The sequence below is a fragment of the Lissotriton vulgaris genome, chromosome 7 (assembly GCF_964263255.1).
Source record: "Lissotriton vulgaris chromosome 7, aLisVul1.2, whole genome shotgun sequence".
Classification (NCBI taxonomy): domain Eukaryota; kingdom Metazoa; phylum Chordata; class Amphibia; order Caudata; family Salamandridae; genus Lissotriton; species Lissotriton vulgaris.
The window spans coordinates 28,398,387-29,551,819 of record NC_141695.1 but is presented as its reverse complement, the minus strand read 5'-3'; the positions used below and the strand labels follow the sequence as shown (position 1 = coordinate 29,551,819).

The following is a 1,153,433-nucleotide window of genomic DNA, read 5'->3' as shown; positions in this document are numbered from 1 at the left end:
TTCAAAACTGAATTAGGCTATGCAAAGGCCCCCCTGGCCTGAAAGAACAAAATAATTACTGTATAAAAGAAGGAGCCCTGCTCCCAAGAAACTAGATCCTGTTTCCCACAACGAACCTCTACCCAACTAGAAGGAGAAGAAGAAGCTGGATGGACTGGCCTGCTGTATGTCTTGCTGAGGAAGGAGAGGAGAAGACTTATTGGAAAGACTTCGTTGACTTGTGCTTGAAACTTTCTCCAAGGGCTTAATTGAGCTTGCCCCCTGATCTGAACCCCAGGACCAGTGGGTTCTTCTGTGCTTTGGCTCGTCTGATATCTAATACCGAGTATTTCCTCCCGCCGGAGGTGAAGTCTGCGCCCTCTCGCCCCCTCCTAGGGCTGTGGTACCCGGGAGTCCACCTGCCTGCTTGCCCATGAAAGCCTCACTCTGTTTAGGGTCGTTCTCTGCCCTCGGGTTAAGGCTGGCCGCTCCTCTGCCCCCGCCTGTTACTGGAGTGCCTGAGCGCGTCTTCGCCCCCTCCTGCCGGAATCCAGGACCTGAGAGCAGCCTACAGCCTGGACGGCCGCCCGTGCTTGACATTGTACCCGGCCGCCCCGCTTGCCCGTTCGTCTACGGAGAGGCTGCGCTGCATCCTGAAGGGACCCTCCTCGGTACGGACCGTGCTGAGGGCTCCCGTGCTGTGCCCCGCCTGTTGGAGATCGTCCGCCTTTGAGAAGACCCCCAAGCACTCTTCGTGACTACCGCACACTCGCTGAGTGCGCCGCGTGGTCCGGAACACACTGCAAACTGTACCAACCACTTCAGCGCACAGGGCTTGTCTCGGGCTCGGGGCCCGCAACGTTCTTCTTTCCCCGTGGCCCTGTGCGTCGCCCCAGTGGTTCAGGTACATCTCACCCCAGTCAAGACTGAATCCCGGTTAAGACTTGACATGCCTCATAGCGCCTTTCCAAACTGAAGTGCACTCGAGCCTCGGAGCACCTGGGGTAGCGGGTGCGCAACCGCGCACCCCGGCTCACGCGAGAAGCGTGAGCATTGGAAGGGGTGCCGGGATTTCACCCGTCCGAAGCGCACCGAAGCGCTACCAAGTGCATGACCGAGTCCCTGAGTAGGTGCCGGGTGAGGTGAGGTGATCTCCCACAGAATGCTGGGTGAGTGACAATTTACAGCCTTAAGTTTCAAAATTCTGAATTTGGAAGGAGCATTATCAGGAGAACTATACAGCTTCTGATGGGCGAAGAAATTTTTCCTGTCGCCTTGTTTGTCTTGTTGTGTTCTGTTTTAATTACCAAAATACCATCATGCGCCTCTCATACTTTGTTGTCCTTTTTCTTTAGGAGAATAATGAATAGTTGGATAATCACCAGAGAACATTTGGGCTCAAAGTTTCTGGTAGGAACAATCCATATTGTCAATGCACTTAGTTTTCACAAAATTGCAGTCGCTGAATATCATCTGGTCCTGAAGAAAGCTTGGACTCACTGTCCATATAAGCTGAAACATGTCGACCTCATAGCATTGCGCCGTTATATAGTCATTTTTTAAGACTATTAGGCGTTGTTTTTAACCCTTGACCCTGGGATAATACCTAATAAACATATTTTTGTCTCAGGAGCCAATTTTATTTACACTTTCTTTTATTTACACTTTCTTTTCATTTTCACTAGCACTGCACTCCATCAGTCCTACTCTTGAAATATTGTGGTTTGGAAAAGTATTTTCAAAATCCATCTCCGCATCATTACCAGGTGCGCTTGGAGAGATCTGGGTTTATGATATGTACCCTACATGACGATACTCCACCATAATGGTGGGCTAATGGGAATTTTTTCCAACCCAGTGTTATCATAGTGGTGACATGTTGGTCTAATGGTCTTTTTTGCGCGACACAACACACAAGCAATCATGTGGACCAGGTAACTCTTGTTTGTTTTTTCAATAGACATAGGGGTTTGAGCTACCGTGGTCGTTAAATATTCCCCTTCAACCCCCCTCACTTGTTTTTTTCGAGTCCCTGAGGCCCCAGAGGGGTGGAAACCTGCCTAAATCCGTTTAGGAACAAACAGAGAATTAAGAGAACTATTGTGAAGCAAAAATAGACTAAGAAGGAAGCAGCGTACTAACCAAAAAGAGGATTGCCATTATTTTACAATCTTGTGGCCTAAGCTAAAACGTTATATGGGTCTTGTGATAAGTTCTTACCTGCATAGAGATATTTTAATATAAAGAGACATATTTTTACATATCCACAGCCTGGTGTCCATTTGTGGGGGGAATTGGTACATTTACTGTGTGTGTGATTACAAATGCTTAACCCAATAACGCCTGAAGAATAGCCTTGGCCGCTCAGGCCACGCACCTAGAGGGTGAGCAAGGGTAATTCTAAGGGGTCATCCTTCGCCCTGACTTAGAGGAGAGGGTACCTGCTTGTCACAAGTGAATACTTGCGCCAACCAGAGACCCCCAATTCTAACATTGGACGAAGCGGTAAGGATTTGCGTATTTGCATTTGTAGTTGACATACAGTGAATTATTGATCACCACATAGTGAGAGCAGACCTATAACGCAGCCACAGATTTCCATTTTTTTAACTTTGCTGAGAAATCTCCTATTTCTTGGAAGCCATGCCTGGCTCACTCCCTGCTGGAAGAGCACCCTCTGAGATCTCTGGAATTGAAGATGTAGACTGGGAACACAAAGGACTGGAGGGCTACACAGTAGAGCAATTGAGAGGCTACCACCAAAAGTTCAGAGTTGCACACACGGGGTGCAAAAAGAAAGCCCAGTACATCAAGGCACTGAGAGCCTGGAAGGAGTCAAGAGAGCCACAGAATGCGGTGGAAATCATACCACCAGATGACATTGTGGATCCCAGCAGAGGCCCGTCACCAGAGGAGTCCCTTGCTCACTTTGCCACTGGATTCAAGCAAGCCGGGCTGAAGACGGCTGGAATGCCAGAAACTGGTCCTCGGAAGCTTGCTTCCGGTCCATGGAAGACATGGCTTGGCAGTTCGGGCTGGACTGTTCCCATGAGGCACAGGGTCAGATTGATTTGCATATAGCCATGTCTGAACTGGGGTGGCAGAGTGGGCTAAAGAACGGTGATGGATTAAAACCAGATCTTATGACTGGGTGTGGGTGTTTGATTTATTCAGATTCTCCGTTCATCACCACCCCTTTTGTACCGCTTTTGGCAGCCATAAGTGTTGCAGGATATGCTCAGACGTGAGTCCCTTGCTCACTTTGCCACTGGATTCAAGCAAGCCGGGCTGAAGATGGCTGGAATGCCAGAAACCGGTCCTCGGAAGCTTGTTTCCGGTCCAGGGAAGACATGGCCTGGCAGTTTGAGCTGGACTGTTCCCATGAGGCACAGGGTCAGACTGATTTGCATATAGCCATGTCTGAACTGGGGTGGCAGAGTGGGCTAAAGAACGGTGATGGATTACACCCAGATCTTTTGACTGGGTGTGAGTGTTTGATTGATTCAGATTCTCCGTCCATCACCACCCCCTTTTGTACCGCTTTTGGCCGCCATAAGTGTGGCAGGGTATGCTCAGACGTGAGTCCCTTGTTCACTTTGCCACTGGATTCAAGGGAGCCGGGCCGTAGACGGCTGGAAATCAGAAACCGGTCCTCAGAAGCTTGCTTCCGGTCCAGGGAAGACATGGCTTGGCAGTTCGGGCTGGACTGTTCCCATGAGGCACAGGGTCAGACTGATTTGCATAAAGCCATGTCTGAACTGGGGTGGCAGAGTGGGCTAAAGAACGGTGATGGATTAAACCCAGATCTTTTGACTGGGTGTGAGTGTTTGATTGATTCAGATTCTCCGTCCATCACCACCCCCTTTTGTACCGCTTTTGGCCGCCATACGTGTGTGGCAGAGTATGCTCAGACGTGAGTCCCTTGCTCACTTTGCCACTGGATTCAAGCAAGCCAGGTTGAAGACGGCTGGAATGCCAGAAACCGGTCCTCGGAAGCTTGTTTCCGGTCCAGGGAGGACATGGCTTGGCAGTTCGGGCTGGACTGTTCCCATGAGGCACAGGGTCAGACTGATTTGCATATAGCCATGTCTGAACTGGGGTGGCAGAGTGGGCTGAAGAACGGTGATGGATTAAACCCAGATCTTTTGACTGGGTGTGAGTGTTTGATTGATTCAGATTCTCCGTCCATCACCACCCCCTTTTGTACTGTTTTTGGCCGCCATAAGTGTGGCAAGGTATGCTCAGACGTGAGTCCCTTGCTCACTTTGCCACTGGATTCAAGCAAGACGGGCTGAAGACGGCTGGAATGCCAGAAACAGGTCCTCTGAGGCTTGTTTCCGGTCCAGGGAAGACATGGCTTGGCAGTTCGGGCTGGACTGTTCCCATGAGGCACAGGGTCAGACTGATTTGCATATACCCATGTCTGAACTGGGGTGGCAGAGTGGGCTAAAGAACAGTGAAGGATTAAACCCAGATCTTTTGACTGGGTGTGAGTGTTTGATTGATTCAGATTCTCCGTCCATCACCAACCCCTTTTGTACCGCTTTTGGCCGCCATAAGTGTTGCAGGGTATGCTCAGACGTGAGTCCCTTGCTCATTTTGCCACTGGATTCAAGCAAGCCGGGCTGAAGACGGCTGGAATGCCAGAAACCGGTCCTCGGAAGATTGTTTCCGGTCCAGGAAAGACTTGGCTTGGCAGTTCGGGCAGGACTGTTCCCATGAGGCACAGGGTAAGAATGATTTGCATATAGCCATGTCTGAACTGGGTTGGCAGAGTGGGCTAAAGAACGGTGTGGGATTAAACCCAGATCTTTTGACTGGGTGTGAGTGTTTGATTGATTCAGATTCTCCGTCCATCACCACTCCCTTTTGTACCGCTTTTGGCCGCCATAAGGGTGGCAGGGTATGCTCAGACGTGAGTCCCTTGCTCACTTTGCCACTGGATTCAAGCAAGCCAGGCTGAAGACGGCTGGAATGCCAGAAACCGGTCCTCGGAAGCTTGTTTCCGGTCCAGGGAGGACGTGGCTTGGCAGTTCGGGCTGGACTGTTCCCATGAGGCACAGGGTCAGACTGATTTGCATATAGCCATGTCTGAACTGGGGTGGCAGAGTGGGCTAAAGAACGGTGATGGATTAAACCCAGATCTTTTGACTGGGTGTGAGTGTTTGATTGATTCAGATTCTCTGTCCATCACCACCCCCTTTTGTACTGCTTTTGGCCGCCATAAGTGTGGCAGGGTATGCTCAGACATGAGTCCCTTGCTCACTTTGCCACTGGATTCAAGCAAGCCGGGCTGAAGACGGCTGGAATGCCAGAAACCGGTCCTCTGAAGCTTGTTTCCGGTCCAGGGTAGACATGGCTTGGCAGTACGGGCCGGACTGTTCCCATGAGGCACAGAATCAGACTGATTTGCATATAGCCATGTCTGAACTGGGGTGGGAGAGTGGGCTAAAGAATGGTGATGGTTTAAACCCAGATCCTTTGACTGGGTGTGAGTGTTTGATTGATTCAGATTCTCCGTCCATCACCACCCCCTTTCGTACCGCTTTTGGCCGCCATAAGTGTGGCAGGGTATGCTCAGACGTGAGTCCCTTGCTCACTTTGCCAGTGGATTCAAGCAAGCCAGGCTGAAGACGGCTGGAATGCCAGAAACCGGTCCTCGGAAGCTTGTTTCCAGTCCAGGGAGGACATGGCTTGGCAGTTCGGGCTGGACTGTTCCCATGAGGCACTGGGTCAGACTGATTTGCATATAGCCATGTCTGAACTGGGGTGGCAGAGTGGGCTAAAGAACGGTGATGGATTAAACCCAGATCTTTTGACTGGGTGTGAGTGTTTGATTGATTCAGATTCTCCGTCCATCACCACCCCCTTTTGTACCGCTTTTGGCCGCCATAAGTGTGGTAGGGTATGCTCAGACGTGAGCCCCTTGCTCACTTTGCCACTGGATTCAAGCAAGCCGGGCTGAAGACGGCTGGAATGCCAGAAACCGGTCCTCGGAAGCTTGTTTCTGGTCCAGGGAAGACTTGGCTTGGCAGTTCGGGCAGGACTGTTCCCATGAGGCACAGGGTAAGACTGATTTGCATATAGCCATGTCTGAACTGGGGCGGCAGAGTGGGCTAAAGAACGGTGATGGATTAAACCCAGATCTTTTGACTGGGTGTGAGTGTTTGATTGATTCAGATTTTCCATCCATCACCACCCCCTTTTGTACCGCTTTTGGCCACCATAAGTGTGGCAGGGTATGCTCAGACGTGAGTCCCTTGCTCAATTTACCAATAAATTCAAGCAAGCCGGGCTGAAGACGGCTGGAATACCAGAAACCGGTTCTCAGAAGCTTGTTTCCGGTCCAGGGAAGACATGGCTTGGCAGTTCGGGCTGGACTGTTCCCATGAGGCACAGGGTCAGACTGATTTGCATATAGCCATGTCTGAACTGGGGTGGCAGAGTGTGCTAAAGAACGGTGATGGATTAAACCCAGATCTTTTGACTGGGTGTGAGTGTTTTATTGATTCAGATTCTCCGTCCATCACCACCCCCTTTTGTACCGCTTTTGGCCGCCATAAGTGTGGCAGGGTATGCTCAGACGTGAGTCCCTTGCTCACTTTGCAACTGGATTCAAGCAAGCTGGGCTGAAGACGGCTGGAATGCCAGAAACAGGTCCTCAGAAGCTTGTTTCCTGTCCAGGGAGGACATGGCTTGGCAGTTTGGGCTGGACTGTTCCCATGAGGCACAGGGTCAGACTGATTTGCATATAGCCATGTCTGAACTGGGGTGGCAGAGTGGGCTAAAGAACGGTGATGGATTAAACTCAGATCTTTTGACTGGGTGTGAGTGTTTGATTGATTCAGATTCTCCGACCATCACCACCCCCTTTTGTACCGCTTTTAGCCGCCATAAGTGTGTCAGGGTATGCTCAGACGTGAGTCCCTTGCTCACTTTGCCACTGGATTCAAGCAAGCCGTGCTGAAGACGGCTGGAATGCCAGAAACCGGTCCTCGGAAGCTTGTTTCTGGTCCAGGGAAGACATGGCTTGGCAGTTCGGGCTGGACTGTTCCCATGAGGCACAGGGTCAGACTGATTTGCGTATAGCCATGTCTGAACTGGGGTGGCAGAGTGGGCTAAAGAACGGTGATGGATTAAGCCCAGATCTTTTGACTGGGTGTGAGTGTTTGATTGATTCAGATTCACCGTCCATCACCACCCCCTTTTGTACCGCTTTTGGCCGCCATAAGTGTGGCAGGGTATGCTCAGACGTGAGTCCCTCGCTCACTTTGCCACTGGATTCAAGCAAGCCGGGCTGAAGACGGCTGGAATGCCAGAAACCAGTTCTCGGAAGCTTGTTTCCGGTCCAGGGAAGACATGGCTTAGCAGTTCGGGCTGGACTTTTCCCATGAGGCACAGGGTCAGACTGATTTGCATATAGCCATGTCTGAACTGGGGTGGCAGAGTGGGCTAAAGAACGGTGATGGATTAAACCCAGATCTTTTGACTGGGTGTGAGTGTTTGATTGATTCAGATTCTCCGTCCATCACCACCCCCTTTTGTACTGCTTTTGGCCGCCATAAGTGTGGCAAGGTATGCTCAGACGTGAGTCCCTTGCTCACTTTGCCACTGGATTCAAGCAAGACGGGCTGAAGACGGCTGGAATGCCAGAAACAGGTCCTCGGAAGCTTGTTTCCAGTCCAGGGAGGACATGGCTTGGCAGTTCGGGCTGGACTGTTCCCATGAGGCACAGGGTCAGACTGATTTGCATATAGCCATGTCTGAACTGGGGTGGCAGAGTGGGCTAAAGAACGGTGATGGATTAAACCCAGATCTTTTGACTGGGTGTGAGTGTTTGATTGATTCAGATTCTCCGTCCATCACCACCCCCTTTTGTACCGCTTTTGGCCGCCATAAGTGTGGCAGGGTATGCTCAGACGTGAGCCCCTTGCTCACTTTGCCACTGGATTCAAGCAAGCCGGGCTGAAGACGGCTGGAATGCCAGAAACCGGTCCTCGGAAGCTTGTTTCTGGTCCAGGGAAGACTTGGCTTGGCAGTTCGGGCAGGACTGTTCCCATGAGGCACAGGGTAAGACTGATTTGCATATAGCCATGTCTGAACTGGGGCGGCAGAGTGGGCTAAAGAACGGTGATGGATTAAACCCAGATCTTTTGACTGGGTGTGAGTGTTTGATTGATTCAGATTTTCCATCCATCACCACCCCCTTTTGTACCGCTTTTGGCCACCATAAGTGTGGCAGGGTATGCTCAGACGTGAGTCCCTTGCTCAATTTACCAATAAATTCAAGCAAGCCGGGCTGAAGACGGCTGGAATACCAGAAACCGGTTCTCGGAAGCTTGTTTCCGGTCCAGGGAAGACATGGCTTGGCAGTTCGGGCTGGACTGTTCCCATGAGGCACAGGGTCAGACTGATTTGCATATAGCCATGTCTGAACTGGGGTGGCAGAGTGTGCTAAAGAACGGTGATGGATTAAACCCAGATCTTTTGACTGGGTGTGAGTGTTTTATTGATTCAGATTTTCCGTCCATCACCACCCCCTTTTGTACCGCTTTTGGCCGCCATAAGTGTGGCAGGGTATGCTCAGACGTGAGTCCCTTGCTCACTTTGCAACTGGATTCAAGCAAGCTGGGCTGAAGACGGCTGGAATGCCAGAAACAGGTCCTCAGAAGCTTGTTTCCTGTCCAGGGAGGACATGGCTTGGCAGTTTGGGCTGGACTGTTCCCATGAGGCACAGGGTCAGACTGATTTGCATATAGCCATGTCTGAACTGGGGTGGCAGAGTGGGCTAAAGAACGGTGATGGATTAAACTCAGATCTTTTGACTGGGTGTGAGTGTTTGATTGATTCAGATTCTCCGACCATCACCACCCCCTTTTGTACCGCTTTTAGCCGCCATAAGTGTGTCAGGGTATGCTCAGACGTGAGTCCCTTGCTCACTTTGCCACTGGATTCAAGCAAGCCGTGCTGAAGACGGCTGGAATGCCAGAAACCGGTCCTCGGAAGCTTGTTTCTGGTCCAGGGAAGACATGGCTTGGCAGTTCGGGCTGGACTGTTCCCATGAGGCACAGGGTCAGACTGATTTGCGTATAGCCATGTCTGAACTGGGGTGGCAGAGTGGGCTAAAGAACGGTGATGGATTAAGCCCAGATCTTTTGACTGGGTGTGACTGTTTGATTGATTCAGATTCACCGTCCATCACCACCCCCTTTTGTACCGCTTTTGGCCGCCATAAGTGTGGCAGGGTATGCTCAGACGTGAGTCCCTCGCTCACTTTGCCACTGGATTCAAGCAAGCCGGGCTGAAGACGGCTGGAATGCCAGAAACCAGTTCTCGGAAGCTTGTTTCCGGTCCAGGGAAGACATGGCTTAGCAGTTCGGGCTGGACTTTTCCCATGAGGCACAGGGTCAGACTGATTTGCATATAGCCATGTCTGAACTGGGGTGGCAGAGTGGGCTAAAGAACGGTGATGGATTAAACCCAGATCTTTTGACTGGGTGTGAGTGTTTGATTGATTCAGATTCTCCGTCCATCACCACCCCCTTTTGTACTGCTTTTGGCCGCCATAAGTGTGGCAAGGTATGCTCAGACGTGAGTCCCTTGCTCACTTTGCCACTGGATTCAAGCAAGACGGGCTGAAGACGGCTGGAATGCCAGAAACAGGTCCTCTGAAGCTTGTTTCCGGTCCAGGGAAGACATGGCTTGGCAGTTCGGGCTGGACTGTTCCCATGAGGCACAGGGTCAGACTGATTTGCATATACCCATGTCTGAACTGGGGTGGCAGAGTGGGCTAAAGAACAGTGATGGATTAAACCCAGATCTTTTGACTGGGTGTGAGTGTTTGATTGATTCAGATTCTCCGTCCATCGCCAACCCCTTTTGTACCGCTTTTGGCCGCCATAAGTGTTGCAGGGTATGCTCAGACGTGAATCCCTTGCTCACTTTGCCACTGGATTCAAGCAAGCCGGGCTGAAGACGGCTGGAATGCCAGAAACCGGTCCTCGGAAGATTGTTTCCGGTCCAGGAAAGACTTGGCTTGGCAGTTCGGGCAGGACTGTTCCCATGAGGCACAGGGTAAGACTGATTTGCATATAGCCATGTCTGAACTGGGTTGGCAGAGTGGGCTAAAGAACGGTGTGGGATTAAACCCAGATCTTTTGACTGGGTGTGAGTGTTTGATTGATTCAGATTCTCCGTCCATCACCACCCCCTTTTGTACCGCTTTTGGCCGCCATAAGGGTGGCAGGGTATGCTCAGACGTGAGTCCCTTGCTCACTTTGCCACTGGATTCAAGCAAGCCAGGCTGAAGACGGCTGGAATGCCAGAAACCGGTCCTCGGAAGCTTGTTTCCGGTCCAGGGAGGACGTGGCTTGGCAGTTCGGGCTGGACTGTTCCCATGAGGCACAGGGTCAGACTGATTTGCATATAGCCATGTCTGAACTGGGGTGGCAGAGTGGGCTAAAGAACGGTGATGGATTAAACCCAGATCTTTTGACTGGGTGTGAGTGTTTGATTGATTCAGATTCTCCGTCCATCACCACCCCCTTTTGTACTGCTTTTGGCCGCCATAAGTGTGGCAGGGTATGCTCAGACATGAGTCCCTTGCTCACTTTGCCACTGGATTCAAGCAAGCCGGGCTGAAGACGGCTGGAATGCCAGAAACCGGTCCTCTGAAGCTTGTTTCCGGTCCAGGGTAGACATGGCTTGGCAGTACGGGCTGGACTGTTCCCATGAGGCACAGAATCAGACTGATTTGCATATAGCCATGTCTGAACTGGGGTGGGAGAGTGGGCTAAAGAACGGTGATGGTTTAAACCCAGATCCTTTGACTGGGTGTGAGTGTTTGGTTGATTCAGATTCTCCGTCCATCACCACCCCCTTTCGTACCGCTTTTGGCCGCCATAAGTGTGGCAGGGTATGCTCAGACCTGAGTCCCTTGCTCACTTTGCCAGTGGATTCAAGCAAGCCAGGCTGAAGACGGCTGGAATGCCAGAAACCGGTCCTCGGAAGCTTGTTTCCAGTCCAGGGAGGACATGGCTTGGCAGTTCGGGCTGGACTGTTCCCATGAGGCACAGGGTCAGACTGATTTGCATATAGCCATGTCTGAACTGGGGTGGCAGAGTGGGCTAAAGAACGGTGATGGATTAAACCCAGATCTTTTGACTGGGTGTGAGTGTTTGATTGATTCAGATTCTCCGTCCATCACCACCCCCTTTTGTACCGCTTTTGGCCGCCATAAGTGTGGCAGGGTATGCTCAGACGTGAGTCCCTTGCTCAGTTTGCCACTGGATTCAAGCAAGCCGGGCTGAAGACAGCTGGAATGCCAGAAACCGGTCCTCGGAAGCTTGTTTCCGGTCCAGGGAAGACTTGGCTTGGCAGTTCGGGCAGGACTGTTCCCATGAGGCACAGGGTAAGACTGATTTGCATATAGCCATGTCTGAACTGGGGCGGCAGAGTGGGCTAAAGAACGGTGATGGATTAAACCCAGATCTTTTGACTGGGTGTGAGTGTTTGATTGATTCAGATTTTCCATCCATCACCACCCCCTTTTGTACCGCTTTTGGCCACCATAAGTGTGGCAGGGTATGCTCAGACGTGAGTCCCTTGCTCAATTTACCAATAAATTCAAGCAAGCCGGGCTGAAGACGGCTGGAATACCAGAAACCGGTTCTCGGAAGCTTGTTTCCGGTCCAGGGAAGACATGGCTTGGCAGTTCGGGCTGGACTGTTCCCATGAGGCACAGGGTCAGACTGATTTGCATATAGCCATGTCTGAACTGGGGTGGCAGAGTGTGCTAAAGAACGGTGATGGATTAAACCCAGATCTTTTGACTGGGTGTGAGTGTTTTATTGATTCAGATTCTCCGTCCATCACCACCCCCTTTTGTACCGCTTTTGGCCGCCATAAGTGTGGCAGGGTATGCTCAGACGTGAGTCCCTTGCTCACTTTGCAACTGGATTCAAGCAAGCTGGGCTGAAGACGGCTGGAATGCCAGAAACAGGTCCTCAGAAGCTTGTTTCCTGTCCAGGGAGGACATGGCTTGGCAGTTTGGGCTGGACTGTTCCCATGAGGCACAGGGTCAGACTGATTTGCATATAGCCATGTCTGAACTGGGGTGGCAGAGTGGGCTAAAGAACGGTGATGGATTAAACTCAGATCTTTTGACTGGGTGTGAGTGTTTGATTGATTCAGATTCTCCGACCATCACCACCCCCTTTTGTACCGCTTTTAGCCGCCATAAGTGTGTCAGGGTATGCTCAGACGTGAGTCCCTTGCTCACTTTGCCACTGGATTCAAGCAAGCCGTGCTGAAGACGGCTGGAATGCCAGAAACCGGTCCTCGGAAGCTTGTTTCTGGTCCAGGGAAGACATGGCTTGGCAGTTCGGGCTGGACTGTTCCCATGAGGCACAGGGTCAGACTGATTTGTGTATAGCCATGTCTGAACTGGGGTGGCAGAGTGGGCTAAAGAACGGTGATGGATTAAGCCCAGATCTTTTGACTGGGTGTGAGTGTTTGATTGATTCAGATTCACCGTCCATCACCACCCCCTTTTGTACCGCTTTTGGCCGCCATAAGTGTGGCAGGGTATGCTCAGACGTGAGTCCCTCGCTCACTTTGCCACTGGATTCAAGCAAGCCGGGCTGAAGACGGCTGGAATGCCAGAAACCAGTTCTCGGAAGCTTGTTTCCGGTCCAGGGAAGACATGGCTTAGCAGTTCGGGCTGGACTTTTCCCATGAGGCACAGGGTCAGACTGATTTGCATATAGCCATGTCTGAACTGGGGTGGCAGAGTGGGCTAAAGAACGGTGATGGATTAAACCCAGATCTTTTGACTGGGTGTGAGTGTTTGATTGATTCAGATTCTCCGTCCATCACCACCCCCTTTTGTACTGCTTTTGGCCGCCATAAGTGTGGCAGGGTATGCTCAGACGTGAGTCCCTTGCTCACTTTGCAACTGGATTCAAGCAAGCTGGGCTGAAGACGGCTGGAATGCCAGAAACAGGTCCTCAGAAGCTTGTTTCCTGTCCAGGGAGGACATGGCTTGGCAGTTTGGGCTGGACTGTTCCCATGAGGCACAGGGTCAGACTGATTTGCATATAGCCATGTCTGAACTGGGGTGGCAGAGTGGGCTAAAGAACGGTGATGGATTAAACTCAGATCATTTGACTGGGTGTGAGTGTTTGATTGATTCAGATTCTCCGACCATCACCACCCCCTTTTGTACCGCTTTTAGCCGCCATAAGTGTGTCAGGGTATGCTCAGACGTGAGTCCCTTGCTCACTTTGCCACTGGATTCAAGCAAGCCGTGCTGAAGACGGCTGGAATGCCAGAAACCGGTCCTCGGAAGCTTGTTTCTGGTCCAGGGAAGACATGGCTTGGCAGTTCGGGCTGGACTGTTCCCATGAGGCACAGGGTCAGACTGATTTGCGTATAGCCATGTCTGAACTGGGGTGGCAGAGTGGGCTAAAGAACGGTGATGGATTAAGCCCAGATCTTTTGACTGGGTGTGAGTGTTTGATTGATTCAGATTCACCGTCCATCACCACCCCCTTTTGTACCGCTTTTGGCCGCCATAAGTGTGGCAGGGTATGCTCAGACGTGAGTCCCTCGCTCACTTTGCCACTGGATTCAAGCAAGCCGGGCTGAAGACGGCTGGAATGCCAGAAACCAGTTCTCGGAAGCTTGTTTCCGGTCCAGGGAAGACATGGCTTAGCAGTTCGGGCTGGACTTTTCCCATGAGGCACAGGGTCAGACTGATTTGCATATAGCCATGTCTGAACTGGGGTGGCAGAGTGGGCTAAAGAACGGTGATGGATTAAACCCAGATCTTTTGACTGGGTGTGAGTGTTTGATTGATTCAGATTCTCCGTCCATCACCACCCCCTTTTGTACTGCTTTTGGCCGCCATAAGTGTGGCAAGGTATGCTCAGACGTGAGTCCCTTGCTCACTTTGCCACTGGATTCAAGCAAGACGGGCTGAAGACGGCTGGAATGCCAGAAACAGGTCTTCTGAAGCTTGTTTCTGGTCCAGGGAAGACATGGCTTGGCAGTTCGGGCTGGACTGTTCCCATGAGGCACAGGGTCAGACTGATTTGCATATACCCATGTCTGAACTGGGGTGGCAGAGTGGGCTAAAGAACAGTGATGGATTAAACCCAGATCTTTTGACTGGGTGTGAGTGTTTGATTGATTCAGATTCTCCGTCCATCACCAACCCCTTTTGTACCGCTTTTGGCCGCCATAAGTGTTGCAGGGTATGCTCAGACGTGAGTCCCTTGCTCACTTTGCCACTGGATTCAAGCAAGCCGGGCTGAAGACGGCTGGAATGCCAGAAACCGGTCCTCGGAAGATTGTTTCCGGTCCAGGAAAGACTTGGCTTGGCAGTTCGGGCAGGACTGTTCCCATGAGGCACAGGGTAAGACTGATTTGCATATAGCCATGTCTGAACTGGGTTGGCAGAGTGGGCTAAAGAACGGTGTGGGATTAAACCCAGATCTTTTGACTGGGTGTGAGTGTTTGATTGATTCAGATTCTCCGTTCATCACCACCCCCTTTTGTACCGCTTTTGGCCGCCATAAGGGTGGCAGGGTATGCTCAGACGTGAGTCCCTTGCTCACTTTGCCACTGGATTCAAGCAAGCCAGGCTGAAGACGGCTGGAATGCCAGAAACCGGTCCTCGGAAGCTTGTTTCCGGTCCAGGGAGGACGTGGCTTGGCAGTTCGGGCTGGACTGTTCCCATGAGGCACAGGGTCAGACTGATTTGCATATAGCCATGTCTGAACTGGGGTGGCAGAGTGGGCTAAAGAACGGTGATGGATTAAACCCAGATCTTTTGACTGGGTGTGAGTGTTTGATTGATTCAGATTCTCCGTCCATCACCACCCCCTTTTGTACTGCTTTTGGCCGCCATAAGTGTGGCAGGGTATGCTCAGACATGAGTCCCTTGCTCACTTTGCCACTGGATTCAAGCAAGCCGGGCTGAAGACGGCTGGAATGCCAGAAACCGGTCCTCTGAAGCTTGTTTCCGGTCCAGGGTAGACATGGCTTGGCAGTACGGGCTGGACTGTTCCCATGAGGCACAGAATCAGACTGATTTGCATATAGCCATGTCTGAACTGGGGTGGGAGAGTGGGCTAAAGAACGGTGATGGTTTAAACCCAGATCCTTTGACTGGGTGTGAGTGTTTGGTTGATTCAGATTCTCCGTCCATCACCACCCCCTTTCGTACCGCTTTTGGCCGCCATAAGTGTGGCAGGGTATGCTCAGACCTGAGTCCCTTGCTCACTTTGCCAGTGGATTCAAGCAAGCCAGGCTGAAGACGGCTGGAATGCCAGAAACCGGTCCTCGGAAGCTTGTTTCCAGTCCAGGGAGGACATGGCTTGGCAGTTCGGGCTGGACTGTTCCCATGAGGCACAGGGTCAGACTGATTTGCATATAGCCATGTCTGAACTGGGGTGGCAGAGTGGGCTAAAGAACGGTGATGGATTAAACCCAGATCTTTTGGCTGGGTGTGAGTGTTTGATTGATTCAGATTCTCCGTCCATCACCACCCCCTTTTGTACCGCTTTTGGCCGCCATAAGTGTGGCAGGGTATGCTCAGACGTGAGTCCCTTGCTCACTTTGCAACTGGATTCAAGCAAGCTGGGCTGAAGACGGCTGGAATGCCAGAAACAGGTCCTCAGAAGCTTGTTTCCTGTCCAGGGAGGACATGGCTTGGCAGTTTGGGCTGGACTGTTCCCATGAGGCACAGGGTCAGACTGATTTGCATATAGCCATGTCTGAACTGGGGTGGCAGAGTGGGCTAAAGAACGGTGATGGATTAAACTCAGATCTTTTGACTGGGTGTGAGTGTTTGATTGATTCAGATTCTCCGACCATCACCACCCCCTTTTGTACCGCTTTTAGCCGCCATAAGTGTGTCAGGGTATGCTCAGACGTGAGTCCCTTGCTCACTTTGCCACTGGATTCAAGCAAGCCGTGCTGAAGACGGCTGGAATGCCAGAAACCGGTCCTCGGAAGCTTGTTTCTGGTCCAGGGAAGACATGGCTTGGCAGTTAGGGCTGGACTGTTCCCATGAGGCACAGGGTCAGACTGATTTGCGTATAGCCATGTCTGAACTGGGGTGGCAGAGTGGGCTAAAGAACGGTGATGGATTAAGCCCAGATCTTTTGACTGGGTGTGAGTGTTTGATTGATTCAGATTCACCGTCCATCACCACCCCCTTTTGTACCGCTTTTGGCCGCCATAAGTGTGGCAGGGTATGCTCAGACGTGAGTCCCTCGCTCACTTTGCCACTGGATTCAAGCAAGCCGGGCTGAAGACGGCTGGAATGCCAGAAACCAGTTCTCGGAAGCTTGTTTCCGGTCCAGGGAAGACATGGCTTAGCAGTTCGGGCTGGACTTTTCCCATGAGGCACAGGGTCAGACTGATTTGCATATAGCCATGTCTGAACTGGGGTGGCAGAGTGGGCTAAAGAACGGTGATGGATTAAACCCAGATCTTTTGACTGGGTGTGAGTGTTTGATTGATTCAGATTCTCCGTCCATCACCACCCCCTTTTGTACTGCTTTTGGCCGCCATAAGTGTGGCAAGGTATGCTCAGACGTGAGTCCCTTGCTCACTTTGCCACTGGATTCAAGCAAGACGGGCTGAAGACGGCTGGAATGCCAGAAACAGGTCCTCTGAAGCTTGTTTCCGGTCCAGGGAAGACATGGCTTGGCAGTTCGGGCTGGACTGTTCCCATGAGGCACAGGGTCAGACTGATTTGCATATACCCATGTCTGAACTGGGGTGGCAGAGTGGGCTAAAGAACAGTGATGGATTAAACCCAGATCTTTTGACTGGGTGTGAGTGTTTGATTGATTCAGATTCTCCGTCCATCACCAACCCCTTTTGTACCGCTTTTGGCCGCCATAAGTGTTGCAGGGTATGCTCAGACGTGAGTCCCTTGCTCACTTTGCCACTGGATTCAAGCAAGCCGGGCTGAAGACGGCTGGAATGCCAGAAACCGGTCCTCGGAAGATTGTTTCCGGTCTAGGAAAGACTTGGCTTGGCTGTTCGGGCAGGACTGTTCCCATGAGGCACAGGGTAAGACTGATTTGCATATAGCCATGTCTGAACTGGGTTGGCAGAGTGAGCTAAAGAACGGTGTGGGATTAAACCCAGATCTTTTGACTGGGTGTGAGTGTTTGATTGATTCAGATTCTCCGTCCATCACCACCCCCTTTTGTACCGCTTTTGGCCGCCATAAGGGTGGCAGGGTATGCTCAGACGTGAGTCCCTTGCTCACTTTGCCACTGGATTCAAGCAAGCCAGGCTGAAGACGGCTGGAATGCCAGAAACCAGTCCTCGGAAGCTTGTTTCCGGTCCAGGGAGGACGTGGCTTGGCAGTTCGGGCTGGACTGTTCCCATGAGGCACAGGGTCAGACTGATTTGCATATAGCCATGTCTGAACTGGGGTGGCAGAGTGGGCTAAAGAACGGTGATGGATTAAACCCAGATCTTTTGACTGGGTGTGAGTGTTTGATTGATTCAGATTCTCCGTCCATCACCACCCCCTTTTGTACTGCTTTTGGCCGCCATAAGTGTGGCAGGGTATGCTCAGACATGAGTCCCTTGCTCACTTTGCCACTGGATTCAAGCAAGCCGGGCTGAAGACGGCTGGAATGCCAGAAACCGGTCCTCTGAAGCTTGTTTCCGGTCCAGGGTAGACATGGCTTGGCAGTACGGGCTGGACTGTTCCCATGAGGCACAGAATCAGACTGATTTGCATATAGCCATGTCTGAACTGGGGTGGGAGAGTGGGCTAAAGAACGGTGATGGTTTAAACCCAGATCCTTTGACTGGGTGTGAGTGTTTGATTGATTCAGATTCTCCGTCCATCACCACCCCCTTTCGTACCGCTTTTGGCCGCCATAAGTGTGGCAGGGTATGCTCAGACGTGAGTCCCTTGCTCACTTTGCCAGTGGATTCAAGCAAGCCAGGCTGAAGACGGCTGGAATGCCAGAAACCGGTCCTCGGAAGCTTGTTTCCAGTCCAGGGAGGACATGGCTTGGCAGTTCGGGCTGGACTGTTCCCATGAGGCACAGGGTCAGACTGATTTGCATATAGCCATGTCTGAACTGGGGTGGCAGAGTGGGCTAAAGAACGGTGATGGATTAAACCCAGATCTTTTGACTGGGTGTGAGTGTTTGATTGATTCAGATTCTCCGTCCATCACCACCCCCTTTTGTACCGCTTTTGGCCGCCATAAGTGTGGCAGGGTATGCTCAGACGTGAGCCCCTTGCTCACTTTGCCACTGGATTCAAGCAAGCCGGGCTGAAGACGGCTGGAATGCCAGAAACCGGTCCTCGGAAGCTTGTTTCTGGTCCAGGGAAGACATGGCTTGGCAGTTCGGGCTGGACTGTTCCCATGAGGCACAGAGTTAAACTGATTTGCATATAGCCATGTCTGAACTGGGGTGGCAGAGTGGGCTAAAGAACGGTGATGGATTAAAACCAGATCTTTTGACTGGGTATGAGTGTTTGATTGATTCAGATTCTCCGTCCATCACCACCCCCTTTTGTACCGCTTTTGGCCGCCATAAGTGTGGCAGGGTATGCTCAGACGTGAGTCCCTTGCTCAGTTTGCCACTGGATTCAAGCAAGCCGGGCTGAAGACAGCTGGAATGCCAGAAACCGGTCCTCGGAAGCTTGTTTCCGGTCCAGGGAAGACTTGGCTTGGCAGTTCGGGCAGGACTGTTCCCATGAGGCACAGGGTAAGACTGATTTGCATATAGCCATGTCTGAACTGGGGCGGCAGAGTGGGCTAAAGAACGGTGATGGATTAAACCCAGATCTTTTGACTGGGTGTGAGTGTTTGATTGATTCAGATTTTCCATCCATCACCACCCCCTTTTGTACCGCTTTTGGCCACCATAAGTGTGGCAGGGTATGCTCAGACGTGAGTCCCTTGCTCAATTTACCAATAAATTCAAGCAAGCCGGGCTGAAGACGGCTGGAATACCAGAAACCGGTTCTCGGAAGCTTGTTTCCGGTCCAGGGAAGACATGGCTTGGCAGTTCGGGCTGGACTGTTCCCATGAGGCACAGGGTCAGACTGATTTGCATATAGCCATGTCTGAACTGGGGTGGCAGAGTGTGCTAAAGAACGGTGATGGATTAAACCCAGATCTTTTGACTGGGTGTGAGTGTTTTATTGATTCAGATTCTCCGTCCATCACCACCCCCTTTTGTACCGCTTTTGGCCGCCATAAGTGTGGCAGGGTATGCTCAGACGTGAGTCCCTTGCTCACTTTGCAACTGGATTCAAGCAAGCTGGGCTGAAGACGGCTGGAATGCCAGAAACAGGTCCTCAGAAGCTTGTTTCCTGTCCAGGGAGGACATGGCTTGGCAGTTTGGGCTGGACTGTTCCCATGAGGCACAGGGTCAGACTGATTTGCATATAGCCATGTCTGAACTGGGGTGGCAGAGTGGGCTAAAGAACGGTGACGGATTAAACTCAGATCTTTTGACTGGGTGTGAGTGTTTGATTGATTCAGATTCTCCGACCATCACCACCCCCTTTTGTACCGCTTTTAGCCGCCATAAGTGTGTCAGGGTATGCTCAGACGTGAGTCCCTTGCTCACTTTGCCACTGAATTCAAGCAAGCCGGGCTGAAGACGGCTGGAATGCCAGAAACCGGTCCTCGGAAGCTTGTTTCCAGTCCAGGGAACACATGGCTTGGCAGTTCGGGCTGGACTGTTCCCATGAGGCACAGGGTCAGACTGATTTGCATATAGCCATGTCTGAACTTGGGTGGCAGAGTGGGCTAAAGAAAGGTGATGGATTAAACCCAGATCTTTTGACTGGGTTTGAGTGTTTGATTGATTCAGATTCTCCGTCCATCACCACCCCCTTTTGTACCGCTTTTGGCCGCCATAAGTGTGGCAGGGTATGCTCAGACGTGAGTCCCTTGCTCACTTTGCCACTGGATTCAAGTAAGCTGGGCTGAAGACGGCTGGAATTCCAGAAACAGGTCCTCAGAAGCTTGTTTCCTGTCCAGGGAGGACATGGCTTGGCAGTTTGGGCTGGACTGTTCCCATGAGGCACAGGGTCAGACTGATTTGCATATAGCCATGTCTGAACTGGGGTGGCAGAGTGGGCTAAAGAACGGTGATGGATTAAACCCAGATCTTTTGACTGGGTGTGAGTGTTTGATTGATTCAGATTCTCCGTCCATCACCACCCTCTTTTGTACCGCTTTTGGCTACCAAAAGTGTGGCAGGGTATGCTCAGACGTGAGTCCCTTGCTCACTTTGCCACTGGATTCAAGCAAGCCGTGCTGAAGACGGCTGGAATGCCAGAAACCGGTCCTCGGAAGCTTGTTTCCGGTCCAGGGAAGACATGGCTTGGCAGTTCGGGCTGGACTGTTCCCATGACGCACAGGGTCAGACTGATTGGCATATAGCCATGTCTGAACGGGGGCGGCAGAGTGGGCTAAAGAACGGTGATGGATTAAACCCAGATCTTTTGACTGGGTGTGAGTGTTTGATTGATTCAGATTTTCCGTCCATCACCCCCCCCTTTTGTACCGCTTTTGGCCGCCATAAGTGTGGCAGGGTATGCTCAGACGTGAGTCCCTTGCTCACTTTTCCACTGGATTCAAGCAAGCCGGGCTGAAGACGGCTGGAATGCCAGAAACCGGTCCTCGGAAGCTTGTTTCCGGTCCAGGGAAGACATGGCTTGGCAGTTCGGGCTGGACTGTTCCCATGAGGCACAGGGTCAGACTGATTTGCATATAGCCATGTCTGAACTGGGGTGGCAGAGTGGGCTAAATAACGGTGATGGATTAAACCCAGATCTTTTGACTGGGTGTGAGTGTTTGATTGATTCAGATTCTCCGTCCATCACCACCCCCTTTTGTACTGCTTTTGGCTGCCATAAGTGTGGCAGGGTATGCTCAGACGTGAGTCCCTTGCTCACTTTGCCACTGGATTCAAGCAAGCTGGGCTGAAGACGGCTGAAATGCCAGAAACTGGTCCTCGGAAGCTTGTTTCTGGTCCAGGGAGGACATGCCTTGGCAGTTTGGGCTGGACTGTTCCCATGAGGCACAGGGTCAGACTGATTTGCATATAGCCATGTCTGAACTGGGGTGGCAGAGTGGGCTAAAGAACGGTAATGGATTAAACCCAGATCTTTTGACTGGGTGTGAGTGTTTGAGTGATTCAGATTCTCCGTCCATCGCCACCCTCTTTTGTACCGCTTTTGGCCACCAAAAGTGTGGCAGGGTATGCTCAGACGTGAGTCCCTTGCTCACTTTGCCACTGGATTCAAGCAAGCCGTGCTGAAGACGGCTGGAATGCCAGAAACCGGTCCTCGGAAGCTTGTTTCTGGTCCAGGGAAGACATGGCTTGGCAGTTCGGGCTGGACTGTTCCCATGAGGCACAGGGTCAGACTGATTTGCGTATAGCCATGTCTGAACTGGGGTGGCAGAGAGGGCTAAAGAACGGTGATGGATTAAGCCCAGATCTTTTGACTGGGTGTGAGTGTTTGATTGATTCAGATTCACCGTCCATCACCACCCCCTTTTGTACCGCTTTTGGCCGCCATAAGTGTGGCAGGGTATGCTCAGACGTGAGTCCCTCGCTCACTTTGCCACTGGATTCAAGCAAGCCGGGCTGAAGACGGCTGGAATGCCAGAAACCAGTTCTCGGAAGCTTGTTTCCGGTCCAGGGAAGACATGGCTTAGCAGTTCGGGCTGGACTTTTCCCATGAGGCACAGGGTCAGACTGATTTGCATATAGCCATGTCTGAACTGGGGTATCAGAGTGGGCTAAAGAACGGTGATGGATTAAACCCAGATCTTTTGATTGGGTGTGAGTGTTTGATTGATTCAGATTCTCCGTCCATCACCACCCCCTTTTGTACCGCTTTTGGCCGCCATAAGTGTGGCAGGGTATGCTCAGACGTGAGTCCCGTGCTCACTTTGCCACTGGATTCAGGCAATCCGGGCTGAAGACGGCTGGAATGCCAGAAACCGGTCCTCCGCAGCTTGTTTCCGGTCCAGGGAAGACATGGCTTGGCAATTCAGGCTGGACTGTTCCCATGAGGCACAGGGTCAGACTGATTTGCATATAGCCATGTCTGAACTGGGGTGGCAGAGTGGGCTAAAGAACGGTGATGGATTAAACCCAGATCTTTTGACTGGGTTTGAGTGTTTGGTTGATTCAGATTCTACGTCCATCACCACCTCCTTTTGTACCGCTTTTGGCCGCCATAAGTGTGGCAGGGTATGCTCAGACGTGAGTCCCTTGCTCACTTTGCCACTGGATTCAAGCAAGCTGGGCTGAAGACGGCTGGAATACCAGAAACAGGTCCTCGGAAGCCTGTTTCCTGTCCAGGGAGGACATGGCTTGGCAGTTTGGGCTAGACTGTTCCCATGAGGCACAGGGTCAGACTGATTTGCATATAGCCATGTCTGAACTGGGGTGGCAGAGTGGGCTAAAGAAAGATGATGGATTAAACCCAGATCTTTTGACTGGGTGTGAGTGTTTGATTGATTCAGATTCTCCGTCCATCACCACCCCCTTTTGTACCGCTTTTGGCCGCCATAAGTGTGGCAGGGTATGCTCAGACGTGAGTCCCTTGCTCACTTTGCCACTGGATTCAAGCAAGCTGGGCTGAAGATGGCTGGAATTCCAGAAACAGGTCCTCGGAAGCTTGTTTCCTGTCCCGGAAGGACATGCCTTGGCAGTTTGGGCTGGACTGTTCCCATGAGGCACAGGGTCAGACTGATTTGCATATAGCCATGTCTGAACTGGGGCAGCAGAGTGGGCTAAAGAACTGTGATGGATTAAACCCAGATCTTTTGACTGGGTGTGAGTGTTTGATTGATTCAGATTTTCCGTCCATCACCACCCTCTTTTGTACCGCTTTTGGCCGCCATAAGTGTGGCAGGGTATGCTCAGACGTGAGTCCCTTGCTCACTTTGCCACTGGATTCAAGCAAGCCGGCTGAAGACGGCTGGAATGCCAGAAACCGGTTCTCGGAAGCTTGTTTCCGGTCCAGGGAAGACATGGCTTGGCAGTTCGGGCTGGACTGTTCCCATGAGGCACAGGGTCAGACTGATTTGCATATAGCCATGTCTGAACTGGGGTGGCAGAGTGGGCTAAAGAACGGTGATGGATTAAGCCCAGATCTTTTGACTGGGTGTGAGTGTTTGATTGATTCAGATTCACCGTCCATCACCACCCCCTATTGTACCGCTTTTGGCCGCCATAAGTGTGGCAGGGTATGCTCAGACGTGAGTCCCTCGCTCACTTTGCCACTGGATTCAAGCAAGCCGGGCTGAAGATGGCTGGAATGCCAGAAACCGGTTCTCGGAAGCTTGTTTCCGGTCCAGGGAAGACATGGCTTGGCAGTTCGGGCTGGACTGTTCCCATGAGGCACAGGGTCAGACTGATTTGCATATAGCCATGTCTGAACTGGGGTGGCAGAGTGGGCTAAAGAACGGTGATGGATTAAACCCAGATCTTTTGATTGGGTGTGAGTGTTTGATTGATTCAGATTCTCCGTCCATCACCACCCCCTTTTGTACCGCTTTTGGCCGCCATAAGTGTGGCAGGGTATGCTCAGACGTGAGTCCCGTGCTCACTTTGCCACTGGATTCAGGCAATCCGGGCTGAAGACGGCTGGAATGCCAGAAACCGGTCCTCCGAGGCTTGTTTCCGGTCCAGGGAAGACATGGCTTGGCAGTTCGGGCTGGACTGTTCCCATGAGGCACAGGGTCAGACTGATTTGCATATAGCCATGTCTGAACTGGGGCGGCAGAGTGGGCTAAAGAACGGTGATGGATTAAACCCAGATCTTTTGACTGGGTGTGAGTGTTTGATTGATTCAGATTTTCCGTCCATCACCACCCTCTTTTGTACCGCTTTTGGCCGCCATAAGTGTGGCAGGTTATGCTCAGACGTGAGTCCCTTGCTCACTTTGCCACTGGATTCAAGCAAGCCGGCTGAAGACGGCTGGAATGCCATAAACCGGTTCTCGGAAGCTTGTTTCCGGTCCAGGGAAGACATGGCTTGGCAGTTCGGGCTGGACTGTTCCCATGAGGCACAGGGTCAGACTGATTTGCATATAGCCATGTCTGAACTGGGGCGGCAGAGTGGGCTAAAGAACGGTGATGGATTAAACCCAGATCTTTTGACTGGGTGTGAGTGTTTGATTGATTCAGATTTTCCGTCCATCACCACCCTCTTTTGTACCGCTTTTGGCCGCCATAAGTGTGGCAGGGTATGCTCAGACGTAAGTCACTTGCTCACTTTGCCATTGGATTCAAGCAAGCTGGGCTGAAGCCGGCTGGAATGCCAGAAACCGGTTCTTGGAAGCTTGTTTCCGGTCCAGGGAAGACATGGCTTGGCAGTTCGGGCTGGACTGTTCCCATGAGGCACAGGGTCAGACTGATTTGCATATAGCCATGTCTGAACTGGGGCAGCAGAGTGGGCTAAAGAACGGTGATGGATTAAACCCAGATCTTTTGACTGGGTGTGAGTGTTTGATTGATTCAGATTCTCCGTCCATCACCACCCCCTTTTGTACCGCTTTTGGCCGCCATTAGTGTGGCAGGGTATGCTCAGACGTGAGTCCCGTGCTCACTTTGCCACTGGATTCAGGCAATCCGGGCTGAAGACGGCTGGAATGCCAGAAACCGGTCCTCCGAGGCTTGTTTCAGGTCAAGGGAAGACTTGGCTTGGCAGTTCGGGCTGGACTGTTCCCATGAGGCACAGGGTCAGACTGATTTGCATATAGCCATGTCTGAACTGGGGCGGCAGAGTGGGCTAAAGAACGGTGATGGATTAAACCCAGATCTTTTGACTGGGTGTGAGTGTTTGATTGATTCAGATTTTCCGTCCATCACCACCCCCTTTTGTACCGCTTTAGGCCGCCATAAGTGTGGCAGGGTATGCTCAGACGTAAGTCCCTTGCTCACTTTGCCATTGGATTCAAGCAAGCCGGGCTGAAGACGGCTGGAATGTCAGAAACCGGTCCTCGGAAGCTTGTTTCCGGTCCAGGGAAGACATGGCTTGGCAATTCGGGCTGGACTGTTCCCATGAGACACAGGGTCAGACTGATTTGCATATAGCCATGTCTGAACTGGGGTGGCAGAGTGGGCTAAAGAACGGTGATGGATTAAACCCAGATTTTTTGACTGGGTGTGAGTGTTTGGTTGATTAAGATTCTACGTCCATCACCACCCCCTTTTGTACTGCTTTTGTCCGCCATAAGTGTGGCAGGGTATGCTCAGACGTGAGTCCCTTGCTCACTTTGCCACTGGATTCAAGCAAGCTGGGCTGAAGACGGCTGGAATGCCAGAAACAGGTCCTCGGAAGCTTGTTTCCTGTCCAGGAAGGACATGCCTTGGCAGTTTGGGCTGGACTGTTCCCATGAGGCACAGGGTCAGACTGATTTGCATATAGCCATGTCTGAACTGGGGCAGCAGAGTGGGCTAAAGAACGGTGATGGATTAAACCCAGATCTTTTGACTGGGTGTGAGTGTTTGATTGATTCAGATTTTCCGTCCATCACCACCCTCTTTTGTACCGCTTTTGGCCACCAAAAGTGTGGCAGGGTATGCTCAGACGTGAGTCCCTTGCTCACTTTGCCACTGGATTCAAGCAAGCCGTGCTGAAGACCACTGGAATGCCAGAAACCGGTCCTCGGAAGCTTGTTTCCGGTCCAGGGAAGACATGGCTTGGCAGTTCGGGCTGGACTGTTCCCATGAGGCACAGGGTCAGACTGATTTGCGTATAGCCATGTCTGAACTGGGGTGGCAGATTGGGCTAAAGAACGGTGATGGATTAAGCCCAGATCTTTTGACTGGGTGTGAGTGTTTGATTGATTCAGATTCACCGTCCATCACCACCCCCTTTTGTACCGCTTTTGGCCGCCATAAGTGTGGCAGGGTATGCTCAGACGTGAGTCCCTCGCTCACTTTGCCACTGGATTCAAGCAAGCCGGGCTGAAGACGGCTGGAATGCCAGAAACCGGTTCTCGGAAGCTTGTTTCCGGTCCAGGGAAGACATGGCTTGGCAGTTCGGGCTGGACTGTTCCCATGAGGCACAGGGTCAGACTGATTTGCATATAGCCATGTCTGAACTGGGGTATCAGAGTGGGCTAAAGAACGGTGGTGGATTAAACCCAGATCTTTTGATTGGGTGTGAGTGTTTGATTGATTCAGATTCTCCGTCCATCACCACCCCCTTTTGTACCGCTTTTGGCCGCCATAAGTGTGGCAGGGTATGCTCAGACGTGAGTCCCGTGCTCACTTTGCCACTGGATTCAGGCAATCCGGGCTGAAGACGGCTGGAATGCCAGAAACCGGTCCTCCGAGGCTTGTTTCCGGTCCAGGGAAGACATGGCTTGGCAGTTCGGGCTGGACTGTTCCCATGAGGCACAGGGTCAGACTGATTTGCATATAGCCATGTCTGAACTGGGGCGGCAGAGTGGGCTAAAGAACGGTGATGGATTAAACCCAGATCTTTTGACTGGGTGTGAGTGTTTGATTGATTCAGATTTTCCGTCCATCACCACCCCCTTTTGTACCGCTTTTGGCCGCCATAAGTGTGGCAGGGTATGCTCAGACGTAAGTCCCTTGCTCACTTTGCCACTGAATTCAAGCAAGCCGGGCTGAAGACGGCTGGAATGCCAGAAACCGGTCCTTGGAAGCTTGTTTCCGGTCCAGGGAAGACATGGCTTGGCAATTCGGGCTGGACTGTTCCCATGAGGCACAGGGTCAGACTGATTTGCATATAGCCATGTCTGAACTGGTGTGGCAGAGTGGGCTAAAGAACGGTGATGGACTAAACCCAGATCTTTTGACTGGGTTTGAGTGGTTGGTTGATTCAGATTCTACGTCCATCACCACCCCCTTTTGTACCGCTTTTGGCCGCCATAAGTGTGGCAGGGTATGCTCAGACGTGAGTCCCTTGCTCACTTTGCCACTGGATTCAAGCAAGCTGGGCTGAATACGGCTGGAATGCCAGAAACCGGTCCTCGGAAGCTTGTTTCCTGTCCAGGGAGGACATGGCTTGGCAGTTTGGGCTGGACTATTCCCATGAGGCACAGGGTCAGACTGATTTGCATATAGCCATGTCTGAACTGGGGCAGCAGAGTGGGCTAAAGAACGGTGATGGATTAAACCCAGATCTTTTGACTGGGTGTGAGTGTTTGATTGATTCAGATTTTCCGTCCATCACCACCCTCTTTTGTACCGCTTTTGGCCGCCATAAGTGTGGCAGGGTATGCTCAGACGTGAGTCCCTTGCTCACTTTGCCACTGGATTCAAGCAAGCCGGCTGAAGACGGCTGGAATGCCAGAAACCGGTTCTCGGAAGCTTGTTTCCGGTCCAGGGAAGACATGGCTTGGCAGTTCGGGCTGGACTGTTCCCATGAGGCACAGGGTCAGACTGATTTGCATATAGCCATGTCTGAACTGGGGTGGCAGAGTGGGCTAAAGAACCGTGATGGATTAAGCCCAGATCTTTTGACTGGGTGTGAGTGTTTGATTGATTCAGATTCACCGTCCATCACCACCCCCTTTTGTACCGCTTTTGGCCGCCATAAGTGTGGCAGGGTATGCTCAGACGTGAGTCCCTCGCTCACTTTGCCACTGGATTCAAGCAAGCCGGGCTGAAGATGTCTGGAATGCCAGAAACCGGTTCTCGGAAGCTTGTTTCCGGTCCAGGGAAGACATGGCTTGGCAGTTCGGGCTGGACTGTTCCCATGAGGCACAGGGTCAGACTGATTTGCATATAGCCATGTCTGAACTGGGGTGGCAGAGTGGGGTAAAGAACGGTGATGGATTAAACCCAGATCTTTTGATTGGGTGTGAGTGTTTGATTGATTCAGATTCTCCGTCCATCACCACCCCCTTTTGTACCGCTTTTGGCCGCCATAAGTGTGGCAGGGTATGCTCAGACGTGAGTCCCGTGCTCACTTTGCCACTGGATTCAGGCAATCCGGGCTGAAGACGGCTGGAATGCCAGAAACCGGTCCTCCTAGGCTTGTTTCCGGTCCAGGGAAGACATGGCTTGGCAGTTCGGGCTGGACTGTTTCAATGAGGCACAGGGTCAGACTGATTTGCATATAGCCATGTCTGAACTGGGGCGGCAGAGTGGGCTAAAGAACGGTGATGGAGTAAACCCAGATCTTTTGACTGGGTGTGAGTGTTTGATTGATTCAGATTTTCCGTCCATCACCACCCCCTTTTGTACCGCTTTAGGCCGCCATAAATGTGGCAGGGTATGCTCAGACGTAAGTCCCTTGCTCACTTTGCCATTGGATTCAAGCAAGCCGGGCTGAAGACGGCTGGAATGCCAGAAACCGGTCCTCGGAAGCTTGTTTCCGGTCCAGGGAAGACATGGCTTGGCAATTCGGGCTGGACTGTTCCCATGAGGCACAGGGTCAGACTGATTTGCATATAGCCATGCCTGAACTGGGGTGGCAGAGTGGGCTAAAGAACGGTGATGGATTAAACCCAGATCTTTTGACTGGGTGTGAGTGTTTGGTTGATTCAGATTCTACGTCCATCACCACCCCCTTTTGTACCGCTTTTGGCCGCCATAAGTGTGGCAGGGTATGCTCAGACGTGAGTCCCTTGCTCACTTTGCCACTGGATTCAAGCAAGCTGGGCTGAAGACGGCTGGAATGCCAGAAACAGGTCCTCGGAAGCTTGTTTCCTGTCCAGGAAGGACATGCCTTGGCAGTTTGGGCTGGACTGTTCCCATGAGGCACAGGGTCAGACTGATTTGCATATAGCCATGTCTGAACTGGGGCAGCAGAGTGGGCTAAAGAACGGTAATGGATTAAACCCAGATCTTTTGACTGGGTGTAAGTGTTTGAGTGATTCAGATTCTCCGTCCATCACCACCCCATTTTGTACTGCTTTTGGCCGCCATAAGTGTGGCAAGGTATGCTCAGACGTGAGTCCCTTGCTCACTTTGCCACTGGATTCAAGCAAGCCGGGCTGAAGACGGCTGGAATGCCAGAAACCGGTCCTCGGAAGCTTGTTTCCGGTCCAGGGAAGACATGGCTTGGCAGTTCGGGCTGGACTGTTCCCATGAGGCACAGGGTCAGACTGATGTGCATATAGCCATGTCTGAACTGGGGTGGCAGTGTGGGCTAAAGAACGGTGATGGATTAAACCCAGATCTTTTGACTGGGTGTGAGTGTTTGATTGATTCAGATTCTCCGTCCATCACCACCCCCTTTTGTACCGCTTTTGGCCGCCATAAGTGTGGCAGGGTATGCTCAGACGTGAGCCCCTTGCTCACTTTGCCACTGGATTCAAGCAAGCCGGGCTGAAGACGGTTGAAATGCCAGAAACCGGTCCTCGGAAGCTTGTTTCCGGTCCAGGGAAGACATGGCTTGGCAGTTCGGGCTGGACTGTTCCCATGAGGCACAGGGTCAGACTGATTTGCATATAGCCATGTCTGAACTGGGGTGGCCGAGTGGGCTAAAGAACGGTGATGGATTAAACCCAGATCTTTTTACTGGGTGTGAGTGTTTGATTGATTCAGATTCTCCGTCCATCACCACCCCCTTTTGTACCAGAGGAGCTGGCAGACAGGGCAGCAGACAGGGCACATGCAATGGAGATGGCAAAGTTAGCTGGACAAATGGAAATGGAAAAACAAAAAATTGACAATGGAAGCGCAACAACGCCAAATGGATCATGACATGAGATTGAAGGAGTTGGAGCTGAGAGCGAAAAGTTTGGAAACAACTCCTCCTGGTGGCAGCACAATGCCGGTGCAGGTAGAGTCCAGGGTGTACATACCCAAAGATGTGGTTAAGGAGTACTTTAAGGGGGATGACATAGAACAGTGGTTTAGGGCTCATGAAGTAGCCATGTCCTCCCACCGGGTCCCTGAAAAGGATTTGGGAGCGGGGTTGTGGGGGAGGTTCCTTAGCGAAGGGCGGGACACCCTCCTAGATCTGCCCACTGAAGATCACAATTCATATTCCTGCATGAAAGATGCCTTAATGACCAGGTTTATGTTAACTCCTGAAATGTATAGACAGAGGTTCAGGGGGTGTGAAAAACGTCCTGGGGTACGTATGTGGAGTATGTAACCTGTTTCTGCAGAGCACTGGATGGTTAGGTGAAGGGTAGTAAGGTGAATGATTTTCAAGGGCTTCTTGATTTAATGGCATGGGAGCACTTGTCGCAGAATTGTTTTCCTGAGCTACGCCAGCACCTGATAGATGGCAAGCTGTCCAACCAGAGGAAGCTTGCTGAGGAGGAGGATCGCTGGCTCAGCACCAGGGTCCACCAGGGTCCAGTGGGAGACTTAGCCAGAGGAGGGTAGGGTCCCCAGCAGAAGAGTGGGGGGGACAGGGGTAAACAGAAAGGGTTCCATAAAGGCCCCCAAAATAATCCCCAAGGGAACCAGCAGAAAGGTTCTCAGCCTCCCCCACCCCCGAAGCAGACCGGTCCCCGACAGTTAGGCCTGTTCCAAGAGGGCCCTTCAATTGTTACAAGTGTGGTAGATTGCCACTGACCCTAAGTGTCGCCTGTTTGGTAAACCAGCACCCACTGGTGCTCCACCCCGGCAAATGGCTAGTGTTAATTTGGGGGAAGAAGTACTAGTCCCCGGGGTGGAGATCCCGTCCAGATGACCCTAGTCTCTTTGGGAGACAGTGAGATGGTCCCTGAGAACTACCTGCCCCCTAACACTAAGAAATATGGGCTGGTGGTGACCATCAATGGTGAGAAAGCAGAGGCTCTTAGAGATACAGGAGCCAGTGTGGCTGCAATGAGGCAGCACCTGGTGTCTCAAGAGCAGGTTGTACCCCATGCCTACTGTAGGGTTGTCAACGCTGACAACTCAGAGAGAGTCAGTGTCCGATGGCTCAAGTTCCCTTTGAGTGGGGGGGGAGTCTCTGGAACTCTGCATGCAGGTTTTTGTGAGAACGGCCATGCCTGTAGACTGTTTGCTAGGGAATGATCTGGAGAACTCCCCTTGGGAAAAGGTGGAGAAGACGGCTCACCTGAGAATGGTGGGCCTGCCTGACTGGGCGTGCGTGACCACCCGGTCAATGGCAGCCAGTAGGGGTGCTCAAGAGATCCTGGGGCCTGAAGGAGAGTACCAGGAACCGGCCTTAGAGAGAAGGCGCAGGGGGCGTGGGAAACCGGCCCCTGAAGTTCCCACGGTCCAGGAGGAAGCAGACCTTGAGGGGGATGCCCTGGAGCCTACAGGAGAATAGATTGCTGAACTGGGGGACCTGCCTGAGCTGACCCATTGGCAGCAAGAAGGAGGCCCCTCCAGGGAAGAATTCTGCAGGGAGCAGAAAGAATGCCCTTCTCTCGTGGGTATGCGGCAACAGGCTGCAGACCAGGCTAATGGTGTTCAGTCTGGAACACATTATGTGTACTGGGAGAATGACCTCCTATATTCAGAGCCTAAGGTTGCTGAACCTGGGTCAGCCCGGGCGCTGGTGGTACCCCAGAAGTTCAGAGCCTTCCTACTGGGGCTGGCTCATGATGTGCCTTTAGCAGGGCATTTGGGGATGGACAAGACCTATGACAGGCTTGTCACCCACTTGTATTGGCCCCAAATGCACAGGAGCTCAGATGCTTACTGTAGATCATGTCAGACTTGCCAGGCAAGTGGTAAGAGCGGAGGGAAGCACAAGGCTCCTCTGCAACCCTTCACCGTGGTCAGTACTCCATTCCAGCGAGTGGGTATTGATGTTGTTGGGCGTCTGGACCCCTAAACAGCCATGGGCAACAGGTTCATCCTGGTCTTAGTGGACCATGCCACCCGGTACCCTGAAGCCATCCCTCCGAGGCCAGTGACGTCCCCCATGGTGGGTCGGCCACTGATGGGAATTTTCTCACGAGTGGGATTTCCTCTAGAGGTGGTGAGTGACAGGGGCACCAATTTCATATCCAAGTACATGAAATTCCTTTGGCAAGAGTGTGGTGTAACATACAAGTTCACCACCCCTTACCACCCCCAAGGAAATGGGTTGGTTGAGAGATTCAACCGAACCCTAAAAGGCATGATCATGGGCCTGGAAGGTCCAATGAGGCGTAAGTGGAACGTCCTCTTGCCATGCCTTCTCTTTGCATACCGTGAGGTACCACAGAAGTCCCCAGGGTTCAGCCCCTTTGAACTACTGTATAGTCACCCAGTGAGAGGACCTCTGAGTTTGGTAAAGGAAGGCTGGGAGCAATCTCCCAGAAAACTTCCCCAGAATGTATACATTTACATGCTGGCCTTCAGAAATTAGACCAGGCGATTCAGGCAACTTGCTGAGGCAAATCTGGAAGCCAGCCAGGAGGAGATGAAGCGGTGGTACGACCAGAATGCCACTGTGGTAGAGCTTCAACCAGGACAAAAGGTGTGGGTCTTGGCCCCAGTGGAGCCGTGTGCACTTCAGGATAAGTGGACCGGTCCATTTGAGGTTGTGGCACGCAAGAGTCCTGTCACCTACTTGGTGGACATGCAGTCTCCCAGGAACCCTTTGAGGGTCCTACATGCTAACCGCCTTAAGCCCCACTTGGAGAGGTCCGAAGTGGGCATGTTGTTGGCAACTGATGATGGAATGGAGGAGGAGACTGAGCCTCTTCCTGACCTCTTGGCAGCCTCTGAGAAAGACGGGTCAGTGGATGGAGTTAACCTCTCACCCACCCTGATGCCTGAACAACAGTATGACTGCCGCCATTTGCTGGGGCAGTTTCCAGATCTGTTCTCCCTGGTTCCAGGTGTCACAGATTGCTGCGTCCATGATGTGGACACAGGAGACAGCTTTACTGTGAGGCATAAGGCCTACAGAGTAACTGACCGGGTCAGAGCCTGCATCAAGGAGGAGGTCTCCAAAATGCTTTCTCTTTGGGTGTTTGAGTCCTCCAGCAGTCCTTGGTCCAGCCCTGTGGTCTTGGTCCCAAAGGCTGCAGCGCCGGGAGCCACACCTGAACTCCGGTTCTGTGTGGACTACAGAGGACTCAATTCAGTCACCAAGACTGACGCGCACCCCATCCCCAGAGCTGATGAGCTCATTGATCGGCTAGGGGCTGCCCGGTTCCTCAGCACGTTTGATTTAACGTCTGGGTACTGGCAGATCGCCTTGACCAATGGGGCAAAAGAGAGTTCAGCATTCTCCACACCAGATGGGCATTTCCAGTTCCGGGTTATGCCATTTGGAATGAAGAATGCCCCTGCCACCTTCCAGAGACTGGTCAACCAGGTGTTGGCGGGAGTGGCTGAGTTCAGCGCCGCCTACCTGGATGACATCGCAGTGTTCAGCAGCACATGGGAAGAACACCTGCGACACCTTGGGGAAGTGTTGATGGCACTGCGCAAGGCAGGCCTCACGATCAAGGCAAGCTGTTAGACTCCTGCCCAACCCACACACTGCAGGAACGAGGAATGTCCCAGTCCACTTCCCCGACTCACCAGCCACTCACTAGATGGTACATATGAGTAAGCTGATGACCCAGAAAAGGGGGTGGAATATATATGTAGGCACCAAACCTTCCACCCTTGTAAATTGTAGTTTGACGAACACCCTCCTCCTCGCTTCCGCACCTGCATAAACAGTGAGACAAAAAATACACCTCACAATAATATCTCAGTCCCCAGTCCTACCTCTGTACAACATGACCATATCCAGAAAACAACCACACATACACTTACCAGAAACAAATGCAGGGTTTGCCTCGAGGAGGTTTTTGTCCAAGGTAAAACTCTCCCATGATAACTTCTCCCGAGATAAATCGAAATCAGGACTCGTCTATTGGTTGAATGGTTTGGGCGTGTGAGAAATGCAGGGTAAAAAACACGCCTTTAGTTATGGCATGAACAAAAAACCCCTGTGTTTCTTAAAACGGTGATAGGGTGTAAGGGAGTCCGAGTGACGTGAAGGCTCTAAGCTCAGAAGGCTCGAATGGCAATACCCAGCCGCGTTTCCACTCGCGGAACGGCCTCAAGCGTCACTTCCGCCCATAACAAGGCGGACCGGTTACAATAAAAACGAAAGTACAGCGCGATCCCGCGCGTACAAGGTCTTGCCTCACAGCGTCTCAAAAATAAAACAGGGAACAAGGCGCTGACAATGTGACGACCAAACAGGAGCCCCTGAATGTCGTTAGGAACACAAAATAAAGGGCAAATGGGAACGGGATGAAAACAAAAACACGCTATCTAACTGACTAACACCTACAAGGAACGGCCACTAAGTAAAGGGGAAGGAGGGTTCAGGCAAGCACCAAAAACGGAACTCCAGGACACGGGAAAAGGAGAAAAGGAAGGGAATACGAGCCCGTGAGAATCAGCAACAGCCAACAGGATACACAGGAACCAGGAGGCAGGAACCCACAGGTTAGCAATAACAAGCATCGACACAATAGTAGGACTCCCTTTTATGCAACTGGCGTGTCATGTGACGGCTAGGACATGGTCATCAAAAGAGGACTAGGCACCGAATCCTAACACAAGCAAGTGCCAGATCGGCCAGGGCTCGATGGTATACTTGGGGGGAGTGGCAAGGTGGCACCGTTGCAACCCAAAATTGAGACCATCCTGGCTTGGGAACCCCCCAAGACCCAGACTGCAGTGAGAGCCTTCCTGGGGCTCACTGGGTACTACAGGACGTTTGTCAAGGGATATGGCACCATTGTTGCCCCCTTGACAGAGCTGACTTCTAAGAAGCAGCCCAGGAATGTGATGTGGACTGACACCTGTCAGAAGGCTTTTGACACCCTGAAAACTGCCTTGTGCACGGCGCCCGTGCTCTTGGTCCCTGATTTCTCCAAGGAATTCCTAGTGCAAACAGACGCTTCAGAGCATGGTGTAGGGGCTGTTCTCTCACAGATGACTGAGGAGGGCTGGGACCAACCTGTAGCCTTCATCAGTCGGAGATTACTTCCCCGGGAACGTAGGTGGAGTGCAATTGAGCGAGAAGCATTTGCTGTGGTCTGGGCACTGAAGAAGCTAAGACCCTACTTGTTTGGGTCTCACTTGCAGGTTCAGACAGACCACAGGCCCCTCAGATGGTTGATGCAAATGAGGGGTGAGAACCCAAAACTGTTGAGGTGGTCCATCTCCCTACAGGGTATGGACTTCACGGTGGAACATCGCCCTGGCACAGATCACGCCAATGCTGACGGTCTGTCCAGGTTTTTCCGCCTTAGTGATGAGGAACTCCCTGGGGAAGGTTAGTTCTCCCCACATTTCAGCTGGAGGGGACACGTGTTAGACCTGGCACCTTGGCGTGAGTTTCCCTTCCACTTTTTGCTGATGTGCCTCAGATGTTTTTGCTGGTGTCCGCCGTTCGGGGCACTGCGCCATGGCCAATCCGTGCGAAGTGCTAGTGCTACCTATGTAAAAGGTATATGTGATTGATTTGCATGATTGGCTCATTGGATTTACTGTCAGTCCCCAGTAAAGTGCACCAGGAGTGTCAGGGCTTGTAAATGCCAATTCTGCTAGTGGGCCTGCAGCGCTGGTTGCGCCACCCACAGAAGCAGCCTTAAAATGTGTCTAGGGTCTGCCATTGCAGAACCTGCGTGCAGCCTGGTACTGTCATGCTGACTGGGCAAGTGCACACACTTGCCAGCCTTCAAACCTTCCTTTTGCTTCATATTAGTCACCCCTATGGTAGGCCCTAGGGTAGGGTGCATTGTAAGTATAAGGTAGGACAAACCCTGATGTGTGTGGCATGTCCTAACAGTGAATTACAGCCAATTTCGTTTTTCACTATTGTAAGGCTACCTGTTCTCTTAGACAAAGATGGGCTGCTGTAATTATTACAACCTATAATCCCAGCAGGCCCAGGGAACATGGTAGAAAGTCAAGTTTAGTATGCCTGAACTCAGAATAATAAAATACTTCTTTCAGTAAAGTTTATTTTAATATCCTGTGTTTGCAAATGCTACTTTTAGAAAGTTAGCATTTGCTTGCCTAACCATTTCAGCCCGCCTCTGCTAGGATGTGTATCTGCTGTCTGGGTTGTGTGAGTGACAGTGCTGGGGATGACAGGTGGGAAATGCAAGGATTACACCTTAGTGGGAGGTGGGAGTGCCCCTGGACTTTGAATAGGGCTCTGCTCAGCCACCACATTGCTGGCTCCGCCCCCTGGGTAGCGACTGATGACTCTGCCCGACACCTGGCCCAGGAAGAGGGAAGACTGTCAACAAGGTACTCCTGGCTGTACTTGTCATCTGAATGCTGGCTCCACCTCCTGCGGAGCGTCTGATGTGCCTGCCCCTCACACTGAAAGGAAAAGCCAGGAACAGCACAACAGAGTGCTTCAAAACTGAATTAGGCTATGCAAAGGCCCCCCTGGCCTGAAAGAACAAAATAATTACTGTATAAAAGAAGGAGCCCTGCTCCCAAGAAACTAGATCCTGTTTTCCACAATGAACCTCTGTCCAACTGAAAGGAGAAGAAGAAGCTGGAAGGACTGGCCTGCTTTCTGCCTTGCTGAGGAAGGAGAGGAGAAGACTTATTGGAAAGACTTTGTTGACTTGTGCTTGAAACATTCTCCAAGGGCTTGATTGAGCTTGCCCCTGATCTGAACCCCAGGACCAGTGGGTTCTTCTGTGCTTTGGCTAGTCTGATATCTAAGGCCGAGTATTTCCTCCTGCCGGAAAAAAAGTCTGCACCCTCTCGCCCCTCCTAGGGCCGTGGTACCCGTTAGTCCGCCTGCCTGCTTGCCCGTGAGAGCCTCGCTCTGTTTAGAGTCACTCTCTGACCTCGGGTTAAGGCCGGCCGCTCCTCTGCCCCCGCCTGTTACTGGAGTGCCTGAGTGCATCTTCGCCCCCTCCCGCCGGAATCCAGGACCCGAGAGCAGCCTGCAGCCTGGACGGCCGCCCGTGCTTGACATTGCACCCGGCCGCCCGGCTTGCCCTTTCTTCCACGGAGAGGCCGCGCTGCATCCTGAAGGGACCCCCCCTCGGTACGGACCCTGCTGAGGGCTCACGTGCTGTGCCCTGCCTGTTGGAGATCGTCCGCCTTTGAGAAGACCCCCAAGCACTGTCCGTGACTACCGCAAACTCGCTGAGTGAGCCGCGTGGTCCGGAACACACTGCGAACCGTACCAACCACTTCAGCGCACAGGGCTTGTCTCGGGCTCGGGGCCCGCAATGTTCTTCTTTCCCCGTGTGCATCGCCCCAGTAGTTCAGGTACGTCTCACCCCAGTCAAGACTGTGCGCTTCACTGTGACCACACGAAGCCGGGTTAAGACTTGACGTGCCTTGTACAGCCTTTCCAACCTGAAGCGCACTCGATCCTCGGAGCACCTGGGGTAGCGGGTGTCAACCGTGTGACAGCCCCGTACGCTTCATTGTTGGAAGCGGTACGTCGCGTACCCCGGCTCATGCGAGAAGCATGAGCATTGGAACGGGTGCTGGGATTTCACCCGTCCGAAGCGCACCGAAGCGCTACCAAGTGCATGACCGAGTCCCTGAGGCCCAAGAGGGGTGGAAACCTGCCTAAATCCCTTTAGGAACAAACAGAGAACTAAGAGAACTATTGTGAAGCAAAAATAGACTAAGAAGGAAGCAGCGTACTAACCAAAAAGAGGATTGCCATTATTTTATAATCTTGTGGCCTAAGCTAAAACTTTATATGGGTCTTGTGATAAGTTCTTACCTGCATAGAGATATTTTTATATAAAGAGACATATTTTTACATATCCACAGCTTGGTGTCCATTTGTGGGGGTATTGGTACATTTACTGTGTGTGTGATTACAAATGCTTAACCCAATAACGCCTGAAGAATAGCCTTGGCTGCTCACGCCACGCACCTAGAGGGTGAGCAAGGGTAATTCTATGGGGTCATCCTTCGCCCTGACCTAGAGGAGAGGGTCCCTGCTTGTCACAAGTGAATACTTGCACCAACCAGAGACCCCCAATTCTAACACAGAAGTATTCCTAGACTGCATAGGTACTAACTGAGTATTTAAAAGACTGTATCAATGCTATATAGCTTATTAGAGGTCTGCATGCGTAGTGCACAGAATATTGTAGCTGTACTGGTATTGGTGTGTCTAAGGTTTCGAGAATGGTAATCTGTATTTTAGGGTGTGAGGAGGTGCATCAGATGATCACGTGGATGATGTCATCAGTGATGTCATTTGAGATGTCATCAGTGATGTCATCAGTGATGTAACTGACCATGTCATGAGTGATGAAATACGTGACGTCATCAGCACTGCATTGCCGGGGCATGAGTTATAGATCGCACAACTAACTATAATGGCCAAAAATCTCTTGTTTTGTGCGAGTAATATGTCCAACTAACTATGACATCCATGAAACCTGTGTTTTTTTCCAGTGAATTTCTGAGGTTTTTAAATGCTAATTTCAAACTATAATGTCCCTGAAACTTGTGGTTTTTTCAGTGAATTTTATATATATGTATTTGATCTCTTCTCACTCGTACAAGGAAGGAATCAGCACTTAGGTTGTAGTTTGGAAGTATTTAATCTGCAAAGGACGTGATACATGAGTTTCGACTCTTCCGAAACTTGATAACGATACAAGAGGTCATTGTAGCATCCTTATTTAACCCGTTGCGTGCTGGTGACGGAACCGTTCTGTCACGAGCCTCGGGTGGGCTGTGCTGGTGACGGAATGGTTCCGTCATGGCCCACTCGCCGCGCCTGCACGGCGCTGATTTCGCGCCTGCGCAGCGTGTTCTATTAAGCGGGCGGGGCCGTGAAGGAACCGTTCCGTCACAAGCACAGCCCACCCGAGGCTCGTGATGGAGCTGTTCTGTCACGAGCACGGGAGCGCCGCGTGGCCCCCTCCCCCTTAGCACTGCGGCGGAATAGCCACTGCAGCTAAGGGGTTAAATGTACAAATGCCTCCAGTTGCCCACATTAACAAAGGACTACATATTACTTTAATCCAAAAAGCTGGCGGCCATATTGGCCTGGTCAAGATGTGAAAATTAAGGAATTGATATAATAAAAAAGAAAACAAGTGTTAATATGCACGCAATGCATATGGCTGGGTTCAAACTGGAATGGCATGGTGAGCAAAAAAACAATATATGTAGGCCCAGATCTCTGTACTGGGGTGAATGAATGGCATTGTTCTGAATTCTGTCCATCAACTGTTGTTTTTGCATTTGTCACCCGAATGGGACGGGTATGCTCAGATGTGAGTCCCGTACTCTCCATGACACTGGAATCAAGCTCTCCTGGCTGATGAGGGCTGAAAGCCCGGAACCGGTCCTAAGATGCTTGTTTCCAGTCCAGGGAGGACCTGGCTTGGCAGTTCGGGCTGGACTGTAACCATGGGTCAAAGGCTCAAGACTGATTTGCATATGACAGTGTTCAAACTGGAATGGCTTGGTGAGCAAATAAATGATCGATTTAGGCCCAGATCTCTGTACTGGAGTGAATAAATGACATTGTTCTGCATTCTGTCCATCAACTGTTGTTTTTGCATTTGTCACTCTGAGTGGGACGGGTATGCTAAGACGTGAGTCCCGTGCTCTCCATGCCACTGGAATCAAGCTATCCTGGCTGATGAGGGCCGAAAGCCCGAAACCAGTCCTAGGATGCTTGTGTCCAGTGAATTTGAATTTGAATTTGAATGCAGATTTGTAAAGCGCATAGCTACCCTGGGGCGTCCCAGCGCTGACAATCAACCTGTAGCTTTCAGAGGGGGGAAGTAATAGAGATGGGTTATGGGAAGAGCCACGTTTTTAGTTTCCTGCAAAAGGCTAGTAGGTTGTGTTCTCTTCTGATGGAGAGTGGGAGGGAGTTCCACAGCTTTGGAGCATTGTATGAAAACAGTCGCCCCCCCGGAGCGGGCCTTTCTTATTCTGGGGACGCTGGCCAGGGAAAGGGAGTCTGATCTGAGTTGTCTGTTCGAATGATGAGGTTTGACGAGAGATCTCAGAATAGGCGCGCCTCTGCCTTGTAGTATTTTGTGTGAGATGCAGAGGGTCTTAAAGGCGATCCTTTCCTTAATCGGGAGCCAATGTAGGGATCTGAGGGCTGGTTTGGCAGAGCATCTAGATTTGGTCCCGGTCAGGAGTCTGGCGGAGGCGTTTTGGGCGCATTGCAGTCTGTTGATGACGGATGCGGGAGCCCCTAGATAAAGGGCATTTCCGTAGTCCAGTCTGGAGTTAACTAGCCCCTGAATGAGCAGTTTCCTGGATTGGAAGGGGATTAAGTGAAGGATTTTTCGTGCCGTCTGAATAAGGCCGAAGCATGTGCCGGCGGTTTTTCTGGCCTGGACTTTAAAATTGAGGTCTTGGTCCAACCAGATACCTAGGCTTTTGACTTCGGACTTTGGGGTGGGGGGTGATCCCATACAGGGTGGCCAGGCAAGGGATGGGGGGAATCTGCGTGGGTTTCCCAGAAGAAGGATCTCGGATTTCTCTCCGTTTAGTTCCAGGCGCGATTCGCACATCCATTGAAATATGTTCTGGAGGCATGATGACAAGTTGTCCAGACTTTTGGTCGACTGGTTTATGGAGACTACCAGCTGGGTATCGTCGGCGTACATAACTGTTTTTATGCCGAATGGAGTTACGATGTATTCGAGGGATAGACATGTATACGTTAAAAAGTGTGGGTCTCAGGGAGGAGCCCTGGGGGACCCCAAACTGGAGAGGAAGAGCAATCGAGTTAGCTGTGCCGTCAGACACCTGGAAGGTTCTGCTTTCCAGGAAGGATTTGATACAGGACAGGGCGGTGCCGGAGATTCCTGCCATGCTGAGACGGTCGATAAGGATGGCATGGTCCACTGTGTCGAAGGCGGCACTCAGATCTAGGAGGATCACTGCCACTGATCCTCCCGCGTCTATGATGGTTCTTGCCTCTTCGACCACGGCTAGAAGTGCGGTGTCCGTTCCCTGTCCCGGTCTAAACCCTGTCTGGGATTGGCGCAGGAGGTTGTTGGATTCCAAGAAGACGGATAGTTGGTGGTTGACGATTTTCTCGGCCACTTTGCTAATGGCCGGGAGGAGAGAGATGGGTCTAAAGATAGACAGGTCAGTGGGATCGAGGTGGGGTTTTTTGAGAGGTGCCCGGACTGTGGCTTTTTTCCAGTTGGTTGGGACGGTGCCAAGTGCAAAAGACGCATTAATGAGGTTGGTGAAGGGGGGGCAACCGTGGAGGCGACCAATTTTACTTTGCTCATAGGAGCTGGATCTGAGGGGGCCCCACTCTTCACTGACTGTAGGGTGGTCAGAAACAGTTCTGTGGTCACCTGGGAGAATGCTTCGAGGCATGGGGCCTCCAGGCCAGAGGGAGGGATTGAGGGGAGTTGGGAGGTGTTTATTATTTATATATTTAATTTCTTGTTAAGCGCGGCTGCCACCCAAAGGGTATCCTGGCGCTGAGACTGCGTCTATCCTGCGGGCAAGCTACCAATTACATTGCTCTAGGGAACAAAAAGGTCTTAAGATCCTTTTTAAAAGGGATAAAATCTTGTCTACCCCTCAGTGTCAACGGGAGGGTGTTCCAGAGAGTGGCGGCCGTGAAGCTAAAAGCACGTCCACCCATCCTCACTCTCTTGATCCTGGGGACCGTCACCAGAAACGCGGAGGAGGATCTTAGGGGTCTGGCAGCGCGATACCAGGAGAAAAGGTTTTGGAGCGGTATCGCCCCCTGTCCGTGCAAGGCCTTGAAGACGAGACAGAGCGCCTTGAAGGAAATTCTCTCTTGGATGGGTAACCAATGAAGGTCTGCTAATGCGCCCGAGGAAGAGGCAGATCGAGGACGGGATAGGGCCAATTTCGCCGCTATATTTTGGATCCTCTGAAGTTTTAAAATCAAGGTTTTTGGTGCTCCCAGAAGTAGTGCGTTGCAGTAATCTAATCAACTAAGAATAGAACTGCGCACTACCTCTGCCCTTGCCTCCTTGGGAAGAAGCGGTAGGATCTTGCATAGGGCACGGAGTACGCCCATACAGCCCGCTACGGTTCTGTTCACAGAGGTCTCAAGCTGCAGATTAGATTCAAACAAAACTCCCAAGTTGCGGGCCGACTCAGCAGCCTCTACCGTACCTGGAATAGATGTAGGCCAAAAATTTTCAGGAAGGGGATGAGGGGTACGGTCTAAGGAGCAATGGAGAACCTCCGTTTTGGATCCATTAAATTGAAGCGAGTTGGCTCGCAGCCACTCTGCTGTAGCTGCCATGCAGCGATGGAAGGAGTCTCTCGATATGGCCCTGGTACCCTCAAATGAAAAAATCAATTGAGTGTCATCGGCATAGTTAATGACGGATATGCCGAATGACTTTATCAGGGCAACCAGAGGTGGCAAGTACAGATTGAACAGGATCGGGCTGATCGCCGACCCCTGGGGGACACCCTGACCCACTTGCTGCATGGCAGAACGAAAAGGTGGTAATGCCACTGCATGCTGTCTGTCACTGAGATAAGATGTTATCCATCTCAAGGCCAAGCCAGTTACTCCTGTACTCTGGAGACGGTCCAGTAGTACTGCATGGTCCACCGTGTCGAACGCGGCCGACATGTCAAGCAGCACTAAAAATGCTGACTTGCCCATGTCGACTCGCGCTCGTAGATCGTCCAACACGGTGACCAAAGCAGCCTCCGTGCTGTGGGCTGGCCTAAAGCCAAACTGTGAAGTATCCAGGCAGGAGTTTTTATCCAGAAAGCTGGTTAGTGTTTTCATGACCCACTTCTCCACAACCTTTATTATAAAAGGCAGAAGCAAAATAGGCCTGTAATTGGCCGGGCTTGAAGGGTCCAAGGAGGCCTTCTTCAGTAATGGAGTAACAATTGCCCTCTTCCAGCTCTCAGGAACTACTGCTGTGCTCAGTGACTGGCAGCAAATGGCGTGGAGTGGTGGAAACAGCTCAGTTTGGAAAGCCTTCAAGATCTTGTGGGGCATAGGATCAAGTGGTGATCCTGAAGACACACTGTTCGCCAGGAGGCAGAATTCCTCCAGGGAAGGACTAGGAAAACAGGACAACTGGGTCTCCGTGGGAGGAGGTTCTGCGAGGAGAGGCAGAAAAGATGTAGGCTGACCAGAGATCTGAAGTCCACTCAGGATTTTCTTAATCTTCTCCTCAAACGCAGTGGCCACAGCGTCACACAATTTCTGGGAGACGGGGATGGCCGGAGCAGTACAAGACGGTTTGGCTGGGTTGTTGACCACTTTAAACAATGCCTGCGATTTGTTAGGGGCCTTGGCCAACGTGTCTGCCAAAAATTGAGCCTTAGCCTTCTTCAGCTGGATCTTGTATTCCTGCAAGGTCGCTTTATACGCTACCTTATCTGTCTCCCTATAGTCTCTCCTCCAAAGTCGTTCCGCCTGTTTACAGCGAAGTTTGTGCTGTCCAAGATCCTCAGTGAACCAGGCATTAGTTCTTCTAGGTCTGTCCCTCACTTTCCTTAAAGGAGCCAGTTGGTCCAGCGATGTCACAATCTGCTGGCAGAGTACCTGATAGCTTTCATCCACCCCGTCCTTCACCGTAAATGGGCTGGGCAGCAGGATGGGTCTAGGTGGTGGGGGTGGGGAGGGTTTTAAGGATGTTGTTGATTTTTGTAGAGAAGAACGCAGCTAGCTGGTTGCATCTCCTGCCCGATGGGTCTGGTATGGGCAGTGGTTCTGGGGTTTTCGTAAGGAGGCGAACGATACAATAGGTTTCTTTGGCGGAGTTAGCAGCAGCTAGTATTTTTCCCTCGAAGAAGGTTGCCTGGGTGTTTTTTATACAAGTTTTGTAGTGCTTCAAGGCAGACCTATATTTGTTTTTGCTTTCGTTAGCCCAGTCCTTTCTCCAGAGGCGCTCGAGCTTTTTACACCTTTTCCTGAGTTCGCGTAGTTCCTGGGTGAACCACGGAGATTTAAAAGTTCTGGGGGTTTGACGGAAAGGATGGCGTCGAGGGATTGTTCAATCCAGGAGTGGAGTTGGACGTCTTCTCTGGAGGGGTCTGGGTCAACCACAGGTGTAGTGGAGGCTAGTGCCTGGGTCCATGAAGACGTGTCCAGTTTTTGCCACGGGCGAGATGGTGCTTGGGGAGGAGATCTCTCCGGCCCTTCATACGAGAGTTGAAGCTTAAAGGGGATTAAGTAGTGGTCTGACCAAGGGATAGGGAGGGGGTTATTCACTACTAGGCTCGGGAGGTTAGTGAACATGTGGTCCAACAAGTGGCCCTTAGAATGGGTGGGCTGGTTGCATTTCAAATGAATGTTAAGGGAGGCTAGGTCTTCCTTGAGGTCATCGGCTGTTTTGTTTGTTGGGTCGTCAAAGTAGAGATTTAAATCTCCAAGGACCGTGAAGTTGGGAAACAGACAAGCAAGAGAGGAGATGGTTTCCAGTCCAGGGAGTACCTGGCTTGGCAGTTCGGGATGGACTGATCCCAGGTGGCAGAGGGTCAAGACTGGTTTGCAAATGGCTGGGTTCAAATTGGAATGGCATGGTGAGCAAATAAACGATGGATTTAGGCCCAGATCTCCGTACTGGGGTGAATGTATGACATTGTTCTGCATTCTGTTCATCAACTGTTGTTTTTGCATGTGTCTCCCCGAGTGGGACGGGTATGCTCAGACTTGAGTTCCCTGGTCTCCATGCCACTGGAATCAAGCTATCCTGGCTGATGAGGGCTGAAAGCCCAAAGCCGGTCCTAGGATGCTTGTTTCCAGTCCAGGGAGGACCTGGCTTGGCAGTTCGGGCTGGACTGTTCCCATGGGGCACAGGGTGAAGACCGATTTGCATATGGCTGGGTTCAAACTGGAATGGCATGGTGAACAAAAAATGAGGGATTTAGGCCCAGATCTCTGTACTGGGGTGAATGTATGACATTGTTCTGCATTCTGTTCATAAACGGGTGTTTTTGCATTTGTCACCCCGAGTGGGACGGGTATGCTCAGAAGTGAGTCCTGTGCTCTTCATGCCACTGGAATCAAGATATCCTGGCTGATGAGGGCTGAAAGCCCAAAACCGGTCCTTGGATGCGTGTTTCCAGTCCTGGGAGGACTTGGCTTGGCAGGTCGGGGTGAACTGTTCCCATCGGGCACAGGGTCAAGACTGATTTGCATATGGCTGGGTTCAAACTGGAATGGAATGGTGAGCAACAACACAATGGATTTAGGCCCAGATCTCTGTACTGGGGTGAATGTATGACATTGTTCTGCATTCTGTCCATCAACTGTTGTTTTTGCATTTGTTTTCCCGAGTGGGACGGGTATGCTCAGACGTGAGTTCCGTGCTCTCCATGCCAATGGAATCAAGTTATCCTGGCTGATGAGGGCTGAAAGCCCGAAACCTTTCCAATGAGGCTTGTTTCCAGTACACGGAGGACCTGGCTTGGTGGTTCGGGCTGGACTTTTCCCATGGGGCACAGGGTCAAGACCGATTTGCATATGGCTGGGTTCAAAATGATTCAGGAGGCAAGAAAGAAATATTTTGGGAAACTAATCGACAACTCTAAAAACTCAAGTAGACAATTGTATGAGGTGGTAAAATCACTGGCTGGGAAATCTCCAGACTTTGGCCCTCCCATTTCGCAGGAATTTTGTGACGCATTGGCAAACTTTTTCTTTTCAAAAGTAAATGATATTTACTCTGAGTTTTCTGTAATGAAAACCCCTACTAAACGGAAATCCACTTCCTCATGTAAACTCGCTGATTGCTCACTTGCTCAATTTGAAGAGATAAAGGAGGAGCAAACAGCTGATATCATTAGGCTTATAAAAACGGGTTCAGCCTTAGACCGCTGCCCCCACAAAATTTTTCACCCGATAGTTGATTTAATTAGTGAAGTCATTACACGAATCTACAATGGGATGTTTAAATCAGGGGTTTTCTTGGATAGGTTAAAGAACACCCTACTAAAGCCACTCCTTAAAAAACCTGGTCTAGATAAAACGATGCTGAAAAATTATAGACCCATTGCTAGCTTGCCTTTCTTAGCCAAAGTGGTTGAGAAAGTAATGAACAGTCAACTATCAGAATACATTGAACAAAATACTCTACTTGACGACTCCCAATTTGGGTTCCGAAAAATGCATGAGACTGAGACCGCACTCATCAATGCCGCTGACGACATCAGGGCCATTAGAGATCAAGGGGGTACAGCGGTACGGGTCCTGTTGGATCTATCTGCGGCCTTCGACACGGTCAACCACTCCATCTTGCTTGACCGTGTCGAAGAATGGGTATCCACTCGATGGCCAGGGCTTTGCTTGCTTCTTTTCTGACGGACAGAACGCAAGCAGTTACTCGGGGATCTTTTAAATCTGTTGAGTTGGCCTTACCATGTGGTGTTCCTCAAGGCTCATCCCTAAGTCCGACACTTTTTAACATCTACGAGTCGGACTTAGCTAGAGTTATTAAAAAGTTGCTGAAGACTTGGTTGTTCGACCAATGATATCTCTCTCCACTTCACCACTTTGGATTTCGATAATGTTCATAATGAGAAAATAAGTTGAGCCACAGCGCCAAGACACCCACGGGTATAAGCTGCGCTTTATAAATTTTAAAAATAAATAAAGAAATAAATAAACTGGAATGGCATGGTGAACAAAAAAACAATGGATTTATACCCAAATCTCTGTACTGGGGTGAATGTATGACATTTTTCTGCATTCTGCCAACAACTGTGTTTTTGCATTTGCCTACCCGAGTGGGATGGGAATGCTCAGACGCGAGTCCCGTGCTCTCCATTCCACTGGAATCAAGCTATCCTGTTTAATTAGTGCTGGAAGCCCGAAACCGGTCCTAGGATGCTTGTTTCCAGTCCAGGGAGGACTTGGCTGGCTTAGCAGTTCGGGCTGGACTGTTTCCATGGGGCACAGGGTCAAGACTGATTTGCATATGTCTGGGTTCAAACTGCAATGGCATGGTGAGCAAAAAACACTGGATTTAAACCCAGATCTCTGTACTGGGGTGAATGTGTGACATTGTTCTGCATTCTGTCCATCAACTGTTGTTTTTGCATTTGTCAACCCGAGTGGGACAGGCATCCTCAGACGTGAGTTCAGTGCTCTCCATACCGCTCGAATCAAGTTATCCTGGCTGAGGAGGGCTGAAAGCCCGAAACCAGTCTTAGGATGCTTGTTTCCAGTCCAGGGAGGACCTGACTTGGCAGTTCGGGCTGGACTGTTCCCATGGGGCACAGGGTCAAGACTGATTTGCATACGGCTGTGTTCAAAGTGGAATGGCATGGTGAGCAAAAAAAGATGGATTTAGACCCAGATCTCTGTACTGGGGGGAATGTATGACATAGTTCTTCATTCTGTCCATCAACTGTTGTTTTTGCATTTGTCACCCCAAGTGGGACGGGTATGCTCAGACGTGAGTCCTGTGCTCTCCGTTCCACTGGAATCAAGCTATCCTGGCTGATGACGGCGCATGGCCTGCTGAGATCCTGAATGGCCGCTCTTTGAGTGCGCTCCGTAGGTCGGGCACCTAATCCTTAATTTATCCTGCACTTCAGGTGTCGTACAAGCTGCTAGATACTTGTATTAGGAGAGCGGACCAACTGGGGCACAGAATCCCGAAAATCTGATCTGGCTGGCTGTCCGGAAACCTGAGACAAGGAGGGGGTCATCTGCACGGTGGAGGCCGCAGGGTGACCGCAAGGAGGAGTCAGTGCCTAATTGAGCCAGGGGACGGAAAGGCCTAGTACAGGCCTCACTGGAATCAGGAGATTTCCCCGACGCTCAACAGCCGTACCCTGGAGAGGCGATACCCGTACCGCGGACCCCTGATCCCGACTGGTCTTGCTGCCAGTCGTGATTTGCAGGCTGCAGAATTCCAAATACGACGAGTTTGGTGAGGAGAGGCGGGCGGAGGCATCCGCGGCGGGGGAGAGGGGCCCGTGGCGCCATGTTAATATAGGGTCGATGGACTCTGTGGGACTCGTCACTGCGCAGAACCCATGCTGGCGGGCCCAAACTGAGATACCCTGTATACACAGGTTATATACTGAATTGCGGAATGACCCCTGGAAGGCCCGAGATTTTGATTGCGGCAGTGGAAGCCAGACGCCCAGTGTTGTTGTGTGGCCCCTGTGTCTGCGTTCAGTGCCCACGAAGCTGCCTTTTGATCTGGTGCGAGCCTGCGCATGAAGATACCTTGGGCACGTCGGGCAGACTTTGAGGGGCCGTGATCCGCCTGCACACCTGCCATTTGAGTCACACGTCTGCCTACGCCGCCATCTGGTAAAGTTTACATTAACAACAGGGGGAGACTTTGGCGCAGGCAAACATAATTTGCAAAGTTGGCCCGAGTTAAAATCCATATATAACGTCGGAAGGCGCGACCTTCCCAGCTTGCGGCCATTTTGTACAGGGCTCCGGATCTCTGCTCGCATCTTGCGCCAACTGAAGATACGCGAGACGACCCCCGGATAACATCTGCCCTGCAGTTGACGAGTAGTGGGCGCATAAGGTGCTGAGGTACTGCTTATATAAAGGCTGGTTCAGACACCAAGATGGAAAAAAATGACAACCAACAGCCCAAGATAACATTGGAGGCCGCAAAAAAGGGCAAGCAGGCGGCCCCGGATCAGGAATTACTAGAAGAGGCCTGACGGAACACTGATGGAGACGACCGGAGACCTGACCTGCGCACTCTGATGCTGGACATGCGCTCCAGCCTACAGAACATCGAGGCCAAGCTAGACAACCTGACATCTCAACTGGATGCCGGAAAAACGCAAGTCACTACCCATGAAACGCGACTTGACGCACTTGAAAACAGTCACACGGAGTGCCACGAATTCCAGATGGAAGCGAAGAAGCAACTGTTAAATATGGACAAGATGCTGGGCGTTATCAGGGCGAAGAATGAGGATTTGGAGGCGCAATCGATGCGCAATAATATACGCATTACAGATGTTCTGGAAACAACAGCTATCTCGAAAATGGAAACCTACGTGTCTGACCTCCTCGGGAGCTCTTCGGCCCGCATCTCTCCGCTGTGTACACTGTGGAAAGGGCGCATCGGTGCTTAGGTCAACGCCCAGCAGTAGGCCTCCCACCCATACCCATCATAGCGAGGCTAATGAACTACCAAGACCATGACATCATAACCCGCAAGGCACGCGAAAAAGGAAACATCTCCCATCAAGGAAATACCATCTCGTTTTACCCTGATTTTACCCCAGCGGTACAGGCTGTGAGGAGAGAATTCATGCCCGCCAAACGTTTGCTGCTGCAGGCGCAGATCCCGTATTCCCTACTGTGAGGTCAAGTCATGCCCATTTTCCATGCCAGAAGGTACTAGCGGGTTTGGAGAACCTGCTGTTTGCCCGACCACCCTGCATAAAGCAGGGGTGCTTGCTGGCATAGTCGTGCCCCCATGTGAGAATTCCCAATCATCTTAATGTTGTTTTTCTCTAAGCTTTCTGCATGGAGTACTGTTCGAGAATGTAGTTTGGGAACTGACGGGTGGGATTGGACACAACCTGATTGGGGCGTTGGTGTGGGAGGGTGGAAGTTGGTTGTTTCTTGGTACGTACTGATTCACATGCCATAGTTTATGACTTGAATGTTTTTACTGAATATCACATGCTTTTGTGCGGGTGCTATGCACATTCCACCTCACACTGCCTCTGGAGACCCGCAAGGTAACTTACAATATCCTTACTTGGAACGTAAGAGGGCTAAATGATGGCAGGAAAGCTAGGCTGGTCAATGCCTATTTGGCTAGGCATGGTGTTGATATCTGCTTCCTGCAGGAGACGCATCTACACCTTCCCCAAAATTGAAACACACTAGATGGTCGGAGGTACATTCCGCAATCTATTCCAATTATGCAAGGGGTTTTGCGATACTTATCAGGAGAGGTTTGGATTGGAGGGAGATGGCGTTGCACACGGACACGGAGGGCAGATATGTTATTTTACATGGTCAACTAGGTGGCAGGCCTTTTGTCTTCACAGCGATTTATGGCCCAAATGTTGATTCCCCTGATCTTTTCCAAGAAGTTTGGGTCAAGATAGTTTCCACCCAGTGTACTACGATTATCTGGGGAGGGGATTTTAATGCTGTGCTCAATGATGCCCTTGACAGGAGGGGTTCCAAACGTCCCCTACACCCACATGCAGGCCAGGCGCTGCAGGCTCTTACGACCGAGGGTGAGTTTGTGGACATATGGAGAGACAGACACCCCCAGTTACAAGAAGGTACTTGCATCTCAACTCAGCATGTGCTTGGTCTAGGCTAGCCTACTGGCTGGTCTCCTCGGATGTGGCCGCCTGGACTGTTGCAGTAGAACACCTTGCACGCACCCTATCAGATCATGCCCCATGCTCCCTTAGACTGTCCATCCCAGATTCGCCGTCTAGGGCTTTCAGCTGGAGGTTGCCTCCCCATGCGTTACTAGATGAAGCGTTCAAGGAAGAGATAAGAGCAGATATTGCAGAGTATTTTGACCTGAATGTTGGAACGATCTCTTCTGAGGCCATGTTATGGGACGCATTCAAGGTAGTCATACGTGGTAAATGCATGGCTAGACAAGCCGGGGTTTTAAAAGCTATAAGGGGCTCCCTGGTGAAATTAGAAAACCAAATAAGGGATTTAGAACAACGCTTCTGCTCTGGGGCTTGCAAAGAAGCAGCTTCAGAACTTAAGAGCAAACTGCTGAAATTTGCTGAGGAGGCACAGAGAGAGCTTAAGTTTTTAAGGAAACACGCAGAGGCGCGACAATATGGAGAGGGGGACAGGCCCGGTCGTGCCCTCGCTGGCCTGGTCCGCAAAGCACACAAAACTATGTTTGTACACACCATACACAGATCTGATGGTACCTTGATTACGGGGCAGGAGGAGGTCTTACGGGAATTCTCATCTTTTTATGCTTCCCTGTACTCTGCCACTCAAGCAGTCCCTTCGGAAGGATTGCAGGACTTTCTAGATTCAATAGGGTTGGTCTGGTTCAACGACACACATAGGCGATATCTGGACCTTCCCATATCTGTGGACAATGTCAAACGCGTCATCAAAAGCCTGCCCTTAAACAAAGCCCCAGGACCAGACGGTCTGAAAACAGCGTTTTATAAAACATATACTGAGGAACTGGCACCTAGGTTGCTTGCAGTTTACACTGAGGCCTTGGAGACGGGGGCCCTCATAACGACATTGCTAAAACCCGATAAGGACGAGAGGGAATTGGACTCCTATCGCCCGCTTTCCCTGAACAATGTTGATGTAAAAATATACGCTAAATTACTGGCAGACCGTCTGCTGCCTCTCCTCCCTATGATGGCGCTGCCGGATCAATCTGGGTTTATCCCTTGGCGCGCTACATCTCACAACTTGAGAACACTATTCTCAATACTGCACTACCTCCATCATGACGTGCAAGCAGTCGCCGTCTTCCTCGACGCCACTAAAGCGTTTGACTCACTGGAATGGCCGTATTTATTTCGCATCTTGGCGCGTATGGGATTCAGCCCCCTCTTTATAAATCGCATCCACTTGCTGTATACCAAGCAAAAAGCCAGAGTCCGGGTTAATGGCATGATATCTGACTGTTTTGAGATCACTGGAGGTACAAGGCAGGGCTGCCCACTTTCGCCACCATTATTTGCGATTGCCATGGAGCCAGGATACGACAACACCACACGGCAAGAGGTATAGGCCTTGGCACTAGAAGCCTTCTAATATCCATGTACGCGGACGACGTAACTTTATATATTGTGAACCCATCGGCATATCTAGATCCAATCCTGAGAGAATTTATTAGATTTGGTGGATTGTCAGACGTCTCCATAAACTGGAAAAAATCTGTAATGTTTCCCCTAACGGATATGAGTGTAGAGGTGACGTCGGAATAACCATTACGATGGGCTGCAGAGGAGGTCAAATATTTGGGAGTGTGGCTAAGCTGCAACCTGCAGGACCTCTGGAGCCTTAATTTTGGTCGTGCAGTGAACTGGTTGGACTCTAAGGTCGCCATTTGGTCTAAGCTGCCATTATCGGTCGCTGGCATAATTGCCTTGGCAAAAATGATTATCTTGCCAAAATATTTGTATCTCTTCACAAACATACCTATCCGCCTCACGCAACACTTCTTTCGGTGCCTCAGAACACACATGCTGTCCCTTGTTTGGGCAGGGGGTCAGGCGAGGGTCTCCTGGGACTTGCTTACTCTTCTGTTGCGCCAAGGTGGGTTCGGGGCTCCTGATATGCAGCTATACGCACTTTGCGCGCAGGCTCAGTTTCTCCATTTCTGGGTCTATCCAACACCGAACCAACCGCACGTGGCAGTCGAAATAGATGCAGTCGCCCCAACCCCGCTCAAAGTTGCTCTATATAAACATGTGCCACGCCCTAGACAAGATATTGACACCGCAGACATGCTGCGCTGGTCCTGGCACAAGCTTCTGAGACGTGCCAGACTTTCGGTGCTATATGCTCCATCCATGCCACTACGAGACAATCCACTATTGCCCTGCTTTGAGGCCGGAGGTGGGCTGTTGGAACTAGGAGGGGAAAAACTGATGACATTTGCAGACCTCTACCCTGACGGGACGTTCAGATCCCCACCCGCTGGGGGGGAATGGCCAAGAAGTACAGTTTTCTGAACAATTCACGTATTATAAATTTAAATCGGCATGCCGCTCACTATGGGAAGGTTTCCCAGAGGCTCCTCTGACATTCCAGGCACTGGAAAGTGTACTGGCCAAAGCCTCCTCTCGTAAGCTTGTGACCAAAATGTACAATGCGGTGCAAGAGCAGGCCCCAATCACGACGCCCAACTCTTTACGACTTTGGAACACTGAGCTGGATCCCCCTGTGCTGGAGGAACAATGGGAATACTGTTGCAGGCAACTGTTAGAGTTGTCACTGAACTATAAGTTGCGCTTCATACATTTTAAATTTCTTCATAGGTACTACAGAACTCCAGTTAGCCTGCACAGAATGAAACAGCGAGATGATGCGAGATGCTGGAGATGTAGTTTCGAGCCAGCGTCATTCTTGCACATGGTGTGGAGCTGTCCTAGACTTTTAGACTATTGGAGCGACGTCTTAAATGCAGTAAATCAGATAGTTGTACAAAAGGGGTGGTAATGGACGGAGCATCTGAACCAATCAAACACTCACACCCAGTCAAAAGATCTGGGTTTAATCCATCACTGTTCTTTAGCCCACTCTGCCACCCCAGTTCAGACATGGCTATATGCAAATCAATCTGACCCTGTGCCTCATGGGAACAGTCCAGCCCGAACTGCCAAGCTATGCTTTCCCTGGACCGGAAACAAGCTTCCGAGGACCGGTTTCTGGCATTCCAGCCGTCTTCAGCCCGGCTTGCTTGAATCCAGTGGCAAAGTGAGCAAGGGACTCACGTCTGAGCATACCCTGCCACACTTATGGCGGCCAAAAGCCGTACAAAAGGGGATGGTGATGGACGGAGCATCTGAATCAATCAAACACTCTCACCCAGTCAAAAGATCTGAGTTTAATCCATCACCGTTCTTTAGCCCACTCTGCCACCCCAGTTCAGACATGGCTATATGCAAATCAGTCTGACCCTGTGCCTCATGGGAACAGTCCAGCCCGAACTGCCAAGCCATGCCTTCCCTGGACCGGAAACAAGCTTCTGAGGACCGGTTTCTGGCATTCCAGCCGTCTTCAGCCCGGCTTGCTTGAATCCAGTGGCAAAGTGAGCAAGGGACTCAAATCTGAGCATACCCTGCCACACTTACCACCCCCTTTTGTACATCTCCGTCCATCACCACCCCCTTTTGTACCCCTCCGTCCATCACCACCCCCTTTTGTACTGCTCCATCCATCACCACCCCCTTTTGTACCGGGTTCCCCATTGCTAGGACTGCTAGGGTTTGTCAAGGATACCATTCCTAAGAGACGTAAACTACACGCCTTGTTGCTCTTATATGCTACGCGACAAATCGCTTTGAGGTGGGGTAGAAAAAGGGTCCCTGTTCTTGCTGAATGGCTGTCTGAGGTCACCTAGGGGCATACACAGCTTGGTATATTTTGGGAATTGATGTCGCCCACCTCCAGGCCAAAGGACATATGGGAGCCTTTCTTGTAATGGGCCCAGGACAGGGGGGACTCCACCACTTGAAGCCCCTCCCCAGACACTGTTGATTCGAATGCACATGCCTAAGGCTCAAACTAGATGTGAATATGACTGTTTCTATTGTATAAGGGCCTATTGCACCTGTAAGACGAGGTTCTTGTTGGAATTACCGAAGTTATGTAAGAAAATACAATGTACCCCTATGAGTGTAATGTATATTTGGTATTTCCTACTGCGGGAATTTAGCCTTATCAACGTAATACGACACCTGCAAACTGTAAAAGATCATGTTCGAGGATATATACTATGTTTGATTGTGATATTGTATAACCGTCACCTTAAGGAAAATTCCTAAGCCAGAGAAAAGAAAGCATGAGTCACATGTGTTAGGAATGCACCTTCAATAATCTATAATCATAAACTGGTCAGCAAGATCCAAAACAGCTTATTATGGATAACCATCAAACAAACCAAGTGATCTGTCATATCATCTGGCAGTCCATACTGTGCCCAGGCAGGTCCTTAGATCATCAAGACCCTGTGCCTTGCAGTGATTCTGGATAAGGTCCAAAGTACGCTATGAACCACCAATTGTTGGCCAGTTAATGATGGTTAGAAGTGGTGAAAACACAGTGCAACATGACAAAAAATGTGGTGAGTCTAAAATAGGGTGATATGTCTAAACAACTCTTTAATGAAAACCAGACACGTCCCCTAATTAAAAGAACAGGAACAGTGCAATCGACAGTATGGAAAGAATGACTGTCGCATAAGGGCCAACATGTTTCTGCCTAACGGGCAAAAAGTCCCTTGGCTTTCATCAGGGCCACTGCTCTTAAATGTTGCCACTGTAACAAATCTGTGAAAAAACAATGTAACCAATCAGTGAAGAAAATGGAAAAATGTGATAATAGGCGTAGTAGCAATACAACCTGTGCCTTCAGTATAGTACTCATCCTCCTTGTCACTTGGATACTCAGCGTGATCTAAGGAAGATATACATCTGTTACTCATATTAGTACATACACATACACATGTGCTCACATTATCTCATGCATGAATCTGAGAATGATGATAATTTATTGCTCACCCAGAATGACAGGGGACTGTCTGCACAGGTTGTATTGCTCCTACGCCTATTATCATATTTTTCCTTTTTCTTCACTGATTGGATACATTGTTTTTTCACAGATTTGTTACAGTGGCAACATTTAAGAGCAGTGGCCCTGATGAAAGGCAAGGGACGTTTTGCCCGTTAGGCAGAAACATGTTGGCCCTTATGCGACAGGGATGTACTTTACAATGTATACAGGGGGTAGTGGTGGTATAGACAGTCGCACATCAATCATTGGGAAGTTAAAAATGTTTTAGCATTGTTAGTTAGAAACCAAGCGTCTTGGTGCCTCTCCAGGTAACACAAACACCCCACTTCCTCGGATTCCAGACCCTGTGCCAAACTTAATACAACAATTGTTCCTCGGCACTCCCAATATTTATGCAAGAAGTCCCATATGCATTTAATGTAACAACTCACAGGAAACACCAGTCTAGAGAGTTATTCTGAAGTTTTCATTCAATTTAAATATTTTGTAACAATGTTTCACTCTGTATGTTGCAATACATCAGTTTTTTAGTACAGACATGCGTCTGTTGTTCACATTCAAACTGTATTACACAATTAATTCATGAAGATCCAATTCTTGTCACATCATTGGTGGCAAAGGATAATGGCAGCCGATACGTGTTTTGTTACAACCGAAACTTCTTCAAGGCTGCAAATGATGGTCTGTACCTTTTGGGAATGATGAACGCTCTATTTTTTTGGACTAATAATGGACAGTTCACTGCAGTCGCCTTCTGCATATATTGCTCACTTTCATTTTCTTTGCAGGTAAGTATTACAGCCCTCGCATAGCAACGCTTTACAAAGTAAGTAAGTCCAGAGCAACTTATGAGTATGTGAACGCGTGTATTATTTAAATTGAGGGTGCTTTTTTACGAGTATCCTATTTCTCATCGTTTCTCTTTACAGGGGATTATTATAGCCTGAGCACCTAAATGCTCTGCATTAAGTAAGTTACAATTGAATTTTGACTATTTAACAACATAGTGGAGCCAACATGTTAGGTGTTCTTTTCTCGTTAGCATAGGATTTCGCGTTGACTCCTGTAATGTTGGTATCTTAAGGAAATAATGTTGAGTGTTGGGATAGTTACCTAATTGTTCTCTTTTATAGGGTCATATTAAAACCCTATTTTAGAGTGCTACACTACTTGTTTGAAATTAAGATGGCATTTCAGCACAGACTTATTATACGTAAGTCAACCCCTCTTTGTATCTGATTTTGAATAGTACATGGTAAGGAACTTCACAATAACAATTTTTTTCCATTCTGCCTATATAGCATTGCAAGTTCTTCCTCACTTTCAGTAGATAACATTTCCAATTGATTGGAGGTTTGACACGCCTTTCCCAGGACCTGGTCCTTCTGGAGTGAGGCTCCCTAACAGATATCTGGTGCTGGTATCACTAATTACAGTGTTCCTTCATTATATGTAATTGTTCTGTCTAACCGACAAAAAATAGGGATTGTGCATATTTTTAGATTATTTATACATATATACTTACCCCCTTCTTTGCTTTTATGTTCTTCTGAATTTCTGAACCCTATATAGATTGGAGTTGCGGGTGAACCACTCTATTTTGAGAATTTACTTCTCTACAGATTTACATAGATTCTCCTTAATTATCGGACAGTCGTGAATATGACTTAACTTTGCTGTCCGTTTATGTGGTGTCTATGAACGTAACCCATTAGGGTTCCTTATTCCTTATTTATGATTGCTTCAGTCTCATTCTGCATGCTTAAATTTTCCTTTTTGGATACTTTAAGTTTATGAGATTACTGTCTCACTCGGGTTATAATTGGTTAGAACGGCTTTTGTCTTCTTTCTGTATTCTCAGATGGGAACATTTTCTTTTTGGTGTTTCACTTATTTCATGGTGTCACAATTATTTTGAAATCCTTTAAGTCACTTTTTGGGACTTCCTACAGAACATCTTCACACACTTATTTCTTGGACTTTTTTACTTGCAAGGAATTTTATGTTGGACAATTTACACACAAATGCAATTGTTTACATGATACTTATGAACATGTCACCATCATTTGCAGTCCTGAAGAAGTTTCGGTTGTAACAAAACGCGTGTCATCATTATCAATGGGAAAAGCCTTTATTATGAACTTTTTACCAGACAATGCAATTACAGTGCATTTTTTTACAGCAGAAATAAGTTTACCACACAAGTCTTTAAAATGCATGTCTTTGTATAGGTAGGTATGTGGTACTGGTTTCTATATTTTCAAAGGTAATTAAAAATGGGGGTTTTGGGGTACTGCTCTAAAAAGTAAACCTGGCATCGACACAAATTTAAATTGTTTTTAAAAATATATATTTTATTTATAATAGTGCATTAAGATTTATTGTATAATTTTTGAATAGTTAGTGGCAGTTTTAGATTGTGACTGGATTTTTTTGTGACAGTATGGGGCCTATTATGATAGCAGTTAGAAAGCCTCCGACCGATCGTCGTTCTCAATACTGATCGGCTGATAATGATGCAGCTGGTCGGATTTGAAACCAGGCGGTTATTCTGGCTGGCTTCCGACGGGCTCAAGGAGCCTGTCAGTTTCCGCCCTTGGGAATATGATGCACGGTTTCTGGCATGGTTCCCATGCTGCCCTGTCTGACTTGGAAACCATGTCGGAAAGCGTGTGTTTTTGGTTTGAGGGGGTCTATGGTACCCCCTGTTGATCCCTGCACCCCATGGCAGGCACCTTGAAGTGCCTAATAATGTCAAAGAAGAGGGGGGAGCAGGAGCTAGTTAATGGTCCAGTGCTCGTTCTCCAAACTAACCATAAAGTCAACAACGGGGGACATTGATCTGATCGTTTAGAAGGTTAATGTTACCCCTCTACTAATACTATTTTCTTTTGTTCACTACACCACCTCCGCAGTATTTTCTGGTCCTGATGAAACGTGAGGGATCTTTATGACCATTGAGGCGTGAAACATGGCAACCTTGTAGTTACCTGGGCACATTACGCCTTTTCTGGTAACCCTCAACCTACAGGTTTTTTACTCTGCCTAGGTTACCTCTTCATTAAAATCCCTATTTTGGTAACCCTTAAACAGTTTTAATGCATTGCACGCACATTATCACCCTTCACTTAGGACTCTGTTCACACACCCACATGCACCCAACGGCAGTTCTCAAAAGATCTCCATCAAAGAGACCCTTCGGGGGACCCTTAGGGCATTGCAGCATTGGCCCGAAGAGGAGCAACTGCCCAATGATGAAGCATGACATTCTTTGGGGTGTGAGAGGGCTACAAGAGACAAAATCTGTCCTCCCCCACAGAGTCCTTGACCTAGGGCTCTCTCCTTTCTAGTTTCTCTGTAGTGAGTGTTTATCTTCTGGCGCCACTCATTTTGGAACAGTGTCCCCTCCTTGCTGACACCTTGAAGTGCCTGCCACTGGGCGCAGGGTTGAACAGCACCTCGCATTTCCCTATGGAAGCATGTATTATGGCTGACTTATGGCAGTAATACATGCCCAAATAGGAAAATGTTAGAATGCGACCGTACAGTGTTGGGCCACATCCTAATTAGGTGGTCCGGACAGCCGACCGAGGGTTGGTCAGTCCACGACCAAGATGGTCTCAGGAGGAAGCAATTCTGCCCGACATCCTAATCACCACTAAGCGTGGTAAGTATATGTGTGGTAGTGAATTGCGTGGTAAAGGAATTTCACATATGAATGAATGTAAATATGTGGTGGTGGTGGTATGTGTTTTAAATCTGCATTATAAAAATGTGTGTTAAAATTCAATCCAGGAATCAAATAAATTAAAATGGTATTTATTATCCAGCACAGCATTAACAGCCTCTCTGCTACCAGATCCAGATGCAGCTGGCACTGTCTTCCTCAACCACCTTCAGAATACAGAATGTTATTGGAATGTAAACAAGGTGTACAGGCAGGCATCCCAGGATCCAGATGATGTCACATAAGCAGATATAAATGAACATAAAAGAGATATGATAAAGGATGTAACATATCCCCCTTTTCCATAAAGCAAACATAAATGTTCAAACATAATCTCTAAACCTAGTTGGTCTATTTCTTACACGGACATTTTGCTTGATCCTTGAAGATATTGTGTCATCAACATTCTGTCCTAAAACATCAGTGTTGGTTTTGTCTCTAGAACTAGAACCATAGACACAATTATTACACTTGGCAATTCTCCTTACATTCCACAATTTTCCATCTTGAGTAATTACAGAATTACTAAACACTTTTTTAATTTGTATAGGCTTACCAAATTTACATGTACCTTTCATCATCAGACCTGGTCTCATAATCCTCACCCAATCCCCCACAACAAAATTATGAGTTTTGACCTTCCATTTTTTATTGTACTAACCCAGAGTCTTGATTTGCTTCTCTTCTACTCTCTTAGCTGTATCATGTACACATTTCTTAATGTCCAATTTATCCTGGCATTTATTTTTAAACCACCACGGACATATTTTAGAAGCTGAATCTCTTCCCTTTAGTGACTCAAAGGGGCTAAATTCTGTAGTAGAATGAGGTGTAATTCGATAAACCCACAACCTTTCTCTTAACTCATTCATCCATTCTCCACGTGTTCTCACCGCATCTGTTTCATAAGACTTTAACACCCTATTAAATCATTCCACCTGGCCATTTTCGTGTGGCTCATACAATGACGTACACTTGTGTGTAATACCATGTATTTTTTAAAAATTCTCCATCTATATTGATTTCAATTGCACTCCATTATCCGTTACTAACACAGAAGGGCCTCCTTCTCGAGCAAAAATTTCTTTAAAGAAAATAATCACTGCATTAGTAGTAGCATTAGATACACATTTTACTTCAGGCCATTTCGAGTGGAAATCAATCAAAACTAATGCATATTGTGAATTCTCAGGTAAATTCTTAAATGGGCCTGAAATATCAAAAGCTAACTTTTGCCACGGCATGTCTGGCCACTTAACCACTTTTAAAGGTGGAACATTAGTTCTGAGCATTTTTTCACTTGACACACACTCTTCACATTCTCTCACAACCCTATCTATAAATGCATCCATTCCTGGCCACCAAAAGAAACTTCTAATCAACCTCTTCATAGAAGATATGCCAGGATGTGTCTTATGAGCCAACTTAAGAATGACATCTTGTATACCTTGTGGTGGGACACACTTGCCTGACTTAAACAGTAAATCATTTTCCCATTCCAATTCATCTGCCACTCTTGCAAACGGTAAGAGCTCTTCTTTCGTTACGTTTTTTTAGGCCATCCTTCCATCACGTATTTCTTAAGGGTACTCCACCTATCATCTATCCTTACACAAATGTTCCACTTCTCCTCTGTAATTTCTTGACACTGGTTACCCATCACATCAGCTATCGTTACCATGAATTCTTCTTCCTTAACCACATCTACCTTATCTTGTTCACACGGCAAACGAGACAGAAAATCAGCAGTGACGTTTCTTTTTCCTGGAACATACTCTGTGCTAAAATTGTATTCCTGCAATCTTGAAGATAACCTTGCAATTCTGGCTGTAGAATGCCATCCGCCACCTGTAGACAATATATTAACCAATGGTTTATGATCTGTTCTCAGGGTGAGCCTACAACCCCACACATATAGCCTAAAATGTTCCACCGCCCACACACACACGAGTAATTCACTCTCAATCCCGCATATTTCCGTTCATATTCACACTCATTCAGTGTGTGTGAAGCAAAAGCTAAGTTCCATTCTTCTTTTCCTTCTCTTTGTCACAAAATTCCTCCTAAACCATACAAAACTGGCATCCACCGTGATTATACACCCTTTCTTCATTCTGAAATGTTTCAATGTGGGTGCATTAACTATATCCATCTTTATACACTCAAAAGCTTCTTGTTGTTCATTTGACCACCCATAATTCACATTTTGTCTTAATAAAGCCCGCAAAGGTTCCATTTTGGTCGCAAAGTTTTCCACAAACTTACTGTAGTATTCACACATACCTGTAAATGATAACAATTGATCCTTGTTTACTGGTGATGGAGCTTTGACAATAGCGTCTACATTAGTCTTCTTCGGAACAATACCATTTCCAGACAATGTATGACCCAAATATTCAACTGTACGTTTGAAAAGCTTACACTTATGTGCCTTTAATGTAAGTCCATGACTCTGTAATCTCTTGCAAACTTCATTTAAATGGCATACATGCTCAGTTTCATTCCTTGAAAAAATCAAAATATCGTCCTGAAAACATTTGACATATTCGTCCAAATCTCTAAAAATTAGAAACATTACTCTTTGGAAGACTAACGCCGCTGATGCCAGGTCAAATGGCATCCTCGTATATTGGTATAGACCAAAAAGGCTTGATAAACGCTGTGAGCTTCTTTGACTCCTCCTTAAGTTCTATTTGGTGGTATGCTGAACGTAAATCTAACGTTGAAAAGATCTGGGCTCCCTCAAACATTGATACCACTTCATTAATGTTTGGCAATGGGTGACAATCTATGATAATATTAGAGATGAGAGCTCTTAGGTCTACACACCCACTCAACTTTTGATCAGGTTTGTGGACCAAAACTGTGGGAGAAACCAACTCAGCTGATTCAATTGTTTCAATGATCCCCTCATCCAATAGCTCTTTTAACATATCCTTCAGTTCTTGTCTTACACTTATTGGAACTCCCCTAATTTTTTGTTTGATGGGTGTAGCATTTTCCTTTAAGACAATTTTATGAGAGAAATTCTTCAATTTTCCCAACCTGTCACAAAACACATTCTTAAAGCTGTTTACTAAAATCTTCTTCTTGTCAATGCACTTATCATTGTTACCAATAGTGGCAACCTGATTATATAATGTGTCATCACATAAAGTCACAGGTTCCTTTGCTCTCGGATTCAATATAATTCCTAATTTATATTGATCACGCCACCGTAGGACATTAACTCCTTTCCTTGCAATGTACAATTTAATTACAGCACCTATATTCCTAAAGTGAATATTTACTTCAAAATAACCCTCAACTTCAATCTGATTCACTTCAAAACTCACAGCCATAATATCAGATGATACTAAATTCTCTAAACACAACTGTTTGTTCAATTTCTCCCAAAAGTATTGCTGGGTGATGATTGTCCAAGGAGACCCTGAATCTATCATCAACACTATATCTACTCCACAGATTTTAAAATCACTATTGGGTGATTTCCTAATCTGATCCGGAACTCCATCAATAATGGAAACAACGAATCCTTTATCTAGACTGTCTGTATTATGTGTTGTATTAGGTATCATTACTTCATTATTTGCAACATAAGATACTTCTCCTCTAGAGGGTATGACATTACGTCTAATATACTTACATACACTTGTAAAATGTCCTACTCTACCACAGTTCCTACATTTTTTGTTAATTACAGGACAACCCGGAAATGACGCCAAATGAGATTTATTACCACATCTAAAACAAACCGTCATATTCTGTGATGGACTTTGAACATTTCTGTACATATTCGTGCTAAAGCCCCCTCTATAATTGTGTTGAAAACGTGTAGGCTGTTGTTGCATTTGGTTCTTATTTTTTTGTTTAACATAACAAACCTCCTCCTCTGTCGTTTTTTTATTAGCATTGTCTTTGACCACCTCCATCCATTTTTACGATTGTTCTAATGCCTTTGCTTCTGATATTGCTTCAGCTAAACTAGGGTTTCCTAATACCCATAACCTTTCTTGTATTTTTTTATTTTTACCATTTGATCATTTCATCCGTTAACAACCCAAAGTTACAATGCAAGGATAATGATCTTAATCCTGTAAGAACATCATCAAAGTTTTCATCATTTTTTTTATCTGGTATAGAACTTAAATCTACTTAAATCAATACTTGTAACATGCTTAAATCTTTTTTCTATTCTTAATAAAGCTTCATTATATACATTCATGGTATCTCCACTTCCATCACTCTGTGATGTAATTTGAGGCAAGGATCTGAAAATAACTTGCCCTTCTGATCCCAAGCAATGTAAGAAAATGCTTTTCTTTCTTTCTGCTCCCATGCGTTCACCATCTATAGCCTTCATATATGTAAAAAATTCCTCTTTCCATCTTGCCCAGGGCATGAGGGGTCACCTTTGCACTGTAAAAACTTTGCTTGGGGGTCAAATTGCATGTTTACATTATAATGAAAAATAACTTGTAGTACTAAACACAGTTAACACTCTAATACATGTAGATATAAATATTAATCAAAACTTATTACTTTGTAAATTTTAAACCTTTTTCGTAGAGTTAAAATAATCTTTTGTCTAACTTTAGAGTTAAATTCCGCTGTATCCAGAAGTTAAATCTGTATTGAAATCGCTGTGAATATAATGCAGTTTTTACTTATTAAATGCGTGTCAGAAGAGAACGAAAATCGCCGTTTATCCTTTGTTTGTGGTTGCCTTGGTAACCAAGATGGCCGCCAGTGACGTTGCACATTAACGTGTTGATGGATGGACGCTCTGATGCTTTATTTACGTTGCACGCTAACGTGTTGATGAAAAGACGCTCTAATGCTGCAACGTGACGAAGAGTTCTGTAACCATGGGCCGCGCACTGTGGATCGCGCGTTCACAGGATCCAAAAAATGCAGACTCGCCACTGGAACTCTGTCACATGTAGCAACCGAACAATTGTGAGTTCGCTTAAATAATGCTGCCAAACTTTTGAGTACGAGACATGTAGCGCTGCTAATCAACAGGAAAACAGGAACAGAGTAACCAGTCAAATAATGAATTTAGGCAGGTGGAGATAAAAAACGCTGTGAGGCACTTTGTATTTGAATTTAAAAAATAGGGTATGAATCAATTCAAAGTAAATGCAAGTCTATGGCATGACTTCTAGCGATGTTGAATAAATAAAAAGCGATCCAAATTTTAATCCAAGTGCCATAGTAAAAATATTACTGAAGAATGTTGAAGTAATTTTGTAATAGCCCCAAAAACATTAAATATGTTCAATTTTCTTAAATTGATTCACATTTCGTTAAAAACAGCCGCAGCTGCCATTAATGCACAATTAATTAAAATAAAATCTTGAAAACTGCCGCTGGTGCTATCAAAGCACAGAAATAAATAATAACAGAAATATCTTTGAAGCACTCCGTACCTGTGCTGATAAATGACTGGAGTGTACTTAGGTTCTTCTCCCTCGTCGCCAAAATTGTTAAAATTCAATCCAGGAATCAAATAAATTAAGATGGTATTTATTATCCAGCACAGCATTAACAGCCTCTCTGCTACCAGATCCAGCTGCAACTGGCACTGTCTTCCTCAACCAACTTCAGAATGCCGCTCAGCCTTCAACCCCTATTGTCTATTCAAGAGACGAGCTCATAAGTATGGACCCTCGCTCCATACAGAGCTGTCAGTCTCACACTACCGCTACTCATCTAGAGAGCTTGTCTTGTGGGCTGCTTAACATTAGATCCCTTAGTAAACATCACAATGAAATTGGATTACTTATTGAGTCACATAACTTAGACATGCTCTGCATGACAGAGACATGGACCGGACCAGATAGCACCGTAGAACTGGATCTCGCCTGCCCTCCGGGCTATAAAATCAGACACAAGCCTCGAGTAAAGAACAGGGGGGGGGGGTATAGGCATTATCTACAGAGAAAGCCTGGACATTTCCCAACTAGAGACAAGAGAAATCCCTGGATGTGAAACAATGGGGTTCTCCTTAAAGGGACAAGGAGGTGTCCTCTATTCCGGGCTGCTTTGCTATAGACCTCCAGCTAATGCCTTACAAGCCATACCTGAGTTGGTAGATCTGATTTACGAGCTCTCCAACTCTCACACTAGGTTTCTGGTCCTAGGAGATTTTAATCTGTGGCCAGGAGGGTCGACGGACTCAGCTTATAAAGAGCTGGTCCAGTCATGTGGCAACATTCATCTGCAGCAGCTGATACTCTCCCCGACTCACTCAAAGGGTCATGTCCTGGATCTGATTCTGGAAGATGCTAGTTGGGTGTCGGTACTGAACATCATTCCCCTATGCTGGACGGACCACTCCCTTGTCCGCTTCTCTCTGTCAGTACCAGCTAACTCCTTGGAAAGTGCTAGGACAGGAGCCACCTCAAAGCTGGGTAGGCAATGGTCACGACTACTGAAACAGTCGAGACTCCCAACCCTGTTAGCTGATGGCTTTTCCCTGGGAAACAGCGCGGAGGAGAGTTATGTAATCCTCAGTCAGAACATTTCCAAATCACTGGATGAACTGATTCTGCTGCAGAAAATTAGAGACAGGGCTAGACCGGCTATCCCTTGGTTTACTAAAGAGCTTCTCCAGTTGAAACTCCAGTGCAAACGCGCGGAACGTGCCTGGAGGAGACAGTATCTTGATTCTGATATGGTTCTCTTTAAGCAGGCACTATTGGCCTATAAAACCCAGATTAAATGCGCCAAAACCATTTTCCTGGAGGAAACTCTACTGACAGCGGCAAATAAATCTCAGGCCCTGTTTAAGTATGTTAGGGACTTATCCTGCCCCGAATGTGCCTCCAAGGATATACCTGCCTCCCAATTGCTCTGTGACTCTTTGGCAAAGGCCTTTGAGGACAAGATCACCCTGATTCTGAGCAATTTAGGATCCCCGTCCTCGGTGATCCCTCATGCTACGTCTAACCTGGCAAGAGGAACCACCCCTGAGATCTTGATGGAGTCGGATGCTGGGAATGCTCAGTTGAACAGTTTCCCACTTCCATCTTTTGAGGATTTTTGCACCGTGGTAAACGGGATCTCATCGGGTTCCCCCCTTGACCCGCTGCCATACAAATACTGGAAACTGTTTCAAGAAGAGCTTTTCCCCCCTCTTCACGCCATCTGTTGCCAGTCTTTCAGTACGGCTCAAGTTCCGGATTGTTGGAAGTTGGCCGTGGTATCGCCACTTCTGAAAAAGGACACATTACAGGCCTATTTCATTGCTTCCTCTGCCAATTAAGATCTTGGAAAAACTAGTGACAAAACATCTGTCCAGCTTCTTAGAGACCAACACCTGCTTGGACGAGTCCCAGTTTGGTTTCAGACCAGCCCACGGAACTGAGTCTGCACTGGTGACCGCTTTGGATGACCTTCGCTCACGTGTCGACCTTGGTCGAGCAGCCTTTCTTGTGCTGCTCGACATGTCGGCCGCATTCGATACGGTCAACCATGCCATTCTGATCAGGAGACTAGAGGAGATTGGGGTATCTGACCTGGCCCTTGACTGGTTGGTCTCTTACCTTGGTAACAGACACCAGTTGGTAGCCTTGCCGCCTTACCGCTCGAACATCAGGCGGGTGGGGCAGGCCGTACCGCAAGGGTCGGCCATCAGCCCTATTTTATTCAATCTATATCTCCGTCCCCTGGTCAGTTTAATTAAGTCCTTGGCATTGTGGTCATCAACTATGCCGACGACACGCAACTTATCTTCTCGTTTGAGGGTAGGGATGCCGTGTCTCAGGAGACCTATCACCACTGCATGTCAGCTACTGCAGAATGGCTGAGTCTGAACTCATTGCAATTTAATAGTTCAAAAACCGAGGTATTGCACTGCTCCTCGGATCATATTCCTCGTCCCTTGCCACCGGAATTTTGGCCTCCTTCCTTCCAGGGCACGGGGGCAGCAGCAGTCTCCACCCGAAACTTGGGGGTGCTGTTTGAATCCAATCTACAGCTTGAAGCGTTTATCAACAAAACCGTGGCAACGTGCATGCTGCTGCTTCGAAGATTGCGGAAGGTTCTATCTTTCCTCCTGGCTCACGCCTGCCCAGAGGTAGTGAGTAGTATAATCTTAAGCAGGCTTGATTACTGCAACGCGCTACTTCTGGGCGCGCCGGCTGCCCTAGTGGGTAAACTGCAGCGAGTGCAGAACATGGCGGCCAAGATGGCCCTCTCCAGATGTCGTCTTGACTCATCCTCTTTGGCGCTCTTGGACCTCCATTGGCTGCCTATTTCCCAGCGCATTGATTTTAAAGCACTAAGTCTTGTCTTCAGGGCCCTTCATGGCCAGGGACCTTCCTCTTTGCAGATTATGTTCTCTTGGTACGTCCCTACTAGACCTCTCCTTTCCTCCTCTGCATGCTTGGTGGTAATTCCTAAAATCCTAAGGACGGGGATGGGCAGGCGCTCCTTTAGATTTACTGCAGCCAAGCTATGGAATGCTTTACCCTTGTCCTTGAGAAGTAAAGAGGACCTTTCCTCATTCAAAAAAGGTCTGAAAACCCACCTTTTTCCTAGGTTGGTGTAAAGTTATAAGGCAGCATAAAGTTACGTATGGCTGACCAAGTCAAGTGCCAGGATACCCTTTGGGTGACAGTTTAGCACTATATAAATATGCCATACAATACAATACAATACAGAATACAGAATGTTATTGGAATGTAAACAAGGTGTACAGGCAGGCATCTCAGTAACCAGATGATGTCACATAAGCAGATATAAATGAACATGAAAGAGATATGATAAAGGATGTAATAATGTGCCTGCTAAAGGAACGTGTTGTAATATCTTACAACCCAGTATCAAGCTTTGTAAGATTTTCCTTGCATGCTAGAGCATTAGGAATGTTGGAGGCATAAAGATGTTAATGCAAACAAAAGTCCTAAGAAAACATTAAAGTGTGAAGAGGTCAACATAACAAGACAACATCCAATCACATGTGGTGTCAGTATTTCCACACCCTTCTCAGATGGATGGATGATGTAATAACCCATTCATTTAGATCGCAGTACATTACATTGCTGTTTTTACAACGCAAGTCGTTACAACAACTTACGCTGTAGGGCGCTGGACTTAGGAATAGTATGATTTACCATTCCAACTCCAGCCTACGTACAGTAGGGAAGGTGTTGGAATAGTAAATCACACTATTACTTAGTCTAGAACGCCCTCCAGTGCAAGTCATGGTAATGACTTGTGTTGTAAAAGCAACAATGTAAATGTATTGCAGTGTTTTGACCGCGTTGTTAAGGTTGTTTCCCTTCCCAAATAGAACAGAGATAAAAGCAAGCTGGTCCCAGAAGGGCTGTCACTCTTCTATTCATATATTTGGAATTTATAGGGTGCATGGAAAGGCCAGGCCTCCCAGCGCTGGCCATAAACCTCTGCTATAAGTACTGTTTGCATGCCTTGATTTAGAATAGGAATGTTTTCAGCTGTTTTCTGAAACTGATTTCTGAGTTGTCTAAACTAATGTGTTTTGGGAGTTTTATTACAGAGTTTGGATGCCAGATATACAGAAGAACTTTCTCTGCGTCAAGCTCTCTTTACCCTTACGACCAGAAGTATAGTGAGACCCTCAGAATGTTAGACCTGGCACCATTGGCGTGGGTCGTCCTTCCATTTTTCGCTGTTGCCTCTTATGTTTTTGCTGGTTTTAGATGCTTTTGTGCTCTGTGCCACTGCTGTTCAGTGCCCCATGCAAGTGCTCCCTATGGTAAATTGATGTATGGATTAGTGACTCCATGAATAGCTTGTTTGGTTTACTGTCGGACCCTAGTACAGTGCACAGTGTGTGCCCAGGGCTTTTTTAATCAAATGCTGCTGGTGAGCTTGCAGCACTGAATGTGCCACCCACTGGAGCAGCCTGTAAAGTGTGGCTCTGGCATGCAATTGCAGAGCCTGTGTGCAGTCTTGTACTGCAATATTGACTGGGCAAGTGTACCCACTTGCCAGTCCTTAAACCTTCCCTTTTATACATATTAGTCACCCCTATGATAGACCAAAGGGCAGGGTGCATTGTAGGTAAAAGGTAAGTCATGCCCTGATCTGTGTCGCATGTCCTGACAGTGAATTACAGACATTTTCATTTTTCACTATTGCAAAGGTTACCTGTTCCCCGTAGGCCAGAAAGTGCAGTTTGATTATAACATATTATAATCCTAACTGACTCAGGGAACTCGGTAGAAATTCGGGATTAGTATGCCTGAACTCAGAATGATAAAATACATCTTTTAGTGAAGTTGGTTTTAAAATTCTGTGTTTGAAAATACCACTTTTAGAAAGTAGCTATTTTCCTTGGCTAGGTTGTGTATTCCTTGTTTGGAGTTTGAGTGACAGGGGCTGGGGGATTCCAGGAGACAGGGTGAGTCAGCACAAGGCTGAATAGAGAGATCTGCATGTAGATAGGTGGGAGGAGTTGCACCTGGGACCTGAATAGGGCTGTGCCTTCCCTCCACAATGCTGGCTCCCCCTCATGTGGTGTGTCTGATGTACCTGGCCTACACTGTGAAAGGAAAGAAGTAGTCTTGTCAACAAAGTGCTCCAGAACTGGGTTGGACTAGGCAAAGGCCTCGCTGCCTTCAGACAACAACGGATTTTGGTGTATAAAAGAGGTGACACAGACCCCAGAACCTTAGATCACTTCTGGGAATCAAGACAACCCTTTGCTGAGGAGAAGAACTGGAAAACTGAAGGAGGAGACCACTATGTTGTTGGGGTTGGCCTGCAGTTGTTGCTTCATAGCCAAAGAAAGGAGAAAAAGGACTGAGTGTGCTTTCATCATCTTGAGGAAGATCTCTAAGGGCTTGGACATGAGCTTGCCTCCTGCCTGAAGTCTCAGGGATACATGACTTCACCCCCTTCTGCTTGCCTGCATCTAGAACCACAGTTTTAGCTGCTGCAGAAAAAACTTGCAAAACACACAAGATGATGGACGGAATGTTGCACATTGGCAAAACATTCACCCCCAGTCACAGATCTTTTTTAATCTATTGTTATTTTGCTCACCACGCCATCCAAGTTCAGACATGGCCAAATGCTAATCAGTCTTGACCCTGGGCCTTATGGGAACAGTCCAGGCTGAACTGCCAAGTCATGTCTTCCCTGGACCAGAATCAAGAATCCTAGGAACGGTTTCTGGCTATCTGCCGTCATCAGCCAGGATAGCTTGACTCCAGTGGTGTAGTGAGCAATTGCTACACCGACGCCGGTGAGCGACGCCGTCTCCTGCACCGAAGCCATGAACGCTGCTCCGACTTGCACCGTAGTCACAACATTGGCCGCTGTGCCACATCGATGCCAGCGAGCGACACCGTAACCTGCCGGCAGCCGTGAGCGTTGCTCGGACTTGTGCCGTAGTCCCGACGCCTGCTGCTGGGCCTCATCAACTCCGAAGCTGCCTCTTGCCTGAAGTCTCAGGGATACAAGACTTCACCCACTTCTGCTTGCCTGCATCTAGAACTGCGGTTTTAGCTGCTGCAGAAAAAACACACAAGATGATGGACGGAATGTTGCAAATTGGCAAAACATTCACCCCGTCTCAGATCTGGGTTTAATCCATTGTTATTTCGCTCACCACGCCACTTTAGTTCGGACATGTCCATATGCAAATCAGTCTTGACCCTGTGCCTCATGGGAACAGTCCAGCCTGAACTACCAAGCCATGTCTTCCCTGGACCGGAATCAAGCATCCTAGGACCGTTTTATGGCTATCAGCCGTCATCAACCAGGATAGCTTGGCTCCAGTGGCGTAGTGAGTACGGGACCCACGTCTGGGCATACCCTTCCCACTTAGGGCGAACAGCAAAACACACAAGATGGTGGACGGAATGTTGCATATTGGCAAAACATTCACCCCTAGTCACAGATCTGGGTTTAATCTATTGTTATTTTGCTCACCACGCCACCCCATTTCAAACAAGGCCATTTGCAAATCAGTCTTGACCCTGTGCCTCGTGGGAACAGTCCAGCCCAAACAGCCAAGCCATGTCTTTCCTGGACCAGAATCAAGAATCCTAGGACCAGTTTCTAGCTGCCAGCCATCATCAGCCAGGATAGCTTGACTCCAGTGGTGTAGTGAGCACTTGCAACACCGATGCCGGCGAGCGACACCATCTCCTGCACCGAAGCCATGAGCGCTGTTCGGACTTGCACCATAGACCCAACATCGCACACGGTGCCACATCGATGCTAGCAAGCGACACCGTAACCTGCCGGCAGCTGTGAGCGCTGCTCCGACTTGTGCTGTAGTCCCGATGCCTGCTGCTAGGGCTCATCAACTCAGAAGCTAAAGTCGACATCTAGGAGCCGATCCTCGACGTGGGTGACCGAGAATCCATCAACAGCACGACATCGTAAGGATCCGTGGTTTCAGCACCATCGTCACCTCCCCGACGCAGTAAGGAACTGTTGTCTCAACTCCCCTGCACTGCAGTAAGGAACCAGGTCTACACCTCCCCTGGAGTCGTGAGGAATCAACACCACACAGCGCCAACGAAGCCGCACCTCCCCGATGCCAAAAGCTGTCATTGTGTTTCATTGCTTTTCCAAGGTACTGTTCTTTGGGGGTCTGTTTGACTCCTGGCCCGAAGCAGCGCACCCTGGGGTTGACACCGTACTTTGGGATTTCTCCAGTCAGGACGTTGTGATAACTCACGTTGGAGTTACCTGTTGCTAGAGACTGATTTTAAGTGAACAACCTATTTTTAGGCATATCTTGAGTAAAATATTGTGGATTTTTTTTGTTTGGTCTTGTGTTAAGGCTATATAAAAATACTTTATTTTATATTACAACTTGTGTGGTGTCAATCTGTAGTATTGTCACTGGTTTACTGTATGTGTTCACATATGCTTTACACACTGTCTCTGAGATAAGCCTGCCTGCTCGTGCTAAGCTACCAAGGGGAAGAGCAGGGGTTATTTTAGGAGTGTAGCCCCTTACCCTGACTTGACGCAAGGGTCTCTACTTGGTGAAAGGTATCTACCTCTGCCAACTAGAGACCCGCAAATCTAACATCAGAGCATATTGATTGTGTCGGTGTATATGGAGTTATCAGAAATTTAATGAGCCGGAGACCTTTTTTATGGATGGCATGATGGACCAGATAAAGTGATTTAAACTGGATTCTCTTCTGGATTGGCAGCAAATACAGGTTTTTTTTAATGCTGGTACCGCTGACATGTGCTTGAGATTTTGTAGAGAATCCAAGTGGCAGCATTCTGGATTACCTGCAGTCTGTTTGTCATGTATTTGGGGTTCCCTATGTAGAGGGGGATTCCATAATCCAGACGTGAGTTGATTAGTCCCTATACAACCACTCTTTGAATTTGGACTGGTAGCCAGCTAAGCAGCTTTCTCAGAGTTTGAAAAAATCCAAAACAGCAGGCGGCTAGTTTCTTGACCTGAAGCTCCATGGGTAACCTGTTGTTGATCCAGAATCCCAGGCTGTTGACTGTAGGGGAGGGTGAAGGAGGTGGAGTGAAACAAGCAGGCCAGTTAAATTCCAAACAGCTGGAGGAGTTGTTTCCTAATGTTAATATGGATCTCAACACACAAGTATGTAGTCAGGTGAAGGAAGTGGACAGAAACAATCAGTCCAGTTAAGTTCCAACCAGCTGGACGAGTTGTTTCCTAATATTAATATGGATCTCTTTCGGAGATAAGGAATGGCAGTAATGTAATTTGCTGGAATTTTGCGGGTTTGGGTTCAAAGATAGGAGACTGTAACTGGATCACCTTTATCAAGCAATACCAGATCATTTGTCTTCAGGAGATCTGGTCAGTTGACTGGGATTTCTTCCTTGAAGGCTATAAATGATTCTATGTACCTGCATCTCAATCTAGCAGGGGTAGGCCGAAGGGGTGATTAGTTATATTTATTTCCGTTGCTTTATCTTGCAACATACGTAGAATTCAAACGGATAACCCAGGAATTATTGGTCTGATGTTAACTAAAGATAAATGTTCAGCTGGTGTGGTCAACTTTTATAATGGTATAAATTTATGTCCAGCTCTTAGCCAAGTATTTGCACTAAATGTATTTATTTCTTCCTCCATGAAACAATGCATTCATAACGTTTTGATTATGGGTGATTTTACTGTCCATCCATGTGGCGATCTCATGCTGAAATGTATTTCGGATGTGCAATGTGTACGTTTCCAGGGTATGCATATGGAACACACTGTTGAGGGGGAACTACTGAACAACTTATTGAACGATCTAAATGTAATAGTAGCAATGGAATTGAGGGACTCTACCAAGTGTTTTGATATTCCAACTTTTAAAGGGCATGGACGGGGAACCTTCATTGACTATATGTTACTTACATTGCCAATGCAGTCCTTTGTGGACTCGTTTTCTATTAATAACAGTGAATTTAGCGATCATAACCCTCTTACCGTTCAGTTGAATGGCCCATGGGTAGTTAAGGAAACTCGGAATTGTGTCCCTGGTAGGCTTAGCACAACTGATGGAAGACGTCGCCTTAGATGGTCTATGATTGATGCTGATCGGCTGTACAAAAATATAACAGATACCTGTACAGATGAAATCTTGAACTGTACCACAGCTGGGAATGAACCACTCAGTGTCCTGGATGTTTTTAATAACTTGTCGCACAAAGTTTCTCAGCTGATGACGACCCCTGTTAAAAATACAGAAGTCAGGGGACCAAGATGGTTTAACCAGGATTGCTCTAAGGCTGCGTGCAATTTGAGGCTGGCCCTGGGGGAAAATCCAAGACATAAATCGACTTTTCAAGAGTGTAGGAAATATTATAAATCTGTTATTGCTACACGCAAGGAATTCTTAAGACAGATGGCCTGGTCCGAGATTCTTGACCCTGATACCTTGAAGTGCAGTTCTAAATTCTGGGAACTTGTAAAGAAACCTTTCCTTGTCCAGGATCCGGGGGATGGCTTGGAACGTTGCATAACCAAGGATGAGTGGGTAAACCATTTTAAAAGTTTATATTGTTGTACGTCGGTGGAAATTCCCAATTATCCCCCCGGTGATTGTAACAGCATTATTGTGGCATCGTGGTTCTGTTTGTCTGTGCTTCATAACATAGCTGCGCTGATGTCATGAGACACTGGAATCTCCTGCACATCTCCTAGAATGTTATGCTTTGTTCAGCAGGCAGTTATAACCCTACTTTGAGGCTGGCTGGATGTTAACCTGTGGATGGGATCGTTCTTCTGAATAAAACCAGAACTTAACATCTTCAACTTGTGGACTTCTATGTTACATTTGGCGACGCAGGATGGGATATATTGGAAGAAAAGATCTCAACACCTACCTCTATTTTTTTTTTTTTTTTTAAATACTTTTCCACAAACTTAACTTGGAAAAATTTCCATGAGGTACTACGGTGGCATTCAACTTAAGAAGAAGACAAATATTTCGTGGCATTCAACTTTAAAAAAAGACTTCAATTTCGTCTTTCTCTTATGGTAAGAGATAACAGAGTCTAATATTTTTCTTTATTTTTGACTCTCACGTTTGGTTATATTTAGCAGCACCTTTGCTTATATTTAGCAGCGTGAACATTTTTTTTTGAGACCTTCGCGATCGTCTAGTTTTACATTTTCGCGCTCATTCAACACAGCGCCTTCGATCTGCATCTTTTAAAAAAAGGTCCTACCTGCCCAACGTCCTCGTGAGCTGCCTTCTTGAAAGAGAACGCCATATCCTCCAAGCAGCCTTTAGAGAACCTCGAAGCTTCGGGAACAAACAAACCAGCTTCCTTCATCTCTACGTCTGTCTGCAAAGCTTGCTGGGAAGGACGTAAGCGTGCCGCAAAGTACCTTGGGAGTCACGTTGACGTGGGCGCCATCTTGTGTTGGTCACTTTGCTGCTCTTTACTTTGGAGTACACGCCTTACGCTTTCATTGCGTTTCGTGACTCTGACCATCGGTAACATTTTCGAATGACGCTGAAGTCTTTTGTATATTCAAGGATTGCCACAAATTCTACGAACATGTAAAGGTACTGTTTTGACTCTCGTTTTCTTCTTCAAGTTTTCAGCCTTTTTACATCTTCTGTGACACACTCACTCGAAGCTGCTTTTGTGTGTCCTGCTACTGTGACACACACACACACTGAACTCTCTCTGCACTCTTACTTGAAGCTGTTCTTGTGAAGCTGCTTTTGTGTGTCCTGCTACTGTGACACACACACACTGAACTCTCTCTGCACTCTTACTTGAAGCTGTTCTTGTGTGTGCACTTACTGTGACGCACACACACTTCACTTTAAATTATTTTTTTGTGTGTTTTGTTTCTCTTGTTCATCAGTTTTATTAACAACATGCAAAATGTAACTGCCCCCCCTTTCTTCTTGTCCTCACCTGGAGATCCACCTATCAGATGGAAAAAATGGTGTAAAGTGTTTGAAAGGTATGCAAGGGTATTTGGATCTAGGTTAAGTGCCGAAAGAAAGACAGCTTTACTTTTACATTGTCTGGGGGCAGAAGGACAAGAGGTGTTCGATCATTTGCCTGATCTTGATGATGGTAATTTATGAGTATGAGATATGTATTGCGAAGCTGGATGAACATTATCTTCCTAGAGTCAGCACAATCTTAGAAAGATATCATTTTGGTCGGAGAACACAAATGGAAGAAGAGACAATTGAGAATTATATAACAGCTTTAAGGAAGCTTGCTTCCTCATGTAAATTTGGTGCAAGTCTTGATGAGCATATAAGGGATCAGTTCATGCTTGGATGTTATATTGAAAAAGTAAGGGAGGAATTGTGGCAAAAGGACGAGCCTTCTTTAGATGAAGTGCTTACTATTGCAAAGAGAATAGAACATTCTATCAAGTGTGTGGAAGTCATTAAGAAGAATGGTGAGAACAAAACTGCTAAAGAAATAGTGAATGTTGTAAAATCTACTCCTAGAGTAGGTGACAATCACCAGAAAGAGTCTAAAAGTGAAAATGTTTCAAGCAAAATACCTTATAAAAGAAAGGAAAACAGTTTTGATTTCTCCCAAGTAAAATGTTACAGGTGTGGTAAAATGGGACATTTTGCTACGGATAGACAATGTCCAGGTTGGAAGGCGTATTGTGGTAAATGTAAAAGAAAAGGACATTTTACCACATGTTGTAGAGGAGGAAACTACAAAGGTAGAGTGAATGAGATATTTTATGATTTTGGAAATGAAAGTAATTCAGATGAGCACGTAGATTGTGGTCAAATCTGTATACAGACTGTAAGTGCTGAAGAAGCAAAGAATTCTCCTTCTGATGAAATTCTTGTAGAAGGTTTTCCCACAAAAGTTGTATTTGATTCTGGAGCAAAAATCACCATTGTAGCAAAAGAATTTTTCTTGAATAAGTTGGGACAAAAGCTTGAACTGTCTCGCCCTGATATAAGGCCCTTTGGTTATGCTGGGCAACCCATTAAATTACTTGGGGTTTTTGAAGGGGTGATCAATTATAAGAATAGATTGACCAAAGCAAAGATTTATGTTTCTCAAAAAGGAGATAGCATAATAAGCTGGTTTGCTCTCAAGGATTTGGGCGTAATACTTGATCCGAACTCGACACCACCTATTGTTTTAAAAGAGGCCTTTCCCTGCACCTCTCAAACTGTTTCACTGGTCTCTCAAGATTTCACTAGTGAGCTGAAAATGAAGTTTCCTAAAGTTTTTTCCGAAGACTTGGAGTGTCAGAATGATTATTGTCATCGTATCATTTTGAAAAAGGATGCTGTACCTGTTTGCTGCAAGGTACGAAATGTACCTGTGGCTGTCAGAGAACAAGTTAAAGCTGAACTTGACAAACTTGTCAAGGGAGGCATTATAGAAACAGTAGAGGGAACGGAGTGGGTTGCCCCGATTGTTGCAGCTAAGAAATCGGACAACTCTCTTCGTCTCTGTGTTGATTTAAGAGAGCTCAACAAGTGTGTGGTTACTGATCATTATCCTTTACCCAAGATTGCGGACATGCTTATGTTACTTAAAGGTGCTAAAATTTTCAGCACCATTGATCTAAGGTCCGCATACCATCAGATTAGGTTGGAAGAGGATTCGAAGGATTTGACCTCTTTTGTGACACCTTATGGCACTTTTAGGTTCGTCAGACTACCATTTGGCTTGGTGTCAGCCGCATCGGTTTTTCAGAGGGCGTTAGAAAAGGTTTTAAAAGGTTTACAAGGTGTCAGAGTCTATCAAGACGATATTCTTGTGTTTGGCATGGATAATTCGCAACATGATTTTAGGCTCTTTGCTGTCTTAGAAAGACTGTGCGGTGCAGGTTTAACTGTCAAGATTGAGAAATGCAAGTTTAGGAAGACTTCTATAGACTATTTAGGTCACACGATCACTGAAGGAGGAATTTTACCTAAAGAGAAGTTGATCTCTACCATTTCTAAGATGTCTCCCCCAGAGAACAAGGAAGAATTGATGAGTTTTTTGGGCCTTGCTGAATATTATAGCAAGTTTGTGAGGGATTTTGCCTCTTTGTGTGCCAACATGAGATATTTGTTGAAGAAAGGAGTGGAATTCTTTTGGGGAGAAAAATGTCAGCACGAATTTGAAGTCATCAAGGAGAAACTAGCCTCTGCCCCGAAATTGAGCAGTTTTGATCCTTCTGAAAAATCTATCTTGATTACTGATGCAAGCTTGAAAGGTTTGGGTGCGGTACTTGTACAGAAATTTGAGGGCACCGAGAGGGTCATTCTTTTTTTGTCAAGGAGTTTAAAGGGAGCTGAAACTCGATACTCGGTGATTGAGCGTGAAGCACTCGCTGTTTACTGGTCAGTCAAGAAGCTTAAAAACTTATTATGGGGAACTACCTTTGAGGTTAGGACGGATCACAAGCCGCTTTGTGAAATTTTGAAGAAAAAGGGTATTGATGCAGTGTCTGGTAGGATCACGAAATGGGTTGTTGGGTTGCAAGATTACGATTTTGATGTAAAATACCTACCTGGAGTGGAAAACAAGGTGGCAGATGCCTTATCTCGCCTTGTTCCTGTTTCTGAGGCTAATGGTGAGGAAGATTTTGATGAAGATGATGAAATGGTTTGTGTTGTAGAGGAGGCTGTCATTGATAAAGAGAGGTGGTTGAGGATGGTACAAGAAGATTTGATTCTTGTGGAAGTACTTAAACTCTTGATGACAGGATGGAAGGTTAAACTCAAATCAAACGAAGGGCTTGAGAAATTTTGGCATTTCAAGGATCAGCTTTCAGAGCAAGATGGTTTACTTTTATGGGGCACTAGGTTAGTTCCACCTCTAGCTCTTCTGGATGAGCTTATGACTTTAGCGCATATTGGACATTTAGGAGTCTCGAAAACCAAGGAGATTTTGAGGAGGTCATATTGGTGGCCAAATATTGATTTGGAAGTGGAGCGTAAGGTTAGGGATTGCATTGATTGTGCTCTTAGTGAGAGGGTGGCAAAACCTAAAGTCCAGCCTATGGTAATTAGGGACAGACCGAATGCACCCTGGAAAGAGGTTGGTTTAGATTTTTTGGGGCCCATTGTGTCAGCTGGTTGTGAGTGGTATGTTCTTGTCCTTGTTGATTTCTTTTCCAGATGGCCAGAAATTGCCATTACTCGTGGCATTGAGACTAGACATGTGGTGGCTTTCTTGGCCAAACTTTTTGCAAGGGAGGGCATTCCTAACACCATTCTCACAGATAATGGTCCTCAGTTAGTGTCTAAAGAGATGGAACAATTTCTGTTAGAACAAGGTGTTAAACACAAAAAATCATCTTTGTACCACCCAGAAACCAACGGTATAGTGGAGAGATTCAACCGTGTTCTTAAAGAAACTATCAGAATGGCTAAGTCTGCTGGCACAGATTGGAGGACAGATGTTTTTAAGAATGTTAAAGTTTACAGGATATCTCCCCATGCTGTTACTGGGAGGACCCCCTTTGAACTTTTTAGATCACGTACTCCAAATACCCTTGTGGTGCCTGCATGGGTTAATGATCTGCAACCATGTTCTCATGATGTGAGTGATGACTGGATGTTGCGTGAATCTTCTAGAATTGAGAATAGAAAAATAATTTTTGATGCAAGGAATTCTGTAAAAATCACACCTGTTAAGGTGGGCGATTGGGTACTTATTAAGAATCCCTGCAAAAACAATAAGGCCCTTTCTGCTACCTTTAAGAAGCCTATTCGTGTCATCAAAGTTTTTAAGAACGCCATCAAAACTGCAGATCATCGAGTTTGGAATTTGAACAGGGTGGTGGTGGTTAGAGATGATCTTGTGGAGGCTTCTTGTAGTCGTCATTGTCAAACTACTAGAGATGAACCTTCCTCACTTCCTCGCAAGTCTGCTAGGGTTTCTCATTCTCCTGAGTATTTAAAAGACTACGTGACTGTGTGATTTATGCTTTAATGATTACTCGTTCATTTTTGTAATTTTGTTCTTGTTGTTAGAAGGGAGATGTGTGGCATCGTGGTTCTGTGTGTCTGTGATTCATGACATAGCTGCGCTGATGTCATGAGACACTGGAATCTCCTGCACATCTCCTAGAATGTTATGCTTTGTTCAGCAGGCAGTTATAACCCTACTTTGATGCTGGCTGGATGTTCACCTGTGGATGGGATCTTTCTTCTGAATAAAACCAGAACTTAACATCTTCAACTTGTGGACTTCTATGTTACAATTATTAAGTTTGAAAGAGGTGAGATTTTGGAGGGCATAGACGGACTGACAGCAGGGAAAGCTCCGGGCCCGGATGGGATTCCCCCTGACCTGTATAGATCTGACCCTAGCTTTTGGGCACCCATTCTGGAGGTGGTCTTTAATGCGGCTGCAACAGCTTGTTGCCCACTTTCATGGGGGGTCTCAACAATTGTGCCGGGATTTAAGAAGGGGGATAGGGGTAGCCCAGTCTGCTACAGACCAATTTCATTATTAGATTCTATGGTCAAAATAGTAGGTTGAATAATACTTCTGAGATTGTCCGACTGGGCACTGACAAATAACATCATGTCTATTGCACAGTATGGCTTCTGCGGTGGTCGTTCGACTATAACACAATGCCTTAATCTCTTCTTAATCTTAAGTAAGTATACTGTAGCGAGGAGGGGTACAATCCACCTTGCCTTCATGGATTTGTCATCTGCTTTTGACTGTGTCAACAGGGGAAAGCTATGGCAGTCCGTGAGGGAAAAGGGCGTCAATAACAGGATTGTTAACTTCCTCGCTGACTTACACAGTAATACTAGCGCCAATGTAAGGTATTCCCAGGATCTGGGCGTAACTAGTAACTTTGATATTAGAAAGGGTGTTCGTCAAGGCTGCATTCTTGCCCCCTTTCTTTTTAATTTTTATATAAATGATTTAGACAGCGACCTGCAGAATATACATGCTGACTGCTCTAGAGTTGGTAGGCGGGGTATTCCTGTTCTTTTATACGCAGATGATGCGGTTTTAATCTCCAGAACTGAGAAGGGACTGCAAACTCTACTTAACGCTTTTAAATTGTTTATGTCAGACAGAGATTTATTGGTCAACAATTCTAAATCATTCATAATGAAAGTTGGCCAACAACCAAGCAGAAACTTCCTGTTTAAGCTAGACGATGTAGTGATCCCTGTATCGAAAACATTTTCTTATCTTGGGTTACTTTCGATAACAAACTTAGCTGGGGTCCTCATCTAGTCAAGAACAAAGGTGTATTGACTAGGGTGAATGCCTCGATTTTTAACTTTGCGGCTAAATTGGGGTAAAAGCCCACTAGTGCCATGATGAAACTTTATAATGCGAAATCAGTGGCTACTGCTGTTTATGGCAGTGAACTGTGGGGTTATGTCAGCGGGGTTCAGTTACAAACTGTCGAAAATATTTTTATGAAGCGCTTATTGTGTGTCCCAGTTGGCACCTCCAACTTTGCTGTACATGAAGAGTTGGGGGCACAATATTTAAGTGACTTTTTTTCCCTACGCCCACTGACATGTTGGCTAAACCTGTGGCTAAATGAGGAAATTCCACTGACTCAACTGATCATGAAAGACTTTTTATCCCAGGATAAGGCATTGGTTACCCTATGGTTATAATACCTGAAATCTAGTTTCTCACGGCTTGGTCGTCTGGATCTGTTTGAACATCCGAGCAGGATTGTTAAAGGTGATGTGGAGGCAACTAAACAGGCTTTCCTTATGGACAGGAGCATGCAAAGGGAATGTGTGGAGCTTCAAAAACCTAGTGTAAGAAAATCTGTTATGCTTAAAACATGTGAATCTATGGAGCCATATCTGACTGGTTCACTGTCCTCACATGAGAAATTCTTGCTAACTAGGTTTAGGTTGAATTTGTTCCATCATCTGCTGATTAGACCAAAAAGTGAAATTTTTAATAAATTCGCAGCGCCCTGTGGCTGCGACGGAGAGTCTCCACAGGATATGCTGCATTTTATATTTTTATGTAGATTTTACGAATACCCTCGCAAACGCTATCTGGTTGCTCTTTTAAAAAGACTTAATTTTAATCAGATCAGGCCAGCCCTTATGTACTTACAACTTTTGCATAAGGACAGTATTCTTCAAGTTACTGAATTTTTAAAGCTATGTATAAAGCTGCGAAATTGTTTGGATCAGTGATGGTCTTACTTGATGAGCCATATCTTCCATGAACTTATTTTTTGTATGTAAATAACTGTCTCTTGTACTGTCTGCACTTTATCATATGTTCTTATAATGGATTTTTACTGTCTTGCTGTATATGTACTTTTATGGTTTGAATCAAAACCGAAATAAATATTGAATTGAATTGAATGAGCTGGAGACCTTTTTTATGGATGGCACGATGGACCAGACAAAGAGATTTAAACTGGATTCTTTTCGGGATTGGCAGCAAATACATTTTTTTTTTAATGCTGGTACCGCTGACATGTGCTTGGAGATTTTGTAGAGAATCCAAGCGCCAGCATTCTGGATTACCTGCAGTCTCTTTGTCATGTATTTGGGGTTCCCAAAGTAGAGGGGGATTCCATAATCCAGACGTGAGTTGATTAGTTCCTATACAACCACTCTTTGAATTTGGACTGGTAGCCAGCTAAGCAGCTTTCTCAGAGTTTGCAAAAGTCCAAAAAAGCAGGCAGCTAGTTTCTTGACGTGAAGCTCCATGGGTAACCTGTTGTTGATCCAGAATCCCAGGCTGTTGACTGTAGGGGAGGGTGAAGGAGGTGGAGTGAAACAATCAGGCCAGTTAAATTCCAACCCGCTGGTGAAGTTGTTTCCTAATGTTAATATGGATCTCAACACACAAGTATGTAGTCAGGTGAAGGAAGTGGACTGAAACAATCAGGCCAGTAAAGTTCCAACCAGCTGAAGGAGTTGTTTCCTAATATTAATATGGATCTCAACACCCAAGTATATAGTCAGGTCGGCCCAGCGACCTAGGCCTGCGATTGTTGGGTCATAGGTGGGAGGATGCATTGCTTGCAGGCAAAAACACACAAGCAAGAAGCTCTTGATAATCCCACAGATAGGTGGAGTGACATCTCAATGGTTAGGGGTGATTGCCTCCATTAAAACACACAGGTCCCATGGGGATATGCGGCTTCAAACAAGACCATAAAGTCAGATGGCACATGACATGAGCTAGGAAAACATAATCAATGTAGACCTATTACACTTAGGGGGTCATTACGATGTCCGTCCGCCATCATTTCAGATTTAGGACCGGCTGCCTATGAGGCGGCCTCCCCACAATCCGAATTATGATGTGACCGCCACCACGGTAGTCGCATCACCTGTAATGTGCATTGTGGTGGGGATGCGTTTAGCAGCCCCCGCCGCAATGCTTAAACAAGAGGCACATGCATATCTCTGCACTATGTGACAGGCACCTTGCGGTGCCTGCCACATGGTGCAGGGATAGTTACGGGGCACCAAAGGTGCCCTCCAGTGCCCTAGTCACAGGCCAGGGATGAATGGGGGCCCGCTAACGGCCCCCAAATCTATTTCCACCTGCCTTTTCATTGCAGGTTGACCGCCGCGAAAAGGCGAAAAGGGATATCATAATCCCAACGGTTGTGCCTGGCAGGTACTGCTGCAAGTTGGGCAATGTGAGTGCTCTGACAGGTGGTTGGAAAAGGTCTGCCTGTCGGAACCGTGGCTTTCAGTCGTTTCGACCACCACGCTTCACCAATGCTTCCCCGACCATCAGAAAATGGCGGGCGAAAAAGCGCGGTGTGCGATGGCAGAGTGCCTGCCACAACAGGGTGTTGGTGGCAGGCCTTCCGCCATCGCAATCAGGCCCTTAGTGACTACGCGTTCCCTATTCTGGAATCTGGATACATTCACCTCTGCCCACACCGTGTCCACGCAAGGTCGAGGCTCACCTGTGGTAACTATTTGACCATTAATTTATCACTCTAAAGCAGCAACCAATATTTCTCACCATATATGGTACACTGGTAAGTTTATGTTGATGTAAAAATGTATAAAAGACTAACGTAAACCCAATGTAAATTGAGACAGTCCATAGGCCTCGTACCTGTAACTGGTCTCTCTGTGGCATTGTTTAATTAAACAAAACTGTTTCTGTATTGCCAAACGCCCCTTGTGATTTTTTTCATTGAGGAATTCGAACACGAGCAACATTTTGGCGAGCCAAATTTCAGGATTGAGACCTTGTACCTGACTGCAGGCGAAGTAAGGTCACCCCACCTGTATGGATTCATGTTGCGCTTAGACAAAGGTGGGCAGACACCGGAATTGATTGTAAGTTCTGCTGAATCCACAGGGTGGAGGTCCATCCTGAAGCAGCTGTCACAGAAGGGTACATCTGAGCCTGTAACATTGTATTTTAAAAGCATATGGTGTATGGCAAATTAGGGAGAAGCATAAAACCTCACCTGAATGCCCTGCCACTGACAGGGTCTAGCATATTACCTATTTTATATGTCCCAACTGCATCAGCCGTAAGGCGTCCTTGAGGGCGATCCTGCAAAAGTCACCTTTTTTTATACCACGCTAGGAAAGATGAATACTCATTGTATAGCTCTTTATGGCTCCCAGAACACAATTTATGTGATACAGCTATCCTTTATGGGCATGGTATGCACCCCAGTTTAGTAAGGGCATATTAGCAAGGACTTTTTCCCACTAAAGCAGCGATAATTTTATCGCCCTATTAGCAAGCTGTCGCTAACAGCAGTTAGCGACAGCTTTTAGGGGATAGCGACCGTTTTGGGGCCCACTTTGCATGTCAGCGATATTTATCGCTAATGACATGCAAAGTGGGCGTACCCAAACTGTTAGCGGCTGAAAGCAGTCGCTAACACAGCTATCGCCTATTAGCAAGGCAGGCTGTGCGAATAAAAAAGTTGCGCTAAGCGTGATTATATCCAGAATCTAACGCCTGCTCAGACTATAACTTAACCTGTTTATCCAATGGGAGGTGGATATTCAGGTTAAGTACCCATTAGCGTTAATGCCTGAATATTGCTGGATTTCCAGCGATATTCACGCATTGAGCTGCTATCGCCGGATATTTTATCGCATTAGAGATAAACGTTGCTAAAAGCATATTATCTCAGCGATAATATCCTGCGATAAAAATCGATTAAAAAAATGTGCTAAGCGTATTTAGCGATAAATATCGCTATTTATTGCTAATATGCCCCATAGATTTTAGTCAATACGGATTTCTCAGTGCGAAACAAGTTTCTTAACACTGCTTGTATCTAAAAGGAGTGCGGGATGTTGGTCCCTTGGACCTTCGGAAGTGACACAGAGCGTAGGCTTGGCCCCTTGGTGTGATAAAGCTCTCATTAGGACTTCAGGGAAAACCTGGAACCAAGAAACTGGGTGTAGCTTATGTGGGGAAAAGAAGGGAAGGTGATTATCGAGTTACTACTTTTTGGTATCTGTGATAACCAACTTTGTCTAGGAAAGGTAGTAGCAGACTATCCAGCTCACGAGGGAACTTGTTCCGCGCTAGTCTTCTTTTCAGCGGATACATTGCAGTGAACAACTAAGATATATTTTTGACAAAGTCATTTTTTCTTCCTCTGTCAATCATTGATTAAATGTATTATCGAATGAAATGTCATTGCACTGACTCTCATTGAAAACTATATTGTGTGCATGCAGGGTCTGCGCTAAATCTCTGCATATTCGTCCTGTGTTACAATCCTATGTATGCAGTCTTATCTTGTTTCATGCACATTCTTGTTAGAAGTGTTTATGTAAGTGGATGGAAGCGCTGAGCTCATAGTACCTAAAATGTGAGAGTGCACCACGTATGAATTGCCCTTAAAATTCAACAAACCGAACTAGGAAAACATAATTTGAATTATAATAGCCAGATTGTTGAATTGCAATGGATTCCTCGCTAAAAACACATGGAAAATAGGGGGCATATTATCAAGAAAGGGCGTTACATTATCGCCGCTTCTATCGGCAGGAAACTGCAGATAAAGCAGCGATAATGGGCTTGATAATATGCTCTATGAATTCCAATCGAAGCCCATGTTAGATGTGAAGGCATCTATTGTGGGCTTCGATTGGAATTCATAGAGCATATTATCAAGCCCATTATCGCCGCTTTATCTGCAGTTTCCTGCCGATAGAAGCGGCGATAATGTAACGCCCTTTCTTGATAATATGCCCCTAGGTTCCCCAAGCAGGAAAAAAGACTTAATAAGTTTTGCCAGGAGTGGCACTCACAAGAGAAGGCACACACATTTCCCAGGCCTAAGGAGGGAACATTTTACATAAACATAATCAAGCACACGAAAACACACATAAAAAACAAATATACAGGTCAAAAGAGAAACATGAGGGAGGCATTATTAGCGATAGCCTTACAATGCTGTTAGCAACTAATCCTTTGGTGCCTCCTGCACCATATGCAATGATGGACATGCTCACACCCGCTCCGCCTGCATTAGGATACTGAAACTCAGCAATAATAGAAGCGGATGAACATTTTCGAATGTTGGTAGATTCTGATCATACTGCGGCACTGGTTCTTCTTGATCTCAGTGCCGCGATTCGACACGGTCTCCCACGGTATTCTATTACAGCGATTGGTTGAGGCGGGTGTCGACAACATGGCACTTGAATGGTTTCGATCTTTTCTATCTGGTCGTACCTTCAAGGTTGCCACTCCACCTTTTGAATCTAAACCTTATTCAATTGCCCAGGGAGTTCCGCAGGGATCGGCTCTTAGCCCCACTTTATTCAACCTCTATATGCAGCCGCTGGCTGCTGTCGCCAAGCGTGGGAACCTGACTATGGTGTCCTACGCTGACGACACGCAGCTGGCGGTTGCAATAAGTGGTGCTTCCGATCTTGAGGCAGCTAAGTTCCGTGAGGGGCTTATCTCAGTGGCCCACAGGATGACTGATAATTACCTTCAATTGAACGCCAAGAAAACCGAGGTGCTCATTGTTGGAAAACAGATTCATCTATGGGGCGACAATTGGTGGCCTTCAGGGCTCGGTCCAACTCGCATCCCTGTTACTGAGGTTAAAGATCTAGGGGTTTGGTTCGATTCTAAACTCAGCTTTACCACCCATACTAAAAAAGTCGCTGCCATGTGTTTCGGGACCTTGCGTAAGCTCAGATCTATTTTTAAATTCTTTGATGCTCCTACTAGACAGCTTATTGTACAAGCTATGATTCTGTCTAAGTTGGATTACGCCAGTTCTCTTCTATTGGGAGCTAATCAGGCTGAACTCGCTAGACTTCAACGCGTTCAGAACGCTGCCGCCAGGGCTGTGGTAGGCTTACCTAGATTCTGCTCAGCCCAAAAAATTATTCATAAGCTCCACTGGCTTCCTGTTGCTCAGAGAATTAAGTTTAAGTCTCTTTGCCTTTCATTCAAAATCCTGAAACACTCTTCCCCTCAGATTCTGAAGCATCTCATCTCTTCATATGTTCCATCACGGTCTTTGAGGTCCTCTGGACTCCACCTGTCTATAGTACCGCGTTTCAAGAGGTCTAGGATCGGCAGCCGCTCCTTCAGAGTGCTTGCTGCCAAATTATGGAACTCCCTTCCTGTTCATATCCATGCGATTGACGGACTCTTGGCGTTCAGGAAGGCTGTTAAATTTTTCTTTTTCCCTTAGATCCCTAGTGTTGTTGTGTTTTGGTTCCTGCTTTTGCTTCTGTCTGGTTTTCTGTTCTGTCAGCGCCGGGACGCCCCTTTGCTGGGGCATCTGTGCGCTCTATAAATCCGGCTAACAAAACATAACATAACATGAGCCCCCCCCCACACCGGAAGAAGGTCAGTCAATTCAATTCAATTCAATCCAATTGTACTTTATTCGGTTTTTGCTTAAAACCATAAAAGTAATCTAAAACCATACCTTAAACAAGATAATAGTCTAAAACGGTATAATATACAGAAAAATGACATAATTAAAGATCTTACTTAAAAGTCTCATATACAGTACATAAAAGTGTGTTATAAAATGCACATACAATTGATCTCTAAAAGAAGGATGGGAATATGTGAGGGGTCCTTAACTGAACTGCATGCACCACAACCATACCAAATGGGACACAGTGCAATTACTTTTGGGACGCTGTCAATTAATCACAGCAGGCTCTAAGCCTCACCACTACTCAAAAACAATTAAGGACATAAATGACAGTGTTACCAGATAGCAAATGGAAAAAAATGAAAGCTGGTCGCACCTGCTTAAACTCCAGTTTTTTTCAAAATGGGAATAATAAAATGTTCCCAGGGAATTTCGTAGTACTTACAAAACATTAAAAGTGGAGCATGTCCTGTGGAAACTTACTGTCGCAGTCACAGGACTCTAAGGTCTGAACTCTACTACACCCACGTGGCTGTGTCAACAGGAGGTGAAAAGGATCAAAACAAAACCTGGTCAATAAGAAGCGTTCATAAGTACTAAGAGGCCCTAGGAGATATGGCTCAGTGGATTGTACAGTTTTCAGAAAGACACATTTACAGACACTAAGTTTCCTCAGCTCACACTCTTCCCTGTCTATTTTTCTCTGACTATAAAAGGTCTCCCTAACCCAGCCCAGATATTCTTCTTCACTGAATCTGGGTTGGGAAATAGATCAGCTCTTCCTAGCCTCCCATGGCAACTCTTTATGTGATTAAAGCCACGGAAAGTGATGGGCAAAGCCGAGGGCCATACAATCCTTCAGGATCAGTTTGCTTAGGGTTGATCCTTGATTCAGCCAAAGTTTCAACCATAATGTTAGGGGGCAAAGGGCCCACAGATCTGAAAGATAGGACACCCCCAGCTCTTTAGGAACCACCAAAGACGTTTCAAGAAATTGTTACAGGCACTTGTAGTTCATACATGGAGACGTAGCCCCACGTTTCACTACCATAGGAAGCTTTAGTGATACATTTTGCCAGAAGTATCTGCAGGAGTGTCGCAATCGATCTCCTGTCTAATGTTGAGGCAACATTTAAAATTGCCATGTTAGCACGCACTCGGTCTCCCCTCTTTATCTGTTTTAGTGGACCTCACTTCATCTTGTCATCTATCAGGACGACAACATACTAGAAGACGTCTGAACGGGGAACCAGGGCAGATCCAACCATAAACTGATAATGCTTTCTAGAGTGAGGTCCCACCTGCATCACATAGGATTTGTAATCATTTATTGTCAAGTTCAGATCCTCCATGAATGATGAAAAAGAGTTGAGCAGTAATTGCAACCCTCTTGCTTTCTGGGACATAAGAATCACGTCATCCGTGAATGTATCACATTACAACGCATATATTTACAACGCATGCCTTTACAATGCAGTTTTTACATTGCAACATCCTTTACAATGCATTCTTTAACATTGCATGCCATTACATCGCATTTTTAGAAACTACCTTTACAACGCATTCCATTACATCACATTATACCATTACAATGCATACCATAAAAACGCATGCCATTACATCACATTTAAGGCAAGTGTTGGATAGTGTAGGGGCTGTATATACAAATATATTGTTGTTTTATTTTAGATCCGCTAGTAGGTATAAAACATAGTCTCTCAGAATGAGATGCTACAGTTGAATACTTTCAATCAGCAATAGACTTTTAAATGCAATAGATACAGTTGTTGCAATATGCAACACAAACTTCAACACAATAACATTGAGCTCAATGGGAATTTTTAGTAAATGCAATATCACTTATGTTTTTCTTACTCAGGGCTGGATCCTGGATTCAGCCCTGGTGCATTTCCTGTAAACAGTTGAAAGAAATCGTTTTAGTAAAACAGGCGATTTTTACGGAATATTTCAAAGTTTCAAAAGTCGACACAGAAGAATTTATGGTAAAAACCAGGCAATGTTATCCTACGAAGGAAAATCAAGTTATCGGAAAATCACAGTTGTAATTACTTTTTAGGGTCAGTGCTGGGCACCAAGATCCAGCACTGGGATCTCTCCTGGTAACAGGTGAGTAATTTCGTTTTCGTTGATCAGATGATTTTTGGTGAATATTTCAAAGTTTCAAAACTCAACACTTAGAAGAATTTCCAAGTAAAAACCAGCCAATGTGACCCTATGGAGAAAATGTAGGTTATCGGCTTTCAGGTAAGTACTCAACTGGAAGAGTTAAGGTTCTGGGGTTAGACTGAGCGGTCTCCCAGGTTCAGGTAGGTACATTCGTTACACGCTCAGCGGCACAGAGGCAGCCGGGTGCAGAGTGAGTAGGACCAATGTTAGCCTACAGCGAGCAGGGGGCCTTTGGTTGGTGGCTGCTAGCAGGCAGGCCACGCGGCTGTGGGAGCTGGGCTCCTGATCACTTACACAGGGCAAGTGGGGAAGTAGAATAGAATAGATGCTGCATTTTTTAGTGGTAATCGGGCGGCTGGGTGCAGGGTGCTTTTGAGCCATCAATCAATCAATCAATCAATCATAACACTTGTATAGCGTGCTTCTCACCCGGAAGGGTCTCAAGGCGCTTGGGGGAAGGGTTCCGCTACTGCTCGAACATCCAGGTCTTGAGTTGTCTCCTGAAGGCGAGGTGGTCCTGGGTCAGCCGAAGGTGGATGGGGAGGGAGTTCCATGTCTTGGCCGCCAGGTAGGAGAAGGATCTGCCTCCGGCGGTGGCTCTTCAGATGCGTGGTACGGCGGTGAGGGCGAGGCTAGTAGACCGTAGCTGGCGGGTGGGCGTGTGGAAGTTCAGGCGGTCGTTGAGGTACTTGGGGCCCAGGTCGTGGATAGACTTGTGTGCATGGGTGAGGAGCCTGAACGTGATCCTCTTGTTGACGGGGACCCAGTGCACTTCCCTCAGGTGGCCGGAGATGTGGCTGCGTCGGGGGATGTCCAGGATGAGTCGGGCGGAGGCGTTCTGGATGCGTTGGAGTCTTTTCTGTAGCTTGGCTGTGGTTCTGGCGTAGAGGGTGTTTCCGTAGTCCAGTCGGCTGGTGACGAGGGCCTGGGTGACCGTCTTCCTGGTTTCGGTCGGGATCCATCGGAAGATCTTGCGAAGCATGCGAAGGGTGTGAAAGCATGATGAGGAGACGGGGTTGACTTGTCTGGTCATCGAGAGGGAGGATGAAGCCCAGGTTGCGTGCGTGGTCTGTTGGCTTGGGGGCGGTGCCCAGGGCTTGGGGCCGCCAGGAGTCGTCCCAGGCGGAGGGTGAAGGTCCCGTCTTGTCTGAGTTCAGTTTCAGGCGGCTGTTCTTCATCCACTCAGCGACGTCTTTCATCCATTCGTGTAGACTGGTTCTGGCGGTGTCGGGGTCTCTGGTGAGGGAGAGGATCAGCTGGGTGTCGTCGGCGTAGGAGATGATGTTGAGGTTGTGTTGGCGTGCGATGGCAGAAAGAGGTCTCATGTAGACGTTGAAGAGGGTGGGGCTGAGTGATGATCCTTGCGGACGCCGCAGATGACTTCGGGGGCCTCGGATCGAAACGGGGAGAGGCGGACTCTCTGTGTTCTTCCGGCGAGGAACGAGATGATCCACTCCAGTGCCTTCTCTTGGATGCCGGTGTTGCTGAGGCGTTGGACTAGGGTGCGATGACAGTGTTGAATGATGCAGAGAGGTCCAGGAGGATGAGTGCCGCTGTTTCCCCGTTGTCGAGCAGGGCTCGGATGTAGTCGGTGGCTGCGATGAGGGCGGTCTCGGTGCTGTGGTTGGCTGTGAAACCGGACTGCGAGGGGTCGAGGGATCCGTTCGTCTCGAGGAAGGCGGCAAGCTGTCTGTTGACGATCTTCTCGATGACTTTGGCAGGAAAAGGGAGGAGCGAGATGGGGCGGACGTTTTTGAGGTCGGTGGGGTCTGCTGTAACGGTGGGCGGCCAGCTACGCTCCGTCTGCGGAGTGTGCGTAGTGCCGCCCACTCCGCATTTTGCGGAGCTGGCGGAGCCAGGCGGCACTACGCACGCTCCGCAGACGGAGCGTAGCTGGCCGCCACCCGCCTCCCTCCCGCCCTCCCTAAATACTTTAAAATAAAGGAACGCAATAATTTTAAAAGCACTTACCTTGCCGCCGCTGGCCGCCGCGTTCCCCGGGGCTCGTTATCTTCCGTCTTCCGTATTTTGCAGTAATGCGCATACGCGGACGGCCGCGCATGCGCATTTTCACGAGAAAATGCGCATGCGCGGCCGCCCGCGTTCCTTTATTTTAAAGTATTTAGGGAGGGCGGGAGGGAGGCGGGTGGCGGGGCTGGCGGCCAGTGGTTTTGCGGAGTGGGGCTACGCGGAGTGCGGAGGTGGGCGTAGTTTCTCGCCCACTTCGCGTAGCTCCGCGAAGCCCCACTCCGCGAACTCCGCCCAGGGTTAGTCTGCTGTTGGTTTCTTCAGTAGGGCGCTGAGCTCGGCATGCTTCCAGCTCTCCAGGAAGGTGGCAGTGTTGAAGGAGGTGTTGATGACGCCTCGGAGTTGTGGTGCGATGGTGGAGTCGGCCTTGTTGAAGACGTGGTTGGGGCAGGGGTCGGTTGGAAATCCGGAGTGGTCCAGGTGCGGAGGGTGGCGGTGGGGTGCGTTGGTTCGACAGTTGGGTGCGTGGATGGTGCGCCAAAACTGTTGTGGATGTCAGCAATCTTGCGGTGGAAGAACAAGGCGAGGGAGTCGCAGAGATCTTGTGAAGGAGTGATGTCGTTGTTGCCGGTACTGGGGTTGGAGTACTCCTTGAGGATGCTGAAGAGTTCCTTGCTGTCGTGGGCATTGTTGTCCAGTCGCTCCTTCAGTGATTTCTTCTTGGTGGTGCGGATGAGCTGGTGGTTCTTGCGGGTGGCGTGTTTGAGGGCGGTCATGTTGTCAGTGGTCTGGTCGAGGAGCCACGCTTTCTCGAGGGTGCAGCAGGTCTTCTTGGAGTCCTTGAGTTCGTCGGTGAACCAGGGGGCCTTCTGGGTCTGCTGGGAGGGTTCTTCAGTGGTGCGAGGTCGTCGGCGCAGGCGGTCAGCCACTGCGTGAAGTTGCGGGCTGCTTCGTTGGGGTCCGTTGTGCTGGCAGGTGGGTTCTGGCTGAGGGAGGTGGTGAGCTGGTCGGCGGTGATCTTGCTCCAGCTCCTGTGAGGAACCTGTTGCGGGGGGTGGTGGGTTGTGGTTTTTCTGAAGCTGAAGTGGACGCAGCTGTGGTCGGTCCAGTGGAGTCCGGTGGAGTGGCTGAAGGTGATGTGCTTGCTGGATGAGAAGACGGGATCAAGCGTGTGGCCGGCGTAGTGGGTGGGGGTGTTGACCAGTTGCTTGAGTCTGAGGTTGGGGAGGTTGTCCAGCTGGGCGACGGTGTTGCGGTCCTTGTTGTTCTCCAGGTGGAAGTTGAGGTCCCCTAGGAGGATGTAGTCGGCGGAGGGGAGGGCGTGTGGGCTGATGAAGTCCGTGATGTCTTAGCTGAATTGTGTGCGTGGTCCCGGGGGTCTGTAGATGAGGGTGCCTCTGAGGGTCGTCTTTGGGTCGGTGTGAATCTGGAAGTGGAGGTGCTCGGCACCGGCGAAGGTGTCGTTGGAGTCGGTCGTGATGCGGATGGTGTTCTTGTGGACGGTGGCGATGCCTCCTCCGGTCTGGTTGACGCGGTCCCTCCTGATGATCTTGTACCCGTCCGGGATGACGATGGCAATGTCGGGGGCTGAAGAGGCGTTCATCCATGTTTCCGTGAGGAAGGCGATGTCTGGTGATGTTGTGTCGAGGAGGTTCCAGAGTTCCACGGCGTGTCTGTGGACGGAGCGGGTGTTGAGCAGGATGCACTCCAGGTCGCTGCTGGAGCTTGGCTTGGCGGGCGCGGTGCAGGTTCGGAGGCAGGTGAACTTGCAGGTTCTGCAGGTGAAGGGTCCATGAATGCGTTTCGGGCCGCCCGGCAGCAGGTGGGGTTCCGGCCGGCATTGAGTGCATTGAGGGCAGCGGCGTCGTAGGTCTGTCGGGTCGTCTTGCATCGGTGGGGGCCAGGGGTCCTGGCACTGGGCGCGGTCCAGGTGCGGACGGGCGCAGACGGGCTTTCCTTCGGCGCACAATTGGCGCGCCCGCTGCGCGTGACTGCTGCGCCTCCTCGCGGTCTCCATTTAAGGCGAAGTGGGAGGGAGGAGCAGCTGGGAGGCGGGAGCGGGGAGGACACGGAAGAAAAGGGGAAGGAGCCGGAGATCACGGTGGCGGGAAGCGGGGAGCGGGGCTATCACCAGGGGAGGCAATACAGGGTAAAGATAACACAAATGAGACAGCAGGGGAAACAGGCAAATACCAGGAAAAAAACGAGCAGGAACAAACAGGCAAAAAATTGGCAGATCGTCACGATGAGCAGCAGCGAGGGGGCACAAACACAGCTGGGGAGCCGTGCGGCGCGGGGGTGTCCTGAGAACAGGTTACCCAATGGTTTTCAATGGGAAAGCTCCAAGATGAACAACAGCTCCAAGCTCGGGGACGGAAATTCTTCAGGTGCGACTACCACTTCGAGGGGTAAGTTGGGTAGACACCCAGGAGTTGGGCACAGGGGGCCGTGGAGTGCCGGGTGCAGTGGTGTCTTTTGGTGTCGGCAAATCTTACTCTCTGCTGGTTAGCAGTTGGAGGGGTCCCTGGTTGTGAGGCTGCAGGCATCGTCAGGAGCATCGAGGAGGGTCTTTGGGTGCTGGATTCTTCATCACAGTCGGGGGGGGACGTCCTCGTGGTCTTTGTTCACTCAGGCACAGGCCGGGCTCGGCGGGTGCAGAGTGGGCTGGATTTGCGTTTCCTGGCTGGCACCAGGGGTTGTTGCTGTTTGAGCAGAACCACTGCTCGTTGGATTCTCAGTCTTTATATGAGCAAGGCAGTCAGGTCCTCCTGGGTTTTTGAGGTTGCTGACCATTGGAGACGCCAGGTTTTAGCAGGAGCAGGTTTGAGGGTCGACAGGCCTGTAGGGCTGGGGCAAAGTCAGTTGGTGTAGTCCTCTTGTTAGCAGCTGCACAGCAGGTCTTCTTTCTTCTTCTTCTTCTTTGTAGTTTCAGAATCGGGATCTGAGGAAGGAAGGTTCAGGGTGCCCCTAAATACTAAACTTAAAGGTAGGTAAGGGTCAGGGATCAATGGGTACCTTCCCTGGGTTGGGTACACACCCTTTCTGCCACTCTCCAGTGGGAGGAGGGCAGGAGCCTGTCCCTGGTTGGCTGGGTCCCCCCATCCTCAAGATGGAGGGGTCTCGAGGTTGTGCTTCACCTCGCCTCCCCCACTTTAGGGGTGGAGTTGGCAGAGGTGGGCACACCTCTCTTCCTCACTTGTTTTTCCCACCGGTTCTCCTGCCCAAAGTGGAGGGCAGAACCAGTGGGGGCCAGTTGCTGAAAGCAGCAAATGGTCCGGAGAGGCTCACAAATGCTGCATGCCTTTGAAGCTTTCCCTTCATGAACCCTGCCTATCCTGGGGGATGGGGCTTGGTACCATGTCCCAGGATGTGCATTGTTTCAGGCCCCACAGAGCAGCAAGCTCTCAACCCAGGGATCCAGAAACATGTCTGGTGGTGGCAGCCTAGGCAGCCACTTAGTCAGGTCACTAGGAGTTGGTCGAGTTTCAGGGGGCATCCCTAAAATGCCCTCTGTCGTGCATTTTACATTAAATCCCACACTGGCATCAGTGTGGGTTTAATGAGCTGAGAAGTTAGCAAAACTTCACAATCTTCAGTGCAGCCATTATGGTGCTGTGAAGTTCGTAATGACAAACTCCCAGCACCATATACTCTTAATATCAGCCATGCACTTACAGTGCCCAGGAAAGGCCCGGGATACTGTAGGGGTGCAGGGCTCACGCACCTGTACCCTCACTACTGGTTTAGGGCACCCAGCTAGAGGAGGGCTGATGTATGCGGGGGAAGTGTTTTGTGGGCATGGCACATTGTGTGCCATGTCGACTCTTCACTTTGCTTCGCACCAAGACACGCAGTCTGCAAAGGCAGTGTGTGAGTGTTAGGGTACAGGGCCTCTAAGGGTGGTACAATAAGTGCTGCAGCCCTTAGAGCTCTTCCCTGGTCACAGTTCCCTGTGTACCTGTGGTACCATCTACCAGGGGCTGACCTGTGGTCAGAGATGCCAACTGGGTTAGTTATTGGGGGGAAGAGCACAGGCCCTGATTGGCAGGAACCCAGGACAAACAAAGGAAAAGTGCATCAGTAGTCAGGCAAAAAGTGGGGGTTACTGCAACATAAACCCACTTTCCTACACCACTAGTCAAGAGATCTGGGTTAAATCCATCATTCTTTTGTTCACCATGCCACCCCAGTTTAGACCTGGCTATATGCAAATCAGTCTTGACCCTGTTTCTCATGGGGACAGTCCAGCCTGAACTGCCAAGCCAGATCCTCCCTTGACCGGAACCAAGCATACTAAGACCGGTTTCGGGGTTTCACCCTTCTTCAGCCAGGATAGATTGATTTCAGAGGCAGAGTGAGCCCAGGACCCATGTCTGGGCATACCTGTAGCACTTAGGGTGAGAAATGTAAATGGGGGCTGAATGTTTTGATTTGTTCTGCATTGCATCCATCAAATGTGTGCCTTTTGCCAACAAAGATATGTTGCAGAGGGCCTGGGGATAAGACGTTGCATTATAAAAATATAAAACTGTAAACACGGGTTATCCATGACCAACACTTATACTATTCTAGGGAAACATAAATCCATTGCTAGGGAAACATAAATCACAAGACCTCCCTTAGCTCTTCCTGAATTCAAAGGGATAGCCGGAACAAAAAAGGACTTATATCCTTCCAAGGGGAAACTGTTCCCAATACCCCATGTTTCCTGCAGGCAGATCTAACTAAACATTTTCACGAATAGGATCCATGAGGGGTCAAGAAACCTATTGGTCTGGCCAGCAATATTCCATGAAATAAAGTTACAATCCCTTGCACCCACAATGCCATTGCCTTGCTGGAATTTGTTCTGCTTGATATTTGATGACCCCCAATTCCACTGGAACAGTCCCACTCAGTCAATCACCGGCGTTCAGGGTGCCCAAAGATGCAAAGCTATTTGATAGCTTTAAGAGAGGTGGTACAAACATCTGCCCGCCTTGCTGGCCGGAAAGGTATGGTTCGAGTTATTTTAAGGTACTGAAATGTTTGTGAGCCTAGAAGGAGGGAGGAAAGGCGTCTGGCTTCCAAGCGGGGCCACACTGTTAAGGATCATGTTGTTCCAACCAGAAGGCTCAGGTTTATAAAAGAATCAGAGAGGAAGGGCCATAATGGTCGACTAGGGGCTAAGAGAGGTGCTGGTAGAAAATAAGGCTAGGATCCTTTCACCGACATGTAGCCTACTAAAATTGATTATGACAGAGTTTCAGGGATCTTTGGCAAATAAGAAAGAAGGTGGTCAAATGGAGAGGGGGACAGACGCTGAGTCACTAGCTCTATCTCCTTGACAAGAACCCCTGCCGCCCTCTTTAGGAAAGAGTCCATAGGGGCTATTGTGCCTGTGGCAGCCTTTACAGGCAGTGTAGCCACTTTCCTTTTCCCCATAGCTATCCCAGACTGGGGAGGTATTCTGCTCTGTGCTCTCCAGCTATGAGCTATCAATGTAGGCTGACACTGTGCATGTTAGAAACTGGTGCACGAAAAAACAATGGGGAATCTTGGCACGGTAACACACAAGGGAGCAGATGGGCAAGCCGGACACGCCGTGTGATCAATTCAACCAGATTCAACCAGAAAAAAAGTCACCTGGTCACAATAGAGAGTGACATAGCACTCAAGATGTATCACAAGGGTACATTGCCCTTCTTTCCCTACCTGCTCCTCGAGCACCGGGCTGGGCTGGGTGGTCTGGTTACATGGACCACTGCAACCACTACAATCCTCCTTGTGACGCTGTAATGCCTGGCTGTTGAACAGATGTTGAAAGGTGTTGAAGGAGAGGGGCCAAGAGTGTAGGCCCAGCCCACCTTCCTCCGGTCTCTGAAGGGCTCGGGCAGGCTTGCCCTTAGCCCGGGCTTTGCCCTTACACGTCCCGCAATGCAGGAGGTCAGCTGCGGTGTGTGTGAGAATCCGCCTCCTCCTCCCCTCTTGGACGTTTGGGACAATGAGTTCCCCTTTCAAAACAATGGGCGGCACACAACAAAACTCGGCAAAACCGGGAAGCAGCGTTTAGTTTTTTCAAACTTCCTGTGCTGCTGGAGGTCAGGTGCACTTATCAGCATGCGCAGCGCGTGAGAATCTGCCTCCTCTTGGACTTCTGGGACAATGAGACCCCCTTTCAAAATAAGGGGCGCAAACAGCAAAACAGGGCAGCAGCGTTTAGTTTTTTCAGATAGATCTAAGTCTGAGGGAAAACTAAGCAGGCCCAGACAACTCCAGCACAGCCCATGTTCCTAAGGATGATTCAGAAAAGGGGGGGGTGGTGATGAACAGAGTGTCTGAATTGAGCAGACCACTCTTACCCAGTCCAAAGATCAGGGCTTGATCCATCACCGTTGTTTATCTCACTGCCCCATCCCAGAACCTGGCTATATGCAAATCAGTCTGTCCCTGGCCCAGTGCATCATGGGAACAGGGCAGACTAAACTACCAAGCCAATTCTTCACCAGAAAGGAGACAAGCTACCGGGGACCGGTTTCTGGCATTTCAGCCGTCTTCGGCCCGGCTTGCTTGAATCCTGATGGAGCAGTGAGAAAGGGACTCATGTCTGAGTATACCCTGCCACACCTATAGTGGCCAAAAACGATTCAGAAAAGGGGGTGGTGATGAACAGAGTGTCTGAATTGAGCAGACCACTCTTACCCAGTCCAAAGATCAGGGCTTGATCCATCACCGTTGTTTATCTCACTGCCCCATCCCAGCTCAGAACCTGGCTATATGCAAATCAGTCTGTCCCTGGCCCAGTGCATCATGGGAACAGGGCAGACTAAACTACCAAGCCAATTCTTCACCAGAAAGGAGACAAGCTACCGGGGACCGGTTTCTGGCATTTCAGCCGTCTTCGGCCCGGCTTGCTTGAATCCTGATGGAGCAGTGAGAAAGGGACTCATGTCTGAGTATACCCTGCCACACCTATAGTGGCCAAAAACGATTCAGAAAAGGGGGTGGTGATGAACAGAGTGTCTGAATTGAGCAGACCACTCTTACCCAGTCCAAAGATCAGGGCTTGATCCATCACCGTTGTTTATCTCACTGCCCCATCCCAGCTCAGAACCTGGCTATATGCAAATCAGTCTGTCCCTGGCCCAGTGCATCATGGGAACAGGGCAGACTAAACTACCAAGCCAATTCTTCACCAGAAAGGAGACAAGCTACCGGGGACCGGTTTCTGGCATTTCAGCCGTCTTCGGCCCGGCTTGCTTGAATCCTGATGGAGCAGTGAGAAAGGGACTCATGGCTGAGTATACCCTGCCACACCTATAGTGGCCAAAAACGATTCAGAAAAGGGGGTGGTGATGAACAGAGTGTCTGAATTGAGCAGACCACTCTTACCCAGTCCAAAGATCAGGGCTTGATCCATCACCGTTGTTTATCTCACTGCCCCATCCCAGCTCAGAACCTGGCTATATGCAAATCAGTCTGTCCCTGCCCAGTGCATCATGGGAACAGGGCAGACTAAACTACCAAGCCAATTCTTCACCAGAAAGGAGACAAGCTACCGGGGACCGGTTTCTGGCATTTCAGCCGTCTTCGGCCCGGCTTGCTTGAATCCTGATGGAGCAGTGAGAAAGGGACTCATGTCTGAGTATACCCTGCCACACCTATAGTGGCCAAAAACGATTCAGAAAAGGGGGTGGTGATGAACAGAGTGTCTGAATTGAGCAGACCACTCTTACCCAGTCCAAAGATCAGGGCTTGATCCATCACCGTTGTTTATCTCACTGCCCCATCCCAGCTCAGAACCTGGCTATATGCAAATCAGTCTGTCCCTGGCCCAGTGCATCATGGGAACAGGGCAGACTAAACTACCAAGCCAATTCTTCACCAGAAAGGAGACAAGCTACCGGGGACCGGTTTCTGGCATTTCAGCCGTCTTCGGCCCGGCTTGCTTGAATCCTGATGGAGCAGTGAGAAAGGGACTCATGTCTGAGTATACCCTGCCACACCTATAGTGGCCAAAAACGATTCAGAAAAGGGGGTGGTGATGAACAGAGTGTCTGAATTGAGCAGACCACTCTTACCCAGTCCAAAGATCAGGGCTTGATCCATCACCGTTGTTTATCTCACTGCCCCATCCCAGCTCAGAACCTGGCTATATGCAAATCAGTCTGTCCCTGGCCCAGTGCATCATGGGAACAGGGCAGACTAAACTACCAAGCCAATTCTTCACCAGAAAGGAGACAAGCTACCGGGGACCGGTTTCTGGCATTTCAGCCGTCTTCGGCCCGGCTTGCTTGAATCCTGATGGAGCAGTGAGAAAGGGACTCATGTCTGAGTATACCCTGCCACACCTATAGTGGCCAAAAACGATTCAGAAAAGGGGGTGGTGATGAACAGAGTGTCTGAATTGAGCAGACCACTTTTACCCAGTCCAAAGATCAGGGCTTGATCCATCACCGTTGTTTATCTCACTGCCCCATCCCAGCTCAGAACCTGGCTATATGCAAATCAGTCTGTCCCTGGCCCAGTGCATCATGGGAACAGGGCAGACTAAACTACCAAGCCAATTCTTCACCAGAAAGGAGACAAGCTACCGGGGACCGGTTTCTGGCATTTCAGCCGTCTTCGGCCCGGCTTGCTTGAATCCTGATGGAGCAGTGAGAAAGGGACTCATGTCTGAGTATACCCTGCCACACCAATAATGGCCAAAAACGATTCAGAAAAGGGGGTGGTGATGAACAGAGTGTCTGAATTGAGCAGACCACTCTTACCCAGTCCAAAGATCAGGGCTTGATCCATCACCGTTGTTTATCTCACTGCCTCATCCCAGCTCAGAACCTGGCTATATGCAAATCAGTCTGTCCCTGGCCCAGTGCATCATGGGAACAGGGCAGACTAAACTACCAAGCCAATTCTTCACCAGAAAGGAGACAAGCTACCGGGGACCGGTTTCTGGCATTTCAGCCGTCTTCGGCCCGGCTTGCTTGAATCCTGATGGAGCAGTGAGAAAGGGACTCATGTCTGAGTATACCCTGCCACACCTATAGTGGCCAAAAACGATTCAGAAAAGGGGGTGGTGATGAACAGAGTGTCTGAATTGAGCAGACCACTCTTACCCAGTCCAAAGATCAGGGCTTGATCCATCACCGTTGTTTATCTCACTGCCCCATCCCAGCTCAGAACCTGGCTATATGCAAATCAGTCTGTCCCTGGCCCAGTGCATCATGGGAACAGGGCAGACTAAACTACCAAGCCAATTCTTCACCAGAAAGGAGACAAGCTACCGGGGACCGGTTTCTGGCATTTCAGCCGTCTTCGGCCCGGCTTGCTTGAATCCTGATGGAGCAGTGAGAAAGGGACTCATGTCTGAGTATACCCTGCCACACCTATAGTGGCCAAAAACGATTCAGAAAAGGGGGTGGTGATGAACAGAGTGTCTGAATTGAGCAGACCACTCTTACCCAGTCCAAAGATCAGGGCTTGATCCATCACCGTTGTTTATCTCACTGCCCCATCCCAGCTCAGAACCTGGCTATATGCAAATCAGTCTGTCCCTGGCCCAGTGCATCATGGGAACAGGGCAGACTAAACTACCAAGCCAATTCTTCACCAGAAAGGAGACAAGCTACCGGGGACCGGTTTCTGGCATTTCAGCCGTCTTCGGCCCGGCTTGCTTGAATCCTGATGGAGCAGTGAGAAAGGGACTCATGTCTGAGTATACCCTGCCACACCTATAGTGGCCAAAAACGATTCAGAAAAGGGGGTGGTGATGAACAGAGTGTCTGAATTGAGCAGACCACTCTTACCCAGTCCAAAGATCAGGGCTTGATCCATCACCGTTGTTTATCTCACTGCCCCATCCCAGCTCAGAACCTGGCTATATGCAAATCAGTCTGTCCCTGGCCCAGTGCATCATGGGAACAGGGCAGACTAAACTACCAAGCCAATTCTTCACCAGAAAAGAGACAAGCTACCGGGGACCGGTTTCTGGCATTTCAGCCGTCTTCGGCCCGGCTTGCTTGAATCCTGATGGAGCAGTGAGAAAGGGACTCATGTCTGAGTATACCCTGCCACACCTATAGTGGCCAAAAACGATTCAGAAAAGGGGGTGGTGATGAACAGAGTGTCTGAATTGAGCAGACCACTCTTACCCAGTCCAAAGATCAGGGCTTGATCCATCACCGTTGTTTATGCCACTGCCCCATCCCAGCTCAGAACCTGGCTATATGCAAATCAGTCTGTCCCTGGCCCAGTGCATCATGGGAACAGGGCAGACTAAACTACCAAGCCAATTCTTCACCAGAAAGGAGACAAGCTACCGGGGACCGGTTTCTGGCATTTCAGCCGTCTTCGGCCCGGCTTGCTTGAATCCTGATGGAGCAGTGAGAAAGGGACTCATGTCTGAGTATACCCTGCCACACCTATAGTGGCCAAAAACGATTCAGAAAAGGGGGTGGTGATGAACAGAGTGTCTGAATTGAGCAGACCACTCTTACCCAGTCCAAAGATCAGGGCTTGATCCATCACCGTTGTTTATCTCACTGCCCCATCCCAGCTCAGAACCTGGCTATATGCAAATCAGTCTGTCCCTGGCCCAGTGCATCATGGGAACAGGGCAGACTAAACTACCAAGCCAATTCTTCACCAGAAAGGAGACAAGCTACCGGGGACCGGTTTCTGGCATTTCAGCCGTCTTCGGCCCGGCTTGCTTGAATCCTGATGGAGCAGTGAGAAAGGGACTCATGTCTGAGTATACCCTGCCACACCTATAGTGGCCAAAAACGATTCAGAAAAGGGGGTGGTGATGAACAGAGTGTCTGAATTGAGCAGACCACTCTTACCCAGTCCAAAGATCAGGGCTTGATCCATCACCGTTGTTTATCTCACTGCCCCATCCCAGCTCAGAACCTGGCTATATGCAAATCAGTCTGTCCCTGGCCCAGTGCATCATGGGAACAGGGCAGACTAAACTACCAAGCCAATTCTTCACCAGAAAGGAGACAAGCTACCGGGGACCGGTTTCTGGCATTTCAGCCGTCTTCGGCCCGGCTTGCTTGAATCCTGATGGAGCAGTGAGAAAGGGACTCATGTCTGAGTATACCCTGCCACACCTATAGTGGCCAAAAACGATTCAGAAAAGGGGGTGGTGATGAACAGAGTGTCTGAATTGAGCAGACCACTCTTACCCAGTCCAAAGATCAGGGCTTGATCCATCACCGTTGTTTATCTCACTGCCCCATCCCAGCTCAGAACCTGGCTATATGCAAATCAGTCTGTCCCTGGCCCAGTGCATCATGGGAACAGGGCAGACTAAACTACCAAGCCAATTCTTCCCCAGAAAGGAGACAAGCTACCGGGGACCGGTTTCTGGCATTTCAGCCGTCTTCGGCCCGGCTTGCTTGAATCCTGATGGAGCAGTGAGAAAGGGACTCATGTCTGAGTATACCCTGCCACACCTATAGTGGCCAAAAACGATTCAGAAAAGGGGGTGGTGATGAACAGAGTGTCTGAATTGAGCAGACCACTCTTACCCAGTCCAAAGATCAGGGCTTGATCCATCACCGTTGTTTATCTCACTGCCCCATCCCAGCTCAGAACCTGGCTATATGCAAATCAGTCTGTCCCTGGCCCAGTGCATCATGGGAACAGGGCAGACTAAACTACCAAGCCAATTCTTCACCAGAAAGGAGACAAGCTACCGGGGACCGGTTTCTGGCATTTCAGCCGTCTTCGGCCCGGCTTGCTTGAATCCTGATGGAGCAGTGAGAAAGGGACTCATGTCTGAGTATACCCTGCCACACCTATAGTGGCCAAAAACGATTCAGAAAAGGGGGTGGTGATGAACAGAGTGTCTGAATTGAGCAGACCACTCTTACCCAGTCCAAAGATCAGGGCTTGATCCATCACCGTTGTTTATCTCACTGCCCCATCCCAGCTCAGAACCTGGCTATATGCAAATCAGTCTGTCCCTGGCCCAGTGCATCATGGGAACAGGGCAGACTAAACTACCAAGCCAATTCTTCACCAGAAAGGAGACAAGCTACCGGGGACCGGTTTCTGGCATTTCAGCCGTCTTCGGCCCGGCTTGCTTGAATCCTGATGGAGCAGTGAGAAAGGGACTCATGTCTGAGTATACCCTGCCACACCTATAGTGGCCAAAAACGATTCAGAAAAGGGGGTGGTGATGAACAGAGTGTCTGAATTGAGCAGACCACTCTTACCCAGTCCAAAGATCAGGGCTTGATCCATCACCGTTGTTTATCTCACTGCCCCATCCCAGCTCAGAACCTGGCTATATGCAAATCAGTCTGTCCCTGGCCCAGTGCATCATGGGAACAGGGCAGACTAAACTACCAAGCCAATTCTTCACCAGAAAGGAGACAAGCTACCGGGGACCGGTTTCTGGCATTTCAGCCGTCTTCGGCCCGGCTTGCTTGAATCCTGATGGAGCAGTGAGAAAGGGACTCATGTCTGAGTATACCCTGCCACACCTATAGTGGCCAAAAACGATTCAGAAAAGGGGGTGGTGATGAACAGAGTGTCTGAATTGAGCAGACCACTCTTACCCAGTCCAAAGATCAGGGCTTGATCCATCACCGTTGTTTATCTCACTGCCCCATCCCAGCTCAGAACCTGGCTATATGCAAATCAGTCTGTCCCTGGCCCAGTGCATCATGGGAACAGGGCAGACTAAACTACCAAGCCAATTCTTCACCAGAAAGGAGACAAGCTACCGGGGACCGGTTTCTGGCATTTCAGCCGTCTTCGGCCCGGCTTGCTTGAATCCTGATGGAGCAGTGAGAAAGGGACTCATGTCTGAGTATACCCTGCCACACCTATAGTGGCCAAAAACGATTCAGAAAAGGGGGTGGTGATGAACAGAGTGTCTGAATTGAGCAGACCACTCTTACCCAGTCCAAAGATCAGGGCGTGATCCATCACCGTTGTTTATCTCACTGCCCCATCCCAGCTCAGAACCTGGCTATATGCAAATCAGTCTGTCCCTGGCCCAGTGCATCATGGGAACAGGGCAGACTAAACTACCAAGCCAATTCTTCACCAGAAAGGAGACAAGCTACCGGGGACCAGTTTCTGGCATTTCAGCCGTCTTCGGCCCGGCTTGCTTGAATCCTGATGGAGCAGTGAGAAAGGGACTCATGTCTGAGTATACCCTGCCACACCTATAGTGGCCAAAAACGATTCAGAAAAGGGGGTGGTGATGAACAGAGTGTCTGAATTGAGCAGACTACTCTTACCCAGTCCAAAGATCAGGGCTTGATCCATCACCGTTGTTTATCTCACTGCCCCATCCCAGCTCAGAACCTGGCTATATGCAAATCAGTCTGTCCCTGGCCCAGTGCATCATGGGAACAGGGCAGACTAAACTACCAAGCCAATTCTTCACCAGAAAGGAGACAAGCTACCGGGGACAGGTTTCTGGCATTTCAGCCGTCTTCGGCCCGGCTTGCTTGAATCCTGATGGAGCAGTGAGAAAGGGACTCATGTCTGAGTATACCCTGCCACACCTATAGTGGCCAAAAACGATTCAGAAAAGGGGGTGGTGATGAACAGAGTGTCTGAATTGAGCAGACCACTCTTACCCAGTCCAAAGATCAGGGCTTGATCCATCACCGTTGTTTATCTCACTGCCCCATCCCAGCTCAGAACCTGGCTATATGCAAATCAGTCTGTCCCTGGCCCAGTGCATCATGGGAACAGGGCAGACTAAACTACCAAGCCAATTCTTCACCAGAAAGGAGACAAGCTACCGGGGACCGGTTTCTGGCATTTCAGCCGTCTTCGGCCCGGCTTGCTTGAATCCTGATGGAGCAGTGAGAAAGGGACTCATGTCTGAGTATACCCTGCCACACCTATAGTGGCCAAAAACGATTCAGAAAAGGGGGTGGTGATGAACAGAGTGTCTGAATTGAGCAGACCACTCTTACCCAGTCCAAAGATCAGGGCTTGATCCATCACCGTTGTTTATCTCACTGCCCCATCCCAGCTCAGAACCTGGCTATATGCAAATCAGTCTGTCCCTGGCCCAGTGCATCATGGGAACAGGGCAGACTAAACTACCCAGTGTAAGAATTGGCTTTTGTAGTTTGGTTTGCCCTGTTCCCATCATGCACTGGGACAGGAACAGACTAATTTGCATACAGCCAGGTTCTGAAACTGGGATGGTGCAGTGAGCTAAAAAACGGTGTTGGATCTAGCCCTGATCTCTTGACTGGGTGAGAGTATTCTGTTTAATTCAGAGACTCTGTCCCTCACCACCCCTTGTTGTAAATATTTTTGTCCACCCTAAGCGTTGAAGGATATACTCAGATGTGAGTCCCTTGCTCATTGCACCATCAGGATTCAAGCAAGCCGGGCCGAAGACGGCTGAAATGCCAGAAACCGGTCCCCGGTAGCTTGTTTCCTTCCCAGTGTAAGAATTGGCTTTTGTAGTTTGGTTTGCCCTGTTCCCATCATGCACTGGGACAGGAACAGACTAATTTGCATACAGCCAGGTTCTGAAACTGGGATGGTGCAGTGAGCTAAAAAACGGTGTTGGATCTAGCCCTGATCTCTTGACTGGGTGAGAGTATTCTGTTTAATTCAGAGACTCTGTCCCTCACCACCCCTTGTTGTAAATATTTTTGTCCACCCTAAGCGTGGAAGGGTATACTCAGATGTGAGTCCCTTGCTCATTGCACCATCAGGATTCAAGCAAGCCGGGCCGAAGACGGCTGAAATGCCAGAAACCGGTCCCCGGTAGCTTGTTTCCTTCCCAGTGTAAGAATTGGCTTTTGTAGTTTGGTTTGCCCTGTTCCCATCATGCACTGGGACAGGAACAGACTAATTTGCATACAGCCAGGTTCTGAAACTGGGATGGTGCAGTGAGCTAAAAAACGGTGTTGGATCTAGCCCTGATCTCTTGACTGGGTGAGAGTATTCTGTTTAATTCAGAGACTCTGTCCCTCACCACCCCTTGTTGTAAATATTTTTGTCCACCCTAAGCGTGGAAGGGTATACTCAGATGTGAGTCCCTTGCTCATTGCACCATCAGGATTCAAGCAAGCCGGGCCGAAGACGGCTGAAATGCCAGAAACCGGTCCCCGGTAGCTTGTTTCCTTCCCAGTGTAAGAATTGGCTTTTGTAGTTTGGTTTGCCCTGTTCCCATCATGCACTGGGACAGGAACAGACTAATTTGCATACAGCCAGGTTCTGAAACTGGGATGGTGCAGTGAGCTAAAAAACGGTGTTGGATCTAGCCCTGATCTCTTGACTGGGTGAGAGTATTCTGTTTAATTCAGAGACTCTGTCCCTCACCACCCCTTGTTGTAAATATTTTTGTCCACCCTAAGCGTGGAAGGGTATACTCAGATGTGAGTCCCTTGCTCATTGCACCATCAGGATTCAAGCAAGCCGGGCCGAAGACGGCTGAAATGCCAGAAACCGGTCCCCGGTAGCTTGTTTCCTTCCTAGTGTAAGAATTGGCTTTTGTAGTTTGGTTTGCCCTGTTCCCATCATGCACTGGGACTGGAACAGACTAATTTGCATACAGCCAGGTTCTGAAACTGGGATGGTGCAGTGAGCTAAAAAACGGTGTTGGATCTAGCCCTGATCTCTTGACTGGGTGAGAGTATTCTGTTTAATTCAGAGACTCTGTCCCTCACCACCCCTTGTTGTAAATATTTTTGTCCACCCTAAGCGTGGAAGGGTATACTCAGATGTGAGTCCCTTGCTCATTGCACCATCAGGATTCAAGCAAGCCGGGCCGAAGACGGCTTAAATGCCAGAAACCGGTCCCCGGTAGCTTGTTTCCTTCCCAGTGTAAGAATTGGCTTTTGTAGTTTGGTTTGCCCTGTTCCCATCATGCACTGGGACAGGAACAGACTAATTTGCATACAGCCAGGTTCTGAAACTGGGATGGTGCAGTGAGCTAAAAAACGGTGTTGGATCTAGCCCTGATCTCTTGACTGGGTGAGAGTATTCTGTTTAATTCAGAGACTCTGTCCCTCACCACCCCTTGTTGTAAATATACATGTTCCTAAGGATGGTACCCAAAAGCACGACTCCCCTTCCACCACCCACGACACGTAACACCTCACGAGCAGGTAGGATTTGCATTCCCACTGGGTCAGGTAAACGTAAGCATGGTTCAGGGAAGCTTGTGATGGTTCTCGAGATTGATCCTGTGAAATGAGGCAAGGAAGGGAGCCCCAGTCCCCTGGGAATCGATGGCGAAGGAGGGGCTACAGGATTTTCCAGGTAGCTGAAGAAGGAATGGTGGTCGAACTCAAAAGCAAAGCTAGGTCAACGAATGCAGCACGTAGTTCAGAGCAGAGACATGCCAGACAGCATGAAAAGGAACATAACCAGGAATTAGACAAAGAGCACAGGATGTTGTGCTCCCAAGGGAAGCGGAAATAGGTAAGGAGTCAGTGCTGGGACAAAATGGAGGTAAACAAAAGGCTACTAGCAAGGCTCAGAGTCACAACGTCTGATCATCAAATAAGAAGAACAAATTCAAGAAATCAGGGAGCAAGGCAATCTGGTGCACGAACACACCCACAACAAAGGAAAAACAAGATGGCACCTTTAAGTGCACACGAGGAGAATAGTGACAAAGACATGTGCTGCTTTACACGGGTGCATGGCAAAGAGAGATAATAGCAAAGGAGGAAGGCAAGAATTTGTGCACCCGTTCTGCAACATTTAGCAGACTGGACTGAGTAGAGCGACCAATATGACCGGTCTTGGCCTAAGGAAGGATTGTTTGAGCCCAACCACATGGCAGTAGCGGAAGATTGCATCAGACATGAAAGAGGAAATCCTAACTGATAATTCCCCTACTGCACCAGTGCCTTGCAAGGTGTGATCACTATTTTGAGGATAAACCCGCATGGACCTGAGGTCGAGAATGGCCCTCTACTTCATTATGGTGCGGCAGGGATCATATAAGTACTGTGGGCCAGATGGACCAAGAGGGACCAAGAACAAAGTTAACATTGTTACTGATCATCATCATCATTTTATTGTATGATTAAATAAAATCTTTACAATGTTTACAAACGATAAAAACAGTGCAACAACAAATTTAAAATGCAAGTAAAAAAATTGACATGGAGTCTGATTATTGTGTGTCAAAAAGTCATTACAGTTATCAAATTACTTGGTAAAAAGCGTCCCAAGTCCGTATCTTTCAGTTTTGTCATTTGGGTTCCTTCCCTGTACTTTTTTTTTTATATATTCTGGACAGGAAGATTCCTTATATGTGTTCCTTTTCTAGTAACCGCTTTGTTGCCTTAGCCATGAATTTGATTCCCTGACATAAAAGGATGGGAGAGACGCCACTTAGCCACCGTATGACCGCCTGCCTGCAGGTGCGGATTTTCAATATGTTGAAGATTGCCCGAAGATATCTTCTTCTTAAGGCTTGCAGCGCAGGACATACACATTGTATGTGTGACACTGTTTCGTTCTTGTATTCCCATAGTCTGCAATTAGCACTTTCTGATTTTTGCTTCCAGGAAGGCATTAGATCTTTTGTAAAATGCATGTCCAGACGATACGCTATTAGCGTTTTTTTTAGGTGTTGACAGTAGTGTTGGTCTAGAAAGACTTGGGTGGAGTAAGAGCTAACTACTGTCCAAGCGTGTCTCCATTTACTTAGGGTTTTTTTGTCTTTGAGCAAGGAGATCTTTTTTGCCAAACCGTTTGCTATTTTGCAAAACTGCTTGTGATCGATGTTTTTTTTCCACACTTCGTGGAGTCCAAGTGTTGTCAAACTCTGGTTGAGAAAATCTCCCCAATGGGTGGTGTTCGGCCTGCCTACTAAAAAGTTTATTTCCTCCAAGCACATGTTGTCCAGAGAATCACTAGGTGCAATTCGGATCTTATGGCAACATTTTACAAATGTGGAATTTGACCTAATGTCTTGATTTTGTAAACCAAATTCTATTCGAACTTGGGCTGGCGATGCTGCTTTTGGCAACCCAAACACCACTTTATATATTTTGTTTTGTAGGTTGTTTAAGATTGCTGATTCGCTTCCGAGCCTTCCGATTAGTCCATAAGACAAGGTTGGAATAATTTGGGCAGCCATGACTTTGAGTAAATGAGTGTAGTTTGGACCACCCACTGTCTTTTGCAATTGCCTATATGCATATATTAGTGATTGCACCTTCCCTCTTAGTACCTGAATGTGCCTTTTTTTTGTATTACCGCGCTCAATGGTCGTCCCCAGGTATTTGTACGAGTCCTGTTCTTCGAGGAGAGATTAATTGATTGACCATGTATATTTCAGTTTCTGACACTCCGAGATTCGGAGTACTTTAGTTTTGTTTTTGTTCAACTCCAGGTTTTCCTCTGCTAAATACTAAACTAGCGTATTCACTAAGCGTTGCAGTCTGACTGGTGTTTTGCTTAGTAAGACTATATCGTCAGCGTACTGCATTATGGGCACGGGAACGTTGTCTAGTTTCGGTGCATGACTTTCAGTTGCATCTATTTTTCTTCCGATGTCAGAAAGATATAAGTTAAAAAGACTGGGGGCAAGGACGCAGCCTTGTTTTAATCCATCCTGTGTTTCGATTTTGTGAGTAAGGCTGCTTCCGTTCCCTTGTTTGACCTTCGCCCATGTCTCACTGTATAGTCTTGAAATTGCGTTTATTAGATATTCCGGCATCCCCCACTCTCTTAATTTGCTCCACAGCCTGGGCCTGCTTACGTGGTCGAAAGCTGATTTTATATCGACGAAACAAGCATATAGTTGGTGTTTTCTTTTTTTGGCTTTGTCGGTTAGCAAGCACAGGGTGGCCAGGTTGGTAGTGGTCCCCATCCCCAGTCTGAAGCCGATTTGAAACCTGGGGATTATTTTTGTTGATATTTACCAATCCTGCAGCTCTTTCAACAGGCACGAGGCGTACAGCTTAGCTTCAACGTCTATTAAGGAAATTAAGCGATAATTTCCTGGCTCTTTCCGGTCCCCTTTCTTGTAAATTGGGTGGATGATGTTTCCTCTCCATGTTTCCAGAAGAGTTCCTTTTTTTAAGATGTGATTGAAGAGTGTAGATAAAAGATCAGCCCAGAAGTCCATGTCTGTTTTGTAGACTGCAGTTGGAATGCCGTTCGGCCCCGGGCCCCTTCTAATTTTAATTTCTGAATTAGCCTTTTTATTTGGGCATGTGTGATCGTTGGTTCTTCATGTTTGAAGTTTGGTTCTGCAGTGACACTGTCGCATGGATTTAAACTGTAGTCCTTGCTCTTCCTTGGTCTCCCTTGTTGTTTTTTTCCAATTCTTTGGGGATCCTTTGTTAAGTAAAGATTCTTCACGTATGTCTCCCATTCCGTGTTGCTGATCCAGGGATCCTGTTGCAGTGCCTGACCCAGATTTAGTTTGTTAATGATTACCCAGAACTCTCTAGAGGATGCTTTTTTGCTGGAAATAAGTAGCTTTGTCCATACCCGTTCTTTGTATTGGCCTTTTGCTTCCCAAAGTTTTTTTCGGTATGCTTTTCTCCTATTTCTGAGGTCTACAATATTTGTTTGTTGGCCCTTTGCGGCGGTTCGTTGGGCCCTGGCTAATTTTCTTTTTTCTTGTTTTAGATCCGCGTTAAACCAGGGCGCTGTTTTTCTTATTTGGTCTCTATTTCCTCTCGGATGAGCTGAGTGGTTTTCCTTTATTACCTCCAATAAGTTTTCCCAGTTGTTTATTGGGTCTCCGTTGTCGAGGCTCCCATGTTGCAACATAAAATTGGTGGCCGTAGTCATGATTTTTTGTGTATCCACGCCCCTCCATTTTATTTTCCGCAGGTTTATTTTTTCTGTTTCTTGATTTAGTGACCTCGTTCTCTCGGCTCTAAGTACAATGATGTCCAACCTGAGGATTTGTGGGTAATGATCACTTTCCAGTCGCTGGACTATTGAGTATTCCACGATTGAGTTTATCAGGGTCGTTGATGCAAGTTTGAAGCCCAGAGTTGATTTAACGTTGCCGCTCACATAGGTGGGGCACGGTAGAGTCAGGCCTTCCTTTTTTTTGCATTTTAATATTGTTAGGCCCATTGTTGCTATCTTCCTCCGATTAAATAGAGTGGACGCAGCTGCTAGCCTGTTTTCTCTATTCGTTCTGCTCCTGTTAGTGATACTTAAATTGTGATTAAAGTCTCCTGAGATTATCATGGAGCTTTGTTTATTAGTTTTTTGTAAGGTTTTGATAAGAGTTAACAGTGTTTCCAATTTTTCCTTTTTTGTTTTATGATCTGGGTGTATATAAATGTTTAGGATTAGCAATTGTTGCAGGGGCTGTATTGTGATTTTTATTGCTTGAACCCAGTTTAGTCCAACGTCCAATGTTTGCTGGATCCAGATATATTTCTGAGAGACGAGGATTGTTAGACCACCCCGGGGATGACCGTATTTTGCGTGCTTTTCTGCAAGTATGTGATGGTCCGTGAAGCCTGCGATTCCTAGTTGTGTCAGATTCCAGGTTTCTTGTAAGGGTATTATATCCAAGTTGTCAAAAAAAATTTGAGTTTCATGAACCTGCTCCATGGAGTTAAAACCGTGCACGTTCCAAGAGCATAGGTTGATTAGGTCTGCAGTTGTTTTTTCATTCTGCCTGCCAATTAATCGTTTTCTGGTTATGGTTGTTTTGTCAGTTCTAGGAGCCCTTTTCGCTAAGTACTGTTGGGATCCATGACCAGTCTTGGTTACTGCCGTGGAGCCGGTATGTAATTTTCTGATTTTTTAGAATGGTTTTTGTTTCTGTTCCTTTCTCTGGAGAGGTTGCTCGGGCTGTGTGTAAACATGATTTCTTTTGGAGCCTTTGGGGCTCCTTGTCCTTATGGTTATCCAGGCTATTATGGAGGGGATGAGGGTATTTCGGTTGCTTATGTTGTAATATTTTGATTCCCCAATTCTTGAAGGTTTCTTTATGTGCATAGATTTGTGCTGCAAACTCTTTTGATTTCCAAGTAGTAACTGAATTTTCTGTTCCTGGCCTTGCTCTATTTTGCTGGAACTCTACTGCTTCCATGTCTTGAGAAACTATTCCTTTAAGGGCCGGAATTTCCTTAAACAGTTTTAAGATGTTTCCTCAATTGAGGATATCATGCTTTCCCTTTGTTTCAAATTCTGGAATAAAAGTTACTACTGGTTCAATTTTGTCTGGTGTTAGTGTTAAGTTGTCCAGTTGCGGTTTTGCATTATTTTTTGTTCTTAAAGGCCCTATTGTAGAATCATTTTCTTTTTCGTGGGCAGATAATGTCTCCCTTCTGGATTCTGTTTGCTTCATAAATCTAATTCCTGTACATTGAGCTGGTTGCTCATGTTCGCGGAGATCTCGTTTTGTTATGACACTCCTACCTGTTGCGTTAGTCGTAATCTTTAAAGCTCTCAAGTCATGTTCGCGTTGAGAGGTTTTTTGTTCTCTTACGGCCATGCTTACATTTTTGGTCTGGTGCTTTTTTATCAGGTTTGCATATTTCCTCTTCTTCTTTTATTTGCGATGTGGACAGATTGGGCTGTGTGTTGCAAGTGTCAATATAGGTGTCCGTATCTTTGTCACGGTCATTTGGGCCGTTTTCTGCATAAGATCTTATTCGAGGAGTTTCCTTTATATTACGTCTAGGTTTGATTGTGTCTTCGGTTGGTTGTTTGAGTCACGTTGGCCCATTAAGAGTTTTTGGTTCTAGTTTTTGTGTTGCTTCCGCCTTTACGGAGTTCTCAAAAGAAAAGCTTACCCTTTCCGGGTTTTGTTGGTCCTGACTACTGTCTGGAGTTTTAAGCCTGTCCTTTTGTTCATCGGGGTCTTGGCTTAGTTTCTTTGCAAACATTGGAAAAATGTGATCTGGGACACCGATGAGTTTTTTATTTTGTTTGGGCCGCGTCTTCCTTGCTCTTTTTCGTTGATGTTTTGTTAATTTGTCCTGATGCTCAGTCAGAAGGGTAGGCAAACCTTCGTGGATTTGCTCTACTTGGCTTTCCAGCACCCTTTTGTCTTGACCTTTAGATGTTTTCTTCTCTGCCCCTTTAGGGGGTCGGTCCTGGAGTTGGCTTCCGGATTGACCGTTTGGAATTCCTTCCTTTTGGATGGAGTCCGTGTGTTCCCGGTTTCTGTTTTGTTCGCCGGTGGATTTGACTACACCCAGAATGTCAGTTAGAATCTCTGGAAGGGTGGCCAGTTTTTCAACTATACTGCCACAGTTGCAGCGACTAAATTTTGCGTAATTTTTTGTTTGGGGTCTGTTTCCTGAATTTGTGCGATTTCTACTTTTATTTGCGTTGTTAACCTCGTTTTCCTTCTTGGGTAGTGAGGTTAATATTGTGTCGACTTTAGAGCTTATTTTGGAAATGTGCTCAGCGATGATGTTTATTAGATCTATTTGTACTTCCATTTTGTCCGATTGGAAGTTTAATGCTTTTATTGCTTGATCCAGTGTACTAATTAGGGATTTCCCCCAATTTGGGTTGTGTTGAGGACCAGCTCCTTTTCCTAAAATCGCGCTGGACTGTTCAATCCTGCTTGTCGATGAAATTAGAATGGGGTCCGCCTGGGCTTGGTTTATTGCCTCGTCACTGACACTACTGGTGTCGTCAATCAAAATTATTTGGCTACTGTTGTGATCCTTTGAGTTTCGCAGTGTTGAGGCCTTCTGCTCATGTGTGCGCCCCTTTGTGGAGGGAGATTCGGTTGTGGATTGCTCAAAATCTAATGCTCTTTTTGTTTTTTTCTTGGTTGTATTAATCTGCGTTGGTGTGTTTGTGAATGAAACGGGCTTTTCAGACTCTGTCTCCCCGTTGAGTTTCTGGCTTAGTGAACCTCACAAGTCCACTTCTTCTGCTGGTTTGTTGTTGTTAGTATATTCTTTGTGACCTGTGTTTTGTAGACTTGATTTGTCAAAGAGATTTTCAAGCGAGTCTAGACCTTGTGTTGATGACAGATATGTTTTTGAGTTATTCCGGACCTTTGATTCTTGAACATGTGAGTGAGTTGCGGGTTTGTTGTCCCCTTCTTGATTGAAGTCCATTTTCTCAGAGGGACTAAATGTATTGTGTACTTGGGCCTGGACTGTTTCTGTCTGTTTATTCGTGGTGTTGATTTTCCCTGTGTTACCAGAATTGCCTTGTAAGTTTTCCAGTGTACATCTGTTTTTTTGCTTTATTTCCTTGTTTGAAACCCTTAATGCAGGGAACAATTTAGATGTCTCTGGGAGTATTGGGCTCGGGAGATTTTGCGACTCTGCTGTTGCGGAGAAAATCGCTGCAAACCGGATCTTTCAGAAAGAAAAATGTGTTAATTTTTTGTTGCCCATGTTTACCTACCCCTGAACCAGGATTCTCCGGTATTGCCACCAACTTTCCAGAATCTTGCCTCTCCCTTGATCCCTTGTACTCTTCATCTGATGGCGAAGATAAGGGCTCTTTAGGGATTAATTTCAGGTTAGGTTTTTTTTGCTTTTTGCTGAGAGTGGTTTGCCTTTTAGTACCGGATCTCATTCTGGGTTTTGTTTGTGTTTTTTTTTACTAATTGTCTAAATGTCAGGAGAATCTTGCTTTGTATATACCTACGGCTGCCCTAGTGACGAGCTTATTGACTTAGGCGCTATATAAGAAGCGTTTTGGTTGTGCCCTCAGAAGAAAAAGTGTGTGAGTAGGGTTGGTGCTCACAGCTCGTGGGCTCAGGGAGCTGCCCACTGGCTTCTAACCGCGCCTTTGGGTATCGAGTGTAGGGTGTGGCTGTCGCAGTCCTAACTGTCGCGGTCCTGACCAGACCAACTGTTGCAGGGCTTGGTACTTGGTGCTGGGGGCCCTCCCCCTCCATGTCAGCTGTGTAGGTGGTGATGACTAATGCAGCGGCGGTGTTGTTATCACAGCTGCCCGTCTGACCGTTCGTGGCTAGTACCTGCTCTCAATTCCTCACATGCGTCCCGTGGCGTACTCCCAGCACTGACTCTAGTGTTTAGAGGGGCTCTTCTCCTCCTCCTCCTCCTCCTCCTCCTCCTCCTTCTCCTCCTCTTTGTTGGTTTTGGCGGTGTCTACTAGTGAGCTCTTGGGTGCGCTCTTAAATGCTCTTAAATGCTGCGTCTGAGCGTCTATGCTGTAATGGGGATCATTTCTACCCGATGCTACCCTAACGTTGACATTGTCCAGCCCCTACACGGCCCCTCGGTGCTTGGAGGGCTCTCCCTCCTCCTTGACGGTGGTTGTAATGATGGTGGGAGCGGTGTTGTTGCACGCACAGCGCTCAGCTCTCACACCCCCCTCCGCCCCCTCACCTGTTCGCCTGCCCACACGGGCTCCTCTGCAAGCTGCTTCCCTCTGGTGCCGGTAAAGGAGACAGAGATGGCAGTGATGGCGGCGGCAGGGGCGGCGGTGTTGTTTTCGCAGCGCTGACACAGCGCTCACACCGCCCGCCCGCCAGCTCGCCTTTCTCACCTTTCCGCCAGCCCTGCGACTCCTTACCGCTGAATTCCCGGGCCTGGGCTTAGACTCAGGGTTCACGGCTCATGAAACAGCTCACGGAGCGGCTTTCCGGAGTGGCTCCTTGGAACGGCGGTCCGCGGCTGAAAACCACACCGCACCTCGACCAGCAGCAACGGCAACAGCAACAGGAACAGGAACGGCAGGTCAGCTCTCTGGCGCCCATCTCTATTGTTACTGGATGGGTCAGGGAAATGGATTACTTGTTTCGAAAAGAACACAGGAGGTATTAACCTAGCAATACCCAACATTGAGAGTCTGTTGAGCAGACAAATCAGGCAACAGACAAACACGGTATTCACCTAAGTCTGCATTCTAGCAATAACGCTAACAGAGACCCAGCATTTACCTCATACCGCTACTTGATATGGACCGCCTTCAGAGAAATATTCCTTACCGCCCAGATGGAGGCAGGCTAATTGCAGAGACAAGGACCCCGAGGAATGCATAAGCAAGTTCCTGAATAAAATTTTGGAATGATTGGGACAAGAGACAGGACAGCCATGGACCTGCCCACAAGTCACATTTTTCTATAACATTCTTAAAAATAGGTTACCCACTAAGATACAGAGCAGGCTGGACAGTGCAGTGGGGTTAGATACCACAAAAAAAGCAATACAAGGATAGAGAAAAACAGGAGCAGGCCCAAAGAGACACCACAAAACTGGTTCAACACAAATTGAAAAAAAGTGCCCTTAAGGGGGCAGCGATGGCCACAACCATGCAGATGCCACCAGTCTCAATAGGGGATCCACTGCAAAACCCCGGAGGGTTCCAAATAGGCTATGGCAGAAGAGGCCAGGGAGGCGGCCACAACCAGACCCTAGGGAATGGTATTATTGCCATAGGCCGGGGCATCTGGCAGAGAGATGCAGGTTAGAGGTATACCATAAACAGCAAAAACAGCAAAAACAGCAAAAGATCAGTGAGCCAGGGCCAGCCACCACAATACCCTACCAATGTTCCTCCTCAACAGCAGACACAGGGGAATCCAAATGTACCCCACATCCAGCAGGAAGTTCCACTAGTCACCACACAACCACAGCAGGGATCCAGCAAATGGGCGAGCATGTGGCAGCAGCAGCAGCAGCTACAGACAGGGAATCCTAATCAACAGGGCCCAGGGCCATAACACTTGCAGAGAAGGGTGACAGTGTGGGGAGGTAGCAACTTCATGCAAACACAGAGAAAAACTGTCAGTAAAAATAAAAAACCCCAGCACAAGTAGGAATGACCCCAACAACTTAGCACAGAGTAGTTTACCTACTTACCCTCTTCCTCTAAACCACTACCAGATCAAAAATGACTAAAATACAAGAGTGGGGGGTCAAACTATTTACTTGCGTCCTGAAATTCAGAGCAGCTGAGAGCTGTGTTGATCAATGGCCCACACCAAGTTCGTCATCAAGGGGTGATCTCACTAGTGCTACTCTCTGCTGCTGATCACTCCGGGCAGGGTTGGCTAGCCATGCTCCAGGAGTAAAGCAGACGAACGAGGGGTGTGAACCAGAATTGCTTAAAAAAAGACACCTAGGTCTAGTGGCCAAAGTCAAAAAGGACGAGTTCAAATCACCAAGTGGAAAGCCCCCATTCTCGTGCACCTTGACTGGGGCCAATGTTTCCTTCATGGCGTGTAGTCCCAACAGCGCCTCCAAAAGCTCTAAGCCTCCATACCAATGGAGTCCCCGTTTCAGTTCTAAAATGAAGCTAGCCTCAATGGCAGAAACTAAGGATCCTGTGGGTAAAACTCTAAAACTACACAAAACACACACAAAGGGCCACTAACCTTCAAGGCCTCAGCATGTTGTCAAGTTCAGTCCTCCAGTTGGGGGAGGGTGCACTATGGTTGCCAGGCCTCCCATATTTGCTAAGGCAGTCCCGTTTTTTCATCGTCACCTGGCAGACTTTCAATTCATTTTTTGGTCAAAACTCCCAGATTTTACCTTTTTTTGGTGTTAAAAGGCAAGTATTAGCTCAGCTAGCCTTCTTCTCCTGGTGTTGATTTCCAAAGTCCGGTCACCCTGCCACATCCTTCGAATATTTGACAAGAAATGCACCAGTTCATTAGGGCACATACAACCATAGAGACCCCAGCCACATGCTAGGGATAACAGGCCCCACTAGTACTCTTAGAGTTAGCATGTGGGGGTGCCTGGGATGGGAGACCCCAAATCTTTACTTTAGCTCTAGATGAAAGTGGGCAACTGGGTGTGCTCACCTCCACACCAAGCATAGAGACTAATGGTGCTCCAATCTTGCAGGCACCATCCAAGGAAAGCAGTTGGCCCCCACCTCGGACACCACAAGGTTACATAGATAAGAGAAAATGGGGTCACCGAGCATCCCTCAACCCTCCCCCCATGACAAGTGAAGAAATAGATCACACGAGATTCGGGAAATGCACAAAACCAAGAAACCAACCCAAAAACTAGACCAAAAAGAAGGTTTCAGATACAAAGGTGGAGTCAAGATCAGCCAAAGTCAAGTGTCAGGAAGACATGAGGGAGGGCCACGTCACATCATACACCACGTGCCGGGAACAAAGCGGTGCACAAGCACCAAATTGTGCTCATGGAACGAGGCAGACAGTAGCAACTCTAGCAGTGATATGCCATCTTTTCCCATTTGTTCCAGAGATACTAAGCTCAGTTGCACTTGCTAGTATCAAACGATGTAGCACCCATCCAAAATAAATAGCAACTGCACAGAAACAGGATTAAGTACCTATGACAAAACTTAGCTCCGCCATAGAACTCCAACTTAAAGCCACATTTCCATTACTCTCTATACTCATTAAGCATGGGTGGATTTTGCGGATCCACGATCCGCGGATTTTGCGGATTTGCGGATCGTGGATCCGCAAAATCCGCGGATTTTGCGGATTTGCGGATCCGCGGATTTGGGGCGGGGCTTCCATGCGAGTGCACATGCCTCTTGTGTGTTTAAAAGGTCTGAGAAAGATCAGTTCAGCAGATGAAGAGAAAGAAGCCCCTGGTCACAAGAACAGCACGGGTATTGTGCTCGTGAAAGTCAAGGATGCAAAGGCCTCTATCCAGCATCACAGCTGATGTTCCACGGTAGATTTGGGATGAAGGCACACCTGCCCAGCCTCGACGACGCTCACGATTGTTTTTGGGCTAATGAATGAGTCACTGAATTTGAGCTTCAACTAGTTCGAGCGACCATGTGTGTGTTACTATGCAATCGCCCCGAAGGGCGCAGGGGTCCCTGAGTGAGCTGTCCATCATAGTGGGTAAATGGCGGGAAGACGGTGCACACCGCGAGTGTGTGAGCGGGACCAAACGTGCGGGCTTCAATGCGAGTTCACATGCCTCTTGTGTGTATAAAAGGTCAGAGAAAGATCAGTTCAGCAGATGAAGAGAAAGAAGCCCCTGGTCACAAGAACAGCACGGGTATTGCGCTAGTGAAAGTCAAGGATGCAAAGGCCTCTATCCAGCATCACAGCTGATGTTCCACGGTACATTTGGGAAAGGAAATTACACCAGCCTGGCCTGTTGTAACTATTTTACGATGGCGCCGGCAAGCTGCCAGCGCCATCCTAAAATAGTTACTAAATTAGCTTCAACAGGAAGCTCTAATAGATAAAATCGAGCACCTGCTTTATTTTATCTATTAGAGCTTCCTGTTGAAGCTAACTTAGTAACTATTTTAGGATGGCGCTGGCAGCTTGCCGGCGCCATCGTAAAATAGTTACAACAGGCCAGGCTTCAACTTTTGCCCCCGGAATAATCCGCCGCTCGCCGATTTGCGAATTCTCGGTAAATTCGCGGGAGTTCGCGGATCGCGAATTTACCGAAAATTCGCAAAATCCGCGAGCGGAACGGATTTTCCGCTCATACTTAATACTCATGAGACCACCCCACAAACATATTTAGCACCAATCTAAGCATCCAGTTAGAATTGGAGGTAGTGGTTCAACGGCTTATAAACAGATTTGATCCATCTAGATAACTAATAATCACCCTTATTCCCTGACATTACTAAAATATACCTAACAGGGGGTCACCTTCCAGTGCTCCACTAGCTCGCGACTAGTAGAGTAAGGAGAATCACACCCTAGGCTAAAAATACAGGAACTCCGTTAATTACCGAGCATATGTAATGTTGTTATTGAGCTAACAACCAACAAACCAGGTAATAGAGAAGAGAAGACAACAAAGTGCACCAGCTCAATGCCTCATCAACTTTCATTAAGCTAGAAAGAGAAAAGGGACAATTTCCTCACTTACACCAGTGGAAGGAGCAAAAACCCACATGCTGTTTAACATTCAAGTGGGTGTACCATTCCTTTGTGAAGTCAAGCCCTTACATGGCGATGACATCAATGAACTAAACATTTTCCAATTGGGCAGAAGAAACACAGCCAATGGACTTGAATCATTACAAAAGTTATATATAGTTCAATGCATATGTACTTTCTGTTTACTATTGCTAATCCCACACTTACTTACCATTGCGGAACTGTCGAGTCATAAGAGAGTCACTAATGGGGAAATACTAAACTGAACACGAGCATCCAGCAAGCACCACATAGCGTCCTCTTGCTTAATACTTGGTATCCACACCCGACCTTAGTCAGCTCCCACACATCAGCCAGGCCCTGTTATGTCTGTTTGCTGATCCCACATGCAGTAGGCACAGATAAGATTTTCCTGTTCCAAGAGGTAGCACCCCAAAAAGCAAAGTGCCTTATTCACCTTTTCTCAAGTTGAATAAGGGCCAAGATCCAGAAGAGAATCTTGGAGGTAGCAAAACCCCCAGCTAAATGCACAAACATGTCAGCTCCTGCATCCATCTGTGGAACTAGGTGGCCCATGGCGTATCTGGGGGTCTTCTTTAACAGCAAGTGGCCCTCCAACATGGAGATTTTGTGTAGGACCATCCAGCTCGGGGATAAAAAGGGGAATGAGCTGCATGGAGGAGGGTTCGATGAAAGTACGACTAACCTAAGTCAAGAAATCAGGGATACCTAGGTGAGTGGATACACTTGGCTACAAGGAAAAAGCCAACTGCTGATCATATGGAAAGTTTCCATGTATTCTTTATGTTTCAGAGTAAAAAGAACGCTTCCAATGGGCACGAATGCCAAATGCGGTGTGATATTGCACATTCCGGATGTGCAACGGGAAACCTCCATGATTATGGATTTCTACTGGCAGTGCAGCGAACATGTTTACACCAAACTGGTTCCCGGTTGGACAGAACTATGCTACCTGGTAACCGTGCATACTCCAACCATGGTCATTCCCAGAGGAGAACTAACAGAATTGTACCAGCACCCATTAAAGAAAAAGACCACCTTGCTACACCAAGCTCGTAAAAATACAACAGTGGACTATTTTGGCTGGGCCAGTTCAAGGACATCCCAAAATAGTTTAAGCTGTTCACAGAGGCACAGCTGGGGCCGGGGGGGGGGGGGGGGGGAACCCTTACTTCACCCTACATAAAAAAGCTAATGCACACTGGTTGCAGAAAACCTAGATGGGAAATGCTCAAGATGATGACCAGCACTGAGCTTGGCCGAAATGCAAGGCATTTGCCTCATGGTAATTCAGCATCACTATGTGCTGGACTTAATGTCCGCAATGGAGGGAGGGGTCTGTGACAAGTTCAGCACTGCCTGCTGCAATTTCACCCCAGGGAATTACATAGACGATGACTTCAACACTTGCCACCCAAGCGCAGCATAATGTACTGAAAAGCATGCATGAAGAAGGAGGTGTCCCTGAACAGGAGGGGTTTTCAAATTTGTTTGCCTGGCTCCCACAATGGATCTCCAGTCTGTGCAAATCAATGTTGCCAGTTGTAATTGTATTCCTGTTGGTTTGCTGGCTTGTACAATTGGGGATCACCGGCTGTAAACGCAGTCCTAAAATTAGGGAGAATGCTAATAACTAGAAAGGTTGTCATAGTCAAGAGCAAAGGGATCAGTAGGAGCCTAATGAAGTGCCTGGGCGTAGTTCGCGTAGTAGCCCTACGCATAGCTACGCGAATTGCACTTCGCACTACGCATAGCTACGCGAACTGCGTAGTGCACTGTGCAAAATGCTGTTTGCATTGATTGCACAGTGCCTAATGCTTGTCCCCACTGTGCAATCATTGCAAACCACATATTGCACAGTGCAAGCGGTCGAGTAGATTTGTACTCGAGCGGGAGCTTTCTTAATGCGGACTGGTAGTGTCTCATCGCGAGCGGTAGCGAGCATACACAACCACTCACAATGAGAAACCTGACCTCCCCGCGTTGAGAATCTTGCCGGGAGGTTTATTTTCCACGTTCCCAATTGGCAACTTGATGTTGCTGATCGCGAACGAGTAAAAAGTCTTGCTGCAATGTTATTTTGCTCGTTCGTGGTCGCCAACTTGACGTTGAGGGCCACGAGCAAGCAAAAAATGACCGCTATGCTATGCATTTTTGCACTGTGCTACGTGCAATTTGCGTAGCGCGTAGTTGCGCAAACTATGTAAACTACGCGAGCGTGAGTTGGATAGAATAGTTGAAGAATCAACTAGAGGGGGGAATGTTATTATTGATATCAATGGGTTTATCAATAAAAATGATCTATCATCATTAGAATGAAAATCACCCACCCAAACTCCACATCTACCTTGACATACAAATATGTAGTCAGGCAGGCCCTGGAAACGAGGTCCAAGATCCCTGATTGATGAGTCACAGGTGGGAGGGTGCATGGTTGGCAGGCAAACAGACGGGCAGTAAATTCTTGAACGGTCTCACAGATAGGCGCAGCAACATCACAATGGTCAGGGGAGATGCCCCCATTAAAGCACACATGGCCCGAGGGGATATGCATGCTTTGAAAAACACCATAAAGTGGGATACCAGTGCGTTAGGAGCACACAGCCAATCAGGAACTAGCAAACAAAGTGATCACGCGCTCCCCACGCCGAACATCTGGACACATTCACCACTGGCAACTCTGTGCAATCAAGATCGACCCACAAGTAGTAACCATTTGACCATTAAATTATGAGTCTAAGGTAGCAACCAACATTCCTCATGGTACGCCAGATACATTTATGGCTCAATGTAAAAATGCGTAAAAGACTAACGCAAACCTAATGTAAATGGAAACAGTCCTCAGATCTTGTGCCTGTAACTGTTCTCCCAGCCGCATTGCTCAATAAAAGGAAGCTGTTCATGTTTTACTAAATGCCTCTTGTCTTTTGCTTTCATTAAGGAATATTAACCCTAGCAGCACTACGACTAAAACGTCTGTTTTATCCCCATTCAATTTCAAACAGCTTGCGGGCATCCAGTTTGTTACTTGTTTGAGACCTGTGTTTAATTGATTGAAGGTTTTATTTTTGTCTGCGATAAGTAAGATGACTACCTTAGTGTCATCTACGAAGGAAACAAGTGCAAGACTATGTGGAGCACTATTGCCACGAGTAGGCATGTGTGTAGATTGAAGAGGGTGGGACTTAAGGAAGATACTTGTGGTACTCCACACTTCAAGGCGTTGGTTGTGAAGAGCAATGGATACTCCTGAAGCATAAAAATGCTATGCTCTAAAAAGGCTCTTAGCTATTTAAGAGCATCTTCGGTGATTCCTGCCTCTTCTAGCCTTTCAATTAGGACAGAATGAGACACAGTGTCAAAAGCGACGCTCAGCTTCAGTAAAATCATAGCTGCTGAACTTCTTTGGAGAAGAATAGCTCTAAGGGCTTCTGTTACCACTGATAGAGAAGTTTCTGTGTTGCTGCTAGGCTTGAACCCTGTTTAAATTGGGTGTAGGATGGCATGAGGCTCCAAAAAGGCAGCCAAACACTTCTCAGGGATCTTACTAACTAATCCCTGGGAGTAGGGAAATAGGCTGATAATTCTCTGCATAGCAACAAAACACACAAAGGGTTGAGGCAAAAATCCTGCACCTATTACCTATAGTGGCATAATAATATGGCGATGGTGCTGAAAAACCAGGAAGTGCACCCCCCCTCGACTTCCTATTGGGTGAAACCCAAGTACAGTCAAGAACAAAAATTGTAATTAGCACCCATCAATAGGAAATCTCATTATAGTTAATTAAAGCATTAAATGTCAGTGATGAGCAGTAGAAAAAGCAGGTCCACATTTTTCTTTTAGTCGAAATAGTTATTCTTTATTGATAAATATATTCAGATGTTTTAAAATCCAATAATCACAATAATTCTTTTAGCCAACGCGTTTCGTCTCTAGCGAGACTTCTTCAGGGCTAAAACAGAACATATACACTTCTAAAAAACTGTACATATATACATTTATACAACAAACATTATGTCATTGACTTTTTCAGTCAAGCCTAGAGTATTACCACATTCGCTAATCCACATATATAAGGGGATCTGCTGAGGGCTTTTTCAAGAGGTTGTAACCTTTTAACCATGGCATGTTTCCATGGAGGAACATCCTTTACAACGCAACTTTTACCACGCAGTGCCTTTACGACGCAACTATTACAATGCAAACCATTACAACGCATTACGCTGGGGGGCGCTCTAGAATAGGGAATAGATTTAATTTACTATCCAACACCTTCCCTAGTGTCCACAGGGACTGGAGTTGGAATAGTAAATTAAACTATTCACTATCCAGCACCCCAAAGCGCTATGCGTTGTAAAGGTTTGCGTTGTAATACTTGCGTTGTAAAAGCATGCGTGGTAAAAGCATGCGTTGTAATGTCATACATCCGTTTCCATGCCATGGGAACCATGCCACTTTGTAGTGAGTGGTTAAATATATCCGTCAGAACGGCCAATATTGTGTTTCCTGAGAATATCAGGGGGGGACAAGGTCTAGCTTTGACCCTGATTTTACAGTCTGGAGAATTTCCTCTATGGCTTCCTTGTTAATTAGTGGGAAGGCTGGCAGTGTGATTTTAGACGTGATTGCTGCTACTGGTGTTGAATTTAGGGAGGTGTTTTTGCATAGGGCTAGCAGGATATTTTTCTGTTTTCCTAGGAAAAGGTTTGTAGACATGTTTCAGAGCTCTTCTGAGTGAACTGAACCTTCCAGACTCTTATCTCCTTTCATAAGACTCAGTGGGGCTCCTCCATAGGTGCGTGGGGGCATCACCCCTCTACTTTAACACAGTGTGAGAAGCAGAAAAATAAAATCGTAAAACTACCATTTTATGTTTCAGCTTCTTGCACTGCGAGAAAGCAGAAGTCACTGGAGTGCCTGGTTGGGGGTGGGCAGGTGGGCGGTCCTGCTCGAGGGCAGGGGGGAATGGCTTGCCCACTGTTGTGGGTACTTACTGGACCGACCAACCCAGTCATGCCCAATCTCTCTTTTTAGGTCTCGGCTAGCGTTGCTGCGCACATGCGCAGCTCGCTCGGCGAGATATAATGTTTTTGAGGAGTTTCAGTAAAGGCTTTAAGCCCCGCCCCTCTTTTCCATTGGCTGGCGTCACCGTTTATGCTAAACAGTGTCCAGCCATTGAAAAAGAGCTTTGTATGTTGCCTCCCTTTGGCTTTTTTGGACGGCCCACTTGGACGTGATCTCCTGCTTTCCTTCTGGCGTAAAAGGTTTCTTATCTTTATGGGGCCATGTGTTTAAACACTTGGCCCCATAAAGACAAGAGACCCTCGCTCTTTCACTTTCGGGACCACCTCGTCGTCATCCCTTTTAAATCTGTCCCCTGTTCTGCCCACCTGTCTTACACCCGTTTTTCCCACCTCCGTTGCCTTTCTTTCCCCTGTTTGAGCTTATCTCTCTCACCCACCTGCCCCCTTCCCTCACTAGGTTGTCACGCTCTTTCCCTACCTTTTTCCACCCTTTCTTTCCTCTTGCTTCCTCTCCTCAGCGTCACTCCCACCCTCCCCCCCTCCCCCTGGTCCCCACACTCTCTGCTGCAGTTAGTTGTGGGGGACCTCGAGCTCAGAGAGATAGAGGGATGACGAGGCCCGTGGCACGGTGGCGCCCCCACCCTCTGTCCATCCATGGCACATGCAGCCCTTGGGACAAGATGAGAAGATGCGCATGAGTGATAGGGCCGAGCGTGTGGTAGTAGAGACTGGGCAGAGGGACCTCGAGGCTGTTTTCAGCTTTTCATTTCAGACTCTGCAGGTAAACAAGATGTCTCTCTCCGGAGGGATGGTGAAAATTGGATGATTAAAGGATTAACTTTTTTTTCTAGAAGGGGACTTTGAAAGAAGGATGCAAGTTACTTAATTGCAGGTCGTGTTTGGTTAATAAAAAAGCATGGTCACAGGACTTTTTCGCAAACTGTGTCTCGGCAGCGGTCGATTGGGACCATGCTCGGTGTAGGAACATTCTCTGTGTTAAATGCACTTTTTGCTCTTCCTTCCTCAAGCAGAAACACCAACTGAAAAGCATTCTTCTCAATTGAACACCCTCCCAAGGTCTCCGGCTGTCCCCCCCAGCTGGAGCGCTTCCTGTCGTTTGAACATTCCTCTATACGGCCTGTCAATAACTTTCTGTTTCTCTTGTCTTCATTGCTTGATTTTTCTCATGATAAAATATCACTCATAGTTGTTGAAGTGTAACTCATAATTACACAGAAATTATGAAACTGTCACACATGGCAAATCTAAAACCTTGGCAGCTAGATGCATGCTGGTAACACCGGAAGGTACATTATCAGATAAGGTGTCTTATGTCCTCATTGAGGTCAAGGTGTTAATATATCTCAGATGAATGATATGGAATGGATGGCTAAAAACCATGACTTATTGCAAAGTGGTGTAGTTCTTGCTTGGGGTAAGAAGGCCAAAGTTACCCCAACACCCTAGTGTGTCCTGCCCTTTACCTGGTGCATACAGTATGCAGCAAAGGCTTTTACTACACAACTCGTACACTTACTTCATCAACCTCTGAAGGATGGAAGACTGTACTGGCCTTGTTAAGCATCAGGCCTGTGACTCGTGGTCTCCACATGAATATCTGAGCACGTATGTCGTTTTCCTCTTACTGTTTCTGTGAAAAATAGAGTTGGTGTGATGTTCTTACTGTAGTTTGTGTTTGTTGACGCCTCTGTCTAACACAGGTAATGTGTCAAGGGCTGAAACATTGTGTTGTAAACTTTTAATACAGCTTTATCCCAATGAAGAAGCTGCAAAGAGCTTAATTCGCAGAATATTGTTAAATACAATTTCACTTATAACAGCAGGAAAAGCTTTATTAAAAAATGGTTTATTGTTCCCTTTACCTACCCCTTCCCTCTCTTTGGCTAGACTATCTGACTCACCAACCCCCTTCCCCCCCAAGAGAGCATGGTGCATTCTATACTGTTGTGCTGCATACCTAGAACCAGCTGTCTACTAGGCTTAAAGTCCAGTCTGGTCACCTGTCTCGATGCTGGTAATGAAGACTCAGCTCTTCTGAGAACATAACTTACCTATGAATTTAGAACTTGCTCATTAGTTGCCTCTTTGTATATGATCGCAGTCGCACCACTTTGCAGCACTTTTGACACAAGATAAGAAACAAGCATTGAAAATGCAATAGGTCTTGCCTTTGCTTAAGTTAAAGCCATTTGCGTTGCTATACAATGCCATTAGCAAAGCAAATGGCTTTAACTTAATCAAAGGCGAGACCTATTGCATTCTCAATGCTTGTTTCTTAGCTTGTGTCAAAAGTGCTGCAAAGTGGTGCGACTGTGATCATATACAAAAAGGCAACTAATAAGCAAGTTCTAAATTCATAGGTAAGGAAAGCAGGAACCGGAGCTGGAACACAGAAAACGCGGGACCCGGGAAAGGTAAGTTAAGTTTTATTTAATTGTTTTTGTTTATTTTTTTATTATTTATTGCCCCCTTCCCGCGCGACCCACCTTCCCTCATGACCACTCCCCTTTCATCCGAGCCCCCCTATAACATCCCGATGGCTGCGGATTCAGCCTCTCTCTGTAATATCCCCATTTACTGTAGGAATCCAGACTGGAGTCACCGGTTTATCTGGTAATCGTGATTTCTCAAGGAACCTTTAAATCCCATGTGTAATGTGTGGTAAGTTGGCCCTGCGTTACCTCAAAGCTACCAGTGCACCCTCTTATCGGTAACTCCAAGAGGCAGGTTTGTCGGGGGAGATTAGGGTGCTAATCAGGGCTCGAGTCGGGGTACCACGCGGGTGGACAGCATCCCCCCACTTCTTTTTTTAGGACTTGTGCCCTGGTGCTAATGACACCCTAAGAGCGCTTTCGTCACCCCGCCACATGGTATAAATTGGCACAAATAATACACCACAGAGTGAGCCATTAATGCAGTGCACAGCGTGAGATGAAACACCTCTAGGCGCTTGTCCATTAGTGCCTGTTGAAGGTTGGAGCGTGAGCCCTTATACTGTGGCTGCTTTCATGAGCGAAAGGGAATGACCTGCGGCTCTCTTTGTAGAGTACCCGACTGATAGTTCAATAGAAAAAAAAAATAGGCTTAAGATGCCAAAAAGCGCTGCTGTCAATCCCTTCCTGGCTGACCCTGCAGTGAAAGCAGCTTTGACAGGCACGCTCCTGTCTCAAAACGTTCATAATAGTCCCTAGTACAGGCAGCACAGTCTAAGCTTCCTCCCCCTCTGAGCAGGCACAACGGGTGCACGGCAGCGTAGACGGTTGCATAAATGAATAGCAGTGCAAACAATAGAGATGCACACAATGTGCAGAGAAGGCGTCAGTAGTGCAAACTTTACCCTCACTGGTAGGACTTCATGCGTTGCTGCGGGGACAACGCTGATCGCAAATGCAACATGTATCTTGCGGCCTGAAAACCCATCCATCGTCTATTTATGTAGGTATTCTGGAGTTTGTTAGAGAGTTGTTGTCCAAGAACCCCCTCAGAGTCCGCTGCAGGAACGGCCAAGCTCAGTGGTTGTAGGATAAAGGACTACAGAGGGCGTCAGGACTAGCCACTGTGGAATACAAGTATGCCCTTGGTGTGCTCCTTCCCTTTCCCTGTGGAAACATATTCCCCCTCAGTAGTGAATGCCAGTTGTGCTGACCTGTCCTGGGATGGACACACGTCATCCTGAGTCGCAGAAGTAGGCAGGCTGTGTGAGGGTAGAGCCTAGAAGTCTTGCACCACACTTTACAATTCATTACTATATATCAGTGCCTCCACCTTTCCATGAACCCTAAATTCCACAGTACAACCAGGCATTTCTCTTCCAATATTATATATCAGTTTGTAACCTCTGTGCTGATGCTAGAAACTAACTTAAGCAGGGCATATAGGTTGCACTATTTTAGCATTAAGATATTTGATTTACATGTATCAATATGCATAGTTACATCCCTAAGTCTAGTGGACGAAAGGAAATGTGTGTCTGCTGAGACATAAGAAGAGTCTGTGCATGTTTACCACATGGGAACTTTTGCTCAGCACTATTTAGAGGTTTACATTCCTTTGTTATAAGTGTGTAAAGGGCACATTGCCTATATTTACATTTTTTAATATCCATTGGCAACAGATGTGGGTGTAGGTGTTGCATCCTAGCTGGAACTTTGCAAACTATATTGATGGCCTACCTGTGGTGTGTGGTCCATTTTTCCGCTGCTGCCAGTAAACAAGAACCCTAATACCTCAACAGATAAATGATCACACTACTTGTTTAATACAAGTACAACCAAAGTGTCCCAGCTATGCAAGACCAGTTGCAAGTCACCTCATGGGCTCATGGCAAATAAATCCCCATATATATTAATGAAAAGACCCTACAGCCACCCAGAGTCGGACCATACAAAAGAGGAAACAAATAAATATTTCTTCACACTTTTTTATTTCAATTGTTAGTTTATCTGCAGTTTTATATAGCACAGAGTAAGCCCCTAGGCGCTCGTAGGAGCTCACAGACCACTTTACAGATGGTTATGTTTCTCTGTGCAAGAATAAAAAAAAGAAAAATACATTTATTTACGATTATAGGGAGTTCTGGTTAAGATGCCTATAACCTGATTTAGCCAGATGTCCATGTAAGGTGATTGTGATAACAGGTTGGTGTGTCAAGAAAAACTAGACCCAATTATCAGCTGATGCCATTATCGGAGGAAGGGTAATTTGAATAGTAAGATTTTCCATTCTGTTTTGAGGTTTTTGGAAAGACGTGACTGTATGGTATCTGGTGGAATTGGGTTCCAGACTTTCGGTGCACTGATTGTTTTAGAAATATTTTCTTTGTTGAATGGAGGAGAATACAGCCTGAGTGTTGACACCTCACATGATTATACTGAACTAGCGACTACCTACATCATTATCATATAAAATCTCTACTGTTGATGTCATAATGCTTTCGCAAGTGCTTTATCAACCTTCCCGCTTCATCAAATTTGCTTGAAAATGCTCCATTTATCGACCCTTTTTTCAAAATCTTCTCGGGTGTAAAACCCCTGACCCCCCTGTAGGTTGTTCGGGCTCGCTTGCTCGCTACGCTTGCTCTCCTCAGTGCAACACCACGATAACTTTACGCCTCACCACTTTCAACCGTCAACAGCTGCCACTGATAAGACTATTTACTAGTTTGAATAATTCTTTGAAGATTTGGAGGACATTTTCTATTTTGGAACTGAGTAAGAGATTCTTACTTCTATAATCGAGCATTGGTATTTTGTCATCGATTCCTTGCATAATGCCTTGCTAGGCAACATATATGTTTTTCTCCACACTCTATACATTTGTTTTGCTTCCTTTTTTAGTTTCATTGGATTTGCTGAGAACCACAGAGTGCATCCTACCAGACGACTTGGCCCCCGGGGCTTCATAGGGAACAGGGCATCCAGGGAGCTTCTGAGCCAGTCCTCAAACTCATTATATCTTTCTCCAATTTCCACTTCCATTCTAGGGATTGATTCCACTAGGTAGCATTTCACAACAAATGGTATCCAGTTTCGACCAGCATTGACTTGCTTAGCGGGGAGGGGCAATTTATCATTTATGCATGGTTGTGTGAAAAGAAAAGGGCACTAAGTGGTGGTCCAACCAATATATTAGGATAGGAGCATCCGCTTTGAGCTCAGTGATATTACAGAAAATAGGATCCAATAGGTGGCCCAATTTGTGGATGGTTGTTTTACGAACTGAATCATCTGGATGGATGCCATGTCATTAATAAGGTTTTTTATGCTTTTACTGCTACCGTATAATTGTTAATATGTAGATTAAGATCAACCAGTAATGTGAAATTGGACTTCTGTAGGCTAAGTTGAGCTAATAACTGTGGGAGAGCTTGGCTAAATTCTGAAGCAGGACCTGAGGGGTGATACATCAATATTCCTGAAAAGGGGAAGGTGGCAGAGAGCTCAAGATAGAAGAGCAGACTTTCAATTCAGGGAACTTTTATGGTAGGTAATTGTCCTTTTAGTTTGTTTTGAAAGATTATGGATACCCCTCTGTGAACGTTAGGGTAGGTGCTTTTGGCACAGCAGATATATCCGTTACAGTGAGTGCGTTCCCCTGACCAAGTTTCCTGCAAGATAAACACTGAAAAAAATGATCATCCAGACTAGAGTTGAATAAATTCAGAAAATTCTTGTAGCCATGGATGTTTCATGAGAGGTGCTTGGTTAATAAATTTGTGTCTAACTTAGCCGTGGCCTGTTCAGAAGGGTAGAACCTGAGCCTGAGTTAGCACTTTTCGGTTTATTTAAACAGAGCCAAACCCAGTCACTAACGAGAGGGGGGAAATGTTTTCAGCAATTTCTACCTTGGTGGCACTCTCATTGATCCTCCAGAATTGGAAAACAACAAAAGTACCAACCTTTTTAGAATGTAATTTAAAAATGAGTTGAGTAAACAAATATGAAGAAGCGAATGCAAAAAGGATTGGAGCAAATAAAAGATTTATCTCAGTATGGAAGTATTTGGATCAGATGGAAAAAGATCTCCAAGGGTAAATACACCCAGCTGACTCTATAGTAATGTAGTTAAGCACATCTACAATATGTAAAGGTACTGAATAAAAGATAAGTCAAAGTACTTGATTAATCTATTGTAAAGTATATATTGACAATTTAGTGAAGAGGAAGTTTGGGGAAAATCTGCAATTTAGCACCTGCACTACTATCTAAGAAATAGTTTTGATAATGTCATAATGTCTGTTGGGAGAATAATTTCTAATGGTAATGATTGCAGAAGTATGAATGTTGTTGTCTGTATGAGTATTCCTTCTTAATATTCTTTTTTTTGTTTACTCTGCTCAATAACATTTTTATAAAAAAGAGGTTTCATGAGAGGTGCTTGGTTCACATGGGTTGGCTTTTGTCCTAATACCAATCACTCATAAAACATGAACCACTCTGAATTCTGGGGGGGATTTGTTGAAAAGCAGACAAGGTTGGTGAGCCCAAAGCATTATTGTGAAATAGGTACAGATACCATAATCACCCCCCCCCCAAGTTATCTTAAACTCCTTTGTTATTTTGCTTAAAGTGTTTGGAAAGAGAAAATTCCGGATAAGGAAATTCCACTTGGTTTGCAGAAAATCCTCTGTGGCAAGTCAAGACCGATGCTTGAGATCAACTGGCAGGCCCTAAACAACATCTTCTAACTGAACCACAAAAAAACCAATACCTTGGGCACGGAGCTCCTGCTCTACTTCCTGAATAATGTGAGAGGAAAGATTTGATTGAAATTTAACTCAAGTTACATCACTACTCTCCGACATAACAATTAACACGTGTTAATGCATTATAAAAATATGTTTTGTTACCTTAAGTGGGAATATTTTTTGTAATTTAAACTTTTAATCAAATATCTGTTTCAAAGTCAATAGTGTTTTTCCTTTTGCTCTACATTCAAATAGAATTAATTTACATTAACCTAAAAAAAATGGAATTAGCTTTTCCAAATTTAAAAAAACTTTTTTATTTTTCCCCCTAACATACCATAAGGAGGCCTCCACACTGCAAGTGTATTCTCCCTATGGCAAAGTACAGAAACAATTAAAAAAATAATTATATTAATATTAATGTTAATATTAATGCAATTTAATTGTATATATTTATTTTAAACATAGAACATAAGAACCAATGCTACAGCACTACTAACTCAATATTTCATGTTTTTATTATTAATTTACACATATTAAACTAAAATTATTTTGCTGAAGGGGACGCGGGTGGAGTAGGAATTACTGCTCTCACTCAACAGGGATCTTAGGGCTCCAAGAAGCTCCAACCTAAAGCCAAGATCTTTCTTCTCACCACATCTTTTGCACAGTGGTCCTGCATCTTTGGTGAGCTGCTGGAGGTCCTCTTGCAACTCCTGTGTCTGCGGCCTGTGGTTCCTCTTCAGGGTCTTTCTTGACTCCAGTGGGCTCCCTGATTGCTCACGGCCTACTCCAACTCCCCTACTCTTGGTGAGTCATTTGGACCTTGCTGGTTTCAACACTGCACTTTTTTTGTCTACCATGTTGTTTGCAGTTGCCAAGGCATGTTGGTACTCTAAATGGACACCGAGCCCTCAGCTCTCAATATGTGGCACGAGGAAGCTTTTGAATGGCTTCCAGTCCTCCTCAGTATTGTCTGGTCCACACAGCTGCAGCTCCAAGTTCATCGTCCTCTCTTCTGCATCTCCTGACATCTGTGGGTATTCATCTTTTGTACCTCCTGGTCACTCCTGAGTGGCATAGCCTCTGTCCGCTTGCAGGTACATCTCAACTTGAATCCACGGTTCCTCCGGACATTTTCACCTTATTTTTTAGCAGCATGTTCCCGAAGTTCTCCATTGGGTTCGACTGTGGTTTGCGACCTCACTTCACACCTATGCACCGACTTCCCTGGTGTAGGTATCCTGTTTCCAAGGGTATCCACAGGTGGGATGACTCTCCAACCTTCTGTCTTCCACTGTGGTTCTTCAGGGTCCATTGGGAAGGGTCTTGTTCTTTAAAATTGCAACTGCAAATTACCCATTGAATTTAAATGAGTGCGCGGTGGAGTTCCCACTCTGCACACGACCTCTGTGAAGTTTCTAGATACTCACCTTGGGTGGGTCCTTGGGTCCCCTTGGGTTACGTTTTATGGGTCTACTCTTATCTTGAGTCATGGTTCGTATTCCCCCATTTTGAATATGGTTTGGTCTCCCCCTGGCATCCACTGTGTATTTGTGCTACTTACCTGTTTTATATGCAAAGTATTATGTGCATTGTGTTATATCTCCGGGTAGGAGATATTGTTATGTGTTAGTGTCTTAAAATAAATATCTATTTTTATAAATACTGTGTGGTTCTTTTTCACTTAACCCATACCATTAAGATTAAGGTCTGGTAAAGGAAGCTGCTTTACACTCCTTCTGGACTAAGCCTGAAGGCTGCTCTCTACAGCTTCCACTTAGAGAACTTTCTAAGCTTGTCTAAGACCCCTAAAATCACCATAAGAGTTGTCTGGAATAGTGCAGGGTGCTACACTTACAAAATTGAGCACCATTTACTAAGCTAGTTTCTCACATGGGGTGAAGCAAAGAGCTGAGCACAGCCTGAAGCACTTTAATTCACTACCTTCCCCTTTTAACACCCCCAAAAAGCTTCTGAGGCTACGACCAATATCCTCGGGATGTTTCACACCCGTAATGGACACGGGCTGCGAAACAATTAGCTGGAAACACGTCAATATATTGTGACAGATAGTGGCACCATGTGAGTTGGAAGGTCTGAGCTTAAATAATGGGGGAAATTGTTTCCGGCATGAAAACGATCACATATAAATACATGTGCAACGTACATGATATTGAGTACAAAACTGCTATGATCCAAGCATGTACATAAATGCCCCCCAGAAATTGTAAGGACAAAATAAGGCTGACTGTGACTTGAACAGTTCCAGACACAAAATGTAAGAGTGAATATGACACAACAGATGTGACCACGCACTGGGCCCGCCTCCTTTGAGTCTGAAAGGCTGTATACGCATACTGCTTGAAAAATCAATCAAGTAAACTAAATTCAAAGCCACAATAGAAGCAGATAGTCATGTTGAAATGCACAAGCCACCCTGATGAGCTCAATAAACATGCTGCTCAGTCGAAGACAATCCTTTCCATCATGCCTGCACAGTGTTTAATGTGCAAAATAAATGAGTGTCAGAGTCCTCGTCAGCAGGCCACTTCCGCTTGCGCCACCCATTGCCGTGGATGTGCGTTGTTACAACGCATGCTTTTACCACGCATGCCTTTACAACGCAGGTTTTCCAACGCAAGTCGTTACAACGACTTGCGTTGGGGGGTGCTGGATAGTGAATAGTTTAATTTACTATTCCAACTCCAGTCCCCGTGGATAGTAGGGAAGGTGTTAGATAGTAAATTAAACTATTACCTATCCTAGAGCGCCCCCCAGTTCAAGTCGTTGTAATGACTTGCGTTGAAAAACCTGCGTTGTAAAGGTACTGCGTTGTAAAAGTTGCATCGTAAAGGATGTTTCCCATTTGCCGTAGTCAGTGCTGCCAATTACAGTATCAACCCAGCTGCTAACCATCACAATCCTACAAGTGTGACAATTCTGACTGATCCAGGCGCCCAGCCCCATAAGAATGGCTTTGGCAAAAGGTATTAGTCATTTTTAATATATATTGAAATAATAAACAACTTTTGTTATGCTCCTCTCTAAATTGGACAAACACTGCCACCATGTTGCAGATTGTCATAAATGTCAGTGCCGATAATTAAGTGACAGTGCTTAGCACCGGAAAACACCATCTCAAATAAAGCACTGGGCCTGTACCAGCTCCATGATACTCACCTCAGTCCCCATTTGGGTTTGATCCTCCTGACTCCAGGCCCTTAAGGACAATGTTGCAGTTCCTAAACTTTTAATCAACAAATTACTCATTTAGGATGCTAATTGGTAAAATGAAATCAAAACATGACTACAACATCTAGAATGCATTAGGCTATCGCACAAAGGTCCAGGGCTGGAAACGGTATTAATGACAGTCTTGGAAGGGGTGATCACCCACTCTCTCTCAATATTTGGCTACTACCTGGACAGTAATTGGTGGCAACACAGCTTTCATCCTCGGGCTGATGTTCATCATTTGGCCTACTAGTTGCAACTCAGGTCTTTATTTTTTTAATACACTACAAAGCAATGCCAACAATTTAGCCAGATCAATGCTTTTTAATTCAGCTACAATATCTTTTGCTTTTCCCACTCTGCAACTCTGGGCAATAGCTTGCTTAATCTCCACAACGGCCCCAACAGCGCTCGGATGCCTGGCTTCACCTTGGGGGTGCCCAGGAGTGGACATTTCACAGGGAAAAGCCAGGAAGGGTTCCACAGCTGTATGATTACAGCGCCAGGACACCCCAGCTGGGGTAGCAGGGCGCTATACAAGTACAAATTCATTTCATTTCATTTCATAATCTTGTGTTTGCTTTTTCCCCAGATCTTCCTTTGTTCATTGAACAACAACACAAATCCCTGGAATTATGGAAAAGGAGAATCGGACTCGCTTGAGTGAATTTTTAATTTTGGGATTATCGCAAAATCCTCAGCTGCAAGTTCCAATTTTCATTCTCTTCTTAGTCATGTATTTATTTACTCTTCTGGGAAACCTTGTCATTATTACATTAATATGCATTGATACACATCTTCAAAAGCCCATGTATTATTTTCTGAATAACTTATCTTTCCTAGATATTGGTTTGACAACGGTCACCATCCCAAAACTGCTGGCAGTCTGCCTGAAAGCCAAGAAATCTGACAAATCCATTAATTTCTCTGCATGCATTCTTCAATTCTATTTTATCGCTTGCTTTATCAGCACAGAGTTTTACTTACTGTCGGTCATGGCCTATGACAGGTACCTTGCAATTTGCAACCCCCTACGCTATGCATCTATCATGAATAAAAGAGCCATGATTTCATTGACTGTAACATCCTGGACAATAGGCTGTCTTGACACTATACCACATGTTTTTATGATATCAAATTTATCCTTCTGTGCATCTAATGAAATCAATCATTTCTTTTGTGATCTCACTGCTCTTCTGAAACTATCCTGCACAGACACATATTTCATAAATATCGCAACTATTGGAGGAGGTATTGTAGCGGGACTTGGGCCTTTCATCTTAACAATAACTTCCTATGTGCTAATCATTTCAAATATCATGAAAATTCCCTCCAACACAGGGAGACAGAAGTTGTTCTCCACATGTTCCTCTCATCTGACTGCAGTTTTTTTGTTCTATGGAACTGAGCTTGGTGTTTATTTGAGACCGACCTCAAGCTATTCCTTGGACAAAGACAAGATATTTGCTGTAATGTATATGATCGTCATTCCAATGTTGAATCCAGTTCTTTACAGTTTGAGAAACAAGGATGTAAAAGGTGCTTTGAAAATAGCTATAGGGAAACTAAGGCAGACAAACACTGTACTGCAGTAATTTAATCATGTAAGCTGTACTTATAGAATGTATCCTTATCTCTGGTCATGCCCCATGAATTAACAGAGTTTGTTTATAACATCAAGACCAAGGGGCATATTATCAATCATTGTATCGCCACTTTAGTGGGACTTTTTCCCGCTAAAGGGGCGATAATTGTATCGCCCTATTAGCAAGCTGTTGCTAACAGCAGTTAGCGACAGCTTTTAGGCCATAGCAAGCGGTTCGGGGCCCGCATTGCATGTCATCGATATTTTTCACTAATGACATGCAAAGTGGGCGTACTCTACCTGTTAGCGACTGAAAGCAGTTGCTAACATTGCTATCACCTATTATCAATGCAGGCGTAGTGAGAAATTTTTTTTCGCTAAGCGCGAATATTGCTGAAACCTAAGGCCTGCTCAGACCAGTTCTTAACCTGTATATCCAATGGGAGGTGGATATTCAGGTTAAGACCCTATTGGCATTAATGCATGAATATGTTTGTCTTATGGCATGTGGCATCACACCTGTGGAGTTTCCCATTCCTCAGCTAAGAAACAAATCATACAAAAGGAGGCTATAGAGAAAGAGTTTGAGAAGACATATGCTCTCACAACAAGGTACCACAGCCAAACACTAACTGATTAATGTGACATTTAAGATCAACATTCACTATACAAAAAAGGCAAAACTTGACTTGGCACACTTCCATCAAACCTCCTTGTTATCCTCATGCAAGAGGGCTTCAAATCCATTGAGACCAGGCAAATGGTGGATACACCTGATCTGCCTCCCAGGAGATTATTACCCATCGGACCACATGAATGGGTCAGCTCCCATGGGGGCATTATTAGGGTACTAAACTAGTTCTACCCCATGGGATGAACCCTTAATAGACATCACTTCAGTGGGTAACTGGGTCAGTGTTTCCCTGTTCCATATTTGTCATGCCAATGGACATTTAGTGCCCCACTGACCCATTAAGGGAGCCAAATATTGATTATAGATCATGGAGAAATATGCTGCTGTCCCCTCCATACTCCTGCTTGGCTTTGTCCCTTTGAAAGTTCCCATCAGCAATGATATTCAGTCACGAGTCGCTGCGGCCACTAGGAGCTCACCCTCTAAATACTGTTCTTCGAGGAGTGAATGTCAGCCAACTACAAATTAATTAACTGGGTCTTTAATGGACATTTTTGACACATAACGAGCTGCTAATATTTATATGCATGTTTCATATAATGAGCTGTTGCACAAATCATTGAAGGGCTACGAGCCCTATTACAAGACGTTTGGACAAAGTCTTCACATCATTTAATTTCCGTACTGCCCTATATTTGAGGACCCTGTTTGAGTCTGGCAATAAACATGGAGCACTTTCAACAGGGCTTGGACTATTTTTTTATTGGAGTTTCTGATTTGATCTAGTTAGCATTTTCCAGCCACTTTGATGATGTCACTTGCTGTAATTTTAGCATGGCAAACACTCAGATGCTGTCATGTACTGTCAAGTCATCAGATTAAATGTCATATGCTGTCACTTCATGTGATGTCATTCAGGGTGAAAGGTGCATGATGTCACTTCTGCATTAGGGTAAAGTGATGGCCATGTAGGTGCTCCAGAGGCAGGTGGTCCCATGGTTGTCCTCACCAAGTTCTGAAACTGTAGGAGCAAAGGAGAACTGCACCACCTTTCCCACACTACCAGGTCGGTGATTGAGAACTGAGGGAGGGCACGTTTAAGGGAAAGCTTCCTGAGTGCATCCTGTGGATGCGTGCCAACTTGCATCTACACTGATGGCTACCCAATCAAGCATGCTCCTACAGTTTTATTCCAGAGGGAGGACAGATCTAACAACACACTGTGTGAGCCATTTGCCGCTCTCCCCAAATGAATGATACAACTATAACTCCACTGACCCTTTAAACAAATAAACCCACACTCGTCTTGGTTTGAATGATGTTCCCTCTCTTAATTTTCCAAATTTCTTATTCAGGACTTTTACCTTTCCTGAGTACTACTAGTCCTGCACTGATCCTGCTTGCCCAAAATCTCATTTTAACCTACTGGTCTTACATGTCCCGACCTACTGGTCCCAGCATCGAGTCCAGAGTTGACTGTTTACCAATATCCTCCTCTAGTCCGTCTATCGCTTTCATTAAATTACCCCAAGCTTTGGATACCACTCCACCTTTTGGTTTCCTTTGATTTTTACAGTGACCAGAAAACCCCATAACAAATGGTGTTCTTTCAGCCCCCTTGCACTCTTTGCCTTTTTGGGAGCTGAAGCTGGCCAGAAGTCTCTCATCTATTCTCTAAATCATTCCTCTAACTTCACACCTCAGTCCATCCAAAGAGCCTCGCCTACCAATGAAAGTCAGAGAGACAGTACAGCACACAATATTACCCCACTTCAAGGTATAATTCTCTTCTCCCAAAGCATGAGAACCTCGCTGCTGTCACACGACCACTGAGCTCTTCACAACTCACCTCCAAAAATATATAGAGGTACCAACTGAAGCTAAGAGGTGTTTTCTACAGTACGTACCACCACAACTGCCCTAATCTATACTTCCCACCTCCTCCCTCACCCCCAACCATTCCATTTCTTTGATTAAGTTATCCTGGTATCACACGTAGGACAATCCCAATTTCCCTTTGTCTCCTATAGTTCTGAATAATGGGCTGGACAAACTTCATTCTTCTTCTTTGAACCCTTTTATGCCATCTGTCTACCTGTTAAGCAGCAGTTTCCTTATTCTCATATGAGGCAGCCTTTTTACTCTATTCCATGTTAAGACACTTTCACCTACAGTGTTCGCCCTTTCCTTAGCCATCCCTGTTGCCAGGTACTTCTTTCCTTGAACTGCAATTGTTTTTTTGTCTGGGATTCTTTCCTGTCTACCCCTGCTCAGAACGCAATGGCCCAACCCCAACAGCTTTCTCTGCATTACTTGCTGTGAGAAATTAGCTTGTTGGTTGAAAGGGGTTGAGCCTTTCTCAAGCAAGAGCCACAATGGCATCAGGGTGATCCACTTAAGTCATTAAATTAGCCTGTTCTTAACCCTCTGGTAGCTTGGCACAAAATCAGTCAGTCTTAGCTTAGAGGCAACGAGTAAAGTGAAATCTAGCACACAAAAAGGTCAAAGCGCCAACCGTGGACATCTTGTTGCGCATGATCGGGGAAATGTTTAAAATTATGGCCGACCATGATGGATCACAGTTTGAATACAAAAAGTGGGTTGAGCCTGTCCTTTGCTTACCTTCGAACTTAGAAGACATTTTGTAGAAAATGTCTGAGAAGGTAAAGTTCAATGTCGCCAGAAACCTGCAATGTCCATGGAGGAGGCATCGTCGTCGTCACGGTTATGGTCCCTTTGTCAAAGACCTTTTTGATATTTTGTCTTAAAGCGTGACCAGTCGTATAATAGAGAACTATCCTCATTCACTAATGGGATGGCCCAAGCGGCTGCATCACCGCTTAAGTATGAGATCAGAAATGTAAATCCTGATTGAGCATCAGGAAAGGCCTGGGGATGCACTATGAAATGTAAATGTATTCCTGTTAAAAATATTGGAACCTTGGCTGGGTCTCCTAAAAATCGCTCCAGGGCGGCTAACGGGACAGCTGCTGGTATTGTCATTGAAATGGATGGGCGAGTCCTGTTGGGCCTATCAAACAGTGGTGTAGAAAAGTGCAGGGTTTCCAATCTGGTTTGCATTTGATTGACCCTACTAGTCAGGTCAGCAGTTTCTGCCTGTGAGGCAGTAATTTCCATTTTTAAATTGACTAACATGGCACAGAGATCTTTCCATGGAGGCCGTTCAGGTCGGCACTGTTCGGGAGGACTATAATTCTTGGGACTGTTATTCTGTCAGGGCTGGCATTGGATCCTCAGGAACAGTGCCTCCCAGAAGCCCATCATCGGCAGCCCTGACTCTGTTTGGAAAAATCCACAGAGTATCGGAATGACCAGGTGGGAGGAAGGGAATTAGGGATGATACTTTAGGCAAGGAGATTTAAAAAGCAATACAAATTTCTGCAACAAGTGTTCCTATAACAGGAGGTGTAGATGAACCCAAGTTTGATATATCTTCTAGTAATTACGAGTTTGTGGATCATAAGGTTGATTCTGTTCTGACATTTAGTGTTAATCTCACACAATCTTGCAGCCAGAATTTCACAACATGTAGTGATGATGTCACACAATAATGTTTACACTTATTTAAATGTTACCTTCACATGTTCTTGTATGTTAGATTGTTCTCAACGTTTGTGTTAATGTCGCACACGCATATCCACAGTATTTAGTGTTAATTCACCCCTCAGTGACCCAAAGTCTTTATCATAAAGGCACAGTTAACAGACCTTCCAGAATGCTGATGACCTGTATAAAAAAGTAAGACATTTATAGCATAAATAGTCTTTTGCCACAGACCAACTGTCTCTAGTTCTGGAGTTTCCATTCTCTTGAAGAATCCCCCATGGAAGGAAGGCTTGCACTTGTGAAACAAAGCATCCAAAATGTTTTGTTTTTTTGCATACCAAGTTCAGGGGCTGCACCACTCATCGACACAATAGAAGAAAGATGTGTTTGCCGCTCTTCGATATTCCTACATGCTCTTCTTGACGTCGGGACCGATCAATAACTCTTCAATAACATGCACACATGAAGGGATCACCGCAACTTAAATACTGACAGTACCAAGAAGGCCGCCACGAGTTTCAGCAATCTCGCAAGTCTTACCACACCTTGCAAGAGTTTGTCCATAGCGGCCAACATGATATGGTAAAGGGGTTACAACAATATGGAGGGCTAAGAAGGACCACTCCTGCACAGTTGCTGCAAATAGAGCCAATACCTGTGGCCGAGGAACAAATGGATTTTGCCACATGGCTGGGAGACTCCCAGGCAATGTGCAGACACAGAGGCCACCACCTGAGATGAGGAGTCTGCCCATGGCGTGAGATGGGCATGGTGCCTGCAGGTCATGATAACTGGTGACAGTACCTCTGCTGTTTGGGGGTCAGGGTAGAAGATTCACTCACCCTATTTTGCTTTGGATGATAGGAGGCCAGGGAGAGGTTCACTGTCCTTAACCACTCCTCATCTATCACCAGCAGCATGGTGACCTTGGACCTCTCGTAGTGGGGTTTGAGGTGATTACGGGGTGTCTGGGGGTCTTGAGGCCCACCAAGTAGAAGGCTTCCACTTTATCTCCTTCACTTCACAGGGCCCTGTCCAATAGTCTTTGAGAACACTTCTGGCTCTATCACCCACACTTACTGGCTAGGCTGAAACTTCATCAGAATGTCCTTCTGGTTATACCAGAATTTGATTACCTCCTGGCTGGCTTATAAAGTTTTGGAAGCCTTTTTCTAGAACTTCTGCATCTGGTTCCTTAAGGTCAACATGTAGCTAACCACATCCTGGGGGGTTTCTTGGGAGCTTGCTCGCACCCCACCATCACTAGACTGAGAAGTCCCTAACAGGGTTCCCATAGTGGAGTTCTAATGGGCTGAACCCAACACCCTTCTGTGGTATCTCACTCTAAGCAAAGAGCAGGCATGGTAAGAAAATATTCTACTTCCGCCTCATGGGCTCAGGCAGACCCATAATCATGCTCTGCAGGATATTGTTAAATCTTTCGTTAAGCCCATTGGTTTGGGGATGGTAGAATGTGGAGCTCTTGTAGGTTAACCCACACTCTTCCCACATAGACTTTATGTATGCTGACATGAAGTTATTGCCACTGTCAGGCACCACGTCTTTCGGGAACCACACCTATTTGAAAACCGCCATTAGGGCCACAGCCACTGCAGGTGCAGTCACAGTCATCAGAGGGATGGCCTGCGGGTACCTAGTGGTATGCTCTGCCAAACCCAGGAAGAACCTGTTGACTAAGGCAGTTTTGAAATGCAAGGGTCCAACTATGTCGACACCTACCCTTTCAAAGGGGATTCCAATGATAGGTAAGGGATTCAAGTGGGACAGGTCCTATTGAATATATATGAGGATGTCTTCATCTAGGGCTAATAGTAGTGGGAGACAACCTGGCAAAGATATTGTCTTGACTCAGATGTCCTGCATGGGTAATATAAAGACACAGCCCCAGTATGAAGGCCCTGCGGCAGTGGGGGACCACCAACATACATGTTGACCCATGCAATGGTGCTTTAGGCTCACTACGCAGAAGGTCATTCTCCCAATATATTATGTGATCTCCATCGGTGTCACCAGCTGCCTAGGCTTCAGCTTGCCACCGCATGTCCTCTAGGGTTGGGCACTATATGTGCCTTACAGAACTCCTGTCTGAAGGGCCAACTCTCAATTTGCCATCCAGCAAACTCAGACAGGTCTCCCAGGGCAGCAATGTCCTCCTCAGTAGATTCTGGGGGGCGTGGGGGGCTGCATTTTTCCAGGCTCCTTTGACTCCCATCCTGGGCAGTCATGGACCGGTGTGGTCATGCAGACCCACTCAGGAGATTCCCAAAATCTCCAGATGTGACCAGAGCTCTGCTTACTGCCAGGCAGTGTGCTCTAGGTCTTTGCCTAACAAATAATTCACAGGCATGGCAGGGCTCACAGCTAGCTAACCTGATTGCTGTGCTCGTCGGCAGATGACCAACAGGCGCACACCCTCTGTGGTGTGGGGAACAGCCGTATGCCATCACCAGCAAGGGCTTTGGAGAATCCTCCAGTGCAAAGAACCGGAGATAGTTTTTTTTTAATCCCTGGGGGAGACGCAGAACCGTTTCTGTGTCTCTTCCCGCACCTTCCTGCTGCTCCTGCATCTCTTTTTTTTTTTAGTTTCTGTGCCTCCCATGCGTGTGGTAGGCATTGCTGGAAAGGGGAGAGTCTCCCGTTTCCAATGATGCCACTGGCAAACAGATTCCTGCTCGTGGATCGCAGTGCGCCGCTTTCCACAAACAGGAATCACATTTGGCCACTAGGGAATCCATAAGGGAAGGGTCAGGCCTCTTGGTAATGGGCTGACCCCCACCCAGGGACAATAGATATATTATATGGATCACTGAAATATTATCGACGGTCACATTATCGACTTGCTAAAATATCGTTGAAAAATTATCGACAAAAATATCGACTTTCTATACTTATTACACAAACTACAAAAATATTGAGTCAAAAATATCGACTCTTTATAATATCGAGAACATAAATATCGCCTTAATAAATATCGACTACAAATATATCGTTTTACATGAAATTACCCCTAACACTACAAAATATCGACAACTAAAATATAGACTACTAAAATATCATTTACAAAAAAATATCGAGTTCATTTTTGTACCCTTTCATGTATAAAATACCATATTAATCATCAATAAAAGTCATTGCTCTATACAAAATACATTTTACATATAATACCTGTTACTTTTATAACATTCCTATTTATCTACATTTGCTATACATTCTATTAAATGCGTTCTATCATTTAAAAAATATTCTTTACATTTAACAAACATTTTCATTACTTATTTTCACTTACACATATATTTTATTTACCAACTAACCTGCTTTAATGCGGAAATCACCACATACCACCATTCTCACATCAACAAACACTCCAATTAACAACAAAAAAATTCAAAGTAGCCTATACAATGCTTCATTACATCCTACAACCAATCAAATCAAAGCACACAAAATACACATACTATAAAAGGGATACATGCATTCTACCATTTGTTGCTTCTAACTCTATAGAAAGAAGATGCCAACACTCTGAAGAATTTGTTCCTGAACAAACATCTTTAAAGATCCAGCTCACTAGCTAATTATTCAAGTAAGTTACAGTGCATTATTTAGAAATCAAAATTAGTAGTGTACTATTTTACTTATATCTCCTAACTCTTGCCCTTATTTTATTTCTATCTCCTCCTACATTTCTGATAGAAACTACTCCAAATAAATTCCTAATACATGCTCATATTTCTTCACCTGGAAAATCAGATAGTAAGTATATATTAATGCTCTGTTATACACCAACTGCTGATTTTAAACACTATTTCACAAGATTCATTCTTTATTTTAAACATTTTATTCACAGATATTCTGAGATTTTCCTATTTCTACACTACATATGTATAATTCTACACTAATTAAACATGTAAGTATATATGTTTTTGTTATTAAACACCCAATATTAAAAATGCTATTTTCTAAACAACATATCTTGCATATTACATCTTCCCAACAGATCCTATAAAAACATCCAACATCAACTATACCAAAAGACAAGACTACCCTTGTAAAAAATGTAAGTATACTTGTAATTTGTCTAAAACTTCAGAAAAAAACGCAAACTATGTTCTTAACACCATGTTATATATTTTATATTTCCTCTACAGATATTCTGAATACATCATACATCTATTCTACAGATCCTATAAAAACATCCAACACCAACTATACCAAAAGACAAGACTACCCTTGTAAAAAATGTAAGTATACTTGTAATTTGTCTAAAACTTCCGAAAAAAACGCAAAATATGTTCTTAACACCATGTTATATATTTTATATTTCCTCTACAGATATTCTGAATACATCATACAGCTATTCTACCTACAGCAAAGAAAACTACTTCTTTAGAAGTTAGTATACTTTTAAATATTTCCCATTTCCCAACGGTTCAAAATATTATTTATAATAATTTACATTTATTTATTCTATCTTCTCTACAGATCTGAACTTTACTACCTTGATGTACTCCACCAAATACTACAACTCAACTATTTAAACAAGTAAGTATATGTAATGTTTACATCAAATGTACTACTAAGCAAAATAGACAACTGCTTTTTCCTAGGAAAAACGTTTGTTATGTGTAAACATTAACTTAGCATTTCTATATTTTCATACCAACAGTAAATAAAGAAATACATACAAGAAAACACTTCAAAATACAGTTCTGCATTTGTGATTACTACTTTTAGTAACTGTAAGTATAAATACATCATAAATTATGTTTGCACCACAAAGTGAAATATATGTTTTTTGATTTTGTTTCTTTCTACTCTTTCCTAGAACAAGTAAAACAAAATGACAGAAGGTGCAGAATTTGTTATGTCACAGAAAAATAAATTACTATTATGTTATATGGGTTATGTGTATAATCAGGAAAGACAAAGTGGTAGAAAAGTTTTTTGGAAGTGTACCAAATATTACTCAAACAAATGTTATGGGAGGGCTACTACAGAGGAAACTAATGTGTTATTTACCAGGGAACACAATCATCCCCCAAATTTCACAGAAATTGAAATAAGAGATGCTTTAGAAAGTATTAAAAGTGCTAGCACACAAAGTGATAAACCAATAACACAAATCCTTAAAGAAGAACTGTTAAAAGTCCCAGCCCATGCTTCAGGTCAACTACCCTCTATTGACTCCCTGAAACGCACAATTGCACGCACTAAAAGACTCACTAGCACAACCCAACCCAACCCTACTACTTTTGAGGAAATTAATATTTCTCCAGAAATGGGCATCACACACAAAAAAGACAAATTTATCCTTTTTGACAATGAAAGCAGTACAAACAGAATCATTATGTTTGCAACTGCAAGTAATTTACAAAAAATCCAACAGTGTCCCCAATGGATGATGGATGGAACATTTAAACCATGCCCAAAACCTTTTTATCAACTATATTCCATCCACGGTTTATACCATAACTCTAACATACCTTTCATTTACTGTTTGCTACCCAACAAACATCAAAACACTTATACAGAAATATTAAATGTTCTCAAAACTGAAATCAATAATTATTTTCCACAAAAAATAATTATTGATTTCGAATTAGCTATGATTAATAGCATTTTGAGAACATTTCCCCACACAGCAATCCAGGGTTGCTATTATCATTTCAATCAGAGCATATGGAGGCATCTCCAAAAATCAACTTTAAGTATACTATACTCAACAGATAGCACCTTTGCCTATCAAGTTAAAAAATTGATAGCACTGGCCTACGTTCCTGTTACCGATGTAGCGGAACACTACAATTTATTAATTGACAGCACATATTACAAGAGGAATGAAGATAAACTAACCCCATTACTGGACTATTTCGAAGATACTTGGGTGCCCTCACCAAAATGGAAGATCTTCAAATAGTGTGATTCAGGTGGTTACTGCGGTATTCATTTACTATTAAAATGTAGTATTCATTTAGTAAGCATGAAGGCTAAGTAGTATGCCCACGAGCCGAAATATGCTAATGAGGGAATACTAGTTCTACTCAACTACCCTTCAAATACATGATGAACACTTCAATTGATTGCTAAAAGAAGACTAGTAGTATTCTAGAAGAATAGTATCTGAAGCTTAGTAGTATTCTGTTAGCGTTTATTTGCAGCTCTTGTGCTATTTCAAGAGCAAAATGAAGGCTAGTCCCATTGCTTGTGACCACTGTTTGAAGACTAGTGGTATTCTTTGTGAATACTAACTGAATACTAACTGAATACTAACTGAATACTAACGATTGCTGGGGAGATGGGGGGGTCGCAGGGAGATGGGGGGGTCGCAGGGAGATGGGGGGGTCGCAGGGAGATGGGGGGTCGCAGGGAGATGGGGGGTAGCAGGGAGATGGGGGGGTCGCAGGGAGATGGGGGGGTCGCAGGGAGATGGGGGGGTCGCAGGGAGATGGGGGGTCGCAGGGAGATCGGGGGTTGCAGGGAGATGGGGGTCGCAGGGAGATGGGGGTCGCAGGGAGATGGGGGTCGCAGGGAGATGGGGGTCGCGCGGGCTTGGACAGTGTATGCAGAGTACTTTGGATGTGAAGGGTTAAGAACAGATGTGAAGGGTGGATAAACAATGGATACAGAGGAAAATGTGCACATGAAGTGTGGAGGGCACACCTGGATTCTGAAGATTGGATATGGAAGGGGGCCAAAGTGTATGGAGAGCACATTTAAAGAGTGAGACCAATGACCAGTGTCGAAAGTGTGGTGAGGGGTTTGGAGAGTGGATGTGGACCACTAAAAATACAAAGTGAAATAGAACACTGATTTCTCCTTCCCTCTTGTATGCAGCACCAGATCCAAGCGTGGCTCGCCCCAGCAGCAATTCTCTTTCGTCTCGTCCTCACTCAATCGCTCACACTGCACTTCCGCTTCCGCTCCCGCTCCAATTCAAACGCCACACACATTTGCATAAAAGAAACAGACAAAGGACTACAGCAAATGCACAGTGCAATACACAGTAGTGGCAATGTCCCCGTTTAAAACAAGCATTGAAAATGCAATAGTTTGCGCCTTTGATTAAGTTAAAGCCATTTGCTTTGCTAATGGCAATGTAAAGCAAAGCAAATGGCTTTAACTTAATAAAAGGCAAGACCAATTGCATTTTTAATGCTTGTTCACTGTGGAATCAATTTCAATAGCAAAGGTTTGTGGTAGAATATGACACATGAATAGTACTTTAAATAATGACTGTCCATTAATTAGTTAGCAGGCTTGCCTTTCCCAACTTTCAAACAACGTACAAGACATTTCTGCAATTTCCCATCCAGCAGGTTTGTATTTGATGTAGGTGCCTAGAGAAATCCAAAAATCACAGCGCCTGGCTGGCAATTATAATTTCAAGTGGAAACCCCTCTCCAAATTAACAGGAGAATCTGCCTCCCTTTAGTGGCGTAACAAAACTTGAGGGGGGCCCCCCTGCAAAACACAAGGAGGGCCCCCTCCACTCCCCGTGGCCCAGCCCACAACCTACCACTTTGCCCCACTTTGGATGGATGGATGGACAGATGGGTGGGTGGGTGGCTGGACGGACGGATAGATGGATGGATCAATGAATGTGTGTGTGGCCAAGGATGGACAGATGGATAGGTGGCTGGGGATGGATAGACGGGTGGACTGAGGTACGGATGGATGGATGGATGGATGAAAGGATGGATGTGTGGCTAGGGATGAATGCAGGATGTATGGATGAAAGGATGGGTGTCTGGGGATGGTTGCATGGGCGGACGAATGGATGGGTGGGTGGATGGATGGGTGTGAGGCTGGGGAATGGGCGGACAGATGTATGGATGTATGTATGGATGAACGGATGTGTGTGGCTAGGGATGGATATGTGGCTGGGGATGGATGGATGGATGGACAGACGGATGGATGGACTGACGGATGGATGGACTGAGGTACGGCTGGATGGATGAAATGGATGGATGGATGGATGGATGCAGCAGTGGGTGATGCAGTTAAGCTCGGCGGGCGGGGTGATGTTGACTGACGTTGGAATATGATTTATTTATTTAATTAATTTACTATATTTTATCGTCTATAGATCCCTCCGCCGGCGCTTAACTGCACCGGCTGCTGCTGGATGGATGAATGGATAGTTGAATGGATGGATGGATGGATGGGTGGATGGATGGATGGGTGGATGGAAGGATGGGTGTGTGGCAGGGTATGGAGAAGTGTGGCTCAATGGTTAGAGCCATTATGAAAATGGGGTAACCCAAAAAGGTTCGGGGACCTGGGTAGATAACGTTATATTGGAAACAGTGGTCCCAACCAAAATTTTTTTTATTATCAACAGACAAATCTGTACAACAATGAATTCGTTTAGTGAGCTTCCTAAGTCAAACGCTCAGTTGAATTAATCAAGATTACCACTCTGGTAACCTATACACAACATAGTTCTTATACAATAACCTGACACAAACCAAGGATTTATTTTGAAAAAACGAAGGAGTTTTAATGATTTACTCCATTTCAATTAGCTGTTTTTATATACATTTATACAGTTATATACAATTGCAACCTAACGGTAAAAAAGAAGAGCAACGCAGCTTCTAAAGTAGTGCAAGAAAATAAAAGAAAAGAACGTGATTGTGGTGAAGAAAGGGTGCAAGCCTCAAAAAGAGTAGTGACACGTGAAAAAGGGTTTTTTTTTACAAATACAGCTATACTTGGTATTCAGCTGATCTCACAGAAAAAGCCACAATTAGTTGCTATTATATTTTTATACATTTATACAGTCAAGCAATGACATGTATAATGGTTTTCAAAGGTGGTCCTATCTGTACATAAAAAGAAAGGCGTCGACGTTTCGACCCGTCTTTTGGTACATGGGCAAGTTGGAGCCTCGACCTGCGGGTCTTCCTCAGGACGAAGATTGCACACACGTTTTTTACCGTAGACAATTCACAGAATTGGCCTAAAATAAAAAATTATAAAATGATGGTCAGGTTATTATGTTAACAGAAGTGGGTAGGTGACCTTATCCCACGTTCTATTATTCGCTTACCCACTAGAGGTTAATGGGCTGCCAGCGTCCTCCAGTATTGGGATAGACGGGTAGTCCGATGGATCAGAATGGGACACCTGTAATTAATAAGGTATCGTAGGTATTCTAAAACTTGTTCAATTCATTTTTGTAATTACTTTTGAGTTCAAAATTCCAAGAAAATGGGCTTACCATAAACTAGATGGTACATCGTTTGTATGGGTATTCAGGCGTTTAAGGTCAAGGACACTCAATGAATATGTTTGGCCGAAATGGACCACCTGTAATAAATAAGGCAGGTACATTCAGCTTCCCTGAGCCATTTATAGATAATGGTCCACTGTGGCTGATGGCATCGTATTACAAACTTAGGCTTACCCTGGACTGGATGGTGTGGCGTCCGTGTGGGTATTCCGGATTTTTGAGTGACCACCACTCGCGCAAAAGCGCCCAAACACTGCATAGGAGACAGCAAGTTGGAGGGGAACAATGAATCCCAAGGACCCTAATGTAAGGTTAACTGTGGACATGAATGCACCACGTTACGATTTTCATACCTTTTAAAACACCGTGTATCACGAATGTCACCCAGGCAGAGTCTGCACGTTTTTCGTCAATTTCCTCCGCAGTATAGCGATAGTAATCGCGCTGCAAAGACAGATTGGTTCAATTAATTGTAGCTTAAAACCTCACATACGGATCTAAAGAGATGCTAATTCCTTCACGCCGCGTTTTGAGTATAGTTCCTACCTTTTACTATTCCGCGTTGTCCGCCTTCAAACGCCGGGCCGCCATGTTAAGATCAGGCGAGGACGCGCTAGCGTCACTCGCGTGTATTTAAGCCTTCCGGTAAACAGAGACAAGGGACTACTCGGAGGCGGTCGGCGAAAGAAAAGCCGAAAAATTCGTATTTTTAATATTACAAGGGCGATGTTATTAGTAGCACCGGCAGGTTGGACTACACAAATGTAAAATAGAAATTGAGAATAATTGGTCTTGTTAGAAGTCTCCCATGGTGCAGGTATACAGCAGGGTGATCCATGGACTAGATAGACCGACAATAAATTGGGGCCATGTTTCAGTGGAGCTATTATTGCAATTGCTGGCCCTACTGGGTGAAAAAGTGTATAATTCAACCAGGGCACAAGCTTTTTTTACGGGGATGACATATTATTAATGGCAATTGCTGGCCCTACTGGGTAAAAAAGTATATAATCAGGGCACAAGCTTTTTTTACGGGGATGACAAAAAAATTGGTCACATGCAGTACCCAAAAAGTACTAGCCATTGTTCAAAATGGACACTTGTCTGTTTATCTCCTCATATTCATTGAGGCCCCGTCTGATTGTGTCGAAAAGATGTATAAAACGACACTCCCGAATACTAAGGGTTTGATTAAAATCTCCCCCTCTTGGATTCGGTGTCACTTTTTCTAGGATACACCATGACAAACTGTCAGGTGTATGGTCAAATCTAGTGAAGTGTTCAACAAGGGGTGCCCCTTGGGTCTTACACTTAATGCGGCTAATATGTTGTAATATCCTGCATTTTGCCTTTTGGATAGTTTGCCCAATATATACAAAACCGCATGGGCACGTGATGGCATAAATGACACCGGAAGAGTTACAATTACTGTGGTCTCGTATCACATGTGTATGATCGTTGTATTTGAACTCCTTGACTTCCTGAGTCAATGGGCATGCCTTGCAATTTCCGCATTTTACATGTCCTTTTACCGGTGGGATCCCCCACAGTACTGTTTGGCTGGGTTGTAGTGTTGTAGGTAACAATGCCCTGACCACATAGTCCTTTATGTTTTTGGCCTTTTTGAAGGCGTGTAATGGTGGAGGAGCATTCCCTATCTCATCTGAGATCATATGCCAGTGCTGGTTTATTATCTTTTTTATTTTGTTACTCTTTGTAGAGTATGTTGTCACACACACCAATTTTTCATCATTAGCCCCTTTCTTTGTGGTTCCTAGAAGGTGCTCTCTATGATTATGCCACGCCCGTTTTCGTGCCTGCTTGAGGAGCCTCATGGGATATCCTCTATCGTGGAGTCTTTCTAGCAGGCCTGAAGATTCATTGAAAAAATCCTCCTTCTTGGAACAATTCCTCCGCAACCTCAGAAATTGGCCAAAGGGAAGGTTATCTCTGAGGTTGCGGGGGTGATGACTGGTATAGCGAAGTAGGGTATTTCGCTCACTGCTCTTGCGATACAGGCCAGTGTATAAGGTCCCTGATTCTACATTGATGGTTATGTCCAAGAAGCTGATTTTCAATTTGTCAAACTCAAGCGTGAATTGGATGTCTTCAGAGACTGTATTAAGCCAATGATGGAAAGAAGTTAATTGATCAGAGTTGCCATTCCAGATGATCATGACGTCGTCTATATATCGACGCCATAACCCTATATTGTTGAAAAAAGGGTTAGTTACATTAAGGATGTGTTTCTGTTCAAAGGCATCCATGAAAATTATAGCCAGATTGGGGGCAAAGCTAGCCCCCATCGCTACTCCTTTTGTCTGAACATAGAATTTTCCCAGGAAAGAAAAATAATTTTTTGTCATGGCCAATGTAAGAAGTTCAATAATGAACTCCGTTGGAACAAAGGTTGGTGCAGGACGTGTGTTCAAAGATGCTTCAATTACAGTTAAGGCTGAGTCCTGTGGGATATTGGTATATAGTGATTGGATATCCATTGTAGCCAAAAGATTTTTACTGGGATCATGAGTGCGACCATCTAGCAACTGTATCGTCTGCATGGTATCTTTGAGATATGTGGCAGTAATTAGACTTGGACGAACAGAGTGTCCTGGAAAAAGGCCTTTCATTTGTTCCTACAGCTATGCCAAATTCCTTCAACCTCAAGGTTGAGCTACATCAGTTCTTCAGAAAGATCAGATTAAAACACTTCTTTCACAAGGTCCCACATAATCCCACCTTCACTGGCAGTGGGCTAAGGCCACCGTCAAAATTCAACCCTCCTGCTCATCAAATGCCTTCAAAAATTCTGGCATATGAACAAGTGGTTTTAAGAGATGTAGAAAAGACACTATCAGAGAGACAATATGTGAGGTATAACATCACAAAGGCAGAACGTAAAGCCCTGAACACCCTTAAAGAAAATCCAAACATTGTTATCAAACCTGCAGATAAGGGGGGGGCGATTGTAGTACAGAACTATGATGACTACACAAAGGAAATATTGGCTCAACTGAATGTTGAAGGGAACTACAAGAAACTTATGAGTGACCCCACAAAGGAGTTAGCCAAGAAAATTAACTGTATAACATCTAGAGGGCTGGGGTTAGGCTTCTTGAACAAGCATGAGTTTGAGTACTTGAACAATCGTAATCCAAGAATGCCGACAATTTATACTCTCCCAAAAGTTCATAAAAGAATGGAAAATCCACCTGGGAGGCCGATAATTTCTGGATGTGGCTCTCTGTTAGAGCCATTATGTAAATATATTGATACTTTTTTAAAACCCCTTGCAGAGAATACTCCACATATCTCAAAGATACCATGCAGACGATACAGTTGCTAGATGGTCGCACTCATGATCCCAGTAAAAATCTTTTGGCTACAATGGATATCCAATCACTATATACCAATATCCCACAGGACTCAGCCTTAACTGTAATTGAAGCATCTTTGAACACACGTCCTGCACCAACCTTTGTTCCAACGGAGTTCATTATTGAACTTCTTACATTGGCCATGACAAAAAATTATTTTTCTTTCCTGGGAAAATTCTATGTTCAGACAAAAGGAGTAGCGATGGGGGCTAGCTTTGCCCCCAATCTGGCTATAATTTTCATGGATGCCTTTGAACAGAAACACATCCTTAATGTAACTAACCCTTTTTTCAACAATATAGGGTTATGGCGTCGATATATAGACGACGTCATGATCATCTGGAATGGCAACTCTGATCAATTAACTTCTTTCCATCATTGGCTTAATACAGTCTCTGAAGACATCCAATTCACGCTTGAGTTTGACAAATTGAAAATCAGCTTCTTGGACATAACCATCAATGTAGAATCAGGGACCTTATACACTGGCCTGTATCGCAAGAGCAGTGAGCGAAATACCCTACTTCGCTATACCAGTCATCACCCCCGCAACCTCAGAGATAACCTTCCCTTTGGCCAATTTCTGAGGTTGCGGAGGAATTGTTCCAAGAAGGAGGATTTTTTCAATGAATCTTCAGGCCTGCTAGAAAGACTCCACGATAGAGGATATCCCATGAGGCTCCTCAAGCAGGCACGAAAACGGGCGTGGCATAATCATAGAGAGCACCTTCTAGGAACCACAAAGAAAGGGGCTAATGATGAAAAATTGGTGTGTGTGACAACATACTCTACAAAGAGTAACAAAATAAAAAAGATAATAAACCAGCACTGGCATATGATCTCAGATGAGATAGGGAATGCTCCTCCACCATTACACGCCTTCAAAAAGGCCAAAAACATAAAGGACTATGTGGTCAGGGCATTGTTACCTACAACACTACAACCCAGCCAAACAGTACTGTGGGGGATCCCACCGGTAAAAGGACATGTAAAATGCGGAAATTGCAAGGCATGCCCATTGACTCAGGAAGTCAAGGAGTTCAAATACAACGATCATACACATGTGATACGAGACCACAGTAATTGTAACTCTTCCGGTGTCATTTATGCCATCACGTGCCCATGCGGTTTTGTATATATTGGGCAAACTATCCAAAAGGCAAAATGCAGGATATTACAACATATTAGCCGCATTAAGTGTAAGACCCAAGGGGCACCCCTTGTTGAACACTTCACTAGATTTGACCATACACCTGACAGTTTGTCATGGTGTATCCTAGAAAAAGTGACACCGAATCCAAGAGGGGGAGATTTTAATCAAACCCTTAGTATTCGGGAGTGTCGTTTTATACATCTTTTCGACACAATCAGACGGGGCCTCAATGAATATGAGGAGATAAACAGACAAGTGTCCATTTTGAACAATGGCTAGTACTTTTTGGGTACTGCATGTGACCAATTTTTTTGTCATCCCCGTAAAAAAAGCTTGTGCCCTGATTATATACTTTTTTACCCAGTAGGGCCAGCAATTGCCATTAATAATATGTCATCCCCGTAAAAAAAGCTTGTGCCCTGGTTGAATTATACACTTTTTCACCCAGTAGGGCCAGCAATTGCAATAATAGCTCCACTGAAACATGGCCCCAATTTATTGTCGGTCTATCTAGTCCATGGATCACCCTGCTGTATACCTGCACCATGGGAGACTTCTAACAAGACCAATTATTCTCAATTTCTATTTTACATTTGTGTAGTCCAACCTGCCGGTGCTACTAATAACATCGCCCTTGTAATATTAAAAATACGAATTTTTCGGCTTTTCTTTCGCCGACCGCCTCCGAGTAGTCCCTTGTCTCTGTTTACCGGAAGGCTTAAATACACGCGAGTGACGCTAGCGCGTCCTCGCCTGATCTTAACATGGCGGCCCGGCGTTTGAAGGCGGACAACGCGGAATAGTAAAAGGTAGGAACTATACTCAAAACGCGGCGTGAAGGAATTAGCATCTCTTTAGATCCGTATGTGAGGTTTTAAGCTACAATTAATTGAACCAATCTGTCTTTGCAGCGCGATTACTATCGCTATACTGCGGAGGAAATTGACGAAAAACGTGCAGACTCTGCCTCGGTGACATTCGTGATACACGGTGTTTTAAAAGGTATGAAAATCGTAACGTGGTGCATTCATGTCCACAGTTAACCTTACATTAGGGTCCTTGGGATTCATTGTTCCCCTCCAACTTGCTGTCTCCTATGCAGTGTTTGGGCGCTTTTGCGCGAGTGGTGGTCACTCAAAAATCCGGAATACCCACACGGACGCCACACCATCCAGTCCAGGGTAAGCCTAAGTTTGTAATACGATGCCATCAGCCACAGTGGACCATTATCTATAAATGGCTCAGGGAAGCTGAATGTACCTGCCTTATTTATTACAGGTGGTCCATTTCGGCCAAACATATTCATTGAGTGTCCTTGACCTTAAACGCCTGAATACCCATACAAACGATGTACCATCTAGTTTATGGTAAGCCCATTTTCTTGGAATTTTGAACTCAAAAGTAATTACAAAAATGAATTGAACAAGTTTTAGAATACCTACGATACCTTATTAATTACAGGTGTCCCATTCTGATCCATCGGACTACCCGTCTATCCCAATACTGGAGGACGCTGGCAGCCCATTAACCTCTAGTGGGTAAGCGAATAATAGAACGTGGGATAAGGTCACCTACCCACTTCTGTTAACATAATAACCTGACCATCATTTTATAATTTTTTATTTTAGGCCAATTCTGTGAATTGTCTACGGTAAAAAACGTGTGTGCAATCTTCGTCCTGAGGAAGACCCGCAGGTCGAGGCTCCAACTTGCCCATGTACCAAAAGACGGGTCGAAACGTCGACGCCTTTCTTTTTATGTACAGATAGGACCACCTTTGAAAACCATTATACATGTCATTGCTTGACTGTATAAATGTATAAAAATATAATAGCAACTAATTGTGGCTTTTTCTGTGAGATCAGCTGAATACCAAGTATAGCTGTATTTGTAAAAAAAAAACCCTTTTTCACGTGTCACTACTCTTTTTGAGGCTTGCACCCTTTCTTCACCACAATCACGTTCTTTTCTTTTATTTTCTTGCACTACTTTAGAAGCTGCGTTGCTCTTCTTTTTTACCGTTAGGTTGCAATTGTATATAACTGTATAAATGTATATAAAAACAGCTAATTGAAATGGAGTAAATCATTAAAACTCCTTCGTTTTTTCAAAATAAATCCTTGGTTTGTGTCAGGTTATTGTATAAGAACTATGTTGTGTATAGGTTACCAGAGTGGTAATCTTGATTAATTCAACTGAGCGTTTGACTTAGGAAGCTCACTAAACGAATTCATTGTTGTACAGATTTGTCTGTTGATAATAAAAAAATTTTTGGTTGGGACCACTGTTTCCAATATAACATCAATGGTTAGAGCGGCAGACCCTGATACAGAGGTCTAGCCCGGGACAAGGGTTCAATTCCCCGCCTCGGCGGGTCTTGGGCTCAAAATTCCACCGACCTGATAATTCTCGCCTCTGTGCCTATTCCAATCATGGAGTCCCACTCTGCAACTCTGGGCAATAGCTTGCTTGATCCCCACAACGGCCCCCACAACGCTAAGGATGCCTGGACTTCACCTTGGGGGTGCCCAGGAGTGGATGCCTCACAGGGAAAGCCATGATGGGTTCCACAGCGGTCTTCGTACAAGCGCCTTGAGACCCTTGCGGGTGAGAAGTGCGCTATACAAGTATCAATTTACATTTACATTTACAATTTACAATGATTGGTTGGGTGGTTGGTTGTTTGGATGGATGTATATTTGGGTGAGTGGACTGGATTTGAAGGTTAGAATGCACATGACGTTGTAGACAGTGGGATGCGACAGGACACTAGGGCCAGCTGGGGTCTGATTTCAGAAGTAGCCATGCGGCACTGGTGGCTGGGAGGCAAAGTGGTGCCAGTCACAGACCCTCCTCTCCCCAGGCATGTAAGGGGTGCCACAGTAAGCAGACCCTTCCTTAAGCTTCTCTCTTGAGTCTTGACACCCCAAAGGGACCACTGGACTTTGCCAGACTGTCCCCAACTCATCAGTGAGTGGGGGCCCCATGCCACCCAGACTGCGGCCTGTGATTCCCTGCCCCTAAAGGCCTCTCCGCAATCTCTCTCCAGCCCCCCCATGCCCACAGTCATTGCCTCAATGTTTACAATCAGCCTCTCCCAGTCCCCGGGCACCTGGCCCTACCTCGTAAACACACTTGCTTGCCATGCCAGCACTCTAGTGTTACTTGTTAGCCCTCCCCAGCGAGCCCTTTAGGAACCCTCAAACCGCCTGTTATTCGTCGAGCACGTACCTGACCTCGAACTCCTAGTGCATGGAGTCAGCATCCCCCTTCCACCCCCCCAGTGCCCTCTACAAGCCACGTCACTTTCCCGTAACCACCCGCTCTTGTGCAATCCCCCACCCCCAGCTCCAGGGTCCGTCAACATCGCACAGTGCCCTCAGCAGAACCATCACCCCAAAACCGTGAGCTGGTTCTGCATACCTCGCCTACCTCCCTTAAGTGAATTGCCATCAGTGGCAACCCTTCCCCCACACAGGCAACACAACACTCTGCCATGAAGAGCACACAGCGAGCACTCTGGCAGCTCTGCTCAACAGTGCTTGCTCTTGCTGGGTGAGGGGGCCCCTGGAGCATGGGCCACCCCGGAATGCGGGGGCTGTGGGGGCTGCGGGGGCTGCGGGTGCCTGTGTTACGCCCCTGGGCTCAGACGGCAAGGTCCATCTGGCTGGGTCCTCATCCCCAGCTTTGGGAACCGGCCCACAGGTTGACGGATTTGCTATCCCCTACACCCATCTGACCACAAGCAGCCCCAGCACTCGCTCACCCGGGGGGAGCCTAAGGAGGAAGGCGTCGGCGTGATGGAGCAGTGGAAGAGCGCGTACAGCAGCACGTTGCAGCAAGATGGGTGTGGGAATGACGATAGGGGCGGAACCAATAGAAACCAGTAACAGAGACACCACTAAATGAAGAATGAATTACTCTGCGGCCTACTGCAAGTATTTATTTTTTATTTTTTTATAAAGCACGGACATTACCCGAAGGTGTCAGAGCGCTGCACAATAGAGCCCGATACATTACAAAAGGACCATGGAATGAATGAATGAATTTATTAAGTAATTTGTCACCGCGTGATGCAGAATGAATGAATCAATTAATTAATTAAGTAATTCGTCACCGCGTGATGCAGGTGCATAGCTGCCAAGGTTTCAGACTGCTATGTGTGACATTTTCATAATTTTGGTGTAATTATGAGTGACATTTCAAGGAGTATAAGTGAGACTTTCTTGTGTGAGAAATCAAGTAATAAAGACTAGGGAAATATATTAAATTACACCCATTTGAGCAAGGAGAAGCTCTATATCTTACCCCGAGAATACATTGTCCTACATAGAATCTGGAAACCTCATTATTATTTATAAGCGTGGTCGGTCTTAAAACTTATTAGTATTGTGTGATCCTTGTTCAATCACCTGACCTTCATGTACTCCACTCCGTTACCAACAAAACAGGATTGCTTGAACACATGTGCCTGTCCGTATTAGATGCTGTGTAAAAAACAAAAACAGCCACCTCGCTTAGTGATTATTATTTTTGAAACAATCGGCTTTCTAGAGCCGCTTCTGTGGTACTCTATGCATGCAAATATTTAAAATGGGCTACAGGTGAAACATTTCTGAGATTGACTATTTCACCAGATGTCAAGATGTGTTTTCAGTGAGCTATTTCATGACTGACCTGTGTTTTGCCTTAGTACGCAAGTGTGTAAAAACAGCCCAGGACAGAAGAACTTCAGCTAATTATACGATTGGCACTGCAGGCAGCTGATCTTGGGCTGCCACTAAAAAGCAAATTCAATTAACACACTCGGCTGCACTCACTATGTTGCGAGGCCGCAAGCCACGGCAATGGGGCCAGACCTGGCCATTCCAATTCCACCGCGGCGAGGTGACTGTCAGGGACTGCTCAGCTACCAGTTGAGGTGCACTGCAGTGTTTTGCATGGCCCGGCTGCCCGCCGCAATCGACATTCATGCCTCTTACACGGCAGCCGGCCATTAGAGACTCATCTCGTGCTGCACACTCCGATGAGTCCCCCGCAGTTCCACTTCCTCTGGACGTGACGCGGCTTTGACTCTACCGGCACACTATTTGCCGCATTGTTTCAAGGAAACAGCAGGCAGCTGGGAGTGGATACATTGTAGCGGCTAGCGCTCTCAGCCACTCCTCAGAGCTGAGAGCAGAGATCGGTTTAAATATTTAGGAGCTCAGCAAGCAAGCAGCACGTCTCTCGGAGCACCAGAGAGCCCGTGCACAGGCGCCGTTGGTGGCGCGCTCTGGCAGGTGGCAAAATGCGTGACAATGCATTTCAGTGCGTTGATGCGGATCATCGCACTGAAATGCTTGAGCGTCATGGCTGATGCGTGATACTTGGCAGGACTGCAGGTGCGGCGGGTCTATCTTGGCAAAATCACGCCCTACGGCGTACCTCCAGAATACAGCTAGTCTCACTTGCACTCCAACCCAAAAAAATACCAACAAAAGGAGCAATTTTCTTTTTTCCTCTCAGCCCGATCCATGTGCACACACTGCGGTGCAGCAGCACATTACTCGCCTCACTCGGCCTCAGACTAGTACAACTCAGCTTCCGCTTCCGTTCCATCCAATGTTAGGAATGGCTGCAGCATGGTTGCCTGGATCCTACCAAAAGTAGCCGAAATGTGGCCCATTGTTCTACTCCGAAGCAGGGGCTGGGCACTTGATACAGCCAGACCTCCCAAATTGAACAGCCTACGTCCACATCAGAACCAGTGTGCAAAGGCTCTGGGCAATTATCTTAAAATGTCAAAACAACATTATTAAATCAGTCCAATATTTTCTATTGCTTATTCATCTGCAAATAGTTAAATCTCTCCCTAAAATGTCAATCAAGTATTATATCATGAAAAAACAAGTATATAGAATAATGCAAACAGTGTTAAAACAAGCCTCGGTGACTTACATATCAGGAACAAAAAAAACACAAAGCAAGAAGTTGGATTCCGTCTATAATGCACCTTTCAAGAAGCACTGAAAATGCAATTGGTCGTGCATTTGTTGGTGTTAGAGCTATTTGCATTATAAATGGCAATACCTTTTACCTATGTGTTATGAAATGAGGAGTATAGCGGAGTGGTGTGGAATGGAGAGGAGTCAAGCAGAGTAGTGTGGAGTTAAGTAGAGTGGTGAGTGGAGTAATGCGGAGTGAAGTAAAGCAGAGTTGTGTTGAGTGGAGTGGTGTGGTGTGGTGTGGAGAAAAGTGGAGTGGAGTGAAGCTGAGTGGAGTGGAGTAAACCAGAGTGGCGTGGAGTGGAGTAAAACAGAGTGGAGTAAAGCACAGCAGAGCGGAGTAAAGCAGTGTGACGTTGATTGAAGTGGAGTACAGCAGAGTAGCGTGGAGTGGTCAAGCAGAGGGGCGTGGAGTGGACAAGCAGAGCGGCGTTGAGTGTGGCAGAATGGCATTGAGTGGAGTAAAGCAGAGCGGAGTAAAGCAGCGTGGCATGGAGTGGTGTGGAGTAAAGCAGTATGGAGTGGAGTAGAGCGAAGTGGAGTAAAGCAGAGTGGAGTGGAGTTGTGTGGAGTAAAGCTGAGTGATCTTGAGTGGAGTAAAGCAGAGTGGAGTGGAGTAAAGCAGATTGGCAATCAGTGGAGTAAAGAAGAGTGGGGTTGAGTAGAGTGGAGTGGAGTAAAACAGAATGTAATTGAGCAGAGTGAGTGGAGTAAAGCATAGTGGTGTTGAGTGGAGTGAAATAAAGCAGTGGCATGGAGTAAAGCAGAGCGGTGTTGAGTGGAGTAAAGCAGAGTGGCGTTGAGTGGAGTAAAGCAGAGTGGAGTTGTGTGGAGTAAAGCACTGGAGTGGAGGAAAGCAGAGTGGTGTTAAATGGAGTAAAGCAGAGTGGCATTGAGTGGAGTACCACACCACAACACTACCCAAAATCCTGAAACACTACCCCAGCAAGACCCTCCCTCAACCCCCAGTCTGGTCCCTACACTCAATCACTGCCCTGCACGACCCCCCAGCACTACCCTAAAGCAATAAAACACTACAAAAACACCACAACACTACCCTAAACCCTACCCCCAGCACGACCCTCCCCAGACCTCCAGTCCGGTCCCTACACTCAATCACTGCCCTGCATGACTCCCGAGCACTACCTTAAAACCTAAAACACTACCCTAATCTACACCAACACCACAATAGTATTATACATAAGGCATACAAATAGTAAAATAAATAAGGCACCATACTACAATTCAGCATGCAGCTTGAATAGAATGTTAATAGTAGTCTGGATAAAGTCCAGTAGTATTCAAATTGTTTGTATTCACTAAATATTCTGCATTGTAAATGAAGACTATGTGATTACAAATAAGTATGTGCTTAGTATTCTGTTAGTATTCAAGACGTACCACTCAAATATCAGTAGTCTTCATGCACTAGCCTTCCCAAAAAGAATACTACTGAATACTAAAATTGGCATAAATTAGTCTTCAAATGCTATAAAAAGACAGGTTAACCACTAAATGTAGTATTCCACTTCGGTAAGGGTGGGAAGGTTGCACAGATCTGGACATCGACGCCAACCCAAATTCCAAATCCCTTGGTGGAATGTCTATCATAGTACTTTAAACCAAGAGGCTAAAACAAACAACAGTGTAGAAGGGTGGCATAATGCTTTCCAAGCTACCACAAGCAGAGGCATACCCACATTCCATAACCTACTAGAAGCTTTGAAAAAAGAACAAAGCTATCAAGAACTAAGAATGGAACAATCTGTGACCCAAATTGGTCCAAAACTCACTAAACAAACTAAACAAATGTTCCGACTACTACAAAGTCAAGTCACACTATATCCTACAACTAGAGGATTAGAATACCTGTCAATAATAGCTAAAAGTCTACTATAAAAATGTCTACAAAATATACAAATGTCTTCTTACAATAATGGTAATTTTTCAAATCATAAACATTTGTAAACAATTATAAATAATACATATTTGTTTAACAAACTTATCAAAATTTGGGACATTATTTCTGAACAAATATGCAATATTTATAATTACATCACACATACACATTACATAAAGATCGACATTTCCCACCCAATAAAAAAAGTACTTAAAATACTTACAATTTTTGTAGATGAAAAAGACGTAATCAAGCAAAATACAATCCATACAATCCATTCCAATATAGGACAATTCCAATATGGGAAACCCTCAAAAACCCGAAAATTAAGTAAAAAAGAAATAAACGCTCCAGGAAATCCCGAAAACAGTAGTGTGGACACTTTAGTATTTAAAGTGATATACACACAACTTTTAAAAAACGGTCATTGTAAAATCCGCTCCTGGCAAACACGAAAAATAGGAGATACATGATAAAATATAACCATAATAAGTCATACATTAGTTTCTCCGGAAAAAAACACGCTTCCTTCAATGTAGTTTTCATTCGAGGAACCGGAACCTGTAAAAAAACAGACATAACAAAACCCACCCACAAATAGCCCATAACATTTGTAAATACACTCACAATTAACAGTAACCATGTAAGAAGACATTTCCTAACACTTAAAATAACACTAGAACTAAAACATACACGATGCATCTATAACGACGACATTTCACCTAAACGCTACTTAAACAATTCATACATACACACAAAAACACTACACAGTTCGAATATACCCTCAAACATTCCCACTCAGTTATAATTTGTATGTAAAAATAACCTTACCTCTCTCCACGCGAAGCAACTCCCAACCGCGAGCTTTTCCAGTCCTGAATGAAGCGCAATAACCTTATGCGGTAAAAAAGTAGTCCCCTTAAACCATTTGTGAAAAGGTATCATAGACAATACAATGTTATAGTTAAAAAATATAATACATACACATTGTTATTTTAACAAATTAATACACTAGACTCATTATAATTTAACATGTTTAAAAAATATAAATATATTTAATAATAATTAATATATAGTAATTATTATATATTAATAATATTAAAAAATTATGTAAGACTTGAAACGATATATGTAAATATTTTCTTATTGTGTACATTTATAGGAATAACTTTGTGTTTGTTTTTAACTAAACATTATAATTGTTTATGGTAATAATTAATAATAATAAATAATATAACTTATTTATTGTTATTAATATCAAAATTATAACCATTTAATATTTAAACAATGCCCTGAAATAATGTATTTTATTTTCTCTGAATGTATGTTTTTCTGAAAAGAAGAAATAAATGATTATGTTTAGTAATTAATAATAATAATAATAAATATATTTGTTATTATTTTAATTAATTATTACAAAATGTTTTATAATAATTTCTAAGTATTATAAAAGTATATAATTGCATAAATAATCTTTTGGCAATACCAGATATTATTATTAAACATATTGTTCCCCTATACTGTTATAAAGTTTACAACATAATATATTTATATGTTTCATTTAAAAACAACATTTTCTGAAATATGTAACAATAAATGTCTTAATTTGTATTTCCATTTCTTGAGCAAATATAATAATTGTCATGTTACTTTATAAAAATGTAAATGTAAAAAATATATATTTAATAATATTAATATATAATATTAATATTATTAAATATAAATGTAAGGAGCTGAAAAAAAACTTGTTTTTTATTTAATTCAATATAAATACTTGTAACTCAAAGTTAATGATGAAATTTTTTTTATTTACAGAAAAAATGTTGTTCAATAATTTTGTGTGATAATTTACAACATGTATATAAATGATAATGTGTTATTCTGCGAATACTACATTTCAAAATAATGTTATGTTATTTTTGTTTGTCATTGTATTGTAGTACACATAAAAAAAATTAAAAAAGTTTAATAAAGTTTTGTGAAAACATCCATTTTGCATTATTTTTTAATATAATAACACAGTAATGTAAGAATATATGCAAATGTGCTGGACACTGGCCAATTTAATATTTACTATTGCTACTCCAGTCAAGCTAATATCATGGAAGGTGCTGGACACTGACCAATAATTATTTACTATTCCTACTCCAGTCAAGCTAAAATCAGGGAAGGTGGTGGACACTGACCAATGATTAATTACTAATCCAACTCCAGTGTAGCTAATATCAGGGAAGGTGCTGGACACTAAACAATTAATAATTACTATTCCAACTCCAGTCTCGCTAATCTCAGGGAAGGTGCTAATACATATAATTTGTAAATAAATTACAAACTTAATAATGTAATGTCATATTTTTATTTTTAATTTCATTTATTAGCTTAAATTGTATAACTTTATTTTTTTTACCCTGTACACCTGTACCCAAAAGCCCTAAACTGACCCTGAACACTAAAAATACCCCTTCACCCAAAAACCCAAAACTGACCCTGAACCCTAAAAATACCCCTTTACCCAAAAACACAAAACTGACCCTGAACCCTAAAAAAACCCTTTACCCAAAAACTGAAAACTGACCCTGAACCCAAACAATACCCCTTTACCCAAAAATTGAAAACTGCCCCTGAACCCTTAAAAAAACCCCTTAACCCACAAACTGAAAACTGACCCTGAACCCAAAAAATACCCCTTTACCCAAGAACTGAAAACTGACCCTGAACCCTACAAATACCCCTTTACCCAAAAACTGAAAGCTGACCCTGAACCCAAAAAATACCCCTTTACCCAAGAACTGAAAACTGACCCTGAACCCTACAAATACCCCTTTACCCAAAAACTGAAAACTGACCCTGAACCCAAAAAATACCCCTTTACCCAAGAACTGAAAACTGACCCTGAACCCTAAAAATACCCCTTTACCCAAAAACTAAAAACTGACCCTGAACCCTTAAAAAAACCCTTTACCCACAAACTGAAAACTGACCCTGAACCCTAAAAATACCCCTTTACCCAAGAACTGAAAACTGACCCTGAACCCTAAAAATCCCCCTTTACCCAAAAACTGAAAACTGACCCTGAACCCTTAAAAAACCCCTTTACCCACAAACTGAAAACTGACCCTGAACCCTTAAAAAACCTCTTTACCCACAAACTGAAAACTGACCCTGAACACAAAAAATACCCCTTTACCCAAGAACTGAAAACTGACCCTGAACCCTACAAATACCCCTTTACCCAAAAACTGAAAACTGACCCTGAACCCTAACAAAACCCCTTTACCCACAAACTGAAAACTGACCCTGAACCCAAAAAAATACCCCTTTACACAACATTAATTATTATTATTTAATTAGCAATTCATTAATAATTAACAATAACAATAAAGTAAATATATTAGCACATTAGCTGTAATTAATTGAATTTATTAATTAATATTAATTTTTCCCAATTAATTAATTAACAATAACACAAAATTATAGATAATAAAAAATTACTCTAATTAATGTAATTAACTAATTACAATTAATTCATTACCAATTAATTACTAAAAAAGATGTAAAAAATTATATTAATTAATTAACTAATTAATATTAATTAATTACCAATTAATTAATAATATTTTTTTTTACAAACATATATTAATTAATTAATTATTATTAAATTACTTCCCACCCTATTCCCCTATAAACCCACAACCCGCTCCTAAACATTAACTACAATTTATATTAATATTAATACAAAAACAAAATTTAAACATTTTTTCTACATATTCTCGATATTTTTTACTTTGACTATTTATCGATATTTTGTCTGGTCGATATTTTTGAGTCGATATTTTTGTAATCGATATTTTTTTATCATTCTTTTAGTCGATATTTTGACCAACGATAATTTTGATATCGATATTTTATTATTGTCGATATTTTTTACTCGATATTTTGTCCATTCGACATTATGGAGTCGATATTATGTCTAGTTACCATATTATATATGTGTCTTTTTTATACACAAATGATGAAATTGTGAGGGTGTCAGCACTCATACTAAAAGGCCAACCCCATGTGGGGGCTAACTTTATTATGGTAAAATACCGTCACTCCGCATTTTTTACTCCGCATACTTTCACTCCTCATACCATTAGTACGCAGGTACCTTTACTCCGCATTTTTTCATACCGCATGCCTTTATATATTATATGCTTTTATCTCGCATGCTTTTATGACGAAAATCATTGTAAAAGCATGATTGGTAAAAGTATATGTTTTAAGGTAAGTTGTAAGGTAAGTATATGGGTTTTTTGGGTTCAGGGGTATTTTAAGGGTGGGTTTGGGTTATGGGGTGCAGGGGTATTTAAGGGTTAAGGGGTACAGGGGTATTTTTAGGGTTCAGGGGTAGGTTTGCGTTTTGGGGTACAGGAGTATTTTTAGGGTTCAGGGGTAGGTTTGCGTTTTGGCGTACAGGGGTATTTTTAGGGTTCAGGGGTTGTTTTGGGTTTTGGGGTACAGGGGTATTTTTAGGGTTCAGGGGTTGTTTTGGGCTTTGGGGTACAGGGGTATTTTTAGGGTTCAGGGGTTGTTTTGGGTTTTGGGGTACAGGTGTATTTTTAGGGTTCAGGGGTTGTTTTGGGTTTTGGGGTACAGGGGTATTTTTAGGGTTCAGAGGTTGTTTTGGGTTTTGGGGTACAGGGGTATTTTTAGGGTTCAGGGGTTGTTTGGGGTTTTGGGGTACAGGGGTATTTTTAGGGTTCAGGGGTAGGTTTGGGTTTTGGGGTACAGGGGTATTTTTAGAGTTCAGAGGTTGTTTTTGGTTTTGGGGTACAGGGGTATTTTTAGGGTTCAGGGGTTGTTTGGGGTTTTGGGGTACAGGGGTATTTTTAGAGTTCAGGGGTTGTTTTGGGTTTTGGGGTACAGGGGTATTTTTAGAGTTCAGAGGTTGTTTTTGGTTTTGGGGTACAGGGGTATTTTTAGGGTTCAGGGGTTGTTTTGGGTTTTGGGGTACAGGGGTATTTTTAGGGTTCAGGGGTAGGTTTGGGTTTTGGGGTATAGGGGTATTTTTAGAGTTATGGGGTTGTTTTGGGTTTTGGGGTACAGGGGTATTTTTAAGGTTCAGGGGTAGGTTTGGGTTTTGGGGTACAGGGGTATTTTTTAGGGTTCAGGGGTTGTTTTGGGTTTTGGGGTACAGGGGTATTTTTAGGGTGCAGGGATTGTTTTTTATTTTGGGGTACAGGGGTATTTTTAGGGTTCAGGGGTTGTTTTGGGGTTTGGGGTACAGGGGTATTTTTAGGGTTCAGGGGTAGGTTTGGGTTTTGGGGTACAGGGGTATTTTTAGGGTTCAGGGATTGGTTTGGGTTTTGGGGTACAGGGGTATTTTTGGGGTTAAGGGGTTGTTTTGGGTTTTGGAGTACAGGGGTATTTTTAGGGTTCAGGGGTTGTTTTGTGTTTTGGGGTACAGGGATATTTTTAGGGTTCAGGAGTATGTTTGGGTTTTGGGGTACAGGGGTTTTTTTAGGGTTCAGGGGTTGTTTTGGGTTTTTGGGGTAAAGGGGTATTTTTAGGGTCAGGATGGGTTAGTGTTTAAGGGTGCTGGGGTATTTCAAGGGAATAGGGTGGAATTAGTTTTTAGGGTTCTTATATATATATATATATATATATATACATATATACATATATATATATATATATATATATATATATATATATATATATATATATATACATATATATATATATATATATATATATATATATATCCGTTCCAACTCCTACTCTCGGCAAAAGTGCAGAGTCCTCGACGTAGGTACAGACCACAAACACTGCGAAAAGTTTAATTCAAGGGTGGTTTATTGCTCTTCTGTCCCCAGCATGACGCGTTTCGGCTGCAACACGGCAGCCTTGATCACATGACTAGAAAGAACCAATAAATGTGCTTATATACTGTGAATGCTCCCAATCAGACTTAAATGCAGCATGAACATGGAAAAAATACTTTGTAAAACGGAGCAGTTATTTACAATTCCATCGACAATATACAATGGTCCCAGTGCAAAAAGGCGAGTTCATTACTTGATAAAATATCTATCAATGAAAACACATTGCAAGGCAAATACATATATTTACAAACTATTTACAAATAAATATATCATTTATACTGATGCCTATGGAAATAAAGTGCATTGCCCATTATATTCCTGATTTTACTCCAATCCATGTATTAAAATATTATAAAGTTGCAAACAGTCTTAAAAATAGGGAACGTGCAATTTATGCTATTTAAAGTGCTTTTATAGTGACAATGTGCAAAATAGTGCTTGTTAAAATTGAGTTCTCTACTCTAATTTATTCAAGGGGATGCATTGGGGGTGGCACGTTAATTTAATCTCTATTAATGAAGAGTTGCATGCCACCCTCTAACAGAAGTAAATGTGTGTAATGATTACAGTGACGTCAAAAAACCTTTTAAAGACAACGTGTATAATAAGGCTCAATGGAAACATCATGGCATAGTGCCCAAATATCTAACAAGAAAAGCTACACCATGGGGTACATTACGGGGCCCAACAGGAGTTATGAGCCCATATTATGGCATAGTGCCCTTTTCATTAGTTCAGCGGGCAACTAAATCCCAACGGATCCTTATTCTTGATTGAAGTGACAGGGTGGCTGATAAACCTTACTGTACTGTTCCCTCTAGAGGAAACAATAAAGATCCTCCCCTGTGTTCAACCCGTTTGGGATTCTGGTATCGAGTAATATGATATATTTACTCTCCAGTTGCCTTAACGCTTTCTCCCTGTTGCCTCCTCTGATGTTTTTCGGCACCGCGTCAATGATGAAATATTTCAATTCATTTAAGTTCTTATTGTGGACCAATTCAAAATGCCGGGCTACCGGATAGTTGCCATCTGAATTGACCACAGCCCTTAGGTGTTGCAGAATGCGGTTAAAAGCCTGCAGTTTGGTGCTCCCAACGTACCTGAGTCCACAGGTACACTGGAGCACATATACTGCAAAGTCCGTGCGGCAGGTGAAATGATCCCTGATCTTAATGGGAGTAGGGTCAAAAGCAGAGCAATACTCACTGGTGTTGACACCAAATTTGCAGGCCCTGCAAGATATACATTTAAAAAAACCGCATTTGTTGGAGATACGATAAGGTTTAATTACTACCTCCGGACTGGATCTAACCAACATGTCCCTCATGGAGGGAGCTCGTCTAAACACCACCCCTGGTTCAGCTGGTATGATGGGGGCCAGAGTGATATCAGTCTTCAAAAGGGGCCAATGCTTCTTCAGTATCCCTCTCACTTTTTTGTGGTCATCATTGAAGGTAGTTATGAGGCTGATGTTGTTAGTCTGGGTCTCAACCTCGCTCTCAACTGGGCTCGGGGTAACAACCCCAGCAATAGATGCTAGATAGTTATCTCTGTCCAGTTGGTTGGCTCTATCTTTCGCATCTAATAAGAGAGCCACATCATAACCTCGGGCACGGAATCTTTCCAGTGCCTCTTTCTGGCATCTTTCTAAATCTGATGGGGTGCTGCAGATTCTCCTCATCCTAAGAAACTCCCCATAAGGGATGCTTCTGATTAAATGATTAGGATGGGAGCTACTTGCGTGCAGTATGGCGTTGCCCGCTGTAGCTTTTCTATGTAAGCGTGTGTTTATTCTCCCATTTTCAACGTAAATCTCTACATCAAGAAACTGGATGACTTGTGTACTAATCTGTGAAGTGAAACCTAGATTAAGGTTATTTACATTAATCAAATTGACGAATTCATTCGCTGACTCCAACGACCCTCTCCAAATTACACAAATGTCGTCAATGAACCGCCAAAAATGTACCAAGCACTTGGGGAAATGATCGGCCAGTACTTTAGTGAGGACATGCTCCTCCCACCACCCCACATGTAAGCATGCGTAGGTGGGAGAGAAGCATGCCCCCATAGCCACCCCCCTCAACTGTTGGTATACCTCACGATTGTACAAAAAATAATTATTGTTCAGACATAATTCTAGCATACTCATTAACATATTGCTATGTTGGCTGTAAGATATGCTCCGTTTGTTTAAATAATATCTCACTGCATTTAGTCCATCTTTGTGAGAGATGCTAGTGTATAATGAATTAATGTCCAAAGCAATCAAAATAAAGTCATTGTCCCACTTGATGCTGTTGATTTTAGAAAGGAAATGGCCAGTATCTTTTATGTAGGATGGTAGATTTTCCACATACTCGTGCAGGAATTGGTCGACATATCTGGAAATAGACTCCAATAAACTCCCCTGGGCAGAGATGATAGGTCGCCCAGGGACCGGTAATGTTTGCTTATGAATTTTGGGAATTAAATAAAAGAAAGGGGTGACAGGGAAATCATTTTTCAAAAAGGCGTGCTCTTGTTTGCTCAGTAACCCAAGGCGCTTCCACTGATTCAACTCTTTGTGGACTTTCTCTTTCAAGCTCTTGATGTCACCAAAGCTGCCTTTTCTGTAGCAGGTGGTATCATTTAGATGTTTCTCTGCTTCTGCCATGTATAAATCCCTTGGCCAGATGACAGTGTTGCCACCCTTATCAGATTTGTTGATTATAAGGTTTGAATCACTCCTTAGCTTCTTCATTAGTCGTTGGTATTGTCTCTCCATGTATTTGATTCTTTTCTTTCTGCGTGCAGTACTCATTCCTAAATTTTTCAAATCTTCTACAACTATGTCACAAAATGCATCAATATTGTCTTTCGGCATAATGGGACAGAAAGTGGACGGGGGCTTAAAGGATGTCACACAAGGATGATTCATTGAAATCCCAGCCCTTGAAAGATTTTCCTGGGTAGAGCCTGGTTCAAACACTACATTCTGTGCCAGTTCGTTTGCCACTTTCAAAGCATTTATATCAGAGGTCTGGAATACTTTAGAAGGTTGGGTTTGGTTGGTGATATTCGCAGCCCGAACCTGAGCATTATTCTGTTTAAAATGTTTCCTCAATTTTAGTTTGCGGATAGATTTGAATACATCAATGCGTGTCTGCACGTAGTTAAAGGAGTTCTTTGGACAATAAGACAAGCCTAAAGAGAGGAGTTGCATCTCTGCTTTGGATAAGGTGGTATCGGACAAATTGATGACAGTGTTGTCCTGTGTCTCTGTTACGTTCGCGGATATGTTCATACTTTGATTTTGGGCTTCTGTTGAATTACGCAGGGTAGGGTTTGGTACAGCCATTAGCGTTTCTTCCCTTGTCCTCTGCCTCTCTTTGTGTAACCTCTGCCTCTTGAGTTTTCTCCTTGCGCTGCGCTTTTTATTTGCTGTTCTTCGTTTAATTTCCGCTGTTGGCGAGTCAGCGGTCGCAGCGTTTTGTGTCTGTCCTCCACGAGAAAAACCAATTCCTCAGATGGTGTATATTTGGTGGGGACAAATCCCAAATTAGTGCCTCCTGCTGCCCCTTCATCTGAATCATTACTGCTGCCTCTTGAGCTCATTTCCGGTTCTGATGACTCTAACCTTTGTTCAATACCACCTGTTGCCTCGACATTTTTTGCTGCCAGTGCTTGCCTTTTTACATTGTCAAATTTGCGCGCGAACGTGAAAATCCTACCAGTTTCATAGTCATTTCTGTCTCTTGCAAATTTGTATTGCTTGCGCTGGCTAATTGTTTCCTGGTGTTTAACCAGCCTGGCATCAATCTCCTCCCTTTGTTTTTTGATGAAGTCTTTGTCTTCTTCCATTTCCAATTCTTTGTTTAATTCCTCTATTTGCTTTAAAATTTCTATGCGGTCGATCTCAGCATATTTTATGAGCAAACAAACCATATTCATTGAGGCGTCTAAATTCATCGTGGCCCACTCTTTCAACAGGAGGGGATTAGGGTTCTCAAAAGATGGTGCTGTCAGTATCCTTAATCCCCTAGGCACACGCCCCACATCTTTATATTTTTGCAATGATCGGTGCTCCCACCATTTGGTGGTTTCAGTTCTTAGAAGCTTTTCCAAGCGTTTCATTTTGCTTTTTAAATCAGTTGTTTTCTCATTAGCCTTAACGTTGTCGTTTTTGGTTTTTAACGGCGGCAAATTCACAAACATCTCATCTGCCAATGCCTCCCGGTTCCTTAAAGCCTCTGCTGGCAAGGACATTCTGCCGAGAGCAATAAACACAATACCTTAGACCGCGGGACGCAAATACGATCCCCAGCAGTCTTTTCAAGCTGTTAGCGCAGTTCTCCTTTCACCCGCAAAATGGTTAGCCAACAATTCGGCGCTCACGGATTAGTTGGCTTACCCGTTCGGGATCCACACGGTGCTTCGTCGATGTCCTCCGACCTCTTCAAAGCTCCTCTGCGGACACCTCCGGGCTGTCCAACACTCCGCTCCGAGTTTCACCAATGCGGGGGGCTGTATGCTCTCCTACTCCTTCCGGGTCAATTGTTGCTTCGCTTCCGCGTTCGGCCGCATAACACAGCAGCCCATAGATGGAAAGGAGGGTCTGTAGAGACGGCAACGGCCGTTAACCGCCCAATAGAAATCCGTTCCAACTCCTACTCTCGGCAAAAGTGCAGAGTCCTCGACGTAGGTACAGACCACAAACACTGCGAAAAGTTTAATTCAAGGGTGGTTTATTGCTCTTCTGTCCCCAGCATGACGCGTTTCGGCTGCAACACGGCAGCCTTGATCACATGACTAGAAAGAACCAATAAATGTGCTTATATACTGTGAATGCTCCCAATCAGACTTAAATGCAGCATGAACATGGAAAAAATACTTTGTAAAACGGAGCAGTTATTTACAATTCCATCGACAATATACAATGGTCCCAGTGCAAAAAGGCGAGTTCATTACTTGATAAAATATCTATCAATGAAAACACATTGCAAGGCAAATACATATATTTACAAACTATTTACAAATAAATATATCATTTATACTGATGCCTATGGAAATAAAGTGCATTGCCCATTATATTCCTGATTTTACTCCAATCCATGTATTAAAATATTATAAAGTTGCAAACAGTCTTAAAAATAGGGAACGTGCAATTTATGCTATTTAAAGTGCTTTTATAGTGACAATGTGCAAAATAGTGCTTGTTAAAATTGAGTTCTCTACTCTAATTTATTCAAGGGGATGCATTGGGGGTGGCACGTTAATTTAATCTCTATTAATGAAGAGTTGCATGCCACCCTCTAACAGAAGTAAATGTGTGTAATGATTACAGTGACGTCAAAAAACCTTTTAAAGACAACGTGTATAATAAGGCTCAATGGAAACATCATGGCATAGTGCCCAAATATCTAACAAGAAAAGCTACACCATGGGGTACATTACGGGGCCCAACAGGAGTTATGAGCCCATATTATGGCATAGTGCCCTTTTCATTAGTTCAGCGGGCAACTAAATCCCAACGGATCCTTATTCTTGATTGAAGTGACAGGGTGGCTGATAAACCTTACTGTACTGTTCCCTCTAGAGGAAACAATAAAGATCCTCCCCTGTGTTCAACCCGTTTGGGATTCTGGTATCGAGTAATATGATATATTTACTCTCCAGTTGCCTTAACGCTTTCTCCCTGTTGCCTCCTCTGATGTTTTTCGGCACCGCGTCAATGATGAAATATTTCAATTCATTTAAGTTCTTATTGTGGACCAATTCAAAATGCCGGGCTACCGGATAGTTGCCATCTGAATTGACCACAGCCCTTAGGTGTTGCAGAATGCGGTTAAAAGCCTGCAGTTTGGTGCTCCCAACGTACCTGAGTCCACAGGTACACTGGAGCACATATACTGCAAAGTCCGTGCGGCAGGTGAAATGATCCCTGATCTTAATGGGAGTAGGGTCAAAAGCAGAGCAATACTCACTGGTGTTGACACCAAATTTGCAGGCCCTGCAAGATATACATTTAAAAAAACCGCATTTGTTGGAGATACGATAAGGTTTAATTACTACCTCCGGACTGGATCTAACCAACATGTCCCTCATGGAGGGAGCTCGTCTAAACACCACCCCTGGTTCAGCTGGTATGATGGGGGCCAGAGTGATATCAGTCTTCAAAAGGGGCCAATGCTTCTTCAGTATCCCTCTCACTTTTTTGTGGTCATCATTGAAGGTAGTTATGAGGCTGATGTTGTTAGTCTGGGTCTCAACCTCGCTCTCAACTGGGCTCGGGGTAACAACCCCAGCAATAGATGCTAGATAGTTATCTCTGTCCAGTTGGTTGGCTCTATCTTTCGCATCTAATAAGAGAGCCACATCATAACCTCGGGCACGGAATCTTTCCAGTGCCTCTTTCTGGCATCTTTCTAAATCTGATGGGGTGCTGCAGATTCTCCTCATCCTAAGAAACTCCCCATAAGGGATGCTTCTGATTAAATGATTAGGATGGGAGCTACTTGCGTGCAGTATGGCGTTGCCCGCTGTAGCTTTTCTATGTAAGCGTGTGTTTATTCTCCCATTTTCAACGTAAATCTCTACATCAAGAAACTGGATGACTTGTGTACTAATCTGTGAAGTGAAACCTAGATTAAGGTTATTTACATTAATCAAATTGACGAATTCATTCGCTGACTCCAACGACCCTCTCCAAATTACACAAATGTCGTCAATGAACCGCCAAAAATGTACCAAGCACTTGGGGAAATGATCGGCCAGTACTTTAGTGAGGACATGCTCCTCCCACCACCCCACATGTAAGCATGCGTAGGTGGGAGAGAAGCATGCCCCCATAGCCACCCCCCTCAACTGTTGGTATACCTCACGATTGTACAAAAAATAATTATTGTTCAGACATAATTCTAGCATACTCATTAACATATTGCTATGTTGGCTGTAAGATATGCTCCGTTTGTTTAAATAATATCTCACTGCATTTAGTCCATCTTTGTGAGAGATGCTAGTGTATAATGAATTAATGTCCAAAGCAATCAAAATAAAGTCATTGTCCCACTTGATGCTGTTGATTTTAGAAAGGAAATGGCCAGTATCTTTTATGTAGGATGGTAGATTTTCCACATACTCGTGCAGGAATTGGTCGACATATCTGGAAATAGACTCCAATAAACTCCCCTGGGCAGAGATGATAGGTCGCCCAGGGACCGGTAATGTTTGCTTATGAATTTTGGGAATTAAATAAAAGAAAGGGGTGACAGGGAAATCATTTTTCAAAAAGGCGTGCTCTTGTTTGCTCAGTAACCCAAGGCGCTTCCACTGATTCAACTCTTTGTGGACTTTCTCTTTCAAGCTCTTGATGTCACCAAAGCTGCCTTTTCTGTAGCAGGTGGTATCATTTAGATGTTTCTCTGCTTCTGCCATGTATAAATCCCTTGGCCAGATGACAGTGTTGCCACCCTTATCAGATTTGTTGATTATAAGGTTTGAATCACTCCTTAGCTTCTTCATTAGTCGTTGGTATTGTCTCTCCATGTATTTGATTCTTTTCTTTCTGCGTGCAGTACTCATTCCTAAATTTTTCAAATCTTCTACAACTATGTCACAAAATGCATCAATATTGTCTTTCGGCATAATGGGACAGAAAGTGGACGGGGGCTTAAAGGATGTCACACAAGGATGATTCATTGAAATCCCAGCCCTTGAAAGATTTTCCTGGGTAGAGCCTGGTTCAAACACTACATTCTGTGCCAGTTCGTTTGCCACTTTCAAAGCATTTATATCAGAGGTCTGGAATACTTTAGAAGGTTGGGTTTGGTTGGTGATATTCGCAGCCCGAACCTGAGCATTATTCTGTTTAAAATGTTTCCTCAATTTTAGTTTGCGGATAAATTTGAATACATCAATGCGTGTCTGCACGTAGTTAAAGGAGTTCTTTGGACAATAAGACAAGCCTAAAGAGAGGAGTTGCATCTCTGCTTTGGATAAGGTGGTATCGGACAAATTGATGACAGTGTTGTCCTGTGTCTCTGTTACGTTCGCGGATATGTTCATACTTTGATTTTGGGCTTCTGTTGAATTACGCAGGGTAGGGTTTGGTACAGCCATTAGCGTTTCTTCCCTTGTCCTCTGCCTCTCTTTGTGTAACCTCTGCCTCTTGAGTTTTCTCCTTGCGCTGCGCTTTTTATTTGCTGTTCTTCGTTTAATTTCCGCTGTTGGCGAGTCAGCGGTCGCAGCGTTTTGTGTCTGTCCTCCACGAGAAAAACCAATTCCTCAGATGGTGTATATTTGGTGGGGACAAATCCCAAATTAGTGCCTCCTGCTGCCCCTTCATCTGAATCATAACTGCTGCCTCTTGAGCTCATTTCCGGTTCTGATGACTCTAACCTTTGTTCAATACCACCTGTTGCCTCGACATTTTTTGCTGCCAGTGCTTGCCTTTTTACATTGTCAAATTTGCGCGCGAACGTGAAAATCCTACCAGTTTCATAGTCATTTCTGTCTCTTGCAAATTTGTATTGCTTGCGCTGGCTAATTGTTTCCTGGTGTTTAACCAGCCTGGCATCAATCTCCTCCCTTTGTTTTTTGATGAAGTCTTTGTCTTCTTCCATTTCCAATTCTTTGTTTAATTCCTCTATTTGCTTTAAAATTTCTATGCGGTCGATCTCAGCATATTTTATGAGCAAACAAACCATATTCATTGAGGCGTCTAAATTCATCGTGGCCCACTCTTTCAACAGGAGGGGATTAGGGTTCTCAAAAGATGGTGCTGTCAGTATCCTTAATCCCCTAGGCACACGCCCCACATCTTTATATTTTTGCAATGATCGGTGCTCCCACCATTTGGTGGTTTCAGTTCTTAGAAGCTTTTCCAAGCGTTTCATTTTGCTTTTTAAATCAGTTGTTTTCTCATTAGCCTTAACGTTGTCGTTTTTGGTTTTTAACGGCGGCAAATTCACAAACATCTCATCTGCCAATGCCTCCCGGTTCCTTAAAGCCTCTGCTGGCAAGGACATTCTGCCGAGAGCAATAAACACAATACCTTAGACCGCGGGACGCAAATACGATCCCCAGCAGTCTTTTCAAGCTGTTAGCGCAGTTCTCCTTTCACCCGCAAAATGGTTAGCCAACAATTCGGCGCTCACGGATTAGTTGGCTTACCCGTTCGGGATCCACACGGTGCTTCGTCGATGTCCTCCGACCTCTTCAAAGCTCCACTGCGGACACCTCCGGGCTGTCCAACACTCCGCTCCGAGTTTCACCAATGCGGGGGGCTGTATGCTCTCCTACTCCTTCCGGGTCAATTGTTGCTTCGCTTCCGCGTTCGGCCGCATAACACAGCAGCCCATAGATGGAAAGGAGGGTCTGTAGAGACGGCAACGGCCGTTAACCGCCCAATAGAAATCCGTTCCAACTCCTACTCTCGGCAAAAGTGCAGAGTCCTCGACGTAGGTACAGACCACAAACACTGCGAAAAGTTTAATTCAAGGGTGGTTTATTGCTCTTCTGTCCCCAGCATGATATATATATATATGTGTGTATTATTAATATAGTTCTAAATATAATGTAATTTTAAAGAAATCTTCATTTTATTTAAAAATATTTATATGTGTGTGTATATATATATATATATATATATATATATATATATATATATATATATATATATATATATATATATATATATATATATGTATATATATATTACCTACTGGCGGTCGCCAGTAGGTATATATAGTTAGGATTTTTTCTCTATGGGATTTTTGAAAATTCTATGTCTAATACCTTTGGCGTTTGTGGACGGAATTGGCTGAAATTTTCAGGAAAATTGAACATTTTGTTTCTGAGCAGCCCCTGACAATTTGGGGGGGTTTCATCAAGGGGGGGGCGAGAAAAAAGAGGGGTCCCAAAATGCGTTTTTCCCATGTTAATTTCCATAGGGCGGTTGGCCTCACTTTTAGCTCGAACGGCTGAATGGATTTGCACGAAACTTGGCAAAATTGTAGGGACTGTTAGCCCGATGTGCCTTTGCTAGGTCTCAATATATGTGCACCAGTGGATTTTGAGTAATTTAGGTTCAAAAAAATATATATATCTGGGCGGAGCCTAACCACACATCTGATCTGATTGGCTGTCAGCACTTCATCCAAGAAGTGTTGGCAGCCATCTTGGGACCAATATACATGATAGCCCCTCATTAAAAAGCATTGTAGTTAATAGAGGGTTTTAGGACTTTAGTTACATTATAAATCATTTGTTGATGGTACCATACTCGTTTTAGGAATTGTGGTGGGTTCTAAGGTGATTTTACCATGTGAAAAAGCCTTCTGCTGTGATATCATGAATATTGTTTGAAAGAAAACTAATATCTCTTGATTTTCCCACAGTGCTTCGGAAGGGGATCTATAAGCTAAACTGAAAGCATATTTTCTGTAAATTCACATTATCTTTCTCAGTCATGTGAAAATTAAGTCTGACATTCTCAATCAAACATGTACATCCAACAAGGACAGAGACTGTCAGTTGATTCCTTTGTGCTCTACTGCAGCCTCCTAAAGTGTTCTAAAGAACAACTAGAGCGCTAACAGTCCTACGTATTACAAAGGTATAGAACACCTGGAGCCATCGTGATGGGAATAAAGTGGTAACTCCTAAAACATTTAATTTAAAAAGGAACAAAATGAGGGGGTATATTATGCAATAGAAGGTATTATTAGTGCTGCAGAAAGAAAAATTAGGGCACATTTTGAGTGACTTTTCAAATCCTCTTCTATTTCATTAAAAAATTCTGACATGCAGTCTCCCAAAATGGCCACCAGAGACAAAAGAGCCCAAATGTAGCCCACATATCACCCAGATGTAGCCCAAGTATAGACCAATGACAGAATGTCCCAGAGTGTTCTAAAGAACAACTAGAGCACTAACAGTCCTACTTATTACAAAGGTATGGCACACCTGAAGCCATCTTGATTGGAATAAAGTGGTAACTCTTAAAACATTTAATTTAAAAAGGAACAAAATGAGGGGGTATATTTTGCCATATGAATTATGATTAGTGCTGCAGAAAGAAAAATTAGGGCACATTTTGAGTGACTTCTCAAACCCTCTTCAATTTCATTAAAAAATTCTGACATACAGTCTCCCAAGATGGCCACCAGAGACAAAAGAGCCTAAATGTAGCCCAAATATAACCCAGATGTACCCCAAGTATAGCCCAATGACAGAATGTCCCAGAGTGTTCTAAAGAACAACTAGAACGCTAACAGTCTTACTTATGACAAAAGTATCGCACACCAGAAGCCATCTTGATTGGAATGAAGTGGTAAGTCTGAAAACACTCAATTTAAAAAGGAACAACATGAGGGGGTTAATGTTGCCATAGAAAGTATGATTAGTGCTTCAGAAAGAAAAATTAGGGATCATTTTGAGTGACTTCTCAAATCCTCTTCTATTTCATTAAAAAAATTCTGACATGCAGACTGAAACATGCACTTTGAATACCAGCAGCAGACGTCCCTGGTGAGCAGTAGCTTTACTACAGTGATCTAATGTGCAACTAGAGTGCTAACATTCAGAATTTATGGCAAATGTGTGACACATCTGAATGCCTTCTTGATGGAACCAAAGTAAACAAGCATTGAAAATGCAATAGATCTCGCCCTCGTTTAAGTTAAATCCATTCTGTTTGTAATGAGGTGGCTTTTTAGCTTTGCTTTTATTAGTGTTTTTTCAACTTTCATGTAAATAACATGCATCTGTATGCATATAAGTATATGTATGCATGCATTTATGTTTGTATTTATATAGATATACAGATGATATATGTTTATATATGTATGTATATATATATATTAACTGAAAAAACCATAGGTTATAGACCATATATAGTTAGGAATTAGCATTTACAAAACCTTGAAATTTCACTGAAAAAACCATAGGTTATAGACCATATATAGTTAGGAATTAGCATTTACAAAACCTTGAAAATTCACTGAAAAAACCATAGGTTATAGACCATATATAGTTAGGAATTCGCATTTACAAAACCTTATTTTACTCACACAAAACCATTGAAATGTCATTTGAGATGTCATCAGTGATGTCATCAGTGATGTCACTGACCATGTCATGAATGATGTAATATGTGACATCATCAGCAGAGGATTGCGGGTGCGCGATATATAGTTAGTGCAACTAACTATATATGGAATTTCAATGGTTTTGTGTGAGTAAAATAAGGTTTTGTAAATGCGAATTCCTAACTATATATGGTCTATAACCTATGGTTTTTTCAGTGAATATATATATATATATATATAAATATTTATATATATATTTTTAAAGATAAAGTATTTTTACAAAGTATATGACTTCACCACACATGCATTTGCGTTATAATTGCATGCGGAGTGAAGTCATATGCGTTGTGAAAATTTGCGGAATTATGGCTTGAGGAGTAATGGTTTTTGCGGACTTAAAAATGCGGAGTGATGGTATGCGGGATTTTTTTTTGCGGAATGGAAAGATATATTCCTTTATTATACATGCCATTATCGGCCCCCAGGGAAACACACATGTATAAAAAAAATGTTATACAGTCAGTCACGCACCTACTAAATTATCCATTCAGACACCTACTCATTTTTCAATACACCTTGGCGTTTGTATATATAAAACATATTTAAACTTTACAGAAACATACAGTCACTGGATGATGTAATCATGATGCCATTTGAGATGTCGTCAATATAAACAGGGGAAACTCAATAACTCAAAGGCATCTGGGAATAAAGCAATAAGTAGGAACAATGATGCCCGCGTGACACTTTTTTTTATATATATTAATTGTAGTACAGATACTACTAATTATCTTTCCTTGACACACTAAGTTGTCTTCAGAATTAAATCAATCTTGCATTCTGAACAAACTCTATTCCTATACATGCATATCCATCAAATTAATGTCTCAGAAAGAATTCAAATAATTAATTTGTATATTATGTTTATCTTTCTCCTTTTCTCTTATTTTGAAAACACATATATATTAGACTTGAGTGCCACCTTCGATACCATCTCCCACACAACCCTGATTCAGTCCCTAGAGGATATAGGGGTCAGAGGAAAAGCACTGAAGTGGGTGGAACAATTCCTCTCACATCGGACATTCCAGGTTTTCTCAAAAAATAATAATTTGGATGTCCTAAACACCCCTTATGGAGTACCCCAGGGCTCAATATTGAGTCCGTTACTCTTTATTATTTATGTCATTCCGCTAGCCAGAATCGCAGAAGAAATGGGCCTCTCAATCTATTCCTACGCGGATGACACGCAATTAGTATTCTCCCTAACATCTACGGATAAATCCGGAACTTCTCCCCTGCGATCTGGGCTTTTGAGAATGGTGAACTGGCTACACATATATACAATATTTATACAAAATCACAAATTACAAACATAGAAAAAATTCAAACGTAAATCAAGAACCTTATTTCTGGTTCAAATACCCACAATCAATTCAAGTAAGGGATGTTACCCTATCATTATGTCAAAACATTTCCTGTACGGGGGTCACCAACAAAAAGTATAGCGGAGCCTATGAAGGTCTAATTATTTCTTCATCCATTAGTATCAAGCTCCTTTCCTGTACTTTCATATGTTTAATATCAATTATCTTATATTGATGCCATAAACAAGCAGTCAACACGTTTCAGCCTCTCTTTTAGGGCAATTCAAACAAATACTTCCTTTTATTTCATCTCTCCCTGAGTGAGCTATTCAATCCTATTTCTGACTTCGCAGGTTAGATAACACATAGTGCTTGTCCGCAGCTTCTCATCAGGAGACCCTCGCTTTTAGTATCAGCTACCAGGTTACTTAATTCCACTAGCGATGATTCATATCCGCTCTAATCCAATCGCTAAGTGGCAGTCCTACAATTAATATATATAAAAAAAATTGTCCCGTGGGCATCATTGTTCCTACTTATTGCCATTTGAGATGTCATCAGTGATGTCACTGACCATGTCATGAATGATGTAATATGTGACGTCATCAGCAGTGCATTGCGGGGGAGCGATATATAGTTAGCTCAACTAACTATAACGGCTGAATTTGTCTGGTTTTGTATGAGCGAAATGTTCAACTAAATATAACGTCCCTGAAACCTGTGTTTTTTTCCGGTGAATATAGATATATATTCACTAACTATAACTTATGCGCCCGCAATGCACTGCTGATGATGTCACATATTACATCATTAGTGACATGGTCAGTGACATCACTGATGACATCACTGATAACATCTCAAATGACATCACTGATGACATCATCCAGTGAATGTGGTTTAGTTTGAAATTTAAATATGTATTATATATATATACCAATCTGTATTGAAGATTGAGTAGATATATAACTGTCTGGATGGAGGATTTAGTAGCTGTCTCACTGTCTGTTTAATTGAGTAATTAAAAGTGTCTCACTTAATACATGGATTAGTAACTAAACTATGTGAATGTATGCATCACTGTCTCTGTTGTTGTATAACATGCTGCGCATGTTGGTAACTTACTACATGAGTATGTATATTAGTTATTGATTAGTTGGGTGAGTATTTGTATGGGACACTGAGTTTGTGTGTGGTTGGATGGGGTGTGTGTAACTCTATGCATAGATGTGTGAATGGTTGATTGATTAGGTGTCGAGGTTTAGGAGTGCATGTGGAAACAGTTGTTTGGGTGACTGAGTGTATGTATTTGTGTGTTGGTGAGCGAATATATGTTTTAGTTGTACATCTTCAACAAAGTAAAAAAATAAAAGGCATTGTATGTGAGAGTTGGTGTATATAAATAAGTATATGTAAGAGTCAGTGATTGTTAGAGTAACTATATGAATGAGTATATAATTGTAAGGGTTATTTTTGAACTTATTATTTATGATTTACTATGTGTTTGAATAAATGAGGTGTTGTGTGTATAATTGTGTAAGTGAGTAAAATGTAAGTGTGATTAATTTTTTTTCATGAGTGAGTAGGATGACTGCTGATGTGTCAATATCTATATATGTGTATAAGTGCATTTAATAGTGTTCTGTTAATTAGTGACTGCATGTATAAGTGATTCTGTTGTTGAATAGGTAGTTGTGTGTGTAGACTTTGGAATCAGTGAGTGGGTTGTAGTAGCTGGTATTGGTGTGTCAATGGTTTCAAATATTGTACTCTGTATTTTACAGTGAGTGATGAAAGGTTATACTAGTGTATGATGAGGTGTATCAGATTGTCACATGGATGTTGTCCTCAGTGATGTCATCAGTGATGTCATTTGAGATGTCATCAGTGATGTCACTGATTATGTCATGAATGATGTAATATGTGACATCATCAGCAGTGCATTGCGGTGAGTGAGTTATAGTTAGCAGAACTAACTATAACAAAGGATTTTCTATGGATTTGTACGAGTGAAATGTCCAGCTAACTAAAACACCCCTGAAACCTATGTTTTTTTCTTTGAATTTCTAAGGTTATTTTAAATGCTAATTTCTAACTATAACGTCTCTGAAACCTATGGTTTTTTCAGTGAATTTCAAAGCTTTTTTAAAAATGCTAATTTCTAACTGTAAAGTCTCTGAAACCTATGGTTTTTTTCAGTGAATTTCAAAGGTTTTTTATATGTTAATTTTAAAGTGTAATAGTAGGTATACATATTTTTTGTACTGACTTTCTACAGTTTTTTAACTGTTTATTTCTAAATATTTTATTCATTGAATAACATTATATATTTTTCTGAAAATTGCAACAATTTTTTTTTTAAATCAAACTGAAATATTGTTTAGTTTTTTTGTTTTTTTTTATTGTAATATATTTATATTATTTTCTTTTGAAATTTTATTTTTCCACATTTTTTTCTGAGTCGCGCACCCAAAGCGTACACATCACGGTGAGTGCGCGGATTCTAGCCGCCATTTTTGAAAAGTCATGAAGGATCCGCGTACGGTGTGCAACGGCTGCGTGTTTTTCAGTTACATCATATGAATTTATTATACCGTGATATGCGCAATTGGTATGTGACCAGTCCGCGACTCCTGCTCCCGCGCATTCACAACACATGCGCATTACGGTATGCCAAGCTTGCACGGTGGCGGGTCCCGCATGACGTCATATACGTGCTGGGGTGCGCTGGGTGAGCGACTCCCGCAATTTTTTTTTATGTTCGAAAATGATATGTATGTGTCTTTAATATACATATTAGGGCAAGAGATTATCTAAGATATTCATAAAAATAATACATTTGTATTTATGATAAACGTATAATATTTTTAAATATATTTTTGGGAAGTTGCTTCGGGTGCGTGCTTCCTGAGCGCAGAGTGTGTGGATTCCATGTGACCCCCCAAAAAAGATTTCATTGGTTCATAATATTTCCCACTGTAACTATTGAAGGACCCCACCCATTTTAATCATTCTTGTTGGAACATCTTTAGAGACACATCTCTTTTCCTACAAACTCCCTTTTTTGCTTGATTTTTTTGGGTGTTTTTCAACAAATATAAAACAAAATGGCATCTGGACAGCAGCAGCAACAGGAGGAAGTATTTTCTGAAGAAGAATTCTTGCAGGAGGCACCACGTCCACAGAGGCCGGAGTCTCATGTGTGCAAATTCTTCACTTTTCCACCCGGACAGAAGAAAGTGAATGCGAGAAAGGGGACGTGCCAGATTTGTGACTGAGTCCTGTCAAGATGCTGTGATAACAAATACTCCGAACCACACATCCTCTCAATCTTGCTCAGGAGGAAATGAGGCGAGCTGCTTTGAACCCCTCACCTGCTGTGGCAAGTACGTCTGGAGCGTCATCAGGAACACCTGGAATAGACATTAGGCCAGAATTTACCTTTCTCACTGCGAGAAGTGTAAGAAACGTATATGCTTCAGTGAGCAGTCGGTGGATGCAGTTTGTACTGCGCAACACAACCAGGATTGTTAATTCTTTTTTTTTTGTTTTTGAAATGATAAGGAATTCCAAAGGTTTCCTGCTTTATTCGTTCTTTTTTTTGTTATTTTTTTGAAAAAACACCAAAACAAATACAAATTGGTTAAAAAAAAAGAATACAAAGGAAAAAAGAAGAAACAAAATGTTCTTATCAGAACTACCTTATCCAGTTAAAGAAAGAACTATAATTGCAAGGTAATGTGTGGAAGTTTGGTTGAATATATGTATACAGCATGATTGAGTGAAAGAATGCATTAGTAGTGTATGGTGAATTTATAGGTGAAGATTTATGAGGAAGTACTGCAGCGTGACACTGCAAGCTCTCTAGCTGCACTGCACTGTGTCACTTCCGAAGCACAGGGATGTGACATATGTACATGAATATGTTGCAACTCTGTGCTTCCCTCTGCACTGCTGCACAAACTGCAGCCATGCGGTGACACAGGCACCCTCACACCATGGTGCAAGGATGTCTGTGTCGTTCAGAGATTGTTTTTGTGCATCAATGGACACCTTACTGCACAAAAAACAATCAGTAAAGGCATTTTCCTCTTTCAATCTATGCTTTGGAATGCAGCATGCATTAACACTATGGCTGCTAAGGCAATTCCCCTCCTGTGCTGGAAATTGCAATTTGGCTTTATTCATGACGAGCTCAGCTCGTCATGAGCACAGCTCCAGTGAGCCTCATGACGAGCTGAGCTCGTCATGAGCATGGAAGGGGTTAAGAGGAAAAATTAGGAGAAATGAAAACAATTCTCCTCGTTGCACCTTGCTACACCAACTCCAGGATGGCACAACATTCACACACATCTCCAAATTTACGATTTCTCATAAATCTGGAGATGTGTCTTGTTCTATGGGTATTGCGTGTGAACACCCACAGCAACACCAATGGAATGCCACTTCAATGCAAAGTTCTGTGTATGAAGGGGCCGTATTTACAAGGAGAGGAAAAACCACACAGGGTGGCTTTTCCTCTACTTGTAAATATGAAGGAGTGCCTGGCGCCATCACTACGTTACAAAAAGTGACGTACTGGTGGCGCAGGGTGCTTGTATATCTGCCCCATAATTGCTTAGGTATTGGCAGACTGATACAATATGAACATAGTGCTGGATGGGTGATTGAAGAATTGCATGAGACTGACAGGAGGTATCCTACGCTGCATGGCTACTACTTCAGTATTTAATGGAGTGGACCAATAGTATGTATCTGCTTAGAGATTTGTAGGGATTATGCACAGAATATTATATGTGTACTTGTGTTGGTGCCTAGGTCATTTTATAGGAATACCACTAGTAACTGGAAGGATGACAGTGCTGCAAACAGAGTGAACACCTAATTTATAAGAGCTTACGTATTGGTGGAGTGATAGGATAAGTAAGTAGTGGTAGATAAGTGATTAAAGAAGTGCATGGGACAGACTGGATGATTCCTACAATGCATGAGTACTAACTGGGTATTTAGAAGCGTGTATCGATAGTATGTAGCTAGTTAGAGGTCTGCTTGGATAGTGCACACAATATTATAGTTGTACATGTGTTAGTAGCTAGGCCATTCCATACGTTCATGACTAGTAACTAGAATAATTACAGTATTACAAACAGAGTGTATAGTGATTTTATAAGTGCTTAGGTATTGGTGGAATAATAGGATAAGTAGATAGTTCTGGGTGGGTGATTGGAGAAATGCATGGGACAGACAGGAGGATTCCTACACTGCATAGGTACTAACTGGGCATTTAGAAGAGTGTATCAATAGTTTGTAGCTGTTTAAAGGTGTGCATGGATAGTGTACAAAATATTGTACCTGCACTTGTGTAGTGACTACACCATTCCTTAAGTATACGACTAATAACTGGAGTAATTTCAGTGTTGCAAAGAAAGTGCATGCTGAATTTATAAGTGCTTAGGTATTGGTGGAGTGATAGGATACGTAGATAGTGCTGGATGGGTGAATGGAGAAGTGCATGGGATAGACAGAAGGATTCATAGATTGCATAGGTACTAACTGGGTATTTAGAAGAGCGTGTCAATAGTATGTAGCTGGTAAGAGGTCAGCATGCATAGTGTACTAAATATTGTACCTGCACTTGTGTTAGTGGGTAGGCCATTCCTTAAGTATATGACTAATAACTAGAATAATTTCAGTGCTGCTTGTTGCATTTATAAGTGCTTAGGTATTGCGGAGTCATAGGATGCGTAGATAGTGCTGGATGGGTGATTGGAGAAGTGCATGGGACAGACAGGAGGATTCCTAGGTTGCATGGGTAGTACTTTACTAAGTAACTGGTTAGAGGTTTATGTATATAGTGCACAGCTGAATGTAGTTGTGCATTGATAATGTTTGGAGTTCTTAATCTTACCTTTGTAGAAGCTCAGTATTTAACAGCGAAAATAAAAAGATCAATGACAACAGTAAAATAAACAATTCGCTCTCAGCACGTTTAGGTTTGCAAGATTTATTGGGAACCCAATTAGAATATAATCACAATGCAATATATACGTGCAGCACGGAGACCTCAGCAAAGCTTACTGAGTGCCCAATTGGTATGACAGTGCAGGGACATTTTATAGGTATAAGCCCTCTCAGGATGGGCATCATAGCATACGTAATCTGGATCAGGCTATGACCTGCTGGACCAATCAGTGAAGTGCACATGTGGTGTGATACCCTTTTAAGGCTCGAAGTGTGCCTATACCAATGCTGCTGCCCACGTGTCATCTACAAGAGCAGATTTTGGTTTTTCCCTAAAGGTGAAATCTGCGTTTCTAGTGTACGTGGATTTGGCACGTACTTGACTGGCTAGGGCAGGTCATGTCGACATCATTTACTGAAAATGCAATGTTTAGCAATAACAAGCTGAAAGCTCGAAGCTGGAAGCTGGCGTGTTTGTTCTCGGAAGCCTTGCATGGCTTTGCACGTTGCAGCTGACTGAGACTGACTTGACACACAAAATGGAGCGTGCGACCATTTTGTGGATTTCTGCTGGTGTCTTTCTTTAGTAGTTCAAAGAAGACTATAGGCCTGAAAACATATGTATTTGGTATCATATAAATGTCTGCTTCGTCATCCCCAAATCTGATACTAAATCATATGTTAATCAGAAGTCATCCATCTTTATCATCTCCTGTCCCTCATCCTCATCCTTATGAATTTGGTGTGTTGAACCACCTTTCCTGAATATGCAGTTGGCACAGGAACTGAAAATTGCTGTACAACAAGATGGGCATATTCTTATCAGGAGGCACAGTGTCAAAAGGGCTGCTACCACTATTATAACTGCCTCAAGTATCCATGAGCCCCAGCCTGTGAACCAGTTCATCACATCTTCCCATAGACTACCTGTGTGTATCCCGTGGGCCTCATCACTTATATCTTTAATTTTTTTTATGGCTTTTATTATATTCCCACTGTTATCCGGAATCAATACACAGCATTGGCTCTGAGCCAGGGAAGATGCTGGGGAAGATGCCTCATGGAGGATGGAACAGACTCCTCCCTCCTTGGCCAGAATCATATTGAGAGCAATCCGGTTTTGAATTATGACAGCCCTCATGGAGGTGAGCTCTTCTGTTATATTTCCTAAGGCATCAGTGGTAGAGTCCGCTAGATCTTCAATCATCCTGGATAACTGGTGTATCCGTTCTGAGGTATAGATATTGCCTAGTTTTGGAACCATTGCCCCAACACCTGTTAACACGTGGTCTACCCAAGCGGCCGTTCTCTTGGCCCTAACCAGTGTCAACTCTGTCTTGTCTGCTGGCACTCATTTTGTGAAGTGGGTCATCTTTGGGATGATGGATGCTAGGTAGCAACTTCCATACCATCCTAGGGGCAGGTAGAAGTATGCCCATGGACTACAAACAAAGAAAAGGCCCTTGTATCCTACCAGACCTGGTGATGGCTCGTCACGACTCCTAACTCGAGTTAGTCTGGTTGTGTGGTTACAGCTACTCATTCCCATGTAAATCTGGGGAACTGCCTTTATGGGTGGTATGCCTTTTATCTTGTTTATCCTGTCCTCACAATCAAATAAACCCTGCTCTCCTTGAGCAACATCCTCGAAGGTGCATCCAAATGAAATGCACTCCTTCCAGTTGTCTTTGGACAGCAGTTCCGAAAAAGTGCATGTTCTAGTAGCTCCTTTCGGAAAAACCGGCACTCTTTTGGGTGTTACTACTTCTTCCTTGAGGATGCAGGAGGGGGCTGGAACTTCCCCCACCCTGAACCTTGGTATTTGTAAGTGGCCTGTTTCCATGTCATTCCAGCCTGCTCGGCCTTTCCATTCTTCATTTCTAGAAGCCCTGTCAAATCCTTTTAGCATCTCTAAGTCTCCCTTAGTTGGCTGCATATTCATACAAGGGATCCTCTTAGGTATGAGAGGGAGGTCTGTTGTCCTTCTGCTATAGCTATAGCCATTGCTACCGCTGGGATCAACAGTCAGTATTTCAGATGAGGGTGTACCTATCGATACTGACACAGACATGCTGTGTTGACTTTGTAACATGTCTCGCAAAAGGACACAGCCTACATATTTGGATACTGGCAGTACTTTGTACTTCAAACTATGTGTGGTGTCTGTGGGCAGGTGTGTGCAGACATAGCAGTCAGATATATTCAAAATTGTCACATGCAGTTTCAGCATTTTAACGTACTGGTTCCCTTCGTAGGTATCCCATAATCCTTCTTGGTCCCCTTTATTCACATCCGCCCCCACATTAGTAATGTTCATTGTCATATTTTGTTCATAGTCTCTTGGTGTTTTTTTGGCTCAGTTTCATCACTACCATCCCCCACCCTTCCATTAAGATGTGGTATTTCAAGCTCAGCAGAATAAACTATTATTATTGCCGTTACTATAATCGCTGGAACTGGTAACAATATTGCAAGAATTACCGCTCTCCAGTTACATGTGTGTCTTTCAGTGGAGTGCATGACTCTGTACAAATCTTTCCCTTCCCTATGCTATGCAATCTTCTTGTGAATAGGCCCTAAATTTATTCTTGATCCACTCGGGCTTGTGAATAGGCCCTAAATGTATTCTTGGTCCACTCGGGCTTGTGAATAGGCCCTAAGTTTATTCTTCTTCCTCTTGGCGCTATGCTAGCTGACCCTTAGAATCAAACATTTAACCACTGCTCTTCCCTTTGTTTTTAATGTCTCGAACAGGTCTAGGACCAGTGACTTCTATTGCAAAAGTGGCACAATGGATGGTGTTCAAGGTTTTGAATAATGCTAGAACCAGTATTCTCTATCGCAAAAATAGAACTATTGAGAATGTCAAAACATAGGTCTGTTAACTCTTGCTCAGGAATTCGCTCTGGGCCAGTTGGAAAGGCAATGTCATTAAAAATTAATCGTATTAGCTCACTGAGCAATAGTGGCCTCGGTACAAGCAATGTCAGAACTGCAGTTATGTCTCTTCCTGGACACAAAATGGTTAATTGTATCCTGGACCATTGTCCGCAGGCTTGTATTGACATAGATCGAAGTCTATTTGTCGGGAGCATTTGCATTTAGCCAGCAGTCCGTTGATAATTAACCAGTGTGTCCATGTTTCTGTTTGCTGTGAGAGCGAAGGTGGTATCTTTGGCTGGGCTCTGCTGCTGATATCTGAATCGGTGGCGTCCTTTCTCCGTCCGTTACTTTTTTCGTGTGGGACGCGTGAATCCACGAAGCTATGCCATCACACCTAACAGCTGTGGCCGTCGTTAGAAGGACCTGTCTTGGCCCCTTCCATCTTGGCTGCAAGCAATTCCTACGTGTGTGGGCTTTGACCCAAATCCAGTCTCCAGCTTTTAGATCATGGGCTGGTGGCGTCGCGGCCTCTGGAAGGGACATCAGCACCTGGCAGTGGAGGTAACGTAAAACATAGGTTAACTCTTTACAGTAACACAACAATAAGTCGTCCATTACTGACAGGGGGGCTGTTGACATATGCCCTGGTATTTGCATGGGCCTGCCAAATACTATTTCATGGGGGCTTAACTTTGTTACCCTGTCTGGTGTACATCTCATTGCTAGAAGCGCTAAAGGCAGTGCATCTACCCATGAGAGGTCAGTTGACGCACAAATCTTTGCAATTTTATTTTTCAGAACTCCATTTCTCCGTTCGACAGCCCCTGCTGCCGGTGGGTGATAAGCGCAATGCAGCCTTTGTTTTATGGCCAATCCCTTGCACAGTCCATTTATGACATTGGAAATGAATGCAGGCCCATTGTCGGATGCCAGGAGGGAGGGTACCCCAAATCTAGGCAATAGCTCCTTAAGTAGACACTTGGCCACGCTCTGTGCATCACAATTTTTGGTGGGGTAGGCCTCTGTCCATTTGCTAAACATACAGACGATGACCAAAACAAATCTATATGACTGGGTGGGGGGCATGTCTATAACATCTAGCAGAAGGCTTTCAAATGGTCCATGGGGGGGTGGGAAGTGGCCAGGTGCAGTTGGGGTACCTTTTCCAGTGTTGTACTGCGCACAGACAGAACACTGCTTGCACAGCCTTTCTGCTGTTTGGCGGAATTTTGGGTTATACCAACACTGGGAGAATAACCTGACCATACCATCACGCCCCACATGTGAGGGTCCATGGAACAATCGGCTCATTGAAGGGAGCATGGTGGAAGGCAAGCATATCCTGCCATTAGTTTCCTACCCACAGTCCCTCTTTTGTTTTTATGCATCCCTGTTGCTCCCACTCCTCCTTTTCATTGTCAGCTGTGTTCCTCTGAATACGTATTGGATCAAAATGCAGTGAACCATTATCCTCTTTTGTGTCTGTCTTGTTGCCTACTAGTTGTACCATTGCTCGCTCGCAGCCTGTAAGCGCTATCCTCTTTGCTTCTTGGTCAATGAAAGCATTGCCTCTGGAGATGGGGTCTTTTGATGAAGTGTGGGCAGCACATTTTATTATGGCCACCTTGAAAGGTAGTAGCAGCGCTTTGAGGAGGTCACAAATCAATTGTGCATGCTGTATCTGCTGACCTGCTGATGTAAGGAACCCCCTCATTGACCATAACTGGCCAAAATCGTGGACCACCCCAAAGGCATACTGACTGTCCGTGTATATATTTACTTTCTTCCCTTTAGCCCATGCACATGCTCTGGTAAGTGCCACAAGTTCGGCTGCTTGTGCACTTTTTGCTGCTGTCAGTCTCCCTCCTTCCAATAATTTAGTAGCTGTGCCCACCACATAGGATGCTTGTAATACTCCTGTGTCATCCCTTAAACATGACCCATCTACAAATAGATCTCCTTGAGCATCTGGGAGTGGTGTGTCTTTAAGGTCTGGGCGTATCTTAGTATGCCTGTTTATGGCCAAGGCACAATCATGAAAGTAATCATCTGAATCAAAATCCTCCAGCTCATGTTCCGTGGGTAGCAAGCATGCAGGGTTCAAAGTGGTACACCTCTTGATGATAATGTGTGGTGTCAGGAGTACCAACTCATACCTGGTGAGGCGTGCATTGGTGAGGTGCTGTGTCTTAGTGGATGTCAGAAGTGTGTCCACGGCGTGTGGCACATGTAGTACTAGTGTGTGTCCTAACACTAAGTTGTCTGACTGTTCCACGGCAAGTGCTGCGGCTGCTACTGCTTTCAGACACGGTGGGAGCCCTGCAGCCACTGGGTCTAGTGTGGCAGAATAGTATGCCACGGGGTGGTAGAAAGCTCCATGTTTCTGAGCCAAGACCCCCATTGAGAACCCCCCCCTTCTTGTGGCAAAATAAGTGAAAATCTTTTCCATAATCTGGTATGCCTAGCGCTGGTGCTCCCTCCAATCCAATTTTTAGCGCATTGAAAGCTGTCTCGCATTCTTGTGACCAGGGTACAGTGTCAGGTATACCTTTGTGTGTCAGTGCCTGCAGGAGTTTTGCAATGAGAGAGAAATTTGGTATCCAGTGGCGACAATATCCTGCAACTCCTAGGAACGCCCTTACTTCCTTCTGAGGTCTGGGAAAATGTGTTATTGTCGAGATTCTGTCTGGCAACAGTTTTCTTGTTCCTTCTGTTAACTCATGGCCTAAGTATTTCACAGAGGTGAGGCAAAACTGTAACTTCTTTGGGGAGACTTTGTATCCCTTTAATGCTAAGTGGCATAGGACAGTGATGGTGTCCTTTACACAAGCCTCCTTTGAAGGCGAGGCCAATAGTAAATCGTCAATATACTGGATAAGTGTGGACCCCTCCTTTAGTACCAGGGAGTCTAAATCTGTCTTTAAGGCATGTGTGAAAATGGATGGTGACTCTGTATAGCCCTGCACCAGCCTTGTCCAACAAAACCTCTTTTGTCTAAAACTAAAGGAGAAGAAATGTTGGCTGTCAGGGTGCAAGGGGATGGTGAAGAAGGCAGAGCTAAGATCCATCACGGTGAAAGTGGTAGCCGACACGGGTATATTAGATAATATTGTTGCTGGGTTTGGGACCACTGGGAAAGATGGCAAGACTATTTTGTTCAATTCTCTTAGGTCTTGAGTGAATCTGTAGACAGGGGCCCCGTTCGGGCCCTTGGAGGCCTTTTTCACAGGAAGAATAGGGGTGTTACATTGACTGTATTGAATCTCTCTTAAAATTCCTTGCTTCAGGAGGTCTTTTATCACTGGTGCGATGCCCTCCTCTCCCTCTTTTGAGATCTTGTATTGTGGCACTCTTGGGAGAACTGCCCCTGGCTTCAGTTTTATCTGTACCGGTGGGTAGTTCAATACCCGCCCTACGTCATTGGCACCTGTTGCCCAGACCTCCGGCGGCACACAATGGCGTAATTCTGGTGGTATTTGGAGGTCTTTGCATGTCATAAAGGCTTGTATCATTAAACCTTTTGCCTTGCTCTCTAAAAAGACCCCTGTTGGTGAGCAGTGTATGGTGCATTGTAATTTGCATAACAGATCTCTCCCCAGCAAATTCACGGGGCAAAACCTGCTAAGAATAAATTGGTGGTGCACTGTTATCGTGCCTACTACAAACTGTAGTGGCTCAGTAAGGTATTCTTTTTGATTGATGCTTTATTTCGATATGCACATATCATAAAAGTAAGGTATTCTGTAATAGGTTGGCCAGTCATGCCTACTGCGGTTATCGTAGTCCTAGAAAGTGGAGCTTCAGGCATTGTTAGTGCCTTCAGCATTGATCTTTGAGCCCCTGTGTCAATTAGAAATGGAACAACCCTGCCCAATATCTCTCCCTCTACATATGGTCCGGATTGATCTACTGCTATTGCTGGTGCTATTATTATGTAGTTTCTGCAGTTTCCCACTTTCAGGCATCCCTAGAATGATGCTGGGGGTGGGGGTTGGGGCCAGTCATTCATTACTGGAGTCCATCCCTCCCCCCCTGCCCATTGCTGCTGGGACTCATTTTCATGTGGCGTGTTGTCTCGGTGCCCTGTGTGCCGAGTGTAGTTGACGTGCTGGTGTCTGCCCTCTTGCCCACTGTTCTGTTTGTACCTACTGTCCTCATTTCTTTTCTTTAATATTGGACAATCTGCTTTCCAATGATTAGGGTCCTTGCAATAGAAGCATGCTGTTCCTTGTGGTGGCAGGGAGGTTGATCTGCGGGGTAAGGAAGGTGTCCTACCAGTCTGCTGTCTTCCTAGGCCTCGCCCCCCCTCTGCTCCTTTCCCTACCTCTGTTATTGCTATAAAACCGTTCTTGTGCTACCATTAACCACACTTTTTCTTTCTTTAATTTTTCTGTCTCCATCGCCTGTGCACTGGACTGGAAATCTGCGCAGTACTTGGCTGCCGAAAGGACCTTCTCAATTGGCTCCTGTTGCCAGCAGACAAAAGAAGTCTGCAAGTGTGTTCTGATGGGTGGCGTGAGGCCTTGTACAAATGTAGTTACCAGAGCTGGCATGGCATCTCCCATAGGATCTTTCAATCCACTGTTCTGCCTATATACTTGCAGGAGGCAGTCAAAGTATGCATTCACACTTTCATCTTTCTCCTGTTTGGTACTTGTAATTTTGCTCCAATCAACCCTATCTTCAAGTACCTTCTCCTTCAAGTGCTCCACTACTTTTTTGTATAACTCCCCTACTTCTGGGCCTGGCGTCCCTCCTTTGCCCCGCTTTGGTTCAACGGCTGGCCACTCAATCGTTCTTTTACAATCTTCCCAAAGATCTTTTGGGATGATGATGTTGAATAGGGTGTCGAGGTCTCACCAAAGTAAACCTCCTAATGCTGTCATTCTGCTAAGCTCTTCATACCATCTCCTTGGGTCCTCTCTTAAACGGGGAAAGTCTCTGCTGAACCTGCTAATGTCCTGCCTTGACCATGGGACATAAACATATGCTAAATCATTTGGCGCGCTGCCAGGTGGTGGCGGTATCTCTCGTAGGGGCATGATGAGTGATGGGACCTCTGTTGTCGTAGAGTTGCCTGTTGTGTTGGCTGTGGTGATGGAGTGGGCCAGGGAGTGAGCTACGTCAATTAAAGCACATGTGTGTATTAGCTGCTTCCATAGTTGTAATTTATCTATAGCATATTTCAGCGTGTCCTGCAACTTAGACTCCTCCCATGTTATTAAATCTGGGTCTGTGAATCCGAACTTCTCTACCTCCCAATCATATTTTTCTGGAAGTTGGGCACGACTACCTGTGGTCGTCTGGGTGTCGGCTTGCTTCGCATATGCTAAGTGGGCCTGGGGTGCTTTGTTCATTAACTCTGCTCGTGCTAAGGACAGTGTTTTCTCTAAGTACCTCCTATGCTGTGATTGTATAAAGGAGTCCACAGTTAGCAAGCCCTCCACGAGCCGCTGTAGTAGGGCTTGACAATTTAAAGAATCACTTTTTAACATCAGTTTTGGTGAATTTGGATTTGATGCCGAAGCTCCTCCCACCATTCCCCCCAAACTGCCTCTTCTTTTGTTCTCTGGAGCTGACTCTGTTTCTGTCAAACACTGCTCAAGTGTTAAAATGTCATGTTCTGTGTGATGGACATATGTAAATGCATCCCATATTAGCGAGTGCCATTGTTGCTTGCTGAATGAGTCATCCTGTCATTCATCCTCAAATAATTGCTGCCACGGTCTGTCTATTAGTTTAGGTATTTTAACCTGTTTCTTAACACATTCTTTGAGAATACTGTGTTTCTTCTCATTGTAGTCTGAAGCGGCTTTGACCGCTATCTCTCTCATTAGTTTCAGCGTACCCAGGTCTTGGATAGACTCCAATTCCGGTCTCGCAACCTTATCTTGCAATGCTCTGTGTACAAAGGTTATGGCTGCCTTTCGTTCCCCGAGAGCTAGCTCAGTGTGTTCTGACTCATGTGCATGCAGCGGTGAATCACCACCCAGGCATCCCAAGAGAATATCTTCTAAGACTTGGTCTTCTGCCCCTGCCCCACCTTCTACCTCCTCTTCTTCTTTAACTTGTACGCATGGGAATGCGCCTACTGTGTCTAATTGGTCTTTACTCCATCTGCCCTCCAATTTTGCCTGTAATATTTTTTTTTTAATTTCCATAAGTTCGCTGTGGACCTTAATTTGACTGCGCTTGTTGAACGCATATCGCTTAACACAGAGTCCCAATTATGGTACGCCTCCCATTCTAAACTTCTAATCTTCTTTCCCTTTATATTCAACATCTGGCGCAAGTATGATAGTTTGGCCATGTCATATGTGCCATTACATGGGAATTGGAGATCCTTGTTTTTAGATGTCAGATCATGCCACTTATGTGTGTACATAATTGAGCTTAAGCCTCTCTTTATAGCTACATTATATGCAGGTGAGTTCTTGGGTGGGGCTGGCTGAGCCGTATATAAATTCTTTTTACTATTGAGGTTTCCCATGGTTGAGTCGTGTGTAGCAGCTAGTCCTAAACGCCTTACAAATAACTGTTCAAGTATACCAGACAGATGGGTTAAAGGGTAGACTTCAATAGAGTAACATGTGACACAATAGGTTGACAGAAATACTTCACTTATATTTCAGCCGCACAGTATTTGCAAGAGGGCAACAAGAAAGCCATACATCAATCACCCCAACAGGTCATGTAGTGCCAATTCACCAAAGCATTTTCACAAGGGAGAAAAGAAGCCAGATCCTAGTTTGTTTGTTTGGGCCTTGACAGCCAGTGAAAACAGGTAAGATAGGAAAACAGACCCTGTCTGTGGCTGTGCCACAGGGTGCTGGCATTCAACAATAGAGCAATAGTGGTGAATTGTTTCATTCGGTTCAGTCAATCACATAAAACATCTAGGAAAAATACGGGGATCCTATGCGGCAGCGCTGTAGAAAAAACCTTCTGTGCAGAGAATGTGTGTGGGTCTGCTGTACTTAGTCCCAAAGGAGTCAGGGGAATATCAGAAAATCTATCAAATTTTCAATTTTTAGAGAGGTCCATTTTAATCGGTCTTTCCAGCCAGTCCCTTCCGGAGGCCAGGGGGTATTATGGGCGGGAGTACTTATTTGGCAACGTTGGTAACTGGGCGTGTGAGATGGACGTTTTCTACCAGATCTCCTTCAGTAACGTTCTAGTATCCAGATTGAATGGATAAACTGGCAAAGGTAACCTAGAACCTAGCACTAGGCAAAAATACTCCACCTGCCTAGCAATATTTGGCCACTACATAGGCCAAGCACATCACAAGTACACAATAAAAAAATGCAATGAAACCTATAATGATTGAGAAAAGAAACACTAGTGTACCAGGCATCACACCCCCGTCTTCATTCCGAGGATATCCCCTAGGCACGAATCTAGAACCTCTCTGGCCCCTAGGTGGACGTCTCCAGGGGGAGGGTGGAGGCAGAACCCAGGCAGGGCGACGGGCGTCAGCCAAAGAGCCAGGAGCGCCCGGGGCGTTCCTCATAAATGCCAAAATATTAGGCCAGCTGCGCGTGGGCGATGGTGCTGGACCCAGGCCAGGGCTCATGTCAACAAATACACAGTAGAAACAAAATCTAGTAGCCACCCTGGCCACTCGTATCGCGATACCTAACAGGCATAAACACTATGTGCCAATCTGGGGAGCGAAACTGCCACACCCTAAAACGGCGAGCTACCTGCTACCACCCACAGGGGAGCAAAAACTGCCACAGCTCACAATGAGGGGCCAACTGCTACAACCCAATACCGGAGGGTTAAAATCGCCCCCCAAGTGTACTCACCGGGCTTCGTCCAGTCTGTTAGAGCATACCGATGTCCGCTGCACCCAATGGGAATGGTCTGGCGAGGGTATCCCGCATCCCAGCGGCCGGTGACTCTCTGCGGCGGGGGGGGGGGTTGCAGACCTTCGCCCTCAATGGATGGCCAAGGGCCCACTGCCCGCCAGGAATCCTGCAGAAGCTTGCCGTCACCAGCCAGCCAGGGAACGCAGGGGACCAAGGCCAGACCCTATAGGATAAAAAAATGTATGTGAGAAAAGGCAGCGGACTTCAGGTAGCAATGACAGAGACGAACACACGCCTGTGGCACAGAACCTAAGAAAGGTCAACAGCACCGAGAGCGGGAGAAGGAGAGAGAGAGAGAGAGAGAGCTAGACGGGAGTTACCTCCTGGGCCATGTGGTGACAAAAACAAACATAAACCATCAGAGCCAGGAACAGCAGAATGAAGAAGGTGATCAGAAAAGGAACCACGAAAGAAATGGAGTCCGAACAAACCGTGTAAATATCCCCAGGACACAGGCACACCTGGCCAGACATAGAGAGTCAAGAATAAGAAGAGTCAGGAGCAGAAGCACAACACAAGCGTGCTGAGAGCGAAAAAGAGCAGGACAACACCAAAGACAACAGAGAGGCCACAAACAGACCATCCACCGGATCTGACCCCCTCCAACAACCAACCAGGCCGGGGAGAGATAAACAAACAGAACGTTATCACCTCAAATCCCCGCCCTCAGAAGGGTGCCGAAGGGTCTGATCACCAGTGCTCCGTCGGCGTAGCCAGTCAGTTGTAATGGGCCCGCATTCTCCACCAAATGTAGAAGCTCAGTATTTAACTGCGAAAATAAAAAGATCAATGACAACAGTAAAATAAACTATTCGCTATCAGCACGTTTAGGTTTGCAAGATTTATTGGGAACCCAATTAGAATGTAATCACAATGCAATATACGTGCAGCACGGAGACCTCAGCAAATCTTACAATTGGTATGACAGTGCAGAGACATTTTATAGGTATAAGCCCTCACAGGATGGGCATCATAGCATACGTAATCTGGATCAGGCTATGACCTGCTGGACCAATCAGTGAAGTGCACATGTGGTGTGATACCCTTTTAAGGCTCGAAGTGTGCCTATACCAATGCTGCTGCCCACGTGTCATCTACAAGAGCATATTTGTGTTTTCCCCTAAAGGTGAAATCTGCGTTTCTAGTGTACGTGGATTTGGCACGTACTTGACCGGCTAGGGCAGGTCATGTTGACATCATTTACTGAAAATGCAATGTTTAACAATAACAAGCTGAAAGCTGGAAGCTGGCATGTTTGTTCTCGGAAGCCTTGCGTTGCTTTGCACGTTGCAGCTGACTGAGACTGACTTGACACACAAAATGGAGCGTGCGGCCATTTTGTGGATTTCTGCTGGTGTCTTTCTTTAGTAGTTCAAAGAAGACTATGGGCCTGAAAACATATGTATTTGGTATCATATAAATGTCTGCTTCGTCATCTTGGCAGTAGTACATATCAAAAAATGCTAAACATTTTTTTCAGTTATTATAAGTGATTAGGTATTGGTGGAGTAATAGAATAAGTAGCTAGTGCTGGATTGGTGATTGGAGAAATGCAGACAGGAAAATTCTTACACTGCATAGATACTAACTGGATATTTAGAAGAGCGTATCAATAGTATGTAGCTGGTTAAAGGTCTGCATGCATAGTGTACAAACTATTGTAACTGCACTTGTATTACTGGCTAGGCCATTCTTTAAGTATATGACTAATATCTGGAGTAATGTCAGTGCTGCAAAGAGAGTGCATGCTCAATTTACAAGTGCTTAGGTATTGGTGAAGTGATAGGATACGTAGATAGTGCTGGATGGGTGAATGGAGAACTGCATGGGACAGACAGAATGATTCCTAGACTGTAGAGGTACTAAATGAGTATTTGAAAGACTGTGTCAATGCTATGTAGCTGATTAGAGATCTGCATGCATAGTGCACAGGATATTGTAGCTTTACTAGTTTTTCTGGCTAGGCCATTCCTTAGGTACATGACTAGTAACTAGATTAATTTCAGTGCTGCAAAGAGAGTACATGTTGAATTTATAAATGATTAGGTATCGGCGGAGTGATAGGATACGTAGATAGTGATATATGGGTGATTGGAGAAATACTTGGCACAGACAGAAGGATCCCAACACTGCATAGGTATTAACTGGGTATTTAGAAGAGCGTATTAATAGTATGTAGCTTGTTAGAGATCTTCTTGCATAGTGTACAAAACATTGTACCTGTACTTGGGTTAGTGACTAGGCCATTACTTAAGTATATGACTAATAACTGGAGTAATTGCAGTGCTGCAAAGAGAGTGCCTGCTAAATTAATAAGTGCTTAGGTATTGGCAGAGTGATAGGATACGTACATAGTGCTGGATGGGTGAATGGACAAGTGCATGGGACAGACAGAAGGATTCCTAGACTGCATAGGCACTAACTGAGTATTTAAAAGACAGTATCAATGCTATATAGCTGATTAGAGGTCTGCATGCATAGTGCACACAATATTGTAGCTGTACTAGTATTGGTGTGTCTATGGTTTCGAGAATGGTAGTCTGTATTTTAGGGTGTGAGGAGGTGCATCAGATGATCATGTGGATGATGTCATCAGTGATATCATTTGAGATGTCATCAGTGATGTCACTGACCATGTCATGAGAGATGTAATATGTGGCGTCATCAGCACTGTATTGCAGGGTGTGAGTTATAGTTAGCACAACTAACTATACCGGCCGAATTTCTCTTGTTTTATACAAGTGAAATGTCCAACCAACTATGACATCCATGAAACCTGTGGTTTGTTCAGTGAATTTATGAGGTTTTTTAAATGCTAATGTCGAACTATAATGTCCCTGAAACTTGTGTTTTTTTTCAGTGAATTTTATATATATGTATTTGATCCCCTCTCATTCTTACAAGGAAGGAATCAGAGCTCAGGTTGTAGTTTGGAAGTATTTAATCTGCAAAGGACGTGATCCATGAGTTTTGGCTCGTCCAAACCTTGATAACGATACAAGACGTCATTGTAGCATCCTTATTTAAATGTACAGATGTCTCCAGTTGCCAACATTAACAACAAAGGACTACATATTACTTTAATCCAAAAAGCTGGCGGCCATATTGGCTTGGTCACGATGTGGAAATTCAGGAATTGATACAATAAAGAAAAGAAAACAAGTGTTAATATGCACACAATGCATATGGCTGGGTTCAAACTGGAATGGCATGGCGAGCAAAAAAACGATGGATTTAGGCCCAGATCTCTGTACTGGGGTGAATGTATGACATTGTTTTGCATTTATTTTAATGTATTTATTTTTATTTATTTGCAAAGTTTTATATAGCGCTGGCTAGACCCAGAGGTATCAGAGCGCTCAACATGAGGATCAGCGAGTTACAGGATACATAGTTATATCAGTTGAATCAGCGAGTTACAGGTTACATAGTTACATCAATTTGAATCAAAGAATCACAGGGGGAGGGAAGGAGACACGAACGGGGAGACGAGGAAAAACAATGTCAGATGACCGGCTGGGTAGGTGACGGCCAAGGGGCCAGACTCCTCTATAGCTGCATAGGACAGCTCCACCGGGCATCGGCCAAGGTTGCTCGGGCTCCGCGGTAGGTAAAAACAGTTTTGGGGTCCACCCAGGGGGCGTCGTCATAGTTCCATCGAAGGGGGCAGGAAAGAAATACAAATGGGGAGAAAAGGAAAAACAATATCAGATGACCGGCTGGGTAGGTGACGGCCAAGGGGCCAGACTCCTCTATAGCTGCATAGGACAGCTCCACCGGGCATCGGCCAAGGTTGCTTGGTCTCCACGGAGGGTACAAACAGTTTTGGTATCCACCCAAGGGGCGTCGTTATCGTTCTATTGAAGGGGAAGAGGAGACACAAATGGCGAGACGAGGAAAAACAATGTCAGATGACCGGCTGGGTAGGTGACGTCCAAGGGGCCAGACTCCTCTATAGCTGCGTAGGACAGCTCCACCAGGTATCGGCCAAGGTTTCTCAGGCTCCGTGGTAGGTAAAAACAGTTTTGTTATCTACATCAGTTGAATCAGCGAGTTACGCAGCAGTGTTCATCTCGCAGCAGGCCAAGCCCTACTGCAACAGTACTGATATCCTGATGGAGGGTCGCCTTTGTGTCGGCTAAGGCAACCAGTATTTGTTGTTGTTGCTGCTGCTCCGGGTCTTCTTGGGCAGTCCGCTTCTGATCCAGTGCATCTTCCTCCTCCTCCTGGGGGACTCCAGTCTGGCAACCCCTGGGCTTGCCCATGGTGGTAGAGACTCTCCTTGCACCTCTCTGCTGCGCCTCTCATCCGGTGAGAAGTACTTGCAGGTTATGACTCAGACCACGCTCCCTGCTCAGCGGCGATGTAGTCCCGCAGTGTGCTCCAGGGGCCCAACCCCAGGCGCTTGGCATCCTCAGTGCTGGCCAGTCAACAACTGCTATGCCCAGGCTCTTCTCCCACTTCGGAAACCCCCATTCACCAGGGCTGTCTATGAGAATCATCTGCTCAGTACCAGAGCCGCCCAGTCCTGCTCCACTGTGGGCGTTGGAGTATCACTCGAGCCGCTACCTGCGTATCTCGCTATGGGACCTCGTGTCTTCAGGTCTCAAGCCAGAAATACCCTACATGTGCTGCGGGTCACTACTAGGTGCTGCTATGCTGGTGTTCTTGCCACGGTCGCCAGCTTCCCAGCTGGTAGGGCACTCCTTTTCGGCTCAGCAGCCAGCACACAAGCAAGACCTCAGTCGCACTCAAGGGTTCCCCTCAGGGATCATATCCCAGGTGACTAATACCCCTGCCAGCAGTCCCCTTAAAAGACTGGCATAGGCTGATATCTGCGGGCCCCTCAGTGATCATGGTTTGCACCCATGCCAGTGCCTCCTCCAGGCAGCAAGACGGTCTCTCCCAGGCAGCCCCCACCCATAGCACCAGGTTCAGTCCTCCCGGCGGGCTCGCAATCCTTCAGCCGAGCTTCTCGATTTGGCCAACGCCTTTGTTCACCCTGCAGGCCTTGGGCTGTTTGGGGTCCTTGTCCGCCATGGTCTCGATGCTGCCTCCTTCCGGGCTCCGCCGCAGGGGGTGTTTGAGCAGCTCAAGCATGGACAGCACCGCGAGCAATACACGAGTGAGCAGGCAGAGCCTGGCTATCAGTGCTGGAGGCCCGCCACGGGCAGCTGCCCCGGCCCACCCACCGCTACAGGGGTATGCCTCAACACTCCTCCTTGCCTCACCACACCCACTGCTGCAGGGGCGTACCTCAACCCTCTCCTGTGCATCCCTCAACAGGCCCACCCCTTAACACTCCTCTGTGCATGTCTCACCACGCCCACCGCTACCGGGGCGTACCTCAACACTACTCCGTGCGTGCCTCACAATGCCCTCTACTACAGGGGCGTACCTCAAACCTCTCCTGGTCGTGCCTCACCCACCCACAGCAACGGGGGCATACCTCAACCCTTTATCTGTCCAGCTCATCACGCCCACGCCCACTGCCACAGGGAATACTTTTACCCTGCCTCACAGTCCTACCTCACCCCGCCCACAGCCCTGATCAAACCCTAGGGGGTGTCCCTAACTCCCACTCGGTGCTACCTCACCCGCACGTTGGCCTACCCAAACCCTGGATGCTACGGCAACACTGTTTCACTCCTATCTCACCCTTACCCAAGGCCTGCCCAGTTTCCCACCCAGGCAGCCTACAGCAGAATACACTCGTCCCTGCCTATCCCCGTCCAATTCGCCACCTGGGAGGTGTCTATCGCCCACGGTTGTGTCTCTACCCATCAACTGTTGTTTTTGCATTTGTCACCCCGAGTAGGACGGGTATTCCCAGATGTGAGTCCTGTGCTCTCCACGCCACTGGAATCAAGCTATCCTGGCTGATGAGGGCCAAAACCAGTCCTAGGATGCTTGTTTCCAGTCCAGGGAGGACCTGGCTTGGCAGTTCGGGCTGGACTTTTCCCATGGGGACAGGGTCAAGACTGATCTGCATATGGCTGGGTTCAAACTGGAATGGCATGGTGAGCAAAAATACAATGGATTTAGGCCCAGATCTCTGTACTGGGGTGAATGCATGACATTGTTCTGCATTCTGTCCATCAACTGTTGTTTTTGCAATTGTCACCCCGAGTGAGACGGGTATACTCAGACGTGAGTCCCGTGCTCTCCATGCCACTGGAATCAAGCTATCCTGACTGATGAGGGCTGAAAGCCCGAAGCCGGTCCTAGGATACTTGTTTCCAGTCCAGGGAGGACCTGGTTTGGCAGTTCGGGCTAGACTGTTCCCATGGGGCACAGGCTAAAGACTTATTTGCATATGGGTGGGTTCAAACTGGAATGGCATGGTGAGCAAAAAAACAATGGATTTAGGCCCAGATCTCTGTACTGGGGGTAATGTATGACATTCTTCTGCATGCTGTCCATCAACTGTTGTTTTTGCACAATGTCATTTCAGCATATCTTGCCCCCGCCATACCTGTATGTTGGTCAATGTGACTTATTCATAATAAACATACTTAGGATTGCATACTTCAACATAAACAATGGACAACACATTACTTTAAAGGGAAAGGCTATCAGCCATTTTAATCTGGGCACATTGCGTATTATAATGGTTCTTACACGAAAGAAAAGAAAAAAAGGGTTGTTAATATACACACACTATCCCTAAATAAAGTTCTAGCGATTTTAGTCCCTTTCCAATCACAGCTCATTTGAGATGTCATGGGTGATGTCATGAGTGATGTAACTGACCATGTCATGAATGATGTAATGTCTTAGGTCATTAGCAGTACATTGGGGAGGCGTAACTTCTCAAGACCCACTTGTTCCCACAGTAGTGATTAGTTTGAGCCTCTCCTTTTTGGTCTGTTTCGCGCCGGGATGCCCCCGGGTAAGCTGAGCGCGCTATAAATTTCATATAATAATAATAATAATAATAATAATAATAAGTTATAGTTTGCTCAGGTAACTAAAACTGCTGAATTTCACTGGTTGTGTATGAGTGAAATCTGAATCTAAGTATACCATCCCTGGAATCTTTGTTTTTTTCAGAAAATTTCTAGTTTTTTTAAACGTTAAGTAAAATGCATATCACAATGGATGGTGGGGGGTTGGAAGCAGGGCCTGGCATTGTGCTGCCCCCATCCAAGCTTGCGGCTCCTGCATTCTCTCCTCCTAGCCATCCATTGTCCAAGTCCATGTATCTGCTCCCTTATTACAGCCCTCTGTGGCCGTTGTTCTGCCACTTGCCTTCCAGCCGTCTCTGAGCAGTTAGCTTGCTGCCCCATCCACCTCCTCCATATCCTCTGTTGTCTGAATCCATGGACTAGCCTCCTCCCTCCTGCCATGCATGGGCTGATGTGCTGCCACTGCCCTCCATTTAGCATGATGTACCAGTCCACTCCTCCTGCTCTCCATTGCCCCAATCTATGCCCCATCATTGACCTCCTGCTTAGCCTCTGTGCTTAGCTTGCTGCCTCTATTCTCCTTCCCCCTGCCCTCTGATGTCAGTGTGCATGCCCCTGCTCCATCTTTTTTGCCCACCACGTTCCATGGATCTGCCACTCCTATCTACTCTGAGTGTTCTGTTGAGCTGCCACTCCCCTCTCACCTGCCTAGCATTGCAATTTGTCAGATGACTGTAACCTGTCCCTGCCACCTCTACCCTGCCTGTCCACATTACATGCCCCTATCCCCTTCCTCCTGTCCTCCATGGTCGATTTTACTGCCACACCCTTCTGACCTCCCTGGTCTGTTGTGCTGCAACTGCTCCTCCTGCCTGCCCCGTGTGGTCTGTTGTTAGGCCCCTTCCCCTGAACTCTCATCTGTGCCCAGGTCCTGACCCTCCCTTCTATCCTCCATGGTCCTTTGTGCACACCCCTGCACCCTCCTTATTGCCCATCATAGCCATTGTGCTGCCACTAACCCTCCGCTTGCCTTGCATGGTCTTCTGTGCTGCCACTGCCCCTCCCACCCTCCCTGTGTGGTCAGCTAGCCGCCCCTGACCCTCTCCCAGCTTCCCTTCATGGTCTGTATGTATGCCATTATAGTCTCACTGTTGCTCTCCATGGTGTGTCTTGCTTCTAGTGCTCATCCTGCAAGACCTCCATGGTCATCCTGCTACTCCTGCCCTGCCCCCTTGCCCCCAGTCCTCTGTTTCCATGTGCAGACCCTTATTCCCTTCCTCCTGGCTTGTCTGTTCCATTGTTATGCCCCTGATGCGTCCCTCCTGCCCTTTGTGGTCTGTCATGCTGCAGCTTTCTCTCCTGTCTGTCCATTATGGTCAGCTAGCTACCATTGCCTCTTTCCCCTCTGTTATCTGTTGTCCATGTGCATGGCCCTGTCCCCTCCCAATTGCATTCTATGGATTGTTGTGCTGCACTTCTGTCCCCCATGCCCTGTGTGGTGTATTGTGCTGCTGCAAACCCTGATGCCTGCCCTGTAGGGTCAGTTTGGTGCACCTCTCCATGTCCCACCTGTCCTCTGTTATCCAAGTTCATTTCCCTACCCCAATTCCTCCTGCCTTCCATGATCCAAAGTACCATACTTGCTAACATTTTGAACTTGGTAAGAGGGAGATTTTGAAAAGAAAACTGGGGTATTAATTTTCCCCTTTGACTTACATTGAAAAAGAGGAGATTGTAGACAGGAGACAGATCAAATAAAGCCCATTTGGGTTTAAAAACATTGGATGTTTCCTGGCTGAATCGGGTCTGTTGGCAAGTATGATTGTACTACCACTGCCTCTTCCTTCTGCCCACAATGGTATATTATATTGTCACAGCCTCTCTTGCCTGTATTGTTGGTTTGTTGCCCCTGACCCCTATCCACTGCCCTCCATAATATGCTGTGCTGCCACTGCCCTTTCTGCCTGCCCAGTGTGGTCAAATTGTTGCCTCTGCACCCTCCTACCTGCCTTCAATTTGCAGAGTCCGTGCCCCTGGCCTCTGCCTCTCAACAGTGTCCTAATGAACAACTAGATTGCTAACATATATATATTACAAAAGTGTGGAACGCCTGACATCATCTTGATGTAATCAAAACTGTAATACCTAGAGCATTTCCTTTAGAAATTACATATATGAGAGGGTCTTATTTGCATCAAAATTATGGTTAGTGCTCAAAAAAACAAAAATGAGGACATATTTTCTGAGTTTTCAAATAGCGACAAAGCAATTTTAAATTATTTGTTATCTTTATGCTTTTTTATCCAGTTGACCACTTGATTAAATGTTGCACTTAGGGGAGAGGATGTGGTGTTACTTCCAGAGCTGCAGACTTTGCAACAGGGGAACCAGGTTGGAGTTTCTGCTTCAGCTCGACATTCTGTGATTCTGGTCAAATCACTTAATCTCCCCATGTCTACAACCAAAATGAATTTGTTCTTATGTGATGTAACCAATGCTCTTGTAAAGCACTCCTATACCTGACAAGTCTGCACTTTATAAAACTGCAATAACACAAACAATAAAAAGTGTTTTGCACACTTCTGTCATTGGGCTACATGCGGGCTGCATCTGGGTGATATTTGTGCTACATTTGGGCAACTTTGTCTCTGGTGGCCATCTTGGGAGATTTATTTGTTATGAAGTTTCCTAATTTCCTCATTTACTGCAGTCTCCTCAGTTGGAAATAGATTCAGTTTTTTACTTTGATTCCATCAAGAAGTTATTCAGTTATGTCACACATTTGCCATAAATTCTGAATGTTAGCACTCTAGTTGCTCATTAGATCACTGTACTAAAGCTACTGCTCACCACAGAAGTCTGCTGCTGATATTAAAAGTGCATATTTCAGTCTGCATGTCAGAATTTTTAATGAAATAGAAGAGGATTTGAGAAGTCACTCAAAATGTGCCCTCATTTTTCTTTCTTCAGCACTAATCATAATTTCTATGGTAAAATGAACCCCCTCATTGTGTTCCTTTTTTAATTAAATGATTTAAGGTTTACCAGTTTATTCCAATCAAGATGGCTTCAGGTGTGCCATACTTTTGTCATAAGTAAGACAGTAAGCGCTCTAGTTGTTCTTAAGAACACTCTGGGACATTCTGTCATTGAGCTATACGTGGGCTACATTTGATGATATTTGTGCTACAGTTGGGCTCTTTTGTCTCTGGTGGCCATCTTGGGAGACTTATTTGTTATGCAGTTTCCTAATTTCCTCATTTACTGCAGTCTCCTCAGTCGGAAATACTTTCAGTTTTTTTCTTTGGTTCTATCAAGAAGGCATTCAGATGTGTCACACATTTGCCATAAATTCTGAATGTTAGCCCTCTAGTTGCTCATTAGATCACTGTAGTAAAGCTACTGCTCATCAGGGAAGTCTGCTGCTGGTATGAAAGTGCATGTTTCAGTCTGCATGTCTGGATTTTTTAATGAAATAGAATAGGATTTGAGAAGTCAAAATGTGCCCTAATTTTTCTTTCTGCAGCACTAATCATAATTTCTATGGCAAAATGAACCCCCACATTTTGTTCCTTTGCAAATTAAATGTTTTAAGTGTTACCACTTTATTCCAATCAAGATGGCTTCAGGTGTGCCATACTTTTGTCATAAGTAAGACTGTTAGCGCTCTAGTTGTTCTTTAGAACACTCTGGGAAGCTGCAGTAGAACACAAAGGAATCAACTGACAGTCTCTGTCCTTGTTGAATGTACATGTTTTACTGAGAATGTCAGACTTCATTCTCACATGACTGGGAAAGATAATGTGAATTTACAGAAAATATGCTCTCAGTTTAGCTCATAGATCACCTTCCAAAGCTCTGTGGGAAAAGCATGAGAAAATAATTTTCTCTTAAACATGATTCATGGTATCCCAGCAGAAGGCTTTTTCACATTGTAAAATCACCTTAGAACACACAACAATTCCTAAAATTAGTATGGTACCATCAACAAATGTTTTATAATGTAAATAAAGTCTTAAAACCTTCTATTAACTGCAATGCTTTTTAATGAGGTCCTATCATGTATATCGGTCCCAAGATGGCTGCCAACACTTCGTGGATGAAGTGCTGACAGCCAATCAGATCTCACGATGAGATGTGCGGTTAGGCTCCGCCCAGACATATATATATATTTTTTACCTTTAATATCTAAAAAACTACAGAACCGATTACACCATTTAAAAAAAAGGCAGCTTTCTGAACCAAGCTCTACATTATTGCCAAATTTTGTTTAATTCCGTTCAGCCGTTCGGGCTGTAGTCGTGTCTAAAGTTTCCTATGGGAAAATACATGGGGAAAACATGTTTTGGGAACCCCTGTTTTTTCTCGGCCCCTGCTTGCCAAATCACCCCGAAACTTTCAAGATAGGACCAGACTGGAGCGCCCCACGAGTTTTAAAAATGTTGCGAAGATTCCTCAATTGGCGCTAATGTTATTGGAAATAGAATGGTGCAATTTTCCTATGGATAATAGGTCCTAACTATAACTACCTACTGACGACCGCCAGTAGGTAATATACCGCTCCTCTCGTTTTTGTTTACAAATGTAACTTTGCACATGGACTTAACCCATCTACTGCACTTTATGCCCACTTGGGCTGAATCTCTGCCAGTTTTGAAATACTTATCACGTAGTTTTTTAAATGTTCTGGCACTAATCTGTGGTTTTAGATTTTTACTGTTGCAGATACCTAAGCACACGGTAGAATTGTACACACATTTTAGCAGTTGGGGCAATGATTGTGAATATGTATTGTTTTAAAACAGATTACTAGCGTAGGTGTTTTTAACATTATTTGTAATTGCCTCCAACTACTTTCTTATTTGTATAATATTGTGCAAATTTGAGGGTAAGCTTTCTAGAACTTAATATTTGCATATAAACATTTTATGCTGATGCATGGTTTAGATTGCTTGAATTGGGTTAAGTCTGTATGTTGTGCAATACGCGACTAAGACTGTGAAAGTATTTCTTCCATTTCCATTATGTAAATTAACACTGTGCACTTTAAAATGGGTCATCAGCCCCCATGTCAGTGTCATGTGATCAAGGCTTGGTGAAGCCGAAACGCGTCATGGCGGACTGGTGTTGGGTCTCTAAATAAAGAAATTCTGCACTATCCATGGGTCTTGCTTCGTCTATCCAGCTGCTGGTCTTTTGGATGTTTTCATACCGAAAATATTTCCAGGATTGCTTCCTTGGAACCAGCAAGACCCCTCCACAATTTGGGCAGGAACGGCTTGAAGCAGTTGTTCTGTTTACAGAACTCTTTTCGTTGTACTCCGGGTGAAGGAGTTGCCGTCGGAGCCCCAGGAGCAGCGGATACTCTCGTCAGCAAAACATGAAGGACGGTGGTGGTTCCGGGTCAGAGGTCGGCGGAGGCTGATCGTGGACAGCCTTTCTGATAGACTTTACCCAACTAAATCAATTACCATGTCCGCAGACACGGTCAGGGGGCGTGTGGAGGCATCGAGGGGTATGTTCACGGACTCCCCGGCTGGGGAAGGTTCGACCGGCACATCTGCTGCATCACTGCCCGAGCCCCAGAACAGCGCCAAGGAACTGTTTAAAGCCCTGGAAAAATGTTGTAAGAAAGAACAGGCAAAATGGTGGGAGCACTCTTACCTGTCGGGTTATCTCGAAGTGGGTAGAGTGCCCCGCGGTCTCAGATGTATGTTGACCCCATCCTATGAGAACCCTGACCCGCAAATGCTGTTGGACTGGGCACAGTGTAACCTTGATTCATCGCGGCGCCTCATGTTAATACTGGTGCAATATGCCGAAAGCGATAGAGTGAAACTTTTGGCGGAGATTGATAAAATCAATGGTGAAATTGAAAAGCTACCCAGTACCCCGGCTATAATCAAATATCGGGAAAATATGGAAATGAGGCTTAAGCGCGAGGAAGATGTGATTAAAAAACGTAAGGCGTTCAAATTCCAGCGTGATCGCCTTGATTATGATAATGGACAAATCTTCACATTTTACAGGAAGTATGATAGCCTGAAAGCCCGCAAGGCAACAAGCAGCTCTGTCAGCTCAAAACCCTCGGGTTCAGCAACCAACAGCATTCAGGCTGAACCATCATCTATCTCAGAGGAAAGCTCACAAATAGATAGTGAGTCTGACTTGGAACAAAAAAGAAAAGAGAGGTCAGGGTTTTGAAAATTTACCATGAGACAAGAATTGGAGGTAATGCAAATTGACCGAAAAATTACTCTCCGATCAGGTACCCAGGGAACGTCCACAAACAAATCCGCAAAAGGAAACGCGCAGAAAGGCGCAAATGCAGCCGCAGGCGGCAACGCAGGAGGGAGGCAGAGAAGGCAACGAGCGAAGTGGCAGCGCAATCAGGCACAACAGTAACTGATGTACAAACAGTTGTCAATCTGTCGGACGTCGTACTTACTCCTGGAGAAACCTCTATTTTATCTTTACGTTTGTCATACAGTGCCCGTTGCGACTTTGATTATGCGAGCACGAAAATAGACCTTTTTAAGTACGTTCATAAATTGAAGCTGAAAAAATACTATGCCACGTCAAAACCCAATGAAAATGAGACACCGTCAGTCATGGCATCTAATTGTCCTGCTATCAGGGGGATGGCCCTCACGCAGGAACTTATGGAACTGCAACAAGAGGAAGGGGTGCCTACGCAACCAGTTCCCGGCTGGGGACTGGCACCATCATTACAACCAACCCCATTCAAGCCCAAATCGATATTCTGCCCACTGCTGTTGAAAGACAATTTGGATAGTTCCCACGATAGGGTGTCTGTTGAATTAAAAAATGTGCATATCAAGATGTATAATGCAACTAGGAGAAGAAACTACAAAGACATGCAGTACTACAAACTGATCAAAAAAACTTAAGGCAAGTAAAAATGTGATCATACGGCAATCGGACAAGGGTGGCAATGTTGTCCTTTGGGCAAGAAAACAGTATATGGAAACAGCGTTGAGCCAACTGACAGACCGGGATTGTTACAAGAGAATTGGTGTTAAGGAAGTACAGCAGGCACTAATGGACATCTACTCCAAACTGATTGCTTGGAGAAGCATGGGCCTGCTGACCATGGAGGAATATAAATATGTAAAAGTTGATTGTCCAACCACTCCTGTTATATATTTTATTCCGAAAATCCACAAGGACCACCAATGACCACCCGGGCGCCCCATTATATCTGCACGAAATAGCATATTGGAAAATGTGAGCAGATATATAGACTTCTTCCTGCAGGAACATGTCAAAACATTGCCATCCTTTGTCCTGGATATGGGTGATCTGCTAAAAAAAATGGCCAACTTCAAATGGCAACAGGGGTATCTGTTAGTGGCAATGGACGTGTCGTCCCTATATACCAGCATTGTACACAGGGATGGTATTAGGGCAGTTGAACATTTCCTCAAGAGAAGACCCCCCTGTTACCAGGAACATTCTAAAATGTTATTGGCTATGATTGCACTCTGTCTGGAAAATAATGTGTTCCTTTTCTCAAATCAGTTGTTCTTGCAAACCAGGGGAGTAGCTATGGGGGCCTGCTTCTCTCCCAGTTGCACATGTCTCCACATGGGTTACTGGGAGGAGCAGGTCCTCATGGTGGATTACAACCTGACCATGACCACTAAGGTCAAAACTTGGTGGAGATATATAGATGACCTCTTTTTTATCTGGGAGGGCTCTATTGAGGAGGCAACATCATTTATAGAGGAACTCAATATTAATACACTAAACTTACAGTTTACAAGCAATATGAGTGAGGAAGCTGTTGTGTTCCTAGATGTTGAATTCTTTGTCAACAAAGGTCAGTTAGAAAGCAGGCTTTACCGTAAACCCACAGCAGGCAACTTCTTACTGCATGCCAGTAGTCACCATCCTGTGCACCTGATAAGGAGCATCCCCTATGGGGAAATGCTCCGCATCAGGAGAATCTGTAGTAACAGTTCTGACTGTGAGACAGCACAAAATGCATGTAAGGTCAGATTCCTGGATAGGGGCTATACCAACTCCTGCATTGATAGTGCCATGAAAAGAGCAAACAGTTTCGACAGGAAGACTCTGTTGGACCCAACAACTAGCACTATCAGAGTCCACAAACAAACAACACACAATGAAGTTCGCTTAATTATTGGATACAGTAATCAACATCAGGCCATACATAAAATCATAAAACAACATTGGTCTCTGATCAAAAGTGATCCGATAATAGGAGAATTGTTGAAAAAATCTCCTAACATTACCTACAGAAAGGCCAGGTCCATGCAAGACAGCCTAGTTTTAAGTAGCCCTGAAGTAACCACGGGATCGTGGTTGTCCGGTAGTAGGGGCTTCTTGCGCTGTTCCACTTGTAAAGCCTGCAAAAACGGGTCAGCAGATCAGAATACCTGTCTCCACTTTTTCCTACTCCCTTTACGATTAAAGAGAAGTTGAACTGTACATCGGAATACGCAGTTTATGTACTAGAATGTCCCTGTGGTCTGAGGTACGTGGGGAGTACAAGACCACAGGTGTACAAAAGGATCCTACAACACCTGAGAGCTATCACCAATGCGGATCCAGCGGATCCGGTTGCGAGGCATTTTGACAAGGTTCACGCTAGAAATGCTTCACTCTTAATCTACTTTGTAATAGACACTGTAACCCCACAAAGGAGAGGTGGCGACAGGGAGGCTCTGCTAAGGAAATGGGAGACTTGGCATATCATCCTACTAGACACCAAGATATCTAACGGGCTCAACACCAGTGATGATTGCTACACTTACTTATAAACAGTCAGTTTTAAGTAAAATTTCCTGATAATGTATTGTTCAGACAGCAACCAACAGTGTCGTGCTCCTACTATATAGTATAGAGTATAAAATATCCTTGAACTACCCCACTTATAAGTCCTCCACACGAATGTAATTACATGATATTTAACATCTGTTCTATGATTTTAAGTTCACTGGTAGCACTTTAAATGTATTATATAATGGAGTTTCGTTTGCAATTTTGCACAATGATTATAGCGTATTTTGCACAGTGGTTTCTGCCCACTTGGGCGGTACCGCTCCTCTCGTTTTTGTTTACAAATGCAACTTTGCACATGGACTTAACCCATCTACTGCACTTTATGCCCACTTGGGCTGAATCTCTGCCAGTTTTAAAATACTTATCACATAGTTTTTTTAATGTTCTGGCACTAATCTGTGGTTTTAGATTTTTACTGTTGCAGATACCTAAGCACACGGTAGAATTGTACACACATTTTAGCAGTTGGGGCAATGATTGCGAATATGTATTGTTTTAAAACAGATTACTAGCGTAGGTGTTTTTAACATTATTCGTAATTGCCTCCAACTACTTTCTTATTTGTATAATATTGTGCAAATTTGAGGGTAAGCTTTCTAAACTTAATATTTGCATATAAACATTTTATGCTGATGCATGGTTTAGATTGCTTGAATTGGGTTAAGTCTGTATGTTGTGCAATACGCGACTAAGACTGAAAGTATTTCTTCCATTTCCATTATGTAAATTAACACTGTGCACTTTAAAATGGGTCATCCGCCCCCATGTCAGTGTCATGTAATCAAGGCTTGGTGAAGCCGAAACGCGTCACGGCGGACTGGTGTTGGGTCTCTAAATAAAGAAATTCTGCACTATCCATGAGTCTTGCTTCGTCTATCCAGCTGCTGGTCTTTTGGACGTTTTCATACCGAAAATATATATATATATACATATATATATATATATATATATATATATATATATATATATATATATATATATATATATATATATATATATATTACCTACTGGCGGTCGCCAGTAGGTAGTTATAGTTAGGATTTTTTTCAATGTTAAATCTCAAAATTCTATTTGGAATAACTTTGGCGCCGGTTGACGAATCTGACTGAAAATTTCCTCTCAAAATGGCCTCGCTTCGTTCCAGTCCTTCCCTGAAAGTTTGGGGGAGATTCGTCAAGCGGGGGCCGAGATAAAAGGGGGGTCCCAAAACGCGTTTTCCCTATGTTAATTTCCATAGGGCGGTCGATTTCACTTTTAGCCCGAACGGCTGAATGGATTTCCACCAAATTTGGCAAAATTGTAGGGACTGGTAGCCCGATGTGCCTTTGCTATGTCTCAAGATATGTGCTCCAGTGGATTTTGAGTAATTTAGGTTCAAAAAATACATATATCTATAGCAGCGCCCCGGTACGCGCCCCGGGGAGCGCTCCGGGCGCGCCACGCGAGGTGCGCACGGAAAGCTGATTGGCTATTGGGTGTCTGTAAACATTCGAAACAGTCCGGAGCGGCCTCCATCTTGTGTCTCGGTAAAATCGAGACACAAGAGGTGGCTAAAACAAAGGGGGAAATGACCATAAGGCGGCAGGGATAGACCCCCTTTAACCTCCCAGGTTTGATGTGGGGGCTATAAAAGGGCCCCGTGGGGCATTTAAAATATTTTTTTTTTTTTCGTTTTGCGCGGGGGGAGCGCCCGGTACGCGCACCGGGGAGCGGACCGGGGAGCGTACTATGAGGAAAAAAGATGACAGAGTTTTTAGAAATTGGAGGTAGTTCTAAAAAGAACTTTTTTTTCTTCTTTTTGTTGTTTTATATTTTTTGTGTGTTTTTTGAACATTTTGTACTTTTTTTGGCTTTTCAAAACAGTTTTATTTTTTTTTGTATTTTTTTAGGGGGAGAAACAAAAAAAGGGAATTGAAATTGGCTCAACTGGAGCAAAAAAAACTAAAAACACAAAAAATTACTTCTTTTTGAGGCACTTTTGATTATCTCCTGCACTCTCCTGCACTACCGCTCGTTCCATCCACGAGCTTTCAGGGACAATCTACCGGTAGGCCAGTTCCTTCGATACCGCAGGAACTGCTCTACTACTGAAACTTACATGGACCAGTCAGCGGGGCTTGTTACCAAATTGCAACAGAGACAGTATCCAACCAGAGTAATCAAACACCCATGCAAGAGGGCTCTTAACACCCCACGCGAGGCTTTGCTCGAACGGAATGTAAAATCAAATCATCCGTGTTTACCGGTCGTGACCACCTTTGACCCTCTATCTACAAAAATAAGACAGATCATCCGCAAACACTGGACACTATTGGACACTCCAAATTACAAGATGCCAGCCCCGCGTTTTGCATTTAGAAGGGCAGCCAACTTACGCGATAAGTTGGTACATACCAGGGATGCTACAATGACACCTGAATCCAATACCATTCCGGCAGGCCACTACCCTTGTGGCGGATGTTCTGTGTGCCCACTGACCACCGCCACTAAAGAAATCACCTTATACAATGGCAAAACATGGTACCTGACCAAATTCAGCAATTGCAACACGACACACGTCATCTACAGGATCACCTGCAGCTGTGGGTTACATTACATTGGTCTTACCACACGCAAAGTGAAGGTCCGCATCCAGGAGCACCTCAGTACGATTCGGGCCAAGAAACTTACAACACGCTTGGTACAGCACTTCAAAGAAAAAAATCATGGACAGAGTGATCTGCGTTGGACAGTATTGGAGAAAGTGGTGGGAAACACACAAAACCTAGATATGATACTGGCCAGAAAAGAAGCTAGGTGGATCTACCTGGAGAAGGCGGATAAAGAGGGGCTTAACGATTCCATTGAGTGGAATAAAGTGAGCAGACGTTAGGTTTTCTGGGTGGGCCCCGTGTATCATTAATGTCATGCAGACACAGACAATGCACACCCCTTAATACCCTATCCACCTACGGCATCCCAGAGTAGGTCGCATTTATCATCAAGAAACCCCCTTGGGCCCCACTTTGTGCAGGGTTAGGTATTACTTAACACATACACATGACAACTTTTATAGGGTGCATTGCTGTATCACACTGTACTTCATTCTGCCCCTCTGCACCACTACCTCCCAATTGAGTCATGCCAGTTCAAATGCCTTTTGTGGGCTGCACGCCCTAGATATGAACATTTAATATAACTGTCAGCACCCCTTTATACTCATGCGCTGTAAATATTGTTAGAAGTGACCCGATTAATGTAACTTTTGTCAATAAAGTTCGGCGGTTACAATCGCCTTTACTTTAACTTCAACCCCTATCCAAGATGGCCGACACGTCACGTGATGGGAGGAGTCCCTCCAGGCTTACTTCCGTATCGTCAATCCAGCGTTGCACTGTGAGACGTCGGAAGCGCCGGAGGGACTCGGCAGCAGTAGGTGAAAACCGATGGCGAGAGGTTGTTGCATTGGCCAGAAGGCTGCGGACACGAATACGAATCTGTACCGGTAGGATCCCTTGCGCATGCATTTGCGAAGGATGGTGGGTCCTCACTAAGATCTGCACTGCAGGTAAGTCCTGCAGTGCGTCCACAATCCCACGAGGTAAACGTGGGTTGCCTTTGCTAACTTGGCCAACAATCGGCAGGCGCTGTTAAGTAATTATCCTACACATTTTTTACTTAACCCAGTATCGGGGTAGTTCTAGGCCAGATAACTCTTACGTTTCTATACGAGTATGTAGGACAGTACCACTATATACTCCAGTGCCTTCCGATACATTCCGGTGACAGCTACAAGGGAAACATCCAGAAAACCCCTCACTATGCTTATACTTCCGGATAAATAATAATTTTTTCCATACAAATCCACCATAATTTAGAAATGAGATCAATATATGTTTTTGCACAGGTAACTCACATCTCGGAGTTTCCAAGACGGATCTGTGATCTGTGACACTCCGTCTATTGATGCTCGAGGGTACGATTACCATATTCCAGCATTTGGTAATGATAGTACTATGCAGCCACTGGCAATGGGGTGGTGTTGTGTGCTGTGGCCTCCTATATTTACCCACCAAATAACCACTGCTGTGCTCTGTTTGTCTGTTTTAACATATGCATGTGTACAGGTCCTCATATGAAAGGTGGAGGATTGTGAATAGAGACCCAACTATTTGCCCTGACGAAGTTGCCAATGACAAGGCAATGAAACATGTCGGTCCAGTCGTAAAAACTTATGGTATCAGTTGAACCATTTTTAAACGTGGAGTTTGGCAGCACCAGAATAAAATCGACTCAACCAGCCAAACTACACATTTTTATTTTGTTATTGGGTGTCGGCACTTCTGTTTTCAATAACTTTGTCTGTCCCACTAGGAAGTGTAACTGTACACTCCTTGTCTGTCTTCTTCTCTATTCTTTCTGGTGCACATCTCTTTTGCACTTGTTTCATCCTCCTAGCCAGGAAAGTAGCCGATGATGAGAAGCGGGTATACCGGTGATTAACAAACCGGGAACCCCCTCGGGTGTTACGTCTGTGAGGTACTTTCCTGGCTTTCTCACATATTTTTTCTATGTGGGTGAGTCTGTACACATTCATGTTTATATTCTAAGGCATGTCCGGACTTGTAACACAGTAATATATATTAAAATTTCTTTGGTGAGCCAATATGATGTGCGGCCCCATTAGTTACAGAGTTTGAGAATTATATCATGCAGGCTGAATAGGGCTTTTTGTTTCATATTCGTTGAGTGGGGGGCTGCCCTATATAGCCTTTCTCCCCCTGACATCTCTTTTTGAATAACCAAGCACTTTTGATTATCACCTGCAAGGACGATGAGCTTTACGCTTTTTTCACCATAGGCGATAAGCTTGCCACATGCAGAACAAGTGATTTTAAAATCAGCAAATCGTGGCTGAATACAAGGCATCATCTCTGATGTTTCTGGTCCCGATGAAGTGGGTTCGTTTCTTTGGGAGGTGGTCCTTGAAGACTGGGGGAGGTTACTGGCCAGTTCCCTGAGCTCTGCACGAGAATAGTTGTTAGGGTGCTTACGGGTCATATGTCAAATCATGGTATAGTTACCAAAGGAATATTTTTTGTTTGGGTTGCCCCTTGAGAGTTCTTCCTTACAGATTAGGCAAGTTACCTTGGCTGCATTCACTTTTTTCTTGCCCTCTGGGAGTGAAAAAAACTCCCATACAATGTGTGACTTGGGCTTGTATGGGGTATTTTGTTCAGGCAGCCATCTTTCATCATCCTCCTCTTCCTCTTCCTCCTCCTCCTCTTGTTGACCACCAATGTAATCTTGAGCTGGTCCTCTTGGTTGTTGGGGTGGTGGTGGTGGGGCAGATGCACCAGCTGCTGCTGCTACTGAAGCCATTATAAAGATCATAAAGGTACAGAGAGGTACAAACAGGTCTTCCTCAGTCAAAGGACAAAGTCAGAATAAGGAAAAAAGGTGGGGTCTTTCATCATTTGGAAAAAAAACTGTCCTGAACCAATGAGAAGTGTTATTTTCAGGTCACAAGACTAGGGGCTTCATCACTATGAAACCAAAACTGTTATGAACCAATGAAAAGTGTTATTTTCAGGTCACATGACCCAACGCGCTTACGCTACGCGCCCCCGGGCGCGCCCCGGGTCGCGTCGCGTAAGCGCGTCGGATGTTTACGTTGCGCGATCGTATTCGCTCGAGTACTTCCGGGTGCGCTTACGCCGTGCGTATCACGCGGACGCGGCTACGCGATACGTCACGATCATGTTTTTGTTCGCGATATTGGCGCTTACGGGACGCTCCCTGGAGCGCGCCCAGGGGCGCTTTATAAAAGTATGCTCTTCGGGGCGCTCCCCGGGGAGCGCACCGGGAGCGCTCCAAAAAAAAAATTGGGAAAAATTGTAGGGACTGGTAGCCCTATTCTTAAGTGGTTTTTACGAAAATTAACTTTGAAAAAATATGTATTGTGCTACATTGGGCTATATATATGTTAGAGCCAAAATGTAGCCCAAATGCAGCCCAATGTAGCCCAATGTAGCCCAAAGATAGCCACCAGAGACAAAAAAAAATATATAGCCCAATGACAGAATGTACCAGAGTGTTTTAAACAACTAGAGCGCTAACAGTCTTACTTATAAAGTGAGACTTATAGTTAGGAATTAGCATTAAAAAAACCTATGAAATTCACTGAAAAAACCATAGGTTTCAGACCAGTTATAGTTAGGAATTAGCATTTAAAAAACCTATGAAATTCACTGAAAAAACCATAGGTTTCACACCAGTTATAGTTAGGAATTAGCATTTAAAAAACCTATTAAATTCACTAAAAAAACCATTGGTTTCACATCAGTTATAGTTAGCTGGAAATTTTACTGACATAAAACTATTGAAATTCCACGTTATAGCTAGTTGGACTCACTATAACTTGCGCGTGTAATGCACTGCTGATGACGTCACATATTACATCACTCATGACATGGTCAGTGACATCACCCATGACATCACTTATGACATCATCCTTGTAACAGAGTGACAGACCTCCTTTCACTGTAATGTAACCCATGAAACACATATTGAAAATATAAATTATTTTTTTTTTTTTAAATGGAGATACCCACACCAGTTACAACAACCAATTCAATAATTCCACCATCTATATACACATTCACTCATTCACCAACAGTTCTATATAGTCACTCATACATATATACACTCATCATATGTAGTGATACACCTATACATCCTGTTACATACCGACAGTCATCCAAAAGTTACTCACACACATACTCACACATGCAAATAAACTATTGAACATCAATTTATTTGCATATACAGCTATACACACACTACCACCTTACTTCTAAGGAAACTTACACATACCTACTCTCTTAAACAATCACTTATAGACACACATACTTATTTAAACAAGAACTCTTTCAATCTCTCACTCTCACATATACTCACTCATATACATCAATACTCACATATACTAGATTAAAACATATGTAGTTACTGATAAAGACACTAATGAGACAGTCATTTACTCACTAACACACGCATATACACATTCATCCACCCATACAGTCCTGCACATATGCCATCTTCAAAACACATACAAACAGTGAGTCAGTCATTGATGCATCTATGTGCTAAGTAACACTCCCACCAAACCATACAGACACTCATACTGATACTAAAAAAACATCTAATAATCTATATACACACACATGTAGCTACTCACCAACCCATGCAGCAAATTATACACAAAGTGAAACACTGATACATATATTTAAATATTTAAACATTACTCGTTAATATATGTATTCACTAAGATACACTTAATAAGCCAGTAAACCAATCATTTTTTTTTAAAAAAACATCCATTTACACACTTATTTAAACATTTATTTTTCCATCTACCTTTACATATACATATATAAAAAATATTTATTTTTCAAAAAGGCACACATTCACTGGATGGTGTCATCAGTGATGTCATGAGTGATGTCACTGACCATGTCATGAGTGATGTAATATGTGACGTCATCAGCAGTGCATTACACGCACAAGTTATAGTGAGTCCAACTAACTATAACGTGGAATTTCAATGGTTTTATGTCAGTAAAATTTCCAGCTAACTATAACTGATGTGAAACCTATGTTTTTTTTAGTGAATATGTATATATATATATGTCTATATGTCTAGATAGATAGATAGATAGATAGATAGATAGATAGATAGATAGATAGATAGATAGATAGATAGATAGATAGATAGATAGATAGATAGATAGATAGATAGATAGATAGATAGATAGATAGATAGATAGATAGATAGATAGATAGGTAGATAGATGACCTACTGGCAGTCAACAGTAGGTAGTTATAAGTAGAACCCAGTAGCCATAGGAAGAGCATTTTTTGTTTTGCAAATTACTTTGGCGCAACTTGACGAATCCACATGAAATTTTCAAAATGTATACTTTATTCGGATCAGCAGCCCTGTTGATAGTTTCTGTATCATATGTGAAGCAGGGGCCGAGAAAAAGGGGGGTCCCAAAAAGTGGTTTCCCGATGTTCATTCTCAAAGGAAATTTTAAACACGACTACAGCCCAAACTGCTGGGTGAAATTACACTAAAAGGTAGATTTTGTTCTGCAGATCATGCTTTTAGTGATGTGGTGTATATCTGTTCAGTAGTTTCTGAGATATTATGCCTAGATGCATCAACCTTTTTAGGAAGTGCAAACGGTGCGAATCGCAAAAATCGGCCGTTTGCACTTCCTAAATTGGTTTCTGGGATGCATCAAGCATTTTTGGAAAATCGCTATTTTTAGCGAATTCCAAAAATGCGATTGCTTTTAAGGAATCGCAAATTTGCGATTCCTTAAATGCAATGCATCATTCTTAAAACATTTGCGATTTTACAAATTGCAAGTGCAAATTACCACGAAGTTGAACCTCGTGGTAATTTGCAAAATTGTTTAAAAATGCACAAAAATGAATTTTTTAAACTGTTAAGTTTCAGACACACATGTCCTTAGGACATGTGTGTATGTAACTTACAGGTAAAAGTGCATTTCATGGGTGCAGGGGGGGGGTCATTTGGACCCCCCTCTCCACCCTTGAAATGCTTTGTTGAATTCCGATTTCAAATTGCGAATTCGCAATTCCCATTCATTCCTATGGGCATTTCAGCCCATAGGAATGAATGGGAATTGCGAATTCGCAATTTGAAAATAGCATTTTTTATGCGATTCGGTAAAAATTGCGATTTTTACCGAATCACAAAAAAATGCGAAAAAAATGATGCATACCATTTTGAGATTCCTAATTTACGATTCGGTAATTTTCGCAAATTAGGAATCGCAAAAAAGTACTTTGATGCATCTGGGCATTTGTGTTAAAATAAATTATATTTATAGGAACGCAGATCGTTCACGGATCCATCGTGGATCCATCTGCTGATACACACTCCAAAGTAAAGACCTGATTGGCTGGCAGCAGCTTCACAGAAATATTGCAGCCGCCATTTTCCTTTATTGGGAAATGTTTCCCAGGGCTCAAATTTGGGCTGTAATGTTTATAAAGGATCAGGGTAGAGATTTCCTGACTACATGAGGAGGTATACGTAGGCCATAAGCATAAGTTATTAAGTAAAAATACATGCATGTATATTTTTGGGACGGTTTATGAGATCCACTGATCTACCCACAGGGCTCAGGGGGGCCCCCGTGTAAATTTGTGGGTGGATCTGCGAATCTTGGAAACCGTAAAAAAAAGAAGATATGACCACACATCCACTAAAACAGGCAGACAAACACTATCACAATCACTGTCACACCCAAACACTCTCACAATCATTTTCACAGTCAAAGACACTCTATCATCCACTCTGACACTCAGACATTCACTCTCACACACAGTTGCATGCCTATAGAGACTGTGTTACAGCCACTCACATCCAGGTGCACACTTATGGACCCTGGGGTTAAAATGTGGGGGAAAGGAAATTATGGGGTCAGGGTGCAGTTCGGTCCTCTTACCCACAGTGTATAAATTACATGCGGGTAAAGAGTAAGTAATGGGCAGTAAACGCACACAATTTTTGGGGAGCGTTCTCTAAGTTCCGCAGAACTACTTGTGGGGCCGAGCACGGCTGCGGTATAAATTTGGGGGCCGGTGTGCAGATCTAGGCAAGCATCAAAAAAATATATAAATATAACCACACACCTATTCAAATAGGCAACCAAATACTCTCACAGTGACTCACAAACCTAGAGAAACACTCTCACACCCATTCTCACAGCTAGCCAGACAAACACTCACACCCACTGTGACAGGCAGTGACACCTTCTTACTCCCAGTGCCACATGAAAACAGGGAGTCTCACACATACTCATCCAGACACTGTCACACCCGTTCACAAACCCATACACACTGTTACACTCATTTACAAACTGCAGAGACACTGTTACACCCATTTATAAACCTATACAGAGACTCTTACAGCCACACTTACATGTATAGACATACTGTGACACCCATTTACATACCCATGCAGACACCGTGAATCAATCAATCAAGTAGTCTTTATAGAGTGTGGCTTGTCACCCATGAGAGTACCCAAGCATGTGCTGCAGGACTTATTTGAAGAGCCGGGTCTGGAGCAGTGGCGGCTGCCACCTACATAAAGTGGTAGGGCGGCCAGGTATGGAGAGGGGATAGTAAAATATAAATAAAAAAAAGACTTACCTGTTTCTCCCCTCCATTCGTCTCCACCCCTGCCTGCCTTGCTGCTGGTCTCGTCAGCCGAAGGGTATGGGCCTTCAGGGCACAGGCTCCATACCAAATCCAGACAGTCTGAGTGGCCTCGTGTGCCACTCGGACAGTGCATTGGAGCCTGTGTCTTTTCTCCGACCCTGATGTGTAGAGAAACATAAGAGGGCATTGGTATTTGGCCGGCTGAGTACAGCCAGCTGAACACACATGCACACTTATAAGTGCACTGTACTCTTCCCTGACATGCTCAGCCCGCCCCATACTTATTGTGTGTGGTCAGGTGTACCGTGCAGTTAGTTTCAAGTTTTTATTATTATGTTTTGGCTCTCATTGAGGGCCACATAAAAGACATACCACCAATACAAGTAATAATACATCAAACACTATATTTCATCTATATACAATATTTCTAGTACATATGTCGATCAAGTCCAAAGAAAAAATCATTCATTAAAGTAAGCACAAAGAGAAGCTGGCACAATAAATAAATAACATCAATAAATATCTAAAAAACTTTTGAAGAATTTAAAAATGAAGAAGCAGAACACTTCATTTGGAGGGCAGTATAAAGATTGCATAAAAATATTTAGAGTAGATATACCTAAGCGGAGACAGATAGGTTTTAGCCATTTAAGGCGCAAAGTGCGAAGTGCTGGGCAGATCAACAGAACGTGCATACGGTCCTGTATACTAGTATTACAAAAATTGCACATATTAGATGAACCGTGCCATTTAGAGAGAAGTACATTTAGTGGCAATAGATCGTACCGAAGAAGGAACCAGAATCTTCTGATGCCATGGGGTAAGTTCCATAAAACATAATTTACTGCTTTTTTGGCAACATATGAGTTAAGGAGAAGATCACAACCCCCTTTTCCTTGTAATATGTTTTTATCGGTTAGAAAGCATAGTTCCCATGATGCCTGTTTTAGCAGGATTTTTAGTTGTACTAGAGAGTACTGGAACAAAGTACCTTCCTCCAACCTCAGAATAGTCACCGCTTTTCTGAAGTTCTTTACAAGTAATGAGAACTCTTTAAAGTTGCCTAATAATTCACTCTTCAGCAGTGCCCTCATTGTCCCCGGTTCCGCTCTGGCTAGAGAGGCCACCCATCGTACCAGGGCACAGAGCCCCTGTACCCAGCTACCCCTTAGCCCAAACTCAAGTCTGCATGCTGCTAAAGAGCAGTTAGTATTTAGGGATGCGAGGGATCTCAGAAGTTTCCCTTCGATTTTATTGCAGAAATCCCATAGTTTTATATCTATGAGTTCAATGCCGTAAATGAGGGTAGCGGGAATCTTAGCCTTATATACTTCAAGCAGAGAGGCAAAGTGTCTTTTGCCAGTTGCTGAGTAGAGTGTTTTGAGGCCATTGCCATGTGCTATAGCCTTTCGTGCACAGTATTCGATGTGCGGCCTCTCGCTCATGTTAGCCGCGATGATTTTCCCCAAAAAGGTGTAGGTTTTAACGACCTCCAATTTTTGACCACCGATTTGCCAGCCGAAGTTTTCCGAGCGGCACTTCCTTCTCCCCCCTATACACATAATTTTGCTTTTGGTGATGTTAATTTTCATAGAGTGGGAGACTGCGAAAGCATTAAGGGCTTGCAACCTATTTGCCAAACCTTTCGGTGTCAAGTCAAGGAGGAGAATGTCATCAGCGTACATCAAGCAAGAAACAGAAGCCCCCCCTATCACTGGAGCAATGCCCTCACAGGCCGCCACCACGGTAGGCAAATCCTGCGTGTATAGGGAGAACAAAAGGGGCGCTAGAAGACAGCCTTGCTTTAGACCATTAAGGGAAGAGATACGGTCCGAAAGACCTCTTCCCCCCCCCTGCAGCACCCTACACCATGTTTCCGTATGTAGTGAGCGGACAAGCGCCAGCAAGTACGGGGGTACTCCAAGAGAGGATAATTTTCTCCACAGCGTTCCACGATCTACTCTGTCGAACGCTGTGGAGAAATCAATGAAGGCTGCATAAACAAATCCCCGTCTTACTTTCGTATACTTGTCAGCTATTACGTGCAGGGCGGTTAAATTATCTAACGTGCCATGTTCCTTACGGAATCCCGTTTGTTCGCGTGGTAAGATATTGTTCTCGTCGACCCAGTCGGAGAGTAGCCTTAAGAGACATTTTGCAAAAATCTTACCGACTGAGTCGAGGAGCGCAATCAGGCGGTAGTTACTGGGGACTTCCCTTGCACCCTTCTTGAAGATGGGTATCAGAATACTACCCCTCCAAGATGCTGGAACCCTTTTGGTCTCAAAGCAGGATTTGAATAGAGGGTAGAGAATTTTACTCCAAAGTAAAGGCTCCTGCTTGAGAACAGTCATGGGGAGTTCATCCGGTCCCATTGCACCGGACGAACGCATATTTTTTATGGCCGATACTATTGTTTCTTCTGTGGGATAGATAATTTCACCATCAGAGGTTACATCAGGGAAGTTAGTGTCCTCTATAATACCATTCCCCCCATAGAGCTCCCAGATGTAGGAAGACCAGACATCTTCAGCAATAGGGATAGAGCAAGGGATTACTCTATTGCCACATTCCTTCCCAATTATTGACCAGAATTCGCGGATCTTGCCATGCACTACAGCTTCCCTTAGGTTAATCCATACTAGGTCTTCCTTCTCCTTTTTTATTGTCGCCTTCAATCTAACTCTCTTTCTTTTTAACCTAGATACTTCTTTTTCCCGTTCCCCGTTTCTGTTTAGAAACTGGGCGCCTACTAGTTTATTTATCTCTTTATTTAATGTTCTCAGAGCACTGGGCATATATACCCGCTTTAAAGGACACCTAGCTTTTTTAATATCTAGAATAATGTCCCGCATACATTTTTCAAAACTGGATATTTCTAAACCATGCCAAGCATTCAGGTCTGCCATGGTTTTACACAAACTAATATGCACCCTAGCAATTGCAGATGGATTCCAGTAGCATCTACCAGAGGAAGTATGAAAGTCCGTAACTTCACCATTAAGAGACCATGATGCCGTACTAGGTGGTTTTAAAGAAATAGCCAGGATAAGTATATTATGATCACTCAGCATCGTAGGAACTAATATAAGATCCAGGATGCGCGGGAATATATCATAATCAGATATCGCATAATCAATTATAGAGGGCTTACCATGGGAATTATGCGTAAATTTTGCAGGTACATCGGAGGGGAATCTCCCATTTAGAATAAGCCCCTCGACTATCGATAATTCCTCAAGGAGAAGTTTCCCTCTTTTGCTAGTTGTGATTTTATCTGGGAAGACAGATTGTGGTATAAAAAACGCCTCTTCTTTTGCTCTATTTCTGAAAAGATTCATACTAGAGTTAGATATTTTGCAATTTAGGTCGCCTACTAATATGACTTGTGGGGCGGGAGTTCTATTTTTAATGAGGCCAATATATTGAAATACCTGCTTCAGCACACGGTTAAAACACTCTCCAGGAGGAATATAAGCATTTATAATAACAACAGACGTCTTCATGGGAAGTGTGGGAAGGTTTGCTATAGATATAGCCTGGAAGAGGTTACTAGGGTCGATGTACTGAGCAAATTTCCAATTCACTTTGTTGGATAACAGGCAAGCGATTCCTCCTTTAGCATGGCCTTTCTTGGAAGCAACAGCCGGGACTTCCAACACAAAATAGTCATTTCTGACATCAAGTTTACTAGTGCACCAGGTTTCTTGGATACAAATTACGTTTGCACCCAACGTAAATAAAAACTCCAGTTTCTCTGGGCTATTGTGTATCCCGGCTGCGTTCCATGAAATAATTTTCAATTGGTTATTAAAGATGCTGAAATAATTTAGGATTGTCTGTGGATTTAGCTGCTAGAGCACTATGCAACCAGTTCCATCGATTAGAATCCTCTAACAAAGAGGAATTCTTGGTCAGTGGGAGTGGTTTTATCTGGGAGACTAAACGTTTCCCTTTTGCTACCCAGACCTTTAAGTCTTTAAAGGATGAACCGATCCCAGTTTGTTTATCATCTTTTTGGGGCATCCTATAAAACACATCTTTATAACCAAAGTTCATTATAGGAAGGACATCAATGCCTGTACATTGGAAGCACTCTGCCTGTTGCAAGACCAAATTTACAATTATTTTTGAGTAAAATTTCACCCTAATACTCGACACAGTTTTCCCCCCCAACAGAGAGACTAGCTCAATATCACTTGATTGGATGAGCTGTAACTTATCTATTTCACCAAAACGTTTTAGTAACCATGATCTGTTTAAAAGTAAATCATTATCAAATAGCGGCAAAAAGTCCAACACATTAGTGTCCACATAAGATAAAGCTTCTTTTTGCTCATGGGGAGCAATTGGCGGCTCCTGTCCCCCCACTATAATAGTGAAAGGAGAAGCCAGTGGGTTAAGACCCCCGGCTTTCAGTTGATTAACATTCCCTGGATTCAATTCAGGGGGAGATTTTAAACCCACCCCAGCTTCTTGTATTGGGACCTCCCCAATCATAGGTAGAGAAATTACAGGGGTCTCAGGAGTATGGGAACTAAGACTCATTTCCAAGGCCACCTCTGCATTTGATGTAATAATTTCAATGGCACTACTTTCCCCATCACTCAGATGTAGAGAGTCTTGAAAAATGATTCGCCTCTGTCTTTTCTTCCTATGCTTTCGCACCGGTTTCCTTTTATTTCCTTTGTATTTTTTATGTTTTCCATTTTTTTCCCTTACTTCTGGGTTAACCTCGATAGTTGATTTTTTATTTTCCGCACAGAAGATAGGAAACAGATCTTGTGGTACCTGGCAGTCAAGTTTGGGCATACTTCCATCTTCCAACTCTAGATCCACCTTCATAGTGCACTTAGTTGCAGTAGTTTCGGTAGTTACAGGCAGACCTTTAACACTATTATCAGGATCTACCAAAGGTATTGGAGCTGGGACCTTCGAGTTTTCTGTACACACCTCAGTTTCCCCCTTTTTCAAGATAATGACTTGCGGGAGGAGTGGGGTGATCTTCTTCTCCGGTGCTTTTTGGACTAGGTGTTCCAAGATTTGTGTAACGGACTCCAAAATGCAGTCCGAGCTACCAACAAATTTCCCCAGGAGAAACAGAATAGAGGCTAACAGGTGTTCCAAGGCAATAAGGGATTCCGATACTGGTTTATCTACTGCCCCAACTGTAGGGCAACTGCCAGAAAGATTAAGAATTGGACTCCTAGAAGTACTCAATAAGTCAGACATTTCATGTTTGCCAACAGAGGGGGTACTACTGTAGAGATGGAGCCCAGATGGAGTCGCCCTTCCCGGGAGTTTATTAATTTTTGGAACGTCCGGGCTGTCAGGTTTCACATAGCGGCCACAAAGTTCAAGGTCAATAGAAAGTGGTAATGAAACCTGCCCATCCATACTGTTCAAAGAGGGCTCCAAGAGAGGGACGGGGTCATTAACTAAATCGCCTTTAGGCAAAGTTGCTGGAGGATCAATAGCCCCGCCCTCCTCAAAATGTACAATACTAGGAGAGTCAGTGGGTATCGTCTGTACTGGTTCAAAAGTTATAGGCAGAGCGTTGCTATGTACAACATTAGTATAAGCCTCTTGGTTTGTTTGGGCAATGTTATCATTTCCACCGGTCATTAGGAGTTTGTCCCCCGGTTTTTCCCATAGTTCAAATAACTGACATTGACCCTTTAGCAGCGGGTTACTCACTGATTTATTTCTCAGGGGATTAGATTTTGTTTTGGCACAGGTTCTTCCACCCACCATTCTGCCAGAACGGAGCTTTTTAGTCATCTTTTTAGATCAAAGCTTCCCACACCTACGACGTATGTAGGAATGAATATTCCAAAATATGAGAGTGAAAATAAAAACTTGGCTACACACAGATATGAATTAAAAATTACAATAGTACGGCCAGCGTTCTTGTACAAACGTAGGAATTCACTTCTCTTGGACCAACAACAAGATAGAATTGGAGTACAGATGAAACTTTAAAATGACGGGGCCCAGCCCAGCCTACCTCGGCCAATGAGGGCCACAGAGGGCCCGCCCTTTGCCCGGGCTTAGCCCGGCGTCCCGCTCGCGTCCCGCGAGACGGGGCTGACTCTGTATTTGAGCGCCTCCTGGCGCGCGTTTGGCGCGATTAGCGCCGCTAGGGCAGCTGGGTAATGTAGTTTTTGCAGGTCCTCTACCACACTCCTCACGGCTGCAGGACCCGAAGATAGAGCAGGGGTCGGCGGCGGGAGGCGGGAGGACGAAGGCACCAAAGTTAGCTGCAGCCGGTTGCTTCAAGGGTAGCCCAGGGACCACACAGCGTCCGTCTCGGTAAGCAGAGAGTCGCCCCCTCGACCGGGCTGACTCTGTATTTGAGCGCCTCCTGGCGCGCGTTTGGCGCGATTAGCGCCGCTAGGGCAGCTGGGTAATGTAGTTTTTGCAGGTCCTCTACCACACTCCTCACGGCTGCAGGACCCGAAGATAGAGCAGGGGTCGGCGGCGGGAGGCGGGAGGACGAAGGCACCAAAGTTAGCTGCAGCCGGTTGCTTCAAGGGTAGCCCAGGGACCACACAGCGTCCGTCTCGGTAAGCAGAGAGTCGCCGTGCAGTTAATGTTTGATAGCATAAATAAAATGATAATAACATTGTTTTATTGTCATTTTATTAATCATCTGCTGGCACGGGCTGTGGGGCGGCGCTCCTCCGCCCTTACGGAGGAGCCGCCCCTGGTAGCCGGCAGTCCCTTCTTTTGGGGGCAACGCTGAGTGTGGGATTGAAGTTAAAAATCACGTCAAGCAAACTTGGTCAAAGTGGGGACCCTCCTTCGTTTATGTGACATTTCTTACCTATCCAAAACCCAGCCCCCGGCATGAAGCAACCTGTATGTGTAAATATCTGACTTATTCATTAAATGCATTTTTATTTTTAAATGATTCATTTTGTTAAACTAAATTTCCTGCTTCCTTAAAATATTCCTGCGTGGTTCTGCCTCCCATTTCCTGACAGTTGTCTATATTAATACAGCTGTGGACTTGTGAGAAGAGTTGTTTGACCTTTGCTTTAAGATACATCTGGCACTGACTTGTTTATTAAATGTATTTTTATTTTTAAATGATGGATTTTGTTACACTAAATTTTTCTACACAGCAGATAGGACAGCAGTTTTGATTTTTATATCGGTGCATCCTGTTTCTTGCAAAAATCTACCACACATATGCATTTCCATGACATTGATTAATGAAGTTAAAAAATAGGACATATTCCAAAATTGTAAAATATGAAAAAATCACCAGAACATGAACATGGTTTGAAACTTAACATGGTGCTCTGGGACCTTTTCAAATGCAATTAAAAACTCACCGCTGATAATTGCCCAGTGGACTCTCTCTCTCACACCCATGCCCTGGCAGGTCCCATCACTGCCTGAACAGGCATCAGGGGACCTCCCTGGTGCCTTTAAAAGACTCTGCATCTAGATTCAGGCAAGCTACCTGAGGGAAAACAGGACCAGTGGATGTGCACTACGGATAAGTAAAGACATGAAACACTGCTTTGTTGTTCAAACATTTCCTGCTTAAACTGTAAATGTTATTCCTTGTGTAGGCTGTAAATCTATAGGGGATAGTCACCGATGTTCAGAGTTAGAATCCTGTTTAAATATCTAGACACAGTATTTTGTTTTATTTTGACACTGAGGTAGTTTGACTGACCAATATGGATGAATAAAAACCTGAGCAATTGACGAGATAAATACCAGATGTCATGTGTTTTTGGGCAAGATTGCACTGGATAAAAAGGAGTATGGAAAAATTGAACGACAGCAAAACTAAAATACTCTGAAAATCAAATAATTGTTGGAAAAAATTGCAAGACGGTGGAATTTGGACATTTGTGAATAAACGTGGCGTTACTAAACTTCAAGTTGTACCAGCAGAGGAATGTTGCACACATCGATGTGTGTAGAGACTGAGAGCAAAGTGTACAAGGTTTGATTGCCACACACTGTGTCATAGTTGATTATGTGCCATTACTGAAAGATGGCGGTGCCACTACCCCGAGTAACTGTGGCGTGCCTGCAGCCCTCGGTGCTGGAAACTTTACCAAGCCTCCCCGAGGGGTCATGTGCCCACCGCCTGACTCCCCGGGTCCAGACTGGTTTCTGCACCTCACGTGCATTTAACAATACTGTCTGGATTGTGATGGAAAGTCACAACTATACAAACATGAGACGTGTGACCCTCTGCACTCGGTGCATTGGTTTCAAGGCAGAATTTGGTGGGGTTGGTAGTGGCCCCCCATAGGAACGATGGATCCCGCAAGGGGTGGGAGGGGTTCAGCCAATGGTGCTGGGAGTCATCATGACTTTGACTGAAAATACTTCAGTTCTGGTCAGAGAGGGGCGGGTTCTGCCACTTCCTCAAAGATCCCCCCTAACCGTGAACTGAAGCGGGGTGCACTAGATCCCTGCACCCCGGGCCGTACCCCACTACTATTCGTTCCACACACTGATGACTTTGCCACTCGCTGAAGTTGTGCTGTGTTATTTGGATTCATAAAGCGCTGCTCATCACCCGCAGGGTATCCAGGCGCTAGGGCAGGTGTGCTGGTCCTCTGCCGGAGGTCAGTTGATGAGCCGGGTCTTCAGCCTCTTGTGGATTTCCAGAAGCGGGGAGGGGCCCTCATGTGTAGAGAGGTCGTTCCTCGTTTTGGGTGTGAGGTAGGAGAAGGCTCGGCCTCCTGTTCTGCGTCTCCCGTGCAGACCAGCAGCAGAGCCCAGCAGCAACTTGTCCTCCTGCGTTGAGAATAGACAAACTGAGCAGCAGCTCTGAGAAAAACACAGACTTTCTTCTGTGAGATTCCTGCTAGTGTCAGGGGGAGAGATCACACATCGGTGGTCCCTCCGGATCCATGACAGGGACATCCATGGACAATCACCCCCATCTCTGGGACAAATGAGCCTTGCTGCTGAGACTGTTGTGTTTAGCAATGGTTGTTTGCACCATGGTGTCAGTCATTGGTGTGACTTTGAGCACCCCCCCCGAGCCTGGACACGGTCTCTCTTTCCATTGTGGTTCTTGACTATTAAACAATGAATAGAAAGCTATTGTTGTCGGTCCTGTAGGGCTGCTCAATATCTCTTTCGTACTATGGCGAGGCATTCATCTGTCGTGTTTTAGATCCTGTGAATGTAATATTAATTTACCACAGAACGCGGCATAACTACTTTGTCCTGGTTGTAGCACGGATTGTTAATTGTTTCGCCAATTCAAGAAGACAAATATTTTAATTAATCTAAATAATGTATAGAGCACAGAATAATTATGTTATCATGGTTGTAATCATTTAAAAAAAACTTTAATACATTATACTTGACTTGATCAGATTCCGCGCTTTCATAGAAAATATATATTTTTTCTGCGTGCAGTGAGTGAAGTTGTAAGTGCTACAGACAGGCCTGTTTATAAATAAGTGTGTGATACTAGAGGTGTAGTCACAAAGCGCCCAAGGTCACAGACAAAGCGCCCAAGGTCACAGACAAAGCGCCCAAGGTCACAGACAAAGTGTCCTCTGTCACACCCGTGGCTTGGAGCCTCTGCCTCCAGAGTCACAACGACCACTGCAGCTCGCGGCGCACTTTCTACCGTGTCTGCTTTAGAAAGATGCCATAAATGAGGGTCTGTGGCGGGTCGGGTGCGGGGTTCCGATGCGGGGTCTGGTGCTTGGTGGACTAATGCGTCCACTGCAGGGCCTGTGTGCGACCTCATCCCGGCGGGGCCACTCAGCCCATAAGTTCGAAAGCATGAGAACCATTGTGTTGGGTAACAACAAACATCTGTTAGTCAGCGCCAAGATAGCCTTGGGTGAAGCAGCGCTTTACAAATACACATGGTATGTTATAAATTCGATGAGGGTGAAATGCCCGAGATGTCTAAATTTATGGCAAACGCTTAGTTCATATTTAAATTAATTATTTGTGCCACGGGCGCCCTTTACACCTTCATCGTCGAGCGGGTGCACTTTGTATCGTCCTTGTGAATACTCGTGCAGTCTTCCTGGCCCTTCCTCACACCTGAGATCATTTCCAGTGCAGGTAATGGATTAAAAGCTGGTGGTAGTGTTTGCTGGAGGGGGTGGGGGAGTCTGAGGGGGGTGGAAGGGAGCGGGGGGGGGGGGGGGGAGAGGTTCAAGTCTTATTCAAATGCCGAAGATGTTCTGTTCCATTGGATTGCTGGCCCTATTTTTACTTTTATGCACAAATCTTGCACTTTTCACACTGTCATCTGTGGCACTTTGGGATGTCACAACCAGACCGTGTTCAAGGACCGTAGTGACATGATTGCATTTAAGACCCAGCACCGTGGGATGTCACAGCCAGAGTGTGTTCTGGGATCTTAACACCATCCTTGTAAGTTAAAGTCTTTGCATTATGGGGGTTCACAGGGAGCTTGTGTGCAACGATTGTACCCCCATCTAGTGAGTCAGAGACCCTGCATTGGGTGTCACAGCGAGCAGGTGTGCAAGCCTCGTAGCACCATTCTTATGAGGCAGGTATAATGCAGTTTTGGATTTCATAATATTCTTGTGAGAGGCCGCGCACTCTGGAATTTCACAGTGCGTGAGTGCCCCGAACTTCAGGGAAATGGTGCTACAGGATTTCACACTGAATATGTGTTCAAGGATCCAAGCACCATTCCTGTATGTCAGAGACTTGCACTATTGGATTTCACAGGGAGTTTTGTGCAAGATCAAAGCACCATGATCTTTTGTCAGAGACTTGCACTATTTAATGTCACAAGGAGTCTGTGTGCACGGATCACATCATCACTCTTTGCCTTTCCCGCACACTACATTTTTGGATGTTCAATATAAATACGTTTTCCAACCCGCGGACACAAATTCTACGATGTGTCCATCCGGGCAAGTTCGTTTTTGAAAATGCCCTAATTCTCCCCAGTCTGTTGGTCTTCGTCTTATGGCTGGTCATGAAAAGAACAATATATATTTCTTGATAATATTTCAGCACTATGTCGTTTGATTATATGTATGATGTCCTGTTAAAATTCTAAATATTATTACTTGTGAATAGCTTGTTCTTTTTCCCTCGACATTGTTTTCTTTACGAGCTAGCAAGTTTTCATTGTGTTATGTAGGGGTCCCCTTATTCTTCCCAACCATGAAAATAACTGAGTCTGTAGTGTGGGACAGGCACCTGACCTGGCTTTGACCTTCACTTTGTAAAGCTCCTGCAAGCATGAGAGGTTGGGAGACAGGCACCTGTCCTGAATGAATATATTGATATTATTGCATGTGGTCAGGTACTCTACTGTTTCTTTCTACCAAAACAAAGCAGTTTTAACATCTAAATACTCACAACTGAGATGTGACACCAGCCGAAGAGGGATTTATACAACTCATCAGTCTCTGTGACAGGGCCGTTTCTGCCATTAGGCAGGACTAGGCGGCCGCCTAGGGCGGCAAAATGTACAGGGCGGCAAAAAACACTCAGGCAGCAGCACCTATAAGTGGAGTGCAGGCGCACCATTTTTTATCCTTGTACTAGTACATTGTTGCTCCGCAGTGCAGCGCACCCTAGCTTAGTGGTGGTTTGTGGCGCGAGTGGAAATGAGCGCACGGGTGGTACACACTAGTATTCTATCATGTGCGGGTCCCTCCCCTGGGCCGTCAATCTAGTAGCGCGGGATAGCGCTACCAATGACGGCCCTAGGCATCATCATTTTGGCCAATCCTCGAGCGGTGATTGACTTCCAGGCCCGACGACCTGTTGACTGCTGCCAGTGCACCACAAGAACAACACAGACCTGTCCTGTCCGGCGGCCGGCTACTCCGAGTCCTCGGCTCCTGCTGGCCTGGCTTGAGACCCCAGAGTCTCGCAGTAGTAGTGCCGGTGGTAACGCGGAGCATCTGACTGAGCTGAGGACAGCAGTGCATGAGCCTCTGAGCCTGCAAACTGCACGGACTTGCGCGTGGACGTGACTTTCTTTCACCCGAGCACAGGTGAGTAAGTTAGTTACCGCGCAGTTACAGTGAAGCGAATATTACGAACTTCATGCAGGCCTGCTGCGAATGTGCAAAATATTTACAGTACCTACTCTTAATTGAAAAGAGGCCTGTGAGAGCTCGTCCCGGTCCTCAGGGCTCCAGAGACGGGGGAACATCTGTGAGAGATATGTCTGCATGGGTTTTGTTAATTGTTTGTTTGTTGCAGCAGCAGGCCCTAATTCAAAAAGTCATAAAATGACAGGCATTGTGATTGGCGTCTGCCGCCCCAGGTCCAGGCGGCAGGCCTCGGCTCCAGTCAGTGAGGTGATAGAATCCCTCCACAACTGTGCATGCGGGCAAGGCTGGGTGGAGGTCAGGACACGGGAGAGGGGGTCAAGGAAGGCCGTGAAGTGCGTGTGCCTTCCACTAGTTTAAAGTCTGAGGCCCTCCTTTCCTTAAGCTGCGCGCATTCCAGCAATGTGTTTAACTGTCTCGGCCTGGTCCTGGTGTCAAGAGTGTAGAGCACCAGTGCCAGGCTGAGTGGAGGTCTGCCATTTATTCCAGTATTATACCTCTTCTTGTACTTTGTACGCTTTTGTATCTTGCACACAAGTCACTTTTTCCTCCTGTAAGGCACCGTTTGCTACCTCTTGTATTTTGTTTGCTCACTATTGTCACTTCTGCGTCATGTAACTTAACGTATGGCTTTGTAATCTGTTCACTTGTAATTTTCTCCTCATGTATCATTACTGTTCCCATTGTGAAGCGCTCTGACACCTTCGGGTAAAGTCTGCGCTATATAAAAACGCATAAAATAAATAAATAAAATAAAAGGAAGGTCGTGAAGAGCGTGTGCCTTCCACTAGTAGTTTAAACTCTGAGGCTCCCCTTTCCTTGAGCTGCGCGCATTCCAGCAATGCGTGGAACTCTCTGAGCCTAGTGTCAAGTGCGCGGAGCGCCTGTGCCACAGCATTTCCCCACTGCCAGCCCTTCTGTGGTACAAATTAAAAGATTTAGGAGGATTATGTAGGATAATTCGGAGTATGGATAGACCTCAATTGGAGGCTGTTCATCATGATTAAGGGTGGCTTGGGTCCTATTGCTTGAAAGAAAAAATGCCCTGTTGCCCCTACAGTTGAGTACTAAAATCTAGCCACAATTGGTGCTTATTGGGCCACATAGCCTATGATGTCACAATGTGTGGCATTACAGTAAGTGACATCACAAGAAGTAACATCAGATAAGGTAAGATCCCACTCATTGGTTTTCATTAGGTATATATTATGAGTGCATTAAGCAAATAAGCACATTATTTGGTTCAACAGATTTTGCTTTAAGGTTGTCCTGAAAAAGTGGCACACCCAAAGCAAAATGTGGGCCTCAACTAATTAATTTTTTTTTTTTTAAAACCCTGCCATAATGAAATTGGTAACCAGGAGAAGCATGGTAGTACATCTGTTATGCTTAATTGGTTTCAAAGTCTGCGTTTTGTAATATTTAATGTTTGATGTGTTTTATCGTTTAATGTTGAATACAAGTTGTTTTATATCTGATGCATTAATTCTTCTATCCTGGATGACGGGGGCGAAAGTGATCGTAGTATAAGGGAGGGGGCGGCATTTTTCAATTCTCGCCTAGGGCGGCAAAACACCTAGAAACGGCCCTGCTCTGTGATGATGTCCGTGATCCGTGGATAATTGAGGGAGGGTTTAGTTGACTCACATCTGGGGGTTCAGCCTCCATACACTTGGGTCTCAGTTGAATTCCACTGTGGATGCAAAAGCTCTGTCATTCCATTCTTGAAATCAGGATACCTTTGCTTATCTCTGAAAAGTAATTTATTATTCTCAGAAAAAGGCTTCAAATGTGGTCTGCTTGTGCAGTTGTCTCATCTGGTATCCTCTCTCCATGGCGGCCTGAGTCTCTGCTACACCAAGAACCTGTGATTGGCCTTTCCTCAACAGTGTCAACAGTCACTAGTTTTGTGTTTACTTTCAGCTCAGATCTGATTTAAAGGACCACTTAGCCTGCCTTCAAGTCTGTGCTGGAGAACATGGAAATACAGCCTCACAAGAGGGTAGACTTGACATTTAATCAGGCCATAGTACTCATTAATGTCTTTAAAATCCCTATAAATGATGTGCAGGTGTGGTGTGGGATGCAGACGGATGACATCTTCGTAGTGTATTTTCCCACTCGTTGATAGTCTTGCAAAAGTGTATAACAATAGCAAACCCCACACAAGGCATCACAGCGCCCAAGAGACTCTAATCCATATATACCTCAAAGTGGCGGAGCGTCTCGTTAGCCTCCTGGGCTTAGCGGCACGCTCCAGCACTTCGGAAATGGAAGGCTGCACCATATTTACAAGAATGTGGTGCAGCCTTGCGTTTCCCCCTGTAATGATGCTAGGTTTAACACTTAGTGGCAACGCGGGCCCCCTGCACCAGTGTGCAAGGCTGTCTGTGTGCAGGGGAGGATTTGTTATTTGTATCAAGGTGTCCCTTCCTGAACATAAATAACCAATCCTAAAATACCATTTTGTAACTTTCAAGTGTGCTGCTTCATGCATTTCTTTAAAGGTTTGTTTTTGTACAGGAAAGGACACCTACCTGTACATAAATAAACTATGGCATTTTGCTTTTTCCATGTGGGATGACAAGGCAGCACACATGGAAAAAGCAAAAACGAGGAGAAATAATGCAATTCTCCTCGTTTCGCCACCTTAAGACCAGGGTTTTCCTGGTCTTAAACGCCCACCACAACACTCACTGCACGCCCCTTTCATGCTAAACATAGTGCGATAGGGTGCCTTATGTACAAGGCAGTGTTTAAGCCACGTTAAATGGGTTAACGCTGCCTTGTACATAAGGCAAGGCCTCTATTGCCACAGGACCATCACAAAAGTTGACCTTCCCGTGGCGATAGGGGCTTGTACATATGCCCCTTTGACAATTCCCTGCTCTTATTTTAAGGAGCGGATTCCCTCATTTGAGTGCACCGCGTCCAGCCCCTTGTGCTCCCACACAGACCTCACAATGATACTGCAGCACATTGGGCCTCCCACAGCATCTGTTGGTACAGATGCTAAATGTGGTACCCAGGAGGACATTAAACATGTGGTGTTTGTTGCACTGTGGAGAACCACGACAGAAACTGCTATGTTCCAAGGTGGTTTACAGAGGGTTCAATCCAGCATTATCCACCTCCCTACACAGCACACTGAATTAAAACATTATCCTTTTCAGAGATACACATTAGCTTTTGAATGGAGGACGTGGAATAGTGTTTTTTTTTGTTATTCAGATCGGATGCCACCAATCCTGTGCTTGCAGGCTGCATAAGCATGTGCTTGTAGGTAGACATACATGTTGAAGCCAAGTTCATACATTGGAAGGGATCTATGCATTCAATTTAGCATGAAAATCAAAAGTTTTGTTACACTTTTCTCTGTACCATTAAAAAACCCTCGTCCTTCTCATCATATTATCAACGGTGCGGTTTTAGCAAACCAAAGGCCCCCTAGAGTTTAGTCTTGTCAAGGTGTTCAGTGGTAAAAAGGTGCAGGGAATAACAATTAGACCCTGGTAAACAAAAGACTTTTCGCAATTTTCTCAATTAGAGAAATATTAGAGAAACAATCCATCTTGCATGCAAAGGAACCCCCATGAGCAGCAGGGGTGAGCCTTTGGGGATGATTCAACAGACCTCCTTTCAAGAATGTTTCACCTTTGTGCAAGCTGGAGAAGAAATCTGAATATTTAGAGTCATGAGTCAACATTGCACAGCCCTTGTTTGGTTGTAAGAAGGTGTTGAGGACATTATTCAAGCAGAAAGTTTCTGTAAACTCCAGGTTTTAATCAGAAGTTAGATGATGGGTAAAGATGTACCTGGGATTGCGCACAACATTTTCTTGAGTACATTCTATATCAAATATGGGATAGTTTTCAGTTTTGTTCTCATTCCGGGCAAGGTAACAATTATTTACTTTTCATACATAGTAAGCATTTTACAACACAAAAGTTTATCCCTTTGCAACCGTGGTCAGCACCGAACGGATGGCAAGCAGTCTGTTTTGGGCAGACGCTGCATCAGTTTTGTAAGTGACAGAATATATTTTTTATTTTGTAATGTACTAATAAGACCTGGCTCACTAATAATAAAACAGTAAAACGCCAACAAGTATAAATATATGCAGCCGCTGTATTCACAGGAAAACCTAGAAGACAATGTGTGGGTTTATAGAGTTTAATTCTTTCATTTTTTAATTGCAACTCAAGTCATAATGTTTGCGTTCAAAGAGGTGATCACATGGTACAGACGAGAGGAAGTGACAGGCAGTGCATGTACAGGTAAAAGAGCTGATTGGGCGCTCAATTGTTTTAAGATCAATCAATCAATCATAGCATTTGTATAGCGCACTACTCACCCGGAGGGTCTCAAGGCGCTTGGGGAAAGGGGGGGTCTGTTATTGCTCGAACAGCCAGGTCTTGATTTGTCTCCTGAAGGCGAGATGGTCCTGGGTCAGGCGGAGGTGGGTGGGGAGGAAGTTCCATGTCTTGGCCGCCAGGTAGGAGAAGAATCTTCCTCTGGCGGTGGCTCTTCGGATGCGTGGTACGGGGGCGAGGCTTGTCGAGCGTAGCTGGCGGGTGGGCGTGCAGAAGGTCATGCGGTCGTTGAGGTACTTGGGGCCCAGGTCGTGGGTAGCCTTGTGTGCGTGGGTGAGGAGTCGGAATGTGATTCTCTTGCTGACGGGGAGCCAGTGCAGGTCCTTCAGGTGTCCGGAGATGTGGCTGCGTCGGGGGATGTCCAGGATGAGTCAGGCGGAGGCGTTCTGGATGCGTTGGAGTCTTTTCTGTAGCTTGGCTGTGGTTCCGGCATAGAGGGTGTTTCCGTTATCCAGTCGGCTTGTGACGAGTGCCTGGGTGACCGTCTTCCTGGTTTCGGTCGGGATACATCGGAAGATGGGACAAACAGGAATGAAGAGTCCCTGCTGTGAAGCTAGGATGGCCCCAACATCTGCCTGTTTGGGTTTCAACAGTGTTTCATGTTTATTGTTGGTTAAAAAGTAATTATCAGGACAGCAGGGATTTGAGCCCAAGGAAAAATAGTAGAAGTCACTGGAATAACCACAATATCAATATTGACTTCAGACGCAGATAACAAAAATATACGAGAATGCAATAATTGGATACAGTAAACTGACTGCAGGTGAATTACAGGTGTACTGCAATTACCTACATAAATGAGTCCACTATGAACATTTGTTCCTTGTTATTTGTCGCCATTGCCTTGGATTCTCAGTGGCTGGCATCATTTGTAAGCTTTTGTGAATTTTATGTTACACTTGTTACTTCAAATTCACGAAATCATTCCACTCTGCATAAATACGCAGCATTCACTGCTAAATGTTACTGCGAGCAAGCAGAAAAAATATGTGGTGCCCTAACCCCAGGGGATGTTGCTTGAGTGTTTTACGAGTTTTTTTACCACAAAATGACTGAATTGCATATTATCTAATTACTAAAAAAGGCCTATAATTTTACTGAAATTTTGCATAATTATAGAAAAACAAATTATAACATGTTACACGCCCCTAGTTCCTAGGTGCCATAATGGGCAGCCCTGTGTCCTATAAAATGACAGCATAGATCATATAATGCACATTTCACTTTGCGGTCAGTGGCTAAGACACAGCCGTCCATTCATGACATTTTACAGTGCATTTCACATTGATGTAGATATGATTAAAATGAGAACACACATATTTCACCTCTAAAAAACGATTACGTTCAATTTGCCGCAAAAAAATGGTGGTTATGATTTAGGACATAAACCAGGCTCACAACACCCCTTGGGCTCTCCGGGCTTCAGCCCCCCCCCCCCCCCGTCGGATGTGTCAGCCTGGGCTGAGAAAGCTTTGTGGGCTGGCGACCGTCTAATTGCAGCCGCACCGAGTACTTCACATGTTTAGGGAGAAACATGAAGACAAGCTTTGGAATGTTGGAGCGGCGGGCATATACCAGCTGCTATTAGCCCGGATCTACTCCATTGTTTTCAATTCAGCTCTCAACATTCCAATGTTCTAATAACAATTAAATATAGCTGATTAATCAGTGTCTAAACACTTGTACAATGGTCTTAAATCCCCCTACAGGCCCATCAAGAAGCTATGTCAAAACAGGAATCTTGCAAACTAGAATAAAACAGAATCAGCCTGTCATGCTATGGCCTTCATAATATTACTCTGAGTCGATGACCCTCCTGTTGAGTCCGCTTGTACTCATTTGAATACGGTCACAAGGAATCGCCTGACAGAAGCACTCTGACTGCCATGAGACAGCCTCTTAAACCCCATTCTTTTATAGTTGTTTGTACATTTCCTAATGACGCAGCTTTTTGGCATGCCTAGTGCCATGCAAGACCTGGGGTTGACCAGATATATCAAGTAACCATTTTGCACTTCTGTAATTCTTGCAATTCGCAATTAGGAAATCGCAAAACGCCGTGTACGGATGTGTGAGGAACACTTTCTGCGAATCCTAGGGGGTCGCAAATGACTTATGTCATAAATTATTAATGAGGTAGGTTGAAATTTGTGACCCCCCCTATAAATTGCTAAAATCACAGGGATGGTGGCCTGCTGGGGTCAGCAAACCACCATGTCCATGATTGCTTTTCAATAAAGCAACATTTTATTTAAATGCAGCCCATTTTCCTTAAAGGAAAACGGGATGCATCAAAAAAAAGACAAATGAAAAGTGTTCATTTCAGTTTTTAAGAGAAGGCAGTGGTCTGTGGGACGACTGTCTGCTCTGAAAAAAAACGGATCACTCTCCTACTGTTAATCCGGGTCGAAACGTAGACTACACAACCACGACCAACTCCGACCCCAAGCAAGACCTTAACGGCTCCAGCGGAGTTTGGCCTTTGTTCATCAGCTGTATTTCGGACTCTTTATGAGCCTCATGTTGTGGCCTTTGGCTAAAGGGACCACATGTACTCAGTCTTTAAATTGAGAATAAGACTTGTCACTGAATGAATCAGACTATCCCTATACCCTACCCTATCCTTGACACTTCCCTCACTTTACCCCTCCCCGTTGTGAATGTGGGCACGCACATTTATTGAAACTTGTCATGTATATAATAAAATGTATTATGAGTTCCAACCATTGAACAGGATGTACATGCAAATCTGAATTAAACTCTTTTGCATTCAATAGCTTTGCTCTTTGAATTAAATGAATATAAAGAAATACGTTTGAATCATTTGTTTTGTGTCTGGGACCAATTCTGAGAATTGGCCTGTTTGTGAACGCAAAAATGCTTGATACATGTGGCCCTTTATTCACTATTCGCCCGTTCTTTTTTTAGGTATGTAATTATTTATACTTAAATTGCCAGTATGCGTTATTAAGTCATTTCAAAGTGTTGACACCTCTTATGAGTAGAAGTAGTAACATTACCGTTTCAACTATTGCATGTGGTACAAATGAGGAGCTGTTTGCGCTGCATGTGGAAAGGCAGCTTTATTTAAACCAGATTGTATCAGATGCCGTTTGAGTAGTCTACAATTATAAAAAGCATTAGCAATGTCAATCAGTCTCACTTCAATGTAAAGGTACGGAGTTGTTTGGTGTATATAAGGAAAAATATTGAAACAAGTCTCTAGAATATTCTCAAGCCTTAAACGTTCCCTCACAGCTAAGCAAAGCTGATTGGCATTGCCAGTGTTTGTTTCTCTAGTTATATTGGATAGAAAAACGGATTTAAAACATGATGCAGTGATTAAAAAACTTAGCATACACTTTTGAGTAGGTTTACACTTTTGAATACGTTTACTGCTTTTCGGTATTCCCAAACCCCGACTGTTAGTTTCTACTAAAAAAATTGTACATTCAGCAATACAGATTGGCCAATTACCGGTACTGCATCACCTACCATAGACAATAATGTTGATAGAGGGATAACATTAACCCTCTTAGGAAATGATGCTAGAATAAATTAAATTATTTAAAATAGTTTAAAATATAAATAAATGTAAATTTATGATAACAGATATAAAAAGAATACCAAATATTTAAATATAAAATTGTTCAATAACCTATTCTGAATTGATAAAAAATGTAAATGCATTTTTATGAAAAACCAATACCATTATTTCACTAGAAGGTGGTAAATGACCCCTCATGGCTTTTTGAGGGTTAGCAGCAATATTCAACAGGGCAGCATTAGAGATTTGTTAACCCATTGCGTTCTCTGATTTGTGCATGGTTAGAGTTTGGCCATATTCCAAACACCACCATGCACCATGACCTCTGTTTCCTTAGTAGCTGATTTTCCCATCTACTATAGGCGGTGTTGACTTCTGTGTTGATGATCCATCACTTACAGCTCAATAGGTGCTGATAGTATATAAGCCAGTTCTACCTTCTCATCTACAGTTGGCAACATCTGTAGTTTGTGGGTTGTTCCACTGCAGACTAGTTCGCACACAAGGTCCATTTTCTTCTTGTGCAACTATTTTGTGTCTTCAGGTCCCAATTTGGGTTCCTGTGCAACTGCATTCTACTTACGTCTCTCTTGTTTTTATTGCAGTGCCTTGAGATCCTCGCAGGTGATTTGCTGTGCTTTATATATGTTTGATATATTGACTGATTGAAGCTGGTCTCCAGCTGCCACCTGGTCCAAGTTGATCTCAGGACTAATGGTCAGTACTTACTTTGAGCTGGTGCTTGCCGATGGACGCCACTGGCACTCTTTTCCGCTAGCTGGCTCCATTTTCCTTTTCCTAATAGCACAATGATGAAGAAAGTATTAAGTCCCACAGCCTCCCCAATACCTGTCAGGTCCCATCTTCACTTACTACAGCCACACATGGAAGGTATATCTTTGCTGCTGAAAGTTTTAACTGATTGGATGATGTGATATTGTTGTATAAAAATTAATTCAGTAAAGCTACAAACGTGTTTTTCATAGACATCTAATGACATACTCATGGATCCTCACTTCAACTGGTGTGCACAGATTTCACACATCCACACAATGAAGGTAAGTACATGATTTATTCAACCTTGGGAACTCACCAGTTCAAATCCTCTCCCAGCTCCTTCCTGCCCACAACTTCAACCCTCCACTAACAGAATCCTGTTTAAATACATACATTATAGTGACACTTCCAACATTCTAGAAACACTATGCATCCCTTCCCTTTACAATAAAAACCTTGACTATTAAATAATAGCCCTAATTAAAACAACTATATTGACAATCCCAACATTCTGGAAAGACTACAATATAATAACACTATACAACATCCCCTTCCTTTACAATAAAAAAACCTGACTATACATTAATGACCATATTTAAAATAAATTACAAAAAAGATACACTTGGCATAAACTTAAAGCTTACAAAGTGTAGTGATGTTCCTATATTCCCAATAGGCTCTGCGCATTGGAATAACATAAACAATAGTTTAGACGTAGGACTTATGTCGACTAGGTCTCTATTAAATATGTTAGACTTAATTATGAATGCTAGCTAGCTCAGAGGTCACTAGAAGCTTTCTCGAATTCACAAGAAGGGATTAGTTGCTGACAACCGCATAAACATGACAACTTTGCTCCCCAAGAATATGGAGTATATCTCCAGAGTTGCAAAAACAATAGATAGCTATTTTACTCAGTCACTTGTGCATGCTTAGTTTCACCAGAAGCGCAGAGAAACAGACAGACGGGCGTTTTCAATAAAATAGGTTATTTATTGAGCAGTCTTCTTTCTCATGCAAGAGAAGTGAATTGCTACAATCGCAATACTTGTCATGAAGTAAAGTGCGTACAGTAAAAGGAGTATTATAAAATAATACTGTAAAAGCATGGTATGGTTTCTAAGCCATACCGTACTTAAAATGGATAAAATGCATACAATGATAAAATAATGACTAAACGTACTCAACTGGTGCTCCTAAGATATGCCTACCCCGGTGTACCTAACCTAAGCCTAGTACATGGAAGAAGTACGGGAGAAGTAGTTTACAGTTAAATAGTTTCTGGCAAGAATCTAAACCAAGAATTCTCTAAGGGTCTAATCAGCTCCGTACCTTGTTTAGAATGTAGAGGTCTTGTATCTCTCTCTCAGAACACGATCTCCCAGCAACCCGCAAGGGTAGCAGGGAAACACTGGAGCTGGATTTCTTGGCAGGAGAAAAGACAGCGTCTCTCTCAGTGCGTCAGCGGGGGGGGGGGTCGGCTTCCTTCGGCACGTGCTACAGCAGGGCGTCGGGCAAGAAGTTAGTCGATCTGCTCCAAACCACTGTGTGTTTTGCTTAAGGCAGATGCTGGTATATTTATACCTGGAAGGTGCTGAGTTTGATGTAAGGTTGGACATAATACGTCACTAAGAACTCGCAGTTCTTTCAGGACTCCAGGAGTTCTAGGACAAATCAATACAGAAGCAGGGGGAAGTCCCGGGCTGCTGGAGGCTTGGTTTATCTAAGAACACATTGTGCTTTCTAGGAGTCTATGGGAGTAGCCTTGCCGTATTTGGACTGCATTGGCTGTGTCTTAATATGGGTATGATTATTATGCCTATATAAGGATATGATTTGATATAACCATGGTATTTGTGCGCTATAGAAATTTTATAAATAAATAAATAAACCACATAAGGGCATAAATCGGGAATATTAAACTAGAGTCCTAAAAGTGTCTATACATAAATAGAAACTCAATTAGTCTACATAATCATTTAAATAAGTTGGTCTTCTAATAATACAACCTGAACTATTATGGACCCTTCCATTCTGGTCACCAGGTTGTACCCCAGAGCCCCACCACTGGAACATACACCCATCACTCAATTTGGCGGCATTCACGTGCACTTCATACACTTTCATAGGTTTGGAAAATATACACTTTCCTTATTTTTCCAGGTTTTAAATTTGAACCTTTTCCCCCGCTTGTTTCTCCATTGCCTTAGATCCAAATCTACCATCATTGTACACTTTATATTTCCTTTGTGCTTTCCTAATGATGTCCATAACCACTTCTGTTGACCATTGCACTCGTTTAGATTCTGTCATCCACTCTTGAGTGTCGTTGGAGAATGGAACTCTATCTTGCATGACTGTAAAAGGAATCTACCCCTTCATACTAGTAATCCAATACATTCAAACAATTTGATTCATTTCCAGTATCCTACAACTCACCCAAGTGCATACATATGCCAGTTTCCTCACAGGTACTTGTGTTCACTTCACTATGGAAAGGGTGAGGGCAAAAGAAACTATAATCTAAGGGCCAAACCAGAAGAAAATACAATTAGTGATACGCATTTCTTCTTGTGTTTCACGCAGGTCGACAACTTGCCTGGAGATCTACACACCTATCCACATTGGCCCTCCCCCTTTTATGATCAGATTACTAGCTTGAGCAATTGGACCAAACTTGTAGATATGGTCAGGAAGTAGGATTAGTTCCATATCATCTCTGCAAGGCCTTGTATCTCTCCAGGTAAGAGACTGCAACGAGTATTAACACTGTGGTGATCTTTTATTGAAACTCAGTTTCTTTGGTTTATTTCAAAGATTTCTTTTATCTTACAGGTTGCACATGCCTGGCCACCAGGAATGAGATGAGGCCCAAATGGTGGAAATTGGTCCCCTGGGGGTTGAGATATGTTCCCAGAAGTTAGGCAACCTTTGACCTCTCCACTGACTAACGACGAAGTGCATGGGGCTTCGCCACTGGTCTTGGATGTACCCCCGGGGTGGGTCATATCATGAAATAGCACCCAAGGGGGGGTGGCAGTAGCCCACCCTGGCCCCCCGATGACACGGGAGGTAGGGGAGCACGGTCGTGCCCCCCACTGAAGAGATCTCTGGGGCCCGGGACCCCCAACTCCGGGCTCCACCAAAGATGAAGCTGGGAAATCTCAGGGGCCTGGGATCCCCAACTCTGGGCCCCGTTGACTGCGGTGAGGAGGAGGGGCCGTGCCATCACACGTTCCCCCTGGCGGGAGAAGACAAGCCCCGTAGTGCCATTGCGCTCCAAGTTAAGAATGCCCTGGGGCTTGGGACCCCCACTCCGGGCCCGAAGAGAAGTTGAAAGTCGGGGAGCGCCATTGCGCTCCCCATGATAATTGACCCAGGGTGCCTGGGATCCCCATCGTGGAGCCTCGGTGTGTAGCAGGAGGAAGGGGGAGTGCCGCCACACTCACTGCAGCAGCAAGAAGGTGGGGGAGTACTGTTCCACTCCCCCAAGGCCACGCTGGACCAGCGGCTGTCTTCCTGTCTGCAGACGAGAATGGAAGCGCCAGCTCCCGTGGCCACATACAAGGATGCTGCCAAAAGGGAAGCCGGCAGGGGCAGCCAGGAGTGGGCTCTCCGAGCAGCAATGACACTCACCTGTGAGGAAAGGGTCTGGGTGGGAGCGGGCCACCAACAGTGGGAAGATGAGACGTGAGGCCATCGGGATTGGCAGCGCGGCTCTCCCCGGAGCAGCGGGAGAGCTGCTGTTCTAATATGCAAGCTCTGCACACAAAGCACCCCAGAATGCCTTGCAGGTCATGGGGATTGCTGCGTGTTTTTGGGTGCGAGGTGTATCTCAGAGAAGGGGGATCACCACCATTGGTTGGAAAAGGTGCAGGGGAAGTTGCAGGAGCAACACAGCCTCCCCCAGCACGAAAATGGAAAGTCCCCACCCTCAGTCTCTGGGCGACTCAAAGGACTCAAAGGAGACTACCCCTCAAGGGTTTTTCTGTGTTTTTAAACCTATCGCATGCTGCAACCTCTGTTCTACAGCCAGGAGCTGAAGCTGAGGGTTGCACTGAAGTGTGACGGGTCAAACATGGATTGGCATTGAGGTGATATCCCCTAGAGTTTGGAAGGTGTAATTGCACAGGTGGTGCTTTTACGAGTGGTGTTCCTTTTGGGGACTGGAAGTCATATGTGATTGTGAAATCATAAGTGAAATGGGGTTCTGTTACTAGGCATTCCTGCTAGGGTGCCTGGTGGTAAATGCTTAATCCTGTGATTATAACAGTGATGCCTTTTAGGGGCTTTATTGTATGGCATTGTAAATGCTACCAGATATGATAAGTACTGTCGTAGAAAGTGATGCCTAAACATGTATTCTTGCTCCTGTGTTAAGTGAAGAACAACCATGACTGTCAGTCACTGTGATTTAGGGGTGTGGACTGTATGGTCAGTATGAGGTGCTTAGTCAGGGTTATATGTCACTATGGCAGGTGTTCCCGTTATAAATGCTTGTTGAGATTACGGGGTCGGTCGCCACTGGGATGGTGCCAGTGGGCAGGGCTCTCACTCCAGGTTATGGTTAACCTACTCTATTAGGGGCAAGATGATGTGCATACATGGGAGTGGTGGCACTAGGCCCCACCCCCCATGGGAGGGGTGGGAATGTTATGCAATGTCACAAAGTAATTCCACAAGCTTTATGTATATTTGTAAATTGATGCATTGTATTGAGCAGTGTGTGTGGGTAATGAATGTACTCCTTCGTTTATCAAGCAAACTACAGGCTGGATAATAAATTAATGAGTTTTATGTATGCATATCTGTAAATGGCGATTTCTAGCCCAGACCACCTCCCTTGAGAAAACCTTAGGCTGCTCTGCAACGCTTCCCTCTGAGAGTCAAGTGTTACAATGGGGTGTTTGGTTTCCAGTGAAGGACAAATGTAGAGATGGTATTTATGCAGGCCTCCCAGAAACTGCCCTGTTTTCCAACAATGGGTTACTCCGTCACAACGGTGACAATCTCCTAATGGATTTATATTTCAGAGGACTGGATGTCTTTCTCCACTATGATGGAATAACCCGTCTGCCAAGTTCTAAATGAGGCCCTCAGTTTGATAATACTTCAGTAAAATGCTGTTGAAATAGGGAAAGAAACCAAACTGAATAACAATCACGCTTCTCATCATTACAAATTCTACGAGTGTGAAGAAAGACTTAGGAATGAACTACTAAGGGGCTTGATGAAAGAGTTTAAACTCAGAAGAATTGTAACTAGTAGTCCAGAGCCAAGAAACACAAATTGTTTGTTGCTGTGAATAAGGGTATGAATATTCGTTGTACATACTGTTGCATGGATTTCTGCTCGTATACAGAACTGTGCACAGAGCATTAGGACATTAGTGAATTATGGTGCGCCAGAAACTCACCTCCATGCCTAACAAAACCCCTACCAGCTTACAATCAGTGTCACATTAGAACTTCGTCCTATAGCAAAGAAACCAATGATTAGACAACCCAGAACATGCGACTTAGGACTATCTGAGGAATAGTGGGATCGAGGACACTCTTTGGTTATACTCGTAGTAGTCCGTAACTGGAGTAATAAAAAGACACGGTAAGGTTAAAATCTTTATTTTAATGTCGTGTCCGCATTCGCAGTATCTTAGAGAACACAAGCAGACATATTATTAATAATAATGTGATTAGCCGGGTTACAATTCCATAAAACACAAAAGGAGGAACCATATTAAAATAGTAGTGCAAACAGGTAGAATATAGTGCCTAGTTATACACCCTTCCTATATAGGATCATTATTATTATAAAATATAAAAGGTCTCATGAGCATCGGGGGACCCCATTTACCTGTCCGCTCAGTAAATGTAAATTACATCAGGATCAGCGTATGTCTTCTCTGCATCTCTGGATTCTTCCAAGTGTATCATGTCAAGTGTTCTATGATAAACACGGCAGAATCTCACTCAGCTCGCAGCTGCCAAAATACTGTGTCTACAAAGTGTTACACAGGCATGCAGAAAAACAGGCTCACGTGTTATGATGTCCTTGGCGGCTCAGCACTCACTGTACAGACTGAGGGTAGGATGTATGTCTAGGGAAGGGAAAAACAAACTCTTTCCCATGTGAGAACCTTCTAAAAAGCGAAGTCGCAAAAACAACTAGCAGCAGTGTCGTGCGCCAAAGCAGGCAAAGGAAAAAGATGGCGTTTAAATTCAGAAAAGCCATGCTAACTCAACGCATAAGGTGGTCCGAATTCACACAACAATACTTTGCAGATCATTGAATCTCGGGTAATTTGGGAATAGGTGTTGGAAGTGATCAAATTCCTACTCATCAGTGCATCCCAAAGAAATTCCACAAATACAAATACTGGTGCATATTTCCTTAAGAAAAGCATGTCGATTCACAGGTATTTCCTGGAGACAATTGAAGGGTGGACATACAATTAGTAAAGGCGTCTATGGATTTAGGGGTTATTAAGATTCTAACTGTTTATCCTTTCTCCACAATGTTCCACAGCCAATTGAGGAACACACTTATAGCACCAGTCCACCAGATCCACTTCCCTAGTCCTGATCAATACTCCTTGATGTTCACATCCCTACGAGTAGGAAAGGTTAGGCATAAGGAGATGGTTCCCTAGCGTCCCTAAGAAGCCACATCGGCAACAGTAAGAGTTTGATTGGTCGGTTCAATAGTCTTTAATTGCACATTCAGAGATGCCATTGGGTTCTGATAATAATAATAATAATAATAATAAAAGCCTTTTATATAGCGCCTGGTTACACTAGGAAACAGTGTGTCCCCGCGCTTTATGGAACAGGACTGGGCTGAACAGGGAAGGCTAGGAAGAGAAGAACTTAAAGGGGCCTTAAGAAAAAGGGTTATATTTTCGGAAATAGATATGTTTTTAGTTTTTGGCGATTTTTTTTTTCTGATGGTTCCATTCTAAGTTCAATGGGTAGTGATTTCCATTGTTTACTGGCCAAGTATTTAAAGGATCTACCGCCCATACGTGTCCGGTAGATTCTAGGCACTTGAAAAAGCATACTGCCTTGGGATCTTAAAAATCGTTTGGGTTGGTACTTGGTCAGTAGTTTTTGAAGGTATATTGGTCCTTTTCCTTGGGCAATACGGTGAGTCATACACATTGTTTTAAATGTAATGCGTTCACGTATGGGTAACCAGTGAAGGGTAACTAAGGCATGTTTCCCTGAGGATCTTCTAGATAGATTAAGTGCCAGTCGGGCAGCTGCGTTTTGTATGCACTGCAGGCGCTGAAGGCCTTTTTTACTTAAGCCCATATACAGTGAGTTGCTGTAATCGAGATGGGGTGTAACTAGAGAGTGGATTAGAGTTTTCCTATTAGTTGCGGGGAGGGAGTCCAGGGTTTTGCGTGGAGTCTTAAGGATTCCATAACATTTGCCTGCATTTCCTCTAGTGTGGTGTTCGAGAGACAGGGTAGAGTCCAATCTGACCCCTAGGTTTTAGGTTTATAAATGGAAGACTTAAAGAACATTGAAATCTGAGAAGCAATACCTTCTCAAAACACCTTGCTTTTATAAATCAGGACTGTGAGGATGACCTGTCCTGTTCAAGCTCTGCGTCTATGGAAAAGGATTACCTTTGAGATAAGACAAATGGAAACTGTAAAACATTTTTAAAAAAAGCAGAAGACCTATCTATTTTGTTAGAACATTTCATGCTTTTAGTACTTCTAGTTGCTTGCATTGTTGAATCATTAGGAGACGTCCCTGTTCTGTATGTCATTTCACCTACAAGTGTCGATCCCTGTGCATGGGACAGCTAGGTCTGCATCTGGTATTCTGCAATTTCCCCCATTGCCTTGCATTAAGAAACCTTTAGGCAGTGGTGTCTCCCCAGGGTTGTGGTGGCAGAGATATTTAGAGGGAAGGGAGTTGACCCGCATCCCTCTAATCAAAACACATTCACATGGAGGGATACATAGCCCATATAACTATGGGTACCCATGCAGTATGCCATATTCCTTTCTTGTAGGACACAGTGAAGCAAGCCTTGCGACAAATTTAACTCAACATGTTAATAAAATACAAGTTGGAACCAACACCCAATTTGTTGTTTTACGGTAACTGTTCCTGTGGTGATTTGTAACTGCAACCACAAATCCTGGAAAGATATTTGTAGAAACATTATTGTGTTCCAAATATTTATGTCAGATGTTATTTTTGTTATTATATTCTGATCTTTAACAGTGTCAATAATTATGTATGTGCATGGGTTAATGCTATAATTTGTTTGTACTGTGTGTCTGCTGTTGTGTTATATTTTGATTAGCAATGTAACACACCCTCCCGCAGGCCACACTGAACAGGAGTGCCTTCTGTTTCCCACACCTGACAGGGGCCATATCAGACTGCTGGTACTGTGTTTATGTTTCTGACTCAGCTGCTGTGTGCAGCATAGTGACTCTGCCCTGACACAGGCCTGAAGAGGAGCCACATTACTTTTCAGTGTCTCTTTCAAGCAGAGTCTGCAGGGTCCACTTTGGAGAGTGGGTGGTGGCCCTTATTGACAGCTAGCTTCATGTGCAGAGAACTGATCATCTGAAACAGGGATGTAAGGCAGACACCTGTAGCCTTTTTGGTTCCAAGTGGCTGGGGGGATTTCAGGGAGGCGCACACCTTTATTATAAAGTGAAGGCCCAAATATGTGTAAACCTTGTCTTGCTCAAAGCCAACAATATTAACAAACCAAACAAACCTCCCAGGTCTTTTTAAGAACACCAAAGTCTTATTTTTATATATTTAATTTATTGTTGCTTTCAGAATATGCATAAAGAGTGTTAAGTTTTGCTGCAAGTCCATTGGTGAATAGTTCATGAGGACTAGGTCATCGGCATGCATTAGGCATGACTGACCCCCAATTTTTGGGGAGATGGAATTCACTAAGGAGAGTTGGCTTGGAAGGTCGGAGAAACAGATACTTTAAAGGAAGGGGGATAGAACACATATCTGACGCAACCAATTTTTGACAGAGATTCAATCTGATACGTTTCTATCTAAGCCTCCCTGGACCAGTATTGCAAGTGGAGTCTTTGGATTGAGGATAAAAGATCTGTGAAGATATTATTGTCTTTTAATTGCTCTCACAATATTGCATGATCGATCAGGTCAAAGTCAGCTCGGAAGTCGACAAATCAACAACATAGTTTGCTGACTGAAAAGATCATCGCCCCTTCCGCTGACCAAAGATCCAACATAAAGAAGTTTTCCGGAAAGCCTCCCTGCTCTCTAGGGATGCTTAACAAACCTACATTTCAAGATGAAGTAGTAGGGTTTTAGCATACATTTTCAAGGTATCTAAAAGGTAAATAAGTCAATAGTTTGCAGGATCAGCTCTTTCCCCTTTCTTAAAAAATGGCTTAATAATGACTCCAAGAGTCAGGAATATGGCCTCTGTTAGAAATACGTCTACAAAAAAAACGTATGAGTAATTTTGCCACAACAAACTAATGAGTATCCCTTTTCCTGATGAAAAAAATATAGTAATGTGTGTGCGCTATTACTGAACACCACTTTGGTGAGAAATGGGGGAAAGGAAATATCATCCTTTTTAGTATATAACCCTCACTCTGTCTAGTAGTGGTATGCTTCATCATTGGGTTCACCCTGACTCCTAAAGATCAGTGTGGGTTCAACTACGTTCAAGGGAGCTCTTTCTATATTAGCAGTTGGGGGGAGGAGCACTTGAATAAAAATTTCTCACCCAAAAAGGATTATTTTTCCTTTTCCCAATTTTCCCATTGAAGTGGTGTTTAATCTTGGCACACACATCGCCATATTTTTCCTCATCATACAGAAGGATAGCCATTAGTTTGTCGTACATTTTCCTGGGAGAAGGGATCCTCATCATCCCTTGCTGTATAAAAAAATTTGCTACCCTCCCTGTGGCCAGGTGCCTCAAATGTCCACACCTTAGTCTACGGATAAGTACATTTGCCCACAAAGGATTAGTCTTAAACATTACAGCTGGGAGGGTATCAGGGCTCCCTGAACAATAGTGTATAATTGTATCTATTATGCTTGCCACAACCTCAGTTTCTAGAGTCACTATTCTCAGTTTCTACAGTCAATATTAACAGAGATAGAGCTATTGATTTGGATCCTAACATGATGTCTTCAGACCCTGGTCAGCATAATTATAATTCAGAAATATAACCCTACCATCTTGATTCCCTCCTCTGTGCCTCTAAAGTACAAGGGAGGACAGCAGCTTCTGAGCTGTACAATTGCCAGAAGGATTCAGTCTTGCCACTCATTCCATGAGTTAAATCCCATTGACAAATGCTTCTTGCACATTGTTACAGTTTGGTGTTTCCTTTTCAGCAATTCTAATTCATGATTTATTTAACCAGTACTACATTTTGTGGAACAGAGGCATAACCTGCTCAAGGCCTTCCTCATCAGGTGGCACTCTGAGTCAAACCAACCTGGGGAGTGCCTTACTATGTTCAGATCTTTCCTTGTACAGTGTTTAAATTGTGGCTTCCACATAAACAACACTTTTTATATTACAGTGTTATACCATTCCAAATTAATAGGAGCTTCTGGGACTGTGAGGGCACTATCAAACCTTAATACATACAAGTCTTGCACATTTTTCACAGAATCTGGGACCCTAAGTTTATGGTTGTAACTTGTGAAATAGACTTAAGTCAACTTGGCAGAATGTAAAATGTGAGTGGCCTCTAAGAAAGATTTTCATTGCATGATGATCACCGAAAAGGAGATGACCACGTTAAATGAGAGATGGTACAGATGTCTAATTTCTTGGAGACTTTTGGGCCTGGTCTTCTCTGCAGGGTCACCCCACAACTTTTTGCTGAATTTGTTTTTGTTGGTCCTAGGACTCCGTCCACTTTACAACTGCTAACCAGTGTTAAAGTGCTTGTGTTCACCCCCTAAACATGGTAAAATTCGTTTACACCTGACTGGCATATTTAATTTACGTATAAATCCCTTGTAGAGTTATATACCATAAAACCAGGGTCTCCAAATTAAATGCTGTTACTGGGACTGCAGCACTTATTGTGCCACCCCCTTAAGTAGCCCCTTAGATCATGTCCCTGTTCGGCCATTGCAACCTGAATGCAGTTTTATACTGCCAAATCAACTTGGAAATATAATTCTCTTGCCAAACCTTAAACCCCACTTTTATTGCATGTACCTCACCCTTAATGTAGGCCCTTGGCAGTCCATAAGGTAGGGTGCATTGTAATTAAAAGGTTGGACATGCACTTCTAACTTCATTTTTCACTACTTTGAGGTCTACCTTTTCATAGAATAACATTGGGTTGCCTTATCACATGTAATACATGCTAACGTATGATTGAGGACAGAAAAGCACTTCATGTTTAGTATCTATGAATTTGCAATAAAAAATTATTCCTTATTGGTAAAGTCGGATTTTAAATTACAATTTTGACAATTGCATTTTCATACATATGATAATTTCCTGCCCTTAGCAATTTGGTTGCGGCAACCTCCCCTGGGTCACATGGCTTGGTATTGAACGATAGTTAGGACTTTGTGGATTCCTCTCAGTCAGTCACACAGTAGAGGTATTAAGTGTGTCTGAATGGGCCATCTGCTGGCTGGATGGGGTCAGGGGGCAAAGCTGGGCACAGCCTCACTTGCAAGTGAATAGGCTGTGCTCTGCCTTCACACAAAGGTCTTGTCAGCACTGCCTTGACTTTGCAGCCAGCTTGGATCCAGGGGAGTGGAGCCAAGAAATTCCAAGTACTTCCAAGAGTAACCTGTAGAAACATTCACCATATCAACGAAGGAACCAGGCATATACATAGGTCCCCCAGATGCACTCTTTAGTTCACTTTCTGGACCTGCGGAAGGGATTTCGGATTCTGTCTGCTGTTGGCCTGCTTGGTACTCCTACATGCTACTCTGCTGCAACTTGAAACTCTGCTTTGCTGCCTAGATCATGCCTTGCACCCTCAGAGACCTGCCACGCTGCTTAAGCCCTGCTTCTCTACCTGAACCCAGGACTACCAGTGTGATTTCAAGAACTCGTTTTTTGGCCTCCTGTTCAGAGTCACAGGCACATAACAAACTTCCACTGTCTTCAACCCACACTTGAACCCAGTCCTAATCCTCAATGAGGTGCCCTCCAATACTAGACCCTTGGTGGTGGGGCTAAAGATATCCAGATAGCCAAAATCCCAAACTTGGGACTTGGAAAATATTTGGCTAAAAACTGCTTGGAGAACCATGGGAAGACTGAAACCAACCTGCACGCCGCTCGGCCGAGGTACATTGCCGGTTGGTCTGACTTCACAATAACTCCTGCTATGTTCTATTCCACAGCAGCAAATCCTATTCAGAAGTCCTTAGGCCAAGGGTTATTCGGCCTCCTGGAACTCTCATTGACTACAGCCTCCTGCCTTGCATCACTGGAGATTTTCGACTTCCATACAAGTGATTAAGTCTGAACACAGAAATCTTCACTGCAACTTTGTCCAGCGGCTCCCTGACAACAACAATCCACCCTTGGACTTCAACTGCAGCCTTGCCCTGTTGAACTTTACCTTCTCAGAACAATTGCACTAGAATTTCTCCGAAATCCAAAGGTAAGCTTTGATCAAGCATAGGTTAATTTAGCGACTTTTTGTGGTTCCCCTGCTAGTGATTGAGTTTATTGGTTGACCAGGGATAACACCTCAGTCAACCAAAACCCAATTTCTCACAGAGGCATTACCAGGGTATTTTGGGCTAACAGGGACACCATCTCCCATGCTTTACTAGTCATTTTACCCACTCTGGTTGGCTGAGTGGGGATCTCATATATATGCAATAAATCACAATACAACAAGCTAACACCAAATCACATGTGTCACATGTGGTCTCAACCATTACCACATCCTTCTTATAAAGGACAGACACAAAAACCAGCTGCCCCCCCCCAAAATGAAAGTTAGGGTAGGCTCTTTTGTCATAGCAGATATATCCATTACTGTGTGGGCTTTCCTGTAAACAAGTTTCCTGCAAGATAAACACTGAATAAATTATTCTTCATGTTAGAGTTAAGTACATTTCACGCTGGAGATTTTTTACTTTTAAAAAAGAGACTAAGGGGCATATTTACAAGAGGATTGATTTACAAGAGGATTGCACCACTGGAACATCCCTTTTCTTAATGTTCCAATGACACAATGCCCTGCAGCCCATTTACAAAGTGGCATTAAGCCACTTTTTGTGGCTTAACTGCGCTTTGTAAATATGATACCCTTTCAAGCAGGTATCTGCATGAAAGGGACGTGCAATGGGTGATGCTATAGGTGTTCCACCGCAACCAAAATTGCTTTTTTATGCTGTCCCAGATTTACAAGTAGGTGCTCATTTGAGGCAGCGCCAAAAACTAACATCATGCAATAGCAGGTGTTAGAATGGCGCAACCTGGCCATATTCCTTTATTTCTGCCTTTTCTGTGCGCTGCATTCTGCAGCACACATAGAACGAGCAAAAGGCCATTAATGATTGTTTGTGTACAGGAAGGGACACCATCCTACAGAAAAACAATCATTCCATGCACCAAAGGCACCCTTGCACTACAGCCCAAGGGTGTCTCTGTTGGTGCTAGGCAGCTAAAAATGGTTCAAGGAATTATTTTTAGCACCAGCACTAGAAAAAACAAAGGGGTGTGCCATATCTTCGTAAATACGGCACATCGCTGCTTTCTGGAAATTGCTGAGCGATGCCCTGCAAATTTTGCTGCAGCCCTGCGCCCCACCATTTCCTTGGAAATATGCCCTAAATCCAAACAAAGGAATCTTAACCTTGACTTCATCTAACAATGATAAATTACCTTCCCAGACAGAACATGATTGCATGGATTTGGAATTATGTACTGTTTGTATATGCTTTTATAATAATAATAATAATAATCAGTCTTGTAAGAGCGCGAACAGCTACCTCACATGGAGGTGTCCCGGCGCTATGAGAACATACTAGCCATAAGTCAGGTGGCAGATCTTAGCATAGTGTAGTAAATAGCCAGGTTTTTAGCAGTCATTTAAAACAAGTTTCAGAAGGGGCCTGTTGTAATGCAGGAGGGAGAGAGTTTCATAGCCCCGCCACATTGGCCGAGAAGGTTCTTCCACCCAGCCGCACTCTTCGTGCTCGGGGACCACAAGCTGCACCCGCCCATTGGAGCGGAGGGTCCTCGACTGGTGATACCTAGGTAGCCTGGCTCTCAGATAATTAGGACAGATGCCATACAGGGACCTGAAGGCCAGCGTCAAGGTTTTAAACTTGATCCTACTGGCCACTGGAAGCCAGTGCAGTGCCCGAAGATGCGGAGAGACAGGGTGCTTGAAGGGAATACACCTCAACAGTCTCGCAGCCACATTCTGCACCAACTGTAGGCGCTGGATTGAATATCGGGGAAGACCTAGATAGAGTCCGTTGGCGTAGTCCAGCCTCGATGTAACTGTGGCATGGACTACAGTCTTACGACACTCTTCTGGTAGAAGTCTCAGGATCTTGCGCAGATTCCTCAGCTTGGATAGACAGCATCCTGCTACCTGCCGAATATGAGAATCAAAAGAGAGACTGCTATCCCAGCAGACTCCCAAGTTATTTGCGCTCTGGCTCGGCGCCGGGGACATCCCCATTTCCACCGGCCACCAAAACTCTGCAGGGGGGGCGATCCCTTGCCAAAGAAAATTACCTCTGTCTTCTCAGCATTCAATTTAAGTTTATTAGCGTTCATCCAGCTGGCCACATCTCGGAGGCACCCCTTAAAAGTTGCGAAAGCTTCTTCCGACACCTCCGAGTATGGAAACACCAGCTGGGTGTCATCCGCATAAGATATTGCCTTGACCCCCCAGTTTGAGATGAGTGTGAACAGAGGTGCCAAGTAAACATTAAATAGAAGCGGGCTCAGGGCCGACCCCTGAGGAACGCCACATTTTATCTTGGTGGGTTTAGATACCATGCGACCCAATGCCACCTTCTGTGTTCTCAGTGATAGGTATGACTGAACCCATCCAAGTGCTTGATTTTTTAGCCCTATCTCTGCCAGGTGTTGTATGAGCCTATCATGATCCACCGTATCGAAGGCGGCCGACAGGTCCAGGAGAACCAGCATAGCTGATTCCCCTGCATCCATCGACCACCTCACAGATTCTGTCACTTCAATGTAAATGTAAATGTAAATGTATAGGCATTTATATAGCGCACTACTTACCCGTAGGGTCCCAAGGCGCTTCGACCGCTGCGAAACCCTTCCTGGCTTCCCTGAGAGATAGTCCCTTAATGGGTATCTCCAGGGTGAGACCAGGCATCCCCGGCGGTCTGGTGGGGCCGTTAGTGAAGATGAGGCAAGCTAATGCCCAGAGTTGCCGAGTGTGAACGCTGATCAGAGTGGGCACCGAGGCGAGAGAATTATCGAGTCCGCTGACCCTGGTCCAGAAACCTGCCGCGCCGGGAATCGAACCCTGGTCCCGGGCCGTCCTCTGCTCTCGGGTCTGCCGCCTCTAACCAGTGAGCTAAAGCCCGGTCTAAAGCCTGATTGAGTCTCATGTAGCACGTCATTGTCCTCAATAAATTTGTTAAGCTGGCGCTGGATTAACTTCTCGAGCATTTTTCCTGGGGCCGCCAAAAGAGAAATTGGGCGCAGGTTACCCAGGTCCAGCGGATCCCCATTTGCTTTTTTCTTTAGTGGAAGAAGAGTGGCATGCTTCCAAGCGTCCGGGAATACTCCTGAAATAATGGACCCATTCCAGATGTACTGAAGGGTGGGAGCCACAAATTCAGTTATAGATTTCCAAAGTTTAGGCGGGCAGGGATCATCGGGAGAGCCCGATTTACATTTTTGGAGCTCCTTGGTGACTGAGTCCAAATCTATCTGAAGGAACTGCTCGAGTGCTACCCCTGGCATTGTTTTTTTTACTGTATCTGATTTCTCCGTCCTAACCTCCGGGCCAAAGGAGTCGTACACTTTTTGAATCTTACCCTCAAAAAACTCCGAGATACTGTTGCACAATGATAAGGATGGGGAAACCTCCCTTTCTATGCAGCTAGGTTTAAAAAAGGACTGTACCACTTTAAAAACTTCCTTACTAGAGTACTCAGCTTCTCGAATAGAGGTTGCAAAGAAGGCTTTCTTGGCCCTTCTCACTGACTTCTGCAGATTTTTTAGTGCCTCCTTAAAAAGGTCCCTTTCTGCCTCTCCATACCTTACTCTCCATAGCCTCTCTAATTTTTTACATGCCTTCTTTTCGGCTCTGAGATCACTCGAGAACCAGGGGGCCGATGGGCACTCCCTTTGTGAGGTTGCATGTTCGGCGGGTGCAACTGAGTCCACCATGTTCTTGATCGAATCATTGAATAATTGCGCATCAGTGTTACTGTCAGCCGTTAAAACAGGTTTTTTCAGGCCCAGGGCCGGGCCCATTGCCGCAGGAACTAGCTTGTTCCACTGCCTTTTAATAAAAGTACATTTACTCATAGCCGGTCTAGACGTAACTATTTCCACCGTAAAGGGAACAAGGAAATGATCAGACCAAGTCAGCGGCATGGCCGGCTCAACCTTTACAATATCCCCATTATTAATAATAAGGTCTAACGTGTGACCAGCGTTATGTGTAGGGCCCTCATTACAAAGCGTCAAATTAGCAGTCAACAAAGTGGACAGTAAAGTTTCAGCTAGGATACAATTATCCGTATCCACATGAACATTAAAATCCCAGAGAAGAAGAAAATGGGAGTGTAAGAGTGAACTCTGAATAATCATATCCAGCAATGATTCCAAGCTGGAGATAGAACCTCCCGGGGGCGATATACTAATAACCCCGCTAGTGTGACCTGTGCGCCCATCTGGATACCAAAATCTAGGCCTTCAGCTCCTGATATCTGTATAGGGGTAGATGAGGTAAGTGTAAAGAATGCCTTAATTATCACTGCTACTCCTCCTCCTTTCTTGTCCTCACCTCGATTAGCAAAACACATTTTATAGCCCGTAGGTATAGCAAGTGCAATAGCTGTCATATTATCCTCCCTGAGCCAGGTCTCTGTTAAAAACAGAGCGTCCCACTCATGATCCTCAAGTAGCAACCAAATATCGTCCGCGTGCCTAGGCAGCGATCTGCAATTTAAAAGGGCTGCTTTAAAGCAAACGGACCTTGGCGCTATTATTTTTGCAGGTATCTCACCAGCCACCTTACCGTAGGCCCCTAGGGTAAACCCGCAGCGCTCACATGTCTTGGGTGAAGACTTCGCTTCCAACATCATCAAATGAGCTCTGCAGCCTTGGTCGATGTTTAACGCACACAGGTCTGCGGATGACCAGGCAATCCGGCCCCCAACAGGCACCTCCCGAGCAGCATGGCTGGCTTCGGTCGCAGTCCGATCGCGGACGGGCGCAGACGGCTTTCCTTAGGCACGCCTTCGGCTCGCTGACGGCGCGCCCGCTGCGCCCGTCCGCTGCATGTACGGGTAAAGTACATGATTTATAAAAGGGGGCGTGGCCTGATCAAAAGGGGGCGTGGTCAGTATCCGCTGGCCAATGGCGACAGCGCAAATAGTATTTTTATGATTTTAAGTAATCAAATAAAGTGCCTTGACTGACTGACTGACCTTCCCAGACAGTTTTCTTGAAACATGTTCTAATGCCGAAGGCTAAGCCAAGACTGGGCCCAATCCACCCTTTGTCTGAAATGCGCTGTCTCATGGTCGACATTAACTTTTGAGTTTGCCCTTGTTTCACACACATGGATATCTGCAGTTGGCGCTTTGTTCTTTTTGGCACCATTTTTCTCTTTAAACTTTAAAAATATATAACTCAGGTTCTACTGATTGGATTTTTGTCATTTCGGTGGTAAGAAAATTATTCTTGTGTTGTGCTTTCACTTTATTACTGTTTAAATGCAGTATAAATACCTTACACAGTGCCTCTAAGCTAGGCCCGACTACTTCTCTGGCACGCTACCAGAGGGTTATGCACAGATTGGTACGCTGTGACAAGAATTGTGGCTGTTGCTTGAGTAGGTTTTCAGTTCCATCAACCAACAACTCAATTTCTCACACCCAACCACAGTGGTACATTTTAAATCGCGAGTCTGAGCTTTTCCAGACCAACCATTCTTAAAATACACTACCTACTAATGTCTTATGCACCAATTTTTATAGATTGATTTACGCAGGTTAAATGTTTTGTCTTTGTGTTGGAAAATGGACTATTAGTAGTGGTAAATATACATCTACAACTGGCAGTAAGGCCACTAACACAGTCTAGAGCTCAGAATAGATCTCAGAAAAGTATTCCCATGCTCAACCCTTGGTAGATTGGTTACGAAAAGGCAGGCTTAACTTAAAAGACAGGTATGTAAAGCATTTAAAAACATCAATTCAGTAAATAATTAGGACAGAACACACAATTAAAATTTAACATCAATTTATAAAAATAGGAACTATGTTATCTTTGAAATGACACCAAAAAAATTCAAAAAAAGGAACCTGCGTTCTGAATATTTAAAGAACAAAGAATTAGTCACCTTATGGAGGTTGTCTCCCAAAATTGCTCCAAACGTTTCCAAACTTCTTCCAAAGGGTCCAAAACACAATCCAAGGGTCTAGAAGCTCCATGATGGTCCTGGAAAGTTTGGGACCACAATTCCCACAATGCACCTGGCCAACCCCTTAAATGTCCACTGTATGCGCTGTAGGCAGGGGACTCTTGGTGGAGTTGATATAGGTCAGCTCTGTTAACCTGTAGCTTGCAGGGAGCCCACACTTTATTCATTTTGAAACAATGAACATCCAAAGGGCTGTACTTCCAGATAATGCAGCTAAAGCAGTAAGTTACAACGCAGGGCCTGATGGTGCAAATCAAGTTTCCATCTTGGCAATCCTTCTTCTCCTTTCAGTTAAAAGGCAGGTTAAAGGACCCTCTAAGCTACTTATTCCGTGTTCTCTGGGATCAGTCATGGGGGCTCTCGTGTCCAATGAGGTACAGAGTAAAACCTGAGCATTGCCCCCAAAGTGACACAATGTTCTCCCAGTCAGCACTATTCTTCCAACGATCAATATAGCTGAAGTCACAGCAGAGAGGCAAGAGATGAACCAACCTCCAGGATGGCTCATCTCCATAGTCTCGCCCCCCCCTGGCATCTGCATATTCCTTCCTTAAGCCTGCCATCTGACTGGGTTCAGAGGGGATGGATGAAGATGGGCCTGACTTCTTCTGCCTCTCCCCTTCTTCCTTTTAAGCCCTTGGGTTACGACCCCTCCCCATGGCATTCCTGTTTAGCAGAACCCTCTCCTCCCAGATGGCTCCTCACCCCAGGTGCCACTTACCACTTTATCACAGCGGCCTGGCTAATCCACTCAACTCTGATCAATCAGGTCAGACCACTGGAAGGCTGAACTTTGGCATAGAGACACAAAGTTTTATAACTACTTGTCTGTACATTTTAGGATAAATCCAACAATAGCAAATTGTTGGATTTATCAGTATCATTCTCCTAAGCCCTTGAAGGATATTGTTTGGTTGTCCCTTGACGTAGTTATGGATTCATAAACAATTGTAATGTTAACCTATGTGGCTGGGTATCTACAATGAGTTAAATGAAATGTCCAATTTCTCCAGCACCAGGGCCTATAAAACTACTTTTATAGGGGCCCTACTTATAACTATGCGCCCCACCCCTGAAACACTTAGGGGAGGCTTTAGGGATACGGAATATTCAAAATATATGTAGATCCTCACTCCAGAATGCACCTAGCACAAACATCGATTTTGGGAAGCACTTTACTACAATGAGGGAAGTCAAATATGCAATTTCTCTATCACCAAGGCATATACAATCTATTTTATAAGGGTCATCCTAGGGGAGACCCTGGGGTTACTTAATATGCCAAAAAAATATAGTTCATCAAGTTGTAAGTGCCCTTAACACAAAAGTCAAGTTTGGGAGAAATTTACTTTCAAAAGCAGCCCTGCAACACAGAGCAGCTTTTACCATGACCTCAGGCTCTCAGCAGCGCACATAGTCAAGCACAGAAATCGCCTCAGGCCCTTAAACAGGCATGCCCTATTATATACTAGTGTCTTAAAGGTAGTTTTAATTCCCCAGCCCTGTTATGTACTAGGTAATGCCAATCAGAGGGGTACCCTAACCCATAGTGTACCCTAGTGTGTGTAGGTGTTTTCACTGTATTCCAAGTGTTTCCAGCATGGCACTGGCCCTGGGTATAGTCAGGCAGAGCTCATGGACAGTCAGAATCAGTTACCACCATTGCCAATGAATCAGCACACAATGTAGGGGTGCCCGGGGCACAGGATGACTTTGCAACATAGCCCCCCAAGCAAATGTTGATGGCTTACTAACCTACACCCTGGTAGTCCTCATTAGGTAAGTGGAAAAACCTGGAAAGTACATCAGCATTGGCATGGGCAACCCCAGGCTTGTGTTCCATTGTAAAGTTAATTCCCTGTAGGGTAAAAGACCACGTCAATAGCTTGGGATTCTCTCCCCTCATCTGCATGAGGCATCTGAGAGAGTATGTGGTCAGTTTGAACATGAAAGCTGATCAAGGAGTTCTTCATTTAACTGTGACAACACTGCCCCAATCCCTTGTCCTGAAGCATCTGCCTGAACCACAAATTACTTTTGTAGTCAGGGGCCAGTAGCACTGGTGCTGAACACATAGCAGCTTTAAGAGTGTCAAAAACATCTGGCACTCTGAGGTCCAACCCACATTCTTGGGCTTGTTCTTAGAAGTCAGTTCTGTTAGGGGCCCCACAATGGGGCCATAATCTTGAACATATCTTCTATAGTACCCAGTCAGTTCAAGGAATGCCCCACCCTGAGTCTGGGTAACTGGAGCTGTCCAATCCAAAATAGTTTGAATTTTGGATTGGAGAGGATGTACATGGCCTCCACCTACCAGGTGACCAAGGTACACCATAGACCACTGTCCTATTTGGCAATTACTTGCCTTAATAGTCTAACCTTCCTGCTGCATTGCCTAAAGCACTTTTCTCAGTTGGCTTAAGTGATTTTCCCAGGTAGAACTGTATACAGCTATATCATCCAGATATGCTGCACTGAACTGCTCTAACCCGGACAGAATCCTGTTAACCAACCTTTGGAAGGTGGCAGGCGCATTCTTTAATCCAAAGCGCATTATCTTGAACTGATAATGTCCCTCTGGGACAGAGAATGCTGACCTCTCTTTTGCTCCATCTGTGAAGGCAATCTGCAAGTAGCCTGAAGTCAAATTGAAAGCACTCAGGTACTTAGCAGCCCTTAACATGTCAAATAGCTCATAATCTCTAGGTATAGGGTGAGCGTCAGTCTTCGTGACTGCATTAAGTCTTCTGTAGTCCACACAGAACTGTAACTCCTTGGGTCTCCTCGGAGATTAGGTTTAGGCACCAGTACCACTTGGCTGGCCCATGGACTGTCAGATGGTTCAATGACTCCTACCTCCAGCATCTTAACTACCTCAGCCTTAACACTGGCTCTGAAATGGTCAGACAACCTGTACAGTTAATTTTTTACATGTGGGCTGTCACATGTGTCAATGTGGTGCACACACACTGCTCAGTGATGCCTGAAGTCAAAGAGAACAGGCCAGCAAACTCCTCAAGCACCTGCTTGCAGTCTCTTTGCTGCTTGTCTGTCAATTTGGGAGAGTTCAATCCCCTCAACTGACCCATCTTGCACATTATTGAAGAGGAGTTCATGCACTGGCTCAATCTCTTCCTTCACGACCACATCAGTGGCCAGTAGCATGGACATATCTGCCCTGTCATGGTGGCTTATCAATTGATTCATATGCAGGACCATATGAGGGTTCCTGGGGTTGCCAAGGTCGACCAGGAAGATAAGCTCAACCTTCTTTTCATAGGGCCCATTCCACCTGTCATGGAGGGCCGTGGAAGCCTCAGGCTCCAGCATCCACACCAACTGTCCTGGAGTATACTCAGGCATAGTAACCTTTTGGTCATACCAGTACTTTATGAGATCCTGACTAGCCTCCAGTATTCTGCTTGCCTTGTACATGTACTCTGCCATTCTATATCTCAGTCTTAGCACATAGTCCAACACAGTGTCCTTTGCTCCTTTGAGAGGCTTCTCCAAAGTCTCTCTCAGCAGACACAATGGCCCCCTCACAGGGTGGTCAAACAACAACTCAAAGTGACTGAAAAAAACCCTTTCTGTGGAAACTCCCTGTATGCACACAGTTGGCATGGGCGGAGAACATCCCATCTCTTCCTGAGTTTCTCAGACAACCCATTGATCATGCCCTTCAGGGTCTTGTTGAACCTCTTCAGCAGACCATTAGTCTGGGGGCAAAAGGGGGGGTGAACTTGTAGTTGACACCACACGCATCCAACATTGCTGTCAGATTGCTGAACAGAAAGTGTGTGCTACTATCAGACACAGCCTCTTTCATAAAGCCCACTCAATGTTAATAATGTCCGATGGGACTCTCGTCACGATTGTCCGGTGTAGCAGGTGTATAAGGCGTCCAAAGATGTTCTTTCTGTACACAAGCAAAAACTCTTTCGATAGTGGCTTGTATCGATTTTTCGCAGTAACAGGTGCAGAAGTGTTGTCAAACGAAGTTATTTCAGTACCTCGAGACATTATTAACATTGTCCTTGAAAAAGTCTCCAAAGAGACGAAACACGTGTCGGCAGGACAAGCTGGAAACAATTTTTAATGATTATGAAATAAAAGATTTGAAGTCTAACACCTGGCTCTGGATCCGTGTTTTGGAAGCCTTTCTCCTAGCAATGAACTGTTTTTTATAAACTCTGAATAATTATTTGGATGATTACATATCCTGTGAGGGTGCTTGATCAATGCCTGTTCTTTCTTTGGATTTCGGCTTATGACAAGAAATTCTTATAACTTCTTTTCTGTACATTTGAGGGTAAGTCTAACAACAGTATATTGTTGGATTTATCAATGTTTCCTAAGTCCTTGAATTATATTTTTGGTTGCCCCTAGCTGTAGTTATGGATTTATAAGCTACTGCAGTGTTAACCTATGTGGCTTGGGATCTACAATTGAGAAAAAGAAATGTCCAATTTCTCCAGCACCAGGGCCTATGAAAATACTTTTTTCAGGATCCCACTTATAAGTACCTGACCCCCCACCCCTGGGACATCTAGGGGAGATTCTGGAGGTACCTAGTATGCCCAAATATTGTAGTTTAGAAAGTTGTAAGTGCCCCTAACACCAAAGTCGAGTTTGGGCATAATTTACATTTAAAAGCAGCTCTGAAACACAGAGCTACTTTTAAGCAGTGCACACGGGCTGCTGGCCTCTAAACTGCAATGCCCTATCATAATCTAGGGACTTAAAGGTAGTTTTAATTCCCCTGCCCTGTTATGTACTAGGTACTTATAGGGTAGGTCATGCCAATCAGAGGGGTACCCGAACCCATAGCGTGCCCTAGTGTCTGTACCACAAGTACCAGTCAGCAGCCCAGGGCACAGGATGGCTTTGCAACACTCTGTATAATGTGTGTGTTTTGTAAAGTGCGTGCTCTGACACCCTACACTGGTATGAGTAGCACCATAAAACAAATGAAATGTATGTGAGAGAGAGGATATCGAGAGATAAGGAGAACTGTTGAAGGGTGGTTGTAAGGCAATCTGTGGAGAAGAGTCCAGGGGTAAATGGGGGCGTGTCAAAAAAGATACTCGCACCGGGCACCACCAGCACTAAAACCATCCCTTTAATTAGCTTACAGACCACGGGTACTCATAGTACCGCCCGCGGGCCGCCAGCAGCCCGACAAGCCTTCCCTGGCGGCCCGCGGACCGTGTAGACATCGTACCCATGTTTTAATTTTTGTTTTAAAGAGTGTCAGCAAACACCCCTGTGGCAGCGCGACTCAGAGACTTTGCTGCTCTTTGCGGGCCGGGCGATTCCCTCCATAGTCAGAGTGGGGCTGCAGGGGCCTAAGAGGTGAACAAAGCCTCATTAACTTGCAAATGGTCTTTTAAAGACCTGTGAAGTGCTCGGGTGCGGCTGTGTGTGTGTGTGCCCGGAAGCTGTCTCAGCCTGGGCTGCCACACAGGCAGGATGAGATGAAGAGGGTGACAGAGGGAGAGGGAGGGAGGTAGAGGGAAAGGGAAAGGGAGGGAGATAGAGGCAGACAGAGGGAGAGCGAGGGAGGGAGACAGAGGCAGACAGAGGGAGAGCGAGGGAGAGGAGGGAGAGTGAGGGAGAGGCAGACAGAGGGAGAGCGAAGGAGGGAGACAGAGAAAGGCAGAGGGAGAGCGAGGGAGAGCGAGGGAGGGAGACAGAGGCCGAGGGAGGGAGACAGAGGCAGACAGAGGGAGAGCGAGGGAGGGAGACAGAGGCCGACAGAGTGAGGGAGAGCAAGGGAGAGCGAAGGATGCAGAGCGAGGCAGAGCGAGGGGGAGCGTGGGAGACAGAGGCAGACAGAGGCAGACAGAGGCAGACAGAGGGAGAGCGAGGGAGGCAGACAGAGGGAGAGCGAGGGAAAGCGAGGGAAAGCGAGGAAGGGAGACAGAGGCAAACAGAGGGAGACGGAGGGAGAGCGAGGGAGGGAGACAGAGGCAGACAGAGGGGGAGCGAGGGAGGCAGACAGAGGCAGAGCAAGGGAGAGCAAGGGAGAGCGAGGGAGACTGAGGGAGAGCGAGGGAGGCAGACAGAGGGAGAGCAAGGGAGAGCAAGGGAGACAGAGGCAGACAGAGGGAGAGTGAGGGAGAGCAAAGGAGAGCAAGGGAGGGAGACAGAGGCAGACAGAGGGAGAGCGAGGGAGAGCAAGGGAGAGCGAGGGAGGGAGATAAAGGCAGACAGAGGGAGGGCAGACAGAGGGAGAGCAATGGAGACAGAGCGAGGGAGACAGAGTGAGGGAGGGAGACAGAGCGAGGGAGGTAGACAGAGTGAGGGAGGGCAACAGAGTGAGTGAGGGAGACCTCAGAGTGAGGGAGACCTCAGAGTGAGGGAGGGGGATGGAGAGAGAGGGAGACAGAGGGAAGGAGGGAGAGGGAAGGAGAGAGAGGGAGACAGAGGGAAGGAGGGAGAGTGAGGGAGAGGGAAACAGAGAGAGGGAGACGGAAACAGAGAGAGGGAGAGGGAAACAGAGAGAGAGAGGGAGAAAGAGAGAGAGTGAGACAGTCAGAGTGAGTGAGACAGAGTGAGAGAGGGAGTGAGACAGTCAGAAAGAGTGAGACTGAGGGAGACCGAGAGACAGAGGGAGAGAGAGGTAGAGAGAGGGAGGAAGAGGGAGAGAGGCAGGGAGACAGAGAAAGAACGAGAGAGAGAGAGATGTTTGTATGCCGGGTCTGCTGGCTCAGTGGACGAAGGAGTCCTCTGCAGGGACCTGTGATCAACCTCATGGTCACAGTTGTTTTTGTTGCTCTAGCCCCGCCCCCTCCCCCACTGACCCCGGCACCACCGGTGCGGCCCTCAGACAAAAACTACTTTTTTGTATTTTTTTATTTTATTTTATTGGAGTTCATGGCGCAATGAGAAGATACATAATTAGCCACAAGCAAGGTATAAGAACATCTGATACAATTACATGATGACTTGTATATAAGCTGCTAAAAAACACATTACTTGACGTTGGGATAAAAATGACACAAAAGATCTATCAATAAATATGCCAATATAGTACATTTCAAGTTCTCATTCTGTCCTCTAGCCATTTCTTAACCGGGATCCATAATCGTCTTCCCATTTCTCATTTTTTAACACCTTTAAATTCATAGAGGCTAGACTCAATATTATAAATACCCAAAAATCTGGAGACCCACATCTGAAAAGACGGGGCTGTAACATCCTTCCATCCGCCCGAGATTAAGATTCTAAGCACAGCGACCGACATAAAAACCAAAGCAGCCTCATCCTCTGTTAAAATCAGTTTAGAATCTGAGCCAATTAACATCAGTGTTGGGGATACATCGATCTTATGACCTAGCAGCCCCTCCCAAAACTTTGTTATTTCATCCAGGACAGGGGCCAGTCGATCACAAGTAAAAAACATATGTAATAAGTCTGCTTGCCCCTTATTACATCTCGGGCAGCAATCATCATTCCTAACACCCCAGGCAAATAGTTTGGCCGGTGTATGATACAGATTAAAAACAGTTTTAAAATGTTGTGCCCGTAAGTTGGACGCCCGAAAGATCTTTTTTTTTAACCATAATGCTAAGTCCAAATCTACATCCGGGTTTCCCAATTTGATTGCCCAGTCACTTTCTACTTTTCCTACATCATCCTGTAATCTGGATGCCTGCATATTATAAACCTCTTTTATCTTCCTACATCTTCTTCCAATGCCCTCAACCACAGGAAAGTCTACAAGGGGTTTAAGTTTTGGCCTAAAAGCCTGTATGATACCCCAGATTTGGCCATATATAAGCCATTGAGTGAAGGGAGGCCATATTTCCTTTGCATGTCCTCAAACCCACTTATCTTATCTCGTACCATTAGGTCTCCAATAGTCTTAACCCCTAAGCCCTTCCAGATATGTAGGTTCCCATCATTACTTAACTGAGGAAAAAGGCTCGATTTTTCCAAAAGAAGAGAAGGGTTTATTTTAGGGACATGAAAGAATTTTAAGATTGATTTCCATACACCTCGGACACAAACCACACTGTAAATGTGGCCCCCGAGAGAGAGTTTGTGAGTACCCATGTTACAGACCTTCCAAATTGTGAACATTTTGTGAGGCGGGGGTTCGGCATAGAGCTTAGCACAGACTGAAGCACTTGAATTCACTGCCTCCCCCTTTTAACACCAAATAAATCTTCTGAGGCTGCAAATGGTGGCCTCGGAAGGTCCACAGCCATAATGGACATCGCCTGCCAATCAATTAGCTGGAAGCACACTCTCTGCAGGGGTTTCCAGTTAACTATAATCATACTCCATGATATCGGCCCTTCATTGGGTGACTATGTGAAGAGAGTCAATATTGTGAGACAGACAGTGACACCATGTGAGCTGGAAGGTCTGAGCTCAGCTAAAGGGCTGAAATTGTTGCAGGCATGAAAACAATCACACACCAACACGTGTTCAATTTACACAATATTTAGTACAAAACTGCTATTAACCAAGCATGTGCATCGTTGCCCCAGAAAGTGTATTAGAAATGAAAGTGCAAGAACAAAATGAGGCTGACTTTGATGTGAACAATTTCAGACACAAAGTGTAAGAGTCAACACGACACAACAGATGTGCCTGTGCCCTGGACCCACCTCCTGTGACTCTACAAGTCTACATACACACCCTGCTTGAAAAGGCATTCAAGTAAACAAGATTGTAATAATATCAATAAACATGCTTCACAGTTGAAGACAATCCATTCCATCAGGCCTGCACAATGCTTCATTTGTAAAAAAGTAAGTATCCTGGTCCTCGTCAGGCGGTCACTTCCGCTTGCACCGCCCATTGCTGTGGTCAGTGCTGCCAATTACAGTATCAACACAGCTGCAAACCATCACAAGTGTGACACCCTGACTTTTCCAGGCCCCCAGCCCCATAAGACTGGTTTTGGCAGAAGGTATTAGTCATTTTTAATATATATTGAAATAAAAAACAACTGTGTTGTCCTCCTCTCTAAATTAGACAAACAGCGCCCCCACTTTACAGATTGTCATAAATGCAGATGCTGACAATTAAGTGGAGGTGATGAGCACCGGAAACAACTAGCTCAAATTAAGCACTGGGCCCGCACCACCTCCATGAGCCTCTCCACAGTCCCTCAATGGGATTGATCCTCATCACTCCAGGTCATTATGGACAATGTTGGGAGTCCTGAACTTTTAATCCACAAATCACTCATTTAAGATGATAATTAGTAAAATAGAATCAAAACATCCAGAGCGCATTAGGCTATCGCACAAAGGTCCAAGCCTGGGAACGGTGTCCATGGCGGTCTAGGAGGAGGTGATCATCCACTCTCTCTCAATTTGTGGCTTCTTCCTGGACAGTAATTGGTGGTAATACAGCTGTTATACTAGGGCCGATGTTTATCATTTGATCTGCTAATTGCAACTGTGACCTCCAACTACGTCTCCCGAGCACAGATGCGCCAGCAGTAGCTCAGGCAGCTTCTACCAGCTCCCTGCCCATAGTCACCCAGCTAGGACAGGATCAACCATATATACATATGGTATTAAGTACCAACGCATCTACTATTGATCCCAATACTTGCTTACCTACAGTTAACGATATACCCAGCCGCAATGGGTCCAGTCCACCAAAATCGAAAGCTGCGCATGATCACTCAGAGCAACTATCTCTAGTGACTCTCTATCCTCCACCAGCTGCTGCCCCACTGGTCCTGGTTCTGGCAAACGTACCTCCCCTCAGAAGAGAGCAGACTGAGACTACTACAGATCTGATGAACAAATGTCCCCACTGGGTTGCGAACAATAAGAATATAACTGATAACGGGATGTGTATGAAGGCCAGCGCAATAATTATGGCAAGGAGAGTACACTGGGTTGGAACAAAAAAAACAGTTCGAAGGGGATTGTATTATTATAAATTTTGCCCATCCTGATGTACTGCCTAATTTGTTGCCCAATTGTTATCCCCCCCAACATAGGAACTCCTGGATAATCACCCTAACACTGAAGTTCTTTTTTGATAATCCCACACCCCAAAGGCCTAGACTGAGTAGGGTCATTAACCAACAGCCTCGGCATGGAGGGGGGGTTTGCATCTCCTGTAACAACAGGGGATCTTCCCCAGGGTAATAGATTTCAGCCTCTAACATCTCTTGGCAGTTCGGGCTGGACTGTTCCCGTGAGGCACAGGTTCAGACTGATTTGCATATGGCCATGTCTTAACTGGGGTGGCGGAGTGAGCTAAAGAACGGTGATGGATTATACCCAGATCAGTTGACTGGGGTGAGTGCTTGTATTGTCAACACTCCGTCCATCATCCACTTTGGTTTTGCTTTGTTCGCCATAAGTTGGCAGGGTATGCTCAGACGTGAGTCCCTTGCTCACTTTAACACTGGATTCAAGCAAGCCCGGCTGAAGACGGCTGTAATGCCAGAAACCGGTCCTGGGAAGCTTGATTCCGGTCCAGGGAAGACATGGCTTGGCAGGTCGGCTGGACTGATCCCATGAGGCACAGGGTCAGACTGATTTGCATATGGCCATGTCTTAACTGGGGTGGCGGAGTGAGCTAAAGAACGGTGATGGATTATACCCAGATCAGTTGACTGGGGTGAGTGCTTGTATTGTCAACACTCCGTCCATCATCCACTTTGGTTTTGCTTTGTTCGCCATAAGTTGGCAGGGTATGCTCAGACGTGAGTCCCTTGCTCACTTTAACACTGGATTCAAGCAAGCCCGGCTGAAGACGGCTGTAATGCCAGAAACCGGTCCTGGGAAGCTTGATTCCGGTCCAGGGAAGACATGGCTTGGCAGGTCGGCTGGACTGATCCCATGAGGCACAGGGTCAGACTGATTTGCATATTGCCATGTCTGAAGCGGGGTGGCGGAGTGAGCTAAAGAATGGTGATGGATTACACCCAGATCAGATTGAGTGGAGAAGTGTGGCTCACTGGTTAGAGCAGGCAGACCCTGAAGCAGAGGTCAGACCCGGGACCAGGGTTCAATTCTCGACGCGGCAGGGTCTTGAGCCTAAATGTCCACGGACTTGATAATTCTCGCTTCGGTGCCTGACCTAATCATGGGTTCACACTCTGCAACTCTGGGCATTAAGCTTGCTTAATCTCCACAACGGCCCCCCTGCGGCGGGATGCCTGGCTTTCACCTTGGGGATGCCCTGTAGGGGCTGTCTCACAGGGAAAAGCCAGGACGGGTTCCCAAGGCAAGCGCTGAGATACCTCCCCGGTGATCGAGCGCTATATAAGAACATACAAAAAGAAAGAAAAGAAAAGAAAGATCAGTTGACTGGGGGTGAGTGCTTGTATTGTCAACGCTCCGTCCATCATCCCCTTTGGTTTCGCTTTGTTCGCCATAAGTTGGCAGGGTATGCTCAGACGTGAGTCCCTTGCTCACTTTGCCACTGGATTCAAGCAAGCCCGGCTGAATACGGCTGTAATGCCAGAAACCAGTCCTGGGAAGCTTGATTCCAGTCCAGGGAAGACATGGCTTGTCAGTTCGGGCTGGACTGTTCCCCCCATGAGGCACAGGGTCAGACTGATTTCCATATGGCCATGTCTGAACTGGGGTGGCGGAGTTGGGGTGAGTGCTTGTATTGTCTACGCTCCGTCCATCATCCACTTTGGTTTTGCTTTGTTCGCCATAAGTTGGAAGGGTATGCTCAGACGTGAGCCCCTTGCTCACTTTGACACTGGATTCAAGCAAGCCCGTCTGAAGACGGCTGTAATGCCAGAAACCGGTCCTGGGAAGCTTGATTCTGGTCCAGGGAAGACATGGCTTGGCATATCGGGCTGGACTGTTCCCATGATGCACAGGGTCAGACTGATTTGCATATTGCCATGTCTGAACTGGGGTGGCGGAGTGAGCTAAAGAACGGTGATGGATTACACCCAGATCAGTTGACTGGGGGTGAGTGCTTGTATTGTCAACGCTCCGTCCATCATCCCCTTTGGTTTTGCTTTGTTTGCAATAGGTTTGCAGGGTATGCTCAGACGTGAGTCCCTTGCTCACTTTGACACTGGATTCAAGCAAGCCCGGCTGAAGACGGCTGTAATGCCAGAAACCGGTCCTGGGACGCTTGATTCCGGTCCAGGGAAGACATGGCTTGGCAGTTCGGGCTGGACTGTTCCCATGAGGCACACGGTCAGACTGATTTGCATATTGCCATGTCTGAAATGGGGTGGCGGAGTGAGCTAAAGAACGGTGATGGATTACACCCAGATCAGTTAACTGGGGGTGAGTGCTTGTATTGTCAACGCTCCGTCCATCATCCCCTTTGCTTTTGCTTTGTTCGCCATAAGTTGGCAGGGTATGCTCAGATGTGAGTACCTTGCTCACTTTGCCACTGGATTCAAGCAAGCCCGGCTGAATACGGCTGTAATGCCAGAAACCAGTCCTGGGAAGCTTAATTCCAGTCCAGGGAAGACATGGCTTGTCAGTTCGGGCTGGACTGTTCCCATCAAGCACAGGGTCAGACTGATTTCCATATGGCCATGTCTAAACTGGGGTGGCGGAGTGGGGGTGAGTGCTTGTATTGTCAACGCTCCGTCCAACATCCCCTTCGGTTTTGCTTTGTTCGCCATAAGTTGGCAGGGTATGCTCAGACGTGAGTCCCTTGCTCACTTTGCCACTGGATTCAAGCAAGCCCGGCTGAAGACTACTGTAATGCCAGAAACCGGTCCTGGGACGCTTGATTCCGGTCCAGGGAAGACATGGCTTGGCAGTTCGGGCTGGACTGTTCCCATGAGGCACAGGGTCAGTCTGATTTCCATATGGCCATGTCTGAACTGGGGTGGCAGAGTGAGCTAAAGAACGGTGGTGGATTAAACCCAGATCAGTTGACTGGGAGCGAGTGCTTGTATAGTCAACGCTCCGTCCATCATTACCTTTGGTTTTGCTTTGTTCGCCATAAGTTGGCAGGGTATGCTCAGACGTGAGTCCCTTGCTCACTTTGCCACTGGATTCAAGCAAGCCCGGCTGAAGACGGCTGTAATGCCAGAAACCGGTCCTGGGAAGCTTGATTCCGGTACAGGGTAGACATGGCTTGGCAGTTTAGGCTGGACTGTTCCCATGAGGCACAGGGTCAGACTGATTTGCATATGGCCATGTCTGAAATGGGGTGGCGGAGTGAACTAAAGAACGGTGATGGATTAAACTCAGATCAGTTGACTGGGGGTTCGTGCTCGTATTGTCAACGCTCCATCCATCATCCCCTTTGGTTGTGCTTTGTTCGCCATAAGTTGGCAGGGTATGCTCAGACGTGAGTCCCTTGCTCACTTTGCCACTGGATTCAAGCAAGCCCGGCTGAATACAGCTGTTATGCCAGAAACCGGTCCTGGGAAGCTTGATTCCAGTCCAGGGAAGACATGGCTTGTCAGTTCGGGCTGGACTGTTCCCCCCATGAGGCACAGGGTCAGAATGATTTCCATATGGCCATGTCTGAACTGGGGTGGCGGAGTGGGGGTGAGTGCTTGTATTGTCAACGCTCCGTCCATCATCCACTTTGGTTTTGCTGTGTTCGCCATAAGTTGGCAGGGTATGCTCAGACGTGAGTCCCTTGCTCACTTTGACACTGGATTCAAGCAAGCCCGTCTGAAGACGCCTGTAATGCCAGAAACCGGTCCTGGGAAGCTTGATTCCGGTCCAGGGAAGACATGGCTTGGCATATCGGGCTGGACTGTTCCCATGAGGCACAGGGTCAGACTGATTTGCATATTGCCATGTCTGAACTGGGGTGGCGGAGTGAGCTAAAGAACAGTGATGGATTACACCCAGATCAGTTGACTGGGGGTGAGTGCTTGTATTGTCAACGCTCCGTCCATCATCCCCTTTGGTTTTGCTTTGTTCGCCATAGGTTGGCAGGGTATGCTCAGACGTGAGTCCCTTGCTCACTTTGACACTGGATTCAAGCAAGCCCGGCTGAAGACGGCTGTAATGCCAGAAACCGGTCCTGGGAAGCCTGATTCCGGTCCAGGGAAGACATGGCTTGGCAGTTCGGGCTGGACTGTTCCCATGAGGCACACGGTCAGACTGATTTGCATATTGCCATGTCTGAAATGGGGTGGAGGAGTGAGCTAAAGAACGGTGATGGATTACACCCAGATCAGTTAACTGGGGGTGAGTGCTTGTATTGTCAACGCTCCGTCCATCATCCCCTTTGCTTTTGCTTTGTTCGCCATAAGTTGGCAGGGTATGCTCAGATGTGAGTCCCTTGCTCACTTTGTCATTGGATTCAAGCAAGCCCGGCTGAATACGGCTCTAATGCCAGAAACCGGTCCTGGGAAGCTTGATTCCGGTCCAGGGAAGACATGGCTTGTCAGTTCGGGCTGGAGTGTTCCCATGAAGCACAGGGTCAGACTGATTTCCATATGGCCATGTCTGAACTGGGGTGGCGGAGTGGGGGTGAGTGCTTGTATTGTGAACGCTCCGTCCAACATCCCCTTTGGTTTTGCTTTGTTCGCCATAAGTTGGCAGGGTATGCTCAGACTTGAGTCCCTTGCTCACTTTGCCACTGGATTCAAGCAAGCCTGGCTGAAGACGGCTTTAATGCCAGAAACCGGTCTTGGGAAGCTTGATTCCGGTCCAGGGAAGACATGGCTTGGCAGTTCGGGCTGGACTGTTCCCATGAGGCACAGGGTCAGTCAGATTTCCATATGGCCATGTCTGAACTGGGGTGGCAGAGTGAGCTAAAGAACGGTGATGGATTAAACCCAGATCTGTTGACTGGGAGCGAGTGCTTGTATAGTCAACGCTCAGTCCATCATTACCTTTGGTTTTGCTTTGTTCGCCATAAGTTGGCAGGGTATGCTCAGACGTGAGTCCCTTGCTCACTTTGCCACTGGATTCAAGCAAGCCCGGCTGAAGACGGCTGTAATGCCAGAAACCGGTCCTGGGAAGCTTGATTCCGGTACAGGGTAGACATGGCTTGGCAGTTTGGGCGGGACTGTTCTCATGAGGCACAGGGTCAGACTGATTTGCATATGGCCATGTCCGAAATGGGGTGGCGGAGTGAACTAAAGAACGGTGATGGATTAAACTCAGATCAGTTGACTGGGGGTTCGTGCTCGTATTGTCAACGCTCCATCCATCATCCCCTTTGGTTGTGCTTTGTTCGCCATAAGTTGGCAGGGTATGCTCAGACGTGAGTCCCTTGCTCACTTTGCTACTGGATTCAAGCAAGCCCGGCTGAAGACCGCTGTAATGCCAGAAACCAGTCCTGGGAAGCTTGATTCTGGTCCAGGGAAGACATGGCTTAACAGTTCGGGATGGACTGTTCCCATGAGGCACAGGGTCAGACTGATTTGCATATGGCCATGTCTGAACTGGGGTGGCAGAGTGATCTAAAGAACGGTGATGGATTAAACCCAGATCAGTTGACTGGGGGTGAGTGCTTGTATTGTCAACGCTCCGTCCATCATCCCCTTTGGTTTTGCTTTGTTCGCCAGAGGTTGGCAGGGTCTGCTCAGACGTGAGTCCCTTGCTAACTTTGCCACTGGATTGAAGTAAGCCCGGCTGAAGATGGCTGTAATGCCAGAAACCGGTCCTGGGAAGCTTGATTCCGGTCCAGGGAAGACACAGCTTGGCAGTTCGGGCTGGACTGTTCCCATGAGGCACAGGGTCAGACTGATTTGCATATGGCCATGTCTGAACTGGGGTGGTGGAGTGAGCTAATGAACGGTGATGTATTAAACCCAGATCAGTTCACTGGGGGTGAGTGCTTGTATTGTCAATGCTCCGTCCATCATCCCCTTTGGTTTTGCTTTGTTCACCATAAGTTGGCAGGGTATGCTCAGACGTGAGTCCCTTGCTCACTTTGCCACTGGATTCAAGCAAGCCTGGCTGAAGACGGCTGTAATGCCAGAAACCGGTCCTGGGAAGCTTGATTCCGGTCCAGTGAAGACATGGCTTGGCAGTTCGGGCTGGACTGTTCCCATGAGGCACAGGGTCAGACGGATTTGCATATGGCCATGTCTAAACTGGGCTGGCGGAGTGAGCTAAAGAACGGTGATGGATTAAACCCAGATCAGTTAACTGGGGGTGAGTGCTTGTATTGTCAACGCTCCGTCCATCATCCCATTTGGTTTTGCTTTGTTCGCCACAAGTAGGCAGGGTATGCTCAGACGTGAGTCCCTTGCTCACTTTGCCACTGGATTCAAGCAAGCCCGGCTGAAGACGGCTGTAATGCCAGAAACCGGTCCTGGGTAGCTTGATTCCTGTCCAGGGAAGACATGGCTTGGCAGTTCGGGCTGGACTGTTCCCCTGAGGCACAGGGTCAGACTGGTTTGCATATGGCCATGTCTGAACTAGGGTGGCGGAGTGAGCTAAAGAACGGTGATGGATTAAACCCAGATCAGTTGACTGGGGGTGAGTGCCTTTATTGTCAACGCTCCGTCCATCATCCCCTTTGGTTTTGCTTTGTTCGCCATAAGTTGGCAAGGTATGCTCAGACATGAGTCCCTTGCTCACTTTGCCACTGGATTCAAGCAAGCCCGGCTGAAGACGGCTGTAATGCCAGAAAGCGGTCCTGGGAAGCTTGATTCCGGTCCAGGGAAGATATGGCTTGGAAGTTTGGGCTGGACTGTTCCCATGAGGCACAGGGTCAGACTGATTTTCATATGGCCATGTCTGAACTGGGGTGGCGGAGCGAGCTAAAGAACGGTGATGGATTAAACCCAGATCAGTTGACTGGAGGTGAGTGCTTGTATTATCAACGCTCCGTCCATCATCCCCTTTGGTTTTGCTTTGTTCGCCATAAGTGGTACACCCCCGCCATCAAGAGCCTTAAAAGGGAATGCCAAAAAACAGAACACCAATGGAGACAAGCGAAAGATCTTACAACCAGAGCCAACTATACTGCCAAAAGGAAACAATATATCCTAGCCATCCGAGAGGCAAAAAAGGCATTTTTTGTGCAACGAATCAACGAAAACCATAACTCTGCAAAAGAGTTATTTAAAATCGTGAAAGAGCTCAGCAACCCATCCTGCACCTCGCAAACTCTCACCCCTTCAACAGAAGCATGCAAACGGATTAGCAGCTTCTTCTCCGAAAAAATTAATAAAATTTATTCAACCATCACCCCTTCCCATCCCGTCCCCCCTTATGATGACGTATGTCCATCTACATCCGACAATGACAACGATCGTCTAGACTTGGGCAACTCCCCTCATCTATCCAACTTTCAACCACTCTCCGAAGAAGAAGTGTTAACAGTCCTTAGAGCAATAAAATCTGGCTCTCCCGCAGACCCCTGCCCGCACTTTGTATTCTCTGAAATTGCACCGACTCTATGCCCACTCATCACCAAACTATTCAATCAGTCCCTCGCCTCCGCGTCCTTTCCAGATTGCTGGAAGCACGCATCTGTAACCCCCCTCCTGAAGAAAGCTGGTTCCGATATTCTCAACCCTGAGAACTATAGGCCAATTTCACAACTCCCCTACCTCTCCAAAGCATTGGAAAAAATGGTTAACTCACAGTTATCCAAATATCTGGAGGAAAACTCGCTTTTGGACCCCACTCAAACCGGATTCAGATCCAACAACAGCACCGAGGCTACGCTGCTGGCAGTGTCGGACAGTGTCAGATGCATTACCGACCAAGGGGGCTCGGTGGCTCTGATACTGTTAGACCTGTTGGCAGCGTTCGACACGGTGTCGCACAAATGCCTACTGAACATTCTCCGGAGCAAAGGAATACAAGACACTGCGTTGCAATGGATTGAATCCTTCCTGAGCAACCGCACCCAAGCAGTGCACATGGGCCAATTCCACTCAGAACCCCGTCCCATTGGCTGTGGAGTCCCACAGGGGGCCTCCCTAAGCCCCACTCTCTTTAATGCCTACGTATCATCTCTGGCCAACATCGGAAGAAAGTGGGGCATCGGCATCTGCTCATATGCCGACGATACGCAGCTGATGGTGACCATGGACGAAAGATCGGAAAGATCAGAAACAACCAAAAATAAACTCCACAGCTGCCTCTCCGAAATGGCGGATTGGATGCGTAACCACTGCCTCAAGCTCAATGCCGGAAAATCTGAAATTCTACTGTTCGGAGGAGCCAAACTATCGTGGAACGATTCATGGTGGCCACCGTCACTGGGAACAGCCCCGACCCCGAAACAATACGCCAGAAACCTAGGCATCACGATGGATGACGCACTATCTATGAAAGATCATGTACGCACACTGTGGGGTAAGGGATTTGCAATCCTGAAACTCCTCGCTAAGATTTTCACCTGGATCCCACTCGACTGTCGTCGTACGATTACCCAGGCCCTCCTAGTCATCCGCCTGGATTATGGCAATGCTCTATTCGAAGGAATGAACGAGCAGCTATTCTCCCGCCTACAGGTTCTGCAAAACCAGGCTGCCAAACTGGTATGCAACAAAGGCAAACGTGACTCGGCATCAGCATGCCTAAAACAACTCCATTGGCTGCCGATGCGCCAGCGTGCCACATTCAAACTACTTTGTCATGCGCACAAAGCCCTCCACGAAACAGGCCCTACAATCCTGCAAGGGAAAATTGAATTTTATACTCCAAACAGGAACTTACGATCCACTAACTCAGCCCTAGCAAAACCTAAGTGCATCTATAAAACAAGGACAGGAGGACGGGCCTTCTCCCACCTGGCGGCCAAACGATGGAATGAATTACCGATTGACCTGAGACATACTGTAAACCTTCTTTCATTCCGGAAAAAACTCAAAACACACCTCTTTCCCAAATACTAACCCCTCCCGCATAAACCTCAGCAGTCTTTCCTTTTTTAGCGCCTTGATATCCCTTGGGATGAATGCTGCGCTCTATAAATACCAGAAAAAATAAATAAATAAATAAGTTGGCAAGGTATGCTCAGACTTGAGTCCCTTGCTCACTTTGCCACTGGATTCAAGCAAGTCCGGCTGAAGACGGCAGTAATGGCAGAAACCGGTCCTGGGAAGCTTGATTCCGGTCCATGGAAGACATGGCTTGGCAGTTCGGGCTGGACTGTTCCCATGAGGCACAGGGTCAGACTGATTTGCATATGGCCATGTCTGAACTGGGGTGGCGGAGTGAGCTAAAGAACGGTGATGGATTAAACCCAGATCAGTTGACTGGGGGTGAGTGCTTCTAGTGTCAACGCTCCGTCCATCATCCCCTTTGGTTTTTCTCCATTATCTCTTGAACAATGTGATTGACCATTAGCAGGTAGCATTCCTAGATCACCATGCCCAAGTATGACCAAGTCCGGCGTTCCATTTTTGCCAAACACAGATCTAACATCTGCACTGCTGGTCTATGAGCAGGTGCCTAATTCGCAACTAAACTCTCCGCTGAGTTCTTCCAATAGAACTTCTACACAGGTCAAATTGTTCACTGAACCAGGCACCCCTGTCATTTTCTCCATACCTGAATCCCCTTTGGTGACTGATGTACATGGGAGTGACAATAATACAAATAACCCTAGAAATCTCTCCTTATTATTATGGAACATTGCGGGTCTGAGCGCCAGGGTGAACTCCCCCGATTGGCAAAAATTTGTAGAAACATATGATATATGTCTTTTTCAGGAGACGTGGTCACTTACTCCAATGTACCATCCAGGCTATTTAAACTTTCATATAGTGGCTATAAAGGGAAGCAAGGGTCGCCAGGCAGGCGGAATCACCATATGGGTACGCCAAGATCTTGGCTCTGAAATCCACCCTCTAGTTACCCAAAGTAATGATATTCATGCGGTACGCCTTATTGTGAGCCCTATAATTAAAATAGATATTTATAATGTTTACACCAGGGGGATGGTTGGGGGCAAAAGCTCAAATGTTTTAACTACCTTGGAGGACCCCATGGTTGTGATTGCCGGAGATTTTAATACAACCTTCGAACCACTGGGCCCCGGTGAAATCGATCCATGAGGATGAAAAGTGGGATATCCCTAGGCTTAACTTACCACTGGTGAACAGATGGACTGATGCCACCATACAATGAAAGGGGTTATGCTTAGAGAAATGGCTAAGGACAGCAAATGGGCGTACACCCTCGGACCTTAATGGAGCCCATACCTTTAATAATGGCCGATTTAGTAGCAGAATAGACTATCTGTTTTTAAATCCCAAATTTTGGCATCTCCTAAAGGACATGTCCATAGGGGAGCGTATGGAAAGCGACCACCACCCTCTATGCTCTATTTTTGACCTCCGCTGTCAGCTCAGCGTGAGCAACCACGGAGAGAGACTAACTACCCTGGACTTGATTTGCTCGAATGACACACGGCATTTTAAATGGGCAAAACTTGTTGAGAGTCCTGAAACGTTGACTGCCATTAATAAGGATATGAGCGACACCCTAGCCAGTCTTGAGGCTAGCTTGCATAAAAATCCCGACTTCCGAAATTACTGGCATCCATAACTCTTTTTTCCTAAGGTTACGCACTTATTTTGTAAGGGGAACACCTAGACCAGAAATTACTGCCCAGACGCAGAACTCATGGTTTAATGAGGCTTGTAGAGCAACACAAAATATATTAGGGATGGAGCTTAAATCAAGGAATCCTGTGAGAGTCTGTGAGGCACGGAACAATTATAGTAGGACTCAGGTTTTGGCTAAAAAAGAGTATGATGAGAATAGGTGGCAGGACTTAAGAGTGGCATGCACAAATAGAGACTCTAAATTGTTCTGGAATCTCGCTAAATGGGGTAATGGGGGCCACCCGAAACGTCCGCAGAACCATGTCGATAAACACCAGGGGGTGGGTTTCTTCAAACCCCAGTATGCCTGTAAGGACGATAATGTGAGGGCACCAGAGGATTGTGTGTATACTCTTTTTAGAGATGCACCCTTTGTACCGGCTGACACACAGAGAGCGCTGGGAGCTGTAATGGAGGGTAAAGCCCCAGGTATTGACAGATTCCCCGCCAGCCTTTTTTTAAACAATAAATCTAACTGGGTTCAGTACATCACTATTTTGGCTAATGCCATTGCTCAAGGTGCTCCAATCCCAACATCAAGGAAAGGGGCTGAAATTGTACCTATCTTTAAAAAAGGTGACAAGTCGAGACCAGAAAATAACAGGCCCATACGTTTGATAGACTGCTTACAAAAAGTTGTGGGTTGCATGGTCTTGAATATTGTTCAGGAGTGGATTGATGAACATGCAATTCTGTCACCCTTTCAGGCGGGCTTTTGGTCAAAAACCAGTACAGTGGACCAGATCCTTCGCTTTATAACACTATATTGGCGCACTGTGGTCTTGGGGAATGGTTCACTTTATGTTGCTTATGTTTACCTCCGGTCAGCTTTAGACCTAGTTCCTTGCAGCAAATTATGGTCTGTCCTATCTGAGCGGTGGATGGCACCTGAGGTATTAACAATAATCATTCGCCTGCATGAGGACAATTTTGCCCACATAAGATGGAGTGATCAGGGCAGTGTCACAGATTAATTCCCTGTGGCCCGAGGAGTCCGCCAAGAATGCGTGTTAGCGCCAACACTATTCTCTCTTTACATTAATGGTATAGTTTGACTCCTTTATGCATGTAGCCACTGATGCCCCAGCTGTGGCCGGTATCCGCACACCTATTTTACTATTTCCGGACAATACGCTCATTTTATCTAAAACCCCCAGCGGCCTCCAACGTGCCCTGAAGTGTTTTAACGATTTCTGTACTTCTCGGGGACTGGAAATTAATAATAATAAAACAAAATACATGCTCTTCAACCAGCATAGATCATTTAGGGGCGGTATAACAGTGGATAACCTCCGCTTGCAACAGGTTAAGTCTTTTGTATATTTGGGCATAACTTTACAAAAAGATATGGGATGGAAGGGCCAAATGGATATGTCTGTTTTGAAATTTCGCCAAAACGCAGGGGCTATGTATACCAATCATAGGCTGTCACATACCAAACCTATAAGTCCGGTCATACAAATGTATGATTCGAAGGTTTTGAGTTCTACGTTGTATGGGGCTGAGTTGTGGGGCGATTTTTTATTGCAGAAACTAAGTTTTTAAGGAAAATCATAGGCGTCCCACAAAGTACCCCCTCAGGCCCGTTGTTGTATGACCTTGGCAGGAAACCTGTAGTGGACCTGGCTAGACTTCCCCCCCTCTTATATTGGCGGAGGCTCTGGTCCACAAAGGAATTAAAACACTATGCGTTAGGCATTATGGATGTTATTTTGGCAGATAGCCAACATAGAATTAAATGGTTTCGGGAAATCAAGTCCCTTCTTAAAATGATGGGAATGAGTGTATTTATGGACAGACCCTGCCAATGCGCCTTTTCCCTCTAAAGAAGCTTTCAAGGCAAAATATTAAGAAATGGTGTTCTGCAACACATACCGCAGCCAATCTTCTTTATCTTTAACGGGTACATTGATGGAATTTAAATCCTCTCCCTTCCCTGAACAATACTGGGACACCATAACTAAATCCCATGACCGGAAATTATATTTCCAGCTAAGGATAGGCACTCTGCCAATCAGATCATTTACTGCAAAGTGGTGTAAAGGCGAGTGCGATAAATGCCCTTTCTGCATAGACCGAATTGAAACAGTACCCCATGTTCTCATAGCTTGCCCTGCATACTCTACTCCTCGGCATGCATGGCTAAGCCCGATAGCTAAATCACTGGGCCTTAGAAACTGTGCTGAGGCATTGAGAGTACTTTGTTCCGATCCTGCACCACCAATTGCCATAGCAATGGCTACATTTCTAAGCTGGTCATGGAGTATACGTATGCGCCACATTAGTGGAATCCAAAGCTGAGTAACACCTAAACTCCCCTGATTACAAAAACAGTTTCAATTAATTACCTTTGTATTACATTGTGATTCTTTTAAATACCTTTTAATCTAATGGAATAAATGTCATTTCCTCTTTTTATTATATTTATACTGCATATTTTAATGTTTTGAAATTCATGGTTTTTAACACACTTGTTCTGTTAAATGTATATGGTTTAAGACTTAATTGTCGTAATAAAGCTTTTGAATTTGAACTTGCAACTCAGGTCTTTATTTTCTTAATACACTAAAAACAGATGACAACAATTTATCCAGATGCATGTTTTTTTATTCAACTACAATTTCTTTTGCTTTTTATAATCGTGTTTCCTTTTTTCCCCCAGATATTCGTGTATTCATTGAAAACCAAGACAATGCACTGTTATTATGGAAAAGTCGAATCAGACTCCCTTGAGTGAATTTTCAATTTTGGGATTATCGCAAAATCCTCAGCTTCAAATTCAAACTTTGATTGTGTTCTTACTCATGTATTTAATTACTCTTCTGGGAAACCCTTTCAATATTACATTAATATTCATTGACAAACATCTTCAAAATCCCATGTATTATTTTCTCCTGAGCTTAGATATTGGTTTCACAATGGTCACCATCTCAAAACTGCTGGCGGTCTGCCTGAAAGCCAAGAAACCTGAAAAATCCATCAATTTATCTGCATGCATTCTTCAATTCTATGTTTGCATTCCCTTCATCAGCACAGAGTTTTATCTACTGTCGGTCATGGCCTATGACAGGTACATTGCAATCCGCAAACCCCTGCGCTATGCATCAATCATGAACACAAGAGTCATGATTGTATTGACTGTACATTTTCAGACACAAAAGGTAAGAGTAAACACAACGTATGTGCCATTGCACTGGTCTGGGCTGGCGCACTGTGAGAACTCTGACTTTTCCAGGCCCTCCCGCCCCATAAGAATGGCTTTGGCAGAAGACATTAGTCATGTTTAATATATAATGAAATAATAAACAACCATTGTTGTGCTCCTCTCTAAATTAGACAAACAGCGCCCCCACATTGCAGAATGTCATAAATGATGATAATTAAGTGTTGGTGCTTAGCACCGGGGACCACCATGGAAAGAGGTGATCACCTTTTCTCTCAATTTTGGGCTTCTACCTGGACAGGAATTACTGGTAACATAGCTATCATCCTTGGGCTGATCTTCATCATTTGGCCTACTATTTGCAACTCGGGTCTTTATATTTTTAGGTCTCGCCTAGGCAGCACTTGCGATGCCTCTTCAAGACATGCTGTATTCAGGTATGACTTGAAGCTCCGCCCATTTTCCACCCATCTTTTCATTTGCCTCCTGTTACTGTCCTTTCTAAATGGTTGCTTTTGATTTGTGAATAGGCTTAGTAGTCCCTCCTTAGTACCGCTGTTTCTCCTTTTGTAGCCTGCATTGAGGACTGGCCCTTTTACGTGTGTTGTTACTTGGTATGGTTTTTTTCTATAGTCTGTGAGCACTATTTTCTTAAATGGCTTTCTCCTATTTCATGCACGACATGCAACAACTTCTTTTTTTAGGCAGCATGGCAGTGTTTTATCTTATCCTATGCGTTTCGCTTCAAGAATGGTGGCTGCGCCATTAATGTTCCTTATGTCGTAATATATATATATCTTGGGTGGGGGTCAAGGCTGGGAGCACTTCGGGCGCCATCTTGCTGAGGGCAAGGGACGCAGGAGGCGGACCTCCGCACTTGGTAAGCTTATTAAAGCTACCGGGGTGCAGCCAGGTTAGATCTTTGGCTTGCGCGCTCCTGACTGCTGGTGCAATTTTTAATCTGTGCTTACTTTTAATTTTACTCGCGCTGTTGGTCATCGCGCTACAGAGCGTTTAGGGCTCATTTAAATCGCGCTGCTTCCTAGGTGTCGGATCATTAGGCCGGGGAATTAGTTTAGGCTTACCTGCATTATAATTTGGCTTTCACCCGCATTTGGCGGGATACAGACAGTGTAGCGGGTCCGACCGCCATCTTGGGTGGGGGTCAAGGCTGGGAGCACTTCTGGCGCCATCTTGCTGAGGGCAAGGGACGCAGGAGGCGGACTTCCGCTCGGTCGAATACCATTTAAGGATGGAGGATCAAGCGCGCAGCGGTCACGCGCAGCGGGCGCGACGTAGGCGCGCCGGAGGTGCGCCAGAGGTAAGCCCGTTTGCGCCCGTTTGCGCAACGGGCGCACATAGGGCCGCTCCCTCTGGTCCTTCGCCATCTCCCCGCCTGGTTTATTCTCGGGCTGCCCTATTGGAACTAAGACCGACTCAGGCGCCCCCGATTCGGAGGGCTACTGCTCCATCCCCGTCTCAATCTCTGTCTTGTGGACTTTCTTAATGTTCGGTCGCTTTGCAAGCACCATATAGAGATTGCTTTCCTGATTGAAACCTCAGGGCTGGATGTGTTGTTTTTAACTGAAACCTGGACGCGGGAGGACTGTCTAGTTGAATTGGGACTGGCCTGCCCCCCAGGCTTTAAAATCATTCACACCCCTCGACTGAAGAACAGAGGTGGTGGAATTGGTATCATCTATAGAGAAACGCTGGGTCTCTTCCAGCTTAAAATTAGTGAGGTCTTGGGCTTCGAACTGATGGGATTCTCTATTAAAGACCTGGAGAGAACACTACTAGCAGGTGTGTTATGTTATCGTCCTCCGGGCTCTGTCCCCTCCCTATCAGATTTCCTTGATCTGATATATGATCTTTTGAATACTCACTCTAAGCTGTGGGTCCTAGGGGACTTCAACTTATGGCAGGATGGTCCACTGGATGGGGCGTTCACGACACTTTGCCAAGCTTTTGGTGATATTCAGCTGCAGCAACTGGTAAGCTCTGCGACCCACAGGGGAGGTCATGTCCTGGACCTGATTTTCGCTGACGCTCAATCAGTAGTGGTCAACGATATCCTACTCCAATGCTGGACCGACCATGCACTGGTGGCGTTCTCCCTTTGTATAGGGGTTTATCCCTCTGAAGCTGCCGGTGTAGGATTATCGAAACTGGGTAGACCTTGGTCCCGACTCTTCAAGTTATCTTCACTGCCCTCTTTATTACCAGAAAACTTTTGTCTGAGTAATTCGGTGGAGGAAAGTTACCTCACTTTGTGTCGGTCCATTACCGACACGTTAGATAAGATGGTGCCCCTTCGCAAGTCTCGAGGGAGAGTGAATCGCGCTTTCCCCTGGTACACGGAAGAGCTACGACAGCTAAAGTTGAGCTGCAAACGAGCTGAGAGAGCTTGGAGGAAGCAGTACTCAACCTCGGCAAAGGCCTCGTTTAGGCTCGCACTGCAGGGCTATAAGGCGCAGACTAAGTTGGCTAAGGCGGCTTTTTTGGAATCCACCTTGAATCAGGCGCCTAATAAATCTCAAGCCCTGTTCAAAATTGTCAGGGACTTGTCCCACCCAGTGTGTGTGGCTAACACGGTCGTGGCGTCGCAGGCCCTGTGCGATTCCCTGGCAGGTGCTTTTGAGGAGAAGACTGCAAAGATCCTAGAGGGCTTAAAAAACCCTGTGCCCGCTGCTCTCAGTTTGGGAGCTCCGGTTAGCCCGCTCAGTCGACCCCGGCCAGTTGGGTCTTGCCCTGGCTCGGGAGCTCCGAGCGGGTCACCCAGTGGACCCCAGCCGATTGTCGCAGCTCTCACACAGGGTACTCTTGGCTTGGGAGCTCCGGCTGGCCCGCCCAGTCGACCCCAGACAGGCATCTCTGGCCCCAGTCTGGGAGCTCCGGACAGACCACCCAGTCGACCCCAGCCGAGCGACCCAGTTCTTTGCTTGGGAGCTCCGGAGACTTCCTCCAGTCGACCCCAACTAAGACTTTTTCCTTGTCCCTCTTTTGAGGAATTCTGCAGCTTGGCACATACGGTAGCCTCGGGCTCTCCGCTCGACCCACTGCCTCCGAAATTCTGGAAGGCCTTCCATGCAGAACTCTTTCCGCCTCTGTATTCCATCTGTCTCCAGTCTTTGGAGTTGGCATCTGTTCCCGAGTGCTGGAAGCTAGCAGTAGTGTCACCTCTGCTTAAGAAACCAACGCTGGACCCGGCCTGCCTTTCTAACTATAGGCCAATCTCCTTGCTCCCATTTCCCATTAAGATCATGGAAAAATGGGTGACCCGCTCGCTCTCAGGCTTCCTGGAGAACATCGGTTGGTTCGATGAGGCACAGTTTGGCTTCCGCCCCGGGCACGGGACGGAGTTTGCACTGGTAACCGTATTGGACAACCTTCGTTCGCGTGTCGACAGTGGTCGGGCAGCCTTTCTAGTGCTGCTCGACATGTCGGCTGCGTCGATACGGTCTGCCATCAGACCCTTATCAGGAGACTAGAGGAGTGTGGGGTCACAGAGGGTGCAAGAGACTGGCTGATATCCTATCTGGGCAGCCGGCAACAGCTGGTCTTGCTCCCTCCATTCTGTTTGGAGCCAAAGAAAGTTGGACAGGGGGTTCCACAGGGCTCGGCCATCAGCCCTATACTTTTTAACCTGTACCTTCGCCCCCTGGTCCAGCTTATAAAATCTTTTGGTGTCTCGGCTTTCAATTATGCCGACGACACCCAGCTGGTCTTCTCCCTGGAAGGAAATAATGCGGTCCCGCTGGAGACATTTCACCGCTGTATGGCAGCTACAGCGGACTGGTTACGGGCCAACTCCCTCCAATTTAATAGCTCTAAGACGAAGGTGCTTTATTGCTCCGTAGACCGGATCCCGCGGGTTCTCCCAGAGAACTTCTGGCCTACCACCTTTCCCGAGCTAGTATCGGCGGCGGAATCAGCTCGCAACTTGGGGGTGATCTTCGGCCCAAATTTACAGCTTGACTTGCATGTCAATAAAACCATCTCTACGTGCATGATGCTGTTACGCATGTTGCGTAAAGTTCTGCCCCTTCTCCCCGCCCACACCAGGCCGGAAGTAGTTCGCGGTACCATACTAAGTCGTTTAGACTATTGTAACGCGCTACTCCTGGAGGCCCCAAAAAATCTGCTGGGGAAGTTACAACGGGTGCAGAACATGGCCGCCAAGTTGGCTCTCTCCCGTCCTAGGTCTAGCTCTTCCACTCTAGCTCTAAGAGACTTACATTGGCTTCCGGTACACCTGCGAGTGCTGTATAAAGCCGCGTGCTTGGTGTTTAAGGCAGTACACCAACAGGGCCCAGTACCACTGCGGAATATGTTTGCCTGGTACTCTGCCTCCCGGCCCCTTCGTTCCTCTTCAGCACAACTGCTGGTAGACCCGAGGTTTCAGAGAGTTAGGATGGGTGGCCGCTCATTCAGTGTTGCAGTGGCAAAACTTTGGAACTCCCTGCCTCTTTCTCTGAGAAGCCACAAGGACTACCTGCCGTTTAGGAAAGCGTTGAAAACGCATTTCTTTCCGAAAATTGTTTGAGCAGTGAGAAGTGCAACCGTCCGGAGTTCAAAGCGCCAGGATGCCCTTTGGGTGACAGGTCTGCGCTCTACAAGTATACAAAATAAATAAATAAATAAATAAATAAATATGTATATGTATATATGGCCTTAGACATAGAATTCTGCAACCAAATACGATTGGCCACCAACAGAGGAGGGGAGAGTGGACTCAAAAAACAGTCCAGATATTGTCCACAATTACAAACTGGCAATAAGGTTGACCTATTTCAAGAAATTATGGTGGAGGAAATTACACGAATGGCGGCAAGATCAGGCAATAGTCAAAATCAAGATAAGAGCAAAATCCAGAGAAAAAATTACTGGAACCTCACACCTAACAAATACAAAGCTATGACAGAACTCAAAAATGACTCCACAATAATGATTAAAGCCTTAGACAAAGGGGGTAATATCGTGGTCCAAAACATCGCAGACTATGTAGAAGAAGCCAACCGGCAATTGGGGATTCCAGAACATTATGAACTCTTGAAATAAAATCCGAGTGAAAAATGGATGGGAGAATATCACACCCTCCTACTGGGATGGAAAGAGAGGGAACTAATAGATTTCAATGAATATATGTACTTGAAAACTGACAAACCCATCACGGCGACAATTTACTTTCTGCTGAAAGTACATAAATCTGTTAACAAACCACCTGGCAGACCTATAGTCAGCTCAATTGGATCCCTACTGGAAACAACGTCAAGGTTCATAGATATATTCCTGATGAACTATGTGATGAAACTACCCTCGTATTTACGAGACGCTATGGACTTCGTGAATAAACTGAACAACATAAACTGGGACACAGGATATCTAATGGCAACAATAGATGTCTCCTCACTGTACACGTCCATACGACATCAGGATGGTATAGATGCAGCCCAAGCATTCCTAAAAGAAAGATCAGTGGATTTCCTGGAACATTCTGCCATGTTAATCAAGATGTTAACCTATTGCCTGACACACAATATCTTCCTCTTTCTAACTAAATTGTACCTGCAACAACAAGAGACGGCGATGTGGACATCTTTTGCCCCCACGTACGCAAACCTACTGATGGCCATCTGGGAAAAAGAGGTCCTGTTGGAAGAAAATAAGAGACATCAAAAAATAAAAAGTTGGTGTCGATACATCGACGACCTCTTTGTGATATGGGACGGAAACTAGACAGAACTACAGGCCTTCATAGACTCTCTGGAGAACAACCGGTACAATCTATACTTCACATTAACCATCAGCAACACCAGTGTGATCTATTTGGATGTAGAAGTGAGCATTCGTAACAACAAATTATGCACGAAGATGTACCGCAAACCCACATCTTGTAATAGCATCCTCCATGCTAACAGCGGTCATCCCTCAAATTTGAAATGGAGTATACTGTATGGAGAGATGCTGGGAGCAAAAAGAAACTGCTCTGAAAAAGAAGATCTGGATGCGGAAATTGAGAGTATGTTTGGCCAGTTCCTATCAAGAGGATACCCGGTGGAAGTCCTTATATCAGCGAAATCCCAGATGCACCTGAAGAATAGATCGGACCTCTTGGTCTCACGTAAAGAACAAAATGAAACAATGGGAGTCCAAGAGGCCATCAAAGAACGACAGAAGGAAGAACCAGAAAACAAAATACATCTCATTATGGACTTCAATAATAAGAGTCAAAATCTTAAAAAGGTTATGAAAAGGAATTGGGAAAATCTCTTATTAGATGAAACCCTGAAGAAACATCTAACACCATATCCGAGTATAACCTAGAGGAAGACATCGTCCCTAAGAGACATTTTGACGCAAAGTCATCTAGAAATCAAGCAACAGGAAAAAATCACTTGGCTGAACACACCAGGCTTTTGGAAGTGTGCAAAGTGTAAAGCCTGCAAGCATGGTCTGAACATCAAGGAGTACACACTGCAGAATGGAAAAATTGAGAAGATCCTAGATCACATTACTTGTGAATCAAAGTATGTGATTTATAGACTCAAATGCCCATGTGGAAAAGATTACATCGGGAGCACCAGCAATAAACTAAAATTGCGGATCCTCCAACATCTGCACGCGATAAAAAACAACGATCCGAATTACCCTATGGCGAAACATTTCAATGAACAACACCAAGGAGATTGCACCAAATTGATATATTCAGGGTTGAAAATCGCCAAAATATCTGAAAGAGGAGGAGATCGCATTTCGAAATTAAGAAAGATGGAAAGTAGAATAATCCTAGGGATGGGAACCAAATTCCCCCATGAGCACAACTTAGATGTAAAATTACATGTACACCTGGAGAAATGAATGCCTTGGATAGATTCACCATCAGCACTGAAAGGCCAATTCCCCTAAATGCAATGTATATAAGCAAACTTATCCCTACTAGAAAATAGAGAAGAACAAGACAAAGATCTCATCAGCAACAAAGCCCTAAGATAAGTGCAAAGGGAATATAAACATTCTAAGAAATCGAGAAAAGAACAAGAAGAATGTAGGAAAATGGACAAGAGTTGGAAATGAAAAGAAAAAAAAAAGAAGTTGAAAACAATAGATGTCAGGAGTGTCTGCTCTAATGTAGTGAAAATGAGTTCATTTTTGTGTAAGTAACCAAGAGAGAAAGGATTATCCTGTAAATGACAAAATGAACACTAATGGAACAACAAAGAAGAGAACATTCAGTAAAAGTTACCCTGAATTCCTATAACAACAATAACCTCGACTTTAGAAAAGAACTATGAACCAGCGTATTTGCACAGTATGGTCAAATAGAATCCAGCTGCGTTGGACCATATCTTTGAATGAATTAATCCATTCCTACTCTTGCTGCTTTCATATGTTACAAGAAAAATGTACTTTACATGAATTATAAATGTAATAAGCTTACAAACATATGAATGACTTCTTACACTAGGCACATTGCTCTTTAACCCCTTGCCTGTGATTGGAATTCCGCTCCTGTGCTGGACATTCCAATCGCGGGCGTGGTCGTGATGGCTCCCGGCCATCATCAGCACATGAGCACTGTGTGCCATGACGGACGGGAGCCGTCACCAGCATGCAAGGGGATAAGAGAATGTGGCAAAAACAGAAAACTATCTTTGAATGAATTTCTTGCACTATGCACTTTACACTTTTGCACTTTTTCAGTACATCTCAAAATCAGTACTTTATGGGAAATAATGATGATGTAATTTAGAATGAAGTGCAAAATGGTGATCACAATGCGCCATGTAACAGTGTTCAAGGTTGGTAGTCTATTTATTTTTAAATGGTATGGAAACTGACGAGGGTACGAGCACTGAGCACATTATAAATGTTCTAGACACATAGGACTCTATGGTCCAGTTGAAGACTAAGTATAGTCGAAACGCGTAGGCCGTCCTTTTTTGCATTTGCAAATGGTGTTTTAAGCAATAAATAACAATTTGAACTTACTGCTGCTGTGATGCCGTGACTTCTGTTGACATACGTGGAGACCAGGGGAATCAAAGCAATGTATATATATTTCCCTTGAGGAGAAAGAAAGGATTATCCTGCTATCAAGTCCATGGGAACGAGTAAGGGAAGCTAGAGGAGTATTCCAGCTCCTCGGGGCAAACACTGGGACTGTATGCTTTTAAAATTGCACTAGTGGGACACAGTACTGACAGCTCTTCGAAAAGTGCATTAATTTGAATAGAGGACTTAAACTCATCATCCGACAGTAACCCCTCTTGTTTCCACTCCAACAATTGGCCTTGATATTTGTGGTTATTTCTTTCATAACTGCTCTTGTTACTCCGAACATAACTGTGGATGGTGGATGGTGGATTACATAAGAGTGGAACTGTAAATGTGGAATATTTATTCAATAACCACAATGTGCATTATACCATTCAGTTGAATTACGGTGACCATTTAAAGATGTCTGCCATTGTTTGTGGGAATGCAGTAGTGTTGGGATGGGTAGTCCTACTTTTATGTTGATGTTTAAGCACTTGATAATGGATGCACTCACAAACCTGATTTAGCCGTGACCAAGGTGCGGCTGCACCGAAACGCGTCGGGTGGTGTTTATATGTCCCAAACTATCTCCTTCTTACTGGAAAGAGCAGAGGCCGCACGAGGGGAAATACCAGTTGGAGACACTTTATTCAAGGTTGGTATGCATTCGGCTTGGAATATACCTTCCTCAGCGCCCAAGTATCCTGGAGGTATGTTGCAAAGTGATTCATAGTCCTGCCTCCTTCTTAAGTAAGTCCGCTCCGCCCCCAGTTTGTAAGCACACCTGTTACAGTTTACGATTCTCTGTTGAACTGCAAGACCCAGAATCCAATGGAGTAAAAACAGGCAAATTGTGCATGGGGTGTCATTTCCGCCGAGTGGTTGTGCGGGGGTGCAGGGTGTCACACAGTGCTGTACAATACCATATTTGCCTGTTTGCTTAAACAATGCGCCTCCTCGGGTCCCCTCACCTCTCCAGCCTCAGACAACAGGATTTCTTCCGGCGGGAGCAACAGTGACAGTGCACATTGCCCTGTGTGGGGTTAATAGCCCCATGACGGCCCTGTCTCCTCCTGCCCTCCGAGGCGGGCCCACGCCATCCATTACCATGGAATCAAGAAACGCTGCAACAGCAGCAGAGCCAGTGAGGTCCGGGCCTGCTTGTGGAGAAGGGGCCTCTGAGTCACGTCAATGGCCGACGTGAAAAATATATATATATATATATATTTTTTTAGATTAATCAACACATGTCAACAATGATGTCTGCGGCTTGCAGCCCCTCATCTCTGTCCCGCCCCCATGGGCACCGCGGTTTAGGTTCGAGAACAGCGCCCACTTTCATATTAACAACACGTGCGGTGCACTTTATATTGCACCACAGCGACTGCATTTATTATTGGGCATCTTATAGAAGCATCAGCCACCAAAAGGGTGGCAAAATAACCAACACTGCAAGCGGGGCACTTCAGTTCAGCACTCCACCCCACACATACCCAGTCTAATAGACAAGATCGGGCCAAAATATGGGTTATCGAGGGGCTGAGCTGCTCACCTAACATGCAGAGAGTGTGGTTTATATCCCACACGAACTCCTCAGCTGGGAGCAACATACTACACTGACTCACAGCTGCCGCACAGTCCCCCCTAGCAAATTAAAGTTCTGCGAGGGGTTTGTGAGTATTCAGAAATATATTGGCGCACAACAGGTAGTGGTTGGGTGAAAAGAGATGTTAGCTTGTGGTTGGTGCAACTGGATCAGAGAGAACCCTACACTCTGAAAAGCAGGGGTGGAGGAATTCCTTCCCTGTAGTTAATTATAAGCAAAGTCCGATGCACACAACAAGTAAGTGTGATATGAATGATCACCAACAAGTGACAAGGATGGAGTTACACAGATGTGTTCTTTTTGTGTCGTTTTATTGGAATGCATATATTAGGAACATGAGACCAGCCGACACATGTTTCGTCAAGCAGGGTGTTAACCCGTGACCCTTCAGGGCTGTTGAGAGATCATGAAGGGCGGGGTCGGGGGAGCGGTGATATTTCCAACCCGGTCCTCATCAGGTGATTCACAAGATTGTGAACGTACTTTAGGGTACGTGTTATAAGTTCCAGTTTGGAAAACGTCGGAAGAAATCCAGAAAGGATGGCGGGTCTCGCCAGGTACGGAGACCCGCCATCAAGAATACCCGGACCTACTGCGAACCCCAGTTTAAAATACTGTGGCAACCAAAGACGGCATTATTCGCTGCCAGCACTACTTTCTGGATTTCTTCCGACGTTTTCCAAACTGGAACTTATAACACGTACCCTAAAGTACGCTGCTTGACGAAACACGTGTCGGCTGGTCTCATGTTCCTAATATATGCATTCCAATAAAATGACACAAAAAGAATTTATCTGTGTGACTCCATCCTTGTCACTTGTTGGTGATCTTCCATATCACACTTACTTGTTGTGTGCATCGGACTTTGCTTACAGTTCTCCCTAGACCCCCACTGTCCTCAACCGCGCGGCACCATGACTCTGGGATCTGCTCCCGCTGCTCAGGTAACAACAGCAGTGCTCACAGTATTACGGCAACAGTCAGATGCCCGTAGACGACACAGCTCACAGTGTCGGCCTGCGATATTGCAGCGCTGCTCCTGATCTTTCGGTCCCTGGGCCAACCTGTGCTACACGTGTATGTACCATGACTAAAACATGTGACTGCAGGTAGCTGTTCAAACAGTTCAATCATGTTTGCCCTGAAGAAATAGTCATTTCTGCAGCTTTACGACCATATCTGCAACTGTGCAACATCTTGACATATGGCTGTGGGGTGTCTCTCTGCTGGCCAGATTTGGCTTCTGCAAAATGCGTGAGAAAGGGAGATACTTTTTGTCACACTAATGCCATAGCGAGTCGTAAATAAATGGTTACCCTTTGGCCTCTATAGCCACCTCTTTTTCTGTTCCATCCTGTAAATTGGCTGCACCTATTATCATTCTCCTGGTACCCTCATCCAGATCCAGTATTTGTAAAGCGTGAACTACTAACCCGTACGGTTCTCAAGGCACTGGGGGCCATCATGGAAATTAAGTGAGCTATTGCCCAGAGTCACATGGTGCTGAGCTAAGCTGCAGCTGGAGCCAGGGATCAAACCGTGAACCCTATGCTCCGAAGTCAGCTGCCCTGGCCGCTGCACCACACCTCTCCACTCTGCCTGACTAGTCTCCTCTTTCAATTATTTTCTGAACGCATCTTTTCAACTAACTCTTGCTTTTAAGCAGCCGTGTACTAACAATCTCCTATACTGCAAGAGTGAGAGACCACAGATGAGGTTGCAGCTGTGGCATCATGTGGAGAAGCGTGGCTCAATGGTTAGAGCGGCAGACCCTGATGCAGAGGTCTGGCCCGGGACCAGGGTTCAATTCCCGCCTCGGCGGCTCTTCGACTCAATTTCCCTGCACCTGATAATTCTTGCCTCGGTGCCTAGTCTAATCATGGGTCCCACTCTGTGACTCTGGGAAATAGCTTTCTTAATCTCCACAAAGGCCCCAGCAGCGCTGTGGATGCCTGGCTTCACTTTGGGGGTGCCCAGGAGTGGACATTTCAATTAAAGCCAGGATGGGTTCCACAGCGGTATGAATACAACGCTACGAGGCCTCCGGGTAGAAGTGCACTATATAAATACTCTACATTTACATGTTAGATTTTACTTTCATTCAAGTTCCTCTGTTTGTAATGTCCCCCCATGACCTCTCAACATGAGGTCACTCAGGTGACATATTGGCCTGGTCAATCATGTCTCCAAATGCTCCTCCTTTTAACAGTTAGACAGTAACTTTGCAGTGCGGTTGTGTGTCTATGTGTATCTGTACAGGGTCTGTTTTGGGGGCATTACCTATCAGGAGGTTGAGTGATCTCTTTTCACATCTCTGGAAAGAAGTAAGGACATCTTTGTGTGCTGGAGTCGGCACTCTTAATCTGATTCTAGTATGGCCACAACATCCAGTTTGTGCTGCTCCCATCACAGTCACAGATTTGAGTTTCTTCCGCGACCAGCTCCAGACTAAACAGAATACATATTGAGCCCTATAGGCCAGTGGATCGGCATGCTTTTGACAACAAAATGCCATTGGGTTCCTATTCTGCTTCAGGCCTTCTTTTCAATTTCTCTACTTTTCTTACAATCGTGGATCCCACACTTTAGCTTTAAACATCTCAAGCTAAAGCGTGGATGCCGCGATTGCTTAAAATATAAATAAATAGAAAAACTAACATTTGCATTACAATTATTCTCACATTACTAGAGTTTGAGCTATTGGCATTGCATTATTATTGGCAACGCCAATAGCTCAAACTTTCAGTAATGCAAGATCTATTGCATTGCAAATGCTTGTTAATACACTGCCAACAGATGACAACAATTTATCCAGATGCATGCTTTTTCATTCAGCTCCAATATCTTTTGCTTTTCATAATCTTGTGTTTTCTTTTTCCCCCCAGATCTTCCTTCTTTCATTGAACAACACCACAATGCACTGTGATTATGGGAAAGTCGAATCAGACTCTCTTGAGTGAATTTTTAATTTTGGGATTATCACAAAATCCTCAGCTTCAAGTTCCAATTTTTATTGTATTCTTACTCATGTATTTATTTACTCTTCTTGGAAACCTTGTCATTATAACATTAATATGCATTGACAAACATCTTCAAAATCCCATGTATTATTTTCTGATTAACTTATCTTTCCTAGATATTGGTTTTACAACGGTCACCATCCCAAAACTGCTGGCGGTCTGCCTGAAAGCGAAGAAATCTGACAAGTCCATCAATTTCTCTGCATGCATCCTTCAATTCTATTTTATGGCTTCCTTCATCAGCACAGAGTTTTACTTGCTGTCGGTCATGGCTTATGACAGGTACATTGCAATTTGCAACCCCCTGCGCTATGCATCTATAATGAATAAAAGAGTCATGATTTCATTGACTGTAACATCCTGGACAATAGGCTTTATTGACCCTATACCACATGTGGTTTTGGTATCAAATTTATCCTTCTGTGCATCTAATGAAATCAATCATTTCTTTTGTGATTTTAATGCTCTTCTTAAACTATCCTGTTCAGACACATATTTCATAAATATCGCAACTATCGGAGGAGGTATTGTAGCGGGACTTGGGCCTTTCATCTTAACAATAACTTCCTATGTGCTAATCATTTCAAATATCATGAAAATTCCATCCAACACAGGGAGACAGAAGTTGTTCTCCACATGTTCCTCTCATCTGACTGCAGTTGTTTTGTTCTATGGAACTGAGCTTGGTGTTTATTTGAGACCGACCTCAAGCTATTCCTTGGACAAAGACAAGCTCTTTGCTGTAATGTATATGATCGTCATTCCAATGTTGAATCCAGTTCTTTACAGTTTGAGAAACAAGGATGTAAAAGGTGCTTTGGAAAAATCTATATGGAAACTAAGGCAGACACACTGCCCTTCATTAATTTAATAGTTCATGTTGTACATATAGAAAATATTCTTAGCTATGGTCATGCCCCAAGTCGTAACAGAGTTTGCTTATAACATTAATACCAAAAGTAAAGCACTATTGAAATTAAATGTTTCTTTTCTTATCAACAAAATCCCTTGAGACCAGGAAAATGGTGGATACACCTGATCTGCCTCCCAGAGGATTTGAAATCTACTACCCCTCAGACCACCTGGATGGGTCTACCTCGCGATGGCTTTGCCTTTATTTGTGGCTGCACTCAAATAGAAATTCAGCTCCCCAGGGTACATTATTAGGGTGGTCAACTAGTTCTGCTTCCCATGGAGATGAAATCTTAATAGACATCACTTTAGTGGGTCCATGGGTCAGTGTTTTCCCCCTTCCATATTTGTCATGTCAATGGACATTTAGTGCCCCACAGACCCCCTTAGTGTACCAGTAAGCGAGCCAAATATTGATTAGAGACCAGGGATAAATATGCTGCTGTCCCCTCCATACTCCTTCCTGCCATTGTCCCTTCGACAGTTTCCATCAGCAATGATATTCAGTCACGAGTCGCTGCCGCCACTAGGAGTTCACCCTCTAAATACTGTTCTTCGAGGAGTGAAAGACAGCCACAATATTTAACTGATTCTTTAAGGGACACTTTTGTCACATAATGAGCTGCCAACAATTATATGCATTTTCATATAAAGAGCGGTTGCACAAATTATTGAAGGGGTACAAGCTTTATTATAAGACGTTTGGACAAAGTCTTCACATAATTTCATTTCCGTACTGCCCTATATCTGAGGACCCTGTTTGAGTCTGGCAATAAACATGGAGCACTTTCAACAGGACTTGGACTATTTTTTATTGGAGTATCGAATGCGTTCTTGTTAGCATTTTCCATCCACTTTGATGTCACTTACTGTGAATTTATCATGGCAAACACTCAGAGGCTGTCATGTACTGTCATGACATCAGATTACATTTCCTATGCTGTCACTTCATGTGATGTCATTCAGGGTGAAAAGCGCATGATGTCTGTTGGACTTGGCCCTATTCTTTGAAATTTTTCGCTTTTCGCTCCCCTAATTAAGGGTGTCCCCCCATGGTAATGAAGTTGTGTAGGCCCTGTGAGGTTGAGATGCCCTGTGTAATGTTAAAATCAGTGCTAAGGTGCAGGTGCTCTCTTCCCCCAACATGGCTGCCACTAACCCCTGCTACTGCAGTGTGGTCTTTTTAGGCGCACTCTAGTTGCCCGGAGCTGGCTGGAACCCCTAAACATTGTTGCCATACAAGCCTGCCTTGCCTGCCCATAGCTAGACTAGGGAAGCTCCTGGAACCTTCTAGAATAGGGGCGGAGTCTGCTTTTGCCACCTGAGAGGGTGGTCACCTGACCTGGGCCTTTATAAATAATAGGAGGGAAAGTTTTTAGTCGGTAGGGGCATCACTGACCTGGGGGAGCCTACGCGGGAGACTTAGGCTGTAGGGCCTAGTCAGGAACCTATACCACTGGGGGTGACAGGGTTTAGGCGCCACTCACCAAGCTGTGTGAGGAACACTGAACTATCCCACTGATCTGGCCCGGCGGGAGGGGAACCCAGGGACCACCTGCAGTGACCTGCTGAGGAATCCTGTCAGCAGCCCTCAACTCAACCCCCCCCCCCTTAAAGGGACCAAGAAGCTAACTACCAATGGTGCCAGAACCATCAAGCACCAAGAAGAAACTACCACAGGACTACTGGGGATCAACCAGGTACCGGGCTGCGTCCCCCCTATGCCCCTCTGCCCCACCTGGGCCCCTGCTCTGTCCTGCTTGAACGGCCTCATGTGACTGCTAAACTGCCTACCCAGCGCCATCCTACTGTGTCCCTGAGAAGCGCTGTAGAATGCCGGAATCGTTGCACCCCTAAAAGTGCTGTACATGTGCCCCCAAGTACTCGCTCTGCCAAGTGCTGTCATTTGAGGATCTGCTGTGCCAAAAAGCGCTGCTGCCGCCTCGAGCGCTGTGAGCCCCGAGGCGCTGGAAGCGTTCGTGCCATTCTACCCCCGCGCTGTGCCTTCCAAAGCGCGGTCGGGGCACCTACTGCTGCCGTGTGGTGAGCCTCCCCCTGAACTCACCAGCCCCTCAGTAGCTCAGGGCACACCGCGGCACCTTCATCGTGGTGTGGTCCTCGGCACCCCACGGCGGCCCCTGGAGCCTCAAGATGGCCGCCGCTGCCACATCCCGGTTGCCGCTCGTCACCGCGGCCGCCTGCTCTGCTGTTCTCCCCCACGAGCCTAAGGCCTAAGACGAGCGCCGGGGAGTTCCGAAGGCCGCGCTAGGCCTTAGAGTCAAGGTCCCTCGCCTCACATGATGGGGGCACCTGGCCACGTCATTGGCCACGCCCCGCCCCTCTGCCGCACAGCCGCTGGCAACGCCCCCATTACACCAGCATCCGGATTGGTTCCCGGGCCCAGGGCATCATCGTAGGCCCGGGAGCAGGAAGGCAACAGGAAGGAACCTGTCCGGCGTGCTCCAGAGGGAATACGAGCCCTCCCCTTCATCCGGGAACCCCCGCAAGGGCTCCCCAAGGAGCCGAAGACTAAGGTAACCCCCGGGGAGGAGGGCGAAAGGCCGAAGAAGGCCCGAGTTTGTCCCTCCCCCGGGGGAAGCTGTAGTTGGGCCCTGTTGGCCCTAGGTAACTCTGAGAAGGCCCCCCCTTTAGCGGAAGGGAGGGGGAAAAGTACCTACTGGCCTGCCAGGCCCCTGAACTGGGCCAGGACATCAATTAGGCCCTGGGACTGGCGGATGGTCGAGTTAAACCCCTAGTTAGGGGTTGTTATTGTTTTTACTGCTATGTGCTACTGAAGCCTGCTTAAGGAGATAGTTAGCCCTGCTTGAGGAGAATGTTCATTCTGTCCTAAAGAAATGTTGGTTACCAGATGCAAGGGGTATTACTGCCTAATGAACTGTGGCCCCATCTTTAACGAAATGTTCTTCCTGGTTAAGGAGATGTTCACCCTGGTGTAAGGAAGTGTCTATCTCTGCGCAAAGTGATTACTGAGAGGTTTACTTGCGAACAAATGAAACGTTTTACTCTTACCTGATGAGATGGTTAATTCTGGCCGAATGAAATGTTTTACCTATGCCTAAGGAAATGTTTTACGTTGGCTTCATAGAATGTTCTACACCTGCTCAGGGAAGTGGTTCCTACCCCTGCTACGACAGGGATCTGCCAGTGCCTACGGAAATGTTCGCCCTGGCCTAATGAAAGGTTGTATTCTGGCCTAATGAGATGTTGCCTGAGTTATAATGACATGGTTAGTACTGTAATAGGAGTTGTTTACTCCTGCATAAAGAGATGCTTATTCTTGATGAAATGTTTTACTCCAGGCCAATGCAGTGACAAAGGAATGCCTACAGTTCTATAATGAAAAGTTTAGTGCTGAGTAATGAAATGTTTAGTTGCCGACTGAAATGGTTATTGAAACATGCAGTATTGATGATCGAATTGCTTCCTTTACTTCCCTGATGAAATGCGTTAAAGAGTTATTGCTACTGTAATTATTGATTTGCTCTAAAGGATTTACCAGACGAACCTTAATCTAGATGAAGCTTATTGATTTTTAATCAGACTTACTGGTGTGGTCTCAGTCATTGCGTGCGTTTTATTGTCTCAGTGGATGCGTGTGCAGTGTGGTCACTTTACACCTAAGCTTTCGGGTGCCTACCGGCTCGTGACAAGCTACCCCCCGGGGAACTGGTGACCCCAGTTCCTACAATGTCACTTCTGCTATCCATGGCATTCAGGTGAACATTTAGATGCTCCTGAGGCAGGAGGCCTCAGGGTTGCCCTCACCAAGTTCTGAAACTGTAGGAGCAAAGGAGAACTGCATCATCATTCTCACACACCCAGATCAGTGATGGAGACCTGAGGAAGGGTCCAGGGAGGATTCCTGAGTGTATCCTGCGGATGTGTGCCTGCTTGGATGTACCCTGCTGGCCTCCCAATCAACCATGCTCCTAACGTTGTATTTAGGTTGTTCTATTCCTAAGACAAGACATAACTCACAACACACCTTGTATGCTATTGGCCACCCTCACCACATACTTGATACAGCTATAGCTCCACTGACCCTTTAAACAAATCAACCCACATTCCTCTTTGGTTCTAATGACTTCCCCTCTCCTAATTTTCAAATTTCTTATTCAGGACTTTTATCTTTCCTGGGTCCTACTAGTCCTGCACTGAGCCTGCTGGACACATATCTCATTGTAACTTACTGGTCTTCCATGCCCAGACCTACCGGTCCCAGCATCAAGTCCAGTGTTACCAGATTACCAATATCCTCTAATACGTCTATTTTTTCATTAAATTAACCCCAGCTTTAGACAGTGACCAGAAAAACCCTCAACAAATGGTGTTCTTTCTGGCACCCTTGCCCTTTTTGGCTTCTTGGGAACCGAAGCTGGTCAGAAGTTTCATCTGTTTTCTAAATTATTCCACCAACTTCACACCTTAGTCCATCCGAAGAGCCCGCCTTACCAATGAATGTCAGAGAAGCAGTACAGCACACAATATGACCCCACTTCAATGGATAATTCCTTTCTCACAAAGCATGACAAATGCCTCCTGAACCTCACTGCTGTCACACAACCACTGAGCCCTGCACCTGCAGAACATGACCCCAATCATCTATAGAGGTGCCAACTGAAGCTAAGAGGGTATTTTCACAGTACTTACCACCATTACTGCCCCACTCCATAGTTCCCACCTGCTCCCTTGCCTCCCACCCATTCCATTTCTTTGATTAAGGTATCCTGGTATCACACATAGTACAACCCCAATTTCCCTTAGTCTCCTATAGGGCTGAATATTAGCCTGGGAAAACCTCATACCACCCTTCCAAAGCCAGTTTATAGATTTACATTGTGATTACTCCACTGAAGTAACTTTTCACAGTAAACACTGGTGTAAATAAGGAATGCTAAAGTCTAACTGTCTAAGCAATTGGGAGTCCATGGTTGCCTAGACAATGCACATTCTTCTTCTTTGAACCCTTTTATACCAACTGTCTGCCTGTTAAAAATCTTAGAAACATTCATAATTCTTTCCCCTTCTGCTGTTTAGTACATGCACCCTCTGCAGTTTCCTTATGCCCATATAAGTTAACTTTTTCACTTTATTTCATGTTAAAGCGCTTTCACCTACTGTTATTACCACTGTGTTAGCTCTTTCCTTAACTACCCCTGTGGCCAGGCACTTCTTGCCCAGAACAGTAATTATTTTTTGTGTTGGATTCTTTGCTGTCTACCCCTGCTCAGAAAGCAGTGGCCCAATCCAAACAGCCTTCTCTACATTGCTTGCTGTGAGAAGTTGGGTTATTGCTTGAGGGGGGTGTGAGCCTTTCTTAAGCACCAGCTACAAATCCCCATCAGGGTGAACCGCTAAAGTCACTAAATTTGCCTACACTTACCCCTCTACTAGCTTGGCACAAAAGCAGTCAGGCTTAGCTTAGAGGCAATGAGCAAAGCATTTATGCAGCAAACAAACAGCTATAAAGTGAAATCTAGAACATAGAAAGCCAAAGAACCAACCGTTTACATCTTGTTGTGTATAACCGGGGCAAAGTTGAAAATTATAGCCAACCATGATGGATCATAGTCGTATACAAAAAGTGGGTTGAGCCTGGTCGCTGCTTACTTTCAAACGTAGAAGAAGGTTTGTAGAAAATGTCTGCGAAGGTAAAGTTCAACATGGCCAGAAATCTGTCAGTGTCCAAGGAGGAGGCATTGTCGTAGTCATGGTTATTGTCCCTCTGTCAAAGATTTTTGGGAAATATGGTCTTAAAGCAAGACCAATGGTATAATAGAGGATTATCCTCATTCACTAATGGGATGGCATTGTATTTGTTATACAAATATTGGGACCTTGGCTGGGCATCCAACCATTGCTCCAGTGTGGCTAAGAGGACAGCAGCTGGTAATGTTGCTAAAGCAGAAGGACGAGTCTTGTTGGGCCTATCAAACAGTGCTGTAGAAAAGTGTGGGGTTTTACATCCTGTTTACATTTGATTGACCATACTAGTCAGGTCAGCAGTTTCTGTCTTTGAGGCAGTAATCTCCCTTTTTAGATTGGCTAGCATGGCACAGAGATCTTCCATGGAGGCCATTCTATTCATATCTGTTAGGGAAGACTGTATAATTCTGGGCCTGTTATTCTGTCAGGACTGGCTTTAGATCCTCAGGAACAGTGCCTCCCAGAAGCCCATCTTCTGGCATCCCTGACTCTGTTTGGAAAAATCCAGAGTATCGGAATGACCAGATGGGAGGAAGGGAATTCGGGAGTGTTCTTGAGGGAAGGAGACATGGGAAGCCTTAAGCTGTTTCCCTGTTTTCCACTGGCAGCTGGGTCATGTCCTATGGAATATATCTGAGGATGTCTTCAACTGGATCCAATAGAAGTAAGAAACAACCTATCAAAGATATTGTCTTGACCCAGATGTCCTGCATGGGTAACAGAAAGAGACAGCCCCAGTAGGAAGGCCCTGTGGCATTGGGGGACCACCAACATACATGGTGACCCATGCACAAGTGCTTTAGGCTCACTACACAGAAGTTCATTCTCCCAATAGATGATGTGATCTCTATTGGTGTCCCCAGCTGCTTGGGCTTCAGCTTGCTACCTCATGACCTCTGGGGTTGGGCACAATATGTGCCTTATAGAACTCCTGTCTTGTGGACCAACCCTCAACTTGCCATCAAGCAAATGCAGGCAGGACTCCCAGGGCAGCATTGTCCCCCTCAGTAGTTTCTGGGGGGAGCTGCATTTTTCCAGGCACCAGGCTCCTTTGACTTCCATCCTGGGCAGCCATGGACCGGTGTGGTCATGCATTCCGCTGACTCCTAAAAGCTCCAGATATGACCAGAGCTCTATTTATTTCCAGGCAGTGTGATCTAGGTCATTGCCTACCAGACAATTCCAAGGCATGGCAGGACTCACAGCTACCTACCCCCGATCGATGCACCCGTCAGCAAATGACCAACAGTAGTACATCCTCTCTGCTGCGTGGAACGGCCATATGCCAACACCAGTGAGGGCTTTGGAGAATCCTCCAGTGCAAAGCACCTGAGATAACATTTTTTTTTAAATCCCTGGGGGAGATTCAGAATTGCTTTTGTGTCTCTTCCCACAACTTCTCCCGCCCATCTATGACATCAACATGCCGCAAGGTCTGTTGACATCACAAACCCCTACTAGACCGGCTACACAGAAGCAGGTAAGAACTGCTCCCACATCTGCAGGAGATGGTAGTCCTGCTGAGTTTCCAAGAATCCTCATGCATAATGAATGAGGTTAGTTTTCAGGGAAACCCCATGTCCTGTAAGCAAAACCATAACTAGGTAAAAGTCAGTCCCAAGAACCGTTATGTGGTGTAATGGCAGGGTGAGCATGGGTGAGAAGTTAAGTTGCTACCTGAGCCTGGATTGGGGGTACCTATATGAAACATAACAACACACCTATACAGCCATGCATAACCACCTAACTGACCAATACAGCCACTAATATATCCACTCATACATACATACAGCCACTCATAGAGCTATTCACACACCTAGTCACACACGCATAGAGTCAATTACACAGGCACTTACTGATCTATACAGTTATACACCCAGCCACTCACTTATTCATACAGATACTAACACATTATCACTCACCTATACAGTCATTGACACAAGCACACACGCATCCATATGCCACTGTCACAATCCCTCAGTCATAAATACAGTCATTTGTATACTACCCACGACCACTGTTCCCTCTAGGCCACGCGCGCGCGCGCACCTTCCCTAACGTCAGCGCGCACCACCTATCGTGGAGCGCGCACACAGGCCGTCGCAAGAGATTCGCGCCGCCCGCCGCTTTTAAAAAGCAAGCGGCGCGAACATGACATGCAGCACTTTTCCAGTGGTGGCGGGAAGCGGGAGGCGGTAGGAACCGGTGGTTATTGTGGGGGTTATGGTAGTGTGGGAGCAGGAGAAGTCGCTTGGCAATTAATGGATAGTGCCAAAGGTTTGACTATTCTCCAGACGGCCGATAGATAGCCTTGACGCTCTCGCCCTTCAGCGCCTTACTAGACAGCCTGGGCGGGAGACGTGGGCGGGAAGAATCGTCTCCTCTTTCTCTCCCGCTCGTTACTGAAATATTTCCACAGGTACCGCCCTTTCTTCAGGTTTGGGTGAAGGGCTGTGCTAAAGCCAGTTTTGCATAGAGTGTGCGTTTTTGCTTTTGTGTGCTGTTTACTTTCACTACTTATTTGGATGTAGCGTTGTGCTAGTGATCAGTCTTGTTTTCTGTGTTCGTGTGGATTTGTTTTCCACACTTTCCGCCTATGCTTTAGGTTTGGGTGAAGAGCATCTTTGATTTCGTTTGTTTATCACTAGTGATTGATGTTGATATGTTTACTAAGAGAATGGATGTGGAACTTTGTTGTTCCTTTCTTGGTTTGTGTGGATTGTTATAGCGCACTTTCCACCCATGCTTTGGGCTTGGGCAGCTGTCATGCCATAGGCTCACTGTTTAAGTATTGCTGTTAATCGGAGCCCATGAGGGGGCTCTGATTATCAGCAATATTTAAACAAAAGGCCACAGCAGACACAAAAAACGCGTGTCACACAGGTCAGAAAGGCACGAAAAACGAGTGATGCACAGGTCAGAAAGGCACAAAAAACGAGTGAGGCACAGGACAGAAAGGCACAAAAAACGAGTGATGCACAGGTCAGAAAGGCACAAAAAACGAGTGAAGGCACAAAAAACGAGTGAGGCACAGGACAGAAAGGCACAAAAAACGAGTGAAGGCACAAAAAACGAGTGAGGCACAGGACAGAAAGGCACAAAAAACGAGTGAGGCACAGGTCAGAAAGGCACAAAAAACGAGTGAGACACAGAACAGAAGGGCAGAAAAAACGAGTGAGACACAGAACAGAAGGGCAGAAAAAACGAGTGAGACACACAGGACAGAAGGGCACAAAAAACGAGTGAGATACAGGGCATAAAGGCACAAAAAACGAGTGGGGCAGAAGGGCACCAAAAACGAGTTGGACACAGGACAGAAAGGCACAACAAGCATTGGAAATGCAATAGGTCTCGCATTAGAAAAGTTGGAGCTATTGGTCTTGTAAATGACAAATATTTTATTTATGTGTTGGTTTTTAAAATAGCTAAATGGATAGCTTTGTCATTTACAATGCCAATAGTTATAACTTTCGCGAATGTGACACCTATAGCATTTGGAGTGCAACATGTTTTGTATGTACGTGACTTAGATGGCAGCTCTGGTCGTTAGGCCACATCTCTAGAGAGCACGAGAGTGCAGCAGGGGACAGAAGCACAGAGAGTGCAGCAAGGAAGGGAAGCACGGAGAGGGAGCCCAAGAGTGAAGCAAGGGTGAGATGCACGGACAGGGAGCCTGAGAGTGCAGCAGGGGACAGAAGCATGGAGAGGGAGACAGAGTGTATCAGGGGCGAGAAGTACGGACAGGGAGCCCAAGAGCGAAGCAAGAGAGAGAAGCAGGAGAGGGAGTCTGACATTATAGAAAGGGAGAGAGTTGAGCATAGAAAGGGAGAAGATGAGTTTGGGAGAGAGGCATGAGAGGTGAAAGGCAGAGCAATGGAGATAGACCTGGGAAAGGAGTAACCATGGGGCAGATGAAGATGAGAGCAACAGGGAAAAACTAGTGGTGTTGACTAATGCCGAAATGGTATAAATGATGCTGTGTTAGTGCTCATTGACAATCGTGTGTACCTTGAGGAGAGATGGGAGAGGGGAGGGGAAAGAAGGGAGAGTGAGGAAAGAGGGGAGCAAGGGAGGAGAGTGTGGTGAGAGAGGAGAGAGGGTAGAGGAGAGAGAAGGAAGAGTGTGGTAGGAGATGGTGGAGGGGAGAGTGAGGAGAGGGGGGGAGATAGAGAGGAGAGAGAGGAGACAGGAGAGAGTAGAGTTGTGAGAGGGGAGAGTGGTGAGAGGGAGGGTAGAGTGGGGATAGAGGAGGAGGGGAAAGCGATGGGAGAGTGAGGAGTGAGGGGAAAAAGAGAAGGGAGGGGAGAGTGATGGTTAGAGGGGAGAGTGGTGAAAGTGCATACTGGTGAGGTGGGATGAGAGAAGATAGTTGTTATAGGGGAGAGTGGTGAGGGGAGAGTAACAAGACGGAGGGCATTGCTCTGGGGAGGGGGGGGGAAATGTGACACGGCCGCAGCGGGGGCCGAGCGGGGTGAGCAAACAAAGCAGAAACGGCTAGGTTCCAACGTATCCAGAATACGGCGGCCAGAACACTGGTCGGTCTCCCACGCAGATGCTCAGCCAGAGCTACCATCCGCAAATTACACTGGCTGCCTGTAGAGCACAGAGTGAAATTCAAAGCTCTTATCACGATCTTTAAGATCGTCAAACAGGGAAACCCCCCTCTGTTGCGAAATCTGGCCCGACCCTACGTCCCCGGCCGCGACCTTCGCTCCTCTAATCAACTCCTCCTGACAGTCCCCAGAATCAGACTCAGTCGCACTGGTGGCCGCTCCTTTAGCGTCCTGGGGCCCAAACTATGGAACGATCTCCCCCTCAGCATCCGCTCCATAGATTGTCTCCCGGCCTTTCGCAAAGCTATCAAGACCCACCTCTTCCCCGCTCTCTAGGGCCCTTATCCTCCCCTCCCCGTTCTGTAGGAGTTAGTTTTGTCTCCTAGCACCGGGACACCCCATTGCTGGGGTAGCTGTTGCGCTTTACCAAACCTAGAAATTAGAAATTAGAAAATTAGAAATTAGCAGCAATGGGGGAGTGTGAAGCAGCAGGGGCCTTTCCACTGTGCTAACACGCTTACCTGCAAAGTCAATCATGGCGTCTCGGCTCACGGAACAGCATATAACCCTTGTGAGCCAAGAAGCCCGTATATAAAGAGTACATGTAGCGAAAACCTTCAAGTAGCCATGCGCAAAGAAAGACTTTGTTGGCATCAAGCCAACATGATGAACTCCAGTTCTGCTTCCAATCCTGCATGGTTCACCAGCTTTTCATCAGGCATTTTAACCTCCTCAGCTACTTATTGAGTCAACTTCCAGTAAGCAAAACTGAGATCTCTCTGCAGCAAGTCCATCATTCTTCAGTTATCTTGACATATTTATGGTTGCCTGAAAATTGCTTGAACGTAGTCAATCATATTTTTGGCGCGCCACTGCAGCAGCTTCAGGTGGGATCTTTTGATGGATTGTGTGCTTCTCAGCCATCCTGTGGGTTACCTTGTTCACCCACCTCAACCATTTGCAGTTTGTATTTTGTGCTACACCTTCTGTAATGCCGCTTTCCCCTGGGATTCACATTTATAGACCAGTTTAAGATAATGGATGCTAATAATGGAACACATGGGCACACCCCTGTTTGTCCTAGGCTGAAATCCCAGGTCATTATTTGGTCATTTTTTGTCTTGGGCCTCTTGACCGGTCCCATGCACAGTTTGTAATTCTTCGGGCGTTTGCTGACTTACTTGTCTTCACTTGTAGGTTTCCAGTCTGTACGGTGTTTGGATTACAGTGGTCAGGTGCGAGTACCACAAAGACAAGGTAATTCTGTTTACGTTCCTCGTTGGGTTGGGGGTTGCTGGGTAAATAGATTCACAATCTGCACCCTTTTTTCTTTTGCAGGTTCGTGAGACCGTACTACAAAGACAATTGCACAGGCAGACGTGAGTGCAGGCAGAAGAGGTAATTGTTGGGTTGAGTTAAACTGTGGTGCGTCTTGAACATTGTAGTACCATATATACTTACCGATGTTTTCTTCTGTTGCAGGTTTCACAGCAAGAACCCCATACATTTAAAGAGGTGCACGTGAGTGCAGGCAGAAGAGGTAATTGTTGGGTTGAGTTAAACTGTGGTGCGTCTTGAACATTGTAGTACCATATATACTTACCGATGTTTTCTTCTGTTGCAGGTTTCACAGCCAGAACCCCATACATTTAAAGAGGCGCACGTGAGTGCAGGCAGAAGAGGTAATTGTTGGGTTGAGTTAATCTGTGGTGCGTCTTGAACATTGTAGTACCATATATACTTACCGATGTTTTCTTCTGTTGCAGGTTTCACAGCCAGAACCCCATACATTTAAAGAGGCGCACGTGAGTGCAGGCAGAAGAGGTAATTGTTGGGTTGAGTTAATCTGTGGTGCGTCTTGAACATTGTAGTACCATATATACTTACCGATGTTTTCTTCTGTTGCAGGTTTCACAGCAAGAACCCCATACATTTAAAGAGGCGCACGTGAGTGCAGGCAGAAGAGGTAATTGTTGGGTTGAGTTAAACTGTGGTGCGTCTTGAACATTGTAGTACCATATATACTTACCAATGTTTTCTTCTGTTGCAGGTTTCACAGCCAGAACCCCATACATTTAAAGAGGCGCACGTGAGTGCAGACAGAAGAGGTAATTGTTGGGTTGAGTTAATCTGTGGTGCGTCTTGAACATTGTAGTACCATATATACTTACCGATGTTTTCTTCTGTTGCAGGTTTCACAACTAGAACCCCATACATTTAAAGAGGCACACGTGAGTGCAGGCAGAAGAGGTAATTGTTGGGTTGAGTTAAACTGTGGTGCATCTTGAACATTGTTGTATAACAGTTTGCATTCATGAGCTAGGCGTCAACGTAAGCCATGTTTCCTTATTTTGCAGGCTTTGTGGGACAGCAGGCTCAAACCGGCGGGTACGGAAATGTTCAAGCGCAAAGCTGTACCTTCGGGAGAGTGCAGTGCTTCACCACAAAGGAAGAAATGTTGCCTTGTATTCAAGGAAGAGTGGATGAAGGAAATTGTGGAGGCTGAGACACAGAAGTCACGAAGCAAGGTCTACATGCAACTCGGGGAACTATTTCAATACAGTCCGGATGTGGGCTTGATTTGCAAAGCATGTGCCGAAGCCAAGATTGTTGGGGACTTTTCCACAGGGAAGAAATGGAGTGATGACTGGAAACTGGACTACATGAAACGCCATCTACTTAGCAAAGTACACTAGTCTGCCATGGTGATATTGAGAAACAGAAGTGCTGCTGCGAGGTTTGGTTTTGGAGTACGGGCAATGCTGACAGAAACTGCCACAGACAAAGCAAATAGAATGGAAGTAGTTGAACGCCAAAGATCTATGCCTGAGGAGATAAAGATTCTCATCAACAACGTGTTGCTGGCAGTCAAGATGAACACTTCAATGTTATCTGTACAAGACATCCATGACCACTTAGCTTTGTATGTGAAGATACCAGACAGCTGGAGGAGCAAGAACTATGCCTTTGAGTTCCTTGAGGCCATCAATAGCGTGATACACTGTGAAGCTATGACAGAACTTCGGCAAGCTTTGTATCACACCTTGATAATTGATGAGAGCACAGATATTTCTGTTTCAAAAATGCTCATCCTGTATTTCAAGTTCCGACCTGTAACATCAACTGAGCATAAAACGCAGTTTGGGGGCATAGTGAAGCTGACTAGCTGTAATGCTGAGGCTATCACTACTGCCGTGAAAGAATTCTACACTGCCAATGAACTGGACCTCATGAAAATGGTCATGTTCACATCTGATGGTGCATCTGTGATGCTGGGGAAGAATAATGGTGTTGCTACTCGCCTTAAACAATCCATTCCTCATCTAGTTGAGCAGCATTGTGTCGCCCATTGAGAAGATTTGGGAGTTGATGATGCCTGGAAGAGGGTTCCAATGATTAAAGAGATGGAGACATTATTGAGGACTGTCTACACTGTGTTCTCCAGATCTCCTGCAAGGAAGTCCAAGCTGGATGAAATTGCATTGGTCACTGAATGTGAAGTTGTCTCTTTTCGACCACTGAATGAAGTCCGGTGGCTTTCAAGGCATTTTGCTGTTGGTGCACTAATTCGTAATTACGAAACTGTTCTTAAGTACTTTGAGCATGAGAAAGTTGAGGAGAATGATCCAATTGCTAAATATTGTTATAAAAAGCTATCGGACTCCAACTACCATATTTCCCTTGCAGTACTTAATGACATTCTGGGTGAATTTGCATCTTTGTGCAAACTATTCCAAAAAAGTTCTACTGTTGAAGCCGTACAGTATGCAAGAGCAAAGATTGGCCAAATTAAGCAACAGTATTTGGGGGACACTGTCTTTTGGAGCAGCAATGTAAGAGAGCTGATGGTTTTGTACAAGGATAGGCAAGAGTTTGACAGTGGGCCTATTTTGTCTTTTGTTTCCCTTCTTTGTGAGCACATGCAAAAAAGGTTCCCTGAAGGTGAGCTAAAAGAATGGGCAAGTTTTGAGATCCAGGCAATAGCCACACAATCTCATTTTGATTTTGGGACTGAGAATATTGAAAGACTTGTTGAAAAGTATAAAAATGTCTTGGCCCTGGGTGATTGTGAAACACCAGAAGATGTTGTTCGACAGTACAGAGACTATAAATATGTGGTGGCAGAACATGTTAAGGGTGGGTTATTTACCACCTTTTAAGACATGGTGACTTTCACTGTACGCAATGCTGCTCAGTATAGTGTCGTGTCTCAGCTTGTTGATGTCTGCGCAACATTTCAAGCATCTAGTGCAGACTGTGAACGAGGATTCAGCCTCATGAATACTATCAAGAGCAAATTGAGGAATAGACTAGAGCAGAAGCATTTGGACATGCTGATGAGGACAAAGGCCTACCTCCTGAACGGGAAAGTTGACCTAGACCGAGTTTATCAGCACTGGAAAAATGGCAAGGATCTCCGTGAGAAGCAACCCTGTCACCCATCTAGTGACGCCACTTGACGTGTCTGAACAGCCCTCTACCTTCTTGTGTATATGTGATATTGTATAGGCTCGCAGCGTTTCCCCACCCAATGAACTGTGCTCCAGTTAAGAATATTAATTAAAATCTAATGATGGTACCACCATTGAAGTCTTGTGCTTTTCTAAACTTGAAGTGTACTTGCCAGTGTAACCAGTTCATGTCATGGCGTGCTTATCCAATATTGCAAACTGCCCTTAAGACCCTTATTGTGGCGCTGTATGTGTGAAAATGCAATATCTTTTCGCTTTTTAAAGAAAATTTTTGGAGTGCCATTTGGCGCCGCAGACACGCGCGGTTTGGTTCCTGGTGCACATAGCCATGGTTGCAGCGCACAGAGACCCTCCACTGCTGCACACAGAGGAAAAAAATTAGAGGGAACATTGCCCACGACCCACATATACTGCCTTTTGTATATGCAGTTAGTCACCCATATACCACTGACACATCCATTCACTCACTGAAACAGCCATACACATACTCAGTCACCCATACAGCCCCTCACGCATACACTCACTAACCCAAACAGCCACTGACTCACCCACTCATACATCCATGCAGGCAGTCAGACAACCAATCACGCACCAACATGGACAGTCAGACACCCATACAGTTACTCAGATAACCGATCAGTCACCCATACAGCCACTCAAGTACCCACTCACAGCCAGTTAGACATTAACTACCAGTCTGATACAAACATTCACACAACCAGTCACTCACCAATACATTCACTGAGACACATAATTACTCACCAATTCAGTCAGTCATTCACCCACTGAATCATTCATACAGGCACTCATACACCCACTTGTTCACCAATAAACAGTGTTACCTATATTTTACACTCCTAAACTTTTTTTAAACACTCAAAATCACTGGATGATGTCACCAGTGATGTCCTTTGAGAAGTCATCAGTGATTTCACTGACCATGTCATGATTGAGGTATATGCGAGGTCATAAGCAGTGCATTGTGGGGGCACGAGTTATAGTTAGCTATAACTGCTGAATTTCTCTGGTTTTATATAAGTGAAACTTGAGCCTAACTATAACGTCTCTGAAACCTTTGATTTTTTCAGTGACTTGCTAAAGTACTTTTTAATTTTATTTTCTAAATATAACATCTCTGTAACCTTTGATTTTTTCAGTAGATTTCTAAGGTTCTTTTTAATTCTATTTACGAATGATAACGACCCTGTAACCTTTGATGTTTTCAGTGAAAAAAATGAATATATATTTATATCTATATTCACTGAAATAACCACACGTTTAAAGGACGTTATAGTTAGAAATTAACACTTAAAAAAACATTGAAATTCACGGAAAAAAACCATAGGTTTTTATTGACGTTATAGTTAGTTGGACATTTCACTCATACAAAACCAGAGAAATTCCACCGTTATAGTTAGTTCAGCTAACTATAACTCACGCCCCCAAAAGACACTGCTGATGACGTCACATATTACATCATTCATGACATGGTCAGTGACATCACTGATGACATCACTGATGACATCTCAAATGACATCACTGATGACATCACTGATGACATCATCCATGTGACAATCTGATTCACCTTCTCACATCCTAATATGTATATCTATATATACCCACTGGATTTATTGGGACAATGACCTGCTCTACAGTGAGCAAAGAATTGCTGAGCTGGGGGCCAGTCGGGTGCTGGTGGTGCCCCTCCGCTTCAGAGACTTCCTTTTGAACTTGGCACACGATGTCCCCCTTGCTGGGCACCTGGGGCAAGACAAAACGTACAACCGCCTGGTAACTCACTTCTACTGGCCCAAAATGCGAAATGATGTCTCCAACCACTGCCGGGCCTGCCCCACCTGCCAGGCCAGCGGGAAGAGCGGCCGAAAGATCAAAGCACCCTTACAACCCTTTCCCGTCGTCACCACCCCGTTCGAACGGGTGGGAATAGACATTGTGGGGCCCCTAGACCCCCGAACGGCACAGGGGCACCGATTCATCCTAGTCCTGGTGGACCACGCCACCCGCTATCCCGAGGCCATTCCTCTTTGGACCGTGACAGCACCCGTGGTAGGCCGAGCCCTGATGGGGATCTTCTCTCGAGTGGGCTTCCCCCGGGAAGTCGTCAGCGACAGGGGCACAAACTTTATCTCGAAGTACATGAGGTCTCTCTGGCAACAGTGCGGGGTCACCTACCGGTTCACGACCCCTTATCACCCGCAAGGAAATGGACTGGTCGAGCGGTTGAACCGCACTCTCAAGGGAATGATCATGGGCCTAGAAGAACCCCTACGTCGCCAATGGGACGTGCTGCTCCCGTGCCTCCTCTTCGCCTATCGAGAAGTTCCCCAGAAATCCCTCGGCTTCAGTCCCTTTGAGCTCCTGTACGGACACCCCGTCCGGGGCCCCCTCAGCCTGGTCAAGGAAGGATGGGAGATGGCCCCCCAGAAGACTCCTCCAGATGTATATAAGTACCTCCTGACCCTCCGCAACCAGACCCGGCGATTCAGGGAACTCGCCAAAGCCAACCTTGAGGCCAGTCAGGAGGACATGAAGAAATGGTACGATCAGCATGCCTCCTCCATCGAGTTCGAACCAGGCCAACAAGTCTGGGTGATGTCTCCAGTCGAACCCTGTGCCCTACAGGACAAGTGGACAGGACCCTTCAAGGTGATAGAGCGCAAGGGCCCTGTCACCTACCTAATAGACATGGAGTCCTCCCGGAACCCCCTACGAGTCCTCCACGCCAACAGACTTAAACCCCACTTCGTACGCTCGGAGCTCAGCCTGCTGATGGCAACAGATAGAGGGACGGAAGAAGACTCCGAGCCCCTCCCTGACCTACTGAGGACCCGTAAAAAAGATGGCTCAGTGGAAGGGGTCAGACTCTCCGATGCCTTGTCCCCAGAGCAACGCCAAGACTGTCGAGCTCTCCTGCTACAATTTGCAAACCTGTTTTCCCTCACCCCCAGGGTCACCCCCTGGTGCCTTCACGATGTGGACACTGGGGATAGTCCCCCCATTCGACACAGGGCGTACCGAGTGCCGGATCGGGTGCGCACCTGCATCCAGAACGAAGTCACCCACATGCTGGCTCTAGGAGTGATCGAGCCATCCGACAGCCCCTGGGCCAGCCCAGTCGTACTGGTCCCCAAAGCTGCCGCCCCGGGCGTTGCCCCCGAGCTCCGGTTCTGTGTAGACTATCGGGGTCTGAACGCTGGTACCAGAACCGACGCTCCCCCCTTCCCCCGGGCGGATGAGCTGGTTGACCGCATGGGGGCTGCCCGCTACCTGAGCATCTTCGGTCTAACAGCGGGCTACTGGCAAATCGGCCTCACCCCCAGGGCCCAAGAACGATCCGCCTTCTCTACCCCGGATGGCCACTACCACTTCAAAGTGATGCCATTCGGCATGAAAAACGCTCCAGCTACCTTCCAACGGCTCGTGAACCAGGTACTGGCGGGCCTCGAAGAATTCAGCGCCGCCTACCTGGACGATATCGCTGTGTACAGTCGCCACTGGGCAGACCACCTTCACCACCTCCGAGAAGTCCTGCATGCCCTCCAGCAGGCCGGCCTCACCATCAAAGCCAGCAAATGCCAGATTGGCCAGGGGTCCGTGACCTACCTCGGACACCAAGTGGGGAGCGGTCTGGTGGCCCCCCTTCAGCTCAAGATCGCTGCCATCCAGTCCTGGCAACCGCCTGTCACCCAAACCGAGGTCCGAGCCTTCCTGGGGCTCACCGGATACTACCGGCGGTTTGTAAAGGACTATGGCAGCATTGTGGGGCCCCTCACAGAACTCACATCCAAGAAAAACCCCAAAACAGTCAACTGGACTCCGGACTGTCAAGCGGCCTTCGAGAAGTTGAAGACCGCCATGTGCACCGCCCCCGTGCTCCAGGCCCCCGACTACAGCCGGGAATTCATAGTCCAGACGGATGCCTCGGATCATGGCATTGGGGCAGTCCTCTCTCAACTCAACGCCGAGGGAGTCGATCAGCCAGTGGCCTTCATCAGCCGACGCCTGCTGGCTCGAGAACAGCGCTGGAGCACATCGAGCGGGATGCCTTCGCAGTGGTGTGGGCCCTCAAGAAACTCCGGCCCTACCTCTTCGGTACCCATTTCAGGGTACAGACAGACCACCGACCCCTGCAATGGCTGATGCAGATGCGGGGGGAGAACCCAAAACTGTTGCGATGGTCCATCTCCGTGCAGGGGATGGACTTCACGGTGGAGCATCGTCCTGGCCAGGACCACGCCAACGCGGATGGCCTGTCACGCTTTTTCCGCCTCGGCGAGGAGAGTACCCAAGAGGATGGGTGACTCTCCCTGCCTTCAGCTGGGGGGGACGCATGTTGGACAGGCCTCGTGGAAGGCCCGCTCCCTCCCCGCATGATAAGGCCCGGACGCCGGCTCTCCCTGTGTCCCCAGAAAGAACCATCCCGGCAACCCACCGAAGCAACCCGTAACCCGTCCCCAACTGGACGCCTGCTCCCGAACACCCCAGCAACGACTGACCCGGGCCCCCGTCAGCACCATTGCCACGGTCCAGCCGCCATCTTGGACACTGCATCACGAGGCCGCGTGGCCTCGACGCGACCCCAACCCTGGGCCTGGCCAGGCCCCGACATCGAGGCACCACCATCCACCCAGGAGGTGAAGAGACCACTTGGCAGGTGAATGGGAGAAAGGAGTGTCGATGGCTCTCCCCCACCAAGTGCCGATCGCCCCCGGCCTCCCCGGGCGCTGGCTCCACCCCCCTGCTGGGTGTCTGGACTCCCTCATCCCGGACCTCCCGACCTCCAAGCGCGAGGGTCCGGACATCAAAGGAGACCAGACCTATAACTGGGGCAGCTCCAGGGCAGGAAGGCAGTTGTATCCTGGAGTCGAGAGACACCTTGAAGAACTCATCCCTGACGGACTGCTGGTGCTGCCGCAGTCTTGCCTTGTGAACCCTCTCCGAAGCCTGCTGGCGCTGCCGCGGCCCTCTGCAACGTGCATCTTCGTCCGGACCTGCTGGCGCTGCCGCAGCCCATCCTTGTGAACTATCACTCTTGCCTGCTGGCGCTGCCGCGGCCCCTCTGCAAAGAAATCATCATCGTAGCCTGCTGGCGCTGCCGCGGCCCTCCTTACCGAGAACCATCATCCTAGCCTGCTGGCGCTGCCGCGGCCCTCCTTGCCGAGAACTTTCAACCTAGCCTGCTGGCGCTGCCGCGGCCCGACCTTTCAGATCCCTGAGCTCGAGGATTGTGAGCTCCTTTTGGCCGCCCTTGTACCGGACCGGTACTAAGACTGTCCCGCTACCCCTTACCCTACAGAGACTAGAATTGGGAGGATCCTCGTGTCCTGCCCCCACTGTATCGTTGATAACCTTGCCTCAAGAATCCTACATAAAGTGTGCAGATGGCATCCCTGTGTGGTGTCCATTTGTGGGGGGGAAGTTACTTGTCTGTACGATCGCTGGAGACGGCCCTCACCGGAGGCCTCTCCCCCTGTACTCGGCCGACCCTCCGGGTCCCCGTCTAACACCTATGATAGACCAAAGGGCAGGGTGCATTGTAGGTAAAAGGTAAGTCATGCCCTGATCTGTGTCGCATGTCCTGACAGTGAATTACAGACATTTTCATTTTTCACTATTCCAAAGGTTACCTGTTCCCCATAGGCCAGAAAGGGCAGTTTGATTATAACATGTTATAATCCTAATTGACTCAGGGAACTCTGTAGAAATTTGAGTTTAGTATGCCTGAACTCAGAGTGATAAAACACATCTTTTAGTGAAGTTGGTTTTAACATTCTGTGTTTGAAAATACCACTTTTAGAAAGTAAGTATTTTCTTGCCTAACTATCAAAGCCTGCCTCGGCTAGATTGTGTATTCCTTGTCTGGAGTTTTAGTGACAGGGGCTGGGGGATTCCAGGAGGCAGGGTGAGTCAGCACAGGGCTTAATAGAGAGATCTGCATGTAGATAGGTGGGAGGAGTTGCACCTGGGACCTGAATAGGGCTGTGCCTTCCCTCCACAATACTGGCTCCCCCTCATGTGGTGTGTCTGATGTACCTGGCCTACACTGTGAAAGGAAAGAAGTAGTCTTGTCAACAAAGTGCTCTAGAACTGGGTTGTACTAGGCAAAGGCCTCTCTGCCTTCAGAGAACAAATGATTTTGGTGTATAAAAGAGGGGGCACAGACCCCAGAACTTTAGATCACTTCTGGGAATCAAGACAACCCTTTGCTGAGGAGAAGAACTGGAAAACTGAAGGAGGAGACCACTATGTTATTGGGGTTGGCCTGCAGTTGTTGCTTCATAGCCAAAGAAAGGAGAAAAAGGACTGAGTGTGCTTTCATCATCTTGAGGAAGATCTCTAAGGGCTTGGACATGAGCTTGCCTCCTGCCTGAAGTCTCAGGGATACATGACTTCACCCCCTTCTGCTTGCCTGCATCTAGAACCGCAGTTTTAGCTGCTGCAGAAAAAACTTGCAAAACATGCAAGATGATGGACGGAATGTAGCACATTGGCAAAACATTCACCCCCAGTTGCAGATCTGGGTTTAATCCATCGTTATTTTTCTCACCACGCCACCCCAGTTTAGACATGGCCATATGCAAATCAGTCTTGACCCTATGCCTCATGGGACCAGTCCAGCCCGAACTGCCAAGCCATGTCTTCCCTGAACCGGAATCAAGCATCCTAGGACCATTTTCTGGCTATCAGCCGTCATCAGCCCGTTTAGCTTGACTCCAGTGGCGTAGTGAGCACGAGACCCACGTCTGGGCATACCCTTCCCACTTAGGGCGAACAGCAAAACACACAAGATGGTGGACGGAATGTTGCACATTGGCAAAACATTCACCCCCAGTCACAGATCTGGGTTTAATGCATTGCTATTTTGCTCACCACGCCGCCCCATTTCAAACAAGGCCATTTGCAAATCAGTCTTGACCCTGTGCCTCATGGGAACAGTCCAGCCCGAACTGCCAAGCCATGTCTTTCCTGGACCAGAATCAAGAATCCTAGGACCGGTTTCTGGCTGTCAGCCTTCATCAGCCAGGATAGCTTGACTCCAGTGGCCTAGTGAGCACTTGCACAACATTGACGCCGGCAAGCGACACCGTCTCCTGCACCGAAGCCATGAGCGCTGTTCGGACTTGCACCATAGACCCAACATCGCACACGGTGCCACATCGATGCTAGCGAGCGACATCGTAACCTGCCCGCATCCGTGAGCGCTGCTCCGACTTGTGCTGTAGTCCCGATGCCTGCTGCTTGGGCTCATCAACTCCGAAGCTAAAATCAACATCTCGGAGCCGATCCTCGGTGTGGGTGACCGAGAATCCATCGACAGCACGACATTGTAAGGAACCGTGGTTTCAGCGCCATCGTGACGTCACCTCCCCAACGCAGTAAGGAACTGTTGTCTCACCTCCCCTGCGCTGCAGTAAGGAACCAAGTCTACACCTCCCCTGGAGTCGGGAGGAACCAACACCACGCAGCGCCAACGAAGCCCCACCTCCCCGATGCCATGAGCTGTCTTTGTTTTTCATTGCTTTTCCAAGGTACTGTTCTTTGGGGGTCTGTTTGACTCCTGGCCCGAAGCAGCGCACCTCGGGGTCGACACCGTACTTTCGGATTTCTCCTGTCAGGACGTTGTGATAACTCATGAGTTACCTGTTGCTAGAGACTGATTTTAAGTGAACAAACTATTTTTAAGCATATCTTGAGTACAGTATTGTGGATTTTTGTTGTTTGGTCTTGTGTTAAGTCTATATAAAAATTCTTTTTTTTATATTACAACTTGTGTGGTGTCTATCTGTAGTATTATCACTGGTTTGCTGTATGTGTTCACATATGCTTTACACACTGCCTCTGAGATAAGCCTGCCTGCTCGTGCCAAGCTACCAAGGGGAAGAGCAGACTGGCTAGACGCAAGGGTCCCTACTTGGTTAAAGGGACCTACCTCTGCCAACTAGAGACCCCCAAATCTAACATCAGAGCATAATGATTGTGTCAGCGTATATGGAGTTATCAGAAATTGAATGAGCTGGAGACCTTTTTTATGGATGGCACGATGGACCAAACAAAGAGATTTAAACTGGATTCTCTTCTGGATTGGCAGCAAATACAGTTTTTTTTTTAATGCTGGTACCGCTGACATGTGCTTGGAGATTTTGTAGAGAATCCAAGTGCCAGCATTCTGGATTACCTGCAGTCTGTTTGTCATGTATTTGGGGTTCCCTATGTAGAGGGGGATTCCATAATCCAGACGTGAGTTGATTAGTCCCTATACAACCACTCTTTGAAGTGGGACTGGTAGCCAGCTAAGCAGCTTTCTCAGAGTTTGCAAAAGTCCAAAACAGCAGGCGGCTAGTTTCTTGACCTGAAGCTCCATGGGTAACCTGATGTTAATCCAGAATCCCAGGCTGTTGACTGTAGGGGAGGGTGAAGGAAGTGGACTGAAACAATCAGGCCAGTTAAATTCCAACCCGCTGGAGGAGTTGTTTCCTAATGTTAATATGGATCTCAACACACAAGTATGTAGTCAGGTGAAGGAAGTGGACTGAAACAATCAGGCCAGTTAAGTTCTAACCAGCTGGAGGAGTTGTTTCCTAATATTAATATGGATCTCAACACCCAAGTATATAGTCAGGTCGGCCCTGCGACCTAGGCCTGCGATTGTTGGGTCATAGGTTGGAGGATGCATTGCTTGCAGGCAAAAACACACAAGCAATAAGCTCTTGATCATCCCACAGATAGGTGGAGTGACATCACAATGGTTAGGGGTGATTTCGTCCAATAAAACACACATGTCCCGTGGGGATATGCGGATTCAAACAAGACAATAAAGTCAGATGGCACATGAGCTAGGAAAAGATAACCAATGTAGACCTACTACACTTGAGGGGGTCATTACGATGTCCATCCGCCATTGTTTCAGATTTAGGACCGGCTGCCTATGAGGCGGCCTCCCCACAATCCGAATTATGATGTGACCGCCACCACGGCAGTCGCATCACCTATAATGTGCATTCTGGTGGGGATGCGTTTAGCAGCCCCCGCCGCAATGCTTAAAAAAAAGGCACATGCATATCCCTGCACTATGTGACAGGTACCTTGCAGTACCTGCCACATGGTGCAGGGATAGTTAGGGGGCACAATAGGTGCCCTCCAGTGCCCTTGCCCCAGGCCAGGGATGAAGGGGGGCCCGCTACCGGCCCCCAAATCTGTTTCCACCTGCCTTTTCATTGCAGGTTAACCGCCGCGAAAGGGCGGAAAGGGATATCATAATCCCAACTGTGGTGCCTGGCACGTACTGCTGCAAGTTGGGCAATGTGAGTGCTCTGACAGGCGGTTGGAAAAGGTCTGCCTGTCGGAACCGTGGCTTTCAGTCGTTTCGACCACCACGCTTCACCAATGCTTCCCCGACCATCAGAATATGCCGGGCGAAAAAGCGCGGTGTGCGATGGCAGAGGGCCTGCCACAACAGGGTGTTGGTGGGGGGCCTTCCGCCATCGCAATCAGGCCCTTAGTGACTACGCGGTCCCTATGCTGGAATCTGGATACATTCACCTCTGCCCACACTGTGTCCACGCAAGGTCGAGACTCACCTGTGGTAACTATTTGACCATTAATTTATCACTCTAAGGCAGCAACCAATATTTCTCACCATATATGGTACACTGGATACGTTTATGTTGATGTAAAAATGTATAAAAGACTAACATAAACCCAATGTAAATTGAGACAGTCCATAGGCCTCGTGCCTGTAACTGGTCTCTCTGTGGCATTGTTTAATTAAACAAAACTGTTCCTCTATTTGGAATTTGGAGTGGTATTTATAAAGCGCAAGCGGTCGCTCCGGAAGGAGCATCATGGCGCTATGGGTCCTGATTCCAGTCACAGAGTGGAGTGGGGGAGGCTAAATGGCAGCTTTGGACCAGTCGTCGGGGAGCGTGAAGATCCAGGTTTTGAGCAGCTTCCGGAATGGTTTCTCAGCTGTTTGAAGCCTGAGATGCCTTGGCATACTATTCCAGGCTTTAATGGCTAAGTTGCTTAGAGTTTTGCCGCCTTTGGATTTCAGGTTGAATTTAGACAAGGTCATGAGGTTGTCTTGAGCAGATCTTAGGGATCGGCACGGAGTATAATGGGGGAAGCGTTTGGTTAAGTAGGAAGGGCCGGTTTTGTTGAAGGCTCGGAAGGCTACAATGAGAATTTTAAAGAGAATTCTCTTGTGTAGGGGGAGCCAGTGCAGGGACTTAAGGGCTGCGGAGATGGAGGATTTTCGTGGAAGTTTCAGAACAAGCCGGGCGGCAGTGTGCAAGACACTTTGTAATTTGGCGAGGGTCGATTTTTTGGTCCCTGCCATGAGTCCGTTGCAGTAGTCAACACGGGACAGAATGAGGGCTACCGCTACCGTTTTTCTCGCTTCGAGCGGGAGGAAGTCAAAGAATTTCCTTAATGACTTGATAATGCCGAAGCATTTACCTGCCGTATTCGAAGCGTGGAGGTCGAAGGATAGCTCGGAGTCGAAGAGGACACCGAGGTTCCTGGCTGATGAGACGGTTTGGGGAGGGGCGGCAGAGTTGTCCGGCCACCACAGGGCAGGGCAGAAGGATGCATTTTTTCCGATGGGAAGAATCTCGGTTTTGTTCGAGTTGCAGCGCAAGTGATTGGTGTCCATCCATTGGAAAACTGCTGTAAGGCAGTGTTTCAGGTTGAGCTCAGCCGTGTTGGTATTTTCATCAAGGGGGATGATCAGCTGAGTATCGTCGGCATAAGAAGTGACAGTTATGCCGAACGATTCTATGAGGGTAAGGAGAGGGATAAGATAGATATTGAAGAGGAGGGGACTCAGGATGGAACCTTGGGGGACGCCGCAGAACACCTTTTTCTCCTTGGAGTGATAGGGGCCAAGTGAGACGGTTTGGAACCTGTCACTGAGGAAAGAACTGATCCAAGATAGGGCAGAGTTGGTAATGCCGATGTCTGAGAGTCTCTTGATCAGGATGGAATGGGAAATAGTGTCGAAAGCTGCCGTGAGGTCGAGAAGGATCAAGATAGCCTTCTTCCTTTGATCTTGAAGGGTTTTGATTGTGTCGGTCAGCTCGATCAGGGCCGTCTCAGTGGAATGTTTCGGCCGGAAACCGGATTGTTGGGGGTGAAGTAAATTATTTGAGTCCAGAAAGGTCTTGAGCTCCTTGTGGACCAACTGTTCCGTTATTTTACCTAATGCAGGTAGGAGGGTGATCGGACGAAGGTTAGTCAGGTCAGAGGGGGGTTTATTCGACTTTTTCAAGAGCGGCTTGACCACCCCTTGTTTCCAAGAGCATGGTACTGAACCGGATGAGAGAGATTGGTTGATTATGGTGTTGATGGAGGGGTTGATTTCGTCGATGATGAGGTGGAGGATCCTAGGTGGACAGGGGTCAGAGGGAGAGCCAGATTTGCAAGCAAGGATCGCGTCTCTGGTCTGGGACAAGGTAACCGGAGTAAAGCTTTTGAGACTTTTTGTAGGCTGGTTGAAATGGTCCGGGTCCCATGGTGAAGGAACTGGGGGTGGGGGAGGGAAATTTTTGTGGATGAGAGTGATTTTGTCATCAAAGTAGTCCGAAATTTTGTCACAAAATTCTTGGGATGGGGGGATTTCCGGTTGAAGAGCTTTGGGTTTGGTAAAGGATTTAACTATAGAAAAAAGGGTTTTTTGCTTTTGGCTAGCATTATTAATAGCGTTAACGTAGTAGATTTTTTTTGCTGTTTTGATGGATGCAAGGTAGGTTTTCCTCTGTAGGATGTAGTTCCTACGATCGCTGTTGTCGTAGGTACTACGCCATCTCCTCTCGGCTTTTCTGCAAAGGAGATGGGCGGCGGTTAGGTCCGGCGTGTACCAAGGGGCCATGAGTTTAGCTGTTTTCAAGGCCTTGTCCCGTTTGTGGGGAGGACAGCGAGTCGAAAATTCGTGAGTGAGCCAGTTGTTGAGACCTAAAGCGTCTCTATCTATATCGCCCGAGGGAGAAGGGGCATTAGATGGGGAAAGGGGGTGAAGAGTGAGGTTTTTCTGGACAGTATTCCAGTTGATGGAACGGGCGGGCTGGCGTAAACGTTTATTGCAGGTAGAGATGACGCCGCTAGAAATATGAAAGGGGATTAGACAATGATCAGTCCAGATTTGAGGTATAGGGGATAGGGAGGAGAGGGACGGGAGGTTAGAACAGATACCGTCCAAGGTGTGACCAAGGGAGTGTGTGGGAAGCTTGACGCTTTGTAGAAGGTTAAAAACGTCCAACGACTGTAGAAAATTTCTGGAGTGCGGATCTGCTATGGATTCAAGATGTATATTGAAGTCTCCTAAGAGGGTAAAGTGTGGATAGCGAAGGAGGAAACTACCAAGAGCGTCGTCTAGCGAGTCTAGGAATTTCGTGGCATTACCAGGTGGACGATAGATGAGGCCACCGGTAAAGGAGAGCGTTTTGCTGAGGTTTATGCAGAATCCTAAGCCTTCTGCGTCGGTGAGGGGATCGAGGCTGAAGGTGTGACAGTTAAAGGTGTTCCTGACGATAACTGCGACCCCACCTCCTCTACCCTTCTGTCTATCTTGTCTATGGAAGGAGTAGCCCGGGGGGAGGGCGGTGGCGATGTCAGGGTTACTGTCTTCAGTGAGCCAGGTCTCGGTGATCATTAGGCAGTCCAGATCGTGGTCAATGATGAGATCGTGGATGTCTTGGCTGTGTTTACACATTGACCTGGCATTTATTAAGGCACCTGTAAAGAAAGGTCGCAAGATATTGGGGGAGGTTGACCGTTCTGCTTCTAGGTTGAGGGTCCAGTGGCAATTGGAGCAATTGGAGGAAACAAGTACTGTAGATATATCAAATTTGCAGGGGCAGTCGAGCTTACCTCGGAGTCGGTGGAGGTCGCTAGAGGCGTACCTAAGGATTGATGGAATTTAGGCAGGGGGTCTGGAGCCAGGCGCGGTCTTAGCGCGGACGGGCGCAGACGGGCTTGCCTTAGGCGCGCCTTCGGCGCGCAAACGGCGCTCCCGCTGCGCTCGTCCGCTGCGCTTCCTATGCAGGCACATTTCTAGGGGGGAGTAGGCGTGGCCTCTAGTGGGCGTGGTCGGCGAGCGCGCCAGGTGCAATGGCGGCCGCTTTGGTAATGGTAGCGCGACAGCGTCAACAGCGCTGTAAAGTTAAAATAGAGGTTTTTAGAACGTGCCTGGAAGAATGAAAGCGGCGAGACAAATAGTAAAGTGACACCACACAGGTTAAAAGCTGATGCAAACTAGGTTTGTTTCGTACCTCCAGCTCCCGGCTTCCGCCTCAGGACTGGGTCAGGGGTAAGAACGTTGCGCTGAGAGGTCAGCGTTTATATGAGATAAAAAGGGGGCGTGGCCTCTAGTGGGCGTGGTCGGCGAGCGCGCCAGGTGCAATGGCGGCCGCTTTGGTAATGGTAGCGCGACAGCGTCAACAGCGCTGTAAAGTTAAAATAGAGGTTTTTAGAACGTGCCTGGAAGAATGAAAGCGGCGAGACAAATAGTAAAGTGACACCACACAGGTTAAAAGCTGATGCAAACTAGGTTTGTTTCGTACCTCCAGCTCCCGGCTTCAACTTCAACTGTGTCTTTTCTATTAGCAAGGCAGGCTGTGCGATTAAAAAAGTTACGCTAAGCGTGATTATAGCCAGAATCTAACGCCTGCTCAGACCATGACTTAAACTGTTTATCCAATGGGAGGTGGATATTCAGGTTAAGTCCCCATTTGCATGAATGCCTGAATATTGCTGGATTTCCAGCAATATTCACGCATTGAGCTGATATCGCCGGATATTTTATCGCATTAGAGATAAACGTTGCTAATAGCATGTTATCTCAGCGATAATATCAGGCAATAAAAATCGATTAAAAAAATGTGCTAAGCGTATTTAGTGATAAATACCGCTATTTATTGCTAATATGCCCCATAGTTTTTAGTCAATACGGATTTCTCAGTGCGAAACAGGTTTCTTAACACTGCTAGTATCTAAAAGGAGTGCGAGATCTTGGTCCCTTGGACCTTCGGAAGTGACACAGAGCGTACGCTTGGCCCCTGGGTGTGATAAAGCTCTCATTAGGACTTTAGGGAAAACCTGGAACTAAGAAACTGGATGTAGCTTATGTGGGGCCAAGAAGGGAAGGTGATTATCGAGTTACTACTTTTTGGTATCTGTGATCACCAACTTTTGCTAGGAGCGGGCAGTAGCAGACTATCCAGCTCACGAGGTAGTCTTCTTTTCAGCGGATAAATTGCAGTGAACAACTAAGATATATTTTTGACAAAGTAATTTTTTCTTCCTCTGTCAATCATTGTTTAAATGTATTATCGAATGAAATGTCATTGCACTGACTCTCATTGAAAACTATATTGTGTGCATGCAGGGTCTGCACTAAATCTCTGCATACTCGTCCTGTGTTACAATCCTATGTATACAGTCTTATCTTGTTTCATGCACATTCTTGTTAGAAGTGTTTATGTAAGGAGATGGAAGCGCTGAGCTCATAGACCATCATTTATAAAGCTGTGCGTCACTTTTACGCCGCCGGTGCATCACTTTTTGTGACGCACCAGTGGCGTAAAAAATGCGCCTTAGGCGCCATATTTACAAAGTGACGCATCTAGGTAGATGCGTCACTTTGTAAACCCCTGCGCCACATTATACCTGCGCCAGGTATAATGTATGCAAGGGGGGCGTATTGACGCAAGGAAGGGTCGTAGAAGTGACGCAGTGAAATCTATGAGATTTCACTGCGTCACTTTTAGGACGCCGTTGCGTCAAAATCTTGCGCCTGCCTCACAGCAGGCGTAAGACTGACGCAGGCCCTTTCACATGGGGCTTGCCCCATGTGAAAGGACGCATTGTTGGAGTTGCGTCACTTTTGTGACACACTCCAGCAATGCGTCACTTTTGCGCTTACAGATACGTCAGAAATACTGACGTATCTGTAACTCCTTGCGACATGATGCGTCATACATTAAATATGACGCATCAGGAATGTCGCAAGGAGTGCGCACTGAGAAGTGACGCATCGCTGCTTTCATGCAGCGATGCATCATTTCTCATATATGAGGCCCATAGTATCTAAATCAGGGGTCTCCAAACCTGTCCTGGAGGGCCGGATCCATGCCACATTTTTGGGATATCCCCATTGAGATACATGTAGTAATTTTAAAAATCTGGCATGGATCCGGCCCTCCAGGACCGGTTTGGAGACCCCTGATCTAAATTGTGAGAGTGCACCACGTATGAATTGCCCTTAAAATTCAAGAAACCGAACTAGGAAAACATAATTTGAATTATAATAGCCAGATTGTTGAAATGCAATGGATTCCTCGCAAAAAAACACATGGAAAATAGGTTCCCCAAGCAGGAAAAAAGACTTAATAAGTTTTGCCAGGAGTGGCACTTACAAGAGAAGGCACACACATTTCCCAGGTCTAAGGAGGGAACATTTTACACAAACATAATTGAGCACACCAAAACACATACATAAAACAAATATACAGGTCAAAAGAGAAACATGAGGGAGGCATTATGAGCGATAGCCTCACAATGCTGTTAGCAACTAATCCTTTGGTGCCTCCTGCACCATATGCAATGATGGACATGCTCACACCGCTCCGCCTGCATTAGGATACTCAAACTCAGCAATAATAGAAGCGGATGAGCCTCCCCCCCCCACACCGGAAGAAGGTCAGTCAAATCAATTCAATTCAATCCAATTGTACTTTATTCGGTTTTTGCTTAAAACCATAAAAGTAATCTAAAACCATACCTCAAACAAGATAATAGTCTAAAACTGTATACTATACAGAAAAATGACATAATTATGGATCTTACATAAAAGTCTCATATACAGTACATAAAAGTGTGTTATAAAATGCACATACAATTGATCTCTAAAAGAAGGATGGGAATATGTGAGGGGTCCTTAACTGAACTGCATGTACCACAACCATACCAAATGGGGCACAGTGCAATTACTTTTGAGACACTGTCAAATAATCACAGCAGGCTCTAAGCCTCACCACTACTCAAAAACAATTAAGGACATAAATGACAGTGTTACCAGATAGCAAATGGAAAAAAATGAAAGCTGGTCGCACCTGCTTAAACTCCAGTTTTTTTCAAAATGGGAATAATAAAATGTTCCCAGGGAATTTCGTAGTACTTACAAAACATTAAAAGTGAAGCATGTCCTGTGGAAACTTACTGTCGCAGTCACAGGACTCTAAGGTCTGAACTCTACTACACCCACGTGGCTGTGTCAACAGGAGGTGAAAAGGATCAAAACAAAACCTGGTCAATAAGAAGCGTTCGTAAGTACCAAGAGGCCCTAGGAGATATGGCTCAGTGGATTGTACAGTTTTCAGAAAGACACATTTACAGACACTAAGTTTCCTCAGCTCACACTCTTCCCTGTCTATTTTCCTCTGACTATAAAAGGTCTCCCTAACCCAGCCCAGATATTCTTCTTCACTGAATCTGGGTTGGGAAATAGATCAGCTCTTCCTAGCCTCCCATGGCAACTCTTTATGTGATTAAAGCCACGGAAAGTGATGGGCAAAGTCGAGGGCCATACAATCCTTCAGGATCAGTTTGCTTAGGGTTGATCCTTGATTCAGCCAAAGTTTCAACCATAATGTTAGGGGGCAAAGGGCCCACAGATCTGAAAGATAGGACACCCCCAGCTCTTTAGGAACCACCATGTTTGAGGTTCCTTTGGGCACACATAAAAGACGTTTCAAGAAATTGTTACAGGCACTTGTAGTTCATACATGGAGACGTAGCCCCACGTTTCACTACCATAGGAAGCTTTAGTGATACATTTTGCCAGAAGTATCTGCAGGAGTGTCGCAATCGATCTCCTGTCTAATGTTGAGGCAACATTTAAAATTGCCATGTTAGCACGCACTCGGTCTCCCCTCTTTATCTGTTTTAGTGGACCCCACTTCATCTTGTCATCTATCAGGACGACAACATACTAGAAGACGTCTGAACGGGGAACCAGGGCAGATCCAACCATAAACTGATAATGCTTTCTAGAGTGAGGTCCCACCTGCATCACATAGGATTTGAAATCATTTATTGTCAAGTTCAGATCATCCATGAATGATGAAAAAGAGTTGAGCAGTAATTGCAACCCTCTTGCTTTCTGGGACATAAGAATCACGTCATCCGTGAATGTATCACATTACAACGCATATATTTACAACGCATGCCTTTACAATGCAGTTTTTACATTGCAACATCCTTTACAATGTATTCTTTAACATTGCATGCCATTACATCGCATTTTTAGAAACTACCTTTGCAACGCATGCCATTACATCACATTTAAGGCAAGTGTTGGATAGTGTAGGGGCTGTATATAAAAATATATTGTTGTTTTATTTTAGAACCACTAGTAGGTATAAAACATAGTCTCTCAGAATGAGATGCTACAGTTGAATACTTTCAATTAGCAATAGACGTTTAAATGCAATAGATACAGTTGTTGCAATATGCAACACAAACTTCAACACAATAACATTGAGCTCAATGGGAATTTTTAGTAAATGCAATATCAATTACTTTGCGAATGTTTTTCTTACTCAGGGCTGGATCCTGGATTCAGCCCTGGTGCATTTCCTATAAACAGTTGAAAGAAATCGTTTTCGTAAAACAGGCGATTTTTAAGGAATATTTCAAAGTTTCAAAAATCGACACAGAAGCATTTATGGTAAAAACCAGGCAATGTTATCCTACGAAGGAAAATCAAGTTATCAGAAAATCACAGTTGTAATTACTTTTTAGGGTCAGTGCTGGGCACCAAGATCCAGCACTGGGATCTCTCCTGGTAACAGGTGAGTAATTTCGTTTTCGTTGATCGGATGATTTTAGGTGAATATTTCAAAGTTTCAAAACTCAACACTTAGAAGAATTTCCATGTGAAAACCAGCCAATTTTACCCTAAGGAGAAAATGTAGGTTATCGGCTTTCAGGTAAGTACTCAACTGGCAGAGTTAAGGTTCTGGGGTTAGACTCAGGGGTCTCCCAGGTTCAGGTAGGTACAGTCGTTACACGCTCAGCGGCACAGGGGCAGCTGGGTGCAGAGTGAGTAGGACCAATGTTAGCCTACGGCGGGCAGCCTTTTGTTGGTGGCTGCAAGCAGGCAGGCCACGCGGCTGTGGGAGCTGGGCTCATGGTCACTTACACTGGGAAAGTGGGGAAGTAGAATAGAATAGATGCTGCATTTTTTGTGGTAATCGGGCGGCTGGGTGCAGGGTGCTTTTGGGCCATCAGGCGCCCAATGGTTTTCAATGGGAAAGCTACAAGAAGAACAACAGCTCCAAGCTCGGGCACGGAAATTCTTAAGGTGCGACCACCACTTCGAGGGGTAAGTTGGGAAGCTGTAAGTTGGGTAGACACCCAGGAGTTGGGCACAGGGGGCCGTGGGGCGCCGGGTGCAGTGGTGTCTTTTGGTGTCGGGAAATCTTACTCTCTTCTGGTTAGCAGTTGGAGGGTTCCCTGGTTGTGAGGCTGCAAGCGTCGTCAGGAGCATCGAGGAGTGTCTTTGGGTGCGGGATTCTTCATCACAGTCGGGGGGGACGTCCTGGTTGTCTTTGTTCACTCAGGCACAGGCCGGGCTCGGCGGGTGCAGAGTGTGCTGGATTCCCGGTTCCTGGCTGGCACCAGGGGTTGTTGCTGTTTGAGCAGAACCACTGCTCGTTGGAGTCTCAGTCTTTATATGAGCAAGGCAGTCAGGTCCTCCGGGGTTTTCGAGGTTGCTGACCATTGTAGACGCCGAGTTTTAGCAGGAGCAGGTTTGAGGATCGACAGGCCGGTAGGGCTGGGGACAAGTCAGTTGGTGTCGTTCTCTTGTTAGCAGCTGATTGTTTCAGGCCCCACAGAGCAGCAAGCTCTCGACCCAGGGATCCAGAAACATGTCTGGTGGTGGCAGCCTAGGCAGCCAATCAGTCAGGGCACTAGGAGTTGGTTGAGTTATGGGGGGCATCTCTAAGATGCCCTCTGTCGTGCATTTTACATTAAATCCCACACTGGCATCAGTGTGGGTTTAATGAGCTGAGAAGTTTGCCAAACTTCACAATCTTCAGTGCAGCCGTTATGGTGCTGTGAAGTTCATAATGACAAACTCCCAGTACCATATACTCTTAATGGCAGCATTGCACTTACAGTGCCCAGGAAAGGCCCTGGGTACTGTAGGGGTGCAGGGCTCATGCATCTGTACCCTCACCACTGGTATAGGGCACCCAGCTAGAGGGGAGCTGATGTATGCCGGGGAAGTGTTTTGTGGGCATGGCACATAGTGTGCCATGTCGACTCTTCACTTTGCTTTGCACCAAGACACGCAGCCTGCCAAGGCAGTGTGTGAGTGTCAGGGTACAGGGCCTCTAAGGGTGGTACAATAAGTGCTGCAGCCCTTAGAGCTCTTCCCTGGTCACAGTGTCCTGTGTACCTGTGGTACCATCTACCAGGGGCTGACCTGTGGTCAGAGATGCCAACTGGGTTAGTTTTTGGGGGGAAGAGCACAGGCCCTGATTGGTAGGAACCCAGGACAAACAAAGGAAAAGTGCATCAGTAGTCTGGCAAAAAGTGGGGGGGTTACTGCAACATAAACCCACTTGCCTACACCACTAGTCAAGAGATCTGGGTTAAATCCATCATTCTTTTGTTCATCATGCCACCCCAGTTTAGAACTGGCTATATGCAAATCAGTCTTGACCCTGTTTCTCATGGGAACAGTCCAGCCCGAACTGCCAAGCCAGATCCTCCCTGGACCGGAATCAAGCATATTAAGACCGGTTTCGGGGTTTCACCCTTCTTCAGCCAGGATAGGTTGATTTCAGAGGCACAGTGAGCACAGGACCCATGTCTGGGCATACCTGATGCACTTAGGGCGAGAAATGTGAATGGGGGTTGAATGTTTTGATTTCTTCTGCATTTCATCCATCAAATGTGTACCTTTTGCCAACAAAGATATGTTGCAGAGGGCCTGGGGATAAGACGTTGCATTATAAAAATTAAAAACTGTAAACACGGGTTATCCATGACCAACACTTATACTTTTCTAGGGAAACATAAATCCAGTGCTAGGGAAACAAAAATCACAAGACCACCCTTAGCTCTTCCTGAATTCAAAAGGGTAGCCGGAACAAAAAAGGACTTATAACCCTCCAAGGGGAAACTGTTCACAATCCCCCATGTTTCCTGCAGGCAGATCAAACTAAACATTTTCATGAATAGGATCCATTAGGGTTCAAGAAACCTATTGGTCAGGCCAGCAACATTCCATGAAATAAAGTTACCATCCCTTGCACCCACAATGCCATTGCCTTGCTGGAATTTGTTCTGCTTCATATTTGATGACCCCAATTCCACTGGAACAGTCCCACTCAGTCAATCACTGGCGTTCAGGGTGCCCAAAGGTGCAAAGCTATTTGATAGCTTTAAGAGAGGTGGTACAAACATCTGCCCGCCTTGCTGGCCGGAAAGGTATGGTTCGAGTTATTTTAAGGTACTCAAATGTTTGTGAGCCTAGAAGGAGGGAGGACAGGCGTCTGGCTTCCAAGCGGGGCCACACTGTTAGGGATCATGTTGTTCCAACCAGAAGTCTCAGGTTTATAAAAGAATCAGAGAGGAAGGGTCATAATGGTCGACTAGGGGCCAAGAGAGGTGCTGGTAGAAAATGAGGCTAGGATCCTTTCACCGACATGTAGCCTACTAAAATTGATTATGACAGAGTTTGAGGGATCTTTGGCAAATAAGAAAGAAGGTGGTTAACAGGAGAGGGGGAGAGATGCTGAGTCCCTAGCTCTATCTCCTTATCAAGAACCCCTGCCGCCCTCTTTAGGAAAGAGTCCATAGGGGCTATTGTGCCTGTGGCAGCCTTCACAGGCAGTGTAGCCACCTTACCTTTCCCCATAGCTATCCCAGACTGGGGCGGTATTCTGCTCTGTGCTCTCCAGCTATGAGCTATCAATGTAGGCTGACAATGTGCATGCTAGAAACTGGTGCACGAAAAAACAATGGGGAATCTTGGCACGGTAACACACAATGGAGCAGATGGGCAAGCCGGACACGCCGTGTGACCAATTCAACCAGATTCAACCAGAAAAAAGTCACCTGGTCACAACGGAGAGTGACAGATAAATACTTGAAATATAGCACTCTAGATTTATCACAAGGGTACACTGCCCTTCTTTCCCTACCTGCTCCTCAAGCACCGGGCTGGGCTGGGTGGTCTGGTTACATGGACCACTGCAACCACTACAATCCTCCTTGTGACGATGTAATGCCTGGCTGTTGAACAGATGTTGAAAGGTGTTGAAGGAGAGGGGCCAAGAGTGTAGGCCCAGCCCAGCTTACTCCGGTCTCTGAAGGGCTCGGGCGGGCTTGCCCTTAGCCCGGGCTTTGCCCTTGCACGGCCCACAATGCAAGAGGTCAGTTGCGGTGTGTTTGAGAATCCGCCTCCTCCTCTCCTCTTGGACTTTTGGGACAGCAAGTTCCCCTTTCAAAACAATGGGCGGCACACAACAAAACTAGGCAAAACCGGGCAGAAGTGTTTAGTTTTTTCAAACTTCCTGTGCTGCTGGAGGTCAGCTGCACTTATCAGCATGCACAGCGCGTGAGAATCTGCCTCCTCCTCTTGGACTTCTGGGACAATGAGACCCCCATTCAAAATAAGGGGCGCAAACAGCAAAACAGGGCAGCAGCGTTTAGTTTTTTCAGACAGATCTAAGTCTGAGGGAAATAAAACTAAGCAGGCCCAGACAACTCCAGCACAGCCCAAGTTCCTAGGGATGGTACCCAAAAGCACGACTCCCCTTCCACCACCCACGACACATAACACTTCACGAGCAGGTAGGATTTACATTCCTACTGGGTCAGGTGAACGTAAGCATGTGTCAGGGAAGCTTGTGATGGTTCTGAACATTGATTCCATGAAATCCGGCGAGGAAGGGACCCCCTGTCTCCCTGGAATCGATGGTGAGGGTGGGGCTACAGGATTTTCCAGGTAGCTGAGGAGGAAATGGTGGTCGAACTCAAAAGCGAAGCTAGGTCAACAAATGCAGCACGTAGTTCAGAGCAGAGACATGCCAGACAGCATGAAAAGGCACAAAACCAGGAATTAGACAAAGAGCACAGGATGTTGTGCTCCCAAGGGTAGCGGAAATAGGTAAAGAGTCAGTGCTGGGACAAAATGGAGGTAAACAAAAGGCTACTAGCAAGGATCAGAGTCACAACGTCTGATCATCAAATAAGAAGAACAAAATCAAGAAATCAGGGAGCAAGGCAATCTGGTGCTCACACACCCGCAACAAAGGAAAAACAAGATGGCACCTTTAAGTGCACACGAGGAGAACAGTGACAAAGACATGTGCTGCTTTACACGGGTGCATGGCAAAGAGAAATAATAGCAAAGGAGGAAGGCAAGAATTTGTGGACCCGTTCTGCAACATTTAGCAGACTGGACTGAGTAGAGGGACCAATATGACCGGTCTTGGCCTAAGGAAGGATTGTTTGAGCCCAACCACATGGCAGTACCGGAGGATTGCATCAGACATGAAAGAGGAAATCCTAACTGATAATTCCCCTACTGCACCAGTGCCTTGCAAGGTGTGATCACTATTTTGAGGATAAACCCGCATGGCCCTCAGGTCGAGAATGGCCCTCTACTTCATAAGGGTGCGGCAGTGGTCATATAAGTGCCGTGGGCCAGATGGACCAAGAGGGACTAAGAACAAAGTTAATATTGTTACTGGATGGGTCAGGGAAATGGATTACTTGTTTCGAAAAGAACACAGCAGGTATTAACCTAGCAATAGCCAACATTGAGAGTCTGTTGAGCAGCCAAATCAGGCAACAGACAAACACGGTATTCACCTAATTCTGCATTCTAGCAATAACGCTAACAGAGACCCAGCATTTACCTCATACCGCTACCTGATATGGACCGCCTTTAGAGAAATATTCCTGACTGCCCAGATGGAGGCAGGCTAATTGCAGAGACCAGGACACCGAGGAATGCATAAGCAAGTTCCTGAATAAAATGATGGAATGATGGGGACAAGAGACAGGACAGCCATGGACCTGCCCACAAGTCACATTTTTCTACAACATTCTTAAAAAAGGGTTACCCACCGAGATGCAGAGCGGGCTGGACAGTGCAGTGGGTTTAGATACCACAAAAAAAGCAAGACAAGGATAGAGAAAAACAGGAGCAGGCCCAAAGAGACACCACAAAACTGGTTTAACACAAATTGAAAAAAAGTGCCCTTAAGGGGGCAGCGATGGCCGCAACCATGCAGATGCCACCAGTCTCAATAGGGGATCCACTGCAAAACCCCAGAGGGTTCCAAATAGGCTATGGCAGTAGAGGCCAGGGAGGTGGCCACAACCAGACCCTAGGGAATGGTATTATTGCCATAGGCCGGGGCATCTGGCAGAGAGATGCAGGTTAGAGGTATACCATAAACAGCAAAAACAGCAAAAGATCAGTGAGCCAGGGCCAGCCACCACAATACCCCACCAATGTTCCTCCTCAACAGCAGACACAGGGGAATCCAAATGTTCCCCACATCCAGTAGGAAGTTCCACTAGTCACCACACAACCACAGCAGGGATACAGCAAATGGGCGAGCACGTGGCAGCAGCAGCAGCAGCCACAGACAGGGAATCCTAATCAACAGGGTCCGGGCCATAACACTTGCAGGGAAGGGTGACAGTGTGGGGAGGTAGCAACTTCATACAAACACAGAGCCAAACTGACAGTAAAAATAAAAAACCCCAGCACAAGTAGGAATGACCCCAACAACTTAGCACAGAGTAGTTTACCTACTTACCCTCTTCCTCTAAACCACTACCAGATCAAAAATGACTAAAGGACAAGAGTGGGGGTCAAACTATTTACTTGCGTCCTGAAATTCAAAGCAGCTGAGAGCTGTGTTGATCAATGGCCCACACCAAGTTCGTCATCAAGGGGTGATCTCACTAGTGCTACACTCTGCTGCTGATCACCCCGGGCAGGGTTGGCTGGCCATGCTCCAGGAGTAGAGCAGTCGAACGAGGGGTGTGAACCAGAATTGCTTAAAAAAAGACACCTAGGTCTAGTGGCCAAAGTCAAAAAGGACGAGTTCAAATCACCAAGTGGAAAGCCCCCATTCTCATGCACCTTGACTGGGGCCAATGTTTCCTTCATGGCGTGTAGTCCCAACAGCGCCTCCAAAAGCTCTAAGCATCCATACCAATGGAGTCCTCGTTTCAGATCTAAAATGAAGCTAGCCTCAATGGCAGAAACCAAGGCTCCTGTGGGTAAAACTCTAAAACTACACAGCACACACATGAAGAGCCACTAAGCTTCAAGGCCTCAGCATGTTGTCAAGTTCAGTCCTCCAGTTGGGGGAGGGTGCACTATGGTTGCCAGGCCTCCCATATTTGCTAAGGCAGTCCCGTTTTTTCATCGTCACCTGGCAGACTTTCAATTAATTTTTTGGTCAAAACTCCCAGATTTTACCTTTTTTTGGTGTTAAAAGGCAAGTATTAGCTCAGTTAGCCTTCTTCTCCCGGTTTTAATTTCCAAAGTCCGGTCACCCTACCACATCCTTCGAATATTTGACAAGAGATGCACCAGTGCATTATGGCACATACAACCATAGAGACCCCAGCCACATGCTAGGGACAACAGGCCCCATCAGTACTCTTTGAGTTAGCATGTGGGGGTGCCTGGGATGGGAGACCCCAAATCTCTCCTTTGGCTCTAGATGAAAGTGGGCAACTGGGTGTGCTCACCTCCACACCAAGCATAGAGACTAATGGTGCTCCAATCTTGCAGGCACCATCCAAGGAAAGCAGTTGGCCCCCACCTCGGACACCACAAGGTTACATAGATAAGAGAAAATGGGGCCACCAAGCAGCCCTCAACCCTCCCCCCATGACAAGTGAAGAAATAGATCACACAAGATTTGGGAAATGCACAAAACCAAGAAACCAACCCAAAAACTAGACCAAAAAGAAGGTTTCAGATACAAAGGTGGAGTCAAGATCAGCCAAAGTCAAGTTTCAGGAAGACATGAGGGAGGGCCACGTCACATCATACACCACGTGCTGGGAACTAAGAGGTGCACAAGCACCAAATTGTGCTCATGGAACGAGGCAGACAGTAGCAACTCTAGCAGTGATATGCCCTCTCTTCCCATTTGTTCCAGAGATACTAAGCTCAGTTGCACTTGTTAGTATCAAACGATGTAGCCCCCATCCAAAATAAATAGCAACTGCACAGAAACAGGATCAAGTACCTATGACAAAACTTAGCTCCGCCATAGGACTCCAACTTAAAGCCACATTTCCATTACTCTCTATACTCATGAGACCACCCCACAAACATATTTAGCACCAATCTAAGCATCCAGTTAGAATTGGAGGGGGTGGCTCAACGGCTTATAAACATATTTGATCCATCTAGATAACTAATAATCACCCTTATTCCCCGACATTACTAAAATATTCCTAACAGGGGGTCACCTTCCAGTGCTCCACTAGCTCGCGACTAGTAGAGTAAGGAGAATCACACCCTAGGCTAAAAATACAGGAACTCCGTTAATTACCGAGCATATGTAATGTTGTTATTGAGCTAACAACCAACAAACCAGGTAATAGAGAAGACAACAAAGTGCACCAGCTCAATGCCTCATCAACTTTCATTAAGCTAGAAAGAGAAAAGGGACAATTTTCTCACTTACGCCAGTGGAAGGAGCAAAAACCCACATGCTGCTTAACATTCAAGTGGGTGTACCATTCCTTTGTGAAGTCAAGCCCTTACATGGCGATGACATCCATGAACTAAACGTTGCACATTTTCCAATTGGGCAGAAGAAGCACAGCCAATGTAAGAGCACAGATGGCTTCGAAGGGAATCCCAACTTGAATCATTACCAAAGTTATATATAGTTCAATGCATATGTACTTTCTGTTTACTATCGCTAATCCCACACTTACTTACCAATGCGGAACTGTCGAGTCATAAGAGAGTCACTAATGGGGAAATACTAAACTGAACACGAGCATCCAGCAAGCACCACATAGCGTCCTCTTGCTTAATACTTGGTATCAACACACGACCTCAGTCAGCTCCCACGCATCAGCCAGGCCCTGTTATGTCTGTTTGCTGATCCCACATGCAGTAGGCACAGATAGGATTTACCTGTTCCAAGAGGAAGCACCCCAAAAAGCAAAGTGCCTTATTCACCTTTTCTCAAGTAGAATAAGGGCCAAGATCCAGAAGAGAATCTTGGAGGTAGCAAAGCCCCCAGCTTAATGCACAAACATGTCAGCTCCTGCATCCATCTGTGGACCTAGGTGGCCCTTAGCGTATCTGGGGGTCTTCTTTAACAGCAAGTGGCCCTCCAGCATGGAGGTATTGTGTAGGACCATCCAGCTTGGGGATAAAAAGGGGAATGAGTTGCATGGAGGAGGGTTCGATGAAAGTACGACTGACCTAAGTCAAGAAATCAGGGATACCTAGGTGAGTGGTGACACTTGGCTACAAGGAAAAAGCCAACTGCTGATTATATGGAAAGTTACCATGTATTCTTTATGTTTCAGAGTAAAAAGAACGCTTCCAATGGGCACGAATGCCAAATGCGGTGTGATATTGCGTATTCCGGATGTGCAACGGGGAACCTCCACGAATATGGATTTCTACTGGCAGTGCAGCGAACATGCTTACACCAAACTGGTTCCCGGTTGGACAGAACTATGCTACCTGGTAACCGTGCATACCCCAACCATGGTCATTCCCAGAGGAGAACTAACAGAATTGTACCAGCACCCATTAAAGAAAAAGACCACCTTGCTACACCAAGCTCGTAAAAATACAACAGTGGACTATTTTTGCTGGGCCAGTTCAAGGACATCCCAGAATAGTTTAGGCTGTTCACAGAGGCACAGCTGGGGCCGGGGGGGGGAACCCTTACTTCACCCTACATACAAAAGCTAATGCAAGCTTTTTGCAGGAAACCTAGATGGGAAATGCTCAAGATGATGACCAGCACTGAGCTTGGCCAAAATGCAATGCATCTGCCTCATGGTAATTCAGCATCAGTATGTGCTGGACTTAATGTCCGCAATGGAGGGAGGGGTCTGTGACAAGATCAGCACTGCCTGCTGCAATTTCACCCCAGGGAATGACATAGACGATGACTTCAACAATTGCCACCCAAGCACAGCATAATCTACTGAAAAGCATGCATGAAGAAGGAGGAGTCCCTGAACATGAGTGGTTTACAAATTTGTTCGCCTGGCTCCCACAATGGATCTCCAGTCTGTGCAAATCAATGTTGCCAGTTGTAATTGTATTCCTGTTGGTTTGCTGGCTTGTACAATTGGGGATCACCTGCTGTAAACGCAGTCCTAAAATTAGGTAGAATGCTAATAACTAGAAAGGTTGTCATAGTCAAAAGCAAAGGGATCAGTAGGAGCCTAATGAAGTGCCTGGGCGTAGTTCGCGTAGTAGCGCTACGCATAGCTACGCGAATTGCACTTCACACTACGCGAGCTACGCATAGATACGCGAACTGCGTAGTGCACTGTGCAAAATGCTGTTTGCATTGATTGCACAGTGCCTGATGCTTGTCCGCACTGTGCAATCATTGAAACCGCATCTTGCACAGTGCATTTGTACTCGAGTGGGAGCTTTCTCAACGCAGACTGGTAGTTTCTCATCGCGAGCGGTCGCAAGCATACGCAACCACTCTCAATGAGAAACCTAACCTCCCCGCATTGAGAATCTTGCCGGGAGGTTTATTTTCCACGTTCCCAATTGGCAACTTGATGTTGCTGATCGCGAACGAGTAAAAAGTCTCGCCGCGATGTTATTTTGCTCGTTTGTGGTCGCCAACTTGACGTTGAGGGCCACGAGCAAGCAAAAAATGACCGCTATATTATGCATTTTTGCACTGTGCTACATGCAATTTGCGTAGCGTGTAGTTGCGCAAACTATGCAAACTACGCGAGCGTGAGTTAGATAGAATAGTTGAAGAATCAACTAGAGGGGGGAATGTTAATATGGATATTGATGGATTTATCAATAAAAATTAACTATCAATATTATTATGAAAATCACCCACCCGAACTCCACATCTACCTTGACATACAAGTATGTAGTCAGGCAGGCCCTGGAAACCAGGTCCAAGATCCCTGATTGATGTGGCACAGGTTGGAGGGTGCATGGTTGGCAGGCAAACAGACGGGCAGTAAATTCTTGAACGGTCTAACAGAAAGGCCCAGCGACATCACAATGGTCAGGGGAGATGCCCCCATTAAAGCACACATGGCCCGAGGGGATATGCATGCTTTGAAAAACGCCATAAAGTCGGATACCACATGAGTTAGGAGCACACAGCCAATCAGGAACTAGCAAAAACAGTGATCACGCGCTCCCCACGCCGAACATCTGGACACATTCACCACTGGCAACTCTGTGCAATCAAGATCAACCCACATGTAGTAACCATTTGACCAATAAATTATGAGTCTAAGGTAGCAACCAACATTCCTCATGGTACGCCAGATACATTTATGGCTCGATGTAAAAATGCGTAAAAGACTAACGCAAACCTAATGTAAATGGAAACAGTCCTCAGATCTTGTGCCTGTAACTGTTCTCCCAGCCGCATTGCTCAATAAAAGAACGCTGTTCATGTTTTACTAAATGCCTCTTGTCTTTTGCTTTCATTAAGGAATATTAACCCTAGCAGCACTACGACTAAAACGTCTGTTTTATCCCCATTCAATTTCAAACAGCTTGCAGGCATTCAGTTTGTTACTTGTTTGAGACCTGTGTTTAATTGATTGAAGGTTTTATTTGTGTCTGCGATAAGTAAGATGACTACCTTAGTGTCATCTACGAAGGAAACAAGTGCAAGACTATGTGGAGTACTATTGCCACGAGTAGGCATGTGTGTAGATTGAAGAGGGTGGGACTTAAGGAAGATACTTGTGGTACTCCACACTTCAAGGCGTTGGTTGTGAAGAGCAATGGATACTCCTGAAGCATACAAATCCTATGCTCTAAAAAGGCTCTTAGCTGTTTAGGAGCATCTACGGTGATTCCTGCCTCTTCTAGCCTTTCAATTAGGACAGAATGAGACACAGTGTCAAAAGCGACTCTCAGCTTCAGTAAAATCATAGCTGCTGAACTTCTTTGGACAAGAATATCTCTAAGGGCTTCTGTTACCGCTGATAGAGCAGTTTCGGTGTTGCTGCCAGGCTTGACGCCAGTTTAAATTGGGAGTAGGATGGCATGAGGCTCCAAAAAGGCAGCCAAACACTTCTCAGGGATCTTACTAACTAATCCCTGGGAGTAGGGAAATAGGCTGATAATTCTCTGCATAGCAACAAAACACACTAAGGGTTGAGACAAAAATCCTGCACCTATTTCCTATAGTGGCTTAATAATAGGGCGATGGTGCTGAAAAACCAGGAAGTGCACCCCTCCTCCACTTCCTATTGGGTGAAACCCAAGTACAGTCAAGAACAAAAATTGAAATTAGCACCCATCAATAGGAAATCTCATTATAGTTAATTAAAGCATTAAATGTCAGTGATGAGCAGTAGAAAAAGCAGGTCCAAATTTTTCTTGTAGTCGAAATAGTTGTTCTTTATTGATAAATATATTCAGATGTTTTAAAATCCAATAATCACAATAATTCTTTTAGCCAACGCGTTTCGTCTCTAGCGAGACTTCTTCAGGGCTAAAACAGAACATATACACTTCTAAAAAACTGTACATATATACATATATACAACAAACATTACGTCATTGACTTTTTCAGTCAAGCCTAGAGTATTACCACATTCGCTAATCTACATGTTCCAATTTTATATAAGGGGATCTGCTGAGGACTTTTTCAAGAGGGTTTTAACCATTTAACCATGGCATGTTTCCATGCCATGGGAACCATGCCACTTTGTAGTGAGTGGTTAAATATATCCGTCAGAACGGACAATATTGTGTTTCCTGAAAATATCTGGGGGGCAAGGTCTAGCTGTGACCCTGATTTTACAGTCTGAAGAATTTCCTCTATGGCTTCCTTGTTAATTAGTGGGAAGGCTGACAGTGTGATTTTAGACGTGATTGCTGCTACTGGTGTTGAATTGAGGGAGGTGTTTTTGCATAGGGCTAGCAGGATATTTTTCTGTTTTCCTAGGAAAAGGTTTGTAGGCATGTTTCAGAGCTCTTCTGAGCGAGCTGGACCTTCCAGACTCTTATCTGCTTTCATAAGACTCAGTGGGGCTCCTCCATAGGTGCGTGCAGGCGTCACCCCTCTGTTTTAACACAGTGTGAGAAGCAGAAAAATAAAATCGTAAAACTACCATTTTATGTTTCAGCTTCTTGCACTGCGAGAAAGCAGAAGTCCCTGGAGTGCCAGGTTGGGGGTGGGCAGGTGGCCGGTCCTGCTCGAGGGCAGGGGGGAATGGCTTGCCCACTGTTGTGGGTACTTACTGTTTGGTCGGCCCCAGGACCGACCAACCCAGTCATGCCCAATCTCCCTTTTTAGGTCTCGGCTAGCGTTGCTGCACACATGCGCAGCTCGCTCAGCGAGATATAATGTTTTTGAGGAGTTTCAGTAAAGGGATTTAAGCCCCGCCCCTCTTTTCCATTGCCTGGCATCACCGTTTATGCTAAACGGTGGCCATCCATTGAAAAGAGCTTTATATGTTGCCTCCCTTTGGCTTTTTTGGACGGCCCACTTGGACGTGATCTCCTGCTTTCCTTCTGGCGTAAAAGGTTTCTTATCTTTATGGGGCCATGTGTTTAAACACTTGGCCCCATAAAGACAAGAGATCCTCGCTCTTTCACTTTCGGGACCACCTCTTCGTCATCCCTTTTAAATCTGTCCCCTGTTCTGCCCACCTGTATTACACCCAATCTTCCTGCCTCCGTTGCCTTTCTTTCCCCTGTTTGAGCTTCTCTCTCTCACCCACCTGCCCCCTTCCCTCCCTAGGTTGTCACGCTCTTTCCCTGCCTTTTTCCACCCTTTCTTTCCTCTTGCTCCCTCTCGTCAGCTTCACTCCCACCCTCACCCTCACCCCCTCCCCCTGGTCCCCACACGCTCTCCCTCTCGTCTGCAGTTAGTTGTGGGGGACCTCGAGCGCAGAGAGATAGAGGGATGACGAGGCCCGTGGCACGGTGGCGCCCCCACCCTCTGCCCATCCATGGCACATGCAGCCCTTGGGACAAGATGTGCAGATGCGCACTAGTGATAGGGCTGTGCGTGTGGTAGTAGAGTCTGGGCAGGGGGACCTCGTGGCTGTTTTCAGCTTTTCCTTTCAGGCTCTGCAGGAAAACAAAATGTCTTTCTCTGGAGGGATGGCGAAAATTGGATGATTAAAGGATTAACTTCTTTTTTCTAGAAGGGGACTTCGAAAGAAGGATCCAAGTTACTTAATTGCAGGTCGTGTTTGGTTAATAAAAAAGCATGGTCACAGGACCTTTTTTCGTAAACTGTGCCTCGGCAGCGGTCGATTGGGACCATGCTCGGTGTATGAAAATTCTCTGTTTTAAATGCACTTTTTGCTCTCTGTTCTTCAAGCAGAAACACCAACTGAAAAAGCATTCTTCTCAATTAAACACCCTCCCAAGGTCTCCGGCTGTCCCCCCGGGGGGGAGCGCTTCCTGCCGTTTGAACATTCATCTTACACGGCCTGTCAATAACCTTCTGTTTCTCGTGTCTTCATTGCTTGATTCTTCTCATGAGAAAACATCACTCATAGTTGTTGAAGTGTAACTCATAATTAAACAGAAATTATGAAACTGTCACACATGGCAAATCTAAAACCTTGGCAGCTAGATGCATGCTGGTACTACAGCAGGATTTAGAAAAGGGGGTGGTGATGAACAGAGTGTCTGAGTTAAACAGACCACTCTTACCCAGTCCAAAGATCAGGGCTTGATCCATCACCGTTATTTATCTCACTGCCCCATCCCAGCTCAGAACCTGGCTATATGCAAATCAGTCTGTCCCTGGCCCAGTGCATCATGGGAACAGGGCAGACTAAACTACCAAGCCAATTCTTCACCAGAAAGGAGACAAGCTACCGGGGACCGGTTTCTGGCATTTCAGCCTTCTTCGGCCCGGCTTGCTTGAATCCTGATGGAGCAGTGAGAAAGGGACTCATGTCTGAGTATACCCTGCCACACCTATAGTGGCCAAAAACGATTTAGAAAAGGGGGTGGTGATGAACAGAGTGTCTGAGTTAAACAGACCACTCTTACCCAGTCCAAAGATCAGGGCTTGATCCATCACCGTTATTTATCTCACTGCCCCATCCCAGCTCAGAACCTGGCTATATGCAAATCAGTCTGTCCCTGGCCCAGTGCATCATGGGAACAGGGCAGACTAAACTACCAAGCCAATTCTTCACCAGAAAGGAGACAAGCTACCGGGGACCGGTTTCTGGCATTTCAGCCTTCTTCGGCCCGGCTTGCTTGAATCCTGATGGAGCAGTGAGAAAGGGACTCATGTCTGAGTATACCCTGCCACACCTATAGTGGCCAAAAACGATTTAGAAAAGGGGGTGGTGATGAACAGAGTGTCTGAGTTAAACAGACCACTCTTACCCAGTCCAAAGATCAGGGCTTGATCCATCACCGTTATTTATCTCACTGCCCCATCCCAGCTCAGAACCTGGCTATATGCAAATCAGTCTGTCCCTGGCCCAGTGCATCATGGGAACAGGGCAGACTAAACTACCAAGCCAATTCTTCACCAGAAAGGAGACAAGCTACCGGGGACCGGTTTCTGGCATTTCAGCCTTCTTCGGCCCGGCTTGCTTGAATCCTGATGGAGCAGTGAGAAAGGGACTCATGTCTGAGTATACCCTGCCACACCTATAGTGGCCAAAAACGATTTAGAAAAGGGGGTGGTGATGAACAGAGTGTCTGAGTTAAACAGACCACTCTTACCCAGTCCAAAGATCAGGGCTTGATCCATCACCGTTATTTATCTCACTGCCCCATCCCAGCTCAGAACCTGGCTATATGCAAATCAGTCTGTCCCTGGCCCAGTGCATCATGGGAACAGGGCAGACTAAACTACCAAGCCAATTCTTCACCAGAAAGGAGACAAGCTACCGGGGACCGGTTTCTGGCATTTCAGCCTTCTTCGGCCCGGCTTGCTTGAATCCTGATGGAGCAGTGAGAAAGGGACTCATGTCTGAGTATACCCTGCCACACCTATAGTGGCCAAAAACGATTTAGAAAAGGGGGTGGTGATGAACAGAGTGTCTGAGTTAAACAGACCACTCTTACCCAGTCCAAAGATCAGGGCTTGATCCATCACCGTTATTTATCTCACTGCCCCATCCCAGCTCAGAACCTGGCTATATGCAAATCAGTCTGTCCCTGGCCCAGTGCATCATGGGAACAGGGCAGACTAAACTACCAAGCCAATTCTTCACCAGAAAGGAGACAAGCTACCGGGGACCGGTTTCTGGCATTTCAGCCTTCTTCGGCCCGGCTTGCTTGAATCCTGATGGAGCAGTGAGAAAGGGACTCATGTCTGAGTATACCCTGCCACACCTATAGTGGCCAAAAACGATTTAGAAAAGGGGGTGGTGATGAACAGAGTGTCTGAGTTAAACAGACCACTCTTACCCAGTCCAAAGATCAGGGCTTGATCCATCACCGTTATTTATCTCACTGCCCCATCCCAGCTCAGAACCTGGCTATATGCAAATCAGTCTGTCCCTGGCCCAGTGCATCATGGGAACAGGGCAGACTAAACTACCAAGCCAATTCTTCACCAGAAAGGAGACAAGCTACCGGGGACCGGTTTCTGGCATTTCAGCCTTCTTCGGCCCGGCTTGCTTGAATCCTGATGGAGCAGTGAGAAAGGGACTCATGTCTGAGTATACCCTGCCACACCTATAGTGGCCAAAAACGATTTAGAAAAGGGGGTGGTGATGAACAGAGTGTCTGAGTTAAACAGACCACTCTTACCCAGTCCAAAGATCAGGGCTTGATCCATCACCGTTATTTATCTCACTGCCCCATCCCAGCTCAGAACCTGGCTATATGCAAATCAGTCTGTCCCTGGCCCAGTGCATCATGGGAACAGGGCAGACTAAACTACCAAGCCAATTCTTCACCAGAAAGGAGACAAGCTACCGGGGACCGGTTTCTGGCATTTCAGCCTTCTTCGGCCCGGCTTGCTTGAATCCTGATGGAGCAGTGAGAAAGGGACTCATGTCTGAGTATACCCTGCCACACCTATAGTGGCCAAAAACGATTTAGAAAAGGGGGTGGTGATGAACAGAGTGTCTGAGTTAAACAGACCACTCTTACCCAGTCCAAAGATCAGGGCTTGATCCATCACCGTTATTTATCTCACTGCCCCATCCCAGCTCAGAACCTGGCTATATGCAAATCAGTCTGTCCCTGGCCCAGTGCATCATGGGAACAGGGCAGACTAAACTACCAAGCCAATTCTTCACCAGAAAGGAGACAAGCTACCGGGGACCGGTTTCTGGCATTTCAGCCTTCTTCGGCCCGGCTTGCTTGAATCCTGATGGAGCAGTGAGAAAGGGACTCATGTCTGAGTATACCCTGCCACACCTATAGTGGCCAAAAACGATTTAGAAAAGGGGGTGGTGATGAACAGAGTGTCTGAGTTAAACAGACCACTCTTACCCAGTCCAAAGATCAGGGCTTGATCCATCACCGTTATTTATCTCACTGCCCCATCCCAGCTCAGAACCTGGCTATATGCAAATCAGTCTGTCCCTGGCCCAGTGCATCATGGGAACAGGGCAGACTAAACTACCAAGCCAATTCTTCACCAGAAAGGAGACAAGCTACCGGGGACCGGTTTCTGGCATTTCAGCCTTCTTCGGCCCGGCTTGCTTGAATCCTGATGGAGCAGTGAGAAAGGGACTCATGTCTGAGTATACCCTGCCACACCTATAGTGGCCAAAAACGATTTAGAAAAGGGGGTGGTGATGAACAGAGTGTCTGAGTTAAACAGACCACTCTTACCCAGTCCAAAGATCAGGGCTTGATCCATCACCGTTATTTATCTCACTGCCCCATCCCAGCTCAGAACCTGGCTATATGCAAATCAGTCTGTCCCTGGCCCAGTGCATCATGGGAACAGGGCAGACTAAACTACCAAGCCAATTCTTCACCAGAAAGGAGACAAGCTACCGGGGACCGGTTTCTGGCATTTCAGCCTTCTTCGGCCCGGCTTGCTTGAATCCTGATGGAGCAGTGAGAAAGGGACTCATGTCTGAGTATACCCTGCCACACCTATAGTGGCCAAAAACGATTTAGAAAAGGGGGTGGTGATGAACAGAGTGTCTGAGTTAAACAGACCACTCTTACCCAGTCCAAAGATCAGGGCTTGATCCATCACCGTTATTTATCTCACTGCCCCATCCCAGCTCAGAACCTGGCTATATGCAAATCAGTCTGTCCCTGGCCCAGTGCATCATGGGAACAGGGCAGACTAAACTACCAAGCCAATTCTTCACCAGAAAGGAGACAAGCTACCGGGGACCGGTTTCTGGCATTTCAGCCTTCTTCGGCCCGGCTTGCTTGAATCCTGATGGAGCAGTGAGAAAGGGACTCATGTCTGAGTATACCCTGCCACACCTATAGTGGCCAAAAACGATTTAGAAAAGGGGGTGGTGATGAACAGAGTGTCTGAGTTAAACAGACCACTCTTACCCAGTCAAAAGATCAGGGCTTGATCCATCACCGTTATTTATCTCACTGCCCCATCCCAGCTCAGAACCTGGCTATATGCAAATCAGTCTGTCCCTGGCCCAGTGCATCATGGGAACAGGGCAGACTAAACTACCAAGCCAATTCTTCACCAGAAAGGAGACAAGCTACCGGGGACCGGTTTCTGGCATTTCAGCCTTCTTCGGCCCGGCTTGCTTGAATCCTGATGGAGCAGTGAGAAAGGGACTCATGTCTGAGTATACCCTGCCACACCTATAGTGGCCAAAAACGATTTAGAAAAGGGGGTGGTGATGAACAGAGTGTCTGAGTTAAACAGACCACTCTTACCCAGTCCAAAGATCAGGGCTTGATCCATCACCGTTATTTATCTCACTGCCCCATCCCAGCTCAGAACCTGGCTATATGCAAATCAGTCTGTCCCTGGCCCAGTGCATCATGGGAACAGGGCAGACTAAACTACCAAGCCAATTCTTCACCAGAAAGGAGACAAGCTACCGGGGACCGGTTTCTGGCATTTCAGCCTTCTTCGGCCCGGCTTGCTTGAATCCTGATGGAGCAGTGAGAAAGGGACTCATGTCTGAGTATACCCTGCCACACCTATAGTGGCCAAAAACGATTTAGAAAAGGGGGTGGTGATGAACAGAGTGTCTGAGTTAAACAGACCACTCTTACCCAGTCCAAAGATCAGGGCTTGATCCATCACCGTTATTTATCTCACTGCCCCATCCCAGCTCAGAACCTGGCTATATGCAAATCAGTCTGTCCCTGGCCCAGTGCATCATGGGAACAGGGCAGACTAAACTACCAAGCCAATTCTTCACCAGAAAGGAGACAAGCTACCGGGGACCGGTTTCTGGCATTTCAGCCTTCTTCGGCCCGGCTTGCTTGAATCCTGATGGAGCAGTGAGAAAGGGACTCATGTCTGAGTATACCCTGCCACACCTATAGTGGCCAAAAACGATTTAGAAAAGGGGGTGGTGATGAACAGAGTGTCTGAGTTAAACAGACCACTCTTACCCAGTCCAAAGATCAGGGCTTGATCCATCACCGTTATTTATCTCACTGCCCCATCCCAGCTCAGAACCTGGCTATATGCAAATCAGTCTGTCCCTGGCCCAGTGCATCATGGGAACAGGGCAGACTAAACTACCAAGCCAATTCTTCACCAGAAAGGAGACAAGCTACCGGGGACCGGTTTCTGGCATTTCAGCCTTCTTCGGCCCGGCTTGCTTGAATCCTGATGGAGCAGTGAGAAAGGGACTCATGTCTGAGTATACCCTGCCACACCTATAGTGGCCAAAAACGATTTAGAAAAGGGGGTGGTGATGAACAGAGTGTCTGAGTTAAACAGACCACTCTTACCCAGTCCAAAGATCAGGGCTTGATCCATCACCGTTATTTATCTCACTGCCCCATCCCAGCTCAGAACCTGGCTATATGCAAATCAGTCTGTCCCTGGCCCAGTGCATCATGGGAACAGGGCAGACTAAACTACCAAGCCAATTCTTCACCAGAAAGGAGACAAGCTACCGGGGACCGGTTTCTGGCATTTCAGCCTTCTTCGGCCCGGCTTGCTTGAATCCTGATGGAGCAGTGAGAAAGGGACTCATGTCTGAGTATACCCTGCCACACCTATAGTGGCCAAAAACGATTTAGAAAAGGGGGTGGTGATGAACAGAGTGTCTGAGTTAAACAGACCACTCTTACCCAGTCCAAAGATCAGGGCTTGATCCATCACCGTTATTTATCTCACTGCCCCATCCCAGCTCAGAACCTGGCTATATGCAAATCAGTCTGTCCCTGGCCCAGTGCATCATGGGAACAGGGCAGACTAAACTACCAAGCCAATTCTTCACCAGAAAGGAGACAAGCTACCGGGGACCGGTTTCTGGCATTTCAGCCTTCTTCGGCCCGGCTTGCTTGAATCCTGATGGAGCAGTGAGAAAGGGACTCATGTCTGAGTATACCCTGCCACACCTATAGTGGCCAAAAACGATTTAGAAAAGGGGGTGGTGATGAACAGAGTGTCTGAGTTAAACAGACCACTCTTACCCAGTCCAAAGATCAGGGCTTGATCCATCACCGTTATTTATCTCACTGCCCCATCCCAGCTCAGAACCTGGCTATATGCAAATCAGTCTGTCCCTGGCCCAGTGCATCATGGGAACAGGGCAGACTAAACTACCAAGCCAATTCTTCACCAGAAAGGAGACAAGCTACCGGGGACCGGTTTCTGGCATTTCAGCCTTCTTCGGCCCGGCTTGCTTGAATCCTGATGGAGCAGTGAGAAAGGGACTCATGTCTGAGTATACCCTGCCACACCTATAGTGGCCAAAAACGATTTAGAAAAGGGGGTGGTGATGAACAGAGTGTCTGAGTTAAACAGACCACTCTTACCCAGTCCAAAGATCAGGGCTTGATCCATCACCGTTATTTATCTCACTGCCCCATCCCAGCTCAGAACCTGGCTATATGCAAATCAGTCTGTCCCTGGCCCAGTGCATCATGGGAACAGGGCAGACTAAACTACCAAGCCAATTCTTCACCAGAAAGGAGACAAGCTACCGGGGACCGGTTTCTGGCATTTCAGCCTTCTTCGGCCCGGCTTGCTTGAATCCTGATGGAGCAGTGAGAAAGGGACTCATGTCTGAGTATACCCTGCCACACCTATAGTGGCCAAAAACGATTTAGAAAAGGGGGTGGTGATGAACAGAGTGTCTGAGTTAAACAGACCACTCTTACCCAGTCCAAAGATCAGGGCTTGATCCATCACCGTTATTTATCTCACTGCCCCATCCCAGCTCAGAACCTGGCTATATGCAAATCAGTCTGTCCCTGGCCCAGTGCATCATGGGAACAGGGCAGACTAAACTACCAAGCCAATTCTTCACCAGAAAGGAGACAAGCTACCGGGGACCGGTTTCTGGCATTTCAGCCTTCTTCGGCCCGGCTTGCTTGAATCCTGATGGAGCAGTGAGAAAGGGACTCATGTCTGAGTATACCCTGCCACACCTATAGTGGCCAAAAACGATTTAGAAAAGGGGGTGGTGATGAACAGAGTGTCTGAGTTAAACAGACCACTCTTACCCAGTCCAAAGATCAGGGCTTGATCCATCACCGTTATTTATCTCACTGCCCCATCCCAGCTCAGAACCTGGCTATATGCAAATCAGTCTGTCCCTGGCCCAGTGCATCATGGGAACAGGGCAGACTAAACTACCAAGCCAATTCTTCACCAGAAAGGAGACAAGCTACCGGGGACCGGTTTCTGGCATTTCAGCCTTCTTCGGCCCGGCTTGCTTGAATCCTGATGGAGCAGTGAGAAAGGGACTCATGTCTGAGTATACCCTGCCACACCTATAGTGGCCAAAAACGATTTAGAAAAGGGGGTGGTGATGAACAGAGTGTCTGAGTTAAACAGACCACTCTTACCCAGTCCAAAGATCAGGGCTTGATCCATCACCGTTATTTATCTCACTGCCCCATCCCAGCTCAGAACCTGGCTATATGCAAATCAGTCTGTCCCTGGCCCAGTGCATCATGGGAACAGGGCAGACTAAACTACCAAGCCAATTCTTCACCAGAAAGGAGACAAGCTACCGGGGACCGGTTTCTGGCATTTCAGCCTTCTTCGGCCCGGCTTGCTTGAATCCTGATGGAGCAGTGAGAAAGGGACTCATGTCTGAGTATACCCTGCCACACCTATAGTGGCCAAAAACGATTTAGAAAAGGGGGTGGTGATGAACAGAGTGTCTGAGTTAAACAGACCACTCTTACCCAGTCCAAAGATCAGGGCTACTACAGCAGGTACATTATTATTTCTGTGAAAAATAGAATTGGTGTGATGTTCTTACTGTGGTTTGTTATGTTATGTTATGTTATGTTATTTATATTTCTATAGCGCGCAGCTGCCCCAGCAAAGGGGCGTCCTGGCGCTTGTGTTTGTTTGTTGCCTCTGTCTAACATAGGTAACGTGTCAAGGGCTGATACATAGTATTGTAAACTTTTAATACAACTTTATCCCAGTAAAGAGGCTGCAAAGCGCTTAATTCGCGGAATATTGTTAAATACAAATTCACTTGTAACAGCAGGAAAAGCATTATTAAAAAAATGGTTTATTGTTCCCTTTACCTACCCCTTCCCTCTCTTTGGCTAGACTATCTGACTCAACCCGCCCCCAGAGATCATGTTGCATTCTATACTGTTGTGCTGCATACCTAGGCTAACCCCCTGTTGGACCAGCTGTCTACTAGGCTTAAGGTCCAGATCCTGGTCACCTGTCTCCATGCTGGTGCTGAAGAGCAATCTCTTCTGGGAACATAACCTACCTATGAATTTAGAACTTGCTTATTATTTGCCTCTTTGTATATGATCGCAGTCGCACCACTGTGCAACACTTTTGACACAAGATAAGAAACAAGCATTGAAAATGCAATAGGTCTCGCCTTTACTTAAGTGAAAGCCATTTGCGTTGCTATACAATGCCATTAGCAAAGCAAATGGCTTTAACTTAATCAAAAGTGAGGCCTATTGCATTTTCAATGCTTGTTCGCTATGTAGGTTGCTGCATGCAGCCTACATAGAGAAAATTGCCTTGCTGGGTCGCTCTCCGTTGCGCCTCACCAATCACAATGCTGACATTGCAGCGTTGTGATTGGCTTAGGGGAGGGGAGGGAGGCTGCCTGCCTCTTGTTCCTGCGGAGGCAGGAAAGCAGGAGGCGGAGCTGGATCACAGAAAACACGTGACCCGGGAAAGGTAAGTTGAGTTTTATTTAAAAAAAAAATAATTAAATTATTAACCGCCCCCTTCCCTCATGACCACTCACCTTTTCATCCGAGCCCCCCTATAACATCCCGATGGCTGCGGAGTCAGCCTCTCTCTGTCATATCCCTATTTACTGTAGGAATCCAGACTGGAGTCACCAGTTTACCTGGTAATCGTCATTTCTCAAGGAACCCTTAAAATCCCATGTGTAATATGTGGTAAATCGGCCCTGCGTTACCTCAAAGCTACCAGTGCACCGTCTTATTGGTAACTCCAGGAGGCAGGATTGTCGGGGGAGATTAGGGTGCTATTCAGGGCTCGAGTCGGGGTACCACGCGGGTGGATGGCGTGCCCCCACTTATTTCACCGGGAGCTCGATAACTGGAGCAAATGGAGTCACACATTCACTCTTTGGCCTCTCTGGGGCGAGATCGTAGCTCATTAAGAACGCTGCTCACGCGCTGGCTTCTCTGATGCAATTGAATCTAAGGGGTGAGCGAGGGGAGGCAATGAGTCTGATGGTGAAAGCCACCTTTCGTGACGTCACTTCCTGTCAAAACTTCAGTGTCCCCCCACTTCTTTTTTTAGGACTTGTGCCCTGGTGCTAATGACACCCTAAGAGCGCTATCGTCACCCTGCCACATGGTATAAATTGGTACAAATAATACACCTCAGAGTGAGCCATTAATGCAGTACATAGCGTGAAATGAAACACCTCTAGGTGCTTGTCCATTAGCGCCTGTTAAAGGTTGCAGAGTGAGCCCTTATTCTGTGGCTGCTTTCATGAGCAAAAGGGAATGACTTGAGGCTCTCTTTGCAGAGTACCCGACAGATAGTTAAAAAAAAAATGTAGGCTTAAAATGACTATGTGGCACTGAGTGCTTGAGGAAGATGCCAGAAAGCGCTACAGTCAATACCTTCTTGACTGACCCTGCAGTTAAAGCCGTTTTGACAGGCACGCTCCTGTCTCAAAATGTTCATAATAGTCCTTAGTACAGGCAGCACAGTGTAAGCTCCCTCCCCCTCTGAGCAGGCACAGCGGGTGCACGGCAGCGTAGACTGTTGCATAAATAAATAGCAGTGCAAACGATAGAGATGCACACGATGTGAAGAGAAGGTGTCAGTAGTGCAAACTTTACCCTCACCGGTAGGTACTTCATGCGTGGCTGCGGGGACAACGCTCATCGTAAATACAACATGTATCTTGCGGCCTGAAAACCCATACAGCGTCTATTTATTTATGTAGGTATTCTGGAGTTTGTTAGAGCATTGTTGTCAAAGAACCCCCTCAGAGCCTGCTGCAGGAACGACCAAGCTCAGAGGTTGTAGGATAAAGCACTACAGAGGGCGACGAGACTAGCCACTGTGGAATACAAATATGCCCTTGGTGTGCCCCTTACCTTTCCCTGTGGAAACATATTCCCCCTCAGGAGTGAATGCCAGTCGCGCTGACCTGTACTGGGACGGACACAAGTCATCCTGAGTCGCAGTAGTAGGCAGGCTGTGTGAGGATAGAGCCTAGAAGTCTTGCTCCACACTTTACAATTCATAACTATATATCAGTGCCTCCACCTTTTTCACCTTTTTCATCGGGTCCATGAACCCTAAATTCCACAGTACAACCAGGCATTTCTCTTCCAATATTATATATCAGTTTGGAACCTCCGTGCTGATGGTAGAAACTCACTTAAGCAGGGCATATAGGTGGCACTTTTTTAGCATTAAGACATTTGATTTACATGTATCAATATGCATAGTTACATCCCTAAGTCTAGTGGACGAAATGAAACATGTGTCTGCTGAGACATAAGAAGAGTCTGTGTATGTTTACCACATGGGAACTTTTGCTCAGCACTCTTTAGAGGTGTGCATTCCTTTGTGATAAATGTGTAAAGGGCACATTGACTATATTAAAAATGTTTGATATCCATTGGCAACATATGTGGGTGTAGGTGTTGCATCCTAGCTGGAACTTTGCGAACTATTTTGATGGCCTATCTGGTGTGTGTGGTCCATTCTTCCACTGCTGCCAGTAAACAAGAACCCTAATACCTCAACAAATAAATGATCACACTACTTGTTTAATATAAGTACAAACAAAGTGTCCCTGCTATGCAAGAGCAGTTGCAACTCACCTCATAGGCTCATGGCAAATAAATCCACATGTATATTTATGAAAACACCCTACAGCTACCCAGAGTCGGACCATACAAAAGAGGAAACAAATAAATATTTCTTCACACTTTTTCATTTCAATTGTTAGTTTATCTGCAGTTTTATCTGGCACAGAGTAAGCCCCTAGGTGCTCGTAGGAGCTCACAGACCACTTTACAGATGGTTATGTTTCTCTGTGCAAATTTTTATTTTTTTTTAAAACATTTATTTACAATCAAAGGGAGTTCTGGGTAAGATGCCTATAACCTGATTTAGCCAGATGTCCATGTAAGGTGATTGTGATAAAAGGTCGGTGTGTCAAGAAAAACTAGACCCATTTATCAGCTGATGCCATTATCGGAGGAAGGGTCATTGGAATAGTAAGATTTCCATTCTGTTTTGAGGTTTTTGGTAGGACGTGACTGCCTGGTATCTGGTGGAATTGGGTTCCAGACTTTCGGTGCACTGATTGTTTTAGAGTTATTTTCTTTGTTGAATGCAGGAGAATCCAGCCTGAGGGAGACCACACTGTGGTGAGGGTTGACACCTCACATGATTATTCTAAACAAGCGGCTACCTACATCATTATCATATGAAATCTCTACTATTGATGACATAATGCTTTCGCATGTGCTTTATCAACCTTCTTGCTTCATCAAATTTGCTTGAAAATGCTCCATTTATCTACTCTTTTTTCAAAATTTTCTCAGGTGTAAAACCCCCTGACCCCCCTGTAGGTTGTTCGGGCTCGCTCGCTACGCTTGCTTGCCTCAGTGCAACACCACAATAACTTTACGCCTCACCACTTTCAAATGTCACCAGCTGCCACTGATAAGACTATTTACTAGTTTGAATAATTCTTCGAAAAATTGGAGGACATTTTCTATTTTGGGACTGAGTAAGAGATTCTTGCTTCTGTAAACGAGCATTGGTATTTTGTCATTGATTCCTTGTATAACGTCTTGCTAGGCAACTTATATGTTTTTCTCCACACTATACATTTGTTTTGCTTCCTTTTTTAGTTGCATTGGATTTGCTGAGAACCACAGGGTGCATTCTACCAGACGACTTGGCCCCCGGGGCTTCATAGGGAGAAGGAAATCCAGGGAGCTTCCGAGCCAGTCCTCAAACTCATTTTATCTTTATCCAATTTCCCCTTCCAAACTAGGGATTGATTCCACTAGGAAGCTTTTCACAACAAATGGTACCTAGTTTCGACCAGAATTGACTTGCTTAGCGGGGAGGGGCAATTTATCATTTATGCATGGTTGTGTGCAAGGAAAAGGGCACTAAGTGGTGGTCCATCCAATATATTAGGATAGGAGCATCCGCAGTGAGCTCAGTGATATTACAGAAAATAGGATCCAGTAGGTGGCCCCATTTGTGGATGGCTGCCATATCATTAATAAGGTTTTTTTATGCTTTTACTGATATTGTATTATTGTTAAAATGTAGATTAAGATCAACCAGTAATGTGGAATTGGACTTCTGTAGGCTAAGTTGAGCTAATAACTCTGGGAGAGCTTGGCTAAATTCTGAATCGGGACCTGGGGGGCAATACATCAATATTCCTGAAAAGGGGAAGGTGGCAGAGAGCTCAAGATAGAAGAGCAGACTTTCATTTCGGGGAACTTTTATGGTAGTAAATTGTCCTTTTAGTTTGTTTTGAAAGATTATGGATACCCCTCTGTGAAGGTTAGGGTGGGTGCTTTTGGCACAACAGATATCAGTTACAGTGAGTTTGTTCCCCTGACCAAGTTTCCTGCAAGATAAACACTGAAAAAATTATCATTCAGACTGGAGTTAAATAAATTCAGAAAATTCTTGTAGCCATGGATGTTTCATGAGAGGTGCTTGGTTAAAATATGTGTGTCGAACATAGCCGTTGCCTGTTGAGAAGGGTAGAACCCGAGCCTGAGTTAGCACTTTTCTGTTTATTAAAACAGAGCTAAACCCCAGTCACTAACCAGAGGGGGGAAATGTTTTTAGCAGTTTCTTCCTTGGTGGCACTCTCATTGATCCTCCAGAATTGGATAACAACCAAAGTACCGGCCTTTTTAGAATGGTATATAAAAATGAGTTCAGTAAAAAAATAAGAAGCTTATGCAAAAAGTATTGGAGCAAGTAAAAGATTTATCTCAGTATGGAAGTATTTGGATCAGATGGAAAAATATCTCCAAGGGTAAATACACCCAGCTGACTCTACAGTAATGTAGCTAAGCACATATGCAATTTGGAAAAGTACTGGATAAAAGATAAGTCAATGTACTAGATTAATGTATTGTAAAGTATATATGGACAATTTAGTGGAGAGGAAGTTTGGGAGAATCGGCACTTTAGCACCTGCACTTTACTATCTAAGAATTATTTTTGATAACGTGAATAAACAATGGGAGGACACTGCTAGGCTCTCCGCCGGATCGCCCCTCTGCATTTTGGTATATGCAGTGCGTATGACTTGAAGAGTTGGGAAAAAGTTTGTGAGTGTTTCACCAAGGTTGGTGCAAGTAAGTACTTGATATTTCCAGTATCTCTAGACACGAGACATTGCTCGTGTTTCGGGATGGTATCCCTCATCAGTAGAGAAAAGTTCTGGGGTGGCAGAAAAGGCCACCAAACAACCATCACAGGCTTCGTTGCCTCTCAGGCACACAGGTGCGTCTCCCCTAACTATTTTCTCTACTGATGAGGGAAGTTATCCCGAAACCCGAGCCATGTCTCGGGCGATATCCAAAAACCCGGGACATGTATCGGGTCTAGAGATCATCAGTTCAACAAGTACCTACTTGAACCCACTGGGGTGAACCACTCAAGAACTCCATGTACCAAAGTCCCTAGGGGCGATCCGGAGGAGGGGCTAGCGGTGTGCGGTCCATTGCGATTGTTTCTACAAATTGGCTCCCTTGAGCATTGAGCTGACGAGCTCCTGGACGACGCACCTGCGTGCCGGTTCGGGCATCGCGTCCTTTGACGGTTGCTTGGCGGCCTTCTCTTCCACCCCTAATTATTTTCTCTACTGATGAGGGAAGTTATCCCAAAACACGAGCCATGTCTCGGGCGATATCCAAAAACCTGGGACATGTATCGGGTCTAGAGATCATCAGTTCAACAAGAACCTACTTGCACCCACTGGGGTGAACCACTCAAGAACTCCATGTACCAAAGTCCCTAGGGGCGATCCGGAGGAGGGGCTAGCGGTGTGCGGTCCATTGCGATAGTTTTGATAATGTCATAATGTCTGTTGGGAGAATATTTTCTAATGGTAATGATTGCAGAAGTACAAATTTGGTTGTCTGTATCAGTATTCCTTCTTAATATTTTTTTTTCTTTGTTTACTCAGCTCAATAAATTTTTTATAAAAAAGAGTTTTCACAAGAGGTGCTTGGTTCACGTGCGTTGCCCTTTGTCCTAATAACAATCACTCATAAGACATGAACCGCTCCGAATTCTTGTGGGGATTTGTTGAAAAGCAGAAAAGGTTGGTGAGCCCAAAGCAGCATTGTGAGATAGGTACAGATACCATAATCACCCTCCCCAAGTTATCTTAAACTCCTTTGTTATTTTGCTTATTGTGTTTGGAAAGAGAAAATTCCGGATGAGGAAATTCCATTTGGTTTGCAGCAAATCCTCTGTGGCAAGTTAAGACCGATGCTTGAGATCAACAAGCAGGCCCTTACAACATCTTCTAACTGAACCACAAAAAAATCAATACCTTGGGCACGGAGCTCCTGCTCTACTTCCTGAATATTGTGAGAGGAAAGATTTGATTGAAATTTAACTCAAGTTACATTACTACTCTCCGACATGACCGTTAACACTTGTTAATGCATTATAAAAATATGTTTTGTTACCTTAAGTGGGAATATTTTTTGTAATTTAAACTTTTAATCAAATATCTATTTCAAAGTCAATAGTGTTTTCCTTTTGCTCTACATTCAAATAGAATTAATTTACATTAACATAAAAAAAATTGAATTAACTTTTCCAAATTTAAAAAACGTTTTTATTTTTCCCCCTAACTTACCATAAGGAGGTCTCCACACTGAAAATGTAGTCTCCCTACGGCAAAGTACAGAAACAATAAAAAAAGGTTTTATATTAATATTAATGTTAATATTAATGCAATGTAATTGTATATATTTATTTTAAACATAGAACATAAGAACCAATGCTACAGCGCTACTAACTCAATATTCCATGTTTCTATTATTAATTTAAACATATTAAACTAAAATTATTTTGCTGAAGGGAACGCATGCGGAGTAGGAATTACTGCTCTCACTCAACAGGGATCTTTGGGCTCCAAGAAGCTCCAACCTAAAGCATCTCCTGAAGCCAAGATCTTTCTTCTCACCACATCCTTTGCACAGTGGTCCTGCATCTTTGGTGAGCTGCTCGAATTCCTCTTGCAACTCCTGTGTCTGCAGCCTGTGGGTCCTCTTCAGGGTCTTTCTTGACTCCAGTGGGCTCCCTGATTGTTGACGGCCTACTCCAACTCCCCTACTCTTGGTGAGTCATTTGGACCTTGCTGGTTTCAACACTGCACTTTTTTTGGCTACCATGTTGTTTGCAGTTGCCAAGGCATGTTGGTGCTCCCAATGGACACCGAGCCCTCAGCTCTCAATATGTGGCACGAGGAAGCTTGTGAATGGCTTCCAGTCCTCCTCAGCATTGTCTGGTCCACACAGCTGCAGCTCCAAGTTCATCGTCAACTCTCCTGCATCTCCTGACATCTGTGGGTATTCGTCTTTTGTACCTCCTGGTCACTCCTGAGTGGCATAGCCTCTGTCCACTCCACTTGCAGGTACTTCTCAACTTGAATCCACCTTTGGGTTCCTCCAGACATTTTCACCGTATTTTTTAGCAGCATGTTCCCGAAGTCCTCCTTTGGGTTTGACTGTGGTTTGCGACCTCACTTCACACCTATGCACCGGCTTCCCTGGTGTTGGTATCCTGTTTCCAATGGTATCCACAGGTGGGATGACTCTCCAACCTTCTGTCTTCCACTGGGGTTCTTCAGGGTCCATTGGGAAGGGTCTTGTTCTTTAAAATTGCAACTGCAAATTACCCATTGAATTTAAATGAGTGCGCGGTGGAGTTCCCACTCTGCACACAACCTCTGTGAGGTTTCTAGATACTCACCTGGGTGGGCCCTTGAGTCCCCGGCTCTTTACGTTTTATGGGTCTACTCTTATCTTGAGTCATGGTTCGTATTCCCCCATTTTGTATATGGTTGGTCTCCCCCAGGCAACCACTGTGTATTTGTGCTACTTACCTGTTTTATATGCAAAGTATTATGTGCATTGTGTTATATCTCCGGGTAGGAAATATTGTTATGTGTTAGTGTCTTAAAATAAATATATATTTTTATAAATACACTGTGTGGTTCTTTTTCACTTAACCCATACCCTTAAGATTAAGGTTTGGTAAAGCAAGCTGCTTTACACTCCTTCTTGACTAAGCCTGAAGGCTGTTCTCTACAACTACCACTTAGAGAACTTTCTAAGCTTGTCTAAGACCCCTAAAATCACCATAAGAGTTGTCTGGAATAGTGCAGGGTGCTACACTTACATAAGTGAGCACCATTTACTAAGCTAGTTTCTCACATGGGGTGAAGCAAAGAGCTGAGCACAGTCTGAAGCACTTTAATTCACTACCTTCCCCTTTTAACACCCCCAAAAAGCTTCTGAGGCTACGACCGATATCCTCGGGATGTTTCACACCCGTAATGGACACGGCTGCGAAACAATTAGCTGGAAACACGTCAATATATTGTGACAGATAGTGGCACCATGTGAGTTGGAAGATCTGAGCTTAAATAATGGAGTGAAATTGTTGCAGGCATGAAAACGATCACATATAAATACATGTGCAACGTACATGATATTGAGTACAAAACTGCAATTAACCAAGCATGTACATAATTGTCAGAGAAAGTATATGTGAAAAGCAATTGTAAGGACAAAATAAGGCTGACTGTGACTTGAACAGTTCCAGACACAAAATGTAAGAGTGAACATGACACAACAGATGTGACCACGCACTGGGCCCGCCTCCATGGGCGTCCGCAGGGGGGGGCAAGGAGGGGCGCTTGCCCCCCCCGGAGCAACCCTCCTTGCCCCCCTGCAGACGCCCATGAAAACCGTGACTTCAAGACGGTGTTGTCACTCTCTATTCTCTCCTTTCTTTTATTTGCTTCCCTGTGAAATGGATCCAAAAAAAAAAGATGCTTTTTCTGGAAATGTAGTATTTTTCTGACATTTTAATTCCAAAGTGCAGCATTGGGAATACAATTCAAAAAATATGAAAAATAGATAAATAACTAAATAAAGTAAGACAGAGTGGTCGCAAACTGGCCAAACTGATTTTATTCACACTGAAACACATTAGCCCCACTTTTACAGAGTGTGTCAGTGAAGCGCTATTTTTGTTTTCTTGTCTTTGTTTTCCCTGGACTTGGAACTAGTGCACCAATCCTGGAGGTACCAAAATGTGTGGATTGGAAAACAAAATGTGTGCTTCGGCTCTGCGTCCAGGGATGTGGTCTTTTTACCATACTGCTTACGTTTTGGAAGGATATAAGCAATGGCCATTGAAATGGGTCCATTCAGAGCCCTGTAGTCGTGCCCTTAACTTTTCAGGCAAAAGCACTCACTGATTTCTGAATAGTGAGTGTAAAAGCATTAAGGTAACCATGTTGTTCCTGCTTACATTTCCCATGGTTTGCTAAATTTTGCATTCCCTATAAGTGTTTGCTTCTTCCAGGATGTTGTTTCTTTTTTTTTTGTATGCCGCATATTGCTCTTGTCTAGTGCGTAATTTAAATTGCGCATCCAGGCATTTTAGCGGGCAACAATTGGGTTGTAGTTGAAAACAGTGGGAGTTTTTCTCAGTTAGGAAGTACGGTGTTCAGTGGGGAAGAGGATGTGGCAATATGGTCAGAGCTGCTGAATTTGGAACTGGGAACCAGGTTCAGCCTTAATAATCAGCCCACCAGACCACTCTCCTGCGAGAGCACAATCACATGCTAGACCTTAGAAGGCTTCGCAACACCTTAGAAGTCCTGGTGTCTTCGCACCTGCAGGTGGACCTTAGCATGACAAGTGTAGGTTAACCTTCAAGGCTTGTCCACCACTATCCATACTGAAGTTCACCTCCAGTCTTGCGGGCAGGCCTATGACGCAGCACAACCTCGAACAACAGTCACTGAGGTCACAGGATCCTTGAGAAGGGCCAGCTCTAGGGCGGTGCAACCAGTGTGACCGCACCGGGTGCTGACTTTAGGTGAAAATACTCAAAGATAGGGATACCCAAAGAAAATTGTAAAAAACGCCCTGAAAAGGGCCTGGTATCGCCCACCTGAAACACTGCTTGTCCCAAACCCAAAGAAAAACATGGACAGAATAGCATGTGTTACAACTTTTTCTCCCATCTCTAACAATCTGAGAAAAATGATTCTAAAACACTGGCCGGTGATTAATGCAGGTATTTTAGATATCGAGCGACCCCTTTTCGCTTTCAAAAAAAGTAAGAATCTAAAAGACCATCTGGTCCGCGCAGCACTCCCCAGTCCTAACCACTCTTCTACACTTGAGGCAGCATGGGGTCTGTCCCCCATAGTTGGACATGTCAAATGTGGTGGATGCACAGTATGTAATTTGACCATTGAAGTTAAAACGTTTGTGTTCAATAATGTCACTTTTAAATGAAACACTCTCACAGATTGTAACACAAGCAATGTAATTTATCTTGTCCAATGTCCATGCAACAAAAACTATGTGGGTCAAACTTCTCAAAAGATTAAGACCCGTGTTTGCCAGCATAGGAGCCGCATCAGGTGCAGGACAGCGAATGCCCCACTGGTCGAACATTTCATGGAGGCAAATCATGATGAAGACGACATTCGGTGGACTGTACTAAAGGCATTGAAACTTCCCCAAAGAGGGGGCAGCATGTCCAGCCTCCTTAACAAAGAGGAATTGAAGTGCATAATACTGCTGGACTCGATTCAAAACGGACTGAACCGGACTGAGGATTGGACTTCGCTACTCTAGATTTCCATGGACTTCTTTTTAGCAGTTATGCTCATTCAATGTTATTGCGATTCATTACAACTAACATAAATATACTTGTACATATTCTCTCCGTTAACCATACAAGCCTTAAGGTTCAAAGAAAATAGAAAATGATTTGGAACCTATTGATTTTGAATGGTTTACCACTACCATGGCCAAAAATCAGTATTGTTTTAATTGTTTCATAATCTTATGTGTATGATTGCAGAGCACTAAAGGCCCTCACTTCTCATGATTATGAGCACATAACTGCACGTTAAACCACCACAGGATTCACGATTCTAGATAATCATTGGCCTATGGTTAAAAAGTCGCACTTGGCCCAAAATATCGCTGCCCAACCCATTATGGCCGTTGCAACACAACCTGATTGCACAGCTCCTTTTAGTCTATTCCACCACTCCATCATGGCCGCCAAATACAAGGGAGGTGTGCCTAGTCCTCCTTCAGTTTCGGCACTTCACCAGCCTTAACGACCAAACAACGAGACACATGCGAACAGCGGACTCGCGCTGTCACAGCAGAGAGAGAAGACCATTGTGTTTCCTCCCCCCACCCACCGCCGCTTCCATTGTGAAGAAAGGTAAGCAATTTCCCCAGTCCGCCCCAGCAGACAAGCCCTAACTCTGAAGGAGCTGCCCTGTATTGTCAATTATTTTCATTATTCAGCATCGAGCTTGCGGACCAAATTTAAGGAGCTAATTCACTCCGACAATTTAAAAGGGAGAAGACCCTCGTATCCCTGCCTCCCACCCACTGCCGCTTTCATTATGAAGCAAGGTAAGAGCCCACCCTAACCCGTTATTCACGTTAAAATCCAAGGAGTAAACTCAACCCCCCACGAAGGAGGAATCATGACCTCACAACCCTGGTCTGTGAAGGTAACTACCCCCAGGTGCGGCACTAACATTAAATAACAAGATCGGAGCAAGCGCCATTCTCATGAGCACTTGTTCTCCCTTAGTTTTCAGAATGATCGGTAAACTGCCCAACTGCAGTCCAACGTCCAACCAAGCCTCTCACTGACTTGGCAGGTCAGTACCTCTCTCACCAACGTTCACCACCACCCCACCTCACCCACGCCAAACGCAATCCTCCCAAAGTCGCTCATCATATTGCGGCAATTTATTCTTAATCACACTGGTCTATCACCGTCACGAGCACCCAATTATCAGAAAGCTTGTTCTTTGACTAATCTGAGTCACAGACATCTCACCGGCCAATTTTATATGCACTAGCAAACAGACTACAATAGAATCACCAACAATCATTAAGTCACTGCGTCATTTTTTCACTGAGTTACTTTGAAAATGCACGCATGCATAAGGAACCACGATGAAGCACCTTGTCACCTATATGACATCACCAGTCACCGCTATTTCAGATAAATAGTTTACTATGAGATGTGATTAAGAGTGTCCTTTAGTTACACATGGACCTTGCTGAATGTTTTTTAATTCTATGATCTCAGGCGGATGCCTTATGTTGTTTCTCCATTTTTTCCCCCCTTTTTTCACTTTCACAGGCATTCGTAATTTAAACAGGCAGTGATTTAAAACAGTCCTGATGATGATCCCGCCTCATTAGGAGCCTTGGGGATCGAAACGTTGACGCTTTAAAACAGTGTTGCATGGAACTTATTGCATATATTAATCTGTATACACTGTATGTTGAGACTTGCGGAATTAATCATTTAATTCGCAAGCCAATAGTGGCTCCAAAGAAATTCCTTTTTTGCCTGTTAAGCTTTTCTCTTTACTTACCTTTTTCCTTATTCCATGGTTTTTCTATGTTCTTGGGATAGGTACAGTATTGTGCCCTATCTAAATGTTCTATGTGACCTCTTCCAGGTCAACTAATCTCTTGGTATCTCTAAAAATAAAAATTCCTCGCCCGGCTGGGCTTGGAAGCTAAAATATAGTACTTAATGTGGTCTATATTTTCATCTACTTCTATATTGCGACTCCTTAGGACCCTTGTTCCTTTTAATAAACATATGACCCATGGTCCAAAGGCCCCTTTTTGGGTTTCCTTGTTCTCTAAAAACGACTTTAGGTGAAGGCATCATGTTTGCAAGTATATTATGGTTTTAAAAACACTTGCTGCCTCCTTCCTGGCTTCCAGCAATTTTTGGCAACAATAAGAATGTCATGATGACTCCGGTGATTAATGTTGTTCCTAGAGAGAGATCAGAATTTTGTCTAGTGCAAGTTTTGACTCATGGAAAGGTAGCTCAGAGGGTTAATGTACCGGCTGCAAAGAAAATGCGCCATGCAGATCACAAAGTGCGCATAATGTAAATAGGTCAGTGATCTACTGCTTTTGTCGGAGATCCTTTTGTTACTTGCAGTTTATAAGGTAAAATCCTAACTTTGAACAGTGAGCTATTAACTGTCATCTAAGAGCTGCATACAAACAGCAAGGTCTAAATTTGAGCGTTATGTTCCCCCCACCCCCTATCCCCCAGTCTTTGATTATCCTAATGTCCCAAAAAGTGTTCTTTTTGACAGAAATCAATTCTGATTATTAAGGAGAACTATGGTATTACGTTTTAAATTCCGGGTATTGTGTTTCTCCAGACCAATCACTACAAAACTATACGGGCTACTAGTATGGTTGTCATGTGACTCCTACACCTTGTAGTCCTTAGTATTATGTAACATTTTCTATACAGTGATTTACACACATATTGATTGTCTCTGTGTAATGTGTGTGATGTAAAGTGCTCTGACACCCTACAATGGTATGAGTGGCGCTGTAAATCAAATTAAATGCATCTGAGAGAGAGTGGTTATGGAGACTTGGGGGGCACAGTTAAAGGGTGGTAGTGAGGGAATCCATGGCAGAGGTGGTCATTGGGGGGCACTAACAAACATTAATGCACAGGACACCGCCAGTGCTATGGCTGGCCCTGCCCTTGAGACCAGTCTGCCTCACCCAAAGGTAACTCCATTGGCCTTGCTTCAGCAGCAGTAGCTGCAATTCACCATGGATTGGCAATGCAGGATTTGCACACATCAAACTAAGTTCGCAAACTTCACAGTCTCCCTGCTTGTGGAGAAGTGTGGCTCACTGGTTAGAGGAGGCAGACCTGGAAGCAGAGGTCAGCCCGGGACCAGGGTTCAATTCCCGGCTCGGCGGGGTCTTGAGCCCTAAAATGTCCATGGACTCGACAATTCTCGCTCCGGTGCCTACTTGATTCACGGGTTCACACTCTGCAACTCTGGGCAATAGCTTGCTTAATCTCCACAACGGCCCTTTGCGGCGGGATGCCTGGCTTTCACCTTGCGGATACCCTGCCGGGGTTATCTCACAGGGGAATACCAGGACGGGTTCCCTAAGCAAGCGCTTAGAAACCGCTTGGTGATTTGCGCTATATAAATTCCTGTACATTTACATTTACATTTCATTCACAAGCATTTTTAACATGCTGGAAATAAGTATGCAGCAAAGGATGACAACATTATGCCGTAGTGTTGACTAAATTATGCATTTAAAAAAGGCTGCAGCGTAATGCAGTATATTTTCAGATATTTTATTATTTTGACGTGTGTACACATGCTAACAGTCTCTGGAAAGATTTTGCCTTATTAGTACCAGTGTAACATACAAATGCAGCAGTGAGAAAGGTGACCAGTCAACCTTTACAACAGGCCATCCACTCCGCAGCAACACAAGTCACATTTTATATTAACTTTTGATATGTTTGAGCTACAAACAATTTATTAGTTTAAATGGTCAGATCATGCAGCAGATCTTGCATTATGAGGCAAATATGGCCGAGCGATAATTTTAGGGAAAACATTTTCAAACTAGGATATTTTGCCATTCATGTTTGAACTGCTGTTGTTGAAAAAGGGTGAAGTGCTGACGACAGAAACTCCAGGCTCAGAGACAAATGGCTTGTGTGTCCACATTTTATCATATTTGGTGCATTCTGTGATTAGAAGCATATCCCACTTTGTAAATATATTTTAATGTCAATAACTCATTATAACCTTAAATAATCATGTGTATCCATTGGTTGATTAAACTGGGCAGTGAAATGCCAAACAAATACTAAAAACTGGGATGTCTGCGCCTTCTAGCCACACCTCTGGCTCCACCCACAGATACAATCCTTGGGTTATTCCCGCCCTCTGATTCTCCGCCCACTGTTCCCTTACTTTTTTTTCCCCCACTTCGACCACTGTGTAAGACTCAGCATCCCTGGACCTGTGATGTGGCGCAGCTGAGGGCGCCGCATGTGCCACACATTTACGGTGCCGGGCTTCCGCATAAGGGAGCTGGCCATTATTGTATCCCTAAACGTGTGCACGATGTCAGTTTGACATTGACTACAAGTAGAGGGACTCTAAGTTTCTTATAGCTATCATTTGGACCTATACATTTTATTTTGTATAAATTAATTGATTTAGTGTAAAATTTAGCAATGCCCGGGGAATTCTAGTAAAGGGAGCACCCACTGTCAAATCACTAGCGCGTGTGATTGCTACATTATTTATTACTAACTTTGACGGTGTGCTTTAACTTTGGATAAAATTTATCATGAATTCTAGCACCAAGAAGCCAGTATTGGTAAATATGTGTGCTACAAATAATACAGTATATTTAATCTGGTGCTTTAATCATAGGCTGTTTTAAAGTATTCTGATAAAAATCGAATCGTGCTGAAGACAGCCTTGATTGGTGTTGGATCGAGGACCCAGAAGTCTGCACACCTAGCAGACAGAGATAAAGCACCTTGGCAGAAAGTTTAGCGTTTTCCCTACAGGTGGTGTTTGTTGGCCCATGGCAGGGTCAGTCACATGTCCTGGATTCCTGGCATTTAATCGAGTCTATCCTAGTTCTGCGCCTCAGTGTTTCGTGTGCCCCACCTGGCACACATCATGTCGGAGGATGGTGATGACATTAACAATTTGCCCCCCGCCCCCTGGAAAAATGTCTGCGGACGCCCATGCCCGCCTCCTGTGAGTCTGCACGGCTGTATACACATCCTGCTTGAAAAATCAATCAAGTAAACTAAATTCAAAGCCACAATAGAAGCAGATAGTCATGTTGAAATGCACAAGCCACCCTGATGAGCTCAATAAACATGCTGCTTAGTCGAAGACTATCCTTTCCATCATGCCTGCACAGTGTTTAATGTGCAAAATAAATAAGTGCCCGGGTCCTCGTCAGGAGGCCACTTCCACTTGCACCACCCATTGCCGTAGTCAGTGCTGCCAATTACATTGTCAACCCAGCTGCTAACCATCACAATCCTACAAGTGTGACAATTCTGACTGATCCAGGCGCCCAGCTTCATAAGAATGGCTTTGGCAACAGGTATTAGTCTTTTTTAATATATATTGAAATAATAAACAACTTTTGTTATGCTCCTCTCTAAATTGGACAAACACTGCCACCATGTTGCAGATTGTCATAAATGTCAGTGCCGACAATCAAGTGACAGTGCTTAGCACCAGAAAACGCCATCTCAAATAAAGCACTGGGCCTGTACCAGCTCCATGATACTCCCCTCAGTCCCCATTTGGGTTTGATCCTCCTGACTCCAGGCCATTAAGGACAATGTTGCAGTTCCTGAACTTTTAATCAACAAATCACTCATTTAGGATGCTAATTGGTCAAATGAAATCAAAACATGACTACAACATCCAGAATGCATTAGGCTATCGCACAAAGGTCCAGGGCTGGAAACGGTATTAATGACAACCTGGGAAGGGGTGATCACCCACTCTCTCTCAATATTTGGCTACTACCTGGACAGTAATTGGTGGTAACACAGCTATCATCCTTGGGCTGAAGTTACTAGTTGCAACTCAGGTCTTTATTTTTTTAATACACTACAAAGCAATAGCAACAACTTATCCAGATCAATGCTTTTTCATTCAGCTACAATATATTTTGCTTTTCATAATCTTATGTTTCCATTTTCCCCCAGATCTTCCTTTATTCATTGAACAACAGCACAAATCACCGAAATTATGGAAAAGGTGAATCAGACTCGCTTGAGTGAATTTTTAATTTTGGGATTATCGCAAAATCCTCAGCTTCAAGTTCCAATTTTCATTCTCTTCTTACTCATGTATTTATTTACTCTTCTGGGAAACCTTGTCATTATTACATTAATATGCATTGACTGTAAATGTAAATGTATAGGCATTTATATAGCGCACTACTTACCCGTAGGGTCCCAAGGCGCTTCGACCGCTGCGAAACCCTTCCTGGCTTCACAGAGAGATGGTCCCTTAATGGGTATCTCCAGGGTGAGACCAGGCATCCCCGGCGGTCTGGTGGGGCCGTTAGTGAAGATGAGGCAAGCTAATGCCCAGAGTTGCCGAGTGTGATCGCTGATCAGAGTGGGCACCGAGGCGAGAGAATTATCGAGTCCGCTGACCCTGGTCCAGAAACCTGCCGCGCCGGGAATCGAACCCTGGTCCCAGGCCGTCCTCTGCTCTCGGGTCTGCCGCCTCTAACTAGTGAGCCACACTACTGACAAACATCTTCAAAAGCCCATGTATTATTTTCTCATGAACTTATCTTTCCTAGATATTGGTTTGATAACGGTCATCATCCCAAAACTGCTGGCGGTCTGCCTGAAAGCCAAGGAATCTGACAAATCCATCACTTTCTCTGCATGCATTCTTCAATTCTATTTTTGCATTTCCTTCATCAGCACAGAGTTTTACTTGCTGTCGGTCATGGTCTATGACAGGTACCTTGCAATTTGTAACCCCCTACGCTATGCATCTATAATGAATAAAAGAGCCATGATTTCATTGACTGTAACATCCTGGACAATAGGCTGTCTTGACACTATACCACATGTTTTTATGATATCAAATTTATCCTTCTGTGCATCTAATGAAATCAATCATTTCTTTTGTGATCTCACTGCTCTTCTGAAACTATCTTGTACAGACACATATTTCATAAATATAGCAACTTTCGGAGGAGGTATTGTAGCGGGACTTGGTCCTTTCATCTTAACAATAACTTCCTATGTGCTAATCATTTTAAATATCATGAAAATTCCATCCAACACAGGGAGACAGAAGTTGTTCTCCACATGTTCCTCTCATCTGACTGCAGTTTTTTTGTTCTATGGAACTGAGCTTGGTGTTTATTTGAGACCGACCTCAAGCTATTCCTTGGACAAAGACAAGATATTTGCTGTAATGTATATGATTGTCATTCCACTGTTGAATCCAGTTCTTTACAGTTTGAGAAACAAGGATGTAAAAGGTGCTTTGAAAAAATCTATAGGGAAACTAAGGCAGACAAACACAGTACTGCAGTAATTTACTCATTTAAGCTGTACATACAGAAAATATTCTTATCTCTAGCAATGCCCCAGGAATTGACAGAGTTTGTTTATAACATCAATACCAAATGTAAAGCACTGTGGAAATTAAATGTGTCTTTACTTACCAACAAACATCTGGGCAAATGATGACAGGAAATAATTAATGGATTTGTACACATAAATGTAATGTAAGCCATCACTTACTAATTGTTTATTTAAAATACTTGGTACCTTGTACATTTTACACTGATGTAATGCATTTAACATGTATGAAATGGTTAGAGTTCATATTCGCTATAACTAGTCCTCCTTTAAGAGAATGATTGTGAAATCTGAAAGACCGCTCCAGGTGGCAAAAGAAGACTCCTTAATTCACATTTTCGATTAAAAAAAGTTCCACATGGCATAAATAGTTAAAATCCATTTAAAAAAAATTATGCAGCAGGATAGGGACACTTGACCTGCAGTGCCCTTTAGATCAAGTCGGTTGATCAGGAGGTAAGCGCTGTATGTGCTTTCAGTGCATTGAAGAATACTGTTAGAAGGGCGATCTCTTGATTTCGGGTTATTTTAAAGGCAGGACTGATGGAGGTTCTACAAGCGCGACCCTTCGGTACTTGGAGTTCTTGTATTTCTCCTGTATTGCTTGCTGAGGAAGATTGGGTGCTCTAAGGCATGCTCGGTGTAGATCACTCAGGCAAGGCACTATCTCAATCAGTGAATAACCTGTGAAGGAAACCAGATTCTCAGGCCAAAATACCTTATTCATGGTATAGTTCGCTAGACAATATGCAGCTGCCGCCACCAATGACGGAAGATACTTCAAAAATGGCTCTGCATCTAGCAGACTCAGTTCAGCTACATACCTGGCAAAATTCTCAGCTTTGACACAAACTCCATGTCTTTACAAGTACTGAAGAAGGAACTGGTTAATGGTAGGCACAGTTAGGTCAAAAGCCAGAACTTTAAGGAGCAAGTGTTCTATTCGCAGCAGCTGTTTCTTGGTGTAAGTGTCATCGGTTATGTAAACAAATCCATCCACTTCAGGAGGATAAATCTCTTCATATTTCGAAGCAAGAAGAATAGCAGCAGTTTCCACAAGCTGTAGCTTTCCTCTAAGGACGGGCATACAGGACAAAAAGCGGTCCAGGAAATTGACAGCCAGGTACAGTGTCTCTGCTCGAAGTTTATACTCCTCGCCAACTTCAACCAGCCAGTCAATCAAGAAGGAGCGCATTCCTGCTGTGATATCTGGCTGCTTTCGCATGTAGAAGGCTTTCGGACGATGCCTCATCTCTGCTTCACGAAGATATTGATGAATACTCTTCAGAAACCAATAAATCAGTACCAGATTCAGAGTGATCTTCTATTAATTCGTCAGAATCATCTACCACTTGGGACTGGAAAGACGTGTCTACCATCATAGGAGACCCTGTATTGAGATCAAGAACCAGATTAAAGTCATTTTTCACTGCATTTAGATCCAGAGGTGGTTTAGTGGGCTCCACATTTTCAACCTGGAAGCGATTTGTTCTTTGCATCTCTTGGCTCATCCACAAAGATGGAGAAACCCTGTTTGGTGGGCACACATGTAGGAAGGTTCTTCCCAGGGAGAGGGACTGCTTTCTCAGCCCCTGGTAAAAAGGCAACTGAAGGAGCACCCTGGAAAAATGAGCGTCTGTGCTGGTCGTTCTCAGCCAGCACCCCCAGCACGGCTCTGTGGTGAATACGCTGGGGCAGCAGGGCCGGCTGAGGTACGTTCTCCTTCTTCATTATGGCAACGAACAGCTGGGAGTTGTCGTGGCCATAGAAGGTAGTCCTGAAAAACCCACTGGAGGAAGTAGCACGACGCATTGTTTGGGTACAATATTAGCTGGTGCGGTGCTGCAGTTTCGTACGGCTGTTGTGCGGGCAGACAGGTAGTGAACTACAACTAATTGTTTTATGGACTGCGGCATCACACCTGTGGAGTTTCCCATTCCTCGGGTAAGAAACACATCATACAAAAGGAGGCAATAGAGAAAGAGTTTGAGAAGAAATATGCTCCCAAAATGGGGTACCACAGTCAAAAACCAACTGATTAATGTGACATTTAAGATCAATATTCATTACACAAAAAAGGCAAAACTTGAGTTGAAACAATTCCATTAAACCTCCTTGTTACCCTCATGCAAGAGGGCTTCAAATCCCTTGAGACCAGGAAAATGGTGGATACACCTGATCTGCCACCTAGTGGATTTGAAATCTATTACCCATCGGACGACATGGATGGGTCTACCTCAGTGGTGGCTTTGCCCTCATTTGTGGCTGCACCCAACCGGAACTTCAGCTCCCATGGGGGCATTGTTATGTTATCTTATGTTAAAGAGACTTATTGAGTGTGTGAATACCCGGAGGTGTCTTGGCGCTATGAACGCAATAAGCCCAGCCAGGTGACTAATTCTGGAATAGCCAGGTTTTTAGCCCTTTCCTGAAGATGGTGAGGGAGCTTGCACTCCTGAGCTCGATTGGCAGCGTGTTCCACAGTTTTTGTGGTGCCATAGGAGAAACTTCGGCCGCCCCAACCTGCGGACCGTATTCTCGGCACTTTCATGAGTATAGCGCCTGTGGAACGTAACTGTCTGGACGGTACATACCAAGCAAAGAGGTTTCTAAGAAAAAGAGGTTGTGTGATGCTCAGTGCCTTGTATGCTAGTCATAGAGATTTGAATTTAATTTGTTGTTCCACTGGGAGCCAGTGGAGTCTGAGAACCTCCTTGGTTACAGAGTCGTACTTAGGGATATTTGCCAACAGTCGAGCAGCTGCATTTTTAACTGTCTGAAGCTTTTTTTGATATTGCTTCTGCATACCCAGGTAGAGCTCATTGCAATAATCCAGTTTTGACTGGATTAGTGTTGTTACCACCGTCTTTCTTGAATCCATAGGGATGTATGGTAGGATCTTCTTTAGTTTCTTTATCAGAAACTGGGAGGCAGAGATGATGGCATTTGTCTGGTATGAGAGTGCTAGTTTGTTATTGATCCACACTCCCAGATATTTTGCCTTTTGCGCTGGTGTTGGTGGTTCACCCATCTCCGCCGGCCACCAAAGACTGTCCCATCTGGGTTGCAGGTTACCGCAGGTGCCCCCTCTGTCCATCACCACCCTAGTCTCCTTAGTGGCCTTGATAATTGCCGTTTCGGTACTGTGCTCGTGTCGGAAACCAAACTGAGAGTGATCAAGCAAATAGTTTTCCTGGATGTCTTGGGATAGCTGTTTGTTCATAATTTTTTCAACTATTTTGGCCGGAAGAGGCAGCCGAGCTATAGGATGGTAGTTGTTCGGGTTGGACACATCCAGATTGTTTTTTTTTAACAGAGGGAGTATGGAGGAGTCTTTCCATATGGATGGGAAGTTGCCTGAAATGAAGAAAGTGTTAAAGATTTCTGTGAGCTCAGGGCCCACCACCTCCGCTATCTCTTTCAGAAATGCAGGAGGTCAAGGGTCGAATGGAGACCGGATTTAGTTTCTCTTATGTATTTTTTTACTGCCTCAGATGAAGTCAGGGAAAAACAGTGAACATTGTTTCTCTAGGGTTTGGAGTACATAAATGATTTGGTGGGGCTGTGAGCTGGCGTGACTTCGAAAGCGTTGTAGGTCTCCATAACTTTGGTTTTGAAGGCTACTGTAATCCTATCACAGCAGGTTTGATTGCACTTGGTTCCTTCGTTCTTAGCTAGAGAAGCCAATTTGTCTACTACTCCAAACAATTCTTTAGAGGTATTTTTAGCTTTCTGAATCTGTCTGGTGAAAAAGTTCTTTTTTTCTGCCATCAGTAGATTTTTATATTGGGTTAGCACAGTTTTATATATCTCTATCCGATGTGTCGTAATTTCCAGTCTACGTCACTTTGGTTTTTCCTTGCGGAGGGCGTTGGTAAACCAGGAGGCCGAAGGTGAATTACGAATCCCTGAGGTTTTCCAATGGGTACTGAGACCTCAATTGTTTCGTTAAGCCAGTCTGTGTATTTAAAGACAGCTAACCCTGGGGGGACATTTAGCAATGGACGTGTACTGTCCAGATGTGTTTGAAGAATAGCTTTATCTACTTTATTCCAGGCTGTGTAGGTGAGAGAGTGAGCTTTTATTTGTCCCTCCCAGATGGACTTTAGGGACTAATAAATCAAACTTGATTAATGAATGGTCTGTCCATGTCAATGGGAGAGTTTCTTTTTTGTATTAGTCCTTGCACAGAGGTAAAAACCCATCAAGCGTGTGTCCTGCCTCATAGGTGGGGGTTTGAACCATCTGAGCTAGGCCCACAGCCCCCAGTGTCGCTAGCAGGGCAACAGTCTCTTTGTCCTCATTGTCTTCTAAGTACACATTAAAATCGCCCAGAATTGTAAACTAGCTACTGGCCAGAGTTGGTTACAGAAGTCCATCTAAATTATGAATGAATGCGCTTCTGCTTCAGGAGGGCGATAAAGTAAAATGCCTCTAAAGGTTTTGCTGGGGCTTAGTTCAATGGAACAATGTAGGGCCTCATAGAAAAGGGTGGAAGTTGGGAAAAACTGCCTTCAAAGTGCTCCCTCAAAATGACCACCTCTCCGCCCCCTCCTTTAGTCAACCTGTCTAGTCTGAAAGACTGTAATTCCTTTGGGGTTGAGGTTACAAAGTCCAGGTCCGAGACTGCATCAGCCCAGGTATGACTAGATATCATGTCTGCAATTTTATACTTGTGCTTATCTAGGGACCTGACATTTGTAAGGCTGCAGTGTACATCAATCATAGCTGTGTGCTTCAGTGATGTATTACTCTGAGGAAGGGCAAGGCCCTGTGGAGCGCCCTGATTGTCTGTTGTGGTGGGAGCGAAAAACAACATGAGCAGACAGACCTATCTTCACTAGGGGTCAGGATGCAACAACTAGTCTTGGCTTTTGTAAGCTTTCTCAGTTTATTACTTGCATATCTCCGGACCAGGGGTGTAGGTGGGCCCTGGGCCCGGTCCAGGCGCAGACGAGCGCAGACGGGCTTGCCTTAGCTGCGAGTTTTTGCACCAGCGGCATGCCCGCTCGGCGCGTCTTCTGCGCGTCCACACCATTGTGTTCCTAAAGTGGGTAGTACTGAAGGAAACTAGAACGCTAGTCGCCGGAAGTGAGTGGTTTTGCTCCGCCCTCCGCTCTATCGGTACAGCAGGAGCTTTTTCTGATACAGAAGTGCAGATGAGTGCGAGGATGTTGGAACACAAGATTGCATTATCAGGGTAGTCAACTAGTTCTACCCCCATGGAGATGAAACCTTAATATCTTATGAAATATAACAACCAAGGCAATTCAGTACTTGGTGCTCATGAAACAGTGACAAAGGAGAGAAGATTACTAATGATTCAAAAAGTTAGTGACTTGAAATTTATTAACATGAAGGATAAAAACCATTAAAAGAGTTGATTCTCAAGTATCATTAATCAACTCCACAAATTAATCAAACCAACATTACATGATATCACAATAAAATTAAAAATCACAATTAAAAACGAATGAAAAGCAGTGTAAAAAGAAGAGGGATAAAGGTGGCATAAAGTTTTTCTCGACGCGCGTTTCGGCGACCAGCGCCTTCTTCTGGAGTAGCCACAGAATATCTCATAACAGAAAATTATTAAAAATGACATAAGTAACTTGATTTTACAATTTGTTAGACAATCGTAACATATTTCAATCTTACAAATTCATCATACAAAAAACAACTAGCTAAAATTAAATAGATTTCAGTAAACAACTCCTTATGTCACTTGGAAACCATGTAGCATGCGAATCTTACAGGCAAATTATTTTTACTTTCAAATTACTTGTTCCATTGCTCATTATATTTTTTATTATTTATAAAAAGAACAAGAAGAACCCTTATGATTGTGAAATGGGACATTGTAAGCTCACTTATAAAGCTTACTTCTTAATAGACTCGCTTTTTTATCGATGTTTCATCTATAGATATACATGCTGACCAATGATCACTTTTATCAGTTAATTGCTATCAGTGAATTGCTATCTGATATACGTACTGCTTTTGCAGTTTTTCAAAGGTGGAAGTTGTATATGTTGGATATGAAGAAAAGGCGGTTTAACTGGAAAGGGGATCAATCAATCAATCAATCAGAGCATTTATATAGCGCGCTACTCACCCGGAGGGTCTCAAGGCGCTAGAATAACACAATATAAGATATAATGAGTTCCATTCTCTATGAATGTTTATAACATAAGTTAACAGCAGATAAACTAAATAAATTGTATAAACGGATTATCAAGGAACTTACAAATCCGAATGTTTTAAGTATGCTTCAATCTGGCGAAAATAATAACGGTGAAGCTTCTCATCGGGGAACCCTTTTCAATGAAGGATCCTTTCTTCAAAATGGAATCTATGAGTTTAGATCAGTTTAATTACTTAGTATCACCAATTAATTTATTGTTTGTTGTAATAGAACACAACCTCTATATTATAAAGGTAATAAGGTCTGAGTATGTTCTAAAATCATACTAATGACCTGCAATCCTATTTCATTTACTCCTTATCAATCAGTGTTAAATCACCGTGTTTGACTAATTAAAAAAATTCTCAAATTTGACCGGTGTTTCTCACTAAGATTTTATCTGTAAGTGTGACTTAGAGACGGCTACACTTTCGGGTATTAATGAAACATCCTATAAAGAGTAAAAGGTCTAAAATTCTATACTCAAATCTGGACTAAGGGTTATAGACAGAATATATAGAGAATACATGATGTTAGAAGATTACCTTCGATTGATTCGAAAAAAAAGTCAAGAAACTCCTGGTCGCAAAGAATAGGGTAAAATGAAGCGCTCTAAAGGAGACAAACATTATTGAATTTATTAAACTTCTAAGCGCTTTCTTCGAGAAATAGATGTATGATCAGTGTTAAATTCTGTAGTACCTGTTTTAAAATCATTGAAAAACGTTGTGGTGAAAACACTTCTCCGAATATGAGATTCACGGTTAAACTTCACACTAAGGGAAAATGACATATACAACACATTAATCCCAGGCGTTTGTGGCTTATAGCAGACTAAATGTCCAACCATTAGACCATACGTGCGCTTACCGATTATTAGGATGAAACCGGGCTGACCAGGAGTAGCACAACCGCGAGCTTTCTCGTAGCGGTGATTTTTAGAAGCCAATGAGAGCTCATTAAGTGTGGACTATTTAAACAAACTGGCGTCGGAAACATACGCCCAAATGTTCACAAAACGATACAGATAGCTCCATTGAACCCGGAAATACGGGCTGTGCGGGTTGCAGCGCAAAAATTCACTATTTTAATCGTAATCATTGTTATTAAGGAAAAAAAGCTCTCAGGGTCATTAGTATTTAAGAATCTTATTTGAAATCAATTCAAAAGCTTAAATATTATTATATAATTAAGAAGTTGAATTTACAGATTGGGAACCTATACGAATGGACATCAAAAACAGACTAACAAGATCTAATTTTCCATTCTGTTCCTGTGGGTTTAACTAGAAAGTTTATTTTAATAAAGTTTCATTTATCCAGCAATGAACACCCACATACCTAAATTTAGATAGGTTAGTAAATAGCATTCTCCCAGGGTATATCGCTATTTAGCCCATTTTTAAATGTGTCAAAAACAAACATCCAGAAAACTTCACGTTTTTTTTCTTATTTGCAGGCCACCTTTACTATCAGGCGTGTGAATTTTCTCTAGTATTCGCCATTTGAAATCTGCTGGGCTGTTATTGTGTTCCACAAAATGTTTTACCATAGGGGCAATCATTGTTTTCGTGTTTATTACCTATAAATGGATGAAACCTTAATAGACATCACTTTAGTGGGTAACTGGGTCAGTGTTTTCTCCCTTCCATATTTGTCATGCCAATGGACATTTAGTGCCCCACTGACTCCTTAGTTTCCCAGTAAGGGTGCCAAATGTTGATTAGAGATCAGGGAGAAATATGCTGCTGTCCCCTCCATACTGCTGCTTGGTTTTGTCCCGTCGAAAGTTCCCATCAGCAATGATATTCATTCACGAGGCGCTGCTTCCACTGGGACCTCACCCTCTAAATACCGTTCTTCGGGGAGTGAATGCCAGACAACTTCAAATTAATTAACTGGGTCTTTGAGGGACACTTTTGTCACATAATGAGCTGGTAAAAATTCTAAACATTTTCATATAATGAGCTGTTGCACAAATCATTGTAGGGGTAAGTTGTTTGCACAAAGTCTTCACATCATTTCATTCCTTGCTGCCATATATATGAGAGCACTGTTTGAGTCTGGCAATAAATGTGGAGAACTTTCAACAGGGCTTGGACTATTTTTTTTTTAACTCTTTTTATTGAAACTTTCAAAATCTGTACAGCAAAGAGCATTAATGATACACCCACAGTTATTCATAACCGTCTCTTTGCATCGTTTATGAGCTTGTCCACTTGCCGCCCCAGGTTCTGAGTGTAATATTCGTCTGGGTCCCGGGTGATATATATTCCTAAGTACTTAAAGCCATTCTCATGGATGGCACATTGCATCACGATGGTAAATTAGGGGCTTCCCCTCCAGCAGTTGTAGCAACACATTCCCCAGAGCCTCCAGAGTGGCTAGCTGCAGCACGGGGGGAGGAATAGACCGAGCAAAGGTTAATTTGTTCTCCCTCCCCCTTTCTACTGATAGCTGTATACCTGCCCAAATCATCCACCCATAGACTATGATCTACAAATGGACATGCCCGTTAATCAATATACCCACTCCTCTGGAGACTGAGGTATAACCGATGTGCGCCCTGTATAACCATATCTGTCCAGGGCCTTATAACGGTTCCCTCTAAGATGCGTTTCTTGTAGTAAAATGATATCTGGGGCATTACGTTGAATAAATTGCAACACCATTGCTCTTTTGATCTTGCCATTTCAACCAATTACTTTCCAGGACCATACCTTAAGCGAGGACTGCGAGTGTCTATGGAGGGCCATCTAAGCAAGCAGACATTTTGAAGATTTCCCACTCTAAATGCAGTTTCCAAAGTGGTACATCACTGCTCTCTGGTCTTATATGCAGTTCAAAACTAATAGTAACATTTACATAACCCCTGCCCCCACCCTGCTACCCTGCTTATAAGGTTACGGAATCCCCAACTCTCCCACCTGCAGAGCGCCTGTCACCCATGTACATACATAACAGTTCTAACTATTAATCTTAGGGGTGGTTGATCAAGCCGGACCAGCAAACAATTAGATTCATACCATCTACCCCACCGACCTCCAATTGCATAAAGGTCCCTTAAAATCGTGGCACAAAGTTTATGTCCAATGTTCCTCTGTGAGTGCCCGTTCTTGTATATGGCCATACTTTGTTTTCCCCCCTTGTTTTACCCTGGGGCCCGCTGTTCTCGCCCCGGTGCCTGGTATGGTACATTCTTACCTCCTCTTGGGACTTCATAATCACTTTCTTGACTCAGTTTGCACTTTAATTGTGTCAGTAGTCTAGGAGGAGGCTGCCTGTTGTTCTTGCTCGGTCGCTAGCATCTCTCTCTCTTTGCGAGGCCCACCTCCTTGCCCAGCATGTCTTTCCTCCCTCTGTCTGGTGGTACACCATCCATCTAGCCTTTCCCCTGCTTCTTCAGGAGTTGTGAAATGCCATGTCTTCCCTTCTGCTATGACTCTCAGTCGAGCGGGAAAAAGCATCATATACTTCAGTTTGCTGGATCGCAGCTCCTTTTTAATATAATCAAAAATTCTTCTTTGTTTCTGTACTTGTAACATGAAATCTGGAATGAACTTGATTTTTGAGTTCTCGTAAGGGAGGTCTCCCTTTACTCTGGCTGTTTGGAGTATTGTATCACGGTCCCTGAAATAAGACACTCTTGCAATTATTTTACGTGGTGGTAATCCTGGTTTCGGGCGAGGCCCTGGCTTTCTGTGGGCCCTCTCTATGGAGAAGAACTTAGACAGGCATGTAGGCTGCAGTTTGTTGATAATAAGATCTTCGAGAAACAGAGCGACGCTTTGTCCCTCTGCTCCTTCAGGAACTCCCACCACTTGTATGTTTTTGCATCTCTCTGGAAACTTGGCCCTCTAGCCGCTTATGCCTGGGACTGGAATTGTGTGATGTTAGCTTCTGCCGCGGTTACTTTCTCATTTAATTTTGAGAGGTCGGTTCTGATCAGGGTGCTTTCCACAGAGACTGAGTCTATCTTGGGCTCTAGGGAGCCTTTACCGTCGCATATTGCTGCCATTATCTCTGCCAGTGATGGTTCCTCCTCTTCCACTCATTCGGTTGAGTGATCCGACATTTTGGTGATCGCCTCGTTATCCATTTTATTGGATTGGATCAGTCCCACTCCATTGGTCTTCCCCATTGTCTTTTGTATTACACGGCTGGATACTTGCAAGTGGGGGCTTAAGGGACAAAATCTTGCTTCCTACACCACTGATTGTTGATTTCGAAAGATCAGTGACAGAATATCGACAGTCAGAATAACGAGGTACAAAAATATCGACACAGAAATATCGATGTCCAGAATATCGAAGTCCTATCTACATAATGGTAAGTACAAAAATAGCGAAAAAAATATTGTTGTTAAAAATATCGTTGTTAGAAATATCGTTTTTTTAATGTTAAAAAAGAATGTAAAAAAAAGTAAGGGGTCAATTCCGATTCGGGAAACAAATCCGTACGATGATTTAAATTTGTAGCCGTTTCCGTACGAATTGTACAAATCTGTTCAAATCACGTAGTACGATCCGTTGCGAACCGTACAAAAAGCAAGCGAAAATCCGTACTATACGGACCCTGAAAGTGAACTGTACGAATCGTAAACATGGCGTACGACCAGACAAGTACGATCCAGACCGGGGAATGAGTACGCGATTCGTATGGTAAACGTCGCGTATGAGCAATTCGTACTGAGAGCCACACAATCAGATAGGGTACGGTTCGTAAACCCTATGATCGTAGGGGTACGGTTACTACACCCCATGATCGTAGGGGTACGGTTCATACACCCCATGATCGTAGGGGTACGGTTCGTACACCCCATGATCAAGGGGTATGGTTTGTACCCCTATGATCATGGGGTGTATGAACTGCACCCCATGATCGTAGGTGTACAAACTGTACCCCTATGATCATGGGGTGTACGAACCGCACCCCATGATCGTAGGTGTACGAACCGTACCCCTAAGATCATGGGGTGTACAAATCGTACGGGGGTCCATTTTGCACCCATTTCGAGTCGAATTCTGCTTTTCCGGCCGTTTTGAACTTTTGTAAAAAAAGAGTCGTACGGAGTGTTCACTGGACGAATCGTACTTGCTGGGTCGGAAAATGATGCTTCGATCCATACAGACATCGCGTACTGCGCGTTCCGAATGCGATTCGTACGGATTATTGAGTCGTACAGGATTTGGTACGATTCGGACGGAGAACTGCTTTGGATACGCATCGTACTACATCGTACGTACGGGGTTGTTCGAGGATACGATTCATACGGGAATAATGCTCCGTACGGCTATTCATACGGGATTTCACAGAATCGGAATCGGCCCCTAAATAATACATATAATTATAAAAACATAGTAAAAATTATTATAAAATGTTTAAAATGATAAGTAATACATGTAATGTAAAACTTAATGAAACATATATATGTATAAAATATAATACATATACTTACTAATATTGATAAATAATTATTTTAATAACTTATGAATTGTTAAAAAACATATTAAAAATTACAAATAAATATATACACATAAATCAATAATATAAATTAAAAACAAAAACATATATAACAAATTAAAATATTGAAAATGTTTTAAGATTTTTTAAAAAACTTTTTACACCCCATTAACTAAAACAGTAGAGAAAATATTGGATAGCAGAGGGGATAACATTACTATTCCTACTCCAGAGAGTGCACCAGTAGGGAAATTGTTGGATAGCGGAGGGGTAAAACTACTTTTCTCACCCCAGTGAGTTCAACAGTAGGGATGGTTTTAGAAAGCGGGGGGGGGGGGGAAATTACTATTCCCACTCACTCCATTGAGTGCAACAGTAGGGAAAGTGTTGGATAGCAGAGATGTACAAATTATTATTTACTCTCCAGAGAGTGCAAGAGTAGGCAAAGAGTTGGATAACGCAAGGGTAAAAATTACTATTCCCACTCCAGAGAGTGCAACAGTAGGGAAAGTGTTGGATAGCATAGGGGTAAAAATTACTATTCACACTCCAGTGAATGCAACAGTAGGGAAAGTGTTGGATAGCGTGGGGGTAAAAATTACTATCCGACTCCAGTGAGTGCAACAGTAGGGAGAATGTTGGGTAGCATAGGGTTAAAATTAACTTTCTTGTCAATTAAATAATTATTAAAATTAAATAACTAATTAATTATTAATAAATTAATTATAAATAATAATAAATACAAAATAATATTTACCTTTTTTATAATTAAATTACTTCCCACCCTATTCCACTATAAACCCACAACCCACTCCTAAAAACAAACACAATTAATATATTTATCTATTAATTAATATTAATTAATAACCAAATAATAATAAATTTATATTAAATTAATTATAAATAATAATAAATAAAATGAATAATTCGTCTGTCATAATTAAATGGCTTCCCACCCTATTACCCTATAAACCCACAACCCACTGCAAAAAATAACATTAGTAATATCATTATCTATTAATTAATTAATAATAATTAATAATCAACTATTAATTAATCAATAATGAATTAATTATAAATAATAAAAAATTAGAATTAATATTTTTTATAATTAAATTACTTCCCACCCCATTCTCCTATAAATCCACACCGCTCCTAATAAAAGAACAATTAATATAAGTATCTATTAATTAATTATTATTAATAATAACCAATAATTAATTGCTAATAAATGATAATAAATAAAAATGAATCATTACTTTATTATAATTAAATTACTTCCTACCCTATTCCCCTATAAACCCACATCCCACTACAGAACTAAAATACGCAAAAATGTATTTTCATAAAAGTATTTACTATTAAAAATGTAACACATTCATAAAAAAACTACACTTATACGAAAAAATTACATCACATACTTTTATCACACCTACTAAAATACAGAGCACTAATATAAATATTGATATTATTAACAACTATATTTTTACAAATGATATTACTGTCTTTGATATTTAAAAAACAAAATTTCCTACCTTACCGATATTCTGTTAAACGATATACTTGCTGTCAATATTCATGTACCTCGACATTTCAAACTTGATATTCTTGTCGTTCGAAATAAAAAACTCAATATTCTGTCTGTTCACTGATTTGTAGGAGGTGCCGTTGGTGAGACCCTAGTACATCGTGGTGATGCCCTTTCCCGTCGTCGATTTAGTTACAGTGCGCTTCCTTCCCCAAGTCGGATTCAGCACAGCGCTCCATCCTGTGGGAGTTCTCGTGGGATGACGTACAATATCCCCACCAATGTCTCTCTGGCTGTGAGGTAGCTTATTTCTTCCTTTGGGGAGGAGGATATAGCCCCTCAACTCAAACTATGCATCGCCTTTCAAGAGGGGTGGGGGGGCAGTGGGCCCAGCACCTCTGTGGCACCACTTGCCTTCCTCCCCTCTTTTCCGCTACCCCCAGCATTTACGCTAAAAGTTTTATTCTGGTCTGCTGTGCTACATCTCTCGCCCCAATGTGGTGTGCACCTCTGTTGTGTCTTCCTTTGGGAAAGAGTGTGTGGTTTTCTGTGCTATGGTGATGTTGCTGGAGCCACTCACCTCACAATTTTTTGGGTCGTCTCTCCTCAAAGTCGCGGTCTTATGTGCGGCCTATTTCTCCGGCCCGCTCCGCCGATTCGCCCACTAAAGGCCTCCTAATTCTCTTTGGGGTTTGCCACCATTACTACGTTCCTTTAAGTGCTGGGGTTCTGTAAGGCACCTGCCCTCCGATTCCAAAATAACCGGAGCCGCGCCTCTCTCCTTCGAGCTAGTCCTGCACCGCAATTCTGATTAAGCTTCTGCTGCTAATAGAGTCCCCGGCTCAGCCAGTCGGGCGCTTGGGAGTTGGCCCAGCCACGCTTTACTTCGGCTTCTCCCTCCGTCACGATGATCGATTTCCTCGCCGTATGTGCACCAGGGAACCTTTGCTGCAGATAATTGGGTGCCGCGGTGTCGCTGTTTCACTTTCCTCTTCATGTTATGTTATGCTATGTTAATAAAAATTCTAGAGCACACTTACACCAAGCGGTTTCATGGCGCTGAGGACAGGAAGACTGCGGCCATGGAGGGCAGTGGGGTGGTTAATCGTATGCTTGTGAGAAGAGGAGAGTTTTAAGAAGAATTCTGAATTGAGTGTAGCAGGATACAGATCTCAGGTTGTTAGGGAGGGAATTCCAGAAACGGGGGGCCAAAAAGGAAAACCGAAGGCCACCATATTTTTTCCATTTAAAAGTGGGGATTGTAAGCAGATGAAGGCGAGAGGAACGGAGTTCCCGAAAGAGGACGTAACGTTGAATTCTGGAGGAGATGAAGGCAGGGCCTTGGCTAGCAAGGGCCTTAAAGATGGTACAGCCCAGCTTAAATACGCAGCGTTTTGCCACCGGAAGCCAATGAAGGCTCTTCATCAGGAGAATAACATGGTGGTGTTTAAGTTGGTGAAAAATGAGCCTAGCTGCCTGGTTTTGGAGCTGTAGGCGTTGAAGTTGGTATGCTGGAATGCCAACATAAAGAGCATTCGCATAATCGAGGCGAGATGTGACCAGTGCCAAGATGACAAGAGTAAGGGCCTCGGTAGTCAAGAACCTACAAATTTTCCAGATTCTGCAGAGATGGAAAAAGCAGGAGGAGACAACAGCATTGATTTGAGGCTTCAGGGACAGGTCATTACAGATGATAACTCCAAGGCTTTTTACGGAGTTGACTGGTTAAGAGGGTACCCAGGGAAGGAGGAAAAAAGCCAGGGTTCCAAGGGTTAGAGGATACCCCTGTTAGAACAAGCTCGGTTTTAATCTTTAGTTGGCTAGAGTACATCCATTCACAGATAGATGCCATAGTGGATTGGAAGTTGCTAATGGATGTCTTAGAGGGATATATGTTAAATATCAGCTGGAGGTCATCTGCGTAGTTAAAGGTTGTGACTGGGCTGTTTTCTAGTGATACCATCAGGGGTTGCATGTATAAATTAAACAAAAGGGACGATAGAGCAGAGCCCTGATGGACTCCACAGGTCAGCTTTGTATTCCCTGCCGTGAAATTATCCAATCGGACTGCCTGGGAGCGTCCTTGGAGGAAGGAGGTAATCCACTTGAGGGCCAGGCCCCGGATGCCCGCGTTGCCGACACGGTCGATCAGGAGTTTATGGTCGACCGTGTCGAAGGCTGCCGACAGGTCTAAAAGCACCACGGCCTGGGTGGTGTTGTTATCAGCTCCTCTCCTAAGTTCGTCCATGACTGCTAAAATGACAGATTCCGTTGAATAAACAGGCCTAAAACCTGCATGCTGGGGGTCCAAAAACTGGGAGTGCTCAACGAATGAGCTGAGGCAGTTTGTAACGTGAGCCTCCAGTATATTACTAAGATAGGGGAGCAATGAGATGGGGTGGAAATTGCTCAACACCAGGGGATCGGCATTTGGTTTCTTTAATATTGGGACAACTACAGCACATTTGAAGGTGTCTGGAAGCGTACCTGTTATAAGGGAGTTATTAAGGAGTGAGACCCCCCAATCCACCCCCAAAAACTTGGAACCCCCCAAACAGCCCCCAAACACACGCAAGTGAGCTAAAAAAAAAAGGTTTTCACCGTGGATTTTCTCCAAACCACTTGCATCCAATATTAGACCTTCCCAGCAGAGCCCCCAGACCCCTCAACCCACCCCCCAAAATGTAGAACACCCCCAAACAGGCCAAAAGCAAAAATGGAAAATGCCACACTTAGAAAATCAACAGAGGCCTACCTGAAAATCGCTCCAAACGCGCTCTGCAATTAGGCCCTAACCCCCCTTTTACACCATGGATTTTCTTCAAACCACTTGCATTCAAAATTATACCTTCCCAGCAGTGCTCCGAGACCTCCCAACCCACCCCCAAAAACCTGGAACCCCCCCAAACAGCCCCCCAAAAACACGTAAGTGAGCTAAAAAAGAAAAACGTTTTCCGCCATGGATTTTCTCCGAACCACTCGCATCCAATATTAGGACTTCCCAGCAGTGCCCCCAGACCCCTTGACCCACCCCCAAAAAAGTAGAACACCTCCAAACAGGCCAAAAGCAAAAATGGAAAATGCCACACAGAAAATCTACAGAGGCCTACCTTAAATTCTCTCAAAACGCGCTCTGCAGCTAGGCCCTAACCCCCCTTTTAAACCATGGATTTTCCTCAAACCACTTGCAATCAAAATTAGACCTTCCCAGCAGTGCTCCCAAACCCCCCAACCCACCCCTAAAAACCTGGAACCCCCCCAAAACAGCCCCTCAACAACACGCAAGTGGGCTAAAAAAGAAAACCTTTTTCACCATGGATTTTCTCCAAACCACTTGCATCCAATATTAGACCTTCCCAGCACTGCCCCCAGACCCCTCAACCCACCCCCAAAAAAGTAGAACACCCCCAAACAGGCCAAAAGCAAAAATCGAAAATGCCACACAGAAAATCTACAGAGGCCTACCTGAAAATCGCTCCCAACGCGCTTTGCAGCTAGGCCCTAACCCCCCTTTTCCACCATGGATTTTCTTCACACCACTTGCAATCAAAATTAGACCTTCCCAGCAGTGCTCCCAGACCCCCCAACCCACCCCCAAAAACATGGAACCCCCCAAACAGCCCCCAAAAACTCGCAAGTGAACTAAAAAATAAAAACTTTTCCGCCATGGATTTTCTCCAAACCACTAGCATCCAATATTAGACCTTCCCAGCAGTGCCCCCAGACCCCTCAACCCACCCCCAAAAAAGAACATCCCCAAACAGGCCAAAAGCAAAAATGGAAAATGCCACACTTAGAAAATCTACAGAGGCCTACCTGAAAATCGCTCCAAACGCGCTCTGCAGATAGGCCCTAAGCCCCCTTTTCCACCATGGATTTTCTTCAAACCACTTGCAATCAAAATTAGACCTTCCCACGAGTGCTCCCAGACCCCTCAACCCAGTCGCAAAAATCTAGAAGACCCCCAAACAGACCCCCAAAAACGTGCGATACTGCTACCTGGCTGAGGTCTAGTGGAAAATGGTGCCCCAACGCACTTTGAAAGTAGGCCCAAAATACCACTTTTCTACCATGGATTTTCTTCAAACCACTTGCAATCAAAATTAGTCATTCCCATGACTGCTCCCAGACCCCTAAACCCACCCCAAAAAATATAGAACACCTAGAAACAGCCCCCCAAAAACATGCGATACTGCAAAAAAAAAACACTTTTGCACCATTGATTTTCTTCAAACCACTTGCAATCAAAATTAGACCTTCCCAGCAGTGCTCCCAGACCCTTAAGCCCAGTCGCAAAACTCTAGAACACCCCCAAGTAGCCCCCCAAAAACATGCGGGCACGAGTCTAACTTAAATTTGTGCCGAAACGCTCTCTGCAACTAGGCCCAAACTCCCCTTTTCCACCATGGATTTTCTTCAAACCACTTGCAATCAAAATTAGACGTTCCCAGCAGTGCTCCCAGACCCTTAAACCCAGTCGCAAAAGTCTAGAACACCCCCAAGTAGCCCCAAAACATCCAGTACTGCTACCTGCACGAGCCCTAACTTAAAAATCGTGCCGAAACGCTCTCTGGAACTAGGCCCAAACCCCCCTTTTCGACCATGGATTTTCTTCAAACCACTTGCAATCAAAATTAGACATTCACAGCAGTGCTCCCAGACCCCTAAACCAACTCCCAAAAATCGAGAACACCCCACTGTACCCTCCCAAAAACATGCAATACTGCTACCTCGCAGAGGCCTTCCCTTCCAGCCTCTAGGAGGCTGTGATTGTTTTCTGTTTTTTTCACCCTTGCAGCATATCTAATTGTATGCAGCAAGCCACATTGTAGTGTAGTTCCTATTTTCCCAATAGGCCCTGCACATTGGAATAACATAAACAGTAGTATCGACGCAGAAGTGCAGGTCTTCCAGGTCTCTACTGACCATGCTAAACTTAATTGGGTTTGTTACCAACTAGCTCAGAGGTCACTGGAAACTTTCTTGACTGAATAGGAAGTGATCAGCTTCCCTGGTACAGACAAGAAGGGATTCAGTTTTCCAACAACCGCATAAACATGACAACTTTGCTCCTTAGAATAAGAGTCAATCTCTAGAGTCGTGTGAAACAATAGACAGTTATTTTACTCAGTCAGTTTTGTGCAGATTACTTTCACCAATATGCAGAGAATAGTGAGACGGGCGTTTTCAATAAAAAGGTATTATTTATTGAACAGTGTTTCTTCTCATACAAGAGAAATGAATTGCCACAATTGCAAGACTTGTTATTATAAAAAATGTGTACAGTAAAATGAGGATTACGAAATAATACTGCAAAAGCATTGATATGGTTTCTTAGCCATACAATGGTTAAAATGAATAAAATATATACATTCATATATACATTAGCTAACGTACTCAACTGGTGCATCTAACTACGCCTACCCCAGTGTACCTGACCTAAGCCGAATACGTGGGAGGGAGTAAGTAAGTTTAAGTTAAGTTGGTTTTGCCAAGGTTTGCTTCAAGAATTCTCTCTAAGGGTTTAGTCAACACCATACCTCTGAAAAAGAATGTTGGAGGTCTTGTATCTCCTTCCAGGACTCGATATCCCAGTCACTCGCAGGAGTAGGCTGGAAACGCCGGAGCTGGATTTTCTCGGCAGGAGAAAAGACAGCGTCTCTCTCAGCGCGTCGAGGAGGAGGAGGGGCAGCGTCCGTGGGCAGCTTGCATCTACTGGGCTTTGTAAGGGACAGCTGTTCTGCTCCTATGTTCACCACACCATCGCTATCATCGATGTCATTGAGGCAGCGTTTGCTTAAGGCAACGTTGGTAATATTTATACCTGAAAGGTGCCTTGTTTGACGTAAGTTTTTGGACATAAGACGTCAATAAAGATGTCACTAGGAAGTGATCGTCTCTCAGTGCTCATTAGAGTTCTATTACTAATCAAAACATAGCAAGCAGGGCTTTCCCAGGTTGCTGAGTTTTATCTTGTTGAAGAACTCGGAGTGTAATCTAGGAATCTTAGATAGTGGCTTCTGCTGTGTCATTTGCTCTAATGAGCTGCAGAGGAAGAGATTCTGAAATGTGGCTCTGATCGTGTTAGGCCAGAGACGAGTTTCTGAAATATCACTCTTGATCGTTTATGCCATTATAGGGGTATGAATGGATTATAGCCGTATAGGGGCATAAGGTCACAGTATTGATCGGGGTCCTAGATTAGAACGCGACACCCACTCCACGAAATTATGTCCATCAAATTACTAAAAACTATAGCAATAAGATGCATGTGTAACATTACCCACCCCAAAATACATATTCGCATTTGAAATGACGTATTTGAAATACATGGTAATATTGGTACTGTACGTCTTTAAGCATAGAAATCATTCAAAATTATAGCATGTGTAATTACTGAACGATTTTGCGAAAAAATTACACATGAAATATCTCTTTATACAGAAAAGAAGGGCGAGATAATTTCATCACATATAAATGCATTGCTGTGTGCTAGAGGCTGATGTAAAGTTATTATGTCTCTAGATTTACCTAAAAATAGAAGTCCTGTTCTTTATGAATAGGTCTACTTTAAGCAAAGAATTTTTGTGCCAGAAAAAGTTAAATATTTTGAAAAAATAGTTCAATTAAAAAAAAAAATATTCATGGTGAACGGGGAATAGACTTCCAACGTTTTTCTCAGTAGTTTTTGTTGATCAAAACTGAATGCCGAATTCAGAGTTCATGGGAACGCTGTGTGTCGGAATGCTTTTCAAATGTATTGTTTCTGTTCAGGGGAGAACATCATATCAGACAGGCTCTCAAAAAATTGGTCTACAAAATCAGGTGACAGTTCGACCAAGTTTGATAGTGCTGTAACTTGACAGGTGTGAGAATGATTGCTATCATCAAAGTCTGGATCAGCAATGCTCACAGAAGGTCGTACCTGGGTGATGTTGCTTTTATTTCTTGCTCCACTGTTACCACCTAGTCGTATCACAGGAGTCTCAACGAATGCCGTCATCAGGATTGGTAGCCGCTGGGGACAACACAATGCGTGAGCCGTTACAGGACTTAGCAAAGTATCAATATCCATTGGTACTGCTGATGGAAGTGCAAGACAGGTGTCCAGCACACACTCATCTCCGCATAGCATACATCGAAGCACAGGTAAGATGCAGGTCTGCCATATAGGTCTGAATGAAAGAAACCAGGTCATGTTCAGATCTCTCAGCCTGGCCAATCCAAGGACTCTAGTTATTCGGTCCCGGTAGCGTATTGCTAGGATCATTTCTTCCATCCCTGCCGGAGTCATGTCTGAGTTTTGGCTTGCCATATCGGAGCAGGAGGGTCAAAAATAAAATGCCTGCTACAAGTCCCAAAATCAGGGGTATGCCGCCAAAGACTGAATGGACAAAATTGTGAATGATTCCCAGAATTGCTTTGAATGGTGTTAGCAGTCCCGTAAAAATTGTCTTAAATATGCCTGGGATGCCTAAGGCACTAGACATGTTAAGGATTTGGCTAAGCATTTCTGTGAAATGCACGGGGCAATTTGTTGATAAAAGGTCATGAATCTCTGATGTTGTCCTTGCAACTAGGAGATCATACGTCTCTTTTGATGACGTGATAGGCACTGTTGTCTGCAAAAGCACAGACTTCATTCTGCTTAAAGTATCAATTCGTATAGAAGAGAAATTCAAACAAGGCCATATGGGAGTCTCAGTGTCTCCAGGGCCGTTTGGAAACAATGCTTGCATACAGCATTTGACCATGGAAGTTACGCTTACGAGATATGCTTCCCCTGGCAAAAGGCCACAACAGCTGCGATCCGTTATTAGAATGTAACTCCCATTCGAGAGCTGCTTAAAGAAAGGCTCTATCTGCGTTGCAGGTGTGACATGTTGGTGGCATGAAAGGTTGTTAGAATTTCCTTCACAGGCTCCGTGTAAATTAATACCTTGGCACAAAAGTATACCGCTTAGTGAATGTTTGCAGTTTTCACCACTAAGAAATACATTTTTGTTGCTGTCACTATAGCATGTGTGTGTGTATGGTAATTTCCATGCTGACTTAATGTATCCTTTACTCAATCGTTCATACTGGCCAGTAGGTATGTATTCAAGGCAATTTTTAAATCGGAAAGTTGTTATCGGAATTGTGATAATCCCGTGTATTATCCATTAAATGACAGGACTTTCTGACATTGTCAATGGTAATCTCTCAAGTTTTTCGATGCTCAGGATTGTATAGTCTGCTCCTTTCTGTGCCAAGCTGATTTGTTTATCAGTAAGGTTAAAGATGGAAAACAATGACGTTGTGTTGATTAAACGCCAAGGCATATAGCCTGAACGAAGATTTTGCAGCGTCCAGCCTAACTGTACAATAGAACGCAATTGTGACTGGCCATGCTGTAACATTAGCAAGTCTTTGTCTATTATATCTATGGCAGATGATACAATACTGTCCAGTGAATATATTCTGGAGGACAGAGTCATTAACCCATTGTCCATAACAGAAAGTGATCTTCCCAAAATAATACGATCAATTTCTCGTATTTTTTCAGCTGTTCAATTTGTGTTATTTTCCAAGCCTCGGTGTAAGCCGCATATATACTGGTCGCTATGAAACGTTTTAGACGCTGTTTGCGAGGTCCCAGAATGAAATCGCGCAAATCAGCACCATCTTTAAGTAAAGATAAGTGTTGCTTAATTTCAGCCAGTGTGGATGATTCTAGCCATTCAAGGCACAGCTTCCCTACACTGTATATTGTTACTATCCCTGGATGTTGTCTCTGGGAGTATCTAGGGTCTGGTCTGGTCATTGCTAACCCCTGTGTTTTATTCAGGAATCTATCTTGACAGTTATTTGTGTCAGTAGGCCAGATTAACCACTTTTTCCAATCAGGATGTGTTCTGTTTAGATGTAAAATTTTAGATACGTCTATTTCAATATCTGTTGTTGCATTATCAGGTATTGGCTTTGGAATAGACGGTTTGTTAAGTTCTTTAATCTTAGCTAGGCCAAGACAGGTTGTTTGTTGAATTGTGTAATTTAAGAACAATATTTGTTCTGGGATCATGCAGGCTCGAAATAATGCTTCTATGCCTTGTACCTGCCAATCTTTTGTACCCCAGATTGTTTTTGTTTCAATGTTATTTTTCCAATAATCAAAACCAAATGTCATCATTTTTTCATAAAATGCTTCTGAATATATCAATTTAGTATTTGTCAGCATAGTTTTCAACCCTGTTTTATCTAACAGTTTGTAATAAAACGTTTCTGCATCACTGGTGTTAAACCCTGAGAAGTACTGGAATTTCTCAAAGAATGTTTTAGAACTGCTTTTAGGTGGAGTAGCACAATGTTCCCATTGGTTATACTTTAAAACATTTCTAGGTTGTGCAGATTTATGCAAGTAATGATCACCATAATGTGAGAAGCAGTACATCTGTTCATAACTAGACGAACCTTGTAAATAATCATGATCTGTAAATCTTGCTGACAACACTAAATCAGACATCATATTATTAATACTTTCAAAATCCCAATCATCAGAAAATGTACTTGGTTTTACAAAGTCACCTAATGAAACCTTGAACTGATGAGGATATTTCAGGATTTCGACCGGACCATATATTTCATAGTCAGTTTTGTCCCATACTACCCCACCGGGTATTGGAATGGCTGTGACTTTTACTGTTGACAGTTCTCTTTTCTTCACGTGGGATGATCTGTGTGGTTTGAGGACTAAGTTGATGTTCTGACTTGCTGCGTCCATTGAACTGTATTTTCCCTCAATGAATTTTCCCTAACAAAGTACCATGATGAGCCAAAGCAGGAGGAAAAATACACCTAGACCAAACCAGAACTCTAACCATGGAGAAATAAGGTAAATTTCCATGAGTTGATGAAAGAGTTCTGTTGCTTTTTCTTTAAAAGTCTTTGTTTCTGGCATCACTTCGGGGTCGTTTTGATCTTCAGAAAAGTTATCGAAATTGATGAAGTAGCCAGAGACAGTTCTGTCAATTGTTGGGATTGTTCTCTCAATTTGTCTTTCGGTAGCACATTCTGATGCCACGTCATTGTAGACTGGTGTTTCTTGACGAACTGTTTCAATCTGTGTTTCAAGAGGCACGAGTTCCATGGCATTATTGCGTAGTCCCTCTCTGTGCACTGCAGGTTTATCAAATGTGATTAGTCTTTCAGTTTGAACCTCTTGGATTGTTGCAAGTTTGGGTATTCTGTTGTTTCTCGGGAGTCCACTGGGCCTACTGTTGATTATAGGCCACATGCTTGTGGTTTTACCAGGTCGATTGATACAACTCTGTTCTCCTTTTACCAGCAAGGGGCGGTAGTACTACTGATCTTGTTCCGTTGATTGCTAAGACAGGTACTGCTTTTCTGCAAGAAGGCCCAAATTCCTTCTTCACCGCTATTTTTTCCCTGACTAGATCCCCAACCTTTGGAATCCAGACAGGCCTTGCTGGGGCAGGTGGTGCCTCGTCAGTGGTAGCTGGCTGTTGCTTTAACTTTATGTTGCTTAAGGATTTTCTTGTTTTATTCAAGTCCTGTAAAACAGCCAAACGGTCTTTGATGTCAAAGTCTGTATTCTTATCTTTTACCACTGATACCTGACTATCTAAGTCCTGAATGTGCATTCTAGTTCCGAACAATAGTTCGTATGGGCTGAAACCTTTTAGAGAATTTCTTGGCAAATTTTTAAGACTTAACTGGACACTTATTAAATGTTTGACCCACCCATCACCCGAACCTAATACCTTCGCTGTTATAGATTGCTTTATGTCCCAGTTTTTTCTTTCTACCACACTGTTCCCTTCGGGGTGTGACGGACAAGAATACCGCAAGCCAACGCCCATGCCGGCCATGGCCTCCTTATAAGCTCGAGAGCTGAAAGCAGGACCCTGGTCAGAATGGAACATGGCAATTGCGTATGTGCAAATGAAGACTCTCAGATCTTTTATAACCGTTCTGGCGTCAGCCGAGCGCTGGGGCCACATTTTTTAAGTGAGTTTAGTCAATGGGACGCGTTTCTCTTGTTTGATTGCGCGGATAGATCACCTTATGCTTTCTATTAGGGTTCCTGACACTACACTGGCCGGTTCTCCATTGCGATCTCTGTTGCAGTCTTCACAATTTTTTGCAAAATCATGAATACCTACACTCATTCCCGGCCACCAGTACTCTGATTGTAATTCTTTCAGAGAGTCCCTGATTGTTTGGTGTCTCAAACCCAACCCCATATGTGCTTCCTGTAATAGGAATCTTCTCCTGTTCATGTTTGGAATTACCCTATCCCCGACTCCAGGGATTCGAGCAAAAGGAACGGAGTTTGCATCGATTACGTATGCATAATTGAGTGGATAGTTCACGGGTAGTGCTGCACAGCTGCCCTTTGAGGACGTTTTTACTGCCAGCATGGTTTCCCCGTCTATGTATTTTTCTGAATGCTTTTTTGTGGCTACGGAAGCCGGTTTAGTTGCTTCCGCTTTGGCTGTATTAGCCAATGAATTCCCTGCAACGTGAACGCCATCACGTTGATGACTCAGAGTGTGTATCACGTGAGTCTTTTGTAGTTCTTTCTGTAAAGGAACTATTTGTTTCCAAAGCATTTTATGCTTGATTGTGGCACCTGTGTCATCTTTGTAATCATTTTGAATCCAGCTCTGCAACTTATTATTGTAAGAGTTGACGCAGAAATGCGAATCGCACACGATTAGTGTCGGGAATTCACGTTCTGCATTTTCAAGCGCCATCTTTAAACATCTGATTTCAGCTCTCTGAGCCGAACAGTTTCTAACTGATTCAGTTTTTGTTATTTTCGGTCTGAATTTACCGCACAGCCAACGACCTTTAACAATCGCACAGGCTGCATCGTAGGATTTGTTCTCTACGTTGAAATGCTGTACAAATCTATCTGTATAGATTATACAGGCGTACTGTGGGAGAGGCAGAAGTTCGATTGGCAGAGGATATTCTTCTTCATAAGTCAAATCATTCCGTTTTTCGAATTGCGGGGCGAAATAGTATTTCACATTTTCCGCTCCAAGAGAATCTACACACTGTATCCAATTCGGATCCAGTGACACTGTAGGCAGGTTTACTGGGCTGAATAGCGCCTCGAAGGCGGATTCCGCTGTGAGGATATTGATCCTTTTGCCATGTGCTAATTCTCGTTCATTCGCCAATGCAGTTTCTACTGCTTTCACAGTATTTTCTTTGAGACGGAATGTTTTTTCTGCTTGTGTGTACAAGTGAGATTTAATTGAAATTGGTACCTTTTCTCCCTCATTAGAGGTCAGGTATGTGAATCCGCATCTTCCTGGGATGACTCGGATTACAAGATTGCGTGTGTTGTCACGTGTGTCTAATTTTGTTTTTGCGAACATGTCTGTTTCACTTGATTGGTTTAAAATCAGGTTTAATTAGTTCTTAGAGAGGTTTAACCCTCTCCGCATAATTTAAAATGTAAGTTCTACCGAAATTCAGGAAGCCTAGAATCGATTGTAAGTTCTTCAGCGTTTTTGGTGCTTGGAGTACAGCGCACTTCTCTAAGAAGTTGTCCGCTAGGCTTTTTCCTTCACTTGATAATTCGTATCCTAAAAATAATACTGTCAGATGGGCAATTCGAGACTTTTTAAAGTTGAATTTGTAACCCTCTGCTGCGAACCCAAGTATAATGGTGTTCACCCTTTTCAAGTGAGTATCCAAGTCGTCGTCTGTGAGATAGATATCATCTACGTAAGATAATGCCTCATCATCATATATTTGTAGTAACTCTGTTACTCTGGCTGAGAATAGTCCTGGGCTGTTCTTGAATCCCTGTGGGAGCCTACAGAAATTTTTCTGAGACCCCATTACTGAGAAAGCGGTCAAGTATCTGCTTTCTGGTGCAATATTTTGACAAAAGAAACCATTAGATATGTCTAATGTCGTTTTATATTTTTTCCTAACTATGTTATTCATTAGTGCAGCACTATGCGAATTTTGTACTGCAAATGTTTTGCAACATGCGTTAAGGTGTCTGTAGTCCAAAACTAGACAATATGAATTGTCTGGTTTGGAGACAGGAAACAAAGGATTGTTCATTTGAGAGGTGCATGTTTCAATCACCCCCTGGTATTCAAGTTGATCTAAAATCTCCCTGACCTGTTTTTTAGCTTCTTGCTTAATGGGATACTGCCTTTGTGCAGTCGGTTGATTTTTTAACTGGATTTTGTGAGGAGGAGAGTCCTCATCCCATCCTACATGATTTTTATATAATGCTGGTGCCTCTGCTACTGCCCATTTCCTTGCGTATGTATATTTTTTGTGAATCGGAATATGATTCGAGAAGGCAGGCATAATCATTTCTTCGCCACAAGGGCACTCCCTGACAAACTCCGGGGGCCAATCTTTTTCAGCTAACAGAATATCATAGCCTTTTGAGAGTTTATCCCAAAACAGACCCCTTATTTTCCTAGTCTTATCACCCTCTATACGCAATGTTATTTCGTATATCTTATGGGGCTCGCTAACTCTGGTGTCGGCAGTTTCTACCTGAATGTAATTAGGCATGGGCGGAAAATCCGTTCCGCTCGCGGATTTTGCGGATTTTCGGGAAATCCGCAATCCGCGAGATTTGCGAATTTCCTGCAAAATCCGCAAATCCGCGAGCAGCGGATTTTGCTCGCACTGCTCGCACTGTTCGCGTGAGTTCGCGCCCCGCGAATAAGTGCGAAATTGCAGAAATACGATCTAAGCAAAACTGAAAGTAACTACTTACCAGGTTCAAAAGTTCAGGCACATCATTAGTAGCCATTTCCTGTAGTGCTTCCTGAGGGGCCCCTCCAGAGATCAGTTGCCAGTTGAAACTATTATGTGACCCTGCTCTGAACCTCAGAATAGTTACACATATGCCACAAAGGTCCTGAATTACAGCTAAGGGAGACAAGCAGGAGCCAGGCTGGAAGTTAAAATCCATTAATCAGCCCCTAATTCATTATTGTCAGTTGGGGCAGGGCAGGTGTTGTAACTAATTTTGAAACAATGAAAGCACTTAGCAAGTGCAAAAGATCACTAATCAGGGCGCACTAAGGAAGCAGGTGCCAGCTAAAAAAATATTCTGTGACACATTAATCAGCCCCAAATTAATTCAGGTCACTTGAGGCAGGGAAGGTGTGCTTTGCTTTGCCGAAAATAATGTACACTGGACAACCAGAGGGTGTGGTGATGAAACAGAGGGTGGCATGGGTGGGCCAGAGGGTGGCATGAGTAGTCAGAGAGTGGCAGTGGTGACAGAGAGTGGCAGTGATGAAGAAGAGTGTCCCAAACAGGTTGGACACGTAAAAACAACAAGTTCGCAAAACTTGCGACCCGACAGGTAAGTTCGCAATTTGCGAAATTGTAAAAACCCCTCGCGAACTGGCAGAAACACGGGCGAACACAAAAAAAAAAAAATCCGCAAATTCGTGGGAATTCGCGGATTTTGCGGATTGCGAATCCGCAAATCCGCAAAATTCGCGAACGCGAGATCCGCAAAATTCGCTCATGCTTAGAATGTATTCATTCGTGTCCACTGTCTCCAGATGACTCATCAGGATCTTGCTAGCTATACTGATTTCTGCTGCACTGTCTAGCATTGTCTGTGCCCACTCCCCGTTTTTCAACTGTGTCCTCAGTATTCTCGGCATGTTCGATTACTCTAATACTGGCTACCTTCTTTCTTGGAAATTGTAACTTTTTACTTTGAGCAGGTTCCTTGTCTTTGGACTTGGTGTGCTCTCCTGGGTCTGACCGTCCACTTCTTTCCGATTTCTGCAAAAAAGATCGAGAGGGACGTGTATCAATACTTTGATATCTATCAGGCTTCTTCAAATTATCCCTATTTCTAAGGTTGTTTCTTTTCTCAGAGGGCTCCCTCTGGGGAGACTGGTGTTCTTGAGTCGGAGTTCTTTCCCTCCTTCGAGGAGACCTTCCTCTGGACTGGAAAACTTTTTCCTTGAGAGTGGATTGTTTATTTCCATCCCAGCTCTTTTTAGGAGTATTTGAATTATTTTAAAAAAATAATTTTTCAGGATTTTCGAGCAGTTGGGGCTTTACTGGTTTTCCACCCAAGCTGTCTCTACCTAAATCTTCATAGCATTTTTCTATGATTCTGGCAAGCTCAATTGGTTGATCTGTTATATCTGTTTCCTTCAACTTCTGGCGGATCGCCACAGATGCTGCTTCTCCTTTTATGTTGGCTAGTAATATAGCCGAGACCTGCTTGAAGTCTTTCAGTAATTTCATACCAAGAGTTAAAGCAGGTTCTGGACCGTATTCATTCTGAATCTGTTTTAGCACTTCTGGTATTACCGCCATTGACGGAACACCATGTGTTTTTTGTGTAAATGGAAGCAAAGACTGTACCCCAAGTGTCACAGTCCTCCATGTGTGGTGCGACCCCCATTGGAAGGCAGATGATCAGGATCCTGTGTTTCTCAATAGGGGTAGTATTCGGAAATACTGCCTCTATTTGAGTAATTTTCTGCGCTAACCAGAAAGGAATTTGTTCCCGTTTTATGGGTGTTTTACCAAGACATGATTTTTTTTATTTTTTTTATTTTTTAAGGATTTGTAAAGCGCAAACTGTCGCCATTGCAGGCATCCTGGCGCTGACAGAGTCTGAGGAGGAATTGGGGGGTGGATCAGAGGGGACTTAGGCTAGCCCGGGAAGAGCCACGTTTTAACCTTTTTTCTGAAAGGTAGGAGTTCATTGGTATGTCTAATCTCGGTGGGGAGGGTGTTCCAGAGTGTTGCGGCGGAAACCACAAAGGATCTACCTCCGGATCTGACCTTCTTAAATCTGGGGGTGACTACCAGTTTGGCATCCGAGGAGCGGAGTTGTCTGGTAGGGGCGTACCACGCAAACTTGGATTGTAAAGGGGCTGGGCCGAAACCGTGGAGGGCCCTAAAATCAATACAGAGGGCCTTAAATTGCACTCTCTGTCTAAGAGGGAGCCAGTGCAATTGTGCCAAGGCGGATGGTCCATGGGATCTTCTCGGGAGCCCCAAGGCCAATTTTGCAGCCGCAGATTGGACTCTTTGGAGCCTGTCCAATAGAAACTCCGGGGCCCCGAGCAGGAGGGCATTGCAGTAGTCCAGCCTGCTCAGGATAGTGCATCTAAATACTTGGGCGTGGGCCTGGGTGGGAAGGAGGGGCAGAACTTTCCTTAAAGAGCGCAGAATAGCATAGCAGCAGGCAGAGGTTTTCTGAACATGGGTCTCCATGCTGAGCTTGTGGTCAAGCATGACCCCTAGGTTGCGGACAGAGTCTGCGGGCTGTATATTAGAAGCTGTTTCCGGGGGCCAGAAGTTGCTGGGGAACGGACGGGGGATCCTCGAGCCACTGTTAAAAAGCACCTCGGTTTTCCCTGCATTGAACTGGAGTGAATTATTCTTCAGCCACCTCGATGTCTCCCGCAGGCAATTATGTAGGATCTCTATGGAGATAGAATCCTCTCCTTCCAAGGAGAGGATCATCTGCGTGTCATCAGCGTAATTAATGGTTTTGATGCCGAAGCTTTTGATCAGAAGAATAAGTGGCCTGAGGTAAATATTAAAAAGTATTGGGCTAATGGCAGAGCCCTGTGGGACTCCGTGCATTACCGGGGAGAAAGCAGATTGGAAAGGAGGTAGAGATACTGCTTGCTGCCTGTCCTGCAAAAAAGAGTGGAACCAATGCAGTGCCGTATCCCTCACTCCTGCCTCCCAAAGTATTCTCAGTAAGATCTTGTGATTCACCGTGTCAAAGGCGGCAGACATATCGAGCAGTATCAAAAATGATGCCTGACTTCTGTCTTCTCACCTTTGGAGTTTGTTCATGGCGATAATCAGGGCAGTTTCGGTTCCATGAGCAGGCCTGAAACCGAATTGGTCCCCATCGAGTAGCAGATGAGGCGTGGCTTGGGCGCCGATGGCGATGGTCGCCTGAGAGCTCGGCCCCGGGACTAAGCCCGAAATTATCCTGAACATCGGAGGCTGAGGGGCGCCCCAGACCCCGCATTCGGTTGAGCGAGGCGACGACACCCTGCCGGGGGCCTTGGTGGAGTTTGGACGGGGGTGGCTTCGAAGAAATGCAGAAGTTTGCGGAGTTGCGGAGTGCGACCCAACATGGCGCCCGGACCCCTTTGTCCCCTTGATCGAAACTACGGAGTTGAAGAGGTCTCGCGGGTGTCGACTGGCACCCGGCTTCACCATCCTCAGTTGTTTTAGACATTGGACATTGGCAGGCTCGGACCTTCTACAACGGGTTCATACTCAATTAGACGACCGGGCGGGTGCCCACGCACTAGAGGGCACCGGGCGCGGGTGCCCTCTGCTCCAGGCGGTGGTCTGCACCGCGACTCCGCGACTAGATACGATTTCCTGACCAGCCCAACTACATGGGTGGCGCGACACTCTGGCGCCACAGATCAACCGAGGGAGTTGGTGGCCCTCGCCCCGGAGCTATAGTGGGTGAACGGGCCTGCCCGACTCGGCGACGGTTGTCTCCGCCCCCTTATCGGTGCCCTCGGACGCCGTGGCGGTGGCATGAGCCGAAGCGGCGGAGTCTTCACAGGCTCTGGAGACGGAGATCGCCCATACCCGACTTGAGAACGAACTCCCGGGAAGGTCGTGCTGGACACCTGTACACGGAGACGCCTACTCCGGGACCCTCACGGAGAGCCCCTGGCAGCATGGGGAAACCTAAAGGAGCCAAGGGATCCAGCCAGACCGCCTCAGACTCTGAAGCCCAGGACAAGGAAGAGCATGGAGACCCTAAAAGACCTGGTGGCGCACCACTCCAGCAACAATTCGACCGTGTACTGGAAGCGATAGAGGCAACTCGGTCGGCCCTCCAACAGGACATTGCCCAGGTGGCGACGGGCCTGGGCCTCCTTAGGGCAGACCATGGTAAACTCTCGGACCGGGTCAAGGAGGTGGAGGGCACGGTGAAGACTTTAGAACCGGCGCAGAGAACCCTGGCTGCGACGATAAAGGATGCCATGTCCCGAATTGAGACCCTCGAACGGAGGGCGGAGGATGCGGAAGGCCGCAACAGGAGGAATAACATTCGGGTGGTGGGCCTGCCGGAAAAAATCGAGGATGGCGATATGGTTCGATACTTGGAGACCTGGCTCCGAGACACGGTGGTCCCAGAGGGCCTGTCCTCATTTTACACTCTAGAACGGGCCCACAGAGTCCCAGCACGGCCCCCACAGCAGGGACGAGCCCCAAGGCCGGTGGTGGCACGGTTGCTACATTTCCGGGACAGAGATCTGATCCTAAATGCCGCCAGGCACAATGGCCCGTTCCAGGTGGCAAACAGTCAGGTGAATATTTTCCCTGACTACACCTACGAGACGCAGCGCAAGCGGTTCTCCTTCCTGGCGGTTAAGCGTGAACTCAGGAGTGAGGGCATCCAATATTCACTCCTATTTCCCGCAAGGCTCCACGTCATTGTCGACGACAAAACCCAGTTCTTCGACACCCCAGAGGAGGTCTGTGACTGGCTCGAACTGTACCGGACAGGGAAAGATGGTTATAGCGCCTCGACCCATCAGGCGGAGGAGCCGGAACAAAGGAGGCGATCTAAGAGGGTCAGGAACCGCCGCGGCCGCACGGGAGGGCCCTCGACTGCGGAGACATCATCGGAGCGGAGGGGAGTGTTGGAAGTTCTGTCGGAACTGTCGGGAGCAAGAGGCGAAGTCATCGAGGAGGAGGAAGAAAACCCGGGTGCTCAGGGGGCACCATCGGACTCGGAAGATTCAGTGGCAGACAGTACCCATACACCGGTGATCACACCGAAATCGGTGGAGGACCTTTTGGACGGACAAGGGTAACGGGATATGCTGCCTTGTTTTGGGTGGGGGCCCGGCAGGGGGGAGGCGGTTGCCGTTCTTTATTGCTGACAACGAAGGAGGGAGGGTTGGGGGGCTTCTGCTCTTGCCCCGGAAGGGTTTGACACCGGAGGGGGCTTACTATAGTCCTGGTAGCCTGGGCGACGAGGGCCCACTGCCTCCGCTCAGCCCGCTCCTGGCCCATAAGGCCTTCCTACGGTGGCGACCGTAGGACTAGTGGGGATTTTGGGGTTGATCTCCGTAGAGGTTTGGATGGGATCTAGATGGTGCAGTTTGGGTCCTGTTCTGGGGTGGTTGGGGGGGGTTTTGTTGGTTTTTGGGTGGTTTGGTTCTGGTTGGGGAAAATGGCCGCCGTCAACGCTGGGAGGATTGATGCTTTTTCTTTGTGGAGACCCGAACGGGGAGACTGTGCAAGAACACTTTGGGACAATGGCTGATGTTGCTAACTTGAAATGTATTACTTGGAACGTGAGGGGGCTTCACACTATGTCCAGGCGTCACAAGGTCCATGCTTATTTAGTGCGTAGGGGAGTGCAAATGGCGCTGCTGCAGGAAACGCATCTGAACAAGGCGGAAGGGGCGGCGCTTCAGTGTAGGTGGCGAGGGCAGGTCTTTTCCACGGAGTACTCTGCTTATGCCAGGGGGGCGCTAATATGGATCAGGGCAGGAGTCCCCTTCCAGGTCACGAGGACAGTGTTGGACCCAGAGGGGCGTTTCGTGGCCATCTCAGGAACGCTAGGGGGGAGGGACCTGAGCGTTTGCTGTGTGTATGCTCCTAATGTGGACCAGACTGCCTTCCTTTCCAGGTTATCGGGCTCGCTGGCCCACTTTTTCGCCGGGCCCCTCCTGCTGGGGGGAGACTTTAACTCCGTTGTGGATGTAGACATAGACCGCTCGCATCCCCCGCTCCCCGATTCCCCGGTCCGGCGGACGGCTAGGGGTCGTCAAGATTGGCAGACCCGCTGGGGTTTGACGGACATTTGGAGGGCGCATCACCCCGCGTCTAGAGATTATTCATACTTTTCGAGCCTTCATGAGCTGCATGTCAGACTAGATGGCTTTCTTGGTTCGTCCGAATTAGTTTCGGCAGCGGTCCGATCGGAGTACTTATCGCGGACCATCTCGGACCATAACCCCCTCCTACTGGACGTTCGCTGGTTCCCTGGGACGCCGGCAGTACCCACCTGGAAGATGCGCCCCGAGATCCTCGAGGACAGTGTCTTCAAGGCGGACCTAGGGGAGAGAATCACGGATTATTTTGCGTCCAACGGCGGCTCCGCGAGTACTAGGGCGTTCGAATGGGACGCTTTCAAGGTGGTGGTGAGGGGCTACTGTATCTCTAAGAAGGTGGGCATGCGGCGTGTTATCCTGGCTGACTTAGACACAGCGGACCGAGCACTCCGCGAGCTCGAAATTAGCCGCCCCGGACACCCAGAATTGCAAACACAAACGGTAGAGGCGAGGGAGAAGGTAGCGGTGGAGGTCGAACGGCTCCGCTGTTTCGATTATAAGGCCTATACGGTCCGGTCTATTGCGGAGGGCGACAGGTCGAGCGCGTTACTGGCGTGGTTGGCCAATCCTACGCGCCAGTCCCAAACGACGACAAAAATGCGTGGGGCGGATGGGACCGAGGTGTGCACCCAACCGGAGATTCTTAGTTGCTTCCGGCATTACTACAAAAGTTTATACCGCAGTCGCTCCGCACGTGACCCAGACCGGCTTGATAACTATCTTAGCCCACTGGAACTCCACACAGTAGGACAGGAAGTGGCGGAAACCCTGGGTTCTGACATCGACTTGGGGGAGATCCGCGGGGCCATCAAACGGATGGCGAGGAACAAGACCCCGGGCCTAGATGGCCTTCCGGTGGAGTTCTATGCAGCTTACGCTGACCTCTTGGCCCCTCGATTACTGGTGGTCTACAGGGAGGCGAAGAGGTTGGGTCGTCTCCCTGGCTCGATGTGTGAGGCGTTGGTGGTTCCTCTCCTCAAACCAGGCCGAGACTCGTCTGACCCGGGGTCCTACCGTCCCCTTTCAATGCTGACGGTGGACTACAAAATATTGAGCAGCATCTTGGCCTCGAGGCTGCTGGGTCATATGAGTTCCCTAGTGCATGAAGACCAAGCCGGTTTCATCCCGCGGCGGAATACGACTATGAACATCCGAAGGTTGTTCCGCTTGCTTGGGGAACCACTCGTGGATGCCCCGTCCCCGGTAGTCTTGTCGGTGGACCTGGAGAAGGCTTTTGATAGCCTGGAGTGGGACTACCTATGCACGGTATTACGGAAATTCGGCCTCGGGGAGGGATTTGTCAAATGGACAGCAGTCCTCTACGCTTCCGCCTCGGCCAGGGTTAGATCGGGCCCTTTGATTTCATCGTGATATCCGGTGGAGCGTGGCACGCGGCAGGGGTGCTCCTTATCCCCGCTTCTTTTTGCACTAGCGGTAGAGCCACTAGCGATGCATCTTCGCTCGGGAGCCCACTATACGGGCTTATGGACAGCGGCGGGCCCGCATTACGTCTCGCTCTATGCGGACGACCTGTTGCTCTTCCTGGAGGATCCGGTCGACGCGTTGCGGGGAGCGGAATTAGCGCTAACGGAGTTCGGAGCGGTCTCAGGCCTCCAAGTGAATTGGTCTAAGACCTGCCTCTTCCCGATGCGTAGGAGTACCCCCACTCCTGCGCTAAGTAAGGAGATCAGATGGGAGCCCGACTGCTTTAAATACCTTGGGGTATTTGTGTACCACGACCAACCCGACCTCCTAGATGGAAACATTGCCCGTTGCATGCGAGCACTCCGAGGTAGCATGGACTTTTGGGCCACGCTGCCGCTCTCCGTGGCGGGACGCATCGCCCTGCTCAAAATGGTGGCGCTCCCCCGACTATTGTATTACTTTCGGACTTTGCCGATCTGGGTCCCACCGGCCACGTTTCGTCGCTTGCGTTCTATGGTGGTCGGGTTCCTTTGGGGAACGGGCCGGCGGCGGGTGGCCCTCAATACCCTGATGAGGCCGAGGGACGAGGGGGGGCTCGCTGTGCCGGACTTCGAGAAGTATTACCTAGCGGCGCAGCTCCAGACCTACACCCAGGAGATAGCCAGGGAGTTCAGAGGCCCGGAGGACGGTAGAGGGACGGGTATGGCCAGGCACGTCCTCTCCTTTATCGCGCTGCGACAGCGCTTAGTCCTACGGGACCTGTCGATGGAGGAGCGGACTATCCGACTCTGTTGGAATCGGGCTCATAACAGAGGTCGCCTACGGACGCCATATGCGCCTGAAATACCATTAGGGATGCTGACGGCCCTCCCCCACGGAGGAGATTGGTCACGACTGGCGGACTGGGAGGATTCCGGTTTACAGCTCGTCGGGGACCTGTACGAGGACGGAGCGCTCCTGTCCTTTCAGGATCTCATTGACCGCTTTGGGATCCCCCGGGGCGACTTTCTGCTGCACTCGGCCATTGTGCGAGCGATCCAGGCGCACTGGCAAAACGGGCTACAGGAACCTCAATTGTCTCAGGTGTGCCAGTGCGTAATGATGTCGGCGGGCACGGTGAAGGCGGTCACTTGCCTCTACGGCAGGTTGATTGCCGAGGGGTTGGTTCCTCTCGCCACACTGAAGTCCCGCTGGGAAGAGGACATTGGTAGGGAGATCCCGGAGACGACCTGGTCCCAGCTGGTGAGGCGTGCCTGGAAGGGTACACGTGGCGCCCGTTTCCAACTGGTCCACTATTATGTTCTCCATAGAGCGTACCTGACCCCGGTAAAGATCAGGCGTTATTTTGCCACGGCTTCGGCGGAATGCCCTAGGTGCCCGGCTCAGGAGGCGGACCTCCTACACATGCTATGGGCCTGTCCAGGACTGACGTCCTACTGGCAGGAGGTGGCGACGACTTTGGAAGAGGTGACGGGGAGGCACTTATCATTCGATGTGGCGGTAGGGCTCTTGCACTGGTTCCCCCATACCCCCCGGAATAAAATCACCAGTAAATTTATCGACCTGGGGCTCCTACTTGCTAAGCGAGAGGTGACCAGGAACTGGAAGGCACGAGCTGGTCCTACAGGCAGCAGATGGCACAGTGAGCTTTTGAAATGGGCGGCGGGTGAGAGCGCGCTGCGATATCAGTTGGCTTGGAGGCAGGGCAATGAGAAGGCGCAGGAGGCCGCGTTAGAATGGGAAATGCTGGTGCAGGCCCTCAGAGATTATTGTACCCCCAGCGACTCCGGAAGTGAAGAAGCAACTCGACCCGAGTCCCGTTAAATGTTAGCATTGACAGCACTATTACCTTCCCCGTGGGTCAAGCAGTGGATTCTATGTTGATGAGCTCCCTGGCGCTGATGGTGGGGGGGGGGGAGGGGGGGGGTTTCACAGTAATTGGGAATTTTTAGGGGGGGGTTTCTTTTTGAGGTTTTGGGTTTGTTTAGAAAAGCAGATGACGGACAGTATGTTATCCGGACCAGCTCCAGCATCCTACTGACCCCAGCTGCATTTGCCGCCCAGCCCCAGGGATATGGGCTGATTGGCTGTATAGCAACGTTATGGGAGGGGGTCGGTGGGCTATACCTTGTATAAGTTGTTTATAATACGATACTGGTCGCTACTGTATTGTTTTACTGATTCCTGCAATAAAAATATATTTAAGAAAAAAAAAAAAAAAAAAATCGAGTAGCAGATGATGTTCCAGGTGGTTGGAGAGGGTGTTACTGACCACCCGTTCCACTATCTTGGCAGGGAACGGCAGCAATGAGATGGGCCTATAACATTTGGAGCAATCAGGGTCCAGGGAAGGTTTCTTCAGCAAGGGGGAGACTAGCGCTCGTTTCCAGTGGGCAGGGACAGTGCCAGTCAGCAGGGATTGCTGACAGATTCGATGGAGCGGGGGGAAAAGTTCTGCTTCGAATTCTTTCCAGATTTTAGGGGGTACTGGGTCCAGTGGAGACCCAGACACGATCCCTCTAGCTACCTTAGTTAAGAGTTCGAGAGTTAGCAGTGGAAACCCGCAGAGAAATTCTTCTGGAGACACAGCTAAGTTAGGTGCTTGATTCTCCAGAGTAACAGTGTTCAAGGAAAGGGGATTTCCAGCAGTAAGAGGAGTATCCAGATCTTTAAGGATAAGTTCAATTTTCTCCTTGAAGAATATGGCCAGATTGTCACAGAGGTCTTGGGATGTGACGATCGCATTTTTACAAGACTCCGGGTTAGTGACGCTGTTTAGGATGCTAAAAATGCTCCTGGAAATGTTGGTAGTGTTACAGATCAGGGAGGAGTAGTGATCGGCTTTAGATTTTTTTGATGAGGGTTTTGTACGCGTGGACCTTAGTTTTCCACGTGTCTTTGCAGGTTTTGTTATAATCACGTCTCCACCTTCTCTCTGCTTGTTTACATTCAAGTTTTAGCAGTTTTAGGTCGCGTTGAACCAAGGGGCGGAGTCTTTACCCCTGCAGGTCCGATTTTTGAGGGGGGCGTGGGTGTCGACCACCCTGGAAATACTGGTGACAAGGGAATTGTAATTGTTGACTGTGCTTTTGTTCACATCAAAAGCTGTTGCAAATGGAACATTTCGCCCGAAGGATGTGCGCGTGAGAGAGCCCTCCAATCTCTGCATTTAATTTCCTTGGTCGGTGCCGGGGCCTTGTAGGGGCCAGTCGTCTTGTGAAGAAAGAATTTAACCAATGAGTGATCAGTCCAATCCATTGGAAGAATTTCTCCCATTACCACCAAGTCAGGTGCCGCAAAGATCAGGTCAAGCAGATGACCCGCTTTGTGGGTGGCCTTGGAGGTCAGCTGAGAGAGGCCAAAACTGTCACAGGTAGAGAGTAAGTTCTTGAGAGCTGAGTCAAGGGTTTTGCCATAGATTAAAATCACCGAGTATAAACAGCTTCTGGTGAGATAAGGCGATATTGGTTAGGGTGGTGATTAGTGCTTGTTGCTGCTGAAGGCTGAACGCCCCTGGTGGGCGATAGCACAAAATCCCTGTGAATATATTTCCGCCGTGGGTCTGAATTGAGAGTCCTAGTGACTCAGTGCCCAGAGTAGGGTCAAGAGTAAGGATCTTAATGCTGCAAGAGGTTCTGAAAATGACTCCCACACCTCCGCCTCTACCAGTAGGCCTAGGGAAGTGGAGAAATTTAAACCTGGGGGGGCAGGCAAATCCCGGATCGATTAAACAGTCTGGACGCGTCCAAGTTTCTGTCATGAAGAGGATGTCAAGTTCATGAGTGTCAATCAGAAGTTGGATCTCTGTGCAGTGTTTGGGCAGAGACCTGACGTTTAATAGGCCACAATACAGAACATCATCACAAAGTACATCAGCCCTGGGGAGAGAAGTGGGTGATAGAGACAGTGTTCCTTTGTCGGCAAATAGCTTACCTATTTGGATGAGCTCCTCTCTGGAGTAGGGAGGCCCAGACGGAAGCTGATCCTGATATAAAGGGTCGAGACCGGCAGCATAAGGGGCCCATGGCCCTACCTTGGTGCGGACGGGCGCAGACGGGCTTGCCTTAGGCGCGCCTTCGGCGCGCAAACGTCGCGCCCGCTGCGCTCGTCCGCTGCGCTCGTCCGCTGCGCTTCCTAGGGAAGCACATTTTTATAAGGCTGTGGCTAGCGTCAAGGGAGTGGGCGTGGCCTCAAGGGGGCGTGGCCTCCGCGATCGAGCAGGCAATGGCGGCAGGATTAGCTTAGGTGTTAAGACCGCGGCAGCGTTAATGTCGGCTGTGCGGCGTCTCCACAGGCAGGTCAATGCCCTGAAGTCGTGCAGGAGGGGGAGAGGGAAAGTGGGTTTAAAAACATACAAGAAATTCAACAATTTTAAAAATGAGCGGCAGTTCTCACTCCCGGCTTCCGCCTCAGGAGGTCTGTCAGGTATGAATTAAAGCGCTTGTAATCAGCACTTTAAATGCTGGTTCGGGGTGGGCGTGGCCTCAAGGGGGGCGTGGCCTCCGCGATCGAGCATGCAATGGCGGCAAGATTAGCTTAGGTGTTTAGACCGCGACAGCGTTAATGTCGGCTGCGCGGCGTCTCCACAGGCAGGTCAATGCCCTGAAGTCGTGCAGGAGGGGGAGAGTGAAAGTGGGTTTAAAAACATACCAGAAATTCAACAATTTTAAAAATGAGCGGCACTTCTCACTCACACAATTGCCCCTTCATTTGCCTCACAAGTATTGGAGACCAAGTTGTTCTGTCTGCTGGGGTTCAGAGTGTTTCCGGCAGCTTTGGGATTATTTGCAGGAATCACTGGTGGAATGAGCGGCAGGTGTACTGTTTTGGGCATTGTATTTCCAGTATTGGTCACCTCCATGGGTTGGCTGGTATACCCTGTGGGATGCTGTGGATCCTTTACTAGGTGCTCTGCCACTTTTTGGAGCAACAGGGAGTTCATCCTCTCACATCGGGTTATAATACCTGCTACACAATCTTTCAGGGTTTCTACTATGTCACTTGAGATCTTAATGAGTGTGGATTCAATAGTATCAGTTAATACCCTTTCTATCATATCCTTAATAGAGCCTTCAAGTTTAGTTGATGATTGTCGTGATTTGGTAGTCGCTCTATATTGTAAGGGTAGAGTTTTATAAGATCTTGCTCTTTTCCTGGTTTTACATATCTTGGCATCTCCCACTAGTGCTTGGGCACGCAAAGGGGGGTCAGATACCCCAGTGGAGTGCTCCTGATGCGCTAACTGTTGAGCATTGGGTAGATTGTCACAGGTACTATTAATAACAATATTGGGTTCTAAGGGTACCCTTAACTCATTGTGTTCAATCGAAGCTCCCTCCAGACCAAGTTCCCGTTCTGTCTCGGCAATTTCCTTGTTGAGTTTCCCAACAGCAGATGTAAGGTATGTCAAGATACTTTCGGGAGCACTAGTTTTACGTGCAATTTTAACTTTGCTGGTTCCCCCTGTGAGCGATGTCTGAAGTTTTCTCTTACCCATTTCTGGACTGTAGATGTTAGAGGACCGGCCTGTCCTGTCCTCTGTCGTCCCCTGACGGCCACAGACGGCCCGCCCTCTGCCCAGGCTCCGCCCGGCGTCGCCCGCGCGCGTCCCGCGACGCGGAGGGGGTTGCTGACCTTTAAGCGCCTCCGGGCGCGCTCCAACCGGAAGTGGGCGGTTCCAGCCCCTGAGCCCTCTGGGAGCTGTAGTCTTCCCCTGCTCTGGCCGTGCGATGCTGCAAGCACGGTGGCAGGGAAGAACACACAGCGTTAGGGCCCCAGTGGTGCTGCTGCACGATGTGTCCTGGTGTCAGGGTTTTCGCCGGTAAGTTCTGCCCTTTGCCGTGCTGGTGCTCCCCGCTCCACCGAGGGAGCTGCTGACCTTTAAGCGCCTCCGGGCGCGCTCCAACCGGAAGTGGGCGGTTCCAGCCCCTGAGCCCTCTGGGAGCTGTAGTCTTCCCCTGCTCTGGCCGTGCGATGCTGCAAGCACGGTGGCAGGGAAGAACACACAGCGTTAGGGCCCCAGTGGTGCTGCTGCACGATGTGTCCTGGTGTCAGGGTTTTCGCCGGTAAGTTCTGCCCTTTGCCGTGCTGGCGCTCCCCCAGCTTAGGTGTTTAGACCGCGACAGCGTTAATGTCGGCTGCGCGGCGTCTCCACAGGCAGGTCAATGCCCTGAAGTCGTGCAGGAGGGGGAGAGTGAAAGTGGGTTTAAAAACATACAAGAAATTCAACAATTTTAAAAATGAGCGGCAGTTCTCACTCCCGGCTTCCGCCTCAGGAGGTCTGTCAGGTATGAATTAAAGTGCTTGTAATCAGCGCTTTAAATGCTGGTTCGGGGTGGGCGTGGCCTCAAGGGGGGCGTGGCCTCCGCGATCGAGCAGGCAATGGCGGCAAGATTAGCTTAGGTGTTTAGACCGCAGCAGCGTTAATGTCGGCTGCGCAGCGTCTCCACAGGCAGGTCAATGCCCTGAAGTCGTGCAGGAGGGGGAGAGGGAAGGTGGGTTTAAAAACATACAAGAAATTCAACAATTTTAAAAATGAGCGGCAGTTCTCACTCCCGGCTTCCGCCTCAGGAGGTCTGTCAGGTATGAATTAAAGCGCTTGTAATCAGCGCTTTAAATGCTGGTTCGGGGTAGTTGTGTCCTCAAGGGGGGCGTGGCCATCGCGATCGAGCAGGCAATGGCGGCAAGATTAGCTTAGGTGTTTAGACCGCGACAGCGTTAATGTCGGCTGCGCGGCGTCTCCACAGGCAGGTCAATGCCCTGAAGTCGTGCAGGAGGGGGAGAGGGAAAGTGGGTTTAAAAACATACAAGAAATTCAACAATTTTAAAAATGAGCGGCAGTTCTCACTCCCGGCTTCCGCCTCAGGAGGTCTGTCAGGTATGAATTAAAGCGCTTGTAATCAGCGCTTTAAATGCTGGTTCGGGGTAGTCGTGTCCTCAAGGGGGGCGTGGCCATCGCGATCGAGCAGGCAATGGTGGCAAGATTAGCTTAGGTGTTTAGACCGCGGCAGCGTTAATGTCGGCTGCGCGGCGTCTCCACAGGCAGGTCAATGCCCTGAAGTCATGCAGGAGGGGGAGAGGGAAAGTGGGTTTAAAAATATACAAGAAATTCAACAATTTTAAAAATGAGCGGCAGTTCTCACTCCCGGATTCCGCCTCAGGAGGTCTGTCAGGTATGATTGTATGTTCTGTGGTGTAATTTTATTTGTGTTCCCCTGATGAGGGGTCAGCTGTGGTACATTAACAGCTGTTTGGACTGTTGCAGTCCGCATTACATATTGGACTAATTGTCTATGTATTTTAATTAATGTTTTTAGCTGTGTTAACAGCTCTTCTCTTGACATTTTTGCAAAGTCCGGATGTGGTGTGTAGCTGGCTAGAACCGGCCACGTTGCTCCTGGTCTACCTAGTGGATCGAGCCTGGTAATATGATCATTATGTTTTAGGGCGCCTTTAAACCAGAGCAGATGCTCTTGGACTTTTTATGGAATTTCAATCTCCTCGAAAGGAGCGTACTCTTCCGGTGGATCCCCTATTTTGTAATAGTGGAACTCGTGTGTTGCGGTGTTTGCCGCTGGAAATTTTATCCAAGAATAGAATACCTCTGTCTGTCGATTCTATAAGTTTTGATGTTAACGAGGTTTATACTGTGCGCCAAACAAGGCACTCTGAAATATTCACCTTCCTACATGGCCTTAACTATATTGGTGCCATTATCTGTGGAAACATAACCAATCATGGGCTTTCTTGGATGCAGCCATTTAAAGACCTTACTTTGAAACTCATTCAAAATGTTTTCTGCAGTATGAGATTTCTCCATGGCAAACATAGCTACTGTTGCATGTTTCCGAGTAGCTTGAAAAATGGTGTCATGGTCAACACCTGCACGTACCTTCTCTGCAACCCCTGCAAAAGAGACCCAGTGTGCAGTGATGCACATGTAATCAAGGGCTTGGCAACTGGTCCACATGTCTGTTGTCAGGTGGATAGTGTGAACAGCACTCTTCTGCAAAGCTGCCCCAATCACCTCCAGCACATCTTCATGTAGTGCTGGAACTGCAACTCGGGCAAAATAGGACCGGCTAGGAACCTTCCATTTAGGGCAGACTGTTGCCACAAATTCTAGAAAACCCACCCCTTCCACGAAAGAAAAAGGGAGAAGGTCCAGCGCTAGCATTTTAGCCAGCTTTGCGTTATACAGACATGTTATTGGGTGGTTGCGGTCATATGGTACCTCCGACCAATACATGGTTCTAATGGTGGGCTGGACCATTTTACGGGATGGTATTGATGCAGACTTCTTCAACTCAGTTAGGCTCATTGATTTACTTTTTCGCATTGGTGTCTCTCCCAGACTCTTAGTGTGCCTCATACATGTTGCAGGGGTATAGGGGGTGTTCTGCTGCCAGGGGTACTGGGTGTACCAGAAAAAATGTCTGTCGCTTCTTCACTCCCCCCCTCGCATGATAAGCCCTTCATCATCATCATCAGATGGAATGGATACATTTGGATTTGTTGTACTTTTGGCTCCCTGGATCTCCCTTAGGTGCACGTCCCAAATGATTGTGTGGTGTTTTTTTAGATGACCTCTCTGGTCTCCGGTGCCATACTTGGTACCAAGCTTACCACGACTATCTGAAAGGTTACAAATCGAACAAATGACCATGTTTTCCGCCTTTGAGCTAACAGTAAAGAAGTCCCAAACTGGGGACTGGAAATGTCTTCTGGTGGTGGAGGTGCTACTTTGAGTTTCAGTGCCAGATGAAGTGGAGGATGGGCGATGCTAAAATGTACTCTGTTGTGCACTTACAGCACCACTACTTGAGGTAATGGAGGTCGAGCTGGATGGAGGTCTCTGCCGGCCCTTCTGACGAGAAAATACGGAAGCTGTAGGTGGTGTTGGTGTACTAGTTAACTGCGTTGGTGGTGATACCAGTGCCACGCCGCCCACATCCCGGTCAGCAGCGATTCGGGATATCGAACAAATGTCTGTTTGCTGCATGCCCGCTGGGGCTGGAGTCATGTCTCTGATGACTGGGTCATCGTCAGATTGTTCATCAGCAGCAGAATACACCACTTCTTGTTCATCATCCTCACCCATAATTGAAAGCTTTGCAAGAACCTACCTTTTAGACTTAGCTACCTTTGTCGGCTCATGGCGTGCCTCACTCTCAGACTCAGAATGCATTGTTGTTTTTGGTGGTGGGTTCCAGTCGACATCAAGATCATCAGAAGGAATGGGGTTTGAAGAAGAACTTGTAGTATCCCTCCTTGATCTTTTTCTTGCTGGGGATCTGGAAGACAATGAATCATCAGGAGGAGTGGCTTCCTCTGATGATACCTCTGCTTGAATTTGGATTTCCTGATGTGCCCCTACTTCTGGAGGAACAAGCATTGTGGTCAGTTGTGCCGCTCCATGCGCCTCTAGTTGCGCCTCTCAATGCACCTCTCCATGCGCCTCTCCTTGCGACTCTACTTGCGCCTCTACTTGCGCCTCTACTTGCGCCTCTACTTGCGCCTCTCCTTGTGCCTCTCCTTGCGCATGTACTTGGGCTTCTACTTGCTGCACCTGTGGTTGTTGGTGCGGCTGTGGTTGTTGAACACTGGCCAGAGGAGTTACACCCTGCGTTGATTGGATGCTACTTTCTTGCGATGAGCCAACATCACTGGTCGCTGGTGATTGAACAAGTAAAGTGGCTGCCTTTGCAGCACTCATGGACTTAGACCTAACTTGGCGTTGTGGCAATGAGCCCAATGAAACGGAGGTGCTGCTCTCAGCTTGGTCCCCGGCAGATCCCGCTGCTGCAGGCGTAGTTTTTTTTCCCCAAAAAATGTGCCGGTCGGCACACCAGTCTCCTTGGTAAGTGGCGCCACTTGCTTCTTCTGCTCCTTCTTACTGGCAACTTTCTTGCTAGAGGAGCTACGGCCACCTTTGTTTGGGCCCATTTTCTTCAGATGTCAGAACAGCAGGCCGCAGTTGCATGAGTTGCAGAGTTGTCTGTGGCCACACGTGACGTTGTGCTGCACACACCGCAGCAGGACTTCTTCCTGGCACTGATGAAGAATGATGAGGCTGATTCGTCTTTGTGCACCTAAAAGCAAACGAAGCCAGAGGAACATCAGTTAAATAAATGTTGCATATGTCGTGCTTCAATTATTAGTTTGCAACTAGGCATTTATTATTACAACACACCCCAAAATGTAAAGAGCAAAAATAAAAATTGCAATTTTTTTTCTAATAAAAAATGGATGTTTACATTAATAGAAGAGAGACCACACAGAGAGAGTTGTTTCATGCACCACTGAGTACGCCTGGGCATAATGGATGAAAGCAAGGCACACTGGGTACAGCAGGCCTATGGCACAGAGCACACTGCCTGGCTTCAAATTGGACCCTTGACCCCCAGCCACATGGCCATGCCCTGCCTAGACCAGGCCTCAAAATGGCCCCCACCCACATGCCCAGGCCCCAACAACACCCCACAAATTCGAAAAACACACAAAATCACCACAATCCAATGCCATCCATGCCCTCAATGATGTTTAAATTCAAGACACCCCACAGAAAGACTTGGTCCATGCACCACTCACTACCCCTGGGCATAATGGGTGAAAGCAAGGCAAACTGGGTGCAGGTCTGAGCACACTGCCTGGCTTCAGAATGGACCCTTGAGCCCCAGCAACATGGCCAGGCCCTGCCTGGACCAGGCCTCAAAATGGCCCCCACCCACATGGCCAGGCCCCAAGAAAACCCCAAAAAGTCGAAAAACACACAAAAATCACCACAATCCAATGCCATCCATGCCCTCAATGATGCTTAAATTCAAGACAGCCCACAGAAAGACTTGGTCCAGGCACCACTCACTACCCCTGGGCATGATGGGTAAAAGCAAGGCAAATTGGGTGCAGGCCTGAGCATACTGCCTGGCTTCAAAATGGACCCTTAACCCCCAGCCACATGGCCAGGCCCTGCCTGGACCAGGCCTCAAAATGGCACCCACCCACATGGCCAGGCCCCAAGAACACCCCAAAAAGTCGAAGAACACACAAAAATCACCACAATCCAATGCCATCCATGCCCTCAATGATGTTTAAATTCAAGACGCCCCACAGAAAGACTTGGTCCAAGCACCACTCACTACCCCTAGGCATAATGGGTGAAAGCAAGGCAAACTGGGTGCAGGCTTGAGCACACTGCCTGGCTTCCAAATGGACCCTTGACCCCCAGCCACATAGCCAGGCCCTGCCTAGACCAGGCCTCAAAATGGCCCCCACCCACATGGCCAGGTTTTAAGAACACCCCAAAAAGTCGAAAAACACACAAAAATCACCACAATCCAATGCCATCCATGCCCTCAATGATGTTTAAATTCAAGACACCCCACAGAAAGACTTGGTTGAGGCACCACTCACTACCCCTGGGCATAAGGGGTGAAAGCAAGGCAAACTGGGTGCAGGCCTGAGCACACTGCCTGGCTTCAAAATGGACCCCTGACCCCCAGCAACATGGCCAGGCCCTGCCTGGACCAGACCTCAAAATGGTCCCCACCCACACGGTCAGGTCCTAAGAACACCCCAAAATTCGAAAAACACACAAAAATCACCACAATCTAATGCCATCCATGCCCTCAATGATGTTTAAATTCAAGACACCACACAGAAAGACTTGGTCCAGGCACCACTCACTACCCCTGGGCATATTGGGTGAAAGCAAGGGAAACTGGGTGTAGGCCTGAGCACACTGCTGGCTTAAAAATAGACCCTTGGCCCCCAGCAACATGGCCCGGCCCGGCCTGGACCAGGCCTCAAAATGGCCACCACCCACATGGCCAGGCCGCAAGAACACCCCAAAAAGTCGAAAAACACACAAAAATCACCACAATCCAATGCCATCCAAGCCCTCAATGATGTTTAAATTCAAGACACCCTACAGAAAAAACACTTGGTCCATGCACCACTGAGTACCCCTGGGCAAAATGGATGAAAACAAGGCAGACTGGGTGCAGGCTATGACACAAGGCACACTGCCTGGCTTCAAAATGACCCCTAGACCCCCACCCATATGGCCAGGCCCTGCACCATGCCTCAAAATGGCCCCCAACCACATGGCCAGGCCCTGGGCCAGGCCCCAACAACTCCCAAAAAATGGAAATACACACAAAAATCACCCCAATCCAATGCCATCCCTGCCCTAAATGATGTTTAAATTCAACAAAACTCACAGAAACAGTTGTATCATGCACCCATAACTAACCCTGGTCCTACCGGATACTGTGGCTACCGATAATATATTTTTTTTAAAGTTGTGAAAAAGTTTCGAAATTGTAGATGCAGCACGTTCAATGCCCCAAACAAACAACACCAACTTACTTGTAAAATCTCAATTCCAAAAGTGATCCAAATTCCCAAAAATCCTCAAATCCAAATATCCAGCAGCAGCCACAAAAAGTAATCCTTCCAGCTCCAGATCCAAATGAAAAGTGACCAGCACATGGACAAAGCACTGGGAGGAGCCTGCTGGACAGGAACAGGAAGTTGGAGACTCTGGGGCACTTCCTTCCTCCCACCCCCCAAAAATGGACTTCTTGCACAAAAAAGTACAGACAAATGTCAATCTGAGGAGTTATTCTGATAAAAAAATCATCATTTCAGAAGGTTTATGCTGCCTGCGGTGGATTTCTTGTGCAGAATTGCAATTTTTGCAATTTCGGAAACGCGAGCTGGTCAAATCGCCCGCCGGAAGTCATCTGCGCGCCGCATCTACGTGTTCGCAATTGTTTACTCCTGTGATGCGTGATCCCGGGCCCTTATGACAAACTCGCGTTGTCAAACTCTTGCTGTGCAAGGTGGCGGGCCGCGATGACGTAGTCGCGGTTGAAAAACTCCAGTGCGATCACGCAGCAAGATCCAAAATGGCGCAGCACACGCAAACAGGGAGAAAAACATTTCTTTGAACTCAGAATCACGGTAATTGTATTTATCAAGCGTGACCAAGCAAAAAAAATCCGCCAGCTTGCGAAGTGCGGATTTTTGGACAAATTTGCGCGATTCGCAGACCGCGAAATTGCCAAAAATCCGTAAATTCTGCAAACGGAACGGATTTTACGCCCACCCTTAGACACACTAACTCACCCATACAGCCCTTCCCAGATGCAGTTTTAAAATCCATACAACCAGTGAATCACCCACTGAGACATCTATGCACAGACTCATACACCCTCCCACCCACCCACACAGACACTCAGGGACCTGTGCACATACTCAGACAACAAATCAATAACCCATATAGACACTCATGTAGCTATTCAGCAACTCATGCAGTTGCTTACACACCAACTGAGAGACTAATAAAGACTTTCACACAGTTTAGTCACTAACCCATGCATTCAGTAAGACACGTTCAATCACTCAGTTATACAGTCAGTCATGCACCTACGAAATAATCCCTTTAGGCACTTGTAAATGCGTTTATTCTTCAATACACCTTGGCATATATATATATATAAACCATATTTAAATTTTCCATAACACACACATTCACTGGATGATGTCATGAGTGATGTCATGAGTGATGTCATTAGTGATGTCACTGACCATGTCATGAGTGATGTAATATGTGACATCATCAGCATTGCATTGCGGGCGCGCGAGTTATAGCTATAATAGGCGAATTTCTCTGGTTTTATATGAGTCAAATGTTCAACTAACTATAACGTCCCTGACACCTATGTTTTTTTTAGCGAATTTCCAAGAATTTTTAAATGCTAATTCCGAACTATAACATCTGTAAAACCTATGTTTTTTTCAGTGAATATATATATAGATATGGATATATGACCTACTGGCAGTCGCGAGGAGGTAGTTAGCACCCAGTTTCCATCGGAAGATATCTTTTTGTTTTGCCAATTACTTTGGCACAACTTGACGAATCTTCATGAAATTTTCAAAATTAATACTTTATTCAGATCAGCTGCTGTGTTTAATGTTTCAGGAAGATCTGTGAAGCAGGGGCCAAGAAAAAGGGGGGTCCCAAAAGGCATTTTCCCGATGTTAATTTCCATAGGAGTTTTGAACAAGACTACAACACGTAGATCTGTTCAGTAGTAGTAGTAGTTCTGAGATATTAGAGTTAAAAAAATTAGATATATAACAACGCAGATCCTACGCGGACCCATCGTGGATCCATCTGCGGATCCAAGCGCCAAAGTATAGACCTGAATGACTGGCAGCAAGTTCACAGAAATATTGCAGCCGCCATTTTATTTTTATCGGGAAATAGTTCCCAGGGCCCAAATTTGGGCTGTAATGTTTATAAAGCGTCAGGGTAGAGACTTACTGACTACAAGGGGATATAAGTAGGGCGTAAGCATAAGCTGTTCAGTTAAAATACAGGTATATATTTATCTTTGACAGTTTTCTAGATCCGATGATCTACCCGCAAGGCTCAGGGGGGCCCGTGTAAATTCGTGGACGGATCTGTGAATTTCAGAAACCGTAAAAAAAGAAGATATGACCACACACCCACTCAAACAGGCAGACAAAAACTCTCACAATCACAGTCTCACCCAGACACTCTCACACTCATTTTCAAAGTCACATACACTCTACCACCAATTGTGACAACCAGGTACACTCTGTCACACCCACACTCACACCCAGACAGACACTCTCTCATCCACTCTCACACCCAGACACAAGCTCTCAACACAGTCTCACGCCTATAGAGACTGTGTCACAGCTTCTCACATCCAGGTGCGCACTTACGGTCCCTGGGGTTATAATGTGGGGGAAAGGAAATTATGGGGTAAAGATGAAGGGCCTCTGACCCCCTGTGTATAAATTATATGTGGGTAAAGAATAAGTAATTTGCAGTAAACGCACACACATTTTTGGGGGGCGTTCTCCAAGATCTGGCAATATACTCGTGGACCCGAGCATGGCCCTGGTATAAATTTGCGGGTGGGTCGGCAGATCTAGGCAACAGTCAACGGTCAAAATAATATATAAATATAATCACACACCTACTAAATTAGTGGGCGTGGGTGCTTGGCCAGCTTAGTACGGCCGGCCAAGCACACATGCGCACTTAAAAGTGCACTGTACTTCTCCCTGACATGCCCCACCCGCCCCATACTTATTATGTATGGTCAGTTGTAACGTGCAGTTAATGCTTGACAGCATTAATAAAATGATAATACCATTGTTTAATTCTCAGTTTATTTATCATCTGCTGGCACGGGCTGTGGGGCGGCGCTCCTCCGCCCTTATGGAGGAGCCGCCCCTGGTAGTCAGGAGCACCTACATTTTGGGGCAACAATGAGTGTGGGGTTGTTGTTAAACATCACGTCAAGCAAACTTGGTCAAAGTGGGGAACCTCCCTCGTCTATGTGACATCTCTTATCTGTCCAAAGCCCAGCCTTGGGCATGAAGCAACCTGTATGTTTGTATATATGACTTATTTATTAAATGCATTTTTATTTTTAAATGATTGATTTTGTTACACAAAATTTCCTGCGTCCTTAAAATATCTCTGCGGGGATCTATCACCCCCCCCCCCCATTTCCTGATAGTTGTCAATATTAATATAGCTGTGAACTTGTGAGAAGAGTTGTTTGACATTTGCTTTAAAATACATCTGGCACTGACTTGTTTGTTAAATGTATTTTTATTTTTAAATGATGAATTTTGTTACAGTAAATTTTTCTGCACAGCAGATTTGATTCTTACATCGGTGCATCCTGTTTCTTGCAACAATCTACCACAAATATGCATTTCCATGACATTGATAAATTAAATTAAAACATATAACATATTCCAAAAATGTAAAATATGAAAAAATCAACAGAACATGAACACGGTTTGAAACTTACCATGGTGCTCTGGGACCTTTTCAAATGTAATTAAAAACTCTTGGCTAATAATTGCCCAGTGGACTCTCTCTCACACCCATGCCCTGGCAGGTCCCATCACTGCCTGTACAGGCCTCAGGGGACCTCCCTGTGCCTTTAAAAGACTCTGCATCTAGATTCAGGCAAGGTACCAGAGTGAACACAGGACCAGTGGATGTGCCCTGCGGATAAGTAAAGACATGAAACACTGCTTTGTTGTTCAAATATTTCCTGCTTAAAGTGTAAATGTTATTCCTTGTGTGGGCTGTAAATCTATAGGGGATAGTCACAGATGTTCAGAATTAGAATCCTGTTTAAATATCTAGACACAGTGGGCCTTATTTATGAAGGTCTTGCGCCACTTTTACGTGACTTTTAAAATGGGAAAAAGACACGCACCGGTGACGCAAGGCCTTCATAAATAAGACCCAGTATTTTGTTCGATTTTGACACTGAGGTATTTTGACTGACCAATATGGATGAATAAAAACCAGAGCAATTGACGAGATAATTAACAGATTTGATATGTTTTTGGGCAAGATTGCACTGGATAAAAAGGATTATAGAATTTTTGATGATAGCAAAACTAAAATACTCTGATAATCAAATAATTGTTGGATAAAATTGCAAGACGGTGTTACTAAACTTCAAGTTGTACCAGCAGAAGAATGTTGTGTAGAAGTGTGGCTCAATGGTTAGAGCGGCAGACCCTGATGCAGAGGTCTGACCCGGACCAGGGTTCAATTCCCCGCCTCGGTGGGTCTTGGGCACAATTTGCTCTGACCTGATAATTCTCGCCTCGGTGCCTGTTCTAATCATGGGTCCCACTCTGCAACTCTGGGCAATAGCTTGCTTAATCTGCACAACGGCCCCAACAGCGCTGGGATGCCTGGCTTCACCTTGGGGGTGGCCAGGAGTGGATATTTCACAGCCAAAGCCAGCAAGGGTTCCACAGTGGTATGAGTACAGCGCCAAGATGCCCCAGAATGGGGCGGCAGTGCACAAGTACAAATACACATCTATGTGTGTAGAGATTGTGAACAAAGTGCACAAGGTTTGATTGCCGCACGCTGTGCCATCGTTGATTATGTGCGCATTACTGAAAGGTGGTGGCAGCACCCCGAGTAACTGTGGTGTGGCTGCCGCCCTCGGTGCTGATGACTCGAACAAGCCTCCACGAGGGGTCATGTGCCCACCGCCCGAATGGGTGTTGCGCGCCTGGTAGTAAAAAGGGTGGGGGCAGGGGTTCAGCCGCTGGAGTCATCGTGCCTTTGACTGAAAATACTTTCAGGTCAGATTGGGGCTTCATCAAAGATCTCAACTAACCGTGAACTGAATCGGGGTGCACTATATCCCTGCACCCCTGTGCCCCACTCCTATCCGTTCCATACACTGATGACTTTGGCACTCTCTGAAGTTGTGCTGTGTTATTTTGATTTGTAAAACGCTGCTTGTCACCTGCAGGGTATCCAGGCGCTAGGGCAGGTGTGCTGGTCCTCTGGCCGAGGTCAGTCGAAGAGCCAGGTCTGCAGCCTCTTGTGGATTTCCAGAAGCGGGGAGGGGGCCTCAAGTGTAAAGCCCGGTATTCTGCACAAGGGGGAGGGGGGGGGGGGTGTTTTCATACGCTGGACCAGATATGTGCACTAAAATGAAACAATGTGGTGCAGTTAAACCTGCAGGGGTGACGCCGGATGAAGGAAGAAAACTGCACGTGAGAGACAGGGACCGGTTCCATTGATAAGGGTCTGAACTGTGAACATGAGCAGCAGGTCTGTGTCTCGTCCGTGTCACAGACGGCATCAGTGAGCAGCGCACGTGCTATGCACTTACAGACATGACGGACTTGTGAGCAGAGGGTGCACGTCACACTTACACTGGTGAACGCTCCTTACACGAGAGCCTCCTGCACCGTGTCTGCTTTAGAAAGATGCAATAAACGAGGGTCTGTGCCGGGTCTGGTGCGGGGGTCTGGGTCTTGGTGGACTAATGCGTCCACTGCAGGGTTCTGTGTGCGACTTCATCCCGGCGGGGCCACTCAGCCCTTCATCCGTCTGAGGTCGAAAACATGAGTATTATTGGATTGGGTAACAACAAACATTTGTTATTCAGCGTCAAGATAACCTTAGGTGAAGCTGCGCTTTACAAATACACATGGTATGTTATATATGAGATGAGGGTGAAATGCCCGAGATGTCTAAACTCATAGCAAAGGCTTAATTCATATTTCAATTAATTCTTTTGGCCAGGGACGCCCTTTACACCTTCATCGTTGAGCGGTTGCACTTTGTATCCTCCTTGTAAATACTCGTGAAGTCTTCCTGGCCCTTCCTCCCACCCGAGATCATTTCCAGTGCAGGTAATGGATTAAAAGCTGGTGTGTGTGTTTGCTGAAGGGTGGGAGGGAGCGGGGATGGGGGGGAGGGTCAGAGGGGGAGAGGTTCAAGTCTTATTAAAATGCTGAAGATGTTCCGTTCGCTTGGATTGCTGGCCCTGTTTTTACTTTTGTGCACAAATCTTGCACTTCTCACACTGTCATCTGTGGCACTTTGGGATGTCACAACCAGACCGTGTTAAAGGACCGTAGTGACATGATGTGTGATGTCACAGCCAGAGTGTGTTCTGGGATCTTAACACCCTCCTTGTAAGTTAGAGTCCTTGCATTATGGGTTTCTCAGGGAGCTTGTGCAAGGCTTGTACCCCCATCTAGTGAGTGAGAGACCCTTCACTTTGGGTGTCACAGCGGCAGGTGTGCAAGCCTCGAAGCACCATTCTTAGGAGGCAGCTATGATGCAGTTTTGGATTTCATAGTATTCCTGTGAGATACTGTGCACTCTGGAATTTCACAGTGAGTGCGTGCCCCGAACTTCGGGGAAATGGTGCTACGGGATTTCACATATTGCAAGGATCAGAGCACCATTCCTGTATGTCAGAGTCCTGTACTATTGAATTTCACAAGGATTCTGTGTGCAAGGATCCAAGCACCATTCTTTGCCTTTCCCGCACTCTACATTTGTGGATGTTCTAGACAAACACGTTTTCCAATCCGGCTCCAGTTCATTTGTTAAATTGCCCAAGTAATCCCCGGGCTGAAGGTCTTCGTTTTATGGCTGATCATGAAAATAACTGAGTCTGTAGTGTGGCACAGGCACCTGTCCTGACGTTTGATCATTTTGTAAAGCTCTACTGAGCATGAGTGGTTGTGAGACATGCCACCCGTCCTGACGTTTGACCTTCACTTTGTAAAGCTCTAACAAGCATGAGTGGTTGTGAGACATGCCACCTGTCCTGACGTTTGACCTTCACTTTGTAAAGGTCCTACAAGGATGAGTGGTTGTGAGACATGCCACCCGTCCTGACGTTTGACCTTCACTTTGCAAAGCTCTAACAAGCATGAGTGGTTGTGAGACATGCCACCTGTCCTGACGTTTGACCTTCACTTTGCAAAGCTCTAACAAGCATGAGTGGTTGTGAGACATGCCACCTGTCCTGACGTTTGACCTTCACTTTGTAAAGCTCCTACAAGCATGAGCGGTTGTGAGACATGCCACCTGTCCTGACGTTTGACCTTCACTTTGCAAAGCTCTAACAAGCATGAGTGGTTGTGAGACATGCCACCTGTCCTGACGTTTGACCTTCACTTTGTAAAGGTCCTACAAGGATGAGTGGTTGTGAGACATGCCACCCGTCCTGACGTTTGACCTTCACTTTGCAAAGCTCTAACAAGCATGAGTGGTTGTGAGACATGCCACCTGTCCTGACGTTTGACCTTCACTTTGCAAAGCTCTAACAAGCATGTGTGCTTGTGAGACATGCCACCAGTCCTGATGTTTGACCTTCACTTTGTAAAGCTCTACAAACATGAGTGGTTGTGAGACATGCCACCTGTCCTGACGTTTGACCTTCACTTTGTAAAGCTCTACAAACATGAGTGGTTGTGAGACATGCCACCTGTCCTGACGTTTGACCTTCACTTTGTAAAGCTCTACAAACATGAGTGGTTGTGAGACATGCCACCTGTCCTGACGTTTGACCATCACTTTGTAAAGGTCTGCAAGCATGAGTGGTTGTGAGAGATGCCACCTGTCCTGACGTTTGACCATCACTTTGTAAAGCTCTAACAAGCATGCGTGGTTGTGAGACATGCCACCTGTCCTGACGTTTGACCTTCACTTTGCAAAGCTCTAACAAGCATGAGTGGTTGTGAGACATGCCACCTGTCCTGACGTTTGACCTTCACTTTGCAAAGCTCTAACAAGCATGTGTGCTTGTGAGACATGCCACCAGTCCTGATGTTTGACCTTCACTTTGTAAAGCTCTACAAACATGAGTGGTTGTGAGACATGCCACCTGTCCTGACGTTTGACCTTCACTTTGTAAAGCTCTACAAACATGAGTGGTTGTGAGACATGCCACCTGTCCTGACGTTTGACCTTCACTTTGTAAAGCTCTACAAACATGAGTGGTTGTGAGACATGCCACCTGTCCTGACGTTTGATGATCACTTTGTAAAGGTCTGCAAGCATGAGTGGTTGTGAGACATGCCACCTGTCCTGACGTTTGACCATCACTTTGTAAAGCTCTAACAAGCATGTGTGCTTGTGAGACATGCCACCAGTCCTGATGTTTGACCTTCACTTTGTAAAGCTCTACAAACATGAGTGGTTGTGAGACATGCCACCTGTCCTGACGTTTGACCTTCACTTTGTAAAGCTCTACAAACATGAGTGGTTGTGAGACATGCCACCTGTCCTGACGTTTGACCATCACTTTGTAAAGGTCTGCAAGCATGAGTGGTTGTGAGACATGCCACCTGTTCTGACGTTTGATGATCACTTTGTAAAGCTCCTACAAGCATGAGTGGTTGTGAGACATGCCACCTGTCCTGACGTTTGATGATCACTTTGTAAAGGTCTGCAAGCATGAGTGGTTGTGAGACATGCCACCTGTCCTGACGTTTGACCATCACTTTGTAAAGGTCTGCAAGCATGAGTGGTTGTGAGACATGCCACCTGTTCTGACGTTTGATGATCACTTTGTAAAGCTCTACTGAGCATGAGTGGTCGTGAGACATGCCACCTGTCCTGACGTTTGACCATCACGTTGTAAAGCTCTACTGAGCATGAGTGGTCGTGAGACATGCCACCTGTCCTGACGTTTGACCATCACGTTGTAAAGCTCTACTGAGAATGAGTGGAAGTGAGACATGCTATGAAGATATCTATATTGTTGCATGTGGTCAGGAACTCTACTTGCTTTCTACCACAACAAAGGTGTTTTAACATCTAAATACTCACACTGAGATGAGACCAACCGAAGAGGGATTTATGCAACTCAGCAGGATCTGTGATGATGTTGGTGATTGGTAAGTTGTCTGTGGAGCAAGTTTTCCTCCTGGATAATTGAGGGAGGGTTTAGTTGACTCACATCTGGGGGGTCAGCCTCCATACACTTGGGTCTCAGTTCAATACCACTGTGGATGCAAAAGCTCTGTCATTCCATTCATGAAATCAGGATACCTTTTGCTTATCTCTTAAAGGTCATGTAATATTCTCAGAAAAAGACTTCAAATGTGGTCTGCTTGTGCAGTTGTCTCATTTTGTATCCTTTCTCCCTGGCAGCCTGAGTCTCTGCTACACCAAGAATCTGCGATTGGCCTGTCCCTAACAGTGTCAACGCTCACTAGTTTTGTTTTTACTTTCAGCTCATATCTATATCTATACTAATATAATAAAGAGAGAGCCCGAACCTTTTCGGCGGATAATCTCAGGAACCACAGCACCAATCACAACACCCAATACAGCGTTTGAAAGGGCAGTTGCAGCAGAAGGACATCATATACATTTAAAAGGTAAAAGAACCGTGCCAGCAAAGTAGTCCCTTCTGGGCGTGTCTGCGTTGTGCTGTGGGCGTGTGCTGGGGGCGTGACAAACGCAGGGAGCATGTTGTACGTTCCGCCCTTCATGCCATGTCTCATATCGTGTGCTGTGGGCGTGTGCTGGAGGCGTGGGCGTGTGCGGGTCGCGACATTTCAGAACAAAAAAAAGCTAGCGTTGTGCCCAATATTTCATTGTTTTTTCTTCCCAGGTTCTGTACATTCCAGCTCCGGGTGTGCTTGCCCCGCTCTCCCAGTGATGTGCACCTGCATTACTGTATGGAGGTCAGGCATGGCACTATTCCCAAGGGCCGGAAGGAGCGCAAACAGGGGCCATTGTGCAGGAAATGTAATCTCACCTTAACTTCCGGTGACGCCTGAAGCGCACACTGGAGATTTTCCACTTCTGTTGCGCACAGGCCTCGCGCCACGCACATCCGGACACAAGGCCCGCCTCCACGGAAATAGCAAGAAAGGGGCTATCCCTCCCCCCGGAAATATGTGATGATATTCCGCAAACCAACATCCCGCATACCATCACTCCGCAATTTTTATAACGCAGGACTATTACTCCGCAAAGACATCATTTCTAAAACTTTTACAACGCATATGACTTTTTCACGCATGCCATTATAACGCAAATGCATGTGTGGTAAAGTCATATACATTGTAAAAGTACATTATTAAAACATCAACTATATGCTTGTATATATGTGTATTTATATATATATATATATTCACTGAAAAAACCATAGGTTATAGACCATATATAGTTAGGAATTTGCATTTACAAAACCTTATTTTACTCACACAAAACCATTGAAATTCCATATATAGTTAGTTGCACTAACTATATATCGCGCACCCGCAATCCACTGCTGATGATGTCACATATTACATCATTCATGACATGGTCAGTGACATCACTGATGACATCACTGATGACATCTCAAATGACATCACTGATGACATCTCAAATGACATCACTGATGACATCACTGATGACATCTCATTTGACATTACTGATCACATCACTGATGATATCATTCATGTGATAATACGATGAACCTCTTCAGACTCTAATATAACCTTAGATACAATCAGTGTAAACAGACACTCACAGACTGTCACTCATCCATGGAGTTACTCACACACCTAGTCAGTCATGCAAAGAATCAATCACACCTCCATTTCCTCAACTATACAGTTATACAAACTTTACTTATTCAAACATATACTAACACATATTTACTCTCTTATACAATCCCTGATACAAGTTCACAATGATCCATACAGCCACTCACACATTCACTGGCTCTTATGCACAGTTATTTATATATGTCAACTCTCACATGTACTGTGTTTTACATATGTACTTACTTTGACATGTAGCACTGAGATATCCATTCACTCACCAATACACTCATGCACACAGTCAACCGCCCATACAGCTGTTTCCACATGCACTTTTGAAACCATACATCTAGTGAATCAACTGCTCACACATCTATGCACAGAGTCATACACCTCCCAGCCACCCACACACACACTCAGTCTCCCATACAAATACTTGGGCAACCAATTAATAACCCATATAGTTACTCATATAGCTACTTATCAACACATGCAACAGTTTACAGAACAACAGACATATTGATGCACAAATTAAGACAGTTTAGTCACTAACCCATGCACTCAGTGAGACACATTTAATCACTCACTCATACAGTCAGTCATGCACCTACTAAATCCTTCATCCAGACACTTATACATCCACTCATTCTTCAATATGTAAGACATATTTTAACTTTACAGAAACATACAGTCACTGGATGTTGTCATCAGTGATGTCATCAGTGATGTCATTTGAGATGTCATCAGTGATGTCATCAGTGATGTCACTGACCATGTCATGAATGATGTAATATGTGACATCATCAGCAGTGGATTGCGGGTGCGCGATATATAGTTAGTGCAACTAACTATATATGGAATTTCAATGGTTTTGTGTGAGTGAAATAAGGTTTTGTAAATGCGAATTCCTAACTATATATAGTCTATAACCTATGGTTTTTTCAGTGAATTTTCGAAGTTTTGTAAATGCTAATTCCTAACTATATATGGTCTATAACCTATGGTTTTTTCAGTGAATTTTCAAGGTTTTGTAAATGCTAATTCCTAACTATATATGGTCTATAACCTATGGTTTTTTCAGTGAATATATATATATACATACATATATAAACATATATCATCTGTATATCTATATAAATACAAACATAAATGCATGCATACATATACTTATATGCATACAGATGCATGTTATTTACATGAAAGTTGAAAAAACACTAATAAAAAGCAAAGCTAAAAAGCCACCTCATTACAAACAGAATGGCTTTAACTTAAACGAGGGCGAGATCTATTGCATTTTCAATGCTTGTTTACTTTGGTTCCATCAAGAAGGCATTCAGATGTGTCACACATTTGCCATAAATTCTGAATGTTAGCACTCTAGTTGCACATTAGATCACTGTAGTAAAGCTACTGCTCACCAGGGACGTCTGCTGATGGTATTCAAAGTGCATGTTTCAGTCTGCATGTCAGAATTTTTTAATGAAATAGAAGAGGATTTGAGAAGTCACTCAAAATGATCCCTAATTTTTCTTTCTGAAGCACTAATCATACTTTCTATGGCAAAATTAACCCCCTCATGTTGTTCCTTTTTAAATTGAGTGTTTTCAGACTTACCACTTCATTCCAATCAAGATGGCTTCTGGTGTGCCATACTTTTGTCATAAGTAAGACTGTTAGCGCTCTAGTTGTTCTTTAGAACACTCTGGGACATTCTGTCATTGGGCTATACTTGGGGTACATCTGGGTGATATTTGGGCTACATTTAGGCTCTTTTGTCAGTTCAGTTCAATAAACTTTATTCGGTTAAAAGCAAATAACCATAAAAGTAACAAACACAAAACAAAATACAGTAGTACAGTAATTACAATAGATACTTCTCATGATTAGTAGTACAGTGAGGTAGATCGATAGGGAGTCTGTGATGTTTCAGTTTGGATTTGTTTCCTGAATTTAAAAACACTTTTTAAATAGTTTAAAATCACAGTAACAGTTAAAATCGTGTCCATTTTCTGTACTTCTAAAAAAGCTGGGCGACATCTGGTTAAATTCATGTTTTTTAAAAAAGGGACTATAATTTTCCTACGTATAGCAGTATAAAATTTACAGAAGAAAAGGATATGAATATCAGATTGTTGCGATGTACCATCACACAAGCAGGTGGGCAAAATATGAATCCAAGAGTTCATACATGGAAAAGACACTAATCTAAAAAATATACAAAATCTAAAACGAGTTAAAAGAAAACGATCATAGTTAGTCATGGGCAGGGATAAATATGGCTGTACAGTATTAGTCTCACAGAGGGTAGGAAGGTGCGAGTGTACTGTAGATTTCAAAATTTCCACTCTCTTCCTCTTATCCAGCAAGTGGTCCAGACAGATAGTTTTTAGTAACTTCCTAGGAATAGTGTCCATTGAGGTTGGGTCCGAGAAATATAAATGTAGTCCAATCTCGGTCAAAAAGTGCTTTACGTAGCTCAACCATTCCATTCTGTCCGCATGGTCCAAACTGAGGGTGTCACGTAGCAGGGCCCGGTTCATAACGCATTCGTTAGTAGTCCATACCCTGTGCCACAGTAGGATAGGTTGAATTCTGATAATGTCCGTTATGTAGGGTTGGCCAAGTTCAGCGTGACAATTAAATGTGGCTGCACACTGTGGAACTGCTAGAACTCCCCTCAGAAATTTGTTCTCTACCAGCTGGATTTGATCAACATTTGCATATCCCCACAGACCTGAGCCATACATAGCCACAGACAAGCATGTAGCTTTATAAATGGTTAACATTTCTTTTATCGGCTTCCTGCCCAGTTTCCTGACAAAGTTCTGTAAAGCCATGATCGTTTTCATGAATAAAAGAGTTCTAGCCTTAATAGCGCTTGTCCAGGAACCTGATTCATCGAATAAAATGCCCAAATAAGAAAAGGTTGGGGTGTTATCCAGCGGCACATTGTTTAAGAAAATACGCTTCATTAATTTACCTGGTTTTAGGCCACAATTCATTGTGAAGGTCTTACTACAGTTTACTAGTAGATCCAGGTTGAGCATAAATTTCTCAAAGCTAACTACTAGTTTTTGTAAAGCGCAGGGAGTGCGTGCCATGAGTACTGCGTCATCCGCATACATGAGCGCAGGGATTTCCCTCCTCCCCACCCTGGGCATATCCCTACACTCCTGCAGCAGGTGACGCTCGAGACCATTGATATAAAGAAGGAATAAAAAAGGTGCCAATACGCAACCTTGCCGCACTCCACGACCTATACTAAATTGCCTGGAGCATTCTCCTCCCCTGCCATAACGAACAGAGGCTGTAGCTCCACTGTAGAGTTCCCTCAAAAAACAGATAATGTTATTGTCCACTCCCAAACCTTTCATTATATCCCACAGTTTAGAGTGTGATACATAGTCGAACGCTGAGGAAAGATCAACAAAAGTAAAATACAAGCGTTCGGATTTGATCCTTATATATTTATGCTGCAAAAGCATTAGGTTTAACCCTTGCTCAATTGTGCCAATCCCTTTTTGGAACCAAATTGCAAATCGCTAATAATATCGTTTTCCTCTGCCCAGCTTTGGAGTCTTGCCAATACAACACGTCCTAAAATTTTTACTGAGGAATCAAGAAGGGAGATTGGTCTGTAACAGGCACAGCTGTTCCTATCCCCCTTCTTGTAAATCGGGACAATGATTGAGGTGAACCAGGATTCTTTTAGACCCAATGAGAGAGCTGCATTAAAAAGTTGTACTAACATTGGCCCCCAGATTTCAATATTCGCTTTGAATAGGTCTGCCGGAATCCCATCAGGTCCGGCAGCCTTACCGCATTTAGTTGACCCCAAGGCTCTTTTGTCTCTGGTGGCCATCTTGGGAGACTGTATGTCAGAATTTTTTAATGAAATTGAAGAGGGTTTGAGAAGTCACTCAAAATGTGCCCTAATTTTTCTTTCTGCAGCACTAATCATAATTCATATGGCAAAATATACCCCCTCATTTTGTTCCTTTTTAAATTAAATGTTTTAAGAGTTACCACTTTATTCCAATCAAGATGGCTTCAGGTGTGCCATACCTTTGTAATAAGTAGGACTGTTAGCGCTCTAGTTGTTCTTTAGAACACTCTGGGACATTCTGTCATTGGGCTGTACTTGGGCTACATCTGGGTGATATTTGGGCTACATTTGGGCTCTTTTGTCTCTGGTGGCCATTTTGGGAGACTGCATGTCAGAATTTTTTAATGAAATAGAAGAGGATTTGAAAAGTCACTCAAAATGTGCCCTAATTTTTCTTTCTGCAGCACTAATAATACCTTCTATTGCATAATATACCCCCTCATTTTGTTCCTTTTTAAATTAAATGTTTTAAGAGTTACCACTTTATTCCCATCACGATGGCTCCAGGTGTGCTATACCTTTGTAATAAGTAGGACTGTTAGCGCTCTAGTTGTTCTTTAGAACACTCTGGGACATTCTGTCATTGGGCTATACTTGGGCTACATCTGGGTGATATTTGGGCTACATTTGGGCTCTTTTGTCTCTGGTGGCCATTTTGGGAGACTGCATGTCAGAATGTTTTAATGAAATAGAAAAGGATTTGAGAAGTCACTCAAAATGTGCCCTAATTTTTCATTCTGCAGCACTAATCATACTTTCTATGGCAAAATATACCCCCTCATGTTGTTTCTTTTTAAATTAAATGTTTTAAGAGTTACCACTTTATTCCAATCAAGATGGCTTCAGGTGTGCCATACCTTTGTAATAAGTAGGACTGTTAGCGCTCTAGTTGTTCTTTAGAACACTCTGGGACATTCTGTCATTGGGCTATACTTGGGCTACATCTGGGTGATATTTGGGCTACATTTGGGCTCTTTTGTCTCTGGTGGCCATTTTGGGAGACTGCATGTCAGAATGTTTTAATGAAATAGAAAAGGATTTGAGAAGTCACTCAAAATGTGCCCTAATTTTTCATTCTGCAGCACTAATCATACTTTCTATGGCAAAATATACCCCCTCATGTTGTTTCTTTTTAAATTAAATGTTTTAAGAGTTACCACTTTATTCCAATCAAGATGGCTTCAGGTGTGCCATACCTTTGTAATAAGTAGGACTGTTAGCGCTCTAGTTGTTCTTTAGAACACTCTAGGAGGCTGCAGTAGAACACAAAGGAATCAACTGACAGTCTCTGTCCTTGTTGGATGTACATGTTTTACTGAGAATGTCAGACTTCATTTTCACATGACTGAGAAAGATAATGTGAATTTACAGAAAATATGCTTTCAGTTTAGCTTATAGATCCCCTTCCAAACCACTGTGGGAAAATCATGAGATATTAGTTTTCTTTCAAACAATATTCATGATATCACAGCAGAAGGTTTTTTCACATGGTAAAATCACCTTAGAACCCACCACAATTCCTAAAACGAGTATGGTACCATCAACAAATGATTTATAATGTAACTAAAGTCCTAAAACCCTCTATTAACTACAATGCTTTTTAATGAGGTGCTATCATGTATATTGGTCCCAAGATGGCTGCCAACACTTCTTGGATGAAGTGCTGACAGCCAATCAGATCAGATGTGTGGTTAGGCTCCGCCCAGATATATATCTTTTTTTGAACCTAAATTAATCAAAATCCACTGGAGCACATATATTGAGACCTAGCAAAGGCACATCGGGCTAACAGTCCCTACAATTTTGCCAAGTTTCGTGCAAATCCATTCAGCCGTTCGAGCTAAAAGTGAGGCCAACCGCCCTATGGAAATTAACATGGGAAAAACGCGTTTTGGGACCCCCCTTTTTTCTCGGCCCCCCCTTGATGAAACCCCCCCAAATTGTCAGGGGCTGCTCAGAAACAAAATGTTCCATTTTCCTGAAAATTTCAGCCAATTCCGTCCACAAACGCCAAAGTTATTAGACATAGAATTTTCAAAAATCCCATAGAGAAAAAATCCTAACTATATATACCTACTGGCGACCGCCAGTAGGTAATATATATATATATAGATAACTCTAACACCAACAATGTGGTTACAAACTTAACGGTGGTCAATCTCACTCCTAGAGTACTGACAAAGGAAGAAGAACAAGTCCTAAGTCTTGGACTGACCTTTTGTCCAAATAGTGAGTTGGAATACACCCAAACCAAAATAGACCTGTTCCGCTTCACCCGCAAACTTAAATTACATAAACATTTCAAAATGCGGCCACATCTACAACATAAAGAAAACCAAGGGCGAAGAATTACAGCTTCAGACGCACTGAGCGGTAAAGATCTACGCTCAGTTGAGATACTAACAGATCTGGAATTGGAACAAACACAGGACCTTGCAGACTTGGATCCAGCCCAGAGGGCTGAAATGCAGGGTATTGAACAGGACAGTGAAAACAGTGGTTTTAAACCACCGTCCACCTTTGTTCCCCAATCCCCTTGGGACGCCATAGATGTGTTCTCAGAAGCGATGAATGATGACCTACTAAAACTACGGAAAAGTAACCAAAAGAACCCCCACCAAAACATCACGGAACAACAGAGAACTGCCTTGAAAGGATTAACGATGGATACGAAAATAATTGTGAAGCCCTCTGACAAGGGCGGGAACGTGGTTCTGATGACCCGTGAATATTACACGAAGGAAGCATTGAGGCAACTTTCAGATGAGAATTTCTATACTAAATGCACTAATGATACCTACCAACTGAGTATCATAGAATATGACAAACTCATCTCCAAATGGTACAACCAACGTATGCTGAACAAAGATGAACATCTGTTCTTACGCACCACCTGCCCAATGACTCCAACTTTCTACCACCTCCCAAAACTTCACAAAAATCGTGACTACCCACCTGGACGCCCGATTATTTCTTCCATCGGGAGTCTAACGGAGAATATGTCTCGCTTTGTGGACCACACCTTATTTACTCTTGTGTCCAACTTGGACTCGTATATACGAGACACAAAAGATTTTTTGACAAAACTGAACAATTTGGTGTGGGAACAGGACTATCTTTTAATGGTATTAGACATCACCAGCCTCTATACTATCATCAATCATAGTCATGGATTAGAGGCGGTTAAATGGGCATTGGAACAACGCCAACTACGATTTTCTAGACACAACCTAATGATTCTGGAAAGGGGCGACCATTCGGTCCCCCCGAACGTATGGTGGAGTACCACGATCCCCCCGGGAAGCCATCTTGGGCGGGAGGCGAGTCTCGGCTGGTATGCCCGAAGTGGCGTAGCCAGGGCGCGCCTTTTTCCCACCCTAGAGTGGGCTGGCCTAGACACTGACGCGGCCGGCCACGCCCCCGGGGCAGGCCGGGGCGGCTTTACGCCCGCCCTGAAGACGGATAAAAGGAGCAACAAGCCAAGGAAGCATCCTCTTGTTCCTGTGCTCTGAAGCTGCACCACCTCGCTGCACGTGAGCTCGAGACGGAACGAAGAGCCAATTTTGAGCGTTGTAATCTTTCTTGTTTGTTTTGCAGATACTCTGTCGGAGAATGCCTAAGAAGGCGGGAAAGCGAATGACTACCGACCAGATGCTGCGGGTTCTCATGAAAGAGGTGACCGACCTAAAGAAGCGAATGGCGGAGAAAGACGAGGAAGGGGGGCCGAAACGTCCTCTGGCAGGAGCAGCTCCAGGAGGAAAAGGAAGGAGGCCCAGAAGGGGAGCAGCTGGGGGGGACGTCCCGGTTCCCTGTACGCCACTCGAGGCACCCACCCCTGTGCCGGGGGAAGGGAATCCGATTCCCGTGGTGGTCACCCCCGTATCCGGGGAGGATATGCCGCCCGAGCTGGCAGCACAACTAGCAGCGTGGTTGGGTAAAGGTAGCAAGGGCGCCACGGCTGACGACTCGCAGGTTTTGATGAAGCAACTGCGGGAAACAAGGGAAGCGACGAAGGCTCCACCGCCGGATGCGGCAGTAGAAAAACCACCTGGGTCAGGTCCAGTCGCAGATACAGCTTCCGGTTCAGGTAAGCGGCCATTGCCGATTGCGAGGGATGAGTCGGCACCCTCTCGAAGGGAAAAGTTGGGTCAACATGTCCCTCTGGCTATCAAAGAGAAGATATGGGCAGGGGAGTATATAAACATCTTCTCGTTGCTTACCGATCATTATGAGATGGAGCATGTTAAGAGCCAAAAGGAGCTCATGCATCCGAGTGTTTGGCGCGCAAAGATGGCCGCCTTTAAGGTAAATGAAAACATTGGTAATTGGGGCAAAGCATGGGGGGTTTTTACATCCATTTTGGGTGAACGTAGGCCCGAATTGCTGTCCGAATTGCCGATTTATCAGTCACGGATCATGGGGTATTCAGTATCTCACGAGGGCAACCATTGGTTTTGTTATGATAATATTTTCAGAAAAGCGAAAGAGCATGATAAAAACTTAACTTGGGATTGTTATGATTCTGTGTCCTGGTCCAAAATGGAGGACTCTGGTATGTTGAAGGTGCCATTGGTAGGGAGTAACGTTGGTGAATCCTCCCGCCAATATGCGGGGACGCCCTTTCGATCAGGTACGAGTAACGACAATCACTCGAGGCCAATCGTCAACACAGGTAAAAGGGGGGTGTGTTGGAACTTTAACAGGGGGAAATGTACTAGGCCCCAGGGGTCATGCAAATTTAGGCACGAATGTGGGGGGTGTGGGCAATCATCCCATCCTGAGTCCATGTGCAGAGCCAAAACGGGTGATAACGGGGGTAGAGGAGGCGCCAAACAGGTCTGACATAGTCCGAGGGGCGCCTTTACCTACTCCGATTGATACCATGGCAATGATTCCCTGGCTCAGCGAATACCCGGATCACGCTTCCGCTGGGGTGTTGCGGAGCGGATTTTCATATGGTTTCCGCATCCCAGTAGGGGATTTTCAGAGTATAGCAAAATGTAAAAACCAGATATCGGTCCTACAGCATACGACCGTGGTACAGGAAAAGATCGGGAAGGAGGTGGCTCGAGGTCGAGTCGCCGGTCCATTTGATGTGCCACCAGTTGCTAATTTTGTTTGTTCCCCTTTAGGGGTGGTCCCCAAGAAGGACCCGGGTGAGTTTCGGCTGATACATAATTTGTCAGCCCCACGTGGTCTTTCCGTGAACGATGCGATAGACCCGGAAGTGTGTTCGGTGCGGTACGCATCCTTCGATGAGGCCGTAGCCATATTGAATCGCCTGGGGCCCGGTGCGCTGATGGCAAAATCTGATATCGAGTCAGCGTTCCGGTTGCTCCCGGTACATCCAGATGATCAGCGTCTCCTTGGTTTCATGTTTCAGGGTCACTATTACATGGATAGGTGTATGCCGATGGGGTGCTCTATATCGTGTGCCTATTTCGAAAAGTTCAGTTGCTTCCTGCAATGGGTCTTCACAAAGAGGACGGGGTTTCATCATGTTATGCATTATCTCGATGACTTTTTGTTTCTGGGGGCAGCCGGGGATCCGGATTGTGGACAGGCTTTGAATGCATTTTGTGTCTTGATGAATCAGTTTGGCGTGCCATTGGCACCAGGTAAGACTGTGGGTCCCTCGACTTGCCTCGAGTTTCTGGGGATCGAGCTCGATTCCGAGGAAGGTTGTTTTCGTTTACCAGGTGACAAAGTGTTAAGGTTCAGGGCATCCCTGCAAATGTGTATAAGTGAGTCTAAGGTTAAGCTACATCAATTACAACAATTGGTGGGGCAGTTGAATTTTGCCCTAAGAGTTATACCGATGGCCCGCCCCTTTTCTCGCTCGATCGCTCAAGCCATGGTCGGCCTGAAGGAGGGTCATCATCGCACAAGGCTCTCGGCAGAGGTTCGCCAGGACATGCGCATTTGGTTGGCATTTCTGGCGGATTTCAATGGTCGAATTGTCTGGAACAAACCGGCTGTGTCCTCTGAGGAGCTGGGGCTGTGGACAGATTCGGCAGGGAGCATTGGTTTTGGTGCCATATTCGGCACTCAGTGGTCGGCACAAAGATGGCCGTCATGGTGGCATGATAGTGGTCTGACAAGTAACATTGCTTTCCTAGAACTTTTTCCCATTCTGGTGGCCCTGAGAACTTGGCCTGAGGGGTTCAGAGATCACTCTGTGGTATTCTGGTCTGATAACATGACCGTTGTTGAGTGTATCAATAGCCAGGCAGCACGATGCAAATGGGTTCTGAGATTGCTCAAGGAAATTGTGTTATTGTGTATGCAATTGAATGTACTATTTAAGGCAAGACATGTCCCAGGGGTGATGAACCAGGCGGCTGATGCCCTTTCTCGTTTTCGTATGCAGGCCTTCTGGGGTTTTCGGCCCACAGCGGACCCGGTGGCAGCACCCTTTCCCGAAGCTCTCTGGTCTCTCGGTGCCCCGAATTACAGAACCTCGTGGGAGAGAGTTTAGCACCCAGGACGAGGAAGGCATATGAAGGGGCGTTCCGTTCCTATTGGGCCTTTTTGGGGGCGGCTAGAGGGGAGCTTTGGGGCCAGGAGGAGTTGGTAGTGAAATTCCTGCTGTCATTACGGCAGGCAGGCAAATCAGTGGCTACGGCCCAGAGGCATCGGGCCGCCATTTCCTTTGTGGCTAGGGCTCATGGGATCCAGGACCCGACAGCGTCTTTCGTTGTGCAAAAAGCGCTACGTGGGTGGCAACGCCTTGAGGGTCGCAGAGTAGATGAAAGGCGCCCGATAGGTCTGGATAGGTTGGCCCTGTTATTATCTAGACTCCCTGCAATATGTTCATCCCAGTATGAACCAGTGTTATTCCGAGCCGCTTTTACGCTGGCATTCCATGGGGCTATGCGGGTAAGCGAATTAGTGGCGAGGAACAAGCAGGACGTGATGGGGGGACTGTGCCAAGAGCACGTTCAGATCAGGGGGGAGACAATGACGGTATCGTTCGTCAGGTCCAAAACCGATCAGGGTGCGATGGGTGACTGCATAATAATGCAAAGGATCCCCGGGTCCTCCATGTGCCCGGTGAGTTGTGTAGAGGAATATTTAGCACAAAGGGTGGCACCATGGGGGGGGACCTTGTTGAGACACGCTGACACCACCCCACTGACGAGGTTTCAGTTTCAGCGGGTGCTTGCGATGTCGATTACTGCTGCGGGCTTGAACCCGGGCGAGTTTGGGACCCATTCCTTTCGGATAGGGGCTGCTACAGAGGCTACAGCCAGGGGTCTGAATGTCGAACAAGTTAAACGTGTGGGGCGTTGGTCCTCCAATTGTTATAAGAGGTATGTGCGGTTGCACATGTTGTGAAGCTGTAATGATGTACTCACGCTTCTTGTTTTTGTTTGGTTTCAGTTGCGCAAGCCTACGAGGCGGGGCGGACTATGCAGTCGACCCAACACCGGGCCAGCGGTCAGACATCACCGGCTGTGAGAGAGGAGGTGTGGGTCGTGGGCCACTCATACGTGAGGCGTGCCGCGGACGTATTCAAAGCAGGTGATATGATTCACGTGGCTGGGGAATACGGGTACAGGGTGTCCTTCTACGGAAGGGGCGGACTCTGTATTGACCAGTTTCAATCATTTTTCGAGGGTTTGTTAGGGCGGACGAGGTCACCGCCGTCTATAGTCATAGTACATCTTGGGGGCAATGATTTGGTCACCACTGGTAGACGACTTCTTCTTGAGGCGATGCTTTCCACTGTAAGTTGGTTGGCGAGGAGAGTTCCAGGGTGCACGATTGCATGGTCCCATATGATCCCACGAAAAGTATGGCGGGGGGCTATTTCTGTTTCTGCTCTGAATCATTCAGTAAGAAAAATCAATAACAAAGTGAGTAGATTGTTCCGTTCCAATACACTGCATTCGATTTCGCATGGTTGTATTACTGGTGACAGTATGTATTTGGGGGATGGGGTTCACTTGTCCCGGGTGGGGAACGAGTTACTCATAGGAGACTTGATGGCTTGGCTGAAGACTTTAAGACATGACCTTTAGGTAGGAGTTTTGTGGGGGGTCCGGATAGCCGGTCAACTATCCGGCCTGTGGCGGTAAGGTCATGATCGGTGAGCACTAATTGGAAGATCCCTATGAGTGGGCGTCACCCATTACGGATGGGAGCGCTCGAGGGAGGTGGCCATTGGCCCCTCAACGGGGTAGGCGGTCCCTTCTAAGGATGGGCCGCCGAAAGGAAAGGAAAGGCGGTCAAGGCCCCTTCCTGGGTAGGAGGGGCTACAGCCCCCTCCTGGAGAATTTCCCGGGGCCAGGTCATCTGCGACGGCAGATGTGGTAAGTTGTGTGGGGTTTGGGGGGGGGTCTACGCTACCTTCTAGATACCTCACACGAGTCCTCGGACGACCTTTAAGTGGCGTCGAGTTTATTGGGGCCCCCGTCAAGTCAAGGGAAATTGGTAGTTGCACTCGAGGTACTCCTCTGTGCGGTCGCCCCTCACAAGTGAGGGGGATATTTCTGGTTTAGGGATCTTGACACCGGTTACGACCTTGCCGTTGGCCCTTAAACGTTAGGATGTACAATTTCAAAATGTCAAGTTAAATGTTTTGTAGGATGTTAGTTCGGCTAGGAGAACTTTGTATTAGAGAATATGTTAAGGTTAGCCCAAACATCGCAATGTGGTAATGAAATTGTACATAATATGAAACTGTTATTTTTAATGTTTTAATTTTGTTTCATATTTTAATAAATACGGCCGGGAGGGTCACTCCCTCCCGTCTTCCAAAAGTTCAGAACTGTTTCCGGTTTCCCATCCTTGGGGATTGTGTTGAGAGGGGGTGGCGGGTATCTCAGCCATATGGAAAGGGGCGACCATTCGGTCCCCCCGAACGTATGGTGGAGTACCACGATCCCCCCGGGAAGCCATCTTGGGCGGGAGGCGAGTCTCGGCTGGTATGCCCGAAGTGGCGTAGCCAGGGCGCGCCTTTTTCCCGCCCTAGAGTGGGCTGGCCTAGACACTGACGCGGCCGGCCACGCCCCCGGGGCAGGCCGGGGCGGGTTTACGCCCGCCCTGAAGACGGATAAAAGGAGCAACAAGCCAAGGAAGCATCCTCTTGTTCCTGTGCTCTGAAGCTGCACCACCTCGCTGCACGTGAGCTCGAGACGGAACGAAGAGCCAATTTTGACCCACCCACCAGCCCCTGAGGACAGCAAGTTGTTTTGAATAAAGTTTGATGTGGTAACTCTAATTTTGTTTACAGGTTCGGATTATTATCGTGATAACTTGGAAGATGCAATAAAGAATGGTCAATTTGTGGTATGTTTTGCAAATAAAGTTATCCTGCTCTAGTGTTGATCAGTAGCATGTTATTAATAAAGTGTTGTTTTACTGTCTTTTAGTAAATTAGTCATTTAGTTTTGAACTGTCGTATTTATTTTGGTCGGGCGGTAAGGTCATGATCGGTGAGCACTAATTGGAAGATCCCTATGAGTGGGCGTCACCCATTACGGATGGGAGCGCTCGAGGGAGGTGGCCATTGGCCCCTCAACGGGGTAGGCGGTCCCTTCTAAGGATGGGCCGCCGAAAGGAAAGGAAAGGCGGTTAAGGCCCCTTCCTGGGTAGGAGGGGCTACAGCCCCCTCCTGGAGAATTTCCCGGGGCCAGGTCATCTGCGACGGCAGATGTGGTAAGTTGTGTGGGGTTTGGGGGGGGGTCTACGCTACCTTCTAGATACCTCACACGAGTCCTCGGACGACCTTTAAGTGGCGTCGAGTTTATTGGGGCCCCCGTCAAGTCAAGGGAAATTGGTAGTTGCACTCGAGGTACTCCTCTGTGCGGTCGCCCCTCACAAGTGAGGGGGATATTTCTGGTTTAGGGATCTTGACACCGGTTACGACCTTGCCGTTGGCCCTTAAACGTTAGGATGTACAATTTCAAAATGTCAAGTTAAATGTTTTGTAGGATGTTAGTTCGGCTAGGAGAACCTTTGTATTAGAGAATATGTTAAGGTTAGCCCAAACATCGCAATGTGGTAATGAAATTGTACTTAATATGAAACTGTTATTTTTAATCTTTTAATTTTGTTTCATATTTTAATAAATACGGCCGGGAGGGTCACTCCCTCCCGTCTTCCAAAAGTTCAGAACTGTTTCCGGTTTCCCATCCTTGGGGATTGTGTTGAGAGGGGGTGGCGGGTATCTCAGCCATATAGAATTCGTAGAATTTTGTCTAAAACATAATATTTTCCTGTTTGAAGAGCAGTTATACATCCAGAAGTCTGGCACGGCGATGGGTACCTGCTTTGCTCCCAGCTACGCAAACTTATTCGTGGGCTGGTGGGAGGAGCAGGTACCCAGGAGCTGCAGAGTTGGGGACGAAGAGGGCAAGGTCATCTGCTGGCATCGATATATCGATGATCTTTTCATTGTGTGGAGAGGTAACCCTGAGACAGCTTACGAATACATCAATGTACTCAATAACAATCAACTTAATCTGCGATTTTCTGGGACAGTGAGTCCAGTGGCAGCGGACTACCTGGACCTCAAAATATATGCAGAAGACGGTCAACTCCACACTAACCTCTTCAGAAAGCAAACTGCTGGCAACTCCACACTGCACGCCAGCAGCAGCCATCCACCCCAATTAATCAGGAGCATCCCCTACGGGGAATTGCTAAGACATCGCAGGAACTGCTCTAAACCCTCGGATTTCGAAGCGGCTGCTTCGGAATGCATATCCCGATTTAAAGCCAGGGGATATGGCGAGAGCATGCTCCACAATACTCTAAAAAGAGTAAGGAAAATAGAGAGACAGTCCCTCCTGACCAGTAACACCGATCAGGTCAACCGAAGGGGCATGTCAGGTGAGGATCAAGGCAAGTTCAGAGTTATAACTCCCTATTCAACAGGTGCAGACAGCTTCAGAGCCATGCTACGTAAGAATTGGCATATTCTTTTAACAGATAGCGTGCTCAAAGAAGACCTTCCATCACAGCCACTCCTAACCTTCAGTAAAGCAAAATCATTAGGCGACATATTGGTGCACAGCCATCTTGACAAAGTGTCTTTAAGAACGAACACTTTGAGGGATCAACGAGGCTTTTACCCCGGCGGCCGCTGTAAAGCGTGCGCAGGTAGTAAACGTGTACTCTCGTATACAATATCAGAAACTGGCAGGAAAATCTACATAAATAAATTCATCACCTGCAGCACACAATATGCCGTATATTGCCTACAGTGCCCCTGTGGCTTACGCTACATTGGGAGCACGATCAAGGAGATAAAGCTTAGAATATTGGAACACATGCGAGCCATCGATAAAACAGATCAGAGCTATCCGGTGGCTCGCCATTTCGCGGAAGTACATAATCGAGATCGGAGTAAGCTCCAGTACTTCGGCCTCGATATTGTACCCCACAATATTCGTGGAGGTGACCGTCTACGCAGACTAAGGAGACTAGAGTCCCGTTACATCATTGATCTGTGTACAAAACATCCTAAAGGTCTCAACAGCGGGGAGGAGATGGCCTTCCATCTAGGGAAATGAGCAGCTAACATCTGACATACACCATTCCAAGATGATAGTGTATCTGACCACACTGAAACTAGAACTTCTCACATTATCTAACTTGGAACACGTGTAAATTAATGTATATAATAGCTCTGAAACTTGCATCCGATTTCTTTCTTGTACATAATAGTATGTGAGAGACAATTCATGGTTATTTGACCTATAGTACATCACTAATACCTTGTGACTCTGATTGAATGAATCTTATAATTTGATCGGATAGAATGTAGAAGCTTATCTTCAATGTCTCTCTACATACTCAATTTCCACTGTATATAATATGCACTTTAATCACAATTGTTTCAATTTTGAACTCATGCTATAATTTTCATTTAAACTGTGGTTTATATTGTGAACAATTATACATGCCCTCCCTAATGTTGCACGCGATGCATTTCACTTGACACCCACTTATCCAGAACCCCCCCCTGTAGCTATGTTAAGCTTGCAGCTGTGGTTTGAGAATTGATTTAATTTTCTTTCGTGTACAGGTGGTTTGGCACATGTAATATATATGGGGACACAAGCCGATCCACGGCTTTAATATTTCATGTTGATTTTTTTGACATTTTATTGTGATCAGCCTAACAGGATACAATGCAATTGCCCATCTGTTGGCTTTATTCAGATAATTTCTAATGTTGTGTTATATTTACTATACACTACAAGATGGCCGCCTTGTTTCGTGATAGGCCTTAGTCCCCTTGTTTGTGTCCACACCTGACCGGTAGTGGGAGTGACTATGTATGTTAAAAACAATGTCGGAAACAAACACAGTGCATCACACACTGACGAAGGCAGACCGCCGAAACGCGTCTGTGTGCACCCCTCCGCTGAATAAAATCTAGCGCGTTTGTATCCCTCAACCTCGAGTGCTGTTATTCTTTCCAGGGAGGATTGGGAAGGATTTTTTGAGCGTTAATATATATATATATATATATGTAAGTGGAAGTACTTTATTTGATAAAATTTCATCATATAAGTATACAATCTTATACAGTTAAAAAAAGTAAAAACAAAACCCACCAATCCTTGTGTTCAAACATCAACACGTTAAAACCACAATGCTAAAAGCGATAAGATATACAATAAAAACGGATACATGACAGCCTAATCATCCTAACATAAATCCATCTAACAAACAGGTTGATAAGGGGGTGGATTTTACCCTCCGCATACGTGTCTGCCAAGCACTACCCAAGAATTTGGCAACCCCACACACCATGGCAAGGGAAAACATGTCAGTGCTGAGGACCCGCAAGGCCATTTTATGGCACCTGAGGCCCAGCCCCAAGCATAATGGTTTTAACCATATCTTCCTTGTACCCCTGTAGGCCGGGCAAAGGAAGAAGAAATGAGCCACAGACTCTTTGGGGGCTGCACACCCAGGACAGGATTTTGGTACACTGCCTGGGTTGTTCCACCCAGAGGTGAAATCATTCACTGTATAACTGTATAACTGCATAAGATTGTATACTATTATGATGAAATTTTACCGAATAAAGTACTTCCACTTATATATATATATATATATTTCGCCTCCAAATAATTATACTTGCACACGTTCAGGAACGTTTAAATTAGCAGGGTTTATTTAACACACAGCATAACAACCTACGCGTTTCGATCACTAGATCTTGGTCACGGTTACAAACATTTGTCCTACTTCTCTTTCAGACTTTTATACCAGCTACTCATCTCATATATATATATATATATATATATATATATATATATATATATATATATATATATATATATATATATATATATATATATATATATATATATTTTAAAATTTAATTAAAACATTTATTCTTTTAAATTGCATTATTTATATTATTTTTATTTATTATTTTATTTTATTACCCTTTACACCCTAAAAACGAATCCCACCCTGCTCCCTTTAAATACCCCTGTACCCCATAATCATAACCCACCCCTACTCCTTAAAATACCCCAGCTCCCTTAAACACTAACCCATCTTAACCCTATTAATATACCCTGTACCCCAAAACCCAAAACTATTCCTAAACCCTAAAAATACCCCTGTACTCCAAAACCCAAACCTAGCCCTAAACCCTATAAATACCCCTGTACCTCAAAACCCAAACCTACCCCTGAACCCTAAAAATACCCCTGTACCCCAAACCCCAAACACTGCCCTGAACCCTAAAAATACCCCTGTACCCCAAAACCCAAACCTACCCCTGAACCCTAAAATACCCCTGTACCCCAAAACCCAAACCTAGCCCTGAACCCTTGAAATACCCCTGTACCCCAAAACCCAAACCTACTCCTGAACCCTAAAAATACCCCTGTACCCCAAAACCCAAACCTAGCCCTGAACCCTAAAAATAACCCTGGACCCCCAAACCCAAACCTACCCCTGAACACTAAAATACCCCTGTACCCCAAAACCCAAACCTAGCCCTGAACCCTAAAAATACCCCTGTACCCCAAAACCCAAACCTAGCCCTGAACCCTTAAAATATCCCTGTACCCCAAAACCCAAACCTACCCTTGACCCTAAAAATACCCCTATACCCCAATGCCCAAACCTAGCCCTGAACACTAAAAATACCCCTGTACCCCAAAACCCATACCTATCCCTAAACCCTAAAACTACCCCTGTACCCCATGACCCAAAACTATATCTGAACCCTTGAAATACCCCCCCCCCCAAAATATATACCTCAGTACCCCAAAACATATACCCCTGTACCCATACTTACCTTATCCAAACATTAAAAAAAACATGCTTTTACCATTCATGCATTTACAACGAATTTCGTTGTAAATGTATGCGTGGTAAAAAGCATATAAAATGTAATGCCATGCGCTATAATGGCATTGCGGAGTCATGGTACTTTCGTAATGAAAGTATGCAGAGTGATGGTATGCGGAAAGAAATTTGCGGAATAATGGGTGTTTACCCTCCCCCGGTAAGTACATTGGTGGCACGGCGGGCCCATCTCCAGCAACATACTCATATTTTTTCACCACCCATTTGAAAAATGCACAGGTCTCTCTCATTGATGGCCAGCACCGAAATACACTTTTAGACACCCCTCCCGCCACAAGTTCTAGAATTGCGAACCTTAGAGCTGGGGAGCTACGTTCGAATCTCGGCATCAGCTCAACATCCTGTGATTCCAGGCAAATCGCTTTGTCTCCCCGTGCCTACCACAAATGAATGTGTTCTTCTGTAATGTAAATTGTGCTCATGCCATGTTGTCGAGTTCGCGCTATATAATATTGCAAGGAAAAATAAAGTAGGGAAACTCGAGTTCACACACTACTGAACACGCACTCTTAAGTGCATCAGCAGTGCACTGTGAATCGGAGCGTTTCACAGGCCTGTCACAGATAAGAAATGCTATCAAAACAAAATCCTACAAAACAATATACTACTGGCCGGCAGCAATTCCTACCCAGACAACGTCGGGACGGGCTGTTAGTCAGATATAAATGACCGCTTAGCCTGCCTTCAAGTCTGTGCTGGAGAACAGGGAAACACCCTCGTGAGGGGGTAGACTTGACATTTAATCAGGCCAGAGTTTCCAATAATGTCTTTAAAGTCCCTAGAAATGATGTGCAGGTGTGGTGTGGGATGCAGCCGTATTTCATCTTCGTAGTGTATTTTCCCTCTATCGTTCACAGTCTTGCAAAAGTGTATCACAATAGTACACCCCAAATAAGGACCTCACAGCGCTCAAAAGACTCGGACAATTCCCTGTTCCTATTTAAGGAGCCGATTTCCTCATTTCAGAGCACCATGTCTAGCCACTTGTGCTCCCACACAGACCTCACAATGACACTGCAGCATAATGGGCCTCTCACAGCATCTGTTGGTACAGATGCTAAATCTGGTACCCATCAGACCATTCATCAACCAGGGTTTTGTAGAGCGGAGCACTACTCACCCATGAGGGTCTCAAGGAGCTGAGGGAGGGGGGAGTGAGCAGCTCAGTTGGGGTCAGTCGAAGAGCCGGGCTTTGAGGTCCTTTCTGGATTGGTGCAGTGTCAGGCTTCGTCAGGGGAGTTTGTTCCAGGTTTTGGCTCTGGGGTAGGAGAAGGATCTTCTACCTGCTCCGGTCCTGTAGAAACGAGGGACGGTGGCCAGGGCAAGATCGGCTGAGCGGAGGTTTATTTTGGGGGTGTGGAAGAAGATTGTGTTGTTGAAATATAGGGGTCCGGTGTTGTGGAGAGCTTTTTATTAACCCCTCGTCACGCTGCACAGTGGCGCATTATCAGGACAGCAGGGGATGAGAGCCAAAGGAAAAATAAAAGAAGGCACTGGAATAACCACAATATCAATATTGACTACTGACAAAGATTAAAAAAAGACAATTCACTGATAGAATATCGAAGGTCAGAATATTGACCTGCAGAAATATCGCAGCAAGATTATCAAAGTAAAGCGTATCGACATCCTATCCAAATTATGGTAAGTACAAAACTATTGAGAAAAAAATATCGATGTCAAAAATATCGTTGTTAAAAATATTGTTTTTTAAATTAAAAAAAATAATGTTACCCCTCTACTAATACGATTTCCTTTCGTTCACTACACCACATCCACAGTTTTTTCTGGTCCTGATGAAACGCTAGGAATCTTTATGACCATTGAGGAGTGAAACATGTCAACCTTGTAGTTACCTGGGCACATTACGCCTTTTCTGGTAACCCTCAACCTACGGGTTTTTTACTCTGCCAAGGCTACCTCTTCATTAAAATCCCTTTTTTGGTAACACTTAGACAGTTTTAACGCATTGCACGCACATTATCACCCTTCACTTAGGACTCTGTTCCCACACCTACCCAACGGCAGTTCTCAAAAGATCTCAGCCAAAGTGACCCTTCAGAGGACCCGTAGGGCATTGCAGCATCGGCCCGACGAGGAGCAACTGCCCAATAATGAAGCATGACATCCTTTGGGGTGTGTGAGGTCTACAAGAGACAAGATCTGTCTCCCCCCACTGAGTCCTTGACCTAGCACTCTCTCCTTTCTAGTTTCTCCGTAGTGAGTGTTTGACTTCTGGCACCACTCACTTTGGAACTGTGTCCCCCTGTTGTTGACACCTTGAAGTGCCTGCCACGGGGTGCAGGGATGAACAGCCCTGCCCATTTCCCTATGGAAGCATGTATTATGGCTGGTTTATGGCCGTAATACATGCCCCCATAGGAAAATGTCGGAATGCGAGTGTACAGTGTTCGGCCGCATCCTAATTAGGTGGTCCGGACAGCCGACCGAGGATTGGTCAGTCCAAGGCCAAGATGGTCTCAGGATGTAGCAATTCTGCCCGACATCGTAATCACCCCTAAGCCTGGTAAGTATATGTGTGGTAGTGAATTGCGTGGTAAAGGAATTTCACATGTGAATGAATGTAAACATGTGGTGGTGGTATGTGTTTTAAAATCTGCATTGTAAAAATGTGCCTGCTTAAGGAACGTGTTGTAATATCATACAACCCAGTATCACGCTTTGTAAGATTTTCCTTGCATGCTAGAGCATTAGGAATGTTGGAGGCATAAAGATGTTAATGCAAAAAACTGTCCTAAGAAAACATTAAAGTGTGAAGAGGTCAACATAACAAAACAACAACCAATCACATGTGGTGTCAGTATTTCCACACCCTTCCCAGATGGATGTATGATGTAACAACGCGATCATTTAGATCGCGGTACATTACATCGCTGTTTTTACAACGCAAGTTGTTACAACGACTTGCGCTGTAGGGCGCTGGACTTAGGAATAGTATGATTTACTATTCCAACTCCAGCGTACATACAGTAGGGAAGGTGTTCGAATAGTAAATCACACTATTCCATAGTCTAGAGCGCCCTCCAGTGCAAGTCATGGTAACGACTTGCGTTGTAAAAGCAACAATGTAAATGTATTGCGATGTTTTGACCGCATTGTTAAGGTCGTTTCCCCTCCCAGATAGGACAGAGACAAAAGCAAGCTGGCCCCAGAAGGTCTGACATTCTTCTATTCATATCTTTGGAATTTATAGGCTGCATGACCAGGCTAGGCCTCCCAGGACTGGTCATAAACCTCTGCTATCAGTACTGTTTGCATGCCTTGAATTAGAATAGGATTGGTTTCAGCTGTTTTCTGAAACTGATTTCTGAGTTGTCTAATCTAATGTGTTTTGGGAGTTTCATTACAGAGTTTGGGTGCCAGATATGCAGAAGAGCTTCCTCTGCATCTAGCTCTCTTTACCCTTGGAACCAGAAGTATAGTGAGACACTCAGAGTGATAGATCTGGCACCATTGGCGTGGGTCTCCCTTCCATTTTTTCCTGTTGCCTCTTATGTTGTTTGCTGGTTTTAGATGCTTTTGGGCACTGCACCATTGCTGTTCAGTGCCACATGCAAGTGCTCCCTATGGTAAATTGATGTATGGATTAGTGACTCCATGATTGGCTTGTTTGGTTTACTGTCAGACCCTAGTACAGTGCACTGCATGTGCCCAGGGCTTTTAAATCAAATGCTGCTGGTGGGCTTGCAGCACTGATCGTGCCCCCCACTGGACCAGCCTGTAAAGTGTGGCTCAGGCCTGCAATTGCAGAGCCTGTAAGCAGTCTGGTACTGCCATGTATAATTGGCAAGTGCACCCACTTGCCAGTCCCTAAACCTTCCTTTTTATACATATTAGTCACCCCTATGGTAGGCCCAAGGACAGGGCGCATTGTAGGTAAAAGGTAAGACATATGTGTGGCATGCCCTGATAGTGAATGACAGCCATTTTCATTTTTCACTATTGCAAGGTTACCTGTCCCCCATATGCCAGAACGGGCAGTTTGATTATAACATCTTATAATCCTAACTGACTCAGGGAACTAGGTAGAAACTCGACTTTAGTATGCCTGAACCCAGAATGATAAAATACATCTTTTAGTGAAGTTGGTTTTAACATTCTGTGTTTGAAAATACCACTTTTAGAAAGTAGGTATTTTCTTGCCTAACTATCCAAGCCTGCCTCTGCTAGGTTGTGTATTCCTTGTCTGGAGTTTGAGTGACAAGGGCTGGGGGATTCCAGGAGACAGGGTGAGTCAGCACAGGGCTGAATAGAGAGATGTGCATGCAGATGGGTGGGAGGGGTTATACCTGGGACCTGAATATTGCTGTGCCTTCCCTCCACAATGCTGGCTCCATATCCCGTGGTGTGTCTGATGTCCCTGGCCTACACTGTGAAAGGAAAGAAGTAGTTTTGTCAACAAAGTGCTCCAGGACTAACCAGAACTGGTTTGGACTAGGCCTCTCTCCCTTCTGAGAACAAAGGATTTTGGTGTTTAAAAGAGGGGACACAGACCTCAGAAATTTAGATCACTGTTGGGAGTCAAGACTAACCTTTGCTGAGGAGAAGAACCGGGAAACTGAAGGAGAAATGAATGAATGAATTTAAAATTTATATCGCACTCGAATGCCCGGGGGCATCTAGGCGCTACAGCGGAGGAAAATCCCAAAAGTGAGAAATCAGTGCATAAAAAACCAAGTTTTTATCGCTTTCCTAAACCAGAGAAGAGTTGTACTGTTCTTTATGGACAAAGGCAGTGTATTCCACAATTTGACAGTGTGGAAAAAGAAACTACTTCCTCCCCAGCGCACCATCCTGATTTTCGATACCTGAAGAAGTTTACTCATGGCAGAACGAAGTGTTCTGTTTGGATGATACCAAAGTAGATGTTGTCTCAGGTATTCAGGTCCAGTCCCTTGGAGGGCTTTGAAGGCTAAACATAAGGCCTTGAATTCTGCTCTTCTTTTCACCGGCAACCAATGAAGATGTTTAAGGCCCTGGGACACCGACTGGAACTTGGGAATGTTCAGCAGCATCCTGGCAGGGAATTCTGAACCCGTTGAAGCTTAACAAGATGTTGCTTTTGAAGCCCCAAATACAGGGCATTGCCATAGTCCAATTTGGCTAAGGCCAAAGATGTTACCAGTGTTTTAACAGTAGATGAGAGAATGTAAGGTTTCACCTTCTGGATCAATTTTAGGGTGAAATGTACCTGGGAAGCAACCCTATTAACTTGAGATTGAAACCTAATCCCGTCATCAAAAATTACTCCCACATTTTTGGCCTTCTTTACTGGGATAAGAGGAATTCCCATTGACTGAGCCCACCATTTTTCAGACCATATAGAAGGATCTGAGCCTAAAAGAAGCACCTCAGTTTTACTTCCGTTCAACCTTAGGCAGTTTGTACTCATCCAGTGGTCTACAGATGTCATACATTGATTAAAACGGGCTGCTGTATCATCTGGATTACCCGAAATAGAAACCACGATTTGTGTATCGTCAGTGTAGGACACTAACGAAAAAACAAACTGCCTGATGACATCTGCTAAAGGAGTCACATATAGGGTGAACAGTGTAGGGCTCAAAGATGAGCTCTGCGGAACCCCACACAGGAGTAAAAATTGCTTTGAACATTGGCCGTCAATCTGCACAAACTGGCAACTATTATTAAGGTAAGATTCAAGCAGACTTAATACCAGAACTGAAACTCCCAGCCTATGTAACCTCAAAATGAGGATGTCATGGTTCACGGTGTCGAAAGCCGCCGAATGAGCCAAAAGGATCAAGGCGGCCTTCGCACCGGAAGACTACCCCTATGTTGTTGGGGTTGGCCTGCAGTGGTTGCTTCATTGCTAAAGAAAGGAGAAAAAGGATGGAGTGTGCTTTCATCATCTAGAGGAAGATCTCTAAGGGCTTGAACTTGAGCTTGCCTCCTGGCTGAAGTCTCAGAGATACAAGACTTTACCCCCTTCTGCTTGCCTGCATATAGAACTGCGGTTTTAGCTGCTGCAGAAACAACTTGCAACACCGACACCGGCATGAGACGTTGTCTCCTACACCGAAGCCGTGAGGGCTGCTCCGACTTGCACCGTAGACCTGACGCCGGCCGCCGTGCCACATCGACACCCGCGAGCGACGCCGTAACCTGCCCGCAGCCGTGAGTGCTGCTCCGACTTGTGCCGTAGTCTCGACGCCTGCTGCTGGGCCTTATCGACTCCGAAGCTGACATCGACAACGCGGAGCCGATCCTCGACGTGGGTGACCGAGAATCCATCAACAGCACGACATCGTAAGGAACCGTGGTTTCAGTGCCATCGTGATGTCACCACCCCGACGCAGTAAGGAACCGTCATCTCACCTCCACTGCAGTGCAGTAAGGAACCAAGACTACACCTCCCCTGGGGTCGTGAGGAATCGACGCCGCGCAGCGCCAATGAAGCCGCACCTCCCCGACGCCGTGAGCTGTCTTTGTTTTTCATCTCTTTTCCAAGGTGCTGTTCTTTGGAGGTCTGTTTAACTCCGGGCCTGACGCCGCGCACCTCGCAGTCGGCGCCGTACTTTGGAATTTCTCCCGCCATGACGTTGTGATAACTCACGTTGGAGTTACCTGTTGCTAGAGACTGATTTTAAGTAAACAACCTATTTTTAAGCATATCTTGAGTACAGTATTGTGGATTTGTGTCGTTTGTTCTTGTGTTAAGTCTATATAAAAATACTTTTTTATATTACAGCCTGTGTGGTGTCCATCTGTAGTGTTGTCACTGATTTACTGTATGTGTTCACAAATGCTTTACACACTGCCTCTGAGATAAGCCTGCCTGCTCGTCCCTAGCTACCAAGGGGGTGAGCAGGGCTTATTTTAGGAGTGTAGCCCCTTACCCTGACTAGACGCAACGGTCCCTACTTGGTCAAAGGTACCTACCTCTGCCAACTAGAGACCCCCAAATCTATCATCAGAGCATAATGATTGTGTCGGCGTATATGGGGTTATCAGAAATTTAATGAGCTGGAGACCTTTTTTATGGACAAAGAGATTTAAACTGAATTCTCTTCTGGATTGGCAGCAAATACAGGGTTTTTAATGCTGGTACCGCTGACATGTGCTTGGAGATTTTGTAGAGAATCCACGCAGCAGCATTCTGGATTACCTGCAGTGTGTCTGTCATTTTTGGGGGGTTCCCTAGGTAGAGGGGGATTCCATAATCCAGACGTGAGTTGATTAGTCCCTATACAACCACTCTTTGAAGTGGGACTGGTCGCCAGCTAAGCAGTGTTCTCAGAGTTTGCAGATGTCCAAAACAGCAGGCGGCTAGTTTCTTGACATGAAGCTCCATCCGTAACCTGTTGTCGCTCCAGAATCCCAGGCAGTTGACTGTAGGGAAGGGTGTAGGAAGTGGACTGAAACAATCAGGTCAGTTAAATTCCAACCAGCTGGATGAGTTGTTTCCTAATGTTAATATGGATCTCAACACGCAAGTATGTAGTCAGGTGAAGGAAGTGGACTGAAACAATCAGGCCAGTTAAATTCCAACCAGCTGGATGAGTTGTTTCCTAATGTTAATATGGATCTCAACACGCAAGTATATAGTCAGGTGAAGGAAGTGGACTGAAACAATCAGGCCAGTTAAGTTCCAACCAGCTGAAGGAGTTGTTTCCTAATATGGATCTCAACACCCAAGTACATAGTCAGGTAGGCCCTGCGACCTAGGCCTGAGATTGCTGAGTCATAGGTGGGAGGATGCATTGCTTGCAGGCAAAAACACACAAGCAAGAAGTTCTTGATCGTCCCACAGATAGGTGCAGTGACATCACAATTGGTTAGGGGTGATTGCCTCCAATAAAATACACATGTCCCGTTGGGATATGCGGCTTCAAACAAGACCATAAAGTCAGATGATACATGAGCTAGGAAAACATAGAAAATCCAGACCTACTACACTTAGGGGGTCATTACTATGGCGCACGGACTTTAGTCTGCCTGCCATTGTTTCAGATTTGGGACCGGCTGCCAATGAGGCGGCCTCCCCACAATCCGAATTATGATGTGACCGCCACCACTGCAGTCGCATCACCTATAATGTGCATTGAGGGGGGGATGCGATTAGCTGCCCCCGCCGCAATGCTTAAAAAAAGGCACATTCATATCCTTGTACTATGTGGCAGGCACCATGCGGTGCCTGCCACATGGTGCAGGGATAGTTAGGGGGGCACCATAGGTGCCCCCCAGTGCCCTTGCCCCAGGCCAGGGATGAAGCAGGGCCTGCTACCAGCCCCCAAATCTGTTTCCACCTGCCTTTTCATTGCAGGTTGACCGCCGCAAAACGACTGGTGGAAAGGGGTATCATAATCCCAACAGTGGTGCCTGGCAGGCACTGCCGCAATGTTAGGCAACGTGAGTGCTCTGACAGGCGGTTGGAAAAGGTCTGCCTGTCGTAACCGTGGCTTTCAGTCTTTTCGACCACCACGCTTTACCAATTCTTCCCCCGCCATCATAATATGGTTGGCGAAAAAGCGGTGTGCGATGGCAGAGGGCCCGCCATCGACAGGATGTTGGTGGCGGGCCTTCCCCCATCGTAATCAGGTCTTTAGTGACTACGCGTTCCCTATGCAGGAATCTGTACACATTCACCACTGGCCACACTGTGTCCACGCAAGGTCAAGACTCTCCTGTGGTAACTATTTGACCATTATTTTATCACTCTAATGCAGCTACCAAAATTTTTCACCATATATGGTACACTGGATAAGTTTATGATGATGTAAAATTGTATAAAAGACTAACGCAAACCCAATGTAAATTGAGACATACCATAGGCCTCGTGCCTGTAACTGGTCTCCCGGTGGCATTGTTTAATTGAACAAAACTGTTCCTGTATTGCCAAACACCCCTTGTCTTTTTTTTTCATTAAGGAATTCGACCACAAGCAACATTTTAGTGAGCTAAATAGGAGGATTGAGACCTTCTACCTTACTGCAGCCAAAGTAAGGTCACCCCGCCTGTATGGATTCATGTTGTGCATCGACAAAGGTGGGCAGTCAAAGGAATTGATTGTAAGTTCTGCTGATTCCACAGTGTGGAGGTCCACCCTGAAGCAGCTGTCACAGAAGGGTACTTCTGAGCCTGTAACATTGTCTTTTAAAAGCATATGGTGTATGGCAAATTAGGGAGAAGCATAAAACATCACCTGAATGCCCTGCCACTGACAGGGTCCAGCATATTACCTATTTTATATGTCCCAACTGCATCAGTCGTAAGGCGTCCTTGAGGGCGATCCTGCGAAAGTCACCTTTTTTCGATACCACACTAGGAAAGATGAATACTCATTGTATAGCTCTTTATGGCTCCCAGAACACCATTTTTGTGACACAGCTATCCTCTATGGGCATGGTACGCACCCCAGTTTCATAGTTTTTTAGTCAATAAGGATTTCTCAGTGCGAAACAGGTTTCTTAACACTGCCAGTATCTAAAAGGAGTGCGAGATGTTGGTCCCTTGGACCTTCGGAAGTGACACTGAGCGTATGCTTGTCCCCTGGGTGTGATAAAGCTCTCAATAGGACTTTAGGGATTCAAACAAGACCATAAAGTCAGATGATACATAAGCTAGGAAAACATAGAAAATCCAGACCTACTACACTTAGGGGGTCATTACTATGGCGCACGGACTTTAGTCTGCCTGCCATTGTTTCAGATTTGGGACCGGCTGCCAATGAGGCGGCCTCCCCACAATCCGAATTATGATATGACCGCCACCACTGCAGTCGCATCACCTATAATGTGCATTGAGGCGGGGATGCGATTAGCTGCCCCCACCGCAATGCTTAAAAAAAGGCACATGCATATCCTTGTACTATGTGGCAGGCACCATGCGGTGCCTGCCACATGGTGCAGGGATAGTTAGGGGGGCACCATAGGTGCCCCGAGTGCCCTTGCCCCAGGCCAGGGATGAAGCAGGGCCTGCTACCGGCCCCCAAATCTGTTTCCACCTGCCTTTTCATTGCAGGTTGACCGCTGCAAAACGACTGGCGGAAAGGGATATCATAATCCCAACAATGGTGCCTGGCAGGCACTGCCGCAATGTTAGGCAATGTGAGTGCTCTGACAGGCGGTTGGAAAAGGTCTGCCTGTCGTAACATAGTTTTCAATGAGAGTCAGTGCAATGACATTTCATGTGATAACACATTTAACTAATGATTGACAGAGGAAGAAAAAATTACTTTGTCAAAAATATATCTTAGTTGTTCACTGCAATTTATCCGCTGAAAAGAATTCTAGCGCGGAACAAGTTCCCTCGTGAGCTGGATAGTCTGCTACTACTCGCTCCTAGACAAAGTTGGTGATCACAGATACCAAAAAGTAGTAACTCGATAATCACCTTCCCTTCTTGGCCCCACATAAGCTACACCCAGTTTCTTGGTTCCAGGTTTTCCCTAAAGTCCTATTGAGAGCTTTATCACACCCAGGGGACAAGCGTACGCTCTGTGTCACTTCCGAAGGTCCAAGGGACCAACATCTCGCACTCCTTTTAGATACTAGCAGTGTCGTTGGAAGTGTTTATGTAAGGAGATGGAAGCGCTGAGCTCATAGTACCTAAAATTGTGAGAGTGCACCACATATGAGTTGCCCCTACGATTCGACAAACCGAACTAGTAAAACATAATTTGAATTATAATAGCCAGATTGTTGAATTGCAATGGATTCCTCCCTAAAAAACACATGAAAAATAGGTTCCCCAAACAGGAAAAAAGACTTAATAAGTTTTGCCAGGAGTGGCACTCACACGAAAAGCCAAACACATTTCCCTGGCCTAAGGAGGGAACATTTTACACAAACATAATTGAGCACACAAAAACACACATAAAAAACAAATCTACAGGTCAAAAGAGAAACATGAGGGAGGCATTATTAGCGATAGCCTTACAATGCTGTTAGCAACTAAACCTTTGGTGCCTCCTTCACCATATGCAATGATGGACATGCTCACACCCGCTCCGCCTACATTAGAATACTCAAATTCAGCAATAATAGAAGCCGATGAGCCCCCCATCGGAAGAAGGTCAGTCAATTCAATTCAATTAAATCCAATTGAACTTTATTCAGTTTTTGCTTAAAACCATAAAAGTAATCTAAAACCATACCTTATACAAGATAATAGTCTAAAACTGTATAATATACAGAAAAATGACATAATTAAAGATCTTACTTAAAAGTCTCATATACAGTACATAAAAGTGTGTTATAAAATGCACATGCAATTGATCATTAAAAGAAGCATGGGAATAGGCACGGGGTCCCTAACTGAACTGCATGTACCACAAATAATCACAGCAGGCTCTAAGCCTCACCACTACTTAAAAAAATTAAGGACATAAATAACAGTTTTACCAGATAGCAAATAGAAAAAAATGAAAGCTGGTCGCACCTGCCTAAACTCCAGTTTTTTCAAAATGGGAACAATAAAATGGTCCCAGGGAATTTCGTAGGACTTACAAAACATTAAAAAGTGAAGCATGTCCTGTGGAAACTTACTGTCGCAGACACAGGACTCTAAGATCTGAACTCTACTACACACACGTGGCTGTGCCAGGATCAGTGGAAAGGATCAAAACAAAACCTGGTCAATAAGAAGCGTTCATAAGAACTAAGAGGCCGTAGGAGATATGGCTCAGTGGATTGTACGGTTTTCAGAAAGACAAATTTACAGACACTAGGTTTCCTCAGCTCACACTCTTCCCTGTCTATTTTCCTCGGACTATAAAAGGTCTCCCTAACCCAGCCCAGATCTTTCTTCTTCACTGAATCTGGGCTAGGAAATAGATCAGCTCTTCCTAGCCTCCCACGGCAACTCTTTATGTGATTAAAGCCACGGAAATTGATGGGCAAAGTCGAGGGCCATACAATCCTTCAGGATCAGTTTGCTTAGGGTTGATCCTTGCTTCAGCCAAAGTTTCAACCATAATTTTAGGGGGAAAGGGCCAACAGATATGAAAGATAGGACACCCCCAGCTCTTTAGGAACCACCATGTTTGAGGTTCCTTGGGGCACACATAAAAGACGTTTCAAGAAATTGTTACAGCCACTTGTAGTTCGTACATGGAGACGTAGGGCCCGATTCACAGAACTAACTTAAGACAAAATCCTAAATTTACTACTTTTGGTATTCACAGAAGTTAGGATTTTGTCTTAAGTTTGTCTTATGACAGAATTAAGACAAACTTAAGACAAAATCCTAACTTCTGTGAATACCAAAAGTAGTAAATTTAGGATTTTGTCTTAAGTTAGTTCTGTGAATCGGCCCTGTAGCCCATATTTCACTACCATAGGAAGCTTTAGTGATACATTTTGCCAGAAGTATCTGCAGGAGTCTCCTGCCTAATCTTGAGGCAACATTTTAAATGGCCATGTTAGCACGCACTAGGTCTCCCCTCTTTATCTGTTTTAGTGGAGCCCACTTCATCTTGTCATTTATCAGGATGATAAGATACGAGAAGATGTCTGTACAGGGAACCAGGGCAGATCCAACCATAAACTGATAATGCTTTCTAGAGCGAGGTCCCACCTGCATCACATAGGATTTGTAATCATTTATTGACAAGTTCAGATCCTCCATGAATGATGAAAAAGAGCTGAGCAGTAATTGCAACCCTCTTGCTTTCTGGGACATAAGAATCACGTCATCCACGAATGTATGACGTTACAACACATACATTTACAATGCATGCCTTTACAACGCAGTTTTTACATCGCAACTTCCTTTACAACGCAGTTTTTACATCGCAAAATCCTTTACAATGCATTCTTTTACATTGCATGCCATCACATCGCATTTTTAGAAACTACCTTTCCAACGCATTCCATTACATCACATTATACCATTACAACGCATACCATTACAACGCATACCATTGCATCACATTTAAGGTAAGTGTTGGATAGTGTAGGGGTAATAAGTACTATTCTAACTCTAGTGAGTGCAACAGTAGGGTAAGTGTTGGATAGTGTAGGGGTAAAAATTACTATTCTAACTCCAGTGAGTGCAACAATAGGGTAAGTGTCGGATAATGTAAGGATACTATGCATTATAATGGTCTGCCTTGTAATGACTTGAGATGTAGTGCCTGCGTTGTAGTGACATGTGTTGTAATGACATGTGTTGTAGTGACATGCGATGTAAAAAGCTGAGTTGTAATGATATGCAATGTAAAGGATGTTGCGATGTAATGACTGCGTTGTAGGGGTAGTGCGATGTAATGACTGCATTGTAAAGGCAACTGTGTATTTGCTAAGGATCAAAACTAAGTTAATACACTGGGCTACTGTTGACCGTCCCGGCTGAAAATCATACTGGACGTTGATAAAATGTCATTATCCTCTGCAGCTGGTCATCCCATCTAAGGGAACACGGCCCACCACCTTGACCACTGAATCCAACACAGAAATTGGTCTATAACAATGGGTGCTATCTCGATTACCCTTCTTAAAAACTGGCACTATGGTGGAGGTAGCCCAATCGCCAGGAGGACCAGTTTTTAATGCAGCATTAATACCAGCTATGAGGACAGGTGCCCAAAGATTTAAATTGTGTTTATAAAGATCCGTCAGAAAACAGTCTGGGCCCCGAGCTCTGTTGTTTGACAGCCCAGCAATACCTTTCCTAAACTCTTCTACAGTGAAGGCCAGGGCAGATTTCCCTACCACTAGTCGGCAGGTCTATTCATAGCAGAGTGACACTGAAACATAACCTCAAAATGGAGCACCCATCCTCCTCTGTAATGTGCCCCTCCCACATTTCCTGCATCCTCATTTAAGAAATTATGCTCCAAAACATGAAGCTGCTCTTCAAGGTACTGGTCTCAATTAACTCCCTCCAAGTTTCCTCCTTCAGTGCTGCCCTGCATCTGGCCAATTCTGACTTGTAATCCCTTCAACATGTTTTGACTAAAACAATATCCCTTGGGCTCTTTCATAGCACTTCCTTTAATTTCCTTGGAGCATGGGAACAATCAGGGTCAAGCCATCTGGGAACCAAAACAGAGGGTCACCGTGCAGGGGCACTAAGAAGGTCTGGTATTGTGGAGGAGATGACCTTAAAGGCTTTTATAACATCGCCTGAGTCCGTTGACGATGCAGTACGTAACATTCACTCATTATCACACTGGGTGGTTAATGATTCATAGAATAACTTGGGGTTATCTGGGCCATTTGAACCTTCTTCCTCCATCCATTGTTTTCATTACCTCACTCTTCCCAACCCCCCCACAGGCTGCATGTAAAGGCCCACTGATATGAACACATAGGGGGTCGTGGTTACTGTGTATACTGGCCTCAATGTTAAAACCTGAGATCAGTTCAAGGAGAGGCTTTGATACAAGAATAAAATCAATAAATGAGCTGCCTCCGCACCCAACAAAGGACAGATTAAGGCCCTTACTGCAGGGTTCTATTGTACATATGGACAAGGATAAATCAAATTAGTGTTTATGTCATTAAGGGAGTCACCCTGTGCAGTATGCTCAAAGTGAATCCCCTTCTTACATGGGCAGCCCAGATCATTCAAACTAGTGATCCTTGGATCCTCGCATAAGTGGGTATTACAATCCCCTACAACCATCAAGTTTTTAAAACTCGCATTAAGCTGTTTCCTTAGAAAAGAGCCCAACAAAGATATGTAAAAGACACACAATTGATGAACGGAATGCAGAACAAATCAACACATTCACCACCAGTCAAGAGACCTGGGTTAAATCCATCATTCTTTTGCTCACCATGCCACCCCAGTTTAGACCTGGCCATGTGCAAATCAGTCTTGACCCTGTGCCTCATGGGAACAGTCCAGCCCGAAATGCCAAGCCAGGTCCTCCCTCGACCGGAACCAAGCATCCTAGGACCGGTTTCGGGGTTTCACCCCTCTTCAGCCAGTATAGCTTGATTCGAGTGGCACAGTGAGCCCAGGACCCACGTCTGGGCATACCTGGCGCACTTAGGGCGAGAAAGCAAAAGACACACAATTGATCGACGGAATGCAGAACAAATCAAAACATTCACAGCCTGTAAGAAAGTGGCTCTGTATATACTGTTCCAAAGTAAGGTACAGTGGCCAGAGGTTTGGCAGAGGTTTAAGTTAGATATAACCTTACTCTTTAAAGTGGTAGCTTGGTCGAGCAGTAAGGCAGTATCAGAGGACAGTGTAAAGCATTTTTTGTACACACTCAGTCAGCAATTGGTCTCACACACTCAAGAACTGAACTCTAGGCCAATTGTTTTGTATATAAAAATATATTGTTGTTTTATTTTAGAACCAATAGTAGGTATAAAAATACTTTCTCAGAATGAGATGCTACAGTTGAATACTTTCAATTAGCAATCGACTTTTAAATGCAATAGATACAGTTGTTGAAATATGCAACACAAACTCCAACACAATAATAACATTGAGCTCAATGGGAATTTTTAGTAAATGCAATATCACTTATGTTTTTCTTACTCAGGGCTGGATCCTGGATTCAGCCCTGGTGCATCTCCTGAAAACAGTTGAAAGAAATCGTTTTTGTAAAACTGGTGATTTTTAAGGAATATTTCAAAGTTGCAAAAATAGACACACAAGAATTTCTGGTAAAAACCAGGCAATGTTATCCTATGGAGGAAAATCAAGTTATCGGAAAATCACAGTTGTACTTACTTTTTAGGGTCAGGACTGGGCACCAAGATCCAGCACTGGGATCTCTCCTGGCAACAGGTAAGTAATTTCGTTTTCGTTGATTGGATGATTTTTGGTGAATACTTCAAAGTTTCAAAACTCAACACTTAAAAGAATTTCCAAGTGAAAACCAGCCAATGTTACCCTATTGAGAAAATGTAGGTTTCAGATAGGTACTCGACTGGCAGAGTTAAGGTTCTGGGGTTAGACTCAGGGGTCTCCAAGGTTCAGGTAGGTACAGTTGTTACACGCTCAGGGACACAGGGCCAGCCGGGTGCAGAGTGAGTAGGCCCAATGTTAGCCTACGGCGAGCAGGGGGCCTTTGGTTGGTGGCTGCTAGCAGGCAGGCCACGCGGCTTTGGGAGCTGGGCTCCTGGTCACTTACACAGGGCAAGTGGGGAAGTAGAATAGAAAAGATGCTGCATTTCCAGTGACACTCGGGCGGCTTGGTGCATGGTGCTTTTGGGCCATCGGGCGCCCTATGACTTTCAATGGGAAAGCTACAAGACGAACAAAAGCTGCAAGCTCGGGGACGGAGGTTCTTAAGGTGCAACCACCACTTCTAGGGGTAAGTTGGGAAGCTGTAGGTTGGGTAGACACCCAGGAGTTGGGCACAGGGGGCTGTGGAGCGCCGGGTGCAGTGGTGTCTTTTGGTGTCGGGAAATCTTACCCTCTGCTGGTTAGCAGTTGGAGGGGTCCCTGGTTGTGAGGCTGCAGGCGTCGTCAGGAGTGTCGAGGAGGGTCTTTGGGTGCTGGATTCTTGGTCACAGTCGCGGGGGGACGTCCTTGTGGTCTTTGTTCACTCAGTCACAGGCCGGGCTTGGCGGGTGCAGAGTGTGCTGGATTGGCGGTACCTGGCTGGTCCCAGGGGTTGTTGCTGTTTGAGCAGAACCACTGCTCGTGGGAGTCCCAGTCTTTAGATGAACAATGCAGTCAGGTCCTCTGGGGTTTTCTAGGTTTCTGACCACTGGAGATGCCAAGTTTTAGCAGGAGCAGGTTTGAGGGTCGACAGGCCTGTAGGGCTTGGGCCAAGTCAGTTGGTGTTGTCCTCTTGCTAGCAGCTGCAGGGCAGGTCTTCTTTCTTCTTGTTATTCTTTGTAGTTTCAGAATCGGGATCTGAGGAAGGAAGGTTCAGGGTGCCCCTAAATAATAAATTTAGGGGTATTACAGGTAGGTAAGGGTCAGGGACTAATGGGTCCCTTCCCTGGGGTGGGTCCCCCGCCTCCCCCCCTATTCTGACACTCTTCAGTGGGAGGGGGGCAGGAGCCTTCCCCTGGTTGGCTTGGTCCCCCCATCCTGAGGATGGCGGGGACTCGAGGTTGTGCTCCACCTCGCCTCCCTCACCTTAGGGGTGGAGTTGGCAGAGGTGGGTACACCTCTCTTCCTCACTTGTTTTTCCAGCGGGTTCTCCCGCCCAAACTGGAGGGTAGAACCAGTGGGGGCCAGCTCCTGAAAGCAGCAAACGGTCTGGAGAGGCTCACAAAGGCGGCATGCCTTTGAAGCTTCCCCTTCGTGAACCCTGCCTATCCTGGGGGATGGGGCTTGGCACCTCTTCCTAGGATGTGCATTGTTTCAGGCCCCCGAGAGCAGCAAGCAAGTCCAGAAACATGTCTGGTGGTGGCAGCCTAGGCAGCAACTCAGTCAGGTTACTAGGAGTTGGTTGAGTTTCAGGGGGCATCTCTAAGATGCCCTCTGTCGTGCATTTGATATTAAATCCCCCAATGGCATCAGTGTGGGTTTAATGAGCTGAGAAGTTTGATACCAAACTTCCCAGTCTTCAGTGCAGCCATTATGGTGCTGTGAAGTTCATAATGACAAATTCCCAGCACCATATACTCTTAATGGCAGCACTGCACTTACAGTGCCCAGGAATGGCTCTGGGTACTGTAGGGGTACAGGGCCCACGCACCTATACCCTCCCCACTGGCATAGGGCACCCAGCTAGAGGGGGGCTGATGTATGCCAGGGCAGTGTTTTGTGGGCATGGCACACAGGGATGTGTGCCATGTTGACTCTTAACTTTGCTTTGCACCAAGACACGCAGCCTGCCAAGGCAGTGTGTGAGTGTCAGGGTACAGGGCCTCTAAAGGTGGCACAATAAGTGCTGCAGCCCTTAGAGGTCTTCCCTGATCACAGTGCCATGGGTACCAGTGGTACCATTTACCAGGGGCTGACTGCGGTCAGAGATGCCAATTGAGTTAGTTTTTGGGGGAAGAACACAGGCCCTGGGAAACTGATTGGCAGGAACCCAGGGCACACAAAGGAAAAGTGCATCAGTAGTCTGGCAAAAGTGGGGGGGTTACTGCAAAAGAAACCCACTTTCCTACACCACCAGTCAAGAGATCGGGGTTAAGTCCATCCTTCTTTTGCTCACCATGCCACCCCAGTTTAGACCTGGCTATATGCAAATCAGTCTTGACCCTGTTTCTCATGGGAACAGTCCAGCCCGAACTGCCAAGCCAGGTCCTCCCTGGACCGGAACCAAGCATCCTAAGACCGGTTTCGGGGTTTCAACCTTCTTCAGCCAGGATAGATTGATTCCAGAGGCACAGTGAGCCCAGGACCCATGTCTGGGCATACCTGGCGCACTTAGGGCGAGAAAGCAAAAGACACACAACAAAACCAGGCAAAATCGGGCAGCAGCGTGTAGTTTTTTGGGACTTCCCGTGCCGCGGGAGGTCAGCTGCACATATCAGCATGCGCAGCGCGTGGGAATCTGCCTCCTCCTCTCCTCTTGGACTTCTGGGACAATGAGACCCCCTTTCAAAACAAAGGGCGCAAACAGCAAAACAGGGCAGCAGCGTTTAGTTTTTTCAGACAGATCTAAGTCTGAGGCTGTTCTCTGGAATTCTCTGCCCCCTCATATTCGTGGCCTTGACAATCTCACTCATTTCAGGAGAGCTATTAAAACCTTTCTTTTTCCTACTGTGTAAACCGTTTTCCCTATCTCTGCTGCTGTTTTGCTTTTAGCGCCGGGACGCCCCTTGGCTGGGGCAGCTGTCGCGCTCTATAAATGTTTGTAATAGAAATAGAAATAGAAATAGGGAAATAAAACTAAGCAGGTCCAGACAACTCCAGCACAGCCCAAGTTCCTAGGGAGGGTACCCAAAAGCTCAACTCCTCTTCCACCACCCACGACACGTAACATCTCAAGAGCAGGTAGGATTTGATTTCCCACTGGGTAAGGTGAACGTTAGCATGAGTCGGTGAAGCGTGTGGTGGTTCTCGACATTGATTCTGTGAAATCAGGCGAGGAAGGGAGCTCCAGTCCCCCGGGCATTGATGGCGAGGGTGGGGCTACAGGATTTTCCAGGTAGCTGAGGAGGAAATGGTGGTCGAACTCAAAAGTGAAGCTAGGTCAATGAATGCAGCGCATAGTTCAGAGCAGAGACATGCCAGACAGCATGAAAAGGCACGTAAACGGGAATTAGAGAAAGAGCACAGGATGTTGTGCTCCCCGCCCAAGGGAAAGAAGAAGAACTAACCAAGAAATCAGGGAGGAAGTCAACCTGGTGCTAACACACTGCAACAATGGAAAAAGAAGATGGCACGTTTAAGTGCACACGAGGAGAGCAGCGACAAAGACATGTGTTGCTCTACACGGGTGCATGACAAAGAGAGACCTACCCCCAGGGAGATAATAGCAAAGGAGGAAGGCAAGAATTTGTGGACCCGTTCTGCAACATTTAGCAGACTGGACTGAGTAGAGGGACCAATATGACTGGTCTTGGCCTAAGGAAGGATTGTTTGAGTCCAACCACATGGCAGTAGCGGAGGATTGCATCAGACATGAAAGAGGAAATCCCAACTGATAATTCCCCTACTGCACCAATGCCTTGCAAGGTGTGATCACTATTTTGAGGATAAACCCGCATGGCCGTATAGGTCGAGAATGGGCCCTCTACTTCATAAGGGTGCGTCAGGGGTCATAAAAGTGCCAAAGACCAGATGGACCAAGAGGGACTAAGAACAAAGTTAATATTGTTACTGGATGGGTCAGGGAAATGGATTACGTGTTTCGAAAAGAACACTGCAGGTATTAACCTAGCAATAGGCAACATTGAGAGTCTGTGGAGCAGCCAAATCAGGCAACAGACAAACACAGTATTCACCTAAGTCTGCATTCTAGCAATAACACTAACAGAGACCCAGCATTTAACTCATACCGCTACCGGATATGGACCGCCTTTAGAGAAATATTCCCTGACCGCCCAGATGTAGGTGGGCTAGTTGCAGAGACCAGGACCCTGAGGAATGCATAAGCAAGTTCCTGAATAAAATGTTGGAATGATGGGGACAAGAGACAGGACAGCCATGGACGGATATAGGCCCACAAGTCACATTTTTCTACAACATTCTTAAAAAAGGGTTACCCACCGAGATACAGAGTGGGCTGGACAGTGCAGTGGGTTTAGATACCAAACCCTGGCAAGAGATATAAGCTCACATCCTCACAGCAGGGATCCAGCAAATGGGCGAGCATGTGGCAGCAGCAGCCACAGACAGGGAATCCTAATCAACAGGGTCCGGGGCCATAACACTTGCAGGGAAGGGTGACAGCGTGGGGAGGTAGCACCTTCATGCAAACACAAAGCCAAACTGTCAGTAAAAATAAAAAAATACAGCACAGGTAGGAATGACCCCAACAACTTAACACCGAGTAGTTTACCTACTTACCCTCTTCCTCTAAATCACTACCAGATCAAAAATGACTAAAAGACAAGAGTGGGGGTTAAACTATTTACTTGCGTCCTGAAATCCAGAGCAGCTGAGAGCTGTGTCGATCAGGGGCCCACACCAAGTTCGTCATCAAAGAGTGATCTCCCTAGTCACTCTGCTGCTGATCACCCAGGGTAGGGTTGGATGGCCATACTCCAGGAGCAGAGCAGTCGAACGAGGGGGCGTGAATGAGAATTGCTTTAAAAAAGACACCTAGGTCTAGTGGCCAAAGTGAAAAAGGAAGAGTTCAAATCACCAAGTGGAAAGCCCCCATTCTCATGCACCTTGACTGGGTCCATTGTTTCCTTCATGGCGTGTAGTCCAAACAGCGCCTCCAAAAGCTCTAGGCATCCATACCAATGGAGTCCCTGATTCAGTTCTAAAATGAAGCTAGCCTCAATGGCAGGAACCAAGGCTCCCATGGATAAAACTCTAAAACCCTTCTTATTTAGGAAACTAGGTTGAGGGGAGGTGAAATATGTGAGTGTTGACAGGGTTAAAGCATTTACGCAGTGCCAAAGAACTTTTTACAATGAGTCAAAAAACTGTTATCAAGAGTTTGTTTAAAACAAGGAATACATATATTTTATTTCATTTCATACAGCTGTATAAACCATTGGCGTATTATTGGTACATTAAAATCATGAGTAAGCATGGGCGAATTTTGCGAATTCACGATTCGCGAATTTGCGTATTCACGAAGTCGCAGATTTTTTCTTTTTTTTGTGTTCGCAAGGGTTTCTGCCAGTTCGCGAGGGTTTTGTACCAGTTCGCAAACGCGAACTTACTTGTCGGGTCGCAACGGTCGCGACCATGTTGTTTCTATGTCTGGTTCATCACAGCACCCTCTGTTTCACCACTGCCACCCTCTGGTTCAACCATGCCACCCTCTGGTACATCACTGCCACCCTCTGGTTCATCACTGTAGATTATGGGGGAAAAGCACACCTGCCCTGCTTCAACTGACATGAATTAATTTGGGGCTGGTTAATGTGTCACTGAATTTGAGCTGGCACCTGCTTCCTTAGCTGTAAGTGCTTCCTGAATAATGATGAGCTTGAACTTTTGCACCTCCTAAGTGCTTTCAGTTTTGCAAAATTCGTTAGCACACCTGCCCTGCCTCAACTGACATGAATGAATTAGGGGTTGATTAATGTGTCACTGAATTTGAACTTCCAGTCTGGCACCTGCTTCCTTATCTGTAATTGCTTTCTGTTGCAGTGTAATTTTTTTAACAGGACCTTTGTGGCATACTGTAGCTATTCTATGAGCATGCTGTGAGGGTCAGAGCAGGGTCATAGAATAGTTGCAAGTAGGCAACTGAACTCTGGAGGGGGCCCTCAGGAAGCACTACAGGGACTGGTTACTAATGATGAGCTTGAACTTTTGCACCTGCTGAGTGTTTTCAGTTTTGCAAAAATCGTTTTTCTGCAATTCCGTGTGATTTGGGGGGCGCGAATTAGCGCGAGATCGAATTCGGAAGCCGCAAATTCGTGCGAATATGCGATTTGTTTTTTTGCGGCGTGTTAGTTCGCGTGGTTTTGTGCATTTTAGCGAGCCGCTTGTAGCGCAACGGCGCGAAGTTACCCTAGCGGTCGTACATGGGCGCGGCCATCTTGTTTGCTTGACGTATTTCCGTTTCCGGGCGCTATGTGTAATCTCGCAAAGTGTGCGGCTCGCTAGTACAAGTTCGCGTGTGATCGCGAGGAAAATCTCGTGCAAACTTACCCACGCGGTCGTGAACGGGCGCGGCCATCTTGTTTTTCATTCATTGCTATGGTTCTGGGCAAGCTTTCTGTATCCTCTTTCAATCTCTGCCATCCTTTGCTTGTTTGAAGTTTTTTTTAATCTATTTTACTTATTATCTATCCCTCTATTTTTTTAGCTCTATATTTTTGTGTTTTCTGCTACTTTTGGTTAATTTTAAACTACTTTTTTAAACTCTTTTCTTTTCTTCTTCTCTATTCTATTTCTTATTTACTGTTTACCTTCCTTTCTGCCCAGACCATGGTAAAGGGAGCCGGGAAGCAGCCCGAGAAGGGGAAGGGTCCCCCACCCCGTGCCCGGCTCCCGTGCGGGCGTTTGAGGGGGGAGCTAGTGATGCCATGGGAGATCTTTAGCGCGGAAGAGGTGGGCGCACTAGTCTTTTATGTCCTGCGCCGCCTCCCCAGGACCATCATGGCAGGCGGCAAGATCGCTAGCGGCTACGGGCTCCGGGAGCGCCGGAAGCGGTGGGAGAAGGTGTGCCGGGCCATGTATCAACACTCTCGGGTCCGGCGCACCTACAACCAGGCCACCCATCGTTGGGCGGATCTACTGGACCGGGAACGTGACTTGCTCGACCTGCTCGGCATCGAGATCCCCGGGCTTGGTGAGTAGTAGTAGCTATTTCATCACTACTCTGTTTTCTCCTGCTCTGTGTGTTATTATATTGCAAATTTTACCATGAGCAATAATGCTGCCGATTACATTGTAGGTAAATTATATTTCAAAATCTTCTGTGCATTTCAGGTGCACTGCTCTCCTTTGTCATATAGCTACTTCTTTTTTACATACTGCGTTAAGTTAGCACGAGTTTATTAAAGGTTTGCACGCCGTTTTCATTCTTGCTTCATTTTTGCACACGACACATAATTGTTGTTTTAGCTTTCAACCTAGAAGAGCTTCGTGATTTATTAGAGAAATAATATGTTATTGCTTTGATATCAGTTTTGTTCTACACTCTGTCGGTACAGCGAGTGCTGAAGGCTACACAGATAACTTAATCCAGTGTTGTTGTAAGGTCTGATCTTCGCACCCCTATAGACATAACACACATGCTGCTGCCAAAATCTGGCGCTAGGCGAATTTTATATTGTTGTGCTGAACGCACATAAACACACTTGATATGCTTCGCATGCAGAGAGCTGGTGGAAGGTGATGTGATCATCCTGCCACTGAGATTTTGAGGTATGGGCCCCCCTGCTAAAACCCAAATGAGACCTTCATAGATATAAAATACTATGCTAAATAGGGAGGTTGTGAATTAGACATTGTTAATTTCTATTCATTCCAGCATCTTAGTATGCTGTCTCCATTCGCCTTTTATGGACTAATAACTATGCTGATAACTTTGTTACTTATAATATGTTTGCTAGTATTATACAAGATACTGCGTTTGAGAACCTTGCATTAGTAAATAAATATTTCAAACATGCACGTGTCCTCTTTTACTCCACGTTCTGGTTTGTGATGATTATATAACGAAAGAGTGTTCATGTGTTCCACGATTCCTGAGGTACTCTAAGTTCATGTTCTGGTCTGTCTAAGCATTGGGATTTTGTTATGACCAATGAGACACTGTAGCTAGCTCGGTAAGGGGATTTTGGGTACTGAGGTGAGTTTTGGGCCATCCTAATTCACCCAGGTTCCAGGTCTCTATGCACAGTTCTGTAGGAGAACGGAATTCCCGCTACATGGCGCCCATACGTTGTTGGCCTTATATCATGACACTCGAGTAGTATATCATTCAATCCTTAACCCCTTCACTGACGTTTCCGGTAAACGGTGGTGTCGGAAAAACCTACCTATTTTTGAAATAGGTCTTTTCAAGCTTAATTCTTTCTAAAACGGTTTCCTTGAATTACTAACCAGTTGTGCTACAAAGTTTACTTTGTTTTTTCTCGTTCCTGTGCTGTCATGGCCCAACCCGTGGACATTCCGCAGCATAGTCGCATTGCGGTGCAAGATCATTTGCGGGCTTATAATGTACTTTTGGAGGGCTTGGCTGTGATTATGGTGGTGAGTGCGGAACATGCTTACCCTTACGAGCTCTTTTATTCGTGGGTGACGTTTCCGGCGGTGGACGCAGATTCTGGTGTGTTCCACACGTACACAGCCACTCCTGTACCTGATGTGTATACTCCGTACAGAGCACAGGAAGTACCTATTGATGTTTGGCAGCATGGAGTTTGGTTTGGTGGTGCCCTACCCCATTCTTTAACCGCTCCGAGATTGGGTCCTTTGTCCGTTCCAGGCGCTAATTGGCCTGTTTTGGCTGGATTTACTCCTCACCCTCTACACGGCAATTGTAACTTAGGTGAACTTAGGCGACTTCATGTTGTTGCTATTGCCGTGATTAGAGCGCTAGTGCATTACACAAGCCGTAATGTTCAGGGTGCAGCCCCTGGAGGTGCGGCGCTTCCGGCAGGGCAGGGTGGTTTGAAAATAAGCCCTGTCATGGTCAATGCCGTAATGGGCAAGAAGCCCCAGGAAAAGGATGATTTTCATTTCTGGCTTGCCGAGAAATTTGACCAGCTGGAAGCTGTATTTCCTAATACGACTCCTGGTGAAAAACACCGGATTCTTACGCTTAGTTTGCCGAAGGATTTGGCCCCTGAACTTGTTGACTGTGAGACATGGGGAAAGACTTTTGCGGCGGTCTATGCGCAGTGGTATGGCACCCCGTCTATGTCCGTGCTGTCTTCGGTCCTTAAACGTGTTCAAGATGATCACGGACCGGAATCTGCGGTCGAGTTGGGTATGCGCCTGTGAGGCACCTTTGACGTAGTTTGCGATCTAATCCTTGCTAATGTCAAGGGAGATGCAGTGAACTTTCAGGTTACTAACTCGTTAGCGGCGCTTCCCGAGGCCGAGAAACCCCGACAGTTAGAGAAGATTACTGTCGCGGCTTACAAAACTGTGGGTCGCAATTGTAAGGGCATTAAGCCTTTTTCTGTTAAAGTTAAAAGCAGCCCCAGGGACAAGCTTCGGAGACGGAAGTTCAGCCCAAGTCCAAAAAGCAAAATTGGCCTAAAAAACAACAGAAACAGGGAAAGCAACCGCAACAACAACACACAGAGGTTTCTCGCCCTGCGTCTCCGTTACCTACGCAGTGGGAAGGTGTTTATGACTTGCGCGACGATTAAGACTCCTGATCGATTTCAGGCTTCTGACCAACGCTCTTCTCGTTCCTTTCAGGACTCATCGGCTCCGACGACCGGTGGTGGAGGGGGCGGCAAGGGTCGGGGTGGTCAGCAAGGACGTGACCAGCCCCGCCTGAGGAACGGTGCAGAAAAGCAGGAAGGCTCTACGCCTAGAAGACCACAGTTTGCAAACAAGAAAGTCGCAGCCTTAACAGCGCATCGATATGCCCCAGATAGTGAGAACGCGGCTTCGGAATCTGACGTGGGCTCTGACCTTGATGGACAGCGCGGCGGAGATTACCATAGTGAGAGAGGCGCTCCATCCACTACTGAAGGTGACAGCGACTGATACTTATGTTGTCATTGAAACAGCTGATACTAGAGTTGCTCCCCCTGATAGACTTTTTGAAATTGTCCTGTTAATTGAAGGTGACATACAACGAACCATAAAAGGGGTATTTTGGGAAAATCTTTCGTCTACATATGACATTTTGCTTTCGGAGGCTGACTGGCCCCCACCTTTTGTGCTCGCAGCTCCACGAGGGGAGGAGGTAATCCTCCCCAGTTTCGCGAACACAGTCTCGAAAGAGGATGCGCTGTATTTTGCAGAAGAGTGGGCTCTAGCTCTGGCGCCGGCTGTGTGCCCCAATCAGTGTGGGTGGGATAAATTGTCCCCATGCCACGAGATACCTTTACGGTCTCAACCGCAGCCTCAACCTCAATATCCCATAAGACGTGAAGCGGAAGCTTCCGTCGCGGCAATCCTTGAACAATTGGAATATCAAGGTGTAGTTGAAACGTGTGTGTCACCAATGAATAACCCTCTTTTTACTGTGAACAAGCCTGACGGTTCGTATCGTCTGGTTTTGGATTACCGGCATTTAAACTCGAATTGCCGTAACTGTGCAGTACAGAATACTCACGGCTCTGCTCTTGTGAATATTCTTCTGCGTAAGCGGTTTAAAACCACGCTTGACATTTCTAATGGTTTCTATGCCCACCAATTGGATGCTATGAGTTCCCAATGGACTAGTTTTACATGCGGCGGTGTCCAAAAACACTTTCGGCGTCTCCCTATGGGCTATAAGAATAGTCCTGGGGTCTTTTCCGCCCACATAGTCTCTCTTTTGGAGAGGATCGACCCGGATGCTTGTTCGTATGTGGATGATATATATCTCACAGACGTCGAACTTTGGGAGCATTTGTGTCGTGTAAACAGAATTATTTGTACCTTTGCAAACTTAGGTTACAAGTTCAACTTTGCAAAATCGCACATCACAGAGTACACAGTGTTGTTTCTGGGCTACGAGCTTAACAATGAAGGAAAGGGATTGGCTCCTCACTTCCTGGAGAAATGGGCACAATTGCGCGCTCCGACAACACTGAAGAAATTACAATCTTTACTGGGCTTTTTACATTTTGGGAGAACTTACATTCCGGAATATGCCCAGCGTATCAAGCCGTTGTATGCTTTGATACAACCATCTTTTTCCAAATCATGCTGGCTGCCTGAGCATTCGGCTATTCGGCAGTCTTTGCAGGCTGATCTGCTCGCTTCTAAATTCTTACTGACTCGTGATAATCAGACCAACCTGGTGATAAGAATTATCCCTGGGACGGTAGGTTTCACGTACCTGACTTTTAATGAAGGAGAAACAGTACCTATTGCTTACAAGTCCCACTTGTACACTTCGGCTAAATTGCAATTTTCCACTGTGGAGAAAGTTTTGACGGCTGTGCAGATGGCTATTCTTAAGGAACGAGCCCTGTCACAGGGAAAACGCATGTTGGTTGTTACCCCGTGTCCTGCCTTGGAGGCAGTCACAAAAGCCAGTGTACCTAATTCTAAAGCTTTGCACCCTTGGTGGATTCAATGGGCTGCGTCCTTGACATCTCAGGATGTCACGTTTATTTTTGACGCCACATTAAGGTCCCAGGAGTACTTACAGTATGAATTTGTTCATCCTGCTCCTTTAGCAATGCGACCCCTGGAGGATTTCCATTGCATCATTTACACCGATGGTTCGGCGCAGGTTGCGCATGGCTCTAAACACGCCTACGTTTCCGCATGCGCCATTGTGGTCGGTGCCATGGTGAACGATCAGTTCAAGTCCAGTGTCGTGCACACGCAGACACTCGGAGACTGCACTTCACAATTGGCAGAGCTTCGTGCTTTGATGCTTGCATTGGAGTACGCAGATCCTAGGTTGACTACTCTTATCGTAAGTGATTCTTACTACTGTGTCCAGTCTTACAATGAGAACTTGACCTACTGGATTCAGAATGCGTTTCGTGATTCCAAGGGTAGCACAATAAAACATAAAATGATCTGGGTCCGAGTGGCTGAGCTTAAAGAGCAGTTGCCACTTGTGTTTAAAATTCATACTCTCGGCCATCAGCGCGTAGGAGTCCACGCTGTCGGTAATTCGCTGGCTGATGAAGCAGCGAAGTCAGCAGTATCCAAATAGTTAGTTGCAGCAGTTACACGGTCCAAAAGTAAAATAGATGATGACATCTTGGTGGCTGTTGCTGCCACTGAGAAGGGAGGTAAATATCCTGCGGGGTTCCCTTCAAAGTACACATACCACTTAAGTCCCGATAAGGTTCCTTATGTGAAAATTCCTGATGTTGGCGAACGTTTGGTTCCCATCTCGGATCGCAGAGCTACTCTGATTACAGCTGCTCATGAAGGTGTGGCGTCTGCGCATGCGGGCGTCTCAGCCACTGTAACTCAGCTACAACAGAGGTTCTGGTGGCGGGGACTGTACAAACAGACGCGTGATTATGTCCTTCAATGTGACATTTGCCAGCAGATCAAGCCTTCGACTGCTGCGCGTCCGCCACAGACACAGTTGTACATTTCTAATAAACCACTAGGATGCGTTTATTTAGATCACTGCGGTCCTTTTTCTTCTGATACTGCATACAAGTACATCTTAGTAGCAGTTGATTCATGCACACGCTTTGTGTGGGTATGGCCCCATTGCAGCGCTGATTATCGGACTGTCATAAGAGATTTGCGCGTCTTTGTAGGGATTTTTGCCTGTGGTACCTTCCATTCGGACCAGGGTCCGGCTTTCGCCTCTAAGGCGTATAAGGATGCTATGGTTTCGTTGGGGGTCCAAGTCAAGTTTTCGTCTCCATACAGACCTGAGGGTAATGGTGTAGTGGAACGAATGAACCGTGACTTAAAGCAATCTTTGACAGCTCGAGTTATAGGCACTAAGAAATTATGTATGAGTGTAGTTCAAAGAACTGCGTAATGCTAGACACTAACTGGCAGATTTGCAATTACCGGTGCATCCCTGCAAAGTAGCAGGGATGCGCCAGTAATTGTGCGCCACGCCACCACCACCCATGGTGCGCCGTATTTACAATGCTCTGTCCACCACCACCCCCTTTTGTACCGCTTTTGGCCACCATAAGTGAGGCAGGGTATGCTCAGATGTGAGTCCCTTGCTCACTATGCCACTGGATTCAAGCAAGCTGGACTGAAGACGGCTGGAATGCCAGAAATCGGTCCGCGGAAGCTTGTTTCCGGTCCAGGGAAGACATGGCTTGGCAGTTCGGGCTGGACTGTTCCCATGAGGCACAGGGTCAGACTGATTTGCATATGGCCTTGTCTGAACTGGGGTGGCAGAGTGGGCTAAAGAACGGTGATGGATTAAACCCAGATCTTTTGACTGGGTGTGAGTGTTTGATTGATTCAGATGCTCTGTCCATCACCACCCCCTTTTGTACCGCTATTGGCCGCCATAAGTGTGGCAGGGTATGCTCAGACGTGAGTCCCTTGCTCACTTTGCCACTGGATTCAAGCAAGCCGGGCTGAAGACGGCTGGAATGCCAGAAACCGGTCCTCGGAAGCTTGTTTCCGGTCCAGGGAAGACATGGCTTGGCAGTTCGGGCTGGACTGTTCCCATGAGGCACAGGGTCAGACTGATTTGCATATGGCCTTGTTTGAACTGGGGTGGCAGAGTGGGCTAAAGAACGGTGATGGATTAAACTCAGATCTTTTGACTGGGTGTGAGTGTTTGATTGATTCAGATGCTCTGTCCATCACCACCCCCTTTACACCGTATTTACAATGTGGCGCACCATGGGCCCAAAACTTCACCGAAGCGTTACGCATCTGTGCCGTAAAGGCAGCGCATTGCTGGAGTTGCGACGCAACGATGGCGCAGCTCCAGCAATGCTCTAGGGTGCCCTATCTCCACAATGCTGCGTCAAGCCGTACGTCTGCTTCAAGCAGGCGCAGGGTTTGAGTCACGCATCATTGTCCTAAAAGTGACTGATTGAAATCTTGTAGATTTCCCTCAGCCACTTTTAGCATGCGTTTCTGCGCAGGAACGCCCTGACTTGCGCCGGAACGCCCCCTGATGGCGCAGGGCTTTACAACGTGATGCATCTCCCATATGCGTCACGTTGTTAATATAGGCCGCACCATGGCGCCTCTTTTGTTCTGCCGCTGCGTCACAAAAGTCACGCAACAATGGAGCAAAAGAGCCGCAAGGGGCTTGTAAATTTGCCCCTACAGACTCAAGTCCAGTCCTTCCTTTGTACACCTGGCAATAAGAAGAAATAGTGGTGGTGGATTGATAGTTTGAGTATTTTATTGACTGGTTAATGTAGTAGGAAACGTTTTAGTGTTGTCGCTGATCTGCAATCACGATGGAGTTTGTCTGTCACTTCGCGTGCTGCGGACTGCTGCCTGCCAGTCCTAGGCAAACCTTTTTAGTAGTTTGTTTAGTGAGTTACATAACTTTCCAAGTCGACGGTCCGCAAATCAAGCAATACTAATATCGTAGTAGACCACATGAAATAGGTCAATATATCCCGTGGAATAGTTGTCTATTTGCTATTTCGACAAAATATTTTGTTATTGTTCTTTTGAAATGTTTGATTTGGTTGACAACAATCATCCATGTTTTCAGGTCTTTCTTTATTTCATGTTGTACATCAGCTCCCCCAGGGGCAAGAGGACAGAGGAGGAGGGGTTATCGGCTGCTGCTGCTGTTCAAGGCCAGGATCGGTCAGGCGAGGGATCCTTTGCTGGCCCCGGTATGTTTTAAATTTAAATATAGCGTTCCTATTTTTTCCCAGCGTTCCTCATTCGATTTTTTCTAAATCGTCTTTGATCTTCTTCTAGACTGTATCTAAATTCTTATCCTGCCTCTACTATGACTCCCTGTGGTATTACTAGATTATTCTTATTAGTCTGTCTGTGTAGCTAACTAAGATTGCACATTTTGCAAAAGGTGTTAAACGAACCTCCAAATCTAGTCAGCAATAGCTCTATGCACTGAGTGCAGTCCTCTGGGATTGTCCATAATGTCTTTTCAAGTCTTCTAAATGTTTATGCTTTGACAATTACCAACAATAAAAAGGTGAATGACCACCAAGAAAGAATAAGATACTACTTTACTTTTGGTTTGGATAGGAGGTCAATCCATAATACTACTGTTGCAGGGACAAATCTGCACAAACAGAACTATGGACACTAAATAGAGCATTGTTTACCATTTATAATAGGCGCAGGTAGACTTTCCACATACCTCAGTGATATCAGACTTTGAAGAACCCCCAATCTCCTTACTGACTAGATAGTGTGGCAGAGTCATTTAGCTCCAGAATTCATCGATGATTGATCCCCAATGATGATGATCCAACGCAGGACAAGAGTACGGAGTCAGAGTCCAGAAGTGTCAGAGGCACGGACTCATGCTTGCAAATTGCAAAACCTTTTGCTCATTCACTCTTGACCAGTCTATTTAAGTTTTAAAGCCTTATTAAAAGTAAAAATATTTATTAAAATCAAGCTTGTCATAAAACATAAACGGTTGATTAAAAATGGAAAAGTGCTTAGTGATTTATTTCAACATTTATTGTGGGCGAGCAGAGCCCTCACCTGGTTTGAACTTTAATTTTTCTTTTTGGTGCTGAATCGTTGGTCACTCCGTCCTAGTGATGATGATTTGTTCTTAGAAGTGAAGATTCTGTCTGTTATGAGAAAAATGGTGCATGTTAAAAAGCAAGCATTCATCAGTTGTGCCAAAAAGTGCAGCAAGACAACACCCTTCCCTGAAAAAAGGGACATTTTTACTTTAGAGTAGACAGTCACAAATTATTAGATTGGTTTCTGTATTCACATTTCTTCATTCCTAGACAAAATACTAGTGAGTGGTGTATGTCTATGAAATCTAACATTCTTAAATGTACTTTGTAGGTGGAACATCTGGTGCTGGGCCCAGCACGGAGGTGGAGGAGGCGCTTCTAGGGAGGAGGCGGTGCACGTGCCGTACGAAACTGCTGTGCGGGTTGCCACGGTAGTGGCGGGCAGTGGTAAGCTCTTATATTCCTTACTTATTTAGATTGCAGACTGCATAGTGTGCTCTCTGCACGGGTGTAGTATATATGTTCTACAGTTAAGTTACTATACTGTTAAGCAGACTTTCAAATTTAGAACAAAGTTTTTATCAACCAGGTAGTAGCCTCCTCTAAATTTACTTCAACTCAGCAGCAACTTTTTTTTCGAGAATCCAAATCAGATCTGAGATTAACTTGATGGATGGGATGAACGAAAAGCAAAAGAAGGGTGTAAGTAAGTGTGGAAGGACGAGCAAGTTAAAAGTAATGATGACTGATAAAGAAGAATGATACGTGTTTGATTGGTGCCCGAGGTGGCTGGGAAGGAATATGATGCATGGCTGGGTGAAGGATGAAGCAAGGATGGGTGGAAGGAGAACAGCCTGGGTGGGTGAAACAGAAACTGTATGTGTGCGCAATATATGCTTTGGGTGAAATTTAAATGAAAGTCAAGCACGGATGTATGGCTTGCGGTTTCCCAAATAAAATGAAAAGGTTGTTTTCCTGTGAGAAAACGTAAGGTTTGTCAAGATGAGAGACATGAAGAAGAATGATTGACATATAGTTTGAATGGATGGATGCCTGGATCATGGTACTATCTGACTCTTAGATGGCATATGTGTATCTAGAGAGAGTAGACGGTGACTGGATGAACTAAGGGTTACTTTGAAGAGCATGTAACACCGCACCCGCACGTCCGTCCCAGTGTAGGAAAGGCCAGGAAAAGTAGTTGTAATTTTGTCCGAATACTACCATGAATAGTAGCAGTAGTTTGTATTGCAAGCACGTCATATATCCGGCTATTACGATGGCCATTCGCTACCTCAGTTAATAAGTTTAGTAGAACTCGGTCATTCATGTGTGGATGTATCACTGTTCACTCAATAAAAAGCAAAGCACCTAAAGTCATCCCATATGTAAGCAAATACATACCATGTGCAGTGATAGATAATCAGATTATTTATCTTCTTCATTTTCCTTTTCTAGTATTCATTGGCCCTGTAGGGTGAAAGTTAAATGAATTAAGCAGTAGCCCTTGTAACAGAGTATTCTCAGTGCCACCCATAATAGAAAAGTAAGAGCATCACCACCTGCATGTACTGGACTGGTACAGTAACGCAAGTCTGTCTCACTCATCATGGCGGGCTTCTGTTTTTCTTGGGTGCAAGTTGACTGCGCTGGCATTATGCCGGCTTGCAGAAGATAACGTACCAATTTTACTAAACAAGAGAGAAAAAGAAGAATAAGACTGGTTCTGTCATAGTCAACTCTAATGGAGTGAGTCCAAAGTACTCGTAGAATTGATTCCTTAAACTCCCAATAATGTTAGAGCAAGGATGAAGAAGTGGGAGGTTAGATAGATACTGGCCACAATAGTTATGTACTGCGCTTGCAAGTTGCTAGTTCTACTGTGACACAACTTTCTGCTGAATCATTTTGTTTTAATCTTAAAGAGCATTGGTTACAGACTATGTCTTTCTTTCTTCATATAGATGCTCCTTCCAAACCAACACGGAAGGAGCTGGCTAAAAGGGCCCGGCAACGGAGGCTGGAGGCCACTGCCGCCGAAGGAGGAGGAGGACACGCAGAGTACGTCGACAACATCCACAGCGACACCTGCATCCTCCTCCCCGCTCCCTGGGTCAGCCAGTCAGCGCAGCAGGTCTCCAGGTTACCGCAGCCACCCGCCACCGCAGAGCAGCAAAGAAATCAGCTGCCCCCCACAGCAGGTGCAAGGCACGCGTGCACCGCCTTTCACTTAGGGTGTCCTACCTCGAGCAGGAGCTCCTCAACACCAAAACCCTGCTCGAGACCCTCCGCAAGGAGCATGCCGACCTGGCCCGAAAAGTCAACAGCAGCCAGCAGTAGGAGGAGACTGTCCCTTGCCCCTTTTTTAAAGACTTCGGGGGGGGTGGGAATTGGGAGTTGGGTTTTCTACTTAGTTTTCATGGACATTCGTTAGGGTTCAGGAGGGGAGGTGGGTCGGGTCTTGCGGGAGATTATTTATGTTAGGGATATATAAATATACTTTAAACTTTATCTTAGAATACGTGTTTTTTACTGCTTTTGAGGCTCGTTGGTGGGGTTTAACAGTAAGTTTGTTTTCCTGAAACTTAATGGCATCTTGATTCAAGTTGTGTAAGTACTAATTGCCCAAATGTTTTCAAAACTAAGTGCCTCTCACAGAGTAAGTGAATTCAATAGTCCTAGGACCATCAGTCTCTCGTCTCTCCTAATACTCCATTATACTACCTCCCCCCAAAGGCTTATCTTACCTGTAATTTGTGTTTGGAAATAGGGCTAGGCACAGGGCTGGCTGCACGGGAAATGGCGATTAAGGTTGGCAATCCTGGGCGGATGAAATGTCATCATTGCGGTGTTACTTGTGGTGTTACACAGTGGCAGTTGCAGCATCTGAAAAAAAAGAAAATGAAACCTTGTTTGTCCTTAACGTAGCATTAGAACGGTACGATAGCCTAACAAATGGTAAAGTATTTAAAGTATAACTAGTACTTGCGTTGAATTTCTTTGACATTGGCTACTACTACAAGAAATAGTACTGAAGGTGAAGGACACAGCAGCGTAATAATTTGCCATGTCTAGGAGCAGGATGTTCTTGATTACCAATCAAGTTGATGGCGTACATGAAAATCTGCTTTCATTTGCCAATGAGTGACTCAGTGTCAAGCTGAGTAAGAATATATCCTCGGATTCCTTCACCAGCATGTTGCTATGACCTTATACTCCCCAGCAAGTTTGTGGAATTATTGCTGTCATTTAGTCACACATCAATCAAAACCACACAGCCCGGGGGAAGAGGGTTAGGGTTTGGAAAATGGATGGGAATGGGGGTTTTTGGGAAAGTTTTGTTGAGAGAAGAAAAAATAAGCACAGCATGGACAAACAATAATTGAAGATAAACAAATCTTTGGGTACAAAGCTAACCATAAATCTTTTAAGTGACATAAAGGAAGTGCATGCACTATTGCATGCATGGTTACTGCAAAGTAAGTAGTACTTTCGACAACCATGAATGAAAGAATGCGACAGTACAGGGCTGCAGTAATAATTATGCGTTTTCACTTGCCTATCTCTGCACTCAGAGAAACACTTCTTACATTAAATTTGGTTTAAAAAATAGCAGAAGTAAAACCTATACAATGGCTGTAGGGATGAATTTAGAAGCAGAGATCAAAGAAATGCAGAGTCACACTCATAGAAGTTCACAGCAATAACATTACTTAAAAGATAATTAGAAAAGAACGGATACTGTATCTGTATGTTGTTGTAGTTGTCCTGTTGAATTTGGAAAGTTACATGCATCCAACCATTCCTCTTATTAGCGGGACTCCTCCATTCCATCTGACGCTCCGTCCATCAATGTTGGTGACCAGAAGACACCCTGTCCACTGCCTGCCTGGCGGATGCTGAATTGCGGCTCGCTAATGTGAAGCCTGACTTCATCCTTTTTTTCCCATTGCACAGGCTGAAACCCGGCCTGTAATTATTATTATTTTTTTTTTTTTAAACCTTTATTGATAAACATGTAAATAGAATAGCAGTCATATAGCCACATCAGGTCGGTTGGCAGCAGTTCCAATACTCATATCAGGATGAATGAATACACAGCCATTCAGCCGACAACCCTAGGGCCCGGCGGCAATGAAACAGTCATGTCATGTCATACAGTGCAGTACAGGAGGAGTAAGGTTTTTGTTTTGTATTTTTTAAGGAACAAACAAACCAAAAAAATAAAGAAAATAACTGCAGAGGCTAAAATGAAGGCAAAGATATAAGTGATCCTTCTGGGGAGGGTGTACCACATCCAGAACTGTACCTAGTCTACAGGAAGAGCAGACGGGAGGGGGAAAGGGGGAAAGAGAGATGGCCAGCAATACATAGGCAAAATCCAAAATGGAAGGAACATCCCGGCCTGTAATTATTGATGGAAAAACAGGAAGTGATATTAGAACACCACTGACAAATAAATATAAGGTATGTACGCTGTGTAGTGCAAAAAGTCACACTTTGAGTTTCCTAATAGACAGTACAATATTTTTGAAAGTGCGTACTCTGTCTGAGTCTCCTTTTGAAGGATAAATAAGTATGGGTGAATTAATTTAGCGGATCTTTCCCCTCAAGCTAGGTGTACTGTAAACTGTGTTTTAGAACAAAATTAGACCTTCCCAGCAGTGCACTTAGACCCTTACTAAACCCAGTCGCAAAAATGTAGAAGACCCCCAATCAGATCTCCAAAAACGAGGCCTAGTAGAAAATGGTGACAAAACGTACTTTAAAAGTAAAGTAGGCCCAAATCCCCCCTTACCCACCATGGATTGAATTCAAACCACTTGCAAGCAAGCAAGCAAAAGTATCCATACCCAGCATTGCTCCAAGACTCGCAAACCACCCCACAGCGAAATCTCAGAAAATGCAAAAAAACTTTTTCCCCAGGGATTGTTTCCAAAACACTTTCTTTCGGGTATTAGACCTTCCCAGCAATGGCACCAGAACTGTCAACCAGGGCGAAAACAAGTTTAACCCCCCCAACAAGCCAAAAGGCAAAACCCGGGAAAAGCCACACTTAGAAAACTTTGGGCCTACCTGGAATTCAGTCCAAATGCGCTCTGCAGATAGGCCCCAACTCCCCTTTTCAACCATGGATTTCCTGAAAAACAAATGCAATCAACATTAGACTGTGCCAGCAGTGCTCCCAGACCCCCAAACCCACCCACAAACACCCGTAACCCCCCCAAACAACACCTCAAAGACAAGCAAGTCAGCAAAAACTTTAAAAAAATGTCACCTCCGATTTTGTCCAAACCACTTTTATTAGACATTCCCAGCAATGGCCCCAGAAAAACAAATGCAATCAACATTAGACTGTGCCATCAGTGCTCCCAAACCCCAAAACCCACCCACAACAACCTAAAAGCCCGCCAAACAGCACCCCAAACACAGGCAAGTGATCAAAAGCGCAAAATCTTTTCCTGCTCCGATTTTCTCCCAACCACTTTTATCTGGAAGTACACCTTCACAGCAATGCCTCAGACCCATCAACTCACCCGCAAAGAAGTAGAACACCCCCACAAGTGCAGAGTCTTTCTTCATTGGGCGTAATCCAGCCATCTGCTTTGAGGGAAATAGGAGTCTGGAGGAGGAGGATAGAGGAGCATGTTCTTGTGAACTTGTGAACCTGAGGAATGCAGACTGCGGCACCTTCAATCAATCAATCATAGCATTTGTATAGCGCGCTACTCACCCGGGAGGGTCTCAAGGCGCTGGGGGAAAGGGGTTACGTCACTGCTCGAACAGCCAGGTCTTGAGCTGCTTCCTGAAGGAGAGGTGGTCCCGGGTCAGCTGAAGGTGGATGGGGAGGGAGTTCCAAGCCTTTGCTGCAAGGTAGGAGAAGGATCTTCCTCCGGCGGTGGCTCGGCGGATGCGTGGTACGGAGGCGAGGGAGTGGCTGGTTGATCGTAGCTGGCGGATGGGCGTGTAGAAGGTCAGGTGGTCGTGGAGGTACTTTGGGCCCAGGTCGTGGAGAGCCTTGTGTGCGTGGGTGAGGAGCCTGAACGTGATTCTCTTGCTGATGGGGAGCCAGTGCAGGTCTCTCAGGTGGCCGGAGATGTGGCTGTGTCGTGGGATGTCCAGGAGGAGTTGTGCGGAGGCGTTCTGGATGCGTTGGGAGTCTTTTTTGAAGTTTGGCTGTGGTTCCGGCATAGAAGGTGTTCCCGTAGTTCAGACGGCTGGTGACTAGAGCCTGGGTGATGGTCTTCCTGGTTTCGGTGGGGATCCAACGGAAGATCTTGCGGAGCATGCGCAGGGTGTTGAAGCATGATGAGGAGACGGCGTTGACTTGTCTGGTCATCGAGAGGGAGGAGTCCAGGATGAAGCCGAGGTTGCGTGCATGGTCCGTTGGTTTGGGAGTGGTGCCCAGGAGTAGTCTCAGGCGTAGGGCGATGATCCCAGGATGAGGACTTCCGTCTTGTCTGAGTTCAGTTTCAGGCGGCTGTTCTTCATCCACTCGGCGACGTCTTTCATCCTCTCGTATAGACTAGCTCTTGCGGTGGCGGGGTCATTGGTGAGGGAGAGGATCAGCTGGGTATCGTCGGCGTAGGAGATGATGGTGAGGTTGTGTTGGCGTGCGATGGCCGCGAGGGGGCTCATGTAAACGTTGAAGAGGGTAGGGCTGAGTGATGATCCTTGTGGTACTCCACAGATGACTTCGGTGGCTTCGGATCTGAACGGGGGGAGGCGGACTCTCTGGGTTCTTCCGGCGCGGAACGAGATGATCCACTCCAGTGCCTTCTCTTGGATTCCGATGTTGCTGAGGCGCTGAACTAGCGTGCGGTGGCAGACAGTGTCGAACGCTGCGGAGAGGTCCAGGAGGATGAGGGCCGCTGTTTCCCCGTTGTCGAGCAGGGATCTGATATCATCGGTGGCTGCGATCAGGGCGGTCTCGGTGCTGTGGTTGGCTCGGAAACCGGACTGTGAGGGGTCGAGGGATCCGTTCGTCTCAAGGAAGGCGGTGAGCTGTCTGTTGACGGTCTTTTCGATGACTTTGGCAGGAAATCAAATCAATAAGCAAATAAGTGAAGACAGTTCTGCTGATGGGCTTGTTTTTGTGATTAAAGTTTTTTTGTAGAGATTTTGCAAAACAAAGAAAGACAGACACACAGGAATAAAAGTGAATAAGGACGAAAAAGAAAGTTAGTGATTCATTGACTCATTTTCAGGGCTCGGTGTCAGGGAAGAAGAGCTCGTCCTCAAACTCTGTGAATTCAGGCGGGAGTAGGTCACCTAACAGAGAAGAACTTCCCTCATCTAAGTTGGTGTCCTCCTCGTCTTCTTCCTGCGTGCATTCTCGTATTTTGTAATCTGGTGGTTTGAGGTGCTGATTCATCTTGATCATTGTTAACCTCTCCACATGTTTGGGCGAGAGGCGGGTCCTTTTGCAAGTTACAATGCCAACAGCAGCACTGAAAACACATTCAGAAGACACGCTTGCGAGTGGGCAAGACAAGTAATTTATAGCCAGGTTGATGATCTCTGGCCACAATTCTCTTTTCCCATGCCAATACGCCAATGGGTCATCATGAACATAGACCTCTGTTGAGTCATTCAGATAGTCCTGCACCATCGACTCAAGGTTCTCCAGGGTTCCTCCACTTTGCTTACTTTTTGCTGGGACCTTTTGAGAAGCAAACCCAAGCTGAGTTAGCTAATCCTCTTCTTCACACAATGTTACTGTTGTGTCTGGTGCAGATGATCCGGTTGCTGGTGTCTTTAACGGCTGATAGGGAAAGTCACTCACTTCTGCCACAGCCACAGATGCAGAAGTGGATTTTTTTGACTCCGGATGGCCTGCTGATGCTGATGTACTGCCTTTTCCTTCAATTTCCTGCCGTTCTCTTTCAAACCGACTGGCTGACAGATATAGCCAATGTTTGTACTTTGTAACATCTGCGTCATCAAAAGGAAAGAATACTCTGCCTGCCACTGCCTTTTTGTACCATGGATCCAGAATAGTAGCACAAATGTAATGCTGTTCTGTGTGGATCTTTTGAAGACGTTCATCGCAAAGTAGGCGCTGTAATAACTTCTCCGCCAACTCAAATGCTTGTTCCTTTCCCTCTTTTTGAAATGTAGAAGACACCGCCTTCAGTTGGTGCTCTAGCATGCGCAACAATGGGATAGCTTTTCTCAAATTACAGTCCTCCCTGCTGTCTGAACGCGTGAAGACCTCAAAAGGACGAAGCATGTCTGTCAGGCTTTTAACTAGCTTCCATTGCTCTACCTGTATCCTCAGGTCCATGAAAGCTGTACCCTGTGTAAAGAAATACTGATCGAGTACCGCATACTGCTCAAACAGATGCTCAAGCATGTAGAAGGTTGAGTTCCAATGTGTTACCACCTCCTGGATGAGTGCTTTCACTGGCAGTTTACGTTCATGTTGCAGGCACCTCAGTTGCTTCCGGGCCTTAAAAGAATGATTGAAATGTGTGCACATTCTTCGGCAGGTGGTCAGTAACTCGCACAATGGACTTTCTTCACTCAAGAATTTTTTAACAACCAGGTTTATACAGTGCGCCAAACACGGCACTCTGAAATAGTTACCCTTATCCATGGCCTTAACTACATTGGCGCCATTATCCGTGGAAACATAACCAATGATGCGTTTTCTTGGGGACAGCCATTGAAAGACCTTTGTGTTAAACTCAAGCAAAATGTTTTCTCCTGTATGATTTTTCTCCATGGAAAACATGGCTAGTGTTGCATGTTTCCGAGCAGTTTTATAAACTTTGCCCAGGTCAACACCAGCGTTTAGCTTTGTTTTAACCCCTGAAAAAGAGACCCAGTGTGCAGTGATGCACATGTACTCAACGGCTTGGCAACTGGTTGTCAGATGTACAGTGTGAACAGCACTCTTCTGCAAAGCTGCCCCAATCACCTCCAGCACATCTTCATGTAGTGCTGGAACCGCAACTCTGGTAAAATAGAACACGCTAGGAACCTTCCATTTAGGGCAGAGCGTTGCCACTAATTCAAGAAAACCAACCCCTTCCACAAAAGAAAAAGGGAGAAGGTCCAGCGCTAGCATTTTATCCAGCTTAGTGTTATACAGACGCGTAATTGGGTGGTTGCGTTCAAATGGCGCATCTGAAAACAACATGCTTCTAATGGTGGGCTGGACCATTTTACGGGATGATGATGAATTCGTCGACCCAGTTACGCTCGGTGATGATGAACTTTTTCGCATTGGTGTCTCACTCTCTCCCACACTCTTAGTGTGGCTCATATATCTTGTAGGGGGTGTGCTGGGTGTAAGTGAAGAAATGTTTGACGCTTCTTCCTCCTCTTCATCATCAGATGAAACATAAACGGATACAGTTTGTTGACTTGCAATTTGGGCTCCCTTGATATCCTTTAGGTGCGCATGCCATTTGACAGTGTGCTGTCTCTCAAGATGACCTCTCTGGCCTCCTGTCTCTGGCCTCCGGTACCATAGTTGGTACCAAGCTTACCACGTCTAACTCGAAGCTTACAACTGGTACAAATGGCTATGTTTTCCCTTGTTGGGCTAACACTAAAGAAGTCCCAAACTGCGGACTTCAAATGTCTGTGGGGGGCGGAGGAGGCGATACTGGGAATGCTAATGCCAGATGAAGTGGAGGATGTGTGTTGCCGAACTTTACTACGTTGTGCACTTGCAGCACCACTAATTGAGGAATTGGAGGTCGAGGTGGATAGAGGTCCCTTCTGGCGAGAAAATATGGAAGCGGTAGGTGGTGGTGTACTAGTTCCCTGCATTGGTGGTGGTCCCATTGCCACGTCGCCAACATTACGCTCAGCAGCATTTCGGGCTAGGGTAAAAATGTCTGTTTGCTGCATGCCTGCTAGGGCTGCAGTGACGTCTATGATGACTGCGTCGTCGTCGTGAGAGTCTTCATCAGCAGGAGTATACGCCACTTCTTGTTCAGCGTTATCATCCCACTCCATAAGTATGAGACTTTCGGGGACCTTCCTTTTACGCTTAGCTACCTTTGTCAGATCATGGTGTGCCTCGCTCTCAGACGGCCGTGGTGGTTCCCAATTTTCATACATATCATTAGAAGGAAGGGTGCTTGAAGAAGATGTAGACACCATCCTTGATCTTTTCCTTGCTAGGGATCTGGAAGACAATGAATGAGCAGGAGGAGTGGCTTCCTCAAATGATACCTCGGCTTGAATGTCGATTTCCTGATGTGCCCCTACTTCGGGAGGAACAACTATTGTGGGCACTTGTGCCGCTCCATGCACCTCTGCTTGCGCATCTCCTTGTGCCGCCTCTCCTTCCACATGTACTCGGGCTTGTACTTGCACATGTGGTTGTTGTTACAGCTGTGGTTGTTGAACACTCGCCAGATGAGTTACAGCAACCTGTGATGATTGAGGGATGCTGCTACTTTCTTGCGATGAGCCAACATCACTGGTCGATGGTGATTGAACAACTATACTGGCTGCCTCTGCAGCACTCAAGGGCTTGGACTTAAGTTGGCGTGGTGGTGGTGGCACTGAGCCCAATGGAGCGGGGGTGCTGCTCCCAGCTTGGTCCCCAGCTGACCCCGCTGCTGCTGCAGGCGTACTCTTTTTTTTCCCAAAAAATGCGGCGGTCGGCACACCAGTCTCCTTGGTAAGTGGCGCCACTTGCTTCTTCTGCTCCTTACTGGCAACTTTCTTGCTAGAGGAGCTACAGGCAACTTTTTTTGGGGCCATCTTCTTCAGATGTCAGAACAGCAGGCCGCAGTTGCACAAGTTGCAGAGTTGTCTGTGGCCACGCATGACCTTGTGCTGCCCACATCGCAGCAGGACTTGTTCCTGGCACTGATGAGGAACGATGAGGCTGATGATTCGTCTTTCTGCACCTAAAAGCAAACGAAGCCAGAGGAACATCAGTTAAATACCTGTTGCATATGCAGCGCTTCAATTAATAGTTTGCAAGTAAGCATTTTTATTATACCCACCCCCAAAATGTAAAGACCAATAAAATGCACCATTGACAGAGTACCCCTGGGCATAATGGATGAAAGCATGGCAGACTGGGTACAGGCCTATGGCACAACAAAGCACACTGCCTGGCTTCAAAATGGCCCCTAGACCCCCACCACATGGCCAGCATGGCCAGGCCCTGCCTGTACCAGTCCTCAAAATGGCACCCACCCACATGGACAGGCCCCATCAACACCCCAGAAAATTGAAAAACACACAAAAATCACCACAATCCAATGCCATCCATGCCCTCCATGATGTTTACATTAAAGATACCCCACAGAAAGACTCAGTCCATGCACCACTGAGTACCCCTGGGCAAAAGGCCCCAACAACAGCAAACAATTGAAAAACACACAGAAATCACCACAATCCAATGCCATCCATGCCCTCCATGATGTTTGCATTAAAGAGACCCCACAGAAAGACTCAGTCCATGCACCACTGAGTACCCCTGGGCATAATGGATGAAAACATGGCAGACTGGGTGCAGGCCTATGGCACAACAAAGCACACTGCCTGGCTTCAAAATGGCCACTAGACCCCCACCACATGGCCAGGCCCTGCCTGCACCAGTCCTCAAAATGGCCCCCACCCACATGGACAGGACCCATCAACACCCCAAAAAATCGAAAAACACACAAAAATCACCACAATCCAATGCCATCCATGCCCTTAATCATGTTCAAATTCAAGACACCCCACAGAAAGACTAGGCCCATGCACCACTGATTACCCCTGGGCATAATGGATGAAAGCATGGCAGACTGGGTGCAGGTCTATGGCACAACAAAGCACACTGCCTGGCTTCAAAATGGCCCCTAGACCCCCACCACATGGTCAGGCCCTGCCTGTACCAGTCCTCAAAATGGCCCCCACCCGCATGGACAGGCCCCATCAACACCCCGAAAAATCGAGAAACACACAAAAATCACCACAATCCAATGCCATCCATGCCCTCCATGATGTTTACATTAAAGAGACCCCACGGAAAGTCTCAGTCCATGCACCACTGAGTACCCCTGGGCAAAAGGCCCCAAGAACAGCCCAAAAATCGAAAAAACACACAAAAATCAGTAATCACCACAATCCAATGCCATACATGCCATCCATGATGTTTACATTAAAGAGACCCCACAGAAAGACTCAGTCCATGCACCACTGAGTACCCCTGGGCAAAAGGCCCTAAACAACAGCCAAAAAAATCGAAAAACACACAAAAATCACCACAATCCAATGCCAGCCATGCCCTAAATCATGTTGAAATTCAACAAAACAGTTGTATCATGCACCCATAACTAACCCTGGTCCTACTGGATACTGTGGCTACCCACAATATATTTTATTTAATGTTCTGAAAAAGTTCCAAAATTGTAGTTGCAGCAACTGTAATGCCCCAAACAAACTTACTTGTGAATTTCTAATCCAAAAGTGATCCAAAGAAAGTCAAAAAGGCCTCAAATCCAAATATCCAGCAGCATCCACAAAAAGTAATCCTTCCAGGTCAAGATCCAAATCAAAGTGACCAGGACATGAACAAAGCACTGGGAGGAGCCTGCTGGACAGGAAGAGGAAGTTGGAGACTGTGGGGCACTTCCTTCCTCCCACCCCTCACCCCCAAAATGGACTCCTTGCAAAAGAAAGTGCAGGCAAATGTCAACCTGAGGAGTTATTCTGATAAAAATCATCATTTTCAGAAGGTTTATGCTGCCTGCTGGTGGATTTCTTGTGCAGAATTGCAAATTTTGCAATTTACGCGAGCGCAAGATTGTTACTGCCCACCGCATCTACGTGTTCGCAATTGCGAACTCCTGTGATGCGTGATCACGGGCCTTTATGACGTACTCGCGTTGACAAACCCTCGCTGTGCAAGGTGGCAAGCCGCGATGACGTAATCGCGGTCGACAAACTCCCGCGGGATCCCGCAGCAAGATCAAAAATGGTGCAGCACACGCAAAACATGGAGAAAAACAACTCTGCAAACGCTGAATGACGGTAATTGAACGCCGCGCGCCGCAATATTGTATTTGTCAAGCGCGACCAACCAAAAAAATCCGCTGCGTGCGAATTTGCGAATTTTCGGCTAATTCGAGAGAGTTCGCAGATTGCGAATTTGCCGAAAATCCGCAAATTCCGCGAGCGGAACGGATTTTACACCCATGCTTAATCATAAGTCACACAGAAATGCAATAATAATTAATTAAACACAGAATTATTAAAAAAAGAATTTTATACACAAAATTGTTAAAAATGTTCAGGAGAACAAATGTCGATGCGGCGTTTCGTTTTTTTGGGGATACAAGCACCTTCTACAGGACAGATTCTACATAAAGAGACACAGAGTTACCGAACAATAAACAGTAATAATCAAAACAAATAGTTATACAGGAGGAAACAAGTTACACAGTTGGGTATTAATCACTGTTAGTTTTAACAACCCTCATTGTCATATACATTCTTAGTTTCTTTAGTACATACTACAGGCAAAAAACTCACAATCAACACTGCATTTATACTGTAGCTAGACTAATAGGTTGGTTTCTGAAACCCAAAATTGACAAGTAGCCATTCAGGGTAATTAATCAAAGATAAAACACTAGTATATTTTTAGGCAATACGCGTCTACAGCATACCTCAAATGTTTGAACTCTTGATTTCCCCAGAGTTAATAATACCTCAGGATCCCAATGTGGATATGCGGATGCGAGGGCGTCCCAAGATTCAAATATTCTGGGTACGTGTTCATATGAACTGTCAATAAAGACAACGTTATATATATTAATTAGTTATTTATATTCACCGCTGACTAAACTTCGAGAGGTGTTCTAAGGTTAAATCAAAGGTACCTTGGATAAAAAAATATTAACAGGTGTTACCACTGTCCAGGGGAGCCACTGATATAGGATTGATTCTTCTCAACTGTACTTTTAGAAGGGGTAATGCAAATTATATAATCAGTATCTATACCCACTATCTTTTTGTGCAGGAATACATTTATGACACAGGACTCACCAGTTATAAGTGATAGCAGGAAAATCGCTGTAGCCGTAGACCTTTTCTACTTCGTCTATTGGCATTAAAATCTTAGGGGTTGACCTCCTGTGTTTTTGCGAAATTACAACCACTCTGTTGGGAGAATTGGTATCTCTGTTATTTCTACATGTAGAGATGGCTAACATCATCTCATTATGAAACAAACTGCTTTTGATATCGTCCATGTCTTTGCTACGCTTCCCAATTGCTGGTCTCTATTTGAATATCATTACGCGATAGGTATATGCGGCCATTTAGAGATATCTGTTTGTCCAGCTAAAGTGCCCTTTTCTCAGCATCTTCTTATTTGTTAAACATCGGCGTAACTCGTCTGGAATTTTGATCTAGGTTAACAAATGATTGTGCTAATCATGATCTACTGGTCTTGGATTATTGGCTCATCTGTATGACGATTAATTTGGCCCTTACGAGGTTAGTAATAGGCCCTCTAGGTAATTCCATTTACGTCAATACCTATGTGGGGACATTTATTTGGTAGCGGGCGTTGCCTTGTGCCGAGATTAGGGCAAACACCCAAGGTTTGGTTTAACGTACATACATGACATGTCTTTACAATGTTATTACCTGCATTTGGTTTATCAAGGATCTTGGTCTGTACCAGCCAAGCAAAAACCTTATTAGTAAAGGCGCATATTACCGGATTCCTACTGCACTTATCAAGTTGCAGGCTGCATTCTCGGGTGTTATTGCGTCAGACTTACTGCCAAAGGATATGGATTATTTGCACCATCTGTATGATGGTTAATTTGGCCTTATGATGTTAATAACAGGCCCTCTAAGTAATTCCATTTTCGGCAATACCTATGTTGGGCCATTTATGTTGTAGCGGGCGTTGCCTTGTGCCGAGATCTGAGCAAACACCCAAGGTTGAGATAACGTAAATACGTGACATTTCTTTACGGTATTAATCCCTGCATTTAGGTATACCAGGGATCTTGGACTTTACCAGCCAAGCAAAAAACTTGTTAGAAAAGGGGCATATTATTAGACTCCCACTGCGCTTATGATATTGCCAGCTGCATTCTCGGGTGTTATTACGTCGGGATTTCTACCGAAGAATATGAATATTTAGACTTTGGGGGACATGATAACAAACTCCCAATACTCCTTACCGTTTTAAAAGTAGTCGGCCTCCCTGCTCCTCCTGGTCCAGCGTCGCTGTTTCGTTCTCGTAAGTAGAATCGAAATAGACGTGATATTGGAACTTTACGCTTAAATAGGAGCTGGCCGCTGATTGGATGGGCCTAAGCTCGAAAGCTATTGGCTACACAGACACCCGTGTCAGAGAGTCTTCCTATATGCTGTGAAAATTCCTAGCGCTTTAAAAAAAAAAAAAAATTGTGATCAAAGCTTTATGTTTGGGCTATTCATACATATTTCGATCATCTAACTTGATGTGGATTTCGCGCTCTTGCATATATGGAGCGCTGTTTTAAAATTAAGAATAAAGATAAAAATAAAGCAGATGTCTGATTATACTCGATTATAATATAGACCCTAATACTGCCGTTGGAAGGGGCATAGTAACCTATTTGTTAGATGTTTGATATGAACGTGTTGACAGCCTCCACGTTATGTGGTTTAGATCGGCATACGTAATTCATGTCCACTAGACGTTTTTCACTATCGCATCATACTGTCAATTGTCACACGGACACCATGTCCCTTGCTGCCGCGCTTGGTGAGCTCAATGCTCCAATTTGCACAGATCTTATCGTAGTTTTCCGGTGTCCTTAATGGCCGACACCCGGCCATTTGGAGATACTATATCGTCGCACATTATTTTACTAATCTCGTGGGGCAAGTTAGTGAGCAAAAGCATTTTTTTTATATATACTATTGGGTTGAAACTAAAGAGTGGACCATCGTTATGTCAAACTTGTTATAAAGACTGCCTTATCTCATGTGAGCTGCCATCGTATATTTAGTAGTTAGCTGCCTTTTTAAGTGAACATGATCATATATAAAGTTTACCCAATTTTGTAAAAGCTCAACTTACTCTATTATGCGTTCCCAATCTTCTCTGCTGTTCAGTCCCACTCTAACGCTATTTAGTCTGGACATGTAAAATTGCTCTCGTTTTTTTCTCTTGGTATTAATGTCACCACCTCTTGCATTGATCACTACTGTCTCTAGACAGCACCATTTAAAGTCATCAATTGTGTGACCTGCTGCCTTCCAATGATCAGTTAGTGGTGCTCCTTTTTTATTGTTTCTAATCGCTGATCTATGTTCGTTCATGCCGATGCGAACCTCTCTAGAGGTTTCACCTACATAGATGAGTTGGCACGGGCACTTTATTAGGTAGATTAAAGTTTTTGTTCAGCAGTTCAAAAAGCCCCTGATCTTAATCTCAACATTATTGTTGGTAATAGTACTTCCTTTAACGATGTTATCGCAATTAGCACAGCCACTGCACAGAAAACTGGCAGTTGGCAAGGGTGCATTATTAATGCATGACTGTGTGATGTTTTTACTGTCTCTGTACGTATGCACCAAACTATTTCTGATGGTACGATTCCTTCTAAATGAAAAAATAAGCTTGGGTAGTTTTTCTTGTTGTTTGTTAGTGACTAGATGCCAATTTCTATTGACAATGTTTTTATTTTGTTGCTAACCGGATTATAATTGGTGACAAAAATTATTGGCTGTGATTCTGGTGCAGTTTTGTCTTTGCCCTTGAATAAATTGTCTCTATTAAAATACTTAGCTCGTTTGTAAGCATGACGCACCATACGCTTTGGATATCCTCTTTCAATGAATTTCTGTTTCAAAACTTAGGCATGTTTGTCATAGTCTTGTAACGTGGTACAGTTCCTTTTGATTTCTCACAATTGGTACGGAGTTCCTCTGAAATAGTAAAGGATTGGGTAATAGGAACTGATAGAAGGGTCCCGAAATGAGACAACAGGTGTGTGTAGGAAGAAGGAGGAGGAGGGGGAATCCTCCTTGTGGAACTAGTACTCTCACACACCTAGCAAGCTAGGTGTCATGCTTCATCATTTGAGTATGCCCCTCGTCAGGTCTGCGCTGCAATACCTTACGGGCACACGGAACCGGGTGACCCCCTTTCAAAACAAGGGGCGCAAACAGCAAAACAGGGCAGCAGCGTTTAGTTATTTCAGACAGATCTAAGTCTGAGACTGTTCTCTGGAATTCTCTGCCCCCTCATATTCGTGGCCTTGACAATCTCACTCATTTCAGGAGAGTTATTAAAATCTTTCTTTTTCCTACTGTGTAAACCGTTCTCCCTATCTCTGCTGGTGTTTTGCTTTTAGCGCCGGGACAGCCCTTGGCTGGGGCAGCTTTCTCTCTCTATAAATGTTTTAAATAGAAATAGAAATAGGGAAATAAAACTAAGCAGGTCCAGACAACTCCAGCACAGCCCAAGTTCCTAGGGAGGGTACCCAAAAGCTCGACTCCTCTTCCACCACCCACGACACGTAACATCTCAAGAGCAGGTAGGATTTGCATTCCCACTGGGTCAGGTGAACGTAAGCATGTGTCAGGGAAGCTTGTGGTGGTTCTCAACATTGATTCCGTGAAATCAGGCGAGGAAGGGAGCTCCAGTCCCCCGGGAATTATTGACGAGGGTGGGGATAAGGGATTTTCCAGGTAGCTGAGGAGGAAACGGTGGTCGAACTCAAAAGCGAAGCTAGGTCAACGAATGCAGTGCATAGTTCAGAGCAGAGACATGCCAGACAGCATGAAAAGGCACGTAACCGGGAATTAGACAAAGAGCACAGGATGTTGTGCTCCCCTAACAAGGGAAAGAAGAATAACTAACCAAGAAATCAGGGAGGAAGGCAACCTGGTGCTAACACACCGCAACAAAGGAAAAACAAGATGGCACCTTTAAGTGCACACGAGGAGAGCAGCGACAAAGACATGTGCTGCTCTACACGGGTGCATGACAAAGAGAGACCTACCCCCAGGGAGATAATAGCAAAGGAGGAAGGCAAACATTTGTGGACCCGTTCTGCAACATTTAGCAGACTGGACTGAGTAGAGGGACCAATATGACTGGTCTTGGCCTAAGGAAGGATTGTTTGGGCCCAACCACACGGCAGTAGCGGAGGATTGCATCTGACATGAAAGAGGATATCCCAACTGATAATTCCCCTACAGCACCAATTCCTTGCAAGGTGTGATCACTATTTTGAGGATAAACCCGCATGGCTGTCCAGGTCGAGAATGGGCCCTCTACTTCATAAGGGTGCATCAGGGGTAATATAAGTGCCAAAGGCCAGATAGACCAAGAGGGACTAAGAGCAAAGTTAATATTGTTACTGGATGGGTCAGGGAAATGAATTACGTGTTTCGAAAAGATCACTCCAGGTATTAACCTAGCAATAGGCAACAATGAGAGTCTGTTGAGCAGCCAAATCAGGCAACATGCAAACACAGTATACACCTAAGTCTGCATTCTAGCAATAATGCTAACAGACACCCAGGATTTAACTCATACTGCTAACGGATATGGACCGCCTTTAGAGAAATATTCCCTGACTGCCCAGATGGAGGCAGGCTAATTGCAGAGACCAGGACCCTGAGGAATGCATAAGCAAGTTACTGAATAAAATGTTGGAATGATGCGGACAAGAGACAGGACAGAAATGGACCGATATAGGCCCACAAGTAACATTTTTCTACAGCATTCTTAAAAAAGGGTTACCCACCGAGATACAGAGCGGGCTGGACAGTGCAGTGGGTTTAGATACCAAACCCTGGCAAGAGATAAGAGCTCACCTCCTCACTACCACAAAAACAGCAAGACAAGAATAGAGAAAAACAGGAGCAGGCCCAAAGAGACACAGCAAAACTGGTTCAACACAAAGTGAAAAAGAGTGTCTTGAGGGGGCAGCGATGGCCGCAACCATGCAGATCCACCAGTCTCAATAGGGGATCCACAGCAAAACCCCAGAGGATTCCAAATAGGCTATCACAGTAGAGGCCAGGGAGGCGGCAACAACCAGACCCTAGGGAATGGTATTACTGCCATAGGCTGGGGCATCTGGCAGTTTGGAGATACTAAATCATCGCACATTATCTTACTAATCTCGTGGGGCAAGTTAGGGAGCAAAAGCATTTTTTTATATATACTATTGGGGTGAAACTAAAGAGTGGACCATCGTTATGTCAAACTTGTTATAAAGACTGCCTTATCTCATGTGAGCTGCCATCATATATTTAGTAGTTAGCTGCCTTTTTAAGTGAACATGATCATATATAAAGTTTACCCAATTTTGTAAAAGCTCAACTTACTCTATTATGCGTTCCCAATCTTCTCTGCTGTTCAGTCCCACTCTAACGCTATTTAGTCTGGACATGTAAAATTGCTCTCGTTTTTTTCTCTTGGTATTAATGTCACCACCTCTTGCATTGATCACTACTGTCTCTAGACAGCACCATTTAAAGTCATCAATTGTGTGACCTGCTGCCGTCCAATGATCAGTTAGTGTCGCTCCTTTTTTATTGTTTCTAATCGCTGATCTATGTTCGTTCATGCGGATGCGAACCTCTCAAGAGGTTTCACCTACATAGATGAGTTGGCACGGGCACTTTATTAGGTAGATTACATTTTTTGTTTGGCAGTTCAAAAAGCCCCTGATCTTAATCTCAACATTATTGTTGGTAATAGTACTTCCTTTAATGATGTTATCGCAATTAGCACAGCCACTGCACGGAAAAGTGGCAGTTGGCAAGGGTCCATTATTAATGCATGGCTGTGTGATGTTTTTACTGTCTCTGTACGTATGCACCAAACTATTTCTGATGGTACAATTCCTTCTAAATGAAAACATGGGCTTGGGTAGTTTTTCTTGTTGTTTGTTAGCGACTAGATGCCAATTTCTATTGACAATGTTTTCTATTTTGTTGCTTACCGGATTATAATTGGTGACAAAAATTATTGGCTGTGATTCTGGTGCAGTTTTGTCTTTGCCCTTAAATAAATTGTCTCTATTAAAATACTTAGCTTGTTTGTAAGCATGACGCACCATACGCTTCGGTTATCCTCTTTCAATGAATTTCTGTTTCAAAACTTGGGCATGTTTGTCATAGTCTTGTAACGTGGTACAGTTCCTTTTGATTTCTCACAATTGGTACGGAGTTCCTCTGAATTATGAAAGGATTGGGTAATAGTACCCGATAGAAGGGTCCCGAAACGAGACCACAGGTGTGTGTAGGAAGAAGGAGGAGGAGGGGGAATCCTCCTTGTGGAACTAGTACTCTCACACACCTAGCAAGTTAGGTGTCATGCTTCATCATTTGAGTATGCCCCTCGTCAGGTCGGCGCTGCAATACCTGGCGGGCACCCGGAACCGGGGCTCTTTGTCGGGGATCTTCTTTTCCTGCCGTTACTGCCGGTTGGTGCAGTGGGGGTGAGGGGCCTAGTATGTGTAGATGTAGGGGGAAGTGAGTTAAAATAGGTCAGTTTGTCCTATCCAAACTTTATTCCGTAGGTAAACTGCCTAGTTAAAAGGGGTGGAGAGGGGCCTTACCTAGTCGCAATGTGCCTAATTGTGAGGGCCCAACTCTCATAAGATCAACATGTTTCGTGTCTGAGTAGTCAAAGAGATCTAAACACTTCTTCAGGATCAGAATGTCATACTATCTACACTGGTAGGTAAGTGTAAAACTACATACCCCTTGTTTTCATAGTAGACCTAGAGGTGGGATAAAAACAACATATAAGGGAGTGTATAATATACTTCATGAAAATACCCTTAACTAAGATCACTAGTAATATCTTCTGTGACACTCATCTATCTGTTCATGTATAAGATCTGTTAGATTACATACACCTTTAAGCATATGTGGAACAGGAGCCCATATTAGTATCGATGTCCAGGCTGCTGGCGCAAGTCGCCTCTTAGTTCCCATTCTGAATAGTTACCAAATAAAGAGACGGGCGCTGGGAGCAGGAATCACAAGAACAGAGTTTATTTCTCATGAGGAGAGCCTGTCATTTCAGACACGAAACAAGATGTCATCGGGAGGTGCTCTAACAAGTGAGCTGAGACTCCTTCTTTTATACCTTACAAAACACTTGACATTACAATCAGGACAGTGTGACGCAAAAGAAAAGACATCCCTATAATCCTCGTGTCAATCCTACCCCACATATGTTCACAATAGGGACCCTTGACCTGCTGATAAGAGGGGAGGGCAATCACGCAGCTGAGTGTTCCGTCAACTGTTTGGGATGTGTGCGCCTGATCATAGCCCAGGGGGTGGGGTGGCCAGGATCAATAGTGGGTCCTTTGAAGAGGAGTGACTCCATACAATAAGCAGTAAACAGCATCTCCTGGCTTAGGCGATGACCTCAGACATGTGTGGACAGTCAATCGCGGAGGGAGGGTTTACTAACAGAGGGGTTATTCATGAAAGGAGAGGAGGTGCTGGTCAGGCGCGGCCGTGACTCCCAAGGACAGGGTCTTGCAGAAGAAGATGGTTTATGACTTGCCCATGTGAGGAGAAGGGAGGGGGAGCCAGGGTGGACACAGGGACAGAGTCGCATAGAGAGAGAGAGATCTTATGACCCGTACATGAGAGAGCGGGGGCAGTCAGGCGCAGCTGGGGAGGGCTATGTCAGCTAAGGCGAAGGATGCCTCTTCAAGAGGGAATGGGGGGGGTTTGCGTGGGTCAAGCAGAAGGGCTGCCTTTCAGGGCAGGGTCGCGCAGAGGGAGAGGGTTTCATGGTTTATGCATGTGAGACAGAGGGGGGGGGGGGTTTCAAATACGCGCAGAAGGGAAGCCGGTGATTCTAATCTTAGGCGGGAAAAAGGCCAGGGTGCCTAAAATGGCTGTCGTGTACATATGGGTACAGGCCTTTGCTGGCAGAGGGATGCAGTCAATGCTTTACGGTATTCATGGTGCCCACAGGGAGAGGAGTGGGAAACAAAAAGGGAAATGAACGCTGTTTATGTACATCAATTTCTTCAATTTCCACAGTCGCCCCTTTTTACATTTCAGAGTTCATTTTTGTAATTGATGGGTTTACAGATAGACAGGCATCGTAGAAGAATTAGCATTTGTCAATACTAACATTTGGCATATAATCATGTGATGGGCAGAATGCAGCACATAGGAAATTGCATTTGTCGAGTTCTTATCATTCCAAAAGCACTACATAGCATAGACGTTTCTGACTTAAAAATGTGACCAATGAACATTTTGACCAAGTAGTTGAGGGCGGAATTCAGTTCAATACACAAGATCTCTTCGTCACAGTGTCTTTTTAGTAGTGAGCCATCACTGGTAGGCTCTAGTCCGTGTACTTTCGTTGGCGCTGTTGAGCACCGGCCGTGGAGCTATAGGTCCAGCTCGGTTCTATCCTTACGCGTTGCAGGGTGCGGTCAGTCCTCTGCTGTTAGACCACAGTCCTGTTCCCTAAACAATCCGTTTGGCGGCGCCTTATGCTCGGCACCTATATTTCCGTGGCAACACCCTATTCCCACTTGAATGCAGTTCTTCCTTTTGGCAATAAGTCACGTGGAAAAGAGGGCGTGTGTGGTTCAAATAGTCGATAGGAGAGAGAGTGGAGTTGGGTCAGAGTTCCTGGGACACACAAAAGGGACCAAGGGAGCAAAGGATAACAAGCAGTCAGGCCCATCAATCGGGCCAAAGAAGGGGGACGGAGACTCCAGGCACACGTGGGTTAGCAGGCGGAGGGCTTCAGGGCGGCCCGTCATTTCTCATTTTCCACGTTGAAATTGCTGTCTCATCCCGTATCTTGTTGCTCTGCAGCTCCACCTTTGGTCGAGGTCACATGTGTCTCAAGACCTGCAGCCAGGCTGTACGTCACGTCCGACCCTTATCCTCCGGTGATCGTGAATCTTTGAATAGGTACAAAACAAGTTTTTAGAGAACTGGCAGAAGAAGACATCTACGCATGTGAATTCCTCCCTCAATCCTACATACTTGGGAGGTACGCTCATCGGTCACAGTCAGAGGTCTATTACCAGGCAGTGCATATGTCGGCATTCTCATTGAGTTCATGCCAAGCTTATTCATCATCTATATATGCCACATATAGAGAAAAGTCAGACTCTTATCAACTGTTCATTTCATCAAATTCAACATTTCGGAACTTCCAGGGAGACTCGTCTTTCTAACCTTAGCCTTAACAGTTCTAACATTTTCCTTCAAGGCTGGCTAACCTTTTCAAACAGGGCGGGGGCGCTATAATCAAGAGTCAGGGTAAAACAGGTTTCTCTCGAGGGACGACAGTTACTCATGGTCATCATATTTATATCCGGGATAGCAGCTGGGGTCAATCAAGTGAGGCGGGGATGCTTCCGTTATTCGCGCTTGGGTGCAAAGGGGATGGGACAATCTGGGCATTGGGGGCCAGTCTGGACATTGACGTTTGTCTCTAACAACGATAAAAATAGGGTGCCATTGACATATAGTTCCCTTTTTAGGAGGGCCAGATTAGGGGACCTTAGTCGTCTCACCTGTCCTTTCTTTCTTAGCCAATTCGAGTTCATTCATTTTGTAGAAAGGAGAGGTAGTAATATGGCAAATCACAATCATTTTTAGTTTCGGTCAATTTTTCTGAACACCTTCGCGTTCAATAAGTATCCAATCAGACTGGTGCCAGTGAGGCACTATTTTACCATAAAAAGGAAGAAGAAATAGGGAGACTCTCATAGAGAGTGAGAGCCGTCCGTAATCTAAACGAGCCATTTGGTACACGTATGACATGTAGAGAGAGAGAGAGATAGAGAGAGAGAGAGAGAGAGAGAGAGAGAGAGAGAGACGTGTACGAAAATAGGTCATTTAGTGCGCTCACAACACAGAACAGCAGAGGTCAGGTAACACGCAAATACAGACAGAGGGAAGACATAAATCCGCACATTACATACACACAAACTCAGACAAGGAAGACAGCACATGTATTACATATATATATAAGACATTCACGACAAAACAGAAAACAACAGTTGGCCAACAAAATCCATATTATATCCTACGTATCTTTACTATCCTATTTATCTACGTGCTTAGCTCTTTTTACCCTTCCATCCTTTTCCCTCTCGCTTGTTATCTCTGCGAGCGTTCTCAATTGCCAATACTTACACCTCGGTTAGTCGATCAGAAATTAACCTGGTCGCGCTATTTACCCATGGTTGGATCTTAAACCATTTTTCAGTTTCGTCCTTTGGTGGGAAGTTCTCCAGGCTGAGGCAACGGCAAGTATTGATCGGGAGAACAGTCGGACAGCTTGGCTATATCTATAAGAGTGTGAGAAGGGAGGGCAGTGCATTTTGAACATCAGCAACATTTCTAACTTCCCAGACGGGTGGTGCCGTGGTAACCCTTACCCACACACTTTTCTTTTGTCCTTTCCCTACCTAGTCAAACATCTAGTTACATTATCTAACGTGTTATTTCTAGTCAATTTTCGTCATACAGTACCCGTCAAGTTTCTATGTCAGTCCATCCTCCCAGTCGCTATGTTCTAAGGAGGAACAGTCATGTTTAAGTCTACGTCTTTTTTAAAAAACTTATCGTCATAAGGACTATGCACATATTCCCTCCTTCCCTTTTCGTCGGTGGTTCGACCATCACTCTCCCACACTTCAGCCGACGTTCTGACGTGACCTGCAGAAGGGAGGAGAAAGAAGGGGTGGGGGGCAGCATTCAAAGCACATCAGCATGCAGTAGTCCGAAAATGTTTTTACCTACCACATACTCGACCTATCTCCACGTACTGCATTTCTTTACCATCTCGGCGTTTAAGCCCAGAGGGACCAGTAATGTCAGATAGATAATCATTGACGATCCGCGTATCTACATGAGTTACTTGGTCGCAACCCCTTTTGTTGGGTGCAAGGGTGGCGGTCAGGTGGCATTTCTGTGGTGTCGTTTTAAGGGCGTCTAAAACACTTTTCCGGCTGCCTGTGACACATAATGTAGCTGCTAAATATCTGGTCCTTTTTAACCTTCAGCTTTCATCATACTTATTCTTCGCTCACAGTAGCAAAACATCCAAAACTCATTAATGCAACCGCTACAACTATGCTTTCTTTTTCAAAATACTTTTAATAAAAAGTGTTGATGTATAAATACAGGCCTACAACCCAGTGGACCGGCCACGGAGCAGGTTGGAACTGTACATAAGAAGAACGAAGTTGGTGGCAGTTCATTGCATAAAGTGCAGCAGTGCAATAAAATCGTATTAAACTTCCCTACAGAGCAAGCATGATGCATGTCAAGAATTCAGTTTTTCAATTGATTCATTAATTCATTATCCAAATGCTCATTCACTGTCTAAATTACACCAATTCATTTTCCAAATCAAAATTAGTACCACCCTAAGTCAGTTCATTGTCCAAACATATGATCAATATCTGTATTGCTTTCTTCTCTAAGCACATAATCACTATCCATCTTATCGACTTTCATTGTCCAAAAATGCACACGTATCTCAGAGCATCAAGATTCGAGCAATCCGGGTGAACAGAGAGTTCGAAAGTTTCGTTTCGTGTATCGGCGCCATTTTGGGCGAGGTCAGGCAGGTTCCGGTATAGTCAGAATGTTTCCAACGACTCATGGTTGGACCAGAACCTTCCGCTGGCAGTTCAAAAAGTTTTGTGCAATGTGGTTAACAGTCTAACAATATGGACCATTAGTCAAAGAGTGGGGAGGGCGGCAACAATTTTCCTACCGGGTCATTCTGGTGTTCCACCGGAACTGAACAAGTCTGTGCCGTGGCTGCATTTTAGCCATTTCCTAACCGAGGCTGGCGCCGGCAGGAGTGCACCGATGTCGCGGTTCCCAGTGAGGGGGGCGGGGGCGCCCATGGGGAGGGATCGGGGTGCCCCCCGGCTCTCATAGAATCTTCAAAGTTGAGGAGAGAAGGCATGGGGCGTGTGCCCGTCCTGGGCAAAAGACCGCTTTTCGATGTTGACCCTCTTTAAGTAAGGGCATTGGGGTGCCGCTGGAAGCCTCCACCTGGAGGGAGGTGGGGGAGGCTCGTTTGCGCCGCCTCCCCCTTCCAGCGACCCCGCGCCGTTCCCCGGCTCCACCGCTTCGGTATTGGCCATGCCGGCTATTGAAGATGGGGGGGGGGGTCGGTGGCTGAGGCAAGACATCCCCCCCTTGACATGTGGCGGGACTACCTGCAACTGTCCAGGCGTTGCTGTGTGGCTGGACTACCTGTCACTCTCAGGCGTTGACATGTGGCGGGACTACCTGTAATTTTCAGGCGTGGTCATGTGGCGGGACTATCTGCAACTCTCGGAGTTGTCCGACCTCGCCTTGGCTCCGGTCCTCGTCGATGGCCAGATCAGGCAAGAGAGGGGGTGGGGGGTGGCCGGTGGCTGAGGCAAGACAGCTCCCCCCCCCCCTGTGGCCTGCAGGGCAGCAGAAGAGGGGAAAGGGAGAGACCTCCACGATTCCTCGGGCCGTCCACCCTACAGCCTCCCCCTCCGACTGCGGCCAGCCGAGCCCTGCACGCATCGAGGCCTCGCCTTCCGGATGGGCGTAACCGCGGACCTGTTGCACTTCGGGAGTTTCCGGAATGGGGGTAGGTACCTATTGGTTTGTTCCTAATTCATGTGACCGTTGTTTGGGCGTGGCGGGTAATGAGGCAGACATGTTTGGAGCAGGAATAGGCAATGGAGCCTAGCTACCTCGTGGCTGCCTTGGTGTCAAGCTTGCCATTTTTATGTTTCTTATTGCGGGTTATTTCTCTCATTTCTTATTTTATTTTTAGCGAAGTTGATAACTCATCAGTGGCCTACTGATTTCGCTCAACTCTTTTTCTTGCATTTTTATGCCATAACCTATTATAAGCTATAGCGACTAGTCCACACTTAATGAACATGTCCTTATTAGGTGTGCCCTCCAGTGGAGCTGGATGGTTCATCTCTAATAAGCGGTCCGGGCTAAACAGGCTACCAATCAGTGGGGAGAAGATAGGCATGACGGATTACAACGGGGACAAAAGTCTGCACTACCTATCTTATCACGGCGGGCAAAGACTAGACAGAATATTTCTATTCTCCGTTGTTTGCCGGCGGTGAATACCTCAAAAGAACCAATACCGAACACTTAATGTGCGGTCAATCAAACAATCAGTGGGGAGAATAAGTGGGTGCGAAAAGGTTTGCGTTACCCACTCTTTCTCTACCTGCAAAGAGAGACCTTGTTCTTCCCTGTTTGTAGACAAAGAATCTCCAGACAATAATCCACGAACGACAGTTCGGGAAACAGTGGGGGAGGAAGATAGGCACGACGGATTACAACGGGGACAAAAGTCTGCGTTACCTATCCTTCACTGTTTGCAAAGAGAGAGCCTGTTGTTTCTCCGTTTGCAGACGGTGAATCTCCAGAGGGTTCAACAAAGCGTAATACTAGTATTATCCAAAACAATCATTTCACAATTTGTCGCATTTACGCGACCTTACCCGGACCGGACCGTGTGGGCAGTTCTTCGCCTTCCTCCTTCCAGCGCCCGATCGTTCTCTTACTCCATGATTTTACCGCAGCAGTCCTGTGGGATTCCAGTCAGGACAGTAGGTCACTCGAGAGAGGTCCGTTCAGAATCGGTGAAGTTCATTCAATCGGCAGCCGGGCGAGGGCCCTCTCAAGGCAGGTATACTCCGATCATTTAGATGTTCACCTCATCGTCTGGATCTCTCTTACTGGACCTTATGTCACTGATGGACCCCGCGTTGGGACGCCAATTGTGGAACAGGAGCCCATATTAGTATCGATGCCCAGGCTGCTGGCGCAAGTCGCCTCTTAGTTCCCATTCTGAATAGTTACCAAATAAAGAGACGGGCGCTGGGAGCAGGAATCACAAGAACAGAGTTTATTTCTCATGAGGAGAGCCTGTCATTTCAGACACAAAACAAGATGTCATCGGGAGGTGCTCTAACAAGTGAGCTGAGACTCCTTCTTTTATACCTTACAAAACACTTGACATTACAATCAGGACAGTGTGACGCAAAAGAAAAGACATCCCTATAATCCTCGTGTCAATCCTACCCCACATATGTTCACAATAGGGACCCTTGACCTGCTGATAAGAGGGGAGGGCAATCACGCAGCTGAGTGTTCCGTCAACTGTTTGGGATGTGTGCGCCTGATCATAGCCCAGGGGGTGGGGTGGCCAGGATCAATAGTGGGTCCTTTGAAGAGGAGTGACTCCATACAATAAGCAGTAAACAGCATCTCCTGGCTTAGGCGATGACCTCAGACATGTGTGGACAGTCAATCGCGGAGGGAGGGTTTACTAACAGAGGGGTTATTCATGAAAGGAGAGGAGGTGCTGGTCAGGCGCGGCCGTGACTCCCAAGGACAGGGTCTTGCAGAAGAAGAAGGTTTATGACTTGCCTATGTGAGGAGAAGGGAGGGGGAGCCAGGGTGGACACAGGGACAGAGTCGCATAGAGAGAGAGAGATCTTATGACCCGTACATGAGAGAGCGGGGGCAGTCAGGTGCAGCTGGGGAGGGCTATGTCAGCTAAGGCGAAGGATGCCTCTTCAAGAGGGAATGGGGGGGGTTTGCGTGGGTCAAGCAGAAGGGCTGCCTTTCAGGGCAGGGTCGCGCAGAGGGAGAGGGTTTCATGGTTTATGCATGTGAGAGAGAGGGGGGGGGGTTTCAAATACACGCAGAAGGGAAGCCGGTGATTCTAATCTTAGGCGGGAAAAAGGCCAGGGTGCCTAAAATGGCTGTCGTGTACATATGGGTACAGGCCTTTGCTGGCAGAGGGATGCAGTCAATGCTTTACGGTATTCATGGTGCCCACAGGGAGAGGAGTGGGAAACAAAAGGGGAAATGAACGCTGTTTATGTACATCAATTTCTTCAATTTCCACACATATACCCTGATGGGTTCCTTTAACATCGTGCTATAATGCAGATCTATAATTATGGCCCAAAAGTGGTTTCAAAAGCATGCAAAGCGCATATTAAAATAACATTAAAAACAATAGTCAGGACAAAGATGTCGTAGAAATCACCTAGACTGTATGCAACAATATTTGCAACAGTGGCCGGCGGAACAAAGGACTCCAGTTGGGTCCTAATCATATGGGATAGACAATAGCAGTAAAGGTTATCATGATTAGAGAAATAGCTTATAGCTTAGAATTGACATAGTCCAGAAGACTGGTAGCCTTAGTAGTAAAAACAGCGTGAGCCTCACGATTGATGGCCACAACAGCGCCGTGTGCCCATCACAGCATTACCCAAATGGACAAGCCAGGAGCCCGTCCCCTAATATGTCCCAGCACAGTGCTCGCAGTAGTGGACAGGAACTACGGCATGCTAGTAGCGTGCTTGTAGGGGAGAGGGGGAAGGGGGGGGGGGGGTGGGTTCTGACAGCCCGCCCGGGTAGTGTACCGTCTATGAGCCAGAACGCTCGGGAGTTGCCCCAAAGGTAGAACCGACTCTGTATTCACTCACCTATGGTCCTCCAAGTGTTGGGTGTATACTCACCGACAAGTGGATCGCTTTAAACCGCTGCACCTACTCTGCCAGCGGCACCGGGATGGTAGAGGTTTACCGGTGGCCAGGGGTAAAGTAAAGCCAGTTCCATGTCACGTGGGCACGTAGGCACGGAGTGATTGAAACTGAGGACGGGTAGTAAAGCAGTATGTGTTGCATACTATCGTGGCGGCCATGATGTAATGGGTTAAGTGTGATATCGCCATTGGATAGACATATGGGTCCTTAGTCCCAATCGATGCTCGATAACAGTTTTTAGTGTTAGTGAATTCTGTTGATAAACCATTCAACTGCCGTTACTGCATGTGGTCATTAGAGAACTAACAGTGACACTTGCGAGTCTAGGTCCCATGTTGTGCTAGTCATTTCAATGTTTAGCAACACACGGCCATCATTAAATATAATCGTCGGGTCCCCAAGGGGGGGGAAACGGGGGTGAGTGTGTTGTGGTACACTAGGTGGTGAGGGTCACCTAAGCAAGGTGTATAATTTCAGAATATTAAGTGTTGTTAAAGCGGGATCGAGTGATCAGGGGTTATGCAGCCTATATCAATCAGGCTAGGTGTTCAGGAGAGTACATGGTTGGGGGTCTGTAGCAAGTTATAGGGTACAGCACTCCGTGAGCCTCCGTCAGACTTAGTGTCAAGGAAGTAATTGAGGTGAAATGAGTTTATTAGAGACATTCAGTTTCAGGAGCCCCAGGGGATGTCATCATTCAAGCCCCTGGTATCAGTCGATAGTCTGTGTACCCATCTCTGTTCAATCATGAACAGGGTAGCTTTGGTGATGCTTGGAAAGGATTCAAGTATCGTCCAACTCAGGTCATCTGCAGTGTGGTGTGTCTTTGTAATGAGTATACATTCTTGTTGTCACTTTATGACAGCGGATGTTGCTCCTGTGCTCAGTGATTCTAGTTTTGATTGGGCGCATTGTCATTCCTATGTATTTTAACCCACATGGACATGTCAACATGTAGATGCATTGCTTGGTGTTGCAATTTGAGTGTCTTTTTTGTGTCCACGTGAAGTTATGCTGAAGAGGCACTTCTTTAGTTGCTTGTGTGAGTGGGCACACCACGCAGATCCCACAGGGGTAGTGTCCAGTTACTGGTGGAAGGCCCAATAGGGTCCTCTGAGGGTTGGTATGTATTGGGCGTGGTCGGGTGTGCACAAGTGAGTCCTTTAGATTAGGGGTTCTCTTATATGCAAATCTGGGTTTAGGAAGCTGTAGCTCTCCAGTGTTTAAGATCTCCCAATGTTTAAGGATTATCTTTTTGATCCTAGTGGAGTCAGGGGTAAAGGATGTCACAAATGTGAGGCTGTCAGTGGGAGTCTTTGTGTGAGTTTCTAACAAAACTTCCCTTGGGTTGTTCCTCGCCCTTTTCGTTGAGTCTCTCACTTGTCTGTCAGGGTAGCCCCTAGACTTCAGATTTGACGATAGAATCTTGGCCTCTGTCTGATAGTCTCTGGTTGAGGTACAATAGCGTCTGATGTGCATGAATTGACCAACTGGGAGATTGTCTCTTAGCGTTTTTGGGTGGTAGCTAGTATAAAGAAGCAAACTGTTGCGGTCGGTTGGTTTTTTGTATAATGATGTTGTCAGGTTCCCAGATGTCAAGGTTATGTTTATGTCGAGGAATTTAATAGATGTGTCTGAGATAGTGTGGGTGAACCGTAGGTATTCATTAAGTCCATTAATCCACGTCACAAAATCCTCACATTCACTCATGGTGCCATGCCATAGGATCAGGACATCGTCAATAAATCGTTTCCATAATGTAAGGTTGTTATCATATGGATTGGTCTCATTGAAGATGTTGGATTGTTCAAAGTCTGACATGTAGATGCAGGCTAGACTGGGAGCAAATGTGCTTCCCATCGATGTACCCTGGCTCTGATGGAACAACTGTTGTTTAAATTCAAAGTAGTTCTCTGTCAGAGCCAGGGTGGCACACTCCATGATAAATGAAATGGGGGTGAGTAATAGTCAGTCAAGGTTGTTGAGGGCTTTTTCAATGGCCATTAGTGTGGCCCTTTGTGGAATATTAGTATACAGGGCCTCCACGTCAAGATTGACGAGGAGGTCGATGTCTTGTGTTTTTGGTATGTCACCAATGATCTTCAAGATATCTGTGGTGTCCCTCACGAATGATGGGGTGTCCCTGACCACTGGTTGTAAGAAGTGGTCACAAAAAACTGGAAAGGGGCTCTAGAATTGATCCTATCCCTGAGGCTATGGGACGACCAGGAACCGGGGAGACCCCTTTATGAATTTTCGGTAAGGTGTAAAAATAAGGTACCCTAGGCAACCAGAAAATCTGCCTCCTTCCGGCTTATCCATCCATTGGACTCCGCCTCATATACTAAGGTGGCAATCTCTGTGGCTAGTCTGGGTGTGGGGTCAACAGTAATTGGGGTATAGTACATCACGTTGGACAGTTGGCGAGTACACTCTGTGTCATAGTCGATGGTTGACTGTATTACTGTAGTTCCACCCTTATCGGCTTGTTTGATGGTGATTGTTGTCTGATCCTCAGAAAGAGACCTCGCTGCATCCTTTTCCATAGAGGAAAGGTTGTGGAAGGGTGCTTGTCTCTGTGGAAGATTTAATTCTTTGAGTACTGCTTTTTCAAAGGTCAGTACCTCTGTTGGGACTATTGTATCGTAAGGGGTAAACGTCGAAGGGTTTCTCAAGCCTGAATCATCCTGTTCAATAGGAGGAGTGTCCTTAAAAAATGTTTTCAATCTTATTTTTTTTTATTTATTTTGAAAGTTTTATATAGCGCAAACAAGATTTTTGCAGATATCAGAGCGCTTTACAAAAACAAGGGGTAAGAAAAACAAGAGAGTGATTAAACAGCCTTTTTCGAGTACAAAATAGTTGTAGGTAATAAATGAGTAGCAAAATAGGATAGGTACAAGGAGGAGCATAGTCAATCAGATAAACAAATAGTACAAATAGACAATCAGATAAACAAATAGTACAAATAGGTGCAGAGTCTTCAATAGATCCAAAGTAAAAGTTCAGGTGAATGTAGCCATGAGGATAGCTTTTACTTCTTTCTTAAAAAATGCAGTGGAGGAGATAAGCCTGGTTTAGGGAGGGAGTACATTCCAGATCCTGGGTGCCATTCCTGAAAAGGAGCGTTTATACGTTTTTTCCTTCCGGAATCTTCGAGGTTTCAGAAGGAGATTTTTTGTGCTTCTAGTGATTCTTGAGCCCCTTGATATTGTCAGCTTCTAAGTGAGGTAGCTGGGTGAGTTGTGGTGTACAGCCATGTGTGTCATGCAGGCAATTTTCAGATGTATTCTGGCTTCAAAAGGCAGCCAGTTCAGGGATTTTAAGTCAGGGGAAATATGCAAGTGTTTTTTTGATCCAGTGATAAGTCTCGCGGCAGCGTACAAAGAGGCTCTTAGGGGTGCGGTTGTTGATAGGGGGAGTCCGCAGAGGGCGACGCTTCCGTAGTCTATGCGAGGAATGACTAGGGCTTGTACTGCAGTTTGGAAGTCCTTAGCTGGGAGGAAGGGTTTAGGTTTCCTCAAAGTATTGATTTGGAAATTAGCTCCCTTAGTTGCCTTGCTGATATGCTGCTGCATGTTGAGATTGGTGTCAAGTGTTATGCCTAAGGATTTTGTGGAGTCCACGATGGTAGGTTGGACATTGAGTGCAGTTAGGTGCTTAAGCCAAGTTTGAGTGGTGGAGATTTTCGTGGGAGGTGAGATCAGAAGGAACTCAGTTTTCAGAGCATTGAGTTTGAGGTGATTATCGGCCAGCCATGATTGGGTGTTTCTGACCGTTGAGTTCAGAAGTTTGATATCTTCGGGGGATTGTAATTTGAGATAGAGTTGGGTGTCGTCGGCGTACATGTGAAAGTGTACATTAGGTGCTTGTAACAAGGTGGTGAGTGGCTCCATGACTAGGTTGAACAATGTTGGGGATGGGGAAGATCCTTATGGGACACCTAATGTTACAGGCACAGGTGGGGACATCACACTGTTGCTCTTGAATTTCTGAGACCGGTTATGAAGAAAGGAAGTGAACCGCTTGAGAACAGTCCCAGATAGACCCATTCTGGTGTTTAACAGCTCGAGTAGGTTCTCATGTTTGACGGTGTCAAATGCTGAGGAGAGATCAAGTAGGATGAGGAGGCAGGTATCGTTTTGATCTAGGATTTGGAGGGCGTCATCAATTATGTGTGTCATAGCAGTTTCCGTACTGTGTCCTGCTCGGAAGCCTGATTGATGAGGGTTGAGGAGGTCAAACTGATCAATGTGCTTTGTCAATTGGAGTTGTACACATTTTTCCAACAGTTTGGCCAGGGTGGGGATATTGGTAATAGGACGGTAATTGTTTAGGTCAGTAGGGTCAGCTGTTGGTTTCTTGAGAATAGGCGTGACTTGTCCCACTTTGAGGGAGTCGGGGATGAGTCCTTGTTGAAGTGAACTGTTAATAATTTTGGTCCAAAGTGGGAGGAGCAATGGGATGAAGTTTTTTACAGCGTTAGCAGGAAGGGGGTCTGTGAAGTGATTAGAGGGTTTCAAGGTGCCGAGCAATTTGTCAATTGTTTCTTCTGAGTAGGTGTCAAAGGACGACCATGCAGCATTGTTTTTTGGTTCAGTGGGTGTTATGCTGTGGGGGCTGGAGTAAAGGCTTACGCCATTGAGGAGATAGCTCCTTATGTTATCAGTTTTTAGATTAAAGAAAGCCGAGAAGTCTTCACTGGATGGTATATCGCCCATTATGCTATGTGATTGTTGGGGTTGTTCCTTGGATTGTGTTTTGATTAGTTCAAACTGTTTTCTTGGTAGGTTTTTTGCTTGGTCGAGCTGGAGGTTGAAGAAATCTGATTTTGAGCGCTTGAATTTCCTAAAATAGGCGTTTCTCTTTTTCTTAAGAGTTTTAAGGTGCAGTGCCGAAGGGGCTGATCTCCAGGTGCGCTCTGCCATTCGCATGGCACGTCTATCTTCGTTGAGTCTACCATTGTACCATGGGTTAGAGTTCTTAGTGGAGACTCTCTTCAGTTGCAAGGGGGCGGCCTCATTGATTATTGAGGTCATAGAGTTGAGGTAGTGGTCGGTCAGAAATTGAACGTCAGAAGCGCCGGTAGGGGAAAGGAGGAGATTGCAGCTGTGGGAATGTAAAGTGTTGGGGTTGAGTTTCTTCAGGTCCCTTTTCCAGACCTTGGATTTGGTGGATTGAACCGGGTTAAATATAACTTTTTCATTGATGAAGAATGTGATAATGTGGTGGTCTGACCAGTCACAGGGTTGGGTTGACCCAAGTTGGGTAGAGTCCTCTTTGGAGATGATAAGGTCGAGGATAGAGCCTTTGTCATGGGTCGGGCTGTTGCAGATTTGGGTGAGGTCAAGAGCGTTGAGGAAATGTTTGAGACTATTTACCACCGCGTCATTGTGATCGTTCCAATGGAGATTGAAATCACCAAGGAAAATGTGAGTGTTTTGCGTCAGGAATTGGTTGAGATTATTATTATTATTAAGGCAGTCTTGTATAGCGCGTGGTTACCCTGGAGCATCCCAGCGCTTAACCAAACAGAGTAATGCTTAGGTGAATAGAAGGGCAGCGGTTAACAGAAAAGAAAGGTTTTCAGATGTTTATGAAAACGCAAGAGGCATGGCTCAGAACGCAAACTTAAAGGGAGGGAGTTCCAAAGAGTTGCAACCTTTACAGAAAATCTCCTACCTCCTGAACGGGCCTTTTTAACCCTAGGGATCTTGAATAGATATTTTTCGTCTGAGCGGAGTGTTCTGCTTGCCTTATAAGGGGTCACCATCTTTTGCAGAGCGGGGGGGCCTTTACCTTGAAAGATTTTATGTGCAAGGCAGAGAGATTTGAATTTCACCCTTTCTCGCACCGGTAACCAATGCAAAGCCCTCAATGCGGGTTTGGCCGACCGTGACATAGAGATGTTATTAAGCATTCGTACCGCCGCATTCTGAACTTGCTGTAGTTTGTTCAGAGTGGCCTCAGGGGCGCCCAGATAGATTGCATTACTAAAATCCAATCTTGATATGATCAGCCCCTGGATCAGAAGCTTCCGAAATGGAAATGGAAGAAGAGGCAGCACTTTGCGCACAGATCGGAGAAGGCCGAAACAGACACCTGCCAACTTAGTAGCCTGGGTCCTAAAGGAGAGGTCTTGCTCCAGCCAAATACCAAGGCTCTTGATCTCAGCCTTGGGTTTGGGGGGGGGGGATCCCAGACAACTAGGCCAGATGGACAAGGGGAGTGAAGGACTTTTCTTCCCCATCAGCATTATTTCGGTCTTTGAACCGTTCAGCTTTAGTGCCGATTCCCCCATCCAAGTGTGGACTTTGGATAGGCAGGAGTGCAGCACCTGGGGATTTTCCGTGGCCTGGGATAGGGAAAACACCAGCTGGGTGTCGTCTGCATAGCTCACGATTTTGATGTTAAATTTAGCCACCACATCCTCCAAGGGGGCCATATACACATTAAATAATGTGGGGCTCAAGGAGGAGCCCTGCGGCACTCCACAATGGAGGTGGGATGATGCCGATCGTGCGCCGCCTTCCCAGACCTGAAAAGTCCGATCGCTAAGAAATGACCGCAGCCATTTCAGCGCAGTCCCACACACTCCGACGTCTGACAGCCGTTGAAGTAACACTTGATGGTTAACAGTGTCAAAAGCTGCACTAAGGTCCAGGAGGATCACTGCCACTGATCCTCCTGAATCCAAAATGCTTCTAGCTTCTTCAACGACTGCCAGCAGGGCGGTGTCAGTGCCTTGACCCGGGCGAAAGCCCGTTTGAGAACTTCTTAATAAACCGTTGGACTCAAGGAAATTGGATAGCTGGAAATTAACCAATTTTTCCACGATTTTACTGAGTCCCAGAAGTAAGGAAATGGGCCTATAGTTCACCATGGCAAGGGGATCAAGGCTAGTTTTTTTTAGGAGGGCTTTTACTATTGCTCCCTTCCAGTTAGGTGGCACCACACCGGAACCCAACGAGGCATTAATAACCTCGGTTATCGGTTCCGCATGGAAGGGGCAACCAGTTTGAGAATCCTCATGGGGACTACATCACGGGGAGAACCACTCTTAACAGTCACCAGGACCTTAAGAACCTCATCCTCAGATACTGGTCCGAGAGACTCTAGGGTCTCCAGGGGTCTCGCTCCGTCCTCGTTGGGCTCTACTCCTATGTTAATTTGGGGCAGGGTAATCAAAATTGTTTCTATTTTAATATAGAAGTACTCTGCTAGGTCATTTAATTTTTCTTCCAGGTTGTCAATGGAGGCAGGCGGTTCCGGGACCCTCAGGAGTTCCTTGACCACTAGAAAAGTTTCTCTGGAGGAGTTGGCGGCGTTGCCGATTCTCTTCTCGAGGAACTGAGTTTTGGCACACCGGATGGTAAGTTTGTAGTTCCTTATCGCAGCTCGATTTTGGTCTTACAGGCTACTTCCCAATTCCTCCTCCAGGCACGTTCCAGTTTTTTACAGGCCCTCCGCATAGCTCTCAACTCTGGCGTGTACCAGGGAGCGGAGCACGTTCTTTTCTCCCTCCTTCCTGCCGATCTAATGGGGAGGACGGAGTCAAGTGCATTGGACATCCATCTGCAGAAATCTGCTTCCGCCAATACCGGGTCCTTCCCTAGCGGGGGGCGCAAGCTCTCCAGTCTAAGCGTCAAGTTCTCCACAGACAACCTAGACCAGGGTCTTTCAGGCGCACAAACACTGATGGTGGAAGTACTCTCCATCTCAGTTTGCCAGGCGAAGGGGATCATAAAGTGGTCCATCCACGGGAGGGGAATCGGGGGGGAGGCTTTCATAGCAATAACGTTTGAAAAAATAGGATCAAGCAGATGACCCTTGTTATGGGTAGCCTCTAGGTTTATAAGGTTGACCTCATAAGCTTTTAGGTCACATTGAAGGACTGCCGCTGACCGATCTTCCTGGTCGTCGAAATGAAGATTAAAATCTCCCAAAGTAATAAAATTTGTCGTAGACGCGGCAAGAACCATCACGGTTTCCATAAGGGAGCTCACGAAGTTTCCAGTACTTCCTGGAGGGCGATAAACTAATATCCCAGACATCGCAACAGTAGGTGAAATTTGTAAGGAGAACTTACAGCTCTCACAGTCCTCCACCTCACCATTTTGGGCTCTACATGCCAACGAGTTCTTATAAAGAATAGCAACACCTCCCCCCCGCCCCACTGGTCGGTCCTGTGAATAGATCGTATCCATGAGTTGTTGGGTGAAGATGAGGTTGTCCCCAGGTGGGTGGTAGACGGCATGTAGAGAGTATACAGGTTTGCCCTCGCTGATGACATTGAGGCAGATGTATTCACAGGAGGAAAGAGAGGGGGAAGTGACTCTAGTAACTGAGAGGTTGCTCCTATAAATGCATGCAATTCCACAACCTGTCTTGCCTGACCTGTCAAGTCTAATGATGTGGTAGTTGGGGGGAACTAGAATGTCCATGATAGGTGTAGAAGATTCAGTTAACCAGGTTTCAGTCAGAATGGTTAGGTCAAGGTCCAGTGCTTTGATGAGATCAGCGATGTCGGAGGAGTGTCTAGGGGGCGATCTGCAGTTGAGCCGGGGGGTAAAAAGGGTGATAGACGGTTCTAGAGTGAGGGGGACTTTTTTAAGGTTATTAGGGACGGAGCCTCTGCTGTTTTGTGTGGGGGTCCTAAGGGGGTTTGAGTGAATCGTGGGGATGGAAAGGTGTGTGGTGGCTATGTGGTTTTAGGGAATTGGGTCATATGAGCGGAGGAGGGTGTGTATGTCGTGGTCCGAAAGTGGATTGATGGTGCGTCGGGAGCGGTTGGTGGGATTGCGAGTGGGGATTGAGGTTCAGTGTGGGGAGTATTGAGTGAGACGGTGAGTAGGATGGGTGGGGGACTTGTTAGGAGGGGAAGTGGTGGTGGGTAGGGGGTGTCTGGGGTGTATGAAGAGTAACTCTTTGAGGGTGTGAAGATCTTCTTTGACTTGGAGGAGGGTGGACATAATCTTGTCTAGCGTGGGATTGGGAATGGTGTTGGGGATGGGCACTGAGGGTGAGTAAGTGTCCAGGGTACTGGAGTGGGGGGGGTGGGGTGTGGTGGTGTTAGTGCAGGGGTTGGTGGTATTAGTGAGTGGGTTGGTATTCGGAAGGGGAGGGAGGTTGAGGGGAGGGGTGTGGTTGAATTAGGGAGTAGGTTGGTGGTATAAGTGAGGGGGTTGGTGGTAGGAGGGGTAGGAAAGTGGGGGGATGAGTGTAGGCTCGGGGTGGCGGGGGTGCAGGTGAGGTAGTGGGGACTGAGAATGGGGGGGAGATGGGATGGGAGATGGTCCTGTTGTGGGGAGGGGGAGTGAAGTTAAGGGAGTTGGGGTGTTCTGAGCGTCTAGTTGGAAGTGTGAGGGGAGGGTTATGTTGGGGGGCAGAGGGGGTGGGGGTGGGGAGGATGTATGAAGGGGAGTGGTCTACGCCTGGTTTATGGTTCAAAGCCAATTGTGTATCTCACAATGTGTTCTGAAGTTATCTGGTTGAGGTGTCGGGTCAAATCCCAAACCTTTCTGTAGTACTGTCTTCTCACACTCAGATAAAGTACGATGTGAGAGGTTAACTACTAGGTCTTTCTGCCTTGAGTCTTGCTCCTTGTATCCATCCCGCTGGAGGTTTGGTCTTGCCACTGCACCTGTTTCTTTGTTCCTCTTCCGTTGCACCCTCTTCCTCTGCCCCAACCTCTGCCTAAAAAAGGTGGGTTACCACTGTTGTAGCACTGGGGTCCTTGTTGGTATTGGGGAAATTGCCAGAATGGAGGTGGGGGTGGCGTTGGCCCCTGGTATTGCGGTGCCCCCTGGTATGGTGGTCCATTGTAATATTTCTGGTTGGGTCGTTGGTTCCTTCTCATGTTGTTGTTCCCCCAACTCCCAGTACTAGAATTGCTGTCGCTAGAGTCTCTCCTTACCGAATTATCATCCGAGGAGTAGCTTGTTTTAGTAGAGGTATAATCGTCTTTGAGGGAAGGGTATGCTTTATCTTTTGAAAATTTCTCGATGTCTTTCTGTAATTTGCCAATTTTCTGTTTCATCAGATACTCTTTGTGATCTGAGATTTCAGAGTTGATTTCTGCCAGTTTGGTTTTTTATACAGTGGTTACCTGGATGGTCGTTTTCAGAGCGCCTTCGGCAGTCTGGATTTTAACCAGAAGGGTGTCTGCTAGTCTCTTTGCAGTGTTTAATATTAGTATCAACCAGTCCCTAGTGCATTTCGACGCAATAAGGGACCATTCTTTTTGGAAAACTGGGTCATCCAAAAATAACCTTGGGAAAGTGTTGACTATCAGACCTGGAGAGGCAATATTTGCTTGCAGGTACTTGGTCATGAGGGCGCCGTGAAGGGTGATTTTTACCCATTTTCATTTCAAAGATGTTAATGTTCCAATCGTCAGAGTTGGAACCGGATGATGCGTTAACATCTGCCCCTAAGAGGGAAGGGGTTCTATCTAGTATGTCCGTGACTGCATCATCGCCAAAACTCAATCCTTGATGGAGATCCATGGAGGGTGAGTTTTGTCAGAGATGGGCCAGGAGAGATCCAATAGTGATCTCCTGGTAGCCTGGAGTAGTTGTCCCACGGTAAGACCCGTGCTAAATATGTAACACAAAGGGAGGGACTAGGGGCAAGTTTAACGAGGTCCAGCGTACGTACCCCGGAAGGCGGAATTCTCACAATTGGTATGGAGTTCCTCTGAAATCGTAAAGGATTGGGTAATAGGAACCGATAGAAGGGTCCCGAAACGAGACCTCAGGTGTGTGTAGGAAGAAAGAGGAGGAGGGGGAATCCTCCTTGTGGAACTAGTACTCTCACACACCTAGCAAGTTAGGTGTCATGCTTCATCATTTGAGTATGCCCCTCGTCAGGTTGGCGCTGCAATACCTGGCGGGCAGCCGGAACCGGAGCTCTTTGTCTGGGATCTTCTTTTCCTGCGGTTGGTGCAGTGGGAGTGAGGGGCCTAGTATGTGTAGATGTAGGGGGAAGTGAGTTAAAATAGGTCAGTTTGTCCTATCCAAACTTTATTCCGTAGGTAAACTGCCTAGTTAAAAGGGGTGGAGAGGGGCCTTACCTAGTCGCAATGTGCCTAGTTGTGAGGGCCCTACTCTCAAAAGATGAACATGTTTCGTGTCTGAGTAGTCAGAGAGATCTAAACACTTCTTCAGGATCAGAATGTCATACTATCTACACTGGTAGGTAAGTGTAAAACTACATACCCCTTGTTTTCATAGTAGACCTAGAGGTGGGATAAAAACAACATATAAGGGAGTGTATAATATACTTCATGAAAATACCCTTAACTAAGATCACCAGTAATATCTTGTGTGACACTCATCTATCTGTTCATGTGTAAGATCTGTTAGATTATATACACCTTCAAGCATACACCCTGATGGGTTCCTTTAACATTGTGTTATAATGCAGCTCTATAATTATGGCCCGAAAGTGGTTTCAAAAGCATGCAAAGTGCATATTAAAATAACATTAAAAACAATAGTCAGGACAAAGATGTAGTAGAACTCACCTAGACCGTATGCAACAATATTTGCAACAGTGGCCGGCGGTACAAAGGACTCCAGTTGGGTCCTAATCATAGGGGATAGACAATAGCGGTAAAGGTTATCATGATTAGAGAAATAGCTTATAGCTTATAGTTGACATAGTTAAGAAGACTGGGAGCCTTAGTAGTAAAAACAGCACGTACCTCACGAGTGATGGCCACAACAGCGCCGCGTGCCCGTCACAGCATTACCCAAATGGACAAGCCAGGAGCCCGTCCCCTAATATGCCCCAGCACAGTGCTCGCAGTAGTGGACAGGAACTACGGCATGCTCGTAGCGTGCTTGTAGGGGAGTGGGGTAAAGGGGGGCAGGTTCTGACAGCCCGCCCGGGTAGTGCACCGTCTATGAGCCAGAATGCTCGGGAGTTGCCCCAAGGTAAAACCGACTCTGTATTCACTCACCTATGGTCCTCGAAGGGTTGGGTGTATACTCACCGACAAGCGGATCGCTTTAAACCGCTGCACCTACCCTGCCACCGGCACCGGGATGGTAGAGGTTTACCGGTGGCCAGGGGTAAAGTAAAGCCAGTTCCGTGTCACGTGGGCACGTAGGTGCGGAGTGATTGAAACTGAGGACGGGTAGTAAAGCAGTGTGTGTTGCATACTATCGTGGCGGCCATGATGTAATGGGTTAAGTGTGATATCGCCATTGGATAGACATATGGGTCCTTAGTCCCAATCGATGCTCGATAACAGTTTGTAGTGTTAGTGAATTCTGTTGATAAACCATTCAACTGCTGTTACTGCATGTGGTCATTAGAGAACTAACAGTGACACTTGCGAGTCTAGGTCCCATGTTGTGCTCGTCATTTCAATGTTTAGCAACACACGGCCATCATTAAATATAATTGTCGGGTCCCCAAGGGCGGGGGGAAACGGGGATGAGTGTGTTGTGGTACACTGTGTGGTGAGGGTCATCTACGCAAGGTGTATAATGTCAGAATATTGAGTGTTGTTAAAGCGGGATCGAGTGATCAGGGGTTATGCAGCCTATATCAATCAGGCTAGGTGTTCAGGAGAGTACATGGTTGGGGTTCTGTACCAAGTTATAGGGTACAGCACTCCGTGAACCTTCGTCAGACTTAGTGTCAAGGTAGTAATTGAGGTGAATGGAGTTTATTAGAGACATTCAGTTTAAGGAGCCCCAGGGGATGTCATCATTCAAGCCCCTGGAATCATTCAATAATCTGTGTACCCATCCTTTTGATTAAACTGTATACCCACTGCTACCTCATGTCAATGTGAACTCATACATTTATCTCACATCTTGAAACCATATAACCTCCTACCTCATATGTTTGACGAAAATGACAAATGATATAATTTCATGCTTTATAGTACTTCGTATTGTAAAGGACTAACTTGAATGGAATGTAGTTACATAAGCACCCCCCGAAAGCCATATAATTATCTACCTCATATCTATATGTTGTTTAATGGATACCACCTTGTTAATCTTTATCCGACTTCTATGTAAAGCGCTCTGATACCAATGGGTCTTGTTCGCGCTATACAAAACTTTTCAATAAATAAATAAATAAATCTCTGTTCAATCCTGAACAGGGTAGCTTTGGTGATGCTTGGGAAGGATTCAAGTATCGTCCAACTTAGGTCATCTGCAGTGTGTGGTGTGTCTTTGTAATGAGTATACATTCTTGTTGTCACTTTATGACAGCGAATGCTTCTCCTGTGCTCAGTGATTCTAGTTTTGATTGGGCGCATTGTCATGCCCATGTATTTTAACCCACATGGACATGTCAACATGTAGATGTATTGCTTGGTGTTGCAATTTGTGTGTCTTTTTTGTGTCCACGTGAAGTTATGCTGAAGAGGCAATTCTTTAGTCGCTTGTGTGAGTGGGCACACCACGCACATCCCACAGGGGTAGTGTCCAGTTACTGGTGGAAGGCCCCTAGAGTCCTCTGAGGGTTGGTATGTATTGGGCGTGGTCGGGTGTGCACAAGTGAGTCCTTTAGATTACGGGTTCTCTTATATGCAAATCTGGGTTTAGGGAGCTGTAGCTCTCCAGTGTTTAAGATCTCCCAATGTTTAAGGATTATCTTTTTGATCCTAGTGGAGTCCTGGGTAAAGGATGTCACACATGTGAGGCTGTCAGTGGGAGTCTTTGCGTGAGTCTCTAACAAAACTTTCCTTGGGTTGTTCCTCGCCCTTTTCATTGAGTCTCTCACTTGTCTGTCAGGGTAGCCCCTAGACTTCAGATTTGACGATAGAATCTTGGCCTCTGTCTGATAGACTCTGGTTGAGGTACAATTGCGTCTGATGCGCATGAATTGACCAACTGGGAGATTGTCTCTTAGCGTTTTTGGGTGGTGGCTAGTATAAAGAAGCAAACTATTGCAGTCGGTTGGTTTTTTGTATAATGATGTTGTCAGGTTCCCAGATGTCAAGGGTATATTTATGTCGAGGAATGGAATAGATGTGTCTGAGATAGTGTGGGTGAACTGTAGGTATTCATTAAGTCCATTAATCCACCTCACAAAATCCTCACATTCACTCATGGTGCCATGCCATTGGATCAGGACATCGTCAATAAATCGTTTCCATAATGTAAGGTTGTTATGATATGGATTGGTCTCATTGAAGATGTTGGATTGTTCAAAGTCTGACATGTAGATGCAGGCTAGACTGGGAGCAAATGTGATTCCCATCGATGTACCCTGGCTCTGATGGAAGAACTGTTGTTTAAATTCAAAGTAGTTCTCTGTCAGAGCCAGGGTGGCACACTCCATGATAAATGAAATGGGGGTGGGTAATAGTCAGTCTAGGGTGTTGAGGGCTGTTTCAACAGCCATTAGTGTGGCCCTAGGCATGACAATGCGCCCAATCAAAACTAGAATCACTGAGCACAGGAGCAACATCCGCTGTCATAAAGTGACAACAAGAATGTATACTCATTACAAAGACACACCACACTGCAGATGACCTGAGTTGGACGATACTTGAATCCTTCCCAAGCATCACCAAAGCTACCCTGTTCAGGATTGAACAGAGATTTATTTATTTATTTATTGAAAAGTTTTGTATAGCGCGAACAAGACCCATGGGTATCAGAGCGCTTTACATAGAAGTCGGATAAAGATTAACAAGGTGATAACCATTAAACAACATATAGATATGAGGTAGATAATTATATGGCTTTCGGGGGGTGCTTATGTAACTACATTCCATTCAAGTTAGTCCTTTACAATACGAAGCACTATAAAGCATGAAATTATATCATTTGTCATTTTCGTCAAACATATGAGGTAGGAGGTTATATGGTTTCAAGATGTGAGATAAATGTATGAGTTCACATTGACATGAGGTAGCAGTAGGTATACAGTTTAATCAAAAGGATGGGTACACAGACTATCGACTGATACCAGGGGCTTGAATGACGACATCCCCTGGGGCTCCTTAAACTGAATGTCTCTAATAAACTCCATTCACCTCAATTACTACCTTGACACTAAGTCTGACGGAGGCTCATGGCGTGATGTACCCTATAACTTGGTACAGACGCCCAACCATGTAATCTCCTGAACACCTAGCCTGATTGATATAGGCTGCATAACCACTGATCACTCGATCCCGCATTAACAACACTCAATAATCTGACATTATACACCTTGCTTAGGTGACCCTCACCACACAGTGTACCACAACACACACACCCCCATTCCCCCCCCCCTTGGAGACCCGACGATTATATTTCATGATGGCCGTGTGTTGCTAAACATTGAAATGACTAGCACAACATGGGACCTAATCTCGCAAGTGTCACTGTTAGTTCTCTAATGACCACATACAGTAACGGCAGTTGAATGGTTTATCAACAGAATTCACTAACACTACAAACTGTTATCGAGCATTGATTTGGAATATGGACCCATATGTCTATCCAATGGCGATATCACCCTTAACCCATTACATCATGGCCGGCACGATAGTATGCAACACACACTGCTTTACTAACTATCCTCAGTTTCAATCACTCCGTGCCTACGTGCCCACGTGACACGGAACTGGCTTTACTTTACCCCTGGCCACCGGTAAACCTCTACCATCCCGGTGCCGGTGGCAGGGTAGGTGCAGCGGTTTAAAGCGATCCGCTTGTCGGTAAGTATACACCCAACCCTTCGAGGACCATAGGTGAGTGAATACAGAGTCGGTTTTACCTTGGGGCAACTCCCGAGCATTCTGGCTCATAGACGGTGCACTACCCGGGCGGGCTGTCAGAACCTGCCCCCCTTCACCCCACTCCCCTACAAGCACGCTACGAGCATGCCGTAGTTCCTGTCCACTACTGCGAGCACTGTGCTGGGGCATATTAGGGGACGGGTTCCTGGCTTGTCCATTTAGGTGATACCGTGACGGGCACACGGCGCTGTTGTGGCCATCAATCATGAGGCACACGCTGTTTTTACTACTAAGGCTCCCAGTCTTCTTGACTATGTCAACTATAAGCTATAAGCTATTTCTCTAATCATGATAACCTTTACTGCTATTGTCTATTCCCTATGATTAGGACCCAACTGGAGTCCTTTGTACCGCCGGCCACTGTTGAAAATATTGTTTCCTACAGTCTAGGTGAGTTCTACGATATCTTTGTCCTGACTATTGTTTTTAATGTGATTTTAATATGCACTTTGCCTGCTTTTGAAACCACTTTCGGGCCATAATTATAGAGCTGCATTATAACATGATGTTTAAGGTACCCATCAGGGTTTATGCTTGAAGGAGTATTTAATCAAACAGATCTTACACATGTACAGATTAATGAGTGTCACACAAGATATTACTGGTGATCTTAGATAAGGGTATTTTCATGAAATGTATTATACACTCCCTTATATGTTGTTTTTATACCACCTCTAGGTCTACTATGAAAACAAGGGGGTATGTAGTTTTACACTTACCTACCAGTGTAGATAGTATGACATTCTGATCCTGAAGAAGTGTCTAGATCTCTTTGACTATTCAGACACAAAACATGTTGATCATTTGAGAGTAGTGCCCTCACAACTAGACACATTGCGACTAGGTAAGGCACCTCTCCACCCCTTTTAACTAGGCAGTTTACCTACGGAATAAAGCTTGGATAGGACAAACTGACCTATTTTAACTCACTTCCCCCTATATCTACACATACTAGGCCCCTCACCCCCACTGCACCAACCAGCAGTAACAGAAGATTCCCGACATAGAGCCCCGGTTCCGAGTGCCCGTTAGGTAATGCAGTGCCAACCTGACGAGGGGCATACTCAAATGATGAAGCATGACACCCTGCTAGGTGTGTGAGAGTACTAGTTCCACAAGCAGTATTCCCCCTCCCCCTCCTTCTTCCTACACACACCTGTGGTCTCGTTTCGCGACGCTTCTATCGGTTCCTATTACCCAATCCTTTACTATTTCAGATGAACTCCGTACCAATTGTGAGAATACAGCCTTCCGGGGTACGTACGCTGGACCTCATAAAACTTGCCCCTATGCCCCTAGTCCCTCCCTTTGTGTTATATACAGTTCCTTTTGAGTCTTAAGAATTGACCAAAGGGGATATTGTTTTTCTGACAAGGCAGATGGTTACTGTTAAAATGAAGCATAGTATTTCTGTCTGTCGGTTTGGTGTAAAGCTCATCACTTATACAGCCTTCTGTGTGTTTTATTATTATATCAAGAAATTTACATTTCTCACGGTCACTGTGGGAGGTGAATTTCAGATTTTTGTCTCCTAGATTTAGCCATTTAATAAATTCTATAAGGGTGTCAAAAGTTCCAGTCCAAATGAAAAAAACATTGTCGATGTATCTTGACCACTCAGATATATTTTCGCAGAAGGATGCCAAATGATTAAAAATATGTTTTTCTTCAAATTGGGAAACATATAGGCAAGACAGGCTAGCAGCGCATGTGGCTCCCATACTGGTCCCCTTAACCTGTCTGAAGAGATCTTTGTTGAACAAAAAAAGATTATTTTTAAGTACCAACCTGACACAATCTACAATGAAAGTCTGATGGGCTGTAAGGTCTCTGCCCTCAGAGCTAAACAGGGATTCAATTATTTTAATAGTATCCTGGAGAATATTAGTATAGAGTGCCTCTATATCCAATGTTACAAGAATTTGTGTTTCTGCGTTAAAATTAAGGCACTCTATTTTCTGGATGATGGCCGTGGTGTCCTTGATATATGATTTTTGTTTAACGACTAAGGGCTGTAGGAACACATCAGCATACTTGCTTAAAGGTTCTGTCAGAGAACCAATGCTGGAGATGATTGGTCTCATAGGAGGGTTGGACATGTCCTTATGGACTTTTGGAAGGCGATACAGGGCTGGAATAATAGGATTGGTATTAGTTAAAAATGCAAACTCTTCATCACATATGATCTCATCGTCTTTAGCCTGGTTTAATAGTGTAGTAATAGTCTCTTTTAGTGCTATCTACTCATTTCTATCTAATCGTTTATAATGATCTTTATTATCTAATAGGAGATGCATCCTTCGGTTGTAGTCTAAGGTATCCATAAGGACTATACCACCGCCTTTGTCGGCAGGTTTTATCGTTAGATTTGCACATTGTTCCAGATCCTTCAAAGCAGCTGCCTCTTCTTTGTTTAAATTATGGCTAATCCAATTTTTCTGTTTTAAAAGATCATCTACGTTTTTTGCAACAATTGGTTCAAACGCTTCAATGTCTTTGTGCACCATGTTAATGTTGGGGGTCCAGGATGATTTAGTCTTAAGGACTGATTTATTGAGTCTGATTTGCCTTTCCTTCCCTTCAAAAAAGATATTCAATCTTATGTTACGAAAGAAACTCTGTAGGTCTCTTTCTAACGAGTATCTATCCATTGTTGAGGACACTGCAAAGCCTAGACCTTTCTCAAGTAATTTTATTTCAACAGTGGATAAGGTTAATTATTGGTGCTATCTTGATATTTATTGTTCCCAGTTCTTTTGGCTCCTTGTCCGTGGACGTTGAAGGAATTGGGGTTGGGAATTGTAATTGCCCCTCTCACTCCCTCTCCCCCTTGGTTGTCCAAAATTCTGATGGCGTTGTTCCAAAAAAGAGAGCCCTTCCCTCATTGGGCCAGCTGACGCTTCTCTCTCTTTCGTGTTTCTACCCTCATTCCCTATTATTAACTCTGAGGAAATCCAGAATTCAAACATTTGAGGTATGCTGTAGATGCGTATAGCCTAAACATATACTAGTGTTTTATCTTTGATTAATAGCCCAGAATGGCTACTTGTCAATTTTGGGTTTCACAAACCAACCTACTCTAGCTACAGTATGAATAGGGAGAGTAAAAAGTGAACAAATGCAGTGTTGATTGTGATATAGTAGACATAGGGCAGACTGGTTGTTTTGTGGGACACTGCTTGTTTTTCCTTTGTGTTTCCCCTGGTCCCAGACCAATCTAGCAAGGGGGCCTCCTTGATTTTTTCTGTAAAACTCTAAAACTACACAGCACACACACGAAGAGCCACTAAGCTGCAAGGCCTCAGCATGTTGTCAAGTTCAGTCCTCCAGTTGGGGGGTGCACTATGGTGGCCAGGCATCCCATATTTGCTAATGCAGTCCTGTTTTTTCATCATCACCCGGCAGACTTTTTCAATTAGTTTTTTGGTCAAAACGCCCAGAGTTTGCCTTTTTTTGGTGTTAAAAGGCAAGTATTAGCACAGTTAGTCATCTCCTTCTCCCAATTTTGATTTCCAAAGTCCGGTCACCCTGCAACAACCTCTGAAGATTTGACAAGAGATGCACCAGTTCATTAGGGCACATACAACAATAGAGACCCCAGCCACATGCTAGAAACAACAGGCCCCACCGGTACTCTTAGAGTTAGCATGTGGGGAAGTGGGGATGCCTGGGAGGGGAGACCCCAAATCTCTCCTTTGGCTCTAGATGAAAGTGGGGAACTGGGTGTGCTCACCTCCATACCAAGCATAGGGACTAATGGTGCTCCAACCTTGCAGGCACCATCCAAGGAAAGCAGTTGGCCCCCACTTTGGACACCACAGGGTTACATAGATGGGATAAAAGGGGGCCACGGAGCAGCCCTTAACGCTCCCCCCATGACAAGTGAAGAAATAGATCACACGAGAGTCGGGAAATGCACAAACCCAAGAAACCAACCCAAAAGCTAGCCCAAAAAGAAGGTTTCGAATACAAATGTGAAGTCAAGATCAGCCAAAGTCAAGCATCAGGAAGACACGAGGGAGGGCCACGTCACATCATACACCACGTGCCGGGAACATAGAAGCGTGCTCATGGAACAAGGCAGACATTAGCAACTTTAGCAGCGACATGCCCTCTCTTCCCATTTGTTCCAGAGATACTAAGCTCAGTTGCGCTTCTTTGTATCAAACGATGTAGCCCCCATCCAAAATAAATAGCAACTGGAGGGGCCTGCACTGAAACAGGATAAAGTGCCTATGACAAACCTTAGCTCCGCCATAGGACTCCAATTAAAGCCACATTTCCATTACTCTCTATACTCATGAGACCACCCCACAAACATATTTAGCACCAATCTAAGCATCCTGTTAGAATTGGAGGGGGTGGCTCAACGGCTTATAAACAGATTTGATTCATCTAGATAACTAATATTCACCCTTATTCCCCGACATTACTAAAATATTCCTAACAGGGGGTCACCTTCCAGTGCTCCACTAGCTCGCGACTAGTAGATTAAGGAGAATCACACCCTAGGCTAAAAATACAGGATCTCTGTTAATTACCGAGCATATGTAATGTTTTTGAGCTAACAACCAACAAAGTTCTTTCAAAAACAGGTAACAGAGAAGACAACAAAGTGCACCAGCTCAATGCCTCATCAACTTTCATTAAGCTAGAAAGAGAAAAGTGACAATTTCCTCACTTACGCCAGTGGAAGGAGCAAAAACCCACATGCTGCTTAACATTCAAGTGGGTGTACCATTCCTTTGTAAAGTCAAGCCCTTACATGGCGATGACATCCATGAACTAAACTTTGCACATTTTCCAATTGGGCAGAAGAAACACAGCAAACGGAAGAGCACAGATGGCTCTGAAGGGAATCCCACTTTGAATCACAACAAAAATTATATATAGTTCAATGCATATGTACCTTCTGTTTACTATGGCTAATCCCACACTTACTTACCATTGGGGAACTGTCGAGTCATAAGACAGTCACTAATTGGGAAATACAGTGCTCACATAGGGACCTTTCGTATGCCACCTATTATTATTCTAAACTGAGCACTAGCATCCAGCAAGCACGACATAGCGTCCTCTTGCTTAATACGTGGTATCATCACACGACCTCAGTCAGCTCCCACGCATCAGCCAGGCCCTGTTATGTCTGTTTGCTGATCCCGCATGCAGTAGGCACATATAGGATTTAACTGTCCCAAGAGGTAGCCCCCCAAAAAGCAAAGTGACTTATTCACCCTTTCTCATGTAGGATAAGGGCCAAGATCCGGAAGAGAATCTTGGAGGTAGCAAAACCCCCAGCTTAATGCACAAGCATGTCTGCTCCTGCATCCATCTGTGTACCTAGGTGGCCCTTAGCATATCTGGGCGGTCTTCTTTAACAGCAAGTGGCCCTCCAACATGGAGATTTTGCAAAGGACCGTCCAGCTCGGAGATAAAAAGGGGAATGAGTTGCATGGAGGAGGGTTCGATGAAAGTACGACTAACCTATGTCAAGAAATCTGGGACACCAAGGTGAGTGGATACACTTGGCTACAAGGAAAAAGTCAACTGCTGATGACACGGAAACTTACCATGTATTCTTTATGTTTCAGAGTAAAAGGAACGCTTCCAATGGGCAGGAATGCTAAATGCGGTGTGATATTGCACATTCCTGATGTGCAATGGGGAACCTCCACGATTATGGATTTCTACTGGCAGTGCAGCGAACATGCCTACACCAAACTGGTTCCCGGTTGGACAGAACTATGCTACCTGGTAACCGTGCATACTCCAAGCATGGTCATTCCCATAGAAGAACTAACAGAATTGTACCAGCACCCAATAAAGAAAAAGACGACCTTGCTACACCAAGCTCGTAAAGATACAATGGTGGACTATTTTGGCTGGGCCTGTTCAAGGACATCCCAGAATAGTTTAGACTGTTCACAGAGGCACAGCTGCGGCCAGGGGGGTGGAAACCCTTACTTCACCCTACAGAAAAAAGCAAACGCATGCTGGTTGCAAAAAACCTAGATGGGAAATGCTCAAGATGATGACCAGCACTGAGCTTGGCCTCAATTCGATCAAGGGTGAAATGGAAGGCATCTGCCTCATTGTAATTCAGCATCAGTGAGGGCTGGACTTAATGTCCGCAATGGTGAGAGGGGTCTGTGACAAGATCGGCACTGCCTGCTGCAATTTCACCCCAGGGAATGACATAGACAATGACTTCAACACTTGCCACCCAAGCACAGCATAATCTACTGAAAAGCATGCATGAAGAAGAAGTTTTCCCTAAACAGGAGTGGTTTTCATATTTGTTCGCCTGGCTCCCACAATGGATCTCCAGTCTTTGCAAATCAATGTTGCCAGTCGTAATTGTATTCCTGTTGGTTTGCAGGCTTGTACAATTGGGGATCACCTGCTGTAAAAACGCAGTCCTAAAATTAGGTAGAATGCTGATAACTAGAAAGGTTGTCATAGTCAAAAGCAAAGGGATCAGTAGGAGCCTAATAAAGTGCCTGGGCGTAGTTCGCGTAGTAGCGCTACGTGTAGCTACGCGAATTGCACTTCGCACTATGCGAGCTGCGCATAGCTACGCGAACTGCGTAGTGCAAAATGCTGTTCGCACTGATTTCACAGTGCCGGATGCTTGTCCGCACTGAGCAATCATTGCAAACCACATCTTGCACAGTGCAAGCGGTAGTTTTCTGCTGCTCGAGTAGATTTGCACTTGAGCATCAGCTTTCTCAACGTGGACTGGTAGTTTCTCAATGCGAGCGGTCGCGAGCATACGCGACCAATCACAATGCAAAACCTGACCTCCCCGCGTTGAGAATCCCGCCGGGAAGTTTATTTTCCACGCCCACGATCAGCAACTTGATGTTGCTGATGACGAACGAGTAAAAAGTCTCGCTGGGATGTTATTTTGCTCGCACCCGGTCGCCAACTTGACGTTGAGGGCCGCGAAAAAGCAAAAAATGACCGCTACGCTACGCATTTTTGCACTGTGCTACGTGCAATTCACGTAGCAGGTAGTTGTGAAAACTACGCAAACTACACAATCGTAACCTAGTCCTACGCCCAGGGTCAATTCTATAAATACATGAGTTGGATAGAGTAGTTGAAGAATCAACTAGCGGGGGGAGTGTTAATATGGATATCGATGGGTTTATCAATAAAAATTAACTATCATCATTATTATGAAAATCACCCATCCTAAACTCCACATCTACCTTGACATACAAGTATTTAGTCAGGCAGGCCCTGGAAACCAGGTCCAAGGTCCCTGATTGATGAGTCACAGGTGGGAGGGTGCATGGTTGGCAGGCAAACATACGGGCAGTAAATTCTTGAACGGTCTCACAGAAATACACAGCGACATCACAATGGTCAGGGGAGATGCCCCCAATAAAGCACACATGGCCCGAGGGGATAAGCATGCTTTGAAAAACACCATAAAGTTGGATACAACATGAGTTAGGAGCACACAGCCAATCAGGAACTAGCACACAAAGTGATCATGCGCTCCCCATGCTGGATATCTGGCCACATTCACCACTGGCTACTCTGTGCAATCAAGATTGAACAACATGTAGTAACCATTTGACCATTAATTTATGAGTCTAAGGTAGCAACCAACATTCCTCATGGCACGCCGGATACATTTATGGCTCGACATAAAAATGCGTAAAAGACTAACGCAAACTTAATGTAAATGGAGACGGTCCTCAGGCCTTGTGCCTGTAACTGTTCTTCCAGCCGCATTGCTCAATTAAACTAAGCTGTTCATGTTTTGCTAAATGCCTCTTGTCTTTTGCTTTCATTAAGGAATATTAACCCTAGCAGCACTACGACTAAAACGTCCGTTTTATCCCCATTCAAATCAAACAGCTTGCGGGCATCCAGTTTGTTACTTGTTTGAGACCTGTGTTTAATTGATTGAAGGTTTTATTTGTGTCTGCTATAAGTAAGATGACTACCTTAGTGTCATCTACGTAGGAAACAAGTGCAAGTCTATGTGTTGCACTATTGCCACGAGTAGGCATATGTGTAGATTGAAGAGGGTTCGTCTTAAGGAAGATACTGGTGGTACTCCACACTTCAAGGAGTTGGTTGTGGAGAGCAATGAATCCCCCTGAAGCATAAAAATCCTATACTCTAAAAAGGCTCTTAGTTATTTAAGAGCATCCTCGGTGATTCCTGTCTCTTCTAGCCTTTGAATTAGGACATAATGAGACACAGTGTCAAAAGCTTCAGTAAAATCATAGCTGCTGAACTTCTTTGGACAAGAATAGCTCTAAGGGCTTCTGTTGCCACTGATAGAGCAGTTTCTGTGTTGCTGCCGAGCTTGAACCCTGTTTAAATTGGGTGCAGGATGGCATGAGGCTCCAACAAGGCAGACAAGCACTTCTCAGGGGTCTTACTAACTAATCCCAGGGAGTAGGGAAATAGGCTGATAGTTCTCTGCATAGCAACAAAACACACAAAGGGTTGAGGCAAAAATCCTGCACCTATTACCTATAGTGGCTTAATAGTATGGCGATGGTGCTGAAAAACCAGGAAGTGCACCCCCTCCACTTCCTATTGGGTGAAACCCAAGTACAGTCAAGAACAAAAATTGGAATTAGCACCCATCAATTGGAAATCTCATTCTAGTTCATTAAAGCATCAAATGTCCGTGATGAGCAGTAGAAAAAGCAGGTCCAATTTTTTTTTGTAGTTGAAATAGTTGATAAATATATTCAGATGTTTTAAAATCCAATAATCACAATAATTCTTTTAGCTAATGAATTTTGTCTCTAGCTAGACTTCTTCAGGAAGAGAACATATACACTTCTTAAAAACTGTCCGTATAACATATATACAACAAACATTACATAATTGACTTTTTCAGTCAAGCCTAAAGTATTACTGAATTCAGTTTCAGTTTCAGTTTTTAACGTCTTTATTTCGAATTTTCTTCATAAAAGACATACATATATACATACATAGTAATACAAACGATATAACAGAATCATGAAAATTTTTAAACGGACTAGAAAAAGATAAAGAAATTGTTTAAAAAGCTCAATTAAATATGCATATGAAGACGTCTATAAAAGGTTTGAAAACATTTAAGTATAAAAAAGACAAATCATCAATACTGGCCAAAATATAGTAAGCTAACAAACTGTTTAGATTTTTCAGGTCGAAGTGCTACAAACTGACCTAGTTCTAATTAACCAGGCCCACACAAGGAATTTAGCCAGTCCGATGGATAGCCATTCGGAAGTATTAGTTCTCAGGATGAACAATGCTTCTGTACTCACCCGGGTGTTTAACCTATTACATATTGGCTTCAGCCACTTATAACGTGGCTCGTGGTAAGCAGTGCATACAAATAGAAAATGACCTATTGTTTCTTTGCTTTCGGTACAACAGGGACAAGAAGTGGACTCCGACTTCTGCCAACCACTAGTAAAAGCCCTTAGTGGCAGTGTACCTAAACGAAACTGATGGTAAAGTTTCCTGTCTAAGCTTTTAAGGATTACATCCCAATAGGTCTCTGTGTGGGGAACTGCTTTGTGGAGCAAAAACAGGCCTGTCAAGTTCGGTTTCTCCGAAAGAGCAACGTGTTCTTCTTTTACCATGGACCAAAAGAGAAGTTTAAAGTCTTTCTTTGGGGAAAAGCATAAGAGCCCGGCTCGGACCAAAGCAAAGGGAGGCCCATTCCAATAAGAGTATTCCTAATTAGCTTAAACCATGGTACTGAATTCGCTAATCTACATGTTACCATTTTATATAAGGGGATCTGCTGAGGGCTTTTTCAAGAGGGTTTTAACCATTTAACCATGGCATGTTTCCATGCCACGGGAACCATGCCACTTTGTAGTGAGTGGTTAAATATATCCGTCAGAGTGGCCAAAATTGTGTTTCCTCATTTCCTGAGTATATCGGAGGGGCTAGGTCTAGTGGTGACCCTGATTTTACAGTCCTGAGAATTTCCTCTATGGCTTCCTGGTTAATTAGTGGGAAGCCTGATAGTGTGATTTTAGACGTGATTGCTGCTACTGGTGTTGAATTTAGGGAGATGTTTTTGCATAGGGCTAGCAGAATATTTTTCTGTTTTCCTAGGAAAAGGTGTGTAAGCATGTTTCAGAGCTCTTCTGAGTGAGCTGGACCTTCCAGACTCTTAACTGCTTTCATAAGACTCAGTGGCGGCTCCTTCATAAGTGCGTGGGGGCGTCATCCCTCTGCTTTAACACAGTGCGAGAAGCAGAAAAATAAAATGGTAAAACTACCATTTTATGTTTCTTCTTCTTGCACTGCGAGAAAGCAGAAGTGCCTGGAGTGCCTGGTTGGGGGTGGGCAGGTGGGAAACCCAGTCATGCGCACTCTCCCTTTTTAGGTCTCTGTTTTTGAGGAATTTCAGTAAAGGGCTTTAAGCCCGCCCCTCTTTTCCATTGGCTGGTGTCACCGTTTATGCTAAACGGAGGCCAGCCATTGGAAGAGAGCTTTGTATGTTGCCTCCCTTTGGCTTTTTTGGACGGCCCACTTGGACGGGCTCTCCTGCTTTCCTTCTGGCGTAAAAGGTTTTTTATCTTTATGGGGTCATGTGTTTAAACACATGGCCCCATAAAGACAAGAGATCCCCGCTCTTTCACTTTCGGGACCACCTCTTTGTCATCCCTTTTAAATCTGTCCCCTGTTCTGCACACCTGTCTTACACCCGTTCTTCCTGCCTCAGTCGCCTTTCTTTCCCCTTTTTGAGCTTCTCTCTCTCACCCACCTGCCCCCTTCCCTCCCTAGGTTGTCACGCTCTTTCCCTGCCTTTTTCCACCCTTTCCTTCCTCTTGCTCCCTCTCCTCTGCTTCACTCCCACCCTCGCCCCCTCCCCCTGGTCCCCACACTCTCTACCTCTCGGCTGCAGTTAGTTGTGGCAGGCCTCAAGCGCAGAGAGATCGGGGGTGACGAGGCCCGTGGCACGGTGGTGCCCCCACCCTCTGCCCAGCCATGGCACATGCAGCCCTTGGGAAAAGATGTGCAGATTTGCACGAGTGATAGGACCATCCATGTGGTAGTAGAGTCTGGGAAGGGGGACCTTGTGGCTGTTTTCAGCTTTTCATTTCAGGCTCTACAGGAAACAAAATGTCTGCCTCCGGAGGGATGGCGAAAATTGGATGATTAAAGGATTGACTTTTTTTCTGGAAGGGGATGTAATGACGTCGATGTAAAGTGAAAGTGCCCAGAGACCCAAATGGTCAGGCACTAGGACCGGCCCGAGTGAGGGACGAGGGCGGGCGGAAAGGGAGGAGCTTGAGGAAATATAAATTTTATGGTCAAGTTGTGTTCCCTAGCGCGTACCCCACCGACTCCATGTACCAGCTTAAAGTGCATGTAACTTCCCTCCTGTGCCAGCTATGAAGACGCAAATACATTTGCGTCCAACGTTAACTTGTCCTCTTTCAGATCCACCCTGAATGGGTTAAATAGTCCGTTCCTAAGTATGCTATGCCAACGTCTTTTTGTAGTGTACTTTACGTGTTTTTCCTGCTCTGGCAAAGTAGGCCCTGAATTCCTGCCATCGAGCCTCTTTTTCTGGCTTCTGACTCTGACAGCCTCAGCCCAGGCTGCTTCTGTACCCGTGAACTTTGACTTACTTCCAGCACGGCCCCTTGCGCTCAGCTCAGCCTGCTTTCTGCCAAGACTGACTATAACCTTCGAGTTATCTGTTCCGCTCTCCGAAAATGCATTCCTGCCTACTAGCTTCAGTAAACATCCTCCCCAGCTGCAGAGCCAAAAGGCCGACCTGTCTCAGTGCAAGTAATTCATAGCTTCTGTTACCATGCTTCCATGGAAGGCCCCGTGCCCCCACGCTTCTCATGCAGACACTTAGGCGCTTATACACGCATCCCCAGTTAGCATAGAATAGCTTCTGCCCTAGAGACCTTTCCGCCCAGATAATATGGTTCCTAAACATCAGATATCAGATATGATAGAAGTACAAGTTGATCTGACATGCCAGACTTCTGTCTCTCTCCGTCAGTGTAAATGTCAAGTCCCCTGCACCCCGTCAATCACACGTCATGCAGCTGCGCGCGCATCCAAGCTTCTGATTTCTGCTGACATTGCAACATTTCTGTTTGATGCCACCCACCTGCGTCACCTATCAGTGACGTCTCTAGCACACACCTCCAGTTCACGCCTCTTGATTACGTACTAGTACCACGTGTATACTGTTATCTTGTCTTCTCTCAACTGTTACGCCTCCTACATTGTTTCCTATGAAATGAATTAAGTATATAAGCTATGTATTGTCAATAAAATGTAGCGCTCTATCCCTTCTGACACCCCTGTGGTGGTCAGAATCCGATATCCTGGTCTTGACCATTCCTTTTTGAGGAATAAAACCCTTAGAAACTCTAACACCACGGACTCTGGTTTTTTCTTTCCGATCTGAGTTATTATTGATTAAAGTACTTACCGGCATAGAAATTAAGAGAGTAAATTAATTATTTACGTCATTTTGGCGCCCGAACAGGGACCCCTCCCCCACCTCACGCGCCGGTTGGCGCATTGCAAGCTCTGTCCCCTGCCATCAGTTAGATGGAACCAACGCGTACCGGCAGGATTTCCTGCATCTCCCTCTGACCCACGGAGGTGACGAAGACTGCGATCAGTGCCCAGACGAGGCGGTGAGGAGTGCGGAGGATCCCGACCAGAGCCTAGCCGAAAGAAGCAAGGTCCGAGGTGTCAAGAGGCCCACCAGGTTTCCGAAGTTTTCCGAAGTTTTCCGAAGTATCGAGTCGAGTCCAGTCGAGTTTTCCGAGGCCTTCTGTTTCCGTGCTTCCCGGTGAGTACCATTGCTGGGACGTATCTAGACGGGTTTGGGTACACAAGTCCGGTCTGCACTGTTTTTAGGCAGTGTATCTGTACTGTTTAGCAGTATATCTAGTATTCTGAATTTCTGCACTGTTACACCAGTGTATCTGTACTGTTGAGCAGTACATCCAGTATAGAGGGTAGTCATCTATGTCTCAAATGTCTTTTCATGTGATTAATGTCGTGGTATGAATGTGACCGTTTAATGTGCATTATTGTGTTTCTCGTATAAAGTAGCTGTAACTAGTATTTAGGAGTAAGGATTGAGTGTTCAGTAATAAGTAAACAAAATGCCGTTTTTCAACAAGTTAAAGCAGATAGGAACTAGGAAAGGGATACTGGAGGAAGAAATCCCTATTCCCCCTAGGGACACTCCAGGTAATTTTATGTATCATAAACATGGCATAGATGCCATATTGCATCTAGACTTATGGGCCGACTATACCAAACATCTAGACGAAAGACACAGATGGCCTGTTACCGGAACATGGGATGCCGAGTGCATCATGAAGGTGGAAGAAGCATTATGGAAAAAGAAAGCTAGACAATCTCAGAAAGACGCCATAGAATTTTGGCGTAAGGAATCACATAAGCGTGCTGAGAAAGCACTCCGTAGAGAAGACAGACTTAAAGAATCAGAAAAGGCCCAAGAAAATGAGTTAGTTACTGAAGGGATCCGAGTAAAAACAGAACAAATAGACCATGCCCGAAACAATCTTGTGAATGGTATGTATCTCGCGGCCGAGGGTACACCTGAGGCCCTATCAGAAATACCGAAAAACTTACCTCCACCATTAGTTCCAACTAAAGTAATGCATAAGACTACTAAAGACATATTCCTAAATACTTATCTAGAGGATGTAGCACCGGCTTACACCAATCTGCCTGTTCGTGCCTTGCCCAATGACAGGGACGGGGGTGGCACCCCGCCCCCGGATCATGTCCCGCCAGTACCGCGACAGACCTCCCCCGCTCCGCCAGCTCCGCCACTTCCCATACCGAAAACTGACCTACCGAAACCACATCTACCTGATCCTACCAAGCGACAAATTCAAGTTCAGGTACAGACTCCACAGGGAGATAATGCCCAAGCATCCGCTTCAGGAGGTGCGACCGCGGGTCTACGGACCCCGCCATTAACACACAGATTCAATCTCAGGGATATGCAGAGTCCTCTCACGTTCAGGTCACCCCGACTTGACGCATTTAAAGAAAACCTTTCCGTTTGCAGATATGATCCAGTACCCGGTAAAAATGATCTAATGATATTGGCATCACTACGGTTGAGATCTGCTACTGATATCTTGCTATGCTATGTAGGAATGAAGGACCGTCTAGATAGAATATATGAGTTTGTTCAGACAGGGAAAGACCCTGACAGTATCAAGGATGCCATGGAGAAACAGAAAGTTGACATTCAAGCACAAATACTACGATTCTTTATAAATTGCCTAATAAGAGAACGAGACAGGCCTGGAACAGATCAAAGTGAATTAGATGCACTAAACAAGTGGGGTCAAAACATAGCCGAAGGAAAACATGACAAGGGGGCTTGCATAGCCAGTATGTACAAGAAAATTAGAAAAGCAGTGATAACAGCACACCAGAAAGAAAAAGCTTCCTCCGAGGAGGAAGAAGAACCTGAAGAACCAGAAAGGACTCCAGATACTATAGCGTATGTAGGTAAGGGAACTTACCTTAGGAAAGGCATCCGTCCAGAAAGCAAGAGAGTTTTTCTCTCTGCTTTAACAAACCCGAATTCTTCTGAACACCAGTTCCAGGAGACTGATAAAAGACTACGAGAAAGAATGGGGTACCATGTACTCAATTCGATGGATGAACAAGAACTAGCCCGGTCAGCCATATTATGGGCTGAAAATGAAGACATATATAATGATGATACATTAGCTCAGACATTTCTGAACCTTTCCCCAGACGAACAGAAATTAGCAGGTGTATACATGATTCAGCACCTCCTCACGAAATACAGAAATAAACATTCCGATCCAGGTCCCTTACACGAAACATTAGAAGCACTACTCATGGATAGATGGAGAGGTTTCAGTACCAAGTTAATACAGATAATTCTAGAACAACGACATAGATATAGCACTTTTGTAAGCACCGAATATGTTCCCGCTCCGCCCCCAGAAAGGAAAACGTATCACATGCAATGCCTGAGTGGCATTGAAAGTCAGAACCCCTTACGAGAAGTGCACCCAGTTATGGGTGAGGATCATGCCTTGAAACGTGTATATGTGCACACGCCACTGACTAAGTTAGAACTGTTAGAAATGAAGAAACTAGTTCCGTGTCATGATAAAGACCCTGCAGGTTTTCACAGAGAGCTTAAAGACATGTTGTTAATGGGGGATTACACGTATGATGATATCATGAAAATGTTAAAAGTACTGTTGCCCACGGGCATTTACGAGAAATTAAAGGAAAAAGAATGGGAGGTGGGGGACACAAAGATTACATGGGCAGAAATAGAAGACGAAGAAAGCAAACGGGTCCCAGGGGTAGGCCTTGGGGACAAGACTAAAGCATTACCCGGTTTAATAGTACAGGTCCTGCCAAGATTATTGACAACTAGAAAGGAAGATTGGGACGCAATCTCGTCCTGTAAACAGAAACATGATGAAGATACTAGTGACTTCTATTCAAGATTCGAGAAATGTTTCATTATAAATAGTGGCCTACAACCAAGTAGCGAATCATATCCACACCTTTTTGTATCAAAACTAGTCGAGAATTCTCTACCATTAGTTAAAAACAGAGTGTACAAGGTTGAAAGTACTTGGCAGGCAAATACGCCATCCCAGATGTTACAAATGTTACAATATCATCAGAACAGAATTAGAGAAGAACAAGATCAGGAACAGAAACGTATGAAAGACACCAAGATGAAAATGTTAGTAGCTCAGACGGTCCCAGCCGACGGTCAGAGAAAAGGTGGGACCCAGACAAGTCACACTACAGTTTCCGTTAAAGGGACATGTAATTACTGTAAACAGCCAGGTCACTATGTACATGAATGCCCAGTCCTGAAACATAACATAGCAACAGGTAAAACTAAAGAAAGACCGCATCCGCCTAGACAAGATCAGGTCCAGCAACAGACCTCACAAAATGTACAGCCAATGCAGAATACACAGCCTATGCATGCTCCATCTCATACAGCACAGACAATAACAGGACCACAGCCCATTGCCGCGACTCAGCAAGTTTCACAACAGATGTACCAGTATGCCCAGTCTGCATACCCAGATTACCCCCGATATACATGAAACAGCCTAGAGAGGGAAGGTGGCTTGCCTCTTATTGAAATTCCTGTAGATCAAGAAGGTCCTTATGTACACAGTCACGTATTGGGAAAAGACAGAAAGTTTTTAATTGACACAGGGGCAAGCCGCACCACGATCAGCCATAATGAAGTCCCAGGGGCACCCCTCTCAGGCTCACAGAACGTTTCCCTTGGTTTTTCAGGACAGCCTATTGTAAATGAAGTATCGGAACCAGTACCCTTGGCTGTGGGTCCATTATCACGAGTTACAGATTTATTACTTACGAACTCATGCCCAGAAAACTTGTTAGGAATTAAAACTCTGAAGGCTCTAGGAGCTATAATATGCTGTTCCCCGGAGGGAGTTAGACTCTTTCTACGGGATTTCAAGGGTCATTATGTTTTACGAGATTTTGATGTCAGATTGAAAAATGTACCAGATCACCTATGGGCAAAAGGCCCAGCTGACGTAGGTTGTATGCATATCACTCCATACCGTGTTACACTCAAGACAGGAATTGTTCTACCCAGAATCAGACAATACAAGTTACCACCCGATGCTGTAGTGGCTTTACTGAAAATCATTGAAGAGCTCATAGCCCAAGGAGTGGTCGTAGAGACCGACTCCAATATCTGCAATTCCCCTATCATTCCGATTCTTAAACGTACAGACCCCAATGCACCGCCAGTATATCGGCTGGTGATTGATCTTCGAGAATTGAACAAATGCATTGTACCACAGTACCCTGTGGTCCCCGATATCTCTTCCCTATTAACTGCTATTGATTCAGAAGCAACGTTCTTTACTGTAATTGATCTCAAGAACGCCTTCTTTAGTGTACCGATTGATCCAGAGAGCCAATATCTCTTCGGATTCAGTTTAAATGGACGAAGCTTCAAATTTTCCCGCGCACCTCAAGGATTCACAGAAAGCCCCAGCATCTATAGTCAAGCACTGAAAAGACAACTAGATTGTATTCAAATGCCAGTTAACACCGCTTTACTGCAATACGTCGATGATCTACTGATCACCGCACGAAGTGAGCCCGAATGTGAACAGGCATCACTGACAGTCTTACATTTCCTGGCAGACAAGGGACACAAGGTGTCCCCTTCGAAGTTACAATTCTGTGTTCAGCAAGTTGTGTACTTGGGTCACTTGCTGTCCAAAGTGGGGAGACAGCTCACTCCCGATCGCATTCAGTTAATTGTAAACATGCCACGACCCCAGACACAAAAGGAAGTGCGGGCCTTCATAGGCCTCACCTCGTACTGCAGACAATGGATTCCTCAATATGCATTTCTAGCTAAACCACTCATCCAGTTAACGACGCAGGAGGCAGCAACTTCGACTGTCCTCCCTTGGACTCAGGAACATACACAAGCCTTTGAGGAATTAAAGAAAGCATTATGTCAAGCACCAGTTTTAGCGACACCATGTTACAGCAAACCGTTTACACTTTTTGTTACAGAACGTGATGGTACAGCGTTGTCTGTCCTCACTCAAGATCAAGCAGGTTCACATAAGCCTTGCGCTTATTTTTCAAGTACACTGGACTCAGTAGCCCAGGCACTCCCTGCGTGCTTAAAGTCAGTAGCAGCAACAGCGTTAGCAATCAGACAGAGCGATTCAATTGTTCTAGGACATCAGTTAACAGTACAAGTTCCACACTCTGTAGAGGTTCTTTTAAATAGAACCCAGACTCAACACTTGACTATAGCCCGACTGACAGGTTACGAGTTGACACTATTCCAGCCACACATAGAAATCAGACGCTGCAGTATCCTGAACCCAGCAACACTGTTACCTACTATTATGACAGATCCAGCCCCGCATGATTGCATAGAGATCATTAATGCAGTAACAAAGCCCCGACGAGACTTAACAGATGTTCCATTGACAAATCCAGACCTGACACTTTATGTGGATGGTTCATGTTTAAGAACAAGTACAGGAGAATTAGTGGCCGCGTATGCAGTGACCACTGAAACTGAAGTTAAAGAAACACATCGTATTGATACACTGTCTGCTCAAGCGGCAGAGCTCATCGCTCTGACCCGAGCCTGTATTCTAGCCAAGAACAGAAATGTCAACATATACACTGATTCCCGTTATGCGTTCGGAGTTGTACACGACTTCGGCATGTTATGGCAAGAACGAGGTTTTCTGACCTCTCACGGTGCCAAGATCCAACATGGTCCCCTCATTCAAGCACTGTTAGAAGCAATACATCTGCCTTCAGGAATATCCGTCATGAAGTGTAAAGCACATACTAAAGTCACAGATTCTGTTTCCCAGGGTAACGACCTGGCAGACCAGACAGCAAAACATACAGCACTGACTCACACTCAGACAACTGACGCAACAAAGACAATAGGACCGACAGGTTGCATGACAGTCAGGGATCCCGCACTAGATGTTATTGATATTCAGACACACGCTACTCCAGAAGAAATAAAGAAATGGATTGAACTAGGAGGGATCCAGACAGATCAAGGTTGGATGACAAAGGGAAAATCTACATGGTTTCTCCCTGACTCTATGGTTCAAGTCATGATAAATACAGCACATAGCCCAGCACATCTAGGAGAGAAAGCGATGTTAGACAGTTTACAAAATCTTTGGAATAATAAACACTTACGAGCAGCAGCGAAACAGAAAGTGCGTACTTGCATGATCTGTTGTCAGTTCAATCCAGGTAAAAGCGTCCCTGTAGAGCAAGGTGGATTTCATCCTCCCGATCACCCTTTTGAAGTCCTCCAGATGGATTATATCCAGATGGACCGTTGTCGAGGATTTAAATATGTTCTCGTAGTTGTTTGTGCACTGTCCCGCTGGACCGAAGCATACCCAGTCCCAGATTACACTGCTCCGACCACTGCCAAGCAGCTGGTTCGTGAATTCTTCCCACGATACGGCTTGCCTCGTGTCGTGTACTCAGATAACGGTCAGCCATTCTCATCTGCGTTAATGAAAGAAGTTTCTTTATTACTGGGATACCAGTGGAAATTCCATTGTGTCCGACATCCTGAAGCCGCAGGCCTTGTAGAGAGGCATAATCAGACACTAAAGATCCGCCTTGCCAAAATATGTCAGGAGAAAGGGGTCGACTGGATAGTCGCCCTGCCAGTGGCACTATTCTACATGAGAATGGTTGCCCATTCGAGATCAGGGCTATCCCCGTACAAGGTGGTCTTTGGCAGACCACCGAATATGTGGGGGACGCCCATTCCGAAAAAGATTACTGATGTTGATTGCAATATGTTGACAGATTACCTTGCCTCCTTGATGTCTGCACTCCAATCATGTCGTTCACAGGTTGCCGCAGCCTTCCCTGACAACACTGATGTAAAGCCGCATGACGTCCGTCCTGGGGACCTCGTCCTAGTGCGCAATTTTGATAGAAAGAGTCCGTTGGAGCCCCGCTGGAAATCGCCGAAGACCGTCCTTCTCACCACGAGGACCGCCGTGAAGATCGAAGGGAGAAAGGGGTGGGTACACACGAGTCATGTGAAAAAATTTTCTGGACTGAAACCTGATCGAGACTCGTCCACCCCCACCAAAGACTGTGTTGAGCCTAAAGACTTTACAGAATCTGAACGAGAAAAGACTCCCCAAGAAGAGTATCGTATGAAACTCCGATCTAGCAAGTCAGACAGTTTAATTGTTTAAGTCCTCCCCTAGGTGAATCGGTTAAATAGTTTCTGACATGTATCCCCTAGATCGAGATAGAGATAGAGAGAGAGAATATAAGAAACGTACATATTGTAAATCACTGCGTAGTCACTGTATAGTGACACTATTAATCATGTTTATTCTGAGTATTTTAATTATTGTTGCGAGCATCCTTTTACCTATCTACTACCCTATTTTCAAGCGTTAACAATCTGCCTACAATGTCTCTGCTGAACACACTTTTAGCAAGTTGCCTCCACATGAACTCTCCTACAGACTTGCGCTGCGCAACAATACATTCATTAGTATGCTACATCATTCCCATCAAACTAACAATGCTACAGACTGCTGGATATGTGGCCGACTCCCTCCCTTCCAGAATTACAAGGGAGCTCTGCCCCTCTTTCCGTACCCGTTCACTCACAATGGCTCCTGCGGTGCATGGTTTAAAATAATTAATTCCTTAGATCCTGATATTGCTGTTTTCGACGGGGGCTGGGTTTGGGGAAACCTGAACTTAGTCCTGCTCGACGTCTGTTACCCTGATAAGAAGGGACTCCCCACTAGAGTAGGAACTGATCTAGAAAATGAAGTATATGGATTAGGTAACTATACAATTAGCCTTATGATTCTTACTGTTGAATCCGATGACGCACCTGTTATACCCACTATGTCAGTATTGCCAGTTACTGGTGAATTATGTATCAGGAAGAAAGGTTCAGTACACTTAGGTCATAGTAAATGCACTACTGTGGTCGAATTCAGCGATCATGGAAAATCGTCCTTTAAAGCTATCAGTCATTCCTACTTTGTTTGTGGTCACACCGCATACATACGTCTACCTCCGGATTGGGATGGTACCTGTTACATTGCATTCCTTCTGCCACCTGTTTTCCTAGCTCCCCCTGATTACCATAGAAATACCAATCTAGTAAAGAATAGACCCAGAAGAGATATCCCACTTGTCGACTACACAGAAACGGCATGGGAACAGTACACCGATTTTAATAAAGGATTCTTTTTCTTTTTAGGACCTGTTCAGAATAGTAAACTAATACGTAGATTAACTAGAACGCTTGAAGCAGTAGTGAATGAAACTGCCTCCGCCTTAGGTAACTTAACAGAAGAGCAGTCCGCCATGCGGGTTGTTGTCCTTCAGAACCGTCTTGTTATTGACGTCATCTTGGCAGATAGAGGCGGAGCTTGTAAGGTCATCGGGTCAAGTTGCTGTGTTTTCATACCACAAAACGCACCATCTGTATATCAAGCTATCACACGTCTCCATAAAATTGCAAATCAGATACATCAGGATCCAGGCACCTGGACTTGGTCCGGTTGGTTCTGGACAACGTTAACAGCTTGGGGATGGAAGATCCTATCCTTCCTAGGCATTGGCCTAGTCCTAGTATTCAGTTGCTGCCTGTGCCTGCAGTGTGGGCCAGCGATTTGTGGACTGTGTGCCACCTCTTGTATTGAACATTCTAGTTTTTTCTCAAAACGTAAAAGAAAGAAAGATGAACAAATGATGTTACAAGAACAAACTGATCGATTCATGAGGTTCGAGATTTCATGAAGGGTCCGTAGGGAACAAGGAGGGAATGAGGAAATATAAATTTTATGGTCAAGTTGTGTTCCCTAGCGCGTACCCCACCGACTCCATGTACCAGCTTAAAGTGCATGTAACTTCCCTCCTGTGCCAGCTATGAAGACGCAAATACATTTGCGTCCAACGTTAACTTGTCCTCTTTCAGATCCACCCTGAATGGGTTAAATAGTCCGTTCCTAAGTATGCTATGCCAACGTCTTTTTGTAGTGTACTTTACGTGTTTTTCCTGCTCTGGCAAAGTAGGCCCTGAATTCCTGCCATCGAGCCTCTTTTTCTGGCTTCTGACTCTGACAGCCTCAGCCCAGGCTGCTTCTGTACCCGTGAACTTTGACTTACTTCCAGCACGGCCCCTTGCGCTCAGCTCAGCCTGCTTTCTGCCAAGACTGACTATAACCTTCGAGTTATCTGTTCCGCTCTCCGAAAATGCATTCCTGCCTACTAGCTTCAGTAAACATCCTCCCCAGCTGCAGAGCCAAAAGGCCGACCTGTCTCAGTGCAAGTAATTCATAGCTTCTGTTACCATGCTTCCATGGAAGGCCCCGTGCCCCCACGCTTCTCATGCAGACACTTAGGCGCTTATACACGCATCCCCAGTTAGCATAGAATAGCTTCTGCCCTAGAGACCTTTCCGCCCAGATAATATGGTTCCTAAACATCAGATATCAGATATGATAGAAGTACAAGTTGATCTGACATGCCAGACTTCTGTCTCTCTCCGTCAGTGTAAATGTCAAGTCCCCTGCACCCCGTCAATCACACGTCATGCAGCTGCGCGCGCATCCAAGCTTCTGATTTCTGCTGACATTGCAACATTTCTGTTTGATGCCACCCACCTGCGTCACCTATCAGTGACGTCTCTAGCACACACCTCCAGTTCACGCCTCTTGATTACGTACTAGTACCACGTGTATACTGTTATCTTGTCTTCTCTCAACTGTTACGCCTCCTACATTGTTTCCTATGAAATGAATTAAGTATATAAGCTATGTATTGTCAATAAAATGTAGCGCTCTATCCCTTCTGACACCCCTGTGGTGGTCAGAATCCGATATCCTGGTCTTGACCATTCCTTTTTGAGGAATAAAACCCTTAGAAACTCTAACACCACGGACTCTGGTTTTTTCTTTCCGATCTGAGTTATTATTGATTAAAGTACTTACCGGCATAGAAATTAAGAGAGTAAATTAATTATTTACGTCAAGCTGGGGAGACCAAGTGGGCAGGAAGGGCAGTGAGCTGTTGGGATTTGAAGAAGAAGGACATACAATAAAGAAGGTCCTTGATCTTACCACACTGTGTCTGCCTGAGTTATTGGGGCTAGACACTACAGGGGACTTTGAAAGAAGCATGCAAGTAACTTAATTGCAGGTCGTGTTTGGTTAATAAAAAAGCATGGTCACTGGACGTTTTTACGTAGACTGGGACCATGCTCGGTGTATGAACATTCTCCGTTTTAAGTGCACTTTTTGCTCTCCGTTCTTCAAGCAGAAACACCAAATGAAAAAACATTCTTCTCAATTAAACACCCTCCCAAGGTCTCCGGCTGTCCCCCCGGGGGGAGCGCTTCCTGCCGTTTGAACATTCCTCTTACACGGCCTATCAATAACCTTCTGTTTCTTGTGTCTTCATTGCTTGATTCTTCTCATGAGAAAACATCACTCATAGTTGTTGAAGTGTAACTCATAGTTAAACAGAAATTAGGAAACTGTCACACATGGCAAATCTAAAACCTTGGCAGCTAGATGCATGCTGGCACTACAGCAGGTGCATTATCAGATAAGGTGTCTTATGTCCTCATTGAGGTCAAGGTGTTAATATATCTCAGATGGAGGATATTGAATCGGTGGATAAAAACTATGACTTATTGCAAAGTGGTGTAGTTCTTGCTCGGGGTAAGGAGGCAACAGTTACCTCAACACCCTAGTGTGTCCTGCCCTTTACCTGATACATACAGTATGCAGCAAAGGCTTTAACTACACAACTTGTGCACTTATTTCATCAACCTCTGAAGGATAAAAGACTTTGCTGGTCTTGTTAAGAATCAGGCCTGTGACTTGTGGGCTCCACATGAATAACTGAGCACTTATGGCATTTTCCTCTTACTGTTTCTGTGAAAAATAGAATTGGTGTGATGTTCTTATTGTAGTTTGCATTTGTTGATGCCTCTGTCTAACACAGGTAACGTGTCAAGGGCTGTTACATAGTATTGTAAACTTTTAATACAACTTTATCCCAGTGAAGAGGCTGCAAAGCGCTTAATTCGCGGAATATTGTTAAATACAAATTCACTTGTAACAGCAGGAAAAGCATTATTAAAAAAATGGTTTATTGTTCCCTTTACCTACCCCTTCCCTCTCTTTGGCTAGACTATCTGACTCAGCCCGCCCCCAGAGATCAACTTGCCTTCTATACTGTTGTGCTGCATACCTAGGCTAACCCCCTATTGGACCAGCTGTCTACTAGGCTTAAGGTCCAGATCCTGGTCACCTGTCTCCATGCTGGTGCTGAAGAGCAATCTCTTCTGGGAACATAACCTACCTATGAATTCAGAACTTGCTTATTATTTGCCTCTTTGTATATGATCGCAGTCGCACCACTGTGCAACACTTTTGACACAAGATAAGAAACAAGCATTGAAAATGCAATAGGTCTCGCCTTTACTTAAGTTAAAGCCATTTGCGTTGCTATACAATGCCATTAGCAAAGCAAATGGCTTTAACTTAATCAAAAGTGAGACCTATTGCATTTTCAATGCTTGTTCGCTATGTAGGTTGCTGCATGCAGCCTACATAGAGAAAATTGCCTTGCTGGGTCACTCTCCGTTGCGCCTCACCAATCACAATGCTGACAGTGCAGCGTTGTGATTGGCTTAGGGGAGGGGAGGGAGGCTGCCTGCCTCATGTTCCTGCGGAGGCAGGAAAGCAGGAGGCGGAGCTGGAGCACAGAAAACACGTGACCCGGGAAAGGTAAGTTGAGTTTTATTTAAAAAAAAAAAAAATTACATTATTAACCGCCCCCTTCCCTCATGACTACTCACCTTTTCATCCGAGCCCCCCTATAACATCCCGATGGCTGCGGAGTCAGCCTCTCTCTGTCATATCCCTATTTACTGTAGGAATCCAGACTGGAGTCACCAGTTTACCTGGTAATCGTCATTTCTCAAGGAACCCTTAAAATCCCATGTGCAATATGTGGTAAGTCGGCCCTGCGTTACCTCAAAGCTACCAGTGCACCCTCTTATTGGTAACTCCAGGAGGCAGGAATGTCGGGGGAGATTAGGGTACTATTCAGGGCTCGAGTCGGGGTACCACGCGGGTGGATGGCGTCTCCCCACTTATTTCACCGGGAGCTCGATAACTGGAGCAAATGGAGTCCCACATTCACTCTTTGGCCTCTCTGGGGCGAGATCGTAGCTCATTAAGAACGCTGCTCACGCGCTGGCTTCTCTGATGCAATTGAATCTAAGGGGTGAGCGAGGGGAGGCAATGAGTCTGATGGTGCAAGCCACCTTTCGTGACGTCACTTCCTGTCATGACGTCAGCGTCCCCCCACTTCTTTTTTTAGGACTTGTTCCCTGGTGCTAATGACACCCTAAGAGCGCTATCGTCACCCTGCCACATGGTATAAATTGGTACAAATAATACACCTCAGAGTGAGCCATTAATGCAGTACATAGCGTGAAATGAAACACCTCTAGGTGCTTGTCCATTAGCGCCTGTTAAAGGTTGCAGCGTGAGCCCTTATACTGTGGCTGCTTTCATGAGTGAAAGGGAAGGACCTGCGGCTCTCTTTGCAGAGTACCCGACAGATAGTTCAATAGAAAAAAAAATGTAGGCTTAAAATGACTATGTGGCACTGAGTGCTTGAGGAAGATGCCAGAAAGCGCTACAGTCAATACCTTCCTGGCTGACCCTGCAGTTAAAGCAGTTTTGACAGGCACGCTCCTGTCTCAAAACGTTCATAATAGTCCCTAGTACAGGCAGCACAGTGTAAGCTCCCTCCCCCTCTGAGCAGGCACAGCGGGTGCACAGCAGTGTAGACTGTTGCATAAATAAATAGCAGTGCAAACGATAGAGATGCACACGATGTGAAGAGAAGGTGTCAGTAGAGCAAACTTTACCCTCACCGGTAGGTACTTCATGAGTGGCTGCGGGGACAACGCTCATCGTAAATACAACATGTATCTTGCGGCCTGAAAACCCATACAGCGTCTATTTATTTATGTAGGTATTCTGGAGTTTGTTAGAGCGTTGTTGTCAAAGAACCCCCTCAAAGCCTGCTGCAGGAACGACCAAGCTCAGAGGTTGTAGGATAAAGCACTACAGAGGGCGACGAGACTAGCCACTGTGGAATACAAATATGCCCTTGGTGTGCCCCTTACCTTTCCCTGTGGAAACATATTCCCCCTCAGGAGTGAATGCCAGTCGCGCTGACCTGTACTGGGATGGACATAAGTCATCCTGAGTCGCAGTAGTAGGCAGGCTGTGTGAGGATAGAGCCTAGAAGTCTTGCACCACACTTTACAACTCATTACTATATATCAGTGCCTCCACCTTTTTCATCGGGTCCATGAACCCTAAATTCCACAGTACAACCAGGCATTTCTCTTCCAATATTATATATCAGTTTGGAACCTCTGTGCTGATGGTAGAAACTCACTTAAGCAGGGCATATAGGTGGCACTTTTTTAGCATTAAGACATTTGATTTACATGTATCAATATGCATAGTTACATCCCTAAGTCTAGTGGACGAAATGAAACGTGTGTCTGCTGAGACATAAGAAGAGTCTGTGTATGTTTACCACATGGGAACTTTTGCTCAGCACTCTTTAGAGGTGTGCATTCCTTTGTGATAAATGTGTAAAGGGCACATTGCCTATATTAAAAATGTTTGATATCCATTGGCAACATATGTGGGTGTAGGTGTTGCATCCTGCGGCGAAAACGGAGGTTCTCTTTTTCCATCAACCCTCCCCTCTTGATTCAACTCTCTGGTGGCCACAGGAACTCAGCCTTCCCCCTGTCCCTAAGGACTCTGTAAAAAATCTAGGGGTCAAGTGGGACTCTAATCTTTCTTTTAGCAACCAAATACAGACCGTTTCAGCCGCTTGTTTTTCCAAGATCAGGATGATTAGGAAATTCATCACCTATCTCCCTAGTGATACCAGGAAAACCATAGTCCAGGCATTGATTACATCTCACCTGGACTATGCGAACGGCCTGTATTTAGGGTTGCCCGCGGGCCTCCTACATCGGCTCCAGACAGTCCAGAATGCGGCTGTTCGGCTGGTCTGCGGGGTTTCCCTACGCACCCATATTTCGCCACATCGCAGAGCATTACATTGGCTTCCAATCCATCAAAGAGCTGCATTCAAAGCCATGACTTTAGCCCATCGAGCAACTAGGGGTAGGGGATCGGCCTACCTCTCTGTTAGTATTCGTCCTTATTGTAACTCTCGGAACCTCCGTTCCAACTCCCAACATCTGCTTTCCATACCAAGATTCAGGAAAGCACGTTCTGGAGGTAAAACCTTCCAGGTCTGTGCCACAACTCTCTGGAACAAACTCCCGATCGCAATTAGGATGATCCAGGAAGAATAACCCTTTCGTAAGGCACTAAAAACTTTTCTCTTTTGTTAATTCCCCCAGGACTATCACTCTGCTTTCACTCAGAAGCGCCGGGACACCCCGTTGGGGTAGCTGCGCGCTATATAAATTACACAAATAAATAAAATCCTAGCTGGAACTTTGCAAACTATTTTGATGCCTACCTGGGGTGTGTGGTCCATTCTTCCGCTGCTGCCAGTAAACAAGAACCCTAATACCTCAACAAATAAAATGATCACACTACTTGTTTAATACAAGTACAAACAAAGTGTCCCTGCTATGCAAGAGCAGTTGCAACTCACCTCATAGGCTCATGGCAAATAAATCCATATGTATATTTATGAAAACACCCTACAGCTACCCAGAGTCGGACCATACAAAAGAGGAAACAAATAAATATTTCTTCACACTTTTTCATTTCAATTGTTAGTTTATCTGCAGTTTTATATAGCACAGAGTAAGCCCCTAGGTGCTCGTAGGAACTAACAGACCACTTTGCAGATGGATATGTTTCTCTGTGCAATTTTTTTAATCATTTATTTACAATCAAAGGGAGTTCTGGTTAAGATGCCTATAACCTGATTTAGCCAGATGTCCATGTAAGGTGATTGTGATAACAGGTTGGTGTGTCAAGAAAAACTAGACCCATTTATCAGCTGATGCCATTATCAGAGGAAGGGTCCTTGGAATAGTAAGATTTCCATTCTGTTTTGAGGTTTTTGGTAGGACATGACTGCCTGGTATCTGGTGGAATTGGGTTCCAGACTTTCGGTGCACTGATTGTTTTAGAGTTATTTTTTTTGTTGAATGCAGGAGAATCCAGCCTGAGGGAGACTACACTGTGGTGAGGGTTGACACCTCACATGATTATACTGAACAAGCGGCTACCTACATCATAATCATATGAAATCTCTACTATTGATGTCATAATGCATTCACAAGTGCTTTATTCACCTTCTTACTTCATCAAATTTGCTTGAAAATGCTCCATTTATCCACTCTTTTTTCAAAATTTTCTCGGGTGTAAAACCCCCTGACCCCCCTGTAGGTTGTTCGGGCTCGCTCGCAATGCTTGCTCACCTCAGTGCAACACCACAATAACTTTACGGCTCACCACTTTCAAATGTCACCAGCTGCCACTGATAAGACTATTTACTAGGTTGAATAATTCTTCTAAAAATTGGAGGACATCTTCTATTTTGGGAGTAAGAGATTCTTGCTTCTATAATCGAGCATTGGTATTTTGTCATCGATTCCTTGTATAATGCCTTGCTAGGCAACTTATATGTTTTTCTCCACACTCTATACATTTGTTTTGCTTCCTTTTTTAGTTGCATTGGATTTGCTGAGAACCACAGAGTGCATCCTACCAGACGACTTGGCCCCCGGGGCTTCATAGGGAGCAGGAAATCCAGGGAGCTTCCGAGCCAGTCCTCAAACTCATTTTATCTTTCTCCAATTTCCCCTTCCAAACTAGGGATTGATTCCACTAGGAAGCTTTTCACAACAAATGGTACCTAGTTTCGACCAGCATTGACTTGCTTAGCGGGGAGGGTCAATTTATCATTTATGCATGGTTGTGTGCAAGGAAAAGGGCACTAAGTGGTGGTCCATCCAATATATTAGGATAGGAGCATCCGCAGTGAGCTCAGTGATATTACAGAAAATATTATCCAGTAAGTGGCCCAATTTGTGGGTTGGTTGTTTTACGAACTGAATCATCAGGATGGCTGCCATATCATTAATAAGGTTTTTTATGCTTTTACTGCTATTGTATTATTGTTAAAATGTAGATTAAGATCAACCAGTAATGTGAAATTGGACTTCTGTAGGCTAAGTTGAGCTAATAACTCTGGGAGAGCTTGGCTAAATTCTGAAGTGGGACCTGGGGGCCAATACATCAATATTCCTGAAAAGGGGAAGGTGGCAGAGAGCTCAAGATAGAAGAGCAGACTTTCATTTCGGGGAACTTTTATGGTAGTAAATTGTCCTTTTAGTTTGTTTTGAAAGATTATGGATACCCCTCTGTGAAGGTTAGGGTGGGTGCTTTTGGCACAGCAGATATCAGTTACAGTGAGTTTGTTCCCCTGACCAAGTTTCCTGCAAGATAAACACTGAAAAAAATATCATTCAGACTGGAGTTAAATAAATTCAGAAAATTCTTGTAGCCATGGATGTTTCATGAGAGGTGCTTGGTTAAAAAATGTGTGTTGAACATAGCCGTGGCCTGTTGAGAAGGGTAGAACCCGAGCCTGAGTTAGCACTTTTCTGTTTATTAAAACAGAGCCAAACCCCACTCATTAACCAGAGGGGGGAAATGTTTTTAGCAATTTCTTCCTTGGTGGCACTCTCATTGATCCTCCAGAATTGGATAACAACCAAAGTACCGGCCTTTTTAGAATGGTATATAAAAATGAGTTGAGTAAAAAAATATGAAGAAGCTTATGCGAAAAGTATTGGAGCAAGTAAAAGATTTATCTCAGTATGGAAGTATTTGGATCAGATGGAAAAATATCTCCAAGGGTAAATACACCCAGCTGACTCTACAGTAATGTAGCTAAGCACATCTGCAATTTGGAAAAGTACTGGATAAAAGATAAGTCAATGTACTAGATTAATGTATTGTAAAGTATATATGGACAATTTAGTGGAGAGGAAGTTTAGGAAATCAGCACTTTAGCACCTGCACTTTACTATCTAAGAAATATTTTTGATAATGTGAATCAAAAATGGGAGCACACTGCTAGCCTCTCCGCCGGATCGCCCCTCTGCATTCTGGTATATGCAGTGCGTATGACTTGAAGAGTTGGGAAAAAGTTTGTGAGTGTTTCACCAAGGTTGACGCAAGTAAGTACTTGATATTTCCAGTATCTCTAGACACGAGACATTGCTCGTGTTTCGGAATGGTATCCCTCATTAGTAGAGAAAAGTTCTGGGGTGGCAGAAAAGGCTGCCAAACAACCATCACAGGCTTCGTTGCCTCTCAGGCGTGTCTCCAAAAGCTCGTCAGCTTGGGGCCTCACGGGAGCCCTATAACAGGAATCAACAATGGGAGCACACTGCTAGCCTCTCCGCCGGATCGCCCCTCTGCATTCTGGTATATGCAGTGCGTATGACTTCAAGAGTTGGGAAAAAGTTTGTGAGTGTTTCACCAAGGTTGGTGCAAGTAAGTACTTGATATTTCCAGTATCTCTAGACACAAGACATTGCTCGTGTTTTGGGATGGTATCCCTCATCAGTAGAGAAAAGTTCTGGGGTGGCAGAAAAGGCCGCCAAACAACCATCACAAGCTTCGTTGCCTCTCAGGTGCGCAGGTGCGTCTCCAAAAGCTCGTCAGCTTGGGGGCTCACGGGAGCCCTATAACAGGAATCAACAATGGGAGCACACTGCTAGCCTCTCCGCCGGATCGCCCCTCTGCATTCCGGTATATGCAGTGCGTATGACTTGAAGAGTTGGGAAAAAGTTTGTGAGTGTTTCACCAAGGTTGGTGCAAGTAAGTACTTGATATTACCAGTATCTCTAGACATGAGACATTGCTCGTGTTTCGGGATGGTATCCCTCATCAGTAGAGAAAAGTTCTGGGGTGGCAGAAAAGGCCGCCAAACAACCATCACAGGCTTCGTTGCCTGTCAGGCGCGCAGGTGCGTCTCCAAAAGCTCGTCTGCTTGGGGGCTCACGGGAGCCCTATAACAGGAATCAACAATGGGAGCACACTGCTAGCCTCTCCGCAGGATCGCCCCTCTGCATTCTGGTATATGCAGTGTGTATGACTTGAAGAGTTGGGAAAAAGTTTGGGAGTGTTTCACCAAGGTTGGTGCAAGTAAGTACTTGATATTTCCAGTATCTCTAGACACGAGACATTGCTCGTGTTTCGGGATGGTATCCCTCATCAGTAGAGAAAAGTTCTGAGGTGGCAGAAAAGGCTGCCAAGCAACCATCACAGGCTTCGTTGCCTCTCAGGCGCGCAGGTGCATCTCCAAAAGCTCGTCAGCTTGGGGGCTCACGGGAGCCCTATAACAGGAATCAACAATGGGAACACACTGCTAGCCTCTCTGCCGGATCGCCCCTCTGCATTCTGGTATATGCAGTGCGTATGACTTGAAGAGTTGGGAAAAAGTTTGTGAGTGTTTCACCAAGGTTGGTGCAAGTAAGTACTTGATATTTCCAGTATCTCTAGACACGAGACACTGCTCGTGTTTCGGGATGGTATCCCTCATCAGTAGAGAAAAGTTCTGGGGTGGCAGAAAAGGCCGCCAAACAACCATCACAGGCTTCGTTGCCTCTCAGGCGCGCAGGTGCGTCTCCCCTAACTATTTTCTCTACTGATGAGGGAAGTTAACCTGAAACCCGAGCCATGTCTCGGGCGATATCCAAAAACCCAGGACATGTATCGGGTCTAGAGATCATCAGTTCAACAAGTACCTACTTGCACCCACTAGGTGAACCACTCAAGAACTCCATGTACCAAAGTCCCTAGGGGCGATCCGGAGGAGGGGCTAGCGGTGTGCTGTCCATTGCGATTGTTTCTACAAATTGGCTCCCTTGAGCTTTGAGCTGACGAGCTCCTGGACGACGCACCTGCGTGCCGTTCAGGGCATCGAGGCCTTTGACGGTTGCTTGGCAGCCTTCTCTTCCACTCCTAACTATTTTCTCTACTGATGAGGGAAGTTATCCCGAAACCCGAGCCATGTCTCGGGTGATATCCAAAAACCCGGGACATGTATCGGGTCTAGAGATCATCAGTTCAACAAGTACCTACTTGCACCCACTGGGGTGAACCACTCAAGAATTCCATGTACCAAAGTCCCTAGGGGCGATCCGGAGGAGGGGCTAGCGTTGTGCGGTCCATTGCGATTGTTTCTACAAATTGGATCCCTTGATCTTTGAGCTGACGAGCTCCTGGACGACGCACCTGCGTGCCGGTTCGGGCATCGAGGCCTTTGACGGTTGCTTGGCGGCCTTCTCTTCCACCCCTAACTATTTTCTCTACTGATGAGGGAAGTTATCCCGAAACCCGAGCCATGTCTCGGGCGATATCCAAAAACCCGGGACATGTATCGGGTCTAGAGATCATCAGTTCAACAAGAACCTACTTGCACCCACTGGGGTGAACAACTCAAGAACTCCATGTACCAAAGTCCCTAGGGGCAATCCGGAGGAGGGGCTAGCGGTGTGCGGTCCATTGCGATAGTTTTGATAATGTCATAATGTCTGTTGGGAGAATATTTTCTAATGGTAATGATTGCAGAAGTACAAATTTGGTTGTCTGTATCAGTATTCCTTCTTAATATTTTTTTTCTTTGTTTACTCAGCTCAATACATTTTTTATAAAAAAGAGGTTTCACAAGAGGTGCTTGGTTCACGTGCGTTGCCCTTTGTCCTAATAACAATCACTCATAAGACATGAACCGCTCCGAATTCTTGGGGGGATTTGTTGAAAAGCAGACAAGGTTGGTGAGCCCAAAGCAGCATTGTGAGATAGGTACAGATACCATAATCACCCTCCCCAAGTTATCTTAAACTCCTTTGTTATTTTGCTTATTGTGTTTGGAAAGAGAAAATTCCGGATGAGGAAATTCCACTTGGTTTGCAGCAAATCCTCTGTGGCAAGTCAAGACCGATGCTTGAGATCAACTGGCAGGCCCTAACAACATCTTCTAACTGAACCACAAAAAAATCAATACCTTGGGCACGGAGCTCCTGCTCTACTTCCTGAATAATGTGAGAGGAAAGATTTGATTGAAATTTAACTCAAGTTACATCACTACTCTCCGACATGACCGTTAACACTTGTTAATGCATTATAAAAATATGTTTTGTTAACTTAAGTGGGAATATTTTTTGTAATTTAAACTTTTAATCAAATATCTATTTTAAAGTCAATAGTGTTTTTCCTTTTGCTCTACATTCAAATAGAATTAATTTACATTGACATAAAAAAAATGTAATTAACTTTTCCAAATTTAAAAAACGTTTTTATTTTTCCCCCTAACTTACCATAAGGAGGTCTCCACACTGAAAGTGTAGTCTGGCTATGGCAAAGTACAGAAAAAAAAAAGGTTTTATATTAATATTAATGTTAATATTAATGCAATGTAATTGTATATATTTATTTTAAACATAGAACATAAGAACCAATGCTACAGCGCTACTAACTCAATATTGCATGTTTCTATTATTAATTTAAACATATTAAACTAAAATTATTTTGCTGAAGGGAACGCGGGCGGAGTAGGAATTACTGCTCTCACTCAACAGGAATCTTTGGGCTCCAAGAAGCTCCAACCTAAAGCATCTCCTGAAGCCAAGATCTTTCTTTTCACCACATCCTTTGCACAGTGGTCCTGCATCTTTGGTGAGCTGCTCGATGTCCTCTTGCAACACCTGTGTCTGCGGCCTGTTGGTCCTCTTCAGGGTCTTTCTTGACTCCAGTGGGCTCCCTGATTGTTGACGGCCTACTCCAACTCCCCGACTCTTGGTGAGTCATTTGGACCTTGCTGGTTTCAACACTGCACTTTTTTTGGCTACCATGTTGTTTGCAGTTGCCAAGGCATGTTGGTGCTCCCAATGGACATCGAGCCCTCAGCTATCAATATGTGGCACGAGGAAGCTTGTGAATGGCTTCCAGTCCTCCTCAGCATTGTCTGGTCCACACAGCTGCAGCTCCAAGTTCATCGTCAACTCTCCTGCATCTCCTGACACCTGTGGGTATTCGTCTTTTGTACCTCCTGGTCACTCCTGAGTGGCATAGCCTCTGTCCACTCCGCTTGCAGGTACTTCTCAACTTGAATCCACCTTTGGGTTCCTCCAGACATTTTCATCGTATTTTTTAGCAGCATGTTCCCGAAGTCCTCCATTGGGTTCGACTGTGGTTTGCGACTTCACTTCACACCTATGCAACGGCTTCCCTGGCGTAGGTATCCTGTTTCCAAGGGTATCCACAGGTGGGATGACTCTCCAACCTTCTGTCTTCCACTGGGGTTCTTCAGGGTCCATTGGGAAGGGTCTTGTTCTTTAAAATTGCAACTGCAAATTACCCATTGAATTTAAATGAGTGCGCTGTGGAGTTCCCACTCTGCACACAACCTTTGTGAGGTTTCTAGATACTCACCTGGGTGGGCCCTTGAGTCCCCGGCTCTTTACGTTTTATGGGTCTACTCTTATCTTGAGTCATGGTTCGTATTCCCCCATTTTTGTATATGGTTTGGTCTCCCCCTGGCAACCACTGTGTATTTGTGCTACTTACCTGTTTTATATGCAAAGTATTATGTGCATTGTGTTATATCTCCGGGTAGGAGATATTGTTATGTGTAAGTGTCTTAAAATAAATATCCATTTTTATAAATAAACTGTGTGGTTCTTTTTCACTTAACCCATACCCTTAAGATTAAGGTCTGGTAAAGCAAGCTGCTTTACACTCCTTCTGGACTAAGCCTGAAGGCAGGCATGAAAACGATCACATATAAATACATGTAAGTACATGATATTGAGTACAAAACTGCAGTTAACCAAGCATGTACATAATTGTCCGAGAAAGTATATGAGAAAAGCAATTGTAAGGACAAAATAAGGCTGACTAAGACTTGAACAGTTCCAGACACAAAATGTAAGAGTGAACACGACACAACAGATGTGACCACGCACTGGGCCCGCCTCCTGTGAGTCTGCAAGGCTGTATACACATACTGCTTGAAAAATCAATCAAGTAAACTAAATTCAAAGCCACAATAGAAGCAGATAGTCATGTTGAAATGCACAAGCCACCCTGATGAGCTCAATAAACATGCAGCATTTTCCATCATGCCTGCAGAGTGTTTAATATGCCCGGGTCCTCGTCAGGAGGCCACTTCCGCTTGCACCACCCATTGCCGTAGTCAGTGCTGCCAATCACAGTGTCAACCCAGCTGCTAACCATCACAATCCTACAAGTGTGACAATTCTGACTGATCCAGGTGCCCAACTTCATAAGAATGGCTTTGGCAAAAGGTATTAGTCTTTTGTAATACATATTGAAATAATAAACAACTTTTGTTATGCTCCTCTCTAAATTGGACAAACACTGCCACCATGTTGCAGATTGTCATAAATTTCAGTGCCGACAATTAAGTAACAGTGCTTAGCACCAGAAAACGCCATCTCAAATAAAGCACTGGGCCTGTACCAGCTCCATGATACTCACCTAGGTCTCCATTTGGGTTTGATCCTCCTGACTCCAGGCCATTAAGGACAATGTTGCAGTTCCTGAACTTTTAATCAACAAATTACTCATTTAGGATGCTAATTGGTAAAATGAAATCAAAACATGACTACAACATCCAGAATGCATTAGGCTATTGCACAAAGGTCCAGGGCTGGAAACGGTATTAATGACGGTCTGGGAAGGGGTGATCACCCACTCTCTCTCAATATTTGGCTACTACCTGGACAGTAATTGGTGGTAACACAGCTATCATCCTTGGGCTGATGTTCATCATTTGACCTACTAGTTGCAACTCAGGTCTTTATTTTTTTAATACACTACAAAGCAATGCCAACAATTTAGCCAGATCAATGCTGTTTAATTCAGCTACAATATATTTCGCTTTTCCCACTCTGCAACTCTGGGAAATAGCTTGCTTAATCTCCACAACGGCCCCAACAGCGCTCGGATGCCTGGCTTCACCTTGGGGGTGCCCAGGAGTGGACATTTCACAGGGAAAAGCCAGGAAGGGTTCCACAGCGGTCTGAGTACAGAGCCAGGACACCCCAGCTGGGGTAGCAGGGCACTATACAAGTACAAATTCATTTCATTTCATTTCATAATCTTGTGTTTGATTTTTCCCCAGATCTTCCTTTATTCATTGAACAACAACACAAATCCCTGGAATTATGGAAAAGGAGAATCAGACTCGCTTGAGTGAATTTTTAATTTTGGGATTATCGCAAAATCCTCGGCTGCAAGTTCCAATTTTCATTCTCTTCTTAGTCATGTATTTATTTACTCTTCTGGGAAACTTTGTCATTATTACATTAATATGCATTGATACACATCTTCAAAAGCCCATGTATTATTTTCTGAATAACTTATCTTTCCTAGATATTGGTTTGACAACGGTCACCATCCCAAAACTGCTGGCAGTCTGCCTGAAAGCCAAGAAATCTGACAAATCCATCAATTTCTCTGCATGCATTCTTCAATTCTATTTTATCGCTTGCTTTATCAGCACAGAGTTTTACTTACTGTCGGTCATGGCCTATGACAGGTACCTTGCAATTTGCAACCCCCTACGCTATGCATCTATCATGAATAAAAGAGCCATGATTTCATTGACTGTAACATCCTGGACAATAGGCTGTCTTGACACTATACCACATGTTTTTATGATATCAAATTTATCCTTCTGTGCATCTAATGAAATCAATCATTTCTTTTGTGATCTTACTGCTCTTCTGAAACTATCCTGCACAGACACATATTTCATAAATATCGCAACTATCGGAGGAGGTATTGTAGCGGGACTTGGGCCTTTCATCTTAACAATAACTTCCTATGTGCTAATCATTTCAAATATCATGAAAATTCCCTCCAACACAGGGAGACAGAAGTTGTTCTCCACATGTTCCTCTCATCTGACTGCAGTTTTTTTGTTCTATGGAACTGAGCTTGGTGTTTATTTGAGACCGACCTCAAGCTATTCCTTGGACAAAGACAAGATATTTGCTGTAATGTATATGATCGTCATTCCAATGTTGAATCCAGTTCTTTACAGTTTGAGAAACAAGGATGTAAAAGGTGCTTTGAAAAAAGCTATCGGGAAACTAAGGCAGACAAACACTGTACTGCAGTAATTTAATCATGTAAGCTGTACTTATAGAATGTATCCTTATCTCTGGTCATGCCCCATGAATTAACAGAGTTTGTTTATAACATCAAGACCAAGGGGCATATTATCAATCATTGTATCGCCCTATTAGCAAGCTGTTGCTAACAGCAGTTAGCGACAGCTTTTAGGCCATAGCAAGCGGTTCGGGGCCCGCATTGCATGTCATCGATATTTTTCACTAATGACATGCAAAGTGGGCGTACTCTACCTGTTAGCGACTGAAAGCAGTTGCTAACATTGCTATCACCTATTATCAATGCAGGCGTAGTGAGAAATTTTTTTTCGCTAAGCGCGAATATTGCTGAAACCTAAGGCCTGCTCAGACCAGTTCTTAACCTGTATATCCAATGGGAGGTGGATATTCAGGTTAAGACCCTATTGGCATTAATGCATGAATATGTTTGTCTTATGGCATGTGGCATCACACCTGTGGAGTTTCCCATTCCTCAGCTAAGAAACAAATCATACAAAAGGAGGCTATAGAGAAAGAGTTTGAGAAGACATATGCTCTCACAACAAGGTACCACAGCCAAACACTAACTGATTAATGTGACATTTAAGATCAACATTCACTATACAAAAAAGGCAAAACTTGACTTGGCACACTTCCATCAAACCTCCTTGTTATCCTCATGCAAGAGGGCTTCAAATCCATTGAGACCAGGCAAATGGTGGATACACCTGATCTGCCTCCCAGGAGATTATTACCCATCGGACCACATGAATGGGTCAGCTCCCATGGGGGCATTATTAGGGTACTAAACTAGTTCTACCCCATGGGATGAACCCTTAATAGACATCACTTCAGTGGGTAACTGGGTCAGTGTTTCCCTGTTCCATATTTGTCATGCCAATGGACATTTAGTGCCCCACTGACCCATTAGTTTCCCAGTAAGGGAGCCAAATATTGATTATAGATCATGGAGAAATATGCTGCTGTCCCCTCCATACTCCTGCTTGGCTTTGTCCCTTTGAAAGTTCCCATCAGCAATGATATTCAGTCACGAGTCGCTGCGGCCACTAGGAGCTCACCCTCTAAATACTGTTCTTCGAGGAGTGAATGTCAGCCAACTACAAATTAATTAACTGGGTCTTTAATGGACATTTTTGACACATAACGAGCTGCTAATATTTATATGCATGTTTCATATAATGAGCTGTTGCACAAATCATTGAAGGGCTACGAGCCCTATTACAAGACGTTTGGACAAAGTCTTCACATCATTTAATTTCCGTACTGCCCTATATTTGAGGACCCTGTTTGAGTCTGGCAATAAACATGGAGCACTTTCAACAGGGCTTGGACTATTTTTTTATTGGAGTTTCTGATTTGATCTAGTTAGCATTTTCCAGCCACTTTGATGATGTCACTTGCTGTAATTTTAGCATGGCAAACACTCAGATGCTGTCATGTACTGTCAAGTCATCAGATTAAATGTCATATGCTGTCACTTCATGTGATGTCATTCAGGGTGAAAGGTGCATGATGTCACTTCTGCATTAGGGTAAAGTGATGGCCATGTAGGTGCTCCAGAGGCAGGTGGTCCCATGGTTGTCCTCACCAAGTTCTGAAACTGTAGGAGCAAAGGAGAACTGCACCACCTTTCCCACACTACCAGGTCGGTGATTGAGAACTGAGGGAGGGCACGTTTAAGGGAAAGCTTCCTGAGTGCATCCTGTGGATGCGTGCCAACTTGCATCTACACTGATGGCTACCCAATCAAGCATGCTCCTACAGTTTTATTCCAGAGGGAGGACAGATCTAACAACACACTTTGTGAGCCATTTGCCGCTCTCCCCAAATGAATGATACAACTATAACTCCACTGACCCTTTAAACAAATAAACCCACACTCGTCTTGGTTTGAATGATGTTCCCTCTCTTAATTTTCCAAATTTCTTATTCAGGACTTTTACCTTTCCTGAGTACTACTAGTCCTGCACTGATCCTGCTTGCCCAAAATCTCATTTTAACCTACTGGTCTTACATGTCCCGACCTACTGGTCCCAGCATCGAGTCCAGAGTTGACTGTTTACCAATATCCTCCTCTAGTCCGTCTATCGCTTTCATTAAATTACCCCAAGCTTTGGATACCACTCCACCTTTTGGTTTCCTTTGATTTTTACAGTGACCAGAAAACCCCTCAACAAATGGTGTTCTTTCAGCCCCCTTGCACTCTTTGCCTTTTTGGGAGCTGAAGCTGGCCAGAAGTCTCTCATCTATTCTCTAAATCATTCCTCTAACTTCACACCTCAGTCCATCCAAAGAGCCTTGCCTACCAATGAAAGTCAGAGAGACAGTACAGCACACAATATTACCCCACTTCAAGGTATAATTCTCTTCTCCCAAAGCATGAGAACCTCGCTGCTGTCACACGACCACTGAGCTCTTCACAACTCACCTCCAAAAATATATAGAGGTACCAACTGAAGCTAAGAGGTGTTTTCTACAGTACGTACCACCACAACTGCCCTAATCTATACTTCCCACCTCCTCCCTCACCCCCAACCATTCCATTTCTTTGATTAAGTTATCCTGGTATCACACGTAGGACAATCCCAATTTCCCTTTGTCTCCTATAGTTCTGAATAATGGGCTGGACAAACTTCATTCTTCTTCTTTGAACCCTTTTATGCCATCTGTCTACCTGTTAAGCAGCAGTTTCCTTATTCTCATATGAGGCAGCCTTTTTACTCTATTCCATGTTAAGACACTTTCACCTACAGTGTTCGCCCTTTCCTTAGCCATCCCTGTTGCCAGGTACTTCTTTCCTTGAACTGCAATTGTTTTTTTGTCTGGGATTCTTTCCTGTCTACCCCTGCTCAGAACGCAATGGCCCAACCCCAACAGCTTTCTCTGCATTACTTGCTGTGAGAAATTAGCTTGTTGGTTGAAAGGGGTTGAGCCTTTCTCAAGCAAGAGCCACAATGGCATCAGTGTGATCCACTTAAGTCATTAAATTAGCCTGTTCTTAACCCTCTGGTAGCTTGGCACAAAATCAGTCAGTCTTAGCTTAGAGGCAACGAGTAAAGTGAAATCTAGCACACAAAAAGGTCAAAGCGCCAACCGTGGACATCTTGTTGCGCATGATCGGGGAAATGTTTAAAATTATGGCCGACCATGATGGATCACAGTTTGAATACAAAAAGTGGGTTGAGCCTGTCCTTTGCTTACCTTCGAACTTAGAAGACATTTTGTAGAAAATGTCTGAGAAGGTAAAGTTCAATGTCGCCAGAAACCTGCAATGTCCATGGAGGAGGCATCGTCGTCGTCACGGTTATGGTCCCTTTGTCAAAGACCTTTTTGATATTTTGTCTTAAAGCGTGACCAGTCGTATAATAGAGAACTATCCTCATTCACTAATGGGATGGCCCAAGCGGCTGCATCACCGCTTAAGTATGAGATCAGAAATGTAAATCCTGATTGAGCATCAGGAAAGGCCTGGGGATGCACTATGAAATGTAAATGTATTCCTGTTAAAAATATTGGAACCTTGGCTGGGTCTCCTAAAAATCGCTCCAGGGCGGCTAACGGGACAGCTGCTGGTATTGTCATTGAAATGGATGGGCGAGTCCTGTTGGGCCTATCAAACAGTGGTGTAGAAAAGTGCAGGGTTTCCAATCTGGTTTGCATTTGATTGACCCTACTAGTCAGGTCAGCAGTTTCTGCCTGTGAGGCAGTAATTTCCATTTTTAAATTGACTAACATGGCACAGAGATCTTTCCATGGAGGCCGTTCAGGTCGGCACTGTTCGGGAGGACTATAATTCTTGGGACTGTTATTCTGTCAGGGCTGGCATTGGATCCTCAGGAACAGTGCCTCCCAGAAGCCCATCATCGGCAGCCCTGACTCAGTTTGGAAAAATCCACAGAGTATCGGAATGACCAGGTGGGAGGAAGGGAATTAGGGATGATACTTTAGGCAAGGAGATTTAAAAAGCAATACAAATTTCTGCAACAAGTGTTCCTATAACAGGAGGTGTAGATGAACCCAAGTTTGATATATCTACTAGTAATTACGAGTTTGTGGATCATAAGGTTGATTCTGTTCTGACATTTAGTGTTAATCTCACACAATCTTGCAGCCAGAATTTCACAACATGTAGTGATGATGTCACACAATAATGTTTACACTTATTTAAATGTTACCTTCACATGTTCTTGTATGTTAGATTGTTCTCAACGTTTGTGTTAATGTCGCACACGCATATCCACAGTATTTAGTGTTAATTCACCCCTCAGTGACCCAAAGTCTTTATCATAAAGGCACAGTTAACAGACCTTCCAGAATGCTGATGACCTGTATAAAAAAGTAAGACATTTATAGCATAAATAGTCTTTTGCCACAGACCAACTGTCTCTAGTTCCGGAGTTTCCATTCTCTTGAAGAATCCCCCATGGAAGGAAGGCTTGCACTTGTGAAAGAAAGCATCCAAAATGTTTTGTTTTTTTGCATACCAAGTTCAGGGGCTGCACCACTCATCGACACAATAGAAGAAAGATGTGTTTGCCGCTCTTCGATATTCCTACATGCTCTTCTTGACGTCGGGACCGATCAATAACTCTTCAATAACATGCACACATGAAGGGATCACCGCAACTTAAATACTGACAGTACCAAGAAGGCCGCCACGAGTTTCAGCAATCTCGCAAGTCTTACCACACCTTGCGAGAGTTTGTCCATAGCGGCCAACATGATATGGTAAAGGGGTTACAACAATATGGAGGGCTAAGAAGGACCACTCCTGCACAGTTGCTGCAAATAGAGCCAATACCTGTGGCCGAGGAACAAATGGATTTTGCCACATGGCTGGGAGACTCCCAGGCAATGTGCAGACACAGAGGCCACCACCTGAGATGAGGAGTCTGCCCATGGCGTGAGATGGGCATGGTGCCTGCAGGTCATGATAACTGGTGACAGTACCTCTGCTGTTTGGGGGTCAGGGTAGAAGATTTACTCACCCTATTTTGCTTTGGATGATAGGAGGCCAGGGAGAGTTTCACTGTCGTTAACCACTCCTCATCTATCACCAGCAGCATGGTGACCTTGGACCTCTCGTAGTGGGGTTTGAGGTGATTACGGGGTGTCTGGGGGTCTTGAGACCCACCAAGTAGAAGGCTTCCACTTTATCTCCTTCACTTCACAGGGCCCTGTCCAATAGTCTTTGAGAACTCTTCTGGCTCTATCACCCACACTTACTGGCTAGGCTGAAACTTCATCAGAATGTCCTTCTGGTTATACCAGAGTTTGATTACCTCCTGGCTGGCTTATAAAGTTTTGGAAGCCTTTTTCTGGAACTTCTGCATCTGGTTCCTTAAGGTCAACATGTAGCTAACCACATCCTGGGGGGTTTCTTGGGAGCTTGCTCGCACCCCACCATCACTAGACTGAGAAGTCCCTAACAGGGTTCCCATAGTGGAGTTCTAATGGGCTGAACCCAACACCCTTCTGTGGTATCTCACTCTAAGCAAAGAGCAGGCATGGTAAGAAAATATTCTACTTCCGCCTCATGGGCTCAGGCAGACCCATAATCATGCTCTGCAGGATATTGTTAAATCTTTCGTTAAGCCCATTGGTTTGGGGATGGTAGAATGTGGAGCTCTTGTAGGTTAACCCACACTCTTCCCACATAGACTTTATGTATGCTGACATGAAGTTATTGCCACTGTCAGGCACCACGTCTTTCGGGAACCACACCTATTTGAAAACCGCCATTAGGGCCACAGCCACTGCAGGTGCAGTCACAGTCATCAGAGGGATGGCCTGCGGGTACCTAGTGGTATGCTCTGCCAAACCCAGGAAGAACCTGTTGACTAAGGCAGTTTTGAAATGCAAGGGTCCAACTATGTCGACACCTACCCTTTCAAAGGGGATTCCAATGATAGGTAAGGGATTCAAGTGGGACAGGTCCTATTGAATATATATGAGGATGTCTTCATCTAGGGCTAATAGTAGTGGGAGACAACCTGGCAAAGATATTGTCTTGACTCAGATGTCCTGCATGGGTAATATAAAGACACAGCCCCAGTATGAAGGCCCTGCTGCAGTGGGGGACCACCAACATACATGTTGACCCATGCAATGGTGCTTTAGGCTCACTACGCAGAAGGTCATTCTCCCAATAGATTATGTGATCTCCATCGGTGTCACCAGCTGCCTAGGCTTCAGCTTGCCACTGCATGTCCTCTAGGGTTGGGCACTATATGTGCCTTACAGAACTCCTGTCTGAAGGGCCAACTCTCAATTTGCCATCCAGCAAACTCAGACAGGTCTCCCAGGGCAGCAATGTCCTCCTCAGTAGATTCTGGGGGGGGGGCTGCATTTTTCCAGGCTCCTTTGACTCCCATCCTGGGCAGTCATGGACCGGTGTGGTCATGCAGACCCACTCAGGAGATTCCCAAAATCTCCAGATGTGACCAGAGCTCTGCTTACTGCCAGGCAGTGTGCTCTAGGTCTTTGCCTAACAAATAATTCACAGGCATGGCAGGGCTCACAGGTAGCTAACCTGATTGCTGTGCTCATCGGCAGATGACCAACAGGCGCACACCCTCTGTGGTGTGGGGAACAGCCGTATGCCATCACCAGCAAGGGCTTTGGAGAATCCTCCAGTGCAAAGAACCGGAGATAGTTTTTTTTTAATCCCTGGGGGAGACGCAGAACCGTTTCTGTGTCTCTTCCCGCACCTTCCTGCTGCTCCTGCATCTCTTTTTTTTTTAGTTTCTGTGCCTCCCATGCGTGTGGTAGGCATTGCTGGAAAGGGGAGAGTCTCCCGTTTCCAGTGATGCCACTGGCAAACAGATTCCTGCTCGTGGATCGCAGTACGCCGCTTTCCACAAACAGGAATCACATTTGGCCACTAGGGAATCCATAAGGGAAGGGTCAGGCCTCTTGGTAATGGGCTGACCTCCACCCAGGGACAATAGATATATTATATGGATCACTGAAATATTATCGACGGTCACATTATCGACTTGCTAAAATATCGTTGAAAAATTATCGACAAAAATATTGACTTTCTATACTTATTACACAAACTACAAAAATATCGAGTCAAAAATATCGACTCTTTATAATATCGAGAACATAAATATCGCCTTAATAAATATCGACTACAAATATATCGTTTTACATGAAATTACCCCTAACACTACAAAAATATCGACAACTAAAATATAGGCTACTAAAATATCATTTACAAAAAAATATCGAGTTCATTTTTGTACCCTTTCATGTATAAAATACCATATTAATCATCAATAAAAGTCATTGCTCTATACAAAATACATTTTACATATAATACCTGTTACTTTTATAACATTCCTATTTATCTACATTTGCTATACATTCTATTAAATGCGTTCTATCATTTAAAAAATATTCTTTACATTTAACAAACATTTTCATTACTTATTTTCACTTACACATATATTTTATTTACCAACTAACCTGCTTTAATGCGGAAATCACCACATACCACCATTCTCACATCAACAAACACACCAATTAACAACAAAAAAAATTCAAAGTAGCCTATACAATGCTTCATTACATCCTACAACCAATCAAATCAAAGCACACAAAATACACATACTATAAAAGGGATACATGCATTCTACCATTTGTTGCTTCTAACTCTAAAGAAAGAAGATGCCAACACTCTGAAGAATTTGTTCCTGAACAAACATCTTTAAAGATCCAGCTCACTAGCTAATTATTCATTAAGTTACAGTGCATTATTTAGAAATCAAAATTAGTAGTGTACTATTTTACTTATATCTCCTAACTCTTGCCCTTATTTTATTTCTATCTCCTCCTACATTTCTGATAGAAACTACTCCAAATAAATTCCTAATACATGCTCATATTTCTTCACCTGGAAAATCAGATAGTAAGTATATATTAATGCTCTGTTATACACCAACTGCTGATTTTAAACACTATTTCACAAGATTCATTCTTTATTTTAAACATTTTATTCACAGATATTCTGAGATTTTCCTATTTCTACACTACATATGTATAATTCTACACTAATTAAACATGTAAGTATATATGTTTTTGTTATTAAACACCCAATATTAAAAATGCTATTTTCTAAACAACATATCTTGCATATTACATCTTCCCTACAGATCCTATAAAAACATCCAACATCAACTATACCAAAAGACAAGACTACCCTTGTAAAAAATGTAAGTATACTTGTAATTTGTCTAAAACTTCAGAAAAAAACGCAAACTATGTTCTTAACACCATGTTATATATTTTATATTTCCTCTACAGATATTCTGAATACATCATACATCTATTCTACAGATCCTATAAAAACATCCAACACCAACTATACCAAAAGACAAGACTACCCTTGTAAAAAATGTAAGTATACTTGTAATTTGTCTAAAAATTCTGAAAAAAACGCAAAATATGTTCTTAACACCATGTTATATATTTTATATTTCCTCTACAGATATTCTGAATACATCATACAGCTATTCTACCTACAGCAAAGAAAACTACTTCTTTAGAAGTTAGTATACTTTTAAATATTTCCCATTTCCCAACGGTTCAAAATATTATTTATAATAATTTACATTTATTTATTCTATCTTCTCTACAGATCTGAACTTTACTACCTTGATGTACTCCACCAAATACTACAACTCAACTATTTAAACAAGTAAGTATATGTAATGTTTACATCAAATGTACTACTAAGCAAAATAGACAACTGCTTATTCCTAGGAAAAACGTTTGTTATGTGTAAACATTAACTTAGCATTTCTATATTTTCATACCAACAGTAAATAAAGAAATACATACAAGAAAACACTTCAAAATACAGTTCTGCATTTGTGATTACTACTTTTAGTAACTGTAAGTATAAATACATCATAAATTATGTTTGCACCACAAAGTGAAATATATGTTTTTTGATTTTGTTTCTTTCTACTCTTTCCTAGAACAAGTAAAACAAAATGACAGAAGGTGCAGAATTTGTTATGTCACAGAAAAATAAATTACTATTATGTTATATGGGTTATGTGTATAATCAGGAAAGACAAAGTGGTAGAAAAGTTTTTTGGAAGTGTACCAAATATTACTCAAACAAATGTTATGGGAGGGCTACTACAGAGGAAACTAATGTGTTATTTACCAGGGAACACAATCATCCCCCAAATTTCACAGAAATTGAAATAAGAGATGCTTTAGAAAGTATTAAAAGTGCTAGGACACAAAGTGATAAACCAATAACACAAATCCTTAAAGAAGAACTGTTAAAAGTCCCAGCCCATGCTTCAGGTCAACTACCCTCTATTGACTCCCTGAAACGCACAATTGCACGCACTAAAAGACTCACTAGCACAACCCAACCCAACCCTACTACTTTTGAGGAAATTATTATTTCTCCAGAAATGGGCATCACACACAAAAAAGACAAATGTATCCTTTTTGACAATGAAAGCAGTACAAACAGAATCATTATGTTTGCAACTGCAAGTAATTTACAAAAAATCCAACAGTGTCCCCAATGGATGATGGATGGAACATTTAAACCATGCCCAAAACCTTTTTATCAACTATATTCCATCCACGGTTTATACCATAACTCTAACATACCTTTCATTTACTGTTTGCTACCCAACAAACAGCAAAACACTTATACAGAAATATTAAATGTTCTCAAAACTGAAATCAATAATTATTTTCCACAAAAAATAATTATTGATTTCGAATTAGCTATGATTAATAGCATTTTGAGAACATTTCCCCACACAGCAATCCAGGGTTGCTATTATCATTTCAATCAGAGCATGGAGGCATCTCCAAAAATCAACTTTAAGTATACTATACTCAACAGATAGCACCTTTGCCTATCAAGTTAAAAAATTGATAGCACTGGCCTACATTCCTGTTACCGATGTAGCGGAACACTACAATTTATTAATTGACAGCACATATTACAAGAGGAATGAAGATAAACTAACCCCATTACTGGTCTATTTCGAAGATACTTGGGTGCCCTCACCAAAATGGAAGATCTTCAAATAGTGTGATTCAGGCGGTTACTGTGGTATTCATTTACTATTAAAATGTAGTATTCATTTAGTAAGCATGAAGGCTAAGTAGTATGCCCACGAGCCGAAATATGCTAATGAGGGAATACTAGTTCTACTCAACTACCCTTCAAATACATGATGAACACTTCAATTGATTGCTAAAAGAAGACTAGTAGTATTCTAGAAGAATAGTATCTGAAGCTTAGTAGTATTCTGTTAGCGTTTATTTGCAGCTCTTGTGCTATTTCAAGAGCAAAATGAAGGCTAGTCTCATTGCTTGTAAACCACTGTTTGAAGACTAGTGGTATTCTTTGTGAATACTAACTGAATACTAACTGAATACTAACTGAATACTAACGATTGCTGGGGAGATGGGGGGGGGTCGCAGGGAGATGGGGGGGTCGCAGGGAGATGGGGGGGTCGCAGGGAGATGGGGGGGTCGCAGGGAGATGGGGGGTCGCAGGGAGATGGGGGTAGCAGGGAGATGGGGGGGTCGCAGGGAGATGGGGGGGTCGCAGGGAGATGGGGGGGTCGCAGGGAGATGGGGGGTTGCAGGGAGATGAGGGGTCGCAGGGAGATGGGGGTCGCAGGGAGATGGGGGTCGCAGGGAGATGGGGGTCGCAGGGAGATGGGGGTCGCAGGGAGATGGGGGTCGCGCGGGCTTGGACAGTGTATGCAGAGTACTTTGGATGTGAAGGGTTAAGAACAGATGTGAAGGGTGGATAAACAATGGATACAGAGGAAAATGTGCACATGAAGTGTGGAGGGCACACCTGGATTCTGAAGATTGGATATGGAAGGGGGCCAAAGTGTATGGAGAGCACATTTAAAGAGTGAGACCAATGACCAGTGTCGAAAGTGTGGTGAGGGGTTTGGAGAGTGGATGTGGACCACTAAAAATACAAAGTGAAATAGAACACTGATTTCTCCTTCCCTCTTGTATGCAGCACCAGATCCAAGCGTGGCTCGCCCCAGCAGCAATTCTCTTTCGTCTCGTCCTCACTCAATCGCTCACACTGCACTTCCGCTTCCGCTCCCGCTCCAATTCAAACGCCACACACATTTGCATAAAAGAAACAGAAAAAGGACTACAGCAAATGCACAGTGCAATACACAGTAGTGGCAATGTCCCCGTTTAAAACAAGCATTGAAAATGCAATAGTTTGCGCCTTTGATTAAGTTAAAGCCATTTGCTTTGCTAATGGCAATGTAAAGCAAAGCAAATGGCTTTAACTTAATAAAAGGCAAGACCAATTGCATTTTTAATGCTTGTTCACTGTGGAATCAATTTCAATAGCAAAGGTTTGTGGTAGAATATGACACATGAATAGTACTTTAAATAATGACTGTCCATTAATTAGTTAGCAGGCTTGCCTTTCCCAACTTTCAAACAACGTACAAGACATTTCTGCAATTTCCCATCCAGCAGGTTTGTATTTGATGTAGGTGCCTAGAGAAATCCAAACATCACAGCGCCTGGCTGGCAATTATAATTTCAAGTGGAAACCCCTCTCCAAATTAACAGGAGAATCTGCCTCCCAATAGTGACGTAACAAAACTTGAGGGGGGCCCCCCTGCAAAACACAAGGAGGGCCCCCTCCACCCCCCGTGGCCCAGCCCACAACCTACCACTTTGCCCCACTTTGGATGGATGGATGGACAGATGGGTGGGTGGGTGGCTGGACGGACGGATAGATTGATGGATCAATGAATGTGTGTGTGGCCAGGATGGACAGATGGATAGGTGGCTGGGGATGGATAGACGGGTGGACTGAGGTACGGATGGATGGATGAAAGGATGGATGTGTGGCTAGGGATGAATGCAGGATGTATGGATGAAAGGATAGGTGTCTGGGGATGGTTGCATGGGCAGACGAATGGATGGGTGGGTGGATGGATGGGTGTGAGGCTGGGGAATGGGCGGACAGATGTATGGATGTATGGATGGATGAACGGATGTGTGTGGCTAGGGATGGATATGTGGCTGGGGATGGATGGATGGATGGACAGACGGATGGATGGACTGACGGATGGATGGACTGAGGTACGGCTGGATGGATGAAATGGATGGATGGATGGATGGATGCAGCAGTGGGTGATGCAGTTAAGCTCGGCGGGCGGGGTGATGTTGACTGACGTTGGAATATGATTTATTTATTTAATTAATTTACTATATTTTATCGTCTATAGATCCCCCCTCCGGCGCTTAACTGCACCGGCTGCTGCTGGATGGATGAATGGATAGTTGAATGGATGGATGGATGGACGGGTGGATGGATGGATGGGTGGATGGAAGGATGGGTGTGTGGCAGGGTATGGAGAAGTGTGGCTCAATGGTTAGAGCGGCAGACCCTGATGCAGAGGTCTAGCCCGGGACAAGGGTTCAATTCCCCGCCTCGGCGGGTCTTGGGCTCAAAATTCCACCGACCTGATAATTCTCGCCTCTGTGCCTATTCCAATCATGGAGTCCCACTCTGCAACTCTGGGCAATAGCTTGCTTGATCCCCACAACGGCCCCCACAACGCTAAGGATGCCTGGCCTTCACCTTGGGGGTGCCCAGGAGTGGATGCCTCACAGGGAAAGCCATGATGGGTTCCACAGCGGTCTTCGTACAAGCGCCTTGAGACCCTTGCGGGTGAGAAGTGCGCTATACAAGTATCAATTTACATTTACATTTACAATTTACAATGATTGGTTGGGTGGTTGGTTGGTTGGATGGATGTATATTTGGGTGAGTGGACTGGATTTGAAGGTTAGAATGCACATGACGTTGTAGACAGTGGGATGCGACAGGACACTAGGGCCAGCTGGGGTCTGATTTCAGAAGTAGCCATGCGGCACTGGTGGCTGGGAGGCAAAGTGGTGCCAGTCACAGACCCTCCTCTCCCCAGGCATGTAAGGGGTGCCACAGTAAGCAGACCCTTCCTTAAGCTTCTCTCTTGAGTCTTGACACCCCAAAGGGACCACTGGACTTTGCCAGACTGTCCCCAACTCATCAGTGAGTGGGGGCCCCATGCCACCCAGACTGCGGCCTGTGATTCCCTGCCCCTAAAGGCCTCTCCGCAATCTCTCTCCAGCGCTCCTTTGAGCCGCCATTGTGGTGAACAGCCCCCCCATGCCCACAGTCACTGCCTCAATGTTTACAATCAGCCTCTCCCAGTCCCCGGGCACCTGGCCCTACCTCGTAAACACACTTGCTTGCCATGCCAGCACTCTAGTGTTACTTGTTAGCCCTCCCCAGCGAGCCCTTTAGGAACCCTCAAACCGCCTGTTATTCGTCGAGCACGTACCTGACCTCGAACTCCTAGTGCATGGAGTTAGCATCCCCCTTCCACCCCCCCAGTGCCCTCTACAAGCCACGTCACTTGCCCGTAACCACCCGCTCTTGTGCAATCCCCCACCCCCAGCTCCAGGGTCCGTCAACATCGCACAGTGCCCTCAGCAGAACCATCACCCCAAAACCGTGAGCTGGTTCTGCATACCTCCCCTACCTCCCTTAAGTGAATTGCCATCAGCGGCAACCCTTCCCCCACACAGGCAACACAACACTCTGCCATGAAGAGCACACAGCGAGCACTCTGGCAGCTCTGCTCAACAGTGCTTGCTCTTGCTGGGTGAGGGGGCCCCTGGAGCATGGGCCACCCCGGAATGCGGGGGCTGCGGGGGCTGCGGGGGCTGCGGGTGCCTGTGTTACGCCCCTGGGCTCAGACGGCAAGGTCCATCTGGCTGGGTCCTCATCCCCAGCTTTGGGAACCGGCCCACAGGTTGACGGATTTGCTATCCCCTACACCCATCTGACCACAAGCAGCCCCAGCACTCGCTCACCCGGGGGGAGCCTAAGGAGGAAGGCGTCGGCGTGATGGAGCAGTGGAAGAGCACGTACAGCAGCACGTTGCAGCAAGATGGGTGTGGGAATGACGATAGGGGCGGAACCAATAGAAACCAGTAACAGAGACACCACTAAATGAAGAATGAATTACTCTGCGGCCTACTGCAAGTATTTATTTTTTATTTTTTTATAAAGCACGGACATTACCCGAAGGTGTCAGAGCGCTGCACAATAGAGCCCGATACATTACAAAAGGACCATGGAATGAATGAATTTATTAAGTAATTTGTCACCGCGTGATGCAGAATGAATGAATCAATTAATTAATTAAGTAATTCGTCACCGCGTGATGCAGGTGCATAGCTGCCAAGGTTTCAGACTGCTATGTGTGACATTTTCATAATTTTGGTGTAATTATGAGTGACATTTCAAGGAGTATAAGTGAGACTTTCTTGTGTGAGAAATCAAGTAATAAAGACTAGGGAAATATATTAAATTACACCCATTTGAGCAAGGAGAAGCTCTATATCTTACCCCGAGAATACATTGTCCTACATAGAATCTGGAAACCTCATTATTATTTATAAGCGTGGTCGGTCTTTCCACTTATTAGTATTGTGTGATCCTTGTTCAATCACCTGACCTTCATGTACTCCACTCCGTTACCAACAAAACAGGATTGCTTGAACACATGTGCCTGTCTGTATTAGATGCTGTGTAAAAAACAAAAACAGCCACCTCGCTTAGTGATTATTATTTTTGAAACAATCGGCTTTCTAGAGCCGCTTCTGTGGTACTGTATGCATGCAAATATTTAAAATGGGCTACAGGTGAAACATTTCTGAGATTGACTATTTCACCAGATGTCAAGATGTGTTTTCAGTGAGCTATTTCATGACTGACCTGTGTTTTGCCTTAGTACGCAAGTGTGTAAAAACAGCCCAGGACAGAAGAACTTCAGCTAATTATACGATTGGCACTGCAGGCAGCTGATCTTGGGCTGCCACTAAAAAGCAAATTCAATTAACACACTCGGCTGCACTCACTATGTTGCGAGGCCGCAAGCCACGGCAATGGGGCCAGACCTGGCCATTCCAATTCCACCGCGGCGAGGTGACTGTCAGGGACTGCTCAGCTACCAGTTGAGGTGCACTGCAGTGTTTTGCATGGCCCGGCTGCCCGCCGCAATCGACATTCATGCCTCTTACACGGCAGCCGGCCATTAGAGACTCATCTCGTGCTGCACACTCCGATGAGTCCCCCGCAGTTCCACTTCCTCTGGACGTGACGCGGCTTTGACTCTACCGGCACACTATTTGCCGCATTGTTTCAAGGAAACAGCAGGCAGCTGGGAGTGGATACATTGTAGCGGCTAGCGCTCTCAGCCACTCCTCAGAGCTGAGAGCAGAGATCGGTTTAAATATTTAGGAGCTCAGCAAGCAAGCAGCACGTCTCTCGGAGCACCAGAGAGCCCGTGCACAGGCGCCGTTGGTGGCGCGCTCTGGCAGGTGGCAAAATGCGTGACAATGCATTTCAGTGCGTTGATGCGGATCATCGCACTGAAATGCTTGAGCGTCATGGCTGATGCGTGATACTTGGCAGGACTGCAGGTGCGGCGGGTCTATCTTGGCAAAATCACGCCCTACGGCGTTCCTCCAGAATACAGCTAGTCTCACTTGCACTCCAACCCAAAAAAATACCAACAAAAGGAGCAATTTTCTTTTTTCCTCTCAGCCCGATCCATGTGCACACACTGCGGTGCAGCAGCACATTACTCGCCTCACTCGGCCTCAGACTAGTACAACTCAGCTTCCGCTTCCGTTCCATCCAATGTTAGGAATGGCTGCAGCATGGTTGCCTGGATCCTACCAAAAGTAGCCGAAATGTGGCCCATTGTTCTACTCCGAAGCAGGGGCTGGGCACTTGATACAGCCAGACCTCCCAAATTGAACAGCCTACGTCCACATCAGAACCAGTGTGCAAAGGCTCTGGGCAATTATCTTAAAATGTCAAAACAACATTATTAAATCAGTCCAATATTTTCTATTGCTTATTCATCTGCAAATAGTTAAATCTCTCCCTAAAATGTCAATCAAGTATTATATCATGAAAAAACAAGTATATAGAATAATGCAAACAGTGTTAAAACAAGCCTCGGTGACTTACATATCAGGAACAAAAAAAACACAAAGCAAGAAGTTGGATTCCGTCTATAATGCACCTTTCAAGAAGCACTGAAAATGCAATTGGTCGTGCATTTGTTGGTGTTAGAGCTATTTGCATTATAAATGGCAATACCTTTTACCTATGTGTTATGAAATGAGGAGTATAGCGGAGTGGTGTGGAATGGAGAGGAGTCAAGCAGAGTAGTGTGGAGTTAAGTAGAGTGGTGAGTGGAGTAATGCGGAGTGAAGTAAAGCAGAGTTGTGTTGAGTGGAGTGGTGTGGTGTGGTGTGGAGAAAAGTGGAGTGGAGTGAAGCTGAGTGGAGTGGAGTAAACCAGAGTGGCGTGGAGTGGAGTAAAACAGAGTGGAGTAAAGCAGAGCGGAGTAAAGCAGTGTGACGTTGATTGAAGTGGAGTACAGCAGAGTAGCGTGGAGTGGTCAAGCAGAGGGGCGTGGAGTGGACAAGCAGAGCGGCGTTGAGTGTGGCAGAATGGCATTGAGTGGAGTAAAGCAGAGCGGAGTAAAGCAGCGTGGCATGGAGTGGTGTGGAGTAAAGCAGTATGAAGTGGAGTAGAGCGAAGTGGAGTAAAGCAGAGTGGAGTGGAGTTGTGTGGAGTAAAGCTGAGTGATCTTGAGTGGAGTAAAGCAGAGTGGAGTGGAGTAAAGCAGATTGGCAATCAGTGGAGTAAAGAAGAGTGGGGTTGAGTAGAGTGGAGTGAAGTAAAACAGAATGTAATTGAGCAGAGTGAGTGGAGTAAAGCATAGTGGTGTTGAGTGGAGTGAAATAAAGCAGTGGCATGGAGTAAAGCAGAGCGGTGTTGAGTGGAGTAAAGCAGAGTGGCGTTGAGTGGAGTAAAGCAGAGTGGAGTTGTGTGGAGTAAAGCACTGGAGTGGAGGAAAGCAGAGTGGTGTTAAATGGAGTAAAGCAGAGTGGCATTGAGTGGAGTACCACACCACAACACTACCCAAAATCCTGAAACACTACCCCAGCAAGACCCTCCCTCAACCCCCAGTCTGGTCCCTACACTCAATCACTGCCCTGCACGACCCCCCAGCACTACCCTAAAGCAATAAAACACTACAAAAACACCACAACACTACCCTAAACCCAACCCCCAGCACGACCCTCCCCAGACCTCCAGTCCGGTCCCTACACTCAATCACTGCCCTGCATGACTCCCGAGCACTACCTTAAAACCTAAAACACTACCCTAATCTACACCAACACCACAATAGTATTATACATAAGGCATACAAATAGTAAAATAAATAAGGCACCATACTACCATTCAGCATGCAGCTTGAATAGAATGTTAATAGTAGTCTGGATAAAGTCCAGTAGTATTCAAATTGTTTGTATTCACTAAATATTCTGCATTGTAAATGAAGACTATGCGATTACAAATAAGTATGTGCTTAGTATTCTGTTAGTATTCAAGACGTACCACTCAAATATCAGTAGTCTTCATGCACTAGCCTTCCCAAAAAGAATACTACTGAATACTAAAATTGGCATAAATTAGTCTTCAAATGCTATAAAAAGACAGGTTAACCACTAAATGTAGTATTCCACTTCGGTAAGGGTGGGAAGGCTGCACAGATCTGGACATCGACGCCAACCCAAATTCCAAATCCCTTGGTGGAATGTCTATCATAGTACTTTAAACCAAGAGGCTAAAACAAACAACAGTGTAGAAGGGTGGCATAATGCTTTCCAAGCTACCACAAGCAGAGGCATACCCACATTCCATAACCTACTAGAAGCTTTGAAAAAAGAACAAAGCTATCAAGAACTAAGAATGGAACAATCTGTGACCCAAATTGGTCCAAAACTCACTAAACAAACTAAACAAATGTTCCGACTACTGCAAAGTCAAGTCAAACTATATCCTACAACTAGAGGATTAGAATACCTGTCAATAATAGCTAAAAGTCTACTATAAAAATGTCTACAAAATATACAAATGTCTTCTTACAATAATGGTAATTTTTCAAATCATAAACATTTGTAAACAATTATAAATAATACATATTTGTTTAACAAACTTATCAAAATTTGGGACATTATTTCTGAACAAATATGCAATATTTATAATTACATCACACATACACATTACATAAAGATCGACATTTCCCACCCAATAAACAAAGTACTTAAAATACTTACAATTTTTGTAGATGAAAAAGACGTAATCAAGCAAAATACAATCCATACAATCCATTCCAATATAGGACAATTCCAATATGGGAAACCCTCAAAAACCCGAAAATTAAGTAAAAAAGAAATAAACGCTCCAGGAAATCCCGAAAACAGTAGTGTGGACACTTTAGTATTTAAAGTGATATACACACAACTTTTAAAAAACGGTCACGCATATCAATGTATCAATCCAATTCGAAACCCTCCAAAAACCCGAAAAAAGTTTAAAATTTGTAAAATCCGCTCCTGGCAAACACGAAAAATAGGAGACACATGATAAAATATAACCATAATAAGTCATACATTAGTTTCTCCAGAAAAAAACACGCTTCCTTCCATGTAGTTTTCATTCGAGGAACCGGAACCTGTAAAAAAACAGACATAACGAAACCCACCCACAAATAGCCCATAACATTTGTAAATATACTCACAATTAACAGTAACCATGTAAGAAGACATTTCCTAACACTTAAAATAACACTAGAACTAAAACATACACGATGCATCTATAACGACGACATTTCACCTAAACGCTACTTAAACAATTCATACATACACACAAAAACACTACACAGTTCGAATATACCCTCAAACATTCCCACTCAGTTATAATTTGTATGTAAAAATAACCTTACCTCTCTCCACGCGAAGCAACTCCCAACCGCGAGCTTCTCCAGTCCTGAATGAAGCGCAATAACCTTACGCGGTAAAAAAGTAGTCCCCTTAAACCATTTGTGAAAAGGTATCATAGACAATACAATGTTATAGTTAAAAAATATAATACATACACATTGTTATTTTAACAAATTAATACACTAGACTCATTATAATTTAACATGTTTAAAAAATATAAATATATTTAATATTAATAATATATAGTAATTATTATATATTAATAATATTAAAAAATTATGTAAGACTTGAAATGATATATGTAAATATTTTCTTATTGTGTACATTTATAGGAATAACTTTGTGTTTGTTTTTAACTAAACATTATAATTGTTTATGGTAATAATTAATAATAATAAATAATATAACTTATTTATTGTTATTAATATCAAAATTATAACCATTTAATATTTAAACAATGCCCTGAAATAATGTATTTTATTTTCTCTGAATGTATGTTTTTCTGAAAAGAAGAAATAAATGATTATGTTTAGTAATTAATAATAATAATAATAAATATAATTGTTATTATTTTTATTAATTATTACAAAATGTTTTATAATAATTTCTAAGTATTATAAAAGTATATAATTGCATAAATAATCTTTTGGCAATACCAGATATTATTATTAAACATATTGTTCCCCTATACTGTTATAAAGTTTACAACATAATATATTTATATGTTTCATTTAAAAACAACATTTTCTGAAATATGTAACAATAAATGTCTTAATTTGTATTTCCATTTCTTGAGCAAATATAATAATTGTCATGTTACTTTATAAAAATGTAAATGTAAAAAATATATATTTAATAATATTAATATATAATATTAATATTATTAAATATAAATGTAAGGAGCTGAAAAAAAACTTGTTTTTTATTTAATTCAATATAAATACTTGTAACTCAAAGTTAATGATGAATTTTTTTTTATTTACAGAAAAAATGTTGTTAAATAATTTTGTGTGATAATTTACAACATGTATATAAATGATAATGTGTTATTCTGCGAATACTACATTTCAAAATAATGTTATGTTATTTTGTTTGTCATTGTATTGTAGTACACATAAAAAAAATAAAAAAAGTTTAATAAAGTTTTGTGAAAACATCCATTTTGCATTATTTTTTAATATAATAACACAGTAATGTAAAAATATATGCAAATGTGCTGGACACTGGCCAATTTAATATTTACTATTGCTACTCCAGTCAAGCTAATATCATGGAAGGTGCTGGACACTGACAAATAATTATTTACTATTCCTACTCCATTCAAGCTAAAATCAGGGAAGGTGGTGGACACTGACCAATGATTAATTACTAATCCAACTCCAGTGTAGCTAATATCAGGGAAGGTGCTGGACACTAACCAATTAATAATTACTATTCCAACTCCAGTCTAGCTAATATCAGGGAAGGTGCTAATACATATAATTTGTAAATAAATTACAAACTTAATAATGTAATGTAATATTTTTATTTTTAATTTCATTTAGTAGCTTAAATTTTATAACTTTATTTTTTTTACCCTGTACGCCTGTACCCCAAAAACCCTAAACTGACCCTGAACACTAAAAATACCCCTTCACCCAAAAACCCAAAACTGACCCTGAACCCTAAACATACCCCTTTACCCAAAAACACAAAACTGACCCTGAACCCTAAAAAAAACCCTTTACCCAAAAACTGAAAACTGACCCTGAACCCAAACAATACCCCTTTACCCAAAAATTGAAAACTGCCCCTGAACCCTTAAAAAAAACCTTAACCCAAAAACTGAAAACTGACCCTGAACCCAAAAAATACCCCTTTACACAAGAACTGAAAACTGACCCTGAACCCTACAAATACCCCTTTACCCAAAAACTGAAAACTGACCCTGAACCCAAAAAATACCCCTTTACCCAAGAACTGAAAACTGACCCTGAACCCTAAAAATACCCCTTTACCCAAAAACTAAAAACTGACCCTGAACCCTTAAAAAAACCCTTTACCCACAAACTGAAAACTGACCCTGAACCCTAAAAATACCCCTTTACCCAAGAACTGAAAACTGACCCTGAACCCTAAAAATCCCCCTTTACCCAAAAACTGAAAACTGACCCTGAAACCTTAAAAAAACCCTTTACCCACAAACTGAAAACTGACCCTGAACCCTTAAAAAACCTCTTTACCCACAAACTGAAAACTGACCCTGAACACAAAAAATACCCCTTTACCCAAGAACTGAAAACTGACCCTGAACCCTACAAATACCCCTTTACCCAAAAACTGAAACCTGACCCTGAACCCTAACAAAACCCCTTTACCCACAAACTGAAAACTGACCCTGAACCCAAAAAAATACCCCTTTACACAACATTAATTATTATTATTTAATTAGCAATTAATTAATAATTAACAATAACAATAAAGTAAATATATTAGCACATTAGCTGTAATTAATTGAATTTATTAATTAATATAAATTTTTCCCAATTAATTCATTAACAATAACACAAAATTATAGATAATAAAAAATTACTCTAATTAATGTAATTAACTAATTACAATTAATTCATTACCAATTAATTACTAAAAAAAAGATGTAAAAAATTATATTAATAATTAACTAATTAATATTAATTAATTACCAATTAATTAATAATAATTTTTTTTTACAAACATATATTAATTAATTAATTATTATTAAATTACTTCCCACCCTATTCCCCTATAAACCCACAACCCGCTCCTAAACATTAACTACAATTTATATTAATATTAATACAACATTTTTTTTAAAACATTTTTTCTACATATTCTCGATATTTTTTACTTTGACTATTTATCGATATTTTGTCTGGTCGATATTTTTGAGTCGATATTTTTGTAATCGATATTTTTTTATCATTATTTTAGTCGATATTTTGACCAACGATAATTTTGATATCGATATTTTATTATTGTCGATATTTTTTACTCGATATTTTGTCCATTCGATATTATGGAGTCGATATTATGTCTAGTTACCATATTATATATGTGTCTTTTTTATACACAAATGATGAAATTGTGAGGGTGTCAGCACTCATACTAACAGGCCAACCCCATGTGGGGGCTAACTTTATTATGGTAAAATACCGTCACTCCGCATTTTTTACTCCGCATACTTTCACTCCTCATACCATTAGTACGCAGGTACCTTTACTCCGCATTTTTTCATACTGCATGCCTTTATATATTATATGCTTTTATCTCGCATGCTTTTATGACGAAAATCATTGTAAAAGCATGATTGGTAAAAGTATATGTTTTAAGGTAATTTGTAAGGTAAGTATATGGGTTTTTTGGGTTCAGGGGTATTTTAAGGGTGGGTTTGGGTTATGGGGTGCAGGGGTATTTAAGGGTTAAGGGGTACAGGGGTATTTTTAGGGTTCAGGGGTAGGTTTGCGTTTTGGGGTACAGGAGTATTTTTAGGGTTCAGGGGTAGGTTTGCTTTTTGGGGTACAGGGGTATTTTTAGGGTTCAGGGGTTGTTTTGGGTTTTGGGGTACAGGGGTATTTTTAGGGTTCAGGGGTTGTTTTGGGCTTTGGGGTACAGGGGTATTTTTAGGGTTCAGGGGTTGTTTGGGTTTTGGGGTACAGGTGTATTTTTAGGGTTCAGAGGTTGTTTTGGGTTTTGGGGTACAGGGGTATTTTTAGGGTTCAGAGGTTGTTTTGGGTTTTGGGGTACAGGGGTATTTTTAGGGTTCAGGGGTTGTTTTGGGTTTTGGGGTACAGGGGTATTTTTAGGGTTCAGGGGTAGGTTTGGGTTTTGGGGTACAGGGGTATTTTTAGAGTTCAGGGGTTGTTTTGGGTTTTGGGGTACAGGGGTATTTTTAGAGTTCAGAGGTTGTTTTGGGTTTTGGGGTACAGGGGTATTTTTAGGGTTCAGGGGTTGTTTTGGGTTTTGGGGTACAGGGGTATTTTTAGGGTTCAGGGGTAGGTTTGGGTTTTGGGGTACAGGGGTATTTTTAGAGTTCAGGGGTTGTTTTGGGTTTTGGGGTACAGGGGTATTTTTAGGGTTCAGGGGTAGGTTTGGGTTTTGGGGTACAGGGGTATTTTTTAGGGTTCAGGGGTTGTTTTGGGTTTTGGGGTACAGGGGTATTTTTAGGGTGCAGGGATTGTTTTGGGTTTTGGGGTACAGGGGTATTTTTAGGGTTCAGGGGTTGTTTTGGGTTTTGGGGTACAGGGGTATTTTTAGGGTTCAGGGGTAGGTTTGGGTTTTGGGGTACAGGGGTATTTTTAGAGTTCAGGGATTGGTTTGGGTTTTGGGGTACAGGGGTATTTTTGGGGTTAAGGGGTTGTTTTGGGTTTTGGAGTACAGGGGTATTTTTAGGGTTCAGGGGTTGTTTTGTGTTTTGGGGTACAGGGATATTTTTAGGGTTCAGGAGTATGTTTGGGTTTTGGGGTACAGGGTTTTTTTTAGGGTTCAGGGGTTGTTTTGGGTTTTGGGGTAAAGGGGTATTTTTAGGGTCAGGATGGGTTAGTGTTTAAGGGTGCTGGGGTATTTAAAGGGAATAGGGTGGTATTAGTTTTTAGGGTTCTTATATATATATATATATACATATATATATATATATACATATATATATATATATATATATATATATATATATATATATATATATATATCTATATATATATATAGATATATATATATATATATATATATATATATATATATATATATATATATATATATTACCTACTGGCGGTCGCCAGTAGGTATATATAGTTAGGATTTTTTCCCTATGGGGTTTTTGAAAATTCTATGTCTAATAACTTTGGCGTTTGTGACGGAATCGGCTGAAATTTTCAGGAAAATGGCACATTTTGTTTCTGAGCAGCCCTTGAAAATTTGGGGGGGTTTTGCCGAGGGGGGGCCGAGAAAAAAGGGGGGTCCCAAAACGCGTTTTTCCCATGTTAATTTCCATAGGGCGGTTGGACTCACTTTTAGCTCGAACGGCTGAATGGATTTGCACGAAACTTGGCAAAATTGAAGGGACTGTTAGCCCGATGTGCCTTTGCTAGGTCTCAATATATGTGCTCCAGTAGTTTTTGAGAAATTAACGTTCAAAACAAGATATATATCTGTAACAGCGCTCCGGGCAGCGATCCGGTCCGCTTACTTTTCGCGAAACGGAACTTTGCGCGCAGAAAGCTGATTGTCTCTCCGGTGTCTGTCAACATTCTAAACAGTCCGGAGCGGCCGCCATCTTATCGCTCGGTAGGATCGAGAGAGAAGAAGAGGTGAAAAACGAAGGGGGAATTTATTGAAAGGGGGCAAGGTATACCCCTCTTGACCCCCTAGGAATGTTGTTGGGGTTATTAAAGGGTCCCATGGGGAAAATAAAAAAAAAATGATTTTTCACGGTAGAAGCGCTTCACGGGCCGCAAACTGGGCCGCAAACTGGTAGCGAAACGGGAATTCGCCATTTTGTGCTTCGTTTTAATTGTTTAGAGACAAAAATTATCGCCGCACATCGGCCACAATGCATGAATATCGCTGAAAAGTCAGCGATATTCATGCATTATCCAGCAAATGCTCTTAGCCATGTTATCCACCTTCCATTGGATAACATGGCTAAAAACTGCTCTGTGCGTGAGCTTTTTTTTTTTTTTTTTGCTGCTTGACGTTTGTTAACGTTTGATTCGATGGAAATCAGGAAGTGTTGACCACCATTTTGTCACTGCGAGTAAATATTTTGTTATAAATGAATCCTTATTGATAAACATTGTCTGCGCCATCTTGCGTTTTTGTCCAATGCCACAATTTTGTCGTGCACAGCAGCCATTTTAGATGCCTTGACCAGGGCCACTCTCTGCACGCCGCCGATCCTCAGCATGGCTCCCCACCCTCGCAAGCATCTCCCCCACGCACTGGTCACCCCCGCTCTTTCTCTCATGCATGGGCCATATACTTCCCCCCATCTGCGCTGCTCTTCTCTGAGAATCACACCCTGTGCCCGCCCGACACCTCCCTTTCACCCTATTCACTACCGCACCCTCTGACACTCCTCTTCCTCTGTGTCCGATTGTCCAGGCCGGACCTAGGCTATCACCTAGCCCTGCGGATGTAGTTTATGGCCCCAGCTGTAGAGTATCTAGACATGCCAACCCTCCCGATTCAGGCGTGAGACTACTGATTTCAGTGCTAGTCTCCCGCCTCCCGATTCCTGCAAGCAAAAACCCGGGGGCATATTATCAACAACTAGCGATAATTTTTGTCTCTAACTTGTTTAGAGACAAAAATTATCGCCGCACATCGGCGAATTGTATCGCACATAAACCTTGCTATTAGCAAGGTTTATCGCAAATGCGATAAAAAACGGCCGCAATGCATGAATATCGTTGAAAAGTCAGCGATATTCATGCATTATCCAGCAAATGCTCTTAGCCATGTTATCCACTTCCCATTGGATAACATGGCTAAAACTGCTCAGGGCAGGTGTTAGGTTTTGGAGATATTTGCGCTTAGCGTGAATATCTCCAAAAGTTGGTAATAGGAGATAGCGATGGTTAGGGACTGTTTCCAGTCGCTAAAATCTTGGCACGCCCACTTTGCATGTCATTAGTGATAAATATCACTGATATGCAAAGCGGGGCCCAAGATGGTCGCTATCTCCTTTTAGATGTCACTAACTGGTGTTAGCGACAGCTTGGTAATAGGGAGATAATTTTATCTCTTTTTTTTTTGGCTTTTAAAGCCCAAAAAGCGGAAATAAACCCCCTTGATAATATGCCCCATGATTTCTCTGGGGTTTCAGCTGACAGGGCTTGGTATTGTGTTACGTGCTAATTCTTCCAGGAAACGTCAGAGGGTCGATGCAGGGGTTCTAGAAGGGGTGATGAACCATTTAAGCCTCATGAACAAGCGCATGGTCTTTTAAAGATTTGTGAAGTACTCGGGGCGGCGGTGTGTGTGTGCCCTCTTTCAGGAGCGGGCGGGGGGGGCACTGCCAGCAACTTGCCAGGCCAGGCAGTGTTCAACACGTGCATCACCCTTTCTCTGCCTGCTATTGCGCTCCATGCTTCGGAAAGGTAAGAAAAAGAACGTGCATTTGAGTTTGAAATGTCCGATCTTGTAACAGTACACTTGCAAAGCCCACACATGACAATAACCCGATTCAAGGGCCCATTCACCCGATTTTTTAAACATATATAGCACTCCAACAAAGTTAGATTTTAAAACTTTATTAACTTTTAACTATAATGAACGGAACAAAAACTGTAAAAACATTTAAACATTTTTCACCCAAAAAAGCAACAATTGTCAGAAGCTGTCTTTTGTGCGAATAGTCCCAAGGCAGCACAACGTGCTGAGTTCTGGACGGCACCCAGGTGATGTCGCCTGGGTGCCGCACTGGTTTTGGTATCCTACAATGCTGCTCCGAAAATTGGCGTGGGGCGTCCCGGGTGGGGCGGGGGGAGGCCTCGTCAGTAGCGGTCTGTTGTGCGAATAGTCCCAAGGCAGCAGAACGCGCTGAGATGTTGATGGCACCCAGGTGATGTCCAGTAAACTGCCGCACTGGTTTTGGTATCCTACAATGCTGCTCCGAAAATTGGCGTGGGGCGGCCCGGAGGGGGGGGGGCGTGGGGGAGGCGGCCTGAACGGGCCTCCCCAGGTGGCGGCCATCCAGCTGAGTTGCGCCCGCTCTTGCGGCTACAGCGTCTCGCTCACCATGTTGTTGAGTTGCTCCCACTCTTGCAGTGCAGCGTTAGGCGGCTGCCACATGACTCTTAAAATGGCGGACGGCTCTTCGGTTTTGGGCCTGGTCCACTGAAATGGCCCTGGGACACCTTGGAACTCGGACGCTTGCCTGCTAGGGCTTGGGCTCCATTCTCGAAAAGCGTCCCCTCAGCCGTGAAGATTCTACAAAAGTCTTGGGGGCCCCCGACTCCCGCAGGCTTCCGGTGGGGAGCGGCTGCCATGATTGCTCGCGGAATGACCACGACGGAGCTACGAGATGGTGGTGCTCTCATGCTGACGCCAGCTTTAGTCTGAAACATCCAGAAACAAGGTGGGGCTTTCATCGTTTGGGAAAAAAAAATGTTCTAAACCAATGAAAAGTGTTATTTTTAGGTCATATGACCAAGCCTTCCATCTTTAGGAAACCAAAAGTAAAATGAACCAATGAAAAGTTTTATAAACAAGTCACATGACCTGTTATGCGGCATAGGGCTACAAAAAGCGTAGAAAATCCGTTGGCACGTGAGGCGGCGTCAGTAGCGGACCGATGTGCGAATAGGCCGAAGGCAGCACAACGCGCTGAGATCCGGATGGCACCGAGGTGGTGTCCAGCAAATTGCCGCACTGGTGTGGCCATCCTACAATGCTGCGCCGAAAGACGGCGTGTCCAGCTGAGTTCCGGTCACTCTTGCGGTACAGTGAGTCGAACGCGCCGAGATCCGGATGGCACCGAGGTTGTGTCCAGCAAGTTGCCGCACTGGTGTGGCCATCCTACAATGCTGTGCCGAAAGTCGGCGTGGGGTGCCCCGTTGGCTTATGAGGTGATGTCAGTAGTGGACCGATGTGTGAATAGGTCGGAACCAGCACAAGGCGCCAAGATCCGAATGGCAAGTCCTGGATGTTGAGTGCCATAGTTGAGAGTTCCGAGCAGTGCTTGTAAGACTATCTGAAGCTTATTTGCACCTGCTGCAGCTTCACTGTTGCCCAAGGTGGTGTCCAGCAAATTGCTGCAGTGGTGTGGCCATCCTACAATGCTGCGCCGAAAGACGGCGTGTCCAGCTGAGTTCCGGTCACTCTTGCGGTACAGTGAGTCGAACGCGCCGAGATCCGGATGGCACCGAGGTTGTGTCCAGCAAGTTGCCGCACTGGTGTGGCCATCCTACAATGCTGCGCCGAATGTCGGCGTGGGGTGCCCCGTTGGCTTATGAGGTGATGTCAGTAGTGGACCGATGTGTGAATAGGTCGGAACCAGCACAAGGCGCCAAGATCCGAATGGCAAGTCCTGGACGTTGAGTGCCTCAGTTGAGAGTTCAGAGCAGTGCTTGTAAGACTGTCTGAAGCTTATTTGCACCTGCTGCAGCTTCACTATTGCCCTGGTGTGGCCAAAGGTCGCACATGACATAGGCGGCCGGCTCCCGAGGTCCGGCGGAACTTTTTTCCTTTTCCTTTCTGCTTCTTTTCCTACAATCCGTTTCATCTGAAGACACGACCAGGTCCCTGAATGTGTGCAGGGGGACGCTATTGATTGAATGAAAATGGCGGCTTGACACAAAGCTGACTCAAGCGTTGCTGTTGATGCTATACAGACAAAAATTGGTTTTCAGTTTGTACATTCTTCAGGATTTTTTTTTCCATCCAAGTCTGATTGAGAGTTTGTAGAAAAATGGCTTCAGATTTTCCACATACTACTCTTCAACATTCTTCCTAAATGTAACAATGTGAAACTCACTAGGAGAACGGCTGTTTCTGTTTCCTTTCAAAATGCTGCCAACAATATTTTCTGAATGGAAGACACCATCTTGTAGCATAAAGGGCCGAAAGGGGTTCCGGTCTGGCCGATGGTTGGTGGAGACATTTTGACTATATCTTGGACCTGCCCGGCCTCGCCCAAAATGGCGCCGGTATAAATGGGACTCGTAACTCCTTGCCCGCAAATGTATATCTAGAAAATGTTATTGTAAGTGGCCCTGTCGTATTTTAATTACAAAATGTACGTCCACCGATTCCGCAACTGTTAGACACCTTTGTTCTTGAAACCTAATGGCCCGCTCGTTACGTTCCTCTACAGTGTAAATGTCTCCTCATCATATACGATTTCAGTTTGCTCCGTGGCCGGCCCACGTGGTTATAGGCCCGTATTTGTATACTGACATTTTCACAATAAAGGTTTTTAAAACAAAACACGGTAGTAGTATTTACATTGGTAAAGTTTTTACTTTTAGTCACTGTTTTCGAATCAGTAAAAGGCAAGTGAAATAAAGCAGTCCAATTACATGACGGATAAAAGGTATAATATGTAGGAACGCAGTAAAGATAAATGGTCAAGGGCAGTTGTGTTTTTCATTTCTGCAACATAAAGTGATCGATAAGAATCTGATAATCAGGCGTATCGGCGACTAAGACAGCAGGCCGAATCTCTTTTACTCAACGGCTCCGTCATGGAAGGAAGAAACGCCCTTTTTCTCGAAAAAGGAATATATTTTACTTGCAGGACAGTTGTAAATTTTCCGGGAAAGTGCATTAGCCTGGAATATTATAACATATGTTTAAAAAAAAATAATGTTCGAAAACAATAAAAAGCGTAATTTTTAGGTCATATGACCAAGCTTTTCATCATTAAAATAACAAAAGTAAAATGAACCAATGAAAAGTTTTATTAACAAGTCACATGACCTGTTATGCTTATGTTACGCGCTGCGCGCCGCGCCTCGGATCACTTCCGGGTGCGCTAACGCGGCGTGTCATATAACGCATTACGCGACAACGTAGGTCAAGAATATAGTCAAAATGTCTCCACCAACCAGCGTTCGGAACACAACCCCTTTCAGCAGTCCAAAAAGTTCTGTTAAATGACAACAGAGGGGACAGGCAACAAGAACCATCAGTCAAAGAGGGGAGGGCAAGTTCTTCTCTTCCGGGTCATGTTGGGGCGCTACCGGAACTGATCGAATTGGTAGTCTACAGTGTTTCTGGATGTTTCAGACTAAAGCTGGCGTCAGCATGAGAGCACTACCATCTCGTAGCTCCGTCGTGGCCATTCCACGAGCAATCATGGCAGCCGCTCCCCACCAGAAGCCTGCGGGAGTCGGAGGCCCCCAAGACTTTTGTAGAATCTTCACGGCTGAGGGGACTCTTTTCGAGAATGGAGCCCAAGCCCTATCAGGCAAGCGTCTGAGTTCAAAGGTGTCCCAGGGCCATTTTAGTGGACCAGGCCCAAAACCGAAGAGCCGGCCGCCATTTTGAGAGTCCTGTGGCAGCCGCCTATCGCTGCACCGCAAGAGCGGGAGCAACTCAACTACATGATGAGCGAGACGCTCTAGTCGCAAGAGCGGGCGGTAAACAGCTGAATGGCGGAAGAGGCACAGTGTAGCAAAAGCGGGCGGAATGGCAACTGAAACGGTAAAGGGGCGCCCCACTACAGCGTGTCTTCAGGTCAAACGGATTGTGGGACAAGGTCCAGAATTGAAGAGTCATCAAAAGGCAAAAAGTTCCGCCGGACCCCGGGAGCCGGCCGCCTATGTCGGGGGCGATCTCAGGCTACACCAGTGCTATAAGACTTGGGGAGGGTGTCGGAGCCAAGCGTCTTCTCCGAGTCCATGGCCATCACACCGCCCCTCAGGGGCCTCCGTCAAGCTGTTTAGGAAGGTAACATATCACATTGTTTTCTAATGCAGTCAGGTCTACAAACGACACTCACTTACTTTGAGAATAGTGAAGCTGCAGTAGGTGGAAATAAGCTTCAGACAGTGTTACAAGCACTGCTCAGAACTCTTAACTATGGCACCCAACATCCAGAACTTATGCCATTTGAGAATGGCAGTGACATTGAAGCAACTCAGGGACCAAAACCATTAACGTACTTTCACGTATGAAAATCTTACTTGGGGAGGGGGCAGGAGCGAAGCGCCCCCTCCCAGTCCGCGCCACCACACCGTATGTTGAAAATCTGAAGCCATCGTTCTACAAAGTCAACCAACCTTGGATTGAAAAATCTAGAAAAATGTACAAACTGAAAACCAGTTTTGGTCTGCATAGCATCAGTAGCAACGCTTGCTATCAGAGTGCATGAGTTTCATGCTCGATCGATTGAGCTAGCCGGATCGGGCAATAAAAAGTATAAAATAGTTATGTAAATAGTTATTTAATAAAATGTTTTACCCTGTTTCTTTGCTGGTGTGTTGTCTATATTTTTAATATTTGCATAGGGTTTGTCGTTATTTTGGGCGGGGTGGGTGACGGAGTCGAGCTGTCTTGCAGCCCTCATGGTGTGGAGCTCAGTTCATCTCAATATTTTCGTATTTCTCATGAAGGGTTGTTCCTAATATTTCTATTTTAGCGAGGTCAAAAAGAGATCCAATTAGTGGCCTACTGATTTTGCTCGATTACTTTTATTTTTTTACACGATTTTTCACTATCTGCAAAGACTAAACAGAGTATTGCGACTTTGTGCTTGTTTGTAAATAGAGAATGATCCAAAGAGAACCAATTCTAAAACAGTAAATGCTTGGATAACAATCAATCAAATGGAGAGACAAGCAGGCACGACGGATTACAACGGTGGCAAAGGCCTGCGTTAACTACCGTTCACTATCTGCAAAGAGAGAGTACTACTAAGAGAAAAGAGGAGAGGGGGGGGGGGCAGCGTTCAAAGCACATCAGCGTGCATAAATACGAAAATGTTTTTATCTATCACGTACTTGACATTTTAAAGCTTTTCATATTTGCTATTAAAAAACCAATGAAATTCACAGAAAAAACCATAGGTTATAGTGGATATATAGTTAGGAATTTGCATTTACAAAACCTTGAAAATTCAATGAAAAAAACGTTGGTTTTAGGCCATATATAGTTAGGGATTTGCATTTACAAAACCTTATTTTACTCGCATAAAACCATTGAAATTCCATATATAGTTAGATGCGCTAACTATATATTGCGCACCCGCAATCCACTGCTGATGATGTCACATATTACATCATTCATGACATGGTCAGTGACATCACTGATGACATCACTGATCACAACATCCAGTGACTGTATGTTTCTGTAAAGTTAAAATATGTCTTACATATTGAAGAATGAGTGGATGTATAAATGTCTGGATGAAGGATTTAGTAGGTGCATGACTGATTGTATGAGGGAGTGATTAAATGTGTCTCACTGAGTGCATGGGTTAGTGATTAAACTGTATTAATTTGTGCATCATTATATCTGTTGTTCTATGAAGTGCTGCATGTGTTAATCAGTAGCTATATGAGTAACTATATGGGTTATTGCTTGGTTGCCTAAGTATTTCTATGGGAGAGTAAGTGTGTGTGTGGGGGTGGCTGGGAGGTGTGTGACTCTGTGCATAAATGTGTGAGCAGTTGATTCACTAGATGTATGGTTTCAAAAGTGCATGTGGAAACAGCTGTATGGGCGGTTGACTGTGTGCATGAGTGTATTGGTGAGTGAATGGATATCTCAGTGCTACATGTCAAAGTAAGTACATATGTAAAACACACTCCATGTGAGAGTTGACATATATAAATAACTGTGCATTAGAGCCAGTGAATGTGTGAGTGGCTGTATAGATCATTGTGAACTTTTATTAGGGATTATATAAGAGAGTAAATATGTGTTAGAATATGTTTCAATAAGTAAGGTGTGTATAACTGTATAGTTGAGGAATTGGAGGTGTGATTGATTCTTTGCATGACTGTCTAGGTGTATGAGTAACTCCATGGATGAGTGACAATCTGTGAGTGTCTGTTTTCACTGAGTGTATCTAAGGATATATCAGAGTCTGTAGAGGTTCATCGTATTAACACATGAATGATGTCATCTGTGATATTGTCAGTGATGTCATTTGAGTTGTCATCAGTGATGTCATCAGTGATGTCATTTGAGATGTCATCAGTGATGTCATTTGAGTTGTCATCAGTGATGTCATCAGTGATGTCACTGACCATGTCATGAATGATGTAATATGTGACATCATCAGCAGTGGATTGCGGGTGCGCGATATATAGTTAGCGCATCTAACTATATATGGAATTTCAATGGTTTTATGCGAGTAAAATAAGGTTTTGTAAATGCAAATCCCTAACTATATATGGCCTAAAACCAATGGTTTTTTCATTGAATATATATATATCTATACTACTATTATAAAGAGAGAACTGTGTCCTTTGAGCCAGGTAAACTCGAAAAGTACACCACCAACCCAAACCCCCAAGACATCTTTGAAAACCTCAGGGCAAGCAGAAGGACATAGGCTATATTAAAATAAAAAATATACGTTGTTTAAAAAATTAGGAATAAAAATAAAGTAGTCCCTTGCAAGTAGCGCCGGCCGCGACGTCTGCGTGATGACATCGGGAAAGAACCTGGGCGTTTTAGTATTGTTTCAGCAAAGGGGACTACTTTTTCTTCGTTTTATATCTGCCCCGTTTTTATAAGGTATTGGCTGATGCCTGCAAGGAAACTATCGCTCTTACTAGCGAGAGTCTGTTTATTCGTATTTTATAGCTCACGCCCTTGGAGCTGCCAACACTGACCATCGGTGAAAAAACGGCAAAACACAGAGGAAATCTCTCCGCGTTTTGCCTCTCTTCAGGTGAACGCGCTGCTGCGCCAGTCCCGCCTGCTATGGGATGTGCACAGCCCAGCAGAGGATCAGTGCAGAGAGAGAGGGAACGAGGGAGAGGTGAGGGGAAGTGTGCTGCAAGTTCTGGGAGGCAGGAAACATGTGTAACAACAACTTCAGGGGGAGAGGAGGGGTCACAACGTCAGCTACAGAGAGAGAAGCGAGTGATTCCAGAAAGTGCGTGACAACACAAAGCATAAGTGTGGGATTAGGTACTTTTTAAAACATCAAAGTAATTTTTTCCTTTCTAGCCTTAAAACGTTTGATGTGGCTTTCAGGGCTGATATGTTTTTTATACACCCCATCACGCCGGAGGATAAGGAACGTGGTTTCATTCAGCTTTTAAAGCTCACTTGGTATCCTGGGGCTACATAACCCTTTTAGTGTTTGCAGGCCCTCTTTTGTAAATCTTGGTATGGTAAAAGGCTGAGCTGACTCTGCCTCACGTTGCCTCAGTGGTTTAGAAGATATCTGCAGTGTGGTAGCTGGCGTGTTAACCCACTGAGCTGTGTCACCTTCTTGACAGGGGGGTGCCCCGATGCAAATGTCACGCAGAGACACTGCTTTCAGTGTTTCCCACAGCCTATACCACAGGGGGTGAAAGGAGGTCTGCACCTGAGGAGATTTCCATTTTTTAATACATTCCAGGTCCCACCGGGAGACGCAGCTGCTGAATATTAATGGAACTGCAAGTTAATGAAAACAGCAGACGGACTTCATTTCTGTTATTGGATGAAACGCGCGCCAGAGGAAGCGAAACACCAGCGCTACACACCCTTTTCAATAACATTAAATGACCCGTCCTGGGGAATCTTTCCTCTCTCCTCTCATGGATATTCTGCGTCTCTCACACCTGCCTTCCCCCCATGCTGCATGCATCCTAAGCAGAGAGGCCAAAGCAATCACATCTTTTATAAAGCACAGGGCAGGATTAGCCAAGCAAAATGCGCCCTGCTTAGGGCTTCCAGGGAAGGGGGCACCACTGAAATTTCCATGGCTGGATTTACCATGGACCATATGGTGCAAAACTGCAAATGGTGCAGCTGAACCGATCAATAAAGTGGAAGTTTGCAAAAATAATCATTATTTTCCATCTTCCTGTAAGTTTTGTTTCATTTTGAAAAAGGCAATTTTATTTTACGGTTTATCTATATCTATCTATCTATACTGCTATTATAAAGAGAGAACTTGCACCTTTAGGCAAGGTAATCTCGGGAACCACAGCGCCAATACACACACCCGATACAGATGGACATAGGCTATGTAAATTTTAAAAAAAAGCAAATTAAAAAAATTAATTTTCAAAACAAAGTAGTCCCCTAAAAGTAGCGCCGGCCGGGACCTAGCGCTGGCCGCGACACGACGTGCGTCATGACGACAAAGGAGGAGCGGCGGCGTCATGGAGGAGCGGCGGCGTCAGTGGTGCAGTGATGAGCGGCGGCGACATGAAGAGGAAGAGCAGCGGGTCAGGTAAGGAAAGGACATAGTCGGGGCGGGAGGGGGGCGAGAGTCGGGAGGCGGGGGGCGGGAGGGAGTCGGGGCGGGGGGCGGGTGAAACGCGGGAGGCGGGAGGCGGGGGGCGGGAGGGAGTCGGGGCAGGGGGCGGATGCACCGCTCGACAACATGCTGCCCCAGCCACCTTCTGCCCCAGGCTAAAAATGCAGCCCCAAGGCCCCTTCTGCCCCAGGCAACGCTGGGGCGGGCTGCTAGTATATATATATATATATATATATATATATATATATATATATATATGTGTGTATTATTAATATAGTTCTAAATATAATGTAATTTTAAAGAAATCTTCATTTTATTTAAAAATATTTATATATGTGTGTATATATATATATATATATATATATATATATGTATATATATATTACCTACTGGCGGTCGCCAGTAGGTATATATAGTTAGGATTTTTTCTCTATGGGATTTTTGAAAATTCTATGTCTAATAACTTTGGCGTTGACCATGTCATGAATGATGTAATATGTGACGTCATCAGCAGTGCATTGCGGGGGAGCGATATATAGTTAGCTCAACTAACTATAACAGCCGAATTTGTCTGGTTTTGTATGAGTGAAATGTTCAACTAAATATAACGTCCCTGAAACCTGTGTTTTTTTCCGGTGAATATAGATATATATTCACTAACTATAACTTATGCGCCCGCAATGCACTGCTGATGATGTCACATATTACATCATTAGTGACATGGTCAGTGACATCACTGATGACATCACTGATAACATCTCAAATGACATCACTGATGACATCATCCAGTGAATGTGGTTTAGTTTGAAATTTAAATATGTATTATATATATATACCAATCTGTATTGAAGATTGAGTAGATATATAACTGTCTGGATGGAGGATTTAGTAGCTGTCTCACTGTCTGTTTAATTGAGTAATTAAAAGTGTCTCACTTAATACATGGATTAGTAACTAAACTATGTGAATGTATGCATCACTGTCTCTGTTGTTGTATAACATGCTGCGCAGGTTGGTAACTTACTACATGAGTATGTATATTAGTTATTGATTAGTTGGGTGAGTATTTGTATGGGACACTGAGTTTGTGTGTGGTTGGATGGGGTGTGTGTAACTCTATGCATAGATGTGTGAATGGTTGATTGATTAGGTGTCGAGGTTTAGGAGTGCATGTGGAAACAGTTGTTTGGGTGACTGAGTGTATGTATTTGTGTGTTGGTGAGCGAATATATGTTTTAGTTGTACATCTTCAACAAAGTAAAAAAATAAAAGGCATTGTATGTGAGAGTTGGTGTATATAAATAAGTATATGTAAGAGTCAGTGATTGTTAGAGTAACTATATGAATGAGTATATAATTGTAAGGGTTATTTTTTAACTTATTATCTATGATTTACTATGTGTTTGAATAAATGAGGTGTTGTGTGTATAATTGTGTAAGTGAGTAAATGTAAGTGTGATTATTTTTTTTTCATGAGTGAGTAGGATGACTGCTGATGTGTCAATATCTATATATGTGTATAAGTGCATTTAATAGTGTTCTGTTAATTAGTGACTGCATGTATAAGTGATTCTGTTGTTGAATAGGTAGTTGTGTGTGTAGACTTTGGAATCAGTGAGTGGGTTGTAGTAGCTGGTATTGGTGTGTCAATGGTTTCAAATATTGTACTCTCTATTTTACAGTGAGTGATGAAAGGTTATACTAGTGTATGATGAGGTGTATCAGATTGTCACATGGATGTTGTCCTCAGTGATGTCATCAGTGATGTCATTTGAGATGTCATCAGTGATGTCACTGATTATGTCATGAATGATGTAATATGTGACATCATCAGCAGTGCATTGCGGTGAGTGAGTTATAGTTAGCAGAACTAACTATAACAAAGGATTTTCTATGGATTTGTACAAGTGAAATGTCCAGCTAACTAAAACACCCCTGAAACCTATGTTTTTTTCTTTGAATTTCTAAGGTTATTTTAAATGCTAATTTCTAACTATAGCGTCTCTGAAACCTATGGTTTTTTCAGTGAATTTCAAAGCTTTTTAAAAATGCTAATTTCTAACTGTAAAGTCTCTGAAACCTATGGTTTTTTTCAGTGAATTTCAAAGGTTTTTTATATGTTAATTTTAAAGTGTAATAGTAGTTATACATATTTTTTGTACTGACTTTCTACAGTTTTTTAACTGTTTATTTCTAAATATTTTATTCATTGAATAACATTATATATTTTTCTGAAAATTGCAACAATTTTTTTTTTAAATCAAACTGAAATATTGTTAAATTTTTTTTTTTATTGTAATATATTTATATTATTTTCTTTTGAAATTTTATTTTTCCACATTTTTTTCTGAGTCGCGCACCCAAAGCGTACACATCACGGTGAGTGCGCGGATTCTAGCCGCCATTTTTGAAAAGTCATGAAGGATCCGCGTACGGTGTGCGACGGCTGCGTGTTTTTCAGTTACATCATATGAATTTATTATACCGTGATATGCGCAATTGGTATGTGACCAGTCCGCGACTCCTGCTCCCGCGCATTCACAACACATGCGCATTACGGTACGCCAAGCTTGCACGGTGGCGGGTCCCGCATGACGTCATATACGTGCTGGGGTGCGCTGGGTGAGCGACTCCCGCAATTTTTTTTTATGTTCGAAAATGATATGTATGTGTCTTTAATATACATATTAGGGCAAGAGATTATCTAAGATATTCATAAAAATAATACATTTGTATTTATGATAAACGTATAATATTTTTAAATATATTTTTGGGAAGTTGCTTCGGGTGCGTGCTTCCTGAGCGCAGAGTGTGTGGATTCCATGTGACCCCCCAAAAAAGATTTCATTGGTTCATAATATTTCCCACTGTAACTATTGAAGGACCCCACCCATTTTAATCATTCTTGTTGGAACATCTTTAGAGACACATCTCTTTTCCTACAAACTCCCTTTTTTGCTTGATTTTTTTGGGTGTTTTTCAACAAATATAAAACAAAATGGCATCTGGACAGCAGCAGCAGCAGGAGGAAGTATTTTCTGAAGAAGAAATCTTGCAGGAGGCACCACGTCCACAGAGGCCGGAGTCTATTGTGTGGAAATTCTTCACTTTTCCACCTGGACAGAAGAAAGTGAATGCGAGAAAGGGGACGTGCCAGATTTGTGACTGAGTCCTGTCAAGATGCTGTGATAACAAATACTCCGAACCACACATCCTCTCAATCTTGCTCAGGAGGAAATGAGGCGAGCTGCTTTGAACCCCTCACCTGCTGTGGCAAGTACGTCTGGAGCGTCATCAGGAACACCTGGAATAGACATTAGGCCAGAATTTACCTTTCTCGAGCAACACTGCGAGAAGTGTAAGAAACGTATATGCTTCAGTGAGCAGTCGGTGGATGCAGTTTGTACTGCGCAACACAACCAGGATTGTTAATTCTTTTTTTTTTGTTTTTGAAATGATAAGGAATTCCAAAGGTTTCCTGTTTTATTCGTTCTTTTTTTTGTAAATTTTTTGAAAAAACACCAAAACAAATACAAATTGGTTAAAAAAAAAAGAATACAAAGGAAAAAAGAAGAAACAAAATGTTCTTATCAGAACTACCTTATCCAGTTAAAGAAAGAACTATAATTGCAAGGTAATGTGTGGAAGTTTGGTTGAATATATGTATACAGCATGATTGAGTGAAAGAATGCATTAGTAGTGTATGGTGAATTTATAGGTGAAGATTTATGAGGAAGTACTGCAGCGTGACACTGCAAGCTCTCTAGCTGCACTGCACTGTGTCACTTCCGAAGCACAGGGATGTGACATATGTACATGAATATGTTGAATGAATGAAAAAGAATTTCTAAAGCGCATGGCTGCCCTTGAGCGTCCCAGCGCTACGATGTTGCAACTCTGTGCTTCCCTCTGCACTGCTGCACAAACTGCAGCCATGCGGTGACACAGGCACCCTCACACCATGGTGCAAGGATGTCTGTGTCGTTCAGAGATTGTTTTTGTGCATCAAGGGACACCTTACTGCACAAAAAACAATCAGTAAAGGCATTTTCCTCTTTCAATCTAGCTTTGGAATGCAGCATGCATTAACACTATGGCTGCTAAGGCAATTCCCCTCCTGTGCTGGAAATTGCAATTTGGCTTTATTCATGACGAGCTGAAAGCTCGTCATGAGCACAGCTCCAGTGTGCCTCATGACGAGCTGAGCTCGTCATGAGCATGGAAGGGGTTAAGAGGAAAAATTAGGAGAAATGAAAACAATTCTCCTCGTTGCACCTTGCTACACCAACTCCAGGATGGCACAACATTCACACACATCTCCAAATTTACGATTTCTCATAAATCTGGAGATGTGTCTTGTTCTATGGGTATTGCGTGTGAACACCCACAGCAACACCAATGGAATGCCACTTCAATGCAAAGTTCTGTGTATGAAGGGGCCGTATTTACAAGGAGAACTATAATTATCCAGTTAAAGAAAGAACTATAATTGCAAGGTAATGTGTGAAAGTTTGGTTGAATATATGTATACAGCATGATTGAGTGAAAGAATGCATTAGTAGTGTATGGTGAATTTATAGGTGAAGATTTATGAGGAAGTACTGCAGCGTGACACTGCAAGCTCTCTAGCTGCACTGCACTGTGTCACTTCCGAAGCACAGGGATGTGACATATGTACATGAATATGTTGAATGAATGAAAAATAATTTCTAAAGCACATGGCTGCCCTTGAGCGTCCCAGCGCTACGATGTTGCAACTCTGTGCTTCCCTCTGCACTGCTGCACAAACTGCAGCCATGCGGTGACACAGGCACCCTCACACCATGGTGCAAGGATGTCTGTGTCGTTCAGAGATTGTTTTTGTGCATCAAGGGACACCTTACTGCACAAAAAACAATCAGTAAAGGCATTTTCCTCTTTCAATCTATGCTTTGGAATGCAGCATGCATTAACACTATGGCTGCTAAGGCAATTCCCCTCCTGTGCTGGAAATTGCAATTTGGCTTTATTCATGACGAGCTCAGCTTGTCATGAGCACAGCTCCAGTGTGCCTCATGACGAGCTGAGCTCGTCATGAGCATGGAAGGGGTTAAGAGGAAAAATTAGGAGAAATGAAAACAATTCTCCTCGTTGCACCTTGCTACACCAACTCCAGGATGGCACAACATTCACACACATCTCCAAATTTACGATTTCTCATAAATCTGGAGATGTGTCTTGTTCTATGGGTATTGCGTGTGAACACCCACAGCAACACCAATGGAATGCCACTTCAATGCAAAGTTCTGTGTATGAAGGGGCCGTATTTACAAGGAGAGGAAAAACCACACAGGGTGGCTTTTCCTCTACTTGTAAATATGAAGGAGTGCCTGGCGCCATCACTACGTTACAAAAAGTGACGTACTGGTGGCGCAGGGTGCTTGTATATCTGCCCCATAATTGCTTAGGTATTGGCAGACTGATACAATATGAACATAGTGCTGGATGGGTGATTGAAGAATTGCATGAGACTGACAGGAGGTATCCTACGCTGCATGGCTACTACTTCAGTATTTAATGGAGTGGACCAATAGTATGTATCTGCTTAGAGATTTGTAGGGATTATGCACAGAATATTATATGTGTACTTGTGTTGGTGCCTAGGTCATTTTATAGGAATACCACTAGTAACTGGAAGGATGACAGTGCTGCAAACAGAGTGAACACCTAATTTATAAGAGCTTACGTATTGGTGGAGTGATAGGATAAGTAAGTAGTGGTAGATAAGTGATTAAAGAAGTGCATGGGACAGACTGGATGATTCCTACACTGCATGAGTACTAACTGGGTATTTAGAAGCGTGTATCGATAGTATGTAGCTAGTTAGAGGTCTGCTTGGATAGTGCACACAATATTATAGTTGTACATGTGTTAGTAGCTAGGCCATTCCATACGTTCATGACTAGTAACTAGAATAATTACAGTATTACAAACAGAGTGTATAGTGATTTTATAAGTGCTTAGGTATTGGTGGAATAATAGGATAAGTAGATAGTTCTGGGTGGGTGATTGGAGAAATGCATGGGACAGACAGGAGGATTCCTACACTGCATAGCTACTAACTGGGCATTTAGAAGAGTGTATCAATAGTTTGTAGCTGTTTAAAGGTGTGCATGCATAGTGTACAAAATATTGTACCTGCACTTGTGTAGTGACTACACCATTCCTTAAGTATACGACTAATAACTGGAGTAATTTCAGTGTTGCAAAGAAAGTGCATGCTGAATTTATAAGTGCTTAGGTATTGGTGGAGTGATAGGATACGTAGATAGTGCTGGATGGGTGAATGGAGAAGTGCATGGGATAGACAGAAGGATTCATAGATTGCATAGGTACTAACTGGGTATTTAGAAGAGCGTATCAATAGTATGTAGCTGGTTAGAGGTCAGCATGCATAGTGTACTAAATATTGTACCTGCACTTGTGTTAGTGGGTAGGCCATTCCTTAAGTATATGACTAATAACTAGAATAATTTCAGTGCTGCAAAGAAAGTACTTGTTGCATTTATAAGTGCTTAGGTATTGCGGAGTCATAGGATGTGTAGATAGTGCTGGATGGGTGATTGGAGAAGTGCATGGGACAGACAGGAGGATTCCTAGGTTGCATGGGTAGTACTTTACTAAGTAACTGGTAAGAGGTTTATGTATATAGTGCACAGCTGAATGTAGTTGTGCATTGATAATGTTTGGAGTTCTTAATCTTACCTTTGTAGAAGCTCAGTATTTAACAGCGAAAATAAAAAGATCAATGACAACAGTAAAATAAACAATTCGCTCTCAGCACGTTTAGGTTTGCAAGATTTATTGGGAACCCAATTAGAATATAATCACAATGCAATATATACGTGCAGCACGGAGACCTCAGCAAAGCTTACTGAGTGCCCAATTGGTATGACAGTGCAGAGACATTTTATAGGTATAAGCCCTCTCAGGATGGGCATCATAGCATACGTAATCTGGATCAGGCTATGACCTGCTGGACCAATCAGTGAAGTGCACATGTGGTGTGATACCCTTTTAAGGCTCGAGGTGTGCCTATACCAATGCTGCTGCCCACGTGTCATCTACAAGAGCAGATTTTGGTTTTTCCCTAAAGGTGAAATCTGCGTTTCTAGTGTACGTGGATTTGGCACGTACTTGACTGGCTAGGGCAGGTCATGTCGACATCATTTACTGAAAATGCAATGTTTAGCAATAACAAGCTGAAAGCTCGAAGCTGGAAGCTGGCGTGTTTGTTCTCGGAAGCCTTGCGCGGCTTTGCACGTTGCAGCTGACTGAGACTGACTTGACACACAAAATGGAGCGTGCGACCATTTTGTGGATTTCTGCTGGTGTCTTTCTTTAGTAGTTCAAAGAAGACTATAGGCCTGAAAACATATGTATTTGGTATCATATAAATGTCTGCTTCGTCATCCCCAAATCTGATACTAAATCATATGTTAATCAGAAGTCATCCATCTTTATCATCTCCTGTCCCTCATCCTCATCCTTATGAGTGTGGTGTGTTGAACCACCTTTCCTGAATATGCAGTTGGCACAGGAACTGAAAATTGCTGCACAACAAGATGGGCATATTCTTATCAGGAGGCACAGTGTCAAAAGGGCTGCTACCACTATTATAACTGCCTCAAGTATCCATGAGCCCCAGCCTGTGAACCAGTTCATCACATCTTCCCATAGACTACCTGTGTGTATCCCGTGGGCCTCATCACTTATATCTTTAATTTTTTTTTATGGCTTTTATTATATTCCCACTGTTATCCGGAATCAATACACAGCATTGGCTCTGAGCCAGGGAAGATGCTGGGGAAGATGCCTCATGGAGGATGGAACAGACTCCTCCCTCCTTGGCCAGAATCATATCGAGAGCAATCCGGTTTTGAATTACGACAGCCCTCATGGAGGTGAGCTCTTCTGTTATATATCCTAAGGCATCAGTGGTAGAGTCCGCTAGATCTTCAATCATCCTGGATAACTGGTGTATCCGTTCTGAGGTATAGATATTGCCTAGTTTTGGAACCATTGCCCCAACACCTGTTAACACGTGGTCTACCCAAGCGGCCGTTCTCTTGGCCCTAACCAGTGTCAACTCTGTCTTGTCTGCTGGCACTAATTTTGTGAAGTGGGTCATCTTTGGGATGATGGATGCTAGGTAGCAACTTCCATACCATCCTAGGGGCAGGTAGAAGTATGCCCATGGACTACAAACAAAGAAAAGGCCCTTGTATCCTACCAGACCTGGTGATGGCTCGTCACGACTCCTAACTCGAGTTAGTCTGGTTGTGTGGTTACAGCTACTCATTCCCATGTAAATCTGGGGAACTGCCTTTATGGGTGGTATGCCTTTTATCTTGTTTATCCTGTCCTCACAATCAAATAAACCCTGCTCTCCTTGAGCAACCTCCTCGAAGGTGCATCCAAATGAAATGCACTCCTTCCAGTTGTCTTTGGACAGCAGTTCCGAAAAAGTGCATGTTCTAGTAGCTCCTTTCGGAAAAACCGGCACTCTTTTGGGTGTTACTACTCCTTCCTTGAGGATGCAGGAGGGGGCTGGAACTTCCCCCACCCTGAACCTTGGTATTTGTAAGTGGCCTGTTTCCATGTCATTCCAGCCTGCTCGGCCTTTCCATTCTTCATTTCTAGAAGCCCTGTCAAATCCTTTTAGCATCTCTAAGTCTCCCTTAGTTGGCTGCATATTCATACAAGGGATCCTCTTAGGTCTGAGAGGGAGGTCTGTTGTCCTTCTGCTATAGCTATAGCCATTGCTACTGCTGGGATCAACAGTCAGTATTTCAGATGAGGGTGTACCTATCGATACTGACACAGACATGCTGTGTTGACTTTGTAACATGTCTCGCAAAAGGACACAGCCTACATATTTGGATACTGGCAGTACGTTGTACTTCAAACTATGTGTGGTGTCTGTGGGCAGGTGTGTGCAGACATAGCAGTCAGATATATTCAAAATTGTCACATGCAGTTTCAGCATTTCAACGTACTGGTTCCCTTCATAGGTATCCCATAATCCTTCTTGGTCCCCTTTATTCACATCCGCCCCCACATTAGTAATGTTCATTGTCATATTTTGTTCATAGTCTCTTGGTGTTTTTTGGCTCAGTTCCATCACTACCATCCCCCACCCTTCCATTAAGATGTGGTATTTCAAGCTCAGCAGAATAAACTATTATTATTGCCGTTACTATAATCGCTGGAACTGGTAACAATATTGCAAGAATTACCGCTCTCCAGTTACATGTGTGTCTTTCAGTGGAGTGCATGACTCTGTACAAATCTTTCCCTTCCCTATGCTATGCAATCTTCTTGTGAATAGGCCCTAAATTTATTCTTGATCCACTCGGGCTTGTGAATAGGCCCTAGATGTATTCTTGGTCCACTCGGGCTTGTGAATAGGCCCTAAGTTTATTCTTCTTCCTCTTGGCGCTATGCTAGCTGACCCTTAGAATCAAACATTTAACCACTGCTCTTCCCTTTGTTTTTAATGTCTCGAACAGGTCTAGGACCAGTGACTTCTATTGCAAAAGCGGCACAATGGATGGTGTTCAAGGTTTTGAATAATGCTAGAACCAGTACTCTCTATCGCAAAAATAGAACTATTGAGAATGTCAAAACATAGGTCTGTTAACTCTTGCTCAGGAATTCGCTCTGGGCCAGTTGGAAAGGCAATGTCATTAAAAATTAATCGTATTAGCTCACTGAGCAATAGTGGCCTCGGTACAAGCAATGTCAGAACTGCAGTTATGTCTCTTCCTGGACACAAAATGGTTAATTGTATCCTGGACCGTTGTCCGCAGGCTTGTATTGACATAGATCGAAGTCTATTTGTCCGGAGCATTTGCATTTAGCCAGCAGTCCGTTGATAATTAACCAGTGTGTCCATGTTTCTGTTTGCTGTGAGAGCGAAGGTGGTATCTTTGGCTGGGCTCTGCTGCTGATATCTGAATCGGCGGCGTCCTTTCTCCGTCCGTTACTTTTTTCGTGTGGGACGCGTGAATCCACGAAGCTATGCCATCACACCTAACAGCTGTGGCCGTCGTTAGAAGGACCTGTCTTGGCCCCTTCCATCTTGGCTGCAAGCAATTCCTCCGTGTGTGGGCTTTGACCCAAATCCAGTCTCCAGCTTTTAGATCATGGGCTGGTGGCGTCGCGGCCTCTGGAAGGGACATCAGCACCTGGCAGTGGAGGTAACGTAAAACATAGGTTAACTCTTTACAGTAACACAACAATAAGTCGTCCATTACTGACAGGGGGGCTGTTGACATATGCCCTGGTATTTGCATGGGCCTGCCAAATACTATTTCATGGGGGCTTAACTTTGTTACCCTGTCTGGTGTACATCTCATTGCTAGAAGCGCTAAAGGCAGTGCATCTACCCATGAGAGGTCAGTTGACGCACAAATCTTTGCAATTTTATTTTTCAGAACTCCATTTCTCCGTTCGACAGCCCCTGCTGCCGGTGGGTGATAAGCGCAATGCAGCCTTTGTTTTATGGCCAATCCCTTGCACAGTCCATTTATGACATTGGAAATGAATGCAGGCCCATTGTCGGATGCCAGGAGGGAGGGTACCCCAAATCTAGGCAATAGCTCCTTAAGTAGACACTTGGCCACGCTCTGTGCATCACAATTTTTGGTGGGGTAGGCCTCTGTCCATTTGCTAAACATACAGACGATGACCAAAACAAATCTATATGACTGGGTGGGGGGCATGTCTATAAAATCTAGCAGAAGGCTTTCAAATGGTCCATGGGGGGGTGGGAAGTGGCCAGGCGCAGTTGGGGTACCTTTTCCAGTGTTGTACTGCGCACAGACAGAACACTGATTGCACAGCCTTTCTGCTGTTTGGCAGAATTTTGGGTTATACCAACACTGGGAGAATAACCTGACCATACCATCACGCCCCACATGTGAGGGTCCATGGAACAATCGGCTCATTGAAGGGAGCATGGTGGAAGGCAAGCATATCCTGCCATTAGTTTCCTACCCACAGTCCCTCTTTTGTTTTTATGCATCCCTGTTGCTCCCACTCCTCCTTTTCATTGTCAGCTGTGTTCCTCTGAATACGTATTGGATCAAAATGCAGTGAACCATTATCCTCTTTTGTGTCTGTCTTGTTGTGTACTAGTTGTACCATTGCTCGCTCGCAGCCTGTAAGCGCTATCCTCTTTGCTTCTTGGTCAATGAAAGCATTGCCTCCGGAGATGGGGTCTTTTGATGAAGTGTGGGCAGCACATTTTATTATGGCCACCTTGAAAGGTAGTAGCAGCGCTTGGAGGAGGTCACAAATCAATTGTGCATGCTGTATCTGCTGACCTGCTGATGTAAGGAACCCCCTCATTGACCATAACTGGCCAAAATCGTGGACCACCCCAAAGGCATACTGACTGTCCGTGTATATATTTACTTTCTTCCCTTTAGCCCATGCACATGCTCTGGTAAGTGCCACAAGTTCGGCTGCTTGTGCACTTTTTGCTGCTGTCAGTCTCCCTCCTTCCAATAATTTAGTAGCTGTGCCCACCACATAGGATGCTTGTAATACTCCTGTGTCATCCCTTAAACATGACCCATCTACAAATAGATCTCCTTGAGCATCTGGGAGTGGTGTGTCTTTAAGGTCTGGGCGTATCTTAGTATGCCTGTCTATGGCCAAGGCACAATCATGAAAGGAATCATCTGAATCAAAATCCACCAGCTCATGTTCCGTGGGTAGCAAGCATGCAGGGTTCAAAGTGATACACCTCTTGATGATAATGTGTGGTGTCAGGAGTACCAACTCATACCTGGTGAGGCGTGCATTGGTGAGGTGCTGTGTCTTAGTGGATGTCAGAAGTGTGTCCACGGCGTGTGGCACATGTAGTACTAGTGTGTGTCCTAACACTAAGTTGTCTGACTGTTCCACGGCAAGTGCTGCGGCTGCTACTGCTTTCAGACACGGTGGGAGCCCTGCAGCCACTGGGTCTAGTGTGGCAGAATAGTATGCCACGGGGCGGTAGAAAGCTCCATGTTTCTGAGCCAAGACCCCCATTGAGCACCCCCCCCTTCTCGTGGCAAAATAAGTGAAAATCTTTTCCATAATCTGGTATGCCTAGCGCTGGTGCTCCCTCCAATCCAATTTTTAGCGCATTGAAAGCTGTCTCGCATTCTTGTGACCAGGGTACAATGTCAGGTATACCTTTGTGTGTCAGTGTCTGCAGGAGTTTTGCAATGGGAGAGAAATTTGGTATCCAGTGGCGACAATATCCTGCAACTCCTAGGAACGCCCTTACTTCCTTCTGAGGTCTGGGAAAATGTGTTATTGTCGACATTCTGTCTGGCAACAGTTTTCTTGTTCCTTCTGTTAACTCATGGCCTAAGTATTTCACAGAGGTGAGGCAAAACTGTAACTTCTTTGGGGAGACTTTGTATCCCTTTAATGCTAAGTGGCATAGGACAGTGATGGTGTCCTTTACACAAGCCTCCTTTGAAGGCGAGGCCAATAGTAAATCGTCAATATACTGGATAAGTGTGGACCCCTCCTTTAGTACCAGGGAGTCTAAATCTGTCTTTAAGGCATGTGTGAAAATGGATGGTGACTCTGTATAGCCCTGCACCAGCCTTGTCCAACAAAACCTCTTTTGTCTAAAACTAAAGGAGAAGAAATGTTGGCTGTCAGGGTGCAAGGGGATGGTGAAGAAGGCAGAGCTAAGATCCATCACGGTGAAAGTGGTAGCCGACACGGGTATATTAGATAATATTGTTGCTGGGTTTGGGACCACTGGGAAAGATGGCAAGACTATTTTGTTCAATTCTCTTAGGTCTTGAGTGAATCTGTAGACAGGGGCCCCGTTCGGGCCCTTGGAGGCCTTTTTCACAGGAAGAATAGGGGTGTTACATTGACTGTATTGAATCTCTCTTAACATTCCTTGCTTCAGGAGGTCTTTTATCACTGGTGCGATGCCCTCCTCTCCCTCTTTTGAGATCTTGTATTGTGGCACTCTTGGGAGAACTGCCCCTGGCTTCAGTTTTATCTGTACCGGTGGGTAGTTCAATACCCGCCCTACGTCATTGGCACCTGTTGCCCAGACCTCCGGCGGCACACAATGGCGTAATTCTGGTGGTATTTGGAGGTCTTTGCATGTCATAAAGGCTTGTATCATTAAACCTTTTGCCTTGCTCTCTAAAAAGACCCCTGTTGGTGAGCAGTGTATGGTGCATTGTAATTTGCATAACAGATCTCTCCCCAGCAAATTCACGGGGCAAAACCTGCTAAGAATAAATTGGTGGTGCACTGTTATCGTGCCTACTACAAACTGTAGTGGCTCAGTAAGGTATTCTGTAATAGGTTGGCCAGTCATGCCTACTGCGGTTATCGTAGTCCTAGAAAGTGGAGCTTCAGGCATTGTTAGTGCCTTCAGCATTGATCTTTGAGCCCCTGTGTCAATTAGAAATGGAACAACCCTGCCCAATAGCTCTCCCTCTACATATGGTCCGGATTGATCTACTGCTATTGCTGGTGCTATTATTATGTAGTTTCCGCAGTTTCCCACTTTCAGGCATCCCTAGAATGATGCTGGGGGTGGGGGTTGGGGCCAGTCATTCATTACTGGAGTCCATCCCTCCCCCCCTGCCCATTACTGCTGGGACTCATTTTCATGTGGCGTGTTGTCTCGGTGCCCTGTGTGCCGAGTGTAGTTGACGTGCTGGTGTCTGCCCTCTTGCCCACTGTTCTGTTTGTACCTACTGTCCTCATTTCTTTTCTTTAATATTGGACAATCTGCTTTCCAATGATTAGGGTCCTTGCAATAGAAGCATGCTGTTCCTTGTGGTGGCAGGGAGGTTGATCTGCGGGGTAAGGAAGGTGTCCTACCAGTCTGCTGTCTTCCTACGCCTCGCCCCCCCTCTGCTCCTTTCCCTACCTCTGTTATTGCTATAAAACCGTTCTTGTGCTACCATTAACCACACTTTTTCTTTCTTTAATTTTTCTGTCTCCATCGCCTGTGCACTGGACTGGAAATCTGCGCAGTACTTGGCTGCCGAAAGGACCTTCTCAATTGGCTCCTGTTGCCAGCAGACAAAAGAAGTCTGCAAGTGTGTTCTGATGGGTGGCGTGAGGCCTTGTACAAATGTAGTTACCAGAGCTGGCATGGCATCTCCCATAGGATCTTTCAATCCACTGTTCTGCCTATATACTTGCAGGAGGCAGTCAAAGTATGCATTCACACTTTCATCTTTCTCCTGTTTGGTACTTGTAATTTTGCTCCAATCAACCCTATCTTCAGGTACCTTCTCCTTCAAGTGCTCCACTACTTTTTTGTATAACTCCCCTACTTCTGGGCCTGGCGTCCCTCCTTTGCCCCGCTTTGGTTCAACGGCTGGCCACTCAATCGTTCTTTTACAATCTTCCCAAAGATCTTTTGGGATGATGATGTTGAATAGGGTGTCGAGGTCTCACCAAAGTAAACCTCCTAATGCTGTCATTCTGCTAAGCTCTTCATACCATCTCCTTGGTTCCTCTCCTAAACGGGGAAAGTCTCTGCTGAACGTGCTAATGTCCGGCCTTGACCATGGGACATAAACATATGCTAAATCATTTGGCGCGCTGCCAGGTGGTGGCGGTATCTCTCGTAGGGGCATGATGAGTGATGGGACCTCTGTTGTCGTAGAGTTGCCTGTTGTGTTGGCTGTGGTGATGGAGTGGGCCAGGGAGTGAGCTACGTCAATTAAAGCACATGTGTGTATCAGCTGCTTCCATAGTTGTAATTTATCTATAGCATATTTAAGCGTGTCCTGCAACTTAGACTCCTCCCATGTTATTAAATCTGGGTCTGTGAATCCGAACTTCTCTACCTCCCAATCATATTTTTCTGGAAGTTGGGCACGACTACCTGTGGTCGTCTGGGTGTCGGCTTGCTTCGCAAATGCTAAGTGGGCCTGGGGTGCTTTGTTCATTAACTCTGCTCGTGCTAAGGACAGTGTTTTCTCTAAGTACCTCCTATGCTGTGATTGTATAAAGGAGTCCACAGTTAGCGAGCTTTCCACAAGCCGCTGTAGTAGTGCTTGACAATTTAAAGAATCACTTTTTAACATCAGTTTTGGTAAATTTGGATTTGACGCCGAAGCTCCTCCCACCATTCCCCCCAAACTGCCTCTTCTTTTGTTCTCTGGAGCTGACTCTGTTTCTGTCAAACACTGCTCAAGTGTTAAAATGTCATGTTCTGTGTGATGGACATATGTAAATGCATCCCATATTAGCGAGTGCCATTGTTGCTTGCTGAATGAGTCATCCTGTCATTCATCCTCAAATAATTGCTGCCACGGTCTGTCTATTAGTTTAGGTATTTTAACCTGTTTCTTAACACATTCTTTGAGAATACTGTGTTTCTTCTCGTTGTAGTCTGAAGCGGCTTTGACCGCTATCTCTCTCATTAGTTTCAGCGTACCCAGGTCTTGGATAGACTCCAATTCCGGTCTCGCAACCTTATCTTGCAATGCTCTGTGTACAAAGGTTATGGCTGCCTTTCGTTCCCCGAGAGCTAGCTCAGTGTGTTCTGACTCAGGTGCATGCAGCGGTGAATCACCACCCAGGCATCCCAAGAGAATATCTTCTAAGACTTGGTCTTCTGCCCCTGCCCACCTTCTACCTCCTCTTCTTCTTTAACTTGTACGCATGGGAATGCGCCTACTGTGTCTAATTGGTATTTACTCCATCTGCCCTCCAATTTTGCCTGTAATATTTTTTTTTTAATTTCCATAAGTTCGCTGTGGACCTTAGATTTGACTGCGCTTGTTGAACGCATATCGCTTAACACAGAGTCCCAATTATGGTACGCCTCCCATTCTAAACTTCTAATCTTCTTTCCCTTTATATTCAACATCTGGCGCAAGTATGATAGTTTGGCCATGTCATATGTGCCATTACATGGGAATTGGAGATCCTTGTTTTTAGATGTCAGATCATGCCACTTATGTGTGTACATAATTGAGCTTAAGCCTCTCTTTATAGCTACATTATATGCAGGTGAGTTCTTGGGTGGGGCTGGCTGAGCCGTATATAATTTTTTTTTACTATTGAGGTTTCCCATGGTTGAGTCGTGTGTAGCAGCTAGTCCTAAACGCCTTACAAATAACTGTTCAAGTATACCAGACAGATGGGTTAAAGGGTAGACTTCAATAGAGTAACATGTGACACAATAGGTTGACAGCAATACTTCACTTATATTTCAGCCGCACAGTATTTGCAAGAGGGCAACAAGAAAGCCATACATCAATCACCCCAACAGGTCATGTAGTGCCAATTCACCAAGCATTTTCACAAGGGAGAAAAGAAGCCAGATCCTAGTTTGTTTGTTTGGGCCTTGACAGCCAGTGAAAACAGGTAAGATAGGAAAACAGACCCTGTCTGTGGCTGTGCCACAGGGTGCTGGCATTCAACAATAGAGCAATAGTGGTGAATTGTTTCATTCGGTTCAGTCAATCACATAAAACATCTAGGAAAAATACGGGGATCCTATGCGGCAGCGCTGTAGAAAAAACCTTCTGTGCAGAGAATGTGTGTGGGTCTTCTGTACTTAGTCCCAAAGGAGTGAGGGGAATATCAGAAAATCTATCAAATTTTCAATTTTTAGAGAGGTCCATTTTAATCGGTCTTTCCAGCCAGTCCCTTCCGGAGGCCAGGGGGTATTATGGGCGGGAGTACTTATTTGGCAACGTTGGTAACTGGGCGTGTGAGATGGACGTTTTCTACCAGATCTCCTTCAGTAACGTTCTAGTATCCAGATTGAATGGATAAACTGGCAAAGGTAACCTAGAACCTAGCACTAGGCAAAAATACTCCACCTGCCTAGCAATATTTGGCCACTACATAGGCCAAGCACATCACAAGTACACAATAAAAAAATGCAATGAAACCTATAATGATTGAGAAAAGAAACACTAGTGTACCAGGCATCACACCCCCCTCTTCATTCCGAGGATATCCCCTAGGCACGAATCTAGAACAACTCTGGCCCCTAGGTGGACGTCTCCAGGGGGAGGGTGGAGGCAGAACCCAGGCAGGGCGACGGGCGTCAGCCAAAGAGCCAGGAGCGCCCGGGGCGTTCCTCATAAATGCCAAAATATTAGGCCAGCTGCGCGTGGGCGATGGTGCTGGACCCAGGCCAGGGCTCATGTCAACAAATACACAGTAGAAACAAAATCTAGTAGCCACCCTGGCCACTCGTATCGCGATACCTAACAGGCACAAACACTATGTGCCAATCTGGGGAGCGAAACTGCCACACCCTAAAACGGCGAGCTACCTGCTACCACCCACATGGTAGCAAAAACTGCCACAGCTCACAATGAGGGGCCAACTGCTACAACCCAATACCGGAGGGTTAAAATCGCCCCCCAAGTGTACTCACCGGGCTTCGTCCAGTCTGTTAGAGCATACCGATGTCCGCTGCACCCAATGGGAATGGTCTGGCGAGGGTATCCCGCATCCCAGCGGCCGGTGACTCTCTGCGGCGGGGGGGGGTTGCAGACCTTCGCCCTCAATGGTTGGCCAAGGGCCCACTGCCCGCCAGGAATCCTGCAGAAGCTTGCCGTCACCAGCCAGCCAGGGAACGCAGGGGACCAAGGCCAGACCCTATAGGATAAAAAAATGTATGTGAGAAAAGGCAGCGGACTTCAGGTAGCAATGACAGAGACGAACACACGCCCATGGCACAGAACCTAAGAAAGGTCAACAGCACCGAGAGCGGGAGAAGGAGAGAGAGAGAGAGAGAGAGCTAGACGGGAGTTACCTCCTGGGCCATGTGGTGACAAAAACAAACATAAACCATCAGAGCCAGGAACAGCAGAATGAAGAAGGTGATCAGAAAAGGAACCACGAAAGACATGGAGTCCGAACAAACTGTGTAAATATCCCCAGGACACAGGCACGCCTGGTCAGACATAGAGAGTCAAGAATAAGAAGAGTCAGGAGCAGAAGCACAACACAAGCGTGCTGAGAGCGAAAAAGAGCAGGACAACACCAAAGACAACAGAGAGGCCACAAACAGACCATCCACCGGATCTGACCCCCTCCAACAACCAACCAGGCCGGGGAGAGATAAACAAACAGAACGTTATCACCTCAAATCCCCGCCCTCAGAAGGGTGCCGAAGGGTCTGATCACCAGTGCTCCGTCGGCGTAGCCAGTCAGTTGTAATGGGCCCGCATTCTCCACCAAATGTAGAAGCTCAGTATTTAACTGCGAAAATAAAAAGATCAATGACAACAGTAAAATAAACTATTCACTATCAGCATGTTTAGGTTTGCAAGATTTATTGGGAACCCAATTAGAATGTAATCACAATGCAATATACGTGCAGCACGGAGACCTCAGCAAATCTTACAATTGGTATGACAGTGCAGAGACATTTTATAGGTATAAGCCCTCACAGGATGGGCATCATAGCATACGTAATCTGGATCAGGCTATGACCTGCTGGACCAATCAGTGAAGTGCACATGTGGTGTGATACCCTTTTAAGGCTCGAAGTGTGCCTATACCAATGCTGCTGCCCACGTGTCATCTACAAGAGCAGATTTGTGTTTTCCCCTAAAGGTGAAATCTGCGTTTCTAGTGTACGTGGATTTAGCACGTACTTGACTGGCTAGGGCAGGTCATGTTGACATCATTTACTGAAAATGCAATGTTTAACAATAACAAGCTGAAAGCTGGAAGCTGGCATGTTTGTTCTTGGAAGCCTTGCGTTGCTTTGCACGTTGCAGCTGACTGAGACTGACTTGACACACAAAATGGAGCGTGCGGCCATTTTGTGGATTTCTGCTGGTGTCTTTCTTTAGTAGTTCAAAGAAGACTATGGGCCTGAAAACATATGTATTTGGTATCATATAAATGTCTGCTTCGTCATCTTGGCAGTAGTACATATCAAAAAATGCTAAACATTTTTTTCAGTTATTATAAGTGATTAGGTATTGGTGAAGTAATAGGATAAGTAGCTAGTGCTGGATTGGTGATTGGAGAAATGCACGGGACAGACAGGAAAATTCTTACACTGCATAGATACTAACTGGATATTTAGAAGAGCGTATCAATAGTATGTAGCTGGTTAAAGGTCTGCATGCATAGTGTACAAACTATTGTAACTGCACTTGTATTACTGGCTAGGCCATTCTTTAAGTATATGACTAATATATTCGGAGTAATGTCAGTGCTGCAAAGAGAGTGCATGCTCAATTTACAAGTGCTTAGGTATTGGTGAAGTGATAGGATACGTAGATAGTGCTGGATGGGTGAATGGAGAACTGCATGGGACAGACAGAATGATTCCTAGACTGTAGAGGTACTAAATGAGTATTTAAAAGACTGTGTCAATGCTATGTAGCTGATTAGAGATCTGCATGCATAGTGCACAGGATATTGTAGCTTTACTAGTTTTTCTGGCTAGGCCATTCCTTAGGTACATGACTAGTAACTAGATTAATTTCAGTGCTGCAAAGAGAGTACATGTTGTATTTATAAATGATTAGGTATCGGCGGAGTGATAGGATACGTAGATAGTGATGTATGGGTGATTGGAGAAATACTTGGCACAGACAGAAGGATCCCAACACTGCATAGGTATTAACTGGGTATTTAGAAGAGCGTATTAATAGTATGTAGCTTGTTAGAGATCTTCTTGCATAGTGTACAAAACATTGTACCTGTACTTGGGTTAGTGACTAGGCCATTACTTAAGTATATGACTAATAACTGGAGTAATTGCAGTGCTGCAAAGAGAGTGCCTGCTAAATTAATAAGTGCTTAGGTATTGGCAGAGTGATAGGATACGTACATAGTGCTGGATGGGTGAATGGACAAGGGCATGGGACAGACAGAAGGATTCCTAGACTGCATAGGAACTAACTGAGTATTTAAAAGACAGTATCAATGCTATATAGCTGATTAGAGGTCTGCATGCATAGTGCACAGAATATTGTAGCTGTACTAGTATTGGTGTGTCTATGGTTTCGAGAATGGTAGTCTGTATTTTAGGGTGTGAGGAGGTGCATCAGATGATCATGTGGATGATGTCATCAGTGATATCATTTGAGATATCATCAGTGATGTCACTGACCATGTCATGAGAGATGTAATATGTGGCGTCATCAGCACTGTATTGCAGGGTGTGAGTTATAGTTAGCACAACTAACTATACCGGCCGAATTTCTCTTGTTTTATACAAGTGAAATGTCCAACTAACTATGACATCCATGAAACCTGTGGTTTGTTCAGTGAATTTATGAGGTTTTTTAAATGCTAATGTCGAACTATAATGTCCCTGAAACTTGTGGTTTTTTCAGTGAATTTTATATATATGTATTTGATCTCCTCTCATTCTTACAAGGAAGGAATCAGAGCTCAGGTTGTAGTTTGGAAGTATTTAATCTGCAAAGGACGTGATCCATGAGTTTTGGCTCGTCCAAACCTTGATAACGATACAAGACGTCATTGTAGCATCCTTATTTAAATGTACAGATGTCTCCAGTTGCCAACATTAACAACAAAGGACTACATATTACTTTAATCCAAAAAGCTGGCGGCCATATTGGCTTTGTCACGATGTGGAAATTCAGGAATTGATACAATAAAGAAAAGAAAACAAGTGTTAATATGCACACAATGCATATGGCTGGGTTCAAACTGGAATGGCATGGTGAGCAAAAAAACGATGGATTTAGGCCCAGATCTCTGTACTGGGGTGAATGTATGACATTGTTTTGCATTTATTTTAATGTATTTATTTTTATTTATTTGCAAAGTTTTATATAGCGCTGGCTAGACCCAGAGGTATCAGAGCGCTCAACATGAGGATCAGCGAGTTACAGGATACATAGTTATATCAGTTGAATCAGCGAGTTACAGGTTACATAGTTACATCAATTTGAATCAAAGAATCACAGGGGGAGGGAAGGAGACACGAACGGGGAGACGAGGAAAAACAATGTCAGATGACCGGCTGGATAGGTGACGGCCAAGGGGCCAGACTCCTCTATAGCTGCATAGGACAGCTCCACCGGGCATCGGCCAAGGTTGCTCGGGCTCCGCGGTAGGTAAAAACAGTTTTGGGGTCCACCCAGGGGGCGTCGTCATAGTTCCATCGAAGGGGGCAGGAAAGAGACACAAATGGGGAGAAAAGGAAAAACAATATCAGATGACCGGCTGGGTAGGTGACGGCCAAGGGGCCAGACTCCTCTATAGCTGCATAGGACAGCTCCACCGGGCATCGGCCAAGGTTGCTTGGTCTCCACGGAGGGTACAAACAGTTTTGGTATCCACCCAAGGGGCGTCGTTATCGTTCTATTGAAGGGGAAGAGGAGACACAAATGGCGAGACGAGGAAAAACAATGTCAGATGACCGGCTGGGTAGGTGACGTCCAAGGGGCCAGACTCCTCTATAGCTGCGTAGGACAGCTCCACCAGGTATCGTCCAAGGTTTCTCAGGCTCCGTGGTAGGTAAAAACAGTTTTGTTATCTACATCAGTTGAATCAGCGAGTTACGCAGCAGTGTTCATCTCGCAGCAGGCCAAGCCCTACTGCAACAGTACTGATATCCTGATGGAGGGTCGCCTTTGTGTCGGCTAAGGCAACCAGTATTTGTTGTTGTTGCTGCTGCTCCGGGTCTTCTTGGGCAGTCTGCTTCTGATCCAGTGCATCTTCCTCCTCCTCCTGGGGGACTCCAGTCTGGCAACCCCTGGGCTTGCCCATGGTGGTAGAGACTCCCCTTGCACCTCTCTGCTGCGCCTCTCATCCGGTGAGAAGTACTTGCAGGTTATGACTCAGACCACGCTCCCTGCTCAGCGGCGATGTAGTCCCGCAGTGTGCTCCAGGGGCCCAACCCCAGGCGCTTGGCATCCTCAGTGCTGGCCAGTCAACAACTGCTATGCCCAGGCTCTTCTCCCACTTCGGAAACCCCCATTCACCAGGGCTGTCTATGAGAATCATCTGCTCAGTACCAGAGCCACCGAGTCCTGATCCACTGTGGGCGTTGGAGTATCACTCGAGCTGCTACCTGCGTATCTCGCTATGGGACCTCGTGTCTTCAGGTCTCAAGCCAGAAATACCCTACATGTGCTGCGGGTCACTACTAGGTGCTGCTATGCTGGTGTTCTTGCCACGGTCGCCAGCTTCCCAGCTGGTAGGGCACTCCTTTTCAGCTCAGCAGCCAGCACACAAGCAAGACCTCAGTCGCACTCAAGGGTTCCCCTCAGGGATCATATCCCAGGTGACTAATACCCCTGCCAGCAGTCCCCTTAAAAGACTGGCATAGGCTGATATCTGCGGGCCCCTCAGTGATCATGGTTTGCACCCATGCCAGTGCCTCCTCCAGGCAGCAAGACGGTCTCTCCCAGGCAGCTCCCACCCATAGCACCAGGTTCAGTCCTCCCGGGGGGCTCGCAATCCTTCAGCCGAGCTTCTCGATTTGGCCAACGCCTTTGTTCACCCTGCGGGCCTTGGGCTGTTTGGGGTCCTTGTCCGCCATGGTCTCGATGCTGCCTCCCTCCGGGCTCCGCCGCAGGGGGTGTTTGAGCAGCTCAAGCATGGACAGCACCGCGAGCAATACACGAGTGAGCAGGCAGAGCCTGGGTATCAGTGCTGGGGGCCCGCCACGGGCAGCTGCCCCGGCCCACCCACCGCTACAGGGGTATGCCTCAACACTCCTCCTTGCCTCACCACACCCACTGCTGCAGGGGCGTACCTCAACCCTCTCCTGTGCATCCCTCAACAGGCCCACCCCTTAACACTCCTCTGTGCATGTCTCACCACGCCCACCGCTACCGGGGCGTACCTCAACACTACTCCGTGCGTGCCTCACAATGCCCTCTACTACAGGGGCATACCTCAAACCTCTCCTGGTCGTGCCTCACCCACCCACAGCAACGGGGGCATACCTCAACCCTTTATCTGTCCAGCTCATCACGCCCACGCCCACTGCCACAGGGAATACTTTTACCCTGCCTCACAGTCCTACCTCACCCCGCCCACAGCCCTGATCAAACCCTAGGGGGTGTCCCTAACTCCCACTCGGTGCTACCTCACCCGCACGTTGGCCTACCCAAACCCTGGATGCTACGGCAACACTGTTTCACTCCTATCTCACCCTGACCCAAGGCCTGCCCAGTTTCCCACCCAGGAAGCCTACAGCAGAATACACTCGTCTCTGCCTATCCCCGTCCAATTCGCCACCTGGGAGGTGTCTATCGCCCACGGTTGTGTCTCTACCCATCAACTGTTGTTTTTGCATTTGTCACCCCGAGTAGGACGGGTATTCCCAGATGTGAGTCCTGTGCTCTCCACGCCACTGGAATCAAGCTATCCTGGCTGATGAGGGCCAAAACCAGTCCTAGGATGCTTGTTTCCAGTCCAGGGAGGACCTGGCTTGGCAGTTCGGGCTGGGCTGTTCCCATGGGGACAGGGTCAAGACTGATCTGCATATGGCTGGGTTCAAACTGGAATGGCATGGTGAGCAAAAAAACAATGGATTTAGGCCCAGATCTCTGTACTGGGGTGAATGCATGACATTGTTCTGCATTCTGTCCATCAACTGTTGTTTTTGCAATTGTCACCCCGAGTGAGACGGGTATACTCAGACGTGAGTCCCGTGCTCTCCATGCCACTGGAATCAAGCTATCCTGACTGATGAGGGCTGAAAGCCCGAAACCGGTCCTAGGATACTTGTTTCCAGTCCAGGGAGGACCTGGTTTGGCAGTTCGGGCTAGACTGTTCCCATGGGGCACAGGCTAAAGACTTATTTGCATATGGGTGGGTTCAAACTGGAATGGCATGGTGAGCAAAAAAACAATGGATTTAGGCCCAGATCTCTGTACTGGGGGTAATGTATGACATTCTTCTGCATGCTGTCCATCAACTGTTGTTTTTGCACAATGTCATTTCAGCATATCTTGCCCCCGCCATACCTGTATGTTGGTCAATGTGACTTATTCATAATAAACATACTTAGGATTGCATACTTCAACATAAACAATGGACTACACATTACTTTAAAGGGAAAGGCTATCAGCCATTTTAATCTGGGCACGTTGTGTATTATAATGGTTCTTACACGAAAGAAAAGAAAAAAAGGGTTGTTAATATACACACACTATCCCTAAATAAAGTTCTAGCGATTTTAGTCCCTTTCCAATCACAGCTCATTTGAGATGTCATGGGTGATGTCATGAGTGATGTAACTGACCATGTCATGAATGATGTAATGTCTTAGGTCATTAGCAGTACATTGGGGAGGTGTAACTTCTCAAGACCCACTTGTTCCCACAGTAGTGATTAGTTTGAGCCTCTCCTTTTTGGTCTGTTTCGCGCCGGGATGCCCCCGGGTAAGCTGAGCGCGCTATAAATTTCATATAATAATAATAATAATAATAATAATAAGTTATAGTTTGCTCAGGTAACTAAAACTGCTGAATTTCACTGGTTGTGTATGAGTGAAATCTGAATCTAAGTATACCATCCCTGGAATCTTTGTTTTTTTCAGAAAATTTCTAGTTTTTTTAAACGTTAAGTAAAATGCATATCACAATGGATGGTGGGGGGTTGGAAGCAGGGCCTGGCATTGTGCTGCCCCCACCCAAGCTTGCGGCTCCTGCATTCTCTCCTCCTAGCCATCCATTGTCCAAGTCCATGTATCTGCTCCCTTATTACAGCCCTCTGTGGCCGTTGTTCTGCCACTTGCCTTCCAGCCGTCTCTGAGCAGTTAGCTTGCTGCCCCATCCACCTCCTCCATATCCTCTGTTGTCTGAATCCATGGACTAGCCTCCTCCCTCCTGCCATGCATGGGCTGATGTGCTGCCACTGCCCTCCATTTAGCATGATGTACCAGTCCACTCCTCCTGCTCTCCATTGCCCCAATCTATGCCCCATCATTGACCTCCTGCTTAGCCTCTGTGCTTAGCTTGCTGCCTCTATTCTCCTTCCCCCTGCCCTCTGATGTCAGTGTGCATGCCCCTGCTCCATCTTTTTTGCCCACCACGTTCCATGGATCTGCCACTCCTATCTACTCTGAGTGTTCTGTTGAGCTGCCACTCCCCTCTCACCTGCCTAGCATTGCAATTTGTCAGATGACTGTAACCTGTCCCTGCCACCTCTACCCTGCCTGTCCACATTACATGCCCTTATCCCCTTCCTTCTGTCCTCCATGGTCGATTTTACTGCCACACCCTTCTGACCTCCCTGGTATGTTGTGCTGCAACTGCTCCTCCTGCCTGCCCCGTGTGGTCTGTTGTTAGGCCCCTTCCCCTGAACTCTCATCTGTGCCCAGGTCCTGACCCTCCCTTCTATCCTCCATGGTCCTTTGTGCATACCCCTGCACCCTCCTTATTGCCCATCATAGCCATTGTGCTGCCACTAACCCTCCGCTTGCCTTGCATGGTCTTCTGTGCTGCCACTGCCCCTCCCACCCTCCCTGTGTGGTCAGCTAGCCGCCCCTAACCCTCTCCCAGCTTCCCTTCATGGTCTGTATGTATGCCATTATAGTCTCACTGTTGCTCTCCATGGTGTGTCTTGCGTCTAGTGCTCATCCTGCAAGACCTCCATGGTCATCCTGCTACTCCTGCCCTGCCCCCTTGCCCCCAGTCCTCTATTTCCATGTGCAGACCCTTATTCCCTTCCTCCTGGCTTGTCTGTTCCATTGTTATGCCCCTGATGCGTCCCTCCTGCCTTTTGTGGTCTGTCATGCTGCAGCTTTCTCTCCTGTCTGTCCATTATGGTCAGCTAGCTACCATTGCCTCTTTCCCCTCTGTTATCTGTTGTCCATGTGCATGGCCCTGTCCCCTCCCAATTGCATTCTATGGATTGTTGTGCTGCACTTCTGTCCCCCATGCCCTGTGTGGTGTATTGTGCTGCTGCAAACCCTGATGCCTGCCCTGTAGGGTCAGTTTGGTGCACCTCTCCATGTCCCGCCTGTCCTCTGTTATCCAAGTTCATTTCCCTACCCCAATTCCTCCTGCCTTCCATGATCCAAAGTACCATACTTGATAACATTTTGAACTTGGTAAGAGGGAGATTTTGAAAAGAAAACTGGGGTATTGATTTTCCCCTTTGACTTACATTGAAAAAGAGGAGATTGTAGACAGGAGACAGATCAAATAAAGCCCATTTGGGATTAAAAACATTGGATGTTTCCTGGCTGAATCGGGTCTGTTGGCAAGTATGATTGTACTACCACTGCCTCTTCCTTCTGCCCACAATGGTCTATTATATTGTCACAGCCTCTCTTGCCTGTATTGTTGGTTTGTTGCCCCTGACCCCTTTCCACTGCCCTCCATAATATGCTGTGCTGCCACTGCCCTTTCTGCCTGCCCAGTGTGGTCAAATTGTTGCCTCTGCACCCTCCTACCTGCCTTCAATTTGCAGAGTCCGTGCCCCTGGCCTCTGCCTCTCAACAGTGTCCTAATGAACAACTAGATTGCTAACATATATATATTACAAAAGTGTGGAACGCCTGACATCATCTTGATGTAATCAAAACTGTAATACCTAGAGCATTTCCTTTAGAAATTACATATATGAGAGGGTCTTATTTGCATCAAAATTATGGTTAGTGCTCAAAAAAACAAAAATGAGGACATATTTTCTGAGTTTTCAAATAGCGACAAAGCAATTTTAAATTATTTGTTATCTTTATGCTTTTTTATCCAGTTGACCACTTGATTAAATGTTGCACTTAGGGGAGAGGATGTGGTGTTACTTCCAGAGCTGCAGACTTTGCAACAGGGGAACCAGGTTGGAGTTTCTGCTTCAGCTCGACATTCTGTGATTCTGGTCAAATCACTTAATCTCCCCATGTCTACAACCAAAATGAATTTGTTCTTATGTGATGTAACCAATGCTCTTGTAAAGCACTCCTATACCTGACAAGTCTGCACTATATAAAACTGCAATAACACAAACAATAAAAAGTGTTTTGCACACTTCTGTCATTGGGCTACATGTGGGCTGCATCTGGGTGATATTTGTGCTACATTTGGGCAACTTTGTCTCTGGTGGCCATCTTGGGAGATTTATTTGTTATGAAGTTTCCTAATGTCCTCATTTAGTGCAGTCTCCTCAGTTGGAAATACATTCAGTTTTTTACTTTGATTCCATCAAGAAGTTATTCAGTTATGTCACACATTTGCCATAAATTCTGAATGTTAGCACTCTAGTTGCTCATTAGATCACTGTACTAAAGCTACTGCTCACCACGGAAGTCTGCTGCTGATATTAAAAGTGCATATTTCAGTCTGCATGTCAGAATTTTTAATGAAATAGAAGAGGATTTGAGAAGTCACTCAAAATGTGCCCTCATTTTTCTTTCTTCAGCACTAATCATAATTTCTATGGTAAAATGAACCCCCTCATTGTGTTCCTTTTTTAATTAAATGATTTAAGGTTTACCAGTTTATTCCAATCAAGATGGCTTCAGGTGTGCCATACTTTTGTCATAAGTAAGACAGTAAGCGCTCTAGTTGTTCTTAAGAACACTCTGGGACATTCTGTCATTGAGCTATACGTGGGCTACATTTGATGATATTTGTGCTACAGTTGGGCTCTTTTGTCTCTGGTGGCCATCTTGGGAGACTTATTTGTTATGCAGTTTCCTAATTTCCTCATTTACTGCAGTCTCCTCAGTCGGAAATACTTTCAGTTTTTTTCTTTGGTTCTATCAAGAAGGCATTCAGATGTGTCACACATTTGCCATAAATTCTGAATGTTAGCCCTCTAGTTGCTCATTAGATCACTGTAGTAAAGCTACTGCTCATCAGGGAAGTCTGCTGCTGGTATTGAAAGTGCATGTTTCAGTCTGCATGTCAGGATTTTTTAATGAAATAGAATAGGATTTGAGAAGTCAAAATGTGCCCTAATTTTTCTTTCTGCAGCACTAATCATAATTTCTATGGCAAAATGAACCCCCACATTTTGTTCCTTTGCAAATTAAATGTTTTAAGTGTTACCACTTTATTCCAATCAAGATGGCTTCAGGTGTGCCATACTTTTGTCATAAGTAAGACTGCTAGCGCTCTAGTTGTTCTTTAGAACACTCTGGGAAGCTGCAGTAGAACACAAAGGAATCAACTGACAGTCTCTGTCCTTGTTGAATGTACATGTTTTACTGAGAATGTCAGACTTCATTCTCACATGACTGGGAAAGATAATGTGAATTTACAGAAAATATGCTCTCAGTTTAGCTCATAGATCACCTTCCAAAGCTCTGTGGGAAAAGCATGAGAAAATAATTTTCTCTTAAACATGATTCATGGTATCCCAGCAGAAGGCTTTTTCACATTGTAAAATCACCTTAGAACACACAACAATTCCTAAAATTAGTATGGTACCATCAACAAATGTTTTATAATGTAAATAAAGTCTTAAAACCTTCTATTAACTGCAATGCTTTTTAATGAGGTCCTATCATGTATATCGGTCCCAAGATGGCTGCCAACACTTCTTGGATGAAGTGCTGACAGCCAATCAGATCTCACGATGAGATGTGCGGTTAGGCTCCGCCCAGACATATATATATATATTTTTTCCTTTAATATCTAAAAAACTACAGAACCGATTACACCATTTAAAAAAAAGGCAGCTTTCTGAACCAAGCTCTACATTATTGCCAAATTTTGTTTAATTCCGTTCAGCCGTTCGGGCTGTAGTCGTGTCTAAAGTTTCCTATGGGAAAATACATGGGGAAAACATGTTTTGGCAACCCCTCTTTTTTCTCGTCCCCTGCTTGCCAAATCACCCCGAAACTTTCAAGATAGGACCAGACTGGAGCGCCCCACGAGTTTTAAAAATGTTGCGAAGATTCCTCAATTGGCGCTAATGTTATTGGAAATAGAATGGTGCAATTTTCCTATGGATAATAGGTCCTAACTATAACTACCTACTGACGACCGCCAGTAGGTAATATACCGCTCCTCTCGTTTTTGTTTACAAATGCAACTTTGCACATGGACTTAACCCATCTACTGCACTTTATGCCCACTTGGGCTGAATCTCTGCCAGTTTTAAAATACTTATCACATAGTTTTTTAAATGTTCTGGCACTAATCTGTGGTTTTAGATTTTTACTGTTGCAGATACCTAAGCACACGGTAGAATTGTACACACATTTTAGCAGTTGGGGCAATGATTGTGAATATATATTGTTTTAAAACAGATTACTAGCGTAGGTGTTTTTAACATTATTTGTAATTGCCTCCAACTACTTTCTTATTTGTATAATATTGTGAAAATTTGAGGGTAAGCTTTCTAGAACTTAATATTTGCATATAAACATTTTATGCTGATGCATGGTTTAGATTGCTTGAATTGGGTTAAGTCTGTATGTTGTGCATTACGCGACTAAGACTGTGAAAGTATTTCTTCCATTTCCATTATGTAAATTAACACTGTGCACTTTAAAATGGGTCATCAGCCCCCATGTCAGTGTCATGTGATCAAGGCTTGGTGAAGCCGAAACGCGTCATGGCGGACTGGTGTTGGGTCTCTAAATAAAGAAATTCTGCACTATCCATGGGTCTTGCTTCGTCTATCCAGCTGCTGGTCTTTTGGACGTTTTCATACCGAAAATATTTCCGGGATTGCTTCCTTGGAACCAGCAAGACCCCTCCACAATTTGGGCAGGAACGGCTTGAAGCAGTTGTTCTGTTTACAGAACTCTTTTCGTTGTACTCCGGGTGAAGGAGTTGCCGTCGGAGCCCCAGGAGCAGCGGATACTCTCGTCAGCAAAACATGAAGGACGGTGGTGGTTCCGGGTCAGAGGTCGGCGGAGGCTGATCGTGGACAGCCTTTCTGATAGACTTTACCCAACTAAATCAATTACCATGTCCGCAGACACGGTCAGGGGGCGTGTGGAGGCATCGAGGGGTATGTTCACGGACTCCCCGGCTGGGGAAGGTTCGACCGGCACATCTGCTGCATCACTGCCCGAGCCCCAGAACAGCGCCAAGGAACTGTTTAAAGCCCTGGAAAAATGTTGTAAGCAAGAACAGGCAAAATGGTGGGAGCACTCTATATAAATATGTAAAAGTTGATTGTCCAACCACTCCTGTTATATATTTTATTCCGAAAATCCACATGGACCACCAACGACCACCCGGGCGCCCCATTATATCTGCACGAAATAGCATATTGGAAAATGTGAGCAGATATATAGACTTCTTCCTGCAGGAACATGTCAAAACATTGCCATCCTTTGTCCTGGATATGGGTGATCTGCTAAAAAAAATGGCCAACTTCAAATGGCAACAGGGGTATCTGTTAGTGGCAATGGACGTGTCGTCCCTATATACCAGCATTGTACACAGGGATGGTATTAGGGCAGTTGAACATTTCCTCAAGAGAAGACCCCCCTGTTACCAGGAACATTCTAAAATGTTATTGGCTATGATTGCACTCTGTCTGGAAAATAATGTGTTCCTTTTCTCAAATCAGTTGTTCTTGCAAACCAGGGGAGTAGCTATGGGGGCCTGCTTCTCTCCCAGTTGCGCATGTCTCCACATGGGTTACTGGGAGGAGCAGGTCCTCATGGTGGATTACAACCTGACCATGACCACTAAGGTCAAAACTTGGTGGAGATATATAGATGACCTCTTTTTTATCTGGGAGGGCTCTATTGAGGAGGCAACATCATTTATAGAGGAACTCAATATTAATACACTAAACTTACAGTTTACAAGCAATATGAGTGAGGAAGCTGTTGTGTTCCTAGATGTTGAATTCTTTGTCAACAAAGGTCAGTTAGAAAGCAGGCTTTACCGTAAACCCACAGCAGGCAACTTCTTACTGCATGCCAGTAGTCACCATCCTGTGCACCTGATAAGGAGCATCCCCTATGGGGAAATGCTCCGCATCAGGAGAATCTGTAGTAACAGTTCTGACTGTGAGACAGCACAAAATGCATGTAAGGTCAGATTCCTGGATAGGGGCTATACCAACTCCTGCATTGATAGTGCCATGAAAAGAGCAAACAGTTTCGACAGGAAGACTCTGTTGGACCCAACAACTAGCACTGTCAGAGTCCACAAACAAACAACACACAATGAAGTTCGCTTAATTATTGGATACAGTAATCAACATCAGGCCATACATAAAATCATAAAACAACATTGGTCTCTGATCAAAAGTGATCCGATAATAGGAGAATTGTTGAAAAAATCTCCTAACATTACCTACAGAAAGGCCAGGTCCATGCAAGACAGCCTAGTTTTAAGTAGCCCTGAAGTAACCACGGGATCGTGGTTGTCCGGTAGTAGGGGCTTCTTGCGCTGTTCCACTTGTAAAGCCTGCAAAAACGGGGTCAGCAGATCAGAATACCTGTCTCCACTTTTTCCTACTCCCTTTACGATTAAAGAGAAGTTGAACTGTACATCGGAATACGCAGTTTATGTACTAGAATGTCCCTGTGGCTTAGGAATTTCCTCAGCAACAGACGTCAGGTCACTGTGCTGGGCCCTTTCCAGTCAGAAGCAAAGGTCGTCAGCTCTGGGGTACCACAGGGCTCTAGTTTAAGCCCTATACTTTTTAATCTGTACATGGTCCCACTTATGGAACTGATCGCATCTTTTAAGATCAGTACAATTTCTTATGCTGACGACACCCAGCTAATCCTGGTGCTGGACAGGGACAGGCCAGGTGCTGAGGAAAATCTAAAGGAATGCCTAACAGCGACATTCAACTGGATGACCAACAACCATTTGAAATGTAATGCCGGGAAGACAGAGATCATGCCGTTTGGGAAACACAATCTGTTCTCCCCAAAGAGGTGTTGGCCTGCTGAAGCAGAAGCGCCACCTAACACCATCACATCGGCTCGGAACTTGGGCATCAAGTTCGACGACCAACTGTCTTTTAAAAATCAAGCAGTAACTATAGCTGGGACCTGCTTTCAGATTATAAAGGCACTGAGGAAATTCTTCGATCTCCTCCCGCTGCCAGCCAGAAAAACGGTGGCAGTGGCTTTAATTAACTCCAGGTTGGACTACTGCAACGGCCTGTATGCTGGAGCTAACAAGTCAGTCCTGCACCGACTGCAGATGGTCCAACATGCCACTGCGCGCCTAGTACTACGCTGGCCACGTAGATCCTCAGCCTCAGCGGCCCTGAAGGCGCTACATTGGCTGCCTATTAGTAAAAGGATCTTATTTAAGATACTTGTCATCACGTTCAGGGCGTTCCAACAGCAAGGACCTAAATACCTCTGCAACGGGTTTAAGAAATATCACCCCACCCGCTGTCTGAGATCTGCTAGCCAGAACTTGCTTACTATCCCTCGCTTTAAGCTGACTACAAGAGGTGGCAGATCCCTCTTCTTTCTGGGCACTAAGGCCTGGAATCAGTTACCACCCTCCCTAAGAGCATTATCCCAGGAGACCCACTTCAGGAAAGCATTAAAAACTTGGGTCTTCTCTTTAACTGATGTAGCCTGTAGAGCCTTGATCTAATAGTGTGATGTAATAGGTCACTCATCATCTTGACCCCTACCCGTCCACCTGGGTTGGTTAAGCGCCAAGATACTCCCTGGAGTGATAGGAGCGCTATAGAAATGTGCTTTACATTACATTACATTACAGGTACGTGGGGAGTACAAGACCACAGGTGTACAAAAGGATCCTACAACACCTGAGAGCTATCACCAATGCGGATCCAGCGGATCCGGTTGCGAGGCATTTTGACAAGGTTCACGCTAGAAATGCTTCACTCTTAATCTACTTTGTAATAGACACTGTAACCCCACAAAGGAGAGGTGGTGACAGGGAGGCTCTGCTAAGGAAATTGGAGACTTGGCATATCATCCTACTAGACACCAAGATACCTAACGGGCTCAACACCAGTGATGATTGCTACACTTACTTATAAACAGTCAGTTTTAAGTAAAATTTCCTGATAATGTATTGTTCAGACAGCAACCAACAGTGTCGTGCTCCTACTATATAGTATAGAGTATAAAATATCCTTGAACTACCCCACTTATAAGTCCTCCACACGAATGTAATTACATGATATTTAACATCTGTTCTATGATTTTAAATTCACTGGTAGCACTTTAAATGTATTATATAATGGAGTTTCGTTTGCAATTTTGCACAATGATTATAGCGTATTTTGCACAGTGGTTTCTGCCCACTTGGGCGGTACCGCTCCTCTCGTTTTTGTTTACAAATGCAACTTTGCACATGGACTTAACCCATCTACTGCACTTTATGCCCACTTGGGCTGAATCTCTGCCAGTTTTAAAATACTTATCACATAGTTTTTTAAATGTTCTGGCACTAATCTGTGGTTTTAGATTTTTACTGTTGCAGATACCTAAGCACACGGTAGAATTGTACACACATTTTAGCAGTTGGGGCAATGATTGTGAATATTTATTGTTTTAAAACATATTACTAGCGTAGGTGTTTTTAACATTATTCGTAATTGCCTCCAACTACTTTCTTATTTGTATAATATTGTGCAAATTTGAGGGTAAGCTTTCTAGAACTTAATATTTGCATATAAACATTTTATGCTGATGCATGGTTTAGATTGCTTGAATTGGGTTAAGTCTGTATTTTGTGCAATACGCGACTAAGACTGAAAGTATTTCTTCCATTTCCATTATGTAAATTAACACTGTGCACTTTAAAATGGGTCATCCGCCCCCATGTCAGTGTCATGTAATCAAGGCTTGGTGAAGCCGAAACGCGTCACGGCGGACTGGTGTTGGGTCTCTAAATAAAGAAATTCTGCACTATCCATGAGTCTTGCTTCGTCTATCCAGCTGCTGGTCTTTTGGACGTTTTCATACCGAAAATATATATATATATATACATATATATATACATATACATATATATATATATATATATATATATATATATATATATATATATATATATATATATATATATATATATATATATATATATATATATATATATTACCTACTGGCGGTCGCCAGTAGGTAGTTATAGTTAGGATTTTTTTCAATGTTAAATCTCAAAATTTCTATTTGGAATAACTTTGGCGCCGGTTGACGAATCTGACTGAAAATTTCCTCAAAATGGCCTCGCTTTGTTCCAGTCCTTCCCTGAAAGTTTGGGGGAGATTTGTCAAGCGGGGCCGAGATAAAAGGGGGGTCCCAAAACGCGTTTTCCCTATGTTAATTTCCATAGGGCGGTCGATTTCACTTTTAGCCCGAACGGCTGAATGGATTTCCACCAAATTTGGCAAAATTGTAGGGACTGGTAGCCCGATGTGCCTTTGCTATGTCTCAAGATATGTGCTCCAGTGGATTTTGAGTAATTTAGGTTAAAAAAATACATATATCTATAGCAGCGCCCCGGTACGCGCCCCGGGGAGCGCTCCGGGCGCGCCACGCGAGGTGCGCACGGAAAGCTGATTGGCTATTGGGTGTCTGTAAACATTCGAAACAGCCCGGAGCGGCCTCCATCTTGTGTCTCGGTAAAATCGAGACACAAGAGGTGGCTAAAACAAAGGGGGAAATGACCATAAGGCGGCAGGGATAGACCCCCTTTAACCTCCCAGGTTTGATGTGGGGGCTATAAAAGGGCCCCGTGGGGCATTTAAAATATTTATTTTTTTTCGTTTTGCGCGGGGGGAGCGCCCGGTACGCGCACCGGGGAGCGGACCGGGGAGCGTACTATGAGGAAAAAAGATGACAGAGTTTTTAAAAAATGAAGCCTTTTTTTAGAAATTGGAGGTAGTTCTAAAAAGAACTTTTTTTTCTTCTTTTTGTTGTTTTATATTTTTTTGTGTGTTTTTTGAACATTTTGTACTTTTTTTGGCTTTTCAAAACAGTTTTATATTTTTTTTGTATTTTTTTAGGGGGAGAAACAAAAAAAAGGGAATTGAAATTGGCTCAACTGGAGCAAAAAAAACAAAAAACCCAAAAAATTACTTCTTTTTGGGGCACTTTTGATTATCTCCTGCACTCTCCTGCACTACCGCTCGTTCCATCCACGAGCTTTCAGGGACAATCTACCGGTAGGCCAGTTCCTTCGATACCGCAGGAACTGCTCTACTACTGAAACTTACATGGACCAGTCAGCGGGGCTTGTTACCAAATTGCAACAGAGACAGTATCCGACCAGAGTAATCAAACACCCATGCAAGAGGGCTCTTAACACCCCACGCGAGGCTTTGCTCGAACGGAATGTAAAATCAAATCATCCGTGTTTACCGGTCGTGACCACCTTTGACCCTCTATCTACAAAAATAAGACAGATCATCCGCAAACACTGGACACTATTGGACACTCCAAATGACAAGATGCCAGCCCCGCGTTTTGCATTTAGAAGGGCAGCCAACTTACGCGATAAGTTGGTACATACCAGGGATGCTACAATGACACCTGAATCCAATACCATTCCGGCAGGCCACTACCCTTGTGGCGGATGTTCTGTGTGCCCACTGACCACCGCCACTAAAGAAATCACCTTATACAATGGCAAAACTTGGTACCTGACCAAATTCAGCAATTGCAACACGACACACGTCATCTACAGGATCACCTGCAGCTGTGGGTTACATTACATTGGTCTTACCACACGCAAAGTGAAGGTCCGCATCCAAGAGCACCTCAGTACGATTCGGGCCAAGAAACTTACAACACTCTTGGTACAGCACTTCAAAGAAAAAAATCATGGACAGAGTGATCTGCGTTGGACAGTATTGGAGAAAGTGGTGGGAAACACACAAAACCTAGATATGATACTGGCCAGAAAAGAAGCTAGGTGGATCTACCTGGAGAAGGCGGATAAAGAGGGGCTTAACGATTCCATTGAGTGGAATAAAGTGAGCAGACGTTAGGTTTTCTGGGTGGGCCCCGTGTATCATTAATGTCATACAGACACAGACAATGCACACCCCTTAATACCCTATCCACCTACGGCATCCCAGAGTAGGTCGCATTTATCATCAAGAAACCCCCTTGGGCCCCACTTTGTGCAGGGTTAGGTATTACTTAACACATACACATGACAACTTTTATAGGGTGCATTGCTGTATCACACTGTACTTCATTCTGCCCCTCTGCACCACTACCTCCCAATTGAGTCATGCCAGTTCAAATGCCTTTTGTGGGCTGCACGCCCTAGATATGAACATTTAATATAACTGTCAGCACCCCTTTATACTCATGACACTCAGTGCGCTGTAAATATTGTTAGAAGTGACCCGATTAATGTAACTTTTGTCAATAAAGTTCGGCGGTTACAATCGCCTTTACTTTAACTTCAACCCCTATCCAAGATGGCCGACACGTCACGTGATGGGAGGAGTCCCTCCAGGCTTACTTCCGTATCGTCAATCCAGCGTTGCACTGTGAGACGTCGGAAGCGCCGGAGGGACTCGGCAGCGGTAGGTGAAAACCGATGGCGAGAGGTTGTTGCATTGGCCAGAAGGCTGCGGACACGAATACGAATCTGTACCGGTAGGATCCCTTGCGCATGCATTTGCGAAGGATGGTGGGTCCTCACTAAGATCTGCACTGCAGGTAAGTCCTGCAGCGCGTCCACAATCCCACGAGGTAAACGTGGGTTGCCTTTGCTAACTTGGACAACAATCGGCAGGCGCTGTTAAGTAATTATCCTACACATTTTTTACTTAACCCAGTATCGGGGTAGTTCTAGGCCAGATAACTCTTACGTTTCTATATGAGTATGTAGGACAGTACCACTATATACTCCAGTGCCTTCCGATACATTCCGGTGACAGCTACAAGGGAAACATCCAGAAAACCCCTCACTATGCTTATACTTCCGGATAAATAATATTTTTTTCCATACAAATCCACCATAATTTAGAAATGGCATCATTTTATGTTTTTGCACAGGTAACTCACATCTCGGAGTTTCCAAGACGGATCCGTGATCTGTGACACTCCGTCTATTGATGCTCGAGGGTACGATTACCATATTCCAGCATTTGGTAATGATAGTACTATGCAGCCACCGGCAATGGGGTGGTGTTGTGTGCTGTGGCCTCCTATATTTACCCACCAAATAACCACTGCTGTGCTCTGTTTGTCTGTTTTAACATATGCATGTGTACAGGTCCTCATATGAAAGGTGGAGGATTGTGAATAGAGACCCAACTATTTGCCCTGACGAAGTTGCCAATGACAAGGCAATGAAACATGTCGGTCCAGTCGTAAAAACTTATGGTATCAGTTGAACCATTTTTAAACGTGGAGTTTGGCAGCACCAGAATAAAATCGACTCAACCAGCCAAACTACACATTTTTATTTTGTTATTGGGTGTGGGCACTTCTGCTTTCAATAACTTTGTCTGTCCCACTAGGAAGTGTAACTGTACACTCCTTGTCTGTCTTCTTCTCTATTCTTTCTGGTGCACATCTCTTTTGCACTTGTTTCATCCTCCTAGCCAGGAAAGTAGCCGATGATGAGAAGCGGGTATACCGGTGATTAACAAACCGGGAACCCCCTCGGGTGTTACGTCTGTGAGGTACTTTCCTGGCTTTCTCACATATTTTTTCTATGTGGGTGAGTCTGTACACATTCATGTTTATATTCTAAGGCATGTCCGGACTTGTAACACAGTAATATATATTAAAATTTCTTTGGTGAGCCAATATGATGTGCGGCCCCATTAGTTACAGAGTTTGAGAATTATATCATGCAGGCTGAATAGGGCTTTTTGTTTCATATTCGTTGAGTGGGGGCTGCCCTATATAGCCTTTCTCCCCCTGACATCCCTTTTTGAATAACCAAGCACTTTTGATTATCACCTGCAAGGACGATGAGCTTTACGTTTTTTTCACCATAGGCGATAAGCTTGCCACATGCAGAACAAGTGATTTTAAAATCAGCAAATCGTGGCTGAATACAAGGCATCATCTCTGATGTTTCTGGTCCCGATGAAGTGGGTTCGTTTCTTTGGGAGGTGGTCCTTGAAGACTGGGGGAGGTTACTGGCCAGTTCCCTGAGCTCTGCACGAGAATAGTTGTTAGGGTGCTTACGGGTCATATGTCAAATCATGGTATAGTTACCAAAGGAATATTTTTTGTTTGGGTTGCCCCTTGAGAGTTCTTCCTTACAGATTAGGCAAGTTACCTTGGCCGCATTCACTTTTTTCTTGCCCTCTGGGAGTGAAAAAAACTCCCATACAATGTGTGACTTGGGCTTGTATGGGGTATTTTGCTCAGGCAGCCATCTTTCATCATCCTCCTCTTCCTCTTCCTCCTCTTCCTCTTGTTGACCACCAATGTAATCTTGAGCTGGTCCTCTTGGTTGTTGGGGTGGTGGTGGTGGGGCAGATGCACCAGCTGCTGCTGCTACTGAAGCCATTATAAAGATCAAAAAGGTACAGAGAGGTACAAACAGGTCTTCCTCAGTCAAAGGACAAAGTCAGAATAAGGAAAAAAGGTGGGGTCTTTCATCATTTGGAAAAGAAACCTGTCCTGAACCAATGAGAAGTGTTATTTTCAGGTCACAAGACTAGGGGCTTCATCACTATGAAACCAAAACTGTTATGAACCAATGAAAAGTGTTATTTTCAGGTCACATGACCCGACGCACTTACGCTACGCGCCCCCGGGCGCGCCCCGGGTCACGTCGCGTAAGCGCGTCGGATGTTTACGTTGCGCGATCGTATTCGCTCGAGTACTTCCGGGTGCGCTTACGCCGTGCGTATCACGCGGACGCGGCTACGCGATACGTCACGATCATGTTTTTGTTCGCGATATTGGCGCTTACGGGACGCTCCCTGGAGCGCGCCCAGGGGCGCTTTATAAAAGTATGCTCTTCGGGGCGCTCCCCGGGGAGCGCACCGGGAGCGCTCTAAAAAAAAATTGAGAAAAATTGTAGGGACTGGTAGCCCTATTCTTAAGTGGTTTTTACGAAAATTAACTTTGAAAAAATATGTATTGTGCTACATTGGGCTATATATATGTTAGAGCCAAAATGTAGCCCAAATGCAGCCCAATGTAGCCCAATGTAGCCCAAAGATGGCCACCAGAGACAAAAAAATATATATAGCCCAATGACAGAATGTACCAGAGTGTTCTAAACAACTAGAGCGCTAACAGTCTTACTTATAAAGTGAGACTTATAGTTAGGAATTAGCATTAAAAAAACCTATGAAATTCACTGAAAAAACCAAAGGTTTCAGACCAGTTATAGTTAGGAATTAGCATTTAAAAAACCTATGAAATTCACTGAAAAAACCATAGGTTTCACACCAGTTATAGTTAGGAATTAGCATTTAAAAAACCTATTAAATTTACTAAAAAAACCATTGGTTTCACATCAGTTATAGTTAGCTGGAAATTTTACTGACATAAAACTATTGAAATTCCACGTTATAGCTAGTTGGACTCACTATAACTTGCGCGTGTAATGCACTGCTGATGACGTCACATATTACATCACTCATGACATGGTCAGTGACATCACCCATGACATCACTTATGACATCATCCTTGTAACAGAGTGACAGACCTCCTTTCACTGTAATGTAACCCATGAAACACATATTGAAAATATAAATTATATATTTTTTTTTTAATGGAGATACCCAAACCAGTTACAACAACCAATTCAATAATTCCACCATCTATATACACATTCACTCATTCACCAACAATTCTATATAGTCACTCATACATATATACACTCATCATATGTAGTGATACACCTATACATCCTGTTACATACCGACAGTCATCCAAAAGTTACTCACACACATACTCACACATGCAAATAAACTATTGAACATCAATTTATTTGCATATACAGCTATACACACACTACCACCTTACTTCTAAGGAAACTTACACATACCTACTCTCTTAAACAATCACTTATAGAAACACATACTTATTTAAACAAGAACTCTTTCAATCTCTCACTCTCACATATACTCACTCATATACATCAATACTCACATATACTAGATTAAAACATATGTAGTTACTGATAAAGACACTAATGAGACAGTCATTCACTCACTAACACACGCATATACACATTCATCCACCCATACAGTCCTGCACATATGCCGTCTTCAAAACACATACAAACAGTGAGTCAGTCATTGATGCATCTATGTGCTAAGTAACACTCCCACCACACCATACAGACACTCATACTGATACTAAAAAAACATCTAATAATCTATATACACACACATGTAGCTACTCACCAACCCATGCAGCAAATTATACACAAAGTGAAACACTGATACATATATTTAAATATTTAAACATTACTCGTTAATATATGTATTCACTAAGATACACTTAATAAGCCAGTAAACCAATCATTTTTTTTTAAAAAAACATCCATTTACACACTTATTTAAACATTTATTTTTCCATCTACCTTTACATATACATATATAAAAAATATTTATTTTTCAAAAAGGCACACATTCACTGGATGGTGTCATCAGTGATGTCATGAGTGATGTCACTGACCATGTCATGAGTGATGTAATATGTGACGTCATCAGCAGTGCATTACACGCACAAGTTATAGTGAGTCCAACTAACTATAACGTGGAATTTCAATGGTTTTATGTCAGTAAAATTTCCAGCTAACTATAACTGATGTGAAACCTATGTTTTTTTAGTGAATATATATATATATATATATATATATATATATATATATATATATATATATATATATATATATATATATATATATATATATATATATTATATTTATATTTATATATGTCTATATGTCTACATAGATAGGTAGATAGATAGATAGATAGATAGATAGATAGATAGATAGATAGATAGATAGATAGATAGATAGATAGATAGATAGATAGATAGATAGATAGATAGATAGATAGATAGATAGATAGATAGATAGATAGATAGATAGATAGATAGATAGATAGATAGATAGATAGATGACCTACTGGCAGTCAACAGTAGGTAGTTATAAGTAGAACCCAGTCGCCATAGGAAGAGCATTTTTTGTTTTGCAAATTACTTTGGCGCAACTTGACGAATCCACATGAAATTTTCAAAATGTATACTTTATTCGGATCAGCAGCCCTGTTGATAGTTTCTGTATCATATGTGAAGCAGAGGCCGAGAAAAAGGGGGGTCCCAAAAAGTGGTTTCCCGATGTTCATTCTCAAAGGAAATTTTGAACACGACTACAGCCCAAACTGCTGGGTGAAATTACACTAAAAGGTAGATTTTGTTCTGCAGATCATGCTTTTAGTGATGTGGTGTATATCTGTTCAGTAGTTTCTGAGATATTATGCCTAGATGCATCAACCTTTTTAGGAAGTGCAAACGGTGCGAATCGCAAAAATCGGCCGTTTGCACTTCCTAAATTGGTTTCTGGGATGCATCAAGCATTTTTGGAAAATCGCTATTTTTAGCGAATTCCAAAAATGCGATTGCTTTTAAGGAATCGCAAATTTGCGATTCCTTAAATGCAATGCATCATTCTTAAAACATTTGCGATTTTACAAATTGCAAGTGCAAATTACCACGAAGTTGAACCTCGTGGTAATTTGCAAAATTGTTTAAAAATGCACAAAAATGCATTTTTTAAACTGTTAAGTTTCAGACACACATGTCCTTAGGACATGTGTGTATGTAACTTACAGGTAAAAGTGCATTTCATTGGTGCAGGGGGGGGTCATTTGGACCCCCCTCTCCACCCTTGAAATGCTTTGTTGAATTCCGATTTCAAATTGCGAATTCGCAATTCCCATTCATTCCTATGGGCATTTCAGCCCATAGGAATGAATGGGAATTGCGAATTCGCAATTTGAAAATCGCATTTTTTATGCGATTCGGTAAAAATTGCGATTTTTACCGAATCACAAAAAAAATGCGTAAAAAATGATGCATACCATTTTGAGATTCCTAATTTACGATTCGGTAATTTTCGCAAATTAGGAATCGCAAAAAAGTACTTTGATGCATCTGGGCATTTGTGTTAAAATAAATTATATTTATAGGAACGCAGATCTTTCACGGATCCATCGTGGATCCATCTGCTGATACACACTCCAAAGTAAAGACCTGATTGGCTGGCAGCAGCTTCACAGAAATATTGCAGCCGCCATTTTCCTTTATTGGGAAATGTTTCCCAGGGCTCAAATTTGGGCTGTAATGTTTATAAAGGATCAGGGTAGAGATTTCCTGACTACATGAGGAGGTATACGTAGGCCATAGGCATAAGTTATTAAGTAAAAATACATGCATGTATATTTTTGGGACGGTTTATGAGATCCACTGATCTACCCACAGGGCTCAGGGGGGCCCCCGTGTAAATTTGTGGGTGGATCTGCGAATCTTGGAAACCGTAAAAAAAAGAAGATATGACCACACATCCACTAAAACAGGCAGACAAACACTCTCACAATCACTGTCACACCCAAACACTCTCACAATCATTTTCACAGTCAAAGACACTCTATCATCCACTCTGACACTCAGACATTCACTCTCACACACAGTTGCATGCCTATAGAGACTGTGTTACAGCCACTCACATCCAGGTGCACACTTATGGACCCTGGGGTTAAAATGTGGGGGAAAGGAAATTATGGGGTCAGGGTGCAGTTCGGTCCTCTTACCCACAGTGTATAAATTACATGCGGGTAAAGAGTAAGTAATGGGCAGTAATCGCACACAATTTTTGGGGAGCGTTCTCTAAGTTCCGCAGAACTACTTGTGGGGCCGAGCACGGCTGCGGTATAAATTTGGGGGCCGGTGTGCAGATCTAGGCAAGCATCAAAAAAATATATAAATATAACCACACACCTATTCAAATAGGCAACCAAATACTCTCACAGTGACTCACAAACCTAGAGAAACACTCTCACACCCATTCTCACAGCTAGCCAGACAAACACTCACACCCACTGTGACAGGCAGTGACACCTTCTTACTCCCAGTGCCACATGAAAACAGAGAGTCTCACACATACTCATCCAGACACTGTCACACCCGTTCACAAACCCATACACACTGTTACACTCATTTACAAACTGCAGAGACACTGTTACACCCATTTATAAACCTATACAGTGACTCTTACAGTCACACCTACATGTACAGACATACTGTGACACCCATTTACATACCCATGCAGACACCGTGAATCAATCAATCAAGTAGTCTTTATAGAGTGTGGCTTGTCACCCATGAGAGTACCCAAGCATGTGCTGCAGGACTTATTTGAAGAGCCAGGTCTGGAGCAGTGGCGGCTGCCACCTACATAAAGTGGTAGGGCGGCCAGGTATGGAGAGGGGATAGTAAAATATAAATCAAAAAAAGACTTACCTGTTTCTCCCCTCCATTCGTTTCCACCCCTGCCTGCCTTGCTGCTGGTCTCGTCAGCCGAAGGGTATGGGCCTTCAGGGCACAGGCTCCATACCAAATCCAGACAGTTTGAGTGGCCTCGTGTGCCACTCGGACAGTGCATTGGAGCCTGTGTCTTTTCTCAAACCCTGATGTGTAGAGAAACATAAGAGGGCATTGGTATTTGGCCGGCTGAGTACAGCCAGCTGAACACACATGCACACTTATAAGTGCACTGTACTCTTCCCTGACATGCTCAGCCCGCCCCATACTTATTGTGTGTGGTCAGTTGTAACATGCAGTTAATGTTTGATAGCATAAATAAAATGATAATAACATTGTTTTATTGTCATTTTATTAATCATCTGCTGGCACGGGCTGTGGGGCGGCGCTCCTCCGCCCTTACGGAGGAGCCGCCCCTGGTAGCCGGCAGTCCCTTCTTTTGGGGGCAACGCTGAGTGTGGGATTGATGTTAAAAATCACGTCAAGCAAACTTGGTCAAAGTGGGGACCCTCCTTCGTTTATGTGGCATTTCTTACCTATCCAAAACCCAGCCCCCGGCATGAAGCAACCTGTATGTGTAAATATCTGACTTATTCATTAAATGCATTTTTATTTTTAAATGATTCATTTTGTTAAACTAAATTTCCTGCTTCCTTAAAATATTGCTGCGTGGTTCTGCCTCCCATTTCCTGACAGTTGTCTATATTAATACAGCTGTGGACTTGTGAGAAGAGTTGTTTGACCTTTGCTTTAAGATACATCTGGCACTGACTTGTTTATTAAATGTATTTTTATTTTTAAATGATGGATTTTGTTACACTAAATTTTTCTACACAGCAGATAGGACAGCAGTTTTGATTTTTATATCGGTGCATCCTGTTTCTTGCAAAAATCTACCACACATATGCATTTCCATGACATTGATTAATGAAGTTAAAAAATAGGACATATTCCAAAATTGTAAAATATGAAAAAATCACCAGAACATGAACATGGTTTGAAACTTAACATGGTGCTCTGGGACCTTTTCAAATGCAATTAAAAACTCACCGCTGATAATTGCCCAGTGGACTCTCTCTCTCACACCCATGCCCTGGCAGGTTTCATCACTGCCTGAACAGGCCTCAGGGGACCTCCCTGTGCCTTTAAAAGACTCTGCATCTAGAGTCAGGGAAGGTACCAGAGGGAAAACAGGACCAGTGGATGGCACTGCGGATAAGTAAAGACATGAAACACTGCTTTGTTGTTCAAACATTTCCTGCTTAAACTGTAAATGTTATTCCTTGTGTGGGCTGTAAATCTATAGGGGATAGTCACCGATGTTCAGAGTTAGAATCCTGTTTAAATATCTAGACACAGTATTTTGTTTTATTTTGACACTTAGGTAGTTTGACTGACCAATATGGATGAATAAAAACCTGAGCAATTGATGAGATAAATACCAGATGTCATGTGTTTTTGGGCAAGATTGCACTGGATAAAAAGGAATATGGAAAAATTGAACGACAGCAAAACTAAAATACTCTGAAAATCAAATAATTATTGGAAAAAATTGCAAGACGGTAGAACGTGGACCTTTGTGAATAAACGTGATGTTACTAAACTTCAAGTTGTACCAGCAGATGAATGTTGCACACATCGATGTGTGTAGAGACTGAGAGCAAAGTGCACAAGGTTTGATTGCCACTCACTGTGCCATAGCTGATTATGCACCCATTCATCAAAGATGGTGGTGGCACCGCTCCGAGGAACTGTGGTGTGGCTGCCGCCCTCGGTGCTTATGCCTCGAACAAGCCTCCACGAGGGGTCATGTGCCCACCACCTGACTCCCCAAGTCCAGACTGGTTTCTGCACCTCACGTGCATTGAACAATACTGTCTGGATTGTGATGGAAAGTCACAACTATACAGACATTAGACGTGTGACCCTCTTCACTCGGTGCATTGATTTCAAGGCAGCATTTGGTGGGGTTGGTAGTAGCCCCCCATAGGAACGATGGATCCCGCAGGGGGGGAAGGGGTTCAGCCAATGGTGCTGGGAGTCATCATGACTTTGACTGAAAATACTTCGGTTCAGGTCAGAGTGGGGCCGGGTTCTGCCACTTCCTCAAAGATCCCCCTAACCGTGAACTGAAGCGGGGTGCACTAGATCCCTGCACCCCGGGGCCGTACCCCACTCCTATTCGTTCCATACACAGATGACTTTGGCACTCGCTGAAGTTATGCTACGTTATTTGGATTCATAAAGCGCTGTTCATCACCCGCAGGGTATCCAGGCGCTGGAGCAGGTGTGCTGGTCCTCTGCCGGAGGTCAGTTGAAGAGCCAGGTCTGCAGCTTCTTGTGGATTTCCAGAAGCGAAGGGAGGCACTCACATGTACATTTATATTTTTACATGTGTAGAGGGGGGTCGTTCCTCGTTTTGGGTGTGAGGTAGGAGAAGGCTCGGCCTCCTGTTCTGCGTCTCCCATGCAGACCAGCAGCAGAGCCCAGCAGCAACTTGTCCTCCTGAATTGAGAATAGACAAACTGAGCAGCAGCTCCGAGAAACACAGACTTTCTTCTGTGAGATTCCTGCTAGTGCCAGGGTGAGAGGTCACACATTGGTGGTCCCTCCGGATCCATGACAGGGACATCCATGGACAATCACCCCCATCTCTAGGACAAATGAGCCTTGCTGCTGACTCTGTTGTGTTTAGCAATGGTTGTTTGCACCATGGTGGCAGTCATTGGTGTGACTTTGAGCACCCCCCCCCCGAGCCTGGAGACGGTCTCTCTTTCCATTGTGGTTCTTGACTATTAAACAATGAATAGAAAGCTATTGTTGTCGGTCCTGTAGGGCTGCTCAATATCTCTTTCGTACTATGGCGAGGCATTCATCTGTCGTGTTTTAGATCCTGTGAATGTAATATTAATTTACCACAGAACGCGGCACAACTACCTTGTCCTGGTTGTAGCACGGATTGTTAGTTGTTTCGCCAATTCAAGAAGACAAATATTTTAATTATTCAAAAGAATGTATAGAGCACAGAATAATTATGTTATCATGGTTGTAATCATTTTTAATAAACTTTAATAAATTATACTTGACTTGATCTGATTCCGCGCTTTCATAGAAAATATATATTTGTTCTGCGTGCACTGAGTGAATTTGTAAGGGCTACAGACAGGCCTGTTCATACGTGTGTGATACTCTGATGTGTAGTTACAAAAAGCCCAAGGTCACACACAGAGTGTCCTCTGTCACACCCGTGGCTTGGAGCCCCTGCTTCAGGCACCTCTCGTCTTTGCCTCCAGAGTCACAGCGACCCCTGCAGCTCGCGGCGCACCTTCTGCACCTCCTTGTCGGTTTGTTCCCTCGAACAGCCAGGTATGATGCAAGGGGGGGTGGGGGGGGGGGGTTATGGGGGAGCTTTCATACGCTGGACCAGTTATGTGCATTTAAATGCACTGGAAACAACTTGTTGCGGTTGTAAAACTGCAGGGGTGACGCCGGATGAAGGAAGAAAGCTGCACGCAGCGGCGGTGCGTCCATTGGGGCATTGGGGCGTTGCCCTCCCAATGCACACCGCCGCCATCCGAACTGCCAATGTGTGCCTAAATCACACATTCAGGAACGAGTTTCTGGCCGGCCGGTTACTGTGCCGGACCAGAAACCATCAGGAAAAGGGGGAGGCGGGGCTGTGCAGACACGCTAGTGCCGTGTCCTCTTTCGGACAGGTCATTTTCCTGCCCGGCGCGGACATGCGCACTAGCCTCCCCCTTGGGAGACCAGGGGTTGCCTCATGCCGCAGCCCCCGGTCTCCTAATGGGGCAGGGATAGGATGCGCCCACACGACCAAGGCAATAACAACGACGCAGCAAGTGCCCCCTGGCACAGAGGAAACACGAGCAGCTGTAAATCCCCCCCAACTACCCTTCAAAGAGCAGCTGTAAATGGGGATTGCTCATTTATCATTCTGTTTTCAAACACCAGCATGACAGATTCTCAAAATACACGTGCTCTATCCACTATGCACTTTCCATTTTTGGTGAACGCACAAAAAAAAATCTTTCCTTTTTCTAAAGAAAAGTACATTTTTGTTTAAAAATTCCGATTTCATCTATTTTCCCCCAAATGCCAGCTTTCAATTTCCATAGACAATTGCATCACATTGTCTGATTCTGCGCCGTCAGAACAGGTGTTACACTGTGTGGTGTTTATGCACGAGGGTAGGCAGCCGCTGCACACTTGTGGCGCAGAATCAGACAATGTGATGCAATTGTCTATGGAAATTGAAAGCTGACATTTGGGGGAAAATAGATGAAATCGGAATTTTGAAACAACAAAAACATTGTACCAGCGCCACAAGTGTGCAGCGGCTGCCTACCCTCGTGCATAAACACCACACAGTGTCAGTCACGGACGTTAATATTCTAATGACAGCCACTGATATGTGACATAAAGGCCACAATTAGCCCCGCATGCTCATTCTCTGATGAGGATAGCCGTGCAACCCTTATGCTATGATTCACTCAAGGATGCCCTATATATGCCAAGATTGACCATTACTGTGTTCGGGCATGCGCGCTGCGCTTGTGAGCTACAGTGCAGAAATCATTTTCCGCCCCACCACGTTCAAATGTCACCAGCCGCCACTGGCTGCACGTGCACGAAGCACGTGAGAGACAGTGACAGGATCCATTGATGAGGGTCTGAACTGTGAACATGAGCAGTAGGTCTGTGTCTCCTCGTTTCCACAGACGGCATCAGTGAGCAGCGCACGTGCTGTGCACTTACAGACATGAAAGACTTGTGAGCAGAAGGTGCACGTCACACTTACACTGGTGAACGCTGCTTACACGAGAGCGGCCTGCACCGTGTCTGCTTTAGAAAGATGCCATAACTGAGGGTCTGTGCCGGGTCGGGTGCGGGGGTCTGGGGCTTGGTGGACTAATGCGTCCACTGCAGGGGCCGGTGTGCGACCTCATCCCGGCGGGGCCACTCAGCCCTTCATCCGTCTGAGGTGGAAAACATCGGAACCATTGGGTTGGGCAACGGCAAACATCTATTATTCAGCGCCAAGACAACCTTGGGTGAAGCTGCGCTTTACAAATACACATGGTATGTCATAAATTCGATGAGGGTGAAATGCCCGAGATGTCTAAACTCATAGCAAAGGCTTAATTCATATTTCAATTAATTCTTTTGGCCAGGGACGCCCTTTACACCTTCATCGTTGAGCGGTTGCACTTTGTATCCTCCTTGTAAATACTCGTGAAGTCTTCCTGGCCCTTCCTCACACCCGAGATCATTTCCAGTGCAGGTAATGGATTAAAAGCTGGTGTTTGTGTTTGCTGGAGGGTGGGAGGGGTAGAGGGGGGAGGGAGCGGAGGGGGGGGGGGGGGGGTCAGTGGGGGAGAGGTTCAAGTCTTATTAAATTCCTGAAGATGTTCTGTTCCATTGGATTGCCTGCCCTGTTTTTACTTTTGTGCACAAATCTTGCACTTCTCACACTGTCTGTGGCACTTTGGGATGTCACAACCAGACCGTGTTCAAGGACCGTAGTGACATGATTGCAGTTCAGGGACCCTGCCCCGTGGGATGTCACAGCCAGAGTGTGTTCTGGGATCTTAACACCATCCTTGTAAGTTAAAGTCTTTGCATTCTGGGGTTTCACAGGGAGCTTGTGCAAGGGTTGTACCACCATCTAGTGAGTCAGAGACCCCGGACTTTGGGTGTCACAGCGGCAGGTGGGCAAGCCTCGTAGCACCATTCTTATGAGGCAGCTCTAATGCAGTTTTGGATTTCATAGTATTCTTGTGAGAGTCCGCGCACTCTGGAATTTCACAGTGAGTGCAGTGCCCTGAACTTCAGGGAAATGGTGCTACGGGATTTCACACTGAATATGTGTGCACGGATCAGAGCACCATTCCTGTATGTCGGAGACTTGCACTATTGGATTTCACAGGGAGTTTTGTGCAAGTATCAAAGCACCATGATCTTTTGTCAGAGACATTGCACTATTGAATCTCACAAGGAGTCTGTGTGCACGGATTTTAGCACCATTCTTTGCTTTTCCTGCACACTACATTTTTGGATGTTCAATATAAATAAATTTTCCAACCCGCAGACACAAATTCTACGATGTGTCCATCCGGGGCAAATTCGTTTTTGAAATTCCCCTAATGCTCCCCAGGCTGCGGATCTTCATCTTATGGCTGTTCATGAAAATACCGAGATATATATTTCTTGATAATATTTAAGCACTATGTCGTGTGATTATATGTATGATGTCCTGTTAAAATTCTATATATTATTGCTTGTAATTAGCTTGTTCTTTTCCCCTTGACATTGTTTTCCCTACGAGCTAGCAAGTTTTCATTGTGTTATGTAGGGGGCCACTTATACTTCCCAACCATGAAAATAACTGAGTCTGTAGTGTGGGTCAGGCACCTGTCCTGACGTTTGACCTTCACTTTGTAAAGCTCTAATGAGCATGAGAGGTTGTGAGACATGCCACCCGTCCTGACGTTTGACCATCACTTTGTAAAGCTCCTACAAGCATGAGCGGTTGTGAGACATGCCACCTGTCCTGACGTTTGACCTTCACTTTGTAAAGCTCTAATGAGCATGAGAGGTTGTGAGACATGCCACCCGTCCTGACGTTTGACCATCACTTTGTAAAGCTCCTACAAGCATGAGTGGTTGTGAGACATGCCACCTTTCCTGACGTTTGACCTTCACTTTGTAAAGCTCTACTGAGCATGAGTGGTTGTGAGACATGCCACCCGTCCTGACGTTTGACCATCACTTTGTAAAGCTCCTACAAGCATGAGTGGTTGTGAGACATGCCACCCGTCCTGACGTTTGACCATCACTTTGTAAAGCTCCTACAAGCATGAGTGGTTGTGAGACATGCCACCCGTCCTGACGTTTGACCATCACTTTGTAAAGCTCTAACAAGCATGAGTGGTTCTGAGACAGGCACCTGTCCTGACGTTTGACCATCACTTTGTAAAGCTCCTGCAAGCATGAGTGGTTGTGAGACATGCCACCCGTCCTGACGTTTGACCATCACTTTGTAAAGCTCCTACAAGCATGAGTGGTTGTGAGACATGCCACCCGTCCTGACGTTTGACCATCACTTTGTAAAGCTCCTACAAGCATGAGTGGTTGTGAGACATGCCACCCGTCCTGACGTTTGACCATCACTTTGTAAAGCTCCTACAAGCATGAGTGGTTCTGAGACAGGCACCTGTCCTGACGTTTGACCATCACTTTGTAAAGCTCTACTGAGCATGAGAGGTTGTGAGACATCCTATGAATAAATTTATATTGTTGCATGTGGTCAGGAACTCTACTTTTTTTCTACCACAACAAAGCTGTTATAACATCTATTTACTCACAACTGAAGATGTAAAACCAGCCGAAGAGGGATTTATACAACTCAGCAGGACCTGTGATGATGTTCGTGTTTGGTAAGTAGTCTGTGGAGCAAGTTTTCCTCACGAATAATTGAGGGAGGGTTTAGTTGACTCGCATCTGGGGGTTCAGCCTCCATACACTTGGGTCTCAGTTCAATACCACTGTGGATGCAAAAGCTCTGTCATTCCATCCTTGAAATCAGGATACCTTTTGCTTATCTCTGAAATGTAATATAATATTCTAATCTAGGCTTCAAATGTGGTCTGCTTGTGCAGTTTTCACTTTTTCTATCCTCTCTCCATGGCGGCCCGAGCCTCTGCTACACCAAGAACCTGCGATTGGCCTGTCCCTTACAGTGTCAACGCTCACTAGTTTTGTGTTTACTTTCAGCTCAGATCTGATTTAAAGGACCACTTAGCCTGCCTTCAAGTCTGTGCTGGAGAACAGGGAAATACAGCCTCGAGAGAGTAGACTTGAGATTTGATCAGGCCGGAGTATCCATTAATGTCTTTAAAATCTCTATGAATGATGTGCAGGTGTTTTGTGAGGTGCAGACGGATGACATCTTCGTAGTGTATTTTCCCACTCGTTCGTAGACTTGCAAAAGTGTATAACAATAGCAAACCCCACACAAGGCATCAGAGCGCTCAAGAGACTCTGGGCGGAGTATGTCGTTAGCCTCCTGGGCTTAACAACACGCTCCGCCACTTTGGAAACGTAAGGCTGCAGCATATTTACAACAATGTGGTACAGTCTTGCGTTTCCCCTATGATGGAGCTAGGTTTACCATCTTAGCGCCAACGCAGGCCCCCTTGCACCAGAGTGCAAGGCTGCCTGTGTGCAGGGGAGGATTGGTTATGAGTAGGAAGGTGTCCCTGCCTGCAAATAACCAATCCTAAAATGCCATTTTGTAACTTTCATGTGTGCTGCTTCATGCAGCACACATGAACGTTACAAAATTGGCATTTTTAAAAAGGTTTGTTTATGTACAGGAAGGGACACCTTCCGGTACATAAACAAACTATGGCATTTAGCTTTTTCCATGTGGGCTGCACAAGGCAGCACACATGGAAATAGCAAAAACGAGGAGAAATAATGCAATTCTCCTCGTTTCGCCAACTTGAGACCAGGGTTTTCTTGGTCTTAAATGCCCCCCATCGCACTCACTGCACGCCCCTTTCATGCTAAACATAGAGTGATAGGGTGTCTTATGTACAAGGCAGCGTTAAACTACGTTAAATGGCTTAACGCAGCCTTGTACATAAGGCAAGGCCTCTATTGCCACAGGACTGTCACAAAAGTTGACGTTCCCGTGGCGATAGGGGCTTGTACATATGCCCCTTTGACAATTCCCTGCTCTTATTTAAGAAGTGGATTTCCTCATTTCAGAGCACCGTGTCCAGCCCCTTGTGCTCCCACACAGACCTCACAATGATCCTGCAGCTCAATGGGCCTCTCACAGCATCTGTTGGTACAGATGCTAAATGTGATGCCCAGCAGGAATAGTGTTTTTTTATTGTTATTCAAATCGGATGCCACCAATCCTGTGCTTGCAGGCTGCATAAGCATGTGCTTGTAGGTAGATATACATGTTGAAGCCAAGGTCATACATTGAAAGGGATCTATGCTTTCAATTTAGCATGAAAATCAAAAGTTATGTCACACCTTTCTGTGTACCATTAAAAAACCCTCGTTCTTCTCAGCATATCATCAACGGTGCGGTTTTAGCAAACCAAAGGCCCCCTAGAGTTTACACTTGTCAAGGTGTTCAGTGGTAAAAAGGAGCAGGAAATAACAATTAGACCCTGGTAAACAAAAGACTTTTCTCAATTTTCTCAATTAGAGAAACATTAGAGAAACGATTCAACTTGCATGCAAAGGAATCCCCCTCGAGCAGCAGCAGCAGCAGGGATGAGCATTTGGGGATGATTCTTCAGGCCTCCTTTCAAGAATTGTTCATCTTTTTGCAAGCTGGAGAAGAAGTCTGCATCTTTAGAGTTATGAGTCAACATTGCACATCCCTTGTTTGGTTGTCAGAAGGTGTTGAGGAAGTAATTCATGCATGAAGTTTCTGTAAACTCCAGGTTTTAGTCAGAAGTTAGACAATGGGTAAAGATGTATCTGGGATTGTGCACAACATTTTCTTGAGTACATTCTATATCAAATATGCTATTGTTTTCAGTTTTGTTCTCATTCCGGTCATGTAACAATGATATACTTTTCATTCATAAAAATGCATTTTACCTCTCAGAATGTTAACCCTTTGCATCAGTTTTGTAAGTGACAAAATATATTACTTATTTTGTAATGTGTTAATAAGACCTGGCTCACTAATAAAAAAAACAGTACAATGCTAACTAGTATAAATATATGCAGCCGCTGTATTTACAGATAAACATAGAAGAGTTTAATTCTTAATTCTTTCATTTTTTAATTGCAACTCATGGAATACTGTGTGTGCTCAAAGAGGTGATCACATGGTACAGACGAGAGGAAGTGATAGGCAGTGCATGTACAGTTAAAACAGCTGATTGGGCGCTCAATTGTTTCAAGATGGGACAAACAGGAACGAAGAGCCCCTGCTGTGAAGCTAGGATGGCCCCAACATCTGCCTGTCTGGGTGTCAACAGTGTTTCATGTTTATTGTTGGTTAAAAGGTCATTATAAGGACAGCAGGGATTTGAGCCCAAGGAAAAATAGTAGAAGTCACTGGAAAAACCACAATATCAATATTGACTTCTGACCTAGAAAAAAAAAGATACACGAGAATGCAATAATTGGATACAGGAAACTGATTGAAGGAGAATTACACGTGTAGTGCAATTTCCTACAAAATGAGTCCACTATGAACCTTTGTTAATTTTTATTTGTTGCCATTGCCTTGGATTCTCAGTGGCTGGCATCATTTGTATGGTTTTGTGAATTTTATGTTACACTTGTTACTTCAAATTCACGAAATCATGCCACACTGCTCAAATACGCAGCATTCACTGCTAAATTGTACTGCGAGCATGCAGAAAAAATAAGTATTGCCCTAACCCAAGTAGATGTCGCTTGAGTGTTTTACAAGTTATTTTTTACCACAAAATGTGTCACTCGGGGATGCCTTTTGCCCAAATTATAGCATTGACTGAATTGCATATTGTCTAATTACTAAAAAATGTCTATCATTTTACAGAAATTTTGCATAATTATGGAAAAACAAATTATAAAATGTTACACACCCCTAGTTCCTAGGTGCCATAATGGGCAGCCCTGTGTCCTATAAAATGACAGCATAGATCATATAATGCACATTTCACTTTGCGGTCAGTGGCTAAGACACAGCCGTCCATTCATTTTACAGTGCATTTCACATTGATGTAGATATGATTAAAATGAGAACACACATATTTCACCTCTAAAAAACGATTACGTTCAATATGCCGCAAAAAAATGGTTGTTATGATTTAGGACATAAACCGGGCGCACAACACCCATTGGGCTCACCGGGCTTCAGCCCCCGCACCCCCCGTCGCGTGTGTCAGCCCGGGCTGAGAAAGCTTCACGGGCTGGCGACCGTCTAATTGCAGCTGCACCGAGTACTTCACATGTCTAGGGAGAAACATGAAGACAAGCTTTGGAATGTTGGAGCGGCAGGCTTATACCAGCCGCTATAAGCCCGGAGTTACTCCATTGTTTTCAATTCAGCTCTCAACATTCCAATGTTCTAATAACAATTATATATAGCTGATTAATCAGTGTCTAAACACTTGTACAATGGTCTTAAATCCCCCTACAGGCCCATCGAGAAGCTTTGTCAAAACAGGAATCATGCAAACTGGAATAAAACAGAATCAGCCTGTCATGCTATGGCCTTTCTAATGTTACTCTGAGTCGATGACCCTCCTGTTGAGTCCGCTTGTACTCATTTGAATACGGTTACTAGGAATCGCCTGAGAGAAGTACTCTGACTGCCATGAGACAGCCTCCTAAAGCCCATTCAATTATAGTTGTTTGTACATTTCCTAATGACGCCTATAGTGCCATGCAAGACTTGGGGTTGAGACTTAGGACCAGATATATCAAGTGACCGTTTTGCACTTCTGTAATTCATGCAATTCAAAATTAGGAAATCGCAAAACGCCATGAAAGGATGTGTGAGGAACACTTTCTGAGATTCCTAGGGGGTCACAAATGACTTATGTCATAAATTATTAATGAGTTAGGTTGAAATTTGCAACCCCCCCCTATAAATCGCTAAAATCACAGGGATGGTGGCCTGCTGGGGTCAGCAAACCACCATGTCCATGATTGCTTTTCAATAAAGCAACATTTTATTTAAATGCAGCCCATTTTCCTTAAAGGAAAACGGGATGCATAAAAAAAAGACAAATAAAAAGTGTTCTTTTCACTTTTTAAGAGAAGGCAGTGGTCTGTGGGAAGACTGTCTGCTCTGAAAAAAAACGTTTTTCCTGCCATTCCCAAAGGGGAAGGGGACTCCTGGGGACCCCTTCCCATTTGCACATGGGTTACCACCTACATGAAGTAGGTGGTAAAAAGCAAATGTTTTTAAACCACATTGACGGTCACAAAATATTCATTCATACATAATGTTACAATTTGGTATTTGGAAGGTACGTCCTAAACACGCAACTTACAAATACTGAATCGCAAACCCATTTTGTGATTCGGCAGCAGGTTACCAAATTGCAAAGTAGGGTTTGATACATGTGCAAAGCATTTTTTAATTCCACAAATACATGTGGCCCTTTATTCACTATTCGCCCGTTCTTTTTTTAGCTATGTAATTATTTATACTTAAATTGCCAGTATGCGTTATTAAGTCATTTCAAAGTTTTGACACCTCTTATAAGGAGAAGTAGTAACATTACCGTTTCACTTATTGCATATGGTACAAATGAGGACGTGTTTGTGCTGCATGTGGGAAGGCAGCTTTATTTAAACCAGATTGCATCAGATGCCGTTTGAATAGTCTACAATTATAAAAAGCATTAGCAATGTCAATAAGTCTCACTTCAATGTAAAGGTACAGAGTTGTTTGGTGTATCTAAGGAAAAATATTGAAACAAGTCTCTAGAATATTCTCAAGCCTTTAACGTTCCCTCACAGCTAAGAGAAGCTGATTGGCATTGCCAGTGTTTGTTTCTCTAGTTATATTGGATAGAAAACGGATTTAAAACATGATGCAGTGATTAAAAAACTTAGCATACACTTTTGAGTAGGCTTACACTTTTGAGTACGTTTACTTCTTTTCGGGGTTCCCAAACCCTGACTGTTAGCTTCTACAAAAAAAATTGTAATTCAGCAATACAGATGGCCAATTATTGGTAATGCATCGCCCTACCATAGACAATAATGTTGATAGAGGGATAACATTAATTCCCTTAGGATATGATGCTAGAATAAATTAAATTATTTAAAATACTTTAAAATATAAATAAATGTACATTTATGATAACAGATATAACAAGAATACCCAATATTTAAATATAAAATTGTTCAATAACCTATTCTGAATTGATAAAAAATGTAAATGCATTTTTATGAAAAACCAATACCAATATTTCACTAGAAGGTGGTAAATGACCCCTCATGGCTTTTTGAGGTATAGCAGCAATAGTCAACAGGGCAGCACTAGAGATTTGTTAACCCATTGCGTTCTCTGATTTGTGCATGGTTAGAGTTTGGCCATATTCCAAACATGGCCCCACAGCCTCCCCAATACCTGTCAGGTCCCATCTTCACTTACTACAGCCACACATGGAAGGTATATCTTTGCTGCTGAAAGTTTTAACTGATTGGATGATGTGATATTGTTGTATAAAAATTAATTCAGTAAAGCTACAAAAGTGTTTTTAATAGACATCTAATGACATACTCGTGGATCCTCACTTCAACTGGTGTGCACAAATTTCACACATCCACACAAGGAAGGTAAGTACATGATTTATTCAACCTTGGGAAGTCACCAGTTCAAATCCTCTCGCAGCTCCTTCCTGCCCACAACTTCAACCCTCCACTAACAGAATCCTGTTTAAATATATACATTATATTGACACTTCCAACATTCTAGAAACACTATGCATCCCTTCCCTTAACAATAAAAACCTTGACTATTAAATAATAGCCCTAATTAAAACAACTATATTGACAATCCCAACATTCTGGAAAGACTACAATATAATAAACAATATACAACATTCCCTTCCTTTACAATAAAAAAACCTGACTATACATTAATGACCCTATTTAAAATAAATTACAAAAAAGATACACTTGGCATAAACTTAAAGCTTACAAAGTGTAGTGTTGTTCCTATATTCCCAATAGGCTCTGCGCATTTGAATAACATAAACGATAGTTTAGACGTAGGACTTATGTCGACTAGGTCTCTATTGAATATGTTAGACTTAATTATGAATGCCAGCTAGCTCAGAGGTCACTAGAAGCTTTCTCGAATTCACAAGAAGTTATTAGTTTCTGACAACCGCATAAACATGACAACTTTGCTCCCCAAAAATAAGGAGTAAATCTCCAGAGTCGCAGAAACAATAGATAGCTATTTTACTCAGTCACTTGTGCATGCTTAGTTTCACCAGCAGCGCAGAGAAACAGACAGACGGGCGTTTTCAATAAAAGAGGATATTTATTGAGCAGTCTTCTTTCTCATGCAAGAGAAGTGAATTGCTACAATGGCAATACTTGTCATGAAGTAAAGTGCGTACAGTGAAAGGAGTATTATAAAATAATACTGTAAAAGCATGGTATGGTTTCTAAGCCATACCGTACTTAAAATGGATAAAATGCATACAATGATAAAATAATGACTAAACGTACTCAACTGGTGCTCCTAAGATACGCCTACCCCGTTGTACCTAACCTAAGCCTAGTACATGGGAAGAAGTACGGGAGAAGCAGTTTACAGTTAAATAGTTTCTGCCAAAAATCTAAACCAAGAACATTCTGGAAAGACTACAATATAATACCACTATACAACATCCCCTTCCTTTACAATAAAAAAAACCTGACTATACAATAATGACCCTATTTAAAATAAATTACAAAAAAGATACACTTGGCATAAACTTAAAGCTTACAAAGTGTAGTGATGTTCCTATATTCCCAATAGGCTCTGCGCATTGGAATAACATAAACGATAGTTTAGACATAGGACTTATGTCTCCTAGGTCTCTATTGAATATGTTAGACTTAATTATGAATGCCAGCTAGCTCAGAGGTAACTAGAAGCTTTCTCGAATTCACAAGAAGGGATTAGTTTCTGACAACCGCATAAACATGACAACTTTGCTTCCCAAGAATAAGGAGTATATCTCCAGAGTCGCGGAAACAATAGATAGCTATTTTACTCAGTTGCATGATTAGTTTCACCAGAAGCGCAGAGAAACAGAGAGACAGGCTTTTTCAATAAAAGAGGTTATTTATTGAGCAGTCTTCTTTCTCATGCAAGAGAAGTGAATTGCTACAATCGCAATACTTGTCATAAAGTAAAGTACGTACAGTCAAAGGAGTATTATAAAATATTACTGTAAAAGCATGGTATGGTTTCAAAGCCATACGGTACTTAAAATGGATAAAATGCATAAAATGATGAAATAATGACTAAACTTACTCAACCGGTGCTCCTAAGATACGCCTACCCCAGTGTACCTAACCTACGTACATGGGAAGAAGTACGGAAGAAGTAGTTTACAATTAAATAGTTTCTGCCAAGAATCTAAACCAAGAATTCTCTAAGGGTCTAATCAGCTCCGTACCTTGTTTAGAATATAGGAGGTCTTGTATCTCTCTCTCAGAACTCGACCTCCCAGCAACCCGCAAGGGTAGGAGGGAAACACTCGAGCTGGATTTCTCGGCAGGAGAAAAGACAGCGTCTCTCTCAGTGCGTCAGCGGGAGGGTTGGCTTCCTTCGGCACATGCTACAGCAGGGCGTCGGGCAAGAAGTTAGTCGATCTGCTCCAAACCAGTGTGTGTTTTGCTAGGGCAGATGCTGGTATATTTATACCTGGAAGGTGCAGAGTTTGACGCAAGGTTGGACATAATACGTCACTAAGAACTCACAGTTCTTTCAGGACTCCAGGAGTTCTAGGACAAATCAATACAGAAGCAGGGGGAAGTCCCGGGCTGCTGCAGGCTCGGTTTATTTAAGAACACGTTGTTCTTTCTAGGAGTCTTTGGGAGTAGCCTTGCCGTATTTGGACTGCATTGGCTATGTCTTAATATGGGTATGATTATTATGCCTATATAAGGATATGATTTGATATAACCACATAAGGGCATACATCGGGAATATTAAACTAGAGTCCTAGATTCGTCTACAACACCCACTCCACGTATAATGTCCATCATTACTAAATACTAAGCAATTTTAAAACATATCTAAGCATGTGTTTTCCATCCCACCCCAAAGTACATGAAATGCATATGAAATGGTATGTACACGAAACATGAGTATTATACTGTACATTTTTGTAAGCAGTGGTATTCAGATAATGCATATTTTGTACATTGAAATGTTGACTGAATGAATCACGAAATTTACATTTATGAAATGGCTCTAAATACAGAAGAGAAGGTCGAGACCATTTCATCACATATTTATACAAGACTGTACATGTGCTAGAGGCTAAGTGAAAAAATCGTCTGTAGAGTTTCAAAATAGAAATCTTGTTCTCTAAGAATAGTTTTACTTTAAGCAGAGTATCATGTGCCAAAAAAGGGTAAATATTTTGGGAATGGGGAAAAAATATTTTAATTTGAGGAAAAAATAGTTCCAAAGTTTTTAGAAGTTCTGTTTATCAAAACTGAAGGCCAAATTCAAAGTTCAGGGAACGCTGTGTGCTCTTGTTTTCCAAAGTTATTCTTGTTTTTAGGAGAGAACATTAACTCAGATAGGCTGGCAAAGAATTTGTCTACAACAGTAGGTGAAAGTTGGACCATGTCAGAAAAAGTAGAAATAGTGCATATGTGAGATGCATTGCCGTCATCGTTGTCTAGATCAGCAATGGTCACAGAAGGTTGTACTTGTGTGCCGCTTTTATCTCGAACCTCACTGCCAGCTTGTAGCTCTGAGGTCTCAACGAATGCCGTCTTTAAAATAGGTAGCCGCTGGGGACAATACGTTGCATGAGCCGTTACCGAACCAAGCAAAGTATCGACAACCTTCGGTACTGCTGATGGGAGTGTGAGACAGACGTCTAACACACATTCTTCTCCACAGAGCACGCATCGTACAACAGGTAGGATGCAATCTTGCCAGATTGCTCTGAATGAAAGAAACCAGGTGGTATTCTGATCTCTTAGCCGAGCCAAGCCGAGGACTTTTGTAATCCTATCTCGGTTCCGCATCGCAAGGAGCGTTTCTTCCATTGTAGCCTGAGTTTTGCCTGTGACTGGACTTGCCATATCGAAGCAGAAGGAACAAAAATAAGATTCCTGCTACGAGTCCTAAGATGAGGGGCAGGCCGCCGAACACAGAGTGCACGAAATTCAGGAAGATGCTCAGGACTGCTTCAAAGGGTGCTAACAGTCCCGAAAAAATTGTCTTAAATACATGTGCGATGCTGCTGGTATCGGACATGTTTAAGATTTGACTTAACATTTCTACGAAATGCACGGGGCAATTTGTTGATAATAATGCATGCATCTCTGCTGCCGACCTTGCGACTTGTAGATCATACGTCTCAATAGATGAGGTCAAAGGCACAGTTTTTTGTAAAAGAATGGACTTCATTCTGCTTAAAGCATCAATTCGAATAGAAGAGATATTCAATGAAGGCCATATTGTTGCCTCCTTGTCTGGTTTTCTGTTTGGATACAATACTTGCATACAGCAGTGTGACCCTGGATGTAACACTAACGAGATAGGCCGTTCCTGGCAACATGCCACAACAGTTGCGGTCACTTAACATAACGTAACTGCCGTTGAAAAGTTGTCTGTAAAAAGGCTCTATTTGTGTGGCAGGGGTGCCGTGCAGGTGGCATGAAAGGTCATTTGATGAACCCTCGCAGGCACCATGCAAGTTTATTTCTTGACACAGAAGTGTACCACTTAGTGAGTTTTTACAATTATTACCACTAAGAAATACCTCTTTTTTCCCCCCACTCCAACATCTATGTGTGTAAGGTAAATTCCAGGTGGACTTGATGTACCCTTTACCGAACCTTTCATACAGGCCCGCTGGTATGTGCTTTTGGCAATATTGAAACTGAAAAGTCGTTATCGGTATTGCAATGGTTTCATGTATTATCCATTCAATGACAGGTTTTTCAGAGACTGTCAATGGTAAATTTTCTAGTTTTTCAATACTCAGCACCGTATAGTCTGCCCCTCTTTGTGTCAAAGAGATTTGTTTATCTGTAAGGTTAAAGATAGAGAATAATGACGTTGTGTTGATTAGAATCAATGGCACGTAGCCTGAACGGAGACTTTGTAACGTCCAGCCTAACCGTACAATAGAACGTAATTGGGACTGGCCATGTTGTAACATTAGCATATCCTGTTCTATTATATCAATAGCAGATGATACAATGCTGTCCAATGGATAAATTCTGGAGGACAGAGCCGTTAACCCATTGTCCACTACGGTCAGTGTTTTTTCCAAATTAATACGATCAATTTCACGTATTTTTTCATCAGTTTCAATTTGCATTACTTTCCAAGCTTCGTTGTAAGCAGCATATATACCGGCGCATATGAAACATTTTTGACTCTGTTTGCAATGTCCCAATAAGAAATACCGCAAGTCAACGCCTTCTTTAAGTAAGGTCAAGTGTTGCTTAATTTCAGGTAGTGTGGATTTCTGTAGCCAATCGAGGCACAGTTTCCCTACACTGTATGTTGTTATTATCCCTGGATGTTGTCTCTGGGAATATCTTGGGTCTGGCCTGTTCTGTGTGAACCCCTGTGTTTTGTTCAAGAATCTATCTTGACAGTTATTAGTGTCTGTGGGCCAGATCAACCATTTTTTCCAATACGGATTAGTTCTGTTTTGGTGTAAAATATGGGATACGTCTATCTCCTTATCTGTAGTGCTATTACTATCAGGTATGGGTTTTAATATAGACGGTTTGTTTAAATCCTTTATCTTGGCTAGGCCAAGACAGGTTGTTTGTTGAATGGTATCATTCAGGAACATTATTTGTTCTGGGATCATGCAGGCTCTAAATAATGATTCTAAACCTTGTACCTGCCAGTCTTTTGTACCCAAGACAGTTTTTGTCTCAATGTTGTCGTTCCAAAATTCAAAACCAAATGTAGACAATTGTGCATAAAATTTTGCAGAATAAATCAGTTTAGTATTTGTCAACATGTTTTTCATTCCTGTCTTATTCATACTTTTAAAATAAAACGTTTCTGGATCAGTGTTATTAAACCCTGAGAAGTATGGGAATTTCTCATAAAATGTTTTTGAGCTCCCTTTTGGCGGGATCAGTGTTATTAAACCCTGAGAAGTATGGGAATTTCTCATAAAATGTTTTTGAGCTCCCTTTTGGCGGTGTTGGACAATGTTCCCATTGATTGTAAGTAAAAACATTTCTAGGTTTAGCAGATTTATGCAAATAGTGGTGCCCATAATGATTAAATAAATACATTTTTTCATAATCTGATGAACCTTCTAAATAATCATGTTCTGTACATTTTGCTGACATTTCTAAATCTGACATCATGTTATTAATAGTTTCAAAGTCCCAATCATCAGAGAAAGTGCTCGGTGATACAAAGTCACTTAAAGAAACCTTGAACTGATGTAGATATTTCAATAGTTCAACCGAGCCATAGATGTCGTAATCAGTAGTGTCCCATGCTACACCACCATGTATAGGAATGGCTGTGATGTTTACTGATGATAGTTCTCTTTTTTCAATGTGAGAAGATCTGTGAGGCTTTAGCACCAAGTTGATGTTCTGACTTGCTGTGTCCATTGTACTGTATTTTCCATCAATCATTCTTCCCAAGCTTAAAACCAAAATGAGCCAGAGCAAGAGGAAAAGTACACCTAACACAATCCACAATTCAATGCATGGTAAAATCAGATATGTTTCTTCAAGTTGATGAAAGAGTTCTGTTATTTTTTCTTTGAAAGTTTTGTTTGCTGGCTTTTATTCACGTTCACTAGGATCTTCAGAAAAGTCATCGAAATTGATGAAGTAGCCAGATGCAGTTCTGTCAATTGTTGGAATTGCTTTAGGATTCACATTAATCTTTGGATTTGTTTCTTCCTTTATCATATTAGTATAGTCAGATGCTACATCATTGTGGACAGGTGTTTGTTGTCGAACTGTTGCAATTTGGGTTTCAAGAGGCACAAGTTCCATGGCTTTGTTGCATAGTCCTTTTTTATTCACTGCAGATTTATCAAATGTGATTCGTCTCTCAGTTTGAACCTCTCGAACTGTAGCAAGGTTTGGTCTTCTGCTACATCTTGGGAGTCCACTGGGCCTACTACTTAGTATTGGCCACATGATTGTGGTTTTACCAGGTCTATTGATACAACTCTGTTCTCCTTTTTACCAGCAAATGGCGGTAGTACAACTGATCTTGTTCCTTGAATTGCTAAGACAGGTACTGCCTTTCTGTAAGAAGGCCCAAATTCCTTCTTCACCGCAATCTTTTCTCTGACCAGATCCCCAATCTTTGGAATACAGACAGGTCTTGCTGGGACAGGTGGTTTTTCCTCAGTGGCCGTTGGCTTTTGCTTTGTGTTCCTTAGACTTCTTCTTGTTTCATTTAAGTCCTGTAAAACAGCCAAACGATCTTTGATATCAAAGGTTTTTTGTTCCACCACTGAAGTATGATGGTCGAGGTCTTCGATTAACATTCTAGTACCAAACAAAAGTTCATACGGAGTAATTCCACCCAGATAATTTTTGGCAGATTATTAAGACTACATTGGACACTTATAAGATGTTTGACCCACCCATCACCCGAATTTAATACCCTCGCTGTTATAGATTGCTTTATGTCACGTTTTTTTTCTCCACTACCGCATTACCCTCAGGGTGGAAGGGACTAGAGTACCACAATGCAATGCCCAAGCTGGCCATGGCCTCTTTGTAAGCTCGAGAGCTAAACGCGGGACCCTGGTCAGAATGTAGCTGCCTATTGCGTATGTGCTGATAAAGCAAAACTTTTATAACAGTTCTGTCGTCAGCCGAGCGCCTGGGCCACATCCAAATGAATCTCTTGCAGGAATCCACTGCGACCATGATATATTTAAAGTTTCCATCCCTTTGTAAGGGACCACAGTGGTCCAGGTAAACACATGCTAATGGTTTATCTGAGATTAGAAGGGGCGTCTGCGCAGGTCGTTTCACTGTTGATACCTTCATTTTTTGGCATATTTGACATTCTAAAACATAGTTTCTAGTATGCTTTCTCATGCGTGCCCACCAATATCTCTGTTTTAATAACGATACTGTGGCGGAAACACCTGCGTGTGCAGAGGCGAGCCCTTCATGTGCCGCTAAATTTAGTCCTAACCTATGTTCAATGTTTGGAATAGCCCTATCGCCCACTCCAGGGATTACAGCAAAAGGAACATTATTTGCATCAGTTTTGTATGAGTACTTTACTGGAAAGCCTTTCGGGAGTGTCTTACCACTGTTTTTTACTGAAGCACTGACAGCTTGCATTATCTCGCTGTCTATTTTTGTGTTCGGCCGTGTGATAGCAGCTACGGAAGCAGTTAGCACAGCTGCCTTCGGGGCCTCATCAGCCAATGAATTCCATGCAACGTGAACGCCATCACGTTGATAACTCAGTGTATGTATCAGTTGAGTCTTTTGTAAAATGTAAATTGATACTTGTACAGCGCACTACTCACCAGCAAGGGTTTTAAGGCGCTTGTACGAATACCGCTGTGGAACCCGTCCTGGCTTCCCTGTGAGGCGTCCACTCCTGGGCACCCCCAGGGTGAAGGCCAGGCATCCTTAGCGTTGTGGGGGCCGTTGTGGAGATTAAGCAAGCTATTGCCCAGAGTTGCAGAGTGGGACTCTATGATTGGAATAGGGACAGAGGCAATAATTATCAGGTCCATGGAATTTTTGAGCCCAAGACCTGCCGAGGCAGGGAATTGAACCCTGGTCCCGGGCTAGACCTCTGCATCAGGGTCTGCCGCTCTAACCATTGAGGCACACTTCTCCACTGTAGTTCTTTCTGTAAAAGAACTACTTGTTCCCAAAGCAATTTATGCTTGATTGTGTCACCTTTCGCATCTCTGTAACCGTTTTGAACCCAATACTGCAGATACTCATTGTAAGATTGTACGCAGTAATATGAATCGCACACTATTAGTGTGGGGAATTCGCTATCGGTATTTTAAAGCGCTATCTTAAAAGCCTGTAGTTTAGCTCGCTGAGCTGTACAGTCTCTGAGTGATTGAGTTTTAGTGACCATTGGTCTGAATTTTCCTTTGTGCCAATGACCTTTACCAGTCGCGCATGCAGCACTATAAGCTTGTTTACCTCCAACTGCGGGCTGTGTCGAACCGTCTGTATATATTATACAGCCGTAATGTTCCAGAGGCAGGATTTCAGGCGGCAGAGGACATTCGTATTCGTATTGGAGGAACTCTTGCGATTTTAAGTTAGGCTCAAATTCGTATACTACGTCTGATGCAGCAAGATAATTAACCCATTGTATCCATCTCATCTCGGATGTAAAGCTTTAGCATTCAGAATGCTGGCTCTTGTCACTGCCTCTAGGGCTGTTACAGCTGTAATGATTATTATACGTTTACCCTGTGCGAGGGCTCTTTCTTTTGCTACAGCAGTTTGAACCGCAGTCAGAATTTTTTCAGTAGAACTGAATTTCATTTCATCTTGTGTGTACAAGTGTGATTTGTAAGCTAATGGTACCGTTTCTCCCTCATTAGAGGTCAGGTACGTAAATCCGTATCTTCCTGGTATGACTCGGATTACAAGGTTGCGTTAGTTTACGCGTGTTTGCAGTTTTGTTTTAGTTAACATGTCTGTTTGTATTGAACATAACATTTCTGTGTGTTTCTGTGTCCAATTAATTGGTTTGAAATCAGATTTTATTAATTCGTAGAGAGGTTTAACTCTCTCTGCATAGTTTAGAATGTAAATTCTTCAGAAATTCAGGAAACCTAGAAGTGATTGTAAGTTTTTCAGCGTTTTTTGGAGCTTGGAGCACTGCACACTTCTCTAAGAAGTTGTCTGCTAGGATTTTGCCTTCACTTGATGACTCATATCCTAGAAATAGGACAGTGAGGTGGGCAATTTGTGATTTTTTAAAGTTGAATGTGTACCCTTCAGATGCAAACCCAAGTATAATGGTGTTCACTCTTTTCAAGTGTGTGTCCAGGTCATCGTCTGTAAGATAGATGTCATCGACATAAGATAATTCATCATCATCATACATTTGTAGTAACTCTGTTACCCTAGCTGAAAATAATACTGGGCTCTTCTTGAATCCCTGGGGGAGACAGCAAAATTGCCTCTGGGCCCCCATACTGGAGAAAGCGGTCAAATACCTGCTTTCTGGTGCAATGCTTTGACAGAAGAAACCATTTGAAATATCTGATGTTGTTTTATATTTTTTGTTTGCGCACAATGTTATTCGTAAGTGTTGCACTGTGTGAATTTTGTACTGTAAATGTTTTGCAACAAGAGTTTAGATGTCTGTAGTCCAATACTAGACGATATGAATCGTCTGGTTTGGAGACAGGAAACACAGGATTGTTCATTTGTGAGGTGCATGTTTCAATCACCCCCTGGTATTTAAGTTGATCTAAGATCTCCCTGACTTGCTTTTTAGCTTCTTGCTTAACAGGATACTGCATCTGTGCAGTAGGTTGATTTTTTAACTGGATTTTATGGTGAGGAGAATCCTCATCCCATCCTACATGATTTTTATATAATGCAGGGGCTTGGGCCACTGCCCATTTTCTGGAATATGTGTATTTTTTATGAATTGGAATGTGATTTGAGAAGGCAGGCATAATCATTTCTTCCCCATGTGGGTACTCCCTAACAAATTCTGGTGGCCAATCTTTCTCAGCTAGAAGGATATCATAGCTTTTTGATAGATTCTCCCAAAAGAGACCTCTTATTTTCTTAGTTTTGTCCCCCTCTATAAGCAAGGTTATTTCATATATTTTATGGGGTACACTGACTCTGGTGTCTGCAGTTTCCACCTGAATGTATTCTTTCGTGTCCACTGTCTCCAGAAGATTCATCAGGATCTTGCGAGCTATGGTCACTTCTGCTGCGCTGTCTAGCATTGTCAGGGCCCATTCTTCGTTCTTGAGTTGTGTCCTCAGGATCCTCGGCATGTTTTATTTTAATACTAGCTACCTTCTTTTTGGGAAATTTTTATTTTTTACTTTGATGAGCAGGTTCCTTGTCTTTAGACTTGACGCGCTCTTCTTTATTTTCTGACCGTCCTCTTCTTTCCGATTTCTGTGAGGAAGTCTGAAAAGAACGAGAGGTCCGTTTATCATTATCTTGATATATGTCAGGTTTTCTCAAATTATCCCTATTTCTAAGGTTGTATCTTTTTTTCAGAGGGCTCTCGTTGGGGAGACCTACCCCCCCCCCCCCTTTCTGGAGATCTTTCTCTCCTTTGGGGAGACTGAAGGACTGGGTTCTTTAAGACCCAGCGGTGCCAGGGCACAACACCTGAAACCTTCGTGGGTAACCTGCTCCGGCGTACGAATCACAGAGACACGGGACACTTCCTTCGGCGTCAAAGATTCAAGGTTTATTTGCTGCAGGGAACACAGAAGTCACGACAAGTACATCACGTGCAACTTGGGGAGACTGCTTCAAATTGGTTCTGTGGATCGCTCCTTTTATACAGTTTTTACCCATAGAGTTACATTGAACACAACAGTTTACAACCCGGTTCCCACCATTATCCCCCAGAGGGGTCGCTTTGGTCACTTTGAAACACATGAGGTCCGGAACATAAGTGCGGAAACATTTGGCGGTTCCCAACTGTAAAAACCCATCTTCCCAACATTAGCAAATTCCAATCAGCAGTAAAACAGATCGAAATAGGAACAAAGACAGGTGCAGAGGAAGACGGAGACAGTGGGGAGATCGGAAAGGGTGTAAAAGGGGAGGTATCGGGAAACACGAGATACAGGCATCAAAGGGACGTGCCTAATGAGATGCACGGCTGAGACAATAAGTCCGTGCGGCAAGATGAGCCTCGAGCGGCACCATCTGTTTTACAGTAGCATCCCCCTCGTCATAAAGACACTCACAAAGAACATGTGTCTTCCGCAAATATCTTGGGAGTCCCAGGGTCGCGAAGCGGACAACGTCCGTTCGCTGGCTTACTTGAGGGCAAGAGACAAAATGGATGCCGTATCTAAGATGGAACCCGTGGGTACAGATGACAAACCCATATAACAAACGAACGGTTTAAGTTAGCACAGCGAAACTGCGCACACTTACTAAACTCGTCATTTGCGGTTCATAGATACCAGACTCGACCATATTCGTGCGAGTCGAAAACACCACTTACGATTGTCACGGAACCTCAGACGCTCCTTTTGCCCTCATGTAGGCAAGCACTAGTCGGAATCATATTCGATATTCATCAAACCATCGAGATGTTGCTGTAGCATGACTCTGTCCAACCGAGTCCCCTTGGTAACAGGTGGTTGTCTCATACACGTTGTAGCACAGAGGCCACATAAGGCAGGACCACACTGCACACAAAGGCAACACGTGAACAGGAACACCACAACGACTCCGATGATCATCAGAATCTTCCAACCCCAAGTCGACATCAGGCCCCAAAACCATCCAAGTAGTGTCCAATCCCCTACATCCACGTGTATGGATTCGGAGATCTTATGCAACCTCGAGATGGCTTGATAGACAGTAGGAGCGTTATCTGGAATGAAAATGCAGCAGCTCGAATGGATCACCTTACATACCCCACCTCGATCTGCTAAGATGACATCTAAAACCATACGGTTTTGTAACGTCATAAGTCTATCCGCCTGAAGTTCTGTGGTGATATTACCAAGGGCACTGGCAGTAATATTAGCTGTTGATTCTACCACTCGAGTCAACTGTCTCAGGTTCCTACTATTAACCATAGGTCCCCAAAACGGGAGGAAACCCTTGAAAAAGTCTCCTGCCTCTTGACCGGCAGTATCCTCTTCGCTAATTACGCCTTGTACAACTCTAGTCTTATGATAATCGGCATCTACAGTGAACGTCGGAGGCAACAAATTTGCAATAAAGCATGAGCCCATGAAGTCAGCGGGCAACCATGCATATGCACGATCATAGCAGATAAAGTATGTACCCTTGGCAGCCAGAAACACAGGGGACGAGACCATCGGCAGTATGTAATTTTCAGTGCAAGCACTTGCTCCAAGTCGGGCTTGTGATCTTCGACCACGACCCATGAGACAAAAATTACCAGTGTGGGGTACGACCCATATCGGAGGCGAGCTTTTAAGCTGCTTTTCGCTAGTGAACGCACTATATTCACCTCTACTTAGGACCCTATAGGCCTGTACCTCTTCTTCGGGAATTAGCGAGGGATCATAGATATCACTATCTAAATCCTCTATTGCTATCGACAAAGGTTTTTGATACGAGGTAGGACCAGAGTAGGGGGAGCGTGGTTCTCGAATGGGGTGGAAACCCAGTGCGCTTCGAAACATTGTTTGAAATGCTCGAGCTGACCCTTGGGAACTATACGGTAACACAAGATATGGAATTCCCTTATCCGTAGTGTGTGGCATAAACCCACACACCCAACAATTAGTAGTGTTAACCACTAACTGATGCTGATGAAGGAGCTGAATAAAGGAATTGTTGCGGAATTCTACACGTCTAGCCTGTTCGTGTTCCGGTAGCATGTGAAAGGAATGGGGAGAAACAGTAGAGGTAAGTTTAAGGTCAGGAGTAGGAGTAGGTGTAGCAGAAGGCAAGAAGTAAGACATCGTATAATATACCCCACCCGCCAATAATGCAGAAGCAGTCAAGAACAATACAAACAGTTGGAATATAAAACATTTGGTACGACTGAGTTGCTGCAGCTTGAATCTGTGAACCTGAGCTCCCTCCAAATCATTCAGCTTCGAGAATGCCATTCCCTATGACCGTCCGCAACGTTTCTTGACGCACTTTGTTCTGTGTAGCAATAGTCAATCCCCAGGAGTTCCCAGGAACCGACGGCCTTTAACCTAGCGTCAAGACCTACTATCCAGAAGGAAGTACGCGCGCGGCCCTACGGCCTTTAATACACAATTTGTATATATGCAAAAACAAAGTCTCTCAGCTGTGGAAGCAAAAAGTAAAAGGAATGAAGCTCAATATATATACAGAAATAATTACAGTAATAGGAATGTTCAAAACTGATCACGGAAAACGGGATAATGCAGTTGTCAATACAGAAAAACAGGATCTTTTATTTGTCCTTAATGCGAGATCGCAAAAAGTATCGGGTTTTCCCAGAACGTGTCTGCTCGTCAAACAAAGGATCCGTTGAAGAGACAGCGTCCTGCTGATCAGTTGAATGTTCTGGTCTTGAGTCTTTTGATGCTAATTGTTCAACAGTGTCTTTCTGCTGCGCTGAGGATTCTCCAACAAGCTGTGCGTCGCTAAAAGGCACAAACGCCGGCAATGTTTCTGTTTCAGATGACGCAATGCCTCTCCTTACCCACGGGTCTGCCGGCAAAGGAATGGGGACTCTTTTGGTGTGGGTGGCATGCACCCAATTCTTACGTCCCTCGAGACGAACGGCAGTCCTCGTGGCCAGGAGCACTTGATAGGGTCCGGTAAACCTCGGGTCCAGGTTATTCTTGCGTGAAAAATTTCTCGTCACCACCCAGTCTCCGGGCTGGAGCTGGTGGCCTGGACCCTCCGTCTGCGTCGGCAATGCGTCGTAAACCTGTTGGTGAATTAACCTCAGTTTAGCAGTCAAGTCGTGTAGATAATCGATCAACATTGGGTACTCAAGATCAGAAAACATTCCTGGCCTAGGAACCCCCCACACATTCGCAGGACGGCCGAACACTATCTCATAGGGACTAAGCCCTACTCGGGAGTGTACAGTCGCCCTAGTTGACAGTAATGCCAAAGGTAAAGCGTCAGGCCACGAAAGACCAGTCGTAGCCTGAATCTTTGCTAACTTTAGTTTAAGGGTGCCGTTGTACCCTTCAACCAATCCAGCTGACTGGGGATGATTGGCGCTGTGGAATTTCTGATTAATTCCAAGGCCCTTACACACACTCTTCATCACACTACCCACAAACTCACTTCCGTTATCTGACCACACGACTCTAGGCATTCCATACCGAGGAAAATATTCCTTTAGCAGGATTTTCGCAGTAGACAAAGCGGTATTGTCTTTGAGAGGATAGGCCTCGATCCATCGGGAGAATGCGCAAACCACAACTAAAACGTATTTCAGGTTATTGCATCGCTCCATATGGATGAAGTCCAATTGAATCACCTCAAAGGGACATGAAGGGGGAGCAAAACTGCCAGGAGGAGTTGGGGTTCCTTTGCCAGGATTGTACATCATGCAGACCATACAATTCTTCACCAGGCGTTCAGCACATTTCGTAATGCCATCATTCTTCCACACCGGAGACAACAATTTACAAATACCTTTCGCGCTAATATGTGCTAACCCATGCGCCATTGTCACAACGGCCAGCACATACGCATCCGGTAACATCCATCTTTTCTGATCAGTCAAATCAATCCAACAACCACTCGCATCCAACTTTCCCGTACTTTCTTTCCACTTCATCTTTTCAGTCTCGGTGGCCTCGTTCTGAATTACTTTCACACTCTCAATAGTGTCCTCACACATACTCGATTCTGTAGGCCACCTAACCGAACTCGTCACATACATCCGAGTGCTAAGGTTCCGGGCAGTCTCCTTAGCAATCTCATCCGCAAACGCATTACCACGACCAACATCATCAGTCACCTTATGATGCGCACTACATTTAACAATCGCTACTTGTTTAGGCAACGTCAATGCATCCAAAAGATCATTCACAAGCTGGCCATGCTGAATCTTCGTACCGTGGGACGTCAAGAAACCTCTCTCTCTCCACAATCGTCCAAAACTGTGAGCGACGCCAAACGCGTATTGGCTGTCGGTAAACACATTCACACGTTTCCCTTTCGCTAACACACATGCTCTAGTGAGAGCAATCAATTCTGCAGCTTGGGCAGAATTCTGATTCAACCTAGCAGTCTCAACAACAGTATTCAATGTTACAACAGCATAAGCAGTAGTCACATCGCCATTCGGCAACTTAAAACATGACCCATCCACATACAAAGTACCATCCGGATCTTCCAATGGGGTGTTTTTAAGGTCCACTCGACCTTTTGTTTCTTCTTCAGTCCTCAAGTAGCAATCATGTTCTGCTACTTCATCTGACTCTGTGCTAATTGGTAACAAAGTTGCCGGGTTCAAAACATTACAACGTTTTATTTGAATGTGGCTTGCCAATAACGTCAACTCGTACCCAGACAACCTCGCACTCGTCAAGTGCTGAGTTTTCGTTCGATTCAAAAGAGTATCGACTGCATGCGGAACCATCACCGTAAGCATATTATCCATGACCAATCCTGCTGATTGTCGGATGGAGACCGCGGCTGCCGCTGTTGCTCGTAAACAACTCGGCAATGCTCTAGCTACCGGGTCCAAGGTCGAGGAAAAATATGCACATGGACGCTGCTTACCACCAAAAGGTTGCGTTAAAACACTCAAAGCACAACCTTCCCTCTCGTGAACATATAACGTAAACGGCTTACTGTAGTCAGGGGTACCTAACACAGGAGCCGAACACAATGAATCACGTAGTTCAGAAAAACTTTTCTGACATTCTTCCGTCCATGGTAAAGGAGTTGAAACATCCTTGCACGTAAGAGCCACCAATGGTTTCGCTAGCAATGAAAAATTAGGAATCCATTGCCTGCAGTACGACGTGATACCTAGAAAGGCACGCACATCTCTTTGGGTTTTTGGCACAGCCATTCGCGCAATTGCTGCAATTCTCTCTGGGGTCAACCTCCTTCCCTCCTTTGACAATAAGTGACCTAGATAGGTTACTTCTTGACAACAATATTGGAGTTTAGAAGGGGACACCTTATGATTCAACTCACAGAGATGTTGCAACAACGACACTGTAGCAATTTTGCAAATGTCCTGAGTATCAGCAGCCACCAATAAGTCGTCGACGTATTGGATTAAGGCCGCACCGACCGGCAACCTAAACGCATCCAGTTGACCCTTCAAGGCTTGACTGTAAATAGATGGACTTTCACAGTAGCCCTGAGGAGCGCGTTTGAACCGGAAGCTGCGTCCACCAAGAGAGAAACCGAAAAGGTCCCTGCTCTCCTCGGCAATCGGGATGCTGAAAAACGCATTTTTCAAGTCAATCACCGAAAACCATGATGCAGAAGCTGGAATCAGAGTCAGTAGTGCCGTGATGTCAGGCACAACGGGGAATTGAGGAACCACAATTTTATTCACCTCCCGTAAATCGATAACAAAGCGATAAACAGGCGGTTTTGAAGGATCAGTACGTTTAAGAATGGGCAGCACAGGACTATTGCACACGTTTCCCCGAGTCTCTTCAATAACATCTTTCTCGATCAAATCATAAATGATCGCTAACAGTGCTCGTTCACCATCAAGGGAGATACGATATTGGGGAATACGTGGCAGTCGCACATTAGATTTCAACTGTACAACATAAGGGGAGATATCAAGTAGGCCCACATCGTTTGGACCCGTCGCCCATAAAGACACAGGAAGAGAACTCAATTCCGGTGGGAGCTTATCGAGGGACAAATACATAGGAGAGACTACCCTCTCTCCTAACGTAAGCTTTACACCCGCAGGAGAACAATACAAAGTCGCGTACAAACGTTTAAGCAAATCCAGGCCCAAAAGATTTTCACCACAACCCGTAGTCAAAATCAACGGAGCTTCTAGCTCACGTGGCCCAATTTTAAGGGGCAAAGGGCGTGAAACTGGATTGCTAACTGGGGCGCCAGAGAATCCAACGGAAACATTTGTTAAGCCAGACAAAGGTGCGCCAGGGAGTTTCGAATGCATGATAGAACTTTTCGCTGCACCAGTGTCCAACAGAAAAGGCTCAACGACGCCCGATGTAGCAACTGCGACGTAAGGCCCTCTCTGGTCAACCGGAACTGATACCACTCCCTCTGCTTGTCTTTGGCTGTCCTAGTAATTACTGTCGTCAGTTCCCTGATCGACGTAATAATCGTCTACATTGTACTGCGCAGATCGTCCTTGCGATGATCCACGTTGATCGAAACAATTATTAGAATTAGACGAGTTATCTGTGCGATCATTCTGAGCACCACGACCTCTACCACGTTGTGCCTGCTGCAAACCACCACGACCTCCTTTAGACGAGTTACCATTATTACGTTCATTCAGAACAGGACAATTGAATTTAATGTGTCCCTCCTGTCTACAATAAGCACATTGATTATACCCTAACGAGGATCTTTGGGAGGAGTCATTACGAGTTTGGGATCTGTTCGATTGCGGCTGCGATCTATTCTGTTGGGACGCATTCTGATTCGAACGTGGAGGATACGCTTGCTGAAGCAACACTTTAGTTTTGAGTTCTTTCGTCTTTTTATCAGCACGGTCATTCTCTTCTTTCTCTCTATTCTCATAATATTGCGCCGTAGCCAATATCTGAGCTGAGGTAGAAACGGCCCATGCACTTTCCGAATTCTTTAACTTATTGCTCAAATCGGGCAATAAATTCGAAACAAATTTATCCACAAACAATCTTTGACCACCCTCAGTACCCATATCCTGTCCACTATGGTCGATGAATGCTTCCTCAAACCTCGTGAAGAAGTCGGAAACACTCTCGTCCTTCTTTTGCTTACAAGCTGATAATTTGTCCCAGTTTACCCTCATAGCTGGCATAAGAGTTTTCATTAATGTTATTATTCTTTGAGGAAGAGCAGTAATCAACTGTTCAGGCTTAGCACCACCAACTTGCAATCCATCCGCCGCTACAATGGCCGCCCAATCACCACCTAGTTCGTTTGCGTGATTTTCCTGACGAATTTTAGCCCATACCGGTTGCGGTACGACATTGCCAAACAACATATCGATATCGGCTAGATTCATGATTGTAGCATCTACGAGCTGCGATAATTCTTTGTAATACCCTGCAGGATTTTTGCGAGGGTCAGGCAGAGACTGCTTCACCTGCAACACTTCCGATCTTTTCCATGGGAGATGTATCCATACTCTCTGGAAATATGGAGGAATAATGGGGTTAGCAGTAGGATCGCCTGGCATCCACACTGGTGGAACCTCACGCATGGGATATTGGCCAGACTCATCTGGCTGTTTTTCAATATCTTCAACAAACAATGCATGAGGGATTGGAGCGGGACGAAAAGATAGCAACCGCTCAACAGCACGTCGAACGTTAGTATCCACTATCAGTCCATTTGCGAACTGAAGCTGGAGATCAGACAAAGCGGTGAGCACCTCGTCAGGCGCATCGGCCGCTATCTGATCATGAAGGAACTTACACATTTCGTTGAACACATATCTCTGGGTTGGTATATTGAATTGACAAAATGTTTCGAGGACAACACAGGGTGGACTTCTAAGAGGATTTACCATCCAACCCATCGCCATATTATATAGCGCAACGCGTTCTCTGTTTCCAGGAAGCTGGCTACGTCTCTGAGGACCATCGGAACCAGCGGACCCATGAACAGGTCCGAGCGAATGAAAGAAACTAGCCGCAAGAGGAGAATTACGACTACGAGTAGAGGGAGAGGAATAAGACACAGGATTAATAAGAGAAGGAGTAGAAACAGTAGCAACAGCAGGAGTTAACAAAACAGGAGCAGTAGCAGGAGCATTAGCGGGAGCAGGAGTATATGGAAGCGGAGGGGCAGTAGGAATAGCAACAGACGAAGGAGCAGGAACAGTCGGAAGAACGGGTGCAGGTTGAGGAACAGGCGGAGGAAGAATAGGTGCAGGAACAGGTACAGGGGGAATCACAGGGGCTGTGGTACCCTGTACGTACGGAGGTGGCGACTTCATAAGATAAGACATTAAAGGATCCTCAACTGGCTCTTCCTTCTTTTCCGGCTCCGTAGGCAAAGCGGGATAACATTTATCTACAGTCATACGCTGTAATCTGTCAAACACTTCCTTATCCTTAACCTCCTTATCATGCTGGAATTGCTCTGCTTTCTTCACTATGGTAGCAACATTATCTCGCTGATTACGTTTAGTCTGTCTGATTTCTTTCTGTCGGGCTTCTTTGCGCCACAACCGAAAGGCATCAAACGTGGCCGGCCTTGACTTTCTTTCAAACAATTTAATCTCTAGATTATCTAGGATCGGGGCCTCGAAGCTACCATGAGGTGGCCAACGAAGGTCGCCGTCCTTCTTTGTGTATTTAATCCAATAATCGTTAAAAGTAATTGGGCCTAGCCCATGCTTACTATAGAGCTCATAAGTGGGAGTTCCAACCGGAGGTATCGGACATGAGTCCTCCAGTCGGGAATCCGTACCACAAGGTCTGAAACAACTAAACAAAGTACTGCGACAAGGCATCTTGCACACTAGCCGAGTTTCACAAACTTCAAGGGTTACGGGATTTACCAAGTCCCAGCAAAGAACAAAACCCTCGGTTTTTGGCGGCTGCAGTCGTCAAACAACACAACAAAGTACGCTAGCAAAGTGTCACCGACAAAAACACTCACACAGCGTCAACAACAAAAACACTCGCTAAAGTGTCAACAACCAAGAACTCTGGGAGCGACCCACAAATACTTAACTCAAAGATCGATGGCGTCACCAGGAAGGCCCGTCAATCGTCTCGCTATACCAAGGTCTACGCCAGGCGCCAAAACAGGTCTACAGTCAGGGCAGCAGTCCGTCGCAGCCGTCAGGAGGCGGGAATCTTCGCGGGAAAAGTCTTCGGGCCACTTATTTCGACAACAGGATCGATGAAGCGGAGTGCACCTTCCCTCGGAGATTTCACACGAAGTTCCTCACGATCGTCGGGCTTGGACCGGTACCACTGATGCAGCCCTACGTTGGGCGCCAACTGAAGGACTGGGTTCTTTAAGACCCAGCGGTGCCAGGGCACAACACCTGAAACCTTCGTGGGTAACCTGCTCCGGCGTACGAATCACAGAGACACGGGACACTTCCTTCGGCGTCAAAGATTCAAGGTTTATTTGCTGCAGGGAACACAGAAGTCACGACAAGTACATCACGTGCAACTTGGGGAGACTGCTTCAAATTGGTTCTGTGGATCGCTCCTTTTATACAGTTTTTACCCATAGAGTTACATTGAACACAACAGTTTACAACCCGGTTCCCGCCATTATCCCCCAGAGGGGTCGCTTTGGTCACTTTGAAACACATGAGGTCCGGAACATAAGTGCGGAAACATTTGGCGGTTCCCAACTGTAAAAACCCATCTTCCCAACATTAGCAAATTCCAATCAGCAGTAAAACAGATCGAAATAGGAACAAAGACAGGTGCAGAGGAAGACGGAGACAGTGGGGAGATCGGAAAGGGTGTAAAAGGGGAGGTATCGGGAAACACGAGATACAGGCATCAAAGGGACGTGCCTAATGAGATGCACGGCTGAGACAATAAGTCCGTGCGGCAAGATGAGCCTCGAGCGGCACCATCTGTTTTACAGTAGCATCCCCCTCGTCATAAAGACACTCACAAAGAACATGTGTCTTCCGCAAATATCTTGGGAGTCCCAGGGTCGCGAAGCGGACAACGTCCGTTCGCTGGCTTACTTGAGGGCAAGAGACAAAATGGATGCCGTATCTAAGATGGAACCCGTGGGTACAGATGACAAACCCATATAACAAACGAACGGTTTAAGTTAGCACAGCGAAACTGCGCACACTTACTAAACTCGTCATTTGCGGTTCATAGATACCAGACTCGACCATATTCGTGCGAGTCGAAAACACCACTTACGATTGTCACGGAACCTCAAGACCTCCCTCTGGACTGAAACTGTTTTTCTCTGGGAGTGGTCTGTTTATTACCCTTCCACTTATTTTTTGGAGTAATGAGATTATTCTTAATAAAAGTTTTTTCAGGATTTTGGGTTAGTTGTGGTTTTAGTGGTTTCCCACCCAAACTATCTCTACCTAATTCTTCTTAGCACTTTTCAATTATTCTGGCAAGTTCAAAAGGTTGGTCTGCTATATCTGATTTTGGCGGATCGCCACAGATGCTGCTTCTCCTTTTATGTTGGCTAGTAATATAGCCGAGACTTGCTTAAAGTCTTTCAGTAATTTCATACCTAGATTTAAAGCAGGCTCTGGACCGTATTCATTTTGAATTTGTCTAAGTACATCTGGTATAACCGCCTTGGACGGAATACCATTTGTTTTTGTCTAGATTGAAGCAAAGACTGTTCCCCAAGTGGCACAGTCTTCCACATGTGGTGCGATCCCCATTGGTACAAAGATTGTCAGAATTCTATGTTTTTCATGAGGTGTTCTATCAGGGAACACTGCCTCTATTTGATTAATCTTCTGAGCTAACCAGATCGGAATTTGTTCCCATTTTGCAGGTAATTTGCCAATGACTGATTGTACAGTCTGTGGTGTAATTTTATTTGTGTTCCCCTGGTGAGGGGTGTGCTGTGGAATTGTTATTGCTGGTTGGACTGTTAAAGTCCGCATGACATATTGGACCAATTGTCTATCCCCCAGATTCATCAAAGTCCTCTTTTGCGAGTCCTTAATAGCGATTATTAAGGAATCGCTATTAAAGACTCGCAAAACGGGATGCATGTAGAAATCGCATTTTTTTTTGCGATTTCTACTGCTTTTTTATTTGCGATTCGCTAATTGCGAATCGCAAATAAGGAATGGTTTTCCCATTCATTCCTATATGGGCCGGCCCATATGAATGAATTGGGAGTCATTCCTTATTTGCGATTAGCAATTACCGAATCGCAAATAAGGAAGCGATTTCAAGGGTGCCAGGGTGTCCAAACGAAAACCCTGTAGCACTGGAAATGGTAATGTACACTGGTGTTGCACACACACATGTCCAAATGACATGTGTGTGTGTAACATACAACTTAGAAAAATGCACTAAAGTGCATTTTTTTAAGTTTCCGCTATTTACCACGTAGTTACACTTCGCGGTAAATAGAGGACCCATATTGCGAATTTGCAATTTTAAAAAGGTTCATGAATTGCATTTAAGGAATCTCTAATTGAGATTCCTTAAATGAGATTCTTCACAATTTAGCGATTTCTGTAATTGCGATTTTTGCATTTGGGATGATGAATCCCAAATGCAAAAAACGCGCTCGCAAATGGCCAGATTATCAGAATCTGGCCCTTTGCGAGCCGATTTTGGCTTCATGAATCTACCTGTATGTATTTTAATTAATTGTTTAAGCTGAACTAAAAGTTCTCTGACTGAAGTTTCTTCAATGTCAGGATGTGGTGTATAGCTGGCTAGAACCGGCCATGTGGCTCCTGGTCTACCTAGTGGACCGAGCCTGGTAATGTCATTTTGATGTTTTAGGGCGCCATTAAACCAGAACTGATGCTCCTGGTAACTTAGTGGAATTTCAACGTCTGCGAAATGAACGTATTCTGTTGGAGGTTCCTCTGTTTTATAGTAGTGGAACTCGTGTGTCACTGGATTTGCTGCTGGAAAAGTTATCCATGAATAGAATACCTCTGTCTGCCGATATTCATGTGCCTCTATTACAAATATAACTTTACCACCTCTCGATGATACTCCATTTTCTATAAGTTTTATAGTTATGGTTTTCCTTATATTTGTCGGGATGAATATAGCATCCAGGTCATTTTGTTGGAGAGCGGTGTCATCTAAGACTGCTTGAGCTGCTATTCTAGCTCGCTCCCTTTCGTATTTACTATCCGTCATGTTACTGACTGAAAGTTTGCAGAACAAGTTTCAAGGAAACAAAGATTAGGTGCACAATACTTTGGAACACTGTATCCTTCAACGTTGACTAAACCAAAAACTAATACATAGGATTCTTCTCCTACAAAGTTTTGGCTGATATTAACCTTTCACCCACTCCAGACGTCTATTGGAGTTTTTATGGGAAAAAGGGTCAGTGTGAAAAGCACGACTGAGTTACTCTAGTATCTAGCTTTAAATTATCGCCTTACCAAATGTTGGGCGCCATGTAGTGTAGTTCCTATATTCCCAATAGGCTCTGCGCATTGGAAACACATAGACAATAGTTTAGACATAGGAAGTATGTCGACTAGGTCTCTATTGAATATGTTAGACTTAATTATGAATGCTAGCTAGCTCAGAGGTCACTAGAAGCTTTCTCGAATTCACAAGAAGGGATTAGTTGCTGACAACCGCATAAACATGACAACTTTGCTCCCCAAGAATATGGAGTATATCTCCAGAGTTGTGGAAACAATAGATAGCTATTTTACTCACTTATACAGTCACTTGTGCATACTTAGTTTTACCAGAAGCGCAGAGAAATAGAGAGACGGGCGTTTTCAATAAAATAGGTTATTTATTGAGCAGTCTTCTTTCTCATGCAAGAGAAGTGAATTGCTACAATCGCAATACTTGTCATAAAGTAAAGTGCGTACAGTAAAAGGAGTATTATAAAATAATACTGTAAAAGCATGGTATGGTTTCTGAGCCATACGGTACTTAAAATGGATAAAATGCATACAATGATAAAATAATGACTAAACGTACTCAACTGGTGCTCCTAAGATATGCCTACCCCGGTGTACCTAACCTAAGCCTAGTACATGGGAAGAAGTACGGGAGAAGTAGTTTACAGTTAAATAGTTTCTGAACCAAGAATTCTCTAAGGGTCTAATCAGCTCCGTACCTTGTTTAGAATGTAGAAGGTCTTGTATCTCTCTCTCAGAACTCGATCTCCCAGCAACCCGCAACCCGCAAGGGTAGCAGGGAAACACTGGAGCTGGATTTCTTGGTAGGAGAAAAGACAGCGTCTCTCTCAGTGCGTCAGCGGGGGGGGTCGGATTCCTTCGGCACGTGCTACAGCAGGGCGTCGGGCAAGTAGTTAGTCGATCTGCTCCAAACCACTGTGTGCTTTGCTAGGGCAGATGCTGGTATATTTATACCTGGAAGGTGCCGAGTTTGACGTAAAGTTGGACATAATACGTCACTAAGAACTCGCAGTTCTTTCAGGACTCCAGGAGTTCTAGGACAAATCAATACAGAAGCAGGGGGAAGTCCCGGGCTGCTGGAGGCTTGGTTTATCTAAGAACACGTTGTGCTTTCTAGGAGTCTATGGGAGTAGCCTTGCCGTATTCCGACTGCATTGGCTGTGTCTTAATATGGGTATGATTTGATATAACCACATAAGGGCATACATCGGGAATATTAAACTAGAGTCCTAAATGTGTCTACAACAAAAGTAAGTGTCTATATATAAATAGAAACTCAATTAGTCTACATAATGATTTAAATAAGTTGGTCTTCTAATAATACAACCTGAACTATTATGGACCCTTCCATTCTGGTCAACAGGTTGTACCCCAGAGCCCCACCACTGGAACATACACCCATCACTCAATTTGGTGGCATTCACGTGCACTTCATACACTTTCATGGGCTTGGAAAATATACACTTTCCTTATTTTTCCAGGTTTTAAAATTTGAACCTTTCCCCCGCTTGTTTCTCCATTGCCTTAGATCCAAATCTACCATCATCATACACTTTATATTTCCTTTGTGCTTTCCTATTGATGTCCATAACCACTTCTGTTGACCATTGCACTCGTTTAGATTCTGTCATCCACTCTTGAGTGTCGTTGGAGAATGGAACTCTATCTCGCATGACTGTGAAAGCAATTTACCCCTTCATACTAGGAGTAATCCAATACATTCAAACAATTTGACTCATTTCCAGTATCCTACAACTCACCCAAGTGCACACATATGCCAGTTTCCTCGCAGGTACTTGTATTCACTTCACTATGGAAAGGGTGAGGGCAAAAGAAACTGTAATCTAAGGGCCAAACTAGAAGGAAACACAATTAGTGATACGCATTCCTTCTTGTGTTTCACGCAGGTCGACAACTTGCCTGGAGATCTACGCACCTATCCACAATGGCCTTCCCCCTTTTATGATCAGATCACTAGCTTGAGCAATTGAACCAAACTTGTAGATATGGTCAGGAAGTAGGATTGGTTCCATATCATCTCTGCAAGGCCTTGTATCTCTCCAGGTAAGAGACTGCAACGAGTATTAACACTATGGTGATCTTTTATTGAAACTCAGTTTCTTTGGTTTACTTCAAAGATTTCTTTTATCTTACAGGTTGCACATGCCTGGCCACCAGGAATGAGATGAGGCCCAAATGGTGGAAGTTGGTCCCCTGGGGGTTAAGATATGTTCCCAGAAGTCAGGCAACCTTTGACCTCTCCACTGTCTAATGACGAAGTGCGTGGGGCTTCGCCACTGGTCTTGGATGTACCCCCGGGGTCGGTCAGATCTTGAAATAGCACCCAAGTGGGGGTGCCAGTAACCCACCCTGGCCCCCCGATGACACCGGAGGTAGAGGAGCACGGTCGTGCCCCCCCCCTGAAGAGATCTCTGGGGCCCGGGACCCCCAACTCCGGGCCCCACCAAAGATGAAGCTGGGAAATCTCAGGGGCCCCGGGATCCCCAACTCTGGGCCCCGGTGACTGCGGTGAGGAGGAGGGGGCGTGCCATCACACGTTCCCCCTGGTGGGAGAATACAAGCTCTGTAGTGCCATTGCGCTCCCCGTTAAGAATGCCCTGGGGCTTGGGACCCTCACTCCGGGCCCCAAAGAGAAGGCAGATGTCGGGGAGCGCCATTGCGCTCCCCTTGATAATTGACCCAGGGTGCCTGGGATCCCCATCTTGGAGCCTCGGTGTGTAGCAGGATGAAGGGGGAGTGCCGCCACACTCACTGCAGCAGCAGGAAGGTGGGGGAGTGCTGTTGCACTCCCCAAGGCCATGCTGGACCAGGGTCTGTCTTCCTGTCTGCAGACCAGAATGGAAGCGCCAGCTCCCGTGGCCACATACAAGGATGCTGCCAAAAGGGGAGTCGGCAGGGGCAGCCAGGAGTGGGCTCTCCGAGCAGCAATGACACTCACCTGCGAGGAAAGGGGTCTGGGTGGGAGAGGGCCACCAACAGTGGTAAGATGAGACGTCAGGCCATCGGAATTGGCAGCGCGGCTCTCCCCGGAGCAGCTGGAGAGCTGCTGCTCTAATATGCAAGCTCTGCACACAAAGCACCCCAGAATGCCTTGCAGGGCATGGGGATTGCTGCGTGTTTTTGGGTGTGAGGTGGATCTCAGAGAAGGGGGATCACCACCATTGGTTGGAAAAGGTGCAGGGGAAGCTGCAGGAGCAACACAGTCTCCCCCAGCATGAAAATGGAAAGTCCCCACCCTCAGTCTCTGAGGACTCAAAAATCAATACAACCTTCATGTGTTCACCTGTGTTTTTAAACCTACCACATGCTGAAACCTTTGTTCTACAGCCAGGTGCTGAAGTTTAGGGTTGCACTGAAGTGTGAAGGGTCAAACATGGATTGGCATTGAGGTGATATCCTCTGGAGTTTGGAAGGTGTAATTGCACAGGTGGTGCATTTAGGAGTGGTGTTGCTTTTGGGGACTGGAAGTCATATGTGATTGTGAAATCATAAGCAAAAAAGGGTTCTGTTACTAGGCATTCCTGCTAGGGTGTCTGGTGGTAAATGCTTAATCTTGTGATTATTACTGTGATGCCTTTTAGGGGCTTTATTGTATGGCATTGTAAATGTTACCAGATATGATAAGTACTGTCATAGAAAGTGATGCCTAAACATGTATTCTTGCTCCTGCGTTAAGTGAAGAACAACCCAGACTTTCAGCCACTGTGATTTAGGGGTGTAGACTGTATGGTCAGTATGAGGTGCCTAGTCAGGGTTATATGTCGATATGGCAGGTATTCCCATTATAAATGCTTGTTGAGATAATGGGGTGGGTCGCCACTGGGATGGTGCCAGTGGGCAGGACTCTCACTCCAGATTATGGTCAACCTACTCCATTAGGGGGCAAGATGAAGTACATACATGGGAGTGGTGGCACTAGGCCTCACCCCCCGCAGGAGGGGTGGGAATGTTATGCAATGTCACAAAGTAATTCCACAAGCTTTATGTATATTTGTAAATTGACGGATAGTATTGAGCAGTGTGTGTGGGTAATAAATGTACTCCTCCGTTTATCAAGTAAACTACAGACTGGACAATAAATTACTGAGTGTTATGTATACATATCTGTAAATGGCAATTTGTAGCCCAGACCACCTCCCTTGAGAAAACCTTAGGCTGCTCTGCAACGCTTCCCTCTGAGAGTCAAGTGTTACAATGGGGTGTTTGGTTTCCAGTGAAGGACAAATGTCGAGATGGTATTTATGCAGGCCTCACAGATACTGCCCTGTTTTCCAACAATGGGTTGATCCGTCACAACAGTGACAATCTCCTATTGGATTTATATTTCAGAGGACTGGATGTCTTTCACCACTATGATGGAATAACCCGTCTGCCAAGTTCTAAATCAGGCCCTTAGTTTGATAATACTTCAGTAAAAAGCTGTTGAAATAGGGAAAGAAACCAAACTGAATAACAATCTCGCTTCTCATCAGTACAAATTCTACGAGTGTGAAGAAAGACTTAGGAATGAACTAGTAAGGGGATTGATGAAAGAGTTTAAACTCAGAACAATTGTAACTAGTAGTCCAGAGCCAAGAAACACAATATTGTTTGTTGCTGTGAATAAGGGTATGAATATTCGTGATACATACTGTTGCATGGATTTCTGCTCGTATACAGAACTGTGCACAGAGCATTAGGACATTAGTGAATCATGGTGCTCCAGAAACTTACCTGCGTGCCTAACAAAAGCCTTACCAGCTAGCAATCAGTGTCACATTAGAACTTCGTCCTATAGCAAAGAAACCAATGATTAGACAACCCAGAACATGCGACCTAGGACTATCTCAGGAATAGTGGGAAGTGAGGACACTCTTTGGATATACTCATAGTAGTCCGTAGCTGGAGTAATAAAGAGACACGGTAAGGTTAAAATCTTTATTTTAATGTTGTGTCCGCATTCGCAGTATCTTAGAGAACACAAGCAGACATATTATTAATAATAATGTGATTAGCCGGGTTACAATTCCATAACCACTAAAGGAGGGACCATATTACAATAGTTGTGCAAACAGGTAGAATATAGTGCCTAGTTATACACCCTCCCTATATAGGATCATTATTATTATAAAATATAGAAGGTCTCATGAGCATCGGGGGACTCCATTTACCTTTCCGTTCAGTAAATGTAAATTAAATCAGGATCAGCCTATGACTCTCTGCATCTCTGGATTCTTCCAAGTGTATCATGTCAAGTGTGCTATGATAAACACGGCAGAATCTCACTCAGCTCGCAGCTGCCAAAATATTGTGTCTACAAAGTGTTACACGGGCATGCAAAAAAACAGGCTCATGTCTTATGATGGCCTTGGTGGTTCAGCACTCACTGTACAGACTGAGGGTACGATGTATGTCTAGGGAAGGGAAAAACAAACTCTTTCCCATGTGAGAACCTTCAAAAAAGGGAACTCGCAAAAACTACTCGCAGCAGTGTAAAAGCAAGGAAAAAGATGGCGTTTAAATTCAGAAAAGCCATGCTAACTCAACGCATAAGGTGGCCCGAATTCACACAACAATACTTTGCAGATCATTGAATCTCGGGTAATTTGGGAATAGGTGTCGGAAGTGATCAAATTAACACTCATCAGTGCATCCCAAAGAAATTACACAAATACAAATAGTGGTGCATATTTCCTGAAGAAAACCATGTTGATTCACAGGTATTTCTTGGAGACAATTGAAGGGTGGACATACAATTAGTAAAGCTATCTATGGATTTAGGGGTTAGTAAGATTCTAACTGTTTATCCTTTCTCTACAATGTTCGACAGTCAATTGAGGAACACACTTATAGCACCATCCTGCCATATCCTCTTCCCTAGTCTTGATCAATCCTCCTTGATGTTCCTATCCCTAGGAGAGGTTAGGCATAAGGAGATGGTTCCCTATCGTCCCTGAGAAGCCACATCGCGCAATGGTAAGAGTTTGATTGGTCGGTTCAATAGTCTTTAATTGAACATTCATAGATGCCATTGGGTTCTGATAAATGGAAGACTTAAAGAACATTGAAATCTGAGAAGCAATACCTACTCAAAACACCTCGCTTTTAGAAACCAGGACTGAGAGGATGACCTTTCCTGTTCTAGCTCCGCGTCTATGGAAAAGGATTACCTTTGAGATGAGACAAATGGAAACTGTAAAATCTTTTAGAAAAAAGCAGAAGACCTATCTATTTGTTAGAACATTTCATGCTTTTAGTACTTCTAGTTGATTGCATTGTTGATTCATTAGGAGACGTCCCTCTTCTGTATGTCATTTCACCTACAAGTGTCGATCCCTATGCATGGGACAGCTAGGTCTGCATCTGGTATTCTGCAATTCCCCCCATTGACTAGCATTAAGAAACCTTTAGGCAGTGCTGGGTCCCCGGGCTTGAGGTGGCAGAGATATTTGGAGGGAAGGGAGTCGACCCGCATCCCTCTAATCAAAATACATTCACATGGAGGGATACATAGCCCATATTACTATGGCTACCCATGCAGTATTTAAAACTGATGTACTGAGGCAAGTGCACAGCTTGTTAATCTGAGTCTCTTAAAGTGTTAATTTAGAACTCTTTGTAGGTGCTCCGCAGGAGACTTCCAGCGTCCCAGGACGTAAAATTATGAATTGACAAGTGCTTCTAATGAGGCATTAGTTGCATCCCTGTAGGCACTCTGTTACCCCTCAGCATGAAATGAGGGCTCTAACACAGTTTGTATTTAAATTTTTCCATGTTTTATTTCACATAGTTTAGTTGCATATTTTTCAATTATTCATTTCTTTATAGTCTTATGCATGCGGCATTATTGACGACGATTCCAATGCATTTCGGGCATATTTAACTGCCCTTCATCAGGGAACAATACTAGAGGAATAAAAAATAAAAAATAAACATATAAACTGTAAACCATTGGACTTGAATGTGTTGATTTGCTTATATCTAACATGTGTATTAAGCCAACATGGTGTTTTGAAATGTCTTGTGTTTTAAAGTATCACCTTTTAACCTTAATGCCCCTGTGGAGTCGATGGGGCAAATACTATATTTCACGCTATTAAGCTTAAAAAAAAGCACAATGATACAGTCATGTGTTTAACATGTCACCTATTGACCTTAAAGCCCGTGAAGTACATAATCTTCCAAAATCAATCGCACTTACATGCCGTTTCTACCAGGGTAAATTCAATTCGTTTGCACAAGAACTGTCATTGAACAATAAAAATGAAAACCCAGGTTGTAGAGCCATGCTCGTGATTCTATACCAAAATCGCTACTAATATTATTCAAACGCTACCCGCACTGACCTGTTCTCTAATTGTTTGCGAAACTTCCTCGTGTCATCAAACGTTCCGACAAGTGAAACGCCATCAGCGCTTTCTTCGATATCACCGCGCACCCGCTAATTGGTCTAAGTTCTGATCACTTGAGTTATAGAAATAAACGACATACTGTATACTCGGGCGCTCCCACCCGGTTAAACGAGGTGAATGCTCAATTTACAACTCCAAAATAACTGAGAATAATAATACTCTGTAAGGTTGAAGGAAAAATGCAACTGGATGAAAATGAAAAATAATGATAAATAAAAAGGTGATGATTTTCACATGGCGATCATGGGGATTGGAACCCTAAAATCCTGGACTGCGGTCTGTTATCAATCAGGTGAACTATTTTGTGGTGCTAAGGTGGATACTATTATTAATATTATTATTATTATTATTATACATTTTATAAAGTGCTTGGTTACACCTGCTGGTGTGTCCCGCGCTAGAAGCTGCTGTTTGTTTCCTTAAGAGTGGGATTCTGGTTGCGGCTCGAGGCCCTATTTGAGGCATTGAGGGTTGGGAAACAGGATTGTTTTCAGTTCTTCGCGGAATATCAGCTCAGATTTTTCCAGTCGCAGCTTCTCTGGCAGCTTGTTCCACAGCTTAGCGGTCGAGACTCTAAAGGATTTTCCACCCATTCTTACTCTTTTTATCTTTGGAACCTGCACCAGTCCCGTGCCCCATGATCTTAATTGGCGTGTTGGCTCATATCGCTTAAGATAGTTGAGCAGGTACCTAGGGCCTTTCCCGTTTAGGATACGATGTCCTATACAGGGGGCCTTAAACCTCACCCGTTCCCTAATAGGGAGCCAGTGAAGTGTTTTTAGAGCCTTTTGTGAAGATGCCATTTTGGGCAGTTGAAGGATCAGGCGGGCCGTCGCATTTTGTATGCGCTGCAGTCTAGTGATGCATTTTTCGTAGGCTCCTAGATATAATACGTTTCCGTAGTCCAGCATGGATGTTATCAGTGCATGAACTAGGGTTTGGCGCACCGGCGTAGGCATAAGGTCCAATGTTTTTCTAAGGACCCGTAGTATACCAAAACAAGTGCCTGCCACTTGTTTGGTCTGGTGGTCGAAGGATAGATTTTTATCCAGCCAGACTCCTAGGTTTTTCACTAGATTGCTGGGTGTGGGTAGTTCACCCAGCTCATCTGGCCACCACGCTGAGGTCCATACTGATGGGGTTTTGCCTATGATCAGTACCTCTGTTTTATTTCCGTTAAGACGGAGGCAGTTGTCCACCATCCGCATGGCCAGTTCCTGCATGCAGCTCTTAAAATTAACAGCGCATTTCTCTTCTGGTTGCGTGATAAAGTACTTGATAAAGTACACATATTTACAAGCATGAATACAGCACATTCAATGACCCTAACGCAAAAATATAAAAATTGTAATGGTTATATCGCAAGAGTCACATCCGTGACCAAGGATCCACAAAATGTTTCATGAGTTCATAGGTAACATGAAAGTTCAATTCGATCATTAAGACCGTTTGGTTTTTGAGAGGATAATTTTTGTATCCAATAATTTTCCCGTTGTAGGAGGTATTTGGTATTGTCCCTTCCTTCTTTTTTCTCCACTGTCTCCAGTACCATGTATCTTAATTGAGATATATTATGTTGGCCCTCAATGAAATGAACAGCAATCGTTTATTTTACGGATATCAGATTTGTGCTCTGTTAGTCTTGTTTTTATCCGCCTCTCTGTTTTACCAATATACAGTTTTCCACAGGGACATTTAAGGGCATATACAACATTAGTTGTGTCGCATGTCGCATTGACCTTGAGTTTTATTTCGTGCCCCCTCATAGGGTGATTGATCTTGTTCCTCTTGATAATACTGTTACAGTTTCCACAGTTCAAGCATGCTTTAGTTCCTTTGTATGTCTCGACCTTAGGTGGTTTGTTTTTCAATATTTCTCCTATGTTACGAGCTCGTGTGTAAGCAAACAGGGGTGGTTTCTCAAAGGTTTTGTTGAAATATAGTTCCAAGTTCAATATTGCCCAATTCTTGATAATTGTCTTCCTGAAACGATCACTAAGAGTGGAAAATTTTGAAACTGCTACAATCCTTGTCTCATCCTTTTTATTCTTGGTTTTTAACAGCTCTCTTCTTTCTATTGTGTCCACTCGTTTCCTGGATTCATTAACAATGTGTTCAGGGTACCCTCTGCTTGGGAATCTTGTTGCCATTTCATCCATTCTGGATTTTGATTTTATGTCATCCAAGGTTATCCTTTTAACTCTCGACATTTGAGAGAAAGGGAGGTTTTTTTTCAGGCTTGGCTGATGGAAACTCAGAAAATGTAGCATATTATTCCTGGCAGTATCTTTCCTAAATATGTCTGTTTCAAATCCTTTGTCTGTCATTGAGACCTTCACATCCAGGAAGGTGACATGCGTTTCTGAAATGTCCCAGGTGAGTTGTATGCGGTCGTCTATTTTGTTGAATTCAATGAGTGCTGCTTGCAATTTCTCTTTCGAATTTTTCCAAATGATGAATATGTCATCAATGTATCTCACTAGGAGTTTAAGATTGTCCCTCCATTCTGTTTTTGTGAAAATATTTGTTTCTTCATAATCCTGCATGAAAATGTTAGCGTATACCGGAGCCGCCGAATTTCCCATTGTCGTTCCTATTAGTTGTTGGTACCACTCATCTTTATAACGAAAGTAACTCTGATACAGAGTAAATAACATCAGTTCCATTAGGAATGTCTGAAATGAAAGATCTAAATCAATGTTGAGCAAAGCTTTCTTTACAGCCTCTGTCCCTAGTGAGTGAGGTATTGACGTATACAGTGAACGAACATCAGCTGTACATAAGATCAATCTTTCTGCGGGTTCAATTGTTACTGTTTCTAGTTTGAGTAGGAAGTTGGTAGTGTCTTTAACATATGTCTTCATGTTCTTCACAATGGGTTGGAGATATGTGTCTAATAGCTGACCAATCGGTTCATGCAGACTTCCACAAGTTGAGACGATCGGTCGGAGCGGAGGATCCCAGAAGTTTTTATGAATCTTTGGTATCATATACAATACTGGACTCTTAGGGTTGGATTTGATCAAAAAGTTCTTTGTCTTGTCATTAATTGTCCCCATTTCATGAGCTTTTTCAATGATACTTCTCAAAGATTTCATATATTCCATGGTGGGATTACCTTCGAATCTCATATACGTGTTGGTATCAGTTATGTGTTGCATGACCTTATCCTCATACATTGTGGTGTTCATAATGACTGGTGCGCCACCTTTGTCAGCCTTAGTACATGTGATCTCGGCCTTAGATGCAAATTTTTTCAATGTGTCCAGATTTTTTTGGGTGATATTCTTCTGGGTTTGTGTCCCATATTTTAATTTTGATAGATCCTGTTTTACCAACTTTTCGAATAAATCCAACGTCTTGTGGCTAACAGGTGCCTGAAATTGACTGGTAGATCTTAATCCTAATACTGGTTCCTGTGAGTCTTGTTTGGGAAGTATGTTGTCGAAGAAAGGCCTTAGCCTTAGTTTCCGCATTAGTTTAAAAAAGCTTACTTCTAGTTCTAAAGCATCGGTGTTGGTCGTGGGTACAAATGATGTTCCTTTTTGGAGAAGCTCTTTTTCGTACGTGCTCAATTCATAGTTGCTAATGTTGATGACTAATTGGTCTGTACGTGTGTCTTCTTCCGTTCTTTGTCATTCTTCGGCACTATCGTGCTTCTTGTGTTTGGATGTTCTCTTTCCTTTGCTTTTTCCCCTCCTGGGTCGCCTTTTTGGGCTTGGCCCTGATCTTAAAAAGGACTTGTCTTGGTTGAGGCACTTGTGGTGGGTTGTTCTGATTGGGAGGTATTCTGTGTTCCAACTGTTGGTTGTGCTCTCTGTGTTCTGTGTGATGTGTCACTGCCAGATGATGACGTGTCCGTCTGTTGTGAATATGGCCGGTTCCTTCTTTTCTGGGTGTATATCTCCGCCCATGTGTATTCTTCCCCAAGTTTATAATCGAGGGTGTCCCTCTTAAATTTACGTACTTTCCTTTCATTAATGTCTCGTGTGTGCCTCTCCATTTGATCCTTGATGTCTTCCAAGGTTTTTGTTAACTCTTCTTCTGACATCATATTTGCTAGATCCGTTGATACCTCTGAAATCTCGTTGGTCAATTCCTCTAATATACCAGATAGTTCTTCTATTATCAAAAGGATGAGATCCAGGGAGCACTTATTTAAAATTGCAAACCATTTATCTTGGAAGTCTTTGGAATTTTTGCAAAGGGAAGGTTTTAGGGCGATCCTTAGGCCCCGCGGTATGCGTTGAGATCGATGGGACTTTATTAGCGTGCTAGCATGCAGTTTCTGGTTGATTTGTCTTTTTGAAAGATATATCAATTGTCTTATATTTTGCTCCTTGGTACGATTAGTAGATTCTTGCGATATTTCTTCCCTAATTAGTGCATATATGCGATTGGCCTAATCTTCCTTGAAAGCAAAGGTATCCGCCCTGGCTTCAGTGCTTTTTGCTATTTCCTCGTAATTGCTAATTTTTTACATGATCTTGTTGCGTGCTACCTGTCTTAGGGGACGAGAGAATGAGATTTGAAACTGATGTACTGAGGCAAGTGCACAGCTTGTTAATCTGAGTCTCTTAAAGTGTTAATTTCGAACTCTTCGTAGGTGCTCCGCAGGAGACGTCCAGCGTCCCAGGACGTAAAATTATGAATTGACAAGTGCTTCTAATGAGGCATTAGTTGCATCCCTGTAGGCACTCTGTAACCCCTCGGCGCAAAATGAGGGCTCTAACATAGTTTATATTTCAATTTTTTCCATGTTTTATTGCACATAGTTTAGTTGCATATTTCTCAATTATTCATTTCTTTTTAGTCTTATGCATGCGGCATTATTGACGTCGATTCCAATGCATTTCGGGAATATTTAACTGCCCTTCATCAGGTCACAATACTAGAGGAATAAACAATAAAAAATAAACATATTAGCTGTAAACCATTGGACTTGAATGTGTTGATTTGCTTATATCTAACATGTGTAGTAAGCCAACATGGTGTTTTGAAATGTCTTGTGTTTTAAAGTATCACCTTTTAACCTTAACGCCCCCGTGGAGTCGATGGGGAAAACACTATATGCCACGCTATCAAGCGTAATAAAAACGCACTATGATACAGTTGTGTGTTTAGCATGTTACCTATTAACCTTAGAGCCCGTGAAGTACATAATCTTCCAAAATCAATCACTCTTACATGCCGTTTCTACTGGGGTAAATTCAATCCGTTTGCACAAGACTGTCATGGAACAATAAAAATTAAAACTCAGGTTATAGAGCCATGCTCGTGATTCTATACCAAAATCGCTACTAATATTATTCAAAAGCTACCCACACTGACCTGTTCTCTAATTGTTTGCGAAACTTCCTCGTGTCATCAAACGTTCCGACAAGTGAAACGCCATCAGCGCTTTCTTCGATATCACCGCGCACCCGCTAATTGGTCTAAGTTCCGATCACGTGAGTGATGGAAATAAACAACATACTGTATACTCGGGCGCTCCCACCCGGTTAAACGAGGTGAATGCTCAATTTACAACTCCAAAATAACTGAGAATAATAATACTCTGTAAGGTTGAAGGAAAAATGCAACTGGATGACAATGAAAAATAATGATAAATAAAAAGGTGATGATTGTTCACATGGCGATCATGGGGATTGGAACCCTAAAATCCTGGACTGGGGTGTGTTATCAATCAGGTGAACTATCGTGTGGTGCTATGGTGGCTACTAGATAAAGTACACATATTTACAAGCAAGAATACAGCACATTCATTGACCATAACGCAAAAATATAAAAATTGTAATGGTTATATCGCAAGAGTCACATCCGTGACCAAGGATCCACAAAATGTTTCATGAGTTCATAGGTAACATGATAGTTCAATTCGATCATTAAGACCGTTTGGTTTTTGAGAGGATAATTTCTGTATCCAATAATTTTCCCGTTGTAGGAGATATTTGGTATTGTCCCTTCCTTCTTTTTCTCGACTGTCTCCAGTACCATGTATCTTAATTGAGATATATTATGTTGCTCCTCAATGAAATCAACAGCAATCGCAGATTTTGTGTTTTTTTTATGGATATTAGATTTGTGCTCTGTTAGTCTTGTTTTTATCCGCCTCTCTGTTTTCCCAATATACAGTTTTCCACAGGGACATTTAAGGGCATATACAACATTAGTTGTGTCGCATGTCGCATTGACCTTGAGTTTTATTTCGTGCCCCCTCATAGGGTGATTGATCTTGTTTCCCTTGATAATACTGTTACAGTTTCCACAGTTAAAGCATGCTTTAGTTCCTTTGTATGTCTCGACCTTAGGTGGTTTGTTTTTCAATATTTCTCCTATGTTGCGAGCTCGTGTGTAAGCAAACAGAGATGGTTTCTCTAAGGTTTTGTTGAAATCTGGTTCCAAGTTCAATATTGCCCAATTCTTGATAATTGTCTTCCTGAAATGATCACTAAGAGTGGAAATTTTTGAAACTGCTACAATCCTTGTCTCATCCTTTTTATTCTTGTTTTTTAACAGCTCTCTTCTTTCTATTGTGTCCACTCGTTTCCTGGATTCATTAATAATGTGTTCAGGGTACCCTCTGCTTGAGAATCTTGTTGCCATTTCATCCATTCTGGATTTTGATTTTATGTCATCCAAGGTTATCCTTTTAACTCTCGACATTTGAGAGAAAGGGAGGTTTTTTTTCAGGCTTGGCTGATGGAAACTCAGAAAATGTAGCATATTATTCCTGTCAGTATCTTTCCTAAATATGTCTGTTTCAAATCCTTTGTCTGTCATTGAGATCTTCACATCCAGGAAGGTGACATGCGTTTCTGAAATGTCCCAGGTGAGTTGTATGCGGTCGTCTATTTTGTTGAATTCAATGGGTGCTGCTTGCAATTTCTCTTTCAAATTTTTCCAAATGATGAATATGTCATCAATGTATCTCACTAGGAGTTTAAGAGTGTCCCTCCATTCTGTTTTTGTGAAAATATTTGTTTCTTCATAATCCTGCATGAAAATGTTAGCGTATCCTGGAGCCGCCGAATTTCCCATTGCCGTTCCTATTAGCTGTTGGTACCACTCATCTTTATAACGAAAGTAACTCTGATACAGAGTAAATAACATCAGTTCCATTAGGAATGTCTGAAATGAAAGATCTAAATCAGTGTTGAGCAAAGCTTTTTCTACACCCTCTGTTCTAATGAGTGAGGTATTGACGTATACAGTGAACGAACATCAGCTGTACATAAGATCAGGCTTTCTCCGGGTTCAATTGTTACTGTTTCTAGTTTGAGTAGGAAGTCGGTAGTGTCTTTAACATATGTCTTCATGTTCTTCACAATGGGATGGAGATATTTGTCTAATAGCTGACCAATCAGTTCATGCAGACTTCCACAAGTTGAGACGATCGATCGGAGCGGAGGATCCCAAAAGTTTTTATGAATCTTAGGTATCATATACAATACCTGACTCTTAGGGTTGGATTTGATCAAAAAGTTCTTTGTCTTGTCATTATTTGTCCCCATTTCATGGGTTTTTTCAATGATACTTCTCAAAGATTTCATATATTCCTGGTGGGATTACCTTCCAATCTCATATACGTGTTGGTATCAGTTATGTGTTACATGACCTTATCCTCATACATTGTGTTGTTCATAATGATTAGTGCGCCCCCTTTGTCAGCCTTAGTACATGTGATCTCGGCCTTAGATGCCAAGTTTTTCAATGTGTCCAGATCTTTTTGGGTGATATTCTTCTGCGTTCGTGTCCCATATTTTAATTTTGATAGATCCTGTTTTACCAACTTTTCGAATAAATCCAATGTCTTGTGGCTAACAGGTGCCTGAAAAGTACTGGTAGATCTTAATCCTAATAGTTGGTACGGTTCCTGTGAGTCTTGTTTGGGAAGTATGTTGTCGAAGAAATGCCTTAGCCTTAGTTTCCGCATTAGTTTAAAAAAGCTTACTTCTAGTTCTAAAGCATCGGTGTTGGTCGTGGGTACAAATGATGTTCCTTTTTGGAGAAGCTCTTTTTCGTACGTGCTCAATTCATAGTTGCTAATGTTGATGACTAATTGGTCTGTACGTGTGTCTTCTTCCGTTCTTTGTCATTCTTCGGCACTATCGTGCTTCTTGTGTTTGGATGTTCTCTTTCCTTTGCTTTTTCCCCTCCTGGGTCGCCTTTTTGGGCTTGGCCCTGATCTTAAAAAGGACTTGTCTTGGTTGAGGCACTTGTGGTGGGTTGTTCTGATTGGGAGGTATTCTGTGTTCCAACTGTTGGTTGTGCTCTCTGTGTTCTGTGTGATGTGTCACTGCCAGATGATGACGTGTCCGTCTGTTGTGAATATGGCCGGTTCCTTCTTTTCTGGGTGTATATCTCCGCCCATGTGTATTCTTCCCCAAGTTTATAATCGAGGGTGTCCCTCTTAAATTTACGTACTTTCCTTTCATTAATGTCTCGTGTGTGCCTCTCCATTTGATCCTTGATGTCTTCCAAGGTTTTTGTTAACTCTTCTTCTGACATCATATTTGCTAGATCCGTTGATACCTCTGAAATCTCTTTGGTCAATTCCTCTAATATACCAGATAGTTCTTCTATTATCAAAAGGATGAGATCCAGGGAGCACTTATTTAAAATTGCAAACCATTTATCTTGGAAATTTTTTGAATTTTTGCAAAGGCAAGCCTGAAAAAATACCTCCCTTTCTCTCAAATGTCGAGCGTTAAAAGGATAACCTCGGATGAGATAAAATCAAAATCCATAATGGATGAAATGGCAACAAGATTCTCAAGAAGAGGGTACCCTGAACACATTATTAATGAATCCAGGAAACAAGTGGACACAATAGAAAGAAGAGAGCTGTTAAAAACCAAGAATAAAAAGGATGAGACAAGGATTGTAGCATTTTCAAAATTTTCCACTCTTAGTGATCGTTTCAGGAAGACAATTATCAAGAATTGGGCAATATTGAACTTGGAACCAGATTTCAACAAAACCTTTGAGAAACCACCCCTGTTTGCTTACACACGAGCTCGCAACATAGGAGAAATATTGAAAAACAAACCACCTAAGGTCGAGACACACAAAGGAACTAAAGCATGCATGAACTGTGGAAACTGTAACAGTATAATCAAGGGAAACAAGATCAATCACCCTACGAGTTCTTGTGCAAATGGATTGAATTTACCCCGGTAGAAACGGCATGTAAGTCTGATTGATTTTGGAAGATTATGTACTTCACGGGCTCTAAGGTTAATAGGTGACATGTTAAACACACAACTGTATCATAGTGCGTTTTTATTACGCTTGATAGCGTGGCATATAGTGTTTGCCCCATCGACTCCACGGGGGCGTTAAGGTTAAAAGGTGATACTTTAAAACACACAACATTTCAAAACACCATGTTGGCTTAATACACATGTTAGATATAAGCAAATCAACACATTCAAGTCCAATAGTTTACAGTTTATATGTTTATTTTTTTATTCCTCTAGTATTGTTCCCTGATGCAGGGCAGTTAAATATGCCCGAAATGCATTGGAATTGGCGTCAATAATGCTGCATGCATAAGACTAAAAAGAAATGAATAATTGAAAAATATGCAACTAAACTATGTGAAATAAAACATGGAAAAAATTGAAATATAAACTATGTTAGAGCCCTCCGCCCTGACACAGGCCTGAAGAGGAGCCACATTACTTTTTAGTGTCTCTTTCAAGCAGAGTCTGCAGGGTCTACTTTGGAGAGTGGGTGGCTTCATGTGCAGAGAACTGATCATCTGAAACAGGGATGTAAGGCAGACACCTGTAGCCCTTATGGTTCCAAGTGGCTGGGGGGATTTCAGGGAGGCGCACACCTTTATTATAAAGTGAAGGCCCAAATATGCGTAAACCTTGTCTTGCTCAAAGCCAACAATATTAACAAACCAAACAAACCCCTTAGGTCATTTTAAGAATACCGAAGTCTTACTTTTATATATTTATTTATTGTTGCTTTCAGAATATGCGTAAGAGTGTTAAGTTTTGCTGCAAGTCCATTGGTGAATAGTTCATGAGGACTAGGTCATCGGCATGCATTAGGCATGACTGACCCCCAATTTTTAGGGAGATGGAATTTACTAAGGAGAGTTTGGTTGGAAGGTCGGAAAAACAGATACTTTAAAGGAAGGGGGATAGAACACATATCTGACGCAACTAATTTTTGACAGGGATTCAATCTGATAGGTTGCAGTTTCTATCTAAGCCTCCCTGGACCAGTATTGCAAGTGCAGTCTTTGGATTGATGATAAAATATCTGTGAGGATATTATTGTATTTTAATTGCTGTCACAATATTGCATGATCGACCAGGTCAAAGTCGGCTCCAAAGTCGATAAATCAACAACATAGTTTGCTGACTGAAAAGATCATCGCCCCTTCCGCTGACCAAAGGTCCACCATAAAGAAGTTTTCTGGAAATCCTCCCTGCTCTATAGGGATGCTTAACAAACCTACATTTCAAGATGAAGTAGTAGGGTTTTAGCATGCATTTTCAAGGTATCTAAAAGGGAAATAAGTCAATAGCTTGCAGGATCAGCTCTTTCCACTTTCTTAAAAAATGGCTTAATAATGACACCAAGAGTCAGGAATATGGCCTCTGTTAGAAACACGTCTACACAAAAACTGTATCAGTAATTTTGCCACAACAAACTAATTAGTATCCCTTTTCCTGATGAAGAAAATATAGTAATGTGTGTGCACTACTACTGAACACGACTTCGGTAAGAAATGGGGGAAAGGAAATATAATCCTTTATTATATATAACCCTCACTCTCTCTAGTAGTGGCATGCTTCATCATTGGGTTCACACTAACTCCTAAAGATCAGTGTGGGCTCAACCATGTTCAATGGGAGCTCTTTGTGTATTAGCTGTTGGGGGGAGGAGCACTTAAATAAAAATTTCTCACCCAAAAAGGATTGTTTTTCTTTTTCCCAATTTTCTCACTGAAGTGGTGTTTAATCTTGGCACACACATCGCCATATTTTTCCTCATCATACAGAGGGATAGCCATTTGTTTGTCGTACATTATCCTGGGCGAACGGATCCCCGCCATCCCTTGCTGTATAAAAATATTTGCTACCCTCCCTTTGGCAGGGTGCCTCGAACTTCCACACCTTAGTCTAAGGATAAGTAAATTTGCCCACAAAGGATTCGTCTTAAACATTACAGGAGGATACCGGGAGGGTATCAGGGCTCCATGCACAATAGTGTATAATTTAATCTATTATGCCTGCCACAACCTCATTTTCTAGAGTCACTAATCTCAGTTTCTAAAGTCACTATTAACAGAGATAGAGCTATTGATTTGGATCCTAACATGAGGTCCACAGTCCCTAGTGACCATTTGTATAATTCAGAAATATAACCCTTCCTTCTTGATTCCCCCCTCTGTGCCTCTAAAGTACAAGGGAGGACAGCAGCTTCTGAGCTGTACAATTGCCAGAAGGATTCAGTCTTGCCATTCATTACATGAGTTAACTCCCATTGACAAATGCTTCTTTCACAGAGTTACGGTTTGGTGCTTCCTTTTCACCATTTCTAATTCATGATTTATTTAACCAGTACTACATTTTGCTGAACGGAGGCATAACCTGCTCAAGGCCTTCCTCATCAGGCGGCACTCTGAGTCAAACCAACCAGGGGAGTGCATTACTATAGTCAGACCTTTCCTTGTACAGTGTTTAAATTGTGCCTTCCACATAAACAACACTTTTTATATGACAGTGTCATACCATTCCAAAATAATAGGTCCTTCTGGGACTGTGAGGGCACTATTAAACCTTCATACATACAGGTCTTGCACATTTTCCACAGAAACCAGGACCCTAAGTTTATGGTCGATCAGCCGAGGTACATTGCCGGTTAGTCTGACTTTGCAATAACTCCTTTTATGTTCTTTTCCACAGCAGCAAATCCTATTCAGAAGTCCTTCGGCAAAGGGTTATTCGCACTCCTAGAACTCTCGTTGACTACAGCCTCCTGCCTTGCATCACTGGAGATTTTCGACTTCCATACAAGTGATTAAGTCTGAACACAGAAATCTTCACTGCAACTTTGTCCAGCGGCTCCCTGACAACAACAATCCACCCTTGGACTCCACCTGCAGCCTTGCCCTGTTGAACTTTACCTTCTCAGAACAATCGCACTAGAATTTCTCCGAAATCCAAAGGTAAGCTTCGGTCAAGCATAGGTTAATTTAGCGACTTTTTGTGGTTCCCCTGCTAGTGATTGAGTTTATTGCTTGACCAGGGATAACACCTCAGTCAACCAAAACCCAATTTCTCACAGAGGCATTACCAGGGTATTTTGGGCTAACAGGGACACCATCTCCCATGCTTTACTAGTCATTTTACCCACTCTGGTTGGCTGAGTGGGGATCTCATATATATGCAATAAATCACAATACAACAAGCTAACACCCAATCACATGTGTCACATGTGGTCTCAACCATTACCACATCCTTCTTATAAAGGACAGACACAAAAACCAGCTGCCCCCCCCAAAATGAAAGTTAGGGTAGGCTCTTTTGTCATAGCAGATATATCCATTACTGTGTGGGCTTTCCTGTAAACAAGTTTCCTGCAAGATAAACACTGAATAAATTATCCTTCATGTTAGAGTTAAGTATATTTCACGCTGGGGATTTTTTACTTTTAAAAAAGAGACTAAGGGGCATATTTACAAGAGGATTGCACCACTGGAACATCCCTTTTCTTAATGTTCCAATGACACAATGCCCTGCAGCCCATTTACAAAGTGGCATTGGGCCACTTTTTGTGGCTTAACTGCGCTTTGTAAATATGATACCCTTTCAAGCAGGTATCTGCATGAAAGGGACGTGCAATGGGTGATGCTATAGGTGTTCCACCGCAACCCAAATTGCTTTTCTATGCTGTCCAAGATTTACAAGTAGGTGCACATTTGAGGTAGCGCCAAAAACGAACATCATGCAATAGCAGGTGTTAGAATGGCGCAACCTGGACATAGACCTTAATTTCTGCCTTTTCTAGGTGCGAAAGAGCAAAAGGCCTTTTATGATTGTTTGTTTGCAGGAAGGGACACCGTCCTGCAGAAAAACAATCATTCCCTGCACCAAGGCACCCTTGCACTACAGCCCAAGGTTGTCTCTGTAGGTGCTAGGTAGCAAAAAATGGCACCAGGAATTTTTTTTAGCACCAGAGAAAACAAAATGGCTTAGTTAAAAGGCAGGTTAAAGGACCCTCTCAGCTACTTATTCCCTTATTCCGTCTTCTCTGGGATCAGTCATGAGGGCTCTCGTGTCCAATGAGGTACAGAGTAACACCCCGATCAATGCCCCCAAAGGACACAATGTTCTCCCAGACAGCACTATTCTTCCAAAATTCAATATAGCTGAAGTCTCAGCAGAGAGGCAAGAGATAAGCCAACCTCCAGGATAGCTCTTCCCCATAGTCCTCCTCCCCCTGGCATCTGCACATTCCTTCCTTAAGCCTGCCATCTGGCTGGGTTCAAAGGGGATGGGTGAAGATAGGCCTGACTTCTTCTGACTCTCCCCTTCTTCCTTTTAGGCCCTTGGATTACGACCCCTCCACCTGGCATTCCTGTTTAGCAGAACCCTCTCCTCCCAGATGGCTCCTCACCCCAGGTGCCACTTACCACTTTATCAAAGCGGCCTGGCTAATCCTCTTAACTCTGATTAATCAGGTCAGACCACTGGATGGCTGAACTTTGGCATAGAGACAGGAAAGTTTTAGAACTACTTTTCTGTACATTTTAGGATAAATCCAAGAATAGCATATTGTTGGATTTATCAGTAACATAACCTAACATAACATGGCAGGTGTGTTTGTAAAGCGCACGTTCGCCCCAGCAACGGGGCATCTTGGCGCTGAAATAACAGATGTATATTTTCCATTCTCTATTCTCCATTCTCCTAAGCCCTTAAAGGATATTGGGGCATATTACCAAGATTAAGCGATAATTATCGCTTAACACGGTTAGCGGCAATATTATTATCGCCGAGCTCCGCCTGTTTTTATCTCAGATAAACCTTGCTATTATCAAGGCTTATCTTAAAAGTGATAAAAATCGGCTGAAATGCATGAATATCGCTGAAAAGTCAGCGATATTCATGCATTACCGAGCTAATGCTCCTAGCCATGTTATCCACCTACCATTGGATAACATGGCTAAGAACTGCTCAGGGCAGGTGTTAGCTTTTGGAGATATTCGTGCTTAGCGCGAATATTTCCAAAAGTACGAATTTGTAGGTAATAGGAGATAGCGATGTTAGCAACTGTTTACAGTCGCTAACATCTTGGCACGCCCACTTTGTATGTCATTAGCGATAAATATCGCTGACATGCAAAGTGGGCCCCAAGATGATTGCTATCTCCTACTAGCTGTCGCTAACTGGTGTTAGCGACAGCTAGGTAATAGGGCGATAAAATTATTGCCGCTTTAGCGGGAAAAATTTCCGCTAAAGCGGCGATAAGGCCCTTGGTAATATGCCCCATTGTTTGGTTGTCCCTTGACGTAGTTATAGATTCATAAATTATTGTAATGTCAATCCATGTGGCTGGGGATCTGCAATGAGTTAAATGAAATGTCCAATTTCTCCAGCACCAGGGCCTACACAACTTCTTTTATAGGGGCCCTACTTATAACTACCTGACTCCCACCCCTGCAACACTTAGGGAAGACTTTAGGGGTACGGAATATTCAAATAATGTGTAGATTCTCACTCGAGAGTGCTCCTAGCACAAAAGTCGATTTTGGGGAACACTTTACTAGGATGAGGGAAGTCAAATTTGCAATTTCTCTATCCTCAAGGCATATAAAACATATTTTATAAGGGTCATCATAGCGGAGACCCTGGGGTTACTTAATATGCCAAAAAAATATAGTTAATTAAGTTATGAGTGCCCTTAACACCAAAGTCAAGTTTGTGAGCAATTTACATTCAAAAGCAGTCCTGCAACACAGAGCTGCTTTTACCATGACCTCAGGCTCTCAGCAGTGCACATAGTCAAGCACAGAAATCGCCTTAGGCCCTTAAACTGGCATGCCCTATTATATACTAGTGTCTTAAATGTAGTTTTAATTCCCCTGCTCTGTTATGTACTAGGTACCTATGGGGTAGGTCATGCCAATCAGAGGGGTACTCTAACCCACAGTGTACCCTAGTGTGTGTAGGTGTTTTCACTGTATTCAAAGTGTTTCCAGCATGGCACTGGCTCTGGGTCTAGTCAGGCAGAGCTCATGGACAGTCAGAATCAGTTACCACCATTGCCAATCAGCACAAAAAGTAGGGGTGCCCAGGGCACAGGATGACTTTGCAACATAGCCCCCCACCCGACCAAACTAATGCTGATGGCTTACTGACCTACACCCTGGTAGTCCTCATTAGCTAAGTGGAAGAACCAAAACATCAGCATTAGCATGGTCAACCCCAGGCTTGTGTTCCATTGTAAAGTTAATTCCCTGTAGGGTAAAAGACCACGTCAATAGCTTGGGATTCTCTCCCCTCATCTGCATGAGGCATCTGAGAGGTATGTGGTCGGTTTGAACATGAAAGCTGATCAATGACTTCTTCATTTAACTGTGACAGCACTGCCCCAATCACTTGTCCTGAAGCATCTCCTGAACCACAAATTACTTTTGTAGTCAGGGGCCAGTAGCGACTGGCGCTGAACACATAGCAGCTTTAAGAGTGTCAAAAGAGTTCTGGCTCTCTGAGGTCCAACCCACATTCTTGGGCTTGTTCTTAGAAGTCAGTTCTGTTAGGGGCCCCACAATGGTCCCATACATTTGAACACATCTTCTATAGTACCCTATCAGTTCAAAGAATGCCCCACCCTGAGTCTGGGTAACTGGAGCTGTCCAATCCAAAATAGTTTGAATTTTTGATTGAATAAGCTGTACACGGCCTCCACCTACCAGGTGGCCAAGGTACACCATAGACCACTGTCCTATTTGGCAATTACTTGCTGCATTGCCTAAAGCACTTTTCTTAGTTGGCTTAAGTGATCTTCCCAGGTAGAACTGTATACAGCTATGTCATCCAGATATGCTGCACTGAACTTCTCTAACACTGACAGTGGCAGGTGGCAGGAGCATTCTTTGATCCAAAGCGCATTATTTTGAACTGATAATGTCCCTTGGGATAGAGAATGCTGACCTCTCCCTTGCTCCATCTGTGAGGGCTATCTGCCAGTAGCCTGAAGTCAAATCAAAAGCACTCAGGTACTCAGCAGCCCTTAACATGTCAATGAGCTGATAAGCTGTAGGTATAGGGTGAGCGTCAGTCTTTGTGACTGCATTAAGTCCTCTGTAGTCCACACAGAACCGTAACTCCTTGGGTCTCCCCGGAGATTAGGTTTAGGCACCAGTACCACTTGGCTGGCCCATGGACTGTCAGATGGTTCAATTACTCCTAACTCCAGCATCTTAACTACCTCAGCCTTAACGCTGGCACTGAAATGATCTGTACAGTTTATTTTTGACATGTGGGCAGTCACCAGTGTCAATGTGGTGCACACACACTGCTCAGTGATGCCTGGAGTCAAAGAGAACTGGCCAGCAAACTCCTCACTCACCTGCTTTCAGTTTTTTGCTGCTTGTCTGTCAATTTGGGAGAGTCTAACCCCCTCAACTGACACATCTTGTAAATTAATAAAGAGGAGTTCACGCACTGGCTCAATTTCTTCCTTCACTACCGCATCAGTGGCCAGTAGCATGGTCATATCTGCCCTGTCATGGTGGCGTATCAATTGATTCATATGCAGGATCATATGAGGGTTCCTGGGGGTGGCAAGGTCGACCAGGAAGATAACCTCACCCTTCTTTTGTAAGATTGGATAGGGCCCATTCCACCTGTCATGGAGGGCCCTGTGAGCCTCAGGCTCCAACACCCACACTAACTGTCCTGGAGTATACTCAGGCCTAGTAAACGTATGGTCATACCAGTACTTTATGAGATCCTGGCTAGCCTCCAGTTTTCTGCTTGCCATGTACATTCACTCTGCCTCTATATATCAGTCCTAGCACAACACATTGTCCTTTGCTCCTTTGAGAGGCTTCTCCAAGGTCTCTCTCAGCAGAAACAATGGCCCCCTCTAACGGGAGGTCAAACAACAACTCAAAGTGACTGAAACCAACCCCTTTCTGTGGAACCTTCCTGTATGCACACAGTCGGCATGGAAGGAGAACATCCCATCTCTTCCTGGATTTCTTAGACAACCCATAGATCATGCCCTTCAGGGTCTTGTTGAACCTCTTTATCAGACCATTAGTCTGGGGGCAAAGGGGGTGGTGAACTTGTAGTTGACACCACACTCATCCAACATTGCTGTCAGATAGCTGGACAGAAAGTTTGTTCCACTATCAGACACAACCTCTTTCATAAAGCCCACTCTGGTGAACACACCAAACAGTGCCCTCGCCACTGCAGGACCAACTATGGTTTAAGAGGTATTGCCTCAGAGTTCCAGCTGGCATGTTCCACCACCACCAAGATATACCTTTTCTCTGATGTAGTAGGTGGGTCCAGGTGGGTCCAGGGGACCCACAATGTCCATTCCCAGCCTCTAAAAGGGAACCCTAATAACCAGCAGTGGTATCAGGGGAGCCTTTTTCTTTCCACCTACCTTGCCACTGGCCTGACAAGTGACACAGGAGCTGCAAAATTCCTTTACCTTTTCAGACATACGGCAACAGTAGAAATTGTTTACCTACCGGTTCCAAGTTTTAGTCTGTACCAAATGTTCTGCCAAGGGCATGTCATGGACCAACATCAGGCTGATCTCTCTGAACTTCTGGGGTACCACCAACCTCCTGGTGACCCCATCCCTGAAGTTTCTGGCCCCAGTATAAAACAGTCCATCTTCCCATTAAATTCTGTGATATCCACTGTCACCCCTCTTCCTGCTTAGAGGCAATCCACCACAAGCTCTCAAGGGTGTGGCAGTCTCTCTATCCCTTGCAATACTTCTCTCTTGAGGATCCAACTACTCCTATCAGTTGTGCCAAATCTGACTGCTATGGCAGTGATGGAGTCCCTACCTTAGAGGCCAGATCCTCCCCATCAGGGTCAGATTCCTCCTGTACATCTGGAGTGTCCTGAGCTGGCTCACCAGGCCCAGTGCCCTTGTCCTTGGATGCTTTGCCCTTAATTCCAGGATCCAAGTGTCCAGCTTTTACCTTCTGGATATTCTGTGAGCTGCTCACAGCACATACCCACTCAGGGAGATCCAATATTTTTATATGGAGCCCTCTCTTCACCTCTGACCACTCAGATGCTTCAAGATCATTGCCCAGTAAACAGTTGACTGGGAGCACATGAGACACAGCTTCATTCATAGGGCCTGTCACACGTCCCAATTTCAAATCCACCATAGCCATAGGATGGAGTTTGGTAGTGCTCTGCATTAATCACCTGGTGAAACTCACCTACTTGATGCACCAGCTTGTCCAGGACCATAGTCACACTAGCCCATGGGTCTCTGAGAGCCTCAACCTCAGTCCTATATACTTTAGACCTTTGCATATACTTATCCATGTTTGGAGGTAGGCAGCAAGGGTTGCAATATTCACCCCACCCAGGGATACTAAGGTTGCCTCTACCATCTGCCTACCCCTCTCCAGGGCACTCTCCACCCCCACACTTACACTCAAAATCCCTGGGAATAAACCACTTGTTGGTGGCTTTTTTGTGCTTACATTTCCCCTTTTGTGCCCTGGCTGATTACAGTCAAAGCATGTTTCCATCTTGAAGAGATCAAAGAGCTTACCATTCTTTCCTTGATACCCCCTCCCTTTGAGTATGGGTTGATTCAGACCCCATCCTCCCTATTCAGGTTTTTCTGGGGCTTTGGGGGACTTTGAATTTGAGTTGACTCAGGCCCCAACCTCCCTATTCAGATTGTTGTGGGTCTTTGGGGGACATTGAATTTGAGTTGACTCAGGCCCCATCCTCCCTATTCAGGTTTTTTGTGGGTCTTTGGGGGACTACCTCTATTTTTGACCTTCTTTCCCCTGGGAAGGGACCTGTCCTCCTTTTTTCTGGCTGCCTCCTGGTGCTGATTGGAAACCCGGGTTCTCACCCACTCATCTTCTGCTTCCCCCAACTCTCTGGGGTCTGTCAGCTTAGAGTCCACCAGGTAACCTTTCTAAAGCACAATGAGTCAAAATGTGTTCTTTCAAAAATGAGCTATACCATCCCTCATCGGTGTTCACATTGTTACCAACTGTTCAGCATTCTAGTGCCTTCACTGAAATGTCCACAAAGTCCACCCAGGACCATGTCCCACTTTCTGGGTGTCTCTATACTGCTTTGGAGTCAAACCAAACTTCTTGACTAAGCATTGCCTCATGTGAGAATAGGGTTTTTCCTCTTCCCCCTTCAGGGTCAGGAGCCTATCCCTGCAAGCTGCTGGAATCAGTTTCTACAAGAGTGAATCTCAATGCTTGTGGTGGACACCCCACACCTCAAACCCTCTCTCAATTGCAGTCAACAATTTGTCAATGTCATCTCTCTCTGTGCACCTCAGTACTATACCGTTATGAAGCTTGTGGTCAATCCAACCCTGGACATCTCAAACGATTCCATCTCACCCTAGACATCTCAACCTCTTTCTAATTATCACTACCACCATTTCTTCTTACCTTCTTCTCCTCCCACTGTACGCTAGCTAGTTCCAATTTCTGTTGAATCCAACGCTATGAATGCTAACTGGGCTGCAAGCTGACTGTCTGAAAGGGACAGCAGAGTTCCTGATTAGGGGATCCTGCCCTCCTCCCACCCTCCGGAATTACATAACTAACACAGGAGACAATGGAGGCGGCATCTTCCTCACCCTCCTCCGGGGTGACATTTTGAGGGGTCAGCTTCCCCTTCCCTTCATTCTCTGGGGATGGGCTTGCCAAGGACTTCAGGGACTTAACAAACTCTGCCTTCCTATTCTTGTGTGCGAAAGGTAGTCCCCTAGCTGAGTTTAGCTAGGTCCAGCTCCATGGTTCCCTAGTTTTGGCTATCAATCAGAGATAGAACCATTTTAGAAAAAAAAAACAATGGATTAAAAACTGTTTAGTCCAAATGACAAACATCAAACAGAAAAGTTTTGTTCTAAGATAAATTTGAGGATTTTAAAAATCGTAGTTTATTTTACTGAAAGGTGTACTTTGGAAACACAAGTCCTCATCCACACCACTGAACACCAAAATGCTGGAAAGTGAATTAGTAGTCGTGGTAAATATGCATACCACTGGCAATAAGTCCACTAACACAGTGTAGAGCTCAGAATAGGTCTCAGAAAAGTATTCCCATGCTTCCTGGAGTTCTTCTTGAGGGTTCAAAAAACAATCAAACGGTCTGAAAGCTCCAGGATGGTCTTGGAAAGTTTGGAACCACAATTCCCACAATGCACCTCTCAAAAACCTTAAAGATCCACAGGATGCACTCCAGGCAGGTAATTATTGGCGAAGTTGATGCAGGAGAGCTCTATTAGCCTGTAGCTTGTAGGGATCCCACTCTTTATTCCTTTTGAACTAAGGTACATCCATAGGGCTGTAGTTCCAGATAATGCAGCAGGCACAGTAGGTTAGCATGCAGGGCCTGAAGGTAAAAAACAAGTTTCCAGCTTGTCACTCCTTCTTCATCTCTCAGTTTCAAGCAGCAGAGCTGAGAGGCTCTGCCCCTCGCAGATATTTATTCGCTGTTCTCTGGGGTCAATCAGGAGGGCACTCCTGTCCAATGAGTTGTAGGGCAACACACCAGAGCCTGGCCATTTCCTCCAGAGTGTGGCACAATGGTCTACCCGAAAACACTGTTCTTTCAAAATTCAATATGGCTGAAGTCTCCAAAGAGAGGCAAGAGCTAGCTAAACCAACCTCCGTGATGGCTCTTCTTCAAGGTCTCCCTCCTCCTGGCATCTGCAACTTCCTTCCGTAAGCCTACCATCTGGCTGGGTTCAGAGGGGATGAGTGAAGATAGGCCTGGCGTCTTCTGTCTATCCCCTCGTTCCTTTGAAGATCATGGTTTCCTTGATTCAGCATTCCTATGTAGAAAAACCCACTCCTCCCAGGCGGTTCCTCATCCCAGGTGTCACTCATCACTCCATCAAAGCAGCCTGACTAATCTACTTAACACTGACCAATCAGGGCAGACCACTGGAAGGCGGTATTTTGGCTTATGACAAGAAATTTGTATAACTTCTTTTCTGTACATTTGAGGGTAAGTTTAACAACAGTATACCACCCAAAGTTATGGTCTGACCTCATTGCCCGCATATTGAATCTAATCCTGCACGGACAATCGTTTTAATTTTTTTTTATTTCTTTGCCTAATTTGCTTGACTGCTAACCTTGTCTACCTTTCTTATGTGCCTCGCTGCCCAACCCACGCTTCAGCTTATCAATTGGCTGTTCGGTCTCGGCAGGGCGCTCTGATTATTAGCGGCCATATTGGAATAGAATTGGCGCCGTGACGCGCTCTAGTTTTTCTTTAAAAGGGGTCCCTTAGCGCACATCGCGTATTACTATTGAGTGCTCGAATCCCTCCTGAGGCGGAAACCGGGAGGTCTGTGTACCTGCTCGTTTTTAAATTGCATACATTTCACTCACTGGCTTGATTGCAAAGCTGGTTTGCTGTGCTCACTCATTTTTAATTTTTTTTATATTGCTTTGCCTAATTTGCTTGACTGCTAAGCTTGTCTTACCTTTCTTCTGCGCCTCGCTGCCCGACCCACGCTTCAGCCGATCAATTGGCTGTTCGGTCTCGGCAGGGTGATCTGATTATTAGCGGCCATATTGGAATAGAATTGGCGCTGTGACACGCTCTAGTTTTTCTTTAAAAGGGGTCCCTTAGCACACATTGCGTATTACTATTGAGTGCTCGAAACCCTCCTGAGGCGGAAGCCGGGAGGTCTGTGTACCTGCTCGTTTTTAAATTGCAAACATTTCACTCACTGGCTTGATTGCAAAGCTGATTTGCTGTGCTCACTCGTTTTGGATTTTTTTTATATTTCTTTGCCTAATTTGCTTGACTGCTAAGCTTGTCTTACCTTTCTTCTGCGCCTCGCTGCCCGACCCACGCTTCAGTCGATCAATTCGCTGTTCGGTCTCGGCAGTGCGCTCTGATTATTAGTGGCCATATTGGAATAGAATTGGCGCCGTGACGCGCTCAAGTTTTTCTTTAAAAGGGAAAGACCATGACTCCGCGCAGCGGACGCGAGCAGCGGATGTGCCGGTCGCGTGCCGGATTCATGCCAGAGTCCTGCCCGTCTGCACCCGTCAGCGTCAAGGAGGCGCCAGGGGCCAATCCTACTGCCGATTTCTGTCCCTCCCCTACTATACACACATCATACTTATTCAACACCCTGAGAGCACTCCGCCCTCTGAAGTTATCCTGTCACTATAAACATTGGCCGGAGGGTCTGCTTAAGGCATGTAACTGTCAGTGCTTTAGTAAGGTGCAACATACTTCCTCTCTTATACCCCCGGTCGTTCCGACTCCCGATGAAACGAACACCCCTTTGCTTCACTCTGGAGACACGGCCTTTCTTATAAATGCCCGCTCCTTGGTGAAAAATAATATTGCTTTTAGTGATTTCGTCCCTGACAGAATGCCTTTGTGGGTCTTTGTCACTGAGACCTGGGGCTCTGACTCTGCCGGTCCTGACCTGATTGATGCTATTCCCGATGGCTACGCCCTTGTTAGACAGGATAGAGTGGGCAGGAAAGGTGGGGGCATCGGCATTCTGCATAAAATCTCGTCTAGTTGTCGTATCGATTGCCTCTCCTCCCCTCAAAACTCCTTCCAGGCCGTTCATTTTACCCTTAGTCCCTCTCCCACTGTGTCCTTCCTGGGTGTTTTAATTTACAGACCCCCTGGTCCCAGGTCGGCCTTCTCCGCCAATCTTCTGGAAGTACTTGAACCTTACATTGATCTGCCCAATTTTGCTATCCTTGGGGATTTCAACTTTCATTTAGAAAGCTCCAACTCGCCCGATACCATATCGCTTGTGGATTCCCTAGCCTCTTGTGGGCTGCTACAAAAAGCGGGATATCCCACCCACTCAGAAGGCAGCACGTTGGATGGGGTCTTCACCAATGACCCCAGATTGGTTGTAGGCATTCCCATTCCCCTCTCATGGTCTGATCATAAGGCTGTTCCCTTTGAGTTTGCTCCTGAGCAACGGGATTCGTCTCCAAAGGAACATAACCCCTGGATCCTCAAAAGGAACTTTAGAGGGCTTAACAATGTAACCCTTAGCCCCTTCATTGCCAACTTCACCTCTTCTTTCAAAGTTGATACGGATACTGCAGCGCAGGAGCTTATTAACATCATTTCAGAAGCAGACAATACTCTTGCCCCTGTCAAACCCCATTACTGCGCCAGGAAATGCCCGTCAGCCCCCTGGTTCTCTGACTCCTTTAGATCACGTAGGCAGGAATGTAGGAGACAAGAAATACTCTGGAGAGCTCACCTTGACCCTGATGGAAGGATCAAACATAAAAGTCTCATAACAGGCTATAAGGCCGCTATTCTAGTGGCTAAACAATCCTATTTCACTGACCTAACCACTTCCCTCACTTCACCAAGAGATCTTTATAAAATTGTGGACTCTTTATCCCTCACCTCTTCCCCCGATCCCACTGTCCCCTCCCAAGAACTCTGTGATCGCATTTCCACGTTCTTTCACACCAAGATCGTGTGCCCTTAACTCTACCCATGACTCTGCCCCACCGTCGGATACACCGCCCGCCCCGCTCTGACCTCGGTATCCCCAGGACATTTGTCCAATTCCCCCCCATCCCATGAAGACTTGAATGTTCTTCTTAATAAACTTAAATCGGGCTCCCCTCTAGACCCTTTGCCCTCTCAAAATATTGAAAGACTGCAGGGATGTCCTCCTTCCCCCTTACCTGGAAGTAATGAATATGGCAATTTCTAATGGCATCTTCCCTGCATCATGGAAGCTGGCTATTGTAAAAACTTTTTATAAAAAAAACAATGTTGGATCCTGGTACTCTTAAAAACTTCCGCCCTATATTGCTTCTCCCTGCCCCAGCCAAAAAGCTTGAGGCCAATCTCAACTTCCGCCTCAGCGCCTTTCTTGACTTTGCTAGTCTGCTTGATTCTTCACAGCATGGCTTTCGAAAGGTGCACAGCACCGAGTCTGCCCTCACAGTGGTGGTCAACAACATCCGCGCTAAGGTCCACAGAGGTCATTCCACCATCTTGATCCTGCTCGACCTTACAGCCGCTTTTGACACCCTGTCCCCTTCCATCTTATCTAGGCGGCTCGGTGAGATGGGAGTTGAAGGACCAGCTCTCGGTCTCCTGACATCCTGACATGGGATGACTCTTGGTGGCCGGAGACCCTTGGAAAAGCACCCATCCCGACGGACCACGCACGGAACTTAGGTGTCATCCTGGACTCCTCACTCTCTATGAACAGACAAGTCAACGCCGTCTCATCATCTTGCTTCAATATTCTTCGCATGCTCAAAAAAACATTTCGCTGGATCCCCACCGAAACTAGAAAAACGGTCACCCACGCACTGGTCACGAGCCGCCTAGACTACGGAAACACCTTATACGCCGGTACCACCGCAAAACTCCAGAAAAAACTCCAACGCATCCAGAACGCCTCAGCCAGACTCATACTAGACATCCCGCATAAAGACCACATCTCTGGACACCTGAAAAACCTCCACTGCCTCCCCGTTAACAAGAGGATTACTTTCCGCCTCCTAACCCACGCACACAAAGCACTCTACGAACTTGGACCCGAATGCCTCAACTCACGACTTTCCTTCTACACCCCCTCCCGCCAGCTACGATCCTCCAACCAAGCCCTTGCAACTGTACCTCGCATCAACAAAACCACCATGGGAGGCAGATCCTTCTCCTACCTGGCTGCTAAAACCTGGAACTCACTTCCCACTCACCTTCGCCTCACTCAGAACCACCTAACATTCAGAAAGCAACTTAAAACCTGGATATTCGACAAGTAATTCCCCACCCTTCCTCAAGCGCCTTGAGACCCTCTGGGTATGTAGCGCGCTATATAAATGACTTGACTTGACTTGACTTGACTTTCTTAACCAACGTGTCCAACAGGTCCAGCTGGGTGACTTCCTTTCCTCTGCCAAGCCTTTGCATTGTTGGGTCCCGCAGGGCTCATGTTTGAGCCCTACCCTGTTCAACATATATGTGGCCCCACTTGCAAGGCTTGTCAGATCTTATGGATTGGAAGTCCTTTCGTACACCGACAACACCCAGATAATGTTCTCCCTATCTCATTCTGTGGAGTCCACGTCCCTTGACTTTAAGAAACTTTAAGAAATGCATGGAAGCCGTGGCAGGTTGGATGTCTTCAAACTTCCTCAAGCTCAACGGGGAAAAGACCGAGATTCTTATCTTTGGTGGCAAACAAGATCTATGGTCGGATGACTGGTGGCCTTCCTCCCTTGGAACCTGTCTCAAGCCGTCCCTGGCTGCCAGAAATTTGGGGGTCACCTTTGACACCACACTGGTGTTTGATAAGCAAGTGAATAAGACTGTCTCGACCTGCTGTGGAGTTCTAAGGATCCTCAGGAAACTTGTTCACTTCCTCTCCCCTGAGGCTCGGAAACAGGTAGTAGTAGCCCTCATCTCACCTCGCCTGGACTATTGCAATGCCCTTCATCTAGGCATTTGCAAAAAGCTTATTCAGCGCCTTCAGTTCATTCAGAACGCTGCAGCCAGGTTTGTGGTGAATTCCCCTAGGCGCGCTTCTGTCACAGAAATCAGAAAAACTCTCCACTGGTTACCGGTCCAGGCCAGAATTAATTTTAAGGTTCTGGTTCTGACCTATCGTGCCTTACAAGGCCTGGGTGCTGAGGACATTGGATCTCTCGTATCCTTCTACACTCCGGGCAGGCCACTGAGATCGGTTCACAAAAACCTGTTGGCGAGCCCCCGGATCCTGAAGGCCAGATGGGGAGGGAGAGCCTTCTTCTCCCTCGCCCCTAAACTTTGGAACGCTCTTCCCGCTGATCTTAAGGGCCAGCCATCTATTGCCCTTTTCCGGAAGAATTTAAAAACTTGGCTATTCGCAGAATCCTACCTGTAACATTTGCTTCCTCCACTTGCCTCTGACCACTCAGTTGTTTATTTTTCCATCTGATGCGCCTTGATGCCTTCGGGTTAAGTTGCGCCCATAGAAATTCCTTTTCATTCATTCATTCATTCATTCATTCATTCATTCATCCTGTCCCCGAATCATGGAAGGGCGCGGAGGTTGTAACCATATATAAAAAAGGCGATAGGGAGGACCCTGCCTACTACATACCTATCAGCTTAATTGATACAATCCAGAAGGTAGTTGGCAGAGTCATTGTTACTAGAGTAGAGACATGGTTAAATGAGGATAATATTCTGTCCCATTTCCAGGCGGGTTTTAGGCAAGGTGTGGGCACGATGGACCAGGTCTTCAGGTTCTGTGCGGTATACTGGAAATCTGTGTCCATCGCGAGGGGCAGCCTATACTTAGCCTTCATAGATTTAAAATCGGCATTTGATGTAATTCCCTGTGCCAAGCTCTGGAAGGCCCTGCTGGATATGGGGTTCCCGTGTCACCTTTTACAGTTTGTTGTTAGGCTCCATGAAGACAGAATCCGGTGGGGAAGGCAAGGACAGCTAACTGGGAGGGTGCCAGCCAACAGAGGGGTTCGCCAGGGCTGTGTGAGGGCTCCGACTTTGTTTTCACTCTTTATCAATGGGGTAGTAGACCATTTGAGGGAGGACCCTGCGGATGCCCCAGTCCTGGCCGGGGAGAAAATGGAATGGAATGGAATTGGATTTATAGAGCGCATGGCTGCCCTTGAGCGTCCCAGCGCTAAAAACAAATTAATAACAGAGCGGATGAGGAGGAAAGTTTAGGGAATTTTGGGAAAAAGGAAAGTTTTAAGTAATTTTCTGAACTTAATGTATGAAGGTTCCGTTCGTAGGATCCTGGGCAGGGCATTCCACTTTTTCGCTACATTCAGAGAAAAGCGACGACCTACCCTCCTGATGTCTAAAACCCCATCGGGCTTACAGAAACTGCTTGATCGCTTCAGTGTGTTTTGCGACGAGCGTGGGCTAACTGTCAATACCACCAAAACGAAGCTGATGGTGCTGTCCTCCAAAAAAAAAGTTAGGAAAGTTCATCTTACTTTAAAAGGGTCTCCGCTAGAGGTGGTGAAAGAATTAGATTACTTGGGAGTCAGGTTGAGCAATAACATGAAATGGGACTCCCACGTATCAAAAATGCTGCTAAATCTCAAAAGGGTTTCCGGTGTTATTCTGAGGAATCAGCGCTTGTCTATTAGTAGGCCAATAGCTGCGGCACTGGCAGTTTATGAGGGGAAGGCACTAGCCTCAGCGGTGTATGGCTCCGAACTGTGGGGTGGAGAGAATACGCTGGATTTGGTAAGAGCTGAGAATAAGTTTGTTAGAGACTTAGTATCACTCCCTCCCTCGACGCCCCTGAAGCCTCTTTTTTACGATATGGGCAAACGATCAATTGCGGATATGGCACGCCTCCGTCCTTTGCTGTTCTGGGTGCGCCTGAGAATGACGCCTGAATTGGCAAACTATGCCTTGGTGCTAGATGAGCTGATTATGCTGAATGCATCTAAAAAGATAAAGTGGCTTAACAAATTAAGGCAGTTGGTGGCGAGTCTAGGAATGGCCGAATCATGGGTTTCCCAATCCCCACCCCCAAACAAGTTGTGAAAAAAATATATTGGGTGTGGGTTGAGGCTGAGGATCGGAAAAGCACAAAGTGGGGGCCTCTGACTAATCAGTTCTTGGAACACAAGCCAACAAGGAAGTTAGAGCAATTTCTGGACTACATTCAAATTCCAAGAGACAGATCACTCTTCATGAAGATGAGATATGGTATAATCCCCCTCAAAAAGTTCACAGAGGGGTGGGAAGGAGTGAGGGATCATGATGTTACCTGCCCAGGCTGCCCATGTACGAAAGAATCTCTACCTCACTTTCTGTTTGCTTGTAAGGCGTACAAACATTCTAGAAAAAGATGGTTGATACCTGTGTGCAGGGAGATGGGTGTTAGAGATTTTAGGATCGCACTGCGTTTCCTTTTAACTGATACAACTTCCTTGTATATTGTCTGCTGGGTTGCAAAGTATCTTGCTAGCGCCTGGTTCATACGGACTAGGCTGTTAGGTAATAGTAAAATCTAAACTCCGCCAAAATCCAGAAATATGAACATTTGGAGAATGCACTTTAGTCCCCTGTAAGTAACCTTTTAATTGTATATAGATTTTTTACCTTTTTAAGATGAAATGGATGTAATACTACTGTACACTGGTTTTATGGTTTGTAATGTTTTTACTTTTATGATATGAATATATCGAAAAAAGTATTACAATACAGTATATTGATGGATTTATCAATACCAGTCTCCTTAGTCCTTGAATGAAATGTATGGTTGTCCCTTGCTGTAGTTATGGATTTATAAGCTATTGCAGTGTTAACCTATGAGGCTGGGGATCTACAATTGAGAAAATGAAATGTCCAATTTATCCAGAACCAGGGTCTATAAAAATACTGTTTTAAGGATCCCATTTATAAGTACCTGACACCCCACCCCTGGGAAACCTAGGGGAGATTCTGGGGGTACCTAGTATGCCCAAATATTGTAGTTTATAATGTTGTAAGTGCCCCTAACACCAAAGTTAAGTTTGGGCACAATTTACATTTAAAGCAGTTCTGAAACACAAAGCTACTTTTAAGCAGTGCACACTGGCTGCTGGACTCTAAACTGCAATGCACTATCATAATCTAGGGACTTAAAGGTAGTTTTAATTCACATTCCCTGTTATATACTAGGTACTTATAGGGTTGGTCATGCCAATTAGAGGGGTACCCTAACCCATAGCGTACCCCAGTGTCTTTACCAACACTACCAGTCGGCAGCCCAGGGCACAGGATGGCTTTGCAACACTCTGTATAATGTGTGTGTTTTTTGAAGTGCTCTGACACCCTACACTGGTATGAGTAGCACCATAAAACAAATGAAATGTAAGTGAGAGAGAGGATATCGAGAGATAAGGAGAACTGTTCAAGGGTGGTTGTAAGCCAATCTGTGGAGTAGGGTCCAGGGGTCAATGCGGGCGTGTCAAAAAAGATAGTCGCAATGGGCACCACCAGCACTAAAGCCATCCCTTTAATTAGCTTACAGACCTCCCAACATGTGAACATTTTGTGAGGCGGGGTGAGGCATAGAGCTTAGCACAGCCTGATAAACTTGAAGTCACTTCCTCCTCCTTTTAACACCAAATAAATCTTCTGAGGCTGCAACTTTACAGCGCTCGCCTGGAACTCCCTCCCATTCTCGCTGCGGTCCGAACCAAACCTTCTCAGATTCCGGAAACATCTGAAAACGTATCTGTTCCCAGAATAACTGTAGCTTCTCTGTTTTTTATTAGTAGCCTGCTCTTGGTTTCTATAAGCGCTGGGATGCCTCATGGTAACCGTGCGCGGTACAAAATTCAATAATAATAACTGATGTCCTCGGGAGGGTCCACTGCCATAATGGACATCGGCTGCCACACAATTAGCGGGAAGCACACTCTCTGCAGGGGTTTCCAGTTAACTATAATCATACCCTATGATATCGGCCCTTCATTGGGTGACCTGGTGAAGAGAGTCAATATCATGTGACAGACTGTGGCACCATGTGAGCTGAAAGGTCTGAGCTTAGCTAATGGGCTGAAATTGTCGCAGGCATGAAAACAATGACATACAAACATGTTCAATTTACACAATATTCAGTAAAAACAGCTATTAACCAAGCATGTACATCACTGCCCCAGGAAGCATATTAGAAATGCAACTGTAAGGACAAAATGAGGCTGACTGTGATGTGAACATTTTCAAACAAAATGTAAGAATAATTACAACCCCACCTTCTGTGAGTCTCCAAGTCTACATACACACCCTGCTTGAAAAGGCATTCACGTAAACAAGATTCAAAGCCATAATGGAAGCGTTAAAATGCACAAGCCACCCCAATGAGCTCAGTTGTGAAAATCTCAATAAAGTTGAAGACAGTCTTTTCCATCAGGCCTGCACAATGCTTAATTTGTGAAAAAAAAAATAAGTGTCCTGGTCCTCATCAGGCGGTCACTCCTGCTTGCACTGCCCATTGCTGTGGTCAGTGCTGCAAATTACAATATCAACACAGCTGCAAACCATCACAATCCTACAAGTGTGACACCCTGACTTTTCCAGGTCCCCAGCCCCATAAGATTGGCTTTGGTAGAAGATATTAGTCTTTTTTAATATATATTGAAATAAAAAACAAATGTCGTTGTCCTCCTCTCTAAATCAGACAAACAGCGCCCCCACGTTGCAGATTGTCATAAATGCTGATGCTGACAATTAAGTGTTGGTGCTTAGCACCGGAAACCGCCGGCTCAAAGCACTGGGCCTGAACGACCTCCATGAGCTTCTCCACAGTACTATACGGGTTTGATACCCATAACTCCAGGTCATTATGGACAATTTTGTCAGCCCTGGACAAATCACATGTTTAAGACTTCATTTAAGAATTAGTAAAATGGAATTGAAACTTGACATCCAGAATGCATTAGGCTACTGCACAAAGGTCCAGGTTTGGAAACTGTATTAATGACGGTAAGGGAAGAGGTGATGACCTACTCTCTCTCAATTTTTGGCTTCTACCAGGACAACAGTTGGTGGTAACACAGCTATTATCCTTGGGCTGATATTAATCATTTGGCGTAGTGTTTGCAACTCGGGTCTTTATACTTTTTAGGTCTCGCCTAGGCAGTATTTGTGCTGCCTCTTCGAGACATGCTGTATTAAGGTATGGATTTTAAGCTACACCCATTTTCCTCCGATCTTTTGAATAGCCTCCTGTTACTGTCCTTTGTAAATGGTTGCTTTTGATTGGTGAATAGGCTTAGTAGTCCCTCCTTTGTACCACTGTTTCTCCTTTTTTGGAGCCTGCATTAAGGACTGGCCCTCTTATGTGTTTTGTTACTTGGTATGGTTTTTTTACATATAATACAAATAGTTGGGGGAGGGTCCAAGGGGTGAGAATATTTAAAGACCACTCATAGCCTAAACCCCCAGTCTAGACAGTTTAACACGAAAGAAAGGCTAATGGGGTCTCTGAAAAAGACTGATCTCCACAAGTAGAAAGAAAGGATGCAAGAGAGCTAGAAAAGAGTGTGCAGAACAATGGAAATGAATCCCATCAGCCCACCCATGTGGCGGAGCCTCATCATCTGGGATTGGTTGTGGGGTCCCGGTTCAGATAGGGAGACACACCTGATGAATTGTGTGTTTCAATCATCCAGGAACACCCAGGCGGATCCGACCTCCAATGTGCTGTGGGTAAGATGGTGTGAGGGCTCAAAGAAAAATAATAATTTGCAGTGTACCAAAAGATATGAAAAAATAGTGAAGTAAAATTGACTACCATGTTCTAAGGAAACTTTATTGGGGAATGAACCATGGGGTCAAGATTAAAACTAAAGTGTAAGACAGTGCAATATAATAACTGTCCTAAGAAGGTGATAAAGTGGTCGACATGTTTCTGCTGTAATCAGGGGCAACTCCCCTGCTTAGCTTTCATCAGGACCAGATCTAAGTATTACACTACTGCAAAATGAAAAAGTGATTCAAACTTGAAACATCATCTATTAGGTACTAAGTGTTACCCAGTATTTAATCTGGCAAGAGTTCTGCAGGCAAAAATTACTTACTGTCCAATTGTGCCAAATATTCTCAAGGGATTCTTTCCTGTAAAGAAATGAAAATAGAAGAATAGAAGCAAAGAAATACAACTATTGCGCACCTTAATCTAACTCTTACATCCACAACTGCAAATGTATCATACAGTCGCAGCCTCATTGCATCAATGGTCAGGAAAAAATTAATTAGTATCAAATGAATCATTACTTACCCCAGTAATCTAGGGAGTAAGCCTCACCTCTCCTGGCACCGGCTCAGGGATAGGAGGCCCCGCTCTATGTATATATGGAAAAAAGAAGGGAAAAAGGGATTTCATCATGACAATTTTAGAAATCTTTTTAACCTATTTCCAAACAAAACTATGTGCTTATTTAAAAGCACCACCAAACATTGGTATTTAGAACAAGATTGCTAAAACGATGGCTGAAAAAAACAGGGCAAGGGTCCTTCAATGTAGTAATCACCTTATGGTACTGCTCAGTGTAGTATAGGCAGTTTTTTAACACTGGCAGCAAACATAACCGGAGACATACGAAAGAAAGAAGAGAGACAAAGAGGTTACAAGTCTCTTTTTTACCTGTCCGTCGGTACCTCTGGCCTCGTCCTGAGGCTAGGGGGGAGGTACCGACTGGACGTCATGTGTATGCTTATATCCTGCAAGACGGTCCGCTATTGGCTGGATAATGATGCGGACCAGAGAGAGAGCGCAGGCTGGACACCGATAGCACAGTACGCATGTGTGAATACACGTGTTGTTATTGGTTGCTATCCAGTCCAAATAAACGAATCCCAGCGAGCGGATAGTTTCGCACCTATGAGGATCCAAAGGCGTACATCTTTTGTGTTACGATTGTGCGCTCAAGCTCCCGTGTGTATTTTAGTTCCTAGAAGCCCATCCTCTATCCATTGTAACAAAAATCTAAAACCGTATCTATTTTAAGGCTTTCTGTCCGCAATTTGCAAGTATGTCATAGCGCTCTCCGATATCCGAGAACGTAAACAGAGGTGCGGAGTCTGATGATAGGCGGAGTGTGATAGGGCCTTCGGATGAACCTGTGTAGCCCATTGGACAACTCTGAACCAATCCAAACGCTATAAATCACTCATTTGTGCCGGTGGAAATAAGCTCCAGGGAATACAACACCGGAGAAAAAAACATAGTTAATTGCATTCGATGTCTGGAGGACCATTAAATCACTCCCTTTTAGATAGAGGTCCAAGGAATATCATCATTCAATCCTTCCACATCAGTTTTAAGACGGAAAATCCATTTCTGTTCTTTTAGAAAGAGAAACCGTGACACATCGGTGATATGAGGGGGAACATAAGGTTTCTCCAAAACAGTCCATCGGATGTCTTCTGGAGGGTGCCTCATTTGTAGAAAGTGTTTCGTGAGTTTGGTGGCCTGCTTGTTACATCGGATCGTACTTTTGTGCTCGTTGATCAAAGTGCGGATCAACGAGCACAAAAGTACGATCCGATGTGTCACGGTTTCTCTTTCTAAAAGAACAGAAATGGATTTTCCGTCTTAAAACTGATGTGGAAGGATTGAATGATGATATTCCTTGGACCTCTATCTAAAAGGGTTGTGGTCATTGAGCCCTCAGTCTTTCATAGCATCAATTCAATATCCTTCCTTATGTTGAGAGCTACGCACCTCTTTTTTGACTGAATGTGCTTTCTGCCTGGTCTGACCTTCTGGAGTGATTTAATGGTCCTCCAGACATCGAATGCACAAGAAACTGTAATTATGGCTTAAAGTCGTCTTGGTTCACTTGACCAACCATTTTCACTATCTGAATCTCCATAGACGGGCTTTTTCAGATTCGGCCGTGCATTTGGGTGACCTTAGTCATTTTTTTCCCCCTTTTAACTTAGGCTTCAACCTAGATCCTTACATAAAGGGTCATATTGCCATTGCACACAGTTAGATTTCTGCTGTCATTTGGTTATCTATCTAGGGTTTCGAGACCTAGTTTTGCAAGAGGGATAAGCTAGCCCTTTTTCCCACTTTCTAATCCCACTTTACCATCGATTTTAGAAAGTGAGGATGCCTTCCTTATGAATACATTCCAGTGTGATTAACTATGTTTTTTTCTCCGGTGTTGTATTCCCTGGTCTACGGAGCTTATTTCCGCCGGCACAAATGAGTGATTTATAGCGTTTGGATTGGTTCAGAGTTGTCCAATGGGCTACACAGGTTCATCCGAAGGCCCTATCACACTCCGCCTATCATCAGACTCCGCACCTCTGTTTACGTTCTCGGATATCGGAGAGCGCTATGACATACTTGCAAATTGCGGACAGAAAGCCTTAAAATAGATACGGTTTTAGATTTTTGTTACAATGGATAGAGGATGGGCTTCTAGGAACTAAAATACACACGGGAGCTTGAGCGCACAATCGTAACACAAAAGATGTACGCCTTTGGATCCTCATAGGTGCGAAACTATCCGCTCGCTGGGATTCGTTTATTTGGACTGGATAGCAACCAATTACAACACGTGTATTCACACATGCGTACTGTGCTATCGGTGTCCAGCCTGCGCTCTCTCTCTGGTCCGCATCATTATCCAGCCAATAGCGGACCGTCTTGCAGGATATAAGCATGCACATGACGTCCAGTCGGTACCTCCCCCCTAGCCTCAGGACGAGGCCAGAGGTACCGACGGACAGGTAAAAAAGAGACTTGTAACCTCTTTGTCTGTCTTCTTTCTTTCGTATGTCTCCGGTTATGTTTGCTGCCAGTGTTAAAAAACTGCCTATACTACACTGAGCAGTACCATAAGGTGATTACTACATTGAAGGACCCTTGCCCTGTTTTTTTCAGCCATCGTTTTAGCAATCTTGTTCTAAATACCAATGTTTGGTGGTGCTTTTAAATAAGCACATAGTTTTGTTTGGAAATAGGTTAAAAAGATTTCTAAAATTGTCATGATGAAATCCCTTTTTCCCTTCTTTTTTCCATATATACATAGAGCGGGGCCTCCTATCCCTGAGCCGGTGCCAGGAGAGGTGAGGCTTACTCCCTAGATTACTGGGGTAAGTAATGATTCATTTGATACTAATTAATTTTTTCCTGACCATTGATGCAATGAGACTGCGACTGTATGATACATTTGCAGTTGTGGATGTAAGAGTTAGATTAAGGTGCGCAATAGTTGTATTTCTTTGCTTCTATTCTTCTATTTTCATTTCTTTACAGGAAAGAATCCCTTGAGAATATTTGGCACAATTGGACTGTAAGTAATTTTTGCCTGCAGAACTCTTGCCCGATTAAATACTGGGTAACACTTAGTACCTAATAGATGATGTTTCAAGTTTGAATCACTTTTTCATTTTGCAGTAGTGTAATACTAAGATCTGGTCCTGATGAAAGCTAAGCAGGGGAGTTGCCCCTGATTACAGCAGAAACATGTCGACCACTTCATCACCTTCTTAGGACAGTTATTATATTGCACTGTCTTACACTTTAGTTTTAATCTTGACCCCATGGTTCATTCCCCAATAAAGTTTCCTTAGAACATGGTAGTCAATTTTACTTCACTATTTTTTCATATCTTTTGGTACACTGCAAATTATTATTTTTCTTTGAGCCCTCACACCATCTTACCCACAGCACATTGGAGGTCGGATCCGCCTGGGTGTTCCTGGATGATTGAAACACACAATTCATCAGGTGTGTCTCCCTATCTGAACCGGGACCCCACAACCAATCCCAGATGATGAGGCTCCGCCACATGGGTGGGCTGATGGGATTCATTTCCATTGTTCTGCACACTCTTTTCTAGCTCTCTTGCATCCTTTCTTTCTACTTGTGGAGATCAGTCTTTTTCAGAGACCCCATTAGCCTTTCTTTCGTGTTAAATGTTTTTTTTACAGCCTGTGAGCACTATTTTCTTAAATGGCTTTCTCCTATTGCACACACAACATGCAACCGCTTTTTGTTTTAGGCAGCAAAGCAGTGTTTTATCTTATTCTATGCGTTTTGCTTCAAGATGGTGGCTGCGCCATTCATGCTGCTCAAGCCGCGTAATATATATATATATATATATATATATATATATATATATATATATATATATATATATATATATATATATATATTTATTCACGCTCCAAATTTCTTTTACCCTTGCAAAAGAATGGACGGCACTCCAAAACTCACTTTCAAGACTCTTTTAGAATTTATTCATAAATCAAAAGAGGACGCGTTTCAGCATTGCGCCTTCATCTGTTGTGACTCGCGCCAAATTCATTAGAAAGTTATGCATTGACGTCAATCTAATGTTCAATAAACACAGAAGAAAGACTAAAATCTAAGTATACGTGGTGGCCATCTTGTAGTGGGTAACTTAATACATGAATTACATGGCCATGTTTTACAAACAGACGTTATAGAGCCCTGGATGGGCAAACAAATCATTAGGGATCAATTCATTCCAGTATTCAATTGTTAGACATCGATTAACATTCATTGTCAATAATGGAGAAAATTAATGTATAATACTTTAAATTAATCTTGCAGACTGTAGGAGAAAAAGTGTTTGAAGAGCTAGGGGTATTTTTTTTTGTGTCATTTACATCTGAACTAACCAAGATGACTGGCTAATTCTTCCCCTATGTTCAACCCTGATGGAGACTTGGTACGGAGATCAATGATAAACCTCGACTCAAGTTTCCTCATTTGTAGTTCTCTGTTCCCTCCTCGATCTTTAAGAGGTATTTGATCCAGGCAATGAAATTTCAGGAGATTTCGGTCACTATTGTGTTTCAGTGCAAAGTGTCTTGCTACGGGGTAATTTGGGTCATTATGTTCAATTGCTCTAGCATGTTCTAGAATTCGCTTTTTCACTGGGTGAATTAAGCTCCCTACATAGTAAAGTTTGCACGGGCATTCAAGACGATACACACAGTATGGACTTGTGCACGTGAGAAATGTATTAATTTTCCTCACTGTCCCTGTGTCTGGTATTTCATATGTAGTAACTTTGCAACTCGACTGGCAGGCTTTATAGTTTTGACATGGGAAGAACCCAGTAAGGTTCCCAGTCGTGGTGATCTCGGGATATTATCAAAGTGACTATGTATCAAGGTATCTTTCAAGGACCTTTTCCTCCTGTACATGATCTTTGGATGAGATATTAATTGCTTACCAATGACTGTGTCTGTTATTAATATGTTCCAATGACGACTCATGATATTGTGAATCATTGTGGAGTCATGTGAGAAAGTCGTAATAAAGCAAGGAGTTTTATCTTTACTGGCTTTTTTCTCACTCGAATGTTTGAACAGATTTTCTCTGGGGATTACTTGTACTTTATCAAATGCCTTTTTCAGTATGTCATCAGAGTATCCTCTCAACTTAAACCTCCCTATTGAGTCTTTTGCAGCTGGCTCAAAATCCTCTATAAACGTAAAGTTTCTTTTGAGACGTAATAGTTGCCCAAAAGGTATGCTGTTTTTAAAGACTTGGGGTGATAGATGCTTGCTTCTATGGTGGAGTTCCCGGCTGTGACTTTCCGGAAAAAGGAAGTACAGATTTTTCCATCCTGTATAAAGACTTTTTAAATCAAGGAAGTCTACCTCGTGATCGCTTACGGTGCCACTGAGATGTAAGTTGAGATCATTATTGTTCAAAGTTTGAATGAACAATTCTGTCTCTGTTTTAGAACCTTTCCAGAAAATAAATAAATCGTCAATATACCGGTGCCATCCAATAATTGACGTGACCCATTTCAGGTTGTCGTCGGACCAGGCCACCTACTTCTCCCACCAGCCTACGAACAAGTTCGCGTAGCTGGGGGCGAAGCAGGTGCCCATCGCCGTCCCTCTCCTTTGCCTGTAATGTTTCTTCTGAAACAGAAAAATATTATTGTGCAAACAGAAATGCAAGAATTCGACCAACATACTGTTATGTTTCATGTATTTTAAGGATCGGGTTTTTAGAAAGTACTGTACTACCTGTATTCCATGCTCATGTGCTATACATATATATATATATATTCAATGATGTCTGCAATTTGCAGCCCGTCATCCCCGTCCCGCCCCCTGGCCACCACGGTTTAGGTTTGAGAACAGCACCCACTTTCACATTAACAACACGTGCACTACAATTTATATTGCACCACGGCGACCGCATTTAATATTGAACAGCTTATAGAAGCATCAGCCACCAAAAGGGTGGCGAAACAACCAACGCTGCAAGCCGGGCACTGCAACTGAGCACTCCTCCCCACACATGCCAAGTCTAATAGACAAGATCAGGCCAAAATATAGGCCATCGAGGGGACCAGCTGCTCACCTAACATGCAGAGAGTGTGGTTTATAGCCCACAGAAACTCCTCAGCTGGGAGCAGCATACTGATCCAGCGGTTCAACAACAACAGATACTCCACTACCATATACTCACCTGGGCCTATAAACTCACAGTGCGTAAAACTGCTGGGGTCAAGTTTGTAATTTCTACAGTGTTCAGGATTAGTTATTTAATATTCCTAACTATCCTTTCACTGATCAAAAAGTTCTTTCCTCTGGTCAATGGGCCATTAGTTGAACTAGTTGATGGTGAAAATATCATAAAACTGACTGTTCTTTTATTCAATGTAAATAACCACAGACTCAGGAAAGTTTTAAATCTTTATCTAAATTAATGAATGTGAACCATTTTAAAATACAGTGCAGTCACCGTCATTCATAGGAGAGAAAATCAATTCAAAAACACAATTCATATACTTCGGACTCACACAATACTCATTGCTCAGAAAGGGAGAGGACAGAGAAAAAGGACATCAACAAATAATCAAAATTAATAGTTATTAAAGGATGGTGTGAAAGACCAACCCCCTGGCCAAAGGTCTGGTAAAGGTTCCCCAGGATTGAGCAGGAGACAAAGACTTCACGTCAGGAATCAGGACAGAATAGATAACCTCTCTAGAACACTGATGGTTGTGTTGCACCCCTCTCTGATATTCTCTTCCTCCTCAAGATTCTTCCCCGATCTTCTGTTCTAACCTAATTAAATCAGCATGGCAAATTTTGCTTCACGTTCTGCATTCGGCTCTTCATCAGCATCTCATAGCATCTCTCCGAGCAGCATCTCTTTCTGAGTCTGCATTCAGCAATTCTTCATCTCTGCACCCTCTGTTCTGACTAACTAACTAAAACTATCTTAATTAAACCTTTCGTTCTTAATATTCCACCCACTGAAGTTTCAATATTGTAAAAATACAAAATCTGATTTGTCAGGCAATGGGGGCAATGGGGAAGCTCCATCACACCATGCTTACATGTCATTAAAATCAGTTCAACTATTGTTCGTAAACCCATCCCCTTAATTTTTATTCATAAAGGTTATTCCTATCCACTACATGTATCTATTTTGAAACATTAATGACTCTACAATGAATAGAACATCTCATTGGTGAATTCTGCACCATCCGTTCCCAGGCTAGTAACACTCTATCTTGGCTCCTATTCAACATCTTAGTCATGGCCTTCATGGCTTTACTCAGTGAGCATGCGCAGGCATCGCGTCACTTCATTCAGTCCGGTTATGAAAGAGAGGCCCAAATACGCACTAGTGATAAAGTCAAAAGACAGATGTTACTTTCACAAATAAAATGATCACACTGTATACCACCTACCTCTACTCTAACCCACTTTATTTATGTATGTCTTTTCCTGCATTAGCATTAGTAAACACCACTCAATTTAGTTCAAACAAGTAGATGCCATGTACGCGAGTCTTCAAGACTCCATTTTAGTATGTTCTGCTCATGCGCCAGAATTTCCCTCCAAGCATTAACTATGTAGATGCAGTTGACGCATGCGCACAACAGTTTCCTAGTTTAGAATGGTATTAGTCCATCTTCATTGTTATCAGCATTAGTACACACATTAGAAGCTTCACTAACCCACGTGTTCAATGTGGTACGCATTAGTTATTCACAAAACATTGTTTAATAACTTGTTAGTGAGTTAAACGAGAGGATTGCTGCAAGTAAGCCTCTTTTCTACGAGTACTTGCTCCATCAATATTACACCCACTCACAGCTGCTGCACCGTCCCCCCGCACTGTTGTAAACCGCGCGGCACATGACCCTGGGATCTGCTCCCGCTGCCCAGGTCACAACAGTAAGAGTGCTCACAGTATTACAGCAGCAGTCGGATGCCCGTAGACGACACAGCTCACAGTGTCAGCCTGCGCTATTGCAGCGCTGCTCCTGATCTTTTGCTCCCCGGGGCAACCTGTGCTACAGATGTATGTTACATAACTAAAACATGTGACTGCAGCTAGTTGTTCAAACAGTTCAATCATGTTTGCCCTGCAGAAATAGTCATTGCTACAGCTTTATGACCATATCTGCAAATTTGCAACTCCCTAACATATGGCTGCGGAGTGTCTCTCTGTTGGCGAGATTTGGCTTCTGCAGAGTGCGTGAGAAAGGGAGATACATTTTGTCCCAGTAACGCTTTAGCGAGTGGTAAATAAATGGTTACTGTGAGAAGTTGGCCTGGTATATAATGCTCACTAATTCTAGTGATCACTTTGTACCATGCCAAGCAACCCTTATGATGATGGTTGTAATTCAACCTTGTAGACCAGTTATCCTAGTGGTAACGTGGACAAAGCAGTCTTAGGCTAAACTCTGAAAGGCATGTGAAGCCAGCTGTTATACCATACACAACCCCCTTGAATACCAAATGAAAGGGACACCACACAGATATATATTGAAAATATATATTGATTTATTAACTATAAAATCCCCTGGACTCTTTATGAGCACAGAAGCACAAGCGTTAAATCACAAGACAGTTTAAAATACACAAAAGTTGCACAATATGGATGAGCCCTAGGGGCCACCTAAACCATATACTAAGAAAGTGGTATAAGAGATACCAGGAGGAAAGTGAAGAGGCCTAGGGCCTTGGGAATCGCTGGAGCTATTCGAGACTGGCAATGACTAAGTCGGGAAAGGCCCACGGGACTCGGGTGCAGTGTTCAAAGTGCACGCACTTTTCAATACAAAGTCTATGGTGCGTAAAAAGCACAAAGTTAGAAAGTTAGGAACCTTCCGAGTGACCTACGGAGCTGAAACCTCAAACACAGGCCCTTGGGATGTGTACCAGTGCAGGAGCACCGGCGGAGCTGAGTTACCTCACCCACAGGAAGCGGGTGCACAGGGTCGAAGTCGTGTCGGGTTTCGTCACGCTGGTCGATGGTGCTTGGAGCTGAAGATGCTGCAGGCGGCTCGATGAGAAGAGTTCCGGTGGATCCAAGGGTGGATCTAAAGATGTGAAGACCTGAAAGCAGAGGGGACAGTGTTCAAAGTCACTAGCCAGTGACTACCGTGGAACCAGATTGGAACCAGGCGATGTCGGGTGCAAACAGGCGTTGTCAGGTAGCTTCTTTCTGCAGCCACGTGGATACCCGGGGTCGAGGACGTCCAGGAGTCGGTCACGAGCTGTCCCACGTAGGCTTCTCACTGTTGGCGGTGTCGGCGACCTGATCGGAGCAAACAGGCCTTGGCAAATGCAAGCCACGCAGAAGTTGAAAGATGCTGTTCACTCGGACCAGCAAGGTCAGAGCGGGTGCTCCTTTTCACAGGAGCTTGGGTAGGTCTGGAGCAACCAGACCTGCTGTGTAAATCTTCGGGTTCGTCGCCAAGATGGCCGCTGACCACGTGGCTAGTGGCCGGGATGGCGCGTCGAGTGGCACAATGCAAAAGGGCCCCACGCAGATCGTGGAGGTGCTGGAGGGCTGCTCTTCGGTGCAAGGGCTGCTCGGTGGTGGGGGTTCTCAATCCCCAAAGCACAACGTCGAGGAGGCCTCAGAAGCTGCGCAGTCAGCTTTTCGAGTGTCTTTCAAGAGGTCCGGTCCCACGTCACTCGGTGCCTCCACGGGTCCCTTCTTCGCAGGGACTGTGGATCGGGCTCTGAGAGGTCTGGGAGTCTGGTTCTTGTCGGGCTCTGGGCTCGGTCTCCGGCGGGAGGCGGCGGCAAAGCAGACGTCGAGTTGCTGGTTGGTACCTGTGTTCACAGGGTGGCCACTCCTAGGCCACAAGGGAGATTCTCTTCAGTCTTCTGTGCAGCAGAATGTCAAAGTCCAGTCTTCTTCTTGTTTAAAGTTGATTTCAGGATGATCTGCTGTGCAATGGCACTGCTCCCACTCTTATTCCCAATCTGAGGGGTGGATCACCTACTAGGTCCCTCCCCTATGGGTGGGACCAGGAAGGGGGGTGGTTACACCCCCTCTCCTTTGTCCAGCTCCTCGCCAGGACTGGGGCTGGAAAGCCCCAGAACCGGTTTGGGCTGGCTTATGCACAGGGACACCTTGTGTGCCCCAGGCATGTCTCAATCTATTCAGCCCTGTCCTACCCAATACACAAAACCCTGTCTGGGGTGGTGCTCGCACCTCCCCAGGCAGGAAACCCTTTGTCCAGGCCCTCCTCGCTGGAAGGACTCCCAGCAGCAGGAGGTCAGACATGTGTCTGTGGTGGCAGCATCCATTTTGTGATGCTGAGGCTCTGTTTAACTTTAACCGGGGTTAAGGCTACACACATGTCGTGTCCCTCTAGAAGGGTGGAATGCTATCCCCGTCGCCAGAATTGGCGAGGGGATAGTATTCCAATTCGTATGACACCTTACTCGACATGTTTTGATAAAGCCAAACCAAAGATAGCAAATAACCGCGAGGATTATAATGCACTTAAGAGTATATGGTATGGCAATATCCCGGAACAGCTTAGGGAGTGGTTCCCGACAGCTGCAGACAGGCTCAGCTCATGCTAGAGCACCATCTCACATATTTCCAAGCACTCTGCCTCCAGGATTGATGAGGCCTTCCATAGGAGTGGCTTATAGGAACATATGTGTCCAGTTTAGGGTTAGGCACAGACATACTGTACCTAAGTAAGAGGTGATTACACCAACTTACCCCAGCTGAGTGATCAGCCAGTTGTGTCAAATATGGAGGCCAGGCCAGGGGTGGCATAATTCATGCTGCAGCCCCTGGTAGGCCTTGGCTACACCTATGCCCTGGGTACCTATGGTACACTGTTACAGGGGCCTATAAGGTGAACCAATTCCAATTGTGTTATGCACCTAAGGTACATGGAGTCCATTTTAAGGAGAGAGCAATCAGCCTGGGGCCCTGAATAGCAGGATCCCAGGCCAACTAAGTCAAAAACCAGCTAAACACCAGGCAAAAAGTTTGGGGGTAACCATAGTCAGATATCCACCTTCCTACATAACCCCCCCCAAACGAAAGGAGATAAGGCTATCCTTGACCAGGTAAGCCTATATTGCCTAAGTGGCCATATAAGGAAGTACCAGCTCTGGCTTGGTAACCCCCTGTCTCATGGTCCACTAAGCAATCCCTCACCCTAAGGGTATCTGAGGGTCTCCACCATAGGGAATCTCTACCTGTGGTGTGTCTTTGCAAAGTCAAAGGCTGGTGTTGAGATGGAGTACTGAAGTGAGTCTCCTCTGTAGGGCTCAGCTTCCTCCAATCGCTCTCCACCATGTGTGCCTTTCTTTCTTTGACTGAGTTGCACTGTGCTCTCAGGGTCAACCTCTGGCTACCTAAAGCTGGAGGCTGAGTCCCTCTGTTTGGCTTACTGGAGGGACAGTTCAGGTTTGGGCCCTTAGGGTCCCAGGTTTGGCTGTGCCCAACAATATCCATCTGGGGGAGGTCCCTAACTACTTTTAAGGGGGATCCCTCAGGAGTTTTTAAAGCTTGCACCTCACTAGGACTACTAGTTTCGGTGCCCCTAATCTGCTGATGGGGGTGCTTTATTTGACAGGGGGCCCTTTGGGTCTCACTGTCCTTCTTGTCCTCTGCAGCCCTGGGCTGAGTAAGGCAAGGTAGAGAGGGGCAGGTTACCTGCTCCAGACTGGGTCCCACCTGAGAAGGGTACACTGCCATCAGAGGCTCTGTCAGGCCAGGCCTAACAACCTCTGGGGCAGTTCCTTCATCAGGGGTAAGATCAGTTCCCTGAGGAGGCTGATCCTTTCCTAATGTCTGGGGGGAGGGAGATTTCTCTTCCTCCTCAATGCTCTCTGTTTGGGTTGAGTGATCCATCATTTCAGGCTTCACTACCCATGTATCAGTTTGAGTTTGGGCTGTGGCCATCACAGCCCCACCAACCTTTTCAGGAGGAGACTCAGTGTGGGTATGGGCTGTTATCAGTACAGCCCTGCTACTCTCTTCAGGAGGGAAGTTATCTAAAGATGGGGCTGAGGTTTGCTCAGCCCTCCCAACCTTTTCAGGAAGGACATCTTGAATTGGGGCTGTAGCCATTACAGCCCCACTAACCTTTCCATGGAGATTTACCATTCTAGAATGGGTTTGCTGTTCAACCTCAGCCCAGGCTGAGATTTCCAAATCATTACCCAGTAGGCAATCTACAGGCAAGTTTGCTGACACTGCCACTCTCTTTGGGCCAGTGACACCTCCCCAGCTAAGATTGACTACTGCCATGGGATGATTGGTTTCTATGCCATCAATGTTTGTCACCTGATATCTGGCATCAGGTAAAAGTTGCCTTGAGGGGACTAGACATTCAGCCACCATGGTGATGCTAGCCCCTGTGTCTCTGAAGGCCTCAACTTTCAAGCCATTGATGAGGGGCTCCTGTCTATACTTGCTCAAAGTGTTTGGGCAAGCAGTGAAATTGGCAAACCCCATGCCAGTCTCATAGACAAGAGTATCTGTGTTAGGGGACCTGGATAGGCCAGAGTCCACCTGTCCTCCAAAAGTAAACCCACCCAAATTCTTGGGGGTGCTCCCACCACCTGGGGGACCACTGCTAACAGTGACAGGAGGTGTTGGAGCCTTACCTGGAGGTATATTCTCTTTATTGCCATTCTTGGGACAACAGCTATCTGTTTTGTAATGCCCCACCTGTTTACAGGTATGACAATAAGGCTTTTTCTGGGTTGTAGAAGTGTCTTGGGACCCACCCCCATTCTTGGAGTTTTGGGGCCCTGGGGAAGTCTTTTCCTTACTTTTATCCCCACCCTTCTCTTGAGGCTTGGTAGTCTCTTTCTTTTGGTCACCACCCTGGTTCTTAGGCCTGATCCTGGTTCTGACCCATTTGTCTGCCCTCCTACCCAATTCTTGTGGGGAGGTCAGATCAGAGTCAACCAGGTGCTGATGTAGAAGCTGATTTTGACAATTACTTAAGATTTGCTCTCTCATAATTAAATTATACAATCCTGTATAGTCAGTAACCTTACTTCCCAGCAACCAGCCCCCCAGAGCCTTAGTGGCACACTCAACAAATTCAGACCAGTCCTGAGTCTGTGTCTTCTGGGTATCTCTGAACATTAACCTGTACTGTTCAGTGGTTAAGCCTAACCCATCAATCAGAGCACTCTTCAGGACCATGTAGTTTCTAGAATCCCCATCACTAACTGTGAGGAGTCTGTCTCTGCCTCTACCTTCAAAGGAGAGCCACAAGATTGCTGCCCACTGCTCCTGAGGGATCTGCTGTACCATGCAGGCTCTCTCAAGTGCAGTCATCCATTTGTGGATATCATCCCCAGCTTTGTAGGGGGGCACAATCTTACTCAGGTTTCTTGTATCAAAGGACCTGTCTTTATCCTTCTGGATATTGCTGCCACCAGTGGATCCTAATCCACTCTCTCTAGGCTGTCTTGCTCTAGCAAGTTTCTCCTTGGCCAGGGCAACCTCTAACTCTTGCCTCTGGATCCTAAGCTCAGCCTCTCTCATCTTGGCCTCATGTTCCCTTCTCTGAGGGCTAGTCATCTCCTTTCTGGAGTGACCATGAGAGCCTCTAGAAGCATGGGAGTTGTCAGAGTCACCTGAGTGAGTCCTTCTCCTCCTAGGCTTCTGGTTAAGTCCACCTGGGGGTCTGAATGGGTTGTTACCTGATTCATTCCCAAGTAAGCTTAAGTTAGCCCGGTTCAGTCTACTGACCAGCACCTGACTATTTCTGTCATCATCTGACTCACTGCTTTCCACCTCCTCCTCTTCTTCTTCTTCCTCTACATCTACCTGAGGAGCTCCAGTGGTGGAGGCTTCCTCATCTACCAGGATGATAGGGGCAGGGGTGTCTACAGTGTCATCCTCTGAAGGATGGCCTCCTTCAGCATCCCCTGTGGGGTTTGCCTTAGAGGGCTTTAGAGTCTCAGACTGGTCTAAGAGCTCTCTTAGGTGGTCTGTAGTAGGGGAAGGCCCTGTCTTCAGACCCCTTAAGACACAAAGCTGTCTTAATTCCTTAAAGGAAAAAATAGCAAATTTGGATGGTGCCCTTGGAGGGTCACTCTCAACAGGAGTAAGTCCACTGGACCCTTCTGCTCCAGACATTGCTCTAGTGTGGGTGGATGTGTTGCAATCTACCTACACTGGTGTTTACCTACTAAACCTATCTAGTAGTTGTAGCTAGGGTGTGCTACTCCCTTTGCTCTACAACAACTAAGTTCAGTAGAACTTAAGTATACTAGTCTTGTTTTATATGTACCTAGCAGGTACCTGTATGATCTTTCAAATGATAATCTCAAAGATTGTAATGGTAAAACAACAGCAAGCTCAGATCCCACCCCGCTGCTCACCAATGTGAGAAGTTGGCCTGGTATATAATGCTCACTAATTCTAGTGATCACTTTGTACCATGCCAAGCAACCCTTATGATGATGGTTGTAATTCAACCTTGTAGACCAGTTATCCTAGTGGTAACGTGGACAAAGCAGTCTTAGGCTAAACTCTGAAAGGCATGTGAAGCCAGCTGTTATACCATACACAACCCCCTTGAATACCAAATGAAAGGGACACCACACAGATATATATTGAAAATATATATTGATTTATTAACTATAAAATCCCCTGGACTCTTTATGAGCACAGAAGCACAAGCGTTAAATCACAAGACGGTTTAAAATACACAAAAGTTGCACAATATGGATGAGCCCTAGGGGCCACCTAAACCATATACTAAGAAAGTGGTATAAGAGATACCAGGAGGAAAGTGAAGAGGCCTAGGGCCTTGGGAATCGCTGGAGCTATTCGAGACTGGCAATGACTAAGTCGGGAAAGGCCCACGGGACTCGGGTGCAGTGTTCAAAGTGCACGCACTTTTCAATACAAAGTCTATGGTGCGTAAAAAGCACAAAGTTAGAAAGTTAGGAACCTTCCGAGTGACCTACGGAGCTGAAACTTAAAACACAGGCCCTTGGGATGTGTACCAGTGCAGGAGCACCGGCAGAGCTGAGTTACCTCACCCACAGGAAGCGGGTGCACAGGGTCGAAGTCGTGTCGGGTTTCGTCACGCTGGTCGATGGTGCTTGGAGCTGAAGATGCTGCAGGCGGCTCGATGAGAAGAGTTCCGGTGGATCCAAGGGTGGATCTAAAGATGTGAAGACTTGAAAGCAGAGGGGACAGTGTTCAAAGTCACTAGCCAGTGACTACCGTGGAACCAGATTGGAACCAGGCGATGTCGGGTGCAAACAGGCGTTGTTGGGTAGCTTCTTTCTGCAGCCACGTGGATACCCGGGGTCGAGGATGTCCAGGAGTCAGTCACGAGCTGTCCCACCTAGGCTTCTCGCTGTTGGCGGTGTCGGCGACCTGATCGGAGCAAACAGGCCTTGGCAAATGCAAGCCACGCAGAAGTTGAAAGATGCTGTTCACTCGGACCAGCAAGGTCAGAGCGGGTGCTCCTTTTCACAGGAGCTTGGGTAGGTCTGGAGCAACCAGACCTGCTGTGTAAATCTTCGGGTTCGTCGCCAAGATGGCCGCTGACCACCTGGCTAGTGGCCGGGATGGCGCGTCGAGTTTCACAATGCAAAAGGGCCACACGCAGATCGTGGAGGTGCTGGAGGGCTGCTCTTCGGTGCGAGGGCTGCTCGGTGGTGGGGGTTCTCAATCCCCAAAGCACAACGTCGAGGAGGCCTCAGAAGCTGCGCAGTCAGCTTTTCGAGTGTCTTTCAAGAGGTCCGGTCCCACAGCACTCGGTGCCTCCACGGGTCCCTTCTTCGCAGGGACTGTGGATCGGGCTCTGAGAGGTCTGGGAGTCTGGTTCTTGTCGGGCTCTGGGCTCGGTCTCCGGCGGGAGGCGGCGGCAAAGCAGACGTCGAGTTGCTGGTTGGTACCTGTGTTCACAGGGTGGCCACTCCTAGGCCACAAGGGAGATTCTCTTCAGTCTTCTGTGCAGCAGAATGTCGAAGTCCAGTCTTCTTCTTGCTTAAAGTTGATTTCAGGATGATCTGCTGTGCAATGGCACTGCTCCCACTCTTATTCCCAATCTGAGGGGTGGATCACCTACTAGGTCCCTCCCCTATGGGTGGGACCAGGAAGGGGGGTGGTTACACCCCCTCTCCTTTGTCCAGCTCCTCGCCAGGACTGGGGCTGGAAAGCCCCAGAACCGGTTTGGGCTGGCTTATGCACAGGGACACCTTGTGTGCCCCAGGCATGTCTCAATCTATTCAGCCCTGTCCTACCCAATACACAAAACCCTGTCTGCGGTGGTGCTCGCACCTCCCCAGGCAGGAAACCCTTTGTCCAGGCCCTCCTCACTGGAAGGACTCCCAGCAGCAGGAGGTCAGACATGTGTCTGTGGTGGCAGCATCCATTTTGTGATGCTGAGGCTCTGTTTAACTTTAACCGGGGTTAAGGCTACACACATGTCGTGTCCCTCTAGAAGGGTGGAATGCTATCCCCGTCGCCAGAATTGGCGAGGGGATAGTATTCCAATTCGTATGACACCTTACTCGACATGTTTTGATAAAGCCAAACCAAAGATAGCAAATAACCGCGAGGATTATAATGCACTTAAGAGTATATGGTATGGCAATATCCCGGAACAGCTTAGGGAGTGGTTCCCGACAGCTGCAGACAGGCTCAGCTCATGCTAGAGCACCATCTCACATATTTCCAAGCACTCTGCCTCCAGGATTGATGAGGCCTTCCATAGGAGTGGCTGATAGGAACATATGTGTCCAGTTTAGGGTTAGGCACAGACATACTGTACCTAAGTAAGAGGTGATTACACCAACTTACCCCAGCTGAGTGATCAGCCAGTTGTGTCAAATATAGAGGCCAGGCCAGGGGTGGCATAATTCATGCTGCAGCCCCTGGTAGGCCTTGGCTACACCTATGCCCTGGGTACCTATGGTACACTGTTACAGGGGCCTATAAGGTGAACCAATTCCAATTGTGTTATGCACCTAAGGTACATGGAGTCCATTTTAAGGAGAGAGCAATCAGCCTGGGGCCCTGAATAGCAGGATCCCAGGCCAACTAAGTCAAAAACCAGCTAAACACCAGGCAAAAAGTTTGGGGGTAACCATAGTCAGATATCCACCTTCCTACAGTTACCCTTTGGACTCTACAGCCTCCTCTTTTTCTGTTTCATCCTGTAAATTGGCTGCACCTTTTAACATTCCGATCGTACCCTTGAATTGCCCAATTAGTCTCCTCTTTCAATTATTTTGTGAACATATATTTTCAACTAACTCTTGCTTTTAAGCACCCATGGACTAACAATCTCCTATACTGCAAGAGAGAGAGAGACCACAGCTGTAGCATCAGGTTACATTTTACCTTCATTTGAGTTCCTCTGTTTGTAACGCCCCCATGACCTCTCAACATGAGGTCACTCAGGTGACATATTGGCCTGGTCAATCAGCTCTCCAAATGCTCCTCCTTTTGAAAGTTAGACGGTAACTTTTCAGTGCGGTTGTGTGTCTATGTGTATCTGTACGGTGTCTGTTTTTTGGGGCATTACCTATCAGGAGGTGGAGTGATCTCTTTTCACATCTCTGGAAAGGATAAGGACCTCTTTGTTGTGTGTGTCCTGCACTCTCATCCCACTTCCTTAGTGGCTCTCTTAAAAGGTGCTGGAGTCTGCACCCTTAATCTGATTATAGCATGGCCACAACATCCAGTTTGTGCTGCTCCCATTACAGTCACAGATTTGAGTTTGTTCCACTACCAGCTCCATACTAAACAGAATACATACTGAACCATATAGAACAGTACATCATGCTTTTCACTTCGAAATGCCATTGGGTTCCTATGTGCTTCAGGCCTTTTTTTCAATTTCTTTACTTTTCTTACAATTGTGGATCCCACGCTTTAGCTTTAAACATCTCAAGCTAAAAGGTGGATGCCACGATTGCATAAAAAATAAATAATTAGAAAAACTAAAATTTGCAATGCAATTATTCTCAAATGACTGAGGGTTTGAGCTATTGGCATTGCATTATTATTGGCAGCGCCAATAGCTCAAACCTTCAGTAATGTGAGATCTATTGCATTGCAACTCCTTCTTAATACACTGCAAACAGATGGCAACAATTTATCCAGATGCATGCTTTTTCATTCAGCTGCAATATCATTTGCTGTTCATAATATTGTGTTTTTTCTTTTCCCCAGATCTTCTTTTTTTCATTGAAAAACAACACACTGCACTGAGATTATGGGAAAGTCGAATCAGACTCTCTTGAGTGAATTTTTAATTTTGGGATTATCGCAAAATCCTCAGCTTCAAGTTCCAATTTTCATTGTGTTCTTACTCATGTATTTATTTACTCTTCTTGGAAACCTTGTCATTATAACATTAATATGCATTGACAAACATCTTCAAAATCCCATGTATTATTTTCTCATGAACTTATCTTTCCTAGATATTGGTTTCACAACGGTCACCATCCCAAAACTGCTGGCGGTCTGCCTGAAAGCGAAGAAATCTGACAAGTCCATCAATTTCTCTGCATGCATCATTCAATTCTATCTTTGTGTTGCCTTCATCAGCACAGAGTTTTACTTACTGTCGGTCATGGCCTATGACAGGTACCTTGCAATTTGCAACCCCCTGCGCTATGCATCTATCATGAATACAAGAGCTATGATTTCATTGACTGTAACATCCTGGACAATAGGCTTTCTTGACATTATACCACATGTTGTTTTGGTCTCAAATTTATCCTACTGTGCCTCTAATGAAATCAATCATTTCTTTTGTGATTTTAATGCTCTTCTTAAACTATCCTGTACAGACACATATTTCATAAATATGGCAACTTTCGGAATAGGTATTATAGCAGGATTTGGTCCTTTCATCTTAACAATAACTTCCTATGTGCTAATCATCTCAAGTATCATGAAAATTCCATCCAACACAGGGAGACAGAAGTTGTTCTCCACATGTTCCTCTCATCTGACTGCAGTTGTTTTGTTCTATGGAACTGAGCTCGGTGTTTACATGAAACCAACATCTGGTCACTCATTGGACAAAGAGAAGCTCTTTGCTGTAATGTATACAGTTGTCATTCCAATGTTGAATCCACTTCTTTACAGTTTGAGAAACAAGGATGCAAAAGGTGCTTTGGAGAAAGCTATCAGGAAACTAAGGCAGACACACTGCCCTTCATTAATTTAATAGTTCAAGCTGTACATATAAAAAGTATTCTTATCTATGGTCATGCCCCTAGTCTTAACAGAGTTTGCTTATAATATTAATACCAAAAGTAAAGCACTATTGAAATGTAATGTGTCTTTTCAACAAAAAACTGGGCAAACGCCGATAGGAAATAACTAATGGATTTTTACTCATGAATGTAAAGTAAGCCATCACTTACTACATTGTTTTATGGCCTGTGGTGTCACATTCCTCAGCTAAGAAACAGATCATACAAAAGGAGGGTACAGAGAAAGAGTTTGAGAAGAAATATGCTCCCAAAATAAGGAACCACAGTCAAAAAAGAACTGATTAATGTGACATTTAAGATCAATATTCACTGAACAAAAAAGGCAAAACCTGACTTGGTACACTTCCATCAAACCTCCTTGTTATCCTCATGCAAGAGGGCTTCAAATCCCTTGAGACCAGTAAAATTGTGGATACACCTCATCTGCCTCCCAGGGGATTTGAAACCTACATCTACTATCTATCTAATCTACCTCAGCGATGGCTTTGCCCTTATTTCTGGCTACACTCAAATAGAAATTCAGCTCTCCTGTGGACATTATTGGTGTGGTCAACTGGTTCTGCTCCCCAAGGAGATGAAATCTCAATAGAATGAAATGAATGAATGAATAAAATGAAATTAAAGGAAATGAATGAAAAGAAATGAAAGGGGTTCTATTAAGCGCGACTGCTGCCCTAGGGCGTCCAAGCGGTGAGAGAAAAAGAAAGGATAGTGCCTCGTGATACAACACCTTAAGAGTTAGTCTTGTTTAATGAAAAGAAAGGTTTTGAGCTGCTTGCGGAAGGATGACAGATTAGGATTAGATCTTAAGTGTAGAGGAAGTGAGTTCCACAGCTTGGTGGCGTTGAAAGTAAAAGACCTGCCTCCTGCTCTTGATCTCCTAATCCGAGGAGCTACGGCTAGGATTGCATGGGTGGAGCGGAGTTGTTTGCTGGGGTGGTAGGGGGAAAGCAAAGGGTGGTTAATCGTGGGGCCAGTTTTGCAGAAGGCTTGGTGGGAGATGCACATGGTTTTAAATTTGATTCTCTCCCTAACAGGGAGCCAGTACAAAGTCCTCAACCCGGATTCTACTGATGCTCTACGTGGGAGCTGGAGCAGCGTGCGTGCGGCACAATTCTGAATCCGCTGGAGTTTTTGCAGAACATATTCAGGCACCCCTAAGTACAAGGCATTGCTAAAATCTAGTCAGGATTGGATTAGGCCTTGTATCACAATTTTCTTAGCTTCAAAAGGTAGGAGCGGAAGGATTTTTTTCAGCATCCTGATGATTCCAAAGCAGGTCGCAGATATCTTAGTTGCTTGGGTGTTGAGGGTCAAGGATTTATCCAGCCAGACGCCAAGAATTTTTATGTTGTCTTTCAGAATGGGCGGCGTACCCAAGCTGATGGGCCATAAAAGATCGATGGTAGACAGCGCTGGAGGGCCGAGTAGCATGAGCTCAGTTTTGTCACCGTTGAGCTTAAGAGACGACGCAGTCATCCAACTTTTGACCTCTTCCATGCAAGTCGTCAGGTTGATCTGCGCCAGTTCACAGTTCTTTTGTGTGAGGGAGACCACCAGCTGAGTATTGTCCGCATATGTGATGATCTTAATACCATATGGACGAACGATCTCAGCCAGCGGTCTCATATACACATTGAATAGCGTAGGGCTCAGTGACGAGCCCTGCAGTACCCCACAGTCCAGAGGTTTACTTGAGGAGAAAAAGTCTCCGTCAAAGACTTGGAATGTCCTTTCGCTCAAATAGGATTTAAGGCAAGCCAAAGCGCCCCTTGATACTCCAAGATTAAATAGTCGACACAGCAGAGTTTTATGGCTTACCGTGTCACACGCAGCACTCAGATCGAAGAGGATGACTGCCACTGATCCCCCTCGATCCAAGATCTGCCTGGTTTCCACTGTCATGGCCAGCAAGGCTGTTTCCGTCCCATGTTTGGGATAAAACCCCGTCTGTGTAGCATCAAGTAGGTGGTTACTCTCGAGAAACATTGTTAGATGAAAATTAATGTGTTTCTCCAGGAATTTGCTCACCCAGGGTAACAGGGAAATGGGGCGGTAGTTGTTAAAATTACTGGGGTCAAGGTTTGGCTTTTTTAGAAGTGCTCTCACCATAGCTTGTTTCCAAGTAGGTGGAACACTGCCTGTTACTAGAGAGATGTTAAGAAGCTCCAAAAGAGTGCGAAGAATGACTTGGCTGTCTGCAACCATAGTGCATGGAGGGGCAGGGTCACATGGGGAACCTGAGTTTACTTGTTGTATCAAGGGTTTCAGTGTTTCTAGGTCTAGCAGGGGAAAATGATCTAAGGTTATTCGGGAGGAGTGATCAGCTTCAGTGGAGAGATGGAATCCATTAGTACGGGCTCCAAAACTGTGGCTACAAATGAAAAATAAATTTTATTTATTTTCTGAAAGAAAAATTCCGCTAGATCATTGCAGCGGAAGAGTGGATTGTCATTAGGAACCATAGGTGAGGGAAGCTTGGTAAGACTTTTGACTATTTGGTAGATCTCTCTCGGTTTTGATCTGGCCGTCATAATGTTACCACTGTAATAGGTAGATTGTGTCATTTTTATTTCTGACTTGTAGGCTCTAATAGCCTCCCTGTACATGGCTTTGTCTACGGGGGCATACCCCAGGCGCCACTTCCTTTCAAGCTTCTTACAATGTTGCTTTTTCGCTCTAAGCTCCTCCGAGTACCATGGAGCTGTTTCTCGTGGCCTCTTTAGGCAGATTTTTCTAGAGGGGAGTATAGAGTCAAGCGACATCCGAATCCAATTATCGAATTCCCTATTATCTGATGAGGGATTCTGGGAAAATGAGGGTCTGGAGGCTGCCAAGGAACTAGTCCACTGTTCTAGTGGGAGCCTGGACCAGTTTCTCATTTTTCGCGGAATGGGGGTGCAAAAAGGGGGCTTGTGTATCGACCAGATAAGAGGAATTAAGAAGTGGACGGTCCATGGAAGATGAGTGATGGAGCCTGCCTTGAAGTCTACACAGTTGCTAAATACAGGGTCCAGCAAGTGCCCTTTAATGTGCGTAGGGGCTAGAACTAATTGCTCCAGCTGAACTGCATCCAAACTCGCTATCAGCTCTTTGACCTTGTTATCTGAACTATTGTCAAAGCGAATGTTAAGGTCCCCCAGCAACGTAATATTAGAGGGAGACGTAACTGATTCTGCTACAAGGGAGGGTAGTGCAGTGTGGAATTGGTTTAATGGACCTGGAGGGCGATAAATGAGGATCCCTGAGAAGCAGTCGTTGGAAGAGAATTTAATGGGAAAAGACAGACTTTCACACTCAGGAATGGTATCCAAGGTGCAGTGACACGAGTATTGAGCTTTGTAAATAATTGCAAGTCCCCCGCCTTTCCCATGAGCGTGGTCCCTGCGTGCAATTTGGTAACCAGGGGGGGAGCACTTGTACCAGATCGGGTTCGGAGTCAGAGGTTACCCAGGTTTCGGTTAAAAAGACTACATCAGGCGTGAGTTCATCCAACAATAATGAGATTTCCATACTATGCTTTGGCAGAGACCTGCAGTTTAAAAGAAACATTGTAAAATTCTGTTGGTCAATTTTCTGCTGAGCAGTGATGAGCCTCGCATTACAGTGTAGGCAGACAATAGGTAAATCCAGGGGATAATAAAGGTGACAATAGCTTGCTTTCGCGGGGGGTCTTAGATTATGAAGGGAGCCTGAGCTGTAATGCTTCCCCAAGACTGTAGGAGGACAAGGGGTTGCGGCCCCTGGCCCAGGCCGGTTGCAGACGGGAGTAGACGGGCTTACCTTAGTGATAGACATCACTATAGTGGGTCCCTGGTTCAGGGTTTTCCCTCTTACATTTTTGTCATGTCAATGGACATTTAGTGCCCCACTGACACCCTTAGTGAACCAGTAAGGGAGCCAAATGTTGATGAGAGATCAGGAAGACTATATGCTGCTGTCCCCTCGATACTCCCGCCTTTTATTGTCCCTCTGACAGTTCCCATCAGCAATGATATTCAGTCACGAGTCGCTGCGGCCACTAGGAGCTCACCCTCTCAATACTGTTCTTCAAGGAGTGAAAGCCAGCCAACTTCAAAATATTTAACTGGTTCTTTAAGGGACCCTTTTGTCACATAATGAGCTGCCAACAATTATATGCATTTTCATATAATGATCGGTTGAACAAATTATTGAAGGGGTACAAGCTTTATTATAAGACGTTTGGACAAAGTCTTCATACAATTTATTTCCATACTGCCCTATAGCTGAGGACCCTGTTTGAGTCTGGCAATAAACATGGAGCACTTTCAACAGGACTTGGACTATTTTTTATTGGAGTATCTAATGCGTTCTTGTTAGCATTTTCTATCCACTTTGATGTCATTTGCTGTGATTTTATCATGGCAAACACTCAGAGGCTGCCTTGTACTGTCATGCCATCAGATTAAATGTCATATGCTGTCACTTCATGTGATGACATTCAGGGGGAAAGGCGCATCCATGGCATTCAGGTGAACATTTAGATGCTTCGGAGACAGGTGGCCGCAGGGTTGCCCTCACCAAGTTCCGAAACTGTAGGAGCAAAGGAGAACTGCAACACCATTCTCGCACACCCAGATCGGTGAAGGAGACCTGAGGGAGGGCCCAGGGTGGATTCCTGAGTGTATTCTGTGGATGTGTGCCTGCTTGGAGGTACCCTGCTGGCCTCCCAATCAACCATGCTCTTAACGCTGTATTGAGGTTGTTCTATTCCTGCACACAAGATGGCCAATAGCACACCTTGTATGCCATTGGCCGCCTTCACCACATACATGATACAACTATAACTCCACTGACCATTTAAACAAATCAACCGACACTCCTCTTTTGTTCTAATGACTTTACCTCTCCTAATTTCCAAATTTCCCTTTCAGGACTTTTATCTGTCCTGAGTCCTACTAGTCCTGCACTGAGCCTGTTGGCCCCATATCTCATTGTAACCTACTGGTCTTCCATGCCCAGACCTACCGGTCCCAGCATCAAGTCAAGTGTTGCCTAATTACCAATATCCTCTAATACGTCTATTTGTTCATTACATTATCCCCAGCTTTAGAAAGTGACTAAAAAAAACCTCAATGAATGGTGTTCTTTCTGGTACCCTTGCCCTTTAGGCCTCCTTGGGGACTGAAGCTGGGCAGAAGTCTCATCTGTTTTCTAAATCATTACACCAACTTCACACCTCAGTCCATCCGAAGAGCCCTTCTTACCAATGAAAGCCATGGAGACAGTACAGCACACGATATGACCCCACTTTAATGTATAATTCTTTTGTTACAAAGCATGACAAATGTCTCCTGAACCTCACTGCTGTCACAAAACCACTGAGCCCTGCAGAACATGACCCCCATCATCTACAGAGGTACCAACAGAAGCCAAGAGGTTAATTTCACAGTAGTTACCACCATTACTGCCCCACTCCATAGTTCCCACCTGCTCCCTTGCCTCCCACCCATTCCATTTCTTTCATTAAGGTATCCTGGTATCACACATAGTACAACTCCAATTTCCCTTACAGCCTGATTCATCATACTCCCGTTTTGCGAGGCCCTAATAGCGATTCATAGCGAATCGCTATTAAGGACTCGCAAAACGGGATTCATGTAGAAATTGCATGAAGAAATGCGATTTCTACATATTCCTTATTTGCGATTAGCAAATTGCTAATCGCAAATCAGGAATAACTCGCCATTCATTCCTATGGCCCAAAAGGCCCATAGGAATGAATGGGGAGTATTCCTTATTTGCGATTAGCAATTTGCTAATCGCAAATAAGATAGCGATTTGAAGGGTGCCAGGGGTGTCCAAAGGACACCCTGTAGCACCCCTCAAATGAAATTTTACACAGGTGTTGCACACACACATGTCCAAAGGACATGTGTGTGTGTAACATGCAACTCAGAAAAATGCATTTAAATGCATTTTTCTGAGTTTTCGCAATTTACCACGAGGTCTGACCTCGCGGTAAATTGCGGCTAGAAATTGCGAATTCGCAAAATTAAATTGGATGTTAAATTGCATTTAAGGAATCTCAAATAGAGATTCCTTAAATGTAATTCCTCACAAAATTGCGAGATCGCAATTAGCGATTTTTACATTTGGGATGCTGAATCCCAAATGCAAAAATCGCTCTCGCAAAGGGCCAGATTCTCAGAATCTGGCCCTTTGCGAGCGCTATTTTCTTTGATGAATCGGGTGGTTAGTCTCTTATAGGTCTGAATAATAGGCTGGGCGAACCTCATGCCACCCCTCCAAAGCCAGTCCATAGATTTAAATTGTGATTACTCCACTCAAATAACTTTTCACAGTAAACACTGGTTTAAATAAGGAATGCTAAAGTCTAACCTTCTAAGCAATTTGGGAGTCCATGGTTGCCTAGACAATGCACATTCTTCTTCTTTGAACCATTTTATGCCATCTGTTTGACTGTTAAGAATCTTAGAAACATTCATAATTCTTTCCCCTTCTACTGTTTAGTACATGCACCCTCTGCAGTTTCCTTATGCCCATATAAGGTAATATTTTTACTTTATTTCATGTTAAGACACTTTCACCTACTGTTTTCCGACTGTGTTCACTCTTTCCTTAACCACCCCTGTAACCAAGCCTCTTGCCCTGAACAGCAATTATTTTTTGTCTGGGATTCTTTCCAGTCTACCCCTGCTCAGAACGCAGTGCCCCAACCCCAACAGCTTTCTCTACATTATTTGCTGTGAGAAATTGGGTTATTGCCTGAGAGGGGTGTGAGCCTTTCTCAAGCACCAGCCACAAATCTCCGTCAGGGTGAACTGCTAAAGTCACAAAATTAGCCTACGCTTACCCCTCCGGTAGCTTGGCATAAAAGCAGTCAGGCTTAGCTTAGAGGCAATGAGCAAAGCATTTATGCAGCAAACAAACAGCAATAAAGTGAAATCTATTACCTAGAAGGTCAAAGAACCAACCGTTGACATCTTGTTGCGCATGACCGGGGCAAAGTTGAAAATTATGGCCAACCATGATGGATCATAGTTGTATACAAAAAGTGGGTTGAGCCTGGTCTCTGCTTACATTCAAACTTAGAAGATATGTTGTAGAAAATGTGTGAGAAGGTAAAGTTTAACGTGGCCAGAAATCTGGCAGTGTCCAAGGAAGAGGCGTAGAAATGGTTATGGTCCCTCTGTCAAAGAGTTTTTGGAAATATGGTCTTAAAGCATGACCAATCGTATAATAGAGGATTATCCTCATTCACTAATGGGATGGCCCAAACGGCTGCATCACAGATAACTATGAGATCAAAATGTAATTGCTGATTGAGTTTCAGGAGCGGCATGGGGATGTACTATGAAATGTAATTGTATTTGTTGTAAAAAATTTCTGACCTTGGCTGGGTCTTCTAAATTTGCTCCAGTGTGTCGAACAGGACAGCTGCTGGTACTGAAATGGATTGACGAGTCGTGTTGGGCCTATCAAACAGTGCTGTAAAAAAGTGCAGGGTTTCAAATCCTGTTTACATTTGATTGACCATACTAGTCAGGTCAGCAGTTTCTATCTTTGAGGCAGTAATCTCCCTTTTAGATTGGCTAGCATGGCACAGAGATCTTCCACGGAGGCCATTCTATTCATAACTGTTTTGTAGGACAGTATAATTCTCAGGAATACTGCCTCCCAGAAGCCCACCTTCCGGAAGCCCTGACTCTGTTTGGAAAAATCCACAGAGTATCGGAATGACCAGATGGGAGGAAGGGAATTATGGAATGTACTTCAGGGAATGAGACATAGGAAGCCTTAAGCTGTTTCCCGGCTTTCGACTTGCAGGTGGGAAATGTCCTGTGGAATATATCTGAGGATGTCTTCATTCGGGGCCAATAGAAGTAGGAAACAACCTGTCAAAAGATATTGTCTTGATCCAGATGTCCTGCATGGGTAATAGAAAGACACAGCCCCTGTGGCATTGGGGGACCACCATCACACATGTTGACCCATGCACAAGTGCTTTAGGCTCACTATGCAGAAGGTCATTCTCCCAATAGATGATGTCATTTCCATAGATGTCACCAGCTGCTTGGGCTTCGGCTTGCCACCTCATGCACTCTAGGGTTGCGCACTATATTTGCCTAAGAGAACTCCTGTCTTGTGGACCAACCCTCAACTTGCCATCCAACAAATGCAGGCCGGACTCCCAGGGCAGCATTGTCCTCCTCAGTAGTTTCTGAGGAGAGCTGCATTTTTCCAGGCTCCAGGCTCCTTTGACTCATATCCTGGGCAGCCATGGACCGGTCTGGTCATGCATTCTGCTGACCCAAAAAAAAATCCAGACGTGACCAGAGCTCTATTTACTTCCAAGCAATGTTTATTTATTTATAAAGTTTTATATAGCGCGAACGTGACCCACAAGGGTATCAAAGTGTTTTACAGTATAAAACATAAGCGGATGGTATAGTATACAAGCATTTGAAATGGGTCATTACGTGCAAAAGAGATATATAAAATATAGAGAACAAACATAGGTTACCCAGAATCAGCAGTACAGTGCACACTATACAGCTATTGAGCATTAGGTGGTTGTGCTAATAAACATGCATACATATTACTCCTTCGATTCACCATGGGTATGAAGTATATGGATAATATAGTAGATCCGAGGCCAACTAAGCTTTACCCTAAATACAGTTATTGAGCATATAGTGGCTGTGGTAATATTCATACATATAATAATCTCATTCATTCCACCGGAGGTAGTCAATGATATGCGTCTCTTATAGGTGACTCGGTATCAGCCTAGAATTAAGACTTAGGAAGTGAAATTTGTTCATTAGTAGTATTTTTACTTCTTTTTTGAATGTGGTAAAGGAAGAGAGTCCATGCACCGCAGGAGGTAAGGATTTCCAAATCTTTCATGCAAACCCTGAGAAAGTTCTGCAACCAGTTCCCTTCTTATGGAAGGGTTGTGGTTTCAGAAGTAAAGTACTCACACTACGAAGTTGTCTCCAACCTCCCGAACTTTCTAGCTTTAGAGTTAAGTAACTGGGTGTATTGTTATGTAGAGCTTTAGGTGTATTCTAGCCTTGTAAGGCAGCCAGTTCAGGGCTTTTATGGTCGGAGAGATGTGGCTGTTTCTTTTAATTCCTGATACTAGTCTAGCCGCAGCATTAAGTGATGCCCTCAGCGGAGCCAGCTTGTATTTGGGGAGACCGCAAAGAGTGGTACTTCCATAGTCTAGTCTTGGCAGCACTAGGTCTGCACTGCCAATTTTAGGCTGGCCTGACGGAGGAAGGGTTTGAGTTTCCTTAGTATACTCAACTTGTGATTGGCTTCCTTGGTGGCATTAGAGATGTGCAACTGCATATTCAGGTGTTTGTCTATGGTGATTCCTAGAGATTTTCCTCAGTCAATGATGAGGGGAGCACAGTCAAAGGAGGTTAGTATTTTTTACCATAGGTCTATCTTAGGTATGTGGTTCAGTGGAGAGATGGGAATGAATTCCATTTTTTTGGTATTCAGCATGAGGTGGTTGTTAGTGAGCCAACTTTGCATGTTCAATAGAATAGCATTGAGGGAAATGAAATTTTCTGGAGTGGAGATTTTCAAATACAGTTGGGTGTCGTCCGCATACAAGTGATATAGAATGTTCACTGATTTCAGTGCATTTGCCAACGGTTCCATTAGTAGGTTGAAAATAATGGGTGATAAGGCTGATCCCAGATGGACACCCAAGGTGACCACAGAGGGTTGCAAGAGTGAGTTCTTCATCTTGATTCTTTGTGTTCTGTTATTTAGGAAGAGGGAGAACCATTTCAACACTGTGCCTGAGAATCCCATCCTTCGTTCTAGTTGGGACAAAAGGTTGTCAAGCTTGACTGTATCAAAGGCGGAGGATAAGTCAAGAAGTATCATTAGGCATGACTTGCTGCAGTCAAGCACTTTTAGTTTGTCATCTATAATGTGAGTGAGTGCAGATTCAGTGCTACGACTTCGACGGAAGCCCGATTGGTGACTATATAAAAGGTTGTAATTCTCAATATGGTTGCATAATTGAATTTGTACATATTTCTTCAACAGTATCGCCAAAGTGGGGATGTTGGATATAGGGTGGTAGCTATTGAGATCAGATGGGGTGACGTCAGCTTTCTTTTGTATTGGTGTGACCTGCCCTATTTTAAGACAGTCTGGAATGGCGCCTTGTCTCAGAGAGGCGTTTACAATTTCATCCCATAGAGGTAGGATAGTTGTTTTTAACATTTTGAATAGGGCCGGTGGCACAGTGTTAGAGAAGTGATTGGAGGGATTGATTGCTTGAAGAGTGTTATTGATTATTTGTTGCCAGATTGGCAAGAAGGTGTGCCATGAGGCATTATTTTTTGTGACATCCCCTAGTATATTAAAATGGACTTTGAGTTGCGCGCCACAATTAGTATCTTGGGCCATATCTTACTCTAGGTCATTGCTTAACAGACTATTCCAAGGCATGGCAGGACTCACAGATACCTACCCCCAATTGGTGCACCCATCAGCCAATGGCCAACAGGAGTACATCCTCTCTGCTGCGTGGAACGGCCATATGCCATTACCAGCGAGGGCTTTGAAGAATCCTTCAGTGCAAAGCACCTGAGGAAAAGTTTTTTTTTTAAATCCCTGGGGGAGATTCAGAATTGCTTTTGTGTCTCTTTCAGCAACTTCTCCGGCCAATCTATAACATCAACATGCCGCAAGGCCTGCTGACGTCACAATCCCCTACCAGACCGGCTACACAGAAGCAGGTAAGACCTGCTCCCAAGTCTGCAGGAGATGGTAGTCCTGCTGAATTTCCAAGAATCCTCATGCATAATGAACGTGGCTAGTTTTCCGGGAAAACCCCATGTTCTGTAAACAGTACCACAACTAGGTAAAAACTTAGTCCCAAGAATCGTTATATAGTGTAATAGCAGGGGTAATATGGGTGAGAAGTTAGGTTGCTACCTGAACCTGTATTGGGGTACCTATATGAAACATAACAACACACCTATACAGCCACTCATAACCACCTCTCTGACCAATACAGCCACTAATATATCTACTCATACACACATACAGCCACTCATAGAGCTACTCACGCACCTAGTCACACAGGCATAAAGTCAATTACACAGGAAATTACTCATCTATACAGTTATACACCCAGCCACTCACTTATTCATCCAGATGTTAACACATACTCACTCACCTATACAGTCATTGACACAAGCACAAACTCATCCATATACCACTCTCACAATCACTCAGTCGCATATACAGTCACTTGTATACTCCCAACACACACATATACATATACACAGATTACTGCTACTAGATGCCTGAGGCTTGAGCCGGGCGCTCACCCTTCAAATTGCTTTTAAAACTCACTACGAACTTTTACCTTTGTGTCCTATCCCCCCCTGCACCTGCACGCGGATTTATCGCGGCGCTTGTCTTCACCGATTGAGGGTGGAGGCATTCACATCATTTTTTAATTTTAAAATACTAATTGCACTTGCTGAATTTAGCACTGTATTGACTGCTCCTCAGCCTCCCCCCAGAGCAACCGGCCAATTCAGGGCTGTCTTACCTGGGGCACGGGCGGAGATACTGCGGTGGCCATTTTGGATAGGGCTGGCCGCCCTTGTGGCGAGAGGCGCCACTATAAAAACAGTAGAAGGACCTCTTTCGCGAGATTACTGCTACTAGACGCCTGAGGCTTGAGCCGGGCGCTCACCCTTCAAATTGCTTTTAATACTCACTACGAACTTTTACCTTTGTGTCCTATCCCCCCCTGCACCTGCGCGCGGATTTATCGCGGCGCTTGTCTTCACCGATTGAGGGTGGAGGCATTCACATCATTTTTTAATTTTAAAATACTAATTGCACTCGCTGAATTTAGCGCTGTATTGACTGCTCCTCAGCCTCCCCCCAGAGCAACCGGCCGATTCAGGGTTGTCTTAGCTGGGGCACGGGCGGAGATACGGCGGCGGCCATTTTGGGTAGGGCTAGCCTCCCTTGTGGCGAGAGGCGCCACTATAAAAACAGTAGAAGGACCTCTTTCGCGAGATTACTGCTACTAGACGCCTGAGGCTTGAGCCGGGCGCTCACCCTTCAAATTGCTTTCGAAACTCACCTAGAACTTTTACCTTTGTGTCCTATCCCCCCTGCAACTGCGCGCGGATTTATCGCGGCGCTTGTCTTCACCGATTGAGGGTGGAGGCATTCACATCATTTTTTAATTTTAAAATACTAATTGCACTTGCTGAATTTAGCGCTGTATTGACTGCTCCTCAGCCTCCCCCCAGAGCAACCGGCCGATTCAGGGCTGTCTTACCTGGGGCACGAACGGAGATACGGTGGCGGCCATTTTGGGTAGGGCTAGCCTCCCTTGTGGCGAGAGGCGCCATTATAAAAACATACGGCTATGGCTTCGCGTAGCGGACGCGTTCAGCTTGCGCGCCGAATTCGCGCCAGAGTCAAGCCAGAGTCCAGCCCGTCTGCGCCCGTCCGCGACAGACCGGGGCGCGGGGAGAGTCCTCTCAGTTCCCTGCTGCCATCTGACATCTCGGAACCGGCCAGGTCCTATACGCAATATACTAAACAGGAGCTTCTTCTATTACGTCCTAATGTGGCAAACTGCTGTTATCACAGCTATCAAGCCGAACTATGGCTTGCGATTTCTGTGACCAGACTTTTCAATCCCCTAAGAATGACATACAGGCAACATCTAAACCTAATATGATATTATTAAATTGCAGGTCGTTGAAAAAACACAAACTAGAAATATACGAGCTACTAACTACTAACAATCCCGACGTGCTTTTTCTAACCGAAACGTGGTTGGACGAGGAATCATCTCCGGAAGCGCTTGAGGCTACCCCCCCCTGGCTACTGTCTACTTTGCGTAGACAGACATAAACAAAGAGGGGGAGGGATAGCTATCATTCATAAATCTGAGATAGAATGCATCTTAGCCAAAACCACTTTACTTTATAGTGAAAGTGGCCTATTCACCATCAAATTAGGACCAAGAAATGTCATTAATGGTCTGTTGGTGTATCGCCCGCCAGGAGCAGCTGGACAATTTGATAGTCAGCTTATAGACTTTATCACGCAGCCAGCTCTCCGTTACAAAAAGTTTATCATTTTAGGTGATTTAAACCTTCATTTTGACGACAGGGAATGTAAGGAGGCACAGGAGGTGGCGACAGCTCTGGTATCATTGGGGCTGAATCTACAATCCACTGCCCCATCACACCAACACGGCCACCTATTAGACCCCATCTTTGCCAACTGGGAGGGTATTACTGCATTCCCTCCGGTCAGAATAATCTGGTCAGATCACTTTGTCATCCCGTTTTTGGTTGATAATACACTTATAAAAAACAGACTTTTTAAACCCCCCTCCCTGAAGCGAAGAAACTGGAAAAAGTTTAACCAAGAAGCCTTCAGATATGCTCTTCAGAAAAATCCCCCTCCGCAAAGTAACTCTCTTCAGGGGGCTTGGAAAAATTATGAAAAATGGTTGTCCACTGCTCTGGATGAGATAGCTCCCTGGACATCCAAACCCCCAGCCAGGCAATCCAAAACCGCTCCCTGGTTTTCGGAAAAACTTAAACTTGCCAGAGCTAGATGCAAAACTCTAGAGCGCAGCTGAAAAAAACACTACAATCCCGAGGATAAAGTACTATATAAGAGTGAATTAAATAAATATCATAAACTAGTGAGGTCTGAAAAAAGCTGCCACCTTAAAAGCAGAATAGACTTAGCGGACAACCCCACTAAAGAACTTTTTTCTATTTATAAAGAACTCACGATCCCAACTAGATTGGAAGATCAAGATACTTACTCGAAGGAACTGTGTGACTCCATTGCTGATTTTTTCGTAAGCAAGATTGAGAAAATCCATGCCACCTTTACTAAGGATGAGGCCAGTTCGAGTAAACTTGTTGTAGCCAATAACAGCAACACGGGGACCCCTGGTCTCACGTGTTTTATCACTCCTGAAAAACAAGAGCTACTTAGCATTGCAAACAGTATACAATCTGGCTCTCCGAGCGATGTCTGCCCGCCGACTCACTGCAAAGGAGTCATGGAGACCACAATAATTGACTATATCAGTCTTATTGTGTCGCTCTCCTTTCAAGAATGCCAGGTATTAGATGCTTGGAAAACCGCCCAAGTAATCCCCCTTAAAAAGAAGGCCAACATCCACATCTCCCATTTTCAAAACCTCCGCCCTATCTCCCTGCTCCCTTTTTGCGCAAAGATCGTGGAAAAAGTAGTGAATAGGCAGCTCATGAGCTATCTGAAAGAACACTCTCTCCTGCACCCCACACAATCAGGTTTCAGAGCTGGATACTCTACTGAGTCAGCCCTACTTTTTTCCACTGAGAGTCTAAGGCACATAGTGGACGAGGGAGAGACAGCAGCGTTGGTACTTTTAGACCTAAGTGCAGCCTTTGACACCGTCCTGCACTCAACGCTGCTGTCTCGGCTATCTGACATGGGAGTAAAGGGGCATGCCCTGGCGTGGATGGAGTCCTTCCAAGTCAACAGGAACTTTCAAATGCACGGGCCCCCTTTAAATCCTCTCTCAGGAAGGCAAGCCACGGGGTTCCTCAGGGCTCGAGTCTGAGCCCTACTTTGTTTAATATCTATATGGAACCCCTGGCTCGCATAGTTGAGACTTACGGGGTGGGCATTGTTAGCTACGGTGATGACACCCAATTGATGTTCAAGCTTACGCCCGACCACAGAGAAGATGCCACCAACTTCTCCAACTGTCTTTCTTTCGTGGCAGCTTGGATGAACTGCAACTGCCTCCACCTCATTGGCGATAAAACCGAGCTGCTGGTGGTAGGAAAATCATCTTCCGCATGGTCTCACATGTGGCGGCCTGCAGAATTAGGCAGTCCGCCTTGTCCTGTGGTTTCGGTGCGTAACCTGGGCATAATACTTGACTCAAACCTCTCATACATGCCTCATGTCAGCAAAGTCACAGCTAGGTTCTTCAGCGTACTGAAAGTTCTTCGGAAGGTATTAGACCTCCTTCCCATGGATTCCAGGAAGACCATTGTCCACGCCCTGGTAACCCCCCATCTGGACTATGGGAACGCCCTGTTACTAGGGTTAAGCAAAAAAGGACTTTACCAACTCCAGTGTGCTCTGAATGCCGCTACACGCCTTGTGCTCAAACTTCCTCGTAGAGCCTCAGGAAAATCTGCCTTGTCCAAACTCCACTGGCTCCCCATCAAGGAGCAAATTAAATTTAAGTCCTTATGCTTTGCCCACCGTATCGCCCATGGCACTGGTCCAGGATATCTTCAACGCCTTCTCACAATACATCGTCCCACCAGGAATTTGAGATCTTCTGGAACGATGATGTTTAAAATCCCTAAAATCACCAGAGCCAGGATGGGTGGCTGTTCGTTCAGATACTTGGCCGCCAAGTGTTGGAACGAGCTCCCACTCGAGCTCCGCATGGAACCCTTTGAAAGCAGGTTTCGGGGAAAACTTAAAACTTTTCTTTTCCCACGTACCTAATCCACATCCTTTCCCTTGCCCATGTCTGGCGTACCCGTGTTAGTTCCTTTGAGCTTCTTTGCAGCATTCAGCGCGGGGACACTCTGTTCTTTGAGTAACCAGGCGCTTTACAAATGGTTTTATTATTATTATTATATACTGCCTTTTCAATATGCAGTTACTCACCCAAATACCACTAACACATCCATTCACTCACTGACACAGCCATACACACACTCAGTCACCCATAGAGACCCTCACACATATACCCACTAACAGCTACAGCCGCTTACTCACCCACTCACTCATACATGCAGGCAGGTACACACCCAATCACGCACCCATATAGACAGTCAGATAGCCATACAGTTACTCAAATAACCAATCAGTCACCCATACAGCCACTCATGTACCCACTCATAGCCAGTTTGACATCAACTACCAGTCTCATACAAACAGTCACACAACCAGTCACTCACCAATAATTTCACAGAGACACATAATCACTTACCAATAAAGTCAGTCATGCACCCACTGAATCATACATACAGGCACTCATACAGCCACTTGTTCACCAATAAACCTTGGTATATATATTTTACACTCCTAAACTTTTTAAAAACACTCAAAATCACTGGATGATGTCATCAGTGATTTCATGATGATGTAATATATGAGGTTATAATCAGTGCATTGTGGGGGCGCGAGTTATAGTTAGCTATAACTGCTAAATTTCTCTAGTTTTTGGACAAGTGAAACTTGAGCCTAACTATAACGTCTCCGTAACCTTTGATTTTTTTAAGTGAATTTCTAACGTCCTTTTTAATTCTATTTACTAACTATAACGTCCCTGTTACCTTGAATGTTTAAAAAAACACACACATATATATATATATTCACTGAAAAAACCATAGGTTATAGACCATATATAGTTAGGAATTAGCATTTACAAAACCTTGAAAATTCACTGAAAAAACCATAGGTTATAGACTATATATAGTTAGGGATTAGCATTTACAAAACCTTAATTTACTCGCACAAAACCATAGAAATTTGCATATATAGTTAGTTGCAATAACTATATATCGCGCACCCGCAATCCACTGCTGATGATGTCACATATTACATCATTCATGACATGGTCAGTGACATCACTGATGACATCACTGATGACATCACTGATGACATCTCATTTGACATTACTGATCACATCACTGATAATATCATTCATGTGATAATTCGATGAACCTCTTCAGACTCTAATATAACCTTAGATACAATCAGTGTAAACAGACACTCACAGATTGTCACTCATCCATGGAGTTACTCACACATCTAGTCAGTCATGAAAAGAATCAATCACTCCTCCATTTCCTCAACTATACAGTTATACACACCTTACTAATTCAAACATATTCTAACACATATTTACTCTCTTATACATTCTCTGATACAAGTTCACAATGATTCATAAAGCCACTCTCACATTCACTGTCTCTTATGCTCAGTTATTTATATATGTCAACTCTCACATGTACTGTGTTTTACATATGTACTTACTTTGACATGTAGCACTGAGATATCCATTCACTCACCAATACACTCATGCACACAGTCAACCGCCCATACAGCTGTTTCCACATGCACGTTTGAACCCATACATCTAGTGAATCAACTGCTCACACATCTATGCACAGAGTCATACACCTGCCAGCCACCCACACACATACTCAGTCTCCCATACAAATACTTGGGCAACCAATCAATAACCCATATAGTTACTCATATAGCTACTGATCAACACATGCAGCAGTTTACAGAACAACAGACATAATGATGCACAAATTAAGACAGTTTAGTCACTAACCCATGCACTCAGTGAGACACATTTAATCACTCACTCATACAGTCAGTCATGCACCTACTAAATCCTTCATCCAGACACTTATACATCCACTCATTCTTCAATATGTAAGACATATTTTAACTTTACAGAAACATACAGTCACTGGATGTTGTCATCAGTGATGTCATCAGGGATGTCATTTGAGATGTCATCAGTGATGTCACTGACCATGTCATGAATGATGTAATATGTGACATCATCAGCAGTGGATTGCGGGTGCGCGATATATAGTTATTGCAACTAACTATATATGCGAATTTCTATGGTTTTGTGCGAGTAAATTAAGGTTTTGTAAATGCTAATCCCTAACGATATATAGTCTATAACCTATGGTTTTTTCAGTGAATTTTCAAGGTTTTGTAAATGCTAATTCCTAACTATATATGGTCTATAACCTATGGTTTTTTCAGTGAATTTCAATGGTTTTTTAATAGCAAATATGAAAAGCTGTCAGATGTCAAGTACGTGATAGGTAAAAACATTTTCGAGTTTATGCAAGCTGATGTGCTTTGAACGCTGCCCCCCCTCTCCCCCCCCTCTTTTCTCTTAGGAGTACTCTCTCTTTGCAGATAGTGAAGGGTAGTTAACGCAGGCCTTTGCCCCCGTTGTAATCCGTCGTGCCTGCTTCTCTCTCTATTTGATTGATTGTTATCCAAGCATTTACTGTTTTAGAATTGGTTCTCTTCGGTTCATTCTCTATTTACAAACAAGCACAGAGTCGCAATACTCTGTTTAGTCTTTGCAGATAGTGAAAAATCGTTTTAAAAAACAAAAGGAATCGAGCAAAATCAGTAGGCCACTAATGGGATCTCTTTTTGACCTCGCTAAAATAGAAACATTAAGAACAACCCCTCATGAGAAATACGAAACTAGTGAGATGAGCTGAGCTCCACACCATGATGGCTGCAAGACAGCTCGGCTCCACCACCCACCCACCCAAAATAACGACAAACCCTATGCAAATATTATAAATATATACAACACACCAGCAAAGTAACAGGGTAAAACATTTTATTAAATAACTATTTACATAACTATTTTATACTTTTTGTAGCCCGATCCGGCTAGCTCAATCGATCGAGCATGAGACTCATGCACTCTGATCTCCTTGGCCTCAGTCAAGCATTAATAGTAAGATTTTCATACATGAGTGTACTTTTTGCCTTTTGGTCACTCTTCCATTCTGAACATTTTTCAACAATCCGTTTGACCTGAAACGATTACACAAATAAAACATTTGTGAGTTTTAAATTTCCGGAGAAGTATAATTCACCAATAGCTTTCTCTGTAGATCTTTTTCCATTAACAATCCCAGTTCCATCACCCGCCCAGGATATCACTACTGTTAGTTGTCATTGTTGCTTCTGTTTTAATAAAAAATGTTTTAAGGTGTTTACTGTTTTTGTTGCGATATATATATTTATAAGTTATTAAAGTGTTATAATCCTACAAATTTTTTATCGATTATTGCTCTTTGAGATATTCCCTGTCTACAAACAGAGAATAGAAATATTCTGTCTCCCTTTGCAGATAGTGAAGGATAGGTAATGCGGACTTTTGTCCCCCGTTGTAATCCGTCATGCCTGTTTTTCTCCCCACTGATTGATTGATTGGCTGGACATTTATTGTTCAAGGAATAGTTCTTTCGAGGTATTCTCTGTTTACAAATAACGTGGAATAGAAATATTCTGTCTAGTCTTTGCAAGTAGTGAAGGGTGGGTAATGCGGACCTTTGTCCCCCGTTGTAATCTGTCATGCCCATCTACTCCCCACTGATTGAGAAACTAGTTCCACCCGGACCATTTATTAGAGGTACATCATCTGGCTCAACCGGAGAGTACCCCTAATAAAGAAGACATATGTAAAATACGAAGTAATCACTGTATCCTGTAAAACAGAAACTTTAGCATGAAACACACTTGAAAAGGAAGGGAAAGAAATCGAACAAAATCAGTAGGCCACTGATGAGTTTTTGACTTCGCTAGAAATAAGAAACATCGAAGTGGTGAAAGAAGCCAAGCTTAACGTTACGGCAGCCACGAGGTAGCTAGGCTCAGCCACCCCTCCACTGCTCCAAGCATGTCTGTCCCACCGCCCGCCACGCCCATTAACGGTAATATGAAATAGATACAAATCAGCAGATACCTACCCCCATTCCGGAAACTCCCGAAGTGCAACACGGCCACGGTTACGCCCATCCTGAAGATGAGGCCTCGACACGTGCAGGGCGGGGCCCAGCTAACCGCCATCAGCCGTGGGGTGGATGGCCCGAAATGTACTGGTCTCCCGATTCCCTTCTTTTGCCGCCTTGCAGGCCACGGGGGGGGATGTCTTGCCTCTGCCTCCGACCCCCCCCCCTCTTATCGCTTGGTCCGGACATCACGGATATCAACGCCAGGTGTCGGCGTGGGGTGCGCTGGGAGGGAGAGGCGGCGCGAACGAGCCTCTCCCACCCCCCCAGGTGGGGGCCCCTCAGCTGCACCCCCAACGCTCCACTCACCCAACAAAAGGGTTGTCGCGTAAGGTGCACCAGAAGAGGAGCCGAGGCCGACGGGATCTTCTTCTTTCTTCAATAATGGCTATGACAACACTGGGGGGGATGTCTTGCACATGCCACCGACCCCCCCCCTCTTATCGCCTGGTCCCGACATCACGGATATCAACGCCAGGTGTCGGCGTGGGGTGCGCTGGGAGGGAGAGGCGGCGCGAACGAGCCTCTCCCACCCCCCCAGGTGGGGGCCCCTCAGCTGCACCCCCAACGCTCCACTCACCCAACAAAAGGTCTCGTCCACTATTGCGAGGCAATGATGCTCCGCTCACCCGGCGGGGGTCTCGTCCACTGTTGCTGTGCAACGACGCTTCTAGTTTCCTGCGTCCAGAAACGTTCTCCTCAACTTTGAAGATTCTATAAGAGCCACGGGGGCCCCCGACCCCCGATGGGGAATGACTGCCATGATCACCCACGGAACGACCACGACGTAGCCGCGGGACGTAGGCGCGCTCATGCCGGCGCCGGCCTCAGTCTTGAAATGACCAAAATCCTGCAAGACTACCAACTTGATCAGTTCCGGTGGGACACCAGTATGACCCGGTAGGAGAGATTGTTGACTCCCACCCCACTTTGACTGATGGTTCATGTCGCCAGTCCCCTCTGCTCCCCTTCAACGAAAACGTTTGGACTGCCGAAAGAGGTCCCGGTCCAACCACGAGTTGGTGGAGACATTTTGACTATACTTGGATCTTCCTGACCTCACCCAAAATGGCGCCGGTACAAATGAAACTCTCAACTCCTTGTTGTGCCCCGATTGCTCAGCCTTGATATCATGAGATATGTATGCAGTTTTTAGCACATGAATTGATATGGGATAAGACTGATTATATGTTCGGACAATGAATTGATCCGGGATGGGTATTGATTATACGTTCGAACAATGAATTGACATGGGACGGGTACTGATTACACGTTCGAACAATGAATTGATATTAAGTTCTAATGCATCATTGATTACTGTATTTATTATTGAAGGTTCGAATTGTCGACACTTTTGGTACTTGCTCACAATGAGTTATCGATATGATTTTGTTGCACTTGTCGCACTTTTTACTATGAAATCAACGACCACTGACTCTCTGTTATGTTTTCCACAAACAAATACCCTCCCCCCCATTTACAGTTCCAGCCTGCTCCGTGGCCGGCCCACGGGGTTGTAGGCCCGTATTTGGGCACCAACATTTTTATTAAAGGTTTTTGAAAAAGCAAACGTAGTTGTAACGCGTAGATTGGTAAGTTTCGAATAAATGGCCACTGTTTCCGATTTAAAAAAAAAATCAGGTGAAATGAAGCAGCTCAATTAGTTAAGGGTTAAAAAGTATAGTACGCAGAAAAATTGAAAATATGAATGGTCCAGGTTTGTTGTATGTGTTTTTCATTTTTGTACAGCATAAAGCAATCGATAAAGATCCTGGTATTTAGCCTCTACTTTATATGCTACCTGTATCAGGAACGTTGTTTTAAATGCCCCTAAGCCACCCCGAAGGAATGTCACCTGGCCCCCCTAGTACGAACGAAAACGACCCCGTACCACTGTAGGTTATCTCTGTTCCTCAAAAATGACAAAAATTACTTTCTAGGACGTTTTGGACATTGATGATTTTCATATGATCTATTTATTAAAGTAATACTCATCTCTCCGCATGAAATTAATTTTCCACAAGCTACACAAGTCAATCTCATCTGCCCAAAGTTCTTTTGCAGATTTGGGACCGTTTCCCTTGCCTCTGACTCACTTATTGCTAAGTCATTGGTGGATGTTTTTGCCGGTCGGGGGTTATCCACCAAATCTCGAAGTTGTGCTTTAGAATATTTAAGAGGGTGCCACCTCTCCATGTGCCGATGCATGGTATGATTACCATAGCTATATTTTTTTTCGGTCCCTCTCGAGAGTTTTTTTTTTGCAGATGAGGCAGGTAACGAACCTGGCTTTAACTTTCTTTTCATGAGAAGGAAAAGAAAAAAATTGCCAGATAAAATTCACTTTTACATGGGACGTTCTTGGCATTTCTTTCAGAAACTTTTACATCACTGTGTCATTTCTTTGTCTATCCTGGTTAAAGCAATGTCATGTAAATAGTTGTTTAAAAAGTTTTTTTTTAACGTGTTTACTTTGTTGGAGCGTTGTATATATTTATAAGTTATTAAAGTGTTATAATCCTACTACTTTGTTGGAGTGCTATATATTTTTAATGTGACACATAATTGTGAAGACTTTGAAGTACAAAAAGGCATCCCTGGAATCTTCCGCTTCAGGCTCGGTCCCACACACCCTTACAGTGAGAATCCCCTCCCCAATCACAATACAGGATCGTTATCAGATAGTAGAAACGCGTGTGGTGTGACGGATCTCATGAGGTGGGGGCCTTGATCTACTGTAACTCCTTTAAACAGGGGTGATTCTTTACAGTTGGGGCCATAAACTACATCCGCAGAGCTAGGTGATAGCCTGGGACCGGCCTGGACAATCAGACACAGAGGAAGAGGAGTGTCAGAGGGTGCGGTAGTGAATAGGGTGAAAGGGAGGTGTCGGGCGGGCATAGGGTGTGATACTCAGGGAAGAGCAGCGCAGATGGGGGGAGGTTTATGGCCCATGCATGAGAGAGAGAGCAGGGGTGACGAGTGCGTGGGGGAGATGCTTGCGAGGGTGGGGAGCCATGCTGAGGATCGGCGGCGTGCAGAGAGTGGGTCTGGTCAAGGCATCTAAAATGGCTGCCGTGCACGACAAAAGTGTGGCATTGGAAAAAAAGCAAGATGGAGCAGACAATGTTTATCAATACGAATTAATTTATAACAATTATTTTTAACAATATATTTACTCGCAGTGTCAAAATGGCGGTCAACACTTCCTGATTTCCTTCGAATCGAACGTTAACAGAAGTCAAGCGGCAAAAAAAAAAAAAACGTCTCACGCGCAGCCGCTGGAAGTCAGGATACGTCTCCCATACCCCCTTATACCCAATACACACTTTGCTTTTCCTCCATCTTGTAATTTAATTAAATCGAAACACAAAATGGCAAAATTACCGTTTCGCTACCAGTTTGCGACCCGGTTCGTGAACCGAGAAGCGCTTCTACCGCAAAAAATCAATTTTTTTTTATTTGCCCCACGGGACCCTTTAATAACCCCAACATCATTCCTAGGGGGTCAAGAGGAGTCTACCTTGCCCCCTTTCATTAAATTCACCCTTCGTTTTTCTCCTCATCTTGTCTCTCGATCCTACCGAGAGACAAGATGGCGGCCGCACCGGACTGTTTAGAATGTTGACAGACACCGGAGAGCCAATCAGCTTCGCTTCGCAAAGCTCCGTTACGCGAAAAGTACGCGATCTGGAGCGCTATCCGGGACGCTGTCACAGATATATCTGTTTTTTTAAACGTTAATTTCTCAAAATCCACTGGAGCACATATATTGAGACCCAGCAAAGGCACATCGGGCTAACAGTCCCTACAATTTTGCCAAGTTTCGTGTAAATTCATTCAGCCGTTCGAGCTAAAAGTGAGGCCAAACGCCCTATAGAAAAATGAATGGGAAAAACGCGTTTTGGGACCCCCCTTTTTTCTCGGCCCCCCCTTGACGGAACCCCCCCAAATTTTCAGGGGCTGCTCAGAAACAACATGTGCCATTTTCCTGAAAATTTCAGCCGATTCCGTACACAAACGCTAAAGTTATTAGACATAGAATTTTCAAAAGTTCCATAGAGAAAAAATCCTAACTATATATACCTACTGGCGACCGCCAGTAGGTAATATATATATATACACTGATGAAGCTAACTTGCGAAACGCATCTGTCAGGGGTGAAAGGGGGTTTGGAAAAACAAATAAACTTGGAAATAAAATCTTCACATCGAAGTGCTTGCCGTTTTCTTGCCCTAATTGGTTGGATCGTGTGGCTATATATATATATATATATATATATATATATATATATATATATATCCAACACAGTTGCCTGTAAAGATGAAGGGAGCCTCTCACGAAGATAAACTGTATACCACATTTATTCAGTGCAGACAGCAGCGCGTGAAAACCTGAACTCGCAGCAAAATTAAGTCCTTGCCGGACGCGTTTCCTGCTCAAAAGCACTTCCTCAGAGGCATTGGACAATGTTCAGTATAGCACAGCGATTTTCCAGTGCCACATTTAACTTCGTGAAGTCACGTACCTTAGAGGGGCGCGGCCACCCCAGTGGCCTGATTGTACTTGTGGTACTGCTCTTTCACTAGTGTGCTGTCGTAACTATACAGAAGATCGAGCTTTACATATACATATATAAAACATATTTATTTTTCAGAAAGACACACATTCACTGGATGGTGTCATCAGTGATGTCATGAGTGATGTCACTGACCATGTCATGAGTGATGTAATATATGACGTCATCAGCAGTGCATTGCAGGCGCGCAAGTTATAGTGAGTCCAACTAACTATAACGTGGGAATTTCAATGGTTTTATGTCAGTAAAATTTCCAGCTAACTATAACTGGTGTGAAACCTATGGTTTTTTCAGTGAATATATATATATATATATATATATATATATATATATATATATATATATATATATATATATATTATATATATATTCACTGAAAAAACCATAGGTTTCACACCAGTTATAGTTAGCTGGAAATTTTACTGACATAAAATATATAGTTGCGGTTATAGACTTGCACATGTAAATATTCCTTTTTGATCATATGGTTTTATTCATTGATTAATAGTTGTAAATATATGAAATTTGAAAAATATCTTAGGAATATTCAGGATTTCCTTGATAGAATACCTTTGAATTATCGGATATAAATGTATTTAAACAGGTATTGAGATAATAGGCACATCCACGGAATGTCCTGTCTTACCTATTGCAATTACAATTTGCTGCTTAACCATCATGTTGGACACTCCCACACTATATTTTTTCTAACCAATCATATAGTACTGATGTCAATGCACGAGCACTTTAAATTCACGCAACCCTCTCGGTGAGTCATGTGACCAAGGCCTCTGTGAAGGCCGAAACGTTATGCTGGCGTGGTGTACTGGGAAATAAAGAAACTCACCTGCACTCTGGGTCTTCCGTTTTCTTTCTGGTCGATGGCTCTGGATTGAGGGCACGTCGCAGAGAGGGTACAAGTGCGGAAATATATATATATATATATATATATATATCTACATTTTTTTATGACGAAGCTTAACTGCGAAACGCGTCTGTCGGGGGTGAAGGGGGTTTGGAGACTAAATAAACTGTAAACATCTTTACACCGGAGTACTGGCCGTTCTTATCTGACGAGGATTTGTTGGAATGTGTGTTGGTATATATATATATATATATATATATATATATATATATATATATATATATATATATATATATATATATATATATATATATATATATATATATATATATATATATATATATATATATATATATATATATATATATATATATATATATATATATATATATATATATATATATATATATATATATATATATATATATATATATATATATATATATATATATATATATATATATATATATATATATATATATATATATATATATATATATATTACCTACTGGCGATAGCCAGTAGGTATATATAGTTAGGATTTTTTCTCTATGGAACTTTTGAAAATTCTATGCCTAATAACTTTGGCGTTTGTGGACGGAATTGGCAGAAATTTCCAGGAAAATGGCACATTTTGTTTCTGAGCAGCTCCTGGAAATTTGGGGGGGGTTCGTCAAGGGGGGGCCGAGAAAAAAGGGGGGTCCCAAAACGCGTTTTTCCCATGTTAATTTCCATAGGGCGGTTGGCCTCACTTTTAGCCCGAACGGCTGAATGGATTTCCACGAAACTTGGCAAAATTGTAGGGACTGTTAGCCCGATGTGCCTTTGCTAGGTCTCAATATATGTGCTTCAGTGGATTTTGAGAAATTAACGTTTAAAACAAGATATATATCTGTAACAGCGCTCCGGGCTGCGCTCCGGTTCGCGTACTTTTCGCGTATCGGAACTTTGCGAAGCGAAGCTGATTGGCTCTCCGGTGTCTGTCAACATTCTAAACAGTCCGGAGCGGCCGCCATCTTGTCTCTCGGTAGGATTGAGAGACAAGAGAAGGCCAAAACAAAGGGGGAAATGAAGGAAAGGGGGCAAGGTAGACCCCTTCTGACCCCCTAGGATTGATGAGGGGGATATTATAGAGCCACGCGGGGCCCCTAAAAAAAAAAAAATCCGATTTTTTTGCCGTAGAGACGCGTCTTGGTACGCGAACCGGGCAGCTAACCGGGCAGCTAACCGGGAAGCTAACCGGCAGTGTAACGGGAGTCTGAGGAGTAGCTGATTGGCTGTCAACATTGTAAACAGTCCGGAGCGGCCGCCATGTTGTCTCTCGGTAGGATCGAGAGACAAGAGGAGACCAAAACAAAGGGGGAAATGAAGGAAAGAGGGCGAGGTAGACCCCTTCTGACCCCATAGGATTGATGAGGGGAATATTATAAAGCCACGCGGGGCCCAAAAAAGAAAAAAAAAAATCAGATTTTTTTCGCCGTAGAGACGCGTCTTGGTACGCGAACCGGGCAGCTAACCGGGCAGCTAACCGGGAAGCTAACCGGCAGTGTAACGGGAGTCTGAGGAGTAGCTGATTGGCTGTCAACATTGTAAACAGTCCGGAGCGGCCGCCATCTTGTCTCTCGGTAGGATCGAGAGACAAGAGGTGGAAAAAAAAAAGGTGTAAATGAATGAAAGGGGTAAGGCAGATCTCTCCTGAACCCCTAGGATTGACGAGGGGGCTATTAAAGTTCCCTGCGGGGCATAAGAAAAAAAAATTGCGATTTTTCGCGGTAAAGGTGCTTCCTGGTACGTTGATAAGCCAGTTAACCAATTAATATTTTATTAAAAATAAACATCCATTTACTCACTTATTTAAACATTTATTCGTCCATCGACCTTTACATATACATATATAAAACATATTTATTTTTCAGAAAGACACACATTCACTGGATGGTGTCATCAGTGATGTCATGAGTGATGTCATTGACCATGTCATGAGTGATGTAATATGTGACGTCATCAGCAGTGCATTACACGCGCAAGTTATAGTGAGTCCAACTAACTATAACGTGGAATTTCAATGGTTTTATGTCAGTAAAATTTCCAGCTAACTATAACTGGTGTGAAACCTACGGTTTTTTCAGTGAATTTAATAGGTTTTTTAAATGCTAATTCCTAACTATAACTGGTCTGAAACCTATGGTTTTTTCAGTGAATTTCATAGGTTTTTTAAACGCTAATTCCTAACTATAACTGGTGTGAAACCTTTGTTTTTTTCAGTGAATTTCAAAGGTTTTTTAATAGCAAATTTCTATAGCTATGAATGTAATATTTTTTAAAATGAATCCTGTATTGTATATTTATGTATTTATGTAATACTATTTTTTTATGTATATTGTACTTATTTTTTTTGTTTTTTTGTCTTAGAGCGCCACCGGCGCACGTACCGGTAAGCGGACTGGGAAGCGCAGTATTCCGGCGCGCCCCGGTGCGCGTACCCGGGCGCGTCCCGTTAGCGCACCCCCCAAAAAAAAAATAATAATGAAGGAGTGAGCATAAAGAAAGGGGACAGAAAGAGTGGTGTAAAGAGAAAGAGAGCTAGAGGGAGGAAACACAGAGAGACTGTGTAATAGATAGTAAGACAAAAAAAGTGTTAGAGGAAGTAACTGAGAAAAGGAAAGACATGGGGAGTGACAGAGGGAAAGGACAGAGAGAGAAAAGGAAGGAGTGACAGAAAGGGACTGAGTGAACCAGAAAAGAAAGGAAAGTGAGGGAGTGTGGGTGAGCAGGAAGACTGAAAGAAGTTGAATGTGGTAGGAAAGTAAGGAAAAGGGAAATAAACATGGAGGATAAGAATAAGTGAGGGAAGCAGAGTAAGGAAACAGGGGTAACGTAGGGTGAGAGAAAAGTAGTGAGGTTAAAGAAAAGGATCCTGACAAACTATATTTTTTTAGTCACACTTACATATAATTAATATAAACTTAATTATATTTTTTTCTACACTTTGTATCTGAGAAAGAGAGAACAAAAAATAGGTTATAATTAGTAGAATATATATTTTAAAATAAAAGAGACAGGTCAAGAGGTTAAAAATCATAAAAGTGTATAAAGAAATAAAGCAAGAGTGAAGGATACAGAAAGGGAAATAAAGTAATGTAGAAGGACAAAAGGAGTAAAAAAAGAAATGGGAGAAAAGCAAATTACTAAGAGTAAGGCAGATAAATTCAGTGGCAAAGAGGAAGAGAAGATGAGAGATATGAAGTGAAGGTAAGTAAAATACAAAAAAAGGGGCAAAGTACGAAAAAAGAGAGGAGTGAGTAAAGAGAAATTAGTAAAAGAGCAAAGGAGGAAAAGACGGAAAAGGCAAATAAAGCAGAGAGACTGAAAGCTGAAAAGTGGTGCAAGGGACAGAGGGGATGCAGACAGTTGAAATGGGAATGAGGGGTTCTGAAAAAAGTGGAGTTAAAAAGAACGGGGATGAAACAGAGTGAGAGAAAGGCAGTGTGAGTGAGTAAAGAGAGCTGAAAAAGGGTGGAAAAAGGAAAGTGAGTGTGAGACAATGGGAATACAATATAAATTACACAAAACAAGCTATAGAATAATTTGTACAACATGTTACATAGTTTATTTTGCTGTTCTCAGAATATATTGAATTTCACTAAAAACAGTGAGTTCAAACTAATCATCATATGACAGCGGGGAAAAAAAAACACAATCTAAAAGATTGTGTTTAAAAAAACCCATATAAACTTACAAATTACATATTTACACTAATCTTTGATTCACTTACTTTTCCTTGAGGCCAAATAGTAGATTGTGAAGGTCCTTTTCATTGGAAAAACTCTGCTGTTCTCTAAAACTTCTATTTCATCGACTTTCTATAAAAAAAACTCTAAGAACATCTGAAATATGTCTAAATTTTTTCTTTTTCTCGTTGTGTTAAGTTATGACTCTTTCCTAATTCCAACACTATTCCTTACGGCCAAATAGTGTCAGATTTATCAGTCTATTTTCAAACTCAGAAATTACCTTTTATCCGATGTTTTGAAAGAAAAGCTCATACCACATTTTCACAATGTATAACTATTCATATTCCCATCTCTGGATCACTTATGTTCAACATTTCCTATAATACTGATATCACTTACTATGAGATCCACTTACAGTACCTATATGAGAACTGGATTTTTTATATTATGTTCATCACTTTTACTTACAATATCATTTTAAATAGCAGACTAACTTTTATTAACTGCTCCTGTCTTTATAGGCTAATTACCTTTAGTTAAATTTCGGTTCTAAAATCACTAGGTAAGAATTTTTTAAGTCAAAAGGCAAACGTTGTTTGAAAGTCAAATGAGTATCATTACAGAAAGACCAACCTTTTCGACATTTTAAATAAGCTGTATAATGCCCTGATGTTGTTGAAGGACCGTCATGATAAATAATAGCTACAGTTACAAAGGTTCTTCCTGAAATTGATAACTGAGAAGCCACGAAATTTTTAATAGAAGTTGTCAATTTAGTTCCATCAGATCTACATCGTTGAAACATTAAAATGACATACTGTCCATAAGTTTGTATAAATAATGTGGACAGCATTGGACACTTACATTGGGAACAAACCATATTATGATCAGCTGCTTTAAGTAGATTATTAAAAGACACTGATTTGCAGTCTGGTAAAGTCAAATATATAAATCTTTCAGTGTCTATTCTAGTACTACTTGATAAACTACAATTGTCGCAGTCATGCTGCCATTTATAAGAAAGTCTAAAAAGATTTTCTACATCTACACCTTCATCTTCCAATACACCAAACATATACATTAAAAATTCCTGACAATCCAGCTGAATATTTTGTGAAATTTTTTTTGGACCTGAACATATATCTAAAAGATTTCGAATTTCGGAAACACTTTCTATTTTTGCTCTATCACTGCTAAATTTCCTGAAACACAGAATTCAATAAACCGCAGAATCTTTGATCCTGATTTTCAACAATCTGTTCTTGTAAATTTTAAGAAAAAAACAACATTAACCACTACATTAGCATAGCAGTTGACACCAGAACTGTTTTCAAATTGAAATCCAACAACATCTTGAACAGAATCCTTTTTCTTTCTGCTTACAATTACAGTTTCATCTACTTTTTGTCTTTTTGCTACTACCTCACTGCAATTATTCTCATTCCTTCTTTTTCGGACTACCACACGTTTTTCAAACAGAGGATATTGAGGCAAATGTGGAGCATACTCTCTTCTTAACCTATTGTATTCTTTAACACAATCTAGATCTGCACAAATCTTTGTCTCATCACACTCAATCAAGTACAATCCTGATAAAGTTCTGACTCGTGATAATGCCACATATGCCATACCCTCTTTAAACACAGAACATCCAATGTTCACCAAAGCACTATCTACACTTAAACCTTGAGATTTATGAATTGTCACCGCATATGCCAAACAAACAGGAAACTGTTTTCGGCGAACAAATAAGTCTTTTACAAGCAAAAATCTAGCAGAACAACAACTAATTTGTTGTACTTGCTCAATGCCATCAAATTTTATTGTTAAAAATTCAATTCCATCTCCATTTCTATAATTCACAAAATCAACAACATGACACATTGCTCCATTTACCAGACCTCTTTCAACATTTAAATTACTTCTCAAAATGATACGACAATTTAAACACACATTCAGAGTCTTTTCAAAACCAGCTGTTTTAGATATACTTTTCTCTAATGAATCCAATTTTGTTTTCAAATTTCCTGACAAAACAATTGTTGCACCCATATGCTCTATTTTATCTAATGCTTCCAGTTTCACAATCTCTTCATTTTCTAACTTTAACATTTTGTTGTTGAAGATGGACCATTCTTGCAGAGTTGGCATCAAACATATCCCAGATTTCTTTTCAGTAATTTTCTTAAAAATATTCTCTGGAAGAATGTTTTCATTTAGATACAAATTTGAAATTAATCGAGCCTCTTTGCCAAGCTCACTTACTTTTCCGATTCTTACATCTTGTAGAATATTTTTATAATCTTCATCCTTTGCCTGTCGCATATTTTGAAGCAGTTCTGCATATTTAAAATGTAACCATATATTAACGTTTCCTATGCTTCCAAGGGACTTCCTGGTATCTTCATGCGTGAGCTTTTTAAACACTGGTTGTCCTTTTACTGGAGTCAACTGCAGTAGATCTCCAAAAACAATAATGTGTTTTCCTCCAAATAACACATCATACTCGGTTCTTAGAATTTCTTGCATTCTCAAATGCACAAAAGCAAGCATTAGATTTGAGACCATGCTTACTTCATCAATGATAAGAAGTTTCATTTTCTTCAGGACTCTGGAAACTTCAGAACACGCATCTCCAGATAGCTTGTTGTAATGCAATTTATTATCATGCTCAAGTGGCAGCATCAGTAAACGATGTAGAGTAATCCCTTTAATATTATGTGCTGCCAGTCCAGTTGGAGCGGTTACAACACAAGACAGCGGTGATTCAGTCCTTTTCTGCAAATAAGTTGCAATGGCTTTAATCAGAAAACGTTTTCCTGTTCCCGATTCTCCACTTACGTACAGTCGGACAGGCTTAAATGATGTACATGAGCACTCTTTTTTCTCATGTCTGAATCCATGTTCAATCTGTTCTGTGACTTCGTCATATATCTTTTTCTGCTCAACGTTTAGTTGCTTTACCAAATCTTTTATGTTAACTACATCCTCTTGAGCTTGTTCCATAGCTCTTTCCACCTCATCCATGGCAGTTACAGCTTCATTTTGGATAATTGGTCCTCCTAGTGGATCCTGACTCAATGAAGTAGAACTCTGACTGTCTTGAGAACTGTCTCTAGCAATCTCTTCAGCAATTGTGGCATCTTGCTCTATTTCTTCGTTCAACATTTGCAGATAATTTGGAAAAACAGGACATTCTATGGTATCCTTGGTTGCATTAAAAGAGTCTTCATAACAGAGAAAATCTCCAAGTAGTTTCTCTTCTGTATGCCATGGCTTAAAGATTTGCAAAAGAGCTAAATAGTAAAATTCTCTTTTGTCTGGAGATTCGCAACTCAATTTTCGATGATTAATCAAATGGCCTTTTCTCTGCTTCAATAGACATCCTTCATACCCAATGACAGCATATTTTCCATTATTGATATCTTCTGTGATGTTCCTTTTATAACTGTAGTTTTGCAGAACTTCATACAAACAAGTGTTCTCAAGGTGAGTACTTCTATTTGGATAGTATGTATCCAACATGTTTGTCTTCAAAATATCTGTACTGTTTGTTCTTTCTCCGCCAAATATTCAATTTCTTGTACAGATTTCAAAAATCGGTTTCGTGTTGCAGCAAGTCCTAGACTCACCCAAATGATTGTTCTTGATTTGGCATAGAGACTTGCTGATGATAACCGATCAGAACATTCATATGCCCCAATTTCTCAATGCGACAACATCTTCAGACTGAAACTGTATCATTTTTTACTTATACTCTTTTCATGTGAAATGTCGTCCCACATTTCCTTCAGTTCAGTCTTTTTTTGTGATGTAAGACGTCACAGATCGAGCCACAGCAATAGAGTTGTCAGCAACAAACTGAATATCCATGTTAGCATTTCACATGGATAAAATCCCTGGGTTGTAGTCGTTGATATACTTGGACTCTTCGTTTCTTTTTAAATTGTATGTATTTTTTGGTGATTTCCTTGTCACAGTATGTCGCAGAGAAGACATCAAATTATTTACTCTGCCTTTAGAAATCACTGGTCGTGGAAACGCGAAACGACATTTTATGTAGAATTTGTCCTTGTTTTTAAATTTTTGACGACAGTACTTTCCACAACGATGGGATTGAAAACGTAAAACCTGTTGCCTTGAACTGTTTTCTTCAGTAGTTTTCGGAACAGCACATGTTGAATATTCTTCAATGAAACTCATCACTGTGTCATCTGAATCAGTTCCAAATTTGGGTGCATCTTTAATCCATAACAACATATGTATGTGAGCAGCACCTCTCGCATGATACTCCTTCCTCCAAAAGAAATCCAAAACCTCTCCTAGGGGAGGATTTTTTTTGTTGGTAATAAAAGACATCATAGCTTCAAATCTATGATTAAAATATCTGCAAACATTCACTGGATCCAAAGAACACAGTTCTCCAGGTGTTTTCAATTCTATATATGTATGTTTCCATTTGCCTCTCGTACAAATTTGAAGTAAGTCGTCCCATGCATACTCAGCACAGCTAAGAGTGAGGAACCATGTAGGAGTTCCTAAGTTTCTTAGCATACATTTCAATTCCCCATGACGACGGAACCAATACTCGTTTGTTCCACGCTGACATGCCATGAGATTGATTAGCTGAGATTCCAGATTGAATTGCAGATTGACTTTCTCCATAAAGTCCCTCGTCGAAACATTTTGCAGATGAGCTCCACTTTTCAGTATATGATTAACTGCATAAGAAAGCCCAGAAAAATCACTTTTTATACAGTAGATGAAACAAATACGGAATGCATTGACGAAACCTTGGATCTTCAGCATATAATCTTAAAGTCCGGTATTCAACTGCAGGAATTTGAGCTGGTCGATCATTATATCGTCCACCTCGACCTGTTGGAAATAACTGTGGAAAACAACGAGCTTCCAAACTTTCCTCCCATACACTAATAGGACTTCCTTTTGCTGCTTTCATTTGAAACAAGTCAATTGCATTCCCCATTACTTCTTTGGAATGCAAAGGATGAACAGTATAATGTTCATATATTTCTTCACTTCTAGACACATCAACTTTTTCAATTTAGCCAACTGAACAATCACTGTCTTCTTCTGTAGCTGTTTCCTCTGCTCCAACACTTACATCTTTGTAGTACTCATTGTTTTTGACCAAATACAACGTTGCCTTTTTGACTTTCCTAACATCCACTAAATCTTGCCAGATTTTCTTACTCTTTGTTGGAACCCCATTAACTAGAATAACCAGAGGATCCTCTTCTACTCTTTCTACACCAATTGTATCAATATTTTTCTTGACATCTAGAGGCAAATAAACAACTCTTCCCTTTAATCCTCTTTGTAAATCTGTAGGAGGTAATTTCCCTATCTTAGGCTCCATGCGAACAATAGCCTGAAAAGGATGGACACATTGAATCAAAATAGATTCATAAGTATTTAAATCCATCAATTCAGAAGGAATATCTATCAACTGAAGATTATTATGAACAGCTCTAGCAGGCATTCTATTTTCATTTAATTTTTTCAAACAATAATTACAAATACGCTGATCAAAACTCAAATCAAAAGAATTCTCCACCAACAAATAACTTACAAAATCCTTCCATTCACTATAATTTTCCAATTCATATTTTGCATATAAATCAACTAACCTAGTCTGAATCTTATAATGAGTCCGTCGACAACACACACAAGTTAAATTAGGCCTTTCACTTGATTTCACCTTAAACTATGTAATTTCCTCGTCAAACAATTCTATACTTGAAATCTGTACATTGTCTTCCACATTACCATCCATTACTATATCCATTTCTACACTGTCCTCTTTGTTCCCAAAATAACAAAACTCAATTTCTTCACAAATAGTCTTCACATCTACTTCAGATCCATGCAAAAGAGCACTGTTTAACTGTTTAAGCTTAAGTGCTGGACTTTTTGCATAATACAACCTTATAACTAATTTCCTCACCTTATTATGATGCACTGCTAACATCCTAAAATGATGAAAAACACTCTGACATACTTCCCTAGAAAGACAAGCCAGTGAATGCCCATGCAAACCTGTGTTTTCTCTCACTCTGCAAGGATCTAACTCTTGCAAGATCTTCATTTTCTGTTTTACACTTTTCTTACTATATGTACGTAAAAAATTTCGAAGCAAATCGATTGAATCCTGTCGCACACTACAAATACTACTGCACTTCCATGTGTACACTGGACCCTTAGTACGTCTCCCTAAAACTTCATCAGCTAACACCTCTTCTGCATCTCTAGACAAAAGTTTCTCTTTTTCCATCGGACAACCATCTTTCACCTCATATGCTCGACCACTGGTGTCAACTGCATGCACCAAATCATTTTCCTGAAAGTAACTCTCCTCATTAAAAAATGGCTCAGAACTTGAACTATGCATCCATTCTCCAGAAAATACTTCACAAAAATTAGTCCGATTAATTATTCTTTTCCATCTACTGTTCGATTTGAAAACATCAATTGCCTTGTTAAGTATCCTAATTCTATTGATTACTAAAATAAATATTTTTTTCTTAACTTCAAAAGCCTGATCAACAATCTTCTCTACACTTTTCTTTTTCTTGTAAAAAGCAGCTCTCTGTTTACCTTTCCTTTCATTTTTTAGCAAATTTAAAACTACCCTATTGAGAAACATTCGTCTACGAATGTCCCTAAATTGATTTTGCCTTCTATTGCTATCCATACTCTTCTCTCCTGCTCCAGTAGAAACATTTTTTGAGGGCCTCTCCTTCCTTTTCAAATTTGCTCTCTCCTTCTGGATCTTCACATTCCCGTTAACATTTGTTTTTGTTCTACATATGTTGCGAAAGAAAGACTTAGTTGTCTTACCAGGAGCTTTTTTGGTGTTTTTTGAAGTATTTGTTGTAGGGGATTCCTTTAATTCCGTTGCTGATTTTTTTCTTTTCCGTATGGTATTTTTTCTTCTCCTTTGCCTTGACAGCATTTTTGCTTACTTTTGAAATGTTGATTTCAAGCTGTGGTAAAGAAAAAAATAACACATTATAGACCACTATTAGAAAACAACAAAGCAATGACAATAAGCAAATGATATAAACACTAATTTGCAACATATCTAAGTTTATACCATAGCAACTATATAACTAGGAGTAAGACAAAGAAAAACAGCTAGAGGGAGTAACACAAAAACGCAGAGAGACTCAGACAAAGAAACAGGTAGAGGGAGTAAAACATACAAAAGGACTAAGACAGAGAGAGTGTATAATATGTTGAAAGACTGAAAAAGGATGTAATAGGGAGAGGGAGTAAGTCAAAAAAGGGAGTAAGTCAGAAAAAGGATTTAACAGGGTGTAAAACAGAGAGAGGGTGTAACAGGAAGTAACACAGAGAGAGGGTGTTAGAAGAGAAAAGGTTGTAAAAGAGACTAAAACAGAGAGAGCCTGTAAAGGAAGAGACAGAGAGTAAGTTTGAGAGAGGGTGTAAGAGGAAGTAAATCAGAGACGGGATGTTACAAGTAGTAGATCAGACAGAGGGTGTAACAGGAAGAGAGAAAAAAGTCAGAAAGAGAGAGAGAGACGGTATAAAACAGACAAAAGGTGTAATAGGGAGTAACTCAAGGCTACAATATTACAAAGAAAAAGGTTGATTAGATAGTATCTGCATGATTCAAAAAATATATTAGCACATTTCACAATCATGTCATCTATGTTTCCTCAGATTAGTCATGTTTTTTGATAATGCTTGGTTAAAACATTTTGCTGCATAGAGAAATTGTCTTTTGTGAAATAGTGAAGTTTCAGTAGTGAAATTGAATGCTTGTACATAGGACCTGTGCTGTGTTTCTCAAATGCAATTTTAAAAACGATTTCGGGGTAATTGAATGGCTTTTATATTTTTGATAAGGAAATAATAGTGTCTTCCTCATTAAATAAATATATTTGAACCTTTTACAATGATGTCATCTGCATTACCTCAGATTAGGAAGCAGATTGAGCTTCTTTCTTGTTGGTTTAATAATTCCTTCTCAAAAATATAAAAGGCATTCATTTACACCAAAATCGTTTTTTAAATAACATTTTAGAAACACAGCACAGGTCCTATGTACAAGCATTCCATGTCACTAGAGAAACTTCTCAATTTTACATAATGCAATTCCCCTATGCTGCAAAACCTATTTACCAAGCATTATCCAAAAACATGACTCAAACCAACCAGAAAGAAGCTCAATCTGCATCCTAATCTGAGGTAGCGCAGGTGACATCATTGTAAAAGGTTCTAATATATTTATTTAACCCCTTCCTTGCTGCCGTCGGCCATTACATAATGCAATTCCCCTATGCATTAAAATGTTTTAACCAAATATTATCAAAAAACACGACACAAAACAACATTTAAAAAAAAACAATCTGCTTCCAAATCTTCTCCATAGAGCATACAAGTCTCTATCTAAATTAAATGAATCATTTCTTACCTTTACAAATGCTTTCGGAGATAGAGAACAATGTCAGACACACACACCGATTTTTCTTTAGCAGAGCAAAAGGTATGCACTCCACACACTGCAACCATGACCGGCACAGAAAACCTCTAATTCTACACAGATATGCCTCATTTCAACCAATCAAAACTCTTTCCTCACTATTTTCAAACCAACACCCTTCCCCCCTCAGCCATTTCTATCTGTTACCATAGCAACTCCCTCCTTACTTAACTCTCAGGTTCAAAAGTTTATTCTAAAATGTTGCAAATGAACTAAGCAAGGATGTTTGACCTCTCAATACACCAGCTTATCCAATGAAATGTTTCTTTAAATGACTTTTTCTTAACCATTCAAATTGCTTCTTTCACAAAACACAACCATGCACCCTAACTTTTAGTTTTCAACTATCTGAATCCACCAATCATTGCTTGTGATTCAAGAGCAGTGAAACTCCACAATTATTTTTTTGTAAACTCTTACTGTTCCAACTGCCATTTCATTCCCACACTTCATCTGACTGCACCAGAACCTTCTCTCACCATGTATTCTGTGTGGATTATTGGACATAGCTACATCCACTGGGCTCAAAGGTATGCAGCTAGCAGAAATTTTCACAACCTTGATTTAACAAATGTGGAAATCAAGTGGATTGGCCAGAGAGGATTGAGATGTCACCAATTGATACCATTGGTGAAAACCTTTTTGCATCTGCCAAACTCTGACCTGTTATTAGTGCACTGTCGAGGAAATGACTTGGGCACTTTGACTGGGGTAGGTCTGGAAATGCTTTTAAAGGACACCTTTGATCAATTGATGACACTTTTTCCACAAACTGCCTTGGTATATTCCAATATATGTCAAAGACAGAAATGGAACTGGTCCAACCAATTTTGTCCACAATTTGAGAAAGCACGGAAACATGTGAATAAATCTGTTTCTGCTTACATGAGAGACTATGGAATGGGTTCAATATACAACAATAACTTGCGTTTCAACATGCAAGATATCTACAGAGGAGATGGTGTGCACTTCTCAGATGAGGGGAATAGAATATTCCTCCTGAATTTAAGACTGTGCATTGGAACCTACTTGTAGGTACCTAAATCAGTCACAAAACCCAAAAGCTCTTTTCAGAGCTACCCTACCTCTGATCACTCAAAATGATTATCTCTCTCTAACTTTTTTCACTATTTTTCACCAGAGTACGCTCCCCGGTATGCTCCCCGGTGCGCGTACCAGGCGCTCCCCCCGCAAAATTAAAAATGTTTTTTTTTTGTGGCATATTTTCCCCTCCTAAACTCCACTCAGAAAACCTAGAGGGTCAGGGGGTGTCTACTGTGCCCCTTTTTACCCATTCCCAACATTGTTTGTCCTCCATCTTGTGACTCAATTCGACCGAAACACAAAATAGCGGACTCCCGTAGCGCTCCCGTTTCGCGTACCGGGGCGCGCACCGGGAGGCGCTCCCAAAACAAATGTGGGAAACGAAATTACATACAAACCACTGGACAGACTTTCACCAAATATAGAATAGACCCTACTACATACCAGTCCCTACCATTATCCCACATTTGATGGTATTCGATTGAGCCATTTGGGCTGTAGCCCTGTCTAAATATCCTGAGGTAAATTACATGACAAAAACACATATGGAGTGTTACAATTTACAACCAATTAAAATGTTACTTTCATTTTCTACTTTTTTTTCCTGACATTTGATTGGTTATGTACATCAATATAAATGAAAAATGAGAGGGAAACACTGCCATTGTGACTACAACTACCTGAGATACATCTTTAAAGGATTTTCTCATTTATCTTCATCACCTTTCTTATTATTTATTTATTTATTTATGAATCTTGTAGAGCGCGCGGCTACCCCCGTCGGGGGTGTCCCGGCGCTAAGGCTGTAGGCAGGAAAAGGAGGATCTATCTAAATTGATGAGAATAGCCACGTTTTTAAACGGCCACGGAACAGTGCTTCGGATGGGGCAAATCTGAGGTCTAAAGGTAGGCTGTTCCAATGTTTGGCAGCGAGGACTGCGAAGGCTCTGCCACCCATTCTTGTGCGGCGGAAGCGTGGAACAATCATGAGACGTAGATTGTTGGAGCGTAAGTCTCTGACTGAGTGAGATAGTATCAATCTCTTTCTTAAGTATTCTGGTCCGGTTCCATTCAGAGCTCGAAAAGCCAGAATGAGCGTTTTAAACTTGATGCGGCTGGTTATAGGGAGCCAGTGGAGCTCTTTGCGAAACGCTGAGATCGGATGCCGGAAAGGGATATTGCCAATCAGTCTTGCTGCCGCATTTTGAACTACTTGAAGGCGTTCAATTTGATACAAGGGGGCCCCAGCGTAGAGACTGTTGGCATAATCCAAATGGGAGGTTATTAAGGCCTGAGTAACCGTTCTGCGCACGTCCATCGGCAAGAATGGAAAGATCTTTCTCATCATTTTTAATTTTCCGAAACAGGCTGCTGTAACCTTGTTAATTTGAGGGCTACAGGAGAGCGTGTCGTCGAATTGGAACCCCAGATTGCGGGCGGTGTGCACCGGGATGGGGGGGGGTTGAGTACAGTTGGCCACCATAGTATGGGGGGTATGGTCATTTTTTGATTAAAAAACAGAACCTCCGTCTTGTCGGTGTTGAGTCGAAGATGGTTAGAAGCCATCCAAGAGCAGATTTCACCCAGACAGTGGCGAAAGCTGGAGAGACTGGAGTCAGAGTGATCTCTAAAGGAGAATATCAGCTGTGTATCATCAGCATAAGAGATCACTCTGACCCCGCATGATTCTACTACCTTGGCCAAAGGGGCCAGGTAGACATTAAAGAATAGTGGGCTCAGGGCTGAGCCCTGCGGGACTCCACAAACAAGAGGTTTGCACCCAGATATAAACGGTCTGAGAAGGACCCTCTGTGATCGTCCTTGGAGAAAAGAACTAATCCACGACAGGGCAGTGCCGCCCAGTCCAATCTGCTCCAGTCGTTCTAAAAGTATTTTGTGGGACACCGTATCGAAAGTGGCGGATAGTTCGAGGAGGACCAACATGGCCTCCTTGCCCTTATCCACACATTCTCGAACGGTCTCCGATACTTCTAGCAGTGCGGTTTCCGTACAAAAGCCCGTGCGGAAACCAGACTGGGAGTCATGGAGTAGGGAATTGGTCTCCAAATATTCTGCGAGTTGCAATTGGACGGCCTTTTCCAAGACCTTTGCTGGTTTCGGGAGGAGAGAGATGGGCCGATAATTACAAAATTGCGTGGGGTCCGCATCTGTTTTCTTCAGAATAGGCACAAGCATGGCTTCTTTCCAGGCAGTGGGGAATTGGCCTAGATGTAAAGAGGCATTCCATATCGAAGTAAGTGGCTCTATCAGTAGGGTAGCCAGATCACTCATGATCTTAGGGGGGGCCGGGTCCAGAGGCGAGCCTGATTTGCACTGTGTGAGTAGTTTAAGTGCAATATCTGGGGTGAGGTCCTTAAACGCCATTAGGGCAGGAACAGTGCCATGGCTGATAGGGGCAGGGGAACTGGAGTGTTCAGATGCCACGATTTGGAGGAAAAGAAGATGCGATTTTCTCTATTTTTTCCTGAAAGAAGTCTGATAGTCCATTGCAAAGAGACTGGTTTGCTAGATTATTAGGTGTCATTGCAGGTGGTTTGATAAAGTCTTTGACAATTTTAAACAATGTTTTTGCCGAGTTGTCTGCGTCTTTAATTTGCGACGCAAAGAACTCTCTCATGGCGGATTTTTTTAGTTTGGTAAATTTCTTTAAGGCGGTTCTATAAATAATTTTTGCCTCTGTATCATATGTTAATCTCCAGCTGCGTTCTAATTTTTTGCAGCAGCTTTTTTCTCCACGCAGGGCTGCTGAAAACCAAGGGGCTGAGGGACGAGATCTCGCAGAAGAGACAGGTAAAGATAGAGCGATACCGTCAATCGCAGATCTTAAGGTAAGTTATAAATTTGTAAGGGGCACTTTAAGTTCATTTGTAAAAACGTTTTCTGACAGTTATTTACTGTCCCTCAGTTATAATTACAGATTAAGATAGGCTTCTCTGTTATAGTTATAGATTGAATTAGGCTTCTCTGGTATAATTATGAATTTTCTTAGGCTTCTTCACATACACTTTTTTATATTTCTACTTCCTACCTCATACCATACACTGCCCAAAGATAACTTCACTGTTAAAAACTCACAAGTACCTCTCTGAACTTAAACCCAACAGTGCCCTATCTCTACTGATATATTTATTTTTTATGCAATTTACAGCAAGAAAATGGAAGGAGAACAAAACAAATGTAATATTTCATTTGAAATTGATCTGGAGAACAATCCAAAGGAAGAGATTGATGAATTAGACTTTTGGGATCAGTCTCTGGACCAAGTCTTACTTAATTGTGTGGAAGAAATGGAATCATCGAATCCAAATGAGGACATACCTGACGATATAATGTTGGAAATTCTTTTAGATTTTGAAAAATCACAGCAATAAATTTTTATTTAAAAATGTAAAATTGTTCGAGACATTATTCTTTTTTATATGTAAATTATGAAATAGTACCAAAATAAATATAATATAAAGTGAGACTTATAGTATACTGTGCAACTTTTTTGTATTACATAGAAATTTTGCTCATAGTTACTTCCTTTCTCCCACTATATTATCTCCAATGTGTATTTAACATCTCTTTATCATCTCCTGCCTCCATGTTGTTTCTGCTTTCCTGACAGACTATACTATAGATTCCATATACCACAATAACTTCTGTAACAACATGCAAATTATCTACGGAGGAGACAGTCTACATTGAATTTAAGACTCTGCATTGGTACCTACATGCTGGTACTTAAAAAAAAAAAAAAAACAACAAAAAGATTTTTTTTTTAAAACAGATACTTTTTTTTAAAACTGTCATTCTTTTTCCCCATGGTACGCTCCCCGGTACGCTCCCCGGTGCGCGTACCGGGCGCTCCCCCCGCGAAAATCGAATTTTTTTAAAAAAATGTTTTGCCCCGCGGGGCCCTTTTATGACCCCCACATCAAACCTAGGTGGTCAGGGGGGTCTACTCTGTCCCCTTATGGTCATTTCCCCCTCTGTTTTTGCCACCTCTTGTGTCTCGATTTTACCGAGACACAAGATGGCGGCCGCTCCGGACTGTTTCGAATGTTTACAGACACCCGAGAGCCAATCAGCTTTCTGCGCGCAAGTCGCGTAGCGCGCCCGGTGCGCTCCCTGGTGCGCTTACCAGGGCGCGGCCATAGATATATATATTTTTTTTAGCCTAAATTACTCAAAAACCACTGGAGCACATATCTTGAGACATAGCAAAGGCACATCGGGCTACCAGTCCCTACAATTTTGCCAAGTTTGGTAGAAATCCATTCAGCCGTTCGGGCTAAAAGTGAGTTCGACCGCCCTATGGAAATTAACATGGGGAAAACACGTTTTGAGACCCCCCTTTTATCTCAGCCCCGCTTGATGAATCCCCCCCAAACTTTCAGGAAAGGACCGGAGCGCCGCGAGGCAAATTTGAGGAAATTTTCAGGCAGGTTCCTCAACCGGCGCCAAAGTTATTCCCAATAGAATGTTGAGATTTTGCATTGAAAAAAATCCTAACTATAACTAATTAGGTAATATATATATATATATATATATATATATATATATATATATATATATATATATATATATATATATATATATATATATATATTTATTTATATATATATATATATATATATATATATTACCTACTGGCGGTCGCCAGTAGGTAGTTATAATTAGGACCTATTATGCATAGGAAATCCGCAACATTCTATGCCAATAACTTTGGTGCAGATTGATGAATCTTTGCAAAAAATTTTAAACTGTTGGCCAGCTCAGTTACGCTCCTTCCCTGATAGTTTGGTGGTGATTCGTCAAGCGGAGGCCGAGAAAAAAGAGGGGTCCCAAAATGTGTTTACCCCATGCAATTTCCCGTAGGACCTGTAGCCACAGCTACAGCCCGAGCGGATGAACGGAATTACACCAAATTTGGCAAAGAGGTAGTCCTCGGTTGAGACTTTTGCCTTTCACTTAAATGGTGTCAACCTGTTCAGTAGTTCCTGAGAAAATTATAATTAAAATCATTTATATATCTGTGGGCGTGGGGGATCCGCCGATTGTGCGAGGATAGTCATCGTACCATAAGCGCACCCTTCCGATCACGGGCTGAATGCTAATTGGCTGTCAAGCGGATGTAAACATTCGAAACCAGGAACTGCTGGCAGCCTTTAATCCAAACAAGCTTTATTCGACAAAAGTCATAAAAGCATTACAAAAAGATAAAAACATCACATATAAGTACATTGAAATAGCTTGATGGTGAAAAAATATGATATCCTAGTGTACAAGTTAAAATATTTAAAATTACTTCGTACAAAGATTATTTTAAAACTAGCGATTTTAAAACATTGGACACAAGTACAAAATTCCCACAGTCCTGTATGCATTAAGAAAGCCAAGACTATCACAATAGGCCAACATATAAAAGGCAAGACAAAAAGGTAAAAGGGGGAAAATTACCCTGTTACACTGTTCAATCTTATGATCCATACCCATCCTAAAAACTTTGCAACTCCCACAACAATGGTAGGCATAGTGCTAGTATACAAAATCTTTTGGGCTTCAATACACCTCCTTGTGCCAAGTAATTTGCATACCGGGCTCAGCCAAACCCATCTTGGGACAGCATAAGCCGGGCATACAAAAAACACATCGGCAATTGTTTTGGTGTGGATCTTTCACACTGGACATGTACTATCACCCTGTCGAGCCCACCCAGTAGTGAAAGATCTTAGGGGCAATGATCCTACCCTCCACTGGAAATACAACTTTCTGTCTTGTACCTTTGTAATGATATCCCAAAAGGGTTCAAATTGGGAATAAGTTTCGTATTTGAAAAAATACCTGACAAAGAAAGGGAATCAGTACTTCTAATGGCTTTGCTTGTAACCATCTCCCAATACTTCTCCTTCATAAGCTTTTTTGATGGGAAAGAAGCACCTACAGGATTCTCCCAAAGTTCATACATTCCTAAATCCGCTAGGATCTTTCTTACTTCTTTAAACCACCCTATTTTATGGAAACTGTCTGATTTTATTACGTCAAGGAAACCCTCGGCGTACAATACCAATTCGGGGGTTGTCCACAATCTGCGCCAATAGAGAACAGGTCGCAGTTTGGCTAATTCCACTATAGGGTTCCTGCCCAAATCATACCTTAGGGGCACTAGTGGTGTACTCTGAGGAAGTGAAGTAATGGCACGCAAAAACTTGTTTTCAGAGATAGTTAAATCAGCCAAATTCCCAAACCCCCATAGTTCCGCACCATACAGAGCAGAACTGACAGCTTTTGCCCCATAGACTTGTACAGGTCTAATGGGCTTGGTCATGGATTTTTTAAATTCAGCTACCAACACCCCCAAAAGTTGTCTATGCTTTAGGGCTTCCAAATCCCTGAGTTGGCTCCACTTTAAATCTTTCTTAATATTCACCCCTAGGTATGTAAAGGACCTTACTTGCTCCAATGGTTGGTTCGTTAAATAAAAAATTATTTTTAAAAGTTCTGTGCGGATTAAAGGCTTTGAATTTGGTCTTGTTCACATTAACTTCAAGGCCTTTACTCCGAACAGAATTCCTCAAAAATTAATAGTGCCCGCTGGAGTCCACTGGGAGTCTTTGCAATTAAAAGCGTATCATCGGCAAACATTAAAATCGGGACTTTTACCCCCGCTAGAGTGGGAGCATCTGTGTTCACCAACAGTAGCCAATCAACTATTCCATTTATGTATAAAGAGAATAGCGTGGGCGCCATTGCACACCCTTGTCGCACCCCTCTTTCGACTGGGAAGTCCCCGGTTGTCATACCCTGCCTGCCCCACCTAATCCTAGCATGATTATCCTCATGGACCCTCTGGATTAAAGTTAACAACTCATTAGCAAGACCAAGGTCTCTTAACGTTACCCAGAGGTTCGGTCGAGGGACTAGGTCAAAGGCTGCCCTTAGGTCGACAAAGGCAGCATATAAGCTACCTTTGCCTAGGGTCACCGTTTTCCAATAGAGAAGTATGAAACAAAATACTCGGCTATCCATAGTAAGACCTTATTTAAAATCATCCTGTCAAAATTTTTTTGAATGGCGTCAATCAAGCTAATGGGTCTATAGTTCCCAGGGAGAGACCTATCGCCCTTTTTATATAACGGAATTATTTCAGCCCCTTTCCAGGAGCTCGGTATCAGTGCTCCCTGGGCCATGGCATTAGCTATCAACAGAATATAACTCCCCCATTTGGTCTTGTCATACAAATACACATCGTCTGGGACCCCATCCGGAATAGATGCTTTTCCAGCTGCCACTGTACCAAGTGCATGTTCTACATATATTCTACTAAAAGCATTTTCCTGATAGTAAGACAGTCACAGAACTTCCCTATTCTTATCCCCGGGGTTAGAGGCATACTGGGGCCTAAAATACTCAACCCATTCTTCCTGTGAAACATTGTTTTGTGGCTGTTCAGTCTGGCCACCTGATCCCCATTTAACAATACTCCAAAACAGTTTACTATTGTTCTGCAAACTGGCTTCTAGCAGGTCCTGCCATTTACGCTCATCCCATGACCATTTAGCCCTAAGAATACAACTTTTATAAATACTTCGGTTAGAACGCACTGCGTACACTATGCCCTCCTTTATAGCTTTCCCTAGAGCTACCATGCCTCCCTGCATTCCTTATTATACCATCTTGCATGTCTAGGGGCTGCAGGTTGACCAGGCCTATGCTTTCTTTCAAAATAAGCTCTCAAAGTAGAAAAAAATGTGTTCTGAACACGTGTGATTTCCCCCAGGTCCTTATCTCCAGACAAGATCTGCTCAAATTCGTTTATGGTGCCATCAACATAATTTTTAATACTTCCCTAAGTGGCAGGGTTCGCTAGTATACGTGGTCATCTTAGCCTTCTCATATCATTAGAGAGCACAATATCTGTGGCATGTGACTCCCTTGCCCCAGCAGGAGTGGATTCCATGTTCCACCACCTGTGACTTGCACAGAGTCAAGTCAAGTCAAGTCAAAAAGATTTGTATAGCGCGCTACATACCCGGAGGGTCTCAAGGCGCTTGAAGAAGGGTGGGGAGTTATATGTCGAATATCCAGGTTTTAAGTTGCTTTCTGAATGCTAGATGGTTCTGAGTGAGACGAAGGTGAGTGGGGAGTGAGTTCCAGGTTTTAGCTGCGAGGTAGGAAAAGGATCTACCTCCCATGGTGGTTTTATTGATGCGAGGTACGGTAGCAAGGGCTTGGTTGGAGGATCGTAGCTGACGGGAGGGGGTGTAGAAGGAAAGACGTGTGTTGAGGCACTCGGGTCCAATTTCATAAAGTGCTTTGTGTGCGTGGGTTAGGAGTCGGAAAGTAATCCTCTTATTGACGGGGAGCCAGTGGAGGTTTTTCAGGTGACTAGAGATGTGGTCTTTACGCGGGATGTCTAGTATGAGTCTGGCTGATGCGTTCTGGATGCGTTGGAGTTTATTCTGGAGTTTTGCGGTGATACCGGCGTATAGGGTGTTTCCGTATTCCAGGCGGCTTGTAACCAGTGCATGGGTGACCGTTTTTCTGGTTTCGGTGGGGATCCAGAGAAATGTTTTTTTGAGCATGCGAAGAATGTTGAAGCAAGATGATGAAACGGCGTTTACTTGTCTGTTCATAGAGAGTGAGGAGTCCAGAATGACGCCCAGGTTCCGTGCGTGGTCCGTAGGGGTGGGTGCTTTTCCAAGGGCCTCTGGCCACCAAGAGTCGTCCCAGGCGGAGGGGGAGGTACCTAAGATAAGGACTTCTGTTTTGTCTGAGTTCAGTTTCAGACAGCTATGCTTCATCCACTCGGCTACATCTTTCATTCCTTCATGTAGGTTAGTTTTGGCGGTGTTAGGGTCTTTGGTGAGTGATAGGATCAGTTGAGTGTCATCCGCGTAGGAGATGATGTTTAGGTTGTGTTGGCGTGCGATGGCCGCGAGGGGGCTCATGTATACGTTGAAGAGGGTGGGGCTGAGTGAAGACCCTTGGGGTACGCCGCAGATGACTTCAGTGGCCTCTGAGTTGAATGGTGGGAGGCGGACTCTCTGGGTTCTTCCGGTGAGGAACGAGGTGATCCATTCCAGTGCTTTTCCTTGTATTCCGATGTTTCTGAGGCGTTGTAACAGGGTGTTATGACAGACTGTGTCGAAGGCTGCGGAGAGGTCGAGGAGGATGAGGGCGACTGTGTCTCCATTGTCCAGGAGAGTTCGAATGTCGTCTGTTGCTGCGATGAGGGCGGTCTCCGTGCTGTGTTTGGCTCGGAATCCGGACTGTGAGGAGTCGAGGGATTTGTTGGTTTCGAGGAAGGCGGCGAGCTGGTTGTTGACAGCTTTCTCGATGACTTTGGCTGGGAATGGAAGGATCGAGATGGGGCAGTAGTTTTTGAGTTTGGTGGGGTCCGCTGTGGGTTTTTTCAGAAGGGCGCTGAGTTCGGCGTGTTTCCAGCTTTCCGGGAAGGTGGCGGAGTTGAGGGAGCAGTTGATGACGTCTCGGAGGTGTGGTGCTATGATGGAGTCTGCTTTGTTGAAGATGTGGTGAGGGCAGGGGTCTGTGGGGGATCCTGAGTGGATGGAGTTCATCAGGCGGATGGTGTCCTCAGTGGAGATTGGGTTCCAGTCATTAAGGATATTCGAGGGGGGTGAAGGTCCTGCAGAAGGTTGGGTGGGTTGGTCTCCGGGTCAGTTGTCGAAGCTGTAGTGGATGTCTGCGATTTTGTTGTGGAAGAATGAAGCTAGGGAGTCGCAGAGGCCTTGAGAGGGGGTGATGTCGTTGGAGTTGGCTGAGGGGTTGGTAAATTCTTTGACGATGTTGAATAATTCCTTGCTGTTGTGGGAGTTGTTGTCTAGTCGGTCTTGGAATGCGGCTTTCTTGGCAGATCGGATTAGTTGGTGGTGTATGCGGGTGGCGTTCTTGAAGGCGTCCCTGTTGCTGGTGTTTGGGTCTTTTTTCCAGGCCTTCTCGAGGGAGCGACAGAGTTTCTTGGATTTCTTAAGATCATCGTTGAACCAGGATGCGTTTTTGCTGCCTAGTTTGATTTGACGTTTTTTCAGCGGTGCTAGGATGTCGGCGCAGTTGGATAACCATTGGGTGAGGTTAATGGCTGCTTGGTCGGGGTTAGGGGAGTGGGCAGGGGGGTTTTGGAGAAGCGATGAGGAGATCTGGTCGATGGTGATTTTGTTCCAGTTTCTTCGCATAGTGGGTTGAGGATGGTTGTGAGATGTATTTTTTTTGTAGATAAAGTGAACGCAGCTGTGGTCCGTCCAATGGAGAGTAGTGGTGTGACTGAAGGAGACATGTTTGCTGGAGGTAAAGATAGGGTCGAGTGTGTGCCCAGCGATGTGGGTGGGCGTTGTGACAAGTTGTTTGAGTCCGAGGTTGGCAAGATTGTCCAGAAGGGAGGCGGTGTTGCTGTCATTGCTCTTTTCTAGGTGAAAGTTGAGGTCTCCCAGCAGAATGTATTCCTCGGAAGGGAGGGCGTGTGGGGTGATAAAGTCAGTGATAACGTCGCAGAATTGTGTACGGGGTCCTAGAGGACGGTAGAGGAGTGTGCCTCTGAGTGTGGTTTTGGGGTCGGTGTGGATCTGGAAGTGAAGGTGTTCGGCGCTGGTGAGGTTGACGTCTGAGCTGGTTGAGTCAATGATGGTGTGCCACAAATTCACACTTCGAGAATATAGTCGATTCTGCTTTTGCTTTGCCCATTATTAAATGTGCAAGCTCCCGTTCTATCCATCGGCATTCTACCATTAAGGGCCCTTAGACCCCTTTCCAGACAGATAGTATTGATCTGGATAACTATTTCTGTCCACCTTTTTACAGGATTCAGCTCTAATTTGGGAATTCCCCATAAAATATCTTCATCATCTGTAGGGTGCTCCTCTGTAGCAACCAAGAGCTCGAAGGTAGAGTTAAAATCACCCGCAACAATGATGTGCGCGTTTGTCGAATGGAGGTCAAAAAGATTTACTAGCTCCTCTAACTCCTGGGACTTGGCACCTGGCAGCCATTGTTTGCCTCGGTAAAAGCAAGGATGAGGAAGTCTGTGGAATATGTGTGCAAAACGTCGAAAGGGGGCAAAGGTAGAAATAATTTTACCCTCTAGACCTGCTAAGGGGGTCCCAGAAGGATCCCCAGGGACCACAATTATTTTTTTTAATACCCGTCAGGTGCGTGTAGTGTGCGCAGACTATGCTGTAAAATAAATTAAATAAAACAGGGCTTTTTTTATAATTAGCCCCCGGGGGTTAAATACCGGGGGCAAAATTATTAAATTTCATGGGGGGCCCAGAGGGGCCCCCAGCCCCGGGGAACGTCACCCCCAGGTCTAAAAAGGAAAAAATGGTGGGGGGAGGGGTCCAAGGTCCTCAAAGTGTGGAGAGCACCACCATCCGGGGCTTTATGTATTGTGTGAAGGGGCTGCGTGGCCCCCCTACCGGAGCACTCTAGGGTCCCGTTACCCCCCGGGGCTACAAAAAAAATGAGGAGGGGGCTGCAAGGTCTCCAAAGCCCTGGGGACCACCACTCCCCGGGCTTTATGTATTGTAGGAGGGCCGGCTCCTGCAGTGTCCCGGGTTTTCCATCCCATCCTCCCATAGCAAGGAAATCTGTTTTCTCTTTCAAAATCTAAATGAGATTGCTTTTCCACATGGGGAGCTGCATGTTAGTAGCTTCCCATGTGGAAAAGGAATTCTGGCTCCCAAACGCTTAGAAGTTGTGCACCAAAGGTGCTGTAGTCACGCACGCTACCAATTATGAGTCCTGCATCCAGCGCGTGCACACTAAGGGGCCGCACTGAACTGGGTGTGCAACTTTTAATTTTACCATTAAAAAATAGCCCCTATCAGTAATTTCTAATATTCCCGGGGACCCTATCCCCCGGGTCTTATAAAAAATGTTAGGGACCGTGGGGGGAGCCATAATGCCTTCACGGTCCCGCCGGCTTCCCGCGTTCTTCGGTAGCCGGCATTGCTTTTCCGCATGGGGAGATGCTAAATTGCATGTGGAAAAGCAATCTGGTTTGGATTTTGAAAGTGAGAACATATTTCACTGCTGTGTCTTTAACAATGTAAACTAAGTTTGCTATGGGAGGGCGGGAGCCGAGAGAATCCTGCCTTCTCATAGCCAACAGCAGTGTCCCAGGGGTAGGCACCTCGGGACATTGCAGGAGCCAGCCCTGGGGCGTGTCGGTCTCCAGGGCCCTCGAGGGCTCCATGCGGAGGGCCACGCAGTCTGCCTCCCACAATACACAAATACCCAATGTGGGGGTTCCTGGGGCTTGAGGGGGGTCATTGAGGTCCCCACACTTCTAATTTTGCAGGGGGGGGGCTTGGACATGAAAGTGGTGAAAGGGGGTTGTAAATGTTGTACACAGTGTTCTGCTTTACTTTGCTTTTCTTTCTGTAATGTAGAGGAACCTGGGTAAATATAACCGTTTCTGTACAGCCTGTATCTTTCAATCCTACTTCTAAACATTTTTCTGCCTGTTGCCATAGTAACAGTTCATGGGACACTTAAATGAGCACAGAGGTTAGAAGTTCACCACACTATTTTGCTAATCAAAACAGTTACTGTGCTGGAGTTTTAAAACTTTTTCATAGAAACTGTTAGTCGTAGCTATAGACTCTGGTAAAGAGCTGGTAAAGAGTTAGCCTCAGTATTATACTTCAAGTTATAAATATCATTTCTATTTTTAAATGTTTTCTAACTATATGCTTATCACACTAATTAATAGTGAAATGTTGACAGAAAAAGAAAACGTAAATACTTTTTTTTATTAACTTTTATTAAAACAATAATAAATAACTTGAAATATAACTTTAAAAAACAATTAAACAAAATGTGATATGGACTCCAATCCAAGTAGGGTAGGTAATCTGCAAAAGAAAAACGAAAGTAAGTGTGCAAAATTAGATCAATCTGAGTAAATGAGGTCAAACATTACAAGTTAATGTAACACTTGGCGTTATTTCCTTATTTTTACGTCTGCAGTGCACCTGATACATTTCACTTGTCTTATAGGCACGCCTTTAAGAGGTGTCTGTATGGAAGTGCCTACTGCGTCAGATTTACAGTATAAATCAACAGGTCTTGAAAATAATTTAGAGATGAGACAGAATTAGGTGAGAGATCAAGTCATTATGGAGGCCAATTTTCTTCAGGGCTTATTTATAAGACTCTTGCGCCACTTTTGTGTTACTTTTTTTTTTTTTTTTTTTTTGTATAGCGCACGGCTACTCAGAGAGTGTCCCGGCGCTTTGGTTGCACACCTATCTCATAACACAACAAGAGAGAAGAGAAATAAAAAAAACAGAAGATCCAGAAAAAGAAAGAAAAACAGAACCCAGGAAGCAGCTAAGAGGTGAAAAGCCAAGTTTTGAGCCCTTTCCTAAAAGCCAGTAGGTTAGGCGTGCTGCGAAGCGCCACTGGCAACATGTTCCAGAGCTGGGGGGCTAACAATCTGAAGGAACGGCCTCCAATACGTGCCCTTTTGACACGAGGAACATTGGCAAGGTACAAGGACCCTGACCTCAAGGACCTGGCTGGATGATAAAAAGCCAGCCTTTTTTGAAGGTATTTCGCTCCGGTGGCATGCAGAGCCTTATGCGCCAACGTCAAGGCCTTAAAGATTATCCGCTTCCGGATGGGAAGCCAGTGCAGTACCTGCAGGAGGCCCGAGGCTCTAGCACGGCGGGATAGTCCAAAAATAGCCCGTGCTGCCGAGTTCTGGACCACCTGTAGCCGTTGAAGCAGATATTCCGGCAGGCCAAGATAGAGAATGTTCGCATAGTCAATTCGCGAGCCAATTATCGCCTGCACTGTGATCTTCCTGTGTTCCTCGGATAGTAAAGGGAGAAACTTACGCAACATCCGGAGCAGGCCGAAACACGTGCCGGTAAGGCCGATTATCTGGGAGCGCAGTGTGAGGCCATTGTCGATCTTAATCCCAAGGTTTTTCGCTACCTGGGAAGAACTTACTGGTGGAAACATGTTCTCACTTTTCACATGTTGAAAGTGGCGCAAGGGGCTTGTAAATAAGCTATTTTCTTTCTAATGCATTTAATCTGAGGCATTGTATATCTAGGCCGCTCTGCTTACCTTGTGTAAACACTGTGACCAGAAGAATTCCCAACTTGAACTCAGCTTTGGTTCTACATGGCAGAGTGAACAGCAGTGTCCATAACTTTAAAAGAGAAAGAGAAACGATGTGAGAGTGAATGAGAGAGACAAAGAGAAAAAAATGACATTAAAACTGTGAGAGAAAGTTATAGATGGAGCAGTTAATACTGGTGAAAATACTCATAGCTCACCTTTTGCCTCTGTTGTGTGTCCAAACACGTGCTGGTTTATAGTGCGCCGTCCAGTTTAGTGATCTGAAAGATAGTATAAAGAGTTATTAATAGCATAGTCCATAGAACTGCACACGTATATTTTTGCTTTATGTTTTTTTTTACACTCAGGATAATGTATTTTATCAAGTTCCACTGTAAGGAGGTGTCTGTGCGCTGTTTTTCTTCCAAAGTAGTATATCCCATGCACTCCTACTGCATAGCGGTAAGTTTGCAATATTGCGTATCTACACTGTTGCACCCCATTGACTTGCAGAGTCTGGAGGTGAGTGTTTTTCTTGGGAAGTCAGGGGCATAATTAAAAACTCTTTGCACTATTTTTCTCATGTTAAAAGTGGCACAAAAGTGGCGCAAGGAGCTTGTGGATCTGTTCCTCAGACTTTTGTAACCTATCTATTCTCACTGCTTGGAGGTAATTGTACATTCCTACGCAGTGAAGCTGCTGCACACTACCCACTCTCTCCTTTCAAAGATAACTTGTCGTTGTTTCGGAAACAAGCTTCTTTGCTCAGCTTGTGCCATTGGCGTGATTCAAAGAGGGTGCACCACGTGTCGAAGCAACCTTCTCAGACGTTGTTACGATGGCCATGCATCATTGTAGAATCCTCGCACGTTGAGCTTTGTAGGTTTTAGGGGGGTGGGTGACACCAATTTGTGAAACACAACCTGTAAGATGAAAAGTAAGTTAACATTGTGCGTCATTTCTTTATGAAAGGAGAGAGGAAGTGAGAGAGTGACTGAGCAGAATATTCGCAGCTCACCTTTTTGACATTGGTGTGCTTTTCACCACGTGCTGGGACATAATGCACCCTGAAGCTCTACATCTAAAAGATTGTAAAAGAAAGATGTTATGATTGATATTTGTTACTATTTTAATGCGGAGTACAATAACATCGCTCTTTCACACACCTTCCCTCTCGCATTTAAAAATAACTATTTGTACAGTTTATATTCCGGATGTTTGACCGATTATAAAAACATTCCTGCTATTGGAAAAAATATATATTAATGGAATAACATATGGCATATAGGACTGCGTTCGTCTAAATCGCTGCATTGCCTTTTTGGATCCAGTCTGCTGCAGCCCATCGACTCCTTCCGATGCACACCCAGGCCTCACTGCTCACCTTTTCGTGAACAGGACCCCTTGTACATCATGCAGTCCCGCTCTGCCACCAAGAACTCTGACATATGGTGCTGAGTCTTGATATTGCTTTGGCTAACGACATACTCGTGCTCCCATCATCATCGCAGTTTCTCACTCGCTCAGTCCTTGCGGTACCACTAACTCAGTGACCAAAGAGGCCACATACATAGTGGTGGGCCCTTGTACTTGGTGGTTCGGGCCTACATGAGGCGTTTGAACCAGTAGGACGGGCCAAATCAGCTCTTGGGATGGGAGCAACACAAAAATGGCATAGAGCACGTGCGCCCCATCGTTTTTATTGGTAGGGTCACGTGTGTTGTGACGCATGTGTTGTATGGGTGTGGTGTGGGTGTATACCAGCCATGAGGGAGTGTGTGTGTGCCATTCTGACAACTAGACCTGGAACTAACAAATCACTTCAATGGAAATCGGGGTAATGTCTCGTTCTTGTGTTGAGTGGACTGGCCTGACGTTTGGACCATTATTCCGGAGCTATGGGCATGGTCCCGTCGTGAGCTATATGAGAAATCAAGTGATTTGGGTGTTCGTTTTGTAGTGCTGATGTCATCCGGGTCTTAAATACAATTGTGTGATTATATCTGTAAAGTGCCACAACTTGGCCAACATGGAAGGTACGGGGTATGACTGACTCTATATTCGTTCATAGTTGCATACATAAAAGATGGTGGACACGGAGGAGCTTTGCGCTTATCCAAGATGGACGCGTGAGCACAGGGCTCCCGAGACCCTTTCCGCCTCCCGCATCTATCCTGCAACGTATCCCGATTTGGACGACGGGTATTTATAGCTAATGCCCTGCTGATACGACTTTCTTTTTCAAAATTCGATTTGGCCGCCGGGAACAGGACTTACTGAACTTTGATACTTGCGGCGTACATCGAAGACCATCCACGGACTTGAGTCCCCGAGGTACCCAGGTGGCAATTGAACAACAACGGCCTGTGAGACACGTCCACTGCCCCTGTGGTACTTTCGGTTTTGCTCTTGGTCATTGTTGACGGCGATTTGCTGCCGGTCGACATGGCTGACCTGGTTCTTGCTGCCAGCTCTACGCTTGTTTTCTGCCCTCGTCTCATTGCCTCTACAAGTTTGCTACGCAGGGAACCATTCTGACCAGATCCCAAAGGTTCCGTCAGGGATCGTCGCTCATCATGGCGGGCAAGGCGGAGACCGAGAAGCGAGCGACCAGGGGCACATACTGAGGGGGGTTGCCCAATCCCATACTATAGATCGCTTCCCCCACCCGAAAGGACCCCTGGCGGCATGAGTAAAGTCCTTGACGAGACTGGAGATGGCTCTCCTGCAACTGAGGATCTGACACTGAAGGACGTTATGGGCGCCATCGCAAGAGTTCAGACCTCTATGGGCAAGCAGTATGAAACACTGGCTGCTAAGATAGACACGGTGGCGATCGAAGTCAACCTTATTAGGACGGACTTGGGGAAAACCAATGAGCGGGTCAAGTCCCTGGACATCAAGACCGCAAGCCTTACTACGGATGTCTCCGATCTTCGGGCCGAAGTTTGCAATCTCCGGACGTCTAATGACTTGTTTGCCCGTCGGCTGGATGATTTCGAGAGCCGGGCCAGACGCAACAACGTCCGCATTGTCGGTGTTCCGGAGAATTCCTCAGACTTATCCACGTACCTTCTGGTGGAGGACCTTGTGCTGAATCACTTAGCACCCAAGGGCCTCAGTAACTTTTTCACGGTGGAGCGTGCTCACAGAGTCCCCGGCGGGAAGCCCAAACCGGGAGCCGCATCGTTCTCATTTCTGGGATGGGGGGTAGGGGGCTGAGGGTGCTGAGCTGGAACGTCAATGGTCTGTGCGATAGGATAAAGCGGGGGATAGTTTTGCAATACTTGAAGCGCTACTCCCCAGATATAGTTTTACTCCAGGATACGCATCTAATAGGAAATACGTGGAATGCACTGAATAGACGGGGCTACCACCTGGTGGCTCACTCTGGATTCACCACTGGGTCGAGGGGGGCAGGCGTCGTCATTAGAAACTCCCTCCCCCTAGAGATAGATGACACTGTGCTGGATGATAGAGTCCGATATGCGGCTATTACGGGCCGCTGGGAGGGGAAGACAATCTCCATTCTATCTGTGTATGTCCCGCCTGGCCTACAGTCCACTACATTTTCTGATTTGGGTAGGGTGGTCCTGGGGTTTTCTGAGGGCATGTTGGTTGTGGGTGGTGACTTTAATTCGGTTGTTAGTGGTAATGAAGATCGTAGCCCCCCCAGACTTCTCCCGACATCGCAACTATGGCTGGGCAACTTTTTGGAAGCGCTGGGTCTAGCGGATTGTTGGAGGCAACTGCACCCCGGACATTTACAGTATACCTTTTACTCGGGAGCCCACGGGAGTCTCTCGAGGCTTGATTATATCCTTATACCGGCGGTGCAGATGGTCTCTGTAAGGGAAATTAGGCATTTAGCTAGGGGGATCTCGGACCACTCCCCGGTCTGGCTCACTATTGATGTACAGTTGGGGTCTGGGGGTCGGGTCACTCCGATTAACCCCTGGCACCTTCGTAATCCTAAAACTAGAGCCGAGGTGGTCAAGTGCATGGATTATTACTTTGCCGAGAACGAGGGATCAGTGTCCTCCCCCATCTCCTTGTGGGAGGCTTATAAGACTGTGATTCGAGGTCAAACTCTGTCCTTGATTGCTAGCGAGAGGAAACGTAAGAACGAGGAAGTGGTGGGTCTGGAAAATGAAATTACTGCATTGGAGGAGAAGATGGAGTCTGGGGCTAAACCCGAGGGATTACATTCTTTGGCCCTTAAACAGTCTGACTACAGAGCTCTGGTGACTGATGCGGCCAAGGCAATGAATCGTGAGCAACAGGGGCGTCTGTATGATGTTGGTGATAAAGCGGGAAAGTTGATTGCTTGGCTGGACAAAAGAGACAGATTGAATCGGGTGGTGCCTGTTGCTGAAAAGGTGGATGGAGCGCGGGTGGTGGACCCGGTTGAGATAGCTTCGGGATATCGCGTTGCCTAGCCTGTCGGAATCGGACAAGGAGCTTATGGAGGCGGAATTTTCCGCCGATGAAATAGCCCTCGCTATCCACTCCCTTCGCTCGGGGAAGGCCTCAGGCCCGAATGGCATCCCGGTTGAGCTGTACAAGTTGTGCCCTGACAAAATGGCGCCGCATCTTCGTCGGATGTTCTCGGCATTGCGAGATCTCGGATCCCTTCCCCGGGATCAGAGACTGGCGTCCATTGTGGTCATCCATAAAGATGGAAACCCCCGCGAACAATGTTCATCGTATCGGCCGATTTCGCTTTTGAATGTAGAATCCAAGATCCTAGCGAAGCTTTTGGCGAATCGGCTGATAACGGTGGTTAGCGACTTGATACACGCGGACCAATCTGGGTTCATTCCCCATCGAAACACCACGCTTAATCTTTGCCGTCTTCACGGCGTCTTAGCAAGGGCGGGGTTTCTTAGTGAGCTGGCCATCTTGGTTTCTCTGGATGCCTCGATGGCCTTCGACACGGTGGAATGGCCATATTTGTGGGCGGCCCTTGCTAAATTTGGCTCCGGCCCTAACTTCATCGGGTGGGTCAGGTGGTGGTCAATGGCAGGGCCTCGGAACCCTTTGTTCTCGGACGAGGCACGCGGCAGGGCTGTCCTATGTCACCACTGCTCTTTGCGCTTGCCCTTGAACCCCTTGCCGCGTGGCTCCTATGGGAACCCTCGATCAAGGGCATTCGATGGTCCCCTAACTTCGAGGATCGTATATCGTTGTACGCGGACGACATATTGTTGTACCTCACCTCTCCCCGTAAGTCATTGGGAGTCTTGTTCGACGAAAATTCTGGCTTGGTCTTCAATTGGGCCAAGTTCTGTATCTACTCTCTTACAGGAGAATTGCCTTCTCTGCCCCTCATCTGCCCGATACCGGTCTCGTGTGTCGGCTTTAAGTACCTGGGGATCTACATATCGTTGGACCCCACAGTACGCTACGAGCAAAATTTGCTTCCTCCGCTTGCCCGGCTTCGATCGGATGTTGCGGCGTGGTGTGGCTTGCCATTGTCCCCCTTGGGGAGAGCGGCCCTCTTTAAGATGATGTCTCTCCCCCGATTCCTGTATGCCATCCAAAACACCCTTGACCTGGTGCCTGCCAGTTATTTCTGGGAAATTGAGGGCCTCCAGAGGAAGCTGGTATGGGGCGGGTGACCTCGCATAGCATTGGCAAAATTGACTTTGCCCTGGCATGATGGTGGTATAGCGTTGCCTGATATCAAACGCTATTACTGGGCTTCCTAATTGAGTGCAGTCAACCATGCCATGTACGGTCCTGTTCCGAATCCCGCATTCGAGATGGATAGGTGGCAGCTACCCGGGGTGACTATAATAGGGCGCTCTATTCCAGAGCTGCCAGGAAGAATCTGACGGGCCCCACCGGGGTGGCGGTACGAGTATGGGGTAGTGCAACTACGGCCACGGGATGGTCGGACAAACTAACTAGAGCGACCCCCTTGTATGCAGCGGAGAGACTGGGCAGTCTATGGACGACAAAGGGATTCGATAGATGGGACCTCATTGGCATCAGTAAGGTCGGTGATCTTTGGGTCAAAAACAGAGTCAAGACTTTCGATGAACTAAAACAGGAATATACATTGAGTGATAGGGAGTACTTCCGATATATCAAGGTCCGCCACGCGCTTGAGTCGGTCTTCCTGGTTGGGACTATTATTCCGGAGTCATCTCCCCTGGAAGATAGAGTGCTTGACGGGTACGTCCCTGATAGCACTATATCTCTCATCTACAAAAAACTCATTAATGACCGTTTGGACCTCCTTGTACAGCTTCGTGGGGCTTGGACTGGCGATGGACTGGAGTTGGATGATGAAGACTGGCAGGCTGCGATATCCTCCCCCAAAGAGATCGCGATTCCGGCGCGTGGTTGTGGTATGCTTGCTACCTTCCTTCACATTATATGGGAATGTCCTGAGGTTGTGGTTTTCTGGAACCGAGTGCATGCTGTGATGGGAGAGGTGACGGGTGTTGAGTTATTGCCTGAGGCCAGGCGCTGTTTGTTGAACATCTGGGAGCCGAATGATTGCAGTGTTGCTCAGACTCAATGGGCCACCCTCGGCAACATGATTGCAAAAAGGGAAATTGCCCAATTGTGGGGGTCTCACAGGGCACCTTTAGTCTCAAGAAAATATTGACTGGTGCATGTTCAGAAAAAAAATTGTATATGTCGCCCGTGGTAGGCCCGAGAAGTGGGGTAGAATATGGGGTCAATGGAATTCGTACCGAGGAGAGATTTGCACTCCCCCTTTTATAGAAGCTTCCGACATTCCCCTGTCCCCTTGACTGTGCGTTTCAGGTTATTTGCTTCCTATTGTGTATGAATTATTTGTTTGCTCTTGGCCCCCTTCCCTCTTCAAGATCTCTCATCCTTCATTGAATTGCTCCCTGATCAATTTGCTCCCCCTACTGCATGAGACAGCCACTACAATGTATAGTTCCCGCCTCGAACTTCTTTTTGTGTTTTTCTTTATGTTTGTTTATAAAATATAAAATGTGAAACCTTTAATTTATCCTCCTATCGCCACAGGCACTCTATAATATTGTGCGTTATCGCTGCCGGGCCCTCGGGTTGTCGGCTGATGAGCTGTGTATTATTGTGCTTTTGGTATTATTGCTACTGACCAGCCTCCGTGGTTGTAGGTCTGTAATTGTACTCCTTTTCTTCATAATAAAGGTTTTCAAAAAAAAAAAAAAAGATGGTGGACATGATGCATTTTTCCAACTATGAATGTTTATTGTACTATCAGTGGAGTGTTGTAGCTGTAGTAATACAGGGCTGTGAAAGGTTTAAGTTGTAGTTTTTGGAACATGAAGGGCAGCTAATATATATACATATGTGGTTAATCAGGCACACTGTAGAACTTGGTGCTGGAAATTAGTGTTCGAGTCTCGGAGTTGCGTCCACATCCTGTTATTGTAAAGTAATGACGTAATGGACGAGTGCCTGAAAATGTATTGTAAATACGGTGCTCATTTTAATAGCTGATATAGTTTTGGGTTGATTTTGTGCTATATAAATATGCTTAAAAAAAGGAGGAATAGCCCACACTTACTGTCACAGGTAAAATGGTTGCATACGCTATTTATAGCACAATATAATGTGGTAGGGCGGAGGAGCAGAATTTTACAAACACAATAAATACACAGACACAGATAGATAGTTGAAGTGGGTACAGGCATGTGTGCTCGACTCCATTTTATTACGTTGTTGTTGGTAACAAGTAAAATAGTAATCATGATATCATACACAGATATTCAATAGTAATTAGTTTATGACTTTGGCTGTACAAAGGTAGGAGCACTGTATGTGAAATAATACACAGAAGATTGTATCGTAAAGAGTTCATGAGTTTTGGTGCACTGAGGTAGGCGCGGTTTGTGTGGAACCTGCGATGATGCGTGGTTCAGGCAGACCGCACTGGTAAAAATGTGATTTGACTATTGAATTTTGTCTTAACAAGGGTACGTGGCGATTATTTACGGTGTACTGAATTAGTGGTATGTCTGGTGTTTAGCGTGTGCTCACCCTGCGATGATGGGTGGTCTGAGTGGGCTGCACTGAAACCATTCACTTTGCATACTGGACTATATGAACTTTGAGGGGGGAATTAGTATCGATGGTTATCAATTGCTGTGCAAAGTAGGTGTACTGATTGCTCCCCATAACAAATTCAATGATTCCAGTTCACGCAGTGCATTCTAACTTTCACAAATTGTGGACGTATGTCTGGTGGCGATGTTGAAGGTGAGGCCACAGAGGTACTTGGTATTGCCGGTGGTGGAGGTACATTTTGGCATAATCTTCTACATTCTTTGTGACCATAGTTCACAGGATACAACGATTGAAGGTGCTTGCGCTTACTAGTAGTACCACATCACAATTTTTTTCTCTGCTTTAATTAAAACGAGGTTGAATTTAATACTGTCTAATTTAATACATCGAAGCTACTATGCAGTACAGTTATAGAACAATGCTTTTTTTCACTTATTTAAACAAAATATGTATAGATACAGTATAATTGTCTCTGCATTAAAAAAATCAAGATTGAATTCTCTACTATCTATAGTGTAGATGTAAGGTGAATTCAAGTTGTAAACCCTGCTGTCCGCAGTGTAGATCTTAGGGTGGGGTGCATCATCTGCAATTATAGTGGAAGTGGAAGATCAAACATGTATGCAGCGTGCTAGTGAAATAAAATAAATTTTTGAAGGAAGCATAATAAAGGGATATTGTGTAGGGTTCGATAGGTGTTATACTTAGTGCGGTTTCCACTGAGTTAGTGGTACCTGAAACAACAAGGTTCTGTGGTGCCTGCGATAATGTGTGGTCTTGGCAGGCCGTACTGATAGTAATGTTTTTTTGTCTTGTGAATTCTGGCTTAGTAAGGCCAAGTGGCGATTTTGTGTAGGTTTGACGGACATTATTTTATTTGGTACTGCACTTTATACATCATGAATGAAGAATCAGTTAAATTCTACCTGAATACGGCCATGTGGCGATGAATTATGGTGTACTGAGATAGTAGTACCTTTGGGACTGAGTGTGTACGTAACCTGCGATGATGCGTGGGCTGGATAAGCCGCACTGGGGATAATGTTTTTTGACTACAGAATTTTGCCTTAATTAAGCCTCTTGGGGCCATATGTATGAAGAAGCCGATTTGCGAATCGGAATCTGCGATTTTTACTGAATCGCAGATTCCGAATCGCAAATCGGAATGTATCAAGACATTCGCAAATATTTAGCGATTCGCCCAAAATCGCAGAATAATAGCAATAAAATCAATAGCAATTCCTTAATGTAGAAATATTGCAAGATTGCGATTTCACATTGGAAAAAAACGCAAAATTACGATTTCACATCGGAAAAAATCGCAAAATTGCGATTTTCTAGAATCATCCAATCGCAATCCTGATGCACTTTGATGACATCACCATCCAGGAAGTGACTGATTACCCATGCTGCAACAGCATTGATTGTGAGAGAGTGTGAGAGTGAGGTTTGCTACTGAGGAGCCATGGCTGAGAGTGGGAGCAAGGATTTGCCTGCAACCCAGCAGGACCACCAAGAAGGAGAAACATCTAGGAAGAGAAAGATTAAGTTCTCAGAAGCAGAACTTGAGACACTCATCACTGAGATGGTGCCAAACCATGATTTGTTATTTGGGAGAAGCTCACACAAGGTGCCTGAAGCAAGAAAAAGACGCTTCTGGGAAGGCATACAGGCGAAAGTCAATGCCCTTGGAGTAACACACAGAAGTGTTGAAGTACCGCGCAAGCGCTGGTATGACCTGCGCCAGCACTCCAAAGAAAAATTGGCAGCCAGACTGGAGCAGTCTCAGCTCACCGGTGGGGGGACCTCCAATGTGCAAGATTCTACACCGCTTGAGGAACTGGTAGAGGGAACACTGGCTCCAGAGAGTGTTGTGGGCGTGTCCGTGCTAGACTGCTCCGACCAACTAGCTGCCAGACCAGGTAAGAAGCATGCCTTCACACCCTAAACCACCCCCCCACCCCCCTGCAGCATCCTAGGGATTATGGGAACCACATGTCACACTAGAGCAAGTACACAGGCAGTCACAGAAATGCATTATGGGAGATGTAGTCACAATGGAAATTAATGTTGGAAGTAGCATCCATCTACATGTGCAGGTCAGGAAAGGGGAATGACAACCGTAAAGTAAGGGATAACTGTGAAATATTTTATTTTCACCTCATACATTACCAAATAAAATTAATGTTTGCTGTTCTATCCACAGCACCTGCAACTGATAAGCCCATAGGCGGTGGAAGAGACACAGGACCCCCAGCCTCTGGAGACGCTAGCCAGGTGCAGGACACAGATGGGGAGAACAGCCCTGTCATTCCACCAAAGGGACACAGAAGGAAGATCGTGAGGCCATTGGCAGTCATGGAGGACAACAATAACATAGAGCAGTCTGAAGCTCTAAGTTTTCAGCAGCAGGAGTCAAGGCCACAACACAGCCAGTGTCCACAGGTCACAGGCAGGCGTAGACCCGCACGTTCAGCAGCTCAATCGATCAGCAGGAAGATTCAGTGTTTGCAGGGCTGGAAGTGCACATGCTCAAAGTACAGCGCCTACAAGCCAATCACATGAAGGCAATGCAGCGTGAGATGAGGGCAGGGTTCAGGGGAATGCATGAAGGAATGAGAGGTGCTGTGCAAGAGCTCACTGCGGAGTTGCGTGCAGAACGCGCTGCTAGGCGCAAAGAGCTGGCCCGCATGGACCGCTACACTCGCGCAATTAACCGCCTGGCCTCATCAACATATATTCTGTCCAAGCGTACCATTGAAACCCAGCGTGAGTTCTCTCACAGCATTCAGGACATTGCCACTGTCGTAGTGCAGTCCACTTCTGCCCTGGATGAACTGTGTGCCCTCCGTACCACAGGACCAGGAGTGCTGACTCCAAGTGAGGAGGACTCTCAGTCAGTGCGGAGCTCCACCACCCCACCACCCACTGTTGAGAGGCGCCGTAGTGGCAGGAGCAACAGACCTGCTACATACCAATAGGATGTGCAGCCAAAAAAACGATGACTTACAGGGGCAAAATATGGACAACTACAGTGTTGACTTTGCAGTAATTCCAGTTAAATAGTTTCACTGTGAATTGAACATGTGCATTACATTAGGAGGGTTTGAACTTGCCTATGAGGATGTGTGGCACTGTTGCAGTAGCAATTAAAACACATTTTCAAAGATTTAAGTTGTCATTGTGTCAATATTACTCACCTAGAAGTAGTTGCGCATGATCTCATCACGTCTCTGTCGCCCAGCTGCAGCACCAGCTACGCCACCTTCCATGCGTACAGGTCCAGGTCCCTCCACGTCGGAGGATTCAGAATCGCTCAACTCCAGTGGTGTCCCTTTCCTAGTAGCGATGTTGTGCAGCATGGCACAAGCTACAACAATTTTGCAGCACGTTTCGGGGCTGTATTGGAGAGCTCCTCCACTTTTATGAATGCACCTGAATCTGCTCTTCAATATGCCAAAGGTTCTCTCGATGGTGCCTCTTGTTGAAATGTGTGCCCGGTTGTAGCGCCGCTCCCCAGCAGTAGCAGGATTGAGGTAGGGTGTCAGGATGAAATCCCGGACTGCATAAGCACTGTCACCTGTGGTTGGAAATGTTAACAGTTAGTCACTGTAATGTACATGGTAGTCAGTGGAAATGTGGCCTATGTATGTGAGCATTTACCTAGTAGGTATACCTCGCCAAAATCACATCTTGAGAGTCTACAGTATAGCCCACTGTGACGGAGATAAAGGCGTCATATGTGCTTCCCGGATACTTTGCCAATATGTCGGTGATGATGTGTTTGGCATCACACACTACCTGTATATTAAGTGAGTGGCAGCATTTCCTGTTCCTGTATACGTACTCTACGTTTGAGGGGGGGGATATAGCAAAATGTGTCCCATCGATGCATCCTATTACGTGGGGGAATTGGGGAATGTTGTAAAAGTCCTGCTTGGTTTGTGCTAGTTCCTGTGGGGTGCTAGGGAAGTGTATGTGGTGTTGCATCCTATGTGTCATGGCATCGAGGAACGCATGGAAGAAGCGTGACAGGGCACCTGCTGAGGCTATGACCCCTTGAAAACTACCTGAGGCCAGCAGGTATAGTGAACACAGGACCTGGATGTGTGTGGGTATGGCTTGTGTCCTTCGGGCGGGGTGTTCTAGATAGGGTCTGAGTTCTTCTATTAAATCAAGTATGCTCTCTTCCTCCAGTCTGTAGTGGGTGTAGATGTCCTCCTCAGTGCGCTGGTAGATGGAGGTGCGCGTGCGGAATATCCTCTCCTGCCGACTCCTCCTCTGCGCCACAGCTCTCAGTCTTCGCCTCCTCACTATCACGTAGAGCCCAGACATTGTGGAAAAGAGTGTATTGCATTGTGGGCTTCCTTAAATACTTTGCACCTGGTTACCACCTGCTCCCACTTGGTGGTAATTGCAATTCCTTAAAATGCGATTTTCATCAATTAGCAATTTGCGAATTTTTGATACATATCATTGCGAATCCTTATTAGCGATTTCCAGATTTGCGATTATTGCTAACTGCTTTCATCGCAAATTTGGAAATCGCTCTGGTATTCGCATATTTCAGGCTCTCACAATGTTTCAAACTCGCTAAATAGCGATTCCTTGTTTTGCGAGCATTTTCTCCTTCATACATTGGAAATTGCGGATTTTCTGTCGCAAACGCTATTGTTACCGAATTGCAGCATTTGCGACAGGAAATTAGGTTCATACATATGGCCCTTGGTGATTATTTATGGTGTACTGAGTTAGTGGTACGTCTGGTGTTTAGCGTGTGCTCACCCTGTGATGATGCGTGGTCTTAACGGGCTGCACTCAAAGCATTGACTGTTGCATACTGGACTGTAGGGGCCTTATCTATGAGGCCTTGCGTCAGTTTTGCGCTTCTGATGCGTCACTTTTTGTGACGCATTTGTGGAGTAAAACATGCCTCCTGTCGTGCACTATTTACAAAGTGATGCATCTAAGCAGATGCATCACTTTATAAACCCCTACATTATACCTACATCAGGTATAATGTATGCAGGGGGCGTTCCCCCGCAAAAAGCCTCGTAGAAGTGACGCAGTGAAATCTATAAGATTTCACTGCGTCACTTCTAGGAGGCCATTGAGTCAAAATCTTGTGCCTGCCTCACAGCAGGTGTAAGACTGATGCAGGCCCTTTCACATAGGGCTTGTCTCATGTGAAAGGACGCATTGCTGGAGTTGCGTCACTTTTGTGACACACTCCAGCAATACGTCACTTTTGCGCTTAAAGATACGTCAGAAATACTGACATATCTGTAACTCCTTGCGAAATGATGCGTCATACATTAAATATGACGCATCAGGTATATCACAAGGAGGGCGCACTGAGAAGTGACGAATCGCTGCTTTCACGCAGCGATGAGTCATTTCTCATAAATGAGGCCCCAAGTACTTTGAGGGGAAAAAAATGTGCCATCGATGGTTATGAACTCTTCAGCAACAAAATTATCAGAATCAGATGATTCTTGCTGTGGTGTAGCCAGTTTTGTCTCCAAAAAAGAAATTCAGGTTTCCAATGAAGAAAAAGTGAGGTTCAAATTGTGACCTATGCTATCCACAGTGTAGACTGTCATTAAGTGTACCTTTGCCCTTGCAGCATGAAATGTATCATTCAAGTAAATCTATAAGTGATATAAAAAAAGTTGTTAAAGGAAGCATAATAAAGGGATATTGTATAGGTTTTGATAAATGTTATACTTAGTTTGGTATTGTAGTTTGCAAATAATAAATCAACACGGTAATTAATTATGAGCTCTGATGACCGCAGTGTAGGCAGGAGGCAGTGGCTAGCAAGAGCCCACGACCATGTGGCATTGATTAGAGCTGCACAGTATTGGTAATTTAGTGTGTTTGCTGGAAGTGATGATAAGTGGTGCAAAGAGTTAGTGGCACCTGAAACAACAAAGTTCTGTGGAGCCTGCGAAGATGCGTGCTCCAAGCAGGACGCACTGGTAGCAATGTCTTTAAAATAAAGTTTTCTAATAAATATTGGTTGCCCTTTCACAGGAGTAAGTTGCAGTACATCTCCAAAAACTATTAAATAGTTTCTTATAAATAAGACATGTGACTCAATACGGTTACCTGGTGATGATTTATGGTGCACTGAGTTACAACCACGTTGTCACAACGCACTGCCATTACAATGCAAGTCATTACAAAGACTTGAGCTAGATGGCACGCTGGACTTAGGAATAGTATGATTTACTATTCCAACTCCAGTGTGTGTAACACTAGGAAAAGTGTTGGTATAGTAAATCATACTATTACTTATCCTAGAGTGCAATCTAGCGCTAGTTGTTTTAACAACTTGCGTAGTAATGGCACTGCATTGTAACAACACAGTCATTGTAACAACCAGGTTGTGTTTGCTCGCAGTGTAAAACCTGCGTTGTAAACGTTGTTTTCATATACCACAACCATGTCATACTATTCACTGCACTCACTACACGTTTTTAATACTGGCTTGCTGATAGCTTACTACCCTAATGAAAACAACAATATGGTAAAATTGTTTCTGATATTGTTATATCTGCCACATAATGTCCAACAATAATGAAGCAGTCTTCATTTTTTTATTATCCCTTTGTAAACATTATCCCTCTTGGCCAAATGATGTCTAAAATGTTCTTAGTTCATGTATGAAAAACGTAACTCATAGTACTATGTAAAAGTTACTGTAGCAGAAGGAAAAGGGGACTTTTTTAGTAGTGAAGAGACTTTTCACATACAACTTAAAGCTACTGGTATTATAGAACCTCCATGTACGTTTTCTCTGGCGTAGCCCAATGTAGTCCTCAATATTTATAAATTCATTTTCACCAGTTAAAAAGAGTCCTTCATTGCTGCAGCCAATACTCTGAATAGGCAGAATAATGTCTCAGAAACACATAATCCATATATATATCACCACAATACCACATTTTGTTATCTTAGATTCTCCATAGAACTTCGGTTCTAGAAACAACAGATAGGAGTTCGGTAACTTTTTGGGTAGTCTTAATTTGAAATTCAAATGTATGTCATTGCACTCTGTCCATCCTGTTCAACATCTTAAATAAATTGTGTCGCGTCTAGAGGTTATATTAACTCCTTCTTGAAATATGATTGCTATACTTGTGAAAGTTCTTTTTGAGATGAAAATTTGTGTAGCTTTAAAGCTTATAATTTCAGTTCTTAACTTAGTACCATCCACTCTTCATCATTGTAGCATGACTATGATATATTTCCCATACCTCTATAGAAACAACGTTGACTTAAGTTCTGATCTGCTGTAGCAGGGATTCTGCTCCTACAGAGAACTGTGCATAGAGACTTAGAACCTCAGTGAATTAGGGTGTGCCAAAACTCACCTTAGTATCCAAAATCCACTACCAGAATAGCAATCAGTGTCTCATTGGTACTAACAAAATCCCAATGATTTAGACAACTCAGAACATGGACTTAGAACACCTCAGGTAACGTGGAACACATGAACACTCTTTCATTATACTAACATATCAATCCAGAACGAGGAGTCAATGAGGACACGTGCAAATTTGAAATGTTTATTTCTAATGCAGTGTTCTCATACGCAGTATCTTAGCTATTACAAGCAAACATATTATAAAGATCAAGGTTAAAAACATAGTGACTATTCCATAAAATACAAAAGGAGAAAGCATGTTAAAATGCTAAAGGAAACAGGTCTAAATAGAACCTCAGTTTACCCTCCCTAGCTAGTATATTATATTATATCTACAGGTCTCTTTGGGTTTAGAAGGGCAGGCCCATACATTTAGGTTCAGTGGAAATGGATCACATCATCTCCTATACCAACACTCTGCATACGGATATTCATCAAGTGTATGTCTCCTGCCTTAGGCAGTGCAATATCATTTGCGCCTAAAACAAAAGTTGGCCACAGCTGCATCCATATTATGTCTACTCTGTGCGCTGATCAATCCAAACAATAAGCGCTGTGTTGAGATAACCTTGAAGGCCTCGGCACCCACTGTACAGACCTAGCTTACCAAGCAAGACTGATATTATAAGCAAACATGTTTTTCTCGTGTAAACCAAAATACCTAATTAGGCGAAAAGCAATAATAACAAAATGTGTCGTGTGCAGAGGCAGCAGAAAAGGAAAAATGGAGTTTAAAACTCTAACTAACACATGCCAACTTAACACAGTGCAAAGGTGAAACCCATACATAAGACACCCTCCCTTTGATCCAAGCCCTGATAGGACAAGTATAAAGGGGCAATTTAGGAACGCAGAGTTCAAGTTCGATAGTTCAAACACAAGTCTCCAATTTGGCACTTAAAAAATCGAAGGAGATAAAAAAAAAAGCAATAGTCGTGAAAAATCTCAGCATTGGACATTGATAAAGTCAATAGGCTATCTCTTTTGAAGAAGGAAAAAAAATCCTGTTCAAACTTGAGACTGCAAACCCAGTTCATCCTAATAATGAATAGGCAAAATAGGCAGCAACAGCCTCCAACAGGAAGTCATCCAATTTAACAAATGGAAAGAACATACATGCTCTTCGATTACCGGAGCCTCTGGCACCATCATAGGACAACTCGGTGGGTTCTCAAGGAAACTGCGAGCCAAGAAATCTTGCGCTGCAGCAAACACATTCCAATGACCCAGAACACCATGCATCGCTGAAAAGGCCATAATCCCTCCATCAGAACAAATCAATTCATGAGTAACTAAGGGACTCATAAACTGATTATAATCCGCTTCGGGAGGTACCGTATTGCAGAGACACAAATCCAGGGCCCCTTCGAAATCGCAACTCAGGCAATGGAAAACAGGCTGAACGCATGTAAGGTAAGAAAATGGAAACAATAATCCATACGCTGCACTCATTGTGGCAAGCGGCAGCGCACCATAGTACTCAAGCATCCGGGCGCGAAGAAGCCCTAGCCGAGACAGCCCGCCTTACAACACAGGTTGTGCATCCATTTTGAAATAGACAGAACAACAATAGTACGCCAGCAGCAAGAGCCAGTAGTAAGGGAAATCCACCAAACAGGCTGGAGAAAATAGAATGGAAGAATGCTGGAATGACTCCGAAAATATTTTGGAAGGAAGTCACTAAGTCACCTTCTCTAACCCCCCTGCCTTGGCATGCCCTAATATGCCGAGTCAATCCCAGGGTGATGGCCTGTCAGATTTCTTCTATGAGAAGATTGTAAACATCACGGCAATAATTAAACAATAGAATCATGCATGATGAATTGTTTACTTCATTTAAACCCTTAACTACAGAATATGCTCTATCCCTGTTTCACAAATGCAAATCAGGATCCCCTCTTGACCCGGCCCCCACAGATATTGAGCAATCAGGCCCCGTTATTGATTAACCCGCTGTTGAAAATATGGAATGCCTCTCTGCTTTCTGGCCTGTTCCCCTCTGTGTGGAAACAGGCTATGTTGATACCTATTCTGAAGAAAGCAGATGCTGACCCGCTATGTTTTAGTAATTATCGGCCCATCTCACTCCTCCCTAAGCCAGCAAAAATCCTGGAGAAGGTGGTACAGGAGCAACTGTCTGAATACTTGGAATCACATCAACTGCTTCATGATTCCCAGTCGGGCTTTAGGCCAGGCTTCAGTACAGAGACTGCATTACTGGAAGTGTCAGAGTCGATTTGTGAGTGTGTGGATAGGAGAGAGGAGGCCATACTGGTCCTCCTCGACCAATCCGCAGCTTTCGATACGGTCTCACATGACATCCTCTTGGACCGTCTCCATTATGATGTGGGCATTGGGGGGGACCGCTGGCATGGGTTAAATCCTTCTTGAAGGATAGATCACAGCAGGTCTTTCTCAGGCCGTATGTCTCTACTGAGAAACCACTGGTATGTGGGGTCCCGCAGGGCTCTGCACTTATCCCTCTTTTCTTCAACGTATATCTGGCCCCGCTAGCTGAAGTGGTGGAATCCTGGGGTGTCAGAGTGATCTCTTATGCTGACGATACTCAGCTTGTGTTTTCATTTAGAGATCACTCTGATGGCTACATGGCTAACTTCCGTCGCTGTCTGGTTAACATCGCATCCTGGATGACCACCAATAACCTTAAATTGAATACAGATAAAACGGAGGTCTTATTTTTCAATCGAAAATCTCCTATGCCAGTTAATATATGGTGGCCAACAGAACTTGACACCCCCCACGTTCCAGTACAAACTGCCCGTAATTTGGGTTTCCATTTTGATACGGCTCTGTCCTGCAAATCCCAAATCAACAAAGCCTTGGCATCTTGCTTCGGAAAGCTCCGCATGATTAAGAAAATTGTTCCTTTTCTCATACTTGATTCACGGAGGACTGTGGTCCACGCCTTAATTATGTCCCACTTGGACTATGCAAACAGCCTGTATGTGGTAGCCCCAGCTTACCTGATCAAACGTCTACAGATTGTGCAGAATGCCGCTGCCAGGCTGATTTGTAACATCCCTTATCGCCATTCCATCACACTGTGGTAAATAAAATTACCCGGACATAATTTCTATACATTTATAAAGAAAAAGGATAGCTCATAAAAATGAGAGGCAGAGTCCGTGGTGTCCGAGTCAAAAGGGCTTTATTACAAAGAATCGAGTCAGTGGAGAATCGGGTTCCATCACCACTAAGGTTCAGGAAGGGATATCCAACGTTTTATTAACATCACACATTATATATAGTAAAACCATACAATTGCAATGAATAGAGTAGGCGGAACACTCCAGGCGGAGCAAGTGAAAAGAGAGAGATAAGAACACATGGGCGTAAAAGAAGGCGTGTAAGGAGGTGTGCACATAGGCGTTCACTTGATGAGTCATAGGTGTGTCATAGGTGGGTGGATGCATAGAGGAGGTCTGCAGGGTCAGCAGAAACCTTTACCCTACATGTGCGCAACTGGTCATGACGTAACATTGACGTGTAACTGGGGAGAGCTGGGGGTTGACTTTAGCACTAGTAGAGGAGTCTGGAGTCTGGGATGTCAGAACGACCTGTACCTTTGGCATATCTGATATCTTGTGTTTGGAGGATGTATTGTCTGACATAAAGGTCTCTCGAGTAAAAGGCTGTTCATCACTAAATGCTTGTGTGTACATATATTTCTTCGTGCATTACGTGGGGGCATGGGCCTACTATGGCAACGGGTTCAGTAAATCACTTGCATGGAGACAGGAAGGCTAGGCCCTATGCTCTGCAGGCGGGATATGTTTACCTCTTTCATTAGACTGGAATGTGTTTCTGCGGAGCTGAGCAGATAACTGTAGGCAAAATACCGTCTTGGCAGGCAGGCCAGGCTGGGCACCTCTCGGCTGAGCAGGAAGTGAGGGAGAGGTCAGGGATGCATACCTAAACTGCAGCTTTCAGAGACAGAAAAGGCTCGGAGCCATAATTCAGGGCCTGGCTCGACTGGGCCACAAAAACGTGTGCTTCTCGATATTTAAACGTGTACCATGTAAATGCATTGGCAACATAGGCCTCAGTGCAGGATTAACGTTTCATTCATGGAAGGCCTAATAACTGACATGTTAACATTAGACGGAAATGCAGGGGCATTATTGTGACAGGCACGGAAAAGGAATTACACGATAACATGGACATACATGGAGCATAGGTACGTGTATAGGGTGCGAGGGGGGGACACACTGGCCACATAAAATTTCTGTTTCCTCATTCCCTCCTTGTCCCCTACTGCGCCCTTTACGATACATCTATTTTCATGAGACCATCTATTTGTTCATACAGCATCATTTGCTCGTCTTTTTTCATTCGTGCACGGGAATGTGAACGTGGACGGGGAATACAAGCAGTGGCACACAAGCCGCAAATCGCTGGGCCACATTGCAGACAGAGACAGCAACTGAATACTATGAGCAGTATTATTCCTAGGAATGACAATACTTTCCATCCCCAGGCTGATATCACACTCCAGAGCCAACCGGACCAAGTCCAGGTGCCTGGGTTCTGGTGCATCTCGTGAGCTATCTTATGGAGCCTTGTTATTGCTGCATACATTGATGGTGCGTTATAAGGAATAAACACACAACAACTCGAGCCGATCACTCTACAAGCTCCGCCCCTATCGGCCAGGATGACGTCAAGAACAAGGAAGTTCTGAAGAACAACAAGTCTCATAGCAGACTGTTCCTCGGTCAAGTTACCTAAAGCAGAAGTAGTCTCATTCACTACTGCTTCCAATGTTCTCGTTAATCTACGTATTAATTTACTGTTTTGGATAGGACCTATGAAGAAAAAGAATCCTTTATTGAAATCTGTATATTGCTCCAATGCTGTCTCAGTCTGATCGACAATTGGGGACTCGATCTCCCTCTTGTGTCTTACATGTATAAGTTGGGAATCTCGATGATAATGGGATGGAGCTAGAAAAACAGGTGGCAGTAGGAACGCAATATAACACGTTCCACCCCAGTTGAAGGGCAGACGTACATAAGCGGTCTGACCACAAATAAAATAGGAATGGCGGGAAGCTTTGAAAGTAGACTTTCCTTTATCACTGAATTCGACCACAGTATTACAATCACTGTGTCCTAGGTGCACTGAACCATTTTTCCTAACGCATAATTCACCTTTCACTGGTAAAACTGTTACAAACGGTGAACCTGTATTGGTCTCGGACTGGACATTCAGAATCATGAGGTGAAGGGAAACATTCCCTAATTCGTACACTTCATTTTCTAGATCTGTTCCTTTCCTTTGGGGAAAACCATCTTTATCGGGAAAACATGCTTTATTCATAACTATATTCAGATTCCCCCAAATCCATTCACTCTGGGAATTCGTGGACTGTCTGTCTTGTGTTGATGACATTAAAGCAAACCAGGCTCCGCACGAACCATTGTACGAAAACGGATAAGGAAAGAGGGGTAGAACTCCCTTCATTTTCTGATAAGGTGGGAGTCGGCCGCATACCCAGCAATTCGTTACATTGCTGGTCTGGTGAGAATGGTGTAACATACGGATAAAAGTGTTGTTGCGCAGTGCTAGTCGATAGGATAGTTCATGGGGTGGCAGGTCACTGAAAGTGTGCTCTACAGTGTCGTTGAAGGAAGAATGTACATGTGAACCAAGAGGAGGAAAGAAAACATGTAGCGTCAAGCTTATACATATAATCGATATACTAAGAAAAAACATAATGATCAGAGTTACTATGCATCTACTGCGTAAGTTTTTGCAGTATTTTTCTCTCGTTTTCTTCTGCCTATCTCTCTGACTATTTGGGTCTACGATCTTATACATGTCAGGAACCTGTCTAACCGCTTCACCCGAGGGGGACTTAAACAATTAAACGCTGTCTGACTTACTAGACCGTAGTTTCTGTTTATATTCCTTTTGCGGAGTCTTTACTAGCAAAGGGAGTTTAATGTCAATGTTCTCGGGGCAGTTCTCAGAGTCCTTTACTGAACCAAGTCCATGGAAACGCTTCACATGATGGGCGTGGAGCCATCCTTTTCGTCCCTCGACCTTGACGGCAGTCTTCGTCGTCAACAAGACCAATTTGGGCGCTCGCCAGCGGGGCTCCAGAGGGCTTGAACGGTCGAAATTGCGAACGAACACCAGGTCTCCTGGAACAATTGCGTGTGTCTTCACCTGGGTGTTGTCCGGGAAGGCAGCTGCAACCTGTGAACGACAAGAAAGGAGTGCAGACATCAAGGAAGCCAGGTAGTCTGTCAGCATAGTACTGTCAACATCCGTTATTTTACGTGGCATAGGCGTACCCCACATATTCGGCGGTCTACCAAAAACCACCTCGTACGGGGATAGTCCGGTTCTGGAATGAGCTACCATACGCATGTAAAAGAGGGCAACCGGCAAGGTTACCATCCAATCCACACCTTTTTCTGCACAGACCTTCGCTAACCTTGTTTTGAGAGTCTGATTGTGTCTCTCTACAAGACCAGCTGCCTCTGGGTGTCGTACGCAATGGAATTTCCACTGGTACCCTAACAGGAGAGATACTTGTTTCATCAATTCGGAAGAGAATGGCTGTCCATTATCTGAATACACAACACGGGGCAGGCCGTATAGCGGGAAGAATTCACGGACCAACTGCTTGGCAGTGGTCACAGCAGTGTAATCTGGGACCGGGTATGCTTCTGTCCATCTAGATAGTGCACATACGACTACGAGGACATACTTGAATCCTCGACATCTATCCATCTGAATATAATCCATCTGGAGGACTTCAAAAGGGTGGTCAGGAGGATGAAATCCACCTTGTTCCACGGGAATGCCTTTGCCTGGATTGAACTGACAACAGATCATGCAGGTACGCACTTTCTGTTTCGCTGCTGCACGTAAATGCTTGTTGAACCAGATGTTCTGTATACTGTCTAACATGGCTTTTTCTCCTAAGTGTGCTGGACTATGTACGGTATTTATGATAACTTGAACCATGGAGTCAGGGAGGAACCACGTGGCCTTGCCTTTTGTCATCCATCCCTGATCTGTCTGGACCCCTCCTTGTTCAGTCCATCTCTTAATTTCGTCTGGAGTGGCATGTGTCTGTATGTCGAGTACATCTTGTGAGGGATCCTTGACTGTCATGCAATTCGTCAGTGATGGTACTTCAGTCTTCGTCGTGTCAGTTGGAATATCTGTTTGAGTCTGTGCTGTAAGTTTAGCTGTCCGATCTGCCAGGTCGTTACCCTGGGAAATAGTGTCAGTGACTTTAGTATGTGCTTTGCACTTCATGACAGCTATGGCTGTAGGCAAGTGTATTGCATCTAGCAGAGCTTGAATGAGGGGACCATGCTGTATCTTGGCCCCATGAGAGGTCAGTAAACCTCTCTCTTGCCAGAGGACACCGAAATCGTGAACGACTCCGAATGCGTACTGTGAATCTGTGTATATGTTTACTTTCAAGTTCTTGGCTCGTATGCAGGCTTGGGTCAGAGCGACGAGCTCTGCTGCTTGAGCAGACAGGGTGTCAATTCGTTGTGTTTCTATGACTTCAGTATCGGTGGTCACTGCATATGTGGCCACTAACTCTCCTGTGCTTGTTCTCATACATGAACCATCCACATAAAGTGTCAGGTCTGGGTCGGGTAATGCAATGTCTGTCAAGTCTTGTCTTGGCTTCGTCACTGTGTTAATTACATCCACACAGTCATGTGGTGCAGGGTCTGTTGTGCTCGAGGGCAAAAGTGTAGCAGGGTTTAGAATGTTGCAACGTCGGATCTCTATGTGTGGTTGGAACAATGTCAGTTCATATCCTGTCAGTCTTGCTATGGTCAGGTGATGTGTCTGTGTCCTGTTCAAGAGAACTTCCACTGAGTGTGGAACCCGTACTGTCAGAGGATGTCCTAACACTATAGAATCGCTTTGTCTGATTGCTAGAGCTGTTGCTGCAACTGATTTGAGGCACGCAGGCAGAGCTTGGGCCACTGGATCCAATGTACTAGAAAAGTAAGCACAAGGCTTGTGTTTTCCTGCTTGATCCTGTGTAAGGACAGATAATGCTGTGCCATCGCGTTCAGTGACAAAAAGTGTAAAAGGTTTGCTGTAACATGGTGTCGCTAAAACTGGTGCTTGACATAGAGCTTTCTTCAATTCATCAAATGCAAGTGTATGTTCCTGGGTCCAAGGGAGGACAGTCGAAGTCGCTGCCTCCTGTGTTGTCAACTGTATGAGTGGTTTGGCTAGATATGCGTACTGGGGAATCCATTGTCTGCAGTAAGAAGTGAGGCCAATGAAGGCCCGTACTTCCTTTTGTGTCTTGGGCTGTGGAAGATGTGCAATTAACTGAATACGGTCAGGTGTCAACTGTCTACCCCTCTTGGACAGCAAGTGACCAAGGTACACAACTTGCTGGACACAGAATTGTAGCTTCGAAGGGGACACTTTGTGCCCCTTTTCTGCCAGGAAGTATAAGACTGTCAGTGATGCACGTTCGCAGTCTCGTTCTGTCCGTGCTGTGATCAAAAGATCATCAACGTATTGGAGCAATGCAGTGTCAGTAGGCATGTGAATACTGTATAGTTGTCTTTTCAATGCTTGACTATAAATACTAGGGCTTTCTGTGAACCCTTGAGGAGCCCTTGCAAATTTGAAGCTTCGGCCATTTAAACAGAATCCGAAGAGGTATTGGCTCTCCGGATGGATCGGGACACTAAAGAAGGCGTTCTTGAGATCAATTACAGTAAAGAACGTCGCTTCGGAATCAATGGTAGTCAACAGTGAAGAAATGTCTGGGACCACTGGGTACTGGGGTAGTATGCATTTGTTCAGTTCTCGGAGGTCAATCACTAATCTGTAAACCGGTGGTGCATTTGGGTCAGTTCGTTTAAGAATCGGAATGATAGGAGAATTACATATATTTGAGTCAGTTTCTACAACCACTCCCTGTGCAATGAGTTCGTCAACAATTTTCAGTAATGCAACTACAGCATCAGGTGGCAACTTGTATTGTCGGATTCGTGGCAGTACAACTCCTTGCTTGAGTGTGACACGGTATGGTGTAATGTGCATTTAACCTACATCAGTCGGACCTTGTGCCCATAAATGCTGTGGTACATTCTGGAGTCTGGGGTCAAAATCTCTCAATACATAATGTCCTTTAAAATCAAGTAAAAACAATCTCACTCCTTCCGGAGAACAACAAATCACTGCTCCTAGTTCCTTCAGTGTTTTTATACCAAGCAAGTTTTCTGGACATGATTTAGTAAGCAACAAGTCTGTAGTACGGGACAATGGACCAACTTCTAGGGAAACTTCTGGCTTTGACACTTCGTTAACAATAGGCTTTCCTGAAAATCCCAGGGAAATATTCTGTGAGCCTGAGAGGGGTGCCCCTGGAACCTCGTCATGACTGATGGTAGTTCTGCTCGCCCCTGTGTCAATCAGAAATTTTCTGTCTTTCCCCAATACATGACTATGTACATAGGGACCCTCTTGATCTACAGGAACCTCGATAAGGGGCAAGCTAACCTCCCTCTCTAGGCTGTTTCATGAGTACTGTTGATAGTCTGGGTAGTCTGACTGTGCATACTGGTACATTTGTTGCGTGACATGTTGTGTGGCAGCAATGGGTTGGGGTACAGCTACTGTCTGTTGCGCGTTCTGTGGAGTTTGCGTGTTCTGCGGAATGTGTTCCTGTCTAGGAGGACGCGGTCTTTCTTACGTCTTGCCTGTAGCTATATTGTGTTTCAGGACAGCACATTCATTTATATAGTGACCTGGCTGTTTACAGTAGTTACAGTTCCCTTTGACAGGTGCCGTGCCCTTTTTCTGGCCATCGGCTGGAACTGATTGAGCAACTAGTACTTTCATTTTCGTATCTTTCATGCGTCTCTTTTCGTGTTCCTGTTCTTCTCTAATTCGGTTCTGATGGTACTGTAACATTTGTAACATTTGGGAAGGGCTAATTGCTTGCCAGGTACTCTCAACCTTTAGTACTCTATTTTTGATCTGTGGTAAAGAATTCTCTACTAATTTGGTCACAAAAAGATGTGGGTACGATTCACTACTGGTCTTCAGGCCACTATTAATAATAAAACATTTTTCGAATCTGGAATAAAAATCACTAGTATCTTCATCTTGTTTCTGTTTACAGGCTGAAATAGCATCCCAATCTTCCTTTTTAGTAGTCAATAATCTCAGCAAAACCTGTATCAATAGCTCGGGTAACTCTTTAACTTTGTCCCCGAGACCGGTACCAGGGGTTCGTGTATTATCTTCATCTTCTAATTCTGTCCAGTTAATCTTTTTCTCTCCCACCTCCCACTCTTTTTCTTTAAGTTTTTCATAAATGCCTGCTGGTAACAGTACTTTCAACATTTTAATCGTATCAGCGTACGTATACTCTCCCATGCGGAGCATGTCTTTTAATTCTCGGTGGAACCCTGCTGGGTCTTTATCGTGACAGGGCAGTAATTTTTTCATTTCCAATAATTCCGTTTTCGTCAAGGGTGTGTAAACATATACTCGTTGAAGTGCACCCCCTGCAGTCCTAACGGGATGAACCTCTCGTAGGGGATTCTGTCTGTCTATGTAAAAGGTCTTTCTTTCTCGGTGTGGGGCAGGAGCCGAGTGCGGGGTCAGGAAAGTCAAGTACTTATGTCGTTGATCCAGAATAACGTTAATTAATTCGGTGCCTAGGCCTCTCCATCGTGCTAGGAGTAAATCGTCCAACCATTTATACAAGGGTCCTGGATCAGAATGCTGACTCTCGTACAATGTGATGAGATGTTGAATCATGTAAATACCAGCTAAACGCTGTTCTTCCGGAAGAAGACTCAAAAATGTTTGGGCTACTACGTCATCCTTATATATGTTAGAATTTCCAGCCCATTGAACTGCTGACCGGGCTAGTTCCTGTTCATGCATAGTACTAAGTTCGCTACTCCCTACTCGTTTTTTCAGTGCATGTTCAGTAGCTTGGAACAGGTGTTCAAGGGAATATCGGTCTGGTATTGGAGAGAGAGAACGTGTATTGTATTCTAGGCGTATGGGTCTATCAAACGGTCTTGCCCTACCTACATAATTCATTATATTCATTTCCCCTGTTACTGCATCATCGTCCTCTGAGACTTCGTCGTCCTCTTCCTCAGCTTGTTTCTCGGCCTGTTCTTTCTTGTGTATCTCAAGTATTTCTTTATGAATTTTCCTGTACATGCTTTCTACTCTATTCTGTGTATCATGCTTACCCATAGCTATATTGTCACTCCAATTCGTCATACCTTTAGTTACTTCTTTATCTGGCTGGTCTCGTTCCCTGATCAAACAATTAACCAAATTGTAAGAGCATGCGTTGAAGCTCCACTTTTCTATTTGCCATGGCCTCGTGTATACTTTCTGGTCCCTCCCCCGTTCTAATGAAATGGTATATTCTGTCTAAATGGTCCTTCATGCCTGGTAGAGTAATCAAATAGTCTGCAACACGTCTTAATCGTATTGAGTATATGAGCATTGTGCCTTCACCTGGTACTGGATCATATATACAATCGGTGAGGGACTGTCTAAGGGTTGCTAATGTCATTGGTTTTGGCGTGTGTTGTAGTGCTAAATCTCGTAGTGTTCGTTTTATTGGTGGTGGGGTGTGCTGTATATCTCTAGAGGGCCCCCCTCCCGATGCTCCTTGACTTGAGTCGCCTAGGCTTGAATCTGATATTACTGCCAGCGCTATTGCTGGTAATGCAGGTTGATCTTGTACCATGGGTGCTGGGCGAAACGGATTGGTAGGGAGGGTGGCAGGAGGATTAGTAGGGTTGGGAGGAGGTGGTAAATTTTCATTTACATATTCTGGAGCAGCGTCGTCTAGATAGGAGGAAAGAAAAATGTCCGCTGCGGTCTGTTTATGACTACGGAGTTTAGTCGGGATCAATGGTGGCGGCAAGTTACTAGGTACTTCCGGGGTCACTTTAGGTAGGCCCTCGGCAAGGAGGGGATACATGCCTTTAATAAGGGCATTTCTTTGTCTATCTAACTGTTCTGCCTTAACCCGTTCACCTTCTTCTTGTAGCTCTTTTTTCTTGGCTTTTTCTGATGCTTCTCTACTTCTTTCTGCTTTCTGGATTTCTTTCTCTGTTCTTCTATGTGCTTCTTTACGCCACAACTCTATGGCATCTTTCTGGCATTGTCTAGCCTTCTTTTTTCCACAGTGCTTCCTCTACTCTCATGATGCAATCAGCATCCCATGTCCCTGAGACAGGCCATCTATATTTCTCTTCCAGATCCTTCGTGTAATCTACCCATAAATCTAAGTACAGTATGGCATCTAGGCCATGCTTGTGGTACATAAAATGTCCAGGAGTGTCCCTAGGCGGGACGGGAACTGCCTCTTCGAGTATCCCCTTCCTGGTTCCTATCTGACGTAATTTCGAAAACAATGGCATGTTTGAACTAGCTTGAACGAAAACACAATAAGCACAATAATAGACTGTAAACCATCATTCATACCACGACATTAAAACATTAGAAACAGATACTAACTAGTACATAGAATAACACAATCCTAGAAATCCTAAAATAAACCTTGTTTACTGGATGCACTGCTAGAACAGTACAGTCATACCGGTCTCATAAAGAGACACGTCTTTACCACATCCACCTAAATGGACACGTCTCTACCGGATCTGTGTACCCAGACCCGTCTTGACCGGGCTCAAATAAATGAACCCGTCTATATGCGTTCCCAACAACGGTACTCACCGGGAAGCAAAACTGAAGGCCTCGGAAACTCGATACTGGACTGGACTGCTACGGCTTCTTGCTGCGCATGCGCCTCGGAACAGGTGGGCCTCGGGATACCTCGGACCTTGCTCTCTCGGCTTGGGCTCTGGTTGGGATAGTCCGCAATCCTCACCGCCTCGTGTGGATGCCAGGTCGCAGTCTCTGTCTCCTCCGTGGGCCTGAGGGAGTTGGCAGGAAAACCCGTGAATGTGCACAGAATGAGTCCGTCACGGCTATAGAAGGGGTCAGGGGGCTGCGCTTACATCACCGGCGCGTGGGGAAGGGGACTGTTCCTGTTCGGGCGCCAGATTTATGTGGTAAATAAAATTACCCGGACATAATTTCTATACATTAATAAAGAAAAAGGATAGCTCATAAAAATGAGAGGCAGAGTCCGTGGTGTCCGAGTCAAAAGGGCTTTATTACAAAGACTCGAGTCAGTGGAGAATCGGGTTCCATCACCACTAAGGTTCAGGAAGGGATATCCAACGTTTTATTAACATCACACATTATATATAGTAAAACCATACAATTGCAATGAATAGAGTAGGCAGAACACTCCAGGCGGAGCAAGTGAAAAGAGAGAGATAAGAACACATGGGCGTAAAAGAAGGCGTGTAAGGAGGTGTGCACATAGGCGTTCACTTGATGAGTCATAGGTGTGTCATAGGTGGGTGGATGCATAGAGGAGGTCTGCAGGGTCAGCAGAAACCTTTACCCTACATGTGCGCAACTGGTCATGACGTAACATTGACGTGTAACTGGGGAGAGCTGAGGGTTGACTTTAGCACTAGTAGAGGTGTCTGGAGTCTGGGATGTCAGAACGACCTGTACCTTTGGCATATCTGATATCTTGTGTTTGGAGGATGTATTGTCTGACATAAAGGTCTCTCGAGTAAAAGGCTGTTCATCACAAAATGCTAGTGTGTGCATATATTTCTTTGTGCATTACGTGGGGGCATGGGCCTACTATGGCAACGGGTTCAGTAAATCACTTGCATGGAGACAGGAAGGCTAGGCCCTATGCTCTGCAGGCGGGATATGTTTACCTCTTTCATTAGACTGGAATGTGTTTCTGCGGAGCTGAGCAGATAACTGTAGGCAAAATACCGTCTTGGCAGGCAGGCCAGGCTGGGCACCTCTCGGCTGAGCAGGAAGTGAGGGAGAGGTCAGGGATGCATACCTAAACTGCAGCTTTCAGAGACAGAAAAGGCTCGGAGCCATAATTCAGGGCCTGGCTCGACTGGGCCACAAAAACGTGTGCTTCTCGATATTTAAACGTGTACCATGTAAATGCATTGGCAACATAGGCCTCAGTGCAGGATTAACGTTTCATTCATGGAAGGCCTAATAACTGACATGTTAACATTAGACGGAAATGCAGGGGCATTATTGTGACAGGCACGGAAAAGGAATTACACGATAACATGGACATACATGGAGCATAGGTACGTGTATAGGGTGCGAGGGGGGGACACACTGGTCACATAAAATTTCTGTTTCCTCAACACCATATCTGGCTAAACTGCATTGGTTGCCGGTGAGTTACCGCATACAATTCAGGGCTCTCAATGGTGGAGGCCCGGCATACCTGAGGCATAGACTCAAATCTACTCAATCTGTTCGTGACCTGAGATCAAACCATCTCCGCTTGATGTACGCCCCACGTTTCCGTCTTGCACGAACTGGGTGCCGGGCCTTTGCTGTGGCCAGCTCTAAACTCTGGAATCACCTCCCGTTGGATCTCAGATCTATTACATCTGAGTCTCTGTTTTGGAGGAAACTCAAGACTTGGTTCTTTAGCTCTCACTGAATCCCTCTGGTGTCGGTTGTTTGCAGCGTCGGGACATCCCCGTCGGGGGTAGCCGCGCGATTTATAAGCTTCAAATAATAAAATAATAATAAGCCACTGCTTACAACTTTAAAAAAGTGAGCCAGCTCCGAAGTGGAGGACGCATTGAAGATTGTATGAGTTAATTCACTGAAGGGCAAGGGCAGATCAGTATTTAATAAGGCATGTACTTCTGTGCGGATGTTAGCCACGTGAAGGACAAATGTTTCACGAGTAGATGTGAGGGCAACTTCTTTCTGGGACAATAGAGCTTTAATGCGACTCATCTTATTGAACTCTGCCTTCAAATTCGGAATCTCAGGTCAGATGGAAACATCAAGTTTCCCATGCGGGGGTGGATACATTACATTCTTGCAACAAATTACACGTTCACTGACTATAACGACATAAGCAATCCCTTTAATTAACCCACAGCAATCCTCATTGTTTAAAAGTAAATAACTCCTGTTAGCCAGCAATGTAAATGTGGGAACTATTGCAGGCACAGGTGTACCTTTCAAAACACTGACTAAATTAGGCTTGTCTTGGTTGCAAGAGCAATGTATTTGGATATGCCGACACATTAAGAAATGATCTGGTGCTTCAGATAAGAACTTCCTAGAGGCTCATATCTGCCAATGGCAAAGTACTTTACACAATTCGTAAATACAAATAAAGGAAAAGGAAGAGTAATCAAACCATGAATAAGCCAAGTAGCAGCATTTGCTTCAGCCACAGAAAAGGGTAAAGGTTCTAACTTCTCAATGTGCAACATGGAAAAAGAAGCATACTTCATTGATAGTAAGCATTGCTTGTCAGTCAAATTAAAGGGGGCAAACAAGGCAGACGTATTCAAGTAATGCCATGGCACTTTAGAGGCTTTAAGTGACTGCAAGGTCCATGCAAACTGCATAATGGAACGTAATTGATTTTGACCATGGTATACAGGGTAGATACCTCATCTTACACAATATCTACAACAGATGACACAATATTATCTAACGTGTAAATGCGAGAAGAGAGTGTGTTAATGTGGTTATCTACAACTGCTAGCACTTTTTCTAAATTAGCTTGATCTATAGCCCTGAGGCGGGTAGCCGCCTCAATCTAGGAAGCTTTCCAAATTTCATTATAAACAGCATATATTCATCTTTTTGATCTACCTTTAGCCGGGCCTTTAATAAAATCATTCAGATCAATATCATCAGTCAGTTTAGAGAAATGCAGTTTAACTGACGCCAAGGTAGAATGTCTGAGCCAGTTCTGACACAATTTTCCCACAGAATAGGTAGTTACAGAATGGCCACTTTCAAAACGGGGATCTACCCTGACCTGTGTATAGCCGGGAGCTAAACCCAGAAAACGATGCTGGCATGAATCAGCACTTATGTGCCAGAGTAACCAGCCTTCGGGATCCAAACTGGATATGTTAAAGGAGGAATTCATTAACAGAGTTTGTAACTCTCTCATGGAAAATTTAGTAAAATTACCCCAACCGGAATATTCCTCTAAGTCAGGAAAGGAAGGAGCATTCAATCTTTTAGGAGTAGCCAATCCAAAGCATGTCGTTTGCGAAATAGTAGAATTCAAAAACAACATATGGTTCGGGATGAGGCATGCTCAGTGCAAACCCTCTGTGCCTTGCACTTGCCAACTTTTAGAACCCCAATCTGATTTAAGGTCAATTGTATCCTTCCACAACTCGTAGCCCCCTACAGCCAACTGGTCTAGAAAGGACTTCGAATACAGTAATTTAATATCGGTAAGTCTAACTTTGGAAAATAACTTTTCAGCCATTTTAAAATAAAAGGCATTAGGAATAGATTGATTAAAATCTGTAAAGTAAGTGAACCTTTTCAAAAAGGTAGCAGAACTGCCTTGTATACGGGTTGGACAGTTTTCCCACTGGGTGTAATTTACAGTGAGTCTCCTGGTATTAGCTGTATGCAGGTAGTGATTGCCAAAATGTTGATAACAATACAAATCACCGTAACTAGCAGACTCCAAGTACAAATCTTCAGCATCAAAGGCAGCATAATATTTCGAATCAGAGAACAATGATTCAACAGCCTGAACATCCCAATCATCAGAACGTATATTTTGTTTAACCACATCCCCATTGACACTCTAAGCACATTGGGGACATTTATAACCTCAGTGGGCCCATGAATTTGAAATCTAACAGCATCTCATGCAATCCCATCTAGGACAGGCCAAGCTGTGAAGTTAACAAAAGCTAAGTCTCTCTGCAATCTGTGCGATGAGGAATGGGGAGCCAAAGTTCCATTGATATGTCGAATGTCAGTTCTTTCCTCGTAATAGTGTCGAAAAAAGCACCATCCAAATATAAGTCCAAGGGGGAATCAGAAAATGTTTTTAAACAGTCTTGCCAAATTAGAAATCTTCTAGGGCTTAATAGATGTGTGGGATACAGTGTCAAAAGATTCTGTAGCCAAGTGAGTTTGCAAATTAGGCATCGATAAGTCAGTAGGATACGTATAGTGAGTTTCATCATGTTGAGTACCAGGCAGTATACTCAATAAAGGACTGAAAATTGCAGGCAACTCAAGAGCAACATCAGGCACAGGATTGGAAACCGGGGCCAAAACAGAGTTTCTCAAAATCGAAGGATATGAGCCTGCCGGTGTCATCCTAAGAAGAATAGGCCACTCTGTGTATCTTGACATTGTCAATGGAGATATACCTATTATCTCCTTACGGCCTGGAAGTGGTGGTAAAATGACTGTTCTTGTGCCCTTCACACCAAGCACTGGAACCGGAGCTGGATAAGAGGGACCAAATTCTTTCTTGTTATCGATCTTCTCACGAACTAGTTCTCCAACTTGGGGTAGCCAACCAACTACTGGGATCTGCAACGCATCATCCGAGGTGGAGGGCAAATGTTCCTTTACAAGACTGTCTCTTGTCTTTTGTAGATCCTGTAAAACACTGCAATGTTCATCTACGTCAAAGGAGGCGGCTTGAGCCACCGAGTCTAGACCGTCAAGGTCCCGTACATACATCTTGATACCAAAGAGCATTTCGTATTGCGTCCGCCCACCCAGATGCCTTCTAGGGAAATTATTAAGAGCACGCTGCACATCATTGAGATGGGCCAGCCAGTTCGTGCCAGTACCTATAACTCGGGCCGTCAAAGACTGCTTTAAATCTCGGTTCATCTGTTCCACAACACTATTACCCTCAGGTCTGTATGGAGACGAAAACTTGACTTGTACCCCCAACAAAGTCATGGCATCCTTATACGCCTTAGAGGCGAAAGCCGGACCCTGATCCGAATGGAAGGTACCACAGGCAAAAATCCCTACAAAGATATGCAAGTCTCTTATGACCGTCCGTGAATCAGCGCTGCGGTGCAGCCAGACCCACACAAATCGTGTGCATGAATCAACTGCTACTAAGATGTACTTATACCCAGTATCAGAAGAAAAGGGACCGCAGTGATATAAATAAACACACCCAAGGGGTTTATTAGAAATGTACAACTGAGTCTGAGGCGGACGCACAGCAGTTGAAGGCTTAATCTGCTGGCATATGTCACATTGAAGGACATAATCACACGTCTGTTTGTACAGTCCCTGCCACCAGAAACTTGTTGTAACTGAGCTACAGTAGCCGTAGTGCCCGCATGCGCAGACGCAACACCGTCATGGGCTGCGATAATCAGAGTAGGCCTGCAGTCCGTGTTGGGAAGCAATCTCTCACCAACCTCAGGAATTTTCACATAAGGAACTTTATCAGGACTTAAGTGGTATGAATACTTCGAAGGGAATCCATTTGGATATTTACCACCCTTCTCAGTTGCAGCAACAGCTGCCAAGATATCATCATCAATCTTACTTTTGGAAAGTTTAACTGCCGCAACCAAATATGTCGATACCGCTGATTTTGCTGCCTCATCGGCAAGCAAATTGCCAACAGCATGGACCCCCACGCGCTGATGACCAAGAGTATGAATCACAAACACGAGTGGCAACTGCTCTTTAAGCTCAGCCACTCGGACCCAGATCATTTTATGTTTTATTGTGTTACCCTTGGAATCACGAAAATCATTCTGAATCCAAAAGAAGAGGTTTTCTTTGTAAGACTGGAAACAGTAGTAGGAATCACTCACAATAAGAGTAGACCCACCAGGATCAGCCTACCCCAATGCAAGCATCAGAGCACGAAGCTCCGCCAATTGTGCGTTGCAGTTCCCTAGAGTCTGCGTGTGCACGACCCGGGACTTGAACTCGTCATTCACCGTGGCACCTACCATAATAGCGCAAGCGGAAACGTATGCGTGCTTAGACCCATGCGCAACCTGCGCTGAACCATTAGTGTATATGATGCAATGGAAGTCCTTCAAAGGCCGCATAGCCAAAGGAGCAGGATGAACAAATTCATACTGGAAAAACTGCTGCGACTGTCAAAGATGCTGCCAATTGTATCCACCGAGGGTACAAAGCATTTGAATTTGTTACACTGGCTTTCGTCACTGCCTCTAACGCAGGAAACGGGGTTACAACCAACATGCGTTTTCCCTGCGACAGTGCACGTTCCTTAAGAATCGCCAATTGCACTGCTGTCAAAACTTTTTCCACAGAAGAAAACCACATTTCAGCAGAAGTGTACAAGTGTGACTTGTTAGCAATAGGTACTGTGTATCCTTCGTTAAAAGTAAGCTACCTGAAACCCACCGCCCCAGGGATGATTCTTATCACCAGGTTGATGTGGTTATCACGGATCAGTAAGAGTTTAGATTGTAGAAGATCAGCTTACAAAGATTGCAAAATCGCTGAATGTTCCGGCAGCCAGCAAGATTTGGTAAAAGTAGGTTGTATCTGAGCATACAAAGGCTTGATACGCTGGGCATATTTGGGAATATAAGTACGCCCAAAATTCAAAAATCCCAGCAAGGACTGTAATTTTTTCAGAGTTGTAGGAGCGCGCAGTTGTGCGCATTTCTCCAAGAAGTGAGGGGCCAATCCTCGACCTTCATTGTTGAGCTCATAGCCCAGGAACAACACTGTGTACTCTGCAATGTGTGACTTTGCAAAGTTAAACTTGTAACCGAAGTCCGCAAAGTTACAAATTATGCGGTGAACGCAACACAGATGCGCCCAAAGTTCGTCGTCTGTGAGATACATGTCATCCACATACGAACACGCATCCGTGTCTATCCTCTCCAAGAGAAAGACTATACGGGCAGAAATCACGCCTGGACTATTCTTATAGTCGATACTGCCGCTGTTTGCCGCCACAGGTAAAACTCGTCCACTGGGAACTCAGTCCGTCCAAATTGTGGGCAAAAAAACCATTGGAAATATCAAGTGTGGTTTTAAAACGTTTACACACGAGACTATCAACTAAAGCAGACCTGTGTGTATTCTGTACTGCACAGGTACGGCAATGCGAGTTCAAATGCCGGTAATCCAATACCAAACGGTAAGAACCATCAGGCTTGGTCACAGTAAAAAGAGGGTTATTCATCGGTGACACACAAGTTTCAATCACACCTTGATATTCCAATTGTTCAAGGATTTCCGCGATGGAAGCTTTAGCTTCACGTCGGATGGGATATTGAGGTTGAGGCTGTGGCATAGACCGTAAAGGAATCTCGTGGTGTCGGGAAAATTCATACCAACCACATTGTGTACGGTACAAAGCCGGCGCAAGAGCCTTAGCCCACTCCTCTGAAAATTCAGCGCATGCTCTTTCGAGACTGTGTGCACGAAACTAGGGAGGATGACCTCCTCTCCTCTCGGAGCTGTGAGCACAAAAGGTGGGGGCCAGTCAGTGTCCACTAACAAAATATCATATGTAGTCGTAAGATTCTCCCAAAACACACCTTTGAATGTACATTGTATGTCACCTTCAATTAGAAGGACTATTTCATAAAGTCTATCGGGGGGAGCTACTCTAGTATCGGCTGTCCCCACAACAACATATCGATCAGTCGCTGTCACCTTCAGTAGCGGACGCAGGGCCTCTTGCACTATGGTAATCTCCGCCGCGCTGTCCAGCAAGGTTAGAGCCCATGTCTGATTCCGAACCTGCGTTCTCACTATCTGTGGCATATCTCGCTGTTAAAATGGCAACTTTCTTTTTCTGAAACTGGGGTCTCTTCGGTGTTGAATCGTCCTGCTTGCCTTTACCGTCTTTTGGACGAGGCTGGTCGCGTCCTTGCTGTCCACCCCAACCTTTGCCGCCTCCTCCACCACCGGTAGATGAGGCCGATTAGTCCTGAAAAGAACGAGGAGAGCGTTGTTCAGAAACCTGAAAACAATCGGGTGATTTCATCGTCGTGCAATCGCGCAAGTCATGAATACGTTCTGTAGGCGCAGGCACTGGTGACGCAGGACGAGAATCCTGTTTCAGCTGTTGTTGTTTACCCTGTTTTTATTTTTTCGGCCAATTTTGTTTTTTGGACATGGGCTGATCGCCATTCTCTGATTTCGGCCGTTGGGGTTGCTTTTTCTCCTTAGTGGAAAAAGGCTTGAGACCCACGTTATTGCGGCCCACGGTTTTATAAGCCGCCACAATAATCCTCTGTAACTGTCGGGGTTTGTTGGCATCGGGAATCGCCTGCAATACATTGGACACCTGAAAGTTAACCGCATCCCCCTTGACATTTGCAAGTATGAGATCGGAAACTACATCAAAGGAGCCACATAGGCGCATACCCAATTCAACCGCTGCCTCAGGTCCGTGCTCATCCTGAACACGCTTAATGACCGCCGGAAGGACTGTCATGGACGGAGTGACAAAGCACCTCGCATAAACTGCCGCAAAGATCTTCCCCCATGATTCACAGTCACCAATTTCTGGGGGTCAAGTCCTTAGGCATGCTAATTGTCAGAATCCTGTGTTTTTGACCAGGAGTCGTGTTAGGAAATACTGCTTCCAGCTGGTCAAACTTCATCCTTATCCTGGGGGCGCTTTCCCATCACTGTGTTGACCATTACAGAGCTAAGTTTCATTTCACCCTATCCAGCAGGAAGCGCCGCACTCCAAGGGGGCCCCGCCCGGGAGATTGCGGGTAATGTACTGCACTAACGACCTAAGTATGGAACTGCCGCAAATCAGCAACGGCAACCGCTCCATGTCGAGGATGCGGTGGAAATCCAGCCAAAACAGGCCATGTAGCGCCTGGAATGAACAAAGGACCTAACCTCGGTGCCGTCAAGCAGTGGGGTAGGGCGCCATCAAACCAAACTTGGTGCTGCCAAGCATCAATCGGAACCTCCTGTGTGCTATATGGAGCATATACCTGCGGCACAGCAGTGGGAGTGTATGTGTCGAACACATTGGTATTAGCATTCACAGCCGGGAAGGTCACCCACGAATAAAATATTTCATATGAGTAAGTCACCTCTGCACTCACCACCATAATCACGGCCATGCCATCCACCGGGACATGATAATTCTGCAAGTGATTGCGCACCGCAATGCGACAATGTTGCGGAATGTCCACCGCGGCCATAGTGACACAGAAAGAGAAAGGTACAACAAAAAGTATGTAGCACAACTGGGTAGTGATTCAAGGAAACCTTTTAGTAGGAATCAAGCTTGAAAGGACCTATATTAACCCCTTCGATGCTCATGACGAGCTCAGCTTGTCATGCAGCACACTGCTCGTGTGCTCATGACGAGCTGAGCTCGTCATGAACAATGGGAATAAATCAGAAGTAGCACAGAGGGGGAATTGCTGCAGCACTGATGGTGTTAATATAGGTAGGTTTGTCCGACACGACTGCTTTCGGAAACAATAGCGAAGTGTGTTAAGGACTGATAAAAGCACTACTCAAGTGTCATGTAATAAGAACACGAACGATCGGGCGCAATGTAGCATGGATTCTGCTCCTACAAGGAACTGTGCATAGAGTCTTAGAACCTCAGTGAATTAGGGTATGCCAAAACTCACCTCAGTATTCAAAATCCCCTACCAGACTAGCAATCAGTGTCTCATTGGTACTAACAAAATACCAATGATTTAGACAACCCAGAACATGGACTTAGAACACCTCAGGTAACGTGGAACACATGAACACTCTTTCGTTATACTAACATATCAATCCAGAACGAGGAGTCAATGAGGACACGTGCAAGTTTGAAATGTTTATTTCTAATGCAGTGTTCTCATACGCAGTATCTTAGCTAATACAAGCAAACATAATTTAAAGATCAAGGTTAAAAACATAGGGGCATATTATCAAGGGGGTTTATCTCCGCTTTTTTGGCTTTAAAAGCCAAGAAAGCGGAGATAAAATTATCTCCCTATTACCAAGCTGTCGCTAACACCAGTTAGCGACAGCTAGTAGGAGATAGCGACCATCTTGGGCCCCACTTTGCATGTCAGTGATATTTATCACTAATGAGATGCAAAGTGGGCGTGCCAAGATGTTAGAGACTGAAAACAGTCGCTAACATCGCTATCTCCTATTACCAACTTTTGGAGATATTCGCGCTAACCGGGAATATCTCCAAAAGCTAACACCTGCCCTGAGCAGTTCTTAGCCATGTTATCCAATGGGAGGTGGATAACATGGCTAAGAGCATTTGCTCGATAATGCATGAATATCGCTGACTTTTCAGCGATATTCATGCATTTCGGCCGTTTTTTATCGCATTTGCGATAAACCTTGTTAATAGCAAGGTTTATCTGCGATAAAAATCGCCGATGTGCGGCGATAATTTTTGTCTCTAAACAAGTTAGAGACAAAAATTATCGCTAGTTGTTGGTAATATGCCCCATAGTTCCTATTCCATAAAATACAAAAGGAGAAAGCATGTTAAAATGCTAAAGGAAACAGGTCTAAATAGAACCTCAGTTTACCCTCCCTAGCTAGTATATTATATTGTATCTAGAGAAGGTCTCTTTGGGTTTAGAAGGGTGGGCCCATACCTTTAGGTTCAGTGGAAATGGATCACATCATCTCCTACACCAACACTCTGCATACGGATATTCATCATGTGTGTGTCTCCTGAGTTACACAGTACAATATCATTCGCGCCTAAAACCAAAGTTGGCCACAGCTGCATCCATATTATGTCTACTCTGTGCGCTGATCAATCCAAACAATAAGCGCTGTGTTGAGATAACCTTGAAGGCCTCGGCACCCTCTGTACAGACATAGCTTACCAAGCAAGACTGATGTTATAAGCAAACATGTTATTCTCGTGTAAAGCAAAATACCTAACTAGGCGAAAAGCATTATTAACAAAATATGTCATGTGCAGAGGCAGCAGGAAAGGAAAAATTGAGCTTAAAACTCTAACTAACACATGCCAACTTAACACAGTGCAAAGGTGAAACCCTTACATAAAACACTGCAGTTTGAACAGGCCATATCTTGATGGGCGTTTGTAATTAAATCTTGAAACGGCACAGCTTCATAATCTGGTAATGTCAAGTAGAGGAATCATTCTGAATTGATTTCAGCGCTAGATGTAAATTCACAATCTTCACAGTTATGGGTCCATTTATAAGTTAAACAAAATAATTCAATAATATATAGATTTTAAAAATATTTTGTCCTCATATCATCATAGCATCTGCAACTCTCGGGCCCCTCTATCTGTACTCTTCGCAGTCCAATGCATTCGCTCTTGCCCGCCTCCACTCAGGACTGCCAAGGGGCCTCAGCCTAGGGTGGTACCTTGGTGTAATCATAAGATACAACATTCATTCAATCCAGACCTTTTCCCTAAGACCCACTCCATCTGGAAAAGTGTACCCAACTGCATTTCCTATTTTACATTCCAGATCCAACAGCCACACCCAGGTAGCCGCCCTGCAACGTTTGGGGATGAGGGATCTGTCCACTTCTTGCAGATTTCTCTCTGTGCAATGAGTACCAAGTAAAACAGAAGCCTGTGCTGCTCACAGTGCAACGAGCAAAGTGTTTCCGTATTCACTCCCAGGAGGACCAACTGTGAATTTATGACTATTGCTGCACCAAATATATCTTTTAAAATAGCCTCCATGCCAAATCACAACACTTTGATCCCGGGGCACCGAAAAAATATATGATTATAGTTGACTTTTAGAAGACCACTCCTTTTACACCTGGGAAGGGGTGGTAGGGCAAATGTATCTATTTTTGAAGGTGGGCAATGCAGTCTATTAATAGTTTAAAAAAATGATTTTGCTTTAAATTTGCTGGTTTGACGACTGAATATAGTACTTTCAAAGAATTACACCAGATTGACTAAAACCCTGTCCCTTGGAAGGTGTGTCCTCACACCGTGTGTGCTGATTCAGATCTTTTATCATCTGCTTCCAGGAATTTCCAATTCCATAAAGCTACCTCCTTCTTTTTAGATCTAATATCCTGCACAGAGGGTTCAAATTCCCAATATCCCCCATCTCCACATTCAAGGCCGAAAACCCGGAAGACAGTTCCACATGCTTATACCTGGAAAGACTATCCCCCACTGTCACTCTAAGGACTTTCCAGGGTAACAACCCTTGCATTGCCATCAATCCCCCCAGGTAAAAAGATTTTGAGAGAACACTACAGATCCAATAATTTCATCAGTGAGTTTTCTTATTCCAGTGGCAGAATGCATACTATTTCTATCACTTCTTAATTGTTCAAGTAAACTAAACAGTCATGAAGACATTCTTTTATCTACCTTGTCTTTAATAGAATTTGTAAAATGAGGAAACTGATATACTACATTGAACACTACATTTGCATAAAAGTTCACTCCAGATTTATTATCGAAGTGATAGCCTTGTATTTCCTAATTGTGCTCTAGTTTTCTTTTCTTTCCTCCTTGTTGAATTTCTTTTTGTTCATCTTTCTGTTCAACTCTGATAGATTGCTTAGATATTTTCCGATTTGGATACAGTATTGCTTTTTGAACCACAGGCTACTGCCCTAAATGAGGTGCATTTTGAGCTCTTAACTGATTATACTCCATTACACAGCTCACATCAGCACTTACGTTCATCTTATCAAAATCAATCAAAAATAAACCAGGCAAATTTTGAATTCACGAAAAGCAACATATGCCATTTCTTGTTTGAATACACTACTACCAATATTAACAAGACCTGTATCTACACTTAAACCTTGTGATTTATGGGTAGGTACTGCATACGCTAAAGACACTGGGAACTGCCTTTGTTGCACATAAAACTGTTTCACAAGTAGGAAACATACAACACGTCTACCAATCTGCTTAACTTCAGCAATTTAATCACATTTTATGGCCCAGTATTCCACATTGTTTGTTTGGATAATTAACAAACTTCATAACTTTACCTATTGCACCATTCACTAGCCATTTTTCAACATTTAAATTACGACGTAGGATTACATGACAATTTTTACTGATAAGTAACTGTTTTTCTAATCCTGCAGTTTTCCAAACAGACTTTTCTAAACTATGCAATTTTGATTGCAGTTTTTCTGTTAATAGCACTGCAATAAACAATACACTTCTCTTTCTTAAGCAAACTGTACATTACTTCAGCATCTGAAACTTTACTTGGAAACAAATTTTTGATGAGACAGGTTTGTAATAATGACACGTTTGTGGACGAGGGAGAGGAAGAGACTTCTTAATCAGGTCATAGAAACAAAGAAAGATACGAAGATATAGTAGAACAAAACAAAAGTATATGCACTACGCAATCAATAGAAATTGGAGTACAAAGGCAGGAAAACAAATTGTAACATCTAATAAAGAATTCGTCAAACCATGTTTTAGATCAGCAAGAGAAAAATGTAATAAGCAAAAGACTCACCTTCTGCCCTGAACAACTCACTGACCATGTGGAAACTAGGATTGATTTATACAAATTTGTGAGAAAATTCAAATTAGCTAAATTCTTCTCTAAATGGGATTAAACAAGGAAACTGGGAGAGTCGAGTCAACACCCCACGACCCAATTAAATATTGAAGATATAGCAGATCTTAAAACATCACATGACCTAATGCAAGATCTGGGTGATAATGAGATGACTGAATCACAAGTACTCGCAGAACTTAACATTATCATTGATACAAGCAGAAATACTAGGTTGAAACCAAGATCCAAATTTTGTCCAGTAGTAAGTCCAGGCAACAGAATTGACGTGTTTCATGATAGCAGAACTGAACAAATGGAAAAAGAAAGAAACAAAAATCAAAGAGAAAATCTGACACTGAAAAAAAGAAGGGCTCTGGATGGTTTGATGACAAAAGGAAGATATAATAATAAAACCTGTGGGCAAAGGTGGAAATGCTGTGCTGCAGAACAAAAAGGACTACCTTCGGGAAGCTATGAGCCAACTGAATGACAGAAAGAACTAGGCAAAACTAACCTCAAATCCAATAAATGATCTAACTTTGGAACTAGAAATAAAGATAAAAATATAGCATCATGAAGGACTTCTAAACGATGAGGAGCATCATTCTTAAAAAATTGCAGTCCTTCTCTGAAGTACTAGGATGGACTGTACCTCATTCCCATAGGCTAATATCTTGTATATTGTGGATGAGATAGGGGGCAATATCTACAAAAGACATTTACTATTCTTGGTCTCACCCTAGCTAAAAGGAATATTGCTCCGGCGTGGAAGGATCCGGCCCCACCTAAGTTGGGTGCTTGGAGGGCTGGTTTCAAGTTGTGCACTAGCCAGATGCAGCCTATTTTTAAGTTGAGAAGGTGCCCTCAGAAGCACTATACATTTGAAAATGTTGGGTGAATTCTAGGGGTCTTGATTTGCTGCCACCTCCTTCTCACTGTGCGGATAATGAAACCATATAGAGGGAAAGCACGGGTCGGTATTTTTGTTTCAATGGTCCTGGGGCTTGTAATTGGGAGGACAGGGCATAACGGGCGTTTTGAATTACAATCTGTGACACAGTGTGTTAAAAGGTTTGAGGCTGTCGTTTATGGTCCTGAATGGTTTATATTCTTGTTTTATAACTCTAATGTAATAGTCACCTGCTTGATATTCAATATGTGGAAGATTATATGTATCCATTGATTTGAAATTTGTATAAATACCATATCAGCTGACTCAATAAAAAGAGTTTTGAAAAGAAAGAAAAAATGACAATTCTGTAATGCCCACAATGTATTTTCTACTGAGGGTGCATAAGACTGTAAAAGACCCTCCAGGAGGACCAATCATTTTGAGTTGTAATTCCCTATATGAGAATATTTCCAAATATGTGGACCACTTTCTGGCACCAATGGTAATGAAACTAAGCTCATACATCAAAGATCTGGCGACTTCTTGAAGATATTAATAAACACAGGATGGCGGGAAGGATTTCACCTTGTAACAATAGATGTGGTCTCTCTCAATACGTCGATAAGTCATGAAGTTGGTCTCAATGCTATCAGCTATTTCTTAAAACAAAGAAATCTCTAGGAATTGAAGCACACCAGGATGCTGATGGAAATGATTGAACTTTGCCTCAGAAACTATATTTTTCTATGTAATCACCAAATATACTCAAAGACATGCAGAACTTCCATGGGAGTTTCCTTCTCTCCAAGCTATGCCAACCTTACCATAGGTTGGTGGGAAGAAATCATTGCTTGGCGAGAGGAAAATGAAAAATATACAGCAAAAATCACACTGTAGCTGAGATTTTTAGACAATATCTTCCTGTTATGGAATGGGAGCCCAGATGATTTTATTGAATATTTCCAGACCCACCAATAATAACTCAGTAGGTTTGAAGTTTACATATACCATCAGCAGGGAGGAAATACAATTTCTGGACGTCACAGTGTATTTAGAGAGCAATCAAATTAAGACCAAGGTATACAGAAAACCAACATCAACCAACAGTATCTTGCATGGCTCAAGCTTTCATCCCAATATACTGAAAAAAGCATTTCATATGGGGAGTTTGTGAGGATGAGGCGCAATGGCTCTGATGACACCGTAATGTAGAAAACATTTTTAGAGACGGAGAAAAGATTTCTACAGAGAGGTTACAAGTACAGAGACATCAAACAAGGTCAGGAACGGGTGAGATCCTTTGGACAAGTAACCACTCTCGTCAGCAAAGACAAATAAAAAATGAGCAAGGAGAATGAGTTGAGAGTGATACTCACATACAGCAAAGAGAACTATAGAATTGTAAACATTCTTTAAAAATATTGGAATATTCCCAAAAAGACCCAGACATTAGGGACAAAATAGGAATGAGACCAAGTGTAACCAATCGTAAAGTCCCTTCGCTCAAAGATAAGTTGGTTAAAAGCCACTTTACTTCAACTTCAATGAATATTTGGTTAACAAAACGACAAATGGGCTTTATCCATTGTGACTAAGGCAAAGCATGCAGAGTTGGGAAGAGCATGAAGGAGCTCCAGAACTTCAGGGGCAACCCATTAACATCAGTAAAAGAATCACATGAGAATCGACATATGTGGTGTATGTAATTGAGTGCCCTTGTGGATTACTATACATGAGAAGTATTATATGCTCCCTGAAGAAGAGAATCCTGGAACACCTGAGAGAGATTCAAAATGGAGATATGAACTATGTCATTGCAAACCATCTCTGCACCCATTCCAATAAGAACTGGCAAGATATAAAATACTTATGAATAGCAACTGTCCCCAAAAATTAAAGAGGGGGATATAGAATGCTGAAAATGAGATGACTCGAAACAAGAATGATTATCAGATTTAGAATAAAGACTCCTTACAGTTTGAATGGAGACAAGGAATTATACATCCATTTATAAACTGGAAACAAGATGAACATGACAAGAGGAAAGGGAAGAGAAATAACTATAAATATCAATGGTGGAAACATAAGGAAGTATGACATGCGGTATGTGGAGATACTATAGAGATGCATATCAGAAAGAAGTGTATTCAAACCCCGGACAAGATTTAGATAAATCTAACAATAATAGATCATAAATTATACAAGAACACTGAGCTCGTGACAATCACAATAAGCTACGATTAATGTGATCTACAATCAATGAACAGAAAAAGTAAATCAAAGCATTAGACTTCAAGAGGCACTTAGCTGTTCGTTTTCTGAACAATAGGAATACAGGAAATCAAACAAGTTCGGCAGGAGCACTTAGCTCTCCTGAACCAGCATGTGAAATCACAATGGGCATCAAGCTGGATAACCACTAGCATCAGCGTTAGATCTTGTCCGAAAATAAGAAGATGGAAACAACTATAAACCAAACGGAAGAGACAATTTCTGAACAAATACTTATAAAAAATAGAACTTAACGCAAAGTGCAACCGTGAGTGCTGAGTAACTGAATGGTTTAATAACATCCGTAAATGTTACAAGAAAGACTACAAATCACATAATGCCTCATAATGGGCTACTATGGGAATGAGCATGAATGGAGAAAGAAAGGAAGAACTCACAATACCGTGAGCAAGACCTGTTTGGGTTGAAACACGTTGGTGGTGGTTGTGATGAAATTTGCAAGGATGCAAATAAATTCAGATTGAGGCAACATGCTCTTGTGGAGTGCGGTGATATTTTGATTATATACGTATTACCTACTGGCGGTCGCCAGTAGGTAGGTATAGTTAGGACCTAGTTACTATAGGAAAATTGTAACATTCTATTCTCAATAACTTTGGCGCTGGTTGATGAATCTTCGCGAAATTTTCAATACTTCTGGCCCGCTCCGGTCCGCTCCTATCTTAGGGGTGATTTGGCAAGCTGAGGTCGAGAAAAAAAGGGGGTCCCAGAACGTGTTTTCTCCATGTTAATTTCCATAGGAAATTTTAGACGCGGCTACAGCTCAAACTGCTGAATGGAATTACACCAAATTGGGCAAAACAAGTAGCCCTTGGTTCAGAAAGAACTCTTTTTGTTAATTAGTGTAAATTCGTTCAGAAGCTCCTGAGAAAATCAAAATTAAAGAAATATCGATATGTAGAGGCGCGGTGGATCCGCGCACCCTGCCGATCACAAGCTGCATTCTAATTGGCTGTCAACACTCCAAACCAGGAAGTGTTGGCAGCCACGATAGAACACTGCCTCCCGCAGCCCAGGGACTGCCATCCGCCGGGGTCTTGAAAAAATAATATACCTGTGTGGGAAGGCTCGAGCTCCCCCACACACCCTAGGGACCACCACCTCCCCTGGGCGGTTGAGATGTGGGGAGGGGGGTCACACGGCCACCCTCCTGGAGCCTGTGATGGCCCTGGGGACTGCCACCCCCCAGGTCCGGCTCCTGTAGTATCTTGGGGTGCCCACCACGGGACACTGCTGTTTGATATGGCAGGGCGGGAGCATCGCGCTCCCGCCCTGTCATAGCAAACTGGGGTTTGCGTTTTGGAAGAGAGAGCAGGAAACCTGCTCTCTCTTCCAAAACCCAAACCACATTTCTTTTCCACATGGGGAGCTGCATTTTAGCAGCTCCAATGTGGAAAAGCAATGTCGGCTCTCGCAGGAAGTGGGAGCGGGCAGGAACTGTGGGAGCATTGGGGCTCCCCCCATGGTCCCGAAAGTGTTGGCAGCCATCTTGTGCCTCGGTAGAACCCAGGCACATGAAAACAGTAAAACCAGCGCAAAAAACAAGAAAAGGTCTGCTCAATGGGGTGCCACAAGGTCCCACAAGCACCCACTGGGCCCAAAAAAGCATTTTATTTTTTATCGCGGATGCGCGGAGAATCCGCGGATGAGTCCATGATTTTTTTTTTTAAACAAAGCGGTGCTCCCGTGCTCCATTACATTGAAGCCCCCAGGTGTTCCAGGTCCCGGGGGCCGTAAAAAAATGTGTGGTGGGGGCCCATATCTTTTTTAAAAAATAATATACCTGTGTGGGGGGGAACAGCTCCCCATGTGGAAAAGCATTACTGGCTCCCATAGGAGGTGGGGAGCCGACAGGGACTCTGAGGGCATTGAGGTTCCCCCCACAGTCCCCAATGAGGTGGCCAGGTCCTGGGGAGTTGGGGTCCACGGGACCAGAAGTGGCCGGGGAAGAGGGCCACGCGGCCCCCCTCCCCAATAATAATCTAAAAAAACACGCAGAGACCAGCCATGGGGATGGGGTCCCGAGGCCATAAATGGCCTGAGGAGGGGGGCCACGCAGCCCCCCTCCAAAATAATTGTAAAAAATCGGCCATGCTCCTGGAGATGAGGTCCGCGGGGCCCGTAATTGGCCACGCGGCCCCCTTCCCATTAATAAAACATTATTTTTTTAATTGGGGGTCTGGCCCTGGGGGATGGGGGCCCCAGAAAAGTAAAAAGAAGGGGGGCCACACAGCCCCCTTCCCCAATTTTTTTTTTTTTTTAAAAGACACGCGATCGTGCCTAGGCCCCACCCCCTCCTAGAAACAGTCTGCAAACGCACCCTGTGGCACGTTTTAAATTGAGGAATTAATTCCCCTTCAATACTGGGGGTCCCTGGGGGCCAACTAGCCCTCCAGGAACCTCCAGTATGCACCAGGGAGCTGTGTTGCAGAGAGTTGTTCAGTGGCGCTTACTGAAGGTACCTGGTGGGCTAGTTGGACCCTAGGGAACCTCAGTATTCAAGGGGACTTAATCTCCCAACTTAAAATGGCCACACTGCGTGTTTACACAGTGGTGAAAGGGAGGGTACATGCCTGAGGTGACGTGCGCAAACACGCCCTGTGGCACATTTTAAGTTGGGGAAATAATTCCCCTTCAATCCTGAGGGCCCATGGGGGCTAACTAGCCCACCAGGTGTTTCCAGTAAGCGCCACTGTGCTGCGTTGCAGAGAGGTGGTCCAGGCCATGCCCCTTTCTATACCTCTCTGCAGCGCAGCTCTGTGGCGCTTACTGGAGATACCTGATGGGCTAGTTGCACCCAAGGGACACTCAGGATTCAAGGGGACTTTATGCCCCAAATTATAAAAGCCACAGGGCGTGTTTGTACACATGTCGCCTTAGGCCCCCCTCCCTTCACCAGTGTGCAAACGTACCTTGTGGCGCATTTTAAGATGTAGTTTTAATCCCCCTGCCCTATTATGTACTAGCGTCTTACAGAGGAGGTCATGGTAATCACAGGGGTACCCAAATGCATTGTGTTCCCTAGTGTATGTAGGTGTTTTAACTTTTTTTAACTGTCTTTCATCATAGCACTGGCTCTAGGCCTGGTTAATCAGATTCAGTTACCACCAGTTTCTGTCTGAAAAAGTTGTGGGCACAGGAGGACTTTCTGCACTTCTGTTGGTTCTTTCTGTAGATCTCTTCCTCTTCCTTAACTTTTTTTAATCTTTGTCGACTTCTGTTGCTTCTTTCTGCATTTCTTTTTTTTCCTGTGCGTTGTTTCTTCTTTCATCACATGTCCTACCTCTGTAGGCATAGTTAGAAACTAGCATTTAAAAAGCCTTTGAAATTCACTGAAAGAAAACATAGGTTTCAGGCACGTTATAGTTAGAAATAAGCATTTAAAAAACCTTACCAATTCACTGAAAAAACATAGGTTTCAGGGGCACTATAGCTAGTTGGACATTTCACTCGTACAAAACAATAGAAATTCCCCCGTTATAGTTAGTTAGGCTAACTATAACTCGCGCGCCCAAGGGGGCGTGGCTACGGTGCCAGTGGGAATGGCCGCTCTTCCGAGGAGCTCCGTCGGCTAGCGGGGGCGTGGCTACGGCGCCAGTGGGAATGGCCGCTCTTAGAGGAGCTCTGTCGGCTAGCGGGCAGAATGGAAGACCTTTGAGTGTCCATTTCATTTTCCCAGCCGCAACGCTGCGGATTTCAACGTCAGCATAACTCCTGCTTATGTATGCATAGCTTCAAGTTGCTGGGGTAAGCGGAACATCTTTTTTTCTGCGTTTTTGGCTTTCGGCGAGTCAAGCTAAATACGCGATCGCCATTTTACATTCTCTGGCGCCAGCGAGCGCGCTAAGCCTTTTTCCTCATGCCGACTTTGTTTTTTCGTGGAGTGGTGTATGCACCGTGATGCAGGTACATCCCCTATAGGAGGCACAACGTAGGAGTTCAAAACAATGATTCAAGAGTTCATTTGATGTTTTTAATTTCTTCAAGTAAAGTTCAATCCATCGATATTGTCAATCATATCAGGAATGTTAACATTGTACAGGTAAAGTAGCGGTGATGCGGGGGGAACGCCTCCGATGCATTTCGGGCCGGTGGCCCTTTTTCAAGGAGCGCTAGAGAGAAGACAAACTGTCGTGAGGGAGCGGAAGAGAAAACGGGAAACGGGTATTAAACATTAAAGTGTCTATCAATGGTGGGGGCCAATGTTAAAATAAGGGTAGTGAAGGAAGTGAAGGGTAGCCGGGTGGCGTCAGCGCGTGACGAGGGTAATTGGCGGTGAGGGAGTGGGGTCGCGGGAGCAGGTGAGCACAGGCGGTGCTGCCTAGGACTTACTTCTTAACGCATGTAGTGGGACTCACTACTTCCGGAAAGCTGGGACGCCTGAAGTGGGTAACTGCGAGGGCTAGATAAATCAATGTGAGCGGAATAGACAGCAAAAAAGGACTAAAGCGGAAGGGTGCGAAAATCATAAGCGGGTAGGGAGGGAACTGTGGCGGCCATGATGGAAAGGTGTGCAATATAAGGAAAGTAACGAGGAACAATGCATATCAAGTGAAATAACAACAACAGCATTAATCGAAATTAAAGAAATTAAAGATAACAGCTGAATTCGATACGATCGTTGAGACCATGAGGTTTAATGGTCTGAAGACGATAGATCCATTCTAGTTCTCGTTGAAGGAGAAATTTGTTCATGTTGATGCCTTCTTTTTTGGTGACTGTTTCAAGGATGATAAATTGAAGCTGAGCGATGGTGTGTCTTGCTTCAGTGAAATGTGTAGCTATGTTTGATTTATCATATTTCAATCGTAGGTTTGATTTATGTTCGTTCAAACGAATCTTCATCTTGCGTTCGGTCTTGCCGACATATAGCTTTCCACAGGGACATTTTAGAGCATAGATGAGATTTGAACTGTCACAGGTGGCGTTGACTGCAAGTTTGATGGGATGACCTTTCATGGGATGTCTGATAGTATTGCCTTTGATGATGTTATGACAATGGCTGCAATTGAGACATGGTTGAGTGCCTTTGTATTTGATGGGGTGAGTAGAAGTGGTGGAGAGAATCTCTTGAATATTTTTGCTTCTGGAGTAAGCGAACAATGGTGGTTGGTTGAAAATGTCCCGAAAGTCTGGGTCCATTTGGAGGATGGGCCAATGTTTAAGTATGATCCTCTTGTACATGGTGCTTGAAGTAGAAAATTTCGAGACAAGAACTATGCGTTGAGCATCATCTTTGGGTCTTTTGGTGAGACTTTCTTGTCTAGAAATTTTGGACACTCTAGATTCTGCCTCTTTAAGGATGGTTTCTGGATAACCTCGCTGAAGAAAACGTTCGTGCATTTCTTTCATGCGTGTGATGGTGGTGTTGTCATCTGAGACAATGCGTTTGACACGCAACATTTGTGAAAATGGCATGTGTTTTTTGAGGGATCCCTGATGGAAGCTCGAATAGTGGAGGGTGTTGTTGCGGTCGGTGGGTTTCCTGTATAGGTCCGTGCTAAATCCATGAGGGTTGATGGAGACATTGACGTCAAGAAATGAAATTTGTGTTTCGCTAATTTCCCATGTCAGTTGGATTCTGTCATCTTTTGTGTTAAGTTCCATTAAAGCATCATGGAGTGACTCTTTGGTGTTTTTCCACACAAGGAAAAGATCGTCGATGTATCGAACGTACATTTTCATGTTATCTTGGAAAATTTGATTGGAATAGATGTATGACTGTTCGAAATTGTCCATGTAAATATTTGCATAAGTGGGCGCGGCACAGTTTCCCATTGCCATCCCAGATAACTGTAAGTACCATTTGCATTCGTTTTCAAAATAGCTGTGGTATAAGGTGTAGTTCATTAGTTCCAAAATGAAAGATTGTAGTGGTGGATCGATGGTGCTGTTCAGAGGAGCTGCTTCAATTGCATCGATGCCCCCTGAGTGGGGTATGGATGTATATAGGGAGTTGACATCTGCTGTGCAGAGGATGTATGATTCATGGTCCAGAAATTGCATGGTGGAGAGTTTAAGTAGGAAGTCTGTCGTGTCTTTGATATGACTTTTGGATTTGGTGACAAGCGGTTGCAAGTATTTGTCGATGAATTTTCCGGTAGGTTCGTGAATAGAACCTCGGGTAGAAACGATCGGTCTGAATGGTGGGTTGTGAAGATTTTTGTGGATTTTGGGGCTCATGTGGATGGTAGGACTTCTGGGAAATTCAAGTAGAAGAAAGTTTTTAGTGCGATCTTCGATAATTCCATTTCGATGTGCTCTGATGACAATGTTTTGTAAAGTCTTATGAAACTCCCGAGTGGGGTTGTTGTCCAATTGCATGTAAATGGAATTGTCTTGTATGTGCTCCTGAAGTCGTTGGATGTACAATGAAGAATCTAAGATGACTAGGGCGCCGCCCTTGTCAGCTTTGATGCACTTGATTGCTTCGTTATTCGCAAGTGACTTGAGGGTATCACGATCTTTCGTGGTGAGGTTCTGATGTTTGGTTTTTCTGGTAAAATTGAGTTTGGATAGATCATTGCGAACGAGGTTTTCGAATAGATCGATGCTTTTATGGCTGCAAGGCGCTTGAAAAGTACTGGTGGGTCGTAATCCCAGTAATTCATCAGTATTGGATTTGGGAGTTGGTGGTAGAACATTGTCAAAGAAATGACGGAGTCTGAGTTTCCTGGTAAACTTGAATGTACTAACCTCTAGTTCCAAGAGGTTAGTGGAAGTTACAGGAATGAATGAAGTGCCCTTCTCAAGGAGATTGATCTGATGTTGAGGAATGGTGGTGTTGGAAATGTTGATTACGAGACGTTCTTTCTGTTCTTGGCTGTGCTGCGTGTGTTGGGAGGATTGGTTTCTTTGTCTTTTTCTTTTGGTCTGGCTCCGCCTGGGTCTTCGGTTAGTGTTAGGCCTGATTCTAAAAAATGAACCGCAGTTGATGTGGCGGTGGAGGTAGCGGCTTGTTGATCTTCAGGTGAGGTGGTTGTAGGTTTACGATTGGTAAATGTCGGCCCAACGGCGCCGCAACAGACCTCCTAATCCTCAATCAGATACCTCTTCTTCAGCAAGCGATTCATCATCTCGTACCATTCGTAAACCTACAACCACCTCATGGATTTAGCACGGACCTATACAGGAAACCCACCGACCGCAACAACACCCTCCACTATTCGAGCTTCCATCAGGGATCCCTCAAAAAACACATGCCATTTTCACAAATGTTGCGTGTCAAACGCATTGTCTCAGATGACAACACCACCATCACACGCATGAAAGAAATGCACGAACGTTTTCTTCAGCGAGGTTATCCAGAAACCATCCTTAAAGAGGCAGAATCTAGAGTGTCCAAAATTTCTAGACAAGAAAGTCTCACCAAAAGACCCAAAGATGATGCTCAACGCATAGTTCTTGTCTCGAAATTTTCTACTTCAAGCACCATGTACAAGAGGATCATACTTAAACATTGGCCCATCCTCCAAATGGACCCAGACTTTCGGGACATTTTCAACCAACCACCATTGTTCGCTTACTCCAGAAGCAAAAATATTCAACAGATTCTCTCCACCACTTCTACTCATCCCATCAAATACAAAGGCACTCAACCATGTCTCAATTGCAGCCATTGTCATAACATCATCAAAGGCAATACTATCAGACATCCCATGAAAGGTCATCCCATCAAACTTGCAGTCAACGCCACCTGTGACAGTTCAAATCTCATCTATGCTCTAAAATGTCCCTGTGGAAAGCTATATGTCGGCAAGACCGAACGCAAGATGAAGATTCGTTTGAACGAACATAAATCAAACATATGATTGAAATATGATAAATCAAAAATAGCTACACATTTCACTGAAGCAAGACACACCATCGCTCAGCTTCAATTTATCATCCTTGAAACAGTCACCAAAAAAGAAGGCATCAACATGAACAAATTTCTCCTTCAACGAGAACTAGAATGGATCTATCGTCTTCAGACCATTAAACCTCATGGTCTCAACGATCGTATCGAATTCAGCTGTTATCTTTAATTTCTTTAATTTCGATTAATGCTGTTGTTGTTATTTCACTTGATATGCATTGTTCCTCGTTACTTTCCTTATATTGCACACCTTTCCATCATGGCCGCCACAGTTCCCTCCCTACCCGCTTATGATTTTCGCACCCTTCCGCTTTAGTCCTTTTTTGCTGTCTATTCCGCTCACATTGATTTATCTAGCCCTCGCAGTTACCCACTTCAGGCGTCCCAGCTTTCCGGAAGTAGTGAGTCCCACTACATGCGTTAAGAAGTAAGTCCTAGGCAGCACCGCCTGTGCTCACCTGCTCCCGCGACCCCACTCCCTCACCGCCAATTACCCTCGTCACGCGCTGACGCCACCCGGCTACCCTTCACTTCCTTCACTACCCTTATTTTAACATTGGCCCCCACCATTGATAGACACTTTAATGTTTAATACCCGTTTCCCGTTTTCTCTTCCGCTCCCTCACGACAGTTTGTCTTCTCTCTAGCGCTCCTTGAAAAAGGGCCACCGGCCCGAAATGCATCGGAGGCGTTCCCCCCGCATCACCGCTACTTTACCTGTACAATGTTAACATTCCTGATATGATTGACAATATCGATGGATTGAACTTTACTTGAAGAAATTAAAAACATCAAATGAACTCTTGAATCATTGTTTTGAACTCCTACGTTGTGCCTCCTATAGGGGATGTACCTGCATCACGGTGCATACACCACTCCACATTGAATCGCCGTGGTTTGACGGAACCACGACCCTCGAGAGCACACGAATCATTACACCTTTCCCAACGGATTTTTACAAAACAGCTGTGCCCCTCCTTATCCTTCGACTTTGTTTTTTCCTCACTCTGGCCTTTCAACTTCATTTTGACGCCAAAAATGGCCTTTATTTGGAAATATAACTATCGTTTGCACTTTCCTGGCAATTGGTGATTATTTTTCGCGCTTTAAGCTGCAGTTACAATTTTGGCCGCCATTTTGAGACTTTCTCCTTCAATGTCTATGTGTTTTTAATATAATTTTTCAGCATTTTCAACGTGTTACTATCTCAGTACAATATGTTTTTCAACATATATGCCTTTCAATGATTTGAGGATCAAACCACGTATTATTTCTATTCAGTGAATTCATCTGTGCTATATTCAAGTCCTTCCAGTGCGTAGCTGTCTGGTCTAGGCTTACCTCAGTCTTCTTGACCTGCTCTTTTTCTCCGGAATTATTTCCAACTGGCTAAGAGTGCATGGTTCCTGTTAATATATAATTCTGTCAATGGAAATGCCGCGTTTTAATAGGAACACGCCTCAGAAGAGTGGTGCTACTAACATGCCTTTGGAGGATATTATCCCATTTAGTGTCTTACAAGATCCTATGGAGGATTCAGCAAGTGAAACCCCTTCTTTGAAGTGTTCCTCTTCACTTGTTTCTCGCCTGACTGTAAAATCTTCCTCTAAATTACCTTCTGCTACTTCATCATCTTCAGGGAAACGTTTTAAAGCAAATCCTCCTTCTCCGACTAACTCAGCTTCATCTATATCTATGGAGCTTTTGTTGGAGGAAATTAATTCCCTTAAGCCATATATGACAGAAACAAATCCTCACCTCCAATGCCTTGAGGACAACTGGTCGCACACTGAGCAAAAGGTTGGCCATCTTGAGAAAACAGTTGCATCGGTTCAAGTAGTTACTAACCAAGTTCCTTCCATGAACAGAGAGATTCAAGATCTTAAACGACAAGTGGAAAATTAAGAAAACCGAAATAGGTGTAACAACCTACACATTTATGGCCTTGCAGAGGGTCTTGAAGGATCCAACACCATATCCTTTTTTCCGTCCTTCCTCCCTACACTTCTTGGACTTCCGAACTCTCCATCTTTGAATATTCAACGTGCTCATCGCCTGGGCCCTCCTTCACAACTATCTACTTCTGCCACTTCTGCAACAAAACCTAGAGGTGTTATCTTGTATTTTTTGGAATACACTGATGTGCTCAAGGTTCTTCAAGCTGCCAAACAAAAAGGGAAGATTATTTGGAATGGTTTGAATCTTTTCTTTACACAAGACTATGCTAAAAGTACAGCAGATCGTTGTAAGAAGTTTTTGGAGATGAGACCTGCTCTTCGATCCTTAAATGCTCGCTATGGCTTGTTTCACCCTTGCCTTTTTAAGGTGACTCTTAATAATAAAACAACAAATTATGAGGACCTGGCGGCTCTTCAGCAATTCCTTGACTCCTGCATGGACATCCATCGTGCTTAATTGTTGACTATACTCTCTCTACCTATGGATTGATATTTACTCTGGATGTTTTCTTTTACTTGTTCCATGGTGTATCTTGAATTGTATATTTTCTATTTTGTCCTTAGAGCTTTTTGTTATTTATCCATACTTTATTGTGTTTCCCGTTGTTAAATATGATGTCTTTTTAGTCTTTTTTAGATGCGGCTCTGTGATGTCATCATCTGTGTGTCTTCATGTACCGCTTGGTTTCTTTTCTCTCGCTACGCCTCTCTTCGGAGTCCTTGGTCCGGTGTACTGATTCCCTCATGTAGTTCCACCAGTCCCAGTCTCATTGTTTTCTTGTGGTATGTTTTTTTTCTCTTTTACTTGTCTAATTTTGACTACATTTTTAATACCTGTCTCCATTATTTTTCCATGATCTCTTCCTTCTTTCGTTCCTTCCTTATTTTCTCCTTCGCACATTCTTTTATACTTTTATACTATGTTCATTTCTACTTTCCTCCCTCTTCTCTTTTTCATTTTCTTTATCCTGAATTTCTCTTGCAATGTTTTACTGTTCAGTTTTTCTCAATTGCATACTTCGTTTTTGTTGTTTGATAATGTTTCCGTATTCAGATGTTTATGATAGGCTTAGTTTTGCTTTGTTTTTATAATACTTGTGCATGTTTCTTCTTAATAGTCTATGTTTAGAGTTGTAACATGGAATGTTAAAGGAGTTAATAATCCTATAAAACGACAATGAGTGTTAACGAATTTAGCTCTATTAAATACTGATGTTGCCTTAATTCAAGAAACCCACTTATCCGAGACAGAAGCAGTTAAATTAAAAAGAAGCTGGGTGGGTCATGTCTTTTCTTCACCGGCTTTGGGTAAGAAAAATGGTTTGTCGATTTTATGTCATAAACGACATCAATTTTCAGTGACACATCAGGAAAATGATCTGGATGGCCGATGGGTAATTGTTCATTTGCTCAAAAATAAAAATACCTTTAGAGCTATTTAATGTTTATGCACCTGTTAATGTTGATTACCTTTTTTGGAATCAAATCTCTGACAAACTTCTTATGATAAATGGACAATATATTGTCTTTGGAGGTGACGGTAACCAAATTTATGATCCCATATTAGACAGGCGCTCATCTGTAAAATTTTCTAATACCACAATGCACTCACAGTTCACTACTACCATACGTCGCAATGCTTTAGTTGATACCTGGAGACTTTGTAACCCAGATTTACAAGAATACACCTTTTATTCTCCCCCACATAATTCTCAATCGAGAATAAATTATTTATTTTTCGGTAAACCTTTGGCACAACTTGTTTCTCAAGGTGAGATTGGCTCCATATTAATTTCAGACCATGCCCCAGTTATTGTTTATATAGATTTATTACCCTTTTAGATGGAGATTTAATAATTCATTATTATTGGATCCTACTTTCACAAACCAATTCATCTTTTGCTTCTGAGTTCTTTTCCTTTTATTCCATTCCTGAGTCTTCTCCTGTGATGATTTAGGATTCTTTTTAAGCTGTGGCTAGAGGGTTTATCATTAAGATTGTTTCTTGAAGCTAAATCAGCTCAATTACTAACCAAGATTAAACATCTTGAACAATGTTTCTATCAATCTAATTCTGAAGCATCATTAAAAAATGTAATTGATGCAAAAATATATTTTAATAAATCTATCACAGAAGCTGCATCTTCTTATCTTTTAAAGAGTAGCGCTTGTTACTATGGAGGTCAAAATAAAATGGCTAAACTTCTTGCTAATTACTTGAAGATTCGCCGGGAACAGACAAAGATAGAATCCATACGTAATGATGTAGACGTATCTCTCTTTAAGGATGAAGATATTCTGAAGGAGTTTGTTTCTTTTTATTCTAATTTGTACACTCCAGAACACCAGACCTCTTCCGAGGCTCTTCCTTCTTTCTATTAATCGATAGATTCTCCTCCTACACATGGTTCTGAATTTGGCTCCCTAGCAGTTGACATCACGTTATCTGAGATTAAGCATGCTGTTTCTATATTAAAGAGAGGGAAGGCTCCTGGACCCGATGGTTTTACTATTGAATTGTATGCTCATTTTGCATCCTTCTTACTTCCTCATCTTTTGTCACTCTATCAATCTTTCATTAAGGATGGTTTCTCTTCCGGATCTTTCCAAGAATCCAAGATCTGTATAATTCCTAAGGAAGGTAAAGATCCAGCTTACTGTAAAAATTATCGCAGAATCTCCCTAGTTGATTTGGATTATACAATTTTGCTAAGATTATAGCCCTCCGTGTCGATCCCATCCTACCATCTCTTATTGATCCAGAGCAGGCAGATTTTATTAAAGGTCGGTTGTCCTCGGATAACTCTAGGGTTTTCTTTAACATTTTAAGTAAAGCTTCTTCGCTCAACTACCCCATCGCTGCGATTGCTTTGGATGCTGAGAGAGCATTTGACAGGATTGGTTGGGATTTCATGTTTCATGCTCTTAAATGGATTGGAATTCCTTCTAAAATGATTTCTTTCATTTCTTTACTTTATTCTGGCCCTAAAGCTTCTATTTTTATTAATGGTAAACTCTCTGATTATTTCTCACTTTCCAGAGGTGTACATCAAGGATGTCCTCTTTCTCCTTTTCTTTTTACAATTGCATTAGAAACTTTCTTAATGAAAATCAGGCTAGATGAAGGAATTAGTGGTTTTAAACTTGCCTACTCCCAGGTTAAATTAGCTGTCTGTGCCGATGATATTTTGTTGTATTGCTCCAACCCGTCTTCTTCTCTTCCTGCCTTTCCTTCCCACGTTGACACTTTTTCTCGTTTATCAGGTTATCGTCTTAATTCAGATAAATGTGAGGTTCTTCCTTTGAATATTCTTTGTCAAAAACAGGAATTTGTTTCCACTGGATTTTCTTGGAACGCCTCAAAAATAAATATTTAGGTTTGTGGTTTTCTCCTACTATTTCAGAGACCTTAAAAGAAAGTTTTGATGTACTTACTAAAAATCTGTCTACTTCCATTGACAGAAGGCACCCTCTTTCTCTTTCATGGTGGGGTCGCTTAGACTCCATTAAGATGATGCTTGCTCCGTTAATTCTATTTCTGTTGTCTATGATTTCAATCCATATCCCGGGCTTCTATTTTAAAAGAATTGACTCTGGAAGAATTAAATTCCTAGACTAGCACTTAATGCACTTAAAGCTGACAAGTCTTCTGGCGGTCTCAAATTTCCGGATTTTAAATCATATCATTATGCCTTCTCTCTCCTCTCAGACAATCCTCGCGTTGACTCTCTCTGGAACAGTGTATTCATCCTCCCGTTAGGTTGAATATTGAAAAATTCTTTATAGCTCCTTTTCACTTTCAAGAATCTCTTGCCTTTTCCAAAACTATCTCTTCTTTTCGCTCATAAGTCCTCTCGCATACACGCACTTTATTGAGGCCTCTTCTCCCTTCCTCTTATCCTTCATCTTCCTCACTAAATCAGCAACCCATTTGGCACAATCATCTTTTACGTATTAAAGGGCGTACTAATTATTGGAAAGCTTGGAGATTCAAGGGTCTTCTTTGGATATCACAATTGTTTTTTAATGATAGTCCATTATATTTTGCTGAACTTCAATTAAAATATTCCTTATCCTCTGCTTGTAAGTCCCAATATGACTCACTTCTTCCTCCTCTTATACAGTATCTTCTTTCCTTACCGTCTAGCCCTACTTTACCTAACAAATGCTCCACTCTTTACCCTTTATTATCTACTTCTTCCTCAGCTTCATCTTTATATAGAAATCTGTTTTTCTCATCTGATAGAAATAAAGGGAAGGCTGAATTGGCTTGGGAACGAGATCTTGTAGAATGTTGGTCTATTCCTTTTTGGGATAAGTTATGGTTAAAAATTCACAAAACATCCAAAGCAGCGAACACCTCCCAGACTCTTAATTTTATTTGCAAACGCCTTTTAATAACCCCCTTGAAATAAGCCTCTTTTTCTGCAGAAGATTATTCGGCCTGCTGGTCATGTGCTGCTACTTCAGCTGATTTAAAACACATGCTCTTTGAATGCCCTTCCTTGTCTTATTTTTGGTCCTTGGTCTGGTCCCAAATTAATAAATTATTCAATACTCAAATTCCTTTCTCCATATCCAATATCGTCTTAGGTTCCTTATCACACTCTTGGCCTCACCCATATCCCAATCCTTCATTAATTGACCTGTTATTAGCAATAGCCCTTCACTTAATAACTTCAACTTGGAAACAGGCTGACAAAGTTACCTTCAGAGCTTGGTGGAATGCTGTTTGCTTCCATCATAGACTGTACACTTGCAACGTTTCTCCCATATCCCTCTCCATTAAAAGGGATCTTCTATGGCTTCCTTTAACCACTTATTTAACTGATATTGCTGCAAAATCTGCAACTTTAGTTAACATTCCTGATTAAGTTAGAAAACCTCCATAGATTGCTGTTGTCGTTTTTTATACTAATTTTAGTAGTGCTTTTTACATTTTACTCCTTTCTGTTCTCACTTATTATATTTGGAATTCATTTTGATATTTGAAGTAGAAATTCAGTTTCGCATATTACTGTTGTTATTATTATCACCTCAAAATAATATTGTAATAGGAATTTTTGGCTTTTTCCTCCTCCCTCTTTTCCCCCCATGTTTTCCTCTTCCCTCCCCTTTTTTCATATAATAGTCTAGGTCTTTTGTATTGTTTCCATTTTGCATTTTTAAATTGCATATTGTATGATTATTTGTATATGATATTGCCTCTTTGTATGGAAATATATCTTTTTCTTTCAAATAAACTTTAAACTTAAAAAAAATAACTTGCGCGCCCACAATTCACTGCTGATGACATCACATATTACATCACTCATGACATGGTCAGTGACATCACTCATGACATCACTGAGTTCTACACGTTTGTTTTTCTGCTTTCTCGTGCCTCAGTCTACCGAGGCACAAGATGGCTGCCATCAATTTCTGTTTTGGAGTGTTGACAGACAGTGGTAGCCAATCAGCATGCAGCAGATATATTTTTTCTCTTTTGATTTTCTCAGGAACTACTGGAGGGATTTACACCATTTAAGCAAAAGGGTGATCTGCGAATCAGACTCTACCATTTTGCCAAATTTGGTGTAATTCCGTTCAGCGGTTCGGGCTGTAGCCGTGTCTAAAGGTCCTATGGAAATTAACATGGGGAAAACACGTTTTGGGACCCCCCTTTTTTCTCGTCCCCCGCTTGATGAATCTACTCAAGACTTTCAGGGAAGAAGCGGAGCGGAACGGGCCATCTTCATTGAGAAATTCACGAACATTCAACAACCGGCGCCAAAGTTATTCCCAATAGAATGTTGCAGATTTCCTATGGAAACATAGGTCCTAACTATATATACCTACTGGCGACCGCCAGTAGGGAATATAGATATATATAAATATATATATTCACTGAAAAAAACATAGGTTTCAGGCCTTTTATAGTTAGGAATTAGCATTTAAGAAACCTTTGAAATTCACTCAAAAAACTATAAGTTTTAGGGGTGTTATAGTTAGCTGGACATCTCACTCATACAAAACCATTGAAATTGCTCCTATATAGTTAGTTGTACTAACTAAGGGCCTCGTTAGGATGGCGGTGAATCCGCATCCTTCCGGCCAGCGGAAGCCACCGCCGGCCCGGAGGATGCGGATTCACCGCCGCGGCCACAGAATACACCCACCGCCAGATTAGGATGGCGGTGGGATTGCGGTGGGATTGCGGTGAGACCAGCGGTGGATGGCAGGTCCGTCCGCCGCCGATCCGCGGGGTGTGGATGGCCATTTGGTGGCGGTGTCTGCAAGACACCGTGAGCCAAATTAGGATGTGCATCGTCACATACTTTTCCACGGCGGCTTTTCTGCCGTGGAAAGTCATGTGGTCTTTGGTGTTTGGGGGCCCATTGCTGGCCCCCAGGGTGTTGGGGGATGGGGGGTGCACATGGGGTGTACCTATGGTACCCCCAGCATTTACATGCACAAAGCAGCAGGCACCGCTCGGTGCCTGCCGCTTTGTGCATGTAAATGTTAAACATGCATTTTTAACCTTGCGGCGGCTGCTGCTGCAAGCAGCACCCACCGCTAGGTTAAAGATACAGGATGTGACCGCCAGGGTGGCGGTCACATCCTAATTGAACCGGAGGGACCGCTGCTGCCCCTGCGGACGGTCCCTCCACCTCGGGGGTGGCGGACGGACACGGGTCCGTTCGCCATCCTAATGAGGCCCTATGTTTCACGCACCCGCAATCCACTGCTGATGATGTCACATATTACATCATTCATGACATGCAGCCTGATTCATCAAGCTTTTTTGCGCTCGCAAAGAGCCAGATTCTGAGAATCCGGCCCTTTGCGAGAGCGATTTTTGCATTTGGGATTCAGCCTCCCAAATGTAAAAATCGCTAATTGCGATCTCGCAATTTTGCGAGGAATGACATTTAAGGAATCTCTATTTGAGATTCCTTAAATGCAATTCAACATCCTATTTAAATTTGCGAATTCGCAATTTCTAGGCGCAATTTACCGCGAGGTCAGACCTCGCGGTAAATTGCGAAAACTCAGAAAAATGCATTTAAATGCATTTTTCTGAGTTGCATGTTACACACACACATGTCCTTTGGACATGTGTGTGTGCAACACCTGTGTCACAGATCATTTCAGGGGTGCTACAGGGTGTCCTTTGGACACCCCTGGCACCCTTCAAATCGCTATCTTATTTGCGATTAGCAAATTGCTAATCGCAAATAAGGAATACTCACCATTCATTCCTATGGGCCTTTTGGCGCATAGGAATGCATGGGGAGTTTTTCCTTATTTGCGATTAGCAATTTGCTAATCGCAAATAAAGAATGTGTAGGAATCGCAAAAAATATTGCGATTCCTACATGAATCCCGTTTTGCGAGTCCTTAATAGCGATTCGCTATGAATCGCTATTAGGGCCTCGCAAAACGGGAGAATGATGAATCTGGCGGTGACATAACTGATGACATCTCAAATGACATCACTGATTACATCATCCAGTGAATGTGGTTTGCTTCGTTATTTAAATATGCATTATATATATAGCAATTTGCATTGAAGAATGAGTGGATATATAAATATAAATATCTGGATGGAGGATTTAGTAGCAGTGTGATTGACTGTTTACTTGACTAATTTATAGTGTCTCACTAAATATATTGGATAGTGACTAAACTGTGTGAATATTCTATGTTGAAAGTTTGGAGGTGATTCGCCAACGGGGGGGCCGAGAAAAAAGGGGGGTCCCAAAACGTGTTTTTTTAATGATAATTTTCATAGGAAACTTTAAACAAGGCTACAGGTTGAACGTATGAACAAAATGACCCCACATTTGACAGGGAGGAGGGTCTTGGTCTAGAAAGCACACTTTTGTTAATTTGGTGTAAATGCGTTCAGTAGTTTCAGAGAAATATTGAAATTTACAGATATCAATATTTGGGAATTCTGATTGGCTGAGGCGTTACGAGCACGAGCTTGCTCTGATTGGCTGTGAGCATTGCAAGTGGTTGCAACTAGGAAGTGTTGGCCGCCATTTTTTGACTCCATTGAAATGAGTAAGAGGAAAAAAAGGAGAAAAAAGTGGGAAAGAGTAGGGCAGGAGCGCTGTGAGGTGTTTAGGGTGGGTAGGGTGTGCTATAGAGGGAGTGTGAAGCGAAATATTTACCCCTGCTGGTGTGAAAGGGCTGTTTTGCCCACTGTGAGATGGTGCTGAGGTGAGGTGCCAGTACACTCTGGGCTGAAACCATGCACTTAAACTGTGAGCTGAGTGGTCTGCAGCATACTGGCAGAAGCAAAGTATTTACGCTTACGGCTCTGAAAGTGCTGTTTCGTGTAGAGTGAGATGGTACAGAGGTGAGGTACCGCTAAACTCGCTGATGAAACAGTGCACCTAAACTCTGAGCTGAGTGCTGTAAACTGATGTGCTCTGGGCGGTGTAGCATACTGGCCGAAGTGAAGTATTTACCCCTACCGGTGTGAAAGTGCTGTTTTGCCCACTGTGATATGGTGCGGAGGTGAGGTGCCGGTACACTCTGGGCTGAAACTGTGCATCTAAACTGTGAGCTGAGTGCTCTATAGTATACTGGCTGAAGCGAAGTATTTACCCTTACCGGTGTGAAAGTGCTGTTTTGTCTAGAGTGAGATGGTACAGAGGTGAGGTACAGCTAAAATCGGGGATGAAACCATGCGTCTAAACTGTGATCTGAGTGCTGGAAAGTGAGTGCTCTGGGCACTGTAGCATAGTGGGTGCTGTAGCATATCTCTGCAGGTGGTGTTAGTATGCGTTTAGAGTATAGCGGAGTGGGAAGCAAAGTACTTAGTGGTACCGGTATGAAGACTCAGGATGAAACTGTGAGTGTAAGTCGTGAGTTTATTGCTGTGAAGTGATGTGCTGTTTGTGCTGTAGGATACTGGCCGCTGTAGCAGACCTGTGTAATTTATTTAAAACACTTATTAAGCGCACTGTCACCTTGCAGGCATCCTGGCGCTGACTAGTACAGAAGAAGCGGACGGTGACCGAGAGGGCGTGAACTTTCAGACAGTTACCTTGGGAAATAACCAAGTTTTAATCATTCTACTGAACGGAAGAAGTTCCGTAGTTTGCCTAATCTCAAACGGGAGCAGATTCCAGAGTTTGGCAGCTGCCACCTCGAAGGATCTGTCCCCAGCTCTGACCTTCCTAAATCTGGGAACCCTCACCAGCTTGGCCATAGAGGACCGAAGCTGCTTAGTTGGAATATACCAGGCAAATTTCGATTTGCAAGGAGGCCGGGCCAATTCCATGGAGAGCCCTGAAAACTATACAGAGGGCCTTAAATTGTATCATCTGTCTCACCGGTAACCAAATGCAGTTTGCCGAGAGTGGACGGCCCATGTGCTCTTCTCGGAAGCCCCAAAGCCAACCTAGCAGCCGCTGATTGGACCCTTTGGAGCCTATCCAGCAAGAACCCAGGGGACCCCAGCAAAAGGGAATTGCGATAGTCCAGCCTGCTGAGGATAGTACACCTCACCACTTGAACACGAGCTTGGGATGGCAAAAGAGGCAAGATTTTCCTCAGGGAGTGTAAGATGGCGAAGCAACAGGCGGTCGTATTTTTTACATGCGTCTCCATACTAAGCTTTTGGTCTAACATGATCCCTAGATTACGGACTGAATCCACAGGCCATACTTTGGTCCCTGTTTCAGGAGGCCAAAAGTTATCAGGAAACGGCAGGGAGATCTTAGTCCTGGTGCTAAAGAGCACCTACGTCTTCCCCGCATTAAACTGGAGGGAGTTGTCCTTTAGCCATCGTGACGTATCACGCAGACAATTGTGGAAAACCTCCACAGATGTTGAATCCTCTCCCTCCAAGGAGAGGATCATCTGCATGTCGTCAGCATAGTTTACAATCCTGATGTTAAAGCTTTTGATGAGTAAAAGCAGACGTCTAAGATACAAGTTAAAAAGTATGGGACTAATTGCGGAACCCTGCGGAACCCCGTGAGATATTAGAGAGAAGGCTGATTGAAAAGGGGGCAGAGACACCGCCTGCTGCCTATCCTGCAAAAATGACTGAAACCACAACAATGCAGTACCTCTCACCCCCACCTCAAACAGCAGATTCAACAAGATTTTATGAATCACCGTATCAAAGGCGGCAGACATATCTAGCAGGATCAGGAACGCTCCCTGCCTCCTGTCCGCACGCCTCTGAAGCTCGTCCATAGCGGTGATTAAGGCTGTTTCGGTCCCATGGGCTGGCCGGAAACCAAATTGATCAACATCTAATAATTGGTGACGTTCCAGATGATTGGAGAGAGTGTTACTAACCAGACGCTCGACAATCTTGGCTGGAAAAGGCAGCAAGGAGATGGGTCTATAGTTTTTTTAACAATCCGGATCCAGAGAGGGCTTTTTCAGCAAAGGAGATATCATCGCCCGTTTCCACTGAGCTGGAACGAAACCGGTAACAAGTGATTGGTTGCATATTAGGCGGAGTGAAGGAAATAATTCCTCCTCATATTTCTTCCACATTTTGTGTGGCATAGGGTCCAAAGGAGATCCAGAGGAAATCCCTCTGGCTAGCCCCCTAAATGCCTCGTACGTAAGGAGTGGGAACTCAAGTAATAGTTCCTTCAGTACCCCGGCTGGCACAGCCATCCTGTCCACTGGAGACCCAAGTCTCTGTAAGTAGTGTTAGTGTGTGTTTATTCTATACAGGGAGTGGGAAACGAACTACTCATCCCTATTGGTCTGCAGAGTCGAATGTAGTGTTTTAGGAAGCAGGAATAAAGGAAGAATCGTGAAGAATATAATGCAGAATGTTGCAATGCCAGAGAAGATAAATCGTAAAATGAGTTGTGTCTAAGAAAGTGGTTGTGTGTAATAAGGGGATGGAGTTTGAAAATTATATAGCAGGTATCTTTATTTAAGTGCCATAATTGGACCCACTGGTGCAAGAGCCAGGGTATCCAGCTGATGCAAAGTTGAACCACTTCTGCTGTATTCAAACGTAAACTCCGGCATCTATGAATTGTATATTACATGTTACAGTTGCATGTGAAATAAACAATAGCTATTACACTTGAATGACTCTACATTCTATAAGGAAAATAAAGGTAGGATATGATTACCACGTGTATCGTTTAAGAAAAGAAAGAAATGAAAAAGAAATTGCAAAATTTAGCCATCAAACTTTTTAGGTACCTTGGCAGTGCTTTTTTGTAACAGAAAATTATCAACAGTAGAATAGTTAGCAATCTGTTGTACAGTAGATTCAATGTGGTGCGTGTCACATTAAAACTTTGAGGATGAATACAAACATTTTGCTTCTGAGAAGCACTTTCGGTACCTTTTTTAGTCAAACCGTACATTATTGTCTTCAGCTATATCAAAAAAACATTCTTGTGTGGAGAGCTAAGGCATCGAGCTGAGACAAACTCCAACAGCTTCTGCTGTAGTCATATCGAATCTCCTGCATCAGTGAGTTGCACATTATATGTTGCAGTTCTATGTGACCTACAGAACAGCTATTAGACATGAATAAATAAATTGTATAATGAAAATAAAGGTAGTTTACGATTACCACATTGTGCCAACCAGTTTCTAAACAAAGTCGTCTTTTTACATTTTTATCATGAGGTTCTGAGCAGAAGCTGACTTTGAGTAAAATTATGTGAAATGGCTTTGTGAATAACAGGCAGGCAGAGAGGCGTGTGCAGAAAGAATAGATGTGGTTTCTAAATGGGAGTCAGGTTTAGGTTAATTTTGGAAGTAAATAGCGTATTTGCATAGGCCATACATCTCCGATTCCTGGTTAGAGTGGAGACGTAAGGGGCAATAATGAAGATAGAGTTCAAATGTCTGAGTATACTTAGAAAGTTATTATATCAAAGTAGTAGGATTGAGGAGTATTATAAAAAATGTAAAGGAAAAAGTTAAAAAAGATGGAAAAAAATACATTCAAGAATAATGTGAGTTTCTTAGAAGTCTTGGAGATTCCTGTCCAGAAGTTCTTCAGCGGCTTGAGATGCTTAATGTTCCAAGAGTCAATTGTTGCCATCTTGTGAGATAAGCGAATCGATCCAATTCATATCCTTGAAGGGACAGTAATGTTTCTCGAATGTTGGAGAAGAAATTTGAATGGGCAGGCAATCTGCGATGTTGTGAAAGGTTGCACGTTGAAGGAGATCTTTTGAGGCTGCTCAGAAATCTCATTCCACTGCGATTCTTTTTTGCATTGCATTCGCCATTGCTCCGCTGCCAGAACTATCCCATTCATGGTTTTCAAGATACTCCATTACCTGCTGGATATCGGGAGCGATTGTTGGGATAATGGCAAGGCATAGGTCCATTCGCCAGTCGAACGGGCAAGTTTTGTAATCAATTCAGAAAAGGGGGTGGTGATGGACAGAGTATCTGAATTAAGCAGAACACTCCTACCCAGTCCAAAGATCAGGGCATGATCCATCACCGTTTTTTAGCTCACTGCACCATCCCAGCTCAGAACCTGGCTACATGCAAATTAGTCTGTCCCTGGCCCAGTGCATCATGGGAACAGGGCAGACCAAACTACCAAGCCAATTCTTATACTGGGAAGGAAACAAGCTTCCGGGGACCGGTTTCTGGCATTTCAGCCGTCTTCGGGCCGGCTTGCTTGAATCCTGATGGTGCAGTGAGCAAGGGACTCACATCTGAGTATACCCTTCCACGCTTATGGTGGACAAAACGATTCAGAAAAGGGGGTGGTGATGGACAGAGTATCTGAATTAAGCAGCACACTCCTACCCAGTCCAAAGATTAGGGCTTGATCCATCACCGTTATTTAGCTCACTGCACCATCCCAGCTCAGAACCTGGCTACATGCAAATTAGGCTGTCCCTGGCCCAGTGCATCATGGGAACAGGGCAGACCAAACTACCAAGCCAATTCTTATACTGGGAAGGAAACAAGCTTCCGGGGACCGGTTTCTGGCATTTCAGCCGTCTTCGGGCCGGCTTGCTTGAATCCTGATGGTGCAGTGAGCAAGGGACTCACATCTGAGTATACCCTTCCACGCTTATGGTGGACAAAACGATTCAGAAAAGGGGGTGGTGATGGACAGAGTATCTGAATTAAGCAGCACACTCCTACCCAGTCCAAAGATTAGGGCTTGATCCATCACCGTTATTTAGCTCACTGCACCATCCCAGCTCAGAACCTGGCTACATGCAAATTAGGCTGTCCCTGGCCCAGTGCATCATGGGAACAGGGCAGACCAAACTACCAAGCCAATTCTTATACTGGGAAGGAAACAAGCTTCCGGGGACTGGTTTCTGGCATTTCAGCCGTCTTCGGCCCAGCTTGCTTGAATCCTGATGGTGCAGTGAGCAAGGGACTCACATCTGAGTATACCCTTCCACGCTTATGGTAGTTTGGTCTGCCCTGTTCCCATGAGGAACGGGGTCGGGCTAATTTGCATATAGCCAGGTTCTGAACTGGGGTGATGCAGTGAGCTAAAAAACGGTGCTGGATTAAGCCCTGATCTCTTGACTGGGTAAGAGTGGTCTGCTTAATTCAGACACTCTGTTCATCACCACCCCCTTTTCTGTATCGTTTTTGGCCACTACAGGTGTGGCAGGGCATACTCAGACATGAGTCCCTTGCTCACTGCACCACCAGGATTCAAGCAAGCCGGGCCGACGACGGCTGAAATGCCAGAAACCGGTCCCCGGAAGCTTGTCTCCTTACCAGTGAAGAATTGGCTTGGTAGTTTGGTCTGCCCTGTTCCCATGAGGCATGGGGTCGGGATAATTTGCATATAGCCAGGTTCTGAACTGGGGTGATGCAGTGAGCTAAAAAATGGTGATGGATTAAGCCCTGATCTCTTGACTGGGTAAAGGTGGTCTGCTTAATTCAGACACTCTGTTCATCACCACCCCCATTTCTGTATCGTTTTTGGCCACTACAGGTGTGGCAGGGCATACTCAGACATGAGTCCCTTGCTCACTGCACCACCAGGATTCAAGCAAACCGGGCCGACGACGGCTGTAATGCCAGAAACCAGTCCGGGAAGCTTGTCTCCTTACCAGTGAAGATTTGGCTTGGTAGTTTGGTCTGCCTGGTCCCATGAGGCAAGGGGTCGGGCTAATTTGCATATAGCCAGGTTCTGAACTGGGGTGATGCAGTGAGCTAAAAAACGGTGATGGATTAAGCCCTGATCTCTTGACTGGGTAAGAGTGGTCTGCTTAATTCAGGCACTCTGTTCATCACCACCCCCTTTTCTGTATCGTTTTTGGCCACTACAGGTGTGGCAGGGCATACTCATACATGAGTCCCTTGCTCACTGCACCACCAGGATTCAAGCAAGCCGGGCCGACGACAGCTGAAATGCCAGAAACCGGTCCATGGAAGCTTGTCTCCTTACCAGTGAAGAATTGGCTTGGTAGTTTGGTCTGCCCTGTTCCCATGAGGCTTGGGGTCGGGCTAATTTGGATATAGCCAGGTTCTGAACTGGGGTGATGCAGTGAGCTAAAAAACGGTGATGGATTAAGCCCTGATCTCTTGACTGGGTAAGAGTGGTCTGCTTAATTCAGACACTCTGTTCATCCCCACCCCCTTTTCTGTATCGTTTTTGGCCACTACAGGTGTGGCAGGGCATACTCAGACATGAGTCCCTTGCTCACTGCACCACCAGGATTCAAGCAAGACGGGCCGACGACGGCTGAAATGCCAGAAACCGGTCCCTGGAAGCTTGTCTCCTTACCAGTGAAGAATTGGCTTGGTGGTTTGGTCTGCCCTGTTCCCATGAGGCACGGGGTCGGGCTAACTTGCATATAGCCAGGTTCTGAACTGGGGTGATGCAGTGAGCTAAAAAACGGTGATGGATTAAGCCCTGATCTCTTGACTGGGTAAGAGTGGTCTGCTTAATTCAGACACTCTGTTCATCACCACCCCCTTTTCTGTATCGTTTTTGGCCACTACAGGTGTGGCAGGGCATACTCAGACATGAGTCCCTTGCTCACTGCACCACCAGGATTCAAGCAAGCCGGGCCGACGACGGCTGAAATGCCAGAAACCGGTCCCAGGAAGCTTGTCTCCTTACCAGTGAAGAATTGGCTTGGTAGTTTGGTCTGCCCTGTTCCCATGAGGCACGGGGTCGGGCTAATTTGCATATAGCCAGGTTCTGAACTGGGGTGATGCAGTGAGCTAAAAAACGGTGATGGATTAAGCCCTGATCTCTTGACTGGGTAAGACTGGTCTGCTTAATTCAGACACTCTGTTCATCACCACCCCCTTTTCTGTATCGTTTTTGGCCACTACAGGTGTGGCAGGGCATACTCAGACATGAGTCCCTTGCTCACTGCACCACCACCAGGATTCAAGCAAGCCGGGCCGACGACGGCTGAAATGCCAGAAACCGGTCCCCGGAAGCTTGTCTCCTTACCAGTGAAGAATTGGCTTGGTAGTTTGGTCTGCCCTGTTCCCATGAGGCACGGGGTCTGGCTAATTTGCATATAGCCAGGTGCTGAACTGGGGTGATGCAGTGAGCTAAAAAACGGTGATGGATTAAGCCCTGATCTCTTGACTGGGTAAGAGTGGTCTGCTTAATTCAGACACTCTGTTCATCACCACCCCCTTTTCTGTATCATTTTTGGCCACTACAGGTGTGGCAGGGCATACTCAGACATGAGTCCCTTGCTCACTGCACCACCAGGATTCAAGCAAGCCGTGCCGACGACGGCTGTAATGCCAGAAACCGGTCCCAGGAAGCTTGTCTTCTTACCAGTGAAGAATTGGCTTGGTAGTTTGGTCTGCCCTGTTCCCATGAGGCACGGGGTTGGGCTAATTTGCATATAGCCAGGTTCTGAACTGGGGTGATGCAGTGAGCTAAAAAACGGTGATGGATTAAGCCCTGATCTCTTGACTGGGTAAGAGTGGTCTGCTTAATTCAGGCACTCTGTTCATCACCACCCCCTTTTCTGTATCGTTTTTGGCCACTACAGGTGTGGCAGGGCATACTCAGACATGAGTCCCTTGCTCACTGCACCACCAGGATTCAAGCAAGCCGGGCCGACGACGGCTGAAATGCCAGAAACTGGTCCATGGAAGCTTGTCTCCTTACCAGTGAAGAATTGGCTTGGTAGTTTGGTCTGCCCTGTTCCCATGAGGCTTGGGGTCGGGCTAATTTGCATATAGCCAGGTTCTGAACTGGGGTGATGCAGTGAGCTAAAAAATGGTGATGGATTAAGCCCTGATCTCTTGACTGGGTAAGAGTGGTCTGCTTAATTCAGACACTCTGTTCATTCCCACCCGCTTTTCTGTATCGTTTTTGGCCACTACAGGTGTGGCAGGGCATACTCAGACATGAGTCCCTCGCTCACTGCACCACCAGGATTCAAGCAAGCCGGGCAGACGACGGCTGAAATGCCAGAAACCGGTCCCCGGAAGCTTGTCTCCTTACCAGTGAAGAATTGGCTTGGTGGTTTGGTCTGCCCAGTTCCCATGAGGCACGGGGTCGGGCTAACTTGCATATAGCCAGGTTCTGAACTGGGGTGATGCAGTGAGCAAAAAAACGGTGATGGATTAAGCCCTGATCTCTTGACTGGGTAAGAGTGGTCTGCTTAATTCAGACACTCTGTTCATCACCACCCCCATTTCTGTATCGTTTTTGGCCACTACAGGTGTGGCAGGGCATACTCAGACATGAGTCCCTTGCTCACTGCACCACCTGGATTCAAGCAAGCCGGGCCGACGATAGCTGAAATGCCAGAAACCGGTCCCCGGAAGCTTGTCTCCTTACCAGTGAAGAATTGGCTTGGTAGTTTGGTCTGCCCTGTTCCCATGAGGCACGGGGTCGGGCTAATTTGCATATAGCCAGGTTCTGAACTGGGGTGATGCAGTGAGCTAAAAAACGGTGATGGATTAAGCCCTGATCTCTTGACTGGGTAAGAGTGGTCTGCTTAATTCAGACACTGTTCATCACCAACCCCTTTTCTGTATCGTTTTTGGCCACTACAGGTGTGGCAGGGCATACTCAGACATGAGTCCCTTGCTCACTGCACCACCAGGATTCAAGCAAGCCGGGCCGACGACGACTGAAATGCCAGAAACCGGTCCCCGGAAGCTTGTCTCCTTACCAGTGAAGAATTGGCTTGGTAGTTTGGTCTGCCCTGTTCCCATGAGGCACGGGGTCGGGCTAATTTGCATATAGCCAGGTTCTGAACTGGGGTGATGCAGTGAGCTAAAAAACGGTGATGGATTAAGCCCTGATCTCTTGACTGGGTAAGAGTGGTCTGCTTAATTCAGACACTCTGTTCATCACCACCCCCTTTTCTGTAAAGTTTTTGGCCACTACAGGTGTGGCAGGGCATACTCAGACATGAGTCCCTTGCTCACTGCACCACCAGGATTCAAGCAAGCCGGGCCGACGACGGCTGAAATGCCAGAAACCGGTCCCAGGAAGCTTGTCTCCTTACCAGTGAAGAATTGGCTTGGTAGTTTGGTCTGCCCTGTTCCCATGAGGCACGGGGTCGGGCTAATTTGCATATAGCCAGGTTCTGAACTGGGGTGATGCAGTGAGCTAAAAAACGGTGATGGATTAAGCCCTGATCTCTTGACTGGGTAAGACTGGTCTGCTTAATTCAGACACTCTGTTCATCACCACCCCCTTTTCTGTATCGTTTTTGGCAACTACAGGTGTGGCAGGGCATACTCAGACATGAGTCCCTTGCTCACTGCACCACCATCCAGGATTCAAGCAAGCCGGGCCGACGACGGCTGAAATGCCAGAAACCGGTCCCCGGAAGCTTGTCTCCTTACCAGTGAAGAATTGGCTTGGTAGTTTGGTCTGCCCTGTTCCCATGAGGCACGGGGTCTGGCTAATTTGCATATAGCCAGGTGCTGAACTGGGGTGATGCAGTGAGCTAAAAAACGGTGATGGATTAAGCCCTGATCTCTTGACTGGGTAAGAGTGGTCTGCTTAATTCAGACACTCTGTTCATCACCACCCCCTTTTCTGTATCGTTTTTGGCCACTACAGGTGTGGCAGGGCATACTCAGACATGAGTCCCTTGCTCACTGCACCACCAGGATTCAAGCAAGCCGGGCCGACGATGGCTGTAATGCCAGAAACCAGTCCCGGGAAGCTTGTCTCCCCACCAGTGAAGATTTGGCTTGGTAGTTTGGTCTGCCCTGTTCCCATGAGGCACGGGGGCAGGCTAATTTGCATATAGCCAGGTTCTGAACTGGGGTAATGCAGTGAGCTAAAAAACGGTGATGGATTAAGCCCTGATCTCTTGACTGGGTAAGAGTGGTCTGCTTAATTCAGACACTCTGTTCATCACCACCCCCTTTTCTGTATCATTTTTGGCCACTACAGGTGTGGCAGGGCATACTCAGACATGAGTCCCTTGCTCACTGCACCACCAGGATTCAAGCAAGCCGTGCCGACGACGGCTGAAATGCCAGAAACCGGTCCATGGAAGCTTGTCTCCTTACCAGTGAAGAATTGGCTTGGTAGTTTGGTCTGCCCTGTTCCCATGAGGCTTGGGGTCGGGCTAATTTGCATATAGCCAGGTTATGAACTGGGGTGATGCAGTGAGCTAAAAAACGGTGATGGATTAAGCCCTGATCTCTTGACTGGGTAAGAGTGGTCTGCTTAATTCAGACACTCTGTTCATCCCCACCCGCTTTTCTGTATCGTTTTTGGCCACTACAGGTGTGGCAGGGCATACTCAGACATGAGTCCCTCGCTCACTGCACCACCAGGATTCAAGCAAGCCGGGCAGACGACGGCTGAAATGCCAGAAACCGGTCCCCGGAAGCTTGTCTCCTTACCAGTGAAGAATTGGCTTGGTAGTTTGGTCTGCCCTGTTCCCATGAGGCACGGGGTCGGGCTAATTTGCATATAGCCAGGTTCTGAACTGGGGTGATGCAGTGAGCTAAAAAACGGTGATGGATTAAGCCCTGATCTCTTGACTGGGTAAGAGTGGTCTGCTTAATTCAGACACTCTGTTCATCACCACCCCCTTTTCTGTATCGTTTTTGGCCACTACAGGTGTGGCAGGGCATACTCAGACATGAGTCCCTTGCTCACTGCACCACCAGGATTCAAGCAAGCCGGGCCGACGACGGCTGAAATGCCAGAAACCGGTCCCCGGAAGCTTGTCTCCTTACCAGTGAAGAATTGGCTTGGTAGTTTGGTCTGCCCTGTTCCCATGAGGCACGGGGTCGGGCTAATTTGCATATATCCAGGTTCTGAACTGGGGTGATGCAGTGAGCTAAAAAACGGTGATGGATTAAGCCCTGATCTCTTGACTGGGTAAGAGTGGTCTGCTTAATTCAGACACTCTGTTCATCACCTTCCCCTTTTCTGTATCGTTTTTGGCCACTACAGGTGTGGCAGGGCATACTCAGACATGAGTCCCTTGCTCACTGCACCACCAGGATTCAAGCAAGCCGGGCCGACGACGACTGAAATGCCAGAAACCGGTCCCCGGAAGCTTGTCTCCTTACCAGTGAAGAATTGGCTTGGTAGTTTGGTCTGCCCTGTTCCCATGAGGCACGGGGTCGGGCTAATTTGCATATAGCCAGGTTCTGAACTGGGGTGATGCAGTGAGCTAAAAAACGGTGATGGATTAAGCCCTGATCTCTTGACTGGGTAAGAGTGGTCTGCTTAATTCAGACACTCTGTTCATCACCACCCCCTTTTCTGTAAAGTTTTGTAATCAAACAATGGTTGTACGCATATTGCATAAGTGTAGATAAATGTTATGTTGTAGCTAGCTCCGACAATAGATAGAGGCAGGTACCCGAAAAGTTTTCAGTTTTTTTACAGTATTGATGTAGCTTGGCATGGAGGCATATTCTGTCGGACATAGTTGGTTCCATAGAGAGCACAGCCATTTCTAGATGTAGAATTAGTAGTAGGATGGCCGCAAAGAGGGTGAGAATTATGGGGACTGTTCCTGTTATTCCAGAGATGATCGAATGAATGTCAGAATATAGTCTGGTATTAAAAGAAGAACAGTTTGAAAGCGTGTTAGAAGGCTGTAGGAGACCGTGTTAAAAAAGTGTGCCCGACCTTGAGTGTGACATGTGTTGAAATTTGTGTAACAATTCCCAAAGTGTAATTGGCGGTTCGTATTTAAAAGGGAGTGTATTTTAATTGAAGTTTGTGGTATCTGCAGTCAATACATTTCTTTTGCAGAAGTGAGGGAGACTTCTGTTCTGAACAAAGGTGCTTTTAGTTTGGTTTGTTTCTTGAAATGTGTTTTCAAACTAGGAATTGAAGGCCAAGTTGAAGTTTGGGAGTTAGTTTGTGTGGGTGGGAATAGATATTGCCACAGGAAGTTACTGTGTTCGAAACAGTAAGGACATGCGGTATGCCAGCTCACATTCCGTAGGAGTGCATGTTATTGAGAAGCAGATAACTGTCGTTAGAAAGCTGGTGAATGTTTGTGTGATTGTGGGAGTTGGCGTCCTTTTAAGAAAGGACGTAAGATTGGGGGCTGTAATCTTAGAAGCGCTGTGTCATCGGACATTCTTGGATAGTAATGAATGACTGCCATTGTGGTCGCACTATTCACCTGTGAGAATAACTTCAGTATGCTCTCTAAGACAGCGATATGTAAATGGGATAAACCACTGCTTATGAAGAAATGCGCTACCTTATATAATGACATTCAACATGACAAACAACATATGCACACAGCAGACACAATGACACTACATACTGTGGGAACCGTGGCTAGCCATGTATTCAAACTAAACATGGCATGGCACCTCTGCCTCCCAATGCAGAATGCGGGAAGAGATCGGAGCAAAGTATTTGCGAAGTAAGCAAGTAATTCTCAATTATAAAAGTATATAATGCGAAGTGTTGAGGGGATGTGCCGGACAGACTTGAGTATGCAGAGCACAGACATGTACATGTCAACATACACTGATGGTCTATTGAGTGATGTGGACAGTGGACGCAACCATGATAGTACAGTCAGTAGGGAAGATTACGGAATGGTAGCGTGTACATTCCTCCCCCCCCAAAATGTTTAGGGAAGTGGGCTGACTCGGCGTACGCAAGGCTAGCTTAGGGGTATGAATAAAAGGCGTGTTTCCCTGGGTGTGGTTCTCTTCCGGATTGGCGTACGTGTCTGCCAGGTCTGCGCAGCTTACACCGCCACTAGGCTGATGCTCTGAGCGAAGGTGGGTGTCTGAATGATGCTCTCAGCCTGCTGGTACTCAAAAACCGTCATGGCTGATGTGACGCATATATGTCCCACAGTTCACCTTTTACCACCGCTGTATGTGAAAGAGTGCCCACCACGTGCCGGCAGAAGCTCCTGTGCCGAGGTCTGCGAGCTCGGAAGTCTCCTGACATTAACGCTGGCTACTGAGACACAAGCACACAGCGCCCAGCCTGCGGCCCAGCACCGTGGAGTGCTCTATATACAATTAACACAGTAGTCCGACAGGTACCAACAGTGGAACAGTGTTTTTTCTACAATAGATGGCGATGCTGGAACTGTATCTGAGAGTGGAGATGAAGGTACTCCCTTCGACCAGCGACAACCAACCCTGCATCCCAACCGTGGAACAGTGTCTTGATCCCACAATGGACGATGTTAGAACTGCATCTGAGAGTGGAGATGAAGGTACTCCTTTCGACTAACTGCAACCAACTCTGGGTCCCAACAGTGGAACGGTTTCTTAATGCCATGATGGATGATGTCCGATGTTACCTGCTGCTTGCTTTTCACAGAACTCTCTCTGTTGAGGTGCATCACACTCTGTGCTTCCGTAGCTAACTGCTGTACAGGATTATTGGGCTTTGTTGACTGTAGTTTCTGGACAATAGCGCGGTACAGCACGTTCGAACAATGAAACAGGGTCTTGATTCTATGACTGAGGATGTCAGAAGATAAAGTCTGTGATGATTGCAGTGTATCCCTCCAATGAGGTGCAACCAACTCTAGGTCCGAACAGTGGAACGGTGTATTTATCCCACAGTGGACTATGTTAGAACTGCACATGAGAGTGAAGATGGAGGTACTCCCTTTGACCTGCTGTAACAAACTATGTGTCCCAACAGTGGAACAGTGTCTTGATCCCATAATGGATGATGTTATAACTGAATCTGAGAGTGGAGATGAAGGTACTCCCTTTGACCAGGTGGAACCAACTCTAAGGTTCCAACAGTGGAACAGTGTCTTGATTCCACAATGGAAGATGTCCGATATTACATTCTGCTTGCTTTTTACAGAACTCTTTCCGTTGAGGTGGATTAGAGTCTGTGCTTCTGTAGTTACCTGCTGCACATGATTATTAGGCATGGTTTATTGCAGTTGCTGGAGTACACAGCACTGTACATCATGTTCGAACAGTGAAACAAGGTCTTAATTCTATGATTGAGGATGTCAGAAGTTAAAGTGTGTGATAATTTTTGTGTATAGCTTCTGATGAGGCACAACCAACTGTAGGTACCAACAGTGGAATGGTGTCTTACTCTTGATCCCTCAATGGATGATGTTATAGGCGGATCTGAGAGTGGAGACGAAGGTACTCTCTTAAAGTAGGTGTAAGAAACTCTAGGTTCCAACAGTGGCACAGTGTCTTGATCACACAATGGACGATGTCCAATATTAGAGGATTATTGGGCTTTGTTGACTGAGGTTTCTGGACTATAGAGCGGTACAGCACGTCTGAACAGTGAAATAAGGTCTTGAATGTATGATTGAGGATGTCATAAGTTAAAGTCCGTGATGATTTCTGGGTACCCCCTCTGATCAGGTGCAACCAACTCCATGCTTTTGAATCCAACGATATGTGGCTGTGAGTTGTGAATGACCACTGGATTTGGTCTAGACTGCGGCTCACAGGGTTCACAATTTTGATTGCGTGATGATTGTTTAATTACAGAATCCAATAGTTAAGTAATTAGAACGTCTATTGAAACATACACAATATAGTTTTAGTATATTTGCTTCAAGAAGTTTTTTATATCAGTTATAGGTTTAGTAAAATAACCAAATTCATCTTGCTTTTCCAAAGGAACAGTGAATAGTGTAGACTGTGGAGAGATGAAATCCCAATTCAAATTGTTTTGATTTATTCATTGTAGAGTTCTCTGTAATTTATGTTGTTTTATTTGGTAAAGAGGGAGTGAGAAAAAGTATTGATGGTTGTGTGTGTGAGTACTGCCTTTTAGCAACAATGCAAACAGTAGTGTTCACAATTCAGATCGAGTTGCTATTGTAGATGATGCAGTCCTGTAAGAGAAGAGATTGCTGTAGTGTGCTCTGTCTACACCACTTATACACTTCATTGCAGGCTCTGCACATGTTTTCTTTGCTTCGCGTATTGCAAACTGTAGCGCTCAAGTCAATGCTACATGACTGTGGGACCTTGCTGAACGCTCTCTCTGGCCCATACTGCAGACTTCCGTATTCACATTTGATATTGAGTCAGTATTGTAGATGATGCAGTCCTGAAGGGAAAGACATTGCTCTAGTGTGCTCTGTCTGCACCACTCATACGCATCATTGCGGGCTCTGCACATGTTTTTTTTGCTTCATGTATTGCAAACCGTAGAGCTCAAGTTAATGCCATGTGGCTGTGGGTCTTTGCTGGACGCTCTCTCTGGCCTATACTGCAGACTTTAGTGTCCACATTTGACATTGAGTCGGTATTATAGATGATTCAGTCCTGTAGGAAAAGACGTTGCTCCAGTGCGCTCTCTCTGCACCACTCATATGCATCATTGCAGGATCTGCACACATTTATTTTATTCGTGTATTGCAAACTGTAGAGCTCAACTGACTATGAGGTGGCTGTGGGCTCTTGCTGACTGCTCTCTCTGGCCTACACTGCAGACAGCAGTGTTCACAATTCAGATGGAGTCACAGTTGTAGATGAGGTAGTTCTGTAGGAAAAGACATTGCTTCAGTGTGCTCTGTCTGCACCACTCATGCGCATCATTGTAGGCTCTGCACACTTATTTTGCTTTGTGTATTGCAAACTGTAGAGCTCAAGTCAATGCCACGTGGCTGTGGGCCCTTGCTGAACGCTCTCTCTGGCCTATACTGCAGACTTCTGTGTCCACATTTGACATTGAGTCGGTATTGTAGATGATGCTGTCCAGTAGGAAAAGACATTGCTCCAGTGCGCTCTGTCTGCACCACTCATATGCATCATTGCAAGCTCTGCACACATTTTTTTTGCTTTGTGTATTGCAAACTGTAGAGCTCAAGTGAATGCCAGGTGGCTGTGGGCTCAGGCTGACTGCTCTCTCTGGCCTACACTGCAGACAGCAGTGTTCACAATTGAGATTGAGTCGCTATTGTAGATGAAGTAGTCCTGTAGGAAAAGATATTCCTCCAGTGCGTACTTTCTGCACCACCCATATGTATCATTGCAGACTGTGAAGACCTTTTGTTTGCGTTGCGTATTGCAAACTGTAGAGCTTAAGTCAATGCCACATTGCTGTGGGCCCTTGCTGAACACTCTCTCTGGCCTATACCGCAGACTTCAGTGTTCACATTTGACATTGAGTCGGTATTGTGGATGATGCAGTCCTGTAGAAAAAGACATTGCTCCAGTGCGCTTTGTTTGCACCACTCATACGCATCATTGCAGGCTCTGCACATGTTTTCTTTGCTTTGCGTATTGCAAACTGTAGAGCTCAAGTCAATGCCACGTGGCTGTGGGCTCTTGCTGACCGGTCTCTCTGGCCTACACTGCAGACAGCAGTGTTCACAATTGAGATTGAGTCGCTATTGTAGATAAGGTAGTCCTGTAGGAAAAGATATTGCTCCAGTGTGTACTGTCTGCACCACGTATTTGCATCATTGCAGGCTCTTCACTCATTTGACATTGAGTCGGTATTGTAGATGATGTAGTCTGTAGGAAAAGACATTGATCCAGTGCGCTCTGTCTGCACTACTCATATACATCATTGCAGGCTCTGCACAAATGTTTTTGCTTTGTGTATTGCAAACTGTAGAGCTCAAGTGAATGCCAGGTGGCTGTGGGCTCTGGCTGACCGCTCTCTTTGGCCAACACTTCAGACAGCAGTGTTCACAATTGAGATGGATTCGCTATTGTAGATGAAGTAGACCTGTAGGAAAAGATATTCCTCAAGTGCGTACTGTCTGCACCACCCATATGTATCATTGCAGGCTGTGCAGACATTTTGTATGCTTTGCGTATTGCAAACTGTAGAGCTTAAGTCAATGCCAAATGGCTGTGGGCCATTGCTGAACGCTCTCTCTGGCCTATACTGCAGACTTCATTGTTCACATTTGACATTGAGTCGGTATTGTGGATGATCCAGTCCTGTAGAAAAAGACATTGCTCCAGTGCGCTTTGTTTGCACCACTCATACGCATCATTGCAGGCTCTGCACATGTTTTCTTTGCTTTGCGTATTGCAAACTGTAGAGCTCAAGTGAATGCCACGTGGCTGTGGGCCCTTGCTGACCGCTCACTATGGCCTACACTGCAGACAGCAGTGTTCACAATTGAGATTGAGTAGCTATTGTAGATGAGGTAGTCCTGTAGGAAAAGACATTGCTCCAGTGTGTACTATCTGCACCATGCATATGTATCATTGCAGGCTTTGCACACGCTTTTTTGTTGCTTCGCTGATGACAAACTGGGTAGGTGAAGTCACCTTACGTACCTGTGGGTCCTTGCTGACCGCTCTCAGTGGCCTACACTGCAGACAGCAGTGTTCCTAATTCAGATTGAGTCGCTATTGCAGATGATTCGGTGTTGATGGCAACACATATTGCTCCTAGTACGGCCTGTCTACAGCACACATTATCGGTGGCTGTGCACATGCTGAATGCTTTTGATGTGGTTATGTGAGTGCACTAGAACTGATGGAGCTAAAGGTCTAGACAAAGGGTTTTTAGTCAGGTAGAGAAAGGGCGCACAGCTAATAATTAGCGCTCAGTATAAAACCGTACCAGTGAGAAATGAGGTGCAAAGAGGTGGAGGGGATAAGCCCTATAACCCCCCAATTTCAGTCATAGCCTAAGCTACCACTGTCTAAGGTACATCACAAATCACCTATGCACACTATCATGTATGCATTAATTATTGTCAAAGTGGACATAGAAAGCAAAGGACACAAAGCCTTTTTATCAACGATTCAAAATAACAGATCTTGTCCTTGGAGTAGGTTGTTCCAACAATAGTGCCTTTAATGTTCAACAGAAACCAGCCGACACATGTTTTGTCGCACAAGGGACAGTTTCCCGCGAATCCTCAGGGCTTGAAGTACAAAGAGTGTCGTTGCGAAAGTCGATCTGTCGGTGATAATTCCGACCCGGCAGGCCCCAGGACTTGAAGGTAGGAAATGGGAGTTGTTTCCGGAATTCTCAATCTTCCAGGATCCGAAGACGCTGGAGAAAGGGTATTGGACGGGTGTCAAGGACACCCCAGGAAGAGGAATGGCAAATCCGGGATGTATTATATAAGATCACTGTTAATCCAACAGCTGTTATGAAGGTTGACGATGAAAATAATGAACAATTTAGTAGTTGGAAAGTCTAGGGAATGCAGACGGGTGCATCTGGAACCGGTTTCCTCATACCGTGATCGAGTATGGTCACCATTTCTTACCTTGAACATTACTGTTGAACATTAAATGCACTACTGTTGGAACAACCTACTCCAAGGACAAGATCTGTTATTTTGAATCGTTGATTAATAGGCTTTGTGTCCTTTGCTTTCTATGTCCACTTTGACAATAATTAATGTATACATGAGAGACTGCATAGGTGATTTGTGATAGTACTGATGGAGCCTTTATGATATAATCTTTTTGTGTATTATTTCAGATCTATTGATTGTGTGTCAGTGTACCACAAGTTGTTGTTCTTTTACGATGGAATTATTTCTGGAATTATTTCACATCTACTGTCCCTACCTTACTGCAGCATAAATTATTGATTCTTTTAATATTGAATCTGTGTGTGTTTGATCCAATGATTACTGTTACAGTTGATGCTAGCAGCAACCATTTCCTGAAGGCTGGTTTACACTTACCGCACACACATCCAGCACATACGTCACTGGATATGTCACCATGGTAATTAAAAGGAGTCGAGCGTATGTGCCGGTTTCCACTTCCACTATCTATCTGTGTCCGTGTGTGTTCATTATCTATGCATGATACTGTCTCTGGGCCATACTATATTACGTTGTGTTGTGGACAGCGTATGCAAAAATTTTACCTGTGGTAGTGGAGAAAATGTTGGTAATGTAACTTTTAGGACTATGGCTATCATAGGTGGAAGGCTACTTTACAGAGCATAAATATTGATGAAAATGATGGTTGCATGTTGTGTGTAGTGTAAGATATGTGTATATTGCAAAAACTTTAGAATCAAGCGCTTTAAGCAGAAGTGGTGTGTCTCATGAGATGCAGTTCAGATATTGACTAAAATGGGTGGCGTTTTCAAACTGTTACAATGTGAAATGTTATGAACTAATGAAGCGCTTTTTTTGTTAATGGTTACATGGCAATCGCACAGCCAGTGCGCAATGAGACCGCACCCGATGTGATTTTGAGAAAATATATTTACTATAATATAAGTTTATTAGAGTTAGAAATATATAAATGTTTAAAATATTTGTAATTATCGCTTGCTCTCATATACACTTTAATGTTTTTTAGATATAGTTTTGAAACAAAGAAAAATGAGGGAATGGCATATGCGGCGAAATATCGTATGTCTATGACTTCACACTGGGCGTGGCAGCGTACATTCATCGCATTTGGAACACGCAGCAGGTGCCACCCCATACATACATGACGTAACGTGTGGCTTGGTAGTGCGTACCGGTCGAATAACACAGTAGCATCTGGCGTGACCTCATACGTTCAAGTTGTTAAGTGGGACAGGGTGTCACAAACCCGTCAGATACAAAATGTGAATCATTTAAATGTGGTAGATAGGATTCGCGTGTTGATCGAGCTTGGTAGACTACAGGTACGGGACTGTAGTTTTCTCAGAAAAAAAAAGATATTCATGTTTTGTGGGGAAGATATAAAAGATTACATAATTTGTAAAGGCTCCTGACCACGGCTTATTCTGTAGAAGATACACTTGCTGTCAAAGTCGCAACCCTCGTCCACCACCTCCTCCTTCTGCCCTGGGGTGGAGTACGTTAGGGATACTCCTGCTGAAGGTGTAGTCGGCTTTGAGGAGAAGGAGAAAGAGGTGGGCGAGGGTTGCGGCTTTGACAGCAAGTGTATCTTCTGCAGAATAAGCCGCGGTCAGGAGCCAGGAACGGAGCTGCTGCACTGCCCGGATGAAAATCTACTTTGTTTTAAAGACATCCGACCTGGAGCTCCATACCAATATTTAGTGGTCCCTAAGAAGCATGTTGGAAAGTTCAAGACTCTCACAAAAGAACACATCTTATTAGTGAAACAAATGGTGGAGACAGGCAAGACAATTCTTCAACCCAATCATTTTTGTGACTTGGAAGATGCTAGGTACAGATACTATAGATCTGACCTTGAAACAACGAGGGTGGTGAGTACTATATCCCCCCTTCTTTTCGCTTTAAGAGCCCCAATGAGCTCTTAACCTATTGGTCCTGACGAAAGCCTCTAGAGGTCCCAAGAGGCTGAAACATGTTGACCACCATCACCAGTGCGATAGACCAGTAACTGGGTCTACACACGCACAACTATTTTTAGTATCCCACATCATAAATCTCAGGAATAAAGTACATGAGACTTGATGTTAAGCATGGGCGGAAAATCCGTTTCGCTCGCGGATTTTGCGGATTTTCGGTAAATTCGCAATCCGTGAGATTCGCGAATCTCCCGCAAAATCCGCAAATCCGCGAGCAGCGGATTTTGCTCGCACTGTTCGCGTGAGTTCGCGGCTTCCCAGTACAACTTCGCGCCCCGCGAATAAGTGCAAAATTGCAGAAATATGATTTTAGCAAAACTGAAACTACTTACCAGGTTCAAAAGTTCAGGCTCATCATTAGTAGCCATTTCCTGTAGTGCTTCCTGAGGGGCCCCTCCAGAGTTCAGTTGCCAGTTGCAACTATTATGTGACCCTGCTCTGAACCTCAGAATAGTTACACATATGCCACAAAGGTCCTGAATTACAGCTAAGGGAGACAAGCAGGAGCCAGGCTGGAGGTTCAAATCCATTAATCAGCCCCTAATTCATTATTGTCAGTTGGGGCAGGGCAGGTGTTGTAACTAATTTTGCAACAATGAAAGCACTTAGCAAGTTCAAAAGATCACTAATCAGGAAGCACTAAGGAAGCAGGTGCCAGCTAAAAAAATATTCTGTGACACATTAATCAGCCCCAAATTAATTCAGGTCACTTGAGGCAGGGAAGGTGTGCTTGTTGCCACAATAATGTACACTGACTGGACAACCAGAGGGTGCTGTGATGAAACAGAGGGTGGCATGGGTGGGCCAGAGGGTGGCATGAGTAGTCAGAGAGTGGCAGCGGTGACAGAGAGTGGCAGTGATGAAGAAGAGTGTCCCAAACAGGCTGGACACGTAGAAACAACAAGTTCGCGAAACTTGCGACCCGACAGGTAAGTTCGCAATTTGCGACATTGTACAAAACCCTCGCGAACTCGCAGAAACCCGCGCAAACACAAAAAAAAAAAATCAGCAAATTCGCGAACGCGAGATTCGCAAAATTCGCCCATGCTTACTTGATGTAAGGAATTTTATTTCGCATTATTTTTAGCGCAAGCACGCCCTCTTTTATTCCTGGCCACTACTGTCAATCCAGTTGGTCTTCCTCCATGCGGAGGTCAGCATACTGAACAAAGGAAAAGACCCAATGATTATGCTGTTGCGGCACACGAAGGTGGAGAATCAACATATACTGCCCAAAGACTTTGTCCGTATATGAGGGTTTTTACAATGATGGTTTCCCATGTTTAATTAAGACCCAGGTGACACAGGACAAATGGTCCATTTTCCCCCATCTTGATATTTGTACTAACCATTGGAAGCCGAATGGATCACAGCTTCTCTTTCCCTCTTCACTGATATTTTGAGGATAATTACACAACACCTGCCTTATTTATGCACACATCACTGTCCTTATTTATATAGATACTATAACATACTTACTCTCTTATATAATCACTAATACATGTACATATTTGTATATATAGACACTCTTGCAATCACTGTCTCTCACGTAGTCAATTATACACCCCAGCACTCACATATAGTGTGTACAAACATATATAGTTACTCACGTATATACAACGGAGACATCAATTCACTAATCAACACACCTGTACACACAGTCAGCTATCTATACAGCCCTTCTGAGATGCAGTTTAGAATCTATAAAACCAGTGAATATGCCATTCGGACATGTATGCACAGAGTCAGACACCACCCACACAGACACTCAGACCCCATACAGATACTCATACAATCAATGAAAAACACATATACACACTGATGTAGCTACTCACCAACGCATGCACCTGCCTACACACCAAGTGAGAGACTAAGACAGACATTCACACAGTTTAGTCACTAATCCATGCATTCAGTAACATACATTCGATCAGTGACTTATAGAGTCAGTCATGAGTTTACTAAATAATTTATTCAGGCACTTTTACATGGACTTATTCTTGAATAGACCTTGGCATACATATATATGAAAAATATTAAAACTTTACAGAAACACACATTCACTGGATGATGTCATGAGTGATGCCATCAGTGATGTCATTTGAGATGTCATCAGTGATGTCATGAGTGATGTCACTGACCATGTCATGAGTGATATAATATGTGACGTCATCAGCAGTTGATTGCAGGTGCGCGAGTTATAGTTAGCTCAACTAACTATAACAGGCAGATTTCTCTGGTTTTATATGAGTCAAATGTCCAACTAACTATAACGTCCTTGAAACCTGTGGTTTTTCAATGAAATTCTAAGGTTTTTTAAATGCTAATTCCTAACTATAAAGTCTGTAAAACCTATGTTTTTTCAATGAATATATATATACATATATACATATTCCATCGTAAAGTTGCCTTGCAGCAAGAAAACCCACGCAGAGGAGTGCTTCAAAAGCTTTAATTTCTCAAACCAGCCAAGTTTCATCTCATAGGCAAAAGTTCCTGTCCTAACGCGTTTCAAAGTCCGGAGGCTTCTTCCTCAGAGGAAGTCTGTATTCAAACTGATTGCTTCGCTTCGGCCCCATTAACTGCATGCTTCTATGATAACCACGTGACTTGCGCAGGTGAAGTCTTTACTGGGCATGCTGGGACTCGCAGTTTACATGATAGCGAAAATGAGTTTTTAATCCATGTGGATGCAGTTCCAGACACAGTCTTTTTCTTTTAAAAGTAAAATCCGAGTTGACTGGGATGAAAGCGCCGGTTTGTTTTCATTTACCTCCCACTGCGCTTAGGGGTCCGTAATTCAGTGATCTTTAGCTCCAAAATTCATGGCAGGGTTTTCTTCTTGGCCAGGCTGCCGAGTTAAATTCCATCGTAAAGTTGCCTTGCAGCAAGAAAACCCACGCAGAGGAGTGCTTCAAAAGCTTTAATTTCTCAAACCAGCCAAGTTTCATCTCATAGGCAAAAGTTCCTGTCCTAACGCGTTTCAAAGCCCGGAGGCTTCTTCGTCAGAGGAAGTCTGTATTCAAACTGATTGCTTCGCTTCGGCCCCATTAACTGCATGCTTCTATGATAACCACGTGACTTGCGCAGGTGAAGTCTCAGTCCACTTGGATTTTACTTTTAAAAGAAAAAGACTGTGTCTGGAACTGCATACACATGGATTAAAAACTCATTTTCGCTATCATGTAAACTGCGAGTCCCAGCATGCCCAGTAAAGACTTCACCTGCGCAAGTCACGTGGTTATCATAGAAGCATGCAGTTAATGGGGCTGAAGCGAAGCAATCAGTTTGAATACAGACTTCCTCTGACGAAGAAGCCTCCGGGCTTTGAAACGCGTTAGGACAGGAACTTTTGCCTATGAGATGAAACTTGGCTGGTTTGAGAAATTAAAGCTTTTGAAGCACTCCTCTGCGTGGGTTTTCTTGCTGCAAGGCAACTTTACGATGGAACATATATACATATATATATATATATGCTAACGAGAAAGACCGCCTGGTCGAAACGCGTCGCCAATAAATACATTCCATACCTTCACACAGATCCTGGAGTGCGAGTCTTTGTTTTCCCGGTGAGCGTTACTGGGAATCCTTTCGCATATATATATATATATATATATATATATATATATATATATATATATATATATATATATATATATATATAGGAGTTTTGAAGACAACAACAGCCCAAACTGCTTGGTGAAATTACACTTATTTTGGCATATAGGTAGATTTTGTTCTGCAGATCATGATTTTTGTAATGCCGTGTCGATCTTTTCAGTAGTTTCTGAGATATTAGAGTTTAAAAACATTTAGATATATAGGAACGGAGATCCTTCACGAATCCATTTGCTGATCCACATGCCTAAGTAAAGGGCTGTTTGGCTGTCAGCAGCTTCACAGAAATATTGCAGCCGCCATTTTCTTTTATTGGGAAATGTTTCCCAGGCCTCAAATTTGGGCTGTAATGTTTATAAAGGGTCAGGGTAGAGACTCTTGACTGTATATGAGTATATGAGTAGGCCATATGCATAAGTTGTTAAGTTAAAATGCATGTACATATTTTTTTATGACGGTATATGAGATCCGCTGATCCACCCACAAGGCTCAGGGGGGCCTTCGTGTAAATTTGTGGGTGAATCTGCGAATCTTGGAAACCATTAAAAAAAAGAATATATGACCACACACCCAATGAAACAGGCTGACAAACACTCTTACAATTACTGTCACACCCAAACACTCTCACACTGATTTTCACAGTCACACACACTCTATTATCCACTGTGACACCTAGGTACACTCTGCCATACCCGCACTCACACCCAGAAAGACACTCTTTCATCCACTCTCACACCCAGACTGTGGTAAATTTAATTACCTGGACAATTTTTTATGCGGTAAAATATCAAGAATAATAACTCAGTCAAAAAGAGAGGCAGAATCCGTGATAATTGAGGTTTTAAAAGGGGTTTTATTCCTATAAAGGAATTGGTTAACCAGGTCGCATGTAAAGGGAACAGACAGGATATGCAGAACATGGACGAAAAAACATGGACGACGACCTGAATGAAAATTGTACATATATATAGTCATTTCATTTACAATAGGAATTGATGCAGGAGGCGTAACAGCTGAGAGGAACAAGATAAGAGCAGAAATACGTAATAGAAGGCGTGCACTAGGCGTACACGGAGGTGTGTGCAAGAAACGTCACATGTAAGTGTCATAAGTGGGTGGATCCCTAGAAGAATCCTGCAGTGTCAGCAGAAACATGTGGCAGAGATGCGCGCGCAGCAGCATGACGTATGATTGACGTGGGACTGGAGGGTGAAGGGGACTTGACATTTAGCCCTACATGAGGAGACAGAAGTCTAGGGTGTCAGAACAACCTAATCCCAAATCATATCTATATCTTGTGTTTAAGGAACTGTATTATCTAGAAGGAAAGGTCTCTCGGGCAGAGGCTATTCTATACTGGCTGCTAGTGCGTGCATATGTGACTACGTGTCTACGTGTAAGGCAAGGGGCCATGGGCCTACCATGGTAACGGGAGCTATGAATTACTTGCATGGAGACAGTGAGGCCGGGCCCTTTGCTCTGCAGCTGGGAAAGATGTTTTCCTAAACTACCAGACAGGAATGTATTTTCGAGGAGTGGAGCAGATAACTTGAAGGTTGAATACGGGCTTGGCAGGCAATGCAGGCCGAGCCAGGCACCGCTCGCCACACAGGAAGTAAGTCAAGGGTCGGGAAGCAGCTAACTGTAGCCTTCAGAGACAGAAGGCAGAAAAGGCTTGATGGCAGAAATCAGGGCCTAACTCGCCAGAGCTAGGAAAACGTGAAAGTGCACCATATAAAGACGGTGGCACGGTACACTTAGGAACGGAATATCCGACCCATACATGGTGGATCTGAAAGAGAACTTGTTAACGTTGGACGCAAATGTATTTGCGTCTTCATAGCTGAAAGGGGAGGGAACATACATGTACTTGAGTGCATACATGTAGCCGTTGGGGTCTACGATAGGGGACATAACTGACCAGGAAATTTCTTATTACCTCATTCCCTCCTTGTCCCCTACGGACCCTTCATGAAATATCAATCCTCATTAATCTGTCGATCTGTTCATGTAACATCATTTGCTCTTCTTTCTTCTTATGCTGTTTTGACTGAGGACTTGAATGAGGAATACATGATGTGGCGCACAAGCCGCAAATCGCTGGCCCACATTGTAAACATAGACAACAACTGAATACTATGAGAAGGGCAATACCTAGGAAGGATAGGATCTTCCATCCCCAGGCCGATAACACGCTCCAGAACCAACCGGACCAAGTCCAGGTGCCTGGATTCTGGTGTATCAGACTTGCAATCTTGTGAAGACGAGTAATAGCTTTATACACTGAAGGTGCGTTTTGTGGAATGAAAACACAGCAGCTTGACCCGATGACCTTACAGGCTCCGCCCCTATCGGCCAGGATGACGTCAAGGACGAGACGATTTTGAAGAACAACAATCCGTATGGCGGACTGCTCCTCTGTTAAGTTACCTAGGGCGGAAGTAGCTTCATTCACTACTGCTTCGAGGGTTCTGGTTAATTTACGTATCAGTTTACTATTAGAGACAGTACCTAAGAAGGGAAAGAAACCTTTATTGAAATCTGTGTATTGCTCCCATGCCGTTTCAGTATAGTCGACAATCAAGAGGTCTCTCTGTGGTCTATTGTGTACTAGGTCAGTATTTCTATGATAATCTGGAGGGGCTAGGAAAACAGGTGGCAGAAGGAATGCAATGTAACAGGTGCCATCCCAATCGAGAGGTAAACGGATATATGCGGTATGACCACAAACGAAGTAGGAATGACGTGAGGATTTTAATGTAGACTTGCCCTTATCACTGAATTCGATCACAGTAAGGCATTTACTATGACCCAGGTGTACTGAACCATTTTTTCTGACACATAATTCACCTTTGACTGGTAGTACGGACATAGCGGGCAAGACTGATTCGGATTCGGATTCAACATTCAGAATCATGAGGTTAAGTGTAAAATTACCTAATCCATATACTTCGTTTTCTAGATCAGTTCCTGTTCTTGTGGGAAGAACCTCCTTGTCAGGGAAACATACTCTATGCAGAACTGTATTCAAGTTTCCCATACCCAGTTGCCCTGGTAGACTACGGAATTGGAATCTAAGGAATTAATTAAACTAAACCATGCACCACAGGTGCCATTGTGTGTGAACGGGTACGGAAAAAGAGGCAGCACTCCCTTGTATTTCTGATAGGGAGGGAGTCGGCCACATATCCAACAATTTGTAGCATTGCTGGTCTGATGGGAATGGTGTAACATACTAATGAATGTGTTATTGCGCAGCGCAAGTCTGTAAGAAAGTTCATGTGGGGGTAATTCGCTGAAAGAATGCTCTGCGGTGACATTGAAAAGTGGTTGTGCATGCTTGAATATAGGACAGTACATATGTAATAGCACACTGGTAACAATAATCAGGAAACTTAGAAAAAACATAATCAATAATGTCACAATGCAGCGACTGCGTAGAGATTTGCAATATGCACGTTTCTTGAGCCGGGTCTGTCTATCTCTCTCTCTGATGGGGTCTAGGGGATACATGTCAGAATCAGGTCTAACCGATTCACCTAGGGGAGGACTTAAACAATTAAACTGTCTGACTTGCTAGACCTCAGTTTTAACTTATAGTTCTGAGAAGAAGTGTTCTCGACCAAAGGGAGTTTTGAATCAGTCTGTAGTTTTGAATCAGTCTGTGGAGGAGGTAGAGGAGGAGGGCCGGGCTGAGCGTTCAGATCTGGAATCGGTCCATAACACTTCTTGATGTGGCTCGAGTGGAGCCATCCTTTCCGGCCCTCTACTTTCAGCGCGGTCCTTGTGGTGAGAAGTACGAGTCTTGGGGCTTGCCAGCGGGGTTCCAACGGACTTCTCCTGTCGAAGTTTCTTATAAACACGTAATCCCCCGGAACCACTTCATGGGGTTTCACTTCGGTGTTGTCAGGAAAGGCTGCAGCGACCTGTGAACGACATGATTGTAGTGCAGACATCAAGGAGGCAAGGTAATCTGTCAACATATTACAATCGACATCAGTGATTTTTCTTGGCAAGGGCGTCCCCCACATATTCGGTGGTCTGCCAAAGACCACCTCGTACGGGGATAGCCCTGTTCTGGAATGTGCAATCATCCTCATGTAGAAAAGAGCGACTGGCAAAGCTACTATCCAGTCGACACCCTTCTCTCTACAGATTTTGGCAAGACGGATTTTCAGAGTCTGATTATGTCTCTCAACGAGACCGGCTGCTTCGGGATGTCGGACACAGTGGAACTTCCACTGATAGCCTAGCAGGAGTGAGACCTGCTTCATAAGCTCGGACGAGAATGGCTGACCGTTATCTGAGTACACGATACGGGGCAACCCATACCGCGGGAAGAATTCACGAACCAGCTGCTTGGCAGTGGTCGGAGCAGTGTAATCTGGGACTGGATATGCTTCTGTCCAACGGGAAAGTGCACATACGACTACGAGGACATATTTGAATCCTCGACAACGTTCCATCTGGATATAATCCATCTGGAGGACTTCAAAAGGATGATCGGGAGGATGGAATCCACCTTGCTCTACGGGAATGCTTTTACCTGGATTGAACTGACAACATATCATACAAGTACGCACTTTCTGTTTGGCTGCAGCTCGTAAGTGCTTATTGAACCAGATATTTTGAATACTGTCTAACATGGCTTTTTCTCCTAAATGTGCAGGACTATGTACTGTATTAATGATAACTTGAACCATAGAGTCGGGGAGAAACCATACAGATTTTCCCTTCGTCATCCATCCTTGATCTGTCTGGATCCCTCCTAGTTCAGCCCATTTCTTGATTTCGTCTGGTGTAGCATGTGTCTGTATGTCAATTACATCTAGGGCGGGATCCTTAACTGTCATGCAGTGTGTCGGTATCTGAACTATTGGCTTTGTCGAATCAGTAGTATGAGTCTGAGTCTGAGCTGTATGCTTTGCAGTTCGGTCTGCTAAGTCGTTACCCTGAGAGATAATATCTGTAACCTTTGTATGTGCCTTGCACTTCATGATTGATATAGCTGTAGGCAGATGTATTGCATCTAACAGAGCTTGAATGAGAGGACCATGCTGAATTTTGACACCGTGAGATGTTAGAAAACCTCTTTCTCGCCAGAGGACACCGAAGTCGTGTACGACTCCAAATGCATAACGTGAATCTGTGTATATGTTAACTTTCTTGTTCTTGGCGTGAATACAGGCTTGTGTCAGAGCGATGAGCTCTGCTGCTTGAGCTGACAAGATGTCAATACAATTCGTTTCTAGGATTGCAGTTTCTGTCGTGACTGCGTAGGCAGCCACTAATTCTCCTGTACTTGTTCTCATGCATGAACCATCCACATAAAGTGTCAGGTCTGGATCTGGTAATGGAGTGTCTGTCAAGTCTTGTCTGGGCTTTGTCGTAATGGTAATAACTTCAACACAATCATGTGCAAAAGGATCTGTCATATTTAATGGCAAAAGTGTAGCTGGATTCAATGTGTTACAGCGTCTGATTTCTATGTGTGGCTGGAATAACGTCAATTCATAACCTGTCAATCTTGCTATAGTCAAATGTTGAGTCTGTGTTCGATTTAAAAGAACTTCCACGGAGTGTGGAACTTGTACTGTCAATGGATGTCCTAACACTATGGAATCACTTTGTCTGATTGCTAAGGCAGTTGCTGCTACTGATTTCAAACACGCAGGCAGGGCCTGGGCTACTGGATCCAATGTACTAGAGAAGTAAGCACACGGTTTGTGTGAACCTGCTTGTTCTTGAGTGAGTACCGACAATGCAGTACCTTCACGTTCTGTGACGAAAAGTGTAAAAGGCTTGCTGTAACATGGTGTTGCTAAAACCGTTGCTTGACATAAGGCTTTCTTTAAGTCGTCAAAAGCTTGCGTATGTTCCTGAGTCCAAGGAAGGACAGTCGAAGAGGCTGCCTCCTGGGTTGTCAACTGAATGAGTGGTTTGGCTAGAAATGCATACTGAGGGATCCATTGTCTACAGTAAGAAGTGAGGCCTATAAAGGCTCGTACCTCCTTTTGTGTCTTGGGTTGTAACATGTTTGCTATTAACTGGATGCGGTCGGGTGTTAGCTGTCTCCCCCATTTGGACAGCAAGTGCCCAAGGTACACAACTTGCTGAACACAGAATTGCAGCTTGGAAGGGGACACCTTGTGCCCCTTGTCAGCCAGGAAATGCAAAACCGTCAGTGACGCTAGTTCACATTCAGGTTCGCTTTGGGCGGTGATCAGTAGATCATCGACATACTGGAGTAGAGCAGTGTTTTCAGGCATGTGTATACTGTTGAGTTGTCTTTTCAGTGCTTGACTATAGATGCTGGGGCTCTCTGTGAATCCTTGAGGTGCGCGTGCAAATTTGAAGCTTCGTCCATTTAAACAGAATCCGAAAAGGTATTGGCTTTCCGGGTCAATGGGGACACTAAAGAAGGCGTTCTTCAGATCTATTACAGTAAAGAACGTAGCTTCGGAATCAATGGCAGTCAATAGAGATGAAATATCTGGGACCACAGGGTATTGTGGCACAATGCATTTATTCAATTCGCGCAAGTCAATAACTAATCGATAAACTGGAGGAGCATTGGGATCCGTACTTATAAGAATTGGAATGATAGGAGAATTACATAAATTCGAGTTGGTTTCTACAACCACTCCTTGTGCAATGAGCTCGTCAATGATTTTCAGTAAAGCCACTACAGCATCTGGGGGTAACTTGTATTGTCGGATTCGAGGTAAAACTACTCCTGGTCTGAGTGTGACTCGATATGGTGTGATATGCATACGACCTACATCAGTGGGGCCTTGCGCCCATAAATGTGCAGGTACATTCTGTAATCTGGGATCAATATCTCTCAACACATAGTGACCTTTAAAGTCACGAAGAAACAAACGTACTCCTTCCGGAGAACAACATATAACAGCTCCTAGAGCTTTCAATGTCTTGATACCTAACAAGTTTTCTGGACATGATTTCGTTAACAATAGGTCTGTAGTGCGGGACAATGGACCAACTAAAAGTGGTACTGGTTGCGATACTTCGTTAATAATATGTTTGCCTGAAAATCCAAGGGAAACATTCTGGGAGCCGGAGAGGGGTGCCCCTGGGACCTCGTCATGACTTATAGTTGTTCGGCTTGCCCCTGTATCAATCAAAAACTTTCTATCTTTTCCTAACACTTGGCTGTGTACATAAGGACCCTCTTGATCTACAGGAATCTCAATAAGAGGCAAACCAACTTCCCTCTCTAGGCTGTTTCATGTGTATCGCTGATAATCGGGATAATCGGTCTGTGCATACTGGTACATCTGCTGAGTTGCATGTTGTGTCGCGGCAATCGGTTGTGGCTGTGGTACCGCAACTGTCTGTTGTGAGGCTTGCATAGGCTGGATGTTCTGTGGTACTTGTTGTGGGACCTGGTCCTGTCTAGGTGGACGCGGTCTTTCTTTAGTTTTACCTGTAGCTATGTTATGTTTCAGAACTACACAATCATTTATAAAGTGACCTGGCTGTTTACAATAGTTGCATTTCCCTTTAACAGGAGCTGCTGAATTACTGGACTGTGTCTGTGTCATACCCTTTTTCTGACCGTCAGCTGGAACTGACTGAGCAACTAACATTTTCATTTTCGTGTCTTTCATACGTCTTTGTTCGTGATCATGTTCTTCTCTAATTCTATTCTGGTGATACTGTAACATTTGCAACATCTGTGATGGCGTGTTAGCTTGCCATGTGCTCTCGACTTTCAGAACACGATTCTTAACTTGAGGCAGAGAATTTTCAACCAATTTAGATACAAAAAGATGTGGATATGACTCGCTACTTGCTTTTAGGCCACTATTAATACCAAAACATTTCTCAAATCGGGAATAAAAATCACTAGTGTCTTCATCTGGCTTCTGTTTACAGGCTGAGATTGCATCCCAGTCCTCCTTTTTCGTTGCTAACAAACGTGGCAAAACTTGTACTAATAAACCTGGTAATGCTTTAATTTTGTCCCCGAGCCCTAGGCCTGGGGTACGAGTATTTTCTTCGTCCTCTAATGCAGCCCACTCTATCTTTGCGTCTCCCACCTCCCATTCTTTTTCCTTGAGTTTCTCGTAAATACCAGCAGGCAATAATACTTTTAATATTTTCATGATATCGGGATAGGTATAGTCACCCATGAGTAACATGTCTTTTATTTCAAGGTGGAAACCTGCGGGATCTTTGTCATGACTAGGCACTAACTTTTTCATTTCTAACAGTTCCATTTTAGTTATGGGTGTGTATACAAACACACGTCTAAGGGTATTATCAGCATTCTGGACTGGATGCACTTCTCGCAAGGGATTCTGTCTGTCTATGTAAAACATTTTTCTTTCTGGAGGTGGAGCTTGACCAAACTGTGTGGTCAGGAAAGTACTGTATCTGTGACGATGCTCTAGAATTATTTTAATTAATTCGGTACCTAGACCTCTCCATTTATTCATGAGTAGTTCAATTAATATATCAGATAGGGGACCTGGATCAGAATGTTGGCCTTTATACAATATAAGGAGATGCTGAATCATATACATACCAGCTAAACGCTGTTCGTCTGGAGAAAGATTCAAAAACGTTTGTGCTAATGCGTCGTCACCATATGTGTCTGAACTGTCAGCCCATTGGACTGCTGACCTAGCTAATTCTTGTTCATCCATAGAATTAAGTACATGGTACCCCATTCGTTCTTGTAATATTCTATCGGTAGCCTGAAATAAGTGTTCAGGAGTCTTCGGATTTGACATGGCTGCTTGAAAAAGTCTCTTACTTTCTGGACGTATCGGACGCATTGAATTATTAAAAGGTCTACCCTTACCTACATACGCTATCGTTTCTCTAGTTGGTATTTGCAATATTCCTGTTGTCGTTTCTGGTTGGTCTTCCTCACCCGAGGACTCAGTCTTGTCTGTCTCTATTTCTATTTCCGACTGTCTTCTTTCATGTATCTTTTCTACTGCCTTACGTATCCTTCTGTACATATTTTCTATACAACCTTGTTTATCATGTTTTCCGTCAGCTATGTTCTGACCCCATCTGTTAAGTGCTTTCATTTCTTCCTGGTCTACACCAGGCCTATCTTGGTCTCTTATTAAACAATTTATAAAAAATCGTAATATCAGTTTCTGAGTGTCAACTTTCTGGTGTGCCATGGCCTCGCCGATACTTTCAGGACCTTCCCCTGTTTGGACAAAATGATATATCCTGTCTAGATGTTCGATCATTCTTGGTAGTAACATTAGGCAGTTTGTAACTCGTCGTAGACGTACTGATGATATCAACATTCTGCCGTCTCCTCTACCGGGTACTGGATCATATCTACAATCTGTAAGAGGCTCTTTCAGTGTGCCATGATCTGCGGATTGAGGTGTACGTTGCTGTGCTAGATCTCTTAAAGTCAATCGATGTGTTTGTGGCGGAGTCTGAAAACCTCCTGTGGCACCTCCTGAGGTGCCAGGTCCAAAAGGATTAAGTGGATTTATAGTAGGGAGAATAGGTGCAGGAAGAGTTGGAGGAATCGGAACGGGAGGAGTCATATGCTCGTGGGGAAGTGGCGGTAAGTTATCTCGAGGGGGGGTGCCATCAGCAGGTGGTGGCAGGTTATTAACATAGTCAGGGACTACATCGTCTAAATAGGAAGAAAGGAAAACGTCTTTTGTGGCCTTATGACGTACTTTAGTCGGGACCAATGGAGGGGGCAGATTCTTCGGTATTTCCGGAGTGGCCTTAGGCAAACCCTCGGCCAGAAGAGGATACATACCATTCATAAGAGCGTTACGTTGTCTGTCTACTTGTTCTGTTTTCACTCGTATGCCTTCTTCAACTAATACATTTTCACGAACTTTGTCTGAATCTTCTCTACTTTTCGTCCCCAGCAACGGTACTCACCGGGAAGCACGGAACAGAAGGCCTCGGAAACTCGATACTGGACTGGACCCTGGACTGGACTCGACGGAACTTCGGAACTTCAGAACTGGTGGGCCTCCAAGTACCTCGGACTCTGCTTTCTCAGCTAGGCTCTGGTCGGGATCCTCTGCACTCCTCACCGCCTCGTCTGGGTGTCGATCGCAGCCTCAGTCACCTCCGTTGGCCTGAGGGAGAAACAGGAAATCCTGCGGGTACGCGTAGTGGTCCGTCAGCGCTGTGGCAGGGGACCGGGCCTGCAACGCACCGCCGGCGCGTGGGGTGGGGGAGGGTCGCTATTCGGGCGCCAAATTATGTGGTAAATTTAATTACCTGGACAATTTTTTATGTGGTAAAATATCAAGAATAATAACTCAGTCAAAAAGAGAGGCAGAATCCGTGATAATTGAGGTTTTAAAAGGGGTTTTATTCCTATAAAGGAATTGGTTAACCAGGTCGCATGTAAAGGGAACAGACAGGATATGCAGAACATGGACGAAAAAACATGGACGACGACCTGAATGAAAATTGTACATATATATAGTCATTTCATTTACAATAGGAATTGATGCAGGAGGCGTAACAGCTGAGAGGAACGAGATAAGAGCAGAAATACATAATAGAAGGCGTGCACTAGGCGTACACGGAGGTGTGTGCAAGAAACGTCACATGTAAGTGTCATAAGTGGGTGGATCCCTAGAAGAATCCTGCAGTGTCAGCAGAAACATGTGGCAGAGATGCGCGCGCAGCAGCATGACGTATGATTGACGTGGGACTGGAGGGTGAAGGGGACTTGACATTTAGCCCTACATGAGGAGACAGAAGTCTAGGGTGTCAGAACAACCTAATCCCAAATCATATCTATATCTTGTGTTTAAGGAACTGTATTATCTAGAAGGGAAGGTCTCTCGGGCAGAGGCTATTCTATACTGGCTGCTAGTGCGTGCATATGTGACTACGTGTCTACGTGTAAGGCAAGGGGCCATGGGCCTACCATGGTAACGGGAGCTATGAATTACTTGCATGGAGACAGTGAGGCCGGGCCCTTTGCTCTGCAGCTGGGAAAGATGTTTTCCTAAACTACCAGACAGGAATGTATTTTCGAGGAGTGGAGCAGATAACTTGAAGGTTGAATACGGTCTTGGCAGGCAATGCAGGCCGAGCCAGGCACCGCTCGCCACACAGGAAGTAAGTCAAGAGTCGGGATGCAGCTAACTGTAGCCTTCAGAGACAGAAGGCAGAAAAGGCTCGATGGCAGAAATCAGGGCCTAACTCGCCAGAGCTAGGAAAACGTGAAAGTGCACCATATAAAGACGGTGGCACGGTACACTTAGGAACGGAATATCCGACCCATACATGGTGGATCTGAAAGAGAACTTGTTAACGTTGGACGCAAATGTATTTGCGTCTTCATAGCTGAAAGGGGAGGGAACATACATGTACTTGAGTGCATACATGTAGCCGTTGGGGTCTACGATAGGGGACATAACTGACCAGGAAATTTCTTATTACCTCAAGACACACACTCTCACACGCGGTCTCACACCTATAGAGACTGTGTTACAGCCACTCACATACAGGTGCACACTTATGGTCCCTGGGGCTAAAATGTGGGCAAAAGGAAATTATGGGGTTAGTGTGCAAGACCTCTGACCCACAGAGTATAAATTACATGTGGGTAAAGAGTAAGTAATGGGCAGTAAACGCACACAATATTTTGGGGGGCGTTCTCCAAGAACTGCGGATCTACTCATGGGGCAGAGCACGGCTCCGGTATAAATGTACGGGCGGGTCTGCAGATTTAGGCAACCGTAAAAAAAAAATATATATATATATATATATATAATCACACACCTTCTCAAATAGGCAACCAAATACTCTCACAGTGAATCTCAAACCTAGAGAAACACTCTTACACCCATTCTCACAGCTAGCCAGACAAAGACACTCACACCCACTGTAACAGGCAGTGACACCCTCTTACACCCAGTCACATGCAGACACATACTCTCACACACATACCCATCCAGACACTGTCACACCCATTCACAAACCCATACAGGCACTGTCACGTCCATTTACATACCGTAGAGACACTGTTAACGCATTAACAAACCTATACAGAGACTCTTACTGCCACACTTACATGTATGGACATACTGTGACACCCACTTACATACCCATGCAGACACTGGGTGGACTTTATAGAGTGCGGCTTGTCACCAGTGAGGGTATCCAAGCAGGTGCTGCATGTCTCATTTGAAGAGCCAGGTCTGGAGCAGTGGCGGCTGCCACCTACATAAAGTGGTAGGGTGGATGCAGATGGAGAGGGCTCTGGGTTGGGGAAGGGGGTGGGAATAAAATATAAATAAAAAAGACTTACCACTTGCTCCCCTCCGCTCCTGGCCGCCCTCGATGCTTCTCTCATCAGCCAGAAGGGGATGGTCCTCAGGACACAGGCTCCATACCCAATCCAGTCGCTGCTCTCACATGAGAGCAGCACCAGGATTGGTATGAGCAGCCTCGTGTACCGCTCAGAAGCTGCATTTGAGCCAGCGCCTTTTCTCCAACCCGGCTGTGTAACACAGCCCGGTTGGAGAAACATTAGTGGGCGTGGGTGTTTGACCAGCTTAGTACGGCCCGCCGAACACACATGCACACTTATAAGTGCACTCTACTCCTTCCTGACGTGCCTGGCCCTGCCCCATACTTATTGTGTGTGGTCAGTTGTAACGTGCAGTTATTGTTCGACAGCATAAGTTAAATGATATTAACATTGTTTTATTCTCATTTTTAATCATCTGCTGGCACGGGCTGTGGGGCAATGCTCCTCCGCCATTACAGAGGAGCCGCCCCTGGTAGTCCCTTCATTTTGGGGCAACAATGAGTGTGGGATTGATGTTAAACATCACATCAGGCAAACGTGTCAAAGTGGGGACCCGCACTCGTATATGTGACTTTTCTTACCTGTCCAAAGCCCAGCCTTTTATTTTTAAATAATGGATTTTGTTGCACTAATTTCCCTGCTTTCTTAAAATATCTCTGCGTGGTTCTACCCCCCATTTCCTGACAGTTGTCTATATTAATACAGCTGCTAACTTGTGAGAAGAGTTGTTGGAGCTTTGCTTTAAAATACATCTGGAACTGACTTATTTATTAAATGTATTATTGTTTTTAAATGATGGATTTGTTGCACTAAATGTCCTGCACAGCAGATAGGACTTCATGACACTGATGAATGAAACAAAAAATATAACATATTCCAAAAATGTAAAATATGAAAAAATCAACAGAACATGAACACGGTTACAAACTTACCATGGTGCTCTGAGACCTTTTCAAATGCAATTAAAAGCTCACAGCTGATAATTGCCCAGTGGACTCTCTCTCACACCCATGCCCTGGCAGGTCCCCTCCCTGCCTGAACAGGCCTCAGGGGACCTCCCTGTGCCTTTAAAAGACTCTGCATCTAGATTCAGGCAAGGTACCAGAGGGAAAACAGGACCAGTGGATGTGCACTACGGATAAGTAAAGACACGAAACACTGCTTTGTTGTTCAAATATTTCCTGCTTAAACTGTAAATGTTATTCCTTGTGTGGGCTGTAAATCTATAGGGGATAGTCACAGATGTTCAGAATTAGAATCCTGTTTAAATATCTAGACACAGTATTTTGTTTTATTTTGACACTGAGGTAGTTTGACTGACCAATATGGATGAATAAAAACCAGAGCAATTGACGAGATAATTAAAAGATGTGATATGTTTTTGGCAAGATTGCACTGGATAAAAAGGAATATGGAATTTTTGATGACAGCAAAACTAAAATACTCTGATAATCAAATAAATGTTGGATAAAATGCAAGACGGTAGAACTTGGACGGTAAACGTGGTGTTACTAAACTTCAAGTTGTACCAGCAGAAGAATGTTACACACATCTATGTGTGTGGAGATTGAGAACAAAGTGCACAAGGTTTGATTTCCACACACTGTGTCATAGTTGCGCATTACTGAAAGGTGGTGGCTCCACCCCGAGTAACTGTGGTGTGGCTGCAGCCCTCCATGCTGATGACTCGAACAAGCGTACACGAGGGGTCATGAAGCCATCACCTGACTCCTCAGTTCCAGACTTGTTCCTGCACCTCACGTGCTTTTAACAATACTGCCTCGATTGTGATGGAAGGTCACAACTATACAAACATTAGACGTGTGACCCTCTGCTCTTGGTGCATTGGTTTCAAGGCAGCATTTGGTGGAGTTGGTAGTAGCCCCCCCCCCCCCCATAGGAACAAAGGAACCCGTGGGGGGTTCAGCCAATGGAGCTGGGACTCAGTGCCTTTTACCAAAAATACTTCGGTTCAGGTCAGAATGGGGCCGGGTTCTGCCACTTTGATCTCCACTAACCGTGAACTGAAGCGGGGTACCCTATATCCCTGCATCCTGTACCCCACTCCTATTCGTTCCATACACCGATGACTTTGGCACTCACTGAAGTTGTGCTGTGTTATTTGGATTTGTAAAGCACTGCTCATCCCCCCGGAGGGTATCCAAGCACTAGAGCGGGTGTGTTAGTCCTCTGCCCGAGGTCAGTCGAAGAGCCAGGTCTGCAGCTTCGTGTGAAGTTCCAGAAGATGGGAGGAGGCCCTCATGTGTAAAGCCCGGTATTCTGCACAAGGGGGGGGGGGGGGGGGGGGTTCATACGCTGCACCAGATATGTGCACTAAAATGAAACAACGTGGTGCAGTTAAAACTCTAGGGGTGACGCCGGATGAAGGAAGAAAACTGCACGTGCACGAAGCACGTGAGAGACATTGACAGGTTCCATTGATAATGTGCTGAACATGTAAACATGAGCAGCAGGTCAGCGTCTCATCCATGTCACAGATGGTATCAGTGAGCAGCGCACGTGCTGTGCACTTACAGAAAAGACGGACTTGTGAGCAGAGGGTGCACGTCACACTCACACTGGTGAATGCTACTTAAACGAGAGCGAAAGATGCAATAAACGAGGGTCTGTGCCGGGTCGGGTGCGGGGGTCTGGGGCTTGGTGGACTAATGCGTCCACTGCAGGGGCCTGTGTGCGACCTCATCCCGGCGGGGCCACTCAGCCCTTCATCCGTCTGAGGTCGAAAACATGAGAACCATTGGGTTGGGTAACAACAACCATTTGTTATTCAGCACCAAGACAACCTCGGGTGAAGCTGCGCTTTACAAACACACATGGTATGTTATAAAATAGATGAGGGTGAAATGCCCGAGATGTCTAAACTCATAGCAAACGCTTAGTTCATATTTAAATTAATTATTTTGGCCACGGACGCCCTTTACACCTTCATCATCGAGCGGGTGCACTTTGTATCGTCCTTGTGAATACTCGCGCAGGCTTCCCGCCCTTCCTCACACCTGAGATCATTTCCAGTGCAGGTAATGGATTAAAAGCAGGTGTTTGTGTTTGCTGGAGGGTGGGAGGGGTAGAGGGGGGGCGGAGGGGGGGGTTCGGTGGCGGAGGTTCAAGTCTTATTAAAATGCTGAAGATGTTCTGTTCGCTTGGATTGCTGGCCCTGTTTTTACTTTTGTGTAAAAATCTTGCACTTCTCAGACTGTCATCGGTGGCACTTTGGGATGTCACAACCAGACCGTGTTCAAGGACCGTAGTGACATGATTGCATTTAAGACCCAGCACCGTGGGATGTCACAGCCAGAGTGTGTTCTGGGATCTTAACACCCTCCTTGTAAGTTAGAGTCCTTGCATTATGGGGTTCACAGGGAGCTTGTGTGCAAGGGTTGTACCCCCATCTAGTGAGTCAGAGACCCGCACTTTGGGTGTCACAGCGAGCAGGTGTGCAAGCCTCGAGGCACCATTCTTATGAGACAGCTATAATGCAGTTTTGGATTTCATGGTACTCTTGTGAGAGGCCGCGCACTCTATAATTTCACAGTGAGTGCGTGCCTTGAACTTCGGGGAAATGGTGCTTCGGGATTTCACACTGAATATGTGTGCAGGGATCAGAGCGCTATTCCTGTATGTCAGAGACTTGCACTATTGAATGCCACAAGGAGTCTGTGTGCACGGATCTTAGCACCATTCTTTGCCTTTCCTGCACTCTACATTTTTGGATGTTCTATATACCGCGGACACAAATTCTACGATGTGTCCATCCGGGGCAAGTTCGTTTTTGAAAATGCCCTAATACTCCCCAGTCTGCTGGTCTTCGTCTTATGGCTGCTCATGAAAAGAAAAATAAATATTTCTTGATAATATTTAAGCACTAAGTTGTTTGATTAAACGTATGATGTCCTGTTAAAATTCTATATATTATTACTTGTGATTAGCTTGTTCTTTTCCCCTTGACATTGTTTTCCCTACTAGCTAGCAAGTTTTCATTGTGTTATGGTGGGGTCCCCTTATTGTTGCCAACCATGAAAATAACTGATCTTGTAGTGTGGGACATGTCACCTGTCCTGACTTTGACCTTCACTTTGTAAAGCTCCTACAAGCATGAGTGGTTGTAAGACATGCCACCTATCCTGATGTTTGACCATCACTTTGTAAAGCTCCTACAAGCATGAGTGGTGGTGAGACATGCCACCTGTCCTGTACTCGTTCATAGTCTTGCAAAAGTGTATAACAATAGCAAACCCCACATAAGGCATCACAGCGCCCAAGAGATTCTGGGCCATATGTACGACGAAGTGACGGAGCGTGTCGTTAGCCTCCTGGGCTTAGCGACATGCTCCAGCACTTTGGAAATGGAAGGCTGCACCATATTTACAAGAATGTGGTGCAGGCTTGCGTTTCCCCCTGTGATGGCTCTAGGTTTAACACTTAGCGGCAACACAGGCCCCCTTGCACCAGAGTGCAAGGCTGTCTGTGTGCAGGGGAGGATTGGTTATTTGTAGGAAGGTGTCCCTTCATGAACATAACCAATCCTAAAATGCCATTTTGTACCTTTCATGTGTGCTGCTTCATGCAGCACACATGAACGTTACAAATTGGCATTTTTAAAAAGGTTTGTTTATGTACAGGAAGGGCACCTTCCTGTACATAAATAAACTATGGCATTTTGCTTTTTCCTTGTGTCCTGCACAAGGCAGCACACATGGAAAAAGCAAAAACGAGGAAAAATAATGCATTTCTCCTCGTTTCGCCACCTTAAGACCAGGGTTTTCCTGGTATTAAATGCCCCCCATCGCACTCACTGCACGCCCCTTTCATGCTAAACATAGCGTGATAGGGTGCCTTATGTACAAGGCAGCGTTAAGTCACATTAAATGGCTTAACGCAGCCTTGTACATAAGGCAAGGCATCTATTGCCACAGGACTGTCACAAAAGTTGACGTTCCCGTGGCGATAGGAGCTTGTACATATGCCCCTTTGACAATTCCCTGCTCTTATTTAAGAAGCGGATTTCCTCATTGGAGTGCACCGTGTCCAGCCACTTGTGCTCCCACACAGACCTCACAATGATACTGCAGCACATTGGGCCTCTCACAGCACCTATTGGTGCAGATGCTAAATGTGGTGCCCAGGAGGACATTACACATGTGGTGTTTGTTGCACTGTGGAGAAACACGAAAGACACTTCTATATTCCAAGGTGGTTTACAGAGGGTTCAATCCAGCATTATTCGCCATCTTACAAAGCACACTGAATAAAAACATTTTCCTTTTGGAGATACACATTAGCTATTGAATGAAGGATGAGAAATAGTGTTTTTTTATTGTTATTCAAATCGGATGCCACCAATCCTGTGCTTCCAGGCTGCATAAGCATGTGCTTGTTGTAGGTAGACATACATGTTGAAGCCAAGGGCATACAAGGAAGGGGGTCTATGCTTTCAATGTAGCATGAAAATCAAAAGTTATGTGTCTCTTTTCTGTGCACTAGTAAAATAAAAACCTTGTCCTTCTCAAACATCAAATCATCAACTGTGTCGTTTATAGCAAACCAAAGGCCCCCTAGAGTTTACACTTGGCAAGGTGTTCAGTGGTGAAAAGGTGCAGGGAATAACAATTAGACCCTGGTAAACAAAATACTTTTTACAATTTTCTCAATTAGAGAAACATTAGAGAAACGATTAAACTTGCATGCAAAGGTATCCCCTTGAGCAGCAGCAGCAGGGGTGAGCCTGTAGGGGTGATTCTACAGGCCTCCTTTCAAGAATGTTTCACCTTTTTGCAAGCTGGAGAAGAAATCTGAATCTTTAGAGTTATGAGTCAACATTGCACATCCCTTGTTTGGTTGTCAGAAGGTGTTAAGGACATTATTCAAGCAGGAAGTTTCTGTAAACTCCAGGTTTGAATCAGAAGTTAGATGATGGGTCAAGATGTATCTGGGATTGTGCACAACATTTTCTTGAGTACATTCTGTATCAAATATGGTATCGTTTTCAGTTTTGTTCTCATTCCGGGCAAGGTAACAATTATTTACTTTTCATTTATAAAAATACATTTTACAACACAAAAGTTTATCCCTTTGCAATCGTGGTCAGCACCGAACGGATGGCAAGCAGTCTGTGTGGGCAGACGCTGCATCAGTTTGTGACAGAATATATTACTTATTTTGTAATGTACTAATAAGACCTGGCTCACTAATAAAAAAAACAGTAAAACGCCAACAAGTATAAATGTATGCAGCCGCTACATTCAAAGGAAAACATAGAAAACAATGTGTGGGTTCAAAGAGTTTAATTCTTTCATTTTTTAATTGCAACTCAAGGAATAATGTTTGTGCTTAAAGAGGTGATGACGTGATACAGACGGGAGGAAGTGATAGGCAGTGCATGGACAGTTAAAAACAGCTGATCGGGCGCCAAATAATTGTTTTAAGATGGGAGAAACAGAAATGAAGAGGCCCTGCTGTGAAGCTAGGATGGCCCCAAAATATGCCTTTCGAGGGCATCTCCCCATGCCTTTCTCAGAACTTCAGACTAGGCACGAGTTAAAATCTATAGACTTTTATACATTTCTAAAACTAAAGTCACTGCTCACGCTACGCTCTATAAAACCTACTTCGATACTTCCAAGGATGCTTCAGTTACTAAAGTCAGGACACACCGTCTCTAAAATATACAAACTCTTATCCCCTAAACCTTGCAAACCTCACATGAAGTGTGAAGCGAAATGGGAAGCCGAACCTAAGCTCCAGAGATATCCCATTCGACTGGAACCAGATACATATTACTCCTTTCTCAAATAAAATATCACCAATATTATCCCAAACTGAGCTAATGCTAATAAACAGGACATACTGGACCCCTGAGAACATCTTTAAACTCAACCTCAGCCAGAACGCGACATGCTGGAATTGTAATTCTCACGTTGGTAACCCTGCCCACATTCTCTTCCATTGTACTCTCCTATTAATATATTGGGAGAAAATATACGTATGTATAAGCAAAACATTCAAAATTTACCTCCCAAGGAAATTCTCCTATATCATGCTATTCTTTCTGGACCCAATGCACCCAGATGAGAATGGCCGTCATTTGTTAGACCTTATGCTCACTCTGGCCTTTAAAATAGTACTCAATCAGTGGAAAAACTCCAGAGAGGTCTCCTTTAGGATGTGGCAAGAATGGTTGTCCTTTCTCAGAGGGGCCGGCAACATCTCTCTTCACTCCTCTCCCCGACGTAAAACGTAAAAAAATCAAAGGACTGCAAAATAGGATATCATCTTTAATGCCAATGCCTCTACAGTGTTTTTTGCTTTTTCTTTTTATTTAAAAAAGCAGGACGTTTTTAAACATGCGATTCACTTACTACGGAGGCCTTTGATCTTCACTTTGCTTCAGCTGTCTGTTTCAGACATCACTTGTAAAGTTGGGTGAAGGGCCCTAGGCCCGCATGTTAGGAGCAGCAATGATGGACACAGACACCAGATGAGGATAGTAGGAATGGCCCCGAGCACGTGCGCTCGGCCCCGTTTATAGGCAGCGTCATGTGACACCATGACGTCTGTGGTGGGTGGGTGTAAAGTATGTTACATCACACCTGAACACTAGAGCGTGTCCATGCTAGAACACTACATCACTCCCCTTTTTACCCATTGCAAAGACCCACATTCAGAAATCACAGGTGGGGAAAATAACATGTCTCAGGATGCAGTAAAGTGTTCAGCTTCCGCCGTGCCTTTCTATCCGCCGCTGCTTGGAAGGACAGATGGTGTTCAATCTGTTTCAGGGAACCTTAGTCCACATTGGCACCGGTTAGTGGTGCTCGATGGAAACAGTCTGTTGACGACTGGGCAGCCCACTTGTCCTCACAGTCTTTCTGTTGTTGACTACAGTGGCAACGGTTGCGGTTAGTGTTCCTTTTGTTCGCCGTGGAATGATGTTCACGTACCAGTCTCGGCCTTGGATTCACTGTGGGGACGTGCTTCGCACTGACTTCTCCTTCCACTCTTAACTGTGGCAATGGGCCACATGGATATACTTCCTTCCATTCTTAACTGTGGCAATGGCCACGTGGATATACTTCCTTCCACTTAGGCAGTGGCAGACTTGCCACTCTGGTCTCTCCTTTTCTTCCTTTCTTTTCACGGCGGCAGACGTGCCACTCAGATCTCTCCTTTTCTTCCTTTCTTTTCACAGTGGCAGAGGTGCCACTCAGATCTCTCCTTTTCTTCCTTTCTTTCCACAGTGGCAGAGGTGCCACTCAGATCTCTCCTTTTCTTCCTTTCTTTTCACGGTGGCAGACGTGCTCCTCAGATCTCTCCTTTTCTTCCTTTCTTTTCACGGTAGCAAATGTGCCACTCAGATCTCTCCTTTTCTTCCTTTCTTTTCACGGTGGCAGACGTGCCACTCGGATCTCTCCTTTTCTTCCTTCCTGTTTCGGGGTGGCAGACGTGCCACTCGGATCTCTCCTTTTCTTCCTTCCTGTTTCGCGGTGGCAGACGTGCCACTCGGATCTCTCCTTTTCTTCCTTCCTGTTTCGCGGCATCACTTGGTCCGATCTTGCATCTTCTCTCCTGACCTGGCTCCTCCATGCAGGGCGCGCCCGCTGCATGTGTACTCCTGGTTTTGTCCCCGTCAGGGACACTTCCTCCTTCTTCCTCAACAGCCAGAGTGGTGTCGCGAACCCTCTTCTCTTGATTCTTGTTGGTGGCGTTCGTAGGATGGTGTTCATAGACCTTGTCTAGGTTGAACGTCCCGGACTGTTTGGCGGTCCACTTCTGCCGATGTCTGGAAGGTATCTTCGGTCGTCCTGTCGGACTTTGTGCTTTAGCAATTTCCTTGTGTTTGGGGACCCGTCGCGGGTCAGACTTGGTAAGCGATCATTCTGTGGATCGGCTTCTGGGAGGCGCCACGTTTTGTGGTCGTCCGCGATAACTGTTCTGCACGGTGGCGCTACCTGTGCCCTTCTTTCACCTTGTGGTGGCTGTGCGTTGCCACGTGGCGCGTTATATGCGCACTTACTGTTCAGGGCTCTCGGACACCTGTTGCGTGTCGTTGGGTACTTGCTGCTTTGGCTGACGTCGATTACTTGCTGCTTTGGCTGACGTCGGGTACTTGCTGCTTTGGCTGACGTCGGTTACTTGCTGCTTTGGCTGACGTCGGTTACTTGCTGCTTTGGCTGACGTCGGGTACTTGCTGCTTTGGCTGACGTCAGGTACTTGCTGCTTTGGACCATTGGCGGGAGTAGTTGATGCTGCGGTGAACACCTGTGGCCACTAGGAGTCACTGCTCTCTCCGTCTTCTGATCGCGGCAGTCTTTTCCCTGGTCGTTCCTCCAGTACTTGGCAGTCGTTTTCTCCAGACGTTCTGTCCGTGCTTAGATGCTTAGTGAGGCGTTTGTGCCTCTTCCCACGTCACGCTGGAAGTGGCGTCTGCCGACTCCTTGCTGGTGCGTGTGGTTGTTTTGTGCGTGGTTGCACACTTACTTGCTGCGTGAGATTCGATTCTCCTTGTGGGCTTTACTCAGTCTGTTACCCCTTGCTGCTGCTGCATTGCCTGGTATTGTGCGATGCTTGTTTCTTCCTTATTGATGCAGGTGCACTTTTCCTTCTTTGGCCACCAGATGGCGGTAGACTCCGGTTTGGCAGGTGCCTGCCTGGTGGCTCTTGTCTTCCTCGTGTTGTGTACTCTACTGTCTGTCCCTCACTCTCAGTGCACCGGGAGCTGGAGCTGCTGCTGGAATCTGCTTCAAACTTTCCTCCCAGTGAATCTCTTTCCGCTTCTCTTTTGGGGGCAGAAATGTACCGGCGCATGCTCCCAGTCCTACCAGGTTCGTTCAGGAATCACATGCGAATGGCACAGTTAATTCCTTTGGATGTTATGCAGTATTGTTGCTGGGGGGGGCAAAAGTTCTGAGTCTTGCCGGGTGCACCGGCACTTTCCTTTGATGCCACTGGTGCATACAGGCTCTGCAGATCTCTCCACCCTTCCCGCTCGCGGCAGCCTCCTGCAGTCCTCACGCGGGCGGGGGGTGTTGGTGCTTCCCTCAGGCGGGGGAGCGCGTCGCTCCCGTCACTCTTCCCTGGGCGGGGGCACTCGAGGCAAGCCGCGGGTAGGCTCCGCCCGCTCTGCCTATATAAAGGTTAGTGATTGTCCGGCCCTGTAGGCCCCGCTCTCCGGTCTCCCGCCGCAGCAGCTTCTCCTTGCACACGCTGCGCGGCGGAGACCCGCCATGAACCTCGCAGGCCGCGGGTGGGCTCCGCTGGCTCTGCAGTGTCTGTCCTTCGCTGGGGTGCCGCCGGCGGGCCGCGGGTGGGCTCCGCTGGTGCTGCTGAGTCTTCCTTTGAGGGGAACGCTACTGGCGGGCCGCGGGTGGGCTCCGCTGGCCCGGATCACGTTGCGAGGGGGGGTCGGGAGGCGGTTAGCTACTCCGCTCCCTCCCCCTCGTTGTTTCAGTTAGTTGCGGGTCGGGCCGCACTTTCCTCACGCCGTCACTCTTCTCTGGGCCCCACCGCTTCCAGTCACACACGCGGCGGGGGCAGGGGACGACTCGGGCAGGCCGCGGGTGGGCTCCGCTGGTCCCGCTTATGATTGGGCATAGTTTATTAAAGTTACTTCGCCCCTGGGGCTCACCTTCGGCCGGCGGGCCTGATGCTCTGTCGCGGTCGTGGCGGGTGGGCTCCGCCCGGCCGGTGCACCTCTCCGGTGGGGTCTCTGCTTCGCGGCCGTCTCAGGTGGGCACTGGGCGGTCCGCTCTTTCCTTGTGGCACTGGACGGTGGCGGCCGACGCGTGTGGGCACCGGTCGGCTCGTCCTTCACGGCTGGTGCAGTGGGCCTCGCGGTCGCTGCAGGCTGTGGGACTCAGACGTGCCCACCGGCTTTCCGGCGCTTTGCGCCCTGCTACAGGGGGTGCCCTGCAGGCGGGCAGCTCTCTTCCCCTTTTTCTTCACTCTAGGCAGTGGCACGCATGGGCTGCACTACCGACCTCGTCGCCATTGTAAAGTTGGGTGAAGGGCCCTAGGCCCGCATGTTAGGAGCAGCAATGATGGACACAGACACCAGATGAGGGTAGTAGGAATGGCCCCGAGCACGTACGCTCGGCCCCGTTTATAGGCAGCGTCATGTGACACCATGACGTCTGTGGTGGGTGGGTGTAAAGTATGTTACATCACACCTGAACACTAGAGCGTGTCCATGCTAGAACACTACATCACTGAATGTAAGACTTCACCGGTCATCCCTTTATAGTGTTTAGATGGCTTATGTGTCAATCTCAGTTGCCTTACTCTTTTTGGTAGCTTTCCTGCCTCTTCTGTGTTAGACCGCTACAGGAAGTTTTTGGTTTCCACATCCGTAGATTTGGCATTCTCTGTGGATATTTTTGGGTGAGGGTTCTGCGGTTCTACATGCAGAATCTGAATTTACTGCAACGTAAGTGGTTCAAATAAGCGTACCTTCCCAGATGCTGCACCAACACTTCTTCATTTATTCCATCTGCAAAAGTTGAAAGGTAATCTTACAAACTATAAAATAGAAAATGACATAACAAAGCAAACCAGCAATTCAAATAATTATATAGTCATATTTGAACCTTTTTGGAGCCAAGCACCACTTGAGGAGGGAGCACACAAGCACATAAAAAGAGAAACAGATAGTGGTAAAAAACATTGTCGGAGAACTAACAGTTCCTCATTAGCTGTGTATGCAGGAAGTATGAAGATAAGAAGTCCTCTGCTTGCATAAGTTACTGAAATCATAAAGAGAGGTGACAACGCTTACTATAGCCTTATAGCTCGGGAACCCGGGTGCGGGCCTCTAATAACTGGTTTAGTCAGAGGCAGCTGAGCTACAAGGCTTTTAGAACATTCCACTCACTAATGATAGAATGTTTTAAATTAAAAAGGGAAAAACATGAAGACAAACATTAGAATGCTGGAGCTACGGCTTACACCAGCCATTACAAGCCCAGAGCTACTCTAGTGTCTTCAGTGGAGCTCTCAACATTCTGATGTTCTAATATAGCTTTATAGCCTCTGGCGAGGGCAATACGATTGTTAAAGACCCTGAACCTGAGTTAGGTCTCAAACAAGGGATTCAGGGTCTTTAACAAATAGTATATCCCGATGCAGAAGGGCTATAAGGCTGTTTTAACATTCCACTCACTAAGGGTGGAATGTTCTAAATTATAAAGAGAGAAACATGAAGACAAACATTGGAATGAGTGAGCTCTGTGCTTCTACCAGCCACTGTAAGATCGGAGCTACTCCTTTGTCTTCCATGGAGCACTGGACATTCTAATGTTCTAATAACAATTAAATATAGATGATTACACAGTGTTTAAAGACTTGTACAGTGTTCTTAAATCCACCAACAGGCCCAACAAGAAGATTTGCCCAAAAAGGAATCATGCAAACTAGATCGAAACAGAATCAGCCTGTCATGCTATATCCTTTCAAATGTTACTCTGAAGACATTACCCTCCTGTTACATGGAGTTCGCTTGTACTCATTTGAACACGGTTACAAGGAACCGCCTGGCAGAAGCACTCTGACTGCCATGAGACAGCCTCTTAAACCCCATTCAATTATAGTTGTTTGCTCATTTCATAGGGACGCAAAGCTCATTGACATGCCTATAGTGCCATGCAAAACCTGAGGGCCAGATTTATCAAGTAACCATTTTGCGCTTCCGTATTTGCCAATTCTTGCAATTCACAATTAAGAAATCGCAAAACGGCATGTACGAAAATGTTCTGCAATTCCTAGGGGGTCGCAAATGACATACCTAACAAATATTAATAAAGTAGGTCGCAGTTTGCGACCCCCTAGAAAACGCTAAAATCACAGGGATGGTGGCCTGCTGGGGTCAGCAGACCACCATGTCCATGATTGCTTTTCAATAAAGCAAACTTTTTTTTAAATGCAGCCCGTTCTTCTTAAAGGAAAATGGGATGCATTAAAAAAAGAAAAATGAAAAGTTTTCTTTTCACTTTTTAAGAGCAGGCATGGGTCTGTGGGACCACTGCCTGCTCTAAAGAAAAACGTTTTTGCTGCGATTCCCAATGGGGAAGGGGTCTCCTGCCAACCCCTTCCCATTTGTGAATGGGTTACCATCTACTTGAAGTAGATGGTAAACTGCGAATGTTTTGCAACTGTATTCACGTTCACAAATATTCATACATACCGTTACAATTTGGTATTTGGAAGGAATATGCCTCATTACAGCGCATATTAATTCAACGTGTGTCATTACAACGCGAGTATTACTAAGTGATGTCAATGACAACAACATACCATTACATTGCAAGCTTTTCCACGAGTATACCTTTACCACTCATGCCATTACAACGCAAAGGCATGCGTGGTAAAGGTAAACTCATTGTAAAAGTTTGAAAGGTAAGTGACTCTACCCTACCCTACCCTAACCCCTAATTTAGTACCCCTGCACGTCCCTCAGTCCTCTCCCAACATTTACACTACCCTGCATGACCCCCCCAACACTATCCTAAACCCTATAACACTACCCTATACTACACAAACACCACAACACTACCCTAAACCCAAAAACACCACCCCCTGCATGACCCTCCCCCTACCCCCAGTCCAGTCTCTACACTCAAACACTACCCTTCACGACCCCCCAACACTACACTAAATCCTAAAACACTACCCTACACTACACAAACACCACAACACTACCCTAAACCCAAAAACACCACCCCCTGCATGACCCTCCTCCTACCCCAGTCCGGTCACTACACTCAAACACTACACCCAGCATGACCCTACCCCTACCACTACCCCTAATACCCCTTACCTCTCTCTCCTGGTTCCAGCATCGTTTGACAGACAGTGCATGTCACAACGTCATTGTGAGGGAACGGGAGAGCCTCAGTTTCCTCACAACGATGTTGATAGCCATTATATTGCATGCGTTGTAAAAGCGCATGCAATGTAATGGTATACTTAGTAATGGTATGCAATGTTACATCGCATGCGTTGTAACACGTGCGATGTAATGACTTGCGGTGAAACAGCCACGTTGTAATGGCTGTTCACCATTTGGAAGATACGTCCTAAACAGGCCCCTTCCAATTACCGAATCACAAACCCTTTTGTGATTGGGTAAATGGTTACTGAATTGCAAAATAGGGTTTGATACATGTGTAAAGCATTTTTTCCGTTTACAAATTGCCCGATACTGGGAATTGGCCCATTTGTGACCACAAAAATGCTTGATACATGTGGCCCTTTATTCACTATTCGCCCGCTCTTTTTTGAGCTATGTAATTATTTATACATAAATTGCCAGTATGCGTTGTTAAGTCATAACAAATCTTACGCTCGCCTTGACTACATGCTGGGCCTTGGGGCTCTCCAGGCCCTGGCGGTGGGGACTGAGATACTGATTGCCTCCCTCTCCGATCATGCACAAGTGGTGGCTACGCTTACACTCACCCCGGTGCTGCGACCCCCCGCCAATGGCATCTGCATAACACTCTATCCATTGCGCTGATGTGGTCAAATAGGTGCAGCCTGCTCTGGACGACTACCTGACACATAACGATAATCACAACACCCCACTCTCTACACAATGGGCAGTGCTCAAGGCAGTGCTTAGGGGGGGAACTCATCGCGATCTCGATGGCGGGCAACGCCGAGCGCAGGCGCAAAGGAGACAACCTCACGCATCGCACCAAAGAGCTGGAGTAGATGCACCAGCGTATGGGGGCACCCAGGATCTGGCAACAATTGCGCGTAGTGAGTGCTCAGCTGACTGCCAATGATAACGATTGGGCCGAATATGCGGCCCTGTGCGTATGCCAGGCTTTTTACATGGGGGAGACTGTTGTGGCTGGCTACTGGCACATAAATAGCACAAGACCCAACAGCAACAGGGGGTGCAAGAGCTGCACGACAGCACAGGCCAAACGATGACGGAGGACGTGGAAATTCCTGAGGCCTTCCGTGATTTTTATGCCCACCTCTCCACGGAACAGGCATTGGACCATGTGCACAGGAAAGCGTATATTGTGGCGGCACAGCTCCCCTCTCTCACACTGGCTCAGGCAGACCTTTTGGAGAGAGAGATATGAGTTGAGGAGGTCATAGTGGCTATCTCCTGCCTTCAACTCTCCAAATCCCACTGGCCTGACGGCTTTACGGCTGCCTTTTACAAAACCTTCTGCTCAACACTAGCGCCTCTCTTAACCCGACTTTTCAATTCTTTCGCTTTGTCTGGAGCAATCCCTGAGGACATGCTCGAGGCGGTGATAGTGGTTATCCTGAAGGCCGGGAAGGACAAGGCTAGCAGCGAGGTTTATCGCCCAATCTCCCTCCTCAACATATCCCCCAGTGCCAGACCAGCGATATTATTAAACGGTACTTCACCTCATCGAGAAGGCCTCCCTAATGTCAGGGGAATATATGCTTCTCACCATTGACGCAGAGAAGGCCTTCGATAGGGCCATATCTAGATCTGGTTTTGATGCAGGTGGGGATTGGTGAGAAGTAGATGAACCTCATTTTCAATTGCTATCGGCGCCCCACAGCCTCGGTCCGAGTTAACAGACACACTTCGACTCACTTCCATATTAGTAGGGGCACAAGGAAGGGGTGTCCTCTTTCACCCCTGCTCTTTCTGCTATACATGGTACCCTGTGCCCAGAATGTTCAGCGCAACACCCTTATTACAGGGACTAAACTTGTTGGCGATGTCCATACCATCAACCTCTATGCTGATGATGTCCTGGTGTATCTCTGACCCCTTCCTGGCCCTGGGAGATTACCTGATGGAATTGGATTGCTTTGCACGGGCGTCGGGCTTTAAGTTCAATGTTGAAAAGTTGGTAGCTCTCAATCTCTAGCTGTCTCCCTCAACACTGGTGCACTTCAGTCCACGCACCCTCTCCAATGGGCAGATGAGACTGTCCCCTACCTGGGAGTTCGGCTGGCGCCCACACTGCCAGCGGTAGTATCTACCAGTAATTCCAAGCTATTGACTCAGATCCGGATGGAACTGCGGCAGTGGAAATTCTTTCTGATCTCTTGGTTGGGGAGAGTGGCTGCCACCAAGATGACGATTCTTTTCGAAATACTATATATATTCCAGACCCTACTTTTGCGATCGCCTATGGGGTGGATTAAGCTGGTCCAATCGGAGATGTCGCAGTTCATGTGGCGGGTCGGCAGGCCCTGGTTGAAGGAATCTGTTGCAATGGTGCCCTACGAGCAGGGGGGCTTGGGGTTTCCTGACCTCCAGCTGTATTTCTAGGCGGCACAGCTTTGTAACTTGGTCAAGTGGAGTCAAGCTGAGTCCGAGAAGCACAGGTTGTTTCAGGATCAAGCGGTGGTGGCCACGCCACTACAGAAGATCCCCTTCCTACGAAAGACCCATAGGCCACCCAATCTTTATGCCTCTCATATCACCAGGACGATCTTGGAAGCTTGAGACCAGACTTGCCAGAAGCACAATTTTACCACCTCCCCATCTCCTCTCAGCCCGCTCTTCGACAATCCCGATTTCCAACCAGGGATGGGGAGGCTGCCTTTGCGAATTGGCGTTCCACCGACTGCCGATCCTTGGGGCACCTGTTTGACCAAGAATGGATTCTCCCCTTTGCACAGATCTGTGCTATTTATGGGATCCCTGATTCCAAAAGGTTTCATTACGTGCAACTACACCATAGGGCTCTCCATCCACTCATACAACCACAAGCACACCGTTATCTCACACCCTCCAAAAAATGGCTACTAACTTGCACATCAGATAAAAAACATACTTCGGATTTGTATAAGATGCTGCTCTCTAGATACAATACATACACAATGCCGGCCAAGAATCTGGGTGGGCCCTCAGCCATGAAGAGTGGGAGGGGTGTACTATAGAGCCCGTCATTCAGCACGAAACATGGGGCCTACTGAGATTCTGACAAAAGTGACCACATACTAGTACTATACCCCCGACCATATACACAAGATGGATCCACCACAGAGTGCGGACTGTTGGCGGGGTTGGGGATCCATGGCATGCTGGTGCATCTACTGTGGGACTGTGAACAGCTACACTCCTATTGGAAACAGGTCTTGGACGAAATAGATAATCACCTCGATACTCAACTTCCAAGATTCCCCAGTTATGTTCTCCTGGGCCTCCCGATCCCTCTCACATACCCGCTCAGATCAAGACGGGGTCGCCAGATTGCGATAGCTCTGGGTTCAGCCATACAAAACATCCTACTCCACTGGTGGACTACTCGCATTCCCACAATCACCGGCTGTTGCAGCGCTTGAGGCAGGTCTTGGGTTTGGAGAAGATGACCCTCACACTTGCGGGGAAGGGCTCCACTTTTGTGGACCTTTGGCAACCATTACTCACTCTGTTGACTTCTGGGTTCCGGTTGCTCACGTGTGCCAAGATATCTTTTCTTGCAGCGCCTCTCAGCTCAGCAAGCAGTGGACTCTCGGGAATCTCAGCCGCAAGGGGCGGCATAGAACCGTTTAACATTGATATTTTGGTTGGTGGACAAGGGCAGGGGTGGGGGGCGGGATGGTAGGATAGAATAAGTTTTCTTTTTTGGCTACTTAGAATTGTGGCACGGTTCTTTCTCTCCGCTAATAGTACTTCCCTATTGGGTAGACAAACTCGCTCTAGAGAATACGTATGTACCACATTGTTAGTTTTTGTTTACTATATACAAATAAAAATATTTAAACCTAAATACTTACATTATATTGATATTCGCAACATTCTGGAAACACAATACATCCCTCCCCATTACAATAAAAAAATGACCTTTCAACGATAGCCCCATTGTGACATTCTCAACATTCTAGAAAGACTACAATATAATAATACTATACAACATCCCCTTCCTTTACAATAATAAAATTGACTATACAATATTGACCCTATTTAAAATAAAGTAAAAAAAAATATTAATTTGACATAATAAACTTAAAGTTCACAAAGTCAGTGTATATACATACATAGAAACCCAATTACTCTAAATAATCATTTAAATAGGTTGGTCTTCCAATAATACAACCTGAATTACTCAGGGCCCTTCCATTCTAGTCACAAGGCTGTACCCCATAAACCCACCACTTGAACATACGGCCATCACTCAATTTAGTGGCATTCACTTGCACTTCCTACACTTTCATGGACTTGGAAAATATACTCTCTCCTTTCCTTATTTTTCCAGGTGTTTTAATTTGAACCTTTCCCCCGCTTGTTCTCCATTGCCTTGGCTTCAAATCTACCATCATCGTAAACTGTATATTTCTTCTGTGCTTTCCTAATGTTGTCCATAACCCCTTCTGTTGACCTTTGCACTCGTTTAGATTCTGTCATCTACTCTTGAGTGTCGTTGGGGAATGGAACTCTATCTCACATGACAGTAAAAGGAATGTACCCTGTCACACTAAGAGTAATCCGGTACTTTCAAACAATTTTCATCATTTCCAATATCCTTTCTCTTTTCCTACTAATAGCCATTTGTAGGATACGCTCAATAACCTAGTTAAACCTTTCCACTTCTCCATTACCTTCGGGATGATAAACAGATATACATTTATGTTCAATACAATTACACTCTAAAAACAACTTCATCTCAACAACAATGAATTGAGGGCCATTGTCTGTAACTAATTTCTTTTGCAACCCCTACCTTTGAAACAATTCATCCCAAAATGTCATCACATTCTCCGCATTGACCCTATCTACATGAGCAACTTCTGGTAATTTCTAGAAATATATTCCATTGCTACCAGGACATGTATACTTTCTTCCTTCTCTTCTACTACTGGACCTTTAATGTCTGCACCAATGGTTTCCCAAGCCATGGCAGGACTTTCCACTGTATATAAAGCCAGTTCAAATGTGATTTTATACCTGTCAGCCAACCCACAATCAGGACTTCTCTTACAATGCATTCCACCTCCTTATTCATACCCGTCCACCAGTATGTCGCAAATATTTTCTTGCTTTTCACAATGCCCAAATGTATTCATGGCATATCTCTATCACATCTCTCCTCAAACTCTGTGACAATTCATTCACCAATTATAAATGTGGCCCTAAAATGGACAATTCCTCTTGAACACCCCAGAATTTGAGATATTCTTCATCAACCAACTTTTTCTACAACCAACCCTTCACCATGCACAATATTACTCATTCCAAGATCACATCCTTTGAGAGTGCTTCATTATACCTTCCTTTGTGATTATCTCATTCCTTCCACACCAGTGCCACACTAAACTCTTCCCAATCCTCCTTGGGGTCTTCACTCAATGGCAAAGGTAACCAGTTTAAACTATATGCTACCTTGCTTTTCACACCAGGCACATATTGCACCTTGTAATCCTATAATCTAAAGGACCATCGTGAAATTCTCATCTGTAGACACAAAAGTTCCTAAAGTGCTCAAGACCCCACACCACAGCTAAAATCTCCCTTCCCACCACCGAATAACTTTCTTAGGCGGGAGAAAGAGATCAAAACACAAAAGCCACAGTAAAATCTTTGCATTTAACATCTATCAGAGACTAAACTGCTCCAATTTCTTTGCAGCTCACATCTGTCATTACATGCTCTTGTTGCTTTGGACAAAGCCATGTAAGGCATTGTTCAAAGTGATTTCTTCTTTGATCGATTCAAAGTATTTTTGTAATTTGCGGGACCATTACAATTTGACTTTGTTTTTCAGTAGTTGTCTCATTTTATATTTTTTTGTGAAAAGTTCTGTACGAATTTGGAATAACACTTCACTAATCCTGAAATGGACCATAACTCATCTATATTGGCTGGTATAGGGGCATCATGAATAGCTTTCACCAACTCCTACTTAGGTTTGATGCCTTTGTTACTCACTTTATGTCAAAGATAATTCAAGGTCTGCACCCCAAATCTGCATTTTGCACTCAGCTGATAACCCATACATCATGTTGGACATGACCAGGATATTGTCTTGGAAAACATTTGTACCATTAAAACCCACTTTGCATCAACTTTTGGAAAATTGCAGCAAAGGAAGCTAGGCCAAATGGTATCTGTAGAAATTGGTAACATCCAGTGGGTGTCATGAACTCAGATTTTTACTGCCTTGGTGTAAACCAACCTGCTGGTAGGCTGATTCGAGGTCTATTGACGACAAAACATTGCATCTCCCTAGTCATGGTCATTATTTCATACATTTTAAACAACCGCTCAACCACAATGTTATCATTAAGGCCATCTGAGAAGTTTGTCCATGGCGGTGACACAGTAGTCACTGCTGTAGTTAAACCTACTGTCTACCCGCATATAAATTAAGTGGGCGGGCCACTGTGTTACCAGGGAAGGAACTCCATCGCCACTGCAATGGAGTTCCCTCTGCACCAACATATAAATCAGCTCCTCAGTCTGCTAGGTTCGGCATGTCAACTTTTGTGAAGATCTGTGCTGGGAAAAATAAGTGGGGCAGAGCATTTTCTCTAAACTTCTGTGGGAAATTTTGCTCATACCTATAGACTGAATTTCTGAATGTTTATACATTAAACCTACTATGAAAGTTGACCCAATGAAAGCTAGCTTTTGTTGGTTTGGTGTAAACCCTTTCAGTAGTCTTTGATATATAAGCATTCAAAAAATTGGCCAAATGTGCTTTAAGGAGTTGGCACTTTTGTTTACCTCTGCTGTTTGGTGCTCACAAAAATTCATGAGTCTTGGATTAAAAAATAAATTGGATTGGATGAGTGAGCCTTTTTTCTTGTCATCCCTTTTGGAACCGTGGTTCCAGGGTTGGTACTATTGATTCAAGACACCTGATTAACTGTTGTCACAATCTCCCATGTGCTGACAAAAAAAGGCCATAAAAGGTAGCAGTGTGTGCACAACATAAAGTCAGTCCACAGTGAGAAGACCCTCAAAAGGATCATTTTGTTAAAAATGTTTTTAAGCAAAGTTAAAAAAGTCACAGGATTTGCGAGTCAGGTTCAGCAAATCCACAACACATAAAATTGACACTTTGTCAAACCCCCCTACAGCTGTGTGCAGCGGGGATTGGCTGCTAGCAGTAGCTTGGGTGCAGGGTCTAGCTGCAGGCATGTCCCCGTTTCCAGCCTCTTCTGTGCACCATCAAAGGCAATACATCTTGAGTGTTGGACCCCCTCGGCTGTTTGGGTGCCAAAGGCAGGTTGAACACAGGTGCTGCACACAACCCCCCGATGAGCACATCCAAAGGCTATATGTAGCAGGGATTTTTAATTAAGTATTTTAGAAACAAGCACTGAAGTCAATAGGTCTTACTTACATTTTAAGTTATTAGCTAGACACATTTGCTTTGCTTAATTTTAGCTTTGAGTCATGTTCAGCCCTTGATAAGTCCAAGTCTCCACCTGTAGTGCTGGCTGATTTGCCTCACAAATCATCTTGTCACTACTGGTCCTTGAGTTGGGAGCACCATGGGAAAATGTATGTAACTGGTGCTATACTTCTGGATTCACATACACAAGTTTGGTAGGCAAAGAAGAACTATTATATTTATAGATGCAGCTATGGTAAGCATAGAAGTGCAGTTGGTTTGACTGTCTCACCTCTTGAGTACCTCCCACTATGCACTGTCAATGTTGCAGCCCAAGCACGTTTTATTGTATGCCTTCTCTTGACTTTTCTCATTGTCTCCATTGTAGTCATAAAGTTTTTCCAAGATCCCACATGATCTCTGCAATTCTTGTTGGCCATCTTGGGTGTGGCTGGAATTTAAAACCCTCCCACAGATTTGATCTCAGCTTTGTCTGGAGACCATTGAATGGAGAGGACTTTGCCCTCAACTCTGGTGTGACTCACATGGAAAATGTCCAGATCCACTCTTCACCACTCTCCACTACTATTCAACAAAGAGCATTGGAGTTTTTGCCAGCTTCTCACACACTCTGTTTCTTGTGCAGCTTGTAAGATAAGATTCATTTTTGAAATAAACCAAAGAAACCAAGTTTCAGTAAATGAAAAGATCACCATAGTGTCAATAGTGGTTGCCGTCTCCTATCTGGAGCGATGGATGGCCTTGCAGAGACGACATGGACCCAATCCAACTTCCTGACTGTACCTATCAGTTCACTTTCGTAAGCTAGTGGTCTGATCTTAAAATGGGAGAGGGCCCTTGTGGATAGCTGCATAGATCCCCGTCCAAGTTGCTGACCAATGTGAAACACAAGAAGGAATGTATATACCTAATTGGTTTTCCTTCTAGTTTGGCCCTTAGAGTACAGTGTCTTCCACCCCCACCATTTCCTTAGTGAAGTGAACAAAAGTAACTAAGAGGAAACTGGTGTATTCATGCACCTGGGTGACTTGTAATGAAGTTCTTAAGGTAGGCACCTGGAGATTGAGTGAAAATTGGAAGCTCCTGATAACGACTATTTAGTGAACGCAAGAGTTATTGCATCTACTGATTTAGGAAACAAGAGACATTATGAGATACAGAAAAACATAATTCAGTACACCATTTCTTATATGCACCATACTAATCCTATACCAATTATTCCATTATAGTTTAGTTATCTTGAGTAGGAATAGTGCAATGCCCTTTTCTTCACAGGAGTAATGCGCTCTCACTCTGGCACCAGTCAAGAGTTGCCAAGAGTTGCTCTCACTCACAGTGCCAATGTTTATTTGCCAAACGAGCAAAGCATGTGCATGAATATAAAGTAACTATTCACTGTTTATCTTTGTCTTAAAGGTTTCTTTTTTTTTTAAAGTACCTCAGATGGGTGAGACCATGAAGATCAGTGAAACAGATAATGGCTTCGGGTAAGTGTCTGATTCTTGAAGTAGTGTCTGCTTTTGAAGGGTTGTATGAGCGCTGTGTGTGTGAGGAGACTCTGAAAGAAGAGTTGTTCTTGTGAAGGCTGTAGTTAACAGCTGGGGAGCGCTTGTATACTTCTTTCACGATAGGCAGGAAACCGGCAGGCTGACGGATCTTTAGGGAAAGCAAGTTGTTTCGCCATGGATGCAGTTTAAATAGACAAGCTGCTGCCATGCCCAATGCTTCAGCAGGAGGTCTTCCAAATGCTCTTAGCAGGAGGCTGAAGTGACTCAGCAGGGGAGTCTCACTGCCATCTGAGTCAGTACGCATCTGCTCAGTTCTTGAAATATGGCAACTTTGGCAAAAGGAAACAGTGAAGCATATAAAAAAAAAAGATGGGCATTTTTAGATGGTACACAGGTAGGGAAATACCGGATGATTAATGATTGAACGTGTATTTTACATGAAACAAATACTGTGAAGGTGGGCCTCATGGCCTGTGGGTGTAGCTCAGTGTACGGGTCGGGGGTGATAAAGACCGGTCCCTGACACAAACCATATGGCAAATGCCTAAAGGAACTGGTAACTCATACTAAAGGCAATTAACAGGCAACAAAGAAACATTTAAGGAAATACTAACTTAGGGCCTGATTCATATCTTGGTAGATGGGCTACTCCGTCACAACGGTGACAATATCCTATGGAATTTATATTTCGGCGGATGGGATACCCGTCACCATTATGATGGAGTTACCCGTCTGCCAAGTTCTAAATCAGACCCTCAGTTTGACATAACTTCTGTAAAGAGCTGTTGAAATAGGGTAAGAAACCAAACTGAATAACAAGCACGCTTCTCATCTGTACAAGTACTACAAGTGTAAAGAAAGACTTTGGAATGAACTAATAAGGAGCTTGATGAAATAGTTTAAACTCAGAGCAATTGTAACTAGTGCCCAGAGCCAAGAAATATAATATTATTTATTGTTGTGAATGAGAGTATGAATATTGGTTGCACATACTTTTCAGATTACTGAATCTCGGTTTATGTGAGAATAGGTGTGGGAAGGGACCGAATACCCACTCATCACTGCACCCAGAAGAAATTCATTGAATCCAAATACTAGTGCAGATTTCCTTCAGAAAAGCAAGTTGGTTTGCAGGTTTTTCTTGGAGGCAAGTGAAATGTGGACATGCAGTTAGTGAAGGCGTCTATGGATTTAGGCGCTAGTAAGATTCTAACTGTTTCTCCTCTCTCTAGAATGTTCGACTGCCAATTGAGGAACACACCTATAGCACCATCCAGCCAGATCCTCTTTCCTAATCCTGATCAATCCTCCTTGATGTTCATATCCTTACGAGTAGGAGAGGTTAGGCATGAGGAGATGGTCCCCTATCGTCCCTGAGAAGCCACATCGCGCAATGGTAAGAGATTGAGAGGTCAGTCTCAATAATTAAATAATAGTCTTTAATTGAACATTTATAGATGCCATTGGGCCCTGATAGATGGGAGCCTTAAAGAACATTGAGATCTGAGAACCAATAACTTCTATAAATACCTCACTTTTAGAAATCGGGAACTGTGAGGATGACCTTTCCTGTTCTAGCTCCCCGTCAATGGAAAATGATTCACTTTGAGCTGAGACAAATGAAAACTGTAAAATCATTTAGAAAAAGCAGAAGACCTGTCTATTTTGTTAGATGATGTCATGCTTTTAGTGCTTTATGTGCATTCTCTCTATCGCCTGACTCTTCCTCATCTTATTCAGCCCCCCAAATCCTTGCTCCCATTTCCTCACCGGCCTCCCTACCTTCTCCCAACTCTCTATCATCCCTCTCAGCCACCCAAACCCTCTCCTCTCCTATTGACGCTCTCCCAACCTACCCCAATCACTCCCTTCTTTCCTCTCAGTCCTCTCATCCCCCACTGTCTGATCTCCCTACCCGACCCTCCTACACACCGAGTCCCCTCAAGCCATCAACTCCTACCACCCTTCGAGGGATACCAATCCCGTCCTTTCTTTATGATCTCCAAACTCATAGAGATGAGATCACCTCTCTTCACTTGCCCATTTCCCCCTCCTCTTCTCACAGCTACCATCAGGCCGCTGGGAATGTGGGCGCTCACACTAAAATCCCTCCTCAGCCTAACATCTGGAACACTCCTCACTTCCCGCTTCCTGGGTTCCCTCCTCGTCCACCTCCCAATCCTCCCTCCCTGGATAATGCGGAACATGCCCCTCTCCCCACTGACCCCCTTTCCTCCTTACCATACCCGTTTGTAACCCAATCGCTTCTTAACATTAAACTCCACCTCTCTATCTTGGCGTTGGAATTTTCATCCCTCAGGAAAGACTTTAATGCTTTCTCTGATGCTAAACCTGCCAATCATCCCATCTCAATCGGCGATGCTCATACCAGCTCTTCTCTTCCTCCTCAAAGAAGTACCACACCTTATGGCAGACCATCTGAGGATCTCCCTGGTAACTGCCTCCTTATCCCATCCCAAGCACCGAACCATCTCTCCTACCCGGAACCCGGAGATCTAAATAATTCCTACCCCCCCAGCTCCATGACTGTTGACTCTCGCATTCCTCACACCACTATTCCGGTAATCCTAGGGAGAAGCATCAGCTCTACCGCCACTGGCTCACCCAGGCCCCCTCCGCAACTCACTGTGACTACCGATCCTTCTACACTTTACTCCACTATTCCTGTGATCCTGGGGATAAGCCGCACCCCGACCTCCCCTGGCTCGCCCAGGCCCCCCTGCAATTCACCACTATCCATTCAGGATGCTCCCCTACCAACCACAAACCCCTCAACTGCATGCTGATCAACTGTAGGTCAGCTGCAGGTCATGGTATCGAAATCTCTGAGACTATCCTCAAAGTAGCCATCGACATCGCCTTTCTTACGAAAACCTGGCTCAAGGCTCACTCCTCTTCTATTCTTGACATGCTCTCCCCCCGGGTTACTCTATCCTTAGAAAAGATAGGCTTGACAAAATCGGGGGTGGCCTAGCCATAATTGATAAAGATGAACTCCCACTCTCTCTTGTTAGGAAGCCTGATCAAGCCATCCCCCTGATGACCCTCGGCCTTTGTGGATGAAATGTCTGACCTACTTTCCCAAGCCTCATTTTCCAACTCCAAAAACATCTTCCTCGGAAATTTCAATATTCACTGGACCAATAAGACTGATCCCTCGGTTAGTATCCTCAATGACCTACTTGACGTTACTGACTTGAATCAACTTTGCCATTCCTCAACATATGACAAAGGAGCTACTCTTGACGCCATCATCACTAGCAAAGATTTGGCTTCCCTTTGGCACATTTTCCCCATTGATTGGTCGGACCATCACCTTATTCTCTTCACGATCAACAACAACCTTCCCCCCACCATCAAAAACACCAATCATATGAAAATAACCAGAAACCTTCACCTTATTCCTCCAGGCGAACTGGAGACTAAACTTAAAGCGAAACTTCAACTTCCTCCTCCCTCACAAAATGCTAACGATCTTACTGAATACTACAACAAATCCATCATCGAAATCCTTGACCAAATTGCCCCTGCCAAATCAAAATCACAAAGAAATATCCCCGTAAAATCCTGGTTTAATGCTTATCTCAACAATGAGAGACGCGTGCTTAGGATGATGGAACGCATATGGAGTCAACATCCCTCCCTCCCTAACCTTGCCCTCCTCAGATCTGCTCTGGGTAATTACAAAAAGCACATCCACAATGAAGAGGCCTCCTTCTTCCGCGCCCAAGTCGACCGAGCTAAGAATAGACCTAGGGAACTATTCAACATTATCAAAAATCCAACAACTTCTGCTCCCCAAATTGATCACCACTACCAAAAGATGTGAAGAAATTGCGAATTTCTTTTCTGATAACATTTCCAAGATTGATCTTTCCTTTGCGGTTACTCCCCACCACAGCGCTCTTCACCGTTCCATGTCCTCCCACCCAAGTCGCCTTTTTCACCTTCGCCCCCTCCAGACTCTGTTCTTCTCCCGCCCAACGCCGCCCGCCTTGAGCACCTCCTAACCTGCCCACAGCCCAAAAAATAACGCATCTTGGCTTCACTTTTACCCAGTCACCGAACGAGAAGTCCTCAACATCACCACTAAGATTAAACCTTCCTCTGACTGCAGACACTAACAACCTTAACATTTGTGCCCTATTTCTAACCTGCCTCTTCTTTCCAAGGTCCTTGAAAAATGCGTCTTACGACAACTGAACAAACATATCGACTCATTCAACCTTTTTGATGCATTACAGTCAGGCTTCCGAAAGGGCTGTAGCACAGAAACTACGATGCTCAACATTGTTGATGATATCCGGCAGTGCCTCGACAAGGGGGAGGCTTCACTTCTCATCCTTGTTGACCTCTCTGCTGCTTTCGATACAGTTAGCCACTCTGCATTACTCAACACTCTCAAAGATCGGTTTGGCTTCAATGGTCCTGTTCTTGATTGGTTAACCTCCTTCTTTCAGCACAGAACCCAGCAAATTAAAATCCATTGTTGATTCATTAGGAGACGTCCCTGTTCTCTATGTCATTTCACCTACAAGTGTCGATCCTTATGCATGGGACAGTGAGGTCTGCATCTGGTATTGAGCAATTCCCCGCATTGCCTTTCGCTAAGAAACCTTTACACAGACAGGCAGTGCTGGCTCCCCGGGTGTGGTAGCAGAGATATTTGGAGGTTAGAAAGTCGACCTGCATCCCTCAAAGCAAAATACATTCAGATGGAGGGACACATAGCACATAAAATTAAGGGTACCTATGCAGAATGCCATGCTTCTTTCTTGCAGGACACGTTAAAGCAAGCATTGGGGCAAATTTAAATCTGCATGCTAATAAAACACAGACTGGAGTAAACACCCAATTTGATACTTTACGGTAACTGTTCCTGTGGTGATTTTTAACTGCAACCACAAATCCAGGAAAGATATTTGTAGAAAGAATATTGTGGTCCAAATATTTATTTCAGATGTTATTTTAGTTATTATTATTCTGAACTTCAACAATATCAATAACTGTGTATGTACATGGGTTAATGCTATAATTTTTGTGGTGTGTGTTTGCTGTTTTCTTATGTTTTGATTAGTAAAGTAACACACCCTCCCGTAGCCCTCACTGTATAGGGGTTCCCCCAGTTTCCCACACCTAACAGGGGCCATCTCTGTGTTTATGTTTCTGACTCAGCTGCTGTGTGCATCATAGTGACCCTGCCTGAAGAGGAGCCACATTACTTTTTTGTGTCTCTTTCAGTCAGAGACTGCAGGGTAGACTTTAGGGAGAGGGTGGGGGTCCCTCGTTAAAAGCCAGCTTCCTGTGCAGAGAACTGATCATCTGAAACAAGGATGTAAGGCAGACTACTGCTGCCCTTATTTTGCCACATGGCTGGGAGGACTTCAGGGAGGCGCACACCTTTACATTAAAGTAAAGGCCCAAATATGTGTAAACCTTGTCTTGCTCGAAGCCACCAATATTAACAAACCAAACAAACCGCTTAGGTCTTTTTGAGAAGACTGAGGTCTTAGTTTTATCTATTTAAAATTCAAAATATGCGTAACAAATGTCACGTTTTCGCTGCCATTGGTGTATAGTTAATGAGGACGAGGTGATCGGCATACATTAGGCATGGGACATGCTGACCTTCAATTTTTGGGGAGAACAAATTCACCGAGGAGGGTTTGCTTGGAAGGTCAAAGAAGTAGAGACTTAAAAGGGGGATGGAACACATAGCTGACACAACCATTTTTTAACAGAGATTCGATTTGATATGGTGTCATTCCTATCTAGGCCTCCCTAGACCTAGTGTTGCAAGTGGAGTCTTTAGATTGATGATAAAAGATCACAGGGAATATTATTGGCTTTTAATTGCTGTCACAATATTGCATGATCGACTAGGTCAAAGGCGGCTCGGAAGTCGACAAATCAACAACATAGTTTGCTGACTGAAAAGATCATCTGCCCTGCCGCTGCCCAAAGGTCCACCATAAAGTAGTTTTCCAAAAATCCTCCCCGCTCTCCAGAGATGCTTAGCACACCTACCTTTCAAGATGAAGTAGTAGGGTTTTAGGATACATTTTCAAGATATACCCAAAAGGGAAATAAGTCGATAGTTTGCAGGATCAGCACTTTCTCCCTTCTTAAAAAAATGGCTTAATAATGGCATCGCTGCAAGAGTCAGGAATATGGCCTGTGTTAAAAGCCCATCTACAAATAAACTGTATAAGTAATTTTGCCACAACAAACTAATGAGTATCCCTTTGCTTGTTGAGAAATAATATGGAGATGTGTGTGCACTAGTACTAAACACCACTTTAGTGAGAAATGGAGGAAAGGAAAAATAATCCTTTTTTATATATCACCCTCACTCTCTCTAGAAGTGACATGCTTCATCATTGGGTTCACCCTGATTCCTAAAGATCAGTGTGGGCTCAACCATGTTCCAGGGAGCTCTTTGTATATTAGCAGTTGGGGAAGGAGCACTTAAATAAAAAATCGCTCACCCAAAAAGGATTATTTTTCTTTTTCCCCCCTTTTTCACTGAAGTGGTGTTTAATCGTGGCATGCACACAGCGCCATATTTTTCCTCATCAGACAGAGTGAAACTCATTGGTTTGCCATACATTATCCTGGGAGAACGTATCCCCGGCATTCCCTGGTGCTGTAGTGTAGTTCCTATATTCCCAATAGGCTATGCGCATTGGAATAACATAAACAGCAGTGTAGACGTAGGACTGAGGTCATCTAGGTCTCTACTGACTATGTTAGACTTAATTAGGTTTGCCAGCTAGCTCAGAGGTCACTAGAAACTTTCTCGAATGAACAGGAATGAGTTAACTTTCCTGATTAGACAAGAAGGGATTAGTTTCTGACAACCGCATAAACATGACAACTTTGGTCCCGCAGAATAAAGAGTATATCTCTAGAGTTGTGTGAAAACAATAGACAGCTATTTCACTCAGTCAATCGTGCATGCTTAGTTTCACCAGAGTGCAGAGAAATAGAGAGATGGGCGTTTTCAATAAAAGTTGTTATTTATTGAGCAGTCTTCTTTCTCATGCAAGAGAAATTAATTGCCACAATTGCAATACATATCATGAAGTAAAGTGCGTACAGTAAAAGGAGTATTATAAAATAATACTGTAAAAGCATTGATATGGTTTCTCAGCCATATGATACTTTAAGACGGATAAAATATATACATACATAAAAACATTGACTAACGTACTCAAGTGGTGCTTCTAAGATATGCCTACCCCGGTGTACCTGACCTAAGCCCAATACGTGGGAAGGAGTAAGTAAGTTGCAGTTTTAAGTTAAGTTGGTTTTTGCCAAGAATCTGAATCAAGAATTCTCTTATGGTTTTAATCAGCTCCGTACCTTGGTTCTAAAATGAAGGAGGTCTTGTATCTCGCTCTCAGGACTCGATCTCCCAGCAACCCGCAAGGGTGACTGGAAACACCGGAGCTGGAATTTCTCGGCAGGAGAAAAGACAGCGTCTCTCTCAGTGCGTCAAATGGGAGGGTCGGCTTCCTTCGGCTCTCGCATCAGCTGGGCGTCGGGCAAGTAGATAGCCGCTCTGCTCCAAACCACAGTGTGTTTGCTTAAGGCAACGTTGGTATATTTATACCTGAAAGGGGCCGGGTTTGACGTAAGGTTGGACATAAGACGTCACTAAGAGCTAACAGTTCTTTCTCCAGGAGCTCTTGTGCAAATCAAAACAAAAGCAGGGGGAATTCCCGGGCTGCTGGAGGCTTGGTTTGTTTAAAGAACGTGTTGTACTTTCTAGGAGTCTATGGGAGTAGCCTTGCCGTATTTGGACTGCATTGGCTATGACTAAATATGGACATGATTCTTATGCCTTTATAAGGATATGTTTTGTTATAACCACATAAGGGCATGAATCGGGGATATCTAATTAGGGTCCTAGATACATTCACAACAGTGCAGATTTCCCTACCCTTCCGGTGGGCAGGTTCCTAAACCTTCCACAACTTAGTCTAAGGATAAGCAAATCTGCCCACAAAGGATTTGTCTTAAACATTACGGCCAGTAGGCTATCAGGGCTCCCAGCACAATAGTGCATAATGTTATCTTTTATGCCTGCTACAACCTCAGTTTCTGAAGTCATTATTAACAGAGATAGAGCTATTGATTTGGCTCCTAACAGGAGGTCTACAGACCTTAGTGAGCCTTTGTATAATGTAGCCCTCCCATCTTGATTTCCTACTCTGTGCCTCTAAAGTACAAGTAGCTTCTGAGCTGGCCGAATTTAGTGTTGCCCTCCATTACATTCATTAACTTCCAGTGATATAGGCTTCTTTTACATTTGTTACGGTTTGGTGCTTCTTTTTCAGCATCGCTAATGTATGATTTTTTACATTTTGCTGAATGGCGGCATAACTTGCTCAAAGCCTTCCTCATTAGGAGGCATTCTGAGTCAAACTAACCCGAGAGTGCCTTACAATGTTCGGACTTTTCCTTATACAATGTTTAAATTGTGCCTTCAACCTAAAAAACACTTTTTATATAGCAGTGTTATAACATTCCAAATTAATAGGTGCTTGTGGGACTGTGAGGCCACTATCAAACCTTAATACTTAGAAGTCTTGCACATTTTCCACAGAAGCCGTGACCCTAAGTTTATGGTTGTAAGGCAGTCTTAAGTCAACTGCGCTGAGGTCTTTAACATGGGATTGGCTCCGAAGAAAGAGTTCCATTGTATGATGATCACTGAAAAGGAGATGGCCACATTAAAAGAGACTTGGTACAAATGTGTAATCTCTGGGAGACTGTTGGACCTAGTCTTCTGTGCAGGGTCGACCCACAACTTTTTTCTGAAATCGTTTTTGTTTGTCTTAGGGCTAAGTCCACCTTACCTCTGCTAACCAGTCCTGAAGTGCCTGTGCTCACTCATCTAAACATGGTAAAACTGGATTACACTTGATTGGCAAATTTAATTTACTTATAGGTCCATTGTAGCTTTATATACCATATACCAAGGGCCTTCAAATTAAATGCTGTTAAAGGGGCCTAAACCACTTATTATGTCACCCCCTTAAGCAGCCCCTTACATCATGTCCCAGTTCTGCCATTGCAGCCTGAATGCAAATTTATACTGTCAATTCAACTTGGAAATATAACCCCCCTGCCAAGACTTAAACCCCACTTTTATTGCATAAACCTCACCCTTAAGGAAGGCCCTTGGCAGCCCATAAGGTAGGGTACATTGTAATTAACAGGTTGGACATGTACTTCTAAATTCATTTTTCACTACTGTGAGGCCTATCGCTTAGAATAACATTGGATTGCCTTATTACATTTAATACATGCTAACGTATAATTTTGGACAGAAATGCGCTTCATGTTTAGTATCTATGAATTTGCAATTAAAAAAATTACTCCTTATTGGTAAAGTCCGATTTTAAATTACAATTTTGAAAATGGCACTTTTATACAGTTGGTAGCCTTAGCCATTTGATGTCTGCAACCTTTCCTGGGTCACATGGCTGGGTATAGAATAGCAGTTAGGACTTTGTGAACTCCTCTCCAGCAATCACACAGTAGAGGGATTAAGTGTGTCTGAATGGGCCATCTGCTGGCAGGATGGGGTCAGGGGGCAAAGCTGGGCACAGCCTCACTTGCAACTGAGTAGGCTGTGCTCTGCCTTCACATAAAAGGCTTGTCACCACTGCATTGTCTCTGCAGCCAATTTGTATCTAGGGGAGTGGAGTCAAGAAATTCCAAGCACTTCTCAGAGAAACCTCTAGAAACATCTACCAAATCATTGCAGGAACCATGTATAAACATAGGGCCCTCACATGCACTCTTCAGTTCACTTTCTGGAGCTGCAAAGGGATTTCAGATTCTGTCTGCTGCAGGACTGCTGCTGGCCTGCTAGGTACCCCACAAGACTACTTTGCTACACCTGGAAACTCTGCTTTGCTGCCTAGATCCTGCCTTGAACCCTCTGAGACCTGCCCTGCTCCTTGAGCCCTGACTCTAAACCTGAGCCCAGACTACCAGTGTGAATCCAAGTATTAGTTTTTGGGCCTCCTGTTCAAAACCACAGGGACATAACACACTCCCACTATCTTGAACCCACAACTGAACACAGACTGAGTGAGTCCTAAGCCTCTGAGAGGTGCCCCTCTAATCCTGGACCCTTGGTGGCGGGGCTAACAATGTCCAGATAGCCGAGATCTCAAACTTGAGACTTCGAGAATATTTGGCTAAAATCTACTTGGAGAACTGAAGGAAGATCGAAACCAACTAGCCCCTCAATCCGCCCAAGGTACATTGCCGGTTGATCTGACTTTGTAATAACTTGTTGTATGTTCTTTTCCACAGCAGAAAAACCTATTCAGAAATCCTTAGGCAAAGGGGTATTCATCCTCCTGGAATTCTCATTGACTACAGCCTCCTGCCTTGCATCACTGCAGAGTTTCGACTTCCATAAAAGTGATTACGTTTGAACATAGAAATCTTCACTGACACCCGGACAACTACAATCTTCCCGCATGGACATTGCCTGCAGCCTTGCCCTGCTGAAATTTACCTTCTCAGACCAATCTCCCCAGAATTTCTTCTGAATCCAAAGGTAAGCTTTGATGAAGCACAGGTTAATTTAGTGACTTTTTGAGGTTCCCCTGACAGGGATTGTGGTTGTTGGTTGACCAGGGCTAACACCTCAGGCGACCAACAAACCAATTTGTCACAGAGAGACACTCCCAGGTTATTTCGGGCTAACAGGGAGTCCATCTTCCATGCTTTACTAGTGGTTTTACCAACTCTGATCGACTCAGTGGGGATCTCATACATATTCAATTATTCACAATACTATTTTTTCAGAGAGTCCAATGACATTTTAGCATTCAAATCACCTGAAAAAAATAAAGAAAAGGATGCAAAATGCACAAGCAAATTATATTGTTCATTATCAAGCTTTCTAAGATGCATGCTAGGGCAATAGGAACGTTGGAGGGATGTAGATGTTGATACAAACCAAAGACCTAAGAAAGCATGAAGGAGTTAAGAGGTCAATATAACAAGCTAACAACCAATCACATGTGGTGTCAACAATTACCACATCCTCTCTGTTGGACGTGGCACTTTTGGCAGGTTCACCCCGAAACTTTTTGCTTTTTCCCAGCCTGTTTCTGGAACCTGGTGTGGTGATTTTAGGCCTCTGCGCACTTCTGCCCTCCCATAGGAATGCATGAGGAATATGTGTGACCATGGTAGTTCCTGATGTGTGGGGAGTGCAGGGTCGTGTTTGGTATGTGCGAACTCGTGAGATTGAATGCTGCGTAATGATGTATGTGGCATGAATGTGTCTAGTGTGGAAGTGCCACTTCTAGACATGGGTGTGCGTGTGTAGTGAGTCTGCTGGCACGTGATTGGCTGGAGCCTGGCTCCAGGAGTGTGCCTTTGCCTGCTTGTGGATTGACTGTCTGGTTTGAGGGTGACAGGGGCTGGGGAGCCCCCAGGAGGTTGTCTGAGTCAGCCCTTGGTTGAATGACTGCATCTGCAACTAGAGTGGTGGGAGGAGATAGTACCTGGCAGTGAATGGGGCTGGGTTTTCCCCACACAATGCTGGCTCCGCCCCCTGGGGTGCGACTGATGTCCCTAGCTGGCCAGTGAAAGGAGTTCCCTATAACCAGTTGTAGCTGGTTCTCACATAGCCTGCACCCTGCTAGACAAAGGAATTCACTGTATAAAAAGGGGCTGTGTCCCCTTACAAAATGTTCTTGTTTTTGCCAACTTGAATCCTGCCAGGGGCGTGCTGCTGCTTGGGCCCAGGGGATGGCCTGCCTCCCTGGGCCCTGCCCAGCCCCTGGATACCTGCTGGACTGCATTGCTGAAAGTCCTCCTTTGGGGGCTTGATGGATGATGGACTCTGCCCCCCTAGCACATGGGAAGCGCTTTATTTTAAGGTTGCCTTGTTTCTGGGGCCATGGTTGCTTGTAAGATCCTTCCTGTGGAGCCTGGTGCTGCCCGTGGCCCCAGCGCCTTGAGGGCGCTTTATTGTGAATTGCTGGGCAGAGCGTTGTCATTTTTCCTCTTAGAGAAGCGCTCCTGCCCTCTGTGTGCCCTGAGTGCCGGTGCCCACCCGGTGCCTTTATTTGCCTATTTTTTATATTTCGGGTGCTACCCCGTGTATGGCGCCCTAGCGAGTGCCTACCTTGCTTTTGCCTTTTATTTGGATTTCGAGGGTGCCCACCCCTTGGTACTGCCCCGAGAAATCACCGCCAGCCGGCCCGGGACACCCCCGTGACGTCATTCCCCGGGCCGCGCTGTGATTGGCTGCCGGCCCGGGACCTGACGCGGAGGGAAGGGAGCAGCGGAGATGGCGGCAGTAGCAGGGCTCCCATGTGAGGAGAGAGCCCTGCCGGTGCAGTGAGGCCCTGGGTCCCAGGAGGGGGCCCGGGGGGGAGAGCGAGCGCAGCAACGTACCCGCGAGGCTCCTGTGAGTAGAATGGAGCCCCGCCTGCTGCCCCTGCAGAGGAGCCCCGCCGAAGAACAGCCCGGTGAGTAGAAAGGGATGGGGGGGCTCTGTGAGGCTGCTGTTGGTGCCGGTTGGAGGCACCGTGTCAGAACGGCCCCGTGTGTCAGTGGGCCGCTCCAACGTGGACATAGATTGAAGAAGACCCCGTGGGGGTCCCAAGACCTAGAGAGCACCTTCAGAGTGCAGAGGGCTCCAGAGTTAGAGGGGGTCAGAGTGCCCCCGTGGGCCAGGTGTTTTCCGAGCCCAGATGGCTCCAACGACGGGGCCATATTTGTTTTAGGAGCCTGAAAGGCTCAAGGGCATATTTTGTTTCAGAGCCCCTGAGGCTCCAGCGTGACTGGGGGCATCTGTGATTCTTTCAGTAGCCAGTGCGCTCCCCCTGGCCATTGATTTTGAGAGGCCCGTGTTTCCCTCATGGGATGCCTTAGTGTTTGGGGGACATTTTTATTTACAGAGCCCCGTGTGGCTACAGCCTGCGCATATGTGTTTTCAGAGCCTGTGTGGCTCCAACAGTTGGCGCAGTTCTGTTCTAGGGTCAGTGAGGACCCTGTCGCAGTTTTGATTCCCAGCTGCCCAGCAATTAGTGGGCAGCTGCACCGTTTAGGCCCTTGTGATTGTTACCAGCTGCCCAGCAATTAGTGGGCAGCTGCAACGTTTCTGACTGGCGCTGCATGGGCAGCGCGCCTTGACATTCTGGACACAGGGCTGTTGAGTCTCTTTGAGATGACCAGTTGGCCAAGGGGACTGGTATGTGGGTAGGGCGCAAGGCCCTAAGGTGATTTTTGCGCAATATGATTTTGCTATGTTCATAATAGTACTTGCCTAAGGTGATGTTTGCGCTATGTGATTATGAGGTTATTTTACCTATGTAGGTTTATGCTAGTGAGAGTTTATTTCACTATGTGAGTTACGCCCCTAAATGTGAGTTATGCTTAGGGGGAGAGTCTAATGTGTTTAGACTAGTGAGAGATTGCCTACTGTTGTTTTCACTGGTTAGGCCCAAATGTGAGTTATGCGTAATGTACTATGCCATTATGCCTGTTACACCTCTGAATGTTTTAGGCATCATGTGTTTCTCCGGTACCTCTGAATGTGTTTTGATGCGTCATGTGCCTTGTTCCTTACTCCGCTGAATGTATGTTTATACACCATGTGTCTTTCCTACACCTCTGAATGCTCTGTGCTTCATGTGGGAAACTTCTGATTGTTCCATGATCTACAAAGTGCTATTTCTAACAGTATTTCTAGTTCTAAAAGTGTTGATTCTAACAGTGGCCCATGTGGCCCTGTCCTGTAAATAATCCCTTGTGAATATTGCCAGTGCCAGTTGGCACAATGTATATTGTGTGATTACTATCTGATGTGTTTTGACAATACAAAAGTTATTTTTATATAACCTTGTGTGGAGTTCCTTTTGTGGTGTGCCTAGGATGTTGTTGCTGTTGTGTGCGTGCGCAAATGCTTTACACATTGCCTCCGGGATAAGCCTGTCTGCTCATGCCAAGCTACCAAGGGGGTGAGCAGGGGTTATCTTGGCGTGTGACTCCCTTGCCCTGACTAGAATGGTGGTTTCTGCCTGGCTTTGGTGTCAACCTTAGCCAACCAGAAATAGCCAGTTCTAACACTTTCCATATAGGACGGAGACAAAAACAAACTTTTTTTGATGTTCCAATGGCACAATGCCCTGTAGCATATTTACAAAGTGGCATTAAGCCACTTTTTGTGGCTTAACAGTGCTTTATGACTATTATACCCTTTCAAGCATGTATCTGCATGCAAGGGACATGCAATGGGAGTTGCTGTGGGTATTCCACCGCAACACCCATTGCTTTTTTATGCTGCCCCAGATTTACAAGGAAGTGCACATTTGCGTCAGTGCTAAAAACTAACACCATGCAATAGCAGGTGTTAGAATGGCACAACTAGGTGAAATACTTTTATATCTGCTCGTTTTTGCTTTTTCTAAGTGTGCTGCATTCCCCTCCTATTTGCACACAGTAGGCACAGGATGAGGTCATCCCATCTCCTCCCGAGTTTCTCAGACAACCCATTGATCCCTTCAGGGTCTTGTTGAACCTCTCCACCAGACCATTAGTCTAGGGGTGGTGAACCTGTAATTGACACCACACATATCCAAAATTGCTGTCAGATAGCTGGACAGAAAGTTTGTGCCACTGTCTGACACAACCTCTTTCATAAATTCCACTCTGGTGAACCCGCCAATCACTACTCTAGCCACTTTAGGACCATACATGTTTAAGTGGTATTGCCTCAGAGTACCTGGTGGCATGGTCTACCACCACCAAGATATACATATTCCCTGATGGAGTGGGTGGGACAGGGGGACCAACAATGTCCATTCCCGGCCTCCCAAAGGGAACCCTAACCACTGGTAGTGGTATCACGGGGGCTTCTGTCTTTCCCTGTGCCCTGGCACCGTCCTGACAGGTGACACAGGAGCTGCAAAACTCCTTTGCCTTTTCAGACATATAGGACCAGTAGACATGTTTCACCAACCGGTTCCAAGTCTTAGTCTGTCCCAAACATCCTGCCAAAGAGATATCATGGCCCAAGGTCAGGATGAACTCACTGTACTTCTGGGGCCCCACCACCCTCCTGGTGGTCCCCTCCCTGAAGTTTCTGGCCTCAGTATAAAGCAGTCAATCTTCCCAGTAGATTCTTCAAAATCCAATTTTACCCCCTCTTCCTGATTACAGGCAATCAATCTCAAGCTCGCAAGGGTGGGGCAGTCTCTCTGTCCCTTACAATATTCCTCTCTTGGGTGTCTATCTACTCCTGTCAGTTCTGCCAAATCTGACAGCTCTGGAAAGGATGGATTCCCTACCTCAAACTCAGATACTCCCCATCAGGGTCAGATTCCTCCTGTACCTTTGGAGTTCCCTGAGCTGGCTCACCAGGCCCTGTGCCCTTGTCCTTGGATGTTTGGCCCTTTGTTCCAGAATCCAAGTGTCCAGCCTTTCCCTTATGGATAGTCTATAGCCTGGTCACAGCACATACCCACTCAGGGAGCTCCAATATTTTCATATGGAGCCCTCTCTCCACCCCTGACCACTCATATGATTTGCGATCATTCCCAGCAAACACTGGACTGGGAGCATAGGAGACACAGCTACCTTTGTAGGGCCTGTCACACCTCCCCCTTCAAAATTCACCATAGACATAGGATGGAGTTTAGTAGTGCTCTGCATAAGTCACCTGTTGAAACTCATCTAGTAGCAACCTCTCTTGAGGCAGCAGCTTTTCCAGGACCATAGGCATACTAGCCCCTGTGTCTCTGACAGCCTCAACCTCAGTCCCATTAACTTCAGACCTTCACCTATACTTATCCATGTTTGGAGGTAGGCAACAAGGGTTGCAATATTGACCCAGCCCAGTGATACAAAGGTTGCTTCTACAACCCGCCTACCCCTCTCTGGGGTACTCTCCACCCCCACACTTACAATAGCAATCCATGTACCTCACTAGTGGGGGTGTTTTAGTGCAGACAGCATCTCCCCTTTTGTGCCCTGGGTGATTACAGTCAAAGCACTTTCCCACCTTGGAGGGATAAAAGAACCTACCATTCCTTCCCTGATACCCCCTCCCTTTGAATTTGTGTTGAATCGGGCCCCATCCTCCATACTCAGGTTTGTATGGGTCTTTGGAGGACTCCTTCTGTATTTGACCTTATTTCCCCAGGTCACCCCCTGGTGCTGATTGGAAACCCAGGTTCTCACCCACTCATCAGCTGCTTCCACCAACTCTCAGGGGTCTATCAGCTTAGAGCCAACTAGGTACCTAATATGCCCAAATATTGTAGTTTATCAAGTTGTAAATGCCCTTAACACCAAAGTCGAGTTTGGGCACAATTTACATTTAAAAGCAGTTCTGCAACATAGAGCTTCTTTTAGAATGACTTTAGGCACACATGCAAGCGCAAAAAGGGTTGCTGGCCTCTTAACGCCAATGCCCTATTATATACTAGGGACTGAAAGGTAGTTTTAATTCCCCTGCCCTGTTATATACTAGGTACTTATAGGGTAGGTCATGCCAATCAGAGGAGTACCCTAACCCATAGCGTACCCCAGTGTCTGTACAACCAGTACCAGTAAGCAGAAAATAGGGTGCCCAGGGCACAGGATGACTTTGCAACACTTTGAATATTGTGTATGTTTTGTAAAGTGCTCTGACACCCTACGCTGGTATGAGTAACACCATAAAACAAATGAAATGTATGTGAGAGAGGGGATATGAGATGATGAGGAGAACTGTTGAAGGGTTGTTGTAAGGCAATCTGTGGAGAAGAGTCCAATGGGAGGGAGTAGGGGTCAAAAAAGATAGTCTCACCGAGCACCACCAGCACTAAAGCTAATCCTTCAAATAGCACAGACTTTGCAATGTGTGAACATTTTGTGAGGAGGGGGTGAGGCATAAAGCTTAGCACAGCCTGAAGCACTTGGATTCACTACCTCCCACTTCTAACACCACAAAAAGCTTCTGAGGCTGCCATCGATGTCCTCAAGGGGTTTTACAGCCATTATGACTTTGATTTGAAAATTTTCAGGCACCAAATTTAAGAGTCAACATGACACAACAGCTGCATACATATCCTGCTTGAAAGAGTGATCAAGTAAGCTAGATTCAAAGCCACAATGGAAGCGGATAGTCACGCGGAAATGCACAATCCACCCTGATGAGCTCAGTTGTAAAAATATCAATAAACATGCAGCACAGCCGGAGACAATCCTTTCCATCAGGCCTGCACAATGTTTCATTTGTAAAAAAGTAAGTGTTTCGGTCCTCGTAGGAGGCCACTTCCTCTTCCACAACCCATTGCCATTGTCAGTGCTGACAATTACAGTATCAACGCAGCTGCAAAACATCACAATACTACAAGTGTGACACTCTGACTTTTCCAGGCCCCCAGCCCCATAAGAATGACTTTTCCAGAAGGCAATAGTCATTTTTAATGTATATTGAAATAATAAACAACTTTTGCTGTGCTCCTCTCTAAATTAGACAAACAACACCACCACATTGCAGATGGCCATAAATTTCGGTGCTGACAATTAAGTGACAGTGCTGAGTATCGGAAACTACCGGCTCAAATTAAGTACTGGGCTTCCATGAGACTCTCCTCGGTCCCCATATGGGGCAATCAGGTAAAATAACTACTTATATAGATAGAGAGAGAGAGAGAGAGAGAGAGAGTGATTTGCTTTGCTTGCCAACATTTCTCACCATATCAAGGAAGAAAATTATTAGACCTGAATATTGTCCGGTTCAGCTGATAGAAAGCAGACTTTGTAAAATTCGTATGAACTCCAAGGGAACACAAGCAGTAGGTTGAAATTTGAAATCTAATACAGCAATGGAAACACTGAGGGGCATATTATCAAGGGGGTTTATCTCCGCTTTTTTGGCTTTAAAAGCCAAGAAAGTGGAGATAAAATTATCTCCCTATTATCTAGCTGTCGCTAACACCAGTTAGTGACAGCTAGTAGGAGATAGCGACCATCTTGGGCCCCACTTTGCATGTCAGTGATATTTATCACTAATGACATGCAAAGTTGGCGTGCCAAGATGGTAGCGACTGGAAACAGTCGCTAACATCGCTATCTCCTATTACCAACTTTTGGAGATATTCGCGCTAAGCGCGAATATCTCCAAAAGCTAACACCTGCCCTGAGCAGTTCTTAGCCATGTTATCCAATGAGAGGTGAATAACATGGCTAACAGCATTAGCTCGGTAATGCATGAATATCGCTGACTTTTCAGCGATATACATGCATTGCGGCCGTTTTTTATCGCATTTGCGATAAACCTTGGTAATACCAAGGTTTATCTGCGATAAAAATTGCCGCAGCTCAGCGGTAAATTTTTGGCTCTAACCAAGCAATAGCGATAATTATCGCTATTGCTTGGTAATATGCCCCTACATATTTAAGAAAGAATGAAGGGAGTTAGAAGAAATACAATGAAGCACGTAAGAAAACATTCAACTTGAACGCATTATAGACTGAGGACAGAGCTGTGAAAGTCAGGAACTTAAAGATGAAGTAGAGAAGCTTGAAATTCACGAGGGGAGTAGTTTATTAATTTTACACTTTTTGTACAAAAAGAGGAAACAGATTGCAAAATGAAATACCTATGAATAAATATTAAGAATAGCAGTTATATAATCACCCCAATGAAAACAATTATAGACTATATCAAATCGGCAATTTTAGAGAAGTGAGGATCAAAGTATTGAGTTGAATATTCAAGTACTCAGAAGGACTATGACAGTATTCACAGGATTCTAAACTGGGCCATGGTCCAAGGTCCAGAGGGCTGGATCAGAGGAATTAAGTGATATAAATATGCATTGAAATCACTAGAGAACAGGCGCTGGGAATAACAGAGGAAACCTATAAAGAAAGGAGAGTTGAAACACTCATAAACATGGTGTAAACACCATGGGCCATATTATCAAGAACGGTGGTAACATTATCACCGCTTTAGCAGCAGGAAACTTCCGCTAATGCGTCGATAAAGGGCTTGATAATTCCAATAGAAGCCCAGGTTCTGGTGTGAAGGACATCAAACCTGGCCCCATGGATCTTAGGAAAGTACTGAGTGCTGGTCTATGCATTAAACTAGATTTCAGAGGGGCAAGTTCAGAAAAGGTCTAAAACATCCTTCTCCATTAGGGTTTCTTTGCAAATCATCAGTTTACATTGATGTACTCCCCCTTCATACATCCTCCACGTACTGTTGATGGACAGTAGCCTGTAGTCACATACAATAGGGATGCCATCAGTCAGCACTGAGGTGCAGGTGGGTGATGGAGCTTTTCTGTTAGCTTGGAAGGTCATGGCAGAACTTGCTTAAGCTGTAATGAGACCTTTTAGGGGGCCCATAGTCCCACCGACATACCCCCTCCAGGGTCCATTGATGGTCAGTAAGTAGCCTGCACTCACTTAATATAGGGATGCACTCAGTCAGCACTGAGGTGCTGTTGGGTGATGGAGCTTCCAGGGACCTTGAAATGTCATGGCAGAAGTTGCTTAAGCTGTGGCAAGGCTTTTTAGGGAGGCAACAAACATGTTTGACTCAGCATTCACAAATTCTTACAGAAAGTGGCAACTTGTGTTGAGCTTCCAGGTCTGAGAAGAGGAAACAAAATATTTCTGGAGATTATTCAGAAGTTTGAAGGATCTCTTTGTGGAAGTGCTTGGACAACATGGGGGCAACTCAGAAAAGGAAAAAGGTAGACTTGACTCTGGGTAGTTGTATTTTTTTGTATCCATCTAACTCTCTTGGTTTTGAGTAATTAAAGAGCTCACCTTGGAGTGCTAGCAGCCCTCATCCAATTCCTTCCAGAAGAAGATGTGCAGTTGAAAAGTGAGCTCAACCCCTTTCCTCTTTTGCTTGGAAATGTTATCACTAGGAATGATGGATTTCTCACCTTCCTCCCGTCAGGGCCCTGAACCTATACTGAAGAACTACTTTATCTCTGGTTGCTGTTGTGCTATGGACCTGTTTCTTTCCCAGAAAATGTGCGAGGAAGCTCCCTAGATAACCTTAAATAATACAATTAGTTTTTGGATTTGCCCAGTGCTTAATCTGCACAGTGGTTCCCGTTGAGGGGCTCAGCACTTATTTTTCCTCATCAGATATTTCCCAAGAATAAACATGTAAAGCAGGAAGACGGAGAAAAACAATGACAGAAAAACCATCACAAGGGGAGAAAAGAGGAACCTGCAAGAGTGAGATAAAGGGGCAGGGAGAGTATGGTACTGGATTAAAGAGTCATCAGGTGGAATCAAGACTACGCAGATATTTAATAGTGCCCGGAGCGGGCTTCTGAGCAGAGCTTTGCGCACCAGCACTATTCTTCCACAAATTAAGCACTGGATGGGTGTGCCATTCATCTATATGGCCCTGTTCTCTTGCAATCTTACTTGGGCAGGACCCACTAGAACCTCCAGTGAAGCTTTGATTTTGTTTCACAAAAGCATCTTGGGGTTTCATCTTTTGAGGTTTCTACACATTGGTTACAGGAAACTACCTCTTTCCTAGGATCATGTTTTTGCATATTTGGAATTGTGAGAGTAGCCATGATGGTTTTGACTGCACTAACAGTACTTTATGCATAGGGGTTGCCGTGGCTTGGTCTCTCTACGACTACTCCCTGAAGAAGGCCACAACACTTTGGCTTTGGTGACAACTGACACATCTTTATTTCTGTTTTCTGCCTTCTTAATGCCCTATTGAATTTCTTCCTAATGATTTCCATCTAAGATATCTATTGCTCTGCACAACTCAGAAAGTTTGGTTGACTCTGATGTACCAATAAATTTGCTTCAGTCTAATTTTCGACACCCAGGTTTGATCCCCCTCACTCCAGGTCATTAAGGACAATGCTGCCAGTCCGGAAGTTTAATCAACAAATCACTGATTCAACATGTTAATTAGTAAAATGGAATTAAAACATTACTACAACATCCAGAATGCATTAAGGTTTCGCACCAAGGTCCAGGACTCGTAACAGCATCCATGAAGGTCTCTCTCAATTTGTGGCTTCCACCTGGGCAGTTATTGGTGGTAACACAGCTGTTATCCTTGGGCTAATGTTTGAGTACTATTTGCAACAAAGGTCTTTATTTTATTAATATACTATAAATAAATGGCAACAATTTATCCAGATAAATGCTTTTTATTTTAGCTACAATATCTTCTGCTTTTCATAATCTTGTGTTTCCATTTTTCCCCAGATCTTCTTTTATTCATTGAACAACAACACAAAGCAGTGGAATTATGGATAAGTCGAATCAGACTCTCTTGAGTGAATTTTTAATTTTGGGATTATCGCAAAATTCTCAGCTTCAAGTTCCAATTTTCATTGTATTCTTACTCATGTATTTATTTACTATTCTCGGAAACCTTGTCATTATTACCTTAATTTGCGTTGACACGCATCTTCAAAATCCCATGTATTTTTTTCTCATGAACTTATCTTTCCTAGATATTGGTTTCACAACGGTCACCATCCCAAAATTGCTGGCGATCTGCCTGAAAGCCAAGAAATCTGACAAATCCATCAATTTCTCTGCATGCATTCTTCAATTCTATTTTTGCATTTCCTTCATCAGCACTGAGTTTTACTTACTGTCGGTCATGGCCTATGACAGGTACCTTGCAATTTGCAACCCCCTGCGCTATGCATCTATCATGAATAAAAGAGCCATGATTTCATTGACTGTAACATCCTGGATACTTGGCTTTCTGGACACTATCGCACATGCTGTTTTGATATCAAAATTAGCGTTTTGTGCATCTAATGAAATCAATCATTTCTTTTGTGATATGAATGCTCTTCTAAAACTATCTTGCACAGACACATTTTTCATAAATATCGCAACATTCGGAGAAGGTATTGTGATAGGACTGGGCCCCTTTGCATTAACAATAACTTCCTATGTGCTAATCATCTCAAATATCATGAAAATGCCCTCCAAAACAGGGAGACAGAAGTTGTTCTCCACATGTTCCTCTCATCTGACTGTGGTTGTTTTGTTCTATGGAACTGAGCTCGGTGTTTACATGAAACCAACCTCAGGGCACTCTTTGGAGAAAGACAAGCTCTTTGCTGTAATGTATACTGTCGTCATTCCTATGTTAAATCCATTTCTTTACAGTTTGAGGAACAAGGATGTAAAAAGTGCCTTGAAAAAAGTGATATGGAAACTAAGACAGACAAACACTGTACTGCAGTAATTTAATAGTTTAAGCTGTATGAACAAAAAGTATTATTATCTCTGGTCATGCCCCAGGTCTTAACAGAATTTGCTTAACATTAACACCAAAAGTAAAGTACTGGGCAAATTAACTGTGACTTTACTTATCAACAAAAATTTGGGCAAACGATGACAGGAAATAATTCATAAATTTGTACATATAAATGTAAACTAAGACTTTGTTTTATGGCCTGTGACATTCCACCTGTGGAGTTTCCCATTACTCAGCTAAAAAACAAATCATACAAAAGGAGGCTACAAGAAAGAGTTTGAGAAGACATATGCTCCCAAAATAGGGTACCACAGTCAAAAAGGAACTGATTAATGTGACATTTAAGATCAATATTCACTACACAAAAAAAGCAAAACTTGAGTTGGTACACTTCTATCAAACTCCTTGTTATCCTCATGCAAGAGGGCTTCAAATCCCTTGAGGCCAGGAAAATTGTGGATACACCTGATCTGCCTCCCAGGGGATTTGAATTCTACTACCCCTTGGACCACCTGGATGGGTCAACCTCAGCGGTGGCTTTGCCCTCATTTGTGGCTGCACCCAACTAGAACTTCAGTTCCCCTCGGGGCAATATTAGGGTGGTCAACTAGTTCTACCCCCCATGGAGATGAAACCTTAATAGACACTACTTTAGTGGGTCCCTTAGTCAGTGTTTCCACCTTCCATTTTTATCATACAAATGGGCATTTAGTGCCCCACTGACCCCTCAGTGTACGAGTAAGAGAGTCAAATATTGATTAGAGATCAGGAAGAAATATGCTGCTGTCCCCTCCATACTCCTGCCTGGCTTTGTTCCATCAATAGTTCCTGTTAGCCATGATATTCAACCACGAGGCGCTGCGGCCACTTGGAGCTCGACCTCTACATACTGTTCTTCAAGAGTGAATTCCAGCCAGCTTATAGGGACGCTTGGGATTTTTACAAAGAAAAATTCATGATCTGGGTCTTTAACACCTTGGATGCTAAGGGGTTTTCCCCCTCCTGCGCTGATCTTTGATGATTCCCATTATACATGACGAGTTATCCTTGTCATCAGCACAGGTCAACCAGTGCATCATGACGAGTTACCCTTGTCATTTGCATTGAAGAGGTTAAGGGATACTTTTGTCACATAACGAGCTGTCAAAAATTATATGCATTTTCATAGAATGAGCGGTTGCACAAATCATTGCAGTGCTACGCACCCTGTTGTAAGATGTTTGTACAAAGTCTTCACATCAGGTAATTTCTATGCTGCCCTATATCTGAGTTCAGGAGAAACAAGGACCACCCTACTTTCAGGGAACCAGGGCATATGGTATATATCAAAAAACAATGGTACCTGTGGATAAAATGAAGCAATGACAATACTACTTATAATAATGGCATTTGTTGGGCACAATGGCAATATAGTGGGGAAAAGATGCAAAAACTCAGAAAACCACTCATAGCAACACAATGAGTAAATTGATTTCTTATTTATAAATTCACATAAAAAATTTGTGAGAAAGTGTAAGGTGTCCCAAGTGAAATTAGAACCTAGAACCTACAAGTGACAGTTGTGACATACATTAAGGTTTCCAAAATACCTAAAAACGACCCTTTAGTCAATATACAATAATCAATCACAGCCCTCCATGACAATGATAAAGGTTCAGTACAATGGTTCGTTTTATAAGCGTGCATCTTTTTCCCTAAATATTGCAATTGTGCTCAACAAATGCAATTATTATAAGTATTATTGTCATCATTTCATTTTTTCCACAAGCCCTGTATCTGAGGACACTGTTTGAGTCTGGCAATTCACCTGGAGCACTTTCAACAGGAATTGTACTATTTTTTATTGGCCTTTTTAATGTGTTCTGGTGAGCATTTTCATCCACTTTGAGGATGTTACTTGCTGTGATATTATCATGACAAAAACCCAGTGGATGTCACGTTTTATTATGTCATCAGATTAAATGTCATATGCTGTCACTTCCTGTGACGTCATTCAGTGTGAAAGGCACATGATGTCACTTCTGCTACGCATGGCATTCTGACAATTCATGCCCATGTAGGTGCACCTGAGACAGGTGGTCACTTGCTTGTCCTCACCAAGTTCTGAAACAGCACCACCATTCTCACACACCCAAATCGGTGCTTGAGAACTGAGGTAGGGCCCGGGGAGGATTCTTAAGGGTATCCTGTGGATGTGTACCTACTTACATGTACCCCTCTGGCTTCCCAATCAACCACGCTCTTTATGCTTTATTAAGGTTGTTTTATTCCAGAGACAGGACAGAACTCCCAATACACACCTTGGGGCCGATTCTGATTCGGGAAAAACCGTTCCGAATAGCCATTCAGAGCGTTTTTCCCGTACGAATCGTACCCTGCAACGTCCCACGTACGAACGACGAAGTACGATTCGTACCAGGAGCCGTACTCCGTACGAGTTGTACAGAGACCGTACGACTCTAATCTCCGTACGATTCTCCCTCGGAACCTGCTGTACGCAACATCTGTATGGTTCGCGGCTGGTTTTTACGACCCAGCAAGTACGATACCTGTCGGGTACGCACCGTACGACCCTTTTTCTACAGGAGCTGAAAACAGCTCTAAAAGCAGAGTTCGTGCCAAAACAGGTACGGAACGGCCCCCCGGGTACAGTGCGTACCCTCCATCGTACATGGGGTACGGCTCGTACACCCATCGTACATGGGGTACGGCTCGTACACCCATCGTACATGGGGAACTGCTCGTACACCCCATGATCGCAGGGGTACGCACCGTACCCCTGCGATCATGGGGTGTACGGACCGTACGGTGTGTATGTGTTTGTGTGCTTTTCCGTACGACTCGCCCTTACCTGACGTGGACCGTACGAATCACGTCCTCATACCCGGGTCCGGATCGTACTCATCAGGTCGTACTCCATGTGTACGAGTCGTACAGCATGTGTACGAGTCGTACGGTTCACGGTTTCAGCCTTGCAATACATACTGATCGCGACGATTTGGACGGATTCACGGAATACGGATCGTACTACGCGACTCGGACGGAAGGGTACGATTCATACGGAGAGGGCTCCGGATACAAATCGTACGGATGTTTTTTTTCCCGAATCGGATTCGACCCCCTTGTGTGCCATTGGCCACCCTCACCACATACTTGATACAACTATAACTCCACTGAACCTTTAAACAAATAAACCCACACTCCTCTTTGGTTCTAATGACTTTTCCTTTTCTTAATTTTCCAAATTTCTCATTCAGGACTTTTATCTTTCCTGAGTCCTACTAGTCCTGCACTGAGCCTGCTGGACCCATTTGTCATTGTAACCAACTGGTCTTCCATGGCCAGACCTACTGGTCCGAGGATCACGTCCAGTGTTGTCATACCCACCAAACTCGGTAGGCATTATCAGTGTCCAGTTAGTGCCCATGGATATGCCTACAGGTGATGCGAGTTGTGTTCTTTTCCTATGCTGCCTGGACCTTATGTGGATTTGCTGGAGTCCGAAGCGCTGTGTTTTGGATGATTTTTACTGTTGTCTCTGTTTCCTGTTTGCGCTATAACGGTCAAGTTACTCATTTTTAATAAACATTTTTTGCCACTTTTTATATTTACTCCTTTTAAACATCTGTTTTGTTTTCAATCCAGAATGAAACAATGATTGCACCAATGCGCATGCATAAACACTATTAGAACATTGGGATGTTGGGAGCTCCATTGAAAACAATGGAGTGCTCCGGGCTGATAATGGCTGGTATAAGCCTGGAGCTCCAACATTCCAATGTTTCTTTGTTCACAGCTCTGGCTGTGAACAAAGGCTTCAGGGAGCCTGAGGGGATTCTAATCCCCTCGCGCTCCCATAAGGCTTTGTTTTTTTTGTTTCTGGCAGAATGTTCTAATAGCCTTATAGCCCTTCGTAGCTGGGCTATACCGGCTATTAAAGTCCCTCTCCCTTGTTAAAGGCCCTCTCCTTCGGCTCGGGCCTTTAACGCTGAAGAGGGCCTTTAATAGCCGGTATAGCCCTCTCAGCGGGCTATAAGGCTATAATAATGCGCCTCGGCGGCCGCCGTAACTATTCTGAGGCTATTTATAGGGACCACGCCCTGCCGCTCCTTGCAGAATATTCTCGGCTTTCAGGATGAGTTCCCAGCTTGCGTGCTTGCACCTCACCGCTAATATTTGTTTCCAGTCCGGTAAGGTTTCCTGTTTGAATTCCTGGAAAGAACAGTCCTTGCAGGTAGGAGACGTCGATTTAAAAGCGCTCCTCTGCATTTTCTAGACTCAAAAGTGGTCAAGTGTTTTCATTCTTCCTAGATTTTCACTTGGTTAATCACAGTGTTTTCGATTTCTGGCACACAGAAAGGTTATTTATGGACAACTTTTGTGAGCTCTCATTCTCTGGCTTTGGGGCATTTTGTAAAAGGTCATTTCAGTCGAAACCAAGTTCTGAACCTGTCAGAGCAAAGGAGAACTGCACCTCCATTCTCACACTCAACTTTGGAGAGCTCATATTCTTTGACTTGGAGCCATGTTTTAAAGGTCATTTAGAGTTTAAGACTTTATTTATCTTTGCCAGCATTTAAGATTTAGAAGCAGTGAATTACACTATGATAATAATGAGTATTTAAACACATGCTCTGAAACAAACTATTATGCCTATTTTATGCGTGATTTTAAACAACTGTATAATCAATGACCATGTGAACTTTTATATGTGAATAGTACCAAGTTGCGCATGTGAACCTTTATATGTGGTTATTACAAAGTTGGCCACATATATTCTCATGAGTGTTCTTTAATGGTGTTTTATAAATAATTAGAGAACTATAATTAATTCTCTCATCAGCAGTAATTCCGGATACTCATTCATAGGCAGTAGCGACCATTCTTAGTACAACTCTGGAAGTCTTTTAACCCCTCCGGTGCTCATGACGAGCTCAGCTCGTCATGGCCCGTGGAATGCTCAGGTGTGGGGAGAATTCCCCTCCTGTGCTGATCGTTCCACGGGAGCCAATGCACCTGTGACGAGCTCAGCTCGTCATGAGCACAGGAGCGCTGTGCCTCATGACGAGCTGAGCTCGTCATGAGCATGCGGGCGCTGTGCGTGCCCTCCTCCCCCCAGCACAGCAGGTGAATAATCCCCGCAGCGAAGGGGTTAAGAGACAGAGAACATATTTGACACTTTGTCAATTGGTTTGAGACCTTTGTTGCTACTACAGAACATTTGGTATTTTCCTTTACAGATCTCCCCCCCCCCCGCAGTACCCTCCCTAATTCCCTTCCCCCATCTGGCCATCTTGATACTCTGGTGTTATTAAGCACAGAGTCATGGCGGCCTGAAGGTGGGCTTCTTGAGGGTTACTGCTCCTGAGGAACCGGACCTGACAAGTGTTGACTGTTTACCAATATCTAAAAAACAAACAAGAGACCAAGACCAAATAGTGGGACCGTCCCTGTCCCTGGGTACGTATTTTATAAACAACATAGACAAACCCAATAAAGATGTCTCTGTAACACTTAGATGGTTTAGAGGACATTGGCAAACACTTATAGTGCTGGGCACCACATAGGTTTGTAAGAAGAAACCTCACCCACCAACCTAGTTGGTGGCATGCTTCATCATCGGGTTCCCAGCTGGGTAGCCGAATACTACCAAGCCTGTTTACAGCGGAGCGGGATTTTGTAGTAGTGAGTGGTGAAGTAGTGAAATTAAAAATATCTCAGTGATTCGTCACTGACCAACTTTTTATTTCCAGCGGCCCAGGATATGTTAGAAAAAAATATAAGGATAAACATGAAGATTAACAATTGGTCTTCATTATCCTGCTGGTCAACATGATTCAGCCTCTTTGAAAAATGTTGAGACTTTCTTCAGGACCACATTAAAGTAAAGTAGGGTTAAGTGAAAGTGCAAGTGGCAAAAATACGCCACATGTATCTTTTTGCAGCACACACGCTAAGGTGTGCTGTGCATGCTATGGTTAGACCATACTTACGGACCCAGTGCTAGAATAAACATTTGCTACGTGATTCTTGTAGCTTCCCAGATCCCGGGAGGAGAGTACACCTTTATTCACAAATTCGTGAGTGTAAAGCGCCCGCAACCATACCTACTCAGGTCTCCTCAGGATAGCGATCATCAACGAGGTTGGTAGATGAGGGTTCTTCTTACAAACATATGTGGTGCCCAGCACTATTAGTGTTTGCCAATATCCTGTAAACCATTTATCTCTTTCATTAAATTACCCCAAACATTAGACATCACTCCACCTTTTGGTTTCCTGTGATTGTTTACGGTGACCAGAAAAAGCCTCAACAAATGGGTCTTCTTTCTGCACCCTTGCTCCTTTGCCTTTTTAGGAGCTGAAGCTAGCCATATGGCTGAGATACCCGCCACCCCCTCTCAACACAATCCCCAAGGATGGGAAACCGGAAACGGTTCTGAACTTTTGGAAGGTGGGAGGGAGTGACCCTCCCGGCCGTATTTATTAAAATATGAAACAAAATCAAAACATTAAGATAACAGTTTCATATTATGTACAATTTCATTTCCACATTACGATGTTTGGCTAACCTTAACAGATCTCTAATACAAAGATTCTCCTAGCCGATCTAACATCCTACAAAACATTTGACTTGAAATTGTACATCCTAACGTTAAGGGCCAACGGCAAGGTCGTAACCGGTGTCAGATCCCTAAACCAGAAATACAACCCTCACTTGTGAGAGGACCAACCGCACAGAGGCGTACCTCAAGTGCATCTACCAATTTCCCTTGGACTTGACGGGGGCCCCAATGAACTCGACGCCATTTAACGGTCGTCCGAGGACTCGTGTGAGGTGTCTAAGAGGTAGCGTAAACCCCCTCCCGAACCCCACACAACTTACCCATCTGCCGTCGCAGATGTCCTGGCCCCGGGAAATTCCCCAGGAGGGCCCGTAGCCCCTCCTATCCAGGAAGGGGCCTTGACCACCTTTCCTTTCCTTCCGGCGGCCTATCCTTAGACGGGACCGCCTCCCCGTTGAGGGGCCAATGGCCACCTCCCCTGAGCGCTCCCATCCGTAATGGGTGACGCCCCCCCATAGGGATCTTCCAATTACTGCTCACCGATCATGACCTTACCGCCCGACAATAAATACGACAAATCTACCTAAATTACTAAATTACAAAACAGTTATAGCCTATTAAAAGCATGATTACTGCTCAATACTACTGCAAAATACTTTATTTGCAAAACATACTGAAAGTGACCATCTTTATTGCATACTCAAAAATTATCACGACAATCGTCACAACCTGTAAGAAAAGTGAGTTACCACCTCAAAACTTCATTTCAAAACAACTAGCTGTCCTCAGGGGCTGGTGGGTGGGTCAAAATTGGCTCTTCGTTCCGTCTCGAGCTCACGTGCAGCGGGGAGGTGCAGCTTCAGAGCATAGGAGCAAGAGGATGCTTTCTTGGCTTGTTGCTTCTTTTATCCGTCTTCAGGGCGGGCGTCAACCCGCCCCCGCCCGCCTCCGTGGGCGTGGCCGAGTGCGTCAGTGTCTAGGACAACCCACTCCAGGGCGGGAAAAGGCGCGCCCCGGCTACGCCGCTTCGGGCATACCAGCCGAGACTCGCCTCCCGCCCAAGATGGCTTCCCGGGGGGATCGTGGTACTCCACCATACGTTCGGGGGGACCGAATGGTCGCCCCTTTCCATATGGCTGAGATACCCGCCACCCCCTCTCAACACAATCCCCAAGGATGGGAAACCGGAAACGGTTCTGAACTTTTGGAAGGCGGGAGGGAGTGACCCTCCCGGCCGTATTTATTAAAATATGAAACAAAATCAAAACATTAAGATAACAGTTTCATATTATGTACAATTTCATTTCCACATTACGATGTTTGGCTAACCTTAACAGATCTCTAATACAAAGATTCTCCTAGCCGATCTAACATCCTACAAAACATTTGACTTGAAATTGTACATCCTAACGTTAAGGGCCAACGGCAAGGTCGTAACCGGTGTCAGATCCCTAAACCAGAAATACAACCCTCACTTGTGAGAGGACCAACCGCACAGAGGCGTACCTCAAGTGCATCTACCAATTTCCCTTGGACTTGACGGGGGCCCCAATGAACTCGACGCCATTTAACGGTCGTCCGAGGACTCGTGTGAGGTGTCTAAGAGGTAGCGTAAACCCCCTCCCGAACCCCACACAACTTACCCATCTGCCGTCGCAGATGTCCTGGCCCCGGGAAATTCCCCAGGAGGGCCCGTAGCCCCTCCTATCCAGGAAGGGGCCTTGACCACCTTTCCTTTCCTTCCGGCGGCCTATCCTTAGACGGGACCGCCTCCCCGTTGAGGGGCCAATGGCCACCTCCCCCGAGCGCTCCCATCCGTAATGGGTGACGCCCCCCCATAGGGATCTTCCAATTACTGCTCACCGATCATGACCTTACCGCCACAGGCCGGATAGTTGACCGGCTATCCGGACCCCCCACAACAACTCCTGCCTAAAAGGTCATGTTATAAACTCTTTAACCAAGCTATGAGGTCTCCTATGAGTAACTCATTCCCCACCCGGGACAAATGAACACCGTCCCCCAAATACATACTGTCCCCTTTGATACAACCATGCGAAACAGAATGCAGTGTACTTGAACGAAACAATCTACTCACTTTGTTATTTATTTTCCTTACTGAATGATTCAGAGCAGAAACAGAAATAGCCCCCCGCCACACTTTTCGTGGGATCATGTGGGACCATGCAATTGTGCACCCTGGAACTCTTCTTGCCAACCAACTTACTGTAGAAAGCATTGCCTCAAGAAGAAGTCGTCTACCAGTGGCCACCAAATCGTTGCCCCCAAGATGGACTATGATTATAGACGGCGGTGACCTTGTCCGCCCTAACAAACCCTCGAAAAAGGATTGAAACTGGTCAATACAGAGCCCGCCCTTTCCGTAGAAGGACACACTGTACCCGTATTCCCCAGCCACGTGAATCATGTCACCTGCTTTGAATACGTCCGCGGCACGCCTCACGTATGAGTGGCCCACGACCCACACCTCCTTTTTCACAGCCGGTGATGTCTGACCGCTGGTCCCCAGGTGTCGGGTCGACTGCACAGTCCGCCCCGCCTCGTAGGCTTGCGCAACTGAAAACCAAACAAAAAACAAGAAGCGTGAGTACATCATTACGGCTTCATAACATGTGCAACCGCACATACCTTTTATAACAGTTCGAGGACCAACGCCCCACACGTTTTACTTCTTCCACGCTCAGACCCCTGGCTGTAGCCTCTGTAGCAGCCCCTATCCGAAAGGAATGGGTCCCAAACTCGCCGGGGTTCAAGCCCGCGGCCGAAATCGACATCGCAAGCACCCGCTGGAACTGAAACCTTGTCAGTGGGGTGGTGTCAGCGTGTCTCAAAAAGGTCCCCCCCCATGATGCCACTCTCTGCGCTAAATATTCCTCTACGCAAACCACAGGGCACATGGGGGACCCGGGAATCCTCTGTATGATTATGCAGTCCCCAAACGCACCCTGATCGGTTTTGGACCTGACAAACGAGACAGTCATTGTCTCCCCCTTGACCTGAACGTGCTCTCGGCACAGTCCCCCCATCGTATCCCGCTTGTTCCTCGCCACTAGTTCGCTTACCCGCATAGCCCCATGGAATGCTAGCGCAAAAGCGGCTCTGAATAACACTGTCTCATACTGTGATGAACACGTTGCAGGGAGTACGGATAATAACAGGGCCAACCTATCCAGACCTATCGGGCGCCTCTCATCTGCTTTGCGACCCTCAAGGCGTTGCCACCCCCGTAGCACTTTCTGGACTACGAAAGACACTGTCGGGTCCTGGATCCCATGAGCCCTTGCCATAAAGGAAATGGCGGCCCAATGCCTCTGGGCCGTAGCTACTGATTTGCCTGCCTGATGTAAAGACAGCAAAAATTTAACGACAAGCTCCTCCTGGCCCCAAAGCTCCCCCCTAGCAGAACCCAAAAAGGACCAATAGGAACGGAACGCCCCTTCGTATGCCTTCCTTGTCCTGGGCGCTAAACTCTCTCCCACGAGGTTTTGTAGTTCGGGGCACCGAGAGACCAGAGAGCTTCGGGAAAGGGTGCAGCCACCGGGTCCGCTGCGGGCAGAAAACCCCAAAAGGCCTGCATACGGAAACGAGAAAGCGCATCAGCCGCTTGGTTCAATACCCCCGGGACATGTCTTGCCCTAAAGAGCCCATTCAACTGCATGCACAATAACACAATTTCTTTAAGCAGCCTCAGCATCCATTTGCAACGTGCTGCCTGACTATTGATACTCTCCACCACGGTCATGTTGTCAGACCAAAACACCACAGACTGATCCCGAAACCCCGCAGGCCAAGTTTTCAGGGCCACCAAAATAGGGAAAAGTTCGAGAAAAGCAATGTTCCTCGTCAATCCGCACTCATGCCACCATGACGGCCATTTTTGAGCCGTCCATTGTGTGCCGAATATGGCGCCAAAACCTATACTCCCCGCCGAATCTGTCCACAGCCCCAGCTCCTCAGAGGACACCGCCGGTTTTATCCAGACAATTCGACCATTGAAATCCGCCAGAAATGCCAACCAAATGCGCATGTCCTGGCGAACCTCTGCCGAGAGCCTCGTGCGGTGATGACCCTCCTTCAGGCCGACCATGGCTTGTGCAATCGAGCGGGAAAAGGGGCGGGCCATCGGCATTACTCTCAGGGCAAAATTCAACTGGCCCACCACTTGTTGTAATTGATGCAGTTTTACTTTAGTCTCACTGATACATGTTTCAAGGGATGCCCTGAATTTTTTCACCTTTCCTTTCGGTAGTCGAAAACAACCCTCAACCGAGTCGAGCTCGATCCCCAGAAACTCGAGGGAAGTCGAGGGACCCACGGTCTTACCTGGCGCCAATGGCACACCAAATTGGTTCATCAAGACACAAAATTCATTCAAAGCCTGTCCACATTCTGGATCCCCGGCTGCCCCCAAGAACAAAAAGTCATCGAGATAATGCATAACATGCTGAAAACCCGTCTTCTTTGTGAAGACCCATTGCAAAAAACAACTGAACATTTCAAAATAGGCACAAGATATAGAACATCCCATTGGCATACATCTGTCCATGTAATAGCGACCCTGAAACCTAAAACCAAGGAGACGCTGATCGTCTGGGTGTACCGGGAGCAACCGGAACGCTGACTCGATATCTGATTTTGCCATCAGCGCCCCGGGCCCCAGGCGATTCAACATGGCGACGGCCTCATCGAAAGATGCGTACCGCACCGAACACACTTCCGGGTCTATCGCATCATTCACGGAAAGACCACGTGGGGCTGACAAGTTATGTATCAGCCGAAATTCACCCGGGTCCTTCTTGGGGACCACCCCTAGAGGGGAACAAACAAAATTATCAACCGGTGGCAAGTCAAATGGACCGGCGACACGACCTCGAGTCACCTCCTTCCCAATCTTTGCCTGTACCACAGCCGAATGCTGTAAGACCGATAGTTGATTCGTACAATTAGCTACACCCTGAAAATCCCCCACTGGGATGCGGAAACCATATGAAAACCCGTTCCGCAACACCCCAGCGGAAGCATGATCCGGGTATTCACTGAGCCAAGGAATCATTGCCATGGTATCAATCGGGGTAGGTAAAGTCGCCCCTCGGACTATTTCAGACCTGTTTGGCGCTTCCCTTACCACCGTTATCACCCGTTTTGGCTCTGCACATGGACTCAGGATGGGATGGCTGCCCACACCCCCCACATTCATGTCTGAACTTGCATGACCCCTGGGGCCTCGTACATTTACCTCTGTTAAAATTCCAACAGATCCCCCTTTTACCTGCGTTGCCACTCGGCTTCGAGTGGTACTCGCTACCTGCACCCGTCCGAAAGGGTGTCCCAGAGTATTGGCGGGAAGATTCACCCCCGTTACTCCCTGACAATGGCACTTTTAACATTCCAGTACTCTCCATTTTTTGCCATGACACGGAGTCGTAACAATCCCAAGTCAGAACTGGGTCGTGTTCCTTAGCTTTTCTAAAAATATTGTCATAGCAGAACCACTGATTTCCCCCATACGCTACGGAATACTCCATGATACGCGATTGATAAATAGGCAACTCGGTCAGCAACTCGGGCCTGCGCTCACCCATGATGGAGGTAAAAATGCCCCACGCTCTGCCCCAAGTACCAATGTTTTCGTCAACTTTAAAGGCGGCCATTTTTGCGCGCCAAACACTCGGATGCATGAGCTCCTTTTGGCTCTTAACATGCTCCATCTCGTAATGGTCGGTAAGCAAAGAAAAAATATTAACATACTTATTCGCCCAAATCTTTTCCTTAATTTCCAGTGGAACATGTTGAGCCACCTTCTCCCTTCGTGAAGGTACAGACCCTTCCCCCGCGATCGGCAATGTCCGCTTACCTGAACCAGAAGCTGCATTTGCCGCCGAACCTGGGCCTGTTGCATTTACCCCCGCCGGAACTGGCGGGGTAACAGCCTCCCTAGATTCCCGCAGTTGTCTCATTACTGCCCGGGCGTCGTCAGCCGTGGCGCCCTCGCAATCTTTTCCCAACCACGCTGCCAATTGTGCCGCTAACTCGGGAGGCATATCTCCCCCGGTCACGGGGGTGACCACCACGGGGATCGGATTCCCCTCCTTCGGCACCGGGGTTGGCTCCTCAAGTGGGGTATCAGGAACCGGGGTTTCCCCCCCAAGCGCCCCCCTTCTGGACCTCTTGCCTCTCCCACCGGGGACTACTCCCGGCAAAGGCCGTTTCGGTCCTCCCTCCCCGTTCTTAGCCGCCATCTGTTTCTTCAAATCGGCTACCTCCTTCATGAGCATGCGGAGCATCTGATCGGTACTGACCCGCTTTCCTACTTTCTTAGGCATTCTCAGACGGGATATCTGTAAGACAAAAAGAAAGATTACAACGCTCAAAATTGGCTCTTCGTTCCGTCTCGAGCTCACGTGCAGCGGGGAGGTGCAGCTTCAGAGCATAGGAGCAAGAGGATGCTTTATTGGCTTGTTGCTTCTTTTATCCGTCTTCAGGGCGGGCATCAACCCGCCCCCGCCCGCCTCCGTGGGCGTGGCCGAGTGCGTCAGTGTCTAGGACAACCCACTCCAGGGCGGGAAAAGGCGCGCCCCGGCTACGCCGCTTCGGGCATACCAGCCGAGACTCGCCTCCCGCCCAAGATGGCTTCCCGGGGGGATCGTGGTACTCCACCATACGTTCGGGGGGACCGAATGGTCGCCCCTTTCCATAAGTATCTCATCTACTTTCTAAATCATTCCACCAATTTCCCATCTTAGTCCATCCAAAAAACCTTGCCTACCAATGAAAGTCAGAGAGACAGTACAGCACACGATATGACCGCTCTTCAATGTACACTTCCCCTCTAACAAAGCATGACAAATACGTCCTCAACCTCACTGCTGTCACACAACCACTGAACACTGCATAACTGACCCCCAAATATCTACGGAGGTGCCAACTGAAGCTAAGAGGTTAATTTTACAGTACTTTCCACCATAATTGCCCCACTCCGTACTTCCCACCTGCTCCCTAGCCCCACCCATTCCATTTCTTTGATTAAGGTATCCTAGTATCACACTTAGTACCTCAATTTCCCTTTGTCTCCTATAGGTCTGAATAATGGGAAAACCTCATACCACCCCTTGGAAGCCAATTTACATATCTAAATTGTGATATATTCCACTCAAGTAACTTTTCACAATAAACACTGCTGTAATTCAGGAATGTTCAAGCCTAACTTTCTGAGCAATTGGGAGTCCACGGTTGCCTAGATAATGAACGCTTCCATGTCATCTGTCTACCTGTTAAGTATCTTAGAAACATTTATAATTATTTCCCCTTCTACTATTTAGCACATGCACCCTCAGCAGTTTCCTTATGCCCATAACGTAACTTTTTGACTTTATTCCATGTTAAGACACTTTCACTTACTGTTATTCCCACTGTGTTCACTCTTTCCTTTGCCACCCCCATGGCCAGGCACTTCTTGCCTTGAACTGCAATTGTTTTTGGTCTGGGATTCCTTCCTGTCTACCCCTGCTCAAAACGCAAAGGCCCAACCCCAAAAGTCTTCTCTAAATTGCTTGCTGTGAGAATTTGGGTTATTGGTTGAAAGGAGTGTGAGCCTTTCTCAAGCAACAGCAACAATCACCATCAGGGTGAACCACTAAAGGGTGCACTGACAGAATATCCAGTCAAAAATATCGTTTTACACAAATATTGTATATTGTATATCAGAAATATCGACAGACAAATTCTCGTGGTCAAGAATATCGAATTTAGATAAGTAATATTGATGTTAAAAATATCTACGTTTAAAATATTGTTTGCAAAAATTGAGTTGTTAAAAATATCGATTTTTTTATTAATGTTATGTATTTTAGTATATATTTTATATGTACGTAATGTAGGTTTTTTGAATAAGATTTGTTTGTATTTTTAATATATGTGTTACATTTTTAGTAGTTATTAATTATTTTCTATTTGATTTGTGCGTTTTTAGTTCCGTAGCACATTGTGGGTTTTTAGGGGAATAGAGTGGGAAGTAACTTATTTATATTACATATATTGAATATTTGTATTGCACTCACTGGAGTTGGAATAGTACATGTAATTTCTCTGCTATCCAACATTTACCCTACTTTTGCACTCACTGCAGTGGGTACAGTCATTTTTACCCCTCCGCTATCTAACACTTTCCCTACTGTTGCACTCTTTGGAGTGGGAATAGTAATTTTTGCCCCTCCACTATCCAACATTTTCCCTACTGTTGCACTCTAAGGAGTTGGAATAGTAAATTTGATCCCTCCGCTATCCAACACTTTACCTACTGTTTCACTCATTGTAGTTGGAATAGTCATTTTTACCCCTCCGCTATCCAACATTTTCCCTACTGGTGCACTCACTTGAGTTGATAGTAAATTTATGTCCTCCGCTGTCCAACACTTACCCTACTTTTGCACTCACAGGAGTAGAAAAATTCATTTTTACCCCTCTGCTATCCATCAATTTCCCTACTGTTGCACTCACTGGAGTGGGAATAGTAATTTTTGCCCCTCAGCTATCCAACACTTTCCCAACTGTTAAACTCACTGGAGTGGGAATAGTCATTTTTACCCCTCCACTACCCAACATTTTCCCTTCTGTTGCACTGACTGGAGTTGGAATAGTAAATGTAATTCCTCTGCTATCCAACATTTACCCTACTTTTGCACTCACTGCAGTGGGAATAGTCATTTTTACCCTTCAGCTATCGAACATTTTCCCTACTGGTGCACTCACTTGAGTTGAATAGTAAATGTATTTCCTCCGCTGTCCAACACTTTCCCTACTGTTGCACTCTTTGAAGTGGGAATAGTAAATGTACTCCCTCCACTATCCAACACTTTCCCTACTGTTGCACTCATTGTAGTTGGAATAGTAATTTCTACCCTTCAGCTATCGAACATTTTCCCTACTGGTGCACTCACTTGAGTTGAATAGTAAATGTATTTCCTCCGCTGTCCAACACTTACCCTACTTTTGCACTCACAGGAGTATGAACAGTCATTTTTACCCCTCTGCTATTCATCAATTTCCCTACTGTTGCACTCTTTAGAGTGGGAATAGTAATGTTTACCGCTCTGCTATCCAGCACTTTCCCTACTATTGCACTCTTTGTAGTGGGATTAGTAAATGTTTGCCCTCCACTATCCAACACTTTCCCTACTGTTGCACTCATTGGAGTGGGAATAACATTTTGTACCCCTCCGCTATCCAACATTTTCCCTACTGTTGCACTCACAGGAGTTGGAATAGTAAATGTAATTCCTCCGCTATCCAGCACTTTCCCTACTATTGCACTCTTTGTATTGGGATTAGTAAATGTTTGCCCTCCGCTATCCAACACTTTCCCTACTGTTGCACTCATTGGAGTGGGAATAACATTTTGCACCCCTCCGCTATCCAACATTTTCCCTACTGTTGCACTCACAGGAGTTGGAATAGTAAATGTAATTCCTCCGCTATCGAACACTTGCCCTGCTTTTGAACTCACTGCACTAGGAATAGTAATGTTTACCCCTCCCCTAACCAACACTTTCCGTACTGTTGCACTCTTTGGAGTGGGAATAGTAATTTTTGCCTCTCCGTTATCTAACACTTTCCCTACTGTTGCACTCATTGGAGTGAAAATAGTCATTTGTACCCCTCGCTGTCCATCAATTTCCCTACTGTTGCACTCTTTGGAGTGGGAATAGTAATTTTTACCCCTGCTATCCAGCACTTTCCGTACTATTGCACTCTTTGGAGTGGTATTAGTTATTCTTTCCCCTCTGCTATCCAACACTTTCCCTACTGTTGCACTCACAGGAGTTGGAATAGTAAATTTAATTCCTCCGCTATGCAACACTTGCCCTACTTTTGAACTCACTGGAGTGGTAATAGTAATCTTTACCCCTCTCCTAACCAACACTTTTCCTACTGTTGCACTCTTTGGAGTGGGAATAGTAATTTATGCCCCTCCGCTATCCAACACTTTTCCTACTGTTGCACTCATTGGAGTGGAAATAGTCATTTTCACCCCTCCGCTATCCATCAATATCCTTACTGTTGCACTCTTTGGAGTGGGAATAGTAATTTTCACCCCTCTGCTATCCAACACTTTCCCTACTGTTGCACTTACTGGAGGTGGAATAGTAAATGTAATAATTCTGCTATCCAACACTTTCCATACTGTTGCATTATTGTATTGGGAAATGTGTATATATATATATATATATATATATATATATATATATATATATATATATCCAAAACTCGCAGTCCCAAACATTAGAGAGAGCCAGTGGAGACCAACTTGATTCGCAGCAGATGTTTATTCAATGTCAGCCTGTGAGTGAACAAACTGCACACGAGCACAAAATGTTGCCAAATGTTTGTCAGCCAGCCAGGACGCGTTTCGAATGTTGCCTCTTCTTCAGCTGCTGGAAGAAAAATGGACAAGAGGTGAAGGGCGTGTTTGCAGGCATTAAACTCAATTTCAAACATCCCCCGCCCAGTTGGGTGTAGCACACGGCATTGTGGGAGATGTAGTTCAATGCACCTCTCTACCTCTGTGGGTCCACCTTGCCCTCTTGTACAAATGTCTATATTCAATTCTGGCGCTAGATGTAGAGTTCATTACCACCACTTTGATGCTGAAATCGCCGCTGTGAACACGATCTTTACTGCATGGGAGCGTGTTCAGTCTCCTCCGCTCACAGGCAGTGTCCCATGACACCGCCGCGGACCTGCTACACGCAGCAGTCGGCTCTCTCCACGACCCAGGGAGGCCGTTATAAATCCAAAACTCGCAGTCCCAAACATTAGAGAGAGCCAGTGGAGACCAACTTGATTCGCAGCAGATGTTTATTCAATGTCAGCCTGTGAGTGAACAAACTGCACACGAGCACAAAATGTTGCCAAATGTTTGTCAGCCAGCCAGGACGCGTTTCGAGTGTTGCCTCTTCTTCAGCTGCTGGATGAAAAAAGGACAAGAGGTGAAGGGCGTGTTTGCAGGCATTAAACTCAATTTCAAACATCCCCCGCCCAGTTGGGTGTAGCACACGGCATTGTGGGAGATGTAGTTCAATGCACCTCTCTACCTCTGTGGGTCCACCTTGCCCTCTTGTACAAATGTCTATATTCAATTCTGGCGCTAGATGTAGAGTTCATTACCACCACTTTGATGCTGAAATCGCCGCTGTGAACACGATCTTTACTGCATGGGAGCGTGTTCAGTCTCCTCCGCTCACAGGCAGTGTCCCATGACACCGCCGCGGACCTGCTACACGCAGCAGTCGGCTCTCTCCACGACCCAGGGAGGCCGTTATAAATCCAAAACTCGCAGTCCCAAACATTAGAGAGAGCCAGTGGAGACCAACTTGATTCGCAGCAGATGTTTATTCAATGTCAGCCTGTGAGTGAACAAACTGCACACGAGCACAAAATGTTGCCAAATGTTTGTCAGCCAGCCAGGACGCGTTTCGAGTGTTGCCTCTTCTTCAGCTGCTGGATGAAAAAAGGACAAGAGGTGAAGGGCGTGTTTGCAGGCATTAAACTCAATTTCAAACATCCCCCGCCCAGTTGGGTGTAGCACACGGCATTGTGGGAGATGTAGTTCAATGCACCTCTCTACCTCTGTGGGTCCGCCTTATATATATTCTGAATAAAGTTGCCTCCATGTATATATATATATATAGTTAGGACCTAGCTACCATAGGAAATCTGCAACATTCTATTGGGAATAACTTTGGCGCCGGTTGAGGAATTTGTGTGTAATTGTCCAACATTTTGGCCAGCTCCGCTGCGCTCCTTTCCTGAAAGTTTCGGGGGGATTCGTGAAGTGGGGGCTGAGAAAAAAGGGGGGTCCCAAAATGTGTTTTCCCCATGTTAATTTCCATAGGACATTCTGACAAGTCTACAGCCCGAACCGCTGAACGGAATTACACCAAACTTGGCAAATATGTAGGGACTGGTACGCAGAAGTGCCTTTGCTATATTTGGTGAAAATTGCTCCAGTGGTTTTTATGAAAATTAATTTCAAAAACACATATATATCTGGGCGGAGCCTAACCACACATCTCATCGTGAGATCTGATTGGCTGTGAGCACTTCATCAAAGAAGTGTTGGCAGCCATCTTGGGACCAATATACATGATAGCACCTCATTAAAAAGCATTGCAGTTAATAGAGTGTTTTAGGACTTTAGTTACATTATAAATCATTTGTTGATGGTACCATACTCATTTTAGGAATTCTGGTGTGTTCTAAGGTGATTTTACCATGTGAAAAAGCCTTTTCCTGGGATACCATGAATCATGTTTGAAAGAAAACTATTTTCCCATGCTTTTCCCACAGTGGTTTGGAAGGGGATCTATAAGCTAAACTGAAAGCATATTTTCTGTAAATTCACATTATCTTTCTCAGTCATGTGAGAAAAAAGTCTGACATTCTCAGTAAAAAAACATGTACATCCAACAAGGACAGAGACTGTCAGTTGATTCCTTTGTGTTCTACTGCAGCCTCCTAGAGTGTTCTAAAGAACAACTAGAGCGCTAACAGTCCTACTTATTACAAAGGTATGGCACACCTGAAGCCATCTTGATTGGAACGAAGTGGTAAGTCTGAAAACATTTAATTTAAAAAGGAACAAAATGAGGGGGTTCATTTTGCCATAGAAAGTATGATTAGTGCTTCAGAAAGAAAAATTAGGGCACTTTTTGAGTGACTTCTCAAATCCTCTTCTATTTCATTAAAAAATTCTGACATGCTGTCTCCCAAGATGGCCACCAGAGACAAAAGACCCCAAATGTAGCCCAAATATCACCCAGATGTAGCCCAAGTATAGCCCAATGACAGAATGTCCCAGAGTGTTCTAAAGAACAACTAGAGCGCTAACATTCTTACTTATGGCAAAAGTGTGGCACACCTGAAGCCATCTTGATTGGAATAAAGTGGTAACTCTTAAAATATTTAATTTAAAAAGGAACAAAATGAGGGGGTATATTTTGCCATAGAAAGTATGATTAGTGCTGCAGAAAGAAAAATTAGGGCACATTTTGAGTGACTTTTCAAATCCTCTACAATTTCATTAAAAAATTCTGACATGCCGTCTCCCAAGATGACCACCAGAGACAAAAGAGCCCAAATGTAACCTAAATATCACCCAGATGTAGCCCAAGTATAGCCCAATGACAGAATGTCTCAGAGTGTTCTAAAGAACAACTAGAGCGCTAACAGTCTTACTTATGACAAAAGTATGGCACACCAGAAGCCATCTTGATTGGAATGAAGTGGTAAGTCTGAAAACATTTAATTTAAAAAGGAACAAAATGAGGGGGTTCATTTTGCCATAGAAAGTATGATTAGTGCTTCAGAAAGAAAAATTAGGGCACATTTTGAGTGACTTCTGAAATCCTCTTCTATTTCATTAAAAAAAATCTGACATGCAGACTGAAACATGCACTTTGAATACCAGCAGCAGACTTCCCTGGTGAGCAGTAGCTTTACTACAGTGATCTAATGAGCAACTAGAGTGCTAACATTCAGAATTTATGGCAAATGTGTGACACATCAGAATGCCTTCTTGATGGAACCAAAGTAAACAAGCATTGAAAATGCAATAGATCTCGCCCTCGTTTGAGTTAAAGCCATTCTGTTTGTAATGAGGTGGCTTTTTAGCTTTGCTTTTATTAGTGTTTTTAAAACTTTCATGTAAATAACATGCATATGTATGCATATATGTATATGTATGCATGCATTTATATTTGTATTTATATAGATTATATATGTTTATATATGTATGTATCTATACTAATATAATAAAGAGAGAGCCCAAACCTTTGAGGCGGGTAATCTCAGAAACCACAGCACCAATCACAACACCCAATACAGCGTTGGAAAGGGCAGTTGCAGCAGAAGGACATAGGCTATGCAGACGCCCACCATATACATTTAAAAGGTAAAAGAACCGTGCCAGCAAAGTAGTCCATTGTGGGCGTGTCTGCGTTGTGCTGTGGGCGTGTGCTGGGGGTGTGACAAACGTTGGGGGCGTGTGGTACGTTCCGCCCTTCATGCCATGTCTCATATCGTGTGCTAATCCCACCCTGCTCCCTTTAAATACCCCTGCACCCCATAATCATAACCCGCCCTTACTCCTCAAAATACCCTAACACCCTTAAACACTAACCCATCTTAACCCTATAAGAATACCATGTACCCCAAAACCCAAACCTATCCCTAAACCCTAAAAATACCCCTGTACCGCAAAACCCAAACCTAGCCCTGAACCCTATAAATACCCCTGTACCTCAAACCCCAAACCTACCACTGAACCCTAAAAATACCCCTGTACCCCAAAACCCAAACCTAGCCCTGAACCCTAAAAATACCACTGTACCCCAAAACACAAACCTACACCTGAAGCCTAAAATACCCCTGTACCCCAAAACGCAAACCTAGCCCTGAACCCTTAAAATACCCCTGTACCCCAAAACCCAAACCTACCCCTGAACCCTAAAAATACCCCTGTACCCCAAAACCCAATCCTAGCCCTGAACCCTAAAAATAACCCTGTACCCCAAAACCCAAACCTACCCCTGATCCCTAAAATACCCCTGTACCCCAAAAGCCAAACCTAGCCCTGAACCCTAAAAATACCCCTGTACCCCAAAACCCAAACCTAGCCCTGAACCCTTAAAATACCCTTGTACCCCAAAACCCAAACCTACCCCTGAACCCTAAAAATACCCCTATACCCCAAAACCCAAACCTAGCCCTGAACCCTAATAACACCCCTGTACCCCAAAACCCATACCTATCCCTTGACCCTAAAACTACCCCTGTTCCCCATAAACCCAAAGCTATATCTGTACCCTTAAAATACCCAAACACCCCAAAACATATACCTCGGTACCCCAAAACATATACCCCTATACCCATACTTACCTTATGCAAACATAAAAAAAAAACATGCTTTTACCATTTATGCATTTACAACAAATTTCGTTGTAAATGTATGCATGGTAAAAGCATATAAAATGTAATGCCATGCGTTATAATGGCATTGCGGAGTCATGGTACTTTCGTAATGAAAGCATGCGGAGTGATGGTATGCGGAAAGAAAGTTGCGGACTAATGGGTGTTTACCCTCCCCCGGTAAGTACATTGGTGGCACGGCGGCCCACATCTCCAGCAACATACTCATATTTTTCACCACCCATTTGAAAAATGCACAGGTCTCTCTCATTGATGGCCAGCACCGACATACACTTTTAGACACACCTCCTGCCACAAGTTCTAGAATTGCGAACTTTAGAGCTGGGGAGCTACGTTTGAATCTCGGCATCAGCTCAACATCCTGTGATTCCAGGCAAATCGCTCTGTCTCCCCGTGACTACCACAAATGAACGTGTTCTTCTGTAATGTAAATTGTGCTCATGCCATGTTGTCCAGTTCGCGCTATATAATATTGCAAGGAAAAATAAAGTAAGGAAACTCGAGTTCACACACTACTGAACGCGCACTCTTAAGTGCATCAGCAGTGCACTGTGAATCGGAGCGTTTCACAGGCCTGTCACAGATGTGACGGCATGTGTACGAGTCGTACGGTTCACGGTTTCAGCCTTGCAATACGTACGGATCGCGACGATTCGGACGGATTCACGGAATACGGATCGTACTACACGACTCAGACAGACGGGTACGATTCGTACAGAGAAGGCTCCGGATACAAATCGTACGGACGTTTTTTTTCCCGAATCGGATTCGACCCCCTTGTGTGCCATTGGCCACCCTCACCACATACTTGATACAACTATAACTCCACTGAACCTTTAAACAAATACCCACACTCCTCTTTGGTTCTAATTACTTTTCCTTTTCTGAATTTTCCAAATTTCTCATTCAGGACTTTTATCTTTCCTGAGTCCTACTAGTCCTGCACTGAGCCTGCTGAACCCATTTGTCATCGTAACCAACTGGTCTTCCATGGCCAGACCTACTGGTCCGAGGATCACGTCCAGTGTTGTCATACCCACCAAACTCGGTAGGCATTATCAGTGTCCAGTTAGTGCCCATGGATATGCCTACAGGTGATGCGAGTTGTGTTCTTTTCCTATGGTACCTGGACCTTATGTGGATTTGCTGGAGTCCGAAGCGCTGTGTTTTGGATGATTCTTACTGTTGTCTCTGTTTCCTGCTTGCGCTATAACGGTCAAGTTACTCATTTTAATAAACATTTTTTGCCACCTTTTATATTTACTCCTTTTAAACATCTGTTTCGTTTTCAATCCAGAATGAAACAATGATGAATGAATGAATGAATTCCGATTTGTAGAGCGCACGTAGCTGCCCTGAGGCGTCCAAGCGCTAAGCATACCGTCTGAGGTTTGGGTTAGAGGAGGCAGGTTCAGCTCCATCATTAAGTAGTGAATAGGAATGTTTTCAGCTGTTTGCGAAAGGAGAGAATATTAGAATTAGATCTGAGATGCTGGGGCAGAGCGTTCCACCTCTTAGCTACATTGTAGGAGAAGGAGCGGCCTCCTGACCTTGATTTCTTTATTGGCGGCACAATGGCTAGATTTGCAGAGGTGGAGCGCAACTGTCTTGTGGGGAGGTAGGGTGTAATGAGAGGGAGATTGATTGCCGGTCCTGTAGACCAGAAGGTCTGGTGGGCAATACAGAGTGCTTTAAAGTTTACTCTTTCCTTTATAGGGAGCCAGTGCAGTGTCCTCAGTCCGGGTTTTGCTGATGATCTGCGGGGGAGTTGTAAGAGTGTTCTAGCTGCGCAATTCTGTATTAATTGCAGTTTGCGCAGGGTGAAGTCAGGGGCTCCGAGATACAAGGCATTTCCGTAGTCCAGTCGCGACTGAATTAGGCCCAGAACCACGGTTTTTCTTGCTTCAAAGGGGAGAAGAGGCAGGATCTTCCTGATAACTCTCAGGATGCCGAAGCAAGTGGCATGATTGCACCAATGCGCATGCATACACACTATTAGAACATTGGGATGTTGGGAGCTCCATTGAAAACAATGGAGTGCTCCGGGCTGATAATGGCTGGTATAAGCCTGGAGCTCCAACATTCCAATGTTTCTTTGTTCACAGCTCTGGCTGTGAACAAAGGCTTCAGGGAGCCTGAGGGGATTCTAATCCCCTCGGGCTCCCATAAGGCTTTGTTTTTTTGTTTCTGGCAGAATGTTCTAATAGCCTTATAGCCCTTCGTAGCTGGGCTATACCGGCTATTAAAGTCCCTCTCCCTTGTTAAAGGCCCTCTCCTTCGGCTAGGGCCTTTAATTTCCAGAATAGCCCTCTACGGCGGGCTATAAGGCTATAATAATGCGCCTCGGCGGCCAACGTAACTATTCTGAGGCTATTTATAGGGACCACGCCCTGCCGCTCCTTGCAGAATATTCTCGGCTTTCAGGATGAGTTCCCAGCTTGCGTGCTTGCACCTCACCGCTAATATTTGTTTCCAGTCCGGTAAGGTTTCCTGTTTGATTTCCTGGAAAGAACAGTCCTTGCAGGTAGGAGACGTCGATTTAAAAGCGCTCCTCTGCATTTTCAAGACTCAAAAGTGGTCAAGTGTTTTCATTCTTTCTAGCTTTTCACTTGGTAAATCACAGTGTTTTCAATTTCTGGCACACAGAAAGGTTATTTATGGACAACTTCTGTGAGCTCTCATTCTCTGGCTTTGGGGCATTTTGTAAAAGGTCATTTCAGTCGAAACCAAGTTCTGAACCTGTCAGAGCAAAGGAGAACTGCACCTCCATTCTCACACTCAACTTTGGAGAGCTCATATTCTTTGACTTGGAGCCATATTTTAAAGGTCATTTAGAGTTTAAGACTTTATTTATCTTTGCCAGCATTTAAGATTTAGAAGCAGTGAATTACACTATGATAATAATGAGTATTTAAACACATGCTCTGAAACAAACTATTATGCCTATTATATGCGTGATTTTAAACAACTGTATAATCAATGACCATGTGAACTTTTATATGTGACTAGTACCAAGTTGCGCATGTGAACCTTTATATGTAGTTATTACAAAGTTGGCCACATATATTCTCATGAGTGTTCTTTAATGGTGTTATATAAATAATTAGAGAACTATAATTAATTCTCTCATCAGCAGTAATTCCAGATACTCATTCATAGGCAGTAGCGACCATTCTTAGTACAACTCTGCAAGTCTTTTAACCCCTCAGCTCGGCCTGGCCCGTGGAACGCTCAGGTGTGGGGAGAATTCCCCTCCTGTGCTGAACGTTCCACGGGAGCCAATGCACCTGTGACGAGCTCAGCTCGTCATGAGCACAGGAGTGCTGTGCCTCATGACGAGCTGAGCTCGTCATGAGCATACGGGCGCTGTGCGCGCCCTCCTCCACCCCCTCAGCACAACAGGTGAATAATCCCCACAGCGAAGGGGTTAAGAGACAGAGAACATATTTGACACTTTGCCAATTGGTTTGAGACCTTTGTTGCTACTACAGAACATTTGGTATTTTCCTTTACAGATCTCCCCCCCCGCAGTACCCTCCCTAATTCCCTTCCCCCATCTGGCCATCTTGATACTCTGGTGTTTTTAAGCACAGAGTCAAGGCGGCCTGAAGGTGGGCTTCTTGAGGGTACTGCTCCTGAGGAACTGGACCTGACAAGTGTTGACTGTTTACCAATATCTAAAAAACAAACAAGAGAGCCAGACCAAATAGTGGGACCGTCCCTGTCCCTGGGTACGTATTTTATAAACAACATAGACAAACCCAATAAAGATGTCTCTGTAACACTTAGATGGTTTAGAGGATATTGGCAAACACTTATAGTGCTGGGCACCACATAGGTTTGTAAGAAGAAACCTCACCCACCAACCTAGTTGGTGGCATGCTTCATCATCGGGTTTCCAGCTGGTTAGCCGAATACTACCAAGCCTGTTTACAGCGGAGCGGGATTTTGTAGTAGTGAGTGGTGAAGTAGTGAAATTAAAAATATCTCTGTGATTCGTCACTGACCAACTTTTTATTTCCAGCGGCCCAGGATATGTTAGAAAAAAAGATAAGGATAAACATGAAGATTAACAATTGGTCTTCATTATCCTGCTGGTCAACATGATTCAGCCTCTTTGAAAAATGTTGAGACTTTCTTCAGGACCACATTAAAGTAAAGTAGTGTTAAGTGAAAGTGCAAGTGGCAAAAATACGCCACATGTATCTTTTTGCAGCACACACGCTAAGGTGTGCTGTGCATGCTATGGTTAGACCGTACTTACGGACCCAGTGCTAGAATAAACATTTGCTACGTGATTCTTGTAGCTTCTCAAATCCTGGGAGGAGAATACACCTTTATTCACAAATTCATGAGTGTAGAGCGCCCGCAACCATACCTACTCAGGTCTCCTCGGGATAGCGATCATCAACGAGGTTGGTAGATGAGGGTTCTTCTTACAAACCTATGTGGTGCCCAGCACTATTAGTGTTTGCCAATATCCTGTAAACCATCCATCTCTTTCATTAAATCACCCCAAACTTTAGACATCACTCCACCTTTTGGTTTCCTGTGATTTTTTACAGTGACCAGAAAAAGCCTCAACAAATGGGTCTTCTTTCTGCACCCTTGCTCCCTTTGCCTTTTTAGGAGCTGAAGCTAGCCATAAGTATCTCATCTACGTTCTAAATCATTCCACCAATTTCCCATCTTAGTCCATCCAAAAAACCTTGCCTACCAATGAAAGTCAGAGAGACAGTACAGCACACAATATGACCGCTCTTCAATGTATACTTCCCCTCTAACAAAGTATGACAAATGGGTCCTCAACCTCACTGCTGTCACACAACCACTGAACACTGCATAACTGACCCTCAAATATCTACGGAGGTGCCAACTGAAGCTAAGAGGTTCATTTTACAGTACTTTCTACCATAATTGCCCCACTCCGTACTTCCCACCTGCTCCCTAGCCCCACCCATTCCATTTCTTTGATTAAGGTATCCTAGTATCACACTTAGTACCTCAATTTCCCTTTGTCTCCTATAGGTCTGAATAATGGGAAAACCTCATGCCACCCCTTGGAAGCCAATTTACATATCTAAATTGTGATATATTCCACTCAAGTAACTTTTCACAATAAACACTGGTGTAATTCAGGAATGTTCAAGCCTAACTGTCTGAGCAATTGGGAGTCCACGGTTGCCTAGATAATGAACGCTTCCGTGCCATCTGTCTACCTGTTCAGTATCTTAGAAACATTTATAATTATTTCTCCTTCTACTATTTAGCACATGCACCCTCAGCAGTTTCCTTATGCCCATAACGTAACTTTTTGACTTTATTCCATGTTAAGACACTTTCACTTACTGTTATTCCCACTGTGTTCACTCTTTCCTTTGCCACCCCCGTGGCCAGGCACTTCTTGCCTTGAACTGCAATTGTTTTTGGTCTGGGATTCCTTCCTGTCTACCCCTGCTCAGAACGCAATGGCCCAACCCCAAAAGTCTTCTCTAAATTGCTTGCTGTGAGAATTTAGGGTATTGGTTGAAAGGAGTGTGAGCCTTTCTCAAGCAACAGCAACAATCACCATCAGGGTGAACCACTAAAGGGTGCACTGACAGAATATCCAGTAAAAAATATTGTTTTACACAAATATCGAGTTAAAAATATTGTATATCAGAAATATCGACAGACAAATTCTCATGGTCAAGAATATCGAATTTAGATAAGTAATATTGATGTTAAAAATATCTACGTGTAAAATATTGTTTGCAAAAATTGAGTTGTTAAAAATATCGATTTTTTTATTAATGTTATGTATTTTAGTATATATTTTCTATGTATGTAATGTAGGTTTTTTGAATAAGATTTGTTTGTATTTTTAATATATGTGTTACATTTTTAGTAGTTATTAATTATTTTCTATTTGATTTGTGCGTTTTTAGTTCCGTAGCGCATTGTGGGTTTTTAGGGGAATATAGTGGGAATTAACTTATATTACATATATTGAATATTTGTATTGCACTCACTGGAGGTGGAATAGTAAATGTAATTTCTCTGCTTTCCAACATTTACCCTACTTTTGCACTCACTGCAGTGGGTATAGTCATTTTTACCCCTCCGCTATCTAACACTTTCCCTACAGTTGCACTCTTTGGAGTGGAAATAGTAATTTTTGCCCCTCCACTATCCAACATTTTCCCTACTGTTGCACTCTAAGGAGTTGGAATAGTAAATTTGATCCCTCTGCTATCCAACACTTTACCTACTGTTCCACTCATTGTAGTTGGAAGAATGTCACTGACCATGTCATGAATGATGTAATATGTGACATCATCAGCAGTGAATTGCGGGTGCGCGATATATAGTTAGCGCAACTAACTATATATGCGAATTTCAATGGTTTTGTGCGAGTAAAATAAGGTTTTGTAAATGCTAATCCCTAACTATATATGGTCTATAACCTATGGTTTTTTCAGTGAATTTTCAAGGTTTTGTAAATGCTAATTCCTAACTATATATGGTCTATAACCTATGTTTTTTTCAGTGAATTTCAATGGTTTTTTAATAGCAAATATCATAAGCTGTCAAATGTCAAGTACGTGATAAGTAAAAACATTTTCGTGTTTATGCACACTGATGTGCTTTGAATGCTGCCCCCCCCCCTCTTTTCTATTAGGAGTACTCTCTCTTTGCAGATAGTGAAGGGTAGTTAACGCAGGCCTTTGCCCCCGTTGTAATCCGTCGTGCATGCTTCTCTCTCCATTTGATTGATTGTTATCCAAGCATTTACTGTTTTAGAATTGGTTCTCTTTGGTTCATTCTCTATTTACAAACAAGCACAGAGTCGCAATACTCTGTTTAGTCTTTGCAGATAGTGAAAAATCGTTTAAAAAAACAAAAGCAATCGAGCAAAATCAGTAGGCCACTAATGGGATCTCTTTTTGACCTTGCTAAAATAGAAACATTAGGAACAACCCCTCATGAGAAATACGAAACTAGTGAGATGAACTGAGCTCCACACCATGATGGCTGCAAGACAGCTTGGCTCCGCCACCCACCCCGCCCAAAATAACGATAAACTCTATGCAAATATTATAAATATATACAACACACCAGCAAAGTAACAGGGTAAAACATTTTATTAAATAACTATTTACATAACTATTTTATACTTTTTGTTGCCCGATCCGGCTAGCTCAATCGATCGAGCATGAAACTCATGCACTCTGATCTCCTTGGCCTCACTCAAGCATCAATAGTAAGATTTTCATACGTCAGTGTACATTCATGGTTTTGGTCCCTGAGTTGCTTCAATGTCACTGCCTTGCACAAATGGCATTAGTCCTGGATGTTGGGTGCCATAGTTCAGAGTTCTGAGCAGCGCTTGTTACACTGTCTGAAGCTTATTTGCACCTGCTGCAGCTTCACTATTCTCAATGTAAGTGGGGGCTGTTTGAGGACCTGACTTCATTTGAAAACAATGTGATGCGGTGCCTCCCTGAACCGCTTGACGGAGGCCCCCGAGGGACGGTGTGATGGCGCGGACTCGGAGGGGGCGCTTGGCTCTGGCCCCCTTCCCAAGTCGTGTTGCCCTGGTGTGGCCTGAGATCGCCCCCGACATAGGCGGCCGGCTCCCGGGGTCAAGCGGAACTTTTTGCCTTTTGGTGACTCTTCCATTCTGGACCTTGTCCCACAATCCGTTTTGACCTGAAGACACGTCCTGCGGTGCCCTAGTCCGACCATCACATATTCCTGCGCCAGGACACGGCGTGGGGTGCACTGGAAGGGAGAGGCGGCGCGAACGAGCCTCCCCCACCTCCCCAGGTGGAGGTTTCTCAGCTACACCCCAGCGCTTTACGGAACCAGTTGAGTTGCGCCCGCTCTTGCGGCTACAGCGTCTCGCTCACCATGTAGTTGAGTTGCTCCCACTCTTGCGGTGCAGCGATAGGCGGCTGCCACAGGACTCTCAAAATGGCGGCCGGCTCTTCAGATTTGGGCGTGGTCCACTAAAATGGCCCTGGGACACCTTGGAACTCGGACGCTTGTCTGCTAGGGCTTGGGCTCCATTCTCGAAAGCGTCCCCTCAGCCTTGAAGATTCTACAAAAGTCTTGGGGGCCCCCGACTCCCGCAGGCTTCCGGTGGGGAGCGGCTGCCATGATTGCTCGTGGAATGGCCACGACGGAGCTACGAGATGGTGGTGCACTCATGCTGACGCCAGCTTCAGTCTGAAACATCCAGAAACACTGTAGACTACCAATTCGATCAGTTCCGGTGGAGCCCCAACGTGACCCGGTAGAGAAGAACTTGCCCTCCCCTCTTTGACTGATGGTTCTAGTTGCCTGTCCCTTCTGTTGTCATTTAACAGAACTTTTTAGACTGCTGAAAGGGGTTCTGTTCCGACCGCTGGTTGGTGGAGACATTTTGACTATATTCTGGACCTACGTTGTCGCGTAATGCGTCATATGACGCGCCGAGTTAGCGCACCCGGAAGTGCTCCGGTGCGCAAAGCTCAGCTTCCCGGAAGCGATCCGGGGCGCGGCGCGCAGCGCGTAACGTAAGCATAACAGGTCATGTGACTTGTTAATAAAACTTTTCATTGGTTCTTTTCACTTTTGGGTTCCTAATTATGTTAGGCTAGGTCATGTGACCTAAAAATAACACTTTTCATTGCTTTCGAACATTTTTTTTTCCTTGATGAAAGCCCCACCTTTTTTTTTCTCACTCTGACTTGTAAAGCAAAGGACCCAGATGCATTTACAGTTTATCACTAACAATGTTCCAGGCTAATGTATTTTCCCGGGGAATTTACAACTGTCCTGCAAGTAAAATATTCCTATTTCGAGAAAAAGGGCGTTTCTTCGTCCCATGAGGGAGCAGTTCGGCAAAAGAGGTTCGACCTCCTGTCTTAGTCGCTAATAGGCATGAATATCGGATTCTTCTCGATCACTTTATGTTGCAGGAGTGGAAAACACAACAGCCCTTGACCATTTATCTTTACTGCGTTCCTGCGTATTATACCTTTTAACAGTCATGTAATCGAGCTGCTTTATTTCATCTGCCTTTTACTGATTCGAAAACAGTGGCTATTATTCAAAACTTTACCAATCTAGGTACTACTACCATGTTTTGTTTTAAAAACCTTTATTGTGAAAATGTCAGTATACAAATACGGGCCTATAACCACGTGGGCCGGCCACGGAGCAAACTGGAATCGTATATGATGAGGGGACATTTACACTGTAGAAGAACGTAACGGGCGGGACATTAGGTTGCAAGAACAAAGGTGTCTAACAGTTGCGGAATCGGTGGACGTACATTTTATAATTAAAGTACAACAGGGCCAGTTACAATATAATTATCTAGATATACATTTGCGGGCAAGTACCATGGGTGACGTTAATTCGAACTTTCAATAGTACAGTAATCAATAACACATCAGAACTTAATATCAATAGGGATGTCCAAATGTTCAATCAGTAATCGTCCCCGCCCGCCATGTGCTTCAAAACTGCATACGTATCTCGTGATATCAAGGTTGGGCAACCAGTACACAACAAGGAGTTACGAGTCCCATTTATTCCGGCGCCATTTTGGGCGAGGCCGGGCAGGTCCAGGATATAGTCAAAATGTCTCCACCAACCAGCGACTATGATGATGTTCATAAGCTCTATTGATTAGAGTAACACTCCTCTCTCCACATGAAATTAATTTGCCGCAAGTTAAACATGTCATTTTCATTTGTCCAAAGTTCTTCTGAAGATTTAGAACCGTTTCCCTTGCCTCTGATTCTGTCATTGCCACTTCATTGGTGGATGTACTGGCAGGTCGGGGGTTATCCACCAAATCAAAATGTCTCCACCAACCAGCGGTCGGACCAGAACCCCATCCGAGCGTTCGAGTTCCAAGGTGTCCCAGGGCCATTTTAGTGGACCAGGCCCAAATCCGAAGAACCAGCCGCCATTTTGTCTCACGGTAGGGCGAAACTCAGCTGGACGGAGAGTGAAACGCTAAGAGGCGCCCCACTGCAGATTAAGTGCCTCCACCTGGAGAAGCGGGAGAGGCTCGTTTGCGCTGCCTCCCCCCCTCCCCTTCGGGCACCCCACGCCGACTTTCGGCGCAGCATTGTAGGACGGCCACACCAGTGCGGCAACTTGCTGGACACCACCTCGGTGCCATCAGGATCTCGGCGCGTTGTGCTGCCTTCGGCCTACTGTAGCAGCAAGTGCGGGCCCAGCTCTGCTGGCCGGCGTGTGAAACGCTAAGAAGCGCTCCAATGCAGTCAGGTCCTCAAACAGCCCCCACTTACTGACGCCACCTCACAGGCCAACGGGGCACCCCACGCCGACTTTCGGCGCAGCATTGTAGGATGGTCACACCAGTGCGGCAACTTGCTGGACACCACCTCGGTGCCATCCAGATCTCGCCGCGTTGTGCTGCCTTCGGCGTACTGTAGCAGCAAAAGTAACCGCAACTCAGCTGGACATGCCGTCTTTCGGCGCAGCATTGTAGGATGGCCACACCAGTGCAACTTGCTGGACACCACCTCGGTGCCATACGGATCTCGGCGCGTTGTGCTGCCTTCGGCCTATTCGCACATCGGTCCGCTACTGACGCCGCCTCATGGGCCAACGGGTTTTGTATGCTTTTTATAACCCAAAGCCACATAACAGGTCATGTGACTTGTTTATAAAACTTTTCATTGGTTCATTTTACTTTTGGTTTCCTAATGATGGAAGGCTTGATCATATGACCTAAAAATAACACTTTTCATTGGATTAAAACATTTTTTTTTCCCAAACGATGAAAGATCCACCTTTTTTTTTCTCACTCGGCAATCAAAAAAGGTTCCGTTAGATGACAACAGAGGAGACAGGCAACAAGAACCATCACTCAAAAAAGGGGAGAGCAAGTTCTTCCCTACCGGGTCACGTTGGGGCTCCACCGGAACTCATCGAATTAATAGTCTACAGTGTTTCTGGATGTTTCAGACTAAAGCTGGCGTCAGCATGAGAGCACCACCATCTCGTAGCGCCGTCGTGGCCATTCCACGAGCAATCATGGCAGCCGCTCTCCACCGGAAGCCTGCAGGAGTCGGGGGCCCCCAAGACTTTTGTAGAATCTTCAAGGCTGAGGGGACGCTTTCGAGAATGGAGCCCAAGCCCTAGCAGACAAGCGTCCGAGTTCCAAGGTGTCCCAGGGCCATTTTAGTGGACCACGCCCAAATCTGAAGAGCCGGCCGCCATTTTCAGAGTCCTGTGGCAGCCGCCTATCGCTGCACCGCAAGAGTGGGAGCAACTCAACTACATGGTGAGCGAGACGCTGTAGCCGCAAGAGCGGGCGGTAAACAGCTGAATGGCGGAAGAGGCACAGTGTAGCAAAACCGGGCGGAATGGCAACTGAAACTGTAAAGGGGCGCCCCACTACAGCAGACGAGCCTCCACCTGGGGAGGCCCATTCACGCCGCCCCCCCCCCCCCCCCGGGAGCCCCACGCCGTTTTTCAGAGAAGCATTGTAGGATACCAAAACCAGTGCGGCAACTTACTGGACATCACCTGGGTGCCGTCCAGATCTCAGCGCGTTCTGCTGCCTTGGGACTATTCGCACAACAGACCGCTACTGACGAGGCACAGTGCAGCAAAAGCGGGTGGAAAACCGCTGAATGGCAAGTGAAACGCTAAAGGGGCGCCCCACTACAACAGACGAGCCTCCACCTGGGGAGGCCCGTTCACACTGCTTCCCCCCCCTCACCCCCCCGGGGCGCCCCACGCCGTTTTTTGGAGCAGCATTGTAGGATACCAAAACAAGTGCGGCACCCAGGTGACATCACCTGGGTGACGTCCAGAACTCAGCACGTTGTGCTGCCTTGGGACTATTCGCACAACAGACCGCTACTGACCATTGTTGCTTCTGTTTTAATAAAAAAAATGTTAAGGTGTTTACTGTTTTTGTTGCGATGTATATATTTATAAGTTATTAAAGTGTTATAATCCTACTACTTTGTTGGAGTGCTATATATTTTTAATGTGACACATAATTGTGAAGACTTTGATGAACAAAAAGGCATCCCTGGAATCTTCTGCTTCAGGCTCGGTCCCACACACTCTCACAGTGAGAATCCCCTCCCCAATCACAATACAGGATCGTTATCAGATAGTAGGAACGCGTGTGGTGTGATGGATCTCTTTGGGTGGGGGCCTTGATCTACTGTAACTCCTTTGAAGAGGGGTGATTCTTTACAGTTGAGGCCATAAACTACATCCGCAGGGCTACGTGATAGCCTGGGACCGGCCTGAACAATCAGACACAGAGGAAGAGGAATGTCAGAGGGTGCGGTAGTGAATAGGGTGAAAGGGTGGTGTCGGGCTGGCACAGGGTGTGATTCTCAGGGAAGAGCAGTGCAGATTGGGGGAGGTTTATGGCCCATGCATAAGACAGAGAGCGGGGGTGACCAGTGCGTGGGGGAGATGCTTGCGAGGGTGGGGAGCCATGCTGAGGATCGGCGGCGTGCAAAGAGTGGGTCTGGTCAAGGCATCTAAAATGGCTGCCGTGCACGACAAAAGTGTGACATTGGAAAAATAGCAAGATGGCGCAGACAATGTTTATCAATTCGAATTAATTTATAACAATTATTTTTAACAATATATTTACTCGCAGTGACAAAATGGCAGTCAACACTTCCTGATTTCCTTTGAATCGAACGTTAACAGACGTCACGATCGGCGGCGTGCAGAGAGTGGGTCTGATCAAGGCATCTAAAATGGCTGCCGTGCACGACAAAAGTGTGGCATTGGAAAAAAAAACAAGATGGCTCAGACAATGTTTATCAATACGGATTAATTTATAACAATTATTTTTAACAATATATTTACTCGCAGTGTCAAGTATCAACATATATGAGCCTCCTCAGCCACCCTCAGAAAACATAGGGGGTCAGGATACGTCTCCCGTACCCCCTTATACCCATTTCTCACATTGTTTTTCCTCCATCTTGTAATTTAATTAAAACGAAACACAAAATGGCGAATTCCCGTTTCGCTACCGGATCGCGACCCAGTTCGCGAACCGGGAAGCGCTTCTACCGTGAAAAATCAATTTTTTTTTATTTTTCCCACGGGACCCTTTAATAACACCAACATCATTCCTAGGGGGTCAAGAGGGGTCTACCTTGCCCCCTTTCATTAAATTCCCCCTTCGTTTTTCTCCTCCTCTTGTCTCTCGATCCTACCGAGAGACAAGATGGTGGCCGCTCCGGACTGTTTAGAATGTTGACAGACACCGGAGAGCCAATCAGCTTCGCTTCGCAAAGCTCCGTTACGCGACAAGTACGCGAACCGGAGCGCTACCCGGGACGCTGTCACAGATATATAAATTTTTTTAAACGTTAATTTCTCAAAATCCACTGGAGCACATATATTGAGACCTAGCAGAGGCACATCGGGCTAACAGTCCCTACAATTTTGCCAAGTTTCATAGAAATCCATTCAGCCGTTCGAGCTAAAAGTGAGGCCAAACGTCCTATGGAAAACTCAATGTTAAAAACGCGTTTTGGGACCCCCCTTTTTTCTCGGCCCCCCCTTGACGAAACCCCCCCTAATTTTCAGGGGCTGCTCAGAAACAAAATGTGCCATTTTCCTGAAAATTTCAGCCAATTACGTCCACAAACGCCAAAGTTATTAGACATAGAATTTTCAAAAGTTACATAGAGAAAAAATCCTAACTATATATACCTACTGGCGACCGCCAGTAGGTAATATATATATATATATATATATATATATATATATATATATATATATATATATATATATTTCTTCTGAATAAAGTTGCCTCCATGTATATATATATATATATATTACCTACTGGCAATAGCCAGTAGGTATATATAGTTAGGACCTAGCTACCATAGAAAATCTGCAACATTCTATTGGGAATAACTTTGGTGCCGGTTGAGGAATTTGCATGTAATTTTCCAAAATTTTGGCCAGCTTTGCTGCGCTCCTTCCCTGAAAGTTTCAGGGGGGTTCGTGAAGTGGGGGCTGAGAAAAAAGGGGGGTCCCAAAACATGTTTTCCCCATGTTAATTTCCATAGGACGTTCTGACAAGTCTACAACCCGAACCGCTGAACGGAATTACACCAAACTTGGCAAAATTGTAGGGACTGGTACGCAGAAGAGCCTTTGCTATATTTGGTGAAAATTGCTCCAGTCGTTTTTATGAAAATTAACTTCAAAAACACATATATATCTGGGCGGAGCCTAACCACACATCTCATCGTGAGATCTGATTGGCTGTCAGCACTTCATCCAAGAAGTGATGGCAGCCATCTTGGGACGAATATACATGATAGCACCTCATTAAAAAGCATTGCAGTTAATGGAGGGTTTTAGGACTTTAGTTACATTATAAATCATTTGTTGATGGTACCATACTCATTTTAGGAATTGTGGTGTGGTCTAAGGTGATTTTACCATATGAAAAAGCCTTCTGCTGGGATATCATGAATCATGTTTGAAAGAAAACTATGATCTCATGCTTTTCCCACAGTGGTTTGGAAGGGGATCTATAAGCTAAACTGAAAGCATATTTTCTGTAAATTCACATTATCTTTCTCAGTCATGTGAGAATGAAATCTGACATTCTCAGTAAAACATGTACATCCAACAAGGACAGAGACTGTCAGTTGATTCCTTTCTGCTCTACTGCAGCCTCCTAGAGTGTTCTAAAGAACAACTAGAGCGCTAACAGTCCTACTTACTACAAAGGTATGGCACACCTGAAGCCATCTTGATTGGAATAAAGTGGTAACTCTTAAAACATTTAATTTAAAAAGGAACAAAATGAGGGGGTATATTTTGCCATAGAAAGTATGATTAGTGCTGCAGAAAGAAAAATTAGGGCACATTTTGAGTGACATCTCAAATCCTCTTCTACTCCATTAAAAAATTCTGACATGCAGTCTCCCAAGATGGCCACCAGAGACAAAAGAGTCCAAATGTAGCCCAAATATCACCCAGATGTAGCCCAAGTATAGCCCAATGACAGAATTTCCCAGAGTGTTTTAAAGAACAACTAGAGCGCTAACAGCCTTACTTATGACAAAAGTATGGCACACCAGAAGCCATCTTGATTGGAACGAAGTTGTAAGTCTAAAAACATTTAATTTAAAAAGGGACAAAATGAGGGGGTTCATTTTGCCATAGAAAGTATGATTAGTTCTTCAGAAAGAAAAATCAGGGCACTTTTTGAGTGACTTCTCAAATCCTCTTCTATTTCATTAAAAAGTTCTGACATGCTGTCCCCCTCCGCTATCCAACATTTTCCCTACTGTTGCACTCACAGGAGTTGGAATAGTAAATGTAATTCCTCCACTATCCAACACTTGCCCTGCTTTTGAACTCACTGCAGTAGGAATAGTAATGTTTACCCCTCCCCTACCCAAAACTTTCCCTACTGTTGCACTCATTGGAGTGGGAATAACATTTTGTACCCCTCCGCTATCCAACATTTTCCCTACTGTTGCACTGACAGGAGGTGGAATAGTAAATTTAATTCCTACGCTATCCAACACTTGCCCTGCTTTTGAACTCACTGCAGTAGGAGTAGTAATGTTTACCCCTCCCCTAACCAACACTTTCCGTACTGTTGCACTCTTTGGAGTGGGAATAGTAATTTTTGCCACCAGAGACAAAAGAGCCCAAATGTAGCCCAAATATCACCCAGATGTAGCCCAAGTATAGCCCAATGACAGAATGTCCCAGAGTGTTCTAAAGAACAACTAGAGCGCTAACAGTCTTACTTATGACAAAAGTATGGCACACCTGAAGCCATCTTGATTGGAATAAAATGGTAACTCTTAAAACATTTAATTTAAAAAGGAACAGAATGAGGGGGTATATTTTGCCATAGAAAGTATGATTAGTGCTGCAGAAAGAAAAATTAGGGCACATTTTGAGTGACTTCTCAAATCCTCTTCTATTTCATTAAAAAATTCTGACATGCAGTCTCCCAAGATGGCCACCAGAGACAAAAGAGTCCAAATGTTTACCCAAATATCACCCAGATGTAGCCCAAGTATAGCCCAATGACAGAATGTCCCAGAGTGTTCTAAAGAACAACTAGAGCGCTAACAGTCCTACTTATTACAAAGGTATGGCACACCTGAAGCCATCTTGATTGTAATAAAGCGGCAACTCTTAAAACATTTAATTTAAAAAGGAACAAAATGAGGGGGTATATTTTGCCATAGAAAGTATGATTAGTACTGCAGAAAGAAAAATTAGGGCACATTTTGAGTGACTTCTCAAATCCTCTTCAATTTCATTAAAAAATTCTTACATGCAGTCTCCCAAGATGACCACCAGAGACAAAAGAGCCCAAATGTAGCCTAAATATCACCCAGATGTAGCCCAAGTATAGCCCAATGACAGAATGTCCCAGAGTGTTCTAAAGAACAACTAGAGCGCTAACAGTCTGACATATGACAAAAGTATGGCACACCAGAAGCCAACTTTATTGGAATAAAGTGGTAAGTCTGAAAACATTTAATTTAAAAAGGAACAAAATGAGGGGGTTCATTTTGCCATTGAAAGTATGATTAGTGCTTCAGAAAGAAAAATTAAGGCACATTTTGAGTGACTTCTCAAATCCTCTTCTATTTCATTAAAAAAAATCTGACATGCAGACTGAAACATGCACTTTGAATACCAGCAGCAGACTTCCCGGGTGACAAGTAGCTTTACTACAGTGATCTAATGAGCAACTAGAGTGCTAACATTCAGAATTTATGGCAAATGTGTGGCACATCTGAATGCCTTCTTGATGGAACCAAAGTAAACAAGCATTGAAAATGCAATAGATCTCGCCCTCGTTTAAGTTAAAGCCATTCTGTTTGTAATGAGGTGGCTTTTTAGCTTTGCTTTTATTAGTGTTTTTAAAACTTTCATGTAAATAACATGCATATGTATGCATATATGTATATGTATGCATGCATTTATATTTGTATTTATATAGATATGCAGATTATATATGTTTATATATGTATATATCTATACTAATATAATAAAGAGAGAGCCCACACCTTTGAGGCGGGTAATCTCAGAAACCACAGCACCAATCACAACACCCAACACAGCGTTGGAAAGGGCAGTTGCAGCAGAAGGACATAGGCTATGCAGACGCCCACCATATACATTTAAAAGGTAAAAGAACCGTGCCAGCAAAGTAGTCCATTGTGGGCGTGTCTGCGTTGTGCTGTGGGCGTGTGCTGGGGGTGTGACAAACGTTGGGGGCGTGTGGTACGTTCCGCCCTTCATGCCATGTCTCATATCGTGTGCTAATCCCACCCTGCTCCCTTTAAATACCCCTGCACCCCATAATCATAACCCACCCTTACTCCTCAAAATACCCGAACACCCTTAAACACTAACCCATCTTAACCCTATAAAAATACCCTGTACCCCAAAACCCAAACCTATCCCTAAACCCTAAAAATACCCCTGTACCCCAAAACCCAAACCTAGCCCTGAACCCTATAAATACCCCTGTACCTCAAAACCCAAACCTACCCCTGAACCCTAAAAACACCCCTGTACCACAAAACCCAAACCTATCCCTGAACCCTAAAAATACCACTGTACCCCAAAACACAAACCTACACCTGAAGCCTAAAATACCCCTGTACCCATAATTCCAAACCTAGCCCTGAACCCTTAAAATACCCCTGTACCCCAAAACCCAAACCTACCCTTGAACCCTAAAAATACCCCTGTACCCCAAAACCCAATCCTAGCCCTTAACCCTAAAAATAACCCCGTACCCCAAAACCCAAACCTACCCCTGAACCCTAAAATACCCCTGTACCCCAAAACCCAAACCTAGCCCTGAACCCTAAAAATACCCCTGTACCCCAAAACCCAAACCTAGCCCTGAACCCTTAAAATACCCCTGTACCCCAAAACCCAAACCTACCCCTGAACACTAAAAATACCCCTATACCCCAAAACCCAAACCTAGCCCTGAACCCTAATAATATCCCTGTACCCCACAACCCATACCTATCCCTAAACCCTAAAACTACCCCTGTTCCCCATAAACCCAAAACTATATCTGTACCCTTAAAATACCCAAACACCCCAAAACATATACCTCAGTACCCCAAAACATATACCCCTATACCCATACTTACCTTATCCAAACATTAAACAAAACATGCTTTTACCATTCATGCATTTACAACGAATTTCGTTGTAAATGTATGCATGGTAAAAGCATATAAAATGTAATGCCATGCATTATAATGGCATTGCGGAGTCATGGTACTTTCGTAATGAAAGCATGCGGAGTGATGGTATGCGGAAAGAAAGTTGCGGAATAATGGGTGTTTACCCTCCCCCGGTAAGTACATTGGTGGCACGGCGGCCCACATCTCCAGCAACATACTCAGATTTTTTCATCACCCATTTGAAAAATGCACAGGTCTCTCTCATTGATGGCCAGCACCGACATACACTTTTAGACACACCTCCTGCCACAAGTTCTAGAATTGCGAACTTTAGAGCTGGGGAGCTACGTTCGAATCTCGGCATCAGCTCAACATCCTGTGATTCCAGGCAAATCGCTCTGTCTCCCCGTGCCTACCACAAATGAATGTGTTCTTCTGTAATGTAAATTGTGCTCATGCCATGTTGTCCAGTTCGCGCTATATAATATTGCAAGGAAAAATAAAGTAAGGAAACTCGAGTTCACACACTACTGAACTCGCACTCTTAAGTGCATCAGCAGTGCACTGTGAATCGGAGCGTTTCACAGGCCTGTCACAGATAAGAAATGCTACCAAAACGAAATCCTACAAAATAATATACTACTGGTCGGCAGCAATTCATACCCGGACAATGTCGGGATGGGCTGCTAGTATATATATATATATACACATACATATATATAAATTCATATGCATATATATGCATATATATATGTGTATTTGTGTGCGTGTAGAGAGAGGTAGAGGTAGAGAGGTGGAAAGGTAGAGGTAGAGAGGTAGAGGTAGATAGGTAGAGACTAGTAGAGAGAGAAGTAGAGAGAGGTAGAGAGGTAGAGAGTAGAGAGTGAGTAATAGAGAGTTGAGAGTGAGTAGTAGAGAGTAGTAGAGTGAATAGTAGAGTGAGTAGTAGAGAGTAGTAGAGAGTGAGTAGTAGAGAGTGAGTAGTAGAGAGTAGTAGAGAGTAAGTAGTAGAGTGAGTAGTAGAGAACAGTAGAAAGTGAGTAGTAGAGAGTAGCAAAGAGTGAGTAGTAGAGAGTAGTAGAGAGTGAGTAGTAGAGAGTGAGTAGTAGAGAGTAGTAGAGAGTGAGTAGTAGAGAGTAGTAGAGAGAGAGTAGAAGAGAGTCAGTAGTAGAGAGTAGTAGAGAGTGAGTAGTAGAGTGAGTAGTAGAGAGTGAGTAGTAGAGAGTAGTAGAGAGAGAGAGTAGTAGAGAGTGAGTAGTAGAGAGTAGTAGAGAGTGAGAAGTAGAGAGTGAGTAGTAGAGAGTAGTAAAGAGTGAGTAGTAAAGAGTGAGTAGTAAAGAGAGAGTAGTAGAGAGTGAGTAGTAGAGAGTAGTAGAGAGTGAGTAGTGGAGAGTAGTAGATAGTGAGTAGTAGGGAGTGAGTAGTAGAGAGTAGTAGAGTAGTAGAGAATGAGCAGTAGAGAGTAGTCGAGAATATTCCAAAGTTTGGCACACCACCACTTGCACAATAAGTCCAATCAAATCATATCACTTAGAGTCCTTATTGAAGCGCAGAATCCTGGTGTATATTCAAATGCTTTTATTTTCCTTAAGTTTATGTACCACAGCCAGCCGACGCGTTTCGCTCTGTACAACAGAACTTCTTCAGGGCGTTCCTATTTCCTTCAAGTTATCTTTGTATCCTGTTGTAATATAACTAGATATTTCTTCCAAATGTTAGACGAGACGTAAGTACATTCTTATTCAAAGTGACTAGGTATCAATTTTACCCACACAATTCGGGCAGACTTGAATAATTTATAGCATCCTCCAAGTCAGTCGTGCATAAATTCCAAAGTATAGGACATGATAATCCAAATCCAAATGTTTCTCAAGAAAAGTCATTTTCAATCATTCGGAATATCGGCGTTTGGGCAGATATGACCCAGGGACCCCCAGTATGCAAGGGGGGTTAGTCCCCCTCTGCAAACGCGCCAGTGGCCTGCGTTGCAGAGAGGTGTAAAAAGGGGCATAGCCTCATTACACCTCCGTGCAATGCAGCCCCCTAGCGCATACTGGAGGTTCCAGGTGGGCTAGTTGGCCCCCAGGGACCCATAGTATGCAAGGGGAATTAGTTCCCCCTCTTCAAACATGCACGGGGGCTGCGTTGCAGAGGGGTGTAAAAAAGGGTGTGGCCTCATTACACCTCTCTGCAATGCAGCCCCCTGGCGCATACTGGAGGCTCCTGGTGGGCTAGTTGGCCCCCAGGGACCCCAAGTATGCAAGGGGAATTAGTTCCCCCTCTGCAAACGCGCCAGGGGGCTGCGTTGCAGAGAGGTGTAACAAGGGGCATAGCCTCATTACACCTCTGCAATGTAGCCCCCTGGCGCATACTTTAGGTTCCAGGTGGGCTAGTTGGCCCCCAGGGGCCCCCAGTATGCAAGGGGAATTAGTTACCCCTCTTCAAACATGCACGGGGGCTGCGTTGCAGAGAGGTGTAAAAAGGGGCGTGTCTTCATTACACCTATCTGCAATGCAGTCCCCTGACGCATACTGGAGATTCCTGGTTGGCTTTCAGGTCTTATATAGTTAGGAATTAGCATTAAAAAAACCTTTGATATTCACTGAAAAAATACATAGGTTTCAGGCCTTATATAGTTAGGAATTAGCATTTAAAAAACCTTGCAAATTAACTGAAAAAACCATAGGTTTCAGGCCTTATATAGTTAAGAATTAGCATTTAAAAAACCTTTGAAATTCACTGAAAAAAACATAGATTTCAGGCCTTATATAGTTAGGAATTAGCATTTAAAAAACCTTTAAAATTCACTCAAGTTTTAGGGGTGTTAGAGTTAGCTGGACATTTCACTCATACAAAACAATTGAAATTGCTCCTATATAGTTAGTTGTACTAACTATATTTCGCGCACCCGCAATCCACTGCTGATGTCACATATTGTCGTGTTCTATCTAGGACCCCGATCGATACTGTGACCTTATGCCCCCATACGGCTATAATCCATTCATGCCCCTATAATGGCACGAGAGATCAGACCCATATTTCAGCCATATTTCAGAAACTCGCCTCTGCAGCTCATTACAGTACATGACACAGCAGAAGCCACTATCTTAGATTCCTAGATTACACGCCGAGTTGTTCAACAAGATAAAACCCCCAGCAACCTGGGAAAGCCCCGCTTGCTTTGTTTTTATTAGTAATAGAACTCTAATGAGCTCTGTAGGAACGATCACTTCCTAGTGACATCTTTATTGACGTCTTATGTCCAAAAACTTACGTCAAACAAGGCACCTTTCAGGTATAAATATTACCAACGTTGCCTTAAGCAAGAGCGATGGTGTGGTGAATACAGGAGCAGAACGGCTGTCCCGTGCAGAGCCCAGCAGATGCAAGCAGCCCGCGGACGCTGCCCCTCCTCCTCCTTGACGCTTTGAGAGAGACGCTGTCTTTTCTCCTGCCGAGAAAATCCAGCTCCGGCGTTTCCAGCCTACTCTTGCGAGTGACTGGGATATCGAGTCCTGGAAGGAGATACAAGCCCTCCAACATTTTATTCCAGAGGTATGGTGTTGACTAAACCCTTAGAGAGAATTCTTGAAGCAAACCTTGGCAAAACCAACTTAACTTAAACTGCTACTTACTCCCTTCCAAGTGTTAGGCTTAGGTCAGGTACACTGGGGTAGGCGTAGCTAGAAGCACCAGTTGAGTACGTTAGCCTAATGTATATATGAATGTATATATATTTTATCCATTTAAAACCATTGTATGGCTAAGAAACCATATCGATGCTTTTACAGTATTATTTCGCAATCCTCCTTTTACTCTACGCACTTTTTATAATAACAAGTCTTGCAATTGTGGCAATTAATTTCTCTTGCATGAGAAGAAAGACTGTTCAATAAATAATACCTTTTATTGAAAACGACCGTCTCTCTATTCTCTGCACTTTGGTGAAAGTAATCTGCACAACTGACTGAGTAAAATAACTGTCTAATGTTTCACACGACTCTACAGATTGACTCTTATTCTAAGGAGCAAAGGTGTCATGTTTATGCGGTTGTTGGAAAACTGAATCCCTTCTTGTCTGTGCCAGGGAAGCTGATCACTTCCTATTCAGTCAACAAAGTTTCCAGTGACCTCTGAGCTAGTTGGTACAAACCCAATTAAGTTTAGCATAGTCAGTAGAGACCTGGTCGCCAGTAGGTATATATAGTTAGGACTTTTTTGAATAGGGATTTCTGAAAATTCTATGTTGAATAACTTTGGCGTTGATGGACGGAATTGGCTGAAATTTTCAGGAAAATGGCACATATTGTTTCTGAGCGTCCCCTGAAAGTTTGGGGTTTCGTCAAGCGGGGGCCTGTGAAAACAGGGGGGTCCCAAAACGTGTTTTTAACATTGAGTTTTCCATAGGGCGGATTGGCTCTCTGGTGACTGTCAACATTCTAACCAGTCCGGAGCGGCCGCCATCTTGTCTCTCGGTAGGATCGAGAGACAAGAGGTGGAAATAAACGAAGGGGGAAATGAATGGAAGGGGGCAAGGTAGATCCCTCCTGACCCCCTAGGATTGATGTGGGGGCTATTAAAGGGCCCCGTGGGGCAAAAAAATAAAAAATAAAAAATTTCGATTTTTCGCGGTGGAAGCGCTACCCGGAGCGCGAACCAGGTAGCTCACCGGTAGCGTAACGGAAGTCCGCCATCTTGTGTTTCGGACGAATTTAGTCACAAGATGGGGGATAAACAATGTTGGGAATGGGTATAAGGGGGCACAGGAGACATATCCTGACCCCCTAGGTTTTCTGAGGGTGGCTGAGGAGGCCCATATATGTAAAAACAAAAAAACCTTTTTTTTTCAAATTTTCGCACGGTTAGCGCCAGGTCCGCGCACCGGGTAGCGTTTCGGAAAGCGTAACAAGGGGAAAACTAAGGGAAACAGTCAAATAATATTTTAGAGTGCTTTGAGGTAGGGTAGCTCTGAATAGAGCTGTTGTGTTGTGTGGGTGATGTAAGTACCAACATGTAGGTACCAATGAAGAGTCTAAAATTCAATGTACACCGTCTCCTCTGTAGATAATCTCCCTGTAGTTCAAGCACACTATGTTATTTACATTTCTTTGCTGCTTCAATTATTCCTTTTCTGTCACTTCTTCTTTTCTTCTTTCTGTTTTTTCTCTCTGTCATTCCACATGTTTTAACCTTATTCACTATCATACACCTTGTTTTATTCCTATTTACTTCCGCTCACTATTTTTTTAACACCTTCCCTCAGGGTTGTTGTTTTAGTCCGGTTCTATCCCTACCTCTCATTCCACATCCTTTACTCTCTTTCTTTTTAATTTGAACATTCACTCACATTCTCCAAGTAACTCTTGTTTATTATTATTCTACTCTCTTTTTTCTTTCACTTCCTTATCTATTTTCTTTTTCTCAATTATACCCTCTTACATCTTTTCTTTGTATAATTATCTATTATACAGTATCTCTGTGCTCTCTCTAGCTGTCTTTCTTTCAACATTATTCTCTCTGTCTCCTTCCCTTATACTCACTCTTTATTTTTTTTTATTTTTTTTTTTGGTACGCTTCCGGTTCGCGCACCGGTGCGCGAACCGGGAAGCGAATCAAAAAAAAAAGAGATTGCCAGAGTGCTAAACATTTTAGCAATTTTTTATAAATGGGAGGTAGTTCTAAAAAGAACTTTTTTTTAATTGTTTTTGTTGTTTTATATTTTTTTATTATTTTTCTGAATTTTTTTTTAATTTTTTTGTATTTTTTGAACAATTTTATATTTTTTGGGGGTTTTTTGGGGGGAACAACGAAAAACAGGCATTAGAAAGGGCTCAACAGGAGCAAAAAAAAAAAATTACTTCTTGGGGTGTTTCGAGCACTTGTGGTTTTCAAATGCTCTATTAATTAAAATGATACTCCTCTCCCCATAACAAATTAGTGCACCACAATAAATGCACACTAGCTTCAGGTGCACAAAATTGTTTTGAATACTTGGGACCGTCTCCCTCGCCTCTGGTCCCGATAGAGTTTCCTGTGACGATGTACTGGCCACAGGAGTTGGTGGGTTATCCTGGAGGTGACGCACCTCAGCAACGCTATAATTGATGGGATGCCACCTCTGCATGTGGCGGTGCATAGTATAGTTTCCAAAACTATACTTTTTGTCTGTGCCTCGGGACAGAACTGCATCACAAATGAGGCATGTCACCAGCCGGGCATTGACCTTTTTTTGCCCTCGAGGGTAAGAAAAAAATTGCCATATAAAATGGTCTATGCGGTGGGATTGCCGGGGCTCTTCACGCAAGAACTGCCTCGGCTCTACCTCCTCTTCCTCTTCTTCTTCCTCTTCCTCTGGGTTTGGAAGGAACTGTGCAGGTGGTCCTTCCTTCCTAGGTGGTTGTGGTGGTGGTGGGGGTCCACCAGCTGCAGCTACTACAGATGCCATGACTGAACAAGCAGAAACAGGTCTTCCTCTCACAAAGATGAAAGTCAGAGTGAGGAAAAAAGGTGGGGGCTTTCATCATTTGGGAAAAAAAAATGTTCTAAACCAATGAAAAGTGTTATTTTCAGGTCACATGACCTGTTACGCGTACGTTACGCGTCCCGCTCAGCGCCCGGAGCGCTTCCGGGGTGCTGGGCTTCACGCCTCGGGTCGCGCTCCGGAGCACTTCCGAGTGCGCTAACGCGGCGCTTCATAAGACGCATTACGCGGCAACGCGATACGTCGCGCTTACGCGACGCGTCACGATGTTGTTTTCGAACGCGGCAGTTGCGCTAACGGAACGTTTCCCGGTGCGCGGATCGGGTCGCGGCATCAAATTGAGCTAACGGGAAGCTACCCGGTGCGGGGACCGGTAGCGAAACAAAAAAAATTATTTTAAAAAAATGTATATACATAAAAAAATTATATTAAATACATATAAAATATATTTTTCCTTTAAAAGAAGAATACATTTGACAGCTTTTGATATTTGCTATTAAAAAACCATTGAAATTCACTGAAAAAACCATATGTTATAGAACATATATAGTTAGGAATTAGCATTTACAAAACCTTGAAAATTCACTGAAAAAACCATAGGTTATAGACCATATATAGTTAGGAATTAGCATTTACAAAACCTTATTTTACTCACACAAAACCATTGAAATTCGCATATATAGCTAGTTGCAATAACTATATATCGCGCACCCGCAATCCACTGCTGATGATGTCAAATATTACATCATTCATGACATGGTCAGTGACATCACTGATGACATCACTGATGACATCTCAAATGACATCACTGATGACATCACTGATGACAACATCCAGTGACTGTATGTTTCTGTAAAGTTAAAATATGTCTTACATATTGAAGAATGAGTGGATGTATAAGTGTCTGGATGAAGGATTTAGTAGGTGCATGACTGACTGTATGAGTGAGTGATTAAATGTGTCTCACTGAGTGCATGGGTTTGTGACTAAACTGTCTTAATTTGTGCATCATTATGTCTGTTGTTCTGTAAACTGCTGCATGTGTTGATCAGTAGCTATATGAGTAACTATATGGGTTATTGATTGGTTGCCCAAGTATTTGTATGGGAGACTGAGTGTGTGTGTGGGTGGCTGGGAGGTGTATGACTCTGTGCATAGATGTGTGAGCAGTTGATTCACTAGATGTATGGGTTCAAAAGTGCATGTTGAAACAGCTGTATGGGCGGTTCATTGTGTGCATGAGTGTATTGGTGAGTGAATGGATATCTCAGTGCTACATGTCAAAGTAAGTACATATGTAAAACACAGTACATTTGAGAGTTGACATATATAAATAACTGTGCATAAGAGCCAGTGAATGGATCATTGTGAACTTGTATCAGGGATTGTATAAGAGAGTAAATATGTGTTAGTATATGTTTGAATAAGTAAGGTGTGTATAACTGTATAGTTGAGGAAATGGAGGTGTGATTAATTCTTTGCATGACTGACTAGGTGTGTGAGTAACGCCATGGATGAGTGACAGTCTGTGAGTGTCTGTTTACACTGAGTGTATCTAAGGTTATATTAGAGTCTGAAGAGGTTCATCGTATTATCACATGAATGATGTCATCACTGATGTGATCAGAAATGTCAAATGAGATGTCATCAGTGATGTCATCAGTGATGTCATTTGAGATGTCATCAGTGATGTGATCAGTGATGTCATTTGAGATGTCATCAGTGATGTCATCAGTGATGTCACTGACCATGTCATGAATGATGTAATATGTGACATCATCAGCAGTGGATTGCGGGTACGCGATATATAGTTATTGCAACTAACTATATATGCGAATTTCAATGGTTTTGTGTGAGTAAAATAAGGTTTTGTAAATGCTAATTCCAAACTATATACCTATAAACCTATGGTTTTTTCAGGGAATATATATATATATATATATATATATATATATATATATATATATATATATATATATATATATATATATATATATATATATATATATATATATATATATATATATATATATCAAAACACAAGGTTGCCCCACTGAGGAAATCGCACAAGAAGGGGTTACCGCACTCACGCCACCGGCGGCAGCGGTCTCAGCTTGTCTCCACTTTCCCAATAGCTTGCCATACGCGTTTCGAGAACCACACTTCTCTTGATCACTGGCTTGAAAGTTATGCAGACAGCGGACTTGAAATGACGCTTTTATTTAAATACAAAGTCCCGCCCGATTGGGCGTCAACCAAGTGGCATTCTGGGTATCGTAGTTCTTGTAATAGTTCCCATGACTTTATATTTTTAAATATTACCCATGTGGGTGCCGCAAAAGTCTTACCCCCAGTGGGTGGAAGATAGTGGGGATTAGGCTGATATGCTGTCCAATGTGACCCGGCAGCGAGGCCCCCTTCATTCCTGTTCGGTGCTCGTCATTCCGGGCATCGTGGATCCGCCTTAGCAGCAGCAGGATTTCCTCGCGGCTGGACTGGCCGCTATTTATCAAAACACAAGGTTGCCCCACTGAGGAAATCGCACAAGAAGGGGTTACCGCACTCACGCCACTTGCGGCAGCGGTCTCAGCTTGTCCCCACTTTCCCAATAGCTTGCCATACGCGTTTCGAGAACCACACTTCTCTTGATCACTGGCTTGAAAGTTATGCAGACAGCGGACTTGAAATGACGCTTTTATTTAAATACAAAGTCCCGCCCGATTGGGCGTCAACCAAGTGGCATTCTGGGTATCGTAGTTCTTGTAATAGTTCCCATGACTTTATATTTTCAAATATTACCCATGTGGGTGCCGCAAAAGTCTTACCCCCAGTGGGTGGAAGATAGTGGGGATTAGGCTGATATGCTGTCCAATGTGACCCGGCAGCAAGGACCCCTTCATTTCTGTTCGGTGCTCGTCATTCCGGGCATCGTGGATCCGCCTTAGCAGCGGCAGGATTTCCTCGCGGCTGGACTGGCCGCTATTTATCAAAACACAAGGTTGCCCCACTGAGGAAATCGCACAAGAAGGGTTTACCGCACTCACGCCACCGGCGGCAGCGGTCTCAGCTTGTCTCCACTTTCCCAATAGCTTGCCATACGCGTTTCGAGAACCACACTTCTCTTGATCACTGGCTTGAAAGTTATGCAGACAGCGGACTTGAAATGACGCTTTTATTTAAATACAAAGTCCCGCCCGGTTGGGCGTCAACCAAGTGGCATTCTGGGTATCGTAGTTCTTGTAATAGTTCCCATGACTTTATATTTTCAAATATTACCCATGTGGGTGCTGCAAAGGTCTTACCCCCAGTGGGTGGAAGATAGTGGGGATTAGGCTGATATGCTGTCCAATGTGACCCGGCAGCAAGGCCCCCTTCATTCCTGGTCGGTGCTCGTCATTCCGGGCATCGTGGATCCGCCTTAGCAGCGGCAGGATTTCCACGCGGCTGGACTGGCCGCTATTTATCAAAACACAAGGTTGCCCCACTGAGGAAATCGCACAAGAAGGGGTTACCGCACTCACGCCACCGGCGGCAGCGGTCTCAGCTTGTCTCCACTTTCCCAATAGCTTGCCATACGCGTTTCGAGAACCACACTTCTCTTGATCACTGGCTTGAAAGTTATGCAGACAACGGACTTGAAATGACGCTTTTATTTAAATACAAAGTCCCGCCCGATTGGGCGTCAACCAAGTGGCATTCTGGGTATCGTAGTTCTTGTAATAGTTCCCATGACTTTATATTTTCAAATATTACCCATGTGGGTTCCGCAAAAGTCTTACCCCCAGTGGGTGGAAGATAGTGGGGATTAGGCTGATATGCTGTCCAATGTGACCCGGCAGCGAGGCCCCCTTCATTCTTGTTCGGTGCTCGTCATTCCGGGCATCGTGGATCCGCCTTAGCAGCGGCAGGATTTCCTCGCAGCTGGACTGGCCGCTATTTATCAAAACACAAGGTTGCCCCACTGATTCCCCAAACAAGAAGGAAGTGGTCGCACTCTTGTGGTAAATTTCAGCAATATCAATTTACTTGCACACAAACAGGACGCGTTTCGGCATACGTGCCTTATTCCACTGTGTCAACATAAACAAAAAGCTCCCGCCATTTAAAGCATTCAAAACACAAGTTTTTTTCCTTATTTTCCCCTTCCGTTCGGAAGGCTATAGTTCATAAACATAGAAAGCGGACAGAACAATCATTGTCACTGTGGGGGCCATCTTAGAGTTTGTCTATATCCACTATTTACAACAATGCATTTATATATATCGTCTCATTAAATCAAGTAAATGGGAATTCATTCCTTTATAATCTCAAAATAGTATGCAAACTCTAGGTCCTATGTACATTAATGTAATTATGTGCAAAAAACGTCTTTTTTTATGTACATACTAGTGACAGTTCATACCACTATACTTTGACTGCAAACAACATAATTGAGCCCTGGATGGGCAATTCATACCACTTGGAGTGTTATATCGATAACATAATTGAGCCCTGAATGGGCATTCAAATAACAAATCGATTAATTCATTAGGAAAACGGGTGTGTCTCTCAAAAAATGAAAATTCATGTTCTTCCTTCATAATGTCTTATTTAATCCCAAAAATAGACCCACATATTTCCACAATCCAAGAGCATCTGACATATATAAAGGGGCATATTACATCTTCAGTTACGTCAGAGCCAGCTTATCCCAAGTGTATTACTAATTCTTCTTCAGAATTAAGGCCAAAGGGAATAATGGTATGCAAGTCGATTATGTATCTAGATTCGAGTCTACGTAATCTTTGTACCCTGTTGCCACCTCGTTCACTCGCAGGAACGTGGTCAATACAAAAGAATTTGAGAAGTGTACGGTCACTGTTGTGGCTTTCAGAAAAGTGCCTTGCCACTGGATATGTTGGGTCTCTGTTTTCAATTGCACGAGCGTGCTCTAAGATTCTCCGCTTCGCAAGGTGTTTAGTGCTGCCTACATAGGTTTTCATGCATGGGCATACCAGGCAGTATATATATATATATTACCTACTGGCGGTCGCCAGTAGGTATATATAGTTAGGACCTAGTTTCCATAGGAAATGTGTAACATTCTATTGGGAATAACTTTGGCGCCGGTTGTTGAATCTTTGCGAATTTCTCAAAGAAGATGGCCCGTTCCGCTCCGCTTCTTCCCAGAAAGTCTCGGGTAGATTCGTCAAGCGGGTCTGAGAAAAAAGGGGGGTCCCAAAACGTGAATTCCCCATGTTAATTTCCATAGGACGTTTAGACACGGCTACAGCCCGAACCGCTGAACGGAATTACACCAAATTTGGAAAAATGGTAGAGTCTGATTCGCAGATCACCCTTTTGCTTAAATGGTGTAAATCCCTCCAGTGGTTCCTGAGAAAATAAAAAGAGAAAAAATATATATATCTATAAGCGCGCACGGTGCGCGCACAGTGCGCACACCGTGCGCGCACCTTTCCGTGCACGAGCTGCATGCTGATTGGCTGCCACTGTCTGTCAACACTCCAAAACAGAAATTGATGGCAGCCATCTTGTGCCTCGGTAGACTGAGGCACAAGAAAGCAGAAAAACAAACAGGGATGTCATCAGTGATGTCATTTGAGATGTCATCAGTGATGTCACTGACCATGTCATGAATGATGTAATATGTGACATCATCAGCAGTGCATTGCGGGTGCGCAAAATATAGTTAGTACATCTAACTATATAGGAGCAATTTCAATGGTTTTGTATGAATGAAATGTTCATCTAACTATACCACCCCTAATACTTGTAGTTTTTTGAGTGAATTTCAAAGGTTTTTTTAATGCTAATTCCTAACTATATAAGGCCTGAAACCTAGGGTTTTTTCAGTGAATTTCAAAGGTTTTTCAAATGCTAATTCCTAACTATATAAGGCCTGAAACCTATGGTTTTTTCAGTGAATATATACATATATACATATATATATATATATATTCACTGAAAAAACCATAGGTTATAGACCATATATAGTTAGGAATTCGCATTTACAAAACCTTATTTTACTCACACAAAACCATTGAAATTCCATATATAGTTAGTTGCACTAACTATATATCGCGCACCCGCAATCCACTGCTGATGATGTCACATATTACATCATTCATGACATGGTCAGTGACATCACTGATGACATCAATGATGACATCTCAAATGACATCACTGATGACATCTCAAATGACATAACTGATGACATCACTGATGACATCTCATTTGACATTACTGATCACATCACTGATGATATCATTCATGTGATAATACGATGAACCTCTTCAGACTCTAATATAACCTTAGATACAATCAGTGTAAACAGACACTCACAGACTGTCACTCATCCATGGAGTTACTCACACACCTAGTCAGTCATGCAAAGAATCAATCACACCTCCATTTCCTCAACTATACAGTTATACAAACTTTACTTATTCAAACATATACTAACACATATTTACTCTCTTATACAATCCCTGATACAAGTTCACAATGATCCATACAGCCACTCACACATTCACTGGCTCTTATGCACAGTTATTTATATATGTCAAATCTCACATGTACTGTGTTTTACATATGTACTTACTTTGACATGTAGCACTGAGATATCCATTCACTCACCAATACACTCATGCACACAGTCAACCGCCCATACAGATGTTTCCACATGCACTTTTGAAACCATACATCTAGTGAATCAACTGCTCACACATCTATGCACAGAGTCATACACCTCCCAGCCACCCACACACACACTCAGTCTCCCATACAAATACTTGGGCAACCAATCAATAACCCATATAGTTACTCATATAGCTACTTATCAACACATGCAACAGTTTACAGAACAACAGACATAATGATGCACAAATTAAGACAGTTTAGTCACTAACCCATGCACTCAGTGAGACACATTTAATCACTCACTCATACAGTCAGTCATGCACCTACTAAATCCTTCATCCAGACACTTATACATCCACTCATTCTTCAATATGTAAGATATATTTTAACTTTACAGAAACATACAGTCACTGGATGTTGTCATCAGTGATGTCATCAGTGATGTCATTTGAGATGTCATCAGTGATGTCATCAGTGATGTCACTGACCATGTCATGAATGATGTAATATGTGACATCATCAGCAGTGGATTGCGGGTGCGCGATATATAGTTAGTGCAACTAACTATATATGGAATTTCAATGGTTTTGTGTGAGTAAAATAAGGTTTTGTAAATGCGAATTCCTAACTATATATGGTCTATAACCTATGGTTTTTTCAGTGAATTTTCAAGGTTTTGTAAATGCTAATTCCTAACTATATATGGTCTATAACCTATGGTTTTTTCAGTGAATTTTCAAGGTTTTGTAAATGCTAATTCCTAACTATATATGGTCTATAGCCTATGGTTTTTTCAGTGAATATATATATATACATACATATATAAACATATATCATCTGTATATCTATATAAATACAAACATAAATGCATGCATACATATACTTATATGCATACAGATGCATGTTATTTACATGAAAGTTGAAAAAACACTAATAAAAGCAAAGCTAAAAAGCCACCTCATTACAAACAGAATGGCTTTAACTTAAACGAGGGCGAGATCTATTGCATTTTCAATGCTTGTTTACTTTGGTTCCATCAAGAAGGCATTCAGATGTGTCACACATTTGCCATAAATTCTGAATGTTAGCACTCTAGTTGCACATTAGATCACTGTAGTAAAGCTACTGCTCACCAGGGACGTCTGTTGCTGGTATTCAAAGTGCATGTTTCAGTCTGCATGTCAGAAATTTTTTAATGAAATAGAAGAGGATTTGAGAAGTCACTCAAAATGATCCCTAATTTTTCTTTCTGAAGCACTAATCATACTTTCTATGGCAAAATTAACCCCCTCATGTTGTTCCTTTTTAAATTGAGTGTTTTCAGACTTACCACTTCATTCCAATCAAGATGGCTTCTGGTGTGCCATACTTTTGTCATAAGTAAGACTGTTAGCGCTCTAGTTGTTCTTTAGAACACTCTGGGACATTCTGTCATTGGGCTATACTTGGGCTACATCTGGGGGATATTTGGGCTACATTTAGGCTCTTTTGTCTCTGGTGGCCATCTTGGGAGACTGTATGTCAGAATTTTTTAATGAAATTGAAGAGGGTTTGAGAAGTCACTCAAAATGTGCCCTAATTTTTCTTTCTGCAGCACTAATCATAATTCATATGGCAAAATATACCCCCTCATTTTGTTCCTTTTTAAATTAAATGTTTTAAGAGTTACCACTTTATTCCAATCAAGATGGCTTCAGGTGTGCCATACCTTTGTAATAAGTAGGACTGTTAGCGCTCTAGTTGTTCTTTAGAACACTCTGGGACATTCTGTCATTGGGCTATACTTGGGCTACATCTGGGTGATATTTGGGCTACATTTGGGCTCTTTTGTCTCTGGTGGCCATTTTGGGAGATTGCATGTCAGAATTTTTTCATGAAATAGAAGAGGATTTGAAAAGTCACTCAAAATGTGCCCTAATTTTTCTTTCTGCAGCACTAATAATACCTTCTATTGCATAATATACCCCCTCCTTTTGTTCCTTTTTAAATTAAATGTTTTAAGAGTTACCACTTTATTCCCATCACGATGGCTCCAGGTGTGCTATACCTTTGTAATAAGTAGGACTGTTAGCGCTCTAGTTGTTCTTTAGAACACTCTGGGACATTCTGTCATTGGGCTATACTTGGGCTACATCTGGGTGATATTTGGGCTACATTTGGGCTCTTTTGTCTCTGGTGGCCATTTTGGGAGACTGCATGTCAGAATGTTTTAATGAACTAGAAAAGGATTTGAGAAGTCACTCAAAATGTGCCCTAATTTTTCATTCTGCAGCACTAATCATACTTTCTATGGCAAAATATACCCCCTCATGTTGTTTCTTTTTAAATTAAATGTTTTAAGAGTTACCACTTTATTCCAATCAAGATGGCTTCAGGTGTGCCATACCTTTGTAATAAGTAGGACTGTTAGCGCTCTAGTTGTTCTTTAGAACACTCTGGGACATTCTGTCATTGGGCTATACTTGGGCTACATCTGGGTGATATTTGGGCTACATTTGGGCTCTTTTGTCTCTGGTGGCCATTTTGGGAGACTGCATGTCAGAATGTTTTAATGAAATTGAAAAGGATTTGAGAAGTCACTCAAAATGTGCCCTAATTTTTCATTCTGCAGCACTAATCATACTTTCTATGGCAAAATATACCCCCTCATGTTGTTTCTTTTTAAATTAAATGTTTTAAGAGTTACCACTGTATTCCAATCAAGATGGCTTCAGGTGTGCCATACCTTTGTAATAAGTAGGACTGTTAGCGCTCTAGTTGTTCTTTAGAACACTCTAGGAGGCTGCAGTAGAACACAAAGGAATCAACTGACAGTCTCTGTCCTTGTTGGATGTACATGTTTTACTGAGAATGTCAGACTTCATTTTCACATGACTGAGAAAGATAATGTGAATTTACAGAAAATATGCTTTCAGTTTAGCTTATAGATCCCCTTTCAAACCACTGTGGGAAAATCATGAGATATTAGTTTTCTTTCAAACAATATTCATGATATCACAGCAGAAGGTTTTTTCACATGGTAAAATCACCTTAGAACCCACCACAATTCCTAAAACGGGTATGGTTCCATCAACAAATGATTTATAATGTAACTAAAGTCCTAAAACCCTCTATTAACTACAATGCTTTTTAATGAGGTGCTATCATGTATATTGGTCCCAAGATGGCTGACAACACTTCTTGGATGAAGTGCTGACAGCCAATCAGATCAGATGTGTGGTTAGGCTCCGCCCAGATATATATCTTTTTTTGAACCTAAATTACTCAAAATCCACTGGAGCACATATATTGAGACCTAGCAAAGGCACATCGGGCTAACAGTCCCTACAATTTTGCCAAGTTTCGTGCAAATCCATTCAGCCGTTCGAGCTAAAAGTGAGGCCAACCGCCCTATGGAAATTAACATGGGAAAAACGCGTTTTGGGACCCCCCTTTTTTCTCGGCCCCCCCTTGATGAAACCCCCCCAAATTTTCAGGGGCTGCTCAGAAACAAAATGTTCCATTTTCCTGAAAATGTCTGCCGATTCCGTCCACAAACGCCAAAGTTATTAGACATAGAATTTTCAAAAATCCCATAGAGAAAAAATCCTAACTATATATACCTACTGGCGACCGCCAGTAGGTAATATATATATATATATATATATATATATATATATATATATATATATATATATATATATATATATATATATATATATATATATATATATATATATATATATGTATATATATATATATATATATATATATAAGTTTTAGGGGTGTTATATTACAGGATACAGTCAATGTATTACAATATACAAAGGCAGTTTGTGGAAAAATAAAAATATAAAAATTGATACAGAAATTAACATTTAAAAAACCTTTGAAATTCACTTAAAAAACCATAGGTTTCACACACGTTATAGTTAGAAATTAGCATTGAAAAATCCTTAGAAATTCACTGAAAAAAACATAGGTTTCACACACGTTATAGTTAGGAATTAGCATTTAAAAAACTTTGTAAAATCACTGAAAAAACCATAGATTTCACAAACGTTATAGTTAGGAATTAGCTTTGAAAAAACCTTAAAAATTCACTGAAAAAAACATAGGTTTCACACACGTCATAGTTAGGAATTAGCATTTAAAAAACCTTGCAAATTCACTGAAAAAACCATAGGTTTCACACATGTTATAGTTAGCTGGACATTTCACTCATACAAAACCTTTGAAATTCCCCCGTTATAGTTAGTTCAGCTAACTATAACTCGCGCGACCGCAATGCACTGCTGATGACGTCACATATTACATCACTCATGACATGGTCAATGACATCACTCATGACATCGCTGATGACATCTCAAATGACATCACTGATGACATCACTGATGATATCATCCTTTTGAAAGAGTGGCAGACCTCCTCTCCCCCTAATATAATCTTTGATACACACATTCAAAAATAGAAACTAAAATGTTCAAATAAATGGGGATACCAATACCAGTTACATCAACCGATTCAGTAATTCCAACATCTACATACACATCCACTCATTCACCAAGAGTTCTATATAGTCACTCATACATGTACTAACTCATCATATGTACTCATACACCTATACATCCTGTTACACAGCAACACTCATACATAGAGTTACTCACACATGCAAATAAACTCGAACATCCATTTATTTGCATATACAGCTATACACACATCACTACACTTACTTTTACAGAAACGTACACTTAGTTACTCTCTTAAATAATCACTTAAAGAATCTCTCACTCTCACATATAATCACTTATGTACATCAATACTCAAATATACTAGATTAAAACATGTAGTTACTCATAAAGATACTATTGAGACAGTCATTCACTCACTAACACACCCATACACACACTCATCCACCCATACAGTCCTGCACACATGCTGTTTTCAAAACACATACAAACAGTGATTCACTCATTCATGCATCTGTGCGCTAAGTAATACCCCTCACCAAACCATACAGACACTCATTCAGATACTCAAAAAAACAACTAATAACCATATAGACACTCATGTACCTACTCACCAACCCATGCAGCCACTTATACACAAAGTGAAACACTGATACAGATATTTACATATTTAAACATTACTCGCTAATGCATGTATTCACTAAGATACAATTAATAAGTCAGTTATACAATCAATTTTACAAAAAAATAATCCATTTAGACACTTATATACCCATTTATTCTTCCGTCGATCTTGAGATATACATCTATAAAACATATTTAAATTTCAGAAAAACACACATTCGCTGGATGATGTCATCAGTGATGTCATCAGTGATGTCATTTGAGATGTCATCAGTGATGTCATGAGTGATATCACTGACCATGTCATGAGTGATGTAATGTGTGGCGTCATCAGCAGTGCATTGCGGTCGCGCGAGTTATAGTTAGCTGAATTAACTATAACGGGGGAATTTCAAAGGTTTTGTATGAGTGAAATGTCCAGCTAACTATAACATGTGTGAAACCTATGGTTTTTTCAGTGAATATATATATATATATATATTTAAATGCTAATTCCTAACTATATAAGGCTTGAAACCTATGGTTTTTTCAGTGAATATATATATATACTAGCAGCCCGTCCCAACGTTGTCCGGGTATGAATTGCTGCCGACCAGTAGTATATTGTTTTGTAGGATTTCGTTTTGATAGCATTTCTTATCTGTGACAGGCCTGTGAAACTCTCCGATTCACAGTGCACTGCTGATGCACTTAAGAGTGCACGTTCAGTAGTGTGTGAACTCGAGTTTCCCTACTTTATTTTTCCTTGCAATATTATATAGCGCAAACTCGACAACATGGCATGAGCACAATTTACATTATAGAAGAACACATTCATTTGTGGTAGGCACGGGGAGACAAAGCGATTTGCCTGGAATCACAGGATGTTGAGCTGATGCCGAGATTCGAACGTAGCTCCCCAGCTCTAAAGTTCGCAATTCTAGAACTTGTGGCGGGAGGTGTGTCTAAAAGTGTATGTCGGTGCTGGCCATCAATGAGAGAGACCTGTGCATTTTTTAAATGGGTGGTGAAAAAATATGAGTATGTTGCTGGAGATGTGGGCCGCCATGCCACCAATGTACTTACCGGGGGAGGGTAAACACCCACTGTTCCGCAACTTTCTTTCCGCATACCATCACTCCGCATACTTTCATTACGAAAGTACCATCAATGAGAGAGACCTGTGCATTTTTCAAATGGGTGGTGAAAAAATATGAGTATGTTGCTGGAGATGTGGGCCGCCATGGCACCTATGTACTTACCGGGGGAGGGTAAACACCCATTATTCCGCAACTTTCTTTCCGCATACCATCCCTCCGCATACTTTCATTACGAAAGTACCATGACTCCGCAATGCCATTATAACGCATGGCATTACATTTTATATGCTTTTACCACGCATACATTTACAACGAAATTCGTTGTAAATGCATGAATGGTAAAAGCATGTTTTTTTTAATGTTTGTATAAGGTAAGTATGGGTATAGGGGTATATGTTTTGGGGTACTGAGGTATATATTTTGTGGTGTTTGGGTATTTAAAGGGTTCATATATAGTTTTGGGTTATGGGGTACATGGGTAGTTTTAGGGTTTAGGGATAGGTATGGGTTTTGAGGTACAGGGGTATTTTTAGGGTTCAAGGCTAGGTTTGGGTTTTGGGGTATAGGGGTATTTTTAGGGTTCAGGGCTAGGTTTGGGTTTTGGGGTACAGGGGTATTTTAGGGTTCAGGGGTAGGTTTGGGTTTTGGGGTACAGGGTTATTTTGAGGGTTCTGGGCTAGGTTTTGGGGTACAGGGGTATTTTTAGGGTTCAGGGGTAGGTTTGGGTTTTGGAGTACAGGGGTATTTTAAGGGTTCAGGGCTAGGTTTGAGTTTTGGGGTACAGGGGTATTTTAGGGTTCAGGGGTAGGTTTGGGTTTTGGGGTACAGTGGTATTTTTAGTGTTCAGGGCTAGGTTTGGCTTTTAGGATACAGGGGTATTTTTAGGGTTCAGGGGTAGGTTTGGGTTTTGAGGTACAGGGGTATTTATAGGGTTCAGGGTTAGGTTTGGGTTTTTGGGTACAAGGGTATTTTTAGGGTTTAGGGATAGGTTTGGGTTTTGGGGTACAGGGTATATTTATAGTGTTAAGATGGGTTACTGTTTAAGGGTGTTGGGGTATTTTAAGGAGTAAGGGTGGGTTATGAATATGGGGTGCAGGGGTATTTAAAGGGAGCAGGGTGGGATTAGCACACGATATGAGACATGGCATGAAGGCCGGAACGTACCACAGGCCCCCAGCACACGCCCACAGCACAACACAGACACGCCCACAAGGGACTACTTTGCTGGCACGGTTCTTTTACCTTTTAAATGTATATGGTGGGCGTCTGCATAGCATATGTCCTTCTGCTGCAACTGCCCTTTCCAACGCTGTATTGGGTGTTGTGATTGGTGCTGTGGTTCCTGAGATTACCCGCCTCAAAGGTTTGGGCTCTCTGTTTATTATATTAGTATAGATATATATATTCACTGAAAAAAACCATAGGTTTCAGGCCTTATATAGTTAGAAATTAGCATTAAAAAACCTTTGAAATTCACTGAAAAAACCATAGGTTTCAGGCCTTATATAGTTAGGAATTAGCATTTAAAAAAACCTTTGAAATTCACTCAAAAAACTATAAGTTTTAGGGGTGTTATATTACAGGATACAGTCAATGTATTACAATATACAAAGGCAGTTTGTGGAAAAATAAATATATAAAAAATATAAAAATTGATACTGAATTTAACATTTAAAAAACCTTTGAAATTCACTTAAAAAACCATAGGTTTCCCACACGTTATAGTTAGGAATTAGCATTGAAAAAACCTTAGAAATTCACTGAAAAAAACATAGGTTTTGTCCAGCTAGTCAACAGCTTGTTTTTATGATTTGGATAAAGGCGAACAGTATAGTCTACATCTTCAATCAACATATAAACACTCAAATTTGTTATTTAACTTTTTTTTTGTTTTTTTTTCCAATGTGCGCGCAACGTGCGCGCACCTCGCGATTTAAAAAAAATATATGTTTTTTTTGCCCTTCGGGGTTAATCAGGGACCCCCTGAGAAGGCCTAGGGGGTCAGGGAGTCTCTACCCTGCCCCCGTTTCACGTTCTCCACTTTTGTTTTTGAGTCACTTCTGCCTCGAGGGTGCGTGCAACATGCGAGCACCTCGCGTTTTTTTTTTAATGTTTTTTTTGCCCTTCGGGGTCCTTCAGGGACCCCCTGAGAAGGCCTAGGGGGTCAGGGAGTCTCTACCCTGCCCTCTTTTCACGTTCTCCACTATTGTTTTTGACTCACTTCTGCATCGAGGGTGCGTGCAACGTGCGCACACCTCACAGGTTTTTTTTTTTAAAGTTTTTTTTTGCCCTTTGGGGCCCTTTAGGGGCCCCATGAGAAGGCCTAGGGGGTCAGGGAGGCTCTACCCTGCCTCCTTTTCATGTTTTAAAAGCATTTACGAAAATCAAGTATAACGTCATTCATATGCGACGGTCGCGCAACGTGCGCGCACCCGTGCTCGCACGTAAAGTGATGTGACTTGAAAACAAAGTCATGTGACTTGAAAACAACACTTTTGATTGGTTCATAGTAGTTTCTTTTCCAAATCTTCAAACACCCCACCCACTTCCCTCACTATCTCTTTCACTTTGCTGGGAGAAACATCTGAAGAGATATCATCGTGCTGAAAACCATTTTTACAATGGCAGAACAGCAAAACACCAGTCTTCTTCAGATAGTTAAGTGGACAACTATCTTCTTGAACAACCTAAGGAGAAAAAGACCAAAGACTCTTTTAATTGGAATTTTTTTTCATTTCCAGAAGGCCAAAAAAATGGTGAATGCCCCAAAGGTGACATGCAACATTTGTGGCTCCGTTCTGTCCAGAGGTGATCCGAAGAAGCATTATTCTTTTAGTATTCACACTATGATGCGTCATGTGAAGAATGTCCACCCAAATACCTATGCTCGGGCATCCACTCAGCATTTGAGGGACAATCCTACAGCTGCTGTCCCCAGTATGTCTACATCAGCAGCATCTCCATCAACAAGAACTCTTGACATCCGGCCGGATTTTGCGAACGTCCACATAAGATGCAACTTCTGTAATGGGATCTTGTGCTATGAAGAGCATAGTGTAGACTTGATTGAGGCAAAGATTAGGCAGCACACATGCCCCTGCGCTTAATTTTTTTCTTTTATTATTTTTGTTCCTGTTGAACAGTTTTTCGTTACATCTTTATGTTTTTCGTTACAAAAGTACTGAAAAGTATATAAAATTGTTATAACAGTTCTTGTAAGAACTAACTTCACTTCTCAAAGAAGAGCTATATCTCTTATATACTGTGTCATACTTTTTTGAATGAATGTGTAGTGTATAAATGAATGACTGAAATTACTAGGTGAAGGGGAGGAAGGGACTGAGGGAATGAGTGAGGAAAAGGTAGTATGGTGAGTGAGGAAAGGGGAGTCAAAGAGTGACAAAAACAAGAGGACTGAGGGTAGTGAGGTAAGGGGAGTGAAAGAGTAAGCTAAGGGCAGTAAGGAAAGGAAAGTGAGGGAGGGGAGAGAGAAAAGGGGAGCAGGGGGCGGAGACAGGGAAGGGAAGTAAGAGACGGAGAGGGAGAAGTAGAGCAGGGTAAAGGGAGTGAAGGGAAGAGAAGAGGAGTGACGGTGAGTGAGGGGCAGTGACAGTTAGGGAAGGAGTATGAGGGTGAGGGAAGATGAATGAGGAAGAAGGAAGAAAATTAAGAGAGAGGGAAACTGAGTGAGGAAGAGAGGAGGAGTGATAGAAAGAGAGAGGAAATGAGTTTAAGGGTAAGGGAGAGAGGGACAGAGTGAGAGAGAGGGAGAGCAAGGAACTGAGAAGGAGTGAGGCAGTTAGAGTGACTGAGACAGAGGGAGACAGGGAGAAAAAAATGGATGGAAAAAAAGTGAGGGAAGGAATAAACGAAAGGGAGCAAGTGAGATGGAATGAGGGAGTGAGGAAAGAGGAGTGAAGGAAGGGGAGTGAGGGAAGGTGAGTGAGGGAAAAGTACTGAGGTTGAGTGAAAGGCAGTAACAGTGAGAGAAGGGGTATGAGGATGCCGAAAGGGGAATGAGAGAGAAGGAAGGAGATTAAGAGAGAGGAAAGGGGACTGAGGGATAAAGTAGGAGTGAAGGAAACAGAAAGAGAAATACAGGAAGGGTGAGGGAGAGAGAGAGAGAGAGTGAGAGAGAAAGAGAGAGAGAGCGAGTGACTGAGAGGGAGTGAGGCGATTATACTGAGTGAAACAGAGGGAGCGAGGGAGAGCTAAATGGAGTGAAGGGCAGTGGGGGACCAAAGGAATGGGGGTTATCAAAAGTGAATGAGGAAAGGGGAGTAAGGGAAGGGGACTGACGGATGGAGTGGGAGAAAGAGAGTGAGGGGGAGTGAGGGAATGGGAGCAGGTAAAAGGGAATAGGAGTGATGCACAGAGAGGAGAATATGAACTAGGAGAAGAGGAGTGAGATTGAGTGAAGGGCAGTGACAGTGAGGGAAAAAGAAGCATATTAAGATATTGGAAAAAGTAGGGAGTGAGAGAGAAGAATTTATGGAAAGTGAGAGGAAAGAAAAGGAAGACTGGTGGAGAGAGAGGGAGACAGTGAGAGAGAGAAAGAGAGGGAGAGTGAGGGACTGTGAGGGAGTGAGGCAGTTATAGTGACTTAGACAGAGGAAGAGACTTAGAGACGGGTGGAGGAAAGGAAGGGGAGTAAGCAAAAGGAAGTAAGGGAATAAGAGAAGGGGAGTGACTGAAAGTGAGTGAGGGATGGTGGGAAGGAAAGATAGTGAGGGGGCATAGAGAAAAGAGTGAGGGATAGAGCAAAAGAAGGATACTGATAGAGGAAGAAAGAAAAGAGAAGTGAGGGTTACAGAGAGGAAAGAGGGAGCAGGAGAAGGTAAGTGAGGGTGAGGGAAGGGTACTGATGGTGAGAGAAGGAGTGTAAAGGTGAATTAAGGGGAGTAAAGAGAGTGAGGGAAGGGGAGTAAGATGAGCAAAGGAAGTGGAATAAGAGACAGAGTGAAGAAAGTAAAAAAGGGAAAGAGAAGTAAGAGAGTGATGAGAAAGTATTTTTTGTTTGTCATACTCACCTTATAAGTAATGAAAAATTAATAAAATATTTTTTCTAAATATAATATCTGTGGAAGAGAAGAAAAACTTGAGTTATAATATATATTTCACAATACAAAATAATTTGTACAATATGTTAAGTATTTTATTTTGCTGTTCTCAGAATATATTGAATTTCACTGAAAACAGTGAGTTCAATAGTACTAACAGCGGGCACAAAAAAAGACAATCAATAAGATTGTCTTTAAAAAACCCATTCAACATATTCATTAAGAATGTACAAATTAGAAAAAAACATATCTTAAATGTTTTTTTCGAACAGCAATTTGTTACGTAAGTATGGGATATCACCAACAATCACAAAGTAACAAAACAGTATTACTTCTTTTTTATACACTCTAAATAAAGTTATGTACAAACATATGCTAACAACATATACCGAAAATAGTCATTTTTTGTTTCAAATACCATTCCTCATGGCCAAATAGTATGTGTGAAATCCTTAGTTTGGAAGATACTTAATAGTACTCTTAAGCGTCCGTTTCCCAAACTTCTGAACCAAAAGCACCAACATCTTTTGTACCATCTAACAATGGTTATACCTCCAAACGATGCTATTTATCATGTACATAGAACCTTAAACAACTAGCATTCTATCAGAATCTCAACATCAACTGGTATGCCGATGACACTCTGCTCATGCTTTATCTTAGCAAGGAGCTGAATACCATTAAAAGAAACCTCTACAAGGGAATACAAAATGTCACCAACATCTCAAACAACTACAACAAATGTAAAACACCTTTGCCTCACTGATGATCAACATCTCCTTTGATATCCACATCACCCACTATCTGATACACTTACACTACATCTACGTCAACTACAAGAACTTTTTGAACCTGATCACCCTCAATCACAAAGTACTTTTCAACACCAGACTACCCTTTCCTAACAGCAGTAATTTTCCCAGGCCAATTATTTTCCCTACAATTTGGGTTGTAAAAACACTAGGTAAGAATTTGGTAAGGCAAACGTTGTTTAAAAACCAATTGAGTCCAGCCTTTTGTACATTTTAAATAAGCTGTGTAATGTCCTGATGTTGTAGAAGGACCATCATGGAAAATAATTGCTACAGTTACAAAAATTCTTCCTGATATTGATAGTTGAGAAGCCACAACATTTTTTATTAAAGTTGTCAGTTTTCTTCCATCAGTTCTGCATCATTGCAGCATTAACCTTACATACTGTCCATATCTTTGTATAAATAATGTTGATAATATTTGTGAGTTACATTGGGTACAGACCATGTTTTGATTTGCTTCTCTAACTAGATTATTAAAAGACACTGATTTGCAGTCCGGTAAAGTCAAATATATAAATCTGTCAGTGTCTATTTCAGTACTACTTGAAAACGAGCTATTGTCACAGTCATGTTGCCATTTATAAGAAAGGCCAAAAAGATTTTCAATATCTATACCTTCATCTTGCAATACAACAAGCATATACATTAGAAATTCCTGACAATCTTGCTGAATAATCTGTGAAAATTGATTTAAACCAGAACATATGTCTAAAACATTTTGAATATCAGAAGCACTTTCTATTTTAGTGTTATCACTACTACATTTCTCAAACACAGAATTCAACAAACAACAAAATCTTTTGTCCTGATTTTCAACAATTTGTTGTAGTAAAGTTTCAAGAAAAAAAACAACATTAACCACTACATTAGCATAGCAGTTGACACCAAAACTGTTTTCAAACTGAAAACCAACAACCTCTTCAATAAAATCATTTTTCTTTTTGCTTACTATCACTGGTTCATCTAGTTTTTTTCTTTTCTCTGCAAACACGCTACAGTTTTTCTCATATCTTCTTTTTCGGCTTACCACACGCTTTTCAAGTACTGGATATTGAGGTAAATTGGGAGCATGTTCTCTTCTTAACCTATTATATTCTTTTTCACAATTTACATCTGCACTAATCTTTGTGTCATCAAAATCAAACAGGTATAATCCAGATAAAGTTCTGACTCGAGATAAAGCAACATATGCCATACCCTCTTTAAACACAGTACTTCCAATATTCACCAAAGCACAATCTTCACTTAAACCTTGAGATTTATGAATAGTCACTGCATATGCCAAACAAACAGGAAACTGTTTCGGCGGACATATAAATCTTTTACAAGCAACAATCGAGCTGAACAACGACTCAATTGTTGTACTTCTTCAATTTCATCAAATTTGATTTTCAAAAATTCAATGTCATCTCTATTTGGGTAATTCACAAAATCAACAACAGTACCTATTGCTCCATTTACTAAACCTCATTCCACATGTAAATTACGTCGTAAATTATCCGACAATATATACATGCATATGGATTCTTTTCTAAACCAGCATTTTTAATTATTGATTTCTCTAAAGAACCCAATTTTGACTTCAACTTTTCTGACAAAATAATATTAGCTCCTTCATGCTCTATTCTATCAATAGCTTCCAGTTTTATAATTTCTTCATTTTCTAACTTTAACATGTTTTCATTGAATTTTGAACATTCTTGCAGAGTTGGCATCAAGCATATCACTGATTTCTTTTCTGCAATTATTCTATATATATTCTCTGGAAGAATATTTTTGTTTGGAAACAAATTTGTAAGTAATCGTGCCTGTAAAGCTTTTTTGCCATGTTCACTCACTTTTCCAATTCTTATATCTTCAAGAATAATTTTATAATCAGCGTTCTTTGCCTGTCGCATATTTGTAATGAGTTCTGAATATTCAAAATATGACTAAATATTAACATTTCCAATGCTTCCCAGACACTTTCTGGTGTCTTCATGTGTAACTGTTTTAAATACTGGCTGTCCTTTCACAGGAGTTAGTTGTAGTAGATCTCCAAAAACGATGACGTGTTTGCCCCCAAATAACACAACATACTCTGTTTTAAGGATTTGTTGCATTCTTAAATGCACAAAGGCAAGCATTACATTTGATACCATGCTTACCTCATCAATAATGAGAAGTTTCATTTTTTTCAAGACTCTAGAAATTTCACAACAAGCTTCTCCAGATACCTTGTGGTATTCTAATTTATTTTCATGCTCTACTGACAGCATCAATAAACGATGTAAATAATCCCTTTAATGTTATGTGCTGCCAACCCAGTTGAAGCAGTAACAACACAAGACAGTGACGGCTCAGTTATTTTCTGTAGATAAGTTGCAATTCCTTTAATTAAAAAACTTTTTCCAGTCCCTGCTTCTCCACTCACGTACAGTCAGACAGGTTTAAATGACGTACATGAGTACTCTTTTTTCTCATGATATAAACCATGCTCAATCTGTTCTGTCACTTGATCGTATATTTGTTTTTGCTCAACATTTAGTTCTTTTTCCAATTCTTCTAAGTTTATTACATCCTCTTGAGCTTGTTGCATTGCTTTTTCCACCTCATCCATGGGAGTTGCTGCGTCATTTTGGATAATTGGTTATCCTAGTGGATCCTGACTCAACGAAACAGAACTTTGACTGTCTTGAGAACTGTCTCTAGCAATCTCAGATGCAATTGTAGCTTCTTGCTGTATTTCGTTGTTCAACATTTTCAGATAATTAGTCAAAACAGGACATTCTATAGTATTTTTAGTTGCATTGAATGAATCTTCATAACTGTCAAAATCTCCAAGTAGTTCCAGTTCTGTACACCATGGCTTAAAGAGTTGCAAAAGAGCTAAATAGTAAAATTCCCTTTTGTCAGGAGTTTCACAACTCAGTTTTCTGTTTCACTAAACATCCTTCAGATCCAATCACAGCATATACTCCTTTATTGATATCTTCTGTAATATTCCTCTTAAAAGTATAGCTTTGCAGTACTTCATAGAGACAAACATTCTCAAGTTGATTACTTCTATTTGGATAGTATGTATCCAACAAATTTGTCTTCAAAATATCTGTACTGTCTGGTTCTCTCTCTGCTAAAAACTCAATTTCTTCTACAGATTTCAAAACTCAGTTTCGTGTTCTTGCAAGACCTAAACTCACCCAAAACTCACCCAAATGATTTTTCGAGATTTGGAGTATAGACTTCTAAGTCTAGACTAAGCGATCCGAACATTCATATGCTCCGATTTCTCGATGAGACAACATCTTCAAACTGTAGCTGTACAATTTCTTACTTAGGCTCTTTTCATGAGAAATTTCTTCCCACATTTCCTTTAGTTCCGTCTATCCATGTTAGCATTCCACATGGACAAAATGACTGGGTTATAGTCATGTATTTTGACTCTTCATTTCTTCTTAAGTTGTAGGTATTTTTCGGTGATTTTCTTGTGACAGTATGTCGCAAAGATGACATAAAATTGTTCACTCTTCCTTTTGGTAATACTGGACGTGGAAATGCAAATCGACATTTTGTGTAGAACTTATCCTTAGATTTGTACTTTCGACAACAGTATTTTCCACAACGATGGGTTTGAAATCGTAAGACTTGATGTCTTAAATTCTTTTGTTCTGTACTTTTTGGTACATCACATGTAGAATATTGTTCAATAAAACTCATCACTGTGTCATCTGAATCTGTTCCAAATGTGGGGGCATCTTTGATCCATAGCAGCATATGTATGTGAGGAGCACCTCTTGCTTGATACTATTTTCTCCAAAAGAAATCCAGAACCTCTCAAAGAGGAGGATTTTCTTTGTTTGTGATAAAAGACATCATAGCTTCAAATCTATGATTGAAATACCTGCATACATTAACTGGATCCAAAGAGCACAGTTCTCCAGGTGTCTTGTATTCTATATTTTCTATGTTTGCATTTGCCTCTCGAAGAAATTGAAGTAAATCTTCCCAAGCATACTCTGCACAACTTAGAGTAAGGATTCATGTAGGACTTCCTAAGTTTCTTAGCAATTCAGAAAAGGGAGTGGTGATGGACAGAGTTTTTGAATTAAGCAGAACACTCCTACCCAGTCAACAGATCAGGGCTTGATCCACCACCGTTTTTTAGCTCACTGCACCATCCCAGTTCAGAACCTGGCTACATGCAAATTAGTCTGTCCCTGGCCCAGTGCATCATGGGAACAGGGCTGACCAAACTACCAAGCCAATTCTTTACTGGGAAGGAAACAAGCTTCCGGGGACCGGTTTCTGCCATTACAGCCGTCTTCGGCCCGGCTTGCTTGAATCCTGATGGTGCAGTGAGCAAGGGACTCACATCTGAGCATACCCTACCACGCTTATGGTGGCCAAAACGATTCAGAAAAGGGAGTGGTGATGGACAGAGTATCTGAATTAGGCAGAACACTCCTACCCAGTCAACAGATCAGGGCTTGATCCACCACTGTTTTTTAGCTCACTGCACCATCCCAGTTCAGAACCTGGCTACATGCAAATTAGTCTGTCCCTGGCCCAGTGCATCATGGGAACAGGGCTGACCAAACTACCAAGCCAATTCTTTACTGGGAAGGAAACAAGCTTCCGGGGACCGGTTTCTGCCATTACAGCCGTCTTCGGCCCGGCTTGCTTGAATCCTGATGGTGCAGTGAGCAAGGGACTCACATCTGAGCATACCCTACCACGCTTATGGTGGCCAAAACGATTCAGAAAAGGGAGTGGTGATGGACAGAGTATCTGAATTAAGCAGATCACTCCTACCCAGTCAACAGATCAGGGCTTGATCCACCACCGTTTTTTAGCTCACTGCACCATCCCAGTTCAGAACCTGGCTACATGCAAATTAGTCTGTCCCTGGCCCAGTGCATCATGGGAACAGGGCTGAATAAACTACCAAGCCAATTTTTTACTGGGAAGGAAACAAGCTTCCGAGGACTGGTTTCTGGCATTACAGCCGTCTTCGGCCCGGCTTGCTTGAATCCTGATGGTGCAGTGAGCAAGGGACTTACATCTGAGCATACCCTACCACGCTTATGGTGGCCAAAACGATTCAGAAAAGGGAGTGGTGATGGACAGAGTATCTGAATTAAGCAGAACACTCCTACCCAGTCAACAGGTCAGGGCTTGATCCACCACCGTTTTTTAGCTCACTGCACCATCCCAGTTCAGAACCTGGCTACATGCAAATTAGTCTGTCCCTGGCCCAGTGCATCATGGGAACAGGGCTGACCAAACTACCAAGCCAATTCTTTACTGGGAAGGAAACAAGCTTCCGGGGACCGGTTTCTGGCATTACAGCCGTCTTCGGCCCGGCTTGCTTGAATCCTGATGGTGCAGTGAGCAAGGGACTCACATCTGAGCATACCCTACCACGCTTATGGTGGCCAAAACGATTCAGAAAAGGGAGTGGTGATGGACAGAGTATCTGAATTAAGCAGAACACTCCTACCCAGTCAACAGATCAGGGCTTGATCCACCACCGTTTTTTAGCTCACTGCACCATCCCAGTTCAGAACCTGGCTACATGCAAATTAGTCTGTCCCTGGCCCAGTGCATCATGGGAACAGGGCTGACCAAACTACCAAGCCAATTCTTTACTGGGAAGGAAACAAGCTTCCGGGGACCGGTTTCTGGCATTACAGCCGTCTTCGGCCCGGCTTGCTTGAATCCTGATGGTGCAGTGAGCAAGGGACTCACATCTGAGCATACCCTACCACGCTTATGGTGGCCAAAACGATTCAGAAAAGGGAGTGGTGATGGACAGAGTATCTGAATTAAGCAGAACACTCCTACCCAGTCAACAGATCAGGGCTTGATCCACCACCGTTTTTTAGCTCACTGCACCATCCCAGTTCAGAACCTGGCTACATGCAAATTAGTCTGTCCCTGGCCCAGTGCATCATGGGAACAGGGCTGAACAAACTACCAAGCCAATTCTTTACTGGGAAGGAAACAAGCTTCCAAGGACCGGTTTCTGGCATTACAGCCGTCTTCGGCCCGGCTTGCTTGAATCCTGATGGTGCAGTGAGCAAGGGACTCACATCTGAGCATACCCTACCACGCTTATGGTGGCCAAAACGATTCAGAAAAGGGAGTGGTGATGGACAGAGTATCTGAATTAAGCAGAACACTCCTACCCAGTCAACAGATCAGGGCTTGATCCACCACCGTTTTTTAGCTCACTGCACCATCCCAGTTCAGAACCTGGCTACATGCAAATTAGTCTGTCCCTGGCCCAGTGCATCATGGGAACAGGGCTGACCAAACTACCAAGCCAATTCTTTACTGGGAAGGAAACAAGCTTCCGGGGACCGGTTTCTGCCATTACAGCCGTCTTCGGCCCGGCATGCTTGAATCCTGATGGTGCAGTGAGCAAGGGACTCACATCTGAGCATACCCTACCACGCTTATGGTGGCCAAAACGATTCAGAAAAGGGAGTGGTGATGGACAGAGTATCTGAATTAAGCAGAACACTCCTACCCAGTCAACAGGTCAGGGCTTGATCCACCACCGTTTTTTAGCTCACTGCACCATCCCAGTTCAGAACCTGGCTACATGCAAATTAGTCTGTCCCTGGCCCAGTGCATCATGGGAACAGGGCTGACCAAACTACCAAGCCAATTCTTTACTGGGAAGGAAACAAGCTTCCGGGGACCGGTTTCTGGCATTACAGCCGTCTTCGGCCCGGCTTGCTTGAATCCTGATGGTGCAGTGAGCAAGGGACTCACATCTGAGCATACCCTACCACGCTTATGGTGGCCAAAACGATTCAGAAAAGGGAGTGGTGATGGACAGAGTATCTGAATTAAGCAGAACACTCCTACCCAGTCAACAGATCAGGGCTTGATCCACCACCGTTTTTTAGCTCACTGCACCATCCCAGTTCAGAACCTGGCTACATGCAAATTAGTCTGTCCCTGGCCCAGTGCATCATGGGAACAGGGCTGACCAAACTACCAAGCCAATTCTTTACTGGGAAGGAAACAAGCTTCCGGGGACCGGTTTCTGGCATTACAGCCGTCTTCGGCCCGGCTTGCTTGAATCCTGATGGTGCAGTGAGCAAGGGACTCACATCTGAGCATACCCTACCACGCTTATGGTGGCCAAAACGATTCAGAAAAGGGAGTGGTGATGGACAGAGTATCTGAATTAAGCAGAACACTCCTACCCAGTCAACAGATCAGGGCTTGATCCACCACCGTTTTTTAGCTCACTGCACCATCCCAGTTCAGAACCTGGCTACATGCAAATTAGTCTGTCCCTGGCCCAGTGCATCATGGGAACAGGGCTGAACAAACTACCAAGCCAATTCTTTACTGGGAAGGAAACAAGCTTCCAAGGACCGGTTTCTGGCATTACAGCCGTCTTCGGCCCGGCTTGCTTGAATCCTGATGGTGCAGTGAGCAAGGGACTCACATCTGAGCATACCCTACCACGCTTATGGTGGCCAAAACGATTCAGAAAAGGGAGTGGTGATGGACAGAGTATCTGAATTAAGCAGACCACTCCTACCCAGTCAACAGATCAGGGCTTGATCCACCACTGTTTTTTAGCTCACTGCACCATCCCAGTTCAGAACCTAGCTACAAGCAAATTAGTCTGTCCCTGGCCCAGTGCATCATGGGAACAGGGCTGACCTAACTACCAAGCCAATTCTTTACTGGGAAGGAAACAAGCTTCCGGGGACCGGTTTCTGCCATTACAGCCGTCTTCGGCCCGGCATGCTTGAATCCTGATGGTGCAGTGAGCAAGGGACTCACATCTGAGCATACCCTACCACGCTTATGGTGGCCAAAACGATTCAGAAAAGGGAGTGGTGATGGACAGAGTATCTGAATTAAGCAGAACACTCCTACCCAGTCAACAGATCAGGGCTTGATCCACCACCGTTTTTTAGCTCACTGCACCATCCCAGTTCAGAACCTGGCTACATGCAAATTAGTCTGTCCCTGGCCCAGTGCATCATGGGAACAGGGCTGACCAAACTACCAAGCCAATTCTTTACTGGGAAGGAAACAAGCTTCCGGGGACCGGTTTCTGGCATTACAGCCGTCTTCGGCCCGGCTTGCTTGAATCCTGATGGTGCAGTGAGCAAGGGACTCACATTTGAGCATACCCTACCACGCTTATGGTGGCCAAAACGATTCAGAAAAGGGAGTGGTGATGGACAGAGTATCTGAATTAAGCAGAACACTCCTACCCAGTCAACAGATCAGGGCTTGATCCACCACCGTTTTTTAGCTCACTGCACCATTCCAGTTCAGAACCTGGCTACATGCAAATTAGTCTGTCCCTGGCCCAGTGTATCATGGGAACAGGGCTGACCAAACTACCAAGCCAATTCTTTACTGGGAAGGAAACAAGCTTCCGGGGACCGGTTTCTGGCATTACAGCCGTCTTCGGCCCGGCTTGCTTGAATCCTGATGGTGCGGTAAGTTTCTTAGCATACATTTCAATTCCCCATGACGACGGTACCAATACTCATTAGTACCACCCTGACTTGCCATGAGATTAATTAGCTGAGATTCCAAAACAGTATCTTTCTGTTGGACTTTATCCATAAAGTCCTTTGCCGAAACATTTTGCAAATGTACTCCACTTTTTAGTATATGGTTCACTGCATAAGAAAGTTCAGACAAGTCACTCTCAAACAGAAGATGAAACAAATATGGAATACATTGGCGAAACCTTGGATCTTCTGCATATAATCTTGATGTCCGGTATTCAGATGCTGGAATCTGCACAGGTCGTTCATCATATCGTCCACCTTTGCCTGTTGGAAATAACTGAGGTAAACAACGAGCTACCAAGCTTTCTTCCCATACACTAATGGGACTTCCTTTCGCTTCTTTCATTTGAAATAACTCAATAGTATTCCCCATCACTTCTTTAGAGTGAAGTGGATGCACACTATAATGTTAATAAATTTCTTCAGTTCTGGACACATCCACTTTTTCAATTTGTCCAGTTGACAAATCACTGTCCTCTTCTACAGTTGTTTCCTCTTCTCCTACATATACATTTTTATAGTATTGATTATTTTTTACCAAATACAACGTTGCCTTTTTCACTTTCCTAACATCCACTAATTCTTGCCAGATTTTCTTACTCTTCGTAGGAACGCCATTAACTAGAATAACTAGAGGTTCCTCTTCCACAATTTCTACACCAATTGTTTCAATATTTTTCTTTAAATCTAGAGGCAAAATAACAACTCTTCCCTTTAATCCTCTCTGTAAATCTGAAGGAGGCAATTTCCCTGTCTTAGGCTCCATACGAACAATAGCCTGAAATTGATGCACACATTGAATAAGAATAGACTCATAAGTATTTAAATCCAACAGTTCAGAAGGAATATTTACCAATTCAAGATTGTTATGTACAGCTCTAGCAGGCATTTTGTTTTCATTTAATTTATTATAACAATATTTACAAATACGTTGATCTGAACCCGAATCAAAACAATTCTCTACCAACAAATAAGTTGCAAATTCCTTCCACTCATTATTATTCTCCTTTTCACTTTTTAAATATAGATCAACTAACCTGGTCTGATTTTTATAATGAATTCGTCTACAACATATACAAGAAAAGTTTGGCTTTTCACCCGAAATGACCTTAAACCATGTAATTTCCTGTTCAAAATTTTCTGTACTAAAATTCTGTACATTTTCTTCCACATTGCCTTCTATTAATGTATCTGTTTCTGCACTGTCTTCTTCAGGACCAAAGTAACTAACCTCAATTTCATCACAAATGTTGATCACATCTAATACAGATCTATGCAAAAGAGCACTGTTTAACTGTTTCAGCTTAAGTACTGGACTTTTTGCATAATACAACCTTCTCACTAATTTCCTCACTTGAGTATGATGCACTGCTAACATCCTGAAATGGTGAAAAACACTCTGACATACTTTTTTAGAAAGACAAGCCAGAGAATGACCTTACAAACCCATTTTTTCTCTCACTTTGCAAGGATCTAATTCTTGCAACATCTTAATCTTTTGTTTAACACTTTTCTTACTATACTTACGTAAGAAATTGCAAAAAAAATCAATTGAATCCTGTCCTACACTACAAATACTACTACAATTCCAAGTGTACACTGAAGCCTTAGGACATCTCCCTAAAACTTCATCAGATAACACCTCTTCTTCATTTCTAGGGACAATTTCTCATTTTTCAATCGAACAACCATTCTTAACCTCATAAGCTCGACCACTGGTGTCAACTGCATGCAACAAATCATTACTCTGAAGGTTAATCTCTTCATTAAAAAACGTCTCACAGCTTGAACTATGTTTCCATTCTCCAGAAAAAACATTGCAAAAATTAGTTCTATTAATTAGTCTTTTCCACTTACTTTTGGCCTTCATATCATTGATTGAATTATCTAGTGTTCCAATCCTACTGATTACTTAAAGGAACAACTTTTTTTTTAATTCAAAAGCTTTCTCAACAATTGTCTATATATGTTTTTTTTTTTCTTATAAAAAGCTGTTTTACTTTTACAATTCTTTATATTTTTTAATAAATATAAAACAACTCTGTTATAAAACATTCGCTTCCGAATCTCAACAAACTGATTTTTTTGTCTATTACTATACACACTATGTTTACCACATATTTTTCCATCATTTTTCTTTTCTGTCTGTTTTTTTTTGTAGTACAGATATTTATTTCCTGATTCTCCACACTTTTTTTAGTTTGTGTTATTTTCCTTATAAAATCCTTTGTTGACTTACCAGGAGCTTTCTTTGTTTTTTCCACACATTGCTGTTTAGATAAATCTTGTACTTCTTTTTTCTTGGAAAAGTAAGCCCGTTTATATCTTTTTCTTCTCTCACTGTTTGACGGCATATTGTTTTTTCTTTCTGTAGATATTTAAAATCTGTTGTGAAGGAAAAAAAACATGTTAATTTTTTTTTTTATAATTGTAGACGACTACTAGCATACTACATAGCAAATAGAAGCACTATATGTTGTAAAGTCTGATTTACTCCATAAGTAATTTTAAGCCACAGCAGCAGTGTTCGGTCAGTGTAGGAGATCATGCAGGGAGTGCTGTTTCAGGGTTTAGGACAGTGCAGTGGTGTTTGAACATTATAGGGGCATTTGCTGAAAATGATGTTTCATGGTTTACAGCAGTGCAGTAGTGTTGAAAGAGTTTAGCAGATTTTGCTAGGGATGGTATTTCAGGGTTTAGGACAGTGCAGTGGTGTTCAGGCACTGTAAAGGTTCAAGGTGGGACTGATAATTCTGAGTTTAGAACAATGCAGTTGTGCTTGGGCAGTGTATGGTATCATGTAAGGGCTAGGAGTATAAAGCACTGCATGTCCTAAAGCCTGACTCACTCCATGAGTACATGTATTCTCATATCTGAAAACTCATGCATCGAGCAAGTGATTCTGTCACAATATTCCCAAAAATACACTGACTCACATTCTGATTCTAGACAAATCAAAATATCCCTTGCAATTCACTGAAATGATTACTGCATGCTACAGAGAGAGTTGCAACGGCATTTCTGCAGCACATCCAGGATCTTTATTACACAGCATGGAGACTATTTGGGAATTAAGAGACCTGACACACATGCTGCATAGGACTTTGTAGCACTACATGTAATAAAGATCCTGGGTGTACTGTAGAAATGCCTTAGCAACTCTCTCTGTAGCATGTAGTAATAATGTCTGTGAATTTTCATTTCTACATTCTCAGTCCCACCTTGACCCCCTACACTGCCTTAACAGCACTGCAGTGTCTTAACGCCTGATACACCATCCCTAGAAAAACCTGCTAAACTCTTTCAACACTACTGCCCTGCTTTAAATCCAGAATCAACATCCTCAGCGAATGCCCCTATAATGTTGAAACACCACTGCACTGCCCTAAACCCTGAAACAGCACTACCTGCATGATCTCCTACAGTGCCCGAACACTGCTGCTATGTCTTAAAGTCTGAAAGAACACCTTTTGCTATACCACTTACACTGGGTGAATACTAGTGTCGTTTTCTAAACCCTGAAACAGCACTCCCAGCAAGACCCCCTTTCACTGTAGTAATATGTGCAATTTCTACAGCACACCCAGGATCTTTATTACACAGTTTACTACAGTGAAAGAGAGTCTTGCTGGGAGTGCTGTTTTAGGTTTTAGGACAGTGCAGTGGTGTTCAGGAAAAAAGGGGATCAAGGTGGGACTGAGAATGTAGAAATGAGAATTCACTGAAGTGATTTCTACATGCTACAGAGAGAGTTGGTATTCAATTTCTACAGCACACCCAGGATCTTTATTACACAGCATGGAGACTGTTTGGGAATTAAGAGGCCTGACACACATGCTGCTTTTGACTTTATAGCACTAAATGTCCTGAGGCCTGACTGACTCCATGACTACATGTATTGCCATATATTTAAACACATCAACTAAGCAAATTATTCTGCCACATTTTTCTGAAATTAATTCTGACTCACACTGTGATCTTAGACACATGACAGTATGCCTTGTAATTCCGTAAAATGATTACTACAGTGAAAGAGAGTCTTGCTCGGAGTGCTGTTTCAGGGTTTAGGACAGTGCAGTAGTGTTCAGGCAGAGTAGGGGCTCAAGGTGGGACTGAGAATGTAGAAATGACAATTCACTGAAATGATTTCTACATGCTACAGAGAGAGTTGGTATGCAATTTCTACAGCACACCCAGGATCTTTATTACACAGCATGGAGACTATTTGGGAATTCAGAGGCCTGGCATGCATGCTGCTTTGGACTTTATAGCACTAAATGTCCTAAGGACTGACTCACTCCATAACTACATATATTGGCATATATTTAAACACATCAACTAAGCAAATTATTCTGCCACATTTTTCTGAAATGAACTCTGACTCACACTGTGATCTTAGACACATGACAGTATGCCTTGCAATTCCGTAAAATGATTACTACAGTGAAAGAGAGTCTTGCTGGGAGTGCTGTTTCAGGTTTTAGGACAGTGCAGTGGTGTTCAGGAAAAAAGGGGATCAAGGTGGGACTGAGAATGTAGAAATGAGAATTCACTGAAGTGATTTCTACATGCCACAGAGAGAGTTGGTATGCAATTTCTACAGCACACCCAGGATCTTTATTACACAGCATGGAGACTGTTTGGGAATTAAGAGGCCTGACACACATGCTGCTTTTGACTTTATAGCACTAAATGTCCTAAGGCCTGACTCACTCCATGACTACATGTATTGCCATATATTTAAACACATCAACTAAGCAAATTATTCTGCCACATTTTTCTGAAATGAATTCTGACTCACACTGTGATCTTAGACACATGACAGTATGCCTTGCAATTCCGTAAAATGATTACTACAGTGAAAGAGAGTCTTGCTCGGAGTGCTGTTTCAGGGTTTAGGACAGTGCAGTAGTGTTCAGGCAGAGTAGGGGCTCAAGGTGGGACTGAGAATGTAGAAATGAGAATTCACTGAAATGATTTCTACATGCTACAGAGAGAGTTGGTATGCAATTTCTACAGCACACCCAGGATCTTTATTACACAGCATGGAGACTATTTGGGAATTCAGAGGCCTGGCACACATGCTGCTTTGGACTTTATAGCACTAAATGTCCTAAGGACTGACTCACTCCATGACTACATATATTGGCATATATTTAAACACATCAACTAAGCAAATTATTCTGCCACATTTTGCTGAAATGAACTCTGACTCACACTGTGATCTTAGACACATGACAGTATGCCTTGCAATTCCGTTAAATGATTACTACAGTGAAAGAGAGTCTTGCTGGGAGTGCTGTTTCAGATTTTAGGACAGTGCAGTGGTGTTCAGGCAGTGTAGGAGCTAAAGGTGGGACTGAGAGTGTAGAAATGAGAATTCACTAAAATGATTTCTACATGCTACAGAGAGAGTTGGTATGCAATTTCTACAGCACACCCAGGATCTTTATTACACAGCATGGAGACTATTTGTGAATTCAGAGGCATTGCACACATGCTGCTTTGGACTTTATAGCACTAAATGTCCTAAGGACTGACTCACTCCATGACTATATGTATTGTCATATTTTTAAACACATCAATTAAGCAAATTATTCTGCCACATGCTACTAAAAGATTTTCTATGGCATTTGTGCAGCACACCCAGAATGTCTACTAGCCTGCAAGAAGACTATCCGAGAATTCTAACCCTGATATACAAGTGTGTAAGTGGTTAGACCACTTCATGTACACACTCTACATTTTTAACAACAGCACTGTACTGCAAATAAATATATCCTCAAACACATTAACATACCAAATGCAAGTATCACACTGTTTTTCCCAAAGCAGACATTCAGAATTACGCTCTATGCAAATAAACTCCTGCTTCCACATCAGAACACATTTTTCTTATTAACTTAAACTGCACAACATAGATCCCCTTACAAATGAACAACTCACCTTTAAAAATGCTTTTGTAGATTTAGAACAGTGACAATCACACACCAGATTTTCTTAAGCAGAATCTCTCAATTGTGCAACAGTCACTGGAATCATAAAATGACATAGCTTCCCTCTCATTTTACACACATATTCTTGTAGATAACCAATGAAATATCTTCCCACACAAATTCAAAACCAAACTAACATTTTAATTGGTTCTTCATTGCAACATTTTCAATCTCACATAATATTCAACCTTCCCCCACTGCTCTCTCTGCCTGTTACCATGGTAACACTCCATAGAACACCTAACTGAACACACAGGTGAAAAGTACATCTGCAAACAAAACCAGCAAGGGTGTTTGACTTTTCAATACACCAACCTATCCTGTGCAATGTTCCTTTCAATAACGTTTTCTCAACCATTAGCATTTCTCCTTAAAAAAAAAACAGTAGCATGCACCCTAGTTTTCAAAGTTGAATTTTAAGAAACCACCAATCACTTCTTTTTTTTCAAGTGCACTGAATCTCATCCACATTTTTTTCTAAACTCCTACATTTCATTTCCAGAGCCCATCTGAGTACAACCAGATCTCCCTTCAAGATGCTTAGTGTGTGGATTGTAGAACACAGCTATATTTTCTGGAGTTAAAGGTATGCAGCAAATAGATGCTTTCTCAACCTTCATTTACCAAATGTGTATATTATGTGGATTGGCCAGAGAGGATTGAGATGTCACCAATTGATGCCTTTGGTAAAATCCTTTTTGCATCTCCCACACCCTGATCTCATAATTGTGCACTGTGGTGGCAATGACCTAGGCACTTTGACTGGGGTAGGTCTGGAAATGCTTTTAAAGGACACCTTTGGGCAATTGATGTCACTTTTTCTACAAACTGCATTTGTATATTCTAATATTTGCCAAAGGCAAAAATTGAACTGGTCCAACCAATATTGTCCACAGATTGAGACAGCAAGGAAACGTGAATAAATCTGTTTCTGCTTTCCTCAGAGACTATGGTATGGGTTCTATATACCACAACAACTTGCGTTACAACATGCAAGGCATTTATAGAGGAGACGGAGTACATTTCACAGATGAGGGGAACAGAGTCTTCCTCTTGAACTTTAGACTCTGCATCGATACTTACTTGTAGGTACAAAAAACACTCAATGAACACAACGGCTCTTTTTAGAGCCAACAAACATATAAACACTCAAACTTGTTATTTAACTGTATTTTTTTTGTCTTTTTTTCCGACGTGCGCTCAATGTGCGCACACCTCGCGATTTAAAAAAAATGAAAAATTGTTTTTTTGCCCGTCGGGGTCCTTCAGAGACCCCCTGAGAAGGCCTAGGGGGTCAAGGAGTCTTTACCCTGCCCCCATTTCACGTTCTCTGCTTTTGTTTTTGACTCACTTCTGCCTCGAGGGTGCGAGCAACATGCACGCCCCCGCGATTTTTCCAAATGTTTTTTTTATTTTTTTAAGGCCTTTGGGGTCCCTCAGGGACCCCCTGAGAAGGCCTAGGGGGTCAGGGAGTCTCTACCCTGCCCCCTTTTCACGTTCTCCACTTTTGTTTTGGGCTCTCTTCTCCCTCTGAGACACAAAATGGCGGCCAACACTTCCTGGTTTCCACCGATTAGAATGTTGACAGACATCTAACAGCAAATCAGAATTCCGCTTGCACACACCCGATTCGTGCACGGTGTGCGCACGGGTGCACGCAAGGTATGCGCTTATCTATATATTTCCTTTGATTTTCTCAGAAACTACTGTATGGATTTACACCATATTAGCAAAAGCGTGATCTGCGAATCAGACTCTACCATTTTGCCAAATTTCTTGTAATTCCGTTCAGCCGTTCGGGCTGTAGCCGTGTCTAATCGTCCTATGGAAAATTGCATGGGGAAACACGTTTTGGGACCCCCTTTTTTCTCAGCCCCCACTTGACGAATCCCCCCAAAACTTTCAGGGAAGGAGCGGGCCATCTTCTTTGAGAAATTCGCGAACATTCATCAACCGGCGCCAAAGTCACTTCCAATAGAATGTTGTGGATTTCCTATGGAAACTAGGTCCTAACTATAACTACCTACTACCTATATATATATATATATATATATATATATATCGAACACCAGTCCAAACTTTCTTTCCAAAGAAGGCGCTGAGTCCGGGAATAGTATCCAAAGTAATGTTTCTTTATTCAGATTTACAGCCCAGACGGGTTTCGGCGGTATTCAACTGCCTTGCTCACTACATCTGGCATTCACAAAATCCAATGCTATATACTCTTAAGTTTGACAGGTTTCAACTAGTTCAGGGTGTTATGGCAACCCTGTCATGTCACTCCAAACAACATAGAAGAGTTCTTCTGTGAATTACATCACTAAATGGAAGCTATTTGTAAATCGCATTAACACGTTATTCAAAGTTAGACTCAATGTTGCTTCACATTTGCCAACTCGGCGATGTCAAAATTATATATGCATTGAATTTTATGTACAAAATTATTAAACTGAAAGAGTGTGAAATTTAGATAAAAAATGCAATTCAAAACCTCCGTCCATTTGCGCGGTCATTTATATCACCCAAACTTTCTGATATCGCTAGTTACCAGCTTTGTGTTTGTGTGTGCCAGAGGTGCGGTTTGGTCATTAGATGACACTAATTCTCCCTAGGACAATCATGCTTCTGGGATGTGTATCTGTTGTATATGGTCAACATATATATATATATTTACTTTTCATATCATTTTAACGTTTACAAATTAAATAAAGATAATAGTTAATAAAAAAAATGTAAGTAATTATATGTATACTTTTTTATTGTTGTGTGTTTATATGTTTTTTAAATTACGTTTATTTGTTATATTTAGTTAAAATGTATATTAAATCCAATTTCTTTTGTTAAAAAATAACATTAATATTTAATATATTTATTATATAATATTTTTTTCTACATACATTTTTACATCAATATTTTTGACATCTATATTTTTTACCTCAATATTTTTGATTCAATATTTTTGTACTTTCCTGTTAAGGTTTTGGAGTCGATATGTTTGCAGTCGATATTTTTTTTCGATATTTAAAACATCGATGTTTGTTACATAGATATTCTATCAGTGAACCCCACTAAATTCACAAAATTAGCCTGTGCTTATCCTTCTGGTAGCTTGGCACAAAAGCAGTCGGCTTAAATTAGAGGCAATGAGTAAAGTATTTATGCAGCACACAAAAAGCAATAAAAGTAAAAACTTGCGCCTAAAAGGGCAAAGCGACAACTGTGGACATCATGTTGCGCTTGACTTGGGCAAAGTGGAAAATTATGGCGGACCATGAGGGATCACAGTTTGGATACAAGAATTGGGTTGAGCCTAGTCTCTGCTTAACTACGAACTTAGAAGAAAAGCTAACGGATTCCAAGGAAGAGGCGTCGTTGTCGTCATGGTTAAGGTCCCTCTGTCAAAGATTTTTTCAAATTTGGGCATAAAGTGTGACCAATCTTATAATAGAGGATATCCTCATTCACTAATGGGATGGCCCAGGCGGCTGCATCACTGGCTAAGTAGAAGATCAGAAATGTAATTCAAGATTAAGCATCAGGAACGGTTTGGGGATGCACCATGAAATGTAATTGTATTTGTGTTATAAATATTGGGACCTTTGCTGGGACTCCTAAAATTTGCTCCAGGGCAGCTAACAGGACAGCTACTGGTATTGTGGCTGAAATGGATAAGGGAATCGTGTTGGGCTTACCAAACAGTGGTGTAGAAAAGTGTGGGGCTTACAATATGGTGTGCATCTGATTGACCATACTAGTCAGGTCAGCAGTTTCTGCCCCGGAGGCAGTAATCTCCCATTTTAGATTGGCTAGAATGGCATAGAGATCTTCCATGGAGGCCATTCTGCCTGGCACTGTTCAGGAGGACCATACAGTTCTTGGGCTTATTATTCTGTCAGGGCTGGCTTTGGATCTTCAGAAACAGTGCCTCCTAGAAGCCAACCTTCTGGGAGCCCTGACTCTATTTGGAAAAATCCACAGAGTATTGCAATGATTAGATGGGAGGAAGGGAATTAAGGAGTGTAAGATGGGGAAGGAGACCTGAAAAGCAATACACAGTTCTGCAATAATACTTCCTACAACAGGAGACGTGAATAAACCCAAGTTTGATATACCTTCTAGTATCTACGAGTACTCTGGATCATAAGGGAGATTCTGTCTTAACAGATTTATAAAATTCTTACACCTAAAACCCAATGAAGATCACAACTCCCTGAGTTTTCAAACATTTCGGGCCCGATTTTGATGCGGTTAGGAAAACTTGCCAATCGAATTAGTTTTGAATTGGTTTCCGACCGACTCAGATCAGGAGAGTCCGACGGACCGAGTATGATGCATCCGGGTGCTTCCAAATACGATTTGGTTGGACTCCCATTGACTTCTATGGGAGCCTATGGGGGTCATTATGATGGCGGAAGGACTGCAGCCAGCAGCACCGCCCGCAATGTGAATCGCAGTGGTGGGACAGCGCATGTCTGGTGGCCGGTCCCAAACACCGCCACGATGGCGGTCGGACCTAGTCCGCCCACCATCGTAATCAGCCCCTAAGTTCCTAACTGCATCGTAATCAGGCCCTCGGTTGGGAAGACACATTCCTAATCTGTTTCGGAAGGAGCAAATGCCGTTAAGAGGCCTTCCTAACCACATAGTAATCGGGCTCTAGGTGGGAATATTTTCCTAACCGCATCGTAATCCGGCCGATAGTGTTAATCTCACATGATCTTGCAGCCAGAATTTCACAATATGCTGTGTTGATGTCACACAATCATGTTTACCCACATTTAAGTTTTAACTTCACATGTTCTTTTATGTTATATTGTTCTCAACGTTCGTGTTAATGTCACACAAGTGTATCCACAGTATTTAGTGTTAATTCACCCCCAGTGCCCCAAAGTCTATATCATAAAGGTACACAGTTAAGAGACCTTCCAGAATGCTGCTGATTACTAAACAGCTCAAGAAATTTATAGCATAAATAGTTTTACTGCTGATCAACTGTCACTAGTACCGGAGTTTTCATTCTCATGAAGAATCCCCCATGTAAGGCTTGCACTTGTGAAACAAAGAATCCAAAATGTTTAAGTTTTTTTCCTACCAGGTTCTGTGGCTGCACCACTCATCGAGATGATGGAAGAAAAGTGTGTTTGCCAATCTCTGACATTCCTACCTGCCCTTCTCGTCCTTTGGACTGATCAGAAACTCTTCAATACCAGGCACACTTGGAGGGACAACTGTGCATTACATACAATCTTGAACGTCTTGAAACACATCGTGAGAGTTTGTCCATGGCGGACAACAGGGAATGGTGACAGGGTTACAAAAATATAGAGGGCTAAGCAGGACCACTGCATTACAGTCGCTGCAACTAGAGTGACCAAATGTGGCCGCAGAACAAATGGATTTTGGCACATCACTGCAAGACTTCCAGGCAATGCGCAGACACTGAGGCCACCACCTAAGAAGCGAATTCTGCCCATGGCATCAGATGGGCATGCTGCCTGCATGTCATGATAACTAATGACAGCCCCTCTGCTGTTCTGGGGTAAGGATATGAGACTCACTCACCATTTTTTTCTTTAGATGATAGGAGGTAAGGGAGAGGTTTACTTTCCTCATCCACTCCTCATTTGTCACCAGCAGCAAGGTGACCTCAGACCTCCTGTAGTGGGGTCTGAGTTGATTCACATGGACTAACCTTACGGGGTTTCTGGGGGTCTTGAGGTCCACCAAGTAGGAGCCCTCCCACTTTGTCTCCTTTAGTTTACAAGGACCTGCCCAAGGGTCTTGGAGGGCCCTGGGCTCTTCTGACTCTATCACCCACACTTTCTGGCTAGGCTGAAATTCCATCTGAATGTCCTGCCGGTTATACCGGAGTTTCATGACCTCCTGGCTGGCTTCTCAATTTTCTGAAGCCTTTTTCCAGAAGTTTTGCATCTGGTTCCTTAAGGCCAGAATGTGGCTAACCACATCCCGGGGAGTTTCTTGGGAGCTGTCTCCCACCTCTACTTAACCAGACTGAGAGGCCCTAAACAGGGTGCCCATTGAGGAGTTCTAATGGGCTGAACCCAACTACTTTCTTAAGCAAAGATTAGGCATAGTAAGAGGACATCCTAATGCTACCTCATGACCTCAGGCAGGCCCATAATCAATCAATCAATCAATCATATAATTTGTAAAGCGCACTACTCACCCATGAGGGTCTCAAGGCGCTGGGGTGGGGAATGCTGCTACTGCTCAAAAAGCCAGGTCTTGAGGAGTTTTCTGAAGGTCAGCAGGTCTTGGATCTGCCGTAGGTGGATGGGGAGGGTGTTCTAGGTCTTTGCGGTGAGGTGGGAGAATATTCTGCTGCCTGAGGTTGTTCTTCGGAAGTTGGGGACTGTAGTGAGGGCGAGGTCGGCGGAGCGGAGCTGGCGAGTGGGGGTGTAGAAGCTGAGTCGTCTGTTGAGGTATGTTGGTCCGGTGTTGTGGAGTGCCTTGTGTTCATGGGTGAGGAGCTTGAAGGTTATCCTTTTGTTGACCGGGAGCCAGTGCAGGTCTCTCAGGTGGGGTGTGATGTGGCTGCGGCGAGGGATGTCGAGGATCAGGTGTGCAGATGCGTTCTGGATGCGTTGGAGCCGTCTCATGAGTTTGGCCGAGGCTCCTACGTAGAGGGCATTTCCATAGTCCAACCTACTGCTGACAAGGGCCTGGGTGACTGTTCTTCTTGTTTCAGTGGGGATCCACTTGTAGATCCTACGGAGCATGCGGAGGGTGTTGAAGCAGGAGGAGGAGACGGCATTGACCTGTTTAGTCATGGAGAGGATGGAGTCGAGGATGAGCCCTAGGTTGCACGCATGGTCTTGGGTGTTGGAGCGGTTCCCAGTGCGGTCGGCCACCAGGAGTCGTCCCAGGCAGAAGGGTTGGATCCGAGGATGAGGACCTCCTTCTTGTCTGAGTTCAGCTTCAGTCGGCAACGGCCTTCATTCCTTCATGAAGGTTGGTTTTGGCGGTGTGGAAGTCCTTGGTGAGGGAGAGTATCAGCTGGGTGTCATCGGCATAGGAGAGGATGTTGAGGTCGTGCCGATGGGTGACGTGGGCGAGCGGTGCCATGTAGATGTTAAACAGAGTTGGGCTGATGGATGAGCCCTGGGGTACGCCGCAGATGACCTCTGTGGCTTCGGAGCGGAAGGGGGAAGGCGGACGCTCTGTGTTCTGCCAGAGAGGAAGGAGGTGATCCAGTCCAGGGCCTTCTCTTGGTTCCCAGCGTTGTGGAGGTGAGTTCGTAGTGTGTGGTGACAGATCGTGTCGAAGGCGGCTGACAGGTCCAGGAGGATGAGTGCCGCCGTTTGTCCGTTGCCCAGCAGGGACTTGATGTCATCGGTGGCGGCGATGAGGGCAGTCTCGGTGCTGTGGTTGCTGCGGAACCCGGACTGGGAAGGGTCCAGGATGTTGTTCTCCTCGAGGTAGTGGGTCAGTTGTTTGTTGACGGTCTTCTCGATGACCTTTGCCGGGAGCAGGGAGATGGGCCGGAAGTTCTTGAGGTCCTTGGGGTCTGCCTTGGGTTTCTTGAGTAAGGCGTTGATCTCGGCGTGCTTCCAGCTCTGCGGGAAGGTTGCTGTCTCGAAGGAGGTGTTGATGACATTCCGGAAATGGGGTGCGATGGATGTGCTGGCTTTGTTGAAGATGTGGTGTGGACATGGATCTGACGGAGATCCGGAGTGGATAGTGTTCATGATTTTGATGGTGTTATCGTCGTTGATGTTGATCCAGTAGAGCAGGCGGTTTGTGCAGATGGTGGTCGTGGGGGCGGAGGTCTCAGTGGTTGACGGGGCGGTCGTGGCATTGAAACTGTCGTGGATGTCTGTGATCTTGCGGTGGAAGAAGGTGGCCAGTGAGTCGCACAGGTCTTGCAAGGGTGGGACGTCGTTGGTGTTGGAGCTGGGGTTGGAGAGTTCCTTCACGATGTTGAAGAGCTCTTGGCTGTTGTGCGCGTTGTTGTCTAGGCGGTCTTTGAAGGAGGCCCTTTTGGCGGATCTGATGAGGTGATGGTGTCTGCGGTGGCATTCTTGTGGGCGGCGTGGCTGTCCGGTGTGTATCTGGAAGTGCAGGTGTTCGGCGGTGCTGAGGGTGTTGTCGGTATTGGTCGAGACTCTGAGAGTGTTCCTGTGGACAATGGCGATTCCTCCTCCCGCTCTGTTGGTGCTATCCTTGCGGGTGGTCTTGTAGCCTTCCGGGAGGCTATGGCTATGTCGGGTGCCAAGGCGGGGTTCAGCCAGGTCTCCGTCAGGAAGGCGACGTCTTTGGAGGTCGAGTCGAGTAGATCCCAGAGTTCAACGGCATGTTTTCGGGCGGTGCGGGTGTTGAGAAGGATGCATCTGAGGTGGTTGGGTTCTTTCCTGGTCGGCAGCATGGTGGGGCAGATGCTTGTGAAGCTGCAGTTCCGGCAGGTGAAAGCTCCGTGGGTGAGCTTCGGGCGGCCAGGAAGCAGGTGTGTGATAGTCCGGTGTTAAGTCCGTGGTGGGTTCTGGCATCGTAGCGGTGTCGGGCGTCGTGGCGTTCGTGGTGTCCATGGGTCCTGGCGTTGGGCGCGATCCAGGCATGGACGGGCGCAGACGGGCTTGCCTTAGGTGGGCGGCCGCGTATCGGCTTCCATATGAGGGTGTTGTGGGAGGGAGGAGCAGCTGGGAGGCGGGAGCGAGGCGGCAAATGGGATTGCAGGTGGTCGGGGCCACAGGGACGCAGCGCTGGGAAAAATGGGCGGGGGCCGCGGGAGAACTGGGCACAGGAAGGAAAAACAAGTTTAGGCAAGAAAACAAGTACAGGCACAGAGGAATAAAAACAAGTCTGGGCACGAAAGCAAGTTAGGCACAGGGGAATAAAAACAAGTCTGGGCAAGAAAGCAAGTACAGGCACAGGGGAATAAAAGCAAGTCTGGGCAAGAAAGCAAGTACAGGCACAGGGGAATAAAAACAAGTCTGGGCAAGAAAGCAAGTACATGCACAGGTGAATAAAAACAAGTCTTAGCAAGAAAGTAAGTACAGCACAGGGGAATAAAAACAAGTCTGGGCAAGAAAGCAAGTTAGGCACAGGGGAAAAATACAAGCTTTGGCAAAAACAATGCAGGCAGAGTCGTGCAGCAGCGTAGGGAGCGACCTGCCTGCGAGCAGGGTCATAGGTTGCTCCTTTCACTGCTGCGCGGCTTCCATATGAGGGGATGTGGGAGGGAGGAGCAGCTGGGAGGCGGGAGCGGGGCGGCGAATATGGTTGCAGGTGGGCGGGGCCGCAGGGACGCAGCGGTGGGAAAAACGGGCGGGCCGCGGGAGAACTGGGCACAGGAAGGAAAAACAAGTTTAGGCAAGAAAGCAAGTACAGGCGCAGGGGAACAAAAACAAGTCTGGGCAAGAAAGCAAGTACAGGCACAGGGGAATAAAAACAAGTCTGGGCAATAAAGCAAGTTAGGCACAGGGGAAAAATACAAGATTAGGCAAAAACAATGCAGGCAGAGCCGTGCAGCCGAGTGGGGAGCAATCTGCCTGCGAGCAGGGTCATAGGTTGCTCCTTTCACTGCTGCACGGCTTCCATATGAGGGGATGTGGGAGGGAGGAGCAGCTGGGAGGCAGGAGGGGGGCGGCGAATGGGGTTGCAGGAGGGCGGGGCTGCAGGGACGCAAAGGCGGGAAAAACGGGTGGGGGCCGCGGGAGAACTGGGCACAGGAAGGAAAAACAAGTTTAGGCAAGAAAACAAGTACAGGCACAGAGGAATAAAAACAAGTCTGGGCAAGGAAGCAAGTTAGGCACAGGGGAATAAAAACAAGTCTGGGCAAGAAAGCAAGTACAGGCACAGGGGAATAAAAACAAGTCTGGGCAAGAAAGCAAGTACAGGCGCAGGGGAACAAAAACAAGTCTGGGCAAGAAAGCAAGTACAGGCACAGGGGAATAAAAACAAGTCTTGGCAAGAAAGCCAGTTAGGCACAGGGGAAAAATACAAGATTAGGCAAAAACAATGCAGGCAGAGCCATGCAGCAGCGTGGGGAGCGACCTGCCTGCGAGCAGGGTCATAGGTCATGCCCAGGGTATTGTTAAATATTTCAATAAGCCCATTAGTTTGGGGGTGGTAGTGTGTGCAGAATTTGTTGATTATCCTACACTCTTCCCACATGGACTTCATGTATACTGACAATGAGTTATTGCCACTGCCAGACACCACTTCTTTGGGGAACCCCACCTGGTTGAAACCGTCATTAGGGCCACAGCCACTGCAGGTGCTGTCAGAGTACTCTGAGGTATGGCCTGTGGGTACCTAGTGGCATGGTCCACAAAACCCAGGATGAACCTGTTGACTATGGCAGTTTTGGGATCCAAGGGATCCAAAGGTCCAACAATATTGATTCCCACCCTTTAGAAGGGGATACCAATGATAGGTAAGGGATTCAGAGGAGCCTTATGTTTTCTTTCCTGTTTTCCCACTGGCAGAATATATCTGAGGATGTCTTCATCTGGGGCCAATAGACCTGGAAGACAATCCTGGCAAGGATATTTTCTCAGTCGACCCCCCAGGTATCCTCTCCATCCCAGTAACCTGTCCGGGGCGCATCCCCCTAGCTATACACCCCTGGCCAGCGGTTTAGGACACCTAGCAACCCCACCCAGCCTCTGATTGTTACCCCCACCCAGTTTCACCCCCTTCTTTTCTTAACAGAGCATCATTAGTCCTACACCTTGTTGACTCACCAGTACTAGTTAGTCATTATCCTGGGCCCCGTTCAAGATCCAACTAACCATGGCCTTACACCCTAAGAGCCAACTACTTCTGGCACATTACAGGGGCCTCCTATGAACTTGACAAGAGCCCTTAGTAACGAGAGCCTCCTTTGACACAAGGGTAAATTACCCTGCCTACTCTGTAGATCCGATAACCCCCGTCGTTTCTACGTTGGGGATTATGGCCATTGTATCCCTGCATCTCATCATAAGATACAGGTACAGATTGACTCACTGTGTACACATTGACGCAGTCCGTGCGACTCTGGCACTATCACTTACTAACTTGTTCACTAATTGGACCCCAAGCTTGGTCACTTGCTCCTGGAACATCACCCCACTACCTGTTATATTATTGACCAAGCAATCCTTATTTCTCGACATAATTGCTCCTTCCAAGATGGCCCCCATTGTGTGCCACTCGAGAATAGACACTTCTTGGTCGATTAGAAGGGGTTTTTGCGCATGCGCATGACGCATGATTGACGCACCACCACCGGACCAGTCCCTACGTCATAGGTCCATTTCCTTCATAACGGCGCCCACCGGTAGAAACCCTCACCAGCTGCTCCGCACCCTGACCAGGTGCCGCGAGCGTGAGGGGTAGGTGGCCCGCCGTTCCAGCGCATAACCCAAGGTAAGCCCTCGCCGCTACCCCCGAAGCTCCATGTATCGTTGCCAGGAGCCTAGTTTGTGGGACAACACCGGGTAAAGCCTCCCTAAAATTTGACTGGACCCGCGACGAGTCTCCTTGATTTTTGCCAGCCTTCCCCCTGTCCCGCGAGTTAGTACCCGCGAGTCATTAGGCACTAGATCTAGCACGGTAATATGCCCCATTCGGCCATTACCCCTTCCTGCACCCACTCTGCCCGGCCAATAACTGAATGGAACTGTGGGAGCACCCTGGATAACCTGCGTTATCCGCATGACCCCAGGTTTTGTCCACCTCCGTTTCATCTTGCATAGTCCATACTGGGTTTGCTCTGACTCTCTTCACCAACGTGGGTTTTCAGGCATGCCGGGTATAACATATAAATACCCTATATCCACAGCTACGGTTCGAACCCTGTGCCTTGCTGTGGTCTGGAGTGTGAGGTGTATTCTTAACGCTCCACAACTGTGACACGGGGGGTTCAATATAGTGGGGACATGTCCTCCCAGTCTTTCCCACCTTCACTGACTGTGAGTCTCATTCTGGATAGTGTCTCCTACGCTTTCAGGGGGCGCCAACACTGATGTCAATTGTACTACTAGCCTCCTCTATGTTATTAGCCTTTATCTCCCCATTTCTTTTCTGGTTAATCATATACCAATCCTTACCTACCTTATATACCCCATAGGTACATCTAACCTAATAGCGCTGGCCTCACGGGAGTATGCTGCGAGGCCCTATACAATCCCCTTAGGGTAAGGACATGACTATTGCTGCCTTTTGCTGCTGTCTCCTAGATATTGGGTGTTGTCTTGTAAGCTTCGGCGTCACACCACAGTTATGTTTTAAACGCACTATGGAAATCCTCCTAATGTGAAATTTTATTCATGTCATATTTAATATGACCCAGAAGGGACTTTGCACCCAAACCCCGGTACAACTGCTCTCCCTTCCCACAAACACTACCCCCCCCTCACTCCTCACAGTGTGGAGCCTTTGTCACCAAAGTCACGGCACACTATCTGAGCATGAAGTCACTATGTAATATTTGACTTGACTTGTTCTTTCTTTGTTAAATTTCTTCCCTACCTCTAGGTCGCCTAAATAGAGCAGGACCCCGTGGCCCTCTTTTCCTCCGACCCAGCGAGGTTGTATTTGCTTTCTTCAAAGAGATTGAGCATTGAGTTCATACTTGTGTTTGTGTGTAGTACTTTATTGATGTCCTGACGAATCGCCGTCTGGCGAGAAACATGTTGACCACATCAGGGGGTTGAGTTAGTGTTCTGTACACTTATACAGTCTCTAACTCCCCTCTCACCCCCTTTTAACTAAGGAACCAGCCACGTTAATAAAGTGGATTGTGGACTGATTACCTTTTTTACTTTCTTCACTCACGTTTGCACTGACTACACTTCTCTTCATCCTCACTTACACCCACCATCGGCAAGGAACAAAAGAACCCCGCCAAAAGAGTACCCTTGGCTACTCCGTCAGACATTGCAGCGCCGGTCTGACGAGGGGCAGTGAGTCGATGATGACACTGGACACCCTCCAGTAATGGTGTGTTCCACACCTAATACTCTGGGTGTGTGAGGCTCTCTAAGTTCCGACTTGGGAACCCTTCCAGCCACGGTACTGACAATACCAACTCCTCTCTCCACGCTGTCACACTTTCCCTGGGGAACTTTGTACTCTGCTGCAAGGATATTTTCTTGACCCAGATGTCCTGCATGGGTAACATCATGAGCCAGCCCCTGTAGGAAGGTCCTCTAGCATTGGGGGACTACAAACACGCATGTGGACCAATGAATAGGTGCTTTAGGCTCACTATGACGAAGGTAATTATCCTAATAGATTTTGTGATCTCCAGAGGTGCCACCATCGGCCTGGACTTTAACTTGCCACCTCATGCCTTCTAGGGTTGGCCACTCTCTATGCCTTATAGAACTCCTCTCCGGTGTGCTTACCCTCAACTTGCCATCCACCAAACTCACACAGGTCTGCAAGGGCAGCAATTTCCTCCTCAAAGGTTTCTGGGGGCTGCTTTCACTGCCCCATCATTCTGTTCTGTGGGACTTCTGGGGTCTGGCTTTCAACTCCCCCTGCCCAGCCCTTTCTTGGCAGCTACCTGGGCAATTTTTCCAGGCTTATTTGACTCCCATCCTGGGCCATCGACAGGTGTGGTCATGCAGAACCACTGAGGTACCACCAACATCTCCATATGTGACCAGAAATCTACTTAATTCCAGGCAGTGTGCTCTAGGTTATTGCCAAACAGACATTTCACAGGCCTGGCAGGGTTCACAACTTCTTTAACCCGATTGGTACGCCCATCAGTCAATGGCCAACAGATGCAAGACCTCCCTGGTGCATTGAACGGCCATTGGCCAACATGAGGGAGGGCTTTAGGGAATCCTCTGGTGCAAAGCATTGGAGCTAACTTCGAAAACAAAAAAATGTAAAAAAGGACTGGCATCTTGCCAGAGGCCCCGCCCCCCTCCCAGCAACTCTCTGCAAATGCGTCCTGTGGCGCGTTTTAAGATGGGGAATTAATTCCCCTTCAATACTGGGGACCCCTGGGGGACAACTAGCCCACCAGGTACCTCCAGTATGCGCCACAGGGTTGCCTTGCAGAGAGGTGGTGCAAGGCCATGCCCCTTTTTGCACGCCTCTGCAACGCAGCTCTCTGGCGCTTACTGGAGCTACCTGGTGGGCTAGTTGGACCCCAGTGTCCCTTAGGACTCAAGGGGATTTAATCCCCCAATTTACAGTGCACCAGCGTGCGCGTTTGCACAGTGGTGCATTTTGAGTTGGAGGATTAAGTAACCTTCAATCCTAAGGGTCCTTGGGGTCCAACTAGCCCACCAGGTATCTCCAGGTATCTCCAGTATACGCCAGGGAGCTGCGTTGCAGAGAGGTGTTCAGAGGCCACGCCCCTTTTTACACCTCTCTGCAACGTAGATCTGTGGTGCTTACTGGAGGTACCTGGTGGGCTAGTTGGCCCCCAGGGACCATCAGGACTCAAGGTGAATTAATCCCCCAACTTAAAACACACCAGGGGATGCGTTTGCACAGTGGTGCAGGGAGGGAGGGGGTGGAGTCTGGCATAGCAAGTGTGCAAACGCACCCCCTGGCATGTTGTAAATTGGGGGATTAAGTCCCCTTCAATCCTGAGGCTCCCTGGGGGCGAACTAGCCCACCAGGTACTTCCAGTATGCGCCAGGGAGCTGCGTTGCAGAGAGGTGTTGAGAGACCATGCCCCTTTTTATACCTCTTTGCAAAGCAGCACTGTGGCGCTTACTGGAGGTAGCTGGTGGGCTAGTTGGCCCCCAGGGACCCTCAGGACTCAAGATGACTTAATCCCTCAATATACAACACACCAGGGGGTGTATTTACACAGTGGTGCAGGGAGAGGGCATGGCCTGATGTGACAAGTAAGCAAACGCGCCCTGTGGTGCGTTTTAAGTTGAGGAAATAAGTCCCCTTGAATCCTGAGGGTTCTTGGGGGCCAACTATCCACGAGTTACGTCTAGTAAGTGCCACAGAGTTGCGTAGCAGAGAGGTGTAAAAAGGGAAATGGCCTCGGACCACCTCTCTGCAACGCAGCTCTGTGGAGGTTACTGGAGGTACCTGGTGTGCTAGTTGGCCCCCAGGGAACCTCATGATTCAAGGGGAATTACCCTCCAGGGGGCGTGTTTGCATAGTGGTAAAGGGAGGGGGCGGGGCCTGATGTGACATGTGTGTTCTTATGCAATCACTCCACCAAACCCAACCACTTATAAATTCACCATGCACTCTTCTTGTAGCACTTTAATCAACCAGTCACTACCGATGGACTCATGCAATGACCCATGCACTAACTCATGCACTGCTACAATACCCTGAGCAGTACCCATGCAGTCCAGCCATCACCCTGTCACTACACATGCACTCCTCAATCACCCGTAAAGCACCATGTACTTATCCAATCACTCTGCCAAAACTCAGGCACTTACTTATGCAATGACCCAGGCACTAACACATGCACTGCTACAATCCTCTGAGCACTACCCATGCAGTCCAGCCATCGCCCTGTCAGTACCCATGCGCTCTTTCAGTCATGCAGCCAACACCATGTACTTATCAAATCACTCCACCAAAACCCAAGCACTTATAAATTCACCATGCACTCCCCTTGCAGTACTCTAATCTTCCAGTCAGTACCCATGCACTCATGGAATGACCCAGGCACTAACACATGCAGTGCGTACCCCCATGTACGATGGGTATACCCATCGTACATGGGGTACGGCTCGTACACCTATCGTACATGGGGTATGGCTCGTACAGCCATCGTACATGGGGTACGGCTCGTACACCCATCATACATGGGGTACGGCTCGTACACCCCATGATCGCAGGGGTACAGTGCCTACCCCTGCGATCATGGGGGGTACGCACCGTACCCGGGGGGGCGTTCCGCACCTGTTTCGGCGCAAACTCTGCTTTTACGGCTGTTTTCAGCTCCCGAAGAAAAAGGGTCGTACGGTGCGTAACCGACAATTATCGTACTTGCTGGGTCGTAAAAACCAGCCGCGAACCGTACAGATGTCGCATACAGCGGGTTCCGATGGAGAATCGTACAGAGATTAGAGTCGTACGGTCTCTGTACGACTCGTACGGAGTACGGCTCCTGGTACAAATCGTACTTCGTCGTACGTACGGGGGACGTTGCAGGGTACGATTCATACGGGAAAAACGCTCCAAACGGCTATTCGGAGCGGTTTTTCCCAAATCGGAATCGGCCCCATAGTGTTCCCTAGTGTATGTAGGTGTTTTCACTGTATTCTAACTGTTCTTTATCATAGCACTGGCTCCGGTCCTGGTTAGTCAGAGTCAGTTACCACCAGTACCCGTCAGTAAAAAGTTGGGGGCACAGGAGGACTTTCTGCTCCTCTGTTGGTTCTTTCCGCACACCTTTTGCTTCTTCCTGCACTTTTGTTGATTTTTATGGACTTCTGTTGACTCTTTCAGCATTTGTCTTGCTTCTTTCTGCGCTTTTTTCTTCCTCTATCTTCACATGTCCTACCTTTGTAGGCATAGTTAGAAATTAGCATTTAAAAACAATTGAATGGCACTGAAAAAACTATAAGTTTCAGGCATGCTATAGTTAGAAATTAGTATTTAAAAAACCATTGAAATTCACTGACAAAACCATAGGTATCAGGCATGTTATAGCTAGAAATTTGCATTTAAAAAACCTTAGAAATTCACTGAAAAAAACCATAGGTTTCAGGGACGTTATAGTTACTTGGACATTTCACTCATACAAAACCATAGACATTCCCCTGTTATAGTTAATTCCGCTAACTATAACTCGCGCCCCCGCAATGCACTGCTGATGACGTCACATATTACATCATTCATGACATAATCAGTGACATCACTGATGACATCACTGATGACATCTCAAATGACATCATCCATGTGATAATCTGATGCACGTCCCCACACCCTAATATAACCTTTGATACACCCACTCCAAAATACAGAATACTATTTTTGAAACCATAGACACACCAATACCACTTACTACATATCTCACTGGTTCTTAGGACTGCACACACATCTACTCATTTACCCATACAATCCCTCATACATGCAGTCACTCATCAATACAACACTATCAATCAATCAATCAAGATATTTGTATAGCACGCTACTCACCCGGAGGGTCTCAAGGCGCTTGGGGGAGGGGGGTCCGCTACTGCTCGAACAGCCAGGTCTTGTGTTGCTTCCTGAAGGAGAGGTGGTCTTGGGTCAGACGGAGGTGGATGGTGAGGGAGTTCCAAGTCTTGGCTGCCAGGTAGGAGAAGGATCTTCCTCCCATGGTGGCTCTTCGGATGCGTGGAACGGCGGCGAGGGCGTGGCTGGTCAATCGTAGCTGGCGGGTGGGAGTGTAGAAGGTCAGGCGGTTGTTGAGGTACATGGGGCCCAGGTCGTGGAGGGCCTTGTGTGCGTGGGTGAGGAGTCGTAACGTGATTCTCTTGCTGACGGGGAGCCAGTGCAGGTCTCTCAGGTGTCTGGAGATGTGGCTGTGTCGGGGGATGTCCAGGATGAGTCGTGCGGAGGCGTTCTGGATGCGTTGGAGTCTTTTCTGTAGTTTGGCTGTGGTTCCGGTGTAGAGGGTGTTTCCATAGTCCAGTCGGCTGGTGACGAGTGCCTGGGTGACCGTCTTCCTGGTTTCGGTGAGCATCCATCGGAAGATCTTTCGGAGCATGCGTAGGATGTTGAAACATGATGATGAGACGGCGTTGACTTGTGTGGTCATCGAGAGGGAGGAGTCCAGGATGAAGCCCAGGTTGCGTGCGTGGTCTGTTGGTTTGGGTGCGCTGCCCAGGGCAGGGGGCCACCAGGTTTCGTCCCAGGCTGAGGGTGTTGATCCAAGGATGAGGACCTCCGTCTTGTCTGAGTTCAGTTACAGGCGGTTGTTCATCATCCACTCTGCTACGTCTTTCATCCCTTCGTGTAGGTTGGTTCTGGCGGTGGCTGGGTCTTTGGTGAGGGAGAGGATTAGCTGGGTGTCATCGGCGTAGGAGATGATGGTGAAGTTGTGTTGGCGTGCGATGGCTGCGAGGGGGCTCATGTAGACGTTGAAGAGGGTGGGGCTGAGTGATGATCCTTGTGGTACGCCGCAGATGACTTCGGTGGCCTTGGATCTGAACTGGGGGAGGCGGACTCTCTGGGTTCTTCCGGCGAGGAACGAGGTGATCCACTCTAGTGCCTTCTCTTGGATTCAGATGTTGCTGAGGCGCTGCACTAGGGTGCGGTGGCAGACAGTATCGAACGCTGCGGAGAGGTCCAGGAGTTGAAGTTGAAGTTGAAGTTAAAAATTCTTGATAGAGCGCACTGCGACCAAGCGGCTTCCTGGCGCTGAAGTAGAGGGCTGAGATGTAAGGGAGTCTACCAAAAGGAGATCAGCAGGAGTACGCTTGAGAGAACAGGAAGGTCTTGAGGGCCTTGGGGAATTGTGGGTAAACTGGAATGGATCTAATGGACAGTGGGAGACTGTTCCAGAAGCGAGGGGCTAATACAGAGAATCTGGTGCCTCCAGTTTTGGATCTGCCGAAGCGCGGTACATTAAGAAGAGCCTGATTTGAGGAGTGGAGGGCACGGGACTGCGAGTGGTCAAGGGATCTGTTCTTCTCGAGGAAGGCGGCAAGCTGTCTGTTGACGGTCTTCTCGATGACTTTGGCAGGAAAAGGGAGGAGCGAGATGGGGCAGTAGTTATTGAGGTCGGTGGGGTCTGCAGATGGTTTCTTCAGGAGGGCGCTGAGTTCGGCATGCTTCCAGCTCTCCGGGAAGGTGGCGGTGTTGAAGAAGCAGTTGATGATGTCCCGGAGTTGGGGTGCGATGACGGAGTCTGCCTTGTTGAAGACGTGGTGGGGGCATGGGTCGGTCGGTCATCCGGAGTGGATGGTGTTCATCGTGTGGATGTTTTCGGTGCTGACCGGGGTCCAGGCGCGGAGGGTGGTGGTGGGGGGCGTTGGTTCGGTGGTTGGGTGCGTGGTCTGTGCGCCGAAGCTGTTGTGTATGTCGGCGATCTTGCTGTGGAAGAACGAGGCGAGGGAGTCGCAGAGGTCTTGTGAGGGAGTGATGTCGTTGTTTCCGGCGCTGGGGTTGGAGAGCTCTTTGACGATACTGAAGAGTTCCTTGCTGTTTTGTGCGTTGTTGTCTTTTCGTTCCTTAAATGCTGTCTTCTTGGTGGTGTGGATCAGCTGGTGGTGTTTGCAGGAGGCGTGCTTGAGGGCGTTCATGTTGTCTGTCGTCGGGTCTTTGCGCCAGGCTTTCTCGAGGGTACGGCAGTTCTTCTTGGAGTTCTTGAGATCGTCGTTAAACCAGGAGGCTTTCTTGCTGCCGGGCCTGTTGGGGTGGTTTTTCAGAGGTGCAAGGTTGACAGCGCAGTTGGTGATCCACTGTGTGAGGTTGTTGGCTGCTTGGTTGGGGTCCGTTGAGCTGGCGGGAGGGTTCTGGCTCAGTGATGTGGTGAGCTGGTCGGTGGTGATCTTATTCCAGCTTTTGCGGTGAACCTGTTGCGGGTGGTGGTGAGTCGTGGTCCTTCTGAAGCTGAAGTGGATGCAGCTGTGGTCTGTCCAGTGGAGTCCGGTGGAGTGGCTGAAGGAGATGTACTTGCTGGAGGAGAAGACTGGGTCAAGCGTGTGTCCGGCGTAGTGGGTGGGGGTGTTCACCAGTTGCTTGAGTCCGAGGTTGGCTAGGTTGTCCAGCAGGGTGGTGGTGTTGCTGTCGTTGTTGTTCTCCAGGTGGAAGTTGAGGTCCCCTAGGAGGATGTAGTCAGCGGAGGAGAGGGAGTGTAGGCTGATGACGTCTGCGATGTCTTCGCTGAATTGTGTGCGTGGTCCCGGGGGTCTGCAGATGAGGGTACCTCTGAGTGTGGTCTTGGGGTCGGTGTGTATCTGGAAGTGAAGATGTTCGGCGGCTGTGAGGGTGTCGTCGGAGTTGGTCGTGATGCGGATGGTGTTCTTGTGGACGATGGCAATGCCTCCTCCTGTCTGGTTGACGCGGTCCCTCCGGGTGATCTTGTATCCGTCCGGGATGGCGATGGCGATGTCGGGCGCTGAGGAGGTGTTCATCCATGTTTCCGTGAGGAAGGCGACGTCTGGAGATGTGGTGTCGAGCAGGTTCCAGAGTTCCACGGCGTGTCTGTGGAGGGAGCGGGTGTTGAGCAGGATGCACTTCAGGTGGTTGCTGTTGGTGCTCGGCTTGGCGGGTGCGGTACAGGTCTGGATGCAGGAGAATTTGCAGGATTGGCAGGTGAAGGGTCCGTGGGTGCGTCTTGGGGTGGATCGGTAGCAACCGGGGATCCGGCCGGTGTTGAGTGCGTTGAGGGTGGCGGCGTCGTAAGTTCGGCGGGTGGGCTGGCGTCTGCGGGGGCCAGGGGTTCTGGTGCTGGGCACAGGCCAGGCGCGGACGGGCGCAGACGGGCTTGCCTTTGGTGCGCCTTTGGCGCACAATCGGCACGCCCGCTGCGCGTGGACGCTGCGCGTATGCGCGGACTCTGCCATAAATGGAGAGTGGGGGGGCGGAGGGAGGGAGGAGCAGCTGGGAGGTGGGAGTGGGGTGGCGATTGGGAGAGGGGAGAGGGACCAGATGGAGAGGGGGCGGGGCCGCAGGGGAGCAGCGGCAGGGAGCAGGCTGGAGCAGCGGGGAACGGCGGCAGAAGCGTTGGAGGGCTGAATACAAACAAAGGCAGGGGGCTAAAAAACGGCGGATGATCAGGGGCACAGCACAAGTACAGAGACACTAGCCAGGGGGCTAAACACAGCGGGCAAAAACGGGGGCACAGCAGAAGTACAAGGACAGCAGAAATATAAACACAGTCAGGGGCACAGCGGAAAGCAAGGTGGCAAACGAGCAGGCGGTGGCGGCAAGGGGACCAGGTGACCTCGGGAAGGGCCACGCGGCGGGTTGAGCGACCAGCACTGACGAGGTCAGGCTAGGTCACTCGTACACCTACACAGACACTCACACACCAGCACTCTGCCAGTTACTCACACACCTAGTCAGTCATGCAAAGAATCAATCACACTTCCATTTACTGACCTACAGAGTTATACACACAACAGATCACTTATTCAAACAGGAACAAAGACATACTTACTCTCTTATACAATCACTGATACAAGTACACACTCATCTATACAGCCACTCTCACAATCACTGACTCTCACATTTAGCCAATTATATACTCCAACACTCACATACGCTGCCTTTTACATCTGTAGTTACTTGGACATGTACCAATGAGACATCCATTCACTCAGTACCACGCCCATGCACACAATGACTCACCCATACAGCTGTTTCCACATACACTATTGAACCCATACATCCATTGAATCAATCACTCAAACATGTGTGCACAGAGTCACACACCTCCCAGGCACCCACACACACTCAGGCATCCGTACAAATACTCTGGCAACCAATCAATAACCCATTGAGACCCTCATGTAGCTACTAACCAACCCTTGGAGCAGCTTTTACAACAGCAGACAGACTGATACAGACATTCACACAGTTTAGTCACTAACCCATGCATTCAATAAGACTTATGTTATAACTCACTTAAACAGTCAGTGACGCACCAACTAAATCCTCCATCCAGACACTTATACACCCACTCATTCTTCAATAAACCTTGGCATGTATATAATACATATTTAAACTTTATAGAAACACACATTCATTGGATGATGTAATCAGTGGTGTCATCAGTGATGTCATCAGTGATGTCATCAGTGATGTCACTGACCATGTCATGAATGATATATTATGTGACATCATCAGCAGTGCATTGAGGGGGAGTGAGTTATAGTTAGCTGAACTAACTATAACGGGGGAATTTCTATGATTTTGTACGAGTACAATGTCCAACTAACTATAACGTCCCTGAAACCTATGGTTTTTTCAGTAAAAACAGAAAAGAAAAAAAAAAATATATATATATATATATATAAGCATCACTTTGGAAGAGGCCGCTGCCTCGGCAGTTCGTGACTTCACGACGGAGTGCGTTTCACTGCATTCGATTCTCGGCAAGCAGGACTTTTCGCTGGAAGGGGTAACGAAAAGCGGGGACCCAGGGAGGCTTCAAGACTTCATTTCGCCTGATATCACGCGCCTTGCCCTGCAGGACACCACCACTTGGTTTAACATTTTACCTCCCCACTTACCACCAGCCCAGGGATGTTGAATTCTGGGAATTGCAGTACCTACCGTGTTGCCTCAGGTGGAAGATCACATGGTTGGGGGAGGTGCCTGCTCTTTATCACGAGAGCACTGCAGGAACATTCTGAGCGGAGGCGAATTCGTGATGTTGGTGAGCAGCAGGCATCCGATGAAGGCGTCACAGCCGAAATGCATTATGCCCTAACTGCCGTCCATTAAAGCCTTTCCCTGGATTCCTCGTGTGTGGCTGCTTCCTTCTGCATTGTGGAGGGGTTCCTGGCATATTTCCACGTCGGTCAGAGGCGTGTCAAGCAGTCCCGTTACTAAAGTTGGCTGACAGCTCTGGCGTCTGCAGCAGCAGTTCTCCTTTCTCCATGGTAATGGAATCAAGTCAGTCCACCTGAAAGCATCAGTTTGGCAGAGGCCGCTGCCTCGGCAGTTCGTGACTTCACGACGGAGTGCGTTTCACTGCATTCGACTCTCGGCAAGCAGGACTTTTCGCTGGAAGGGGTAACGAAAAGCGGGGACCCAGGGAGGCTTCAAGACTTCATTTCGCCTGATATCACGTGCCTTGCCCTGCAGGACACCACCACTTGGTTTAACATTTTACCTCCCCACTTACCACCAGCCCAGGGATGTTGAATTCTGGGAATTGCAGTACCTACCGTGTTGCCTCAGGTGGAAGATCACATGGTTGGGGGAGGTGCCTGCTCTTTATCACGAGAGCACTGCAGGAACATTCTGAGCGGAGGCGAGTTCGTGATGTTGGTGAGCAGCAGGCATCCGATGAAGGCATCACAGCCGAAATGCATTATGCCCTAACTGCCGTCCATTAAAGCCTTTCCCTGGATTCCTCGTGTGTGGCTGCTTCCTTCTGCATTGTGGAGGGGTTCCTGGCATATTTCCACGTCGGTCAGAGGCGTGTCAAGCAGTCCCGTTACTAAAGTTGGCTGACAGTTCTGGCGTCTGCAGCAGCAGTTCTCCTTTCTCCATGGTAATGGAATCAAGTCAGTCCACCTGAAAGCATCAGTTTGGCAGAGGCCGCTGCCTCGGCAGTTCGTGACTTCACGACGGAGTGCGTTTCACTGCATTCGACTCTCGGCAAGCAGGACTTTTCGCTGGAAGGGGTAACGAAAAGCGGGGACCCAGGGAGGCTTCAAGACTTCATTTCGCCTGATATCACGCGCCTTGCCCTGCAGGACACCACCACTTGGTTTAACATTTTACCTCCCCACTTACCACCAGCCCAGGGATGTTGAATTCTGGGAATTGCAGTACCTACCGTGTTGCCTCAGGTGGAAGATCACATGGTTGGGGGAGGTGCCTGCTCTTTATCACGAGAGCACTGCAGGAACATTCTGAGCGGAGGCGAGTTCGTGATGTTGGTGAGCAGCAGGCATCCGATGAAGGCGTCACAGCCGAAATGCATTATGCCCTAACTGCCGTCCATTAAAGCCTTTCCCTGGATTCCTCGTGTGTGGCTGCTTCCTTCTGCATTGTGGAGGGGTTCCTGGCATATTTCCACGTCGGTCAGAGGCGTGTCAAGCAGTCCCGTTACTAAACTTGGCTGACAGTTCTGGCGTCTGCAGCAGCAGTTCTCCTTTCTCCATGGTAATGGAATCAAGTCAGTCCACCTGAAAGCATCAGTTTGGCAGAGGCCGCTGCCTCGGCAGTTCGTGACTTCACGACGGAGTGCGTTTCACTGCATTCGACTCTCGGCAAGCAGGACTTTTCGCTGGAAGGGGTAACGAAAAGCGGGGACCCAGGGAGGCTTCAAGACTTCATTTCGCCTGATATCACACGCCTTGCCCTGCAGGACACCACCACTTGGTTTAACATTTTACCTCCCCACTTACCACCAGCCCAGTGATGTTGAATTCTGGGAATTGCAGTACCTACCGTGTTGCCTCAGGTGGAAGATCACATGGTTGGGGGAGGTGCCTGCTCTTTATCACGAGAGCACTGCAGGAACATTCTGAGCGGAGGCGAGTTCGTGATGTTGGTGAGCAGCAGGCATCCGATGAAGGCGTCACAGCCGAAATGCATTATGCCCTAACTGCCGTCCATTAAAGCCTTTCCCTGGATTCCTCGTGTGTGGCTGCTTCCTTCTGCATTGTGGAGGGGTTCCTGGCATATTTCCACGTCGGTCAGAGGCGTGTCAAGCAGTCCCGTTACTAAAGTTGGCTGACAGTTCTGGCGTCTGCAGCAGCAGTTCTCCTTTCTCCATGGTAATGGAATCAAGTCAGTCCACCTGAAAGCATCAGTTTGGCAGAGGCCGCTGCCTCGGCAGTTCGTGACTTCACGACGGAGTGCGTTTCACTGCATTCGACTCTCGGCAAGCAGGACTTTTCGCTGGAAGGGGTAACGAAAAGCGGGGACCCAGGGAGGCTTCAAGACTTCATTTCGCCTGATATCACGCGCCTTGCCCTGCAGGACACCACAACTTAGTTTAACATTTTACCTCCCCACTTACCACCAGCCCAGGGATGTTGAATTCTGGGAATTGCAGTACCTACCGTGTTGCCTCAGGTGGAAGATCACATGGTTGGGGGAGGTGCCTGCTCTTTATCACGAGAGCACTGCAGGAACATTCTGAGCGGAGGCGAGTTCGTGATGTTGGTGAGCAGCAGGCATCCGATGAAGGCGTCACAGCCGAAATGCATTATGCCCTAACTACCGTCCATTAAAGCCTTTCCCTGGATTCCTCGTGTGTGGCTGCTTCCTTCTGCATTGTGGAGGGGTTCCTGGCATATATATATATATATATATATATATATATATATATATATATATATATATATATATATATACACATATATATATATATATTACCTACTGGCCGTCGCCAGTAGGTATATATAGTTAGGATTTTTTCTCTATGGGACTTTTGAAAATTCTTTGTCTAATAACTTTGGCGTTTGTGGACGGAATTGGCTGACATTTTCAGGAAAATGGCACATTTTGTTTTTCTAAGCAGCTCCTGAAAATTTGGGGGGGTTTCGTCAAGGGGGGGCCGAGAAAAAAGGGGGGTCCCAAAACACGTTTTTAACATTGAGTTTTCCATAGGGCGTTTGGCCTCACTTTTAGCTCGAACGGCTGAATGGATTTGCACGAAACTTGGCAAAATTGTAGGGACTGTTAGCCCGATGTGCCTTTGCTGGGTCTCAATATATGTGCTCCAGTGGATTTTGAGAAATTAACGTTTAAAAAAATGTATATATCTGTGACAGCGTCCCGGGTAGCGCTCCGGTTCGCGTTCTTTTCGCGTTACGGAACTTTGCGTAGCGAAGCTGATTGGCTCTCCGGTGTCTGTCAACATTCTAAACAGTCCAGAGCGGCCGCCATCTTGTCTCTCGGTAGGATCGAGAGACAAGAGGAGGAGAAAAACGAACAGGGAATTTAATGAAAGGGGGCAAGGTAGACCCCTCTTGACCCCCTAGGAATGATGTTGGGGTTATTAAAGGGTCCCGAGGGGAAAATAAAAAAAAATTGATTTTTCACGGTAGAAGCGCTTCCCGGTCCGCGAACCGGGTCGCGAACTGGTAGCGAAACGGGAATTCGCCATTTTGTGTTTCGGTTTAATTAAATTACAGGGTATAAGGGGGTACGGGAGACGTATCCTGACCCCTTATGTTTTCTGAGGGTGGCTGAGGAGGCTCATATATGTTGATACATGTCTTCCCGCGGCTGCGCGTGAGCGTTTTTTTTTTTTGCTGCGTGACGTCTGTTAACGTTCGATTCGATGGAAATCAGGAACTGTTGAGTAAATATTTTGTTAAAAATAATTGTTATAAATTAATCCTTATTGATAAACATTGTCTGCGCCATCTTGCCTTTTTTGCAATGCCACACTTTTGTTGAGCACGGCAGCCATTTTAGATGCCTTGACCAGACCCACTCTCTGCACGCCGCCGATCCTCAGCATGGCTCCCCACCCTCGCAAGCATCTCCCCCACACACTGGTCACCCCCGCTCTCTCTCTCATGCATGGGCCAGAAACCTCCTCCCATCTGCGCTGTTCTTCTCTGAGAATCACACCCTGTGCCCGCCCGACACCTCCCTTTCACCCTATTCACTACCGCACCCTCTGACACTCCTCTTCCTCTGTGTCCGATTGTCCAGGCCGGTCCCAGGCTATTACCTAGCCCTGCAGATGTAGTTTATGGCCCCAGCTGTAAAGAATCACTCCTCTTCAAAGGAGTTACAGTAGATCAAGGCCCCCACCCGATGAAATCCGTCACACCACACGCGTTCCTACTATCTGATAACCATCCTGTATTGTGCTTGGGGAGGGGATTCTCACTGTGAGGGTGTGTGGGTCCGAGCCTGAAGCGGAAGATTCCAGGGATGCCTCTTTGTACATCAAAGTTTTTACAATTATGTGTCACATTAAAAATATATAGCACTCCAACAAAGTAGTAGGATTATAAAACTTTAATAACTTATAAATATATACAACGCAGCAAAAACAGTAAATACATTTAAACATTTTTTTGAAAAAAGAAGCAACAATGGTCAGTAGCTGTGCTTTGTGCGAATAGTCCCAAGGCAGCACAACGTGCTGAGTTCTGGACGGCACCCAGGTGATGTTACCTGGGTGCCGCACTGGTTTTTGGTATCCTACAATGCAGCTCCGAAAAACGGCGTGGGGCGTCCCGGGGGTTGCGGGGGGAGGCCTCGTCAGTAGCGGTCTGTTGTGCGAATAGTCCCAAGGCAGCAGAACCCGCTGAGATGTGTATGGCACCAAGGTGATGTCCAGTAAGTTGCCGCACTGGTTTTGGTATCCTACAATGCTGCTCCAAAAAACGGCGTGGGGCGCACCGGGGGGGGGGGAGGCGGCGTGAACGGGCCTCCCCAGGTGGAGGCTCGTCTGCTGTAGTGGGGCGCCCCTTTACCGTTTCAGTTGCCATTCCGCCCGCTTTTGGTACACTGTGCTAAAATCCGCCATTCAGCTGAGTTGCTCCCACTCTTGCGGTGCAGCGATAGGCGGCTGCCACAGGACTCTCAAAATGGCGGCAGGCTCTTTCCTTTTTGGGCCTGGTCCACTAAAATGGCCCTGGGACACTTTGGAACTCGCACGCTTGTCTGCTAGGTCTTGGACCCCATTCTCGAAAGCGTCTCCTCAGCCTTGAAGATTCTACAAAAGTCTTGGGGGCCCCGACTCCTGCAGGCTTCCGGTGGGGAGCGGCTGCCATGATTGCTCACGGAATGACCACGACGGAGCCACGAGATGGTGGTGCTTTCATGCTGACGCCAGCTTCAGTCTGAAACATCCAGAAACAAGGTGGGGCTTTCATCGTTTGGGAAAAAAAATGTTTTAATCCAATGAAAAGTGTTATTTTTAGGTCATATGACCAAGCCTTCCATCATTAGGAAACCAAAAGTAAAATGAACCAATGAAAAGTTTTATAAACAAGTCACATGACCTGTTATGCGGCATAGGGCTATAAAAAGCGTAGAAAATCCTTTGGCACGTGAGGCGGCGTCAGTAGCGGACCGATGTGCAAATAGGCCGAAGGCAGCACAACGCGCCAAGATCCAGATGGCACCGAGGTGGTGTCCAGCAAGTTTCCGCACTGGTGTGGCCATCCTACAATGCTGCGCCGAAAGTCGGCGTGGGGCGCCCCGTTGGCCTGTGAGGTCGCGTCAGTAGCGGACCGATGTGTGAATATGCCGGAACCAGCACAAGGCGCCAAGATCCGGATGGCACCGAGGTGGTGTCATAGTTGAGAGTTCTGAGCAGCGCTTGTAACACTGTCTGAAGCTTATTTGCACCTGCTGCAGCTTCACTATTGCCCTGGTGTGGCCTAAGATCGCCCATGACATAGGCGGCCGGCTCCCGGGGTCCGGCGGAACTTTTTTCCTTTTCCTTTCTGCATCTTGTCCCACAATCCGTTTGACCTGAAGACACGACCAGGTCCCTGAATGTGTGCAGGGGGACGCTATTGATTGAATCAAAATGGCGGCTTCACACAAAGCTGACTCAAGCGTTGCTGCTGATGCTATACAGACAAAAACTGGTTTTCAGTTTGTACATTCTTCAGGATTTTTCCATCCAAGGCTGGTTGAGAGTTTGTAGAACAATGGCTTCAGATTTTCAACATACTACTCTTCAACATTCTTCCTAAATGTAACAATATGAGACTCACTAGGAGAACGGCTGTTTATCGTTCCTTTCAAAATGCTGCCAACAATATTTTCTGAATGGAAGACACCACAAGGCGCTGAGATCCGGTTGGCACCGAGGTGGTGTCCAGCAAGTTGGCGCACTGGTGTGGCCATCCTACAATGCTGCGCCGAAAGTCAGCGTGGGGTGCCCGAAGGGGGGGGGGAGGCGGCGCAAATGAGCCTCTCCCGCCTCTCCAGGTGGAGGCACTTCATCTGCAGTGGGGCGCCGAGATCCGGATGGCACGGAGGTGGTGTCCAGCAAGTTGCCGCACTGGTGTGGCCATCCTACAATGCTGCGCCGAAAGTCAGCGTGGGGTGCCCGAAGGGGGGGGGGGAGGCAGCGCAAACGAGCCTCTCCCGCCTCTCCAGGTTGAGGCACTTCATCTGCAGTGGGGCGCCGTCTAGCTGAGTTTCGCCCACTCTTGCTGCTACAGCGACAGGCGGCTGCAACAGGACTCTCAAAATGGCGGCCTGTTCTTTGGATTTGGGCCTGTTCCACTAAAATGGCCCTGGGACACCTTAGAACTCGGACGTTCGAATTTTTTTCCTTTCCTCCACATGCAAAAAAGGTAAATGCCCGGTACGTTACCTGCCTCATCTGCCACGATGTACTCTCCAGAGGAACCGAAAAAAAATATAGTTATGGTAATTATACCATGCATCGTCATATGGAGAGGTGGCACCGATTAATTATAGTGCTGCACAAATGAGAGATTTGGTGGACAACCCCCGACCTGCCAGTACATCCACCAATGAAGTTGCACTGACAGCATCAGAGGCAAGGGAAACGGTCCCAAATATTCAGAAGAACTTTGGAAAGATTAAAATGACATGTTTAGATTGTGGCAAATTAATTTCATGTGGACAGATGAGTGTTACTCTAATAAATAGAGCTTATGAACATCATCTATGTCGATGGTTGGTGGAGACATTTTGACTATATCCTGGACCTGCCCGGCCTCGCCCAAAATGGCGCCGGAATAAATGGGACTCGTAACTCCTTGTTGTGTACTGGTTGCACAACCTTGATATCACGAGATACGTATGCAGTTTTGAAGCACATGGCGGGCGGGGACGAGAATTGATTGAATATTTCGACATCCCTATTGATATTAAGTTCTGATGTGTTATTGATTACTGTACTATTGAAAGTTCGAATTAACGTCACCCATGGTACTTGTCCGCAAATGTATATCTAGGTAATTTTATTGTAAGTGGCCCTGTCGTATTTTAATTATAAAATGTACGTCCACCGATTCCGCAACTGTTAGACACCTTAGTTCTTGCAACCTAATGGCCCGCTCGTTACGTTCCTCTACAGTGTAAATGTCTCCTCATCATATACGATTCCAGTTTGCTCCGTGGCCGGCCCACGTGGTTATAGGCCCGTATTTGTATACTGACATTTTCACAATAAAGGTTTTTAAAACAAAACATGGTAGTAGTATTTACATTGGTTTCGTTTTGAATAATAGTCACTGTTTTCGAATCAGTAAAAGGCAAGTGAAATAAAGCAGTCCAATTACATGACGGATAAAAGGTATAATTCGCAGGAACGCAGTAAAGATAAATGGTCAAGGGCTGTTGTGTTTTCTACTCCTGCAACATAAAGTGATCGATAAGAATCTGATATTCAGGCGTATCGGCGACTAAGACAGCAGGCCGAGCCTCTTTTGCTCAACGGCTCCGTCATGGGACGAAGAAACGCCCTTTTTCTCGAAAAAGGAATATATTTTACTTGCAGGACAGTTGTAAATTTTCCGGGAAAGTACATTAGCCTGGAACATTATAACATATATGTTTAAGAAAAAATAATGTTCGAAAGCAATAAAAAGCGTAATTTTTAGGTCATATGACCAAGCCTTTCATCATTAGAATAACAAAAGTAAAATGAACCAATGAAAAGTTTTATTAACAAGTCACATGACCTGTTATGCTTACGTTACGCGCTGCGCGCCGCGCCCCATATCGCTTCCGGGAAGCTGCGCTTCGCGCACCGGAGCACTTCCGGATGCGCTAACGCGGCGCGTCATATGACGCATTACGCGACAACGCAGGTCCAGAATATAGTCAAAATGTCTCCACCAACCAGCGGTCGGAACACAACCCCTTTCAGCAGGCTAAATAGTTCTGTTAAATGACAACAGAAGGGACAGGCAACAAGAACCATCAGTCAAAGAGGGGAGGGCAAGTTCTTCTCTACCGGGTCACGTTGGGGCGCTACCGGAACTGATCGAATTGGTAGTCTACAGTGTTTCTGGATGTTTCAGACTAAAGCTGGCGTCAGCATGAGAGCACCACCATCTCGTAGCTCCGTCGTGGCCATTCCACGAGCTATCATGGCAGCCGCTCCCCACCAGAAGCCTCCGGGAGTCGGGGCCCCCAAGACTTTTGTAGAATCTTTAAGGCTGAGGGGACGCTTTCGAGAATGGAGCCCAAGCCCTAGCAGACAAGCGTCCGAGTTCCAAGGTGTCCCAGGGCCATTTTAGTGGACCACGCCCAAATCTGAAGAGCCGGCCGCCATTTTGAGAGTCCTGTGGCAGCCGCCTATCGCTGCACCGCAAGAGTGGGAGCAACTCAACTACATGGTGAGCGAGACGCTGTAGCCGCAAGAGCGGGCGCAACTCAGCTGGTTGCGTAAAGCGCTGGGGTGTAGCTGAGAAACCTCCAACTTGGGAGGTGGGGGAGGCTCGTTCGCGCCGCCTCTCCCTTTCAGTGCACCCCACACCGTTTCCTGGCGCAGGAATATGTGATGGTCGGACTAGGCCACCGCAGGACGTGTCTTCAGGTCAAACGGATTGTGGGACAAGGTCCAGAATGGAAGAGTCACCAAAAGGCAAAAAGTTCCGCTTGACCTCGGGAGCCGGCCGCCTTTGTCGGGGGCGATCTCAGGCCACACCAGGGCAACAAGACTTGGGGAGGGGGCCGGAGCCAAGTGCCCCCTCCGAGTCCGCGCCATCACACCGCCTCTCGGGGGCCTCCATCAAGCGGTTCAGGGAGGCACCGCATCACATTGTTTTCAAATGCAGTCAGGTCCAAAAACGGCCCCCACTTACTTTGAGAATAGTGAAGCTGCAGCAGGTGCAACTAAGCTTCAGACAGTGTTACAATTGCTGCTCAAAACTCTGAACTATTGATGCTTGACTGAGGCCAAGGAGATCAGAGTTCATGAGTTTCATGCTCGATCGATTGAGCTAGCCGGATCGGGCAACAAAAAGTATAAAATAGTTATGTAAATAGTTAGTTAATAAAATGTTTTACCCTGTTACTTTGCTGGTGTGTTGTATATATTTATAATATTTGCATACAGTTTATCGTTATTTTGGGCGGGGTGGGTGGCGGAGCCGAGCTGTCTTGCAGCCATCTTGGTGTGGAGCTCAGTTCATCTCACTAGTTTCGTATTTAAAATATAATTTTTTTTTTCGTATTTCGTATTTCGTATATAAAATCTGACCCATTTTTCCTCCAGTGTGGGGTTCCACAGGGCTCTTCATTGAGCCCTACGCTGTTTAACACCTACATGGCCCCCCTGGAGGATGTTGTAACTCCCTTTGGGATAAAAGCTGTATTATATGCCGACGACACCCAAATGGTTGTGTCTTTTTCCCTTGAAGGTGAAAAAATAAAAAACCTCCATGACTGCCTTGAGGGAATCTACGAGTGGATGTCTAAATCAAGGTTAAAACTCAATGGCTCCAAGACTGAGCTTATGCTGCTGGGTCACCAATTGTCACCTCTCCCGTCCGCCATGTGGCCTTCCTGCCTAGGTCCCCTTCCTCAACCCAAGACGGAACTAAAGAGTTTAGGCTTCTGGATAGAACAGGATTTATCTATGAAGACACAGGCCAAAAAAACTGCTGGCACCTGTGTCGGCCTACTCCGCTCAGCCAGGAAAATTCTCCCTCTACTCCCTGCACAATCTCAAAAACTACTTATACAGGGACTAATACTATCGAGGTTAGATTATAGTAACGCCCTCTTCCTGGCAGCCCCAGAGGCCACCTTTAATGTTCTCCAAAGAACACAGAATGCCGCTGCTCGGATGCTGACAGGAACACCTCGGAGACTTTCTGCCAAACCAGCACTAAAAGCACTCCATTGGCTGCCGATTCGAGAAAGAGTTATATTTAAGGCCCTATGCACCACCCATAGGGCCCTGCAAAACCTAGGTCCACCAATGCTGAAGACCATGATATACCCTTACAAACCCAACAGGCCCCTCCGCTCCTCTCAAAGGAACCTGGCTACGGTCCACAGAGCAAAGAAAGCCCGCACTGGAGGACGCCGCTTTTCGGTTACAGCCGCTACTCTTTGGAACGCGCTTCCAACTCAGCTTCGGGCCGAACCCAACTACATGAAGTTCCGAAAACTACTCAAAACGCACCTCTTCCCACAATAAAACTTCTTTTTCTTTCTTTCCCTTTTCCCCTCCCCTTTTCCTCACCTCAGCTGTATATGCAATCTCAGCGCTGGGACGCTCACGGGCAGCCATGCGCTATACAAATCCTGCTTTCATTTCATTTCATTCATTTCATTTCTCATGAGGGGTTGTTTCTAATGTTTCTATTTTAGCGAGGTCAAAAAGAGATCCCATTTGTGGCCTACTGATTTTGCTCGATTCCTTTTGTTTTTTTAAATGATTTCTCACTATCTGCAAAGACTAAACAGAGTATTGCGACTCTGTGCTTGTTTGTAAATAGAGAATGAATCAAAGAGAACCAATTCTAAAACAGTAAATGCTTGGATAACAATCAATCAAATGGAGAGAGATGCAGGCACGATGGATTAGAACGGGGGCAAAGGCCTGCGTTCCCTACCCTTCACTATCTGCAAAGAGAGAATACTCCTAAAAGAAAAGAAGGGGGGGGCAGCGTTCAAAGCACATCAGCGTGCATAAACACGAAAATGTTTTTACCTACCACGTACTTCACATTTTAAAGCTTTTGATATTTGCTATTAAAAAACCATTGAAATTCACTGAAAAAACCATAGGTTATAGACCATATATAGTTAGGAATTCGCATTTACAAAACCTTGAAAATTCACTGAAAAAACCATAGGTTATAGACCATATATAGTTAGGGATTAGCATTTACAAAACCTTATTTTACTCGCACAAAACCATTGAAATTCGCATATATAGTTAGTTGCGCTAACTATATATCGCGCACCCGCAATCCACTGCTGATGATGTCACATATTACATCATTCATGACATGGTCAGTGACATGTCATGAATGATGGTGACCCCCTAAGTGTCTATTTTCAAAAACAAAAAATATTCCTAAAAAATCGTCTGTATGACTTAAACACATTCTTTCAACTGTTTACAGGAGATGCACCAGTGCTGGATCTAGGATCCACTACTGAGTAGGAAAAAGTAACGCTAACACTACTTACCTGCTAAGTGAATTTTCTGCCATAGGATAACATTGGTGATTCTATGTGAAAAAATTTCTGTCAACTTTTAAAATGCAATAATATTCCTTAAAAATCACTACTGTAACCAAAACGCTTTTACTCAACTGTTTACAGGAGATGTCCAAGGACTGAATCTAGGATCCAGTCCTGTGGTTAGAAAAGTAATCCATAAAGTAACTAATTGCATTTGACTAGAAATTCACATTGAGTTCAATGTTGCATTGTGTTTGAAATTGTGTTGCCCATTGCAACAACTGTAATTACTGTACTGAAAATTCTATTGCCTATTTGCAAAGTATTTAAACTAAAGTAAGTCATTCTGAGAAAGTATATTTTGTACTGTAACGTATAATGCAATTATAATGTAATTAAAAAAATATAATATCTAAAAATAAATACTTTACAAAATGTAGTGAATCAGTATAAAAAAAATCAGTATAACAATAATACATTAAAAATTGACATTTACAAAACCTTTGAAATTCACTGAATAAAACATAGGTTTGAGACATGTTATAGTTAGGAATTAGCATTTAAAAAACCTTTGAAATTCACTGAAAACAAGATAGGTTTCAGGCTTGATATAGTTAGGAATTAGCATTTAAGAAAACCTTCGAAATTCACTGAAAAAACCATAGGTTTCAGGCCTGATATAGTTAGGAATTAGCATTTTAAAAACCTTAGAAATTCACTGAAAAAACCATAGGTTTTAGGGGTGTTATAGTTAGCTGGACATTTCACTCGTACAAAACCACAGAAATTCCTCCGATATAGTTAGTTGTACTAACTACATCTCGCGCACCCGCAATCCACTGCTGATGATGTCACATATTACATCATTCATGACATGGTCAGTGACATCACTGATGACATCTCAAATGACATCACTGATGACATCATCCACATGACAATCAGATACACCTCATCATACACTAGTATAACTTTTCATCACTCACTTTGAAATACAGCTTGCCATATTTTAAACCATTGACACACCAATACAAGTTTCTAAATACCCACTCAGTGATTCCTGGATCTATACACACATCTAATCACTTATCTATAGATTCACTCATACATGCTGTCAATGATGAATAAAACACTAACAAATATACTTTTACACCTATATTGACATTACACACCAGCACAGATCCTAATCACTTATGAAGTCATCCTACTCACTTATGCCAACAATGGATCATACTTATTTTTACTTAGCTACACACTTATACAAACACAACTTCATCTATTCATATAGATAGTAACTCATACTTAGTGTGTTATAAAATCACTATTACACGTATACAGTTATCCATACAGTCACTCATACAATCACTGAGTCTTATGTATACTTATTTATATACAACAACTTACACATACACTGGCTTTTATTTTTCTAGTTTGTTGGACATGTACCATTTAGACATATATTTGCTCATCACCACACCCATAAAGATATTCACTCACCCAAACAACTTATAACATGTAGTTTTAACTTCATATACCTACTGAATCAGCCATCAGACAGCTGTCTCATGCCGCACATATGCTTCTCATCAGTTCAAAGTGATATATTTTATCAAACTGACTTTTCAGTAACTGAATATTAATTGCACAATTGTTTTTTTTCATTTTCTTTTTTTAATCTAGTTATTTTAGTCTTGTAAACTCCTCATTTATTGTAACCTTGATTTTATTGTTATGTGCTATATGCAAGGTTTTAATTAATCAAGCATAATAAATTACTTACTTACTAAATCAACTATTCACACATCTTTGGGCTGTCACATACCCCCCACTGAACCACACACACATTCACTCTCCCATACAAATACTCAGTTAACTAATCAATAAATAATATAGACTCACACATAGCTAGTAACCAACTTGTGCAGCAGTTTACACAACAACTGACAAAGTGATACAGATATTCACACAGTTTAGTCACAATATATTTAGCGAGACACTATAAATTAGTCAAGTAAACAGTCAATACCACTGCTACTAAATCCTCCATCCAGATATTTCTATTTATATATCTACTCATTCTTCAATGCAAATTGCTATATATATAATACATATTTAAATAACGAACCAAACCACATTCACTGGATGATGTCATCAGTGATGTCATCAGTGATGTCACCTGCTGTACTACTGTTCCGCATATGCCTTCCTGTGAACAAGAGCACCGTGATGCTCAAAACGCGTAGGGTTGTAAGGCCTATTGTGTATCCCGTGCACGAGGAGCTGACCTGGTCGCCTGGCAAAATAAAGTATTGTGCACGCTGAGAGTGGGCCTCCAATTGTGGGTTCTTTGTCGTATGGAATATGTGCGGCCCTCCCAGGTCACGGAGAGCCCACACCGCGGAAGAGCGGGTCTTGTGCTGATACACTATCAATGCCGAAGGAACAGAGTGCTGTTTTGCTGAAGGTGAATACGGCATGGCAGAGATTTGGTGTGCAAATTGACAACCTAGTGGGGTTTAAAATTATGGTAAAGGAACTTTGGCAGTGGCACCTACTACAGGAGTATCTATCATAAGAAACTGCAAGTACCACTATGCTTTGCGCTGCAACGCCCTGTGGGCGGAACTATGTTTTAAATGAACTCACCTGCTATACTGCTGTCGTATGGAATATATATATATATATGTATATATATATATATATATATATATATATATATATATATATATATTCACTGAAAAAAACCATAGGTTTCACACCAGTTATAGTTAGGAATTAGCATTTAAAAAACCTATGAAATTCACTGAAAAAACCATAGGTTTCACACCAGTTATAGTTAGGAATTAGCATTTTAAAAACCTATTAAATTCACTGAAAAAACCATAGGTTTCACACCAGTTATAGTTAGCTGGAAATTTTACTGACATAAAACCATTGAAATTCCACGTTATAGTTAGTTGGACTCACTATAACTTGCGCGCCTGCAATGCACTGCTGATGACGTCACATATTACATCACTCATGACATGGTCAGTGACATCACTCATGACATCACTGATGACACCATCCAGTGAAGGTGTGTCTTTCTAAAAAATAAATATGTTTTATATATGTATTTGTAAAGGTTGATGGAAGAATAAATGGTAAAATATGTGTTTAAATGGATGTTTATGTTTATTATGTTTCAAATAAATAAATTGTTTGATTAACTGCCTTATTAAGTGTATTTTAGTGAATACATATATTAGCGAGTAACTTTTAAATATTGAAATGTATGTATCAGTGTTTCACTTTGTGTATAAGTGGCTGCATGGGTTGGTGACTGACTCACTGTTTGTATGTGTTTTGAAGACAGCATATGTGCAGGACTGTATGGGTGGATGAGTGTGTATATGTGTGTGTTAGTGAGTGAATGACTGTCTCACTAGTGTCTTTATCAGTAACTACAAATAAATGGATGTTCCATAGTTTATTTGCATGTGTGATTATGTGTGTGAGTAACTTTTGGATGACTGTCGGTGTGTAACAGGATGTATAGGTGTATCACTACTTATGATGAGTGAGTATATGTATGAATGACTATATAGAACTGTTGGTGAATGAGTGGATGTGTATATAGATGGTGGTATTACTGAATTGGTTGTTGTAACTGGTATGGGTATCTCCATTTTTTTGAAAATTTTAGTTTCTATATTTGAATATGTGTTTCAAGGGTTACATTACACTGTAAGGAGGTCTGTCACTCTGTCACAAGGATGGTGTCATCAGTGATGTCATGAGTGATGTCACTGACCATGTCATGAGTGATGTAATATGTAACGTCATCAGCAGTGCATTGCAGGCGCGCAAGTTATAGTGAGTCCAACTAACTATAACGTGGAATTTCAATAGTTTTATGTCAGTAACATTTCCAGCTAACTATAACTGGTGTGAAACCTATGGTTTTTTCAGTGAATTTAATAGATTTTTAAAATGCTAATTCCTAACTATAACTGGTGTGAAACCTATGGTTTTTTCAGTGGATTTCATATGTTTTTTAAATGCTAATTCCTAACTATAACTGGTGTGAAACCTATGGTATTTTCAGTGAATTTCATAGGTTTTTTAACTGCTAATTCATACCTATGTGTTTTTTAGGGATTTTCTAAGGTTTTTTATTAGCAAATGTCTATAGCTAAGAAAGGTATTTTTTTCTAAAAATGAATCCTATATTGTATATTAATATAATATATTTTTTTTAAAGTATATTCATATTTTTTTTCACCCTGGAGCGCTCATGTTAAAAGTGACACACCGGCGCCACAAGGCAATCATAAATAAGGCCCAAATGTAAATACCATTGATTTGCCCCCAAAATCGTTTTTTGAATAACATTTAAGAAACACAGCGCAGGACCTATGTACAAGCATTCAATTTCACTACTGAAACCTCACTATTTCACAAAATACAAATCCCCTATCTTGCAATTGTTCATAGCAAGCATTATCAAAAAGCAAGACAGAAACCAACAGCAAAGAAACTCAGGGCCTTATTTATGAAGGCCTTGCGCAAGCGGTGCGTCACTTTTTTCCCATGTTAAAAGTGACGCACCAATGCCACAAAGCAATCATAAATAAGGCCCAAATGTAAATATCATTGATTTGCCCCAAAAATTGTTTTTTGAATAATATTTTAAAAACACAGCGCAGGACCTATGTACAAGCATTCAATTTCACTACTGAAACCTCACTGTTTCACAAAATACAAATCCCCTATCTTGCAAATATTCATAGCAAGCATTATCAAAAAGCAAGACACAAACCAACAGCAAAGAAACTCAGGGCCTTATTTATGAAGGCCTTGCGCCACCGGTGTGTCACTTTTTCCCATGTTAAAAGTGACGCACCGGCGGCACAAGGCAATCATAAATAAGGCCCAAATGTAAATACCATTGATTTGCCTCCAAATTCGTTTTTTGAATAACATTTTAGAAACTCAGCGCAGGTCCTATGTACAAGCATTCCATGTCACTAGAGAAACTTCTCAATTTTACATAATGCAATTCTCCTATGCTACAAAACATATTTACCAAGCATTATCCAAAAACATGACACAAATCAACATTAAAAAAAACAATCTGCTTCCAAATCTTCTCCATAGAGCATACAAGTCTCTATCTAAATTAAATGAATAATTTCTTACCTTTACAAATGCTTTGAAAGATAGAGAACAATGTCAAACACACACACCAATTTTTCTTTAGCAGAGCAAAAGGTATGCATTCCACACACTGCAACCATAACTGGCACAGAAAACCTCTAATTCTACACAGATATGCCTCATTTCAACCAATCAAAACTCTTCCCTCACTATTTTCAAACCAACACCCTTCCCCCCTCAGCCCTTTCTATCTGTTACCATAGCAACTCCCTCCTTAACTCACAGGTTCAAAAGTTTATTCTACAATGTTGCAAATGAACTAAGCAAGGATGTTTGACCTCTCAATACACGAGCTTATCCGATGAAATGTTTCTTTAATTGACTTTTTCTTAACCATTCAAATTGCTTCTTTCACAAAACACAACCATGCACCCTAACATTTAGTTTTCAACTATCTGAATCCACCAATCTTTGCTTGTGATTCAAGAGCAGTGAAACTCCACAATTATTTTTTTGTAAACTCCTACTGTTCCAACTGCCATTTCATTCCCACACTTCATCTGACTGCACCAGAACCTTCTCTCACCATGTATTCTGTGTGGATTATTGGACATAGCTACATCCACTGGGCTCAAAGGTATGCAGCTAGCAGAAGTTTTCACAACCTTGATTTATCAAATGTGGAAATCAAATGGATTGGCCAGAGAGGATTGAGATGTCACCAATTGATACCATTGGTGAAAAACTTTTTGCATCTGCCAAACCCTGACCTCTTAATAGTGCACTGTGGAGGAAATGACTTGGGCACTTTGACTGGGGTAGGTCTGGAAATGCTTTTAAAGGACACCTTTGCTCAATTGATGACACTTTTTCCACAAACTGCCTTGGTATATTCCAATATATGTCAAAGACAGAAATGGAACTGGTCCAACCAATTTTGTCCACAATTTGAGAAAGCACGGAAACATGTGAATAAATCTGTTTCTGCTTACATGAGAGACTATGGAATGGGTTCAATATACAACAATAACTTGATTTACAACATGCAAGATATCTACAGAGGAGATGGTGTGCACTTCTCAGATGAGGGGAATAGAATATTCCTCCTGAATTTAAGACTGTGCATTGGAACCTACATGTAGGTACCTAAATCAGCCACAGAACCCAAAAGCTCTTTTCAGAGCTACCCTACCTCTGATCACTCAAAATGATTATCTTTCTCTAACTTTTTTCACTATTTTTCACCAGAGTACACTCCCCGGTACGCTCCCCGGTGCGCGTACCGGGCGTTCCCCCCGTGAAATTTAAAAAAATATATATTTTTTTTGGCATATATGCCCCTCCGAAACTCCCCTCAGCAAACCTAAAGGGTCAAGGGGTGCCTACTGTGCCCCTTTTTACCCATTCCCAACGTTGTTTGTCCTCCATCTTGTGTCTCGATTCGACCGAAACACAAAATGGCGGAGTCCCGTAGCGCTCCCGGTACGCGTACCGGGGCGCGCACCGGTGAGCGCTCCTCAAAAAAATGTGGGAAACGAAATTACATAAAACCACTGGACAGACTTCCACCAAATATAGCATAGACCCTACTATATACCACTCCCTACCATTATCCCACATTTGATAGTATTCCATTCAGCCATTTAGGCTGTAGCCCTGTCTAAATATCCTGAGGTAAATTACATGACAAAAACACATATGAAAGTGTTGGAATTTACAACCAATTAAAATGTTACTTTCATTTCCTACTTTTTTTTCCTAACATTTGATTGGTTATGTACATGAATATAAATGAAAAATGAGAGAGATACATCTTTAAAAGATTTACTCATTTATCTTCATCACCTTTCTATAAGGTAAGTTATACATTTGTGAAGGGGCACTTTAAGTTCATTTGTAAAAACGTTTAATGACAGTTATTTACTGTCCCTCTGTTATAATTACAGATTGAGATAGGCTTCTCTATTATAGTTATAGATTGAATTAGGCTTCTCTGGTATAATTATGAATTATATTAGGCTTCTACACATACACTTTTTTATATTTCTACTTCCTACCTCATACCATACACTGCCCAAAGATAACTTCACTGTTAAAAACTCACAAGTACCTGTCTGAACTTAAACCCAACAGTGCCCTATCTCTACTGATATATTTATTTTTTATGCAATTTACAGCAAGAAAATGGAAGGAGAACAAAATAAAATTAATATTCCATTTGAAATTGATATGGAAAACAATCCTAAGGAAGACATTGATGAATTAGACTTTTTGGATCAGTCTCTGGACGAAGACTTACTTAATTGTGTAGAAGAAATTGAATCATGGAATCCAAATGAGGACATACCTGACGAATTAATGTTGGAAATTCTTTTAGATTTAGAAAAATCACAGCAATACATTTTTATTTAAAAATTAAAAATTGTTTGAGACATTATTCTTTTTTATATGTAAATTATGAAATAGTACCAACATAGATATAATATAAAGTGAGACTTAAAATATACTGTGCAACTTTTTTATGTTACATAGTAATTTTGCTCATAGTTACTTCCTTTCTCCCACTATATTATCTCCAATGTGTATTTAACATCTCTTTATCATCTCCTGCCTCCATGTTGTTTCTGCTTTCCTGACAGACTATGGTATGAATTCCATATACCACAATAACTTCTGTAACAACATGCAAGATATCTACAAAGGAGACGGTGTATATTAAATGTTAGACTCTGCATTGGTACCTACATGTTGGTACTTAAATAAAAAAAATTAAAAAAACACCAAAAGAACAATTAATAAACATACAATTTTTGAAAAGTCTGTCATTATTTTTTCCCCATGGTACGCTCCCTGGTGCGCTCCCAGGTGCGCGTAACGGGCGCTTCCCCCGCAAAAATCGGAAAAAAAAGTATTTTTTTTTTTGCCCAGCGGGGCCCTTTTATAGCCCCCACATCAAACCTAGGGGGTCAGGGGGGTCTACCCTGCCCCCTTATGGTCAATTCCCCCTTTTGTTTTTGCCACCTCTTGTGTCTCGATCCTACCGAGACACCAGATGGCGGCCGCTCCGGACTGATTAGAATGTTTACAGACACCCGACAGCCAATCTGAATTCCGCGTGCTAGTCGCGTAGCGCGCCCTGTGCGCTCCCCGGTGCGCATACCGGGGCGCGCCTATAGATATATATTTTTTTTTTAACCAAAATTACTCAAAATCCACTGGAGCACATATCTTGAGACATAGCAAAGGCACATCGGGCTACCAGTCCCTACAATTTTGCCAAGTTTGGTGCAAATCCATTCAGCCGTTCGGGTTAAAAGTGAGTTCGACCGCCCTATGGAAATTAACATGGGGAAAACACGTTTTGGGACCCCCCTTTTATCTCGGCCCCCGCTTCACGAATCCCCCCCCCAAAACTTTCGGGGAAGGACCGGAGCTCGACAAGGCAAATTTGAGGAAATTTTCAGGCAGATTCGTCAACCGGCGCCAAAGTTATTCACAATAGAATTTTGAGATTTTGCATTGAAAAAAATCCTAACTATAACTACCTACTGGCGACCGCCAGTAGGTAATGTATATATATATATATATATATATATATCCAAACACCTCCCTCCGCCTTGGAAGAATCAGAGGCCACAACGGGGAAACCGGAGGGAACACTTGTTTATTGCTGAATTGGGGCATAATGCATTTTGGCCTGGCATAGGCCTTCCTCAGATGCCATCAGAAATGTTCTGGCGACTTTGCTGCTTGTTTGAATGATTCCTGCCACTGTCCCATTGGTTACGAGGTTATATATCCTCAAAGCAACTCAGTGAGGTCCCCTACCTATAGTCTCCACGGCACAAAGGGATTCATCTGCATGGCAAGTTTCTTTCAGGTAATTTTAATTTTTTCTCTGACACCGTGTGCAAACAAAATGGACGGTTGACGCGTTTCGGCAAAAGCCTTCAACTGGATATATATATATATATATATTGAGAACCCTAATCCCCTCATGCTGAAGGAGTGGGCCCAACATAACCTTGATGCATCTATGTGTATGGTATGCATGCTAATTAAATATGCCGAAATCGATAGAGTTGAACTAATGTCCCAGATTGAAAAGATCAACCTTGAACTGAATGCCATAGAACAACAGGAAGCAATAACTAAAGGGCGTGAAGAGATCAAAAAGCGCCTGGATAAATATGAAGAGACTATTCAGTCCCGCAAAGCATTCAAGTTCGCCAGAGACAAAGCCGACTACAAGAATGGGAGGATTTTTACATTCTCTAGGAAGTTTGAGTCAGTTAAAAGACAGGCACTAACTTCATCTGTGCCTGTACCAACAAATACATCTTCAACCTCACAAAATCAACAAGCTGTAGCACCCGAAGAATCTGATACTGACCTGAGTTCTGTTTACAGCAGTGGGGGTTCTGATGATGAATCTAATAAACAACAAGTTGGTGTCAGTAGCTTTACTCCATCTGAGGAATTGGTTTTTATGGTGGAAGATTGGCGAAACACCTTAAGGTCGAGGGGGACACAACCAGCAAGAGGAAGAGGCGAAACAAATCCCGTAAAGAGAGGAGGAAACGCCAACAATTACACAAAAAAGAGAAGAGGAAGAGGGAATGTCCAAGCGAAATCATAACTAAAGTTTTGAACTTTCCCACCACATCATCCACTGATGAAATAACTTCGTTTTCTGAACTGGTGATCAATAGTGATGAAAATGAAAAAAATGAAAAAAATGGAAATAACTTTGATGAATCAAAAAAAGAAGAAAAAAATGAAACTATAGAAAATGTTAAATTTCACTCTGTTGATACTGATGTAGAGAACACTGTGATTAATCTGACGGAACTTGACCTCAATATGGCAGAAACCCAGCTTCTATCTTTGGGACTTTCTTTTTGTCCTAATAATGGTTTTAAATATGTCCAAGCGAGAATTGACACCTTTAAATTCATTAGAAAGTTGAAGCTTCTTAAATTCCATACTACTAATAAAAAGAGTGAAAAAGCCAATAATATTCTGAATGAATCTCAGAGTAACAAGAATTTCTCTATAAGTGACACTAAAGCTTTGAAAGTTGCTCATTCTCTGGCCAATGATGACAATAACTCCACTACAAACACCCAGGAAGTTTTAGGATCTATGGGTATTAGCAGTGGTAGTGCTGGGAATAGTCCCTTTTGCCCTAAATCTACTTTTGTCCCGGTGATGCCTAGGGATGCCATTGACATTTTCAGCGACCGTGTCATTGAGGACCTAAAAGAGCTCAACCGGATTGTGGCCAAAAGTAAAAAACAGAGAAGTTTTCGAGACAAACAATACTCACAATTGATTCGAAAAATTAAGTCTAATGGCAACATAATTGTAAATAAAGCTGACAAAGGTGGAAATATCGTTTTATGGCCACGTGCAATGTACCTACAGGAAGCAGAAAGACAATTAAGTGACCCTGCCTGCTACAGGAAAGCCTCATTCAATGAACTTAACAAAGTAAAATCTTTGGTACATGCTAATCTGGCATCTTGGAAAAGGGAAGGATTGATTAGTAAAAAAGAATTTGATTTCCTTAAAAAAGACTTCCTATCACTCCTATACTATATCTATTACCAAAGATCCATAAAGGCACTTTACCTATACCTCGGCGACCTATTATTTCTGCCCAAAATGGACTCTTGGAACCCCTTTCCAAATATGTTGATTATTTTCTTCATGACTATATGGAGGCTTTACCTAGTTACTTAAGAGACACTGGAGATTTCCTGGAAAAGTTGAAAGAAATTGTATGGAAACCTAATTATTTGTTTCTTGTTATGGACATTACGTCTTTGTACACTTCTATCAACCATGTTGATGGAATAAATGCAATTGAATATTTTTTGTCTACTAGAGATATAAAATATTATGAACACAGTAAAATGCTCATCACCATGATTGATTTATGCCTTAACAACAATTTTTTCCTATTCAATAATGAGATCTCCCAGCAGATGCGTGGCGTTGCCATGGGTGCATGCTTCTCCCCCAGCTACGCGTGTTTACACGTGGGCTGGTGGGAGAGGCATGTGCTTGGTCAACTTCATGACTGTTTGGAGGAAGAGGAAATAGGCATTGTTAAGATGTGGCGTTTCATTGATGATGTTTTTATAATTTGGCAAGGGTGTAAGTCATCAGCTGAGAATTTTGTCAATAACATCAATAATAACTCTTTAAATCTTGAGTTTACTGCCAACATCAATAATGTGAGTGTTAATTTTCTAGATGTAGAGGTCTATATCAAAGATCACAACATCATGACTAGAATGCATAGGAAGTCCACTGCTGGGAACTCAATTTTACACGCACAGAGCAACCATCCCCATCACCTCATAAAAAGCATCCCTTATGGGGAGTTTTTAAGGATTAGACGCATATGCAATAATGAGATTGATCTTATTAATTGTCTCAAAGGATCTTTTCAGAGATTCCTATGTAGAGGCTACGAAAAAAATGCCCTCATAGTTGCCCTTAAAAAAGTGATGTCTAATCAGACAGTGGTAACAACTGAGGAATTGACTGTAGACACACCAGAGGAGGCTACTGTCATGACTGACAAACCCACTATTCGTCTCATTACCACCTTCAATAATCAGGAAAGAAGGATCAAACAAATCATGAAGTCTAATTGGCCCATATTAAAAACTGACATTATTTTAGGCCCTTTGCTTGAGGATACACCCAGTATTACCTTCCGTCGAGCACCCTCGATGAGAGATGCTCTAGTTAAAACCAGTCCTGAGACCATTGTAAAAACCAATTGGTTTTCTAATAAAACTGGATTTAGGAAGTGTAGCTCTTGCAGGGCCTGCAAGTTTGGGGTCAACACTACAGAATTTGTTGAGGGCCTAACTGATGCTGTGATCAAGATTAGCAGTTTATATACTTGCAAGACTGATCATGCGGTTTATGTTTTAAAGTGTACTTGTGAATTGCAATACGTTGGCAGCACGAAACTACAAGTATACAACCGTATATTACAGCATCTCCGTGCTATAGTTAACTCTGACCCCAACTACCCTGTGGCCCGTCACTTCAAACTGGTCCACAATAACAATTTAAACGATCTACAGTACTATGTTATTGATGCAGTCCCACTTTCCAAAAGAGGAGGAGATAGGGAAAAGAAACTGAGGCAATTGGAGAGCCAATATATACTTCGGCTAAACAGTAAGATTCCGTATGGCCTCAACATGGGGGAAGATCTTAACAATTTTTTGTAAATATTTTACTTTATCATATGCATAGTCTATTATATGGATTTTATACCTATTTTTATGGTCTTTTATCCGTTATTTTACTATGTTAAGGATATTTATCAATTTTTAATAACGGTTAATCTCTGTGTTCTAATTGATATACAGTATTGAGGTACATATTATCTAAAAATGGTTCTAATAGGATGGTTTTACATCTTGTCCTAATTTTTGTATCTGAAATGTCATGCGTCACTTTATTTTCATAGTAACTCTGCACTTTATCAGACTGTTTTTACAGTTGAATCCCTCCTTTAAAATGTTTACTAAAATGTTTACTAAATTGCCGGATGTTTGCACTTTTCTGCACTTTGCACTTTTTTCACTTCAAGGAACATCTTGTTACAGGTTTTATGCCTGCAATTTATATTGCTCTCTCCCAAAGGTTTGGGATTACGTAATTTTGCACTATTTACTTGCACCAATTTTACTATGTGGTTTTAATTCCTTTTTACTGGTTTTTCTACTATAGCCCCACATTTACATTTTATACCGTTTTATCTTTTGTAAAGTTTGTATTGACGATATATAGAATTGGGCACTTGCCCTTTAATTGTCTATGAATTGTTCTAAAAAAGTTTAAAACTTTAAATTATGTTTTACTCTTTATACAAACTTCAACATTTAACCGTTATACATATGATCAGATGGTATTTTTTCTATGTTGATTGTATTATGGGAGGAGCCTAGTGTGATTGTTACCAGTATTTAACCACATCAATCTCTGGGTGTGTCATGTGATTAAGCCTGGGTTTCCCGGACGAAACGCGTCATGTTGCCGTCCCCATCGATGGAATAAAAGCACTTCATTACCTTTAATCCTCGTTTTGTGGTCTGTGCCTGGTTCGTGTCTGCGCGCTGTTGTTGGCACTCAGGATTGTGGATTCCTTACCTTCATCCCCATTGTGTCCTTCGGTCCTTTCATCTGGAGGGGCTCTTCTCGGCATCAATTCCACGAGCTGTGCCTTAGCGCGTGCAAATGAAGGATCCGCCTCGTAAATCGGCCGGCAACTAATGAAGGCAACATGGCAACATGAATCTGTGAGACCAAGGGATTGGTAGTTTGCTGGCCAACCTCATGAGCACGTCGGACAACAGCTACTGCTACCCGCAGCCCGTGAAGTCACGGGGACGCCAGATCACTGTATCTTCACGTCACGGCCCGGTCTGGAACTGCTCAGGGGGTTGAGGCGTAGGGGACTCGAGGTAACCCTTTGCACATTAATTTTGGGACTTTGGCGGCACTCACACAGCCTTCTCCCCCTTTCTGGCCTCACAGGGCGCACTGAAGCGCTACTCCGCTCTTTTGGACTGCAGCTGCACTGCATGCTGGAAGACCGAGTTCGTCCAGCATCGATCAACAGCTGCAACTACTAAAGGCGGGGCCGGAAACACTCCAATTACCCTTGGAACTCCGCAATTTTGAAAGAGGGAGCCGAAGCAATCCCATGCAGCAAAGGCATCTGAGGAAGGCAAAAATGAAAATGCCGAAATGCATTATGCTTCAACCTGCGTGAAAATAAAGGCTTACCTTCATCCCCATTGTGTCCTTCGGTCCTTTCATCTGGAGGGGCTCTTCTCGGCATCAATTCCACGAGCTGTGCCTTAGCGCGTGCAAATGAAGGATCCGCCTCGTAAATCGGCCGGCAACTAATGAAGGCAACATGGCAACATGAATCTGTGAGACCAAGGGATTGGTAGTTTGCTGGCCAACCTCATGAGCACGTCGGACAACAGCTACTGCTACCCGCAGCCCGTGAAGTCACGGGGACGCCAGATCACTGTATCTTCACGTCACGGCCCGGTCTGGAACTGCTCAGGGGGTTGAGGCGTAGGGGACTTGAGGTAACCCTTTGCACATTAATTTTGGGACTTTGGCGGCACTCACACAGCCTTCTCCCCCTTTCTGGCCTCACAGGGCGCACTGAAGCGCTACTCCGCTCTTTTGGACTGCAGCTGCACTGCATGCTGGAAGACCGAGTTCGTCCAGCATCGATCAACAGCTGCAACTACTAAAGGCGGGGCCGGAAACACTCCAATTACCCTTGGAACTCCGCAATTTTGAAAGAGGGAGCCGAAGCAATCCCATGCAGCAAAGGCATCTGAGGAAGGCAAAAATGAAAATGCCGGATTGCATTATGCTTCAACCTGCGTGAAAATAAAGGCTTACCTTCATCCCCATTGTGTCCTTCGGTCCTTTCATCTGGAGGGGCTCTTCTCGGCATCAATTCCACGAGCTGTGCCTTAGCGCGTGCAAATGAAGGATCCGCCTCGTAAATCGGCCGGCAACTAATGAAGGCAACATGGCAACATGAATCTGTGAGACCAAGGGATTGGTAGTTTGCTGGCCAACCTCATGAGCACGTCGGACAACAGCTACTGCTACCCGCAGCCCGTGAAGTCACGGGGACGCCAGATCACTGTATCTTCACGTCACGGCCCGGTCTGGAACTGCTCAGGGGGTTGAGGCGTAGGGGACTCGAGGTAACCCTTTGCACATTAATTTTGGGACTTTGGCGGCACTCACACAGCCTTCTCCCCCTTTCTGGCCTCACAGGGCGCACTGAAGTGCTACTCCGCTCTTTTGGACTGCAGCTGCACTGCATGCTGGAAGACCGAGTTCGTCCAGCATCGATCAACAGCTGCAACTACTAAAGGCGGGGCCGGAAACACTCCAATTACCCTTGGAACTCCGCAATTTTGAAAGAGGGAGCCGAAGCAATCCCATGCAGCAAAGGCATCTGAGGAAGGCAAAAATGAAAATGCCGAAATGCATTATGCTTCAACCTCCGTGAAAATAAAGGCTTACCTTCATCCCCATTGTGTCCTTCGGTCCTTTCATCTGGAGGGGCTCTTCTCGGCATCAATTCCACGAGCTGTGCCTTAGCGCGTGCAAATGAAGGATCCGCCTCGTAAATCGGCCGGCAACTAATGAAGGCAACATGGCAACATGAATCTGTGAGACCAAGGGATTGGTAGTTTGCTGGCCAACCTCATGAGCACGTCGGACAACAGCTACTGCTACCCGCAGCCCGTGAAGTCACGGGGACGCCAGATCACTGTATCTTCACGTCACGGCCCGGTCTGGAACTGCTCAGGGGGTTGAGGCGTAGGGGACTCGAGGTAACCCTTTGCACATTAATTTTGGGACTTTGGCGGCACTCACACAGCCTTCTCCCCCTTTCTGGCCTCACAGGGCGCACTGAAGCGCTACTCCGCTCTTTTGGACTGCAGCTGCACTGCATGCTGGAAGACCGAGTTCGTCCAGCATCGATCAACAGCTGCAACTACTAAAGGCGGGGCCGGAAACACTCCAATTACCCTTGGAACTCCGCAATTTTGAAAGAGGGAGCCGAAGCAATCCCATGCAGCAAAGGCATCTGAGGAAGGCAAAAATGAAAATGCCGAAATGCATTATGCTTCAACCTGCGTGAAAATAAAGGCTTACCTTCATCCCCATTGTGTCCTTCGGTCCTTTCATCTGGAGGGGCTCTTCTCGGCATCAATTCCACGAGCTGTGCCTTAGCGCGTGCAAATGAAGGATCCGCCTCGTAAATCGGCCGGCAACTAATGAAGGCAACATGGCAACATGAATCTGTGAGACCAAGGGATTGGTAGTTTGCTGGCCAACCTCATGAGCACGTCGGACAACAGCTACTGCTACCCGCAGCCCGTGAAGTCACGGGGACGCCAGATCACTGTATCTTCACGTCACGGCCCGGTCTGGAACTGCTCAGGGGGTTGAGGCGTAGGGGACTCGAGGTAACCCTTTGCACATTAATTTTGGGACTTTGGCGGCACTCACACAGCCTTCTCCCCCTTTCTGGCCTCACAGGGCGCACTGAAGCGCTACTCCGCTCTTTTGGACTGCAGCTGCACTGCATGCTGGAAGACCGAGTTCGTCCAGCATCGATCAACAGCTGCAACTACTAAAGGCGGGGCCGGAAACACTCCAATTACCCTTGGAACTCCGCAATTTTGAAAGAGGGAGCCGAAGCAATCCCATGCAGCAAAGGCATCTGAGGAAGGCAAAAATGCAAATGCCGAAATGCATTATGCTTCAACCTGCGTGAAAATAAAGGCTTACCTTCATCCCCATTGTGTCCTTCGGTCCTTTCATCTGGAGGGGCTCTTCTCGGCATCAATTCCACGAGCTGTGCCTTAGCGCGTGCAAATGAAGGATCCGCCTCGTAAATCGGCCGGCAACTAATGAAGGCAACATGGCAACATGAATCTGTGAGACCAAGGGATTGGTAGTTTGCTGGCCAACCTCATGAGCACGTCGGACAACAGCTACTGCTACCCGCAGCCCGTGAAGTCACGGGGACGCCAGATCACTGTATCTTCACGTCACGGCCCGGTCTGGAACTGCTCAGGGGGTTGAGGCGTAGGGGACTCGAGGTAACCCTTTGCACATTAATTTTGGGAATTTGGCGGCACTCACACAGCCTTCTCCCCCTTTCTGGCCTCACAGGGCGCACTGAAGCGCTACTCCGCTCTTTTGGACTGCAGCTGCACTGCATGCTGGAAGACCGAGTTCGTCCAGCATCGATCAACAGCTGCAACTACTAAAGGCGGGGCCGGAAACACTCCAATTACCCTTGGAACTCCGCAATTTTGAAAGAGGGAGCCGAAGCAATCCCATGCAGCAAAGGCATCTGAGGAAGGCAAAAATGAAAATGCCGAAATGCATTATGCTTCAACCTGCGTGAAAATAAAGGCTTACCTTCATCCCCATTGTGTCCTTCGGTCCTTTCATCTGGAGGGGCTCTTCTCGGCATCAATTCCACGAGCTGTGCCTTAGCGCGTGCAAATGAAGGATCCGCCTCGTAAATCGGCCGGCAACTAATGAAGGCAACATGGCAACATGAATCTGTGAGACCAAGGGATTGGTAGTTTGCTGGCCAACCTCATGAGCACGTCGGACAACAGCTACTGCTACCCGCAGCCCGTGAAGTCACGGGGACGCCAGATCACTGTATCTTCACGTCACGGCCCGGTCTGGAACTGCTCAGGGGGTTGAGGCGTAGGGGACTTGAGGTAACCCTTTGCACATTAATTTTGGGACTTTGGCGGCACTCACACAGCCTTCTCCCCCTTTCTGGCCTCACAGGGCGCACTGAAGCGCTACTCCGCTCTTTTAGACTGCAGCTGCACTGCATGCTGGAAGACCGAGTTCGTCCAGCATCGATCAACAGCTGCAACTACTAAAGGCGGGGCCGGAAACACTCCAATTACCCTTGGAACTCCGCAATTTTGAAAGAGGGAGCCGAAGCAATCCCATGCAGCAAAGGCATCTGAGGAAGGCAAAAATGAAAATGCCGAAATGCATTATGCTTCAACCTGCGTGAAAATAAAGGCTTACCTTCATCCCCATTGTGTCCTTCGGTCCTTTCATCTGGAGGGGCTCTTCTCGGCATATATATATATATATATATATATATGTTACCTACTGGCGGTCTCCAGCAGGTTGTTATAGTTATGACCTAGTTTCCATGGGAAAAGCGTTTTTTGATTCGCCAATATCGTTGGCGCCGTTTGACAAATCTTTGTTAAATTTTCAAAACATATGGGGCACTCCGATCAACTCCTATCTTGAAATTTTCAGGGTACATCATCAAGCGGAGGCCGAGAAAAAGGGGGTCCCAACACGCGTTTTCTCCATGTTAAGTAACATAGATGTAAATGTAACTGCCAAGCCATGCCTTCCCTGGACCGGAAAAAAGCTTCCGAGGACCGGTTTCTGGCATTCCAGCAGTCTTCAGCCTGGCTTGCTTGAATCCAGTGGTGTGGAGAGCATGGGACTCACGTCTGAGCATACCCATCCCACTAGGGTTGACAAATGCAAAAACCACTGTTGATGGACAGAATGCAGAACAATGTCATACATTCACCCCAGTACAGAGATCTGGGCCTAAATCCATCACTTTTTTGCACTCCAAACCACCGCAGTTCAGACATGGCCATATGCAAATCAGTCTGACCCTGCCCGAGGACCGGTTTCAGGCATTCCAGCCGTCTTCAGCCCGGCTTGCTTGAATCCAGTATTGTGGAGAGCATGGGACTCACGTCTGAGCATACCCATCCCACTCGGGGTGACAAATGCAAAAACCACAGTTGATGGACAGAATGCAGAACAATGTCATACATTCACCCCAGTACAGAGATCTGGGCCTAAATACATCCTTTTTTTGCACTCCACACCACCCCAGTTCAGACATGGCCATATGCAAATCAGTCTGACCCTGTGCCTCATGGGAACAGTCCAGCCCGAACTGCCAAGCCATACCTTCCCAGGACCGGAAACAAGCTTCCGAGGACCGGTTTCTGGCATTCCAGCCGTCTTCAGCCCGGCTTGCTTGAATCCAGTGGTATGGAGAGCATGGGACTCACGTCTGAGCATACGCATCCCACTCGGGGTGACAAATGCAAAAACCACAGTTGATGGACAAAATGCAGAACAATGTCATACATTCACCCCAGTACAGAGATCTGGGCCTAAATCCATCGCTTTTTTGCACTCCACACCACCCCAGTTCAGTCATGGCCATATGCAAATCAGTCTGACCCAGTGCCTCATGGGAACAGTCCAGCCCGAACTGCCAAGCCATGCCTTACCTGGACCGGAAACAAACTTCCGAGGACCGGTTTCTGGCATTCCAGCCGTCTTCAGCCCGGATTGCTTGAATCCAGTGGTGTGGAGAGCATGGGACTCACCTCTGAGCATACCCATCCCACTCGGGGTGACAAATGCAAAAACCACAGTTGATGGACAGAATGCAGAACAATGTCATACATTCACCCCAGTACAGAGATCTGGGCCTAAATCCATCGTTGTTTTGCACTCCACACCACCCCAGTTCAGACATAGCCATATGCTAATCAGTCTGACCCTGTGCCTCATGGGAACAGTCCAGCCCGAACTGCCAAGCCATGCCTTCCCTTGACTGGAAACAAGCTTCCGAGGACCAGTTTCTGGCATTCCAGCCGTCTTCAGCCCTGCTTGCTTGAATCCAGTGGTGTGGAGAGCATGGGACTCACGTCTGAGCATACCCATCCCACTCGGGGTGACAAATGCAAAAACCACAGTTGATGGACAGAATGCAGAACAATGTCATACATTCACCCCAGTACAGAGATCTGGGCCTAAATCCATCGTTTTTTTGCACTCCACACCACCCCAGTTCAGACATGGCCATATGCAAATCAGTCTGACCCTGTGCCTCATGGGAACAGTCCAGCCTGAACTGCCAAGCCATGCCTTCCCTGGACCGGAAACAAGCTTCCGAGGACCGGTTTCTGTCATTCCAACCATCTTCAGCCCGGCTTGCTTGATTCCAGTGGTGTGGAGAGCATGGGACTCACGTCTGAGCATACCCATCCCACTCGGGGTGACAAATGCAAAAAACACAGTTGATGGACAGAATGCAGGACAATGTCATACATTCACCCCAGTACAGAGATGTGGGCCTAAATCCATCATTTTTTTGCACTCCACACCACCCCATTTCAGACATGGCCATATGCAAATCAGTCTGACCCTGTGCCTCATGGGAACAGTCCAGCCCGAACTGCTAAGCCATGCCTTCCCTGGACCAGAAACAAGCTTCCGAGGACTGGTTTCCGGCATTCCAGCCGTCTGCAGCCCGGCTTGCTTGAATCCAGTGGTGTGGAGAGCATGGGACTCACCTCTGAGCATACCCATCCCACTTGGGGTGACAAATGCAAAAACCACAGTTGATGGACAGAATGCAGAACAATGTCATACATTCACCCCAGTACAGAGATCTGGGCCTAAATCCATCGGATTTTTTTGTACTCCACACCACCCCAGTTCAGACATGGCCATATGCAAATCAGTCTGACCCTGTGCCTCATGGGAACAGTCCAGCCCGAACTGCCAAGCCATGCCTTCCCTGGACCGGAAACAAGCTTCCGAGGACCGGTTTCTGGCATTCCAGCCGTCTTCAGCCCGGCTTGCTTGAATCCAGTGGTGTGGAGAGCAGGGGACCCACGTCTGAGCATACCCATCTAAACATTGAGCCACGCTTCTCCACAGGAACTTTAGACACGGCTACAGCCCGAAATGCTGAACAGAATGACACCAAATTTGGCAAAAAGGAAGGTCTTGGTTCAGAAATCACTCTTTTTTTAAATGGTATAAATTTGTTCAGTAGTTGCTGAGAAATTAAAAAAATAAATATATTGATATCTGAGCACGAAGGAAGAGTTGCGACTGCTCCCGAGCTGACTTCTGATTGGCTGCCAACACTCCCTTGCTCACTTTGCCACTGGATTCAAGCAAGCCGGGCTGAAGACGGCTGAAATGCCAGAAAACGGTCCTCGGTAGCTTGTTTCCCGTCCAGGGAAGGCATGGCTTGGCAATTCGGGCTGGACTGTTCCCATGAGGCACAGGGTCAGACTGATTTGCATATGGCCGTGTCTGAACTGGGGTGGCAGAGTGGGCTAAAGAACGGTGATGGATTAAACCCAGATCAGTTGACTGGGGGTGAATGGTTGTATTGTCAACGCTCCGTCCATCATTTCCTTTGGTTTTTCTTTGTCTGCCAACACTCCAAACCAGGAAGTGTTGGCAGGCATCTGTGAAAAACAAGAAAAGGGGGCAGGGTAGAAACAACCTGACCCCTAGGCCTGCTAAGGCCCCAAAAAAGCATTTTATGTTTTTAAAGAAATGTCCGAATTCGCGCTGGGTGTGTGAGACCGGATGAAAAATGGGAAAAAAAGTGCGGGCTCCAGCGCTTCGCTTAATTTTTTAAAGCCCCCAGGTAGGCCTGGTCCTGCGGGCAATGCAGTTTTATGTAGTGGGGGCCCACGGGAGCCCACAAGGCCCTTGGTACCGCCACCTCCCCAGGGCTTTATTGTTTATGTGTGGGAGCTCTCGGCCCTTCTGCAGGTCCGGAGACAGCCAACTCCCCTGGGCTTCATTTTAAAAATTCTGGGGAGCTACTACCACCCCACACTGCCCCGGAGGCTGCCACCTCCCTGGGGCAATCTTTATTTTTCTGTGGGGCCCCACTCAGTCCCCCTCCTGGAGCCCCTTGATGGCCCTTGGGACAACCACCCCCCAGGGCTGGCTCCTGCAAAGTGATGGGGTGCCCACCCCTGGGACATTGCTGTTTGCTATGGCAGGGTGGGCGCACGGCTCCCGCCCTGCCATAGCAAACCCTGCTTTGCTTTGTTGAAGTGAGAGCAGGAAACCTGCTCTCGCTTCATCAAAGCAAAGCAGGATTGCTTTTGAGCAAGGGGAGCTGCATGTCAGCATCTCCCCTTACTCAAAAGCAATGTCGGCTCCTGCAGGAGGTGGGGAGCCGGCTGGGACTGTGGGGGCATTGGGGCCCCCCATGGTCCCCAACCGTGATGCCAAGCCCCAGGTGATGGGGTCCCCAGGGCCGGAAGTGGCCCGGGAGGGGGGGTCACCTAGCCCCCTCCCCTTTGATAAAATGTTTTTTACTTTGAAATACAGAAGGCTGGCCTCTGGGATGGGGTCACTGGGGCCATAATTGGCCTCGGGAAAGGGGCCACATGGCCCCTTTCAAAAAATATTTAAAAAAACCAAGGCTCGCCAGGCCCTGTGGGATTGTTCCCCCGGGGTTATAAATATCCCACACAGCCCCCTTGCAAAAAATCAAAAGCTGGCATTCCCCAGAGGCCCCACCCCCTCCATGCACCACTGTGCAAATGCACCTCCTGGTGCTTTCTGAGTTAAGGGATTAAGTCCCCTTAATTCCTGGGGGTCGCTGGGGGCCAACTAGCCCACCAGGTACCTCCAGTTAGTGCCACACAGCTAGATTGCAGAGAGGTGGTACGAGGCCACTCCCCTTTGTACACCACCCTGCAAATGTGCCTCTTGGTGCACTGCTGGTGGGGGATGAGGTCCTCGTGTGTCCTGAGCACCTCAGGACACAAGTGGACTTCATCCCTCGAGCAGCAGTGCACTAGGGGCTGCATTTGCAGTGTGGTGTAAGGGGGCATGACCTTTGAGCACTCTGAACAATCCAGCTGTGTGGAGCTTACTGGAGGTATGAGGTAGGCTAGTTGGCCCCTAAAGGACCCCCAGCAGCAAAAGGGACTTCCATCCCTATCCAAGAGCGCATCAGGGAACGCGTTTGCAGAGTGGTTGGCAAAGGGGGCATGGCCTGCTATGAGAATTTAGCAATCCTGCTGTGTGGGACTTACTGGAGGTAATAGGAGGGGTAGTTGGCCCCAAAGGATGTTCTTGGGGGCCAACTACCCCTCTTGTTACCTCCAGTAAGTCCCACACAGTGGGATTGCTAAAACGTCTTCGGAGGCCATGCCTCCCTTTCTCCACCACTCTGCAAACGCGCCTCCTGGCAGACTACGGGATGGGGGATGAAGTCCAATTTACTCCTGAGAGACTTTGGGGGCTAAGAAGCTCTCCTGGGACCTCCTGTAAATCCTACACAGCGGAATTCCTGAGCACTGGTCGGAGGCCCAGCACCCTTTCTCCACCACTCTGCAAACGCGACTACTAGTTAAAGAAGTGTTTGCAATGTAATAGGTTTCGCATTTGCGAGAGTTAGAGCTATTGGCTTTGTAAATGTAAACGTTTTTTACTAATGTTTTTAGGAGTGGATGTACGTTGTGTGTAGTGGAATGATGTGGTATTTTGTGCAGTGAAATTATGTGGATAGAAAGTATGTGGTATTTAATTTATAGGAATTATGTAGAGTGGGATTATGTGTTATGGAGAGTAATTATGTGGTATGGTAATCTGTGTTGGGGAGTGGTAACCTCAGGTTTAGTCTTCCTCGTTTCAATAGAAGCTCAACGATTAACTCAGTGAGACAAAAAAATAAGTAATCACTGAGGAGCACTTGTAGACCTAGTCAGAGGGATGAGCAGGGTCACTGGAATTATGCAACTGTTTGGCTGCACCGACTTTTGCACAAAGATACATTTTCTGCATTAGCCACAAAATTCATCATCTGCTCCTCAATCTGCAGATTTAAACAAAAAAAGTCTTGTTTCTAGCTCAAACGGTTCAAACATTACCAAAAATGCAGCGAAAAATGTTGCAGCATGGTGGAAGGCCCTTTGCAAACCTAGAATGGTTACCTGTTACTTATTTCTAAATGTGGGTGTTAAATTGGTACTAATGGTGTGCAAGCCACTCTTGCTTCCTTCTGCGCCTCTCTTGCCTCTTTCTGCATTTCTGTTCCTTCTTTCTGTACATTTCTTTCTTTTTCTGCACTTCTCTTGCCTCTTTCTGCAAATCTCTTCTACTTTCGGCACCTCTCATGCCTCTTTTTGCACATCTGTTTCCTCGTTCTGTACCTCATTTGCTTCTTTCTGTATACCGCTTGCCTCTTTCTGCACCCTTCTTCCCTCTTTCTGCACCTCTCTTGCCTTTTTCTTTATCCCCTTACGTCTTTCTGCACCCTTTTGGCCTCTTTCTGCATCTCTGTTATTTCTTTCTGCACTTTTCTTACTTCTGCCTCTTGCTTCTTCTACACCTCACTTGCCTCTTTCAGCACCTTTGTTGCTTTTTGCTGCAGATCCCTTGCCTCTTTCTGCACCTGTTGTTCTTTTCTGCACTGCTCTTGCTTTTTCCTGCACCTCACTTGCCTCCTTCTGCACTTCTCTTGCTTCTTTCTCAACCTCTGTAGCTTCTTTCAGCAATTCTCTTTTCTCCTTCTGCAGTTCTCTTACTTGTTTCTGCATCTCTCTTCCGTCTTTCTACACCTCTGTTGCCTCTTTCTGTACTTAACTTGCTTCTTTTTTTACCTCTCTTTTGCCTCTATTGGCACCTCTGTTGCTTCTTTCTGCACCCCTCTTCCCTATTTGTGCAACTCTCTGACCTCTTTCTACACCTCTCTTTCCTCTATCTGTACCACTTTTGCCTCTTTCTGTACCTCAGTTGCTTCTTTCTGCACTTCTCTTACTTCTTTCTGCATGCCTCGTGCCTCTTTCTGCACCTCTGTTGCTTCTTTCTGCACTTCTATTGCCTCTTTCTGTACCTCTCTTGCTTCTTTCTCTACCTCTCTTGCCTCTTTCAGCACCTCTGTTGCTTTTTTTCTGCAGATCTCTTGCCTCTTTCTGCACCTCACTTGCCTTTTTCAGCTTCTCTGTTGCTTTTTCTGCTTATCTCTTGCCTCTTTCTGTACCTCTCTTTTCTCCTTTTTCACCTCTCTTGCCTCTTTCTGCAGCCCTGTTCATTGGTTCTGCACCTCTGTTGCCTCTTTATTTACCACTTTTGCCTCTTTCTGTACCTCTGTTGCTTCTTTATGCACTTCTCTTGCCTCTTTCTGCACCCTTTGTGCCGCTTTCAGCACTTGTTGCTTCTTTCTGCACTTGTCTTCCTTCTTTCTGCACCCCTTGTGCCTGCTTCTGTAGTGTAGTTCCTATATTCCTAATAGGCTCTGGGCATTGGAATAATATATCCTGTAGATTTGACTTAGGACTTAGGTCCGTAGCTCTCTTCTCACCCGTGTCCAGGCGGCGGGCATCGGGGACCCAGCTATCACCTGGATCAACTCCTTCTTAAAAGATCGTACCCAGGCTGTCCATCTTGCCGAATTCTCTGCCCCCCCTTGCACGGTCCAGTGTGGCGTTCCCCAAGGGTCTTCTCTCTCTCCCTTATTATTTAATCTTTACATTTTTCCACTTATCCTGTCAATACAGCAGATGGAGGTCACCGTGTATAACTACGCTGACAACCTCCAGCTTATCTTTCATCTTTCTCATTCCCCCGCTAGCATTCACAACTTTCAATCGGTCATGCTGTTCATTAGAGACTGGATGAACTGCAATCATCTTAAATTAAATCCGGATAAGACGGAACTTGTCGTCACTGGTAGCACTCCCAGTCCCTGGTCCCCCACCTTCTGGCCTCCTTCCCTAGGCACTCCCCCCTACCTTCACCCTCAGTTAAAACACTTGGCATTACACTTAATCAACACCTCACACCCCACTCCCAGATCAGTTCAGTAGTCTCCTCCTGCTCTCCGTACTATAAGGAAAATGTCCCGGTTCTTCTCTTTCCCGGCTTTAAAACTGATCCTAATGGCAATGGTCCTATCCCGGCTGGACTACGGGAACATAGTGTATAACGGCGCTCCCGCATATGCCCTTCGTCGCCTTCAGCTAGTCCAAAATCAGGCTGCTCGCCTGATTTATGGGCTGCCCAGATTCCATCACACTACTCCCTTACTTAAATCATTACATTGGTTGCCAATTAAAGAACTGGCCCTCTTCAAGTTGGGCTGTACTACCTTCCAGGCCATTGCGGGGACTGCTCCCGCGTTTATTTCATCTGCAATCAAGGTCTACCGTCCCAACAGAGAACTCTGCTCCTCCGCTAAGTTCCTTCTCTCAGTACCACGATTTAGGAAAAGCAGATCAGGGGGTCTGAAATTTGCTGTTCTAGCCCCGACCTTCTGGAACTCTCTCCCTCTGCACATTAGATCTGTCCCTTCCTACCTGGAATTCCGCAGGGCCCTTAAGACTTTTCTCTTTTCACAAGCTTTTCCATCTCAGTAACTTTCTTCCCAAGCCTCTTGGCTAAGCATCCTCTAGCGCCATGAAACCGCTGGGTACACGTGCGCTCTATAAATTCCTTTAAATTCGAATTCAAATTCAAATTCAAACTCTCTATCGAATATATTAAACTTAATTAAGTGTGCCGACTAACTCAGAGGTCACTAGAAACTTTCTCGAATAAACAAAAAGGGATTAGTTTCTGACAACCACATAAACATGACAGCTTTGTTTCCCGTAGGACTGGAACAAATATCTTCAGAGTCGTGGAAACAATATATAAGCATGCTTTGTTTCTATAGAGTTGCAGAGAAATAGTGAGAAGGGCGTTTTCAATAAAAGGATTTAATGAACAATCTTCTTTCTCATGCAAGAGAGTTGAACTGCTACAATAGTTAGGCAGATTGCAAAGTGTAATGCGTACAGTGTAAACAGTAATATGAAATAATAATGTAAGAGCTTTGTATGGTTTCTAAGCCAAAATACATACATAGATAACATAGGCTAAAATACTCAACTTGTGCTTCTAAAATACGCCTACCCTAATGTACCTAACCTAAGTCTAGTACTAGGAAAGAAGTTAGTATGGTCTTTAGCATAGGTTTAGTTTTGCCAAGCGTCTACCGAAGGTTTCTCTAGGTTTTAATCAGCTCCATACCTTAGAATGAAGGAGGTCTGGTATCTCTGTCTTGGGACTCGATTTCCCAACACCCCGCAAGGGGAATCAGAAACGCTGGAGCTGGATTCTCAGCAGAGGAGGACAGCTTCCTGATCAGTGCGTCAGCTGGAGAGTCGGCTTCCTTCGGCACTTGCTGTAGCCAGCTGCATCGGGCAAGTAAGTTGTCGAACTGCTCAGAACCACCATGCTTTGCCATAGCAAGTGAAGGTATATTTATACCTTGAAGGTGTTTAGGAATGCCTTGTTTTGACATAAAGTCGGGCATATGAATGTCATGAATGAACCCCTAGGGACTAGTTGTTCATTGTAAAACTAACTGAGTTCTTGGAGGAATCAATATTCAAGCAAGGGGAAGTCCCTAACGGCTTAAGCTGGTTTTCCAAGAAATCGCTGTGACGTTTTGTGAACGGATGGAAGTAGCCATGCCTGTATTTGGTTAGTATGGGCTATGCATAAATAAGGTCTGGATTTCTATGCCTATATAAGGGCAGCACAAATTGTACTTATATAAGGGCATGAATCGGGAAAATCCATACGGAATCTAAAACGACATACAACACCCACTCCACTTTCTTATGTATGACTTCTACTAAATACTAAGTTCTAAACATGAATAAAGGTATCTAAAAACTATCCATAGAACAAGTGTTTAAAACTCAACCGAAATGCTTAAAAATGCATTGGAACTGGTTTTTACATATAAAAGCATTTTTGCTGTATGCATTCAAAGCAATGTTTCATTCTAAGCATATCAATTGACGTTTGATGCTAACTGAATGAATCACAGAAATATACAGTATTGAAATGGCTCGCAAATACAGAAGAAAAAAGGTCAAAACCATTTCATTTCAGATTATATAAACTGTTTGTATGTGGACAACGTCAAATATTGTCTCTGGAAGTTTTCACAGAATTCTTGTTCTCCATGAATAGTTCTACTTTAAGCAGATTACTTTGTGCCAAAATGAAAAATACAATTTGGAAAACAAAAATTAGTCATAGAATAAAGAGTTCCAAAGTTAGAACTTTGTTTTTGAAAAATGAAGGTCGAATTCAAAGTCTCTCAGAACACTGTCTGCTAATTCCAAAAGTCAGTGTTGGTGTCTGGAGAAAATATCAAATCTTCTAAGTCTGTGAAAAATTAGTCTGCCATTGTAGGTGAAAGTTGGATTACCTCGTTAAAAAGATCAAACAAACATAGAAGTGAAGCATCGCTGTCAGTATTGGTCGCATTAGCAATGTTCGGATCAGATGGTACCTGTGCTCCTGTTTCCTCTCGTACCTCACTGTCAGCATTTTGCGTCTGTGAGATCTCAATGAATACCGTCTTCAGAATTGGTAGCCGCTGGGGACAACACAGTGCATGGGCCGTTACTGGTTAAAGCAAAGTATCAACATCCGTTGGCATGACTGATGGGAGTGTCAGACAGGTGTCTATTACGCATTCTTCTCCGCATAGCAGACAGCGTAGAACAGGTTAGATGCAATCTTGACAAATTGTTCTGAATGACCGAAACCATGTGGTATTTAATTAAATACCACCCTTTCTCTTTAGGTGCCCACCTCCCCTCTCACACTACACTAGTCCTGATGAAGACCCCAACACTAAGGGTACAAACACCTACGGACAAGGGGTCGAAATGTCGACTTTAGAATATCTGCCAACATCCGTTCAACAGTGATTTATTAACTGTGACTTTATGTGTGTTAAATGGCATCAAGTTTTTAATATTTAGAAGTTACCTATTTGGTATATAAGCATCTCTATACCAGAATTACATGTGATTCATTGTCACTACCTCCCAAATACCCTACCCATCACTAACTACCTTGCACTCCCCCCCACCCTTGGGCACCGCCTATTTGAGTAATTATGAGTGGTTCTCATGCAAAGTTATATATGTAAATAAGTACCTTTTCCAATGTGATTAAATAACATTGGTTGCAATTCATTTTTTCTTTCGTCTCTTTGAAGTTTTGCTATAAATTATTATGATTTAAGTTTTCTTTCCTATGTTAATTCAAATCTCTAGCACACTGGGATCCTTCTTTTGCACACTATTCAGTACCCAGATCCCAGTGATTTCGGGTTTACCCTTTTCTTGTAACTCTTATTCTTCTAAGTCCATAATTCGGCTGACCTACACTGCGGCTTTATATGTAAAGTGAACAAAGTGGTCTCTGTTTCACACCTTACCGTTCTCTCTGGAGTGGAGCCGGCTGGCCGGCTGGCCCAACCATCCATGTTTTTTCATGGTAACCCTGCCCCACCACACCACCACAGTCCTTATGAAGACCCCCTCTTAGGTCTTCAGATACCTAGCAATTATATATGGGGTTGAAACGTCGACAACTTACCCCTGCTCCAGCTTGCGCCCTTCTCTGAGGACTACACCATAGGCACCTCAAGCATGGTCTTGTTGTACACTTAAAAGACATATACTGTTTTCATCTGGCTCTATGACGAAGCCAGTGTCTAGTGTATTTTGAAGATTGGATTTTGCGACTAGCACTTTTTAACCATCAACCCTTCCTGAAGTTGAGATGCAAAATAGTATGTACATCGACCTCCCCCTCTGAAGTGTTATCACTAACAGGTGTAGGTGTAGGAGTAGGTATGGACGGATAGTTCAGGTCTTTTATCTTGGCTAATCCAAGACAAGGTGTCTGTTGGACACCGTCATTCAAAAACATTATTTGCTCTGGGATGATGCAGGCTCTAAATAAAGCATCTATTTCCTGCACCTGCCAATCTTTCGTGCCCCAGACAGTTTTTGTCTCAATGTTGTCTTTCCAAAAGTCGAAACCTAATGTAGACAGCTGAGCAAAAAAGGCTGCAGAATAAATCTTTTTGGTATTTGTCAACATACTTTTCATTTCTGTCCTATTAACATTTTTAACTGCATGGCCGCTCATGATCTATCCATCTATATTCTGATCTATTTCTTTCTATCTATCTATCTATCTATCTATCTATCTATCTATCTATCTATCTATCTATCTATCTATCTATCTATCTATCTATCTATCTATCTATCTATCTATCTATCTATCTATCTATCTATCTATCTATCTATCTATCTATCTATCTATCTATCTATCTATCTATCTCTCTCACTCTCCCTCTCTGTCTCTCTCTCTCTCTCTCTATATATATATATATATATATATTCTGAACTCCGTTTTTTCCACAAGCTCGCGCAGCTCGCACAGCCAGCAAGTAGACCCCGGACACGGACCTTGAGGTACTTTACAGGTTTTATTTGGCAGAAAGAGTCATAGACGTTTCGGCTCAGCGGAGCCTTGATCACATGACAGCGATTGCAATGTAAGGTACACCTTTTAAAGTGATAGCAAGTGGTCAACTGAAATCACCTGTGCAAATTTACACATAAACATAAAAGACATACTATGCAATGCACCCAAATCTATTTACAATTCGTTTTTCTGAATAGTTGTAAAATACATTTTTTGGTAAACTATATACAGATTTAGTGTCCATTGTGACTTAGATTAATTAATTAGTTCATTTTTGGAAATCATTGTCAAATACAAAAATCGTTAAAAGAATCATTATTTACAATTACTTGTATCCTCATACCCCATATCTTAGCATATACACACTTCTATATTTCAGGACCTCAGAATAATAAACGGATATATATAAAGTGCTATGTGCTAGCATTATAAAGTGCAAATCGTGCTTTAAAGTGCATCATTTAGACCAAATGTGCAAATTCAGCAATAATTGTGCAAATACGCAAATTTCACTGTTCCTTGGCCCAACTTGGAAGTGTATATAAAATAATGCGTGGTTTCCAACCTAATCTATCTAAGGGAGGAGGGGAACTAGTTTGTTAATTCTATTAACATTTAACAACATACATTGTAGATTCTTATTAGTAAAACGGATTCTGAAATCCTCTCAAAATTCAAACACATCACATGTATCTATAATCTAAGTAACTGAATGGGTGCCATAATTGCCGTGTCTTAATACTATGTGCATAGGAGTGAGTAGAAATAATACAGGTCTGGAAGACCTAAAACCCTAAACCAAAAGAATAAAATTAAATAATAATAATGACACCATGTTAAGAAATCTACAAGGTATAATTCATCATATTGATTCTTAACTAGGTCAAAAACAGTGCACAGTGAAAAAATAATAATTTAAACAAATAGTTCTCTCTAAGCAGCATAACAATTCCCAATTAAATTCATGAAAATTGATGTATGCTCGCAGCCCCCTCGGGATCTGTCCCAGCCTACACCCAGCCAGGCGCTGGCCGTGGTCATTATCCACGGGGGGGAGAGCATACAATCCTGATAACTTTTCTCATTTAGAGTAAGCAAGTGTGGAGGTCCTCTGTCACATTGAGCCCATGAGGCACCTTAGTATTGAGCAGGAGAATATATTTGGTTTCCAGTTTTCTAAGTCTGGTCTCCCTATCTCCACCCCTTTTGGTATTGATGACTGAATCGATAACCCAATATCTAAGACCATTGTTGTTACTTTGATGATGGTCCTTGAAATGCCGAGCCACTGGATATGTGCTGTCTACATTAGTTATGGCTCGCAAATGTTGTAAAATGCGTTTATGGACAGCATTCCTAGTGCTGCCCACATACTGTAATCCGCAAGGGCAGCTTAGAACATATATGGCATATTCTGTCTTACATGTTAAGACTTGGGTTATCAAATGCTCTTTTCCTGTAAATCCATCCTTGAATGTTTTGGTGTTTACACCATGAGTACATGCTTTACAGACTTTACAGTTATAAAAGCCTCTATTTCTTTGCCACCACTCTGTCTTGGTAAAGGGATCAGGGTTTGTTTTAACTATATGATCCCTCAAAGAGGGGGCCCTACTGAAAGTTAAGGATATAGATTTTGGCAAACTATTGCCTATTACATTATCCTTAAGTACGATGGGCCAATGTTTGTTCACTATTCTTCTGATCTGATGGTGTTGCTTAGTGAATCCTGTTATTAGTCTAAAGCACTTGGGCTTAGTTTGACCAGATTCGGATGTATTTGGCCCGGTATCAAGCTCCCTGTCTGCTTTTCTGATAAGGAGCTCCTCTCTACTCACATTCAAGGATTTCTGTACTGCTTTGTCAATCAATTTTTTGGAGTAGCCTCTTTCAAGGAATCTATTCCTGCTCTCATTCTGTGCCTGCTCCAGATCCATGGGGTTGCTGCATATTCGTCTTAACCGCAACATCTCCCCATATGGGATACTGGAGATAAGGTGTACTGGGTGGGCGCTAGCAGCATGTAGAATGCTGTTACCAGCTGTCTTTTTTCTATATACCCTAGATTCCAAACGACCCCCCTTGATGTAAAGTTCGGCATCAAGAAAAGTGACTTTTTCCTGACTTAAAGTTGCAGTGAATCTAAGATTAAGGGGATTATCATTAATGTCCTCCACAAATTTCAGGGCTTCATCATGACTTCCTCTCCATATGACGAACAAATCGTCTATAAAGCGGAACCATGCCACTAGGTTGTTCCTGATAATATGTTGGTACCCAAAGCCGAGGACCAGCTCCTCCCAAGCCCCCATGTGCAAACATGCGTAGCTTGGAGAGAATCTGGCCCCCATTGCTACCCCCTGTTTTTGGCGGTAGAACTGTTGATTAAACAAAAATACATTATTTGTGAGACAGAAACTTAACATGTCTAACAGCATTTTGGTATGTTTTTCATTACCTGGCTCCCTTCTGGACAGATAATACCGTATTGCATCTAGACCATCACTATGTGCGATACTGGTGTACAAAGCTGTCACATCCAATGCTATCAGCCAATCTCCCTCCTGAATTTGTACTTCCTTGATTTTAACTAGAAAATCCCCTGTATCACGTATGTACGACCCCAATTGCTGGACATAACCTTGCAAAAAATAATCAATATACATTGAGGTATGTTCCAAAAGGCCCCCACGTGCTGATATTATTGGCCTTCCAGGTGGATGGTCAGGGTCCTTGTGTATTTCAGGAATAAAATACAGAATAGGGGTGATAGGGTGTTCAATCTTCAAATATTTAAATTCAGTGTCAGTGATGAGTTTGGCTGATTGCCACTTACATAGTTTACGGTGATATTCTTCTTTGATGGTCAAGAGCTCCCGGTTGTTAATCTTCTCGTAACATAACTGGTCATTTAGTTGACTGTAAGCCTCTTTGTCATAATTGATTTTCGTCATGAGGACAACATTTCCCCCTTTATCACTGTTTCTGATAACCAGATTTTTTTTCTTTATTCAGTTTGTCAGTTAAAGCCTTGTACTGCTGCAATTGAGCTGTATATCTGCGCTTAGTGCCTCCCGTCTGGATTTGCAACTTCTTTAAATCCGCTACAACATTTTCCTGAAAAATATCTATGTTGTCTCTCAAAAGGATAGGGTAAAAGGTGGAAGGAGCTCTGAATTGGGTGGCCGTTGAAATTCTGTTGCCACTCCCATCAATCCCCTTGTTGGTTTCACTGGTGTTAGGGGTTATGTCATATCCCATTCCTTCAGTTTCCCACAGTTCCCTTAGGATCCGAGTGCCTTGTGATGCTTCGGGTTCCTCAATTTCGGCTGTGGATTCCATATCTGGTATTACACCCTCCTTGTTTTTTAAGGCATAAAATTTGCGCAGCTTGAGCTTTCTGACTGCTTTATATATATTGCATTGTGTGTTGGTATAGTCAAAGTCACATGGGGGTGCATAGGATAGGCCAAGTTTAAGAATATCCTCTTCCTTCTCAGTGAGTGTCAATTCAGTTAAATTCACAACAGTGCGGTTGGTGGTTATCTTTAGTCCTGTTGGGGGGCATTGCTTCGCCCTGTTTCCCCTCCTCTCTTCTTCTGAGATCCTCTTTTTTGCCACCCGCGACCTCTGGCGGCGCCTGTAATTTGCCCTGTGCTTTCTTGACTGCCCCTTGCATGGGACCTTAGGGTGTTCCGCCTGTCCTGGCCTAAAAAACAATCTCCTGGCCTGGTGTAAGTTTTGGCTGGTTCGCCGCTTGTGCCTGTCTGCGGCGGTCTGCTTCAGTATCTGTATCAGGGTCAGAGCTGATTGTGGCATTGGAGGACTCACTCGTCCTGTTATGTTATGTTATGTTATGTTATTAAGTTATTTAATAAAGCGCACTAACACTGATTAGTTTCTTGGCGCTGATCTGATGAAACACAACAAGGTGGAAAGGAAAAAAAAGGTTAAAAAGCTTGTCTGAAGAGCCACGTCTTCAGGGCCTTCCGGAAAGGTAGGAGATCCTGACAGAGCCGAATTTCCAATGGGAGGGTGTTCCAGAAATGAGGAGCAAGTATAGCAAATCTGCGTCCGCCAAAACGTTTGAGCTTAAACGAGGGAATCTGAAGGAGACCCAAGTGGAGAGAACGTAAACTGCGGGAGGGGACGTATCTAATGACCAATAGATTGATAAATTCGGGGCTTCTGCCATGCAGCGATTTAAACATCATACAGCCAGCCTTAAAGGCACAGCGTTGAATGACAGGGAGCCAGTGCAGTTCAGTAAGGAGGGGGGTCGCTGCTTGCCACCTAGGTTGCTTCAGAATTAACCTTGCGGCATAGTTCTGTACCATCTGGAGACGCTTAAGAAGATAGCCTGGGAGACCCAAGTAGATGGCATTGGCGTAGTCCAGATGGGACAGAACTGTGGCAATCACAACCTGGATAGTTGCTTCATACGTAAGTAATCGCCGGACTTTCCTAATTTTTTTCAATTGATAGAAGCACTTGGAGACCACCTGGCCTACTTGTGCCTTTAAGGAAAGATCGTTGTCCACAATGACTCCAAGGGTTTTAGCCGATGGTGATGGTTGTGGGGCTTGGCCCAGATCTATGGGCCAGTATTGGGGACCCCAGTGCTTGGCACTTTCCCCGGTCAAAACCAATTCAGTTTTACCTGGGTTTAATTTTAGTTGATTTTGATCCATCCAGGATTTAATAAACTTCATGGTCGACTGGAAATGGCTGATGGATTGGGCAGTGTTATCAACGGTAAAGAGTAACTGCAAATCGTCTGCATAGTTGAAAACTCTCACCTGTCTATCCCTGAGAGTTTGAATAAGGGGAAGAATATAGATATTAAAAAGGTGAGGTGACAGGGAGGAGCCCTGTGGAACTCCACAAGGGGTAAGTTGTTTCACACCAGTTAAGTCCCCCAAGCGCACCGCTTGAGAGCGGCCCTCCAAAAAGGATCTCAACCAGCAGGCTGCTGTGCCCCGGATGCCGGCCTGGCCGACACGGTCGATCAAGATGTTGTGGTCGACCGTGTCGAACGCGGCCGACAGATCCAGTAGCACTAGTGCCTGGGGAGAACGTCTATCTGCACAATCTCTGAGGGTATCCAGCACCGCAGTGATCACTGCTTCCGTTGAGTGCGCCGGCCGAAACCCAGCCTGATGGGGGTCGAAGCAAGAGGACTCCTCCAAAAAGTTAGAGAGGGTCTTTGCCACGTATGCTTCTAAGATTTTTGCCAGGTAAGGCAGCAAAGAGATGGGCCTATAGTTTGCCTTACACGCCGGGTCGGCGCCAGGTTTCTTTAAAAGAGGTATGACCGTTGCCTCTTTGAAAGCTGACGGGACTCTTCCCGACAGAAGGGAATCGTTAAGGAGGGCGAGTACAGGGATAGGGTAGGCAGAAAAGCATTCTCTCAGAATACGAGGAGGACAGATGTCCAGTGGAGATCCGGATTTAACTCTAGTCAAGAGTTCTGAAAGCTGATCCCCAGTTATAGGTGGAAAGTTCGTGAGGGTGGCAGAAGTAGACTTAATTGTCATGCCAGCCGTGATTGGGACCTTAGGTTGGGGGATGCTAGCTTTAATGTCTATAATTTTGTCACTAAAGTAAGTATTAAGTGAGTCACACAGACACTGCGTGGGGACTACTTTAGGACGGACATTCTCCAAATTAGTCAGCTCATTGAAAACTGAGAAAATATCTTTGGATTTATTTGTCGATTCCACGATACGTGAAGAGAAATACTCTGTCTTTGCTGTCGAGATGGCATTCATATATTCCTTCCTAGCCCTGATGTATTTGGTTTTTTCCTCAGAGTTGTATTCACGTCGCCACACACGTTCGAGGTGCCGGAGGGCCTGTTTCTTGGCTTTCAGATCAGCCGAAAACCACCTATTGGCGTCCGTACGCCGAGCTAGTTTGATGATTTTATAAGGGGCATAGGCATTGCTAGCTGTTTGAAGCCAATTGTTTAAGGTGGAGACTGACAGGTTTATGTCTTCGTCCAAGGAGGGGGCGTCATTGGCTAAGGACTGTAAAAAGGCATCCTTATCCATAGCATTCCAGTTTCTGGCTAATTTGCCAGTGGTAGGCACTGTAGTTCTAGTGTGCTTGACGCGGATCTTAAAGCTAAGAATAGAGTGATCCGACCATAGGCAAGGCAGAATTAGTGGAGAGGACACACAAGTAGTATTAGACCATAATTGGTCTAAAATGTGTCCTTTGACATGGGTGGGGGAGAGCACCAGTTGTTTAAAATTGAGATTGAGCAGGAGGTCAGTAAGCTCTGCCGATTGTGGGCCCTCTGCTGGATCTTTAAACCAGAAATTGAAATCGCCTACCAACATGACCCAGGTGTGATCCAGAGTCAGGTTAGCAATTTGCTCACTAAAAGACATAGGAAACAGTGGCATTGATGTGGGTGGCCTATATAAAAGTACACAGGCCATGGACATATGAGGGGTGGTGATCTTTAATACCAAATTGTCCGTGTTTGCCAGCGTTAAGGGAGTGAGAGTAGTGACCCTCAGCCTAGAGTGGACAATTGCCGCAACTCCCCCACCTCCTTTCCCGGGAGCCCGATCAGCCTGAATAATATGGTAGTCTGGTGGCAGTGCTGCTATAATATCCGGTGCTGACGTGGGGGTTAGCCATGTTTCAGCCAGCAGAAGGATATCTGGTTTTTCTGAGTCTAGTAAAATGAAGATATCCATTCGATGTTTAACAAGGGACCGGGTGTTGAGATACATGATGGCAAGATCTTTAGTCATTAAGTTAGATGAAGCCGGGCGTGCTACGCGGGTGGAGGAATGGTAGCCTTGGCAGAGGATACCCTGCTTACCCAATTGAAGAAGTGTGTCCTCTGGTAAGCGGATAGCATCATTAATGGTGTTGCACTCCATGAGGTCGGCCCTGGAGTAACAAATAGTTTGGGTATTATAACGTGCCCCTGGTCCCGGTCGGTCGCGGACGGGCGCAGACGGGCTTTCCTTAGGCGCGCCTTCGGCGCGCAATCGTCGCGCCCGCTGCGCTCGTCCGCTGCGCTTCCTGGGGAAGCACATGATATATACACGTGTAAGTCAGGGCGGGGGGCGTGGCCTCCAAGGGGGCGTGGCCTGCGGGCCGAGCGCGGCGCCGATCAGGAGCTGATAGCGAGAAAGCAACTGGCGTTACCCCGCTTTCTGCAGTTTCTTATAGGTAAGTGTGAGTTAAAAACACAGTATCAACAATATTTAAAAAGATAACCTAGCTCCCGGCTTCCGCCTCAGGAGTGGTGCATCAGAAAGGTGGCGCTCGTGAACCAGCGTCCCTTAAGTAGTCAGGGCGGGGGGCGTGGCCTCCAAGGGGGCGTGGCCTGCGGGCCGAGCGCGGCGCCGATCAGGAGCTGATAGCGAGAAAGCAACTGGCGTTACCCCGCTTTCTGCAGTTTCTTATAGGTAAGTGTGAGTTAAAAACACAGTATCAACAATATTTAAAAAGATAACCTAGCTCCCGGCTTCCGCCTCAGGAGTGGTGCATCAGAAAGGTGGCGCTCGTGAATCAGCGTCCCTTAAGTAGTCAGGGCGGGGGGCGTGGCCTCCAAGGGGGCGTGGCCTGCGGGCCGAGCGCGGCGCCGATCAGGAGCTGATAGCGAGAAAGCAACTGGCGTTACCCCGCTTTCTGCAGTTTCTTATAGGTAAGTGTGAGTTAAAAACACAGTATCAACAATATTTAAAAAGATAACCTAGCTCCCGGCTTCCGCCTCAGGAGTGGTGCATCAGAAAGGTGGCGCTCGTGAATCAGCGTCCCTTAAGTAGTCAGGGCGGGGGGCGTGGCCTCCAAGGGGGCGTGGCCTGCGGGCCGAGCGCGGCGCCGATCAGGAGCTGATAGCGAGAAAGCAACTGGCGTTACCCCGCTTTCTGCAGTTTCTTATAGGTAAGTGTGAGTTAAAAACACAGTATCAACAATATTTAAAAAGATAACCTAGCTCCCGGCTTCCGCCTCAGGAGTGGTGCATCAGAAAGGTGGCGCTCGTGAATCAGCGTCCCTTAAGTAGTCAGGGCGGGGGGCGTGGCCTCCAAGGGGGCGTGGCCTACGGGCCGAGCGCGGCGCCGATCAGGAGCTGATAGCGAGAAAGCAACTGGCGTTACCCCGCTTTCTGCAGTTTCTTATAGGTAAGTGTGAGTTAAAAACACAGTATCAACAATATTTAAAAAGATAACCTAGCTCCCGGCTTCCGCCTCAGGAGTGGTGCATCAGAAAGGTGGCGCTCGTGAATCAGCGTCCCTTAAGTAGTCCGGGCGGGGGGCGTGGCCTCCAAGGGGGCGTGGCCTGCGGGCCGAGCGCGGCGCCGATCAGGAGCTGATAGCGAGAAAGCAACTGGCGTTACCCCGCTTTCTGCAGTTTCTTATAGGTAAGTGTGAGTTAAAAACACAGTATCAACAATATTTAAAAAGATAACCTAGCTCCCGGCTTCCGCCTCATCTTCTTCCCCCAGGCCGTCAATTTCCTCTTGCAACTCTGCTATTTCTGTGAGGAGTTTGGCTCTATCTATATCAGCGTATTTAATAAGTACCTGCACCTGACGTCGTGATGCCTCCAAATTAATTTCTGCCCACTCTTTCATCAAGTCGGCGTTTGGGTTTTCATAGGTGGGGGCTGTTAAAATCCTTAAACCCCGCGGTATGCGGTTCACCTCGATGTAGCGCTGCAGTGATTTTGACTCCCACCACTTGGCTTGCTCTTGAAAAGACTTTTTTTCTAACATTTTAAAAAGTTCTTTGATTTTGGTCGTGCTGCTGCCACTAGCTTCAGTATTCTTTTTCCCTTGTATATTAGAAGGGATAGGGGTGTCGTCGGAAAACATTGATGCAGCTAATGTCTCCCGCTCCCTTACGCTGTCACCCGACATCTTTCTGCAATATTTGAAATTACACTGGTGCCGTCTAGCTATCCGTTTTTGAATCACCGGCAGTCTAAACTCGCTCCCAGTTCTGTCCTCTCTCCTTCCCCAGCTATGCCAGTATGTTTAGAGCTTACTTGATTTAGCGCCTGATTTCCTTATGACCGCCACCTCAGTTACGGTTGCCACTCGAGCCCGAGTCGCGTACAGCAGCTTTTCGGCGCTTGTTGTTCCTTCGCTCTGTATTCCGGACGATTACCGGAAGCTGGGGGTCAGACGCCGTTCTCCTTCCGGAGCTTGTGATTTCCCTGAACGCCGTCCAGAGAAAAAGATTCGAGTTATGGCGTCGACTACTTGGCAAGGAGGGTCCCATGTAAAGCCAGGACGAATCCCACTGGCTATATATTCTGAACTCCGTTTTTTCCACAAGCTCGCGCAGCTCGCACAGCCAGCAAGTAGACCCCGGACACGGACCTTGAGGTACTTTACAGGTTTTATTTGGCAGAAAGAGTCACAGACGTTTCGGCTCAGCGGAGCCTTGATCACATGACAGCGATTGCAATGTAAGGTACACCTTTTAAAGTGATAGCAAGTGGTCAACTGAAATCACCTGTGCAAATTTACGCATAAACATAAAAGACATACTATGCAATGCACCCAAATCTATTTACAATTCGTTTTTCTGAATAGTTGTAAAATACATTTTTTGGTAAACTATATACAGATTTAGTGTCCATTGTGACTTAGATTAATTAATTAGTTCATTTTTGGAAATCATATATATATATATATATATATATATATATATATATATATATATATATATATATATATATATATATATATATATATATTACCTACTGGCGGTCGCCAGTAGGTAGTTATAGTTAGGACCTCCTTTCCATAGTAAATCTACAACATTCTATTTGGAATAACTTTGGCGCTGGTGGACGAATCTTCGAGAATTTCTCCAAGAAAATGGCCTTCTTGGTTTCGCTCCATCCCTGAAAGTTGGGGGTGATTTGTCAAGTGGGGGCTGAGAAAAAAGGGGTCCCAAAAAACGTATTTTCCCCATGCAATTTTCCATAGGGACCTTTAGCCAGGGCTACAGCCCGAACGGCTGAACGGAATTACACCAAATTTGGCAGAGAGGTAGAGTTCGGTTCGTAGATTGTCCTTTTTTTTGTTAAATGGTGTAAATCCGTTCAGTAGTTTCTGAGAAAATTACAAGTAAAATCATAGCGATATCTAGAGATGGAGTACGGCACGCGTACGGAAATCCGTACAATTACGAGAACGAGCTGCATGCTGATTGGTTGTCAACTGTTTGTCACCACTCCAAAACCAGGAAATGTTGGCAGCCATCTTGTTTGACGCTGGAACTGAGTCACAAGAAAACAGTAAAACAAATTTGCGAATTAAGGAAAGGAGTCAGGGTAGAAACATCCTGACCCTCTAGGCTTGCTCAGGGGGTCGTTCATTTTTAGGCTATATATATATATATTTTTAAATAGAAAAATCGCGGAGTACCCATACGGATATCCGTACAATTACAAGCAGAAGGTGCATGCTGATTGGCTGTCAACTGTCTGTCAACATTGCAAACCAGGAAGTGTTGGCAGCTATGTTGAGTCATAAGAAAATAGGAAAACAAAGTTGAGAAATAAGGAAAGGGGGCAGGGTAGAAACATCCTGAACCTCTAGGGTTGCTCAGGGGGTCGTTTATGGATTTTTAGGCTATTTATTCTAAAGTGTTGGCAGCCATCGTGTTCGTTGCTAGAACTGAGTCACAAGAAAACAGTAAAACAAAGTTGAGAAATAAGGAAAGGGGTCAGGGTAGAAACATCCTGACCCTCTAGGCTTGCTCAGGGGGTCGTTCATGAATTTTTAGGCTACATATTTGAAAAAAAAATAGAAAAATCGCGGGGTACACGTACGGAAATCCATACAATTATGAGCACGAGCTGCATGCTGATTGGCTGTCAACTGTCTGTCAACACTGCAAACCAGGAAGTGTTGGCAGCCATGTTGTTGGTCGCAAGAACCGAGTCATAAGAAAATAGGAAAACAAAGTTGAGAAATAAGGAAAGGGGGCAAGGTAGAAACATCTTGAACCTCTAGGGTTGCTCAGGGGCATTCTTTTGTTTACTTACCAGTTTGTGTTCAAGATTCGGTGTCCTATTTGTGTAGCTTTCCTTTGTGTATCTTTTGTGCAGCCTTCTTTTGTGTATGTTTTTTTGAATCTGAGTTTTTTATTTCGGTGCTTCATCCAGTGTTCTGAATATAGCAGTACATGTGTAGACATGTACTTTACTCCTCTTCTTTTCTTCCCTCCACCCTAATTGACAACGTAATGGGGTGAGTCAAAGCATGGCACTGGTGTTGTCACTGTTTTAAGTTTGCAACACAGTAGATAGCATAAATAAATAAAGCACTTGACACAAGGCAGAGTGACACTATTTATTGTATTTAATTTTCAAATGTTTTCAAATTAAAATACACTGATGTACAAAATATGGTTGCTTTATTTGCAAGATAAATATCTAATATAATTCATATGAATCACCACATATGCTGATATTACAGTAAAGATAAAATGAAGTGTTTATGTTTTTGTACAAGGAGCTACAACATGAGAAATTCAGTAAGGAAAATCAACAAAACAATTTGGAAGACAGTTACAATCATGTACAAAATATTGTTGCTTTATTTGCAAGATAAATATTTAATATAATTCATATCAATCAGCAAATATGCTGATATTACAGTAAAGATAAAATGAAGTGTTTATGTTTTTGTACAAGGACCTACAACATAAGAAATTTAGTCTGGAAAATCAACAAAACAATTTGGAAGACAGTTACAGTCATGTACAAAATATTGTTGCTTTATTTGTAAGATAAATATTTAATATAATTCATATGAATCACCACATATGCTGTTATTACAGTAAAGATAAAATGAAGTGTTTATGTTTTTGTACAAGGACCTACAACATAAGAAATTCAGTATGGAAACTCAACAAAACGATTTGAAAGACAGTTTCAAAATTAGTAACAGTTTCATAGAAGAGCTGAACATACTTTTTACAAGTAGCTAGGATGAAGAGGAAGATATAAATGCTGCAGATATTAGCTGGGATTTCCTAGACTAAACCTTAGATCTTGATTTTCTGGAAGCATTAGATGACATCGAGTATGATCATATGAGTTTTGAAATTGATAATCAGGAATATGTAATACATGATGACATTATTGCAGAAGCTCTATTAAGTTATGAGATGTTATAAGAATACATTTATTAAAGTGGTTCGAGACATTCTTGTTGCAGAATTGTAATCATTCAGCTAGTACTGAAGTACTCATGTTGCAAAGTGGGCCTTAGGGCATGGACTGCTTGAAACCCCTATAAACTATGTATGCAGTTTTTCATGCACCAGCAAATTTGTCTTTTATACCTTTAATTGCCCAGTCTGTTTCCTTACACTTCCAGGAAACACTAATACACTTCTAGAAAGGCAGTAAGTGTGCAAATTTCATACTCCCTTTGGCTGGGGTAGTTGTTACAACAAAAAGGCTCGATAAAGGGCCTGCAGTTTGAATACAAATATGAAATAGAATAGTTGATAACCATAGCCAATAAAGGCAGCAAGTAGGTGTGTGTGTACGTGTAGATGGTGTGTTGATTGCCTGGAAGAAGAATAATGTAAAAAATAAGAAAAGCTGCAAGTGTGCAAATTACCCACTACCATTCACGGGTTGTAGTTACCAAGAAGGCTCAATAAAAGGCCTGTACTTTGAATTAGAATAACAAACAGAAGATTTGATAACCATAGACCACACTGCCTCTTTTTTAATATTGGTAGACTTTATTAAGCTTTTTATTATACATGAACGGCAGGAAGTGTGCGAATTACCCACTGCCATTCACGAGTAATAGTTACCAAGAAGGCTCAATAAAGGGCCTGTACTTTGAATTTGTATTAGAAGAAGAAGAATTGATAACCCCAGCCAAGAAAGACAGCAAGTGTGCAATTTTCTCAGTGCCTTCAGCCGGGGTAGTAGCTACAACAAAAAGGCTCGATAAAGGGCCTGCACTTTGAATAGGCATATGAAATTGAACAATAATTGATAACCCCTGTCAAAAAGGCAGTAAGTAGGTGGGTGTATGTGTGGATGATGTGTTGATTGAGTGGAAGATGAATAAGGTGAAAAATAACAAAGGCAGCAGACCTGCACAATACCTACTGCCTTGTCAGGGAAGTAGATGTTTGGATTTCCAGTCCATTACATAGAGTGGGAGTTGCATTCCGCAGTGAGAGTCTTGAGAAACTGCTTCAACATGTAAGTAAGCAAGGAAGTGCATAAAGTACACACTCCCGATACTGGGTGGTAGTGTTGAAAAATAACAATATTGGCCCTTTTCTGGGGTATGAAAAAGGTGAAAAATAAGAAAGACTGCAGATGCGCAAAATACCCACTGTCTTGTCAGGGAAGTGGATGTTTGGATTTCAAGTCCATTACACAGACTGTGCGTTGGATTCCGCCTGGTCCAACGTCAGCGGCGAAGACACCATCAAAACCATGAACTCCATCCACTCCGGATCCCCATCCGACCCCTGCCCTCACCACGTCTTCAACAAAGCTAGCACAACCATCGCGCCCCTCCTCCGGAAAACAATCAACAGTTCCTTCATGACAGCAACCTTCCCGGAAAGCTGGAAGCACGCCGAGATCACCGCCCTTCTGAAGAAGCCCAAAGCGGACCCCAAGGACCTCAAGACCTTCCGGCCCATCTCCCTGCTTCCGTTCCCGGCAAAAGTGACAGAGAAGATTGTCAACAAACAGCTAACCCGCTACCTCGAAGACAACAACATCCTGGACCCTTCCCAATCCGGTTTCCGCAGCAACCACAGCACCGAGACCGCCCGCATCGCCGCCACTGACGACATCAGGATCCTGATGGACAAAGGAGAAACAGCCGCCCTCATCCTCCTGGACCTATCAGCAGCCTTTGACACAGTCTGCCAACGCACCCTATCAGCACGCCTCCACGACGCCGGAATCCAAGAGAAGGCCATGGCCTGGACCACATCCTTCCTCTCCGGCAGAACCCAGAGCGTCCGCCTCCCACCCTTCCACTAGAAAACCACAGAGATCATCTGCGGCATCCCACAGGGATCCTCCCTCAGCCCAACGCTGTTCAACATCTACATGGCACCGCTCGCCCACGTCGCACGACAACACAACCTCAACATCATCTCCTACGCCGATGACACCCAGCTGATCATATCCCTCACCGAAGACCCCCACAGCGCCAAAGCCAACCTCCACAGAGGAATGAAAGCCGTAGCCGACTGGATGAAGGACAGCAGACTGAAGCTGAATTCAGACAAGATGGATGTCCTCATCCTCGGACCCACCCCATCAGCCTGGGACGACTCCTGGTGGCCCACATTGCTAGGCACAGTCCCAGAACCCACAGACCACGCACGCAACCTGGGGGTCATCCTCGACTCCACCCTCTCCATGACCAGGCAAGTCAACGCCATCTCAGCGTCCTGCTTCAACACCCTCCGAATGCTCCGCAGGATCTTCAATTGGATCCCTCCCGACACAAGAAAAACCGTCATCCAGGCCCTCGTCACCAGCAGACTCGACTACGGGAACGCCTTCTACTCAGGAACAACAACCAAGCACCTGAAAGGACTCCAACAAATCCAGAATGCCTCAGCACGACTGATCCTCGACGTCCCCCGAAGCAGCCACATCACACCCCACCTGAGAAGCCTGCACTGGCTCCCTGTCAACAAGAAGATCACCTTGAAGCTCCTCATCTACCCGCACAAGGCACTACACAACACCGGACCTACATACCTCAACAACTGACTCAGCTTCCACACCCCCACCAAAGCCTCCGCTCCACCAACCTCGCCCTCGCCACAGTTCCCCGTATCCGAAAGAACACCGCCGGCGGCACATCCTTCTCCTATTTCACCGCCAAGACCTGGAACGCTCTCCCTACCAGCCTATGACAGACTCAGGACCTGCTGGCCTTCAGGAGACTCCTCAAGACCTGGCTCTTCGATCAATCAGTAGCGCCCCCCCCCCTTCAGCACCTTGAGACCCTCACGGGTATGTAGCACGCTTTAGAAATGCATTGATTGATTGATAAATGGGTACCATATCTAAGCAAGCAATGGAAGTGCACAAAGTACACACACTGTGCGGTAAAAAGGATGCAAGAAAGGACGAAAGTGTGCAAATTACCCACTGCCATTCAGGAGTAATAGGTACCAAGGAGGCTCAATAAAGGGACTGTACTTGTATTACATGAAGAATAATTGATAACCCCAGCCAAGAAAGGCAGCAAGTGTGCAAATTTCCCACTGCCTTCATTTGGGGTAGTAGCTATAACAAAAAGTCTTGATAAAGGGCCATGAGTTTGAATCAGAATATGAAATTCAAGAATAATTGATAACCCCAGCCAAGAAAGGCAGCAAGTAAGAGTGTGTACTTGTGGATGATGTGTTCATTGATTGGAAGATGAATAAGGTAAAAAGTTAAAAATGTTGAAGAAGAGCAAAGTAAGCATTGTCTTATCATGGAAGTAGATATTTGGATACCTAGTTCAATACAGACTGTGCGTCGGAAGAAAAGATGCAAGTGTGGAAATTACGCACTGCAATTTACGGGAAGTAATTAACAAGAAGGCTAAATAAAGGGTGTGTACTTTGAATTTGTATTAGAAGAAGAATAATTTATAACCCCAGTCAAGACAGGCAGCAAGTGTGCATATTTCCAGCTGCTTTTGGTGGTAGTAGTTAAAACAAAAAAGGTTGATAAATGTCTAATGAGTAATGTTGAGGACAGATATGTTTCTGTTTTTTATGAAGTTAATAGACTGTTTCACGTAACAGAAAAGTCCATCACAATAAATGTATAGAAATGTAAGTTTACTAAAATCAAGATTAATATGTGAGTATGGACTGCTTGCCGAAGATGCTGTTGCAGCAGTTTATATGCTTGGTGCAGCAGCAGGTGAGTTGCCCTGCAATTTTTGTGTTGCAGCTCAAGCAAAGTTGTTGTGGTGCAAGTTCTTCACGTGTCGCACTATATTTGCTGTGTATAAGAAGTCTTTTTTGGATGGATTACCCTTTGAAAGAGTTGTTTTGTAAATTTTCCAGATTACTTTTGGATCATTAACCTTCGGCTGGAGTATTAGCTATGACAAAAAGTTTCAATAAAGGGCTTTGACGTTCAATCAGAATATGAAATTGAAGAATAATTGATAATTCCAGTGAAGGCAGGCAGAAAGTGTGCAAATTAAGCACTGCTTTCGGCTGGGGTAGTTGGTACCAATTACAAGATGATGTAAAAAAAAGTAATGCTGAGCATAGCCATGCTCCTGATCCCTGCATTTTATTAGGTCCATAGACTGTTCCCCGTAAGACAAAAGTTCATCAAAAAAATGCATAGAATGTTAATTTCACCAAAATGAGGATCAATTTGTGGGTGTGGATTGCTTGCTGAATATGCTGCTGCAGCAATCGATGTGCTTGGTGCAGCATCAGGTGGGTTTTCCTGTAACATCCGTGTTGGAGCTCTAGCAAATTTATTGGGGTGCAAGTTCTTGATATATCGTATCATACTTGGTGTGCCAAAGGAGTATTTTTTGGATGCATCACTCCTTTAAAGAGTTGTTTGGGAAATTTCTGCAGGTTACTAACGGAGCATTACCTTTTTTTTGCTCTTAGGTATAGTAAATAAGTTCCAAATTAGAGCTTTTTTCTTCTTCTTTGGAGGGTCTTCAGGAATGAAATCTGTTTTTTGAAGAAAAGGTGGAAGATGAGTGCATTGCTGTTATTATGGTGATCTTTCTATTTGACAGGATTCTCTGAAGAGATGGTCCTTCTTAGGAACTCAAAGTAGAATGAATAAAAAGAGAGGGATCTTTGAACAGTTGGAATAGGAAGAGTTATGAACTAATACATTATAATACTTATATTTTCTGGCTTTTTCTCAGTTAAATATTCAATTACTTGTACAGATTTAAGTACTCAAGTTCGTTTTGCATGAAGACTTAGACTCACCCAAATGATTCTTGTATATTTGGAGTAAAGACTTGCAGATGATAAGCGATCTGAACATTCATAAGCTCCAATTTCACGATGATATAACATTTTTAAACTGTAACTATATAATATTTTAGTTAGACTTTTCTTGTAGGAAATCTCTTTTCACATCTCCTTCAATTCTGTCTTTTCTCATTTTGTTATGTAGAGTTTTAGATATCCAGCAACAGAATTGTCTGCAATATATTGAATGTCTATGTTAGCATTCTACATGGACAAAATGACTGGGTTGTAGTCATTTATATATTTTGACTTTTCATTTCTTTTTAAGTTGTATGTATTTTTTGGAGACTTTTTTTGTGATAGTATGTAGCAAAGATGGCATAAAACTGTTCAGTCTTCCTTTCATTATTATAGGATGTGGAAATACAAAACGATGTTTGGTGTAGAACTTGTTCTTAAAATTGTAGTTTCGATTACAGTATTTCCTACAATGATGGCTTTGTAATCGTAAGACTTGTTGTTTTAAGTCTTTATCTTGTGTACTTTTGGGTATATTACATGTGGCATATTTTCTAATAAAAGACAGCACAGTATCATCTGGCTCAGTTGCAAATTTGGGAACATCTTTGATCCATATTAGCATATGTATGTGAGGAGCATCTTTTGGTTGATACTCTTTTCTCCAAAAGAAATCCAAAACCTTTCCAAGAGGAGAATTTTTTTTATTGGTGATAAAAGATATTATAGCTTCAAATCTATGATTGAAATACCTGTATACATTAACTGGATCCAAAGAGCACAATTCTACAGGTGTCTTGTATTCAATATTTAGTATCTTTGGATTTGTGTCTTGAAGAAATTGAAGTAAATCATCCCAAGTGTACTCAGCACAGTTCACATACACATTTTTATAATATTGATTAGTTTTTTAGTAAATACGTTGCCTTTTACACTTTCCTAACATGCACTAATTCTTGCCAGATTTTCATACTCCTAGTAGGAACGCCATTGACAAGAATAATTAAAGGTTGATCTTCTATATTTTCTACACCAATTGTTTCAATTTTTTATAAAAAAATCTACAGGCAAATATACAACTCTTCCCTTTAATCCTGTTTGTAAATCTGAAGGAGGCAATTTTCCTGCCTTAGGCTCCTTACGAACAATAGCCTGAAATGGTTGCACATATTGAATAAGAATAGACTCATAGGTATTTAAATCCATTAGTTCAGAAGGAATAATTACCAATTCAAGATTATTATTCACAGCTCTAGCAGGAATTTTGTTCTCATCTAATTTGTTATAACAATATTTACAACAACGCTAATCAGAACCCAAATCAAAAGAATTCTCTACCAACAAATACATTGCGAAATGCTTTCATTCATTATTATTTTCCTTTTTAAATACAGATGAACATTCCTGGTTTAATTTTTATAATGACGTTGTTGAAAACAAATAGAAGAATAATTTGGCGTTTGAAGTGAAATCACCTTAAACTCTGTAATAACTTGCTCAAACGTTTCTACAGTAGAACATTGTACATTCTTTTCACATTTTCTTCTATTAATATCTAAGTTTCTGCACTGTCTTCCTGAGGAACAAAGTAAGTAAGGTGAATTTCATGAGAGACATTTGTTACATCTGATACAGATGCATAGAAAAGAGTACTGTTAAACTTTTTTTAACATTAGTGCTGGAATTTATGCGTAATACAATGTTCTGACTAATTTCCTCATTTGAGTTTGATTAACTGGTAGCATTCGGAATTGGGGAAAAACACTTCTCTATACTTTTTCAGATAGACAAGCTAGAGAATGACCTTGCAAACCAGTATTTTCTCTCACTCTACAAGACTGTAGTCCTTGCAACATCTAAATGTTTTATTTAACACTTGTCTTAATATAGTTATGTAAGAAATTGCATTAAAAAATCAATAGATTCTTGAGTTACAGTATAAATACTACTACAATTGCAAGTGTTCACTGGAGCTTTAGGACGTTTCCCTAAATCGTCCTCTGCTAACACCTCTTTTGCATTTCTAGGAACAATGTTGTCTTTCACAATAGCTATAGCTCATAGGCACAACCACTAGTGTCAACTGCATGTAAGAAATCATTACTCTGAAGATAGCTGTCATTATTAAAAAAAGGCTCAGAACTTGAACTATGGTTCCATTCACCCAAAAAAAACTCTGAAAAATTACTTCTGTTAGTTACTCTTTTCCACTTACTTTTGCCCTTCATTAAAGGGATTGGTTTATCTAGTGATCGAATTATATTGATTACTATAGCAAATAAAAAAAAATTCAATTTGAAAACCTTGTCAAGTAGATTTTCTAGTTTTCTTTTTCTTATAAAATGCGTTCTTTAAAAAGAAAATCACTTTCCTAATTAAATTAGTCAAACTGTATTATAAAATACAAGAATAATTGATAACCCTAGCCAAGAGAGGCAGTAAGTGTACACATTTTATACTGCGTTTGGGTGGGGTAGTTGTTACAATAAAAAAGGCTTGATAAAGAGCGTGTACTTTGAATACGGGTATGAAATAGAAAAAAAGTTGATAACTGTCAAATGTCAAATGTCAAATGTCAACCGTTTTTATATAGCGCACATATCACCGTGAGGTCTCATGGCGCTCGCAGCAAATAAAGAACAGTAGATCAAACCAGCGGTGCTCGACTGTAGGCTGCTAAGGAAATAACCACGTTTTTAGTTTCTTATGGAAACATTTGTGATCCGTAGTGGAAGAGATGTGTTTGGGCAGTTTGTTCCACAGCGAGGGAGCCAGGTAAGAAAAGGTGCGACCTCCATTACGTGAGGTTCGAATGCGGGGCTGAACAAGGTATGGCTTGGAACATGACCTTAAAGTTCTAACAGGTGCATACCATGTCAATTTGTTTTTCAAGTAGTGAGGACCAGCCCCATACATTGACCTATGAACAAGACTTAAATTTTTAAATTGACATCTTTGTCGAATTGGGAGCAAGTGGAGAGTCCGGAGATTCCGGGCAGATGGAGCTCTCTGGGGGAGATCCAAGACCAGCCTCGCCGCCGTGTTCTGAAGGATCTGGAGCTTGGTCAACAGGTCATCATTCAGAGCCACAAGCAAGGCGTTACCATAATCTAAACGGCTAATAACAAGCCCTTGCACCAGTGGTTTCCTTGCTTCGGTGGGTAGCCATTTAAAGATTTTGCGAAGAGTACGTAGAATCCCATAACAGACCCCTAACACCTGATTGACATGGGGTTTCAAAGACAAGGAGTTGTCAATGGTGATCCACAGGTTACGTACCGCTGGTTTTGGAAGAGGACAAGTGCCCAGTTCAGAGGGCCACCAGTCGTGCGACCAAAATTCTGCGGCCTTTCCAAACAAAATATTTTCTGATTTACTACTGTTGAGTTGTAGCTTGTTGGCTCTCATCCATTTGTTAATATGACTGTATAAACTGTAGCTAAGAAAGGTAGCAAGTAGGTGTGTGTATGTGTAGATGATGTGTTGATTGAGTGGAAGATGAAGTATGTCAAAAATAAGAAAGGCTGCAAGTGTGCAAATTAATCAGTATCTTAAGCTGGGGAAGTAGTTACAACAAAAAGGCTAGATAAAGGGCCTTGACTTTGAATCAGAATATCAAATTGAACAATAGTTCATAACTTCTGCGAAGAAAGGCAGTAAATGCGCAAATTTCGCACTGCCTTCTGCCGGGGTAGTATGTATATGAAAAAGGCTTGATAAAGGGCCTTGACTTTGAATCAGAATATCAAATTGAACAATAATTTAAGTTTACCACAATCAAGATTAATATGCGACTATGGACTGGTTGCTAAAGATGCTGTTGCAGCAGTTGATGTGCTTGGTGGAGCAGCAGGTGGGTTGCCCTTCAATCTTTGTGTTGCAGCTCAAGCAAAGTTGTTGGGGTGCAAGTTCTTCATGTGTCGCACTATATTTGCTGTGCTAAAGAAGTATTTTTTGTTTGGATCACCCTTTGAAAGAGTTGTTTGGCAAATTTTACAGATTACTTTTGGAGTATTAACCTTCGGCTGGGGTAGTAGCTATGACAAAAAGGTTCAATAAAGGGTCTTGATGTTCTATTAGAAAATGGAATTGAGGAATAATTGATAATCCCAGCCAATAAATGCAGCAAGTGTGTATCTAAAGCAACAAAGTTCTATGGAGTGTGTTGATGCATGGTCCTGCACGACGCATTGGTAGCAAAGTCTTTAAAATCAAGTTTTCTAATAAATAGTCGTTGTCCATTCACAGAAGTTGAATTAGATCTTTAAAAAGTATGATATATTTTTTTTAAATAAGTCATCTCATTCAATACGGTCACGTGGTGATGAGTTGTGGTGCACTGAGTTAGTAATACCTTTGGCGCTGAGCTTGAATGTACCTTATGATGATGTGTGGTCGGGGGGGAGGTACAGTAATTGAAGTAATGTCTTTTGTTGATTGAATTCTATATCCATTCCACTTAAAAAGACAGTATTTCTCACTGTGACATAAAACTGTTTACTCTTCTTTGTGATGATTTATGGTACACTGAGTAAGTAGTGTCTTTGGCGTTGAGCTTGTACGTTTCCTGTGCAGTGTAGATTGAAGGCAGTTGTTAACAGACATAGACAAATGTTTTTGTCACTTATTTAAACAAAATGTGAACACATATAGTAGGATTGTGTCTGCATTAAATAAATGAAGGCTGAATTTCCTAGTGTTCAAACTTTAAGAAAATCTGAGGACATTGTGCAATTGTCTCTGTTTTAAATAAATCAAGATTGTATTGAATGTTTTCTGTAGTGCTCTTTGTATCTAGTTGTGAACTCTTCTGAGTGCAGAATTGATTGAAGGCACTTCTAAGCACACATAATGAAGAGAAATTTACATGCAAAACTCAATTGAAGTTGTGAACCCTGCTGTCTGTAATGTACATCGAAGGTACTAATTGACACAAACATCTATGAATGCTATTTTGTACAGTTAACTGAATGTGAGGACACAGTATAATTGTCTCTGCCTTAAGGAGAGCAAGGCTGAATACAATGCTGTACTTAATGTAGAAGGAAAGTTCAATTCAAGTTGTGAACCCAGCTGTCCGCAGTTTAGATTGAATGCAGTTCTTGACACAAAGATCGATGAGTGCTATTTTGTCACAGTTAACAGAATCTGAGGACAGAGTACAAATGTCTGTCCTAAATAAAGCAAGGCTACATTTAATGTTGTCCTTAGTGTAGATGGAAAGGTGAATTCAAGTTGTGAACCCTACTGTTCGCATTGTAGATTGAAGGCTCTAGTGAGCACAGTTATAGATGAATGCTATTTGTGAGATTCTTTTACAAAATCGGAAGACATAAAATCCATTAGTCTCTCCCTTAAATAAAGCAAGGCTGAATTGAATGCTTTCTGTAGTAGTGGAGCTCCTGCTATCAAGTTTTGATTTTTACTTGTCCCAGAATATATTGAAGGTAGTTGTCAGCACAGACATTGAAGACAAATTTAGGGGCATATTAACAAGCTGAAGTATCGCCGCTTTCTCTGCACAATTCGCTGAGAAAGCGGCGATACTTCCAGTGCCCTATTAACAAGGGCATTGCAACGCCTGCCACAAGCCCCCTTTGCATGTCAGCAAGAAACATCGCTAATGACATGCAAAGTGGGTGTTCCCACGTCCAACCACATGTAAAATGTGGTTGGAGGTGGGAACACCCTATCACCAAGGCAGGCGTTGGGAGGAAAAGACCTGCGATAAACTTGTTTATCGCAGGTCTCCCAACACCTGCTCTGACCAGGCGTTAGGCATTGTTAACATGTCCACAGTGTAGATTGAAGGCAGTTGATGACACAAACAATACAATGCTGTACTTAATGTAGAAGGAAAGTTCAATTCAAGTTGTGAACCCAGCTGTCCGCAGTTTAGATTGAATGCAGTTCTTGACACAAAGATCGATGAGTGCTATTTTGTCACAGTTAACAGAATCTGAGGACACAGTACAATTGTCTGTCTTAAATAAAGGAAGGCTAGATTCAATGTTGTCCTTAGTGTAGATGGAAAGGTGAATTCAAGTTGTGAACCCTACTGTCTGCAGTGTAGATTGAAGGGTTTAGTAAGCACAGTAATAGATGAATACTATTTATCGGATCACAGAAATAATATCGAGGGACAGAATATCGACTTGCAACAATATCGAGGAAAAAATATCGACAGACAAAATATCGAGTTTGTATCTACAAACAGGTAAGTACAAAAATATCGAGTACAAAATATTGTTTACAAAAATATAGTTTAAGAACATATCGACTTTAATAAAAACAATGTTAAATTAAATAAATATAAAACATTAATTACTAAAATATACTTAAAAATACTTAAATTAACTTATAATAATTAAATAATTAATGAAAGTTATAAAAAAAATGTTTACAATCATATTTGTTAAAACATATATATATATATATAGTAACATAATATAATTAAATAATATCCAATATTATTACCGTACGATAGCACAAATGTAAAAAAATACTATTCCCACTCCAGAGAGTGCAACAGTAGGGAAAGCGTTGGATAGCATAGGGGTTAAAATTACTATTCCCACTCCAGTGGGTGCAACAGTAGGGAAAGCGTTGGATAGCGTAGGGGTAAAAATTACTATTCCCACTCCAGTGGGTGCAACAGTAGGGAAAGCGTTGGATAGCGTAGGGGTAAAAATTACTATTCCAACTCCAAAGAGTGCAACAGTAGGGAAAGCGTTGGATAGCGTAGGGGTAAAAATTACTATTCCCACTCCAAATAGTTCAACAGTAGGGAAAGCGTTGGATAGCGTAGGGGGCAAAATTACTATTCCCACTCCAAAGAGTGCAACAGTAAGGAAAGAGTTGGATAGCGTAGGGGTAAAAATTACTATTCCTACTCCAGTGGGTGCAACAGTAGGGAAAGCGTTGGATAGCGTAGGGGAAAAAAATACTATTCTCACTCCAGTGAGTGCAACAGTAGAAAAAGCGTTGGATAGCGTAGGGGTTAAAATTACTATTCCCACTCCAGTGAGTGCAACAGTAGGGAAAGCGTTGGATAGCGTAGGGGTAAAAATTACTATTCCTACTCCAGTGGGTGCAACAGTAGGGAAAGCGTTGGATAGCGTAGGGGTAAAAATTACTATTCCCACTCCAGTGAGTGCAACAGTAGGGAAAGCGTTGGATAGCGTTAGGGTAAAAATTACTATTCCCACTCCAGTGAGTGCAACAGTAGGGAAAGCATTGGATAGCGTAGGGGTAACAATTACTATTCCTACTCCAGTGGGTGCAACAGTAGGGAAAGCGTTGGATAGCGTAGGGGTAAAAATTACTATTCCCACTCCAGAGAGTGCAATAGTAGGGAAATTAAATACTTCATATATTATTTCAATAAATATAAATTAATATCTTTAAAAATTAATTAAAAGTAATTACCAATTTAATATAATATAATTATTAATCCATTTAAATTACAAATTAAAATTAATTATTACAAATATTTACCTATTAATACAAATTAATTACTAATTAACAATTAATATTTTAACATTTAAAATGTATGTAACAATTAATTCAAATTAAATAAAATTAAATAAATTGATTAATTTAATTAATTATATATAAATTACTTCCCACCCTATTCCCCTATAAACCCACAACCAGCTACAGAAAATAAATTATAAAAATTAACATAATTAGCAATTAATCAGTTAATTAAAATTAATTGCCAATTAAAATTTAATTAATTACCAAATATAAATTAATTAACAATTAAATAAAAATGAATATCAATAAATAAACATATTTAATTAATTATAATTAAATTACTTCCCACCCTATTCCCCTATACACTCACAACCCGCTACAGAACTAAATTACGCAAAAATAAAAAATAAACATTTCATTAAGTAAAATAAATTATAACATAAATACACACTTTTCACACATATAATACCATAAAAAACACTATAAAATATTCGATATTATAAAAAATTCGATAATTTTATTAACCTACATTATATACTTCGATATTTTAACTGTCTATATTTTTAACATTCGATATTACATTACTTACCTTAAAAACGATATTTTTGATGTCTATATTCTGTCCAGTTGATATTTTGTCCATTCGATATTTAAAACTCGATAATATGTCCATTCGATATTTTGTAGTCGATATTTTGACTGTTTACCCTATTTATCACATTCTTTTACAAAATCGGAAGATATAGAATCCATTAGTCCCTACCTTAAATAAAAGAAGGCTGGATTCAATGTTTTCCATGGTACTGATGTGCTCGTGGTATGAAGAGGTAAACTCTGTTGTTCGTAGTGTAAATTTAAAGGTAGTACTTAGTATAGACATTAAAGAATGTTTATTGTGCCATCCATTAATAAAATGGTGTCTGCCTTACATAAATGAAGGCTAATTTGAATGCTGTGGATAGTGTAGATGGAAAGCTGAATTCAAGTTTTTAACCCTGCTGTCCGTAGTGTGGATCAAAGGCAGTAGTTGACAGAGACATGGAGGAATGCTTTTTGTCACTTATTTAAACAAAATCTGAAGACATGCAGTAGAAGCATCTCTAAATTAAAAAAATGAAGGCTGAATTTCCTACTGTTCAAAGTTTAAGAAAATCTGAGGACATTGTGAAATTGTCTCTGAAAGGCGGCAAGTATGCAAATTTGTCACTGCCTACGGTCAGGGTAGTTGATAGAACAAAAAGGGCTTGATAAAGGGCCTGCACTTTGAATAGGAATATGAAATTGAACAAGAGTTCATAACCCCTGCGAAGAAATGAAGGAAGTGCGCAAATTTCCCACTGCTTTCTGTCAGTGCAGTATCTACATGAAAAAGGCCTGATAAAGGGACATGAGTTTGAATTAGAATATGAAATTGAGGAGTGATTGATAACCACAGCCAAGAAAGGCAGGAAGTTTGCAAATTTGCCATTGCCTTCGGCCGGGGTAGTAGCTACACCAAAAAGGCTCGATAAATTGTGTTGAGTTTGAATCAGAATATGAAATAGGTGTTATACTTAGTTTAGTTTCCACTGAGTTAGTGGTACCTGAAACAACAAAGTTAGTGGAGCTTGCGTAGATGTGTGGTCCGGGCAGGATGTACTAATAGTAATTTCTATTGGTCTTGTGAATTCTGGCTTAGTAAGGGCAATTGGCGATTTTGTGTAGGTTTGTGGTAGATTACGTTTTTGGTACTGTACTTTATACATATATTTTTTTAAATAAGTCATGTTATTCAATACGGTCTTGTGTTGATGATTTCTGGTGCACTGAGTTAGTAATACCTTTGGCGCTGAGGTTGAACGTACCCTGTGATGATACATGATTGTGGGGGAGGAACAGTAATTTAAGTAATGTCTTCGGTCGATTGAATTCTGCATCAATTCCATTTAAAAGGAATAGTATGTTTCACTATAACATAAAAGTGTTCACTCTTCTTGGTGATTATTTATGGTGGAGTGAGTAAGTAGTATCTTTGGGCTTGTACGTTCCTTGCACAATGTAGATTGAAGGCAGTTGTTAACACAGAGATAGATGAATGCTTTTTGTCAGTTATTTAAAGAAAATATGAAGACATATAGTAGAATTCCCTCTGCAATAAATGAAGGCTGAATTTCATACTGTTTAAACTTTAAAAAAATCTGAGGACATTGTGCAATTGTCTCTGTTTGAAATAAATCAAGATTATATTGAATGTTTTCTGTAGTGCTGGCGGTCTTGGTATCTAGTTGTTAACTGTACTCAGTGCTGTAATGATTGAAAGCTGTTCTCAGCACAGATACTGAAGAGAAATTCACATCCAAAGCTGATTTGAAGTTGTGAACCCTGCTGTCTGCAATGTAGATTGAAGGTACTGCAAGACACAAACATCGATGAATGCTATTTTGTACTGTTAAAAGAATCTGAGGACATAGTACAATTGTCTCTGCTTTAAATAAATCGAGAGTAATATGTCATACTCTGTTTTAAGAATTTGTTGCATTCTTAAATGCACAAAGCCAAGCATTAAGCTTGATGCAATACTTAGGTCATGAATAATGAGAAGTTTCATTTTCTTCAAGAGTCTTCACAACAAGCTTCTCCAGATTGCTTGTGGTATTCCAAGTTGTTGTCATGTTCCACAGGTAGTATAAGTAAACAATGTAATGTAGCATTGAAAATTTTAACGTTGGGTCATATTTTGAATATAAGGAACTTATTACAAATGTGCAACAAGGAAATGATGTTAAATGTGGAACTATTCTACAAGAAATAAAAATTGGAGAAATGACTGAACATGGCAAAGAAGTTTTACAGAGACGATTACTTTGAAATTTGTTTCCAAAAGAAAATATTGTTCCTAAGCTTGTAGCTACTTTTAAAATAATTGAGAACAACAGTGAAGAAAAGCAGCAAGAGTGAAAATATCCTACTGCCTTCGGCCAGGGTATTAGCTACAACAAAAAGGCTCGATAAAGGGCCTTGACTTTGAATCAGAAAATGAAATTGAACAATAATTGGTAACCCATAGCCAAGAAAGGCAGTTAGTGTGCAAATTTTCCACTGCCTTCGGCCGGGGTCATAGGTGCAAGAAAAAGGATCAAAAAAGGGCCACGAGTTTGTATCAGAATATGAAATTCACGAATAATTGAGAACCCCAGCCAAGAAAGGCAGCAAGTGTGCAAATTTCCCACTGCCTTCGGCTGGGGTAGTAGCTACAACAAAAAGGTTCAATAAAGGGCAATGAGTTTGAATCAGAATATGAAATTCAAGAATAATTGATAACCCCAGACAAAAACGGTAGCAAGTTGGTGTGTGTTATGTGTAGATGATGTGTTAATTGAGTGGAAGATACAAAAGGTGAAAAAACAGAAAGGCTGCAGATGTGCAAACTATCCACTGACTTGTCAGGAAAGTGGATTTGAGTTTTCCACCTCATTATACGGATAGGGCTTCGTATTTTGCAGTAGGATGCTAAGAAATGGTTACCACATCAAAGGAAGCAATGTCAGTGCATTAAGTTACCACTGTGGGTGGTAGGGATGAAATATTACAACACCAGGCCCATTTTAGGGACTGTAGTTTGAATTAGAACAATACTTGGCAAAGGCTGCAAGAATGTTAGCAGGTAGGTGTGTTTGAGGTAGTGGAAGCAGAATAAGGTGAAAAGGAAGAAACGTAGCAGATGTGGAAATAACCCACTGTCTTGTAAAGGAAATGGGTGTTTGGTTTTCGAGTGCATGACAGACAGTAAGTCGAATTCCGCAGTGGGAGCCTGAGAAACGGGTATCTCATCTAAGGTGTTAAGCAAGTGCACAAAGTGCACATACTGTGCGGTGGAAAGCACACAAGTGTTTAAATTACCCACTGCCATTCACTGGTAGTAGTTACCAAGAAGGTTTAATAAAGGGTCTGAACTTTGAATTACTTGAAGAATAACGGATAACTTCAGCCAAGAAAAGCAGCAAGTGTGAAAATGTGCCACTGCCTTCGGCCGGGGTATTAGCTACAACAAAAAACTCGATAAAGTGCCTTGATTTTTAGTCAAAATATGAAATTCAAGAGTAATTGATAACCCCAGCCAAGAAAGGCAGCAAGTGTGTAAATGTGTTACTTCCTTTGGACCGGGTAGTTGTTGCAACAAAAAGGTTCAATAAAGGGCCTTGATTTTTAATCAGAATATGAAATTCAAGAATAATTGATAACCCCAGCCACGAAAGGCTGCAAATGTGCAAATTTCCCATTTGCTTGTACTGGGGTAGCATCCATGAAAAGGGCTCGATAAAGGGCCATGACTTTGAATCAGAATATCAAATTGAACAAGAATTGACAACTCCAGCCAAGAAAGGCAGCAAGTGTGCAAATTTCCCAGTGCCTTTGGACGGGGTAGTTCTTACAACAAAAAAGCTTGATAAATGTCTAATGACTAATGTTGAGGACAGCAATGCTCCTGTTTGCTTTTGATGAGGTTGATAGACAGTTTCACGTAACAGAAAAGTTAATCGCAATAAATGCATAGAAAGTTAAGTTGAACAAAATCAAGATTGATATGTGAGTATGGACTGCTTGCTGAAGATGCTGTTGCAGCAGTTGATGTGCTTGGTGCTGCTGGAAGTGAGTTGCCCTTTAATCTTTCTGTTGCAGCTGAAGCAAAGTTGTTGAGGTGCGAGTTGTTCACTTGTCGCACTATATTTGCTATGCTAAAGAAGTATTTTTTGGATGGATCACCCCTTGAAAGAGTTGTTTGGCAACTTTTAAAGATTACTTTTGCAGTATTAACCTTCGGCTGGGTTAGTAGGTACAACAAAAAGGCTCGATAAAGGCTTATGACTTTGAATCAGAATATCAAATTTAACAATAATTGATAACCCTAGACAAGAAAGGTAGCAAATGTGCCAATTTCCAGCTGCCTTCGGCCGGGGTAGAAGCTACAACAAAAATGCTCGATAAAGGGCTTGCCCTTTTAATGGGAATATAAAATTGAACAATAGTTCATAACCTCTGCAAAGAAAGGCAGCAAATGCACAAATTTCCCACTGCCTTTGGTCGGGCTAGTTGATACAACAATAAGGTTTGATAAAGGGTCTGCACTTTGAATAGGAATATGAAATTGAACAATAGTTGATAATCCTTGCGAAGAAAGGCAGCAAGTGTGTAAATTTCCTACTGCCTTCGGACAGTTAGTACCTAAAACAAAAAGGCTCGATACAGGGCTTGCAGTTTTAATGCAGATATGAAATAGAAGAATAGTTGATAACCATAGCCAAGAAAGGCAGTAAGTAGGTGTGTGTACGTGTAGATGATGTGTTGATTGAGTGGTAGATGAATAATGTAAAAAATAAGAAAGGCTGCAAGTGTCCAAATAATCCACTGCCATTCACGGGTAGTAGTTATCAAGAAGGCTCAATAAAGAGTCTGTACTTTGAATTAGAATAACAAACAGAAGATTTGATAACCATAGAGTATACTGGCTCTTTTTTTAATATTGGTAGAGTTTTGGTAAGCTTTTTTTTTATACATGAATGACAGGAAGTGTGCCAATTACCCATTGCTATTCACGTGTAATAGTTACCAAGAAGGCTCAATAAAAGGCCAGCACTTCGAATTTGTATTAAAAGAAGGATAATTGATAACCCCAGCCAAGAAAGGCAGCAAGTGTGCAAATTTCCCACTGCCTTCGGCCGGGGTAGTAGCTACAACACTAAGCGTCGATAAAGGGCCTTGACTTTTAATCAGAATAGGAAATTGAACAATAATTGATAACCCCAGCCAAGAAAGGCAGTAAGTGTCCTAATTTATCACTGCCTTTGGCTGGGGTAGTAGCTACTTCAAAAAGTCTCAATAAAGGGCCACGAGTTTGAATCAGAATATGAAATTCAAAAATTATTGATAACCCCAGACAAAAACGGTAGCAAGTTGGTGTGTGTTATGTGTAGATGATGTGTTGGTTGAGTGGAAGATAAAAAAGGTGAAAAATTAGAAAGGCTGCAGACGTGCAAACTATCCATTGACTTGTGAGGGAAGTGGATCTTTGGATTTCCACCTCATTATACGGATAGGGCGTCGAATTTTGCAGTGGGATCCTAAGAAATGGCTACCACATCGAAGGAAGCAATGTAAGTGCATTAAGTTACCACTGTGGGCTGTACGGATGAAAAATTACTACACTGGGCACATTTCAGGGACTCTACTTTGAATTAGAATAATACTTGGCAAAGGCTACAAGAAAGTTAGTAGGTATGTGTGTTTGAGGTAGTGGATGCAGTATAAGGTGAAAAGGAAGAAAGGTAGCAGATGCGGAAACAACCCACTGCCTTGTAAAGTAAGTGGGTGTTTAGTTTTCCAGTGCATTACAGACTGTGAGTCGGATTTCGCAGTGGGAGGCTGAGAAAGGGGTATCTCATCTAAGGAGTTAAGCAAGTGCACAAAGTACACACTCTGTGCAGTGGAAAGGACGCAAGTGTGCAAATTAACCACTGGCATTCACAGGCAGTAGTTACCAATAAGGTTCAATAAAGGGTCTGAACTTTGAATTGCTTGAAGAATAATTGATAACCCCTGCCAAGAAAAGCAGCAAGTGTGAAAATGTCCTACTGCCTTCGGCCGGGGTATTAGCTACAACAAAAAGGCTCGATAAAGGGCTTAGACTTTTAATCAACATATGAAATTCAAGAATTGATAACCCCAGCCAAGAAAGCCAGGAAGTGTGACAATTTCCCACTGCCTTTGGCCGGGGTAGTAGCTACAACAGTAAGGCTTGATAAAGGGCCTTGACTTTTAATCAGAATATGACATTCAAGAATAATTCATAACCCCAGCCAAGAAAGGCAGCAAGTGTGCACATTTCTTACTGCCTTCAGCCGGTGTAGTTGTCACAACAAAAAGGCTCGATAAAGGGCCTGCACTTTGAATACGAATATGAAATAGAAGAATAGTTGATAACCATTGTCAAGAAAGGCAGCAAGTAGGTATGTGTAGATGATGTGTTGATTCAGTGGAAGATGAATAATGTAAAAAATAAGTAAGGCTGCAAGTGTGCAAATTAACCACTGCCTTTAGCGGAGAAGTAGTTACAACAAAAAGGCTTGATAAAGGGCCATGACTTTGAATTAGAATATGAAATTCAGGAATAATTGATAACCACAGCCAAGGAAGGCAGCAAGTAGGTGTGTGTCCGTGTAGATTATGTTTTGATTGAGTGGAAGATAAAAAAGGTGAACAATAAGAAAGGCTACAGATGCGCAAAGTACCCACTGCCTTGTGAGGGAAGTGGATGTTTGGATTTCCAATCCATCACACAGACTTTGCATCGGATTCTGCAGTAGGAACTTGAGAAATGGGTAGCACATCTAAGCAACCAATGTAAGTGGACAAAGTACACACACTGTGTGAGAGAAAGGACACAAGAAAGGTAGCAAGTGTGCAAATGTCTTACTGCTTTTGGACGGGGTAGTTCTTACAACAGAAAAACTTGATAAATGTCTAATGACTAATGTTGAGGACAGTGATGGTCCCGTTTCTTGTTTTTGATGAGGTTGATAAACTGTTTCACGTAACACAAAAGTTGATCGCAATAAATGCATAGGAATTAAAGTTTACCAAATTCAAGATCAATATGTGAGTATGGACTGTTTGCTGAAGATGCTGTTGCAGCAGTTGATGTGCTTGGTACAGCAGCAAGTGGGTTGTCCTGCAATCTCTGTGTTGCAGCTCAAGGAAAGTTGTTGGGGTGCAAGTTGTTTATGTGTTGCACTATATTTGCTGTGCCAAAAGATAATTTTTTGGATTGATCACACCTTGAAAGAGTTGTTTGGCAAATTTTACAGGTTACTAGTGGTTGGTGTGTTTCAGTTAGTATGTGTCTGGACTTTGCTGGAATCTTTAAGAGACACATTAGGGCTTACATAATACAGAAATACTTTGTACTTAGTGACATCCAATTCTATTTTATGATGAACGGTTCAATTCTACATCCGCCTTTAAGAGTAGTGGGAGGGTAGCCTTTTAAAGTGTTTGACAGGTTACACTACATGTGTCCATGCAGGTAAAGAAAACTTAGCATGGTTATGCATGGGCACCCTCTCACACAAAATGTAGTACTCAGTATTCAGGATTGTAAAAGCTTGCAATAGGAGTGACTTTTGAGTTTATATATGTCAGTGAGAAAAGAAAAACAAGTGCACTTGTTTTACATTAGAGATATACAGACCTGAAAGAATATGCATGCCAATGCATGACATGTTTTTTGAAGGTATGGAAGAAAGCAGTGAAAGGGTGTTTAGAAACAATACTGTCCAGCTTAAAAAGTGCTCAATTGTTCTTTTTGTTGAGTGTAAGCACACCTTTTTGATTAGGACCATGGATTAGTGGTGTAACTATATCATAGATTCTATTGTCGGATATCTACCATAGTGATAGTGGAATTACCACTACTTTTTAGTCTACAATTGAACAATCATATGTAGAGAGGCGGTATTGCTTCTTGACTTTCAAAGAGGAGGAAGATTTCAATTTATATTTCAACACCTAAACAAAATAATTGTTGAATTTCAAAAAGAAAATTAAGTAAGAATGTTAAAGGAAATCTGGTCCAACTCTAAAAGGATTGTGCAAATCGTGACAGCTGAAAGAAGTTTGTCTCAACATTAGTTTTTAACATAATTCAGACACAACACTAGATTGCAGGAGTGTGCAAATGTCTACTTAGACATGTTGAATGCGATCATGTTACATAAAAAGATACAATTTTTACATATTTAACCTGTAAAAGGTAAGCAAGATTTACATTTGGTTTTCTAAAGTCAAGGTGGAGTCATCTGCTGCATTCCAAACATTGGGCCTGTTGGGAAGATAGTGAAAAGTAACTTGTTATTAAGATTGCATTGTTTAAAAGTCAATAGCTTTTTTAAATGAAAACGTTATATGTATTTACATGGTGAACATAAATTTTTTGTTCTGGGCGTTCTTAGGTCTTCAATATTATCGTTACCCTGGTGGGTGGATACGTAAACACCATCTTTTGAGCACCTCCAACCAATAGGATTATACACTGGATATATAGACTTAGAATGTTCCAAGATGTGGAGACCATACAGCAAACCAATAACTTGTGTCATATTATTGTTTAAAGTCAAACGTGATGACTCCATTAGGTTCATTGCAATTGTCAGTCCATAATTCTTAAGAAATATTACATTAGTAAAAATCTGGGCTACTGGATGCTGAGTTGGGTAGTATTCTGCAAACTGAAAACATAATATCAAATGTATATCTTGAGCAAAATTCGAACCTGAATGTCATACCAATCATACGTTTCAGAGTAGAGAATTTCAGTAAACACATTGATGGGAAATTATTACTTAACCCTTTGCATGCTGATGACGGAACCGCTCCGTCATCAGCTGCGGGTGCGCTGTGCTGATGACGGAGCGGTTCCGTCATGGCCCAGCCGCCGCGCCTGCGCGGCACTGATTTCGCGCCTGCGCGGCGCTGATTTCGCGCCTGCGCGGGCATTCTAATGAGCGGGGCGGGTCATGACGGAACCGCTCCGTCACCAGCATAGCTCAACCGCGGCTGGTGACGGAGCGGTTCTGTCACCAGCATGCGGCCGCCGCGCGGCCGCCCCGCCCCTTTAGCGCTGCGGCGGAATAGCCGCCGCAGCGAAGGGGTTAAAGATAAGTAACTGTAATAGGAATGAAAATATGCATATATTTGGTGTTGAGAGACATGTTTGAGAGGAAGGTATCGATTAGTTGTAAAAATATATGAAAGCACACAAGCTTCTAAAGAGGAACCAATATGTACATCATACGCTATTAGGTATAGTATACACAATTTACATGTAGCAGAACGTGGTGTACCTGGTACAGGTTGTGAAGATTGATCACGTTGTGAAGATTGATCATGTTGTGGAGATTGATCATGTGCTGGTGAATTATCACTGGTTATGCTTCCTGCAAATTAATTTTGAAAAAGTAACATTTTGAAAGAAAAAAAATTAGTTTAACAACCTAACAGAAAAGTTTCTTAAACACAGTTAATCCAAAATAACTTTCTTATATTAATGTAGTTTGAAAAATATGTTGTGTGTAGAAAGTTTAAGCGAGGGATATAGAGTACAGTCTATACAAATACAGAGGTAAGGCCTGTCAAATGGATGCACTTTGAAAACATGACAGTTTAACAAAGGGCGCTCAGACCCTGCAGTGATAGGCTTGATTTTATATTTAGAGTTTCTTGTGTAGGTGGCACAGTTACTGTTGTAGGCCCAGTAGTAGCATGTACATGAATGAATGAATGAATGAATGAAAAAAATATTTATTAAAGCGCACTGTGGCCAAGCGGCTTCCTGGCGCTGGAGCCACCAATCACAGAAGAGGTAGCTGGGATTTTAACAGGAGAACGCTTGAGAGAACAAAAAGGTTTTGAAGGCTTTACGGAAGTGGGAATAGAACATATGGACAGGGGGAGGCCGTTCCAGAAACGGGGGGCCAAAACAGAAAACCTGGTGCCACCCGTTCTGGACTTGTGAAAGCGGGGGAGATGAAGAAGGGAGAGAGTGGAGGAGCGGAGAGTGCGGGTGGGGGCATGGGAAGAAATGAGGGAACTGATAAACAAAGGAGCAGAGCGGGCCTGAGCTCGAAAAACTAGGCAGCCCAGTTTAAAGAGGGATCTCTGGAGGACAGGGAGCCAGTGAAGGGACTTAAGTGCCGGGGTGATGTGAGAGGTTTTAGGAAGATGGAGAATGAGACGGGCAGCCTGATTTTGAATTGCCTGTAGGCGACGAGTTTCGTAGGCTGGAATGCCCACGTACAGGCCATTTCCATAATCAAGACGGGAAGTGATAAAAGCCATAATAATAATTTTGAGGGCATCAGAAGAAAAGAAACGGGAAATTTTCCGAATAAGACGAAGAGACAAAAAGCAAGAGGAAACAACAGAACTGATTTGTGCATGCATAGAAAGATCCTGACTGACTCTAATCCCCAAGGTGCGAACAGAAGCAACAGGTTCAGGGGGAGGACCAAAAATGAGGGGCCAAAAAGAGGAAGACCAGGGGTTAGAAGAGCCGCCCGTCAAAACCAGCTCCGTCTTATCCGGGTTGAGTTTCAAATGATTGAAACTCATCCACTCAGATATAAAAACCAAGGTAGAGCGAAATTTGGGAAGGGAGTCAGAGGAAGAAGAAAGATCGAAGACGAGCTGGAGGTTGTCTGCGTAGTTATACACAGAGACCCCCATGTCGAGAAGGGACAAGATGAGAGGGTAGATATAGAGATTAAAGAGTAGAGGGGAAAGGGAAGAGCCTTGGGGAACCCCACAAGAGACCGGGCGAGGAGGGGCAGAGAAACCAGAAAGGTGAACTGCTTGAGACCGTCCCTTAAGAAAGGACGCAAGCCAAGAAAGAGCAGAACCCCGAATGCCCGCTGCGCCAACACGGTCGAGAAGAATGGAGTGGTCGACCGTGTCAAACGCAGCGGACAAATCGAGGAGGACCAGGGCCTGAGGGAGATTGGAGTCGGCTTTCCCCTTCAACTCATCAAGCACAGCAAGGACCACTGACTCCGTAGAGTGGCCCGGGCGGAAGCCCGCCTGATGGGAGGCCAAAAGATGGTTCCCCTCGATATAGGTGGACAAACAAGATGTTACATGACTTTCGAGGATCTTACCCAAATAGGGGAGAAGAGAAATAGGCCTAAAGTTAGAAGGGAGTGATGGGTCCAGGTCGGGTTTTTTAAGAATAGGTAGGACGATAACTGATTTAAGGGAAGCAGGAACTAAGCCCTGGGTGAGGGAGGCATTAAGAAAGGAGAGGGGGGGCGCTGGGCAGCTAGAAAAAAGTGTTCTAAGAATACGTGCGGGAGCACAATCCACCGGCGATCCGGACTTGACTTTGGTGAGTAGGGCGTGGAATGAGTCCAAAGATATAGGCGGGAAATGGTCTAGAAAAGAAGAGGGCAAAGGAACAGCGGAAGACGGGCCAGGCAAAGAGACAGTAGGAATATTAGATTTGATCTTAACGATCTTATCGATGAAATAGTCGTTAAGTGAAGAACAAAGGATCTGAGAAGGGACAGGGCAAGGGCTGGCGCGATCAGAAGAGGCTAAATTATGAACTAGGGAAAAGATCTCCCTCGATTTGTTAGCCGAAAGGGCGACTTTCTCTGAAAAATATTTAGTTTTGGCCGAGAGAATCGCTCTTTTATATTCATGTGAGAGAAGTTTATATTTGGCCCGAAGAGTGGGACAATATTTGCGTCTCCACTGACGCTCAGATCGTCTAAGATCTAACTTAAGAACTTTTAGCTCAGTATTGAACCATTTGTGGGCGTCATGGGGGCGAATGGTCTTAACCCTCCTGAGCGGGGCAACCTGATCACAGGAAGAGGATAGCCAGGTTCTAACCGCCTCAGCCTGAGAGTCAAGAGGAAGATCAGAGAGATCAGGAGTGGAAGAAGCTAGGGCAAGCGAAAGAGAGTTCAGATCGACCTGATTCCAGCTACGAGCGAGAATATTTTTAGGTAGGGGGGTTTGTCAGAGGAGCCCAAGTGAATGGAAAAGGAGACAATAGAGTGATCCGACCAGGTGCAGGGAAGAATGGTTGGGGAAAGGACCATACAACATGCTGACCAAATTTGGTCCAGTTTGTGACCCTGGTCGTGTGTGGGGGCATGAGCAGTCTTGGTATACGTAACTATCAAGAGTAACATTTAAATCATGGACAAACAATTACAATTACACTTTCAAAAAAGGCAGCAATTGCACTTAAAGACTGATCATGAAGTGGTGAAGTGTCGAAAACATGTATGTTGGCGAAAGCATGTTATAAAAAGTTGTACAAGAGAGGGAAAAATGGTTAGGTAACCTAAGCCAAATAAAGGGCCAGTACAACACTGTAGTGTCAAAGTTGTAAATCCAACATTTATTATGAATTAAATCTATGGTAATCTGAGGAGGCAAAACTTTTGTAGGCCAACTAGAGCACAGAAAAAAAACAACTATAGGTCACGTGAGGAAGCAAAAAATGTTAAGTAAGTGGAGGATTAAAAGGGAGCAAATATGATGATTATGAGAGAGTACGTATGTTGAAACAAAAAGCACGTGGCGTAGCACAAAAGTGCAACATATATATTTATGAAAGCACAATATGTAAGAAAACAGGCCCGGAAAGGCCATGTGAGGCAGTAATAAATGTTAAAATTCATGGGAGAAAAAAAAAGGAAAATAGAGCTGGGAGGGACACGTGACGCAGTAAAAAAATAATACTAATATGAATGCACAAATTGGACCAATAAAGGCTAAAGCACAGGGCACAGTTCAAAAACACGACACAGAAATTCATTGACGCACAATTTATTTAGAAAAGGCCTAATAGGGCCCCGTGACGCAGAAGGAAATATTACGATCAACCATACACGATCAATAACAATAGAGGCCCAGGAAGGCCACGTGAGGTAGCAATAATTAATAAAAGTTACAGGACGATTAGGAGGGAAGAAATACGATAAAGTACAAAGCACATGGAGCAAAAAAATAAACAAAACAGAGCTGGGAGGGCCACATGACGCAGTCAAAAAAATACTATTATGAACGCACAATTTATAAGAATACAGGCTAAAGCACATGACACTTCAAAAATACGACACAGAAATTCATGCACGTACAATTTATTTAGAAAAGGCTAAGGAGATCTTCTTGACGAAGAAGGAAATATTATGATCAATTATATATGATAAATAATAATAGAGGCCTGGGAAGGCCACGTGAGATAGCAATAAACATTAAAAGTCACGGGAGGATTAGGGGGGAGCAAATACAATGAAGTACAAAGTATGTGTCACACAAAAATAAAGCAAACCAGAGCTTCAAGGGCTACATGACAGAAAAAAAAAATACTATCATGCAGGTACAATTTACAGCGGCTTCTCCTACCTTTGCTTTTGTCGTCTCTTGTCTTGTCTTCAAAGGCTGGGGCTTTGGCTGGGCCTGGGTGGGTGGACGCGGGCGACGCCGGCACTGTGGCTATGATGGCCTGGCTGGAAGGCAGCAGCAGTGACACCACGTCGAGTGTCACGAGCCCTCCTCCGTTCAAGCAAACAGTTTGTAGTACAATCGACATTGATAAGAGTCTGTCACCGCAGCGGAGGGAAAAGAGAGCGTGGTTAGGTCACTATCCGTTTTATATGGGAACCGCGGGTGCTGACCAAAGTAAGTCCAGGGTCGTTATTGGTAGCATTTTCGTGGTCTAGAAGAATGACGGACCTGGGGGACCTCCCATTGGCTAATGTATTGGGTTCCAGGCTTAGTAATAGCAAGAAAGGTATGTGGTGATATTTGGGAAAGTGTGGGCAGGCGTGCACTGCGCAAGTGTGAGTGTGTGCACCAATAATTAACAACAGAGAGAGACGGGGGCAGGGTTTTCATGTGCGCAGAGGCAGACCTGATCTCCAATGAGTGACCACTTGTAACTATTCTCGTAGCGCGCCTTGTCCTCTGATTTGACATGCGAGAGTGATTGCACCATAGTTTGTATTGCTAATCATTCTCAGCACATACTCGCTCATGCGCTACGAATACGCTTCGACGTTACGCGTCGCATCAAAGCTTCCGTGTGACGTCATGTACGGCGCCCCGTACGTGAAAGGCGCAAATGTTTTTAATTGTTTAAAAACATTTATTTATGTATTTAATGAACATACTAACAGAATACATTATGTAGAATAGTTATGAAAATTGTTTTTTTTAAACTTTAAACAATCGTATATTACTTTTAAAAGCAATTACACAAATTGCAGTGGAACGTTATGTGTACTCGCATCGTATGAGCACCGTAAGCTCAGCGTAAGCGGACGCAAAGCCATGTGACTTTAAAAGATGGGATTTGATTGGTTCATAATAGTTTCTTTTCCAATTGTTGAAAGTTCCGTCCCATTTTAATCATTCTACTTTGTCTTTCTAAGAAGAAGCATCTGTTTCAAGAATCCTGTCAAATAGAAGGAAGATTACCATAATAACAGCAATGGACTCATCTTCCAGCCATTCTTCAGAGGAATATTTCATTCCTGAAGAACCTCCAAAGAAGACTTTGCTCGAGCTGCAACACGGAGGTTGCAGGAGAACCCACCTGCTTCTGCAACAAGCACATCAACTCTTGCAGCAGAATTTTCAGCAAGCAGTCCAGACCCACAAATTGATCCTGATTTTGCTGACGTTAAAATTGTATGCATTCATTGCGATAAACTTTTGTGTTATAGGGAACAGTCTATTGATCTGATAAAAGGTAGGATGCAGGAGCATCGCTGTCCTTGACATTAGTTTTTTTTTTACATTCTTTTGTTCCAGTTGGACACTTTTTGGGTTCCAGTTCCATTTTTTTAGTTTTAAAAAAAATTTGTTGACAAAACACAAAAAAAAAAGAAAACTAAAAAAAAAAAAAAACAGTTCTTTTTAGAACTACCTTCACTGGTCAAAGAAAGAACTATATTTCTATGTTAGTGTATAAAAGTTTGTCAGAATGAATGTGTAGTTCATAAATGAATGAATGAAAACATTACTAGTGTATGGTGAATGTGAAAGTGCAGAACTATAAGGAAGTGCTACAGCATACATCTATAAGGTGTTTACCTATAGTATACTGTAGTACCTCTGAAGCACTTGAATGTAACATATCCATCTAAATATGTTACAAGTCTATGCTTCAAGTTGCACTGCTGGTGAAACTGCCTGGGTGAATTTGTATGTGTTAGGGGTAGATATACAATGCCCTTGTGCTTCTTTTAACACAGCCGCTACGTCACTTTTGTGATGCACTGGTAGTGTAAAATATGTGCCATGGTGTGTGGAAGGTGCTTCACATTATAAAGCCCTGCGCCAGAAGGAGGTGATATCACAGTACACAATACGTGTCATATCTCTGGGAATGTACCACTTATTGTACATCTGCTGATTAGTGTTTTAATGTAGTGAATGGATTCTTTTAGAGTAGTGTAAAGATAAGCACATAGTGCTGTATGGTCAGTACAATACTGAAACAGAAGTGTGATAGTGTTTACTGGAAGTGTAAGGATACAGTTTGGGGAATTGAAGGTATAAAAGACAAGTGCATAGAAGACTACATGCAAAGGGGCATATTTACAATAACTGGCGCATCCCTGCAAATCAGCAGGGATGCGCCAGTTATTGTGCGGCACAGCTCCGCCATCATGGCTGCACCGCATTTACAATGCGGCGCACCATGGGGCAAAAACGGCACAGATGCGTGACGCATCTGTGCTGTAAAAGTGACGCATTGCTGGAGTTGCGTCGCAAGCGTGACGCAGCTCCAGCAATGCTCTGGGGGCCCTATCTAGTTAATGCTGCGTCAATCCTTACGCCTGCTTCAGGCAGGTGCAGGGTTTTGACGCAGCATGGGCCTAAAAGTGACTTAGTGAAACCTTTTAGATTTCACTCCTCCACTTTAAGGAGGCGTTCCTGCGCTGGAATACCCCCCCCTGCACAGGAACGCCTACATGTGGCGCAGGGCATTACAACGTGATGCATCTCCCAGATGCGTCACGTTGTAAGTGCCCCTGCACCTGGGAGCAGGATTTGCGCCACCGCTGCATCACAAAAGTGAAGCAACGGCGGCGTAAATGAGGCGCAAGTGGCTTGTAAATCTGCCCCTCAGTCTATTGGGGTTTTCTCATGAACTACTGAACGGATTTACTCCATTTAACAAAAAGCACAATTTGCAAACCGAACTCTACCTCTCTGCCAAATTTGGTGTAATTACATTAGTGTATGCGTATAGTATGATGATAAAAAAAAAACAATGTTAAAGGAATTATATAGAATTCAATTTTAATATATTGGAAAAAAAATAATTAATTAAAAAGAATATTTTTCAATGTAGTTTTGTTATTATTTTACATTAAGAATATGAAAGATAATGTAAAAAATGAAATAAATATAAATATTTATATTAAAAATTTAAGAACTTGTTATAAAAAGAAATAAATATAATTATTATTACATTTAATAATTATCATTTACAAAACCTTTGAAATTCACTGAAAAAAACATAGGTTTCACACCCGTTATAGTTAGGAATTAGCATTTAAAAAACCTTTGAAATTCACTGAAAAAAACATAGGTTTCAGCCACGATATAGTTAGGAATTAGCATTTAAAAAACCTTTGAAATTCACTTTAAAAAACCATAGGTTTTACAGATGTTATAGTTAGCTGGACATTTCACTCATACAAAACCATAGAAATTCCTCCGTTATAGTTAGTTCAGCTAACTATAACTCGCGCGCCAGCAATGCACTGCTGATGACGTCACATATTACATCACTCATGACATGGTCAGTGACATCACTCTTTACATCACTGTGAAACCTATGGTTTTTTAAACTGAATATATATATATATATATATATATATATATATATATATATATATATATATATACCTATTTCCTTGTCTATAACAATATATATGTCCCTCTCTGTACCTCTGGTCCTCCTGTTCAATCTCCTTTTTTCTGTCCCCTTATGCCTTTGGTTTTCTGTTGCTTTACATCTTTGTTACTGTCTCACCCCTTCTGTCTCTGTCATCCTTGTCTCCCTTTCTTGCTCTCACTACCCCTTCTTCCCAGGTCACCTTCCTTCTGTGTTTCTCAAACTAAATGCATTAAATTACATCGGTTAGTAATCAGATTATTATTTGGGGATCATTGACAGAATATCGAGGATCAAAATATCGACCTGCCAAAATATCGTGGAAAAAATATAGAATGCCAGAGGTAAGTACAAAAATATCGACTCCAAAATATCGATTGTAAAAAATATAGACAGTCAAAATATCGAATTTTTTAAATGTCTTAAAAGTTATTTAAAATTAATATAATAATAAATATATTGAATTTAAACATACTTCAAATACCTAAATAAACTTAAAATTAATAAATAATTAATGTAGCTTAAAAAAATTAATATTTAATACATATATATATATATATATATATATATATATATATATATATATATATATATATATATATATATATATCACTTGCAGCAGAAAGGGTTCTTCCGGGATCCTACTCCCATAGTCGGGTGGCGCGTTCCATCGGCGAACCCATGAGCCGAAAGTTCAAAATAATCCACAATGTGCATGAAAGCAACTCGCGCACTCAGTAGTAAGGATATTACAGGTTTTTTATTTTACTCAGTAAACGTTACGCGTTTCGACACCAAAGTTTGGTGTCGAAACGCGTAACGTTTACTGAGTAAAATAAAAAACCTGGAATATCCTTACTACTGAGTGAGCGAGTTGCTTTCATGCACATTGTGGATTATATATATATATATATATATATATATATATATATATATATTACCTACTGGCGGTCGCCAGTAGGTATATATAGTTAGGATTTTTTCTCTATGGGACTTTTGAAAATTCTATGTCTAATAACTTTGGCGTTTGTGGACGGAATTGGCTGAAATTTTCAGGAAAATGGCACATTTTGTTTCTGAGCAGCCCCTGAAAATTTGGGGGGGTTTCGTCAAGGGGGGCCGAAAAAAAAGGGGGGTCCCAAAACGCATTTTTAACATTGAGTTTTCCATAGGGCAGTTGGCCTCACTTTTAGCTCGAACGGCTGAATGGATTTCCACGAAACTTGGCAAAATTGTAGGGACTGTTAGCCCGATGTGCCTTTGCTAGGTCTCAATATATGTGCTCCAGTGGATTTTGAGAAATTAACATTTTAAAAAACAGATATATCTGTGACAGCGCTCCGGTTAGCGCTCCGGTTCGCGTACTTTTCGCGTAACGGAACTTCGCGAAGCGAAGCTGATTGGCTCTCCGGTGTCTGTCAACATTCTAAACAGTCCGGAGCGGCCGCCATCTTGTCTCTCGGTAGGATCGAGAGACAAGAGGAGGAGAAAAACGAAGGGGGAATTTACTGAAAGGGGGCAAGGTAGACCCCTCTTGACCCCCTAGGAATGATGTTGGGGTTATTAAAGGGTCCCGTGGGGAAAATAAAAAAAAAATGATTTTTCACGGTAGAAGCGCTTCCCGGTTCGCGAACCGGGTCGCGAACCGGTAGCGAAACGGGAATTCGCCATTTTGTGTTTTGTTTTAATTAAATTAAAAGAAGGAGGAAAAACAATGTGTGAAATGGGTATAAGGGGGTACGGGAGACATATCCTGACCCCTTATGTTTTCTGAGGGTGGCTGAGGAGGCTTATATATGTTGATACATGTCTTCCAGCGGCTGCGCATGAGCGTTTTTTTTTTTTTTGCTGCGTGACGTCTGTTAACGTTCGATTCCAAGGAAATCAGGAAGTGTTGACCGCCATTTTGTCACTGCGAGTAAATATATTGTTAAACAATGTGTGAAATGGGTATAAGGGGGTATGGGAGACGTATCCTGACCCCCTATGTTTTCTGAGGGTGGCTGAGGAGGCTCATATATGTTGATACATGTCTTCCAGCGGCTGCGCGTGAGCGTTTTTTTTTTTTTGCTGCGTGACGTCTGTTAACGTTCGAATCGAAGGAAATTAGGAAGTGTTAACCGCCATTTTGTCACTGCGAGTAAATATATTGTAAAAAATAATTGTTATAAATTAATCCGTATTGATAAACATTGTCTGCGCCATCTTGCCTTTTTTCCAATGCCACACTTTTGTCGTGCACGGCAGCCATTTTAGATGCCTTGATCAGACCCACTCTCTGCACGCCGCCGATCCTCAGCACGGCTCTCCACCCTCGCAAGCATCTCCCCCACGCACTGGTCACCCACGCTCTCTCTCTCATGCATGGGCCATAAACCTCCTCCCATCTGCGCTGCTCTTCCCTGAGAATCACACCCCGTGCCCGCCCAACACCTCCCTTTCACCCTATTCACTACCGCACCCTCTGACACTCCTCTTCCTCTGTGTCCGATTGTCCAGGCCGGTCCCAGGCTGTCACCTAGCCCTGCGGATGTAGTTTATGGCCCCAACTGTAAAGAACCACCCCTCTTCAAAGGAGTTACAGTAGATCAAGGCCCCCACCCCATGAGATCCGTTACACCACACGCGTTCCTACTATCTGATAACAATCCTGTATTGTGATTGGGGAGGGGATTCTCACTGTAAGGGTGTGTGGGACCGAGCCTGAAGCGAAAGATTCCAGGGATGCCTTTTTGTACATCAAAGTCTTCACAATTATGTGTCACATTACAAATATATAGCACTCCAACAAAGTAGTAGGATTATAACACTTTAACAAAGTAAACACGTTAAAAAAAACATTTTAAACAAATATTTACATGGCAGCCTGCTGCAACATCCATCTCAAAGTAACAATGGGCTGCTTTGGTCTGTCTTTTAGTCGGCAAAATCCGTCGGCCTGTGAGGTGGCGTCAGTAGCAGACCGTTGTGCGAATAGGCTGAAGAAAGCACAACGCGCCGAGATCAGGACGGCACCAATGTGGTGTCCAGCAAGTGTCTGGCCATCCTACAATGCTGCACTGAAAAACGGCGTGGGGCGCCGCGGGGGGGAGGCGGCGCGAACGGGCCTCCCCAGGTGGAGGCTCCTCATCTGCAGTGGGGCGCCCCTTGGCATCCAACTGAGTTGCGCCCGCTCTTCCGGAACAGTGCCTCCCTCGGCCAGCTGAATTGCGTCTGCTCCACACCTTGTCCCACAATCCGTTTGACCTGAAGACACGTCCTGCGGTGCCCTGGTCCGACCATCACATATATCTGCGCCAGGAGACAGCGTGGGGTGCACTAGAACCTCCCCAGGTGGAGGTTTCTCAGCTACACCCCACCGCTTCACTCGACCAGCTGACTTGCGCCCGCTCTTGCGACACAGTGCCTCGCTCGGCCAGCTGAATTGCGCCTGCTCTTGCTATTCCAGCGCCTCACCCGCCATCCAGCTGAGTTGCGCCCACTCTTGCGGTGCAGCGATAGGCGGTTGCAAAAGGACTCTCAAAATGGCGGCCGGCTCTTCGGATTTGGGCCTGGTCCACTAAAATGGCCCTGGGACACATTTGAACTCGGACGTTTGCCTGCTAGGGCATGGGCCTCATTCACGAAAGCGTCCCCTCAGCCTTAAAGATTCTACAAAAGTCATCGGGGCCCCCGACTCCCGCCGGCTTCCGGTGGGGAGCGGCTGCCATGATGCTTGCGGAATGGCCCCGACGGAGCCACGAGATGGTGGCGCTCTCATGCTGACGCCAGCTTCAGTCTGAAACATCCAGAAACACTGTAGACTACCAATTCGATGACTTCCGGTGGAGCCCCAACGTGACCCGGTAGGGAAGAACTTGCCCTCCCCTCTTTTGACTGATGGTTCTTGTTGCCTGTCCCCTCTGTTGTCATCTAACGGAACCTTTTTGGATTGACGAGTGAGAAAAAAAAAGGTGGGGATTTCATCATTTGGGAAAAAAAAATGTTCTAAACCAATGAAAAGTTTTATTTTTAGGTCATATGACCAAGCCTTCCATCATTAGGAAACCAAAAGTAAAATGAACCAATGAAAAGTTTTATAAACAAGTCACATGACCTGTTATGCGGCTTTGGGCTATAAAAAGCCTAAAAAATCCATTGGCCTGTGAGGTGGCGTCAGTAGCGGACCGATGTGTGAATAGGCCGGAGGCAGCACAACACGCCGAGATCCGGATGGCACCGAGGTGGTGTCCAGCAAGTTGCCGCACTGGTGTGGCCATCCTACAATGCTGTGCCGAAAGACGGCGTGGGGTGCCCCGGGGGAGGAAAGAGGCGGCGCCAACGGGCCTCTCCCGCCTCCCCAGGTGGAGGCTCCTCAGCTGCAGTGGGGCGCCCCTTGGTGTTTCACTCGCTATCCAGCTGAGTTGCGTCCGCACTTGCTGCTACAGTAGGCCGAAGGCAGCACAACGCGCCGAGATCCGGATGGCACCGAGGTGGTGTCCAGCAAGTTGCCGCACTGGTGTGGCCATCCTACAATGCTGCGCCGAAAGACAGCGTGGGGTGCCCCGGGGGGGGGGAGAGGCGGCGCGAACGGGCCTCTCCCGCCTCCCCAGGTGGAGGCTCCTCAGCTGCAGTGGGGCGCCCCTTGGTGTTTCACTCGCTATGTAGCTGAGTTGCGCCCGCACTTGCGGCTACAGTTCCTCACCCGCCATCCAGCTGAGTTTCGCCCACTCTTGCGGCACAGTGCCTCTCCCGCCATCCAGCTGAGTTCCGCCCGCTCTTGCGGCACAGTGCCTCACCCGCCATCCAGCTGAGTTTCGCCCGCTCTTGCGGCACAGTGCCTCACCCACCATCCAGCTGAATTGCGCCCGCTCTTGCGGCACAGTACCTCACCCGCCATCCAGCTGAGTTGGGCCCGCTCTTGCGGCTACAGCGTCTCGCCCACCATCCAGCTGAATTGTGCGCACTCTTGCGGTGCAGCGATAGGCGGCTGCAAAAGGACTCTCAAAATGGCGGCCGGCTCTTTGGATTTAGGCCTGGTCCACTAAAATGGCCCTGGGACACCTTGTAACTCGGACGCTTGCCTGCTAGGGCATGGGCCCCATTACCGAAAGCGTCCCCTCTTTTGACTGATGGTTCTTGTTGCCTATATCTTCTGTTGTCATTTAACAGAACCTTTTTTGACTGCAGAAAGGTGTTCTGGTCCAACCGCTGGTTGGTGGAGACATTTTGACTATATCCTGGTCCTGCCCGGCCTCGCCCAAAATGCCGCCGGTATAAATGGGACTCGTAACTACTTGTGTACTGGTTGCCCAGCCTTGATATCACGAGATACGTATGCAGTTTTGAAGCAAATGGCGGGCGGGGACGAGTACTGATTGGACATTCCTATTGATATTAAGTTCTGATGTGTTATTGATTACTGTACTATTGAAATTTTGAATTAACGTCACCCATGGTACTTGCCCGCAAATGTATATCTAGATAATTTTATTGTAACTGGCCCTGTCGTACTTTAATTATAAAATGTACGTCCACCGATTCTGCAACTGTTAGACACCTTAGTTCTTGCAACCTAATGGCCCGCCCGTTACGTTCTTCTACAGTGTAAATGTCCCCTCATCATATACGATTACAGTTTGCTCCGTGGCCGGCCCACGTGGTTATAGGCCCGTATTTGTATACTGACATTTTCACAATAAAGGTTTTTAAAACAAATCATGGTAGTAGTACCTAGATTGGTAAAGTTTTGAATAATAGCCACTGTTTTCGAATCAGTGAAAGGCAAGTGAAATAAAGCAGCCCGATTACATGACATTTAAAAGGTATAATACGCAGGAAAGTAGTAAAGATAAATAGTCAAGGGCTGTTGTGTTTTCCACTCCTGCAACATAAAGTGATCGATAAGAATCCGATATTCATGCCTATCAGCGACTAAGACAGCAGGTCGAGCCTCTTTTGCTGAACTGCTCCCTCATGGGACGAAGAAACGCCCTTTTTCTCGAAATAGGAATATTTTACTTGCAGGACAGTTGTAAATTTCCCGGGAAAATACATTAGCCTGGAACATTGTTAGTGATAAACTGTAAATGCATCTGGGTCCTTTGCTTTACAAGTCAGAGTGAGAAAAAAAAAGGTGGGGCTTTCATCATTTGGGAAAGAAAAAATGTTCTAAACCAATGAAAAGTGTTATTTTTAGGTCATATGACCAAGCCTTCCATCATTAGAAAAACAAAAGTAAAATGAACCAAAGAAAAGTTTTATTAACAAGTCACATGACCTGTTATGCTTGCATTACGCGCTGCGCGCCGCACCCCGGATCGCTTCCGGGAAGCTGCGCCTCGCGCACCGGAGCACTTTCGGGTGCGCTAACGCGGCGCGTCATATGACGCATTACGCGACAACGCAGGTCAAGAATATAGTCAAAATGTCTCCACCAACCAGCGGTCCGAACAGAAGCCCTTTCAGCAGTTAAAAAAGTTCTGTAAAATGACAACAGAAGGGACAGGCAACAAGAACCTTTAGTCAAAGAGGGGAGGGCAAGTTCTTCTCTACCGGGTCACGTTGGAGCTCCACCGGAACTGATCGAATTGGTATTCTACAGTGTTTCTGGATGTTTAAGATTGAAGCTGGCGTCAGCATGAGAGCACCCCGTGGCTACGTCGTGGCCATTCCGCGAGCAATCGTGGCAGTCGCTCCCCACCGGAAGTCTCCGGGAGTCGGGGGTCCCGGTGACTGTTGTAGAATCTTCAAGGCTGAGGGGACGTTTTTGGGAATGGGGCCCATGCCCTAGCAGTCAAGCGTCCGAGTTCCACGGTTGCCCAGAGCCATCCTTGCAGGTTAGGCCCAAGTCTGTGGAGGCGACCGCCATTTCGTGTGTTCCGTGGTAGCCGCCTGTCGCTGTACCTCAAGATTGGGTGCAATTCCGTTGGATGGCGGGTGAGACGCTGTAATAGCAAGAGCAGGCGCAATTCAGCTGGCCGAGCGAGGCACTGTGTCGCAAGAGCGGGCGCAAGTCAGCTGGTCGAGTGAAGCGGTGGGGTGTAGCTGAGAAACCTCCACCTGGGGAGGTTCTAGTGCACCCCACGCCATCTCCTGGCGCAGGTATATGTGATGGTGGGACCAGGGCACCGCAGGACGTGTCTTCAGGTCAAACGGATTGTGGGACAAGGTCCAGAATGGAAGAGTCACTAAAAGGCAAAAAGTTCCGTCTGACCCCGGGAGCCAGCCGCCTATGTCGGGGGCGATCTTAGGCCACATCAGGGCAACAAGACTTGAGGAGGGGGCAGGAGAAATCCCGGGAATGGATTTGATTTTGAGCCCCAAATACAAGGCTTGTTTGGATCGATGTTGCAGCAGGCTGCCATGTAAATAGTTATTTAATAAAAAGTTTTACCCTGTTACTTGTTGATTTTGAGCCCCAAATACAAAGGTTTGTTTGGATCGATGTTGCAGCAGGCTGCCATGTAAATAGCTATTTAATAAAACGTTTTACCCTGTTACTTTGCTGGTGTGTTGTATATATTTATAATATTTGCATTGTTTTTGTCGTTATTTTGGGCGGGGTGGGCGGCGGAGCCGAGCTGTCTTGCAGCTATCATGGTGTCGAGCTCAGTTCCTCTCACTAGTTTCGTATTTCTCATGAGGGGTTGTTCCTAATGTTTCTATTTTAGCGAGGTCAAAAAGAGATCCCATTAGTGGCCTATTGATTTTGTTTGATTCCTTTTGTTTTTTTAACGATTTTTCACTATCAGCAAAGACTAAATAGAGTATTGCGACTCTGTGCTTGTTTGTAAATAGAGAATGAACCAAAGAGAACCAATTCCAAAACAGTAAATGCTTGGATAACAATCAATCAAATGGAGAGGGAAGCAAGCACGACGGATTACAACGGGGGCAAAGGCCTGCGTTACCTACCCTTCACTATCTGCAAAGAGAGAATACTCCTGAAAGAAAAGAGCGGGAGGGGCAGCGTTCAAAGCACATCAGCGTGCATAAACACGAAAATGTTTTTACCTATCACGTACTTGACATTTTAAAGCTTTTGATATTTGCTATTAAAAAACCATTGAAATTCACTGAAAAAACCATAGGTTATAGACCATATATAGTTAGGAATTTGCATTTACAAAACCTTGAAAATTCACTGAAAAAACCATAGGTTATGGACCATATATAGTTAGCTGGACATTTTATTGACATAAAACCAATGAAATTCCATATATAGTTAGTTGCACTAACTATATATTTCGCGCACCCGCAATCCACTGCTGATGATGTCACATATTATATCATTCATGACATGGTCAGTGACATCACTGATGACATCACTGATGACATCTCAAATGACATCACTGATGACATCACTGATGACATCTCAAATGACATCACTGATGACATCATTCATGTGCTAATACGATGAACCTCTTCAAACTCTAATATAACCTTAGATACACTCAGTGTATACAGACACTCACACACTGTCACTCATCCATGGAGTTACTCACACACCTAGTCAGTCATGGAAAGAATCAATCTCACCTCCATTTCCTCAACTATACAGTTATACACACCTTACTTATTCAAACATATACTAACACATATTTACTCTCTTATACAATCACTGATACAAGTTCACAATGATCCATACAGCCACTCACACATTCACTCGCTCTCATGTTCAGTTATTTATATATGCCAACTCTCACATGTATTGTGTTTTACATAGGTACTTACAAAGACATGTAGCATTGAGATATCCATTCACTCATCAATACACTCATGCACACAGTCAACCGCCCATGTAGCTGTTTCCACATGCACCCTTGAACTCATACACCTAGTGAATCAACTGCTCACACATTTATGCACAGAGTCACACACCTCCCAGCCACCCCCACACAAACTCAATCTCCCATACAAATACTTGGGCAACTAATCAATAACACATATAGCCTCTCGTATAGCTAATGATCAACACATGCAGCAGTTTACATCACAACAGACATACTGATGCACACATTCAGACAGTTTAGTCACTAACCCATGCATTTAGTACAACACATTTATTCACTCACTCATATAGTCAGTCACGCACCTACTAAATCCTTCATCCAGACACTTATACATCCACTCATTCTTCAATGTGTAAAACATATTTTAACTTTACAGGAACACACAGTCACTGGATGATGTCATCAGTGATGTCATTTGAGATGTCATCAGTGATGTCATCAGTGATGTCACTGACCATGTCATGAATGATGTAATATGTGACATCATCAGCAGTGGATTGCGGGTGCGCGAAATATATAGTTAGTGCAACTAACTATATATGGAATTTCATTGGTTTTATGTCAATAAAATGTCCAGCTAACTATATATGGTCTATAACCTATGGTTTTTTCAGTGAATTTTCAAGGTTTTGTAAATGCAAATTCCTAACTATATATGGTCTATAACCTATGGTTTTTTCAGTGAATATATATATATGTGTATATATATATATATATATATATATATATATATATATATGGTTTAAATCATAAGCCCTGAATCAACGTGCCTTTTCCCTGCAGCCTTCCCCTTGCAACCGGTCATTAGGAACACTGCTTTCTGGGACTTTTAGTTGGTGTGTCACCGCAGTGGCAGTTCGATCACGTGACTTGGGGGCAGTGTTCTCCCTCCTATGAGGGTCAAGCAGGACACATAAAGGCAAGTTCAGGAATCAAACTGCAAACAGCGGCGTCAGAAGAAGGCTTAATAGCCGAAATGCATTATGCCATTGCTGTATCCTAATAAAGGGTTTCCGTGGTTTCCCCGATGTGACCTCTTTCCTTTTCAATGTGGAGAGGATATTTTTGCATGGACAATTCACACGCTCGCCAGCGGCGTGCAAGAGGTCCCGCTCTATCAAGTGACAGGAGTTTTGTTGGCACCAGCTGCTTTAGCTTTTTTGTGTTACCGAGGGATCGGATTTACTCCTGCCCACCTCCGCCCAGGACGAAGCTATGGATGTTGCCTGAAATGGACCATGACTTCACGAGGAGCCAGGTGCACTGTCACTGTGACTCGCATCTTGCTAAATCCAGGTATCGGGGGTTGGAGCATAAAGGGGACCCAAGGAAACCTTTGGACAATATTTGGTTTAAATCATAAGCCCTGAATCAACGTGCCTTTTCCCTGCAGCCTTCCCCTTGCAACCGGTCATTAGGAACACTGCTTTCTGGGACTTGTAGTTGGTGTGTGACCGCAGTGGCAGTGCGATCACGTGACTTGGGGGCGGTGTTCTCCCTCCTATGAGGGTCAAGCAGGACACATAAAGGCAAGTTCAGGAATCAAACTTCAAACAGCGGCGTCAGAAGGCTTAATTGCCGAAATGCATCATGCCATTGCTGTATCCTAATAAAGGGTTTCCGTGGTTTCCCCGATGTGACCTCTTTCCTTTTCAATGTGGAGAGGAAATTTTTGCATATATATATATATATATATATATATATATATATATATATATATATATATATATATATATATATATATATATATATATATATATATATTCACTGAAAAAACCATAGGGTATACACCATATATAGTTAGGAATTAGCATTTACAAAACCTTGAAAATTCACTGAAAAAACCATGGGTTATAGACCATATATAGTTAGGAATTAGCATTTATAAAACCTTATTTTACTCACACAAAACCATTGAAATTCCATATATAGCTAGTTGCACTAACTATATATCGCGCACCCGCAATCCACTGCTGATGATGTCACATATTACATCATTCATGACATGGTCAGTGACATCACTGATGACATCACTGATGACATCTCAAATGACATCATCCAGTGACTGTGTGTTTCTGTAAAGTTTAAATATGTTCTACATATTGAAGAATGAGTAGATGTAGAAGTGTCTGGATGAAGGATTTAGTAGGTGCGTGACTGACTGTATGAGTGAGTGATTAAATGTGTCTCACTGAGTGCATGGGTTAGTGACTAAACTGTCTTAATTTGTGCATCATTATGTCTGTTGTTCTGTAAACTGCTGCATGTGTTGATCAGTAGCTATATGAGTAACTATATGGGTTATTGATTGATTGTCCAAGTATTTGTATGGGAGACTGAGTGTGTGTGTGGCTGGCTGGGAGATGTGTGACTCTGTGCAGATCAATGTGTTCTTGTATCAATGATTGTATAAGAGAGTAAGTATGTGTTAGTATATGTTTGAAAATGTAAGGTACTCTATGTTTAACTGTATTGATTAGAAAATGGAAGTGTGATTGATTCTTTACAGGACTGACTAGGTGAGTAACTCCATGGATGAGTGGCAGAGTGTGAGTGTCTGTATAGGTGTATGAGTGCATATGATAGTGTTGTAAAGATGAGTGATTGTATGTATGAATGATTGTATGGGTGAATGAGTGAATGTTTGTGTAGACATAGGAATCAGTGAGTGCGTATGTAGTAACTAGTATTGGTGTGTCAATGGTTTAAAAAATTATATTCTGTATTTTACACTGGATGTAACAGAGGTTATATTAAAGTGTGAGGAGATGCATTGTATTGTCACATGAATGATATCATCAGTGATGTGACCATTGATGTCAAATGAGATGTCATCAGTGATGACATCAGTGATGTCATTTGAGATGTCATCAGTGTTGTCATCAGTGATGTCATTTGAGATGTTATCAGTGATGTCATTTGAGATGCCATCAGTGATGTCATTTGAGATGTCATCAGTGATGTCATCAGTGATGTCATTTGAGATGTCATCAGTGATGTCATCAGTGATGTCACTGACCATGTCATGAATGATGTAATATGTGACATCATCAGCAGTGGATTGCGGGTGCGCGATATATAGTTAGTGCAACTAACTATATATGGAATTTCAATGGTTTTGTGTGAGTAAAATAAGGTTTTGTAAATGCTAATTCCTAACTATATATGGTCTATAACCCATGGTTTTTTCAGTGAATTTTCAAGGTTTTGTAAATGCTAATTCCTAACTATATATGGTCTATAACCTATGGTTTTTTCAGTGAATTTCAATGGTTTTTTAATAGCAAATATCAAAAGCTTTAAAATGTCAAGTACGTGGTAGGTAAAAACATTTTCGTGTTTATGCACGCTGATGTGCTTTGAACGCTGCCCCTTCCCTCTTTTCTTTTAGGAGTATTCTCTCTTTGCAGATAGTGAAGGGTAGGTAACGCAAGCCTTTGCCCCCGTTGTAATCCGCTGTGCCTGCTTCCCTCTCCATTTGATTGATTGTTATCCAAGCATTTACTGTTTTGGAATTGGTTCTCTTTGGTTCATTCTCTATTTACAAACAAGCACATAGTCGCAATACTCTGTTTAGTCTTTGCAGATAGTGAAAAATCGTTAGAAAAAACAAAAGGAATCAAGCAAAATCAGTAGGCCACTAATGGGATCTCTTTTTGACCTCGCTAAAATAGAAGCATTAGGAACAACCCCTCATGAGAAATATGAAACTAGTGAGAGGAACTGAGCTCGACGCCATGATGGCTGCAAGACAGCTCGGCTCCGCCGCCCACCCCACCCAAAATAACGACAAACCCTATGCAAATATTATAAATATATACAACACACCAGCAAAGTAACAGGGTAAAACGTTTTATTAAATAACTATTTACATGGCAGCCTGCTGCAACATCGATCCAAATGCATGCCGCCGTTCCCGGGATTTCTCCCCGACTACTCTGCACACTGTAGACTACCAATTCGATCAGTTCCGGTGGAGCCCCAACGTGACCCGGTAGAGAAGAACTTGCCCTCCCCTCTTTGACTGATGGTTCTTGTTGCCTGTCCCTTCTGTTATCATTTAACGGAACTTTTTGGACTGCTGAAAGGGGTTCTGTTCCGACCGCTGGTTGGTGGAGACATTTTGACTATATTCTGGACCTGCCCGGCCTCGCCCAAAATGGCGTTGGTATAAATGAGACTCGCAACTCCTTGATGTGTACTGGTTGCTCAGCCTTGATACAACGAGATATGTATGCAGTTTTGGAGCACATGGCACATGGCTGATTGAACATTTGGACATCCCTATTGATATTAAGTACTGATGTATTATTCATTACTGTACTATTGAAAGTTCGAATTAACGTTACTCATGGTACTTGCCCGCAAATGTATATCTAGATAATTTCATTGTAACTGTTAGACACCTAACAGTTACGTTTTTCTACAGTGTAAAGGTCCCCTCATCATATACGATTCCAGTTTGCTCCGTGGCCGGCCCACGTAGTTGTAGGCCCGTATTTGTATACTGACATTTTTGCAAAAAAGAGTTTTTGAAGGAAGTATGGAATCAGCGTCATAACAATCGTCTAGGTTGGTAGGGTTTTAGAATAATGGCTGTTATTCCCAAACAATAGAAGACAGATAATGCAGACCCTTTGCCTGAATTTTGGATTGATTGAAATTTGTATCCGTCACACCTGCCCTTTTTCCAGAATTGTTAGAAAATGGTCGACCGTAGCTTAAGGTATCTGCCAAATGTAAGGTGTGGTGTTTTGTCCCATAAAATAAGACTAATTGAGAAACAAATACACGAAGAGGGAACTCGAATTTAGAGACAAACAAAATGAAACATTTTTTGGCATCATAAGAAGGGGAGGATATGTTACACAGAAAAATAATGCGAAAGGGATAGCCAAGATCTGTTGTATCACACGTTCCTGCAGCTAGTCTGATACATGGTAAGTAGAAGCTTTTTCGTGTTTGCGCGCGCTGACATCCTCTGAATGCTGTATCCCCCCCTTTCTTTTCTCCTCTGTAGTTTACATCAGAGTTCCGACTGAAGAATGGAGTGGACATGGACCACACCGTGCTCCATGTAAGGAAAGACATAGACAAGCGCTGTGAGATATTGCATGGAGTGCAGACCATCACTGGGAACGTGAAAAATTGTATGGTGTGACTGTGCGTACATGCCCTGATTGTATGGTATGAATTTGTATGTATTCCATATGCCCGGCCGATAAACGTTCTGTTTGCGCAACTGCCGCGTTAGAAAACAACATTGTGACGCGTCGCGTAACCGCGACGTATCGCGTTGTCGCGTAATGCGTCATATGACGCGCCGCGTTAGCGCACCCGGAAGTGCTCCGGTGCGCGAGGCGCGAAGCACAGCTTCCCGAAGCGATCCGGGGCGCGGCGCGGAGCGCATAACGTAAGCATAACAGGTCATGTGACTTGTTAATAAAACTTTTCATTGGTTCATTTCACTTTTGGGTTCCTAATGTTGTAAGGCTAGGTCATGTGACCTAAAAATAACACTTTTCATTGGTTTAGAACAATTTTTTGTCCCAAATGATGAAAACCCCTCCTTGTTTCCTCACTCTGACTTTCATCTTTGTGAGAGGAAGACCTTTTTTCATCACTTAGCAATAGCAAGTGTTGTAGCTTCAGCTGGTGCATCCCCACCACCACCACCACCTCCTAGGAAGAGAGTACCACCTCCTCAGGTGGTGGTTGAGCAAGAGGTGCCCCCCCTGGAGTTCTGGACTTTTTGGTTCTGTCCAGAGGTGTCAGGGAACAACACCCGAAGACCCCGGAGTTCCACCTGCCTTGGTGCACAAATGAACAGAAACACGGGCTTCTCGATGGTGGCGTCAAAGACCAAAGGTTTATTACTGCAGGGACACAGAAGTCACAGAAACCACACATGGGCAGTGTCTAGGAGCCTGTTCAAATTGTACAAAGAGGGCTGCTCCTTATATACTAAAAATTGGGATTCGGCCAGCTCAGTCAGTCAGTCAGTCAGAACAAGCTTTATTCGATTGCATTTAAAATCATAAAAGCAACAAAACGACATATAGTTAAAAAATTGATTACAATTTTAACAAAGTTCATGAAGTTAAAAAACAATCGAGGGTTCAAATCTGTCAAGGTATCCACTGTACATACATATAAAGGTTCACATCAGTATAAATCATACACAGTTTAAAAAGTTAAAAATGGTTAAAAAGTCAATAGCAGGAATACAGGATGATAAAGTCACCCTTCCAGTTGTCTCGGGGATAGCGTCCTGGTCCTTGTACGCATGGCTGCGACCAGGTAGCTAGCAACCCCGAAGATTGTCCTAGTACTACCTAATAACTGGAGATAAAGTAGAGCAGGCCGTACCTGGACGAAACCTGCATCTCTTAAAATGGGTGCCAAGAACCTCAATCTACTCTCTTTGTAGTGGCTACAAAACATGAAAAAATGCATGAGGATTTGCTCAGAAAAGTTATCACAGCTACACGGGGTAGACTCATCAGGAACACCCCACACAGGAAAATCACCCTGGGAGTATTGGATTATGTTGAACCTAAATCTAATGAGCAAATGGCGATGGAATGGTCTGCTCACGATTTTTAGATAAGGTTCCATTTGGGGCGTGGTCAGAAGGAGAAAGTTGGCTCTAACTCTAGGTTTAGTTAGTTCTTTCTCCTCCCGTGTTTGAACTGCCCTCCTCATAAAGTTTTCTTTGATCCATTTCAAGTCTTCCTTAAGTATAGTGTTTGGGTGACTGAAAAGGTTTGGTCTGCCAAGTCTACCCATCTCCCCCTTTATGTATTCCAACCACGGGATTTTTGAGGCGTTATCCAAGGACATACAGTCCCTGAGAATTTTATGGTTCAATATGATGTCCTTGTTAAGCCAAGTTTTGGTCCAGCATACTAGGGGCGCTAGTTGGAGCAAATCAGTGATATATCCCAATCCTAACTCAGTGTGTATTGATAGGACTGGTGTGGATTGTGGAACGCCCAATAAGGACCTAAGAAAGTGATTTTCTGCTGTCTGTAGTTTGCCGCAGTGTGAATGGCCCCACAATGGAGCTCGGTAGGAGGCTATAGATAAACATTTGGTTTTGTAAACCTTCAATAATGCCTCCATCGGTCGAGACCCAAGACGCTTGGCAAAACTCAAAAGTGCGGAGGTGGATCTAGTGACAGCTAAATATTTTGCATCCACCTGTGGGGTCCATGAGCCCTTCTCTTCGAATATCACACCCAGGTAAGTAAACACTTGTACCCTTGAGATCCCCTCTTCGCAGCAGCTAAAAGATTTCAACTTTTTTGGTCTTTGTCGCTTCCCTGCCAGCATGATGTGTGATTTTTTATTATTAACAAAAAGGTCTAACGAGGACATAAAGTGACCAAATGCGTCAAGAAGCCTCTGTAACCCCACCCCTGTGCGGGCTAGGAGCACCGCGTCATCCGCGTAAAGGAGTACGGGTACTGTGGACCCCCCCACATAAGGGATATCAAGTGTAGACCCCTCCAAGGCTTTGTCTAGGGAGTTAATATGAATAGTAAACAGGAGTGGGGCTAAAATACAGCCCTGCCTCACACCTCTTCTGGAACTAAATGGTCTGGTGGTGCTGCCTTCACGGTTAGTTCTAATAGTAGCTGATAGGTCAGCGTGAAGTGCGGCCAGGAAATCTACTAAGGGGGGATCAATCCCAATACCAGCCAGTATGGCCCATAACTTGGACCTATTGACCAAGTCGAAGGCCGAGGAGAGGTCCATAAAAGCCAAGTATAAGTGGCCCTCCTTTGCTAAAGTGTATTTACTGACCAGCATGTGGAGGTTCAAACACTGCTCTATTGTACCTCGTTTCTCCCTGAAACCATATTGTAGGTCAGAGAGCACCCCCTTCTCCTTAATAATGTCGCCTAATCTGTGTAGAATGACTCTGCCAAGAATCTTTACGGCAGAGTCGATTAACGAGATCGGCCTGTAACAGGCCGGATCAGATCTTGAACCCTTCTTAAATATAGGGACAATGGTTGAGGTGGACCATGTTATTGGGAACCCCACATTAACAGTTGAATTAAAAACATTAGTTAAGATTTTTGCCCAGAATAGTGACTGGGAGCTATACAGGTCTGCAGGGACTCCGTCTGGTCCCGGGGCCTTGTGTTTAGTCATTTCTTCAATCGCCCTGATAACCTCAAATTCAGAAAAGGACAGAGGAGATGGTTCAGTAAAAGGCTGATGGGGATGGGGTGTAGCTGGCATATCTACACTATTATATATTTTGCTAAAGTGATTCACCCAGGCATCCTCAGGTATCACGCAATCTAAAACGGTGTTGTTAGAGGAGGCAAAGTAAGGGTGATTTAAAATCATCCAGAATTGGGAACTGTCTCTCAGTACACTAACCGATGTTAAACTATCCCAGGCCTCACTTTTTATTGTTTTTTTGCGTGTCTCGATAGCCTGCCTATATTCTTTTCTTAACCGGCCCACCAACTCCCTATCTCTAGGCTGATGTTTAAGTGCCAGAAGGAGAGCATTATGTTTTTTTGAGCACTCCCTGTCAAACCATCTAGGGCTGAATGAATCGGCTCGTTTCTTTGTGGTCGTCAGGTCATGGCTAATTTGTGTACATATAGAGGTGAAGGAAGTAATGATGTCAGTGCCCTCAGAAGTGCTGTCCGTGCAAATTGTAATGTCAGCTTGTCTGTTATGTAGAAGGTTGTCCATAAAGTTCTCCGGGACAACCTTTGCCCAATTTAATCTGCGGCCCTGCTCCCTAGGGACAAGGGTGTCTCCACCGTCCCCCAGACGCTCAACCTGGGTGACATTGTTGCTACCCATGTCCAGGGTCAAGACTACAGGATTATGGTCACTGAAAGGGGAAGTACATACTTCATAGGCTACCACCATGTTGATTAACCCGGGGGTAATGAAAGTGTAATCGATGATTGTACTGGCATCCCTGCCTACAAAAGTCGGTGCCCTCTCTTCACCCCATGACCTTTCAGCCTCATATAAGTTTAAATTAGCGAGTAGGTCTTCCAGGTCCACCCCCTGAGCAGTGTGCTCAAAGTGAGTACTAACAGCTCCCGGGGGGCCCAGTACCTCTTTGGCTAAACAACCCCAGCCACATGGGTGGACGTTAAAATCTCCCATTAACAGGATATCGCATGAAGCATGTTGCTTTGACTTATATGATAATAAAAACAGAGATAGAGACTTTAGGTGAGAACAGTTTCTATCCCTTGTTGGGGCATTATAGAAATTAATTATCAAGGTTAGCAGAGAATTTGGCCTGGCCCACTCAATACATAAAATGTTATCAGAAGTACAATCAATCTTAGTTGTGACTCCCGCCAGTTTTAAAGAGAAAAGTATGTGCAGCCCTCCTTTGTGCCTACCACCCTCCCCGGGGGTTGCCTTGACTGAAAAACTCCGGAACCCATCCAAGAAAAAATTATCACTGGAATCCCATGTTTCTTGGAAACCCAGAATCTCATATTGGGACACAAAATTTAACCATCCAACGTCCATGGCTTTCTTCCCTAGCCCTGCGATATTCCAACTTACCACTGATATGTGGCAATTCCTAAGAGCAGGGGTGGCCTCCATGATGGGGGGCGTGATGGATGGTTGTCAATTGTTGGAATCCAAGGGGGAATCCAAGGGGGAGTCGGTGGAAAGGGGGGAGAACCTGTTACTGAGTAAGATCCCTGCCCCCTGACTGCCAATGTAATGTTCTTGGGTGGGTGGAGCTACTACGGGATTTGGTCTCGCCCGCACTAGAGCCTGGTGGGTTTGGTAAGATACATGTGGCGGAGCTCTTATCCGTCCCGTATTTTCCTAGCAGGTGTGGGGTAGATGGGTGGGATGATCTTATCTGGGGATGAGTGGGAGGGGGATAGAAATACCCTAATGGGAGTGGTCTGATACCGTCACCAACTAGCTCAGAACCGTCCCAGAGAAGAGTATCTGCTATGTTACCTCTGTCAAAGTTAACAATAACACAATCCCTGGGAATACATTTCGCCCTCCTTCACACCCAATCCACCCTCCGAGCAGCTATAATATGTCTGCCCACATCCATACTCCCGCTACTGAATTGTGAGCACCAATTTCTAGTTCTGTTCAGCAGCTCAGATTCAGATTCACTCTGGTGTAGTTTGAGGCACGGGATCCCGGTCAAAATGACAACTAAATGGGCGGCATCCGGTGGGAGATTCACTGCCTGTCTTTTGCGAGGGTCATTAAGTAGATGCCCCTGACCTATTGGAGTCGCTGCCACACTTGCTGCCCCAACCCCCGCACAGACAGCTTTGTGCGCCCCCCTCAAGGATGCAATCCCATCCTCGTGTGCTGTGACCATAGGGGCACAGTTAGTAATAGATGATTGCATGTGCAAGCTAACTGGCTCATTGGTAGTCTCATTAGTTGTCGAAGAGACCCTCCCTTGTTGCTCAGGTGTTACATTGCTTTTAAGGTGCGATTCAGAGTGTACATTGCGCTCATATAGATATTTATCAATCTTGTCGCATTTACTCATAATGTTATTCACGCATGTTTTAAGGGTGTCCGCAATGTCTTTCGCTATGTTTACCAGCAATGGTTCCAGGCGAGATTCAAATAAGCCCTCAATTACTTCGACCAGGTGGGCGTAAGCATCCTCGGAAATCAATTTATCCGCACTACCTGAGTCGCCCTTACGTGTTGTCTTGCCTCGTTTATGTTTGGCTTTAGATGGTATGTTATTAGCCAGTTCATGGTGTACAGTTCCACTACTAAATTGGGGAGGTGAGGTAGTAATCCTGGATGCGGGCGGAATAGTAGGAGCCCTAACAACAACATTGGGTTCTAGTGGAATGTGGGATGCGGACTCGGGAGCAACTATATTGATTAGGCCTCCCGACTCGATTCCGTCATTCAGAGCCCCCACAGCAGATGTCAAGTAAGATATAATAGTCTCTGATTTCCTAGGTACCTTGGCCTTCTTACCTTCACCAATGTTCACAGGCAACTTGCGTTTCCCCATTGCGAGGAGCAGGGTCTCTGGCCCTGCCCTGCCTCCTCCTGCCAACGACTGTCCCGCCCTTGTCCCGGGCTACTCCCGGTCGCTCCTGCGCACGACTCGCGGGGCAAGAGGGGTGTCAGCCTTTTTTTAGCGCCTCCGGGCGCTCCTGGCGCGTCACGGGCGCGCTGCCCCAGAGGCTGCTGGGAAGTGTGGTCCGGTATGCCTCCGTGTGCCTGGCTACAGCCGCCGTTCCCCTCACGGCACCGCCCGATGGCGTCGCGGTAAGTTTTTAAAGCTCCTGGTGTTCCCCCTGGGCTCACGGGGGTCAGCCTTTTTGTAGCGCCTCCGGGCGCTCCTGGCGCGTCACGGGCGCGCTGCCCCAGAGGCTGCTGGGAAGTGTGGTCCGGTATGCCTCCGTGTGCCTGGCTATAGCCGCCGTTCCCCTCACGGCACCGCCCGATGGCGTCGTGGTAAGTTTTTAAAGCTCCTGGTGTTCCCCCTGGGCTCACGGGGGTCAGCCTTTTTTGTAGCACCTGCGGGCGCTCCTGACACGTCACGGGCGCGCTGCCCCAGAGGCTGCTGGGAAGTGTGGTCCGGTATGCCTCCGTGTGCCTGGCTACAGCCGCCGTTCCCCTCACGGCACCGCCCGATGGCGTCGCGGTAAGTTTTTAAAGCTCCTGGTGTTCCCCCTGGGCTCACGGGGGTCAGCCTTTTTTGTAGCGCCTGCGGGCGCTCCTGGCACGTCACGGGCGCGCTGCCCCAGAGTCTGCTGGGAAGTGTGGTCCGGTATGCCTCCGTGTGCCTGGCTACAGCCGCCGTTCCCCTCACGGCACCGCCCGATGGCGTCGCGGTAAGTTTTTAAAGCTCCTGGTGTTCCCCCTGGGCTCACGGGGGTCAGCCTTTTTGTAGCGCCTCCGGGCGCTCCTGGCGCGTCACGGGCGCGCTGCCCCAGAGGCTGCTGGGAAGTGTGGTCCGGTATGCCTCCGTGTGCCTGGCTACAGCCGCCGTTTCCCTCACGGCACCGCCCGATGGCGTTGCGGTAAGTTTTTAAAGCTCCTGGTGTTCGGCCAGCTCAATCGATCGAGCATGAGACTCTGTTGTGATCTGAAGAACCGCTGCCTGCTGTGCCTCCCTGAGCCGCTTGACGGAGGCCCCCGAGGGGCGGTGTGGTAGCGCAGACTGGAAGGGGGCGCTTGGCTCCTGCCCCCTCCCCAAGTCTTGTTGCCCTGGTGTGGCCTGAGATCGCCCCCGACATAGGCGGCTGGCTCCCGGGGTCCGGCGGAACTTTTTGCCTTTTGGTGACTCTTCCATTCTGGACCTTGTCCCACAATCCGTTTGACCTGAAGACACGTCCTGCGGCCTGGTCCCTGAATGTGTGCAGGGGGACGGTATTGATTGGATCAAGATGGCGGCTTCACACAAAGCTGACTCAAGTGTTGCTGCTGATGCTATGCAGACAAAAACTGGTTTTGAGTTTGTACATTCTTCAGGATTTTTCCATCCAAGGCTGGTTGAGAGTTTGTAGAACGATGGCTTCAGATTTTCAACATACTACTCTTCATAAATGTAACAATGTGAGACTCACTAGGAGAACGGCCGTTTATCTTTCCTTTCAAAATGCTGCCAACAATATTTTCTGAATGGAAGACACCATCTTGTAGCATAAAGGGCTGCGTCAAGGGTGGTATTGCCCAGAATGTCTTGTTTTCTAGTGCTCGTAATGACGAAGCCAGAACTGCCGAAAGGGATTCTGGTCCTGCCGCTACTTATTGGAGACATTGAACTATACTCTGGACCTGCCTGGCCTCGACCAAAATGGCGCCAGTATGGGAGCGACTTGCAACTCCTTATGACGTTCTAGTTACTTAGCCTTGACGTTATGGGGGATGTATGCGGTCTTTGTGCACATGGCGGGCGAGGAAGGGTACTGACTGGGAATACGGACAACCCTATTGATGTCGATTTTTCATTATTGATTATTGTATTAATAAAGCTTCGAAGTAATGTTACCCATGATACTCGCCCATGGTGTGCGTGTGGATGATTTTATTGTAACTGATCCTGTTATACTTTCAATTAAAAAATCAACCTTCACTGATCTTGCAACCGTTTGTCACGTTTAGTTTTTTCAATTAAATGGCTTGCTTGTTACATACTCCTATACCCCTGGCTTTTGACCCTTTCCTACGCGCGGTCTGTACTACCGCCCTCGGGCGATCTATGTAATGAACAGACTACCATTGCCGAAACACAAGGGAATGCATCTCAGAGAGATAAGTCAAGTACGTGGTAGATAAAAACATTTTCGTGTTTATGCACGCTGATGTGCTTTGAACGCTGCCCCCCCCCCTCCTCATCATTTAGATTACCACCGCCCATTGCACAAAAGCATACCGGGCGCTCCCCACGCCAAAAAAAAACGTTTGTTTTTTTTTGCCCCGCGGGGCCCTTTTAAAGCCTCCACATCAAACTTACGGGGGTCAGGGAGGATCTACTATGCCCCCTTATGGTCATTTCCCCCTTTGTTTTGGCCTCCTCCTGTCTCTCGATCCTACCGAGAGACAAGATGGCGGCCGCTCCGGACTGTTTAGAATGTTGACAGACACCGGAGAGCCAATCAGCTTCGCTTCGCGAAGTTCCGTTACGCGTCAAGTACGCGAACCGGAGCGCTACCCGGAGCGCTGTTACAGATATATATATTTTTTTGAACGTTAATTTATCAAAATCCACTGGAGCACATATATTGAGACCTAGCAAAGGCACATCGGGCTAACAGTCCCTACAATTTTGCCAAGTTTCGTGCAAATCCATTCAGCCGTTCGAGCTAAAAGTGAGGCCAACCGCCCTATGGAAATTAACATGGGAAAAACGCGTTTTGGGACCCCCCTTTTTTCCCGGCCCCCCCTTGACGAAACCCCCCCAAATTTTCAGGGGCTGCTCAGAAACAAAATGTTCAATTTTCCTGAAAATTTCAGCCACTTCCGTCCACAAACGCCAAAGTTATTAGACATAGAATTTTCAAAAATCCCATAGAGAAAAAATCCTAACTATATATACCTACTGGCGACCGCCAGTAGGTAATATATATATATATATATACATATTATTAACAAAACATATACAATATTTTTACCATAGGATAGCAAGAGGGTTACATTTACCATTACCACTCCAGTGAGTGCAACAGTAGAGAAAGCGTTGGATAGCGTAGAGGTAAAAATTACTATTGCCACTCAGGAGAGTGCAACAGTAGAAAAAGCGTTGGATAGCGGAGGGATACAAATTACTATTCCCAATCCAGTGAGTGCAACAGTAGGGAAAGTGTTGGATAGCGTAGGGGTAAAAATTACTATTCCCACTCCAGTGAGTGCAATAGTAGGGAAAGCGTTAGATAGCGTAGGGGTTTAAATTACTATTCCCACTCCAGTGAGTGCAACAATAGGGAAAGCGTTGGATAGCGTAGGGGTAAAAATTACTATTCCCACTCCAGAGAGTGCAACATTAGGGAAAGTGTTGGATAGCGTAGTGGTAAAAATTATTATTCCCACTCCAATGAGTGCAACAGTAGGGAAAACGTTGGATAGCGTAGGGGTTTAAATTACTATTCCCACTCCAGTGAGTGCAACAGTAGGGAAAGCATTGGATAGCGTAGGGGTAAAAATTACTATTCCCACTCCAGAGAGTGCAACAGTAGGGAAAGCATTGGATAGCGTTGGGGTAAAAATTACTATTCCCACTCCAGAGAGTGCAACAGTAGGGAAAGCGTTGGATAGCGTACGGGTAAAAATTACTAGTTCCACTCCAGTGAGTGCAATAGTAGGGAAAACGTTGGATAGCGTAGGGATTTAAATTACTATTCCCACTCCAGTGAGTGCAACAGTAGGGAAAGCGTTGGATAGCGTAGTGGTAAAAATTACTATTCCCACTCCAGAGATTGCAACAGTAGGGAAAGCATTGGACAGTGGGAGGGTAAAAATTACGATTCCCACTCCAGTGAGTGCAACAGTAGGGAAAGCGTTGGATAGCGTAGGGATAAAAATTACTATTCCCACTCCACAGAGTGCAACAGTAGGGAAAGCGTTAGATAGCGTAGGGGTAAAAATTACTATTCCCACTCCAGTGAGTGCAACAGTATCGAAAGCGTTGGATAGCGTAGGGGTAAAAATTACCATTCCCACTCCAGAAAGTGCAACAGTAGGGAAAGCGTTGGATAGCGTAGGGGTAAAAATTACTATTTCCACTCCAGTGAGTACAATTGTAGGGAAAGCGTTGGATAGCGTAGGGGTTTAAATTACTATTCCCACTCCAATTAGTGCAACAGTATGGAAAGCGTTGGATAGCGTAGGGGTACAAATTACTATTCCCAATCCAGATAATGCAACACTAGGGAATGCGTTGCATAGTGGGAGGGTAAAAATTACTATTCCCACTCCAGTGAGTGCAACAGTAGGGAAAGTAAATACTTCATATATAAATAAAAATAACATAAATATTAATACCAATTACAAATTAATTTAAATATTTACCATGTTTATGTTATAATAAATAATTTATTAAAAATAAAAATAAAAATTAATTGTTATTAATATTTACCTACTAATACTAATTATTTACCAATTAACAATAAATTAATTAACAATTAAAAATTTTTTTTAGATCAAAATATACAAATTTAAAAAATGTCATTACTTACAATTAAATTACTTCCCACCATATTCCCCTATAAACCCACAAACCACTACATAAATTTAAAATAAATTAATTAAATGAACATATTTATCAATTAATCAATTATTTAAAATGTATTAACAATTATATTTTAATTAATTACCAATTAATAATTATTTAACAATTAAATCGAAATAAATCCCAATATATAAATTAACATATTTAAATAATTATAATTAAATTACTTCCCAGCCTATTCCCCTCTTAACCCACAACCTGCTACAAAAAATAAATGACTACAATTAACATATTTATCAAATAATATATTAAAATAAATTACCAATTATATTTTAATTAATTACCCATTAATAATTAATTATCAATTAATTCTAAATAAATTCTAATAAATAAATTAACATATTTAATTAATTATAATTAAATTACTTCTCACCCTATTCCCCTATAAACCCACAACCCGCTACAGAAAATAAATTACAAAAAATAACATATTCATCAATTCGTCCATTAAAATTAATTACCAATTATATTTTAATTAATTACCAATTACTAATTACCAATTAATTAACAATTGATTCAAAATATTTACCAATAAATAAATTAACATATTTTATTAATTAAATTACTTCCCACCCTATTCCCCTATAAACCCACAAACCTGGCTTTTCCCTGTGAAATGTCCACTCCTGGGCACCCCCAAGGTGAAGCCAGGCATCCCAGCGCTGTTGGGGCCGTTGTGGAGATTAAGCAAGCTAATGCCCAGAGTTGCAGAGTGGGACCCATGATTAGAATAGGCACTGAGGCGAGAATTATCAGGTCCGAGGAAATTGAGCCCAAGTCCCGCCGAGGCGGGAATTGAACCCTGTTCCCGGGCCAGATCTCTGCATCAGGGTCTGCCGCTCTAACCATTGAGCCACACTTCTTCACACTGTCAGATCCCGACAGACTAAAGAAATACCCAAGATTGAACTTTCAAATAGGAAGTCACCCCGCCAAGTTCGTACTAGATTCTGGAGCGTCCCTGAACTACATCTGCGCTATGGAATATCAAAGCATGAAACCCCAGCCAAAATTAGAACCAGCCGCCGTTCGAGTCTACACCTGGATGTCCAGGAAACCTTATCATGCCTGGGACAGTTCCGCACAACTCTGACCTATAAGGACCGACAGATACAGGCCCACATAAACGTGATTGAGGGCCCTGATGCAGCGAATTGCCTTCTCAGTTTACCGACAGCAGAACGCCTCAAACTTGTGGAGCTTTTATACAAATCTCTTCAAAGGTCTTGGGAAGCTTAATCAGTTCAAAGTCAATTTACACATCAACGAGCAAATAGCACCACTAGCGCAGCACCACAGGAAGGTGCCATTTCACCTTTCAACAGGCGGTGGATGACGAGCTACAGGACCTGCTGAGGACAGATATCATTGAATGATCCACAGGGCCCACTCCCTGGGTGTCACCAGTGGTGGTAGTACCCAAGAAAGGACAAGACAGCAAAGTACTCCTGTGTGTGGACAATTGTGCCTCGAATACAGCTATTGAGAGGGAACAACACCCCGGACCTCACATCAGTGATATGATTGCACGTCTCAATGGGGCAACTGTCTTTTCGAAGCTAGACCTCAACAAGGGATACCACCAGCTGGAACTACATGAGAAATCCTGCTACATTACCACCAACTTTTACCACTCATCAAGGCCTGTTTCGCTATAAGCGCTTAAACTTCAGCATATCTTCAGCCGCTGAGATCTTTCAAGAAGCCATCCGGCGGGTAATCCATGGCATTCCAAACGCTTTCAATTATAGTGACGATATCCTGGTCTTTGGGGAAAATCAAGCGGAACATGACAAAGCTTTGGACCGAGTGTGCCACGCCCTACTCAATGCTAACCTCACACTCAACCCAGATAAATGTGAATTCCACAACTCCACGCTAAATTCTATGGACATATCTTTTCTAAAGACGGCATGAAACCAGACCCTGAGAAAGTGTCTGCCCTTGCGGACACTCCACAGCCAAAGGACATCAGTGACCTCCGCTCTTTCCTGGGATGGCAAATTATTGTGCCCGCTACATTAATGACTATTCTAAAATCAGCTACCCGCTCAGAGAACTCACTCGCCAAGGTCAACAATTCTTGTGGTCACCCGCGTGTGAACATGCGATGAATAAAATCAAGAAGGCAGTGAGCACTGCTATCAACTTGGCATACTTCGACACCAAAAGAAAGACCGAAATCACTGTGGACACCAGCCCTGTAAGCCTGAGTGACATACTGGCACAAAATAACAATGAAGCAGATCAAAGTCATGTTGTCGCCTATGCCAGCCGCAGTCTCACTGATACGGAGAAGGCTTACTCGCAGACCGAGAAAGAGAGCCTCGCGGTTGTGTGGGCCTGTGAGCACTTCCACCTGCTCGTATAGGGGAAGCATTTCACACTCATCACAGACCACCAAGCACTTATCACCATCTTTGGAAACCCACGAGCGAAGATGCCCCCACAAATAGAAAGATGGGGCCTGCGTTTGCAAGACTATGTTTACACCATTGTCCACAAACCTGCGAAAGCGGAAAACCCAGCAGACTACATGTCACGGCACCCGCAGATTCACACACTAGAACGAAGCTCTGTTGTGGAGGAATACATCCACTTCATCATTGACAATGCATGCCCTCCAGCCGTGCCACTAGAGGCCATTCGTGAAGCATCTGCTCAAGATTTCACTATTCAAGCCATCATGGTCAAGATACGCACCAATTCATGGAGACACCTGGATAACAGTCACCAGGACACAACTATCGACACTCAAGAACTCATGGCATTTAAACACGTCCGAGAGGAACTATCGATCAGCACGGATGGTCTACAACTGAGAGGGGGGAGGATAGTCATTCCTCAGCGACTGCGACAGCGAGTCATCAACTTAGCCCACGAAGGGCACAGAGGTGTCGTAGCCACCAGGAAAGCACTCCGGGAACGCGTCTGGTTCCCATTACTTGATCACATGGTGGAGGCCACGCTCAAGGACTGCGCCTCATGCCAATTAGTTGACCGAGACGAACCGGCGGCCCCATTGCAGATGTCTGAACTGCCAGATGGGGTGTGGCAACAAGTTGCTATTGACTTTTTTGGTCCGCTAAAATCAGGCAAATATATCATTGTCATTATGGATGAATACTCTCACTTTCCCATGGCGCATCAATTATCCTCCACCAAAGCGACGGCTGTCATCCCTTTCATCGATGAAACATTTGCCGCCTGGGGAATCCCCATAGTGGTAAAAACAGATAACGGGCCACCATTCAACGGTCAAGAATTTGCTGATTTTGCAAAACATCTCAACTTTAAACATCGGAAAATCACCCCCTTATGGCCCCAAGCCAACAGAATGGTTGAGCGATTCATGGGGACTCTCAAGAAGACGGTTCAGCAAGCAGAACTTGCACACCGCGGCATTCAGCAGGCGCTAAATGAAGTGCTGCGGGCATACAGGACCAAACTGCACAGAACCACAAACCAATGCCCCGCCACCCTGATGCTTGGGCGAGTTCCCCGCACGTGGCTGCCCGCCTCGGACACCGTCATACAATCTCGAAATGTGACCACTGATCATGAAACTCTGGTGGAACTTGATCACGAAAAGAAATCAAAGATGAAAGACTATGCTGATCAACGCAGACATGCACGGTGGACGGACATTCATGAAGGAGACTGGGTACTGGTAAAACGCGACCGAAGAACAAAAGCAGACAGTCGCTACCTCGCACACCCATTGCGAGTCTCCAATCGCAAAGGGACTATGATTACAGCTGAGTCTGAAGGCAAACGGATAACAAGGAACATATCCCACTTCAACAGATGTAACCCCTCTGTTGACACTCGAGTCCAAGACTGTGGCTCAAGCACAGACTCGTCGAGTCAAGGAGAAAACAGTGATGGTGTGTGTCCGAGCGCCGTGATGCCTGACAATGCAAGGGACCGCTATGCTCCTAAACAGGCGCAAATCAGCCATCCACGAAGAACAACCAAGCGACCGGTTCGACTCATCGAAGAACTCTGAGAGAGAGTAAGCACTATTGTACAAAAGGGGGAGGTGTTGTGTCACCCTGCCTGACCCTGATGTTTGTACAGGGCAGGCGGAGGCGGAAGGGGTGGAGCTGGGGGAGAGGAAAGGGGAAGGTATTGCGGCGCACGCCTCGGAAGAATAAAGAAGTGCTACACCACGCTCCTGTGTGTGAGTATTTATGGGGGCAAGAACATAATAAGTGGGGGCAGACATTGGCAGAAACATGAGACATCAGAGCTCTCAACTTTCCCAGGTCCATGAGTGAGTAGCTCCCTTTGAAGCTCTCAAACAGCGTTGTGTAATGCCTAAGATGCAGTGTCAGAAACAACAGTCTTTGAGAGAGGAGCAGAAGTAAGAAAAAGTGGAGAGGTACAAGAATGAATGGAGGGGTGAAGGAATGAATAGAGAGTACACAATGATACAGGGGTGACTGGAGAGAGCATGAATTGGGATGTAGAGATACAAGGGAGAAAAGAGGTAGCGAAAATAATAAAAAGAAAATGGGGTGAATGGGGAGAAATGGAGAGAGTTTGATTCAGTGAAAACATTCAAATGATAAGGAAACGATGGGGAAGGAGAAAAGTAAGGAAGGATGACAAGAATTTTAGGATACAAGAACGAACAAAGGGATACACAGATAAACGGAGAGAAGCGAGGGAGATTGGAGATTAAATAAAAAGTGGTGGAAGGATGCATGAGAGAAAGTGATTGAATCAAGCACATATAAAAGGGAAAACATAGAGATACAGGGAAAGCAAAGAGCATTCTGAGATACAGTGGGGAAAGAAAAGAGAAGAGGTAGTGAAATAAAAGGGAGAATGGAAAGGTAAAGGTGAAAGGTGGAAGGAGGGAGTGGGGGTGCGGTGTAGAAATAAAGTAACAAGTAGAAATTAGAATGTAGAGAAACAGAAAGGAAAAATAGAGGTGATAATGAGTTGGAAAGGAGAGCAGACACGTATCGGCTTGCGGTAAGAAAAAGCAGGGTGGAAAGTATCTATAAACAGAGAAAACAAGAGAAGAGATATACAAAAGGATGGCTGTAGTGACACAGGAAAAATGATAAGACAGAAAAAGGTGTGAAAAAAGTGCAAGGACGGTAAAGTTGAAAGGTTACTAAACCCAACTGGATACAGTAATGTATGGATGAATGGAAGAAAGTAGGAGAAGGTATATATTTAGGTATATATTTACATTTATGTGACATTTCTATAGGCCTGACCTGGCCGTAAAGCAGTGGAGCACTGTGCAAAGTCAAAGGCAAAGATGCAGCCACGTTATTGGAGAGAGCTGGTGTGAGGACTGTAACTGCATCATGGTGCATGGTTCTTTAAAGGTGAGGTTTTGAAGTTTTTTTCTGAATTGAAGCAGGTTTGAGTGGTCTTGATGGCTATGCGGATGTTGTTTGAAATCCAGTTGCCTTTTTTTTTTTACACTTCTTTGTCTCCAATCTGGAGGTGACTTGGCTGCTGGTGTGGTAAACGTCACCAGAGATAAGCTTGTGACCGAGATAGGTGCAGGCTGTGATGCCTTTGTAATTGAAGCAGCTGGTTATGAAGATCATCCGAGCCACCAGGGAAACCAGTAGAGTTCCATCAGGATGGGGGTGCCATTGCGGAGTCCCGGATGCAATGGAATAGGGTGTTACCACAATCCAGATGCAAGACTATGGGGGCTTGAAAAGCAGTTCTGAAGTCACATTCCTGGGGGTATAGTTACACTTTCTTGAGTAGAGAGAAAGGACAGAGAGATAGAAGGGGAAGTAAATGGGAGTCGAATGACAAAGGAGAAAAAAAATTGGTTTAGGGGCTATATACAAAGTACAATGTAACCACCAGTGAAGAACGGCAAGAGGGGAGGGAGTTTGAGAAATAGAAGGAAAGATGTGGAAACGTTGGAAGAATGGGGCAGGGTATGTGAAAGAGAATATATATAAGGGTTGGAGAGCGAAGGAGAAAAAAAGAAGAAACAGGGAGAAGGCTTGCAATAGATATCCTAGGGAATTCCAACATAAATAGAGAATAAAGAAGGAGGGAAAAATGAGGAGCATGAAGGGGAGTGGGGCAGAAAGAAAGAAGGAAGGCCTGATAATATGGAGGAAATCAAGAACGCAATGGATTGAAGATATTCAAGGTGGTTTATTAATATGGGGTGAAGAGGTGCATTGTAACAGAGACACATCTATCATTAGGGCAGCAGGTGCAGTGGCGGTGGGAAACATCTGTGTAAGGGTCCCACTGCATCCCTATTCTGGCTGATTTTTATTACCTAACCAGGGTGGCAGATGGCCCATTTTCCTTACTTGTGGTACCCTTACTGTACCCTTGCATTAAGTACTGTAATTGTGATATTTGTTGTCCGAAACCTCTGACTTCAATATGCACTTGTTACCACCACCTCACCATAAGTAAAACTTTGTGATGCTCTGGAAGTTGAGACACACTAAGTAAATTATTTTTGTGGAACTTACCTATTGCAACACTGTGTGTATGCACCAAATTTTGTCTCTAGTTTTTGTCAGAGCTTTATTGACATCGCTGTTCCTCAAACTGTAAATAAATGGATTTAACATTGGAATGACAATGATGTACAGAACAGCAAAAACCTTGTCATACTCCTGTGAGGTCGATGCAGGCGTTAAACTAATAGCCATATCAGTCCCAAAAAACAGAAGAACGCCAGTCAGGTGAGAGGAACATGTCGAGAAAGCCTTTTTTCTCCCTGTGATAGAGGGCATCCTCATGATTTTTATGAACATTAACACATATGAAGTAATAGTTAACATGAAGAGACTCCCTAAAATCACATTACCTATTCCAAAATTGAGGCTGCTAAGGAGAGAGGTGTCTGTGCAAGAGATTGCCGTAACAGGAGAGAACTCGCAAAAGAAGTGATTGATTTCATTGGATCCACAGAAGGATAACCTTGAAACTGCAACAGTGAGTGGAATAATGCACACAAAGCCAAGTGTCCACAAAGCGATGGTCATCCAAATCACAACTGTCTTGTTCATTAGGACTGTATAGCGCAGCGGGTTGCAAATCGCAATGCACCTGTCAAAGGCCATTGCTGAAACTAATAAATATTCTATGCCAATGAAGGAAGAGCACATTTGGAATTGAAAAAAACATTCTGAGAAACTGATGGATCTGTCTCCTGATGCACAGATGTGCAGCATTTTTGGGATGGCACTTGAAGTCAACCCTATGTCTAGGATGGACAAGTTCATAATAAAATAATACATGGGTGTATGAAGATGATGGTCCACACATATTACTACAATCAGGATAAGATTTGCCAGCAGAGCTGTTAAATAAAATATTGAAAAAATAACCAAAATTGGGATTTGAAGCTGGGGATTTTGAGATAATCCAATGATAAAAAATGTATTTAGAATAGTTTGATTCAACGTATCCATATTTCCAAATCGTCCTGGATGTGGTTCACTTATTAGTAGAAAGATCTGAGAAGATAAAAAAAGTCAAGTAAACCTACTAGGTATTAGCATATATATAAGGCCACATGCACTAACATTAGTCTCCGCCAAGTCTGGTGGCTCAGTGGACTAAAGCAGCCACTGCAGGGTCATGTGTTTGACCTCATGGTCACAGGTTCAAATCCCAGAAGGTCCACTCAGCCTTTCATCCATTTGAGGTTGATAAAATGAGTACTGTTGGGTAACAATAAACATCTGTTATTCAGCACCAGGACACCTTTGGGTAATTGTGCGCTTTACAAATACACCTGTTATGTTTGCAAATACCAAATGGCACATTTTTGCGTTCCTCTATTTAGTAATACCCTAATGTACTAATGTGTGTTTTACACTTTTTGCGATTCCTACAGGGTTGCAATTAGACCTGCCTTATGAATATTAATGAGGTCTCAGTTTGCGACCCATTAGAAATCGCAAAAATCACAGGAATGTAAAGAGGTTACCACTAATGTTGAAATGGGGGTAAAGTGCAAAGTTTTTGTGACTGCATTTTCGTCGCAAAATATTTGTATATACCTTTCCAATTTGGAATAAGGAAGGGTTGCACTGAACACAACCCTTCCAAATACCAGATTGCAATTTGGGTTTTTGGTACATTTGTAAAATAATTTTTGCAGATGGAAACAGGCTGATTGGCCAATTTTTACCACAAAAATGATTTGTATATGTGGCCCATAGTCTTTTTCTTTGTTGGCTGTGGTTATCATAATGGAGGAATATAATAAAGTCCATTAAAAAACACTACAAAAGAGTAATCACATTTCCTATTTAGTAGCACATGCAATAGCCCTACCCCTTTCACGCCCAGAACATAATTTATACAAACTACAATTATAAACAAGCAACAAAAATGTGTTGTGAAGGTTTTCAAATATGTTCTAAAGATACATCCCATTTAGAAATCACTGCACACAAATGTACTTGTCTAAGAGCAACCAATTTAGCAAAAGACCAAAAATGGTAAACATAGTTTCACGCCCCTTATAATAAAATGAACAACGCACAAAGAGGGGGATAGCGATGTCCAGTCTGTTTTTGGTCAGCATATCAATCATTAAAATATCTGCTACATTAATGTTGAATGCAAACATATTGACAGTAAAAATGTCTACAAACATCGAATATCAATATTCCTAAATATTTGCACCCTAACATTAGTGTAGCTAAATTCACCTCCCACATATTGTAGGGCAGGTTAGATGTACTATTCTGCCTCCAGGCCCAACATGTTTGGGAGTAAGAGAGTAATTGAGCGGTTAGCATGCATGTATTTGGTAGACATGCATGTATTTGGTAGACATGCATGTGTTTGGAAGACATGCATGTATTTTTGTAGAAGACATCAGTGCACCTAGATATTTTATGTGAAATGTTGAAAATATTCTCAAAATGTTCTCACTACCACAAGTGAGGTATCTCCTGAGCACAATCCCATTTTTGATTTCCATCAAATTTCTCAAAAAAGTTCTCTTGTTGGTGACCAACCTTTCCTTGCAGGCTGGAAGGGCCAAGATAAAGCTTGACACTTTGATGCTTGAGAAACTCAAAGAGGGCTTGAATGTCCCTAGTACAAAATGATATACGTTGTCAAACTAAGTAGCACAACTCTTGTAACTGCTCGTCACACTAATTATAACTTGCGCCCCCCTCATGCACTGCTTATGACTCAAAATATTACATCATCGCTCATGATACAGAGTTCTTCATGTATGCTCAAAAGCCAGCCTCCATCGCCTTTTAAAAAAAAAATTGGGGGGGGGGGGAGGGACTGCTGTACTCATTAGTGTTTTAAACAAAGTTGTTTTTCAAATATAGTGAAGGATGGCATGAACTATGTCATTTACCCCGTAGTTAGAGATATAATTTGTGAGATCCTAAGCAATGCATGTTTGGGCGCAAGTCATAGGGGCTGATTACGATGACGGGCTGCTGGAAAAGCACCCACCATAATGTAAAAATACATGTTTTACATTTGCATGTACAACGTGGCAGGCACCGTGCGGTGCCTGCCACCTTGTACATGCAAATAAAGGGGGGTACCATAGGTACCCCCCATGTGCAGCACCCCAACCCCACCCCACTGGGGGCCCACAACGGGCCACCAAAGGCATTTTCCACCTGTCTTTTTGCGGCTGGAACTCCACCGCAAAAGACAGGCATCAAAATGCCCACGGCGATGCCTGCACGGCACTGCCGCCATAGCCCCATTGTACCTGGTCCCGCAAGTCGGGTGGAAAAGGCCCGCCTTGCGGGACCACGGCAGACAGTCTTTCCGTCCGCTGAGGTACCTTTCCCCTTCCCACCGCCATCCTAATTTGCCGGTGGGAATTTTAAGGGTGAAGGTGGGAAGTCTGCCACCGCCGGTCCGGCGATCCTCACCGTCCGCCCAGCGGTGGCGGACTTCCCATCATCACAATCGGCCCCATAGTTATTTGACTAAACTATAACTGCTGTATTTCAGGGGTTTAGGGTTTAGTTTTTATTTATTTTAATAATGTTTATTGAATAAAATAAACAGGTAACAAGTACACAAATGACATAAGCAGGAGAATAATATGTTGAATAATACAATGAGAAATAAATACTAGGTGGGTAGCAGAGGAGCTATAAAATACAGTCTTATATAATATGTTGAAAAGAATAAAAGAAGGGAACCATCTAGATTATAATTACCTAAACAATTTTAAAATAAGAATGAAAGAGGAAAGAGGAAGGAACAGGGGTAAGGAAAGGGAAAAGAAGG

The 1,153,433-nt window shown here is 44.7% G+C and overlaps 6 protein-coding genes and 1 pseudogene across 6 annotated transcripts; 6 read left to right on the top strand and 1 right to left on the bottom strand.

Moving 5' to 3' along the window:
- The first annotated feature begins 136,057 nt into the window (after positions 1–136,057).
- LOC147700583 (olfactory receptor 5AR1-like) lies at positions 136,058–137,017 on the top strand. The gene has a single exon (XM_086929134.1). It carries the CDS (start codon positions 136,058–136,060, stop codon positions 137,015–137,017), a length of 960 nt encoding a protein of 319 aa, XP_086785260.1.
- A 163,454-nt stretch (positions 137,018–300,471) lies between these two features.
- On the top strand, positions 300,472–301,434 carry LOC147700582 (olfactory receptor 5AR1-like). Its single transcript, XM_086928453.1, has one exon. The coding sequence runs from the start codon at positions 300,472–300,474 to the stop codon at positions 301,432–301,434; it is 963 nt and encodes a 320-aa protein (XP_086784579.1).
- A 71,541-nt stretch (positions 301,435–372,975) lies between these two features.
- LOC147700581 (olfactory receptor 5AR1-like) lies at positions 372,976–374,292 on the top strand. Its single transcript, XM_086929133.1, has 2 exons — positions 372,976–373,132; positions 373,472–374,292. The coding sequence occupies exons 1-2, from the start codon at positions 372,976–372,978 to the stop codon at positions 374,290–374,292; spliced, it is 978 nt and encodes a 325-aa protein (XP_086785259.1).
- A 390-nt stretch (positions 374,293–374,682) lies between these two features.
- Positions 374,683–376,151, bottom strand: LOC147700580 (cyclin-A1 pseudogene; annotated as a pseudogene).
- A 186,196-nt stretch (positions 376,152–562,347) lies between these two features.
- On the top strand, positions 562,348–563,307 carry LOC147700579 (olfactory receptor 5AR1-like). Its single transcript, XM_086929132.1, has one exon. The coding sequence runs from the start codon at positions 562,348–562,350 to the stop codon at positions 563,305–563,307; it is 960 nt and encodes a 319-aa protein (XP_086785258.1).
- A 172,440-nt stretch (positions 563,308–735,747) lies between these two features.
- Positions 735,748–736,710, top strand: LOC147700578 (olfactory receptor 5AR1-like). Its single transcript, XM_086928452.1, has one exon. The coding sequence runs from the start codon at positions 735,748–735,750 to the stop codon at positions 736,708–736,710; it is 963 nt and encodes a 320-aa protein (XP_086784578.1).
- Positions 736,711–932,761: 196,051 nt separating this feature from the next.
- On the top strand, positions 932,762–933,721 carry LOC147700577 (olfactory receptor 1468-like). The gene has a single exon (XM_086929131.1). The coding sequence runs from the start codon at positions 932,762–932,764 to the stop codon at positions 933,719–933,721; it is 960 nt and encodes a 319-aa protein (XP_086785257.1).
- Positions 933,722–1,153,433: the final 219,712 nt, after the last annotated feature.

Coding starts and splice junctions, on each gene's coding strand:
- LOC147700583 (XM_086929134.1), top strand. CDS start 136,058: ATGGAAAAGGAGAATCGGACTCGCTTGAGTGAATTTTTAATTTTGGGA.
- LOC147700582 (XM_086928453.1), top strand. CDS start 300,472: ATGGGAAAGTCGAATCAGACTCTCTTGAGTGAATTTTTAATTTTGGGA.
- LOC147700581 (XM_086929133.1), top strand. CDS start 372,976: ATGGAAAAGGTGAATCAGACTCGCTTGAGTGAATTTTTAATTTTGGGA. Junction 373,133..373,471: donor TACATTAATATGCATTGACT/GTAAATGTAAAT, acceptor GCCTCTAACTAG/TGAGCCACACTACTGACAAA.
- LOC147700579 (XM_086929132.1), top strand. CDS start 562,348: ATGGAAAAGGAGAATCAGACTCGCTTGAGTGAATTTTTAATTTTGGGA.
- LOC147700578 (XM_086928452.1), top strand. CDS start 735,748: ATGGGAAAGTCGAATCAGACTCTCTTGAGTGAATTTTTAATTTTGGGA.
- LOC147700577 (XM_086929131.1), top strand. CDS start 932,762: ATGGATAAGTCGAATCAGACTCTCTTGAGTGAATTTTTAATTTTGGGA.